The sequence below is a fragment of the Dama dama genome, chromosome 30 (assembly GCF_033118175.1).
Source record: "Dama dama isolate Ldn47 chromosome 30, ASM3311817v1, whole genome shotgun sequence".
Classification (NCBI taxonomy): domain Eukaryota; kingdom Metazoa; phylum Chordata; class Mammalia; order Artiodactyla; family Cervidae; genus Dama; species Dama dama.
In genome coordinates, this window is record NC_083710.1 from 46,342,731 (window position 1) to 47,496,163 (window position 1,153,433).

The following is a 1,153,433-nucleotide window of genomic DNA, read 5'->3' on the forward strand; positions in this document are numbered from 1 at the left end:
TTAATTCTATAAGAATTTTTGGAAATAGTCTATTATGAAGCAATAAGGAAAGTAAGTATTAATATATGTAATATCAGAAAATGAACACATATAAAGAGAATTCTGTGATAAAGCAAAACATATTGAGTTCCCTCCCCCCATTTTCACAAGTAGTTGTATTCACAAGTTACTTAGTCATTATTAATATTATGTTATGTACTGTGAGGATCAAGTAGCTTTTCAGAGATTTTGTACTTACTTGAATGTAATAGTTAATTGATTTTTAAGCAGTTTTAATAAGACCATTCTCACCACAAGAATGGAAAATTTACTTGAGGCAGAAGGTATTTAAACTGTCTTGTAAACCATAAGCTGCAATTATACATGACTGTTAAGAACAAGCTGATTGATGCATTTGAAGGAGGAAAGAGTCCAACATCCTGATTGACTCTACCTGTGGTTATCCCACAGAAAAATACTTAAAAAATAAGTAAACATAGAAAATATTTTTAAAATATCATATAATTCCTTGTTAGGGAAAAGGGTTGCATGGAATAAGTATCATTTTCCCCATCTGTAGAACACAAGTCAAAATGTAAATTGAAAGTTATTAAAAATGTTTTAAATTAATGTGTTCACCTTCACAAATAACTTTATGAGAAACCTGTAATCAATAAACTTTTCCTTTTTGTCATATATATTCTTATAATATTGGGGAAAAAGTATCATTTAAAACTTAAGTATAAGCAAACCAACTCTCAGTGTTCTGAGATGTTCTCCATAATATATTTCTCAAATATTGAAGAGCAACCTTTTTTTTTTTTTTTATTAAGTAGACTTTATCTTTAGAATATTTTAGGTTCTCAGCAAAGTTGAGTGAATGGCATATTGATTCCACATAAGACCTTGCCCCCACAAACAGGTGTCTCTGTTATCAACATACCCTTCCAGAGTGATACATTTGTTTTGATTAATTAACTTAACTTGACACATCATTATCACTATCACTAAAGGTTTTCAGTGTACATTAGGTTTTACTCTTAGTGTTGTGCACTCTATTAGCTTTGACAGATATATAATGACATATATCTACCATTATAGTATCAAACAATATTTTCACTGCTCTAAATATTCTCTGCACTTCTTATATTCATTCCTTTCTCCTCCCTAAACCATGGCAACAACTGATCTTTTAATAGTCTCCATAGTTTTGCCTTTTCCAGAAGGTCATATAGGTGGAATGAACCATCGTGTAGCTTATCTATTGTCTTCTTTTGCCTATGAATACCCTTTTAAGTTTCCTCCATGCCTTTTCCATAGTTAATAGTTCACTTCTTTATACTATTGAATAATATTTCATCATTTAGCTATACCACAATTTATTTATTCATCTACTGAAAGACAACTTGTTTGCTTCCAAGTTTTAGAGATGATGAACACAGTTGTTATAAGCACCCATATGCAAGTTTTTGTGAATACATGAGTTTTTGACTTCTTTTAATAAATAACAAGGAGGACAACTGCTGGGTTGGGTAAAAATATTTGTAAGAAATTTTCAGATTTTCTTCCAATGTGTTCATGCCATTTTGCATTCCTATCAGCAATGAATGAGCCTTCCAGTTGCTTCATATCCTCAACAGTATGTGATATTGTCAAATATTCCCAATTTTGGCCATTTTAAAAAGTGTATAGTGGTATCACATTGTTTAATTTTCATTTTCATGCTGACATATGACATTGAAAATTTTTATTTATGTACTTATTTGCCATCTCTATAGCCTCTTTGGTGAGGTGACTGCTAAAGTCATTGGTCTCTTTTTTAATCATGCTTTTTGTTTGCTTCTCTAATGCTGAATTTTAGAGTTAGAAACTTTTTGAAAGCTATTTTTTTTTTCCTTTTTAGGGGCTTCCTCTGTGTACTCTCTTGACTTTTACTTTGCTCTGTTGCCTATTATCAGTATTTAATATTTGACACAAAAAAATAGACATTGAAACAAAATAAGGATAAAGAGAAATTTTTTAAAATCATTAATTCTTAAGGATTTTGGGAAAGGATTTCTACAAAGAACAAGTTTAACTATTTACTTTACAGAAAAGAATATTTAACAATCTTACAAAAGGGCTCCAGCTACCAAAATTTTTTCAATACATGTGACATTTAATTCAATATTTATTTATATTCAACTTAAAAGTAAATTCAGCAGTATATAAATTTTCCCCGTTACAGATAAATAGTAATATTTGGATTGATGAGACATGTAAAGTAATACATGCAAATTCAATTGCATATACTTAGATGTTGAACATTCTTGCTAGTTGAAAGAAAACATACTGATACTTCGGGACAATTATGAGTGAATAAGAAGCTTGGAAGGAAAGTTATGGCCAACCTACACAGCATATTAAAAAGCAGAGACATTACTTAGTCAACAAAGGTCCATCTAGTCAAGGCTATGGTTTTTCCAGTGGTCATGTATCGATGTGAGAGTTGGACTATAAAGAAAACTGAGCACCGAAGAATTGATGCTTTTGAACTGTGGTGTTGGAGAAGACTCTCAAGAGTCCCTTGGACTGCAAAGAGATTCAACCAGTCCCTCCTAAAGGAGATCTGTCCTGGGTGTTCATTGGAAGGACTGATGCTGAAGCTGAAACTCCAATACTTTGGCCACCTGATGCAAAGAGCTGACTCATTTGAAAAGACCTTGATGCTGGGAAAGATTGAGGGCAGGAGGAGAATGGGATGACAGAGGATGAGATGGTTGGATAGCATCACCAACTCAATGGACATGAGTTTGGGTAAACTCCTGGAGTTGGTGATGGACAGGGAGGCCTGGCATGCTGGGTTCATGGGGTCACAGAGAGTTGGACACGACTGAGCAACTGAACTGAACTGAAGAAGCTGAATACATACCCATAACCAAGCAGTTTCTCCTGCGGTGAGTACATTTCACCAATCAATAGAGTTATGCTATTTGGGCATAATTCATCATGGTCTTTGACCCTACCAAGATATATCCATTTTGAGGAGTTCTTTGGCATGAGACAGTAACCAATAGTTTGCTAGACTTAATATTGAAAAAAGTAGAAAATGATATGTTTTAGCATTAATGTAAATAACTTTAATAACTTTAATTGTTTTTTGGGAGGAAGCGTTGCTGGTGCTTTTCCTGTTCACTTAATCTTCCTCAAAGACTAATCAGTCATGTCTGATGCCACACATAATTTCCCAATTCTTTCCCCAAAGCAGCATTTATGCTGTAGTGAAATATTTCAGTCTTAACAGCCATCATTTTCTCATAATTATTTCCTATTCCAGAGAATGTTTCAGGGACTGAGGTGGGTTCTTAATGCGTGATATCTCATAGTATTTTATATGAATAATAGATATTGTATCTTTGTCTCTAGAAAATAAATCTGAACTTCAAAAACTAGTTGGGTTGCTTGTTCAAAGTTATATCACTGGTAGATTTCACCTCAGGTTTGTTCTTAAAAAAATTGTTCATTGGTTTTTTATTGTTGATTTTGTATCACTGTGTATTCTAAGTCCATATTGTTGATCTTGGAATACATTTCCCCTCACTCTCTCTCTAATACACACAAACACACTCCTCACCCCTCATTCTTCTCCCTCCTCCTCTCTCTCCATTTCTTCTCTCTTTCCACATCCCACCTATCTTTAACAATTTTATTTCCACAAACTCTCTTTTAGTTCTCCCCTAGGAATAAACTTTCAATGCCTTCACTAGTAAATCTCCATTTACTACAATGGCACTAACATCTATGATCTTGGTTTTATTATTATCTCCTAATATAGCTGAAAGCTCACTTGAAACTCAACATAAAAAAAAAAAAAAAAAAAAGCTGAGATCTTGGCATCCAGCCCCATCACTTCGTGGTAAATAGATGGGGAAAAAGTGGAAATAGTAACAGATTATATTTTCTTGGGGTCCAAAATCACTGTGGATGGTGACTGCAGCTGTGAAATTAAAAGATACTTGCCCCTTGGAAGGAAATCTATGACAAACCTAGACAATATATTAAAAAGCAGAGACATCACTTTGCTGACAAAGATCCATATAGTCAAAGCTATGGTTTTCCCAGTAGCCATGTACAGATGTGAGAGTTGGACCATAAAGAAGGCTGAGCACCAAAGAGTTGATGCTTTCTAATTGTGGTGCGGAAAAAAATTCTTGAGAGTCCCTTGGACTGCAAGGAGATCAAACCAGTCAATCTTAAAGGAAATCAACCCTGAATCTCCATTGGAAGGACTGATATTGAAGATTAAGCTCCAGTATTTTGGCTACCTGATGCAAAGAGTCAACTCATTGGAAAATACCCTGATTCTGGGAAAGATAGAAGGCAAAAGAATAAGGAGGCATAGAGGATGAGATGGTTAGATAGCAACACCAACTCAAAAGACATAAATTTGAGCAAACTCTAGGATATAGTGAAGCAAAGAGGAGCCTGCATACTGCAGTCCATGTTGTCACAGAGTCAGACATGACTTAGTGAATGAACAGCAAAAATATACTAATGAAATATTAACCTGAATTGCTCGTATAAGCTGTCTCAGGCATGAAAGCATGTGTGTGTGTGTTTGTGCATGCACTTAATAAACTCTATTGAGTTATATTTTACATTAAAAAATGAACATATTACATGTTTAATTCAGTGAGTTTTGACAAATGTATGCATCTATATAATAAACACTTGAATTAAAATATAAAAATACCAACTGAACAAAAATATTCCTTCATATTTTTAAATAGTCAAACCTTCTTCACTTCCATCCCCAGTCTACAATGATCTGATTTCTATCATGTAACAGTGTTTCCCTGTTCAAAAGTTTCTTATAAATAAAATAATAAAAAGTGTAAATGTTGTTTCTGATTTTATTCATATAGTATCATATTTTTGAGATTCATCATTTTGTTGTGTCAATATCATTAGTTTGTTCCTGTTTTATTGCTGGTTGAGATGCACTGTATACATATGCCAGGATTTGTTTATACAAAATCTGTTGATGGGCATTTGGCTTACTTCCAATGTTTTTATGGACATATGTTTTCATTTCTCTTGGGTAAATACCTAAGAGTGTAATTTTGTTGGATCAAAATGGCTTCTGTTGGATTAATTATTTTTGCATCTATCAGCTTATTGGATACACCTCATTATCTTTGTTTTCTAGCAGTTGTTCTAGGATTACTTATAGAAAGAGTTTTTGTGTTAATTTTTATCTGTATAGCCCACATATTTAATGCAGTGCTACAGAGTCTTTTGTTTGTTTCTTTTAAACCAATTTCAATAATATAAAAAGGAGAAGAGAGACAAGAAAAATAGTTAATGCAAATAAACCTTGGTATTTGCTAGGTACATAAGTAAGTGCTTTTCATATACTAAAACATTTAATCTTAACAATATATGATAGATTTGAGACAGGCTGGGACTTAGGACACTTTGCTGCAGTGATACAATGTTTATACCTGGACAAACCTCTCTTCTAAGCAATAAAGTACAAAAAAAAAGGTATGGGACTAAAAATAATTGTGTGCATGTGCAGTTGGGGCAAATTATGAACAAAAGATACAAAAAAAAAAAAAAAAAAAAACACCCCAAACCAACTGCCACTTCAGAAGTACCTGGAGAAAAACAGGGTTGTGGGAACAAAATCAGGGTATTGAGCAAGTTCCCTGCACTCAACACCACCAGAGGGGTAAACAAAAAACCTAAGCCAGTCCTCTGAGCCAACCCCTGGACACATACCCTGTACCCATATAAGGAAAAAGCTTCCCCTAACCCTGCCTCGGGGAGTGAGTGAGCAAGGGGAAACTGTTACTTGTTCCCCTTCTGCTCTGCTGCAGTAGGGGCCCTAACAAAGCCTTTCCTGAACTTCTTGTTCTGTCTCTAGTCAATTTCTATTGATTGGAGAAGGCCAAGAATCCTGGTTGGTATCAGATTCTACTACTATCACTGCCATTTACAGAGAACTTGAGAGACTTAAGTTCTTAAGGTCTTACACTTGCACAAGTTCTTCCACTCTTATAATTCAGAGTGGAAATAGGATTTAAATGAGGCAGCCTTAATCTAAAGCCGTATGCTTTACCAGTCTGTATATGGCCTCCATGACATTCCACTATAACATGTATCACAATTTATTGAAAAGTAAAAGTATATGAAAGAAAAGACAATTGTTATAGAAGAACAAAGGAATGATTTTGGGGGATTTTTAAAACAAATGTTTTCTCCCCTGGACTTTCAAATGTTTTGAAATATAATAAAATATATTATTCTTTAAAATATGTTTTAAAAACCACTATTAGTGGGGTATAATTTTTATTAAAAATTAGTGTAGTTTATCTATAGTTTTATATTTTAAATTTGCATATATGCTATATATACACATATATTTATGTTTGTATATAATATCCATCACTCTTGTCCTTTTCATCACCCCTGAAGTTTCTCTTGTATTTTAGCATTTCATTTTCCTAACTCTCCCCCAGACAGCCACCTATCTACAATCACTATCACTATAGATTAGATTTGCTTTTTCTAGAAACTCACATAAGTGGAATAATACAGTATGCATAACTTTTTCTTATTTTCATTTTCCAGTGTAATTTTTGAGATTAATTCATGTCATTGCATCCTATAGTTCCTCTTTATTGCTGAGTAGTAGTAGTCACTTACATGAATATACTACAATTTGTATACATTCATATGTTGGCTGTTGAAATGAAGCATTAATGAATACTCCATACAACTATTTTTGTAGAAATGTAGTTTAAGTGCTTTTTGTTAATATCTAGGAGTAATTTGTATTGTGTGTGTTTGTATGTGTGCACGTGCGCATGCGTGCGCTTCATTGCCTAGTCTTGTAGGACTCTTTGCGACCACAGGGACTGTGGCCCACTGGGTTCCTCTGTCCTTGGCATTTTTCAGGCAGGAATACTGGAGTGGGTTGCCATTTCCCCTCCAGGGGATCCTCCCAACCCAGGGACTGAACCTATGTCCCTTGAGTCTCCTGCACTTGCAGGCAGATTCTTTACAATTTAGCCATCTGCAAAGCCCTTAATTTGTGTCATACAGCCAGTATAATCTTAACTATGTAAGAATGTGTCAAACTGTTATCCATTCTGGTGATAATGTTGAACACTGACTAAGATCTGTTCTCTCAGGAAAAAAAAAAAAAAAAGATAGATTAAGAAGTCATCCTACACTTTTGTTTTCCAAATTCTCTCCCCTGGCCATCTTTTTGTGTTTTAGAAAAATTGTTCCTTGATCTTGTAAAATGTGAGGAACTGTAAATAATACTTTTATGTGATATGTTGCTACTGTTCAGTTATATTTGAAGTGTTCTCAAACAGGAAGATATTCACAGTCTTTCCCACATTTAGTTTGTATGGTAAATTGTTGCTAATGTAAATATTGAAGAAATTGTGTATGGTAAATATCTAGCAAATTGTCAGTGCTTCATAGTTTATGGTATGGTTCCATTTATAAGAGCTCTAAAGCTGCTTTGACTGAAATCAGCAACAGCATAGTGATAATTTTCATAATTTGAATTTAACTCCTTTTCAGTAAGTAGTTTTCCTCTGGGGCACTCTCATCACTTATTTATAGAGCTTTATTAATTTACAGATATTAAGCACTTGATTTCAGTGCAATATATTTAGTTGATATTCTTGAAAAATGTTGCTGTTTTTCTAAATATGTGCTTATTATGGTTAATTAGGTCTTCCCTTGTGGTTTAGTCAATAAAGAATCCACCTGCAATGCAGGGAACCAGGGTTCTATCCCTTCATTGGGAAGATCCCCTAGAGAAGGGAATGGCAACCCACTCCAATATTCTTGCCTGGAGAATTTCATGGACAGAAGATCGCGGTGGGCTATAGTCCATGGGGTCGCAAGTGTCAAACAACACCTAGTGACTAAGCTACCAACACCATGGTTAATTAGGTCTCAGGAATATATTTTATCTGAAGATTTTTTTTTCTCTGTAAAGATTGTAATTAAGTATTTTTATAAAATAGATGGAATAGACCCTTTTCTTTGAAAATGTGTTAATCATTACATTCAGAGATAATATTGGGGGGGGGGGACTGACTTTTGTCTTGTATGTCATCATCATCATCACACAAGCTCAGTCATGTCTGACTCTTTGTGACTCCATAGACTGTAGCCTGCCAGGCTCCTCTGTCCATGGAATTTTCCCAGCGAGAATACTGGAGTAGATTGCCTTTTCTTTTTCCAGGGCATCTTCCCAGCCAAGGGATTGAACCCACTTATCTTACATCTCCTGCATTAGCAAAGAGATTCTTTACCTCTGAGCCACCTGAGAAGTGTGTCATGGACAGTACAGAATTTCCTTGTCAGTTATACTAGTCTTATTATGAAAACTCATCAATCTTTCACTTCTGAAAATGATAAATTACAAATTAGTCACAGTCATTTTATGTTTTTGTCATGTAGTGACAGTTTATGTTTTACTCGATGCATTCCTGAAAATTCTTGCAGTCAACTGTAGGCCAAACTGCTTCTTTTTCAACAAAGAGTAATTTTAATTTTCCATGGAAAAAACTATACCAGATAACTATGGGGACACACATTAGAGGAAATAATTGTAAACAACTTAAAAACCATACATGTGGACTGAGTCAGAATTTCTAAACATTACTGAAGAAAAAACTGGATTCATGAGACCACTAACCCAACATGGAGCAGAACAAAGATAATTACACAGGAATGAGTAAACTAATGAGACACTGTTGTGGTTTATATTTGGCATATTGTTGATGATTTAGTGTTTTATTTTCTTTTCCCTGATGCATTGCACAGCATGCAGGATCTTGGTTCCCTGACCAGGGATCAAATCTGTGCCCTTTGCAGCGGAACCAGGAAGTCTTAACCACTGGACTGCCAAAGAAGTCTATTGTTTTATTTTCTGTATATGAGAAAACTTCCTCTTAAACTATTAAAACTCATAGCAATCTAATAAACTAAGCCTTTGAAAATAGAAGCATTTGTAAGTGATGTATTTTACTTCCAACCTGACAGCTCAATATGGCACTGAGTGAAGAGGAACTAAGGAGCCTCTTGATGAAGGTGAATGAGGAGAGAGAAAAAGCTGGCTTAGAATTCAACATTAAAAAAACCGAGGATCATGGCATCCAGTCCTATCACTTCATGGTAAATAAGTGGGTAAGCAATGGAAGCAGTGACAGACTTTATTTACTTGAGCTCCAAAATCACTGCAGATGGTGACTGCATCCATGAAATTAAGACGCTTGCTTCTTGGAAGAAAAGTTATTCCAAACCTAGGCACCATATTAAAAAGCAAAGACATTACTTTGCCAACAAAAGTTCATCTAGTCATAACTATGGTTTTTCCAGTAATCATATTTGGGTGTGAGAGTTGGACCATAAAGAAGACTGAGTGCTGACAAGCTGATGCTTTAGAACTGTGGTGTTGGAGAAGACTTTCAAGAGTCCCTTGAACTGCAAGGAGATCAGCCAGTCAATCCTAAAGGAAATCAGTCCTGAATATTCAGTTTCACCTGATGTGAAGATTCAACTCAATAGAAAATACCCTGATGCACGGAAAGATAGAAGGCAGTGGGAGAAGGGGACAACAGAGGACAAGATGGTTGGATGGCATCACTGACTCAATGAACATGGGTTTGAGCAAGCTCCAGGAGATTGTGACGGACAGGACAGCCTGGCGTACTGCAGTCTATGGAGTCACAAAGAGTTAGACATGATTGAGTGACTGAACCACAACAATCCTACAGCTCCAGAATTTAGAAACTCTCATTGAATATTTTTAACTCCATGACCACTATCATTTCTTGCACAGAAAGAATCTGCATTTCTTTGTTAATAGGACATGATTGGAACATTATTTTTGAAACCAAGAACTTGTCTGGAATGTTATATTTGAGAATGATGCTTATTTAGTGAGCTATAATCAGATAACTTAAAGGAACTAAGGTTGAATTTAGGGAGCCAATGCTTACAAAACCTTCTTGGGAAATCAGTCTAGGTGCCTAGTTTATAGGGTTCCTAGTCTTAAAGATGAGTACAAAAAGTCACTTCCTGGAAGGCATAAATTGCTTAGCATATTTTAAAGACCTGGAGAAGAATTGAATTTGCAGGGGAAATCCAGTGGTGAGTTCTTGCCTTGGCTTTCGTGCCTCAAGAGGCTTTTAAATGTCTAATCTGAAATTCTTATGAAAATATTCCTCAAACTTAAAAAGGCCTATATGTTAAAGTTCTAGTCAGGCTTGGAAAATGTCCCAGCAAAAATCTGATGAGATCAAACCTATTTTGTGGTCATACATAGTCTTTCCTTGAGATTATCTTTATCAATTGAGCATGGAGGGAAATGACTATAGAGAGAAATTTTAAATTTTCAAAGGAAAACTATAATACACCCTCTGGATTCAGAGTCTATGTTGTCTTTTGAGTTGTTTGGCAGGTCTTCATAAAATGTAGGTAACCTATGAATATACAAACAGTATCTTGGCTGGTACAAACTTAATTGGTTTCCTCTTTCACTGTGGGGAAAAATAAAAAACAAAAAATAAAACACCTCTGGCATTTGGACTTTGTCATCTTGCATAAATTGCCAATTCTTTACAAATTTTCAGTTTTCCCAGTTTCTTCCAAAATCTGTAAACAATGGTCCAAACTAATGTTTCCAGTCACCACCCCCCCCCCCGCCCCGCCCTGTTGTTTTTTTTTTTTATCTGATTCATCCTCAAAGAGATGTAAATCCTGACTTCCCAGATTTTATTAGTACTTTAGATAGCCTTGTACTGGACCATTTCACTCAGTTTTGGAGGAAGCCCGGTAAACTAAAGCCTGACTACTTCATGTAAACTTCAAAGGAATCAGCACCACCACAGACCATGCATGGACTGACTGATTTCTCCCAAGATAAATCACTATTTTCTCTCAGGGAAAATGTTCAGACTATATGATTTTACACCAATGCTGTGTTCAGTATCAGCAAAAGCATCCATGCTGTGGCTTTAATAAACTCAGGGTGCAGTGCTGTATAACTTAAAAGATTTCCTCCATTGACCTCTTGAAATTCACTGGATTGGTTGTCCTACATGTTCTACCTCTGATTAACACAACCTTTTGTATTAATATTTTTCTTTTTCATTTTATCATTCTAATGACAAAGTTGCCATTTATCTGAGCTTTGTGATTCTGAAAAACAATGGTTAAGATATCCCCCCACCCTTTTGTAGTTAAAGCAGTGACTACCTATGTATGTAGTAGGTAGGATGAAGGACTATCTTATGTTCACATATACATTAATAATATGCATTTGCATCCTTCCATCCGTATAGAGTCCAAAACTCAGTGAGATTCAAGGATGATTCCTTTATTTATTTGTGCCTCTAAAACTTCAGGCTTCCATCTTTTGTTTGGGATGTTGCTGTGCAGTTATGTCTGACTCTTTGCGACCCCATGGACTGCAGCATGCCAGGCTATCCCATCCTTCACCATCTCACGGGAGTTTGCTCAAACTCATGTCCATCGAATAGGTGATGCCATCCAACTATCTCACCCTCTGTCGTCCCCTTCTCCCCCTGCCTTCAATCTGTCCCAGCATCAGGGCCTTTTCCAACGAGCCAGCTCTTCACAGCAGGTGGATCAAGTATTGGAGCTTCAGGTTTAGTATCAGTTCTTCCAATGACTATTCAGAGGTGATTTCCTTTAGGATTGACTGGCTGATCTCCTTGCAGTTCAAGGAACTCTTTAAGAGTATTCTCCAGTACCACAGTTCAAAAGCACCAGTTCTTCAGCTCTCACATCCATACATGGCTACTGGAAAAACCATAGCTTTGACTATATGGACCTTTGTTGGCAAAGTAATGTCTCTGCTTTTTTATATGCTGCCTAGGTTTGTCATAGTTTTTCTTCTAAGGAGCAAGTGTCTTTTAATTTCATGGCTGCAATCACCAACCACAGAGAGTCCCAGAAAATGTCTGTCACTGTTTCCATTATTTCCCCATCTATTTGCCATGAAGTGATGAGAATTGATGCCATGATCTTAGTTTTTTGAATGTTGAGTACACTACATAAAAATAATATGTTTGTAATGAAGTAGATAGGCTATGCTTTGTCACTTAAAAATGATAAAATATTATCAGATATAAGTAAATGATATTTATAAAGTAAATCTTGGAAATGTAACTCCATTTATTTTTATTTTACTCTTTAGCTGAAAGTGATACACAATTATAAATGAAATATTTACATTTTCTAATAATAGTTTTATAAGTAACTTGTTTTCCTTTCACTATTAAAACCATTTGATCTAACCCATTACTTTTAATATTATCTTTTAATTTAACTTACAGCATTTATATTGTGCTAGAGAAGAAAATAGCAACCCACTCCACTATTCTTGCCTAGAGAATCCCATGGACTGATGAGCCTGGTGGGTTGCAAAAAGTTAGACATGACTGAGAGACTAAAACACACACACACACACACACACACACACACATTTATATTGTACATTTTTTCAGTAATTAAAATGATGTTTAATTAACCACATTAAAAGAAAATCATCACATTTGCACTTAGCTTTGAAAAACGAAGTCTTAGTCCCCCATCTCTCTTTTTCTTTTTAACATTATGATGTTAAAAATGGAACACTTTTGTAAGCAAGCTCTGCTTACTAGCCCATTTTGCAGTTTTATTAAAACATATAAACCGAATAACCAAAAGTTTTCTTCTGTTGATTGCCTGCCTGCCCATGAAATATGGATATGTATTATCCTGGATATTCATAAGCACTCCATTTTTCTACTAAGTATTTATTTGTACATTGACTTTTCATATATTTTATTTTTCCCTGTGTGAGTAGAAAATTGAAACTAAGCTCTTCAATTCTGGAGGAAAAAATAGTAGGTCCTATGCTTGAGTGATTAACAATAACATTCTTCCTTGAACCCTGGATATGGGTCAAAAGTGTACACAAGAAAACGAATTATTCAAGTATTTCAAAGGAGAAATGAGAGATGAAACCTAAGAATTATTTTATTTATTAAAGTGAGATGCCTCAAAACCATGATTATGTAAATATGAAACTAAAGTCTGAGGACCATCCTCTGATAAAGATTTGGTGAATATGGCAACTCAGCACAGACAAATGTGGGAAACTTGAGGATGATGAAGGATGACAGTGCAGGAGAAAATTCTATATCCCTGCTATTTCTTTGTCTCTCTCAGGTTGTAACTCAGTTTTAGTTAGGCACTAATATTTTATTATGATTACTAAAATAAATCCCAACCTATTGCCCAATACTTCTTAAATTATTTAAACTCTTGTATGAAATAACAATTCTAGTTTGCTTAATTTTGAAACCTCATTAATACTGTATTAACCATAGCAAAGACATTTTAATACTACTACAAATGACAACAAATTTGCAGATATGCAAATTTTTTATATACTGCAATTAAAAGAGTTCGCTATCTCCATCATTAGTTTGATTATTTCTTGTGAAAACTGAAATTAAAGTAATCTACTGCATGAGTTTCTTATGATTACTTCTTTGTATTTTGACACCCATTGTACATTGATTATAATATTCTCATTAAGTAGAGTTACTGAAACTATTTAAAAACTATCAATGATCTGTCAGGCCATTGGAGTCAGAGATTATGTAGTTAAAATAAATATTGGTATGTCTCATTTGAAATAAAGGCAAATATATCTATAAACAATGCTTGACTTGCAGTCTGTCAGATAAACATGTTTCTTCACTATTCTTCTCTATCATCATTCAATCACAATTTGTTTTGATTATTTACTCATTGATTTTATAACAAGCATTTTTAAAATGCTTACAAGGAGAGATTTCTAACAAATTCTGACCCTCACCTAATAGGGTTATTAATTCAAAGAAACCCAGGCATTGGACTGGATAACACTGTAAACAGAGAATGCTGCATACCATTTCAGTTCTAATAATATAAGAATCAATTTATCAATCACCACAGCCACCTACTGATAGTATACTTTGAAGAGAATTCAGGATGGAGAAAAACAGGAAGCATTCTGTACTTTGGATACAGACCTTAAATAGTTAAGAGGCATATCTAAGAAATAATCTCAATGAATCTAGATTCTTGCATCTTCCTATACAGAGACACATACTAAAATCATTAACTTGATATGTGTATTCGTTGTGATTAGTAAAAAATTTTGGAAGTTTGGCGTTTTTTTTTTGCCCCAGCAAGTGTTCACATATATCCTGTCTCCTTCCTTATCTTTTCATAGAAATTCTTCAGAGCTACCTAAGAAGCTATCTCCTGGGCTATAATCCTCAGTAAGATTCTCCAAAAAGCTCAACTCTTAACTTTTACATTGTGCAATTTTCATTCAGTTGACAGCACTAAAACACAGAATGCCTCAGAATCAGAACAGAAAGAACTTGAAAGAGTGCTCAGCAAGCAGAAACTCCAAAGTGAAAGTGCTAGTCACTCAGCGGTGTCCAACTCTCTACAATCCCATGGACTGTAGCCCACCAGGCTCCTCTGTCCATGACATTTTCCTGGAAAGATTACTGGAGTGGGTTGCCATTCCCTTCTTCAGGAGATCTTCCCAACCCAGGGATTAAACCCTGGTCTCTTGCATTGCAGGTGGATTCTTGCAGGTAGACTCACCAGGGAATCCAGAGACAAAGGTCCAGTAGGCAAGGAGAAGGTCTACTGTCTAAATCACCATGTTTGACTTTCAAATTATCTGGGTTAGAATTACCCTAAAGTTAGTAAAGCTTAAGATTCAGGCCTGCTCACTTGTAAAGGTGATTCTTAAACCTCTTGAAAGAGGCTAGAAATCTCTTCACAAAATCATTTGTGTTTGTGATATTTAAAGTTCTAAATTAGTTTTGCATTCTCAAACACACAGGAAGCTAAGCCACATTACAAGGCAGATTTACCCATAAGTTGGATATTCCTTTTGTGGTTTAATTTTTATAAACAGCATTATATTATTACAGTTTTAGTATATTTGCTGATGAAAGAGCACAATGAGATTGTATCAGAAAAACAGAAAGTGATTGTCCACAGGTCACTAGGAAATTCACAGAATTATGCATAAATATTAAGATTGGGACATAAGCAGAAACAAGAGCTTAGAGTAGGCTAAAGCAGCTGGAATAACCAAAATTAGGGCATTTCTTCTGAGAACTGCTGCCATCATTGCTGACAAGGGAGTGTACAGATTTTGCCTCTAGCAGCTGCTATCTCCTGCATGGATGCTGCTACCGCTGTTATTCTGGCCTACCACTAGAAATCTCTTCCTTGCTAGTTCCTCAATCAACGTCAGGGATGAGTTAATCAAATTGTAAGACTGCAGACAATGAATGAAGACTGTTCAGGAATAAAAAAGTAAAAATTGACACAGAAGGAAACAAAAATAAAAGCAACCCTGCCATTAATCAGAATAAGAGGGACAAATGTCAAAACAGTTGCAAAATGAACAAAAAAACATCTTTTCCCCCTAAGGTCATACAGGAGCTGTGAATTGCTCTAATGACCTCTGTTTGATTGACTACCTCTTTTGTACCAGTAATGCTCCAGTTCTATTCCTACCCCTTACTGGGGACACTTAATTGCTTAAAAAAAAAAAAAAAAAGCCTCCTAAATCCCTAGCCAATGCCTATCTTTCTGAGAAAAGCAACCAACCCAGATGATCCCTGCATCTCTGACATCCTCTGCAGAATCCTTTAACAAGCACCCAAAACTTATAAGAAGTTGCCTTCTTCTCATTATTAGACTGCAATTCTCAGTCTTCTGGATCATTTTCCCTTGTTATGGGTCAGTAAATCTGACTTTGTGGGACTACAGTTTGGTTTTGGTGGTCTTTGACTGCTTAGTCATTAATACCAAACCAGCCGATGTTTTAGCAAAAAGGGTTCAGATAAGTGATTTTCTGGTGTCACCGTTTCAATTTGGGATATGAGTTCTCCACGTAAGTATCTATAACCAAAAGAAAGGACTTCTTGAGTGTTGAAATTTTGAAAATTAAATAGTAATTGTCCACTACCATTCATCCCTTTAATTTTTCCAACATCATTAGCATACTTTCTGCTTACATTCTACCAAAAAAAAAAGGAATAAATACAATCCGTAAATCTAACCATTTCCAATTTTGAAATTAATCTGTGTAGTTTTTTATTAATATATGCTGCATCTCCCTCAGTTTATACTAGTTTACATAGTGGACCTTCAAAGAGCACTTTAGAAAGGAATGAATGGACTACCGGTTTAATCTGCCCTTCATCACAGAGTTTCATAACTGAATTTTCTTTTTCTTTCCTTGGACTTTTCCAAGGAACCCCGTATACTTAAAAAAGTTAATTTTTATAAATGCAAACTAAATAATATTACTTACATGCTTAAACTATTTAAGCATAAAGTCCAAAATAAATTGTTAAAAGTCCCAAATAGTCACTGTCCTTTGGTTTTCTCACGTTATCTCCTGTGGCTATAACTCCTGCTAGTTTCACTTGCCTTTGAACTTCACATATTAACTCTATGCTATCATTCCCATAAGTAAGCCTGATAATGTAGCATTCTGTCTTCACATGATAAGATTCAGGACAGTATATTGTAATTGCTTACATACTTGTTTGCAACCTTCAGTATGGTGAACTCTGTGGGGCAGAAACTCTGCCATCATTGTTTCAATGAATCTTACTATTTTGATATTATTCTCAATATAAATTAGGAGCAGTTTTCCTGTGGCTTTTGTTTTTGACACATACCTTTGTTTCATACTGCTGAATAAAAGCATCTTTATTTTTCAGTTCAGTTCAGTTCAGTCACTCAGTCATGTCTTTGCGACCGCATGGACTGCAGCACGCCAGGCTCCCCTGTTCATCACTAACTCCCAGAGCTTACTCAAACTCATGTTCATCCAATTGGTGATGCCATTCAACCATCTCATCCTCTGTCATCCCCTTCTCCTGCCTTCAGTCTTTATATTTAACCACCATTTATATTCTCTGGAACAAAGAGCAACATCTGCTTTTTCCAAATCCTAAGCCTGTAATGGCATAATTTGAAATTATACCATGATCTTCCAATCATGGTATAGAGTTCCAATGCTATGTTCTCTGCACTCTATTATTTTACTCAGAGGTAAATAATTAAGTGCTTGATGTCACAACATGCATCTATTTTCAAAAATATAACTATATTGATAAAACAGGTACTAAAAATTATCAGAGAAATGTCCTTAAAATGACAGAGTAATTAATCTGAAGCATCCCCTGTAATATATTGATAATCTATTAAGTAAATAGATCAAATTATCTACATAATTAAATAAGTAATTTAGAGTTCATTTTAACCTGGGTTAGTAGTCCAGCTCTACAGGTTAGTTTATCCTTTCTTCAACTTTAAATTGAACAGCTGAAAATATATCAAATAATTATCTTTGTTTTATATGTCACAACAGACAAAACTTTATGTTTTATTAATTAGTTTACTAACTAATGATATATTTATTACACTTAATTATATTTTCATATCATACCATTTTTCCACTTAATGAATGCTTACCAGTAAAGTAAGTATATAAGTGTTAGTCACTCAATGGCATCTGAATTTTTGTGACCCCATGGACTGTAGCCTGCCAGGCTCCTCTGTCCAAGGAATTCTCCAGGCAAGACTACTGGAATGGGTTGCCATTCCCCTCTCCAGGAGATCCTCCTGACTCAGGGATTGAACCCAGGTCTTCTGCATTGCAAGCAGATTCTTTACCATCTTAGCCACTAGGGAAGCTCACCATTAAATTAAGTCAACAATATTAATATTTTTAATTCTTAAAATATTTCCAAATACCTGGTAAACTGAATCATACTGTACTGATCTGAACTTAAATATATGTCTTTAAAAGTTATATATTTAGATTCTGTATTTTTATTTCATAGAATGCTTTCTAATGAGTGAGAAAAATATGAATCTATTTTTTAAAAATAGTACAAGATTCAGGTAGATTGACATGGAAGGTGGGATAGGAGAAGTTTGGGCTGGTAGGTGAGAATGAAAATAATACTTTGGTTTGTTTTATTTTGTGTCAAGAGCTGCTCTGACTAGAAAAGTCTTAAGAGGTCAGTATAGCATGAGGACAATTATAAGGCATGCTAGCCTATGGCTCTGACAAGAAAACTAGGACCAAATTGTTCTAATTGAGAGAAAAGCTAAAGAGAGAAAAGGTCCTTAGTAGATTTGGACTTCACAGGATAGGTATTAAATGTATGATAGCATGAACATGACTAAAATAGCAGCCTTAATGTTTCCCGCAGCTTGACAACTTTTGACTGACTTCTTGCTCACTCTATGCTCCCAATCTTCCTTTTCTTAAGGAATATAATATTTTAAAAAATCATGTAATTATAAATTCACTCCTTTGATATATGTATAAATCATTTTAAAATCCTCTTGCCAGTCTGAAAATCCACTAATGTCTTTCTCAAGGATGTGGGAGTCATCTCTTTGAAATGTCACACGTCAATAGAGATTACATCCCCATCTCTCAGTCTTTGTGTGAAGGTAGGAGCCTAATATTGATGAGTGCCAATTAACAAGCACAGGTGATCTAATCACAGAGAAAAAACATTTGTTTTGAAATTCAAGAATAACTCAAGGCATCCAGCACATCTCACTGAGCATCCTCCCAACATTCTTCAGTCATTTTCGCTAGCTCACTCCACTACTTAAAGACTCTGTCACCTTTTGTTTCACCCCTGTTGAGTTCAGGCTGAGTTCTAGTCTCTCTCTCTTATTGCAGTAGCTTAAGTCTTCCTTTCCTGTGTAAAATGGTCCTGTGCAACTTTTGCTTTAATGAAACAAAGTTGGAAAAGATTACTATGCTTTGAGAAAAATGGTCATGATGTCTGTTGGAGGGAAATTTTCCACTTTTACAGGCTAAATATCGATGCTCAATATGAAGGATTTTACTGGTGCTTGAGGTCACTAAAGATGATCTCAGGGACCAAGTTTGCATGTAGACACAGGGAGCTCTACAGAGTAGAATTCTCAGTTACGCGGAACAGAGGGAAATGGCAGTTCTTTAAACACTAAGGGTAAGGAGTTTGAAAAATAATATATAGGCATGTATGACTGAATCACTTCGCTGGACACCTGAAACTAGCACAGTATTGTAAATCAACTATACCCTAATAATATTTTTAAATAATTAAAGAAAAATTGTTTAAAAAGAGATGATTTAAATCAAAATTACATTTTGAGCAAAATGGTCCCTGGAGCTGAGTTATAAAGAAGTAGACATATAATTATCTTGTGCCCTGACTTTCCCTCTAGGCTGATGTGACTAATTATCTTTAACCTAACACTAATGGCAAACTAACTGGTGCCTATAAATAGTGCAGATATTAATAGTCATTTATAGTTTTAATTTATTTCCAAAACAAATCTCTGTCCTGTCTGCAGGTTTAAAAAAACAAAACAAACACATGGCTTTGAAGTAACTATTTGAGTTTCAAACATGTGATGTGGAATTCAATGGCTTAATTTTAAAATTGAGATAAATTCATATGGATTTTAAGAAATAAATTACAACAATGTTTTCTATTTGATAATTTTCAAAATTTTAATATTATTCACTTAGAGAAAAGTGCCCACTTACCCAAAATTTACAATATTAATTTTTACAGTTGAGCTATTCCATGAAGCTATTGATGTTTTTCTTAATATTCAAAATGGCATTTCTTGGTCAATTCTTAAAGTTTCAATCAAATCTTTCCATTTCCAAAAACAAAAGACTCTTTAAGTACACACATGCACGTTCATGCATGCACACACACACACAAACACACACACACACACACCTACCTTACAAGAAATACTCAGGTTATTGTATTGAAGAATATCTAAAGGACTACTCTCCACTCATAAAACCTGAGAAGTTTGTTGCATAATTAAAATGGTTAGATCTCCTTGTTTTCTCAGTCTAGTTTACACTAGTTGCCCTAACATATGTGCATGCATGCTTAGTCGCTTCAATTGTCTCCAACTCTTTGTGATCCTTTGAACTGTAGATTGCCAGGATCCTCTTTCCATGAAAATTCTCCAGGCAAGAATACTGGAGTGGTTTGCCATGGCCTCATCCAGGGGAATCTTCCCAGTTCAGGGGCTGATCCCATGTCTCTTATGTCTCCTGCATTGGCAGGTAGATTATTTACCATTGAGACACATGGGAAGCCCTGCCCTAACACATTTAGTGGCAAAGCCCAATTTTGTTTTCCAAAGTATCACAATTTTAACAACAAATTACATTGCCATCCCTAACATATTTAGCTGTTTGTTTTCCAGATTTGTATGCACTCTCAATAAGAAAGTATAAGAAAAGGTTTAATTAACAGAACTGATAATAGCAAACATTAATTGTTTCATGTGAAACCAATCTTTCATAAAACCGTATTATATTTAATCATTTAATTTGTCATTGAGGGCACAGAGAAATTCCTCCCATTGTCATTTTATCCTAAGTTTCTGATACAAGCCTGTTTCTTAAGCAGTTGAACCAATTCTACCAACACTCTTTCTGTGGCTAGACTTCTTTTGAAGGGTTTTCATCCTTTCTAGATTCATGTTGATCTTTTCAACATCCACATGCCCTTCACTCATCTCTGGGTCAGCCTCCAAAATAGGAGACACTTTGAAAAGAGTTCCCTCCAAATTATTATAGTTACCCCTCCTTCCCCTGGTGTAGTTTAATCCTGAAAACTTTCAATCAATGCCTCTCTAGAGTCCTCAGTTACAAAACTTGGCTCATGTTCCCACTGAAAATATGTTGAGTGATTCATCCAAAATTACAGTGAACCATCAACAGTAAAGAATCCATCTTGCCAGTGCAGGAGATGTGGGTTTGATCCCCAGGTGGGGAAGATCCCCTGCAGAAAAAAATGACAATTCACTCCAATATTCTTGCCTAGGAAATCCCATGACAGAGGAGCCTGGTGGGAAACAGTCCATGGGATCCCAAAGAGTTGGACACCATTTAGCAACTAAACAATAAGAAATACAGATATCCAGGGTGTGCCTGTGTTAATACTATCAATATCCTTATAAATATTAGCACTCAACTCTTCCTGCATTAAATATCAGACAGAATAGAGATACCAATATTCCAGGTTTTAAAAACATTTAAAGTGTTTTCAAATAATTTTAAAGCAAACAGAGTCCATTATTTTTATAGAAACTTTATCACAATAACAAAAGAGTAAAATAATATATGGAATTTTTTTAAAAAGTTATAATTTATGCAATTTTACCAAGGGATCCCAAAGAGTTAGACACAATTGAGTGGCTAAACACTTTCACTAGTGTTTGTCTGGTGACTCAGACGGTAAAAAAATCTGCATGGTATATGGGTTTGCTCCCTGGGTCAGGAAGGTCCCCTGGAAAAGTGAATGCCTACCTACTCTAGTATTCTTGTCTTGGAAATTCCATGGACACAGGAGCCTGGCCGGCTATAGTCCATGGGGTCCCAAAGAGCTGGACATGACTGAGTGACTAGCACTTTCATTTCCATCCTTTTTAGAAAGACATAAACCTTGATACAGGAGAAATCATTTAAGAGTGGGGATATTTGAACATATTGGCAATTAAAAAATGTGTTGATTCAAAAAGTATGTATTTATATCTTCTTTATTCAAGTCTTGAGATCTATACTCAGCATTAAAGAAATGGTTAAAATACATGAGTCATAAATATGCACTGTATTCAGGCAAAATGAGAATAGCTTTAATAATAACTCATTTCTGAGAAACACTTTAAATATACCAAAATATGAGTAAGGGAAATATGAAATAAATCAAATAAAATCACAGAAGTGAGTTGAACTTGTCAGTAATTATATATGAATTTTCTAAGCTTCTCTATACAAAGTTAATTCAAATATTTAAAAAAAAATAAATTTAAAGTATATACTTTTATTATTATTATTATTATTATTGACTGCATCACCTAGCATCCCAAACACACACCCCCTGCCGTAGAAGCACAGAATCTTAACCTTTGGACCAGGAGGAAAACCCCTAAAGTATATATTTAAGTAAACTATAGCTTATTGTACAGTTTTCTTTCCTTTGCATCTTTTCTTTCTAACATCATAATTAGGAGGTTATTTTTTCCCCCAGCAATGTTGCCTAGATATCATCCTCCTCTAAATGTTGAATTGCCTCCTGTTATCATAACTTGGCTCATTTTTATTCTCAACACTTTCCCTAGGTAGGCTCTCAATTTTGCTTTTTGAATACTCTATTTATGCTGTAATTTACAAATTTGTATTTTCAGATCACACCTCTCCTCTGACACATATCCACCTTACCATGTAAAACTTGCACTTATATATTTCAAATATGTTTCAAACAATATAATTAAATTAAAACTTTTTTTTTTTTATTTCTTACAATATTTTCCCATCTCCAAGCCAGTTTTTCACATATCTCTAAATAAGACTACCATCCTTCCCCTTTCTCAAACAATAAGTTTAGGAAAGCCATGACCACCCCCTCCTCTTATTTACTAATCAGCTTCCAATCCATTAGCACACCCTACCAATCCTTTCTTCTAAGTAGGTAAGATGCATTTCTGCTGTAGTCCTACCCATAGTCAATCTGAACCTAACTTTATGAGCCATTAACAAATGTTCTTTGGTTTTCTGTTTTACCCAAAATAAAATCCTACCTTTATACCACATCCTAGAATCCATGACATTACCTCTTTTGCCTGCCTTTCTGACCTTATTTCTACTTGCTATTTGACACATATTCTTTTTCAAATCTCTCAGGATCTTTAACATAGCAGGAACATTTGCATTTGCAACTTGAAATACTCTAACTCTCTTCCTTCTATTTGTTTGGCTATTTTTGCTTCACTGTGTTTATGAGCTTGAACATCATCTTTTAGAAAAGTCTCTCCTGAAACTTCTATTTAAATGAAAACTCCACTCTCCACTCTAATTAAGCACTGGATTTTTTGCATGTATTTTGTTAAAAAATCACAATTGTTATGTCTCTTTTCTAATCTACTTCTCCGCTATCTTGTAAAAACTATATGAAGTTAATGTGTATATATGAATTACTATAAAAACAATATTTTGGCCACCTAATGTGAAGAGCTGACTCATTTGAAAAGACCCTGATGTTGGGAACGATTGAATGCAGGAGGAGAAGGGGACGACAGAGGATGAGATGGTTAGATGACATCACCGACTCAGAGGACATGAGTTTGGGTAAACTCCAGGAGTTGGTGATGGACAGGGAGGCCTGGCACGCTATGGTTCATGGGATCACAAAGAGTCAGACATGTCTGAGTGACTGAACTGAACTGAACTGAACACGAAAGTATCATCTCTATGGAAAGATGATAAATAATGCAATTTTTGTTTGGCAATATTTCAAGTTGTTTACATGAATAGCTGTTTCTGATCACCATATATTTTCTAGCTATCTTTAAAATATTAGCATTATGTTGTTGCTTCCCTTGTGGCTCAGCTGATAAAGAATCCACCCGCAATGCAGGAGACCTGGGTTTGATCCCTGGATTGGGAAGATCCCCTGGGGAAGGGAAAGGCTATCCACTACAGTATTCTAGCTTAGAGAATTACATGGACTACAGTCCATGAGTTGCAGAGAGTCAACACAACTGAGCGACTTTCAATTTCTCTTTCACATTCACATATAATGAGTTAGTAATGTACTAACCATAGGAGCTTCAATAGGTATATTAAAATTATATAGCTTTAATAGTTTATAGTTCAGAGTCCTTTGGAGCATTTTCTTTCCTAACCATTAAATTATTATTATTATTTTTTTTTTTTTTACTAAAACAAGCAAACAAAAACATAGGGCTGAAAACAAATAGATGCTTTGACTGAACTAGGCACATATATGGCTAATATGTGATGTTATAGTTTACTCAAAATTAAAACCATGCAACTTTTTCATTTATCATGATCATTAGACTTCAATTCACAATCATAAATATAGCTAGAAACCAATTTGAGTTTTTAACATTAATCTTTAACTTTAAATTTCGTACTGCAGAGACATTTTCTTTGCACAAAATCTATAAATGATCATAATTGGTATTTTTACTCCTAATCACAGGTGCCATCTATTCTAAGTGCACTGACATGCAGCCGTACAATCAAATGCACACCTTAGTTTGAAACAGGATATACCACTTTCATCATCTGACTATATCCACTGAAAAGAACTTAAAATTCAATAGGATAAATGAAACAAGAAGAAAAAAAAAAAAAAACATGTCTATGAAGTAACGTTTGAGTGTCATTTTGGGGAAAAACATAAAAGAGAACACTCTTACTATATCAAGCCATTGTTACCAAATTTATCTGCAAGTCACACTTGAAAATGTTACATATGTTCTGCTATTATATTGCACAATACATGTAGATTGGATATTCATTATCAAGATTTACTGTGTCTTTCCTGAATTTACTGAAAAGAGTAATTAAACCAAAAGTGTCCATATCCTTTTTTTCAGAATATGAATTGGCAATAGCAGCAGCAGCAAATATATAATATTAATATATGGATAAAACAAAGTAATGATTTTCTAATATATTTCAACTATGGTCTTATAATAATATTTAATGTCATTATTCTATCCTTTGTTTCATGTGCCATAAATTGCACAATAAAACTACTGAAATATTAAAATAATTGTAAATGTTTTTCTAACAATGCCTTCTGAAGCTGTTAGGTTTTCCTGACTTTTGTTGCTTTAAATACCAGAGAGTTATGTGTTATTCTGTCCCAGATTCTCCATTTGAAATTTGTACTGGCAAGTTCATTCAGCCAGAATGTCAAGCAATGGGTAGTGGTTAAGATGTGCTTGTATAATGTTTGGGGAAGGAGCGGATACTAAGAAAGTACATTATAGTCATATTGTGAAAGATGAATATGACAAGACACATGACATATAAGAAGTCATCTGAACACTATTTATGAGCCTTTTTAAAATCTACATCATAATAGCAAATTAAATTTTGTATTCACCATCATTTTTTCACTATCTTTCCAGACATCTGGATTTTTAGTTTTGGCTGTGACTATTGAAGCCAAAAAAGCTTTTCAAAATGCATAATTCATTAAATATTTATTCAAATGGCCACTAATTACAATATACTCTGTGGAATTGCTGAAATAAAAATGCCTGTGACATGGTCACTCTCATCAAGGAGCACACAAATGAGTTTGGAACTCTAATAATCTCTGATTAACTATCAGATCCTCACAAATAAAAATATCCAACCAGATGGATTGACCTCTTCAAACATCATCCATCACTTTGGCCTCATGTCCTGCAGAAACAGATGAATTTTATAATTTATAACAGAATTTAGAGAACCAAAAGGCAATTTTTCTGCCAGATATGTAGTCATCAACAGTATTCATATTTAAGTCAATACTCTTAAAACAGGTACTATACTCACATGTATATCCAAAGGAAGGGCTGAATGACTTTGGTGTAGAGTGAGAAAAATGAGCTACTCGAATCTGGGTATTGGATTTTACAGTGTTCTTCCATTTGTTTAAATGAATTGATTTTCAGAAATGCCATGTCGTGTGTATTTTTTTTTTTTTCCTTTGAAGGAGTTCATAAGAAGAAGTAATTAAGAACATGTATTTAGTAGAGAATCTTAACTTTGAAATGTGTATGTACTTCTATCCTAAATTAGTGTTTAGTCCTCTGAAGTTTCTTTTTATTTCTTTTAAATTTCAAGTCAATTTCTTTATGTCACATTTGCTTAGGCATTTGAATCATCTCTTAATTTTATTTTGTTCCTATTCAAACAATTTTTCTTTATTTGTATTTCACTCTTTAAATTTCAACTTTAAACATTTTAGCATTTTAGTTAAGTTGCTTCAAAAGTGAAAGTGAAAGTCGCTCAGTTGTATCCTACTCTCTGTGACCCCCATGGACTATGTAGTTGATGGAATTCTCCAGGCCAGAATACTGGAGTGGGTAGCCTGTCCCTTCTCCAGATGATCCTTCCAACCCAGGGACTGAAGCCAGGTCTGCCACATTACAGGTGGATTCTCTACCAGCTAAGGCACAAGGGAAATCCAAGAATACTAGAGTGGGTAGTCTATCCTTTCTCCAGCAGATCTTCCTGACCCAAGAATTGAACCAGGGTCTCCTGCATTGCAGGTGGATTCTTTACCAACTGAGCTATCAGTTATTTCTTTACACAGTCTTTTCTTTTTACCTCTCTAGTGAAGCATGCCCCAAATGCTTAAGTTTTTTAGAGAAACTTAATTCAAACTATGTGTTTGAGGAAAGGGTGTTTCAGTGATCAAACTGTTTCTTTGTTGTAGGAATTCTTAGAGCCTTGCATAAATAGTGTGACTCTCAAAGAGATAAATGCAGTATATAGTACTGCTGATACTTATTTGATCATCAGAATTACTGTATTCACTAGAATGGTGATACACTCTATGAAATGCACATGATATCATATGAAATGTCATGCTGAAGATAATTTGGCTATAATGTGAAAATTTATTTATAGGATTCTTTATTCTCTTCCATTTGTCTATGTCAGTCAATGCCAATACCACATTGTTTTATTGCTTCAGATTTGTTCAAATATTTGGAAATAAGGAAGTATGAAGACTCCAGCTACATTTTTCTTTTGCAAGATGGTTTTGGATATTGCAATTTCATATGAATTATAGGATGATTTTTTTTCCTATTTTTGTTAAAAAATGCCTTTGAAAATTTGATATACATTGTATTGATCACTTTGTGGGGTATAGACATCTTAACCATATTAAGTCATTCAATCCCTGAAAACAAAATGCCTTTCAATTTATTTGTGTTTTTATTAATTTCTTTCAGAAAAGTTTTGTGTTTTTTACTGCATATGTCTTTTACCTCTTTGGTTAATTTCTAAATATATTTTTAAATGCTATTTAAAATTTTCTGAATTTCCCTCTTGGAAATTGTTTGAAAATATAGATCATTGCTAATATAAAGAAAAACAACTGATTTTTGTGTGTTGATTTTATTTCCTATAACTTTATTGAATTTCTTTATTTGTTCTAATACTTTTTTGTTGAATTGCTATGGAATTATACATACAAGATCATATCATCTATGAAGAGAGATAATTTTTCTACTTCCTTTCGTATTTGAATGCATTTAGTTCTCTTTCATGTCTAATTGTTCTAGCTAAAATTTCCATTACTATGTTGAACAAAAGTTGTGAGATATGGCATTCTTGCTTCATTCCTAATCTGAGAAGGAAAGTTTTCAGGTATTCACTACTGAGTATGATTTTAACTATGAGTCTGCCACATATGACTTCTGTCATATTGAGGCAATTTTCTTCTATTCCTAGTTTTTTTAGCACTTTTATCATGGAAAAGTGTTGAATTTTCTTAAATTATTTTCCAAATCAAATGAATTGAGCATATGGTTTCTGTTCTTCCTTGTGTTAATGTGGTCTAATATAGTTAATGTGACATTTACCAATTTTGTTAATCTTTTCAAAGAACCAAATATTGGCTCTCTTGATTTTTTTCCCCTGTTATTTCTCAATTTAATTAATTTCTTCTCTAATCTTAAATATTTTCTTTCCTCTGTGAAATTTAACTTTATTTTTTTTTTTCTGGTTCCTTGAGGTATAATGTTAGGTTCTTAATTTAACATTTTTCTTCTTTTTCAATGTAGAAAGTTTCACTATAATTATTAGTACTACTTTGGTTGTATCTCATAAGTTTTGATATATGGTGATTCCATTTTGATCTGTCTCAGTGGGGAGACAAAGTGTTAGTGACAGTGAGATGCCCACCATGAGTATCCTTCAATTATTTTAATAGTTATTGATCAATAAAAGTTTATCATGTCTTGCCTTCCAAAATTGCATATTATTTTCCTATAAATTAAGCTAATTCATTCAGATTTTCAAATGCATTAACAGAGTCACAATTCTCATCTATTATTTTAGTCATTTTTAATGTTATGGTTTCAACATGACTGAAGATTCTTTGGCCCCCACTCCTTCAACACTGGCTAGATTTAGTAACTCCAAAGAAAATTATAGTGCAACTAAGAATGTGCTCTTAGTGATTGATCCCTTTGATGGATCACTGCCTTGTCATGGCAAAGGGGTTTGTGTAACTCAATGAAGCTATGAGCCATGTTAAGTAGGGCCACCCAAGATAGACAGGTCATAGTGGAGAGTTCTACAAAACGTGAGCTACTGCAGGAATGAATGACAAACCACCCCAGTGTAGGTGTCGTGAGAACCTCATGAACTGTATAAAAGTACAAAAAGATATGACACCAAAAGATTAGTCCCTCAGGTCTGAAGGTGCCCAATATGCTACTGAGGAAGAGTAGAGAACAACTAACAGCCCCAGAAAGTATGAAGCAGCTGGATTAAAGTGGAAATGAACTCAGTTGTGAATGTGTCTGGAGGTGAAAGTAAAATCCAATGCTGCAAAGAACAGTATTGCATAGGAATCTGGAATGCTAAGTCCATGAATCAAAGTAAACTGAACATGGTCAAGCAGGAAATGGCAAGAATAAGCATCAACATTTTAGGAATGAGTTGTATCTACTACTGTGGGCAAGAATCCCGTAGAACAAGTGGAGTAGCCCATATAATCAACAAGAGTCTGAAATGAAGTACTTGGCTGCAGCCTCAAAAATGACAGAATGATCTCAGTTCATTTACAAAGGCAAGCCATTCAACATCACAGTAATCCAAATATATGCCCCTATCACCAATGCTAAAGAAGCTAAAGTTGGTTAGTTTTATGAAGACCTAGAGGACTTCCTGGAACTAGCACAAAAAAAAAAAAAAAAAAGATGTTTTATTCATTATTGGGGATTGGAATTCAAAAGTAGGAAGTCAAGAGATACCTAGAGTAATGGGCAAGTTTGGCTTCGGAGAACAAAATGAAGCAGGGCAAAGGCTAACAATTCTGCCAAGAGAATGCATTAATCATAATAAATACACTTTTTCAACAATGCTTTTTCAAGAGATGATTTTACACATGGACATCATCAAATGGCCAATACCAAAATAAATTGACTGCATTCTTTGTAGCTGAAGATAGAGAAGCTGTATACAGTCAGCAAAAACAAGATTAGGAGCTGACTGTGACTCAGATCATCAGCTTCTTAGAGCAAAATTCAGGCTTAAACTAAAGAAAGTGGGGAAAACCATTAGGCCAGCCAGGAACAACTTAAATCAAATCCATTATTAATGTGCAGTGAAAGCAATGAATATTTTCAAGAGATTAGAACTTGTAAACAGTGTGCCTAAAGAACCATGGAGGGAGGTCCATAATATTGTACAGGAGACAGTGAACAAAATAATCCCAAAGAAAAAGAAAAGCAAAGGCAACATGGCTATCTGAGGAGGTCTTATAAATAGCTAAAGAAAGACAAGAAGCCAAAAGCAAGGGAGAAAGGGAAAGGTATATCCAACTAAATGCATAATTCCAAAGAACTGCAAGGAGAGACAAGAAAGTCTTCTTCAATGAATGATGTATAAAAATAAATGAGACAGATCCATGAGACAGGGTGCTCAGGGCTAGTGCACTGGGATGACCCTGAGGGATGGGATGGGATGGGGAGGGAGGTGGGAGCAGGGTTCAGGATGGGGAATACATGTACACCCATGGCTGATTCATGTCAATGTAAGGCAAAAGCCACTACAACAATGTAAAGTAATTAGCCTCCAATTTAAATACATTAATTAATTTAAAAAAATGAAAATAAAAGAAGGGAAAAGACTAGAGGCCAGTTTGGGAAAATTGGAGGTATCAAGGGAACATTTGCTCAAAGATAGGCACAATAAAGAACAAACAGCAGCGACCTAATAGACACTGAAGAGATCAAGAAGAGATGGAAAGAATACATACAAGAACAGTATAAAAAAGATCGAGATGAACTGGGTGACTACAATGGTGTGGTCAGCCTCCCAGAGCCAGACATTCTAGAGAGAAAAGTCAAGTGAGTCTTAGGAAGCACTGCTCTTAATAAAGCTAGTGGATGTGATGGAATTCCAGTAGAACTATTCAAAACCCTAAAGGATGATGCCTTCAAGGTGTTGCATTCTATATGTCAGCAAATCTGGAAGACCAAACAGTGGCCACAGGACTGGGAAAGATCAATCTTCATCCCAATTCCCAAGAAGGGTAGTACTAAAGAATGTGCTAACCATTGGACAATTGCATTCATCTCCCATGCTAATAAGGTCATGCTTAAAATCTTGCACGCTAAGCCTTCAGCATTATGTGAACCAAAAACTTCGAGATGTCCAATTTGGGTTTAGAAAGGGAAAAGGAACAAGAGATCAAATTGTCAATATTTTCTGGATCATAGAGAAAGCTAGGGAGTTAAGAACAAAAAAATCTACCTCTGTTTCATTGACTGTGCTGAAGCCTTTGACTGTGTGGATCATAATAAACTGTGGAAAGCCCTTAAAGAGACAGGAATACCAGACCATCTTATCTGTCTCCTGAGAAGTCTGTATGGAGGTCAAGAAGCAAGAGTTTGAACTCTAATCGAAGAAAGCAAAGTGCTGCCTTATTTTATCTATTTGGGAATATATGCATATGTGACTCAAAATCTCCACTATTATGCACATGCTTATGTCAGTGAATGACCATGAAAGTACCACATATGTTGACTTTGGAGTTACAAAAAAATTTTACCAAGTAGGTGAACTGGCAAGTTTGGAATCCATGAATAGAGAGGATTGATTACATATCCCAGTGTAATAATAGATTCAGCATTATCTAATTCATTGATATATTCATACATTAGGTACTTTTTTTAAAGATTATTTGTATATTTTCATGGTTACTAGTCTATTGTCAAAATTGCTAATATTACCTTCTAATTCCTTAGATGTATCAGGCTTAATTAACTTAAAAAAAGTTAGTGACATTGATATCACCTGACTTTTCTCCGTTATCTTTCCTAACTATCTCTTATTTCTCTTGCTTTTATCACAAAATACTATCCCAAGATACATTTGATAAGTTTTTATAGCTACACTAGATATTGTGAAAATACTAGGGATAATTTGAGACTCTATGTGATATTACCTTTCTCCAAAAGGTATTTCACTGAATTCTGGGAGATTACTAGGCAATGGGCACTAGCAATACCAGGTCAATTTAATCCACTGAGAGGTTAGGATGAGTTACAATTAGTCTTTATTCCTTGTGAATGTTGATTTATTTAAATTTGCCATATCCCATTGTTCCTAAGTACATAAATAAACATATGTTCCAATATATCTAGTTGCATTCAGTCTTTCATTTTTCAGCTATGTTTTCATGAATAGACATATCTCAAATACTTCACCTATGTATTATCCCTCCTCTTCTCACAAATTTCCATTTGTAATTTCTTCATAAATCCTATCTCCTTGATTTCTTCAAACATACTTCAATATATTTTGTGTAGCTTTCATAGTTGTTTCCAGTAGGCATTTGTAGCAAAACATATTAACTAGGTGCTTGACTATTTTCCTCCTTTTTGGGTAACAGTTAGTTTGTGAAGTCAAATTTCTGTTTTCCTATTTTCATTCCTGACAAGTACCAAGCAACATTACTAAGAGAATATTTCTATTTCTATTATTTTAGAGAGAGGCTAGCAGGTATACCCAGCTCATAAATAAGGAACACATTATTCTTCAGAATAAAAAGATTTCACTTTAGTGGGAATTGTAATCTGATCTTTCAATATAGAAGTTCTAATATTTTTGCTATTAATATTAAAATATACATTCACTATGAATGTGCATAACTTAAAACATTAGTATTTAAGCATACTGCTACCCCATAGTCAATTCCCAAACAAGAGATTTTGGGTAAATAAATGTTAATTAGAAATTGGAACATCTCAACAAAATTATCTTCAAAAATATTATTCTCAGTACAATTATGTTTCTTTTCTTTCAGAATATATAGATTTTACATGTTTCAAGTAGACAACTTTTTAAACTTTTGAGCTTTTACAGGATGATTTTATAAATGAAAATCTTGTTAATTAAACAACTCGGTGTCTGTGGTTATTCTAATTCAACTGCTTAAAATTATAAACTGGTCATGCTCAGTCATGTCTGATTCTTTGTGACCCTATATGGACTGTAGCTGCCAGGTCTTTCTGTCCATGGGATTTTCCAGGCAAGATTACTGGAGTGGGATGCCATTTCCTCCTCCAGGGGATCTTCCTGACTCAGGGACTGAGCCAGAGTCTCTTGTGTCCCCTGCATTGGCAGCTGGATTCTTTACCACTGAGCCACCTGAGAAGCCCTTAAAATTATAATACACTTCATTAGAATATGCACCATTTCCTTATAATGATGAAGAGCATCTGTTTAGATTTTGAGTATTGTGTGACAACAAATGTGATAATTTAATCTCAGTAAGAGAGTAAAGAAAGATCTAGACCTTACTGTCTTTAAAATGTATCCTTCTTTAAAGAAAAAAAAATCAAAGGGTAAAAGGAAAAAAAAAATTATTGTCAATTGGTAATTTTGACTTGAAATAAAAGTTGTAGAATGAACTGTACGTATTATATCCAACCTAAGTCTGCAAGGAGAGACAGCCAGTATGATCATTTTGGTAGCAAAATTCCTTAAAGCTTAGGCATAAGCAGGAAAACAAAAATAATACTTCCTGTTGGTTGCAGTATTGAGAATTACTCAATTTTTAACAAATAGACTTGTGGTTATAATAACTCATGGTTGTTTTCAGAAAATAACTTTTCCTCTTGCAGACAAATTGCATAAAATATTAATTCCAAGAGAAGTTAATAATATATGATATAAAATTTGAGAACAAGGAGCAAAACTTTGATGTATCATATAAACATCTTTTGTAAATTTTTTAAAGTATCTGGATGGTTCATTAGAGTTAATTCTTATTGCTAAGGATTATGCATATGACAAAAGTATAATTTAAATATGGCAGTGAGAGGAAAAAGGGAGAACATGAAAGCTATATATCATTAAGATTCACTTGAAACATATAATATAATATCATACTTATTTTGCTGTATGCTTGAAATGAAAACAATAAAGAGCTGAGCTAAGCTGAGGTAATATTTTGCATTTCCTAGAATCCTAAACAAAATCAGAACAATGAAGTTGATTGAAGACTACAGTTTGAATATACAAACTGCTGAATTTACAGCCATCAAATATTTCATATTTTTTCTTATGATTTACAGCTGTGTTTAAATAAATCTATCTAATTATACTGAAGCCAGGCATGTAATCATGGACTAATCCCATTTGCATGCTTAGAAAATGATAACAATGAGCTCCAGTGGGCAATAAAGATTTAGATAAACAAATTGAGAAGTTTCTACAGTAATCCCAGATATTTTTTTTACGATTTTTATTTGGCTCCCTGCTTCCAGCAGATCATATTTTTGACCTTAAACCAAAAGTAAGAGAGACAGATAAGTCAATGCTTGACACTTCCTCACAAAGACTGGACCATCTGGACATTTTATATTTGTAACAGGTGCTTCTGGGATTTAGAGCCTAATTCTGGCCCAGATTCTGTTCTGTATGGGTGACTCTGTTGCTATGTGCAATTGTGCATTGCATTAATTGAAGAGAATAGAAAAGGCCAAGTACAGCAATTAGTCAGTTGGTCATGCAGAAAAGAGTCTGGTGGCTTTGAGCCATGAAATGTTCAATGCACAGATGCACTGTACCATCAGTTTTGCTCTCTCTGGTATGCTTCTAGTCTGTGACAGGTAAAATGCCTTTGTGATTTGATCCCCGTTGTCTGTCCCCTGTAAAAACAAACTACATTTTGTAGCCACTGGAGAGAGAAAATGCTATTTTGACACAATGTATCTTGAGTATATAATAAAATAATACACAGTAGGCAGAAAACTAAAGATTTTTAAAATAAATTTAACATGTACTTTAGTCATAAAATACTTAGATGCATTGTTTATTAGGTGAAGGTACTACTTTAATAGTACTTTTTAATATTGAAGATTTTAGACTCATGAGTGCAAACTTAATTTTGGTTAAATCTTTTAAAGCACACATAATGATTTTGTTACTCAAAGCTCCAGTTTCCTCATTTATAAATTAGGAGTATTGTCATAAAGCAAATCATGTAACGCATGACAAGAATGATGCTCATTTAATTATTGTATTTGGGACCAACAAATAAAGAACCAGACAGACAACTCAAAACATTAAAGCAACTGAGACAATTTTAACATTTATGGTTTCTCTACTTCTATTTTAGAAGTTGAATTATGATGTTTTAACACTAGATAATATCACCTTTGTGATGGTGAATTTTATGTGCTGGTTTGACTGAGTTCAGGGATTGTCAAATAGCCAATAAAACATTATTTCTGGGTGTGTCTGTGAGGATATTTCCAGGAGAGATTAGTATTTGGATCAGTTGAGTGAGTAAAGAAAACCCACCTCAGGAATGCAGTTGGGCATCATCCAGTCCATTCAGTGAAGGCCTGAGTAAACAAAAAGGCAGAGGAAGGGATAATTTGATCTTTCTGTTTGACCTGGGATATGCATCTTCTGCAACCTTCAGACATTGGCTGCCCTGGTTCTCAGGACTTTGGACTCAGAGTGAATTATAAAATTCTGAGTGAACAAATCTATTTAAGCCATACAAACAAAACTAAATCTAACTTATTTCATGGTCATAAGTGAAACAAATTATTTCCTATAAATGACTCTAATAATTATAAAAGAAACTTAAGTCATATTCCTAAAAATGATATAAGATAATCACCTTTAGCCAATCCCTTGTTATCTGGGCCAATCACTTTAAACAATTTCCTCATTTTCACTACATAAGCTATCCTGTTATGTCATACCCTGCAGCTTCATACTGGCTTTTAATTTGAAAGCTCTCAGTTCATGATTTACTCTTATATGCAAAATAAACTCTTACTAAATATCATTTTACTGATATAGTGGTTTTAATTTTACCATTTCTAGATGTTTGATATTATGTACTATTATTTTAGTAACATAAACAAATATTGTACATATGTTCTCTAAATCAGGAATAGGAACACTTCTAGGTACGGAAATATCTATAATTTATAGAGCTTACAGTGTGTAGTAAGACACATCATATATTTAACAATTACTTTTATGGGTTCATACAATAATAATAAATTAAATAATGGCCGGTATAATGCAAGCAAAGAAGTAAGAGGGTAGAAATAATAAAGATGCCATTTTAGTTTGTGAGATCAGGAAAGAACTCTGAAGAGGTGATATTATTACCAAGTTCAAGCCTTCATTCTCTTGGCCACGTGACAAGACAATAAATCAGGAGATGAAATGTCCAAACAAGGAATAGTGAGTTTATTCTGAAGCCAAGTAAAACAAGAAAATGGTGGGCTACTGTCACAAAGAACCTCTTACTAAAGTTAAAATGCAGGCTTTATTAATGCTAAAAAGGGAGAGCTGTTTGAAATTTTTCAGTGCCAGCCAGACCCCAGCAGAGGTGTGATAATCTTTTGTCTTGCAGCTGTCCACCTAGGTCTGGTCACATTATTCCTCTAAACCTCCAATGCCGCTGCTGCTGCTAAGCCGCTTCAGTCGTGTCCGACTCTGTGCGACCCCATAGACGGCAGCCCACCAGGCTCCGCCGTCCCTGGGATTCTCCAGGCGAGAACACTGGAGTGAATTGCCATTTCCTTCCCCAACGCGTGAAAGTGAAAAGTGAAAGTGAAGTCGCTCAGTCGTGTCCGACTCTTAGCGACCCCATGGACTGCAGCCCACCAGGCTCCTCCGTCCATGGGATTTTCCAGGCAAGAGAACTGGAGTGGCTTGCCATTGTCTTCTCCGAACCTCTAATGAGACAGGTGTTATTATATGTTCTAAAACATTTTCTCTCTACATGAATGGACTCTTGAAGGTCAGAGCCCTGAGAATAGGGTATCATGTATATTTCAGGCAATAGGCAACATTCTTTCACAAAGATGAAGAGACAGCATTACTAAAACAGTCAACAGAACACAGATATTAGAGCTAACGAATGGAATAGTTCAATAAGGGAGTCCGGTTTCTGTTATTAACATAGAAACTTAAATGAAATGAGGAAACAAATCTTGAAAACCAATGTGTAAAGAGCATTACAGACCAAGGCATAAGCAGAAAGAACAGCAAGAACAAGGGACACTATATGGAACGGGCTTTTTTGTGATCCAGACCCTTCACTGGCTGCTTGACCTATTTTATTTCTGATATGTAGATTGGCTCCATAGCAGACCAATTAAATACTAAATACCTGGAGCCAGAGGAAGTTATATTCAAATCTAGCTTGTAGCATTTATTAGATGTTTTCCCATTTGTGACATAGAGATAATATAAGTAGAATAACACAACACTATTGAACAAAAGCAAGCAAATACTTTCCTTGCAATACTTAGCATATAGTATCCATTGTATAAATATCAGCAATCATCTCCATCATTATCATCATCCTCTATAAAATATAAACCATTATACCTTAGTTCCATTATATAAATGGGAAAATTAAAACCCAGATTTCTTCAGTCTTGGCTGTTTTATTTGTTCTATGATAACTTCAAACAATGTTTGCATTTTAATTAATTTTATCTAAACATTCCAGTAGCCAGTAGCTCTTAGATTAGTCTGCTACAAGCCATTCCTTTATAACTAGAAGTCTCTCAGAAAATACTTTAATGCTTAAAAAGAGCACATTTTCCGTAAGTTTTAAAAGACATTTGAACTAAAATCATCTCTGATATTTTTACTTTCACTACATGTAACACATGGAAACAAATAAACAAACAACAACAACAAAAAAACACGTTTTTAAATCAATTTTTCAAAGTTTAAAAAACCTTGTTTCCTTGGACAATGTGGTTCATCAAGATCTCAACCTTCAAGTTTTCTGGCTCACTTTTTTAAGCATCAAGTATCCTGAGAAAAGGAGCTTTCATTTTTCACAGAATAGTTTTTATTATGTGTGATAGAATAAAACTAAATAATAATAACAACAAATTAAAAATAATAATGAAGAACTTGAGTGCTATAGAATTAAAACAAAACCATGTGGGCCATCTCTTTTAGGAGTTATTCTTTCCTTATTGCCTGAGGTGTAAAGCTTTGTGAGTGATAAAATCGTATTCAAATTGTGCTATTTCTGATCCTAGGGGAACACTTATCAGCAGCAGTTTCCCCCACTGTGGCTCTTAATAATGACTCTTGATGGTGTCTGCATGCAGAATCACTAAACTTTTATTCTCTATGTGATAACTCCTGGTACTCAGCTAATAGCAGCTGCTCCTTGTAGCCCTCAGACTTTCTTGGTGGAAGCAAATTCTGAAAGCTAGTCTTATTTGCTGGATCAGTTTCAAACGATAATGGCTTTTGGTGGCCGTATTTTAGGGTCGTGGTCTCTATTAAGCCTTCTGTTTGCAGCTATTGTGTCCTAAGAAATGTATGAAGTTTTACATGAAAGACTTCTGGGGATTCTCTGAGAAATAAAACATATTGTTTTACATTCCTATGCAATCCCTTAAATTTTATTTTGTGCTTAAATGTGTAAGGACACAGATAATTTAATTCATTTGGATCACTACAGGTCACTTATTCTTACCCACTTTCCCTCACTGACATTGCAGCTTACCTTGTTCCAGGTTGCACTGTCCAAATTCAAAACTGAATGAAACACTAAATCTCAAATACATTTAAACAGTCAATTAGTAGGATTGAAAGGCACTTAGAAAAATCAGATTACAGACAAATAAGACATCTTATAATTGTTCAAGCAAAATATTCAAGTAATAAAACTGTTACATATTTTAAATTATACATACACACATGTTCATATACTAAGGACTCTTCCTCACCACAATTTGGGTACTTTATGTACATGCTCAAGAATTTTTAACTTAAAACAAAAATTCCTTCACTCAATATTATCCTCCAGTAACATTTTTCCTTCTATGTTAATCTCACCAAAATAATCCTGTAGAACTCTTGCTTCAACTTCCTTATATATAAGCTTTTATTCCCTTTACAATCAAATATAATTATTATTTTCAATACCATTTCATTAAGATTATGTTAACAAAATCACCAAAAAAATCACAATTTCTGAATTCTCATTTTACTTGACCATAATCTTTCCTGATCCTCTCATTCTTTCTTCTGCAGCCTCCCTCCTACTTTTCCAAATTTGCTTGTGAATCCTGCTTTGGGGAAAGACCTTTCTGTATTTACCCTTGATATGGTGATTTGCACCAAATTGATCTCCAGGGCCCTGGTTTGACATCATTCTGGATTTTTATTTACTCCAGTTTATCCTTTCAACATTTTAATAGATACATATTTTTCTCCAGAGCCTACTTTCTTCTCAGTGTCAACCCCATAGAGCCAAATTACTATAAAAACATTTGTTTCTGTATATCCCATAAGTTCATTAAACTTTAGGACTGAATTCATGACCTTGACTATTCATTGAAATCTGTAACTTCAGGAATTTCCAATAATTCCTCTGATCAAGATTTATTTTAATTGGTAATTCAATATCTGTATTCTCCATTAGGTTTTAAGTGTCATAAGTGCAAATGCTCTATTGGATTTATTTTTCAATATATGCCCAAATGCCAGAATACAGTATGCTCTCAAAAATATTAGCTGCTAAAATATTGTCTAAATTAAAAAGCTGATTTTGTATTGCTCTAGGTAAAACAAGAATGATTTGCCATTTAAAAAAATGTGTCCACGTACTTCAATAAGGCATGGTTATATCGCTTCTCCCTGTGCAGTTTCATTTTCCCCATATTTCAAACCAGTCCTTTATACTCAGGTCAAACACTCCAATTCTTCAAAAATAGGAGAATACATTCATGATGACTCTCAAAGTAAATTTTCTCATGGCTCCTTTAAACTTTAAACTTCTCTAGACTCACTTAAAATATGGACTTTTTTTGTAACAAATTAATCAACAGAAACCTCAGTTCATAAGAGTTAGGGGCCAGAAGGGAGAGCTTTCATACACTATGATGACAGAATAGCCCAAAAGGAAGAAAAAAAATCTCCTTCTTCTCGCTGGCAAGAACTCAGTCAACTAGAGATGGTCACAATTCAACCAATGAAAAGCCACAGACTCTTTGTTTATTTTAGCCCTCCCAACTTTCTTTTGCACTTAATAAAGCAGTTCTCTTCTCCATTTTTACTGGGCTTGCCTGTGGCTCACTGTTGTTTCAGACCCTGTCTTACAGTTTTCTGCTGATCCAGAATAAATGCTTTTTTCTTTTTTTGCTGGAGAAATAGTGGTATTCTATTTGTTTTAGGTCAGTGCTTTGGTGGTCCACACTAGGATGCAAAGAAGACCCCTTATGATTCTGAGACTTTTGATCAAAGAGATGTGTTACCTGCAATAAATCTGATAAATTTGCCTGCAATGAGGGAGACTCAAGTTCAATCCCTGGGTGGGGAAGATCCCCTGGAGAAGGAAATGGCAACACACTCCAGTGCTCTTGCCTGGGAAATCCCATGGTCAGAGGAGTCTGGTGGGCTACAACCCATGGGGTCACAAAGAGTTGGACATTACTGAGAGATTAACAATTTCTCTGCTTTGAAATTCCCTGAACTGAATGATTGGTATTATGAGGCTTCCAAATATTATCAGGAGCATAAAATAGCTTATCTGCAGAATTAAAATTTTAAAATATTTTTAAATTATCTTCGGCAAACAATCAAAGAAAGATACAATGACTCCTGAAGGCTCAAACTTTCCTTCCCTTCTTTCCTTGTCTCAGCTGCTACCTCTGGTGCCATCTTATACCCAGCATCTTGTGCCCTGGCCCTGCCTCTAGAACCCTCTTCCTTCTTTCCTCTTATGCCACCTATACCTTCTCTATGCCCTCAGGTTCCCGATAATAAATCTCTTGACAAACTACTGAAACTCCCTACAATCCCTTTTCTTTTGAACTTGTTAAAACTCGTCACTTTAAAATTAAGCCTTCTGAGCATCTAGAGGCTAAAATCTTTTTTTTTTTTCTTCCCTGGGCTAAGGCTGAACTGAAAGCCATGGTCGAAATTTTTCCAAAAGTAACCAAAGATACCCCAGATTTGCAAAGTAATATAGTCTTCAGACTTCTCAACTTTGTTTTCCTGACTTACATCACCTTCTTCATATGCTTATTGGTGAAGGCAAGGTCCAGCATTGGATAAAAACCAGTCAATTTGGAAAATCCAGAAAGGTCTCTAGAATTACAATTGGGAGATCAGCCTACTAAATTTACTATATTATTACTCAGGCAATCACTATGCAATTTCACTGAGCAATTCCTAGAACTTTGCCAAAGCAAGTTTGTTGGATCGAAATTCAGTGTAGTACACAAAAATATGATGAATCTATTCATGAATACTACAGTTGTCTTCAGATTTTTTAATTATGCTCTTCTTTCAGATGTTTATTCCACCAGGGTATCTTTGAAATCCATGTTTATCGGTGGGCTGAATAGAGAACTGTTCCTTCTAGTAAAAAAGATCAGGATGGAATGGGAAACTGCCCACTTCAGATTTAGTTATTCTGGTACACTAGCTCTTTCTCACTCTAGATGAGTCTCCTAAAAGGAAGACAAAATTCTTAATCTTCACTCCAGCAAGTGAAGACTCCTAAACCAAAGGTAAACCCTGTAAATTTCTGTAGCTACTGCAAAAAGTCAGGACATTAGGAAAGAGGTTCTTATACATGTAAGCACTTCAGATGCCTTCAGCCTTTTAACGAACTTTTCCAACATTTTCCCAATTCTTAATGGTGGGGCTCTGAGGAAGTACAAGTCTCTTCCCAATCCTCCCTCTTAATCAGCTCAGAGAAACATTTCTCCAGATTGGGGATGAGTCTCTATTAGTCCTAACTGAAACCAGAGCCACAGTCTGAGTGTCCCTGTCTCAGAGTACTAAAACAGTTCCAACAGTGAAAATCACTAATTAAATCTCAAAAGGTTTCTGCCTTTAAATCCATTCATTTTTGTTCAGAGCCTTTGATGTATACAGACTCTTGTGCCTAGTTTTTCCACCCCTGTTCATTTAATTGGCTGAGACTTCCTAGAGAAGTATCATGTCAGAATTTCTTTCTTCCAAAAGGGAGAAATAAATCTAGAAATTGACAGCAGTCATCAAATTAACCAACAAGGTGAATTAAATATTCCTTTGTCATCTTTTATCTGTTCCATGTCTGACATTATAAGAGCTAATTCTGGAAACACCAATAATTTGCCTCCATTGAGTCAGCTACAAACTTCCTCATGGACAAAATCTTCAACTGGTATAGGCAAAACTCACAGCAGCCCTCCCATGGGGGGCTCACAGAATCTCCCATGAAAATTTGCATAAGCCCAATCAGAGCCTCTGCAGGCCACTGCAGGCATCAAAGTCCCCTCGGTTCATCAAACCATGGTTTTCTCGTGAGGATGTCAAGTGGAGTAGAAGGATGTGAGCTCATCTTCTCCTGAGAGAACACCAAAATGACAACTCACTGCTAAACAACCGTTGAAAGAAGACAGTTGGATCCCATATAGAAGTACCCCATGTTCAAGGGCAAAGGAGAAGCCCCAGCAAGATGGTAGGAAGGGCAAAATCATGTTTAAAATCAAATTCTATACCTGCCAGAGATACTCAGAGGGCTCAAACAAAACGTGTGTGCACCAGGAACCAGACCCCACAAAGACTGAGCCAGAACTATGTTTGAGTGTCTCTTGCAGAGGTATGGGTCAGCAGAGGGCTGCTGCAGGGGCAGGGACAGGGGCTCTGGGAGCAGTAGACCTGGGCATGGCATAAGTCCTCTTGGAGGAGGTCACCATTAACCCCCCATAGAGCTGCCAGAACTTACATAGGACTAGGAAAACAGACTTTTGGAGGGCACAGACAAAACCTTGTGTGCTCCAGGGCCCAGGAGAAAGGAGCAGTGACCCCACAAGAGACTGACCCAGACATGCGCGTGAGTGTCCAGGAGTCTCCAGTGGAGGCGTGGGTCAGGAGTGGCCTGCTGCAGGGTTGGGGGTGCTGAGTGTAGCAGTGAGTGCATGGGATCATTTGAAGGAGGTTGCCATTATCTTAGTTACCTCCACCATAGTTTGATCTCAGGTCAAACAACAGGGAGGGAACACAGCCCCACCCACCAACAGAAAATTGGATGAAATATTTACTGAGCATGGTCCTGCCCATCAGAACAAGACCCAGCTTCCCCTTCAGTCAGTATCTCCCATCAGGAAGCTTCCATAACCCTGTTATCCTTCTCCATCAAAGGGCAGACAGAATGAAAACCACAATCACAGAAAACTAAATATGATCACATGCACCACAGCTTTGTCTAACTCAATGAAACATTGAGCCATGCCATGTAGGGCCCCCCAAGATGAGTGGGTCATGGTGGTGAGTTCCGACCAAGCATGGTCCATTGGAGAAGGGAATGGGAAACCACTTCAGTATTCTTGCCTTGCAAACCCCGTGAACAGTATGAAAAGGCAAAAAGATAGGACACTGAAAGATGAACTCCCCAGGTCGGTAGATGCCCAATATGCTACGGAGATCAGTGGAGAAATAACTCCAAAAAGAATGAAGAGACAGAGCCAAAGCAAAAACAACACCCAGCTGTGGATGTGACTGGTGATGGAAGTAAAGCCTGTTGGGGTAAAGAGCAATATTGCAAAGGAACCTGGAATGTTAGGTCCATGAATCAAGGCAAATTGGAAGTGGTCAAACAGGAGATGGCAAGAGTGAACATCAAAATTTCTTCCCTTCAAAAAACCCTTCAAAAGCATAAAGCCCATCATAGAAGATTATAAAGGTCAAGGACTCATTAGCCCCTGTACTAGGCCCTTTAATACTCCCATTTTAATAGTGAGAAAATCTACGGGCTGAGGGTACAGGTTTGTCAGGACCTCAAAGAAATAGACACCATTGTTATCTCTTAATAACATGTTGTTCCTAACCCTTAAAAATTACCAACATCCATTCCTGCCTAAAATAAATTATTTTCTGCAATTTATGCTGCACAGTCCTTTGTATTTCAATTGATAAAGCTATCCAATATCTTTTTGTCTTCATGTGTGGAAAAAAAAAAAAAAAAAATCAGTTCACCTGAATAGTAATGTCTCAGGATTTTACTGAGTGTCCTTGCTTCTCACAAATTCTGGAATCTGAATTGGATGGAATAATGCTTCCTTGAGGTTCTGTTTCATTGCAACATGTGGATGATTTGCTTCCTTGATCTTTTTCTCAAACCTCCTTACAGGAACACAGCATTTACTTGCTGCTGAGGTTTTTAGCTTAAAAAGACATTAAGTCATTTTAAAATTGCAATTTTCCTAAACCTAGTTTGAGTATTTATGGCATCTGATATAGAACAAGGGCTTCATCTTGGGCTAGAAAGGATTCATAGTGACTTAAATTTCCTAAAACCCCAAATAAAGCACAAACTGTGAGATATTCTAGGGATAGTTGGTTATTGCAGAAATCAGATCCCAAATTTCCCCCTATGGTCAAAGCTCTGTATTTTTTACTCACCACCACCACCAACAACAAAATACACCAACACAATTTAATGGGAAGAACTAGACAGCATAGCCTTTAAGTCTGTAAAAGCAAGTTTGAAGAACCCATGTGCCCTTGAGAATCCCAACAAGCAGATTACATTTTTCCTTTTCATACAGTTTCCCTTTTCTTTTCATCCTTATATGAAGAAAGAGAATACCCTTGGGGTACTCACCCAAAACACAAGGACCACCATTGACCAATAAGGTATTATAACCAGCAACTGTACCATATGGCTTGGGGATACCCCCCTACTTCACAGCCATTACTGCCGCTGTCCTTTAGGTTAGAACCACTGAGAAAGAAAGTCATTTTGGGACCATCTTTAACCATTTTTATATCTCATGAACTAGAAACCCTCCCAAATTTTCATTGGACTCAACATTTCTTAGCTACCTCACTTCCTATGAAGTTTTTTTTTTTTTTTTTTTTGTTAACTGCCCCTTCCAAAGCTTTTTTTGTGTGCTGTTGTTACCTTAACTCTGATGCCCTTCTCCCCTTTGTCACTGATGAAGTCCCTCACTAGTGCTTACCGCTGATGGATCCCTTGTGACTCCTTGAAATGATCCAGAGGAAATTTCTTAAGGTAACACTGACTTTTCATGGTTCACTAATGGTTCTTATTTAAAAGATAAAAATAGCAAATATAGAGCTGGGTGTCACAACTCCTTTGATATTGTTGAGGCAGCAGCTTAACCTATTGCTATTTTGGTCCAACATGCTGAATTATGTGCTCTTACTCAGGTTTCACTTTAGCAAAGCGGAAAACTTCCAGTATTTATACTGATAATAGTTATCTTTTCAGAGTAGGTCATGATTTTGAAATGTTGTGGAAGCAACATGGCTTCCTTACCTGTAGTTGAAATAAAATTTTAAATGAACCCTATGTTCAAGAATTATTGGATGCAATACTTATACCTGCCACTTTAGCTATTATTAAGATTTCAGGACATTCTAAACTTGGCTCTCTGGAAGCTAAAGGAAATCACCTTACTGACATTTCTGTAAGAAATATTGTCCTTAAAGGTACCAACAGCAGCCAAACCTCTGTCATAGTCCAAAGGGATATTTCCCAAATGATAAGTGAGAAAAACTTGCTAGCAGAGCACAATACCTGGCCTCAAAAAAAGAGAGAAAACTGAACAATTATTGATTTAATAAAAAGAGAAAGCTCTAGTTTGGATCAAATAACAACTCAGTTGTACAGCAAACTTTAAAATCTCCACTTTTTGGTGCTGGGAAAACTAGTCAACCACTTGTCAAAGAATGAAACTAAAACACTTTCTAACACCATACACAAAAATAAACTCAAAATGGATTAAAGATCTAAATATAAGACCAGAAACTATAAAACTCCTAGAGGAAAACATAGGCAAAACACTCTCCAACATAAACCACAGCAGGATCCTCTATGACCCAGCTCCCAGAATATTGGAAATAAAAGCAAAAATAAACAAATGGGACCTAAATAAAATTAAAAGCTTCTGCACAACAAAGAAAACTATAAACAAAGTGAAAAGACAACCTTCAGAATGGGAGAAAATGATAGCAAATGAAGCAACAGACAAAGAATTAATCTCAAAAATATACAAGCAACTCCTGCAGCTCAATTCCAGAAAAATAAAAGACCCAATCAAAAAGTGAGCCAAAGAACTAAACAGACGTTTCTCCAAAGAAGACATACAGATGGCCAACAAACATATGAACTCATTATCAGAGAAATGCAAATCAAAACCACAGTGAGGTACCATTACATGCCAGTCAGAATGGCTGCTATCCAAAAGTCTACAAGCAATAAATGCTGGGGAGGGTGTGGAGAAAAGGGAACCCTCTTACACTGTTGGTGGGAATGCAAACGAGTACAGCCATCATGGAGAACAGTGTGGAGATTCCTTAAAAAACTGGAAATAGAAATGACATATGACCCAGCAATCCCACTGCTGGGCATACACACTGAAGAAACCAGAATTGAAAGAGACACATGTACCCCAATGTTCATCCCAGCACTGTTTATAATAGCCAGGACATGGAAGCAACCTAGATGCCCATCAGCAGATGAATGGATAAAAAAGCTGTGGTACATATATACAATGGAATACCACTCAGCCATTAAAAAGAATGAATTTGAATCTCTACTAATGAGGTGGATGAAACTGGAACGTATTATACAGAGTGAAGTAAGCCAGAAAGAAAAACACCAATACAGTATATACTAACGCATATATACAGAATTTAGAAAGACGGTAATGATAACCCTATATGCGAGACAGCAAGAAAGACACCAATGTATTGAACAGTCTTTTGTACGCTGTGGGAGAGGGCGAGGGCAGGATGATATGGGAGAATGGCACTGAAACATGTAAATTATCATATGTGAAACGAATCGCCAGTCCAGGTTCGATGCATGATACAGGATGCTCGGGGCTGGTGCACTGGGATGACCCAGAGGGATGGGATGGGGAGGGAGTTGGGAGGGGGGTTCAGGATGGGGAACACATGTACACCCATAGCAGATTCAAGTCAATGTATGGCAAAACCAATACAATGTTGTAAAGTAAAATAAATAAATAATTGAAATTTAAAAATAAAATAAAATCTCCACTTTTAATCACTCTAAATTCATTAAATTAAACCATTGCTCTATTGGTAAAATGATAACCTTCATGAATCAAGGCTTCTGAGGAAACCTTAACAAGGCTGCAAAAAAAAAAAAAAAAAAAAAAAAACCTACATAAACTCGTTTGTCCCATTTGTTCAAAATACAATACAGAGAAACATGCTGGTAAAGCTCCCATATATTTTAAACTGCTTAATGGACCATTCAAGCTCTAGCAAATGAATTTCATATAACTTCCTCTGTCTAAAGAATCTAAACATGTTTTAGTCATGGTCTCTGCGTTTTTACACAAACTAGACAATAACCTTGTCTTTTAATCAGGTTACTGCCTGTTTCATGGCTAATAGCCTTTGGAAAAAAATTATCCATAGCTGAGGATCTCCTTTTTAACTTCATAGTGATCAAGGAGACCATTTTATTGGTTAGATACTTTGACAAATCTGTGCTGTTTGGACAGTTTTTCAACACTTTCACTATGCTAACCACTCCTAATTATTTGGTTTAGTCTAATGCCCTAATTATTAAGACTCAGAGGCAAAATCTGTAGAGGCCATCCAAATATCTTGTCCCAAAATAATGCCTTTGGTCCTTCTGAATCTCAAATCCACTCCTTTGGAAATCCTAAACCTTCATCCTTTGAGATAGTCATAGGACACCTAATGTACTTGGCTTCTGCCTCTTTTGACTAACAATGGACTAAAGGAGAGATGTTCCGAGAAAAGACCTAATTGTTTCTACTAAAAGCAACCATATTTTGGTAGTGCAGTCTTTCCACAGTGCGATGAGATGAGTACCTTAAGCATCATATCTTGCAATCTAAAGATCTCATCTACTATAAAAAAAATGCCTTCTGAAAGCTTCTGATGATGGCATAATATTTCAGACAGTGTTCAATGCTTATGTTCAATGATCTTGGTAACATAGTCACTTTAGAAGTGTCTGAGAGTTCTCCCTCCTCCTTTCCTTTTTATGCAGAGATGACCTCAATGGCTTCCCACTTGTGCAAATTCCTTCTGATGTTGAGGCACTCCACCCAGAAAGTTTCTCCCAGGCATCCAGTGACAAAAAGCCACTGAAACCAGAAAACCTGACTTTAAATAGCAACATTTTGTGGGAAAGATCTTAATTAAAAAGAGGGAATGTAAAAAAAAATTAATAAGAAGAAACTTCAATTAAAAGAGAGTTGAGAGGCCAGAGAAGGTGCTCCTATGCCTTATGATAATAGCAGAGCATAACAGGAAGGAGAAAGACTCCCTCTACTTGCCTGGCAAGAGCTCAGTCAATGAGAGGCTGTCAGGACTCAGCCAATGAAAAGCATGCTCTCTTTCTTTACTCTAGTCCTCCCAGTTTCCTTCGTCCCTGTATAAAAGAGCTTTCTTCTTTTTTGTGTGGGACTTGCACATGGCACACCATAGCTGCAGGCTTCAAATTGCAACCTTTTCGCTCATCTGAAGTAACCGGTCTTTGCTGAAGCTGGCAGTCTGTTTTAGGTCAACACTATGAAGTTTAACTGACCCATACTGAGTTGGATCTCCTGACTCTTGCCAAGTGGTCCCATTGCATTTTCAACATCACTTACATCATAGCAGTGACCTTCCTCAGTATCTCAGTATATACCTGCATATATACCTGTGTGTATGTACATATATGCATGTGTATATATATTTACACATATAAATAAATGTATGCATAAATATGTTTCCCCATATATTCATATATAGTCAATTTATATCAATCTATAACTTCACTTTGCCTACATCTATATCTATGCAGAATATCAATGACCTCAGATATACAGATGATACCACTCTAGTGGCAGAAAGTGAAGAGGAACAAAAGAGCATCTTGATGATGGGGAAAGAGGAGAGTGAAAAAGCTGGCTTAAAACTCAACATTCAAAAAACAAAGATCATGGCATCTGGTCCCATCACTTCATGACAAATAGAGGGGAACAAGTGGAAGCAGTGACGGATTTTATTTTCTTGGCCTCCAAAAACACCACTGACGGTGACTGCAGACAGGAAATTAAACTATACTTGCTCCTTGGAAGAAACGTTGTGACAAACCTAGAAAGCATATTTAAAAGCAGAGACACAAGTTTGCTGACAAAGGTCCATATAGTCAAAGCTATGATTTTTCCAGTAGCCATGTACAAATAGGAGAACTGCACTATGAAGAAGGCTACTTGCTGAAGAACTGATACTTTTGAATTGTGGGGCTGGAGAAGACTCTTGAAAGGCCCTTGGGCTGCTAACATATCAAACCAGTCAACAGTAAAGGAAACCAACCCTGAATATTTCACTGGAAGGACTTATACTGAAGCTCCAATAATTTGGCCACTCTATGTGAAAAGCCAACTCATTGGAAAAGACCCTGATGCTGGAAAAGATTGAAGGCAAAAGAGAAGGGCGTGGCAAGGATGAGGTGGCTAGATAGTATCACCAACTCAATAGACAAGAATTTGAGTAAACTCCTGGAAACAGCAAATGGCAGGGAAGTCTGATGTGCTGCAAACCATGGAGTTGCAAAGAATCAGGTATGACTTAGCAACTGAGCAACAACAACATCCAGAATGGGTAATCTGTACCAGTTATAAGGGACAGAAATAATTAAGTAGTGCCTGTGAAGACTTTTTTTTTTTTTTTCAACTGTGAAAAGTCCACAGCAACGTCAAAAAACTCTCTTGTGTCTGCTCAAGAAAAACAATCACTACAACATATTGCCATCACTTTAACTAAAAAATTTTAAAATATCCCTGTCAACAATTTTAGAGTCAAATAATAAGATCACATATAACTTTTGAACTCAAGATATTGCTGAAACTTGTTAATGATTTAGATCAGTTTCAAAGAATGTAAATTGCACTGAGAGAGAGTATTAATATAAATTTTGGGGACGGGAGGCTCAAGAGGGAGGGGGTATATGTATATTTATAACTGATGTGCATTGTTGTATGGCAGAAACTAACACAAAATTGTAAAGCAAATTACTCCAATTAAAAAATAAAGTAAGAAATCTCCACACTGTTTTCCATAGCGGCTGTACTACTTTGCATTCCCACCAACAGTGTAAGAGGGTTCCCTTTTCTCCACACCCTCTCCAGCATTTATTGCTTGTAGACTTTTGGATAGCAGCCATCCTGACTGGCGTGTAATGGTACCTCATTGTGGTTTTGATTTGCATTTCTCTAATAATGAGTGATGTTGAGCATCTTTTCATGTGTTTGTTAGCCATCTGTATGTCTTCTTTGGAGAAATGTCTGTTTAGTTCTTTGGCCCATTTTTTGATTGGGTCATTTATTTTTCTGGAATTGAGCTGCAGGAGTTGCTTGTATATTTTTGAGATTAATCCTCTGTCTGTTGCTTCATTTGCTATTATTTTCTCCCAATCTGAGGGCTGTCTTTTCACCTTACTTATAGTTTCCTTTGTAGTGCAAAAGCTTTTAAGTTTCATTAGGTCCCATTTGTTTAGTTTTGCTTTTATTTCCAATATTCTGGGAGGTGGGTCATAGAGGATCTTGCTTTGATTTATGTCGGAGAGTGTTTTGCCTATGTTCTCCTCTAGGAGTTTTATAGTTTCTGGTCTTACATTTAGATCTTTAATCCATTTTGAGTTTATTTTGGTGTATGGTGTTAGAAAGTGTTCTAGTTTCATTCTTTTACAAGTGGTTGACCAGTTTTCCCAGCACCACTTGTTAAAGAGGTTGTCTTTTTTCCATTGTATATCCTTGCCTCCTTTGTCAAAGATAAGGTGTCCATAGGTTCGTGGATTTAGCTCTGGGCTTTCTATTCTGTTCCATTGATCTATATTTCTGTCTTTGTGCCAGTACCATACTGTCTTGATGACTGTGGCTTTGTAGTAGAGTCTGAAGTCAGGCAGGTTGATTCCTCCAGTTCCATTCTTCTTTCTCAAGATTACTTTGGCTATTCGAGGTTTTTTGTATTTCCATACAAATTGTGAAATTCTTTGGTCTAGTTCTGTGAAAAATACCGTTGGTAGCTTGATAGGGATTGATTGAATCTATAGACTGCTTTGGGTAGAATAGCCATTTTGACAATATTAATTCTTCCAATCCATGAACACGGTATGTTTCTCCATCTGTTTGTGTCCTCTTTGATTTCTTTCATCAGTGTTTTATAGTTTTCTATGTATAGGTCCTTTGTTTCTTTAGGTAGATATACTCCTGCCATATGACCCAGCAATCCCACTTCTGGGCATACACACTGAGGAAACCAGATCTGAAAGAGACACGTGCACCCCAATGTTCATCGTGGCACTGTTTATAATAGCCAGGACATGGAAGCAACCTAGATGCCCATCAGCAGATGAATGGATAAGGAAGCTGTGGTACATATACACCATGGAATATTACTCAGCCATTAAAAAGAATTCATTTGAATCAGTCCTAATGAGATGGATGAAGCTGGAGCCCATTATACAGAGTGAAGTAAGCCAGAAAGATAAAGAACATTACAGCATACTGACACATGTATATGGAATTTAGAAAGGTGATAACGATAACCCTATATGCAGAACAGAAAAAGAGACACAGAAATACAGAACAGACTTTTGAACTCTGTGGGAGAATGTGAGGGTGGGATATTTCAAAAGAACAGCATGTATACTATCTATGGTGAAACAGATCACCAGCCCAGGTGGGATGCACGAGACAAGTGCTCCGGCCTGGTGCACTGGGAAGACCCAGAGGAATCGGGTGGAGAGGGAGGTGGGAGGGGGGATCGGGATTGGGAATACATGTAAATCCATGGCTGATTCATATCAATGTATGACAAAACCCACTGGGAAAAAAAAAAATAAATAAACATTATCCTCATCCCCCCCCCAAAAAAAAAATAAAAAAATAAAGTAAAAAAATACATAAACTTTGAAAATATAATTATGTTCTGTTGATTACACTTTTTCAAAAATGAGGCTTAGAGACAGAGCAATGTTTGGCAGAAACAATAATATCTGTTATTAGATTGGGACATTTACATTTTTTTTTTCAATTTTTCATAACTGTTCTTCTACTTAAGGCAATCTGCCTTTTGGTTTGAAAATAAGTGTTGATTTCTTTGCTTAATAATAAGTCTACTATAATTCAGCAGGCTGTCACAAAATAAACATGGAAATTCACAGGTCAAGCTTAGTCTCTAAATTTTAAATAGTGCAAGCATTGGTGACATACATATGATAAGAATAGAAAACAAAAAAGAAAAGCAAGAACCATGTACAAAGAAAAGAACTTTATTATGTAGTTAGGTCTACATTATCAAAGAAGTACAGTTTTGAAAAGAAGGCAATTTACCGAGGAAATCAAAACAAACAGATTGAAGAATCAGGGCCTATTTATTGTTCATTTCAGGTAGGGGATGATATACCTGTAAGGTATAGTTTGGGCCGAGGCAGAAAAGGAAAGACTACCTCAACAGAAGTAGATTACCTTTATTCAGGCAAGGAGGGGCCACAGTAGGCCTAACCACCAGTATGAGCAGCAAGAGAGATCAGGGAGGCTCAATGTTTATAGGGAGGCTTGTGGAAGCGATAAAGGAAAATTTAATCAGGCGGGATGTTTTGGGTATTTTTTAGTTGAGATGGCATTTGTAGTTGGGCAGTGGGTGATAAGTCTTCTGGGCAGGTGTCGGGGGTGGAAGGTTTCTGGACAGGAGGTGATAAGTCCCAGATAGATGCAACTGGCCTGGAGCATCAGGGCAGGACCTAAAGTTCAGTTTTGTTTTCTCCAAAGTTAGAGGATTCAGCAAGGGCCTTTGAGTTTGTTGTTTTCTTTTCTAGGCCCAAAAGGCTCCTTCATTCCAGACCCTGAAATCATAAAAAAAAAAAAAAAAAAAAGGAAAAAGGGCACTCTATATCTCTGGCTACTTCCTGCTGGATAGGGGCGACGGTTTCGGGTCTGGAATGCAGGATCTTCCTAGGGCCCAGGGTCTCCTTTTTCTGAGCTTGGCGTGAGGCTCTCAAGAAGAAGAGTGTTCTTGACCTGATCTCGAGAGATGGCCCGATTCCATTCTTGGAGAAACCTTTGAAAGAGATTGAAGAGACAGGGTCCAAATAAGAAGAATAGAGTGATAAATACCAGTGGTCCCAGGAAAGGGAGCAACCAAGGGAGGATCTGTTGGAACAGGTTTTGGAGACTGTAAAGGTTTTGCAACTCTTTTCTGCGGTGTTCAATTCTGTCTCTAAGTTCTTTGACTCTGCCCTGGACTATACCCATTTCATTAACAAAATAGCAGCAGTCCTCTCCTAGGAAAAGGCAGGTCCCTCCCTTTTCTGAGGTGAGAAAGTCCAGGGCTCACCTATTTTGTAGGGCCACAGAAGCTAATGAGTTAATTTGTCTTTGGATTGAAATGAAGGATTGCACTACCTGCTCCATGTCTTCATTAAGTTCTTGGGACAGCTTGTAGCAGAAATGGGCAGAGGTCAAGATGCCTCCAATCTCGGTGTCTAGGGCTGCTGTTATGCCAGTCCCAATCGGGAGGGGGGCTATGACAGCTCGTCTTTTCCTGTGGAAAAGTTCCCCTTGGGGGTAGACTCTTTGTTCTACCTCTTCTTCTTTGAGGAATGTTAGGCCCAGGGTTGGAGAAAGCAATGGCAGCCCACTCCAGTACTCTTGCCTCGAAAATCCCATGGGCAGAGGAGCCTGGTGGGCTTCAGTCCATGGGGTCGCGAAGAGTCGAACACGACTGAGGGACTTCACTTTCATGCATTGGAGAAGGAAATGGCAGCCCACTCCAGTGTTCTTGCCTGGAGAACCCCAGGGATGGCAGAGCCTGGTGGGCTGCCGTCTATGGGGTCGCACAGAGTCGTACATGACTGAAACTAATTAGCAGCAGCAGCAGCAGCAGACCCGGGGTCAGGAAGGCCAAGATGTAGGGCCCAGGGGGGTCCAAGAGGAGACATGAATATGCATAGGTCCTGCCGAGAATGAAGATTCCCGGATTGGTGCAGTTATTTGTGCTGTTCCAGAGAACACAAGTGGAACAGAAAGAGGGAGCGGAGTTTGTAAGACCAGTGCAGTTGGGACTAGAGTAGTTAATACAGGTTAGGTTTGAAGAAGCTGAGAGTAGGGCGTTGTCAGAGACTGGCCCAATGAGTTGTGTAGATTTTTGTTGGGAAGGGGAGGTATAGTTGCCCTGTAAGAGCCAGGTTGCAAGTAAAGGAATTGCTACGTGCGGTGAGGGAGACAGTGAGATGCATATCCAACACTGGGATGTCTGTTGTGTGTACTGGAAAAATTGAAAGGAAGAGTTGAGAAGGCAGGTAAGGTGTTGGTTACTAGGGGGAGGTTTTAGGAGAGGCCATAACTGGGAAAGGAGGTCTAGGCGTTCATAAGGCTCAGGGTTCGCCTGTAACTGGGAATTTATGTTCTTTATGACTTGTTCTTGGTTCTTTTCCCGATTTTGATCTAGTACCCTGCCCCTGTCTGACTACCCGCAATGGGTAATGGGATAGAAACCTATGTTTTCTTCCATTTGGTTTATGGTAAGTACTAACAAAACTCCCTCTCTTTTGTACTTTGACAGTGAGTAGGGATTTGGACTTCCCGCCCCCGAGGTTCATGGTGCATGGTTTTGGAGCTGTATTATAACATGAAGAATGTACATAGGAATAAATGTCTGAGCAGGGGCAGGGAGTGGCCAGGAGGCTGGGGAGCGCAGCAAGGATAAGGAACAGAGGAGTCACAGGGCTGTGATTTAGGCAGTGCGGAGGAAATAGCGCCCTAGGAGCAGAGCACAGCCAGCAACGTAGGCGATGCCCACGGAAAGACGAAGGATAGGCGGCCAGTCCTGAGGGGAGACGGTTACTAGTCCTATAGAAAGGATTAAGATTAGGAGTGCAGTTATGGTTAGAGAGACAGGGAGAGGCCAGTCAGGGTGAGGGGCAAAAGGCCCCAAGTTGGTGGTTGTTTGAATCTGAGGAGGAACAGTGTTCATTAGGATGTAGAATGATGTAGAGAATGAGAGTAAATAAATCAATTTCGTCTGGAGTCAGGTTATAGAAGGTTCCCTGGAGCCACAGTTGAGACACAAGTGTAGTCAAGTCTTTGAAGGAGGTTCTTGTCAGGGCGCTGGTCCAGAGGTCTTGTAGTAGTTGGGTCAGGAACAGTTGTAGCTTGAAGAGAGTTCAGGTCATTCAGTGTCTTCTTGGATGGTTGACAGAAGTTGTCGCCGGGTGAATTTTAAGGAGGTGGGTCCTGTGAGGGAGACCTGGTAGGTGTCATTTAAGGAGGGCAGCGCAGTATCTGAGGTAACCTGTTTTAGGCGAGAGAGGTGTACGCAGGAGGTGACCTTCTCAAGTTTAGCTGCAGCTGGCGTAAGGAGGATGATTTTGAATGGTCCCTGCCACTTTGGGGTTAGGTCACCCTGGGGACTATCAGACAGATAGACCATGTCCCCAGTTTGTAAAGGGGGCAGGGAGGCTTGGGGGTCAGGGGCAGGCAAGTTGTAGTTGATGTATTTCCAGAGGGCACTGTGGAGTTCTGCCAGCAGAGGGGAGTGTAAGAAGCTTGGTATGGGAGGAAGTTCAGGGGGAAGTCCAGGAGGGAGCATGGGCCTTCCATACATCATCCCAAAGGGGCTCAGCCTCAGGGGCTTTCTGAGGAGAAAGCCCGTATTCTGAGTAGAACAATTGGCAAAAGTTTAGTCCAATCCAGATGTACCTCGAGGGTTAGTTTGGTAAGGGTTTCTTTGGTTATTCTATTCATCCTTTCTACCTTTCCTGAGGACTGGGGACGGTGTGGAAGGTGAAATTTTCAGGGTATCTGTAAGAATTGGACAAGTTGTTGGGTGACTTTGGACATAAATTCCAGGCCATTATCAGACTGTAGGGATGAAGGTAGGCCAGACCTGGGGATAATTTCTGTGAGGAGGATTTGGGTCCTGGTGAGGGCTCTTTTGTTTGTAGTGGGAAATGCTTCTCAGTTCAGTTCAGTTCATTCACTCAGTCGTGTCCGATTCTTTGCGACCCCATGAATCGCAGCACGCCAGGCCTCCCTGTCCATCACCAACTCCCGGGGTTTAACTCAAACTCATGCCCATCGAGTCAGTGATGCCATCCAGCCATCTCATCCTCTGTCGTCCCCTTTTCCTCCTGCCCCCAATCCCTCCCAGCATCAGGGTCATTTCCAGTAAGTCAACTCTTCGCATGAGGTGGCCAAAGTACTGGAGTTTCAGCTTCAGAGTCAGTCCTTCCAATGAACACCCAGGACTTATCTCCTTCAGGATGGACTGGTTGGATATCCTTGAAGTCTGAGGGACTCTCAAGTCTTCTCCAACACCACGGTTCAAAAGCATCAATTCTTCAGTGCTCAGTTTTCATCACAGTCCAGCTCTCACATCCATACATGACCACTGGAAAAACCATAGTCTTGACCAGACAGAACATTGCTGGCAAAGTAATGTCTCTGCTTTTTAATATGCTATCTAGGTTGGTCATAAATTTCCTTCCAAGGAGTAAGTGTCTTTTCATTTCATGGCTACAGTCACCATCTGCAGTGATTTTGGAGCCCAAAAACATAAAGTCTGACACTGTTTCCACTGTCTCCCCATCTATTTCCCATGAGGTGATGGGACGAGATGCCATGATATTAGTTTTCTGAATGTTGAGTTTTAAGTCAACATTTTCACTCTCCTCTTTCACTTTCATCAAGAGGCTTTTTAGTTTCTCTTCACTTTCTGCCATAAGGGTGGTGTCATCTGCATATCTGAGGTGATTGATATTTCTCCTGGCAATCTGGATTCCAGCTTGTGCTTCTTCCAGTCCAGCATTTCTCATGATGTACTCTGCATATAAGTTAAATAAGCAGGGTGACAATATACAGCCTTGATGTACTCCTTTTCCTATTTGGAACCAGTCTGTTGTTCCATGTCCAGCTCAAACTGTTGCTTCCTGACCTGCATTCAGGTTTCACAAGAGGCAGGTCAGGTGGTCTAGTATTCCCACCTCTTTCAGAATTCTCCACAGTTTATTGTGATCCACACAGTTGAAGGCTTTGGTATAGTCAATAAAGCAGAAATAGATGTTTTCCTGGAACCCTCTTGCTTTTTTGATGATCCAGCGAATGTTGGCAATTTGATCTCTGGTTCCTCTGCCTTTTCTAAAACCAGCTTGAACATCTGGAAGTTCTCAGTTCACGTATTGCTGAAGCCTGGCTCGGAGAATTTTGAACATTACTTTACTAGAGTGTGAGATAAGTGCAATTGTGTGGTAGTTTGAGCATCCTTTGGGATTGTCTTTCTTAGGGATTGGAATGAAAACTGACCTTTTCCAGTCCTGTGGCCACTGCTGAGTTTTCAAATTTGCTGGCATATTGAGTGGAGCACTTTAACAGCATCATCTTTCAAGATTTGAAATAGCTCAACTGGAATCCCATCACCTCCACTAACTTTGTTTGTACTGATGCTTTCTAAGGCCCACTTGACTTCACATTCCAGGATGTCCGGCTCTAGGTGAGTGATCACACCATTGTGATTATCTGGGTTGTGAAGATCTTTTTTGTACAGTTCTTCTGTATATTCTTGCCACCTCTTCTTAATATCTTCTGTTTCTGTTAGGTCCATACCATTTCTGTCTTTTATTGAACCCATCTTTGCCTGAAATGTTCCCTTGATATCTCTAATTTTCTTGAAGAGATCTCTAGTCTTTCCCATTCTGTTGCTTTCCTCTATTTCTTTGCATTGATCACTGAGGAAGGCTTTCTTATCTCTCCTGGCTATTTTTTGGAACTCTGCATTCAAATGGGAATATTTTTCCTTTTTTCCTTTGCTTTTTGCTTCTCTTCATTACACAGCTATTTGTAAGGCCTCCTCAGGCAACCATTTTGCTTTTTTGCATTTCTTTTCCATGGGGATGCTCTTGATCCCTATCTCCTGTACAATGTCACGAACTTCCATCCATAGTTCATCAGGCTCTCTGTCTATCAGATCTAGTCCCTTAAATCTATTTCTCACTTCCACTGTATAGTCATAGGGATTTGATTTAGGTCATACCTGAATGGTCTAGTGGTTATCCTTACTTTCTTCAGTTTAGGTCTGAATTTGGCAATAAGGAGTTGCCAAGATCTGAGCCACAGTCAGCTCCTGGTCTTGTTTTTGCTGACTGTATAGAGCTTCTCCATCTTTGGCTGCAAAGAATATAATCAATCTGATTTCAGTGGTGACCATCTGTTGATGTCCAAGTGTAGAATCTTCTCTTTTGTTGTTTGAAGAGGGTCTTTGCTATGACCAGTCTGCTCTCCTGGCAAAACTCTATTAGTCTTTGCCCTGCTTCATTCCGTACTCCAAGGCCAAATTTGCCTGTTATTCCAGGTGTTTCTTGTCTTCCTACTTTTGCATTCCAGCCCTCTATAATGAAAAGGACATCTTTTTTGGGTATTAGTTCTAAAAGATCTTTTAGGTCTTCATAGAATCGTTCGGCTTGAGCTTCTTCAACATTACTGGTTGGGGCATAGGCTTGGATTACCGTGATATTGAATGGTTTGCCTTGGAAACGAACAGAGATCATTCTGTAGTTTTTGAGGTTGCATCCAAGTACTGCATTTCAGACTCTGTTGTTGACAATGATGGCTCCTCCATTTCTTCTAAGGGATTCCTGCCCTTCTATTCATCCTGAAATGGTGTCCACAAGGACCAGGAGGTATCTGACACTCCAGACCGGGGGCATGTGAGTAAAGTCTATCTGCCAATCCTGGGCTGGGAGGCTGCCTCACATTTGATGGGTTGGAAAGGATGACAGTTTAAGGTTGGAATTGGGGTTAGTACTTTGACATGTTTGACAGAGAGGGTAAAGTTATTTAAATATTGTTGGTCAGCATTGGATATAGGGAAGTGGTTATGGAGGAACTGTTGGAGTGTCTTGGACAAGAGATGAAAAAAGTGAGTGTAGATAAGAGACGATTTCTCTGGTGGTGGGAGGGTCAGGTGGAGTCAGAGCTAAGATGACAGAGGACTGGAGGGAAGGATGGGACAGTGCTGTTTCCTTTGCCTTCTGGTCTGTAGCATTGTTGTAGGCTGATATGAGATTTCCCTTTTGATGTCCTCTACAGTTGAGGATGGTGGCTTTGTTTAGTAAGAGTGCTGCCTCTAGAAGTTTGTGGGTCAGGTCTGAATTAATAATGGCGGATCCCTTTTGGGTTAGGAAACCTCTTTCTCTCCATATTAGGATGTTTGACTGAAGTATGTTATAGGCATATTTGGAGTCTGTGTGGATGTTAACCCTTAAATTTTTAGCCAGAGTTAAAGCTCTGGTGAGAGCTATCAGTTCTGCCTGTTGGGAGGTGGTGTGAGGTGGCAGAGGTGAAGCTTCATTTGTCTGGGTTCCAAGATTTGATGAAGGTCCCCCTGGATGATAGCATGTCCTGTTGCAAAGGGTGCGGATTTTTGAGAGCTGCCATCAACGAATCAGTGTGGGGTGTCTGGGTCTAGGATGGGCTGATCTGTTAAATGTTGGAAGGGGTTTGGGGTTAGATCTACTGTTAGGCTGCAGCTATGTAGGAGGGAGTCTGTTGTAGAGGACATGGGTAATATGCTGGTGGGGTTAAGGGGAGAGCAGGGGGAGAATGAGAGCTGAAGGTCGAGGAGAAAGGCATGTAGGAATGTAGGACCTTTACCCTGGAAGGGGGGAGGGAGAGGAAAGCCCAATATGATAGTAAGTCTCAGAAGGTGTGTGGAGAACAGACTGTTAAAGGGGAATGTCTAGAGAGTTTATTTGCTTTGGGTGACAGCAGCCATGGCCTGTATGCAGGGAGGCACCCCTTGGTCACCATGTCAATCTGTTTTGATAGTTAGGCTATGGGAGTCCAGGTGTCTCCAGCCCGCTGACATAGAAGCCCCAGGGCCTGTCCTTGGTTGGAATGTGCAAAGAGAAAGAATGATCTGGTGTGATCTGGCAGGTGAAGAGTTGGCACTCGGAGGAGGCTCTGGGTGAGCTGGCGAAGAGGATTGGCCAGCAAGGAGGGATTCCTTTAGTTGCCTCATAGAGCACCTTTGCAATGAGAGAGAAGTTAGGGATCCAGATATGGAAAAAATTTAGGAGGCCGAGGATAGACAGGAGTTCCCTTTTCGTTTTTGGAAGTGGACAGTTAATTAAGGTCTGGATTCTATCTGGGAGAATAATTCTTTGTTGATGGGATATGGAGAGCCCCAGGTAGGTGATGTTTGTCTGGCCTATTTGGGCCTTAGATTGGGATAACCGATAACCCCAGGATCCCAGGGCTCCACGGAGTTTGGCAGTATGTTGGAGGCAGAGTTTTCAGGTTGGGCTACAAAGGAGGAGGTCATCTACATATTGGAGGAGAGGACTTGGGGCTACTTCGAGTGTCTGTAGGTTGTTTTTGTAAAGCCTGTCCAAAAAAGTGGGGACTGTCTCTGAACCCCTGGAGTGGGGGGGGGGGGGGACTGTCTGTGTTAGTTGTTGGGAAACGTGAGCCTCGGGGTCTTGCCAGGTGAAGGCAAAAAGGGGTTGGGAGAGGGGGTGGAGGGTGGTGGTGAAAAAGGCGTCTTTGAGATCTAATACCGTGAAGTGGGTTGCAGTCAGGGGTATGGTAGACAGAAGGGTGTAAGGTTTAGGGACTACTGGGAATGTTGACGTGATGGCCTCATTGACTTTTTGCAGATCCTGGACCAGTCTCCAAGAGGTTGGTCCCTTACTTACTGCCAAAATAGGGATGTTGTGTGGTGAATGGGTAGGAATTAGGATAGAGGATTGAAGAAGAGGTCTATGATAGGCTTAAGTCCCTTGTGGGCCTCCGGGGTGTGGGAGTAATGTTGTTGGGTGATTATAGTCGAGGGGTCTTTTAGGGTAATGTGGACTGGGGTATGATGTTTGGCTATGGATGGGTGATCAGTGTCCCAGACTTGGGGGTCTAAGGCAAGTAGATGCAAGGAAAGGTCAGGGGTGAGGGATAGGGACCATCCAGGCGCCATCTGTATGCAGAATATAGAGACTGTATCAAGGTGAGGTATGGTAATAAAGACCCTCAATTTGGATAATAAATCTCTCCCTAGGAGTGCCATCGGGCACTGAGGCATTATGAGGAATGAGTGTATAAGGGTCAATTTTCCAAATTGACAGAGTAAATAATGGAGGGCTGATTTCTGGCCTTAGGGGAACTCCAGAGACCCCCTTGATTGTGAGTTCTGAGTCTTGAGTTGGGCCAGAGTAGGAAGTTAAGAGAGAGAAAGTGGCTCCAGTGTCCACTGTAAAAGAGGGCTTTTGCTGGCACTACCCCGTCTACCCTAAGTTCGGAGCTTGTGTTTGTGACACGGGCTGGGAGGCTGGAACCCCGGCCCCATCATTGGAACAACTCTCATAGAGTTGGGATGGGGTTCTGGGGAGAAGTGAGGATCTCCCTAGAGGTGCCAGGGCATCCCTGTGGACGTTCCACTCTCCAGGTCTGGGAGGTGGGGACCTTCCCAGAGGTGCCAGGGCGTCCCTGGGGACAGTCCATCTTCCAGCATCCTCACTGGCCACGGGTTGGACATACTTTTGTGGGGGGCTGCGGGCTTAGGCGCGCCTTTGCCAAGTGTCCTGACTGGTTGTATTGGAAACAGTGTCCAGTGAGGGGGTGGGGGTGGGGGGCGGTGTCTTAAGCCCCGTTCTGGGATGACTTGGGCCAGGCTGATCTCTTCTCTTAATTGCTGCTGGCAAAAAGGCATATTTAGCTTTTCTCTCACGTTCTTTTTCTCTGTTAGCCTCTTCCTCTCTGTTATTGAACACCTTGAAGGCTACTTCTAGAAGGTCTCTTTGTCGGGGGCCTCAGGGCTCTTTTCTAGTTGTCGAAGCTTGCATCTGATGTCAGGGGCAGACTGGCTGATGAAATGAATTTGAAGGTAGAGTAACCCAGCAGGGGTAGTGAAATCTAGGTTGGTATACTTCTGGACTGCCTCTGTGAAGTGTGCCAAGAATAAGGCTGGATTTTCATCTGCTTCTTGGGTGGGTTCTCTGAATTTATCATAATTTACATGGATATGAGTATTTTTCTGCATTCCTTCTAAAATGCAGGTAATCATATGATTGAGTCTCCTGATACCTGGGTCACCGAGCTGGTAACTCCAGTGGGGATCTAACTGAGGCACCACCTCATCAGCAACTGGGCTATCCCAGTCTTGGTTATGTAAATCATAGCATGGGTTAGGGCTAGGGTTAGGGTTTTGGTTGGTTATGTAAATCACAGCATGGGCTTTTGCCACCAGATACAGTCTTTTTCATCTGGGGTGAGAGTGGCATTTAGGATATAATATATGTCACTCCATGTGAGGTTATAGGCCTGGGAAAAACTCAGGAATTCTTTTCCGTACCTGGCAGGATTTTCAGAAAATGATCCTAACTTTCCTTCTATCTGGCTCATATCTGACAATGAAAATGGCAATGGACTCAGGTGGGGCCCTCTGGCCCTGCCACCTCTCTCAGGGGAAACGTGTTGGGTATGTGACCGTGTGGCAGGGGTGGGGGGGGGGGAAAGGGGGGAAGGGGAGTCAGGGAGATGGGGTAGCGGGGTCAAGGGGGAGTCAGGAGAGGTTTGGGGGCCAGTAGGTGAGTTGGATGAAGGGGAAGGAGAGGGTTGGTGGGGTGGCGGGTAGGGAGGGGGCTCATCCACGGGGTCGAACTCCGGGGGTGCGAAAGGTCATGGTCTGCGGTTAGTTGAGGAAGAAGAGCCCTTTTCCTTGGGAGGCAAGGTGCATAGAAGGACCTCATGGGTGGAGCAGGCCTGGCATAGGGAGGGCCTGCTCCGAAGGGCTCAAAAGGCTTGGACATATGGGATCTCTGACCACTTCCGTTTAAGGAAGTCGGTGAGATTTTGAAGAATGTTGAAGTCAAATGTGCTGACTTCAGACCAGTGGTCCTGATGACCTAATTGGTATTGAGGCCAAATCTGTGTACAGAGTTGTTTTAAGTGGTTAACTTTGAGTTCAGTGAGTGAGAGTGGTTTGAGATTTTTGAGAACACAGATTAGAGGGGAATCTTTTGGGACAGATTGGTCAGACCCCATAATTGAAAGGCAAGCAGAGGCTCCTATTGGGAGCTCGAGTCGTCACCTGTAGTCGCAATAGGAGTTATGAGAAGAGAGCTCCGTGTCGAGCTGAAGCATCCCCCACCATTGCCTACAGAGTGGCCCTGGGCCAGGGGTCCCCAGGACCCAGAGAGGACTGAGTTCTAGGGCACCTCTAGAACACCGTCCAGATCTTACCTTAATCTAGGGGCCGGCTTGAGTGGAGTGTTGCATGTAGAGCAGTTGAATGGCAAGAGTTCCCTATTCCGGAGGTCATCAGAGAGAGAGGGGGGAAGGGGGTGGAGCCGAGACCTGGGGGTACCACCAATAAAGCCTTAGCACAAGGCTTGCACCACTCACGAAGGCACTAGGCGTCCCCGAGGGGAACTTATGAGCCTTGGCAGAAAAGTGAGCTCGGGGGATGTTCCTGCTCCCAGACTCTGGGAAAAGGGAAAACAATGAGAGGGAGGGAGAGTGAGAGAGTGAGAGAGTGAGACGAGTGCCTCGCCCCCTCCCGGGTTTCGGCACCAAGAATGTAAGGTATAGTTCGGGCCGAGGCAGAAAAGGAAAGACGACCTCAACAGAAGTAGGTTATCTTTATTCAGGCAAAGAGGGGCAACAGTCAGCCTAACGACCAGGCTGAGCACCGAGAGGGATCAGGGAGGCTCCATATTTATAGGGAGATTTGAGGAAGCGATAAAGGAAAAGTTAATCAGGCAGGATGTTTTGGGTATTCTTTAGTTGAGATGGCATTTGTAGCTGGGCAGGGGGTGATGAGTCTTCTGGGCAGGTGTAGGGGGTGGAAGGTTTCTGGGCAGGTGTAGGGGGTGGAAGGTTTCCAGGCAGGGGGTGATAAGTCCCAGATAGATGCAACCGGCCTGGAGCATCAGAGCAGGACCTAAAGTTCAGTTTTGTTTTCTCCAAAGTTAGATAATTCAGCAAGGGCCTTTGAGACTGTTGTTTTCTTTTCCAGGCCCAAAAGACTCCTTCATTACCTACATTCTTTACATGACTCCTTATGACTAATGCAAAAGAACAGATCATTTCAGAATTATATTTATATTGCTTATTAAAAGAGCCTACTGCTTTTTTTCCCCTGCCTTCTTAATTTTCCTAACACTGCTTCTTTCATTCTGTTGTTATTCATTCTGTCAAGTTAGATTAGTTAAAACCCTACCTATTTTTTCAAACCTTACCAAGTGTGCCTCTTTTCTTTGTGTTAGCCTACAAGCATTATTACAGTGTTTATCACATTCTAATTTTGTGTCTGTGAATGTCTATTCAGCACTGCTAATTATGTGTCATGTACTCTTTAAGTGCCTTTTCAGCATGCTCTCAGTTAAATATTTACTTCATGTTTTCCCTGATATTCTCAATTAATTTGTTCATAACTTAAAGGCAAAGATGATCACATCTGATTCACTTAGGAATAGTCTATGTTTTCTTGATCTAAGTTTGATATATATATACTTGCTAAATAAATCCAAATTCCTGAAAGAAATGTTTCTTATACCATGAAGGAAAAATAAACTCTCAATTCTCTTATTCCCTCATCTAATGTCACTGTCCTTCTCAAGTATAGGTCTGCTTGAAATTGCTACCTCTGCTTCTTCTCCACTTCCATCATAGAAATGAGAATGTGTAAGTAATAGCAAAGAGTTTTTATAGGAGTCTTATATAAAAAAGCAAGTACTTGTGACCCAAGGGCCACTACATCACTAGTGAAATGAATTCACAGATTGCCTAGGTAAATGATGGAAGAATTTTCTTTCTCAGGTTCATGTTAAACTACAATCAGAAAATATTTCCTTAAATCAATCAATAAAAGCTCTTGAAGTCAAATCTGGTCTCTGGACCCTGACACTGAATTAAACACTAGAGACAGAGCTTTGGGTGAAGTGGAAAATAATAGCTTTATTTTTCTTTGCCATGGAAAAGGAGGCCACAGCAGGCCAATTCTCTCAAAACTGTGTGTCCTACCCCAGAGGGCCTGGTGAGGAGTTTATAGTCCAGGCATAGGATTGCTGATAAGGATCAAGGTGTGTGTAGGGCCTGCAATCCTTCAACCCAGAGATCATCTGGAGTCAGGTGATGATGGGCAAACTGTGACCCCTAGAATGCAGAGTACTTCACCAAGTCTCCCATTTGGTGGGGATTTGATTCTGCAGAAGAGCTCAGAGATAATGTTATGTATATCACTTGACAAGGAGCCAAAATATCCTGCCCCCAAAGCTATACTATTGTTCCTTGGTGGCTCCTCCCTTGTCTCAGCATCCTCTCCCTTCTTTGATTAGCAATTATTTGAACCTGGCCTTTGGAACTCAGAAAAGGAAACACAAAAAGGCTTTTGTGCCCAGGAGCCACATAGGGTCCTGCTTGGTTTCCATCTTTGCATTTTCAATATATAAGGTGAGATAAAACAATTTTATCACTCAGCAGAAAGTCAGCTATGACATTGTGAAAAGTGATCTGGTCTCTGTGTCAAATACCTTGGCTCTGGTGAAGGTTCTGTTGCTAACCAGTTATATGGCCTTAGGCATGAAACTTAGCCTTTGCTCCATATCAGCATCTCCATCTAAAGTGAAGATGTTAGATTCAATCATCTCTAAATTCCTTCCAGCTATGGTAGATGCTATAAAAAGGAACTTTCTTATTACTGAGTTGTAAACTGTCCTTCTGTTGCTGAAATTATATCTCCATTTCTTCAACCCTAAATATCTATGCTGTTTTTATAAATATGTTAAACTTATATACTCCTTTCTATACAATATATGTTCCAGCATATTTATTTTCAGAAATGTGTCAGTTTCTTTGAGCGGTTTAAGCTGAATAAGTAGTATTCTCATAAGGTAGTGAAGGAAAAAAGAAAAGATGGCCAACTTTTCTTGTTCTCTGCTGAAACTCATCAAGGCTGAATGGTCAGAATAGCAGGACGTTTACATAATTAATTTCCTTTATTATTTAAATCACCCTAACAACTGCTTTAGAATAACAGTCATTTGGCACATCTCACTTTTAGGCTACAGTTTCATTGAGATGTAAATATGGAAACTCCATTCATTAAAAGCACAGTGCAGAACCAATTGGTGCAGAAGCCCATTATGAAACAAGAATGGAGACAGGGGACCTGGACAAGGCAGCACAATGAACCTGTCTTTCTGTCTTTTTCATCATATGAATTTGAAGGATGGAAATTATTTAGAAAAAAACATGGAGAAGTGTTTGAAATATTTTACCTCAAAATTCCTTGTATCTTTTCTCTTTGATTAAGACTTTGGGATACCCCTTCTATAGTTTCAGATATTTAATTATGTGGGCCATAAAATCTGTGATCTGTGGCTAATAAAATGATGTAGTTAATTAAATGTTACATTGACAATTTGATTTGCTAGAAATAACTTAAGATCTGTTCTTTATTACATATATTTAGAGAAAACTGAATAAATAGTAAAGGTTTCCCATAGAGATACTACCTCTGAATATTCAGAAAAATTCTTTTAAAAAGTAAATGAGCCATGAATACTTTACTCATCAGTATATGTAAAGAAAAATGGCAACCTGCTCCAGGATTCTTGCCTGGGAAGTGCCATGGACAGAGGAGCCTGGTGGGTTACAGTCTATGGGACTGCAGAAGAGTCAGACACAACTCAGCAAATAAACATCTGAAAAGAAGCAGAATATGCCCCCCTAAAATATATCATTTTGGTGTATTGATTAGTTTGAATTAAATTTATTTATAAAACAACCAGTACTTGCAGGACACTCTGACTCTCCTTTGTCCCTTTGAAAGCTGGGGATTAATCTCCCAAAAGACAGATACCTTACAAATATACCAGAATGCATTCCCTGTTCCAGGATGGTAGTCAGAATCAGTATCACTGGAAATAAGGAAGTAGAGCCAGAAAGTCATAAACAAGCCATCTTACTGTCAGGCAAGTGTAATTTCCTCAGTTCTGTCTCGTCTCAACAAAAATTTGAAGCGACAGACATTAAAGCCCTTGGCGCATCATAACTCTTGGACAGACCGTGTTATAGCTCTCGATTCTCAAACAGACTGTGTTATAGTTCTTAGACAGATCAATGTTACAGCTCCATGTTACAGCTCAGTTTTATTTAGAAAATGGCAGGGAAATATATCCTCGAAGTGTGAGGGCATGCCAACCCAAAGACACGAAAAGGAGAGAGAGAGAGAGAACGTGTGCACATACGTGGGAGAGAGAGAGCCCCAGCCCTTTGGCTCCTCTTTTTATATGTTTTTTCCTCCCCCTGGGCCTGCTCTGTGTAAATTGGGCTAGCCAGGAGTGCTGTTTGTTCTACCTGAGGTCCTCACTCCATTCCTCGGACCATCCTTTGACCTTCCTTTGTTCTATTTTCATGGGTTTTTCTCTTCCTTGTCTTTTAGCCACCACCATTTTGGACTCCTGTTTCCTATTCTAACTGCCTAACATTCCCCCTTCAAGAGATGGGAGGCCCAATTCTTTGGAAATAGGGGCGTCGAGGTCTTTCTGGCTACTTCTTCCGAAACTGGGATGGCGAGGAGTATTAGGCCTCCCCCTCTTGCTAGTCTCAGGCCTGAGAATCCTTATAGTGGTGTCCATCTAAGGTGGGTGATATTTTCCGTGGTTGGCTGCAGTTTTATATATCCTTGCTGAACTGGCTCTGCATGTTGTAGCTTGTTGACCTGGTGGCAGAGGCTTAGCTTCTATGCTCTCAAAATTGGAGGCAACTGCTTATACGGCTCTTATTTTTCCATTGAAGACAAAGCTGCTTCCATCAGTGTACCAGATTTCCTCAGGATTGGTCAGAGGATCTTCCAACAGTCCCTCTCCGGGTTTTAGCCAGTGGTCCAAGGTCTCTAGGCAAGTGTGAAAGGCAAGAGAGCCCTCAGGGCTAGCCAGGAGCGTGGCTGAGTTAAGAACCTCACAAGGGGATATAGTGAGGCCTGGATTTTCCATCAACACTACTTGATATCTGAGGATTCTTTGATCAGACATCCATAAATGGCCTCTCCCATTTAGGAGTTGTTTCACTTGGTGGCTGGTAAAAATGGTTAGTTTGCCCCCAAAAGAGAATTTTAAAGCATCATCCATCAAGATTGCAATAGCTGCAAGATTTAAAAGGCAGGGAGGCCAGCCTTGGTCAGTGGGTCAAGCCTCTTAGATAAGTAAGCTACAGGCTGGGACTCAGATGCCAACCTTTGAGTTAACACTCCCAAGGCTATCCCCTCTTTCATGGACATAAAGTTGGAATGCTTTTTCTGGGTCTGGCAACCTCAAGGCAGGTGCCTGAGTTAAGGCTTGTTTTAGTATAGCCTCTACCTTCTTTTGAAGAGTTCCCCACATCAGTGGGATTGAATCATCCTGTCCCTTTAAGCTTTTATATAAGGGCTGGGCAATTAGACCATAGTTGGGTATCCAGATTCTATATATCCAGTTAGTCCAGGAAAGCTCGCAATTGTTTTCGAGTTGTGGGGGAGGGCAACTGGAGGATTCCTTGTACCCAATCAAAAGTACAGACTCCTGGACCCATGTGTAATCTGAACTCCCAGGTAAGTGACATTTGTCTCGACCATCTGTGCCTTAGCATGGGAGACTTTATATCCTTTCTTTGCCAAAAAGTTTAGAACCTGAATTGCATGTTGTTGGACATTTTTCTCATCTGGAGAGCAGATTAATAAGTCGTCTATGTATTGTAATATTTACCCATTAAGTCCTAGGTTCAGATCTGGGAGATCCCGTCTAAAAGCCTGCCCAAACAGATGGAGGCTGTCTCTCAACCCCTGAGGTAATACTGTCTAAGTCATCTGTTGTTGTTTTTCTTCTGGGACCTCCCACTCGAAGGCAAAAATATATTGGGATTCTTTAGCCAGTGGTATGCAAAAATAAAAATAAATAAAAAATGCATCTTTGAGATCCAAGACTGTAAACCACTTGGAACTGGGTGGGATTTCTCCCAGGATTACATAGAGATTGGGTACTGTGGGTTGGAGGGGGACTACAGCTTCATTTATGATCCGAGATCTTGAAACATTCACCAGATTCTGTCCTTTTTCTTTACTGAAAGGATTGGGGTGTTACATGGTGAATTGGTGGGAACCAATAGCCCACAAGCAAGGAATGTATTTATTAAAGGCTGTAGTCCCTCCCAAGCCTCTCTTTTGAGGTGATATTGTTTCCAGTTAGGAAACCGAGTGGAATCTTGGAGGACAGTAATGACTGGTTCAGTTTGGTGCGCTTGTCCAGGAGTCCCCTGGTCCCACAACTGCGGGTTAATTTTGTCCTCCCATGGTTTTTTATCCCTCTCTATTGGAGAGGGTGCAATGGGATTTTCAGTAGTAACCAGAAGCTGTATGGCTCTAAGGGTTGAAAAGCTTTCCATCACAAGGGTGGTCCCCAGTTTAGTGAGTATATCTCTTCCAAATAATGGAGTAGGACACTCAGGGACCACCAGAAACTGGTGGGAAAGTATTTGTCCATCTCAGCAACAAAGAAATGCTTGGATGAATTTTTAGTAGTTGTTTTTCCTGTAGCACCCAAAATGGTACAGGTTTGGGAGGAGAAGGCTCCAGAGTAGGAGATCAGGACAGAGTAGGTAGCTCCTGTGTCAACCAAGAAATTCTCGGACCTACCTGCCATGTCCAGTTGCACCCTTGGCTCCAGCCCTGTGATGATTATCTGTGACAGGTGGGCTGGTTGGAGCAGGCAGCTTCAGTCCTGTTGAACCATCGTGAAGGAAGGCTTGGCGCTTGACCTCAGGGCTCTTGGGTCCCGAGAGCAGAGTGCCATCCAAAGTCCCAGTTGATGGCATTTGTAGCAAGCTGTTTTAGGAGACTTGTTACGGTTTGGGCACTCTGTGGCCCAATGTCCCACCTGTCTACACATTAGGCATTTGACTCATGCCTTGTCCTTTAAGGACTCAGGGTTTGTCATAGGGCTTCCCTGGAGGGCGGCCAGCATCTGGGCATGCCTTGTCTCTCTCCTTCTCTCCCTCTCCTGGGCCTTGGTTTCCTTCTCCTGTTCTCTGTTATAAAAGGTATTGGTGGCTGTCTGGACCATCTCATCTAAAGAGGCAGCAGGGTCCTACTGCTGTAGCTGTTGTAACTTTATTCTGATATCTGATGCACATTGGGGCAGGAATTTGTCCTTTAAAATCACTTGTCCCTCGTAAGAGTCTAAGTCCAGATTGGTGAACTTTTGGAGGGTCTCTTTTAGTCTTTCCCAAAAGGCAATGGGGTTCTCATTGGGCTCCTGTGTTATTGCTGAGACTGGGCACAGTCCCACATGTAATAGGCTTCCTTTTATTTCCATGGGTGGACTTCCTTAGGGGTGAGTCTTTCTGAAGCTTATCTTACCCAGTTCTGTTGCAGCCTGAGAGCCAGGCATCCCCGGGTCAGGGTGCAGATCCCCAGGCAGGCTGAGGCATGACAGCCTCCTGGAGATCAAATCCCCAGGCAGATTGAAGCAGGTTGGCCTCCCAAGAATTGAGTCCCTGGGCAGGTCAACGTGTAACAGTCTCCTGGGACTCCTGGACTGGCAGATCCCCAAACAGGTTGAGGCATTACAACCTTTCAAGGACAAGATCCCTAGGCAGATCACGGTCCCCGGACTGAAGTTGGGCGTCCCCAAGGTCCCCAGTGTGACCAGGGCTGGGTAGGATTAAGGGTTTGCAATTTTAACTCATTGCCAGTTTGTTCACCGCAGATGGGAATAGATACCATGATGTAAAGCAATCCAAGCCTGTGCCCTGAGACTGTGAAACAGTCATAAGTCTTATCCTCTTACTGCTCTAAGGGATTATAAGTCACTGATTTCCTCCCCTAGTCCTCCATAAGAGCAGATTAGAGTGTCTCCAATGGTAAATATGTCGTTGTCATAGACCCACTTTAGGTAATAACATAAGTAATGATAAAGGAGTGGGTTATCTGGTCTTGTTAGGGGTATTAAGGTATTTTAATAATAGACTGGGTGGAGCAACGTTGCCTACAAGGGGGCAGGGTCCTGATAGTAGGAGCTAGTAATTGGCTTAAGAACAAATTTGTCAAGAGGCAACAGACCAGATGTTCCATAAAAGTGGAGTGGAGATTTGATCCAGAGGTATGTTTGTAACTTTAGGAGAAGTGTGGCAAGGGTTTGGGCCCAACTGGCCTGCAGGGCTAACTTCCAAAGTAGCAAACGTTATCCCTGGAAGTCCAATTGCCTTTGAAGGGATGCCAACAGGTGGACTTCTAGCAGGCATTGTGTGACTGTTGCCTGCCCTAGTGGGTTAATTCAGAGATGCTCATGTTGCATATGTTATAGAAAACATGGAAGATGAAGGTCTGAATATCTAGAGGGATTGGATATTATTCAGTATTTCCCTCCCAAGGGTCAGCTATTTTCTGGTTTTCCCTCCAAAAAATTGTAGAGGCAACGTTGTGGGCCTGGACGGGGCTCAGGAAAGGAGCATGAGACAGGAGGGAAGGTGGCAGGGCACAACCTTTGAAAAAATGACATAGTGCAAAGGCATAACATAAACTGATTAAAATCAATTGGGTCCAAGATGACAAGTCAAATTCAAGTAAGCCTTAATCCCCAATCTGTAAGCTAAATGACATACCAAGAGGTGGCAGGACAGCTCCAAGGGACTGTAAGAAGATGGAGGAGTAGGTGGTTCCCCAATGGTTGGGATGATTCTCCCACTCTTTAGAATATGAATTCAGCCTACTCGCAAAACCTAGCCAGACTACATTCCATGGCCAGAACCCTCTGCAGTGGCCCACACCCTGCAGAGTGTGTTTCTCTCTAAATCCTAACAAATTGATCTCTTACCTATCTTTTTGTCTCTGAATTTTTGCAGTGAGACCTCAGAGCCTGAACTTCATGGGTTTTGGCCAGGCGTGAGTCCCAGGAGAGAGAGCTGAAGGCCAGGAGGAAAAAGCAGGTGAAAAAACGTGCCAAGAAATCCCCTTCATAGTCTGCTGGAAAATGAGCTAAATACCTGACCTATGCTCACAGTTTTCATTGGCCTGATCCTCAGCACAAAGGAGATTAAGGAGAGAAGAACCCTCACCAGCTTGGGCAACAGCTACTAGGGCTTAGCAGATAGTGCCTTTGGGACATACCGAGGAGTCACCTCTCCAGAGTTCCTCAATTGTGTCCACTGCCACCCGCCTGTTTGCGGGGGGTTCAAGAAAACAAGAAAAGAGAGATTACAAAGGAATTAATATTTTGTTAGGCATATGTACCTCCAGCCACAGGAGCGAGGACCTCCTACCTTAACCAGAGGTCTTCTGTAATCTGAGACTGAGCCACATGAGCTTTCTGTTGAGTTCGTTTTTCACTGTCCTGGTTTCCAGCACAATGGGCCTCTTGTCACTTCCTTGTGCTGGATATTCTTCATATTCTGCTTCTATCGTGGGAGCATTCACCGAGTTGGCTTCCTGCTTTGCTTGGCCTTCTCCTTGCCAGTACCACGCCGAGGTTGTTTCAGACAGGTTAATTCTGAGTCACGGCACCATAGATGTCAGGTGAGTGTAATCTCTTCAGTCCTGTCTCATCTCAACAAAAATTTGAAGTGACGGACATTAAAGCCCTCGGCATGTCACAGCTGTTGGACAGACCATGTTATACCTCTTGGTTCTCGAACAGACCATGGTATAGCTGTTAGACAGATCAGTGTTACAGCCCCGTGTTACAACTCAGTTTTATTTAGAAAATAGCAGGAAAATACATCGTCGAGGTGTGAGGGCATGCTGACCCAAATATGCGAAGATAAGAGAGAGAAAGAAAGAGCATGTGCATGCAGGAGAGAGAGCCCCAGCGATTTGGCTCCTCTTTTTGTACATTTTTGCCTCCCACTGTAAATTGGGCTAGCGAGGAGTGCTGTTTGTTCTACCTGAGGTCCTCCTCCATTCCTCAGAACTTCCTTTGTTCTATTTTCATGGGTTTTCCCTTCCTTGTCTTTTAGCCTCCGCCATTTTGGACTCCTGTTTCCTATTCTAATTACCTAATATTACTTTCTCACTTACTTACTATTCCAAGTCCAAATTTCTTTGTCTTGTCAATTCTTCACAAATTTATTGTTCCTTTGTCTGAAAAATATGAAAGCTGCCTGCTTTGGTTACTTTCTTGAGTTGCACATATGAGTATGGGGTTCCTACATGAATGAAATCAAGTTGCTTTTTTTTTTCCTACTGTTAATCTGTTTTTGCACACAGCACAATCTGTTTTATATCAATTTAGTTGATAGAACATCCAAAGAGCCCAGAGAGGAAGAAAGGAAATATTTTCTGCCCCTACTTGACTTAGAATAAGTTATAAAAGCATTGGATTCTTAAATTTTATAAATAAATAGATATTTGCACTTAATTTTATAATTTTTATATTATTATTGTTTGTGAAGTGGCTATAAGAGTCAATAAATTGACATATGTGAAAACAGGTTTTTAAAAAATTGTTAACACTGTAACCATTTCTTTTTTTTTTTTTTTTAGGTTTTTTTTTTTTTTTTTTTATTAGTTGGAGGCTAATCACTTCACATCATTTCAGTGGGTTTTGTCATACATTGACATGAATCAGCCATGGATCTACAGGTATTCCCCATCCCGATCCCCCCTCCCACCTCCATCTCCACCCGATTCCTCTGGGCCTTCCCAGTGAACCAGGCCGAAGCACTTGTCTCATGCATCCCACCTGGGCTGGTGATCTGTTTCACCATAGATAATATACATGCTGTTCTTTTGAAATATCCCACCCTCACATTCTCCCACAGAGTTCAAAAGTCTGTTCTGTATTTCTGTGTCTCTTTTTCTGTTTTGCATATAGGGTTATCGTTACCATCTTTCTAAATTCCATATATATGTGTTAGTATGCTGTGATGTTCTTTATCTTTCTGGCTTACTTCACTCTGTATAAGGGGCTCCAGCTTCATCCATCTCATTAGGACTGGTTCAAATAAATTCTTTTTAATGGCAGAGTAATAGTCCATGGTGTATATGTACCACAGCTTCCTTATCCATTCATCTGCTGATGGGCATCTAGGTTGCTTCCATGTCCTGGCTATTATAAACAGTGCTGCGATGAACATTGGGGTGCACATGTCTATTTCAGATCTGGTTTCCTCAGTGTGTATGCCCAGAAGTGGGATTGCTGGGTCATATGGCAGTTCTATTTCCAGTTTTTTAAGAAATCTCCACACTGTTTTCCATAGCGGCTGTACTAGTTTGCATTCCCAACAGTGTAAGAGGGTTCCCTTTTCTCCACACCCTCTCCAGCATTTATTGCTTGTAGACTTTTGGATAGCAGCCATCCTGACTGGCGTGTAATGGTACCTCATTGTGGTTTTGATTTGCATTTCTCTAATAATGAGTGATGTTGAGCATCTTTTCATGTGTTTGTTAGCCATCTGTATGTCTTCTTTGGAGAAATGTCTGTTTAGTTCTTTGGCCCATTTTTTGATTGGGTCATTTATTTTTCTGGAATTGAGCTTCAGGAGTTGCTTGTATATTTTTGAGATTAATCCTTTGTCTGTTTCTTCATTTGCTATTATTTTCTCCCAATCTGAGGGCTGTCTTTTCACCTTACTTATAGTTTCCTTTGTAGTGCAAAAGCTTTTAAGTTTCATTAGGTCCCATTTGTTTAGTTTTGCTTTTATTTCCAATATTCTGGGAGGTGGGTCATAGAGGATCTTGCTGTGATTTATGTCGGAGAGTGTTTTGCCTATGTTCTCCTCTAGGAGTTTTATAGTTTCTGGTCTTACATTTGGATCTTTAATCCATTTTGAGTTTATTTTTGTGTATGGTGTTAGAAAGTGTTCTAGTTTCATTCTTTTACAAGTGGTTGACCAGTTTTCCCAGCACCACTTGTTAAAGAGGTTGTCTTTTTTCCATTGTATATCCTTGCCTCCTTTGTCAAAGATAAGGTGTCCATAGGTTCGTGGATTTATCTCTGGGCTTTCTATTCTGTTCCACTGATCTATATTTCTGTCTTTGTGCCAGTACCATACTGTCTTGATGACTGTGGCTTTGTAGTAGAGTCTGAAGTCAGGCAGGTTGATTCCTCCAGTTCCATTCTTCTTTCTCAAGATTACTTTGGCTATTTGAGGTTTTTTGTATTTCCATACAAATTGTGAAATTCTTTGGTCTAGTTCTGTGAAAAATACCGTTGGTAGCTTGATAGGGATTGCATTGAATCTATAGATTGCTTTGGGTAGAATAGCCATTTTGACAATATTGATTCTTCCAATCCATGAACACGGTATGTTTCTCCATCTGTTTGTGTCCTATTTGATTTCTTTCATCAGTGTTTTATAGTTTTCTATGTATAGGTCTTTTGTTTCCTTAGGTAGATATACTCCTAAGTATTTTATTCTTTTTGTTGCAATGGTGAATGGTATTGTTTCCTTAATTTCTCTGTCTGTTTTTTCATTGTTAGTATATAGGAATGCAAGGGATTTCTGTGTGTTAATTTTATACCCTGCAACTTTACTATATTCATTGATTAGCTCTAGTAATTTTCTGGTAGAGTCTTTAGGGTTTTCTATGTAGAGGATCATGTCATCTGCAAACAGTGAGAGTTTCACTTCTTCTTTTCCTATCTGGATTCCTTTTACTTCTTTTTCTGCTCTGATTGCTGTGTCCAAAACTTCCAACACTATGTTGAATAGTAGTGGTGAGAGTGGGCACCCTTGTCTTGTTCCTGATTTCAGGGGAAATGCTTTCAATTTTTCACCATTGAGGGTGATGCTTGCTGTGGGTTTGTCATATATAGCTTTTATTATGTTGAGGTATGTTCCTTCTATTCCTGCTTTCTGGAGAGTTTTAATCATAAATGAGTGTTGAATTTTGTCAAGGGCTTTCTCTGCATCTATTGAGATAATCATATGGTTTTTATCTTTCAATTTGTTAATGTGGTGTATTACATTGATTGATTTGTAGATATTAAAGAATCCTTGCATTCCTGGGATAAAGCCCACTTGGTCATGGTGTATGATTTTTTTAATATGTTGTTGGATTCTGTTTGCTAGAATTTTGTTAAGGACTTTTGCATCTATGTTCATCAGTGATATTGGCCTGTAGTTTTCTTTTTTTGTCGCATCTTTGTCTGGTTTTGGAATTAGGGTGATGGTGGCCTCATAGAATGAGTTTGGAAGCTTACCTTCATCTGCAATTTTCTGGAAGAGTTTGAGTAAGATAGGTGTTAGCTCTTCTCTAAATTTTTGGTAGAATTCAGCTGTGAAGCCATCTGGTCCTGGGCTTTTGTTTGCTGGAAGATTTTTGATGACAGTTTCGATTTCCTTGCTTGTGATGGGTCTGTTAAGATCTTCTATTTCTTCCTGGTTCAGTTTTGGAAAGTTATACTTTTCTAAGAATTTGTCCATTTCATCCAAGTTGTCCATTTTATTGGCATAGAGCTGCTGGTAGTAGTCTCTTATGATCCTTTGCATTTCAGTGTTGTCTGTTGTGATCTCTCCATTTTCATTTCTAATTTTGTTAATTTGGTTTTTCTCTCTTTGTTTCTTAATGAGTCTTGCTAATGGTTTGTCAGTTTTGTTTATTTTTTAAAAAAACCAGCTTTTAGCTTTGTTGATTTTTGCTATGGTCTCTTTAGTTTCTTTTGCATTTATTTCTGCCCTAATTTTTAAGATTTCTTTCCTTCTGCTAACCCTGGGGTTCTTCATTTCTTCCTTCTCTAATTGCTTTAGGTGTAGAGTTAGGTTATTTATTTGGTTTTTTTCTTGTTTCTTGATGTAAGCCTGTAATGCTATGAACCTTCCCCTTAGCACTGCTTTTACAGTGTCCCATAGGTTTTGGGTTGTTGTGTTTTCATTTTCATTCATTTCTATATATATTTTGATTTCTTTTTTGATTTCTTCTATGATTTGTTGGTTATTCAGAAGCGTGTTATTTAGCCTCCATATGTTTGAAGTTTTAACAATTTTTTTCCTGTAATTGAGATCTAATCTTACTGCACTGTGGTCAGAAAAGATGACTGGAATGATTTCAATTTTTTTGAATTTTCCAAGACCAGATTTATGGCCCAGGATGTGATCTATTCTGGAGAATGTTCCGTGTGCACTTGAGAAAAAGGTGAAGTTGATTGTTTTGGGGTGAAATGTCCTATAGATATCAATTAGGTCTAGCTGGTCCATTGTGTCATTTAAGGTTTGTGTTTCCTTGTTAATTTTCTGTTTAGTTGATCTATCCATAGTTGTGAGTGGGGTATTAAAGTCTCCCACTATTATTGTGTTACTATTAATTTCCTCTTTCATACTTGTTAGTGTTTGCCGTACATATTGCGGTGCTCCTATGTTGGGTGCATATATATTTATAATTGTTATATCTTCTTCCTCGATTGATCCTTTGATCATTATGTAGTGTCCTGCTTTGTCTCTTTTCACATCCTTTATTTGAAAGTCTATTTTATCTGATATGAGTATTGTGACTCCTGTTTTCTTTTGGTAACCATTTAAAATATTTTTGCTATTGCTATTAACACTACCTCCTTTTTATTTGAAATTCAAAATATGCATTAATATAATAATTGCAGCTATTTCTTTAATCACTAACCATATATTCTTTAAATTTTACATATATCAACTTGTTTAAACTTGAAAGTAAACCAATGAGGATATATTATTATTATTGTTGCTACCATTTATTGATGAAAAATTATTAATCAAATTTCTCATTCAATTATTGGCACTTGAGATTTCTTATAATCTCAAATATAATATTTCTTTATCATCAATACATTAAAAAGCATTTATTAGAGAGACAATAATAAGAGTGAAACACATGAATATCCAGAGTTTTTCCACCAGTAAATGAATTATTAAAGATAGACATATCTAAAGGACACATGTACACCAATGTTCATAGTAGCACTATTTATAATAGTCAGAACATGGAAGCCACCTAGTTGCCCACTGACAGATTGTTGGATAAAGATATTGTGGTATATATATATGTGTATATATATAGTGGAATATAACTCAGCCATACAAATGAATTAATTCAAGTCAATTTTAGTGAGGTGACTGAATCTGGAGCTTATACAGAGTGAAGAAAGAAAGAAAAAAACAAATATCATCTATTAACACATATATATGAAATCTAGAATGTTACTGATGAAGCTATCTGTATGGTAATAATAGAGATGAAGACATAGAGAACAGACATGGACAGTGTAGGGGAAGAAGAGGGTGGGATGAATTGAGAGAGTTGCACTGAAGCATATGCATTACCATATACAAAGCAGCCAGTGGGAATTTGTTGTATGATACAGGGCACTTAACCCAGTGCTCTGTGACAATCTAGGGGAGTAGGATGGGGTGGGAGGTGGGAAGGAGGTTCAAGGAGGAGACATATGGTTGATTCATGTTGATGTATGGTAGAAACCAACACAACATTGTGAAACAATTTTCCTCCAATTAAAAATAAATAATTTTTGAAAAAAAATGAAGCTTTCTGATAAGAAGAATTTTGGTTTTATAATTAAACATCTCTGAAGAAGCTGAAGCTGAACAGTTCTATCAACACCTACAAGACGTTTTAGAACTAATAACCAAAAAAGATGTCCTTTTCATTATAGGGAACTGGAATGCAAAAGTAGGAAGTCAAGAAATACCTGGAGTAACAGGCAAATTTGGCCTTGGAGTATGGAATGAATCAGGGCAAAGGCTAATAGAGTTTTGCCAAGAGAACGCACTGGTCATAGCAAACACCCTCTTTCAACAACACAAGAGAAGACTCTACACATGGACATCACCAGAAGGTCAACACCGAAATCAGATTGATTATATTCTTTGCAGCCAAAGATGGAGAAGCTCTATACAGTCAGCAAAAACAAGACCGGGAGCTGACTGTGGCTCAGATCTTGGCAACTCCTTATTGCCAAATTCAGACTTAAACTGAAGAAAGTAGGGAAAACCACTAGACCATTCAGGTATGACCTAAATCAAATCCCTTATGACTATACAGTGGAAGTGAGAAATAGATTTAAGGGACTAGATCTGAGACAGAGAACCTCATGAACTATGGACGGAAGTTTGTGACATTGTATAGGAGATAGGGATCAAGAGCATCCCCATGGAAAAGAAATGCAAAAAGGCAAAATGGTTGTCTGAGGAGGCCTTACAAATAGCTGTGAAAAGAAGACAAGTGAAAAGCAAAGGAGAAAAGGAAAGATATTCCCATTTGAATGCAGAGTTCCAAAGAATAGCCAGGAGAGATAAGAAAGCCTTCCTCAGTGATCAATGCAAAGAAATAGAGGAAAGCAACAGAATGGGAAAGACCAGAGATCTATTCAAGAAAATTAGAGATACCAAGGGAACATTTCATGCAATGATGGGTTCAATAAAGGACAGAAATGGTATGGACCTAACAGAAGCAGAAGATATTAAGAAGAGGTGGCAAGAATACACAGAAGAACTGTACAAAAAAGATCTTCACCATCCAGATAATCACGATGGTGTGATCACTCACCTAGAGCCGGACATCCTGGAATGTGAAGTCAAGTGGGCCTTAGAAAGCATCAGTACAAACAAAGCTAGTGGAGGTGATGGAATTCCAGTTGAGCTATTTCAAATCCTAAAGGATGATCCTGTGAAAGTGCTGCATGCAATATGCCAGCAAATTTGTAAAACTCAGCAGTGGCCACAGGACTGGAAAAGGTCAGTTTTCATTCCAATCCCTAAGAAAGACAATCCCAAAGACTGCTCACACTACTGCACAATTGTACTCATCTCACCCGCTAGTAAAGTAATACTCAAAATTCTCCAAGCCAGGCTTTAGCAATATGCGAACTGAGAACTTCCAGATGTTCAAGTTGGTTTTAGAAAAGGCAGAGGAACCAGAGATCAAATTGCCAACATTCGCTGGATTATCAAAAAAGTAAGAGAGTTCCAGAAAAACGTATACTTCTGCTTTATTGACTATGCCAAAGCCTTTGACTGTGAGGATCACAATAAACTGTGGACAATTCTGAAAGAGATGGGCATACCAGACCATCTGACCTGCCTCTTGAGAAGCCTGTATGCAGGTCAGGAAGCAACAGTTAGAACTGAACATGGAACAACAGACTGGTTCCAAATAGGAAAAGGAGTACATCAAGGCTGTATATTGTCACCCTGCTTATTTAACTTATATGCAGAGTACCTCATGAGAAAGGCTGGGCTGGAGGAAGCAAAAGCTGGAATCAAGATTGCCTGGAGAAATATCAATAATCTCAGATATGCAGATGACACCACCCTTATGGCAGCAAGTGAAGAGGAACTAAAGAACCTCTTGATGAAAGTGAAAGAGGAAAGTGAAAAAGTTGGCTTAAAGCTCAACATTCAGAAAACTAAGATCATGACATCTGGTCCCGTCATTTCATGGGAAATAGATGGGGAGACAGTGGAAACAGTGTCAGACTTTATTTTTTTGGGCTCCAAAATCACTGCAGATGGTGATTGCAGCCATGAAATTAAAAGGCACTTACTCCTTGGAAGGAAAGTTATGACCAACCTAGATAGCATATTAAAAAGCAGAAACATTACTTTGCCAACAAAAGTGCCATATAGTCCAAGGCTATGGTTTTTTCCAGTGGTCTTGCATGGATGTGAGCCTTGGACTGTGAAGAAAGCTGAGCACCAAAGATTTAATCCCTTTGAACTGTGGTGTTGGAGAAGACTCTTGAGAGTCCCTTGGACTGCAAGGAGATCCAACCAGTCCATCCTGAAGGAGATCAGTCCTGGGTGCTTATTGGAAGGACTGATGCTGACCCTGAAACTCCAATATTTTGGCCACCTCATGTGAAGAGTTGACTCATTGGAAATCACCCTGATGCTGGGAGGGGTTGGGGGCAGGAGGAGAAGGAGACGACAGAGGATGAGATGGCTGGATCGCATCACCGACTTGATGGACATGTGTTTGAGCAAACTCCAGGAGTTTGTGACGGCATGGAGGCCTGGCGTGCTGCGATTCATGGGGCCGCAAAGAGTCAGACACGACTGAGCGACTGAACTGAGCTGAACTGAACTGATGCTCCCAAATGTTTCACTAAAGTCCCCCTTGTTAATTAAAACTAAATGTGTACCCAAGAAGTAGGTAAAGGGCAGCTCTCAATATGCATCTGAAAAGGTGGGAGCCCTAGTGCTCTTTCAAGTGCTGATTCATGTCACCCCAGGATTCTCCTACTCCCAGCTTACCTTTACACAGGTTTTTTTTGTTTTTTTTTTTTTTTTAATGTGATATCTTCATTCCTCATAATATGATCAGCAATAAGCCTCAAAGATCCATTTATATATTTGTTTGGAAAGTTTTAACAGAAGACTTACTTATGTCTTACATACTTTAGATGCTACAGATACTTCAGTGAACCTACAAAGCAGATCCCAGGTCCTGGAGAGCTTATACTGTGGTGTGATTCTGAACGTGCCAAATGGACAAGAAGGCACACCATTCTAAGGTTGGTTGCTCACCTTCAAACTCTCCTGGGTTTATCTGGATTGCATGGTACTTGGGGACCACCTGGTTCAGATTTATCTCTGTAACATGATGTACAAATGTCACTTATCATTGTTGTATTTTTATCTTCAGACATAATGCATTCACAATTAGGCAGAGTAGGCAGCAGAGCATCTGCCCATGCTGTGCTTAAAGTCCTCTGTCAAGAACCTGGTGTTATTCTGATACTCATTTCTTTGTTTTCAATGTTTCTTTCTCTATATGCCATGACACACTTGGCATTCTGAAATTTTGTAATGATGCTCCTGAGTATGAATCTTTTATCACTCAGTGGGCCTTTCTAATAAGGAGATGTGCCTGAAGTCACAGAAGTACTCTGATATATTTAGTTAATAAATACTTCTTTTGTGTGTAAATATATATGTGTTATATGTGTGTATGTTGACTTATATTATTCCTAATAATCTAATGTTAGATTTTTTGTTTTTCTGGTTTGAGTCTCTAAATTTAAATTATTTTCTCTCATATTTTTGTCAATGGTTTTGAATTTATCTTCTAGAAGATTATCCATACTTTATATTTCAAGTCTTTCACTAAATTTTAATTCAATGTAATTAAAATATATAAAGATGGGCATAGAACCATGAAACCTTTTTAAAAGGTAATATTTGAAATTATTCACATTCTACTCTCCATGTTGTACTGTGACAAATGTAGAAAAACAGTTTTAAAAAATCACTAACATGATAACCAGACACAGTAAGAATAACAGCTGAAAAGGTCAGGTCACCGTAAAATGTTCAAATCATATCATAACCTCACATTTTCACTTTCAAATTATTTTTACCCAGCAGGGTGGAAATAGAGATTCAGGCTGCATAACCTTTTATACAATATCATTGATGTGCTAGAGAGAAAGCTTGAGTAACTTAATTTTTCTCACAAAACCTGATGTTGATATTTGGCAGCTTCTAATATGGCTGGATGCCCTGATGTGAATTGCAGATTTTCTAACTCCTTTTGAGAGGAGTTTGACGAGGATGAAAGCAGATGCAGACAAGTGCAGATGGAGCCCAGAAGCCAAATAGCATGAGGCTCCTCGCTACAACAGGAGTAAATTTGGCAGCCTCATGCTGCTTTAAGGAAGAAAGGTAATTTTCTGTAAAGTAATTAGATAGTCACTTAATTCAAACAAACCATTGCAGTGATTGTATTTTGTTTTTATATTTTGGAACAGTCCTTTGAATGTAAGCTAAAATTAAGTGGTTGGTTTTTGTTGTTATTGCTTTGATTGTCATTTTTGTTTTGTTTTTTAAGACAATACTGGAAATTTACAGTTGAAAGCAATACTTAAATTAGAACATATATCTTAACTGATCTGCACAGTTGAGGTCAACATTGACCTTTCCAAACAGATATAACAAAACTAAAGACTGTTGTTACCTGGTTAAATCTTATTTCCAAGTTCCCTGATTTTCTGGTTATTGCTCTAAGTTTCTTAGGTTTGCATTAATTATGCTTAATCCCCAGCTAGTACAGAACTGGAAACTCTTAGTCATCTTCTCACACCATATTCTTCCATCAACAATTTTCCCCAGTGGCAGGTTTCTATTCACTTGTTACTTCTTGGGCATGGAGAGGGACATTTCCTTTCCACATCAATTGGAAGTTTCTCAATTCACATACTGTATGACTTCTTTACACCGTTTTACTCATTCCTCTTGGGCAGATGAGGTGATCTATCTTAATCTGTGAACATAATCACCATCCTATTACTTGCAGAATATACCTATTATTTGGCTTCCTGGGTGGCACTAGTGGTTAAAAACAAAAAACAAAAAAAACACCTGCCAATCCAGGAGACACAAGAGATGTGGGTTCAATCCCTGGGTCAGGAAGATCCTCTGGAGAAAGAAATGGCAACCCACTCCAGTACTCTTACCTGGGAAATCCCATGGACAGAGGAGCCTGGTAGGCTACAGTCTATGGGGGTGCAGTGTTGGACGTGACTGAAGTGACTCTGCACACAGACACCTATTATTACTTGATTTTCTGAAAAGTTCATATTTTCCAAGAACCTGTCTCTTCCTGGGAAATTTGAAGCTTTGAGGCATTACATTTCAGAGACCTTAAAATTTGATATAGTGGTTATATATTCTAAACCATAAAACAGGGTATTCCCTGGCAATCCAGTGGTTAAGACTTCACCTTCAAACACAGGGGGCTCAGGTCCGATCCATGGTCAAGAACTAAGATCCCACATGACTCACAGCCAAAAAACCAAAATCCTAAAACAGAAGCAATATTGTAATAAATTCAAAGAAGACTTTAAAAATGGTCCACATCCAAAAAAAAAAAAAAACAACTTTAAAAAATTAAAAAATAAAACCAAAAAAAAGTCATTTAAGGAAGTGACTAAGACTATCCATATGTATAAGATGTATGGCACTTTGCTTGGATTTCAGTTTATGAACAAAGTATTTTAAACCTAAGAGATGTTTATGTCTATCCAGGTGATATTTTCACAGTGGATCATTTGGTTTTTTATTCATAAGGTCTGCACAAGATGTTCAAGTCAGTTCTGTGGTGACTTCAGGGACTTGAGTAACAGCACCACATTAAAGAAAAATGTCTAGGCTTCAGAAGAAGTGCTGGACTCCCTAGGCTTGGCAAAGTCACTTACATCTCAGAAAAAAAAGCTCAAAAATGACCTCTTGTGATGGCTGCAGTACTCTGCAAGAGAGAACTCTTGGGGTTTAATAGTAGAACCCCATGACTGAGGTCTGATAAGCAGTGTGGCTACTGAGAAGTTAGCAAGCAAAAGGCATGGAGACCTCAAGGCTACCCTCTGTAAAGGCTTGACTACTTGTGATCCTTTTAAGCTAACAACTGTACTTTTAGCTGATGCAGGTGGCTTCATCACGCATGCTTTCAATGCTTATGTCACAAGTTCAGCATTTTCTAAGTAGGCATAAATGAAGCAAAAGTTCAGTTTTAGGCAAACATCACTTTATATCTTTAAAATTCTTTTTAGAAATTGACTTATAGAATATTTACTGTTTTCATATGATTTGTCATCTGAATTTTGTGTATACTTCACCACCCTAGAGAAGTTCTAGCTTTGGATTGTTAATATGAAGCTTGTATGAGTAAGAATAGATTAGTAGTCACCAATATTTTTTACATTCTTGGTCAAGAAGAAAACAACAAGCAGGGTACCCTGAGTATTCAAGGTAGTGCAAAAACCATATAGAGCCATGCTGGATCTGAACTGGTTAATTTCATATAAGATAGAAACTGAGACAGCAGAGGAGATTACACAGAAGGAAGTTCCTGAGCTCATGTATTCCCACAGATGTACCCAAACTACAACTATGTATAAACAGCTCTTTCTGAGAACAACCTGAAGACCAACAGAATAGGTTTTCTACAATTAAGGATATAAACACAAACTACATTAAGATGGGTAAGTGGGGTGGAGAGGCAATTTTGTTAGACTCCACAACTGTAACGTGGTGATCTAAAAATGGGAAGGCATATCATAAACTAAGAAGGGAGAGGTTCAAGCCTTACACTGGGCACTTCAGCCATGGGATCCAGCACCAGAAGATGAGAATCCATAATTTGCTTTGGAAACCAATGGGGGTTATGTCCAGGAGAGTCTGAAGATTGTTGGAAACCAAGGCTCTGCTCATAAAAGATTCACACACAAACTCACTCACTCAAATTCTCAGCACAGAGGGAGTACAGTGAAAAGGACCTGGTATTCTAGCTGAACTCCCAAGACTGCCTCAGTAGCCTTCTGGCCCAGGCCTGGATACAGCCCCAGCTCTTGCAACAAAGTCACCACCAAAGCCACTGGGTGCAGACAGTCTTCATAGGGATACTTCAACACAAGCCAAGACTTCAAGACCAGAAGAGCTAACTGTTTTGTCTTATTCAAATACAGCAAATACAGAAGGTCAAACAAAATAAGAAGACAAAGGAAATTGCTTCAAATAAAAGAAAAAGAAAATCTCAACCTCCACCCAAATCCCCAATGAAATGTTTATAAGCAATTTAACTGATAAAGACTTCAAAGAAAAAATTATGAAGAAGCTCACAGAATTTGGTAGAATATGATGGAACATAGTGAGACCTTTGGCAACGAGTTAGAATATATATATATATATATAAAAGTGAGAGGCAAAAAATATAATAAATAAAATTTGAAAAATCCACTATTGAGAGTCAAAAGTAGATTAGATGATACAGAATAATGTATACAAAATCTGGGAGATAGAATAGTATAAATCACACAATTAGAACAGCAAAAAAAAAAAAAAAAAAAAACTTTTAAAAAGTGAGGATCATTTAAAGGATATCTGGAGCAACATCTGGCATATTAACATTTACACTATATGTGATCCCATAAGGAGAAAAGAGAAAGCAAGGGTCAGAAAATATATTTCAATAAATAATGGCTGAATACTTTCCTAACTTGGGGAAGGAAACGAACATTCAGGTTCAGGGGTTCAGGAAGCACAGAAAGTTCCAAACAAAGTTTATTCAAAGATATCCACTTCAATATATAGTATAAGTAAAATGGAAAAATTAAAGATAAAGAGAGAATTTTAAAGGCAACAAGAAAGAAAATCACATCCAAGGGAATCCTCATAAGGTCATCAGATTATTTTTCAGCAGAAACTTTGCAGGCCAGAAGGAAGTGGCATGATACTTCAAGTGCCAAAAGAAAACAAATAAATTAACACAACCAACAAAAACCCCCTACAACTAAGTATATTCTACCAGCAAAGTAATTATTCAGGATTGAAGAAAAGGAAAAGATTTCCCAGGCAAGAGAAATCTCAGAGCTCATTATGACTTTAACCAGGTTAGCATTACAAGAAATGTTAAATAATAATACAAGAAATGTTAAATTGTCTGCTCTAAGTGAAGAAGAAAATGCCAAAACTCACAATAAAAAAAATATGAAAGAAAACATTTCACTGGTAAAAGCCATATATAGTAAAGACAGTGGACAAACCATTTAAAAAGCTGGGATGAGGCTAAAAGACAAAACACATAAAATCAACCAAAGTGACAATAATTAGTTATGAACTACAAAAAAATATGTGAAATATGACAACAAAAACCTAAAACATAGGAGAGAGAGAAAGATACAAAGTCCAAACACATAACACTAAAGAAAGCCAGCAAACCACAAGGGGATAGACTAAGTGAAGAAGAAAGGAATAGTGAAGAATTACAAAAACAACTAGAAAACAATTAACAAAATGACAATAAATGCATACTTCTTAATAATTACTTTAAATGTTAATGGGTTGAACTTTCCAATCTAAAGACATACAGTGGCCAAATGTGCAAAAAAAAAAAAAAAAAATCTACAAGCCACCTACAAGGCATTCACTTCAGAGCTAAAGACACACAAAGACAGAAAGTGAAATGAAATAAAAAAGAAGTCTGGGGTAGGCATACTCATATCAGACAAAATAGATATTAAAGACAACAACAAAAGATAAAGGTATTACATAATGATAAAGAGGTCAATTGAAGAAAATGATGTAACTTTTAAAAATAATAATGCACCTAACAAATGAACACTTAAACATATATGGTGATTTAGTCACTAAGTTGTGTCCGACTCTTGCCATGGACTGTAGCCTGTCAGGCTCTGCTGTCCATGGGATTTTCCAGGCAAGAATACTGGAGTGGATTGCCATTTCCTTATAGAAAACATTAAAAGATACAATGTTTGGGCTTCCCAGATGGTACTAGTTGTAAAGACTCCGCCTGCCACTGCAGGAGACATAAGAGACACAGGTTCAATCTCTGGGTTGGGAAGATCTCCTGGAGAAGGGCATGACAACCCACTCTACTATTCTTGCCTGGAGAATCCCTATGGACAGAAGAGCCTGGTGGGCTACGGTCCACAGGGTAGCAAAGAGTCGGACACGACTGAAGCGACTTAGCACAAACAGATATACAGGAAGAATTAGACATTAATGCAATAGCATTTGTTGTTGCTTAACTCAGCAGCAGTAGCAGCAGCAGCTGCTAAATTGTGTCCAACTCTCTTTGCAGCCCCAAAGGACTAGAGCCAGCCAGGTTCCTCTGTCCATGAGATTTCCCAGGCAAGAATATTGGAGTGGGTTGCTATTTCCTTCTCCAGGGGATCTTCTCGATCCAGGGACTGAACGCATATCTCCTGCATTGACAGGTGAATTCTTTACCACTGAGCCACCATAACAGCAGAGGACATTAAAAATCCACTTATAGAAAGAAAATCAATAAGGAAATTTTGGTCTTTAATGTTACATTAGAGCAGATATATGTAATAGATATCTTCAGAAAGTTTCATTGAAAAATAGCAGAATACACATTTTCTTTACGTGTACTTATTATATTCTGTAGAATTGGTCACATGCTAGACCACAAAAGAAATTTCAAGAAATTTAAGAAAAAGGAAATAACAAACATCTTTTATGACCACAATGACATGAAACTAGAAAACAATTCCAGAAAGAACACTGAAAGAAACACAAAGACCTGGAAACTAAACAATACGCTACTAAATAACCAATGAGTCAGTGAAGAAATCAAAGTGAAATTAAAAAAAAAAAAAAATTAAAAAAATACCGAGACAAGCAAAAATTAAAACACAGTGTTCCAAAACCAATGGGATGTTGGAAAAACATTTCTAGGATGTAAGTTTGCAGTGATAAAGCCTTACTTCAAGAAACAAGAAAAATCTCAAATAAACAACCTAATTTTACATGTAAGAAATTAGAAATGGAAGAACAGTCAAAGTCCAAATTTAACAAATGGAAATAATTAGTATGAGAGAAAAAACAAGTAAATTACAAACTGAAAATATGACAGAAAAGATCAATGAAACTAAGAGCTCATTCTTTGAAAAGATTAAAAAATAATCAACTTTTATCTCTATTTATTAAAAAAAGAAAGAGAGGGACTAAATAAAGTTAGAATGAAAGAAGAGATATTACAATCAATAGCAAGCAAACATAAGAGACTGATATGACTAGCTATACACCAAAAAATTCTACAATTTAGAAAATATGAGTAATGTCCTAGAAATATACAAGCTTCCAAGACTGAATTAGGAAAAAATAGAAAATTTGAACAGACAAGTTACTAGTAATGAAATTTAATCAGTAATCAAAAAAAAAAAGAAAAAAGAAAAAAAAAAAAAACCTACAAAGCCCAGGTCCAAACGACTTTAAAGGGAATTCTATCAGACATTAAAAAAAAAAAAAAAAGAGTTCATACATATCATTCTTGAGATATGAAACAAACAAACAAACAAAAACACTGAAAACATTTCATTCTAGGAGACAAACATTATACTGATACCAAAACCAGATAAAAACACTACAAAAAAGGAAAAATATTGTCCAATAATTCTGAAGAGTATAGAAGCAAACATCCTTAATGAGAATATTAGCAAACCAAGTAAAAAAAAACTAAGTGGAACTACCATATGACCTAGAAATTCCACTCTCGGGTTATCCAAAGAAAATAAGACAATACATCAGAAACAAATATACACCCTAATGTTCATAGCATCATTACCTACAATAGCCAAGGAAGCAACCTAAGTGCCCATAAATAAATGAATGGATTAATAAAATGTGGTATAAATATACAACAAGATACTGCTCAGTCATAATAGGAAGAATAAAATCTTGTCATTTCAATAATGTGGATGGACCTAGAGAGTATTCTGCTAAACTTTATATGTCAGACCAAGAAAGACAAATACTAATTGTCTGCACATACACGTGGAAACTGAATGCAAAGCAAACAAATATAACAAAGCAGAAACTGATTCCTTAACCCAGAAAACAAATCAGTAGTTGTCAAAGTAGAGGGGAGTAGGGGGATTGGAAAAATATGTGAATGGGTTTTAGAAGTACAGTTACCAGTTATGAAATAAATGAGCCACTGGGACATAATGTACCTCACAGGGAAAAATAGGCATAATATTGTGATAATTTTGTATGGTGTCTAATATATAAAAATATGGTATTAATATTTGTACACCTAAAATGAATATAGTCCTGTAAGTCAGCTGTACTTCAATCAAAAGAAAGAAACCTCCTTAAGAGGTAAATTTTTTAAACAGTTTAATTAAAAGGAAGAGAAGAAACAACCACTGTTGTGCATGACTGAAAATACCCACTCACGTGGGAATGTAGGTTTTGGGTTCCTAGCTAAATCCTAAAGTGAATCTAGAACTGGTTGTTAGAAACCATGGAATCAAAAGAGAAATAAAAATAAGGTTATGCAAAATGGTAATGTAGGAGGGTCAAAACCAATCTATTGATAGTCAATTTCTTCCTATGAATTAAACTTCACAAGTCAATTTTTTTTTTTTAGAAATTAAGCAGGGAGGAATGATTCCTTCATTAGTTTGCTGGACCTGCCATAATAAATTACCATTAAGTGACTTAAACAAAAATATATTTTCTCACTGTTCTGGAGACTAGAAGTTTGAGATTAAGATGTCAGCAGGACTAATTCCTTCTCGGACTTGGAGACTGTAGTCTTTTCCTTTTTTGTTGTCATCAGACAATCTTCCTCTGTGACTACTTGTGACAAAATTTCCTCTTCTTACAGGGACACCAGTCATAGGATATTTAGACCACCATAATGACCTCATTTTACCTAATTTACTGATGTATAGAATTTATCTGCAAATACATTGACATTCTGAATTACTAGGGTTAGGACAGCAACATGAGTTTGGGAAGCTACAACTCAGAGCATAATGATGCTATTGGGAATGTTACCTCAAAAATCTCAGTAATACCACATTGATGTGTGCGTGTTAGTTGCACTGTCATGTCTGACTCTCTGTGACCCCATGAACTATGGCCCACCAGGCTCTTCTGTCCATGGGATTCTCTAGGCAAGAATACTGGAGTGTGTAGTCATTAGGTCCTCCAGGCATCACACCCAGGTCTTCTGCGTTGCTGGTAGATTCTTTATCATCTGAGCCACCAGGGAAGCCCAATATTACATTAGTCATGTTTGATTCCTGCTTGTCTTTTGTTTTCCATGTGCTATTTTATGCTATGATATTTAAATTTAAGAACAATTTAAGATTTTAAATTGCCCTCCATCCCCAAGTGTCTCCGGAGAAGGCAATGGTAACCCACTTCAGTACTCTTGCCTGGAAAATCCCATGGATGGAGGAGCCTGGTAGGCTGCAGTCCATGGGGTCGCTAAGAGTCTGGACATGACTGAACGACTTCACTTTCACTTTTCACTTTCATGCATTCGAGAAGGAAATGACAACCCACTCCAGTGTTCTTGCCTTGAGAATCCCAGGGATGGGGGAGCCTGGTGGGCTGCCATCTATGGGGTCGCGCAGAGTCGGACACAGCTGAAGTGACTTAGCAGCACCAGCAGCCCAGGTGTCTCTGGACTTGTGGTCCTGATATTCCTGTGGCTGTTCATCTTCAAAAGTCTTTATTTTACTTTAAATAAAAGTCATTTAGGCTGAGTTAGAGCAGACAGCTCACTCTCTAAAAGGATTATTAAGGTTATAGAACTGGAAAGTGACAAAAGCCAGGGCCAAACAACACTGGCTTAAATGTTAAGACATTTAATTCTTGAATACTAATTTTGTTAACACTACAATTTTTCATGTGGGGTTTTATTTTTTATAAAATGTTTTGTGCAGTCAATATGTGCCAAGCCTTCAACAGAAAAGGGCACAGAAAATAAAGTATGTTAACTATAAAATGGTGTTAGATGATTCCTGACCTGCTGCAAGAAGTTTCCTGAGAACATGATTTTGAATCTTTACTATATTTGCTCTACCCAATAATCTACAATTGTATGGGCACTATTCTTACATTACTATAGAGAATATGGCACTAGCCAATAAGTTAATTAAAAAGAACCCAGGAAAAAAGGAAAGAAAGAAAGAAAGAAACCAGAAAATTCATCTACAAATCAATTAACAGATATTTAGAAAAAGCTTAGAAAGCTTGAAAACTTTTCTTTCTAAAATGATGTTATTAAACGAGATGTCTGTTTTCTTTTAAAGAAGTCTACATGTTCTAATATTAATGAAAATAGTCAAGGAGTCATTTCCCTTGTTTTCTTTTCTTCAACTTAATATTTCAATGATATTAAATTCAAGACCACCTTGAAATTTATGATTTATCTGAAGATATCAGGGATAATATATTTGCCAATAATGGAAACACTAATCTGACCTTGAATTTTTGAAGCAAATTACTGGAGCAAAGGACTGGAAAAGGTCAGTTTTCATTCCAGTCCCTAAGAAAGGCAATCCCAAAGAATGCTCAAACTACCGCACAACTGCACTCATCTCACATGTCACTAAAGTAATGCTCAAAATTCTTCAAGCCAGGCTTCAGCAATACGTGAACCGAGAACTTCCAGATGTTCAAGCTGGTTTTACAAAAGGCAGAGGAACCAGAGATCAAATTGCCAATATCTGCTGGATCATCAAAAAAGCAAGAGAGTTCCAGAAAAACATCTATTTCTACTTTATCGACTACACCAAAGCCTTTGACTGTGTGGATCACAATAAACTGTGGAAAATTCTGAAAGAGATGGGAATACCAGACCACCTGACCTGCTTCTTGAGAAACCTGTATACAGGTCAGGAAGCAACAGTTAGAACTGAACAGGAACAACAGACTGGTTCCAAATAGGAAAAGGAGTACATCAAGGCTGTATATCGTCACCCTGCTTATTTAACTTATATGCAGAGTACATCATGAGAAAGGCTGGGCTGGAGGAAGCACAAGCTGGAATCAAGATTTCTGGGAGAAATATCAATCACCTCAGATATGCAGATGACACCACCCTTATGGCAGAAAGTGAAGAGGAACTAAAAAGCCTCTTGATGAAAGTGAAAGAGGAGAGTCAAAAAGTTGGCTTAAAGCTTAACATTCAGAAAACTAAGATCATGGCCTCTGGCCCCATCACGTCATGATAAATAGATGGGGAGACAGTGGAAACAGTGTCAGACTTTATTTTTGAGGGGTCCAAAATCACTGCAGATGGTGACTGCAGCCATGAAATTAAAAGACACTTACTCCTTTGAAGGAAAGTTTTGACCAACCTAGACAGCATATTAAAAAGCAGAGACCTTACTTTGCCAACGAAGGTCTGTCTGGTCAAGACTATGGTTTTTCCAGTGGTCATGTATGGATGTGAGAGTTGGACTGTGAAGAAAGCTGAGCGCTGAAGAATTGATTCTTTTGAACTGTGGTGTTGGAGAAGACTCTTGAGAGTCCCTTGGATTGCAAGGATATCCAACCAGTCCATCCTGAAGCAGATATGTCCTGGGTGTTCATTGGAAGGACTGATGCTGAAGCTGAAACTCCAATATTTTGGCCACCTCATGGGAAGAGTTGTCTCATTGGAAAAGACCCTGATGCTGGGAGGGATTGGGGGCAGGAGGAGAAGGGGCTGACAGAGGATGAGATGGCTGGATGGCATCACCGACTCGATGGACATGAGTTTGAGTAAACTCCGGGAGTTGGTGATGGACAGGGAGCCCTGGCGTGCTGCGATTCATGGGGTCTCAAAGAGTCGGACATGACCGAGCAACTGAACTGAACTGAACTTAACTGGAGCAACAATGCCAGTGAGTTTTGATACAGATGTAAAGATATGCTAGAAGGTGCTTTCAATATAAGTAAAATTTAAATATAATTACAATAATGGGAATGATAATGGTGGTAGTGGTGACTCACACTTATCATAGTCCAGACAATCTTCAAGTTCCTTATGTGTATGTCTATTCATTGTATGCACATATGAAAATGATCCAGTATTCTTTGTTATATAGTTGAGGAAAAGGAGAATGAAACATTTAACTTGCCCAAGATAACACTGCTGTTAAATGGTAAACTTCTATAAAAATAACCAAACACAAAGATATATCAATTTTTGTGTGAATATTTTCTCCTATTGCCTTTTTTACATTAATATTTTGAGTAAATCATACATGCTATCTTGAGTACATCCTTAACTCTAAGAAACTTTCTTTACTTTGACTTGTAATATTATACATTATCACATTATTTTGCTCTTTATGTAAATATAAGCATGTGAGATATATTGTTTGTTTCACTTGCTTTTGTTGTTGGAGAGATTTCTCAGTTTTGTTCTAAGTAACAAGTGTCCTTGAATATGTACATGTGCTCTGTTGTAGGTATCTATCCATCTTATCTACCCTTGAATTAACACAACACTGTTTAATTTACTATAGCCTTCATATCAATGTATGACAAAACCCACTGGAAAAAAAAATAATAATAATAATAAAAATTAAAAAAAAAAAATAAATAAATAAAATGGGAAAAAAAAAAAAAAAAACTGATTTTTTAAGATTGTCATATCTTTTCTTGGCATTTCAATAGAAATATGAGAATAAACTTTTCAGTATACACATGCATACCTATACAAACTGCTGTGATTATTTTTCCAGAGAATTCATTGAATACCTAAATCAATTTGATGAAATTTAATATCTTTCCAATATTGTACCTTCCAATCATAAACATGGTCTACTCTTCCTGCTATTTATAGCTCACTAATTTCTCTCCTGGCAACCCACTCCACTATTCTTGCCTGGGAAATCCCATGCGCAGAAGAACCTGGCAGACTATGGGCCATGGGGTTGTTGTAGGAAGGAGGGAGGAGGCCCAAGGCAGGGGGGGCAAAGAGCGAGCTCTTGTCCTACATTCAGAAAAGAATTATCCAAGGAGACATGTGCTGACAAAGCAAGAGACTTTATTGGAAGAAGGCACCAGGGTGGAGAGCAGCAGGGTAAGAGAACCCAGGAGAACTACTCTGCCATGTGGCTCGCAGTTTTGGGTTTTATGGTGATGGAATTAGTTTCCGGGTTGTCTTTGGCCAATCATTCTGACTCAGAGTCCTTCCTGGTGGCACATGCATCACTCAGCCAAGATGAATGCTAGCGAGAGGGATTCTGGGAAGTGGATGGCCACGCAGTGTCTCCTTTTGACCTTTCCCGAACTCTTCCAGTTGGTGGTGGCTTATTAGTTCTGTATTCCTTACCAGGACCTCCGTTTGTGAAACAACTCATGCAGATGGTTACTAGAGAGCCTGGCCAGGTTGGGTGGTGTCAGTCAGTGTGCTTCCCCTAACAGGGTCACAACTTAGCAAACTGAAAATAAAACAGTTTCTCTCAGTAATGTTTATACTTTTCCATATAACAGTCTGGCAAAAGTTCATTTCTATGCGGTTTTACTGCCAATGTAAATAATGTATTAATATAATCATAAAATTCATTTTCCAGTCATTAGCTAAATATATGTAAATAAAGCTAATTTTAGATTGACTTTATATCAATAATCTTACTAAACTATATTCAATTTTAATAAGTTAGTTGTAGATTAACTATTTTATTATAATAATGTAGCATTTTCTTATAAATGTTTGAAATATTACTTACAAATCCTAAGAGCCTAATGTTCTTCTAATTCTTACACATTATCTTTCTTGCAATAATAAAAACTTCCAGGACAAGGAAGAATCAAAGTGATGATGGTGGGAATCCTTGAATATTTGTGATCTATTTATATGTCATCATCTGCTATGTTTCTCTAGGTGTTTTTATCATTCATAATTGAATTAAAGAAGTTCTTTTGTGCTCTTAGCATGTTAAAACATTGTCAGTGAAGGTTTCTTTAGTTTGGTTTTTGTTTTAATAATAAAATTGTGTTGATTTTTGTTTTATAAAATGCTTTTTTCTGAATATACTGAAACTATTTTTCTCATTTTGGCAGGAAATAAACATTTTCTCCTTTGTTCTTAACAGAACAAATTAATGTAGTGAATACATTAATTGATTTCCCAATGTTAACTCAATCTTGCATTCATGAATTGAACCCAGTTTGGCAGTGGTGAGTTTTATGAATTGTTATGTATTGTTGGACTTGGTTTGCTTATCTTTTGTCCAGGTTTTTGCATCTATGTTTATGAGACACTTCAGACTATAGTTTTTCTTTCTTGTAATAGCCTCACCAGGGCTTTACATAAAGTAATGTGGTCTCAGAACAACAAATTGTTCTCTTTTTCTCTCATCTGAAAGAGTTCCAAGAAATAATATCTTTTCTTTCTTAAATATTTAAAATAATCTTTTGGTGAAACTATTTGGGTATGTAGTTTATTTGAGGAAAAATTTTAAATTATAAATTCAATTTATTCAATAGACAACAGAGATTTTCTTCTTAATTCCTAGTTTTCACTTAAATTTCAAGAATACAACATCCCAGTGCAGAATGCCCAGGGTTCTTTGTCTTTGAAACTCTTTTTGAATCATCAGCTACAATGGTGGCAGAAGTAAAACAGCTAGACTAAAAACACTGGCATAAAGAGAAGCCAGTACACAGTTACACAAAATAGTTTCTCAGTCAATTACAAATGAAATGACCAAAAGGATATTTCACTCTCATAAAGTTAAAAGCAAAGGAGTTGAAAATTTTCACATAGATCTTAATTTTACATTAACTCTCATTTCATGCCATTAGATTTTTTACTATATTAAGTTAGAGAGTTATGTATGTGTGAAAAAAATACTTTTTCAATTATGTTAGACAGACATAATGTGAATAGCTGGTAAGAAATCTCACATGATGAATAAATTAGCAAATCTTTGAAGGTGAGAGGTTTGGGTTTGCACATGCTATTATGTATCCTATTTTCAAGTTTATACCTTAAACAAATTTAAATTTATAAGTATAGATAACTGAAACATTGTGATATCTATGCAATATACAAAGATTTCACTATTTAAATGTTTCATCAAAGATTTACATTTTAAAAATTATAAAAATGCTCTTATTTTATGTTGCAACAGTGGACATATATTTTATAAAATTAAAAATTACCTTAGATAACATTATTGGAATTAAAATGTTGCTCGTTAGTACTAGTTTCTTGGTATAATTTACAAAGTTATTTAATACTGATTATCCAATGTATTATTGTTTCACTGATATTAAAATCATTTAAAGTATATTCATCTTTAATTGTACAGCATTTACCAGTATTTGTTAATTCCTAGGTTATGAAGTTATTAGAAGTTGTTTCACCTACAACAAAAGTCAATCTTATAAATTCATTTTAATAAATTAGATGAAAGATATTAGTGGTGAAAGATTATATGAAATTAGATGAAAGATAAATTAGTATGAAAGATATCAAATAAAGCATTACTTTTAAATTGCATTTTTTTCTTAAAAAATATATTAAAACTCAGCAAAACACTATATATAGCACCTGGTATATCATATATGACATCTCTATAGATGACATAAAACCTTGCCTAGACGTTTTCTGGTACTAAGAGGAATCAGACTTGCAGGGAATCCAGAGACAACAGAAATGTAAGTCTGTGAATATTTGTTAAAATATGTAATACTATGGGCTTCCCGGGAGGCTCAGAGGTTAAAGCGTCTGCCTGCAATATGGGAGACCCGGTTTCAATCCCTGGGTCGGGAAGATCCCCTGGAGAAGGAAATGGCACCCCACTCCAGTACTCTTGCCTGGAAAATCCCATGGACGGAGGAGCCTGGTAGGCTGCAGTTCATGGGGTCACGAAGAGTCAGACACGACTTGAGTGACTTCACTTTACTACTAAATACATACGTAAACATGGTAAAAATTATAGTGAATAACTTCTTTAAAAATACTTTCTAGTTCTTACAATGAAATAATTTTTTTAAAGTATATGGTAGTTTTCACATTAATAGCTGGCGATTTAATTACAAATATTGAATATATTGGGCTTCCCAGGAGGCTCAGCACAACATCCCAGTGCAGAATGCCCAGGGTTCTTTGTCTTTGAAACAGCAAAAATCAGGTGCTGTGTAAGTTTAACAGCGTTATTTCAGAAAGCCAGAAATCACCTGGAGAAGGAATGAATACCTTGAACACAGAAAAATAGTCTTATTGGCAACAGAATCGAGCTCTGGAGGCTCAGGTCAAGGTTCTCTGGGAAAAGGAGAAAGCTTTCCAGAACGATGAAAGCCCATCAAGAAGAAATAAGTTCTCTCCACGAGATTAAGGCTGTTACAGCATCAGGAGCACGTGATCAAGATGGAGGAAGTTCAGTTCAGTCGCTCAGTCATTTCCGACTTTTTGCGACCCCATGAACCACAGCACGCCAAGCCTCACTGTCCATCAAAAACTCCCAGAGTCCACCCAAACCCACATCTATCGAGTTGGTGATGTCATTCGACCATCTCATCCTCTGTCGTCCCCTTTTCCTCTTGCCCTCAATCTTTCCCAGCATCAGGGTCTTTTCAAATGAGTCAGCTCTTCCCATCAGGTGGCCAAAGTATTGGGGTTTCTTTCAGCTTCAGCGTCAGTCCTTCCAATGAACAACCAGGACTGATTTCCTTTAGGATGGATTGGTTGGATCACCTTGCAGTCCAAGGGACTCTCAAGGGTCTTCTCCAACATCACATTTCAAAAGCATCAATTCTTCCGTGCTCAGCTATCTTTATAGTCCAACTCTCACATCCATACATGACCACTGGAAAAACCATAGCCTTGACTAGACGGACCTTTGTTGGCAAAGTAATGTCTCTGCTTTTTAATATGCTGTCTAGGTTGGTCATAACTTTCCTTCCAAGGAGTAAGCGCCTTTTAATTTCATGGCTGCAATCGCCATCTGCAGTGATTTTGGAGCACAAATAAAAATAAAGTCAGCCACCATTTCCATCATTTCCCCATCTATTTCCCATAAGGTGATGGGACCGGATGCCATGATCTTAGTTTTTTGAATGTTGAGCTTTAAGCCAGCATTTTCACTCTCCTCTTTAGCTTTCATCAGGAGGCTCTTTGGTTCATCTGCATATCTGAGGTTATTGATATTTCTCCCTGCAATCCTGATTCCAGCTTGTGCTTCTTCCAGCCCAGCCTTTCTCATGATGTACTCTGCATATAAGTTAATAAGCAGGGTGATGATATACAGCCTTGACGTACTCCTTTTCCTATTTGGAACCAGTCTGTTGTTCCATGTCCAGTTCTAACTGTTGCTTCCTGACTTGCATACAGATTTTTCAAGAGGCAGGTCAGGTGGTCTGGTATTCCCATCTATTTCAGAATTTTCCACAGTTTATTGTGATCCACACAGTCAAAAGCTTTGGCATAGTCAATAAAGTAGAAATAGATGTTTTCTTCTGGAACTCTCTTGCTTTTTCAATGATCCAGCGGATGTTGGCAATTTGATCTCTGGTTCCTCTGCCTTTTGTAAAACCAGCTTGAACATCTGGAAGTTTCGGTTCATGTATTGCTGAAGCCTGGCTTGGAGAATTTTAAGCATTACTTTAGTGATGTGTGAGATGAGTGCAATTGTGCGGTAGTTTGAGCATTCTTTGGGATTGCCTTTCTTAGGGATTGGAATGAAAACTGACCTTTTCCAGTCCTGTGGCCACAGCTGAATTTTCTAAATTTGCTGGCAGATGGAAGAAGAGACCCTGATGAAAGAAGGTCTGGTGCTGAAGCTGGAAGAACTGGCTCTGTGGAAGGAGGAACAGGCCTTTTGTGAGGGGAACAAGGCTCTGAGAGAGGAGAACAGTGCTCTTCAAGAGGAGGAAAAGGCTCTTCTGGAAGAGGCAAAGGTCCGGGAGGAGTGGACTCAGATTCTTCAGGGGAAAGACAGCAAAGATGCTAGCTGGAAAAATGCATAATAATAATAAATAATACAGAAATGTGACTTGAAGTTGTAACCAGCAAATCATGAATATCATTGACATTCCAGAAAGAAAATTCAAGTAAGGTGAAATACTATTGGGGGTTTCGAGTCAAAAGCCTAGAAATGAGCAGTGCTCAGTATCTGGTCCTAGAAACCAAATTAAACCCTGAAAATTGAAAAAAAAAAAAAAAAAGGCAGATTCTTTACCATGTGAGGCACCACAGTGGTTCTTTAGGTTTACTTACATTGTACAGAACTATTGGTGGTAAATATTTTAGAATGGAAAAAAAAATGTATTGCTTAAAACATGTGACACTGAATGGATTAAATGTTTGCTTCTTACTTTCAGAGTTATTTGGTGAACAGTGCAAGGAATCAATGTCACAGAGGAAAATTTGTCTTAAAACTTGTTCTTAGAATTATGAAAAATATAGAAAAATATAAAGCTTTGTATCTATAAACATTATGAAAATATATGTCTTGTGAAAGAATATTCAGCTTTATGCTTATTCCTATAATCTAGCCGAGGCCAATAAAATAATAATAATAATTTTTAAAATATGTGATAATATAAAAATTCATGAATGTTCACTGACTTCCCACTGTCATTTTTTTTTTTTTTTTTTTCCTCTCAATTATTGGCTTCTTCCTTTTGCTTTGCTGGGAGCATACCATGCCCTCTAATAAATGTATTAATGGGAGAAAAGGGAGTGAGAAAATAAAAGTCTTTAAACTCATAATAGAGCTTGTGGAGTTCGGAATGTGAATCTGTGGAACAGTCCCTGTTCAATGGAAATTGGGGAAGAAATGGCATTTTCAGGTGGTGTCTTAATGTTGACAAGTGATCTAATTGAATCCTCTTTTAAAAAATCAGTTCTGCAGAAACAAAGTCACTTGGGTTTATGGATTTATTAGAGCTACATAGATACTTGCAGAACACTAGGTTACAAACTGCTAGAGGGCTGTTGCTATTCCTTAATTTTAATCATTATAGATTTTGAGCACTTAATGCAAGGTAAACATTTAATAGATTTTTTTTTTGAAGTCATATTTCATTCTGATTCTTGTCCAATGTTGGGTAATAGGAATATAAGAAAAAAGTGCAGGAGGAAAAGACTTTCCTTTCCCTAGATGCTGCCACATCTGCAAAAGAGTCAAGATACATTTGTCAGTTCAGTTCAGTTCAGTCTCTCAGTGCTATCCAACTCTTTGCGACCCCATGGACTGCAGCATGCCACTTGTTAAACACCTCTGGTTAGCATTCTGCTAAGTAAAACAGATACGTTTAAGTGTGAAAAGAGACATGTTCCCTGATTTTAAGATTCCACACCCCGTAAGGTAAGATAAATACTATTACTTTACTCCTTAAGAGAGTGTATCTCCCTGATAAACGATTTGGCACTGTTCGTTGGAACTTACACAACCCCTGTTTAAACAAAATAATTCAACCTAGGAGAACATTAAGAAGTGACTTTTGTAGATAGTGTTCAAATGACTTATAGTCAATTGGGACAGGGAAGAAATGTAAAGCCTTTATTATTGTTTTTACCTTAAAATATGTGGAAGATGCCTGCAAGCAGGAGAATGTCCAAAGTAGTGTTCTAGGGATTATGGTTATGTGACTTTACTGTCTGTACATGAATTCCAATATGTAATTGTTCACAGAAAACAGTCTTTATTCCCAAAATTCTCTGCTCTAGTGTTTAGGAAGAATAAACTACTCTTTCGTGGTGAGGTCAAGAAGGGCAGTGCCCATGGAGGGGACACAGTTATCAGTGATCCTTCTCAGTGAGGGAGCTGTCCTTATTGCCTCATAGTAAAATCAGCAGCCATTCAGCTTAAACTGAAGACACAGGACACACTGCTAAAAATTTCAGTCTCTCCTCTTTGAATTCATATGCTAAGCTGAAGATTGGCACTGCTACAAAGATGTTTTGGTTAATATTTATAGCACACTCTGCAAATAAGAAACTATATAAGAAATGAGTTAAAACAACTTATGTCAATATCCCTCTTCATAACATCTATGATCTTTCATCTTCACAGACTAATAAAAAAATTAGATATAAATAAGTGTCCTTTTTAAAGTTTTCATCTTATTGGTAAATATCAATTGAAATTGTATGTTAAACAGAGGAAATGAAAAAAAAAAAAAAAAAGGGTGCATTTTGACGCTCAAACTTTAGTGTATATGAACTTTGTTTCTTTGTTATTCACTTCTAGGTCTTTCCTTATAGTTTCCAGAAAGGGTGGCCACTTAAAGGTCATCTGAAAGCCTAATGCTCCAACCATGCTTGCCCTTAATCCAGGCCAGCAGATAGTCATCAGCTACAGGACAGATAGTGGCATGGATGTTTCAAATATCTTCTTAGAGATGAGAACTTGTTTATCTTGAAGAGACTATCAGGCCTCAAACTATATGCAAGACTATATCTAAGGCCACAAATCTCAGGCTCACAGGTCCATCCTTCCTCACTTTAATTTACATTGTTATGCTCTATAGATCCTCTAATATATCCCGACTCTACATCATTCTCTTCTATCCTGAACATTTTAGCAAACTTTCTGTATCTTTAACCTCTTTTCTGAACATTCCTTTTGTCTTAGATAGACCCCAGTGATACTGCCCTCTGATACTGATCCTATACCTCAGGATTTTAGGCACCAGCCAAGATGAAGATAGGGCAGGTTTCCTCAGTCTCACTGCCCTTCCAAAACTTTTATCTTGTTTCCTCGTGTAAAAGGTTTAGTTTCAGTGAAGCGTATGATATGAAATACCACTTTCTATCCTATGTGGTATTTCATATTCAGACTTCTTATTTGCCCTGGTTCAGATTTTAAGCCTTTTGGAATTCAGATCATAGTTTTCTGCCTCCTTTTACTCTTCTGTATAATCTCAAACTGCACATAAAGATTAGTCTAAAAATGGACCACACAGTCCCTTGGATCTTTTTATTCCCCAAAACCATTTCCCCAAATCACATCAGTCTCCATCCCCATTATCATATCTTAAAATATTTATGATTTGAAAATATATTGATTCAGAAATCTGAACTATCCATGTTAATACACTCTGTCCACCTGCTACCTTATTTCCCTGTTTACCCACTCATATAGAAATCTAACTTAGAACTCAGTCAGCATTATTTCACTACTGTTACCCCTCACATTTTCACTTCTCTTGTTATTCAGCATAGATTCTGGGTCTTTACTCTTTACTCATAGATAATGCTCTTTACTCTTTTAACTCACACTGCAGTTCACTGACCTGAAAATTTCCAATTCTGATTAAATGTAAATATGTGTCATTTCTTCATCTATATCTTGTCTGTTTCCTTGTTTATTTCCTTGTGTTCCTGACCAGTTGAACAAAGAGGTGTTGCTATTATTAACATGACAGTAATACTGTATACTTAGAGTATTAAATATTTACATATATTAACTCACTTCATCTTTGCAAACAACTTACTTTCAGTATCCTAATTTTACAAATGAGGAAAGAGAAGCACAAGTAAATATTCCTGTTTCCAAGATCACATGTATGATTTTTCCAATATAGGATTTAACTGTGATCTGACTCCAGACTCTGTCCTCTCTGCCTCTACTGGTTATTACAATATGAAATCATCCAAATGCAGATGAAGAAAACACTGTCCAGCAATTCCACATTATTCCTGCTTTCTAATGTAAACAAATTTTAAAGTCTCCTTTCTCTACTATCTTTGATAAGTCTCACTACCAAATGAAAAGCCTGTTTCTTAGATCCTTGAGAAAATACACACCAAAAACTCTAGCATTATTATTCTACCTCATGTAGAACTGTACCTATTCTTTACTAGTAAAAGGGAAATAGATTTACTACAGATTAATCCTTCTATATCTGCTCAGGATTTCATTTTATGTTTTCCTCTCAAGGAATTTATTCTAATCTGTGTTCTCTAACATTTAACATTCTTGAAAATGAAAGCCAGGCTTTTGTCTCTTAGTCATTCTAGTAGATATGAGGCTGTATATCACTGTGGCTTAATATAATACAGGTTAGTATCTCCTTTATGATTAATGATGTTGAGCATATTTTCTTGTGCATACGGGTTATTAACATATTTTTGCATGTGAAGTGATTTTTTTTAATTACATTTATTTTCTCTTGGTTAGTCTTCTTATTGAATTTTAAAAGTTATTTATTTATTTAAGACATAGGTTCTTTCACAGTCATGATTATTGCAAATATTTTGTTCAATTTATGGCTTGCTTTCTGATTTTTCAACCATGAGACATCATGAGCAGAAAAGTTTAATATAAAGTCCAATTTACCTAATTTTCATTTAGTGGTGCATTATATTTACATCTGTTGTCTCATTAGCATTTTGTGTTCTCATTTTGAATCATATATTTTTGCCTAGGAATATGGGCTAATGGTGGAGAAGGCAATGGCAACCCACTGCAGTACTCTTGCCTGGAAAATCCCACGGACAGAGGCGCCTGGTAGGCTGCAGTCCATGGGGTCGCTACTGGTCGGACATGACTGAGCGACTTCACTTTCACTTTTCACTCATGCATTGGAGAAGGAAATGGCAACCCACTCCAGTGGTTTTGCCTGGAGAATCCCAGGGACAGGGGAGCCTGGTGGGCTGCCGTCTCTAGGGTCGCACAGAGTCGGAAACGACTGAAGCGACTTAGCAGCAGCAGCATGGGTTAATGATAAAAAAATTCACCCAGACTCTAATGCAAAGTGTTTGCATGTGTATATATAAATTGTGGCACTATTAATCTCTGGCTCGTGTAGAGTAGAGTACTAGGGAATACTAAAGTCTGTACATGTATTATCTCATATAGGAGCCAGAGCACAAACAACACAGTGCTATTGAAGTGTCTGGTGGTGAAAGTAAAGCCTGATGCTGTAAAGAACAAAACTGTATTGGAAGCTGGAATGTTAGGTCCATGAATCAAGGTAAATAGGAAGTGGTCACACAGCAGATGACAAGAGTGAAATGACATTTTAGGAATCAATAAACCAAAAAGGATGGGAATGGGTGAATTTAATTAAGTGACCGAATTAAATTTATATGGCAAATTTAATTCAGACCTTATACTATGGGCAAGAATCCATAGAAGAAATGGAGTAGCCCTCGTAGTCAACAAGAGTCCAAAGTGCAGTACTTGGGGGCAATCTCAAAAATGACGGAATAATCTCGGTTCATTTCCAAGGCAAATCATCCAATATCATGGTAATCAAAGTCTATCACAACCACTAATGACAAAGAAGATGAAGTTGGATGGGTCTATGAAGACCTAGAAGAACTTCTAGAACTAAAAAAAAAAAAAAAGACGCCCTTTTCATCATAGGAGACTGGAATGCAAAACTAGGAAGTCAAGAGATGCATGGAGTAACAAAGTTTGACCTTGGAGTAGAAAATGAAGCAGGGCAAAGGCTAATAGAGTTTTGCCAAGAGAACCCACTGGTCATAGCAAACCCCCTCTTTTAACATCACAAGAGATGACTCTACACATGGACATCACCAAATGGAAAAATGGAAATCAAATTGATTATATTCTTTGCAGCTGAAGATGAAGACACGCTATACAGTCAACAAAGACAAGACCAGGAGCCAACTGTAGCTCAGATCATGAACCCCTTATTGCAAAATTCGGACTTAAATTGAAGAAAGTAGGGAAAACCACTAAGCAATTCAAGTATGAACTAAATCAAATCCCTTATGGTTATATGGTGGAGGTGACAAATAGATTTGAGGGATTAAACCTGACAGAATGCCTGGAGAACTATGGACAGAGGTTCATAATATTGTACAGGAGGGGGTGACCAAAATCATTCCTAAGAAAAAGAAATGCCCAAAAGGCAAAATTATTGTCTGAGAAGGTCTTAAAGCAGCTGAGAAAAGAAGAAAAGAGAAAGGCAAAGGAGAAATTGAAAGACATATCCATCTGAATACAGAGTTCCAGAGAATAACAAGGAGAGATGAGGAAGCTTTCTTAAGTGAACACTGCAAAATGATACAGGAAAACAATAAAATGGGAAAGACTAGATATCTCTTCAAGAAAATTAGAGATACCTAGGGAAGATTTCATGCAAAGATGGGCACAATAAAGGACAGAAACTGTGTGGACCTAACAGAAACAGAAAATATTAAGAGGAGATAGCAAGAATACACAGAAGAACTGTGCAAAAAAGATCTTAATGGCTGGGATAATTACCACAATTTCATGATCAGTCACCTAGAACCAGACATTCTGGCATGCGAAGTCAAGTGGGCCTTAGGAAGCATTGCTACAAATAAAGCTAGTGGATGTGACAGAATTCCAGCTGAGCTATTTCAAATCCTGAAAGATGATGCTGTCAATATGCCAGCAAGTTTGGAGAGCTTAGCAATGCCCAAAGGACAGGAAAAGGTCAGTTTTCATTCCAATCCTAAGGAAGAGTAATGTCAAAGAATTCTCTAACTACCACACAGTTGTGCTTATTTTACATGCTGACAAGGTAATGCTCAAAATTCTTCAAACTAGGCTTCAACAATACATGAACTGAGAACTTCAAGATATACAAGTTAGAATTAGAAAAGGCAGAGATCAAATTGCCAGCATCCGTTGGATCATAGAAAAAGCAGGGTTATTCTCAAAATACATCTATTTCTGCTTCTTTGACTACACCAAAGCCTTCGACTATGTGGATCACAACAAACTGTGGAAATTCTTAAAGAGATGGGAACACCCTACCACCCTACCTGTCCGCTGAGAGATCTGTATGCAGGTCAAGAAGTAACAGATAGAACTGGACATGAAACAATGGGCTGGTTCAAAATTGGGAAAGGAGCACCTCAAGTCTACATACTGTCATCCTGCTTATTTGATTTATATGCAGAGTATGTCATATGAAATGCCAGGCTGGATGAAGTTCAAGCTACAATCAAGATTGCAGGGAGAAATATCAATAACCTCAGATATGCAGAAGATGCCAACCTAATGGCAGAAAGTGAAGAGGAAGTAAGAGGCTCTTGATAAAGGTGAAAGAAGAGACTGAAAAAGCTGGCTTAAAACTCAGTATTCAAAAAATTAAAATCATGGCATCTCATCCCATCACTTCATGGCAAGTAGATGGGGAAAACAATGGAAACAATGACGTACTTTATTTTCACAAAAAAATCTCAGGATACGATGATTGCAGCCATGAAATTAAAAGACACTTGCTCCTTAGAAGAAAAGCTATGACAAACCTAGACAGTATATTAAGAAGCAGAGACACCTCTTTGCTGACAAGGTTTATATAGTCAAAGCTATGATTTTTCCTGCAGTCATGTATGGATGTGAGGGGTGGGCCATAAAGAGTGCTGAATAATTGATGCTTATGAACTGTAGTGTTGGAGAAGACTCTTGAGAGTCTCTTGGACTGCAAGGCAACCAAAGTCAATCCTAAAGGAAGTCAGTCCTGAATATTCATTAGAAGGACTGATGCTGAAGCTTAAGCTCCAATACTTTAATCATCTGATGTGAAGAGCTAACTCATTGGAAAAGACCCTGATGCTTGGAAAGATTGAGGGCAGGAGGACAAAAGGGCAACAGAGGATGAAGTGGTTAGATGTCATCATCAACTCAATGGACATGAGTCTGAGCATGCTCCAGGAGATGGTGAAGAACAGGGAAGCTTTGTGCACTGTAGTTCATGGGATTGCAAAGAGTAGAACACTACTGAGTGACTGAACAACAATGAAAACATACCTTTTTAATGAGATTGTCAATAAAAATTATTTCACAGAAAGAGAATCTGGAAATATTTCAGAGATATTCCTCTAGAACCAGGTAATTGCTATATCATTTAATGAGATGATGCACCCTTCAGTTCACTGAAGTCCCTGTAATATACCTAACTTAGTTCTGGCCCATGTCTACATAAATAATCTTTATTATTAATTTCTGTAGGTCTTTTGATTGCCAGAAGAACTAATATGATATCTATATATTTATTGCTATTATCATTTAAAGAATATTTAAGGACTCAGGGGGTGCTGGAGACCACTCAGAGGATGCTCACAATTGGCTCAAAGAATACTTAGTTGGATAATATTTTCTAATTTATTTAAAACAGATATATGATTGTAAAAGATCTAGATTGACTGTTTTAACTTTCAGGTACCTTGCCTGTGGTGGCTAAGTAAGTGTTTAACAACCAGTGCAACCAAAAGAAAGGTGGGAAAAAAAGCCTTAATTTGGATTATACAAAGTTCAAGATGTCAGTGTGATGCTATGAATGCAGAGTTGGGAAGAGATGTATGCAATCATGGCGGGGGGGGGGGGGGTTCCCTGGTGGCCCACGTAGTAAAAAGTCTGCCTGAAGTATGGGACACATTTCAGGGTTCGATCCCTGGGTTGGGAGGATCCCCTGAAGAAGGAAATAGCTACCCATTCCAGTATTCTTGCCTGAAGAATTCCCAGTGAGTCTAGATGCTTTATAATAATTTGTATGAGTGCTTTAAATAAGTTAAAAAAAGATTAACTAAGTTCAGATGTTGATAGCATTAGTTATAAATCTTTAAAGAAATTTCATAAGATATTAATCTACAATTTGTTGGCTATGATTCACATTTTAAACAGAAAGATGGTATAATTGAAACAATAAAGTAAGACATTTTCCCTCTAAAACAATCTCATTATTATTTTATTTTATTAATACATATTTAAAATACATAATTACTTAAAATTATTATAGAATGTATTAATGTTCTTTTTCTTAAAAGTGGAATTAACACATAATTTTGAAAAACATGAAAGTAACAGAAAAATTACAAATTCAGGAACAAATTTAGAGTACATAAGCAGTTATTTTATGCTCAGGATACTGTAACTTATACTCAGGAACTGTAATAGACCAGACAGTAATCCCAAGAAAATGGCTCATTAAGGGTCTCCAAAGGGAAATAACAGCAGAGTTAGGGATTCTATGAAGATATTAGAGCTGTCTGAAATTATAGATTTTGTACTGAAGAAGTTGTAATAAGCTAAATTACATTCAGAGTGAAGTCAGAAACACATAAAATTGCATCAGCAAAGGGGAAAGTATTTTACGGTTGTTTACTAAATAAAAACAACACAAAGCAATCATGACATATCATTTTGATCTTTACTTTTTTTTTAAATTAGCTAAAGGGATAATAGGTTTGCTCAACAATATTAAAATAGAATATCTGGTGTTATTCTTGATTCTGCTCCAACCTTTAATTTTTAAACTCTACAATCCCCACACATATCTCTGAAGCAGTAGCATTACGTCAGTACTTATGTATTTCTCACTTCCCCAGAATATCTAGAACCATTCAGTTTATAAAAAGTGCCAATGTTATTATTGCATAGTGAATGATGTAATCTATCTGATAAATTTATTAAAATATTTCTGATTTAGGCTGATTAGAATACTAAGCTAGTGATAAAATTTACATCTGCAACATATGATGCCTGAACAGTTATAAAGTGAGTGAGTGCAAGTCTCTCAGTCGTGTCCGACTCCTTGCGACCCCATAGACTATATAGTCCATGGAATTCTCCAGGCCAGAATACTGGAGTGGGTAGCTTTTCCCTTCTCCAAGGGATCTTCCAGACCAGGAATCGAACCGGGGTCTCCTGCATTGCAGGCAGATTCTTTACCAACTGAGCTATCAGCGAAGCCCATAACAAATGACTCACAAAAAGACAAACTGCTTCTATAAGCACTAGGAATTAAATTTCCCAAGTGTGGTAGTTTTCAAAAAGATTTATTTTGCCCCTGTTCCTGATGTTACATCAATTGTCCTTCTAGACTGAATCTGGGCTAAACCACGTGACTGACATTTTCCAAAGAGAGTTGATCAGCTGACTCAAGCCTAACCTCAGAAAACACTTGCCTATTCCAACTTGTGTCCTACTATTTCTAATATTGCCCACAAAGCAGTTCTGGGCTGGTTCACTTTAAGGTAAACAACATGTTGACCAATCATCTATGAAAGGCCAACAGTCATCTGATCATAGGCAGTTGTATGAGCCCATCCTAGATGAAAAGAACAATCCAGAACAGCCAAGTCTAATTATGAACCCACACTCTTACCAGCCAAATAAGTACTTATTAATTTAATCACTGACATTGGGCTTGTTACATAATATGATTGAGGTAATGAAGAGAATAAGCACTGTTGTTGTTCAGTTGCTAAGTTGTGTCTTACTCTAGGTGGCCCCATGGGCTGCAGCTCGCCAGGCTTCCCTGTCCTCCACTATCTCCTGGAGTTTGCTCAAGTTCATGTCTATTGAATCGGTGATGCTATCCAACCATATCTTCCTTTGCTTCTTGACCCACATTAAGGTTTCTCAGGAGACACATAAGGTGGTCTGAGATTCCCATCACTTTAAGAACTTTCTAGAGTTTGTTGTGATCCACACAGACAAAGGCTTTCTTATAGTCAATCAGCAGAAATAGATGTTTTTCTGGAATTACCTTGCTTTCTCTATGACCCAACAAACACTGCACACTTAATCTCTGGTTCCTCTGCCTTTCTGAAACCCAACTTGTACATCTGGAAGTTCTCAGTTCATATAGTGCTGAAGCTTAGCTTGAAGGATTTTGAGCATAACCTTATTGACATGGGAAATGAGTGCAATTTGCTGAACATTCTTTGGCACTGCCCTTCTTTGGGACTAGAATTAAATTTGACCTTTTCCAATCCTGTGGCCACTGCTGAGATTTCCAGATTTGCTGACATACTGAGTGCAGCACTTTAAGAGCATCATCTTTTAGGATTTGAAATAGCTCAAATGGAATTCCATCATCTCCACAAGCTTTTTCATACTAATACTTCCTAAGACCCACTTGACTTCACACTTCAGGCTGTCTGGCTCTAGGTAAGTGACCACACTATCGTGCTTATCCCAATCATTAAGATTTTTTTTTTTTTCCCATAGTTCTTCTGTGTATTCTTGCCACCTCTTCTTAAACCCTTCTGCTTCTGTTAGGTTCTTACCATTTTTGTCCTTTATTGTGCCCATCCTTGCATGAAACACTCCCTTAGTATCTCTAATTTTCTTGAAGAGATCTCTAGTCTTACCCATTTTATAATTTTTTTCTATTTCTTTGTATTGTTCATTGAAGTAGGCTTTCTTATTTCTCCTTGCTATTCTCTAGAGCTATGCATTCAGTCGGATATATTTATCCTTTTCTCCCTTACTTTTCATTTCTCTTCTTTCCCCAGTTATTTGTAAAGCCACCTCAGACAACCACTTTGCCTTCTTAAATTTCTTTTCCTTTGGAATGGTTTTGGTCACTGCCTCCAATACAATGCTACAAACCTCTTCCCATAGTATTTAAAGTGAAAGTGAAGTTGCTCAGTCATGTTTGACTCTTTGCGACCCCAAGGACTGTAGCCTACCAGGATCCTCAGTCCATGGGATTTTCCAGGCAAGAATACTGGAGTGGGTTGCCATTTCCTTCTCCAGGGGATCTTCCCAACCCAGGGATCAAACTCGGGTCTCCCGCATTGTAGGCAGAAGCTTTACCTTCTGAGCTACCAGGGAAGCCCATAGCATTTAGGCACTGTCTAAATCTGATCCCTTGAATCTATTCATGACCTGTATAATCATGAGGGATTTGATTTAGGTCATGCCTGAATGGTCTAGTGGTTCTCCCTACATTTTTTAGTTTAAACCTGAATTTTGCAGTAAGGAACTGATGATCTGAGTCACTGTCAGCTCCTGGTCTTATTTGTGCTGACCAAATAGAGGTTCTCTGTCTTCAACTGCTTATAATATAATCAATTTGATCTTGATTTTGTCCATTTGGTGATATCCATGTGTAGAGTCATCTCTTGTGTTGTTGGAAAGGGTGTTTGCTATGACCAGTGTGTTCTCTTGGGAAAATTCTGTTAGCATTTGCCCTATTTTAATTTGTACTCCGAGGCCAAACTTATTTGTTTCTCCAGGTATCTCTTGACTTATTACTTTTGCATCCCAGTCACCTATGATGAAAAGGACATCTTTTTTTGGTGTTAGTTTTAGAAGGTCTCATTGGTCTTCATAGAACTTCATAGAACATAGTCAATTTCTACTTCTTTAGCATCAGTGTTTTGAGCATAGACTTGGATTACTCTAATGTTGAATGGTTTGCCTTGGAAATGAACTGAGATCATTCTGTTGTATTTGAGATTTCACATCAATAATGCATTTTGGATTCATTTGTTATCTATGAAGCTTACTTCATTTCTTCTAAGGGATTCTTGCCCACAACTGCAGATTTATCTAAATTAAATTCCCCCATTCCTGTCCATTTTAATTCAGTGATTTCTAAGATGTTGAGGAAAAGGAGGAGAGGGGATAGAAGATAACATGGTTGGATGGCATCACTGACTTGATGGGAATGAGTCTGAGCAAGTTCTGGGAGTTGGTAATGGACAGGGAAACCTGGTGTGCTGCAGTCCATGGGATGGCAAAGAGTCAGACACCTGAGCAACTGAGCTGAACTGAAGATATATATGCTCACGCTTGCTCTCTCCATTCCCAATTGTTCACTCTTGCTTGACCATGCCCAGTTGTCCTTGATTTGTAGACCTAACATTCCAGGTTCATATGCAATATTGTTCTTTAGCATCAAACATTATTTTTACCACCAGACACATCCACAACTGAGCATGATTTCCACTTTGGTTCAGCAGCTTTATTACCCACTGCTCTTCTCCAGTAGTCTTCCAACCTGGGGGACTCATTTTTCAGTGTCATATCTTTTTGCCCTTTTGAATGGTTCATGTGGTTCTCAGCAGGAACACTGGAGTGCTTCATCATTCCCTCCTCCAATGGACCACATTTTGTTAGGACTTTCCATTATGACACATCCATCTTGGGTGGCCCTGCATGGCATGGCTCACAGCTTCATTGAATTATACTAGCCTCTTTGCCACAACAAGGCTGTGATCCATGAAGGGGAAGAATCAGCATATGATAAACCAAAGTTTTCTTTTTCTTCTCTGCTATTTTATTATTTTGCTTGAAAATGTAGCATTTTTAAAAAAGTATTTTCAATTAAAAAATGACAATTTATTTTCTGTTATGTACATTTGGACTAGTAATAAAATAAATTTACTTATAAACAGGAATTACTTTAAATAAATATAACTTATTAAATCATTAGCAAAATATTGAGTTGAGCTGATAACTGCAGTGGTAACTGTGTGAGCATGTTGTCCAACTCTTTGCGATCCCATGGACTGTAGCCTGCCAGGTTCCTTTACCCACGGAATTTTCCAGGGAAGAACACTGGAGTGGATTGCCATTTCATACTCCAAAGGATCTTTCTGACACAGGTATAGAAATTACATCTCTTGCATCTCCTCCTGCATTGGGAAGTGGAGTCTTTACCACTGCTGTTTAAAGCATCATTGATGTTTTGCTAAATTTATATGAATAAAGAATCAGGCTATTAGCAAATAATTGAACTTTTAAAATGTAAATTAATTACTATAAACAGAAGACAAGGTGATATATATAAGAATTACTTACATGCAAAAAGAAAAAAAAAACAACAAATATTTCAATGATAGCAAAAGTAAAGAAAAATACATATAAATTATTCTGCTCATCTCTATTCAACCTAAGAAAATTTCTGACAAAGGTATTCTGAAAAATTATTTTCATGTTCATTTAAAAGAAATCATTAAAAGAAATGTGATAAAAAGTATAATTTAAGAAAAGTGGATTATTCTAAACTAGCTTTATTTTATTTTATTTTATTTCTATTAGAAGTAGTCAGTTATTAGCAGATTGATCTATCTTCCTTAAGGTGGCTTCATGCTCTGGCACTTTCTCCAAAAATATGACAGCATCAGGTCGCTGTTCCACAGTGACCAATCTTGATCTTGTAGGCAGTACACCACTGATGAGATTTTGGAACTAAGTTAAAAGCCACAGATGTCAGACAGTAGAGCCAATTACATTCACCTTTTCTGAATTCCCTTCACTGATAATGCTACCAGATAGGGAGAACCAAAGAAGACCCTTCCTCATGGGCCTAGGTTCTTTGTAAGGACACAAAGAACAATCTGAGGTCTTACCCGTGGCAAAAACAAGTACTGAAGAAAGAACAGAAAGAACACCTCAAGGGAGAGGTGGGCCAAACCAAGAAGGCACTGGAACCAGAATGATGAGGTCTGGAGAAAAAAAATTTTTTTTTTTTTTGGTTCTTTTGTTTTTATTTTTATTTTTTTTAATTAATTTATTTATTATTTTACTTTACAATATTATATTGGCTTTGCCATACATTGACTTAAATCCTCCATGGGTGTACATGTGTTCCCCCCCCTGAGCCCCCCTCCCATCTCCCTCCCCATCCCATCCCTCTGGGTCATCCCAGTGCACCAGCCCTGAGCACCCTGTCTCATGCATTGAACCTGGACTGGTGATTCGTTTCACATATGATAATTTACATGTTTCAATGCCATTCTCCCATCTCATCCCTCCCTCACCCTCTCCCACAGAGTCCAAAAGACTGATCAATACATCTGTGTTTCTCTTGCTGTCTCGCATACAGGGTTATCATTACCATCTTTCTAAATTCCGTATATATGCGTTAGTATAGTGTATTGGTGTTTTTCTTTCTGGCTTACTTCACTCTCAGGCTTTTACATAGTCACCTAGGTGGGCATGGACTGACAGTTTTGATTGACAGTTGCAAGTTGCATAACAGCAAGCTTATATGTCTTTCCCATAATTCAGCCTGTTATAATAAGATGTATATATGTACAGAATATTTATGAACCCTTAATATGGGTGTTCATTGGAAGGAATGATGCTGAAGCTGAAACTCCAGTACTTTGGCCACCTCATGTGAAGAGTTGACTCTTTGGAAAAGACCCTGATGCTGGGCGGGGTTGGGGGCGGGAGGAGAAGGGGACGACAGAGGATGAGATGATCGGATGGTATCACCAACTCGATGGACATGGGTTTGAGTAAACTCCGGGAGTTAGTGATGGACAGGGAGGCCTGGCGTGCTGCGATTCATGGGGTCGCAAAGAGTCGGACACGACTGAGCGACTGAACTGAACTGAACTGAACCAAATATGCTCCTGGCTGCCTAAGGTTACTTGAGGATAGAGTTGTGCGTGAAAAGCGCATGTGCTGGAGTTGGAGAAGGCCCTGTCGTTAATTTATACCCATTATGTGGTTAGTGCACATTTCCCAGAGTTGGAAAAGTCTCTGCGGTTATTTTGTAACGTATCTGTGAACTCTTCTGGGAGGCATTGGTGCTTCTCTTGGATGGAATTTAGAGATCAGCTTGAATCTTTTCAGCTAGGTCAACCCTTGTTGCTAATGCCTAAACTCTACCTAACAGTAACATGTCCAAATATTTGGTTTTCCAAGAACAAACTTCCTACATAGTGTAGAACATGAGTCTCAGATCTAACTCTGGTGCAATAGGGATTTAATAAGTGGTAAATGTCATTTAGTATATTGGCTAAAAGATGAATTAATCACTTGATAATCTTTACAAAAAGCTATCTGAGATAAAGTTAGATAATATCCTCTACTTCTTACCGCCACTATCACCAAAACACAATATGTTTTTGTATGTCTCTGTTTAATATCAATTTATCTATATCTATACCCATAGATGTTGGTTTTCTAGGGCTATCATAATGAAGTATCACTGTTTGCTTGATTTAAATAACTAAAATGTATTTTTTTCACAGTTCTGGAGGCTAGAAGTCTAGCATCAAGGCGTTGGCAGAATTGGTTTCTTTTGTGGCCTCTCTCCTCGGCTTTTGGATAAACACATTCTGTGTGTTTAATGGTCTTCCTCCTGTGTGTGTCTGTATTCTAATATTCCCTTCCTATACGGAGACTTGGCGTATTGCGCTATGACTTTGGTTTACCTCAGTTACCTCATTCAAGACCCTCCTTCCAAATACCTCTACCCATGAATTTTGGAGGATACACTTCAGCCCATAATATTATACACAAGATGTAGGTTTACTTCAAAATATTACATCACAAAATAACAAAACTTACATCATCATAAAAAAGTAAAAAGATATAGAATCTATGTAGAAAAAAGGATTATATATTAGAATTTTTAAAAAGTACCAAAGAAAAAGAATAACACTCTATGGCAGTTTTTAGTATTAGCAAAACTTATAAACATACTAAGATTCAGATAAACAGTTATGATACATTTACAGTATAATGGTTTATTAGTTATTCCCACAAAAACTCCAAATATTGGTGCAAAGATAATGATCCTTGTAGAAGGGATAAAATGAGGATGAAATAGAGGAAGAAAACAAAAGGTAAATAAAGGTATCTAAATATTTCCTGACAAGCTCTGTCTTACTGAGCTTGGTGTATTCCTGAATATTTGTATAATACCATCAAAAGTCTCTAAATCAAGAGCAACTTCTGACCAATCTCTGGTCAGATTTTTCTCAACCACCACATTCCATTCTGTAGAGAGAACTAGGATACTGGCTTCTTCCCTTTTCTATCTGATCATGAGGATTTATTTTTAGCCTCTCTCTTGACATCCTCAAGATGAGAGCCCCATCAGAGGAGGACAGCCCCAGTTGACAGGGAATGGGTTACTAAGGCTCACTGGGAAATGGGAAACTTGCTACTTGCGACCATTATTCCCTGCTATCTCAGATGGTATCATAGGAGTATCAGTCAGTGTTCTGTAAGAATATATGAAGGGGGCAGTGAAAAAGGGTTTCAAGCTCCCAACTTACTCTAGGATACTTGCCCACATTCTATGAGAGATCAGCAATACTGTGAAGAGTTTTTCTGTACCAGCTGTGAGAATTGCAACTTTGTTGAGGCATACTTTTAAATATATACTGCAACCACATGGCTGAATTATGGAAGTGAGTTACTCTTCTGCTGAGTGAGTCCTTGTATCCTTTACATTAATATCTCTCCATCACTTTTCCCTTCCCAGTGAATGTAAGTTCTGTTTAATTCTCACAAAGCCCCATGAGCTGGGATAATATTATATTCCAGTTTTGACATATGTAAAATCTCAGGTCCTACTACTTGACATTAGTAAGAACTGAGTTTCTATTCTGCAGTATAGAAGTATTCTCCTGTACAGAAGTTTCCCAAATAGTTCCTTGCCTTACCTGTGCTAATAATAGATTGTGTTATCCAGGGAGGATTGATAAGCCTTTAGGATTTGAATTTAGAGAATTTTCACCCTATCCAGAGTGAGTGAATTTACATATTAATACCCAAAATCATCCCTAATGCTTTGTGGTTTCTTTTATTTTCAAATTTTATAATAGTTGGGGAATATTTTTTATAGTTCACCATGAATTGTAGACAGTTTTCTTCATCAAAACTGTTATATTTAATCTTTTCATAATATTACTAGTGTGATTCTTCTGTATATAGTTACAAATGCAACATTAACAAAGGTAAAACTTTGAAAAAATGGCATACATTGTATTTCATTTTCTATTATGAATGACATTTACTTTCCAGTAAGAGAAACAGAATAAATTATGAAATAATTAAATGAATTTTGTGTAAAAAGCATTTTCTACCTCATTTCTACATGAGGTAGAAAATACATTTTTTGAATGTCATTTCAGGGTTACAAGAAAAAAGCTGAAAGTTGAAGTCTATTGATAGAATTCCAGTAAGCATGGTTTAATTCCAAATCAGTCACAGTTCTGACTCAGAGAAAGCTTTTTTTATTTCTTTTTTTTTTTCAATCCACTTTGTGCAAGTTGTTAGTGAACATATTAGTTAATGACCTGAAGGCAAATCCCTGACAATGTGATTTTGTGCTAATTGTATGGAAAAATTTTTCTAGCTTTTAAAAATGTTACATTCTGAGATGCTATAGGGAATTCATCTTCCCTATTTGAGCTATTCTATTCAACCTTCCTCAAGGGCACTGAATCATATTGAATGAGTCATCCAGCATTCACATCATATCTAAAATCAAGGAAAACTCCCAAGAGGCAAAGTTGGGGATTAAACACTCTCATTTCGTTTACATTCAGTTGGCATTAAAATGAAAAATATGTTAAAATTGACTATATTAAGACTATAGATATTTTAATAGCTCATTTTCATAGTATATTACAATAAAATGCCAAACCTTTAGATACATTATAATAAAAATATTTTTAAACTTTACTTTTGGAAAAGCTTCTTACCTTAAATTTCCCCTCTTTAAAACACTTTTTCTTTATTATTATTCAAATAACTTACACTAGACACATATTAAAATAAATATATGCTTCATGAATGTGTTTATTAAAGGAAGACCAGTGCTTTAGCAGCCTCAGGTTGAAAAATATTAAGGCATGTTAAGAAGTGAATGTGAAAAATATATGTGTATATATATATATGTATATATATATATAAATTTTGAGCTTGCTCAAAGGTAAAGAATCCACCTGCCATGCAAGAGATGCAGGAGATGCAGGTTCAGTCCCTGAGTTGTGAAGATTGCCAGGAGGAGGGCATCCTTGCTGGGAAAACCCCATGAACAGAGCAATCTGGCAGAGTAAGGTCCATTGGGGTTGCAAAGAGTTGGATATGACTGAAGCAATTGAGCATATATATAAATTTTAAATTATTGCAAGAACATCTGCAATATGATTGTAAAGGTTTAATTAAAAATATTGAATCTTTCAATTCACAATAGAAAGCAGACTTGAACATATTTAGATATTAAAGAAACACATGACTTAATTTTATTTATATTAACCAAATAAAAATATGAATGCTTTAACCAAGAAGTTCATCCCTTAAGATTTCTTGCATTTTTAACTGCTCTCTTATTTTAACTATATTTTTCACATAAGACTAATTCACATACTCTATCTATGCCACACACACACAAACTGCCCTGGCACCTTCCTAGTGTATGTCATGTATACGCTTTCAGTCCATCTAAATTATGTTGAATTGTGTATAAATGTGTCTTCAAGCTGTATAGGTTTGTTCGAAATGAGAGTTTTCATTTTCTTTACACTACTGTCCTATAAACTGTATTGTGTTCTTATGTTTTCCTCTCAACATTAGGTTTTTGAGATATACTGATGTTTTGATAATAAGTGTAGCCTATTATATTTCTTTTATTTATATCTCACAGATAAAAATGCAACCCACCAGTAATGGAGGGTCTTCCCATTTGGCGCTAGTGGTAAAGAACTGGCTTGCCAATCCAGGAGACCTAAGAGTTGTGGCTTCCATCCCTGGATCAGGAACACCTCTTGGAGGAAGGCATGGCAACCCAATCCAGTATTGCCTAGAGAATCCCATGGACAGAGAAGCCTGGGTCGCAAGGAGTCAGACAAAACTGAAGCAAATTAGCATTGGCACATCTGTAATGGACTTGTCATCTGCCTATAGATCTGTTACCAAAATCTACAACACAGTGATGAATGTCTTAATGTCTCTTTACAGTCTTATGGAAAGATTTTTGAAGTGTATGTACTCTGCTATGAGACTAACTAATGGATGTACTGTATTTGCATATAAGATTTTACCTCTGTCCATGGAATTCTCCAGGCAAGAATATTGGAGTAAGTTGCCATTTCCTTCTCCAGGGGATCTTCCCAACCTGGGGATCGAACCAGCATCTCCTGAATTGCAGGCAGATTCTTTACCAACTGAGCCACTTGGGAATCCCAAGATTTTACCAGATATTACTAAATATCTCCAGAATGCATATGTAAGTTTCCAAACATGGAGCATCAGCAATGCTTAAAAGTTTCCAATTTTCCCATATTCTTATATTTATTTGTTTTTATTTTTATTTTTTTACTTTGCAATATTGTATTGGTTTTGCCATACATTACATGAATCTGCCACAGGTATACATGTGTTCCCCATCCTGAACCCCCCTCCCACCTCCCTCTCCATCCCATCCCTCTGGGTCATCCCAGTGCACCAGCCCCAAGCACCCTGTATCATGCATTGAACCTGAATTGGCGATTCATTTCACATACGATAATATACATGTTTCAATGCCATTCTCCCAAATCATCCCACCCTCGCCCTCTCCCACAGAGTCCAAAAGCCTATTCTATACATCTGTGTCTCTTTTGCTGTCTCTCATACAGGGTTATCTTATATTCATAGTGTAATGTTGTTACAATTTTGCCACTCTGTTACCTGCAAGAAGGTATACAACTAAGCCCATGTGCTGTAACTACTGAGCCTGTGTGCCTTAAGTAGAGAGGCTGTGTGCTGCAACAGAGATCTTGCGTGAAGCAAAAAAGATCCTGGGTTTTGCAATTAAGATCCCTCACAGTCAAATAAATAAATAAATATTAACAAAAAACCCACATTGCACCATTTAAGAGACTCCTGAGATGACATCAAGCACTCTAACATTTACATTATAGAGATCCAAGAAGGAGAATACAGAGAAAAAACGGTAAAGATGTAATACATGAAAAATTCCCTTATCTGAGAAGGGAAGCAGATCCAGGAAGCACAGAACATCTCAAATGAGATCGATTCAAAGAGGACCACATCAAGACCCTTTGTAATTAATATGGCAAAGATTTAACATGGGGAGAAAATACTAAATGCAGAAAGAGAAAATCAATTAGTTGTCTGAAAGGGAACTCCCATAGGACTATCAGCTGAATTTTCAGCAGACACTCTGCAGGCCAGAAGAGAGTGACATGACATATTTAAAGTGAGAAAAGGAAAAGGCTACAATCAAAAACACTTTACCTGCAAGTCTATCATTCAGATTTAAAGGAAAGATGAAATTTATAGATAAGCAGAGCTAAAAGATGTCAGCACCTCTAAACTAGCTTCACAAGAAATGTTAAAGGGACTCCCCGAGTAGACAACAGACAATAACTCAAAACATTAAAATTTAAAAAGGAAAAATTCATTGGTAAAGGCAAATATTGTAATAAAGGCAGTAGATCAACCACATACAAAGCTAGTAGGAAAGTTATAAGACAAAGTAGTAAAACCACTTATATTCACAATGAGTTAAGAGATACACACACATAAAAAGAAACACATAAAATATGATGTTAAAAACATCAAGCTTGGGAGGGAGATAAAAATGCAGCATTGTTAGAGTGTGTTTTAACTAGAGATTATCCAATTAAATATAATGCTTAGCATCATATTTAAGATGTAAGAATATATTGTTACATATTATTATATAAAAACTTCATCATAACCACAAATCAAAAGTATAAAATAGATACACAGACAACAAAAAAAGAGAAAGAAATCCAAACATAATGCTAAAATTTGTAATCAAATTATTAGGGAAGATACTAAAGAAAAGAACAGAAAAGAAGTAAAAAAAAAAAAAAAAAAGACAAAGAGATAATAAATACATACAAATTAACATTTACTTTAAATATCAATGGATTAAATATGCCAATGAAAAGACTTAATGGGATAAAAAAACAACTGACACCACAGAAATATAAAAGATCGTAATTAGCATAGACGTGTATCCCAATGTTCCTAGCAGCACTATTCACAATAGCCAAGACCCGGAAGCGATCTAAAAGTCTATAGATAGATGAATGGCTAAAGAAGCCATTAGATTTAAAAATTAGATTTAAAAATTAATGAAATAAAAATATAGTGAAATCTTTCCATTTGTGACAACACAAATGGAAACTGTATATATCATGCTAATGAAATGACAGACAGAAAAAAACAAATATATGATTTCACTCCTGTGTGGAATCTAAAAGTCAATACAAATGAACAAACATAAAACAGAAAGAGAATCATATATACACAGAACAAACAGGTTGTTGCCAGAGGGAAGGAATTTGAAGGAGGGAAGAAATAGTTTTGTGAAATTAAAAGCTAAAAATTTACAAGATAAGTGCATCAGGGTACAAACTATGCAGGGTAATGGACATAGGGAATAATTGTGCAATGCCTTTGCATTGTTACAGTGGTAACTGTACTTTTTGTGGTGATCAGTTTGTAACGTATGGAGATATTGCATCACTATGTCATGCACTACGAACTAACATAGCGTTGTAGGTCAGTTACACTACAAATACAAACACACAAATAAACTCATAGAAAGAGCAATCAGGCTTGTGGTTACCAGAGGCAAGGTGTTGAGGGGGTGAGAAGAGGTAGTTAAAATGGGCAAACTTTCATTTATAAGATACATAAGTAACATGAATATAACATACACTATGACATATTCAACTTACTGTTGTATGCTATATATAAGTTGCTAGGAGAGCAAATCTAAGCGTTCTCATCACAAAGAAAAATATATTTTTATTTTTTGTTTTATATCTATATGAGATGATGCATGTTCATTGAACTTACTGTGGTAATAATTTCATGGCAAATGTATGTCAATTATTATGCTATATACTTTAAGCTTACACAACATTATATGTTAGATATATCTTGATGAAACTAAAAAATAATGGAAAAAAAAGAATAAAAAAATAAAATATCAGATGAATGGATAAGGAAGCTGTGGTACATATACACCATGGAATATTACTCAGCCATTAAAAAGAATTCATTTGAACCAGTCCTAATGAGATGGATGAAGCTGGAGCCCCTTATACAGAGTGAAGTAAGCCAGAAAAATAAAGAACATTACAGCCTACTAACACATATATATGGGATTTAGAAAGATGGTAACGATAACCCTATATGCAAAACAGAAAAAGAGACACAGAAATACAGAACAGACTTTTGAACTCTGTGGGAGAATGTGAGGGTGGGACATTTCAAAAGAACAGCATGTATACTATCTATGGTGAAACAGATCACCAGCCCAGGTGGGATGCATGAGACAAGTGCTCCGGCCTGGTGCACTGGGAAGACCCAGAGGAATCGGGTGGAGAGGGAGGTGGGAGCGGGGATCGGGATGGGGAATACATGTAAATCCATGGCTGATTCATATCAATGTATGACAAAACCCACTGAAATGTTGTGAAGTAATTAGCCTCCAACTAATTTAAAAAAAAAAATAAATAATAAAAAAATAAATAAATAAATAAAATAAAATACAAAAAAAAAAAAAAAGCTTATATGGAGTGGGAAAAAACCCCAGAATAACCAACCCAACATTGCAGGAAAAGAACAATTTTAGAGAAGTAACACTATATAATGTGAAGACTTACTATAAAACTACAGTAGTCAAGAAAGGGTAACACTGACAAAATGACTTGTAAAAAAGATCAATAGGACAAAGCAGAGAGCTCAAAAATACATGATCCAAAATGCAATCAAAAGAGGAGCAAAGATAATACAACAGAACAAAAATATTCCTTACAACAAAAGGTATGGGGACAACTCAATATCCAAAAAGGAGGGGAAAAAGAATCCAGATGCATATCCTATATGGACTTCTCTGGAGGCTCAGATGGTAAAGAATCTCTCTGTAACATGGGAGACCAGGGTTCAATTCCTGGGTTGGGAATATCCCCTGGAGGAGGGTATGGCAACCCTCTCCAGTATTCTTGCCTGGAGAATCCCATGGACAGAAGAGCACAGCAGGCTACAGTCCATAGGGACACAAAAAGACAGACACAACTAAGTGACTAAGCACACACACATAATTCAAAATGGATCACAAACTTAAATGTAAAACAAAAATATAAAACAACAAAGAAGTAATATGGCCAAACACCTAAATGACCCTGGGTTTGGCAATGACTTTTACATATAATACAAAAAAACATAATCCAGAATACAATAATGATAAACTGGATTTCAATAAAATTAAACAAACAAAAAAAAATTCTTCTCTTAAGTCACTGTCAAGAGAATGAAAAGACAAGCCATAGACCAGGATAAAATATTTGTACACACAAAAAATATATCTGCCACAGGACTCTTATCCAAAATAGTCAAAGAACTCTTAAAATTCAACAGTAAGAAAACAGTCAATTAAAAAGTCCTAAAAAAAATTAAATAAATAAAAAGACCTGTAGGCCTCTAAGGTCTGTACCTAGGTTCTTTTTTTTCTCTTTCTGCATAACAACTTACCAAATGTTGGCAAGAACTTGGAGGCACGGAACATATTCACTGCTGGTGGGAATGCAAAATGGTATAATCACTTTGAAAGACAGTTTATCAATAAAGGAAATCAACCCTGAATATTCATTGGAATGACTGATGCTGAAGCTGAAACTCCAATACTTTGGTCATCTGATGCAAAGAGCTGATTCATTGCAAAAGACCCTTATGCTGGGAGAGACTGAAGGCAGGAGGAGAAGGGGATGACAAAGGTTGAGATGGTTGGATGGCATCACTGACTCGATGAACATGAGTTTCAGCAAGCTTCGGAAGCTGGTGATGGGCAGGGAAGCCTGGTGTGCTGCAGTCCATGGCGTCTCAAAGAGTTGGACACAACTGAGTGACAGAGCTGAACTTAAATGATCTGAACAAAGTTGAATATATCCTTTCCATATAATCTAGCAAGCATGCTCCTTAGAATTTATCCAAAGGAATTAGAAATTTACATTCACACAAAATTCTTCACAAAGATGTTTATAGTAGCTATTTCTTCATTACCAAAAACATGGAAGGAATCGAGATGTCCTTTGTCAGTTAAAAGGAAAAAAAACCATGGGATATACAGACAATGGAATATTATTTATTGCAAAAAGAAATGAGTCATCAAATTGTGGAAAGAAATGGAAAAACCTGAAGAATATTCCTAAGTGAAAGAAGCCAATATGAAAAAGATGCATACTATATTATTCCAACTATATAACATCTTATAAAAGACCAAATTAAAGAGACAGTGAAAAAGATCAATACTTGTCAGTATTTAGGAAAGGGGAGGATGGATATGTAAGTAGGGCACAGAGGATTTTTAAGGAAAATAATAACAGTCCAAAGCTTGAAACAATAAATTTTGGTTAATCCCAAGGTTTTGACTCTTCTTTCTCAGTTGTGCATCTTGAAAACCTTATAACCCCAGAATTAAGCCTTTTATCCTTGAATGGGCTATCCAGCCCAATTAGAAATTCTGTGTTTAACTCTAGAATATGGTAGAAAAGAGTGAACATGCAACTGCTCCTATCCTATTTTAACAAGCTTCCAATAGCTTATTAAATAAAACATAAAGCAGTAAAATTACTAAATGATGTTTAACATGTCCAGGTTCTGTACTATTTGGCTATTTACATTTATTTGCATAATATTGATTTGTATGACATAGTCCAATTTTTGTTGAAATATCTTGATAATAATTTTGCATTCCAAGGATAAATTTCACTTGATCAAAACTAAATAGTCTTCATTTTCCATAATATCAAAGGATGTGTTGCATATAGATATTTTTTTATCTGGGTTAACACATAAAATTAGTCTATAATTTTCTTTACTTGGTTTGCATTTATCTTGTGTTAGTAAAATTTAGTGCACAGTTTTCTACTCTTTTTTACTTTGGGCTGGATGAAGTGCAAGCTGGAATCAAAATTTGCTGGGAGAAATGTCAATAAACTCAGATACGCAGATGACAGTACCCTTATGGCAGAAAGCAAAGAAGAACTAAAGAGCCTCTTGATGAAAGTGAAAGAGGAGAGTCAAAAAGTTGGCTTAAAACTCAACATTCAGAAAACTAAGATCATGGCATCCTGTCCCATCACTTCAAGGCAAATAGATGGGGAAATAATGGAAACAATAGCAGACTTTATTTTGGGGGGCTCCAAAATCACTTCAAATGGTGACTGCAGCCATGAAATTAAAAGATGCTTACTCCTTGGAAGGAAAGTTATGACCAACCTAGACAGCATATTAAAAAGCAGAGACATTACTTTGCCAACAAAGGTCTGTCTAGTCAAGGCTATGGTTTTTCCAGTGGTCATTTATGGATGTGAGAGTTGGACTATAAAGAAAACTGAGCACCGAAGAATTGATGCTTTTGAACTGTGGTGTTGGAGAAGACCCTTGAGAGTCCCTTGGACTGCAAGGAGATCCAAGCAGTCCATCCTGAAGGAGATCAGTCCTGGGTGTTCATTGGAAGGACTGATGCTGAAGCTGAAACTCCAATACTTTGGCCACCTCATACGAAGAGTTGACTCGTTGGAAAAGACCCTGATGCTGGGAAAGATTGAGGGCAGGAGGAGAAGGGGGCAACAGAGGATGAGATGGCTGGATGACATCACCGAATCGATGGACATGAGTTTGAGTAAACGCCGGGAGTTGGTGATGGACAGGGAGGCCTGGCGTGCTGCGATTCATGGGGTCACAAAGAGTCAGACACGACCGAGTGACTGAACTGAACTGAACTGAATCTTTCTTAGAAAGAAAACTTTCTGACAGAAAAGTTTTTATGAAAACTTTTTCCCCCCAGAAAACTATCATATGGCTGAAAATAGAGATGAAATTCACTTAATTTCCAAGAATTATAAAAGTAAAGCAAGATTAATTTTGCAATTTAAGCAATATATTATAATATGTGTTTTGAGCATTGGGATGACTTTAGATATAAACCGAAAGAGACTATAACATGTCAAAACAATATTTTTTTTGTAGTGGCATCACAGCTGGTGTTGAATTGCATCGACTGTTGAATTTAAAAGCATATTAACATCTGATACATTTATAAAATTCATTAAAATAATAGCAACTATAGTATAAAGATAAACAAAGGATGTAATTTTGAAACTTAGACAAATGTAACAGTCTTATATTTTCACATTTGGTAGAAATTAATAGCAAAATAATTCATCATAAAATTCTGCAGCTGTTTTAGTCCAGGGGATTTTGGAGAGTCAGAATTAGAGGGGGGGGACTCATTGATTGAAACGTTTTGGCCCATGAGCCATTATTTGGGGGCCTTAACATAAAGATTTTTTTTTGCATAAGGTAAGTAATACTCTACATAAGTTACAGAGCTACTAGTTTTCATATATGATATATATTACTAGGATGTATATTCACTGGAAGGACTGATGCTGAAGCTGAAGCTCTACTACTTCGGCCATCTGATGCCAAGAACTGACTCATTGGAAAAGACCCTCCTGCTGGGAAAGATTGAGGGTGGGAGGAGAAGGGATCGACAGAGGATGAGATGGTTGAATGGCATCATTGACTTGATGGACATGAGTTTGAGCAAGCTCCGGGAGTTGGTGATGGACAGGGAAGCCTGGCATGGTGCAGTCCATGGGGTCTCAAAAGAGTTGGACATGTTGAGCAACTGAACTGACTGACTAGGCTCTTTGAGATGATGGGAAAGTATTTATTTGTAATCTCTGGAAATATATCATATGGATGCATTTCATGTATAATAAGTAGAAAATTAGAGTACACACTTTAATAAAAATATCTGGCTTGTTACATGGAAAGAAGTCTATAGTTCCAGCATATGTAAAGATACAGAGTATAAATTGGGTATGTGTTATAACTAAAAGAATTAATGTAAAGAAAACAGCTGATGGCCAATAAAGATGATAGAAGTGAAATCTTGTCATAGATAATGAAAAGAACTGTAGAAAATTGCAACAAATTAAAGAAGGTAGAACAATGGAATTGTAGAAATAAAAGTTATTTTGTGCATCAAATATAACAACTCTTTCATTAAAAAAAAAAAATGATGTCCAGTGTCTTTCCCTGGAAAATGATAGACCTGGGACTGAAATCTATACTCTTGATTCCTATCTTACACTGCTGCAATTCTAGGCCTCTGTTACAAGAGATTTTTTGTGTGTCTACTTCATAGATTAGTTGTGTTATTGATGTTGTATGTTCCATTAACTCTCTTGGATAGAAAAAGTAGAGAAAAAGAAAGCAGATCTCTGGGGAGGAATAGCAGACAGTGGGATAGATAAAAATAAGCTACCATAAGTTCAGCTGTAGTCTTTCATCTGGAATCATTGCCAAACCCACTAATCTTCTGTTTCCTTGAGTTATAGCTGCCTGAGGCTTGAAAGTCACTTATCTGATGCACCATAGCCCACAATCTAGTAGGAAAAAATAACTGGAATCTTACTCTCCCTGGAAGCTGTGTGGCCTCAAAGTGTCATATGCTAAGTCACTTGTCACTGCTGTGAAATCATTCCTTTGTTGCTCAATGCTACAACTCAACAAAAGTAAGTGTTCATTTCTGCACTTTGACATGTTTTTGGAATTTGTACTCACCTTACTAATTTAAAGTTTTTGAATCACCTGAAAATCCTTGAAGTTGACACATATATTGTAAAAATAGAAACTACATAATATAACAAGGAGATTGTTAAGTAATACTTTAGGTATTTGGCTTTCTCTTGAGGATACGTTTCAATGACAAGGTTAGCCCATAGAATACAGGGGGACAAACTGAAGACCTCCAACAAATTAGCCTGGGTCCCTACTACAAATTAATATACTCCTTCATATAAAATAATATTCTTTAGAGTATAATAGTACTTTACTGATTTTTGAGTTGCTTGTGTTGAATTTTTCCCACTTTATGTCTAGTTTTTATATCATATTTCCCCCATGTAGTATTATCAGTTTAAACTTTCTCATATTTGAGTATTAGCAATTTATTCATTAAGTATCTTAAAATTTAAGATGTAATGATAAATTTTCTATCTTGTTCTTTTTACTCAAAAATCAAGGAATTCATATGATGGTTATATAGCTACGGAGAGGTTTTTTTTTTTTTTTTTTTTTTTCTTTTAACTCTCAGTCTCCTGATGATTATGAGGTTTCTTTACAGAGAAGAATATAGTTTTAACTTATATCAAGATGTAGTAGATCGTGTATGTCTATCAAGAAAATTATTCAGTTCTAATTCTTGTATATTAAACTGGTGATTATTTAAACACTCATAATTTTGTATTTGGTCACGAACAATGATTGAAGAAAGTGAAAGTGAAAGTCGCTCAGTCGTGTCCGACCCTTTGCGACCCCATAGACTTTACAGTCCATGAAATCCTCCAGGCCAGAATACTGGAGTGGGTAACCTTTCCCGTCTCCAGGGATTTTCACAACCCAGGGATCGAATCCAGGTCTCCCCCATTGCAGGCGGATTCTTCACCAGCTGAGCCACAAGGGAAGCCGAATAATGATTAGTAATTGAAAATTAACTATGAAATTCCCAATATACTTCAAATTGACTTATAACATAATGGTGAACCTTTCAATTCACTTATAAAATGAAACACTTCTAATGAAAATAAAACATTTTAAATAAAAGAGTGCATTAATAAAAAATTGAAATATATTCTGGATAATCAGTGTAAATAACATTAGGGCATTCTTTTAAACTTCTCACTTTAGGATATTTGAAATTAGAAAGATCATGTTAACACAGTTTATTTGCCATTGTTTTATATGAATCAGTACTTTATCACTGAATGTATTTTCACTCTAAAGAAAGGAGGTAGAAAATGAATATAATGATCTCCCTTAAAATAGAAGAGCAGTATCATTTATAATATATATAGTTTAGGTGATCATGTTCTTATGCTTTTGTATAATGTGATTAATACAATTATCTTTCTCCCACATGTGGGCTTCATGTTGCTGGAGGCAGAGAGGCATCACTTGGGGAGGAAGGAGGATATTCTGTATAAGATGAAATGATCATAACATCCCTTTTCTTTATTTATGTACCTACTTTCAGCACTGGAGAGAGGGCGTGCTAGAAGACAAGGAGGTATAGGTGGCATACACAGGATTAATATGCACACATATCCTGATCATTCTCTCAAAGGTACAACTGAGGACTAAACCGGAAATATTTACATAACTTAGTCTTCTTATTCCATGTCACAGTATAAGGTTCTCTTCCCAAGAGAAATTAAGGAAAACAACAGAACAAAACTTTGAATAGTATTTCGGACTAAGTTGTAGAAATTAAGACACGCAAACATATTGATTTTTGCTTCCTCCACTGTCCTATTTGTTTTCCTCCTGTTGGTTTATTCTCCATCATCCTTTTCATCTTTCCTTTCTTCCTTTCTCTAACTGTAACTCCTTGTTATAGTTTCCTACTTTCTACCTGTCCCTTCATTATATTTTCAGCTTTGTTTAGAACAATGTGTTCTATAGATATTGAATAAGGAGGTTCTAGAGACTCTGTTTTTAATCCTCTGCTCACCTAATACAGAGACACTTTTTCTCTTCCACCTATGCATAACATTTTTATGCTATCCATCATAGTAGGGCCATAACTTTTATAATGATGTATAACACTATCTATCTATCTATCATCTATCTATCTATCTATCTATCAATCTATATCTCCCAAGGTTTTGGTTAACTCTATCTAAAGTAATATAGAATTAAATATCTAAATGTTTTGAAATGGGGTAATTATTTGGAGTAGGAAATGGCAACACACGCCAGTATTCTTGCCTGGAGAATTCCATGGGCAGAAGAGCCTGGCGGGCTTTAGTCCATGGGGCTGCAAAGAGTTGAACACAACTGAGCAACTAACACATACAGCGTAATTATTTGCTCTACTTCTCTCTCAGAGTGGTAGAATCACCTTTAATATATTTGTTATTAAGAAGGAAAATTGCTTTTATTCCTACTTCCCTGTCTACCTGAAACAATGCACAAACCATCACACTTTCTTTTGCTTGTTCCTAAAATACTACATAAATATACATCCATACGCACTCCTAACAAAGCAGCCAAATGAACTAGGCAACAGATGGGAAACTGAGAGTCCATGTGTTCACATTCCTACTATGCCAATAACTTGCTGGGTGATCTTAGGCAAGCCACATATCTTCAGATAATTGCCTTCCCTGTAAAAGAACAGAGCCATAGGGCCTGAATATTAGCTCTCAGAAGCCAATAATGAATTTGTCCTATCATCCTTCTAAATATGGAAAACATATTTAAATAATAAAGAGCTAGAATTGATCTTATTATTATTGCTTAATCTCACTAAGTCTTCCCTGCTGTTCTGAAGGCTGTAACCAAATGCTTTGCAAAATCCAATTTAAGAAAAAGAGCTTTCTCCATTATAACTACACTAAGAATTATGAAAAAAAAAAAAATGATACATTCTCTTATACTCACACAAGCAACAAAAGAAAAAGAATGCATTTATTTGGCCAGAGAATTTATACAAATGGGCAATGCATCCATGAAATAATACTCAAAATTCCAGGTGGTGCTAGTGATAAAATCTCTTAAAGGAGATTAAGAGATGAGAGTTTTATCCCTGAGTTGGGAAGATACCCTGGAGGAGAGCATGGTGACCCATTCAGGTGTCCTTGTCAGGAGAATCTGATGGACAAAGGAGCCTGGCTGGCTACAGTTCATAGGGTTGCAAAGAGTCGGACATGACTGATGTGACAGTACAGCACATTAGTCATTAGAGAAATGGAAATCAAAACCTCACTAATATTGCATTCAAACCCACTTGGATAGGTAAAATTTTTAAATGCCAGAAAATGAGAATTGCAAGCATGCAGAAAAACTGGAACCTTCATACATTGATGATAAGATTGTAAAATTATTCAGCCACTGTGAAAAACAATTTCAGAGTTCTTCAAAATATAGAACATTGAGTTATCAAATATTTCACTACTAATTATTTGTCAAAGAGCATTGACAATATATGTCCACATAAAAATATCTTCACAAATGTTCACAGAAGCATTATTTATAATGACCACAAAGTGAACAGTCCAATGTCTATTACTGTCAAGCAGGTAAGCAAAATGTGTTATATTCATTGTTGTTATTGTTGTTCAGTCACTCAGTTGTGTCTGACTCTTCGTGACCCCATGGACTGCACCACACCAGGCTTCCCTGTCCATCACTATCTCCCAGATCTTGCTCAAACTCATGTGCATTGAGTTGGTGAGGCCATCCAACTATCTCATCCTCTGTCATTCCCTTCTCCTCCTGCCTTCAATCTTTCCCAGCATCAGGGTCTTTTCTAATGAGTCAGTCTTCCCATCAGGTGGCCAAAGTATTGGAGCTGGAGTTTCAGACTCAGCATCAGTCCTTCCAAAGGATATTCAGGTGTATTCATAAAATGAAATATCATTCAGCCATAAAAAGGGATGAAGTAGTGAAACAGACCACAACATAAATAATCCTTGCAAACATCATGCTAAGTGAAAGCAGCAATATCATTTTTTATGCCACACACTACATTATAGTATTTATATGAAACATTCATAATAGCCAAATCCAGAGAGATGGAAAGTAGATTACAAGTTGCCAGGGACTGGCTCCATGATGGTCAATGTTAACTTCAGTTGACCCACGTGGGTCTTAATAACTAAATTTCAAAAAAATACTGGAGCATATATATATATATACACACATATACACCACAATTTATTCATCCATTCCCCTGTCAATGAACATTTGTGTTGCTTCCATGTTTTGGCTATTATAAATAGTGATGCAATGAACATTGGGGTGCATGTATCTTTTCAAATTATTATTTTTTCTGGATATATGCCTAGAGTGGAATTGTTGGATCATATGGATGTTTCATATGTAGTTTTTTAAGGAACCCCCATGCTGTTCTCCATAATGGTTGTACCAATTTACCTTCTCAATAACATAACAGTACAGCAAGGTTCTCTTTCCTTCACATCTTCTCCAGTATTTTATTGTTTGTGTATTTTTGACGATGATCATCCTGATAGGTGTCATAAAGACAACAACATAACGCCATTACAGCAAAATGAATGGAACTAGATATTATCATACTAAGTGAAATAAATCAGGCAGAGAAAAACATATCTCACATGATATCATTTACATGTGGAATCTAATTTTAAAAATGATACAAATGAACTTATTTACAACACAGAAACAGACCCACCAGTTTTGAAATCAAATTTATGGTTACAAAAGATGAAACATGGGAAAAACTGACAAATTAGGAGATTGGGATTAACATATTCACACTATTATATATAAAATAGATAACTAATAAGGACCTACTGTACAGTATGGGTTGTGAGAGGGTGTGGGGGGGTTCAGTCACTCAGTAATGTCCTATTCTTTGTGAACCTATTGATTGTAGTCTACCAAACTCCTCTGTCCATGGGATTCTCCAGGCAAGAACGCTGGAGAAGGTTGCCATTTCCCCCTCCTGGGGATAGATATCATGTCTCCTGAATCTCCTTGCATTGGCAGGCAGATTCTTTACCACTGAGCCACTCAGGAAGCCACAGCACAGAGAAATCTACTCAGTACTCTGTAACAATCTATATGGAAAAATAATCTGAAAGTGAATACATTCAGTTCAATTCTGCTCAGTCGCTCAGCCATGTCCAACTCTTTGTGACCCCATGGACTGCAGCATGACAGGCATCCCTGTCCATCACCAACTCCCAGAGTTTACCCAAACTCATGTCCATTGAGCCGGTGATGCCATCCAACCATCTCATCCTCTGCCATCTCCTCCTCCTCCTGCCCTCAATCTTTCCCAGCATCAGGGTCTTTTCAAATAAGTCAGCTCTTCACATCAGGTGGCCAAAGTATTGGAGTTTCAGCTTCAGCATCAGTCCTTCCAGTCAACACCCAGGACTAATCTCCTTTAGGACGAACTGGTTGGATCTCCCTGAAGTCCAAAGGGACTCTCAAGAGTCTTTTCCAACACCAAGTTCAAAAGCATCAATTCTTTGGAGCTCAGCTTTCTTTATAGTCCAACTCTCACATCCATACATGACTACTGGAAAAACCATAGCCTTGACAAGGTGGACCTTTGTTGGCAAAGTAATGTCTCTGCTTGTTAATATGCTGTCTAGGTTGGTCATAACTTTCCTTCAAAGGAGCAAGAGTCTTTTAATTTCATGGCTGCAATCACCATTTGAAGTGATTTGGAGCCCCCAAAAATAAAGTCAGCCACTGTTTCCACTGTTTCCCCATCTATTTGTCATGAGACCAGATGCCATGATCTTAGTTTTCTGAATGTTGAGCTTTAAGCCAATTTTTTTCACTCTTCTCTTTCACTTTCATCAAGAGGCTCTTTAGTTCTTATTCAATTTCTGCCATAAGGGTGGTGTCATCTGCATATCTGAGGTTATTGACATTTCTCCAAGCAATCTTGATTCCAGCTTTGTGCTTCATCCAGCCCAGCATTTCACATGATGTACTCAATATAAGTTAAATAAGCAGGATGACAATAGACAGCCTTGAAGAACTTCTTTTCCTATTTGAAACCAGTCTGTTTTTCCATGTCCAGTTCTAACTGTTGTTTCCTGACCTGCATAGAGATTCCTCAAGAGGCAGGTCAGGTGGTCTGGTATTCCCATCTCTTTCAGAACTTCCCACAGTTTATTGTGAACAACACAGTCAAAGGTTATGGCATAATCAATAAAGCAGAAATAGATGTTTTATCTGATACTCTTGTGTTTTCAATGATCCAGAGGATGTTTTCAGTTTGATCTCTGGCTCGTCTCCCTTTTCTAAAACCAGCTTGAACATCTGAAATTTTATGGATCACGTACTGTTGAAGCCTAGCTTGGAGAATTGTGAGCATTACTTTGCTAGCATGTGAGATAACTGCAATTTTATGATAGTCTGGGCATTCTTTGGCATTGCCTTTCTTTGGAATTGGTATGAAAACTGAACTTTTCGAGCCCTGTGGCTACTGCTGAGTTTTCCAAATTTGCTGTTATACTGAGTGCAGCACTTTCACAGCATCATCTTTTAGGATTTGAAATAGCTCAACTGGAATTCCATCACCTCCACTAGCTTTGTTCGTAGTGATGCTTCCTAAGGCCCCCTTAACTTCACATTCCAGGATGTCTGGCTCTAGGTGAATGATCACACCATCGTGATTATCTGGGTCATGAAGATCTTTTCTGTACAGTTTTTCTGTGTTACTGCCACCTCTTCTTAATATCTTCTGCTTCCGTTAAGTCCATACCATTTCTGTCCTTTATTGAGCCCATCTTTGCATGAAATGTACCTTTGGTATCTCAAATTTTCTTGAAGGGATCTCTAGCCTTTCCCATTCTATTATTTTCCTCTATTTCTTTGCACTGATCACTGAGGAAGGCTTTCTTACCTCTCCTTGCTATTCTTTGGAACTTTGCATTCAAATGGGTATATAGTTCCTTTTCTCCTTTGCTTTTCACTTCTCTTCTTTTTAAGCTATTTTAAAGGCCTCCTCAGACAACTATTTTGCCTTTTAGTGTTTCTTATTCTTGGGGATGATCTTTATCACTGCCTTCTGTACAGTGTCACAAACCTCCATCCATTGTTCATCAGGCACTCTATCAGATCTAGTCCCTTAAATCTATTTCTCACTTCCACTGTATAATCATAAGGGACTTGACTTAGATCATACCCGAATGGTCTAGTGATTTTCCCTACTTTCTTCCATTTAAGTCTGAATTTGGCAATAGGAAGTTCATGATCTGAGCCACAGCCAGCTCCCGGTCTCTTTTTTACTGACTGTATAGAGCTTCTCCATCTTTGACTGCAAAGAATATAAGCAATCTGATTTCGTTGTTGACCATCTGGTGATGTCCATGTGTAGATTCTTCTCTTGTGTTGTTGGAAGAGGGTGTTTGCTATGACCAGTGTGTTCTCTTGGCAAAACTCTATTAGCTTTTGCCCTGCTTCATTCCATACTCCAAGGCCAAATTTGCCTGTTACTGAAGGTGTTTCTTGACTTCCTACTTTTGCATTCCAGTCCCCTATAATGAAAAGGACATCTTTTGGGGGGCATTAATTCTAAAAGGTCTTGTAGGTCTTCATAGAACCATTCAACTTCAGCTTCTTCAGCATTACTGGTCAGGGCATAGGCTTGGATTACCGTGATATTGAATGGTTTGCCTTGGAAACTAACAGAGATCATTCTGTTGTTTTTGAGATTGCACCCAAATGCTGCATTTCGGACTCTTTTGTTGACTCTGATGGCTACTCCATTTCTTCTAAGGGATTCCTGCCCACAGTAGTAGATATAATGGTCATCTGAGTTAAATTCACCCATTCCAGTCCATTGTAATTCACTGATTCCTAAAATGTTGAGGTTCACTCTTGTCGTCTCCTGTTTGACCACTTCCAGTTTGCCTTGATTCATGGACCTAATATTCCAGGTTCCTATGCAATATTTCTCTTTACAGCATCGGACCTTGCTTCTGTCATCAGTCACATCCACAACTGGATGTTATTTTTCTTTGGCTCCATCCCTTCATTCTTTCTAGAGTTATTTCTCCACCGATCTCCAGTAGCATATTGGGCACCTCGTGATCTGGGGAGTTCATCTTTCACTTTCCCATGTTTTTGCCTTTTCATACTGTTCATGGGGTCCTCAAAGCAAAAATACTGAAGTGGTTTGCCATTCCCTTCTCCAGTAGACCACATTTTGTCAGAACTCTCCACAATGACCCGTCTGTCTTAGGTGACCCCACACAGCATGGCTTAATTTCATTGAGTTAGACAAGGCTGTGGTCCATGTGATCAGACTGGCTAGTTTTCAGTGATTGTGGTTTCAGTTTGTCTGCCCTCTGATACCCTCTCTCAGTGCCCACTGTCTTATTGGGTTTCTCTTACCTTGGACGTGGGGTATCTCTTCACAGCTGCTCCAGCAAAGCGCAGCCACTGGTCCTTATCTTGGACGTGGGTTATCTTCTCTCGGCCGTTCACCGCTCCAGCACTGTGCAGCCACTATATATAAACATATATATGTATGTGTGTAAGTACAAAACTAAGTCACTTTGCTATCCTGAAACTAACACAAAATTGTAAATTAAATTTATTCCAATAAAATATTTTAAGAATCAAAGTAAAGTACACATAGTATATAATTTACTATCCGAGCCATCAAAAAATAAAACAGAAAAATAGTGGGGTGCCTTAAACTGTTTTCTTCAGAAAGCAGAGCTCGAGAAACTGTTCTAGTTCAGGTTGTTAATTTAATAAGACTGAACCAGGGATGTAATTACAACTGAGATCGCATTATGGTGCAGGTAAACTCTGTCAAGAACTATCACTCAGTCCTTCCTAGTAGGACACATGTGTGCTACCCGCATACACATAATGATACATGTAAAATATAATTTGAAATTATTTATTTGGGAGGAAAGAGGGTCATTTGCCTCTTAATATCTTGCCCATTTGTCACAATTCACCCAGTGTATGCTACCACCTTCACAGTTCAGTTCTTGAATACACAAAAATCTAGCAGTTTCCACAGGTTGAGACCTCAGAGAAGCTCCTGTCCAGAAAGCCAGTCAAAGCCAGCTACTGGCTGCAACTGAGATCTGGTGCTATCAAGTTGCATTTGGTAGAAATATTGTGGAGCAATGGTTCAAAGAAGATATATCACAACTGTCATGCTGAGAAGTAGCGTTTGCATGCATGTCTCCTATCCATCATTTTTCCTAGTTTTGCTAACTAGACACTATCCTAGGGAAATCATATACTTACTGATGCCTAGAAATAAACTACCTCTGACTCCCTTCTTTGGTCTTTTTGAAACAAAAGGTCAAGGAATATGCATGAAGGAAGACAATAGAAGTATATATTAATAGCAGTGAAGAACATGACACATCTAGAGTGTGCTTTTATACATTATGGTTACATTTTCCAACATTGCTATCATGAATTTAAGACACACTGCATTATCTAAATGGCAGAAAGTGGGGAGGAAAAAAAGAGCCTTTTGATAATAGTGAAAGAAGAGAGTGAAAAAACTGGCTTATAGCTCAACATTCTGAAACTAAGATCATGTCATCCTGTCCCATCACTTCATGGCAAATAAAACAGGGAAAAAGTGAAAGCAGTGAGAGACTTTATTTTTGGGGGCTCCCACTGTGGATGATGACTGCAACCTTGAAGTTAAAAGATGCATGCTCCTTGGAAGAAAAGCTATGACAAATTGCCAGCATGTTAAAAGCAGAGACATCACTTTGCCTAAAAAAGGTCCATATAGTCAAAGCTATGTTTTTTCTAATAGTCATGTATGGATGCAAGAATTGGACCAAAACAAAGGCTGAGTGCTGAAGACTTGCTGCTTTTGAACTGTGGTGCTGGAGAAGTCTCTTGAAAGTTCCTAGGAGAACAAGGAAATCAAACCAATCAATTCTAAAGGAAATCAACCCTGAGTATTCACTGGAAAGACTGATGCTGAAGCTGAAACTCCAATGATTTAGTTACCTAACATGAAGAGCCGAACATTGGAAAAGCCCCTGATGATGAGAAAGATTGAAGGCAAAAGGAGAAGGTGGGGCAAAAGGTGAGATGATTAGATAGCATCATCAACTCAATGGACATGATTTTGAGCAAACTCCAGGAGTTAGTGAAGGACAGGGAAGCTTGGGTACTGCAGTCCCTGGGGTCACAAAGAGTCAGACACGACTTAGGGACTGAAGATCAACAAACATTATTTAAAAGGTAATACTGTCCATAGAACACCAAAATATGCAAAGCACTGTGATTGCTTTTTTTACACAAGTGATTTTCATGCTCTCCTCATGATGATCCTATGAGATAGGTAGTATTATTATTCTTCTTTTGTCAAGAAACTACCAAGATTCAGAAAGATTCAGAGATTTTTTTCAAGGTAACAGAGTTGGATGCTTTTTAACTTGAATTTAACTTCAGTTATCTTAGATTGTGAATGTCAGTGATTTTTCTGCTATACTTCAGAAATCACCTTTATAACATTGTTATCAAGAATAAAGATAGAATTCTATTAAATGAATTGGTTTTGTGTCTTTTGATAATGATTACATTGGTATTTGCCTCCTTTTTCTTGATTCCTGATGAATTCAATTGAACAGCTCAGTATTTGCTAATATGTATGAAATAATTTTTGTGTGCAAGAATAAATTTTTTAGGAGAGTAACATGGTCACTTTTGGTCCCCGATTCACATAAGGAAGAATAGACATCACTATCCATACTTCTTGCTCTTCTTATTGCCTCCTCACCCAGAAGAATCTATCTACATTGAGAAGCTAAGACAGCAGACAGGATTATGGTGTCTTGCAGTCATTAAAACATTCTTCCCTGTTCTTTAACTTCCTTATTTCTGAATTTGCTGATCCAAATAATTGACCTTATATTTTCATTTTTTTTCCTGCTATGTCCTAATCATTCCTCGCTGTTATAATTTCCTCACATTAACCCTAAGTTTAGCTAGTCTCAAGTTCTGAACTAAGGACACTGGACTCAAGGGTTCAGGAGCTAGGCTACTTAAACTGATGCAACTTCCGAAGTAAGGGAAGTGTCTTACTGTGTACTTTTTTCCTGGGGATGCATATAAGATTGGCCTTTTCTTTCACTGCAGTGGTATAAATGTAACTTTAGTTTGGGAAGTTACAAATGCAGGGGTTCCATGTGAAAATAAAACTCATCCTATTAGTCAATAGACAACTGAACCCAGAAAAATGATTAAGGTAGTCACATGTAGTGGTAAAATATACCAAAGGCTTGAAAAGTCCTTGAAAAACTATTCTTTGTTTTCTTCTTGACGTTACAGAAAAAAATCACAAAGATCAGATTATCATATTCTATCTGAACTATTTATATGTAGGAGGTTGATGTGGGATTATCTGAATATATTTTAAAAGAAATTTATTTTGGAGAAAAGTTTTGTGAGAAAAGCCTGAAGATTCTGATGTAGCAAAAGTGATATTATAATAATTTATTGCTGCATTATTAACAAAGCATTTTTATTCTTATTTCAGAAGAGTCAAATATAGGCAGATTCTGTGATAGAGGTTGAATAGTTTTTTGATAACTCTATTTTTATTTTTCTTACCTGGGTATGCAAAACAAGACTTTAAAATGAAAGCAAGGAATAAAAGCTAGAAAAGCAGTGTATAAATACGTGAATTTGACAATATATAAAATTTAATAAATTGATCAGCAGCAGCATGGGGGCCTGGCTTGCTCAACTTTGTTTTCCTCGGTATCTATGAATAACGTTCAAGTCCAAGGAAGACAATGTCATAACAGTAAACTTTGACTCCCTGTGACATCCCCTGAAGCTTCTATAGTCATTTACACACCATGTTTTCAGATGGGCTCTGACATTCTCTGAGATTTCAATTGAGGATTTCAGGAACCCACAGTTTGTGGATAAATCAACATCACAGTGGGATGAGTATGTTCAGTGAACAGATAATGTGGAACAGAAATTTGAAACCATGAGAAATCATACCACTAAGGTAAGATAGGAAAAAAAAAAAAAAATCAGTGTAACTGTTATGAACCCAAGGGCTAAGTGTTAATTTAGAAATACTGTTCTCTTAATACATTGTCAGTTGGTCTTAAGATTGCACAGAGAATACATAGTGGAGAATAATATGAGTTTAAAAAGCAGTTTATTTTTTTAGTCAGAATTGAAACTGTATTGAAAATGAAAGAAAAGCAATGGAAGGCATTTGATTCAGCAAAAGAAGAAAAGAGATTTGCTTAGAAAAAATGTGAGGGTCTCAAAAAGAAATTTATTACAAAACAGAGAAGAAAGATTAATCTCTCCATACTCGGCTGCTTTTGAAACTGAAACTAGCAAAAGTTGAAGCTACTTTCTTTCTGGATCAGAACTCAATAAGATTTCATGTAAGAAGAAAAAGTCAAGATGTTGGCAACATTAAGAAAGTGGAAATCTTCCATAAGAAGAGTGGGAGGCAGAGAAGTACAGAATTATATCCTCTAACAGTGTTCTTTGTTTATTGGAACAATTGCACTAGTTTATCAGGTAAGAATTGGACAGATTTCAGAAAGAAAGTTTGAGAATACCAGTATGAAATTCAAACATTTGTTGAGTTTCTTGATTAAAAAAATAGAATCCTAAATAAAGTAAAATAAAAATAGAATTCTCAGTTGCAAAGCAGGTTTTTCTTATGCCATAAGGGAACACTAGGCTACAGGGGACTTTTTGGATTATGAGATACTAAAGTTAAGCAAAACATGAAATTATAAATTAAATCTAGCTTTTTGGAATTCTGGACAAGTAGTTGATGACTTTCCCAGTGGAATTTGCCTATTTGGGGAAGTGAGGATTTTTTAAAGAAAGAAGTTTTTTTTGTTTTTTCCCCACACTCAGAATTCAAAAATTGTGTCTTTCACTCCAAGAGACTTATGAAATAAAATTAGGAGGACCACTTTAGTAAAATAAACATCTGGACCCAAGTAAATAGAAAGCAAAGGAAACAAAGATCCGTCAATTGAAAATAGCATTTTTCCTACATCAGGAAAAGTACCGGAACTAAAGTTAAAAGTAGATTAACTTAAAAAAAAATTACCAGTTCCTGCTTGAAAAGTATAGGAGACTAACAAAAGTAAATGAGACATATAAGACAGTTATTCAGAGGTGTATTAGTTTCCTGTGGCTGCTGAAACAAAAATACCACAAATTCAGTGACTCAAACAATACACATTTATTGTTTTGAGGTTCTGATAGCCACTAAAATTCCGAAATAAAAATGTCAGAAGAGTTAGGTTCTTTAGAGAGCTATAGGGCAGAGTCTGCTCCAGGCCTCTCTCTTGACTCCTGGTATACTAACACACTCCTTGATGTGTGGATGGCATAATCCTTGTATCTGCATATTGTCTTCTTCTATACATGTCCATCACCAACTCCCGGTGTGTGATCTTCTTCTAATTGGTGGTGTGATGACTGAGTTGCATTTAGGAGTCAGCATCATCCACCTTCAGAGAAGGCAATGGCACCCCACTCCAGTACTCTTGCCTGGAAAATCCCATGAATGGAGGAGCCTGGTAGGCTGCAGTCCATGGGGTCGCTAAGAGTCGGGCACGACTGAGCAACTTCACTTTCACTTTTCACTTTCACACATTGGAGAAGGAAACGGCAACCCACTCCAGTGTTCTTGCCTGGAGAATCCCAGGGACAGGGAGCCTGGTGGGCTGCCATCTATGGGATCACACAGAGTCGGACACGACTGAAGTGACTTAGCAGCAGTAGCAGCAGCATCATCCACCTTGTTCCAAGTGATCTGGGGCATACATGTCTTAACTTTGTTTGATGCCTGGACTATTATGTTTGTGTCTTGCTTGAATGCTTTCCTTTATTTTCACTCAAAAAAGGCCCAGAAAGCTAAAGTTTTTCTAGAAACAAAAGTCAGGCAGAAGATACATCAGGGGATGGACGGGAAGATCTGTCCCAGGCAGGTCCCATAGTTCAGTTCTGTTCAGTCGCTCAGTCGTGTTCGACTCTTTGCGACCCCATGAATCTCAGCATGTCAGGCCTCCCTGTCCATCACAAACTCCTGGAATCTACCCAAACCCATGTCCATCGATCCGGTGATGCCATCCAACCATCTCATCCTCTGTCCTCCCCTCCTCCTCCTGCCCCCGATCGTTCCCAGCATTAGGGTCTTCTCCAATGAGTCAACTCTTTGAATGAAGTGGCCAAAGTATTGGAGTTTCAGCTTCAACATCAGTCCTTCTAATGAACACAGAGGGCTTATCTCCTTTAGGATGGACTGGCTGAATCTCCTTGCATTCCAAGGGACTAAGAGCCTTCTCCAACACCACAGTTCAAAAGCATCAATTCTTTGGTACTCAGCTTTCTTTATAGTCCAACTCTCACATCCATACGTAACTACTGGAAAAACCTTGACTAGATGGACGTTTGTTGGCAAAGTAATGTCTGCTTTTTAATATGCTGTCTAGGTTGGTCATAACTTTCCTTCCAAGGAGTAAGCGTCTTTTAATTTCATGGCTGAAGTCACCATCTGCAGTGATTTTGAAGCCCAAAAAAATACAGTCAGCCACTGTTTCCACGGTTTCCCCATCTATTTGCCATGAAGTGATGGGACCAGATGCCATGATCTTAGTTTTCTGAATGTTGGGCTTTAAGCCAACTTTTTCACTCTCCTGCTTCACTTTCATCAAGAGGTTCTTTAGTTCTTCTTCACTTTCTGCCATGAGGGTGGTGTCATCTGCATGTCTGAGGTTATTGATATTTCTCCTGGCAATCTGGATTCCAGTTTGTGCTTCTTCCAGCCCAGTGTTTCTCATGATGTACTCTGAATATAAGTTAAATAAGCAGGGTGACAATATACATTCTTGACGTACTCCTTTTCCTATTTGGAACCAGTCTGTTGTTCCATGTCCAATTCTAACTGTTGCTTCCTGACTTGTATACAGGTTTCTCAAGAGGCAGGTCAGATGGTCTGGTATTCCCATCTCTTTCACAATGTTCCACAGTTTATTGTGATCCACACAGTCAAAGGCTTTGGCATAGTCAATAAGGGATTTGCTCTATTCCAATATGTGGTCTTTCTAGAGAAGGGAATACAGAAAAATCTCAACATAAGAGGCCACTGGAACTTTGAGGAATGTTAGAGTTTCATGTTTCATAGTAGGGCATCTTGGTAGTAGAATTAAGTATATTCTGTTTCCATACAGAATTATTATATTGATTTAGACTGTACAGTGCCTTAAATTCAAGCTAAAAAGGACTATGTAGGAACAGCATTTTGTAAATATACGAGGGGAAATCAAGGGAATGCAGAAACTTCAGGGAAGCACAGGAGGAAGAATAGTCACCTAGAAAAATAGTCATCTACATGTGGGCAAATCAGAACTGTTTCAAATGCTGAGAGAGAAAGTGAATATGGATGCATACTCCATCTTTTTAAAGCAAGATGCCAGACTAACATTTTGCTGGGTGATTTTTTTCCCAGATGTCATAAATGTAATAATTACATTTATTACATTCAAATGCAAATTCTGAACAGTTGGTACTAACTGGCATTTTGTGAAAGGTAATGCCTAAATTTTTATTGTCTTTTTTTCTCATGTCTTTCCTCTATAACCACTTCGGAGTAACACTGAAACATCACTTTTTTTTTTTTTTTAAGTGAATTACAGAGATTGCATTAAGGTTAATTTTAGAGAAATGGTGTACTTTTAGAGTTTTTGGAGTGTGAGAGACATGAGGAAATTGAAGCTGGTTTAATTCAAATTCTGAGATGTTATTCTTAGATAGTGTATTGCTGATCCTCTTCACACTGTTTACATTATTCACTGAACCCAGGGTAGGCAAGGCTCCAGGTAAGAGGCTGGGAGAAGACTCGAGGAGCCATAGGAAGTGCAGACAAGTTTATTCTCTTCTGGTTGGCATGGCAGCCATAACACAGTCTCTCCTCCAGCTGACACAGGGGCCATAGTAGCAGCCATAACATAACCCTAAAGGAACCATAATATAGGCACAACATAACCTCATATAACACAACCATTATGCTGCTTTAATGTAGCCCTAATGCAAGAGCAGCCAAGGCTTTCATGGTGAAGCTCATACAGGCGTACTGCACAAAATAGCCCATGAACAAGCAAGTACCTCGTGATGCACATGAGACATGCTATAAGTGATGTCAGCTGTTACACAACCATGCAAAGTCATTGTTTGTAGAACATGGGTGAAGAAGGCATGAGAACATGGGGTGAGAGAACCTGACTGGGGCCGTCTTGTTCATTTTCCCACAGATAGCCAAAGAAAAAAGTATCCAGAAATCTCACAAGCACCCATATAAGACTTTTGTGCCCATGAAGCAAAAAGCAAAACAAAACAAACAAAACCAGAAAGATTTTAGATTTTGAATTGAACTAAATTGAAATATTGTACTGAATTTGAAAACTAAATTTCAATGGAAATTAACTAGGTATTTAATTTTCTGGTAACATAGAAAAACACAATTTATATACATTATTAATATTTGAGTCATTTTAATTGTTCTATTGTATTCACTGGATAATTTCAAATGAGCTCTATTGAGAAAACTGTCTAGACATGGGAAATGAAATTGGCTCACCCATGGCAAAAAATTAGCTTAGTGTCCATTATGGAACTATTTCAAAATTTCTTATGAAAAAATAGATGAAATACTTGCTACCGTGGCTTCCCAGGTGGCTAATTGGTAAAGAATCTGCCTGCCAATGCAGGAGATGGAGATTCCATCTCTGGGCTGGAAATATCCCCTGGAGAAGAAAATGGCAACCCAGTCCAGTATTCTTGCCTGGGAAATGCCATGAACAGAGGAACCTGGCAGGATACAGTTCATGGGGTTGAAAAGAGTAGGGCGAGACTGAGCACTCATGCTCCCTCCCTACTTGCTAGATGGAAGATAGAGTTAAAGTGCTGAGGAGAAAAAAATAGTTGAGCATTATTAAAAAGGGGCATTGTTTTATTATACAAACATTGTCTTTTCAATGCATTCACAAATATATTACAGTCTACAATCCTGTTCTAATGATATTTTGATATTTTTCTTTATTTTGTAGCTGTCTGATTTTGTGTCTATTAATAAATTACAAATGATAGACTATTATGATAATTTACTAGAGAAATGCATAGAATTCTGGGGAAATCCCTACTGTCTTTGTTCTAAATTAAAGAAAGTTAGAGTTTGCACACTAAACTTTAATTAAGCTATTCATCTTGATGGTTTAAGCCACAAGATCATAGTATATTAAATGTATTAGTAGACTAGTACTACAACAATGCTTCATGGAAAATCAACTCAGAAATCAGTGGCCTATAATTCACATTTATTTTTCTTGCTCAAAGGTATGCAAGTCAGTTCTGTTTTTTTACTATATATCAGGTGTCCTTGGCTTCAATATTTGAGTTAGTTCATGTCTGCTCCATATGTCTCCACTTTCTTCTTGGTCCAGTCATTATTCAGTATTTTCCCTATGGCAAACCTCATGAGTACTAGAGAAAAATATAAACTGAATAAGCTTGCTTTAGCCTCAGCTCTTAACATAGATGCCTACAACCACCAGCTGGAACAATTTACATGATCAAACCTAAAGTCAGCAAGGCAGAGAATGATTTAGATTATTTTTTTCAATGTCACCAATTGTACATATTTGTCCATTGTTCAGTCACCCAGTCATGTTCTCCTCTTTATGACCCCATGGACAGCAACACTCCAGGATGTCCTGTCTCTCATCATCTCCCAGAGTTTGCCCAATTTCATATCCGTTGCACCAGTGATGCTGTTCAGCCATCTAATCATCTGCCGCCCTCTTCTCCTCCTGCCTTTAATCTTTCCCAGCATCATGGACTTTTCCAATGAGCTAGCTATTTGCATCATGTGACCAAAATATTGGAACTTGAGTTTCAGCATCAGTCCTTCCAATGAGTATTCAAGGTTGATTTCCTTTAAGATTTACTGGTTTGATCTCCTTGCTGTCTAAGGAATTTTCAGCAGTCTTCTCCAGCACCACAGTTCAAAGGCATCGATTCTTTGGCGCTCTGCCTTCTTTGTTTTTTTGTTTTTTTATTATTTTTATTTTTATTTTCCAGTGGGTTTTGTCATACATTGATATGAATCAGCCATGGATTTACATGTATTCCCAATCCCGATCCCCCCTCCCACCTCCCTCTCCACCCGATTCCTCTGGGTCTTCCCAGTGCACCAGGCCGGAGCACTTGTCTCGTGCATCCCACCTGGGCTGGTGATCTGTTTCACCATAGATAGTATACATGCTGTTCTTTTGAAATATCCCACCCTCACATTCGCCCACAAAGTTCAAAAGTCTGTTCTGTATTTCTGTGTCTCTTTTTCTGTTCTGCATATAGGGTTATCGTTATCACCTTTCTAAATTCCATATACATGTGTCAGTATGCTATAATGTTCTTTATCTTTCTGGCTTACTTCACTCTGTATAATGGGCTCCAGCTTCATCCATCTCATTAGGACTGGTTCAAATGAATTCTTTTTAATGGCTGAGTAATATTCCATGGTGTATATGTACCACAGCTTCCTTATCCATTCATCTGCTGATGGGCATCTAGGTTGCTTCCATGTCCTGGCTATTATAAACAGTGCTGCGATGAACATTGGGTAAAACTCTCACTGTTTGCAGATGACATGATCCTCTACATAGAAAACCCTAAAGACTCTACCAGAAAATTACTAGAGCTAATCAATGAATATAGTAAAGTTGCAGGATATAAAATTAACACACAGAAATCCCTTGCATTCCTATATACTAACAATGAAAAAACAGACAGAGAAATTAAGGAAACAATACCATTCACCATTGCAACAAAAAGAATAAAATACTTAGGAGTATATCTACCTAAAGAAACAAAGGACCTATACATAGAAAACTATAAAACACTGATGAAAGAAATCAAAGAGGACACAAACAGATGGAGAAACATACCGTGTTCGTGGATTGGAAGAATTAATATTGTCAAAATGGTTATTCTACCCAAAGCAGTCTATAGATTCAATGCAATCCCTATCAAGCTACCAATGGTATTTTTCACAGAACTAGACCAAAGAATTTCACAATTTGTATGGAAATACAAAAAACCTCGAATAGCCAAAGTAATCTTTAGAAAGAAGAATGGAGCTGGAGGAATCAACCTGCCTGACTTCAGACTCTACTACAAAGCCACAGTCATCAAGACAGTATGGTACTGGCACAAAGACAGAAATATAGATCAATGGAACAGAATAGAAAGCTCAGAGATAAATCCACGAACCTATGGACGCCTTATCTCTGACAAAGGAGGCAAGGATATACAATGGAAAAAAGACAACCTCTTTAACAAGTGGTGCTGGGAAAACTGATCAACCACTTGTAAAAGAATGAAACTAGAACACTTTCTAACACCATACACAAAAATAAACTCAAAATGGATTAAAGATCTAAATGTAAGACCAGAAACTATAAAACTCCTAGAGGAGAACATAGGCAAAACACTCTCCGACATAAATCAAAGCAAGATCCTCTATGACCCACCTCCCAGAATATTGGAAATAAAAGCAAAACTAAACAAATGGGACCTAATGAAACTTAAAGGCGCTCTGCCTTCTTAATGGTGCAGCACTCACAACCATAAGTGACTACTGGAAAGACCATAGCACTGACTGCATGGACCTTTGTCGGCAAAGTGATGACTTTACTTTTCAACACACTGTCTAGGTTTGTCATAGCTTTTCTGCCAAGAAGCAACCGTTTCCAATTTCATAGCTGCAGTCACAAATCACAGTGACTTTAAAGCCCACGAAAAGGAAATCTGTCACTATTTCCACCTTTTCCCTTTCTAGTTGTCATGAAGAAATGGGCTGGATGCTATGATCCTAGTTTTTGGGTTTGTTTGTTTTTTTTTTTTTTAATATTTAGATTTAAGCTGACTTTTACACTCTTCCTTCACCCTCATTAAGAGATTCTTTAGTTCTTCTTTGCTTTCTGCCATTACAGTGGTATCATCCACATATCTGAGGTTGTTGATGTTTCTCCTGCTGCTCTTAATTCCAGCTTGTAAGTCACCCAGCCTGGCATCTCTCAAGATGTGCTCAGCGTATAAGTTAAATAAACAGGATGACAACAAACAGCTTTGTTGTACTCCATTCCCAATCCCGAACCAGTCAGTTGTCTCATACGGAGGTCTAACTGTAGCTTCTTGACCTGCATACAAGTTTTTCAGGAGACAGACAAGATTGTCTGCTATCCTCATCTCTTCAAGAGTTTTACACGGTTTGTTATGATCCACACAAAGACTTTAGCATAGTTAGTGAAACTGAGGCAGATGATTTTCTGGAATCCCCTTGCTTTCTCTATGATCTAGTGAATTCTGGCAATTTGGTCTCTGGTTCCTCTGCCTTTTCTAAATCCAGCTTGAACATCTGGAAGTTCTTGGTTCATGTAATGCTGAAGCCTAGCATGAAAGATTTTTAGCATGAAAATATTGCACATTATGAAGCTACAAAATAGTTTTATTTGTGATCAATATAATCTTGTTGATGATTCCCAAAGCTATAATCTCAAGTCTATTGTCTCACCTTAATTCCAGGTCTATATCTGCAGGTTGTTATTTTCAACCTATATATATATATATGTGTGTGTGTGTGTGTGTGTGTGTGTATAATTTTATAATTAAAACTTTATTATCCTAGAATTGTTTGTCACTAACTTGATTATGGACTTTTTTAGATACTGCCATTTAATGGTTCATGTGGGCCTACATTTCATATCTCTGGTTTTCTACATTTTGTAATCAAAATGTTCTGATTGCAGTTCATTCCAAAAGTTCTCACATGGTCTTTTTTGCTCATCCAACTCTTCTCATTTCAATATCCTTCCCATCATCCCAGAATCTTTGCTTTTCATAATCCTATTCACCTATCAAAATCTGCCAGATCAAATTTCCTATTAAAAAATGGTGTATACCTTTTTAAAATTTCCACTTTATGTGTTTTTCTCTCTTTCTTTTTTTACTTATGGATCAAATTTTTCCCTGAAGTATAATACAGGAAGCCTAATTGGGTTTGAGTGCCATTCCTTTAAAAATAAAAATAGCAATGAATAAGAATTATATATACAAAACACAAAACTTACCAATTAAAATATTGCTCACCAAATTCTTATTATAAGATGTACAATATTGAATCAATATATGCACACTAAATCAACCATGATATAGTCTAGAGATAAAAATTTTCATTCTTTAATTTAACAGAGAACAATTACTATAAAGCATTCTAGATATTGAAGAACTGAAAAGCCAAAAAGAGACCAATGAAATATAACAAATTACTGACTGCAAGAAGCAGCTACCACCTCTGGGGACAGTGAACAGAGGGAAGTTAACATTTAGAGGCCTGGGAGGAGGGATCTGTAGAGGGAAAATTCATACATTTGAGAAAGTGAGGTTGCTTGACAGCGCTCATCATTCTGAATGAGAAGAAGGCCCGAGGAATTGGCTCAAACCTCAGAGAAAGGGACACAAATCATCTGGTACTTATGTCTCTGAAGCGACACTATGAGACTAATTCTGAGAGGTGGGAAAATTGTCATGTGTAACAAAATACTGATTTGGGGGTGAAAAAGCAAGACTTATGACATTGACAGGACTAGGAAGCACAAACAGGAAGACAATCCCAACAGAAAGGACTCTCTCCCTCTCTCCTCCAACCTTGCAGTCTTCTTCCCAGAACACCACGTTGGAAAAGTCTACTTGGAAGCAAAGAGACAAAAGAGAAATATAGTTCCCCAAGTTATAACCTTTGCACCACAAAATCACGAGAAAAGTGCTTGAAATTTATATTGTCTGATTATAGAAACATTTTTCCCAAAGCATATAATCTTCATCCCTGCAGATCTTTGAACAAAATTATCAACACATTAATAGTAGCATTATTGACAATAATTAATTGTTAATATTGTTATTAAATGATATAATATTTTACTTAAATTCAATGCATAAAGAAGCTGTTGAATCTGTTGAGATGAGTTATTCTTAGTGTGGGCTTCTCTGGTGGCTCAGCTGGTAAAGAATCCTGCCTGCAATGAGGGAGACCTGGGTTCAATCCCTGGGTTGGGAAGATACCCTGGAGAAGGGAACAGCTACTCACTTAAGTATTCTGGCCTAGAGAATTCCATGGACTACAGTCCATGGTGTTGCAAAGAGTCGGACACAACTGAGCAACTCTCACTTTCACTTTTATTCTTAGTTTTCTAAGAATATATAAAAATAAACATAACATACATAATTAAGACAATTAAAACCATATGGAGTATTTTATGTAACCATGATAAAAAGGAACTTAGTAAGAAAAGCAAGAAACATCAAAAGAATGTTATATGTGATCTATTTTATTTGGTCTTGAAATTGAACAATCAAAGTTTTAGTCGTTCAGTTGGTCCAACTCTTTGTGACCCCATGGGCTGGGGCCCACCAGGTTCCTCTGTCAATGTAATTCTCCAGGCAAGAATACTGGAGTGGGTTGCCATTCCCTTCTCCCGAGGATCTTCCTGACCCAGGGATCAAACCCGGGGTCTCCCACATTGTGGGAAGATTCCTTACCATTTGAGCCACCAGTGGTTCTGCATTCGATCTCAGACACCAGTAAATGAGAAATTCTATCAACATGCCTTGAACACAACAATAAGTTTAAACTCACTTTGGAATAAAGAAAACTCAGTGAAATAAATAAAACAAAATTTTGGCCTTATTGAAAATATATCTGAAGTGGGGAATCTTATAAGTTAAATAAATATAAAGTTTTCATAGATGAAGTTTCATTGAAAAGGATTACAAAGTAAATGATTTAAAAACTCTGGGAAAGAATCCACTATGAATGAAAGTCACATGACAAAATCAGAAGTAGCACTAGGCCATCCAAGACATCATCTCATCTGATTACTGTATAGAAGTTCTAAAAATAATATGTGTAAAATTAGGGATATAACAGAAGAACAAGAAAAAATTCATTATAAACAATAAAAGGAAAATTTGAAAAATAAAACAATTGGAATTGTGATGTTGAAAAATATGCTCATGAATTTAGAAACTAATGAAGAGATTAGAAATGTAAGAAAAAAGCAGATATAAGCAGTACTTTGTATTGTTTAGGTTTTCTTTTGTTTTATAGGGTGGCAAAATTCATTAAAAATTACTTTTATTTACCATCTTTTATAAGAAGCCTTCTTTTTGATAGTAGTCATCCTGACAGGTGTGACATGATACTTACTGCAGTTTGATTTTCATTTCTAGGATAATTAGTGATGTTAAACATCTTTTCATGTGTCTTTTGATTGTCAGTGTATCTTCTTTGGAAGAAATTGTCTATTCAAGAATTCTACCTATCTTCAATTTGGCTATTTGTTGTTTTTGATGTTGAGTTGTAGGAGTTCATTATTTATTTTGGATATCAATCCTTTATAAAGTATGAAAAGTGCTAATCGCTCAGTTATGTTTGACTCTTTGCAATCCCACGGACTGTAGCCCACCAGGCAAATTTGTCCTTGAGATTCTCCAGGCAAGGATACTGGAGTGGGTTGCCATTTCCTTCTCCAGGGGGTCATCCCAACCCAGGGACTGAAACTTCATCTCTCATGTCTCCTGCATCGCAGGAGGATTCTTTACCACTGAGGCACCAGGGAAGCCCTGGTACACTATTATAAAGCATGCTGTTTGCAAATATCTTCTCCTACTCATTAGGTGGTCTTTTCATTCCATTGATAGTTTCATTCACTGTACAAAATTTCTTAGTTTGATGTAATCCCTTTTGCTATTTTTAACATTTTTTTTCTCTTGTCTAGCAAGACAAATCTAAGAGCATACTGCCTGTTTTCTTCTAGGAGTTTAATGGTTTCAGGCCTGACATTTAAGCTTTTGATTCATTTTGAGTTTATTTTTGTATATATTGTAAGAAAATGACCAGGGTTTATACTTTTACATATAGTTGTCCAGTTTTACCAACATCATTGGGAAAAAGAACTGTATATTCCTTTCCCATTATTCTGGCCTTCTTTGCTGTACATTATTTGTACATATAAGCATGGGTTTATTTTTCAGACTCTCTATTCTGCTCATTGATCTGTTTGTGTGCAAGTATCATACTCTGTTGATTTACTCAAGTTATGTGAAAAATGACATTTGTATTTTTATTGTAATTGCATTGAATATATAGTTTTGGATAATATAGACATTTTAATAATGTTGATCCTTTCAATACATGAGCACAGTGTATCTTTCCTTTAATTTGCATTGTTTTCAATTTCCTTCTTTAATGTCTTGCAGTTTTCAGAGTAACATGTATTTCAGTTCCTTGGTTAAATTTATTCCTAGGTATTTTATCCTTTTGAGGAATATATAAAAAGCATTATCCTAATTTCTCTTTCTGACTGCTCTCAGTGCATAGAAATGCAACAAAATTTTGTATAGTAATTTTGTATCTTGAAAATTTTCTGAATTTAAATTTTAGTTATAATAGTCTATTGAAAGAGTCTTTGGAGTTCTACCAAACCATAGTGAAGGATAGGGAAGTCTGATGTGCTGCAATCCACAGGGTCCCAAAGAGTCAGACAGAACTGAGCGACTGAACAAAACAACATCTACAAAAAGTGACTTGTTTTCCAACTTGAATGCCTTTCATTTCTTTGCCTTGCTTACTTAATGTGACTTGATGAGAAAGAAAAGTGCTGGTGAGGATATGAAGAAAATGGAAGGGCCATACATTGTTGGCGGGATTACAAACTGGTGCAGCTGCTATGGAAAAGAGTATGGAGATTCCTCAAAAAACTAAAAGTAGAATTGCCATATGATTCAGAAATTCTACTTTTGAACATTTATCTGAAGAAAACAAAACCAATAATTCAAAAAAATATGTTGCCTTTATGTTTATGGCAGCACTGTTTATAATAGCCAAGATATGGAAGCAACCTAAACGTGCATCAGTCATCAATGGATAAACAAGATGTGGTATATATGCTGCATTTTGTGGCAACATGGATAAACCTAGAGGATATTATGCTACATTAAATGAGTCAGATAAAGACAAATACTATGATTTCATTTGTATGTGAAAGTCTAAAACAAAACAAAACAAATGAAATAGAAGCAGACTCATAGATTCAAAGAAAAAACTGGGTGGTTGCCATAAGAAAGGGGTTTGGGAGATGAGCAAAACATGTGAAGGTGATTAAGAGGTACAATTTTTCAGCTATAAAATAAATAAGCCATAGGGATGTAATTACAGCACAGCAAATATAGTCTGTAATAACTCTGCATGGTGATAGATGGTAACCAGACTTATTGTGGTGATCATTTCATAGTTTATGAAAAACTCAATCACTATACTATACAACTGAAACTAGTATAATACTTTATTACAATTATAATTTATCTAATAAACTTCTATTTTAGATACATATGTAGTGTCACATTCATCCATACAACATTTTTGCCAAGATTCTTTAAGCTTGTGTAAATAAACCTTAGATTTCAAAGAAAAATTCATTCAATTGCATATTGTTAGGTATGATTTACTAATTAGGGAAAATTAAAGAAAATTTAGATTATTTTTAATAACAAAAAATAGAGTTTCTTGGGTTTATTATTCTTTTTTTTCACAATGAGATTACTTTAAGCTTCAAAGGACAATTAAGAATACATTCACAGATTGTTTTTGAGCTCATAATTACTAAATCAACTATAGTCATGTTTATCAGTGTTGAGTTATATGGACAATATGCAGCTACATATAACTGTGAAACATTTGATGCTATGGAAACCACCATAGTATATTAAATTTTAAGTATTTAGCTAAAAACTATAACTTTTTTAAATTTGATGTCTAAATACAAAGTATATGAAGGCTAATAAATGACATAATTTTGGAAAACTTCAAGAAATGCAAAGATTATAAAACATATTAACTACTAATATTGTTAAGAAAAGTTAGACAATGAGCTGGTTGGCATTGTTAAGACACTCAGAGATAAAAGAACAAATGTAATACTATTGCAAGCTGTATACTAAATATTAAACTCTATTCTAATGCAAGTATCAATAATGGTTCAAATTACTGAATAAGTTCCCATACTTTTCTCATTACTTCAGGGCTCAGAATTAACATCAGTTTTAAAATGAGAATTTACAAATCTAAAATAGTCCTGAATCCACTAAAACCCTCATAAATGCATTCAAACTCTAAGCCATAAAAAATTCATAAGAACATGTACATTGCAACAAGAAGAAAATTGACTTCACATTCAACTGTAGTTCTCTATTACGGATTAAGTCACAATGCTAATTTTGGTCCCATGAAATCATTCTTTCACACTAGTAAACTACTGCAATGTTTTTGGACAACTATTTCAACTTTATTCCACTTACCAAAATTATTTCTGAATAGTTCAAATAATAATGTGAAATTTTGTTTCCGTTTTAACTCCTCAATTGTGAAAAATTCAACCAAAACATAAATAATTTAAAAATCAACATATAAAATGATAGACTTTCTAAGTAATTTTGAAAGTTCTTAGTTTTCTCCCCCCCTTCCTTTTTTTGGGATGGGGTGAATATTGCCAGGACTTAAGGAGAGTATGCAAAATTAGTAAGAGAAGGAGGTATTTGCAAACTTAGAAAAATTTGGAATGGAACAAAAAAACTGACAGAGCCAGGAAACGGAGTTATTTTCTTATCAAAAATTGGAATATGCAGTTAGGCATTTGGAATTTTCCTTTCAATATCCATTTTCCCACATTAAACTTGGCACACAGTTGAGTTCAGCTCAATTCAGTCACTCAGTCATGTCTGACTCTTTGCAACCCCATGGAATGCACCACACCAGGCTTCCCTGCCCATCACCAACTCCTGGGGCTTGCTCAAACTCATGTCTGTCGAGTCAGTGATGCCATGCAACCCTCTCATTCTGTTGTCCTCTTTTCCTCCTGCCTGTCTTCAATGTTTCCCAGCATCAGGGTCTTTTTCTTTTAAATTAATTAATTAGGGTCTTTTTAAATGAGTCAGTTCTTCGTATCAAGTGGTCAAAGTATTGGCGTTTCAGCTTCAACATCAATTCTTCCAATGAATATTCAGGACTGATCTCCTTTAGGATGGACTGGTTGGATCTCCTTGAAGTCCAAGGGACTCTCAAGAGTCTTCTCCAACACCACAGTTCAAAAGCATCAATTCTTCAGGGCTCAGCTTTCTTTATAGTCTAACTCTCATATCCATACATGACTATGCGAAAAAACAAAGTTTTGACTAGATGGGCCTTTGTTTGCAAAGTAATGTCTCTGCTTTTTAACATGTTTTGTCATAGCTTCTCTTCTAAGGAGCAAGTGTCTTTTCATTTCATGGCTGCAGTCACCATCTGCAGTGATTTTGGAGCCCCAGAAAATAAAGTATCTCACTGTTGCCATTATTTCCCCATGCATTTGCCATGAAGTGATGGGACCAGATGCCATTAGTTTTCAGAATGTTGAGTTTTAAGCCAACTTTTTCACTCTTCTCTTTTACTTTCATAAAGAGGCTCTTTAATTCTTCTTCACTTTCTGCCATAAGGGTGTGTCATCTGCGTATCTGAGGTTATTGATATTCCTCCAGGTAATCTTGATTCCAGCTTGTGCTTCATCCAGCCCAGCATTTCACATGATGTACTCTGAATATAAGTTAAATTAGCAGGGTGACAATATACAGCCTTGACGTACTCCTTTTCCAATTTGGAACCAATCTGTTATTCCATGTCCAATTCTAACTGTTGTTTCTTGATCTGCATACAGATTTCTCAGGAGGCAGGTCAGATGGTCTGGTATTCCCATCTCTTTCAGAATTTTCCACGGTTTGTTGTGATCTATACAGTCAAAGGCTTTGGCGTAGTCAAAAAAGTAGAAGTAAATATTTTTCTGGAACTCTCTTGCTTTTTTGATGATACAACAGATGTTGGCAATTTGATCTCTGGCTCCACTGCCTTTTCTGAATCCAACTTGAACATCTGGAAATTCACGGTTCATGTACTGTTGAAGCCTGGCTTGGAGAAATTTGAGCATTACTTTGCTAGCATGTGAGATGAGTGCAATTGTGAAATAGTTTGAACATTCTTTGTTATTGTCTTTCTTTGGGGTTGGAATGAAATCCGACATTTTCCGGTCCTATGGCCACTGCTGAGTTTCCAAATTTGCTGGCATATGAGTGCAGCACTTTCACAGCATCATCTTCCAGGATTTGAAATAACTCAACTGGAATTCCATCACCTCCACTAGCTTTATTCATAGTGATGCTTCCTAAGGCTCACTTGACATCACATTTCAGGATGTCTGGGTCTAGGTGAGTGATCACACCACATTATGGTTACGGGTCATTAAGATCTTTTTTGCACAGTTTCTCTGTGTATTCTTGACACCTCTTCTTAACATCTGCTTCTATTAGATCCATACCACTTTTGGCCTTTATTGAGCTCTTCTTTGCATGAAGTGTTCCCTTGGTATCTCTTATTTTCTTGAAAAGATCTCTAGTCTTTCCCATTCTATTGTTTTCCTCTATTTCTTTGCATTGATTACAGAGGAAGGCTTTCTTATCTCTCTTTGTTATTCTTTGGAACTCTGCATTCAGATGGTTATATCTTTCCTTTTCTCTTTTGCCTTTTGCTTCTCTTCTTTTTTCAGCTATTTGTAAGGCCTCCTCAGACAACCATTTTGCATTTTTGCATTGCTTTTTCTTGGGGAGGTCTTGATCACTGCCTCCTGTACAATGTCATGAACCTCTGCCCATATTTCTTCAGGCACTCTGTCTATCAGATCTAATCCCTTGAATCTGTTTGTCACTTCCACTGTATAATTGTGAGGGATTTGATTTAGGTCATGGCACTCTGAAACCTGGCTAAATCCTGGCATCACACAACTCCTTCCAGCTAGGTATGGCCATGTACTCCAGTGATCAGCATGAGCCACTTGTTTAATGGACCAGGATTCTGTGGGGATTTCCTAGGACAGACCACTTCCCATCCCATATTTTCCACTTGCCTCTTGTCTTTAAAAAAAAAAAAAAAAAAAAAAAAAAACTTTAATCAAAAAATATAGTCAGAGAGACAAAATTGCAAAAGCAAATAAAAGCTGCTAAATAGGACAAAATAATAAAAGATTATTCAGTTAACAATGTCAAGGACCTTAGCTTTTCCTCAATGGCTGTAGATAATATTCTAACCATATATTTTGAGCTGTTTTGTAGCTATTAAAACCCCTGCCAGTTAGAAGAAGTTAACTGCATAATGATCAGACTGCAGTCATGACATAGGCAGCTCCATCTTACACAATTCTGAGAACTGCCCTCAAGGAAATAGGAACAAACTGACCCTGAAAGTGAAGATGAAAATAAAATATTCAAGGTGACACTGATCAGACCACCACATGATTAGTTTCAAAATGACTGTCAGAGTTGATTGTGCTGCTCTCATGTAACCTACTCTTCCCACCTATAGGCCTCTGCAACTCATCTTTAAAAGCACTTGCCCCATGGTTGGCAGTGGGGACTTTTGAACACAAGTCCAACTTCTTCCTGGGTTGTGGCCTCTTGAAAAGTAACCTTTCCTCTTCTACTGACTCTTCTGAGTGATGAGCAGCCAAAGTCAAATTTAGTAACATCATTGACATTTGTACCTTTGGAATATCTAACCAAAAAAAGAAAAAGAAAAATGAGAGTGACTTCTCCTCTCTCACTCTTTTTTCTTTTCATCCACACTGCCTAGAATATGGATGCGATATCTCAAACATGAGGACCTTCTCTGAACATCGGACTTCCCAAGTGGCTCGGTTGTAGAGAATCTGCTTGTCAATGCAGGAGATGCAGCTTCAATCCCTGGTTGGGAAGATCCCTTGGAGTAGGAAATAACAATCCACTCCAGTATTCTTGCCTGGAAAATTCCATGAGCAGGGGAGTCTGGTGGCTGTCATCCAAGGGGTCTCAAAGAGTTGGACACAACTGAGCACGCATTTTCAACATATGTGATCTTGGGGAAAGGAGTTATGCATGTCAGATGAAGAAGAAAGAAGGATCGTGAGTCCCAGATATATTGGAGCAGCTTTAACAACCACAATTGCCTAACTACAAATTTCTCTTAGCATTTTTAGTTCATTTATGCCTCTATTTTGAGATCTGTGTTATTTTCAGTAATTCTAATCCTAAAAGTTACTGTGTATTTTTGGATCAAACTAAATCAAGAGAGAGAGGGGAAAGAGAATTAGAAATGCAAACAATATATTCAAAACTAGGGTAGTAAAAAAAAGAAATAGCATCAAGAAGACAGATGGAGGGGGAAAAGCTAGTTTTTCAAAGAAACATTTTTAAATGAAACAAGAAGAAACAGAAATAAAGGCCATTGGTTTAGAATCATCACTACATTGAAAGCTTATTTGGGAAATTAACTGAAAGACTGGGAATCACTGGAATAGTTAATGAAGGGGAAGCAATACAGAGAATTTACAGAGGATGCATACATAGACAGTGATGAAATTATGTGGTCTAAATTATTCCTCTTTTGACTCTGTTAACTTTGTGGCACTTAAACCACCTTATTTTGTTTTTTGAAAGTGCTTAAATACTATTCCTATTTAAAATGTTTCTGTGTAAAACAAAAGACGCAGAGCATATCTATCTCCAATAACCAGTTGTCCATTACTTTATCTATTACATGTTATTATACCAGACTGCCTTTGAAATTTCAAATCTATCAACTGATTTTTCTTTTTTTTATGTCAATGCTGTGCTGTGCCCACTCAATTGTGTCTGACTCTTTGTGACCCTATGGATTGTAGCCCACCAGATTCTTCTGTCCATGGGGTTTTTCCAGGCAAGAACACTGGAGTAGGCTGCCACTGCCTCCTCCAAGGAATCTTCCTGACCCAGGGATTGAACCTGCATCTCCTGACTTGGCAAGCAGATTCTTTACCACTGAGCCACCTGGGAAGCTGTTTATGCAATAGAATGTTTCATTTGTCTCATACAGGGGGGAAAAAAAAAAAAAAATATATATATATATATATATATATATATATATACACACACACACACACACATTGTATCATCTTAAAACTATCTAATTCGAAGTCAAATTGAATTTATTTAGAGTCATGGATCAGTCATTTCCAGGTCTGTGACTGCAGGTAATTTCTTTAAATAACTGATCCTCAACTTGCTTATCTGTCAAAAGTAGTATACTAATAATCAAATTGAAGTGCATTGTTATGACCACTAAATGAGTCAATTTATGTGAGCTACACAGTCTGCATGCAACATAATAGCTCGCTGTTATAAAAGTCTGGTGTCTGCAAAACACCTGCATAAGAACGATCTGTAACACTCATTAAAAATGAAAGATCCATTATATCCTGGTTGAGTGCAGGTAATCTGGATTTGCAACAGGAACTGCTGTCAAATTTTCACTGAGTGCATGGCACTGAACATAACAGATCCTCAGTAAATTGTTATCATTATTTTTAACTTAAAAACTGATGTACCATGACACCTACTATGTATTTTTAAAAAGTATTTAGATTCATATAAATATACATAGATAACTGTAGCTATAGATTTCAATATAGATATATCAATACTTAGTCTATCAACAGTAAGCAAAATTAGCATAGCAGGTTATTTTAAACTATCACCTTGACTATATATTCTTTAATGCTGATTTAAAATCTATTCTTCTACAGTATGTAGCAATTAAATGACATTAATCATGCACAGTGCTGTAATTAAATAACCCTGGTTACATAGCATTATCCAAAGCTAGAAATTTGTCTATGGAGAAGAAAAATAGAAAGATAAATCCTATTACAATTCTGTTATATATTGCTTCTCTTTTAAATGCTTTCCATGGTATATCAGATTTAAAAGAATAGATAGATAATTTTTACAGATAAATAAATAACTTCTGTTAATTTAATACACATATCAAAAATAATGAAAATAGAAAATTAAACTGTTTCACTAGCAATCGACTTTTATAAACACACACAAAAAGGCAGATGGTCGAATTTAAGTAATATTAGGCCAAATGGTTGGCTGCTTTGCAGTTATCACTGTTTTTTGTTAATCTAAAATAAATTATAATGCCAAATATAAAAAAAAAAGATTTGAAATCATAACTGAGCAAGCTTTAAAAATGAACAAGTTTCTGCACTGAGGAAAAGGGTATAATTGAAGCAGTTCTGACAAAAATTAAGCTTAAGAAAATAAATCACTCAAATAACAACGTACAATATATGAGAAAACAGAAGGCAAGAAGTGTAGAAAGTAGTAATGAGAATGAACAAATGTTACAAATACCATTCTGAGTCAAACGCACTGTGCCAGTTTCTTTAACTTCACAAAGACGAAGAATTTTCTTCAGTTAATTAAGGATTTAATTGACTTTAATTTGTCCTTTCACTCTCTCTTTTCTTCTTAGTTCTATAAGTGGTGATCGATGTACATATCCCTATCTATTCAGTTAGAATCTCTCACATTACAACTCTAAATGTCATTTATAAAAAAATCATATATTGTTTTGTATTATCCAGTGCCTATTTATAATTTTTTTGTTTTAATGTACTTGACTACATACTTCAATGTTTACTATATCAAAAAGAAAAAAAAATGGTCAAATTAGTTCTAATGATGGACCAGAAGTACAGATATAAATGGACTCCTTGAAAGTCTAAACTTTCATAGGTAGTAAATCAAGGAATACTAAAGCATGTCTTTTCACTCAGGCAATTTTTCCCCACTGAAAATTGACAGGTTTTTTTTTTTTTTTTTTCTTTTTAGTGGCAAACCTACAGCTGGTGAGGCCACAAAGTCTTGAGAGAAAAGAAAATTCAAATTGCTAGTAGTACTGTTTCAAAAAAGAATGGTTTTTGGAAATAAAATCATTTATAAAGATGAGTTTAAATTGCTTTCTGAATCAATGTGCTATAAACAAAGAGTGAGCAACTATTAGGACATCCCTGGTTCTAAAATTACTGAAGAGAATTTATAAGCAAAATATACTTCTCTGTCACTTGATACACATTTGCTCTCTTGACATATCATCTTTGAAAGCTACCCAATTATTATAGATCAATACCAGGGCTAACACACACACACACACACACACACACACACACACACACACAGAGTCTGCCAATGAAGTTTACTCTGAGGAAAAATTCCTAACTTTCTGTTTAGGAAGTATGTCCTATGCTACTCTGAATCTAGCTTAAATTCAAAACTAACCATGAGGGAAGAAGTAAGGGCCATGTGGAAAGCATAATTTATTTCAACATATTATAAAACTAAGTTACACACACACACACTCAAGCACACACAGAATGTTGCACTCACCAGACTCTGGAACTGACATGTCAGAAGAAACTGTGTTGGCCTTTGGAATCATACTTGATATGACTAGGAGACATAGAATCTAAAGAATATTTCCTAAGTAGAAAGAAAAAAAAATGTTATCAGGGTTTCCAATAAATCCTGTGAAATTTCCACAATAATATATTTTTAAAACAATGGGATGACAACTAATTATGTTTTTAAGGACAACGAGGTGATCCATTTTATTCTAGTGATGCTATTAATAAACAGAAGCATTGATATAGATTGCTCTGTAAGAATGAGTAGTTTTTTAATAAACATCTTTAAAGTGCCTACAAAAAGTTTATTTTTAAAAAATAATTTTGCAACCTTTCTTCCTACATGATATGATAAAGATTTCACTGCTCTTTCATTGCTTTCTTATTTTCCAAAACAACCTGGACCAGGAGATGTAATTCCCAATACTAAGAAAGGTGTGCATTACTTTCTACTACTACCTGTTTAAATGAATCTTCAAAATGTAAAAGGAAATTTTGTATGCATATGTAGAACATCTACAAGAAATAGACAATGCTTCAAAATTATAGATAAAAATCCTAATTACAGTTATTATGTAACATTTAAGACAAACTAGTTATAAAAAACTGAAGACATCTATATCCGCCTCTTAGCTCAAATGCTACAAGTAGAGGTGAAATTCTCTACTTATGACTTCATGAGGTGACTTCCATGCTGACTGTATGGTTCATCAATCTCATTTATGTCTCTGTATTTTATATTACATATATATCTATACTTAGTGTATAGTGTTATTTGCATATGCAACATTGCATTAGTGGCATCCTATTGTATGCTGTTGCAACTTCCTCTCCTCCCACCAGAGAGAGGAGTGGATTTTGGTAGGTCACCCACTTTTGATAATAGAAGTATTCACTCATACTTTACATTTCCATCTGTGTTCTGGAGAAGTTTTTCTATGGAAATAAATACGTATTGCTTTACCTTGAAAGCTAAACATATGACATTGAAAATAAGGAGAGGCCTTCACATTCAAAGATATAGAATGATAGAAAATATATGTCATTTTTAGAGGAAGTCTGCAAAATGTTTTTTGATGTACAGATGTGTATTTTAGAATTGTTCAATGAAGACTAAATTGAACTTCATGAAAGAAAGTCTATTGTACCATAGTAGGAGGCCTATGGGGCAGAATTCAATACATTGCTCTCTGTAGAGAAGGCTGAGATCTGGTAGGTAGGGAGCAAGGCCACAGAGATTCCAAAACTACAAAGACTCTAATCAGTATTTAATTTATAGATTTGAAAATGGGTTTCTACAATAGGAACTCAGAGAAATCCAGTATCTCAAGGAACCAAGTGTAGGCGGCATTGTCTAATATAAAGCAGTGTAAAAAGTATAAATGTTTGGTCGTGGGCAAAAGTATTGCTAATCTTAATCTGGAGTCTGGGTACTAATTTGAGGTTAAAAAGGATGCAGCATGCTGGTTCTGAAATAAAAAGCCAGTAAGAGCTAATCTCATAATCCAAGTAAAGAAATGTATCATTCAGCTTTGTTAAATTTCTTCATAATCATAGGGCAAACACTGAACATATATTTGTTGATGATATCAATATTGTTTTTCATCGGCACCTACAAAAAACAAACACGCATTTTAGTAGCAGTTATGGAAATTTAAAAGTGTTACCAGTGGTACTTGAAACAAAAGAAATGCCAGTTCCTAAGTTTTATCAATTAATTTTGGGAAAAGATTAATAATGATTAGTGACAAACTTCTTCTCCTATCATGTTACAGATTTATCAAGTGCAGCCTCCAGGTGGTACAATCAGTGGCCCATCTGTGATTGTTTTCATATATTCTAAAACCATCAGCTGGGGCAAAGATAAATGGTTCAACATTGTAATACAAATATATATGTATATATTTATACATACACATATGTATGTGTGTATGTGCACATGTGTGTGATAGAGAGAGAGACCAAGACAGAAGTAGTACGTGTATAATAGCCCAAACAGATGCCCAAGTAAGTGTATATATTTGGGTTATCTATCATGTAGCGGGTTCTCAGTGATTAATAATCAACATTACAATTGCTTTTTTTTAAAAGCAATTGTGTCAGTTTCAGATATGTTCTTTATGGAGAATTGATGATACAAAGGACTTAAATTCAAATAAACTGCACGTCAAAAAATTGAAAAAAGCAAATTGCTTCAAATAAGACTAGGTATTTATTAATAATACTCAATGTCATGTTGGATATTTCAAATTTCTGTTATTAACAAAATCTACTAATATAAATAATACTTTATATATGAAAGTTAGGATAAGTAGAGTAGGAAAAATGTACATTCCTAATTTTTCCAAGATACATTTTGCAAAAGGAAATATCTAAATATAGGAAGCATTAACTTTCTGAAAGTTAAATACCTAGAAGCTTAATTTTTTTTTTTAACAGACAAGTACAAATCTCAAAAATTTTTAAAACTTTTCCTATGAATATTTTTACAAGATCTCCCTCTTCTGGCCAAACTAGTTATTTCATTTATTTTTATCCAACAGTGGTCAAAATCTGCCGATAAATTTGGGCAAAGCTAATTTATACTAATCTGGCATCAAGGAGATAAATGGACAGACACTTCAAAAAAATGAAAAACAGGAAGCTCTTTTCAGTATCTCTAATACACATACTGTTCTATTAATGTCTGCTTATCTAATTTCATTTAAGTTTTCTGCCTGACTGATAGTCTGAGGATTCATATGCCAAGCCTGGTAATAAGTTAATAAATGAACTGAATGCTTGAGGTGTTCCAGATGGACTTAAATTACAAATGCTGTCATTCACAAGAGAGACTGAGCTTAGACAGCAGGACTGCAAGTTTCCAAATGCAGACTTACCTTTGTCCCCTAAAATAGAGGTGAGATGTGAGCTCCGTTAAAGGCCCTTTCAGAACTTCCTTTTCCTCTCAAGTTTACAAACTGGATTGAAAATAATGGGGAAAAAAAAATCTCAGGAATAGAGGTAAACAAAAGGCAATAAATGCTTAATATAAAATTTATATAATAATAATGTATAAAAATATTCTTAAGGTATGTGCTTGTTTCACTGTCACATATTTATTCATCTACTTTAATCAATTCATTTAATTTTATAAAATTTCAGAAAAAAAAAATGCACTGAAGCTTTGGTAGGAGCTATTGTTCTTAAAAGCAAATCGAATTAGGGTACTAAAAGTCTTAAAAGCCATTACTTAATCATTTCTTCAAAATATATTTGCTATGGAATGGCAATTCCAAACAAATAGAATGCACCCAGTGCTTTCAAGAACACTTGGAGTAGTGCTAACCTTGGGGTATATTAGCAAGTTTTGATAAATTTGAAATCCCTTGAAATTATTCTCCACTTGATTTTGTACACATTTCAATTTTCAGGAGAAAAGTTTGACAGTTTTCATTAAATGTTCAAGGATAGAAATGACCTCTAAATGTTAAGAATAATCAAGTGATATAAGCAAATAATGACAAATTACATAATATTTAGTATTTTAAAATTCTATTGTAAACACAGCTATCTATAAATAGAAAAATCAAAAAAGGTTCTTAAAAAATAATAACATATGCTCTGAAACTTGAGGCTCAAGGAGAAGTGTGTCAGGAAGGGAAGAAAGAGTGTTACCTTCTGAACACTCTAAATATAAAAGCAATGCTTATTGCTAAAATTTTTATTTGAGAGAACTCTCTGGTGGGACTGATGAAATAATACCTAGGGTGAGATTTTATTTATCGCATTCATTGCTGCATTTCTCACATTTAATAAAGTACTTGGTAGATAGTACAGAGATCTACAGATGTTTCCTAAAAGAAAAATGACAATAATTTTAAATAATTAGATAGAAATATACAATGAAAATTCTTGAGAGCCTCACTTAGGATTTTGGCCTCTATCTTTTTCCATTATATAATTTGTAAAGGACCATTTGAGGTTAGTTGGTTTTTTTGTTTGTTTCATTTTGTTTTGTTATTGTTGCACTTTTAGTGAAAAACAATCATCAGATCTGAGTATAATGTCAATTTTGTACAAGAGAGAGAAGATATTGGATCCTACGGAAATGATCACAGAACATCAACTAAAATATCAACAGGGATGGGAGTGCAGTTAAAAGAAAATTAATTTTTCAAGTATCTGGAAAAATAATTAGCAATTTAGATAAGAGAGTGAAAGAATGGAAAAAGGAGAGATTGAGAAAAATAGTTCTTCAGCTTAGATGACTGTAGATGGTAGCTACTATTACTGAAGATTTGCTTAAATAGAAGCAAATTTTAACAATTAAAGAATGTTTGGGGTATTAATAAGGAAAATATAATCAATTTTGTGATAGCATTGTTACATAGGGTAATAAAGGGAAATAAACTGCAAAAATTCACAAACTCACAAAAAATTCTTAGTAAATAGTTTAAGTGGGAAGAATATTTGGAAAACTCAGCAATGACCACACGACTGAAAAGGACAGTTTTCATTCCAATCCCAAAGAAAGGCAATGTCAAAGAATGCTCAAAATACCACATAATTGCACTCATCTCACATGCTAGTAAATTAATGCTCAAATTCTTCAAGCCAGGCTTCAACAGTACATGAACCATAAACTTCCAGATGTTCAAGCTGGAACCAGAGATCGAATTGCCAACATCCGTTGGCTCATCAAAAAAGCAAGAGCGTTCCAGAAAAACATCTACTTCTGCTTTATTGACTATACCAAAGCCTTTGACTATTAGGGTCACAACAAACTGTGGAAAATTCTAAAGAGATGGGAATACCAGACCACCTGACCTGCCTCTTGAGAAATCTCTATGCAGGTCAGGTAGAACAGTTAGAACTGGACATGGAACAACAGACTGGTTCCAAATAGGAAAAGGAGTATGTCAAGGCTGTATATTGTCACCCTGCTTATTTAACTTATATACAGAGTACACCATGAGAATGGTTAGGCTGGAAGAAGCACAAGCTGGAATAAAGATTGCCGGGAGAAATACGAATACAGATTTGCAGATGACACCACCCTTATGGCAGAAATTGAAGAAGAACTAAAGAGCCTCCTGATGAAAGTGAAAGAGGAGAGTGAAAAAGTTAGCTTAAAATTCAACATTCAGAAAACTAAGATCATGGCATCTGGTCCCATCACTTCATGGCAAACAGATGGGGAAGCAATGGAAACAGTAACAGACTTCTTTTTTTGGAGGAGGGGGCGGGCTCCAAAATCACTGCAGATGGTGACCACAGCCACAAAATTAAAAGACTCTTGCTCCTTGGGAGAAAAGTTATGACCAACCTAGACAGCATACTAAAAAGCAGAAACATTACTTTGCCAACAAAGGTCCATCTAGTCCAAGCTATGGTTTTTCCAGTGGTCATGTATGGTTGTGAGCGTTGGACTACAAAAAAAGCTGAATGCTGAAGAATTGATGCTTTTGAACTGTGGCATTGGAGAATACTCTTGAGAGTCCCTTGGGCTGCAAGGAAATCCAACCAGTCTATTCTAAAGGAGATCAGTTGTGGGTGTTCATTGGAAGGACTGATGCTGAAGCTGAAGCTCTAATACTTTGACCATTTGATGTGAAGAACTGACTCATTTGACAAAACCTGAACCTGGGAAAGATTGAAGTTGGAAGGAGAAAGGGACGACAGAGGATGAGATGGTTGGATGGTATCACTGACTCAATGGGCATGAGTTTGAGTAACCTCCAGGAGTTGGTGATGGACATCAAGGCCTGGCGTGCTGCAGTCCATGGGGTCGCAAGGAGTTGGACACGACTGAGTGACTGAACTGACTGAACAATCCTAAAAGGCCTGATTATTAACATGCCGCCACAATGACGTTATATGTTGGTTGGTGAATATCACCAAGATTTTCTAGTATTAGACACCATTAAAGAAGTTGAATCGAGAGAGTTTTAACCTCATATTATGTACACGAGAAAAATGACAGGGGAGATAACACAGAGTTGATTCTATTTTCTGTTTTCTGATGTTTTATGAAGTTTTTTTTTTTTTTTTCTTAAAATATCTTGAGCCAGTTATGAGATATCAGAAATGTCAGCATTAAAGAAATGCTACTTTCTTCAAATCCTTTGTAAATATGAAGATTATACTGAGTCATTTCTAATTGGGAAGAATGACATTATTTTAGATGATTTTTCTCATGGGAAGAATGAAATCACATTGGTAGTTCTAAGCCACAGATTCCTCATCTATATCTTTGCCTCCTAATAGTGTTAATGAGAAGATTTAAAGAGATAAAAGAGAATTGCACCTTATCTTCTGGCATCTAATTTTACGTATCATCTCCTGATATCTTTAATTATATGTTAAAGATAGCTCCCTGTAGCTTTAATTATATATTAACATTCATAATTCAATTTCATATATATAGGTACATTTATTTAGTGAGTTATAAAATAGTTTTCTGTCTTTACAAAAAAGCACTTTCAAATGCTTTTTTTCCCTTGAACCATCTGAATAATTAGTTTACTGAAAATCATTTTAAAGCTTATGTTACACTATCCTCCGCTGAAAAATAATATAAATATTAGATAATAATTGAGTCTATTGTTATTTCATTGCAAATACAATTTTAAAATGTTCATTTTGCTTCCTGTACAGAAACTAATATTTATACATCATGCTAACATAGTCAAATCAGCAACAACTTGGATTATTGGAATTTGGAGTCAATGTTAACAACTTATTTTTTGGCAATTGATCAAATTACACTACATTTCAAAGAGCCAAAAATAATTGAAATTTGGTTCTGTTGATTATGTAGTTTCAACACAAAATAGATCATTCTGCTGAAGCAGCTGGACATGGGAAGGATGACTGAACAGAGCAGAAATGCATTAATCCCAGTAACAACTATTTAGACTTCTTGAGCAAGGATTAATTAGGGGATTAGACAAAGAAAAATAATGTTTCTGAAAGATATAAAGTTTTAATCTATAAAAAAATGCAGACACATGCAGAGTATGACATATTAAAACATGCTGAATTGCTGTTCCTTGGTGATTCACTAAACCAGTGGGTCACTGACATCAAGCATGATATATTCTCTACCTCATTTTTTAAGTATAAGAATCCTATTCACCTTGCCACATTCCCTGAATTTATATCCCTAAAATTAGAAATATCAAGTGAACATTTCATGCAAGTATGGGCACACTAAAGGACAGAAACAGTAACAATCTAACAGAAGCAGAAGAGTAAGAAGATGTGTCCAGAATATGCAGAACTATACAATAAAGATCTTAATAACCCAGATAACCACCATGGTTTAGTCACGCACCTAGAGCTGGACATCCTAGAGTGCGAAGCCAAGTGGGCCTAAGGAAGCATTATTATAAACAAAGTTAGTGGAGGTGATAGAATTTTAGCTGAGCTATTTCAAATCCTGGAAGATGATGCTGTGAAAGTGCTGGACTCAATATGCCTGCAAATTTAGAAAACTCAGCAGTGGTCACAGGACTGGAAGAGGCCAGCTTTCATTCCAATCACAAAGAAGGACAATCCCAAAAGATGTTCCAACTACTGTACAGTTGTGCTCAACTCACATGCCAGCAAGTTTATGCTCAAAAACCTTCAAGCTTGGATTCAGTGTATGTGAAATGAGAACTTTCAGATGTACAAGCTGGATTTAGAAAAGGCAGGGGAGACAGAGATCAAATTGCCAAATCCAGTGGATCACAGAGAAAACAAGGGAATTATAGTAAAACACCTACTTCTGCTTCATTGATTACGCAAAACCCTTTGACTGTGTGGATCACAACAAACTGTGGAAAATTCCTAAAGAAATGCAAATGCCAGACCACATTACCTGTCTTCTGAATAACCTATACGTGGGTCAAGAAGCAGCAGCTAGAACCTTAAACAGAACAACAGACTGGTTCAAAATTGGGAAAGAAGTACAACAAGGCTATATAATGTCACTCAGTTTATTTAACTTATATGCAGAGCACATCATGTGAAATGCCAGGCTGGATGAATCACAAGCTGAAATTAAGACTGCTTGGAGAAATATCAACAACCTCAGATATGCAGATTATACTGCTGTAATGGCAGAAAGTGAAGAGGAACTAAAGAGCTTCTTGATAAGTGTGAAAGAGGAGAGTGAAAAAGCTGGCTTAAAACTCAGCTTTCAAAAAACTAAGATCTAGGCATATAGTTCCATCAAGTCATGGCAAATAGAAGGGGAAAAATTGGAAGCAGTGACAGATTTTACTTTTCTTGATCTCCAAAATCACTGCAGATGGTGACTGAAGCCATGAAATTAAAAGATTCTTGCTACTTGAAGGGAAAGCTATGACAAATCTAGACAGTGTATTAAAAAACAGAGACATCACTTTACTGACAAACGTCCTTATAGTTAAACCTATGGTTTGTTCAGTAGTCATGTAGGGATGTGAGAGGTGGACCATAAAGAAGGCTAAGCACTCAGGAATTGATATGCTTGAACTGTGGTGTTGGAGAAGACTCTCGAGAGTTCCTTGCACAAGGAGATCAAAACTGTCAATCCTAAAGGAAATTGATCCTTAATATTCATTGGAAGGACTGATGATGAAGCTGAGTCTCTGATATTTTGGCAATCTGATGCAGAGAATCAGCTTATTAGAAAATACTCTGATGTTGGGAAAGATTGAAGGCAAAAGGATGAGATGGTGAGATATCATCACTGACTCAATGGACATGAATTTGAGCAAACTCTGGGAAATAGTGGAGTATAGGAGAGCCTGGTATGCTGTAGTCCATGGGGTGCAACAAGTTGGACATGACTTAGCAACTGAACAACAACTATTCCAACTTGTTCACAAAACCCTCCTTCTTCTGCATAGCAATAGATGTTTTAGCCATTCATTTGACATCTCTATTGCATTCATTCACTATGACTATTTTTTGTATTTCATCTAATGTCTCTATTTACAACCTTATGCCATAATAAGTACAGTGTGACTTTTATCTAGCATTAAGGGAGAACTCAGATAATCCCATGGCAATGAGGCATTATCAATATTGAAGCAGTCCTCTCCTGTTGTTAATAACAAGACAGCAGGCCAGAAATAGAGTCACTTATGCTAAGTCTCACATTATAAAAATAAGACTTATTTTAAATACAGCTTCAGTTCTCCCAGAAAAGGAATACTAAACCTATCAATCAATAATTCCTAATAAATACTAGTTAGATAATTTTTCAAAGTATCTGTGAATCTTGTTTGATACTTAAAGTTAGATGAGTATAATATCACCTACATAGTAAGTATTATTTAAATAATAATACTTTATTTAAAGCAATAATAATTATATAAGCCTCAATTATGTACCAAATATTTAATAAATATTAAATCTCTTCTACTGTTTACTTGTAGACACACTCTGCATCTCTAGTCACCTTATAAATTTAACAACAGCATGAATTAGTTCCTACTGCAAGCACAAAACATTCAATAGCTCCTGATTTTATTAACAGCCTCAGTCTTAAAGTTCTACATAAAATTGCTATTCTGTAAGTAGAATAAAATCCTATCTACAAGTTTAGGATATCCTTAAGGTGCTTAGTCAATCAATCATATCCAACTCATTGTGATCCCATGGACTATAACCTGCCAGGCTCCTTCATTTATAGAATTTCCCAGACAAGGATACTGGAGTGGGTAGCCATTTCCTTCTCCAGGGGATCTTCCTGAATCAAGATTAAATCTGTGTCTCCTGCATTGTAGCCAGATTCTTTACCGGCTGAGTCACCAGGGAATGCCCATAGACAACTTAATAGGAATATTTTCCAGACTACCGTATCAGACCATATGTTTCAAACAACTCTTTCCTCAATGTATATACCAAACTTTTAAATCCTAACGTAAAGATCAATTCATTGGGTTCAGATAGTTTCTATAAAAAGTTTTTAAGAAATCATTTTTTTTTTAATCTGGCAGAGAAACTAAACAAAGAAGAATATATTCTTTTATATATTTACCATAATAAATCCTAAGTACTCTGGTTTTTGTGAATATAAGAGTAGACAAAATACTAAGCTATTTAACATGTATCAGGTATCAATAAAAGAAAGAAGGTGGAAAGAAGTAGAATGTGACTAAGATTGGTAAAGACATTTTTGATAAGGCAAAATTTGAACAAAGCTTAGAAGGAAGTAAAGGAACAAGTCATGCAAATCTAGGAGAATATTCTATGAATAGAAATAGTAAGTCTCTTAAGAATTGGAGCAAGGAGATTTGTAAGGCACACAAATAAAGTATAGTTAGGAGCTGGTGGAGAATTTTAAGCAGATAAGTGATATCATCAAACTGACATTTTAAATATATACATAGTTATAATTACCACTTGAAATGCAACATTGTTATTTCAAATTTATACTCATGGAATAGCTAATAATTTGTCTTACATAGAGCACTATGCGAGTGCACTGCACATTCCCTCCTCACAGATTTTTCAGTCTATTAGCAATGGATATGGGGGAAGAAGGGCAAGACAATATAGATAAAGCTGATCATAGTGCATGATGGAAAGTCAAAGACAGCAATAAAACACACTACAGGGAGACTGCAGAAAAGTAACCACAGCCAAATATGGAATATTAATTTAATCTTACTGGCGGATGTCTTAACTTATGAGCAGGATTGAGGCAAGTGGTTTGAAGACACTTGATGATTTTTAAATATGGACATGTGGTGCAGACCATATGTATACCATCTAAGAGCAATTTAACATTATTGGAGTGTAAAGTATAATGCATCAGTTTATAAAGTACTTTATATTCCATATATATGATTAAGGAGATTGAGATTTATCCCATACAAAAGCAGGAGTCATTAGAGTATTTAGGTAATTACTTAAAATTGCATTTGCTGTCACTGATGTGTAAGAAGGGTAAATGTGAGGAGAACAAAGCAAGGGGCAACAGCTATTGGGGTTTTATAATCATGAGAGAATTGGGATCTGAAGAAAGACTTAGGTAATAAGGAAAGAGGAGATGCATTGGTTGAAAAAATACATGGAGAGTAAAATCAGCAAAATTGATGGTTAGTCACAGGAGATAAAGGGAAAAAAAGTCAAAAATAACTTCTAGGTCATTGGGTTGTGTTAACAGATCAAACACAGTGCTGCCAGCAGAAAGAGAAAATATAGAAGAAATAGGCCCTAGGAGGAAGAATATTTGTTCAGTTTTGACATTTTGAAGTTCCTCTGCGTTGCCTGTGTTTGTACAGCAAGCAAACAGTTTGATTAATTAATCTTAGATTACAAAGGAAGGTCTAGGAAGACAAATACATTTGGGGAAAAGAGGCATATAATGAGTAGTTGAAACACTGAGGGTCAAAGAAATTACCCAAAGGTAGTTTACATAGAAAAAGAAAACCAATGTGTGCCAGAAACCAAATTTTAAGATGAATAGATCCTTGAGAGAGTTAAACAAGGATAGAAAAAGAAAGAGAGACATTCAGTTCAGTTCAGTTCAGTTGCTCAGTCATGTCTAATTCTTTGCGACCCTGAGAACCACAGCAGGCCAGGCCTCCCTGTCCATCACCAACTCCTGGAGTCTACCCAAATCCACGTCCATTGAGTCAGTGATGCCATCCAGCCATATCATCCTCTGTTGTCCCCTTCTCCTCCTGCCCTCAATCTTTCCCAGCATCAGGGTCTTTTCAAATGAGTCAGCTCTTCGCATCAGGTGGCCAAAGTATTGGAGTTTCAGCTTCAGCATCAGCCCTTCCAATGAACACCCAGAACTGATCTCCTCTAGGATGGACAGGTTGGATCTCCTTGCAGTCCAAGGGACTCTCAAGAGCCTTCTCCAACACCACAGTTCAAAAGCATCAGTTCTTTGGCACTCAGCTTTCTTGATAGTCGAACTCTCACATCCATGCATGACTATTGGAAAAACCATAGCCTTGACTAGACGGACCTTTGTTGGCAAAGTAATGTCTCTGCTTTTTAATATGCTGTCTAGGTTGATCATAACTTTCCTTCCAAGGAGTAAGTGACTTTTAATTTCATGGCTGCAATCACCATCTGCAGTGATTTTGGAGCCCAGAAAAATAGCCACCGTTTCCACTGTTTCTGCATCTGTTTCCCATGAAATGATGGGACTGGATGCCATGATCTTAGTTTTCTGAATGTTGAGCTTTAAGCCAACTTTTTCACTCTCTTCTTTCACTTTCATCAAGAGGTTCTTTAGTTCTTCTTCACTATCTGCCATAAGGGTGGTGTCATCTGCATATCTGAGGTTATTGATATTTCTCCAAGATATTAATCCAAGGTTATTGATATTTCTCCAATCTTGATTCCAGCTTGTGCTTCCTCCAGCCCAGCATTTCTCATGATGTACTCTGCATATAAGTTAAATAAGCAGGGTGATGATATACAGCCTTGATGTACTCCTTTTCCAATTTGGAACCAGTCTGTTTTTCCATGTCCAGTTTGAACTGTTGCTTCCTGACCTGCATACAGATTTCTCAAGAGGCAGGTCAGGTGGTCTGGTATTCGCATCTTTTTCAGAATGTTCCACAGTTTATTGTGATTCACAAGTCAAAGGCTTTGGCATAGTCAATAAAGCAGCGAGACATTAGGAACTTAAAAAAAAAAAAAAAAGGAAATAATGAAGAGTTTTCTCCATCAGGAAAACTGAGGGATTAGAAAATTTCTAGGGAGAGAGAACTTCCAAATTTGAACGTGAGGTTTTTAAGTTCAAGTGTTGTTGGCTTTAACCTCTCTTCTGCCAGGTCCTAGAATATAATCTGGCAAATAGAGAACTCTGGTACAAAGCTGGTATTGATAGAATGAATGAAAAAGAAAAAAGAAACCCCTGGATTCAATGATGAAACAAGATCTCCTAGGATTGCCTCCTAACACGGAAGCTTAGAAAATTATGAGTTTATCCATGTAATCTTGACTCTATATACTTTATGTCTTCCCTAACACTATAAATCTATTTTCAGATTTGGAAACCAGAAAAAGGAAATATATTGGGGATAATATGCAAAAAGAAAAAGTTCAAAAAGATGAGATCTCACTCATGTACTTAGTCATTCTCACAGTTATAAATACATTGATTCAGAGAGTGAAATTTAAAATCAAAGAAACTAAAAAGAGGAGTTCAAATTCATCATCCTTAAAATAGAAATCCATCACAAGCCTGACTTTAAATTGTGAATGATGAAAATAATTTTCTGAGAGGCATAAAAAATATTACTTTACTAGGTTGAACTACCTAGGAAGTTAAGATGGAAAAGGGACATGCTACTGGACAAATAGGTAATAAATCTAGTTCTATGCACAAATTTCCAAAAGACCTTGCCATAATTACTTGAACATTTTCATATAATTCTTCATAAATGTGTAAAATAGTAGAATTATATAAACTTTATGGTGATTTTCAGTGCTAAAGAAAAGTGATTTTTAAAACTGCAACTATGGCCAATATGTCAGATATCATCTTCCTTAATCTCACTCCATGCCATGTACAGCAATACTAGAAAATGGCAGAAGAAGAAAGAATGTAAAATCTGAGATGGATAGAGATAGGTATGAAAAGAAGAGACAAAGTAAAGAAATAAAACAAACAACAACAGCAAAAATGATTGAAAAAAAGGATAAGAAAAATCCTTTTAAAAAATCCTTTAAAAATGTTTTTAAAAATAAGGGATTGATTTGAACTGACAGTTGGAAAATAGATAATAAGAATATACAAACTGCAATATTGGCGCTACACCTCTTCCAACATAGGACGAAATTGAAGCATAATGTGCAGTTAGGTCTACATAAATTTTTCTTGAATTCACCTATATTCTCCAGACTAGTAAATCTGGACCTAGTCAATTTAATAAATTTAATACTCAGAATCAGATGTGACAGGCCAGGACTTACAGTGTTGCAAACATACAAGATCAAGAAATAAGATAATGTGGATAAATTGGAAAGTATATGGTCTCAGTATTCCCTGAGAATGGGAAATCTTTAAAGTTGCAGAATCTAAAACTCGGGATTATTCCTGTGCAATATTGAAGGGGCCATGCACCATTTAAGAGTGTGGGTTATTATCATTAAAAGATACAATTAAATCCTGAGCTTAGGATATCAGTCTTGAGCCTAATTAACTCTTGGTATGCCAAAGGGCCGGGACTGAGTTGCACAACAGTTTTAAGCACATTAGTTTCAGCAGCTACTCTGGCTTTTTACCCTACCTGAGGTCTTCATGCAGCAGGACTAGCCATCCACAAATGGAGTGCTTTGATTTATATGGTCTACTTCTTCAACACTAAAAAAAAAAAAAAAAAATGCTCTTGCTTCTGGGATGTTGACTTGAATAACACTGCATTGTCCATTTTCTCCCCACCTCCCAAGCTTTTCCTAATTTAACAAAGCACCACTTTGTAGCAGGCTTCCCTGGTGGCTCAGCTGGTAAAGAATCCAACTGCAATACAGGAGGTCCCTGTTCAATTGCTGGGTCAGGAAGATCTCCTTCAAAAGAGATAGACTACCACTCCAGTATTCTTGGGTTTCTCTGATGTCTCAGATAGTAAAGAATTAGCCTGCAATGCAGGAGACCTGGGTTGGGAAGATCCCCTGGAGGAAGGCAAGGCAACCCGCTCCAGTATTCTTGCCTGGAGAATCCCCATGGACAGAGGAGCCTGACAGGCTATATAGTTCACAGGGTTGCAAAGGGTTGGACACTGCTGAGTGACTACATGTACTGAGTGCACAAACATGTAGCATCTTCATTTCTTCAGTAATTCTCCTACCTGAAGATGTTTTATCCCAGCAACGATTTTAGCAGTCCTGAGGTATAGAGTACCAAGTATGTAAGTAGCATGAATGCAAAACAATAACAACAGGCAAAACAAGATATTTGACAAGAGGATATGACAGGTTATAGTGTCCTACCCATTGAAAAAATCAGAATGAATTTACTATAGTAAGAGTCTAACAAAAGTGCTTACATTTTTCTTATATTATTTTCTCAAGAATATAAAAACAAAATAAATTTTTACTCATTTTATAAATTTAGCTAGAACTTTTTTCTTATGGTATGTTTTATTCATTTTTCATCATGCTGCATTAAAAGTATTAATACGACACTGATTAGCCACCAGATGTCAGTATATGCACACAAATATTTTTCTTTGAACCAAGTGCTAGCAAAAAAAATGTTGAGAAATCTTTTATAAAAGGCACTCATAAGACCCAGAAGGATATGGTGGAGAAGGAGGTGGGTGGGTGGTTCAGAATGGGGGTGGGGGACACATGTATACTTGTGGCTGATTCATGTAGATATATGGCAAAATCATCACAATATTGCAAAGTAATTATTCTCCAATTCAAATAATTAATTAATTTTAAAAAGGTACTCATAAGAAATAAAAAATGGATGTTTTTTTAAAAACAATTAAAATCATTTAAGCATCTACACTTTATTTATTCATAGAAGGTTGAAAACCATATTTAAAGTTTCATTCTAGCCAAATATCATCTTTTATTTTCTCAATTTGAAATATATTTCTGATACTATGTGAAAGTATTTACTTATGAACATATTATTATTTAGTTGAAATTATTATCCAGTTAAAATTCCTTTTCAGTTATTCAGCTGAAATTATATAAGTGAATCTAAAATTTTTAGCTAATACAATTATACACCTGGAAAACTACAGAGGGTAATTTGAAAATCTGGCCAAACAGTAAGATTATCTCTAAGATGACCAACTACAAAATTATGAGATAATAATGTATTAGTTTTCCAATATGCTGGGGGGAAAAAGAAAATGCAAGGAAGACAATATTGCATTACACATTGAAAAAAAAAGTTCCGCAAGAGAAAAGGGATTGTATATACCTATCTCATGAATTGGAGAAGGAAATGGCAACCCACTCCAGTATTCTTGCCTGGAGAATCCCATGGACAGAGGAGCCTGGTGGGCTACTGTCCGTGGGGTCGCAAAAGTCAGACACGACTTAACGACTAAACCACCACCACCACTATCTCATGAATAACTGAACGGTTTACTAGAAAATATTAAATGGCACTAAAAAATAATTCTAAGAATAAAAGTGTCAGAGGGAAAAAATATAATTAATCTATGTCTTTATCAGCATATTAATTAAGATACCAATCAGATATTAGATATGAGGCTTGTTCACAGTTTCACTAAAGTTATGTAAAATTCTAACTTAAGAGAGGTTTAATCTTAATCTTTAAGCTTTCATTTAAATCTTAAACTTTAATCTTTAAGCTTTCCTGGTGGCTTAGATGGTAAAGAATCTGCCTGCAATGCAGGAAGCCCGGGTTGGATCCCTGGGTCAGGAATATCCCCTGGAGAAGGGAATGGTTACCCCCTCCAATATTCTTGCCCGGAGAATCCCATGGACAGAAGAACCTTGTAGATTACAGTAGATGGGGTTGCAAAGAGTCAGACATGACTGAGTGACTAACACTTAATCTCACGGTTATGTCTTATAAGGCTACAATTATTTTAAGCTAAGTACTGAGAAAATTTTTAGGAAAGGCAAAAACCCCTAAATAGAAATAAGTAGAATCCATGAATTCACCCAAAATGAAAAGTCTAATTTAGTATATGATAAAAAGTGGTGTATCAAATGAGTGAAGGAAATATTTATTATTTGATAAATATTTTAAGACAGTTGGTCAGATATAAACATAAGTAAAAATGTTTTTATATTTTATAGGAGTAAATATTTTATAGGAGCAAATATATATATATATATGTATATATGAAGTTATGTTCTGAAAGTATTTTCAGGATAATTACTGGAATATTGATTTTCTAGAGCACACTGCTTTTGTCATTTTCCATTTTTGTGCATATTGCTGTTTTATAAGCTTAGAATTGAAATAATATATGCATGTAGTTCTGTCTATTAAAAATGGGATTTATCAAAACATGAAGAAGGGATAAATGCAATTTTAAAATAATAAAATATATAAAAAACAATTATATATTAATAATAGATTATATTATTATATAATATATTATTAGTATCAATAATATATAACAGTATATAATATTGTGAATAAAGACATTAACAAGAGAAATAATGTGGAGGGATCAAGGAAATATCCATAATCATGGTGAAATGAGAATATATAATTAAATGAAGTGATAGCTTGTCATCATTAGAGGGAAGAAAAATCAAATGATCATTTCTGGATTTGAGTAGTCATCTTGTGGCTTCAGATGCCATTTCAAAAACAGGAAGATTTTAGGATACTTTCTAACCAGCTCAACCTGCAGTAACAGCTTTAATTCACCTTTTGTGATTCAGTCAGTTTTTCATGTAAATTGAGTTCCCACTTTTTGTCAAGAACTGCCAGAAACTCAGCAAATTCGTGTGCACAAACTAAGCATTTTTACCTTGGGATTGATGATATTTATAGAAGATGTATTCAGATTGAGGGAATGGAACAGAAACTCAGAATCTAATGCTTTCCCATCAGAAATTCAAGTTTTTCTAATCTAAATATTTACCATATTTAATGAAATATTTTATTAATTTTTTTCTGTAGTTTTCAATCTCTTGACTACTGCAATGTGATGTGTAATGCACATATGACATAACTGAGATATTTCCTTTGTGTTTTTTTTACTACCACTTCCTTTCCACCCACACTCTATCTTTATCTATTAATCTCTTCTTTATCCTACATGTCAGGAAGAATATGCTTTATTTTTGCTAAAGCAGATATTTTTTACATGCATTACAGATTCTAAATTCTCTCAACACTTCTGGAAAACAGTGAAGTCTATTCATTCTCAGTCTTTTCATCTTCTGTATCTCTTGTCATAAGATACATCTTCTCAGGGGAGAATAATAAACTAGATTTTCTAACCTAAACACCCACAAACACACACACATACACATATGTGACAACACAAGATACATTTTGAAATTATTACTTTCCTTTTTAGTTTTACAATAACCCCATAATTGTTATTTTGTCACTCACTATTAATTTCTTAGTTTCTTTATTCCAATGTTTATGTGATACACATTTTACATAAACATGAGTCTGTTGTATATCATGATTTTATATGTGTGCATATATTCTACTTTTGCTGATTCACAGATGTCTGTATAGTCATGCAGAAAATTTGTTACCTAAAAAATTGAAGATAAAAATGTCACTCAGATGTTAATTAAGCATAGAAAATTGGTTTTAAGAGATAACAAAAATTGAATTCTTATTAATGTTCAATTATTATATAACCATCATTATATTTACCATAGGTTTTTGCAGTAAATTTTCTCCACTATAAAATTACTGTTTATTCATTTATAATTAATAAAGATTTGTTTGGGGCAGGCATTTTGAGACTGGAAATATCCTGTTGCTCCTTATATTTGCCCATCCATTTTAACATCCATTAAGGAACCTCTCATGTGCTCATGGTGACTTTTTATTTATATATTATTTTCATATTTACTGGACTTCCCTTGTGACTCAGCTGGTAAAGAATCTGCCTGCAATGCAGGAGATCTGGGTTCGATCCCTCAGTTGGGAAGATCCCCTGGAGAAGGGAAAGGCTACCCACTCTAGTTTTCTGACCTGGAGAATTCCATGGAGTCACAACAAGTCAGACACAACTGAACGACTTTCACTTTCACTTTCCATATTTATTAATCAGAATTATTTTGCATGAGGCTTCATATCTCCCTCATTTACTATTGTAATGAGTTATTTATTGATATTGGTATGAAGTCTCATACCAATTAGATATTTATTAGTTGATTATAATTGAATACTATTATTATTCACCGTGTTGCTCAAATTGTTCCTGTTTTGGCCTTCGGGGATCCTTTTAATTTATCTTCTGAGTCCTTTCAATATGAACCAAATTTTAAAATTTTTCTTGGCACTACTTTCTATCATCACAAGATGTTCTAGACTCACCTTGCATATTCTACACCTCTTCCAGGCATCATCTACGTCTCAAGCAGCTCTGGTTCACTTTTTTGGGAGAATGGTATTAGAAGTCAATATCCAGACGCTACATGTACTCATTGCTACTGAGGTGACACTGCATTTAGGCTCTTTCAGTAGTAATTCTGAGAAACATTTATATGCATCTATACTAATCTCATGTATTCACATCTATATTTCAGCTTATATTTATACATCTAATATTTTTTATTAAAACTGCAACAATATAGTTAAGCATGAGTTCATAATGACACCTGTTGACTCCAATCTAGCACCACAGGACTCCAGTTCTCTGCCCACTCACCCACACGAGTCCCCTCATTCCTTGTTTGTAGCTTGTTTCTCCAACAATGCAAAACTTAAATCCCATTTCCTAAATATATTTACTGGTTTGTTTAGCCTTCTATATTTCCTGATTTTATAGAAGTAATCAGACAACAAAAAAAGGACCTTTCATGGAGATTTCCACTGACTGTGTATGTCATTCTTTCCAGTGAGGGGGATGCAGAATTTAAGCTATTCAATATTATTTAGAAAATCTTCCAGGTGAGACAAATATTAATGGTACAGCTTTAAGTGAATCTACTTTTGGAGAGAACAATTTAGGTGCTTTCTTAGAAATTATTTTGGTAGTGTTTCAATGTCATCAATGGTTTAGTTTTTTTATTAGAAAGAGACAGAAATAAAGAGCCTTACATGACTAAGGTTCAAGAGGGATTATTTGTTTTCTCATTACGTTAGTTGGTTAGATGTTTATAATGCTATAAGAAAAAAAGGAGTCCATATATATTGTAGAGAGATTAAAAACAAATTTTCTGATACAGTTTAGGAAAAACGGACAATCTACAAACAGAGGGTGATTACACTTTGCCTCTGGGCTGTAGATTCTGCCAATCAAATATAACCTAATTAGGTCCAAATGAAGCAAACTCTTTAGTCTCTCTTGCGTCTTCTCAGTTTTTCCTACAGCATTTTTTTTTAGTCTCTCAATAAAATTAAACTTGATAGGCAGTTTTGTAGATAGCCTACACTTTCTGTTAGGTTACCTTAGTGATGGACTGTCTCACCTGAAGAGTAAGGATTGATTGGAGCATAGATTTAATTTCATTCTATGTTTAGATTTTCAGTTTTCTTATCTTAAAAATATAATTATATTTATAAAAATATATAAATATATTTTATATTTATATATCAGGAGCTATATAAATATATTATAAATATATTTCTATTTATAATTATATAATTTTACATAATTATAAATAATTATATTTATAATTATATAATATAATATAAATGTATTTATAAAAATATACAATATATTTATAAAATTTTATATATAATATATATGAAATGTATAATTTATACATATTTATATTTATATATCAGGAGCTACCCCATGCCCAAGGGCAGGGGCAGTGGCCGAGAAGACCTACCCCTCATCAGAGGTACGGAGCAGTGGCTGAACTTTCCTGGAGCAGCCCTGAAGAGAGACCTCACATCCAAGGTAGACAAACCCATGTAAGATGGTAGGCACTGAGAGAGGGGATCAGAGGGCAGACAGACTGAAAGTACAATCACAGACAACTAGCCAATCTGATCACACAGACCACAGCCTTCTCTAACTCACTGAAACTAAGCCATGCCGTGTTGGGCCTCCCAAGACGGCCAGGTCATGGTGGAGAGGTCTGACAGAATGTGGTCCACTGGAGAAAGGAATGGCAAACCACTTTAGAATTCTTGCTTTGAGAAATCCACGAATAGTGTGAAAAGGCAAAAAGATAGGAGATTGAAAGATGAACTCCCCAGATCGGTAGGTGCCCAATATGCTACTGGAGATCAGTAGAGAAATAACTCCAGAAAGAATGAAGGAATGGAGCCAAATCAAAAACAACACCCAGTTGTGAATGGGACTGGTGATAGAAGCAAGGTCCGATGCTGTAAAGAGCAATATTGCATAGGAACCTGGAATGTTAGGTCCATGAATCAAGGCAAATTGGAAGTGCTCAAACAGGAGATGGTAAGAGTGAACATCGACATTCTAGGAATCAGTGAACTAAGATGGACTGGAATGGGTGAATTTAACTCAGATGACCATTATATCTACTACTGTGGGCAGGCATCTCTTAAAAGAAATGAGGTAGCAATCATAGTCAACAAAAGAATCTGAAATGCAGTACTTGGAAGCAATCTCAAAATGACAGAAAGATCTCTGTTCGTTTCCAAGGCAAACCGTTCAATATCACGGTAATCCAAACCTATGCCCCAACCAGTAATGTTGAAGAAGCTGAAGTTGACTGGTTCTATGAAGACCTACAAGACCTTTAAAACTAACACCCAAAAAAGATGTCCTTTTCATTATAGAGGACTGGAATGCAAAAGTAAGAAGTCAAGAAACACCTGGAGTAACAGGCAAATTTGGCCTTGGAATACAGAATGAAGCAAGGTAAGGCTAATAGAGTTTTGCCAAGAGAACACACTGGTCATAGCAAACACCCTCCTCCAACAACACAAGAGAAGACTCTACACATGGACATCAACAGATGGTCTATACCGAAATCAGATTGATTATATTCTTTGAAGCCAAAGATGGAGAAGCTCTATACAGTCAGCAAAACAAGACCAGGAGCTGAGTGTGGCTCAGATCATGAACTCCTTATTGCCAAATTCAGACTGAAATTGAAAAAGGTGGAGAAAACCACTAGACCCTTCAGGTATGACCTACATCAAATCCTTTATGACTATACAGTGGAAGTAAGAAATAGATTTAAGGGACTAGATCTGATATAAAGAGTGCCTGCTGAACTATGGATGGAGGTTCGTGACATTGTACAGGAGACAGGGATCAAGACCATCTCCTAGAAAAATAGATGCAAAAAAGAAAAATGGCTGCTGAGGAGGCCTTGTAAACAGCTGTGAAAAAAAGAGAAGCAAAAACAAAGGAGAAAAGGAAAGATATAGTCATTTGAATGCAGACTTCCAAAGAATAGCAAGGAGAGATAAGAAAGCCTTCCTTAGTGATCAGTGCAAAGAAATAGAGGAAAACAACAGAATGGGAAAGACTAGAGCTCTCTTCAAGAAAATTAGAGATATCAAGGGAACATTTCAAGCAAAGATGGGTTTAATAAAGGACAGAAATGGTATGGACCTAACAGAAGCAGAAGACATTAAGAAGAGGTGGCCAGAATACACAGAAGAATTGTAAAGAAAATATCTTCATGACCCAGATAATCACGATGGTGTGATCACTCATCTAGAGCCAGATATCCTGGAATGTGAAGTCAAGTGGGCCTTAGGAAGCATCACTATGAACAAAGATAGTGGAGGTGATGGAATTCCAGTTGAGCTACTTCAAATCTTAAAAGATGATGTTGTGAAAGTGCTGCACTCAATATGCCAGCAAATTTGGAAAACTGAGCAGTGGCCACAGGACGGGAAAAGGTCAGTTTTCATTCCAATCCCAAAGAAAGGCAATGCCAAAGAATGCTCAAAACCGCACAATTGCACTCATCTCACACACTAGTAAAGTAATGTTCAAAATTCTCCAAGCCAGGCCTAAACAATACATAAATCGTGAACTTCCAGATGTTCAAGCTGGTTTTAGAAAAGGCAGAGAAACCGGAGATCAATTTGCCAACATCTGCTGGATCATCGAAAAAGCAAGAGAGTTCCAGAAAAATATCTATTTCTGCTTTATTGACTATGCCAAAGCCTTTGACTGTGTGGATCACAATAAACTGTGGAACATTCTGAAAGAGATGGGAATACCAGACTACCTGACCTGTCTCTTGAGAAACCTGTATGCAGGTCAGGAAGCAACAGTTAGAACTGGAACAACAGCCTGGTTCCAAATAGGAAAAGGAGTATGTCAAGACTATATATTGTCACCCTGCTTATTTAACTTATATGCAGAGTACATCATGAGAAACACTGGGCTGGAGGAAGCACAAGCTGGAATCAAGATTGCCCAGAGAAATATCGATAACCTCAGATATGCAGATGACACCACCCTTATGGCAGGAAGTGAAGAGGAACTAAAAAGCCTCTTGATGAAAGTGAAAGAAGAGAGTGAAAAAATTGGCTTAAAGCTCAACATTCAGAAAACTAAGATCATGGCATCTGGTCCCATCACCTCATGGGATATAGATGGGGAGACAGTGGAAACAGTGTCAGACTTTATTTTTTGGGCTCCAAAATCACTGCAGATGGTGGTTGCAGTCATGAAATTAAAAGACGCTTATTCCTTGAAAGGAAAGTTATGACCAACCTATATAGCGTATTAAAAAGCAGAGATATTAATTTGCCAACAAATGTCCACCTAGTCAAGGCTATAGTTTTTCCAATGGTCATGTATAGATGTGAGAGTAGGACTGTGAAGAAAGCTGAGAGCCGAAGAATTGATGCTTTTGAACTGTGGTATTGGAGAAGACTCTTGAGAGTCCCTTGGACTGCAAGGAGATCCAACCAGTCCATCCTAAAGGAAATCAGTCCTGGGTGTTCTTTGGAAGGACTGATGTTGAAGCTGAAACTCCAATACTTTGCCCAGGTCATGTGAAGACCTGACTTATTTGAAAAGACCCTAATGCTGGGAAATATTGAGGGCAGGAGGAGAAGGGGATGATAGAGGATGAGATGGTTGGATGGCATCACCGACTCGATGGACAAGTGTTTTTGTGAATTCCGAGAGTTGTTGATGGACAGGGAAGGCTGGTGTGCTGCGCTTCCTGGGGTCGCAAAGAGTCGGACACAACTGAGCGACTGAACTGAACTGAATGATATTCATATCACTATCATAGTAAAAAATAGAATGATCAACATAGAGCACATAGCACAAATGTACCACAGAGTAACTAATCAATAATTTTAAAAATGTTATAATGGTATTTTATAATAGAGTAATATAAATTTATTTATACATTAAGCAGTTTGTAAAACAATTGTTTAGTTTTTTTTAAAGTGCTTATTTATGAGAACATATTCACATATTTTGCATCAAGTAAGTTCTCTATTTAGATTTTTAGATACTTCTTTCTATCAATTTTTTAGTGTGTGTTCTCTCACCTGCATTACCCACTCAAATATCTATACAAACATATATGATCTGGTATAAAAATTATTCATTAGTTTCAACTATATCTTCTTTTCTCTAGGTTTATCAATTTTTTCATTTTAATTTTAATCTTTTTGACGTGTTTTCCTGAAACTGTAGAAGGATATTTTCAGTGTTCTTAATCTCTCTGCTACAACATTCCACATTGTTGAATTTGTTCTTTACAATTCAAATGAGAATGATCCCTCTTTTTCTGCATTTTCATTCCTTTTATTCCATTGTTTGACTACTTTAACAGTTATTCTTTTCCATACTCAATTTTTCTTATAATTTACTGTTCATTTCAATTTTGCATGGAAATTTTTACCTTATTTTACCCTAGTTTGAGTTCACAGAAATCTTTTCCATATATAAGTACATATATATATATATATGACTATGTGCCAATACTTGCATATTTGTATATATAGATACTCATACACATATATGCTTATATATATAGTGCTAAGAGAAAGCCTTACAAGTATTAAGGAATAATATTATGGCCTTGGTATTAATAAGTGCAGCTCTGCTAATCTGAAATGTGACACCTGTAATTACAATTGTGCTCTAATATTCTGAAATAATGTAGTATCTAAGTGACTACAATTCCCAGTATACAGCCATGTCCTATCTTCAGTCTTGCCTACACTACTTTGATTAAAATCTGTGTTTACAAGGATGCAGAATGCCTTGTGTAGTTTCTTATTTCCCACACAATTGCTTTCTGAGAGCAATATTTGCCATTTCAGCATAACAGGTATTTTCAAATAAAGGCACTCAACTCAAACTCCCCTTTCGTTACAAGGAGGGGAGATAAAACTCCATGAGAAAGATGCCCTCTTTATTTTAGAAAGAAAGTAACCATTTTATCAAAGATAAGTTGAGAATAGAAAATTCTGCACAAACATGACTTGTTAAAATAGTACTCACATTCCTTTATTCTTCCCATTTTATAGCTACTCTAGGTGTTGCCAATTCTTTGGGTCTTTGTTTCCTTATGAGGGCTTCTAGGTCATTTAAAATTTCAATTTGTATTCTTTTCCTCATGTTAAGTGTCTTTTGTTGTGGAGACCTAGAAGAAGTAGAGGGAGAAATTTTCCTCTTCTACATTATTCTTCATATAGATGGAGAAAGATGCTTATTGTTTGAGAGACACACTATTCCAGTGTTGCAGTGGGCTAAACTATGACTCAGAAGTATTCATGTTTCAAGCCACAGAACCTTTTTTTTCATGTTAAGGAAATATGTTGCTTTAACATGGAAAAGTGGAGAAGGCAATGACCCCCCACACCAGTACTCTTGCCTGAAAAATTCCATGGATGGAAGGGCCTGGTGGGCTGCAGTCCATGGGGTCTGGAAGAGTCGGACACGACTGAGTGGCTTCACTTTCACTTCTCATTTTCATGCATTGGAGAAGGAAATGGCAACCCACTTCAGTGTTCTTGCCTGGAGAATCCCAGGGACTGGGGAGCCTGGTAGGCTGCCGTCTATGGGGTCGCACAGAGTCGGACACGACTGAAGCGACTTAGCAGCAGCAGCAACATGGAAAAGAGGATTTTGCTGATGTGATTATATTAAAGGACTTAAAATGAGATGATTATTCTGGATTATGTAAGTGGACCCAGGGTAATCACAGGTCCTTATAAAGAAAAGAGAGAGGCAAGAGAGTGAGTCACAGACGGAAATGTTACCATGAAAGCAGAGTTCTGTCATGTGTGAACACAGGCCAAGGAATGCTGGCAGTGTTTATAAACTGGGGAAAGCAAAGAAATGGACCCTTCCAATGAACTTCTAGAAGGAACACAGCTCTGCCTACCCACTTTTGACTTCTGAGGTCCAGAAATATAAGATAATATTTTTATGCTACTTTAAGCCACTAAGTTGGTTTCAAAAATGTTCCAGTAATAATAGGAAATGTAATATAGATGTTTTGAAACACAACCTTCATAAAGAAGCGAAGACTTCTTTCCTGTATAGCTTAGTCTTACACTTCTAAAATATTACACTTTCCAAAACAATGGGAAAAGTATGCGATATCTGTGAGTAAATTTTTAGGTGTGGAAGATCACCATACTGTTTCTGAACATGATTAATGTACTTATTATGTTTTAAAAAGAACTCTATTAGCCTAATAGTTAATGAAAACTGTTCTGAATGTTTAGTAATAATTTAACTGTCAATACTCCAGAGTAGTTTTATTTAGTTTTATTTGTTTTCTTTAGCACAAGTTTCATCTTGGTCTTTATAGTACTCATTTACTATTCTTTGTGTGTTACTAAAGACATGTCAAGATTTTCTAGTTTGAAAATATTTTAAATAGTAAATATAGAAATTATTTACTGATTACTTATGTACCAATTCATCCATTAAATAGCAATTCAGTTAAAGCAATCATTGTATCTGACCTCAGGAAGGTAAGTCTTAATAAGAGACTCATTAAACAAGTATCTGTAATTGATGAGTTTTTCAAAAGCAGAAAATACCTAGTTTAGAAGTATTCAGAGGAGATACTCTTGAAGAAGTGATTGCTATGATTTCCTACATGTAATTAGCAGCAAAATGTTTCAGCAATAAAAAGAAAAGTAGCTGAAAGTGAGAGATTAACTCCTAAGAGCAATGGGGAGTTACAGAAAATTTTGAACCAGTTAAGTAGCATGATCAGTCTTCATCTTTAAAAGATAATTGTGGTTGCAATTTCAAAAACTGACGAATCAGAGTACTCTCAATGCATTGCTTAATCAACAGAAATCAATAGGGAGTTACTCTAAGGCTGGGCAGGAGCGGCCCGCGGCCGAGGTCAGGGGCGGAGCCCAGGAAGAGCTACCCACATCCGAGGTCAGGGGCCTAGAGGAGCAGACCCACGTCTGAGGAACGGCGGCTGCGCATGCGCAGGAAGGCCGAGAGGAGCTACTCCACGTTCCAGGTCAGGAGGGGCGGCCGTGAAGAGATACCCCAAGTCCAAGGTAAGAGAAAACCCAGTAAGATAGTAAGTATTGCGAGAGGGCATCAGAGGGCAGACACACTGAAGCCATAATCAGAGAAAACTACGCAATCTAATAACACAGACCACAGCCTTGTCTAACTCAATGAAACTAAGCCATGCCCTGTGGGGACAACTAAGACAGACGGGTCATGGTGGAAAGGTCTGACAGAATGTGGTCCACTAGAGAAGAGAATGGCAAACCACTTCAGTATTCCTGCCTTGAGAACCCCATGAACAGTACGAAAAGGCAAAATGATAGGATACTGAAAGAGGAACTCCCCAGGTCAGTAGGTGCCTGATATGCTACTGGAGATCAGTAGAGAAATAACTCCAGAAAGAATGGAGGGATGGAGCCAAAGCAAAAAAATGCCCAGTTGTGGATGGGACTGGTGATAGAAGCAAGGTCCGATGCTGTAAAGAGCAATATTGCATAAGAACCTGGAATGTTAGGTCCATGAATCAAGGCAAATTGGAAGTGGTCAAACAGGAGATGGCAGGAGTGAACATCGACATTCTAGGAATCAGTGAACTAAGATGGGACTGGAATGGGTGAATTTAACTCAGATGACCATTATATCTACTACTGTGGGCAGGCATCTCTTAAAAGAAATGAGGTAGCCATCATGGTCAACAAAAGATTCCAAAATGCAGTACTTGGATGCAGCCTCAAAACGACAGAATGATCTCTGTTCGTTTCCAAGGCAAACCATTCAATATCATGGTAATCCAAACCTATGCCCCAACAAGTAATGCTGAAGAAGCTGAAGTTGAATGATTCTATGAAGACCTACAAGACCTTTAAAACTAACACCCAAAAAAGATGTCCTTTTCATTATAGAGGGCTGGAATGCAAAAGTAGGAAGACAAGAAACACCTGGATTAACAGGCAAATTTGGCCTTGGAGTACGGAATGAAGCAGGGCAAAGGCTAATAGAGTTTTGCCAGGAGAGCAGACTGGTCATAGCAAACACCCTCTTCAAACAACAAAAGAGAAGACTCTACACTTGGACATCAACAGATGGTCACCACTGAAATCAGATTGATTATATTCTTTGCAGCCAAAGATGGAGAAGCTCTATACAGTTAGCAAAAAAAAGATTGGGAGCTGACTGTGGCTCAGATCATGAACTCCTTATTGCAAAGTTAAGACTGAAATTGAAAACAGTAGGGAAAACCACTAGACCCTTCAGGTATGACCTAAATCAAATCCCTTATGCTAATACATTGGAAGTGAGAAATAGATTTAAGGGACTAGATCTGACAGACAGCATGCCTGATGAACTACGGACGGAGGTTCGAGACATTGTACAGGAAACAGGGATCAAGAACATCCCAGTGGAAAAGAAATGAAAAAAGCAAAATGGCTGTCTGAGGAGGCCTGACAAACAGCTGTGAAAAGAAGAGATGTGAAAAGCAAAGGAGAAAAGGAAAGATATACCCATTTAAATGCAGAGTTCCAAAGAAGAGCAAGGAGAGATAAAAAATCCTTCCTCAGTGATCAATGCAAAGAAATAGAGGAAAATAACAGAATGGGAAAGACTAGAGATCTCTTCAAGAAAATTAGTGATACCAAGGGAACATTTCATGCAAAGATGGGCTCAATAAAGGACAGAAATGGTAGGGACTTAACAGAAGCAGAAGATATTCAGAAGAGGTGGCAAGAATACACAGAAAAACTGTACAAAAAAGATCTTCACGACCCAGATAATCACGAAAGTGTGATCATTCTCACTCACCTAGAGCCAGATACCCTGGAATGTGAAGTCAAGTGGGCCTTAGGAAGCATCACTATGAACAAAGATAGTGGAGGTGATGGAATTCCTGTTGAGCTATTTCAAATCCTGGAAGATGATGCTGTAAAAGTGTTGCACTCAATATGCCAGCAAATTTGGAAAACTCAGCAGTGACCATAGGACTGGAAAAGGTCAGTTTTCATTCCAATCCCAAAGAAAGGCAATGCCAAAGAATGCTCAAGCTACCGCACAATTTCACTCATCTCAAATACTAGTAAAGTAAAGCTCAAAATTCTCCAAGCAGGCTTCAGCAATTTGTGAACTGTGAACTTCCAGATGTTCAAGCTGGTTTTAGAGAAGGCAGAGGAACCAGAGATCAAATTGTCAACATCCGCTGGGTCATCGAGAAAGCAAGAGTTCCAGAAAAACATCTATTTCTGCTTTATTGACTATGCCAAAGCTTTTGACTATGTGGATCCCAATAAACTGTGGAACATTCTGAAAGAGATGGGAATACCAGACCACCTGACCTGCCTCTTGAGAAACCTGTATGCAGGTCAGGAAGCAACAGTTAGAACTGGACATGGAACAACAGACTGGTTCCAAATAGGAAAGGAGTATGTCAAGACTATATATTGTCACCCTGCTTATTTAACTTTATGCAGAGTACATCATGAGAAACACTGGGCTGGAGGAAGCACAAGCTGGAATCAAAATTGCCTGGAGAAATATCGATAACCTCAGATATGCAGATGACACCACCTTTATGGCAGAAAGTGAAGAGGAACTGAAGAGCCTCTTGATGAAAGTGAAGGAAGAGAGTGAAAAAGTTGGCTTAAAGCTTAACATTCAGAAAACTAAGATCATGGCATCTGGTTCCATTACTTCATGGCCAATAGATTGGGAAACAGTGGAAACAGTGTCAGACTTTATTTTTTCGGCTCCAAAATCACTGCAGATGGTGGTTGCAGCCCTGAAATTAAAAGACGCTTACTTCTTGGAAGGAAAGTTATGACCAACCTAAATAACATATTAAAAAGCAGAGACATTACTTTGTCACCAAATGTCCGTCTAGTCAAGGCTATGGTTTTTCCAGTGGCCATGTATGGATGGGAGAGTTGGACTATAAAGAAAACTGAGTGCTGAAGAATTGATGCTTTTGAACTGTGGTGTTGGAGAAGAATCTTGAGAGTCCCTTGGACTACAAGGAGATCCAACCAGTTCCATCCTAAAGGAGATCAATCCTGGATGTTCATTGGAAGGACTAATGTTGAAGCTGAAACTCCAATGGCCACCTAATGTGAAGAGGTTACTCATTGGAAAAGACCCTGATGCTGGGAAGGATTGAGGGCAGGAGGAGAAAGAGACAACAGAGGATGGCATTACCGACTCAATGGACATGGGTTTCTGCAGACTCCGGGATTTGGTGATGGACAGGGAGGCCTGGCATTCTGTGATTCATGGGGTTGCAATGAATTGGACATGACTGAGCAACTGAACTAAATTGATGCACTTCAATCTTCATAGCAACAATATTTGAAATTACCAAGGTATGGAAGTAACCTAACTGTCCATCAACAGATGAATAAAGAATATGTGGTATATTCTTATAATGGAATACTATTCAACCATGAAAAAAAGAAATGCTGCCACTTGCTGCAGCATGGAGGGACATGGAGAGAATTATGCTGACTGACATACATCAGACGCAGAAAGACAAATACTGTATGATACCACTTTTGTTTGGAATCTAAATTAAAACAAAATAAAACAAACAAACAAAAAAAAAAACTAATGAATATAACACAAATGAAGCAGACCTGCAGATATAGAGAACAAACTAGTGGTTACTGTCAGAGAATGGGACTTACATAATATTGAATTTAAGATAAGCTATGATGATGTATTGTATAACACAGTGAATATAGCCAATAGTTTTTAATACTCCTAAATAGTATGTAACCTTTAAAAATTGTATAATTTTTTTAAAAAAGTTGTTATTTTGGCACAACTTATTGAAGAGACTGTCTTTTCTCCATTTCACATTCTTATCTTCTCTGTCTTAGATTAATTAATCATAGTTGTGTTAGTGTATTTCTGGGCTCTTTGTTCTGTTCCATTGACCCATATGTCTGTTTTTGTCTCATTACCATGCAGTTTGATGACTAACTTTCTTGGATAAGCCTGAAGTTAGAAAGCATGATACCTCCAGCTTTGTTGTTGGTTTTTTTGTTTTTTTTTTTGTTTTTTTCCTTCTCAAAATTGCTTTGGTTATTCAGGATAGTTTGTGCTTCCACATAAATTTTAGGGTAATTTATTCCAGTTTTGAGGAAAAATACCCCTGATATTTTGATAAGGATTGTATTCAATTTGTAGATTGCTTTAGGTAGTATGGACATTTTAACATTAATTCTAATACATAAGCATGGGTTATCTTCCCATTTCTTTGTATCATCTTCAATTTCCTTCATCACTGTTTTATAGTTTTCAGAGTATAGGTCATATAATTTTTACTTCCTTGGTTAAGTTTATTCTTAGGCATTTTATATAGGATTTTTTTTTTTTTTCTTATTTTGTCTTTCTGATAGATCATTATTACCAAATAGAAAAAATAGATTTCTGTATATTAGTTCTGTATCCTGCAATTTTACTAAATTCATTTTTTTCTGTTTATTTTAATAGAGTTTTGGTGGGGACTTTGGAGTTTTCTATATATATTATCATATATATATATAGAAATGCAATTAGTGTCTTTTTTTTTTAATCTTCCCTTTCAATGTGATGCTTTTTATTTCTTTTTCTTGTTTGATTTCTGTGCTTAGGACTTTCAATACTATGTTAAAAAGAAGTGGTCAAAAAAAAAAAAGAATAAGTGGTCAGCTTGAACATCCTCATCTTCTTGATTTGATAATATTGAGTATAATGTTATCTGGGTTAACAGATTTGTCATAAATGGCACACTATTATGTTCAGATATGTTCCCATGATACCCACATTAATGAATTTTGTCATAAATAGATGTTGAATTTTGTCAAATGCTTTTTATGCATCTATTGATAGGATCAAATTATTTGTATCCTTCTTTTTGTTAATGTGGTATAATGCATTGATTGGTTTGAAAATATAGAATCATCCTTGCAATAAATTCCCTTTTTTCATGGTATATGATCATTTTTATATATTGTTGGGTTTTTTGCTAATATTTTATTGAGGACTTTTGCATCTTTATTAGAATAAATATCTGCAATATTTTTTGTAATGTCTATGACTGAGAAGTTTTTTATATCTCCTTCAATTCTAAATGATAATCTTGTTGAATAGAGAATCCTAAGTTGCAGATTTTTCCATTCACCTTTTTAGTTATATCATGACACTCCTTTCTGGCCAGCAAGATTCCTCCAGAAAAAATTAGCTGATAACATTTTGGGAATTCCTTTTTAAACAACTCTGCTTTCTCTTGCTGCTTTTAGAATTCTCTCTTTATCTTTAGCATTTGCCACTTCAACTATATTTCTTGGTTTGAACTTGCTTAGTTTCATCTTTTTGGGGACCCTCTGTACTTTCTCTACCTGGATATCTGTTGCCTTTGGCGTCTTTGGGAAGTTTTCAGTCATAATTTCATCAAATGCACTTTCAACTCCTTTCTCTCTTCTCCTTCTTGGACCTCAATAATGGAAATATTGCTTGATGTTATCATAGAGGTCCCTTAGAATGTTTTAATTTTATTTGTTTTTTTCTTTTTACTCTTCTGTGGATGATTCCTATTATTCTGTCTTCCAGATCACTTATGTATTCTTCTGCATCACCTAGTCTGTTGTTAATGCCTCCTAAGTTTATTTTAACTTCAGATATCATATTCTTAAGCTTTCTTTTTCTTTTTAAAAATGTTTTCTAGTTCCTTGTTAAAAGGTGCTACTTCCTTGTGTTCATCTATTCTTTTCTCTAATTCAATTGACATGTTTATTACTCATGCTTGGAACTTTTTATCTGATAAATTATTTCTGTTTTATTAGTTGTTTTTTCAGGGGTTTTCTGTTCTTTGAATTGAAAAAAGTTCCTTTGTATTCTCTCTTTGCTTAATTTTCTCCATCTCTATGAAATCAGGAAAAACAGTTACCTAGTCTTGCCTTGAAAGAGTATCATCATATCAGAGTGTATCCAACATTCTACAAAACCAGTGGTTTTGGTGGAAGAACTGGGTCTGATCTGATCATGAGTTACATCTTCCCACATGGTATGCTGGCAGCTATCACCTTGGTAGGACATGGCCTGAAGATCGAGGGACTAGATCCAGAGCCAGGGTTTCTCCTCTGCTCAGTGGCCAACACCACCCAGCTGGGGGCAAAGGCAGGTCCCAAGTTGCTGAAACAGAAGTCGTTAAGGTTGGGCTGAGTTGGCTTTGTTCCAGAATATATGCCGTTTCCCTCTCTCAGCATGGGCCCCTTCCCCCCAGAAGTAAGTGATGCTGGAACAAGAGGGGCTAGAGCAGGTGTTCAGTGTGGGTCAGGGCAGGAGCTGCGGTGGTCCTGGCCCCAGTCCCAGTTCTAAACTGTTCTGAATAGACTGCCTCCATAAATGTCAGTAATGTCTCCCCCCTCACTGTTCAGATGCCATTCCAGGTATGGTCTGAGCTGCTCTATTCCTCACAACTGAGTTCCCCTCACCCTGATCCCACTCTAGTGTGGAGTCACACAGCAGAGCAAGCAGGGCTGGAGTGGGCGCCCGGCTCAGGCTGAGGTCTACACTTGGGCAACTGCAGAGAAACCAGCCTGAGTCTCCTGCTGTTTCAGTCTGCTTCCCCCCAACTTTGTGTAGAGAGTAAGCAAATGCATTCACACTCCTCACAAGTGAAGTTTAGATATCTTAGAGTTGTCCTGTTAGTCCACTGGTTTTCAAACCAGCGAAGAGTGCTCCTCTTCCCAGTGTCCAACCCCAGGGCTAGGGTGCCCAGTATGTGACTCAAGCCACGCATTCCCCCACGAAGGATCTCTATCCATATAATGCTCTTTTTCTTCTCTGCCTCCTTCTAGGGGCACAGGTCCATACCTGGTCACTTCTCTTCCTATCAGGTTCCCTATAGATCTTTCTTACCACTTTGGTTGTATAAGATTTTTGCAAATCTCTAGTTAGTTTTCAGTTAGAATTTCCCCACATATAAAGCTATTTTTGATGTACTCATGGGGAGAAGTGAGCTCCACATCCTTTTACTCAACAATTTTGATCTTCTTCTCTATAGCTGAATTTTTCATCTAATATGAAAAATATTTATTTTTATTGATGAGTTTAATCTAATCATATTTGTTTTTTTTTCTGAGGCTTAATTTTTATAAACTAAATTTATATTTTCTATTTATCTCAGATATTATGCTTCCTTTCACCATTTTCCCTTTATTGATGAACTCTGTATTTTCTCTCCTTTTCTCATAATGCTCAAATTTTCTGTTTTCTTCTTATAGGTTTTTTCCTTTCAATAATTACCCTTGAAATTTTACTATTTTGACTCAAGAGTCTAATATTTATTAAATTTACTCCTTTCCTTACAAATGTAAATACCTTAGAGAACTTTAATATCAATCAACTACAAGCTGATTTATATGCTAATATATCCAGTATTTTCTATTCCTTCTAATTGAACATTATTATTAATTATACATTATTATTATATACTCTTCATTGTGGTGTGCAAGTTTCTCATTGCAGTGGCTTCTTTTGTTGCAGAGCATAGGCCCTAGGTGCACAGGTTTTGGTGATTGTGGCACACAGGCTCAGTAGTTGTGGTATGAGGACTCAGTAGTTGTGACTCATGGACTCAGGAGTGTCGGCTCAGTAGTTGTTCACGGGCTTTGTTACTATGCGCCGTATGTAATTTTCCTGGACCAGGGGTTGAACCAGTGTCCCCTGCACTGGCAGGTGGACTGTGCCACCTGTGCCACTGTGCCACCAGGAAATTACAGAATAATTTTTATATCACTTGTTTAGTAATGTTAATGCCTACCATCCCTTCTTGTATTTCAGATTTTTCTACTGTGATATTTCCTTTCTTCTTGTGAAAGTAAAAATCTGCTGCTGATATTCATTTACCTTTGTTTTTATGAAAATGTACTCATATTTCCAATGTTCTGAAAAGAGTCATATACAGTAGAAAAGTAAAAACTAAAAGGTTAAAATATTCAGCTAAACCAATCTGAAAGAAGAAGAAGGACTCAATTAAGTCTATGAAAGTAAAGAACCTTATCTGTTTTCATCACTGATGAATCCTAATTTTAACCCCAATCACATGAAGGATACTTGAATATACCATATGCTCAATAGTTTTTCAGTGATGTAATGCATGATCTTGTCAAATTAGAAACTTTAAATCACAATCTTTTACAGCAGGAAAATTATGATTAGAAGAGAATACATGTGCTACTAATGAAACAGTCAAGTTATTCAGTGACAAAAGAATTCCAAAGCTGGGGAAAGGAATATTTGAAAGAAAACTAAACAAAGTTGTTGTTGCTACCTAGGACTTGTGAGCCACATCTCTGTAATTATAAATAATTGCTTCAGTGTAGAAATCAATAGAAAGTGATTCTCTAATTGGAACAAATGTGGGGATATGAAAAAATGTCTTATTTAAGCACATGTAATAAGTTGAAGCAGGGCTTCCCTGATAGCTTAAACAGTAAAGAATCTGCCTGCAATGCAGGAGAACTGGGTTCAATCCCTGTGTTGGGAAGATCCCCTGGAGAAGAAAATGATGACCCACTCCAGTATTCTTGCCTGGAGAATTCCATGGACAGACGGGCCTGCCAGGTTACAGTCCACTGGATCACAAAGAGTCAGACACGACTAAGTGATGAACACTTTCACCCTTTCAATAAGTTGAAGCAATTTCATAGCAATAAGCTCTAACAGCAGCCAATGCCACAAGGAACTAAAATGCCTCAGGGACATGTTGAGTATGAGATTAACACTGTGAAGAATGAATGTTTTGTTGGAGGATAGCTTGTTGCAGATGTGTGGTGCTCTGTAAAAGACAGGAAGCTTTCACCAGATAGAATTCATAATCAGTTCAAAACTTGATGTCAAGGTAGACTGAGGGATAGTGGTAATTATATGATTTTAAATATGCTGGATGAGGAAGAAAATAGCTTCAAGACCTGATGATTTGGGCCTATCAGAATATATTTCTAAATAAAGTAAGTAGGACATTCAGTACATGATATGCATAGCACCCTCCTCTTCACAACACAGTCCCTTAACTGATTGATAGAAGATAACTTTTAATCAATTTAAGGTCTGAAAGAATTATATCCATTATGATGGTTGATTTTATGTGCCAACATGACTGGATCAGAGAGTACCAATAACATAGTCATATATTATTCTGTATGTTTCTGTGAGGATGTTTTTTGATGAGATTAATATTGAATCTGTGGTATGGGTGTTTTAAGACTCAGTTATAGTGTCAGTTAGGTGTCAATATCTTGCAGAACTGGGGTTGGCTTCTCAAAGAGGTTCTACGTGCTCTGAGTCAGTGTCCAATATATGGTGCTGTTTATCAGGCAGCCAACATTCACAGATACAGAAGTGAAAGGGGAGAATGGGAGTTGCACTCCTTACTATAAACTCCAGCCACCCACTAGCAAAATATTTGCTTCCTATCCCTGTGATCTTATTCTCCACTAGTCTAGAGGTCATGTTTCCAGTGGAAAAAGTGCTTCCACTAGCAAGCACAAAAATAATTCTACTGAATTAGAGGTGAAGACTACCATCCAACCATTCTTTACATCTCTGAATCAAAAGGTAACATGAGAGTTATGGTGTTGATTGGGGTAAATCATCCTGAGTAGCAATGAAAACTGGATTACTACTCCCAACAGAAATAGGAAGATTATGCCTGGAATATAGATTTCTTGGTGGGTCTTTCAGTATTTTACCATGTCCTGTGATTAAAGTCATTGTAAAACTGTAGTACTCCTGTCCAGACAGGTCTACTACTGTTAAGGAATGAAGGTTTGGGTGGTTACACCAGGTGAAAGACCATAACCAGCTTAGGCACTTGCTGAAAGCAACAGGAACACAGGAAGGGTATTGAAAGAAGATAGCTATAAACACCAGCTATGATCATGGCACCAGTTACAGAAATAAGGACTGTAATCATTATGAATATTCCTTGTTTGTTTCATTATGAATGTGTGATGTATATATGCATATATATATGTTTATATACATATTTATTTGTGTGATATGCATGTGAAATGTATTATATATGTATATATATTTATACATAGAACTATTAATAGATGTAACTATTTTTGTTTTCTCCCTTTTTTAATCCCCTATCATGTAACATTAGATGTATTGATTTTATATCATAGTATTTAAGCACTGGGTTTCCCAGGTGGCTCTAGTGGTAAAGAACCTGCCTACCAATGCAGGAGACATAGGAGATGCAGATTCAATCCCTGGGTCAGGAAGATTCCTTGGAGGAGGGCATGGCAACCTATTCCAGTATTCTTGCCTGGAAAATCCCAAGGACAGAGGAGCCTGGTGAGCTATGGTCCATAGGGTTGCAAAGATTCCAACACATCTGAAGTGACTTACTATACACACATGCAATTTTACATTATGGCATATCAAGAATAATATGGAATATCAAGAATAATAAACATCATTCAAGGAGTTTTCATCTTCTGGGCAAAGAGTATGGTTTCTGTTGTATGCAGAATAGATGTATCATATTAGCTGCAGGTATGACTTTGTTATTTTCTTCATTTGGACATTAAATACAGTTTAAGGAGAAGCATTTGGGTGCCATGTTGACAGGGGATGCTGGGCCATGGTTTTCAAACAAGTTGTCAAACATTATTCTGGATGTTTCTGTGAAGATTTTATTTTTATTTTTTTAATGTGAATACATTTTTTTAAATGTGAATGCTTTTAAATTGGTGGCCTTGAGTGAAGCAGATTGTTCTCTATAATGTGAGTAAGCCTCATGAAATCAATTTGAAGGTCTCAGTAGAACAAAAGACTGACCTCTCTCAAGCAAGACAAAATTAGGCCAACAGACGGACTTTGGACTTGAACTGTAACATTGGTTGTTACCTATGTCTTTGGCTTGACTGACTGGATTTTAACTACAATTGCCCCGCTGTCAAGCCTGCTAGTCTACCCTGCAAATTTTGGACTTGACAGCCTTCACAGTAGCATCATCCAATTTCTTAAAATAACACTTCTCTCTTTCTACATATATATGTGTATATGTATGTATGCTAATATAGCCATTGTGGCAGAACCACAGCCTAGCTTGCTTATACTGAATGAAAAACACACAATTTTATAACTGTCAGCTTTTTTCTCACAAGTAAATCTTATTATTAATGATTTGAGGAATATTTACAAGCAAGCAACTCTTATGGATGAATGAAGAGGCTGAGTTTAAGGAGGCAAAGGGACAGAGAGAAAAAGAAACAGAGGTAGAGAGATTAAGAAAAGTACAAACATATGAGAATGTGATACTAATAGCTCAGCAACGAGATCAAAGGACAATTCAATAAAAGGAACCTCTATTATCATAGCCATTATCGACTGCAATTGTTGTTGAATACAGAAAAGAAGCATACCAAAGGAGAAAATTAGACACCCTGTGGCTATGTTGATTAAGAAGTTCTCAACCGTGAGAGAGCTGAATTTGAGTTGCATCTTTCTTTTTTACTGTATAATTCGTCATAAGAATGTGAAAAAAAAAAATAAACCAAAAAAAAACAACAACTTGTTCTTTTAAAGACCAATTTGTTTATATTTCTACTGATTATTATCTCATATATAGAAATAAATCAACTCTGAAAATTCTTTCTACTTTGCAAAACAAACAACTCTATAAATATGCAGCTCAATTTGCAATCAGAACCTTAATGTACTTAAATTTCATTTTATTTCATGTGAGTTTAATCTTTAGTGACGCTGAGTCTATTCATCAATGTCTCTAATCTTCAGTGACTCTAAAAGATAACTTCAGTCATCTTCAGTAACTCTAAAAAATAACTGAGGACCTCTTATAACATATTGCTTTTTCTTATAATTCTTATAATTGTTTTATCTATATTGTCTTGGTTGAAATTAAAGTATGTAAGCAACAATAGCTCCAATAGTACGTCGGTTACTATGTAGAACTCAAAGCCAAGGAATCCTAGATAATGACTAATCCTAGATAAAGACAGAAGCTGCATTTAGAAGGAGTCAATATTTTAGAGAAATAGTAATTAATAAAGTATTCTTTACATCTTCTTAACAGTCATTAATGCTGCTTTTTTCCCTTGCATGGCAGAGAATGCATAGACTGTAAATGAGTTTATCAGCCATCACAAAACCTGCTGTTGGTAACTGTTTTCTTAATACATTCCATACTATCTTATTATTTATCCTAATGCTCATTAAAAGAAAAAAAAAAAAAAAACTTTTGTTAAACTCAGTGAATATTTAATTTGGAATTGTGATGATACACATTACTCTGGCAACTCTAAAGAGGTAGCACTTAAATGTATTTTAGTTCAGAGAAACCAATAAATATATAATAAGGAAACTCAGCCCTAGGCTTGGAATGAAAGCAGTATAATGGCATTTCAGATGAAAATATGACAGATATGGTAGATTGGTTCACTCAACAGCAACAGGCATTTTACCTTGCTCTAAAATGGACAGATTTTTTTAAAATCCCCTACATTTGTAAGGACTTCCCTGGAGGTTCAGTGGTAAAGAATCTGCCTTCCAGTGCAGGAGATGTGGGTTCAGTGAAGAAAATGGCAACCCACTCCAGTATTCTTGCCTAGGAAAGCCCATGGACAGAGGAGCCTTGAGGACTACCGTCCATGTGGTCATAAAACAGTTGGACACAACTGAGCGACTAAACATTTTTTTTTTCTTTTTCTTCTTCCAGCTTCATGAGATAATAGTTCACATGAAGCAATGTATAAGTTTAAGGTGTACATTATAAGAAGTGACTTACATACATCCTGAAATGATTCCCACAATAAAGTTTGGTAAACATCAATTGTCTCATTTAGATAAAACACTTAAGAAATAGAAAAAAAAATTTTTTTTCCTTGTAATTCGAACTCTTAAAATGTACTCTTTCAAGAATTTTTGTATATAGCTATTGCAGTGTTATATTTATCATGTTTTATATCACATCCCTGAGTGAAAGTGAAAGTGAAGTCGCTCAGTCGTGTCCGACTCTGCGTCCCCATGGACCGTAGCCTAACAGGTTCCTCCTTCCATGGGATTTTCCAGGCAAGAATACTGGAATGGGTTGCCATTTCCTTCCCCAGGAGATCTTCCCGACCCAGGGATTGAACCCGGGTCTCCCACATTGTAGGCCATCTCTAGTAGTTATTTATCCTATAAACTGGAATTGTACAGTTTTAGGACAGTTTTAAACCCCTTTCACCCTAGGAGCATTCACACAACTCATTTCTGGCCACTGAAACAAGAGAGACATAAAATGGTGCTACCTTGCTGATTTTTTCTTCTTCTTTTCTAGAACATTGGTTGTAGCTGGGTGTTAGGGAACTTTAATAAATAGTCTTGTTTAGGTTTCAGAGACAAAGCAGAGATGGCCTCTGACCTTGCTTCTAACCTGCCCTGACTAAGAGCGACAGTGAATGACTGCCTGCTCTGAGTCTAAGACTTGCAACACCTTATATAAGATGGGGGAGGAATCTTGAGATTGTTGAGCCCCTGAAGGGAACCTAACCAACCAAGCCCTAGGCTTAGCAACATTCCAAGTTTTACAAGACAAAACAAACAGCGTTGACATGGAAACAGACTTGCAATTTGGTCACAGATTGATGATGATATCAGTTGTCCTGGGATTTTAAGTGGAAATCCCAAACTGCAATCTTTGAAATCTCACCCACTGAGCAGACACACTGCCTGGGACCTTTTCCCAAATGGAACTCCAGATGTGCTGTGACAAAGGACTTCCTAGCACTGTTTAGTCTGGATATTGGTCAAAACTGAATTTGGTGATGTACTCTCTGCTCTTCTATTTCTCTTTTCTTTTAATGTTGGTATGTTGAAAGTAAGCTAGAAAATCCCCTAATAAGTATTTGTATTATTTATTTGTGTAAGGTAGCTAGACTAGGAAAAGGGAGTCCAAAATGGGAGTGGCTAAAAGACAAAGAAGGGAAAAGTCCTTGAAAATAGAACAAAGGAAGGTCCGAGGACCAGAGTGAGGACCTCAGGTAAAACAAGCATCCCTCCTGGCTAGCCCAATTTATATAGGGTAGGCTCAGGGGGAGGAGAAAAAAACATAAAAAGAGGAGCCAAAAATTGAGCCTGGGGCTTCTCTTCTCTTTGAGTCTTTTGGATCGACCCACCCTCACACCTTGAGGATGTATTTTCTTTTGCTTCCTAAATAAAACAACTGTAACACTGTCTGTCCATCACTTCAAGTTCTTGCTGCAGCAAGACAGAACTGAGGAAATTACACACTCCCCCAACATTTGTATATAAAGAGTGGCTTATTTTGTTAACAAAATAAGGCTTTGAACCTGAGATGAAAGTGAAAACTTTTGACAATGCACTGGGAGTGCAATAGCCATTGCTAACAAAAATGTAATGAAAGATAGAAGACCATTCCCTGTCACTATTGAGGCAGAGTTTCAGTCTTAGAGTAGCACCTGTACATTTATTTTTACATGAGACAAATAAATCCTTACTACCTTGAGCTACTATATTTGTCTCTGTAGACTAAAAAGATGCACAACTTGAGAGTTGTGAGTTGAGTTCTATTTGGGGCAAAATGAGGAATATAGCTTGGGGGGCAGCACCTCAGATAGCTCTGAGAAACTGCTCCGAAGAGGTAGAAGGGGAAAGTCAGTATATAAGATTTTGGTGAAGGGGGAGTTCAATACCATTAAGCATTCATTTACAAAACGTTTTCTGCTGGTCAGGAGGATCTGATGTCACCATGAAGGGATTTATTGCTTTTCTAGATATGAGGAGATGCAAAGGTTGAGATTATAAAATCTGTTCCTAAAACATCAGTCTAAAGACCTGTCCCACCAGATTGCCTGGAGTACAGAGCCCTTTACTACACCCTGAACTCCCTTAGGGCGTGCTGAAGGGCAACAGCTGCAACAGTGCAGGGTTCAGTCTCATCTGCAAAGGCAGTTGGCAAAAGTCCTTGTTGTTCAGTCATTGGCAACAATCTTGGCAAGTGCCAATTTGTAGTTAAAATTTCCCTGTGTTTAACAAGCTCTAATTAATATATAGTAAACAAGAGAGATTTAAGTACACTCTAGGCATGAATACCAAGGAAACAGGGTTTATTTTCTCTATTAAGTTCTAACCCATGTTGACATTATTAGAAAAATAAATTCATCCAGTAGTTTATCAGGAAATACAGTTGGCAAAATAGGGAAACTGTTATAATATTTATTTTTAATTTTTACACTTTTAGTATTTTGTGATATATCCTATGAAAAATGTCAAATTTTTGAAAATGTCAGCTAGAACTACTTGCATCATTTAAAAATTCCCAGATTATTCTAAATACTCTTTTAGTAGTTATTTCCTATCATCGTGAGTTCTATTTACCCAAGTTGTTGGTTAATAATCATTCAGGATAATAAACAAATGTGTCAGTTCTGACTCTCAGTGGACTCATTAATGTACATACAATTCTTGGAGAGAATAGAGAAATAGTCTGCTCTGACAATTTTTCATACAGCACTGAAACTCATCACCTAGTACACGTCTGCATATTGTAAGAACGTAAAAGGTCTGAGTATGGCTGTGATTGTAAACTAAGAATTAAAGAGATTTCACTTCTGTGTATTGAGAATATATCAGAACCTCCATACTCATCCTGAAAGATGAATCCCCTAATAGAAAAAGGCATTTGGTATCCCTTGACCAACAATTGGTGAATCTCACTAAAGACCTCTTATTCTGTGATAATACTCTTCTAGCTGCAGTACACAGAGAAACAAACATGGACAAAACTTTTCACTTTTTTCCTCCTGAAAGATCTGAAAGGAGTAATTTTTAGAAAAGTTTACTAACGAATAATAAAAATACCCATTACCAAGTGAGTGATGTAAAACATTTTAAAAGTTTGTTTTTAAAGTGCAGCTTGTGCATGACAGCTAAGATACGTTAATCTTACTTAAAAAAAAAGTCTTAGCCTGGGTTTATCACTTCTTACCTCTCATTCTATTTCTGATATCCATCACTCATTGAGAGCTTAAACCTTTAAAGTCTACCAAAACAAGCAGCTTTTATTGTTATCTATGTAGGATGCCTTTATTTTACTATAGTTCCTGGTAATAACACACATTGTTTTCAATAGAAGGATTATATAATTTCAGCATTCTGGCAACCGGTTTTAAACAATACAAAATTAAAGAAATATATATAAAAATATGTTTTCCACTATAGAATGAAATTATTATATCTTAGATTAATGAAACAACTATATTTCCATGCAACAAATTGAACATATCCAGTAAAAAAAGTCTCATATTACTCATGCATACAAAGATTAGAAGTTAGAAAATATTTGCACTTCCAACATTTTGTATGACAGTCACTCATTCATTAAATTTTAATAAAATGATATATTACTATGTGAATCAAACTGTGTCCAACATGCCTCACATTTCAAAGAAATATAGGCAAATATCAAATTTTCCATTTAATGAGTTCCCAACCCATCAAAGGGGGGTAACAATATAAATAGATGGATAGATAGATACAGAAAGAAACAATAAATGCAATATAATATGTTAAATAGATTTTTAAGGTGATATGATAAAGTCATAGATTACTAGAGAAAAAAGAAAAATGGAAAAATCATTAACAAATTGCATTTTAGGAACTTCCAACTTATGAAAAGGGATAAAATGTAAATAAATAAACAAAATAATAAAATATAATATTAGATAGATTTTAAAATTTAAGTTGTTATTGCTGTTTTTCAGTCACTAAGTCCTTTCTGACTTTTTGTGATCCCATTGAAGAAGCATCCCAGGCTGCCCTGTCCTTCACTATTTCCTGGAGTTTGCTCAAACTCATGTTTGTTGAGTTGATGATGCTATTTAAGCATTTTATCCTTTGCTGCTCCCTTCTTCTCCTGTCCTTAATCTTTCCCAGTATCAGAGTTCTTTCCAGTGAGTCAGCTCTTTGTATCAAGTGGCCAACATATTGGAGCTTCAGCTTCAGCATCAGTCCTTACAAAGAATATTCAGAACTGATTTCCTTTAGAACTGACTAGTTTGATGCCCTTGCTGTCTGAGAGATTCTCAAGAGTCTTCTCTAGCACCACAATTCAAAAGCATCAATTCTTTGGTGATCAGCCTTCTTTATGCCAACTCTCACATTGTACATGATTACTGGAAAAACCACAGTTTTGACTATATGGATCTTTGTCAGCAAAGTGATATCTGTTTTTTAATATGCTATCTAGGTTTGGCATAATTTTTCTCCCAAGGAGGAAATGTCATCTAATTTCATGGTGGCAGTCACCATCCACAGTGATTTTGGAACCCAAGAAAGAGAAACTGGTCACTACTTCCACTTTTTTTCACTTTTATTTTCAGTGTAGTGATGGTACCAGATGTCATGATCTTAGTTTTTTGAATGTTGAGTTTTAAGCCAGTTTTTTCACTCCGCTCTTTCATACCCATTGAGACACTCTTTCATTCCTCTTTGCTTTCTGCCATTTTGGTGGTGTCCCCTGCATATCTGAGGTTATTGATATTTCCCCTGGCAATTTTGACTCCAGCTTGTGATTCATCCAGTCTGTAATTTTGAATTATGTACTCTGCAGATAAATTAAATAAATAGGATGACTGTATACAGCCTTGCTATATTCCTTTCCTAATTTTGGACCAGTCAGTTGTCCCATGTCCAGTTCTAGCACTGTGATTTGACCTATGTACAGGTTTCTCAGGAGACAGGTAAAGTGGTCTGGTATTCTCATCTCTTTAAGAATTTGTGAATTTGTTAATCACCACCAATCCAGTTTGTTGTGACCATACAGTCAAAGGCTTCAGCATAGTCAATGAAGCAGAGGTAGATATTTTTCCTGGAATTCTCTTGTCTTCTCCATGATCCTATGAATGTTGGCAATTTGATCTCTAGTTCTTCTGCATCTTTGAAATCCAGTTTGTACATCAAAAAGTTCTTGGTTCACATATGCCGAAGCCTAGTTTGAAGGATTTTGAGCATAATCTTACTAGCGTGTGAAATCAGAGTAATTGTATGGTAGTTTGAACATTCTTTGCCATTGCCCTTCTTTGGGATTGGAATGGAAATTGGCCTTTTCCAGCCTTGTAGACACTGCTGAGCTTTTCAATTTGCTGACATATTGAGTGCGGCACTTTAACAGCATTATCTTTTAGAATTTTAAATATTTCATATGGACTTCCATCACCTTCAATAGGTTTTTTCATAGTAATGCTTCCTGCAGCCCACTTGACTTCACACTCCACTGGGTCAGGCTCTAGGTGATACAGTTAATTTAAAATATTATATTATTTTCAGGTGTACAGCATAATCATTGAATACTTTTATAGATTATTCTCCATTTAAAATTATAAGATAATGGCTTTATATCCCTGTGCTTCACAATATATCCTTATAGCTTATTTATTTTATATTTAGTAGTTTGTATATTTTAATCCTCCATTCCTATTCTGTTCCTCCTTTCCTTTTGTTTCACTGCTGGTTAACCATTAGTTTGTTATCTATTCCTCTGAATTTGTTGGATGAATTTTAAAGGTGATTGAATGGTTATTTCCCTCAGGATGGTGGGGAGATAAAAAGGATGAATATAAAATTTAGTATTGGATTTCTTTCTTAAAAGTTGAATAAGAATGCATTGTGTTATAAAGATGAGGAAGAGTATTCCAAAAAGAAAAGCAACAATGCGCTGCCCTCCTTTCCTGAGGTAAACAGATCATCCATCAAAACTAGTTGAAATAGTAGTTGTACCACTTTAAATTAATGTTTTGGCATGAAGCAAAATATAATTTTTGGTCAAGAATTAATTTCCATGGGAATGATTTTAAAAGTGCATTGTTAGAACTGGACAAGGAACAACAGACTGGTTCCAAATAGGAAAAGGAGTATGTCAAGGTTATATATTGTCACCCTGCTTATAAACACTGGGCTGGAGGAAGCACAAGCTGGAATCAAGATTGCCGGGAGAAATAGCAATAACCTCAAATATGCAGATGACACCACCCTTATGGCAGAAAGTGAAAGGAACTAAAAAGCCTCTTGATGAAAGTGAAAGAGGAGAGTGAAAAAGTTGGCTTAAAGCTCAACATTCAGAAAACTAAGATCATGGCATCTTGTCCCATCACCTCATGGGAAATAGATGGGGAGACAGTGGAAACAGTGTCAGACTTTATTTTTTGAGGCTCCAAAATCACTGCAGATGGTGATTGCAGCCATAAAATTAAAAGACGCTTACTCCTTGGAAGGAAAATTATGACCAACCTAGACAGCATATTAAAGCAGAGACATTACTTTGCCAACAAAGGTCCATCTGGTCAAGGCTATGGTTTTTCCAGTGGTCATGTATGGATGTGAGAGTTGGACTGTGAAGAAAGCTGAGTGCTGAAAAATTGATGCTTTTGAACTGTGGTGTTGGAGAAGGCTCTTGAGAGTCCCTTGGACTGCAAGGAGATCCAACCAGTCCATCCTGGAGGAGATCAGTCCTGGGTGTTCATTGGAAGGACTGATGCTGAAGCTGAAACTCCAGTACTTTGGCCACCTCATGTGAAGAGTTGACTCATTGGAAAAGACCCTGATGCTGGGAGGGATTGGGGGCAGGAGGAGAAGGGGAGGACAGAGGATGAGATGGCTGGATGTCATCACCAACTCGATGGACATGAGCTTGAGGAAACTCTGGGAGTTTGTGATGGACAGGGAGTCCTGGCGTGCTGCGATTCATGGGGTTGCAAAGAGTCGGACACAACTGAGTGACTGAACTGAACTGAACTGAACTGATCCATTTTTCAAAACAGATCAGTTTGGGGCATTGTAGTGGATAAAGCGGGCCAAAGGAAGACAAAACTCCATAAATTCACATAAAGGTGATCATTTCTTTTTGAACAGAAATATTGCACTAGTGTTATATGACAATTTTCTCCAAGCATTTCAATCCAAAATATATTACAGTCTTTATGAGAACATCTCTATTTTTATTTCTATATGCTTGCTGTTTAGGACAGCACACTGGTCACATAGTAGTTGCCCAATGAATGCATTGAATGAAAAAATGAGCAACATGATAAGTAAATTTCAGTTTTCATCCTAGCAATTCACCTGGTGCTGTTACATCTTACTTATAATTGCATCTTAAATATATTTTTTGAAAAATATTTTCTGACAGCTATGGAATTGAAAAGTTATTATATTTTATTAAGTTTCCAATTAATAGAAAATTATAAATCAGAGTAAACAAGGAGCCAGTTAATAAGGAGAAATCAACACAAATGCTTTTAGAAGAACTCGGGTTACAACTGAGGACTGGAGCATACGCAAAACACAGATTAATAACTTTTAGTGAAAATTCAGTATGTTTCAAATTAATATGGTTAAGCAAGCTATGGAAATGTGAATGGTATGGCATATGAAATATTAATATTATATTAGGGTAAAGCTTACAATTTTCCCAAAAATAGTATTATCTCCACTGAAAATTCAATGAAATCTAATCTAAAGGAGAATTTGTGACTCTGTGTTGGTGTAGAAAAGACATTTCACCTCTTTGAAATATTCTTCTTTTCCCTTAAACTAGAATGATTTATAATCAAAGTATAAAATTGTGAAGAGTACATATCATATTTCAATTGTTTTTTTTTATTATCTTAATTCTTTCACTCCTGAGACTACCATCTTTTCATTATAGTTCTTTAACAAGTGAATATAAATCACAGATAGATAGAAAATAGATGAAGATTTTATTATTAAGTTGTTTGCACTGAATATACTCTGTAAGCAAATTTATGTACACTCACCTCTTTAATACCAGTCTGAGAAAAATGGAGTTACACAGTTATCACAAATAATTGTTTAATTTAAAATAGGAGCCCTTCACATAAAGAAATATATAAAGATCAAGATGGAGAACTAAGAAAAAACTAAAAAAAAAATACTTCCTCTAAAAACACTTATAAATGCTCAAGCAATATTTTGGTTATTTTTAAACAATAAATTGCCCAAGTGAGAGAATTAAACAAGCAAGTGAAAAACTGAGCCAAAAGGTGGTGTGAGAGGTGATCAACATGGCAGATTTGGCTTAGTTCTTACATGTCTCTACAGTCACTTGGAACCAAGACTGACCAAGTCCTGGAAACATTACCTTGAGAATATTCTTATGTTACCAATTGGTGGTAGTTTTTTGTACACCCAGAGCAGTGGGACTTGGTGTACTGGGTTTTCAGGACTAATGAGGATGAATTTTGTGGAATCTTCAATGTTAATGATGCACGTGTTTTCACTGTTGGGACCCCAAGCTGCTATTGTCATAGTAGAATGTTTTTGTGTGATTAATCATCCAATAAAGACTTGCACCCTGAGGTTCTAATGAGTTTCCTTGATCCAAGGCATTTTCCATGTAGCCTTATAGTTGGTACAAGAGAAGATGTATCCTGTGAGACTTAGTAAGGGAGTGACATGAACACTTGTACCTGATCCCTCTGCATTCCACTGATGCATTTCAAAAAAATATTGATATCGGTCTATATCTTTTGATGTAATAAATCTTAGCTATACTGTCACATGCTACTGAGTCTTATGAGTCATTTTAGCTAATCAATTAACTTGAGAGTGGTTTTGAGACACTGGATACAAGTGATGCTGTGGTAGCTAAGTAACGAATATGGTGTGGCTGCTATGGGAGACGTATTTGGTACATAAAAATAGGACTTGAATTGGAATGCCTGTACAGGAATAAAAGATGGGTCCACATAAGTATTTCAGAAAAAGATTTCCTCAAATCAGGTAACAAAATCACACAGACCTTCTAAAACACTGGGAAATCAAAATTACAAAATATGTAAGCAATCAACCATAATTTAGAATAAATAGATAAAGCAAAAATAATAAAAACTCTTGAGTTTTGCAATCTGAAAAAATATTTTAAAAATAGATTTACTTAAAACTATTAAGAGTTTATAAGTTTATAGATATGAAAGAATCAGATAATATGAGAAAGTACAAGCAGATGTGAAAAAGAACCAAAATTTTCTTCCTATTAAAGAAAAATATTGACTCTGAACTATGGTACATATATATATATGTAGAGAGAGAGGGAATTGATAAGGTGGGAGACAAAACTAAGGGTATTACAGAATGCAAAATAAGAAATTGAAAAAAATGGATGATAATTAAGAGAATTCAAGAGACCTTGAAGATAAGATAAATCTATCAGTACATATAAAAAAGGTATTCCAAAAATAATAATACAGAAGATGGAGTAAATATAATATTGAAATTAATATTTTGATAATATATTTCTAGAATGGATTAAAAATATTAAATCAGAATGAAAATAAGGGAATATTATATATTTTAAAAATATATGCATGCGTGCTAAGTTGCTTCAGTTGTGTCTGACTCTTTGCTACCCTGTCGACTGCAGCTTGCCAGGCTCTTCTGTCCATGAAATTCTCCAGGCAAGAATACTGGAGTGGCTTGCCATGTCCTCCTCCAGGGCATCTTCCTGATCCAGGGATGAAACTTTGCCTCATCATGTTTCTTGCATTGACAGGTGTGTTCTTTACCACTGGGGCCATCTGGGAACAAGACTACTGTCCCTGAGATCAATACTGGCCATTTTGGGATTAAGGTATATCCTTGTGCAAAGATAGATGAAAAGTCTGAGATTTTACTGTATTTGCAAGTTAACAAGTTAGCCTTCCAATTTCTTGAGTAGGAGCAAAAGATACAAGAATTCTGGGTCAGCAACAAAGGACAATATTACAATAATAGCAGCAGCAGCAGAGTATCAGTGTTTATGGAAGTCCCCCAAGCCTCCATTCCTGTAGGGTGACAAGAAGACCCCTGGAGTAGGAAATGGCAACCCACTCCAGTATTCTTGCCTGGGGAATCCCATGGACAGAGGAACCGTGTGCTGCAGTCCGTGGGATCGCAAAGTTGGACAAGACTGAGATAAATAGAAAAGCAGTTTCTAGACATACAGTAGTGGAACTGCACAATAGCAAGATGAAGAGAAAATCTTAGAACCCACTAAAAAGAAAGATCTATTTCACAAAATGGATCAATAGATTAGCTCAAAGTAGACATTTTAGTAGAAACAGAGAAAAGATAAAAATGGACTTGTATTTTCAATGTGATGATATCAAATAAAGTGTTCTAATACATGTTAAATGTTTTTAAGATTAATAACTAAATATTGATAACTCAATTAAAATATTAAATCTTCTTTGGAAGAATTATTTTAAAATAGGCTTCCAAAATAAATTAAATCCAAAAGGAAAGATGAGGCTGCAAGGAAAAATGGTCACATTATTTTTCTTTTAAAGTATTTTTGCTAGTTTGAAAAATTTTATAATTAAAACTTTATCTAGACATCATAGATTGGCCCAATATTAAAAGTAGTATATCTCTAATCCAGGTCAGTTAGTAATAGAGAAATGCAAAGTAGTTACAATTATACAAGGAAGTAAAATTTAATATTATTTTATTATTTTTATTTAATTTTAATTAATTAATCAACTATCTATTAATTAATTTATTATTTAATATTATTTTATTTATACCATGTATCTCTCTCATTTCAGTTCAGTCACTCAGTCATATCTGACACTTTGCGATCCCATGGACTGCAGCAGACAAGTCTTCCTGTCCATTGCCAACACCCGAAGCTTACTCAAACTCATGTCCATTGAATCAGTGATGCCACCCTACCATCTTATCCTCTGTCTTCCCCTTCTCCTCCCACCTTCAATCTTTCCCAGCATCAGGGTCTTTTCAAATGAGTCAGTTCTTTGAATCAGGTGGCCAAAGTATTGGAGTTTCAGATTCAAAATTGTCCTTCCAATGAATGTTCAGGACTAACTTACTTTAGGATGGACTGGTTGGATCTCCTTGCAGTCCAAGGGACTCTCAAGAGTCTTCTCCAATACCACAGTTCAAAAGCATCAATTTGTTGGAGCTCAGCTTTCTTATGGCCCAACTCTCACATCCATACATGGTTACTGGGAAAACCATAGGTTTACTAGACAGACCTTATTCAGCAAAGAAATGTCTCTCCTTTTTAATATGCTGTCTAGGATTATCATAGCTTTTCTTCCAAGGAGAAAGCATCTTGGCTGTAGTCATCATCTGCAGTGATTTGGAACCCCAAAAATAAAGTCTGACACTGTTTCCACAGTTTCCCCATCTATTTGCCATGAAGTAATGGGACCAGATACCATGATCTTAGTTTTCTGAATGTTGAGTTTTAAGCCAGCTTTTTCACTCCCCTCTTTCACTTTCATCAAGAGGCTCTTTAGTTCCTCACTTTCTGCCTAATGGTGGTGTCATCTGCATATCTGAGGTTATTGACATTTCTCCCAGCAATCTTGATACCAGCTTGTGCTTTATCCAGCCCAGCATTTCACATGATGTGCTCTGCATATAAATTAAATATGCAGGGTGACAATATACAGCCTTGACATGCACCTTTCCTATTTTGGAACCAGTCTATTTTCACTTGCTCAGTTCTAACTTATATGCTTCTTGACCTGCATACAGATTTCTCAGGGGCAGAGAAGGTGGTCTGGTTTTCCCATCTGTTGAAGAATTTTCCACAGTTTGTTGTGATTCACACAGTCAAAGGCTTTGGCATAGTCAATGAAGCAGAAGTAAATATTTTTTCTGGAACTCTCTTGCATTTTCTATGATCCAACAGATGTTGACATTTTGATTTCTGGTTCCTTGCCTATACTAAATCCATTTTGAACATCTGGAAGTTCTCAGTTCACATATTGTTGAAGCCTTGCTTGGAGAATTTTGAGCATTACTTTACTACTGTGTTATATGAGTGCAATGGTGTGGGAATGTGAACATTCTTTGGCATTGCCTTTCTTTAGAATTGGAATGAAAACTGATCTTTTCCAGGCCTGTGGCCACTGCTGATTTTCCAAATTTGCTGGCATACTGAGTGCAGCACTTTCACAGCATCATCTTTCAGGATTTGAAATAGCTCAACTGGAATTCCATCACCTCCACTAACTTTGTTCATAGTGATGCTTCCAAAGGCCCACTTGACTTCATATTCCAGGATGTCTGGCTTTAGGTGAGTGATGACAACATCATGGCTATCTGGGTCATGAAGATCTTTTTTGTACTGTTCTTCTGTGTATTCTGGCCACCTCTTCTTAATACCTTCTGCTTCTGTTAGGTCCATTCCATTTCTGGCCTTTATTGTGCCCATATTTGCATGAAATGTTCCCCTGGTATCTCGAATTTTGTTGAAGAGATCTCTAGTCTTTCTATTCTTTTGTTTTCCTCTATTTCTTCTCACTGATTGCTGAGGAGGACTCTCTTGTTTCTCCTTGCTTTTCTTTGGAACTCTGCATTCAAATGAGTGTATCTTTCCTTTTCTCTTTTGCCTTTCACATCTCTTCTTTTCTCAGCTATTTCTAAGGCCTCCTCAGACAACCAATTTGCCTCTTCCATTTCTTTTTCTTGTGGATGATCTTCATTCCTGCCTCCTGTACAATGTTAAGAATTTCCATCCATAATTCTTCAGGTACCCTGTCTGTCATATCTAATCCCTTGAATCAGTTTGTCATTTCCACTGTATAATCATATGGGATTTGATTTAGATCATACCTGAAAGGGCTAGTGGTTTTCCCTTCTCTATTCAATTTAAGTGTAAATTTTGCAATAAGAAGTTCATGATCTGAGCCACAGTCAGCTCCCAGTCTAGATTTTGCTGACCGTATAGAGTTTCTCCATCTTTGGCTCCAAAGAATATAATCAATCTGATTCGGTGTTGACCATCTGGTGATGTCCATATGTAGAGTCTTCTCTTGTGGTGTTGGAAGAGAGTGTTTGCTATGATCAGTGTGTTCTCTTGGCAAAACTCTATTAGCCTTTGCCCTGCTTCACTTTGCATTCCAAGGCAATTTTTGCCTGTTATTCCAGGTATCTCTTGACTTCTTACTTTCGAATTCCAGTCCCCTATAATGAAAAAGACTTCTTTTTGGGGTGTTAGTTCTAGAAGTTCTTGTAGGTCTTCATTGAACCGTTCAATGTCATCTTTTTCAGCATTACTGGTTGGGGTGTAGACTGGGATTACTGTGATATTGAATGGGTTGCCTTGGAAATGAACAGAGATCATTTTGTTGTTTTTGAGAAAGCATCCAAGTACTGCATCATGGACTCTTTTGTTGACTATGATGGCTACTCCATTTCTTCCAAGGGATTCTTGCCCACAGTAGTAGATATAATGGTCATCTGAGTTAAATTCACCCATTCCAGTCCATTTTAGTTTGCTGATTCCTAAAATGTTGATGTTCACTGTTGTCATCTCCTGTTTGACCACTTTCATTTTGCTTTGATTCATGGACCTAACATTCCAGGTTCCTATGCAATACTGTTCTTTACATCATTGGACTTTACTTCCATCACCAGTAACATCCACAAGTGGGTGATGCTTTTGCTTTGACTCCATCTCTTTTATTCTTTCTGAAGTTATTTCTCCAGTGTTCTCCAGTAGCATATTGGGAACCTACTGACCTGGGAAGTTCATCTTTCACTTTCCTATGTTTTTGCCTTTTCATACTGTTCATGGATTCTCAAGGCAAGGATACTGAAGTGGTTTGCTATTCCCTTCTCAAGTGGACCACATTTTGTCAGAACTCTCCCCCATGACCACTCCCTCTTGGGTGGCCCTACATAGCATGACTCACAGTTTCTTTGAGTTAGACAAGACTGTGGTCCATGTGATCAGTTTGATTAATTTTCTGTGATCATGGTTTTCATTCTGCCTGACCTCTGATGGATAAGATAATAGGCTTATCTTCCTCCTGGGAGAGACTGATTGAGGGGGAAACTGGGTCTCCTTTTGATGGGTGGGGCCATGCTCAGTTCAGTTCAGTTCAGTTCAGTCACTCAGTTGTGTCCGACCCTTTGCAACCCCATGAATCGCAGCACACCAGGCCTCCCTGTCCATCACCAACTCCCGGAGTTTACACAAGCTAATGTCCATTGAGTTGGTGATGCCATTCAGCCATCTCATCCTCTGTCGTCTACTTCTCCTCCCACCTTTAATCTTTCCCAGCATGAGGGTCTTTTCTAAGGAGTCAGTTCTTCAAATCAGGTGGCCAAAGTATTGGAGTTCTAGCTTCAGCATCATGAATATTCAGAATGAATGAATGAATGGATGAACTAATGAATATTCAGAACTGATTTCCTTTAGGATGAACTGGTTGAATCTTCTAGCTGTCCAAGGGACTTTCAGAAGTCTTCTCCAACACCACAGGTCAAAGACATCGATTCTTCTGCACTCGGCTTTCTTTTTTGTCCATGACTATACATGCCTACTGGAGTAACCATATCTTTGACTAGATGGACCTTTGTTGGCAAAGTAATGTCTCTGCTTTTTAATATGCTGTCTAGGTTTGGAATCTTTACTTCCAAAGAGCAAGCGTCTTTTAATTTCATGGTTGCAGTCACCATCTGTAGTGACTTTGGAGCGCCCCCCTCACCCCCCCAAATAAAGTCTCTCATTCTATGGTGGGGTTATTGGTAATCTCCTCCAAGAGGGCTTATTCCATACCCAGGTCTGCTGAACCCAAGGCCCCAGCCCCTGCAGCAGGCCATTGCTGACTCTTACCTCCATAGGAATTACTCAAACACTCAAGGGCAGATCTGGCTGAGTCTTTGTGGGCTCTCCTGGTGCACACAACATTTTCTTTGAGCCCTCTGAGCATCTCTGGCAGGTATGAGGTTTGATTCTAAATGCAGTTTCACCTCTCCTACTATCTTGTTTGGGATTCTCCTTTGCCCTTGGAAGTGGGGTATCTTTTTTTGGTGGGATCCAACTTTCTCCTGTTGATGGTTGTTCAGCAGCAAGTTGCAATTTTGGAGTTCTCACAGGAGAAGATGAGTGCATGTTCTTCTACTTTGCCATCTTGTTTTGCTTTTTTTTTTTTTTTTTAATCTCTCTACTTACAAAGAAAAATCTTAAGACAAAAAGAGAATTATTGATTTATATCAACTCTAATGTCAATCACATAACAATTTTTGCATTTCAATCTTCACTTTTAGGAGAAATATTATTTTTTCTTTATGAAATGGATTACAAAAATTGTTACATTTAAATATTTTTAAAAATTCTGTTTGACAGAATGTTAGAACAAAATAATAAAACACGTACTTTTTTTTTTTCATTGTATGTGAATATAATTTCATGAATGTAATGTTAAAGAATCAGAACAGCATTTGTACCTAAATAATTAAAGGAATAAAAACTTTGAAGAAAAACTTCAAGGGGGAAATCTTGAGAATAATAAATTGAATCTGTATACTTGCTATTCTTTTTAAAGTTTTTAAAGTTATTATTTTTAAAGTTTTACTTGTTATTCTTTTTTATTATTAAGGTACTGCATTTTACACTATTTTGTTCTTGATATTACATAGAAACATTCAACTTAGCTAAAATAATATAGGACTACATCATTATTTTTTAAAGCTTATGAAATTTAGTGACAAATCTACATTCTGCAGATGTGGCCTCATGGTTTTTGGTAAAGGATACTAGCAATGCTCTGTGGCAACTGGGCTGCATGTGAAATGAGTTCACACTAGATGGCATCATTTCCTTGTCAGGAGCCTTATTCCATGCTTATGTACAATAGTGCTGTTTATACTATCAGTTAAATGCTTCTCCTTTCTTCTCCTCTTATCTTATCTCTCCCAATGCCCATTTTTACTGTTTGCTGAAATCCTATTGTTCAGTTATTTGGTGACCAGGCTCTAAATCCATGAATTCCTGCTGCATGCTTTGTTCCTTCATGCTGAGACTTTTTTGTCCTCATCAGGATAAATTGTTAATCTATGGAAGGAGATAAGTCAGGGTATTAGAAAATCAGCTAGTGTGATGAGGATAAAGATGGGTCATGATAGAAATGAGATATGTGTTGGGACATTGATTCAGATATCAAGGAGTCAGTAGGCCAATGTACAAGGTAAACTGAAATTTGATTTCTTTGCCTATTGAAGCATAAGTGAGCTCTCTACTTTAAAAAGTCATAGTAGCAGGAAAACACGCAAAGAGATGTAGATAGAGAATGTTGCTGTGGTAGATGGTAGCCCATGTGCTAAAAATAGGAATACGCTGAGGATCTAGAGCATAAATATACTTTATTTTTCAATAACTGTCATTAACTGATTGCTTACTGTTGATCAGACACTAATAGTAAATCAGTGTAGTTCAGTTCAGTTCATTCGCAGTCATGTCTGACCCTTTATAACCCCATGGACTTCACCATGCCAGGCTTCCCTGTCCATCACCAACTCCAGAAGCTTGCTAAAATTCATGTCTGTGATGCCATCCAAAAATTTCATCCTCTGTTGTCCCCTTCTCCTCCTGCCCTCAATCTTTCCCAGCATAAGGGTCTTTTCTAAGGAGTTAGTTCTTTGCATCAGGTGATCAAAGTTTTGGAGCTTCAGCTTTGGCATCAATCTTTCCAATGAATATTCAGAACTGATTTCCTTTAGGATTGACTGGTTTGATCTCCTTGCAGTCCAGGTGACTCTCAAGAGTCTTCTCCAACACCACAGTTCAAAAGCATCACTTCTTCAGCATTCAGCTTTCTTTATAGTCCGACTCTCACACCCATACATGACTACTGGAAAAACCATAGCTTTGTTTAGATGGACCTTTATTGGCAGAGTAATGTCTCTGCTTTTTAATATGCTGTCTAGGTTTGTCACAGCTTTTCTTTCAAAGAGCAAGCATCTTTTAATTTCATGGCTGCAATTACCATCTGCAGTAATTTTGGAGCTCAAGAAAAGAAAGTCTCTCACTGTTTCCATTGTTTCCCATATATTTATCATGAAGGGATGGGACTGAATGCCATGATTCTAGTTTTTGAATGTTGAGTTTTAAGCCAGGTTTTTCACTCTCCTCTTTCACTCTCATCAAGAGGCTCTTTAGTTCTTCACTTTCTACCATAAGAGTAGTATCATCTGTATATATGAAATGTCAGTAACATTTCTCCTGCAATCTTGATTCCAGTTTGTATTTCATCCAGCCTCACTCTCTTCAACCCCATGGACTATACAGTCCATGAAATTTTGCAGGCCAGAATACTGGAGTGGGTAGCCGTTCCCTTCTCTAGGGAATCTTCCCAATCCAGGGATTGAACCCAGGTCTCCTGCATTGCAGGAATTCTCCTGCAGGAATCCCAGGTGGATTCTTCTCCAGCTGAGCCACCAGGGAAGCTCCTGATAATAAATGCTATACATGTAATCCTCATAACAATCCTGCCACATATCCATGGAAAAGCTGGTTAGTGTTAAAAAGGCCTCAGCCAACTTGCCCAAAATTTAAAATAGATTTCTTGTTCAGTTGACTAACTATGAAGATACAAAAAGAAGCTAAGGCATCTCTTCAGTGCATAAATTTATCAAACTCATTAAAACTATTGTAATATGAAGGAACACTTTTTTTTTTTTTTTTACAGAAAGGGAAGGAAATGGTTATATATACAAGTGGTAGGCTATTCCCCAAAATAAGTACATTTTTAAAATGCTCATTTGGTATAATTTATTTGATTAGCCAACTATCATGCCTCAGCTCTTTCAGGGGAACCTGCCTGGTCCATTCTCTTGCATGACAGTGAAGAAGAAAATTCAAAAGATGTCTTGCTTTGGGCACTGTACTGATTAGGCAACCTTCTTTTTATTAATGCAAATGTGAGGTCTCAGACATTGGCTAAGTAGTTGAACAATTACAGCTGTTTGTCTATTGTTTTGAGATTTCTCTGAAAGCAAAGTTACATTTGATCTATTTCATAAACTAACTGAATCCAGAGAATTTGATGCAAAGTGGTCCTTGGCCAGAACAAATACTGATTGTCATGGACTGAATTAAACATATTTCCCATCCTTCTCTGCACTTTATTTCCTTTTGATCACAATGGCATTCTTTTTTATGGGAAGGGATAAACAGTGCTTTCTGGAGTGTGATCTAACTGCTCAGACAAGTTACTTTTACCTTTAGTGCTTATTCCTGCCTTTTCTCCAAAGTCACTCTTCTGATCTGCAGTGATATGCTTCTCACAATAATGCTCAGAAAATTATGTAATCCCAGGTAAGTTTTGCTAATCAATTAATGTCCCTTTGCTTTTGGTCTATGATTTTAAGAATGTGGCTTGTTGAACTTTCCTTAAAAGAGTTCACTTTGCCATAGGTATTTCCAACATCTCTCAAGAGATTGTTTGCTTTGTATTTGGGGCCAGGTGTAGCTTGTTTTCTTGTCCTTGGAAATACTCAAGGTGGATAGACTTTTGGGTCACTGGGTAAACAAACAAGAGAGGCATACTTAAATTATACTCAATGTTAATTGATCAGTTGTGTCCAATTCTTGGTGACCCCCTGGACAGTAGCTCTCCAGGCTCTTCTGTCCATGGGATTCTCCAGGCAAGAACACTGGAGTGGGTAGCCATTCCTTTCTCCAGGGGATCTACCCAACCCGGAACCTGAACCCAGGTTTCCCACATTACAGGCAGAGTCTTTAGCCTCTGAGCAAACAGGGAAGTTACCCCTCCCAAATCCAAAAAGACCACAGATAAAGAGGAGGAGTTCCCTAAATTCAAACGTTTTCTACATTCTATTTCTTAGATCTCCTTTCTTTTTTTACTGATCAATGAATTTCACATAACAAGAACTGGCAAATTTAAGAAGCATTGTAAATTATCATATGGGTTATGTGTGTCTTCTCAACTGTAGGCTCAGTTTCACATTCACCTCCTCTGTTCTATTTTCTGGTACTGGAAACTCAAAAGTGGTTTTTGTTTTTTTTTTGTTTTTTGCCAACAGAATCCATGGTAGATTTCACCAACAGTGGGCACTAGTGAGAGAGTAGAAAAGCAAAGGCAATAGTTGAAGAGATTTTTCTTTCCCATCAGCCTCTTCCTCATGGTTTTACACCCTACCAGCTGCATTTTATTCTAGTTGCTAATTGGTTTCTACTACCCCAGAATTAGCTTCATTTTGTACCCTCAAAGTCAAGAGTCTGAGCTTTTCAAATGTCTGAGTTTCAGCTTTCAGAGGCCTTCCTTTTGGCTTCCTGAGGCCACAGCACTAACAAAGCCCCAACTCCTATTCAGGGGTTAGAATTTTCCACTTTGTCAGGCTCCTCCTGCAAAATTCTAGATTTTAATAACCCTAGTATGTTACCTTTGTTCTTCCAGCTCTCGTGAGGATGGCTCCTTCACGTGCTTATGAGTTTTATGTCTATTCATGATTTCCTTTTTACTTTGTAATACTTTTCTTTAATTGATTCCTTACAGTAAGTGTTCTCTAGGAAAACAGCCTAATTATCTTATTTTATTTTTTTTCCCGACTGAACCAGGGGTATAGCAAACCCTAGAATCACAATTTGAGAGTCTGTTTACACTGTTGTAGTTTTAACCCCATTTATCTCTGACAAATAGTTGCCAGAAGCTCCTAATTATTTTAGCACAATTATAAAATCCTGACAGTTCATGCTCTGAGTTGTGTAGTTAAGAATGTGAATGTATATTATTTCTTTAATTTATAAGGCATCATTAGAAATAGTTACTTTTCTGTACATCATTCAGATTTTAAATGCCAGAAACAACTTGATTCTCCAGAAGTTTAATTTTATGCCTAGTCACAAGGTTTATTTTAATTACATACTTTGCCGTGGGCTACCATGCGTGAGTGGTAGCTAAATCGCTTCAGTCATGCCTGACTATTTAAGACCTCATGGACTGCAGCCCATCAGGTTCCTCTGTCCATGGGATTCTCCAGGTAAGAATACTAGAATAAGCTGCCATGCCTTCCGCCCTCCTACAGGGAATCTTCTTGACCCAAGAATTGAACCCTAAGTTTCTTATGTCTCCTGCATTGACAGGTGGGTTCTTTACCACTAGCGCCACCTGGGAACCCCCTGGGCTACTGTAGCCCCAGCCTATAATATTGGCTGAAATTCTTTTTACTCTATTTATTCTTATGCAAACTAGAAAATAAGTCTTTGTTTCCTCAACTTTCTAAAGAATCTGTTAGTTTCAGGTTCCGTGTCCGTCAAGGTTCTTCACTAGTGGTAATAAGTTAAGACCAATTCTTGAAGAAAATGGAATATTAAAATAATGTCAGCACACAAAATATCAAAGTAGAGTAGAAAACATATTCAGATTATGGGCATGAAAAGGAGATTTTGAAAGCAAGATCATAAATCCATTCACACAGTAGAATCAACAAATGAGTTACTATTACTGTGTTCTGTCACTTCTACAAAAAAAAGTCCACAGCTAGTATCATATCTATTACTTCCTCTAAATATAAGGGTTCTATTATTAGAAGAAAAACAAAAAATTCCGAATTCCCCTTGATTCTTTTGGCACTATCACCAAATTGGAACATTTAACTTATTTAGCTGTCTGTACTGAATTACTGAAGCCTATACTATGAACTCATATCTTAGCTTCCAGGACAGGACACATTTTTAGCCTTAAAAGTAAGGGCTTTTCTAAAAAAAAAAAAAAAAAAGTGAGGGCCTTTGTAACCAGCCAAGATATAGAATCAACCAAGATGTAGAAAATTTGTAACCAGCCAAGATGTGTGGATCGCAACAAACTATGGAAAATTCTTAAAGAGGTATGAATACCAGACCACCTTACTTGCCTCCTAAGAAACCTGTAGACAGGTCAAGAAGCAACAGTTAGAACTGGACATGGAAAAATAGACTGGTCCCAAATTGGGAAAGGAGTATATCAAGGCTGTATATCATCACCTTGCTTATTTAACTTAGATGCAGAGTACATCATATGAAATGCTGGGCTGGATGAAGCACAAGCTGAAATCAAAATTGGGAGAAATATCAATAACCTCAGATATACAAATGACACCACCCTTATGGCAGAAAACAAAGAAGAACTAAAGAGCCTCTTGATTAAAGTGAAAGAGGAGAGTGAAAAATTTGGCTTAAAACTCAACATTCAGAAAACTAAGATCATGGCATCTAGTCCTGTTACTTCATGGCAAATAGATGGGGAAGCAATGGAAACAGTGAAAGACTATTTTTGGGTGCTCCAAAATCACTGCAGATGGTGGTTGCAGCCATGAAATTAAAAGACACCTGCTTCTTGGAAGAAAAACTATGGCCAACATAGACAGCATATTAAAAACAGAGACATTACTTTGCCAGAAAAAGTCCGTCTAGTCAAAGCTATGGTTTTTTCCAGTAGTTATATATGGATGTGAGAGTTGGAGTATAAAGAAATCTGAACACCAAAGAATTGATGCTTTTGAACTGTGATGTTGGAGAAGACTCTTGAGAGTCCCTTGGACTGCAAGGATTTCCAACCAGTCCATCCTAAAGGAAAGCAGTCCTGAATATTCATTGGAAAGGCTGATGCTAAGCTGAAACTCCAATACTTTGGCCACCTGATGCAAAGACCTGACTCATTGGAAAAGACCCTGATGCTGGGAAAGATTGAAGGCAGGAGGAGAAGGGGATGACAGAGGATGAAATGGTCAGATGTCATCACTGACTCAATGGACAGGAGTTTGAGCAAACTCTGGGAGTTGGTAATGGACAGGGAGGCCTGGTGTGTTGCAGTCCATGGGGTCTAAAGAGTCAGACATGACTGAACTGAAGATATACTGAACTGAACTGAACTGAAGATGTAGACTTGGAAATAGATTGATTATTAAGAATGTTCAGTTGCTATGCAACCAAATAATAAGTAAGACTCACACTCTCTTCTAATATTCTTACTTCACACTGACTTCCAAAACAAAGCCCATTTTCCACCAAGGTCTCCATTAGACTATGAAAACCTCTTCTTTTGGTTACATTATTATAACAATTCATTCTATACTCTACAAAAGCAGACAGTTCTCAATTATAATAATTTTTGGAATGTAGAATTGAGAACTGCTGGAACTGTTCATTTCAGTTTTTCTCTGATCACTGGGAGAGCACTGTTCTTATCTGACTTCTTCAAGTCATTGTCATCATGCTATGAATCTCTCTTAAATTTAAACTAGAATGCTAAACTCTGTAAACTCCAACACTGAAGCTCTATGATTATGTTCAGTGTGTGGGATCAGACTACAGCACTTTGATTTTTGTTGTCATCATTTATTACAGTTTCATTGTGCACTGATTTTCTTAACATTTCTGTTTTTCTACTTCCTCCCTTGGTAATGGGATACTCATTGTGGCATGGCTATTATAAGCAGTTAATTATTCAATATGTTACAAGCTTAGCCTGGAACGACTGTTTTAAAAAAGTTATCACCAGCAGTGTTGTCGCTTTGAATGTGAAAATTTGCTCAAAAAATTTTAAACTAAGACCCCCCTTCCAGTAAGACCCCTCCAACATCTGATTAAAATATAAATTAACTATATTCATGCTAAATATAATCCCCTAGACAGAGCCAGTCTTCTTTTCTGTGATTCAGTTTTTATGAGAGAATTTAGTTCAATGTATTTTTTAAATTTATTCCATTGATTATATGACAAGCATGGTGAAATAGTAACGCTGAAAGGAAAAAAAATAAAGGTGCACTCCTCAAGTAGTTTACATCCTGATGGGGGAGAGAGAAAAAAAATATCATTTATTTTTGTGTAATATTTGTATACATAAGATGACAAATATTCGGAGTGCTATGGAGCCTAGAAGAGAAACATTTAAACTACCCCACTATTCTTAGGGAGGTATCAAGAGCAGAAATGAACCAAGACCTGAAGAAACAGAACTATAAATGTTAAAGAAAAATTTGGAGCCAGCATTTCTGTCAAAAGAACCTGGATGAATAAAATAATAGAACTGCAAAATGATATATTGTGTGAAGCACTTTATAAGAAGTTTGTGGTGTAAAATAGCAAGAAATGAAGCAGGATCTATGAAAAGAGACCAATTCATAGAAGGGCTTATGTATCATGCTGAAGAATTTAGACTTAAGCTTCAGGTGATAAAGAGCAATTGAAGAATTTAAGCAGGGAAGTTAGTGACAAAGACAAATTTTGATTTTAAAATAGATTTCCAATCTAAAGATACTTGCATTGGTGAGCTAGCTCAATCACTTATTAACTGAGGGATTTAGAGAAGTTTGATTAAATTTCAGGTTGAGAGGCTTGAATAAGATATGCAACATATCAAAAGGTATATGGAATCAATAAATGCACATGATAGTTGCAAGATGCAGTCAGAACTCAGAAATATGAATGGCAGGTGCACATCCTATAAATGAAGAAGTGTGCTACTCTTAGTTTCATAACAAATGATCAAAAGTTTGTTCTCAGAATGAAATCTGACTGTATGATGATAGAGCTACTTTAAGAATGCTCCATGAAGAATTTCTTGAAGCAGGTATGGAAAGATGGAGTCAGACATAACACATTCAAAAGAAAGGGAGAGAAAATACAAATGCTAACAAGGATGATACTATGATACCAATTTAGGATACAAAGAAATCCAGATAATTTTATTGTACTAGCTACTAAGCAAAGACCTGAGTATTAAAAAAACAAACATTCTATTAATGGTTATTATAGGATTGGGATCTTAAGAAATCAATCACTACCATCCCTAAGAGATCCCTAAGGCATACTTATTTTAAGAAAAAGAGGAAGAACTGTAGAAAAGGCTGTAATTAGAAAAAAAATAAAAAGGAATATTCTTCCCCATTCATAAACTCATTAACTCCACACATATTTATAATAGTCCACACTGGTATCACTGTGGTCCGTTATCAAGTTATTTTTCTTCTAAAGCACAAAATTAATTAAAGAAAGTTAATTAAATAATGATATTAACATATTTATAAAGAGTTGTATATGCAATGAAAATAAACTAACAGATTTAGTGACATCCGAAACATCTTCAGAATTAAAGAATTTCTTGAGGATGTGACATGGTACTTGAAATATGATGGATAAGTAAGAACTAATTATGTAAAAACAGGTGGAAGAGCCCTTTATACAGAGGTTGTTACACAGCCTAAATCTTGTACTGGGAAAGACAAAGTGAGAGTGGTCCAGCAAGGGGCATATGACTGGGGAAAAAAATGTAGTTTAAGGAAACACGGAAATATTTAATCACCATGCTAAAATGGAACGAAGAAGTTGATAGAGTGATTTCAACTGTGAATTTAGACAAATTTCCCAGAATATATTGCATGATCAAAAAAGAGAAAAGGCAAGAGAAAGTCAAACCAACATTAAACCAGCATTAAAATATATGACTTGAAACTGAGACCAAAACTAGAAAAACAATATTTTTTCATCAAGAATTTCTCCAAACTGAAGGAAAACAGGAGTTTTAAATTCAAGTGGCATACAGAAAGCCAAGCAAGATGAATGCAAACAACTCGGTAATGAGAAATTTACGTCAGAATTTATGAGAGAAAAATAGATGGAAATTAAATGGTATCTAGATTTTTAAAAGCAAGTCCTCTACACTGAAGTAACAATTAAATTTGAATCATATATCTCCCCAGATTTTCAAACCAAATCCAAATGTCTTTGAAATCTAGAAAGAACAATTTTGATCAAAACATGCTCTAAATTCTCAATTAAGTCAAGATAAAATTAAGATATTCTCTGAAACACAAAATCAGAAAGTATGATTTACATGTATTCATTCTAAGTAAGTTTTCAAAACTATTTAAAAGAAAAGTCAGTCTACTTTGAATGAAAACTAAGGATATTTTGACTTCATGTAACTGCAAAGTCAAGATACTTCTGAATTCAGGTGTGATCTCCCACGAGATTCCAATAATATCACCACAAGTTTTAGTCTAACAATCCTCAAATCTACTTCCTTGAGTTAACTCTGTTATTAGATTGGCTCATCAGTCTTAATAGCAATATGGTTGCAAAAATTCTCAAACTCAAAATTACAGGAGTAACTAATAACATCATTGATAGCTATACCTCTTGTGGATGGGCAATTGAATCCAGCTCTTTCCACACCCCTGAAGGAAAGTGAAGCTGTTTTCTCTCAGTTTTATGTCTACACTGGTCCTGGTGTTTGATTCAGTCCCTGTAGCCACATGGATAAAAATTCGATAAAGGTGGATTCCCATTGCTGCTGCTGCTGCTAAGTCACTTCAGTCTTGTCCGACTCTGTGCGACCCCACGGACAACAGCCCGTCAAGCTCCGCTATCCACGGGATTCTCCAGGCAAGAACACCGGAGTGGGTTGTGGGCTGCCATTTCCTTCTCCAGGATTCCCATTAGGAAAATGAAATAATATTTTTCAGACAAAGACAAAATAGTGTTATTTAGTTAAAATCATCTTGTCAAAATCCTTGATCTACCTAATGATTTAAAAATTACCTCAAATCTGGAAATAAAGACGAAAAAATGAGTCTGTTTTTTCAGCATCATACAGGTATCCTAATCTAAGTTTTAGGAGAATATATATTTTTGCTTTTCTCCTTACCTTTATTCTCTAACTTTATTGAGAGTTGAATGACAAATAAAACTGTGCAGTGTTAAAATATGGAAATTCACTGTTTACTGTTGATCTCAGGTCCCAGATTTAGTAACAGAGCATTCTAACTTATAGATTTTGTTCAATAGAGATGCACATAAGTCTTGCCTGATGGCAAAAGCAAAGATTATGATTCATGACTCTGTAGAACATTGAATAGTTTTATATTAAACTCAGTAATTTTGTACTAATACTCCTTTATTTAATTGCCTATAAATATCTGAAATGTTCTTTGAACCTATATTAATGACTTAGTGCTCCCCTAATTAATTGATGTGTGGAATAAAAAATTGTAAATATTTGATTGTATTTGTAAGAAGTTGTGATTTAATATTTCTGAAAATTATAATTTAGAACTGACATCCATATATATCATCCTTCCCATGTGTATGTTTCCAAAAATATTCCTGACAATGTAAAAATCATTAATCCCCTCCTCAAAATTTCCCCTTGTCATGGGATTCATCTCCCTCTTCAAGTAAGGTGTGATCACCATTAGTTTAGGCTGTGTCTCCTTGTAACCTGGAGACCTTTGGATAAATGTTTATTACCTTTAATTAATACAACATAAAAAGGAAGGTGAAATAATACAAGAGTTAAAAAAAATGACAAAGGAATTAACTGGAAACAAAATAATGTGGTCATATCTTATTTCAAAGAATAATGTGGACTTTCCACCCTGATAGTGGGATGATCCCTAGTTGTTCTTGCTTGTTGTTTTTCTGGAAGAAGCTCCTTAGTTCATTACTTCTACCTCACTCCCTATACCTCTTGGTTCCACTTCTGGGGAAGTGAAAGCAAAAGTCACTCAATCATGTCCAGCTCTTTGCAACCCCATGGACTATACCATCTATGGAATTCTCTAGGCCTGAATACTGGAGTGGGTAGCCTTTCCCTTCACCAGGGTAGCTTCCCAACCAGGGATTGTACCCAGGTCTCCTGCATTGCAGGTGGATTCTTTACCAGCGGAGCCACCAGGTAAGCCCAAGAATACTGGAGTGGATAGCTGATGCCTTCTCAAGCAGATTTTCCCAGCCCAGAAACTGAACCAGGATCTCCTGCATTGCAGATGGGTTCTTCACCAACAGAGCTGTCAGGGAAACTCCTTCCTCTTCTGGGAGGAGTCCCTTATTCAGTGTTATCCATGCTCATATCTGAAATGTGAATTGGAAATTATGTATATTCTGAATGCTAACTCTCTTTATCATTTACATCTTGCATGTTTGTAAGCATGTGTCTTCATTTTGTGAGAAGACAGTGAATGTGAAAGTGGTTTGGAGTTGCTAAGTGGGAGACCAATCATAATTTCTTAATCCCAGACACTAGGAAGATAACTCCCTGGAAGCCAGATAACATGTTGAACCGTGTTCCCAATTCTAAAGCTGGAACTTGGAGTATCCATTTCATAGCGACAATACTTAGTTATATGCTCACTTGTCTAATGCTCCATTTAATGGCCTCCACTGAGTCATCTACTTTGGACATATTGAGACAATGAATGGGAAGACGAAGTTAATCTTCCCTGATCCATGTTATCTGCACTTAAACCATAAAAATAGTTGTCTCCTGTGTCTGCCTGATCGTTTGTAATAGGAGATTCATGGAAAGGGACCGTGGGAATCAGAGTTCTTCCATATCTCAATCTCATTGTCAATTCTGGCTCTGGATTCCTTAACTCTGCTTAACAAGCTTTTTTTTTTAGTATTTTTTTTCCATTTATTTTTATTACTTGGAAGCTAATTACTTTACAATATTGTAGTGGTTTTTGCCATACATTGACATGAATCAGCCATGGATTTACATGTGTTTCCCATCCTGAACCCCCTTCCCACCTCCCTCCCCATCCCATTCCTCTGGGTCATCCCAGTGCACCAGCCCGGAGCACTTGCCTAAGTAATGTAGCCTTTTCACCCCCAAACGCCTCCAGGTTATTACACTTTCAGTCATCCTTGGAGGTTGGCCAGAGGTAAAAAGTATGTCTTTTTCTTTCTGATGAGTCATTTCAAGCCCAGTCTTTATCATTATTACAGGATATTATTGAATCAAAGAGAAGGGGGAAAGATAACAACCGTCTCTAACAATCTGAATTTTCCCTCTCAGATCTCAAAATGTACAATCTTGTTAAGTTTATATTGTGAAGTATAAAAAATAATGTTTTGGTCATCTGTTTAGTAACAGATAACAAGAATTGAACTTCCATACTTGGGACTATTGCGATCTCCATTGTCTCCCAAACTACTTCTACCTGGGCAATTTCACTTTTAGAACCTGCCTCTTGTGTGTTTACATCATAATACCAAATTTCAGCATCAGTTAGGATAGGTTTTGATGTCTAATAATTAGCCTAAAATGGAATGGGAATAACATATTTTAACCCAAGATACTACCTGTTTCTTAGACATACTTCTTTTACTTATTTATTTATTTTTTTCAATTGCTTTTGTGTGTAACTATCATTTATTTTAGGGTAGTTTCACTTTTAATCACAAGCTTAGCTCAGTCCTCAATTATACTTTTAGTAAATGCTGTTTTAATTTCTATTTTAAGTATGGCACTAATATACAACAATGAAGGCTTCAGCTTTTCACTTCCACATAGAATAAAACTGTTTTGTGCATAAAAAGTTGGAAGGGCAATTTCAGAAGAGAGAAAGAGGGACACACACATGTTTTGTTCTAAGCATTTTTGTACCAGGACAGACAAAAATAAGTCCATTGATCAAAACACAGAAAATAACTCTGTACTCTCTATATTAAACTTAGTTGAAGTATAAAAGATTCAAATGATGTGTGCCACTCTGTATTGTTCCCCGCTGAAATTCAGTTCTGTCTCCAAATTTTATGTCCAAATATTGCAGGTACTCCCTTCTCAGCACCTGTCAGTCCTGGCTAAACTGAAGAGGGCAGGGACACCTCTCTGAAGCCCTACAAGCTAAAACAGAAGAGGCCGATTTACTGAGAATATTATCAACAGCTTTACCTTTCATAAATCAAGAGAGTGAGCCTACAAGTATTATCACCATCATTCCATCATTAAGACAGAATGCATTTCCAAAAAAATAAAAGGGGACTTCTGATGTTCAAGACTATTCAATCCTATGCTAAAATCACCAGATACTGAAGGATGCTTTTTTTGTAATGAGTTCTATAATAATTCCTGTAAACAATGGTTTCAAATGCCAGAGCTGACACTGAGGTTCTTTTAAATAAGTTCTTTCAAAGATTCAAAATCCCCATTCCCTTTACCTCTACTTTCCAATTTTTATCACAGTTTAATATGACTGGTGTATTATGAGTCAGGAGTATACTTCTGTATATTTCTGTATACAATAAATATTGCTTAATCTCTCATGTGTCTGCACAAGGGTAATTTTTACTTTAAAAGTTTTGGAAAGTTTATATGGAAACAATTGCAAAATATTTAGAAATAAATAAAATTGAATAACTAAATATTAAGCATATGACAATGAAATGATTACAGTTCAAACAAACACAAAACACCAAATGAAATGTAATATATTATCAATCTTATGTTTAATATTTAATATAGTGAGTTATTTAAACTTTGCTTAAAATAGTATTAATTATGAATGACAGGAAATTCCCTAATATCTCTTCAGTTCTAAACTGACCACAAAGGGTGCAGACCCATCATTGGGTAATTGTTTATTGAACTGATTTGACCCAGGATAACCCTTCATCTGGAGAAGGCAATGGCAACCCACTCCAGTACTCTTGCCTGGAAAATACCTTGGACGGAAAAGCCTGGTAGGCTGCAGTCGTTGGGGTCGCGAAGAGTCGGACACGACTGAGCGACTTCCCTTTCACTTTTCACTTTCATGCATTGGAGAAGGAAATGGCAACCCACTCCAGTGTTCTTGCCTGGAGAATCCCAGGGATGGGGGAGCCTGGTGGGCTGACATCTATGGGGTCCCACAGAGTCGGACAGGACTGAAGTGACTTAGCAGCAGCAGCAACACTTCATCTAACATTCTTTCTTTACTTCTTGGGTATAAGATATGGACTACATTTCTTTGAAGTCCATACTGGATCCCTAGTTGTAACAATGCAATCTGAGATTTAGCTATAGGATCTAGATACTAGAGTGTATATCACTTTCAGATCTGACTTGCTAAAAACATACCAAACTATCATTCTTTCTCCTTCCATGGTGATTGTGAAGTGATGTGTTGATGTTAGAGCAAAACAAAAGAAGGGCCCTGGGTTTCTTAACCTACTTTTGGTGGAGAATTGGCTTCCAACTGGCACCACCTGCTTTGGATAGTGACATGAGTAAGAATTATTTCATAATTTTAAGTAGTTTATATATATTTTAAATATGATACAACTATTGTTATCTTATCTAAATGATTTTATTTAAAGCACAAGAAATTCTATTACCCTTTTTCATTTTTATTTTTTTCATTTTATTGCTGTTGTTGTTCAGTCACTCAATCGTGTCTGACTCTTTGCGACCCCATGAACTGAAGCCTGCTGGGCTTCCCTGTCCTTCACCATCTCTTGGAGTTTGGTCAAACTCATATTCACTGATTGAGTGATGCATCCAACCATCTCATCCTCTGTCGTTTCCTTCTCCTTCTACTTCAATCTTTCCCAGCATCAAGGTCTTTTCTAATGAATCTGCTTTACAGGTGGCCAAAATATTGGAGTCTCAGCTTCAGCATCAGTCCTTTCAATGAATACTCAGGACTGATTTCCTTTAGGACTGACAGATTTGATTTCCTTGCAGTCCAAGGGGCTCTCAAAATTATTCTCCAACACCACAGTTCAAAAGCATCAATTCTTCATTGTTAAGCTTTCTTTATGTTCCAACTCTCACATCCATACATGACTACTTACTGGAAAATCCATAGCTTTGACTATACACACTTTGTCAGCAAAGTAATGTTTCTTCTTTTTAATACACTGTCTAGGTTTGTCATAGCTTTTCTTCCAAGGAGCAAGTGTCTTTTAATTTCACGGCTGCAGTCACCATCCCCAGTGATTTTGGAGCCCAAGAAAATAAAGTATGTCCCTGTTTCTGTTGTTTCCCCACCTATTTGCTATGAAGTGATGGGACCAGATGCCATGACCTGAGCTTTCTGAATATTGAGTTTTAAGCCAGTTTTTTCACTCTCCTCTTTCATCTTCATCAAGAGGCTCTTTTAGCTCCTTTTTCACTTTCTGCCATAAGGGTGGTGTCATCTGCATAACTGAGGTTATCGATATGTCTCGTGCAATCTTGCTTCCAGCTTGTGCTTCATCTAGCCCAGCATTTTGCATGATGTACATTGCCTACAAATTAAGTAAGCAATGTGACAGTATACAGCCTTGATGTACTCCTTTCCCAATTTTGAGCCAATTTTCATTTTATACAACTATACAATTTTGTAAGATTCAGTTCAGTTCAGTTCAATTCAGTCACTCAGTCATGTCCAACTCTTTGCGACCCCATGAATCGCAACACGCCAGGCCTCCCTGTCCATCACCAACTCCCGGAGTTTACTCAAACTCATGCCCATGGAGTTGGTGATGCCATCCAGCCATCTCATCCTCTGTTGTCCCCTTCTCCTCCTGCCCCCAATTCCTCCCAGCATCACGGTCTTTTCCAATGAGTCAACTCTTCGCATGAGGTGGCCAAAGTATTGGAGATACTTTCCATTTACTGTTTGACAAAGCATTGACTACATATATACATCCTTGAGCATATGTTACACCCAACAGTTTGTACTGCTCACTCCACCTACTCCTATATTGCCCTTCCTATACAGGTAATCATTACTTTGTTTTCTATATCTATGAGTCTGCTTCTTTTATGCTATATTTGTTAGTCTATTGATTTCTTTTAGATTCCACATATAATCAATATCATGCTTATTTCTCTTTATGGTTGAGTACATCTTCTTTATCCACTCAACTATTTATGGAACTTAGGTTGTTTCCATATCTTGTTTATTGTAAATAATGCAGCTATGAACATTAGAGTGTATGTATCTTTTCAAATAACTGTTTCTGTTTTTTTCAGGTATATACTCGGGAGTGAAATTTCTGTATCATATGGTAGTTCTTTTCCCTTTTATTTTTTATTTTTAGCAGTATATCTTTATTGAAATATAGCTATTTACAATATTGTGTTAATTTCTGCTGTACAACAAAGTATATACATATATATGTGATTCTTTTTTTTTTTTTTTTCCAGTGGGTTTTGTCATACATTGATATGAATCAGCCATGGATTTACATGTATTCCCCGTCCCGATCCTCGCTCCCACCTCCCTCTCCACCCGATTCCCCCGAGTCCTCCCAGTGCACCAGGCTGGAGCACTTGTCTCATGCATCCCACCTGGGCTGGTGATCTGTTTCACCATAGATAGTATACATGCTGTTCTTTTGAAACATCCCACCCTCACATTCTCCCACAGAGTTCAAAAGTCTGTTCTGTATTTCTGTGTCTCTTTTTCTGTTTTGCATATAGGGTTATCGTTACCATCTTTCTAAATTCCATATATATGTGATAGTATGCTGTAATGTTCTTTATCTTTCTGGCTTATTTCACTCTGTATAAGGGGCTCCAGCTTCATCCATCTCATTAGGACTGGTTCAAATGAATTCTTTTTAACGGCTGAGTAATATTCCATGGTGTATATGTACCACAGCTTCCTTATCCATTCATCTGCTGATGGGCATCTAGGTTGCTTCCATGTCCTGGCTATTATAAACAGTGCTGCGATGAACATTGGGGTGCCCGTGTCTCTTTCAGATCTGGTTTCCTCAGTGTGTATGCCCAGAAGTGGGATTTCTGGGTCATATGGCAGTTCTATTTCCAGTTTTTAGAGTAAAAAAACACTCAATGTTAGTCCTTAGAAGCGTACGATATTCTGTGAATGATAAGAGTTCCCAGCGTTCTCTCCTTTTACTCACCTTCATAAAATCACTTTCAGAAACATTCTAGATACAGGCTATTTCTGTATAGAGTATGCTTGATTCCAGTGCCCATTCAGGTATGACTTAAATCAAATCCCTTATGATTATACAGTGGAAAGGAAAATTGATTCAAGGAATTATATTTGCTAGACAGAATGCCTGAAGAACTATGGATGGAGGTTCATGATATTGTACAGGAGGTGGTGATAAAGACCATAACCAAGACAAAGGAATGCAAAAAGAAAATGGCTGTCTGAGGAGCCCTTATAAAGAGCTGAGAAGAGAAGAGAAGTTAAAAGCAAATGAGAAAAGAAAACATAAACCCATCTGGATGCAGAGTTCCAAAGAATAACAAGGAGAGACAAGAAAGACTTTCTCAGTGATCAATGCGAAGAAATAGAGGAAAACAACAGAATGGGAAAGACTAGAGATCTTTTTAAGAAAATTAGAGATACCAAGGAAGTATTTCATGCAACGATGGGCACAATAAAGGACAGACACGCTATGGACCTAACAGAAACAGGAGGTATACGAGGTGGTGGCAAGAATACACAGAAAACTATGCCAAAATGATCTTAATGACCCAGATAACCATCCAGGTAACCAGCCAGACATCCAGGAATGCCAGGTCAAGCAGGCCTGAGAGGGTAACAGGCAGGAAGGCTGCTGCTGCTACTTCTGCTGCTAAGTCACTTCAGCCGTGTCCGACTCTGTGCGACCCCATAGACCGCAGCCCACTAGGCTCCTCTGTCCCTGGGATTCTCCAGGCAAGAACACTGGAGTGGGTTGCCATTTCCTTCTCCAATGCATGAAAGTGAAAAGTGAAAGTGAAGGTGCTCAGTCGTGCCCCACCCTTAGTGACCCCATGAACTGCAGCCTACCAGGCTCTTCTGTCCATGGGATTTTCCAGGCAGGAGTACTGGAGTGGGGTGCCATTGCCTTCTCTGACAGGAAGGCTAAGGGTCTCCAAATGGAGGAAATAGGCTGCAAGTGCCAGGAGCTTTTTATCTCTGTTAAGCAGCGGTAGGAAACAAACAAGTGTCCTTTTTCTTTTTTTTTCCTTCTCTATACAAATTTAAAGGAGATTTCTTTTAAAATTCTCTGTTGCCATGACTACACCTGGTTCCACCCACACTTAACTTTTCTCAAACCTTGAGCTGACCAATGCATTTTTCCAATGGAAATGTTTTTCTTAAGCTATGTTAATGAAATATGTGTTTACCCTAGACTCTGTTCTTCAAGTCCGCTCCTCTTAAGAGACTCAGAACCAATAATGGCTCAGCAAACCAATATGTTTTACCCATACAATTGTTCTCCTAATCTATGTTAATGAAACTATGTATTTGCTTGGAAACCTGCCTTTCTTCAAGATTCATGTCAATTCTTTTATGGCCCAGGACAACTCACCTTGTGCCAATGTTATCTCAAAATGCATGTTGTAGGTGAGGGGCCTAGAGCCAGTCTATCAGTTTTGAGAAATTTCCTTTCTCCAATCAGCAGCCTGCTAGTAAAAGATGCTTGCTCTTGGAAGAAAAGTTTTCACCAACCTAGACAGCATATTAAAAAGTGGACACATTACTGTTGCCAACCTTTGCTAACAAAGGTCCATCTAGTCAAAGCTTTGGTTTTTCCAGTACTCATGTATGGAAGTGAGAGTTGGACTATAAAGAAAGCTGAGCGCTGAAGAATTGATGTTTTTGAACTGTGCTGTTGGAGAAGATTCTTCAGAGTCCCTTGGACTGCAAGGAGATCCAACCAGTCCATCCTGAAGATGATCAGTCCTGGGTGTTCATTGGAAGGACTGATGTTGAAGCTGAAACTCCAATACTTTGGCCACCTAATGCAAAGAACTGACTCATTTGAAAAGACCCTGATTCTGGGAAAGATTGAAAGCTGGAGGAGAAGGGGACGACAGAGGATGAGATGGTTGGATGGCATCACCGACTCAATGGACATGAGTTTGAGTAAGTGCCAGGAGCTAGTGATAGACAAGGAAGCCTGGTGTACTGCAGTCCATGAGGCCAAAAACAGTCAGACACAACTGAGCAACTGAACTGAACTGGGTAGCTATATAACATCCAGCTAAAGACTAGCTGGGGGGCACTCTTTCTGCTCCTTTCTGAGGACAATGAACAATGAATTGGTTCCAAATTGGGAAAGGGGTACATTAAAGTTGTATATTGTCATCCTGCTTATTCAACTTATATGCAGAGTACATCATGTAAAATGTCATGCTGGATGACACAAGCTGGAATCAAGATTGCCACAAGAAATGTTAATAACCTCTGATAGGCAGATGACACCATCCTTATGGCAGAAAGTGAAGAACTAAAGAGATTTTTGATGAAAGTGAAAGAGGAGAGTGTAAAAGCTGGCTTAAAACTCAAAATTCAAAATAAGATGATCATGGCATGGGCAAATAGATGGGGAAACAATGGAAACACTGATAGACTCTATTTTCTTGGGCTCCAAAATCAATGTACATGGTGACTGCAGCCATGAACTTAAAAGATATTTGCTCCTTGGAAGAAAAGCTATCACCAACCTAGATATCATATTAAAAAGCAGAGATATTACTTTGCTGACAAAAGTCCATCTAGTCTGGCTTTTCCAGTAGTCATGTATGAATATGAGAGTGCCAAAGAATTGTTTTTGAACTGTGATGTTGGAGAACAATCTTGAGAATCCGTTGGACTGCAAGGAGATCAAACCAGTCAATCTGTAGGAAATCATTCCTGAATATTCATTGGAAAAACTGATGCTGACGCTGAAGGTCCTGATGTGAAGAACTGACTCATTAGAAAAGACGCCAATGCTGGGAAAGATTGAAGACTGGAAGAGAAGTCTAAATAGCAGTCACAATGAATGTAGGTCTCACTCTAATTCAGTATGATCTCATCGAACTTGATTACATCCGCAAAGACTCTATTTCCAAAAATTCTAATGTTTCCATGGGAATGAATATTGAGGCAACTCTACCAATCCAGTACAGTGCAGGAGGGAATAAGAAGAGAGAAGTCTTTCATTGAATAGATATATGCATACCCTTAGAATAAGTTTCCATAAATAAGTATTATATGTTGCCTAGTTTTTAATATTTAGAAATGTCAATGAAGGGTACTTATTGAGATGGGGAGGACTACAATGGTCAGTGCTATAACTGACAGTAATCTTATCATAGTACATTTTGAGGAATTTTTTTTTTTTTTTTTAATGTCAAGATTGTATTTCTCAGCAAATTGATTTTGACTCAATTTTGAAATTGTTACTCATGTTGGATTTGGTTTTTGGAATGTAAACTGTATTTACTAACCTGAAAAACTATTGTAACATCAGCTTACTTATTCTTTAAATTATAAAATAACTTCAGTTTATAAATTTAACATAAAAATATAAATGACCAGAAAAATGTATAATATCAAATAAAACTTCATCTCAAGATGACCAAACACAAAACTTACAAGTTGCTTATTAAACTTGAAAATGAGTGATATAGACATTTCTGAAACTTTTTCATTTTCCAACACTTGTTTTCCTCTCCACAATAATAAATATGCACATTATCCTTTTTGTCAATCTTTTCTTAAGAACTGACATACCTTAGAACCAACATCATGGTTTTTGAATGAAGTAAAATGATAAATGAAATCTGTTTATGTCATAGAGATATTACAAATTCAATCTATAAATATTCAATCAGTATAAATTATGTGCCATGCCTAGGACTAGATACTTGGGACATAATAAATAAATTACATAATATAATAAATAACATAATAAAGTCATCAAGCATCCTTGATTACTTCCTGTCTTCTTCCCTGACTTGCCACACCCTATGTATAGATGGACTGCTGATTATAGTTAAAATATTCCTCTCAAAATCAGGTTACCCTTTTTTTGCGCAAAAAATGTTCATAAGTAAAACCAAAATAGAGTTTTTTTTTTTTTAATGGAAAAAAAAGTAGGTTACTTTTCCAAGGTTGCACATTTAAACCAGAAATCTACCCTAACATGCAAAGTGAAAGTGTAGAGCTTGCTTCCTTTTCTAATTCAAGTTTATGATACTTGATCACTTCATATACCTTATAATAGTATATTGGATTTAATTGAGTATTTTGAATCCTAAGTCAACATTAAAATGAAAATTACAACTACTCTGATTCTCTTTCTCCCTAAAAATATGTAATTTAACTCTCAAAATTTAAGAGTGGTTCTATTTCTAGTTTATACAGATGAGTTCTCATGGATTACTGTCTGTAACTTTAACTCAAAACCTGATCACAATTAAGGAGTTTATCCAATGAAAACCAAATTCAGACTTAGATAAGGGAAGAAAATAAAAAAAAAAGCTAAAAAAAAAAGCTAGTCCCCAGCTAAAAGGAGAAAGGGACTATTAGCAATAAGAATACTCTAAAATTTTGAGATCATTAAGCCTCTCAAATATCAGACCAAAATGAATTTTACTTATAAGAATGAGTAAGCAAGGCTAGAAAGAATCCATTGTGGAGAATGAGTTAAGTTGGTAGTGTGATCAGACAATAGATCAGGAATGTGTTTCTTTGAGGTTATTCTCAGGAAGATCCCCTGGAGGAGGGTATTGTAACACACCCCAGTATTCTTGCCTGGAGAATCCCATGGACAGAGGAGCCTGGTGGACTACAGTTCACAGGGTTGCGAAGAGTCAGACACGACTGAAGTGACATAACACATTCTCAGGAAGAGCTTACAGAAGAGGGATCCAAGTTCATAGACTTGGAGAAAACTGACAAAATTTGGGTGAAGTCAGGGTACTGAAGGTGGCACTAGTGGTAAAGAACTCATCTGCTGATGCTGGAGACATAGTGAGACATGGGTTCAATCCCTAGATCAGGAAGATCCCCTGGAGTAGGGAATGGCAACCCACTCCTATGTTCTTGCCTGGAAAACCCCATGGACAGAGGTGCTTGGTGAGCTACAATCCAGCGGTTGCAAAGAGTTTGACAACTGGAGCAACTTAGCATGCACACAGGGTCCCGAAGATTTGGATATGACTAAGCATACAGGCGTACACAGGTTACTGAACGTTCTGACCATGTAGGTCAGTGGGAGAGTCTAGATACTCATTTATGAACCAAAGAGTGAGAATTTGAAAAGTATTTGTCTAGTCTTGCCAAATGTATGTGAGAGAGTCATCCATGAACCTTATAAGTTATATTGGGATAGTTCTTTGCAGTAGGCCATTTTCTGGAACACAAAATGGGTAGTGGCTGTGGAAGAGTGTTTAATCGCTGTTATTTCCCAGGAATGTTTGGCTCAGATAAAATTCAACATCATCAGGGGAAAGCTAAACCAACAGAAATTTGGGGAGTCAACTAATACATGAAAAATAATCTGTCTTTGTTTTTGCTGTTCAGTCACTAAGTCATGTCTGACTCATGTCCAGTCCCATGGACTGTGGTATGTCAAACTCCACTATCTCCTGGAGTTTGTTCAAATTCATCTCCATTGGGTCAGAGATACTATCTAACAATCTCATCCTCTGGTGCCCCTTCTCCTTTTGTTTTCAATCTTTTGCAGCATCAGATTCTTGCCTAGAGAACCCCATGGACAGTATGAAAAGTTAAACTCTAAACTAAACCCTTGGTCTTCAGATGATCAAACCCAGTCATCTATTTCAGAAGGTCAACTGCATTCTGTGCAATTAACAAGCAAGCAATTATTATATTAAATTTTATAATCCATAAGATCAAAAAAGATATTTTTCAGTTTAATTTTTTTTCTGTTTTTGTTCTACAAACAATTTGCAAAAACATACATCTTGTTAAAAAATTAGCATATAAATCAGATGATTAAATATAATGCCTTCCTTAGGAAGAACCAGGGCTTCCCTGGTAGTTCAGCTGGTGAAGAATTCGCCTGCAATGCAAGAGACCCTGGTTCAATTCCTGGGTAGGGTATATCCTCCAGAGAAGGGATAGGCTACCCCTCCAGTATCCTTAGGCTTCCCCGGTATCTCAACTGGTAAAAAAATCTGCCTGTAATGTGGGAGACCTGGGTATTCCCCAGTATTTTGGCCTGGAGAATTCCATGACTGTATAGTCCCCAGGGTCACAGAGTCGGACATAACTGAGCGACTTTCACTTCACTCACTAGGGAGCACACCAATCTTAATAGCAAATTCATTAAATAAAAATTCTTTTCTCTGTCTTGAATTCTAGATTCTTTGTCTGTTAATATAATTTTTTATTCTCTGTGGTTCAACCTGCTTACAGAAAAGCACATAAAAGATAACATATAAATTACTGCAATTCAATAGTCTAATTTCATCTTTTAAATGTCATATTGCTTTTCCCATGACTATTATTTGCTGAAATTATGTCTTACGAAAAAGTTATATTTAAATACATTAAAACAAACATTTAATGTCAATTTCCATATTAGATTTAGGAAAAGTTATTTTTTTCTAGTCTTTTTGTGAGACACATAACAGTTTCTTTCTGTGCAGTTCATTAGAATTTCATAAATCTTAATGCATTACTTAACCATGAAAAAAGAGATGGCAATTAAGGCTGAGAAAGAATGAAATCAGATTACACTAAAAGCTATGTGCACAGAAATAAGTGTGAAGGTCATGATACTTACTACTATGCCTTAGGAAAATCCCTGAAGTTGATATTTCCAGAAACTTTTTTCTATATGCTTAAAGCTGCAGAAAGAATGTAAGAAGCTATTTTTTAAACATAAGATTAATTAGAATAAACATGCAGGTGATTGTTGCATTAAAACCTTGTGTGTATAAAAAATGCTCACTGGAGATTTAACAACTATGAGAGAAAGAGGTATTTTGACATATGTGATTTGAGACAGTTTATAGAAATAAATTCCCTCTGTCATGGAATAAAAACCTCTTCACCCTTACACCCTTTGGGCATCTGCAATAACCAGTGTAGAACAGTTGCAGTCATAATTTTCCCAAATGCACTCTATAAAGGGGGAAAAAGATATTACAAGTATAAGAATCAACAATTCAACAAAACTCACAAACAAAACATCTGGATGGGAGAGTATAAAACATAATTAAAACTGCATTGTCCATCTGGAAAAAGACTTCACGGCTCTCAGAAGTCTTCCTTAATGTCTCTAGGTACTCTTTGTCTCTTCCTTGCTTGTGTGTTTAATTTATAGAGTGTCTGTTATTTCTGTTGTATGCTCTGAGAGATGAAAAAGAATGAGATGTGATACAAAAAATAGTAACTAAAATCAAGATATATAGAATATATTTTTTGAACCTGGGAAATAAAACTAAATCTTGCCATATTGTCTTCATTCTTATATTATTTGATAACATAAAGTTAATAATCTAACTACATTTTTGATATAAATTCTTATTTCTAGTTTAATGTAATTCTTATGTCTAGTGTAACCATGACAACGTTCTAACTAAATAGTTTACACACTAGCCTTCATGATATACACTCCTGGAAATCAAGGTGGTTGCTGACATTCTTTCTTGTTTTGTGGTGTAAAAAACTGGTTAAATATTGTGATTCTGAAAATGTATTAAAAAATTGAGCATTTTATGCTCAAAGGGTAAAAAAAATATGGAAACATATATCCAGAGCTAAGAGTAAATCATGCAAAGTTTTGCCATATCTCTGGGCCATATCTTAGTATGTGACCATTCTGACTACAATTATAAGAGAAGAAAACTTGATTTCAACTAGCTCACAAACAAAAAAGTCAGTTCATCAACCGCCTTTACTTTCTGTATTCTTATTCGATATCACATAGAAGTCCTTGATCAAGTACTACCTATATCAATAATTCAAGCTTTGGGAAAATCTGAAATGGTTTCAGTTCAGTTCAGTCACTCAGTTGTGTCTGACTCTTTGCGACCCCATGGACTGCAGCACGCCAGGATTCCCTGTCCATCAGCAACTCCTGGAGCTTACTCAAACTCATGTCCGTTGAGCTGGTGGTGCCATCCAACCATCTCATCTTCATTGACTACAAATAAAATCTTTAATCTGTTTAGATTTCTAAATACCCAAGCTTAGGAATTTTCATTAAATAACTGGAAAAGCAAATATTATAAGTAATGTGAAAAGGAAAGCAACTAAGATTCTAAATTTTAGGATCAAATTAAAAAGAAACCAAGAACTACACATTTCACTTGGGAGCCCTGTGAGCTAACTTCAGGCATATCAGTCTTTACAGATTCAGTTCATTTTGGGGAAAAAAAAAAATTAGCAATTCTGATCTTGAAGTGACACATCACTTGGTTGTTTTCAGAAATCAGGGGGAGAACAATAAAGCATGATTACCCATCAGTGTTCTAGTTATTCAAATATACTTCAAAATATAGTTAAACAATGCACAGTAGTTGAGTTTATAAAAATACATGATAAAGAAGTAAAATAAAATTTTACTTTCTTAGTTTTTTGTTATAGGAAAGATATGTATTTGAACAAAGCTTAAGTTTGAGTGCACAGATGACCCTTTCAAAATGTGTGCTTTTTAAAAAAAATTTTGCATCCTCTGGCCAGCAGATGAAAGTATAAACATGTGGTAAAGAGTAATGCCACTTCCAATTAAGAATTCAAATGTTTTACTTGTGATACAAAATTAAACATCACCTGGAAATTTATGAAATGTTTCTGTGTTTAAAAGCTTTTGTCCATACAAACACAAATCTTTTTGGTTGTTATGGGTAAAAAACCAGCATTGTCAAGAAGATTTGTCCTTTCATATTTTAGTATGAGTTTAAATACATCTGTAGCTACTCTATATATTCTGCAAAATATACATGAGTTTGCATTTGTAAAATCATAAACTTTTAAAACACTTTATAGATTTAAATTTCTGTAACTTTTAGCTACATCATTAGCCTGTGAAGTTGAAAGAGTTTTCCACTCGACCAGATGTGTATTTGAAGTTTTATTCATTGCAAAGTTCAGACTTAAATTGAAGAAAGGAGGAAAAACCACTAAACCATTCATGTATGACCTAAATCCAACCTTTATGATTATACAGTGAAAGGGGCAAGTAGATTCAAGGGATTAGATGTGATAGATTGGCTTAAGAACTATGGATGAAGCTTCATGACACTGTACAGGAGGCAGAGATCAAGACCATCCCCAAGAAAAAGAAACGCAAAAAGACAAAATGGTTGTCCAAGGAGCCCTAACAAATAGTTAAGAAAAGAAGAGAACTGAAAGGCAAAGAAGAAAAGGAAAGATATACCCATCTGAATGCACAGTTCTGAAGAAGAGCAAGGAGAGATAAGAAAGCATCCCTCAGTGATTAATGCAAAGAAATAGAGAAAAACAATAGAATAGGAAAGGCTAGAGGTCTCTTCAAGAATATTCGAGATACCAAGGGAACATATCATGCAAAAATGGGCACAATAAAGGTCAGAAATGGTATGGACCTAAGAGAGGCAGACGATATTAAGAAGAGGTGGCAAGAATACACAGAACAATATGAAAAAATATCTTCATGACCCAGATAACCATGATGGTGTGATCACTCACCTAGAGCCAGACATCCTGGAATGTGGGCCTTAAGAAGTATCACCACAAACAAAGCTAGTGGAGGTGATGGAATTCCAGTTGAGCTATTTCAAATCCTGAAAGATGCTGCTGTGAAAGTGTTGCACACAATTTGCCAGCAAATTTAGAAAACTCAGCAGTGGCCACAGGACTGGAAAATGTCAGTTTTCATTCCATTCCAAGAACTTCCATGTGCTCAAGTTGGAATTAGAAAAGGCAGAAGCACAAGAGATCAAATCACCAACATCTGTTGGATCATCAATAAAGCAAGAGAGTTCCAGAAAAACATCTTCTTCTACTCCATTGACTATGCCAAAGCCTTTGACTATGTGGATCACAACAAACTGTGGAAAATTCTTCAAGAGATTGGAATACCAGACCACCTTACCTACCTCCTGAGATATCTGTATGCCAGTCAAGAAGCAACAGTTGGGAGTGGACATGGAATAATGAACTGGCTCCAAAGTGGTAAAGGAGTACATCAAGACTGCGTATTGTCACCCTGTATATTTAATTTCTATGTAGAGTACATCATGCAAAATATTGGACTGGATGAAGCACAAGCTGGAACCAAGTTTGCCAGGAGAAATATCAATAACCTCAGATGTGCAGATGACACCACTCTTATGGCAGAAAACAATGAGGAACTAAAGACCTCTTGAAAGTGAAAGAGGAGGGAGTGAAAAAGCTGGCTTAAAACTCAAAATTCAGAATAAGAATATCATGGCATCCGGTCCCATAACTTCACAGCAAATAGATGGGTAAACAATGGAAATAGTGACAGACTTTATTTTCTTGGGTTTCAAAATCACTGGGGATGGTTACTGCAGCCATGAAATCAAAAGACACTTGCTCCCTGGAAGAAAAGCAATGACCAACCTAGACATCATGTTAAAAAGCAGAGATATTACTTTGCTGACAAAGGTCTGTCTATTCAAAGCTATGGTTTTGTCAGTAATCATGTATGAATATAAGAGTTAGGCCATTAAGAAAGCTGAATGCCAAACAATTGATGTTTTTGAACTGTGGTGCTGGTGAAGATTGCTGAGAGTCCATTGGACTGCGAGGGGATGAACCAGTCAATCCTAAAGTAGATCAGTCCTGAATATTCAATGGAAGGTTTGATATTGAAGCTGAAACTCCAATACTTTGGCCACCTGATGGGAAGAACTGACTCATTGAAAAAGACCCTGATGCTGGCAAAGATTGAAGGCAGGAGAAGGGGATGACAGAGGAGGAGATGGTTGGATGACATCACTGATTTGATGAACATGTGTTTGAGCAAGCTCCAGGAGTTGGTGATGGATAGTGAAGCGTGGTTTGTTATAGTCTCTGGATTGCAAAGAGTCAGATACTACTGAATTACTGAACTTAACTGATTTATATAAAATGATTTGTATAAAATTTACTTAAAATATGGTATTTTTTCTCTCCTTTTCTAAGGAAATAGTTCAAATATAAATTCCTCCACAAAAATGTAACCTATTACAACACCGTGAAGATGTGTTGTAATTTTAGAAGAAACCACACTTACTTAACGACTTCTAGTAGAAAGTTGTTTTCATTCATTTTTTCAATTTATTTCATTATTTTCATGAGAAGGTAAAATGTACAAAAAATAATTAGGATGGTTAAATATTTTCACCTCAATCCCAGAGGTTTAGGAAAAACATATTATTGCTGAGTAGTTTATTGAGGTCACAAAAGGGACTGATCTAGGAAAAAAAAATTAAAAACTGAACTTCTCTAAAATTAAGTTTCAGTTGATGAAAAATTCCCATTGAGAAAAGGAGGATACAAGCCTCAAAAAGGAACTAAAAACCTTTTGCCTTATTTTGTTTGATAAAATACCCATGTTTTGAATATACATCCACAATATAAAAGACTCTTACTAATAAAAAATTTAAAAAAATACAACAAATATGAGCATAAACTTGAACTGAAATACCACAAAATGAGACATAAAAATTACTGATAAAACACGTACAGTGCTCAACATCTTTGGTCATCAGGATAATGCTAATTGAAGTCACAAATAGTTACCATTTTTCACTCTCTAGAATGCATAGATTTAAAAAGTCTAAAAGTGCTGTTGAAGTTATGAAGCAACTGGAACTACATACTTCTGGTGAGAGTGGTAAGTGGTACAAACATTTTGGAGAATTGCTTGGCACTTATAATGGTATAACAAAATAGCACATTATTATTACATAAAAATATAATTTATGTCTGTACATGGCTCATAAAATACATATATACATATTCATATGTATATAAACATGTATCTTATGAGCCAGAGGTGTATATACATCTTTTAAGCCTGAAATTCCACTTTTACACATTTACCCAAAAAGCAGTGAAAATATATGTTTTTATAAACACTGATAAAAGGATTTTTCAGTCTAATTCAGTCGCTCAGTCGTTTCTGACTCTTTGCGGCCCCATGGATAGCAGCACGCTAGGCTTCCTTGTCCATCACCAACTCCCGAGCTTGCTCAAACTCATGTTAATAGAGTCAGTGATGCCATCCAACCATCTCATCCTAGTAGTCCCCTCCTCCTCCTGCTTTCAGTCTTCCCCAGCATCAGGGTCTTTTACAATGAATCAGCTCTCTCCATCAGGTGGACAAAGTATTGGAGTTGCAGCTTCAGTATCAGTCCTTCCAATGAATATTCAGGACTGATTTCCTTTAGGATTGACAGATTTGGTCTTCTTGGGGTCCAAGGGACTCTCAAGAGTCTTCTCTAGCACCACAGTTCAAAAGCATCAATTCTTCAGTGCTCAGCTTTCTTTATGGTCCAACTCTCACATCCATACTAATATTAAAAGGAGTTTTAGACCATGGAGAGCGCCAGGCTGCGACGGCGCAGGAGCGGCCGAGAGGAGCTACCCCACTCCCGAGGTCAGGGGCTGCGGCGGAGAGGAGCAACCCCACGTCCAAGGAGCGGCGGCTGCGTGGGTGCAGGAGGACCAAGAGGAGCTACTCCACGTTCAAGGTCAGGAAGGGCGGCCATGAGGAGATACCCCTCGTCCAAGGTAAGGAGCAGCAGCTGCACTTTGCTGGAGCAGCCGTGAAGAGATACCCCTGGTCCAAGGTAAGAGAAACCCAAGTAAGACGGTAGGTGTTGAGAGAGGACATCAGAGGGCAGACACACTGCAACCACAATCACAGAAAACTAGCCGATCTGATCACACAGACCACAGTCTTGTCTAACTCAATGAAACTAAGCCATGCCGTGTGGGGCTACCCAAGACTGACGGGTCATGGTGGAGAGGTCTAGCAGAATGTGGTCCACTGGAGAAGGGAATGGCAAACCGCTTCAGTTTTCTTGCCTTGAGAACCCCATGAACAGTATGAAAAGGCAAAATCATGGGAAACTGAAAGATGAACTCCCCAGATCAGTAGGTGTCCAATATGCTACTGGAGATCAGTGGAGAAATAACTCCAGCAAGAATGAAGGGATGGAGCCAAAGCAAAAACACCACCCAGGTGTGGGTGTGACTGATGACAGAAGCAAGGTCCGATGCTGTAAAGAGCTATATTGCATAGGAACCTGGAATGTTAGGTCCATGAATCAAGGTAAACTGGAAGTGGTCAAACAGGAAATGGCAAGAGTGAACATCAACATTCTAGGAATCAGCTAGCTAAAATGGACAGGAATGGGTGAGTTTAACTCAGATGACCCTTATATCTACTACTGTGGACAGGAATCCCTCAGAAGAAATGGAGTAGCTATCATGGTCAACAAAAGAGTTTGAAATGCAGTACTGGAATGCAATCTCAAAAACGACAGAATGATCTCTGTTAGTTTCCAAGGCAAAGCATTCAATATCACCATAACCCAAGCCTATGCCCCAACCAGTAACACTGAAGAAGCTGAAGTCGAACGGTTCTATGAAGGCCTACAAGACCTTTTAGAACTAATACCCAAAAAAGATATCCTTTTCATTATAGGGGACTGGAATGCAAAAGTAGGAAGTCAAGAAACACCTGGAGTAATAGGAAAACCTGGCCTTGGAGTACAGAATGAAGCAGGGTGAAGGCTAATAGAGTTTTGCCAAGAGAACACACTAGTCATAGCAAACACATTCTTCCAACAACACAAGAGAAGACTCTACACATGGACATCAACAGATGGTCAACACCGAAATCAGATTGATTATATTCTTTGCAGCCAAAGATGGAGAAGCTCTATACAGTAAGCAAAAAGAAGACTGGGAGCTGACTGTGGCTCAGATCATGAACTCCTTATTGCCGAATTAAGACTGAAATTGAAGAAAGTAGGGAAAACCATTAGACCATTCAGGTATGACCTAAATCAAATCCCTTATGACTATACAGTGGAAGTGAGAAATAGATTTAAGGGACTATATCTGATAGACAGAGTGCCTGATGAACTATGGATGGAGGTTCTTGATATTGTACAGGGATCAAGACCATCCTGATGGAAAAGAAATGCAAAAAGGCAAAATGGTTGTCTGAGGAGGCCTTACAAATAGCTGTGAAAAGAAGAAAAGCAAAAAGCAAGGGAGAAAAGGAAAGATATTCCCATTTGAATGCAGAGTTCCAAAGAAGAGCAAGGAGAGATAAGAAGGCCTTCCTCAGGGATCAATGTGAAGGAATAGAGGAAAACAACAGAATGGGAAAGACTAGAGATCTCTTCAAGAAAATTAGAGATACCAGGGGAACATTTCATGCAAAGATGGGTTTGATAAAGGACAGAAATGGTATGGACCTAACAGAAGCAGAAGATAATAGGAAGAGGTGGCAAGAATACACAGAAAAACTGTACAAAATAAACGTTCACAACCCAGATAATCACGATGGTGTGATCACTCACCTAAAGCCAGACATCCTGGAATGTGAAGTCAAGTGGGCCTTAGGAAACATCACTATGAACAAAGCTAGTAGAGGTGATGGAATTCCTGTTGAGCTATTTCAAATCCTGGAAGATGATGCTGTAAAAGTGCTGCACTCAATATGCCAGCAAATTTGGAAATCTCAGCAGTGGCCACAGGACTGAAAAAGGTCAGTTTTCATTCCAATCCCAAAGAAAGGCAATGCCAAAGAATGCTCAAACTCCCGCACAATTGCGTTCATCTCAAAGAAAGGCAATGCCAAAGAATGCTCAATCTCCCGCACAATTGCGTTCATCTCACATGCTAGTAAAGTAATGCTCAAAATTCTCCAAGCCAGGCTTCAGCAATATGTGAACTGTGAACTTCCAGATGTTCAAGCTGGTTTTAGAGAAGGCAGAGGAACCAGAGATCAAATTGCCAACATTTGCTGGATTATCAAAAAAGCAAGCGAGTTCCAGGAAAACATATATTTCTTCTTTATTGATTATGCCAAAGCCTTTGACTGTGTGGATCACAATAAACTGTGGAAAATTCTGGAGGACATGGGTATACCGGACCACCTGAGCTGCCTCTTGAGAAACCTATGTGCAGGTCAGGGAGCAACAGTTAGAACTGGACATGGAACAACACACTGGTTCCAAATAGGAAAAGGAGTATGTCAAGGCTGTATATTGTCACCCTGCTTATTTAACTTATATACAGAGTACATCATGAGAAACGCTGGGCTGGAAGAAACACATGCTGGAATCTACATTTCCGGGAGAAATATCAATAACCTCAGATATGCAGATGACACCACTCTTATGGCAGAAAATGAAGAGGAACTAAAGAGCCTCTTGATGAAAGTGAAAGAGGAGAGTGAAAAAGTTGGCTCAAAGCTCAACATTCAGAAAACTAAGATCATGGCATCTGGTCCCATCATTTCATGGGAAATAGATGGAGAAACAGTGGAAACAGTGTCACACTTTATTTTTTTGGGCTCCAAAGTCACTGCAGATGGTGATCACAGACATGAAATTAAAAGATGCTTACTCCTTGGAAGGAAAGTTATGACTAACCTAGGTAGCATATTAAAAAGCTGAGACATTACTTTGCCAACAAAGGTCCATCTAGTCAAGGCTATGGTTTTTCCAGTGGCCGTGTATGGATGTGAGAGTTGGACTGTGAAGAAAGCTGAGCACCGAAAAATTGATGCTTTTGATGTTGGAGAAGACTCTTGAGAGTCCCTTGAACTGCAAGGAGATCCAATCAGTCCATCCTGGAGGAGATCAGTCCTGGGTGTTCATTGGAAGGACTGATGATGAAGCTGAAACTCCAGTACTTTGGCCACCTCATGGGAAAACTTGACTCATTGGAAAAGACCCTGATGCTTGGAGAGATTGGGGGCAGGAGGAGAAGGGGACGACAGAGGATGAGACAGCTGGATGGCATCACTGATTCGATGGACATGATTTTGAGTAAACTCCAGGAGCTGGTGATGGACAGGGAGGCCTGGCGTGCTGTGGGGTCACAAAGACTTGGACATGACTGAGCAACTGAACTGAACTGAACTGAGCTATTCATAATAGTCAAATACATGAAACAACACTAATGCTCATTACCAGAGAAATCGACAAATTGAATAATGACTTGTGATATTCTCAAAGAATGATTTACTTTCTGGCCATTAAAAAAGAAAACACTACTGGTACTCAAAATAACATGGACAGTTTTTTTTTCTTTTTTTTTAATAAAAAAACAGTCTAAGAAGTCAGACACAAAATAATAAATATTATTTACAGTAGACCTTTGAACACCATGGGTTTAAACTGCATAGGTCTACTTGTACATAGATTTTTGTTCCCAACCAATATGCACTCCTGAACTACAGTATCCACAGCTGGTTGAACTCACAGAAGCAGAAGAGGGGATGGTGGATATGCAGGGCTGATTCTAAAGTTATATGCAGATTTTCCACCTCCTGGGATTTTGCCACCCCTTCCTCCCCCAGTATGTTCAAGGGTCAAATGTGTGAGCTTTATGGAACTCAAGTAATAGACAGACTTTGGTGATAGAAATAAGATGAGTAGCTGCAAGGAATAAAGTGTGAATGGGTAGGATAGAGGAGACAAAAAGTAATTTTGGAGCATGATAAAAATTTTCTATATCTTGCTGAATATGATAGCTACAAGGTTGTATAAAATGCTCAATACATGTAAAACTGACTAAGTACAATGCAATTTATTAATATGTTAATTTTACTTCTATAGAAATATGAATCTAAAATACAGTGGCAGCAGTAATAATGATTCATATTTCTCACGGCACAAGGAATAATAATATTACATACTTTATTTGGGAAATCAGATGAAAAGAGAGGATATTTAATAACATATGATGTTTCATTGAATCTTTTAAAATATCTATTTGAAATTAAAAGTAATATATAATCATAGTAAAAAAGTTGTTTTAGAAGTATAGAGAAAAAAAGAAAAGGAGTATAGAGAAGTAAACAGCGAAATAAATTAACACCCCTCCTTCAACTTCATTGTTTACTACTAATGCTAAATATATAATGGTAAAGCTTTTTTTTTTTTTTTTTCCAGAAAAGGAAAGTATGTCAAAATTAGTTTCTGAGTACTTGTATGTCTGCAAATTTTTATTCTATTGCCATATTGAAGTCTAAATTTGAAACTATTTTCCATGTGCATAAGAAGACACTAATTCATTGTTTTCTAGAATATACATTATTGCTGGTTAGAAGGAAGATGACAGTCTGTCTCCCATCCATTTCAAAGCCACCAAACTAGTCTTCTCTCTCCCATTTTTTTGGATAATACTTGCTCCTTTCAATGAAAAATTAAAGTGCCGCAAGATTGATTAGGTTTGTTTTCTCTTTTTCATTTGTCATCTCCTGAATTGTTTCAAAGAATATTCCAAGTGTTCAGGTCAGGGGAAATATACTTAGTTCTTCATTTTACCTGATCCATTCTGTCTGTCATTTTTATGAGATGCAGTTAGCAATTAATGAGTTTTTGCTCTTTCCGTTTTATGTGTATTTCTTAATAATAAAAATAGCTGTAAAATAACTTATTATGCATTTACCAAAAATGAGGCATCTTAAATTCTTTGGATGGATTATTTCATTTAAACCAACCAGCTATCTTATGAGGTTAATATTTTATTTAAACCAATTTTAGAATATTAGAAAGCAGAGTATTTATAAACATATACAATATTGTAAAGCAATTATCCTCCAATAAAAATAAATTTTAGAAAAAAAATTATCCAAGATTACACACTCAAAAAATTATAGCACCTTGAAAAGATTAGGTGAACTGTACACTCATTACTCTTTTCCTTTTTTATATATGTAAATTCCCCTAAAATTTATTTTTTAATTATCTAATTTGATCTTCACTAATTTCTATATTAATCAGCATTTCCACTGAAATATTTTGCTTTATTTTTCTTTTTTGAGATATAATTTATACAGATTAAGATGCACAAATGTCAAGTGTACATTTGGTAGCATATGATGAGTGTGCATATCCATGAAGCCAACACCCATTTTAAGATACAGACTATTTCTATCACTGCAAACATTTCTATCACCCTCCTTCCCGTTAGTCACTACCACCACCACTACAACCCACCAAAGGCAGCGACAGTTCTAATTTCTCTCATTATAGATCACTCTTTCCAAGTCTTATTTTTTTTTCCAGTTTTAATCTTTATATAAATAAGGTCATATGCTACGTACCTTTCTTTATCTAGTTTCTTTCAATTAGCTTCATTCTGTGAGATTTTTTCTCCATGTTTTATTCATCAGTGATTCATTTCTTTTTATTATTGTATAGTATTTGTTGGTATGAGTATAAAACCATTTTTAATATATTCACCTGCTGAGAGAACTCTTTTTATGGCCATAATGAATAATATTGCTAGGGCACTCTTGAACAATTCTTTCTGTGCACAGCTGCCTTCATTTCTCTTTATCTCTCTAAACTTGAAGCAAAATTTCTGGGTCGTGTTAAACAAACATTCAATAGTATATAAAATTGTTCCTATAAACTGCAGGAAACTGCCAAATTTTCAAATTCTTCCTTTTTAAATGAGTGGATCCTTTATGTTTGTCCAGCAGATCAGTGCAAGAGACATCAATTGACTTGGTTAACAAACTTAACCCCAGAATCATCCTAGCAAATGTTTAGCGATTGCCTTTTGGGACTGATTCATTAATTACTTCCATTGTAGCCAGTCTTAAGCTATCAACATAATATCAACAAACTCTCAAAATTCCTGGAAATTTCACTATCAGTTCTCCCAGTAGAAGTCACCTTCAGTACCTCATTGGTACTATAACATTATTTTTGACAACAGGAAAAAAAAAAAGCAAATCAATTCATGAACTATCTGGCCTAACCCCTCCCCAAATCTCTCTGTGGGAAAGGAATAGATAAATAATAATGCTTGTTGAATGCAAACTATGTGTCAAATAACGTTTACTACTTTAGTGTAATATCTCTTTAAATTATTTAATACCTACAACAAGATAATGATGAAAGTACATTTTTGTGGATGAAGAAACTGAAGTACAAAGAAATGAAATGCTTTCCCAAAGTTCCACATGAGGTAAGTCATGGGGAAAGTATTTCAACCCAAACAATCTAGAGCCAAATGTCATATGATAAACTTTACATTTTTACATAGCTTCCACTCTTCTAACAATAACATAAGACTTTGTTTTACCATTGAAATGTTAGTTTTTTACAATTTAAAACCTTGATTAACTGCAAGAATAAATACTTGACAGCATAAATTGTTCAATTACGTATTATAAAGACTTTATAGAATCCACCTGCTATAATTATATACAAAGATAACTTTAAAACATAGAATCAAACAGTCATTAGCAAAGAATGACTTTGTATTGGTTTCAAAAGCAATTTAAATTAAATTACCATTATTTCTCAGTTTAAAAAAAATTAAATTACCATTATTTTAAGTCAGTTCTAAAAATGTTTTGGAAAACTGGTTAAAAGATATATTTGCTAATTCATAATATGTCCACGTATATCACTGAGGCTACTTTGAATTTTCCCTATATATACTTTATATATAACAATTTTGTATAACAAAAATTATGTTCCAAATTCTCCAAAGTCCAGCTCATGGACAAAACAGAAATGTCAACTTTGCAGTAACTGCTGATTACTAAATAGGAAAGCCCCAAGTAATTTTTGTGGGTTCCTGATAAAGGCAGCAGGGGAGCAGATAGACTTGTCAAAAGACTGTTGGACCCTAAGGTGCTCATAATGAGATACCCTTATGACCTTTCACGATTTTGAGTCTCAAGTTTCCAGGGCAGGCTGGGCTTCAGTGACAGGGAGAAATGAAGATAAGTAAAGGTTAATAAAGGAGGTGGAGATGGCACATGTGGTCCAAAGAGGGATACACAGAGCTAGAAGCTGTGAAACGATGTGATTTAGGTTGATGTTCTGGCTTCCCAGTGGCATTAGTGGTAAAGAACTTGACTGCCAATGAAGGAGACTTAAGAGATGTGGATTAAATCCCTGGGTCAGGAAGATCCTCTTGAAGTGGGCATGGCAAGCCACTCCAGTATTCTTGCCTGGAGAATCTTATGGACAGGCTGAGGATAATGTGGCAATAAAAAATGGTATCTGGCCACATCAGTCAAGCAGCAAAAGAAGATGGTTCAGGAGCTTACGCAGGTCATTCTGGCTTGCAAGATTAGAATTTACAGCTTTCAGAAGTGGAGAAACCTTAAGGTCATCTACAAGAAACACTCCAGTCCCTATTTCTTCTGTGTCAGTGAGGGTCCAGACAATGAACTCATCATGTGTTGCTGAAACTTGGCTTCAATACACTGACACCAAATTGAACCTAAGACACAGAGGTTTGGTTAAGCAGGAAAGAATAGTTCAACCGCTTGCCAGGAAAAGGGGGCCACTGTGGGCTAATGCTCTCAAGGCTGTGTGTCCCATCCTGAACAATATAGTGAAAACTCATAAAATGGTTCAAGTAGCAGGGCACAACTAGCTCATGAACATTCTTCTAATTAGCTGAAGTGATGCAGAGTCAGTTGGAACCTACTAGTTCCAACCAGTAGGGTCTATGTTCTTGAGGTTAGCAGTTTTCATCTGTTGGGAGTCTGCTTCCTGTAAAAACAACTTAGGAATGTGTGTCAGGCTTTTATCTATATCTCTCAGGGAACTGCTATGTGACAGATTTATAGTCTAAGCTGATACTAGTTCCCCAGCCCAAAATAAAGAGCCTCTTAATGAAGGTGAAAGAGGAGAATTAAAAAGCTGGCTTAAAATTCAGCATTCAAAAAACTAAAATCATGGCAACTTGTCCCATCACTTCATGGCAAATAGATGGTGAAACAATGGAAACAGTGACAGACTTTATTTTTGTGGGCTCCAGAATTACTGCAGATTGTGACTGCAGCCACAAAATTAAAAGACTCTTCCTCCTTGGAAGAAAAGCTATGACAACCTAGACAACATATTAAAAAGCAGAGATATCACTTTCCCAACATGTCCGTCTAGTCAAAGCTAAGGTTTTTCCAGTAGTCACGTATGGATGTGAGAGTTGGACCATAAAGAAGGCTGAACACTGAAGAATTGATGCTTTCAAACTGTGGTGTTGAAGAAGACTCTTGAGAGTCCACTGGACAGAAAGGAGATAAAGCCAGTCAATCCTAGAGGAAATCAACCTAGAATATTCATTGGAAAACTGATGCTGAAGCTGCAATATTTTGGCTACCTGATGCAAAGAGCCAAATCACTGGAAAAAACTCTGATGCTGGGAAATATTGAGGACAGGAGGAGAAGGGGGCAACAGAGGATGACATGGTTGGATGGCATCATTGACTCAATGGACATGAGTTTCAGCAAACTCCAGGAGAAGTTTGTGCAAACTTCAGAAGGTGGTGAAGGATAGGGAAGCCTGGTGTGCTGTAGTTCACGAGACCACAAATAGTTGGACATGACTGAACAACAGCCCCAGTCCAACAGGTATTCTTTGTTTCTACATCTTCACATATAACCTTTCTTAACTCTGAAGTCAGCCTTTTACTTCAAAAGACAAGGACAACGGAGCTTGTACATGTCTTCAACTCTGGAACTGATTGACCAGTAAGTAGAGCTCTTGGACAAATACTTGAAGTTGGAAATTATCCTCAGTTTTGAGAAGGCCTACTTCATCATGGATGGATTTTGTTTAATTTATTTATTTTTGATTGTGCTAGTTCTTTCTTGCTGCATGGGCTTTTCTCTAGTTGTTGTGAGTAGAGGCTACTCTCTGGCTGTCGTATACAGTCTTCTCATTGCAGTGGCTTCTCTTATTGTGGAACAAAGGCTCTAGGGCTCTCAGGCTTCAGTAGTTGTGGCGCATGTGCTCAATGGTTGTGGCTTCCAGGCTCTAGAGCACAGGCTCAATGGTTTTGGTGCACAGGCTTAGTTGCTCCCACCACATGTGGGATCTACTCAGATCATGGATCAAATCCATATCTCCTACATTGGCAGGAAGACTCTTCTTAAGTGAGCCACCAGGGAAGCCTTTGTATGCAGTTTCACTGAGAAGTGATGTCCAGCACAGCTCCAAGCTGGAGACTATGGGGGAGGCTGACCAGCTGGCAGGAGGAGGATGAGTGGCCCAAAGCACATTGGAGGAAATGGGTTTGAAAGAACCCATGCCTAGCTAGGTGAAAATGTGGGGAGTGATGGAGAGGCAGAGTATGAGTGACTGCTTCTCATAAGTCTTTTTCAAGGCCCTTTTCATGGTGGTACCCATCCACATCCTCTCTGCTGCTTCATCCTCTTTTGGAGTGAGCTGTGGGTTTTGGATCTTCAAACAATGCCTTCATCCCTTCACCACCCACTTCCTTTTTACCATTTTCTTGTCTTAAGTTTTTAGGAGCTAGGAGTTAGAAAAATGTGACCACGATAGAAGTGCTATTTGACTTCTATATCCCGCCTTTGAAGGACTAATATTACCTCAAACTTTCTCTCTTTCCTTATAACTGTAAATGCATATCAGGTTTAGGAAAAGATTTCAGGGTTCTTCTCCAATCACTGCAACATAACCTATCTCCACCTCTCCCAACAGACTCTCAGGGCAGCTTCTCTCCCTGAGAGGAGGGCTTCTGTGCCTAAGAAGTCCTTCTTCCTCATCTGCCCCTCCCCTTCCTTCTTGTCTTCAAAGGGGCCTTGGTCTTGTGCCTTGAGAAAAACAATGTAATTTTTCTTCTAAACTTGCCACTTTGAAAGCAAGAAGGTGTGGGGGAATGGTGAATCTTATGGGGTGCTGGGCCCAGTCTCTCCTTCATTCCATGTTTAAGAGGTGGCGTGGGGAAATGTCTGACTTTATTTCCTTTTCTATGATGCAAAGGGAAAAGAATAAAGAAGTTTTCAAGTAATGGATTCAAGTGGCAAAGTCATTAAGATCTTTTTGATTTCCCTGTAATACTCTAAATCTCAAAATATCATCTGCTATAGTTCTGTGAAAAAAACCGTTATTGTTATTGTTTACTCTAAAGATTATTTAGGTTAATGCAGTCATTTTAACAATATTCATTCTTCCAATCCATGAATAGGGTATGTATTTCCATTTGTTTTTGTTGCCTTCAATTACTTTTATCAATTTCTTATAATTTTCTGAGTACAGGTACTTTATGTCCTTAGGTTTATTGCTGAGTATTTTATTGTTTTGAAGCAATTGCAAATGGGATTTGTTTTTATTTACTCTTTATCATTGTTTGTTGTTAGTATGTAGAAATGCAATAGATTTCTCTTTGCTAATTTTATATCCAGGAACTTTACTGAATTTATTTCTTAGCTTTTATGGTATTTTTGGTGACATCTTTAGATTTTCTCTGTAATTAGTTTATCTGTAAATTTCTCTGTAAATTAGTTTCATTTAATCTGAAACAGTGACAGTTTTACTTCTTTTACAATTTGGATTATTTTTACTCCTGTTTCTTGACTGATTGTCTTGGTGAGGGTTTCCGGTACTGTGTTAAATAAAAGTAGTGTAGGTGGCATCCTTGTCTTGTTCCTAATCTCAGAGGAAATGCTTTCAGCTTTTCATCACTGAGTGTAGTGTTGACTATATATGTTCTTTATTATGCTGAGGTATATTCTCTCTAAATCCACTTTGTTGAGATATTTTACCATAAATGAATGTTGAATTTTGCTAAAGCCATTTTTCTACATCTTTTGAGTTGATCATATGTTTTTTATCCTAAATTTATTATGTAGTATATTACATTGACTGACTTTTGGATACTGAAATATCTTTGCATCCCTGAAATAATCCCACTTGATCATGCTGTATAAACTTTTTAATGTATTGTTGAATATAGTTTATTAATATTTTTTTTAATTGTGTCATCTATATTCATTAGTGATATTGGTCTGCAGTTTGTTTTTTTGTGATATGATTGTCTGATTTGATATCAGGGTTATGCTGACCTTATAGGATGATTTTGGAGTCATAATACATTCTGCAATTTTTTGAAGCAGTTTGAGAAAGATAGGTGTTAATTTTTCAAATGTTTGGTAGAATTCACCTGTGAAGCTGTCTGATTCTGAGCCTTTGTTTGTTGGGAGTTCTTTTATTACCAGTTGAATTTCACTTTCAGTAATTGGCCTACACAATTTTACATTTCTTCCTGATTCATTTTTGGGAGAATGTACACATCAGTGAATTTCTTAAGTGGTCTATTTTACTGGCATATAATTGCTTGTAATAATTTTTTATGATGTTTTGTGGTCCTGTGGTATGTGTTGTAACTTGTCCTCTTTCATTTCTGGTATTATTTGGGCCCTCTCTTTTTTTTTTTTTCCTCCTTGATGAGGATTGCTAAAGGCTTATCAGTTTTATTTGCTCTTTTAAAGGTGCAGCTCTTATTGTATTGATATTTTCTATTGACTTTAAGTCTCTTTTTTTCATTATTTTTGCTAATACTTATGGTTACTTTTCTTCTAATAGCTTTGGATTGTGTTTATTTTTCCTTCTCTAGTTAATTGAGGGATAAATTTTGATTGTTTTAAACTTTTCTCATGTTTTAAAGAAGGCTTGTGTTGCTATTAACCCTCCTTGTTTTTTTTGTTGTTGTTGTTTTTTTGTTTTTTTTTGTTTTTTTTTTGCTGTGCCTCAGTTTTGATCATTTCATTTTCATTTTTACTTGTCCACAAGGTGTCTTTTTTATTTCACCTTTGATTTATTCAGTGATCTATTGGTTGTTTAGTAGCATATAATTTAACCTCCAAGTGTTTATTTTTTGCAGTTTCTTTTTTTGTTATCATTGGTTTGTAGTCTCATAGCATTATGATTAGAAATGATGCTTGGTATGATTTCAATTTTAAATTTCTCATACTATTTTATTTTATTTTTGCTAGCTTTTAGTAGAATTCTATAACTCATGCCCGATGGCTCATCTTCTCCAGTGCTTCTCTCATAACGTTCTCAGTCTCCTAGTACCTTCTTCTGCATGCACATACATGCCAAGTCACTTTAGTTGTGTTTGACTCTTTGCGAGCCTATGGTCTATAGCCTGGTAGGCTCTTCTGTCTATGGGATTCTTCAGGCAAGAATACTGAAGTGGGTTGCCATGCCATCCTCCAGGGGATCTTTCTGACCCAGGGATTGAACCCACATCTCCTGCAGCTCCTGCATTGCAGGTAGACTTTTTTTTTTATCACTGAGCCACCATGGAAATTGTGGCACGAAGCTCATTGGTGTGCATCTGCTTGTGCTTTTGTCTCATCTTATCCAGTATATACTGTGACCAACACTGATCCCTTATCTTCTCTTCTTACCATTATAATTACAAGTAATAGTATAAATAGGCAAAATATGCTAAGACATTACCAAATGTCAGAAATCATTCTAACCTTTTTATATATATTTATACCTCATTACAACTCTATGTCAGGTACTATAAATGTGGCAATTTAACAGCTCAGGAAATGAAAACACAAAATGTTGAAATTATTTTCTCATGGTCACAAAAACCAAGATAAGAACACCTGCTTCAGAGCCTGGCCTCTTAATCACTATAAAGCCTGGCTGCTCATAACTGCTCCAAGTAAATGGTCTTCCAACATTGCAAATATAATTGAGAGGATAATCTATATCTTTGAAATCACACTTTAGTTGCAAAACATTATTTTGTTTCAAGTTAAATTAGTTTCATAATAAATTGTACATAAAAGAAACATCAAATAGGAATTTGAAGAATCATATAATCAATGTAGTTAATGAAGACAACTAAATTGTATGGTTTTTATCTCCAAATACTTCAGAATACTGAATAGTGATAGGAAAATGAGAGAGTTAAATCAGGCAGGTTGACAGGCAGCCCAAGGCCCCTTGTGAAGGTAAACATTCCTTTATACATTTTTGTTTCCCCTTAGTCAGGGTAAGACATGTTTCTTTTACACCCTGTACTGATATTGCAACAATGTATCTCACTTGAAACCTGGCCTTTCATTAAGTCAGGAGCTGATGATTACACACATCTTACTTATGAATATGCTTTTTTAGGCTCTATGTTAATGATTATAATTATAACAAATCTTGCCTGGGAACCTGTTTCTCAACAACAGAATATCTCGCCCAGGGACTTGCTGCCTAGAACACTTTCCTTCTGGTTAATCTTGTACCATAGTTATCTCAGCATGTATGCCTTGGGAAAGGGTTTGGTGGATCATTTAAAACATGAGGTATTATTTTCATCTTTTCTAGCAGCCAGTTGAAAATTATATAATGCCCTATTTAAACTAGTGAGGTGGGTACTCTTTCTACCTCCTTCTGATGTCTATGTCAGAAGCTTTCTCTATCCTTTAATAAAATATCTGTTGCACAAAGCTCTAAGTGACTGAGACTGTGTCTTTGTTACTGGAGTGGAGTGAAATCTTCTCCTTCAGAGGCCACAAACCTGACACTGACCACCATGAGCTGTCAAAAATGTACTAGACTATAACAATAAAGTAGGAAATTAATAGCATTTATTCAAGACGGGTTGAATGGGAAAACATCACAAATTTCATATTTAGCCTTCATTCCACACACTAGAAAGGTAATGCTCAAAATCCTTCAAGTTAGATTTAAGCAGTACATGAACAAAGAGCTTCCAGATGAACAAGCTTGATTTAGAAAAGGCAGAAGAAGCAAAGAACAAATTGCTAGCCTCCACTGGATCATAGAAAATGCAAGAGGATTCCAGAAAAACCCTCTATTTCTGCTTCATTGACTACACTACAGCCTTTGACTATGTGGATCACAACAAATTGTGGAAAATTCTTGGAGATAGGAATACCTGACCACCATACCTGCTTCCTGAGAAACCTGTATGCAGGTCAAAAACCAACAGTTAGAACCAGGCATGGAACAACAGACTGGTTCCAAATTGGGAAAGTGGTATGTCAAGTCTGTATATTATCACCCTGCTTGTATACATCATGCAAAATCGAGTTTGGATGAACCACAAGCTAGAATCAAGATTTCCAGGAGAAATATCAACAACCTCAGATACACAAATGATTCCACCCTAATAGCAGAAAGCAAAGAGGAACTAAAAATCCTCTTGATGAAGGTGAAAGAGGAGAGTGAAAAAGCTGGCTTAAAACTAAACATTCAAAAGACTAAGATCATGGCAACTGGTCTCATCATTTCATGGCAAATAGATGGGGGAAAATGGGAACAGTGATAGATTTTATTTTCTCGGGCCCCAAAATCACTGCAGATGATGACTGCAACCATGAAATTAAAAAACGCTTGCTCCTTGCAAAATAAGGTATGACAAATCTAAACAGCATATAAAAAATAGAGAGCATTTTGCTAACAGAGGTCCATATATTCAAAGGTATGGTTTTCCAGTAGTCATGTACAGATATGAGAGTTGGACCATAAAAATGTCTGAGTGTTGAATAATTGATCCTTTCAATTTGTGTTGCTGGAGAAGTCTCTGGAGAGTCTGCTAGTCAGCAAGGATATCAAAGCAGTCAATCCTAAAGAAAATCAACCCTGGGTATTCATTGAAAGGACTGATGCTGAAGCTCCAATACTTTGGCTACCTGATGCAAAGAGTCAACTCATTGGAAAAGATTCTGATGCTGGAAAAGATTGAGAGCAGAATGAGAAGAGGGTGGCAGATGTTGAGACGGCTGGATGGCATCATCAGCTCAATGGACAGGAGTCTGAGCAAACTCTGAGAGATAGTGAAGATAGGGGAGTCTGACATGCTTTAGCCCGTGGTTTCACAAAGAGTCAGACACGAGTTAGTGACTGAACAACAGTATATAGTGAACATACAAGAAAAGCAAAGGAAACAAAGCAATTTAAGTTGACTAAAACACGTGAATGGAGAAAAGGAAACTATGGAAACAAACTTCATACATAAGGAAAAGAATCTTAGCAAGTTGGAAACACTAAGGGTGTCAAGAGGAGTGATGGATATAGTTCTAGGAAAGTAGGGGATGTCAGGTTTGGAGATAAGTTTTGAAAAGTATTTTAATGACTCTTCTAAGGAGTGAGTCCAGTATTTTTCAGAAAGAAAAACCGAAGAGTTTTCAAGAAATCTTTACCCACTTAGTTTCAATGGCTAGTTCCCTGTAAAAGCTATCTATACTTTAAAACAAAAGGCATGTAAATCTGTATTCTTGGGGGCTGCAAATGGGTCTTTTCTCCTTTTAAAAGTTGAAGTATAGTAGATATATTATGTTGTGTTAATTTTAGATGTACAGCAAAGTGATTCAGTTATGCACATACACACAGACACACATATATTATTTATCAGATTACTTGCCCTTATAGGTTATTACAAGATATTCAATACATTTCCCTCTGCTATACAGTAGAACCTTGATGATTATTTATTTTATATATAGTAGTGTATATCTGTTAATCCTGAGCTTTTAATTTATTTTTTCTCCTTTGATAACCATAAATGTGTTTTCCATGTCCATGAATCTAATTATGTTTTGTAAATAAGTTCATCATTGGATCTTGACAAAGATAGATGTTGACTCTGGACAAATGCTTACAGCATGATAGAAGAACTAGAAGAGAAGATATTATACCAATTTGAATGACTAACTTATTTCTTCAAATCAAGGAACATATTTTACAGCCCCTAATTTCCAACAATGGAGAGAGTAACAACCTCCTTGCAATAATAGTTTTAATAGAAAATTAGAATGAACAATTAAAAAATTGTTGCCTAAAGTGGATAGATAAGACCATGAAGGGCTGGTTATGTGCCTTCATGAATGTTCTCACATTCACCATGAACATGGGTAGGATTAAGGGATGCCCACACTGGATAGATTTCTCTGTTTTCCTGGAAGATGTGAGGACGAGGGAGAGGAGAGGATGGCAGTGCCCTTTCTTCCACACATCACCTTCCCCACCCCCACTCCATACAGTGGTCATATGATCAGGGCTGCAATGGCCAAGGCTGGAAGCAGGGATTGCACTTAATCAAGAAACTGTTTTGAACTTTTATGTCACAATATCAAATGTCCTGATAGAGCAGGATATGCCTTCATTCCATCTGCAAAATTGGGGCTGATAGTGAAGAATGACTGCTAGTGAAACTGAGTACCCATAAAACTGAATTTCTCTGCTAAGTTTATGATCAACACTATTCAAAGCTTTTCCATTTCTTGTCCCCTGTACTAACTGAACACACTAATGCACCAGAGTCAGATGACTAAAATTGCTGTAGTCTGTAACATCATTAATGTACTAAAATTGCTGGTGTTGATGATATCATTAATGCACAGACTCAGGTTGTTTCTCCAGAGAAAGATAAGCTAACAGACCCCAAGGTCATAGGGCACCAGACAAGAGACTTTTAAAGTTTACACATCCTGGCTTCAAAAGCTATGATTAAGAAATACCATAAGCAGCTATGTTCTGAGATGGACTGCATTTGGCCCATGAAATGTGTGTCTCTCTAAATAATCCACTTCAACCTAAATTCACCTAAGAAAAAAATCACATCACAGTGATTAATTTATCTTCTTTGTTCTTCGCCTTTAAAAATATCCCCAACTCAAAGACCAAGTTGGAGGAGATCTCAAGTTGTCTTTCCTCCACTACTTTGCTTAGTGCCCTGAAACAAATCCTTACTTTACTTTGAATGCTCACTGTCAGAATTTGGCTTTTTGTGCCATAAGACTACAAGCCCATTTCTCTTCCAATAATTTAATCAATTGCTGTTGTGTAATGAAGCCTCCATAAAATCCCCAAAACAAAGGGATTAAGGGCTTCTATGTTGGTGCGTAAGTAGAGATTTGGGAGAGTGGCATTCTCAAGGAGCATGAAAGTTTCCCATGAATGATATTTTATACATAATTGCCTTATTCATCTCTTCCATCTGGCTGTTGCTGAATTATCTCCCCTTACAATGGGCACATTTGATGCACAGCCATCCATCCATAGTGCAGGTAATGACTTGGACTAGTGATTGGCATCCTGAGTTGGAGGGGGTCTTTGGGACCTCCAATCTATAGCTAGTAGGTTAGATGTGCAGACAACCTGGACTTGTGATTGACATCTGAAGTGGAGGGCGGTCTTTGGGATTGAGCCCTCTACCGATGGAATCTGATGCTATCTCCAGGTAGGTGTGAGGGACATGTCCCACGTCCTCAAATAGGAATTAGAGACAGAACAAATTAACTGCATAGTATATCCCAATTTCCCAGTTTTCAGTAGTTCACAATGTATATTATCATATTCAGAGATCTAAGAAATTCTGAATTAGGTCAACCTATTTATTTCTGTTTACCTCACAGTTTCCTAATGTTATTTGTTCCTGAAATATACCCCCCCCCCTTCATATCACCAGTAACATCTCACAGAACTCTTTAACTATGGACTATACTTTAGAATATTGTAATCTTTCCTCCATATGATAGACATTCTTTATGGATTGCAAGCCTCTCAAAGTTAATTACATCTTTCAAATGTTTGACTTCACAATCCAGAATCTGGATTTGGAGAAGAGCTGGATGGCTCCAAGTATCACTCTTCATTGCAGTGTTTGTAAGCAGCCTCTGACAGGAAATGTTCTTTACAGGAAAGAACTCTCTGAAGAGGCACTCTTATGTCTTGTCACTAACCTTCAACCAGGCATCCATGTTCTACTCCTCTCTATCATTGAAAGTTGTGCACCTTTCAAAACTTTTGATCATACAACACTTTGCATGGCATTTTTTTTTTCTCATAGATTGAAGATGTAGAAAGGAAGAATAAGTAATTAACTGATGACCAGATCACTTTCCTAGCTTCCCCTTCAGTAATCTCACAAACAAACTATATGAACAAGCTAGCATCTAAAGACAAAGGTCCGTATAGTCAAAGCTATGTTTTTTCTACAATCATATACAATGTGGGAGTTGGACAATGAAGACTGAGCACCAAAGAATTGATGCTTTTGAATTGCAGTGCTGGAGAAGACTCTTGAGAGTCCCTTGAACAGCAAGGAGACCAAACTTGTCAATCTTAAAGGAAATCAAACCTCAATATTCATTGGAAGGACTGATGTGGAAACTAAAGCTCCAGTACTTTGATCACCTGATGTGAAGAGTCAGTTCACTAGAAAAGACACTGATGCTGGGGAAGAATGAGGGCAGGAGAAGGGGAGAACAGATTTTGAGATGACTGAATGGCTTCACTGACTCAATGGACATGAGTTTGGGTAAACTGCAGGATATAGTGAAGGATAGAGAAGCCTGATGTACTGCAGTCCATGGTGCTACAATGAGTTGGACATGATTTAATCACTTTGTTTGAACAACAGCAAATAAATATTACAAAGAGTTGACAAGTCTGCACACAAGCCTACAGACAAAGGGCAATGGTGATGACTCTGATACCCTATCTCAATGATTAATTGAATTACTTCCCTGATTCCCTTAAAAAAATGTCCATGGCCAGGCAGAGTCTTTGGGGGTAGTTTTGCGAGAACTCTGAATATGCAATGTCTCCGCAGATTGCCAACAATCTGATAAAAGTACATTTCTTTTCTACCAACAGTTTTGAGTATTCATTTTATAAGGGGGAAGCAGCAGGACCTGATTTAATATGTTCACGATGAGTGTCCCATGACTGCTTTCACATGGTTGTGCTCACTAGTTTATTGGGCACTAAGTCTATTCAATAATGTCAAATATGCAGGTGACACCACACTTATGGCAGAAAGTGAAGAAGAACTAAAGAACCTCTTGGTGAAAGTGAAAGAGGAGAGTGAAAATGTTGGCTTAACATTCAGAAAACTAAGATCATAGCATCTGGCCTCATCACTTCATGGCAAATAGATGGTGATACAATGGAAACAGAGACAGACTTTATTTTTTTGGGCTCCAAAAACACTGCAGGTGGTGACTGTAGCCATGAAATTGAGAGATGCTAACTTCTTGGAAGAAAAGTTATGACCAACCTAGACAGCATATTAAAAAAACAGAGACATTACTTTGCCAACAAAAGTCTGTCTAGTCAAAGTTATGGATTTTCAAGTAGTCATATATGGATGTGAGAGTTGGACTATAAAGAAACCTGAGCTCTTAAGAATTGATGCTTTTTTTCTCCAACTGTGGTGCTGGAGAAGATTCTTGAGAGTCCCTTGGACTGCAAGGAGATCCAACCAGTCCATCCTAAAGGAAATCAGTCCTGAATATTCATTGGAAGGACTGATGCTGAAGCTGAACCTCCAATACTTTGGCCACCTGATACGAAGAACTGACTCATTGGAAAAGACCCTGATGCTGGGAGGGATTGGGGGCAGGGGGAGAAGGGAACAACAGAGGATGAGACAGTTGGATGGCATCACCAACTCAATGGACATGAGTTTGAGTAAGCTCCGGGAGTTGGTGTTGGACAGGGAAGCTTGGCATGCTGCAGTCCATTGGGTTGCAAAGAGTGGGGCATGACTGAGGGACTGAACTGAACTAAACTTAAGTCTATTCAGGAGATTAGAGAAAGATATGGGTCATGGAGGTAATATTATATTCTTCAAATTTAGTAAAACATTTAGGTAACTACCTTCTCAACAAGAGGGAGAATAAGAATTCATAACTATTGTCTACTTTCATTCTTGTTTTGTAATGTCTGTCACATCAAAGGCAGAGCAAGCACATTTAAATAAGAGAAACAAGTACCATGGGTACTTTATACTGCTCTAGTTTCTAAATGAAAAACAAGTAACACATTTTTAGGACATATGAAAATTAAGGGATTAAGAAAATATTGTTACAGAAAAAAAGTTATTTATGTAAAAATAAAATAACTGTCAGTTTTCAAAACTGCTTTTAAGTTCTGTAAGCCAACATATATCAGATCCATGGAAAATGAACAAAGAATATGCAAAGAAAAATGTATATATAAAACAGAAAGACTTGAATTGTAAACAGTTTAACCAAATATTTATTCCAAATGGACTGCTGATTTGTGCATATTAGGCAAAGGATCCTTTTAAAATATGAGGGAGGTGTTGCACCTTTAAAAAATTAAATTACTGTGATTTAATTTTAATCTAGATTTCTAGATGAATAGTTTCTTAACTCCCTATGCCAAAAACCTGTAAAATAAAGATCTTTAGTGTTCTGCAGCACTAAGACAGCAGACTGGTTCAAAATTGGAAAGGAGTCCTTTAAGGCTGCATATTGTCACCCTGCTTATTTAACTTATATACAGAGTACATTATGCGAAATGTTGGGCTAGATGAAGCACAAGCTAGAATCAAGGTTTCAGGAGAAATATCAATAACCTCAGATATGCATATGACACCACTCTTATGACAGAAGTGAAGAGAAGTTAAAGATCTTCTTGATGAAAGTGAAAGAGGACACTGAAAAAGCTGGCTTAAAACTCAACATTCAAAAAAAGAAGACCATGGCATCTGGCCCCATCACTTCATGGCAAATAGATGGGGAAACAACAGAAACAGTGACAGACTTTATTTTCTTGGACTCTAGAAGCCTCTAGAAAAGAATCCTTCTTTGCTCCTTCCTTCTGATAATTGCCAGAAATCCCTGGTATCCTTTGTCTTTTAGTTCCATCACTTGAATCTCTGTCTGTATCATCCATGGCCTTTTCCCCTGTGTTCTCTTTGTATCTCTATATCCAAATCTCCCTTTCCTTTCTCTATGAAGATAAGAGTTAATGAATCAAGGGTTCACCTTAAACCAGTAGGACCTCATCTTGATTAAATATGGAAAGGCCCAATTTCCAAAGATGGAAATTTCTGGTGGACATGAATTTTGGGGTGGCATAATGGTGACAATGATTGAAAGGTTGATGTGACACTGTTGACTTTCAGGGATACCTGGATGGCCAACTATGATTTTCTTAAGGACAAGGTAGTTGAGCAGCCGTTGAGTGTATTTCTTGACTCCTATAATAAAGAAATTTAAAGAATGGGGAAACAAAAGACTGATGACAATTCAGTTCAATTCAGTCGCTCAGTCGTGTCCGACTCTTTGTGACCCCATGAATCACAGCACACCAGGCCTCCCTGTCCATCACCAGTTCCTGGAGTTGACTCAAACTCATGTTCATTGAGTCAGTGATGCCATCCAACCATCTTATCCTCTGTCGTCCCCTTCTCCTCTTGCCCCAATCCCTCCCAGCATCAAGGTCTTTTCCAATGAGTCAACTCTTCGCATGAGGTGGCCAAAGTACTGGAGTTTCAGCTTCATCATCAGTCCTCCCCATGAACACCCAGGACTGATCTCCTGATGACAATTATCACAGTGCAAATAGCAATTCTTAATCCAATTTCCAGATCTGAGCCATTCCTCATACCTAAGTATTTTTTATTGAAGGAGAGACAAGGGCTTTTTGAGAAATAGGAATTTAACGCTATAATATGTATGTCCTAAGTCTCTTCAGTCATGTCTGACTATTTGTGGCTATATGGACTGTAGCCTGCCAGGCTTCTCTGTTCATAGGATTTTCCAGGCAATACTGAAGTGGGTAGCCATTTCCTATTCCAGGGGATCTTCCTGATCCAGGGATCAAACCCACATGTCTTACTTCTCCTGCATTGGCAGGAGGATTCTTTACCACTAGCACCACCATAGTAGTAATTATTCAAGTATATCTCAAAGATATATGTCAGTTCAGTTCAGTTCAGTTCAGTTGTTCAGTCGTGTCCAACTCTTTGCAACCCCATGGACTGCAGCAAACCAGGCCTCCCTGCCCATCACCAACTCCCAGAGTTTTCTCAAACTCATATCCATTGAGTTGATGATGACATCCAACCATCTCATCCTCTGTCATCTACTTCTCCTCCCACCTTCAATCTTTCCCAGCATCAGGGTCTTTTCAAATGAGTCAGCTCTTCGCATCAAGTTGCCAAAGTATTGGAGTTTCAGCTTCATCATAAGTTCTTCCAATGGATATTCAGGACTGATTTCCTTTAGAATGGACTGGTTGGATCTCCTTCAAGTTCAAAAGACTCTCAAGAGTCTTCTCCAACACCACAGTTCAAAAGCATCAATTCTTTGGTGCTCAGCTTTCTTTAGAGTCCAATTCTCACATTCAGACATGACTGCTGGAAACTCCATAGCCTTGACTAGATGGACTGTATCAAAGTTATTCATTGGAAGGACTGATGCTGAAACTGAAGCTCCAATGCCTTGGCCACCTGATGCAACGAGCAGACTCATTAGAAAGATCCTGATGCTGGGAAAGATTGAGGGCAGGAGGAGTAGGATACAACAGAGGGTGAGATGGTTGGATGGCATCACTGACTCAATAAACATGAGTGAGCAAATTCTGGGGATAGTGAAGGGCAGGGAACACTGGTAGTCTGCAGTCCATGTGTTCACAAATAGTTGAACACAACTTAGTGACTGAATAACAGTCTCAAGGAAATTTATGGCCTTTCATCAGAGCAATTGTATACTGGAGAAAGAGAAATACATAAATTGTTCAAGGTTTGCTCAGTATACTGTGGGCTGTCATTGACTAAGGACCATTTTTTAGAGTGAAAGTTTTAAATTCTATATAATAAGTGAAGTATTACTCCAAGTCCATCTCACAGTGTGTAAAATGGGCCTTGATACTGTAGTCTACATAACTAGCAGGACAGCTAAACTTATGGAAATTTGACTTAAAGCCATATTTAAAGACTCATATGGTGTCTTTGTCATTTGGGAAATGTTCTTTGAGATGAAAAGTGTGCTAGGGCTCAACAACCAGTACAGGCTGATTCATTTCATTCCACAGAATAGATAGATTTGAGAATTCAAGGGGAAGTAGAAGGAACATTTTACAATCATTATCAGAGAATCATATATGGAACATTTCTATGTTCCATATCTGGAAAGAAAAGACTTTCAGTAAATGTATGCTTTGCTTGCTTACATGTCCTGATCCCTGAAAGTCACTTTTCTTCAAGGGAAAAACAGTAGGCTGAAGCTATATCTACTGCCTGGTCCATTTGAGATTCTTCTTTTTTTTTTTTTTTTTTTTTTTTTTTACTTTTTTTTTAAATTTTTTTTTATTAGTTGTAGGCTAATTACTTCACAACATTTCAGTGGGTTTTGTCATACATTGATGTGAATCAGCCATAGATTTACACGTATTCCCCATCCCGATCCCCCCTCCCACCTCCCTCTCCACCCGATTCCTCTGGGTCTTCCCAGTGCACCAGGCCCGAGCACTTGTCTCATGCATCCCACCTGGGCTGGTGATCTGTTTCACCATAGATAGTATAGATGCTGTTCTTTTGAAACATCCCACCCTCACCTTCTCCCACAGAGTTCAAAAGTCTGTTCTGTATTTCTGTGTCTCTTTTTCTGTTTTGCATATAGGGTTATCGTTACCATCTTTCTAAATTCCATATATATGTGTTAGTATGCTGTAATGTTCTTTATCTTTCTGGCTTACTTCACTCTGTATAATGGGCTCCAGTTTCATCCATCTCATTAGGACTGATTCAAATGAATTCTTTTTAACAGCTGAGTAATATTCCATGGTGTATATGTACCACAGCTTCCTTATCCATTCATCTGCTGATGGGCATCTAGGTTGCTTCCATGTCCTGGCTATTATAAACAGTGCTGCAATGAACATTGGGGTGCATGTCACTGATGAAAGAAATCAAAGAAGACACAAACAGATGGAGAAACATACCGTGTTCATGGATTGGAAGAATCAATATTGTCAAAATGGCCATTCTACCCAAAGCAATCTATAGATTCAATGCAATCCCGATCAAGCTACCAACGGTATTTTTCACAGAACTAGAACAAATAATTTCACAATTTGTATGGAAATACAAAAAACCTCGAATAGCCAAAGTAATCTTGAGAAAGAAGAATGGAACTGGAGGAATCAACCTGCCTGACTTCAGACTCTACTACAAAGCCACAGTCATCAAGACAGTATGGTACTGGCACAAAGACAGAAATATAGATCAATGGAACAGAATAGAAAGCCCAGAGATAAATCCACGAACCTATGGACACCTTATCTTTGACAAAGGAGGCAAGGATATACAATGGAAAAAAGACAACCTCTTTAATAAGTGGTGCTGGGAAAACTGGTCAACCACTTGTAAAAGAATGAAACTAGAACACTTTCTAACACCATACACAAAAATAAACTCAAAATGGATTAAAGATCTAAATGTAAGACCAGAAACTATAAAACTCCTAGAGGAGAACATAGGCAAAACACTCTCCGACATAAATCACAGCAAGATCCTCTATGACCCACCTCCCAGAATATTGGAAATAAAAGCAAAACTAAACAAATGGGACCTAATGAAACTTAAAAGCTTTTGCACTACAAAGGAAACTATAAGTAAGGTGAAAAGACAGCCCTCAGATTGGGAGAAAATTATAGCAAATGAAGAAACAGACAAAGGATTAATCTCAAAAATATACAAGCAACTCCTGCAGCTCAATTCCAGAAAAATAAATGACCCAATCAAAAAATGGGCCAAAGAACTAAACAGACATTTCTCCAAAGAAGACATGCAGATGGCTAACAAACACATGAAAACGTGCTCAACATGACTCATTATTAGAGAAATGCAAATCAAAACCACAATGAGGTACCATTACACGCCAGTCAGGATGGCTGCTCTCCAAAAGTCTACAAGCAATAAATGCTGGAGAGGGTGTGGAGAAAAGGGAACCCTCTTACACTGTTGGTGGGAATGCAAACTAGTACAGCCTCTATGGAAAACAGTGTGGAGATTTCTTAAAAAACTGGAAATAGAACTGCCATATGACCCAACAATCCCACTTCTGGGCATACACACTGAGGAAACCAGATCTGAAAGAGACACATGCACCCTTTGAGATTCTTATGCTAGGAAACCAAAGAGCTAGTATCCTATCAGAAGGAATCAATTGTTCTACTATATAAAGCATAGAGAAAAACAATGTCTAGAACTCATGAGATTGGTGTCCCCAGGCCTCATGATAACTGTAAATGAGCGATTTTATCAGTTTTGGCCTGACATGGGCAGAAGCTTTAGTCCTACGATGGTAGTAACTAAAACCAGCAAAACTACTGGGTGTGGATTAGTGGAGTCTAGGAAAGTTGCGGTGGGTGTTTCTGCATTTGAAACAAATTAAGCAGTGAATATTTTGGACATCCTAGTGACCCTCTTATAAATGTTCTGCTTTGTTTTGTTTTAAGAAAATTGACAAGTCAAAAATTTGAATAATTGTAGGAGAGAGTGGTCCTGCCCCAATGATTTGGATGTAAAGAATCCATCTGCATTACAGGAGACAGAGGAGATATGGGTTTGATCCCAGGGTTGGGAAGATCCCCTGGGGGAGGAAATGGAAACCCACACCATGCCTGAAAAATCCCATGGACATAGGAACCTTGTGGGCTATAGTCCAGAGTGTTGCAAAGAGCTGAACACAGCTGAGCATCCAAGCACACACACACAGAAGCAGAGAGTAAAGTTAACTTGCTCTTCAAGTAGATATGTGTGATGCAGCTTGTGCATTTCATAAGGTAGGAAAATGTTGTCTTGTCATGTTACTGCTAAAGTGATATAAAGAGGAAAAACTCACTGTAATGTTGCCATTATCTAACTAGCATTTTGCAACATATGGAGATAAAGAAATTTATCTCAAATCTTTGAATATTTCTGAAAGTAGAAGTCATGCTAGAAAAGCTCTCAAACACACAATGAATAGAGGCTGCAGAATGGCATATTCTAGGAAAAGAAGGAACAGAATAATACCCTCCCCAGTTCTCATAACTCTCAGAGTCTTCAGAAAAAAATGAAATTCTCTAAGAATAACTGCAGCAATGGACCATTTATGAAGTTAGCATTGACTTCCATCTCTTCAGAATACCATTTCAGGGGTAGTGATGAGTAACAAAGACAGCCAGACTAAATCAAACCTATACCCAGACCATTCCATCTTGATATGTGCCTAGTTTTAAAAATCTTTACCAGGCCCTTTTTTTTTTTTTTTTTTTTTCTTCCCTGCCCACATCAGAGGAGGTGAACCCAGAAGCAGAAGAGAGTAGGCCAGAAATACCCACAAAACACATAGCTCCAATGCACTCATCTCCACTGTAAAGGATGAAAGATTGAAAGAACTGATCCTGCCTCTTGTTTACTCCACATTCCTGGGTCTGAAACAACCAATCAGTTGTTTGTTGCAAAAACCTGATATATGACTTAGATTGAATTTTAACTGGAGTTTTTAACTACAGGGCTATTCCAGAGATGAATAACAGAAAGTGTGTAGTAGGTGTCATGTAATCTTATAATTAAGGAATTTACTAGTCATTATAAAAGAGAGATTATGTATTATCCACTTGGAGTTAAGTGGAAAAAAATGAAGAAACAAAAATTAAAATATGTTTAAATTTACTCATATTTATAAGGGCAATGCCAAAGAATTTCCATACTACCACACAATTTCACCCATTTCACATGCTAGCAAGGCAATGCTCAAAATCCTTCAAGTTAGGCTCCAATAGTACATGAACTAAGAACTTCCAGATGTACAAGTTGGATTTAGAAAACACAGAAGTACCAAAGATCAAAATGCCAATATCCATTGGATCATAGAAAAAGCAAGGGAATGCCAGAAAAACATCTACTTCTGTTTCATTGATGACACTAAAGCCTTTGACTGTGTGAATTACAACAAAACTATGGCAAATGCTTAAAGAGTTGGGAATACCAGACTATCTTACCTGCCCCTGAGAAACCTGTATGGAGATCAAGAAGCAACCATTAGAACCAGACATGGAAAAATGGACTGGTTCAAAACTGGGAAACAAGTACATCAAGATATGTATATTGTCACCCTGCTTATTTAACTTATAAGCAGAGCACATTATGTAAAATGCTTAGCTGGATGAAGCTCAAGCTGGAATCAAGATTTCCAGGAGAAACAGCAATAACCTCATTTATGCATATGGCATCACCCTAATGACAGAAAGTGAAAAGGAATTAAAAAAGCAAAGAACACTTGATGACAGTGAAAGGGGAGAGTGAAAACGTTGGCTTAAAACTCAGCATTCAAAAAACTAAGGTCATGGCATTCAGTCCCATCATTTCATGACAAACAGATGGGGGAAAATTGGAAACAGTGACAGACTTTATTTTCTTGAGCTCCAAAATCACTGCAGATGGTGACTGCAGCTATGAAATTAAAAGATGCTTGCTCCTTGGAAGGAAAGCTATGACAAACCAAGACAGCATATTAAAAAGCAGAGACATCATGTTGCTGACAAAGATCAGTTATAGTCAAAGCTAAGTTTTTTTCAGTATTCATTTATAGATGTGAGAGTTGGACCATAAAGAAAGCTGAGCACTGAAGAATTGATACTTTCAAACTGTAGTGATGGAGAAGACTCTTGAGAGTCCCATGGATAGCAAGGAGATCAAACCAGTCAATCCCGTAAGAAATCAATCCTGAATATTCATTGGAACGACTGATGCTGAAGCTGAAGCTCCAATACTTTGGCCAACTGATGTGAAGAGTCCACTCATTTGAAAAGATCCTGATGCTAGTTAAATTGAGGACAGGAAGAGATGGGGGTAACAGAGGATGAGATGGTTGGATGGCATCATTGACTCAGTAGACATGAGTTTGAGCAAACTGTGGGAGATAATGGAGGACAAGGAAGCCTGTCATGCTACAGTTCATGGGGTCGCAACGAATTGGAGACTACTGAGTGACTGAACAACAACAACAGAAACACACAATCTGCATTGTTCAATCAGCCAGTCATATACCTCAAAACCAAAAGGCCTTAAAACAGATATCAGAAGACTCTACATCTGTTATTTTTATGAGTAAAAATAGTGGTAAGTAAGGCATATTTACTCGACTAGTACAAACTGCATCACTTGTTAAAGGTTGTCATTGTTAGGATTCTCTCAAGACACTACACTTGGCCCTTCCCTACCCCAGATTACACATTTGCAGATTCAGGCAAGCACTGATGACAAATATTTTAAAAAGAAAAATCTCCAGAAAGTTTCAAAAAGCAAAATTTGCTATAGTTTACATAGCATTTGAATTATATTTACAACTATTTAGTTAGTATTGTATTAGGTATTACAAGTGACCTTGTAGATGGTTTGAAACATATGAGAGAAAGTCCATAGGTTATATGCAAATACAACACCTTTTTATTTAAAAACTTGAGCCTTTTCAGATTTTGGTGTTCCTTTAAATCCTGGAAACTATCCCCTGCAGATACTGAGACAACTGTAGTTTAAATGCAAGTGACTTATTGAGAGTTAATCCTGTGTTACAGGATGTGAGCAGTGAGACTTAAAAGAGAAAGAAACCTATTCTCCCACCTTATCCTCTACCCTTTACCTGACACCCAGAGAATTATGGTCAGCTATTTACAACTCTGAGAACTCACTCTGTTCTACATTTTCCCTAGTCCTCAGAAAAAAAAACAAAAAACAAAAACAAACAAAAAAAAAATAGAAAAAAAAACAAAGAGGGGTGCTAGATATATGGTAAGGGTAGCAGAGTCAGGCTCCCTCCTAACAAGTTGTTCTAGTTTTCTACTACTGGTATCAATACATCCCCCAAATTACTGGTTTATCACAAGAAGAGTCATTTCTTTTGCTTAAATATCTGCAATTTGATCAGGGCTTTGTGGGAATTCTATCTCTGTTCTATGTGTTCTAGAGTGCCTGGGCTGGGGTTGGAAGATGCATTTCAAAGAGGCCAATCAACATGACTAGAAAGTTGGTGCTGGTTACTAGCTGGGTGCTCAGCTGAAGGACTGGCATGAGTTCCCTGGCACTGGAGGGTTTCCATGGAGCTGCCTGGGTTCCACACAGCATGTTAGCTTAGGTAGGCACGACATGACTTCCCTCATATTCCACTGGTCAAAACATTAACACAGTTCTGGGACATTCAGAACTGTGTAAGAAGGAACATTGAACTTCCTGTTTCTGTGGCAGGAGAGAGAGATGATTTTGATACTGCAATAAGCCCAGAGATAGATGCCCAGCTTTTTGTGCTCTCTTTAAAATGAAGGATGAGACCTTAATCTGCCTTAGTCCTCAGAGAAGTAACATGTCAGAAGCCCTAAGCAACATTTATTCAGAAGCCCTAAGCAACATTTATTTTTCAACCGTTTAAATGTATTTGCCCTAGTTTAAAGGGGAAAGTGTCATTTCATGAGCTGTGTTAAGAATAATTTCAACTTTATTTGTATGTTTTATCACTTACAAATCCTTTTGGTCCACATTAGATTCATTGTTCTAAGAAATTGATAATCTTCAAAATTCAATTATCTATAGGACAAAATAAAAGAAGTATAAAAGGAAATATTTTCAAGCTCTCAAATACTGCTTCAGCAAATAAAAATTTTGTTTCATGATGCAGCTATCAGCTAAATCAGACCTATCAGTCTGAATTTCTTTATGCCCTATTCTTTTCACTTGCTTGCCCTGTCTTATTGTGTTTTCAAATCATGACTGATCTGACATGACTGATTTGACAGCTTCCTTTGTCACTAGTAAGGTTCGAATCTGACATTGAACATAGATATGACCAAGGGGACACTCATTTGTCAAGAAAATACCCTAAGTTGGAATTTTCTTGTCTGTGTGCTTAAATATGTTTTATCAGATGTTTTTCCCTGTCTTCTTCCTAGGGAGAGAAATAGCCTTGTGGAGACAAGTCTCTGTCTGAATAAAAACAGGATTAGCTATAGGGGAAATCATTTGTGTGCTGAATGAATTCCTCTCTGTAACTTTATTTTGAACTCTATTACCAATATTCCTCACAAATACAAAGTTGGACAGCTGAATTTCATATCATTTTGATAAAATGAATAAAGTCAGTGGGGACTACCACTGGTGCTGAGCATCTCCAAGATGGGAAAGCTTGTGCGTATTTTGAAGACTTATCAGATAAGAACAAAAGACAATATAAACTCCAAAAGGCAAGCTGATTTCACGTTGGCCTCAGGCAAACCAAATGTTCACTGTTGATTTACTGTTGAACTGTGAAAGCAAAAGCTATAAAAAACAAAGAAAGAAAGAAAGAAAAAAACAATCTTTGTTCTTTCCGTGCCCCCCCACCCCAACCATTGTGGTTCCTTGATATCCTACAGTAAATACTATTTGCTATGGATGATGTGAAGAAGAGCTGGTTAGACTCGCAGTTCTGGAAAATTTCATCCATTTTATTGTTGTGGACATGAGTGTTAAAAAAAAAAATCAAACTATCTCTGTGACAAAAGTTGGAAATATTTTTATAAAGACCGGAATTGAGTTTCAGTAATCTCTTTCCACTTTAGCGTCATTGTAAAAGCTGTGAAGTTAAGGTAAAACAATAACACCACAAAATGTTAGTGCTGCTATTCTGGTATTTCCTTAGAAGGGTATAGCTTTATGAAACAATAGTTACAATGATCAAAGAGGTAAGTAATATTTACATGCTATTTCCTATCTTTCTTAGAATGAAGCATTGTTTTTTTCTCTTTTGAGTGAAATATCTCAACAATTAACATAAATTATGAGAAGTCAAAATTTTAAAGCAGTGTTTCTCTCTCCACATTGAGTAAAAATTATAATTGTCCTTTCTTTACTGAAAAAAATGAGAAAAGTCATAGTATTTTATACTTTATAAGAATTTTACTAAGCTGATATTGCAATTTGCTGTTGTTCAATCATGTCCAACTCTTTGCAGCTCCATGGACTGTAGAACACCAGGCTTCCCTGTCCTTCAGTATCTCCCAGTTTGCTCAAATTTATGTCCACCGAGTCAATGATGTCATCCAACCATCTCATCCTCTGTAACTCCCTTCTCCTTCTGCCCTCAATCTTTCCCTGCATCAGGGTCTTATGCAGTTGTCTCTTTGCATCAGGTGGCCAAAGTATTGGGGCTTCAACTTCAGCAGCCATCTTTCTAATGAATATTCAGGGTTGGTTTCCTTTAGGATTGAGTGGTTTGGTCTCCTCACTGTCCAAGGGAATCTCAAGAATCTTCTCCAGTGCCATGGTGTGAAAGCATCAGTTCTTTTGTGCTTAGCCTTCTTTAAGGTCTAATTCTCATATCTGTACATGAATACTGGTAAAACAAAGCTTTGACCAAATAGACACTTGTCAGCAAAGTGAAGTCTCTGCTTTTTAAATACATTGTCTATGTTTGTTATAGCTTTTCTTCCAAGGAGCAAGCATATTTTAATTTCAAGGCTGCAGTCACCATCCACAGTGATTTTGGAGCCCAAGAAAATAAAGCCTGTCACTGTTTACATTTTTGCCTATCTATTTACCATGAGGACCAGATGTCATGATCTTAGTTTTTCGAATGTTGAGTTTTAAGCCAGCTTTTTCACTCGTCTATTTCACCTTCATCAAGAAGCTCTTTAGTTACTCTTTGCTTTTTGATATTAGGGTGGTATCATCTGCATATCTGAGGTTATTGATATTTATCTTGGAAATCTTGATTCCAGCTTGAGCTTCATCCAGTCCAGAATTTTGCATGATATACTCTTCATATAAGTTAAATAAGCAGGGTGACAATATACCACCTTGATGTACTCCTTTCCCAATTTGGAAACAGTCCATTGTTCCATGTTTGGTTCTAACTGTTGCTTCTTGACCTGCATACAGGTTTCTCAGAAGGCACGTAGGCTGGTCTGCTTTCTCCATCTCTTTAAAAATTTTCCAGTTTGTCATGATCCACACAATCAAAGTCTTTAGCATAGTCTATGAATCAGAAATAGATGTTTTTCTGAAATTCCCTTGCTTTTTCTATGAAGAACAAATTTAACCCTGTATTATATTTATGTCCTCTACCTCAACCTTTGTATTCTATTGCTTTGAGTTTGAGTTAATAATGTTGCCTATAGCCTTAAATATACAGGGTAACTTTTCTCAAGGTTCTGATCACTAAGGGTATTATAACACTTTCCTATTCATATATAGATAAAAAGTTGCAGAACCGAGAATAACATTTGTCTTGTTGGAGATTTATAGGAATATAGTGACTTGACCTATGTGGACAGATACAAGAACAAAGGATTTGACACCAAAAAGTTTACAACCCACCTGTACCTCCTCTTTCAATATAAAAGAAGCCTGAATTCTGACATCAGTCATTATTCTGACATAGACTCTCAGCTTTCCCAATAAAGTTGTTCTTGGTAATGAACAGTGTCCTGTGGTTCTCCTGGGCACAAAGTCTTTCTGTGTCCATTTCTTTGATTATAGAAAAGAGCCTTCATTCAGCTTCCATGACCTTCCCTGAGTTCTAAGGGGCAGATTCAAGCAGTTGTTAATTAGGGAAGTGGGGGGATAGGAAAGAAGGGAGAAAGAAACAGTTAAGAGAAACAATAATGCAGTGTTGGGGCAAGGCCCAGATTCCCCATCAATACATACGGCAGAATCATTGAGCTGTTTTTCAGATACTAAAACTTCCTCCAGGTGGGAAAGATTCACGATTAATGGTGGTATGCTACCCACAAGCACATAGATCCCAGACCTGTTGGAACCTGAAGGGTAATGATGCTGAGGCCTACTTACCTCAACACCAACCAATTAGAAGAATATCCATGAGCTGATCACACTCTCTTTGACTTTTTACTATAAAACTTCTTATTAACCTCTCCAAGTTGGGAACACACAGTTTTGAAGGCATTAGCCTGCCATGGCCCCCTTTGCCTGGCAAAATAATAAAGCCATCCTTTTTAATGTCACCCAAAACTCTGTGTCTGAGACTTAATTCAGTGTCGGGGTACAGAATTACCAGAATTTCAGAATTTAGAAATTGCAGATTTTAGACTTCAGAAATTAATATTTAGAAATTTAGAAATTAGAATTTAGGAAGTTAGAAATTACAGAAATTAGAACTTCAGAAATTACATAATTTCAAAAAACTAAGATCATAGCATCCAATTCCATCAATTTATGGCAAATAGATAGGGAAACAATGGAAACAGTGACAGATTTTATTTTGGGGGGCTCAAAAATCATTGCAGATGGTGACTGCAGCCATGGAATTAAAAGACACTCCTTGGAAGAAAAGCTGTGACCAACCTAGACATCATATTAAAAAGCATAGACATTACTTTGCTGACAAAGGTCCATCTAGTCAAAGCTATGATTTTTCCAGTAGTCATGTATGGATGTGAGAGTTGGACTATTAAGAAAGTTGAGCACCGAAGAATTGGTGCTTTTGAATCATGGTATTGGAGAAGATTCTTGAGAGTCCCTTGGACTGCAAGGAGATCAAACCAGACCATCCTAAAGGAAATCATTCCTGAATATTCATTGGAAGGACTGATGCTGAAGCTGAAACTGCAATACTTTGACCACTTGATGCGAACTGACTCATTGGAAAAGACCCTGATGGGAAAGATTGAAGGCAGGAGGATAAGGGGATGACAGAGGGTGAGATGATAGGATGGCATCACCGACTCAATGGACATGAGTTTGAGCAAGCTCCAGGAGTTGGAGATGGACAGGGAAGCCTGAAGCACTGCATTCCATGGGGTCATAAAGAGTTGGACACAAGTAAGCGACTGAACTGACTGAGTGTTCTATAAAGCTGCTTTCAGACTTATATTGTAAATTCAATACTCCACATTAGCTAAACCTTTATAGTTATGGAGATATAATTTTAGCTATTGGGGAAATATTGATGAAAAAAGATCTGACTATCAGAAAATTAAAATGTAAGGCCAAGAGTGTAATGACTATTCATGATAAAAATTCTTCAAGAAAGCAAGGCTAAATTCCAACTTTTATGAAGATGGATAATACATTTACAAGTCCCCAAACATTTTTTTAATTAAAAGCTAGGAGCATTTTGAGCATTCTTGGTGAGCAAAATTTACATGTCCCAAAGGGAAGGTCTTGGTAGTCTTCTTGAAGATAAATCTCCAATTAAGAAATCTATGTTGGTTAATTATTTGTAGACAGAGAATTAGGAAGGAAATGAATACAAGATCATTGAATCAGTCTGTTCAAATCCCTATCTTTCTACAGCTTTATACTTGTTGAGGAGGAAGAAATTTTGCTTTACCCTTCTAGGATCTTCTGAATGGTCTGAGATTAAATTGACATGAGGCAGATTAACAGATGGAAAACAAATACATGTTTTATAATATGTATACCTCAGAGAGACCCAGGTCATTTGAGTAACTTACAATAAATAACATTTTCAGTTAGGGACAAAATATGAAATTAGAATCAGATATGGACATTACCAGGAAAAGCACAATAAACCAGGGTAAAGTTGTTAAACAGGTTTACATCATTGCCTTCTCCGTTAATAAGATCTTCTAGAGATTTGATCATTTTCTTCTTCCGAGTACATCTAGAGAGACACTCTTACAATGGGGATTTCCCTTATAAATGCGAATGTTTCTTGTGCCCGTGCTACATGTGTGCTAAGTTGCTTCAGTCATGTCTGACTCTTTGCGACCCAATGGACTATAACCCACCAAGCTCCTCTGTCCATGGGATTCTCCAGGCAAGAATACTGGAGTGGGTTATCATGCCCTCCTCCAGGGGATCTTCCCAACCCAGGGATTGAAACTGCATCTCTTACATCTCCTATATTGGCAGGCACCTTAACATGTCAAGGAAAGTAGCAAATTCTGCTCCTCTATAGTGTTTGCATGTATGCATGCTGAGTCACTTCAGTCATGTCTGACCCTTTGTGACCCAATGAACTGTAGGCTGTCAAGCTCCTCAGTTCATGGGTTCTCCAGGCAAGAATACTGGAGTGGGTTGCTAGGCCCTCCTCCGGGGATCTTCCTGACCCAGGGATCAAAACCACGTCTTCTCTGTCTCCAGCATAGGCAGTCAGATTCTTTACCACTAGCACCAAAAAGAACCAAGGTCATCCTACAGTAGCTGCAGGGGATGGTTCCAAGATCCCCTCTGATATCAAAATCTGAGGATGTTCCTCTGTTACATAAAACAGTATAGTATTTTTATGAAACCCATGCATGTCCTTCTGTATTTTAAAATCTCGACCTTTATAATCTAAATGCTATAGAAATTGCTATAAGTTCAATGTAAACATTTGCCAACCTGTGGCAAATTCGTTTTGCTTTTTAGAACTTTCTGGAATTTTTTAAAAGTATTTTCAATTTGCAATTATTTAAAACTGTGGATTGAGAATCCTCAGTTATGGAGGCCGACTGTAGCTTAAAAGCAGTGCATGAATTGTGACACAATATGTAAATTTGAAACCATGATCATAAAAAAAAAAAACACAAATATACATACTCACATAGACACCAATATTCCAAAAGTACCCAGATATTGCAGCCTATAGAGTTTTTCACTTCATTGTTTTTAGTTGATCTCTGCTGCATGATTTCTATATTCTATAGGTTGAACTGTGTCTGCTCAAAAGATATGTGGAAATCTTAATGCCTGATACTTCTGCATGTAACTTGATTTGGAGATCGGATCTCTGCAGACATAATTAAGATGAGGTTATACTGAGATTGAGTGAGCCTTTAATTTAATACAAACAATATCCTCATAAGTATGGAGATGAGACACATAAGGAAAATCCATGTGAATACTGAGCCAGGTTTTGGAGTGATGCATCTGTAAGCAAAAGAATGGCAAGAATTCTCCTCTGTCACCAGATGCTAGAAAGAAGTCAGTGGACAGATTTTCCATCAGAGCTCTTAGAGAGAAGCAACACTGCCAATCTCTTGATTTCAGATGTCTATCCTCTAGAATAATATATTTCTGTTGCTTTTAGCCACTAAATTTTTGGTAGCTCTTATAGCAGCCCTGAAAACTTAACAATATGTGACCCTGGACATATGAAAATTGCAGAGAACTCCATGGTTATAGCTATTTAATCTAATAAAGGATCTGTTTTATTATATTATTTAATTCAAGATGTAGCTATTATATGCTTAAGATAATATTAAAACTATTTAGGAATTCTTCTCTTTACCTTCTGGGGGAAATATATTTCAAAACTTTTTTCTTATGATGAGAACATCAAGTAAATGACTCTGATAATTTTAGAAACAGTAGGAGCTACAATGTATAAAAGAATCATCAGATTTTGCGGTCAGTAAAATATGGATCTTAAACTATCATTGGCCTTTTCCCTTCTCTTCTGCTAATTTAGGTAAATCTTTCTGGGTCTCCAGTTCCTCAGCTGACTCATGATATTGTTGATAAGATAAATCATTGTTACTGAGTCCAAGTCCTTTCTGCTTGCTGCATGACAGACCAATAAATTGGGGGTTGAGCAGTTGGGGCAAAGAATAATGAAGCTGAATCTGGCTTCTGTACCCCAGTTCAGTTCAGTCACTCAGTCATGTCTGACTCTTTGTACCTTTAGGATATGTTTTTGCATCATCACTACGTAAGTGTGAAAGTCACTCAGTTGTGTCCAACTCTTTGCAACTCCATGAACTGCAGCCTGCCAGGATCCCCGTTCATGGAATTCTCCAGGCAAGGATATTGGAGTGGGTTGCTATTTGCGTCTCCACGATGACTTAATATTTATCTTCTTCCAATCGCTGACTCTGCTATAACCACACATATTTCTCCTTCCCTTTCGATGTTTTACAAACATTCTTTCTCCCAGTTTACAGTTTTGGCACTAGCTATTTGTATCGTTAAGAATGTTCTTCACCTATAAAAATGAAAAAAAAAATTGCTTTTCATATTTTAACCTCCTGATGATGTCCAACTTAACCTCATATCTTAAATTACAGTCTACCACATTCTCTCAAAATTTTTGTTTCTCTCAATCTTGTTTAATTTCTCTTTTATTTCATATTATTTATGATGTAAGCTATAATTTAGTTGCTTATTATAAGACAATGATATATTATTTATTATCATTTACTAAAATGTAAGCCTCACTTATACAAGAAACTTTCCTCTCTTGTTCACTGAATGTATCCTAATGAAGAGAACAATGTTTGGTATATGATTAGTTGTCAATAAATATTAATTGAAGTAAATTATGGCTAAATAAATGAATCCCCCTATTAAAATTTTCATACATACTTCAAAATTAAAGATTTTTCTCCTTTTGTCTTTATAATGCAAACCTCATGGATCTAACACAGTCTTTTAAAATGAGTTTCAGTGAAAAACACAAGCACCCATATTAGCTTTATTAGCAGTAGAATTAATTTTTCCTCAATTTAATATACTCAGAATAGCTTGCATTTCCATGTTGTTTTGTTAACAGTTTATATAAATGACATATATTTTAATGACCAGGATATTCTAAAAAAGCCTTTATGATGCATATTCTATTTTGTGAAAGATGGCAATTTTGTTTTAAATTTTCTATAGCTGTGAAAACAAAATCAATTTTAATCAATAACTATCTAAGTAGTAATCCAGTTCACTTTGTTAATTTTTATCATAACATTCTTCTGGGAGAACTTAAATTATCCCCAAACACTAAGTATCCTAACCTAAATAGAAATATCTTTAACGATATTAACAAAGCATTTCATTCACTCATTCAACAAATCTTCAACAAACATTTATTGAGCTATTGAAATAGTATACTACTTACTAGTCTAACTCGTGAAGACATATCATTTAAAAAATATGAGTCAACAGCAAATGTTGGCAAACATGCAGAAAATCAATGTATAAAGCATATATTGCTAGTGGGAATATAAAATGATACAGCTGGTGGATTCTCATAACTAAATATGCAGCTATCATGTGACCTAGAAATTTCATTCTGGGATGATTATCCCATAGAAATGAAAAATGTAAGCTCACACAAAAACCTGTACATGAAGCCTTACAGCAGCTTAATTTGCAATAGCCAAAAACTGAAAATAGATTCCCTTCAAAGAAAAAATGGTTCTACCAACTGTGGTACACCAGGACAAGAAATACTAATCAGTAATGAGAAACAATGAACATCTATCTACCTAACAACTTGATGAGTCTCTGGAGAGTTATGCTGATTGAAAAAAAAAAAAAAAAAAAAAAAGCCAATTCCAAAGATCTCACACTGTATATCATTTATATTATGTTTGTGAAATGACAAAATTGTAGAAGTGGATAACAGACCAGTTGTTGTCAGGAATGGGGGTGTGGAAACTAGCTGTGGCTTTTCAGTGGCAACATAAGGGACCCTTCTTCTGATGGAACTGTAAAGTATTTTTCCTATGTCAAAATCCTGGTTCTAATAGTACACTGTTGTTTTGCAAGATGTCTCCATTGGGGAACTCAGTAAAAAGTACATAGGATATTTCTGCTGTCTTAATTACAATTGCATGCGAATATACAATTTTTTCAAAGAAAAAGTTGGCTTAATTTTTTTTTTTTTTAAATGGGTCCTTTTGGGCAAAGGATTGGATAATGGTGTTAAAGAAGAATTGAATTCTACAGAAGTTCAAAATGATTGGATAGAATGTTGCAGAAGGATGTGGTCCCTCTCTGCTGCTGTAAAAATGTGGAGCTATTCACCAAACAAAGATATGTCAAGGAAGGAAAGTGATTTCTGAGAAATGATAAACTTTTTGATTTTGGAGTGCTAAGCTTGTGTCTCCTGGGATACATTTAAGTAGCTGATTTGGAATGGAGATGTAGGTTCAGAGCTCAGGCAAGAGGTCTGAGATAGAAACATAATGTTAAAGTTGTTATTATCATATCAGAAGAATTTTCAATGAACTTGGGAAAGATTATCTAGCAGATGTGGCCTGAAATCTGGACCCAGGCAGTTGGAGGCTCCCCATCTCCTCACCTATCTTTGGAATGTGCATTCCACACTTGGTTTCCCTATTGTTAGAAGCTTCCCCAAGGATACAGTCTTGAGATAGAAACCTGACATTGAGACTATCTGGATGTAATGAGTGAGTGATTCCAGTTAAAGCCTTTAGATAACTTTTAAGATTTGGGTGGTCAGTGTGGAAAACTACTCATTTTGTGGCCACCCAAAACAAGCTTGTACGTTTCCCTGCTTTTATGAAACCTGCCGGCTACCAGTCTATAGTGGTCTGCCTCTTTCTTCTGTCTCTTCCTGCCCTCGGCACAAGGGGGATGATTTCAGATCACACATGGGAAGCTTCTGAGGAGGTTTCCACTCAGCAAAGTATGTATGCTAGAAAGATTCTATATAAAGAGAATATCAACTGAGCTTTAAGGAGCACTGAATTATAGGCAGAAAAAAAATAGTAAAGGAGAAAAATATGTCACTCTCAGAAAGTAGGAGTAAATGAGGAGATTCACACACACCCTTCAGTTCATTATGTTGTGTTTGTCCATCTTTGCAATATGGAGCTTGGAAGAAAAATGGATGCAATAAATACTTATTGAATTTAAATATCCCTACTTTATCTGGCATTGTGTTAAATATCTTTAATAATAATGAACATATTTTTCTGAACTTTATCAAAATGAATAAATATTTCTCTGGTTTTCAGATTGTCCTTATGATATACTCTAATGAATAAAATGCCATAGTCAAAATATAAACACTTTCAAGATTGATATATATTTCCAAAAAGATTCCCCCAAATATTTTATGAATTTATATCTCCACTATATTTTAATACACAAGAGCACTACAAATTTCATTATTTTGTTTTGTTTTTAATTAAGCTAATTTGAGGGGCATATCAATTCTTACGGCCTCTCTAGTTATAATTTAAATTATTGGATTTCTAAAGGTGGTGAAACTGTTTTTTTTTTTTTTTTCATCTGTTACTATCTAAGCATTTTAATTTTTAAAGGATTGTCTGTTCATGTCCTTTGATTCAGGTTATACTTCTACTGTGAAGAAGATTAAGGATTGCAATACGACTTTCAAATTAAGAAAAAGTTCAGTTACCTATTTAGTTGAATAAATAATTATAGTTGTCTACAGTAAGCACTGATGTGGAAAATCACAGAATGTCCTGTGTGAATATGATGAAATTTTAAGAGTAAATTAATAATTTATAACATAGGTGGTGAGAATATATATATGCATATGTTTAGAGTTATTCAATATATTTTTAGTGTGGTATAGTAATGCTATCTACTTGTTTATCATCCTTTCCAAATGCTAATTACTAATGTATACAGTAAAATTTAAAATGCAAGCATAAATTGAGTTGAAACTAAATCTACTTAATTCTGCCTGAAAAATGAAATAATGTGTAATGGCTTTCCATTTTGCCTTAGACTCCTGTCACACTGTATCACAGTCATGTTTTCTGAAGATATTATATGTCATGATTCTCTGTGCCACTAGCAATTTCACCATAGAATACTGAACCTAATTCACTCACAATTTGTATTCCATTCCATTAACTATGGTGTTTTCATGAGGACTTATTCCCATGTCAGTATTATTTATGCAGCTTTCCTTCTTTGATGTGGAATATTCAACAAAGGATTGTCACACTACTTTTACTTCTCATATTTTATGATATATCGTATAGGTACATCCATAAAATGAACCAAAAGTAAATCACATTTTATTGGTGTTACCAATTCTCTTCTTAATACAAATATTTTTTTCCCCTCTTTTTCGTTTTTCTGATTTCTTGTCTTGCCAACTCAAATTGCTCTCTAGAAGGGGTTTATTCAATGAATCTAAATTCAAGTAATAGGAAATGCACTATCCAGTCACTTCTGTTTATTTGTTCTGCATTCTCATACTTGATTACCCAGAAAAACTGAATTTCAACAAAGAAAATTCTTTGCATAACTTGATAAAAATTTGAGGAATCAGGTTGAAAGTTTCAGTAGTACAATATGTATGTATTAATGCAGGTATATATATACACACACACATATATGGTGTGAGTGTGTGTGTGTGTGTTTATGGGTAGGTCAATCAAGTTAGAGTTTCCTTTTTACTGGAAATGTACTCTTTGCAGTTCCACAACTCTCTTGATTCATGTTTAGACTTTGACCATTTTCTCTGTTATGTTTTACACAACTATAGCCAAAATAGTCAAACAAAAATTATGATCTAATTTTCAAGTCTGTAATTACTAAGAACAACATCTCTGACAATTTACTAATATTTGTCTTTAGTCATTCAATGGATGGGAAAGTATAGAAAATAGTAGCGTATATAACTCATGAGTGATGAGCAATATCAGTTTATATTTTCTTCATCATTATAATTTTAGTGTCCATTGCAGTATTAAACACAGTAAATATTTATAAGCAAAATGAATGATTATTCTTTGAATTCATAAAATTTAGAATCAAGAAACACTCAAAGACAAGTCTGGCTCAGTCTCTATGGGGTCTCCTGGTGCGCACAAGGTTTTGTCTGAGCCCTCCGAGCATCTCTGGCAGGTGTAGGGTTTGATTCTAAATGCGATTTTTCCCCCTCTTACTGTCTTGCTGTGGCTTCTTCTTTGCCCTTGGAGGCGGGGTGTCTTTTTTTGGTGGGATCCAACATTCTCTTGTTGATGGTTGTTCAGCAGCGAGTTGTAATTTTGGAGTTCTCACATGAGAAGATGAGCACCCATCCTTCTATTCTGCCATCTTGCAGTATATCAGCCCATCAATGGGCCTGCTACAGTGCAGGGGCTCTGGGTGCAGCAGACCTGGGTATGGCATAAGCCCTCTTTGAGGAGGTCACCATTAACCCCAGCATAGATCCACCAGAACTTACACAGGACTGGAGAAACAGACATTTGGAGGGGACAAATAAAACCTTGTGTGCACCAGGACACAGGAGAAGGGAGCAGTGATTCAACAAGAGATTGATCCAGACTTTCCCATGAGTGTCCAGGAGTTTCCAGCAGAGGTGTGGGTCAGCGGTGGCCTGCCTGCTGCAGGGTTGGGGGCACTGAGTGTGGCACTGTGTGCATGGGACTTTTTGAAGGAGAGCACCATTATCTTCATTACCTCCACCATAGTTTGGCCTCAGTTCAAACAACAGAAAGGGAACACAGCCCCACCCATCAACAGAAAATTGGATTAAACTTTACTGAACATGGCCTCACCCATCTGAACAAGACTCAAATTCCCCCACAGTGAGTCCCATCAGGAAGCTTCCATAAGCCTCTTATCCTTATCCATCAGAGGGCAGACAGACTGAAAACCACAATCACAGAAAACTAATCAAACTGATCACATGGACCACAGCCTTGTCTAACCCAAAGAAACTATGAATCATGCCTTGTAGGGTGACCCAAGACTGACGGGTCACATTGAAGAGTTCTGACAAACACAGTCCACTGGAGAATGGAATGGCAGACCACTTCAGTATTCTTGCCTTGAGAACCCATGAACAGTATGAAAGGGCAAAAAGATAGGACACTGAAAGATCAACTCCCCAGGTCAGTAGGTGCCCAATACTACTGGAGAACAGTGGAGAAATGACTCCAGAAAGAATGACAAGAAGGAGCCAAAGTAAACACAACACCCAGTTGTGGATGTGACTGGCAATGGCAGTAAATTCCGATGATGTAAAGACCAATATTGCATAGGAACCTGGAATGTCAGGTCCATGAATCAAGGCAAATTGGAAGTGGTCAAACAGGAGATAGCAAGAATGAATATCAACATTTTAGGAATCAGTGAACTAAGATGGACTGGAATGGGTGAATTTAACTCAGATGGCCATTATATCTACTACTGTGGTCAAGAATCCCTTAAAAGGAATGGAGTAGCCATCATAGTCAATAAAAGAGTCTGAAATGCAGTGCTTGGATGCAGTCCCAAAAAGGACAAAATGATCTGTTTGTTTGCAAGGAAAACCATTCCATATCACAATAATTCAAGTCTATGCCCCAGCCAGTAATACTGAAAAAGCTGAAGTTGAATGGTTCTATGAAGACCTATAAGAGTTTCTAGAGCTAACACCCAAAACAGATGTCCTTTTCATTATGGGGGACTGGGATGCAAAAGTAAGAAGTTAAGAAACACCTGGAGTAACAGGCAAATTTTTCCTTAGATTACAAGATGAAGCAGGGCAAAGGCTAATAGAGTTTTGCCAAGAAAATGAACTGGCCATAGCAAACACCCTCTTCCAGCAACCTAAGAGAAGACTCTGCAGGTGGACATCACCAGATGGTCAACAAAAAATCAGATTGATTACATTCTTTTCAGTCAAAGATGGACAAGCTCTATACAGTCAGAAAAACAAGACTGGGAGCTGACTATGGACAAGACCATGAACTCCTTATTGTGAAATTCAGACATAAACTGAAGAAAGTAAGGAAAACAACTAGATCATTCAGGTATGACCTAAATCAAGTCCCTTATGATTATACAGTGAAGGTGATGGAGATGACAAACAGATTCAAGGAATTCGATGTGATAGAGTGCCTGAGGAAGTATGGACAGAGGTTCGTGACTCTGTATAGGAGGCAATGATCAAGACCATTCCCAAGAAAAAGAAATGCAAAAAGGCAAAATGATTGTCTGAGGAGGCCTTATAAATAGCTGAGAAAAAAAAAAAAAAGAAGCTAAGGCAAAGGAGAAAAGCAAAGATATATCCATTTAAATGCAGAGTTCCAAAGAATAGCAAGGAGAGACTAGAAAGCCTTCCTTAGTGATTAATGCAAAGAAATAGAGGAAAATAATAGAATGGGGAAGGTTAAATATCTCTTCAAGAAAACTGGAGATACCAAGGGAAAATTTCAAGCAAAGATGGGCACAATAAAGGAAAGGAATGGTATGGACCTAACAGAAGCAGACAACATTAAGAAGAGGTGGCAAGAACACACAGAAGAACTATACAATAAAGATCTTCATGACCCAGATAATCACGATGGTGTGATCACTCACCTAGAGCCAGGCATCCTGGAATGCAGTCAAGTGGACCTTAGAACATCACTACAAACAAAACTAGTAGAGATGATGGAATTCCAGTTGAGATGTTTCAAACCCTAAAAGATAATGCTGTTATAGTGCTGCACTCAAAATGCCAGCAAATTTGGAAAACTCAGCAGTGGCCACAGGATTGGAAAAGGGCAGTTTTCATTCCAATTCTAAAGAAAGGCAATGCCAAAAAATGTTCAAATAACCGCATAATTGCACTCATCTCACACGCTGGCAAAGCAATGCTCAAAATTTTCTAAGCCAGGCTTCAGCAGTACATGAACTGTGAACTTCCAGATGTTCAAGCTGGATTTAGAAAAGGCAGAGGAACCAGAGATCAAATTGCCAACATTTGTAGGCTCACCAAAAAAGCAATGTAGTTCTAGAAAAATGTGTATTTCTGCTTTATTGGCTATGCCAAAGCCTGTGACTGTGTGAATCACAACAAACTGTGGAAAAAAGCTCAAGAGATGGGAATACCAGACCACCAACCCTGCCTCCTGAAAAATCCATATGCAGGTCAAGAACTAACAGTTAGAAATGGACATGGAACAACAGACTGGTTCCAAATCAGGAAGAGAGTACATCAAGGGGGTATATTGTCACCCTGCTTGTTTAACTTATATGCAGAGTACATAATGGGAAATGCCAGGCTGGATGAAGCATAAGCTGGAATCAAGATTGCCGGGGGAAATATCTGTAACCTCAGAGATGCAGATGACACCACCCTTATAGCAGAAAGTGAAGAACTAAAAGGCCTCTTAATGAAAGTGAAAGAGAGAGTGAAAAAGTTGGCTTAAAGCTCAGCATTCAGAAAACTAAGATCATGGCATCCAATCTTCACTTCATGGCAAATAGATGGGGATACAATGGAAACAGTGAGAAACTCTATATTCTTGGACTCCAAAATCACTGCTGTTGGTGACCACAGCCATGGAATTAAAAGATGCTTGCTTCTTGGAAGAAAAGCTATGACCAACCTAGACAGCATATTACAAAGCAAGACATTATTTTGCCAACAAAGCTCTGTCTAGCTAATGCTATGGTTTTTCCAGTAATCATGTATAGATGTGAGAGTTGGACTATAAAGAAAGCTGAGCGCTAAAGAATTGATGCTTTTGAATTCTGGTGTTGGAGAAGACTCTTAAGAGTCCCTTGGACTGCAAGAATATACAACCTGTCAACTCTAAAGGAAATCAGTCCTGAATATTCATTGGAAGGACTGATGCTGAAGCTGAAGCTGAAACTCCAATATTTTGGCCACCTGATGTGAAGAACTGACTCACTTGAAAAGACCCTGATGCTGGGAAAGATTGAAGGCAGGAAGAGAAGGGGACAACAGAAGATGAGATGATTGGATGGCATCACCGACTCAATGTACATGAGTTTGTGTAAGCTCCAGGAATTGGTGATGGACTGTGAGGTCTGGCATGGTGCAGTCCAGGAGGTCGCAAAACTTTGGACATGACTGAGTGACTGAACTGACTGAACTGAGCATCCAGAAAAAGAGAGCAGCTAAAAAAAGTGTCTAGTTCTCTAAGGCATCACTTATCCCTATGTCCCTCTATTCTTTCCTCTTTATCCTTCTAGCCTCATCTCTGACCGTTGGCAGATTTTCAAAATGAGAGTAGAAGTGTTATAAGCATTCTGTTCCACAGCCTTAAATTTATTTTGATAGAAGGAAATCACTGCTCATAACATTTAATCTCTTCGTTTGCAAGATGATCTTCTTGAAAACCTCATGTTAATGCATGTGCATATTACTCTTATTGTAGATCTCTTTTATAACCCCTCAAGACTGGTTTCTGCTACCATAGACATACATTTTTTTTTCTGCAAGTTTCTGGTCTATTCCACAATTAATTCACAAATCTCATAGGGAAAAATGTCTGACTCAAGCAGAGGTAATTCAGCTGCCAAAAAAAAAAAAAAGTTAGATTTCTTTTCTCCAGCATATTTTTCTTCAAGCAGCAAAACTACTGGTGGATATTTACTTATTTATGTCATTCTCATTGTTGTTTTAGAGCACTTATAAAAGCAGAGCAGCCGTGGGATCTATATTACATCAATAATTGATAGTGCCATATGGACACTATGAAAGATTTTTGTCTGCAAATGGATGCGGTTGGGGAAAAAAAAAAGATCCAGATCAAAGTAGTCTTGTTCAGATCTCTAACCATGTTAACAAAGGAAAGGGAGATAAGAGACTGGAGGAAAGCTGATTTCAACAAAGCAATGTTTGAAAAACAAGAGAAGGTCCAATCAAAGATTGTAAATTCCTAAATGATAACTTCAGAATTCCCTAAATACAGAATTACCTGAATATCTGATATATACAGATAGAAAACTTTTTTAGATAAAAATATATTTTTGAATGTGAAAATGAAAGTCCCTCTTTGCAACCTCATGGACTATACAGTTCATGGACTTCTCCAGGCCAGAATACTGGAGTGGGTAGCCTTACCCTTCTCCAGGACATCTTCCTAAACCAGGGACTGAACCCAGATCTCCCACATTACAGGCAGATTCTTTACCAGCTGAGCCACAAGGGAAGCCCTAGAAAATATTTTTAGAACTAATTATTTCTGTGTTTCAAAAATAAAGTACTACTGCACCATTTAGGTCTGAGTACAGCACAGTTTATTTACCTAAATAGAATTTTTCTCAATTTTATAGGCATTTGTTTTTACTGATTTGTCCAATGTTGCAATAAACAATTGAATGTCTACTCATGACTTATAGGTCTACTAGTGAAAATTAGCAAGTGCCCCCAACACACCCCCTGCCCATGGCATATATCTAGGAGTAAAATTACTGATCAATCCTAAACGGAATCAACTCTGCTGCTGCTGCTAAGTCGCTTCAGTCGTGTCCAACTCTAAATATTCATTAGAAGGACTGATGCTGAAGCGCCAACATTTTGGCCACTTGATATGACGAGTTGACTCATTGGAAAGGACCTTGGTGCTGAGAAACATTGAAAGCAAGAGCAGAAGAGGGTGGTAGAGGATGAGATGTTTAGATAACATCACCAATTCAATGGACATGAATTTGAGCAAATTCTGGAAGACAAGAACAAGGAAGCCTGCTGTACTGAAGTCCATGGGGTCACAAAGAGTGGGACATGACTTAGCAACTGAACACACACACACAACATTACTGGGACACAGATTTTATATATATAGATACATATATATGCATATACATATAAGTTCACTTCAGTTTAGTCACTCAGTCGTGTCCGACACTTTGCGACCCCATGAATCGCAGCATGCCAGGCCTTCCTGTCCATCAACAACTCCCAGAGTTTACTCAAACTCATGTTCATCGAGTCGGTGATGCCATCCAGCCATCTCATCCTCTGTCATCCCCTTCTCCTCCTGCCCCCAATCCCTCCCAGCATCAGGGTCTTTTCCAATGAGTCAGCTCTTTGCATGAGGTGGCCAAAGCACTGGAGTTTCAGCTTCAGCATCAGTCCTTCCAATGAACACCCAGGACTGATCTCCTTCAGGATGGACTGGTTGGATCTCCTTGCAGTCCAAGGCAATCTCAAGAGTCTTCTCCAACACCACAGTTCGAAAGCATCAATTCTTTGGCACTCAGCTTTCTTCACAGTCCAACTCTCACATCCATACATGACCACTGGAAAATCCATAGCCTTGACCAGATGGACCTTTGCTAGCAAAATAATGTCTCTGCTTTTTAACATGCTATCTAGGTTGGTTATAACACTCCTGTATATACATATATATATATATACATATATATTCAATTTCACAAAATATGTATGAGACCTCTAGGGAACAGCATGGATTACTGGCAGAAATATAATATTTTGTGAAGAAAGCTTATTGTGGTATAATACACACAAACCTTTAATACAATGCTTTACAAAAGTACAATAGTGCTAAAACTTTCAATAGTACTGACCTTTGGGGAGAAGAAAGAAGAAATGGGGAAGTTTGCACAGCAAAGTTATTGGCAAGGTTCTAGTTGTTAGATTAGGTGGATTGATTAGGAGTATTATTTTATTATGTTTTATAGCAAGTGGATTATATGTAGTATATTTACTTCTTAAAATTAAATTAATTATTATGGTTTATGAATGATTCTTCTAAAATAACATACAAAGAATTTAATACAAAGATTCCTACAAATAGTCAATCAGAGCAGTTGTATGAATGACTGTCTAAAATAATATTAATTTAGTAATGTATTAGGGATGGCAAATTAATAAAATCTGAAAAGTGATAAGGACCACAGGAGTATTTGATAATGATAGAAAGTATCTTGTCATCCATATTTTTTAAGCAATGGATGCTCAGTTGAAAAGAAGCAAAGCATAAAGCCCAGTTACAACTGATTTTCTGTGAATCCATAGAAAGTAGACGAGAGTGCTCAAAAAGGAAAGATCTATAAAGTTCATTTTCCCTTGAGGATCCACTGCTCCAAACACAGGGCCACCAACAATACCATATGACATATTCTATGACCAGCTAGACATCAGTTTACTAGATGAAAGTGGCCAAAAGCTAGAAATAGCCAAGCTGAAGAGGGAGTAAAAAGAAAATCTTTGAAATAGGGTTCCAGCATGTTTCCCTTTTGCAATGGTGATTTTTAAGTACTAAAATATTTTATCTGATGTAATCCTTGAATAATATTTTTTATTGAATTTAGATTTCACTTTATAAACCTGAGGCTTTGTCATCTCCATAAGTTTTGACTACTTCATGTACCAAATAAATCTAAGAGAGTAGTTTCTTCTACTCTTGAGCTATAAATACAACAATTAACTACATACTAATTCTGATACCATAGTCTCTTTTTTATACATTCAGTAACTTAATCAAGTGATCATTTTGTAGTTCTTTTATATAATAATTTTTTAATAAAAGAAAGCCAAGACTTTACTGAAAATCTTTGAGGTTTAAGAATCTCTTTTACTTTTACACACACACACACAATTTTACCACTCAGAAGAACATGGTAATTGCAGATTCAGCTTATAGAAAAGATAAAAACTCTGTCTTCAAGGCTAGACATTGCCATATAGCCTATTAAGATATTTCCTTGTGTTTTTATTGCTATTCTCTGATGGGAAAAAAAAAGAGAGAGAGAGAGAGAGAGAATTACTTTCAAAAAGCCAAACTTGCCAAGTTTTTATGGTCCTCACTGTGTTTCAATATCCATAATATCCTGTTGTTTCAATACCCATAAAATTTTGGAATCCATCCACAAAATGCATAAGTAGGAAAAAATAAAGCTGAGAACTTCTAAGATTGGTGTTGGAGAATTGTTCAGTTTTAAATAAACACTATATTAAGAGCTCTATTAAAGTGTATAAATGGAAGAGAAAAGCAATTGCTTATAGATTTAGATATTTGACAAAAACTATTGAGTGATCATTTTGTTTCCTATGACTTGGGACTTAAATAATAATTATGGCAATACAGGTAATATCTTTTCTCTTTATGACATTTTAAAATATACTCAAGTTAAAGAATGATTGTATCCTACTTTTTAGCATTTGAATTTTTTTCTTTTGCCAGTGATTTGGACAACAATTCCAAGAATTAACTTCACAAAACATATCTTAGTATACAATTGAGTTTAACATAGTTGCTTCATTATCAAGGTATGTAAGACACCTACATGCCTCAGGAGAAAGAAGGGGGATGGGAAACAATCCTTTCCTATATATATATATATATATATACACACACACACACACATATATATATATTTGTTTAATTTGCTGTACAAGCATTCTTCTAAATTATGTTTTCCAGGTTTATTGAGATATAATTGACACACAGTATTGTATGAGTTGATTCTTTCTCAATTTTTTTACTTTATTTTTTGGCATAATTGAGCTTCCCTTGTGACTCAGACAATAAAGAGTCTGCCTGCAATACAGGAGACTGGGTTCAATCCCTGGGTTGGGAAGATGCCCTGGAGAAGGGAATGACTACCTACCTCAGTATTCTTGCCCGGAGAATTCCATGGAGAGAGGAGCCTGTTGGGCTATAGTCCATAGTGTTGCAAAGAGTTAAACACGAGTGATCGACTAACACTTTCACTTTCTTTTCACTTTTCCTCACATAATTACAGACTGAAAAGTATATTAGTACGATGCTTGTCTTCTTTTAGCTTCTCAAAGATGAGACTAGCAAACATTTAAAATTTAGACAAACTGTTCACATTGAAGAATGAAGAGAAGAACTGATTTTGTGGGGTTGCTCAAGTTAAAACCATAAGACACTAACAGTATCTGTTATTTCAAAACAGTGGAATATGATAATTTTTTATGTTACCATCACTTTTCTTTTTAGCACAGAACACAGATTTCATAGAAATTATGGGAAAAATTTCCAACATCTACCCAATTTTCTCCCAGAGCATACCCTAGGGTACATCAAAGCAACTGTTATGTGTACTCCTAGTTAAAGCCAGCTGAGCCTTGACAGGAATAATCTACTTGAAGTGATTTTCTCTTCTAACACTTTATATTTATCACTGTCAAGTAGGTATTATAATTGACATCTGGCAAGATGTCAGAATGTCTCATGTTGTTTAACACCTGCCATGGTTTAGGCATAAGACTCAGAAGTTTATTTAGGAATTGCTCAAATTAACTACTGTTTCATTAATGATTTTATAGTAGTCTTAAGAGCACATACTTTATTTTAAGAGCCACATATCTCCACAATTAAAATATTTTTCCATGAAATAATAATAATCTATACAATATTCACCATGGTCAAATACTAATATGCCTACTTTACTTATTTCTGTGTAACTAGTTCAGATTTGTGGTCTTCTTACATTTATTTAATCTCTACTACCAAAAGAAGTAGAGGCACAGTCATTGGGAAAATTCCTCAGACAGAACAAAATTAATGTACGCTGCTATCTAGATTTTTTCATTTATTACTCCAGACCACCTGACCTGCCTCTTGAGAAACCTGTATGCAGGTCAGGAAGCAACAGTTAGAATTGGACATGGAACAACAGACTGGTTCCAAATAGGAAAAGGAGTACGTCAAGAATGTATATTGTCACCCTGCTTATTTAACTTATATGCAGAGTACATCATGAGGAACACTGGGCTGAAAGAAGCACAAGCTGGAATCAAGATTGCTGGGAGGAATATCAATAACCTCAGATATGCAGATGACACCACCCTTATGGCAGAAAGTGAAGAGGAACTAAACAGTCTCTTGATGAAAGTAAAAGAGGAGCGTGAAAAAGTTGGCTTAAAGCTCAACATTCAGAAAACTAAGATCATGGCATCTGGTCCCATCACTTCATGGCAAATAGATGGGGAAACAGTGGAAACAGTGTCAGACTTTATTTTTTTGGGCTCCAAAATCACTGCAGATGGTGATGGCAGCCATGAAATTAAAAGACGCTTACTCCTTTGAAGGAAAGTTATGACCAACCTAGATAGCATGTTAAAAAGCAGACCACTACAATACTGCAAAGTAATTAGCCTCCGACTAATAAAAATAAATGAAAAAAAAAAAAAAAAAGCAGAGACATTACTTTGCCAGCAAGGTTCATCTAGTCAAGGCTATGATTTTTCCAGTGGTCATGTAGGGATGTGAGAGTTGGACTGTGAAGAAAGCTGAGCGCCGAAGAATTGATGCTTTTGAACTGTGGTGTTGGAGAAGACTCTTGAGATTGCCTTGGACTGCAAGGAGACCCAACCAGTCCATCCTGAAGGAGATCAATCTTGAGTGTTCATTGGAAGGACTGATGCTGAGGCTGAAACTCCAGTGCTTTGGCCACGTCATGTGAAGAGCTGACTCATTGGAAAAGACCCTGATGCTGGGAGGGATTGGGGGAAGGAGGAGAAGGGGACGACAGAGGATGAGATGGCTGGATGGCATCACCGACTCAATGGGCATGAGTTTGAGTAAACTCTGGGAGTTTGTGATGGATAGGGAGGCCTGGCGTGCTGCGATTCATGGGGTCACAAAGAGTCGGACACAACTGAGCTACTGAACTGAACTGATGGTATAAAATATGTTAGTTGAATGAAGAGTGTGACTAAAATAATACAGTTTGCAATACGTATCAAATTTTCTTAAAATTTTATCTACATTATAGCCATTAGTTTTCTGTTTGCAATTTTTTATTCTTCACTAAAACTGAGGATTCACAAGCTATTCCATCTTCTCCAAATGAAAATTCAACACATATGGAGTAGATATATGAGGATTACTGAAAATATACATCCTCCTTAACTTCAGCAATACCCGGGATTTTTACACGATTTTGGCAATCTTGACTTTTCTTATATTGAAAATCAAAGTATGCCTGTAGGATCCTGTTATCTATAGTGATTATTCTATCTCTAGCAATCAGAATGGTTTTACTTTATTTACTTTTAATTTCATGATTTAATAATTATCCCCTAATGTTTAACTTCATTTGTTAAAATTTTAAAAGATTAGGATAATGTTGCTTATTTGGAGTCTTTTGTAATTGTATAAAAAATTTAGGATATTTATTTTCTGTGAAAATATGCTGCTGGAGGGACTTCCCTGGTGGTCCAGTGATTAAGAATCCACTTTGCAATGTAGGGGGTGGGGGGCTCAATTCCTGTTTGGGGAACTAAGGTCCTACATGCTATAGGGCAACTAAGCCCCTGTACCACAATTAAAGAAGCCCTTCTGGGCTTCAATGAAGAACTCTTATGTTGCAAATAAGTCCTGACATAATCAAATAAATAAATAAATAAATAAATTTTTTTTTAATGTCGTTGGAACTTTTCAAGAATGTTACTGGAATTCTCAAAAGGACTGCATTGAATCTATAGATATTTTATATAATATGGACATTTTAACAACATTAATTCTTCCAATCCATGAACATGGATGTTTTCCCATTTGTTTGTCTTCTGTGATTAAATTTAAGACTAATATAATAAATTTATATTATCCTCAGTGGGATTTAATGGGATTGTTTTATTTTTTTCAGATATTTTGTTGTTAACATTTAGAAATGAAATTGATTCTATATGTTTATGTTATATCCTGAATCTTTACTAAAATCTTTGATTAAATGCAACAGTTGGATGATTGATTTTTTAAGGTTTTTTGTGTATAAGATAATATCCATTGTAAATAGTGACAATTCTACTCCTTCCTTTCCAATTCAGATACCTTTTATTTCTTGGTCTTATCTAATTCTTCTAAATATATTTCTAGGTTTGTGTTGAATAAGAACAGTGAGAGTGGACACCCTTTTCTTTGTTTTGTTCCTGATGTTAGAAGAAAAGCTTTCAATATTTTACTATGGAGTATGATATTCGCTGTTGGTTTGTTGTATTGAACCCTGAATAGCAAAGCAATACTGAGAAAGAAGGACCAGTCAGAGGCATTACACTTCCTGATTTCAAACTACGCTTCACAGCTATAGTAATTAAGAATATGGTACTGGCATAAAAACACACATAGACCAATGGAACAGAATAGAGAGTCCTAAAATAAACCATGTGTATATGGTCAACTAATATTTAACAAGGGAGTAAAGGGTACATATGGGGAAAGGATACTTCCTTCAGTAAATGGTGTTGGAAAGCTGGATAACCACATGGAGAAAAATGAAATCAAACCACCTTACATCCCACTCACAGAAGTTAACTTGAAATAAAGACTTAAACATTAAACATGGTACCCTAAATTCCTGGAGGAAAGCATAGGAGAGGAACACTTTGACACTAGTCTTGGTAAAGCTTTTTTGGATATGACCCCAAAAGGTCAAGGAACAAAAGCAAAAGTCAACAAGTCGAAATACATCAAACTAAAAAGCTTCTGCACAATGAAAGAAACAATCAACCAAATGGAACCTATAGAATGGGAGAAAATATTTATAACCATATGTCAGATAAAGGGTTAATATCCAAAATATGTAAAGGATTCAAACAACTCAGTATCAGAAAAATAATCCAATTAAAACATGAGCAAAGAGACTGAATAGACATTTTTTTCCAAAGAAGCTATCCAATGGTCAATAGGATCCTGAAAATAGGTTCAATATCAGGAATCATCAGGGGAATGCAAGTTAAAATCATGAGATGGTATCATCTCACAGCTGTTAGAATGGCTGTCGTGAAAAAGATAAAAGAGATAGCAAATGCTGGTGAGGATGCAGAGAAAAGGGAACACTTGTGTACTGTTGGGGGGAGACATCTATTGGTTTAGGCACTATGGGAATTAAGATGGAGGTTCCTCAGAAAGCTAAAAATGAAACTACCATATGACCTAGCAATTCCATTTCTTTGTATATATCCAAAGGAAGCAAAAACAGGATATCAAAAGATATTTGTACTTCCATGTTCACTACAGTGTTATTCACAATACCCAAAATGCAATCTAAGGGTCTGTCAACAAAGAACACTTAAAGATGACCATTATTCACCTATGAGAAGGAAATCCTGCCATTTGCAACCCCATGGATGGATCTTAAGGGCATAATGCTAGGTGAAGTAAGTCAGAAAGAAAGCTACAAATATTGCATGATAACGGTTATATGCAGAATCTAAAAAAGCCACATTTATAGCAACAGAAAGTAGAATGGTGGTTAGTAGGGCCTGCAGAACAGGGATATTACAGAGATATTTAAGAGTAAAAACTTGTAACTAGAAAATGAAAATAATTCTGGCAATCTAATGAACAGTCAAGTGATTATAATCAAATTCTATAATATACACACCAAAATTACTGGGAGTAGATCTTAATTATTATAACCATATAAAAGAAATTAAAATTATGTGAGGTGATAAAGATGTCAGCTAAGGTTATTGTGATAATCATATTGCAAAATGTAAATGTATCAAATCAACTTATTTTATACCTTAAACTTACATAATATTATGCCAATTATATCCTTAAAAATTGGGGAAAGCCAAGGCAACTTCAAATGAACTTTCTTTGAACTCAGAAAACTGGTTGGATTCAGGTAATGGACTGTAATGAGTGAAAGAATCATAACAAGCAGAGAAACAAGGGTCACTGATTATGGCACATTCTTTATAAACTCTCTTTGAGGTAACCTTTTGTAAAGTTTTTCTTTCACCCAATCCATGTACAATTTGGCCTGATTGATGAAAATTTCATAGATCTGTAACTTAAGCAACCACAGTTAACAACAGAAAAAGCTTTTGACAGTCGGTGCAAATATTTTAAAGCTTTCACATAGTACTACAGTATTATTTTGATATCCCTTGGTATATTTAATTCTGTATATATTAAATTTAAATATCTTTGGTAAAATAAAAAAACAAAAAAGAAATATAAACACAACATTACTTTTCACAGCTTTCTGAGTTTTTTAAATGAGTTTCTTAATGGATCCCCAAAACAATCTATGTAAACAATATATTTGAATAATAGAGAATGCTTAATCTGAACTCAGCTATATGACATAAATAAAACACCAAGAGAAAACCAATAGAATAATATTATTTTGCATTACAAGAAAAGGAAAATTCTCAAAGTTGTGCTTTTGAAGATAAAGATTCACATTAGCTTTACTTTAGCACACATGTATCTCTGTGTAAGGTCAAAACAAATATGTGATGTTTTGCAAGCTTTTCTTTTAGATTTCCAGCACTTTTATCATATGTCCACTTTAAACCTGATTCTTTCTCCCTTTCTCTTTCCATTTCTTTCATAATTTAATGGTCTATCGATTTTTCTATTCACACAAATAAGTAACCATTATATTTCTATATAGATACATATGCATAACATAATATTTTTCATACATAGCACTATATATTACACATGTATATGAGATATTTATTGGCTACTTCAGTTAAAGTACTGAAAACCTGAAAGAAAAATTAGAGAGAATTAAACACTTCTACTAAATCCAATCTATCTATCACAACTAGGTAGCTTATTCTTTTAGAAAAGACCAATTTTGAATAGAAACATTTTTAAAAGAAAATTCTGTCTATTGTATATAAAAATACTGAAAGAATACACGGTGTTATGAAAGTGAAAAATTCAGAACATTAAAGTAATAAAAGAATACTAATATACTTTAATTTGTGTTTGAAATACTATAGTATTTTAAGTAAGAATAAGATTTCCTTGATTCATGCTTAAAATACTGTGTGGAAAAGAGTATCACCTTTAGAAAAATACAAAATTCTATTTTACACGCTCTTTATTAACTCATGAAAATGCTGCTGTACCTGATAGAATGAAGAGATAATTTATTCATATACTCAATTCAAAAAGTGATTATTAGGCATCTGAAATTAAGGTCAAAAGTATAAGCAGTCTCATATTACTTTATTTTCAAATAATTCAAAGAGCACAGTAGGCTTTTGAACAAATAGAATATAATTACTAGAAAATAAAGACATATACTCATAGCAATGTGGCAGAATCAAAAGCCACATAAAAGTAATAATGAAAAAGGTTAGAACGAATAAGTAGGCTCTAGATTGTATTCTGTCACAGCTTATGTATACTACCTGTGAAACAACAAAGCTGATTTAACTTTCCTAGAGTTCTTCTCCAACATTAAAGTATTATGGTGTTAAAAATTATTTTTGTGCATTAATTTTTATTCAACCATATAGCAATCGCCTTAGAAGAATCAATAATTATGCTTTGTAATAATAATACAAGAATCATAAAAATAGTAATAGTTCATTCTCAATGTTTATAAACAATATAAATATACACACATACATGCAAATCGTATTTAGAGTGGTGACAGAACTAGGCATTTTCCTTGATCTCATGGAGTTTAGAATACTAAAAGAAAATTAATAATAAATATATAATTAAAACTTAATTAAATAGAAATGAATGTCTATAATAGAATTCTGAGTTTCTAACTTTAGTTTGCAAATGGTGCTATCATTTATTAAATTCATATACACCATGGAATATTACTCAGCCATTAAAAAGAATTCATTTGAATGAGTTCTAATGAGATGGATGAAACTGGAGCCCATTATACAGAGTGAAGTAAGCCAGAAAGATAAAGACCAATACAGTATACTAATGCATATATATGGAATTTAGAAAGATGGTAACGATAACCCTATATGCAAAACAGAAAAAGAAACACAGATCTACAGAACAGAATTTTGGACTCTGGGAGAAGGAGAGGGTGGGATGTTTCGAGAGAACAGCATCAAAACATGTATATTATCTATGGTGAAACAGATCACCAGCCCAGGCTGAATGCATGAGACAAGTGCTCGGGCCTGGTGCACTGGGAAGACCCAGAGGAATCGGGAGGAGAGGGAGGTGGGAGGGAGGATCGGGATGGGGAACACATGTGAATCCATGGCTGATTCATGTCAATGTATGACAAAAACTACTACAATATTGTAAAGTAATTAGCCTCCAACTAATAAAAATAAATGAAAAAAAAATAAAATCAATAAAATAGATTTTTAGGAGGAAATCAGTGATTACCACATTCTGTTCATTTAGAAATAATGATGAATTAACCAAATCATCAAGTAGAAAGTTGGATACATGTGTCTGGTACAAAAAATTTAGGTTTTTGATGGAGAAACCTGCATAAATTTGTCACCATACATTTGACATTGAAACCCATGTAATTGATGTTATTAACAAAAGTAGTGCAAATATGGACAATGAAAAAAGATTAGGTGTGAATGTCAAGATGGGAATAGGAGATGTAGTCAGAAAAGTGATAGAGAGGCAGCATATGAACCCAAATTTTCCATGTATTAGAAGCTAGAGAGGAAAGTTCCATAAGAAAGGTGTAGTTAATCCTGTCATGCACAACTGAGACACTGAGTAGAAATTATTCATTTGGCCAGTATCGATTGTGTCCCTTTGCATGCCAGACACAATCCTAGCCTCTTAGGACACACCAGTGAAGAAATTAGTCCAGATTCCTCCCTTGTGGAGTCCTCTTTCCCCTCTCTAGTTGGGGAAGAGGGGGTCATATAAATAATAAACATATTAATTATATAAAATCATCAAGTATTTTGGAATGTAATAAATGCTATAAAAATAAAGTAGACTAGATAAGGTTTTTTGTGAGTATAGCAACCCAGCAAAATATAGTGAAAGATGAAGTTGGAAAAATAATAAATAGCATTTACTATGAGTTTGAGCAGAGGAGTGACATGTTATGAGTTGTATTTTAAGAGAATTATTCCTGTAACTCTGCTGAAAACAAGCTGAAAAGGGACAGTGAGGAAGCTACACTTCTAGTTTAGAGATTGAATTACCACAAGAGAACTTTTGGTGACGGTTTTACCAGAGTGCATAAGGATGATGAAAGGTGCTTGGCTTTAGCAAATATTTTAAGAGAAGTACCAATAATCTTTTCTCCCCTCCCCACTCGGCTTTCATTCAGCAATGAGAATTCAAGGATAGCACTAAGATTTTTGGCCTGAGCAATTAGAAGCATAAGCTGCCATCAACTGAGGTATGACAATCTGAGGCTACACAAGATTTTGAGCAGTTTCAAAAGTTCAATTGTAGACTTTTCAAGTTTAAGATGTTGATTAGTCATCTAACTAGAGGCATTGCTGGAGAAAGTTGGCAATGTGAGCTGGAGATATAATAAATGTGGACATTTTAAATACTTTGATTGCATTTAAAGACATAAGACTGAATGTAATTATCTAGGGAATGAGTATAGATAGAAAAACTATCCTGGGACAATGCAAAATTGTGAGGGAGAAGCAAAGGAGCTGCCAAAAGATGATGCTTGATTTGGCTAAATGTGAAGGGATGATGATTTGTATGTCAGAGACATGTCCTCAGTCACAAAGTAAAAAGCAGGCTATTAAGAATCATAAAGTGAAAATTCAATATATATCACCTCATTAAATTATCTCAGCATTCCTATTAATGAACTGTATAATTATTTATACTCAATGATTAAGTAACTGTCAAATGTTATGGAATTTCTAACTGCTTTTGCTGTTTTCTTGCTAAGTTGTGTCCAATTCTTTTGCAACCCCATAGACTGTAGTTCGCCAAGCTCCTCTGGCCATGGGATTTCCCAGGCAAGAATACTGGAATGGGTTGCCATTTCCTTTTCCAGGGGATCTTTCTAACCTCAAATCAAACCTGAGCCTCCTGTATTGGCAAGTGGGTTCTTTATTACTGAGCCACCGGGGAAGCTCTTTTAACTGCTAGGCTATTGCTCTTGGATTGATCTCTTCTTTAAAAAGAAAAGGAGGGAAAAGAAAAAGAGAAAAAATCTTTCTACTAAATTATACATTGATTGTGCATTTGCAAGTTATTTTTTGATGAGTAAGTATATTATTTGTTGACTGAATAAGCCATGTAATACATTATGGTTGGGAATTTAAAAGGATGGCCTATAACTCTTTGAATCAAATATTGAAACTTCTAATCAGCTTTTAGATCCTATTACTGTAGTTCCTTTCACTCATCTTGCATTACTCTTCATTATGTTTTCATTTGGTTATTCTTTACTAAATAGTACTTCTGATTTCCACCTTAGTTTTCTATAGATATTCTTCTCTAGATGTTCTCAGATGCTAAGTTGTCTGACTCTTTTGGGACCACGTGGACTGTAGCCCACCAGGCTCCTCAAGTCCATGGAACTTTCCAGGCAAAGATACTGGTGTGGGTTGCCATTTTCTTCTCCAGGAGATTTTCCATACCTAGGGATCGAACCCAAGTCTCTTGCATTGGCAGTCAGGTTCTTTACCACTGGTGCGACGTGGGGGCTTCTCCTCTAGAGAAGCCTTTTCTTGATTTGAAGCAATTTCCAATATTCCTTTTGAAGTCTCAACTATATTGTTTATTTATATTCTTTCAGCTGCTTTACTACTTTTTAAATACATTTTATAGAGTAACAAAATAGATTCTAGGACAGACTGCTGCTGCTGCTGCTAAGCCACGTCAGTCGTGTCTGACGCTGTGCGACCCCATAGACGGCAGCCCAATAGGCTCCTCTGTCCCTGGGATTCTCCAGGCAAGAACACTGGAGTGGGTTGCCATTTCCTTCTCCAATGCATGAAAATGAAAAGTGAAAGTGAAGTCGCTCAGTCTTGTCCGACTCATAGCGACCCCATGGACTGCAGCCTACCAGGCTCCTCCATCCATGGGATTTTCCAGGCAAGAGTACTGGAGTGGGGTGCCATTGCCTTCTCCACTGGGACAGACTAGAGACAAACAAATAAACAAGAAAAACTAGGAAAGTAGCAGTATATGAGTGAGACCAACAGGAAAAGGTAATATAATGTGCATTTAATCCTAAATCCTAAATATGATAAATACCTAAATTAATTAGATAAAAAGGAAATATTCAAAAATTCTGCTAGAAAATGAATAAACAGATAGCCATAGAATGCAATGCCTGAGAAAACCTCTCCTGAATAAATGACAACTCAGGGTGTTTTTGATCATGTGTATCTGTAAGTTTAATTCTTAAGAATTTTAATTTGGTGGAAGTCATGCAAGTAATACATTATATATTTAATGCTTAATTTTAGTTTTAATGATTTTGTTCATGATTGAACATAGCAGTGTTTTGAATGTCATTTGTTTGTTATTCAAAATGAATAGGAGACCCTTTTTCCACCAAAATTTACAATCCAATTAATTGAGATAACATTTCTAAGTACTTTTTACACTGCAGGAATATAGTAGATGGAAAAATACGAATGTCTTTCCTCCTCACTCTATTCACATCTAATATGTTATATGGTTTTAAGCAATATGAGAGGGACACAGTGGTATTTTTCACTCTCACTAACTCAATGAAAAGAGTAAAGTTTAAATATCAACTTATTCTCTATTAGCTATGTGTTTAAAAGACTTACTGGAAGGAGACACTGAATAACTCCTTACAGTAACTGAATAACTTCACCTGCTTATGAAGGTTCTTAGTTCAAAATATGATGTATCAGATCTCAAAATGGATCAGACCACTTTTTGCTTTTATCAGAAAACAGTGGAATCAGAGAATTCTTTCTTGCTACTGTCTAGTCAGGGGAGGTAAGTTCTTTTACATGCCTCTGGAGAGCAACATTTTCATCACCTACCTTTCAAGATCCTGAGCATGACCCAACAGCATTATTTTTAGAATGCTAAACAAGACTGTAGCCTGCTGACAAGAAAAAACTGGCAAGCTGCAAAAATTACAACCTTTTAAAGGCTTCATCTTCCAAAATTTCCATCTATATATCCTTGAATCTTATACCAGATAATCACTACTTGTCTTTATTTAAACTAACTTTAGTTTAACAACAAAACAAAAAATTGTGTTTCCTCTCGTCTCATGTGTACTATCTAAACTGGACTTAGAATTATTTTTCAAATTTAAGCTCTATTATTGTACATTAATGACTTAACAACCTTACAAATGACCATGTCACAGCCAGTCTCTGAGATTTTGTTCTTGACAACTAGACACTCTTTATTTACATTTATATTTGGCTAACCATTGCGAGTACACCCAAGACCTTGATAAAGTGAAAGTCTCAGTGTTAGTCTTTCAGTCATGTCCCTCTCTTTGCAACACCATGGACTATAGCCCACCAGACTCTTGTGTTCATGGAATTATCCAGGAAAGAATACTGGAGTAGATAGCCATTCCTTTCTCCAGGGTATCTTCCCAACCCTAGGATTGAACCCAGGCCTCCTGAATTGCTGGAGAAGTCAATGGCGCCCCACTCCAGTACTCTTGCCTGGAAAATCCCATGGCTGGAGGAGGCTGGTAGGCTGCAGTCCATGGGGTCGCTAAGAGTCAGGCACGACTGAGCGACTTTACTTTCACTTTTCACTTTCATGCATTGGAGAAGGAAATGGCAACCCACTCCAGTGTTCTTGCCTGGAGAATCCCAGGGACAGAGGATCCTATTGGGCTGCCGTCTATGGGGTCGCACAGAGTCAGACATGACTGAAGAGACTTAGCAGCAGCAGCAGCAGCTCCTGAATTGCAGGCAGATTCTTCACCACCTGATTCACCAGGGAAACCCCAGTGCCTTCCCAGAAATGCATTGCTAAAATCTAAAATTAAAACTCTGAGCTTTGCTTGTAGTTTCTCAACGTTTATCTCTCTCATCTTCTTAATACAAATGAGCCGGCTTCTTGACAATATTGAAATTTATTTTACATCTGGCAAATTTCTTATCTTCTTTCTATTCAGTTCAGTTCAGTCGCTCAGTTGTGTCCAGCTCTTTGCGACCACATGGACTGCAGCACACCAGGCCTCCCTGTCCATCACCAACTCCCAGAGTTTACTCAAACTCATGCCCATTGAGTCGATGCTGCCATCCAACCATCTCATCCTCTGCCATCCCTTTCTCCTCCAGTCTTCAATCATTCCCAGCATCAGGATCTTTTCAAATGAGTCAGTTCTTCAGATCATGTGGCTGAAGTATTGGAGTTTCAGACTCAGCTTCAGTCCTTACAATGAATACTCATGAATGATTTCCTTTAGGATGGACTGGTTGGATCTCCTTGCAGTCCAAGGGACTCTCAAGCGTCTTCTCCAACACCACAGTTCAAAAGCATCAATTCTTCAGCACTCAGCTTTCTTTATAGTCCAAGTCCTGCATCCATACATGACTACTGAAAAAAAAAAAAACATAGTTTTGACTAGATGGACCTTTGTTGGCAAAGTAATGTTTCTGCTTTTTAATAAGCTGTCTAGGTTGGTCATAACTTTTCTTCCAAGGAGCAAGTGTCTTTTAATTTCATGGCTGCAGTCAACATCTGCAGTGATTTTGAAGCACAGAAAATAAAATCTGTTACTGTTTCTAGTTTCCCCACCTATTTGCCATGAAGTAATGGGACCAGATACTATGATCTTAGTTTTCTGAATGTTGAGTTTTAAGCCAACTTTTTCACTCTCCTCTTTCACTTTTATCAAGAGATTCTTTAGTTCTTCACTTTCTGTCTTTACTTTTTGAAGCCCCCTTGTGGCTCAGATGGTAAAGAGTCTGCCTGCAATGTGGAACACCCAGGTTCTATCCCTGGTTTGGGAAGATGCCCTGGAGAAAGAAATGCCAACCTACTCCAGTAATCTTGCCTGGAAAATCCCATGGATGGAGGAGCCTGGTAGGTACAGTCCTTGGGGTCGCAAAGAGTCGGACATGACTAGCAACTTCACTTTTCTGTCGAGGTTATTGATATTTCTCCCAGCAATCTTGATTCCAGCTTGTGCTTCATCCAGTCCAGCATTTCTCATGATGTACTCTGCATATAACTTAAATAAGCAGGGAGACAATATACAGCCTTGACATACTCCTTTCCCAATTTGGAACCAGTCTGTTGTTCCGTGTCCAGTTCTAAATACGCCAGTAAATTTGGAAAACTCAGCAGTGGCCACAGGACTGGAAAAAGTCAGTTTTCATTCCAATCCCAAAGAAAGGCAATGCCAAAGAATGCTCAAACTACCACACAATTGCACTCATCTCACCTGCTAGTGAGCTAGTTCTCAAAATTCTCCACGCCAGGCTTCAACAGGACGTGAACTGTGACTTCCAGATGTTCAAGCTGGATTTAGAAAAGCCAGAGGAACCAGAGATCAAATTGCCACATCCATTGGATCATCGAAAAACCAAGAGAGTTCCAGAAAAACATCTACTTCACTTTATTGACTATGCCAAAGCCTTTGACTGTGTGAATCACAACAAACTGTGGAAAATTCTTCTATTAGATCCTTTCTTTCCAATTTGGCTTATAATAAATAATTTTGAAAGGAAAAATTGTTGCCCCATAAATACAATTAATTTAATGATATCCTTTTCTTTGTAAGTATATTTTAAGCATAAAATAAATGATAGAATTTAAATGAAGAAATAAAATGATATTTAAGGGTTGAGTGAGTTGAGAGAGACACAGTTGGTGATTAGAAATGGGTATGATAAGTAATGAGACGTTTTTAAAGTTACCAAAAAATGTAATACCAAGACAAATGTGCTCTGTTTAGACTGTAATTTGTTTAGACATATGTAAGTCAGCATTGCAGGACAAGAAGTATGTTGTGGGATAAAAATTAAATTGTAAATCTCCATGGACATGTTAGGTAGAAGGAATCTCCACGTGGAAATTCAGAGAGGCTGACACACTTTAACTTTGCAAGTTCTTTTAGGCCTTGACTAATTAGCTTAATTTTTTTTTTACTGTGATTATCTCCTTAAAGAGCACTCATGGCATTCACAGTAGTTTGACAAGTTCATGTTTACTGAGTACCATAATATTTAGTAAAGTATATTCTGGCCTGGAGTCATTGCCAACCAAACATAGTGTGATATTTTCCCATTAAAAAAAAAAAAAAGTTTATCATGTTGAAAGGTGATTTTATTGGAGTTTGTCTTAAGAAAGCTAATTTTTTCATTGCTCTTATTGATTATTTCTTCCATTTGAACCTGGTCCTTAATGTTTAGTATTATTTATTATTCTTTAATGTTTAGTAATCTTTATTTTGTTCCTTTGACATCTCTCTAGTTATTTACAACTGAACTGTACTGCTATAATATTAATGTCTCAATAAACTGCTTATTCCCAATCCTAAAAGGAATCAGCCCTGAATATTCATTGGAAGGACTGATGCTGAAGCTGAAACTCTAGTACTTTGGCCACCTGATGTGAAAAACTGACTCACTGGAAAAGACCCTGATGCTGGGAAAAATTGAACGCAGGAGGAAAAAGGGATGACAGAGGATGAGATGGTTGGATGGCATCACTGACTTGATGGACATGAGTTTGAGCAGACTCTGAGAGTTGGTGATGGACAGTGAAGCCTGGTGTGCTTCAGTCCATGGGTTTGCAAAGAGTTGGACATAACTGGGCGACAGAACTGAACAGAGTGTGTGATAAAGGCAGTTTCTGTGTTACCTCTTCATTTCAAATACAAGAATACTTATAAACCATTTTTAAGATTACTTTGAATGTTTTCCAAATATATGCAACTAAATTGTGATCCTTTTGAGAGAAGAAACAATGTAGTTTTTTAATCAATATATGCCTAACCCTGAATATAATGTTAGTTTTATGTTACCATACTTTTGGCAAGTCTTTCCAAAAGTATCTTATTTTCAGAAAGTTTTGCATTTTGTGTTTTCCTGTTTCTCTGGTTCATTTAATCTGATAGTCCTGGAGGGTTGATTGTAGTCTTTTTCCCCCTTTTTTTAACAGTATGCTTGTTTTCCATTCTCTGTTTTACAAGGGTTGCCATTTGAAGACTCATTCTTATAGCCCTTACCAATGCTCTTCTAATTCCCTGGTTTGTCCATCTTCATCTTCAATAATTCATTCAGTTATTCACTCAGTGAGAAAAACTTTCACAAGACCTTAATTTTAATTCCTGTGTATATTTAATTACATTATCATTTGCATCTTCTTTTTCCCCATATGTACTTTGATCTGAAATTGTTTATTTTGCATCTTTGCAAGCCTTGCATTTTTTGATTGCTGCTGAGGTTCTGTTATTCATAATTTCAGACTATGCATAATTTCAGTGCACCAAGACAGTGACTGCCACATAATATCTGCATCACAAAGCTTTATTATAAAATGATTAAGTTATTAATTGACATGACAAAATTCTCACTGAATGGAGACAACCGTTAGTCACAGTACTTGAACACATTTATTTTTTACCACATTTGAAGAATGAGTAAATAGACAAGAGAAGAAGGAAGACAAAAAATACAAGGCAGTCCGAAAATAGCACTGTATATTCAAGGACTTGCCAAATGGCAAAATTCTAGTGTCTTTATTTTGGTACATGAAAGTTAGTAAGCAAATTGTTGCATAGAGTTACCTCTAAATGTTGATTATCTTTTTCTTTTATAAAAGCAGAACTTTTTACTCAACGTATAACTGCTCATTAAAAAGACTACATTCCCAAGTGGCCTTGGAACAAAGGTCTGGTCAATCAGGTGCAAATTTCATGTGGCAGCTTCTGGTAAACTTCTTGTCCAAAACAAATTGTATCAAACAAAGTTCAATGAGCAAGATAGACTTTATTTAAGGTTATTGCAATTGTGGAGAGAGCTTGGCCTCAATTGTGTTGAAGACAAGGCAGGGGGATGTTTAATCTCCGTGGTGGGCAGTCTTCGCGGAGAGTCGCCGCGGTCTCCTGCTTCAACAGTGCTTGAACGGAACCCGGCTGCTCGTCCCCCCCGAGCCCCGGCAGGCTGCTCAGAGCCAGCCCTCGTCACCAACTGACAGCACCCTCCGACCGGCCCAAGGTCCCCGCCGCCGCTCCAGCGCAGCGCAGCCGTCGCCGCCGCCGCCACCGCCCCTTCCCATCCGCCCGCCACGGCGAGCGCATCCCCCTCGCAGGAGCGCCAGAACCACCACCAGGACTCGGAGGCCGCCCTCAACCGCCAGATCAGCCTGGAGCTCTACGCCTCCTATGGGTACCTGTCCATGTCGTACTATTTGGACCGCGATGATGTGGCTTTGAAGAACTTTGCCAAGTACTTTCTTCACCAATCTCATGAGGAGAGGGAACATGCCGAGAGACTAATGAAGCTGCAGAACCAGCGAGGCGGCCGAATCTTCCTTCAGGATATCAAGAAACCAGACCGTGATGACTGGGAGAATGGGCTGAATGCAATGGAACGTGCGCTGTGCTTGGAAAGAAGTGTGAATCAATCACTACTGGAACTGCACAAACTGGCCGCTGAAAAAAATGATCCCCATCTGTGTGATTTCATTGAGCTTCATTACCTGAATGAGCAGGTGGAAGCCATCAAAGAATTGGGTGACCACATAACCAACCTGCGCAAGATGGGGGCCCCTGGGTCTGGCATGGCAGAGTACCTCTTTGACAAGCACACCCTGGGACACATTGAGCGCTAAGCCTCAGGCTGGCTTCCCACAGCCACAGGGGTGACTCCTCTGGTCCCCAAGGCAATGCATGCATATTTGGGTCACCTTCACCTTTTCTATAAGTTGTAACAAAACATCTACTTAAGTTCTTTCTTTAGTACCATTCCTTCAAATAAAGTAATTTGGTACCCAATAAATAAATAAATAAAATAAAAAAATAAACTCTGTGGTGTGTAGTGGAAAATTAGTGGAAGGCAGGACAACAGTGGGGGCAAGTTGATAGTTGGGATTTACTGAGCACAGTGAATTATCCCTGAGTTTTCAAATGCTTTTTCTCTGTAATTAGGGTCTGTGTTTCTTAATTGGCATAAATCAAAGTCAGGCTTCTACATTCCCGCAGAAACTGAGAAATAGAACTACCTTTCTCGATGTTTTCATTTGAAAGTGAGGGCTCAAGGTGCTTCAGAAAGACATTCTTGGGTTGTGAAACTGACTAGAGACTGGCAGAAAATTTGTAAATATTTCAGAGTGGTTAGGGTATGGAGAAAAGGAAACCATTGTGCATTGCCGGTGGGAATGTAAATTGGTGCAGTTATCATGTAAAACAAGATGTAGTTTTCTCAAAGAAAGAAAAATAGAGCTAACATAATGCAGTGATTTCCCTTCTGAGTTTTTGTCTGAAGAAAATAAAAACACTAGCTTAAAAAGATATGTGCCTGCTCTCCATGTTCATTATGGCATTATTCATCATAATGTATTAAAACAATATAATTTCTAATAAATAATAGAATATTTTTCAGCCATGAAAAGGAATACATCATTACCATTTTCAATAATATGGACTTCAGTGACTTAAGTGAAATAAGTCAGACAAAGACGAATATTGAATGTGGAATCTAAACAAAACAAAAATAGTGAAACACAAGATACAGAGAATGGATTTATGATTGTCAAAGTGGGATGGGGAATTGAAAGAAATGGGTGAACGGGGGTGAAAGGTGGAAAAACATCACATTATTGGAGTCAGCAAATAATAATAATCATTTGTGTGCCTGGATCACACTGACACCATTTTGAGCCTGAGTCCTAACTCTTCCCTTTTCTGCATGACTGAACTCTAACCTAATCACAAGAAACGCATGCAAGTCAAATAAGTTTCCTATAGTCTTTAACCCTTGACTTTATCTGATATTTAAACTGAAAGAATTCCTTTGCTGATGCATATTGTTAATAGCCCACTAAGAATAATAGTCATGAGATTCCCAGGGAAGGAAAAACTCCTGGCTCCCATTGATGTGGATTTGCTTTTTCCTTTTTGGTCAGATTCTACATTTATCCTTGATTCCTTTGAATTCCCCTATGTCCCTTTCAGGGACAGAGTGTAGCTACAAATGTCTCTGAATCACCATCTAACTGTATATAAGTTATTATAATAAACTTCACAATTATACTTTATGGTGTTGTTTTCTAGTCTCAAAACTCTTTCTCAGTTGGAGAGATATTATTCAATATCCCTGCCTTTTAAATAAAATTAGCTACCCCCTCCAGTATCCTTGCCTGAAGAATCCCCATGGACACAGGAACCTGGCGGGCTACAGTCCATGGGGTCACAAAGAATCAGACTGAGAGACTAAACAACAACTACTTTTGGAATTTAACTTTTGTATTTGTTAGTGTAACAGCTGCTGCAACAATCAAGCCACAAAATTCCAGTTGTGGAACGCAGTAGGTTTTCCTGGTGGCTGGGCAGATGATCTTCTTCTGTGTGGTAATCTGGGGACCCAGACTCCTCCAAACTTTTGACTCAATCATCTTTTACATTCTTAATGCCCTTTGCAGGAAGCCAGTGGAAGAAGAGAGACTATAAAGAGAAAGGACACTCACTTTTCATTTAAATCATCATAGATAATGTTATTTGATCTGTTACCTATTAAACACACACAATCACACACACATGCACACATCCACACAATAAGGAACATGGATGTCCATATAAGAATTTAAAAGAGGCAAAAACAAAAAGAACCGACAGCCAACATCATACCTCATGATGAAAGTCTAAATATTGTTCCCCTCATGAATGGGCACATGGTGAAGCTATCTGTTCCTTCTATTTCTTTTCTACAAGTTGCTGGAGATCCTAAGCTGTGCAATCAGGCAAGTAAAAGAAATTAAGGGTGTAAAAATTGGAAAGCAAGAAGTCAAAGTGCTTTTATTCATTGTTGACATGATTGTATATTTATAGAGAATCCTAAGGAATCTACAGAAGTATTGACAAAAACTAATAAGTGAATTTGACAAGGTTAAAAACAACAACTACCTCACAGTAAAAAAGAAGGTCAGAGGGAAAATTTTAAATCACAAGTTAAATATTCTAACAAAAGAGAGATCAGGGACATACAGGTAAGAAGAAATCTCTAGAAATTTTGGTCAAGAAGAACATCAAGGCAGTCTTGGTTATTCTTTAACAACAAAAATGATAAGTGACCTTCTCCCCTTATTCATTTCTTTCTCCATGCTGCTATCTGAAGTTGCTTTTTTGTTTTTTGTTTGTTTTGGACTCTGTGAATACGGGTTATACTCTAGGGATAGCTAACTGAAGAGATTCGGAATCTGTGATGACTTTGTAGAGCAGAGATGCTATATCAGCACACTTCCAGATATTTTGACTGTTGAAATCGTTGGGGAAATTGGATCTCTTTTACTTTCAGTTGCACATAATCCTAATTTTTACTACTTGGTTGTTGAATTTCAGTAAGTCCAAATGGGTTCCCAAATAGCTTCTCTGAACTCTACCAACACATATGAGTTATTTTAGCCTTAAAATCCCTACATTTGTTTACTTTCTGTTTTAATTTATTGTATTTTACATACAAATATTTTACTTCCCCGACTTAATTCAAAGCTATGTCTCATTTTGCACACCCCTTTAGGATAACATGGTAACTACGATAGAATTTTCTCTCAAGTAGGTCCGTCTGGCCAAAGCTATGGTTTTTCCAGTGGTCATGCATGGGTGTGAGAGTTGGACTGTGAAGAAAGCTGAGTGCCGAAAAATTGATGCTTTTGAACTATGGTGTTGGAGAAGACTCTTGAGAGTCCCTTGGACTGCAAGGAGATCCAACCAGTACATCCTAAAGGAGATCACTCCTGGGTGTTCACTGGAAGGACTAATGATAAAGCTGAAACTCCAATACTTTGGCCACCTCATGCGAAGAGTTGACTCGTTGGAAAAGACACTGATGCTGGGAGGGATTAGGGGAAGGAGGAGTAGGGGATGACAGAGGATGAGATGGCTGGATGGCATCACCGACTCGCTGGGCGTGAGTTTGAGTAAACTCCAGCAGTTGGTGATAGACAGGGAGGCCTGGCGTGCTGCCATTCATGGGGTCGTAAAGAGTTGGACACAACTGAGCCACTGAACTGAACTGAACTGAACTGAATATTTGCTGGAATGATTATTTCTCTCTTTTTTTTTTAATTTATTTATTTTTAATTGGAGGATATTGCTTTATAATGTTGTGTTGGCTTCTGCCATACATGAACATGAATCAGCCATAGGCTTACATGTGTCCCCTCCCTTTTAAACCTCCCTCCCACTTCCCACCTCATCCCACCCTTCTAGGTTGTCAGAGAGCACTGAGTTGACCTCCCTGTGTTATATAGCAACTTCCTATTAGCTATTTTACATATGGTAATGCATATATTTCAATGCTACTCTCTCATCACCCTCTCCTACCTCTGCTGTATCCATGAGTCTGTTATCTATGTCTGAGTCTCTATTCCTGCCCTGCAAATAGAGTCATCAATACCTTTTTTCTAGATTCCATATGTATATGTTAATGTATGATATTTGTTTTTTCTCTTGTATAATAGGCTCTAGGTTCATCCACCTCACTAGAACTGACTCAAAATCATTCCTTTTCATGGCTGAGTAATATCACATAGTACATATATATCACAACTTATTTCTCCATTCATTTGTGGGTGGGCATCTAGGTTTCCTCTATGTCCTGGTTATTGTGCTGCAATGAATAGTGGGGTACATGTGTTTTTTTCAATTATGGTTTTCTCAGGGTATACACCCAGTATGGGATTTCTAGGTCATGTGATAGTTTTGTTCCTAATATTTTAAAGAAATCTCCGTACTGTTCTCCACAGTGGCTGTACCAATTTACGTTCTGACCAACAGTGCAAGAGTTCCCTTTCCTCCACATCCTCTTTAGCATTTATTGTTTTCTTTGACAAAGGGAGCAAGAATATACAATAAAGAAAAGACGGGCTCTTCAATAAGTGGTGCTGGGAAACTGGACAGCTACATGTTAATAAAATGAAATTAGAACACATCCTAAACCATACACAAAGATGAACTCAAAATGGATTAAAGACAAATATAAAACCAGAAACTATAAAACTCTTAGAGAAAAATATAGGCAGAACACTCTTGGTGTGAATCACAGAAAGATCCTCTATGACCCACCTCCTAGAGCAATAGAAATTGAAACAAAATAAAATGAGAGCTAATTAAACTTAAAAGCTTTTTTCATAGAAAAGGAAACTATAAACAATATGAAAAGACAACCCTCAGAATGGGAAAAAAAGAATTGCATATGAAACAATTGACAGAGGATTTATCTCCAAAATATGCAAGCAACTCATACAGCTCAATACAAGAAAAACAACAACTCAATCAAACAATAGGCAGAAGACCTAAATAGACATTTCTCCAAAGAAGATGTTATTATTGTTCAGTCACTAAGTCATGCTCATGCTTCCCTGTCCCTTACTATCTCCCAGAGTTTGCTCAGTTTCATGTCCATTGACTCAGTAATGCTATCTAATCATCTCATCTTCTGCCACCCTCTTCCTGTTTAGCCTTCAGTCTTTCCTAGCATCAGGATATTTTAGAAAGTCAGTTCTTCACATCAAGTAGCCAAGTATAGGAGCTTCAGCTTCAACATCAGTTCTTCCAGTGATACTCAGGGTTGATTTCCTTTAGGATTTACTGATTTCATCCCCTTCTTGTCCAAGAGACTCTCAAGAGTCTTCTCCAGGACCATAGCTCAAAAGCATCAATTCTTCAGTGATCAGTCTTCTTTATGGTCCAATTCTCACATCCACACATGTGATGTGATATTTATGTGACATGTGACAGCAAGATTTGACTACAGAACTCCGACAGATCTGGGGGAAATAGAGGCTCCTGGAGGGCACAAACAAAATCTTGTGTGTTCCAGGACCCAGGGGAATGGAGCAATGGCCCCATAAGAGACTAAGCCAGACTGAGTGTTTGAGGGTCTCCTGCAGAGGTGTGGCTCAGAAGTGGCATGCCACAGGGGACAGGGACACTTGCAGCAGCAGTCCTGGGAGGTGAATGCTGGCATAAGTAGCTTTTGGAGGTCACCAGTAGCCTTACCATAGAACCTGTAGACTTTAGGACTGGGTGGCCTCAGGCCAAGCAACTAACAGGGAGAGAGCATAGTCTCACTCATGAACAGGCAATTGGATTAAAGATTTACAGAGCATGGTCTTGCCCACTAGAGTAAGACTCAGTTTTCCCCACAGCTAGCGCCTACCATCAGGAAGCTTGCACAAACCTCTTATCCTCATGCATCAGAGGGCAGACAGAAGAAGTAAGATCTATAATCTCAGCCTCCAGAATGAAAACCACAATCACAGAAAGCTAATGAAAATGATCATGTGGACCATAGTCTTGTGTAACTCAGTGAAGCTATGAGCCAGGCTGTGCAGGCCACCTAAGATGGACAGGTCATGGTGGAGAGTTCTGATAAAACGCGTTCCACTGAAGAAGGGAATGGTAAAACACTTCAGTATTTTTGTCTTGATAACCCTATGAACAGTGTGAAAATGCAAAAAAAAAAAAAAAGAAGAAGAGATACAAATGGGTGATAAATACATGAAAAAGTATTCAACATCACTTATTCAGGTCAGTTCAGTCGCTCAGTTGTTTCCAACTCTTTGCGACCCCATGAATCACAACATGTTAGGCCTCCCTGTCCATCACAAACTCCTGGAATTTACTCAAACTCATGCCCATCGAGGCGGTGATGCCATCCAGCCATCTCATCCTCTATCGTCCCCTTCTCCTTCTGTCTTCAATCCCTCCCAGCATCAGGGTCTTTTCCAATGAGTCAAATCTTCGCATGAGGCGGCCAAAGTACTGGAGTTTCAGCTTCAGCATCAGTCCTTCCAATGAACACCCAGGACTGATCTCCTCCAGGATGGACTGGTTGGATCTCCTTGCAGCCCAAGGGACTCTCAAGAGTCTTCTCCAACACCACAATTCAAAAGCATCAATTTTTCGGCACTCAGCTTTCTTCACAGTCCAACTCTCACATCCATACATGACCACTGGTAAAACCATAGCATTGACTAGACGGACCTTTTTTGGCAAAGTAATGTCTCTGCTTTTAATATGCCATCTAGGTTGGTCATAAATTTCCTTCCAAGGAGTAAGCGTCTTTTAATTTCATGGCTGCAATCACCATCTGCAGTGATTTTGGAGCCCCAAAAAATAAAGTCTGACACTGTTTCCACATCTATTTCCCATGAGGTGATCGGAGAAGATGCCATGATCTTAGTTTTCTGAATGTTAAGCTTTAACCCAACTTTTTCACTCTCCTCTTTCACTTTCATCAAGAGGCTTTTTAGTTCCTCTTCACTCTCTGCCATAAGGGTGGTGTCATCTGCATATCTGAGGTTATTGATATTTCTCCCAGCAATCTTGAGTCCAGCTTGTGCTTCTTCTAGCCCAGTGTTTCTCATGATGTACCCTGCATAAAAGTTAAATAAGCAGGGTGACAATATACAGCCTTGATGTGCTCCTTTTCCTATTTGGAACCAGTCTGTTGTTCCATGTCCAGTTCTAACTGTTGCTTCCTGACCTGCATATAGGTTTCTCAAGAGGCAGGTCAGGTGGTCTGGTATTCCCATCTCTTTCAGAATTTTCCACAGTTCATTGTGATCCACACAGTCGAAGGCTTTGGCATAGTCAATAAAACAGAAATAGATGTTTTTCTGGAACTCTCTTGGTTTTTTGATGATCCAGCAGATATTGGCAATTTGGTGTCTGGTTCTTCTACCTTTTCTAAAGCCATCTTGAACATCTGGAAGTTCGTGGTTCACGTATTGCTGAAGCCTGGCTTGGAGAATTTTGAGCATTACTTTACTAGTGTGTGAGATGAGTGCAATTGTGTGGTAGTTTGAGCATTCTTTGGGATTGTCTTTCTTTGGGATTGGAATGAAAACGGACCTTTTCCAGTCCTGTGGCCACTGCTGAGTTTTCCAAATTTGCTGGCATATTGAGTGCAGCACTTTCACAGTATCATCTTTCAGGATTTGAAATAGCTCAACTGGAATTCCATCACATCCACTAGCTTTGTTCATAGTGATGCTTTCTAAGGCCCACTTGACTTCACACTCCAGGATGTCTGGCTCTAGGTGAGTGATCACACCATTGTGATTATTTGGGTCATGAAGATCTTTTTTGTACAGTTCTGTGCAGTCTCGTTACCTCTTCTTAATATCTTCTGCTTCTGTCAGGTCCATACCATTTCTGTATGAGATAAATGCAAATCAAAACTATAATGAGGTATCACCTAACACCAGTCAGAATGGTCATTCATCAAAAAATCTACAAACAATAAACACTGGACAGGATATGGAGAAAAGGAAACCCTGTTGCACTGTTGGTGAGAATGTAAACTGATTATTTCCTTTAATAGTATCTATATTTCAAAATTGAATGGAATTTCTAATATTTATTTATTTTTTTTAATGCAAGGGAGAATGTGGATGTGTTTGAATATGTAATTGTCTTTTCTTTGCAACATATTATCCTGAAAAATGAAACCAAAATATGGAACTTTGCATGGGAAAATGGAAGACAGTATCTATTGTTAATTGCTTCAATTATTCAGTGATTTGGAATAATATCTATGCAAAATGTAAAAAGGATATAAAAGGATTTTTCATGCTTTATAAATCTTTGAAGTTATTTGGCTCAAGTTTTCTTATCTCCTTTCTTCAAATAAAATTTTAGTTAACGCAATATACAGAGAACCTCAACTTTAAAAATAATAGCCTTTCAAATTTAGTAAATATAATTTTTCTCATGTTTTATAAGTAATTTAGTGAGACTGTTAAAACTAATATAAATGATGTCTAAGCTCAATGAAGAAATGTGGTCTACAATAAATACTAAATAACAAGATAATAATGATAATGATTTTTTCATTGAGGACAGCTTTTGAATTGTTGATTCACATAAACTGTTAGCTTGAAACTCTAATAGACTATTGATTGTATACAAGTGCTCTAAATAACAATAAAGAGATTATCACAAATGAAAAACAGCACACAAGACTTTCTAATTAAAGTTATAATTTATTATTATAAAAATAAATGTTATTGTTATAATTTATGATCACTATACCTGAATAACTCTGATTGTGATCAATACATATTGACTAATCGAACTGAGTTTGGTTTCAGTATTTCCAAGCATGCAGATCCAGACACATTTGTAAACACCAAAAATGTCTTTTCTTAAGCAATACACTTTGTTAGCAAAAAAAAGTAAATATATAATAAAAAGAAACCAATTTGACTACCAGCCTGATTATATATGAAACTTAATTCAGATTGTGATGTATATTTGCATACCCAGAAGTCAATTTATATATTACAATAAGCTTAATGGAGTAGAGTGGGAAAATAGCCTTGTAAAGTGGTATCTCAAAATAGATGCAACATTTTAAACTTATTTTTGGTTGGTAATGAGAAAAATACAGAAAAACCAGTCACTTCCTATTGCTAGATAATGATCAACTTTATTTTCAAACCTTAGTATGGAATCAATTCATTTGTAAATCAGAATAAAGACTTCTAATTATGTTCATATTGCTAATATATATTTATCACTCTGTGCTGAGCACTATTCTAACATTGGGAGGACACTATGTTTATCATTATCTCAAAATATAACTCAAGACTGTGTGGAAAGTACAGAAGAATAGAATCAGTGCTGTCTTTCAGTTTGCATAGATGAGATGTCATATATCAGGGCCACTGTATAAACTTTGTTATTTAACCTTGGCATGTATCTTCTTCTTTTTTCTGCAACATTAAAATATTTACAAGAGTTTGCTGGGGTGCAATGGCTAAGTGAGGTGATATGAAAAGTATACTATAGAACCCAACAGACAGCAACTTAATATAACTAAATAATAATTAAGCAAAAATTGTAAACCTTTATGAGCACTAACAAAACTTTTTTGGTGATCAAAATATGTGAAGATCAATCTTCAGTGTTTCTCATTTCATTTCAATACAGAACCTGCACCACATACCACATTCCAAAGCATGTGTATGTTGTAACTCATGTGTTCATGAGATTCCCTGTGATAGCATCTAGCCACAACCATTGATATGCCAACACGGACAACTTTATATGCAGGCAACTATCACTTCCTGTGATAAGTTTAAAGGAGAAGAGATCTCTTTGTTGATACAGTGAGTATCACTGCCTTAGGTTGATCCAATCACTATTCTCGATGATGCCACAGAGCAATCACTTCACTTTTGATAATTTTTTTTTTTTTTTAGCTAATAATGCCAACTTCAGTAAAACTTAGGCTGTCAAAAGCTGTGTGGTGGTCTTTGGTGAAACTGAAAGTATCAATGACATGTAGACTGCATTCTATCAGAGAATAGTAAAAGTCCTGCCACTTGCCTCTTAAATTTGAGAATGTTCAATGAATCAGTTCTTTTAATTTGCAACACTTACTATGAAATTGTCACATGGGCTTTGTATGTTTGCTAAGTGGCTCCAGTCATGTCTGACTCTTTGCGACCCCTTAGACTGTAGCCCACTGGGCTCCTCTGTCCATGGGATTCTCCTGGCAAGAATACTGGAGTGGGTTGCCATTTCCTCCCTCAGGGGTCTTTCCAACCCAGGGGTCAAACCCAGGTCTCTTACATCTCTTGCATTGGTAGGCGGGTTCCTTACCACTAGTGCCACCTGGGAAGCCCAGTAAAGCTAGTGGAGATGATGAGCAGCTGAGCTATTTAAAATACTGAAAGATGATGGTGTTAAAGAGCTGCACTCAATATGTCAGCAAACTTGGAAACCCCAGCAGTGGCCACAGGAATGGAAAAGGTCAGTTTTCATTCCAATTCCAAAGAAGGGCAAGCTAAATAATGTTCAAACTACTGGAAAATTGAGCTCACTTCCCATACTAGTAAGGTTATGCTCAAAATCCTTTCAGTTGGGCTTCAGCAGTTCTTGAATCGAGAACTTCCCAATGCACAAATTGGGTTTGGAAATGGCAGAGGCATCAAAGATCAGATTGCTAACACTCATTGGATCATAGAAAAATCAAGGGAATTCCAGAAAAACATCTACTTCTGTTTCATTGACTACTCAAAAACCTTTCACTGTGTGGATCACACAAACTGCAAAAAATTCTTAAAGAGATAGGAATACCAGAACTTCTTACCTGTCTCCTGATAAATCTGTATGTGGGTCAGGAAGCAACACTTAGAACCTTACATGGAACAACTGACTGGTTCAAAATTGGGAAAGGAGTAAGTCAAGGCTGTATATTGTCACCCTGCTTATTTAACTTGTATGCAGAATACATCATGCAAAATGCTGGGCTGGATGAATTACAAGCTGGAATCAAGATTGCTGGGAGAAATAACAACTTCAGACATGCAGACGATACCACTCTAATGGCAAGGAATGAAGAGGAACTAAAGAAACTCTTGATGAGGATGAAGGAGGAGAGTGAAAAGCTGGCTTAAAACTCAACATTAAAAAAACTGAGATCATGGCATCTGGTGTCATCACTTTATGGCAAAAAAGGGGGGAAAAAGTAGAACCATTGATAGTTTTTCTCTTCTTGGGCTCCAAAATCACTGTGGATGATGACTGTAGCCCTGAAATTAGAAGATACTTGCTTCTTGGAAGGAAGGCAATAACAAACCTAGATGGTATATTAAAAAGCAAAGACATCACTTTGCAGAAAAAGGTCCATATTGTCAAAGCTATGGTCTTTCCAGTAATCATGTACAGATGTGAGATTTGGACCATAAAAAAGACTCAACACCAAAGAATTGATACTTTTGAATTGTTGTGCTGGAGAAGACTCTTAAGATTCCCTTGGACTGCAAGGAGATCTTAAGGGAAATCTTAAGAGAAATCAATCCTGAATAATCGTTGGAAGGACTGATACTGCAGCTGAAGCTCCAATACTTTGGCCCACCTGATGTGAAGAGCTGACTCACAGAAAAAGATCTTGTTGCTGGGAAAGACTGAAGCAAAAGGAGAAGAGGGTGGCAGAAGATGAAATAGTTGAATACTATCACAAATTCAGTGGACATGAACTTGGGCAAACTCTGGTGACGATGAGGGACAGGGGAGCCTGGCATGCTGCATTCCATGGGTTACAGAGTCAAACAAAATTTAGTGATTGAAAAACACAACTATGAAATTGTAAGATTTTCTAATCTACTGCTTAATTTATGTGTCTGACTTCTTAAATTATATTTATGATTATTGTTTTTTTATCTTCTAATTTTATCAGTTGTGTATGTTGAATGGCATTATTCATGGAATATATATGGCATTATTACTGAAATATATATTTTTGAAGTGTTGTCAAATAAATAGTCTCAAGATCTCTGCTAACAAAACATCCAAGACCACAGTATTTTCCACTTCAGCTAAATGTTAGCTATTACCCTATTTAAATTTTGAAGCAATCTGTGTATATTTTGTCAGTGTTTCTCAAAGACTGATACAGAAAACATTAGACCCACAAGATTTTCAGTTAGAATGCAAAGTCTTGAAGATAGGCAGTTTTGTCTCTTTTGTTCATTGCTATATTCCTAGTGCCTAATAAAGTGTCTTGTATTTGGAGATACTGAAAAAAAAAATTGACTGAGTAAATGAATGAGTAAATGGATGAAAAAATAGAAATTTCTGAGAAAGTACCAAAAACTCTACCCTAACCTTAGATATTCATAGTATATATTCATGTATCAAAGACTGTGAGCGATCATTCATCATATAAAACTATTTATCTAAAATTTATATTCAATTTCCAACAGCAACTTTTCAACACATGTAAATATCAATTGGAATATATGTTCCAATGAGTATATTTTTTGAAAACTAAATTGTTTACACAATTTCAACTTACATAAGGTCTTCAAATTGAATAAAACTGATTTTAAAAAATACTATTAATATTGTGATTTTTGTCATTTAGATTGCCAAATTTCACTCTTAATTTAGGTAAATTCATAATTTTATCATTATGAGAAAATATCACTATTTTAAATGGATAAAATTATTTGCTTCTCCCTGACTGCTTTCCTGTCATCTTTACTTTAAACTGACAAGCTAGACTGAATTTCTTCCTTTCTGACCCTAAGTTACTTATCTAGAATTAATTTCCTGATTATATCCTTTTAAGAAATATTATTTCCATTTTCACAAAATTCCTTAATGTTCTTTTAATATTCATTTGCTAAGGGTTTCTTGCTCAGTATCTTCAGAAGAGCTAGGAACAGGTACCTGACTCTTTTCTTGTGAAACATCACTTAAAGAGCAGGACCTGGCTCCTACTTTCTGTTCTTTTTTCTGATTCCTAGGAACCTAACTGGAAATGTTGCACACAAACTGACAATGACCAGCTACTCTGTTAGGCTTTATAATGAACTGCAAAAGGGAGGCACAATGTCCAATTCAACAGTTTTCATCTAGAAAAAAGGAAATCCATTGATCCTACAGGGACAAACCATCAGGCACTCAGAAAATCCAATTCACTTAAAAAATTAAGTGTGCATTGTTTGTCAGTCAAATTTTCACTTTGTTCCTAAAGATGACTTAATATTGGACAACTACTCAATACTTTGCAAGCACTTTACTGTAGTAAAAGGTTTGTACATTGACAAATTATGTAATGCTTCCTTTTTTTATTCTATACCTTTGTCTCCCTTTCACTTCTTCTCTTATAATGAAAAGAATAAGCACAGTTAGAGGTAAATATTTTACTTCAACAATTAATTTAAAGATTTCAAAGACAATCAAAAACTATTTTTAAATAGAAAAATTTCTCAATACATTCTTATATGTAAAAAAGTTCAAGTGCATTGATTATGTGAGCTACAATATAAGTAGGATGGTTATCAGAGTTAGGTCTTGAATATGAGCATATTTAACTGCTTACAGGTTGTATAATCTTTCTCAAAATATCTACTCTTCATCTACATGTCTAGTTTTGTACACTGAAATGGGAACATTAACATTTTTACTGGCTTAATAGATAATGCTAATTTAGCTCATGTGTGTGTGTATGTTTAAAACAGGATCTTGTAACAAAATTTTTATAGTTCATGTTCTATATAACTGCAATAAAATGAGATTTTAAATTATAACAATTGCACAATTAGTTAAAATAATTGGAATATTATAATAAAATACTAACCAATTTATTTGTCTATCATGAAAATATATCTATCTATGATTCTCTTAAACTTTATATTTACAATATGTAATGTGTGGGATAGTAGAAGGAAGTTGCACAACATTTTCTATCATACAATATATAATTTACAATCTAATCAATTATTGTACATCAATTTTTTTGCATTTTACTAAAGGAAATTTATAGTCATGCCATTAAGATGATGGCATTCACTGAAAAATAGTTTTAGTTTTAACTCCCTTAGTTCAGTTTAGTTCAGTTCAGTCACTCAGTCGTGTCCAACTCTTTGTGACCCCATGAATTGCAGCACGCCAGGCCTCCCTGTCCATCACCAACTCCCGGAGTTTACCCAAACTCATGTCCATCGAGTTGGTGATGCCATTCAACCATCTCATCCTCTGTCATCCCCTTCTCCTCTCGCCTTCAATCTTTCCCAGCATCAGGGTCTTTTCTAATGAGTCAGTTCTTCACATCAGGTGGCCAAAGAATTGGAGTTTCAGACTCAGCATCAGTCCTTCCAATGAATATTCAGGACTGATCTCCTTTAGGATGGACTGGTTGGATCTCCTAGCAGCCCGAGGGACTCTCAAGCGTCTTCTCCAACACCACAATTCAAAAGCATAAATTCTTCAGTGCTCAGCTTTCTTTATAGTTGAACTCTCACATCCATGCATGACAACTGGAAAAAAAAAAAAAAAAAAAAACAACCAAAAACTTTGACTAGATGGAACTTTGTTGGCAAAGTAATGTCTCTGCTTTTTAATGAGCTGTCTATGTTGGTCATAAGTTTTCTTCCAAGGAGCGAGCATCTTTTATTTCTTGGCTGCAGTCACTATCCCCAGAAATCATCTGGGGGTGATTTCATAGCCCCTAGAAATAAAGTCTGTCACTGTTTCCACTGTTTCCCCATCTATTTGCTATGAAGTGATGGGACCAGATGTCATTATCTTAGTTTTCTGAATGTTGAATTTTAAGCCAACTTTTTCACTCTCCTCTTTCACTTTCATCAAGAGGCTCTTCAGTTCTTCACTTTCTGCCTTAAGTGTGGTGGCATCTGCATATCTGAGGTTATTGATATTTCTCCCCACAATCTTGATTCCAGCTTTAACTCCCTTAGTTCTAATATTATTCCCATTAGACACTTGAGGTAACTAAACTATTTTTTGAGCAGTCTGTCAGAGCTATCTGAGATGCTGCCTCCTAGGCTGCAGTCCTCATTTAGCCCCAAATAAAACTTAACTCACAACTCTCAAGTTGTACATCTTTTTTTTTTTTTTTTCTTTTCTTTTAGTCGACAACTATGGCGGCTGATGAAGCGTCCCAGAGTGGACTTCCTTCCTTTGACTGGACTCCATGAGGAACTGGAGCTTTGGTACCATCAATGGCCTCTTGTGCTCATTGGCCTCCTCAGGGAGTACAGATGAATTTCAGGATATTGTTAAGGATGACACACTCTTGGCAGTGACTTCTCCACTTCTTTGTCCTTCGTGAGAGAGATTGGACAAGAATTATTATTTCCATGTTATGGACTTGCAATCAAAGGCACAGGAATCAGAAACAGAGATGAGACCATCACACTGGGTTGTTCCCCAGTCCAAGACTCTGTCCATCTAACACTTCATGCTCACACTGACCACTTCAGGAGGCAGTTATAATAAACTCTGAAAGTTTATTAGATGCACTCACCCATCAACAGAAAATTGGATTAAAGATTGACTGAGCATGGCCTCACCAATCAGAACAAGACCCAGTTTCCCCCTCAGTCTCTCCCAACAAGAAGCTTCCATAAGCCTCTTATCTTTCTCCATCAGAGGACAGACAGAATGAAAACCACAATCACAGGAAACGAACCAATCTGATCGCATGGACCACAGCCTTGTCTAACTCAATGAAACTATGAGCCGTGCCATGTAGGGCCACCCAAAATGGAAGGGTTATGGTGGAGAATTCTGACAAAATGTGGTCCACTGGAGAAGGGAATGACAAACTACTTCAATATTCTTGCCTTGATAACCCCATGAACAGCATGAAAAGGCAAAAAGATAGGGCACTGAAAGATGAACTCCCCAGGTCTGTAGGTCACCAGTATGCTACTGGAAATCAGCAGAGAAATAACTTCAGAAAGAATGAAGAGATGGAGCCAAAGTAAACAAAACACACACTTGTGGATGTGACTGGTGATAGAAGCAAAGTTCAACGCTATAAAGAGCAATATTGCATAGGAATATGGAATGGTAGATCCTTGAATCAAGGCAAATTGGAAGTGGTCAAACAGGAGATGGCAAGAGTGAACATCAACATTTTAGGAATCAATGAAATAAAATGGACTGGAATGGGTAAATTTAACTCAGATGACCCTTATATCTACTAGTATGGGCAGGAATCCCTTAGAAGAAATAGAATAGCCCTCATTGTCAACAAAAGAGTCTGAAATGCAGTAATGAATGCAATCTCAAAAAAGACAGAATGATCTCTGTTCATTTCCAAGACAAACCATTCAATATCACTGTAATCCAAGTCTATGTCCCAAATAGTAATGTTGAAAAAGCTGAAGTTGAATAGCTCTATGAAAACCTATAAGACCTTCTAGAACTGACACCCCAAAAAGATGTCCTTTTCATTATAGGGAAATGGAATGCAAAAGAAGGAAGTCAAGAAACACTTGGAGTAACAGGCAAATTTGGCCTTGGAATACAGAATAAAGCAGGACAAAGGCTAGTAGAGTTTTTCCAAGCCAATTCACTGGTCATAGAAAACACCCTCTTCCAACAACACAAGAGAAGACTCTTCACATTGACATCACCAGATGGTCAACACCGAAATCAGATTAATTACATGCTTTGCAGCCAAAGATGAAGAAGCTCTATACAGTCAGCCAAAACAAGACCAGGAGCTGACTGTGGCTCAGACCATGAACTCCTTGTTGCCAAATTCAGACTTAAAGAAAGTAGGGAAAACCACTAGACCATTAAGGTATGACCTAAATCAAATCCCTTATGATTATACAGTGGAAGTGAGAAATAGATTCAAGGGATTAGATCTGATAGACAGAGTGCCTGATGATCTATGGACAGAAGTTCATGACATTGTACAGGAGACAAGGATCAAGATAATCCTTAATAAAAAGAAATGTGATAAAGCAAAATGGCTGTCTGAGCAGGCCTCATAAGTAGCTTAGAAAAGAAGAAAAGTGAAAAGCAAAGGAGAAAAGGAAAGATACACCCATTTGAATGCAGAGTTCCAAAGAATAGCAAAGAGAGATAAACAAGTCTTCTTCAGTGATCTGAAGCAAAGAAATAGAGAAAAACAATAGAATGGGAAAGACTAGAGTTCTCTTCAAGAAAATCAGAGATGTAAAGGGAACATTTCATGCAAAGATGGGCTCAATAAAAGACAGAAATTGCATGGACCTAACAGAAGCAGAAGATATTAAGAAGAGGTGGCAAGAATACACAGAAGAAGTATACAAAAAAAGAATCTTCATGACCCAAATAATTATGATGGTATGTTCACTCACCTAGAGCCAGACATCCTAGAATGAGAAGTAAAGTGGGCCTTAGGAAGCATCACTATGAACAAAGCTAGTGGAGGTAATGGAATTCCAGTTGAGCTATTTCAAATCCTGAAAGATGATGCTGTGAAAGTGCTGCACTCAATATGCCAGCAAATTTGGAAAACTCAGCAGTGGCCACAGGACTGGAAAAGGTCCGTTTTCATTCCAATCCCAAAGAAAGGCAATGCCAAAGAATGTTCAAGCTACTGCACAAAGTAACTCAGCTCCCAGGTAACACTCTCGGGTCCTCGATATGTGTCCTCTCCAATGCTTTCTCACATTCAAACCTTCCTGAATTCAGGAGGACACAGAACCTTTGAATGACATATTTTAGATGCCCACCTCAAACTCCTTTTAAATCAACAGATTATAATTAATAGGGGACTCATATCACATCATATTCACAAATTATTCCTTACAACAAGAGAAAAGCACAGTGATCCGTGAGCATCATATTCACAAAGTATTCCTTAGCACTACAGAGGCCATCACAGAATTCTGTCTACCATAATATGCATGTGATGTTTTAAGTCATGAATTACTAGTTATACATGAAGTTTGCAATCTGGTTTTTACTTTACTGTGGACTATACTTTGCTTGAATTTATACTGGGAGACATATTATTATTGGCAATCAGGTCTTCATTTTTTTTGATTAACAGCAGGCATAGTATTATTTTGAAAATGTACATTAAATCACCATCCATTTTCTCCCACTAAAAATACCTCCATGGTACTTTATTTATGAAAATAAGTAATGCCCATTGACCCTAAGATTTAGAAATCCCTATCACAGCAGGACCTCAGCACCTCAAGTCCCACTTGCTCTTACACTTTGATTTGCTCTAAGCTAGGAACAGGCTACATGTGCTTCCACCACAGAGCATGGTGCATGCAAGTCTCTCTCCTTAGAGAGTTCTCCTAAGTAAATTACATCCATTCTTCATTTAACAGCGTTAGTGTCTCAGACAATCTTTCTCAGATCTCTGTAACTGTCAGATTCTATTAGTAGACCTTTACAAATTGCAATATTCTTTCCATTTGTGCTAGTAAAGTAATGCTCAAAATTCTCCAAGCCAGGCTTCAGCAATATGTGAACTGTGAACTCCCAGATGTTCAAGCTGGTTTTAGAAAAGGCAGAGGAACCAGATATCAAATTGCCAACATCCGCTGGATCATTGACAAAGCAAGAGAGTTCCAACAAAACATCTATTTCTGCCTTATTGACTATGCCAAAGCCTTTGACCGTGTGGATCACAATGAGCTGTGGAAAATTCTGAAAAGAGATGGGAATACCAGACTGCCTGGCCTGCCTCTTAAGAAATCTGTATGCAGGTTAGGAAGCAACAGTTAGAACTGGACATGGAACAACAGACTGGTTCCGAATCAGAAAAGGAGTACATCAAGGCTGTATATTGTCACCCTGCTTATTTAATTTATATGCAGAGTACATAATGAGAAACGCTGGGCTGGAGGAAGCACAAGATGGAATCAAGATTGCTGGGAGAAATAAAAATAACCTCAGATATGCAGATGACACCACCCTTATGGCAAAAAGTGCAGAACTAAAGAGCCTCTTGATGAAAGTGAAAGAGGAGAGTGAAAAAGCTGGCTTCAAGCTCAACCTTCAGAAAACTAAGATCATGGCATCCGGTCCCATCGCTTCATGGCAAATAGATGGGGAAACAGTGGAAACAGTGTCAGACTTTATTTTTGGGAGCTCCAAAATCACTGCAGATGGTGATGGCAGCCATGAAATTAAAAGACGCTTACTCCTGGAAGGAAAGTTATGACCAACCTAGACAGCATATTAAAAAGCAGGGACATTACTTTGCCAACAAAGATCCGTCTAGTCAAAGCTTTGGTTTGTCCAGTAGTCATGTACGGATGTGAGAGTTGGACTGTAAAGAAAGCTGAGTGCAGAAGAATTGATGCTTTTGAACTGTCGTGTTGGAGAAGACTCTTGAGAGTCCCTTGGACTGCAAGGAGTCAAACCAGTCCTGGGTGTTCATTGGAAGAGCTGATGTTGAAGCTGAAACTCTAATGCTTTGTCCACCTGATGTGAAGAGATGACTCATTTGAAAAGTCCCTGATGCCGGGAAAGATTGAGGGCAGGAGAAGAAGGGGACGACAGAGGATGAGATGGTTGGATGGCATCACCAACTCAATGGACATGAGTTTGGGTGAGCTCAGGTTTGGTGATGGACAGCGAGGCCTGGCGTGCGTGATTCATGGGGTCGCAAAGAGTCAGAGATGACTGAGCGACTGAACTGAACTGAACTGTATGTTTACAGTATATACATTGTTTTCAGCACTAGACTGTGTGTTCCATGAGGGAAGTAGCCTTTATGACTATGTTGTTTTATTATATTATTAGGGTGTAATAATAATTTATGTAAATAAATATTAAAGAAAGTTAAGAAATCAGACTCTCAAAGATGAAAAATCATCCCTGGAAAACTTTGCATCTATATCTTAAAATATTTCTTAATCAATTACAGTTTAAAGATAATACAGGAGATAATTCTCCCTGGATTTCTGTTTTTCTGCACATTTCAGGCCTTCTCTAGGACAAGAAATATAAACTATAGTAAATGTAGAGAACATATCTTTCCCTAGACACATTTCAGGATAGTAAAAACTCCCCTCTTCTTCCTGAAGTAGATTTGCTTGTGTTCTACAGTAATAATAAACTTAAGACACTCCATCTTCTGAGAGACATAACAGTTACATTTCTGGGTAATAAGCATGAAGCCCTTCTAATCCTCATATGAGGAGATTCATTGATCTTTCTGATTAAGAATGAAGTCCGTTTCCTTTTCTGGCAGTGAAAATGGGTAGGGGCACCAGCTACTCTATGTAAGTACTGCTGCTGCTGCTAAGTCGCTTCAGTCATGTCCCACTCTCTGTGACCCTATGGACAGCAGCCCTCCAGGCTCCTCTGTCCACAGGATTCTCCAAGCAAGAATACTGGAGTAGGCTGTCATTTCCTTCTCCCAAGTAAGCACTAAGTATTTCAATTTTGGGGTACAACTGCTGTGATGTAAACTCACTGCATGCCAAATTAATACCAAATACTGTGTGCAATAAGCAAAATGTTTGTATTTCTCTTCAAATTCTTGTTAAAATATTAACCACAATGTGAGTATTAAGAGGTGGAACCTTTGCGAGGTGATTAAATCATAAGGGTGGACCCCTTGATTAGTGTTCTTATAAAAGAAGCATTGTAGATCTTTCTCTCTGCTTCCACTGTGTGAAGACATAGTGAGGAGACAGCTGTCTATGAACCAGGAAGTGGGCTCTTACGAGACACCTAATCTGCTAGTAGCACTTTGATCTTGGACTTCTTGGCTTCCACAAGTGTGAGAAACAAATTTTTATTGTTTATAGACCACCCAGTCTATGATATTCTGTTATAGGAGCCTGAACAGACTAAGCCATTGCATAATCCAATGAGGATTGGGAGTCAAGGAACGGGGATTAGGATGTTTCTCCAGTGTGTTTGGTCCAATACACGGTTTGTTTCTCAGATCCAGCAATCTAATATTTCTGTCAGACTATACATAAAATTGTATAGACTAACCTAACTTACAAGTAAGTCCAAGTATTAGACTTTTTATGACAACATATACTGCATAAAATATTTTCTTCCACGTTTTCTGATTTAACCTGCAATGTGGCAGATCTGTCTCGATCCCTGGTTGGAAAGATCCCCTGGAGAAGGGAATGATTACCCATTCCAGTATTATGGCTTGGAGAATTCCATGGACAGAGTAACCTGGTGGGGCTATAGTCCATGGGGTCACAAAGAGTCAGACACTACTGATTGACTTTCACTTTCACTTTTCTGATTAAACATATATTATATAAAACATTCTGCAAAAGAACAAAGGCATTTGTACTAAAACAGCATTTAAAGCATTTGCAAGCTTCAGTGTCCAGAGATTTTACTGGGATTTCATTAAGTGGGAATAATTAATTGAATCATTGACCAAGAGATTAAACTCAATCTCCAGCCATCTCCCCTCCAAAAAGATCAAACAAAGCCTCTAATTACCTGACTGGTCCTTTGGAAATGGCTTGTATCCTGAGTCATCTCAGGTTATCATTATCTGTGTAAGGGCTACCATTAGTCACACATCATTAGTAGAATTGTCTGAAAGGTGCACAATGAACAGAGATAGGCATATCATGTGGAAATGTCAAGAATTTAGAGGTAAGGTCCCAGGAACTGAGGGAAAAGGCCAGTTTACTCTATATAAAATAAAATTTTACTTTATATAAAGTCCAAGCCTTTGTGACTCCATGGACTATACAATCATGGAATTCTCCAGGCCAGAATACTGGAATGGATAGCCTTTCCCTTTTCCAGGGGATCTTCCCAACCCAGGGATCGAATCCAGGTCTCCTGTATTGCAAGCGATTCTTTACCAGCTGAGCCACCAGGGAAGGCCATACTTTATGTACTATGTATGTTATTAATAAAATAAACATGGAAATAAATATATTTGATAGTTTATATTTAATATGTATTTCATTAAGTAATGTTAAGATCTTCTTGAAAAGATGCAGCATGTCCTATAGGAATGTACTTCCTTCCAAAGCTATTATTATCTTCTATAAAGAGTCAGGTGTCATCCTATCATACCAAAATAATAATGCCTATTTTAAAAGTATTATTCCGTGTCTATTAATCCAAGAAAATATTAACACTTAAAACATTCAAACAGAAATAGTTTAGATATTATCAGTTAGGATGGTGGGTTAGATAACTTCTAAAATATTTTTCCTTTACCCTTGAGAACATATTATTTTGTAATTTAGGAGCATAGTAATCCTGTGTATTGCATTCACTCCAAAAATGTGTACAATACTGATTTCAAAATATGACCCTCTTTCAGTGCTTTCTACCTTAATTGCTTGACAACAATATGTAGTCAGTTTCACCAGTTTATATACCCAAAGAGAAACGTGAAAGTTAGTACCTCAGTCACTCTTTGAGATCCCATGGACTATAGCACACCAGGCTCCTCTGTCCATTGAATTCTCCAGGCAAGAATACTGGAGTGGGTTGCCATTTCCTTCTCCAGGTGATCTTCCCAATCCAGGGATTGAATCCCAATCTTCTTCATTGCAGGCAGATTCTTTACTGTTTGAGCCGTCAGGAAAGCACAAGCATCACTCTTTTTGTCTCTCCCCCATGGACAGTGCATCACTGAACCCTTTTAACATATGATCAAAAAATAAAACCAAGTAATTCATGTATGTCCAAATTAACCTTATGCAAGATACAACCTTATCTAGACAACAGAATTACTTCTATCTGAACTCCAAATGTGACTTAGACAGTAAGGTTACAATATGAGAAAATACATATTTTGAGCATTAATGCCAAGAGTAGAAAAATAATCAGTGGGTATATACCACTATGGGTTTTATACCCCACTGGGGTATAAAACCCACTCTTTTAGTATAGGAATTTTATAGCTCCAATGTCTAATCCTCAAAACTGTAATCTAAATCATGCCACCTAATATATCCTAAGCCAAGTTGTGATTCTTTTTTTCTTTTTTTGTCCTTGATCTGGTTACTGGGGAAGAAAGAGCAGTTTTAGGAGAAAAGCAGAAATTGCTGTGTGACTTCTTAGCAAAAGTCCTTAAAAGGTTAAATCTCTCTTTTTTCAATACTTTTAATTTTCACATATTTTCAAATTAATTATTTTCTTCCTCACAGTGACCCATTTGGATTAATGAATTCTATTGATAATGATTTTAGGCAACTGTGACCTCATAAATTATATTAGGAAAAAATATCCTCCAGGTGTGTTTAAGCAATATCCTTTTAATATTAGTTTTTTGAAGGGCATATATTATCAAAGTCCATCCTGAAATATAAAAAATGACCATGAAAATTGTCATGGAAGTATTTAATCCATCCCAGAAATCATATGCATTGTCACGTTAAAATGATAAGAGTGCATCCTCCTTCAGTCTCTTCAGTAAATGGTACTATTGAGGAAAAAATTGTCCAGTTATGTCATAGTTACTGAGGCAGTGAAATGAGCTTTACCATTCATATCTAATTGAAAGAGTCAGTGAACTGTATTAAAATTAAATCTACATTTCTTTTCTTGAATAGACAAAGTAAAAGCAGAAAATCACCTCAGTTAATTCCAATTTGGGGAAAAAAATTCGTTACTTCTTTACTGTTTCAAAATTTTTGAAGGTCAAATAAAATTTAGATAAAATTTTTAAAGTGATAAATCAAGTGCATAATTTCTGGAAACTCTTTTAAACACCAAATGGAATCTATACAATAATGTAACAGATATGGTTTACAATTTTCTTTTTCCTTTTTTTGAATTAATCAAACTCCGCAAGATAAAGATTTCATTTCAAAACCTCTCATGATGTTAAGTGTGGTCATGTATCTAAATTTGGATAATAGGATAAAAACAGAAGTGCCATATTTCAGCTGCTTGGAATTTCTTCAATAGATAACATGAGTGCTTTCCTACTTTAATTTGTTCTTTCCTCATTTTTTCTTTTTTCTATTCTTTCTTCTATTTGTTTTTTCTTCTGCTTCCTTTATATAAATGTGATGACAAGTGCTGAATTCTTTATATATCCCATATGGAAAACTAGTAGAGTCTAAAAACATCAACAAGGAAGATGAAAAAGCCTAGGTATCTGGGGACTCCAAAAATGAAAATTGCCCCACCAGTCCTGACATGCATACCTTCAGACTTTACATGAAACAGAAAAATTACTTGTAAGAGCTCTTATTTATGACACTTTGATCTTGGTGCTCCCACTAAATCTAATCCCAACAGATACAGTGGCATATCAGTTCAGTTCAGTTCAGTCACTCAATCATGTCTGACTTCTTGTGATCCCATGGGCTACAGCATTCAAAGCTTCCCCATCCTTCACCAACTCCCAAAGCTTGTTCACACTCATGTCCATTGAGTTGGTGATGCCATCCAACCATCTCATCCTATGTTGTTCCTTTCTCCTCCAGCCTTCAATCTTATCCCAGCATCAGAATTTTTTCTAATGAGTCAATTCTTCGCATCAAGTGGTTAAAGTGTTAGAGCTTCAGCTTCAGCATCAGTCCTTGCAATTAATATTCAGGACTGATTTCCTTTAGGATCAGCTGGTTTATTTATGAGTGAATGTCTGATAAAGTACAGGCTTTATTTTGAGAAAGCTAATAGTGACATATCCATGGTAATAAATGTATTCAGTTCAATGTAATATGCTATACATTACTGGTCACAGTTCTTTAACAAAATAAGTGCAGAAATGGGAAAAAATATTTAGAAACTTTAAAAGCAATTAACATTGACATAAAGTCTTTATGTATTCATCTGCAATAGATTGAAAAAAATGTAAAAAGGATCCTTATTACAGATAATTTGAGACTGCTTAGGCAAAATGTATTATGTATGGATGAGTGATCATTATTTCCATTTATGAGTGAATACCTGATAAAGTAAATGTTTCATTTGGAGAGAGAATTAGAATTGTTACACAGATATGAAATCATTCTGTGTCAGTTCTCAGTATCTAATGGCTTTGAAAGATAATCAGGAACTCACTTTATTTATATATATTTATATATGTATACTTATTGCTTCAAATATGTTCCAAAACACAGACATGGAAGACTGCTAAGCTTCAGTGTGAGTCTTGAGACTCTAAAAGAGATGGTAAGAATATCTTTAAGTGGAAAGCATGGTCCTAGGATCACAAAGTTCAGGATATGAGCATATAATGAGAGACCCAACTACGGAGAAAAATCTACAGCTGAATGAATTGAATTGGCCAAGAAAAAGATGATGCAAATGATGGTTCTGGAAGAACCCAAATGTTTGGAGTTAAAGGTAAAACATTTTCCTAAAATGAGTTGAATGTCGTTGCTGAAGAATAGAGAGGAAGATGCGGGAAGAGAAGAATGGGAAGTGGGAGGGAGAAAAAGAAGAGTTCAGTTCAGTTCAGTTGTTCAATCGTGTCCGACTCTTTGTCACCCCATGAACGGTAGCACGCCAGGCCTCCCTGTCAATCACCAACTCCTGAGTTCACCCAAACTCATGTCCATTGGATTGGTGATGCCATCCAACCATCTCATCTTCTGTCATCCCCTTTTCCTCCAGCCTTCAATCTTTCCCAGCATCAGGGTCTTTTCTAACGACTCAGTTCTTCGCATCAGGTGGCTAAAATCTTGGGAGTTTCAGTTTCAGCATCAGTCCATCCAATGAATATTCAGGACTGATTTCCTTTAGGATTGACTGGTTGGATCTCCTTGAAGTCCAAGAGACTCTCAAGACTCTTCTCCAACACCACAGTTCAAAAGCATCAATTGTTCAACTCTCACATCCACACATGACTACTGGAAAAACCAAAGCTTGACTAGACGGACCTTTGTTGGCAAAGTAATGTCTCTACTTCTTAATATGCTGTTTAGGTTTGTCATAGCTTTTCTTCCAAGTAGTAAGTATTTTTTTAATTTCATGGCTGCAGTCATCATCTGCAGTGATTTTGGAGCCCCCCCCCAAAAAAAAAAAAAATAAAGTCTGTCACTGTTTCCATTGTTGCCCCATCTATTTGCCATGAAGTGATGGGACCAGATGCCCTGATCTTGGTTTGCTGAATGTTGAGTTTTAAGCCAACTACTTCAATCTCCCCTTTCAATTTGATCAAGAGGCTCTTTAGTTCTTCTTCGCTTTCTGCCATAAGGGTGGTGTCATCTGCATATCTGAGGTTATTGTTATTTCTCCTGGCAAACTTGATTCCAGCTTGTGCTTCATCCAGCTGAGCGTTTCTCATGATGTAGTCCGCACATAAGTTAAATAAGTAGGGTGACAATATACAGCCTTGATGTAGATCTTTCCTATTTGGAGCCAGTTTGTTGTTCCATGTCCAGTTCTAAGTGTTGCTTCCTGACCTGCATACAAATTTCTCAGGAGGCAGGTCAGCTGGTCTGGTATTCCCATCTCTTTCAGAATTTTCCAGTTTGTTGTGATCCACACATTCAAAGGCTTTGACATAGTCAATAAACCAGAAATAGATGTTTTCTGAAACTCTCTTGCTTTTCCAATAATCCAATAAATGTTGGGAATTTGATTTCTAGTTCCTCTGTCTTTTCAAAATCCAGTTTGAGCATCTGGAAGTTCACAGTTCATTTACTGTTGCAGCCTGGCTTGGAGAATTTTGAGCTTTACTTTGCTAGCATGTGAGCTGAGTGCAATTGTGAGGTAGATTGAGCATTCTTTGGCATTGCCTTAAAGAGAGAAGGAAATTTGCTGTTTCCAAACTTCACTGTCCCTGGGATGTAACATAGGAAGAAGTTTCAGTGGGGATATAGTAAATTTATTAATTTTTGGTGTGACACTTTAGCAAAAAGGTGAATAAAACTTGATGATGATTACTGTTTTTCTACAAAAATATTTTCCCCCAATAACCTTTACAATGGAAAAAAGAAAAGCAAATGTTGCATGCTCCACAAGAAACAAAATTTTCTTCTTCCTTGTCTTCCTGATTTTTCAAGAAATGTGCAATTCATTTCAATTTTGTTGCTTTATTTATTGCTCATTTTTTCTTCTTTCTTATTTGCTATTGAGGGTTGCTTTATAAAATTTATCAAGTGTACAACCTAATGAGTCCTGCAGCCTCTCTTTTTACTGCTGATCATGAACAATGCAGGAAAAATAGAGAGAGAAAGAAACAGGTTTATTATTACCTGCTGCCACTTGAAGATAAACCATGGCTCTGCTATTAGAGGGAACTAGATGTCTTTTCCAATAATATATGGAAAGAATGTAATTCTTGAGGGTAAATAATATTTAACTTAGAAAAAGGTATAAACATAATTAAATTTGAATTCTTAAACAGAACAGTGATGCTCTTCTATAAACAAAATAGACATTAACACAGCAGTGATGTGTAGCTGAGATATTTTTAGGATTAAAATGGAATAAAATTTAATTAAAAATTAAACAATATATTTATTGTGCTGACTGGATTAATCTAATACAGTTAAATACTATTCTTTATTATGTTCTCTGTTCCAGGTACTATATTAAATTATATGAATGGAGAAACAATATATTAATGAGGTAAATACCCCATTTCACAGATAGGAGTGCTTGAATCTATTTTACATCGCTTTCAAACAAAGAAGCATATGCTAGAATAGAAAAAAAAAAAAAAAGGAATAGAACAAATTGTTTTTTAAAGCAACAATAACAAGAAAGACATTTGAAGAATCCGGAAATGAAAATGCAGGGGAGTGAGATATCTTTCAGCTCTTAGGGTCCCTGGCTAGATCTGAAACTTAAACTGACAAAGACATTAACAGGGGAAAAACATGCAAATTGATTTAAGTTTTATGTGACACAGGAGGTCTTAAAAAGAAATGAAGACCCAAAGAAACGTGCATACATACTTTTAGGCTAGGTTTGATGATGAGTAGACAGTTGTGGAAGAATAAGAAGGTAAGGAGTGTAAGGTAATTGTAATAAACTGGGGGAAACTTATCAAGGCCTGTGTGTTAAGACTGTTCTGGGCCTTCATTTGTTCAGAGATAAGGATGCTCCTTTCTTCTGGGTATGGGAAAAGCACCCCTCACTTGAAGATTTCCTAACCTGTTTCAGGAAAGATGGGTGAGGGGCTAGAAGAGAGCAACTTTCCTCTTTCAGCTCTTTCTCAAACTTCTTCAGCTTAAAATATTCAATATGCCAAGGTGCCATCTCTTAGGAAAATGTGCCTTGAACACCTTCAAAAACTAATTTTTTTCCCCTTAGTTTTGGGTAAATATTGAACACTGGGAGATATAACGGGGAGGGTTTTTCTTTAAACTGAAATGCAGCTATAATGTTGGCAGGCAATGAAGCTTCAATTTTCTCCCAGGCTATTACTATACTTAAAAAAAAAAAAAAATTAGGGATCTGAAAGGATTACCAGAGTTCCATGTAAACATTTCACCACTGACTGGCTTCCCTGGTGGCTTAAGCTGAATCTGCCTGCAATGCAGGATACCCAGGTTCGACCCTTGGGTCAGGAAGATCTCCTGGAGAAGGATATGTCAATCCACTCTAGTAGTCTTGCCTGGAGAAGTCTATGTACAGAGCAGCCTGGCGGGCTACAGCCCATAACATCGAAAAGAGTCAAACATGACTGAGCGATTAACACACACATTTTAACAAACTGAAAACGTTAAAGTACCTTCTTAAATGCCAGTATCTCAATTGTAACAGGAATATCAAGCTTGTTACTCCTTTTAAAGATGATCTTTAAGAAACAACAAGATGACAAAATTGGCAATAAGAAAAGAACTTGAAAAATCTACAGTATTTAAAAAAAAAAAAAGAGAGAGAGAGAGAGAGACTTTGGAAAATACTGCTATATTCAGCCAGTAAATATAGTTATTTCCATAAGAATGCTATTTGAGTTTAAAATATAAGATTATGTTTAATGCCTTAATAATTTTGAACAATCAACTTGACTTTTTCTTCTGTTTTATCTCTATTGTATTAAAAAAAGAGATTTTAATAGAAGAAATCTTATTGAGGATTAATACTTGAAGGAAGACTGCAAAGGAATGAGATAATTTGCTTGTTAATTAGAAGCAATTAATAAATGAATGTTGAAAATGGTCTTTTACTAGTCAAATTCAAGGTTTTTAAATTTTGTGGATGTTGAAGGAGGCCAGGACATGACCTCCCATTGTCCTTTGAGCTGGACTTTGGCATCCAGAGTTTCCTCCTCTTTCCCTCGTTTTCTGGGGTGTATACTTTGCCTACCTTTCCCACAGTGGGAGGTGTTCCAAGGACGTAGTCTTAAGAGAGTAAGATGTTGAGACCAGCTGGACTAAATACTTGACCAAATCCTGTTAAGGTCTCTATATAAACTTTTAAAATTTGGTGGGTGGGTATAGAGATCTACCAGGCTTCCCCAGTGACAGTGGTACAGAGTCCGCCTGCAGTGAAGGAGTCGCAGGAGATGAGGATTCAGTCCCTTGGTCAGGAAGATCTCCTTGAGGAGGGCATGGCACCCCACTCCAGTGTTCTTGCCTGGAGAATCCCATGGACAGAGTAGCTTGGTGGGGTACAGTCCATAGGGTTGCAAAGAATCAGACATGACTGAAGCAACTTAGTAAGTACACATATTGTATTTACCCAAGATAAGCCTCATAAGTAAATTCTCTTGCTTATTAAAATTGAAATTTACCAATCTGGAGCACTCTGTCTCTGTCTTTGGTATCCTTCCCCTATGCGTAATTTGCAAAACCACAGTAGATTAGCTAAAATATTTTAGAAACAATGTGTACACTTGCAAAAAAAACAGTGAAGCATCTATTAAGACCTGCAGACTATACCTGCTGCTGCTGCTGCTGCTGCTAAGTCACTTCAGTCGTGTCTGACTCTGTGCGACCCCATAGACGGCAGCCCACCAGGCTCCCCCGTCCCTGGGATTCCCCAGGCAGGAACACTGCAGTTGGTTACCATTTCCTTCTCCAATGCACGAAAGTGAAAGGTGAAAGTGAAGTTGCTCAGTCTTGTCCGACTCTTAGGGACCCCGTGGACTGCAGCCCACCAGGCTCCTCCATCCATGGGATTTTCCAGGCAAGAGGACTGGAGTGGGGTGCCATTGCCTTCTCTGCAGACTATACCTAAAAGGTAGTAAATGAGGTTTTTACAATCCTGTGTTCATTCATTGTTACAGAAATAGTTCTGGTTTTCTAATACTAACTATAAGTGTACTGCATTTCTTCCTCCAGAAGCTTGTCTTTTATCTGTTTTAGTTTTCACTCAAGGAATTGGTCACACCTACTAAAGACAGGTCAGATCACTGGACTTCGTTGCCTCTACTGTTAAAAAACATGACAACAGGCCCAAAATGGAGTTGGTTATGCTAATCCCCACATCCTCAAACCAAGGCTTAATTACAAATGAATTTAATTACAATACATTCCTGACTCTCCTAGGAATGGACTCTTAAACCAGTCAATCAGGAATCACTTGATCAGCGCTAGTTAGGTAATCTGTCTGACAGACCCATACTATCCCCTAAAGGAAAGTTGCACTGCAATAAACAACCCACTTTCTTGCCTAGTATAACTTCCCTGTTTCCACTCCCTTCTGCCTATAAAAGTCTTTCATCTTGAAGAGCTCCTGGGAGCTCCTTTATATTTGCTAAATTGGAAACTTCTCAATTCAATTGATTTTTGCTCAAATAAATCCTTAAAACTTTTAATACACTTCAGTATATATTTTAACACTGTGTAAAATGTTGGGTGAACTTTGTGTCTGTGTAGATGTTGATAGTTCCTTAAGAAGTGCGTGGTGTATGGAAAAAGTCACTTTGAAACTTAATTTAAAAAAAAGCAATTGTACAAAATTATGACTATTAATACTTACCTAACTCAAATTTTTATTTGGCTATCATTATATAACCCTTTCCCCCACAAGAAAAACCTCTAAGCATTATTCATCATCAAATTAGTAAAGGATAGTTCCCAGGATTCCAATTTAAATAATTTACTTGCTTTTTGATTTTCATAATTTTAATTATAAATTAATTATAACTATTAAGTATGAGAATTATAAATATATAAATAATTACATAATTCTATAAATCATATATATTTATTTATATATTTATAATATATTATATAATATATATTTATTTATATATTTATATATAATATATATTATATGTTTATATATTATTTATATATATATTTATTTATATATTATATATTTTATGCATTTATATATTTATATATATTTGTATATATAAATATATATTATATATATTTATATATAAATAAATATATCATATATTTATATATAAATAAATATATCTTATATATTTATATATAAATAAATATATCTTATATATACTTATATATAATATATATTTATATTTTATATAAATATATTTTATATATTTATTATATATAATGTATCTATTTTAATAAAATAATATTTATATATAATATAATATATGATATGATATATATTATATATAATTATATAAATAATTATAAATATTAGTTATTAGAACCTAGCTAAGTATATAAGCAGTGCTGATATATATAAGGGAACTGGCCTTGTCTTATGTTACCACTTTTACTCCTACCCCTTACAGCTCAAGTAAAATTAAAGAAAGCAAAATATGCTCCCCAAACGTGAGATGCTTCTTTTCTAGTTAGCCTGCTTTCAGCTTTCCCTATTCCTACAAATCCCAATCAAAGGATGCCTCAACCCTTTTTTAACTATAAAGATTTCCCACTTCCTTGCTTATATGTGAGTTCTTCAAAACTCAATGATGAAGCACCATTGTTTCAGCATTTTCTCACTCTTGTGTGGATAATCTTCATTTATGACAGGTACAATAAGAAATCTGTTCTCTGTTTTATCAGGATATGATAAGAAAGATTGATATGCAACCAAGGATTTGCCTGAAAGGTCATCATAGTTGAGACCCCCTAAAACTGAGTATCCCCCTTCCAAGTTTATAATTAAGCTCTGTATTCAGAGCTTCATTCTCTTTTGTGTTCCCTCTGATCACAATCCTGTGCCAACTGAACATTAATTAATCAGTCAGGTAATTAAGATTGCTATTATCTATAATATCATTATATTATCTATAATATCATGGACTTCCCTGGTGGTTCAGACAGTGAAGCATCTGCCTACAAAGCGGGAGACCCGGATTCAATCCCTGGATTGGGAAGATCTCCTGGAGAAGGAAATGGCAACCCACTGCAGTATTCTTGCCTGGAAAATCCCATGGACAGAGAAGCCTGGTAGGCTACAGTCCATAGGGTCACAAAGAGTTGCACACGACTGAGCGACTTCACTTTCACTTTCATAATATCATTGGGCTTCCCCATTGGCTCAGTGGTAAAGAAACTGCCTGCAATGCGGGACTCACAGGAAATGCAGCTTCGATCTCTGGGTTGGGAAGATCCCCTTCAGGAGAGCATGGCAACCCACTTCAGTATTCTTGCCTGGAGAATCCCAAGGACAGAGGATACTGTCAGGTTACTGTCCATAGGGTGTCAAAGAGTCTTGCACCACTGAAGAGACTTAGCATACATGCAGACACGAATAGCATCATTATTGTATTAAAATTTCTGTTGTTGACAGCGCCATTAATACACAAGCTCAGTTTTTTTCTCTAGAATAAGATGAGCTATCTGATCCCTGGGTCATTGACCACATGACCACAAGACTTATAAAATGTAGGCATCTTGACTTTCAAAACTATGGTTAAAAAATGTCACAAGACAGTGTTTAAGTGATTAATCCTAGCTTCTTTATTCTTTCTCTTTAAAAAATCAGTAATTCCAAGGACCACGTTGGAGTGGACCTGAGACTTGTCCCCCTACTCCTTTTCTAGGTGCCCAGCAATAAACCCTTACTTCACTGCTAACACCTGAACTCAGAGTTTTGGCTTTCTGCACCTCAGGCACACAAGCCCATTGTTTGATTTCGTCATATTTGAACAAAATGCTGAATTACTCAGATATGATCAGATGTCTTTAAGAAACTAAGACTGAATTTACGGAGCCAATGCTTACAAAGTTATCTTGGAAAACCTGGTTTGGTACCTGTGTTATAGGATTGCCACTCTTACATGTGATTAAAGAAGTAAATCCAGGAACATGATATTTTGGCAGTCTTGAAAAGAGAGAATTCAACCAAATTTATAGGTACTTAAGTTCTTGGTTTGACTTTAACCTTCTAGACTCACAAGAATTTTAAAAATCCTGTCTGAGAATCTCCAACGTGAGATTCTAGCAAAGCAAATTTTAAAAGACCATGGTAAATTATCATATTTACTATACTTATGAAAGTAATCAGGACATACCTAAGGATATCAGCCTTATTTTATAATCAATAATAATGTTCCTTTAAAATTACTTTTTTTCAAAAGGAAGATGGTAGAGAGTAGAGAAAACTTTAATGTTTCCAAGGAAAACAGTCCTTCCAAGTTGTCAGACTCTTTCAGTTCACTGTCTTAAGTTATTTTGCACCACTATATAAATTTCAGAAAACTAATGGGTTTGCAAAGGTTTAATTTCACCCTATGAATTCAATTTCACCTATTTGAAAACTTGAGTGGATCTTTTTAGCTTGCTCAAATGTTTAGATCTTCTATGTTTTCTTCAATATGTGGCTAAAACTATCCACATTATTTTTTGCAGTTTTCTTCTTCCCACTTGACTCACTGTCACTAAAAATAAAACTTGTTTTTATATCCCTATCAGAATATATGACATCCTGTGAGCTAAACCCTGACAACCTGATAAAACTCTTTTAAGATTTACCATTTACAGCAGATCATGCCTCGGCCAGATTTACCCCTGGATAAATCTCTGTGGGGTTACTAAGGAAGACTAGCAAAAGATTTGGGTCCTTTACATGTGACTTTGTTCAAGAGATAGCAAAGACTGTGCAACCTAACCAAGAGCATTGACATTCTAGCTTTTAAGAGCCTCAGGAAACTCTGAACAACTGTGTTCAGAGGGCAGCTGATTCTGGCCTCCAGAGAAGGTCAGAAACAACTAATGTAGATTTGTTTCTTGAAACCTATCCGTCATCTCCGTTGTCAGCAATCGCATTTGAAATGCGAATGAAAAAATATTCACAGAATGTTTACAGTTGTTCTGACTCTTCTAGTTGAAGACTTTCCTACAACAACCTCTTAGAAGCCACTGGTTTGGTGATGCGTAGAGTTCAGTTGCTGAATGTTTAATACAAATTTAACTACACACAGAAATGCACACATTCTTTTTAAGCATTCCTCTTTTAAGATTCCTGATATACAGGACTTTAAAACAATTGACCTATGATGTTATCTCTGAACAGAGAAGACTGGTGAGGTAGCAAAGAGTTGGGCACAACTGAGTGACTGAGCATACAATACACAGAGTGAGGAAACTCAGAAATAAAGAAGTTAAGCAATTTGCCCTGGAAAAATGTAGAGCCCAGATACAAGACTGTGTGATCTAAATTCAAATTCAAATCTGAACACCTAAGAATGCTTTCTGAATGTATAAGAACCTGATTTCCTTTGATTGGCATTCATGACTGGTCAAAGGACCAATTGAGGAGTGATCAATCCATTGGGAATCAGATATATATATATTTTCAAACTTGCTACTACTTCATAATAGCAGGATTGAGGAGCTGAGTCCTGCCCAAATGAAAGATAGACACCACATATTTCTCATTCTCCAGGTTAAGGAAAGCTTCCCGACTACACTTGCACAGACTACACTTGACCTGACTACACACTTGGGTGATGTCAAGCAACCCTTAGGCTGTTTTGCTAGAATTCGTCTTGGCTAAAACAAACCAATTACAGACTCAGAGACAGGCAAAGCAAGATGATTGGCCAGAGGAAACCCAGAAGAAATGCCTTTTATAGGTGAATCAAACTACCATGAGGACTGACTCTCTTGGAGCCCACCCCCATGTCTATCCACACATACTCTTTTCCCTCCAAATAATTACTTTACCTGTTTCATTACTTCCTGTCTCTTTGTGGAACATCATTTCTACAAAGCTGATGATCCAGCACCTTGTCACTAGCCCCTGGTACAGTGACTAGGATTCAGCACTCTCATTTCCATGACTTGACTTCAATCCCTGGCCAGGGAACTGAAACTCTGCTTCAAGCCAATGCAGGCCAAGGCCCCCTGAGATCAAGACCTCTGTTGTATTTGGCTTCAATTTGATGCTACCTCAACCAACTCCAGTGTTCTTGTCTGGAGAGTCCCAGGGACGGGGGAGCCTGGTGGGCTGCCGTCTATGGGATCGCAGTGTCAGACATGACTGAAGCGACTTAGCAGCAGCAGCAGCATCAACTTCTTTTATATCTGGCACTTAAATCTACCCCAACATTTATTCAGGGTATAGGGATTATTTACTCTTAAGTGTGTTCTTTTCACTGTAATGAAAATGAAGAACCAATTTGTTGTTTAAAATTATGCCCCCAACATCAACTTAGATTCCTAGAATTATAAAATGGTATCAGTGAATATTGGACAAATGAATATGTTGCATTATGAATATATTGCATTTATCTTTATGCTATAAATTATAGATAAGAATTATTTTATTGTGGATCTGTAATTTGTATATTCTTACATACTATGAAGCCAATTGAAGAACTGAGATTTTTCTGCAAGTTCCTGAATTGTAATGATAGGTGTTCAGTTCAAAATAATAGCATAGTATATGAATAATAGAATTAATATAAAAATAATGTTACTAAAATAATCTTTTATGACCATAGATGTGATTTATTCTAGTTGAAATATATATCTAAGAATGTAATGTTTTTATTAAAGAAATATTTGTATATATGTGATAAATCACTTTATAAGCAACACATACATAGAAAATTGGAGAGTAACCATTGAAACATAAACATTTTGTTTATTGGTTAATCTATTTTCCTATATCTACTCTTTCTGATAGTAAGTAGATGTTGATTTCCTAGGACTTAGAAAACTCAGTGTAACATATTTAAATGTAAAAATAAGACACCTCTTTGACTTTGAAATCACCTTAGCTTTCCTTTTACTATATTCATTGATATTACTTTGCTAGTTCAGTTCCCATAGTCAAGCTTTTAGTTTCCATGGTTACTTTTGCAAACATAATTTGGTGAGAGGATCAGAGTAAAAATCAATCAAGGCAGTGCTTGGGCATGCAATTTAGCTATCCTCCCTAATGTGTACACTTCATGGTCTGTTTCCTAGAGATTTTAGGAATTCTCTTAATTCTTTAACTGATATCAAATTAGCTTCAATCTAATCTCTCTTTCCAATGATTTAAATTAAAAAGAAATTCTCTGTAAGTAGCTTCAGTACTAGTTAATACCTAAATACTATTTGTGTTAGTTAATTATTGCAGAACATTTATTTCTGGTAAGAGAAGTGATGGAAAAGGAGATTTTGGACATTTAGAAGAACATAAGCATTCAAATATCTATTATTTTTTAAAGAATATCAACAGATTTGTGCATGAGGTATAATTCTGAATTTAAATATCCACATTTCATTTTTCTGAATTATTACTAAGCAAATAGAAGTATTTGAATTTAGCTTCAATTATCTAACAGCAGTGGCTTGTCCAAAGGTGAGGAAAAAAATGAAATAGAATACAAATGCATTTATATTAGGTAATGATATCAAGATATAATAACTAAATCATAATCTAAATGCAATAAAAAACACCTCAAAATTTTTACTGAAAGTAATCTAATACCCATAAGTTAGTTTAATTTTTGAGTTAATATGAAGCATTTTCTCAAATATTTATATTTAACCTAGCATATTTATTTATTTATTTATTTATTTTCTTTCTTTTTTTTTTTTTTTTTTATTAGTTGGAGGCTAATTACTTCACAACATTTCAGTGGGTTTTGTCATACATTGATATGAATCAGCCATGGATTTACACGTATTCCCCATCCCGATTCCCGCTCCCACCTCCCTCTCCACCCTATTCCTCTGGGTCTTCCCAGTGCACCAGGCCGGAGCACTTGTCTCATGCATCCCACCTGGGCTGGTGATCTGTTTCACCATAGATAGTATACATGCTGTTCTTTTGAAATATCCCACCCTCACATTCTCCCACAGAGTTCAAAAGTCTGTTCTGTATTTCTGTGTCTCTTTTTCTGTTTCGCATATAGGGTTATCGTTACCATGTTTCTAAATTCCATATATATGTGTTAGTATGCTGTAATGTTCTTTATCCTTCTGGCTTACTTCACTCTGTATAAGGGGCTCCAGCTTCATCCATCTCATTAGAACTGGTTCAAATGAATTCTTTTTAATGGCTGAATAATATTCCATGGTGTATATGTACCACAGCTTCCTTATCCATTTATCTGCTGATGGGCATCTAGGTTGCTTCCATGTCCTGGCTATTATAAACAGTGCTGCGATGAACATTGGGGTGCACGTGTCTCTTTCAGATCTGGTTTCCTCAGTGTGTATGCCCAGAAGTGGGATTGCTGGGTCATATGGCAGTTCTATTTCCAGTTTTTTAAGAAATCTCCACACTGTTTTCCATAGCGGCTGTACTAGTTTGCATTCCCACCAACAGTGTAAGAGGGTTCCCTTTTCTCCACATCCTCTCCAGCATTTATTGCTTGTAGTCTTTTGGATAGCAGCCATCCTGACTGGCGTGTAATAGTACCTCATTGTGGTTTTGATTTGCATTTCTCTAATAATGAGTCATGTTGAGCACCTCTTCATGTGTTTGTTAGCCATCTGTATGTCTTCTTTGGAGAAATGTCTGTTTAGTTCTTTGACCCATTTTTTTGATTGGGTCATTTATTTTTCTGGACTTGAGCTGCAGGAGTTGCTTGTATATTTTTGAGATTAATCCTTTGTCTGTTTCTTCATTTGCTATAATTTTCTCCCAATCTGAGGGCTGTCTTTTCACCTTATTTATAGTTTCCTTTGTAGTGCAAAAGCTTTTAAGTTTCATTAGGTCCCATTTGTTTAGTTTTGCTTTTATTTCCAATATTCTGGGAGGTGGGTCATAGAGGATCTTGCTTTGATTTATGTCGGAGAGTGTTTTGCCTATGTTCTCCTCTAGGAGTTTTATAGTTTCTGGTCTTACATTTAGATCTTTAATCCATTTTGAGTTTATTTTTGTGTATGGTGTTAGAAAGTGTTCTAGTTTCATTCTTTTACAAGTGGTTGACCAGTTTTCCCAGCACCACTTGTTAAAGAGGTTGTCTTTTTTCCATTGTATATCCTTGCCTCCTTTGTCAGAGATAAGGAGTCCATAGGTTCGTGGATTTATCTCTGAGCTTTCTATTCTGTTCCATTGATCTATATTTCTGTCTTTGTGCCAGTACCATACTGTCTTGATGACTGTGGCTTTGTAGTAGAGTCTGAAATCAGGCAGGTTGATTCCTCCAGTTCCATTCTTCTTTCTCAAGATTACTTTGGCTATTCGAGGTTTTTTGTATTTCCATACAAATTGTGAAATTATTTGGTCTAGTTCTGTGAAAAATACCGCTGGTAGCTTGATAGGGATTGCATTGAATCTATAGACTGCTTTGGGTAGAATAGCCATTTTGACAATACTGATTCTTCCAATCCATGAACATGATATATTTCTCCTTCTGTTTGTGTCCTCTTTGATTTCTTTCACCAGTGTTTTATAGTTTTCTATTTATAGGTCTTTTGTTTCTTTAGGTAGATATACTCCTAAGTATTTTATTCTTTATGTTGCAATGGTGAATGTTATTGTTTCCTTAATTTCTCTTTCTGTTTTTTCATTGTTAGTATATAGGAATGCAAGGGGTTTCTGTGTGTTAATTTTATATCCTGCAACTTTACTATATTCATTGATTAGCTCTAGTAATTTTCTGGTAGAGTCTTTAGGGTTTTCTATGTAGAGGATCATGTCATCTGCAAATAGCGAGAGTTTCACTTGTTCTTTTCCTATCTGAATTCCTTTTACTTCTTCTTCTGCTCTGATTGCTGTGGCCAAAACTTCCAACACTATGTTGAATAGTAGTGGTGAGAGTGGGCACCCTTGTCTTGTTCCTGATTTCAGGGGAAATGCTTTCAATTTTTCACCATTGAGGGTGATGCTTGCTGTGGGTTTGTCATATATAGCTTTTATTATGTTGAGGTATGTTCCTTCTATTCCTGCTTTTTGGAGAGTTTTAATCATAAATGAGTGTTGAATTTTGTCAAAGGCTTTCTCTGCATCTATTGAGATAATCATATGGTTTTTATCTTTCAATTTGTTAATGTGGTGTATTACATTGATTGATTTGCAGATATTAAAGAATCCTTGCATTCCTGGGATAAAGCCCACTTGGTCATGGTGTATGATTTTTTTAATATGTTGTTGGATTCTGTTTGCTAGAATTTTGTTAAGGATTTTTGCATCTATGTTCATCAGTGATATTGGCCTGTAGTTTTCTTTTTTTGTGGCATCTTTGTCTGGTTTTGGAATTAGGGTGATGGTGGCCTCATAGAATGAGTTTGGAAGCTTACCTTCATCTGCAATTTTCTGGAAGAGTTTGAGTAAGATAGGTGTTAGCTCTTCTCTAAATTTTTGGTAGAATTCAGCTGTGAAGCCATCTGGTCCTGGGCTTTTGTTTGCTGGAAGATTTTTGGTTACAGTTTCGATTTCCTTGTTTGTGATGGGTCTGTTAAGATCTTCTATTTCTTCCTGGTTCAGTTTTGGAAAGTTATACTTTTCTAAGAATTTGTCCATTTCATCCAAGTTGTCCATTTTATTGGCATAGAGCTGCTGGTAGTAGTCTCTTATGATCCTTTGTATATCAGTGTTGTCTGTGGTGATCTCTCCATTTTCATTTCTAATTTTGTTAATTTGGTTCTTCTCTCTTTGTTTCTTAATGAGTCTTGCTAATGGTTTGTCAATTTTGTTTATTTTTTCAAAAAACCAGCTTTTAGCTTTGTTGATTTTTGCTATGGTCTCTTTAGTTTCTATTGCATTTATTTCTGCCCTGATTTTTAAGATTTCTTTCCTTCTGCTAACCCTGGGGTTCTTCATTTCTTCCTTCTCTAATTGCTTTAGGTGTAGAGTTAGGTTATTTATTTGGCTTTTTTCTTGTTTCTTGATGTAAGCCTGTAATGCTATGAACCTTCCCCTTAGCACTGCTTTTGCAGTGTCCCATAGGTTTTGGGTTGTTGTGTTTTCATTTTCATTCATTTCTATACATATTTTGATTTTTTTTTTTTATTTCTTCTATGATTTGTTGGTTATTCAGAAGCGTGTTATTTAGCCTCCATATGTTTGAAGTTTTAACAATTTTTTTTCCTGTAATTGAGATCTAATCTTACTGCACTGTGGTCAGAAAAGATGACTGGAATGATTTCAGTTTTTTTGAATTTTCCCAGACCAGATTTATGGCCCAGGATGTGATCTATTCTGGAGAAGGTTCCGTGTGCACTTGAGAAAAAGGTGAAGTTGATTGTTTTAGGGTGAAATGTCCTATAGATATCAATTAGGTCTAGCTGGTCCATTGTGTCATTTAAGGTTTGTGTTTCCTTGTTAATTTTCTGTTTAGTTGATCTATCCATAGTTGTGAGTGGGGTATTAAAGTCTCCCACTATTATTGTGTTACTATTAATTTCCTCTTTCATACTCGTTAGTGTTTGCCGCACATATTGCGGTGCTCCTATGTTGGGTGCATATATATTTATAATTGTTATATCTTCTTCCTCGATTGATCCTTTGATCATTATGTAGTGTCCTTCTTTGTCTCTTTTCACATCCTTTATTTGAAAGTTTATTTTATCTGATATGAGTATTGCGACTCCTGCTTTCTTTTGGTCTCCGTTTGCATGAAATATTTTTTTCCAGCCCTTCACTTTTAGTCTGTATGTGTCCCTTGTTTTGAGGTGGGTCTCTTGTAGACAGCATATATAGGGGTCTTGTTTTTGTATCCATTCAGCCAATTTTTGTCTTTTGGTTGGGGCATTCAACCCATTTCCATTTAGGGTAATTATTGATAGGTGTGGTCCCGTTGCCATTTACTTTGTTGTTTTGGGTTCACGTTTATACAACCTTTCTGCATTTACTGTCTAGAGAAGATCCTTTAGCATTTGTTGAAGAGCTGGTTTGGCGGTGCTGAATTCTCTCAGCTTTTGCTTATCTGTAAAGCTTTTGAATTCTCCTTCATATCTGAATGAGATCCTTGCTGGATACAGTAATCTAGGTTGTAGGTTATTCTCTTTCATTACTTTCAGTACGTCCTGCCATTCCCTTCTGGCCTGGAGGGTTTCTATTGATAGATCAGCTGTTATCAATAGCTTGTGTTTTAAGTCTGTGAAGAATTTATCCTGACAGGAAACTTTTCAAAACATTAGACAACACTAACAAATATAGCATTAAAATTATAAATTCAATTGTTTTAATATTCAAATAGTGTTTATAAATTTTCTTTCACATATTTTTTTTAAAATCTAAAATCAATGTTGTTTACTACATTAGAATGTCAACTAAAATTGAGCTTCTGACACATCAAAATTGATTAATATTGATAATTATGCAAAGAGGCCATTAGACTGAGGGGACACTAGTGCAAGGGTAGTCTATGAAAGCAAACAGAAATCTAAGCCTGTGAATGCCTCAAAGTTACAAAATTAAATGGCTAAAAACAACCAATCACAACCAAATAAGCTTTAAGCTATATCTAGTCAAATACTCTTTTTGTTTCTGCACCTCCTCCATTTACGTCTCTCTTCTAGCTCATATAGACTGAGCACCCCTAACCACTTCCAGTTTGGGGCTGTTTGATTGGAATTAATTTGTTCTTAAATAATCACTTAAAATTTTTAATATGTTTTTGTTTATCTTTTAACTACATAAACTTTTTCTTTTTAATTGGAACATAATCACTTTAAGATGCTGTGTTAGTGTCTGCTGAACAATGAAGCGAATCTGCCACATGTATAAATATGTCCCTTGCCTCTTGAGCCTCCCTCCTTCCCAAATCACCACCTCACCCCTCTAGGTCCATCACAGAGTACTGAGCTGATCTCCCTGTACTATACAACAACTTCTTGCTAGTTATCTATTTTACACATGGTATTGTATATATGTCAATAATACTCTTTCAATTTATCCCAGCCTCTCCTTCCTGTCCTGTGTCCAGAAGTTCATTCTCTATTTCTGTGTCTCTATTCCTGCCCTGCAAATAGGTTCATTAATACCATTTTTCTAGGTTCCACATGTATGTGTTAATATAAAATATTTGTTTTTCTCATTCTGATTTACTTTACTCTGTATAACAGACTCTAGGTTTATTTACATCACTACAATGGACTCAATTTCATTCCTTTTCATGACTGAATAATATTCCATGGATATATGTACCACATCTTCTTTATCCATTCATCTGTTGATTAACAGCTAGATTTTTCCATGCCCTGGCTATTATAAATGTTCTACAATGAACATTGGAGCACATGTGTCTTTTTAAGTTATGGTTTTCTCTGGGTATATGACAAGTAGTGGGATTGCTGGGTCGTATTGTAATTCTATGTTTAGGTTTTTAAGGAACTTCCATACTGCTTTTCACAATGGCTATATCAATTTACATTCCCAGAAACATTGTAAGAGGGTTCCCCTTTCTCAATACCTTCTCCATCATTTATCATTTGTAGGTTTTTTGATGATGGTCATTCTGACTGGTATGAGGTGATACCTCATTATAGTTTTGATTGATATTTCTATAATAATAAGTGATGTTGAGCATCTTTTCATGAGCATCTTGGCCATCTTTAGATCTTCTTCAGACAAATCTCTATTTAGATCTTCTGTCCAGTTTTTGTTTGGGTTGTTGTTTCTTTAAATATATTGAGCTACATGAACTGTTTGTATACTTTGAAAATTAATCCTTTGTTCGTTGTTTCATTTGTAAATATTTTATCCCATTCTGAGGGTTGTCCTTTTGTTTTATTTATGGTTCCCTTTGCTGTACAAAAGCTATTAAGTTTAATTAAGTTTCATTTCTTTATTCTTGTTTTTAATTTCATTGCCTGAGGAAGCGGGTTAAAAAAATATTGCTGTGATTTTTGACACAGTGTTTTTCCTGTTCTGTCTAAGAGTTTTTGTAGTGTCTTACATTTAAGTCTTTAATCCATTTTGAGTTTATTTTTGTGTATGGTGTTAGGCAGTATGCTAATCTCATTCTTTAACATGTAGCTGTCCAGATTTCTTAGGTCTACTTATTAAAGAAGACATATTTTTTCCATTGTATATTCTTGTCTCTTTTCTCATAGATTAGGTGAACATAGGTATGTGGATTTGTCTCTGGGATTTCTATAGAAATAGACCATAGACTATAGAAATAGGGACCATCAGTCCCTATTTCTGCTTTTTAGCTAAGACTATCTGTTTTATCTCACGTCATGGTGTAGTATAGTTTGAGTTCAGGAGCCTGAGTCCTCCAGTTCCATTCTTCTTTCTCAAGAATATTTTGGCTCCTCAGGGTCTTTTGTATTTCCAAATTGCAAACTTGTAAACTGTTTGCCCTAATTTTGTAAAGAATACTATTGGTAATTTGATAGGATTTGCATTGAATCTGAGATTGATTAGTTGCTACTAACTTTAGGTAGTATATTTGTTTCATTATATCAATTTTTTCCCATCCAAGAATATGGTGTATTTCTCCATCTATTTGTTTCATCTTTGATGTCTTTCATCAGTGTCATAGTTTTCGGCATATAGGTCTTTTGTCTCCTTAGATAAGTTTATTCCTAGATATTTTATTATTTTTGTTGCAATAGTAAATCAGATTGTTTCCTTAATTTCTCTTTCTGATATAGTATATAGAGCAAGAGATTTCTTTCTGTATATTGAATTTGTGTCCTGCAACTTTACCAAATTCATTGATTAAGTTCAATCACTTTCTGGTGATATCTTTAGGATTTTCTATGTATAATAACACGTCATATGCAAAGACTGAGTGTTTTACTTCTTATTTTCCAATTTATATTCCTTTATTTCTTTTTCTTATCTAATTGCCATCATAAGGAATTCCAAAACTATGTTGAATAAGAGTAGTGAGAGTGGGCAACCTTGTCTTGTTCCTGGTATTAAGGGACAAACTTTCAGTTTTTTTATCATTAAGAATCATATTTTTCATGGGTCTGTCACACATGGCCTTTATTATGTTGAGATAGGTTACCTCTATGCCCAGTTTCTGAAGAGTTTTCATCATAAATTAATGTTCAATTTTGTCAAAAGCTGCTTTTTCTGCATCTACTGAGATGATCATATGGTTTTTATTCTTTAATTTGTTAACAAAGTGTATCACATCAATTGATTTGTAGGTATTGAAGAATCCTTGCATTCCTGGGATAAAGTCCACTTGATCATGGTGTATGATCCTTTTAATATGTTGCTTTATTATGTTTTCTAGCATTTTGCTGAGGATTTTTGCATCTATATACTGGTCTATAATTTTCTTTCTTCGTTATATTTTTGTTTCATTTTGGTATCAGGGTGATGGTGGCCTTGAGAATGAATTTGCCTCTGCAAACTGCCTCTGCAATTTTTTGGAAGCGTTTGATGAAGATAGATGTTAGCTCTTCTCTAAATTTTTGATAGAACTTGTATGTGAGGCCATCTGGTCCTGGACTTTTCTCTGTTAGAAGGTTTTAAATTGCAGCTTCAATTCCATTACTTGTGATTGCTCTGTTTAGATTTTCTAATTATTTCTGGTTCACTCTTGGGAGGCTGTGCCTTTCTAAGAATTCATTCATTTCTTCCAGGTTGCCCAATTTGTTTACATATAGTTGCTTGTAGTAGTCTCTATAATCCTTTATATTTTTGCATTATTGGTTGTTGCTTTTCCTTTTTCATTTATGATTTTATTAATTTGAGCCTTCTCTCTTTTTCCTAGAGGAGTCTGGCTAAAGGTTTATCACTTTTGCTTAATTTCTCATAGAACAAAGTTTTCATTTTATTCATCTTTGCTATTATTTTCTTGGTTTTTATTTCATTTATTTCTGTTCTGTTCTTTATGATTTTTTTTTCCTTCCACTGACTGGGTTTTCCTTGTTCTTCTTTCTCTAGTTGCTTTAAGTGTAACATTATATGTTTATTTGACATTATTCTAATTTCCTGAGGTGAGATTGAATTGCTATAAACTTTCCTCTTAGAACTACTTTTGCTGCATCCCGTAAGTTTTGGATCATCTATTTTCGTTGACATTTTTCCTATGTATTTTTAAATTTTCTCTTCATTTTTTTTCTGTGATCTACTGGTTATTTAGCAGGTAACTGTTTAACCTCCATATATTTAGACTTCTTTTTTAAAAAATTTTTTATTTTTGAATTGAAGGATATTTGCATTACAGAATTTTGTTGTTTTCTGTCATATATCAACAAGAATCTGCCATAAATACACCCATGTCCCCTCCCTCTTGAATCTCCCTCCTATCTTCCTCCCAATCCCACCTTTCCATATTGTTACAGAGCCCTGTTTGAATTCTCTGAGTCATATGGCAAATTTTCATTGGTTATCTATTTTACATATGTTATTATAAGTTTCCATGTTAGTCTGTCCATACATCTCACCCTCACTCTCCTCCCCTCCTCCTGTGTCCATCTGTTCTCTAAGTCTATTTCTCCATTGCTACTATGCAAACAAATTCATCAATACCATCTTTCTAGATTCCACATATATACATTAGTATATGATATTTACATTTCTCTTTCTGACTTACTTCACTCTGTATAGTAGACTCTAGGCTAGTGCACCTCATTAGAACTGACTCAATGTGTTCCTTTTCATGCCTGAGTAGTATTCCATTGTATACATGTGCCACAGCTTCTTTATCCATACATCAGTCAGTGGACATCTAGGTTGCTTTCAAGTTCTAGCTATTGTAAATAGTGCTGCAATGAATGTTGGGGTACTTGTGTCTTTTTCAGTTTTGGTTTCCTCAGGGCATATGCCTAGGAGTGTGATTGTTGGGTCATATAGTGGTTTTATTCCTAGTTTTAAAGGAATCTCCATACCAACTTCCATAGTGGCTGTATCAAGTTACATTCCCACCAGCAGTGCAAGAGAGTTCCCTTCTATCCACACCCCCTCCAGCATTTATTGCTTTGGACTTTTTGATGAGGGCCATTCTGACCGGCATGAGGTGGTTTCTAACTGTAGTTTTGATTGATTTTGCGTTTTTCTAATAATGATCAACGTTGAGCATCTTTTCATGTGTTCTTTTAGAAGTATGTCTTTGGAGAAATATGTGCTTAGGTCTTTTCCCCACCTTTTGATTGGGTTGTGGGTTGTTTGTTTTTACTTATTGACTTTTCTGTATATATTTTGGAAATTAACTCTTTGTCAACTGTTTCCTTTACTATTATTTTGTCTGATTCTGAGGGTTGTCTTTTCACCTTGTTTGTAATTTTCTTTGCCGTGCAAAAACTTTTATGTTTAATTAGATTCCACTTGTTTATTTATTTATTTATTTTTAAATTTTCATTACTGTAAGAGGTGGATCATAGAGGATCTTGCTTTGACTTATGTCATTGAGTGTTATTCCTGAGTTTTCCTCTAAAAGTTTTATAGTTTCTGGTCTTGCATTTAGTCTTTAATCTGTTTTGAGTTAATCTTTGTGTATGGTGTTAGGAAGCATTCTAATTTCATTGTTTTACATGTAGCTGTCCAGTTTTCCCAGAACCACTTATTGAAGAGGCTGTCTTTGCCCCATTGTATATTTTTGCCTCCTTTATAAAAAATAAGGAACCCATGTCTGTGTGGGTTTATCTTTGAGATCTCTATCCTGTTCCATTGGTCTATATTTCTGTTTTTGTGCCAGTACCATACTGTCTTGATGACTGTATCTTTGTAGTAGAGTTTGAAGTCAGGAAAGTTGATTCCTTCATCTTCATTCTTCTTTCTTTAGACTGGTTTGACTATTTGGGGTCTTTTGTGTTTCCATATAAATTGTGAATTTTTTGTTCTAGGTCTATGAAAAATGGCATTGGTAATTTGATAGGGATCACATTGAATTTGTAAGATTGCATTTGGTAGTATAGTCATTTTCACAATATTGATTCTGCCTACCCAAGAACAAGGAATATCTCTCCATCTATTTATGCTGTCTTTGATTTCTTTCATCTGTGTCCTATAATTTTCTGTATATAGTTATCTTGTCTCCTTAGGTAGATTTATTCCTATATATTTTATTCTTTTTGTTGCAATGGTGGTGAGATTGATTCCTTAATTTCTCTTTCTAATTTTTTCATTGTTATTACATAGGAGTGCAAGTGATTTATGTGTATTGACCTTGTATCCAACAACTTTTCTAAATTCACTGAGAAGTTCTTGTAATTTCTGATAGTTTCTTTTTGGTTTACTATGTATAGTATCATATCATCTGCAAATAGTGAGAGTTTTACTTCTTTTCTGATCTGTATTACTTTTATTTTTTTTCTTCTCTAATTGCTGTAGTTAGGACTTCCAGAACTATGTTGAATAAAGTGATGAGAGTGGACGCCCTTGTCTTGTTCCTTATCTTAGGGGAACGCTTTCAGTTTTTCACCATTGAGAATAAAGTTTGCTGTGGACTTATCAAATATTACCTTTATTATGTTGAGTGGGTTCCTTCTATAACCATTTTTGAAGCTTTTTTTTTTTCGTAAATGGGTGCTAAAATTTGTCAAAGGCGTTTTCTACATCTATTGTGATGATCATACCATTTCTATATTTCAATTTGTTAATATAATGTGCCACTTTAATTGATTTGCATATATTGAAGAATTCTTGCGTCCCTAGAATAAACCAGACTTGATCATGGTGCATGAGTTTTCTACTGTGTGGTTGAATCCTGTTTGCTAGAATTTTTTTTTTTTTTTTGAGAATTGTGCCTCTCTGTTCATCAGTGATATTGGCCAGCAATTTTTTTGTGTGTATGTGTGTTGTCTTTGCATGGCTTTGGTATCAGGGTGATTCTGGCCTCATAGGATGACTTTGGAAGTGTTCCTTCCTCTGCAATTTATTTGGAAGAGTTCTAGGAAAATAAGCATTCTACTCTTCTCTAAATGTTTGATAGAATTCCCCTGTGAAGACATCTGGCCCTGGGCTTTTGTTTTTGAGGAGATTTTTGATCCTGGTTTTGATTTCAGTGTTTGCAATTGACTTGTTCATAATTTCTATTTCTTCCTGGTTCAGTCATAAGAGGTTGAACTTTTCTAAGAATCTGTCTATTTCCTCTAGGTTGTCCATTTTATTAGCATATAGTTGCTCATAATATTCTCTTAGGACCCTCTGTATTTCTGTGCTGTGTGTTGTATGTAACCTCTCTTTTTTCATTTCTAATTTTGCTGATTTGATTTTTCTCCCTTTTTTTCTTGATGAATCTGGCTAGTGGTCAATTTTGTTTATCTTCTCAAAGAGCCAGTTTTTAGTTTTATTAATCTTGCTATTGCTTCCTTCATTTCTTTTTCAATTATTTCTGCTCTGATCTTTACAATGTCTTTCCTTCTGCTGACTTTGGGGTATTTTGTTCTTCTTTTTCCAGCTGCTTTAGATGTAGAGCTAAGTTGTCTATTTGATGCTTTACTTATTTCTTGAAGTAGGGTTGTATTGCTATAAACTTCCCTCTTAGAATTGCTTTTGCTGAATTCCATAGGTTTTGGGTCATCATGTTTTCATTGCCATTTGTTTTTAGGAATTTTTTTTTCTCATTTCCCTTCTTATTTATTCAGCAACCTCTTCATTATTTAGTAATGTGTTGTTTAATCTTCATGAGTTTGTGTTTTTTTTGCAGTTTTTTTTTTTCCCTGTAGTTGATATCTATTCTCATAGTATTGTGATCAGAGAAGATACTTGATATGATTTAAATTTTCTTAAATTTACTGAGGCTTGTTTTGTGGCCCATGATGTAGTCTATCCTGGAGAATGCCTCATGTGCACTTGAGAAGAACTTTTATTCTTCTGTGTTTGGATGGAAAGTCCTGACGTATCAATTAAGTCCATTTGGTCTAATGTTTCATTTAATGTTTGTGTTTCCTTATTGATTCTCTGTTTTGATGATCTACCCATTAGTTAAGTGGGGTGTTAAAGTCCCTTACTATTATTGCATTACTGTCCATTTCCCCTCTTATCTTGTTAATGTTTGCCTTATGTATTGAGGTGCTCCTATGTTGGGTGCATAAATATTTACAACTGGTATGTCTTCTTGCATTTATCCCTTGATTTTTATGTAGTGTCCCTCTTTGTCTGTTATAGTATTCTTTATTTTAAAGTCTACTTTGTCTGAAATAAGGATTGCCACTCCAGCTTTTTTTGGTTTTTATTTGTATGGAATATCTTTTCCTTTCCTTTTACTTTCAGTCTGTATGTTTCTCTAGGTCTGCAGTGCATCTCTTGTAGGCAACATATATATCGGTCTTGTTTTTGTATCCATTCACTAAGTCTATCTTTCCACTGGGGCATTTAATTCTTTTACATTTAAAATTTTATATATGTTTGTGTGTGTGTGTGTGAGTGTGTGTTCCTCTTGGCATTTCTAAATGGTTTTGGGTTTCTTTTCATAGGTCTTTCCTTTCTTTTGTGTTTACTGACTATGTAGTCCCTTTAGTATTTGTTGTAAGGCTGGTTTGGTGTAGATAAATTCTGTTAACTTTTCTTATCTGTGAAGATTTTGATTTCTCCATCAATTTTGAATGAGATCTTTACTGTGCAGAGTAATCATGGATGTAGATTATTTTTTTTTTTTTCCAGTACTCTAAATATTTTGTGCCATTCCCTTCTGACTTGCAGATTCACTGTTAACTGTATGTTACTTGTAGCTTTTCCCTTGCTGCTTTTAATATTCTTTCTTTGTGTTTAATCTTTACTGTTGACTTTATTAATATGTGTCTCAACGTGTTTCTCTTTGGGTTTATCCTGTAAGGCACTCTCTGTTCTTCTTGGAATTGATTGACTATTTCCTTTTCCATGCTGTGTAAGTTTTCAACTATAATTTCATCAAACATTTTCTCAGTGCTGTTCTTCTTTTCTTCTTCCTGTGGGATCTCTGTAACTCAAATGTTTGTGTGTTTAATATTGTCCCAAAAGTCTCTGAGGCTATCCTCAATTCTTTTCATTGTTTTCATTTATTCTGCTCTTCACTAGTTACTTCCACCGTTTTATCTTCCAGCTCACTTATCCATTATTCTGCCTCAGCTATTCTGCTCTTGATTGCTTCTAGAGTATTAATTTCAGTAATTGTGTTATGCATCTCTGTTTGCTTCTTCTTTATGTCTTCTATGTCCTTGGTGATTGTATTAACTGTGTTAACTGTTCTTTCATCTTCTCCATTCTATTTTCAAGTCTTTGGAGCATATTTACTAGCATTATTCTGAATTCTTTTTTTAGGTAGTTGGCTTATTTCCTCTTAATTTATTTGGTCTTGTAAGTGTCTGTCTTTTTCTTTCTTTTGTGCTGTATTTGTCTGTCTTTTCATTTTTTGTTTTTTTCCTAACTTGCTCCTCTTGAGGTCTCCTTTCCCCAGGCTCTATGGTTGTATTCTTTTTTCCTTTTGGTTTTTGTCCTTGGAGGGAAATGTTCATTGAGTGGTTTGTGTTGACTTCTTGTTAGAGGTGACTTGTGCCTGTGTTCTAGTGGGAGGAGATCAAGTAGGTAATTACAGAAATAATGGGACATGTACACACACTTCAACACAGAGTTATAACCAAAGTCTTAAAAAGAAAAGAATACAGGAGATTGACTTGGTGAACAAGGGGAACCAAAAGTGATGTCAACCAAATAAAGCAGAGCTAATTAACACTCAGTCTGGAAAACTGAGCCTGAGAAGATTGCCAACTGAGGAATACAGCAAAGAGAGCACAGCGATTCAACTTACATGGTGAAAAAAGAGAAAGTGAAGGGGAAAAAGAGAAGAAAAAGAGAAAGAAAAAAAAAAAAGAGAAGAGAGAGAAAAGAGAAAAGGAGGGGAGAAAGAGAGGTAAAGAAAGGAGAGAAAAGAAAAAATAGAAAAGCAAAGATAAATAGATGTATGTGAAAGAGATTTATATATATTCAAGAATAGCTACAGGCAGTAAATAGCTAGAAGAAAGGCAATGAAATATATAAAAAACAAAATCAGAAAAATCACCAAAAAAAAAAAAGGTGGAAAAAAGTCTTATTATTATTTTTTAACATGAAAATCAAAGAGTAAAACACCACAGCGAAAGACTAATGTGAAGGTAGAAATATGTAGGAGAAATAAACTGTGTGACTTATAAGAAAAAATAAAATGAGAAAAAGTTCTCAAAGTCATAATTCTTCTTTGTTGTGGAATCTGCCCCTGTGGATGGGTTTGGATTAGTGTCCTGTGGTGTTTTCCTGGTTGGGAGAGCTAGTGCCTGTGTTCTGTTTGATGGAGCTGGCTCTCTTCTGTCTGAAGGGCAGTGTGGTGTCCAGGAGTAGGTTTTGGGGGTGTCTATGGATTTTATATGTCTTTGAGCAGTCTTTTTAGCCTTGTCAGTGTTAGGCATGTCCATTTCTGCAACCACATGGAAGTGTACCTCTCAGCATCTCCTTACTGCCTCCAGCCCCCTACTTGTCCCTGTAATCTTTGCTGGTGCTTCTATTCCCTGATCCTGCCCTGCACTGCAGGCTGAAGTTTGCTAAGTAAAGACTTATGTGGATCTTTTCTCAGCTCCCAGCCTTGCCTTCAGCATCGTAGAGACTTCTGTGGGTTCCCTCAGCTCCCTGAGCTTGCCATCTATGTTACAGGGTTTGTATGCATTTGTTTTGGCTCACTGGGCCCTCCTATGTTCTGGAGCTTGTGAGCATTTGATTTGGCTCACTGGGCTCACCCTCTATGTTGCAAAGTTTGTGTGTTCTTCTTTCATCTCCCTGGACCTGCTCTCTGACCACAAGGGTTATGTGTGCTGCAGAGATTTTTATGCCATACTCCACTCGACATCCTGGCCCACCCTCTGCACCACGGGACTTCTCTGGGCTTCCGTTGATTCCCTGAGCCTGCTATTTGGTTGGGGCCATAGCCTGTGAGCTGTTTATGGTCCGAGGAGTACAGCTTTCTCTGTTTTGTGCCCTCTAAGTCCCATCTTTGCCTGCCTTTCCCAGATTCTTCAGCTCCTCTTTGGGGCCCCCTGTGAGGGAGTTGCTTAGTGCACAGAAACTCTTCCTGTTTCACAACTCCCTCCCTCCCTTGGGGCACAACTCCCATCATCTTCTCCCTTTTAATGTCTCCATCCTCTCTCTCTTATATTATTCCAGGGAGCTTAGCCTAACCCCCCTGGAGGCCTGCAGTCTTCTGCTATCACCTAGAGGTTGATTTGTAGGAGTTGTACTGAATATTGATGAGTTTTTGGAGGTGGATTTTGGAGGCCGCTGGCCATCTCCCCATCTTATTTCTCTACCATCTTCTTCTGTGCTCTATTTAGGTAATGTGTTTGTTTGTTTGCTTGTTTGTTTTCTGTACCTGACTTGTAATCTCATAGCACTGTGTTTTTAAAAGATACTTTATCAGATTTCAATTTACTTACCTTTTTTGTGGCTTGATTTGTGACCCAAGATGTGGTCTCTACTGGAAAGGATTCCATGTGCACTTTAGAAGAAAATTTATTTGGATACCTAAGATTGGCTTGTCCTATAAATATTTGTTAAATCTATCTGACCTATTGTGTTATTTAAAACTTGTTTTTCATTATTTATTTTTTTGTTTGGATGATCTGTCTATTGGCATAACTAGAGTGTTAAAGTCCCACACTATCATTGTCTTACTGCCAATTTCTCCTTTTATTGTTGTTAGTGTTTGTCTTATGTATTGAGATGTTCCTATACTGAGTGCATAAATATATATAGTCACTATATTGGCTTCTTGAACTGATCCTTTGATCAATGTCTTGTCTTTATCTCTTGTAATAGTTTTTAGTTTAATGTCTATTTTATGAATATTGCTATTTTAGCTTTCTTTTGATTTCATTTTGCATGGAATATTTTTTTCCATGCCCTCACTTTCAGTTTGTATGTGTCCCAAATCTGAAATTGGTTTCCTGTAGGCAGTGTATACACAGGTCTTGTTTTTGTATCCATTAAGTCAGCCTGTGTCTTTTGGTTTGGGTATTTAATCTACTTATATTGCTTTAAACTTTTTATTTTACATCAGAGTATAGCCAACTAACAATGTTGGAATAGTTTCAGGTGGACAGCAAAGGGATTCAGTCATACATATACATGTATCCATTCTTCTCTAGACTCTCTTCCCATCCAAGCTGCCATGTAATTTTGAGCAGAGTTCCCTGTGCTATACAATAAAAGCCTTTTGGCTATACATTTTAACATAGCAGTGTGTACATGTCAGTCCGAGACTTCCTAACTATCCCTTTCCCACATCCTTCCCACCTGACAACCACAAGTTTGTTCTCTAAGTCTGTGAGTCACTTATGTTTTGTAAGTAAATTCATCTGTATCTTTTTTTAAATTTTGATTTTGCATACAAGGGATGTCATATGGCAATTCTCCTTCTTTGAGTTACAGTAAAACAATCTACAGGTCTACTCGTTTTTCTTCAAATGGCGTTATTTCATTTTTATTGATGGTTATTATTCCATTGTATATTTGTACCATATATTCTTTATCCATTCCTCTGTCAATGAACATTAAGGTTACTTCCGTGTCTTGACCAATTTCAGTGTCGCATTGAACACTGGGGTGTTTGTATCTTTTTCAATCATGTTTCTCTCCAAGTATATGCCCAAGAGTGGGATTGCAGGGTAATAAGGTAGCACTATTTTCAGTTCTTCTAAGGAACCTCCATACTGTTCTCCATAGTGGCTGTACCAATTTACTTTCATACCAATGGTGTAAAAGGGTAATCCATTTACATTTAAGGTAATTATTGATATGTATATTCCTGTTACCATTTTCTTAATTATTTTAGGTTTGTTTTTGTGTCTTTTTCTTCTCTTGTATTTCTTGCTTAGAGAAGTTCCTTTAGCATTTGTTGTAAGTCTGGTTTATTGGTGCTGAATTTCCTTAGTGTTTGCTTGCCTGTAAAGCTTCTGATTTCTTCATTAAATCTGAATGAGATCCTTCTTAGACAGTGTAATCTTGGTTGTAGGCTTTTGCTTTGTGTGTTTTTTTGTTGTTGTTTTTGTTTATTTACTTTTCATCAGTTTAAATATATCCTGACTCTTCCTTCTGGCCTGAATGGTTTCCTCTGAAAAATCAGCTGATAGTTTTGTGGGGATTCCCTTGCATGTTAGGGCTTTCCAAGTAGCACTAGTGGTAAAGAACCCACCTGCCAATGCAGGAGACATGAGATAACATGGGTTAAGTCCCTGGGTCGAGAAGATTCACTGGAGGAGGGCATGGTAACCCACTCCAGTATATTGCATAGAGAACCCTATGGACCAAGGAGTCTGGTGGGCTACAGTCCATGGGTTGGCAAAGAGTCAGACAGAACTGAAGCAACTTAGTGAACATGTGCACACACACACACACCACACACACACCTTTTATGTTACTTTTTGCTTTTCCTTTGTTGCTTTTAATATTTTTTTCTTTGTGTTTAATTTTTGATTCTATGATTAATATGAGTTTTGGTGTGGCTCTTCTAGGGCTTATTCTGTATGGGACTCTGCTTTCTGATTTGGTTAGTTATTTTATTTCCTCTCCCTATGTTAAGGATGTTTTTGACTATGATCTTTGCAAATTTTCTTAGACCCTTGCTATTTCTCTTACTCTTCTGGGACCAGTATAATTTAAATATTGATGCATTTAATATTGTACCAGAAGTCTTTGAGACTGCCTTCTATTCTTTACATTCTTTCTTCTTTATTCTGCTCTTCAGCAGTTATTTCCAACTTCCTATCTCCCAGTTCACTTATCTGTTCATCTGCCTCAGTTATTCTGCAATTGATTTCTTCTAGAGTATTTTAATTTCAGTTATTGTGCTGTTCATCACTGTTTGTTTATTCTTTAGTTCTTTTAGTGTGTGATAGTCGTGGTAGTCACTCAGTCATGTTCAACTCTTTGGTACCCCATGGACTGTAGCCCAGGTTTTCTCTGTCCATGGGATTCTCCAGGAGAGAATACTGGAGTGGGTTGCCATTTCCTTCTCCAAAGGATCTAACCAACCCAGGGATCGAACCTATGTTTCTTGTGTCTCCTGCAGTGCAGGAAGATTGCTTACCCACTGAGCCATGAGGGAAGCCATGTGGCACCAGTGGTAAAGAACCTGCCTGCCAATGCACAGGCATAATAAGATGCAGGTTCAATCCCTGGACCTGGAAGATCCCCTGGAGGAGGGCATAGTAATCCTCTCTGGTATTCTTGCCTGGAGAATCCTATGGACAGAGGCGCCTCGCGTGCTCTAGCCCATGGGGTCACAAAGAGGCAGACATGACTGGAGCAACTTAATTCTTCCAGGTGTTCATTAAATGTTTCTTGCATTTTTTTCCCATTTTATCTCTGATATTCAGGATCATCTTTGCTATCTTTAATTATTTTCCAGATAGGATACCTATTTCTTATTCATTGTTTTGGTTTTGCAGGTTTTTACCTTGCTTCTCTATCTGTTACATATTTTTTTTCTCATCTCATTTCTTCTTCTTCTTTTTTTTTTTTTTTTTTTGATGGGTGGGATGGTGTTCCTCTATTACAGGTTTTTTGACCTGAGGTTTCCAGCACTTGTGTTTGAACATAGTTAGTTAGAGCTGTCTCAGTGTTGAGATGTGGATCTCTGGGAGACCTCACTGCAATTAATATTCCCTGGGATCTGAGGTTAGTCCAGTGTTTCAAACTAAGTGCCCCCACCACAGGAGCTCAGCCCCAGTCCCTGGTCCTTAAACTGAGATCCATATGCCACATGGCATGGAACAAAGAAAAATAGAGAACGAGAGAAAAGGAGAACAATAACAAAGAATAAAAAATAAAATAAATCTGGAAACTAACAGGTGTACTAGAAAACTACACTTGATCTTAGCCAAAAGGCCGAGAAGCGATTGTACTAGAAAACTAAGAAGATACATGAAAAAACCTTCAGAAGTAAAACAGAACCCCAATAGCAAAGAACAAAAGTAAAGCAAAAACAAACAAACAAAAACCCCAAAAAACAAACCCCCTCCAAAACAATAAACCAGGAAGAGTGTTGGCTGTGAGTGGCAGGGCTTAGGTGGGGGCGGGGTCTAGGTTCAGGATCCATGATGCCAGAAAAGTGTCTGGGCCGGGGTGGTTCTGATTGTGCGGGGGCAAATCCGAGCCTCAGTCTGACTCAGAGGGACCCTGGAGTACCTCTGGCTTTGGATGGTGAGAAATCTTGCCCAGGCTTCAGCAGAGGAAAGTCAGGCGGCTAACCCAACACATCAAAGCTTAAGGGTCTCTCCCAGTCCTTCAGATTCCTCCTTTTCCTTGCCCCAATGGCACCAGGCTCCACACAGGCAATGGGAGATCAGAGGGCATAGGTCCAGGCCTGGGACCCCAGCAGGCTCCCCTAGCCAAGTGAGTGGAGGAAACATCAGGAATGTTATCCCCAATCCTCCAAGCCCCTCCAAGCCCCCAAGGGTCCCTCCTTCCCCACTGAGTCACCCTGGGGTAAGTCTGCCACTTCAGTCATGTGAACATCTCCCCTTCCCCAGCTGCCAGTCAGATGTGCCAGCCCAAACCCACCTCCATTTCTCCCGCTACTCTCTCCCCTGAAATCCTACTGGTTTCTCGGGGATTCCTCCCATCAGCCTGGCTGGTGTGGTCCCTTCACCAGCATCTGGCAATTGGCCTAATTCTGGGGAGATGTGAACTCTGCCTCTTCTCCTCTGCTATCTTGACTCCCAACACAAACTTTTTAATAGCTTCCCTCAGTTTAATACAAAAGATGTTGATGCTGTGGGTTTTATTTTCTCCATTAGTGAAAATGAAAGTTGCTCAGTCATGTCCAACTCTGCAACCCCTTGGACTATACAGTCCATGAAATTCTCCAGGCCAGAATACTGGAGTGGATAGCCATTCCCTTCTCCAGTGGATCTTCCCAACCCAGGGATTGAACTCAGGTCTTCCACACTGCAGACAGATTTTTTACTAACTGAGACACCAGGAAAGCCCAAGAATACTGGAGTGGGTAGCCTTTCGCTTCTTCATTGTATCTTCCAGACCCAGGAATCAAACCAGAGTCTCTTGCACTGCAGGCGGATTCTTTACCAACTGAGCTAATATATCAATTCTAAATATAATTCATTTTGAAAATACCAAGTTTCTCAGTAAGCAAGGGAAGTGGTTTTCCCTTCTAAGTGTTAAAATGAAGACTGTAGACCTAAAACGGTATTGCTTGTGCTAAAGTCCATGATACCAAACATAGATTTAATACCTAACCTAATTGCCATTTTGACTTTCATAAATGTAATTTTAATCACACAGTTCAGAATTTTCTGATCATCACCAATGAAGTAATCTCTCAGGTAAGACTTTCATCATTCCCAAGGGAAAGAAGAGGCAATCTGCCTAATAAAACCTATGATATTTCCTCCCCCCACCAAAGAAGACATCTTGGCCTAAACATAATTATTTCTTTTGACAATAGCTCCTTTGCCTTATGTCCTTCCTATAAAGTTCTTCCATTTTGTATAACCCTCTCTGAGCTCTCTTCTAGTTCCTATATGGGGTGCCACCCAGTTCATGAATCATTGAATAAAGTCAATTACATCTTCAAATTTACTTGGCTGACTTGTTTCTTAACCCAGGCAAGCTGATCATTAGTTCCCAAGCAAACTTGAACTTATCATCTTAGGAGAATGAAGGTGAATAAGAATCGTAAGCCAAAGTTGGCTCCTTGAGACCAGGGATTACTTCTCTCCTATCCTGTCTCAGTAAGACTAAAACAGATTGCAAAATAATGGACATAGAATGAACATACAATTTCTCTTGCATATATCTTCCTTTGTAAAAATTGTAAAGTTTTGTAATTGGAATTATCTACTTATCATATCCACATTTCACCTAGCTTGGACTGCAAGGAGATCCAACCAGTCCATCCTAAAGGAGATCAGTCCTGGGTGTTCATTGGAAGGACTGATGCTGAAGCTGAAACTCCAATACTTTGGCCATCTGATGTGAAGAGCTGACTCATTTGAAAAGACCCTGATGCTGGGAAAGATTGAAGGCAGGAGGAGAAGGTATGACAGAGGATGAGGTGGTCGGATGGCATCATCCACTCTATGGACATGGGTTTGGGTGGATTCCGGGAGTTGGTGATAGACAGGGAGGTCTGGCAGCTGCGGTTCATGGCATCTCAAAGAGTCGGACACGACTGAACAACTGAACTGAACTGAACCTTTGCTGCTTGGGCTTGGAGGGAATCCAGTGTATAGTATACTCCTCCTCACTTAGTTTTTGAACCCAATGAACAATTAGACAAAATAAAAGTAGATGAAAAAAAATTACTTTTATTCCTAACAAAGTTTATCCTGGAGTACAGGATTACTGACTCCTTAGTTGGTACCTTCATTGATAAAACTGAAATGTAAATAGTTTACAGAGAAATAATGGCTGAAATTGGTGTTCAAGTTTAACAAGTCACATTAGTAGATTTTTGTTTTTTGATTTTTTTTTTAAAGCAACTCCTGGGTAAAGTTAGGATGAACTATATGACAAATGTTCAGCTCCTCTTACTTAAGAGGAATTTTCTTATTTTGAAAAAATTTTCTTATTTCTTATTTTGAAAAAAAAGATATGTCTAATGAGTTGTGTCTGCTTGGCTACAGAAAAGGATGAGATTTTTATCTTTGCCACCTCATAGAGTGTTATGTGTGATGTGTATTACATTCTGGTTTTATGCTTATTACATAATAAATTTTTTTTTCTAGTACTCTTGTGGCAAGGTTTTCTGGATTGGAGAAGTTTTTTTGTTTACTTAATTTATTTTCCCACCACTATCACCAATCTATTGCAATACTACTGGTTCACTATCATTTAGAGGAATAATGAACAGTGAAAAAGACCAAGAGTGTTAGGAAAAAAAAAAAAATCATATAGCAGTGAAATAGGAAACAAGTATTCTTTTACCATCAAAGTCTTAAGGATTTAAAGATATCACAATCATAAAATAAAGTGAGATGATCATCACCTGTGTGAATGAAAAATTGTCACTCACCATTTTCTTTAATAAGGATGAAGTCCCTAGCCACTGCAGTCAATGAACTTAAAAATCATCCTGAAATATATTTAGGGCAGATATCAGGAATGAGGCACTCTGTGCTTTGGGAAAAACTGACAAAACAGGTCTTTACATAGTTAGATATTTTCAGAAAAGTTTCTGAGCCTTTTTTTTTTTTTTTTGCATCTTCTCATATCTAGAAAAGCATTAAAATCGTTTAGCAAAGCTTATTATTTTAAGCTAAAGACAAAAGAAGATACTGGAGTGTGAAGGAGCCACTAATGGGAGCAGTAAAATCCCAGTAAATAGGGTAAGGTGGTTAATCAGATTTGCTTTTTCCATTGTTAGAGTCTCTAGATATGTAGTCATCCTCTTCTTGTACAGAGAGGGAGATGCCCTTACAAATGGAATTTCTCATATAAATACAAATGTCTCTAACAGAATGTCTACCTAGTTTTCAGAGATTATCCTGTGTCTGCTGTTTCTTAAAAAAATAGCCAGTTCAGGATAATCCTTATGTCCAAATACCCCAAAAAAGGTATTTTGGGGATAGCAAATTGTTTCCCTTCTTGCCAAAAAGATTAACTTTGATTCTTATTTCTCTTATTACTTTTACTGCTACTTTCACATCTTTTAAAATACTAAAGTCACTATGCATAGTTTTAAAGAGTGACATGGATATGTTTAAAAGAGCTCCCCAAAGCCTCAAAATCTTTAACATTTTAAGTGTAAGTTGTCCACTCCAGTTAGCTGATATTATCCACATGCTCTATGTATTGAAGAGAACACATAGGCAAAAAAAAATTCTAAACTTCACAATTTGAAATGGCTAAAATATGCATTTCATGCTATACATCTTTTAACTACAATTAAAAATCACTGATACTTTTTTAACATCTTGTATTTATAATTATGTTATTTTCTGAAATAAAATGTGACTGATAACATTTGATCACATATACACATTGGAAAATATTGGATTTCCTAATATTTCCTTTACATAAACTATCAATACTTTCTCTGGTTTCTAGGTGTCTGGTATTTTTCCACTATCCAACAATAACACTCAATTACATGTTTTACACTGACTCAAAATGAGGGAATTTCTTTCTGTTGATAGTTCCCGCATGATTATCAAGACTTTCATTATGGGATATGAATTTTTTAAGCATTATTGCTAACTGTCTCAAGTGAGTAATCACACACACACAAAAAAAATCAATAGAGATTGCACTTTGTGTCAGCATAGTATTTAGGAGGAAATAAGCTTATTTTGATGAAAATATATACTCCTTGATTTATGAGAGGTCAAGCAACAAAATTTGCCTATTTTTACAAAATAACTTGTCAAGTTTTTTATTCTGTTCTGAATTAAAATTTATTGAAAAAAGATACACTGATAAAAGCAAATTTTTTATTATTTATTAATCATATTTAACATTTACCTGGAGCTATTGAAGACATTGTATAACATTTCCACTATATGCTTTAAACAATTACAAACATTTGGCATAAAATAATGTGCTTATTACTGTACCAAGTTTGAAAAGTAGGGAGTGAGGGTCTGAAGTCTGCCCTCCTTCTGACAATGGCCATTAACACTGCAAATGAATGTATCATAGATTTCTCCCTCAAAATTCTAAGATATTTTATGAACAAAATTCTAAAGGACTTCAACATGCAATGGATATATATATATATATATATATATATATATATATATATATATATAAAACATTCAGAATAACTGGTTTCCATGCTTACACTGAACTCATCATAAGGCAAAAGCCTTTAATAGTATTGATTCTCAGTGTGATCAAAAAAGTAAAGCATTATGGTAAGCTTAATGAAAACAATCCTTTGTGTCTGCCAACTTCAAATTGCTAATACAGTTGCAATAAAATTCAACCATCCTCCTGGATGATATATGCAGCTTTGATTTGTTTTCTGAGTGCAAGAGGCAAGCATGAATCTGTTTCTCTAATTGTCCTCAAAGTTTAGGAAAATTAGGAAAAAACATGTTTGTTTAATAAAGCATCATTCCACGTCCTGATATGACCACATCTGATTAGGAAATTAGGGCAGAATCAATCAGATTCTGTCAGATGAAATATCATGTCTTCTACTCTTGAAAACCTCTGGAATATCATCACAGATTATAGAACACTGAACGAGCTTTAGTCATGAAATTATCCATGTCACAAATCTTTATCTCTCCTTTTAATTGCCCAAGAAAAACGAGCCTTTGGTAACTCTAGTTATTGTATGCTACAATACAAAACAAATTACCAATAACCATTCCTGAACTAACATACGACCAGATAGTGTTCCCACAGCAGTTTGATGTTCTCTTGTTTCCCGTAATTCTGTTTCATCTTCTACCTCTTTTGATCTCAGTAGATAAATCTACCAAAATCTTTTTTCTTGAAGAATTTTCATCTCCAGTTCTCATTCTTGCCCTCTGATATAAAAATAACCACTCCAGCAAATAAAATCTCTCCAAAAATATAAGTCAAGTTTGCTTGATGACTACTACACAGGCACCGGCTCTCCCAATATTCAAGGAAGCCATCTGTTGAAAAAGATGAAATATGATTTAAGACACATTTTATTGTCATGGAAAAATATACATATTATAATGTACTTAAATAATTCATTCATATCCATGAAAATCATTAATAAATATAATTCTCGTTTCCCAGTGTATCCACAAGTAATACAATAAACATGGAAACAATGAAACTGGCATTTATATAAAATAATATGAATATTGAAGTCTTTAAAGCCTACAATTATTTGTGGAATTTTTGATAAAAGTAATAAATTCTTTAATGATATTTAGTGAAGTGAAGCTTCTATAGGAAAATTTTCAGCAAAGATTTTTTCTGCAGCTTGCCTGGACACACTTTTGATGAAATTTCAAATTGATAGCTTGGAGTATATTTTAGGTGAAATAGTTGCTTCACTATTGAAGTCACTGGGAAGTCATTTCCAAAGATATTATACTGAATAAAATGTGCTATGAATTCATTCTAAACAGAGACATTTAATGATGTGATTTCAATATGCTGTCATCAATAGAACATAATTACAGTTGCTACAGGGCCTATTTTAAAATCCATATTATGAGTATTATTGTTATTGATTAGAACTGAGGTTTTTTTTTTTTTAAGAACTGAGATTTTTAAAAAATAATCCTGAATATGAAATTGGCTAGAAATATATTGAAAACAATAATTTTAAAAAATTTGTAATGAAAATTTATTCCATGGAGGTAAGCTAAGAATTTAATAATTTGAACTTTTTCAGGTCAAAGATTTTTTGATACAGTTTCCCAAGAATAATTCATTCACATAAAAATATCAGGTATACTAGAAATTACAGGATATTATTTCAAACTGAAGATAAAATGAATCAAGTGTAGCAAATGAAGTAGCAGAGAGCAAAATAACTTCAGATCACACACACTATCTTATTGATTGAGAAAGGACACTATCTCACCCTCTACATATGAAAATTACCACCATTATCTAGTTATACATTAGTTCTTTTAATTGTGCTTATTGTCACCTGCTATCTTTCTATAGGTTAAAACAGAAATAGAAAATCTTCTCATATCATTTTTTTGTACCTTTCATTTAATACAATATCTTTTTTAAAAAGGTTAACGTTATGTCTCTTTCTTTTTCTTTTCACAGATATTTGCTCAAAGTGAAAGGCAAAAAGGAGCATGTGATATATTGATAGCATATTGTGTATTAAGAATAATTTTTGTTGATCACCACAGTCACTTTTATAATCCCATCATATGTTGTCATCTCTATATTACAGTGAATGGAGTATGAAGAGATATAAATCTGGTAACATTTAGGCCTACCATTTGCAATATTTCTGACTCAAATTGCACAGTTTCCATTGTCTCTCTTTTAGTTTCCAATTATTTTCAAGTGTTGTTTCATGTCAGAGCCATCTAAGGAGCTTTTACAAAATATAAGCACTCAAGGCCCACCATTCAATAGGAATGACCTGAGTTCTGAGTAGGATTTTTGAAGCGTTCCCCAGATGCTCTCTGATGTTCATTCAGCACTGAAAAGTACTATGCATAGTTCCAAATGAAGTATACCTCTATCTACATTTGCATCTATGTCTCTATACATGCTTATATTGCATGTAAAAACGAATCTCTGCCCCCCCCCCCCCCGCCACTGCCCCAAGTTTACTCTTCTTTCTAATATTTCTTTTATCCTTCTACTCAGTTGCTCAAGACGGGAACCTAAAGCATATCTACAGCCCTTAGTTTCATTTCCCTCAACCTTACAGCTGAATAACATCAAGTCTTATAATTATCTCTCCTACCAACTGAATTACACCATTCCTACTATCTTCAACTAGTTCAGGTTACAATTTCACCTTGAGTGTGAAAGAGGAGTAAAATAACCCACTCCAGGATATGCCATTTTGGCACGTTGATTATTTCGAATTAAAGATACTTGAGTGATACTTCATGCAGAAGGGGCACTGTGACCCCCCTTTGACCCCTTAAAGCAGGAGATAAATGTTTCATGTGAAATGGTACCCTCTCTCTACTAGGAGCGTAAAAGGCATCCTTATCACCAGACATAAGGAATTTAGGGCCAAGAAGGCTGTGTCAGAAAACCTTGTAACTTCTTCACTAATTTACTACCTAATCCCAAACCACTTTGTCTTCTAAATTCTTTATGTATTTATTGTTTCTTTGTCTAAAACAAAATAAGAGCTTCCTGCTCTTGGTCAATTCTTTGAGTCCATATGGGATTTCCATATGTATAAAATTAAGTTTGTTTTTTTTCCTATGAATTTGTCTTATGTCAATTTAATTTTTAGATTAGCAAAAAAAAAAAAAAAATGAAGGAAAGAAGGAAAAAATTCCCACCAATCCTTCACAGTGAATTAGTGAAGTATATCCTAATAAATTTATGATTTTTCTTTCCCCTAATCAATTTTCCCATCCTATCAAGTGCACTTATTTTAAAATAAAATTCTGATTATTTGCTTTCCCTGCCTAAAGTCCTTCATTAACTATCCTTTTGGCTAATGGTAAAGTCAAGATTCTATAACATGGTTTCTCATCTTATATCATAAAGACCCATTTTATCTCTCCAAACTTATTCCTCATCATTTTATTTGTTGCTCAGTAAAGCATGCCATGTGTTCTCTTTCCCATGACTCTTTAAAAATTGTTTCTTAAACCAAACGACTCCCCATATTTTTATCTGTTTAACTATTATTTATTTGCCATGCCACATCCTATCTATATAATTTCCCAAAAGAAGATTTCTCTACTCAACACACTTAAGTTCTAGCATAGTGTTAAGTATTTCCCTTACTCCAGCATTTATCATTCTATTTTAAGCATTTGATATAGTTTACATAAGCACATTTTAAATATTTGAGAGTTTTCCCTCTCTTCCCCTTGGTTCAGTTTTATCTTATTTAATACATAGTTTGACAATCTGCCCTTTTCCCTCTCCAGCATTATACCTTTCACTAAACTATGATAATCTAAAAAGGTTGGCATGATACCAGTTATTAAATAGCAATCCAAAATGTAAATATCTTACCAGGCTTCCCTGAAACTCATTCTAAATATCTTACAGATTGATTGTATGCAAATGAACTAAACCCATGTACAACAGAGTAAAATGAGTTGCAAAAATAATTCACAATTTATTCACTTAAGAAAGTTTCACACATCTTTTACCCATGCTAGCAACTATGCCAGTCTTTGGATATATGACAACAAATGACATATTGTATTTGTTTTTTTTATAGCTGCAGGTAGATGCAGCATGACAGCACTATGACCATGTACCAAAGAAACACTTGAAAGGATGATTTTACTCAGGCTAGAGGAAACAAAATTAAAATTTTCTTTCTATGTTTTAAAGCACACATATTTTGTTTCAAGTCAAATGCAAAAAAAAATTTAAGTGGCAAAATCAAGTTTATTTAAAACACAAATACACACACTCATGCAAGCATGTACCTGTGTGTTCTGTATGTAACCATGTAAGACATGTATCTGGCAAATATTCCCTCATCTATTTTCATTATTTCCAATTCTAGCTAGCTTGGGAAGTTTTTCAAATATACATCATTACATATTTCAATATAATTTGCTTATTTATTCTAATGTTTGCCCATTTGATGGTGTCAAAAACAAGTGAAATAACCAATTGAGTTTGTCCATCTGTGGAGTAAGTGAAGGGAAAATGACAGGCAATATACAGCAAATATGAGAATTTTCTCTAGTAGTGTGGAACCCTGAAAATTTTCCAAAGTGATTTTGTGTGGGTTTCCTGATGGCTTCTTGAAAGTCTTAAAAATATAAAGAATGAAAAGATAGGGATGTAAGATCTTAATTTAGGAATTTTAAAGTTAATGTCTATTATACTAAAATAAATTTGTTCTAAAACATTTTAAATACTACTTTGTTATTTGTAAGATACTATATGATCCAAAAGAGTATAATAAAACATAGATGAGGGAAAATGGCTGTTGGAAGTTTCTACCCATTAATAGTACATGCATTATTCTGACTTCAATTTTAGAGAAATGATAAGCATAATGGCTCGTTACTATAATATGTAATGAAAATATTATATTATATCATTTATATGCCCATAAGCCTCCTTTATTTAATATTCATTTGTAAAAGTAGTTCATTTAAGATATGTAACATTGAATTTGTACTTCCTTAGCAAATCAAAAATAATCCATGCATTGCTCCCTTTGTAAAACTAGGAACTTGGGAATGTAAGGAGTTAAAATATATCTTCTAAACTCTCAGTGCAATTATTATAGCTTATTATATGTTTTCTTCTCCCTAGATAAGGAACACTATTTTTTCACAATTAAAGTTAAACACAGAAAATCACAGAACCTAGTTCTCCAAATTTACACTGGTCTTTCCTCCATTCTACCTGTTTTCTTCCTCCTTTGTCAAATACATCTGTCTTCATTGAAATCAAAGAATTTCCCCTTAGGGAAGAGTAAGAGTCATAAGGCAGATACTTTAGCCTGACCATGATGAGTTTGATTTTGTACTTCCAACTCAGTCTATTTAATACTGAAGTTGAACACATATCATCAAAGGAAGTCATGTATCTTTAAAAGTAAGAATTTTTCTTAGAAATTTACTTGAATCAATGTTCAAGTTCTTCATATAAATTTTAGTCAATTTCTATGACCAAAAATAAAGCCTTCTATACATTAAGGAATATGAGGAGACAATGTTACTATTCTGCTTCAACTAAGTAAGACTCTAGAATTTAAATGTACCAATTGGTGGGAAAAAGGTTTTTTATTTTTTTATTTTTGTACTGTTTCTTGATTTTTAGTTTCTGATAAAGCAGAGAAATAAGAAATATTGAGAGATTTGGGGGAAAAAAAAGAAAGTTAAGACAAATTGAATATTAAAACAAAAGTCTGAAAACATACCCGTTCCCTTCATTACAAGCAAGTCTATAGTAACTGTAAGCTTAAGGTATTTTCCACCATAATTAAGGTGTCCTACCCTTATGTTTCCCCAGTGATCACACACACCCCAACACATATTCTCCAGATATTTGACTGGATTGGAAGCTTCTCTGAACATGATCCTGAATCTCTAATTGCTGTGTATAGTTGAAGGTTAACCTAAGATCAGCCAATTATTTTTCTCCATCTTCTTGACCAAAGTGTTCAGCCAGGAATGAATGCATTATGCAACAGACCGTTCAGGCCTCTTTGCTATTTGTTCTGGGGAGCTTTTTGAACAAAGTTCTTTCGTTTTATGACTATGGCTGTGAAGAGCTCCATTTGCAGTTTCCAGCAGCACCATCCCATGGAATATTCTTTCTGCCATAGGTAGCAAGGAACCTAGCAAACATAGTCAAGCAAAAAAAGGGAAGCAGAAAGCTAATTTCTACAAGCTTCTATTCATTTGATTTTGTTATCTATATAACCAAGCAAAGTTAAATGTTTGTGAACAAATATGTTCCACTTTTATTTTTTGTTTCAGTTGATTAAAATTCAGTCCCTGTCCCTTGGCATGACATAATAAAATGGAAATCCCACTGAAGCATAAATTCCACTTTCTAACATAAATTTTATTGAAGTATAGAATACACAATAGAAAAGTACACAAAAGTATATGATTTAATAAACTTTTTATAAAATGAACATGAAAATGAACAAATATCAGTCACTTTGAATTCAGAGTAATTCAACTAAATACATGGTTGTAGGTACACATCTCCTCCACAGGAAGTAAATGAAAAAAAAAATTCTTATATGTGAAGTGACTTATGCTTGCAACAGTCTTACCTGGGTCCATTCATTAGTTTGTGGATCGTAGGATTCCATAGTGTTGAGGTATGTCTGGCCATCATAGCCACCAACAGCATATAATCTGTCACCAAGAAGACAGACTCCAACAGCATCTCTGGGCATACTCAAAGGAGCCACCATAGTCCATGTGTCTGTTTTGGGATCATACCTAAAATAAAAGGATGATAGGATATAACATATTCTAATCACATTCAACTTTACTATTAGGTATTAATGATGCTCTTTCAAAACAAGCCATGGAAAAGAAAACTTAGCTTTTTTCCTAAAAACTCAATTATTTAAACAGATGTTCCAGAGCCAATATTCACAAGTCAGGCTTTCTATTGTTTAAAATATTTTAAAAATATAGCTAGACTGTTAACTAGATGGATGCAGAGTCATTTCACAAAAGTGAATATCATTATTTTTCCCAAGAAAGACAGATATGAAAATAAATATTTTTTTACAATGGAATGAGGTTCTTTCAAGAAAGTACAAACAAAGTGCTATGGTCATGAAACAGAAGTAATGGCTAAAACTCTGGGAGAATTAAAAAATAATTCACTTTTGAAATCTTCTTTAAACAAGGTCTGAAAGTCTATCCTAAATTTGCTAGAAAAAAAGAAGATATTTGCACAAAAGAACACAAGTGCTAAAAAAAAAAGTGCATGGACCTAGTTTTTGAGAAAACTAGATGTGCAGTGTGTTTAGGATCAAAGGTATAAGAAGAAGCATTGTTTAAAAGGTGATATTTGATCAGCTAATAGATGACTCAATTCTCAGAGTAGGAAAGTATTTCATGTTTCTTCAATAGGAAAATAAGAAAACTTGAAACTTGAGGAAACAATTACAACATGAACAAAACTATGTTTCTGTGACAGTCACTTGGAATTCACTTGAAGGGAGAAATTGGTAAATCAAGAGATTGAAGCAGAGGGTCCAAGTTATTACTTTTTAATTTTAACCAAATATTAAATTTTCAGATAGTCTGATTACCATACATTAAATACAAATATTGTATAGGTTGGGTGGTAAAACCACAAAGAATTCCTTGGTTAGGGTGCTTTGCTTCAGTTTAGAAGGAATGGTTAAACCACTTCTTTGCTTTTAACCTACAGTTATAGGTTCAGATACAAAAACATCTAGTAAGAACCCAGTAGAGTAAGTAAATGTAAAAGAAGAATGGATGGAAGTTTTTTTTTTTATTTTTTATAATATTTTTACAAACATATATATGCAAATATATTCTTAGTTTGTTTTTCTACTCCAATCTTGCTTTGAAATTTTCCACCTACAGATCCCCAAAACAAACAAAAGAAACAAACACAAACAGGCAAAAAAAAAAAAAAAACACACACACACACACACACAAAAAACCAAAAACCTATAATTTATTGAAAATAAAGAAAGTTGTTACAAGAGAAATGACTGGGAAGACCCCAGGGATCTGGACTTTATATTTCACAGAGAATATTTCACCCAGGACATTACAAGCATTTACACACCATGATTGGAGAAATTATGACAGCCAAGGTAATATACGTGAAAAGAGAGATTGGTTGAATGCCTGCAAAACCAGAACCATGTTAAAGCATAGGCTATCAGGCAAATAACAAAAGTAATTTTGAATGTTATAGTTAATAAATGTAAAATGTCACAAATAGACACAAGCACACATAGACACAAATGCAAATATGCAATCTATGCCAGCAAAATCTTTTGAGATATTTACATTTCTACTATGAACGTTTTCAAATATATAAACATTAAAAAAAAGAGGAAACAAAGAAAAATACCAAGAAGAATCAAATTGTACAATCCACAAAGTAAAACATTTTATAGGTAACTTGACAATTTTTCAAGGAAAAAAAAGTGATAAAATGAATAACTAGAAAGAAGTAGCTGTTATAAACTAAATGTGGCTTTAAAATGTAACAAAATAAACTGAGTGAAACTTACTCAGATTCCAACTTACAGAACAACTATTAAAAGATGCTTAAGACATTTTGAAAATTTTAATTCTGGGTATCAGATTTTAATAAGAGATTATTTAAATTTGCATTAATTATAATAATGACATTGCAATTAAGCTGCAAAAGTAAAGTTGTGATCATATTTCATTGTTTCTGGGATGAATTCAGAAATGCTTTGAGCTAAAATGACATGTTTAAGAAGTACTTTAAAATACTTCAGGAAAAAAGTACTGTAAAGGTGAAAGGATGAAGCAAAAATGGCAAATCGGTGATGATGGTTGAAGTTGGATAATGAATACAAGTAAGTTTTATCTTGTTTACTTTTCTCCAGGAAGTTTTTTTTTTTAGTTAAGATAACCTTAAAAGGAAGAATGTGTAATACACCTTAATTTTAGTGAAATGTGAACATCTTTTATATTTTATTTTTTCTCCAATAGAAGCAGGTCTGCCTTTTGTCACAATCACTTCACTTAAATAGCTTTCTCTGAAGTCCTATTTCAGTCCCCATATGATTGTTATTCAGCTCTATAGGATTTTTTTTTTTTAACTATTATCTACACAACAGACTTTACTGATCACTTTTCAGAAAGGGAGAAAAACTGAGACAAAATATAACACTAATTGCACTAAAGAATAATAAATGTATTTCTGAAGGCTTCTGAAATTTTAAGTAAAGCTCAAATAATGAAGACATTCTCATACACCAATACCACAGGAAAATTAAGAAAACACAAGTACATCTTACAGGGCTTCCCTTGTGGCTCAGCTGGTAAAGAATTCACCTGCAATGCAGGAGACCTGAATTCAATCCCTGTGTTGGGAAGATTCAGGGATCTGGAGTAGAAGGGAAAGGCTACCGACTCCAGTGTTCTGGCCTAGAGAATTCCATGGACTATACAGAGGGCTCAGACAAACCTTGTGTGCACCAGGACCCAGAGACCCCACAGAGACTGAGACAGAACTGTGTCTGAGTGTCTCCTGCGGAGGTAAAGGTCAGCAGCGGACTGCTGCAGGGGTAGGGGCTCTGGGTGCAGTAGACCTGGATATGGCACAAGCCCTCATGGAAGAGGTCGCCATTAACCCCACCATGGAGCCATCAGAACTTACACAGGACTGGGGAAACAGACTCATGGAGGGCACACACAAAACCTTGAGTGCACCAGGACCCAGGAGAAGGGAGCAGTGACCCCACAAGAGACTGACCCAGACATGCCTGTGAGTGTCCAGGAGTCTGTGGTGGATGTGTGGGTCGGTGGTGTCCTGCTGCAAGGTTGGGGACACTGAGTGCAACAGTGCATGCATGGGACCTTTTGAAGGAGGCCGCCGTTATCTTCATCACCTCCATCATAGTTTGGGAGGGAACACAGCACAGCTCGTCAACAGAAAATTGGATTAAAGACTTACTGAACAGGGCCCTGCCCAGCAGAACAAGACCCAGTTTCCCCCTCAGTCAGTCTCTTCCTTCAGGAAGCTTCCATTGCCTCTGATCCTTCTCTATCAGAGGGCAGACAGAATGAAAACCACAATCACAGGAAACTAACTAGTCTGATCACATGGGCCATGGCCTTGTCTAGCTCATTGGGGCTGTGAGCCAAGCCATGTAGGGTCACCCAGGGCGGACGGGTCATGGTGGAGAGTTCTAACAGGACTTAGTCGACTGGAGACGGGAATGGCAAACCACTTCAGTATTCTTGCCTTGAGAACCCCATGAACGGTATGGAGAGGCAAAAAGATAGGGCACTGAAAGATGAACTCCCCAGGTCAGTAGGTGCTCACTATGCTCCTGGAGATCAGTAGAGAAATGACCCCAGAAAGAATGGAGAGACAGAGCCAAGGCAGAGACAACACCCATTTGTGGATGTGCCTGGTGATGGAAGTAAAATCCAATGCTGTAAAGAGAAATATTGCATAGGAACCTCAAATGTTAGGTCCATGAGTCAAGGCAAATTGGAAGTGGTCAAACAGGACACAGGAAGAGTGAACATTGATGTTTTAGGAATCAGTGAACTGAAATGGAGGAGAATGGATGAATTTAACTCAGATGACCATTAAATCTACCACTCTGGACAAGAATCCCTTAGATGAAATAAGAGTAGCCCTCATAGTCAACAGAAGAGCCTGAAATGCAATACTTGGATGCAATCTCAAAAAAAAAAAAAAAAAACAGATTGATCTTGGTTTGTTTCCAAGGCAACTATTCAATATCACAGTAGTCCCAAGTCTGTGCCTGAACAGTAATGCTGAAGAAGCTGAAGTTGAACGGTTCTATGAAGACCTACAAGACCTTCTAGAATTAACACACAAAAAAGATGTCTTTTTCATTATAGGGGGCTGGAATGCAAAAGTGGGAAGTCAAGAAATACCTGGAGTAACAGGCAAGTTTGTCCTTGGAGTACAGAGTGAAGCAGGGCAAAGGCTAATAGAGTTTTTTCAAGAAAACATACTAGTCATTGCAAACACCCTTTTCCATCAACACGAGAAGACTCTACACATGGACAATCTGGTCAATACTGAAATCAGATTGATTATAGTCTTTGCAGCCAAAGGTGGAGAAGCTCTATAGAGCCAGCAAAAGCAAGACTGGGAGCTGATTGTAGCTCAGACCATGAACTCCTTATTGCCAAATTCAGACTTAAATTGAAGAGAGTAGGGAAAACCACTAGACTATTCAGGTATGACCTAAATCAAAAACCTTATGATTATAGAGTGGAATGACAATTAGGTTCAAGGGATTAGATGTGATAGACAGAGTGCCTGAAGAACTATGACGGAGGTTCGTGACATTGTATAGGAGGCAGTGATCAAGACCATCTACAAGAAAAAGTGCAAACGGCAAAATGGTTGTCTGAGGAGGCCTTACAAATAGCTGTGAAAAAAAAAAAGAGAGAAGTCAAAAACAAAGGAGAAAAAGAAAGATATACCCATTTGAACCCAGAGTTCTAAAAATACCGAGGAGAGATAAGAAAACCTTCCTCAGTGATCAATGCAGAGAAAGGAAAACAACAGAATGGGAAAGGCTAATAGAGATCTCTTCAAGAAAATTAGAAATTCCAAGGGAATATTTCATGCCATAATGGGCACAACAAAGAACAGAAATGATATGGACCTAACAGAAGCAGAAGATACTAAGAAGAGGTGGCAAGAATACATAGAAGAACTATATAAAAAAGATCTTCATAACCTAGATAATCACGATGGTGTGATCACTCACCTAGAGCCAGAAATCCTGGAATATGAAGTGAAACGGGCCTTAGGAAGAGTCACTACAAACAAAGCTAGTGGAGGTGATGGAATTCCAGGTGAGCTATTTCAAATCCTAAAAGGTGATGCTGTGAAAGTGTTGCACTCAAAATGCCAGCAAATTTGGAAAACTCAGCATGGCCACAGGAATGGAAAAGATCAGTTTTTATTCCAATCCCAAAGAAAGGCAATGCCAAAGAATGCTCAACCTACCACACAATTGCACTCATCTCACCTGCTAGCAAAATAATGCTTAAAATTCTCCAAGCCAGGCTTCAACAGTACCTAAACTGTGAATTTCTGGATGTTCAAGTTGGCTTTATAAAAGGCAGAGGAATGAGAGATCAAATTGCCAACATCCATTGGATCATCGAAAAAGTGACAGAAGTCCAGAGAAACATCTACTTCTGTTTTATTGACTATGCAAAAGCCTTTGGCTGGGTGGATCGCCACAAACTAGAAAATTCTTCAAGAGATGGGCATACCAAACCACGTGACCTGCCTCTTGAGAAATCTGAATGCAGATCAAGAAGCAACAATTAGAACTGGACATGGAACAGCAGACTTGTTCCAAATCGGGAAAGAAATATATCAGGATTGTATATTGTCACCATGTTTAGTTAACTTACATGCAGAGTACATCATGAGAAATTCTGGGCTACATGAAGCACAAGGTGGAATCAAGATTACCAGGAGAAATATCAATAACCTCAGATATGCAGATGACACCACACTTATGGCAGAAAACAAAGAAGAACTAATGAGCCTTTTGAGGAAAGTTAAAGAGGAGAGTGGAAAATTTGGCTTAAAACTCAACTTTCAGAAAACCAAGATTATGGCATCTGGTCCCGTCACTTCATGGCAAATATATGGGGAAACAATGGAAACAGTGACAGACTTTATTTTCTGGAGCTCCAAAATCACCGCAGATAATGACTGCAGCCATGAAATTAAAGGACACTTGCTCCTGGGAAGAAAAGTTATGACCAACCTAGATAGCATATTAAAAAACAGAGACATTACTTTGCCAACAAAGGTCTATCTAGTCAAATATATGATTTTTCCAGTAGTCATGTATGGCTGTGAGAGTTGGACTATAAAGAAAGCTGAGCACTGAAGAATTGATGGTTTTGAACTGTGGGGTTGGAGAAGACTCTTGAGAGTCCCTTGGACTGCAAGGGGATCCAAACAGTCCATTCTAAAGAAATCAGTCCTTAATATTCATTGGAAAGCCTGATGTTGAAACTGAAACTTCAATACTTTGGCCACCTGATGTAAAGAACTGACTCATTTTAAAAGATCCTGATGCTGGGAAATATTGATGGCGGAAGGAGAAGGGGATGACAGAGGATGAGGTGGTTGGATGGCATCACTGACTCCATGGACATGAGTTCGAATAAGCTCCAGAAGTTGGTGATGGACAGGGAGGCTTGGTGTGCTGCAGTCCATGGGGTTGCAAAGAGTTGGACACGACTGAGTGACTGAACTGAACTCAAGTGAATGGAAATGAGTACATCTTATATTTAGGTAAAATTTAGAAATAATGTCCTATGCTTAAAAATAGACATCATTCTTTTCTTATTTTACAAAATTTCTGAGGAAAATTTAAAATATGTAGTGCATTCTCCTGGAAGATCCAGATCTTTGAATTATCTGTTTTCAGGGATTGGAAGTGTTCAATAGCAATCTTTTCATTTGCATCAGGCAATTGTGATGGTATTTAAACATATAGAGCTGGAAAATCAAACCAAGTCAAGACAAAAGCTGAGTCCTAACCCTACTGCCTCTGATACACTTTTTCTTTCCACTAGATATTTATGAAGTATCACACAAATTTAAAATTAGCCAATAATGTTTATCATTGTTTTCACATTAATTAATCAAAATTGATTTTTCCGTTTATAGAAGTCCATGGATCCACCTCTCAGCCTGGTGATACACATACTTGTTGCCCTTCAGAAGGAAAAAAAAAAAAAAAGAAACAAAACAAAACAGCCTTCGTTAGCATAGGAGAAGACCCACAGATGTATAAGCAATTTCTGACTATAATGAACAGTGAATTCTATCTTTATCAGTTCATATTTTTGACAAGATTTTCTTCTAAGCATTTTTTTTTTTTTTTGCCTCAGGTTGCCTGTTTATAGAAAAGAAAAGAAAAAGCAAGCAGGGGAACTGTCTTTATGTGTTTAGCTGTCTGCCTTTCCTACATCTCACCTTGGCCTTCATGGTCAGAATGTGAGTTTTGTATCAGGGACTCTATTAAAGTTTATAGCCCAAAGGCAAGAGATGCATCAGTATATAGTGGCTAAAACTGGCTGTAAAATGAAAACTTGCTAAAGGCATATGATAGCCACAGAACAAAAGTTAGTTTCTCATTGAAAAGCCTTATTGAAAAATTTGAGATATCATTACTTTTTGAAGCATTGTCACTACATAACTTGAAGATAAAAATATATCATATGCTTAATGGGCAATGCAATTAAATGTCTGCTCCCTATTTCAACATTTTTTGCTTATTTTTATACAAAAATATTTTTTTAAAGTTAAATTGATTTCAACTTTTCAATGAAGGTATAAGAAAAAATCTGTTTTGATTTAGGGCATATTCTCAAATAGAAAAGAATCTGCCTGCAGTGCAGGAGAGGTAGGTTTGATCTGTGGGTAGGGAAGATCCCCTGTAAAAGGGACTGGTTACCCATTCCAGTATTCTTGCTTGGAGATTTCCATGGTGAGCTATAGTCTACAGGGTTGCAAAGAGTCAGACACGACCACGTGACTAGCATTTTAACTTTCATCTTCATATTCCACTACATCTACTCTTCAAGGTTGTTGTGATTCAGTCACTCAGTCCTGTCTGACTCTTTGCCACCCAGGGGCGGTGGCATGCCAGGCTTCCTTGTCCTTTACTATCTCCTGGAATTTGCTCAAACTCATGTCTAATGAGTTGATGATGCCATCCAAACATCTTTTCTGCTGCCCAGTTCACCTTCTCCTCAATATTATCCAGCATCAGGGTCTTTTCCAGTGAGTCAGCTCTTCCTATCAGGTAGCCAAAGCGTTGGAGCTTCAGCTTCAGCATCAGTCCATGCAATGAGTATTCATGATCGATTCCCTTAAGACTGACTGATTTGATCTCCTTGCTGTCCAAGAGGTTCTCAAGAAAGCACCACAGTTTGAAAGCATCAATTCTCCTGTGCTCAGCCTCCCTTTTTTTTTTCTTTTTAATTAACTTATTTATTTTAATTGGAGGCTAATTACTTTAAAATATTGTAGTGGTTTTGCCATACATTGACATGAATCAGCCATGGGTGTACATGTGTCCCCATCCTGAACCCCCCTCCCACCTCCCTCCCCATCCCATCCCTCAGGGTCATCTCAGTGCACCAGCCCTGAGCACCCTGTCTCGTGCATCAAACCTGGATTAGTGATCTATTTCACATAAGATAAGATACATGTTTCAATGCTATTCTCTCAAATCATCCCACCCTTGCGTTCTCCCACAGAGTTCAAAAGTCTTTTCTTTATATCTGTGTCTCCTTTGCTGTCTCACTTATAGGGCTATCATTACCATCTTTCTAAATTCCATATATATGCATTAATAAACTGTATTGGTGATTTTCTTTCTGACTTCACTCTGTATAATAGGCTCCAGTTTCATCCACCTCATTAGAAATGATTCAAATGCATTCTTTTTAATAGCTGAGTAATATCCCATTGTGTATATGTACCACAGCTTTCTTATACATCTTTCTGCCGATGGACATCTAGGTTGCTTCCATGTCCTGGCTATTGTAAACAGTGCTGTGATGAGCATTGGGGTACACGTGTCTCTTTCAATTCTGGTTTCCTCGGTGTGTATGCCCAGCAGTGGGATTTCTGGGTCATATGGAAGTTCTATTTCCAGTTTTCTAAGGAATCTCCACACTGTTCTCCATAGTGGCTGTACTAGTTTGCATTCCCACGAACAGTGTAAAAGGGTTCCCTTGTGCTCAGCCTTCTTTATGGCCAGCTGATGCAAAGAACTGACTCATTTGTAAAGATCCTGATGCTGGAAAAGATTGAAGGTGGGAGGAGAAGGGGATGACAGAGGATGAGGTGGTTGGATGGCACCACCAACTCAATGGACATGAGTTTGAATAAGCTCCAGGAGTTGGTGATGGACAGGGAGGCCTGGCATGCTGCAGTCCATGGGGTCGCAAAGAGTTGGACATGACTGAGTGACTGAACTGAACTGAACTGACACGTCTGTAAGTTCTCGATTCCCATACTGTTGAAATTTTGCTTGAAGGATTTTGAGCATTACCTTGAAAGCATGTGAAATCAGTGGAATTGTGCAGTAGTTTCAGCGTTGTTTGACATTGCCCTTCTTTGCGATTGGAATGAAAACTGACCTTTTCCAATCCTGTGGCCCCTGCTGAGTTTTCCAAATTTGTTGGCATAGTGAGTGAAGCACTTTCACAGCATTCTTTTAGGATTTGAAATTGCTCAACTGGAATTCTATCACCTCCATGAGTTTTGTTTGTAGTAATGCTTCCTAAGGCCCACTTGACTTCATGCTCCAAGATGTATGGCTCTAGGTGAGTGACCACACCATTGTGGTTGTTCATAAGACCTTTCCTTCTATAGTTCTTCTGTGTATTCTTGCCACCTCTTTTTAATATCTTCTGCTTCTGTTATCTCCATACATTTTCTGCCCTTTATTTTGCTCATCTTTGCATGAAATTTTCCCATGATATCTCTAATTTTCTTAATAGGGAAATAAAGAATCTCTTATTTCTTAAAGAGATCTCTAGTTTTCCCCATTCTATTCCTTTCCTCCTTTTCTTAGTATTGTTTACTTAAGAAAACTTTCTCAAAAAAAGAGAAAAAGAAAAAGAAAGCTTTCTTATCTCTCCTTGCTGTTCTTTGGAACTCTGCATTCAGATGGGTATATCTTCTTTTCTCCTTGTCTTTTGTTTATTTTCATCTCTCAGCTTTTTGTAAAGGCCTCCTCAGACAACTATTTTGCCTTTTTGCATTTCTTTTTCTTGAGGATTGTTGATCACTGCCTCCTGTACAATGTTATTAACCTCTGTCCATAGTTCTTCATGCACTCTGTCTATCAAATCGAAGCCCTTGAATCTATTTGTCACTTTCACTGCATAATCATCAGGGATTTGATTGAATGATCTATGGAAGACCTACAAGATCTTCTAGAATTAACACACACACACACACACACACACACACACACACACAAAAGATGTCTTTTTCATCATAGGGGACTGGAATGCAAAAGTAGGAAATCAAGAGCTACCTGGAGTAACAGGCACATTTGACCTAGAAGTACAAAATGAAGCAGATCAAAGGCTAACAGAGTATTGCCAAGAGAATGCACTGGTTATAGCCAACATCCTCTTTCAACAACACAAAAGATGACTCTGTGCATTGACATCACCAGGTGGTCAGTACAGAAGTCAGATTGTTTTTATTCTTTGCAGTTGAAGAAGGAGAAGCTGTATACAGTCAGTAAAAAATAAGACCAGGAGCTAACTGTGGCTCAAATCATGAACTTCTTATTGCATAATTCATACTTAAATTTAAGAAAGTAGTGAAAACCACTAGGCCATTCAGGTATGAACCAGAGAAAGTAAGGATCTGATAAGTAACTCTTTGACTCCTCTCTGGTGCAGTTTTATCATTACAGCTTTAAAGTTATTTAAGCCATTGTCAATAAACAGAACATATAGTATTCCTAGGCAATCTGAATGCTAGTAAAATATAACTTTTAAAACAAATACCTTTAACATTTCAAAACTAAAGAGAAATAGATTCTTTTATATATTAATAATTATTTTCTCTGCTCATATAACAGAAAATTATTACTAGTGTTGTGATCACAAATTATGTATTTTTAAATAGTTGTCTCAACATGAAAATAAATTTTACAGTTTGATACCAGGGTTGATAGCCTTCCATCTGTATAAGACATCACATTTCATATTTTCATGTATGTATAACTTCAAAGCTACCATTCCAGGCATAATATCCCAAGACAGCAGATTAATCTGTCACTCCCTGTATCCATCTTTTCATTCCAAAGATAACACTGGTCTCACAAACCATTGAGGCAAATACCTAATCACAAACATAAATTAGTATAGCTATGGCCTAGGTTAATAATTATTTCATCTACATATAAAGTAGGACCCCTGTTTTTATGTAGGAAGATGTCCATCTATTGTATATATTTCTATTTGAACATAATTAGCTATCAAAGAAATAGCAAAATTATACATGCACAATAATAGAAAAGTGATGGCAAAACAGCCAGTTAGTCTTTTCATGCTGTACTCATTTGACTGGCTCCAACAATAATATCTTAAGGAGAATAAAGATTAATACTTATTAAAAAGTGCAAAAGTGTCTACCTAACATTTTAAACTTAAACAATTCAAGTAATTACATTTTTGTAAAAAAAATTAGGATGTCATATATATATATATAAATATGAATTAATATATGAATATACCATATAAGCCTTAGTATAATTAAGCATCCATAATTAAATATAAAATAAGTCTCTCCTTTATCATCAATGCTCAGAAATTCTTTTTTTTTTTTTTTTTTTTTACAAATTCTTGGATTATATCAAAACCAAAAGGTTGCAATGAGAAATTAGGAGAAATGAAAGAATTCATAACTCTATTCTTGCTTTATATGTTAATGTTTATGGTACTTTTAAAAGAATTATTTAATTAAGTGAATAACGCATTTAGACTACATGTAAAGATAGCAAATCTTGTTATTTTATTTTTTAACCAAGATCTAAAGATGATAAAAAATTGAGTCATAAGATGGCAGTTCCCAGCTCACCTGGGAAGATGAGCTTCCCAGGTGATGCAAGTGGTAAAGAACCCACCTGTCAGTGCAGGTTAGATATAAGAGACGCAGGCTTGATCCCTGGGTCAGGAGGACACCCTGGAAGAGGGCGTGGCAACCCACTGCACTATTCTTGCCTGGAGAATCCCATGGACAGAAGAACTGGGTGGGCTACAGTCCATGTGGTCGCACAGAGTTGGACACAACTGAAGTGACTTAGCATGCACACATGCATGATGACAGTAATGAATTCCCATGGACAGAAGAACCAGGCGGGCTACAGTCCATGGGGTCACAAAGAGTCGGGCATGGCTAAGCACATAGCACACTGTTATTTTACACGACTTTTTCTGTTATGACTATAGTAGAGTTTGGGAGACTTTGAACAAAAGTTGTATATTTATTATAAGCAATATATCAAAAATCGTGAGCACTGCTAATAGTGTTTGATAAAGTATGATATAATTTTCAACTAATACATGAATAATGCTTACTTAATATTTTTATCCCATCAAAAATTTTCTATTAAAAGTATGCCTAAAATATATGTAAATCAAGAATCCTCAGTTTATGATGATGGAAATGGCTATTCATATGCAAATAGAGAAACAAAAAGTCAAAATTTATCTACATATCTTTCCATCAGTCCATCCAAACAGCCATCCATCCATTTCTTTTAAAATCTGTCTATCTTTCTGACTACCTATTTACAGTAGATCTCATGAGGTTTTTGCTTGGAGAAATTTGAGTTTTTTGTTTTTGTTTTTTTTTTAACTTATTGTCTAATGACTCAATAAATGTTTGTTGAGTGCTTAATCAGTGCCAGGAATTGAGCCAAGTGGAAGAATATAGGCATAGACAAGATAATCTTGACCAGCACATAGAATCTATTTTAGTGGGAAAATTGTTGTAAAACAATTTTTTATTATGTTGATACAATTGAAACAAAGGAAAACTCCATTGCACTTCCAGGCCAAGTCTGCATCTTGAAAATATTCCTCTGGCTACTCTAAGGGGAAAAGATTGGAGGAAACAAAGTGGATACTACAAAGGCAAGTTTAGGAAGTTGCTTTGATCTTGGCACCCCTTTCCTATTAAGCCTCATTACTGATATGCAGGTTTAAAGACAAAGATGGTCCTGATCTCTTATTAGCCAGCAACAGTACTGATGTCTTTGAGCATATTTTCTGATCCTTTGCCTGATTTCCAGATTTGTTTGTGATCTTAATGTTCTGATTATTCATTTCCTTATCTCTTTATTCTAAAACATTTTAAGATCTACCTAGTACAGTGAAAAGTACACACAAAGCAATATTTATTGAATAATAGATGGATGAATGTGCTCTTTCTAATGAATTGTGCTTTCTGAGTCTAAATTCTGCTAGAACTTAGTGCATTTTTGGACACTGATTTTGCTCATTAAGACATTCTCACTAGAGTGAGGCTTGTCTGCAACATTAGATTTTACCCTTCCATTAACTTTTCTAGATTTCCTGTTCTTACTCAGTCCTTGCTGTCTTTTCTGTTCTGCTTTGAGATACCAAGGTCCCTTGCATTTAAGAAAGCCCAATTCTACAATTTTTGATAGACGTTATATAACTGTACTTTACTAGTTTATAACGTATTTACATTTTTATAAGCAGAGAAGGAAATGACAACCCACTCCAGTACTTTTGCCTGGAAAATCCCATGGACAGAAAAGCCTGGTGGGCTACATTCCATGGGGTCACAAAGAGTTGGATACAAGTGAGCATGCACACATACACACTTCTATAAGAAATCATTGTAAAGCAATTTTGATCTGTGTACCTATTTATTTATCTATAAAACAGTATTTACACTACCTGCTATTCCTAATGATGTGTTTGTCTATGGTTATACACTAAGAAACATTCCTTACATTATATGTGCAAAGTAATTCTACCAGGCCAGCATTATGTATCCTGATTTATTGATGATTTACATGTGAAATCATCAATATAGAATATATGTCATAAAAAGTGCAAAAATGTTATCAACCTGTCACATGGTATGAGCTTGGATAAGAATAATGATGGTGCTGTGTGCTTCTGCATTACCTAAGCTACTCATCCTTATTGTACTCCTATAACTTAAAACAACTATGCTTATTTAAATATAATTTTACATTATAAATCTATTTCTAGATTGTGTTATTTATGCCTCTGTTCACAAACATCATTTTAATACATTACAGAGTAAACTTAGGAAAGAATATGTGTATGAAATATCATTTAATTAGTGGCATTTATATATAAGATATTTGCTGTGAAATTCAAAGGCTTGTCATATTCCTCTTCTTTGTCATTTTTTCTCAAGAATTTAGCAGAGGAAAATGTGAATAACCTGCCATTCTGTTAGCAGTATTTTTAAATAAATGATTATATGTTTGTGTGTATAAAAGTATACATCTATTAATTTGTATTTGGGCCACCATCCTCACTGTAGTACCTATAGTTCCTAATTTCATTGGATAAGATAATGGAATGAAACTATGATGAGCTTAATGCCACTCTTTATATATATATATATATACACATATATATATATACATATATATATCTGTAAATTTACTGTCCATTTCATAGAATAACAATATTGTTAGACATGTTTCTGTATTTTATCCAAGAAGTACCTCAAGTTTGAACAGAGCCAGTTCATTAGAAACTCTTTCCAATGACTTTATTCTCAGTAAAAATGCTCACTAATTTTTAGAAAAAAAATCATAAATGAGAAACAGCCCCTTTCTCCCACTGTCTATTCTACTAACAAACACAAATATAAAGGATTTGGTCTCCTAATATTAAGAGGAAAATTGCTATGATCATCAGTATGATATGCCAGACATCTCTTATTCTTCTCCCAGGTACAAAATCAGATAATGTCTTCCCACACTCTGAAAACTTCAGTGGTCATGAGATTGAATTGTCAACAAAGTATGAATGAAGGAGAATTATATTTTTAATACTTGAAGATTGAGTCTTTATGAATGGGTGAACAATGTAGTACTACTCTCTGGTTTTCGCCTTCTGACACTGAAAACAACAGGTGCTCATATTTTATCTTATATCTCATTCTGAGTACCAGAGAAATAAAATCATGGCTCTCATGGATATGCAGCATGAACAAGAAAAAGAGTTTACAGTGTGAAGTTACTGAGAATTTTGAAGTTATTCATTACGGTAGAATTACTTATCCTACTCCAGATGAAAAAAAATTCAATATTCTCTAATCTCACTTCTTCATATATCAACATGTTTCCTTATGTAATCAGTTCAGTCACTCAGTCATGTCTGACTCTTTGAGACCCCATGGACTGCATGCCAGGGTTCCCTTTCCGTCATCAACTCCTGGAGTTTACTCAAACTCATGTCCATTGAGTCGCTGATGCCATCCAACCTTCTCATTCTCTGTCGTCCCCTTTTCCTCCAGCCTTCAATCTTTCCCAGCATCAGGACATTTTCAAATGAGTCAGTTCTTCTCATCAGGTGGACAAAGTATTGGAGCTTCAGCTTCAGCATCATTTCTTCCAATAAATATTCAGGACTGATTTCCTTTAGGATGGACTGGTTAGATCTCTTTGCAGTCCAAGGGAGTCTCAAGTCTTCTCCAACACCACAGTTCAAAACCATCAATTCTTCGGTGCTCAGTTTTCTTTATAGTCCAACTTTCACATCCATATATGACTACTGGAGAAAACCAAAGCTTTGACTAGTTGGACTTTTGTTGGCAAAAGTCTGCTTTTTAATAAGCTGTCTAGGTTGGTCATAACTTTTCTTCCAAAGAAAAAGCATCTTTTAATTTCATGGCTGTAGTCACCGTCTACAGTGATTCTGGAGCCCAAGAAGATAAAGTCTGTAACTGTTTCCATTGTTTCCCCATCTATTTGCCATGAAGTGATGGGATCAGATGCCATGATCTTAGTTTTCTGAATGTTGAACTTGAAGCCAACTTTTTCACTCTACCCTTTCACTATCATCAAGAGGCTCTTTAGCTCTTCTTCACTTTCTGCCATAAGGGAGCTGTCATCTGAATATCTGAGGTTATTGATATTTCTCCCGGTAATCTTGATTCCAACTTGTGTTTCATCCAGCCCAGCATTTCTCATGATGTACTCTGCATATAAGTTAAATAAGCAGGTTGACAATATATAGCCTTGATGTACTCCTTTCCCAATTTAGAACCAGACTGTTGTTCCATGTCCAGTTGAAAATATAAATATCACTATAAATCTCTGTAATTCTTACTGTGCATGACATAATATTGCTAAGTGATGTGCAGCTATGAAAGAGAACTTTGTTATAACCATGCCAGAAGTGTGTCCATTGTTGGACAAAGACTGCAGCCAAGGTGACTTTTCACTCCATCCTCTGTGCACCTGCCATTTTTAGGAAGAGTTAAAAGAGGGTCTATATTTCTGTTATACTTCAAGTTCTAATAAATCTGTCTTACATTGCAAAAGTTATGGCATTAAACAAAGCTCATAATTCATCTTTGCAAATTTGAAGTGAGTAGCAGAACGAATAAGACAGGATGAATAAAACAAATAAATGAAATATTCAATTTTTAAAAGAAAATTAACAAGCATTCATACATTTAAAAAATACAGCTTCATTTTAAATGAAATGTTCAAAAATTATACTCTAGTGATGGTTATACAACTCTGTATATACTAAAAACCAATGAATTGCAAAAAATAATAATAATAAAAAAATAAAAATACAGTCTTGTACTAAGTACTAAATGTAGTTGGATAAAAATTTATTATTAAAATGTGTCTATTCGTGCACCCCAATGTTCATCACAGCACTGTTTATAATAGCCAGGACATGGAAGCAACCTAGATGCCCATCAGCAGATGAATGGATAAGGAAGCTGTGGTACATATACACCATGGAATATTATTCAGCCATTAAAAAGAATTCATTTGAACCAGTCCTAATGAGATGGATGAAGCTGGAGCCCCTTATACAGAGTGAAGTAAGCCAGAAAGATAAAGAACATTACAGCACACTAACACATATATATGGAATTTAGAAACATGGTAACGATAACCCAATATGCAAAACAGAAAAAGAGACACAGAAATACAGAACAGACTTTTGAACTCTGTGGGAGAATGTGAGGGTGGGATATTTCAAAAGAACAGCATGTATACTGTCTATGGTGAAACAGATCACCAGCCCAGGTGGGATGCATGAGACAAGTGCTCCGGCCTGGTGCACTGGGAAGACCCAGAGGAATCGGGTGGAGAGGGAGGTGGGAGGGGGGATCGGGATGGGGAATACATGTAAATCCATGGCTGATTCATATCAATGTATGACAAAACCCACTGAAATGTTGTGAAGTGATTGGCCTCCAACTAATAAAAAAAAATAAAAAATAAAAATAAAAAGAAAAGAAAAGAAACAAACAAAAAAACCACTTCTCTGTTAAAGAGGACTAGTACCTGGAAAAATATAGCAATTTCAGAGCATACTATGGCTTTTTTTTTTTTTTAAGCACCATAACCTCCAAAGAGTGCAATCTGTTATAGGTTGTGGATGAAAAATTGATGGAAAAACTCAAATATTTTTGATCTCTAAAATTGTACCAATAAAAACTGGGTTCAGTAGAAATAATGGAGAAGATTCCCAGTAGAATGTATGGTTGGTAAAAATTTTGATATGGGTAGAAAAAAAACTAAACTTAGTTGATGAACTGAGTTTCTATTTTAAAATTTATACAGAAAGCAATGTCTCTTGGAAAATATCAATAAAATAAAAAGGATAAGTTAGAAAATAAATAAATAAATAAAATGTGTCTATTATTTCAAAAAAATAGATGAACTTTTTTTTTTTTAAGTATATTCTTGAGAAGTTTAAATAAAGATTACTTTAGGATTATGTGAAGAAAATTGTAAGGTTTCAAAAATATTAGTTGAAAAGGAAGGAAAGAAAGAAGGAGGGAAGGAGCAAGGATGAGGAAAGAAAAAATAAGACATGGTATAGTGTGTGTGTGTGTGTGTGTGTGTGTGTGTGTGTGTGTGTGATACACAGCAAGAGCAAGAGAGAGAAGGGGAAAGAAACAGACTAATGAAACAGCTCTAGGAGTTGAATTAACTTTCTTAGCTTAGGCAGATTGGGCATATTTTGTTGATATGGTCACTTGCATTAGGTATCAATGTAATTCACATCCTGTCTTTCATTTTAACCATGTATTGGGTTCTCACCTTTCTACATAGTCTAGTAGCCGAGAACAGTGGTTTGAAGCAGGAGCATCATGACCTCCTACTGCATAAAGGAAACCATCGCATGTGGCCACTCCAACACCCCCTCTCCGCTTACACATTGGAGCACACATATTCCACTTATTTGTGTGAGGATCATAATATTCCATTGAACTCAAACAGGAGCTTCCATCACGACCACCAACTGAATACAACCTAAAAACACAATTGAGAAAATATGATTTACTATTTCAGTCTATACAACAAATGGAGGAAAGGAAAATTCCTTGAAAAATAAATTTTCAATCACAACCTGAGCCTCCAGTGTGTTAAAAAATGTTACTTCGCATGGAAATTTTTGTTAAAGGTACTCTATAACTAATTTCCTACACCTGGAGTTCCTGTGATTCTAATATACTATATACTAGATGAAATTAAAATTACTATAGTTTTCTAACCTCTACTATTTTTAGAATATTAGATTAAAACTCTTTTTACATATATAATTAAATAATCTTAATGTATTATTTTAATAAATATCAAGGAATGTCTATTTTAAAAATAATAAGATATATTTATCTTTAATTTTTCTTGAAAATGAGGATAATCAGAAAAAAATCAATTATTTTTCTTGTTGTTCAGCAATTGATTTTTCCAGTATGTATATCATACTTACTTCTTGTGCTCTGTATTCATAGTTTAGAACACTAAATAAATGAAATAATCTATACACATTGTCATACTATCTTAATCAGTGTTTATACTATAGCTAATGCATTATCTGGATAGACAAAATGTTATAGGAAAAAAGAGTACAACAATATTAGCCTGAGTAAATATTGCTGAAATTTACTTGATGCACTTATTTTGCTATTTCATTACTGAGAGTTATGATCAGAACCCAGGAAAACAAATATTACAGCATAAGTTTTACTTAAAATACATTCATAAATACAGAAGTAGAAATACATCATCTATTCCTAATAAAAATAATTTTTGCTTATTTGATCCTAGTCATGAAGATTGTATCACATTAAGATACAGAGTTGTACTTATTTATTTACCCATTTATTCAGCACATAATTTTGAAGGCCTAGTATATGTCACATACCATCCAAATTTTGTGAATGTATCCATGAAGAAAACTAGAAGAAAATTCCCTGCACTCAATTCTACTAGAGGGCGTACAGCCAGAATACACACTGTTGACATAGAGCCGGAAGTGGGATCAGGAGTGAAGTTGGTGGGAATGGAGTTAGAACTGTAAATAGCAATTACAGTTGAAATGTGGTCCCAATTTTAAACACCAGAAAAGGTCTCACTGGGAAGATGAAGTTTGTCCAAGAATTTCATGAGAATGGTAGTGGTTGGAGGTGAGTGCAGGAACTTCTAGGAGGAGAAAATTTGAAGCCAGCTAAACAGAGGAGGCTGGCAGCCCATGTTGTCATAAAGAGTAGAACGTGACTGAATGACTAACACTTTCACGTTCAAACAGATGAGTACAAAGTTTCAAGGGCAGCAGAGGCCAGAGAAGCAGGAGCAGAGATTATGGGCAGGGTGGCAGATGAGCTGATGCGTTCAGGTACAGGGACATCGCACAGATGTTTAGATTTTGTCTATTCTGTAAAACAAATGTAGTCATTGACCCTAAGTGAAAGAGGAAGCCATCAGAAGATTTTGAGTAGAAAAGTGTTGTGGCTTGATTATGTTTAAATAAGATTAGATGTCATGAAATATTTGCTTTACTAGTTAACATTATGAATAATATTGGTAAATAGACTCAATTCTGTACTTTGCAGTTTCTAATAAAGCAAATGCATAAAAAGACATTACTTAGTCTATAAAATAGTTTTAGGTCATAGATTTAAAAATTCATCCTCTAGCATCCTTTCTGAGTCTAAAATGTGATGTTTAGACTGATTTTAAATCCTGGAGAATTTTTAAAATATCTTTATGCTTCTCTTAATACCGGCCATGATGAAATGTTTTTGATTGTCCAAGTGTTCTCTTTATGGATGTAATGTCTTTTTGCTTGATTACTCAAAAGTTTTCTGGCAGCTCTCAGTCTTGCAATATGTTGAAATTAATCAATAGGGGTAATTTATTTTATTTTTTTTCCACTGGTGAATTCTATCAAGTATTTATTTAAGAAAGAAAAAAAAATAACAATCCTACACAAATTCTTTCAAAATACAGAGGAAGGAACACTTTCCAACTTATTTTATGAGGCCAGGATAACCTTGATATGAAAAGTTGACAAAGATATTACAAGAAAAGAAAAACATAAATTCTTATCCCTAATGAACTTAGATGTAAAAATCTGATTAGTCTTTGACAGAGCATTTTCATTTCTAGGAATTTATACCCAAAAGCCCTCAGAGTTGTACAAAGATTAACTACAGAATATCCACTATAGCAATATTTTTGTTGCTGTTCAGTCACCAAGTCATGTCTCACTCTTTTTCACCCCATGGACTGCAGCATGCCAGGCTTCCCTGTCCTTTACCATCTTCCAGAGTTTGCTCAAACTCATGTCCATTGATTCCGTGATGCCATCGCACATCTCATCCTCTGTCATCCCCTTCTCCTCTTGCCTTCAATCTTTCCAAGCATCAGACTCAGTTCTTTGGTGCTCTGCCTTCTTCCTGGTTCAACTGTGACATTCATACATGACTACTGGAAAAACCATAGCTTACTAAACAGACCTTTGCCACCAAAGTGGTCTCTGCTTTTTTAAAAAATATATTTTTATATTTCAGTTCAGTCACTCAGTTGTGTCCGACTCTTTGCGACCCCATGGACTGCAGGATGCCAGGCCTCCCTATCCATTACCAACTCCTAGAGTTTACTCAAACTCCTGTTCATTGAGTCAGTGATACCGTCCAACATCTCATCCTCTGTCTTCCCCTTCTCCTCCTGCCTTCAATCTTTCCCAGCATCAGGGTCTTTTCTAATGAGTCAGTTCTTTGCATCAGGTGGCCAAAGTATTGGAGTTTCAGCTTCAGCATCAGTCCTTCCAATGAATATTCGGGACTCATTTCCTTTAGAATGGACTGGTTGGATCACCTTGCAGTCCAAGGGACTCTCAAGAGTCTTCTCCAACACCACAGTTCAAAGGCATCAATTCTTCAGTGCTCAGCTTTCTTTATGGTCCAACTTTCACATCCATACATGACTACGGAAAAAACCATAGCCTTGACTAGATGGAACTTGATGAGGCTGTGAAAGTGCTGCAGTCCATATGCCCCCAAAATAAAAGCCCCCCAAAATAAAAGTTCAGTGTTTCCACTGTTTCCCCATCTACTTGTCATGAAGTGATGGGACCAGGTGCCATGATCTTAAGTTTTCTGCAAGGCTGATTCATGTCAATGTGTGGCAAAAATCACTACAATATTGTAAAGTCATTAGCCTCCAACAAATAAAAATAAATGGGAAGAAAAAAATAAATAAATAAAATAAATGAGCACAGCCCTGCTAGATAGGCCTTAAAACACCAAAACAAACAAACAAACAAACAAACAAAAAATAGGGGCAATTTAAAGGACAAATATTGGACAATTTAGCTAGCAAAAGCACCCAGAAGTGAAATAAGTGTTCACTCGGAAGTTTTCATCATATCAAATGCTTTACTGAACTGTATCAGTAAAACTTTACTGAACAAAATCTGAACTATATTTCTGTTTTATTTAAATTGAAGATCTAACTCAATATAAGTATGCTATAATATTGAGGTATTATTATTAAAACTTGATTAAATATTGCTTTTGCAGAGATTTTATTTATTGGTAAGTGTCTTCACGAAGGGCACCTAGTATAGTCCTTGGTACATAGTTTATACATAAGAAAAGTTTCCCACTTTTTTCTTTTCTATTGTTTTAGTGTAATAATTGACTTCAAGCTACTCTATTTATTTATTTATACACATTATAGTAACAAATTATAATATTGATTTATCTGAATCCAGTATTGCTCATATGATTAATAAAATCATTCTATGCAATAATTTGTCATAATTTTGACATTATCAAAGAATGTGAACATATACAAATATATAGCTAAATGTGTATGAAAATGTTGCTGCTTAGTTATTATTTTGTGTCCAACTCTTGTGACCCCATGGTTTCTTGCCTGCTAGGCTCCTCTGACCTTGGGATTTCCCAGGCAAAAATACTGGAGTGGGTTGCCATTTCCTTCTCCAGGGGATCTTCCTGAGCAAGGGATCAAGCCTGCCTCTCCTGCATTGGAAGACAGGTTCTTTACCACTAAGCCACCAGGGAAGCTCATATGAAAATAATGATAATTAAGCATATTGATCACATTATAGAAATCAAATATAGAGCCTATTAGCATAACCGTGTATTTGGAAATAAAATGTAACTTAAAGTTCACAAGTTATAGCATCATTGACTTTTTAGCATAATCATGTATGCTGTAAGCCACTATTCATTCAATCTCTCTGTCTTTTGTATGAACCCTCTCCTAATAAAACTCAGTAACACAGGGTCTGTACAGAATACATTTATGTAACACTTCAATAAAAATGACATAATATTTGACAACTTCTGTGAAATAAATATTTGATACATAGTAGCTGTTATTTCGGAGAAGGCAATGACACGCCACTCCAGTACTCTTGACTGGAAAATTCCATGGAAGGAGGAGCCTGGTAGGCTGCAGCCCATGAGGTCGCTAAGAATTGGACACGACTGAGCGACTTCACTTTCACTTTTCACTTTCATGCATTGGAGAAGGAAATGGCAATCCACTCCGGTGTTCTTGCCTGGAGAATCCCAGGGACGGGGGAGCCTGGTGGGCTGCCGTCTACGGGGTCGCACAGAGTCAGACACGACTGAAGTGACAGCAGCAGCAGCAGCAGCAGCAGTTGTTATTTTGGGCTTCCCTGGTGGCTCAGAGGTTAAAGCGTCTGCCTGCAATGCGGGAGACCTTGGTTTGATTCCTGGGTCAGGAAGATCCCCTGGAGAAGGAAATGGCAACCCACTGCAGTATTATTGCCTGGAGAATCCCATGGACGGTGGAGCCTGGTGGGCTACAGTCCACGGTGTCGCAAAGAGCCGGACACGACCTAGCGACTTCACTTTCACTTTCTTTCAGCTGTTATTTTATTATTTACTAAAGTCTAACCTAAGTCATCAGTATTTTACTTCACTTGGTAAATATCCATTTTAATGTTCTTTATGGTATTATGTAGTCCACAGATTAACAATAAAATTAGCTTTGATAATGCAATATAAATTATTAATACTAGGGCAAAACTGCTGGAAAAGAATAAATATACTACATTTTTTCCTTAAAAAATATTTGAAAAATAAATAAGAAAATTGTATAGAAAAGATAATAGTGTCATTTTGGGCTGCTTTATTGGAATCTTTATTAAAACCAACAGATGTATTTCAATACTTGAAAAGATTTTGCAGTTAGAAAAAAAAGTGTAATGCACACATAAAGATTCATGAGCAATTATCCAAGGTTATCTTCTCGGATCTCCTCTGACAATCTATTTAATCATAGTTTAGAATGGTTCCCTATTTTGTTTCACTACAATGACAACTTAGATGTTGAGGATATGAAGAGCAGAGAAGAATCTGATACTAGAAGTAAAGGCACTGACAACATACGAAGTGACAGCTGACAGTTTCATGGCAAGAAAGGAAACATGACATTTTTAACTTAGAGTTGAACAGTGAGTAGAAATTTGTAAGATAAGAAATAGGGAAAAGTGTTACATACAGGGAAAGCATTATGTGTAAAGACAAGGGACATGAAAGGTCATAGCACATGATAAATAAAGAGTGGCAAGTATGTCATATCGATGGAATGGATGCTAGTAAACAAGGGGAAAGGAGAGATGGCTGGTAGGATGAAAAGGACTGACTGAAAATGAAAAGCCTTGTATACTGTGCAATGGAGTTGGAATTTCATTCAGAGACAATAAGGACAAAAAATTAGCATTCTCAGGAGACATTAGTGTCATAGATCAGTTTGCTGTGAATATTGATCAGTATGTCCCTCCTTGCATGCAAAAATTGGCAGGAGGTCAAAAATAGCCTTAAGTAAACTCTTCTAGAATTTTGCTGAGAATGAATGAATCTTTCATACCATTTTCCCTAAATTAGGTGTTTATTCAGTTTACAGAAAACTTTTACATAAAGTTTAATAAACAGGTCTTCCTATTTTGAGATCTAGTTGCCAGGTACCCATCTCAGTGCCATATATTTTAAATTCTAGTACAGACATATGTTATTTTATGTATGATTTATGCGTTTATTGCTTTTGATTGTGCTCCACCTTATCACATTTTGCAGATATTGCATTTTTTTATAAAACAAAGTTATATGTCAATTCTGCATTGTCAAATAATAAAGTATTTTTTTAAATTAAGGTGTGTAGATTGTTTGTAAAGACATAATGCCATTTCAAACTTAATAAACTATGGTTTAGTGTAAATTTGCTGACAAAGGCCTATGTAGTCAAAGTTATGGTTTTTCCAGTGGTGAGGTTCTGATGTGAGAGTTGTACCATAAAGAAGGCTGACCGCTGAAGAATTGATGCTTTTGAACTGTAGTTCTGGAGAAGATTCGAGAGTCCTTTGGACAGCAAGGAGCTCCAACCAGTCAATCATAAGGGAAATGAACCCTGAATACTCATTGGAAGGACTGATGCTGAAGCTGAAGCTCCAATACTTTGGCTACCTGATGCAAAGAACCGACTCACTGGAAAAGACCCTAATGATAGGAAAGATTGAAGGCAAAAAGAGAAGAAGGCGGCAAAGGATGAGATGGTTGGATAGCATCACTGACTCAATGGTCATGAACTTGGGTGAACTCTGGGAGATGGTGTGGGATAGGGAGACCTGGTGTGCTACAGTTCATGGAATTGCAAAGAGTCAGACACGACTTAGCGACTGAACAACAATAGCATAAATATAACTCTCATATGCACTGGGAAACAGCAACAACAAAAAATGTGTGGCTCCATTTATAGCAATATACACTTTATTGCAGTGGTCTGGAATCAAATCTGCAATGCCTTTGGGGTATGCTAGTCCATACAGTATGGCAGTTGGAGGAAATAAATTCTGCATTATTTAAAGATATGGGCTCAAATGTAAAGAGAGTTTGCAGGTATGTTGAGGTCCAGGCTGCTTCCAACTTTCAATCTATCATCTGTAAGATGACTTATGTGCTAAGTTGTGTGTGACTCTTGTCACCCCAAGGACTGTAGCCCACCAGGCTCCTCTGTCCATGGAATTCTCCAAGCAAGAATACTAGAGTGGGTTGCCAGCCCCTTCTCTAGGGGATCTTCCTGACCCAGGGATCGAAACAGGGTCACCTGCATTGCAGGCAGTTTCTTTATTGACTGAACCACTGGGGAAGCTAGGATAGACCCTTTATCAAGAATTGTGAAAAGTCTGAAATTTTACCCTACCTGAAAGTTAACAGATTAGCCTACTTCGGTATCATAAATGTTGGTAAAAGGCACAAGATTATGGGACCAGTGAGAAATGACATAATTTCTCACGCACAACAGGCAGGATGAGCTCCCTGTTAATATGAATTCTGCCAGTGCCCCCTTGTCCCACCAGGGTGGTGCAGAGAGATTCAGGTGAATGCTGTTTACTTGGAGGGCTTTTTTTCACATCTGGAGTTTTTAATTATCATCTTTAAAGGGACTGTCGGCAAACTGGTTGCTCTGAAGGGCAATATTGCATTTATTATTTCAGTCAAGGAACAAATCTGCTCTCTGTCCCTCAAAAAGACATTGTTATCTTCCAAAGCTATTCCATTTAAAAATAACCTTGAAAAGATGTTGAAAAAAAAGTTGTCAATATATATATTTTTTTGCCTTGAAAATGTGTAACAATATTAAAGCTTCGTGGAGAATTTTCTACAATTCCTCTGGTCCTGATGGTGGAGTTCTAACTATCACAACAATAGTTCAAACAGAAAGATAGAGGAGAAGTGGAAGAAGGAACATAATCCTTTCCCTTTTCATCTTTTAAGTTGCACAACTCACTTTTTATCTCCTGTTGGCCAGAAATTAGCTACATGGCAATATCTGATTGATCAGGTGCTGGGAAAATTTGTCTTTATTTTAGGTGGTCTCCTGCCTAGCCAGCAGTGCTGTGCATACTATCATATAAAAAGGAGTGAATGAGTATTAAGAGGCAATGAGAAGCTTCTATCATAGCACTAGATCCATTCCAGCCCTCTGTGCCATTGTGGATTCTGTCCTAGGTACCTTGTTATTATATAAGGTGGGTTACTATTCATTTTTCTCTCATTAATCAGCTCAGATACATCTCCACCAGCAAGTCTTTTTTGATCCCATTATGTCTTTTCCCCAGAAATCTGTTATTTATAATCTATATCCTAGGGAGAGTTATTTAATATGTGGCATATTTTATCACTGACTTCCCTGGTGGCTCAGATGATAAACAATCTGCCTGCATTATGACAGACCCAGGTTCAATCCCTGGGTTGGGAAGGTACCCTGGAGAAGGGAATGGCAACCCAGTCCAGTATTCTTATATGGAGAATCTCATGGACAGTGGAGCCTGGCAAGCTACAGTTCATGAGGTGGCAAAGTCAGACATGACTGAGAGACTAATGCACACACACATACTTTATCATAACTCAATGATACATACATAACTTGAGGGATGGTTATAGAAATTGTGGTATATATAACACCTTAGAAATAACTCTAGATCCAGAACTTTGTTTGGTCTTTTGTTTTTCAGTTGATGGAGAACTCTTTCATCTGACCCCAGGCTTGTCATACCTGCTACCAGAATACTCTTGCATGTGCCTTTCAGTGAGTAATTTCCATGAGAGGTTCTTGAGGAGTGTCTGACAAAACAGTGAGAGGGATTTCAGTAAGCTTACACAATAGGCTGCATGACTGCTTTTATTCCCACTTGAGACAGGCCTAGAATCTGGGACGCTTTGCTGCAATGTGGCAGCGCCTGCACCTGGATATAGCTTGAGTAACAAAATGCAGAGACACTCTGTGGGACTAAAAATAACTGCACCCATGCACAGTTAGGACAAATTCTGGACAGAAGATACAAAACAACCCAACTGCCACTTTTGAAGAGCCTGGAGAAAAGCAGGGTACTGTGCATGCCCCCTGCCCAAAACTTTGCCTCAGGGGTGGACAAAACACCTAAGTTGCCCCTCTGGCCCATCCCCTGGACTTAGCCCTACCGTCACTCTGTATAAGGAGAGAGCTTGCCCCCCACTGGGACCAAGCCAGCAAGGGAATTTATTGTTTATTCTTGTTCCCCACTGCTGCAGCAGGAGCCTCAATAAAGCCTTGACTGAATTTTTTGTCTGGCTGCTAATCAATTTCTATTAATTGTGGAAGGTCAAGAACCCTGGTTGGTAATGTTGCCAAATGTTGGTATGTGTGGCAAACTCAGTCTCAGACTTTGTTGTGATTTGGTTTGCTATAATTTCAAATCCATTTGTTCATCACCAAAAAGCAAAGTTGTTTTTAGAGGAAAAGTTATTTTGATATATGGATGAAGTAAGTTGTGTCTGGATGTCAATCTCATCTGCTCTGATTGTAAACAGTAGCTCAGCTGCTGAGGAGCCCTAGCTGGGGATTTTTTCAATAAAAACTGGTGGACAAGCAACTACAACAGAGGGAACATTTAGACTATAAATACAGAGTCTGTGAGAGTTACCCCAGAGTTTCCTCCTGAACCAAGCCAATCTAGCTCTCCAAAGACCTTGAGCATTAATTTCTGTCACAATAAAGGTGACTATTTTATCAGCAGCAGTGAAAAGTCAGGCAAGAACCCCAGGAATATCAGCCCGCCCTTCAGTACAAACACCATCAGGGTTCCCTGCAACGTGCTCTAGCGACTGAGGAACTTTCAGTTTTTCACTGGCCACTGGGCATTAGCTCTTGGTTGGCAAAACTGCCCCACTGGGCATTAGTTGTTGGTTAGCAAAACTACCTCTTCCAGAAACAAAAACTCAGAAAGAATATATTTCAACTAAATTTGAATTATATTTTTATCTTCTCCCCTTGCCTGGAACAATGGTATATTTAATCTAACATGGGTTTGTTATTTATTTATTAGCTTATTAAGAGATATCACCATGTATGCTATCCATTTGTGAATTTCCTACAGGGATCTTGTGTTTAAAATATTGGCAAAGACAATCTCAGTTCCTGAGCATAATTCATTTCCCCAAACATAACAGACTTATTGTTATTATAGCAGATGACTAAGGTAAGGCAGAACACTTACTTTATTTTATTAGAAAGTGCCTATACTTTCTTTAAAAAAAAATCTCTGAAGATTATAAACACAGACATTAATTTAGGTTTATGAGCTACATCCCACAGCCTGATAGAGTTTACTAACCCAAAAGCTGGTACAAACAGTCACTTCAATTTTAATCCCTTAACGTTTTCTTGCCAAATCTCACTCTATGCCTATCACAATTCTAAATTTCTTTCTACTTCTATTTCTTATTCCCCGTATTAATAAATGTAAGTTCTCTGAGGGTGGGTTCGATTTATTTTCTTTGATATGCCATCATAGCAAGTATGTATTTGTAATTTTTAATGAATAAAGCAAAACACTCATTTTTAATTCTTGAGAAAGAAAGATTTACAAATGGAGCTTGTCAAAGAAAAGGCACCTGTTTAAGTTCCACTGAAATAAGATATTGACAAATTGCAGAGAAAAGTATCAATCGTGTCTTAGGAACACAAAAGATGGAAAGGTTAATTTTAAATGAGTGGATTTTAAAAGGGTTCATGGAAAATGTGTAGATTAAATTTGGTTTTGGATGACGGAGCTATTATAAATGATCTCATTTAGGTTTTATTTAGGTAAGGGTACATTTTAACATATTTTTAATGATTTCTTACACTATTGTTTTCAAGTACAATAAACTGAATCCTGTTAGTACCAGTCTAGGCACATGGAACTTAATGCATAGAGAGATCTAAAAGTTGTGACAGGCTATCAATCTAGAGAATTTCCAAATGTATCCAATGACCAGATGAAACTCTGAGGAAAGAAACTAAGTGGACAGTAGACAGTCACAAATTATTAAGGAAAATATGGAAGGGAAGTTGAGGCAGAGAAATGAGTATTTGAAAGGCAAAAGAGTGTGAACAATCAAGCAGCTCATTATGCCTGTGATATAGGGTGTTTCTAAGGCAGATGTTTAAGCGTGAAGACTGAAGAAGGAAGGAGAGGTCTATTTCATGAAACCACTGTATTCCAGATTGAGGAGTTTGGCAGTGGCTATGGACATAAGTCTGAGTAAACTCTGGGAGTTGGTGATGCACAGGGAGGCCTGGCGTGCTGCGGTTCACAGGGTCGCAAAGAGTCGGACACGACCGAGCGACTGAACTGAACTGAAATGATGCTCAAATAGGGAACCAAGATGAATTGTCTTGAGACAGGCTGGGACTTGAGACCCTTGCTACAGTGCTTGAAAAACAGGCTGGGACCTGGGATCCTTTCTTTACTGCAGTGCTTGCACCTGGATGAACATCTCCTCCAGCAACAAAACACAAAGAAACTCTAAGGGACTAAAAATAGCATGCCCATTTGGGGCAAACTATTAAGAAGAAGATACAAAAAGACCAAAACCTAAAAAAAAACAAGATGTTGGGAGCAAAAGCGAGGTACTGCACATGCGCTCTGCTACAGCACCACCAAGAGTGGGCAGACCACCTATCTCTCCAACCCAATCCCTGGACCCACCTCTACCCCATAGTAGGAAGCATCTTGCCCCAACTCAGGGAGCAAGCAAGGGAATATCTAGTTTTTGATCCCTATTTCTGCAGCAGGAGCCTCAGTAAAGCCTTGCCTGAATTTCTTGCCTGGCCTCTTATCAATTTCTATTGATTATGAGGCCAAGCACCATGATTGGTAACATTCTATTGCTATACATCTTAATTCTGAAGCATGGTTTATCAAGTAATCACTTTGAGCCACTGGAATACATCTTAGTCAGTCTACTTCTGTTATGAGATTCTAATAATTTTATAAATGATACTTCAGCCAGAGTGATTTTTATAAAATATAAATACAATCACATTACTGCCCTTTTTAAACATTTTATAATATTTTTACCATGGCCAAGTGGCTACATGACATGGAGGCTGACATCTTCTCCAGTTTTGCGGGACCTCTCTTTCTCATTATATTCCAGTTAAACCTAAATTTTCCTCCTTTTGTCTGCATTTCACACTCAGGAACTGGACACAGCTTGTTCCTTCACATTGCAATACTTCCTCACTTTCTGCCAATCTGATAAGTCAATCACATGCCAGCTTAGAAATTATGTCTTCCAGAGGCAATTCACAAACCTCCTAAACCTATTAACAGCCCTCAGTAAGACCTAGAAAGCAAGCTATTTTTGTTTTAATGTGTGAATCTAAGATAATATAATTTTAATACAAACTGCGTCTAATAGGAAAAAATGAATCTGACTCCATATTAAATGTTTATTTTACTTTAACCTTTGCATGCTATGACTTTTGCTTTGAGTTCAAAGTGTTACCCAGAGCCTGAAATATACAGGATAACCCACTCTCAAGGCTCTGACCTTTAAAGGTATAACACTTTCCTGTTAGGTGGGAAGTTAAGCATGAGCAAAGGGGGGTGGCCTCTCTGAAAACGATGCAAGCTGATATCGAAATCCCATCCCAGACATGTCCAGGAGAGCTCACAGATATGCTACAAAAATAACAGACTTTTCTAGCTACTGCACATGTGCCTTAGGCACACAGTGGATACAAACTAATCACAGGGGCTTCCTCAAGTAACCATAGGCAACTGGGATTCGGTTAAGGATTCATAAATATTCTATACATACAGACATCTCTACAAATGGACATCATCAGATGGCCAACACCAAAATCAGATGGACTATATTCTTTGCAGCCAAAGATGGAGAAGTTCTATACAGTCAGCAAAAATAAGACCGGGAGCTGACTGGGGCTCACATCGTGAACTCTTATTGCCAAATTCATCTAATATTGAAGAAAGTAGGGAAAACCATTAGACCATTCAGGTATGACCTAAAGCAAATCCCCTATGATTATACAGTGGAAATGAGAAATTGATTTAAGGGACTAGATCTGATAAACAAAGTGCCTGATGAACTATGGACGGAGGTTCAAGACATTGTACAGGAGACAGGGATCAAGACCATCCCCAAGAAAAAGAAATGAAAAAAACAAAATGGTTGTCTGAGGAGGTCTTACAAATAGCTGTGAAAGAAGAGAAGTGAAAGGCAAGGAGAAAAGAAAAGATATACCCATTTGAATGCAGAGTTCCAAAGAATAGAAAGGAGAGATAAGAAAGCCTTCCTCTGTGATCAGTGCAAAGAAATAAAGGAAACCAAAAGAATGAGAAAGACTAGAGATCTCTTCAAGAACATTAGGGATATCAACGGAACATTTCATGCAAAGATGGGCTTAATATAGTACAGAAATGGTATGGATCTAACAGAATCAGAAGATACTAAGAAGAGGTGGCAAGAATACAGAAGAACTGTAGAAAAAAGATCTTAATGACCCAGATAATCATGATGCTGTGATCACTTACCTAGAGCCAGACCTCTTGGAGTGTGAAGTCAAGTGGGCCTTAGGAAGCATCACTATGAATAAAGCTAGTGGAGGTGATGGAATTCCAGTTGAGCTATTTCAAATCCTAAAAGATGATGCTATGAAAGTGTTGCACTCAATATGCCAGCAAACATGGAAAACTCAGCAGTGGCCACAGGACTGAAAAAGGTCAGTTTTCATTCCATTCCCAAAGAAAGGCAATGCCAAAGAATGCTCAAACTACCGCACAATTGCATGCATCTCACACACTAGCCAAGTAATGTTCAAAATTCTTCAAGCCAGGCCTCAACAGCACATGAACCGTGAACTTCCAGATGTTCAAGCTGGCTTTAGAAAAGGCAGAAGAACCAGAGATCAAATTGCCAACACCCACTGGAACATTGAAAAAGCAAGACAATTTAGGAAAAACATCTATTTCTGCTTTATTGACTATGCCAAAGCCTTTGACTATGTGAATCACAATAAACTGTGGAAAATTCTGAAAGAGATGGGAATACCAGACCACCTGACCTGCCTCTTGAGAAATCTGTATGCAGGTCAGAAGCATCAGTTAGAACTGGACATGGAACAACAGACTGTTTCCAAATAGGAAAAGGAGTACATCAAGGCTATATATTGTCACTCTGTTTATTTAACTTATATGCAGAGTAAATCATGAGAAACACTGGGTTGGAGGAAGCACAAGCTGGAATCAAGATTGCCAGGAGAAATATCAATAACCTCAGATATGAAGATGACACCACCGTTATGGCAGAAAGTGAAGAAAAACTAAAGAGCCTCTTGATGAAAGTGAAAGAAGAGAGTGAAAAAGGTGGCTTAAAGCTCAACATTCAGAAAACTAAGATCATGGCATCTGGTCCCATCACTTCATGGCAAATAGATGGGGAAACCATGGAAACCGTGGCTGACTTTATTTTTTGGGGCTCCAAAATCATTGCAGTTGGTGACTACAGCCATGAAATTAAAAGACGCTTACTCCTTGGAAGGAAAGTTATGACCAACCTAGACAGCATATTAAAAAACAGAGACATTACTTGGCCAACAAACATCCGTCTCGTCAAGGCCATTGTTTTTCCAGTGGTCATGTATGGATTTGAGAGTTGGACTATAAAGAAAGCTGAGCACTGAAGAACTGTTGGTTTTGAACTGTGGTGTTGGAGAAGACACTTGAGAGTCCCTTGGACTGCAAGGAGATCTAACCAGTCCATCCTAAAAGAGATCCATCCTCAGTGTTCATTGGAAGGACTGATGCTGACATTGAAACTCCAATACTTTGGCCACCCCATGCGAAAAACTGACTCATTTGAAAAGACTCTGATGCTGGTAATGATTGAAGGCAGTAGGAGAAGGGGACAATAGAGGATAAGATTGTTGGAGGGCATCACCGACTCAATGGAGGTGAGTTTGAGTAAACTCCAGGAGTTGGTGATAGACAGGAAGGCCTGGTGAGCTGTGGTCCATTGGGTCAAGAAGAGTGAGACACAACTGGGTGACTGAACTGAACATACATCTGATTATAACAGACTAAATTATGGAAGATATGTGCGACAGAGCGTACTGTTATGTAACTTGCAACTGTCAATCAGCCTTAAGTATATGCCAATTTTCATTTCCTTTCCTGATTGGTAGTGAGTAGAAGCCCTATTTTGAATAGAGCACAACCAAGAGGAGGAGAAAGGAAGTATAAAAAGGAAAGCCAAGCGGTTATCAGGACTCATTCAGGGTTGCCCCACTCCCATGTCTTGGAAGATCTGTCTATCTGAGCTGTAACTGAGCTATAACTTGTCTCTTGCTTTAAACTTTAGTCCTTTGTTCCAAATCTTTGTTGTGATGAGGCAAGAATAGAGGAAGATAAATAAACTGACTTGACATTTCCATTCATGTAGAGATAAAAAGTTGCAGAACAGATAACAACATTTGACTTGTTGGAAGTTTATAGGAACATCATAGTTTGATGTCCATGGACAGCTGCAGGAAAAAAGCATGTCAACACTAAGAATTTTGAAACAACCAACCATACCCCTCCTTAACTTTGCCTTTAAAAATATCTTGCTGAAATCCATCAGGGAATTCAAGGTTTTGGGCTAGGAATGAGTCACCCATCTCCTTGCACAGCCCTGCATTAAACCTTTCTCTGCTCCAAACTCCAACATTTTGATTTGGCTTCTTTGTGCCTTGAGCACATGAACTTGTGCTTTGTAACATGTATATAATACAAAATCATTTACAATTTGTGGTTTAATTTTTAAGAAAAAGAATATCAAATTTTGGATACAAAAACAAAAATTGTCTTAGCACCAGGTAAGTGACAAGTGTAAGATAAGGTGATGGATATTGGACTGTACTGGAAAAAACAACAGACATGATTCCTGTTTTCATGCTATTTCAAGGTCCAAAAACTTAAGATTGCACAGAAACAGTAGCTTTTTCCTTATTAACATGAGGTTTTTGAATGACTGAGTGAATCAGCTTTGCTGTAGTTAATCATGAAAAGAAAGACAAAAAAACAAAAACGGGTGTTTTTGTCTGTGTTGCAAATTCTTTAGGGGCTGTAGCATACATTCATTAAAATTTAAGCCTATTTATGGATGCAATTAGGCAATATGAGTATCTGTTTTATGAGCTAACTCAAGAAGTAAAGAGAAAAAACCAGAAAGTCCTTTCATTTACAAAACTTGAAAGAACAAAATTAAGGCAAAGAGTAAATGAGAAACAAAAAGAATTAGTAGTGTAGATATTTGGAGAGTTTGAGGTTTAATGTGGTCAGCCCCCACACCAGAGTGTCTATTCACTGTTTTGTTGTATTTTCCTTATACATCAACTAAGTCTGGGATGGTCCTGGTCTGAGATATATATCTATCATTTAGCTCAATCTGTCTCATTGGAAGACTGACCAAAATGTTTTATAAAATTGATGTAATTTTGCTGTTGAGTTCATCAGAATATACTAATTAATTTTAAGTGGTGAACCAATGTCATGTTTTTCCACAACAAAGGGTATTATGAAGAATCTAAACTCAAGAGGGCTACTCACTGGCTTTTATTATCTTTATTTGGAAAAATTATTCAAAATAATGTTCAAAGAAGCAGCAGTCAGGTTAGAATGGCACATTAGTGAGATGTGAGACTAAAACAAGAGGGGAAAAAAAGCTATGTCATTAGGAGTGAGAGAAAAATAGACTACAGTCAGAGGGTGATACTGAAACAATTTTCTGATATGGGTCTGAAGTAAAGGTCACTTTGTAGTGATCAATTTTTTCTCTGAGTAAAACAGGAAAAACAACCAGACATTAAGAGATAGTCATTAAACAACAGAATTTTGAGACAATTAAATCATATTCAGGAGAGTTAAACAAAATAACCCAAATGAGATATATATTATTCTGAGTTAAAGGAGAAAGATTATTTGAAGTAAATCAAAATCATTTCAAATATTTTCTTAAAATGGGGTTAAAATTTGGGAAAATAAACTCAATTAAAACATAAACAATTCTGAGAATAGAAACTTACTCTCACACTCTGATATTTAATATAAAAAATATTACTAGAGTAAAATAGGAACTTTTGGATATTATACATCATAGCTGATAAAAAAGAAAACAAACAAACAAGTGAGATGGGGGATAGATGGGCTCCTGGGCTGGACATCTGGTGTTTTTCAAGTGGAATAAAATTCAAGCTTTGTTCTCACCCAGACACTCCAAGGAGAAAGCTAGTGGCAAAAGCTGAGCTCTGCTAAAGTAGAGATAAGATGTCCACTCCTGAGGTCAAGGAAGAATTCCCTGTCTGCATATGGCACAGGAAGTCTTCTTTGGGCTCAAAAAAGAAGTGGGGCCCCACCCAATAATAAATGTGGACATGCACCCATGGGTCTCTGTGGTGGAATCCATCTTAGAAAAAAGTTACACATGCATCTTGAGGAAGATCCACAAACCGGTCAGATGTGAAGAGAGAAACAAAATAATCGACCAAAGATAAATAAAGACCCAGAAGGACTGTCCTATATAAGTGATAACCTTGAAAGGTTCATCACCTCTTTGCTGCACTCCTCCTCGCTCAGGATGCCAGCACTCCTCTCCAGGTGTGTGTCTCTGCCTAGTTCCTGACCCACTGTGCTCCTCTTCATTAGAGAGGAAGTTCATACCCTTTCTCTCTGATTGTGTATTTCTGCCTAGCTTCTGACTTAAACAAATTGCTCTGCTGTACGCCCTCCCATACACTGTGCTGTGTCTCTAATAATAAACTTTGCACCTTTTTTTTTTTTTTTTTTACTGTTTTTGCCTCTTTGAAACATTCTTACTTTCAAACCAGGGAAAGATCCAGGGACACTTTGTTTCTACCCTCTAGCCCCTGCTGGTCTAGTGGTTAGTGTTCCCAGTTTTCACCCAGGCTACCCAGGTCCAATCTCTGGGCAGGGAAATAAAATCTCTCTTCAAGAGCATTCACTGTTCTCCTTCCAAGATCTCAAGGCCACACAAAAACACGAATAATGAATTCCCGTGTAGTCTATTTAAAAGGGAAGAAATTGGATAAACAATTATTAAAATGTAAAAATTTATGAAAAGATTATTTGTTAAGTATTTTATTTATTTATTAAAATTTGTATCCCATTTATTCCTCATTAAGTTTGGAGATATAATAAAACACACACACACAGATAGGTAGAGATAGATAGATGATAGATAGATGAGAAGACATACATACACACATACAGCACACAGATGTAATTTTAAAGTCTAAAGCCCACTTCAATTTTCTTGCTTGGAGAATCCCATGGACAGAGGTGCCTCGTGGGCTACAGTCGTTGGGGTTGCAGTGTCAGACACACTGAGTGACTAACACTGGATCCTGATCATTAGAACAAGATAAATAATATATTAAACTTTAAAATGACATCTGTGTGTTTTGTGTGTGCACATGTGTGTCTTCTGCTCAAAGAAAAAAGTAACAAATGAATAATATAGTGAAGTGCAGATATTTCTCATCTCAAGCAAAGTTGCTGTGAGATACCTATTTTCTGAAGGATACAAGAAATGAATCTATTATCATCAATGTAAGTGGTAAGAAAGTCACTAAATGCGCTCTCAAAAACAGTTTATAATATATAGATTTGGAAATACAAGATATTTTTAAGAAAAACAATAAGAAAGCATTCCCAATTGAAGTAAGACAAATATGAGTCCAGAAAGAGAGGTATCAAAAGGTATCACATAAGGAAAATTAAAATTAAAAAAAAAATGTGTCTGCATTGAAAACAGTAAAATTCACAAACAAAATGGCAAAAATTAAGTATGAAATATAGAATCAATTTCCCAAGTTAAGTGAAAAAGAAATAAAATCACTGGGGAGGAAAGGTCCTTATGGAAAAGAAATCAGTGCTCAAAACTACACATAACCATTAGCATAAGTACATATTGAAATATATATCCCAAAACCAAAGAACTAGAATAATAGAAAAAGAATCAAACAAACAAAAAATAATCCTCAATAGATAAAACCTTCCTCAGTCAAATAAAGACATGACTGAGATTGTTCAAATGAATTTCCAAATACTAAGCTAAACGAATGAAAAGCAGCTATCAGGTTATACCCTTGTAAACATTTTAAAATTAGAGTAGAATATGACAGTAGGTAAGCTACTATCTCTCAGCCCCACACTCTCTATTCTGTACTCTGCTTTTTCATGTGGGGGCTGAAACTCACTGAACCACTCTTCTGTCTTGCCACCTGGTTCCTTCCCTCTTTTAGATGTGATAATGAAGCGGTGTTAGAGGGAGATTGAAAGGTGCTAGAAGAGGAAGGGTCTTGCTCCTTTTTGCTGGTTTCCTGTTCCTTTAAGTGTCGCCCCATCTTTTCTTTTTGCATCCAGTTGCATTCAGTTGCCATTTTTAAAAACTTAATATCAGCCTTATTGAGACTCAGAACTATCAGCAGCAGCAGACTGGCACCACCAACTCCTCAGAGCTCCAGATCACAGGCCAAGGAACCCCTCTTTCACATCAGAGATGCCAGCTCTAGCTGAGCAGGGCTCTAATCACAAATGTCTGGGTTTCAGCTGCACAAGGCCTCTCCTCTGATTTTCTAAATCTTAATAACTAAAATCCCCTCTCAATTTTCCAACACTGGGGACAATAGCTGTTTCCTTTAGTTGATACACTTCCTGTATAGTGTTCTTTGAAAGAAAGTGAAGTCTCTCAGTCGTGTTCGACTCTGTGACCCCATGGACTGTAGCCTACCAGGCTTCTCCATCTGTGGGATTTTCCAGGCAAGAGTACCAGAGTGGGTTGCCATTTCCTTCTCCAGGATATCTTCCTGCGGCAGGGATCAAACCCGGGTCTCCCGCATTACAGGCAGACGCTTTACCCTCTGAGCCACCAAGGAAGCCCATAGTGTTCTTTAGTTAATTTTTATATCTACTTAACAAATATTTATATTAGATTATCTTTATGTAGAATAACTGATAAATGACTGCTGTGGTTTCTGTCGCTTGACTGTACCTTAACTGATAGAAAAAATAGCTATAAGAATGCAAGTCTGAAATTTAAAAACACATTAAAGGTGAAAAACTTCTGGACTTATCACACATGTAGCTAATAAAAAAAAAAGCAGATTAGTAATCACTGTTTAACTTTAATGATACATGGCTTTGACATTAAACTAGTCAAACCAATTTACAATAAATGAGTGAAGACAGGAAAGTTTCATTTACATATAAGGTCTAATAAATTATATAATCAACATATCCCTCCTGGAAAACAGTAGCAGCAGTAGTAGTATACTACTAGTAATAAAGTAAGATGCATTTACCTAGAAATAATTTCTAGAACATATGAAGAACTCTACAAAGCAAAATGAAAGAAAAAGTAAACTCCTCCCATGGAAACAGGAAGAATACTTAAGCATAAAATTTAGTCAGAAAAAATAAACAGATAAGTATATAAAAAAGTGTCCAATCTTAGTAATTGAATATTATCCAGTAGGCTAGACTAAACCATAAAAGATAAAAACTAGCATTACCAAATCATTAGGATATGGGGTATCTAGAATACTTACACACTGTTAATACATACATAAATTAGGAAAGGCACTTTCAAAATTTATTAAGGTTAAACACAAGTGTACTGGTTAACCTAGCAATTGCTGTTCCATGTCCAAACCCAGCTTAATTGTGTATGCATGCTCACAAAGGACATATATATTTGAAGATGCTCACAGCTGCACTATTCTTAATAAGCAAGAAGTGGACACTATTAAAATGACAATTTTGTTATGTTAAGGCAAAACAAACTACAAGACAATTATTAATACTACTTTGTGAAATTCTGAATTTCAAGACAAAATAAATAAAACTAAGCACATGCTAGCAAGTTCATGCTCAAAATCCTGTAAGCTAGGCTTCAGCAGTACGTGAACCTAGAGCTGCCAGATTTACAAGGTGGATTTCAAAAAAGGCAGAAGAACCAGAAATCAAATTGCCAACATCAATTGGATCATAGAAAAAGCAAGGAAATTACAGAAAAAAAAATCTATTTCTGCTTCATTGACTACACTAAATTCTTTGTGTGGATCAGAACAAACTGGAAAATTATTAAAGAGATGGGAATACCAGGACAACTTACCTGCTTCCTGAGAAACTTGTATGCAGGACAAGAAGTAACAGTTGGAACTGGACATGGAACAACAGATTGGTTCGAAATTGAGAAAGGAGTGCATAAAAGCTGTATATTGTCACCCTGCTTATTTACCTTCTATGCAGAGTACATCCTGTGAAATGCTGGGCTGGATGAATCACAACCAGGAATCCAGATTGCTGGGATAAATGTCAATAGCCTCAGTTATGCAGATGATACCATTCTAATGGCAGAAAGCAAAAAGGAACTAAAGAGCTTCTTGAAGATGGTGTTAGAGGAGAGTTTAAGAGCTGGATTAAAATCAATATTCAAAAAACTAAGATCATGGCATCTAGTCCCTGTACTTCATGACAAATAGTTGGGGAAAAAGTGGAAATAGTGACAGATTTTATTTTCTTGGGCTCTAAGAAAATCACTGTGGATAGTGGCCACAGCCATGAAATTAAAAGATGCTTGCTTCTTGGAAGAAAAGATGACAAACATAGCTTATCAAAGCAGAGACATTACTTTGCTGACAGAGGTCTGTAGAGTCAAAGTTATGGTTTTCCCAGCAGTCATGTACAGATGTGAAAGTTGGACCATAAAGAAAGCTGAGACCATAGAGAACAATCGTGGTGCTCGAGAAGACTCTTGAGAGTCCCTTGGACAGCAAAGAGATCAGACCAGTCAATCTAAAAGGAAATCAATCCTGAATATTCATTGGCAGGACTAATGCTGAAGCTGAAACTCCAATACTTTGGCCACCTGATGCAAAGAGCTGACTCATTAGAAAAGACTGTTTCTAGGAAAGACTGAGGGCAGTAGGAGAAGGGGATGACTGAAGATGAGATGTTTGGATGGTATCATTGACTCAATGGACATGAATTTGAGCAAACTCCAGGAGCCAATAAAGGACAGAGAAGCCTGGTGTGTGAGTCCATGGGGTCTCAATGAGTGAGACAGGAACTGAACAAACAAGAAGACAAGTTCAAATTAATGAATAAGAAAACAAGAGGAAAAACAATTAGAGCTTCATCCCATGCACATATTTGATTAAAAAGAGAAACAAAAACAGAAGAATGACACTGAGAAAACCTAAGACAAAATGAATAGTAATATCAACACCTAAATATAAGAAATTAGGAGGATAATAACAGTACAAAAGTAGATATAACAACACAAAATCAATTATTTTGTTAGTCATAGGCTTGGAAGTAATGTAAAACTACTTTCTTTTAAATATTAGAATCTCAGGAAAATATAACTTTTAAATGGAATATATGTGATTATATATATACATATATATATATATATATATATATAATTTTTCTATCATTTCTCATGCTCAAATATTTATACTTCTCATGTTTGTAGAAACATAACAATTTATAAGAAAAGCTTCATATCATCACGGAAAATGTTAGGAAATTGATTTTCAAAACCATTAGTCCATGTAAAAAAAAAAAAGGAAAACAACAAAAAAACAAAACCATTTGTCCATGTAGACCAAACAGATAAAAAATAGACTATAGAATGCAACAAAATATTAAATGAATAATTAAAAAAGAATGAGTTGGTTTTATTCTGCACATATAATAATGATTACAGTCATGATATTTATTTAAAGTACCATATAATAGAAAAAATAAGAAAACACAATTTTATACATTTTAAGAAAATTTAATATAAGGTTATACCAAATATGATATTTTAAAATAAAATTTTCATTAATGAAATTATAGACAATAATAAGATCTGGCCCTTGGTATAAGTATCCCAAATAACAATTAATGTCACATAGACACCAAAGTATTAAAGCTTTTCCAATTAAAAGACAGGTGAGGTCACTTGATATTAATATTTATGTTGTTGTTCTAAAAATAAAAGGAATTCATTAAAAAGAAGACAAGCATAAATATTAAGAAATAAGAAAAACATTTCATTTGCATTTAGTTTACCATGTTTATCTTCCTAGAAGATCTATCATTATAAATTGAAATATATATATATTTTGAAAATATATATAAATTGAAAAATAATATAACTGACATGTGCATTTTAATAAGATGGTTACTATAAACATAAACACTTAAACTTTCTTCTCTATTGCACTACTAAATGCATGATTAATATATGAACATATGTAAACCAAAATATAATATCTGCAATGTTCAAAAATACAAACAAATGTGAATAAAGCTCAGAAAGAATAATAGTAAACCTATACTCAAATTAAAACCTCTAAACTACATTGGTGGCTTCCTAGGAGGAACACTGGTAAAGAATCCACCTGTCACTGCAGGAGATGCAAGAGAGGTGGATTCAATCCCTGGGTTGGGAAGATCCCCTGAAGTAGAAAATGGCAACCCACTCCAGTATTCTTGTCTGGAAAATTCCATGGACAGAAGAGTCTGGCAGGCTACAGTCCATGAGGTCACAAAGAGTAGGACAAAGCTGAGTGACAGAGCACAAACACAGGCACAAAATAAAGAGAGACTAATTTTAAGAGATAAAAGTAAGGTTGCATTATCAGATGAAAAGATATCAAATGTATAGATCTAACATTTTCTCTAGGTCAGGAAGCAACAGTTAGAACTGGACATGGAAAAGACTGGTTCCAAAGGAAAAGGAGTATGTCAAGGCTGTATATTGTCACACTGCTTATTTAACTTATATGCAGAGTGCATCATGAGAAACGCTGGGCTGGAAGAAGCACAAGCTGGAATCAAGATTGCCAGGAGAAATATCAATAACCTCAGATATGCAGGTGACACCACCCTTATGGCAGAAAGTGAAGAGGAACTAAAAAGCCTCTTGATGAAAGTGAAAGAGGAGAGTGAAAAAGTTGGTTTAAAGCTCGACATTCAGAAAACTAAGATCATGGCATCTGGCCCCATCACTTCATGGGAAATAGTTGGGGAAACTGTGGAAATAGTGTCAGACTTTATTTTTGGGGGCTCCAAAATCACTGCAGATGGTGATTGCAGCCATGAAATTAAAAGACACTTACTCCTTGGAAGGAAAGTTATGACCAACCTAGATAGCATGTTAAAAAGCAGAGACATTACTTTGCCAACAAAGGTCCATCTAGTCAAGGCTATGGTTTTTCCAGTGGTCATATATGAATGTGAGCTGGACTGTGGAGAAAGCTGAGCACTGAAAAATTGATGTTTTTGAACTGTGGTGTTGGAGAAGATTCTTGAGAGTCCCTTGGACTGCAAGGAGATCCAACCTGTCCATCCTAAAGGAGATCAGTCCTGGGTGTTCATTGGAAGGACTGGTGCTGAAGCTGAAACTCCAATACTTTGGCCACCTCACGTGGAGTTGACTCATTGGAAAAGACCCTGATGCTGGGATGGATTGGGGGCAGGAGGAGAAGGGCACGACAGAGGATGAGATGGCTGGATGGCATCACCGACTTGATGGATGTGAGTCTGAGTAAACTCCGGGAGTTGGTGATGGACAGGGAGGCCTGGTGTGCTGTGATTCATGGGGTGGCAAAGAGTCAGACACGACTGAGCAACTGAACTGAACTGAATTGAACATTTTCTCTAATTAACCTGGAAATATTTATTTCTAAGCAAATTCCTAAATGAATTCGCAGGGAGTATATATGACAGTAAGAATATAATTTTAAGACGTTAGTTGATCAGTCATGTCCAGCTCTGTGACCTCATGGACTCTAGCCCATCAGGCTCCTCTCTCCATGGAATTCTCCAGGCAAGAATATTGGAGTGGGCAGCCATTCCCTTCTCGAGGGAATCTTCCCACTCCAGGGATCAAATATGAGTCTCCTGCATTGCAGGCATGTTCTTTACCATTTTTATCAATGGATCTTTACCATTGCAAGCAGATTCTTTACCAGGAAGTCCTATTTTTAAGTGTACAATAAACCTAAATGAAAACTGAATCCTAAGCCTGGGGAAATCACAGATTGATAAATACATAAAATATGAAATTTGAGAGTCCAAAATATATGCAATTAAAATCATAAATGGACATAATAATATTGATAAAAGTAGAAATATTGCTATATATTCTGTGAATATATATCTGATGAAATAGAATGAGCAATTTACTGAAACTTAGCCTCACACTAATAAAAACATTTTGCATTTAAAACAATTATTTTTCAAAGCAAATCATGATAATTTGTTATTGGTCAGGATGCAAAACATTTTTTTGCATGATACTATTGAAAAAGCACTTTGGCAAATCCTATGAAAGACAGGGCTCCCGAGGTGGTGCTAGTGCTAAAGACTTGGCCTGCCAATGCAAGAGATATAAGAGATATCAGTTCGATCCCTGGGTAGGGAAGATAGCCTGGAGAAGGGAATGGTAGCCCACTCCAGTATTTTTGCCTGGAGAATCACATGGATAGAGGAGCCTGGTGGGCTACAGTCCTTGGGGTCACAAAGATTTGGACATGACTGAAGTGACAGCATGCACACATGCACCAAAGACAAAGTTTAAATTAAAATAGTCCTTTGAAGCTAGAAAATATTTCAGTTCCAATTGTCTTGCAACTCACTTTATAGAGATTCTTCCTAAAGGTATAGTTATGAAGGTGCCCAAAAGTTTATATCTAATAGTATTCAATGTATCTTTTCATGTATAATATCTAAATTTGAGGATTATTTTAGACACATTACTGTAGATATGTGTTTTAGATATATTTAGATATTTTGGATATTAAAAGTCAGAGACCAGTGTAAATAATTTATAAACAGAAAACTCAATTAAAGACAACTGAGAGATGGAAATAGGGAGCTCTTACGCCCTACGATAATAGCAGAGCCCAACAGGAAGACAGGCTTCCCAGGTGGTGCAGTGGTAAAGAATCCACCTGCCAATGCAGGAGATGCAAGAGATATGGGTTCCATCCCTGGGTTAGGAAGATGCCCTGAAGTAGGAAATTGGCAGCCAGATCCATTATTCTTGCCTGGAGAATCCCATGAACAGAGGAGCCTGGCAAGCTACAGTCCATGGGGTCACAAAGAGTTAGAAATGACTCAATATACACACACACACATATACACAACAGAAAGACTCTTCTTTTTCATGAAAATGACTAAGCCAGGGAAAAAAAACTCTTTGTTTAACCTTCTCAACTTCCTTTTTCTCTATAAAAGCTTTCTCTTCCTCTTACCCTTTGGGATATGCATATGCTCACCATTATTGTAGGTCCAAAATTGCAATTCTGTGCTAATTCTGAATAAACTTGCCTTTGCTGGAGTCATATTTGGCAGTCTGCTTATTTCAGGCCAGCACTAGTTACTTAAATTTATAGTGTTTGCTTACATTTATAATGTTTTGTGTGTTTTTGTGGGAATTTTTTGGCACAAAAGAAATTACTGTATAGCCATTAAAATGTGAATTTCCTAGAGTTTTTAAAGCCAAAGAATGCATGTATATAGAGTTTAGCTGAGGGAAGCAGTTTATTTATATTTTAACAGTGGGATATAATAATAACTTTATAGATACTCACATATATTTAGGAAAAAATTGTCAAAGGTAATTAAATTATCAAAAGTTATCACTTAATTGGATGTGCAATTCTTTCAACACTTATTCAGTAAATAGATTGAATGTGCAATATGTCCAAGGATAAAATAATAAATGTTACAGACAGATACCAACATTTATTGACCATGTATATTTAGTAAAAAATAGAAAACAATAGCATAAGTAATTTTATCAACTGTAAACAATTTGGGATAGTGTGCAGGGTGGTCTATTTAAATAAGAGGAAGAATAAATAACTGTCTATGTGGACAGATTTTGAGATGAAATTTGAGCAATGATAAAAGCTCAAGCATGTGAAGATTGTAAGGAATAGCATTTAGGCAAAAAAAAAAAAAAAAGTACACTCAAAGGGGATTGACTGGAGTTAGAGTTGCTGCATTTGAAGCAAAGCTGAAAGGGCAATTTGGCTGATGTATTGAGAAAAAAATGTAGAGTAGGCAGAAACAAGATCCAGTGGATGACTTTAGAGGTAGGCATTGTATTCTAATTTTAAGACGTTCTTGAAGAGAACTGATTCTTGAAGGGAACTGATATGTTTCCTGTATTTGTAAAGCAGCTCTGGCTGTATCAGCAAGTGGACTTTAGGGGGAAGAGAAGGAAGGAGACTGGAGACTTCTGCAGTAGTCCATGCCAGAGGTGTTATTATCTTTGTTTAGGGCAGAGTTTCTCATGGGAGTGAGAGGAAGTGTATTTGCCACCCCAGAGGATATATTAGACAGTATTTGGGGACTTCTTTTGGTTATCACATTGGGCAGGTGGGTACAGCTAGTATCTAGTGGACAGAAGCCAGTCTGCTACTAAACATTGTACATGCACAGGACAGAACCTCACAGCCAACAAAGAATTATCTGACTCAAAATATCATCAGTGTTGAGTTTGAAAATCCCTGACTTAGTGTGATAGGAATGGAAAAGGAGAAAAGTAGAGAGATTGACACAATCAGGCAAAAACCATTAAGTACCAAATTTTGGTAGTATTTCAAAAGGCTCCTCAGACTATTTCACCAGAAATGTTAAAATATGCAGCTCACATAATTCTCATGAAATATATTTGATACTTTTAAATAAGTAATTAAGATTAAGAAAGTTGAGAATTTTTGTTGTTTTTTGTTTCATTTTGTTTTCCATTTTTTTGGCTATTTTTCTTAATTTTTATTTTATGTTGGAGTTCAATCCCTGGTTCTCGAAGATCCCACAGAGAAGGAAATGGCAATCCACTCCATTATTCTTGCCTAGGAGATCCCATCGACACAGGAGCTTGGTGGGCTACAGTCCATGGGTTCTCAAAAGAGTCAGACACAACTTAGCGACTACATAACAATAATAGTTAGCAATATTAGTTTCAAGTATGCAAGAAAGTGCTTCAGTTATGCACATACATGTATCTTCTTTTTCAAATTATTTTGCCATTTAGATTATTGCAGAGTATTGAGTAGAATTCCCTATTCTGTATATTTTGGGGGTTTGGGGTGGTGTTTGGTCATTCTTGTTATTTTGGTTTGGTTTTTATTTTATAAGTGATAATCGGAAAAATACACAGTCTTGAACTGTCAATAATCCATGAAGACTAAACTTAAAAAAAAAAAAATCGAAACCAAAATTTTTAAAAAAGAATTTTTTCAAAGCAGTTTGCTAAATGTTATTTTAAAAGAACATTCACTCAAAATCTTATTTCAGATAAAAAAAAAAAAAAAAAAGAATGTCTACTCACTTGCCATTCAATGCTGCCACACCAACTGTGCTTCGGGCAATTGACATGCTAGCTACAAATGTCCACTGCTGACTCTGAGGATCCCACCTCTCCACTGTGTTCAAATAACTCCAGCCATCATGTCCTCCCACAGCATAGATAGGGCCTTCCAGTACCGTCACACCTGCAGTAAAGGAGAAAGAAAAAGTGAATGAATCACGGCACAGTGAGGTTCTCAAATCAAATTAACAGTAAAAGCTGTTATTCAGCTGTTATGCCATTCAGAATAGGCTCTATCTGTTAACAAATGATTTCACTAAGGTCGAAACTAGTCACTATTAATTGAACCATCTCATTCACAAGAAAACATAAAGGAATCCATATAAATATTATGACCTAGATGCTTTATGAAGGAAAATATATTTTCTTATTTATGATCATATGAAGATTCAAAATCTAAAAGCCAGAGATGATGCATCTTATGCCTCTACTTTTGAAGACTGTTTCTACACTGCCACTTAAAGTATTTCTTTTTTCACATTCAGAAAAACTGCATTAAGCAGTGTAATATAATTAATTTGAATTTCAGGTTAGGGTCCTCTAAGTTTTGGTTCTCCTGTCAAGACATAATAAATGTATCTAAAGCTTAGAGAATACAATACCTCTTTTCTTATAAGCTGAAATTATTAAACACAAGCAATTAAATTATTTATGAGTCAGCAATAGAAGACATATACAAATTTTACACACTGTTCTTTTTTTCCTGTCAATTCACTTCTATATTAGATGAATTTTCTTAAATGTTAAACAATCATTAAGTATTTAAATATTATGTTTATATTTACTGAAGTGGTCTCATTAGGGGAATTCTGGTGAATTTTCCACAAGGTTCAAAGCACAATGTCTGATTGTTAAGAACTCTGAAGTATCTGTGATTCTTACCCTATTTGCTAGCTGACAAGTTAGACTGCCACAAAAGTATGTATATTGAGAGAAGACACAAGGCTCCTGGGTCATAGAAGGAAAGATAGTTATTACCATAACAATGGCAATAGTCAAGAGTATCAACATTTTTTTTTTAATCAGTTCTCCAAACCCTAATTTCCTAGTCTTGGTTATGCCAAGAGGACTTTAACATCTCCTTCATGTTGACCAGACTTGAGACAGGATTCTCCTGCCTCTAGAATCCTGACCTCACATTCCTTAAAGCACTTACTTTAAACAACTTATAATTGCAAATTCCAAGTTTTCTGTCCCTTTGAGAAGTTAGTCTTTTAAAAAATCTATTGCTAGTGTTACAGCCCCGTCCTTTCTTTCTCAAGAACCTAGGAATATAATCAGCAGGAAAGTTAGTGTTTTTATCTCCCAGTTTCTGTGCATCAGTAAGAGCTTAATTTCATCTGACACCTTGCTTCAAGTTGTAAGTCTACCTCTTGTTTGGAAGATAGGAAATTCAATTTACCTTTATTTAAATAAGTCTAATTTGTTAACATAGACTACCTATAATCCACCCATGCATTCCAGCTCTCAAAAACTTCCCCCTCCCCTTTGTTTTAGTGGAGGTGCATTCAGCCTCAATTCTGACCTCTTTTCCTTATTGCAATAGCACTGAATAAAGTCTTCCTTGTCTGTTTATCTATTACACCTTTTTTTTTTTTTTTTTGCTTTGACAATAGTTAGATGAAATCTGTACATTTAATAAGTTGTAAGTTCATTTGAAGTTGGAAGCAAATTAATATATAATGGCCAATAAACTTATATACCCATTGTTCCAGAAGGAGACATTCTCTTCATGCTTTTAAGTATGACTGCCATTTACTATGGAGAAAGGAACTATCTTTATCTTACTAGTCTTTCTGTTATAAAAATTTGGGGGAGGGGAATTCACTGTCTTATTTAAAAGTTGTGCAAAAATGTGAAATACTCATGGGGAATTGTGTCTGAACACAGATGTGAAAGTAAAATGACAAACTTTTAATCTACTCATGGATTCATTAACTTATTCAATTACTGTTTGTTGAATGTCTACTATGTCTTAGGAATTTTTCTTATCACCAAAGTGCCAAGAACATATAGGTGAATAAACAAAAGTCCCTGACTTCATTGAACTTAGTCAATAAATGCTTAATTAAAATGGAATAAGTGTTACAGAACCCAGGGGTCTGTTTGCTTGCTCCTCAAAAGACATCAAAGGGGCCAGGTTGGTGGAAAGTTTGGTTTATTTGAATGTCAGCAACCAAAGTACAGGGTGAGAAGGGCAGGTGCCTGTCCAAGTAGCCTACTACCCCCCACCCCCACAAGAGATTTTATAGTGGAAAGAGGGAGTTACTTGATGAAATACCACAGTTAATTTTTACAGTCATCTTGAAGTTGGTCACCAATAGTCTGACCAGCACCATCTTGATTGTTTTAAATATAGTTAATCTTCAGTTCCAGGAGTTTTTCCATTGCATTTCTTGAGGCCAGTTCTCAGAATTGTGGCAGCTTATGTCATGACTACAGTCTGGTCATCATGTAGTTAAACTCTCCACCTGGTGGAGGTTTCAGTATCTCTAAGATAGCTCACAAGATATGGTTCAGAATATTACTTATAGCCCTTCAGAAGGAGCTGAATGTCTTTGGTTATGTTTAATGACTACAATACTTCTATTGGTCTCCTTTGATTGTTTTCCTTTGTTTTGCATGTTATCTGCAGTGATTTTGGAGCCCAGAAAAACATTCTGCATATAAGTTAAATAAGCCTTGACATACTCCTTTTCCTACTTGGAACCAGTCTATTGTTCCATGTCTAGTTCTAACTGTTTCTTCCTGACCTGCATACAGGTTTCTCAAGAGGCAGTCAGGTGGCCTGGTACTCCCACCTCTTTCAGAATTTTCCACAGTTTATTGTGATTCACACAGTCAAAGGCTTTTGCATAGTCAATAAAGCAGAAATATATGTTTTTCTGGAACTCTCTTGCTTTTTCGATGATACAGCGGATGTTGGCAACTTGATCTCTGGTTCCTCTGCCTTTTCTAAAATCAGTTTGAACATCTGGAAGTTCACGGTTCACGTATCGCTGAAGCCTGGCTTGGAGAATTTTGAGTATTACTTTACTAGCATGTGAGATGAGTGCAATTGTGTGGTAGTTTGAGCATTCTTTGGCATTGCCTTTCTTTGGGATTGGAATGAAAACTGACCTTTTCCAGTCCTGTGGCCACTGCTGAGTTTTCCAAATTTGCTGGCATACTGAGTGCAGCACTTTCACAGCATCATCTTTCAGGATTTGAAATAGCTCAACTGGAATTCCATCACCTTCACTAGCTTTATTCGTAGTGATGCTTCCTAAGGCCCACCTGACTTCACACTCCAAGAGGTCTGGCTCTAGGTGAGTGACCACACCATCGTGATTATCCGGGTCATGAAGATCTTTTTTGTATAGTTCTTCTGTATTCTTGCCACCTCTTCTTAATATCTTCTGCTTCTGTTATGTCCCTGCCATTTCTGTCCTTTATTGTGTCCATCTTTGCATGAAAATTTCCCTGGGTATCTCTAATTTCCTTGAAGAGGTCTCTAGTCTTTCCCATTCTATTGTTTTCCTCTATTTCTTTGCATTGATCGCTGAGGAATGCTTTCTTATCTCTCCTTGCTATTCTTTGGAACTCTGCATTCAAATGGGCATGTCTTTCCTTTTCTCCTTTGCTTTTCACTTCCCTTATTTTCACAGCTATTTGTAAGGCTTCCTCAGGCAGTCATTTTGCTTTTTTGCATTTTACTATATAAGTTTTAATTTGCTGGTGACTATTTATTCAGTTAGACACTCTATAAAAATACTTGATCTATGATATTTTTAATTTTGAGGTTACAGTAAGTCCCCTACATATGAACCTTCAAGTTCATATGTATATACTTGCCTGGGAAGTATTCTTGCCTGGGAAATCCCTGTAGCCTGCCAGGAATTTTGTACTTTATATTGCTGTTTAGTTGCTCAGTCACGTTCAACTCTTTCGCAACCCCATGGACAGAGGAGGAACTTTATAGAAGAGGATATGTGAAGGTCTTATAAGCATATAAAATGTTTGATATAGCTGATAATCAGAATAATCAAGATATAAATAAAACATCTTTGAGAGAAGGTTTTTGACAATCATATTTTATATTTTAAAAATTTTAAAAGTGTTTCAATATCAAAAACTGTTAAAAACATTGGAACAGCTATTTTTATTATGAAATTGTTATTTGAGTGTAGCACTTTAGAAAAAAATTAACAATATTTAGTGAAAGTATTATGATCTAGCTTTTATAAAATTTTTAATACTTTATAATATTTTAATGGGGAATATGCACAATAAACATACAAATATATTTGAAAGATTTTATATATTAAAGTTCTTTAATTAATCAAGGTATTTTGAGTGAGAATATCAGGGCTAGATGTAGGAAAAAAATATTGTGTCTTCTCGATTTCAAGTTATGTTTTTAACATTCATTCAGGTTGTTAGGTGAGGCATTCATTTATTATTTTCCATTGAATATGCTATTACATTGTATGAATAAGCAACTTTTATAGGTCCATTTCATTGGTATCATAAATGTTGATAGAAACAGCAGAATATTTTTGTTGGCAACATTGACAATAGAGGGTAATTGCCTGAGCTCAAATTTCAGTTTGTTTCTACCAGCTGTGTGACACTGAAAAAAAAAAAAATCCCTTATTTCCTGCATCTCGGTATACCTATCCTTTAAGAGTGCCTCAGTTCAGTTCAGTCATTCAGTCGTTCAGTCGTGTCTCTGACTCTTTGCAACCTCATGGACTGCAGCACACCTGGCTTCCCTGTCCATCACCACCTCTTGGAGCTTGCTCAGACTTACGTCCATTGAGTCAGTGATGCCATCCAACCATCTCATCTTCTGTCGTCCCCTTCTCCTCCTGCCTACAATCTTTCCCAGCGTCAGGGTCTTTTCCAAAGAGTCAGTTCTTCACATCAGATGGCCAAAGTATTGGAGTTTCAGTTTCAGCATCAGTCCTTCAAGTGTATATTGAGGATTGATCTCCTTTAGGATTGATTGGTTTGATCTCCTTGCAGTCCAAAGGACTCTCAAGAGTCTTCTCCAACACCACGTTTTAGAACCATCCATTCTTCGGTGCTCAGCTTTCTTTATAGTCCAGCTCTCACATCCATACATGACTACTGGAAAAACCATAGCTTTGACTAGATGGACATTTGTCGGTGAAGTGATATCTCTGCTTTTTAATGTGCTGTCTAGGTTGGTAATAGCTTTTCTTCCAACGAGAAAGCGTCTTTTAATTTCATGATTGCAGTCACCATCTACAGTGATTTTGGAGCCCAAGAAAATAAAGTCTGTCACTGTTTCCATTATTTCCCCATCTATTTGCCATGAAGTGATGAGACCAGATGCCATGATTTTCATTTTCTGAATGCTGAGTATTAAGCCAACTTTTTCATTCTCCTCTTTCACTTTCATCAAGACACTCTTTAGTTTTTCCTCACTTTCTGCCATAAGGGTGGTGTCATCTGTGTATTGTTGATATTTCTCCCAGCAATTTTGGCAAGGTCAGCATTTCACATGATGTACTTTGTATATAAGTTAAATAAGCAGGGTGACAATATACAGCTTTGACATAGTATTATTACCTCTGAAAATTCTGCAGTATAATATTAGAAAATTTCTTATAAATTTTCTTCAAGATAGTTCAATGAAGACATCAATCCATTACTAATTGTCAGATAAAATACCACAAGTTAAAGCTAAACACTTTCCATACGGGCTTTAGAGCACAGACAAATACAATGGATATTAAGGTCTTTAAATATAAAGAGCGATCTTGGAGGCAGTGATTTTGACAGATAACTTCTGCAAAAAGTTTAGCTTAAAAGTAAAATTTAACGCTTACATAATTTACCTCAAAATATTCATTTTACTATTTTTATATTAATGCAACCGGTATATTAATTTGTTTTCCTGAGAAAGAAATCATCTGTCCATGTTGCTATTATCCATTCAAAATACTGCTAACTTTATTCTAAACTCTCAGTCCTTCCAGTTTAAAGAGAATATATATTCTAATTATGATAAATAATGAAAACCTTTAAGTATTTTTAGTATTGTTTAATTTTTATATATTTACCATTATTTACATAATTTAAAAATCATGAAACTGTGAAATATGAGATTTCCTTTTGCCTAGGTAGACAAATTTATTTTTAAATGAATAATAGTGCATTTAAATTTCTTTTAACTTAACCATTGAGTTGAATAAATATTCCTTTATGGAAGTCACAGAATACATCTAACTCATCAGTGGCTTCATAATATGCATATGACTTTCTGAGCTCAATTTATTTTTTATTTTATTTTCTAAATTATTTTTTATAATCATCATGGAAGTTATAGTAGCATCTAGTAAATATTTATAACTAATCATTAGGGAGACTTAATTCCACTATAATTATATACTTTTACTTCAAGAGCAATGAATTACTAAGCAATAGCTTATAAGAATGAACATTTTACAGTTGCTCTGTGCAAAGAATTAAACAAACAAAAAAGCCTTGTGTAATGAGGAATAGGGAAATAGATAAGTAAGCATATATTTTACTCACATTACTCTGTAATAATCTCTTAAAATATTAAATACCTCTATTTATATATTTATAGAAAGGGAGGAAAAGAGAGGAGAGAAAAAAAATGTGAAATTTTTCCCAATGTTATAATTGTATATAATTATACAATTTTTACTGTTGTTCAGTCAATAAGTTGTGTCTGACTCTCTTGTGACCCCATGGACTGAAAAACCATGCCAGGCTCCTCTGCCCTTAGAACTTTCGAGGAAGGAATACTGGGGCAGGTTTCCATTTCCTTCTTCAAATATATACAATACCCTCTCTATAAATATCTTCCTCTATATAATTATGATGTAAAATAATCATTGGTTAATGAAAATATATTTTTAAAATGTTGACCACAGGTAGAACAAGTTGGACTAAGTTACTAGGGATATTTTACATGCACTGTTACAAAATCACTTAGGGTTAAAATATTATTTTTCTTGATCCACAAGCAAAGAGAAAAAGCACAGTTTGGACTGATGTATTTCACTCTTTCCTTCATTGAGATAGTGATTGTCAGTCTTGGCTGCCCACTGAAATTATTTAGAAACTTTCAAAAAAAAAAAAAAATAGTGTCTGAGTTAGAGAGATTCTGATTTCACTGTACTGGGCTTAGGTCTTAAAGCAGGTATGTTTAAAAAGTTTTTTAAACATATGCGTGATTCTTATGTGCAGTCAGGATTGAGAGTGACTGCCACATTAGAAAATGACTACGGTGCTAGCACTATGGCAGAATGTCTCTCACCAATAATGTGCCAAACTTGCAAGTTTCTTAAGTTCTTTCATTCATGTCTTGTGTGTGTGTGTACATGTGCATTTTATGTAGATATATGAAACTGGGGTTGTCATAGAAGTTTAGCAGTCAGCTAACCACAATTTCATTATTATACAAGTCCATTCTCTGGATTTATTCACCACCCAAACAGTAACCATGACAGTGACAGTGAAAGTCACTCAGTTGTGTCTGACTGTTTGCAAATCCATGGACTTGGAATTCTCCAGGCCAAAACACTGGAGTGGGTAGCCTTTCCCTTCTCCAGTGGATCTTCCCAACCCAGGGATCGAATCCAGGTCTCCCACAATGCAGGTGGATTCTTTACCAGCTGAGCCACAAAGGAAACCCAAGAATACTGGACTGGGTAGTCTTTCCCTTCTCCAGGGGACCTTCCCAACTCAGGAATTGAACTGGGGTCTCCTGCATTGCAGGCAGATTGCTTACCAACTGAGCTATCAGGGAAGCCCACCACCCAAACAGCTTTCCAATAATTATGGTATAGCTTCTGTAAGACATAGCCGCAGACTGTACAGTGGGCGGGGAAAGGGGAGGTGTATGCCAAATGGGCACTAACTTAGTACCAGTCTACATGATGAAAGGAATGACTCTTGCCCAAAGTGAACAAGTCATGACTAGGGGAAGATTAGGATTCATCAGAGGTGAGAAATTCTTGGAAGAAGGAACTTTGGTGTAAAGGCTTTACAGCAGGAAGAAGCAGTGTGTCTGAGGAGCTGCAAGGAGTGTATGACAAGAAAACTGTGGAATTAAGAAACAGGCAGTGTGGTATACATTAAAGTTGAAGAATAAAAGTACTACACATCATGGGGCTCTGTGTACAAATAAGTATTTTTTAATCCTAAGAAAAATGTGAAGCTACCAAAATGTTTAATGCAGAGATGTGATAAAACTGTACCTTTGTTATTGTACATCATACTAGATGTGGTATGGAGAAATTAGAAAGTGTGAGTTCATGCCAGTGGTATATAAGAGAGATTACAGAGTCTTGTAGTAATGTGGTGGAAATCAATATGAGAAAAAAAGAAAGACTCAGGAAATACTTTCAAATACTGAGGATGTATTTATAAATCTCCTTTCTCATACCCCTCCAATTATTTCATCAACACATTCTTTTAAGTATATATTCCAGTTATATGAAATATTTCTCTTTTGTGCTTCAGTTAACTGATCTGTATACTTGAGCTAGTTATAGTACCTAACACATAGGGCTGTTTCAAGCTCATTATTTAATGAACTAATACATGCAAAGCACTTAAAAAAAAATCTGAAACATTTTTAACATTACATAGGTATTCAATCTGATGAAGATTATGACAGCAATGCAATCAGACCTTTGATTTTCTAATCAAACTTCAACCTGTATTGTTATTTTAGGGAAAATGGAAGAAGTCTCGTGAAGGAGCAAGTTAAAAATTTAAGTATACTCCAGTGTGATACATTGCCTCTACTTCTGAGGGCTCCATCTATGTTTGATTCATTGAGGCAATTTAAAGTTCTGGTACAAAATCTTCCACAAAAAAATGTCCTAAGTATTTTGATAAATGAATATGTTTTTTATATGAAAAGCCAAAGAATGATTTCTTGTAATCCTTAGTTATTTTAAATAATGTTGTTTAAAAATTGTTGCATTTTCCATTTTAGTTACCTGTTGTCAATCATGATATAAAAATATTAAATAGAAAATTCTAAAATTAAACCATTCCTTAGTTGCAAATTGTGTAACATTTTGAAGAACATGATAAAATCTCAAGCCATTCCACCCTGACCTTCCCGAGATCCCTAAAGATAACACAGCCTTCTTCTGACATCCAACCACCAACATCCTTGTGACTCAGTGGGCTACTTTTACGTGTAAAAAATGCAATTGTAATAGATTTTGAAGTGCTACTTTTCTAAATTCCAGCTTTCCTGTAGCTATGCATTACTGACTTTTAAAGCAAAAATTGCTATTAAGATAAAATAGAGAAGTAATGCAGAGACCATGGATTGCAATTGCATGATCAGAGAAGATCTCACAAGAGATAAGGTAAGTGAATTAGGATGTAAAGGTTGACTAGAATATTGGCAAACACAGACACAATACAATGTGTGTGTGTGCTCACTTGCTTCAGTCACGTCCGACTCTTTGCAACCCTATGGACTACAGCCTGCCAGGCTTCTCTATCTGTTGGATTCTCCTGGCAAGAATACTGGAGTGGGTTGCCATACCCTCCTCCAGGGTATATTCCTGACCCAGGGATCAAACAGCATCTCCTGCATCATCTGCATTTTGGAGAAATTCTTTACTGCTGAGCCCCCAGGGAAACCCGCAAGACAATCTAAGTGAAGGGAGTTATTTGAGCTAAACAGAAACAAAAAACAGGTTAAGTATGACAAAGAGTGAATACTTTTTTAATTTATTTTTTAGTTGTTGTATCAACTATAAAAATATTCTGCTCACAATTGACTACTTCTTGTCCGTATACACCATGGAACTTGCACCAAGACCATATTTCTTACTAACCACTCTCTGATAGTGATTGCACATGAAAGTATTAGTTGCCCAGTTGTGTCCAACTCTCTGCAGCCCAGTGGAATGCAGCCTGGCAGACTCCATTGTCCATGGAATTTTTCAGGCAAGAATACTGCAGTGAGTTGCCATTTCCTCCTCTGGGGGTTCTTCCTGACCCAAGGTTCAAACTTGAGTCTCCTGCATTTAGGCAGATTCTTTACCATCTGAGCCACCAGGGAAGCCCTGATTGCACATGGGGCTCCTGGAATTGCAGATTTATCTTTAGGATTTCCTATGGGCCCAGACAAAATTTAAAAACTAAATCTACTGATAATATAGTCATAAATTATTCAAATCAGAATTTGTTTCTTTGTTAATGAAGTTTTAAAGACTATACGAATCCTCTGATATGAAATAGGGAAAAGGATGAAAAGCAACAGAAAAGAAACATCCAGTGAAAACAAAAGAAGCATATTAAAGCTTCCACTAGAATATTTTCTTAGTATCAGAAAGAGAAGCTTATCAGTATTTTCTCATGCTGGCCTATACCAAGGTATGCCAATGATGTTAGGTGGCATATTCTTCATTTTGGTTTTATTTTTTTAAATTTCTTTAAAAAAAGTATTTCATTTCTATAATTATAATATTGAATAAAGTAATTATTTTAAAGTAATCATTTCCAAAAAATGTCAGATGGCATTTCTGACCTTCAGAAATTAATGTAAAGTCAAGAAGAAAAATCCCATAAGTGAAGAACTCTGGATAGCTGATCAGCTTTACCTATGGTGCTTTGCTTTTAAACAGAGTGGATGGTAGTACATCATTTCAGATATGTACACAAGACTGTTTGTAGTCTTTAATAAGATGTATGAAATGAGCAGAAATAATTTTTCTAATAATAATATCACTGTAATTATTGGTAATAGTGTTTAATCTATGTGACACTGACACATATGTGACAAATATGTGACGCTGTATTTTATCTTTCATGACTCTCACGTTTTATACTGTAAAAGGCCTTCCTCTATGGTAGCATATCAAAATTTTACCCATCATTTAAATCTCCACACAATTATCTAGAGAAAATTCTTCCTCTTACTTATCAAATTTCTGGCTTAAAACTCAACATTCAAAAAATGAAGATCATGGAATCCAGTCCCATCACTTCAGGGCAAATAGATGGGAATGGGAACAGTGACAGACTATTTTTGGGGGCTTTAAAATCATTGTAGATGGTGACTGCAGCCATGAAATTAAAAGATGCTTTCTCCTTGGAAGAAAAGCTATCTCAAACCTAGACAGTGTGTTAAAAAACAGAGACATTACTTTGCTGACAAAGGTCTGTATGGTTTTTCCAACAGTCATGTATGGATGTGAGAGTTGGACAAAAAAAAAAAAAAATGGTTGAGTGCTAAAGAACTCATGCCTTCAATCTGTGGTGCTGGAGAAGACTCCTGAGCATCTCATGGACTACAAGGAGATCAAACCAGTCCATTCTAAAAGGAAATCAGTCCTGAATACTCATTGGAAGGACTGATGCTGAAGCTGAAGCTCCAATGCATTGGGCATCTGATGAAAAAAACTGACTCATTGGAAAAGACCCTGATGCTGGGAAAAATAGAAGGCAAAAGGAGAAGGGAACTACAGAAGATGAGATGACTGGATGGCATCACTGACTCAGCGGATGTGAGTTTGAGCAACCTCCAGGAGATGGTGATGGACAGGGAAGCCTGGTGTCCTGTAGTCTATGCAATCACAAAGAGTCAGATATGACTGAGTGATTGAACAACAAACCAAGTTGCAAAGAATGCAACCATGATTTACCAACTTTTAAAAATGTTTGTATTTATTTCCAGATAGTATTAAAGTAATTTAGAATTTGTATCTGAGAATATACAATCTTTGTGAAAGTAGGATTTGTTTTTTCTGATCAATTATTGAATCTCACAGAGCATTTACAACTGTAATATGGATGTAATGAACACTCAATAAATGGGTGTTTGCTAGGAGTATGAGTGCATAAACTATGGAAGAATAAAGAAAGAAGGAAAGACCTGATTAACTGGGCAAACTAAAGACTAGACTAACAAATTAATTTTCTTCAATGGTTTGAAATGCAGTATGAATCTATGGATAACTAATGGCATAGTAAGTATTGTGTAGTAGTCTGAAAGAAAGCTAAGATATAAAACTTTAGGAAAATACCTTCTCTGAGAAACTTATACTGATTCTTGATCACTTTTAATTTTAAGGTACAAATACTAAAACTTTCAGTTCAGTTAAGTTCAGTCCCTCAGTTCTGTCCGACTCTTTGCCACCCCATGAATCGCAGCACGCCAGGCCTCCCTGTTCATCACCAACTCCTGGAGTCTACCCAAGCTCATGTCCGTTGAGTCGGTGATGCCATCCAACCATCTCATCCTCTGTCGTCCCCTTCTCCTCCTGACCCCAATCCCTCCCATCATCAGGGTCTTTTCAAAAAAGTCCACTCTTCACATCAGGTGAAGTATTAGAGTTTCAGCTTCAACATCAGTCCTTCCAATGAACACCCAGGACTGATCTCCTTTAGGATGGACTGGTTGGATCTCCTTTCAGCCCAAGGGGCCCTCAAGAGTCTTCTCCAACACCATAGTTCAAGATCATCAATTCTTTGGTGTTCAGCTTTCTTCACAGTCCAACTCTCATATCCATACATGATCACTGGAAAAACCATAGCATTGACTAGGCAGACCTTTGTTGGCAAAGTAATGTCTCTGCTTTTTAATATGCTGTCTAGGTTGGTCATAACTATCCTTGCAAGGAGTAAGTGTCTTTAAATTTCAAGGCTGCAGTTATCATCTGCAGTTATTTTGGAGCCCAAAAATATAAAAGTCAGCAACTGTTTCCACTGTTTCCCCATCTATTTGCCATGAAATGATGAGACTGGATGCCATGATCTTAGTTTTCTGAACGTTGAGCTTTGAGCCAACTTTTTCACTCTACTCTTTCACTTTCATCAAGAGGCTCTTTAATTCTTAGATTTCTGCCATAAGGGTGGTGTCATCTGCACATGCGAGGTTATTGATATTTCTCCTGGCAATCTTAATTCCAGCTTGTGCTTCCTCCAGCCAAGCGTTTCTCATGATGTACTCTGCAAATAAGTTAAATAAGCAGGGTAACAATATACAGCTTTGACGTACTCCTTTTCCTATTTGGAACAAGACTCTTCCATGTCCAGTTCTAACTGTTGCTTCCTGTCTTACATACGATTTCTCAAGAGGCAGGTCAGGTGGTCTGGTATTCCCATCTCTTTCAGAATTTTCCACAGTTTGTTGTGAAACACACAGTTAAAGGCTTTGGCATAGTCAATAAAGTAGAAATAGATGGTTTTCTGGAACGCGCTTGCTTTTTCAATGATCCAGCGGATGTTGGCAATTTGATCTCTGGTTCCTCTGCCTTTCCTTAAACCAGTTTGGACATCTGGAAGTTCACAGTTCATGTATTGCTGAAGCCTGGCTTGTATAACTTTGAGCATTACTTTACAAGTGTGTTAGACGAGTGCAATTGTGCAGTAGTTTGAACATTCTTTGGCATTGCCTTTCTTTGGGATTGGAATGAAAACTGACCTTTCCTAGTCCTGTGGCCACTGCTGAGTTTTCCAAATTTGCTGGCATATTTAGTGCAGGACTTTCACAGCACATCTTTTAGGATTTGAAATAGCTCAGCTGGAATTCCATCACCTCTATTAGCTTTGTTTGTAGTGATGCTCCCTAAGGCCCACTTGACTTCACAATCCAGGATGTCTGGCTCTAGGTGAGTGATCACACCATCGTGATTATCTGGGTCATGAAGATCGTTTTTGTACAGTTCTTCTATATTCTTGCAACCTCTTCTTCATATCTTCTGCTTCTTTTAAGTCCATAGCATTTCTGTCCTTTATTGAGCCCATCTTTGCATGAAATGTTCCCTTGGTATCTCTAATTTTCTTGAAGAGATCTCTAGTCTTTCCCATTCTATTGTTTTCCTCTATTTCTTTGCATTGGTCACTGAGGAAGGCTTTCTTATCTTTCCTTGCTATTCTTTGGAATTCTGCATTTAAATAGGTATATCTTTTCTTTTCTCCTTTGCTTTTCACTTCCTTTCTTTTCTCAGCTATCTGTAAGGCCTCCTCAGACAGCCATTATGCCTTTTTGCATTTCTTTTTGTTAGGGATGGTCTTGATTCCTGTCTGCTGTACAATATCATGAACCTCCGTCCATAGTTCATCAGGCTCTCTGTCTATCAGATCTAGTCCCTTCAATATATTTCTCACTTCCACTGTAAAATCATAAGGGATTTGATTTAGGTCATACCTGAATGGTCTAGTGGTTTTCCCCACTTTCTTCAATTTAAGTCTGAATTTGGCAATAAGGAGTTCATGGTCTGAGACATAGTCAGCTCCCAGTCTTATTTTTGATGACTGTATAGAATGTCTCCATATTTGGCTGCAAAGAATATAGTCAATCTGATTTCAGTGTCGACCATCTGGTGATGTCCATGTGTAGAGTCTTCTCTTGTGTTCTTGGAAGAGGGTATTTGCTATGACCAGTGCGTTCTCTTGGCATAACTCTATTAGCCTTTGCCCTGCTTCATTATGTACTCCAAGGCCAAATTTGCATGTCACTCCAGGTGTTTCTTGACTTCCTTCTTTAGCATTCCAGTCCCCTATAATGAAAAGGACATCTTCTTTTGTGTTAGTTTTAAAAGGTCTTGTAGGTCTTCATAGAACCGTTCAATTTCAGCTTCTTCAGCTTTACTGGTTGAGGCATAGACTTAGGATACCATGATATTGAATGGTTTGCCTTGGAAACGAACGGAGATCATTCTGTTGTTTTTGAGATTGCATTCACGTACTGCATTTTGGACCCCTTGTTGACTATGATGGCTATTCCATTTCTTCTAAGGGATTCCTGCCCACAGTAGTAGATATAATGGTCATCTGAGTTAAATTCACCCATTCCAGTCCATTTTAGTTCGCTGATTCCTAGAATGTCGACATTCACTCTTGCCATCTCCTGTTTGAGCACTTCCAATTTGCCTTGATTCATGGACCTAACATTCCAGGTTCCTATGCAATATTGTTCTTTCAGCATCAGACCTTGTTTCTATCACCAGTCACATCCACAACTGGGTGTTGTTTTTGCTTTGACTATCCCTTCATTCTTTCTGGAGTTATTTCTCCACTGATCTCCAGTAGCATATTGGGCAGCTAACAACCTGGAGAGTTCATCTTTCAGTGTTCTACCTTTTTGCCTTTTCATATTTTTCATGGGGTTCTCAAGGCAAGAATACTGAAATGGTTTGCCATTCCCTTCTCCAGTGGACCACATTCTGTCAGACCTCTCCACCATGACCTGTCTTCTTGGGTGGCCCCACACGGCATGACTTAGTTTCATTGAGTTAGACAAGCTGTGGTCATTGAGTTAGACAAGGCCAGAGGTGGCAGCCAAGAGGAGCTACCCCGCTTCCAAGGTAAGGAGCAGCAGCTGCGCTTTGCTGAAACAGTTGTGAAGAGATACCCCACATCCAAGATAAGAGAAACCCAAGTAAGAGGGTAGGCTCTGAGAGAGGGCATCAGAGGGCAGACAGACTGAAACAACAATCACAGACAACTAGCCAATCTGATCATATGGACCACAGCTTGTTAATTATTTAATAAATGCTTACAGAATAAAGTTCCAAATTATTGAGTAAAATCACTGAAACTTAAAACTTAAATATGTAATTTGACATTATTTTGATTATGTATAGTAAAAGAAAAGTTTTCTATTTTTAAAACTGATAAATGTTTATTTTTCCCATATCCCAGATACAGCAATCTGACTTATTATCAGAGAAAAGGAAAAAGAAAGAGTAATTTCCACACTTTAAAACAAAAAAGTAGCTGGAAAATAAATATTTCAAGTCAATATATTTTGAATTGCATGTGAATCATAGAATCTTTCACTGGTCATTTTAGGCAATGACAAAGAATACTCAAACTCTCACACAAATGCACTCATTTCACATGCTAGTAAAGTAATGCTCAAAATTCTCTAAGCCAGGCTTCAACAGTACATGAACTGTGAACTTCCAGATGTTCAAGTTGGATTTGGAAAAGGCAGAAGAACCAGGGATCAAATTGCCAACATCCATTGGATCATTGAAAAAGAAAGAGGGTTCCAGAAAAACATCTAATTCTGCTTTATTGACTATGTCAAAGCCTTTAACTGTGTGGGTCACAATAAACTGTGGAAATTTTTTAAAGAGATGGGAATAACAGACCACCTGACCTGTCTTTTGAGAAATCTGTTTGTAGGTAAGAAGCAACAGTTAGAACTGGACATGGAACAACAGACTGGTTCCAAATCAGAAAAGGAGTACATCAAGGCTATATATTGTCACCCTGCTTTTTTAACTTATATGCAGAGTACATCATGAGAAACACAGGGCTTGATGAAGCACATGCTGGAATCAAGATTGCCGGGAGAAATATCAATAACCTCAGATATGCAGATGACACCACCCTTATGGCAGAAAGTGAGGAAGAACTAAAGAGCCTCTTGATGAAAGTGAAAGAGGAGAGTGAAAAAGTTGGCTTAAAGCTCAACATTCAGTAAACTAAGATCATGGCATCTGGTCCCATCAACTTCATGGCAAATAGATGGGGAAACTGTAGAAACCGTGGCTGACTTTATTTACTTGGGCTCCAATATCACTACAGATGGTGACTGCAACCATGAAATTAAAAGACGCTTGTTTTTGGAAGAAAAGTTATGACCAGCCTAGACAGCATATTAAAAAGCAGAGACATTACTTTGTCAACAAAGGTCTATCTAGTCAAAGCTTTGGTTTCTTCCACTAGTCATGTATGGATGTGAGAGATGGACTATAGAGAAAACTGAGTGCCGAAGAATTGATGCTTTTGAACTGTGGTGTTGGAGAAGACTCTTGAGAGTCCCTTGGACTGCCAGGAGATCTAATCAGTCCATCCTAAAGGAAATCAGCCCTGAGTATTCATTGGATGGACTGATGCTGAATCTGAAACTCCAATACTTTTGGCCACCTGATGCGAAAAACCGACTCATTAGGGAAGACCCTGATGCTGGGAAAGATTGAAGGCGAGGGGAGAAGGGGACGACAGAGGATAAGATGGTTGGATGGCATCAGTGACTCAATGGACATGAGTTTGAGTAAAACCAGGGAGTTGGTGATGGACAGGGAGGCCTGGCATGCTGCAGTCCTTGGGGTTGCAAAGAGTTGGACACAACCAAGCAACTGAACTGAAATGAAAAGTAAATAATTAATTTTCATTTTCTAAGAAAATTGTCTACCAGAAGATGAAAATAAAATTGTGCTACCTTGAATAAAAGAAGTGTCTAAAGATTTAAAGGAGGTATTTTACCAAGTATAAGATCAAGACTAACATACCAAGATATTTACAGACATGAAACACATGTCAGTGCTATTTTTGTTTTCTATTTGCTCTCTCTTAAAGATTAATTTTCAACACATTTGAACACACTTTATGATTTTGTTACACATTGACCTTGAAGTGACATGATTAAGAACCCACTTAGTAATTTTAATAACTTCATTCATTAAGACCCTATTTATATGTTTATATTTGTTAATTTTTAATTATTTCTTGCTTGAACTGCAATTTCCTGAATTTTTCTAGGTTCCATTGACTATATACATACATATATATATATATACATATATATATATATATGTGCACTTGAGCTTCAGGTATATTGATATTTGGCAGTTAAGCCAGTGTGAGTTTTATCTTAAAAGGAAACTATTTTTTTTTAAATAGGTCTATTAATGATTTTCTTCAATCCATGACAGTATCTTCTACACATTTAACCAAGTTCTAATAAGATCTGGCAATATTTTAGGAACTTGTAGGCAGTTAAATAAAAATGAATATGATATTGTTGCATTCTAGAAGCTAATCAGCTATTTATGATAATTAAATAAGTATGATCCATAGTTATTGGTGATATAATAATACCACTATGTACCAGGAATGCAGAAAAGAGAACAACAAGCATTGTGAAGGGTGGAAAAGGAGGATTTTATGTAGAAAATGACATTAAACCCAAATATTATGAGATGAATAAGAATTTGCTAGTCAGGAAATAGAGGAGGGGACTCAGATGGTAAAGAGTCTGCCTGAGATGTAGGAGACTTGGCTTCAATTCCTAGGTCTGGAAGATTCCCTGGAGAAGGAAATGGCAGGCCACTCCAGTTTTCTTGCCTGGAGAATTTCATGACCAGAGAAACCTGGTGAGCATGGGGTCACAGAGAGTTGGACATGACTGAGCAACTAATACTTTCACACTTTCAGTCTGGGTGGAGGCAACACCTTGTTCACAGTAAGCTGTAAAAAAGCTCTGTGTGTTTCCAGCTTGTTAAAATATTTAGTGTTATAAATCTCAGAGTGTAATAGTAGAGGGAAGTAGCAGAGTTTATGATAACATTAGGTAAATATTGATGAGTTATAAATGTTATATCAAAGAGTTTGTTCTTTCTAGTCAGATAAATAGATGATCAGATTTGTGTTTCAGAAGGTTAACTTTGGTAATAAGGGATATTAATTGAAGGGTAGAGACTAAGGTAATTAATGTCTCCTGTACAAAAGAACTACATGAGACCTAATTATTTTATTTCTTTCTGGTGGATGCTAGCATAAGTTTGTTGTTTATGTTTTACAAGCATGCAGGACATAAGCAAATAGAAAACATATAATCTTTCAGAATAACTTTTGGGAAGCTGTGATTGGCTTATCTTACTGCTGTAAGATCTGGCACTCAAAACAATGTTGATCAGCTGCCACACATGCCTTCTGGATTTGACAATCTGTTCCTCTCACCCCATAGGTCTCCACATCAAGATTCTTCCCCTTATCCACACTGTCTGCACATTCATCTCCTCTGAGTCCTCTTCTGTGTTTTGCAGACTCTTGTTCTGTGTTACATGTTTTGTCATTCCAGCCTGTTCTCTCTAAGCTGTCATCTAATTTTGTATGCTGTTAGCAATTTTCAAAGATAAGAAAACAAACAAACAAAAAAAAGTCAGGGTCCTTACATTTCAGAATCTTATAAAACTGGTAACATTTTATTTTTAATCCATTGTCTTCAAAATTGTTTTAAGCAATGGAAATCAGCTGCCTCAGTTTATCTTTAATGACCCACTTGTCTTTACTTTTCCATCTTAAATCTTTTAAAAGGAGGCACACAGGTTAATGGACTTCCCAGGTGGCTCAGTAGCAAGGAAAATGCCAGCCAATGCATGGAAACATAAGAGGTGTAGGTTTGATCCCTGGATTGGGAAGATCCCCTGGAGGAGGGCATGACAACTGACGCCAGGATTGTTGCCTGGAGAATCCCACAGAACAGAACTCTGGTGGGATACAGACCATGGGGTCAAAAAGAGTTGGACATGACTGAAGCAACTTAGCACACATGTAGACAGGTTAATATATCTGCATGAATTTCTACATGTAACGGCCAAGGTTAGAGATCCACTATAGACATTTCCTCTAAAAACCCTTTTCTGATATTTCACGCTAACACACACTAGAGTCGGACGTGACTAAGCGAGTAACACTTTCATTTGACTTTTATACACTGGCAGCAATTGACCTTTGTTAGTTCAAATTCATGCTAACTTCTTGTAGTGAAAAACATACAAAAGTCGAAAAGGAAAACAGGATACACTTCTTTGCCAAAGACTACCTGTAAAAGGATTTGGATACATAGCTTTAGATCTTTAATTCAGTTCAGTCGCTCAGACGTGTCCTGATTTGCAGCCTACCAGGCCTCCCTGTCCATCACCGACTCCCGGAGTTTACTCAAACTCATGTCCATTGAGTCGGTGATGCCATCCAGCCATCTCATCCTCTGTTGTCCCCTGCTCCTCCTGCTCCTCCTAGCATCAGGGTCTTTTCCAATGAATCAACTCTACACATGAGCTGACCAAAGTATTGGAGTTTCAGCTTCAGCATCAGTCATTCCAATGAACACCCAGGACTGATCTCCTTTAGGATGGACTGGTTGGATCCCCTTGCAGTCCAAGGGACTCTCGAGAGTCTTCTACAAAACCACAGTTCAAAAGCATCTATTTTTCAGCACTCAACTTTCTTTACAGTCCAACTTTCACATCCATATATGACCACTGGAAAACTATAGCCTTGATTAGACGGACCTTTGTTGGCAAAATAATGTCTCTGCTTTTTAATATGCTATCTAGGTTGGTCATAACTTTCCTTCCAAGGAGTCTTTTAATTTCATGGCTGTAATCACCACCTGACCTGCCTCTTGAGAAACCTGTATGCAGCGTCAGGAAGCAACAGGTAGAACTGGACATGAAACAACAGACTGGTTCCAAATAGGAAAAGGAGTAGGTCAAGGCTGTATATTGTCACCTTGGTTTTTTAACTTATATGCAGAATACATCATGAGAAACGCTGGGCTGGAAGAAGCACAAGTTGGAATCAAGATTGCCAGGAGAAATATCAATAACATCAGATATGCAAATGACACCACCCTTATGGCAGAAAGTGAAGAGGAACTAAAAAGCCTCTTGATGAAAGTGAAAGAGGAAAGTGAAAAAGTTGACTTAAAGCTCAACATTCAGTAAACTAAGATCATGGCATCTGGTCCCATCCCTCCATGGCAAATAGATGGGGAGACAGTGGAAACAGTGTCAGAATTTATTTTTTTGAGCTGCAAAATCACTGTAGATGGTGATTGCAGCCATAAAATTAAAAGACCTAGATCTTCAGTACAGTTCAATTCAGTCACGCAGTCGTGTCTGACTCCTTGCGAACCCATGAATCGTAGCACGCCAGGCCTCCCTGTCCATCACCAACTCCCGTAGGTTACTCAGATTCACGTCCATCAAGGCGGTGATGCCATCCAGCCATCTCATCTTCTGTCGTCCCCTGCTCCTCCTGCCCCCAATCCCTCCCAGCATCAGGGTCTTTTCCAATGAGTCAACTCTTCACATGAGGTAGCCAAAGTACTGGAGTTTCAACTTCAGCATCAGTCCTTCCAATGAACACCCAGGACTGATCTCCTTTAGGATGGACGGGTTGGATCTCCTTGCAGTCCAAGGGACTCTCAAGAGTCTTCTACAACACCACAGTTCAAAAGCATCTATCTTTTGATGCTCAGCTTTCTTCACAGTCCAACTCTTACATCCATACATGACCACTGGTAAAACCATAGCATTGACTAGATGGATTTTGTTGGCAAAGTAATGTCTCTGCTTTTTAATATGCTGTCTAGGTTGGTCATAACTTCCCTTCCAAGGAGTAAATGTCTTTTAATTTCATGGCTGCAATTACCATCTGCAGTGATTTTGGAGCCCTAAAAAATGAAGTTTGACACTGTTTCCCCATCTATTTGCCATGAAGGGATGGGACCAGATGCCATGATCTTAGTTTACTGAATGTTGAGCTTTAAGCCAACTTTTTCACTCTCCTCTTTCACTTTCATCAAGAGGCTTTTTAGTTCCTCTTCACTTTCTGCCATAAGGGTGGTGTCATCTGCATATTTGATGTTATTGATATTTCTCCTGGCAATCTTGATTCCAGCTTGTGCTTCCTCCAGCCCAGCGTTTCTCATGATGTACTCTGCATATAAGTTAAATAAGCAGGGTAACAATATATAGCCTTGACCTACTCCTTTTCCTATTTGGAACCAGTCTGTTGTTCCATGTCCAGTTCTAACTGTTGCTTCCTGACCTACATACAGATTTCTCAAGAGTCAGGTATTCACATCTCATTCAGGATTTTCCACAGTTTATTGTGATCCACACAGTCAAAGGCTTTGGCATAATCAATATAGCAGAAATGGATGATTTTCTGGAACTCTCTTGCTTTTTCGATGATCCAGCAGATGTTGGCAATTTGATCTCTGATTCCTCTGCCTTTTCTAAAACCAGCTTGAACATCTGGAAATTCACTGTTCACGTATTGCTGAAGCCTGGCTTAGAGAATTTTGAGCATTACTTAACAAGCGTGTGAGATGAATGCAATCGTGTGGTAGTTTGAGCATTCTTTGGGATTGACTTTCTTTGGGATTGGAATGAAAACTGACCTTTTCCAGTCCTATGGCCATTGCTGAGTTTTCCAAATTTGTTGGCATATTGAGTGCAGCAGTTTCACAGCATCATCTTTCAGGATTTGAAATAGCTCAGCTGGAATTCCATCACATCCACTAGCTTTGTTCGTAGTGATGCTTTCTAAGGCCCACTTGACTTCACATTCCAGGATGTCTGGCTCTAGGTGAGTGATCACACCATCGTGATTATCTGGGTCATGAAGATCTTTTTTGTACAGTTCTTCTATATTCTTGCAACCTCTTCTGAATATCTTCTGCTGCTGATAGGTCCATACCATTTCTGTCCTTTATTGTGCCCATCTTTGCATGAAATATTCCCTTGGTATCTCTGATTTTCTTGAAGAGATCTCTAGTCTTTCCCATTGTGTTGTTTTCCTTGATTTCTTTGCATTGACTGGGGAAAGTTTTCTTGTCTCTCTTTGCTGTTTTTTGGAACTCTGCATTCAAGTGGGTATTTCTTTCCTTTTCTCCTTTGTTTTTCATCAGGAGGTGTGGCCCGGAGGAGACACCCCACGTGCAATGTAAGGAGCAGTGGCTGTGCTTTGCTGGAACAGCTGTAGAGATACCCCACGTCCAAGGTAAGAGAAACCTAAGTGAGATGGTAGGTGTTGTGAGCAGGCATCAGAGGGCAGACAATCTGAAACCATAATCCCAGAAAACTATCCAATCTGAAAACACGGACCACAGCCTTGTCTAACTCAATGAAACTAAGCCATGCCATGTGGGACCACCCAAGATGAACGCGTCATGGTGGAGAGATCTGACAGAATGTGGTCCACTGGAGAAGGGAATGGCAAACCACTTCAGTATTCTTGCTTTGAGAACCCCATGAACAGTATGAAAAGGCAAAAAGATAGGACACTGAAAGAGGAACTCCCCAGGTCAATAGGTGCCCAATATGCTACTGGAGATCAGTAGAGAAATAACTCCAGAAAGAATGAAGGGATGGAGCCAAAGCAAAAACTATACCCAGTTGTGGATGTGACTGGTGATAGAAGCAAGTTCCGGTGCTGTAAAGAGCAATATTGCATAGGAACCTGGAATGTTAGGTCCATGAATCAAGGCAAATTGGAAGTGGTCAAACAGGAGATGGCAAGAGTGAATGTCGACATTCTAGGAATCAGCGAACTAAAATGGACTGGAATGGGTGAATTTAACTCAAATGACCAATATATCTACTACTGTGGGCAGAAATACCTTAGAAGAAATGAAGTAACCATCATGGTCAACAAAAGAGTCCCAAATGCAGTACTTGGATGCAATCTCAAAAACGACAGAATGATCTCTGATCATTTCCAAGGCAAACCATTCAATATCACTGTAATCTGAGCCTATACCCAAACCAATAATGCTGAAGAAGCTGAAATTGAATGGTTCTATGAAGACCTACAAGACAATTTAGAACTAACATCCAAAAAAGATGTGAATACTTGATACAATGCAAATGCTATGCAAATATTTGACTGCTCATGCGAGTTCAAGTTTTGGTTTTTGGAACTTTCTGGAAGTTTTTGTTAAACATTTTCTGTCCATGGTTGCCTGAATCTGCTGATACAGATCCTGTATTTATGGAAAGCATACTCCAGGTGATTGACATGAAGGTGTTTTCCAACCTATAACCTGAGCAGACAGTTAGTAAAAAGATCACTATTAGAGCATGGAAATGGATGCAAAAAGTTTTGAGTATCTTTACAACAGTAACTCAGTTGTTTTATTTGTGCTTCAGTTTTCTAATCTTTAAAGATAATGTTAATAATGCTACTTACCTCAAGCCGTTGTTGCTTCTGCTGCTGCTGCTGCTGCTAAGTCGCTTCAGTCGTGTCCGACTCTGTGCGACCCCAAAGACGGCAGCCCACCAGGCTCCGCCATCCCTGGGATTCTCCAGGCAAGAACGTTGGAGTGGGTTGCCATTTCCTTCTCCAGTGCATGAGAGTGAAAAGTGAAAGTGATTTTCCAGGCCAGAGTACTGGAGTGGGTTGCCATTGCCTTCTCCCAAGCAGTTGTTGTGACAGTTAAATAAGAGAATGTACTTAAATTTCTTTGGCCCATTTTCAGCACTTTTAAAAAATAAATGTAACTTTTAGTTTAGTGATTTCATATACTGAGGGTCAAAAAACAGGGTCAAGGTTAAAAATTTGTCTCAGAAGAAAGAAAGAAATGATCTGGATTCACATTTCACAATTCAAAATTCAATTACTTTTTCACCATTTTTCTTTTGCTTCTCTCTACATCTTAGTTATAAATTCTACCTGTAGTATTGATATTTTATACTTGTTTCTAATGTTTAGCAGTTATTGAGATTCAGCATAAAGTTAGTGCTTGAAGATGTTGAGTAGTCAATATGTTTTTATTCATACTGACTTATGGAATATGCAACTTTTTGTCATCAAAGTAGGAAAAATCAATCTCAATATTTATTTTGATTGCATTGTATATAATTAACATGATCTTAATGAAATATAAGTATTTTATGATATAGATAAAAATGATAGGCTGCATTTTAGGAAAAAAATAATGGCCATTATTGTTTAAATGATGACAAAAGCTCTAAAGAAAAAAAAATGTATATGTCAAAGCATTTATTTTTTTGCTAAAAGTATGAGGATCTATACATTTAACATAGATAATATGTTAGCAAAAAAGTTGTTTTATTCATAAAAGTCTAGAAGTTCTAGTTATATTGTCCCTACTATAGATGTTGACATACTGAATACAGTGTATTTTTCATCCTTCAGTTTTTATAGAGAGACTCATTAATTAATAGTAGGATTATTTTTGTCTAAAGTAAATATTGGAGAGTAGGCATCAAAGAAGAGTGGTTACTTCATTTAAACAACTCTAAATCAGGAGTTCAGTTTCAGGTGTAGACTATTACAAGCATATAATTGATAATAGAAATTTTCTGCCACTTAGTAAAATGGATGGTCTTTAACATGTGTGGAATAAGAAGAAATATTTTGTTTGCAAGTACCTCTGTCCTTATGTCAACATTATCTGATTAAAGAAGAAGGTTATAAATTAGAGTCATAAAACATTGTTCAGTAACCTGTTCAAAATCAAAGGTTTTTTTTCAAGAATACGGGTTTTCAGGTATGCCCCAAAACAGGGATTCAATAGCTTGGTTTAGACCACAGTTTTAGCTGTATTCCATAACAAGGAGCTGTGCTTTGTTTAGCTTATAAATCAAGTGATATGTCTAGCTTTGTTTCTGCCTAATTTGCAGAAAAACTCCTTGTGTGTGCATCAGAATTTGATCCAACACCTTTTACCCCAATCACATAGACAATAAGGCTGTGGTGACAAAAATTATATTCCACAGCTACTGTAGCCTACAGGTAGATATTAAAGAAACTCTAATATTTATATTCTAAAGTTAGGATACTTACAGAAACCATATATATATATATATATACACACACACACACACACACATATATATATACTATATATATATACACATACACATATACATACATATATACATACACGCATACATATATGTATACATATATATATACTATATACATATATATATATATATACATAAATATATATACACACATACATATATAGATGTATACATACAGATAGGTACTAAAGAAACTTTAATGTTTATATTCTAAAGTTAGGATACTTACAGAAACCATATATATATATATATATATATATATATATATATATATATATATATATATATATATATATATATATATATTCTCCCAGGGACATTCATCATTTTGAGTTATTGGCAAGCACACATATTATGTAACACAGTTTTTATAGTAAATTTGTTACTTCTTTTTTAATTTGACAGCAGAAAAACCAGTTTCTTATAGAAAAGTTTTGAAAATCTCAACACTGTGGTGTATCTAATATAGTAATGAACACATTTTATTTTCAGGTATAGTATTTCCTTTATTTAGGTAAAGCCAAAGATAAGTTTTCCTAGAATTAAAGGTCAACAGCTACTGGATAGTTTTCTGTTACCTTGCTAAACCCAAAGCAATATAAGAACAGTATTATGTTTGTTCCCAGTTCTATCTCTGGCACCCAGGAAAGTCCTTGGCAATATATTATTGTGAATAAAATCTTGTCTGAAAATTTCAATCTAATATAATAAAGCAGCACCAAGTTGAACTTAATTTTCTGTAAATAATGTAACAGACTCAATAGCTCATTATTTTCCAAAAATAGTGAGGTGATAGTTTATTACAAAAGTAACAAAAACATTATACTTTCAAATATAACTTTTTCATAAAACTTTTATTTTACTTCACTATAATATAAAGAAAAAACTAATTAAGCACTGAAAAGAATACCAATAATGCAGCATTACTCCTTTTAACATAGATGGAGTCCTAATAATTAGACCATTCAGATTAAAAATAAGAATTAATCATAATGTACTGTTCTTTGTAAAAATATACAAATTTATAGATATATATGGTTGCAAGATGCATCAAAATGTCTAGTTAAAATTTTATCCAATTTTGACATGAGAGTACAAGTACAGAGTTGCACATATATAGTGATTCATTTTCTTAAAATGTAATATATTGTGCTTTTTTGTACAGTACCTTAAACTGCTAATTATTCTGCATTTTTGTCATTATTTAAGAATGTTAAACAGTTCAGTCTGGCAAAATAATGGAAATATTTTTTCCTTATTTTCACCCTTTAACCAAGCATAAAATGTTGTATGAGTTAATTTTTGCATTACTTTCTTTTATCCTAAAGTTTAAAGTACAATGTGAATCTAACTGATTAAAAATATATATACATAGCCTATCTCATTCCATTCAATTGGAACATTAATGCTATAATATTTTCTCACATATTAACTTTTCAGAAACTGCTAGCTTTGAAGAATCACATAACTGAGTACTGATGACTTGTGTTTCATTTTAAAAGTCACCATTAAAGCCACTTCCAAATTCTATTTGAATTTCCACATTTAAAACTACTTTTTAACTGAAACAGCCAGAGAAGAAAACTTGCTAGGGTGGCATTTTTCATCTTTATTGTTTCTTGAACAGAGTTTCATGTCTTGTGAAAAGGTAAGATGCTTTTGGAATGAACTTTTGTCTGTATTTATTCTAGCAATCTAATCTCTAAAGGAAAAAAAAAGAATACAGTGCATTTTTGTTTAATATTTTCCTGGTAGTGCTGAATGATGAGTTCATCTTATGGAGCTAATAAGTCACTACTAATGGCACAACTAGCTCCTTGAACTTAGCATTGCTAATGCACTCAAGCCTCAGTATTTGGTGTCTTAAAACGTTTGAGGTGTTACAGAAACAACACTGAAAGAGGCAGAGTGAGTCCACACTGCTGGTCAATTGCCATAACAAAAGGTACTAGTAAATAAACATCTATCATGATAATAATAGTCACATAAATAATTAGTATCAATGCCAATACCTTCAATTTTATATGGTATAATCTTTGAATTAAAAATAATAATTTATTAAAAAATATTTGGTTTTCTATATGTGTTGAGTGCTTAAGACATCAAACAACAGAAACAAGGATTATGTCCTCTGGGGGTTTACATTCTAGCAATGGTAATTAGAATAAAGACACAAAGAAGATTGATTTGATCTCATCTAAAAATTAAAAAAAAATCATTTCGTTTTCATTAGAGATTTATTTGGAGTAATTTAAATGAAATATATTTTCTGAATGCCTAATTGATTACAGTAAAATATCCCTTTAATAAAATAGGAGATAAGGGCATTTTCTTAGTGTCAGAGCATTAGCTATGATAGTGTTTTTTTAAATAAATATTTGGTCTCACATTAGCTGTTAGTATTTCACAAATCTCTAGACTTGCACAAACAATGGTTTGACTGATTTAAAAAGTTTAGCAATTTAGTCACTTTAACAAGGATCATAAATATGCAAACATGCATAAGTCTTAGTATTTTATTAATGAAGTGTATAGGCTACTATGTTTATACTTGTATATTACATGAAAAAAGAAAACAGTTTTTATAGAATTATAAACTAATATATTCTTGAATGGGCTTCCCTGAATGGCTCAGCAGTAAAGAATTTGTGTCCCAAAGTAGGAGACACAGGTTTGATCCCTGGGTTGGAAAGATCCCTTGCAGATGGAAATGGCAACCCACTCCAGTATCCTTGTCTGGGAAAACTCATGGACAGAGGAGCCTGGCGGGTTACAGTCCATGGGGTCACAAGAGTCACAAACGACTTAGTGACTAAACAACAATAACAATACTCTTGAATATGATATGAATTCATATGTAAAATAACCCTATTAAAGATTTCCATAAAAAGAGAAACACACTAAATTACATATTCACTAAAGCAAAATATGATCTTTGAGTAAACGTTGGCAATACTGCTCATTGAGAAAAGAATTCCAGTGAGGCTGATGAAGCTTAAAGCTTAGCAGTCCTCTCTCACCAGGCTCCTTCTGAGGCCCATGAAATGACTCTAACAATGTGTTCAGGCGACTATTACATTTTTCTTTCTTAAGAAAAGCCTCATTTTTAAGACTCACAAAACCTTGCTCACCCCTGGACTCATCATACTGTGAAAAATAAACTTGATTTACTCTAGAAATAGTAATTTGCAAATAATCAGAATGAAGTAGAAAATCAATGCAAGTAGCAAAGCAGAAAAAAACAAATCCCAAATTCGTGGAGAATTCCAAACTAAACTATTAATAAACTGAATAAACTTTAGCAAGCTACTTAATCTTTCTGGACTTGTTTTCTCAAGTGTCAAACTAGCATTCTGGAGTGTCTTAGCCACTCTGTACATTTAGATATCTATTAATCTACACATTTTTTTTCGTTTTTTTTTTTTGGTTTTGCTTGCTCTAGTGTCCAATTACCACTAGCATATTGAGATGGAAATTATTAAAAGTGAAGAAATTTTCTATTAAATGTGATTTTAGTATGCATTTTAAATTGGAACATGGAAGATTAATGTGATCATTCAGATTGAAGATATCTATGAAAAAAGATAAAATCTATGAAAAAGATAAAATATAAAATAAAATAATCTCCCCAGATAAAGCAAAAGTAATCAATAAATTAGCTATTATAATGAAAATAACAGAAACAAGTGGTAAAGTTTCTGTAGTTGATTTAATACTTTTCCTTTTCTTAATAGCTATATCTGTGTGATTCACCTGAGTGACCAAATTGCACTCATGTTTTCTAAAAATCCCATTTATTTCCTATTCAACCTGAGAAAAAGGTATCAGGTGAATTTATGCCTTTTGTTTTTTTGATATCTGAGCTAAATTCAAATGTACCAAGCCAATGATGCATAAAAAATTACCTCAAAATAAATATTTTGCTATTAAATTTTAAATTCCAATTAAATATTTTTATAAGTGGGATTATGGTGGTCATATTATGTATGCTCCTACATCTCTTATACTGCAGATTAAACATGAAGAAATTTATATTTGCTATATTTTAAAATATATCTTTGAGGCAATCCAACACCAGAAAATTTGTGTTCAAATAAACTTGTGGTTTGCTACTCAAATATTCTATGCTTATTTTTCACATTGGTATTTTTACATATTTTGTTTTGTTGACTGAAATGTATTTTTCTTCTTCAATTTGCCTGATTATTAATATTCTATAGTTAGTTTCAGCATCACTTCTCTTTAGAATCCTTTCTAACCCATCCATTTTGACTTAAAAGAATATGATCATAATACTCTTATTGTATTAATACTTACAACAGTTCATTTAAATTGTCTTTTAACTTTTTTGGTCTCCTTACTCAGATATAAGATCCTTAAGTATAGTATTTCATTCATCTTTTTATTCTAACATGAGCATGTAGTAGTTCAATTTTAATGCTACTTGAATGATGGAATAACTTAACAAATGAACATTCTTACAAACAACTTCTTGGATTTAACTAGACCAGTTCTTCTAGCCTTATCTTTAACTTAATACCCCATCTTATTACTGAAAAATTAAGGTGATTCCAAAGACATGTAAAACAGGGATGGGTATATTTTAGTAAAATTAGATGATAGCAAAACAATCAATGAAAGATAAAATAGAGCTCAATATGAGATGGCTACCAAAAAATGCATGCATGTTTGTTACTTTTAGACTGCAAATTTAATTCTAGACTTTATAACACTTAATTCATAGAGGGAAACATAATTAGCCACATTATCCACAATGTTCTTGGGACAGAAAACTCACCAATTGCTCAAAGAGAGAAACTTAAAACTGTGACTCTTAGATCAAACAAGGACATTTATCAAAGTTTCTCATAATGAATAAGCTTGGTGTTTAGATCCTAGTTTCAAGGGTCAGTGTTCTCACAGCAGTCCCCGATCTTAATGCCACCAGGGACCAGTTTCATGAAAGATAATTTTTCTATGGACTGGTGAGGGGGATCATTTTGGGATGATTCAAGCAGGTTACTTTTACTGTGCAATTTATTTCTAGTATTATTACATAAAAGCTCTACTTTAGATTATCAGGTGTTAGATTTGGAGGTTGGGGATACCTATTCTAGAAAATCTATTAGTCTTTAGCATTTTATCAGAGTATAGTATAGTAAAAGGAATTCTTCATACTCAGTCCACAAAGTTTTTACACCATTGAAAGTTGCTCAATTGTGTCCAACTCTTTGTGACTATACAGTCCATGGAACTCTCCAGTCCAGAATATTGAAGTGGGTAGCCTTACCCTTCTCGAGGGGATCTTTCTAAGCCAGGGATGGAACCCGGGTCTCCCACATTGCAGACGGATTCTTTACCAGCTAGCCACCAGGGAAGCCCAAGAATACTGGAGTGGGTAGCCTATCCCTTCTCCAGTGGCTCTTCCTGACCCAGGAATTGAACCGGAGTCTCCTGCATTGCAAGCAGATTTAAGAGACAGGATATCCACAATTGGCAGGGGAATCATGTTGAGGACCAGTCAATTTGGAATATAAAATTTTACTTCAGAAATGAGTAATAGAATAGGTAAGATACTACATAACAAACCAAACACAGAATCTCTGTGCCTGGATTAATGATTTTTATTTGTAAGAGAGCATTCACAACTAGTATTTATAACTAGTGTGTATAATATCAAAGGTCATTCTTCTCTCTTACTTATCTCTTTATCCTCAGCACTAATTGAATTCTTCGTACTAAAACATCTTCAGTAAAAGTTTATTTGAAAGAAAAGCATAATTCAGTGGAAAGACACAAGAGAATATCTAAGCTTAGAATTCAACAGCTGATAGGACCACAGAAGACTGCATATATAATGAGGATTTCACTAATATTTAGAGTTTATAACACAGTTTATAAGTGCACATTCTGTTGAAAAGGTGTTTGTTGTTATTTCTTATCTCTTCTTTATCTTTCCCTTCCTTCTTTTCCTTCTGTTTTGCTGGCATTACTAATGTTCTACGCATGATATTTCCAAGAGGAACTGCTAAAATAAAAGTGAAAAAAAAAGTCTCAAGTATTATTTAAAGCTGTATACAGATGTCTGTGTCTATATTACATCTGTTGAAGTAATAAGAAAACTGTTCTTATAAATTTCTGTTTACTCAAACATTAAAGTTTCAAATGAAAATGGTAGCTATTTGCTCTAAAAATTTCTTGTTATATCCCATATTGTGCTTAGAAATTTCCCTGTTTTATCAATCAGACATGCATATGTATTTAAAATTGTGGATCTGTGTATATATTTGTGTACATGTATTTGGGTATATAGTATCAAAAGAGTAATATTTTTTTTTTTACATTGTCAACTTACTCCATTATATGTTTATGTATTTTTTTCTTTTCACAATGTCTTTTTAAAAATCTGATATATAAAACTGAGCAGGCAGTTTTGAATTGTATTTACTTGTGAAAATTGCCAAGCTTTTAAAGAAATGCAGACCCCTTAGTTTTGTGACAAATGCTATTTTTTAAGTAAAAGAGACATGAAGAGGACAGATACATACTGATATAATTAAAGTAGCAGAGGCTAAACTGAAGCAAGTGTTCCTTCTAAGACAATGAAAACTGACAGCTTAAAATGAAATTTTCTAGACTAATGGGTCATATCACAAACAAATGCAAGGTTTTATTAGGCTGCTATTTTCTTCAGTCCATTCATTACTTGTTATAAGTATAGCTTCTAAAAGTCAGGGAAAACATTGATAATAGATGTCACTTTGGGTTCTCTTTCTTCATACTTATATTCAAGAATTTTATTAAGTTACATTCATGACATTGTTTTGAAAATTGTTTCTTGATATTTTAATTTTAACTTTACATTTCCCCTGGCTAGTTTATGAAACCTCATTTGTTTTATTCTTCTGGCAGGTGAGCTTTTCTGGATGCATATACACAGATTCCCCATGCTTTCACCCCAGTTCGCCCTCAGTTGTAAATGAAGCATCCTCAGATGGCTTTAGCAATTTTCCTTTGGCCAAGTATAACAGGCCGGAAGTGGAACCAGGCTTCTTAGCAACAGGGAGGAAAATCCAGTGCCATATTAGGACTCACCAAGTGTCTGCAGGTGGAAAAACCCTGTGTTTGTTCTTGGCAAAGAGATCATCTAATGACATGTTTCTCCCATTAGATCAAGAACTCTGAAAGTACTACTGTTTATCCTCTATCTTCCCTGATATTGATAGGAGATGTTTGAATCCTAACATTAGAAGATTGTTTTTTCTTAAGATGTTTCTTTCTTTATTCAATCTTAAGTTTGTGAGAGATTTTGAGATTCATATCCTTGCTGAAATCAGCAGAAACAAAATGTCTGAAGATGTCTTTTTTTTTCCTCCTTTCATAGTATGAGGAGTAGTTTGGTGTGACATAAATTAGTTGAAAACCTTTATGCATCAGAAGTTTGAAGAATGTTTTCATTATCTGTGGACAATAGCATTGCTATTAAAAAGCCTGACAACAATCTGGTCATCCTTTTTCTGTGGATTTTGGTATTGTATTGCAGTTATTTCGTTGTTATTCATACATGGCTATTGTTCTCATTTGCTTAAGTGTGTTTTTCCCTCTTCAGGAGATATGTAATTATTTCTTTATCTTTGATATTCTGCAATTTGATACAGATAAAGTGAATTTGCTCTTTTTTCACTCATTTTTCTGATTTTCCTCTGGACTACTCATTTTAGAGGTATGAAAAAATAAGTAAATGAAAACTTCAATAAAATAGAATTGAGAGAACAGCAGGGGGCGCTCTCACACTTGGTAACAACAGAGGAACCCAACAGGAAGACAGTCTCTCTCCTGGCAAGGATTCAGCCAATGAAAATTCAATTATTGGTTTGATAAAAGAGAAAGCTCTGGTATGGACCAAGTATCAGCTCAGGCCTACTAGAAACTCTAAAATTTACAATCTTAATAGCAGTACATGCATTAAACAACATGTTTAATGTTGTTTAATGTTGACAAAATAAGTGTTCGTGAATCAATATTGGTGGGAAAAATTTTAAAAGGTTACAAAATGTGCCTACCTTACTTGCTTCATCTGTGTAACATACAATCTGGGGAAGCCTGTATGTACTGCTCCCAAACTTTTAACTTTCCAATGGACCATTTGAGTTCTGGCAAATGAATTTCATACAACTTCCTTGGTCTTATGGATATAAATATATTTTAGTTGTAGTTTGCATGTGTTCACACTAGACTGAAACCTTCCCTTGCTTACAGACTATTTCCTTCTTCTACTGCTTAAATCTTTTTTGAAAATATTATCCCTACCTGGGGGAATGCCTCTAAAACTTCGTAAAGAGAGAGGAAACCATTTTCCTGGCTAAGTACTTCTATAATTCTGCCCTTTTTGGCTTCTTTTGCAACAATTTCACTGTGCTTACCACCCTCAATCCTCTGATTAAGTCCAAAGCATTAACAACATTATGAAGATTCAACTGGCAAGATTTGTAGAGACCCTCCAAACACCTTGACCAAGAGCATTGCTGTTGGTCCTTCTAAACTTCAGATTCACCCCTTTGGGAATTTATAAACTCTCACCCTGTGAGATAACCACAGGAAGTTTAATATACATGCCTTCTTTTCTTTTGACCCACAACTGAAAAAAGATACTCACTTATTGCAAAAGCATAAATGCTTCTGTGAAAAATAATCATGTTCTGGTAAAGAAATCTTTTCACAGTGTGCTCAAGATGAAGACATTAAGCATTATATCTTGCAACGTGGAGATTTTGTCAGTTGGAAAATACCAAACTTTCTTCATACTCTCTGGGTACTGCTAACTAACCCTTGTGCCAGCAAACTTCAAGAAAAAGGTTCTTTGATTCATGTGATACACCTAAAGAAAGCACTGAATCCTGACTGGAACTGCACATTATCTGGTACCCTGAAAGTAAACATTTTCTACAATTGAAGCAGAGGACATCTGAGGAGACAATTTCCTCAAGCTATCAAGGCAAGGCCTATCATAAATGTGTCTCCCAAACTTATGATGATGATGGGTAATGCTTCAGATGAACTCCAATCATGATGATCTTGTTAATATATGGACTTTAGACAGAAAGTGACTCCAACCCTTCTTTGTTACTCGAATGTGATCATAATAGGTTTCCAATCTGTGCACTTTCCTTCTGATATAAGACAGTACACCTTGGAAAGTTCCTTTCTGATATTAGGGACAAAAAGTCTCTGAAACTAGATGTGACTCTTGATCAACACTGAGTTTTTTTTTTTTTTTTAAAGTTTTTGATTAAAAGGGAAAATGTAAAAAAAAAAAAATGATAAACAGGAATTTCAGTTAACTAGAATTGGGACACCAGAAAGGGGAGTTCTCAGATTCTGAGACAGTAGCAGAAGGACTCCTCTTCTTTCCTGGCAAAGATCCAGAAAACAAAATGTCACAGACTCTTTACTATAATCCTCCCAACTTCCTTTTCCCCTCCATAAAAGTGTTCTTCTTCATTTGTTGTGTGGGAACTTGCACATAGCTCACCATAGCAATTCTTTTTTGGCCCCAGTAAACCCATCTCTGTTAGAGAAATATATGGCTATTTACTTCAGGTCAGCAGAGGCCATATGTTATACTTCAGAGAAATTCTTTCAGATTTTTTTTTTTTCTCTCACTTTCTCAATACTCTTTTTCTAAAATTACCATGGATAACAATATCATGCTTTCTGATTATTTGTCTCATATGTTTTGCCATAATTTTAATTTATTGCCTCTGATTTTTAGAGATGACAGTGATACTGATTTTATTTTTTTTCAAAATTCTATTTAATATTTCATTTCAACAAACATCTTAAACTTGAAATTTTTTTTATACTTTTCCCTCTTTTTATATAACTGATTATTTCAAGACTGAATATCTTTGGTGACTAGCAAAGAATACCAAATACATTTGTGTTCTTTTTACTTTTGGTATTTTAATTTTTTTTTAATTAAAACTGAACCATGTCTGTGTTTGCAGAGAAGTTGCATTATGTATAGTTTTTCTTTCTCTTTTAAACCTTGAAATATTTCAGGAATTCTTGATAGTTTATGAATCTATAATATTAGGTAATAAGTTCCTAGAGTCTATATACATAGAAGGTTTTCCTGCTAGGAAGGCTAAATGGGAGACCAGCCTATAAAACAGGTAATCCTTAAATGGCAGAATATAGAGACCTTTTTTTTGTCCTGATTTATTAGTTCAAATTGTATCATTTTAGTATATCTAAATCATTGATACGAAAATAACAAACATACCACTATCAGCATTTTCCCCTTTTTCACTCAGTGAAATTGAGAAATGTATATAAATTAACACAGAACTTTATCTATCTATCTAGTCAATTTCTTTACCTACTCATATACTTATTCATTTGTCTATATCTAAATCTGAAATACTTGGTTGAATCATTCCTCAAACTCATTCTATAGAAATTTTCACAATCAAACATGCTAACAGTTTCAGACACTCAGATATTAAACTGATATTTTTGTGTGCATGTCTTTTAATTTGTGTACATAAAATGAGAGAATGAGCCTTAATTAAAAAGTAAAAATTTAAAAAATATATAAACATAGCATGAGCATAGTATTAGGTGTTAATTCTAGAAGGTATCATAGGTATTCACAGAACTCTTCAACTTCATCTTCTTCAGCATTAGTGGTTGGGGCATAGACTTAGATTACTGTGATGCTGAATGGTTTGCCTTGGAAATGAAACAAGATCATTCTGTCATTTCTGAGTTTGTGCCCAAATACTGCATCTTGGACTCTTCTGATTATGAGAGCTACTCCATTTCTTCTAAGGAATTCTTGCCCACCATAGTAGACATAATGGTCATCTGAATTAAAAACGCCCATTCCAGGCTATTTTAGGTCACTGATTCCTAAAACGTCGATGTTCACTCTTGCCATCTCCTGCTTGACCGTGCCCAATTTACCTTGATTCATGGACCTAACATTCCAGGTTCCTACGCAATATTGTTCTTTGCAGCACTGGACTACTTGCACCACCAGACACATCCACAACTGAACATGTTTCCACTTTAGCCCGGCCACTTCATTCTTTCCGGAGCTGTTTCTGTGCCCTTCCTTAGTAGCATTCTGGACAGCTACTGACCTAAGGGATTCACCTTCCAGTGTCATATCTTTTTTCCTCGTCTTTATGTTCATGGGGTTCTTGAGTCAAGCATACTGAGGTGGCTTGCCACTCTCTTCTCCAGTGGGCCATGTTTTGTCATGCCCTGACTACCAGGGACATGTCCTTCAGTCACTGTTTGTAACTGGACAGACATGCCCTGAGCCCTGGTTGTCCAAACGCTGGTCCTTCTTTAGCCTTTGGGCATGTAAACCTTCACTTACCACTGGGTGTCAGTCAATGTGCCACGTGGGGGCTGGCCAAAGGACCTGTTGGATTTTCTGGGAAGGGGGTATGGGGAAGGCTGCAGCTGAGGTTGGAGGATGATCATGAGCTGAGGGCTCCTTGGCCTCACTGTTGCTGCTGGCTACCCTGGGAACTTTCTGCCACCCACATGGCTCACCACTGGCCAATAACTGGCCACCATCTTTCCTCTCCTCTGGTTGCTCAGAGTTATTGTCCAGGTCTGGCAAGCCCACCTGCCGCAAGGTGGTGAGAAGTGCTTCATAGCCTCCTGCCCCACCATATTAGGAACTCAGGGCTCTGGTCACTACCCTGCTCACACCATGAACTCCACCAAACACCAAAAAAGATGTCTTTTTTTTTCCAGAGGAGACTGGAATGCAGAAGTAAGAAGTCAAGAGATACCTAGTGTATTTGGCCTTGGAGTACAAAATGAAACAGGGCAAAGGCTAACATAGTTTTGCCAAGGGAACATACTGGCCATAGCAAATACCCTCTTCTTCAATGCAAAAAATGACTGTGACTCAGATCATGAACCCCTTATTGCAAAATTCAGACTTAAATTGAAGAAAGTAGGGAAAACCACTAGGACATTGAGGTATGACCTAAATCACATCCCCATGATTATACAGTGGAGGTGATGAACAGATTCAAGAGAGTATATTGGAGTGACTGAGTGACTGAAGAACTATGGATGGAGGTTCATAATATTGCATGGTGAACAGAACCATATCCCAAGAAAAAGAAATGCAAAAAGGCAAAATGGTTGTCTAAGGAGCCCTTACAAATAGCTGAGAAAAGAAGAGATGTGAAAGGCAAAAGAGAAAGGGAAAGATATTCCCATCTGAATGCAGAGTTCTAGAGAATAGGAGGCAAGATAAGAATGCCTTCCTAAGTTAACAATGCAAAGAAATAGAAGAAAGCAATAAAATGACTACACATCACTTCAAGAAAAGTGGCGTTACCAAGGGAATATTTCATGCAAAGATGGGACAATAAAGGACAGAAATGATATGGACCTAACAGAAGCAAAAGATATTAAGAAGAGGAAGCAAGAATGCATGGAAGAACTGTACATAAAAAGATCTTAGTGATCCAGATAACCAGGATAGTGTGGTCACTCATCTAGAGCTAGACCCCTGAGTGTGAAGTCAAGTGGGCCCTAGGAAGCATTACTATGAACAAAGATAGTAAATGTAATGGAATTCCAGGTGAGCTATTTCAAATCCTGAAGGATGATGCTGTTAAAGTGCTGCACTCAATATGCCAACAAATTTGGAAAACCCAGCAGTGGGCACAGGAATGGGAAAGGTCAGTTTTCATTCCAATCCCAAAGAAAAGCGAGGCCAAAGAATGTTCAAACTGCCTTACAATTGCACTCATTTCACATGCTAGCAATATTATGCTCAAAATCCTTCAAGTGAGGGATCAGTAGCACATGAGCCAAGGATTTCCAGATGTACAAGCTGGATTTTAAAAAAGGTAGAGAAATGAGATCAAATTGCCAACATCCTCTGCATGATAGAAAATAAGATAATTAAAAAGAAAAATAAATCTACTTCTCCTTCATTGACTACGCTAAAGCCTTTACTGTGTGGATCACAACAAACAGTGGAAAATTCTTCAAGAGACGGGAATACCAGACCGCCTGACCTGCCTCCTGAGAAACCTGTATGCGGGTCAAGAAGCAATAGTTAGAACCAGACATGAAATAATGGACTGGTTCAAAATTGGGAACGGAGTAGGTCAAGGCTGCTTATTTAACTTATATGCATCATGCAATATGTTGGTCTGGATGACTCACAAGCTGGAATCAAGATTATCAGGAGAAATATTAACAATCTCAGATTATGTAGATGATGTCACTTTAATGGCAGAAAATGAAGAGGAACTAAAGAGCCTCCTGATGAAGGTGAAAGAGGAGGCTAAAAAATCTGGCTTAAAACTCAACATTCAAAAAACAAAGATCATGGCATCCAGTCTCATCACTTCAAGGCAAATAGATGGGAAAAAAGTGGAAATAGTGGCAGATTTTATTTTCTTGGGTACCAAAATCACTGTGGGTGGTGACTGTAGTCATGAAATTAAAAGACATTTGCCCCTTGAAAGAAAAGCTATGACAAACCTAGACAGCATATTAAAAAAGCAAAGACATCACTTTGCCTACAAAAGTGATACTTGTAGTTAAAGCTATGGTTTTCCCAGTACAAATGTATAGATGTGAGAGTTGGACCATAAAGAAAGTTGAGTACTGAAATTGATACTTTGAAACTGGTGTGGCAAAGACTCTTCAGAGTCCCTTGGACAGAAAGAAAATAAAACCAGTCAATCTAAAAGGAAATCAACCCTGAATATTCATTGGAAGGACTGACATTGAGGTTGAAACTCAAATAATTTGGCCACCTGATGTGAAGAACTGATTCATTGGAAAGGACCCTGATGCTGGGGAAGATTGAAGGCAGGAGGAGAAGGGGGTAACAGAATATGACATGATTGGATGTCATCACTTACTCAATGAACATGAGTTGAGCAAGCTTTGGGAGATATTTGAAAGGCAGGGAAGCTTGGCATGCTGCAATTCATAGGATTGTTCAGAGTCAGACACAACTTAGCAATTGAAAAACAAAAATATTTATTATTATTATTAACTTATTGGCAACAGCATGTTATATTAGAAAAAAAAATATGACTTTGGAGCTAAAAAGATAACAAGTACAAATCTTCCTTACAAAATGGCTGACATAGGGAAAGCTAGTTGACCACTTTGTCCATGATTTTTTAAACAATAAAACTGCAAAAATGTTTAAATTATAAGGTGGTTGTGGTTTGCAAGGAGACCCAGCCAGTCCATCCTAAAGGAAATCAGTCCTGAAGAGTCATTGGAAGGACTGATGCTGAAGCTGAAACTCCAATAAGTTGGCCACCTGATGAGAAGAACTTACTCATTTGAAAAGACGCTGACGCTGGAAAAGATTGAAGGCAGGAGGACAAGGGGACAACAGAGGATGAGAAGGTTGGATGGCATCAGCGACTCAATCGACATGAGTGAGTAAACTCCGGGAGTTGGTGATGGACAGGGAGGCCTGGCCTGCTGTAGTCCACGGGGTCGCAAAGAGTTGGACATGATTGAGCGACTGAACTGAACTGAACTGTGAGTATTTAATCAGTTAGTAAATGTCGAGTACAGATTGAACATTTTTTTCACATTACCTCTGAATGGGAATATCCTTCTTATTTTAAGAATGTTCACACATATGATCGGCCATTTGAAGCAGCGTTGTCTACTATGATAGATGACGACAGCTTGAGTTATTTCTTATTCCTGACTAAAAAGCTAAGGTCAGTGACTCAGAGCTATCTCACAGATCTCTAGAGTAGAAGCAATGATGTCAGTTGGGGCACCCAGTACCTTTCCTGGAAGCATTTTTGCCCTTACCAGACTTTCCAGGGCACGCCTTTTTCACTTGAATTAACAAGCCTGTCTTAATTTCAGCCATGTTTCAGGATGTCTAATCAATTTTACAAGCTAAACATTATGTTTATTTGTTCTTCAGTTGTTGTTTTGTTTGTTTGTTTGTGTACAGCCTGAAGTTTCATACGTTGTTTGTCTGTTATGCACGTGTCCTTTTAGCTCAAGGGAGGCTAACTTCACCATCTATGGGGAAGAGTCATTGTTCACCAACATAGTTGACAAAAGGCCAACATCAGTGTTTTTCTCTTTGCTTTTAAAATGTTTTCCTGTGCTGATGGCTAGACCATATAAGTCATTTGTAAAGTTTTAGTAGCCATCATGTTTTCAAAAGACTCCTTTTCTTATGGATGAGCCAGTTTTTGTTTATTGTACCCATATAAAAACCATCTCTATTGTTGACATCTGCAGCAATGACAAAATAAAAGATAATGGCAATACTGACAAAATGTTTCAAAATCAGAACTCTGAAAGAGAAATAAAAATATTAAATATTTGAAGAGATTTATTCAAGAAAAAATAAAAACAGCTTAATCTACATAAGATCAATGAGCTCTATGGTTTTATCCCAAGAACTTTCTCCCTAACTGTGCAGTAATCTTGAAAACCAACAACCTCACGATCAAGGTAGTGATGAAATCTAACAGCATATTAGCCAATGCAGGGCTCTGGACAGATTTTGGAGACTCCTCAGAAGCTCCTTCTTAGGAAATTGCTATTATTCTGATGAGTCTGGTAGATTTCTGAAAACCCACACTTGCAAGGGTTTCTTCTTTCACCTGATTAAGGCTTCTTCTTACTGAGAATGCTCCAGGATGTGTGTCAAGAAGAAAAAAAAGAAAAAATCAGTGGCAATTACTTAATGTCAATGCAGCCTGAGGTGGTGAAAACAGTTAAAGCAAACAAGAAGCTGAAAAACAAAACAAAACAAAACAAAAAACTTAACAGAAGAACTGCGGAAAGGATGTCTATGGAGAAATTTGAAAAGACTGACATAGTCCTGGTACTCTTAAAGGTCATGTGCACATGCACAGGTAAAATGTGAAGGTAATAAGTTTTCATCTCTATCTGCCCTTGAGGATTTGTATAAGCAGGGATGATAGATAAGTCATGAAGAGTCTAGCTCCTGCTAAAAATCTACTTATGATGTTTTAAACCTGATCATAAGCTATTACAAAGGCTTTACTTGGCAGGTCTCGTAGGGGAAAGCTATTATCCCTAAACCAATCTTGGTGCAAAACCAAAGTACTGCAAACTTTCAAGAAAGTTGCAGTGAAGGACTCAGACTATCTAGCTGATCATGCTATTTACATATTTGCATTTCTCTCCCAGGCACCTTTCTTTCTAAGATATCCATGTCTAAGTCTTGGCAAGAGGTCTTCTTCAGGCACTGCCAAGACCTTTATGAGGAAAGGAGAAAGAAAACTTGACTTTGCTTAGGGGCTCAGTGTGCATGTTGGGGCAATCCTTCAACACTTCAGTGGTCAGTTTACAACTCTGCCTTACCAGGAGCTCAGCTGAGCTTGGAGATAGCTGGGTTCAAGAACCTACAAGTAGGATGAACTCAAAACTAGGCGCACATAGGCATATCACAAACTGATAAAAGTCAAAGTGAGAATCTTACAAGTAGCAAAAGAGTAGCAACTTATCAGGCACAAGGGATTCTCAAAAAGATTAACATCTCATTTCTCATCAAGAAGACCAGAAGGCATGGTATGGCATATTCAAAGTCTAACATAAAAAGACTGTTAAGAATGTTATGTCCTTTAAAAATAAAGGAGAAATGATCATATATCAAGATTTTAAAAAATAAATAAATAAAACATAAAGGGAATTTGTTGCTAGTAGATCTTTCCTGAAAGGGGTCCTTTGGGTCAGGCTGTAGACATTTCTAGATAGGAACATAAATTCACAAGAAGAGTAAAGAGCTCTATGAAGGTAATAGCTGTATTTTTAATAATTTATAACACTTTATTTTCTCCTGTCATTATAAAGACATCTGCATAAAGTAATAATTTAAAAACTGTATTGAGATGGATGTATAAATATGCAATTTGTATGACAACAACAAATATGTGGCTATTGAACATAGTCCTGCAAAAGTCAGGGGGCTGACATTATCCAATTTCAAATCTTATTACAAAGCTACAGTAATCAAGGCAGTGTGGTATTGGTGTAAGTATGGGCAAGGATATTAATAAAGTAGAACTGAGTGTCTATAAATAAATCTTCATATTTATGGCCAATACATTTTTGATGATGCACCAAGATAACTCAATGGAAAAGAAAGTTGTTTTTTTTTTTAACAAAGAACAGTGAAACAACATGCAAAATGATGTTGAACTATCAGTTCACATCATATTAATAAATAGATTATGTTTTTAAATTTAAGACCTAAAAGTATAAAATTTCTAAAGCATTAGCATAAATTTTATGACCATTGATTAGACAATATTTTTCTCTTATACTCCAACAAAAGTAGAAGCAACAAAAGAAAAGAAAATAAACTTAACTTTAGTAAGTCAATAGTCTTTGTGCTTCAAAGGATCCTATCAAAAAGTTAAATTAGAACCCACAGAATGAGATGAAATATTTGCAATGTTATATCTGATAGAACACTCATATATAGAATATAAAGTGAATAATAAAAGAAAAAATAGCCTGAACAAAAGTTATATACATTTATCCAGAGAAGGTACAAATGGTCAATAAGCACATGAAATATTTCTCAAAATTATTCATTAGAGAAATTTCTATAAAATCATGAGATACATTGTGATCATTATAATAGGAAAAGAATAAACAGTACCAAGTGTTGTCAAGGATGTGGAAAAATTGGCACCCTTATATTTTGCTGAGGAGATGGAAAATGGAACAGCCATTCTCGAAAATAGCTTGGCAGTTCTTCCAAAATTTAGTGGAGCTATGATGTAATTCAACAACTTTTCTAATATGTACATATCCAACAGAATTTAACATATATATTCATACAAAAATACATACATGGATGTTCATTGTAGTTTTATTCATAATAATCAAAAAGTGGAAACAACTCAGAAAACCACAAACTATGTGATTCTATTTAAATGAATTATCTTGAGGTGGCAATTTCATTGGGACAGAGAATAGTTTAATTTTTTCTAAGGGGGCCAGGCAGATGGGACAATGGTGAGTGACTGCTATTGATTACAGGGTTTCTTTTTAGAATGATAAAAATATTTTGAAGTTTGATAGTGGTGATGACTACATAACTCTGTGAATAGACTCAAAAGTACTCAATTCTACACTTTAACACTTAATTTTATCTCAGTTGAAAACTAAACAAAAACAAACCCTATCATTATTTAACATACAACACAAAGCATGGCATATAGGAAATCCATAATCAACAATAGCTATTTAACTATTTTATCAATTTTTCCTAAAACTACTTACTTGCAAACAGTGTATTGTAAGAATAACTTATTCAATTTTATATAAAATAAATGTTGTGGGAAAGAAGACATGATTTATAGAACTATGTGTTTCACAGACATAATGCTAAAATAAAAACTCAGCCTGTTGAGGCAATTGTGGTCTTAAATAGTTTCATTCCCTAGAGAGATGCATTACTCCCTGATATCACAGACTTAACATGAATACAGTTTTGCTATTTTATCCAGCAGAAGAATCAATCTTCATTTACTGATAGCTATGAAATATTTTTGACCACACCTTCAACTTAACAACCAAAGAACTCATGTGGCTTTCTAATATAATCATGTAAGGATTTTTTTCAAACAAATTTAAGTGGGAGAAAGCTATATAGGTCAACTATTTTGAGTTTTTATTTTATATTAAAATTTTACTTTAGCTTCTTGCCACTTGGAGTATAATATGGGATACATGGGCAATATTGTAATCACACTGAATATCACAAAGCAAGACATTTACTAACTATGGCAAATAAAATAAAAATCAGAAAACTGATAAAATTGGAGGTAAATCAGAAGAACAAAAAGGTAAGTGGTTTTAGTTCAGAGCTATTTTTATAGTTTGTCTTAGATGATGGCAGATATGAATTAGAATGTAGAGCTGAAGACCTTAAACTACCATTAATTTTTGTTTTTTAAATTCTCTATGATTTTGCTTTCCTAGGAAAGTCTGGATCAGTAAATTTGCAATTAGACCTCAATATCTTTCTAATGTATATTAGATGTACTAATACACTAAATGTATTTAGTCAACTATCTGATATATTTCAGGTCTTCAAAAAACTAACTAGGACTTCTTACAATCCACAGGATGAGAAACACAAATTCAGGATCTATATTATATTACTCTTTTTTCAAATATTTGTTGAGGACTTTATAATTTATAAGTGATTTCACATTCATTATCATCATCCAATTTCAATCTCATTCATAACCTTGAATTGGTGGCAAATGAAGAAATGAAGGCTCATAGTTTAACTGCTGGCCCCAAATCAAGCCAATATCCAATGACAGACTGAAAACTCACACCCAGAACTTCTGAATCCAAATACAGTTCACCCCATCTCCAGGTTACTCCCTAGTGGAGATCAGTTGAATCCTACTATATTGACTTCTGGTGCCTATTGATGAGTCACTCTTTTCCTAAATCTGTTCTGCCCTCTCCCCATGAACTTTTCAAGATGGAATCAATTAAATACAAAGATATAACTAGATTTGACTATCTACTAATGCTACAGAAAACCACCTTAGCTGCTTTCTGAATTCACATTAACTGTTTCTTCTTCCACACTGTATTACTCTGGTCTTTCCATGATAGTTCTGCATTTTCTCTTCATAGTAGATGAATATTACATGCTGTATGAGTATCATACTTTGAAAACTGGAATAATTGAGGTCTACTCATCTAGATACATCTTTTTACAAGTCCTTGCTTTTATTTATTTAAGAAAAAGAGGTACAATTGATACAGCACATTAGTTTCCTGTACAAATAATGATTCAATATTTGTATATTTTGCAGAATGATCACCACAGTAGTTCAGTTAACATCCATCTTGACATATGGTTGCAATTTTTTCCCATGTGATGAGAACTTTCAAGATCCATTCTCCTACTACTTTTAAATATGCAATATAGTATTATTAATTATAGTCACCATGCTGTACATTATATCCCCATGACTTACTCACTTTACAACTGGAAACTTCTAGTGTTGAGTTCCTTCACCCATTTCACCCACTCTCAAAACCCTGCTTCAGGCAACAACCAATCTTTTCTCTATATCCAGGATTTATTTTTTTTTTCAGATTCCACAGGTAAGTGAGGTCATATGGTTATCTTTCTCTGTCTGACTTATTTCACTAGGCATAATTCCCTCAAAGCCCATCCATGTTGTTGCAAATGGCAAGATTTCTTTATTCTTAATGGCTGAACAATATTTCATCATGTATATATATCACATTTTCTTTTTCCATTCATCCATTGATGGAAACCAAGGAAATTTCATCTCGGCATATTTAACATCACTCTTTTAACAGTTTAATGTACATTGGTCACCACAGGAAAATGTCAAGAATCTATCTATATGTTCGTATATATATTCATATATATATATACCAACACATATATACATCAACATATATATATATGTATAGATATATGTTCCAAATTAGTTCACAGCTTACCTTGTTAATGATAATTGATCTAAGTAATACTATATTTGAGCACACATTCTAACTTTCAATAAAATACTTTCCAAAAATGATATCAATAAAGAAGAATCTTACCTAGACCATGTCTATGTGTTGACATTGGTGGTAAAACAGTCCAAGTCTTGGTTTTGGGGTTGTAACATTCAACAGTGTTCAATGTCTTCAAGCCATCTCGACCTCCAATTACAAAGAGTTTGTCATCAATAACAGCCACACCAAACTGCAATCTCCTGCCATTCATCATCCCTGCCTGGATCCACAAATTTGTTCTGAGGTCATATTTCTCTATGGTTGTAGCTCCTGAGAAAACATAAATCAAAGAGTCACTGTTTACTATGAATCCAAAAAAGAATCTTCCCAAGACACTGCACAAATTAGGATATGAAAACATTCTTGTCACATTCACTTTTCTTGAAGAAAAAGATGGCAAGAAAACAAAGGGAGTGGTAATTTAAGTACCTTATTTTCTCTTCTTGGCAGAGAAGATGTTAATGATTAAAGTAGACACAAATGTTCAGCTTATTTGAATTACATAATGATCTCATGCTAAACTATTGACTCAATGGAATCATTATTTAGCATGACAGTTCTGTGAATTTTATAGCTTCCCTTTATCATTGTTTGCTATAAAAATGTAACATAAGCCTAGCATAAAAAGAAATATATTAAAGTCCTTTTAAATAACTAAGTTACACATGCTATCTGTATAATTTCTGAGAGTGAAGAGAAGTTAATTTAACAAATTCTTTACCAAATTGCTTTAAAATTTATCTTATGTCTTAAATAACAAAGGTTTTAAAAGTCAACTTTAAGATATGCAAACAAATGTTAGCTGTGTGTTTTTTTTTTAAACCTTATTTAAAAAAAAAAAAAAATGCATCCAGGGAATAACAATAGAATTTAGAGACATAAAGTGATCTCCTATCCTTATCAACTATTTATAATCTAAACAAAATAGCTTATATTTCCTAAAAGCTTTTTATGTATAAGTTTGAGAAATGCAGTGAATCTGATTAGTAAAATTGAAATTGAAAGAAGAAGCTAATCACTGATGACATATGTTTTAAGGGATCCAGTTAAACATTTCACATTAAAAATATCTACCTTGAACTAATTCACAAATGTTTATATGATAAATTATAAGCCAGTAAACACTGATCTTGCTTCAGTGTTTCACCATAATGTTTAGACTCACATTCATCAATGTTGCATCTTTAATGATTAAATATCCCTACATTTACAAGTCAACATTTTGTGTACTTTTATTTATGCACTAAAAATTGTTTCGCTTGTAATTTATTACAAGTTTGCAAACTAGGGAAGACATTCTTCAGAGGTCTCATAGAACCTAACAAGCAATGAACTAAACAAACATAAACAATTTGGCAGGAAAAGTTCTGCTAATTGAAGTAAAAATGGTGTAATTTATGCTCAATTTTTATTCAAAAGTGATAGAGCAGTAATAATATAAACACTGAGTTAGATTGAATTAAATCTGGCTTTCTGATGTTATTAAATACATGAGCTAATTTTCATACAGCTAAATATGAAGTATTATAGTACTATTAACATTGTTAGAGTAAAAATGAACTTTAATATTCATAAAAGTCATTTGATACAGTTTGTTAACATAAAATATTATTTAAATAAATCTGCTTATTTTATGCTTAAATGTATTTATTATGAAAGTGAAAGTCTCTCAGTTGTGTCCAACTCTTTGTGACCCCATGGACTATACAGTCCATGGAATTCTCCAGGCCAGAATACTGGAGTGGGTAGCCTTTCCCTCCTCCAGGAGATCTTCCCAACCCAGGGATTGAGCCCAGATCTCCTGCATCATAGGTGGATTTTTTTTATGTTTTATATTAAAAGTTTTATTCAAATACATAAAAATTGAAATTCCAAGGTGAACTAAAGTTTTAAACAATTTCAAGGTCATCTGAATTCTCAAAGCTTAATAGCATTGGAATGCCATGAATGTCTCAAAACTGTGTTGTATGTTATATGCAAATGCCTCTCTCTTATGACTAACTCTTGACAAATCATGACAGAAGAAACAGTGTAACCTAATCATAATTAATCCATTGCCAAGAAACCCTTATTTTGCAGATCTGGGTATACAAGGAAATAAATGTCTGAACAATTATTTTCTTAATCTCCAAAACCTTGATCAAATTTTCTGCAGGCAATCTAAAGTATAGTCATCTTTCTCAGAAAAAATCATTGAAAATATGTGAAGTGAATAGCCTCTGAACAACCAAAGATGATGCTATTCAAAGGGGAAATTGAGAACTTGATTTGAGATTCAAAGTCTCATTCAAGCAAGCTAGGTATGTCTTAAACCTCAACACATGGCAGGATTTTTTATTTTTACAGTGTTTTTCCTCTAACTGCAGTTTTCAAATGTAACCTATATATTTTTATCCTAAAGTAACTACATTAGAAATAGGAATGCATTCCTATATTCATTATGTGAAATTTAGAAGTTGTTTAAATTTAATATGGCATTGTAAAAAAAAAATCTCAAATTAGCAGCCTAACAAACACACATTATCTCTTAGCTCTGAAGGTCAAGCATTCAAATTAGATCTTGTGTTAAAATCAAGGTGTTGACAGCTCTTTCTTTCAGGAGGCTCTAGAGAAGTGGTGCTTAGGCCTCACATGTTCTTTGTGACTTCTCCTTCCATCTTCAGGGCCCGCAACATAGTTTCTCTGACTAATTCTTGTGATTATAATAGGCTCACCCCGATTTAATTTGAGTTAATGTAGAACAATCTATTTAAGGTCAGCTAATTAGCAACCTTAATTCCCTTCACAGTCAGCCCCTTTCCTGCACTTGCTATGTAAACTAACATACTCATATATCCTGGGGATTAGGTTGTAGACATCTTTACATACATACATACATACATACATACATGTTAGTTGCTCAGTTGTGTCTGACTCTTTGCAATTTCATGGACTGTAACCTGCCGGGCTCCTCTGTCCATGGGACTCTCTAGGGAAGAATGCTGGAGTGGATTGTTATTCCCTTCTCCAGAGGATCTTCCTGACCCAAGGATCAAATCCAGGTCTCCTGAATTGCAGGCAGAGTTTTTACCGTCTGAGCTATAAGGAAGTTCCATAGATATCTTTGGGAGGAATTATTTTCCTACCCCAGAAACCAAAGTCTATGTTCACTCTACTCTTTAGTTTTGATTAGTGAAAAAAAAAAGAAAGAAAGAAATTTTTAGTAATATAAAACAAGTATTTCTTGATTTGTAGAGTTTACTATAGTAGGCAATAAATTATTTCCTCATTTGGTCAGCATGTAATATAAATATTTTATCTAGTTTGTAATGATCATGAAGTTAAAAAATATGCCTGCTTTTTTTCTAATGAAAGTTATTAATAATAATATTCTGTAAGGAATTTTCTCACCAGCATACTTCATTAGTTGTCTGTATAAACTTTCTGTCTTATACTTGTAAAAATTTATCAACCTTTTTTTTTTTTTGAACCTGTTATTTCCTTTTACATTTCCCCTTAGTGTTTTCCTGAGTCATAGGAAGGATGAGGTCATTCTGTCTAAGCAATGTTACCCTGTGTTGTTCCTTAAAGCGAAGACAGTATTTGTCATTGTGTAAATTAAAAGCAGGATGTGAATAAGAGTGAACTGCTGAGTTCGATCCCTGGATTGTGAAGACCCTTTGAAAGAGGGCAGGGCATGGCAACCCACACCACTATTCTTGCCTGGAGAATCCCCATGGACAGAGGAGCCTGGTGGGCTACAGTCCATGGGGTTGCAAAGAGGCAGACACGACTGAGCAGCTAAGCTCAAGAAGTGTTGGTTAGTAATGCATTTGGAAGAGATTAAAAAGGAAATTTTATTTTAAGACATAGTTACTCTGGGATTCCTCTGTTTATGAAACTATCACTGGTTATTTTAAATGCCTGCAAAGTGGAGGTACAACTCTAAAATGTGTGACTGCAGGCCAAATAGCAGCCTATTTCCATAAACTCCCACTCAGTAAACTGTATGACATTGAAAGATGGCTTCCAGCTTCAGATGAGAACACAGCCTTGCCAGCACCTTGCTTTCAAGCCTTTTGAGATCCCGAGCAGAGAAACCAGACATGCCTTCCTGGACCTGTGACTCACTGTGAGCTAAAAGTTGGTACTTATTTTAAAAAGTGTTTATGGCAATGTGTTACTGCAGTAATATAGTTTATTTTAATTTGCATTTTTAAATGTATATTTTTTCCAATTTCAATAACATAACTAGAAGGTATTAGATACAATACAAACACAAAAGTGTTTGTCTCATGACAAAACAAACAGCAAACTCCTTTCTTAAAATATAAAACTGAGAAAAAGTGCTCAATATGTTATTAAAGTGAAGGAATATAAAGGAAAAAAAGTGCATTGTTTTAACTCATAAAAAACATTTATGGCCATTACAACAAAACACATTATATAATGACCAAAGAACATCATGGCCCAATAATAAATAATGTACCCTGATGCCATCAAACTTTTGGAAAGGTTAAATTAGTCAGATATGTATACTTTTTTATAGAAAACAATAAATATTGAGAAGCATTCTGGAAAAATTTTAAAGCATTGGATATTTTTTAAGATACTTAAGACCTCAAACTTTAAAGAAAATACCATTATTAAAAATGATACATTTTGAATTTTTCATATAATAAAAATTTCATGTATCTACATACTTATGAAAAATATAACTTCAAGATAACATTCTTATACTTACAAAAAAAAAGTATTATTGCAGAGAAAATATCTTTCAAGCACAAATAAGTCTTTACTTTTTAGGTAATTCCTTATAAATTTTTAGGATGGCATTGCTAGTATTTCATAATCGCCATAACACTTTCATACGTACCAAGCAAACAACCAAGGAAATTCTAGACCCTTCAATATAAATATTTGTAAAATGATAATAAACTAATATATAGCTAAATAGAGACAGTTCCCAACTGTGTTTCAGCAGTTTGACTTAATGATTTTTCAGCTTACAATGGTGGGAAAGTGGTATGTATTCAATAGAAATCTTAAGTTGAATTTTAATCTTTTGCTGAGCCAGCAATATGAAGCACAATATTCTCTTGTGAAGCTGGGCAGGGCAGGAAGAAGCAGTTCATATCTGGCCACATGATCACGAAGTTAAGCAACTAGTACTCTTACAATCATTCTGCTTTTCACTTTTAGACAGTATTCAATAAATTACAAATGATTTTAAGCACTGCTCTGAAATAGGCTTTGCATTAGATGGTTTTACCCAATTGTAGGTAGTCTGAGCACACTTAAGGTGGGCTAGGCTAAGTTCTGATCTTCTGTAGGTTAGTGTATTAAATATAGTTTCAACTTACTATACTTTGGACTTTCAATGGATTCAAGACATAAATTATAAATTGAGGAAGATTTGTATAGAGATATAAACATATAGGGGCTTCTCTGGTAGGTCAGATGGTAAAGAATCAGCCTGCAATGTGGAAGACTAGTTTTGATCCCTGGGTTGGAAACATGCACTGGAGAAGGGAATGCAGTTCCTTTTATAAAAATCACATAGATTGTATGAAGGACAGAACTTATTTAATTAGCACCACTAAAAGTAAATTATCTAAAAATGAAGTCAGCAAGATAGGTTCCAACTAAAGATGAAAAAAAATGGAAAACTCTATTGAATAATGTTAATTTAAATCAATGGTAAGAATCATATGACTTTTGATTGAGATAGTTTGCTATTATGGAAATCATAATTATCTTAAAATCAGAATTTAAATAATAATGATATTTGTACAAGGTATTTATAAAATTATGTTTGTGTTTCTCTGAACATTCAAATGTCAAATATTAGGAAATATATTTTTAAAGCCAAGACAATCTCCAATACAAAGGAATCCTGAGGAAAAATTGGCTTATGAAATATTAAAAAGTATTGTATAACCTTAGATATTTTAAAAATGTGGCTTTATGATGAAAGAAAATGGCTATATTAATGAACATGAAAAGAAAGTCAGAAACAATTCTGAAATATGTGAGTATAATATGATAAAACTGGCTATTCACATCATTAAAAAGCATTTTACTATTCAGATGAATAGTGTTGGGATAATCAATTGTCATTCTGAGAAAAAGTCACTGAGATTTTGGTCTTACTCTTTTTACAAAAATGAGGTTTAGCTGTGACATGAGTTAAAGCACAGCACAGAGGGATATAGAACTAGCATGTTTATGGTGTGTTTCTCAGGGACAGGGTAATTTTTGGTAACCTGCCTTTGGTCACTATTCTATTAAAACCTTAAACATCCTAGAAAATGAAAATGTAGTTGATAAATGTTCAGTTCTAGGTGGGCCTAAGAGCAATAATTCATGAGGGAAAACCTCAAGACTTAGAAAATTTTTAAGTCTATATAATCCCTAACCACTCAAATAATATAGTTACATCAAAAATAAACAAACATGTCTCTTTCAGATCTGGTTTCCTCAGTGTGTATGCCCAGAAGTGGGATTGCTGGGTCATATGGCAGTTCTATTTCATTTTTTAAGGAATCTCCACACTGTTTTCCATAGTGGCTGTACTAGTTTGCATTCCCACCAACAATGTAAGAGGGTTCCCTTTTCTCCACACCCTCTCCAGCATTTATTGCTTGTAGACTTTTGGATAGCAGCCATCCTGACTGGCGTGCAATGGTACCTCATTATGGTTTTGATTTGCATTTCTCTGATAATGAGTGACATTGAGCATCTTTTCATGTGCTTGTTAGCCATCTGTATGTCTTCTTTGGAGAAATGTTTGTTCAGTTCTTTGGCCCATTTTTTGATTGGGTCATTTATTTTTTCTGGAATTGAGCTTCAGGAGTTGCTCGTATATTTTTGAGATTAATCCTTTGTCTGTTGCTTCATTTGCTATAATTTTCTCCCATTCTGAAGGCTGTCTTTTCACCTTGCTTATAGTTTCCTTTGTTGTGCAAAAGCTTTTCAGTTTCATTATGTCCCGTTTGTTTATTTTTGCTTTTATTTCCAATATTCTGGGAGGTGGGTCATAGAGGATCCTGCTGTGATTCATATCAGAGAGTGTTTTGCCTATGTTCTCCTCTAGGAGTTTTATAGTTTCTGGTCTTACATTTAGATCTTTAATCCATTTTGAGTTTATCTTTGTGTATGGTGTTAGAAAGTGTTCTAGTTTCATTCTTTTACAAGTGGTTGACCAGTTTTCCCAGCATCACTTGTTAAAGAGGTTGTCTTTTTTCCACTGTATATCCTTGTCTCCTTTGTTGAAGATAAGGTGTCCATAGGTATGTGGATTTATCTCTGGGCTTTCTATTTTGTTTCATTGATCTATATTTCTGTCTTTGTGCCAGTACCATACTGTCTTGATGATTGTGGCTTTGTAGTAGAGTCTGAAGTCAGGCAGGTTGATTCCTCCAGTTCCATTCTTCTTTCTCAAGATTGCTTTGGCTATTTGAGGTTTTTTTGTACTTCCATACACATTGTGAAATTATTTGTTCTAGTTCTGTGAAGAATACCATTGGTAGCTTGATAGGGATTGCATTGAATCTATAGATTGCTTTGGGTAGTATAGTCATTTTGATAATATTTATTCATCCAATCCATGAACATGATATATTTCTCCTTCTGTTTGTGTCCTCTTTGTACCCCAATGTTCATTGCAGCGCTGTTTATAATAGCCAGGACATGGAAGCAACCTAGATGCCCATCAGCAGGCGAATGGATAAGGAAGCTGTGGTACATATACACCATGAAATATTACTCAGCCATTAAAAATAATTCATTTGAATCAGTTCTAATGAGATGGATGAAACTGGAGCCCATTATCCAGAGTGAAGTAAGCCAGAAAGATAAAGACCAATACAGTGTATTAACACATATGTATGGAATTTAGAAAGATGGTAATGATAACTCTATATGCAAAGCAGAAAAAGAGACACAGATGTACAGAACAGACTTTTGGACTCTGTGGGAGAAGGCGAGGGTGGGGTGTTCTGAGAAAACAGCATTGAAACATGTATATTATCAATAGTGACACAGATCACCAGCCCAGGTTGGATGCATGAGACAAGTTCTCAGGGCTGGTGCACTGGGAAGGCCCAGAGGGATGGGGTGGGGAGGGAGGTGGGAGGGGGGATAGGGATGGGGAATACATGTAAATCCATGGCTGATTCATGTCAATGTATGGCAAGAACCACTACAATATTGTGAAGTAATTAGCCTCCAACTAGTAAAAATAAATGGAAAAAAAAGAAAAAAAACTAAATAAAACTCAACATTCAGAAAATTAAAAAAAAAAAAAAAGAAAGAAAAAAAGAAAAAGAAAAAAATCACCAGGAATAGACATTTAAAATTGCAAACAAAAGAAAATGATGAGATAAAAAGAAATTTAATTAAAAACTTCATACACAAGGAACTCAAAAGGGAAAGAGGAGGAAATTACAGAAGTGGCTAATACTAGATATTTCCAATTTAGGAAATTTAGAAAAGGTATGGAGTGCAAACTAAAGCATTGAGGAGAAAATGGAATGAAATACAAAAAAAGATTAGGAAGAAATATCTAGAACAAAAAAAGTTTTAATGCTTAATGAAATTAGAGGTAAATACCTATAGAAGACTTTTTAAACTGGCATACAATAAAAAATGAAATGTTGAAATAAGAAAAATAAAGAAACAAATTAAAAAAAAACATAGACTGACAGCAAGACTTAAACAATGAAACAAAATTAACAAAACATTAGCAAAAACTTTTTACATCAATAGCAAAGAATGAATGCCCTTGATATAGCAAAGCTTTTATAAACTAAGATGTTAATTACAAATATTAAAAATCTTTAAATATGTAAATTATGTTTAATATGTTAATAGAAATATGCAAATGTCATTAGCAGACAATAGAAAAGCAATAAGAATACCACCTGCATATTGAAAGATTTACTTAAGCATTTCTAAAATTAAATTATTTTAGTAAATTTCCAAAAGATTTAGAAAATGTTTAATTTTGATAATTCACATCAAAACATACTGCCTGATAGTAAGTCAATGCAAATATGTTCTAACAGAACATTATTAAACTTTATTTCTTTATTTTTTCATTTTCTTAATAAATTTTCACTGAGCATAAACATTGTACAGGAGGCAGTGATCAAAACCGTCGGTTGTCTAAGGAGGCCTTACAAATAGCTGAGAAAAGAAAAGACGTGAAAGGCAGGGAGAAAAGGAAAGATACACCCATCTGAATGCAGAGTTCTAAAGGAAAGGAAAGGACAGATAAGAAAGCCTTCCTCAGTGATCAATGCAAAGAAATAGAGGAAATAATAGAATGGAAAAGACTAGAGATCTCTTCAAGAAAATCAGAGATACCAAGAGAACTTTTCATGCAAAGATGGGCACAATAAAAGACAGAAATGGTATGTCCCTAAAAAAGGCAGAAGATATTAAGAAGAGGTGGCAAGAATACACAGAAGAACTGTGCAAAAAAGATCATGACCCAGATAACCATGATGGTGTGATCACCCACCAAGAGCCAGACATCTTGGAATGCAAAGTCAAGCGGGTCTTTAGGAATTATGACTATGCACAAAGCTAGTGGAGGTGATGGAATTCCAGTTGAGCTATTTCCAATCCTAGAAGATGATGCTGTGAAAGCGCTGCACTCAATATGCCAGCAAATTTGGAAAACTCAGCAGAAGCCACAGGACTGGAAAGGGTCAGTTTTCATTCCATTCCCAAAGAAAGGCAATGCCAAAGAATGCTCAAACTATCACACTATTACACTCATCTCACACGCTAACAAAGTAATCCTCAAAATTCTCTAAGCCAGACTTTAACAGTACAATGAACCATGAACTTCCAGAAGTTCAAATTGGATTTAGAAAATGCAGAGGAACCAGAGATCATCTTGCCCACATCTTTTGGATCATCGAAAAAGCAAGAGAATTCCAGAAAAATATCTCCTTCTGCTTTATTGACTATGCCAAAGCCTTTGACTGTGTGGATCACAACAAACTGTGGAAAATTCTTAGAGATGGGAATACCAGACCATCTGACCTGCCTTCTGTAAAATCTGTATGCAGGTCAAGAAACAACAGTTAGAACCAGACATGGAATGACAGAATGGTTCCAGATAAGGAAAGGAATACGTCAAGGCTATACATTATCACCCTGCTTATTTAACTTATATGCAGAGTACATCATGAGAAATGCTGGGCTTGAGGAAGCACAAGCTGGAATTAAGATTGCCAGGAGAAATATCAATAACTGCAGCTATGCAGATGACACCACCATTAAGGCAGAAAGCAAAGAAAAGTTCAAGAGCCTCTTGATGAAAGTGAAAGAGGAGAGTAGAAAAGTTGGCTTAAAACTCAGCATTCAGAAAATGAAGATTATGGCATCTGGTTCCATCAGTTTATGGCAAAAAATGGGGAAAAATTGGAAACAGTGACAGAATTTATATATATATATATATATATATATATATATATATATATATATTGCTCCAAAATCACTGCAGATGGTGACTGCAGCCATGAAATTAAAAGACACTTGCTCCTTGAAGAAAAGCTATGACAAACATAGACAGCATATTAAAAAGCAGAGAGATTACTTTGCCAACAAAGATCCATCTAGCCAAAGCTATGATTTTTCCAGCAGTCATGTATGGATGTGAGAGTTGGAGTATAAAGAAAGCTGAGTGCTAAAGAATTGATGGTTTTGAACTGTGGTTTTTGAGAAGACTCTTGAGAGTCCCTTGAACTGCAAGGTGACCCAACCAGTCCATCCTAAAGAAGATCAGTCCTGAATATTCATTGGAAGGACTGATTGTGAAGCTGAAACTCCAATATTTTGGCCACCTGATATGAAGAACTGACTCATTTGAAAAGACCCTGATGCTGGAAAATATTGAAGGTGGGAGGAGAAGAGGACAAAAATGTATGAGATGGTTGGATGGCATCACCGACTCAAAGGACATGAATTTGACTAATTTCTGGGAGGTGATGATGAACAGGGAAGCCTGGAGTGCTGCAGTCTTTGGGGTCACAAAGAGTCAGACACAACTGAGCCACTGAATTGAACTGAGCATAAACTCATACTACTTGAAATTTTTCAGTTAACTATTTATTTTTATAGCTAGCATTTGTCTAATTTTAGCCAAGTTTTTATAATTTATATTATTATTAAAATGCCCTCTTAGGTAACTTTTTAAAAGTTTTAAAGCTTTTTTTTTTGAAATGCTTTCCTTACAATATTTATTAGAAATTTTCTAATCTTTGTTGAAAATGTCAGCACTGATGAATGAAAGGAAACATGGCTATTCGGACAATTGGGTTCTAGTTGTAGTATTACTGGCTGTGTGACACAAATAAAAGTCACTGAAATACCTTTACATAAGTGTAATTTAAAAAAAAAAAAAGCATGAGATTCCATTGATCTCCACCTAAATTATTAACTCTTGGAAAGTACATTTTTGCCTTTTTCATTAAGGAGCATCCTCCCTTATAAAGATATCTTAATTGAAAGCTCTTTGTGATCTACCGATGTTTACTCCTTTCACACTGAGGGTTTACATTAGTACCACATTTACATGAAAGTACAATGGCTTCTACATATCTCTCAGTCTTTTACTTCTCAATCTCCATGAGTCTTTATCATGGAATTAAATTGAGTTAGCCCTGCAAAGTCTGTTTCCCCTTGTCAGTGAAGAACCACACATTGGAGGATTAAGATCTGGTACATATGAAATGTACCCAAACACACACTGGCTTATTCCCACGTGGGTGTGTAAATCAACAGACTTGATTTAGAAAAAGGATGCACTTATGTATGGTACATTCACTGGGAAATTGACCAAGAAAATGTACTCAGTACTCAAGAATTTATAATTATGATGGCATTTTTTAATCACAAAATACTAATTTATTATTCAATCCATATTCTTTGAAAGACCTGCACAATGTACAGATAAGTGACCCAAATTCTCTGACTACTAAAAGATAAAAAGTTTTCACTAGACTAAATTTTGAAGAATTTAGCTTATAATTTTAACCCTGATCCATCCTCAGAAGAGACTTTAGAAATGACTATAGCCAAGTAGCAGCAGCAACATAGCCAAGTTAGTCACTAAGCTTTGTCTCCTTCTACTGAAGGTGAGGCTATGAAAGAAAACTTCCCCAACAGGTGATTCACTTTTGACCTGAGAGAACCTTCCTTCACTCTTCATTATGCAACATAGCTTCTGTGCTCTGTGTGTTCAGTTGTGTCCAACCCTTTGCAACCCCATGGACTGTAGACTGCCAGGCTCCTCTGTCCATGGGATTTTCCAGGCAAGAGTACTAGAGTGGATAACCATTCCCTTCTCCAGGGCATCTTCCTAACACAGGGATTGAACCCACATCTGTTGAATCTCCTGCACTGACAGGCAGGTACTTTACCACCAGAACCATCTGGGAAGCCCCAACATTGCTTCTAGGAGCTGAAATCTTTGTAAACTCATTGGCAATAATATAAACAACCAGAATTTAATTTAACACATGAACATCTTTCCTGTTTCTAAAGATTGTTAAGAAAGCAAATACCTTGACTTTACCTAGTTCTTCCCCTGAGAGTCTTGGAGAAGTATGATTCTCCCCTTAAAATATTTCTCGTGAAAGTGAAAGTCATGTTCAACTCTTTGCAACCCCATGGACTATACATTCCATGGAATTCTCTAGGCCAGAGTACTGGAGTGGGTAGCCTTACCCTTCTCCAGGGGATCTTCCCAACCTGGGAAACGAACTGGGGTCTCCTGCATTGCAGGCGGATTCTTTACTAACTGAGCCTTATATATGAGGGAAGCCTGGTAATTCAACATCTATCCCCAAAGACAATTCTTTGTGTATGGAAAACAAAAATAAAACCGGGTTTAGGCTGACACGATGTTATTAGTGATTTTGAGTTGTTTCTACACCTTGATAAAAACTGATGACAGTGAATTGGTAATCTCCAAAGATATACCTCAAGCTCAAAAAAGGTACTGAAGTGGAACCAAAGTGACCGAATGGAGTTATAGAGGCAGATACCAAGTAGAGCAGTCCTCAAAAGGGCAAAGATGAAAGAATAAGCTTTCTTCTATTATACTGATTTTCTTCAGAAAAAGTCTACAGCATTTTAAAGTTATTTCCCCTACCTAACTGCAACTGCTCAGGTTTCTCTGACACAGAATTGCAAGTGAATCATTTTCTTAAAGCTGTGTGATGATCACTATTGTGTTAAATGCTTTAGAAATTATCCAGCTTCAGAATTTCAGTATGAAAAGCTATTCTTTAAAAGTTCATAATTGTGCAGTCTGTCCAGTTCAAGCCAAGGAAGTAAAAATCAGGTCCAGATGGTTAATTCCACCTATCCAGTTTCCATTTTTTTCTTTCAACAATACTGACGATGATGAAAAGTATGATGAGACAAATCCAGGATAAAATGATCTAGCTATGTATTTTGAATATATAGAGGAAAATATCAGTTTATCCTTGCTGCTGCTGCTAAGTCTCTTCAGTCGTGCTTCAGTCCAACTCTGTGTGACCCCATAGATGGCAGCCCACCAGGCTCCTCTGTCCCTGGGATCCTCCAGGCAAGAGTGGGTTGCCATTTCCTTCTCCAAGTTCATCCCTACAGTTAGATAATTTAAAAATTTTACATATATGAAAATCTAAAGCACCATTAAATATTCAAATATCATAAAACATGCTCAATAATAAGATGATTCAATAAGGAAACTCAAGGAAATTAAGTTTATATTTCATAGTTAATAATTAATGTTTCTCTCCATTTATGATATTATTATTAGTTATATTAAGAAATTTGCTTTGCCTTCACATGAAAGATGTTGATCTATCTGATCATGCTCCTGGCTGTTAGTGAAAATCAATAACTGACCTGTGGCTGCAAGGAGGTTGTCAACAAGGAGGCAATGCAAACATTTAGAATAAAGGATGGTTTTAATTCTTTCCCCTTGTTCACTCAGTCAGTCACAATCTAGGGGAAGAGTCACTGCTACTGTGATTTAGACATGTTATCAGCATGCTTGATATATCTTTAATTAGGCATCCGTTGATATTCACAGCTACCATGTATAAGATAAGCAAAACAATGTAATAATGTGATTTTCTTACTGCTTTCTTCTATTTTACCTCCAAAATATATCAATTTGAAAGACTATCACCTTTTAACTCTTTGTTGATTCTTTCTTTAGAACTAGTCTCTCTTTTTAAAAATTTTATCTAAGTTTAATTGGAGGATAATTACTTTACAATATTATGATGGTTTCTGCCATATATCAACATGAGTCAGCCATAGGTGTGTGTGTATATATATATATGTATATATATATCCCCTCCTTCTTTAAATCTCCCTCCTATCTCCCTCCCCACCCCACCTCTCTTTGGGTTCCCTGTGTCATATAGCAAATTTCCACTGGCTAGCTATTTTACACAAGGTAACATAAATGTTTCAGTGCTATTCTCTCAAATCATGCCACCTTCTCCTTCCTCACTGTATCCAAAAGTCTGTTCTCTATGTCTGCATCTCCATTGCTCCCCTGTAGATCAGTTCATCAGTACTTTGTTTCTAGATTCCATATATATGTGTTGATATACAATATTTGTCTTTGTCATTCTGACTTCATTTTATATAAAAAGTTCTAGATTTGTGCACCTCATTAGGAACTGACTCAAATGCATTGTTTTTTTATAGCTGAGTAATATTCCATTGTGTATATGTACTACAACTTCTTTATCCATTCACCTGTCGATGACGTCTAGGTTGCTTCCATGTTCTAGCTATTGTAAATAGTGCTCCAATGAACACTGAGGTATGTATGTTGTTTTCAGTTAAGATTTCCTCAGGGTATATGCCCAGTAGTAGGATTTCTGGGTCTTACGGTAGTTTTATTTCTGTTTTTAAGGAATCTTCATACTGTTCTCCATGGTGACTGTATCAATTTACATTCCTACCAACAGTACGGGAGGATTCCCTTTTCTCCACATCCTCTCCAGCATTTATTGTTTGTAGACATTTTGATGATGGCCATTCTGACTGGTGTGAAGTGATATCTCATTGTGATTTTCACCTGCATTTCTTTAATAATAAGAGAGGTTGAGCATCTTTTCATGTGTTTATTAGCCATCTGTATGTCTTCTTTGGAGAAACATCTGTTTAAGTTTTCTGCTCACTTTTTGATTAGGTTGTTTGTTTTTCCAGTATTAAATTTCATGAGTTACTTGTATATTTTGGAGGTTAATTCTTTGCTAGTTGTTTCATTTTCTATAATTTTATCCCAGGCAGAGGGGCTGTCTTTTTACCTTGCTTATAGGTTTCTATGTTGTGCAAAAGCTTTTAAGTCTCTTAAAATGCCTTAGTCTAAGCCAGAGCGCCCTCTGCTGGCCTACTGCCAAAGTTGTACAATGGAACTGCTTTGTGTCAAAAAGACAAGAGTGCCTCTAAGACTTTAACCAAAGGGTTAAAGCCCTCTTTAACTAAACAGGGCTTCTTACTTATAAGTTTTGCCTGTCAGTCTCCTACCCTAACATTCTAGTCCCCTTTCTCTGTAGTATATTTCTACAATATCTCCTCAAATACAGATATCCTAGGTTTGCGTAGTTCTAGTGTGAATAAATTTCAGTTACCATGGTTTAGTTAAATAAAACACTTGGACCCCATATTTTAGTTACCATAACAAATTATGAATAACTGCATAAAGTACAAACTTTGCTACTAGCTCTTCAGTTCCCAAATCACTACTTAAATAACAGATATTCTTTGTGATCAGTAACAAATCACCTCACCTCTTTCAAAGTCTGCAGGTGATTGGTCACTGAATTTTTGTTGCTGAATTCATGCACAGGCCCTTGGATGCTTTTATGTCTCCTATGATAAAGCCCTGATGGTTCAGATGATAGAAAATCTGCTTGCAATGCAAGAGATGTGGGTTCAATCCTTGGGTCAAGAAGATCCCTTGGAGAGAGGAATGGCAATCCATTACAGTGTTCTTGCCTGGAGAATTCCATGGACAGAGGAGGCTGACAGGCTACAGTCCATGAGGTCGCAGAGTCAGATACAACTGAGCGACTTACACTATTACTACTATGATAAAGCCACTGCCAATAAAAAAAAAAAAAAGATAATTGAAGAGAGAATTTACCAACAAAGATGTCAGTAGAGCATATAAAGAAAAAAAACGAGATAATTGGAATTGATATTACAGTAAAATCACATACTTCCATACCCAGTTAGTTGTGGATGGCTCCTGCATCTTTGCTTATGGAGCTGGGCTTCCTATGAAAAGAGCAGTCAGTCTGACCTTGCTCTCAGTACGTCAAAGAATGTTTCTAGGCAGATAAGCAGGTTGACCAGGAAGCTGCTTATGGTGGGACATTGTAAACATAGTATAAAAATTGCCCACTCCAGCTGCCAGTAAATTAGAGTTGGGTCAAGTGAATAATACAGTTGGCCCCACAAGTATTCTAGAAATATGATATAGAGCTTTACTTTCTTCTATAACAGAATTTGGAAACCTTTCTTCCATGAAAGGCCAGATAGTGAAAAACAGATCTTTGTGGGTTTTCCTATGGGTCTATTTGTTGCAACCGTATGGGCATTATAGAGTGAAAGCAGCTGTAAACCATAGATAAACAAATGAATGAGTCTCAGTTAAACTTTATGGACATTGAAATTTGAATTTCACAAAATGAAAATGTTCACTAAATGAATCATAATATATTATTCATTCTTTGATTACTTTAAACTATAATAATGTAAAAATCAAAACCATGTAAACAAATTGGTCAGTTAGTTTTGGCTTGTAGGCCATACTTTGCTAGCCCTTACTCTTAAAATACCAATAAAATATAAATATTTGGAGAAAAAGAAACATAAAATGTTCATTAATCATAATAAAACAAATCTTTTTAGGAAACAAGTGACTGAATTTCCAGATATCAGTTTGTATGTCAAATTTAACTTATGAGTGTGGCCTTCCTCAGCCAACATTAACAAAATAGCAGCCCTACTCCCTCATCCTGTTCCTCTGATGTTCTTCTTTTGTTTTTACTTGATATTTCTTGATAACTAATCATCACATATGCTAAACTAACTTGTATATATATTTTTTAGTCTGTTGAATATAATTTAAATTACAACAGACCAGGGACTTTTGCTGTTTGGTTTACCAGCACCAAGAACAGTGACTAGAGATTAATAAGTACTCAATGAATATTTGCAGCAAATTAGATAATCCCAAAAGGATGAAGTTATGATCTGGGAACCCAAGAAATATTGAGGAAATGGCAGTAGAATGGATACAATTGCAACCCAATTTCTTAATTAATACTTTCCAATTTGGGAGGCAGAGATTAAAAACATTTTTTTTTTCCTAATTTGGGGAAGAAAACAATATTAACAGAACTATCAAACAGAAAGTCATACTTTTCTATTCAATTCGTGAGCATTTAATAGAATTGCAATTAGACTGTTAACCTTATGAAACCCTTGTTATTGTTTCCCATGCTTCAAAGGTAGACCTTGGAAATGGACACTTTTACAGATTCCTGTAAAGAAGCCACTTGGAGGAAACTGTAATTATGTACAAAAATAATGCCTCTAACTAGAATGTTATTCCAATAGACTAAGATTAAGAATAGTTTAATATGTGAACATAATTTATTTGTATAACTGGTATAAAATATAACTATTTGATTAATGAATAGCAACTGTTTTAAAATTCTTCTGTGATAAAGATTAAATTCTACTGACATTGAAATTTTGATAAATAAAAAAATGCAAAAAACAATGACTTATATACAAGATTAAAATATATACATTCAAATCAGATGTGCAAAAGCATGACAATGTATTTTTACATATGTACTCATTTTGTTCATAAACTTCCTTTCCAAAGAAACTGTCTAAATCAAAAGCTTTCTAATGACGACACTCTTGGAAGGATTTGTTCTGAGAAACATACATGCCTCAATACCAAAGATTAGAGGTTTAAGTGTAAATAAAAATTGCCAGCAATAAATAGTATATAACATTTCAAAAGATTGTATTGCTATCATTTATTGATTCAGGATGCAGTTAAGTTTTAGATACATCCTTCTCTTGATAGTTCTGAGTATCTCAAAGAAGTATGTGCTATTATTTCCATAATATGTGTCAGGAACACCAACATTTGGAATATTTAATTATCTTGCTAAATATTACAAGACACACAATTCTAATTATTTTAATTTTACTAAAATAAGCAAATTTATTAAAATAAGAGGTATCTGGGGTTGCCAGTGAGGAATTAAGCCTTAAAATCTGTATATCAGCCCAAAAAAATCTTAAAATAATTAAAATTGTTTTCTTAAAAATTCCTTATATTTCTATTAAATACACACTAATATGGACTTAAATTTGCACAAGATATATGTCTATATTTTTAAAAATTTAGGGAAACATCTTTTTTGGGTGTTTCATTGTTATTGATACAAAATAAGGTACTAAGTTCTCTTTTTTTATAGTTTGCTGTTATATAAAATAAAAAGTAAATGATAAAATGCATTACTCTACTCCCTGTACAACACAGACACTGGAACTTTCTGAGGCATCATCATTTTCATTTCTCCCATTTCTTGCTTATGCCATGGAAATTGAGGTTGGCATCACCCTCATCATTAAAGTCATTAGCCCATCTCTCTCAGAATGTATGGTTGGATTCCTTGGGTAATATGCATAGTTAATATGACTCAAGTGTGATAGAGTAAATTAAATGTGCTTATTCCCTATAGTATTTATTCATGAATTTTGCTCTTAGTATTAAATCATCTCTTGACAGGTATATCATTATGTGTGTAGATCATTATCTTCAAGTCTGCATTAGTATTTCTGAAACATGTTAATGCTGCATGATCTTAAAAGGATTTTTTAAAAGTCAAGCTATCAAAACTACCTGAGTGTGAAACAGAACTAACATAAAATTCTTCAAAGTTTTGGCATTAAATACAAATACTTCCAATAATTTCAGTATATCAAAGAACATTTCACATGCAAAAAAAAAAAAAATTTCCAAAAGTCCAGGTTGCTACCCAACACGTGACATGTTATTATTAGTAGAATAAACATCACAAACAAGTAAATAAGTTTAGTAGTGATTGGCCATAGTGAAAACAGCACATTTTTGTGATATATTTGCTCATATATTCGTATTGTCTTCAAGAAGCAAAGGTATATTTTTGTGATGCTTTCCACTCACAGTTTTGGAAAATCATATGCCTTATAACATTGGATTATGTGTCTCTTATACATGAAAGTGCAGTGATCACAAAAAATACTTGTGCATGACTGCTCACAGAAGTTTTATTTATAATATCTAAAACTGGACATATCCCAGATGTTCATCAACAGGAAACTGGATAAACAGATTGCTATTAAGGAATTAAAAAAAAAAAAAAGAATGAACTATTGATATCTACAATGCCATGGATGTATCACTAAAATATGCTAATTGATAGAAAGTTTAGATAAAGAAATATAAAATGTGTGATTGCATTCATATGAAGTTAAAGAATAGGCCAAACTAGTTCAAGAAATTCAGAGAAATATTTGCCTTAGAGATGTTGAAGCTGGTGACTGACTAGGAAAGGATATGAGGGAACTTTCCGAGGTAATGACAATGTTCTCAATCTTTGATCTTCAAAGTTAAGACTTTGAATTACCTAGGTAATATATTTGTCAAACTTCATTTAAAAGTACACTTAAGATTTCTGCATTTCACTGTATGTTAATATTGCCCAAAAGCTCTAAAAATGTTGAAACTTTTTAAATAATATCCTTAAATGTGTCCAGAATTGAGCATATTTATGTCTACAAGTTAGAAATGCATTAAAAATATGAGCCATGAGTAGAAGAATAATAGCTGAATAAATATGTGACAAAGCAAATGCAGCATAATTTTAACTGTATAATCTAGGTGAGCATGTGGAAGTTAACTGTATGATTCTTTTAACTTTTTTCTGTGTTAAAAAATTTGTATTATTTTCTGCAAATGAAAATGATTGAAAAAAAGATGTATTCAGTGTAATGACTGGTGTAATAAAAATGGCAAGCACACAATGCTAAGATATTGTAGAACAGGGATCAAATAAAGTTAACTGGGAAACCATGGGTGGGAGAATATTGCAGTAGGTTTAGACAAGCAAAGAGAAGTGAAAAATGGGAAAAGATACTAAAGCATTAGACAATGTATGTGTGTGGGTGGCAATGCAACCAATAGAGTATATCAAATCTGAGGGAGTGTATGATCAAATTTGATAACAATTAAAAATATCATTCGAGATACTTTTGAATCATTCAAGACATTTGTGATGGATAGAAAACAAGAAAAATTTTCTGGTTAAATTTGCAATGACAGATAATAAAGATATTGCACTTGTGAAGAATATTAAGCTCTACCTGGAAGATGGGGACCTAATGAAGGTTTTTATTTTATCATTTTATTTATATCTTTGTATTTTAAAGATCATGCTAAAAAGCTATGATAAATTAATTTGTAAATAATGAGCTGAATGAGTAGGATTGGAGAGAAACTGGAGGTAAGATCTTTATCTGGTTTATTAATGTTTTGTCAGAAAAAAGTGATCCATTTGACAAACACATGCATTTACATGTGTTATATAAACAGAGGCATAAGATAATAAAGCTTCAACCAAAGTACTAGAAATGCTGATGTAAATCAGACAATCCCTGGTAGCTGATTAACTATAGAGGGTAGAGTGATTCTAATGACTAAAGTCTGAAGCCAAATTAGAATGAAATATCGCTAATAAGATATATTTGAGATATTAGTAGTATTTTTAGAGTAGGAAATATAATGACCTTGTGTTGAGCTATAGAGCTTTTATTTAATAATTATACTATGTATTTCAGCTTAGAAATAATCTCATAAAAATAGGGTTTATACATTTTATGCCTAAAAGTTGCTTTTTTCATATGGCTAATTTGTTCTTTGAGGAAATAATATACACATAAAAACTGAACTAAAAAAAGACTATTTTAGAACATGTAATAAGAATTATATTTTATTTTTTTAAATGTCCTGATGTGAGTTTAATAATATGCATTCAAATATGTATGTTTTCTGGATATTTAAGTATATACATTTTACGAGCACTTAAAAGTACTAATTTAATAGTTTTTCATGACTATCCTAAAAATAAAATTTGAAAATATATTCTGAATTTTAATACAATACCTGTTATATTTCAGAGATATGCTATAAAGAGGTAAAGCATATGAGAAATTGATCAAGTAGAGAATTTAAATTGGGGAAATTTCAAAAATATCTATAATTGTGCATGCATAAAAGTAATTTGCAAAACATGAAAGAGAAATATAATAGAGCATTTTCTAATTTTTTCAATTATTGATCCTTTCGTTTATGTTTCTTTTTCTTTTTTTTTTTTATTAGTTGCTAATTAGAGGCTAATTACTTCACAACATTGCAGTGGGTTTTGTCATACATTGACATGAATCAGCCATGGAGTTACATGTATTCCCCATCCCGATCCCCCCTCCCACCTCCCTCTCCACCCAATTCCTCTGGGTCTTCCCAGTGCACCAGGCCCGAGCACTTGTCTCATGCATCCCACCTGGGCTGGTGATCTGTTTCACTATAGAAAATATACGTGCTGTTCTCTCGAAACATCCCACCCTCACCTTCTCCCACAGAGTCCAAAAGTCTGTTCTGTACATCTGTGTCTCTTTTTCTGTTTTGCATATAGGGTTATCATTACCATCTTTCTAAATTCCATATATATGTGTTAGTATGCTGTAATGTTCTTTATCTTTCTGGCTTACTTCACTCTGTATAATGGGCTCCAGTTTCATCCATCTCATTAGAACTGATTCAAATGAATTCTTTTTAATGGCTGAGTAATATTCCATGGTGTATATGTACCACAGCTTCCTTATCCATTCGTCTGCTCATGGGCATCTAGGCACAAGACAAGGGTGTCCACTCTCACCACTACTATTCAACATAGTTTTGGAAGTTTTGGCCACAGCAATCAGAGCAGAAAAAGAAGTAAAAGGAATCCAGATAGGAAAAGAAGAAGTGAAACTCTCGCTGTTTGCAGATGACATGATCCTCTACATAGAAAACCCTAAAGACTCTACCAGAAAATTACTAGAGCTAATCAATGAATATAGTAAAGTTGCAGGATATAAAATTAACACACAGAAATCCCTTGCATTCCTATACACTAACAATGATAAAATAGAAGGAGAAATTAAGGAAACAATATCATTCACCATTGCAACAAAAAGAATAAAATACTTAGAAGTATATCTATCTAAAGAAACAAAAGACCTATACATAGAAAACTATAAAACACTGATGAAAGAAATCAAAGAAGACACAAACAGATGGAGAAACATACTGTGTTCTTTTATGTTTCTTAAAATCAAAACTTAATTTACCTGTCCTGGGATTATTTGTTCATCCTGTACACTAGAGAACTAGTTCCAAACTTCTATAAAATTATAACTAAAAATCACATATTAAGAATTAAATATATGTCAGAATTTTATGCTGATATTTTAAAAAGTCACTATGTGTACATCTCATCATGAATAGGCTTTAGATCAAGAAAAAGTACAGGAATGTTGTTATTCTCTGTCAAAACAAAAATGTTCTCAAATAAAATTTGCTATACAATGTAAATTAAATTTTTTATATACTGGAGCTTGGAAGCTGGTATTTAAAGTAATGTTGTTGGAGGGGGAAAGATGGCAGAATGAAAAGATCCTAGGTTCCCCTCCTTCCAGAAAAACACTAAAATTACAACTATATATACAGCAACTAACTCAGAATGACAGGAAAACTAGCAGAAACTTTTTGTTGTTGTTCTCACAGCTAAGGATAAAAAGAAGCCATGTTGAGATGGGCGGAGGGGTACACACACAGTCTGGCGGGGACTCCAGACACTGGAAACCAGGGGTGGAAGGGGCATCACAGCTTTGGTAGTCATCCCTGGAGAGCAAAGGTGTTAAACCTTACATGGATCTTCTGAGGCCTGGGAACCTGCACTGGGAAGACAAGCTGCCACAATGTCTGACTTTGAAAATAACCAAGCTTATGTCCAGGAGAGGCAGAGGGCTACAGGAAACCAAGAATTTGCTCTTAAAGGAACATGAAAAACTCATTTGCTCTGAAGCCCAATGCAGAAAAAAAGTACCTGCTTCATAATGAAGAAATCCATTGATTAATTTTAAGGTGATTTAAAGGTGTGTATCTGAGAGACTGGGATTTGTTGGAACTTTCCCTGGGTATGGAGGAGTGGCAAGTGCTAGTATGTTTTTTTTTTTTTTTTTTCTATCCTCCTCTATTTAATTGCTCAGTGTCATTTATGACTCTTGCCATGGAACTTACTAGCACAACAACTCACTGAGGTAAGTTCACCTGTGGACATGATGAAGCCTGTGCCCCTCCAAAGTAGCTCCCTACCTATTAACATCCACCTTCAATTGGCAGTAGACACCATCCAAAGTAGCCCCTTGGACCACCAGTCCAGGCAGATACACTTGACTGGCAGTAGAGCCAGACCTGGCAGATGCCCTTGACCAGCACTGGTGTCTCCTTGAAGGCGTGCTCACATCAGGAGTCAGTCACGTACAAAAGAGTGCATGCAACACTTGTGGCCAGGCCTTTCAGCTACATGCATGGGGGCCAGTCCTACACACTAGCTGTACCCAAAGAAATCACAGCCCAGCCACAATAGGAGGGCACATGCACCCCACATAGGGGAAAACCCTGTAGCACCTGGCTCTGGCACTGAGGCAGGACGGTGCTTCTGGGTGCAGTAGGACATCTTTTACTCAAAGCCACTATTTTAAGACCAGAAGATATAGCTGATCCACCTAATACATAGAAAGGAATGCCAAGGGTTAGACAGAATGAGACAAAGGAATATGTTGCAAATGAAAAACAAACAGGCAAACAAACAAACAAACAAAATCAGAAAACCTCAGGGGGGGAGCTAAATAAAATGGAGATAAGCAATATTCTAGAAAAAATGTTATTGTTTAAAGTAATGGTCATAAAAATGCTCACAGAGCTTAGGAGAAGATGAATGAACACAGTGAAAACTTCACCAAATTGATAAAAACATAAAAAAGAACCAATTAGAACTGAAGAATATATTAACTGAAATGAAAATCCACAGAGAAAATCAACAGCAGATTAAATGATACAGAAGAATGGATCAATAATCTGGAAGATAGGCTAGCGGGAAAGAAAAAAGAAACCGAAAGATGAGGCTAGCTTAAGGGACTTCTGAGACAACACCAGGCATACTAACATTAGCATTGTAGGCTTCTTAGGAGGAGACAAAAAAAGGGACAAAAAAATACTATCAGATTGAATAATGATGAAAGCAACCCTGAACTGGTGAAGGAAACAGATATCCACATCCAGGAAGCACAGAGTCCCAGAGATGAACCTATACCAAAACAAAATTATATAGTCATCTCAATAGATGCAGAAAAAGCTTTTGACCAAGTCAACATTCATCTAAAATATAAAAACTCTCAACAAAATGAGTGTGGAGGGAATTTAACCGAACATGATAAAAGTTATATATGACAATATCATAGAAATACCATACTAAATGATGAAAAACTGAAAGTATTTCCTCTAATAACAAGAAAAAGGTAAGGATGACTACTCTAGACACTTCTATTAAACATATTATTGAAAGTCCTAGCCATGCCAGTCACACAAGAAAAAAGAAATAAAAGATATTAAAATTGAAAGGAAGCAAAACTGTCACTGTTTACAGATGACATGATATTGTAATTAGAAAGCCCTAAAGACTCCCCTGAAAATATTAGAACTTATGAATTCATTAAAGTAGCAAGATATAAAATTAATGTACAGAAATATGTAGTGTTTCTATGCACTAATAATTTTGTAGCAGAAAGATAAATAAAGAAAACAACTCTATTTACAACTGAATTTAAAAGAGTAAAATACCTAGAAAAAAGTGTAACCAAAAAAGTAAAAGATCTGTACTCTGGAAACTGTAAGACACTTATGAAATTGAAAACAATACAAAAAATGTAAAGATATACTGTTCTCATGAACTAGAATAATTAATATTGTTAAAATGTCCTTACTACCCAAAGCAATATATGGACTCAATGATATCTCCACCAAAATACCAACAGTATTTTTCACAGATCTAGAATAAGTAAACCTAAAATTTCAAATAACCAAAATAATCCTGAAAAAGAAGAACAAGACTGGAGTATTTTGGGCCCTGATTTCAAATTATACTACAAAGTTATAGCCTTGAAAGCGGTATGGAACTAGCATAAAAACAGAAACATAGATCAATGGAACAGAGTAGAAAGTCCAGAAATAAGCTTACACATATATGCTCAGTTAATCTATCGCAAAGTAAGCAAGAATATAACATGTGGAAAAGACAACCTCTTCAATAAATGTTTGGGGAAACTGGACAGCTATATGCAAAAGAATCAAACTGGATCACTTTTTTACACCATATACAAAAATAAACTCAAAATGGGTTACAGACTTAACCTATATGTGAAACCTGAAACTATAAAATCCTAGAAGAAAACATGGGCAGTATTCTTTCAGACATCAGTGTTGCAAGATTCTATCTATCTATCTATCTATACACATATATATATATATATGTGTGAAAGTCACTCAGTCATATCCAACTCTTTGTGCTCCCATGGACTATAGAGTCCATGGGATTCTCCAGGTCAGAATACTGAATGGGGTAGCCTTTTCCTTCTCCAGGGGATCTTCCCAACCCAGGGATCGAATGCAGGTCTCCTGCATTGCAGGCAGATTCTTTACCAGCTGAGCCACAAGGGAAGCCCATATATATATGGGAGATATATATATATATATATCTCCTTAGGTAAAGGAAACTGAAATGACAATAAACAAAAGGGATTACATCAAAGTGAAAACATTTTGCAAGCTTTTGCACAGGGAAGAAAACTATCAAGAAAGTAAAAAAGTAACCTTTTGAATGAGAGGTGATATTTGTAAATGATATATTCAATAAAAGGGACCCACCCAGTAACTCAGTGGTAAAGAATCTGCCTGCAATTCAACAGATGTAGGTTTGATCCCTGGATTGGCAAGATCCCCTGGAGAAGGTAATGGCAACCCACTCCAGTATTCTTGCCTGGGAAATCCCATGGACAGAAGAGCCTAGCAAGTTACAATACATGGAGACACAGAGTCAGACACAACTTAGAGACTAAACAACAATATATTGAACAAGGAGTTAAAATCCAAACCAGCAAACAAAAGCCCAGGACCAGATGGCTTCACAGCTGAATTCTACCAAAAATTTAGAGAAGAGCTAACACCTATCTTACTCAAACTCTTCCAGAAAATTGCAGAAGAAGGTAAGCTTCCAAACTCATTCTATGAGGCCACCATCACCCTAATTCCAAAACCAGACAAAGATGCCACAAAAAAAGAAAACTACAGGCCAATATCACTGATGAACATAGATGCAAAAATCCTTAACAAAATTCTAGCAAACAGAATCCAACAACATATTAAAAAAATCATACACCATGACCAAGTGGGCTTTATCCCAGGAATGCAAGGATTCTTTAATATCCACAAATCAATCAATGTAATACACCACATTAACAAATTGAAAGATAAAAACCATATGATTATCTCAATAGATGCAGAGAAAGCCTTTGACAAAATTCAACACTCATTTATGATTAAAACTCTCCAAAAAGCAGGAATAGAAGGAACATACCTCAACATAATAAAAGCTATATATGACAAACCCACAGCAAGCATCACCCTCAATGGTGAAAAATTGAAAGCATTTCCCCTGAAATCAGGAACAAGACAAGGGTGCCCACTCTCACCACTACAATTCAACATAGTGTTGGAAGTTCTGGCCACAGCAATCAGAGCAGAAAAAGAAGTAAAAGGAATCCAGATAGGAAAAGAAGAAGTAAAACTCTCACTGTTTGCAGATGACATGATCCTCTACATAGAAAACCCTAAAGACTCTACCAGAAAATTACTAGAGCTAATCAATGAATATAGTAAAGTTGCAGGATATAAAATTAACACACAGAAATCCCTTGCATTCCTATATACTGACAATGAAAAAACAGACAGAGAAATTAAGGAAACAATATCATTCACCATTGCAACAAAAAGAATAAAATACTTAGGAGTATATCTACCTAAAGAAACAAAGGACCTATACATAGAGAACTATAAAACACTGATGAAAGAAATCAAAGAGGACAAAAACAGATGGAGAAACATACCGTGTTCATGGATAGGAAGAATTAATATTGTCAAAATGGCTATTCTACCCAAAGCCGTCTATAGATTCAATGCAATCCCTATCAAGCTACCAACGGTATTTTTCACAGAACTAGACCAAAGAATTTCACAATTTGTATGGAAATACAAAAAACCTCGAATAGCCAAAGTAATCTTGAGAAAGAAGAATGGAGCTGGAGGAATCAACCTGCCTGACTTCAGACTCTACTACAAAGCCACAGTCATCAAGACAGTATGGTACTGGCACAAAGACAGAAATATAGATCAATGGAACAGAATAGAAAGCCCAGAGTTAAATCCACGAACTTATGGACACCTTATCTTTGACAAAGGAGGCAAGGATATACAATGGAAAAAAGACAACCTCTTTAACAAGTGGTGCTGGGAAAACTGGTCAACCACTTGTAAAAGAATGAAACTAGAACACTTTCTAACACCATACACAAAAATAAACTCAAAATGGATTAAAGATCTAAATGTAAGACCAGAAACTATAAAACTCCTAGAGGAGAACATAGGCAAAACACTCTCCGACATAAATCAAAGCAAGATCCTCTATGACCCACCTCCCAGAATATTGGAAATAAAAGCAAAACTAAACAAATGGGACCTAATGAAACTTAAAAGCTTTTGCACTACAAAGGAAACTATAAGTAAGGTGAAAAGACAGCCCTCAGATTGGGAGAAAATTATAGCAAATGAAGCAACAGACAAAGGATTAATCTCAAAAGTATACAAGCAACTCCTGCAGCTCAATTCCAGAAAAATAAATGACCCAATCAAAAAATGGGCCAAAGAACTAAACAGACATTTCTCCAAAGAAGACATACAGATGGCTAACAAACACATGAAAGGATGCTCAACATCACTCATTATTAGAGAAATGCAAATCAAAACCACAATGAGGTACCATTACACACCAGTCAGGATGGCTGCTATCCAAAAGTCTATAAGCAATAAATGCTGGAGAGGGTGTGGAGAAAAGGGAACCCTCTTACACTGTTGGTGGGAATGCAAACTAGTACAGCCACTATGGAAAACAGTGTGGAGATTTCTTAAAAAACTGGAAATAGAACTGCCATATGACCCAGCAATCCCACTTCTGGGCATACACACTGAGGAAACCAGATCTGAAAGAGACACGTGCACCCCAATGTTCATCACAGCACTGTTTATAATAGCCAGGACATGGAAGCAACCTAGATGCCCATCAGCAGATGAATGGATAAGGAAGCTGTGGTACATATACACCATGGAATATTACTCAGCCATTAAAAAGAATTCATTTGAACCAGTCCTAATGAGATGGATGAAGCTGGAGCCCCTTATACAGAGTGAAGTAAGCCAGAAAGATAAAGAACATTACAGCATACTGACACATGTATATGGAATTTAGAAAGATGATAACGATAACCCTATATGCAGAACAGAAAAAGAGACACAGAAATACAGAACAGACTTTTGAACTTTGTGGGAGAATGTGAGGGTGGGATATTTCAAAAGAACAGCATGTATACTATCTATGGTGAAACAGATCACCAGCCCAGGTGGGATGCACGAGACAAGTGCTCCGGCCTGGTGTACTGGGAAGACCCAGAGTAATCGGGTGGAGAGGGAGGTGGGAGGGGGGATCGGGATTGGGAATACATGTAAATCCATGGCTGATTCATATCAATGTATGACAAAACCCACTGGAAAAAAAAAATAATAATAATAAAAAAATAAAAAATTAAAAAAAAAAAGAAAAAAAAAATCCAAACTATAGGAACAAAACATAAAGCTCAATATCAAAAATATATATCTCATTAAATAATATGCAGAGGACCTAAATAAATATGTTTCCAAGTAAAATATATTAATGGACGTGAGACACATGAGACAATGTTCAACATCATCAGGGAAACGCAAATAGAAATCAATGTGCTATCATCTTACACCTGTCAGAATGGCTGTCATTTAAAAGACAACAAATGACACATATTGGTGAAGGTATAGAGGAAAAATAATCTTTGTGCACTGTTCTGGGGAATGTAAATTGGTGCAGTTACAGTGAAAAACACTATGAGGTTTCCTTCAAAAATTAAAAATAGAACTTCCTTATTATCTGACAGTTTCACTTCTTGGTATTTACCTGAAGAAAACAAAAACACTAAATCAAAAAGATATATGGATTCCTCTGTTCATTGTAAGATTATTTACAATAGCCAAAATATGGAAACAACTGAAGTGTCCATAGATAGATGAATGAATACAAAAAATGTGGTATACATATACAATGAAATAATACTTAGTCATGATAAATGAAATCATGCCATTTCAAAAACATTGATGGATCTAGAGGACAATGTGCTAAGTGAAATAAATCAGACAGAGAAAGACATATATGGTATGATTTCACTTAAATGCTTAATCCAAAGGAAAATCAAATGAACAAGTAAAAGAGAAAGACTCATACAGATAGCAAACAGCTGGTTGCCAGAAGGGAAGGCAGTGGAGGGTTGGGCAAAATATGTGAGGAGGCTTAAAAGGAGTAAATTCCCTGTGATAAATGTTACAGGGATATACTATACTACATAAGGAACTTAATAATACCATAATATTATTGGATGTTATAAATGGTTACTAGAGTTACTGTTGTCCTCATTTCACAATGTGTTTAATGTATTACAAAATCACTATACTGTAACCTGAACCTAACATAATGTGCTATTTTAGCATAATATCAAAACTGCACTTAAATCAAAATCTATCCATCTATCTATATATATGTCATTGATGAAATAATTTTATCATTCCCAAACAATCAGTTACAGAGGATAAATAACATAGATTCATGATAATTGTTGAATCTTTATCACAATAATTGAAGGATCTTTTGGGGAAAATTATTCAGGTAACGGCAAGTTTTATTTATAGTTTGCCTTTAAAAATCTCCCAAAGATTATAAATAAAGGAGAATTTCATAGTTATAAAAAGTTTACACTGACAAATAGTATATATATGCATATACTTTTGAGTTTTCATTTTGGATATTTACTAATATTAGTTAAATAGGTTGTAATTTAAGTATGGCGGACATTTACTGAAAGTCTACTCTAAGTAATGATTCTTTCTGTTAGAAATGTAAGGTTTCTGTCTCTAAGTTGCTTAAAATTTTGAAAAGGAAATTAATCTATTATATTAGAATGCATATACTCTTGAATTTATACTAACAGTTCTGGATTTTTGCAAATAATGCTTCAGATCAAAGATATGTATCAATTTCTATTTAAGCTCAGACATGAATTTGAATTGCATTTGCTATAGGAAGAATAAGTAAGGATTCAAATGGTTGAGTCATCATCTACATTGTAATGAGAACTGTTTTATTTTATTACCTGACATAATTTAATACTTTGAGGTAGACTTATTATCTTCCCTTTAGAGATGTGGAAGTTACATGTGAATATATATTATCAAATTTCTGAATACTCAGAAGCTATCTAACTTTGTTATCTAACAATGTTAACTTTGTAAACATGTAACAAGTGGGAAAATGTCAGGTCTGCTAATAGCTTAATTCTAAACAAAATCCTTATTCTCCAAAAAGTACAGGGCATAAAACAAGTAAAACAATCTATGGAGAAAAAAATCAAGGTACAAAAGAACATAGAACATGAAACTCTGCTCAATGTTATGTGCCAGCCTAGATGGGAGGGCAGTTTGGGGGAGAAAGGATACACGTATCCTTTGCTGTTCACCTGAAACTACCACAACATTGTTAATTGGCTATGCCCCAATACAAAATTAAATTTGTTTTTAATTTATTTAAATTTAAAAATTTAAATATATATATATATTTTTTTTTTTTTTGCAAAAAAAAAAAAAAAAAAAGATGCAAAAGGAAAAGAAAGACTCTGATTATTAGAGAATAGAAGAGGTGACAGAGTGCCCTCTAATTAAAATACCAGTAAAACTGGTCAAATTGCAATGCAGTTTTTGCTTTACTGGACTTAAATGCAAGGGAAAAAACTCCAAGAAAGTCTGGAGTTGAATAATTGAAGAACAGTGAGGTGAAACCTGGCATAGACATTGCTGAGTACAAAAGCCTGCATTTCCTTGGAGCAGTTGTCTTCACCTATGATAGAATCTAAAACATTTGCTTTGGGCCTAAAATGAGGAGGGGGGATGAATGATCCAGAGATTTCGCATCAAGCCCAGGTCCATCTAGTCAAAGGTATGATTTTTCCAGTAGCCATGTATGGATGTGAGAGTGGGATAAAGAAAGCTGGATAGTTGGATAGAGTATGGATACAGAAAGCTGAGCACTGAAGAACTGGTGCTTTTGAACTGTGGTGTTGAAGACTCTTGAGAGTTCCTTGGACTGCAAGGATATCAAACCAGTCCATCCTAAAGGAAGTCAGTCCTGAATATTCACTGGAAGGACTGAAGCTGAAGCTGAAGCTCCAATACTGTGGCCACCTGATGTAAAGAAATGACTTATTGGAAAAGACTCTGATGCTGGGAAAGCTTGAAGGCAGGAGGAGAAGGGGATGACAGAGAATGAGATGGTTGGATGGCATCACCAACTCAGTGGACATGAGTTTGAGCAAGCTCTGGGAATTGGTGACGGACAGGGAAGCCTGGTGTGCAGCAGCCCATGGGGTCGCAAAGAGTCGGACATGACTGAGCGACTGAACTGAACTGATGAGACTCAAGAACTGAGTCAGAGTTCTTGGTTGGAGCTGACCCATGCACGCTGGAGGAAAGTGTGAAAGGATTTTAATCTAAAATGGAACCAGAAAATATGAAATGGAGAATCTCAATGCATGCACCCTTAGGAAGATGACAGAAGAACTCAGAGACTCATTTCTCACAAATGCCTAATTTAAAACCCAAAGTTTACCAGTGACCATCTTCCAAGAATCTCTTACTATCCTTAAGATAATAAACGAGCTTCTTGGACTCTGCCCTCTTTGCACTGCTTGCCCATAAATACAGCCCACTCCAAATCCTCAATGGGCTAGCTTGTAGTTTCCTAGAGATTGCATTTCCCAAATTGCAATAACTGTACTATTCCAGTGTAAGCTCAATTTCTGATATTTCTCAGTTTACGTCTGTGTTTAGGTTGATACATCTCCAATTACGACCCTGAATACTCCAGAGAGTAATGAAATTAACTGTAAATTCAAAATAATCTTACCCAACAATCAAGGTATAACACTGATATAAATGTCAGAAATAACAATCAACAGACTTAGACTTTCAAGCTTTTAGAAGTTAGTTACTAGCTACAGGATAAAAAATAAAACTATGAACTATTTAAAGTAACAATAGATGAAATTAAAAAAAAAAAAAAAAGTAAAATGGGAACATCATCATATATATCTCAAAAAAAAAAATTCAAAGAGAAGTTCCAGAAATGCACCATGTTGAAATCATCAAGCCAAATTCACAAGGGCCTCTGCTGCTAACTATGATGCTTTAGTTTGTATCAAATGAACTATCTCCACAAAAGTAACTATAAGGCAACAGTCTTCAAACAAAAATTTTAGCTGTTTAAAGACATTAGAGACTAAAAAAGATTGTTAACACTTAGGAGGACAAATCCAAAATAGAAGCAATGTGCACTGAATTGAATCTAACATTCTTTGCCATTTCCCCCCCTCTGCTGCTGCTGCTTCTTTGCTTCAGGAATGTCTGACTCTGTGCAACCCCATGGATTGCAGCGTGCCAGGCTCCTCTGTCCATGGGATTCTCTAGGTAAGGATACTAGAGTGAGTTTCCATGCCCTCCTCCAGGGCATAAAACCATGGTCTCCTTCATTACAGACAGATTATTTACCATTGAGCCCCATCAGAAGTGACTGATTCACAGGCAGTGCTATTTAATCGAGAGCCCTTGAAGTACTTGCTGGTCCTGGGTTCTTGGCAACCTTGGGGGGCTGTTGTTCTAGCTGTTTAGCTGTTAAGTTGTGTCTGACTTTTTGTGACTGCATGGACTATAGCCTAGTAGGCTCCTCTGTCCATGGGATTTCCCAGGCAAGAATACTGGAGCGGGTTGCCATTTCCTTCTCTAGAGGATCTTCCCTTCTCAGGGATTGAACCCCCATCTCCTGAATTGACAGTTGAATTCTTTACCACTGAGCCACCAGCGGAGCTCTCATGGGGCTGGGGAGACGCTAATTGTAGCCCAGGGCAATCAAAGTAGTCAGGATTTTAGACTCAGAGAAAACCATGAAAAGCCATCATTGCTTGTCTTCTGGGCATTTGCTGACTTATAAGATACACAAGGAAAGACAGAAATTCGTGCAGAAAGTGGAAGCTAAGATGCTAAAAATTAGATAGAACTGGTTCTTCTGAGGTGAAAATAAAATGGCACACAGGACCGGCCAAAGACTAATGACCTTTCTATAAATAATGAAGGCAAACCAGGAGTAGGGCAGCCCTCACAGATACTACATCTTAATCTCAAATCACTCAATGCTTGTTTGGAAGACAGTATTTTGATATTACCTAAGTGTCTTCCAAAAAGGAAATAAATTATCTTTGAAAGGACATAAGGTTTTCCATAGCCTGCTTTTGTTCTCATATATGATATTCATCATTTGCTCAGAAATTGTTAGGTATGGTATGCTACCTACTAGATGTTTACAGTAAACTTGTAAGATATTTAAAGTATTCCTTATAAAATGCACAAAATGAGTAAAGCACCTCATAAGTTATTTCTATTGAATTTTATACCATGTACTATAGGCAGATAGTTCAAGAAATTAAATTAAAATATGTAATAATTGAAAAAATAGAAACTAATGTCAGTCTTCATTATTACATTTAATGAATAAATACATGAAGAATTAAAAATACAAAAAGAAAAATTCAGTCCCATTATTATTATTGGATGGCATCACTGACTCAGTGGATTTGAGTTTAAGCAAGCTCAGGAAGTTGGTAATGGACAGGGAAGCCTGGCATGCTGCAGTCCATGGAGTCTCAAAGAGTCGAACATGGCTGAATGACTGAACTGAAATATGCCCTAAATTAGGCTTCCCTGGTGTCTCAGACGGTAAAGAATCTGACTACAATGCTCGATTGATCCCTGGGTCAAGAAGATCCCCTGGAGAATCGAATGGCTACCCGCTCCAGTATTCTTGCCTAGAGAATTCCATGGACAGAGGAGCCTGGGAGGCTACAGTCCATGGGGTCGCAAAGAGTGGAAAACGAATGAGTGACTAACATTTTCACTTTATTATATTTTTAAAGATATATTCTTCAGTATATTACAGTTATGGCAGCGAATCAATCATACTTTCTAAGACATATTGCTAACTTCATTTATGTCTTGATTCTTTTCTCTCAAATGAATTATATGATTCCCAATTCTTGAACGTTGTTTGTATTGGTGCAAAAGGCATTTGAAAGTGAAAGTGAAAGTTTCTCAGTCCTGTCCAACTCTTTGTGACCCCATGGACTGAGACCCTATGTCCATCACCAACTTCTGGAGCTTGCTCTGGAGCTTGCTTCTAGAGTTCTCCAGGCCAGAATACTGGAGTGGGTAGCTTTTCCCTTCTCCAAGGGGATCGTCCCAACCCAGGGGTCGAACCCAGGTCTCCTGCACTGCAGATGTATTCTTTATCAGCTGAGCCCCAAGAAGCCCAATACATAATGCTATTCATATAAATGCCATTATATGAATATCTTGTTGTCCTAGCTTCACTTGTGTGTCACATCACTATTAAGTCATAGAATCCCTATAGTCTATGACCCCAAAGTTTCTAGATGGCTTGACCTTAGTCTATAATGTGATGAGGAAAGTCAGCGCAGTGTGCTACAGAGTTTTCTGATGTCCTCTTTGGCACTAATCAAACATGTTGGAATTCCTTGTATTTAGCCTCTTTACATTTAATCACTGTAGTTGCTACAGAAACACACTATAGTATTGAGAAAGGGTAAATTAGATTGAGATTTTAAGTGATATTCCTAATCATCTGATTAAATAGTCATCTGATTGCAAAGGCTACTTTCTACACTTGGAACATCGCTTTCGATGATGTCTAGATTTCAAATCAGAATCTATCTTGCTAAGCCTTTCCCTGAAGTGCACTGTGTCTTTCCTCCACTACCATGCTGATTTTACTTCTCCACTGGCTATATTTCAGCCAGAAAGGATTTCTCCTTGGTTTTGAAGATGTCACGCTTCTCTAGCTGTAAATCTTCACATCTGATGTAGCTCTAGTCTAGAATTTGCCACCACGCCTATTCTACCGTTCTAATGATGTTCTAAGCTAATGTCTCACTATCCTTTAGACTTCAGCTAAGAACAGCAACAATGAACACTTTCTCTGTACTTCTCTACTTTCCTAGACTAGACTAGGTTAGCACCCAGACATTATAGATATTGTACTCACAAATTCATTCTTCTCAAGCTCATTTTATTCACAAATATTTTGTTTACTGTTCACTTTCCCAGATTAACTTGGCAGCTCTGTGAGGTAGGGGTGCCTGTGTGCGTGCTCAGTCACTTCAGTTGTGTCTGACTCTGTGAGACCCCATGGACCATAAACCCAGCAGGCTCCTCTGTCCATGGGGTTCTCCAGGCAAGAATACTGGACTGGGTTGCCATTTCCTCCTCCAAGGGACCTTCCCAACCGAAGGATGGAACCTGCCTCTCTTGTGTCTCCCTGCATTGGCAGGTGGGATTTTTACCAGTAACGCCACATAAGAAGCCCGTGAGGTAGGGGTAGTAATTCATAATGTTCAACATGGTACACAACTTCTTAACACAGAGCCTGGAACAAAATGGATGTGCAGGAAAATGCATCAGTGTAGGGTGCATGTACTTCCATGTGAATATAAGAAGAAAAAGGAGAGAAAAATGCTCTGAAGTTTTGCAATGTCTACAGAAAATCTACAGGGGTTGTACTCATAGCTTATCCATGCTATAGAATATCACCTGAATCCCAGTAATTATAGAACTGAAGAGGAACTCAGTAAAATGTTTATATAGCCTTATAAGGCACAATATAAATATGTAAAAAATTCCAAAAAAACACACTAAGTATTCTAGATCATTGTATTCTAAGATATGGTGTCATTATCATTATATTGCTTTATTTTTCAAATCAGTCATGCAAAATAAAGTATAATTTTTGCTACATTTTTTCTTTTGATTTCTCTGCCTCTTTTTACAATTTCCTTTTCCTCATTATCTTTCAAGAAATCACAATTTTAAGATAAAATCGTAATGCTCATTTAGAGATAACACAAGTTAATAAGGTTTAGAAAACATTTTTTAAGCAGTAAAAGCATGATGCAAATACAATGATTACCTTGAAAATGTCCTAGTTGTTTAAATCTCCTGAAACATTGGCTTCTCTAAATTTCTGCTATGGCAGGAAAGCTAGGTTCTCTGAGGTTTGGTATTAAGTGTCAGATTTTTATCTAAGTTATGGGATATATTTAACATCCAATTCCTAGAGGGTTGTGGATATGGTAAGAATTCCTAAAGGTTCCGTCAATTTTTTTTTTCCTGTTTTATCTCTGACTTAATCAGATTAATCTCTGACTTAATCTGACTAATTTTTTATAAGCACTTTGTTTTATCACACTCTTTTAATCCTTTGGACCAGTGATCCCCAACCTTTTTGTCACCAGGGACTGATTTTGTGAACCAGGATTGGGGGAATGGTTTGGGAATGATGGCAAACAGCTTAACTCAGTGTAACCCCTGTACTCATATTTCTTTATGCTATGGCAATTGTATTTAAAGCCACTAAATTTTAAAATTTAAATTAGCCATGTCTTTTGGCTAATTAATAGGATAATGACTTTTATATTGATGTTAATTTTTATATTGATGTTAATCGTTTACTGTTTAATCCTAGCCACAGGCTTGCCTGATTCAATCACTGTTCTTTTTTTCTTTATTTTTAAATGAAATGTGCAGATGTACAAATGGAATTAATCTTATATGGGCATTCTTTCTGTAGAATGCAGTGCTCTTTAAAAGCAAATATCATAAATTTGAACTTAAATTGTTATATACATGTATAAAATCACTGCCCATTTATCAAATCTGAGACTTACTATAAAGTGTACCTGCTTCTGTTTTAAGAAATGAAAAAAATATTTCATGTGGAAAAAAGAAAATTAAACTTGAAAATGACACCTGCCAAGTCAGTACCCTCAGTGATAATTGTCTATTTTTCCAGCTTCTGTGCATGTGTCCATGCTGTCACTTCAGTCATGTCTGACTTTTTGTACCCCTGTGAATGGTAGCCCACCGAGCTCCCTGGCCCGGGATTCTGCAGGCAGAATATTGGAGTGGGTTGCCATGCCCTCCTTCAGGGGATCTTCCTAACCCAGGAATGGAACCCACTTCTCTTATGTCTCCTGCATTGGCAGTCAGGTTCTTTACCACCGTGCTTCCTGGGAAGCCCTCTGGCTTCTGTAAGACATTCTAAATTCTTCAAAAGCAGAGACTCTCTTTTTCATAAATGTTACTCTCAGCAAGCATAGGGCTGACACATTGCATTTAGAAATAGAAACACATTTTACTTTAGTTAGACTAGAAGAGAATATAAATATACTTACTTAGAATAGAAATACATTTTTCAAGATATCCAACAAATCATTTGGTCTGTGTTTTGTAAGTAAGTGCTTTCAATCTTTTTATTTTATTCCATATGAAATCTTGTACATAATGCAAAGAGATTAAAGATTTAAAGATGATAAACAGAAGCAGCAACTACAGATTGAAAAAAGGAAAAATGAGGCATCATAATTTTTTCCTAAACCTAAAATTTTAATGAATAAAGGTAAGTTTCTGTGAAGTTTGTTGGTATTATGCAGATTACAATAGTAAATTCATGTTATGGCATGATGCCAGGTGTATATTATTAAAGATCTGGAACTAAATACCTTTGTTGTTATCCATGCCTCCCACAGCATACAGAGTTCCAACTGTAGATTTTCTAGGTTTCGTTCTTGGACTTTGCATTAAAGTTCTTCTTTCTGGCAACAGATGGTACTTCATTGCTTCTAGAATCAGCTTTTGACATTCCAGATCATTCTTAAATAGTGCATGGTTTTCTAGGTCTGCCAATATCTGTGAATAATACACATTCATGTTAATAATGCTTTTTATAGTATGAGCATAAGATATCTAATTAGAAAATTAGAGGCTTAGTACCTTTGATATTGCCCTTATACTGACAGGGATGCAAAATATAATAAGGATTGATTACACTGAGAAATAAATATGAGTAAAATGCATGGCTAAGGAAAACAGAAAAGATATTATTTTTGATTCCATATTATTTATTATTATTTGGCCATTCAGAGTACAAAGAAACTTCTAAATATCACTTTTCAGTTTAATTTCCTTTTTATAAAATCTGTTCATAAATCAAATATAGTTGCCTTTTTGGCCATAAACATTTCTGGTAAAGTAGATTAAAAAAAAATTATTCAACAAATTAGCCCCTAACAAACCTATCATGAGTATTCACATACTTTAATGTATTCCAAGCATACTTTAAAGCTTTTAAAGTTTTAAAAGATATAATACTTTAAGATGTTCAAGCATAGTTTAAATCCCTTTCAAATTAAAATGATTCAATAAGACCCAGAGGAATCGGGTGGAGAGGGAGGTGGGAGGGGGGATCGGGATTGGGAATACATGTAAATCCATGGCTGATTCATATCAATGTATGACAAAACCCACTGGGAAAAAAAAATAATAAAAAAAAAAATAATAAAATAAAATGATTCAATAAAAATAGAAAATTATACTCATAACATCTTTTTAATTATGCAAATCTTTGAAAAACTATACTTCAGGCAAAGTTATAGTTTCCAATAATGAAACTAAAATAAATAAATAAAAATTACCAAAAATCCAACACCTAAGGGAGACCAGAACTTTATGCTATAGTATTCCTCTTTTCTATAAAAAGTTATCATCTCCACAAATTCTTTTTCTGTACATTTCTTTGAATATATCCAAAGTGTCTTTTACTTTCCTCTTTCTCTGTCCTTCTTTGCATTTTCTTTTTCCTTGACTCTTTTAGTATCATATTCTCTTTTTTTGTTCATGAAACTTACTTTATTTCAAGAGAGTTAAATATGTCGCACGGATTTAGAAAACATGTAAGTAGAAACTTTGACAATGACTCACTGATCTTTTCTTCTGATTGGTAAGACACTGTACCACATTGGTACATAAATGTTTACTGAGTGAATAAGTTAATAAATGATGACAACATATAATTTAGGAATTGATTTGAACCATAATCAAATAAATTTATTTAACTATTATATAAATTACTGTTGGAAGTATAAGAGAGAACACAAAAACATATCAGGTGCTTGATTATTCTCCAATTTAAAAATGGTGCTACTAAGTAGAAAAAACAAAAAAGAAGAAGAAGAATTATTAGAGTTACTAGGTGCTTTGGAATATACAAAAGAAGATGTTTAATTAGAGTCTTGCTTGTACTTTTTTTCTCATATACTAAAATTTTGTTGCCTTTCTACCCGTTTCTTAAGGGACTACTATTTTGCTTGTAAAATATTAATAAATAGAAACATTAATGAAATAGATTTGAGGAAATAGAGGGGGGATCGTTTCTCTGGGACAATAGCAGAGCCCAACAGGAAGAAAAAAGATTCTTGTTTCCTGGCAAGGAGTCAACCCATGAAAAGCCAGGAATAAACTCATTTGTTTGCTTAAGGGAATCGTTATAGTTTTTAAAATTCAATAAAATGATATATACATTAGTGATAAAGTTGAAGGTAAAAGCACTGACCTTATCATCTATTTGAATAACTAAATGCGCATCTATTTCTAAATACACATGCAAAGTATATAAGATTTATTTCAACATTTTTATAAATTTAAAATTATAAAAGAAAATGGAAGGAATTCTGTAAAAATGGAGTATCAGAGGACAGTCAACTCTGAGTGCCTAGGTTTAAAATACGTTTGAGTAATAATTTCAAATGGGAAATGAATTTCTTAATGTTGATAGATATATCCATAAAAACATTGTATATACTATTTATTTCAAAGTATGTCTTAGAACTTGAAAAAGAATACCTATATATTTATAACTGAATTGTTTTGCTGTGCACCTGAAACAAACACAACATTGTTAGTTGATTATACTCCAATTAAAAAAAAAAAACAAAAACCTAAATGTCAATTAAAAAAAAAAAAAGAAGAACTCCTTATAGCCAGAACTTAGACCTCAGACTCCCTAGAACTCACTTCATGTGTGGTTGCCCACTTGGTTTTGAGTAAGGCGTGTAGTAAGTTTCAAATCTCCATTTATGGACTGACTTCTCCAGATCTCTTCAATGCCCAAAGGCCTCACCTATCTGCACATATCACAAATGATTCAGAAATAGAGACGAGGCCAACAGATTAAAAACTTTACACAGAGGGCTTGGCAAGAAGATCAGCTGTTAGAGAGTAAAGTTGGTTTTGGTTTAATTTACCTCTGCTTCATTCTCTCTCCAACTATCCAGGCCACACGTCCTAGGGCTTCTGAGTAACAGGGCCGATGCTTCCCTGGATACCCTTCAGCCCATCATGAGGCTGACACCAATCATACCCGCCAACATCTCCCCGTTTTGATTCTCGGTTCCACCTCCAAATGTAAACTGTCTAATCTGATGAATTAAAATTATCTAAATTATCTAAAAGTGAGAAAGCCTTGCTCAGGAAACACATGGCTTATTTAACTCTGGCCTTTTCAAGAAAATACACCTGTTTTTCTTGTTTCTTTAAATAAATATCAGCTCATAGCAAGTCCAAAGGGGAAAGGAAAAAAAAAAGACCTGAAACATATGCAAAATAAACTTAAAATTTGTACTTTATTTCTAAAAAAATGACCAAGATATTCTGTACTTAAGTGATACTTTCCATTTTATTAACAAATCATTCTGTAAAATTTCTTAACTTTGGTTTACTCAACCAGTTGACAATATTCTTTATTTTGAAAGAAGTTAAATTCTTCTTAATCACTGTACTGTTTTCAAATTGTTTCAAACTGTAACTTGTAAATATTTCTTGCTTATGGGTACTATATCACTTGGGTCTGTATTTCATATTCCATGACAGCTGTTTTTAGGATTATTCCATTCCAAACTCAGGTCCAAATTGAGAGTAATAGGTAGCTAAGTTGTTTCCTAAACTTGAGCTATCTTTAGATTTTCTGAAATGATTCAAGATTAACACAAATTTTGCTCCTTGCTATGCAATAAAAGTTACTTTTTTGCATTTTTAAATGTTTGAGAAACTTAAACTACTCTGACATTTCCTTTACTCTGTCCCACTGAGAAAAATATACCAATATGTTGCAATAATTGTCTACTACTTTGAAACACACTCATGTTTATATACCAGAATTTTTACAGTAGTTATCTATAAATCAGAGTTTATTCTTAGGATATTATATACAAATATTATTTCCAGTCAAAGATAATCATAATATAATTTAGTTTACAAAAAAGTGTCCTTGGAATTTTCTCAATATCTTTACTGTTAGTATGTTTTTACACTTAAGATAACCAATAACTATGTCCTTATAAATTAATTGTGTATAAATCTCAAGAAAAAAACAAAAATCCCATCATGTACAAAATAAAGTTTTAGAATATTTTATTATGTAGCAGATATGCCAGAAATAAAGCATCCTGACTTAATATGAAGGATACAATAGGGTATATTAATAATTAACATTGTGTGAAATACTAAGAGGTTGATCCATCCAAGGATCCACATCAGCTAGGCAGCTACTTTGCAAATATGATCTACCTCCCTATAATCTTGGTCATTTTCCTTTGTGAGTAAATAATAACCAGCAAGTTGTAATGTAACCCTATAGCTGCCAAAGATAACTGGATTAATAAACATCCAGGCAAATTTCATGCATGATACTCAGAATTGATTAATATTAAAAACTAGAATAATGCATTCATTAATAACTAGAGTACTCAATAGTAGCTCAGTTAGAAAGTTCCAGTTGCCAGATATGCTATAAACTTTTTTTTTTTTTTTATTATTATTTTTTTTTTTCCCAGTGGGTTTTGTCATACATTGATATGAATCAGCCATGGATTTACATGTATTCCCAATCCCGATCCCCCCTCCCACCTCCCTCTCCACCCGATTCCTCTGGGTCTTCCCAGTGCACCAGGCCGGAGCACTTGTCTCGTGCATCCCACCTGGGCTGGTGATCTGTTTCACCATAGATAGTGTACTCTGGGCATACACACTGAGGAAACCAGATCTGAAAGAGACACGTGCACCCCAATGTTCATCGCAGCACTGTTTATAATAGCCAGGACATGGAAGCAACCTAGATGCCCATCAGCAGATGAATGGATAAGGAAGCTGTGGTACATATACACCATGCTATAAACTTTTAATTAGAATAAAGATGCTCTCTGCAAGTGTTATATTAAAACATTATTGCTTTATTTTTCTTGGCTCAAAGTTTCACTGACTTTATCACTGAAAAAAGAAATAGTTATTAAAACATTATTTCTTTCAAATGACCATTACATTTGTTATTAAAATACAAATAATTTGATTGTTAAAGTTTGAGAAATTGAACCTCATATTTAGCAACATAAAAATATTTAATATGTTTTAATCTGCATTCTTATACATAAATACTAACTCAAGCTGCATTTTCCAAAATTATTTATATGAATTTATTTCAAATGCTTGCCATAAATTAGGAATTATGATTCTGAAAATATTATTCCATTAAAATGAAATGTATTATTCAATCATCTAGATTTGCACTTTTTTTCCAACCTCTAAATAAGAAAATATTCAAAAAATTGTCTCATTTCTGTATAACTTATAACTTAATGTTTCAAAGAAAATACCCTCTTGGCTAGAATCTTTGTCATGATTCTCTGCACTAACTTGCAAGTATGAGTGCTACCTAAATTATAACATTTTATCATGATGGTAGTTTAGTCACTAAGTCCTGGCTGACTCTTGAGACCCCATGGACTGTAGCCTGCTGGGCTTCTCTGTCCATGGGATTGTCCAGGCAAGAATACTGGAGTGGCTTGCCAATGCCTTCTCCAGGGGATCTTCCCAACCAAGAAATCAAACCTGGGTCTCCTGCATTGCAGGCAGGTTCTTAACTGACTGAGCTATGAGGGAAGACCCAACATTTCATCATAAGCAAACAAAGTCAAATGCACAAATTATTTGTGCTGTACAACCTACTTTTACTACACAGAGAGCATACAACTCTAATTTTTCAGTAAATCAGAAAATATCTACATTACAGAAGTATGCATTATATCTAGACTTAAAATATAAAATAAAGATATTAGAGAAATATAAATTATAGCAACACTTTTCTATAATGTTAGTGGCTGGAAGTAAAAACAACTATATTAAAAGGTATTCTTTAAGTAAGAGTAACATGGTATTGAAAAACACAGTAACCAACAGAATCTGTAGAAAGCATTGCAAATACATCTTTCCGTACCTTCTATTTGACTAAAGATCCATTGGAAAATGGAATGCAATATTGAATAAACAAAGAAAGATAAATTTGCACTTATTGTGGACCAGAGAATGTATTAACTCTTCTAACACTATATCCTTGGGCTATCAAGTTATGACCTTTCTCACATTCATAAGAAAGTGACAAAATTTCATATATCTCATATTATTTCACTGTACTTGAAACTCACTTTATTAGGTGTTGTGCTAAAATAATCAACTCACAGAATTTGAAACTATGAAACAAAGTTGATTTCTATTAGAAGTGACAGTCCCTACAGAACAAATGACAGCTTCATATATGGTCTTTCAAGTTTTCTGCTTGACAAAATAAATAAGAAAAGTCATAAAATATTACCATATTCCATAAACTACAGGAAAAAATAATTTTTACTTCAATGTCTTATAAATAGAGAATGCAAATAAAATACTTTTTAAAAAAATTTTTATGTGGTTTATTTATCTAGGATATTCTACAAGGAAACAATGATTTGGCAGTCACACTGAGAGTGACCTTGAACCTTGAGCCTCTTTAAGAGTGAGTGGAAAGTGCTGGTCAAAGGAGAGACTTTATTTATCACAGAACTTTGTGACATCACAATAAATAAACAGGGTTCATAGGTGAGCTCATAGATAGGGCTGTCCCACCTCTCAAGGGAAACCATAAGTTGGTTCATGCCTAGAGTTTTCTATATATTTCCAACCTATTTGATAGATTTTCAAAAACAGAGAGAGAGGAAAATGGACAAACAGGCTCAAACATTGCTTCACTGATTTTCGTAGTCCTTCATCAATTACTTCAGTATCTGCTTGTGACTGAAACAGCCTAAGCTTGTGCAAGAAAACTAGATCAACCGTGGCCAGAACATCTGCCTGCAGACTAAAAGGAACTCATCTATGTAAGCAGCTAGACCTGCGTGTTTCACCTAAAATCCCATTAACATTAGATGAAAAGATTTTAACAAAGAATAGAATCATGAAATTTTAAGAAAATGAAATATCTTCTAGTTCTTTCCACTGACATACCAATGATTCTGAATAAAATATGAGGCTATTATTTTTATTTTTAATAAAGTGAGGAAAGTAGACATAACAGAACTTTTTATGTTCTCTTTCAGTGCTATCATGTCAAAATGCAAACACAAATTACCAACATGCTAAAACTTACATCTGATATATCCAAATGATACATTTGAATGACTCCTGCTCAAGTATTTGGAAGAAACCATTTACAAAATAAGAAACAGTTGCATTAATTTTATTCTGAACACAGAAATACTTGATTGCCTTCAGATGAAAAGTAATTGGCTAAGCTGACAGTACAAATAGACAAGAATAATGACATAATCAAAAGAAGCAGAGCTCATAAAAATTAACTCAAATGATAGTTCCTGTTAGTGATAAGTGAAAATAGGTTTCATGCATTCATAATTTAGTATTAACATGCATTTATTTAACATGGGTTTGCATTTCAAAGGTGGTTTGAAAGGTCAGCATTTCTAAGGCTAAAAGAAGCAATCCTGGGTCCTGTGTGCATTCCACTTTCATCCTGAAAATTTTTATTGCATCCTATGTAGGCTCCAGACATTGCATTCATTCATACATTCATTTAGTCAATAGTTCACACCTATTTATTTAGTGCATGTTATGTGCCGGGTGCTATAATTCAGCTCCTGGATATCTGCAGCTTCTCTTATTACCAATCTATTCTACTCAAGCCCACCCTTCTCCCCACTCCTTAGAACACTTTCATTAATTTACTCATATCTAGGTTATATTCAAAACCTCCTTTAATTTCTTATTGTTTGCAAGACATTATTCAATAGCCTCAGACTAGCAAGCCATAAATTTTATAACATAACTCCATTTTAGCTATTCAGCCACTTTCTCTAATACCTTAGGGTGCATTATTCTGTATTTCATAATTTGGTTCTTCTGATCTCTTCCTGTCATCTGAATATATTATGGCTTTAGAAAGCAGTGATATAATGCCTTTACCTCTGATGCTTTCATTAAAATATTACTCAATCTTCAGAATCTAGTTTAAGTCCTATTACTTCCATGAGGATTTACCTAATTACTCAGGCCACAGTTGACACAATTTGTTTTTAATTGGTCATATTAGGCTTTAATCAATTGCCATCTGTGTAGTTGCTGAAAGGCTTCATAGTCATACTGACTCATAAACTTATAGAAAATCAAGAAAAATCTGTGGCATCTCTTCTCAGGTATGATTAACAGGGTTACAAGCTCCTACTAACTGTTCAATAACTATTTAAGTGATTGATAATTTACTGTAATTATCTATTAATTTATTTTAAATAATATCTTCAGTACTGAAATTTGAAAATATACAGCACACAGGCCAAAATATATTCAATATCACATCTCAAATTACTTGCATGTTAATCCTCTTCACAAATACTTATGGTCTTTCAGAAATATCTTTGCTTATCAACCAACCAAACATATACTTCTAAATGATTTATCCCAGATCCATGCTTATTTCCAGTCATAAAAATGAAAGTTGCTCAGTCGTGTCTGACTCTTTGCAACCCCACGGATTATACAGTCCATGGAATTCTCCAGGCCAGAATACTGGAGTAGGTAGCTGTTCCCTTCGCCAGGGAATCTTCCCAACCCAGGTCTCCCTCATTGCAGGTGGACCCTTTACCAGCTGAACCACGAGGGAAGCCCAAGAATGCTAGAGTGGGTAGCCTATCCCTTCTCAAGCAGATCTTCCCGACCCAGGAATTGAACCCGGGGTCTCCTGCATTGCAGGCAGATTCTTTTCCAATTTAGCTGTCAGGGAAGCCCTCTTTCCAATCATGGTTAATAGTAGAATTCTATTACACAAATACTTTTGGATCTTGGACATTATGGTAAGGTCATTTTAACTCAATTAAGAAGCATAACTTGAATGTTCCACTGATAATTCAAATTATGCATTTATATCTGAACTTGCTCTTTCTTATTATCATTTTCCCTCCTATGGCTTATGTCTTCTACTTTTCATTGGTGGTATAGGGTATGTATTTTTGTATCTGTACTTATGTTTTAAGCCACTTCCATTTAATCTGATTCCCACTAATTTGGAAAATATGGTATCAATTAATAAATACTCCCTACATTTTTCTTCCTGTCTGTGATAGTAGATCCACTGGCAATTCTATTTAGCAAGGTTTCTTATTTTCTCAGTCAACTCCACATCCACAGCATCATCAAATAATGTACATTACTGCAATATTGCCTAAAACCCTTCCATTTAACTATTCTCTTTCCTTTCCAAAAGTCATGTTACTGGTTGACATTCTTATTCTTTTCTGAATTTCTGAGAATGATTCATAATTTGAATTTTTGTATATGGTACAAACAATCATATACAGAATTCATGGTACTCCTACATACTGTCCTAAAATATATATATATATATATATATATATTCAAAATGTATTGTCTTGCTGTCTTGTTTTAATTTCTTACAACTGAAGGTATTTCCTAATGTAATCTAAGTACCTAGTTCAAGCTCATTATACCTTGACCAACCTTCTACCTTGACAAGGTACTAAAATCATAATCTGATTTCAAACAATTCTGTGTTAAGTAGAATGCTCCTGAAATAATAAAATTATTTGTGATCTTCAGTGTTATCCTGGAATTCTGTAAACTTTCTAATAAGAAATTTCTCTGACTGAAGAGGTAACACAGACTAACCATAGCTAGCAAGTGCAGTCCATTAAGGGTTATTCTCAAATAGCCTTCCTTGGCAGGGCTATTACAGCAGGTTGGCCTACACCCTATATTCAGAAGCAACAACTACCATAAGCAACTGAAGAGACTGCATTCATTTATTGTCTGGAAAACTGGATTCCCCAATTTCAATAATAACAGGAACCTAGTATTAAATTTTTGTTATGAGCTAGCCCTAACTCAGTTTTCTTTAAACAAGAGCCTTTTTTACTTTCTCTCACACTAATTATAAGGTAGCAGTCAGTATTTTACTTTCCTCATTTCACTAAGAGAAGATGGAGAAAGAATTTTAATCACAGCATATTTGCAGACTCCCAGCTTTCTTTAGATTTGCTCTGATCAAAGCCCAACATACCTCTTTTGATCATCATCAGTGAAATAGTCCCTGTGAAAACATCAAGGTGGATGCATCTTGCAAGTCAATAAGGGATTTAAATAATTCTCCCAAGTAAAGCTAATTCCACTGGGAATACACTCTGTCTGTAGAGTTTCTAAAGTTTGGGTATGAAATGAGTGGTTCAAACATCCTGATTGAACAAACTTCAGGGATAGGGAAGATAGATGCTTATTAATCTTACTACTAAAGGCATTAAAATAATTGAAATGTGTCAAATCCCATGCCAGACATTTGGTGTATAATGCCTAACTTAGTTTATAATAGAATTTGTATTATAATGGAATAACCTATACTATAATTTATAATATACAATATAATGTAGCATATGGCCATTATTTTCCAGTGCTTACAGTTAAGCAAGTGTATTAAGTTGACAAATTTTTATCCAACAGTCCAGTTTTCAGTCAGTTGACTTTTTCAAAACAGTAATCATTAGACTATTTACTCTTCTGTTTTTTACAGATAACCCTCTGGGACTTGCATGACAGTGGCATGTCATTGCAAAAATTAATCATTTTAATGTGCAGATACATGCTGGAAGAGAATTGTTTAAAGCAATATTCACCAGATTCAGCAATTCCACTTCTAGGAATTTTCCAAATGAAGTGAAAACACTAACTTGAAAAGATATCTGCACCCACATTTTCATTGCAGCATTATCTACAATAGCCAAGAAATGGGAGAAACGTAAGCATTCATTGGTAGATGAATGGATGAGGAAAAGGTGAGACATATATATATATATATATATATATACATATATTCTCTCTCTCTCACATATATGTATATATATTTGCTGTTGTCCTTTAGTCACTAAATCATATCTGACTCTTGCAATTCCAAGGACTGTAGCCTGCCTCCTCTGTCTATAGGATTTCCCAAGCAAGAATACTGGAGTGGGTAGCCATTTCCTCCTCCAGGGGATCTTTCTGACCCAGGGATCGAATCTGTGTCTGTGTCTCTTGCATTGGTAGGCAGATTCTTTACCCTTGAGCCACCTAGGAAATCCCGTATATATATATCACCTTTTGCTCATCCTCTGAATTCTGCCAAGAGATGGCACCGGTCATAGCAAACACCCTTTTCAACAACACAAGAGACAATATTACACATGGACATCACTAAATGGTCAATACAGAAATCAAATTGATTACAGTATTTGAAGCCAAAGATGGAGAAGCTGTATACAGTTAACAAAAACAAGACCTGGTGCTGACTGTGGCTTAGATCATCAGCTTTTCATAGCAAAATAATACAGGTCCAAATTAAAGAAAGTGGGAAAAACCATTAGGCCAGCCAGTTATTACTTAAATCCCCTATGAATATGCAGTAGACATGAGGAATAGATTCAAGGAATTAGATCTAGTAAACAATGGACCTGCAGAACTATGGATAGAAGTCCATAATGTTGTACAGGAGGCAGCGAACAAGTCCATCTCAAAGGAAAAGAAAAGGAGGAAGGCAAAGTGGTTATCTGAAGAGGCTTTACAAGTAGATGAAGAAAGAAGAGAAGCAAAAAGCAAGGGAGAAAGGGAAAGATTCAGGTCAGTTCAGTACAGTCACTCAGTTGTGTCCGGCTCTTTGTGACTCCCTGGACTGCAGTATGACAGGCTTCCCTGTCCATCATGAGCTCCCGGAGTTTACTCAAACTCAACTAAATGCAGAGTTCCAGAGAATAGTGATATCATTCCTTAGGCAGGTTGATAGGGAGTTTCCATGGGCCCAGTCACATAGTCACTCATGTTTTGGAATTTATGGCCAGTTACCCACAACAGAAGCAAGACTGGGAAACTGGTTAATCACTAATAAAGGAGCCATAGAAACAGGCTCCTTGATATTGTCAGGAAGACCAAACTTCCTCACAAGATCTAAGGGAAACAAACTGACCTAATCTTAACTGTCCAATCCTATACAATAGTTATTTTTAGTAACAGGTCAAAAAGTATATAATAAGATGTCTTAAAGGCTGAAGACAGGACTCTCCCTACCCTCTTCTGGTGTCTATACCAGAGAGGTCTCTGTTACTTCTTAACTCTAAATAAAGCTGTTACTCTGCTGCAAAGACATGAGCAACTGCATTCCTCTGGTCCTGGAGTGAAGTCTTTGCTTCACAGTCTAAACCCATAGCCACATCAAACATTGTCGAACAATAGCAAGAAGAGACAAGAAGGCCTTCTTCAATGAATAGTGCAAAGAAATAGAGGAAAATAACAGAAAGGGAAAGACTAGAGATCTCTTCAGGAAAATTGAAAATATCAAGGGAACATTTCACTCAAAGATGGGCACAATAAAGGACAGAAATGGTAGACCTAGTAGAAACAGAAGAGATCAAGAAGAGACAGAAAGAATACATAGAAGAACTATACAAAAAGGATCCAAATGAGCCTGATAACCACAATGATGTGGTCAGCCATCCAGAGCCAGACATTCTGGAGTATTGTCAAGTGGGACAGTAGGAAGAACTGCCATCAATAGAAATAGTGGATGTGATAGAATTCCAGTAGAGCTATTTAAAATCCTAAGAGATGCCACTACCAAAGTGCTGCACTCAATATGTCAGCAAATCTGGAAAACCCAGCAGTGGACACAGGACTGAAAAAGTCAATCCTAATCCCAGTTCCCAAGAAGGGGAGTACTAAAGAATGCTCAAACCAGTGGACAATTGCACTCATCTCCCATGCTAGTAAGCTCATGCTCAAAATCTTGCATGCTAGGCTGCAACATGAAATGAACCAAGAAATCCCAGATGCCCAAGCTGGGTTTAGAAAAGGCAGAGGAACCAGAGATCAAATTGCCAACATTCACTGGATCATGGAGAAAGCAAGGGAATTCTGTAAAAGCATCTACTACTGTTTCATTGATACACTAAAGCCTTTGAATGTGTGGATCATAACAAACTGTGGAAAACTCTTAAAGAGATGGGAATACCTGACCACCTAACCTGTCTCCTGAGAAACTTGCATCTGGGTCAAGAAGCAACAGTTACAACTCTGTATGGGAGAACTGATTGGTGCATGATTGAGAAAGGAGTACAAGGCTATTTGTTGTCACCCTGTTTATTTAACTTATACACTGTGCACATAATGAGAAATACCAGGGGGGGTGAGTTAAAATCTGAAATCAAAATTGGTGGGAGAAATATCGACAACCTCAGATACGTGGATGATACCACTCTTATGGAAGAGAGTGAAGAGGAACTAAAGAATCTCTTGATGAAGGTGAAGGAAGAGAGTGAAAAGGCTGGTTTAAAACTAATATTAAAAACAAAAAAACAAAACAAAACTTAAATCATGACATCTGGCTCCATCATTTCATGTCAAATAGAAGGGAAAAAATTGGAAGTAGTGACAGATTTACTCTTATTGGGCTCTAAAATCACTGCAGATGGTAACTGCAACCTTGAAATCAGAAGATGGTTGCTTCTGGCAGGAATCCTAGACAGTGTGTTGAAAAGCAAATATATCACTTTGCTGACTAAAGGTCCATATAGTCAAGGCTATGGTCTTTCCAGTGGTCACATATGGATGTGAGAGTTGGACCATAAAGCAGGCTGAACAGCAAAGAATGGATACCTTTGAATTGTGGTACCAGGGAAGACCCTTGAGAGTCCCTTGGACTGCAAAGAGATCAAACTAGTCAATCTCAAAGGAAATCAACCCTGAATACTCATTGGAAGGACTGATGCTGAATCTGAAACTTCAATATTTTGGTCACCTGATGGGAATAGTTGACTCACTGGAAAAGACCCTGATGTTGGGAAGGATTGAAGGCAGAAGGTGAAGAGGGCATCAGAGGATGAGATGGCTGGATGGCATCACCAATGCAATAGACATGAACTTGGACACACTCCAGGAGATGGTGAGGGACAGGGAGGCCTTGTGTGCTGCAGTCCATGGGGCTGTGAAGAATCAGATACGACTGGGTGACTGAACAACAACAAGTGTATATGTATACACACATAGCCTTTAAAAAGAAGAAAACTCTGCTATTTATGACAAATGGATGGACCTTGAGAGCATTAGGTTAAGAGAAATAAGTCAGATGGAGAATAAAGAGATATACTATATGATCCCAATTATATGTGAGTCTAAATAACACACAAACAAACAAAAAATGAACGCATAGGTCCAAATTACTTATGGTGGTTTCCAAGGCACAGGGGAAGGTGGAGACATGGAGGAAGGTGAACAAAAGGTACAAGCTTCCAGTTATGAAATAATTAATTCCTTGTAACAGTAAGGCTATAACTAAAACACCTTTACTCTTAGTAAAAGGATGTAATGTAAAGCATGATGACTATAGTTAATAACACTCTATCATATATTTGAAAGTTTACAATCCATCAGGACCCAGACCACAGTGGGTGGAAAGAAGCATCTCTATCATTGTAAAGAAATATAGTCATCCTCCTTCAACAGGCACCATCAATGGAAGAAAGAAGATTGGTGTGAGACCTCGTGAGAGGGAAGAGACTGCCCCCAACAAGAACTTCAAACTTCCAATTTACTGAATAGTCACCTAGAAGTTGTAGTTAATGAACCATATAATTTTTTTTAACTTTTCTAAATACTAAATATAAATTATTCTGCCATCAGGAGGAATAGAAGCTTAAAAACAAGATGACATCAGTTATAAAAATTAAATGACTTCTCTCTTTGTAGAAATGTGAGTTAAAATGATTGCTTCTGACATCCAGGAGAGGCCATTTAATTAACTGATGCAATAAGCACTCATCATGTTCATACTGTTTTAGAGACTCTTAGGAACATAATCATAAATAGAATTATTTTCTGAACTGCAAGGTATCATAATTAACAAAGAAAAAGAAATGCAGCAGTAAGAATATAACTAAACCCTTTTAAACTCTTTAGGAAAAGGTTACTAACAGATATAGAAACAAAGTACTCTAGGAAACAGGAAGATGCAAGGAGTCAGTAGCTATGTGGTAAAGAAATATTTGCAACCATAGGTCTTCCTTAAACTGAATCAATAAGGATAGATACCTCTTTGCCAGGCATGAAAAGGAGTGAAAGATGTTTCACTAAGAAAACCCATAGACCAGAGGAATGAAAGGAAATCATATATAATATCTTATTTACTGAGATGTTATGCTTTATAAAACACACCTCCTCTACCTCTCCCCCATCTCTTTTCTCTCATCTTTTTCTCTATTTCTATTTCACTCATCTACCCATTTATCCATCCACTCACTTTAATCCTTATATCTGAAGTTATATAAACATATAACCCAAACATAGTATTGCATTCTCTCATTCTACCTTTCAGATCCAAAAGACAATACTTTTAATTTGAGCTTAAAAATAGATCCTGAATATATTCACTACTACCATCCTGGGACAGTCTCTCACCATCATCACCTGGAGTATTTTAATACCTCCTAACTACTAAATCTGCTTCCAGATTTCCGTGTTAGTGTTGATTATTTGTCATTTGCTTTCCCATTATTCATTTTGCATTATTATGCCCTTTTCAGTTCCTTACAATACTGAACCTTCTGAAAATATATTGCCTTGCTCCTTTCAGACTTGCTCTTGTTTGGGTCCAACCAATGGGATTTAGAAGCAGAAAGGTGTAAATAAAGATGAGAACATGTCTTCTCTACTTCCTGTGTGATGTGGCTATCTCTTTATGAGGAAAGTTAAAGTAGGGGAGCCTCTCTGCCATAGCCCCAGTCTCTCTGGACTTTGTAATAAGTTTTCCTCCATCATCCCCATAAATCAAGGCCACTGAGTCCTCAATATCCTTTGGTCATTTCTTCAAAACTGGCCACATCTTTGTAAGTAGTGACTTTGTTAGTATCTTTTCATAAGAATCATCATATTGACTATTTCTCTACTATATATTTATTTTTCAGACATTAACTAGAACAATTCTTTAAAAATCTAATTACTCTCTACTTTTGAATCCATTGAAACTTTTCCATAATAAAAATTAAGAAAAAAAAATAATGCATGTGTGTTCTTCACTTAAAATCCTACAGTATTTTTCTTATTAATTGAATTAAAAGTTAAAATATGTATGACTCACTATAAGCCCTATATTATCACTTTCTGGTCACTGCTGACTTCATCTTCTGTGGCCCTGGTACCTTGTCCAAAGAACGCTAGTTATCTTGCCTCTTTGTTGCTGTTGTTCGGTCTCTGACTTTCTGGGACCTCATGTAGCACACCAAACTCCTCTATTCTATGCTATCTCATGGAGTGTGCTCAAATTCATGTCCATTGAGTCTGTGATGTCATCCAACCATCTCATCCTCTGTCATCCCCTTCTCCTCCCACCTTCAATCTTTCCCAGCATCAGGGTCTTTTCAGATGTCAGTTCTTTGCATCAGGAGGCCAAAGTATTGGAGTTTCAGCTTCAGCATCAGTCCTTCCAATGAATATTCAGGACTGATTTCCTTTGGGATGAACTGATTGGATCTCCTTGCAGTACAAGGGACTCTCAGCACCACAATTTGGAAGTATCAATTCGTCAGTGTTCAGCCGTCTTTATGGTCCAACTCTCACATTCAGACATAAATATTGCAAAAGTTAGGAGAAATATCAACATCTTCAGATATGCAGATGATACCACTCTAATTGCAAAAAGCAAAAAGGTACTAAAATGCCTCTTGGTTAAGGTGATATAGAAGAGCGAAAAAGCTGCTTAAAGATCAACATTAAAAAATTAAAGATCATGGCATCTGGTCCCATCACTTCATAAAATTAAATGGGGAAAAAAGTAGAAACAGTAACAGATTTTCTTTTCTTGAGTGCCAAAATCACTGCAGACAATGACTGCAGCAATGAAATTAAAAGATTCTTGCTTCTTAGAAGAAAAGCTATGACAAGTCTAGACAGTGTATTATAAAGCAGAGACATCACTTTACTGGCAAAGGTCCGTATAGTCAAAGCTATTGTTTTTCCAGTAGTCATATACAGGTGTGAGAGTTGGACATAAAAAAGGCTGAGTACTAAAAATTAGATGCTTTTGAATTGTGGTGCTGGAGAAGACTCCTTGAGAGTCCTCTGAACAGCAAGGAGATCCAACCAGTAATCCTAAAGGAAATCAACCCTGAATATTCATTGGTAGTACTGATGCCAAAGTTGAAGCTCCAATACTTTGGCCACCTGATGCAAAGGGCTGGATCATTGGAAAAGACCTCAATGCTGGGAAAGACTGAGGTCAGGAGGAGACAGGGAAAGCAGGGGATGAGATAGTTGGATGGCATCACTGACTCAATAGACATGAGTTTGAGCAAACTCTAGAAGAGAGTGAAGGACAGGGAAGCCTGGAGTGCTGCAGTTCATGGGATCACAAAGAATCCAACTTGCAAATGAAAAACAAAAGCAACTGGAACAACTATAGCTTTGACCATAAGGACATTTGTCAGCAAACTGATGTCTCTGCTTTTCAATGTACTGTCTAGGTTTGTCAAATTTCTTTCCAAGAAGCATGAGTCTTTTAATTTCATGGCTACAGTCCATGTCTGCAGTGATTTTGAAGACCAGGAAAATGAAATCTGTCACTGCTTCCACTTTTTGTCCATCTATTTGAAATAAAGTAATGGGACAGGATGCCATGATCTTTATTTTTTGAATGTTGAGTTTTAAGCCAGCTTTTTCACTCTCCTCTTTCACCTTGATCAAAGGGCTGTTTAGGTCCTCTTCACTTTCACTTTCTATAATTGATTGGTATCATCTACTTATCTGCAGGTGTTGATATTTCTCCTGGCAATCTTGATTCCAGCTTGAGATGCATTCAGACTGGCATTTCACATGATATACTCTGCATTTAAGTTAAATAAGCCAAATGACAATATACAGCCTTGATTCACTCCTTTCTCAATTTTGAACTAGTCAGCTGTTCCATGTCCAGTTCTAACTGTTGCTTCTTATCCTGCATACAGGTTTCTCAGGAGACAGGTGCTTTCCTCTGTAATAATTTTCCATAGATTGTTAGATGCACAGTCAAAGGCTTCAGAATAGTCAGTGAAGCAGAAGTAGTTGTTTTCCTGAAATTCTCTTGCTTTCTCCATGATCCAATGAATCTTGGCAATTTTATCTCTGGTTCCGCTGCCTTTTCTAAACCCAGCCTGCACTTTTGGAATTTCTCAGTTTATGTACTACTGAAGACAAGCCTGAAGGATTTTGAGCAAAAGCTTACTAGCATGTAAAATGAGCATAATTGTATCATAGTTTGGATACATTGCCCTTGTTTGGAACTGGAATGAAAGCTGATCTTTTCCAGTACTGTGGCGTTTTCCACTGCTGAGTTTTCCAAACTTGCTAACATGTTGAGTGTAGTACTTTAGCAGCAACTGTAAATTGCTGTAAATAACAGAAACTTTAAGGACTGTAAATATCTCAGCCGGAATTCTCTTACCTCCACTAGCTTTCTATGTAGTAATGCTTCCTAAGGCCCATTTGACTTCACACTGCAGGGTGTCTGCCTCTAGGCAAGTGACCACACCATCATGATTATCCCAGTCATTAAGACCTTTTTTTTTTTAAAGATTTTTTTTGTTTTCTTGCCACTTCTTCTTAATCTCTTCTGCTTCTGTTAGGTCCTTATAGTTTCTGTCCTTTCCATGACAATTTTTGCATGAAATATTTCCAGTTTCCCTAATAAAAATCTGTTTTTCCCATTCTACTGTTTTGCTCTGTTTCTTTGCATTGATCTCTGAGGAAGGCTTTCTTAGCTCTCCATGCTAGTCTCTGGAACTCAGCATTTGGTTAGGTGTGTCTTTCCCTTTCCCTTTTGTCTTTCGCTTCTCTTCTTACCTCAGCTATTTGCAAAGCCCTCTCAGACAACACTGTGCTCTCTTGCATTTCTTTTTCTTTAGGATGATTTTGGTGACAGCCCCCTGAACAACATAACAAACCTCCATCCATAGTTCTTCAAGCTCTCTGTTTACCAGATCTAATCCTTTGACTATATTCATCACCTCTACTGTATAAACTGAACTGCCTAGTGTTTTTCCCTATTTTCTTCTATTTAAGCCTGATTTTGCAATAATGAGCTAATGATCTGAGTCACAGTCAGTTCCAGTTCTTGTTTTTGCTGACTGTATAAAGTTTCTCCATCTTTGGTTGCAAAGAGTATGGTCAATCTGATTTCTCCACTGACATTCTGGTGATATCCATGTGCAGTCATCTCTTGAGTTGTTGGGACAGGAAGTTTGTTATGATCAGTGTGTTCTCTTGATAAAACTCTGTTAGCTTTTGCCCTACTTCGTTTTGTACTGCAAGGCCAAACTACTGTTATTCTGGCTATCTCTTGACTTCCTACTTTTGCATTCAACTCCTCTATCAGGAAAATGACTTTTTTTTTTTTTTAATGTTAGTTTTAGAAGATATTGTAGGTCTTCATAGACCAGTCAATTTCAGCTTCTTTGGCATCATTTGTTGGGGGCACAGATTTGGATTGCTGTGATGTTGAATGATTTGCCTTGGAAATGAATTAAGATCATTCTTTGATTTTTGCAATTGCACCCAAGTACTCTTAGTTTTTATTCCAATCCCAAAGAAAGGCAATGAGAAAGAATGCTCAAACTGCTGCACAATTGCACTCATCTCACACGCTAGTAAAGTAATGCTCAAAATTCTCCAAGCCAGGCTTCAGCAATATGTGAACCATGACCTTGCAGATGTTTAAACTGGTTTTAGAAAAGGCAGAGGAACCAGAGATCAAATTGCCAACATCCACTGGATCATCAAAAAAAGCAAGAAAATTCCAGAAAAACATCTATTTCTGCTTTACTGACTATGCCAAAGGCTTTGACTGTGTGGACCACATTAAACTGTGGAAAATTCTTTAAGAGATGGGAATACCAGACCACCTGACCTGCCTCTTGAGAGACCTGTATGCAGGTAAGGAAGCAACAGTTAGAACTGGACAAGGAACAACAGACTGGTTCCAAATAAGAAAAGAACTGAGTCAAGGGTGTATATTGCCACCCTGCTTATTTAACTTATATGCAGAGTACATCAGGGGGAAATGCTGGATTGGAGGAACCACAAACTGGAATCAAGATTGCCAAGAGAACTAACAATAACCTCATATAGGCAGATGACACCACCCTTATGGCAGAAAGTGAAGAGGAACTAAAAAGCCTCTTGATGAAAGTGAAAGAGGAGAGTGAAAAAGTTGGCTTAAAGCTCAACACTCAGAAAACTAAGATCATGGCATCTGGTCCCATCACTTCATGGCAAATAGATGGGGAAACAGTGGAAACAGTGGCTGACTTTATTTTGGGGGGCACTAAAATCACTACAGATGGTGATTGAAGCCATGAAATTAAAAGACGCTTACTCCTTGGAAGGAAAGTTATGACCAACCTAGATAGCATATTAAAAAGCAGAGACATTACTTTGTCAACAAAGGTCCATCTAGTCAAGGCTATGGTTTTTCCATTGGTCATGTATGGCTGTGAGAGTTGGACTCTAAAGAAAGCTGAGCGCCAAAGAATTGATGCTTTTTAACTGTGGTGTTGGAGAAGACTCTTGAGAGTCTCTTGGACTGCAAGGAGATCCAACCAGTTCATCCTAAAGGAGATCAGTCATAGGTGTTCATTTGTAGGACTGATGTTGAGCCTGAAACTCAACACTTTGGCCACCTGATGCAAAGAGCTGACTCATTTGAAAGATTTGATGCTGGGAAAGATTTAGGGCAGGTGGAGAAGGGGACACACAGGATGAGATGGTTGGATGACATCACTGACTCAATGGACACGGACTTGGGTGGACTCCGGGAGCTGGTGATGGACAGGGAGGCCTGGCGTGCTGCGGTTCATGGGGTCGCAAAGAGTCGGACATGACTGAGCGGTTGAACTGAACTGAGGATATATATAAAAAAAATGCTTCAAGACGCTTTTATTCAAAAGTATATTTTCACAAACAAAGCATTTTTTAACAGTGACATTTTCATGTGTCAAAGTTAATTTTATTGTCATTAAGTATTCCTTATGACCATCAGATTATCACAACTCACTGAGGTAAGTATAAACATAAACTCAATACAAAGTGAATTTTTATACTCGGTGTTCTGGAATAAATTGTGCCCTCCCCATATTTATATATTGAAGTTCTAAACATAAAAATGACTACAGTTGAAGACAGGACATTTACGAAGATAATTAAGGTTAAGTGAGACTTTCCTTGTGACTCGCCTGGTAAAGAATCTGCCTGGGTTCGATGACATCATAAAGATGTCATAAATGTTAAATGCCATCATAAAGGTTTAATGCCAACATAAAGATTAAAAGACATCATAAAAATGGAGCCCTAACCAGAGAGATCTGGTGTCCTTATATCTGTAAAAGAAGAGGAAGATACATCAGAGCATATGCAACCTCCTCCCACTCTCCTCCCTCTCAGAGAAAAGGCCGTGGGGGATCAGTCACAACAGGAAAATGATTGACTGTCTGGCAACCAGGAAGAGATCTCACCAGAATTTCATTTTCTGGTACCTTGATCTTGGACTTATAGCCTCTGGAATTCTGAGAAAATAAATTTCTGCTATTTAAGTCACATAGTCTATAGGATTTTGTTATGGCTGCCTGCCAAGTCACTTCAGTCGTGTCCAACTCTGTGTGACCCCATAGACGTCAGCCCACCAGGCTCCCCCATCCCTGGGATTCTCCAGGCAAGAACACTGGAGTGGGTTGCCATTTCCTTCTCCAATGCATGAAAGGGGAAGTGAAAGTGAAGTCGCTCAGTCATGTCCGACTCTTAGCGACCCCATGGACTGCAGCCTACCAGGCTCCTCCGTCCACAGGATTTTCCAGGCGAGAGTACTGGAGTGGGTTGCCAGACCAAGCCAAATGATAAATTTGGATAACAAAAATCAAAGTGAACAAGTGCTGCATTTCACTCACTTCATGTGTATTGTCAGCTACCTCTAAAGATTATTCCCAGTTTTGCAATTTAATTGATAAATGTTTTATTCTATTATCATGAAATTTCTTAAGGACTTGCTATCAGGTATATGAAAGTTCTTACTAATTGGTCTCATGAAATCATGTTGCAATTATTCTTTTTCTTTGTGTTTTATTTTTCTCTGGTGTCTTCAAATTGATACTCAGAAAAATGGAAAGAATGGGATACTGCATGATTGCATTTGAAAAATAAAACTTTTGGAAATATCCTATACCAAGTTTCAGGCCTAGGAAACAAAGAGAAGGGTAGAAAATTACAAATATGAAGGAAGCTGGGTGCTGGGGAATAAAGCAAGAAGAGTACTAAAAGATAAAATTATGAACTGCTTATTGCCAAGTTCAGAGTTAAATTGAAAAAAAGTAGGGAAAATCACTAGACCATTCAGGTATGACCTAAATGAAATCCCTTACAATTCTACAGTGGAAGTGACAAATAGATTCAAGGAATTAGACATGATAGACAGAGTGGCCTGAAGAACTATGGATGGAGGTTTTGTGACACTTTACAGGAGACAGTGATCAAGACCATCCCCAAGAAAAAGAAATGCAAAAAGGCAAAATGGTTGCCTGAGGAGGCCTTACAAAATAGCTATGAAAAGCAGAGAAAAGGCAAAGGAGAAAAGGAAATATATATCCATTTGAATGCTGAGTTCCAAAGAATAACAGAGATAAGAAAGCCTTCCTCAGTGATCAGTGCAAAGAAATAGAGGAGAATGGGAAAGACTAGAGATCTCTTCAAGAAAATTACAGATAACAAGGGAATTTTTCATGCAAAGATGGGCACAATAAAAGACAGAAATGGTATGGACCTAACAGAGGCAGATGATATTAAGAAGAGGTGACAAGAATACATAGAAGAACTATATGAAAAAGATCTTCACGAGCCAGATGGTCATAATGGTGTGATCACTCACCTAGAGCCAGAGAGCCTGGAATGTGAAGTCAAGTGGGCCTTAGGAAGCATCACTAAGGACAAAGCTAGTGGAGGTGATGGAATTCCAGTTGAGCTATTTCAAATCCTAAAAGATGATGCTATGAAAGTGCTGCACTCAAAATGCCAGCAAATTTGGAAAACTCAGCAGTGGCCACAGAACTGGAAAACGTCAGTTTTCATTCCAATCCCAGAGAAAGGCAATGAGAAACAATGCTCAAACTACCACACAATTGCACTCATCTCACACGCTAGCAAAGTAATGCTCAGAATTCTCCAAGCCAGGCTTCAACAGTACATGAGCTGTGAACTTTCAGATGTTCAAGCTGGATTTATAAAAGGCAGAGGAGCCAGAGATCAAATTGACAACATATGCTAAATCATGAAAAAAATGAGAGTTCCAGAAAAACATCTATTTCTGTTTTATTGACTATGCCAAAAGCCTTTGACTATGTGGAACACCACAAACTGTGGAAAATTCTGAAAGAGATGGCAATATCAGACCACCTGACCTGCCTCCTGAGAAATCTGTTTACAGGTCAGGAAGCAACAGTTAGAACTGGACATGTAAAAACAGACTGGTTCCAAATCAGGAAAGGATTGCATCAAGGCTGCATATTGTCACCCTGCTTATTTAACTTATATGCAGAGTACATCACAAGAAATGCTGCACTGGATGAAGCACAAGCTGGAATCAAGATTGCCAGGAGAAATATCAATAACCACAGATATACAGATGACACCACCCTTATGGCAGAAAGCCAAGAAGAACTAAACAGCCTCTTGACCAAATTGAAAGAGGAGAGTGAAAAAGTTGACTTAAAACTCAACATTCAGTAAAGCAAGATCATGACATCTGGTTCCATAACTTCATGGCAAATAGATGGAGAAACACTGGAAACAGTGAGAAACTTTATTTTTTTGGGATCCAATGTCACTGCACATTGTGATTGCAGCCATGAAATTAAAAGATGCTTAATCCTCAGAAGGAAAGTTATGACCAACCTAGACAGCATATTAAAAAGCAGAGACATTACTTTACCAACAAAGGTCCATCTAGTCAAGACTATGGTTTTTCCAGTATTCGTGTATGGATGTTAGAGTTGGACTATAAAGAAAGTTGAGTGCCAAAGAATTGATGCCTTTGAAATGTGGTGTTGGAAAAGACTCTTGAGTTTCCCTTGGACAGAAAGGAGATCCAACCACTCCATCCTAAAGGTAATCAGCCCTGAATATTCATTGGAAAGACTGATGTTGAAGCTGAAACTCCAATACTTTGGGCACTTGATGTGAAGAACTAACTCGTTTGAAAACACTCTGATGCTGGGAAGATTGAAGGCAGGGGGAGAAGGGGCCAACAGAGTATGAGATGATTGGTTGGCATCATTGACTCGGTGGACATGAGTTTGAGCAAGTTCTGGGAGTTGGTGATTGACAGGGAGGCCTGGGGTGCTGCAGTTCATGGGGTCGCAAAGAGTTGGACACCACTGAGCAACTGAACTGAACTGAATATTAAAAGAAAGATAGACAGATGTAAGCAAAATGCAAAGTACTGATATTTCATTTACCTCTCATTATTCTCTACTGGGAGAATTTGAAGTTGAATGAATTCTGTAAAAAAATTTCATGGAAAGCTTAAGAGTTGACCAAGAAAAAAAAAGGACTTGGCGAAGGAAACAAACAAACAAACAAAAAAGGACTTCAATTTGCAAGACTGCTTTATATTTGAAGTTACAATGTTTATCACATTTTATGATCCCTAAGTAAGATAATCTTTATTATCACAGAAGTACTAAGTGAATGAATTATCTGATTTTGTTTCAACTGTCATTTTGACATTGCAATAAATACTCACATTCCATTTCTATTGAATGATGCAAACACCCACATTCATTTGTTTTTGCAACACTGGAATTGCCTTTCCCTTTTGATTCCTCTCAGGACATCCATATTTGGATATTATGCATTCACCTCATCTTAATAGTCAAAACAGCTTAATGAACAATACAGTTATGTGTATTAATATTTATTTCAGTCAAAGGACAGAGTCATGAAACAGTCAAGCATCATCTTGAGTCAATGTCATTTTTTTTAATAAGCATTCTTTTTCTCAAAAATTATTATAATTTTTCTGACATTTTCCTCTTAGTCTGTGAACTTTACATATGCAAAGAACATGGCCTTGAGTTTATTAAAAACTGTGAAGGTCATAGGAGAAAATGGATTCCCTTCTATTCTTCAAAGAAGAATCATAGAGCTTGATATTCTGTGTTATTAATCATCTGACAGAATACTCTAAATGAAAATGCTAGATTAATAAGAAAAACATTAATTATATATATTCTTTTCATATATAAACATGGATCCTGCACCCAGGGATCAAACCTGCATCTCCTGCAACGCAGCAGACTCCTTACTGCTGAGTCACCGGGAAACCCATAAATACGCAAGAAAAAAGTGAAAATGAAAGTGCTAGTTACTCAGTTGTGTCTGATTCTTTGCAACCCTATGAACTGCAGCCCACCAAGCATATCTGTTCATGGAATTCTCCAAGGAAGATATTGGAATGGGTAGCCATTCCCTTCTCCAGGGATTCTTCCTAACCCAGGAATTGAATCCAATTCTCCAGTATTTCAAATAAATTCTTTACCATTTGAGCCACCAGGGTAGCCTATGTATCTATTTTTCCATCAACATATGGGATTGCTATGTAGTGCTAGTGGTAAAAAACCCACCTGTGAATGCAGAAGACATAAGAGGCCCAGGTTTGATCCCTGGGTCAGGAAGATCCTCTAGAGGAGGGCAAGGCAATCTACTTCATTATTCTCTCTTGGACAATCCCCATGGACAGAGAAGCCTGGTGAGATATAGTCCATATGGCCTCAAAGAGATGGACATGACTGAAGTGACTTAGCACACAAGCACGTCAGTACATACATATGTGTATATACACACAAAGGCTCTCCTTGTTGCTCAGAGGTAAAGAATTTACCTGCAATGCAGGAGACACAGGTTTGATTCCTAGGTTGGCATGATTCCCAGGAGAAGGAAGTGGCAATTCTCTTCATTATTCTTGCCTAGTGAATTCCATAGAGAGGAACCTGACAGGTCACAGTTCATGGGGACACAATAGTCAGACACGACTTAGCAACTAAATCACCATCACTATATACACATTAAACAAACAAACAAACAAAAAACAGAAATTCCTGCAAAGTATGCTAAAATAAAGTAATTTCAAACTGACCAAGTTTTAATTGGCTAGCCTTCATCATGGTGAGTTGATAAATTCTTCACTTGTGTTTTGTATGCTTTTGAATATTTAATTCTAGTTTTTTATAAAAATTTGATTTTCATTTTTCAGATACATTTACTGGTTCAAGAAAAAAGTCACACCCAGAAGATAAAGACTAGTTAGTAAAGTTCAGAGTAATCTGTTCAAAGTTTGGTTATAAAAGACATTAATAAGCAACTATTTTAAAAAATCCTTTGCATTGCAAGAGACAGTGTTTAGGTATCCATTATGTATCAGATACTGAAGATAAAATCTTAAGGAACTTACATGGATTAGGCCACATAAACACATACCTCTAAGTAACCTAAATAAAATGTTACCAGTGCTAGGAATGGAGTTAAAAATGGGTGCTATAAGAGCATCTTAAGGAGCACCCATTTCTGAAAATGAGTAGAAGTCATTAGGGAAGTGCCTCATAGGATAGTCAACCCCAAATTGAGTTTTTAATGGTGAAGTAGGTAAGCTAGCCAAGCACATGTATGTCTGAGTATGAGGTTCAGGTTATGGACGTAGATGTAAGAAAGCTTGTCATGTGTTAAACCAGAAAATTTTTTTTTAAATATTCTACTTCTCTGAATGAGTAGACTAATAACTATAGGAAAGAAGATTGTAGCAAAGAATGTAATACTATGGATAATATATGTTATATATGTATCTGATGTGTGTGTTCCAAAGCCAATGAACATTGTCATTAAATTGTGTTTTAAAACTTTCACTTTGAAAGCATTGTGAAGAATAGATATAAGGCAGGAGGGGCCATCAGGCCCATATAGGAGGGGTAAAATGTTAAGAGATTCATTTCCTGTGAGACAAAACTCCAAGATGAGAATAGCAGGACAATTAAGAGAGGCGGCTGGGTCATGCTCAGACCACATATTTCTCGTTCTCAAAGTCAGGAGACCTCAGTGACCACACATGTGCAAAAAGACTCCTTAGAGGCCAAAGGGGAATGATGCTTACTAATGTCAGGCTACCCATAGGCCTTTGCCATTGGATCCATTTTAGCTAAGAGATGCATGCTGAGGATCCTGAGATATACCAAACTCGGACTGTGAATTAGGCAAATTAAGATGATTGGCCAAAGGAAAGCTGGAATAAATGAAGCATACCAGTAATTCAAACTTTCATGAGGGCTCAAATCAGTGACTTTCTGAATCCGCCAATGTGTCTATCCACATGTACTGTGCTCTTTTTCTTCCTAATAAGTATTTTGCTTGTTTCACTAGTTTCCCTCTTCATGGGAAGTCTTCTCTGCAAAGCCATAGAGCTAAGACCCTTATTGCTGACCACTGGTCTAGTGTCTAGGATCTGCTGCTCTCACTGCTGTGATCCAGCTTCAATCTGTGGCTGGGAACCCAAGCTCCACTTCAAGCCTGTGCAGGCTGAGCCCTCCTGAGATCAGGTACACGTGGAGAAGGATACCATGGAGTTAAGCAATTAAGATGGAAGCCTTTGCAAAAAAAAAAACGATAAAGCATAATCTAAAGATAGTGATAGTAAACAGGGAAAGGAGACTGAGGGTTTTTTAAAGAAAATGTATGGACTTCCCTGGCGGCTCAGATGTTAAAGAATTCACCTGCAATACGGGAGACCTGTGTTTGATCCCTAGGTTGGGAAGATACCCTGGGGAAGGGAATGGCTACCCACTCCAGTATTCTGGCCTGGAGAATTCCATGGACAGAGGAGCCTGGTGGGCTATAATCCATGGGGTCACAAAGAGTTGTACACGACTGAGCAAAGTATCTATTAAAAAAAAAAAAAATCCATTCTCCTAAAAAATTTACCAATCAGTGGAAATGGACATGAATCTTTTAAATAGATCTTATTTATTAGAATGAGGTGAAAACTAATGGTCAGAATCAAGTTCATCTTTTCCTATTGTAACACATGAATATTATGAGTGACTACTCCCTCAGACCAGATTTCAGGTGTTCATTGTGATTAAATATTCATCACTCCCTAAAACCTTACCATATATTTGCCATCTCTTGTTCTTAGCCTCCTGTTGAAAAGAGTACAGCACTCATGCTGAATTTGTAGCAAATTGGGAAGTTGTTTAATGGTTTGGAAAACTCCCACAGCTGACTGAATCGAGAATAACACACTTATTATTATTTATGACTCTATTTCCAGGGTCTTTATAGGTCAGCTTATTGAATTCACTGAATATGCTGCTTTTACAGTTCAACAAAGCCAATTTAGCAGACTACTTTGTGGTAGACAGACTCATAGAAGTGAAAGAAAGCCAATTTCTTTAAATATAAACACAGCTTAGAACACCCTTAATTTAGGATAATTTACTGTAGATGAAATTCCAGTGTTTATTGACCTTTGCCATTAAGAATTCTAAAACTTTCACAAATAAAACCACTCAGAACAGTGCTTCCCTACATGTTCAGTAGATCATTCTTTTCATGAATTCAATAGCATTTACTTTAAACAAGTATTGCTCAGAAAAGTCAGTGATTCCATGACTTAGAATTATGTGACTTTCTTTACTAATATACTATTGTGATAATGTGCATAGTGAAATTTTAAAATAGGGATATAGAAAGTTTTTTTTTTGTTGTTGTTGTTTTTTTTTACATTGAAACATTTTTTGTGATATATACATTTACATATTATTAGTCCAGGAACAAACACTAGGAAATGCTAGTCTAGAGCAATTCATTGAAAATATTTCAGAGACCAAATGCAGAGGTAATAAGAGGGTTTAATCATAGAAAACACATCATGTTTTTGTTGCTGTTTTAGTCATTTTGTAATTTCATCCTCAACATTAGTAATTTTTTCCTGTGGGAAATATGGAATATTTTAGCTTTAAAGATCACAGATTTCATTCTTATAGTTATTTAATATGTATCTAATCTGGCCAAGTATTCAATGAGGCTACCCTGGAGGCTCAGACAGTAAAGAATCTGACTGCAATGATGGAGACCTGGGTTCAGTCTCCTGGGTCGGGAAGATGGCAGCTCACTCCAGTATTCTTGCATGGATAATTCCATGGACAGTAGATCTAGGTGGGCTACAGTCCATTGGGTCACAAAGAATTGAACATAACTGAGAGATTAATAACACAGACAAGTATTGAATAATATGTAACTCTAAGCTGTCTGAGGTACTAGAAGGAAAATAAAAGTGTTAACCATGGAATTGTGAAGAATTTGAATTTTGCAGAAATACCACATTTGGAATGTATAATCTCAGGTACTGCTGCTGCTGCTGCTAAGTCACTTCAGTCGTGTCCAACTCTGTTTGACCCCATAGATCGCAGCCCACCAGGCTCCCCCGTCCCTGGGATTCTCCAGGCAAGAACATTAGAGTGGGTTGCCATTTCTTTCTCCAATACATGAAAGTGAAAGTGAAGTCACTCAGTCGTGTCTGACTCTTAGTCACCCCATGGACTACAGCCTACCAGGCTCCTCCATCCATGGGATTTTCCAGGCAAGAGTACTGGAGTGGGGTGTCACTGCCTTCTCTGAAAAGCAGTGCTAAGAGGGAGGTTCATAGCAGTACAAGCCTACCTCAAGAACAAAAAAAAAGCATCAAATAAACAACCTAACTTTACACCTAAAGCAACTAGAAAAAAGAAGAAAAGCTAGTAGAAGAAAAGAAATCATAAAAATCAGAGCAGAAATAGATGAAATATAAAACACAGAGACTATACCAAAAATTAGCAAAATTAAAGCTGGTTCTTTGAGAAGATAAATAAAAGAGAAAAACCATTAGCCAGACTCATCAAGAAAAAGATGGAGAAGAACAGAATCAGTAAAATCAGAAATGAAAATGGGGAAATCACAACAGACAACATAGTAATGCAAAGGATCACAAGAGACTACTATCAGCAACTATATGCCAGTAAAATAGACAGCTTGGAATAAATGGACAAATTCTTAAAAATGTATAACCTTCCAAAACTGAACCAGGAAGAAACAGAGAATCTTAACAGACCCATCACAAACACAGAAATGGAAGCTTCAATAAAAAAATATTCCAACAAACAAAAGCCCAGAACCAGATGGCTTCACAGTGAATTCTACCAAAACTTTAGAGAAGAGTCAGCATCTATCCTACTCAAACTCTTCCAGAAAATTTCAGAGGAAGGTAAACCCCCAAACTCATTCTATGAGGCCACCATCAACCTTAATATCAAAACCAGACAAAGATGTCAAAAACAAAGAAAACTATAGGCCAATAACACTGGTGAATATAGATGCAAAAATCCTCAACAAAATTCTAGTAAACAGAATCCAACAGCATATTAAAAAGATCATACATCATGACCAAGTGGGCTTTGTCCCAAGGATGCAAGTACACTTCAATATTCACAAATCAATCAATGTGATACACCACACTAACAAATTGAAAGATAAAAACCATATGATTATCTCAATAGATGCAGAGGAAGTCTTTGACAAAATTCACACCCATTTATGGTACAAACTGTCCAGAAAGCAGGCATAGAAGGAGCATACCTCAACATAATAAAAGCCATATATGACAAACCCACAGCAAACATTATCCTCACTGGTGAAAAATCAAAACCATTTCCTCTAAAATCAGGAAGAAGACAAGTGTGCCCACAGTTACCACTACTATTCAACATAGTTTTGGAAGTCTAAGCCACAGCAATCAGAGAAGAAAAATAAAAGGCATTGAAAAGAAGAAATAAAACTCTTGCTATTTGCAGATGACATGATCCTCTACATAGAAAACCCTATAGAAACCACCAGAAAATGACTGGAGCTAATCAATGAATATAGTAATGTTTCAAGATATAAAATTAATACACAGAAATCCCTTGCATTCCTATACACTAGGAATGAGAAAACAGAAAGAGAAATTAAGGAAATAATCCTATTCACCATTGCAACAAAAAGAATAAAATACTTAGGAATAAATTTACCTAAAGAAATAAAAGACCTATATATAGAAAACTATAAAACACTGATGAAAGAAATCAAATATGACACAAATAGAGGGAGAAATATACCATGTTCGTGTAGTTGAAGAATCAATACAGTGAAAATGAGTATACTACTAAAAGCAATCTAATACTACAAAGCAATCTATAGATTAAAGGCAATCCGTATCAAGGTATCAATGGTATTTTTCACAGAACCAAACAAATAATTTCACAATTTTTATAGAAATACAAAAAACCTCCAATAACCAAAGCAATCTTGAGAAAGAAGAATGGAACTGGAGGAATCAACCTGCTTGACTTAAGACTACAGTACAAAGCTACAGTCAAGATAGTATGGTACTGGCACAAAGACAGAAGTACAGATCAATGGAACAAAATAGAAAGCCCAGAGATAAATCCAAGCACCTATGGACATCATATCTTTGGCAAAGGAGGAAAATATATACAATGGAGAAAAGACAATCTCTTTAACAAGTGGTGTTGGGAAAGCTGGTCAACCACCTGTGAAAGACTGAAACTACAGCACTTTCTAACACCATACACAATAAATAAACTCAAAATGGATTAAAGACCTAAGTGTAAGACCAGAAACTGTGAAACTCTTAGAGGAAAACATAGGCAGAACACTCTCTGATGTAAATCACAGCAAGACCCTATATGACCCACCTCCCAGATTAATGGAAATAAAAACAAAAATAAACAAATGGGACCTAATTAAACTTAAAAACTTTTGTGCAACAAAAGAAACTATAAGTAAGGTGAAAAAGGCAGTCTTTAGAATGGGACAAAGTAATAGCAAACAAAACAACTGACAGAGACTTAATCTTCAAAATATGCAAGCAGCTCATGCAACTCAATACCAGAAAAATAAATGACCCAATCAAAAATGGGCAAAATAACTAAACAGACATTTCTATAAAGAAGACACATAAATGACTAGCAAACACATGAAAAGATGGTCAACATCACTCATTATCTGAGAAATGCAAACCAAAATCACAAGGAGGTACCATCTCATGCCAGTCAGAATGGCTGCCACTGCAAAGTCTATAAACAATCGATGCTGGAGAGGATGTGGAGAAAAGGGAACCCTCTTAGACTGTTGGTGGGAATGGAAAATAGTACAACCACTATGGAGAACAGTGTGTAAATTCCTTAAAAAACTGGAAATAGAAATGCCATATGATCCAGCAACCCCACTGCTGGGCATACATACTGAGGAAACCAGAATGGAGATACATATACACCAGTTTGCACTGCAGCACTGTTTACAATATCTAGGACCTGGAAGTTACCTAGATTTCTATTGACAGATGAATGGATAAGGAAGTGATGGTAAATATACACAATGGAATACTACTCAGCTATAAAAAAAAGAACACATTTAAGTCAGTTCTAATGAGATGGATGAAACTTGAGCCTATTATACAGAGTGAAGTAAGTCAGAAAAAGAAACACCAATACAGTATATTAGCACATATATATGGAATTTAGAAAGACAGTAAAGATGACCCTATATGCAAGACAGCAAAAAGACACGGATATAAAGAACAGACTTTCAGACTATGTGGACAAGGCGATTGTGGGACAATTTGAGAGAATAACATTGAAAATATATATTACCATATGTAAAATAGATAATGAGTGCAAGTTTGATGCATGAAGCAGGGCACTCAAAGCTGGTCCTTTGGGACAGCCCAGAGGGATGAGGTGTGGAGGGAGATAGGAGGAGGTCAGGATGGAGAGACATGTGTACACACCATGGTTGGTTCATGTCAATGTATGGTAGAAACCACCACAATACTGTAAAGTAATTAGCCTCCAATTAAAATATATTTTTCTTAAAGAAAATATTCAGACAATCCTTCCTTCTCTCATACATCATCACATTTCCCTCTCTTCTGGATCATACCTGTTAGTATATGAACATGCTTGACTCCACCCCCCTAGTTTTACAATTAATGTTAATTTATTAACTCTTAGTTCCAAAATCATTCTTTTAGGTTCTTTTTAAAAAAAAATTATCTAGGTCCTTTAAGTAATTTTTCTTTGCCAACCAGCATGAAGTAAGGGTTGTAACCATTGACGTAGTAACCATTGACGTAAAGGGCTCTAAAGAGACACTGCAGATTTTGTTTCCTGGTATCAGCCCACTTAGCCATTAAATAACAATAATATGATGATTTGCCTACAAGTTCTCCAGTAACTGCCTCTTGTAATGCATGCTTGCCAGAAGAACTTAAAAACTGTCTCCAAAAGACTCCGCAGGTGATTTTTGCAGTAGGGTGTCTCTTTGGGGGACACGCCGGGAAGATTTCTAATAAGTTATAGAGAACAGGTTTCTCTCTAGTTCTGCCATTATTTTACTAATGTAGTGACTTCTCTATCATCTAGAAAGCCATGGTTGTTTCCTCTTCAAGGAGATCCAGATCTCAGTTTTGGGGGTTGGTGTTAGCCTTAAAGGTAGTAGTTACTCCTTATATCTGCTATTTCTGTATTAAGTTCAGTTCAGTTCAGTCACTCAGTCATGTCCGACGCTTTGTGACCCCATGAATTGCAGGACGCCAGGCCTCCCTGTCCGTCACCAACTCCCGGAGTTTACCCAAACTCATGTCCATAGAGTCAGTGATGCCATCCAGCCATCTCATCCTCTGTCGTCCCTTCTTCTCCTGCCCTCAATCCTTCCCAGCATAAGGGTCTTTTCCAATGAGTCAACTCTTCGCATGAGGTGGCCAAAGGATTGGAATTTCAGCTTCAGCATCAGTCCTTCCAATGAACACCCAGGACTGACCACCTTTAGCATGGACTGTTTGGATCTCCTTGCAGTCCAAGGGACTCTCAAGAATCTTCTCCAACACCACAGTTGAAAAGCATCAATTCTTATGTGCTCGGCTTTCTTAATAGTCCAACTCTCACATCCACACATGACCGCTAGAAAAACCCATAGCCTTGAATAGACTGACCTTTGTTGGCAAAGTAATGTCTCTGCTTTTTAATATGCTATCTAGGTTGGTCATAACTTTCCTTCCAAGCAGTAAGTGTCTTTTAATTTCATGACTACAATCACCATTTGCAGTGATTTTGGAGCCCCCAAAAATAAATTATGTCACTCTTTCCACTATTTCTCCATCTATTTGCCATGAAGTTGATGTGACCAGATGCCATGATCTTAGTTTTCTGAATGTTGTGCTTTAACCCAACATTTTCATTCTCCTCTTTCACTTTCATCAAGAGGCTTTTTAGTTCCTCTTCACTTTCTGCCATAAGGGTGGTGTCATCTACATATCTGAGGTTATTGATATTTCTCCCAGCAATCTTGATTCCAGCTTGTGCTTCTTCCAGCTCAGCGTTTCTCATGATGTACTCTGCATATAAGTTATTCTTACTTTCCTTATCTCAATATTTCTTATAATTAATGATTATTTATTTAAATTTTTATGTTGAAGTTTCAATGTTTGTTTCTCATCAGGTGGCCCATACTGACAATTCCAGCCACTTTTAGGTTATTTTTTCAGTTCAGTTTTGCAGTTTTAAAGATTCTATGCATTTACACCTTTAAACTCCAGAGTTTTGATGTTTTCTTAGCTCTATTCCACAGAAAATAATCTTGTCAAAGTCATCAAGGGCCTTCATATTGTTAAGTTCAAAAATCAATTATTGGGTATCAGTCTATCTGACCTCTGAGCAGCATCCATACTCCTTTCTGATGGTGTATTCCCTCAAACTCCAGGACATTAAGCTCCTTTGATTTTTATTCTATATGATTAGTTTCTTCATTTAAGTCACTAGGCTCTTTCTTCTTTTTGTCTCTACCTTTGTAACACTTGAGTGTCCTAGAACATCAGTCTTCTTTGCTTTTATTGGTACAGACTTCTTTTGTGATACCACCTCACACCATGTTTTTAAGTTATAATTGTTCCAGCAGTTTCTTGGTTTTTAGCTTCCCTGGTAGCTCAGACAGTAAAGAATCTGCATGCAATTCAGAAAACCCTGGCTTGACCGCTGGGGTGGGAAGATCCCCTGGAGAAAGGGATGGCAACACACTGCACTTTTTTTTTTTTTTTTTTTTGGTAGAGATTTCCATGAACAGAAGAGCCTGTTGGGTTGCAGTCCATGGGGTCACAAAGAGTCAGACGCAACTGAGCAACTAACACTTCCTAGTTTTTATCTCCTGGCCATTTCCTCACAACTCCTAAATGATGTATTCAATGCCTACTCAACATCTCCACTTATAGGCCCCATAGAAATCTTAATAGTACATCCTTCCTCATTGGAGCTTAAGCCAACAACAACAAAAAATGGTAATCTCTCTGATTCCTCTCTTTTCTCATTCTCCCAACTGACCAACTCTATTTTAAAATATATGCAGAATGAAAATGCTTCTCACTATTTTCATTGCTACTAACTCATTACCCTCATCTGACTTCTTCAAAAAGTTCTCACTTCTAAACTTCTATCACCTACTAACTGATTTCCATTTTCTTCTCTTGTTTTCCACCAGTGTGCTCTTAACACAGTAACAAGAGAGAGTTCATTGAACTATGTACATTAGATCAGCCTCTCCTCTACTCTGAACTCTGCAACATTTTCCATTATGCCCCAAGGAAATTCCCAAGTTTTTAGAACAGGTTTCTAGACATTTAATGATTTGCTTTTTCACCTTCTTTGAATTCTGGCAACTCATCAGTTGCATCACCCCAAAGGCTGCCTTATTTTTCCTCAAAGAGTAACAAGCAAAGGGACATTTTATAAAAATTGCCATGTGTTCTAGTTTCATTCTTTTACAAGTGGTTGACCAGTTTTCCCAGCACCACTTGTTAAAGAGGTTCTTTTTTCCATTGTATATCCTTGCCTCCTTTGTCAAGGATAAGGTGTCCATAGGTTCATGGATTTATCTCTGGGCTTTCTATTCTGTTCCATTGATCTATATTTCTCTCTTTGTGCCAGTACCATACTGTCCTGATGACTGTGGCTTTGTAGTAGAGTCTGAAGTCAGGCAGGTTGATTCCTCCAGTTCCATTCTTCTTTCTCAAGATTACTTTGGCTATTCGAGGTTTTTTGTATTTCCATACAAATTGTGAAATTCTTTGGTCTAGTTCTGTGAAAAATACCGTTGGTAGCTTGATAGGGATTGCATTGAATCTATAGGTTGCTTTGGGTAGAATAGCCATTTTGACAATATTGATTCTTCCAATCCATGAACATGGTATGTTTCTCCATCTGTTTGTGTCCTCTTTGATTTCTTTCATCAGTGTTTTATAGTTTTCTATGTATAGGTCTTTTGTTTCTTTAGGTAGATATACTCCTAAGTATTTTATTCTTTTTGTTGCAATGGTGAATGATATTGTTTCATTAATTTCTCTTTCTGTTTTTTCATTGTTAGTATATAGGAATGCAAGGGATTTCTGTGTGTTAACTTTATATCCTGCAACTTTACTATATTCATTGATTAGCTCTAGTAATTTTCTGGTAGAGTCTTTAGGATTTTCTATGTAGAGGTTCATGTCATCTGCAAATACCGAGAGTTTCACTTCTTCTTTTCCTATCTGGATTCCTTTTACTTCTTTTTCTGCTCTGATTGCTGTGGCCAAAACTTCCAACACTATGTTGAATAGTAGTGGTGAGAGTGGGCACCCTTGTCTTGTTCCTGATTTCAGGGGAAATGCTTTCAATTTTTCACCATTGAGGGTGATGCTTGCTGTGGGTTTGTCATATATAGCTTTTATTATGTTGAGGTATGTTCCTTCTATTCCTGCTTTCTGGAGAGTTTTAATCATAAATGAGTGTTGAATTTTGTCAAAGGCTTTCTCTGCATCTATTGAGATAATCATATGGTTTTTATCTTTCAATTTGTTAATGTGGTGTATTACATTGATTGATTTGCGGATATTAAAGAATCCTTGCATTCCTGGGATAAAGCCCACTTGGTCATGGTGTATGATTTTTTTAATATGTTGTTGGATTCTGTTTGCTGAAATTTTGTTAAGGATTTTTGCATCTATGTTCATCAGTGATATTGGCCTGTAGTTTTCTTTTTTTGTGGCATCTTTGTCTGGTTTTGGAATTAGGGTGATGGTGGTCTCATAGAATGAGTTTGGAAGCTTACCTTCATCTGCAATTTTCTGGAAGAGTTTGAGTAAGATAGGTGTTAGCTCTTCTCTAAATTTTTGGTAGAATTCAGCTGTGAAGCCATCTGGTCCTGGGCTTTTGTTTGCTGGAAGATTTTTGATTACAGTTTTGATTTCCTTGCTTGTGATGGGTCTGTTAAGATCTTCTATTTCTTCCTGGTTCAGTTTTGGAAAGTTATACTTTTCTCAGAATTTGTCCGTTTCATCCAAGTTGTCCATTTTATTGGCATAGAGCTGCTGGTAGTAGTCTCTTATGATCCTTTGTATTTCAGTGTTGTCTGTTGTGATCTCTCCATTTTCATTTCTAATTTTGTTAATTTGGTTCTTCTCTCTTTGTTTCTTAATGAGTCTTGCTAATGGTTTGTCAATTTTGTTTGTTTTTTCAAAAAACCAGCTTTTAGCCTTGTTGATTTTTGCTATGGTCTCTTTAGTTTCTTTTGCATTTATTTCTGCCCTGATTTTTAAGATTTCTTTCCTTCTGCTAACCCACACTTTCTAACACCATACACAAAAATAAACTTAAAATGGATTAAAGATCTAAATGTAAGACCAGAAACTATAAAACTCCTAGAGGAGAACATAGGCAAAACACTCTCTGACATAAATCACAGCAAGATCCTCTATGACCCACCTCCCAGAATATTGGAAATAAAAGCAAAACTAAACAAATGGGACCCAATGAAACTTAAAAGCTTTTGCACTACAAAGGAAACTATAAGTAAGGTGAAAAGACAGCCCTCAGATTGGGAGAAAATTATAGCAAATGAAGCAACAGACAAAGGATTAATCTCAAAAGTATACAAGCAACTCCTGCAGCTCAATTCCAGAAAAATAAATGACCCAATCAAAAAATGGGCCAAAGAACTACACAGACATTTCTCCAAAGAACACATACAGATGGCTAACAAACACATGAAAAGATGCTCAACATCACTCATTATTAGAGAAATGCAAATCAAAACCACAATGAGGTACCATTACACACCAGTCAGGATGGCTGCTATCCAAAAGTCTACAAGCAATAAATGCTGGAGAAGGTATGGAGAAAAGGGAACCCTCTTACACTGTTGGTGGGAATGCAAACTAGTAAAGCCACTATGGAAAACAGTGTGGAGATTTCTTAAAAAACTGGAAATAGAACTGCCATATGACTCAGCAATCCCACTTCTGGGCATACACACTGAGGAAACTAGATCTGAAAGAGACAGGTGCACCCCAATGTTCATCACAACACTGTTTATAATAGCCAGGATATGGAAGCAACCTAGATGCCCATCAGCAGATGAATGGATAAGGAAGCTGTGGTACATATACACCATGGAATATTACTCAGCCATTAAAAAGAATTCATTTGAATCAGTTCTAATGAGATGGATGAAACTGGAGCCCATTATACAGAGTGAAGTAAGCCAGAAAGATAAAGAACATTACAGCATACTAACACATATATATGGAATTTAGAAAGATGGTAACGATAACCCTATATGCAAAACAGAAAAAGAGACACAGAAGTACAGAACAGACTTTTAACTCTGTGGGAGAAGGTGAGGGTGGGATGTTTCGAAAGAACAGCATGTATATTATCTATGGTGAAACAGATCACCAGCCCAGGTGGGATGCATGAGACAAGTGCTCGGGCCTGGTGCACTGGGAAGACCCAGAGGGATGGGGTGGGGAGGGAGGTGGGAGGGGGGATCGGGATGGGGAATACGTGTAAATCTATTGCTGATTCATATCAATGTATGACAAAACCCACTGAAATGTTGTGAAGTAATTAGCCTCCAACTAATTAAAAAAAAAAAAAATAGCCATGTGGAAAAGAGGAGACAAGAATATATTTATTTTATAGTTGTTGCTGTTGTTCAGTTGTTGTTGTTGTTCAGTTGTTTAGTCATGTCCAACTTTTTGTGACCCCATGGACTGTAACATGTCAGGCTTTCCTGTCCATCACCATTTCCTAGAGCTTACTCAAACTCATGACCACCGAGTTGGTAATGCCGTCCAACCATCCCATCCTCGGTCATCCCCTTGTCTTCCTGCCTTCAGTCTTTCCCAGCATTAGGATCTTTTCCAAAGAATTGGCTCTTTGTATCAAGTGGCAAAAATATTGGAGCTTCAGCGTCAGTCCTTACATTGAATAATCAGGATTGATTTCCCCCAGGATTGACTGATTTGATCTTGCAGTCCAAGGGACTCTTAAGTCTTCTCCAACACCACAGTTCAAAGGCATCAGTTCTTCAGCACTTATCCTTCTTTATGGTCAAACACTCACATCCACACATGACTACTGGAAAAATCATAGCTTTGACTAGACATACATTTGTTAGCAAAGTAATATCTCTGTTTTTCAAATATGCTGTCTAGTTTTGTCTTAACTTTTCTTCCAAGGAGCAAGCATCTTTTAATTTTAATTTTAATTTCATGGCTGCAGTCACCATCTGCAGTGATTTTGGAGTCCAAGAAAATAAAATCTATCATTATTTCCATTGTTTCCCCATCTATTCGCCAAGAAGTGATGGGGCCAGATGCCATAATCTTTGTTTTTTGAATGTTGAGCTTTATGTATATCTCAAACAAATTACTTATCAAAATTAAAGAATAATTCTATAATTGGGCCAGTGTAAATTTTCTCTTCATAGGCTATAGCCTTGAAATTTGCTGAAAGATTGAGTGTTCTTAAAGCTAAGGATCCTGTTTTAATCTCCAGATTTCATCTCTATAAACTGTATGTGCTGAAATATTAAGATAGCTTTAATAGTTCATTTAAATTCCTCCAAATCATAAATCAAAATCATTTGAAAGGTTTGAATGATTTAAATGGCTTATGTTTTATTAAAAATGTTGCACAATTTTTCTTAGTCCTCTTACAAATTACCCTATTCAATTTTAATTTTATCATCCTTATATAATAGGCATGAACAGAAAGAGAAATTCTTTTCTTTTTAATGTTTAACTGAGAAAAAATAATTTTTCTTACACTGTGTGGCCTCTTGATAAATTCTATGTATATTATTTAATATGTAGAAAAATGCTTGTGAGCTAGTTTTATATTTGAGTTTTCTTTTCTTTGTGGAATGAACTTTTGCTCTCAGGTTTATTCTGCTATCCATGAAGATGAAACCTTTCTTAAGGCATTTTACTTTTAAATACACAACTAACTTATATATTATTCATTTTGATAAATTTATTTTATTAATTTATCTAACAGAATAAAGAGAGAGGTCATATCCTATTTAAGACTGGCCTCCCGTTGTCCATTCAGTAACAGGTTTTTTTAGCAAAATCTGAATCAGTATGCTATGATTCCCCTTGATGACAGTGTTCCTAGTATCCACTGTTAGCTTGATAGTAAAAAACCAACATATGGGCTTCCCTGGTGGCTCAGATGGTAAAGAATATGCCTGCAAAGCAGGAGATTTGGGTCTGGAATACTCCCTGGAGAAAGGAATGGTACCCCACTCCAGTATTCTTGCTTGGATAATTCCATGGACAGAGGAACCTGGAAGACTACAGTCCATGGGATTTCAGATTTGGACTTGCCTGGGCAACTAGTACACAGCACACAACAAACGAGCACAGTGCTTTCTCTCACATTCCAAACAGATCATATAGCAACAGCCAGCCAGAATTCAGTTCAGCTCAGTCACTCAGTTGTGTCCGACTCTTTGTGACCCCATGGATTGCAGCACGCCAGGCCTCCCTGTCTATCACCAACTCCCGGAGTTTACTCAAACTCACATCCATTGTATCAGTTATGCCATCCAATCATCTCATTCTCTGTTGTCCCCTTCTCCTCCCACCTTCAATCTTTCCCAGCATCAGGGTCTCTTCAAATGAGTCAGTTCTTCACATCAAGTGGCCAAAGTATTGGAGTTTCAGATTCAGCATCAGTCCTTCCATGAATATTCTAGAATAAATGAAGCCAAGATTCCAAGGACCTAACATAAACTTTCCATTTGTTGATTCAGCAAATACTTACTGAGTGTCAACTATGACAGGTACTTTGTGAACAAGAACCTCAAGTCTGATTTTCTGAAGAGTTATAAGGAAAGAGGTAAAAACAAATAAACTACTACTAAGCAAGAAAGCAATATATGAAAGTGGTAAGGAGAAGACACTTTGAAGGCAGGATGTATTTAGTTAAAAAAAAAAAAATGAGTTAGTGATGCCATGCTAGTATGAACATCTTCTAGGCAAAGAAGGACCAGAAAAGGGGTGTGATGGGCAGTTACACCCAGGAGGTAGGAAGTTATTTCTAGCTTTGCTTAGAATTGTCAAGGTATCACAATGATAAAAGTAGACCAATGTTAAATCAATTTTATTGTCATCTTTAATTATCTATAGACTATGCTTCTTTCATTGCTTACCCCTGAGAAAACTGTATCACCACTCTCTTCTCTTAGTTTCTAATCCCCAGTATCAGCTGGTACAAATGTACTAGAGAAGAAATAAGCCTGACATGCTTAAGAAACAGAAGACATGTCAGTGTGTCTGTAGTGTCCTGAGAGCTGATAGGATATCAGTAAAGAAGAGTGACCATGGGACAGTTGTAGGGTCTTGTAGGGCCGGAATACTAAAATTGTATTCTATCTAAATCTGTTTTTAAAGTAATTAATTAATTAATTTTTGGCTCTACTGGGTTTTGTTGCTATGTGTGGGTTTTCTCTACTTGCAGCAACTGTGGGCCACTCTTCATTGTGATGCACTGGCTTCTCATTGCAGTGACTTCTCTTTGCGGAGCACAGACTCTAGGTGCATAGGCTTCAGTAGTTGCAGTGTGCAGGCTCTAGAGTGTGGGATCAGCAGCTGTGGTACATGGGCTTAGTTGCTCCTCAGCATGTGGAATCTTCCAGGATCAGGGATTGAATCCATGTCCCCTGCATTGGCAGGTGGACTCTTATCCTCTGCACCACCAGGGAAATCCTGTGTCTAAACCTTAAGTTTGACATTAAGTGATTCATACTGTAAAATTCTGTTTCCTGAATGGAAGTTATGGCAGCAGTTAAACATAAAAGTTAATATAAACAGCAGGCTATTTCAAATATAGGAGAAAGTCACTGATGATGGATTTTAGGGTTTTATTATAGAGATGTGTTAAAACACACACACACACACACAGATTCAGGATATGGTTTGCAATGAGTGAAAAGGATATCCTAAGGAAATGAATGTTAAATGCAATGCAAAACAGAGAATTAAAAATGATTCTAGGAGTTAGGTCTGAACAACTAAGAGGTTAGTAGTGATATTTACTGAAAATTGGAAGTAGGGGGTAGGGGAGACTTGGGACTTTGAAATCTTTCATTGTGGAAATGTGAAGTTTTGAATAACTATTGGATATCTAACTAGAAATGTCAAGTACTTAGTAGGGTATTTGAATCTATCTTTCAGGAAAACTTTAGAGCTAGACATACATAGTCAGAATTCATAATTGACTCCCAGATAGTATTTAAAAGTATAGAAGTAAATGCTATTCTCATGTGATGCCCCAGGTCATTGCAACATCAGAAAGTAGAAAGAATGAGCAATTATTGAGTAAGAGTGGGCAGGTTGTGTCAAAGACTGCTGAGAAGCCAAGTGATATGAAAACACAAATGACAGCACTCTTTGGAGTGATCATGGTTATTTCAAAGAACTTTTATGCAGATTGAAGAAAGGAAGATGATTCTAAATAGATTTAGTAACTAAAATGGTGACTACATATTTTTGCTGGGATAAAAGAACAGGGAACTGGAGTAGTTGGTCAAAGGAGCATGAGATATTTTGTTTTGCTGTAGTATGTCTGAAGCAATGAAAATTTGCAGGTTACTTGGAATTATCCAATACAGAGTAAAATTCATAGTAGAAAATATAGATGGCATAATTGCAGTAGAGAAGGTTCAGTATAAGGAAAGATGGAATAAAAACCAGAAGCAATGTGATCAACCCTTTGTTAAGGCAGAGACACTTGATATACCATAGCAAAAATAAAGGTTTTCAGAATAGGTTACAACATCTTGTCCATGTGTTTTAGTTGACCAAAAGTAGTAACATGAATGTATGAGTTTGTGGATGTGCAAATATTTTTTTAATTAACAACATTTTGACTTAAAAGTTGCTGAAATAAAAAGGTTTTGTATTTCTTAATGCTGTAACTTAAACTGTGAATGCCATAGTGGATCAAATGACCATGAAACTAAATAATATTTAAGATACATCTATTAGATTTCATATGTATATATTGTTTGTGCATTTCTGCTTTAAAGACACTGTTTGAAAACAGATGTCTTTTGAAGAAGAATAACTTTAATACACATTTTTTAAAAAATCTTATACTCTAGTATTATGAAAAAGACTATTTCTTTGATAATGGCCTTGTATGATCATTAATTAATCACATGCCAAGCAAATCAGAGAGGAAAAAAATAGGAAAAAGAAAATGAAGATGTAACAAACACTGGTAATCAATCAGCTCAGTGAGCACAATTCAGTTGCTCAATAATATCTGACTTTTTGCAACCCAGTGGAGTGCAGAATGCCAGGCTTCCCTGTCCATCACCAACTCCCAGAACTTGCTTACTCATGTCTATCAAGTCGGTGATGCTATCCAATCATCTATTCCTCTGTGGTCCCCTTTTCCTCCTGCCTTCAGTCTTGCCTAGCATCAGAGTCTTTTCCAATGAGTCAGTTTTTCATATCAGGTGGCCAAAATATTGGAGCTTCAGCCTCAGTTCTTCCAATGAATACTCAGGACTGATTTCCTTTAGGATTGACTGCTTTGATCTCCTTGCTGTCCAAGGGACTCTCAAGAGTCTTCTCCAACACCACAGTTCAATAGCATCAATTCTTTGGTGTTCAGCTTTCTTTACGGTTCAACTCTCACATCCATACATGACTACTGGAAAAGCCATAGCTTTTTTATTTATTTATGACTGCTCTTTTTTCACTGATTCATTCTTTGTCATTTTCCTTGCTTTTAATTAGTGTTTTTTTTTTTTTTTTTTAGTTGTGGCTATAATTTTTATAGAAAAACAGTTTTTGCATTTCTCATATCTGATCAGTTGTCACACATTCAGTGAGACAATGGTTGAGGACCTCTCCCCTCTTGCATTGCTGTAACTAACATTAACAAAATCTTTGGAATAAATTTCTTATAGCTTTTCATAGAGAGAATCAATTCTTATAGGACAGAGGTAATATCTGTTTCCTTAAGTTAAACTCCTGTGTCTCCTTGTTATTTTTAAATTTTTATTTTCTGATTATAAATAACACTCTTCTAAACCTAGGTCATATTTTGTTATTCATTGCAACCTTTTTTTTTTTTTCACATTTTGCTACAGAAAATAAATGTTTATACACATAGACATTACTATTTATTTATGTTAAGAGTCAGTAGGTATGCTTGTCAGAAAGTTGTGAGAAATGGTTCTCCTTGTTGCCTCAAAAGAGATAAACAATACCAGTTCTAAGACATGAAACAAAGTCTATCTGTGTATCTCCAAACTTTTAAATAATTTCTGACTGTGGTAAAAGTGAATCTACCTGAGGACTTTTGGTGTGATCATACATAACAACTGTATTTTTTGAGAGTACCATGCTTCTACTTTCTAAAATAACTCATTAGAAAAGAACATACCAAAATGGATACTTATATATACTTTTAAATTGCATCTATAACAAATAAATATATATGTACCTATTACAAAAATCCATTTTACTAAATTAGTTAAAACCAGTGGAAGCAATAGTTATAAAATGTTAAAATCTTTTATTTTTTTGCATATCAGCATGTTCTTATATTGTGTCTTTAAAAAAGGAAATACAGAAAAATAAGTGAATCAAACTGAGTAGACTCTTTGTGATATGCATGTTGTACACATAATCACCCATTCTTTAAAATGAAATTTCCATATTTGCCCAATTCCTTTGAAATTATAACTCCCCTGGATATCTAAGAAAACATGAAAACTATTATGCAAAATTTTGTTCCTTACTTATTTAAAAAGATAATAGAAGCCATTCACCATTTCTTAGAGTACATATCAATTATGTATTTCTTTGATTTTGCCTTTTCCTCCGGTTCTTTCTATAGCTAAGTCAATTGAATTTATTTCGGTATTAGCAATTCTACTTCAATAGAGAGTAAAATAGGCGTTATTGCTTCTGAATTTTTTTAATGTCTTTTCTTCCATTCTTTTCTGAAGCTCATTTTGTCTGCCACTGTTCTCAACTAAGATCCACAGCCTCTACCAAAATTTGCTTCTTCTTTTTGTTTTTCTAAACCAAATTAATATAATTTATACTTCATAATAGCATGTTAATTTTGAATAATAAAGAATATCAGAACATAAGAAATAACTTCTATAACATTATAGGCTTAGTAACAAACAAACATAAAAATGCAGATTGTGAAACATGAGGAACTGAAATATGCTTAAGTGAAGTTGGTTAGTTGCCTCATGATTATATTAATGAAAGAAAACTCTTACTGTAGTCTACATTTATGCTTTGGCTCTAATCAATCCTTTAACATGTTTTCTGCTAAAACTTCCATCATTGTGTTTACTTTTCTTTTTACTTTAGAATTTTTTTGTGTGTGTGCACTCACTAAATAGAAACAGAAACTGCTAACTATATAAAAATTTATAGGTTATTTAGTTTAACTTTACCCTAGAAGCACATATCCCCTCCCTTTTTTAAAATTTTAAACATTACTAAATCTCCTTTGCCTTTGCAGTCTTGCCTTGGTCAGTAGTTTATTATGTTTTGCTTAAAAATACTATAAGCAGCTCATATCTGACCTTCCGAATATTGGTCTGTCACTAACCTGAAATGTATCATTTAAATCTATAGGAATTATTATTATTTTTTCCATTTATTTTTATTAGCTAGAGGCTAATTACTTTACAATATTGTAGTGGGTTTTGTCATACATTGACATGAATCAGCCATGGATTTACATGTATTCCCCATCCCGATCCCCCCTCCCACCTCCCTCTCTACCCAATCCCTCTGAGTCTTCCCAGTGTACCAGGCCCGAGCACTTGTCTCATGAATCCAACCTGGGCTGGTGATCTGTTTCACTATAGATAATATACATGTTTCGATGCTGTTAAAAAAAAAAAAGTCTATAGGAATTATAAAAAGATAAATCAAATCCTTCTCTCAAATCTCCCCGAAGAATCAGTCCAAGGACTATTTCTTTTTGAAAATAAACCCCTACCACACTAGGAAAATGTAGCTTCTTCCTTTAAACATTTCTAGTATTTTAAAATATTACATATTATGTAATTTTATGTAAATATATATGAGTCTGGTAAAGAATCTGCCTGCAATGCAGGAGACCCTAGTTTAATTCCTGGTCAGGAAGATCCCCTGCAGAAGGGAATGGTACCCAGTCTATCTAGTGTTCTTGCTGGAAAATTCCATGGACAGAGGAGGCTACAGTCCATGGGGTCGCAAAGAGTTGGACATGACTAATTGACTGACACTTTCAAATGTGTGTATAATATATAATTATATATATATAATTATAAAAATAATGTGTATAATATATATTATATATAATATAAAATGCAATATAATCACATATGTAATGTAATAAGATACAGAGTATATACACATAGGTCAACTGAAGGTTAAAAAAAAAACTCCATACATTGATCACTGTCAGAATTAAGAACAAAATCTGTATTTACTGGCTCTAAAACCCATCAAGAAAAAAGTGTTTTCTGATCAACATATGGCTTTTCTGAAGAAACTTAAGATGTTTAGCAGCTTTGAAAATTCATGTAAAGGCTGGGAAATTCTAGATTTAATTCAACTTTTTAAAACTCTGGTTGGATATTGAGGTAAATGGGAAACTAACAGCAGAAATAAACATTGCACTTATTTCCCACCAGAGAAAAAATAAACAGTATCAAATGCAGTAGTCTGAGCTATACAACTTACTACAAAGATGATTATCATGTTGATTCTCAATTTACTCATTTGTTAAAAGATAATAATAATGTTTATTACATAGGGATATTATAGACATTAAATGAGATAAGTTTGGTGACTAAAGAAAGAAAGAAATGTATGCTAGTTCCAATTCCCTCACTCTTTTTCCTTTCCCAGCCTTTTTTTATAAGAATCTTCAGTCAGTTAGTCAGTCAGTTCAGTTGCTCAGTCGTGTCCGACTCTTTGCAACCCCATGAATCGAAGCACGCCAGGCCTCCCTGTCCATCACCAACTCCCAGAGTTTAATCAAACTCCTGTCCATCGAGTCGGTGATGCCATCCAGCCATCTCATCCTCTGTCGTCCCCTTCTCCTCCTGCCCTCAATCCCTCCCAGCATCAGGGTATTTTCCAATGAGTCAACATCAGGGTATTTTCCAATGAGTCAACTCTTTGCATCAGGTGGCCAAAGTATTGGAGTTTCAGCTTCAGCATCAGTCCTTCCAATGAACACCCAGGACTGATCTCCTTTAGGATGGACTGGTTGGATCTCCTTGAAGTCCAAGGGACTCTCAAGAGTCTTCTCCAACACCACAGTTCAAAAGCATCAATTCTTTGGCACTCAGCTTTCTTCACAGTCCAAATCTCACGTCCATACATGACTACTGGAAAAACCATAGCCTTGACTAGATAGACCTTTGTTGGCAAAGGACTGTCTCTGCTTTTTAATATGCTATCTAGGTTGGTCATAACTTTCCTTCTGAGGAGTAAGTGTCTTTTAATTTCATGGCTGCAATCACCATCTGCAGTGATTTTGGAGCCCCCCAAAATAAATTCTCTCACTGTGTCCACTGTTTCCCCATCTATTTGCCTTGAAGTGATGGGACCGGATGCCATGATCTTTGATTTCTGAATGTTGAGCTTTAAGACAACTCCTTCACTCTCCTCTTTCACTTCATCAAGTGGCTCTTTAATTCCTCTTCACTTTCTTCCATAATGGTGGTGTCATTTGCATATCTGAGGTTATTGATATGTCTCCTGGCAATCTTGATTCCAGCTTGTGCTTCATCCAGCCCAGCGTTTCTGATGATGTACTCTGCATATAAGTTAAATAAGCTGGGTGACAATATACAGCCTTGGCTTACTCCTTTTCCTATTTGGAACCAGTTTGTTGTTCCATGGCCAGTTGTAACTGTTGCTTCCTGACCTCCATACAGATTTTTCAAGGGGCCGGCAGGTCAGGTGGTCTGGTATTCCCATCTCTTTCAGAATTTTTCACAGTTTATTGTGATCCACACAGTCAAAGGCTTTGGCATAGTCAAAAAAGCAGACCTGGTGTTAGGATAAATTTGCATAGTTCATTTAGGTGGGATTTTCATAAATTTTCTCTTTATTTTTTACTTTGAGTAGCCAAGTGAAATACAATTATTACTTTATTCATAAATGTCCATTTATTTCCCAGTTTTGGCACAATGTTTTCTTTTTCTTAACTTTCCATTCTTAATCTGTGGCCCTACTTCCCTCTCTCTTCACTTTTTACTAACAGGTTATGCTTGTCTGATTTTCTAACTTGTTTCTAACTTGTTTCTAAACTTGTTTCCTGATTTTCTAATTCCCTATCTTATTATGTTTTTAGTAATATGTGAATTGTTGAAAACTTCGATGGTGATTTGAACTCAAATGGACAGGCTCCTAATATACCTTATACAAAATGTACACCCCCCCACACACAACTTTATCTATCATTTCAGAGGTCAGAGCCACCTTCAAGCTTACGTTTGGATGCCCTGAGATGCCAGACACCCTGAGTTAACAATGCTATTCATGGATGATTTTTCAACATTAGAAGTTATTTTACAGACATAAGACTCTGAATCAGGGGAAATTAATTATGCTTTTTCTTTTAAGTTGAATGAACCTGGTGTTTTATCATATCACCTGTGTGCTACATATCTCATCGATAAAATGAGATGGATTGTACATTTGGTGTGTGCATTTTTTTAGCTCCAATTGTAAAAGATTTCATAGTTCCAATTGCCAAATGCGGTTACTTCATAATTCTCTGCCATTCAGTAATATATCTTATCCTTCTATAAAGGTTTGAAATCCCATGCTTTGAGCTTTTAAGAATATTCTAGGGAGATATATTATTCAGAAAATGATCATGCTATTGTATCTTACGTTAGCAAGCTAGATACTAGACAGACAGGTAGTTAGATCAATCATCAAAACAGGGAAGCAGATAATTAATAATTGCAATGTTCTAAAAATCCTTAAAATATTCTATTGAGATTAAGTACTTTACATATATTATCTAATTTGAGCCTCATAAAATTTTTGTGTGGTAGTATAATTTGATTTGATAAAGAAATTAAACTTCAGAGAAATTGACAGTCATATAGGCATTATTCAGTACGTGGCAGATTTGGGAATCAGAACTATCACCCATCAAGTAATAGTAAAATATTGGCTGTAATATTTAATTTTAACACAGAATTTTTCAGTAAGTCTTAGCTACAAAAACTGCATCTAATTACCTGAGGTGGAAGTAGCGGCAGTCTTATGAAGGCCAGAAGCATACTCAAGTCATTGCATCTCCTCTGCATGTCATATTTGACCCACATCATTAATGCATGGAAGATGGTTTCTTCATCGGGAACATTGACATCATCACTGGCCAGGAGTTTATGGAGCTCCTCAGCTGGAAGCAGTAGAAACTCTTGATTTCTTATAACTTCCATTATGTTTTCCTAGAGGGAGAGAAACAGTTTGGCATAAATTTGGCCTCAGTTTTATTTAGCTAGCAAAGCCTCCCAGAAAGAAATGAGAAAAGTAGTCAATAATCTTTGTTTTCATTATAACATAATCCTTGAGATGTAATCCTTCAGAAGCTAGAAGCTGTTAAGATGAAAGCATTGTAATTGTAATTGACATATAAATGTATCCAAGAGAGCACAGATCTTGTAATAACTGGAGGATTATAACGTTGAGCTTTGTTATGCAGGCAGAATGTACTAAGTGATTAAATGTTCAAGTTTCAAGTGGACTGCTATGTAAGATTTGATGAATATGAAAAAAATAGCATCTCAACTTATTAAAAGCTTGACTATGTATACATCAATCAGAAAGTGGGAATAAAATTACACAGATCTAACACTATAAGATGCATCACTGTTTATTCAAAAGGGAAAAAAGAGAACAGAGCATAGAAAGTCACAAAATCCCATATATTTCACCTTCTTAATAGCTCTCAAACCTCTCTCCTGACAGTTTCTCTGACTTAATTTAGATTCCCATTTATTTTCTTGCAGATTGCTGCCATACCCCCTAATGACTCTGCCTGACTCTATCCTTAGCTTCTCTAGTGGTCCCACTGTACTGTTGTGAGAAGGATATCTCTAAAACATAAATGTGCTCTTGACACTGTTCTAAACAGTGAACAGTACAGATTTATTGAATAGATATATTTGTGATCTTAGAGAAAATAAATTTTGAGATAGTGAACTTCAGTGCAGTGCTTTTTAAACACTTTTTAAAAACTACTTGTTGAAAATCTTACATTTAATCACAGTGTCTTATGTGTCTAATAAATGGTAAGAGAAGACAGAGATTTGTTGGCCTTTACTTTTGTTCCACATTCCTCCATGTCTCCTGAGACAACCCCAAGGAAGATAACTACGACTTCTCAGATGATAGTTTTAAAGCCGCAAAAGTGGCAGAAACCTCGATAGGATTATTGTTTTAATGTAACACCTGAAGTAGTGGCACTTCTCTTCCCCCAAAACCTTGATGACTTGGTGTCCTGCTAAAACATAGCAGAAGAGGTACCAAGTACTGATTCATCTGTATGTCAGAGCAGATTCAAACCTGTTTGCTGAAGACCTGACCCATGTTGTGAATGTATTTTAGAATCAAATCCAAGGCTTGAAGGGCCTTCAGCTTTCACAAAAGCAACTCACTTTTTACTTTCAGGTCTTTAGCTGTTTTTTCTTATGTTTGACCTCACAGAATAGACGATTTCATGAAGTAATTTTGCTCCCTGTGTTTCCTATGTGCCTAATACAATACTGTGAAAATTCAAAAATCTTTATAGTCAAAGCTATGTTTTTTTCCAGTACTAGTAGTAATGTTAGTGGCTTGATTGTGGCTGACTCTTTGCAATCCTGTGGACTGTAGCCCACCAGGCTCCTCAATCTGTGGGATTCTCCAGGCAAGAATACAGGAGTGGGTTGCATTCAGATGTGAGAACTGGACCATAAAGAAGGCTGAGAGCTGAAGACCTGATGTTTCTGAAATGTGGTGCTGAAGAAGACTCTTGATATTCCCTTGGACAGCAAGGGGATCAAACCAGTCAATCCTAAAGGAAATCAACTCTGAATATTCATTGGAAGAAATGATGCTGAAGCATAAGCATACTTTGGCCATCTGATGTGAAGAGTTGACTTATTGGAAAAGACTCTGAAGCTGGGAAAGATTGAGGGTAGAAAGAAAAGGGGATGACAGAGGATGAGATAATCCAATGGCATCATTGACTTGACGGACATGAGTTTGAGCAAACTGGCAAATAGTGAAGGATAGGTAAGTCTGGCATACTGCAGTCTGTGGGGTTGCAAAGAGTCAGACACAACTGAGCAAGTGAACAACAGCAACAAAATAGAACTCACCTGCCAATGCAGGAGACATAAGAGATAAGGGGTTGATTCTCGGGTCAAGAAGATCCCTGGAGGAGGGCAAAGGACCCACTCCAGTATTGTCACTTGGAGAATCCCATGGGCAGAAGAGTCTGGCAGGCTATAGTTGCAAAGAGTCAAAAATGACTGAAGCAACTTAGCACACACGTATGCACGATACCTATTTACTAAATGAGCCAACTATGTGCTCTGAAATTAGTGTCACCAAATTTCTCTAAAGAACTGTAATAAGATAAAGAAATTTCTGAAGAACCTTTGAAAGACTTTTGTTCATCTATTATTCTAGTTACTCAAAAATCTATGCCTCTTTTAAACTACACGCGGAATTGTATAGCTAGACCATCAGTATATAGTGAGGGGTACTATAAAATCAGCTCTGCGAAACTTTTAGCAGTGCCTATCATAAAGATATTGTTCAAGGATTTCATTTTATTTTATGGTGTACTCTTATGATGACCCTTGGGAGAAATTTCTTTCAGAATATAGTAGCAGGGATAATTGCACTTCTCCTGTGTAAATTGGTTTGCTTTTATCATGGATGTTGTAAATTATGAAATTGATCAGATTCATCTTTTTATTTGGCTTCTAGAAAACTTTGAACCAAATTGAAACCTAGCAGAGAGCAAGGCTATAGCCTTTTATGGTTTGATTTCTTTTTCAGACAGCTCTGGTAATAGCATTATTTAATATTACTACAGCAGATTTTTTTCTTCTTTTTTTCATACATCTAATCTAGAGTGCATTCTAAATTTTTTATCTGTATAAATTATACTATATCTTTAGGAAATAAGAAATATTGTTTTTAAATATAGCTATAAATAAACTATACATTGGAAGATAATATTGGATATTACTGAATCCATCACACTGACACATAGATTATATTGTTTTTTATATTGTTTTTTATTTTTCATTATATATATTGGCATTCTGAAGTTCTCTTAGATCTTTTTTTCTTTTTTTTTTATCCATCAGGTCTCCTTCCAATGATATCTTGCCTAATATTTCCTGTGTTATTTGCAATCTAGCTTCTAGAATCTAATAATTTAAGTGTTATTATTTTTTATTCACTAAAGAAGAAAAATATCTTTTCACACTAGTTTCCTTACATCTTAGCTAACTCTGTGTTACCTGAGAAGATCAAGTAATGAGAGACATTAGTACATTTTGAGCTGTTTATTTTTTTGTGCATTACTTTTATTATAAGTTCATTCAATCATTCATTCTACACAGATTTATTGAATACCTAACATTTATTCCCAGATAATTGTAGTGAGGAGAATGAAATGAATTTTCATCAAATGTTTACCACACATGGGACAGCTAGACAATGTGCAAAGCATGGGAAATGACTGTCCTCAAGTCTGTAAAAGCTTGTTTTTCAAAAAGACCTGGAATATTAGGTAGGAGCATAAATTAGAAAATGAGAAACAGAAAGAAATGTATTCTGACCAGGGAAGACCATATAAACACAGGCATACTAACACATGGATAAAGGGGCAGAGGTAAAAGTCAAGCTGCCAAAAGATAAGGATTGCCAGCACCACCAGGAGTTGGAAAAGGCAAGGAAATATTTTTCCTAAACTTCAGAGAGAGTCTGGCCTTGCCAGCATCTGGATTCCAGACTTTTAGTCTCTAGAATTGCAAGAGAATACATTTTCATTATTTGAAACTACCCAGTTTTTGGTATTTTGTTATGGAAGCCCAGAAAATAACATATAAGAGAAATTCTAAAAATAGTTATGTTAAAAGCTCTCACATAAACCTAAGAAAACATGGCAATTATTACCAATCTTTTGAATGATCAATTATAAACTCTTTATTTTATGGAATAATATCTTTAAGAAATATCAGTTTTCTAGGGGGAAGATCTAACCAGACATTTCTCCAAAGAAGACTATATGAAGAGCCAAAAAAACACACAAAAAGATGCTCAATATCACTCATTATTAGATAGATGCAAATTAAAACTATAATGAGTTGTCACTTCACACTGGTCAGAATGGCCATCCTAAAAACAAAACAAAACAAAACAACAACAACAACAAAAACTACACACAATGAATGCTGGAGAGGATGTGGAGAAAAGGGAATCCTCCTAAACTGTAGGCAGGAATGTAGACTGGTACATCCACTATGAAGAACAGTATGGAGTTTCCTTTAAAAACCTAAAAATACAACTACCATGTGATCCAGCAATCCCACTCCTAGGCATTTACCCAGAGAAAACCAGAAGTCAAGAGTGCACCACACTCTACATTGCAGCATTATTGACAATAGCCATGACATGGAAGCAATCTAAATACCCATCAACAGAGAAATGGACAAAAAGACATGGTACATATATGCAATATTAATATTAATTTGGCACATAAAAAGGACCAGCATAGTGACATTTGGAGAGATGTGGATGGCCCTAGAGATTCTCATACAGAGTGAAGTTAAGTTAGAGAAAAACATCATGAAATATCACTTACATGTGGAATCTAGAAAAATGGTACAGATTAACTCATCTGCAAAACAGAAATAGAGAAATAGAGCCACAGATATAGAGAACTAATTTATGGTTACCAAGAGGGGTGGAATGAATTGGGAGACTGGGATTCACATATATACACTACTATGTATAAAATAGATAAATAATGAGAACCTACTGTTTATAACAGGGAACCCTACTCAATGATCTGTGGTGACCTAAATGGTAGGGAAATTTAAAAAAAATAAAAAGGATATATGTATGTGTGTAACTGATTCACTTTGCTATATAGCAGAAACTATCACTACATTATAAAGCAACTGTATTCCAATAAAATTAATTTCAAATAAAAATGAATAAAACCAGTTTAAAAAAAAAAAAAGAAATAACTAGCTTTCCCAGGACCCAAACGAGTGTCAGGGATAGGAAAAAATGATCTGATCTCTGGATCAACTTCTCTTTACTTACATTTTCCCCAATCCCTCTAAAATTTAAACTTTCTAAAAATGCAGAGCGGAGAGAGACACTTCTCTCCCAAGTTATCAAGGGCTAAGAAGTAACACCTTAAAGTTGCTACACTGGTTTTACTGTTAAGACTCTAACCTTTCAGGTAAAACCAATTTTCCTGGGCTTTTTGATTATTTGGCTCCTGTGAATTTTTAATGCTTGTGTCAAAGTTGCTGCCTAAACTCTTGAGCACTACCTCAGAGTTCAAAGAGAAGGGCTTCATTAGGAGACAGTCACACCTTGTTACTTTACAGATAAGAATCCTGGGGCTCAGAGGCACTCATACATAGTCATACCATTAGTCAAGATAGGGATGAGATTAGGAATTCAGTCTTTCATCTTGTTATATTACCTGGGCTATCCATCCTTCTGTAATTTTTCCCTTCTTGTTCTTTCTGCCCATCTAGTTTAGACTTGCTTATTTACTTTGATCTATACAACGTTATGCACCCTGATTCCTGAGTGCTTACTTGAATCATGTCTCCAGCTAGTTCTTGGTATAACTGGACCCCATAATGTGGCCTGGTAATTAGGGAGAGTCAATAGATTAGCATTGATTTAGTAAGTTGGGCAGAATTCAGATCCTGACCTAACTGCTGGCTGCACATTAGGAATTTAGGTTTCTTAACTGTTGTTGTTTAGTTGCTAAGTCGTGTCCGATGTTTTTGCAACCCCATGGACTGCAACCTGCCAGGTTCCTCTGTCCGTGGGATTTCCCAAGCAAGTTTGGGATTTCCCTCTCCAGGGGATTTTCCAGGGACTGGACCCATGTCTCCTGCGTGGCAGTAGATTCTTTACCACTGAGCCACATGGGAAGTCCCTTATCTATAAATGAGGATAAAATTAGTAGCACTACTGTGAGGATTAAGTGTGCTAAGTCGCTTCAGTCCTGTCAGTCTCTTGTCGACCCCATGGACTGTAGCCCACCAGATTCCTCTGTCCCTGGGATTCTCCAGGCAAGAATACTGGAGTGGGTTGCCATTTCCTTCTCCAGGGTATCTTCCCCAACCACGGATCAAACCAATGTCTCTTGCATCTCCTGCATTGGCTGGTGGGTTCTTTACCACTAGCACCACCTTGGAAGTCTTGTGAGGATTAAGCTTAGAGATTAATACTTTTCTTAGAAAAATACCTGACACATAGCAAGTATTATATAAACATTAGCCAGTAGCTATTCTGCATCAGAGCTTACCCTTCCTTTTAGGCTTTTACTCGTAGCTGCATTCTTCTGTCCATGGGATTTTCCAGGCAAGAATACTGGAGTGAGTTGCCATCTCCTTGTCCAGGGAATCTTTCCTACCCAGGGATCAAACCCATATCACCTACATTGCAGGCAGATTCTTTGCCACTACACCACCAGGAAAGACAACTAAAATGAAAATTTGCCAGTTTTCTTAGTTAATTCTTTACCACCCACTAAGTATGTCTACTTTGTTGACAGATTTTTACCCCAAAATACTTGAGTAACAAATTTCAAAAGAAGCATTTTATAATAACCCCCAAACTTTATCCAGTGTCAAAAATGGTTTCTGATGGTCATCTTTCAAGATTATATGTGGGAAAAGATAATTTTGTTATAAGTCCCTTAAGAAATACTTGTCTATGACTGGAAGTATTTTCTGAAAAAAATGTTGCTAGAGAGATAAGATGCATTAGAAATTGTGGTGGAAAGATAAACTATTTTTTTAGTAAAAAGAATTGGATAAACCCTCAATTCTAATACTTCCTAGTCATGATTTCCTAGGCAAAGACATTTAATTACTCTGATATATCATCTCTTCACCTTTAAAATAGGTTCTATAACAAACACCTATCTTAGGAAACTTTTGTAACTTGCTATCAAGCAAATTAGGGGGAAAAATTAGGAGGAAAAAAAAAATCCTAAGTCCTGCAATGCAATGCTATGTAAGGTATGTGCAAAATTATTTTGGGGTGATTCTTGAAATTCTTGTAATGATTTGGTCTGCTTCTGCTTCTGAAGACATACTATTCAAGAATTGTAATATGTGATACATATTATCTACTAATATAAGTTAAGGGAGTGTGTAGAAATCATTGGTAAACTTTACCACCAAGAAGGAGCTTCCCAAGTGGAGATAGTGGTAAAGAATCTGCCTGCCAATGTGAGAGATGTAAGAGACATGGATCTGATCCCTGGGTCAGGAAGATCCCCTGGAGGAGGAAATGGTAACCCACTCCAGTATTCTTTCTGGGAGGACCCCATGGACTGAGGAGCCTGATGGGCTACAGTCCATATTGTCACAAAGAGTTGGACACAACTGAGCATTTGAGCACACTATTAAGAAAAACAAACCCAGTTAGCTAAACAGGTATACATCCATTTTGTTGGAGAGGGGGAGGTTTAATATTATTACTGTCAAACATGTAATTGCTTTGTAAACTGTGTAACACTGTTTGCATAAATTATTAGAGTAATATTATTGCTTTTTATAATTATTAACATTAGACACATTTACTCCTTAGTAGAGGCCAAGCCTGTCTTTTTCCCTCTTCCTTCATAAACTGCCCTGCATCAGTATTTGCCAGGTTTCTTTTAGGTGTCTTATAGAAATCACTGAGAATGGCAGCAACAGGAAAAGTTAGGAGGAAAGTAAAAAATCTCTGGACAATCTTAATGAAAGCCACTTGTTTGTGTCAGTTCATGGGAGAAACAGTGTTATTGACAAATTAATCATGACAATTTATCCTACGTATGTATTCAAACTGAAGAAGGAACTGATGAACCACTCCAGTATTCTTGCCTGGAGATTCCTATGGACTGAGGAACCTGGCAGGGTGAAGTCCATGCGGTCACAAAAAATAGGATGTGATTGAGCAACTAACACACACACACACACAAAGGCACACACACAAAGGTATTCAAAGGCATTTCTTTCATTGCAGCAAAGCATCCAGGCCATCTGATCACATAAATGTTTTCTGAAAGAAGTTACATTGCTTAATGAAAGTATAAAAATAATAATAATAATAATCCTCTACAACTTTGAAAGAAAAAGAAAATTTTATTTCTAGATATTTCTGTCTTCCCTCAACTTGCAGCAAGTTGACTTTTAGAATCTACTTTGATATGTAAGAATGTATATTTTTATCAGGTAGTACATAGTCTGCACTTAGAAAAAACTGAAAGAAAGTTTATCCTTTTCAACAGAAAATAGGCTTTTTTTGTTTGTTTTTTGTTTCCTTTTAGGACTTTTGGATTGTTTTGTCAACCTAGATTTATATAGTCTTTTGTTGTTAAGCCTGTAAGAATAAATGACTTGTCAGAAAAGTCTATTATATGCATAATCTAAAATACTCAGACAACTGGGGTAAAAATCATGTGTAGGAAAGAAAGCAATCAGTATGGATTTTGCTTACATAATCACGTTATTTAGCAGTGAAGATCAGCATTAGCTTTCTCCATCAGAGTACATTTTTGCAGTCTTAAGGTCTAACTGGTCTCTACAGAGGCATGTGAAATTTTAATTGCAATTCTGCATTCATTTATGGCTTAATAAAAGGATTTAGACTATTTCCATTCTGGGGTGTACTAATTCATAATCAATGTTAAAAAAATCACAGCAGAGCAACTTCTCTTGTATTAATCCATTTTTAAAAATTTTAAACAGCAGACATAATCATTGTTAAAAAATCAAGTAAAGTTCAAAGCTATAAAAATTCCTCCAAAAAACAATGAAATGGAAATTAATGAAAGAGAATACATTACTTTATGCAAAATAATTGAAATAATGAAAGATAATCCTCTTAATAGTTATTCATATATGTAATATGTATCCTTTGATTTGCCAAATAATAACTTGGCACATGTCATTGATTTATGTCTCAGCAAATAAAATAACCATTAGCTGCACTATGACATATATTGTTACATGCAATCATTAAATATACAAGTTGGAGCCAAGCATAATTCCATAGAATATTACTGTATTTTATAAATGAGATGCAGCAAAGTGAGACAAGAACTATTGTGAAAAAACAGAAGTTCACACCTCACACAGGCTATGTGCATTGCCATTCCAGAGTTTCAATATGGAAATGGTTATTCTTTATTTCTAAAAATAAAGAAATATTTATTCTTTAGAGTATTAGAGTATATTTACTCTAAATATACATTTTTACATTTAATAAACCTATTAAATAACTATTTTCTGATTATTTAACATAAAAATATTTTTTGTATATTTATTTCCTATCACTGCTGTGACAAATTGCCAGAAATTTTTTGGCTTCGCAAAAACATCCATTTATTATCTCACAAGGGCTTCCCAGGTGGCTCAGTAGTAAAGAATCCTCCTGCCAATTCAGGAGATGTGGGTTTGATCCCTGAGTTGGGAATATTCCCCTGGAGAAGAAAATGGCTACCCACTCCAGTACTTTTGCCTGGAAAATCCCATGGACAGTGGAGCCTGGTGGGATCGCAAAAGAGTCAGACATGACTCAGCGACTAAAGAACAGTACCTGACAGTTCTGGAAGTCAGACGTCCAGGAAAAGTGCATTTGAGCTGGTTCTCTGCTCCAGGTTTCACAAGAGCAAAATTAAAATGTAGACAAGGCTCTATATTTTTGGAGTATTTGAGAGTGAATCTATTTAGAAGTTCATTCAGGTTGTGGGAGAATTCAGTTCTATGCGGTTGTGGGATCAAGCTTCCCGGTTTCCTAGCTGCCTCTCTGCTGGTCATTCTCAGCTTCCTGCTTTGTTTATCTCATACTCCTTCCTCCATCTTTAAATACAGCAAAGGCAGGTTGAGTCTTCAAACTTCCAGTCTCTACTACCTGCCCTCAGGCTCGACTTCATTACTCTGCCACTTCTGTCTGACTCTTCTGGCTTTGTTTTTGTGTTTAGGCACTCAAGTCAGGACACAATGATCCCAGATAACCACTCTATCTTAAAGTTCATTGATTAGTCAACTCAGTTCCACCTGCTAAGTGCCTTCAGAGCAATATCTAGATTAGTGTTTGATTGAATAACCAGGGGATTTTGGCAGAGAAAGGCATTTTTAGAATTCTTCCTACCAGTTTCCCTCACTGTCAGGTTTATCAGTTTTTCATGCTTGCTATTTATTTAAGCACTTAGTGGTTAAAGCTGGTGGATAAATCATGACCCTCACCAAATCTGTCATTCAGCTAAATTTACTGCATATCTAAATATATTAAATGCTGTATTAGGAAATTAAATATAAAGGTGAAAAGATGTGGCCACACTCCCATTGAATTCAAAATATTGTTGAGGCTTTTTATGATTGAAGAAATGAGAAGGAAAATTTGGTTTTATGTTCAACAGAAAACTAACATTGTCTAGTCGAGTTTAAAGTTCTCAAAGGTGATCATCTAGTCATAATTAATTTAATTAGAATCAAATGATAAGACATTATTTAACAAATTGTTTACAGAAAACTTTCAGTTCTTAAGGGGACCACTGGTCCCTCTCTATAGTTAGCCCCCAACTCCCTGGTCAGGGCTTCCCTGGTGGCTCAGATGGTAAAGAATCTAACTGTAATGTGGAAGCCCCATGTTCAATCCTGGGTCGGGAAGATCCTTTGGAGAAAGGAATGACAACCCACTACAGTATTCTTTCCTGGAGAATCACGTGGACAGAGAAGGCTGGAGGGCTATAGTCCACGGTGTTGCAAAATGTTGGACACAACTAGGTGACTAACACACACACATACACACAAGTCCCTAGTCATGCTTACCTGTGAGTCAAATTAGAAACCCAGAAAGAGGGTATTAGAAAGCTAGGAAAATAGCCCCTGACTATTCCTCATGGTCCTACGGTAATAAGGCCCCAAACCATTGGATCCTTACACTGGGTTGCATCAAGTTATGCTCTAAGTTAGCTCTAAGCTGGCCCCTGACAAAGACAGACATCCTGTAATGCAGTGAGTAATTAAGGCTTATGACTTTAGTGAAAATGTGTGTGGGCTGTTCTTGTTCAGTTGCTTAGTTATGCTCAGCTCTTTGTGACTCCATGGACTACAGCACGGCACACTTTCATGTCCTTCACTATCTCCCAGAATTTGCTCAAACTTATGTGCATTGAGTCAATGATGTCATTGGACCATCTCATACTCTGTTGCCCTTTTTCTTCTTGCCCTCAATCTTTCCAGCATCAGAATCTTTTCCAATGAATTGGCTCTTCCCATCAGGTGGCCAAAGTATTGGAGCTTCACCTGCAGCATCAGGGTTGTTTGCTTTAGGACTGAATGGTTTGATCTTGCTGTCCAAGGCACTCGCAGTGTCTTCTCCCACACCACAGTTCAAAAGGATCAATTCTTCAGCTCTCAGCCTTCATTATTGTCCAACTCTCACATCTGTACATGATTGCTGGAAAAACCAGTAGCTTGAATATATGGACCAGCTTTGACTATATGGACCAGCTTTGACTATACAGACCTTTGTCAGCAAAGTGATGTCTCTGCTTTTTAATACACTGTCAAGGTTTGTCATAGCTTTTCTTCCAGACAGCAAGCATCCTTTAATATAATGGTTGCAGTAGCTATCCTCAGTGATTCTAGAGCCCAGGAAAATGAAGTCTGTCACTGTTTCCATTTTTTCCAGATCTATTTGTCATGAAGTTATGGGACCAGATGCCATGATCTTAGTATTTTGAATGTTGAGTTCAAGTCCTCTTTTTCACTCTCTTCTTTCATCTTCATCAAGAGGCTCTTTACTTCCTCTTAAATTTCTTCCATTAGGGTGATGTCATCTGCATATCTGAGGATATTGATATTTCTCCCAGAAATCTTGATTCCAGCTTGTGAGTCATCCAGTTGGGCATTATGCATGTTGTACTCTGATAAAGTTAAATAAACAATGTGACAATATACAGTCTTGATGTCCTCCTTTCCCAATTTTGACCAATCCACTGTTTTATTTCCAGTTCTATTACTTCTTGACCTGCTTACAGATTTCACAGAAGGCAGGTAAGGTGGTCTGGTATTCCCATCTCTTTAAGAATTTTCCACAGTTTGTTGTGATCCACACAAAGCCTTCAGCATAGGCAATGAAGCAGAAGTAGATTTTTTTTTTTCCTGGAATTCTCCTGCTTTTCCTATGATCCAAAAATGTTGGCAGTTTGACCTCTGATTCCAGCCTGTACATCTGGAAGATCTCAGTTCATGTACAGTTGAAGCCTAGTTTGATGGATTTTGAGCATTACCATGCAAGCGTGTGAAATGAGCACAATTGTGCAGTAGTTTGAATATTATTTGGCATTGCCTTTCTTTGAGATTGGAATGAAAACTGACCTTTTCCAGTCCTGTGGCCTCTGCTGAGTTTTTCACATTTGCTGGAATATTAAGTGCAGCAGTTTAACAGCATCATCTTTTAGGATTTGAAATAGCTCAACTGGAATTCCATCACTTCCACTTGCTATGTTCATAGTAATGATTCCTAAGGTCCACTTAACTTCACACTCCAGAATGTCTAGTTCTAGGGTGAGTGACCACACCATCATTGTTATCCAGGTCATTAAGACATATTTTATACAGTTCTTCTGTGTGTTCTTGCCACCTCTTCTCAATCTCTTCTGCTTCTGCTATATCCTTGCCATTTGTGTCCTTTATTATGTCCATCTTTGCATGAAATATTCCCTTGGTATCTCTCATTTTCTTGAAGCAATCTCTAGAATTAAATATCTACTGAGCAAGCCTCTGGCACAAGAGCAGGACCCCGTTTTCTCAATAGCCTGGACTCACATCAGGAAGCTTGCAGACAACTCTTATCCTCATCCATCAGAGGGTAGACAGAATGAAAGCACAGTCACCAAAATCTAATCAAAATCATCACATGGATCATAGCCTTGTGTAACTCAATGAAACAATGAGCTACGTCATGCAGGGCCACCCAAGATGGATGGATCATGGTAGAGTTCTTACAAAATGTGATCCACTGGAGAAGGGAGTGGTGAACCACTTCAACATTCTTGCCTTTAGAAACCCATGAACAGTATGAAAAGGCAAAAAGAAGTGACACTGAAAGATGAGCTCCCCAGGTTAGTAGGTGTCCAATATGCTACTGGGGAAAAAGGGAAGAGTGGAGAAATAGCTCTAGAAAGAATGAAGAAGCTGAGTCAAAGTGGAAACTTATTCTCGCCTAGAGAATCTCATGGGCGGAGATGCCTGGTGAGCTACAGTCCATAGTGTCACAAAGAGTCAGACATGACAAGCAAATTACCATGCATACATGGCCAAGAATCCCTTAGAAGAGATGGAGTAGCCTTCATAGTTAACAAGAGTCTGAAATACCATACTTGGGTGCAATCTCAAAAGTGATAGAATGATCTTGGTTCATTTCCAAGGCAAGCCATTTAATATCACAGTAATCCAAGTCTATCCCCCAGCCACTAATGCCAAATAAACTGAAGTTGAACAGTTCCATGAAGACCTACAAAACCTTCTAGAACTAACAACAACAACAAAAAGATGTCCTTTTCATCATAGGGGACTGGAATGCAAAAGTAGGAATTTAAGAGATATCTGGAGTAACAGGCAAGTCTGGCCTTGGAGTACAAAATGAAGCAGGGCAAAGGCTACAAGAGTTTTGCAAAGAGAATGCACTGGTCATAGAAAACACTGTCTTCCAACAACACAAAAGATGACTCTACTCACGGACTTCACCAGATGGTCAATACTGAAATCAAATTAATTATATTCTTTGCAACTGAAGATGGAGAAGCTGTATACAGTTAGCACAAACAAGACCTGGAACTGACTGTGACTCAGATCATGAGCTCCTTACTGTAAAATTCAGACTTAAATTGAAGTAGGGAAAATCACTAGACCATTCAGGTATGAAAGTGAAAGTGAAGCCGCTCAGTCGTGTCCGACTCTTTGCGACCCCATGGACTGTAGCCCACTAGGCTCCTCTGTCCATGGGATTTTCCAGGTAAGAATACTGAAGTGGGTTGTCATTTCCTTCTCCAGAAGATCTTCCTGACCCAGGGATTGAACCCAGGTCTCCCTCATTGTAGGCAGACGCTTTACCATCTGAGCCACCAGGACCTAAATCAAATCCCTTATGTTTATACAGCAGAAGTAACAAATAGATTCAAGGGATTATATCTGATAGACAGAGTGCCTGAAGAACTATGGATGGAGGTTCATAACATTATACAAGAGGCAGTGACCAAAACCATTCCCAAGGAAAAGAAATGCAAAAAAGGCAAAGTGGTTGTCTGAGGAGATCTTACAAATAGCTGAGAAAAGAGAAGTGAAGGGCAAAGGAGAAAGGGAAAAATATACCAATCTGAATAAGAGTTCCAAAAAATAGAAAGGAAAGATAGAATGCCTTCCTAAGTGGACATTGTAAAGAAATAGATGACAATAGTAGAATGAGAAGAGACCTTTGAAACTTGGTTAATTTGCTGTCAAAACCACTAAATTTAATTAAGGGCAGGGGTGCCTTGTGGGATTGTCACTGCAGACCCCTTCCTCCAGAATGCTCTGACTTTTTCTACAGAGGAGGGGAAGGCAGATAATGAGAGGACAACACACTTGAGACCCACTTCTTCCTTGACTGATGGTTACTTGGGCTTTGACAGATTAGACCCACTCTGGGGAGGATGCTGCCCTGGAAACCATGTCTGGACCATGCTGGCAGAGACAATTGCAGCCCTGAAAGCCACCCTGGTTGTTGTTTGTGCTTATAGAGATGGTGTCTGAACAGTAGGCAATGAGACTACTAACAAGACTTGGTTTATAGTATTGTCTGTAGCAGTCCCACTGGTTATCAGGTCCAGTTAACCTCCCTTATGAGGTTGTCACCTCCTCTCTTCCCACTGAGTCTGGAGATGAATTAGAGAGCCTTGCCAGCTTTTACAAAGACCTTCAGGCCGGCTTTTAAAAATAAACAAATCTGGGAGTTAGGCCAAGGTCTCCCTGTCCCCAGAGATGAGCCACATGTTAGGGTCAGGGTTTAATGGGGGTGATTGGAGGATAATGTACTTTTTTGGCCTTTTGTATAGGACAGCACAGGTGACTTTGATGCCTGAGTCCCCTGGCACCCGATGGGGGAACAGATAATGCTCTCTGGGTTTCGTTCTAAAGCCACAACCACTGGGAGGACTCTTGTTCAGTCCTGGCTAAGAGTGGATCCTTTTGGAACTCTCTATCTTCTATTATTATGGATCCCATTAAGGTATGCACTATTGGTATGAATGTGTTTTCTATGTGCACTCCTGCTCACCTTTGTTCTCAAGCCTTACTGGGAATTGCTCCAGTTAAGACTGTCTTAGTGAGACATAGGGATGACTATGAACCAATCCAGCTATCAATGTCTAATGCCACTGTCTCCCTAAAGCAATAGCAGATGAGGAGGGTAGGAAAGAAATACCTAGTTATTTCTAAGCTTAAGGAAACCAAATTCCTCTGTGAGACTATTTCTCCATTCAATAGTCCTATCTGGCCTGCATGAAAGCCTTTAAGATTCACCACTTGTTGAAGGCAATCCAATACTGTAATCAAGACAATAACTGGCATGGTGAGTGTCATAGAAGCTATTGTTTGAGCTAAAATAATGCAGCAGTTGATGTAAGTGCCTTCATCAGCATCATTCTGCACCAAGATGATCAGGTTCAGTTTTCTTTTATGCGAAATGGGATTCACGACAACTTTACCTCTACAAGGCTACTGAAATCCCCTGGCTACTGCCTGCCATCTATTGATATGTCATGATCTAGAAAAACTATCTGCTCCAAGAGGGAGGATTAGCCTTTCTCTTTATCGGTGATATCTTCCTGGTGAGTTGAGAACAAGGGTCATGCCCAACAGGGGCTGGAAAACCTACTGCCCATATATGGCAAAACAGATGACATGCACAAGTTTTAAGAACTTGCAACTTAAGTAAAATTCCTGGGTAAAATTTGGGAAGAAGCATGATATCTCATTTAGAGGAGAGGACTGCCAAGAATTTGACCCTTTGTCCTGACAGATGGGAGGGGAATTTGGGGAGAATGGATACATGTATATGTATGGCTAAGTCCCTTTGTTGTTCACCTGAAACTATCGCAACATTGTTAACTGACTATATCCCAATACAAAATAAAACATTTTAAGAAAAGGAGACCCAGTAATTGGTAGATCTATTTGGTTACTGAGGCTCTTACATTCCCCATGAAGAAGATCTGATGCTACTTATCTCCTGGATTACTAAAAAGGCCACTGGCTCTGAGTGGGGCCCTGAACAATAGGATAGGTGCTCCATCAAGCTACTTAGCTTGCTCTTTCCTGGGACCCTCCCCCCGCCAACTCACATTTGCCTTTAGAGTTAAAAATCACACCAACCTCTCAGTTTATCAGTTAGAACCTACCCTTTAGTCTTGTGGACCCATAGGCTCCTAGAGGTGGCTAAAAGGTAAACATCTTTTGAGAGGCAATTATTGACCTGTTATTGGGCCTGGGAGGCTAGTGGCCACAAGATTCATAGTTCTAAAGTAGTATTACATTTGGAAATTCCAATCATGCCATGGGTCTGAAAAGAGACTTCAATTTGCCTGATAGAGGAGGTTCAAGTTTTCTCTGGTGAAGCACAAATGGTAATTTCTGGCCCAGCTGCTGTCCCATAACTCCAATAGTAGGTCCCAGGAGTGCTCCCCTGCCTCTGAAGAGAAAATACTCTCCACTAGTCCAATGGGGATTCAGACACAGTGACTTCCTGAAACCTTGCATGGGACTGATTTACTGATGTCTCTTTCCAGTTAAGTTCTACTAGGATGGAAGAAAGTGTGGCTGCAATCCAATTGTAGAGAGCTCTGTCAGTTACTGAATGAAGTGAAGGAGATGTGGAACAATGGGCAGAGCTTCATGGTTTTCCAGGCCACCACAAAATGTGCCATGTTACAATTTCAAAGAGTGTGGCTAATGGTCTGCTTGTTTAGTTGAGACTGGCAAGCATCAGACTGGTGTATAAATAAGCCTTGTGACCCTTTCCTTGAGGAAAAGAGATTTAGGTAAATCTAGATATTACTAATAAGCTTTTTTACTAAATCTATAGATGCTCACCTCTACACTAAAACAGGGAGAAGAACCAATGAGCAGAGCAGGACTGTCAGCTAAACACGGAGAATGAGTTAGTTGTTCTCTTTCCCAGAGCAAATAGATTAATTGGGATCTATGGAGGACAGCCATGGAAATTCAGATTGCATCCAAACTGGGCCTGTAGACTGTCACTGCTGTCAGAAGGTGCCACAACAGCATGGAAAAGCTATCCTACCTAACAGATAAATCATATGGGCCTTCTTATCCTATCTGGAGAGGTCTCGCTCAACTTTGAGTGTAGTTGATACTTTCTCCCAGTTTGACTTAACCATTCCTGCTTGCACATTCCCCTGACTTAGGCCAAACCATCCAAAACCTACTTGTTGCTGTTTAGTCACTAAGTCATGTCTGACTCTTTTATAGCTGTCAGGGTCCTCTGTCCATGGGATTTCCCAGGCAAGAATACTGGAGTGGGTTACCCTTTCCTTCTCCAGGTGGTCCTCCCAACCCAGGGATCGAACACCCATCTTCAGCATTGGCAAGTGGATTCTTTACCACTGAGCCTCCTGGGAAGACCCAAGCCCTGATAGCCAAAGTTTATATCCTGTTCAGTTTCCATTGTTGTTGTTCAGTCGCTCAGTCATGTCTGGCTCTTTGAAACCCCATGGACTGCAATACACCAGGCTCCCCTGTCCTTCACCATCTCCTGGAGTTTTCTCAAGCTGATGTCCAATGAGTCAGTGATGCCATCCAACCGTCTTGTCCTCTGTCATTCCCTTCTCCTCCTGCCTTCAATTGTTCTCAGCATCAGGATCTTTTCCAATGAGTTGATTCTTCCCATCAGATGGCCAAAGTATTGGAGCTTCAACTTCAGCATCAGTCCTTCCAATGAATATTCAGGGTTGATTTCCTTTAGGATTGACTGGCTTGATCTCCTTGCAGTCCAAGGGACTCTCAAGAGTCTTTTCCAACACCACAGTTCAAAAGCATCTGTTCTTGGGTGCTCAACTTTCCTTATGAAACTCTCAAATCCATACATGACTACTGGAAAAAGCATAGCTTTGACTAGATGGACTTTTGCGGCAAAGTAATATCTCTGCTTTTTAATACTGTCTAGTTTTGTCATAGCTTTTCTTCCAAGGAGCAAATGTCTTTTAATTTCATGGCTGCAATCACTACCTGCAGTGATTTTGGAGCCAAAGAAAATAAATTCTGTCATTGTTTCCCTATCTATTTACCATGAAGTGATGGGACCAGATGAAATGATTTTTGTCTTTCGAATATTGAGTTTTAAGCCAGCTTTTTCACTCAGCTTTTTTACCTTTATCAAGAGGCTATTTAATTCCACTTCACTTCTGCCATTAGGGTGGTATCAACTGCATATCTGAGGTTATTGATATTTCTCCTGGCAATCTTGATTCCTGCTTATGCTTCATCCAGACTGACATTTTACATGATGTACTCTACATATAAGTTAAAATAAGCAGGGTGACAATAACTGCCCTGACTTACTCCTTACCCAATTTTGAGCCAGCCCATTGTTCCATGTCTGGTTCTAAATGTTGCTTCTTGACCTGCATACAGAAGGCAGGTAAGGTGGCTGGTATTCCCATTGCTTTAAGAATTTTCCACTGTTTGTTGTGATCCACAAAGTCAAAGGTTTTTGTGTAGTCAATAAAGCAAAAACACAAGTTTTTCTTAAATTCTCTTATTTTTTCTATGAGCCAATGGATGTTGGCAATTTGATCTCTGGTTCCTCTGCCTTTTATTAATCCAGTTTGTACATCTTTAAGTTCTAGGTTCATGTACTGTTGAAACCTAACTTGATGAATTTTGAGCATTACTTTGCTAGCATATGAAATGAGTGCAATAGTGCAGTAGTTTCAGTTCTTTCTCTTTGCCCTTTTTTTGGGATTTAAATGAAAACTGTCCTTTTCCAGTCTTGTGACCACTGTTAAGTTTTCCAAATTTGCTGGCATATTGAGTGCAGCACTTTCACAGCATCATCTTTTAGGATTTGAAACAGCTCAGTTGGAATTCCATCACCTCTACTAGCTTTTCTTGTAGCAATGCTTCCTAAGGCCCCCTTGAGTTTGCAATCCAGGATGTCTGGCTCTAGGGAGTGACCATACCTTCATGGTTATCTGGGTCATTAAAATCTTTTTATATAGTTCTTCTATGTATCCTTACCACCTCTTCTTAATATCTTCCAGTGGCTATTACATCTGATAAAAACCCTGGATCTGTAGCCCACATCAATGGGTCTAATTGGAGTACATGATATACTCAACATGTTGCCTGTCATTTCCCAAGCCATGGGGTGAGGGTGGGGGGTTCATTGTTTTAATGGAAAATAAAAGGATGGGTTCAAGTGGTTTATGGGAAAGGACAAGATAATGCCAGTCACTTTATTTCAAATAAATGCACTCCTTTTACAATTGCAGACACTTCAGTCTTTATGGAGTTTTCCTGTAAGAGTTTCCCATCCACTTCATCCCTGTTCCAAAGATTCAATAGATTGTCAGCGAGGATTGCTATTAAACTACACGACTTTAAAGAAAGTGAAAGTGAAGTCATTCAGTTGTGTCTGACTTTGCGACCCCATGGACTGTAACCTACAAGGTTCCTCTGTCCATGGGATTTTCCAGGCAAGAGTACTGGAGTGGGTTGCCATTTCCTGCTCCAGGAGATCTTCCCAACCCAGGGATTGAACCCAGGTCTCCCTCATTGCAGGCAGACTCTTTACGTCTGAGCCATGAGGGAAGGCACAAGACTTGAGAGACAAAAATCCCTTCCTCCTGAGTTGACCACGCAGATGCAGAAGATGAGTTTTTGCCTATGGTTACCTCCATTTTGACTCACTACCTTTCCACTCTTAGCCCTTCCTATTCTCCTACTCTTTGACCCACTACTCAATAAAATACAGGAGTCTTCTGCTGCAGGTTCCTTGGTAATGAGTGAGAGAAACTCCCCCATCTGTGCTGATCCACAGCTGGATCAGTACCTCACCTGGTGCCATTCTGTGGCGGATAGTTGAGAGGAAGCACCACTTTTGGTCTCTTTCTTGCACTGTCAGAGTAAATGAATAAAGACTTTTAAAAATTACTATTGGATAATTGTTTTACAATGTTGTGTTAATTTCTGCTGTACAGTGAAGTGAATCAGCTATATGTACAGATAGATCAGTGGAAACAGTGGCTGACTTTATTTTTGGGGTCTCTAAAATCACTTCAAATGGTGATTGCAGCCATGAAATTAAAAGACACTTACTCCTTGGAAGGAAAGTTATGACCAACCTAGATAGCATATTAAAAAGCAGGGACATTATTTTTCCAACAAAGGTCCATCTAGTCAAGGCTATGATTTTTCCAGTGGTCATATATGAATGTGAGAGTTGGACCATAAAGAAAGCCGAGTACAGGAGAATTGATGCTTTTGAACTATGGTGTTGGAGAAGACTCTTGACCATCTCTTGGGCTGCAAGACGATCCAACCAGTCCATCCTAAAGGAAATCAGTCCTGAATATTCATTGGAAGGACTGATGTTGAAGCTGAAACTCCGATATTTTGGCCACCTGATGTGAAAAACTGACTTATTAAAAAGACCCTGATGCTGGGAAAGATTGAAGGCAGGAGGAGAAGGGGACAACAGAGGATGAGATGGTTAGATGGCATCACCAACTCAATGGACGGGAGTTTGAGTAAACTCCGGGAGTTGGTGATGGACGGGGAGGCCTGGCGTGCTGGGGTTCATGGGGTCGCAAAGAGTCGGACACGATTGAGCTACTGAACTGAACTGAACTGAACACATAGGTCCCTCCTTCTTGGACTTCCCTCCCACCACTCCCCAAAGCCTGTCACCCAGAGCATCAGACTGAGCTTCCTGCGCATTGTAGCAGGTTTCCCCTAATTATGTATTTGACACGTGGTAGTGTATATATTTTGATCCTAGTCTCCCATTTTGTCCCATTCTCCCTTTCCCTCACTGTGTCCACATGTCTGTTCTCTACTTCTGCATCTTTATTCCTGCCTTGAAAATATTTTGTTATTTTCAGTTTCTCTCTTTGTCTTAATTTATTGATCATCTTGACATCTGGTTGGCCTTGAATATATTGAACTCCCACAAATTCTTTTTTTTTTTTTTTCCTCACTTATTATTTAGTTCATTTTATTTTAATTCCTTCTAACTACTGCATGGACTTCCCTGGTAGTTCAGTGGTAAAGAATCTGCCTCCCAGTGTAGGAGGTGTGGGTTAAATCCCTGGCTAGGGAAGATCCCCTAGAGAAGGAAATGGTTACCCACTCCAGTATTCATGCCTGGGAAAACCCATGGACAGAGGAGCCTGGCAGGCTAAAGTCCATGAGGTTCCATAGAGTTGGACACAACTTAGCTACTAATCAGCAAACAAGATACAGTTCTTAATCTTGTGAGTACTCTTATAATAGATTTGGATTATGCAACATGCAAAAAAAGTTTTATATTTTTTATGAAGCATTTTTATATAAAGTACTGAAACCAAGCAGTGTCTTGTGGGTATCCCAGACATGAAAGCCTTTCTGTTCTCCATTTCTTATAGGCAAGACTCCAGCCACTATAATCTTCCATGAGTAATAAAAAGTGGATTTGACTAACAGTTGGGCATTCCCAAGTAGTGCAGTGGTAAAGAATCTGCCTGTCAATGTGGGGGACATGAGTTTGATACCTGAGTCAGAAAAAAAAACCCTGGAGTAGAAAATGGCAACCCCCTCCAGTATTCTTGACTGGAAAATCCCATGCACAGAGGAGTTTAGTGGGCTACAATCCTTGGGATTTCAAAGAGTTGGACATGGTTGAGAACATACAGTCTTCTCTTCTCTGCTAATCATGGAAGGAGCAGCCAAGAAATCACCCAAGAAAACACTAAAGAGACAAAGAAGCTCATCAAGGTTAGGAGAACATCAAGTTCTCTAGGGTTGACAGTGTTTTGAGGCAGAAGTCCAGTGTCTATCCCCTTGCTGGCAAAGCACTGAAGCTTTTCTTTTCTATTTCACCCAAGTGTACAGCACAGGGGTGCAGAGAGGCCAAGCTTTTGGGCATAAGATCACATTTTGAATACTTGACATGTCCTAATGCTCTTAATTCACAGTGGCTATTTTTGATGTTTACTCAGTAACCACCTGTGCTTCTCTGTTACTGCAAATTAAAAATAATTGCAAGATGATTGACCATATTATGAATTTGCAGCAATATGAAATGCTTTTGGTTGAATTACTACATCTACACATATTACCATTGGCCTTCTAGTAATTTTTACTGGATTCCACTAAAATTCAGAGTAACATCTGAATTGGCTGTAAGATAAAGCACAAAGGGTTATATTTAGAGAAATAACTGAAAAAAAAAAGAAGTTTCTAACACTAGATAATGAGAGAGGGAGAAATTGTAACATCATAGGCCAGTAAACAAAGGATCAAATTATATAGATTATGATATCTAATCTTTATGTATGAAGAAATGAAACTAATGAGAGTTAAAACGAAGTGTCAAAGCTCCCACAATTACAAGTGGTAGCTAAATGACTAAAATTTTTTTATCCTGTTTCAATGGAAAAGAAATGCACACATAACTGATGAGGAGAGTGGAATCCTGTCAATTGGAAAAGGTATTAGAGGAGAAAGCCTGAACTTCTTATGAACCCCAGCTTCTTATAAACCCTTCTCTTCAACATTGCACAGGAGTCTGTTCTCCCTTGTTTTGAAAACAAAATAATAAAAGAACCACACCAAACATAAGCAAAGAAAGCAACAGAGCTGTTTTGTTCACTTTAATTCCTTCCCTCACAAATAATCATTGGCTCTAGGTTAAATACCACAGTCAAATCTCAGTACCATTTGGGTAGAGAAGTAAAAATTCTGATGCAGCAAGAAACAGCATTCACATCAAAGTCATTTTAAGATCTGGTAAGGATATGAATGAAACCAAGAAGACATAGGTGGAAAGATTGATCTTGAGGGTTTTAGGCAAGGATGGAGGAATATAAAAATGAAGATAAAAAGAAATTTATATATGAAGTCTACTCACTCATACTTAGGATTCAGTATAATCCTCAAATCATACTGACTAGGAACTGGTTTTTATAGTGGACATGCGGCTTCTTGGGGAGAACAGTGGTAAAGAAACAGCCTGCCAATGCAGGAGGCACAAAAGACATGAGTTCGATCACTGGTTTGGAAAACCCCTTGGAGTAGGAAATGGTAACCCACTCCAGTGTTCTTTCTTGTGAAATGAAAATATCTCTTGCCATATCAATAAATAAGAAATGTCATAGCCATCAGTGATTCCTGGCCACCAAATGTGAATGAAAGTGAAAGTCGCTCAGCTGTGTCCGACTCTTTGCAACCCCATGGACTATACAGTCCATGGGATTCTCCAGGCCAGAATACTGGAGTGGGTATTTTCCCTTCTCCGGGGGAAATGCGAATGAGGGCTCCTCAAACAGAGATCCAGCAGGTGCCCACAGTGATTGCTGAGAAGCTGGGGAACTGTAAGAAGCAGCCACCTGCCACTACTTAAGGTGAACAAATACACAGGATTTGGTCCCAAATAGCTGAGGTACATATAAAAGAAATCAATTCAGTGAGCCCAGAGGCTTGCATCTTCCCATACAATTATAAATTCCTTAATTGGATAGCTTATCTTTGGTGTTTAGACTGCCTGCCCACTTTGCTGCAAAACTGTGTATACCCTGATGCCTCATCCAGCTTCCTTGGAACAGTTTTCTTATAGCTACTGAGATGCTGTCTCCAGGCTTGGAGTCCTAAACATTCCCACCAAATAAAATAGCACTCTATTTTTAGGTTGTAGCTATATATCTTAGTTGACACCTGGAAACTCCCATGGACAAAGGAGCCTGGTGGGCTGCAGTTCATGGAATTAAAAAAGAGTCAGACAAGACTGAGCATGCATGCATGACGATAACGGTAGATGTTAAACTGAAGCCTGTAGATATTATGTGCAAGTGTAAATGAGCTCAATGTACTAGACTTTCATTAGCATAATATTGAGGAATAGAACAGAAGTTCAGAGTGAAGTGAAGATATTAGAATGGATTATCTGGAAACAACTGGAAATACCTTCATTGCATGCTCCTTGGGAAAGCTCAATGAATGATGCTGAAAGGGTACCATAATGTTAAGAAGGTCAGGTTTAGGACTGGGAAATGTTGTTACCTCCCTGGAGTCTAATATTCCAGAATGGAAGAATCTAGATGGCAGCAGTTAATCATCAGTGGCAAGCGGGTTGGTTAGTCGCTAAGTTGTGTTCGGCTCTTTTGCAACACTGTGGACTATAGACTGCCAGGCTTCTCTGTCCATGGGATTTCCCAGGCAAGAATACTTGAGTGGGTTATCATTCCCTTCTCCAGGGGATCTTCTCGATCCAAGGATCGAACCCATGTCTCCTGCATTGCAGGCGGATTTTTTACCACTGAGTCACCAGGGAAGCACTGCCCAGAGGCAAGATGGATATAACAAAAATAAAAGCAGGGGGGCCTGAGTGGCATTTAGATCACCTAGATCCATAGGTATCTATGGAATTCATCTTAAAGTCCTAGAGTGAGTGAGATTTCTTCATTTGAATAAATGAAAGCTAATATTAGTCACTGCAATAGAAAATTCTATTAACAGCTCTACTTACAATTTGTAGATCAGTGTACATTCACAGACTCTGAATATGTTAATTTAATGGGGATAATAAGATTCTTTGAGAAGTATATACAATGAATATAGACACAAGTGTATGTAACAAACTTCCCTCTGATTATACCCCAAAGGGATCTTCAGATTTTGCTAAGAGTACATGTGCACTGAGAAGAGGTAACCTAACATCTTTAAAGACTGTTTGATTTGGGATGACACTGAAACGCTATGGTGGTTCTCTTGTTATAGTGGGACCCATAGAGACTGCACAATAAATTGAGTTTCATAGTGAAGTTTTGTCTCAGTGCAGGTATAATGGTTCCATAAACCATCTCTGTGATTACCTCCAGAGAAATTAAAAAAATAATAATAATAACTGAGATATACTAACAGCTGGAAGAGCTCTCTCTTTGATTTCCTGAAGTGTTAGAACAAGTGATTCTCAAATTGTTGCATATCTCAGAATCTCCTGATTCTGGCAAGGCTGGCTACACTTTGTGAGGCACAAGGCAAAGTGAAGATATACAAACTCTTGTTCAAAGAGCAGGAGAAAAGGCTCTATAAGGTACATACTAAGCTTTTTCTTTTCTTCCAGAACATTTCTTTTGATTTTTCATGGTGCTTTTTACTTGCTATTTAATGTCATTCTGTGGGCTTCCCTCATAGCTCAGTTGGTAAAGTGCCTGCAATGCAGAAGACCTGGGTTCGATTCCTGGGTTGGGAAGATCCCCTGGAGAAGGAAATGGCAATCCACTCCAGTATTCTTGCCTGGAAAATCCCATGGGCAGAGGAGCCTTGCAGGCTACAATCCACGGTGTTGCAAGAGTCAGACATGGCTTAGCAACTAAACCACCACCACCAATGTCATTCTAAATAAAGAAACCTTTAAACTACTGGGCTTCCCTTGTGGCTCAGCTGGTAAACAATGCCTGCAATGCAGGAGACCTGGGTTCAATCCCTGGGTTGGGAAGATCCCCTGGAGAAGGGAAAGGTTACGCACTCCAGTATTCTGGTCTGGAGAATTCCAGACGAGGTGGCCGAGTGGTTAAGGCGATGGACTGCCAATCCATTGTGCTCTGCACGTGTGGGTTTGAATCCCATCCTCATCAAATGTAGGTTTTTCTTAGGTGACTTCTCTGGTGGCTTAGATGGTAAAGCATCTGCCTACAATATGGAAGATCTGGATTCGATCCCTGGGTCAGGAAGATCCTCTGGAGAGGGAAATGGAAACCCACTCCATTAATCTTGCCTGGCAAATCCCATGGATGGAGGAGTCTGGTAGGCTACAGTCCATGGGGTTGCAAAGAGTTGGACACGACTGAGTGACTTCACTTTCTTTCTTTCTTTCTTTAAACTACTAGCATGAATTTTACTCTTCATCTTTATTTTTCATAATGCTAGTTTTAAATGTCTATAACAGATAATTTAAAGCACATGAAGAAGCACCAAAAGCACCAATCTGTATTCTGTGGTTGCTCTCTGAAGAGTGCCCAGAGCTGGCCAGAAGAAACAGGGGCTTGAAGCTTGGAAGGAGAAAGACTGTATCCCCTCAGGCATGGAGCCACCGTAAGGTGGTGCTTCCAGGTATGGGAAGACTCTCACAGTGGCCTGAGGCATTAGTATCTAGCCATGGACTTGACAAATGTTTTTCTCTGAATTCTCATTATCAAGAAAGAACATAGAGTTTGTCTTTATATAATAAAAGTGGCAGTATGTTTTAATAATCTTGTAGCTCTTGTTGCAATGTGATTATATTCTTTGCCCTGAAATAGTCTACAAAAACTGGCTTAAAACTCAACTTTCAAAAAACAAAGATCATGGCATCTGGTCCTATCACTTCATGACAAATAGATGGGGAAACAGTGGAAACAGTGACAGACTTTATTTTCTTGGGCTCCAAAATCACTGCAGATGGTGACTGCAGCCATGAAATTAAAAGACATTCGTTCCTTGGAAGAAAAGCTATGAAAGCTATGAAAGCTCCTTGGAAGAAAACGTACACAGCGTGTCAAAAACAGAGACATTACCAACAAAGGTCTGTCCAGTCAAAGCTATGGTTTTTCTATAGCTTTGGAAAAGTATTGAAAGTATCCATACAGTCATGTATGGATGTGAGAGTTGGACCATAAAGAAAGCTGAGCACCAAAGAACTGATGCTTTTGAACTGTGGTGTTGGAAAAGACACCTGAGGGTCCCTTGGATAGAGAAAGAGATCAAACCCATCAATCCTAAAGGAAATGAGTCCTGAATATTCATTGGAAGGACTGATGCTGAAGCTGAATCTCCAATACTTTGGCCACCTGATAAGAACTGACTCATTGAAAAAGACCCTGATGCTGGGAAAGATTGAAGGCAGGAGGAGAAGGGGATAACACAGGATGAGATGGTTGGATGGCATCACCAACTCAATGGATACAAGTTAAAGCAAGATCCAGGAGTTGGTGATGGACAGGGAAGCCTGGTGTGCTGTGGTCCTTGGTGTCACAAAGAGTTGGACATGACTGATTGACTTAAATGAACTGAACCGAGTCTACAAAAACTTTGCTTTCCTGACATTCCATGAGACATCAAAGAAATCCACTCTATTGATATTGTATATTATCATGATAATTAACTTCAGTGAACAGGAAGTGGTGAGTATTCTACATAACTTAGCAAAACACATGTATGCCAGAAGTTGAGACATGAAACCCTATGAGGTTTTGAGGATTTGCTGCATCTGTAGACTTTTCAATAACCTCATGATCTAGATAGTAATGGGAGAACCAACCAGCCAGTGAAAATGAGGCACAGAATTTATTAGGTTCCTTTGGATTTTTAAGGCATATAAGAATATGATTCAAATATATTTGTTGTTCAAATCTATTCAGGCTATTGATTTCTAATGGGGCTAGTATATGCAAGTCTGAGTTGTTGGGTAAGTTTCCATGCCATTTGTGATATAGGATTGAAAATTAGTCCTGGGAGTGGATAAGAATTGGGGGAAGAGAACTAATGGATAAGAATGTGGGGAAGAGAACTAGCACGTGTCAGTGGTTAAAACCATGGCTCAAACTTCTTAAAGTTTTATAGCAAGGCTACACTCTGTAAGGGGGCTTCCTAGGTTGAGCTAGTGGTAAAGAACACGTCTACCAAGGAAAGGTATGTAGGCAACACAGGTTCAATCCCTGGGTCAGAAAGATCCCCTGGAGAAAGGCATGGCAACCCACTCCAGTATTCTTGCCTGTAGAATCCTATGGACAGAGAAGCCTGGTGGGCTACAGTCCATAGGGTCGCAAAGGATCGGACATGACTGAGGCAACTTATCATGCGTGCATGCGTGCGCACACACACAAGCAAACACACACACACACACACTGTCTCTGTAAATAAGACTTGCTTTAGGTTTGAAAAAGAAAACAGCTATTGGAGCACTTTTGGGCTCACGTGGTAACCGAAGTTCTTATCATGGAACATCCAGTGACTGAAAATTCTTTGATGTTAATAAATCCATTGGATAATGATGTGAAGTAGGCATCGAACCCAGCCATTGCAATTATTAAATGGAAGCATTGTCTTCCAACCAGGCTCAAATAGGTCTATATGTCACTGGTAACTACTTTCCTCTGCTCAAATGGGGTTCCTTACAATAAATTATGGGGAAAAAAAAAGAAAGATTCAGTTCTAGTTTAGAAAAGGATTGGCATGCTATGCTGGTGCTAACCAAGAACATGATGAAAGAAAATCCTTGTCATAGTCAAAGCTATGAATAGTACACTTGGATGTATTCAGTTCAGTTCAGTCATTCAATCGTGTCCGACTCTTAGAAAACTGATAAACCACAGCACGCCAGGCCTCCCTGTCCATCACCAACTCCCAGAGTTCACACAAACCCTTGTCCATCAAGTCGGTGATGCCATTCAACCATCTCATCCTCAGTCATCCCCTTCTCCTCCTCCCCTCAATCTTTCACAACACCAGGGCCTTTTCAAATGAGTCAGCTTTTCTCATCAGGTGGCCAAAGTATTGGAGTTGCAGCTTCAACATTAGTCCTTCCAGTGAACGCTTAAGATTGATCTCCTTTAGGATGGCCTGGTTGGATCTCCTTGCAGTCCAAGGGATGCTCAAGAGTCTTCTCCAACACCACAGTTCAAAAGTATCAATTCTTCGGTGCTCAGCTTTCTTTATAGTCCAACTCTCACATCCATACAAGACCACTGGAAAAAAGATAGCTTTGACTAGAGGAACTTTGTTGGCAAACAAAGTCTCTGCTTTTTAATATGCTGTCTAGGTTGGTCATAACTTCCCTTCCAAGGAATATGTGTGTTTTAATTTCATGGCTGCAATCACCATCTGGAGTGATCTTGAACCCAGAAAAATAAAGTCAGCCACTGTTTCCATTGTTTCCCCATCTATTTGCCATGAAGTGATGGGACTGGATGCCATGATCTTAGTTTTCTGAATGTTGAGCTTTAAGCCAAAGTTTTTACTTTCCTCTTTCATTTTCATCAAGAGGCTTTTTAGTTCATCTTCACTTTCTGCCATAAGGGTGGTGTCATCTGCATATCTGAGGTTATTGATATTTCTCCTGGCAATCTTGATTCCAACTTGTGCTTCCTACAGCCCAGCGTTTTGTATGATGTACTCTGCATATAAGTTAAATCAGCAGTGTGACAATATACAGCCTTGACGTACTCTTTTTCCAATTTGAAACCAGTCTGTTGTTGCATGTCCAGTTCTAACTGTTGCTTCTTAATCTGCATACAGATTACTCAAGAGGCAGGTCAGGTGGTCTGGTATTCCCATCTCTTTCAGAATTTTCCACAGTTTATTGTGATCCACACAGTCAAAGGCTTTGGCAGTCAATAAAGCAGAAATAGGTGTTTTTCTGGACCTCTCTTTCTTTTTTGATAATCCAGCAGATGTTGGCAATTTGATCTCTGGTTCTTCTGCCTTTTCTAAAACCAGCTTCAACATCTGGAAGTTCACAGTTCACGTATTGCTGAAGCCTGGCTTGGAGAATTTTGAGCATTACTTTATTAACGTGTGAGATGAGTACAATTGTGTGGTAGTTTGAACATTCTTTGGGATTGCCTTTCTTTGAGATTGGAATGAAAACTGACCTTTTCCAGTCTTTGTGGCCACTGCTGAGTTTTCCAAGTTGCTGGCCTATTGAGTGCAGCACTTTCACAGCATCATCTTTCAGGATTTGAAATAGCTCAAATGGTATTCCATCACCTCCACTAGCTTTGTTCGTAGTGATGCTTCCTAAGGCCCACTTGACTTCACATTCCAGGATGTCTGGCTCTAGGTGAGTGATCACACCACTGTGATTATCTGGGTCATGAAGATATTTTTTGTACAGTTTTGTGTATTCTTGCCACCTCTTCTGAATATCTTCTGCTTCTGTTAGGTCCATAACATTTCTGTTCTTTATTGTGCCCATCTTTGCATGAAGTGTTCCCTTGGTATCTCTAATTTTCTTGAACAGATCTCTAGTCTTTCCCATTCTGTTGTTTTCCTCTATTTCTTTGCACTGATTGTTAAGGAAGGTTTTCTTATCTCCCCTTGCTATTCTTTGGAATGCTCCATTCAAATGGGTATATCTTTCTCTTTCTCCTCTGCTTTTCACTTCCCTTCTTTTCACAGCTATTTGTAAGGCCTACTTAGACAACCATTTTGCTTTTTTGCATTTCTTTTTCTTGGGGATGGTCTTGATTCCTGTCTCCTGTACAATGTCACAAACCTCCATCCATAGTTCATCAGGCACTCTGTCTGTCAGATCTAGTCCCTTAAATCTATTTCTCACTTCCGCTGTATAGTCATAAGGGATTTGATTTAGGTCATACTTGAATGGTCTAGTGGTTTTCCATACTTTCATCAATTTCAGTCTGAATCTGGCAATAAGGAGTTCATGATCCGAGCCACAGTCAGCTCCTGGTCTTGTTTTTGCTGACTGTATAGAGCTTCTCCATCTTTGGCTGCAAAGAATATAATCAATCTGATTTCGGTGTTGACCATCTGGTGATGTCCATGTGTAAGGTCTTCTCTTGTGTTGTTGGAAGAGGGTGTTTGCTACGACCAGTGCATTCTCTTGGCATAACTCTATTAGCCTTTGCCCTGCTTCATTCCGTACTCCAAGGCCAAATTTGCCTGTTACTCCAGGTGTTTCTTGACTTCCTACTTTTGCATTTGAGTCCCCTATACATGGACCACAGCCTTGTCTAACTCAATGAAACTAAGCCATGCCATGTGGGTCCACCCAAGATGGCTGGGTCATGATGGAGAGGTCTGACAGAATATGGTCCACTGGAGAAGGGAATGGAAAACCACTTCAGTATTCTTGCCTTGAGAACCCTATGAACAGTATGAAAAGGCAAAAAGATAGGACACTGAAAGATGAACTCCCAAGGTCTGTAGGTGTGCAATATGCTACTGAAGATTGGTGGAGAAATAATCCAGAAAGAATGAAGGGATGGAGCTAAAGCAAAAACAACACCTGGTTCTGAATGGGACTGGTGATGGAAGCAGGGTTCAATGCTGTAAAAAGCAATATTGCATAGGAACCTGGAATGTTAGGTCCATGAATCAAGGCAAATTGGAAGTGATCAAACAGGAGATGACAAGAGTGAACTTCGACATTCTAGGCATTATGTCTACTACTGTGGGCAGGAATCCCTTAGAAGAATGGAGTAGCCACCATAGTCAACAAGAGTCCAAAATGCAGTACTTGGATGCAATCTCAAAAACGACAGAAAGATCTGTTTGTTTCCAAGGCAAACCATTCAATATCATGATAATCCAAGCCTATGCCCCGACCAATAACACTGAAGAAGCTGACGTTGATCGGTTCTATGAAGACCTACAAGACCTTCTAGAACTAACTTGGATGTATACTTTGTATGAAAAGAGAGAAGTCTAGATTGTACATGGCCTTCTGAGCACAGGAAAACAGCTTAGCTGGCTGATAAGAGGTCTGAAAGGAACAAAAGGGAAAGATCAGTGGCAAAGAAATCTGGGGTAATCTTATGTTAATAGAGCTGTTGGAGTGATCATAAAATAAGGATCTTTCTTTAATGCTCAACATAAAACATACATTACAGAGGAGTCTCTCAATAACCAGGTAGACAGTTACTTGTGTCATGTACACCAGCTATCATCTTTCCTTAGCCATTGTGTTCCTACAATGGGCCCATAAAGAGATCACCAATATAGCAAGGATGGAAGTTATGCCCAGGCCTGAAACTATGAACTGTCTCTCAACAACTTTGATCTAGCTCTGACTTCCTAATACAGTACAATTCTTTGGGGAAGACCAGCTAACCAGCAGATGAATGTGAATTACATAGGTCCCATTCTATGTTGCAGGTGACAGAATTTAATCTTTCCTGAAACAGCAACATGTTCTATACTTAGATTTACCTTCTTTGCCCATCAATATCACTTAATGGTGTAGGGAATTCCTAATTCATTGATATAGTATGATTGACAACATTATGCATAGGCTTTTGAACACAAGATTCATTGGTCTTATTATATCACTGTTTTGTTTACATATTTAAATGCCTAACTGTGAAAACAGAAAAACAAATGAAAGCATGCATCATTAGAAAATTGTCTACAGCAATAAAGATAAGTGCTATTAGTATTTTTCTCACCATGTCAAGCACTTTACTCATATTTTCTTATTTGATCTTATTTATGCACAGAAGTAATGAGACTCACAGAGAATAGGAAATGTATTCAAAGACATGCATATAGATGCTAATTTAAATCTAGAATTATATATCTTTTTATGGCATGAAACTCCTTTATTTTCTATTGGCGTATAGTTGATTAAAAATCTTGTGATTGCTTCAGGTGGACAACAAAGAACTCAACCACACATACAGAATGGCGTATATTTAACCCATTCCTCTTTGCATGTAACTTTGTTTCTTGTTATGATATTAAGTTATCAAGGACTAAAGTAGGCAGGGATTTCCCTGCTGGCTCAGATGGTAAACGCGTCTGCCTACAATTCGAGAGATCCAGGTTCAATCCCTGGGTTGGGAAGATCCCCTAGAGAAGGAAATGGCAACCCACTCCAGTACTCTTACCTGGAAAATCCCATGGATAGAGGAGCCTGGTAGGTTACAGTCCATGGGGTCGCAAAGAGTTGGTCACAACTGAGCTACTTCACTTTTACTTTCAAAATAGGCAGACAAATTTCCATGAAAGAGTTAGCCAATGAATTAAACATAGTAAAAGAAGAACTGCAACAAATTAGAAAGATAGAATTGTGTATAGAATGCTTGGGATACAATAATAATTCTGATCAAGGGTAAACAGACGACAGATTTTGGAAGACCAAAAGAAAACAAAGTAGACTAAACAGAGTGAGATCAGGTACAAGTGACTTAATGACAACTTAAATTTTGACACCAATTTACAGTTTGATAGTCAAATAAATTGAAAATACCTTTGGCAGAAATGGAGAACATTCAGAAAAACTTAACATCTGACAAAGTACAAGTTTTTACATGACTCACTATTGAAGAGATAAAGCACACTATATGGGAAATATTAATACGTGGCAGGAAGCTAGAAATGTAAGTGCATGAAAAGGTAAATCTTGGATAGACAAGATCCGAAGTCATTTTAATTGGAGAATTGAATTTCTTTTGTGGTTTGGCCAATATGGTTGATCTAAGGAAAAGGAAGAAAAGATATATCTATGAGACAGCATATTAAAAAGCAGAAACATTACTTTGCTGACAAAGGTCCGTCTAGTCAAAGCTATGGTTTTTCCAGTAGTCATGTATGGATGTGAGAGTTGGAGTAAAAAGAAAGTTGAACAATGAAGAATTGGTGCTTTTGAACTGTGATGTTGGAGAAGACTCTTAAGAGTCCCTTGGACTGCAAGGATATCAAACTGGTCAATCCTAGAAGAAATCAATCTTGAATAGTCATTGGAAGGACTGATGCTGAAGCTGAAATTCCAATACTTTGGCTAACTGTTGTGAAGAGCTGACTCAGGAAGGACCCTGATGCTGGGAAAGATTGAAGGTAGAAGGAGAAGGGGAGGACAGAGGATGAGATGATTCCATGGATATGAGTCTGAGCAAGCTCCAGGAGTTGGTGATGGACAGGAAAGCATGGCTTGCTAAAGTCCATGGGGTCGCAAAGAGTAGGACATGACTAAGCGACTGAACTGAACTGATGAGACAGAGAAGGCAAGTGAAAGAAAATGTTAAGGAGAGTTTAATTAGGAAAACTAAAATTTGCAGTAAGTTCAAAGGGAAAGAAAACAGAAAAACCCATAGATTTGCCATTAGTTTCCTTAAAGAGCATTTCCAGTCAATCGGTAGGTAAAAAACCTGACTGTAGAAATTGAAAGCCTGAATGAATGTAATGCTAGCAGAAACAAAATATGTTTTGGAGAACTACAACACTGAAAAGACAGAATTCAATACCATAATTTTATAATATTTATTGTTTGCAAAGTTAAGACTCATCCTTGACTAAATCCTTGATAATTATTTCAAAGTCTGGAACAACCTAGGTACTCAAAATATCTCTTAGAATAAATGCATATAATGACCCTCTTCCAAAGCAGATGGAAGAGTCTTTGAGAAGAAACTGAATGCAATCATGAAAAGAAAACTCAGATGGGCATAATGAAAATGCAAAAGCAAATGAAAGACTGTAAAATAAAATGCTTCTTACACAAGAAAGATTAATAGTGATAACTGTAAGCAAAAATTCAAAAAAACTAGTCAATATGTTAATACAGTTCCCTGGACTTTAGTTTTGAGAATTCATTATTAGACATATATAGAATTTTAAAGGATGGGGGGTGAAAAAATATGAAAGTACACAGACCAACACAGAAATAAAATTGAGAGAAGAGGTATGATACTGATAACACAGTATAAAGAGGATATAGATCATATCTGAAAATGTACAGCTGAAACATAATGTTTTGTATCAATGATCATGATATTATGTTTTTAATTTTTCATATTCATTTAAAGGAATGCTTACCACATGTTCCATGTGTTTGAAGAAAAATACTCAAAATTATCAGCAAATGCCATATTTAGTTTAGATTTAATAAAATAAATGCAACTTCTACATAGTCTTAGATTTTGATATAAAGAACAGGGATTTTTCATTTTTTAAACTGAACACTAAAAAAGGTCCTAGAAGAAATTTATGAAAAAATTAAGAAAATTTATGAAATTTATAAAAAATAAATTTTATTATTATTTCATGAGAAAGGTGCATTAGGATTAGAGTTTTGAACTTTGCTGAAATCAAGAAATATGAAATTCAAGCAACTCTTGACAAAGTTACCTTGCTTAAATTTTATGAGTCTTAACTAGGGTATTTTTAGGTATAGCTGAAATTATTGTGAAGATTCTCACCTTGAGAATAATAGGATATGAATGTTAGAAGAAATGTATATACAAAAATACAATGTATATTTCAGCTGTATTTCTATTGTATATATTTTCTTTTCAGCATCCTTACAAATCTTCAACACAGTCATTTTTCCCATCAGTGGGAAATTTCTACCAATTGAAGAAGGTGATACTATTAAAAAAAAAAAAATTCTTTGTACTCAATTCAAAGCATTCTTCTTGCATCTTATTCCCAATGGTCCTGGTACCATATGAGGACAGAACTCCATATAATAATTAAAGAACCCATAAACTATGGGTTACACATGTTAGTCTCATAATAGAAAAAAATAGTAGAAAATAAGAAAAGCCAGAAACCTGTTTGAACATCTATATTTGCCATTTGAGGAAACTCAAGCATAGAGAGTTTAAGTAAATAGTACACACTCATGCAACTAATATGTGATTGAGAAGAGCAACCAAGGATTTTAAGTCTGGCTCCAGCATTCACTATATCTGGCTACAGGCTGAACTATATTGGGTTTGATATGATCATGATCAATTATCATGTTATGATTTTTACACTTTTTGGAAGATTTACAACCTATGGTTTTTAGTTAATCTGTTCTCTATGATAGCTTGCATAACTATACTTCCTACAGTAATGGAATGCCTTACTAAAATAACTACAGTAAATAAAACTGACTATATCATGGTTATCCTGATAAAAATAAATTCACAAGGCAATTAACATTGCTATCCTTACCTTTCTTCCATTTTGAGTAAATTCACTTTGTTTCCTACCTCTAAATTGCATACAGCACACACAAGCATTTGTCTGGATTGGTTTAATTCCAACTTTGTACAGATTACTCTCATCATAAGTCTCCAAGCAATGAGGCTGACTAACTCAACAAAATATAAACATGATCAAAAGTTGGTTTTTCAAATGTGATGTGAAAATAATGTGCTTACATGAGATAACAATGTTGATAATATGGCAATGCTATTTGACTTTGATGAATTTCAATCACTTCTTTTTAATTCTGAACTCAGTTCTTAAAATTACATGAGAAGGAAGGCAGCATACACTGTAGCTTGGGACCTTTCTTCTTTATGCTCTAAATTAACCAAATTCTTGGACTGGTATCATTTATAGCTATTGATATTGAAAAGTAGATGATGATTTCTCCTTTTGGCCAATATTAAAACATTCATTTATTATTCACTCTATGACAAGCCTTTATGTCAAATTCTGGGCATTAGAGAGGAGGTAAATGTTTTGACTTCAATTGGCCTAGCCTATACAAAATCTTGGGCTCCCCTGGTGGCTTAGATAGTAAAGAATCTGCCTGCAACATAGGAGGCCTGGGTTCGAACCCTGGGTTGGGAAGATTCCCTGGAGAAGGGCATGGCAACCCACTCCAGTGTTCTTGTAAGAATCCCCATGGACAGTGGAGCCTGGTGGACTGCAGTCCATGTGGTCACAAAGAGTCAGACACAACTGAATGACTAAGCACAGTACAGCACATACAAAATCTTAAATTCCAGCCAATTCCATATCATTTGAAATAGTTGTAACTATGTAAGTATTACAGTTGTGACTTCATCCTTTAAATTTATAAGATATTAAATATGCTATTTAATATTCACAACTCAATGAGGTAGAGAGTATAATCACAGCCCTTTTAAAGGTAAGTAAAGTGAGTCACAATGAAGTTTCTTGGCTTGAATGGCTTTCCAAAGTGGTCATATTAAAAATCCAAGCAGTTGGGTTGTCCCGAGTGGCTCAGTGGTAAAAAATTGACCTGCCAATGTGGGAGACATGGCTTGGATTCCTGGTCTTGGGAGATTCCCACATGCAGCAGAGTAACTAAGCCTGTGATGCAACTACTGAAGCCTATGTACCCTAGAGCCTGTGCTCTGCAAAAGAAGTTACAGCAATGAGAAGCCCGTGAGCCACAACTAGACAGTAGCCCTGCTCTCCACACTAGAGAAAGCCCCTGCAGCAAGAAAGACTTGGCACAGCCATTAATTAAATATATATTTAATGTCAAGCAGTCTGCTTCCAAAATCCTGTTATTAATTCCATGCCGCACTATCTCCTTGCCAAAATAATCCCTGATAAGTGGCTGGGGGCAAAACACTGGAATAAGTAAGTCAAAGTTTTACAAATTTATACTGTCACAGCACCCCAGGAAATTATTTAACAAGATTGCCACACTAATCAATTAATGCCCCCAGATTAACCCAGTGTATCAAAATCTCCCAGGAAACTAAAGTAACTGGCATAAGAATCTTGATTAGCAAAGTGGCTTCACATAGTGAATTTTTAGTAGGTAAATAAAGTATGTGTTTTCTTTCCTTGTTAACATCCCAAGAGAGTTACCACTTATTAAACAGTAACTGGGGTTACACAGGATTCACTGAATAAGTACTTGACAGGACTGGACGTTTTAATTACAGAAATGAGGCTAAATCTATGACTCAAGATTCCTTGGAGAACTTTCATTAACTACAAACCATCAGAACAATTATGGAGCCCGGTCTTTGATTTCATTCAGCAAGGCAATGAAAAGGTGATTCACAAAGTAGGTTTACAGGGGCACTTGTGAGACAATGGTGTTTTTATTGTCACTTCAAGGCCCACTTGATCAACATACGGGCTGTATTTTAATATCAACATTTAATATCAATATATATTTTAATATCAATACAAAATATGTATTTTAATATCAATATCAATTTTAATATTAAAATTGTCTTATACTGGTGATATTTTTAGTGTTTTTCTTTGTTTTTTTTCTTAGTTTGCGGTTTTCCAAATTTCCTGGAATTTGTATTTTTTATTAAAAAAACTTAAAATCTCAAAATTATGTTTTTTATCATCTTTATTTTATCTTGAATACAAAGCCTTTATGAATATGGTTTAGTTCTCATTCAATCATTCTCTTTGGTACTAGAAAATAATTTTTCTAAGGAAAGCAGCAATTTCTATCTTGATTTTCATACACGATAGTTCATTTGTAATGAAAATTTATTTGACTGTAATTATTACATACACTACTACCATTCTGTTCCATCTTATCAAGACTACTTAAATAGTCTAACTTTCAAGGGATTAGAAAAAATACATTCATTTGGATTTCAGCTTATACGAGCAAACTTTCTCAATTGTTAAGAATACTACTGTATTACCATATTTTGATAACATCTTGTTATTCTGCAAGAAATTAGTTTTTATTGTTCTGATTTAAATATTTATTTTCACATTCAAAATACTATCTGATTTTCAAACTTTCCTTTAAATCTCAAAAGGATAAAACATTTTTGCAATCTTTATCATCTATTTCTTCAGAGTTCTGCCATAATCTTTACCTCATTGAAAACCAACCAACCAACCAACAAACAAACCAACAAAAAAACCAAGAAAAGAACGATTGATAGATTTTCAGTGTTGGTCACTGGGGACCAAAATTTTTGGGCAAAGTTCTAAAACACAATTTTGAATATTTACCTAATAATATTTCAATTAAAAAAATGACCAGTTGAACATGTGAATAAGTATACTTTACACATAGATTCATCATGGCTACTAAAGCTATCTTGTGCTATGCCTGCGTGCCTGCTAAGTTGCTTCAGCTATGTCCAGTTCTTTGTGAGGGACTGTAGCCCCTCAGGTTCCTCTGCTCATGGGATTCTCTAGGCAAGAATATTGGAGTGAGTTGCCATTTCCTCCTCCAGGGACTCTTCCCAACCCAGGGATAAATCCTGCATTGCAGGTGGATTCTTTACCACTGAGCCACCAGGGAAGCCCAAATTGTGCTATATTGATGATTGAAATGTAATACTATGAGCAACATTGACATAGACACTGCCAGTTTCTGATATGGCAAATATCCATGGTCATGTTCTATGCAGCAGGTATTTACAGTCTTCCTTCTATTTATATGGTAGTTTTCTTTGAAAAATTCCTAGAAACATTTAATTTATATAAAATATTAAAAAATATGTTGTGTTTATATGTAAATTTTGCTTTTAGTTTCAGATAATTCTGAATATCTGTTTACTTACTTGAATGCCTGGCTAGATATTTGAAATTCATAGGTAGAAATGGGCAATTCTTTATTGTGCAGGACTAGCAATGTAGCAAGAAAGTTAATTGCAATTTAGGTAGCATATTCTGTGGGAAAAATTGGAGAGGATAGAGGACATAGATATAACCAGAAATATTAATTAAACAAAATAGAGCATTGCTAAAGAGTGCTTTGGGGGATATGTAGGGAGTTGGGGCTTTATATTGTAAAGAAATTAAATCAATTTGAGGTTTCTACATAAAAGAAGATTCTATTAGTAGGATGCAGGATAGATTAGAATGAAGCAAAATGGAGACAGAGAAATTTTTAAGGCATTTGAAAATAAGAATTTTCACACATGGAAGTTAAACAGTAGGAATGAAGAAGGAGGAATCTGTTTCTACCATGAGTTTACTAACCTATGTTACCTTGTAGATGGTGAAACTGTTATGCTCAAACTGCTGCACAACTGCACTCATCTCACACGTTAGTAAAGTAATGCTTAAAATTCTCCAAGTCAGGCTTCAGCAGCACATGAACTGTGAACTTCCAGATGTTCAAGCTGGTTTTAGAAAAGGCAGAGGAACAAGAGATCAAATTGCCAACATCTGCTGCATCATAGAAAAAGCAAGAAAGTTTCAGAAAAACATCTATATCTGCTTTACTGACTATGCCAAAGCCTTTGACTGTGTGGATCACAATAAACTGTGGAAAATTCTTTAAGAGATGGGAATACCAGACCACCTGACCTGCCTCTTGAGAAACCTGTATGCAGGTCAGGAAGCAACAGTTAGAACTGGACATGGAACAATAGATTGGTTCCAAATAGGAAAAGGAGTATATTGTCACCCTGCTTATTTAACTTATATGCAGAGTACATCATGAGAAACGCTGGTCTGGAAGAAGCACAAGCTGGAATCAAGATTGCTAGGAGAAATATCAATATTCTCAGATATGCAGATGACACCACCCATATGGCAGAAATAAAGAGCCTCTTGATGCAAGTGAAAGAGGAGAGTGAAAAAGTTGGCCTAAAGCTCAACATTCAGAAAACTAAGATCATGGCATCCGGTCCCATCACTTCATAGTAAATAGATGGGGAAACAGTGGAAACAGTGGCTGACTTTATTTTTGGGGGCTCCAAAATCACTGCAGATGGTGATTGCAACCATGAAATTAAAAGACACATACTCCTTGGAAGGAAAGTTATGACCAACCTAGACAGCATATTAAAAAGCAGAGACATTACTTTGTCAACAAAGGTCCATCTAGTCAAGGCTATGGTTTTTCCAGTAGTCATGTGTGGATGTAAGTTTGACTATAAAGAAAGCTGAGTGCAGAAGAACTGATGGTTTTGAACTGTGGTGTTGGAGAAGACTCTTAGAGTCCCTTGGACTGCAAGGAGATCCAACCAGTTCATCCTGAAGGAGATCAGTCCTGGGTGTTCATTGGAAGGACTGATTTTGAACCTGAAACTCCAATACTTTGGCCACCTGATGCAAAGAGCTGACTCATTTGAAAAGACCCTGATGCTGGGAAAGATCGGGGGCACGAGGAGAAGGGGATTACAGAGGACGAGATGGCTGGATGGCATCACCGACTCAATGGACAGGGGTTTGGGTAGACTCCAAGAGTTGGTGATGGACAGAGAGGCCTGGTGTGCTGTGGTTCATGGGGTCGCAAAGAGTCAGACGCGACTAAGTGACTGAACTGAACTGAAAAATTGGAGAGTATATGTTAGAAAATATAATTAGTTCAACTAGAACACAGCAGCTGTCAGTGGGCTTCCATAGTGTCTCAGAGAGTAAAGAATCTGCTGCACTGCAGGAGACCAGGTTGATCCCTGGGTCAGAAAGATCCCCTGGAGAATGGAATGGCTATCTATTCCAGTATTTTTTTTTTTTTTTTTTTACTCCAGTATTCTTGACTGCAGAATTCCATGGACAGAGGAGCCTGGTGGGCTAAAGGTCGATAGGGTCACAAAAAGTTGGAGACCACTGAGCAACTAAGAGAAACAACTATCAATAGTTATACACAGAGATTGAGAACTGAGCTCTGGAACTCAGAAGTGAGGTCTCAGTTTAAGAATAATTATTGAAGCCATAAGTCATGGGTGTATTGGGAGACAGTATAGATAAGTAAGAGAACAGGGCAAAGACAAGAACCCTGCAGTGTGGGAAGGAAGATAGAGTAATCAAGCAAGTATATAGACAAAGATTTTCAGGGAGCCTGGAGAATTAGAAGCTGCAGGTAAAATTATAAGGAGCAGTTGTTAGCGTTATAATTTAAGTCTGAATATAGTAAGGAACGGAGAAGGAAATGGAAACCTGCTCCAATATTCTTGTCTGGAAAATCCCATTGACAGTGGAGCCTGGCAGGCTACAGTACATGGGATTGCACGAGTTGGACACGACTTAGCGACTAAAAGAGAGATGGTAAGGAAATGGTGTAAGAGAAGGGTTGACAGAAGAATTTGTTCCTTGGGTAGCTATTCTTTTTTCCTATGATCTGATTCAGCATTTCAGTTGGTATATAAACTGGGAAGTTACACAGTTTCACAGTTCTTTTCTTCCTTAAACTTACAGTGTAAGAATTTGAGGAGGAAATTGTGAAAAAATACTTTCATTAAATAGAAATTCTTTTGTTGATAAAATGAAATATGTCTCACATGTAATTTATGAATTGCTCACTTTCAAGTTGTATAACTTGTACAATTATACATGAATCAAAAATAATAGCTATACATTATACTAACTGATTTAGACACTCATTTATAAAGACATAGATGGTGTTAGTTTATATTATTTATGTTTGTTTCTTTTAGCATATTTAAACTTTTCAGTCACTATTATTATTTTTCTGATGGTGAGAATTAGAAAGAAAATCTTAATGTACAGATGCTTCCTCATTACTGCCAAAATACTTTCCCAATAGTTTATCAAATAAAAATGACACATATTGATAAAATTATATTAGTCATTGAATGAATGACTTTTGGGGTCTTGAAAATAATTTTTAGGTTTTTTTTTCAATGAAAGATAAATCTTCTTAGTTTAGGACATAGCTATGTGATGAGGAAGACTCACAAAATTGTATTTTTGTTTCACTTTGAGCAGTATAAAAAAAGTTCTGTTTATCAATATTTTTTCTGAATTCATCAGCTAATATAAAGTTGACCACAGAATTTTGCCTATCATTTTACAGTGTTAAAATAGTGTGTTATTTTTTACACTGTGATATTATAAACTAAATATTAATATTTAAAATAAACATTAAACTATTTTGAAAAATAATATTCAATATTAATGTATTAATGTACTATTCATGATGTTTTTGTCTAGTCACCAAAGTTATGTCTGACTCTGTGACCCCATGGGGTATAGCTTGCCAGGCTCCTCTGTACATGGGATTTCCCAAGCAAAAATACTGAAGTATGTTGCCATATCCTTCTCCAACTGTACATGATACATATTGCTAATTTAAAATTTCTTATTCTATTTAAATATTCATTCTAAATTAAGTTCTTAAATATAACTTCATATAAATTATGATGATTTATAATTACTTATATTAAATAATAAAATTATATGTATATGATACACAAGCATACATACACATACTATATATATATGTGTGTGTGTCAATGAAATAGGGGAATAATTTACTGGATGTTCAAGATAGAAAGAAAAAGAAAAGGGAATAAAATTGCAAGTTAGATGCTTACTTGACATATTTTAGCCCAGAGGAAATCTTAACTGTCTCTGCTTTATGATGAAACTTGTGCAGAATAAGCATACTTTTACATGCATAGAGAATTTATCCCAAATGTATCTACATCTACATAAATAATTTTTCTAGAGTGAAAATATCACCCTGTTGTAAAATAGTTCACATAATATTATTCTAAGGAAGTTTCTTCAAAAATTACAGTATGAGGGAGGCTAAAACAGCAAATATCTAAGGTAAAGGAAATAAAGTACATAAAATATCAATAAACTACATCATTATTGAGCAATTCAGAGCAAAATATATTCAGACTTGGCAGTCATTATTGTTTTTCTGGTGGAGAGAATTAAAAAGAAAATCTTATCTTAATCTCCAGATGTTTTCTCATTATCACCAAACTACTTTCCCTATAGTTTACCAAATAGCAATTTATCAGATATTTATCAAATATCAATAAAATTATATTGGTCACTGCATGAATAACTTTTTGGGTTTTGGAAGTAATTTTTAGGTTTTTTTTTTTTAAATTGAAGATAAATCTTAATAGTTTAGGATATAGCTAAGTAATGAGCATAACTCACAAACTGTATTTTTAAACACTGAGTTAATAAATAACATTATGAAGCTAGTTAAAGTCATGTATTAACCTAGATATTATCAGTAATTAATATCTTACTATATTCTTCATTTGTTGCTATTTTTCTTCTTCTCTTTCCTTCCCTTCTGTTCTCTTTTCCTAGTCTCAGATCAGGCATCAAGTCATCTGTGGTCTTCCTTAAGTTCCTCAGAGTCAAGGGTCCTTTATTTGTGAGTCCCAAATAGTCTGTCAAATTTCACAGCACTGAAAACTTTATGCAGTAAATATTAATAAATATCATCACATTCACTGTTGTATCATCAGCTATAACAAGGTGCCTGGATTAGCAAGGTCTTAAAGTATGTTTATCTCACTACCCTGGCCTCCAGAATTTAAGATATTTTCAGATATATTTCATGCTTTTGTAAAACATGTGATGTATGGTCAATAAACCACAGATAAATAATTTTCTGCAAAGTTAAATACAATATATTAAAAGATTCATGGAATACTTTAAATAAAAATGAAATATAACATTTAAAGGAATAGGTGAACAATAATAATTTGATATCAGTGAGGAACAGCAACATGAATCATGCAGCATTTGGGATCGAAGTCAACCTAAAGGACCCAATTATTTCATGCAAATCTGAAGTAATTTAATTTCATTTACATACAACATTTGGCCAAGCCTAAAGCTTACCCCACCCTTAGTCTTTTCAGTTATATGAACCAAATTTCAAATGGGTGTTTCTCTCCTTTCACCAAAATATGACCTGCTTCTTTTGGAACAGAAATGTTGCTAATATCTCACTCCAATTTTTCCTTGAGATGTTGTTTTACTCTCTCTCAATAAGTTTGAGATTGCATGTATAAATTCCTTGGCAAATAGTATCACTGGCATCTACTTTTCTATGAGTGAAGAATGCAGCATTGAAAATTTAATTTTAACTTAAGATTTTTTTTTTTTTTTTTTTTAATTTAAAAGGTTCCTAGGGCTTCCCTGGTAGTCTAGTGGTTGAGAATCTGCCTGTCAATGTGGAGTTCAAGAGTTTGATCCCTGGTCTGGGAAGTTCACACATACCATGGAGGATTTAAGTCCCATGTGCCACAACTACTGAGCCAGTGCTCTGGAGACCATAAGCCACAACCACTGAGCCCCTGAGCTGCAACTGCTGAAGCCCATGCACCTGGAGCCTGGCTAGCAGAAAACATGGGCTTGATTTTTGGGTTGGGAAGATCCCGTGGAGAAGGGCATGACAACCACCTCCAACATTCTTGCCTGGAGAATTTCATGGGCAGAGGAGCTTGGCAGGCTACAATCCATGGGATCACACAACAGTTGGACATGACTTAGGGATTTAGTGTTAGTTATGTCCAACTCTTTGTGACCCCACGGACTATAGCCCACCAGGCTCCTCTGTCCATGGAGTTCTCCAGGTAAGAATACTGGAGTGGGTTGCCATTTCCTTCTCCAATTAAGGGATCAGGAAAGAAACAAAAATGCTTTTCTTATGGAAGACATTTTATTATTAATGTAGCAATAATGTGTTAGTAAGAGGAGAAAGAGTATATTCAAAAGACTTAGGGACTAAACACCAACAAAAATCATATCTCCCTGATCCACAGCATCCAGTCTCTGATTCTGATAGGATTCCCTGCCTTCTTGCTTTCCTTTCCTTCAGCTACTATTTACTGTGGCAGCCACTTGGCTTATTCCTTGAGAAACTTCAAGCTTCTTTAGGACCTCTGTGAGGTTACCCACTTGCTGTGAAATCCCCCTCCAAAGGAGTAGCCTTCTCCAACAGAACCATGTGTTGACTGGTCTTGATCAATTTATTATTTAAATTAATTAAGACTGACAATGGCTGATTGGGAAATCTGACTGTTTCTGTAGGTAAACAAGATGTGCTACAAGCTCAGGATCTTTTCTTGGCCTCAATGTTCTTGTCATCAGTGAGCAGGTCCTCTAAGATCAGCAGTTAGTCCCTAGTGAGGATAATGCATTTAACAGACTGGGCCCTGGTGTTTCTCCACCCCATCGCACTTTTGGACCTCACAGTGACCATATGCCGTTAGAGGTCTGATGCAGATGAAGACCTTGTCAAACTTCATGTTTGTCCTTTATCTCCCTCACGGCTCCAAGTCCCTGCCCCCACCCTGTCCTGTCCGCAACCTGAGATGGCATCCAAATCTAGGAAAAAGCTTGATGTTTCATACATAGCCAGCCACTTTTTCAGCCAGCTTCCCTGTCAGGCCTCAGTAGTGCTCAAGGTCAAGGATGCCAATGTGCTTTTCCAGACACAAATGTGACTTTGGGTGGAGGCTAATCTCCAAGCCAACCAGTGTTGTCCAGGTCCATCAAAAACAGCATGCAGGGCAACTCGCTAACTCAGGGGTTAGGGGGAGGTCCATGTCTGGATAGTTCTGGGGACATGGGAGCCCTATGAGCCAGATGGGAAGGGAGGGGGCCACTTAGGAAGAGAAGGTGAGCCAAAAATGCACTCTAGGTCTGTCGTTTTATTCAGTTTTGTTTTTCAATATGGTTTTGCCATGTTTTGTTTAATTTGAGGACTTATCTATAAAAATACTTTGTAGATATGGCTTACATTATTAAAAGTAATCTTTTTGTTAAAACTTTTAAATATTTTCTCCCTAAATGTTGCTTTTATTTTATCTCATATAGCATGAACTTTTAGATATGAACTGTTCATTTTTATGTGATCATGAAACTGAATGTTGTATGAGGAAGAAAACAGTGGATAATTTCCCCCTTCTTGTTTATCTGTCTTTCTTTGCTGTGTGCTACATTTAGTTGCTGAGTCATGTCCGACTCTTTGTGACCCCATGGACTGCAACCCACCAGGCTCCTCTGTCCTAGAACTTCATGAAAGTCTATCTCACTCTGTTGCTGCTGCTAAGTCACTTCAGTCGTGTCCGACTCTGTGTGACCCCATAGACGGCAGCCCACCAGGCTCCCCCGTCCCTGGGATGCTCCAGGCAAGAATACTGGAGTGGGTTGCCATTTCCTTCTCTAATGCAGGAAAGTGAAAAGTGAAAGTGAAGTCACTCAGTTGTGTCCAACTCCTAGTGACCGCATGGACTGCAGCCTACCAGGCTCCTCCGTCCATGGGATTTTCCAGGCAAGAGTACTGGAGGGGGTTGCCATTGCCTTCTCCATTATAATAGCCAGTTACTTTTTTTTTTTTTTATAATTGGACATGTATCATCAAAGCACAAACCTGATATAGCTTAGAGTCAACAGCACAACTCTAAGGTCAGGCTCAGTGGGGTTTAGTTTCCTATTTTCATCAATTGCTTTTTGCCTCTGCAACATTTGTTGCAGACTCAGCCTATCTGTTCGAGTCTAGATGCAGCTGTTTGATAAAGAACAGTATTGCAACGGCCTCCAGCAGTTCTCCTGGTTTCTAGTATGTGTCCTTCCTTTAATCAATTAACTATATCCTCCTCTCCATCATCTTTGTAAAGCACAGTTGTGTCATTCTCCCACATAAAAGCTTTTCAATATTCCCATTTAATTATGGGAAAATATGCAAAATATTTATTATGATGTTAGGGTCCCTTCACATTGATCATATCCTAATTTTCCAGCTATTTATTCAGACACTGCTTCTCATATGCCTTGTGATCAAACATATAAGCTATTCACAATTTTCAACAATATTTTGTGCCTCTAGGAATTTCTGAAATATAGTTTAAAAATCTTGGTAACACATGCCTGAAATATGAAATCCGAAGATATGAATAAGTGTGTCTTTCACCATCATGAACTAATCTGGCATTAGCAACCATTTGAGAGCTGGTTACTTTACCTTTTGGAGAAGGAAATGGCAACCCACTCCAGTATTCTTGCCTGTAGAATTCCATGAACAGAGGAGCCTGGCAGGCTACAAAGAGTTGGACTTGACTGATCGACTTCACTTTCACTTTCTTTATTTTACCTTTAATTGTTTTACTCAATGAAAAGAGCTCTAGAAATTATATTCTCTTTCTTATACTAAATAGGATATTCTTTTAAAGAATCTACATATTTTACACACAGTATGTGTTTCCTCAATTTGTCTGTAGAATATATGCTTGTTGTTAAAGATAATGATGATGATGTTGATGAGTTTGATGGTTATTATTAAATGTAAACATTTGTATCTAGGCCTCCTAGATACCCAGGATAGATACTGCAGATATTCCTAAACTGGATCCTCTTTTTCACCTGCCATAGCTTGAATATTATCCAGAGTTTAAACTGGGTATTTAGATGTTAATTTGTGCTGTTTTTTTTTTTTTTTTTTCAGGTGTGAAGTTTCTTGAGTGGGGAAAAAAATAACCTAAAATAAAGCAAGTTTTAGAAAAAGGCATACTGAGTATGTTATTGCCACAGATTTTCTTTACAAAGAGATGGAGTCCCCTATCACAAAGGCAGGGTCAGCCCTGAAGGGAAGTCTAATAATACAATAAGGAGAGAATCCTAAGATTTCAACCTTGGGCATTGTCTGAGGAAGAAGTCAGAGCAGCGTGAGGCAACCATCACAGGGCTGCACCCAAGACAATCTACTCATTTTTTTGACTTTCTGTTCTCTATTTGGACTTTCCTGGTGGCTCAGACAGTAGAGCCTCTGCCTACAAAGCGGGAGACCCGGCTTCAATCCCTGGGTGGGGAAGATCTCCTGGAGAAGGAAATGGCAGCCCACTCCAGTATTCTTGCCTAGAAAATTTCATGTCGGAGAACCTGGTAGGCTACAGTTCATGGGGTCGCAAAGAGTTGGACACGACTGAGTGACTTCACTTTCTTTATTTGGCCTTGCCTCATTCACATGTTAAGGTTATAATTGGCCAAAAAAAAAGAAAGAAATTTGAGAATGTTTCTGTCAGCTCTGCTTCTTCCGTTATTCTAATTTTGTTGATAAAGCATAAATGGAGTACCCTCATTTCTCTTATGATTCAGCCTTGTCCTTTCATGTCTTCCAAGTATAACCCATCTTCTGAGATAACTCCCCTGCTTATATCATGATACAAATGGAAAAGATATATATGTCAAATTGGTGCTTCCCTTTCACTTTTTGCCTAAATTTACTTATTTGGCAACTTTTGTCCTTCACGATTTACATTATTGACTTAACAATTATCTAATTCAAATGTGGTTACATTTGCTCCTTAATTTCTATTTCCATCCATTCATTTCAAATAGTTTTATAAAAGGAGCTGTGAAAAGAGTGCTTACCATCTTTATCAGAATTCCCGTTTATTTAAAACCTATGTGAGATTGTCAACAGCCCAACATGTGACTCCTAGGTTAACATCATTTTAAAAGAAAATTAGGGTAGTTAAATATATGTTAAAAGGTATAAAGCATTAGTCCATTTGTAGTTGACAATGTTATTTTAACAGATAATCAGGCAGTACTCATGAAGTGGTTATAATAAAAGTGACGTTTCTAAATCAAGGTCACCGTGTAGACTCCTATATTCAAAGTTACTTCACACATATCAGAAAGAAAAAGAGGACAAAAATTAAAGTAATGTTATTGAATTAATAACAAATAAGATGGCTAAATTCATGAGTAATAAGTAAGACATAAGTGGGTTTTCTTGAGTATTTGTGTTTGACGTGTCCTTAAGAATATTAGATTTTACATAAATTTATGAAAGCCTTGAGCTCTTTATCTTATGGAAACATGTCTTTTCATACCAAAAATAGTCACAGAACAAAGTCTAATGATGAATGTAAAAGATTCTTATTCATTAGACTTTTTCATTCTCACATGTTCTTAAGAGAAAAAGAGTCAGCGAACACTTGTTTGTTCATATATTATCTCTGATACAAAAACCTCACAAACATTAATTCACCTGTGTATGAAGTCATAAAGATTGCACAGGAAATGAACAGAAAAATTAAAAATACAAATACATAAACAGTCATAAATGTTAACCCCTCTGTCATGTTAGCATATTCATAAAGTCTATTTCTGCATAACAATTAACGACTCATGCTGTTTCAGCACCAACTTGGCAGATAACCAGGGGGCTTTTGTATTTTAAAATGTAAATGATCTTACTGATCAAATAACTGGGGGCATATATTTTTCTGCCATAAGAAAATCTAGTCAATAAAGAACTAAAACAGAGCTGCAGTTACAATAACATTTCCTTTGGAAAAAACTGAAGACATCTTCCTTCAGTGAAAAGAAACTTTATCAAATACCTTACTAGTAATCTGATAATGTCACGTACAGAGCAAAATAAATCACTTCCATTGTCTGCAAGTTTAGAGGCAAACCTAGGTGTGGTGATAAAAATATTATAATGTTGTCCATTAGCCTTGCACTTTATACTTCTGATGCACTTTACATATTTGGTTCATGTTTGATATTTATCTGGCTTCCCTGGTGGCTCAGGTAAAGAATCCACCTGGCAATGCAAGAAATGCAAGAGACTTGGATTCGATCCCTGAGCCGGGGCGATCCCCTGGAGTAGATCACAAAAGAGTTCAACAAGACCTAGTGACTAAATAACAATGACAACAACGATTGATATTTATGGCTTCTCTGATGGTTCAGATGGTAAAGAATCTGCTCTGCAATGCAGGATAGCCAGATTCAATCTCTGGGTTGGGAAGATCCCTTGGAGAAAGGAATCACAACCCGTTCCGGGATTCTTGTCTGGGAAATCCCATGGACAGAGGAGACTGGCAGACTACAGTCCATGGAGTTGCAAAAAGTCAGACATGACTGAGCAACTAACACTTTCACTTTTCTTTTCCACACTATTTAACCTTACATTAAGGCCCATATATCTGTTTTCATTGTTGCTTTCTCAAGAAGATCATGTTTGAAAAAATTACCTTAAATTTTGGATGATATATTTTTCCAGTAAAGTGATATTTATCAGTTTAATCTAAGGCAGTGGGACAAAGTGGTCCATACTTGTGTTTGAAAATTCAGAATTCAAGATCTACAATTCATTAGCTGGGTGATTTTGTGCAAGACATTTAATCTTGTTGTGTTTTCGATTTCTCATCTGTAAAATAAGAACAATATTTTACCTATTTCATAGGGATGCTGTACTAATGTATGTAAAAACACCTAAGTCAAACCAAGGGAAAGGCCTCAGATATGTTAACAAGAAATGTTATTCTCTGTTAGGTCCTTGGCATTTCAGAAATTGTGCAAATACTTCCTTTATCTGTGATAGATGATAGCTGAAGATATTGAATACAATAAACATAAATTAAGCATATAATTAAAGAAAATGTCTAGTTTTATTAAATGAATCATGTCAAAAATCTTGTATACATATGTGTGTATCAAAATAATATATATTTGACACATACTGCCATCAAGAGAAAAATTATTATGCTGTATTTGGCTAAAAATGATGATAAAAGACTTGTTTTTCTGCCCAACATCTTTATTTTGGTATTTTTCCTATAGGAAACAATTCCTTCTTTTTCTTTCTTATCTTTTTCTTAATGTTTTAATATTAAACAGTGGCTTCTAAATACAATTTGTGTTACTTTTACAATGAAATGCTTGAGTGCTCTAGTCTTTCTAAAGATTTACATTGAAAGAAAGAAGCAAAGATATAAAACATTGGTTCCTTCTTTATGGTCCAACCCTCACATCCATACATAACTACTAGAAAACCATAGCTTTGACTCTTTGGACCTTTATTGGCAAAGTGATGTCTCTGCTTTTTAATACACTGTCTATGTTTGTCATAGCTTTTCTTCCATAGGACAAGTTTATTCTCCTTTAAAACTATATAATATTTCATATATTATCAAAATATAGATAAAATATTTCATGTAGTATATAGATTTAAGGAGAACAATCTTTTTCTATAGATACCAACTTGAAAACATGCTCACCATTTTTTTAGAGAATGAATACATGTATTATTTGACTATCTTGTCACACCAATTAATGTTTTTTTGATTAGTTCTTATCCATCAACTCCAGTGTGTTTTATACGTTTGCTTCTTTCTTTCAAATCAAGAACTAATCAAAATCTATATATATCTATATAATATATGGACTATTATATTCATACTTGTCCTATGGAAGAAAAGCTATGACAAACCTGGATGGTATATTAAAAAGCAGAGACATCACTTTGCCAGCCAAATTCCATATAGTCAAAGCTATGGTTTGTTCAGTAGTCATGTATGGATGTGAGAGTTGGACCATAACGAAGGCTGAGTGCTGAAGAAGTGATATTTTCAAACTGTGGTGCTGGAAAAGACTCTTGAGAATCCCTTGAACAACAAGGCGATCAATTCAAAGGAAGTCAACTCTGAATATTCATCGGAAGGACTGATGCTGAAGCTGAATCTCCAGCACTTTGGCCAACTGATGTGAAGAGATAACTCATTGTAAAAGACTCTGTTGCAGGGAAACATTGAGTGCAAGATGAGAAGGAGGTGACAGAGGATGAGACAGTTGGATGGCATCACTGACTCAATGGGCGTGAGTGTGAGCAAACTCAGGGAGATAGTAAAGGAAAGAGAAGCCTGGCATGCTGAAATTCATGGGGTCACAAAGAATTGGACATGACTTAGTGACCAAATAACAATAATATTCCATAAGTTGTAAATAAAAAATAAATACACATTTTAATTTAATTTAATTTTTTAGCAATTAAAGCAACCATTAAATTAATAATGGTAGATATTTAGTTTGATTTTGGAACATGCTTTTCACCATCTTGGGCACATATTTCCCATGGTGTGATTGAACTCTAAATTCTAGGGGTGGCATATTTCTCACACCTAACCGATGATAGTTTTGAGTTAAAACAGCTAAAAACTAATATTTGTAGGGAATAATGTATGTTTAAAATCTAATTCTAGTATACATTATATTGGCTTTTTTAAGTAACCAAAGGATACTCTAGATTACTATATCAGTTTTTGGTTTTGTAATCAGTAAGATACATTTATTTTCTACTAATATTTGATATTGAGGAATATCACTGAATGAAGAGCTGATGGTTATACTCTATTATGCTGTTCACCCAAACTGAATCTTGATCAGTAAGTTTTTCAACTGTTGATCTATTAGAATTTATTTATTTATTTTTTTAAATTTTTGGCATGGAAACTGAAGATTCATCAATTTCCAGCTCCAAGGCCTCAGCTATCAAAAGATTAATTTACTATTAGTAGCTTATAAATTTTAGTCTTGTTTAGCTTAAGTTATGGTTATTACCAAGTTTTATTTGTACTAAGCTGGGATAGATCACTCATATTTCTGCCTTCTTGAAAAAAATAAGGCAATAATTCTCAGAGCATTTTATGATTTTAAAAGTAGAAAAAGAGAGTGTCAATTTACAGTGATAGATTTCAAGTGAGTTCATCAGACTGTCCATTTTTTATTCTAAATGCTCTGGTAAAATAATATTCTTTCCTATGCCAAGTGATGCTTAAATCTACTGACAACCAAACTATCACAAATCACTAGAGGCTTTTTACCTACTGAAGCAGTCTGTTAAATGTATACCAAGTGGTTGGGCACCTACAAACCAAGCTTTAGAGTCTTTGACCATATTTGAGACTTTCAAAGTTTTAATATTTAATGACAACTTTTCCTATAATCTTTCTGAAAAATTAAGAAAATATAATTTGCTACATTATTATTTCAAAGAAAAATAAGTTCATTACTACATCCTCAAATGATATCTGTTAGTACATATGACAAGGCAAACCTAACTAATGAAGATGATATCCTAATTATTTTTTATATTTTTCTGCTTCTTTTAGTTCTCTGTCAAATTTGTAAACTTTTTATATATAAAAAATAATATGATAATGGTGATCATGATATGTGTTATATATGTGGTAAATGTCAATATTTGAAGCCATATAAACTAGAGTTATTACAGAGTTTACTACTTAAAATACAGACTTTCTTCTGATTAATATTTGCAATGCTATTAAAGATTTTTTTTGTATATATGAACGTATTCATATATGTCTTAGTCACTAACTACATATAGTAAATCTAATTTTAGCTTCATCAATTTCCTTCTAGTTCAACTACAATACATTTCTTTTGAAAAGTATGTACTTTTTCTAAATTTCCTTTAATCCTGCGTTTTCATCTCTTAGTTATCTTCATTTATTCTTTTCCATATGCCAGAAGTAAAAAGAGAAACAATGCTTCATACATTAATAATCAGGTCATTTTCCTTTCAAATAGAATGGGAGAAGAAATGAATTCCATCTATATCCATATATTTGCAATCTCTTCTTGTTCCTCTAACTGTAGAACCAATTAAAATGCAAATTATATTTAACAAATGCTTAGAGTAGTATATCTGGCTTTAGTAATCTGAGTCTTTAAATAAATCTACTTAGATTTAGTATTGAAGAAATAGTCCATTTTGTTTGAAAATGTTTAAACTTCATAACTTTCCAGAAAACTTTTTACTAATTATAAATTATATAACTCTAACAAAACTAAAATAGACTTTTTTTGTTGTACAAGTAAAGATTGTCTTATATAAAAAAATACAATAGGACACTTACTGGAATAAAACCCATCATCTAAAGTAAATTATTTCTTTAATTTACTTAGGTCAGGATTTGAATCTCCTTTATTAAACCTTTGTTAATTTCAGCTTTCTGTCATCTAGAAACTTTTAATGTATTATTTTATATAATACATTTTATATATATATTATATATAAAATTATATATTTTATATAATTAGCTATCATATGTGAGAATTGGATACATTTGGCCTACTACTAATTCTTTGTAGTACATATTCTTTCTATTAAATCACAAGGATTTACATATATTTATGGATATCAAGAAGATTGTCGATAAAAATCAAATTTAAATGAACAGTTTTTATTATAAATAATAAAATCTATTGAATATAGACCTTAAATATGAAATAGGTCCACTGAAAACTCAATTTAAAAATATACATACACGGGCTGATTCATATCAATGTATGACAAAACCCACTGAAAAAATAAATAAATAAAGGAAAAAAAACAAACAAAAAAAATAAATAAAAATATACATACATGGAGGTGGAACAAAAAATATTACTTATTAAAAAGTTTAGAAATTGCTGATTAAAAAAATAGCTAATAAACTTTGAGATCATCATACATTCTATAAGCATTTACTATTTATTTTTTGGGACTTCCCTGGTGGCTCAGACGGTAAAGAATTCGCCTGCAGCACAGGAGACCTGGGTTTGATCCCTGGGTCGGGAAGATCCCCTGGAGAAGGGCATGGAAACCCACTCCAATATCCTTGCCTAGAGAATTCCCATGGACAAAGGAGCCTGGAGGACTACAGTCTATGGGGTCGCAAAGTTTTTAATAAAGAGATATGAAAAGTAAACATAGGTACCACATAAATATTTTTAATTATTGTAGAGTAGAGTGCTGTTGTTTAGTCACTGAGTCATGTCTTGGCAGCCTTCATGGACCAGTCTCCTCTGTCCACAGGATTTCCCAGGCAAGCAATACTGGAGTGGGTAGCCATTTTCTTCTCCAGGGGATCTTTTCCACAAGGGGATTGAACCCACATCTCCTGCTTGGCAGGTGGTTTCTTTACCACTGAGTCACTTGGAAAGCTCAGAGATAATACGCATCACTTTAAAATTATTAATATTCATATCTAAGTTGGTAAATTTTAATAGCATTTCAAATTATTAATATGTGAAATAACTCATTTATTATTTCTTGCAAATATCATTTATTGTGTTTCTACAATGAGTAAGATGTTATCCTAAGAATTAAGAATATAGCAGTGAGCAAGTCAGATGTAGTTTTTGCCTCAAGGAATATTAAGTCCACCTCTTTGCAGAAAATTTAACATATTTAGAGTAACTTGGGGTCTGTGAGGAGCATCCAATATTCTATTAGAAGTTATTTTTTGTGAATTGTGTCTAGTTGTACATTTCTGAAAGTATTATTTTGAGATAATGATCAGCCCCAGCTCTATGCTGCCTTGTGTACAAAGGGCAGACTGGGCTTCCCCTCAGGCAAGGATTGATTTAGCATGTTTCCTGTGAACTATAATCGATCCTTCTTCCTTTTATTCCTCTTTTAAAAAGTACTATTAAAGATCTTTAAGCACAAGTGTAGTCCTTAACAGAAGTGACAATGAAAGAAAAACATAAATGGAAGCATTAAAAAAATTAGTTCCCTGATGAGTAATTCATTACCTCATCAGAAAATATAAATATTTTATAACATTAGTTCATAAGGTGCAAATTTGTGTAATAAAGTGAAACTTTCATATGCATAGAAAATCAGAGTTTTTCATAAGCATTTAAAAATTCAGAACAAAAGCAAGTTATTGATTTCATTGTTGAAGAACTGATTTGAAAAATGAAAGGCACTATAGCCAAAAGGTTTCTGGCTTTTCCTTCTGTCATCACCTGCTGCTGCTGCTAAGTCATTTCAATCGTGTCCGACTCTGTGCGACCCCATAGACGGCAGCCCACCAGGCTCCCCCGTCCCTGGGATTCTCCAGGCAAGAACACTGGAGTGGGTTGCCATTTCCTTCTCCAATGTGTGAAAGTGAAAAGTGAAAGTGAAGTTGCTCAGTTGTGTCCGACTCTTAGTGACCCCATGGACTGCAGCCTACCAGGCTTCTCCATCCTGGGATTTTCCAGGAAAGAGTACTGGAGTGGGGTGCCATTGCCTTCTCTGTCATCACCTAGGAAGCCCTTTTAGAACTATTCTAACAAAGGAGAAATATTATTTATCATAGAATGAAATTCTATAGATTAAATAATTTAAATAATTAAATACTACTTACAAGTGACTCTGAAAATCCATTAGATTTGGACTTATAGGGTATTTTTTGACATTAGTGTTCCGTCTTGGAATTTCATTCATTGTATTATTGTTCCACAAAATCAACTCATGATATAACAACTCAACAAAGATTTAAATCTGGTAGATAACCCTGTGGACCATAGGCCACCAAGCGTCTCTGTCCATAGGATTCTCTAGGCAAGAATACTGGAGTGGCATCTCCCGTGTCTCCTTCTTCACAGGAGGATTCTTTTACCTGGGAAGCCCCAAATAACCTAATTCATTTTAATAATTTTAATAGGAGATTTTGCTTGTGTGTGTGTGTGTGTGTGTGTGTGTGCATGTGGTGTGACTTTATACACCTGTGTGCTGAATCACTGTGTTTTAGAAATAGCCCAGTAGAAGAAATGAAAATAAAATCAGAGTATGTAAATGAAAAAATTCCTACAATGAATGGAGTGTTTTTCAAGTAGAGGAATATTCTCATCTACACCATTATCAACAACAATGCAGAAAGACTCATTTCTTAAAATAGAATATTTTCAGTTTGAATATGAAAACCTAAAATAGAAACATACTCAAAGAGCATCTGAATAGAAGAAATGGACTTTGTCTAAAATGAATCCTTAAAAAGCTTACAATTTTCCTTGGATCCTCTGTGAGTATGCTTAATTAGTCTTTGAAACTGTCATAATTGCACATTTTATTATGGTTATTTTCTAGAATCCTAACAATTAAAAAGTTTTATATAGTCAAACTGCAATTGCATAAGTGAATAATTATTTATTCTAATATTACTATTTATTATACATTTCTGTCAGTTTATCTGGGGTAATCTGAATATCCTGTTTGTGCACAACACTAAGCAATTTAAAGACAATTTTTTTTTAAAGACAATTTTTTAAAACACTTCCACTCAAATCAACTTCCAGTTGTAGGAAATAGACTAGAATTTTACCAAAGACTGTGAGTAATAACACAAATTAAAACTGCCTGTGAAGAGCTGTCTAATTTAGAGACAAAGCAAGTAAAGGAAAACATAATCAAAAACAAGATGAGAGGAGGTTCCTTTCTGTAGAGGCCTCTGCATGCTTCTCACTGGTTGTGAGGATTAAGCATAGGTAGTTGTCCTTCAAGGAACTTACTCTACTCACTCAACACCTTCACTTCTTACCAATTTACAAAGAAATTCTGAAAATCAAATTTGGCAAAGTTTCAAGTTGACATTCACATACTGATTTAAACTCATTATTCACACCATGTTTGCAAATGAGATACCCAAAGGGACTAACACAAAGCAATGAATGAAAAACAAACCAAAAAAAAAAAGAAAATGTTCACAGCAAATTTTAGTACTAATACATCACATAGGAGTCCTGAGGAGAATATGGATGAAGTGAACTTTATTTTGGCAATGTAGGAAAACAAAGACATTTAAATTCCATTTGTTCTCTCAAAGCAAATTCTAGTTTATGGTTTATTTGTAGGACTTTTGGTAAAGATTAAAAAAAAAAAAAAAAAAAAAACAATGCTGCTGACTAGGAATCATGAGCAACGTCAGATATTTCAAAACCATAAACAGAAACCACATCAATAAAGCTCATTTTCTCTGGCATTACTTTTACATCTCTGAAGGACAAGTGAACTATGTACAGGAGCTTTTGGATTCTGGCATTTGAAAGGGCTGCTGCTCTTATACTGAGTTTGGAAGGCTTTATGCTCCATCTGTGAAACACCTGCTTTTCAAAGCTACTGACTGATCATAGCAGCCTCCCATTAGTCTTACTGGAACTGCTTCTGCTTCTAGAGTAAACATTGTGGAATCTTTCAAGGCATGCTGGTAGCACTGGGTAGAAAGGACGCGTGAAATGAACAGGGAAATGATAAAACTGAGGAGCAAAATCTTCACAGAATTCTTTGATCTCATCCATGTTACAGGTTTATAGTGTCCATTTGTCTCAAGTAATCCATGCCTTGAAATATTCTGGATATCAGGAATCTAACTTGATCTTCTGGGTGATATGTAAATATATTAGCACATTAAACAGAGTTTTAAGTTTGTAGTAAGACACTGTCAGATTTAAATCTCCATTCTAGCATGTTCTACTATTCTTGAGTAGGTTATTTAGCCTCCCTAAACCTTCGGTTCAGTTCAGTCGCTCAGTCATGTCCGACTCTTTGTGATCCCATAAACCATAGCACACCAGACCTTCCTGTCCATCACCAATTCCTGGAGTCCACCCAAACCCATGTCCATTGAGTCGGTGATACCATCCAACCATCTTATACTCTGTCATCCCCTTCTCCTGCCCTCAATCTTTCCCAGCATCAGGGTCTTTTGAAATGAGTCAGCTCTTCGCATCAGGTGGCCAAAGTATTGGAGTTTCAGCTTCAACATCAGTCCTTCCAATGAACACCTAGGACTGATCTCCTTTAGGATGAACTGGTTGAATCTCCTTGCAGTCCAAGGAACTCTCAACACCACAGTTCAAAAGCATCAGTTCTTTGGCGCTCAGCTTTCTTTGTAGTCCAACTCTCACATCCATACATGACCACTGGCAAAACCATAGCCTTGACTAGACGGGCCTTTGTTGACAAATTAATGCCTCTGCTTTTTAACATGCTGTCTAGGTTGGTCATAACTTTCCTTCCAAGGAGTAAGCATCTTTTAATTTCATTTTAGAAAGGATATAACACATACTTTGCAGGAGTTGTGAAAAGATTAAATTTTATTTTATTTTATTTTTTTTTAAAAGATTAAATTTTAAAAGTTCATTTAACTTGTAGAGCAATGCTTGATATACTGTTGTTCAATTTCTCAGTCATGTCCAACTCTTTGTGATACCATGGACTGCAGTGCACCAGGCTTCCCCCTGGCCTTTACCATCTCCTGAGCTTGCTGAAACTCATGTCCGTTGAGGTGGTGATGCCATCCAACCAATTCATCCTCTATCATCCCATTCTCTTCCTGACTTCAATCTTTCCCAGCATCAGGGTCTTTTCTGAGTCAGCTCTTCATATCAGGTGGCCAAAATATTGGAGCTTCAGCTTAATCACCAGTCCTTCCACTGAATATTCAGAATTGATTTCCTTTAGGATTGACTCGATCTCCTTGCAGTCCAAGGGACTCTTAAGAGTCTTCTCCAGCACCATAGTTCAAAAGCATCAGTTCTTCAAGAGCACTCAGCCTTCTTTACGGTCCAATGCTCACATCCACACATGACTACTGGAAAAATCATAACTCTATGGACCTTTTTGGCAAAGTAATGTGTCTGCTTTTTAATATGCGACCAAGCAAGTAAAGGGAAACATAGAAAAAAACAAAAAGTCTGATATATACTATGTATTTAACTTGTGCACCACCAGCACCAGTAGAGATAAGCATTGCCATCAAGCAAAATGTCAGGAGTTACCTCAGTTTCTCTTTTTCTTTCTCACTCACCCAGTATGTGTAAATATACATATATGCCTCTTATGAAGAACTAATCTTATTCTTGGTCTTTCTTCTTGCCTTCTCCTCAGGCCAATCTGAAGATCAGTCCTAAAATTAAATTTTGGCTCTTGCTTGCTCAGAAATGTTCAATGTTATATCCTTATTTTAATATAACCACACAAATCTTTAACAAAGTCTCCTTAACCCTGCAAAATTTTGCACTGCCAAAGCTTTTCCTGTTTTGATCTCCTATATCATCCTACAATTTCATTGGAAAAGACCCTGATGTTGGGAAATATTGAAGGCAAAAGGAGAAGGGGACAGCAGAGGATGAGATAGTTAGCATCACTGACTCAATTGATATGGATTTGAGCAAACCCCAGAAGATAGTGAAGGACAGGGGAGCCTGGAGCACTACTGTCCATGGGGTTGCAAAGAGTTGGATACAAACTAGTGACTGAATAACAAGGGCAACATATGCCTATTTTGGTCACCATTGTATCTTTCTACAGCTTCTGGTACATAGTAGTCAACAGTAACTTCCCCTTTCAATGATGAATGCTATGAAGAGACATCTATCTAGGTCTCCAAGCTGTAGAAAATTAAATAGATGTTATCAAGGAGATACCACATTATGGCAGAAGTGAACAACAACAACCATTAACAAAAAATTAATAATATGAAACTAGAATAAAAGTCCTTTAAAGGATAGAAAACTCTTTAAGGAAAAAGAGAGTTTTGAAAGTAATATCACTTTTAATAGAATATTCAGAGAAGAGATTTCTAAGTGACATTTGAGCAGAAAGCTGAATAAGGTAGAGAAAGAATATAAATATTTGGTAGAAGAGCATTTCCAGCAGAAGTAAGAAAGAACACAAAGGTCATCTGGTGATAGTATGCTTGCTGTAGTCAAAAAATAGCAAGAGGAACAGTGTGGTTGGAATTGTGTGAACAAGAAAATAACAATAGGATACGTCATTAGAAGTTAGAGGAAAAACATGGATAGTCTTGCTGAATAACTGAATTCGGGAGTTCTGAGAATAGTGATTCTAAATATCCATGGGAACTATAGGAATTAGTTAATATATTACACATGCAGGTACATAAAATCTCAATGGAGATTTGTTGGGAAAAACAAATCTCAGTGGAAAGACCTGTTCTCAGTCACAAAGAATTTGCAATGTAGTTGTGAAGATCAGTCGTAAAGACATAAGGGATAATTAATTGCATAGGAAAATGTATGGTGACACCATATAGTGCTAACAAAAGGAATACTAAGAATTTAAATAAGACAAAGAATGCTATGAAAAAGTTTAAAATATTTCTCAGGCATGGATGAACTTAAACTGGGAAGTGAGGGTGGTTATTTAGAATTAGAAACCAGGGATTCTAGATAAAAGAACTATCATGAGTAAAGAACAAATGAAAGGAATTCATGGCCATATTGAGAAGTGGTGCAATTAATTCATTTTTTAGGAAAAATTCCCAGGCAGTTGTTCAGAAGTTAGGTGGGGAGAATCACTTCTATCAAAATGTGAAGTTTAAATCTACTATTTGGGGGTATGTGTTTAAGACATTGTTGAATTAGAAAAACAAACCATGTGTTCTATGTAGAATAGATTTTGGATAGGGAATTGGAGACCTAGATAGCTGTCGAAAGAGCTGTGGAAGTGAAGGTCAGAGAACTTTCTGCTAATGATTTCTACTTCTGCTCAATATGAACTGTCCTAACAAGTACTCTACAAAGGCACCGAACTCCTCAAGAACCTCCAGAAATCTCCAATCAACTGTCTCAGTCTACAGCACTGAAGCCAATTACTTTCAAGTGCTCACTTAGAAGTTACTTCAAGTTTCCATTTGTCCACGTATCTGCCTGCATCTACCTGTGCAGAAATAATGGATTTTCCTTCATTTCCATTTTCTATACCTTGCATGAATGCTTTTAATTGTCAAAGTCTAACCCAGAACCATATGGAGAGAGGATTTCTTAAAAATGAAGATCTGGGAGTCTCCTCTAAAGGCAGAGCTGACCTTAGTAGGAAGTGATATTGGTGATTAGTAGAAATACACAAGCGAGCAGAGAAAGAAAAATCAGAAGACGGAAGGAGACTCCAGACCCTTCATCTATCATCACACAAAGCACTTCAACTCCAAAATTATTCTTTCCTATGATATTTAAATTGAAAAGAAGTTTATACTACTAAAATTAAAAACAGGATGAGAAAACACAAATGGTGTTTTTTCAAACAAAAATGCATTCTATCAAATACACAAAGATATATATTTCCATGTTCTGATATTATTCAGTCATAGAGATCAAATCTTTTCAACTTTTCTTCATATTTCAGGGCTATTAAATATTTGCTATTCTTATAATTCTTATCGACTTCTGTTTGTTGCTCTCTAATATTTTTAAAATGAGATGTCCAGAATTAAAAACAGATTTCATAATGAACTCTAATAGAGTAAGAGAAACTATTTCCTTCAATTTTCTTGTTGGTATCTGTATATTCATGCACCCAAAATGTAAATTAATATTTCAGAATTTATTTCACACTTCTAATATTGAGCTCGCAATCAAAATTTTCCATTATTTCACACATGAACCACTGCCAAGCAGGGTGAGTTTTCCCTGAAAGATTTTGGAATCACACAAAATCAGTAGCTGAATTTAAATAAGTGAAATTTCCAAAGAAAACAGCAAAACATATAAAAAGCAAAGGCATACAGACAGCAAGTTAAGATCTGAATGTTGTAAAATCAAGTTCATAGCTAAAATATCTTGGCAAGGAACTTGAAAATTCAAGAATACCATGTGTAAACTAAGCAACGAAGGCATATTTAGAGCCAATAAATATATTAATTCAGTAACAGAGTTTACTCAGTAGAAACCCTGAGATGTTTTGCTACTGAAGGAGTTAAAAAGAAGAAAAAAAAAAGCTTAATAAATTTGTTCTTGAAGCACAGATTAAATAGATTAAATGAGGAGATATGCAAAATTAAACATGGATCAGAGGCTAATATATGGTAAAAATTATAATATCAGATGCACTCATTTTAAAGCATTAGAACTAAGAGAAAATTATACTCTAGGAAGACAACTGGTCAGAAAATGTTTTCCAGTAAAAGAGTAAACCATGAGCATCTGGAGAGCACTGGAGTTTCATGTTTCCAACAGAATTTGAAATCATTTTAATTTTTACATGCATAACACAACACATGATCAATCCATAGTCTCAAAAATAAGTTAAGATAGAGTTGTTTAGAATGTTGAGTGTCTTAGCCAGGACGTCCCTATATTTCTGTTTTACATGTATAGTTTACTATAGAGAATATTTTTTAATGTGTTTAAAAACTATATTGATACTATTGTGTGATAAATCCCAGATCAGTTCAAGCAGCTGCAAGGAAAACATTTTTATTATTAAATTAATAATTTCAAACCAGACCAGAAGGGACCATTATCCCAATGGATATGGAGGCATATTGTTCTTTGGCTTAGCTAAGCCAGGAACTCCGAAGTGTAATGAGATGTGCATAATTAAATGACAGCAGTTGGGTTTTGATATTTTGGTTGATGAAGTATTTGTTTACATTAATTTTATATGGTTCATATAATTTGAATAGTAGCACTGTGCCCTGTCATGGAATATTTCAAAAAAAGAATTTGACAATAGACGTACAAAGCATGCATCTCCTTCCCTTATTTCTACATTTTATTTAATTTGCTAATCTGCTTAAAGGATTAAAGAAGAAAATTAAAATAATATTGAGAGTCTGTCTAAGAATAACAATGAGGAGACTCAAATGTCTGTCATTAGTAATTGAAAAGGTGCTAAATCTCAAAATAAAAGTTTCTAAATAAATAGCAACTATAAGGCTTAATGAGATTTATTTCATATAAATTATTCCCTTGAGTTGCAAAGAGAAAGGTCTATGCTTTAGAGTTGGTTGTTCCAATAATAAAAATAAAATCATTAATAATATTAATAGTAACAACAGCAAAAATCGTTAGCATTTTATACAGTGCTTGCTATATTCTAGGTACTGTATTAAGCACTTTTAGAATGATTGCTTCTAGGATATAAAATGATCAGTATGAAAATTTTCTAACTGATTATTCAATTCTAGAATGAAAATAACATTTAAAGAACATACTACAAAGTCCACCCATTTAAAGTATATACTTTAAATGACTTTTAATCCTTCTGTTAAAACATCTACATATATAATATGTCTACACATACAGCAAGAAATCAAAGAGAAAAATATGAAATAGGCTTATAGTATTACAAGACTATTTACTGACTGATAATCAATTTAAACCTTTTATGAAAAATGGTACAGAAAGACAAATTTACCAAAAAAAAAAAAAAAAGCAACATTTGATTTACGTACCTAAATATTTTCCCTTTTAGTATAAAAGTTCCCAGGAATTCTGAAATCCAATATTCACTATCCCAATAAATACTTTAAAATATACTATCACGATCCTTTTTTTTTCCCCATAAATCATACAGACAAATGCATACCTAACGTATCATGCTATGATAAAAAGTGTACTAGATAGCTCAGGCTGCCATAACAAAATACCACAGACTAGGTGGCTTAGACAACAGGAATTTACTTCTTATTGTTTTGAAGGCTGAAAAGTCCAATATTTAAAATATAGTCTTACTGGGTTCCCTAAAGACTCTCTTCTGAGCTGTCAGATGGCTATCTTCTCACTGTGTCCTCACATGAAAGAGAGAGAGGGGAAGCAAATTCTCCTGTGTCTCTTCTCATAAGGGCATCCTGAGGGACCTGCTATGATGACCTCACCTCCAAAGCCTCCATCTCCAAACACCATCACATTTGGGGTAGGATTTCAGCACTGAATGTTGGTTAATACACCTCAGTCCATGGGCTTTCCAGGTGGTGCTTGTGGTAAAGAACATGCCTGGCAGTGCAGGAGACTTAAGAGATGCAGCTTCAGTCCCTAGGTCGGGAAGATCTCCTGGGGGAGGGCATGGCAACCCACTCCAGTATTCTTGCCTGGAGAAACCCCATGGACAGAGAAGCCTGACGGGCTACAGTCCATAGAGTCACAAAGAGTCAGATATGACTGAAGCAACTTAGCATGCACAAACCCGAGTCCATGGTAGGGAGGTTGTTTGAAAAATGCAAAAGAAAAATTTTTGTGGCATAAGCTGCTAGCTCTTAACTAGAAAGAAAAGAGGGGAAAAGGCAGTTGTGGAAGGAGATGTAAAAGATAGATGTCCCAAGGAGAAATTAAGGAAAAAATTATTTTAAGAATCATTTGAAATCAAAAATAGTCAATATCTATATCTATATCATCTATAAAGTGTAAATGGAGTCATAATAAAGACCATTATATGATGTCTTTTCTACTTTGAGGTTCTTAAATACTATACAGTACATTGTGTCTCATGATAAAAATGTGCCAAATGACTGTAATTATTTTAACCTCTGACAATACAGCTATGTTGCTATTATTAAAAAATTACATTTCCTTACCATTGTGTAGCTGTGGGCCACCTTCATTAATTCAATGCATCCTTGAGCATCTGCAAATGCTCGGATTCCTAAACAGTTTGATGGATGCAAGAGCTTCATGAGGAAATGGCAACACACTTCCACTACTTGAGGAAGCTGAAGAAGGCAAGCTGCTGCAAGAAGGTTTTCAATGGTTTCTTCCTTTAATTCCAAGCAACCTAAACATTAAAAGAATTATGAAACATGTTTAAAGCATGAAATAATATGTACCAGTCTATTATTCCAAACATTAGGCAAACCTTCTAGAAATGATTGAACCTAAATTGATAATCCAAATAAAATATAATTCATAAAAGGCCAGTAATTGTTTTTGGCATCTTGCATTTCTTAGTTGTATGATATTCAAAATCATACAAACACAACACAGCTCCCTCTGAGATACCTGTATCCTATTGAACAGGAATTATGGTTGTTCTTTCTGTTGTGAATTAAGTAATCAAAAAAAAAGAGAGAGAAATATTTTACAACACACGTCTTTCTAGGTGGTTCTAGCGGTAAAGAACTGCCCTGCCAATGCAGGAGACACAAAGAGGAGGGTTCAATCCCTGGGTCAGGAAGATACCCTGGAGGAGGAAATGGCAATCCACTCTAGTAATCTTGCCTGGAGAATCCCATGGAGAGAGGCCTGATGGGCTATGGTCCATGGTGTGGCAAAGTGTTGGACACAACTGAGGCAACTTAGCATGCATGCACTCACACACATCTATAAGCTTAGGAGAGCAAAGATGCACTAAGTTTCTGACAATATATACACTGTTTATATGAATATGGAATATTTATGTGTATTTAATTAGCATCTGTATATATATTTATAACCATACATGTTGTACATTGCTAATATTATATTTAGCTCGCTGTGTCTATGATTATAATTTCTTATAATATTTCTTTTCATATGGTCAGTGTTGTGTGTTAATCACTCGGTCATGTTTGACTCTTTGCGACCCCATAAACTATAGCTCTTCAGGCTCCTCTGTCCATGGGATTCTCCAGGCAAGAATACTGGAGTGGATAGCCATTCCCTTCTCCAGAGGATCTTCCCAACCCAGGGAAGAAACCTGGGTCTCCTGCAGAGGTTCTTTGCAGGCAGATTCTTTGCCATCTGAGCCACCAGGGGAGGAATTTTCCTTTCTTTCTGGTCAGTTAACCTTAAAATTGAGCTCTTCAGTGTTTCTTTTCTTTTCCTTCTTTTCTAACTACTGGTATAACTTGTTAAATAATGGAGCTATTTCTGGAATGTTTAGAAATCTCATCTGTGTAAACATCTAGGCTCAATTATTTAGGTTTTCTTTCATGTAACAATTCAGCACATTTTTAGTAGTTTCATTCCATTCAAATTTTCTATTCCTATTGGGTGAGGTTTTCCAAGTCATGCAATCTCAGAAATGATTTATTTCTTCTTAGCTTCTGTGACACACGTGACGACCCTTCACTAGAAATATCTCCACTCAGTTTTCCTGAACACGGGGTCAAGTCACATGCTAACATCATGACCCACGTCAGTGGATGTGTGTTGCTACCACACCAACGTTTATGATGTGACTGTGCCGCACCCCTACTCTTTCTTTTCTACCTGCTAACTGTGCTTCATGCTCAGTCACTCAGTTGTATCCAACTCTTTGTGACCCCACGAACCGAAGGCAGCCAGGCTCCTCTTCCCATGGAATTTTCCAGGCTAGAATGTTGGAGTGGGGTGCCATTTCTTTCTTCAAGAGATCTTTTCAACCTAGGAATCCAACCCACATTTCTTGTATCTCCGGCCTTGACAAGTAGATTCTTTACCTCTGTGCCACCTGAGAAGCCCACCGCTAACTAAGGCCTACATGAAAAGCCCAGTGGATGGATGCTACATGGGAAGCAAGAAGCCTGAGCTCCGAATCCACACCCAGAATTATTAGCTTCAAACAACAATATGCAATATATAAACTAATAATACTCCAAAAATAAATTAAAGCTTATACTTGAGTTGAAAGCTATCTCAAGTGTCTAAATTGAACCTCAAGTGTAAAACCATTGGGAAAATAATTGATTAATCTTTATTATTACTATGCCGTTATCTAATTAAAATTTAGAAGGATAATCTTGCCAGCTGGAATATACTTTTTAACTTTGTGATGATACTGTCACTTTTCTTTCCTTAGATGTATCTTTATTTCATCATTAATATTCATTTTTATTACATTCTAAGAGAAGTTGTCTACTTTCAAAAATTCAGCTTTTAAGGACAGAATATTTATTAAGAAAACTCTTCATAAACAGAGTGCCTTTACTTTTTTCCCACATCAAAAAATTTATTCTGAATTTTTAAAAATTTCAATACTTTACAAGGATAGTACAATAAGCACTTAAATACCTTTTCCTTAACTTCACTAAGGAAAACACAATCACAAAGTGTTAACATTTTGCTATATTTATGTATACGTTTGTGTGTTTATGCTATAGTTAATGAATTATTTTATAGTACTTCTAATCAACATGTATTTCGTTCTGAATACTTCAGTGTGTCTCTTTTTAAAAACAACAGCATTCTCCAAGATAGCCACTCATGAATTTGATTTTTTACACTCAAGAATTAATATAATAGTATTTGCCCTAATGCAAATTTCCCCATATGTTCAAATAAGATGCTTTACTGATTTTATTTTTAAATTCAGCATCTAATCAAGGGCTTCCCAGTTGGTGCAGTGATAAAGAATCATCCTGCCAATGCAGGTTCAATTCCTGGGTTGGGAAGACCACCTGGAGTAGAAAATGTCAACCAGCTCCAGTATTCTTGCCTGGAAAATCCCATGGACAGAGGAACCTATGGGCTACAGTCTGGGGGTTTGCAAAGAGTCAGATATGACTAAGTACGCGCGCACGCGCGCACACACACACACACACACACACACACACACACATACACACACATACAATGAAGTCTCATACATTATTTACTTGCTACATCTCTTTAGTCTTCTTTAATCTGGAACAGTTTGCCAGCCATTTTGTCATTCATGACTTTTATATTAGGGGAGTTCAGACCAGATATTTTATAGAATTTCTTCGTGTGAATTAGTCATATTTTTTCCCATGATTAGATTTAGCCAATACCTTTTGGTAGGGAGACAATAAATACAAGTGATGTTTTTCACTCCATGCATACAGAGTGAGTGATAATGGCAGTATATCCCACTCTTGCTGGTGTTAAATTTGGTATCTTGTTTAAAACAGTGTCTGCCAGATACCTTTATTTTAAAGAAACTTAAATTTCTACAGAAATATTTCCCTTTATAATTAACAAGTCATATGTTGGTGAGGGACAATTTCAGTTTAAAACATGACATTTCACCCATAACTTAACATGTTTAATAGATGAAGAGCATTATGTTTTATTTATGAGTCTGAATGAGAGCAAAGAAATCTAAAGCCTGCTTCCAAGTATAGCAAGGGATTTGATGAAGAAAAGAGAGAGGTAAATTCTGTTTACCTTTGGATATAAATTCAAAGGAAATTAAAATCATTTTATTGCATATTAATTTCTAATTAAATTAGCTACCAAATTTTAGCTTGATATAAATGAGGGACACTATCAATAATAAAAGTTATAAACAGTCAAATTTCCAATATTTTAATAAATGCACAAGGACCCTCTTCAGATATAATCAACTAGTAGAACATTTAATATCATGATCAATTTGACAGAGGAGATATTTGTCAATAGCAATAAAATTATTTGAGGTCTTTATATTTCACATTATCACTAACATTGTCATTCAATAATAATGTCAAACAACCAGTCTAAATGATTTTAAGACTAACTATATTAGTGCAATTATACACATATATGTTAAAGCTTACGGAATATTAGTAAACATCAAAATAAAAGGTTTTAAAAATTATAGAAACCTATATTTTATGCTGCTTTTAGATGCTTTATGAAATATGTACCTATACACTTATATCAGTAAAAATATAAAATATAGGGGAGATAAAATGTGTATAATAAGATTTGTTATTATTTGCAATTGATTATAAGCACAATTATATATACATATGTATATATGTGTGTAAAATTTTGTCATGATTTAATGTCTTTGGAGGAACTGTATCTAAATTTTTTCAATAAGATTATCAAGAAGATGCTTGTATTTTTTTTTTTAACATTGATCATGTGAAGATCAATTTAAAAAGATCAGATGGTATGATCTTTATAGATTCTATTTTTACTGTGACTTCAGAACATTAGGAGAGTGACTTTAATTTTAATTGATTATTGTTCTCAGTAGCATATGTGCAGAAAGAATTAACAAACTAACAGCAGGCCTAAACTGCTCTCCTTGAAAAGGCATGCTTGCAAGATTTGACCTTGATTGGTATCTGAAAACATAGATTTCAAGAGGATTCCCACTATTCAGTAATATATATGGCTCACTGTGCCTAAACTGTTCGTGTAAACATTATGGCTTATGCTTAACAACTGCTTTCCTTCTGGGAGTCTTGAATTTTGGCATATACTAAGCAAAGGCTGCCTCAATAAAAACTCTCCCTTGTTGACAACAATTCACAGACTCTGTCACAACTCATTGCAGAGGAAATTAAGTGTACCCTGTGCTATTCCATTTGAAATGCCAACCTTGGAAGTTTGCTTCTTATTTCCCCAAGACTATGCCCTGTACACTGTTTCGCTCTCCTCATTATGCTCGGAATCTTTTTGATAGAACAGATCAGAGCCATCAGTTTGTATGCTGAGTCCTGTTAGCCTCCTCTCATGAATCATCAAACCTGGAGTGTTAGTCTTGAAAGATATCCCAATACAGCTTTCTAATGAGAATAGTTGAGGTGGTGGGTAAAGTTTGAGATATACTGTGTCCACAGGCTGGAAGATACAATATTATCAGGATTGCAACTGACTCCAAATTAATCTATGGATTTATTATGACTATATTCAAAACCCTAGCAGACATTTTGTAGAAATTGCAAAACTGATTCTAAAGTTCATACATAAATGCAACAACCAAGAATGATCTTTGAAAAAGAACAAAGTAGGAATAATGACACTACAGATCTTAAGACATTTTACATAACTATAGTAATTAAAATTGATGGTTATTGGTCTAAATATAGACAACTAGATCAATAGAGAGGAATGGATTTTAAAAATACAACCAACCATATATAAAGTTTTGCAAAGGCACAAAAACAGTTCAATTGAAAAATCAGTGCAAGCAGATATCCATGTACTAAAACTTGTATTTTAATCTACACAATAAATAAAATTTACTCAAAATGAACCATAGTCCTAAATTTAAAACTTAAAATTGCAAATCTTCTCTATGAAAACATAGGAGAAATCTCTATGACTTTAAGTTAATTGATTATTTCTTAGATAAAATGTCAAAAGGCATAATCTACAGGAAAAAATGTTAAAAATCACTACAGTGACATTAATAATGGAACAAAAGATGAACCATGAACTAGGAAAAAATGTTTGCAAAATCATATATCTGATAAAGTACTTGTGTCTAGAATACATAAAGAACTCTCAAGCTCAATAATAATAAAAAATCTTATTATATAAAGCTTATATAAAAAAGTTTATTATATAAAGCTTATATAAAAAAGCTTATAAAAATGGGTAAGTGATCTAAGTAGACATTCCACAAAAGAAGATACATGACTCTAAAATGCTCAACATAATTAGTATTTAAGAGAATGCAAGATGAAAAGCACAATGAAATACCACTACTCATGCATTACAACTGCTGATGGGAATGCGAAATGGTATAACCATTTTGGAAAATAGTTTTATACAATTTTTCTTTTTAAATGACTTAGCCATCCCACTCTTAACTATTTACCCTGGAGAAATAAAAGAATATGTTTATATAAATCCTTTTGCAGGAATGCTTATAGTAGATTTATCTTGTAACGTCCAAACCCTGAAAACAACCTAGATGTTCAACAACAAGTGAATAGATGAACAAATTGCAATCTATTCATTTACTGGACTACTGTTCAGTAATAAATTAGAACTATTGATATGTGCAACATCTTGGTTAATTATACTTAGTGCAAAATTATGCTGAATGTATAAAATCAGACAAAGAAAACTTTATGATCCAGTTTAATTAAAATTCTTAAACATCTAAACTTATCAGTTACGAGTGACACAAATAAGATCATTAGTACCAGAGCATGGGTGAGGGATGAGGAGATGAAACAAAATGGACCATAAAAAGAGGTGACAGATATACTCATTATCCTGATTGTGGTAATGATTTTACATGTTTGAGTGTTACCCACTCAGTCGTGTCTGACTCTTGGTGATCCCATGGACTGTATAGCCCACCAGGCTGCTCTATACATGAAATTTTCCAAGCAAGAATACTGGAATGGGTTGCTATTTCCTTGTCCAGGGGATCTTCCTGACCCAGGGATCGAAACTGTGTCTCCTGCATTGCAGGCAGATACTTTACCATCTGAGCTACTAGGGAAGCCCTTCTATATGTATGCATATGTTAAAGTATCACATTATACACCTTATGTATGTGTTACATACATTGAATGTTAATTATTCATTAATAAAACTAAAAAAGAATGCTGAAATGTTAACCAAGACAATTTGAGTTGACTAGTAACTGTAAATACTTTCTGATGGTTTTAAAACTTTACTAACAAAATCACAAAGATAGGATATTATAATTTAGAGAAATTATGGTTATATGTTATTTTTTTCTTTTTTTTCTTAAGCTTTCAATATATGGATCATATTATGATCATGGAAACTTCATGTACACTATACACTTTAAATACACATATATATTTACATATACACTTCATATACTATATTATACACACATATAAAATACTTGACCAAAGTACTGTATCAAAAATCTTATAAGTGTAAGCCTAACATATAAAATGGTGTATGTGTGTGTGTGTTCATGTTAGTATATTTACCTTTCCAAATCAAAGTGTTTCATAGATACTGTACAGTGAAATAAGTTATAGGGTAAACAAGAAAAAATAATTGTTCAATCCAAATTCAAATACTGGCTCTAACATTGTACTTTATAATAATTTAGGTAAAATATTAGCAGGGCATCTCACCATTCTTTCTTGTTAAAAAAGAGAGAGAGAGAAACTAAATTTTCACACGTTATCTATAGACTAATTTTTAAAAGTTACTTAGTGATAACTTTGGATGTAAATTTGGAGGATGTAAGCATTTGTTTCAAAGAGTCAAAAAATATTGTTTTTTTTCAACTTGGAATATATCCAATGAAAGGATCCATTTGTAAAAGCCAGAAGGCATAAATAGAATATAGTGTTGAGCTTGAATGCACACAAATTGAGTTATCTCATGCATGATCTACTTTGTATCTATAACCTGGCTTTTTCTTTGGCAGATTGGTGGTAGAAAGGCAAAAGTCTGCTAAGCATTTGACTTAAAAGTGAACCTAAAAAAATACAACTAGCATTAATGGGGGGAAAAAAAGCAATTTTTTACATCCACTAAGTCAACTTTCAAGGCATTAATGTTCACAAAGGGTTTTAACACTTACTGATAGGTAAAGCCTGTATGATCTTACTTTAGGTGCCACTGAAGATCAGCTTAAAATATCTGTCAGGCAGTTGAAATTTTAAATAATTAAGAAACCAATAACTATAGTAATAGAAAACCATGAGAATTTTTTTCTTAAATAATAAGGAAACATTTATCATCCTTCTTGACAAGTCCAAAGTATGAGAGGTGATTAATTGATAGGCTCAACACGTCATCAGGAAACTGCCATCCTCTCAAGAGCCTTGCTGTTTCTCTCATGGTTGCCATAGTTTCAAGCTTCCAATTCAGACAAGAAAACACCCATCAGAAGAGAAAGTATCCCTTCATGTATAGTTATTTGTGTCAGTGAAGATATCTTTACAAAAAGTTCCCCAAAGCCCTTCTTTATATTGCCTTGGAAAAAATTTTATGACATGACCATAAAATGATCAGCAATATTTAGCCAGCAATTACCAATGAGGTAAAACCCCAGTCATTGACTTTGACCCTACACAAATTGTGTCAATAGAATCCCTCTCAGTTGAGTTGAGTGGTGGAGTAAGAAGGTACTGAGTTTTGAATAGGGTACCTCCAGTGTGTGCTACCTTTACCTCACATTAAACAAATGCTAAAGTTACTGACTAATCCAAACACATACAAGTAGACTTAAACTCTGATTTCCTAAAAGGGAATGTAGTTAAATTTACACTATATTGGAGTGAAGATATGTAAAATATAATGGGAAGAAAATTGTGACTGTTATAGAAGAATACGAATCTATGTTGTTTATATTTTTAATAGACAAACTGTATTCTAACAACTGTGCTGGACAACCATATTTCATCTATTAAATCAGTTACTTTGAAAAAAAATAATACATTTTACCTTGTAAGTGCAAGAACTGCCTATAAAATACATAAAGTAAATTAAAATAGCCTGTCTTCTATCTCCACCTTTCTTCAATGAAAAGAAAGAAAAGTAATATCATTGCTACATTAGAATAAAACAAAGTAAAAAATTGATAGTTTAGAAATTTACAGAGGATTAAAAAATAACTTTTTCCTAAAATACTTTAGAATTACATAAAATTTGCAAAGGTAGAACAGACATTTTTCATATAACACAGCAGCAGAAGCTTTGTCTAGTTAACATTATATGATCCATATATTTATTAATGAAACAGCATTGTTATATTGTTATTAAATAAAGTTCATTCTTTACTCACATATGCTTAGCATTTTTTTTTTTTACCTATTGTCCTTTTTCCTGTTCCAGGATCCCATGTAGAATACCGTATTTCATTTAGTCACTATATTTCCTTAGGAAACCCTTGGCTCTGACAATTTCTTTTTTTTTTAGTGTCTCAAGTTGTGTCTGACTTTCTCAACTCTGTAGATTACAGCCTGCTAGGCTTCTCTGTCCATGGGATTTTCCAGGCAAGAACATTGGAGGTGATATTTTCTTAGACTTTCCTTATTTTTAATGACTTTGACAGTTTTGAAGTACTATTTAAGTATTTTGTAGACAGTCCCTCAATTGGGATTTGTTTAATTATGATTACACTGAAATAATGGACTTTGGGGCTCATCACAACATATCAAGGCTGCAAATTATCAACATGACATCACTGTTGATGTCAATTTTGATTACTTGGGAGAAGTAGTGTTTGTCAGGTTTCTGAAGGTTAAAGAACTCTTCCTCTCTCTGGAAGAAAGACCTAATGCACAGCCACACGTAAGGAACAAGTAGTTATGCTCTATCTCCTTGAGAACAGATTAATTATGCAAATGATTTAGAATTTATTGCTTATACCAATAAATTCTTAGAGTTGTTTCTTTTTTTTTTTTTTTTTTTTAAGGCAAGAGAGCTAAGGTAATTTTGGTTTACACCATTTTATTAAATTCAGTAGGTTTACATATCTTTTAAACAATTACCAAAATAAATTGATTTTTACTGCAGTTTAGACTTTTGCTGCCATCAGTTACTCCTTAATCTAACATGCACACATTACTGGCACTCTGATCTCCTCTCTCTCTCTGTCACTTTCTTTCCTCTCTCTCTCTCTTTTTCTCTCCCTCTCATCTGGAGGAAAATCTTGATTGTCACCTGAAAATTGCAGCAAACACATTTTATAAAACAAGGATAATGCATACTTCAGAAATTTTATGACTTTAGAGTTTACTAATTAATAAACAATGTCGTGCATGCATTCTAGCCACAAGAAAAGCACTGATTATGCTTTTGAGTACTAAATATACTTCAGAGTTCAAGGACTCACTGTTAGAAAAGTTAGGGAAATATCTGCTCAAGGATCAGTAAGAAAGTTATGACAACAAAAAACATCATTTTTCCATTTTTTCTCTAGGAACGTCCAGTGGGATTGAGGACAGAACCAAAAATGTCAATATTCTAATTTACCTGATGCTGTTACTGCTTTCACTTCAGTCATGTCTGACTATGTGTGACCCTATGGACTGTAGCCTGCCAGGCTCCTCTGTCCATGGGATATTCTATGCAAGAGTACTAGAGAGCATCGCTATGTCCTTCTGCAGTGGATTTTCCAGACCCAAGGATCGAACCCGGGTCTCCTGCCTGGCAGGCAGATTCTTTACCACTGAACCACCAGGGAAGCCCCTCATTTACTTAAATTGCATTAAATCTACTATTCTTATATATCCATCATTTGGACGAACAAGAATTTGTTTGCTGAGTAAAAATCGTGACTTTGGATATTTCTGCATCCACGTACAGGTGTTTAAACTCCTTGAATTGAAGGATAAAGTTCCATCACTTATTTTCAATATGGTTGTTGTTCAGCCTCTCAGTCCTGTCTGACTCTTTGTGATCCCACGACCTGCAGCACGCCAGGCTTCCCTGTCATTCACCATCTCCCGGAGCTTGTTCAAACTCTTGTCCATGGAGTTTGTGATGTCATCCAAGCATCTTGTACTCTATCATCCCCTTCCTTCCTACTTTCAATCTTTCCCTGCATCAGTCTTTCCCAATAAGTTGGCTTGCATTGAGTGACCAAAGTATTGAAGCTCAGCTTCAGCATCAGTCTTTACAATGAATATTCCATGTTGATTTCCTTTAGGATTGATTTATCTCCACGCAGATCAAGACTTTCAAGAGTCTTCTTCAACACCACCGTTCAAAAATATCAATTCTTTGGTGCTCAGCCTTCTTTATGGTTCAACTCTCACATCCATGCATGACTCCTGGAAAAACCATAGCTTTGACTATATGAGCCTCAGTTGGCAAAGTAATGTCTCTGCTTTTTAATATGCTGTCTAGTTTGGTCATAGCTTTTCTTAAAGGGAGCAAGTGTTTTTAATTACATTGCTGCAGCCACCATCCACAGTGATTTTGGAGCCCAAGAAAATAAAGTCTGTTACTGTTTCCATTGTTTCTCCATCTGTTTGCCAAGAAGTGATGGGGTCAGATGCCAGCATCTTAGTATTTTTTTTTCTAATTTATTTTTTTTTTAAATGAAGTATAATTGCTTTACAGAGTTTTGTTGGTTTCTGCCAAATATCAACATGAATCAGCCATAGGTATATATGTTTTTGAATGCTGAGTCTTAAGCTGGCTTTCTCATTCTCCTCTTTCACCCTCAAAAGAGGCTCTTTAATTTCTCTTCACTTTCTTCCATAAGGGTGGTATCATCTGCATATCAGAGGTTATTGATATTTCTCCTGGCAATCTTGATTCCAGCTTGTGATTCATCCTGCCAGCATTTCACATGATGTGCTCTGCATAGAAGCTATTTAAGCAAGATGACAATATACAGCCTTGACATATTCCTTTCCCAATTTTGAACCAGTCCATTGTTCAATGTCCAGTTCTAACTGATGCTTCTTGACCTGCATGCAGGTTTCTCAAGAGACAAGTAAGTTCAGTTCATTTGCTCAGTTGTGTCAGACTTTTTGTGACCCCAGGGACTGCAGCACACTAGGCTTCCCTGTCCGTCCATCACCAAATCCTAGAGCTTACTCAAACTCATGTCCATCGAGTCAGTGATGCCATCCAAACATCTCGTCCTCTGTTGTCCGCTTCTCCTCCCACCTTCAATATTTCCCAGCATCAGGGTCTTTTCCAAAGAGTCAGCTCTTCATATCATGTGCCAAAGTATTGGAGTTTCAGCTTCAGCATCAGTCCTTCCAATGAATATTCAGGACAGATTTCCTTTAGGATTGACTGGTTTGATCTCTATGCAGTTCAAGGGACTCTCAGGAGTCTTCTCTGACACCACAGGTCAAAAGCATCATTTCTTCAGCACTCAGGTTTCTTTATAGTCCAACTCTCATATCCATACATGACTACTGGAAAAACCATAGCTTTCACTAGACAGACCTTTGTTGGTAAAGTGATGTCTCCATTTTTTAATATGCTGTCTAGTTTGGTCATTACTTTTCTTCCAAGGAGCAAGTGTCTTTTAATTTCATGGCTGAACTCACCATCTGCAGTGATTTTGGAGCCCAAAGAAATAAAGTCTGTCATGGTTTCCACTGTTTCCCCATCTATTTGGGATGAAGTGATGGGACAGGTTGCCATGATCTTAGTTTTCTGAATGCTGAGTTTTAAGCCAATTTTTTCACTGTCCTCTTTCAATTTCATCAAAAGGCTCTTTAGTTCTTCTTCACTTTCTGCCATAAGGGTGATGTCTTCTGAATATCTGAGGTGATTGATATTACTCCTGGCAATCTTGATTCCAGCTTGTGCTTCACCCAGCACAGTGTTTCTCATGATGTACTCTGCATATAAGTTAAATAAGCAGGGTGACAATATACAGCCTTGATGTACTTCTTTCCAGATTTGGAACCAGTTTTTTGTTCTGGTTCTAATAGTTCTAACTGTTACTTCTTGACCTGCATACAGATTTCTCTACAGGGATGTCAGGTGGCCTGGTATTCCCACCTCTTTAAGAATTTTCCACAGTTTGTTTTGATCCACACAATCAAAGGCTTTGGCGTAGTCAAAAAAGTAGAAGTAGATATTTTTCCAGAACATCTTGCTTTTTCAATGATCCAACAGATATTGACATTTGATTCCTGGTTCTGCTGCCTTTTCTAAATCCAGCTTGTACATCCAGAAATTCTCAGTTCATATACTGTTGTAACATAGTTTGTAGGATTTTGAGCATTACCTTGCTAGCATCTGAAATGAATGCAATTGTGTGGTAGTTTGAACATTCTTTGGCATTGCCTTTCTTTGGGATTGGAATGAAAGCTTACCTTTTCCAGTCCTGTGTCAACTGCTGAGTTGTCCAAAGTTGCAGGCATACTAAGTGCAGCATTTTAATAGCATCAGTTTTTAGGATTTGAAATAACTCAACTGGAATTCTATCACCTCCACTAGCTCAGTCCGTAGTGATGTTTTCCAAGGCCCACTGACTTAACACTCCAGAATGTCTGGCTCTAGGTAAGTGATCACACCATCTTGGTTGTTTGAGTCATTAAGATCTTTTTTGTGTAGTTCTTCTGTGTATTTTTGCCTCCTCTTCTGCCCCTAATAAACTACATAGAATTATTTCCCACTGCAAGGAATTGCTATAGAGCTTAAATTAAAGCCATCTGCCACTCAATACTCAAGCAAATTTTGGCTATGAGCAAGATAAAAATATATATTTAAAAAAATGACCAGCTGATAGTTATGCAAGTTATCCAATCATCTACTTTAGGCAACATAATTTGGCAACTTATATGTCAATCTATCACATATATGTTCATTTGGCCATTGCAAAGTTTATTACTTTAGGACATCTTTACATGGAATGTGTACACTTAATTTCAGCATAGGTAACAATAATCTCTTCAAATTAAATGTTCTTTCAACCCAAGAGACTTTGATCCAAGGATTTTGATATCCTATTGTATTATACTTGAAATAATAATCTGTGCTTCTGGACATTATCTTTTGAGCTCAAATCAAACAATAGAAAAAGCAGTTCTGTAATGCATTATAATCGGAGAAGGCGATGGCACCCCACTCCAGTGCTCTTGCCTGGAAAATCCCATGGACAGAGGAGCCTGGTGGGCTGCAGTCCATGGGGTCGCTAGGAATTGAACACGACTGAGCGACTTCACTTCACTTTTCACTTCCATGCATTGGAGAAGGAAATGGCAACCCACTCCAGTGTTCTTGCCTGGAGAATCCCAGGGATGGGGGAGCCTGGTGGGCTGCGGTCTATGGGGTCGCACAGAGTCGGACACGACTGAAGCGACTTAGCAGCAGCAGCAGCAATACATTATAATATCTACTTTTGGCATGTAGTGAGGATGTCTGAAGTACACCATCATGGTTTTCAAGTATTCAAAGACACAAAAATATTTCTCTCAGATATTAATATCAGTAAGCTGTGTTTATGTTGAGTAAATATTAGTTTTGATTTTAATGGCATAACTGTTAGGCATTTTTCTTTGTCTAAGTGAGTGATAAGTTAAAACAAAACATTGATATGTAATTTCTATGAATGCAAACTGAATTTTAAGACACTTAGGATGCAAATCATTCCATGGGTATTGCAGATTTGAGTTTGAATGTCTTCTATTAGGCCTTTTTTATTTGAGTTTCAAAGTCTTATAAGCCATGGATACTTAACAACAAAACTACAAACAACCCTATAATCCTATGGCTTCTGTAAATGACTTATTAGGGTTTTTTTCTTCATTTGTTGTTCTATTCAGTCTAGAAAATATAAGATAGGTTGCAAGGGATAAGAATAAGAGAATACAACTTCTCATTAGACAGATATATAGCAACAGTACCTATATGCTGCTACCTACCACACGTTCTCAAAGAAGCAGATTGAATTGAAGTTAATCTCAAAGTTGCTCCATCCTGGGTGAGTATATATTTTAGGTACTAACTTGGATGTTTGTGTAGTGGGATTGAAAAAATCTGCAGTTTTGACATTTTATTTTCTGACCATCTGCCTATATTGGGAATTCTACTATCCTATCTGTGCAAGAGGCTATCCTATGCACTCTGTACGCTGGGGCTTCTGAATTGTCAGGTTGTTTTTGTTTGTTTATGTAACAGATGATTTTCTCTGGAGTGCTATAGTGGCTCTCAAAAAAGTGCTTAATATGTTATTATCTAATTTCCTTTTTGTCTTCAGTATAGATCAGTTTCAGAGATCACTACCTTCATTTTCTGACTATTTGCATTCATGTTTTTATTGAGATCATCACAGATAAGAATCTATATTTATAGTCAGTATTTTTTATCCCAATGAATGAGAAGTCTAATAGCTATCAAGTATTACTCAGCGAATACACAACTGTTTCTCAAATAAGCATGAAATCCTTTCCCAAAACGCTACCCAGAACATCCACGTATATATTATTATTAATGTCAATTTCTTCACCTACATATATTTAAAAAAAAGAAAAAAACATTGGAGTAGAGTTTATTTAAAATAGTCTGTTAATTTCAGGTCTAGAGCAAAGTGAATGTTATACATGTACATATATCCACTTTTTTTTTTAAAGATCCTCTTCCTATGTAGGCCATTTACAGACTATTGAGTAGAGTTCCTTGTGCTACATAGTATATCCTTATTAATTATTTATTTTATGTATAGTAGTGAGTATATGTCCATCCCAATCTTTCAATATATTTCTCTCCCATCCCTTATTCCATGTAATCATAGATTTTTCTGCATCTATGAATCTACTTCTGTTTTGTATTATAAATAAGTTCACTTGTACCATTTTTAAAATCCCATATATGTGATATATGATATCTGTCTTTCTCTTCTGACTTATTATACTTGGTATGACAGTCTCTAGATCCCTCCATGTTGGGGCAAACAGAATTATTCCATGTTTTTTCATGCCTGAGTAATATTATATTGAATATACATCTCATGTCTTCTTTATCCATTCTTCTGTTGATGGGCATTTAGATTGCTTCCATGTCCTGGCCATTGTAAATAGTGCTGCAATGAACACTAGGTTGCATGTATTTTTTTCAAATTATGGTTTTCTCCAGGTACATGCTTGGGAGTGGGATTCTATGTGATATGATTGTTCCACTTTTATTTTTTTAAAGAATCCCCATCCTGTTCTCCATAGTGACTGTATCGATTTTCATTCCCACCAACAGTGTAATAGGTTTCCCTTTTCTCCACACCTTCTCTAGCATTTATTGTTTGTAAATTTTTTTGATGATGATCATTCTGAGCAGTGTTAAGTGATATTTCAATATTGTTTGATTTGCATTTCTCTAATAATTACTGATGTTTAACATCTTTTCATGTGCTTTTTTGACATCAGTATGTCTTCTTAACCTCAGAAATGCAGATGATACCACCTTTATGGTAGAAAGTGAACTCAAGAGCCTTTTGATGAATGTGAAAGAGGAGGGTGAAAAAGCTGGCTTAAAACTCAACATTCAAAAAACTAAGATCATAGCATCTGGTCCCATTACTTCATGGCAAATAGATGGGGAAACAATGGAAACAGTGACTGAATTTTATTTTCCTGAACTCCAAAATCACTGTGGATAGTGACTGCAGCCATGAAATTAAAAGATGCTCACTCCCTTGAAGTAAAGCTATGGCAAACCTAGACAGAATATTAAAAAACAGAGACACTGCTTTGCAGATAAAGGTCTGTACAGTCAAAGCTATGGCTTTTCCAGTAGTCATGTACAGATGTGAAAGGTGGACCATAAAGAAAGCTGAGCACCAAAAGTTAATACTTTTGAACTGTGGTGTTGGAGAAGACTCTTGAGAGTCCCTTGGACAGCAAGGGGATCAAACCAGTAAATCCTAAAAGAAATCAACATGGAATATTCATTGTAACCACTGATGCTGAAGCTGAAGCTCCAATACTTTGGTCACTTGATGCAAACTCATTGGAAAAGACCATGATGCTGGGAAAGACTGAATGTAGCAGGGGAAGAGGGCAATAGAGGTTGGCATAGTTGGATGACATCACTGATGCAATGGACATGAATTTTAGCAAACTCCAGGAGACAGTGGGATGACAGAGAACCCAACATGATGCAGTCCATGGGGCCACAAAGAGTCAGACACAGCTTAGCGACTGAACAACAAATGTCTTTTTTTGAAAGTGACTATACTACCCAAGGCAATCTAAAGACTCAGTACAATCTCTATCATATCACCAACAGCATTTTTCACAGAATTAGGGCAAAAAGTTGTGCAATTTGTATGAAAACACAGAAGAGTCTGATTAGACAAGGCAATCCTGAGAAAGAAAAATGGAGCTAGAGGAATCAGGCTCCCTGACTTCAGACTACACTACAATGCTACAGTAATCAAGGCAGCATGGTACTGGAACAAAAACAGAGCTATTGACCAATGGAACAGGATAGAAAGTCCTAAGATTATCCCACACATCTGTGGTCACCTAATCTATAACAAAGGACACAAAAACATACAATGGAGATAGGACAAAGCTCTTTAATAAGTGGAGCTGGGAAATTTGGCACTGACATGCTTACAAGTGAAATGAGAACACTCCCTAGCACCATACACAAAAATAAACTCAAAATGAATTAAAAACATAAATATAAGGCCGACCACTATAAAATTCTTAGAGGAAAACAGGCAGAACATTCTTCGACATAAATCACAGAAATAATATATAAATAAAAATAAACATATATATATAAACAAAAATAAACATATATATAAACAAAGTATATAGATATACATATAAACAAAAATAAACAAATGGGATCTAATGAAATGTAAAAGTTTTCCCACAGCAAAGAAAATTATAAACAAAACAGAACAACCCTCAATGGGGGAAAACAAACAAACAAACAAACAAAAATTGCAAACGAAGCAATGAGCAAGGGGTTAATCTGTAAAATATTCATACAGCTCATGCAGCTAATCAACCTAATCAAAAAATGTACATACAGCTCATGCAACTAATACAACCTAATCAAAAAATGTACAGAAGATTTAAGTAAACATTTCTCCAAAGAAGACATACAGATGGTCTCATTTAACTATTTTAGTTTGAAGTCATTTTGTGAAATAGAAAATGTAAATTAAATAAGTATAAGAAGCAATGTTTGTACTTCAGGTTTAAATATGTTTAATTTAATATGGTAAATAAAATAATCTGCCCCAAAATTCAAAAAATCATATTGTATAAAAAATGTCCACTTATCATAGACTACATTGCCCAGAAAAACTTATAATAATTAATGACATATATTTCAAAGTATTGCTATACTTCATGGACATGAATGCATAAAGAATAAAAATGTTACATATTAAGTAAATGTAAAGTGATCTTTTGGAGTATCCCATGGACAGATGAGCCTGGTGGGCTACAGTCCATCAGGTTGCAAAGCGTCGGATACAGCTGAAGTAACTTAACATACATGCACAAAGTCTACATTTTTTTTTTAGTATTTTTTTTTTTTCCTACTCTGCATTAACATTTCTCCAAAGAAGAAAAGATGGAGTTGGGACATGCATCAGACATCAGATTCACATGAACACCATCTGGATAGTGTTTTCTCTGGTTGAGGAATGCAAAGGGAGCTCAGAGGTACAACAAAGTGCCTGAGAAGAGAGTTTAAGCACACAGTCTACAGGGTCAGAGATAAGATGCTCCTTGGGGATATCTTGAGCAGGCGATCTACTTTACGGCTGAAACTTGTTTTTCTTATGGGAAGCAGTTACCATCTTTTATCTGAACAATACAAAGCATTTAAAATTAACGTGCTTAAGGGTTCTCATTATAAATTTCTTTTTTCAAGCAGAAAAGGAAGTAACTCATCATAAAGATGGTGAACCATACGCAATTGTAATTTATGAAAATTTGAAGAAGAGTGCAGTGGTTGGAGTTGTTCTGTTTCCTTGTTTTTGTTCATTTTTTGTTTTTAATTGTGTTTGGTTGTTTTTAGATGCAGTCTACAAAGAGTACCAGTGTTTCAAATTTGAAATGCAAGGTATTGAGCCATAGTCAAAATTCAACTAAAGGGATATTTTAAAAGATACGTATTATTTAGAAACATATGAAGTTGGTGTTACAGTTTTCCCAATTGCAAAATAAACCTGAATATCATGAGACATGATATTCATGAAACTAACATGAATATCATGAGACTAAGATGTATATGAAACATCCTAAAATAGTAAATATTAAACAGGCAGTATTTTAAAAATAATTCTTCTTATTTAGATAAAATAATAAAACAAAGTTATACCTAAAATTACAAAATTCTGAAAGTTAAGTCTTAGCCTATCCCGTCCAAGCCTTAGGATATTTTAAATAGTGCTAAATAAACAATCACTGTTTCTCATTGGAGTGGCATCTACATGCTTTCTCAAATATGTAATCTACATGCTTATAAAGCATATACATATTTATTAAACCATGTATTAGTTTCAGGTATACAGCTAAGTGATTCAGTTATGCCTGTATATGTATCTATTCTTTTTCAAATTATTTTCCTATTTCGGTTGTTCTATAATATTGAGTTCCCTGTGCTATAAAGTAAGTCTTTCTTGGCTATCCATTTTAAATATGGCAGTGTGTACATGTCAATAACCCTTCTCAAAAAAAAAAATTTGTGTATTATGCCAGTTGATGCTAGGTCACTGGAAGTTCGCATTTTTCACACTACGTGGAAATTACATAAGTACATATAAACAACATCCCCTCTCATATTAATCAGACATAGTGTTCAGTTACTTTAGATCTGGTAAAAAAAAAAAAGTGTGAAATGTCATTGGGAAAACTAGATTGTGGTTTTGCATCTGTGCTGTTTTGTTGACCTCTTGATTATGGTGTTTATATTTCTGAATCTGACAGTAAAATCTGATTAATTATCCATCTCAGAATGTTGCTGTGTGGATCAGATAAGATAATGAATGTAATATATGATGAAAATACACCTCAAATATATAAGGTAGCAAAATTGCAAGTCAGTGGGTTAAATAAAACATGTAGCACTAAAAATGTACACAAAATCATATATATTAAATATAAATCATATTGTATACTGAAGCATATAATAAATTGGATTCAAAAGTTATAAATGTTTGATGATAAAGTGATTATTCCCTCCCCAGTTCTCAGCCTTTGTATTCTTTTTTAATGACAGATTATGCAAAACATTTGAAAAAACTTATCATGAACATTCCTCATAATTGAGTGCTTGCAATATGCTAAGTGTTATGATAAACCTATTTAATTTTATTAGTTCATTTGTTTCTTAAAAAAATCCTCTCAGACATCATCATTTTCCCCTTCTTATAGTTGAGTTATTTTAAGACTCTATGAAGTTAAGTAATTTGACTAATATCCTTAACTGTACAATGGGGGAGACCAAAGGCTATAATCTAAATTTTTAAGGGGAAGTAAGCAATGGGTAGTGCTAATTAGAATAAATGCCCAACAATCTGAATGAACATTGGATTGCCCACATCATGATGAATCCTGGTTGAAATGGTCCTAGGTAAAGACAAGCTCAGTTATTTCTGATATTAAATTCAACATATTACACTGTATGGAGTCACTGCCCTTCAAATACAACAGAATCAAGTATACAAATATTTGGGGATTAGAGTGAAGGTAAAAGAATTCTGAGAAAATTTAACCAAATACAATGTTAATGGTATAAGAAACAGAGCATGGACATTATCCAGTTGGTACAGTGGCTTATGATTCAGTTCATACCTTCCCAGTATCCAAAGAAGAGGAAAATGTAGAGAATTATAAGATTGAGAACAACAGTAAAAATCAAAACAGGTATTTTTAAAGAAACACAAAGCTGATTACAAGATGAGACCTGAGAGATTTCCCCTATTTGGAAACTCAGAAATTAAATGTGAGTTACCATGCAGAAGAGACAAAACCTTTCCTGTCTAGCTGGTAAATAAATTTCATATTCCCTTTTCATTTTTAGTCTGTTTATGGAATCCCATGGCATAAAGTAAAAGTGCATTTCAATAATAATAACCAAAATTACAGGATATTTATAAACTATACATCATTTAAAATTATCTATTTGATACAATAATGTTCCCCCAATTAATTTTGTATTATTTAGTGTTGCATGAATGCACAGGTGTGCACACATACACACACACACATACAAAATTTCCTGACAAAATAGTGAAAAGGTAGGAGTATGAGGGCAATACACAACTGATTTATTTTGCTATTTTTACTTTTTTTTCTTACTGATTTGTATAGGCTATTTCAACATCCTATGATAATTATTCTCAATATTTTTAATTAATTGGTAATAGTAATATATAAAACCAGTCTTTTAAGGCTCAATTTCTTAAATTGAGAAGATAATTTTCTCATCAAGCAAAAGCCATAAGTTTAAAATTAATATTGTGTTTGCATATTCATACCACTTGAATTAAACCAGTAATAAAAATAAGACAACAATTTACTTTTAATTACCATAAAAATTCTGAAGTGAGTTTAGAATATTCTGCCCAGGCTGTGTATATTGATGTATATCTTTTAATATTAAGGCAGAACATTAAACTTGTTAGCTCCTGTGTTTGTGTATTTCCATACTGTTCATGGTATTTTATTCAAATGTTTGGCACTATGCAGAAACTATCTTACCATTCCTTAGCTTGTACTAAGACTTTAATTAACTTCAATGGCACACAAATCTTTTTGTGTTGTTGTCTTTTAAGGAAGTTAACTCTTCAGTATGATTAAAATTTTGCCATTTGGCAGTTTAATTTTCTACCTCTCTTTTTAATACCACTGCTAGACGGACAGTTTCCTTTATTGAAACCTTGTCTTTATCAGTTCTCTACAGGACCTGACGCTTTGTTAGTAACCCTGCAATCCCATCACCTATATTTGTTCAAACTTTATTTTCTTATGCATCAATGAACACAGGATATTTTCAAGTATGTCAGGATAATAAGGACTTTGTAAGAGATGAACTGGAAGGATATTTCTATCAGTCTGATGGCAACTTTAAACTACAGTGAATCCCAAAGCATCCTTTTCAAATATATTAAATTTCCTCTTTCATTTTCACAATGTGATCATCTATTTTTGGCTAAAATTGATATTCACACAATCAGTATAGTAGCCTTCAAAATTTGCTTTACACCATTCTCTAATGAGGAAACACTAGGCTGTGTATATCAAAAAGTATGTTTATAGCAAAAATTAGCTATTTGAAACTCAAAATTGGAAAGACCCTTAAAAGGTAGAGAATGTGTTTAATTCAGCATATTGTCTTCCAGAGCCCATCATAGGGCACGGCACATAGTGGGCTTTATAGCAAAACTTCAGCGGCATTCAGTTATTCCCAAGGCAAGAACTGTCAGGCATTCATGCGCTGAAGCGGTCAGGTATCAGGGGTTCCTGCAGGAAACCACCCCTAGGCTGGGAGGGAGCAGGACTCGATCCTGCAGTGAGCCTTTGTCTAGTAACATGGGAGTGGATTTAAGCTACCTAAACTATTGTGAGGGCAAGAGAGTCACTAACTAACTACAAAGGGATATTGGTTCAGTACAGATAATACCATTCAATTTGTGCTCTGACATTTTACTCTAGCAGTATATTCAACAGCTGACTATGGATTTTGTCAAGTTACTTTAGCTCACTAACTGGGTTGCAGTAATAAATTCAGAGTCTATAAATGGAAAAAAATAAAAAAGCTGTCCCTTAATATTGAGCTTCCCAGGTGATGCTAGTGGTGAAGAAGTCTTCTGCTAATGCAAGAGACATAAGAGACTTGGGTTCTGATCCCTGTATCGGGAAGATCCCCTGGAGGAGGGCATGGCAATCCACTCCAGTATTTTTTGCATGGAAAATTCCTTGGACAGAGGAGCCTAGCAGGCTACAGTCCATGGGTTGGCAGAGTTGGACACAACTGAAGTGACTTATCATGCATGCATGAATCCCTTAATATTAATTCAAAAGAGACCAACAAATTTCTGATCTATGTTATGATGATTTTGTCAATGCTTAAGATAGCAAACATGTAATCCTCAAAAAAATTGTTTTCATGCCCCTGCTTTGTATCACATTCTTAGCTATAGAAAAATATTAATTAGTGAAATTCATAACACTCAAGAAAGAATTTCTGAAGTTCTATAGATCTCTATGTTTCTAAATAATTTGAAAGTAGGATTATGAGAAAATGTAAACATATGTTTTCTTCTCTGATCCCATCCTTTGGAAGACACTCTATACAATAGTTTCAGAACAGCCCTGACTTCATTATCCCAAATCATAGGCTTTACTGTAGATTAAACAAATAATACCCCAGATCTCCTTTCTAGATGAGTACAATTATAGAATAAAAGCTCTATTACATGAGAGAACATGTTTAAAAATTTTTTTCTTAAGTTCATTTGATGCTATACAACTGAAAATGCCAGTAAGTGTATGCTGATACATAGATCTTACCAGTTTCAAGAACAAAAGTAAAGAGCTGCTTCACTCCAATAAATCTATAAATTACCAAACTTGTTTAAAGGTTTATGTCATTTTAGTGTTTCAAATCATGTTTCATTTTGTAGTCCCTAGTGTGACCATCTTCAGACAACAAGTGCTCAAATATTCTTAACCAAGTTATTGTTTGATTTTGAAAAACTTATATATTGCAGAATTACATACTCTCTGCATTTAATATTCAAACTTTAAACTTAAGACACTGCTTTAAGGGCATTTATAATATACACAATTACTAAATAGTCTTTTGTTCTGTATAAATGACTAAGATCATACTCATATTTCCTAATTTAAAAAAAAAATGAATAAAATTCAATAGAAAGTTTTAAAAAGAAGAAATCAAATTTAATCATAAATTTAGAAAGGCAATAGGAACTCTCTTGTTAGATATACAATTATTTCTAACACCGGATTAAATTTCATTTCCTTTTTATTCCTGAACTATTATAGGTGTAAATAAAAAAAAAGCACCTTATAGTGACTTGTATTTTAAGTAGCTAGTTTTGACACTGCAATAATTAGTTGTTATTTTTATATCTTTACCCTTCATATTTTCAAGAGCATTTTCTTTAATGTTGTCAACACAAAGACCTTATTGGCTTCTTTAGTCTATCTTACGTATTGCTAGTATTAACCTTTACATTATTATATGTTTTTCCTTTAGAATAAATTTTAATTTCATTTGAGCTATTATCCAGCAGTCATTTATTTATCCAGGTCACTCTTTCCAATCACTAGGGGAAAAAAAATCTCTAAATATTTGTTTTGGTTCTTAATGAAACACTACCACACTCCTGATCCCATTCCTTCTCATTATAATTTGATGGAGTAGGAAAAAAGAAAGGGAAATAGAGAGCATGTCTCCTACTTCTTACAAATTTTACCACACGAATTATTTAAAGAATGCTTCCTCTTTGTTCAAGTCAAAAATTATTGAACTCTATAATCATTGAATCTTATCTCAGTTAACTCTTTCAAGGAAGTTTACCTATTCACTCTTAAATTTTTAATGAGATTATAAAAATAGCTATACATGGTTCTTTCAAACCTAAAAGACTCTCCAGACCTCAAGGAAATTTTATCTGTTTAAATCATTTTAAAGTACTCTTACCCATCTCTACTGTATGCAGAACTAAACAGCTAATAGTTAACTGTCAATTCTTGTGACAGTTGAACCTCCTTAGTTTCTCTGAGGCTACCCAAACTTCAGAATTCAAGAAAATATTACCAATCAGATGACCCTTTAAGGATCTCACTGCTTATTCATTCTTTCTCCTTTTCTGAGATGTGTTTATTTTTAGCCTTCTACAAAGGAAAGCCTTAGAGATCAGCTAGTTGGCCAGCTAAATAGACACATACAGAAATACCTTTCTTTTCTGTATCATTTTCTGTATCTTTTCTGTATCATTGCTTACTTGTATCTTTTCTGTATCATTGCTTACTTGATCTCTACTGTTGTTATAATTTCTTACATAGTATATATATTTAAAAAAAGGTACATACTTTCTATTATGGCTAACCCCCAATATTGTGCAATATTATGATGCAAATCATTTACTCATCTAGCACATTTCTATAACAACTGGAAATTTATCAACCATGAGGTAGGTATGGATATATTAATATGAGCAAAGGCCAGAGTGGCAGAGGTAACCAAAAGGCAGCTTTGTATCTGGTCTGCCCTCCGCAAAGCAGAGTCAAATCTGGGTCATAGCATTCAGCAGGAAGCTTTGAAACACCTTCCAACTTTCTGTTGCACAATGATAAGTGTCTTTTGACCTAGTTTTTTGCTCGAGGAATGCAAGGTTGCCAAGAAGCCACAGAGCCTGCAAGTGTTGGATCTATGTCTTTATGTTCCTAGAAGGATTCCTAAAATGCTAGCTTCATGGTTCTTCTCTTTCTAGGAAACAGTAGTGTCATTATGTTATTTATCTCTTGTTTGGAAAGTCAGCAATCTTTCATATCATTATATCAAGCTGCTTGCAATTTGAAATCAAACAAGATGGTCTTAAAGTCCCCTCAACTTCACTAAAATTTAGCAGGCTACTTCTTGACTCGAGGCCTTTGATCTCCCTTTTCTTGGAGCATTTGCTTTAGAAAACTTGTAATTATAAATCTTCCTCTACCTCTTTGAGATGCAAATTATTAAAAAGAAAAAAACTGGCTTCTTGCCAGTTATACAACAGGAAGACTTTTCTCAAGGACCTGAAAGCCATCTCTTTGAAAAGCCAACATCAAGGGAAATAGCACTTGTATATCTCTATTTCTGTGGAATGGAAAGAGTAGAATTTGAGTGTGCACCTTGCTTCAAGTTGTGAAACTACCTTCTGTCACAAAGAGGAGAAAGTTTATTTTTCCTCTAGGTAAAGCCAATAAGCAATGGCCTATGTTCTCTTTTACTCCAGCACTTAAAAATACTCCCCTAACCCTTTGTTTCAGCAAAATTAAGACTGAATTCTGATCTCACTCCCCTGTTGCAACAGCCTTGAAAACAGACGTACTTACCTGATTAACTTTGTCCACTGCAATATTTGCTTTGACAAAATGTAATTTAAAAGTTACTCAGGCTGGAAAATGTTTAAGTCTTTCCATCACATTTCTGGCTTGAGATTCAAGTACCCAGAACATGTATATTTTTCTTTCCAAAGAAGTTTCTTTTACTGAGTAAGTATAACATTAATGTAGTAAACTTCTCTCTGTGAGAAGCTAAATTCTCCAAGAGAACAGATTCCTACTAGTTCCATAGCGTCTGGTTCTAGCGGCTAATCTTCACAATGTAGTGGTTTATTCACTAAATCGTGTGTGACTCTTTCGCAGCACCATGGATTGTAGCCTGCCAGGCTCTTCTGTCCATGGGATTTCCCAGGTAATACTGGAGTGGGTTGCCATTTCCTTCTCTGTGGGGATTTTCCTGACCCAGAGATCAAATTAATATTGCTGGTGAATTTTTGCCACTGAGCCACCAGGAAACTCTGATCTTCACAATGCCATCTCTCATTTCCCTGTAACCAGAAATACTGCAAAAAACATAGCTCCTTAAATTAGGATCTTGCTGCTTTAGTAATCAGGCTCTAACTTCTCTTTCTTTCTTCACTTCATACTATGATCAAGAGTTAGGGCAAAATGAACTACTTGTCACCTCTAAAATATTACACCAATCCATACTATTTGCCTTTGCTTCTATCACAAGATTTTAGTATAATGTGTCCCCTTCTCTTACTGACCTTGAAAGTTATTAGAATGTTTTAAACAAATGTGAGTCATAATAATGCTCTGAATAGCAGGTTTTATGCCCTCTAATTTCCTCTTAACATCCGGAATTCTATCATATTTATCCCTTGTCTAACTTTTTATCTACACTTGGACTGTGAGCTTCTGGAGGGCAAAGACATGGTTTATTCATTAGCTTATTCTCCAGAGACACAGCCAATACTTGTACATTGAGTAGCATTCAACATTTATTTGCTAAATTGGCAAAATTATTTGTGCTAAATATAATATGGTGCAAAGGCCAACAAAAGAACATAATAGATCAAAAAAAAGAAAAAAATGCTTAAAAAATTAGGCATTTTAACAACTTTAACTGTCTTAGTTTTCCTTTTTAAGCTGTTTGTCAAGTCCACATTAAATTGTCTATGAAGGTTTTAATATTGAAATAAACATGTTACAATGATAAAATAATTATTTGAACCCATCATTTCCTAAAAGAAAGAAAATTATAATTTTTCTTCCTAATGCTCTGTTTGAGCATAAACAAACTCATATTTAATAATTAATAATCTCTTTCTTGTCTTCCAAACTCATCCCATTGACTATTATTATAAGCCAGTTTAAATTATTTTTAGAAGAGAGTAGAGTATTTATATATAATTTACATTGGTGATTTCATTGACAAAGGAAAATGTGGTCTGATTTTTCTCTGTTAGTGTCTCAACTGAAAAAAAAAAAAAGACTGACACAAGCTAAGCAGTTTTCTTTTTTAGCTTTAAAAAATATATATTAAAATTCTAAAATTCACAAGATATTAACATAAAATTATAATCCTTTTACCTTACCTGTATATGCAAACTGGACAAGGTCCCAGAGGGCATTGGGGTCTATGCCTTCCATCTTGATCTCCTCTTGCTTGGCTTCACAAACATCACTTGTAAACATGGCAGCAAAATAGTCAGAGACTGAGCTCAGAACAAGCCTGAAAGAGTCACAGGATCTTATTTAGGCCATGAATGTATCAACAAGAATGCAATGAAGGACACTATCTGTCTATCCATCCATCCATCCACCTATCATCCATCCATTATGTATATATACATATGTATGCATCTATCTATCTATCTAGTTATTGCCTTATGAAGTATACTTTAAAAAAATGATTCAGAACATTCTGCTCCAACCTTTGATCACAGAGTATTGTCTTACATTTTCATCTATATTTTTAAATATATTTTTTTCTTTCAAATTTAAGTCATTCATCCTTTTGGATAGGATTCCAATTTTATTTTTCTCTACATCCTCATCCATGTTCCATGAAACTGCTAAAGAAGTTTATTTGTCCCAGTGAATTAATGGTGCCAACTGTATTTCAAATTCGAGTCCTGAATGTACTGTGATCTGTCACTGACTATTTTTTTTTCTTATTTTCCTGTCCTTGTGCTAATACAATACATTTTAGAAAAAAAAAAGTTATGATTCTAAATAATCTTTATAAGCAGTGAAACAAATCCTCCCTTTTTATTTTTACTTTCATTTAACTCAGTGGAGTTTTATTCTTCATATGAAATTTAATGCAAGCTCTTCAAATAACTTAAATGGAATTTTAATTAAAATTCATTGAATTTCTGATTTAATGGGGGATAGTTCATATATTTGTTACTAAAGCAATCCAATACAAAAGTATAAAATATCTCTCTATGTATTCAGAATATCTTGTCTGCTTTTAATTCAAATTTATTTTTTTTCTAAAATTATCTTGTGTATTCTTTTTTGATTCTTACATAATTTAGAGTTTTGTTAATATTATGAATAATAACTTTAAAGTTACCTTTTTGGTGATTTTTGTTGATGTTGCATTCATTAGTTGAAACTTTCATGGATCTATCTCTTATCTGGCATATTTGCTGAATTAGCTTAATAGTCTTTCTGATTTAACTGCTTTGTCTCCTAGACAGATGATTAAATCATCTGCTAAGAATCTTGTTTTGACCACCTTCTGTCCATCCTCCATAACTCCTTTCACTATGCCTTTCTTTCAGGTTCATATAAGACCTCAATGCTGTGTTAAACAATAGCCATGTTGGTAGAGAAAATTTGGGTTACTTTCTATCTTAAACAAGTCATATCTAGACTCTTTCTGTAGGATGCTTGCTAAGTTTTTATTGTATGAGCTTTACCAAGTAAGGAAAACCCCTTTAATTTTTAGCTCAGCCAAACAGATTTATAATATGTAGATGTTAAAATTCAAAAAATGTTTTTTTTTCTGAATCAAAATTATCATTAGGATTTTTCTATTTAAAGTCATGAGAAAAAGAATCTGCTATTTTCTTTTCTTGTTTTTCCCTATTTGACTCTTGAATAAAGGTAATACTAGACTTGTAAAATGAATTGGCAACTTAAAATCTTCTAAATTATGTATAGCAACTTATGGAAGAAAGTAAATAATTTTTCTTTTAAAATGTTACAGAGCTTACTTGAATAAAATCTTTTTGGGAAAAGGTGATATATTAGTCCAATTTCAATGATTAAATTAGCTACAAGCCTTTTTTATATACTCTTTTTTTCTTCATTAAGGTTTACATTTCTCAAGAATTAGCCCATTTTATCCCCAGCTCCTTGGGGCTTTCCTGGTAGCTCAACTGATAAAGAATCTGTCTGTAATGCAGGAAACCATGATTCAATCCCTGGGTCGAGAAGATGCCCTGGAGAAGAGATAGGATTCCCACTGCAGTATTCTTGAGCTTCCCTGATAGCTTAAATGGTAAAAAATCGGCTTGCAATGCGGAAGACCTGAGTTTGATCCATGGGTTGTGATGATCTCCTGGACAAGGAAATGGCAACCAACGGTAGCATTCTTGCCTGGAGAATCCCATGGACAGAGGAGGCTGGCAGGCTACAGTCCGTGGGGTCGCAGAGTCGGACACGACTGAGAGACCAAGCACACATCCAGTTTCTAAAATTTACTAATGTTTATTGTTAAAAAATGATATTCAGGTTTAATTCTACCTTTCTACTCAACTATATTTGCTTTCAATTTGCTCCATTTAGTCTTTTTGGTTTATATACTCATTTATTAGTGTCTTTTATTTCATCTCATTCTTTTATATTTTAACTGCCTCTTTTTTCTTGCATGCATATGTTTTTTTTTTTTTTTTTTAAGTAGTTGTTTTTAAATAGGGGTCAGAACTTTCTCTACAAAGAGTCAGTTATAAAATAGTTTAGGTATTAAGAATCTTGCATACATTCTCTAGGGCTTCCCCGGTAACTCAGTGGTAAGAATCCACCTGCCAATGCAGGAGACACAGATTCAGTCCTAGAGTTGGGAAGATATGCTGGAGAAGGAAATGGCAACCTACTTGAGGTTTTTGCCTGGAAAATTCCATGAACAGAGGAGCCCAGTGGGCTACAAGTTCTTGGAATCACACAAGAGTCAAACAGAATTTAGCATCTCAGTTGCCCACAAGAAAATTCAATCAGTGGAAAATGTGAAAATGAATTTTAGCTCATGGTCCATACAAAACCTACCTACATGTCAGATGTGGCCTCTGCACTTAGGTTTGCTGACTCTGTTTAGAGATTACACACTAATTTTTAACTAGTAATAGTCTACTGTCAAGTAAAATTGCCCTGTTAGGTTGGTGCAAAAGTAATTATGGTTTTGCATTGTTGAACTTTGCTGTTTGACACTGAAATACATGCTTAAATAAATGTGGTTATGTTATACATCATTTTAATGTGTATCTCTCACCTTATTATTATTATTATTTTTGCTAATGACTTATTACTTATTTTTTTATTTTATATTTATGAATATGGAAAAGATGTCAGACAAAAAGCAAATTCCAGACTTTTTTTTTAATTTAAGTTAAATATGGCTCATAAAGCAGTAGAGACAACTTGCAACATCAATAATGCATTTGGCCCAGGAACTACTATTGAATATAAAGTGCAGTGGTGGTTCAAGAAGTTTTGCAAAGGAGTTGAGAGCCTTGACAATGAGAAGTGTAGTGGTTAGTCACTGGAAGTTGACAGTGATCAGTTGGGAGCCATCATCAAGGCTGATCCTCTTACAACTACATGAGAAGTTGCCAAAGAACTCAACATCGATCATTCTATGGTTATTTGACATTTGAAGCAAATTGGGAAGGTGAAAAAGCTTGATTAGAGGGTGCCTTATGAGTTGATCCAAAGGCGGAGGGGGGGGGGGATCTTTGCTTCGAAGTGCTGTTTTCTCTTATTCTGTGCAATAACAATGAATCATTTCTTGATTGGATTGTGACGTGAGTTGAAAATTATATTATGACAACCAGCTCAGCGATTGGACTGAGTGAAAGTGTTAGCTGTTCACTTGAGTCCTACTCTTTGCAGTCCCATAGACTATAATCTGCCAGGCTCCTCTGTCCATAGAATTCTCCAGGCAAGGACACTGCAGTGGGGAGTCATTCCCTTCTCAGGGAATCTTCCCTACCCAAGGATTGAACCCAGTTCTCCTGCACTACAGGCAGATTCTTTACCATTTGAGCCACTTGGGATTCCCTGGTTAGACTAAGAAGAAGCTCCAAAGCACTTCCCAAAGTCAAACTTGCACCAAAAAAAAAAAAAAAAAGTCATGGTCACTGCTGCTGGTCTGATCCACTACAGCTTTCTGAATCCTAGTGAAACTATTACATCTGAGAAGTATGCTTAGCGAATTGATGAGATGCACTGAAAACTGCAATGCCTAGAGCCAGCATTGGTTAACAGAGAGGGCCCAATTCTTCTTCATAACAATGCCTGACCACATGTCACATAACCAAGCATTAAAGTTGAAGAAATTGAGCTACGAAGTTTTGCCCCTCATCAGCCATATTCATCTGACCTCTCTCACCAATCAACTACCATTTCTGCAAGCATCTGGACAACTTTTTGCACGAAAAATGCTTCCACAACCAGCAGGAGGCAGAAAATACTTTCCAAGAGTCTGTGGAATCCTGAGGCATGGATTTTTACCCTACAGGATTAAACAAACATTTCTAATTGGCAAAAATGTATTGATTGTAATGGTTCCTATTTTGATCAATAAAGATGCGTTTAAGCCTAGTTATATTGATTTAGCATTCCTTGCATTTCCTTTTGTACCAACCTAATACTTCATGAACATTGCAAGAACCTTCTTGTAACAGCATAATTTTTCTTACTCCTATTTCTTACTTTCTGCTTGCTCAGTCAAGAATCATTTTAAAGAATATATGAAAGTGAAAGTGAAAGTCACTCAGTTGCGTCTGACTCTTTGTGACCCCATGGACTGTACAATTCACGGAACTCACCAGGCCAGAATACTGGGGTGGGTAGCCTTTCCCTTCTCCAGGGGATCTCCCCAACCCAGGGATCGAACCCAGGTCTCCCACACTGCAGGTAGATTCTTTATCAGCTGAGCTACAGGGAAGGCCAAGAATACTGGAGTGGGTAGCCTGTCCCTTCTCCAGTTGATCTTCCCAACCCAAGAATCGAACTGGGGTCTCCTGCACTGTAGGTGGATTCTTTACTAACTGACCTATCAGGGAAGCCCAAAGAATGTATGTGTGAAAGTAAAAATGACTCAATTTTGTTCTAAAGAAGGATAAAGATACTGAAGGGCACCAATACCCTTCAAGTGAAAGAAACTTCTTTGGTATTTCTTGTAAAGCATGTCTGATGATAATAAATTCTGTCAGTTTTCATTTATATAAAAATATCTTAATATAGCTGCATTGAGAATATAAAATTATTTCACTTAATATAGAATTCTAGATTGAGAGAAATTTTTTTGTTGAACTAGAAAACAGTCTCTTATTATCAAGACTCCATTGTTTCTAATAGAAATGATTTTTCATTCTTATAATTGTTTCCCTGTTTTACTATGCCCTTTATATCTAATTGTTTTAGTTTTTCTCAGTTTATTTTAAGATTTAGAGTTGGCCTATTATGGCTTAAGTTACATAGATGTGGTTACTTTCTTATTCTTCTTACCATTTTCTGAGCTTCCTGGAGAGGTTGATGAGCCTTTTTCATCAAATTTAGAAAATTATCTGCTAATTATATCTCATTTTTTCACCTAATTCTTTTTCTAACTCTTTTTTGGACTTTAATTCTATGTATGTTCCAATCATTGAGAGTACCTTACAGTTGTTAAGTGAGCTCAGTTTACACTCAATTTTTCTTTTGCTTTGTGTTTTATTGCAGAAGACTTCTAGTGTGTCAACATTTTTTCCAAATCTCTGTTAATATCAACTTACATTATTTATCATATTCATCTTTTTCTATAGATATTTTAAATTATCTTTCATAGTTGCTTTAATAGCCTTGTTTCCAGGTTGAATTGACTGATTTTGCTCTTGACCATAGATTTACATTCCCCAGGCTTTCTCCCATGTAGTGTAAGTCTCAGTTGTAAAATGGACATTGTGATCAGCTCACACCATTAAAATAAAAGTAGAAGCTAAGAAGAGAATATTACTTTAGTTTTTAGTTATTTTTAATTTTTATTGTTTTGTCACAACTTTTTGATACCTTTAAAAACATGCAGCTATTTCAATTTTCTGATGATTTATTTTTGTTTTAATGATTGTTAAGATTTTTGTATATTTTAAAATCCTAAGTAGGAATATATTTTAAGATGAATGAGTAGAATATTTGACAATATGTTCTGATTCTAAATGAATAGAGAATTATAAAAAAAAAATTGAAAACTGAATTGTAGTTAAGATGTGTGTTTTAAACAGCTGTCTGAATTATTCCTGAAGCTCTTTTCTGTTTAAAGTGGATTGAAGTTAGTGGTATCAATATAACTTTATGATTTATAGTGTTTATGATTCATAAGTTTATGACTTTTTTCAGCTGAAAAAAACCCTCAGTATATACTTCATGAATTAGGGATGTGATTCATGATTTTAACTATCAATATTAATAGCCTAATTGGTAACATGTTAGAAATATTTAAAGCTACCAGTTTGCTACATATTTAAATGGACAGTTAGTACCTAAACATGTCAACTCTTTATATTCCCATAGGTGAGAAGATAATTAAGATACAGATAGCTTTAAATATTTGTTATACACTGATTAGATAAATCAGTGTTAATCAGTTTTATCAAAAGAAATATAACTGAATACTAAAGTAAATTATCATAAACCACAGATATATATGTACATATATATATATGTATATATGTATATATTTCCTGGAGCATAAGAAATATACTGACATAAAGTTAGCCAGTTAACCAGTTTAACTTTAAGTATATAAGGGCTTTATTTGCAACCAGGCAACATCCATGTAGAGGAAAATATTACAAAACCTACAGAATTCTATCGTAAATAATGATATGAAATCTTCTCCATCAGCTATAAAATACAAAATATTGCTAACTCAGTAAGAGAAGTACAGAAAAGTTTATACTGCATTTAGATTTAGTGACACATAAAATTTGAATTAGATGTTAAAAGAGGAATGCAATGCATAAAAGAAAGTAATATCTTCATAGGTGAGTATATAGCTTCTATTAATGCAAGAGAAGCAGGAGCAAAAACTGCATAAATAAGTGAATGCCTGCAGTCACTCTGGAAAAATCTCTTATTGAGGTCACTACAAATTTATTTCCTTACAAAGCTATTAAACCTGTCCAAGTCCTACTCCAGGTTATTTGGAGTTTGACACTGTGGACTTCCCACGCCTTCTCTAAATCCCATTTTAGCTAAGGCAGTGCAGACTTCCTTAGCTCGGTTTTCCTCAAATTCTTTGACTTCTCTTACTCTTACTTCTTGACCCTTTCACTGCCTCTGAGTTTTTTTCTCGGGTCTCTAAATTTTGGCCTTACGCTCACTGTTTCAGAACGATGTGTGAGCATGGCCTTAATTATAACATTTATTGCGGTTTTAATCTAGCATCTTATCTAGAATGCCTATACAAAATGCTCACTAGATATCCCAGTAGCATTCTGGTATGCCCTCAACTAAACTCAGAGTATTCACTAGGAGGGCTCTTTTGTTTTCACTTCCCTGATTCTACTTGGTGCATCACCAATATGTTGAATTTTCACAGTATTACAAAGTCATCACTTATGTCCTCTGGCTTTGTTGCCTATATAAATATGACACAAAATCCATCTTTCCTCTTGAATGGGACTGTATGGTTCCTGTGCCCATAACACTTGCATGAGGTACACCTGTGTCTCCAGCACCAGTGATATTGACACCTAACCTTTCCCAGTTGCCTGTCCTATGTAGACCAGTTGCACTTGGTCTAACAGAAGCTGCCTCACTCCACGTGCTCCAGCTAGTCTTACCTCATCTCCCAAATTCTACAACCTTCCCAACTCTCAGTGAGTGGGTCCAACAATGATGACTAATGGAGCCAAGACGTGAAGTCTGTCCCTTTTCCTCAGGGTATGACTAGCAGTTAAAGATGAAACGACAGACCTGCTGAGACCACATCCTGGATTTGCTCCTTCTTCTGCCCTATCCTGCTCTTCTTCTGAAAATCCTCTATAAATAAACCGTGCACACCTGAATTCCAGTCTCCACTCTGCATATAAAGATCCTGACTAAGGACACTGTTCAAAGTATTTCTCAATTCATTTATTTTTCAATGTTTACATAGTCCTCATTTCATGCCTGGATTAAGTATAGCAGCTTCTTGGGACAGTAGCTAGTTTTTGCTCTGCGGATCTTTTGTACATTTTCTAAACCTGTACCATTTTTCAGAGCGGCTTTGTAAATTATGCTAAGCAGACATTTGTAGTCATTAAAGCATTACTTCTAAAGCCAGACAGCCTGGGTTTGAATTTATTTCCACCACCTATGAAATGCATAATTTGGGTGAATTCTTAATTTCTCCATTTTCTATTCTATGAGAGAAAAAGTGGAAAAATAATTTTCTTCCTTTTCAGGACAAAAGTGGGTTAGTATATGAGATGTACTTCAAATACGGCTTGGCAGATTAGCAATAGAGTGAGTGTTAACTAGTATTATTGGAAATGAAAGTGTTAGTCTCTCAGTAGTGTCTGACTCTTTGTGACTCTATGTAGCCCACCAGGCTCCTCCGTCCAAGGGATTTGCCAGGCAAAAATACTGGAGTGTGTTGCCATTTCCTTTGCCAGGGTATCTTCCCTACCCAGGGATCGAAACTGGGTCTCCCACATTGCAGGCAGGTTTTAACCATCAGAGCCTCCAGGGAAGCTTTAACATATTATTATTACTATTGATTTGATTAGCTCAGCTGGTAAACAATCCACCTGCAATGCAGGGGACCCCAGTTCGATTCCTGGGTGGGGAAGATCCTCTGGTGAAGAGATAGGCTACTCATAACAGTATTCTTGGGCTTCCCTGGTGGTTCAGTTGGTAAAGAATCCACCTACAATGTGGGAGTCCTGGGTTCGATCCCTTTACTTTGAGACTATGTGTGTTCTTAAAGCTGAGTCTCTTTAGACAGAATATAATTGGGTCTTAGATTTTAAGTCATTCAGCCACTCTATGCCTTTGTATTAAAGAATTTAATCCAAATATATTTAGAATAGTTACTGATAGGTAAGGATTTATAATGGCATTGTATTGTTTTCTGACTGTTTTGCTGAGTCCTTGTTTCTTCCTTCCATTTTTGCTATCTTTTCTTGGGGATTGATGATTTTCGAGTATTATGCTTTGATTCCTTTCTTTTTTACTTTTTTGTATCTGTTGTAAGTTTGCTTTATGATTACCGTGAAATTTACATAAAATATTCTATAAAAATAAATCTATTTTATGCTGATAACTTAATTTCAATCTCATACAAATACTCTGACCTTTTACTCCCACTTTCCCATCCCCCATATTTTGTTTTGATGTCACAATTCACCTGTTGTTACACTGTGTATTCATTAGCTAATTATTGTAGCTATAGTTATTTTGAACACTTTTGTCCTCTAACATATGTATTACAGTGATTGCTACACCAGCAATATTGCAGTATTGGATTATTCTTGTGGCTGGCATAGCAGTAGCATAAGCTTGGAACTTGGAACCACCAGAGTCTGCTAGTAAGGTGAAAACTTCCGGGCCAGTATGAGGGTTTGTTCTGCCAGAGCAAGTTTCTGTTGCAGAGACAGCAGACAGCCTGGATCCAAGGGAAAGTGAAAGTGAAAGTCGCTCAGTTCAGTTCAGTTCAGTCACTCAGTCCTGTCCGCCTCTTTGCGACCCCATGAACTGAAGGCTTTGGTGTAGTCAGTAAAGCAGAAATAGATGTTTTTCTGGAACTCTCTTGCTTTTTCGATGATCCAGCGGATATTGGCAATTTGATCTCTGGTTCCTCTGCCTTTCCTAAAGCCAGCTCGAACAGCTGGAAGTTCTCGGTTCATGTATTGCTGAAGCCTGGCTTGGAGAATTTTGAGCATTACTTTACTAGCGTGTGAGATGAGTGCAATTGTGCGGTAGTTTGAGCATTCTTTGGGATTGCCTTTCTTAGGGATTGGAATGAAAACAGACCTTTTCCAGTCCTGTGGCCACTGTTGAGTTTTCCAAATTTGCTGGCATATTGAGTGCAGCACCTTCACAGCATCATCTTTCAGGATTTGAAATAGCTCAACTGGAATTCCATCACCTTCACTAGCTTTGTTCGTAGTGATGCTTTCTAAGACCCACTTGACTTCACATTCCAGGATGTCTGGCTCTAGGTGAGTGATCACACCGTTGTGATTATCTGGGTCATGAAGATCTTTTTTGTACAGTTCTTCTGTATATTCTTGCCACCTCTTCTTAATATCTTCTGCTTCTGTTAGGTCCAATACTATTTCTGTCCTTTATTGAGCCCATTTTTGCATGAAATGTTTCCTTGGTATCTCTAATTTTCTTGAAGAGATCTCTAATCTCTCCCATTCTGTTGTTTTCCTCTATTTCTTCGCATTGATCACTGAGGAAGGCTTTCTTATCTCTCCTGGCTATTCTTTGGAACTCTGCAATCAAATGGGAATATCTTTCCTTTTCTCCTTGGCTTTTTGTTTCTCTTCTTTTCACAGCTATTTGCAAGGCCTCCTGAGACAACATTTTGCCTTTTTGCATTTCTTTTCCATGGGGATGGTCTTGATCGCTGTCTCCTGTACAATGTCACGAACATCCATCCATAGTTCATCAGGCTCTCTGAAAGTCGCTCAGTGGTATCCAACTCTTCACATCCCCATGGACTATACAGTCCATGGAATTCTCCAGGCCAGAATACTGGAATGCGTGGCCTTTCCCTTTTCCAGGGGAGCTTCCCAACACGTGGAGAAGGAAATGTCAACCCACTCCAGTGTTCTTTCCTGGAGAATCCCACAGATGGAGGAGCCTGGTAGGCTACAGTCCATGGGGTAGCAAACAGTTGGACACGATTGAGCGACTTCACTTTCACTTTTCCCAACACAGGTATCAAACTCATGTGTCCCGCATTGCAGGAGAATTCTTTACCAGTTGAGCCACAAAAGAAGCCCAGATCCATGGGAACCAACTTAAATTTTGGATCCGCAGAAGCAAGCCTGGCACTAGACCTGGCGGCACAAGGGGGTGGCCCGACACTGGGAAGGATAAAAGCCTGGATCTCTGGTAGTTGGCCTGCCCGGGCCAACCAGAAGCCTGGGCTCAAGGAACCCAGTCTGGGTTGAGGGGACCTCATAGGCATCCTGTATCCACAGGAGCACTTCCGGAGCCTAGTGCAACGGGAGTTGCCTAGAGTTACTGAAGCCAGCAGGCATTGGGATTTTTTTTGTTTTTCTTCTGAAGTTTTTAAAGAACTCTTGTAATTTATTCTGCTCCCATCAAAAAATATCTGTAAACTAACTTTCCATCAGTGGAGATAAACATTACTGTTTGCCTACTCTTGAGTATTAATATCTAAGTTACTTATGAAAGTATGTTTCTAAATATAGCAATTCCTACTTTTAGCCTCAACTATTTCCATAATACTAGTGCTCAGAAAAGAACATTAGAGTAATAAATATATAGTTTTTTTTTTCATTTATTTTTATTAGTTGGAGGGATTCTTGAAATAAATAAATACACTGTCAAAGTGCTAGTCACTCAGTTGGGTCCTACTGTTTGCAACCCTTGGACTGTAACTGCCAGGCTCCTCTGTCCATGGAATTCTCCAGGCAAGAATACTGGAGTGGGTTGCCATTCCCTTCTCCACGGTATCTTCCCAACCCAGGGATCAAACCTGGGTCTCCCACATTTTGGTAGATTCTTTACCGTCTAAGCCACCAGGGAAGCCCCTGCAGGAAAATGAAAATAGAATAGGTTGCTTCCTGAGATACCCAATGATTTGGTCTATAGAGCAAGATCCTTTCTTCTCTATCATATATCATTTTAGTTTTCACTTAAGAATTTATTTGATCTTGAAATATTCATACTAAAAGTTCAAAGCATATGTATGTTTATACATTAAAAATAATTCCAGTGCCTCCTTTATTGTGCCTAGGAGCCTTACTTCCCAAGAACAAAGATTGTTGACTGTATGTTTTAGATTCTTTCACACTTTTTCTATGCACATAAAATTAAAAGTACCATTATTTCCAACTCACAAGAAGTTAACTGTTTAAGATTTTCTCATTTATTTATATACAAGGCACTTATTCTTAATAATGCTAAGGGGAGGAAAAAACTTTCAAAAGCTTAACCATATTTCATTATGTACTTGTATGTCATGAGAGAATAAGCCATGAAAACTCCTTAATTCTTTTAGTATTGAAAATTTGACTGTCTAAATTATTAATATTGATCTTGCTAGTCTAATTTTCAGGATTCTGACATACCTAATTATAGACAGCCTACCTAAGAAAAATTCCTATATTTAGAATTTGGAGTTTTACCTTCAAATGTTTTGTTTTGGTAGTTGCTAACCAATTAATATGGACTATTTATAAGAAGTCTGTATTTCAGAATTTCTTTGAGAAATTAAAGCACAGATAAAATCAATATTTTTATTATTTTTAATTCTGAAAATATATTAATGATTATCTTAAATACTGTTAGCCTTTCAGAATTAATCTACTTAAAAATATGCCTAACAATAATCTAAATATACCTATAAAGACATGACATTTCATTAATAAATAGTTGTGACTTACATCAGGTTAAATATATATATGCCATCACATAAGCTAAAGATTTTATGGGAAGTCAGTAATGGTCATAATCTGTTAACTTAAGTGGGAATTGATTTGAAAGTTTCAAATGACAAGATAATTAATATGAAAGAAAACACACATGATCTTTGTAAATGACTATGACATTTAACTTGCAATGCCTTTTCAGGCAGAATAGGAGATCGTAATGCAAATTGTTTCTGTTTCCATTATTTGAACTTACCTTATTAGTCCCATATTATTCACTGCTAATGACTAAGACATCATATGCATTTTGTCCAAAGACAATATTCAACTGTGCTAATCAAAATATAACAGTATAAATTAAAAATCCATCCAGTTGTTACTACTACTAAGATTATTACTTTTTAAAGCAGAGATCTAATTTTGCATTAATTATAGTCATTTTGTTTTGCAAAAGTATAAACAAGGAGGTGCAATATACTTGCAATGATTAAAAAGAGTGCTTGCCTTTTTCAGGCTTCCCATAAATATTTTCTCACATATTTGTTAATGTATGTTTAACTTAGGTATCTACTTGCTGAAAGGATAGTACTAAAGTTTTAAACCACAGAGTGAGAAAATATAAATCCTAATTTAAATAATTTTAGTGAACAGGGTAAAATTTTCTTATATTAAGAAAAATGTAGATAACTGACAATAATATATCTAATTTCATATCTGCTAAACACATTACATATTTAAATGTTAATATTATTTATAGAAATAATATATTGCTAAAATATGTTATCCAGTAATCTAAACCAATAAACAAACTATGTTTTAGTCATATTTGTTGTAAAATAAATGCATAATTTACCAAATTATTTAGAAAATAATATTAACAATCTAGATAAGAAGAGTAATACAGAAAACAATAGAATATAGTTAATATGGGGGAATTCCTCAATATACTGGTTAAAATTGCTTCAAATGAGAAATACTAAATTAGTACCAATAAAAGTCTATAAAATAAGATTATTAAAATTATATAAAGCTCTGCTTTAAAAAATTAATGAGAATTTAATCTGTTAACATACTTTTGAGGTGACTCCCTCTGTCTTCTTGAACAAATATATATATTCTCGGCCTTTTGGCTAAGATCAAGTGTAGTATATATATATATATATATATATATACATATTAAACTAGTGGGTAATTTAAATAAAATAAATTTAGCTACATTATGAAATTAAAATCACTTGTTAACAGAATTTTTATCTAGATGTTATTTAGATGATAGGTTAGAATAATCTACATATTTGTCACATATATTGCAACACTGTCTCAATAATAATGATAATACAACTGTTCTATTGGTAATGATAATGCAATTTCGTAGAAGTGCTTGCAAAATAAGTGTGAATATTGTATTTTTGGAGAAGGAAATGGCAACTCACTCCCGTATTCTTGCCTGGAGAAGTCCATGGACAGAGGAGCCTGACAAGCTTCAGTCCTTGGGGTTATAAAGAATTGGACATGATTTACTGACTATCACTATTGTATTATTAGAGTTGCTGTTATAGTTAGTTAATGAAATGAACCCCACAAGATCTAGATGAATTATTCAATGTCAAATGTTCTTTCCGGTGCATTTTTAGTGTATTTGTTTAAATGCAATGTCCACGATTTAACATTTTTATCATGTTGGAAATACACTTATATTTTGGAATTCTTTTAATAGTTTGCACTTAGGTGCATATATATTATCTAGATAATGCAATATAAGTTAAAAAATATGGGAAAGAGAGGTACATTGAAAATATTTATTTTATGCAATTTATTGTTTTCTATTATTCATCAGTATTAATGGTATCAAATGGCATACATCAAGGTAGCCTAAGGCAATTTGTCCATATATTCAACTATTTAAAATAATTAGTATCAAAAATTAAATTAAAATTCTTTTTTCATTAAAATCTCAAAAAAATAAATAGAAAAATTGAGGAAAAAAATTCAACATCAAATTTAATGAATTTTCAGAAATAAACTAATAGCATATCAATAGGACACAAATAATCAGATATCTAATTCATGTAACTTAGAATTATTATTTATAAGTAAATAATCAGGAATATTTAAAAATGCATTAATCTTTGAATATATTGGGCCTTAGAAATAATCAGTATGCCATAAATTAAAGAACTTTTAATAAATTTAAAATAAAGATATCACTATGAATTTCCTAGTTGAAAAAGACAGTGTACACCAAAAATAACCTGACTTTCTTTCAATTTTGACAGAGAAGCATATCTCATTTCAGAGCTTAGGTACATACCCCTAAGTCAAAATTGATTCCCAATTAGTATGACTCAGTAGTGAGTCAATAAAATGGGGTATTTTTCAACCTTATTAGAAGCTTCATTTTGAACTATTTACATTTTACTTTACTTTGATTCTTAAAAAGTTTACTTCTTAAAAAAATGAGTTAACGTAGCACTATAACTCTCACCAAGAAAATTACCCAAACTTCCTTAAAAATGTGGATTCTTACTTCTCTAGTTGTAGAGTATTTTAAAATCTATATACCAGACCATCATTCTAAATATATGCATTCAAATTTCTGATAAAGACAGATTACTATACCTATGTGCAGGTATTTTTCGGTTCCCAACAATCAGGATAACATCACAGAGTTGTTGTTGCTTCAGATAACTTTCCATTTTTCTGAATGTTTGCTCAGCATGGTGCACAGCCTGATAGAATTCTTCAGAGCTACCAGAATCCATATCACTTTGAGGTGTCAGCAAATGGTTAGTTTCTGACAGTCTGCAAACCACACACAAAAAGCACAAAAAGATGGGGTTTATAAAGTGCCACGAATTGTTCAGAACTACATAAAAGTTTTAGTTTTAAATTTAAGCTTCTCTTCTTATGTCCATTATTATTAATATGTCAGAAAAATCCATTTGGGGTTAAACAATTTGTTTTAGGAAGCAATAAATGAATTGTAAATTTTTCTCATCTTAAAGAAATTTAAAAGATAGGTTATCTGTATTTATTAGGAGATAATAAACCTGACAACAGTGAGAAATGGTAAATTACAAACATAACCTCCCTAAAATGAATTACTAGTTAAATGTTACTTTAATCAATTTGACATTGAGTTTGACCATTTAATTATATGTTTCTAAATTACTATTCTTGTGAGGTTTAAGTAAATGTTTTATATAACTAGGTGATTTTTACTGTGAGAAATTATAAAATGCCATTTGGAAAAAACTGACAAAAATTTGAAAGTACATTGTTGATTCATATTCTGTACCCAACTGATTAAACAAAATCATACATATATAATTATGTAAAAAACTCAGTTCAGTTGCTCAGTCATGTCCCACTCTTTGGGATCCCGTGGACCACAGCAAGCCAGGCCTCCCTGTCGATCATCAACTCCCAGAGTTTACCCAAACTCATGTCCATTGAGTCTGTGATGCCATCCAACATCTCATCCTCTGTCATCCCCTTCTCCTCCTGCCTTCAATCTTTCCCAGCATCAGAGTCCTTTCAAATAAGTCAGCTTTTCCCATCAAAATATTGGAGTTTCAGCTTCAACATCAGTCCTTCCAATGAACACCCAGGACTTATCTCCTTTAGGATAGGTTTGTTGGATCTTCTTGCAGTCCATGGGACTCTCAAGAGTCTTCTCCAACACCACAGTTCAAAAGCATCAATTCTTCATTGTTCAGCTTTCTTTATAGTCCAACTCTCACATCCATATATGACTACTGGAAAAACCATAGCCTTGACTAGACAGACCTATGTTGGCAAAGTAATGTTTCTGCTTTTTAATATGCTGTGTAGGTTGGTCATAACTTTCCTTCCAAGTTGTAAACATCTTTTAATTTCACGGCTGCAATCACAATCTGCAGTGATTTTGGAGCCCCAAAAAGATAAAGTCAGCCACTGTTTCCGCTGTTTCCCCATCTATTTCCCATGAAGTTGTGGGACCAGATACCTTGATCTTAGTTTTCTGAATGTTGAGCTTTAAGCCAACTTTTTTACTCTCCTCTTTCACTTTCTTCAAGAGGCTCTTTAGTTCTTCTTCACTTTCTGCCATAAGGGTTGTGTCATCTTCATATCTGAGGTTATTGATATTTATCCTAGCAATCTTGATTCCAGCTTGTACTTCACTGAGCTTTAGGATTTCATAAAATCCATGATACTTGACTTTGGCTCTTATATCTAATAATATTATAGTCTGTTTCACAGGAAAGACATTAAGATACCATATTTTATATATAGAACACTGTCAATATACATGCATGGTAGGACCAGCAGATTCAATTATATTCTCTGAAAATAAATCCTTAAAACAATTTAAAAATGAAACTGTATTAGATGCATGACATTAATAAGGGAATAAATAATGTATTTCAAGATAGAAAGTGACATGGAGTATTTTGCTTCCAGTTACAATGCAATAAAGTGTCGCTAACTAAACCCTTCACCAGAAACACCAGAAAAAAGTTACATGAAATATCAAAATAACTACTGGAGTATACTTATAGCTTCTAAGGCAGCTAGGATCTGAAAGAATAAGAACCTAGAATAAAGGTAAACTCATGAAAGTCAGCTCAAAATTACACACAACATTTTCTTTCCTCCTCAATGTTTCTACCAACTATAAGCAGCATCAATTAGGAGTCTGAGAACCTAAAAAGCTAATAATATGACAGCAAAGCAGAACTTCAATTTAAGTCTGAATTTGGCAATAAGGAGTTCATGATCTGAGCCACAGTCAGCTCCTGGTCTTGTTTTTGCTGACTGTATAGAGCTTCTTCATATTTGGCTGCAAAGGATATAATCAATCTGATTTCAATGTCGACCATCTGGTGATGTCCATGTGTAGAGTCTTCTCTTGTGTTCTTGGAAGGGGGTATTTGCTATGACCAGTGTGTTCTCTTGGCAGAACTCTATTAGCCTTTGCCCTGCTTTATTCTGTACTGCAAGGCCAAATTGGCCTGCTTCTCCAGGTGTTTCTTGACTTCTTACTTTTGCATTCCAGCTTTCTATAATGAAAAGAACATCTTTTTGGGGTGTTAATTCTAAAATATCTTGTAGGTCTTCATAGAACCATTCACTTCTTCAGCCTTAATGGTTGGGGCATAGGCTTGGATCACTGTGATGTTGAATGGTTTGCCTTGGAAACAAACAGAGGTCATTCTGTCATTTTTGAGATTGCATCCAAGTACTGCATTTCTGAGTCTTCGGTTAACCATGATGGCTACTCCATTCCTTCTAAGGGTTTCCTGCCCACAGTAGTAGATATAATGGTCATTTGAGTTCAATTCACCCATTCCAGTCCATTTTAGTTCGCTGATTCCTAGAATGTCGTCATTCACTCTTGCCATCTCCTGTTTGACCACTTGCAATTTGCCTTGATTCATGGACCTAATATTCCAGTTTCCTGTGCAATATTGCTCTTTCCAGCATCAGTCCTTACTTCTGTCACCAGTCCCATCCACAACTGGGTACTGTTTTTGCTTTGGCTCCATCCCTTCATTCTTTCTGGAGTTATTTCTCCACTGATCTCCATTAGCATATTGGGCAACTACCGACCTGGAGAGTTCCTCTTTCAGTATCCTATCATTTTGCCTTTTCATACTGTTCACGGGGTTCTCAAGGCAAGAATACTGAAGTGGTTTGCCATTCCCTTCTCCAGTGGACCACATTCTGTCCTTATTGCCAAATTCAGACTTAAATTGAAGAAAGTAGGGAAAACCACTAGACCATTCAGGTATGACCTAAATCAAATCCCTTATGACTATACAGTGGAAGTGAGAAATAGATTTAAGGGACTACATCTGATAGACAGAGTGCTTGATGAATTATGGATGGAAGTTCGTGACATTGTACGGGAGACAAGGATCAAGACCATCCCTATGGGAAAAAAAATGCAAAAAGGCAAAATGTTGTCTCAGGAGGCCTTACAAATAGCTGTGAAAAGAAGAGAAACAAAAAGCCAAGGAGAAAACGAAAGATATTCCCATTTGAATGCAGAGTTCCAAAGAATAGCCAGGAGAGATAAGAAAGCCTTCCTCAGTGATCAATGTGAAGAAATAGAGGAAAACAACAGAATGGGAGAGATTAGAGATCTCTTCAAGAAAATTAGAGATACCAAGGAAAAATTTCATGCAAAAATGGGCTCAATAAAGGACAGAAATAGTATGGACCTAACAGAAGCAGAAGATATTAAGAAGAGGTGGCAAGAATATACAGAAGAACTGTACAAAAAAGATCTTTATGACCCAGATAATCACAACGGTGTGATCACTTACCTAGAGCCAGACATCCCGGAATGTGAAGTCAAGTGGGCCTTAGAAAGCATCACTACGAACAAAGCTAGTGAAGGTGATGGAATTCCAGTTGAGCTATTTCAAATCCTGAAAGATGATGCTGTGAAGGTGCTGCACTCAATATGCCAGCAAATTTGGAAAACTCAACAGTGGCCACAGGACTGGAAAAGGTCTGTTTTCATTCCAATCCCTAAGAAAGGCAATCCCAAAGAATGCTCAAACTACCGCACAATTGCACTCATCTCACACGCTGGTAAAGTAATGCTCAAAATTCTCCAAGCCAGGCTTCAGCAATACATGAACCGTGAACTTCCAGATGTTCAAGCTGGTTTTAGGAAAGGCAGAGGAACCAGAGATCAAATTGCCAACGTCTCTTGGATCATCCAAAAAGCAAGAGAGTTCCAGAAAAACACCTATTTCTGCTTTATTGACTATGCCAAAGCCTTTGTCTGTGTGAATCAGAATAAACTGTGGAAAATTCTGAAAGAGATGGGAATACCAGACCACCTGACCTGCCTCTTGAGAAACCTGTATGCAGGTCAGGAAGCAACAGTTAGAACTGGATATGGAACAACAGACTGGTTCCAAATAACAAAAGTGGTACGTCAAGGCTGTATATTGTCACCCTGCTTATTGAACTTATATGCAGAGTATATCATGAGAAACACTGGTCTGGAAGAAGCACAAGCTGGAATCAAGATTTCCGGGAGAACTATCAATAACCTCAGACATGCAGATGACACCACCCTTATGGCAAAAAGTGAAGAGGAACTAAAAAGCCTCTTGAAAGTGAAAGCGGAGAGTGAAAACACTGGCTTACAGCTCAACATTCAGAAAACTAAGATCATGGCATCTGGTCCCATCACTTCAGGGCAAATAGATGGGGAAACAGTGGAGTGAGTGGCTGACTTTATTTTTCTGGGCTCCAAAATCACTGCAGATGGTGATTGCAGTCATGAAATGAAAAGATGCTTACTCCTTGGAAGGAAAGTTATGACCAACCGAGATAGCATATTAAAAAGCAGAGGCATTACTTTGCCAACAAAGTCCGTCTGGTCAAGGCTATGGTTTTTCCAGTGGTCATATATGGATGTGAGAGTTGGACTGTGAAGAAAGCTGAGCGCCAAAAAATTAGTGCTTTTGAACTTTGGTGTTGTGGACAACTCTTGAGAGTCCCTTGGACTGCTAGGATATCCAACCGGTCCATCCTAGAGGAGATCAGTCCTGGGTGTTCATTGGAAGGACTGATGCTGAAGCGGAAATTCCAATACTTTGGCCACCTCATGCGAAGAGTTGACTTATTGGAAAAGACCCTGATACTGGGGGGGGGGGGGGGGGGGGGGAGGGGGTTGGGGGCAGGAGGGGAAGGGGACGACAGAGGATGAGATGGCTGGATGGCATCACCGACTTGATGGACAGGAGTTTGAGTAAACTCCGGGAGTTGGTGATGGACAGGGAGGCCTGGCATGCTGCGGTTCATGGGGTCACAAAGAGTCGGACATGACTGAGCGACTGAGCTGAACTGAAGCAGAACTTCTGCTGGTACCGTGTGTCTTGGTGGAAGAATGGATATTGGCCTCAAAGGCAGTCAGAACTTGAGGGCAAGTGTGGGACCATAGGCAGGAAAGTTCAGGTATGGCCACTATTGTGTGCCACTTTTCCCTTAGTGGTTATTTGCCGATTCCTAAAAGTGCTAGGTGAGTAAAAAATAGTTAAGTACATTTAGAAGTTAACAGAGCTTGAAAGATAACAATTTGAATTTAAGGGCAAACAAAAACAGGAAACTCTGGCAAATACATGACTTTCAATTGAACTTCTGAAGAATTATATCCTAGAAGTCATAGAAACTGGAAATAGGCAAGATAATACAAAGGCTGAAACCTAGATTTGAATCAATGAAATATCCAGTTGAATTAAGGTGATATTCTAATGTAACAAACAGTCAAAATAAATTCTCATTAGAAAGAGATAACCTTATTTAGATTCTTTTATTTCTTGTGTATGTGCATACAACACTTGACATTAAATAAAAATAGTAAGCTTATAAAGAAGTTACTAGGAGAAAAACAAACATTAGAAACAGGCCACCAGGTACTACAGATATCTTTAGATGGGTGGGTTACAGCTAGGTATTTAGTAGATGTGAAAATAATTATCATTAATATTAATATTCTTTAATATAGCAGTGATTTGAAAACATAAGTAGAAAATATTTAAACTAAAATAAAAAGACTGTCTTCAGAGAGTGGAAAAAGAGATCATGTTCTCTAGGTGTTTTAATGAGGCAAATATGACATTGATACAAAACCTGGAAAGGATGACACAGGGAAGGAAAATTAATGGTCATTGTCTCTCTTAAAGATATTTGTATAAATTATAAGAAAATATTAGCAACCAAATACAGAAAAGTATGTGAAAAGAGAAATGAATACAAATAATAAAAGTATCAAATATATGGTTGGTAATGCATCAAAACTAAGTTGGACTTAAAGGAAAATTTTTAATTATATAAACCACTTCATTCATTCATACAGCAAATATCAGATTTTGTTAAATCTTTTTCACCTTGAGATTAACAACAAAATCTACTAGTGTTACCCCTTCTATAATTAGCCTCCAACTAATAAAAATAAATGAAAAAACAAACAAACAAACATTTTTCTGTAGGGCCTTGCCAGTGTAATGTAAGCAAAAACAAACAAACAGATAAACAAAACAACATTAGAGTTAGATAAGAAAAAACATATTTGGTATTATTTCCAGAAGATGTTTTTGTATTCATCAAACACCCAAACGAATATACAGACAAGTTTATGAATATAAATCCATTAAAATTATGTGTATTCTCTGTTATCTGTAATATTTTCCTTTGTAACATGGTTATTTTCATCAGAATTTGCATGTTTTCCTTAAAATATTTAATAGCAATAATAAATGTTTTAAATAGTTAACAGAAAAATTGTTATAGTATTTGTCTTCCTTTCATAAGTTTGCAAATTACAACCCCAGAATATGGTATTTTCCAGCATATATTTTAGAAATTCAGGCTTAGGTATATGTGACAAGAATAACAGAATTATTTCAGACATTAACACACTGAACAGAAATGTCACAAAAGTCCCTGAAGGATACATCTTTAAATCTAAAATGAGCATAATATTATTGACTCTCATTTAACTAAGGAGAATAGAGTCAGAACTGTAAGTTGCCAATTAGATCAAGAATGCCCCTTTAAGACCCTGATATTTCTGGTCTGGTATCAGACTGCATGACTATATAATGTCTAAAAGTCAAGATATTAGAGATAGCCCTGCAAAATGGCTCCAGATAGGTTTCTAGGAGTTTTGGGATAAATTCAGATCCTTATGTTAACTTTCTACAAGTTAAATAATGTACTTAGGGCAGAAAGTTTTACACCTCATTAAGAATTTCATAGCTTGGGAAATGTTATTGGGAAAATGATCTAGTATATTTTATTTTCAAGTCACTCAAATTGTGATTGATGCAATATTAGAGGAGATAAGGAAAAATATAATTTATTTTACTTTCAGTTTTAGAGCTTGGTGAGACCACAGACATAAAATGAAACAGGGCATACATAGAATTTGACAAGATCCAGGCAAAGTCAAAAAGCTAATTACTGTCAAGGTAGTCTTTTTTTTTTTTTTTTTTAACATAACCTAGGTACATTAGCAAATGATTATAACAGGGACTTGAGCCTTTTCTGAAGAATTCGAAACTACTTTGAGAATAAGTCTTAAAAGAACAGAGTTAGAAACTAGCCTCAAAAATTATTTTTTCAGAGTTCATATTCATTCCTAGATTTCTTTCCTAAAATTTCTAATGCCTTGTTTTTTCATGTTATATATTAAAACAAGTCACTTTTCTTGAAGAGTAGTTGAATTGTGAGAAAAGCAGTTATGTTGATTTGATGCTATTTTCTCCTTATAAAGTCACTGTCACAGTGCTTACACATTTCCTCTTAAATCTTTTCCTGGTCTCAGACTTGAGTAAGGCTTGTTGTTCTTAAATTTTGGCTCAAGATATAAAAAGCAGTTTCAGGATGCTTATGAATTTTAAGCTAAAGTTCACTGTATAATGAAGACTTATTATATACCTAGGCTTATTGTTTTAATAAATACAATCTTAAAATTTTAAGATATAGATGTCATATCTTTATAAAGTTTTCTGTATCTAAAATGCCAGAAAAATCTGACATTGAATTATTGAATTTTATGTCTTCAAACTAAATAAACTTTATAGCCTCTTTCTAATCTGAGAGTCTAACTGCTGTTGTGATATGACATAGTAATTTTTATTCTTATTGTGACTCAATAATATAAAGCCTCTAGCATATGGGATCTAGTTCCCTGACCAGGGATCAAATATGGGCCCCCTGCATTGGGAGAGCAGAGTCTTAGCCTCAGAACCACCAGGGAAATCCCTAAAGCCTCTAGTTTTAAGAAACACAATTTTAAAAGTCTAATATGACTTCTTCCCATTCAAATTTAAACATATTTAAGATTTCCTGAACCAAAGTATTTAAACAATAAAAATAAGAAAAACTATTTTTGACCTTTTGAAAAGAACTATGTCACTCAACAGTGGTGGCTACAGGACTGGAAAAGGTGTTTTCATTCCAATCCCAAAGAAGGGCAATGCCAAAGAATATTCAAACTACCACACAATTGCACTCATTTCACATGCTAAGAAAGTAATATTCAAAATTCTCCAAGATAGGCTTTAACAGTACCTGAACTGAAAATTTCCAGATGCACAAGCTGGATTTAGAAAAGGCAGAGAAACTGGAGATAAAATTGCCAATGTCTGTTGGATCATAGAAAAAGCAAGGGAATTCCAGAAAGAAAAAAAGAAAAAGAAAGAAAAAACCACCTCTGTTTCATAGACTACACTAAAGCCTTTGACTGTGTGTGTGTGTGTGTGTGTGTGTTAGTTGCTCAGTCGTGTCCAAATCTTTGAGATCCCATGGACTGTAGCCCACCAGGTTCCTCTGTCCATGGGATTCTCCAGGCAAGGATACTAAAATGGGTTGCCATTTCCTCCTCCAGTTTGACTCTGTGGACCACAAAAAATTGGAAAATTCTTAAAGAGATGGGAATATCAGACCACCTTACTACCTGCCTCCTGAGAAACCTGTGTGTAGGGCAAGAAGCAAGAGTTAGAACCAGACATAGAAAAATAAACTGGCTCAAAATGCACAAAGGAGTACATCAAGACTGTATATTGTCACCATGCTTATTTAACTTATAAGCAGAGTCCATCAGGCAAAATGCTGGGCTGGATGAAGCACAAGATGGAATTAAGATTGCCACGAGACATATCAATAATCTCAGATATGTAGATGACACCACCCTTATGGCAGAAAGTGAAGAGGAACTAAAGAGCCTCTTGATGAAAGTGAAAGAGGAGAGTGTAAAAGCTGGCTTAAAACTCAACATGCAAAAGACTAAGATCATGGCATCTGGTCCCATCACTTCATGGCATAAAATTGATCTAGCCACAACAGGGAGTTTTTGAAATTCCAAAACTTGTCTTTTGTGTGTATAATTAGAAGCTAAAAGGTCTGAAACTAAGCAAATAGAGAGGGAAGTCTTTTTCCATTGATATATAAAGTCTCCCAATGAACTCATGAAACCCAAAAGATCTGTGAATCAAAAATTATTTCACTTTCAAATACTGTTTCTAAGTTCCTTCCTACAAATAAAAATCTGTGCCTTATTCCCTGCATTTGATCCCTGGAATGGGAAGATCACCTGGTGAAGGAAATGGCAACTCACTCCAGTATTCTTGCCTGGGAAATCCCATGGACAGAGGATGCTGACAGGCTATAGTCCATGGGGTTGTAAAAGAGTCAAATATGACTTAGTGATTAAACAACAACAAATACTCTAAACATGGGTCAAGAGCCTTCTTCCACCTTTCCTTCTCCTTCAGCAATTTACTCAGAACTTGCTCAGCTGCCATTTTGTCTTTCCCTTTTTTTTTTTTTTTTTTTTTTTGCCTCTGCCACGTAACATGTGAGCTCTTAGTTCCCCAATCAGGGATAAAACCTGTTCAACCTGTAGTAGAAGCATGGAGCTCTAACTATTGGACTACCAGGGAATTCCCAATGCCATTGTATCTTTCTGACTCTCCTGTTCCATTCCCAAAATCTTCCTACCCAGTAGTCTTCCCATAAATGCTTTTCCCTTTGTCACTACTTCCAGCCATGCTGATATCCACTATCTGGTAGAATGCAGGTCTTTGTCCCCAGCAGAATTATGTGCCAAACTTAAGGAATTTCCCAATGCTGTGCTTTTGAGACTGTAACTTTGTGATATACACCTATGATCCAGAATTCTCTGACTTGTATCAACTAATGAAAATCTTAGATAAAACCAAGTCAGACAATGGAAAACTACTGCTGTCTGGCTTCACCCTTTAGATGATATCCATAGAAAGGACATCAGTGTTGTGGGACCAACCTTAGTGAGGAAATTCCTTGTGTTTTTCTCACTCCATTGACTGAAGGAAAATTCAGTCTCTACACAAAGACCTGATGAAATTGTTCATAGTTATTACTCATGCCCTCAGAAAATATTCTGGGAAAACTCTGCCATCTCCTGTGGCAAAATCCTCTTTAACTCAATGAAATAATCTTTAGTTCAATCTTTATTGGGAAATTAATGAGAAAATCTATTGCTGATGAAATGGGAACAATTAAATTGGAAAACAATGGACACTCATGATCTGGTCAACTTGACTAATCAGCTATCTATAACAACCACTGCACAGAAAAGCTTAAGACCACGAATACGATGGATTTGCAGCTGCAGCAAATGGAAAGACAAATTCTCAAGGGCCCTTCTAGAGTACAGGTCCCTACCACTATCAGCTGCCTGGCCGTTTGAAGAATTACCCAAAGTTAAAAAGAAGGCCCTATCAGTGCCCAAATCTCCTGTCCTGATTGGTTTAAAGAACTTTCTGAGAAATTTGACAGATATCCCCCTTTCCTAGATACTCACAAATAAGCATGATCTGAGGAGAGTGTTGGGGTCATCTCAATATTTCATTAACACTATGGGGAGAATTGGACTTTTTATAGAATCCAAGACTATTACTGCTCTTGTAGACATAAGAACAAATGTCTGTCTTGAACCCCGCCAGCCTCAGGATCACCCTTTCTCAGAGCACAGGAAAGGCACAAATGGTGGGAGTTTCCAACACAGATACCAAGCTAAATATATTGGGTCCCTTGTTTTTTAGATAGGGTCTTTTCTAGGAACTTACCAGTTTCTTCTTTTTCCTTCTCTACTTTTTGGGCTGAAACCTCCAGCAATTATTACAAGCAATTTTTTTCCTTTTCCCCACAAAGGGGAAATACATCTATAAATTCTTGACCCCTCCAGATCTGATCCTAACTCCAGTCCTAATGTTAAGAGTCCCCTTCCTTGCTGCTGTTTTGTCAATTCCCAGTCACAAAGATTTGCTAGATTCTGTTCCTCCTAACTTATGGACTACTTCTTTAAATGGCATCGGACACATTCATTCAGCCTCATCAATTAAGATTCAGGTAGACTCTAATTCTGGGAAAGACTGAGGGCAGAAGGAGAAAGGGGTGACAGAGGATGAGATGGTTGGATAGCACGGACTCAATGGACCTGAGTTTAAGCAAACTCCAGCAGACAGTGAAGGACACAGAAGCCTGGTGTGCTGTAGTCCATGGGGTTGCAAAAAGTCAGACACGTCTTAGTGACTGAAGAACAGCAGACCCTAGTAAACCTTTGCCTCCCTTGAGGCAAAACCTTCTCAGACCTGAAGCCCTAGGAAAAAATGTGTCCCATTGCCAAGGGATACCCCTAAAGGGGCCTCATAATCCCATGAACAAGTCCCTGTAACACAATAGTCCTTCCCATACACAAATTTCATAATGCAGGCAGCCATTTCATTCAAGATCTTTGAGCCATAAACAATACAGTAATACCACATCTCCCTGTGGTCCCCATCCCTCACACTATTCTCAAAATCCTTACAAACACGTAGATTTTGTATGTGTTTTTGCTCAATCATGTCTGACTCTTCACGACCCCATAGACTGTAGCTCTCCAGGCTCCTTAGTCCATGGAATTCTCCAAGAATACTGGAGTGGGTTGCCATGCCCTCCTCCAGGGGATCTTCCCAACCCAGGGATCAAACCCCGGTTTCCCACATTGCAGGCAGATTCTTTACCGTTTGAGCCACTGGGGAAGCCCACAGCTTTTTACAGTTAGAGATTTATGTAGTACTTTCTTCAGCATTTCTATACATCCAGATAGGTGTCAGTACCTGCTTATCTTTATGTGGGTAAGATGTCAATTTACTTTGTGTCTTAGAGCTTCGTGGAAAGCCCCATTTATTTTTCACAGATATTGAACTAAGATTTGGCCAATGTATATTTTGCCTATGACCACTTCATGCCAATATGTTGACAAATGTTTGCTATGTTCTCCCATTGAGGAAGCAAGCCTCGGGGACAACCTACACCTCCTCACTCACTAGCACACTAAGGGCATAAGGCCTTAAGGCAAAAGCTCCAATTTTCCCAAACTCAAGTAAGATACTGGGCTTTGTTAGGGGCCAAACAGCTGCCCTGTAGTCACTCAAGAAACCATACTGGGGATACTGATAAAAAATAGTTGGGGAAAACAATACTTTTGGAAACCTCTCTCATAGGCAGCCAAAACGTCAGAGGTGTCAGATATGACCTAGGTATAACTTAGGAAAGCTTATTCATACTCCTCAAGACCACTTTCCTTTGCTTCCAGGTCCCTTTGCTATCTGGTAACGGTATTTTATCCAGCTGTCTTCCTCTCAAGGATACAAATATATTCTGGGGACGATTTGCATGAATTCCCAATGCATGGAAGCCTTTTCTTGCAGATGAGTCACTGCCTTGGCAGTGACCAAAATATAGTTGGAAAGGATTATTCTTATTTAGGAAATTCCCTAGGAATTACATAGTGTCAAAGGTAGCCTTTTCACTGCACAAATTTCAAATGTTGTTTGTGAAATCTGGCATTTCCATTGTGCCTATTAGCCTCAATTTTCTGGTCTAGTAGAAAAACCAATGTCATTATCAAAACTCAATTGGTAAAACTCTCTGAGGCTTTCAATTTTTTTTTTTTTTTTTGCCTTAATTTCTACCAATTGCTCTATTAAATGTAAGATTTACACACTTTGGAAAACAAATATTCACCCTTAGAAATAAATACTAGAAATTCATGATTTTTGGCGCAGGGTTAGATGAGCTCCTTCTAGTCAAGGGAGATCTTTTATATTATTGTTAAAGTGTCATTAAGCCTGTAAAGAAAAATGAGTACCTGACTGAAAAATCTTTACACAGTGAGCTCCCAGGAGACCATATAAAATAACACAATTAACAGCCAGGGGACTATGTTTATTGAAAAAGATAGCTTGCAAAGGATTCCTTACAGCCCAGATGAAAGAGGTCCCATCAGGTACTTTCAAACAAACTTTGTGCTGCTAAACATAAAAGTATTACCTCTTAGAATCCCATTTCCCCTTTAAAAAAAAAAAAAAGGCTTCCCTACCTGAGTGGGCCTCTGAAATACCTGGAGACCTAGAACTTAAACTGACTCTGATGTGAAGTTGATGGTATGTGATGCAGACAACTCTTCCAAGACTCTGGACCAGGCCAGTAGTCAGCATGGTCCCTGATTAAATCTGTTTAAATCTCTGTCATTACCTTTGTTCTAATTGCTGTCATCAGGGAATTGCTATATCTTCTTCATTATGTAATAACTGATGCATCAGCTTGCCACTCTTCCTTCTTACCTTCTCACATTTCTTCTTATACACAAAATTTTCAGTGAGTGAAAACATTTGCAATGAATTTATGCCTGGAATGAAAGTTTAGAGGACAAGACTCTGGTCTTTTGGTCCTTTGATTTTGACTATGAAAGACCAGATATTTATTTTGGGACTCCTCCATGTAGCTATGGATTTATTAATGTTCTTTGCCTTGCTATTTCCTTCTCCAGTATTATCATTATCTCTCTCAAAATCCATCCAGACCCTATATGCCTGGGAAATCTGCATTTCCCAAAGTCTAGCCACTGGAGGAAATCTAACAGACAGTTGGATCACCATCAACACTCCAGACTGATTGAATACTGGGATCCTCTTGCCTTGGCTATCTTCGATCTTTCTATCATCCCACTACTATGTCTTATTCAGAATTCATCTATTGTCCCAGAATATCCTATTAATTAACTGTGCCACAGCTACTTTTTCTTCTTTGTCAGAAGAACCAGATAACACCTAGCAGCCCCCAACAGTTTTCTAAAAATGTTTCTTTCAACAGGAACTGGCAATTACCTGGAAGCACTGGATTCAACTTCCAAACACCTACCTTTACCTCACTGTGTAACAATAAAACATATTGCTATAATAAACCTTTCGTATCCCAACAAAGAAGGCTTCTAGGCAACTCAAGTGTTAACAGACCATGATTTAATTTCACCTTTAACACTTCTTTTCCTTGCACTCCAGGGCTTCCCTGGTGGCTCAGAGGTTAAAGGGTCTGCCTGCAATGCAGGAGACCTGGGTTCGATCCCTGGGTTGGGAAGATCCCCTGGAGAAGGAAATGACACCCCACTCCAGTATTCTTGTCTAGAGAATCCCATGGATGGAGCAGACTGGTGGGCTACATTAGTCCATGGGCTCGCAAAGAGTCGGACATGACTGAGCGACTTCACTTTCTTTCTTTTTCTTTTCCCTGTGCTCCACCTAGCTGTGTCTTTATTTGTAATTGGAAGATTGCCCCCAGGGGATGTCTTCCAGTGGTATATTATTCTGGTTCCCTCCAGAATTTCTGATCTCACTTTGAAATTCTAAGACCCCAAGTAAGCTGTCTTTTCGCCTCTTCATGATTTGTGATCCTATCAGTTAACAACTTCTTGAATTACTCCAGCCATAGCTGTTCCTTTCTACTACCTTTCCCAACCATGTCTTGAAGGTATTGTCTGTACCCTTTATCTTAATCCCTGACTCCCTGAATGCTCCTCAATCCACTGCAATCCTACTTCCCCAACCACCCATTTAATGAAACTGCTTTTGTCAAGGATATTACTGTCTTTTCTTCCCACATTATTATTATTCATTTCTTAATGGTGGAGAGCTGGCCAACATGCAATTCTGTCCCTGTGCTAAACAATTCAGACCTAAACATCATTTACTTTGCCTCTTCCAAACAAACCTGTTATAAAGCATCTATTTTTCCAAACAATATATGAATTAGGCAGAAATAACAGCTCATGGAAAAGGACACAGTTACATCTGAAAGATTAAACTGCGGAAAAGAGTTTGCCTGCAATGAAGGAGATCTTGGTTCAGTCCCTGAGCTGATAAGATGTCCTGGAGAGGGGAATGGCAATCCACTCCAGTATTCTGACCTGGAGAATTCCATGGACAGAAAATCATGGCAGGCTACAATCCATGAGGTCACAAAGAGTCAGACAACACTGCTGAGTAACTAACACAACACTAACTTTAAAAAAGTTAACCCCTCCAAATTACCAATCTCTTTTCCCTTTAAGATGCCCACCTATGTGCCAATCCAAAACTATTACATCATAAATTCTGCACACTGCCAAGCAGCTCCCAGTGTTTATTGCCTCCTTGGTTCAAATAACAAATCATGTTATAAGTTCCAATCTGATCTGATACTTCAACTTTAAATACTCTTCAGCTCAATCTTTAATTCTAGGAATACTAACTAATTCTACTTCCTGCTGTGTATTAAATTTCTTTCTTCTAAAGTTTTCACACGCATATTTTTTCTTTACCTGAAACTTGCATAACACATTGAGATTCTCATGAATAACTTTACTCCTTCAGAGATCAGTTTAAATATTAATTCTTTCAGAAAGATATATTTTAATCTTCATAGCTTGTGAGGTTGCAGTTTACCCAGATATGCTAACTACCTAGTATGATTTAAATACATCTCTGGCATATAAATATTTTAGGAGTTCATTAACTATTTGTGGAATAAATCAGCTACTTTATATTTGTTTGTTTCATAGAATGCAAGAATATATTTTTGGTAAAGGCGTTTATATCTCAAAATCCAACAGAAGTGCCTGGCACACATAAATAGTCGTTAAATGTTTGAGTGAATTGCTATTGCTAAATTTTCAATAGCTCCGAGTTCAGTACAAAAAAAAAAAAAAAAAAAAACAGAAAACTAAAAACAAAACATTTGCAATTAGTATAAACAGAATATACTTCCATGTATTCTCTCATAGTGCATTTATGTATGCTGTGAAAATACTAAAGAGTAAACTAAATATAATGTAGTACTTTAAAAAATGATCTAAACAGGTATCTTGATACATTAATTTCAAACAAGAAACCCTAACAAAGACTAGATCTCAGTATTATTGGACTTCCCAGTTGGCACTAGTGGTAAAGAACATGCCTGCCAATGGAGGAGACATGAGGCACAGGTTTGATCCCTGAGTCGGGAAGATCCTTTGGAAGAGGGCATAGCAATTCACCCCAGTATTCTTGCCTGGAGAATGCCCATAGACAGGGGGTCTGGTGGGCTACAGTCCACAGGGTTGCACAGACTTGGACATGGCTGAACCAACTGAGAATGCAAGCACAATATTTTAATATCAATGATTAAGAGTAGAACTAAAATGGCAAGATAAATTTGTAAGAAATGTTTTGTTTATCTTGATAAGTTAGTTAGCTGTGATCTTGTGAGAATAATTTCAAAAACATTTCTAAAACAATAAAAAAAAAATTACTCATGCAGAGTTCTTGGGGAAGGCCTGTAATTAGTGAAAGATTATTTTATTTAAATGAAAAAAATAGCCATTCCAGATCTGCAAATTTAGTATACATTGAAGAAAATGTACATTTCTTTATATTATGTTTTCATTACGATAATTATTTTACCTTAAAAAATATTTTTTCATGAAAATTTAAAAGTTTGTTATATTCTTTCTTTGTTGCATTTTTAAAAATATTTTATATGAAGCACATTTATTTCAATTTTAAAACTATAAATATATTATTACAAGTAATTTCAAAGTTCAAAAAATGACAAAATATTCTCAGACTGTAAAATGAAATATTGCATATATATTTAACCCCAGAAGTCCTCCACTTAGAGTTAATGTTTTGTTATTTTGAGAAAGAAAAGGGAAAATGTTTAAAGAAATTCATCTTTAAAAATCAACTTTGTATTATAATACTAGAATATGAAACATCATCTTCATATATTGGTATAGAAGAGTAAATTAATGATAAAAATAAATGTCTGGTTATTTTAAACACACTATTTTTAAAATCTTTCAATTATCCCCGGAAGAGAGGCTCAGATGCAGGAAATGTAATGGATAAAGTTCAAGCACCAGCTGCTACTATTTAGAAATAAGAAAAAAATGAATATAATCATTAATGTGTCTTCTGGATAAACTGTCTCTTATAAGATAATTATAATAGAATTTTAAGTAAGGATTTTTATCAGAAGTGTTGAAACACACACACACACAAACACACCACACACATTGGTAAGATGGAACAATAAAAAGCAATAACATAGGAGTCAGGGAAAAGTGAATATATATATATGTGTGTGTGTGTGTGTGTGTGTGCATGCATTCTGAATCTCTCTTTGTCTGTAAAATAGAATTACCATTAATAAATTTTCTCATAGATGTTTGTGTAAATAAATGTGCATACTTAAATTTGCTTTGTCACTTAAGCTCTTATGCATATTTCCAAAAAAATTCCAAATGTGGAAATGTGACCAAGAGTATTTGTGAAATTGAAAGAGTACTTTTGTGAATTAGAGACATATCAGTACAGTGCAATATGTTGCTTGAAAAATCATACCTACTTTAAACAATAAATAGATATATAAAACAAAAACAAAACAAATAATAAATTTGTGGTTTCCTTGTTTAAAATTTTTAAATGCTTAGCTGATATATATAATTATATATATAATATATTATATATATAATAATATATATATCTAAAATATAATGTATTTTAGATATGTGAAATCAGAAGTGAAATGATATATTTTAAAGAACATTAAATTCAGTATAAGGAAAACTGTGCTTCAGGCCATGATCTAATGGTTGATGAGTAAATCACATTTAGATTCTGAAAATTCTCAGCACTCAAAGAAGGAAAAATCCAAGACGACAGTTTAGAGAGAAAGATTCATGCAATATGAAATGGTGTAAAATTCTGAAAGTGCTCTTAATATGAAACACAGTTGGAAATTGACATGAATGATAAAATAGTGCAAAGTCTGCCTTGAGAAGATACATCACACACTAAAATTATTACATTAAGATGCTAATTTGTATAGACAGGGACCTGAGAAACACCAAGAGTAAAAGATTCAGAAGGTATCAGATTAAGGTTGACCTGTGTGAAATGAATTTATGTGGTTTCAGAAGATTCAGAAGAGTGGCTGTAACATCAATCATAGGCTAAAGGAAATCTGAGGTAACATAAATCCTAGAATCTGTAATGTCAACATTTCTCACTCATACTATAGAAGAAAGAAAAATACTTATGAACATATAATTCTGTACTATTTCATCTTATTTATATCATTCCATTGTGCTTATGTGGGCATGTGTGCCACTTTACCTCAGCTGTGTCTGACTCTTTGCGACCCTGTGGAGCCCACCAGGCTCCTCTGTCCATGGGATTCTCCAGGCAAGAATACTGGAGTGGGTTGCCATGCTCTCTTCTAGGATATCTTCCTGACCCAGGGATTGAATCTGCATCTCTTATGCCTCCTACATTGGGAGTCAGGTTCTTTACCACTAGCACCACCTGGGAAGCCCAGGAAGCATACTTTGTATGGAATCATATATGGAATGATACAAGAGATCTTTATGGCCAACTTATTTAACCACAACTATTGGATGTCCTAGTGAATATTCTTTCACCATCAAGAAATTTACTGGCACAGAGATGAATAGCATACTTTTAAAGCTCTCTGGAATGGAAACTATAGATCCTGATGATACAAACTGTAGTCAATGACAGTACCTATGAATACAAGACTGAGATGATAACACAGCTAAAGGAAGGTGGAATCAGAGCCACTTTGCAGGATGCATTCTTCAAAGACTCAAACGAGCACATGCTAAGATTTTAAGCTATGCTAAGTTGACTGACAGAACAGGAAGAGAAGGAAACCCCTGGTAAATTCTGCAAGTTTAGTGACATTGATCCCCAAAATATGGAGAGAAATGTTCTTAAAAGATAGATTTCTCACTCAGTCACCTCCAGATATCTGTCTTAAGTTACAAAAACAAGCATTTGGACCAAATCAGTCTTTAAAAAATTGTTACAGCTGACTCAGATTGTATATTATGATAGAGAATATGAGGAGGAAAATAGGAGGAAAAAAGAACCAGGCAACCAATAATGGTTGTTAGATCTGCTCTGAAACAGCCTGAGGAAAAATGCCCAGAGGAACCGAGGTGAAAAGGGATGGACTTCTTATTACTGTGGAAGACAGGGCATCTCAAGCGCAATTGCCCTCAAGTATCTAAGTCAACCCCAGCTCAATATCCAGTCTGCAAAGGACCATACTAGAGAAGAGACTGCCCTCCAAGATGTTGGCCCCAGGGGTCGGACTCTCAAGACAATCCAGATGGAAGGTGCCCGGGGGTCCCTACACAAGCTCACATCCTAATTACACCTGAGGAATCCTGGGTATTAATAACTGTGGCCCGGGGGCAGGGGGTAGGCGGGTGGGGGGGTGGAGAGTGGGCAATCAGTTGATTTTCTTTTGGATGGGCCCTGGGGCAACTTTCTCTGTGCTCACTGACGCTCCTGGCCCACTTCCTCCCAATCCACTACTGTAATGGGGCTGTCTGGATGAGTCAAATGCTATTATGTCAGCCATCTTTTAAGTGGCAACTGGGACTCTGTGCTATTTTCTCATGAGTTTCTAATCATGCTGGAGACTCCCTCACCCCTTCTGGGGAGGGATATACTGAACAAGATCCAGGCCTCTGATTTCACGAATATGGAACCCACTATTTTTAATTTCACAAAATGTAAATCCTACACTGTTGGCTGATAAAAACTGGGTTGAACACAAAGTGCTGTTTCTTATCAAGCTCAAAGACCCTCACCTATTTCCACATCAAAGCAGTATCCATTAAAGCCCGAGGTTAAGGAACGGTTAAAACCCATCATTGAACATTTAAAGGAACAAGGACTATTAATTCCCTGTAACCGTCCATACAACACTCCTATATTGGGTGTAAAAAAAGTCAAATAATAAAGGGAGACTAATTCAAGATATATGAATAATAAGTGTGTAATCTTTATAATTTATTGCCTGAAATTCCTGAATGAGACATATATTTTTCATTCATTGACATGAAGGATACTTTCTAGAGTTAAACCTGTACTAAATCATCCTCTGCCTATGACATGAAGACAGCTGAGAGGATTCTTGGACATTACAGGCTATTGCCCCTTTGGGTTCTGGGTTATGGGGAATTGCATGGCTTTTTATATAAACTTACAACTGAGACTTAGCAAACTGGCTGGGTTCCCAGAGACTCAAAAGGCTTTTAGGGCTCTTCAAACTGCTACCCTTCAGGCTCCAACTTTGATCTTGCCTACAGGATCAGAGTTTAGCTACTTACTTAAAAAAGGCTATGGCCACATTAAGTTCAGTCGCTCAGTCATGTCCGACTCTTTGTGACCCCATGAACTGCAGCATGCCAGGCCTCCCTGTCCACCACCAACACCTGGAGTCTACCCAAACTCATGTCCATTGAGTCAGCGATGCCATCCAACCATCTCGTCCTCTGTCATCCCCTTCTCCTCCTGCCCTCAATTTTTCCCAGCATCAGGGTCTTTTCAAATGAGTCAACTCTTCGCATCAGGTGGCCAAAGTATTGGAGTTTCAGCTTCAACATCAGTCCTTTCAATGAACATCCAGGATGGATCTCCTTTGGGATGGACTCGTTGGATCTCCTTGTAGTCCAAGGGACTCTCAAGAGTCTTCTCCAACACCACAGTTCAAAAGCATTAATTCTGTGCTCAATTTTCTTTATAATCCAACTCTCACATCCATACATGACCACTGGAAAGACCATAGTCTTGGTCAGACAAACCTTTGTTGACAAAGGAATGCCTCTGCTTTTTAATATGCTGTCTAGGTTGGTCATAACTTTCCTTCCAAGGAGTAGGCGTCTTTTAATTTCAAGGCTGCAATCACCATCTGCAGTGATTTTGGAGCCCAGAAAAGTAAAATCAGCCACTATTTCCACTGATTCCCCATCAATTTGACATGAAGTGATGGGACCGGATGCCATGATCTTAGTTTTCTGAATGTTGAGCTGTAAGCCAGTGTTTTCACTCTGCTCTTTCACCTTCATCATTTAGTTCTTCTTCACTTTCTGCCATAAGAGTGGTGTCATCTGCATATCTGAGGTTATTGATATTTCTCCTGGCAATCTTGATTCCAGCTTACGCTTCCTCCAGCCCAGCGTTTCTCATGATGTACTCTGTATATAAGTTAAATCAGCAGGGTGACAATATACAGCCTTGACGTACTCCTTTTCCTATTTGCAACCAGTCTGTTGTTCCATGTCCAGTTCTAACTGTTGCTTCCTGACCTGCATGCAGGTTTTTTAAGAGGCAGGTCAGGTGGCCTGGTATTCCCATCTCTTTCAGAATTTTCCACAGTTTATTGTGATCCACACAGTCAAAGGCTTTGGCATAGTCAATAAAGCAGAAATAGATGTTTTTCTGAAACTCTCTTGTTTTTCCCATGATCCAGTGGATGTTGGCAATTTAATCTCTGGTTCCTCTGTTTTTTCTAAAACCATCTTGAACATCTGAAAGTTCACGGTTCACATATTGCTGAAGCCTGGCTTGGAGAATTTTAAGCATTACTTTATGAGCGTGTGAAATGAGTGTAATTGTGCAGTAGTTCGAGCATTCTTTGGCATTGCCTTTCTTTGGGATTGTAGTGAAAACTGACATTTTCGAGTCCTGTGGCCACTGCTGAGTTTTTCAAATTTGCTGGCATATTGAGTGCAGCACTTTCACAGCATCATCTTTCAGGATTCGAAATTGCCCAACTGGAATTCCATCTCCACTAGCTTTGTCCATAGTGATGCTTCCTAAGGCCCACTTGACTTCACATTCCAGGATGCCTGGCTCTAGGTGAGTGATCACACCATCATGATTATCTGGGTCATGAAGATCTTTTTGTATAGTTCTTCTGTGCATTCTTGCCACGTCTTCTGACTGTGGCTCAGATCATGAACTCTTTATTGCCAAACTCAGACTTAAATTGAAGAAAGTGGGGAAAATCAATAGACCATTTAGGTATGACCTAAATAAAATCCCTTATGACTATACAGTGGAAGTGAGAAATAGGTTTAAGGGACTAGATCTGATAGACAGAGTGCCTGATGAACTATGGATGAAGGTTTGTGACATTGTAGAAGAGACAGGGATTAAGACCATCCCCAAGAAAAAGAAGTGCAAAAAAGCAAAGTGGTTGTCTGAGGAGGCCTTACAAATAGCTGTGAAAAGAAGAGAAGAGAAAAGCAAAGGAGAAAAGGAAAGATATACCCATTTGATGTACTCTGCATATAAGTTAAATAAGCAGGGTGACAATATACGGCCTTGTCATTGAATGACATATTAAAGGGATTATAAACTATCATTTTTTGAGGCATTATTTAGTGTTTTGATAAGTTAATGTGTGAAACATGTGGCAAATTCAAGACAAACCAACTTTTTTCTTTTTTCTTAATGGGACATAGACTCATAAACTTATCAAAATTGTCAAAAGTCAATGTAAGCTGAAGAAAAGTTCTAATTACATTGAAAATCTGTTTAATCTTAATGGCAACCTCTTTACCTGCATCTTTTGTAGTGTCAAACTAGAACTAGAATAGCATTAGCATTTTCATGTTTACTTAACACGAGAGCATTTGAGGGGAGAAATGTTTGTTAGGAATATTTGTAGTAGAGTTGGAATAAGCCAAGTTGAGTATTCACAGCCAAACATTAAAATTCTGTTGAATATGATCATATACTTCTCTAAAGTTCAGGTATAATTAAAATTTGGAATAATTTTATTCTTTTGTGAAGGGATTTATTAGGATTGAATGTATAAACACTAAATTTCCAAAAAAAAAATTTAAAAATGAAACATGCTTGTGGGAATAGACTCCTTAACTGCATTAAATTCTGTGAGCATATAGGGCTCTATAACTATAATGCAGAAAATATTTTTTCCCTTTTTGATCAAGCCCTTTTGGTCCAAAATGTTTAGTCTTACAGTAAAGGTGAGAAAATTAATAGATGACATTTACAGTATTTTCCTAAACATTTTGACGTTGAGAACAAATATCACCAGTCTATCACAATGCTCTTCCCTAAAGGCACGGATTTCTTCTAGATCAGTGCTGCTAAAACAAGACTGATTATTAGAATCGCTGGGAAGCTTTTAAGGTTCCCAGGACTCAGGCTGCACTTTACATGTGTGCTCAACCGCTAAGTCTTTGTGATCCCATGAACTGTAGCCTCCCTGCACCATGCCCGGGGCTCCTCTGTCCATATGATTCTCCAGGCAAGAGTACTGGAATGGGCTGCCATTTCTTCCTCCAGTATAAATGATCTTTTAAGCTGCATCTACATTTTTTGAAATACTTTTAGCATGAGATCAAAATAAAGATGATCAATTTGAAGAAAATGCCCCATTTACTTCCTCCCTTTAGAGATTCTTGTTACACTTAAAACCAACTAGTGATGTGAAAATAAATAAAATAACCTTAATTTGTTTAGCTCTGTTCACCCAAATACATTTATATTTGAAACAATTTAATTTTTGTTATATGTGTTTATTTTTTTAAGGAGAATGACACAAACGATAACCTCTATTAATATTTTATGGAGCTTGAGCAACACTTTGGAAAGAGTGGTTTTAAGTAATCAGCCATTTAAAAGCCAGAGAGTGAGAAAATTGGATATATGGATCAGAAAGAGGAGAGATTGCAGACAGGGAGACTATTGTATTAATAATAATCAAGGGAGAAAGCTATACAGATCTGGACCAGATAAGATTTAATACAGGGAGTTTTAAGAGAATAAATATAGACTGAGGAGACATAATGAAAATAAAACCTACCAAACCACCTGAAGGTCAAGACCTGTATTTGGGTAAACCCATTTCTAGATATTAAAGCATATCCAAAAGCTTTTATGCCCTGGTACTAGTTTACACATACTTATTATAACTTTAACCTGGGATCTACTTTTAATGCCACTTAATGGCCCATATGTGGTGTATGTGAGAAGTTTTAAACCATTATTCTAAACAGGAATTTATTACCCAGTGATTGATTAATGGAAATGGAATTCCATAAGTGAGAGGCTGGGAATAGAAAAAGCTTAGAAATGGTGAAACTATTACTTGTATAGGTCTGACAGACAGGAAAACGTCAGATCAGAAAATAAATAAAGACTCCCATGACAAATGACAATATAAAAACTTTTGACTAATCAATGAAATAACCTCTGATTCCCTGGTGGCTCAGATGATGAAGAATCTTCCTGCAATGAAGGAGACCCAGGTTTGATCCTCAGGCCAGGAAGATTCCCTGGAGAAGGAAATGGCCACCCACTCCAGTGTTCTTGCCTGGAGAATTCCACAGACAGAGGAGCATGGGAATGAAATGCTAAACATCCAAAATTATGTTGCTTTAACTTTTGTCCTGGCCCTTTTTGGATCACAGAAAAGCACTTAGAAGGTTACATTTTGGCTGTATAGTAATTATGTTTTCATTGAGGATATTAAAATTGATAGCTTTTTATCTTGTCAAGTTCATGTTTTCCTTGTTTTATTATTATCTTGTTGATGATGTAATGCAACTAATAACATTAATATTATCTATTTCAGCACCACATCATTATGTGTACCAAGACCTTACAAGACGTATTCAAAATTACCCAATTGCTCTTAAGGAAAAAATATCTCAGTGATAATAGCTCTGTTAAAATATTATAATTGTTTTCCACTTTTCATTTCTCAGATAATTTTATTGTATGAAATAAAATAAAGTGCTGAGATAAGCAAAATAAAAGTTACTGTACTAGCTAAAACACTGTTAATTAAAAACATTAAATTTGATAATCTTGATAATTACATTTATAATTAAAATTACTGCAAATATCTTTTACTTTATTACTTTTGCATAGACATATATTCCAAATATATTCAAGTAAGAAAGAAAATATAGTGAATGCAATGTCTTAGAAAATAATTTCTTGCTGTGCAGGTTTTTAAAGAGTAATAATGTGATTGCAAAATTCTTTGAAGGTAAGGGGCTTATCTATGCTTTTAGAGAAGGAAATGGCAACCCATTCCAGTACTCTTGCCTAGAGAATTCCATGGACAGAGGAGGCTGGTGGGCTGCTGTCCATGGGGTTGCACAGAGTCTGACAGACTGGAGCGACTTAGCACGCATGCATGCATGCATCTATATTTTAATGTATCTGCAGTGTATCTTTCTAAAGAAGTTACAAAATTCATTACTAAATCTATATATCATATAATGTCTTATGCATATTTTCAATATTTTTGAGAAAATCAATCCAGAGAAATATCCTACATACAGATATAGCAAATAACTGAAGCTAGAAATTCAGTTGAGCTCATTTTTTTCAAACATGGGAAATAAAAGTGTTGATGTCTATGCTATGGAAAAAAATGTGTCTATCCATAAGAATAATGCAGAATGCTAACACACGCACTAACACAACTGTACAAAAGTGACTTTAGGAATACATATAAATTAAATTAGATCCTTACTAAACAGACTTAGGACGATATAAATATTTATTTCCAAAATAAATAGCCAAAATGATTTCATTAATTTAGAATACAAATTCTAAAGAGAATTAGAGACTTTGCCTGAGCAACAGTAAAAAATACAGAATTGTTTACTGAAGCTAAATTTATTGAAATAAATATCTGTTTGAAATATTCTAAAAAGCAATTCATTTTAGATAAAAGCTGATTAATCTACTATTAGTCATATGCAACATTTAAACAAGTTATGTTTTAGTGATTAAAAACAAATGTTTTGATTATTATAATTTGACTAAAGAATTTTACATTTTATATGAAAAAATATCTGAAAATAGCAACGAAATTTATAGAAAAGAATAATAATTAATAGAGCATTGCTTTATTGGCATCAAAATAATCTCCAAAGGTATTCCAGTAAAATCAACATAGTATTGACATTTATTAGTAAGAAACAGTAGAAATCCATAAATAGATGCCAATATTTACTGAAAGTGAAAGTGTTAGTCCCTCAGTCGTGTCTGACTCTTTGTGACCCCATGGGCCGTAGCCCACCAGGCTCCTCTGCCCATGGAATTCTCCAGGTAAAAATACAGGAGTGGGTTGCCATTTCCTTCTCCAGGGGAATCTTCACAACCCAGGGATCAAATCTGGGTCTTCTGCATTGCAGGCAGATTCTTTACTATCTGAGCCACTTGGGAAAGTCATTTTTATGATTGAATTCCCTTATATACATGATTTCATCATTTTCTCTCTATTCTAGCTTCTCATCTGACTATGCCTCAGACTATTTTAATTGCTATAAAAACATTTTATACAATGTGCATATCACCCTATTCTTTTTCAAAACTTTCTTGGCTAACTATAGATGAACTGGAAAATTAGCTTATTCTATAATAAATTATGGCGGAATGTTAGACTTGCCATCAGTACACTATTAAACTTTCTAAAACACTCAAAGATATGCATAAGTAAGGGTATATACAGAATAGAGCAGAAATAATAACAGTAGGTTGCAGTTTCTCTTTTATACATCTATGGCTCAAAAGCTATATGCAATGTAGAATGGTCAACAGATCCATTCATTATCAACAGAGTTTTCAGGTATTTATGATGGCTTTAAAATGAGAGTTGAAAAATTATTAAATTCTGGAATGGCTAAGGTTCATTCACAAAATAAATACAGAAGTAAACTAAAATTTTTCATAATTTGAACCCTGATTGTCACTCAGAGTTTACCACATGCTGGTGTTTCCGACATCAATAATTACAATTTCTCTTGTAGAATTTCATGGTATTAATACTTCCCGGTTCCTATTTATGGGTATTCCTATCTGTGATATAACTCATATTTCCATCTCTCTACCTTATATATTTGCACATCTTTTGAGTCTTAGTTCAAAGCTCATCATTTTCTTAAAGACTCTCCTGAATCTCCAAAAACACTGTGGACCACACCTTAGGCATTTCTACTTGATTACATACAAATACCTAGTATTGAACTTCAGTTATTTTGTGCACACATTTAAAAAAAATACAAGTTTTTCAAACATTACTATTTACCTAATTCTGGTTTAAATTATGCAACATTAAAGCTGACTCTCAAATTTTGTTATTATATCAAAATGTCATTCTTTTTTTTTCTTTTTAACTTTTAATGTAAGCAATATGCTTTTCATAATATCTAGCAGTGGGTAGTTTTAGAGATATGTGATTTTGCACAATTAGAATTACTTTTGAGATCAGAAATTATCCACATTCATCTTTACTTTGCCACAGAATTTTAATATGAAAAATTCAGTGGATACCAATAAATCTTGATAATTCACAAGAGTGAGTGAAGGGAGCCATTAAAAAAGTCATTACATGTGGATATAATTGATTTAATTTGATTTAATGTTTAACCTTGGAGAATACTAATGCATAAATAAATCTTTATTTATCCAGGTTAATACTGCATTTAAAGTATTATGAAAAAATGGACATCTTGAAGATATATAAAGTTTGAAGGGATACTGATGCTTGTTAAGTAACTTAAAATAAAATTTATTATAGCCATAAAATAAAATATCCTTTGGAAATAGCTGATGCAAATAGTTTTTTCTAATGTACTTAAATTTAATTCATATCTATACCAACAGTTTTCCATTTTGGTCTTCATAAGTTGTCCACAAATAAGACAAATGCCCACAAAATATTACAAAAAATGCTTATGTTACTGCATGTTAACTGATGCAATGAATTCAATAGACTTAAAATATTTATTTTATAGCTAGTACTCATAGAAAATGTTTTATTAAGAAGTTAAAAATTGAGGAATTTTTCTGTGCTATGATTAAAAATGAATTTATTTTTACCCAAGGAAATTGTATTTAATCATTTAGGGAATATTTATCAATAAAATATCTGTTACTGAAATTGTGCCATTCTTTTTGTCAGATGTTTCATATATCCCTTCTCCTCTATTTTAATTTTTGGTCCATATCCACCCCACCAATTCTATGATTTTTTTTTTTAAGTGTCTTTTTGTCTTTACCAAGAACAATGGAAATTCTGTTATGACAATAGAAAATTTTAATGCAATTTGAATAAAATTTGATTAAATGAATTTAATTAATTCATTTTAATGTACAATAAAAAGTTTTTTAATGTACAAAAGTAATTTCACACTCTTGTTGTGTCTTAAATGAGGTGGTAAGAGGTGGAAAACATCTGTTTTGATTGGTATACCAGGTATTTAGCCCAGTGTCATGAAATCTGTAAGAACTCTATTCCACAAATGTTGAATTAATCTAACATGAAGAATGTTACATGTTTTTTCTGCTTAATCAGGGAACCCTGAGCCTAACCACATTCAGTAGTTTGAACGAACCCTCTTATTGCATATGAAAAGACTCTTTTATTTTACCATTTGTATGTTTGTAACTCTCCCCTGGAGACAATGATTTTATCCTAAACTCTATTTGCATTAGTTTCTTGAGATAGATGCTTTCTTACCCCTTGCATCAGTGCATGCTAAGTCATTTCAGTCAGGTCTGACTCTCTGCAACCTTATGTACCATAATCTGCCAGGCTTCTCTGTCCACAAGATTCTGTAGGCAAGAATACTGGAGTGGGTTGTCAAGCCCTTCCCCAGGAGATCTTCCTGACCTAGGGATCAAATCTGCATCTATTACTTCTCCTGCATTGGCAGGCAGGTTCTTTACCACCAGCAGCCACCTGGGAAGCCCCCCGTGTCTGTCATTGATGGGAGAAAGACTCTCCCTCCCTAGGTCAATTATTTTTCCAGCAGCTGAACTGAATGTGTGTGTGTGTGTGTGTGTGTGTGTGTGTGTGTGTGTGATTTTGAAGAAAGATTAATTGCATTCAAGGTCTGTAGTAGTGAATCTAAACCTTATATATTGAATGAGTAGGTATACTAATCCTTAGACCTTAAGTTCTTTTTTTAAACTTATACTTTATGCCAAAGAATCAGATTTTCAATTCATGCAAGTTTGAGAGACTGGATAACAGTGCCTCAAGTGAGTGCCTTCTCCATTTTTTCCCTTTTCTCACAACAATCCCACAAGGACACTCTGTCTTGTTAGATACTTTTTTTTTTTTTCCTTCTGAAGTCTCAATCTGTCTTGCCCAATTATCCTTCTTTCAAAATTTAGCAAGTGCAAGTTTCTTCTTGTATCTTATCATTATTGATGCCTTTATTGTCATGTATAAGTGAAGATATTCCCTCTCCTCATTTCTTTGCTTCTGGGGAGAGAAGAAAAGATCTGTTTCTTTGACCGAATTATAGAGGGAATTGGGATCACACTTTTTTTTTGATGGGGTAGGTTTATTGCCATTGTTTTTTGGCTTCCTTCTTCTGTCCCTAAGTCTTTTATTTATTTATCTAACTGGAGACAAAAAAGAAAAAAAAAGAAAAGAGAGAGAGAGAGAATAGCTATATTCTGAAGTTGACAGTCACCCTAATTTCTATGCTTCACTTCCAGTTTTGAGCAAATGTGTTCTGCTAGCTTTAACCAGCACAGATGCATTATTTATAATGGGAAAATTAATGCTCTATTGTTTTAAAAAGGAGCAAAGATTCTAGAAAAATTACTGGAGTTAGATCTTGGTGACTGGAAGTAAAATAGTTAAGACAGTATATGTTGGAAGCAGTGAGGAGGCATAGTGTAATAAATATTTTAAAAAATTCAAATGAGATACATTTTCAGATATCAAAGAATATTTATAAGCTAATGGATTAAAGCTTGTCTTAAAGGTTAGATTGTGAAGTTCTACCTTTTATGTATTTACTTTTTAATACAAGGCAACTTCTTAGCTTGCTAAAAGTCCAACTATAGTAAAGTATTTACAACTTCTCCCCTTTGTAAAATAAAATTTGCATCTATTAAACTAATTCTTTGGAGAAGAGATTGGAGCCAACATAAGATTGGCTGTGGATTTGCATATGAGTGTTTTGTTTGGGCTGCTCAAAGTAGTAGTGAGCATATGCATAGGCTACTGCTCTGCTGCTGCTAAGTCACTTCAGTCATGTTCGACTCTGTGTGACCCCATAGACAGCAGCCCACCAGGCTCCTCCATCCCTGGGATTCTCCAGGCAAGAACACTGGAGTGGGTTAATAGTGCCTTATTCACCAATGACAGATAATATTGTCCATTCATATAAGAATTACTTGAATGCTAACCAACAATGAAAAGATCCACCTGTAGATGACAACTGAGCTAAAGGAACAAGGATGTTGATAGGCTTCCCATGCTTTCCCTTGTCCAACAAGAGGAGAAACACATTCTGTGTATTTTAATGGTAGTTAGATTTGGTATCTTCTTGGATTTGTGGAAAGCATGATAGCTACAAATCAAAATTAAAATTAAGTCATTAGGGAGGAAGAAAACATAACTTTAAAATAATGAAACACTTCCTCAGCCAGTTGGTCTTGGTTAATATCAAGATTAGTGTCACATTTATGGAATGTAACTTTGATATTGTGTGACATTACCTCTTAGATCTTTCTCTCCGAAACTGATAATCCAAGTTTAGCCCTGAGAAAAGATTCAGTCAAATTCCAATATCAGTTCAGTTCAGTCACTGAGTTATGTCCGACTTTGTGACCCCATGGACTGCAGCAGACCAGGCTTCCTTGTCCTCCACTATCTCCTGGAGTTGGCTCAAATTCATGTCCGTGATGCCATCCAACCGTCTCATACTCTGCTGTCCCCTCTCCTCCTAACTTCAATCTTTCCCATCACCAGGGCCTTTTCCAATGAGTCAACTCTTTGAATCAGGTGGGCAAAGTATTGGAGCTTCATCTTCAGCATCTTCATCTTCCAATGAGTATTCAGGGTTGATTTCCTTTAGGATTGACTGGTTTTATTTCCTTGCTGTTTTATTTCCTTGAGTTCCAAGGAACTCTCAAGAGTCTTCTCTACTACCACAGTTAGAAATCATCAATTCTCTGATGCTCAGCCTTCTGTATGGTTCAAATCTCACATCCATATATGACTATTGGAAGAAACATAAATTTAACAATATGGACATTTGACAGCAAGGTAATGTCTCTGCTTTTTAATATGCTGTCTAGTTTGGTCATAGCTTTTCTTCTAAGGAGCATCTTTTAATTTCATGGCTGCAGTCATCATCTGCAGTGATTTTGGAGCCCAAGAAAATAAAGTTTATCACTTTTCCATTGTTTCCTAATCTATTTGACTTGAAGTGATGGGACCAAGAGCCATGATCTTCATTTCTTGAATGTTGAGCTTTAAGCCAGCTTTAACACTTTCCTCTTTGACCTTCAGGAGGCTCTTTAGTTCCTCTGCACTTCCTGCCATTAGGGTGGTGTCATATGTATATCTGAGGTTGCTGATATTTCTCCTTGCAGTCTGGATTCCAGTCTGTGATTCATCTAGCCTGGTATTTCACATGATGTACTCTACATTTAAATTAAATAAGCAGGGTGACAATATGGAGCCATGACATCTTCCTTTCCCAATTTTGAACCAGTCAGTTGTTCCATCTCCGGGTCTAACTGCTGCTTCTTGAACTGCATACAGGTGTCACAGGAGGTGTGTAAAGTGGAATGGTATTCACCTCTTCAAGAATTTTCCACAGTTTGTTGTAAACCACACAGTCAAAGGCTTAAGTGTAGTCAATGAAGTAGAAGTAGATGTTTTACTGGAATTCTCTTGCTTTTTCTATGATCCAATGGATGTTGGCAATTTGACCTCTGCTTCCTCTGCCTTTTCTAAATCCAGCTTGTACATCTGGAAAATTATCTGTTCCCATATTCTTAAGGCATAACTTGAAGGATTTTGAGTATGACCTTACTAGCATGTGAAATAGTGCAATTGTGCAGTAGTTTGAACATTCTTTGGCATTTCCCTTGTTTGGATAAGGGTGAAAATTGGCGTTTTCCAGTCCCATGGCCAATGCTGTGTTTTCCAAATTTGCTGGCATATTTAGTGCAGTACTTTAACAGGGTCATCTTTTGGGATTTGAAATATCTCAGCAGGAATTTCATCACTTCCACTAGTTTTGTTCATAGTGATGTTTCCTAAAGCCCACTTGACTTCACACTCCAGGATGTCTGGCTCAAGGTGTGTGACCACACCATCCTGGTTTTACAGGTCACCAAGATCATTTTTGTATAGTTCTTCTGCAAATTCTTGCCACCTCTTCTAATTTCTTCTGCTTCTATTAAGTCCATACCATTTCTGTCCTTTATTGCATGCATCTTTTCATGAATTATAAAACTATATATAAATATAGAACAATGCATAGCTACTGATTTATATTTTGAATAAATGAATATTTTTAAGAAACATTTGTATTACATAATATTAGAGAAAGAAAAAACAATACCCAACTGAATTCAAAATCTCAGAGAAAATCAGGAAAATATTAGAAGGACTTTTTGAATAAACAATGAAAAGAAATAGAAGAAAACAATAGAATGGGAATGACTAGAGATGTCTTCCAGAAAATTTAAGATATCAAGGGAATATTTCATGCAAAGATAGGCTCTATAAAGGACAGAAATCATAAGGATCTAAAAGAAGCAGAAGAGATTAAGAAGAGGTGGAAAGAATACACAGAAAAACTATACCAAAAAGGACCCAGATAACCATGATGGTATGGTCACTTGCCTAGCACCAGATATTGTGGAGTGTGAAGTCAAGTGAGCCTTAAGAAGCATTACTCGAACAAAGCTAGTGGAGGTCATGGAAATCTAGGTGAGTTACTTAAATACTAAAATGTGATGATGTTAAAGAGCTGCACTCAAAATGCCAGGGTATTTGGACAACTCAACAGTGGCCACATGACTGTAAAATGTCAGTTTTCATTCCAATCCCAAAGAAGGGCAATGCTAAACAATGTTCAAACTATTGTACAATTGCACTCATTTCACATGCTAGCAAGGTTATGCTCAAAATCCTTCAAGCTTAGCTTCAACAGTACATGAACCGAGAACTTCCAGATGCACAAGCTGAATTTAGAAAAGGCAGATCTCTGATTCCAGAGATCAAATTGCCCACATCCACTGGATCATAGAAAAAGCAAAAGAGTTTCACAAAAATATCTGCTTAATTGACTACTATAAAAACTTTGAGTATGTGGATCACAACAAACTGTGGAAAATTCTTTAAAAAGTGCGAATACCAGATCACTTTATCTGTCTTCTGAGAAAACTGTATGCAAGTCAAGAAACAACAGTTAGAACTGGAGATGGAACAACAGATTGGTAGAAAATTGGGAAAGGAGTGTGTCAAAGCTGTATATTGTCACCCTGTTTTTTTTAACTTATATGCAGAGTACATCATGCAAAATGCTGAACTGGATGAATCACAAGCTAGAATTAAGATTGCTGGGAGACATATCAAAAACTTCAAATATGCAGATGACCCAGGAGGAGAAGGGGATGACAGAAGATGAGATGGTTGGACGGCATCACAGACTCAATGGACATGGTTTTGGGTGAACTCTGGGAGTTGGTGATGGACAGGGAGGTCTGGCGTGCTGTGGTTCAAGGGGTTGCAAAGAGTCAGACATGATTGAGTGACTGAACTGAACTGAACTGAACCACCCTTATACAGAAAGTGAGAAGCAATTAAAGAGCCTTTTGATGAAAGTGAAAGAAGAGAGTGAAAAATCTGGCTTAAACTCAGCAGTCAAAACTAAGATCATGGCATCACTAAGATCAGTCCCATCACTTTATAGCATATAGATGGGGAACAATGGAAACAGTGAAAGACTTTATTCTTGTTGAGCTCCAAAATCACTGTGGATCGTGACTGCAGCCATGAAATTAAAAGACACTTGCTTCGTGCAAGTAAAGTTATGACCAATCTAGACAGCTTATTAAAAAGCAGAGACATTACTTCGTTGACAAAGTCCACATAATCAAAGCTATGTTTTGTTCCAGTAGTCATTATAGATGTGAGAGTTGGACCATAAAGAAGTTTGAGTACTAAAGAATTGATGCTTTTGAACTGCGATGGTTGAGGAGATTCAAAAGAGACCCTTAGACTGCAAGGAGATCAAACCAGTGAATCCTAAAGGAAAGCTCCAGTACTTTGGCCACCTGATGCAAAGAGCTGACTCACAAGAAAAGATCCTGGTGCTGAAAAGATTGAAGGCAAATGTAGAAGGGGGAGGCAGAGGATGAGATGGTTAGATCACATCACTGACTCCACAAACATGAATTTAAGCAAACTCTGGGAGATAGTGAATGACAGAGAAGCCTGGCATGCTGTGGTTCTTGAGGTTGCAAACAGTTGGACCAAACATAGCAAATGAGCAACACCAATTGTACACATAGGAACTTCTGATTCAATGAAGAGCATTGATTTATTTCATTCCACTCAATAATTATTTCATTATATTGAATTTTAAGTTTATAGTATTAGTTTTTATCAATAGATACTCTAAATGGCAATATTTTAGAAACTGTGCTGTTTCTACAGCAATACTGTTGAGGATATTGATCATTTTTTCAATGTTTCTTACACAAAACCTTCTTACTCTCATAGTAAGTACCAGAATAAACTTTGCTTCCTTTAGGTTTGTTAGAGTTGGGAGACTGACAAGCTCATATGCAGAACGTAATTAGAGCAAAAAATTATTTACAAATAATTTTTTAAATAAATAAATTATATAAAATAATCTGGGTTGCCTGTCTAGGAAATTTTTCCCATTGAATATATTTCCTTAAGAATTTATATTATTAATTGGGCTAATAAACAGTAATAAACTATGTGCTCAGTCACTCAGTCATGTCTGCTCTTTGTTACTCCATGAACTGTTGCCTGCCCAGCTTCATTGTCCATAGGATTTTCAAGGCAAGAATATTGGAGTGGGTTGCCATATCCTTCTTCAGGGGATCATCCTGACCTAGGGATTGAATGTATGTCTCCTTCATCTCCTGCACTGGCAGACAGATTATCTTTGAGACATCTGGATAGCCCCAATAAACTTTAACTACTGTTTACTTATTTAACACTCTTACAGCCTAATAGTGTGAACTAAAAATGTATAAATATCTAGTTTCAAACAGTATATCACCTGTGCTTTAGAAGATCCTGTCTGTTCAGGTCTAGCAACTGGATAACTAAAATTTAGTTTTTTTTTTTTTTTTTTATCAAATTATACATTTATTTTAAAGAAAACAGCTGTTGCATGAAAATGTTAATATGTTTAAATATTTTAAAATATAATTTGCACTCTGCTTTTATTTTGATATGCATTTATATTTATAGCAAATGAACAGCAATTATTAATATGGTGGCTTAAGTTACAATTTTTTTTCTACAAATATAATAAAGTTGACATGTAGTCAAATGGAAATATTTATAATGTATTAGCAAATTTTAGATAGTTTATTGCAGAAAAGACTCATAAGATTCTGCAATAATCTGAATCATCACGTTCATTAGAATGATCTGAGCAATCAGTAGTTATTTCCAAGTTAATCTTACATAGGGCTTCCTTGGTAGCTCAGCTGAGAAAGAATCTGCCTGCAATGCAGAAGACCCCGGTTCAATTCCTGGATTGGGAAGATCCCCTGGAGAAGGGATAGGTTACCCACTCTAGTATTCATGGGCTTTCCTGGTGGCTCAGATGTTAACGAATTTGCCTGTAATATGGAAGACATGGGTTCAATCCCTGGGTTGGGAATATAGCCTGGAGGAGGACATGGCAACCCACTCCAATCTTCTGGACTCCCCTTGGACAAAGAAGCCTGGCAGGTTACAATCCGTGGGGTATCAACGAGTCAGACAAGACTGAGCAACTAAGAACAAGCACAATCTTACTTATCTTTTAGCTTTTTAAATCAAAATACATTACCATATTTTATTTAGTTAATAAAAATTGTTAGCATTATGAATGATAACCATAAGAGTTATGGCTCTATTGTTAAAATGTGGTTTTAGGGAAGTTATCTGATTTCAATTATGAGTCTAGTGTTTTCTCAGATATCATAGATATTAAAGTAAAAAATGGTAATTATAACCCTATATACAAAACAGAAAAAGAGACACAGATGTACAGAACAGACTTTTGGATTCTATGAGAGAAGGCGAGGGTGGGATGATGTGAGAGAACAGCATTGAAACATATATACTATCAAGGGTGAAACAGATCACCAGCCCAGGTTGGATGCATGAGACAAGTGCTCAGGGCTGGTGCACTGGGAAGACCCAGAGGGATCAGATGGGGAGGGAGGCGGGAGGGGGAATTGGGAAGGGGAACACATGTAAATCCATGGCTGATTCATGTCTATGTATGGCAAAAACCACTACAATATTGTAAAGTAATTAGCTTCCAACTAATAAAAATAAATGATAAAAAAATAATGGAAATACTGCTAATAATTTAATGTATAAATAATATGTCAATCTATCTACAAGCCCTATGATACTAATTAGATTGGGAAAATATATTTGAAACATCATAATGGAGTGAATCAAATATGCACATTTGATTCTGAAAAATATCTACTTCTAAGATTCATAATAAAATTATAGAAGTTAGATTTCATTATCTTTTTTCTGATATAATTCTGCTCAAAAATTAACTTTTCCCAGAAATCACTCATACACAAAGGCACACATACATAAATCTGTGTAAGGACATATTGATGTACTCATTACTTAAGTGAATCTAACATTCCAAGTTTCTGATATATACATGGGAAACATCTACTTTAAAAACAGTATAGCTTAGAATAAATGATAATCAGACTAAGGTTGACATATTTTTTAATAATACAAAGGGAAACACCAAATATAGGCACTTGCATCTTTTTTAATTCATCTGGGAGTGTGGAAATGGAGTTGATTTTCTTATTTAAACTTTGTTGAGATTCTTTGCTATGAAATATTTCACCTATAGTTTATTTAAGCTTTGATGGTGAACCATTAAATAGCAAAGAATCTCAACCTGTCTAGTACTTCCTAACTTTACACATTAATTTAAAAAATAATGTATATAGGTCATAATCATTTGTTAGAACACAGAATAAAACAAGCACAGATATAGATGTATCCACTCACTGTGAGGATTCAAAGACTGTGAAGAGACCTGTAATTCCCTTAAAAATTTTGTTTCTATTACTGTAGACAATGAAATATGTTATTTGTTTCTTCAGCTGCTTATAAACTATAAGAATGTATTTCTAGCTATGAAAAAGAAAGTCTATACTCTGGGCATGTGACAATTCAAGTAATGAACAGAGTAAGAGAAAAGGCAGTATGAAAGATGAAAAATAATAATAATAATAAAATGTGACTTTTGTTTATTTGAATAAATTTGAATAAAACAAGCAGGTTTGACTTCCCACTCAGAGAATGCATGCTCAAACACAAGAGTTGGCCAGAATAAGCTCCCTGGTTCCTCTGATAGTCTCTGTTCCTCAAGTTTCTCTCTGGGAGAGAATATTTTACATAAACTGTGAAACATACTTCTTGTGCCGCTTGACTCCTTACTATGGATTAGCTGAGAAGTCTGATGTTGAAAAGGCAGACACAAAAGCTAAGCTTTCTGTTTTGAAGAAAAATCAGATAGTTTCAGATCCACTGAGAAAAGGCAAGCTAATCTCCAGTGTAATGCCTTCTTAGGAGAGGTTGATACATATTTCTAATGGTACAGCTTTTTGACACTTGCATTACTAGTTAAGATTAAAACCTACCCTTATACAACTATTCTTTACTTACTACAATCCTGGTAATAAATATGATATAATAAAACAACTGGTATGTTTATAGGTGGGAAAAACTATCTGAAATTCAATAAGTGATTTTTTTCAACAACATGCCAGGTGATATATAAAATGTGCAATGTTTAGGGTTCCATGTTTAAAATTAACATGTGTGGCATTAATATGTATGGGCTTATTCTGACTTGGGGTCCCTTGCTATCCTGTTTCCCTGAGTATCATGCCATACTTCTCCTGTAAGAGTTCTAGCTTTAAATTTTCCAACTTCATAATCTCCAGAAATATTTTTTTAGGGTATCATTTTCTGAAGGGTTCAATCATATTTGCAATTTATTGCACTGAAAATTAGGTTGTCATGATTGTTTTATAGGCTTCATTTTGAATATTTATTCAAAAATAAATATTCAAAGGCTTCTTTGATTCATAGAGGGAATCCATCATCTCAGGAAAAAGTGTTATGATAAATGTGAAGTTGTTTAATTCATTTGAGAACATGCACTTGTGTCTCATAGCTAGCTTTCACATCTAGGGTCTTATCTTTTCAAAGTTGTAAAGATTTTTGTCATTTTTGTGTACATAGAAGAATGTGTATATCTCCTGTGTCTGGAGATATGGTCCCCCTATTTGGATACACTCATGTGCATGGCTGGCTATGCACTCAAATAAGCATGTATATAACTATATGCATTAAAAATCTATTGGGAACTGCAAAATTGGTCATTTATTTTAATATGTCCCCAATATTTTCTGTAATTCTCTCACCAATAATTATATGGTTCTCATTTATATTAACAATTATTCTCTTTACACTACTTTCCTCTTTTTTCTTACACAAATGCTGATGATAACAATTGATCATCTTTTTTATTTGTTTGTTTGTTTAGTGACTTGAAGACAAAATTCTATCGAGTATTTGAACTGCACCAAATATATGTGCCAAAAGGTTTCTCTGGTTGTGCAGCTGGTAAAGAGCGTGCCTGTCAATGCAGGCAAGAGACATGGGTTCAATCCCTGGGTCAGGAAGATTCCCTAGAGAAGGAAATGGCAGCTCACTACAGTATTCTTCCCTGAAGAATCCCGTGGACAGAGGAGCCTGGTGGGCTATAGTCCATGGAGTTGCAGAGTTGGACACGACTGACCAAGCAAGCACATTTATGCATTGAAGCTTTTGAACTGTGGTGTTCAAGAAGACTCTTGAGAGAATCCCTTGGACTGAGAGGAGATCAAACCAGTCAATCCTAAAGGAAATCAGTCCTGAGTATTCATTGGAAGGACTGATGTTGAAACTGAAACTCCAATACTTTGGCCACCTGATACGAAGAGCTGACTCACTGGTAAAGACCCTGATGCTGGGAAAGATTGAAGGCATGAGGAGAAGGGGGCAACAGAAGATGAGGTGGTGGGATGGCATCACAGACCCGAGACAAGAGAACACATTTAAATGGTAGATGAAATACTGGAGGAAGCTATTTCCCTTTGACTCAAGAAAATGAATTTTGAGATAGAAAATCAGGAGGTAAAGGAATCACAATGCTGAAATAAAGACCTAATTTCTACTACCTTCCAACAACTAGACTACACTACTGAATAGTGAGTCAGCATTAGAGAAGAGTAACGGAAACAGAGACTCTGCAGCTTACTGACTGTGTAATTGTCATCAGTTAAACTTCACTGCAGATGGTGACTGCAGCCATGAAATTAAAAGATGCTTACTCCTTGGAAGGAAAGTTATGACCAATCTAAATAGCATATTAAAAAGCAGAGACATTACTTTACCAACAAAGGGTTTTCTGGTCAAGGCTATGGTTTTTCCAGTGGTCATGTATGGATGTGAGAGTTAGGCTGTGAAGAAAGCTGAGGGCCAAAAAATTGATGCTTTTGAACTGTGGTGCTGGAGAAGACTCTTGAGAGTCCCTTGGACTGCAAGGAGATCCAACCAGTCCATCCTAAAGGAGATCAGTCCTGGGTGTTCATTGGAAGGACTGATACTGAAGCTGAAACTCCAGTACTTTGGCCACCTCATGCGAAGAGCTGACTTATTGGAAAAGACCCTGATGCTGGGAGGGATTGAGGGCAGGAGGAGAAGGGGACGACAGAGGATGAGATGGCTGGATGGCATCACCGACTCGATGGGCATGAGTTTCAGTAAACTCCGGGAGCTGGTGTTGGGCAGGGAGGCCTGGCGTGCTGTGGTTCATGGGGTCGCAAAGAGTTGGACACGACTGAGCAACTGAACTGAACTGAACTGAACTGAAACTTCTCTTCATCTGAGTTACAATTTTCTCATCTGTAGTGTGAAATTAATATGTATATTTTGTTGCTATTCATTCTTTTAGATGTTCATTTATTCAACAAATGAATGTTATATGAATTCACATTATACAGTAGTAAACAAAAGAAGCAAAATTCCTGTCTGCTTTGTAGTTTATCTTTGAGCTTAAAGGGAAATAAGCCAAATTGGGGAAAATATCAAGTAGAAGAATAAAGTTGGAAAATAGGAAGAAAGTTACTATTTCCTGATAAACTGATGGTTTAAGAGTTACCTAAGAAGGTAAGTAAATAAGATATGTGTATATATATGGGGAGAGTGTTTCCCGAGAGGAGAAATTCTGGGAATTTCTGATGCTCTAAAAATAACAAAGAAACTTTTACAGCTTAAGTAGAAGAAAAGGGAGATTGCTGTAGGAAATAAAATCAGAATAATAGCAAGAATTTTTATGTGTAAGTCCTGTAGGCCTAGTATGATCTTTAGTAAGAAAGCTATTACCATATCATGCTTTAGAAAGATCACTAAACTACTATGAGTAGAAGATGGAATTGAGGTGACCAGTTAGAAGCTTGTTGCAAGAGACAACTAACAAAGAAGGATATTGGTTTGACTTTGGGTTGTACCAAAGAAGATAAGCATTTGCAATATTATTCAAAGGTACTGCTGATAGATTATATAGTTAGATTGGATGTCAAGTATGAAGGTAAAAAAGGTAAAAAAAAAGGAATACAGGATTATGTACAGGATTTTGACCTTAACAAGTCAGGGTTGTTATGATTTTGATATATGATTTTGATGTTATGATATATGATTTTGAACCATAGATAATTGAAAAAAAAAAAAAAAAAACAGCCAGGAGAAATGAATATAAACAAGAAATCAGTGCCAGAGTAAATCCAAGTGACAATGTCAGATAGGCTAGTGGATATAAATTCTTGAGTGCTAGGAAAGTTAGGAGTTTGAATGATATATTTGGCTACCATATTTTTTATTGACAATATTTAAAACCATGCCTCTGAGACAGATCACATACACAATGACCACATGTAGTAAAGGTAGAAAGTTTAAGAATGAAGTCCTCAGAAGAACCAGCAAATGAAGCTGAGAAGAACTTGCAAAGAAAAGTTAAAGATGAAAAAACAAAGACAAACAACTGAAAGATATTGGTATCTCAAAGGAGCAAGTAAAGAAAGTATGATAAGATGAAGCTTATCAGGGGACTTCCCTGGTGGTCCAGTGGTTAAAAATCTACCTTGCAGTTCAGGGGGTGTGGGCTTGATCCCTGGTCAGGGAACTAAAATCCCACATGTAACAGAGCAGCTAAGTCAATGGACCACAACTATTGAATCCTGCACACTCTATAGCCAGTGCGCCTCAATTAGAGAATCCATGCATTGCAATGAAAGATCCCACATGATGTAATGAAGATCCTGCATGCTGCTGCAGAGATCCAATGCAACCAAATAAATAATAAACAAATATTTTTTTAAAAAATGAAGTTCATTAAATACTTTTGATAGAACCATGAAGACAATAATGGGACATCACCATGGAATTTGCCAATATTTTTTATTTCATTCATTAAATAAACAAATAAATAAAATTGTATCCTTCTGGTAAATTCTTCCTTTTACTCTCTTCAATATGTACTTCACTGAATTCCCAGAGACATTTCATTGACAAAAAAAATAGGTAACTTACAATGTTAAAAGCTAGCTTCTCTAGTATTTCTAAAGTATTCTTTTTATGCTGCCCTTTTAAATGTTTCTCATAATCAAAATATATCATATTATTTATAGTATTTTCAGCAAAATGTCTAAAAATTAAGCAGTGTGTCTTAAATATTAATTAAATTGTAATATTTTCAGCAATATGTCTACTAGTGTGTGTCAAAAGATATTGTCATAATCCCTTCACTGGCTAATATGGATTCCATAATGTGAAAACACAAATAGATTAAGGGATTAGATCTGATAGAGTGCCTGTAGAACTATGGACAGAGGTTTGTGTCATTGTAGAGTTGGCGGTGATCAAAACCATCCCCAAGAAAAAGAAATGCAAAAAGGCAAAATGATTGTCTGAGGAGGCCTTGCAAATTGTTGGATAAAGAAGAAAAGTGAAAGGCAAAGGAGAGAAGCAAAGATACACCAATTTGAATACAGAGTTCCAAAGAATAGTAAAGAGAGATAAGAAAGTATTTTAAGTGAATAATGCAAAGAACAGAGGAAAACAATAAAATTAGGTCTCTTCAAGAAAATCAGAGATAGCAAGGAGACATTTCATTCAAAGATAGCTACAATAAAGGACAGACATGATATGGATCTAATGGAGCAATATGAGATTAAGAAGAGGTGGCAAGAATACAAAGAAGAGCTATACAAAGAAGAAATTAATGACCCAGATAACCACAATGGTGTGATCACACCTAGAGTCAGACATCTTGGAGTGTGAAATCAAGTGGGCCTTAAGAAGGATCACTACAAACAAAGCTAGTGGAGGTGATGGAATTCCACCTGAGCTATTTCAAATCGTAAAAGACAATGCTGTTAAAGTGCTGCACTCAATAGGTCAGAAAATTTGGAAAACTCAGCAGTGGCCAGAGGACAGGAAAATATCAGTTTTCACACCTATCCCAAAGAAGGGCAATGCCAAAGAATGTTCAAACTACTACACAGTTGCATTCGTTTTACACGCTAGCAAAGAAATCTCAAAATCCTTCAAGCAAGGCTTCAGCAGCATGTGTCCAAGAACTTCCAGATGTAACAACTGTATTTAGGAAAGGTAGAGGAACCAGAGATCAAGTTGCCAACATTTTTTTGATCTAGATGAGAATTCCAGAAAAACATCTACTGCTTCATTGACTATGTGAAATTCATTGACTGTGGGTATCACAATGAAGTGTGAAAAATTATTAAAGAGATGAGAATATCAGACTACCTTGCCTGTTTTCTGAGAAACCTGTTTGCAGGTCAGTAAGTAACAGTTAGAACCAGACATGCAATAATGGACTGGTTCAAAATTGGGGAAGGAGTAGGGCAAGACTTCATATTGTCACCCTGCTTGTTTAACTTATACGCAGAGTACATCATGCAAAATGCTGGGCTGGATGAAGCACAAGCTGGAATCAAGATTGCCAGGAGAAATATCAATAACCTTAGACATGCTGATGACACCACCATTATGGCAGAAAGTGAAGAAGAACTCAAGAGTCTCTTGAAGAAGGTAAAAAAGGAGAGTGAAAAAGTTGGCTTAAAACTGAACATTGAAATAACAAAGATCATGGCAACTGGTCCTACCACTTCATGACAAATAGATGGTGAAACAAATGAAAAAGTGACAGACTTTATTTGCTTGGACTCCAAAATCACTGTGGATGGTGACTGCAGCCTTGAAATTAAAAGATACTTGCTCCTTGGTTGAAAAAATATGACAAACCTAGTCAGTGTATTAAAAAGTAGAGACATTACTTTGCCTAACAAAGGTCCATATAGTCAAAGTTATGATTTTTCCAGTAGTCATGTATGGATGTGAGAGCAGGAAAATAAAAAAGAATGAACACTGAAGAACTGGTGCTTTTGAACTGTGGTGCTGGAGAAGACTCTTGAGAAACCCTTGAACAGCAAGATCAAACCAGTCAATCCTAAAGAAAATCAACCATGAATATTCATTGGCAGGACTGATGTTCCAATACTTTGGGCACCTGATCGAAGACCCAAGTCACTGGAAAAGATCCTGATGCTAGCAAAGACTGATGGCAGGAAGAGAAGGGTATGGCAGAGGATGAGTTGGTTGGATGGCAACACTGACTCAGTGAACGTGTATTTGAGCAAACTCTGAGCAATGGTGAAGGACATGGAAGCCTGGGCTGCTGCAGTTCATGGGGTTGCAAAGAGTCAGACAAGAATGAGTGACTGATCAACAAAATATGAAAATGAAAAATATAAATGAAACCCCCGTAATGGAACTGTAGTTACAGAGTTTCAAGGTAGTCCTTATAAAAGAAAATGAAGGCTTGAAGATTATTTATGATTAGCTTAAAAAAATTCATGATTAGCAGAAAAATTAAAAATTTAACACAGAAATAAATCAAATTATAGACCTTGTAATACCAGAAATTTCTAGTCTCTTAAAATACTCTATAAACCAAAATATTTGATACTTAATTCAGAAATTAATAAACTAAAAATATGTCATTTTTTGCTGATGTTCCATGTTTATTTGCTTCCTTTCCAGAAATTAAGACTATCTTAGTTTCCTGTGGGGTCCAGCTGAAATACATAGCCTATAAATGTAAAACCAGCAGATTTTCCAATGTTATATTTCTTTCTTTCTTTCTTTTTTCTTTTTTTTTTCCAAATTTGATGTCTTCATTGAAGAAAATGAGAAAGAGGAACTGGAAAATAAAAAGTTCCTTTTTTGTTTCTATCACTCTATACTGATGATTTAATTAAACGTTAATGTATAAGCAAACCAGCACATTTAAGAATACATTTTCATTTTTTAAAATTTTATTTATTCTTTAACACCAAAAAGATTTGTATTGGGGTATAGCTGATTAACAATGTTGTGATAATTTCAAGTGTACAGCAAAGGGACTTAGCCATACGTATATATGCACCCATCCTCCCCCAAACCCCCTCCCATCCTGGCTGGCACATAACTTTGAACAGAATTCCATGTGCTATACAATAGATTTTTTCTGGGTATTCATTTTAAGCATAGCAGTGTGTACATGACCTTCCCAAATTCCTTAATGATCCCTTTGCCCTGGCAACAGTGAGTTCATTTTCTGAATCTGTGAGTCTCTTTCTGTGGAAGTAAGTCCATTTGCATCATGTCTTTTTAGATTCCAGATGTAAAGTATGTCATATGATATTTCACTCAGTATGACACTCTCTAGGCCCATCTATGTTACAGCAAATGACCTTATTTGATTATTTTAAATGTCTGAGTAATATCCCATTGTACCTATGTACCACAACCTCTTTATCCATTTCTCTGTCAGTGGACATTTAGGTTGTTTCCATGCCTTGGCTGTTGTAAACATTGCTGAAATGAACACTGGAGTGCATTTACTTTTCAGGCCATGTTCCCCAGCCCCACCCCCACCCCCGGATATCTTGAAAAAGAGATACAGAGCTGGAGGAATTAAGCTCCTTGGCTTCAGACTATACTTTACAAAGCTACAGTCAATAAAACAGTGTGGTACTGGCACAGAAATAGAAATATAGATCAATGGAACAGGATAGAGAACCCAGAGATAAGCCCATACACCTGTAGTCAACTAATCTATGACAAAGGAGGCAAGACTACACAATGTTGGAAAGACAGTCTCTTCCACAAATGGTGCTGGTAAAACTGGGCAGCCGCATGTAAATAAATGAAATTAAACCATTCCTTGACTCCATACAGAAAAATAAGCTCAAAATGGATTAAAGACCTAAATGGTAGATCAGACACTATAAGACTCTTGGAGGAAAACATAGGCAGAGCACTCTCTGACATAAATCACAGCAACATCTTTTTCAATCCAACTTCCAGATTAATGGAAATAAAAGAAAAATAAGCAAATGGGACCTACTTAAACTGAAAAGTTTTGCACAGCAAAGGAATCAACAAACAAATTGAAAAGATAACCCACAGATTGAGGGAAAACCTTTGCAAATGATGTGACTAATAAGGGATTAGTCTCCAAAATTTAGAAACAGTTTATGACACTTAATAGCATCAAAACAAAAAACAAAAAAACTCACTCAAAAAATGGGCAGAAGACCTGAATAGACATTTCTCTGAAGAGGACGTATAGATGGTCAATAAGCACATAAGATGTTTGACATCACTAGTTATTATAGAAATGCAAATCAAAAGTGCTATGATATATCACCTCACACTGGTCAGAATGGCTATCAACAAAAAATCCACAAATAACAAAAGCTGGAGAGAGTGTGGAGAGAAGGGACACTTTCTGCACTGTTGGTGGGAATGTAAATTGGTATACCCACTATGGAGAACAGTATGCAGGTTCTAAACTAAACTAAAAATAGAGCTCCCAAATGATCCTGTAAATTATCATTTTCTATATGCATAGAAAGTGCATATAAATCAAATGTAATCTAGAATATAACTTAGTGTAGAATTTATTTTTACATAAATCTCATGAGCCAAATGGCAACCCACTCCAGTATTCTTGCCTGTAAAATCCCATTGATGGAGGAGCCTGGTAGGCTACAGTTCATGGGGTTGCAAAGAGTCAGACACGACTGAGCAACTAAACTAAACTTATGAGTCAAAATGTTATTGGATTGCCAAATAATTTATCTTTTTTAAATTTGAATTGCTAGAAAATGGTATCTTGGATGCAACTTACAGGCTGTGAAAATATAGATGATTTGTGAATATTTTTGTCTTTCAAAAATCCTTTTTTCTTCTCTTGGCACATATCTCAATAATATTATCACTTAACTAGACAATATACTTTGCCTAGTTCATGCTTTCTTTGTTTTTCCATTAATATATAAGTACTAATTGACATTGCTATATTGGCTATACCATCTTAAATATAGCCCTCAGAGAATGAATTAACATTTTTCTGTTTTTCATCCTAAAGTAGTAGGCCCACAACTAAACCTAGATAATGACAATAATAAAAAAAAAAAGTCATACAAACTGCTGGGCCAACCACACCCACCAGGGACAGAGACCAAAAGCAAGAAGAACTATGACACTATAGTCTAGGAAAGGAGATCTCAAACACAGTAGGTTAGACAAAATTGGAAGAAAGAAAACTATTGTGCAGATGAAGAAACAAGATAAAAAGCCACAAGGCCAAATAAATGAAGAGGAAATAGGCACACCACCTGAAAAATAATTCAGAATAATGATAGTAAAGATAATATAAAATCTCAAAAATAGGAAAAAAAATGCAAGAACCCTCAACACATTTAATAAAGATCTAGAAGAAATAAAGAATAAATAAATCGTGGCAAACAACACAGTTACTGAAATTTAAAATACTCTAAAATTAATCAATAGCAGAGTAACTGAGGCGGACAAACAGATAAGTAAGCTGGAAGATAGAATGGTGGAAATAATAGCTGAAGAGAAGAATAAAAGATAAAAAATGAAAAGAATTGAGAATAGTCTCAGAGACCCCTGCAACAATGTTAAAATTGTGAACATTTGAAATATAGGGTTCTCAGAAGAGGAAGAAAAAGAGAAGGGCCTTGAGAAAATTTTTGAAGAGATTGGAGTTGAAAACTTCCCTAACATGGGAAAGGAGATAGTCAGTTGAATTCAAGAAGCACATAGTCCCATACAGGATAAACCCAAGGAGAAACATTAGCACATACATATCAGTGAAACTAACAAAGGTTAGTGGTAATAGTAGTTTAGTCACTAAGTCATGTCTGACTCTTGACACCCTATGGACAGTAGCGTGCTAGGCTCCTCTGTACGTGGGATTCTCCAGGCAAGAATACTGAAGTGGGTTGCCATTTCCTTTTCCAACAAAGGTTAAACACACAAAAAAATTAAAGCAACAAAGAAAAAGTAACAAGTAACATACAACAAAAATCCCATAAAATCAACAGCTAACATTTCATCAGAAACTCTGCAAGATGGAAGGAAGTGACAGGATGTATTTAAAATAATGATAGGGGATAAAACCTACAACCAAGATTATTTCACCCAGGAAGTATCTCATTCAAAATCAATGGAGAAATCAAAAGCTTTACAGACAAGCAGAAGTTAAGAGAATTCAGCACCACCAAACCAGTTTAACAACAAACTCTAAAGAGATTTCTCTAAGGAAGAAACACAAGAGAAGGAAAACAACTACAAAAACAAACACAAAACAATTAAGAAAATGCAAATGGTAACATATATATAAATAATCTCTTTAAATGTAAATAGACTAAATGCTCCAACCAAAAGACACAGATGGGCTAAATGGATACAGAAACAAGAACCAGCATATATATATATATATATATATATATATATGCTGTTTACAAGAGACCCACTTCAGACCTAGAAACACATACAGCCTGAAACTAAGAGTATGAAAAAGATAGTCCATACAAATGGAAATCAAAAGAAAGTAAGAATGATAAAACCCATGTCAGACAAAATAGACTTTAAAATAAAAAAATATATATATTACAATAGACAAGGAGGGAGACTACATAATGATCAAGAGATCTATCAAAGAAGACATATCACTTGTAAATATTTATGCAGTCAACATAGGAGTACTTCAATACATAAGATAAACACTAACAGACATAACAGGGGAGCTCAACAATAACACAGTAATAGTCGGGAATTTTAACACCACACCTGCACTTAATAGACCTGCATCCAGAGAGAAAATTAATAAGGAAACGTAAGTTTTATATGTCACATTAAACCTGGTGGAACTAATTGGTATCTAATGTCATTCCATCCAAAAAAACAGGATACATGTTTTTCTCAAGTGCACACAGAACATTCACCAGGATAGATCATATCTTGGGTCACACATCAAGCCTCAGTAACTTTACCAAAATTGAAATCATATCAAACATCTTTTATGACCTCAATGCTATAAGATTACATACCAACTATAGGGAAAAAGATATAAAACCCATGAATGCATGGAGGTTAAGTATTATGTTTCTGAATGACCAAGAGGTCAATGAAGAAATCAAACAGGAAATAAAAATTAGACGACATAAAGAAAACCTAGAAACAAATGACAATGAAAATATGACAACTCAAAACCTATGGGATGCAGCAAAAGTAGTTCTCAAAGAGGGAATTTTATACAAGTAGCAATACAATCCTACTTCAAGAAACAAGGAAAACATCAAATAGACAACCTAAATTTACACTAAAACAATTATGAAAAGAAGAACACAAACCCCAGAAGTTAGTAGAAAGAAATAAACTGTGGAGATCAGAGCAGAAATAAATGAAAAAAAAAAAAAAAAGAAAGAAATGAAGGAAACAATAGCAAAGATCAATAAAACTAAAAGTTTGTTTCTTGAGAACATAAACAAAATTGACAAACCATTAGCCAGACTCATTAAGAAAAAAGGGAGAAAATCTCAAATCAACAAAATTAGAAATGAAAAAGGAGAGGTTACAGCAGACAATGTAGAAATACAAAAGATCGTAAAAGACTATTTTATTCCAATAAAATGGACAACCTGGAAGAAATGGACAAATTCTTAGAAAAGTATAACCTTTTATAGTATGTGTGTTTGTGTTAAGTCACTTGAGTCGTGTCTGACTCTGCAGCTGTATGGATGGTAGGCCACAAGTCTCCTCTCTCCATGGGATTCTCCAGGCAAGAATACTGGAGTGGATTGCCATGCCCTCCTCCAGGGCATCTTCCAGACCTAGAGATTGAACCTGCAAATTTTATGTCTCCTGCATTGGCGGGCAGGTTCTTTACCACTAGTGCCACTTGGGAAGCCCCTTTTAGACTATACATTAATACAAAGTAAAATCTATAATAACTGAATCCGGAAAGAATAAAAATTATGAACAGAAATAGAAATTGTGATCAAAAGTCTTCCAGGAAGCAAAAATCCAGGCCCAGATGTATTTACAGGTGAATTCTATCAAACGTTTAAAGATGAGCTAATGCCTATCCTTCTCAAATTATTTCAAAACATTTCAGAGGGAAGAACACTTTCAAACTTATTCTATAAAGTCACCATTTCCTGATGCCAAAACCAGGCAACAAAAATACTGGAGTAGGATGCAGTTCCCTCCTCCAGGGGATCTTCCTGACCCAGGGATCAAACTCATGTCTCTTGTGGTTCCTGCATTGCAGGCAGATTCTTTACCAATGAGTTACCATGAAAGCCCCAAAATTAGACAAAGATAACACAAAAAAAGAAACTTATCAATATCACTGATGAGCATAGATGCAAAACCCCTAAACAAAATTCTGGCAAACAGAATCTAACAACACATTAAAAGGATCATACACCATGATCAACTGGGGTTTATCCCAGGGACACAAAGATTCTTCAATATGTGCAAATCAGTCAATGTGATACACCACATTAACAAACTGAAAGATAAAAAACATATGATCATCTCAGTAGATGCAAAAATATCTTGCAACACAATTCAACATTTATTTATTATAAAAACTTTTTTAGAAAATAAGCATAAAAAGAACCTACTTCAACATAATAAAGGCCATATGCGACAAATCCATTTGTACAGTTCATGAAGTTCTCACGGCAAGTACACTAAGGTGGTTTGCCATTCTTTCCTCCCTTGGAATATCCTCCAGTGACTGTGCAGATCATAATAAACTGTGGAAAGCACTTAAAGAGATGGGAAACCCAGACTGTCTTACCTGTCCCCTGAAATACCTATATGTGGGTCAAGTAGCAACAGTTAGAACCCTGTATGGAATAACTGATTGGTTCAAGATTGAGAAAGGAGTATGACAGGACTGTCTGCCAGATGCCTACTCTCACCACAATTATTTAACACAGTTAAATTTGCTGTGTGTCCAGAAAGCAGGCACAGAAGGAACATACCTCAACATAATAAAAACCATATATGACAAACCCACAGCAAACATTACCCTCAATGGCAAAAAATGGAAAGTATTTCCCCTAAAGTCAGGAACAAGACAAGGGTGCCCACTCTCACCACTACTATTCAACATAGTTTTGGAAATTTTAGCCACATCGATCAGAGAAGAAAAAGAAATGAAAGGAAATCAGGTTGGAAAAGAAGAAGTAAAACCCTCACAGTTTGCAAATGACATGATGGATACAGAGAAAATCCTAAAGATACCACCAGAATATTATAAGAACTAATCAATGAGTTTATTAAAATCACAGGATACAAAATCAATTCACAGAAATCTCTTACATTCCTATATACTAACAATGAAAAATCAGAAAGAGAAATTAAGGAGGCAATTTCATTCACCATTGCAATGAAAAGAATAAAATACCTAGGAATAAATCTACCTGGTGGTTCAGATAGTACAGAATCTGCCTGCAATGTAGTAGACAAACTTACCTAAGGAGACAAAGCATCTGTATGCAGAAAACTAGAAGACATTTATGAAAGTAATCAAAAATGACACAAAGAGATATATCATGTTCTGGGACTAGAAGAATCAATATTGTGAAAATGACTGTACTATACAAAGCAGTATACAGATTCAAAGCAACCCCTAAAAAATTGGCATTTTTCACAGAACTAGAACAACAACAACAACAAAAATCACAACTTGTTTGGGAAAGCAAAAGACCCTGAGGAACAAAAGCAGTCTTGTGAAAGAAAGATGGAGCTGGAGGAATCAACCTTCCTGACTTCAGACCATATGTGCTACAAAGCTAGAGTAATCAGGAAAGTATGGTACACATATAAAATCAGAAATATAGATCAATGAAAGAGAGTAGAAAGCCCGTAGATAAACCCAGTCACCCATGGGCCCCTTATCTCTAATAAAGGAACAAGAACATACAATGAAGAGTCTCTTTAATAAATTGTGCTGTGAAAACTGAACAGCTATATGTAGAAGAATGAAATTAAAATATTTCCTAACATCATAGACAAAAATAAATTCAAAATGGATTAATGATTTAAATGTAAGACCAGAAACTATAAAACTCAAAGGAAAACACAGGGAGAACACTCTTTGATATAAGTAACAGCAAGATCCTCTTTGACCCACCTTCTTACTTAATGGAAATGAAAACAAATATAAACAAATTGAATCTAATTAAACTTAAAAGCTTTTGCACAGTAAAGGAAATTAAGAAAGAAGATTAAAAAAGACAATCTTCAAAATGGAAGAAACTAATTGCAAATGAAGCAACTAACAAAGGATAAATCTCCAAAATATACAAGTAGTTCCTGCAACCCAGTGTCAGAAAAATAAATAACTGAATCAAAAAATGGGGAAAAGATCTAAACAGACATTTCTCCAAAGAAGATATACACATGGCTAATAAATACATGAAAAAATATCCAACAAATCAAAGCTACAATAATGTATCATCTGACATCAATCAGAATGGCTGTCATCAAAAAGTCTAAGAACAATAAATGCTATAGAGGATGCAGAGAAAAAGGAATCCTGTTGCACTGTTGGTGGGAATACAAGTGATGTATCCACTATGGAGAACAGTATGGAGAGTCCTTTGAAAAAATAGGAATAAAACTACCATGTGTGTGTGTTAAGTCACTTCAATCATGTTTGACTCGTTGCGAGTCCATGGACTGTAGCCTGCCAGCCTCCTCTGTCCTTGGGATTTCCCAGGCAAGAATATTGGTGTAAATTGCCTTTTCCTCCTCCGGGGTTTCTTCCTGACCCAGGGACCAAACCGCATCTCCTGCGTCTCCTGCATTGCAGGCATATTCTTTACCATCGAGCCAGCAGGGAAGCTACCATATAATCCAGCTACCCCATTACTGGGCACATACCCTGAGAAAATAATGATTTAAAAAGACACATGTACCCCGGTATTCATTGCTGCACTATTTTCAATAGCCAGGACATGTAATCAACCTAGGTGTTCACTGATAGATGAATGGATAACGAAGACGTGGCACAAATATGCAATAGAATATCACTCAGCCATAAATAGGAACAAATTTGGGTCAGTTGTAGTGAGGTGGATGAACCTAGAGCCTGTTATACAGAGTAAAGTAAATCTGAAAAAGAAAAGCATATACCATATATTAGCATGAATGTATGGAATCTAGAATAATAGTACTGATAAACATGTTTGCAGGGCAGGAAGATACACAAATACAGAAAACAGACTTATGGACATAGCAGAGGAAGGAAAGGATGAGATGAATTGAGAGAGTAGTGTGGAAATATATACACTACCATATGTAAAATAGAGGAGTAGGAAATGGCAACCCACTCCAGGTATTTTTGATGGAAAATTACATAGGCAGAGGAGCCTGGTGGCTACAGTCCATGGTACTGCAGAGTCGGACAGACTGAGTGACTTAGCAGCAGCTGCATGTGAAATACACAGCTAGTCTGATGCTGCTGCTGCTGCTAAGTCGCTTCAGTCATGTTCGACTCTGTGCGACCCATAGACGGCAGCCCACCAGGCTCCCCCGTCCCTGGGATTCTCCAGGCAAGAACACTGGAGCGGGTTGCCATTTCCTTCTCCAATGCATGAAAGTGAAAAGTGAAAGTGAAGTCGTGTCCGACTCTTAGCGACCCCATGGACTGCAGCCCACCAGGCTCCTCCGTCCATGGGATTTTCCAGGCAAGAGTACTGGAGTGGGGTGACATTGCCTTCTCCGACACAGCTAGTCTGAAGTTGCTGTATAAAATAGGGAGCTCAACCTGGTGCTCTGTGACAACCTAGAGTGGTGGGATGAGTGGGGGATTGGAGGGGGGTTCAACAGGATGGGGATATATGTATACTTATGGCCAATTCACATTGTTATATTGCAGAAATCAACCCAATACTGTTAAGAAATTATCCTCCTATTAAAAACAATAATAATAAAAAGGAGATCAGGACTGCAACTACTAACTAAAACTCTGTATTTATGCTCGACATACAGCTTTACTAAGGCAACACTTGTATATCCTATTCATATCCTTTATTTCTGGAGCCAAGGCAGAACTTTGTTGCTGTTCTTCAGTCACTAAGTTGTGTCAGACTCTTTTGTGACCCCATGGACTGTAGCTCAGTAGGCTCCTCTGTCTGTGGGATTTTCCACCTAAGAATACTGGAGTGGATTGCCATTTCCTTCTCCAGGGATCTTCCCAATCCAGGGATCAAATTTGCATCTCATGCATTGGGAGGCAGAGCCTTTAAGAGCTACCAGGGGTGCACAGTGCAGAGCTCACATATTTCCTAAATATCCCTAGATCAAAATAAGCTGCAACATTCTTTTAAACTATGAGACATAAAATGTTGCAATATTTTACATTGCAGCCACACCAATTTGATATGTATGATTGCTAACTTTTGGCAGACTAACAGATAAAACTATTGAATAATCATCTCAAGGAAAGAACAGTTTAAAACCTCTAGTCATTCCATTCTTCAAGTTTTGTTTTGTTTTTTAATAAAATTGTTCAACTGATAGCGTTTCCTTCAAATGCACTTATTGTGTTAAATTGTGTGGAAAATAAAATATATTTATGAAATAAAGATGTCCGTCCTACCACATTTATTTAACTGCCCAAATGAATCCAGCAAATTGTGAATAATGATCACTGATTTCTGGATTTTACAAATTCTTAAAATTATTTGATCCATTTTTTCCATCACTAATAACAAACATTGCAATATAAGCTGAAATCTTTTTCCCCCTTTGAAAAGCAACATATTTGCTTTTCTCTATCCTTATGGGTTCTTTTCTGATTCTTAATATGTTTCAAAAAGAATGGAGGGGGGGGGTGGTCACAAGATGCAGAGAGATAGGATGGGGCCACTACTTTCTCCCCAACAGATTCATCAAAACATCATTTGAATGCTGAGCAAGTTCCACAAAACAACTTTTGAACACTGGCAGAGGACATTAGGCACCCAGAAAGGCAGCCCATTCTCTTCAAAAGGAGGTAGGACAAAATACAGAAGACAAAAAGAGAGACAAAAGAGGTAGGGATGGAGACCCATCCTGCAGAGAGAGTTGTGAAGGAGAAGTTTCCAAATAACAGGATACCCTCTCACTAGCAGGTCTGTGGGCAGTTTTGGAATCTCACAGGGCAACATAACTGGGAAGAAAAAAAAAAAAAAAAAAGAAGGAAAAAAAAAACTAACCACAGAATATGTTCCTAACCACAACTCCCAGGGGAGAAGTAGCCCAGACAATCAAGTCCGCCACTGGAGGGGCTGGACAGGGAGGCATGGGTTGCATGCTTAGGATAAGGACTGGGCCTGAATGCCCTGAGGACATTTGAGGAAGCTAATGTGGGATAGCAACCCAAACTGTGGGATAGCCAGAGAGGGGGAAAAAAGAGAGAGAGAGAAATATCCCACAAAAAGCTCTAATGCGCAGCCTGGCCTGCTCACAGAACAGAGTTGAGCAAATACCAAAGGAGAGCTAGCTGGATGTGGACAAGACCCTCCCCACCACAGGAGGCAGAGAGGCAGGCATGTGACAGCCAACCAGAAGGCAAGGGGCAATCTCGGCCCCAGAGACTGGTATCCTCCACCAAACTGTGAGCAGGCTCCCAGTTGCTAACCACATCTTCCTGGGATCCTGGACGGTTGACATCTGCCAGGAGGGTTGAAGCCTGAGATCAGCTCCTCAGAGGAGACACGTGGCACACCTGAGATGGTACTCTCACAGCGCACCCAGGAAACCGAGTGGCCAGGACCAGGGAGGTGATTAAGACACCCAGTCCACCTAGGGCAGTGCGCTTACCAAGCATCTGGTCACCTAAGCTGCTCAGACCAGGGAAGGGCACAAAATGCACACCCAGCCGAGTCTGTGCCCTTGCCAAGTACTTGAGAAACTGAACCTGAGCAGCAGACCTGGGAAGTGCACAAAATGCAGGGCCTACTTTGGACAGTAACTCTGCAGAGCAACCTGGAACCTGAGCAGTGTAGACCCAGAAAGCACACAGTGCTGTCAGCTGGGGCAAACCCAGTGTGGTCCACACACTGTGAGCACTCCCCACACATGCCAGCAATATTTGTTTACAGTGTTCCTCCCTCCCCACAACACAACTGAACAAGTGAGCCTGAATAAGTGGCCATCTTCGCCCCCTTGTGTCAGGGCAGAAATTAGACACTGAAGAGACTTGCAAACAAGGAAGCCAAAATAAGCAAAGAGGGAACTGCTCTGGAAGTGACAGGTGCAACAAATCAAACCCCTGTAGTTAACATAACCTAAGTACTGGAAGGGGCCTATAGACCTTGAGAACTACAAGCTGGAACAAGGAGCTATCTGAAACTGAACTGACCCCACACTGCCCACAACAGCTCCAGAGAAATTCCTAGATATATTTTTACTATTATCATTTTTAATTTTTTTATTTAAGTTCTTTATTACTCCATTAATTTTCATGTTTATAGCCTACCATTGCCTTGCAAGAAAAGACATTTGGTTTTGTATTTTTAATATTGTATTTTTGAGAGTCTAACCTCTATCCTAGATTTTTAATCTTTGCTTTTTGGTATTTGTTATCAATTTTGTACCTTTAAGAATCTAATCTTCAGTATTCATTTTCACTTAGGGGTGTGATTACTGGCTTAATTGATCTCTCCCCTTTTGACTCTCCCTTTTCTCCCCCCAGGTAACCTCTATCTCCTCCCTCCACCTTCTCTTCTCTACTTAATTCTGTGAATCTCTCCAGGTGTTGCAGAATGTGGAGAACTGTTAGGGAACCGATTACTGTCTAGATTGGTCTCGCCCCTTTTGACTCTTCTCTTCCTGGTCACCTGTATCTCCCTCCCCCCCCCATTCTCTTCTCCATGTAACTCTGTGAACCTCTCTGGGTTTCGTTTACTGTGGAGAATTGTTTCACCATTAACCTAGATGTTTTATCATGTGTGCTGTATGGATGGAGAAGTCTTGAGGCTACTGTAAGAATAAGACTGAGAGCCAGATGCAGGAGGCTTAAATCCTAAACTTGAGAACACCAGAGAACTGATTCCAGAGAACATTAATAGATAAGAGCTCATCCAAAAACCTCCATACCCACACTGAAACCAAACTCCACCCAAGAGCTGACAAGTTTGAGTCAAGACATACCATGCTAATTTTCCAGCAAAGAAGGAACACAGTTGTGAGCATTAAAATACAGGCTGGCCAAAGCCATGCCAAACCCATAGACACCCCAAAACTCACTACTGTGCACACCATTGTACTCCAGAGAGAAGAGATCCATCTCTACCCAACAGAACACAGATGCAAGCTCCCCTAACCAGGAAACCTTGATAAGCCACTCTTCCAACCCCACCTACAGGGAGCAACCTCCACAAAAAAGAGGAACAACAAACTTCCAGCCTACAGAAAGGCCACCCAAAACACAGCAATCTAAACAAAAGGAAAAGGTAGAGAAATAGTCAGCAGGTAAAGGAACATGATAAATGCCCAGAAAACCAAACAAGGAGGAGGAAACAGGGAGTCTGCCTGAAAAAGAATTCAGAATAATGATAGTAAAGATGATCCAAAATGAAAGCAAAATGGAGTTACAGATAAATAGACTGGAGACAAGGTTTGAGAAGATGCAAGAAATGCTTAAAAGGGACCTAGAATAAATAAAGAAGAATCAATCAATGATGAATAATGCAATAACTGAGCTCAAAAGCACTCTGGAGGGAACCAACAGTAGAATAACTGAGGCAGAAGATAGAATAAGTGAAGTGGAAGATTGAATGGTGGAAATGAATGAAGTAAGAAGGAAAGAAGAAAAAAAAGAATTAAAAGAAATTAGGACAACCTCATAAGCCTGTGGGACAATGTTAGATGGCCTAACATTTGAATCATAGGAGTCCCAGAAGAAGACAAAAAGAAAGGACATGAGAAAATACTTGAAGAGATAGTATTTGAAAACTTTCCTAAAATGGGGAAGGAAATAGCCACCCCTACCCAAGAAACCCACAGATTTCCAAAAAGGATAAACCCAAGGTGAAACACCCCAAGACACATATTAATCAAATTAATGAAGATAAAACACAAAAAGCAAACATTACAAGTAGCAAGGGAAAGGCAACAAATAACACACAAGGGATCCCCATAAGGATAACAGCTGATCTTTCAATAAAAACTCTTCAGGCCAGAAGAGAATGGCAGGATATCCTAAAAGTGATGAAAGAGAAAACCCTACAACCCAAATAACTATATCCAGCAAGGATCTCATTCATATATGAAGGAGACATCAAAAGATTTACTGATAAGCAAAAACTGAGTGAATTCAGCACCAGCAAAGCAGCTCTTCAACAAATGCTAAAGGAACTTCTCTAGGCAGGAAACACAGGAAAGGTTTATAAATTCAAACTCAAAACAACAAAATAAATGGAAATGGGATCCTACTTATCAATAATTACCTTAGATGTAAATGGGTTTAATGACTCAACCAAAAGACAAAGAGTGGCTGAATGGATACAAAAAGAAGACCCCCAATATCATTGGAAGGACTGATGTTGAAGCTGAAACTCCAATACTTTGGGCACCTGATGTGAAGAGCTAATTCATTTGAAAATAAACTGATGCTGGGAAAGACTGAGGGCAGGAGGAGAAGGGAACAACTGAGGATGAGATGGTTGGATGGCATCACTGACTTAATGGACATGGGTTTGGGTAGACTCTGGCAGTTGGTGTTGGACAGGGAGGCCTGGTGTGCTGCAGTTCATATGGTCGCAGAGTCAGACATGACCGAGCAACTGAACTGAACTGACAAGAGACCCACCTCAAACCAAGGGACACATACAGTAGAAAGTGAAAGGCTGGAAAAAGATAGTTCATGAACATGGAGACCAAAAGAAAGCAAGAGTAGCAATACTCATATCAGATAAAATAGACTTTGAAATAAAGACCATGAAAAGAGACAAAGAAGGACACTATATAATGATCAAAGGATCAATCCAAGAAGATATAATAATTATAAGTATATATGTACCCAACATAGGAGAACCACAATATGTAAGGCAAATGCTAACAAGTATGAAAGGGGAAATTAATAGTAACATAGTAGTAGTGGGAGACTTTAATATCCTACTCACATATGGATAGATCAAAAAAACAGAAAATTAGCAAGGAAACACAATCTTTAAATGATACAATGAAATAAATAAATAAATAAATGATACAATGGACCAGTTAGTCCTAATTGATAACTATAGGACATTTCACTCCAAAACAATGAATTTCACCTTTTCCTTAAGTGCACATGGACCATTCTCCAGGATAGATCACATCCAGGGCCATAAATCTAGCCTTAGAAATTAAAAAAAAAAAATTGCAGTCATTTCAAGCATTTTTTTCTGATCACAATGTGGTAAGATTAGATGTCAGCTACAGAAAGAAAAAAAAATTAAAAACACAAACATATGGAAGCTAAACAACAAACTTCTGAGTAAACAACAAATCACAGAAGAAATTAAAAAAAAAAGAAATCAAAATATGTATAGAAACAAATGGAAATGAAAATATGACAACCCAACAACCCAAAACCTATGGGATTCAGTAAAATCAGTGCTAATCAACATTTTGTTGTTGTTGCTTATAGCAATACAAGCTTACCTCAAGAAACAAGAGAAAAATCAAATAAATGATTTAACTTTACACCTAACTTTAAAACTAGAAAAAGAAGAAATGAAGAATCCCAGGGTTAGTAGAAGGAAAGAAATCATAAAAATTAGAGTAGAAATAAATGAAAAAGAAACAAAGGAGACTATAGCAAAAATCAACAAAATTAAAAGCTGGTTCTTTGAAAAGATAAATAAAATAGACAAACCATTAGCCATACTCTTCAAGGAAAAAAAAAGGAGAAGAATCCAATCAATTAAATTAGAAATGAAAATGGAGAAATCACAACAGATGATACAGAAATACAAAGGTTCATAAGAGACTACTATCAGCAACTATATGACAATAAAATGGACAACTTAGAAGAAATGGATGAATTCTTAGAAAAGTATAACCTTGCAAAACTGAACCAGAAAGAAATAGAAGATCTTAACAGACCCATCACAAGCATGGGAATGAAAACTGTAATCAAAATCTTCCAAAAAACAAAAGCCCAGGACCAGATGGCTTCACAGGTAAATTCTACCCAAAAATTTAGAGAAGAGCTAACACCTATCCTACTCAAACTCTTCCAGAAAATTGCAAAGGAAGTTAAACTGCCAAACTCATTCTATGAGGCCACCATCACCTTAATACCAAAACTAGCCAAAGATGCCATACAAAAAGAAAACTGCAGAGCAGTATCACTGATGAACATAGATGCAAAATTCTCAACAAAATTCTAGCAAACAGAATCCAACAACATATTAAAAAGAGCATACATCATGACCAAGTGGGCTTTATCCCAGGGATGCAAGGATTCTTCAATATTTGCAAATCAATCAATGTGATACACCACATTAACAAGCGGAGAGTTAAAACCCATTTGATTATCTCAATGGATGCAGAGACAGTCTTTGACAAAACTCAACAACCATTTATGATTAAAAGCCCTCAAGAAAGTAGGCATAGAAGGAACCTACCTCAACATAATAAAAGCCACATATGATAAACCCATAGCAAACACTATCCTTAATGGTGAAAAATTGAAAACATTTCCCCTAAGGTCAGGAAGAAGACCAGGGTGCCCACTCTGACCACTACTATTCAACATAGTTTTGGAAGTTTTAGCCACACAAACCAGAGAAGAAAAAGAAACAAAAAAGGAAGCCAGAATGGAAAAGAAGAATTAAATTCATTATTTGCAGGTGACGTGATCCTCTACATAGAAAACCCTAAAGACGCCACCAAAAAATTACTGGAGCTAATTAATGAGTACAATAAAGTTGCAGGATATAAAATTAATACACAGAAATCTCTTGCATTCCTATACACTAACAATGAGAAAACAGAAAGAGAAATTAAGGAAACAATTCCAATCACCATTGAGATGAAAAGAATAAAATACTTAGGAATAAACTTATCTAAAAAAACAAAAGACCTGTTTATATAAAACTATAAAATACTGATGAAAGAAATCAAAGATGACACAAATAGATGGATAAATATGCCATGTTTAGTCATTGGAAGAATCAATATAGTGAAAATGAGTATACTACCCAAGGCAATCCCTAGATTCAATGCACAATATAGATTCATGAAATAAAAATTCAATGAAATAATTCAATAATTCAATGCAATAAAATAGAGTCAATGCAATCCCTATCAAGCTACCATGGGTATTTTTCATGTAACTAGAACAAATAATTTCACAATTTGTATGGAAATACAAAAAGCTTTGAATAGCCAAAGCAATCTTGAGAAAAAAGAATGGAACTGGAGGAATCAACCTACCTGACTTCAGGCTATACTACAAAGCTACAGTTATCAAGACAGGATGGTACTGACACAAAGAAAGAATTATAGATCAATGGAACAAAATAGTAAGCCCAGAGATAAATCCATGTACCTATGGACACTTTATCTTTGACAAAGGAGGCAAGAATATACAATGGAGAAAAGACAATCTCTTTAACAAGTGGTGCTGGCAAAACTGGTCAACCACCTGTAAAAGAATGAAACTAGAACATTTTCTAACACCATACAGAAAAATAAACTCAAAATGGATTAAAGATCTAAATGTAAGACCAGAAACTATAAAACTGCTAGAGGAAAACATAGGCAAAACACTTTCTGATGTAAATTACAGCAAGATCCTCTATGATCCACCTCCCAGAGTAATGGAAATGAAAGCAAACTTAAGGAAACGGGACTTAATGAAACTTAACAGCTTTTGCACAATGAAGGAAACTATAAGTAAGGTGAAAAGACAGCATTCAAATAGGAGAAAATAATAGCAAACAAAGAAACTGACAAAGAATTAATATAAAAAATATACAAGCATCTCATGCAGCTCAGGAAAATAAATGACACAATAAAAATATGGGCCAAAGAACTAAACAGACATTTCTCCAAAGAAGACATACAGATGGCTAATAAATAAATGAAAAGTTGCTTAATATCATTCATTATAAGAGAAATACAAATCAAAATAACTATGAGGTACTATCTCATGCTGGTCAGAATGGCTGCTATGAAAAAGTCTACAAGTAATAAATGCTGGAGAGGGTGAGGTGAAAAGGGAACTCTCTTACACTGCTGGAAATGCAAACTATGGAGAACAATGTGGAAATTCCTTAAAAAACTGAAATAGAACTGCCATATGACCCAGCAATCCCACTACTGGGCATACACACCAAGGAAACCAGAATTGAAAGAGACACGTGTACCCCAATGTTCATCACAACACTGTCTACAATAGCTAGGACGAGGAAGCAACCTGGAAGTCCATTGGCAGACGAATGTATAAGAAAGCTGTGGTACATATGCACGATGGAATATTACTCAGCTATTAAAAAGAACACATTTGAATCAGTTGTAATGCGGTGGGTGAAACTCGAGCATATTATACAGAGTGAATAAGTCAGAAAGAAAAACACCAATACTGTATATTAACACATATATATGGAATTTAGAAAGATGGTAATGATGACGCTTTATGTGAGACAACAAAAGAGACAGAAATATAGAAACAAACTTTTGGACTCTGTGGGAGAAGGCAAGGGTGGGATGATTTGAGAGAACAGCATCAAAACATGTATATTACTATATGTGAAATAGACGACCAGTACAAGTTCAATGCATGGAACAGGGCACTCAAAGCCAATGCACTGGGACCACCCTGAGGGATGGAATGGGGAGAGAGATAGGAGGGGCGTTCAAGATGGGGACACATGTATACCCATGGCTGATTCATGTCAATGTATGGCAAAAACCACCACAGTATTGTAAAGTAATTAGCCTATAATTAATATAAATATATTAATTTTTAAAACTATGCAGAGAACCTCATTTGAATGCTTAGAATTTTAGTATAAAATATCTAGACCAGATATTAAACATAATTTGAATGTTTATTTATACACTTTCTTTGCTGTTACTTTATTTCCCTTAGCCAATGGCTTTTCTGCCCTCTCCATTTTGGAGAACATCTCTTTTGACAGAGAAAAAAGGAAAAAAAAAAAAACAAAGAAGAATCAAGGAATTAGATTTTCCTCTAAATCATTAACATTGCCTACTGCTTTCAAGTGATGGGTCAAGCCCTGCCTTGAGAGTTTTGCTGTAAATATCACACCATTCTGATTATTATTTTTATAGGTAGCGACCCCACTTGAGAAAGAGGGCCAAATACATAATGCTGCATGAATATCTTAGGTAAGAAAATCTAGCTCTTGGAAATGTTCACTTTCCCCTTAAAAAATGTGTTACTATTTTCTGGCAGAATTTATCTGCATTTTGGCACTTCTTACTATTCAAATTGTTTACAGCACTTTTGAAGGCTGCTTATAATTTTCTAAATGTAAAGAGCAAACTTTGCCCTTGAAAATAGTATAATATGTGAATTACTGGTAGAGTCTTTATGAATTTTGTCATAATGGTGCAGAATTACATTTTTAAAGTTCTATTAAATTCTATTCATAAATTTCCACTGTTTTCCAAGAAAATTGAATGGTTGTGAGACTTTCCACATTTTTTTAAAATTATGCTTAATTGTCCTATTTTGTATAATTACCCACATCTTCCTTTGTCATTTAGGGGTAAAAGATTTGACTTTGTTTAGCATTTGTCTTCTTTCCCATCAGTTTATACTTTTACTGTTTTCCATTTTATTTCTTTAAGTTCATATTCTCTTAAATAACTCATCCTTTGTTTTCTACACATAAAGTGTAAAGATGCCAGAGAAGTATAAAGAACGGAAAATAGAATCCTAGATATAATTTTTTGTCTTACTTGTTCCCCAGGAAGAAGGGGTATCACATATGTGAAATATTGCTGAGAGATCAAGGATCATAGCATAAACTACAGACTTTTTGCTTGTAAACAGATAGATTAGATAGATAGATAGATATAGATGTAGATAGCATGGTTACAATGCACAAGTGTGTTTAGTTGGAAGGTTGGGGATTTAAATAACATTACTATGGATGCTATCAACAGCATGCAAAACAAAATGGCATTCGAAGGCAGGTGTATTAGGAGTAAAAGTCGAGGATCCTAACCATGAGACAAACATTTTTCTATACTGCCAGATTCTGTCCCATTATGTATACAATTAATTTAGACTGTCAGTTTTTATCTCTGTCTAAATAACTTTGAGAATTTGCACACGCTGCTCTTTTAATGGATGCTTTTTCCCTTCTCTTCCTTGACTATTATTGCAAGCATGCATGCTGAGTCACATCAGTCATGTCTGACTGTGAGACCCTATAGACTGTAGCCTGCCAGTTTCCTCTGTCCATGGGATTCTCCAGGCAAGAATACTTGAGTGGTTTGCCATGCCCTCCTCCAGGGGATCTTCCCGACCCAGGGATGGAACCCACATCTTCTGTCTAATGCATTGGCAGGTGGGTTCTTTACTACTAGTGACACATGACTATTACTGAAAAGTCAACTAAAGCACCACCTCTCTTGAGTCTCTTGTACTATTAATTTTGTCCTCAAGTATTCTTTTTCTATGGCCTTCCCAGGTGGCACTTTCCAGGGTTCATCTTTCAGTGTCATATCTTTTTGCCTTTTCATACTATTTATGGGATTCTCAAGGAAAGAATACTGAAGTGGTGTGCCATTTCCTTCTCTAGTAGACCACGTCTTGTCGGAACTCATCACCATGACCCGTCCATCTTGGATGGCCCCACACAGCATGGCTCATAGTTTCACTGAGTTAGGCAAAGTTGTAGTCCATGTAATCTGTTTGTTTAGTTTATTGTGAATGTGCAGTGTAACAAGAGTGCAGTATTCTTATATTATCAGACTGGAAGCTACCTCATGGATTTGAAGTATTGCTCTCTGTATTGCATAGTTACAACTTTTTTTTTCTGATCTTTAATAATTTGGCTTTTCTTTCAAATTGGTGAACAAAATGAATAATGTTACATAGTTTTATATAGGAATTCAGTATCATATTTGTATTGTAACTATTATAAAATATTTGAAATTTGTTAGAATTTTGAAAGCTGTTAAAAAGTTGAACTTCTAGAATGATTTTGCATTGGTAGAGTAGAAAATTGTTTATCAGATGCCTATAATGCAGCTTGAACTATAATAAAAAAATAGATTCCATATCCATAAAATATAAGCTTCTGCATATCCAAACAATATAAGAAAATTGTTTATCAGATGCCTATAATGCAGCTTGAACTATAATAAAAAAATAGATTCCATATCCATAAATATAAGATTTAATACAACAAGCCATTTTATTGCTACTTATTATAGACATCAAAAGCAGTGATTTGAAATGAGTTTATGGTATATAACCTAAAGTTTATAATTGCAACAAAATGTATACACATTTATTTGATGGCTAATATATGGAGAGATGGAAAATAAATTTGAGGAGAGAAAATATATTCACTACTATGTTGGCTCTAGGGACATATATATTGGTCCACATATATATATGTATATATACATATATATATATATGTGTGTGTGTGTATAATGGTAATAAAATACATTGATAAGCAATATCCAATAATAAAATATGCCTTCATTTTTTAGATGCTTATGTGAATCCATATATTTGAATAAGAAAGATAAATGATTTTATCCTGTCAAACTGAGAGAAAAATTAGCTGAAAAAGATTTTTATTTCTAATGTTAATATTAATTTTCTGTTTAATAATAGGATATAATCCAGTCTTACAATAATCAAAGTTAACAACAAATTCTATTAGGAAAAAGGAGAGTGGATACTGAAATTAAAATGAGTTCACAACTTTATAATAAAGCAATAATTTTATGTGGCTATAATATTCATTGTTTTTTTGTTTGAAGAATATCAGAATACTCTGGTGCAGTTCTAATCAGAATTTTAATAGCATTTATTAAATGACAGTTAAGAGGAAAAATATAGGAATGTTATATTTTGAGCATGACAGCGAAGAAAATCATCACTGAATCTGTCAAATTGAAAGCTAGTGAAAGAGATAAGGAAATGCAAAATAAAGTCTGGGAGTTTTTCATGCTTTTTATAGCATCATTCATGCATTTATAATGAGAATCTCTAAGATTCAAAATGTTACTCCAATTGCTACAGAACTTTTATAAATATCAATGTGCTTAAAGTATTGTGAAGTTGAACAAAAATGTAGTATGCATAATGATAATGTTAGTCATTTATGAATTTTCAGTTAGCTTGCAGAGCTAAATATATAGGAGAGCTAAAAAAATAAACAGATAGTCAAAACACATTTGCTTTCATGGCAAAAAGATTTGCTGGTAAACATGGTATGTTACTTTATTTCCTTCTTTATTTGGAATAGGTCTCTAGAAGTATGTATTCTTTCACAATATCTTAAACAGTTTTAAAGCAATACACATTGTATTACAATGAGTACTGAATTACTTCTGAAAAAGGCAAGCTAAAGCTTTAGTTTAAAGTAATATATACTAATAAGGGATTCACAAACATGATCAGAATTTATCATGGAACTGGAAGTAGTAGGGCACACACACACACACACAAATACACACACACACACACGTACATATTATAGAATTGAAATACAGTATTATTATAACATTCTTGAACGTGTATGCATTCCTTCAAGAAGCACTTTCTTATATACATGGCACTTTTGTGTCATCCATGTTCAATATATCCTTAAATATTAAATACTTTAATTTTAGAGATGAATAAAAATAAGCTACAGAAATGTTAAATGAATATTTACATGTTTTGATGAAGATATTAGCTTTAGAACTCAAAAATTTTCTAAGGAAGTGCATTGACCTTTATATAAAAAAGAACATCCTCAAAAATTCAGGTCGGTATTGATTCTACTCTGACTTCTAAAAGTGAAACACCACTTCACCCCAGAAAACTTTTTTACAGTATTCTGAAATTAACCTTGCTATCTATGACTGCACACACACACACACACACACACACAACTATGACTACTAAATCCTAAGGCTGAAAAAAAATCAACATAAACAAGGTTGAAAGTATGGAAATAAAAAATATTATGGAAGGCTCAAGTATAATGTTGTGGCTGAATCTCAGAGTGTTTTCTGGGGAGGGGCAAGAGATAACAGAAATAAAGGTAGGGTAAATCATAAAATGATTTATGTGCAAATTTTTTTTAAAGTTTAATATCTGTCTTGAAAGCTATGAGTGAAAAATTTCATTGATAGCTAAGATAGCAACTAACCCTGACACAGCATTTACTTTATGTCAGACAGGAGTTTCACATGTTAACACAGTTATTACAATAACCCCTGGATATAGATGTTATGACTATCCTCACTTTATAAATTCAGAGGTTGAGGAATGGTTATAAATGTCACACAGCTGTAAAGTGGAAGCAGCAAGAATTGAATTCAGACAGTGGGGAATGTAGAGACTGCTCCTTTATCCATCATCCTGTCCTATTTCTCAAGGCTAATTAATTAGTCAATTCAACAGTACAAGCCAAAAATAATGAAGACTTCATCTACGAGGATGAAGTGGTGAATACTGTGGGGATTAGTGTAATATTTTAGAGAGTGACAGGGAACTTTCAAGTGATTCTGAAGTTTGAGTTTAGGTAATTTGTGGGACGTGGAGAAGGGAATGGCAACCCACTGCAGTATTCTTGCCTGTGGAATCCTGTGGACAGAGGAGCCTGGTGGGCTGCTGTCCATGGGGTCGCACAGAGTCGGACACGACTGAAGCGACTTAGCATGCATGCATGCATTAGAGAAGGAAATGACAACCCACTCCAGTATTCTTGCCTGGAGAATCCCAGGGACAGAGGAGCCTGGTGGGCCACCATCTATGGGGTCGCACAGAGTTGGACACGACTGAAGCGACTTAGCAGCAGCAGCAATTTGTGGGATGACTGTACCATTTCATGAGATTGGAAGCAAGGAAAAGCAGCAGATTAGAAAAACACACTTAGTTCACTTGTTGAATTGTGGAGCTGAAGGTACATATAGGTAATCCAAACAGAATGTAGGTTTTGATAATTTAAAGGGAGGTTTGAAAAGAAAAATAGATACTTAAGACTTGGTAGTACATAGGAGTTGAAATGAATGCTTAGAATGTGGTCGCTTTCTAACAGGATATACGGTAAAGTGAAAAAATGGAAGGGCTTTGTGGTCACCAATAATAAAACAGATCAGAAAGCATTGAAGTCAGAGAGATAGGAGAGAAACGGAAGAGACTGGTACCACTAAAGCAAGCAAATGGGTGAGAGAATTAAAAAAAAAAAAAAAACAGATAAAAGATAACTTCCAGTTAAATGCTGCAATAGTTGATGAAATACTTGAATATGTACTATTCATTAGAATATTTTATGTCATTAATAATTTAAAGATGACTTTTCAATGGAACATGATGACTCAAACTTTGATTCCAAGAAATGATACTTGAGAATGGGCCGCTCCTGCTTAACTTAAGTTGTGAAGAAATTCTCTGAGGGTTATACAGAAAGAAACATCAAATCTAGGAAGGTTATTTGTTTTAGTGTTTTGAGACAGAAGAAACATGAGGTGTTTAAAAGTCCATAGAAGAGAACCAGTAGGAAAGGAACGTGTTGAAAAACCAAAAGGAAACAATGGAATAAGGTTGGAGAAAGGAATGAAAGGAAGATATAGTACCCAGAACATTGGAGAAAGAGTTTTGAAGAATTGAGGAAGCCACTGAGATTTAAGGAAGGTCCAAACTCAGGCATTTAGTATACAGGACCTGAAAAGAGAGTTTCTTTACCAGCTGACTTCACTTTGCTCAGTGAGGTATGAGGTACCATTATTTTCAAGGAACAGGGACTAGTGGAGATAGTGAAAGAATAATAATGAATAGATACACTGAAAACTTAGTTCATGTAACATAGCATGCTAAATATTTTACAAATATTATGTTTTAAATTCACAACTATTTATAGAAATAGGTGCTTTATTTTACAAATGATGGAATAGAGCTATAGAGAGATAAATAACTCACCCAAATAGTTTGTAAATGATGCTGGTATGAATTTGAGCAATTTGATTTCCTGTCTTCAACTACTGTAATATACTCTCTACTGAGAAGAACTAAAGAGCCTCTTGATGAAAGTGAAAGAGGAGAGTGAAAAAGTTGGCTTAAAGCTCAACATTTGGAAAACTAAGATCATGGCATCCAGTCCTATCACTTCATGGGAAATAGGGAAACAGTGGAAACGGTGGCTGACTTTATTTTTCTGGGCTCCAAAATCACTGCAGATGGTGATTGCAGCCATGGAATTAAAAGATGCTTACTCCTTAGAAGGAAAGTTATGACCAACCTAGATAGCATATTAAAAAGCAGTGACATTACTTTGTCAACAAAGGTCCATCTAGTCAAGGCTATGGTTTTGCCAGTGGTCATGTATGGATGTGAGAGTTGGACTGTGAAGAAAGCTGAGCACTGAAGAGTTGATGCTTTTGAACTGTGGTGTTGGAGAAGGTTCTTGAGAGTCCTTTGGACAGCAAGGAGATCCAACCAGTCCATCCTAAAGGAGATCAGTCCTGGGTGTTCATTGGAAGGACTGATGTTGAAGCTGAAACTCCAATACTTTGTCCACCAGATGCGAAGAGTTGACTCATTTGAAAAGACCCTGATGCTGGGAAAGATTGAGGGCAGGAGGAGAAGCGGACGACAGAGGATGAGATGGTTAGATGGCATCACTGACTAAATGGACATGGGTTTGGGTGAACTCTGGGAGTTGGTGATGGACAGGGAGGCCTGGCGTGCTGCGGTTCATGGGGTCACAAAGAGTTGGACACGACTGAGTGACTGAAGTGAACTGAACTGGATATTAAAATTCTGTGAAGTTTAAATAGAGAAAAAATATCTCTTTGAAGAAAGCTTAAATTATTTTTCAGCAACATCAGTAGTTAAACTGAGGTTTAAGACAAATAACTGTCTTGGCACTGTGAGGCGAGCAAAAGTAACGCAACTTAGATTAGGAGTAGGCCTTCCTACTATCAGGTAGCTTTCACTTAACAATGACCACTGTTTGCCAATTAGGACCAATTAGCTTTCACCGATGTTTGCCAATTAGGAAATTAGGGATGGGGCGGAAACCCCCAGGAAAGTCCCGCGCGCGCACGCGCGCGAAAGGATTGACCAATGAAATTGCTTTGCAAACGTGTAACCAATCCGCTTCTCACCCTATAAATTTGTGTAACAGCTTGGGCTCGGGGCTCTCTGACCCGCACCACTGCGTTGGTTGTGGACGGAGAGTCCTGGCTTGAGTCAGTAATAAACTTCCCTTCCTGCGAGTTGCATTGTCTTGGAGGCCTTCTTTCTTCCTGCTCGGGGATTCAGACATCGGGCATAACAGGCACCAGTATGCAAAATGTTATGATTTCTCCAGAGTGATTCACTTGGTGAGGTAGCTTAAAGAAATATCACATTTGTTTTTAATCTTCTTCCTCTGCGTTAATATTTTTCAATTAGTCCTTCAAGACTGACAGAATCAAACTCCCTTTTTTGTGATCCTCCTAGTCTGTTTGTACTTAAACTAGAGTTTGAGCATTTTTCTGTGTGTAGAACCATGGATGAGATTTATCACACTTACCTGTGTTCTCATTTTTGGCTAACTTGATTGTTTCACTCTATCCTGAGGCTACCTGGGAGAAGCAGGAGCTGTACCTTTAATCTCTGCGCTTTTGTTGTTCAGTAGCTCAGTCATGTCCAACTCTTTGTGACCCCATGGACTGAAGCACACCAGGTTTCCATGTCCTTCACCATCTCAAAGAGCTTGCTCAAACTCATGTTCATTGAGTCAGTGATGCCATCCAACCATTTCATCCTCTGTCATCCCATTCACCTTGTGCCTTCAATCTTTCCCAGCATTAGGAGTCATTTCTAATGAGTCACCTCTTTGCATCAGGTGGCCAAAGTATTGGAGCTTCATTCAGCTTCAGTATCCGTCCTTCTAATAAATATTCAGAATTGATTTCCAATAGGATTGACTGGTTTGATTTCCTTACAGTCCAAGGACTCTCAAGAGTCTTCTCCAGCACCACAGTTCAAAAGCATCAATTCTTCAGTACTCAGCCTTCTTCATGGTCCAACTCTCACATCTATTCGTGAGTACTGGAAAAGCAATAGCTTTGACTATATGGAACTTTGTTGGCAAAGTAATGTCTCTGATTCTAATAAGCTCTCTAGGTTTGTCATAGCTTTTCTTCCAAGGAGCAAGTGTCTTTTAATTTTGTGGCTGTAGTCACCATATGCAATGATTTTTAAGCCCAAGAAAATGAAGTTTGTAGTTGTTTCCTCAGGTATTTGCCATGAAGTGATGAGACGGGATGCCATCATCTTAGTTTTTTTAATGTTGAGTTTTAAACCGACTTTTTCACTCTCCTCTTTCAACTTCATCAAGAGGTTCTTTTTTGTTCCTCTTCCCTTTCTGCCATAAGACTGGTGTCATCTGCATATCTGAAGCTATTGATATTTCTCTCAGCAATCTTGATTCCAGCTTGGGCTTCATCCAGCCCAGTATTTTACATGAAGTGCTCTACATATAATTTAAGTAAGCAGTGTGACAATATACAGCCTTGATGTATTCCTTTCCCAATTTTGAACAAGTCTGTTGTTCTATGTCTAAATTCCAACTATTGCTTCTTGACCTGCATACAAATTTTGCAGGAGGCAAGTAAAGTGGTCAGGTATTCCCATCTGTTTAAGAATTTTCCACAGTTAGTTATGATCCACACAGTCAAAGGCTTTAGTGTAGTCAATGAAGCAGAAGTAGATGTTTTTCTGGAATTCTCTTGCTTTTTCTATTACCCAACGAATGTTGGCAATTTGATCTCTGATTCCTCTGTCTTTTTTTTAAAACCAGCTTGAACATCAGGAAGTTCTCTGTTCATGTACTGCTGAAGTCCAGTTTGGAGAATTTTGACCATTACTTTGCTGGCATGTGAAATGGATAAAATTGTGCAGTAGTTTGAGCTTTCTTTTGGCATTGCCTTTCTTTGGTATTGGAATGAAAACTGACCTTTTCCAATCCTGTAGCCACTGCTGAATTTTCCAAATTTGTTGACAGATCGAGTGTAGCACTTTAACAGCATCATCTTTTATGATTTGCAATAACTCAGCTGGAATCTTGTCACTTCCACTAGTTTTGTTTGTAGTCATACTTCTTAAGGCCCACATGACTTTGCACTCTAAGATGTCCGGCTCTAGATGGGTGATCACACCACCATGGTTATCTGATATCCACCATTATAGTAACATGCAGATTAGTTTCACTGAGCTAAAAAACCTCTGTGGCCTTCCTGTCCATCTCCTTCTCCTCATATCCTGGTAAGTACTGATCTTTTTGGATACATGTATAAGAGCGATCATATTGTGTTTGTCTTCCTCTGACTTCTTTTAATTTGTGTGATGCTCTCAAGAACCATACATGTTGCTGCAAATGGCACAATTTCGTTCTTTTTGTGGGTATGTGCATGTGTGTGTGTTTGTGTGTGTGTGTTAGTTGCTCAGTCGTGTTCAAGTCTTTGTGACACTATGGACTGTGGCCCACCAGTCTCCTCTGTCCATGGAATTCTCCAAGCAAGAATACTGGAGTGGGGTGCCATTCTTCTCCATCTCCATCTCACTTCTTTATTCATTCATCCGTCCATGGACATTTACATTGTTTCCGTATATTGGCTACTGTAAATAAAGCAGCAACAAACATAAGGGTACATACATCTTTGCAAGTTAGTGTTTTTATTTTCTTTAGCTGAATATCAAAAGTATAATTGATGGGTTGTGTGGTAGTTCTATTTGTAATCCTATAAGGACCTCCATACTGTTTTTCCACAGAGGTTGCAGCCAATTTATATTTCCATTGTTAACTAGACATTCCCTTTCTCTACATCTTCACCAACACTTATTATTTCTTGGTGTTTTTTGTTTTTTGTTTTTGATACTAGCTATTCTAAAAGGTGTGAGGTGATACCTCACTGTAATTTTGAATTGTATTTTCCTTCTAATTAATGATGTTAAGAATGTTTTCGTGTATCTATTGGACATGTCCTCCTTGGGAAAATGTCTATTCATATTCCTGCCCACTTTTTAATAACTATTTTTTTGCTATTGAGTTGTATAAGATCTTTATATATTTTTAATATTAATTCCATATCAGTAAATGATACGCAAATGGTTTCTTCCATTCAGTAGGTAGTCTTTTATTTCATTCATAATTTTCTTTGTTGTGTAGATTCTTTCTAGTATAATGTAGCTACACGTATCTATTTTTGCTTTCATTACTTATGCTTTGGTATCATAGTAAAAAAAAAAAAAAAAAATCATTCCCAAGACAAATGTCAAGGATCTTCTTTCCTATATTTTCTTCCAGAAGTTTTATGTTTTCAGATTGTATGATGAAGTTTTTAGTCCATTTCAAGTTAAATTTTGTCTATGATAAAAAAAATAGTGGTCCAGTTTCATTCTTTGGCAAGTGGTTGCCTAGTTTTACCAATGTAGTTAATGAAGACACTATATTTTATCTATTGCACATTCTTGGTTTCTCTGCTATAAGTTAATTGACCATAAATGTATTTTTTGGGAGAAGTGCTCTCTATTCTGTTCTGCTGATCAATGGATTTGCTTTTATACCAATACCACACTATTTTTATAAGTTTGAAATATAGTTTAAAACCAACAAATATGATGCTTCCAGCTTTGTTCTTCTTTTTCAAAATTATTTTGGCTATTTTGTGATTCCAAGCAATTTTTAAGGTTATTTACTCTGTTTCTTTGAGAAGGAAATGACAACCCACTCCAGTGTTCTTGCCTGAGGAATCCCAGGGACCAGGGAGCCTGGTGGGCTGCCGTCTATGGGGTCGCACAGAGTCGGACACGACTGAAGTGACTTAGCAGCAGCAGCAACTCTGTTTCTTTGAAAAAAAAAAAAAAAAGAACTTTTATCAAAATTGTATTGAATCTGTCGATTGAGTAGTATGAACATTTTAGACACATTCATTCTTCCAATCCATGAGCACAGAATATCTTTCCATATATTTTGTCTTCTTCAATTTCTTTTATTAATGTTTTATAAGTTTTGATACACAAATCTTTCACTTCTTTGGTTAAATTTATTCCTAGATATTTTATTATTTTTGAGGCAATTTTAAATATTTTTTTATTAATTTCTCTTTAACCTGTCATTGCAACATATTTATGCCGATTGATTTTGTATTATGCAACTTCACTGAGTTATTAGGTGTAACAGTTCTTGTTGAAATATTAAGGGTTTTCTATATATAATATTATCTTATCTACAAATGGTGACAGTTTTTTCCCCCCTTTTCAATTTATGTTCCTTTTGTTTCTATTTATTGCCTAATTACTCTGACTAGAAATTCTAACATACTATGTTGAACAGAAGTGGCAAGACTGACCATTCTTTTCTTGCTATCAATCTTAGAGCAAAGGTTTCCAGCTTTTCATATTGAGCATAATGTTAGCAGTGGGTTTGTCAGACATTGTTTAATTTGAGGAAAATTTTCTCTCTGCCAACTTTGTTGAAAGCTTTTATCCCAAATGGATTTTAAATTATATCAAACACTTTATACCTATTAAGATGATCACATGATTTTTATTTTTCAATTTGTTAAGATGGTGTATCACATTGACAAATTTGTAGATGTTGAACCAACCTGATATCCCTGCAATAAATCCCACTTGATCATGATCTATTATTCTTTTGATGTATTTTTGCATTTTTTGGTAATATTTTATTGCACACATATTCATCAGATATACTGGCCTGTAATTTTCTTTTCCTTTGGCATTTTTGTCTGATTTTCATATCAAGATAATTCTGGCAGCATAAAATGAATTGTGAATATTTCCTTCTCCTCTTTTTTTTTTTTTTTTTTTTTTTTTTTGTAGAGCTTGAAAAGGATTGGTATTAATCCTTCCTTGAATGTTTGGTAGAATTTACCAGTAAATCTGTCTGGTCCTGACCTTTGGTTTGGAAGACTATCAATTATTGATTCAATATCCTTGCTAATATTCCTGCTGTTTATATTTTATATTTCATCATGATTCAGTCTTGGTAGGTTGTATGTTTTTAAGATTTATCCATTTCTAGGTTTTCCAATTTGTTAGTGTGTAATCATTCAGAGTAACCTTTCAGGATCTATTGTATCTCTGGGATAAAGCTTTAGTATCTCTGTTTTTATTTCTAACTATTTATTTGAATCCTCCTTCTCTTTTTTCTTGGTGAGTATAACTAAATTCCTGTTAACTTTGTTTCTCTTTTCAAAAATCAGCACTTAGTTTCATTTAGATCTCATCTATTGTCTTTTTAATAATTATTTCATCTCTAATCTTTATTTCCTTCCATCTATAATACTACCATTGAGTCTTGTACATTGTTCTCTTTCAGTTCCTTGAGGTGTAAATTTAGGTTATTTATTTGAGAATTTTCTTGTTTGCTGAGGTAAATATTTTGCTGTGAACTTTCCTTTTATAACAGACTTTGTAGCATCTCTCATATTATGATATGTTACATTTCTATTTTCATTTTTCTTTAATGTAAATTTTACTTTCTCTTTTGATTTCTTCTTTAACCCATTGGTTGTTGATAGCATGCTGTTTAATCTCCTTCTGTCGGGAAGATCACATAGAGGAGGGAATGGCTACTCACTCCAGCATTCTTGCCTGGACAATTCCATGGACAGAAGAGCCTCACCTGCTACATGGGGTCACAAAGAGTTGGACATGCCTAAATGACCAGCACTTTAGCTTTCACTTGTTTTCTGGCCTAACATGGTCTAGACTTGAAAATGTTCCATGTGCATTTGAGAAGAAAAATGCACATTCTTTTGATTTTGGGTGAATTATTTATATGTCTATTATGTTTATCTGATATAACTAACATTTAAAGCCAGTGTGTTCTTTTTTATTTTCTGTCTAGTTGCTCTATACATTGATGTGTTTGAGAGTATTAAAATCCTCTACTAGTACTGTAGTGCTGTCTATTCCTCCCTTTACATCTGTTAATGTTTACTTTATATATTTAAGTGTATGAATATTTGCAATGCTCTATCCTCTCCTTGGATTGGTCTATTAATATTTATGTAACATCCATCTTTACCTTCTATTAAAGTCTTACATAAAATCTATTTTGTCAGATGTAGGTGTAGCTGCTCTAGGTTTCTTATGTTTTCATTTGCATGAAATATCTTTTTTTTCCATTTTCCCCTTCTAGTCTATCTTTACATCTAAAATAAAGCTCTTGTATGCCACAGATAGATGTTTTTTTTTTTTTTTTAATCTATTCAGCTACTCTATGTTTTTGATTGAAGATTTAGTTCATTTACATTTAAATTATTAGTAGATATGTACTTTTTGCAATTTTGTTAATTGTTTACTGGCTGTTTTTATAATATTTTCTTTTTCTTTTTGTCTTTCGTGTATTTGCTATAGAGTTTTGCTTTGTGATTTTTATGAGGGTTTTATATAACAAATTATGTCTCTTTGTTTTTGTTCAGTTGCTCATTTGTGTCTGATTCTTTGCAACCCCATGGGCTGCAGTATGCCAGGCATCCCTGTCCTTTACTATCCCCTGGAGTTTGCTGAAGCTCATGTCCACTGAGTCCATAATACTATCCAACCATCTCATAAGAGTGTATTTTAAGTTGATAACAACTTAAATGATCCCTTCTAAAGCTTAACATTTTTACTCTTCCCTCTTCATATTTTGTTTCTGATGTCATATTTCACTTGAATATCCCTTAACTAAATATTATAATCATAGTTATTTTTACTATTTTTTTTTAAACCTTCATACTCACTTTGTTAGTGATTAATTCAATGCTTATACTATATGTACTCATTTCCAATGAGATTTCTTCTTTCATATTGTCTTGTTACTAATTAGTACCCTTCCTATTCAGCTTAAATAAGTCCCTGTAACACTTCTTATAAGACTAGTTTAGTAGTAATGAGCACTTTTGGCTTTTCCATGTCTGGAAACTTCTTTAAACTCTTTCAATTCTGGAAGATAACTTTGCCAGGTATAATATTCTTGGTTTGATTCTTTTTTTTTTTTTTTTTCTTTCTTTCAGCACTTTGAATATATTACACCACTATTTTCAGGCCTACACATTTTCTGTTAAAAAATCTGCTAAGAATCATATGCTGACAGCTCCCTTGTATATAACAAGTTGTTTTTTTCTTTCTGCTTTTAGCATTCTCTCCTTGGATTTGACTTTTGATATTTTAGTTATGATATATATTACTGTGATTCTCTTTGGTTTCATCTTATTTGGCAGTTGCTGGGCTTTCTGTATCTGTACGTCTGTTTCTTCCCCCAGATTGAAGACATTTTCAGCCATGCTTCAAACAGCATTTCTACCCCTTTCTTACTTTCTCTCCTTCTGAGGCCCCTGTAAGTTCTTGTTACTTCATTTATTTTCTCTTACAAGCCTATTAAACTTTTTTCTCCCACTTTTTTCATTTATGCTTCTTTTTGCTTCTCTGATTGCATTAGTTCAGCAGGCTTGTCTTGGATTTGATGGATTCTTTATTTTTTATTTTTTTTTATAAATTTATTTTTTATTTTTTAAATTTTTATTAGTTGGAGATAATTACTTTACAATATTGTAGTGGTTTTTGCCATACATTGACATGAATCAGCCATGGATTTACATGTGTTCCCCATCCTGATCCCCCCTCCCGCCTCCCTCCCCATCCGATCCCTCTGGGTCTTCCCAGTGCACCAGCCCTGAGCACTTGTCTCATTCATCCAACCTGAGCTGGAGACCTGTTTCACCCTTGATAGTATACTTGTTTCAATGTTATTCTCTCTGAACATCCCACCATCGCCTTCTCCCACAGAGTCCCAAAGTCTGTTCTGTACATCTGTGCCTCTTTTTCTGTTTTGCATATAGGGTTATCATTACCATCTTTTTAAATTCCATATATATGCATTAGTATACTGTATTGGTCTTTATCTTTCTGGCTTACTTCACTCTGTATAATGGGCTCCAGTTTCATCCATCTCATTAGAACTGATTCAAATGAATTCTTTTTAATGACCGAGTAATATTCCATTGTGTATATGTACCATGGCTTCCTTATCCATTCGTCTGCTGATGGACATCTAGGTTGCTTCCATGTCCTGGCTATTAGAAACAGTGCTGCGATGAACATTGGGGTGCACGTGTCTCTTTCAGATCTGGTTTCCTCAGTGTGTATGCCCAGGAGTGGGATTGATGGGTCATATAGTTCTATTTCCAGTTTTTTAAGGAAGCTCCACACTGTTCTCCATAGTGGCTGTACTAGTTTGCATTCCCACCAACAGTGTAAGAGGGTTCCCTTTATCCAAACCCTCTCCAGCATTTATTGCTTGTAGACTTTTGGATAGCAGCCATCCTGACTGGCGTGTAATGGTACCTCGTTGTGGTTTTGATTTGCATTTCTCTGATAATGAGTGATGTTGAGCATCTTTTCATGTGTTTGTTAGCCATCTGTATGTCTTCTCTGGAGAAATGTCTGTTTAGTTCTTTGGCCCATTTTTTGATTGGGCCATTTATTTTTCTGGAATTGAGCTTCAGGAGTTGCTTGTATATTTTTTGAGATTAATCCTTTGTCTGTTGCTTCATTTGCTATTATTTTCTCCCATTCTGAGGGCTGTCTTTTCACCTTGCTTATAGTTTCCTTTGTAGTGCAAAAGCTTTTAAGTTTAATTAGTTCCCATTTGTGTGTTTTTGCTTTTATTTCCAATATTCTTGGAGGTGGGTCATAGAGGATCCTGCTGTGATTTATGTTGGAGAGTGTTTTGCCTATGTTTTCCTCTAGGAGTTTTATAGTTTCTGGTCTTACATTTAGATCTTAAATCCATTTTGAGTTTATTTTTGTGTATAATGTTAGAAGGTGTTCTAGTTTCATTCTTTTACAAGTGGTTGACCAGTTTTCCCAGCACCACTTGTTAAAGAGGTTGTCTTTTTTCCATTGTATATCCTTGTCTCCTTTGTCGAAGATAAGGTGTCCATAGGTTTGTGGATTTATCTCTGGGCTTTCTATTCTGTTCCATTGACCTATATTTCTGTCTTTGTGCCAATACCATACTGTCTTGATGACTGTGGCTTTGTAGTAGAGCCTGAAGTCAGGCAGGTTGATTCCTCCAATTCCATTCTTCTTTCTCAAGACTGCTTTGGCTATTCGAGGTTTTTTGTATTTCCATACAAATTGTGAAATTATTTGTTCTAGTTCTGTGAAGAATACCGTTGGTAGCTTGATAGGGATTGCATTTAATCTATAGATTGCTTTGGGTAGTATAGCCATTTTCACAATATTGATTCTTCCAATCCATGTACACAGTATATTTCTCCATCTATTTGTGTCCTCTTTGATTTCTTTCATCAGATATATATATATATATATATATATATATATATATATATATATATATATATATATATATAATATAGGTCTTTCATTTCTTTAGGTAGATATACTCCTAAGTATTTTATTTTATTATTTTTGTTGTTGTTGTTGCAATGGTGAATGGTATTATTTCCTTAATTTCTCTTTCTCTTTTCTCATTGTTAGCTATAAGAGTGCAAGGGATTTCTGTGTGTTAATTTTATATCCTGCAACTTTACTATATTTGTTGATTAGCTCTAGTAATTTTCTGGTAGAGTCTTTAGGGTTTTCTATGTAGAGGATCATGTCATCTGCAGACAGTGAGAGTTTTACTTCTTCTTTTCCTATCTGGAATTCCTTTTATTTCTTTTTCTGCTCTGATTGTTGTGGCTAACACTTCCAAAACTGTGTTGAATAGTAGTGGTGAGAGTGGACACCCTTGTCTTGTTCCTGACTTTAAGGGAAATGCTTTCAATTTTTCACCATTGAGGAAAATGTTTGCTGTGGGTTTGTCATATATAGCTTTTATTATGTTGAGGTATGTTCCTTCTATGCCTGCTTTCTGGAGAGTTTTTATCATAAATGGATGTTGAATTTTGTCAAAGGCTTTTTCTGCATCTATTGAGATAATCATATGGATTTTATCTTTCAATTTGTTAATGTGGTGAATTACGTTGATTGATTTGCAGATAGTAAAGAATCCTTGCATTCCTTGGATAAAGCCCACTTGGTCATGATGTATGATCATTTTAGTATGTTGTTGGATTCTGTTTGCTAGAATTTTGTTACGGATTTTTGCATCTATGTTCATCAGTGATATTGGCCTGTAGTTTTCTTTCTTTGTGGCATCCTTATCTGGTTTTGGAATTAGGGTGATGGTGGCCTCATAGAATGAGTTTGGAAGTTTATCTTCATCTGCAATTTTCTGGAAGAGTTTGAGTAAGATAGGTGTTAGCTCTTCTCTAAATTTTTGATAGAATTCAGCTGTGAAGCCATCTGGTCCTGGGCTTTTGTTTGCTGGAAGAGTTCTTATTACAGTTTCGATTTCCATGCTTGTGATGGGTCTGTTAAGATCTTCTATTTCTTCCTGGTTCAGTTTTGGAAAATTATACTTTTCTAAGATTTTGTCCATTTCTTCCAAGTTGTCCATTTTATTGGCATAGAGCTGCTGGTAGTAGTCTCTTATGATCCTTTGTATTTCAGAGTCATCTGATGTGATCTCTTTATTTTCATTTCTAATTTTGTTGATTTGGTTCTTCTCCCTTTGTTTCTTGAGGAGTCTAGCTAATGGTTTGTCAGTTTTATTTACCTTTTCAAAAAACCAACTTTTAGCTTTGTTGATTTTTGCTCTGGTCTCTTTTGTTTCTTTTGCATTTATTTCTGCCCTAATTTTTAAGATTTCTTTCCTTCTACTAACCCTGGGGTTCTTCATTTCTTCATTCTCTAGTTGCTTTAGGTGTAGATTTAAGGTTATTTATTTGACTTTTTTTCTTGTTTCTTGAGGAAAGCCTGTATTGCTATGAACCTTCCCCTTAGCATTGCTTTTACAGTGTCCCATAGGTTTTGGGTTGTTGTGTTTTCATTTTCATTAGTTTCTATGCACATTTTGATTTCCTTTTTGATTTCTTCTATGATTTGTTGGTTATTCAGAAGCGAGTTAGTTAGCCTCATTTGTTGGAATTTTTAATAGTTTTTTTCGTCTGTAATTGAGATCTAATCTTACTGCATTGTGGTCAGAAAAGATGACTGGAATGATTTCATTTTTTTTGAATTTGCTAAGGCTAGAAGTATGGCCTAGGATGTGATCTAATTGACTCACCTAATACAATGTCAAACCCCTCTTATGTACTTTTACAGTTCAGTTATTACGTTCTTCAGCTATGTGACGTCTATTTGGTACTTTCTTATATTTTCTATCTTTTTGCATTCATCTCATTTTGGTGAATATCATTATGACCATTACTTTGAAATCAGGTAAATTACTTATTACCATGTCACTGAGTTCTTTTTTTTTTTTTCCCCTCTAAATTTTACCTCGTTATTTTATCTAGAACATATTTCACTGTTTTGTTTTGTTTTGTTATTTTCATTTGCCTTGACTCTCTGTGTTGATTTTTATAATGTAGACAAAACAACCACCTCTCACAGACTTGAAGGAGTTGCCTCATGTAAGAGAGACACTTAGTAGTTCAACCTTGCTCCAACTCTTTGTCATTTTCAAATATTTTTGCTTTCTAAGCAGTTTATTATACATTTACTAGTTAGTTCCCAACACTGGGGATGTGCCAAGACCTGTCAATGTCCCTAAAAGGAGTATCTCATCACCTAGATTCAGGCTATTTGGCAGCCAGATCCCAGGGCAGCATCTTCTAAAAGTATACAAATATATATTAATCTGTGGGATTTCAAGCACAACCCATCCACAACCTTACCCAGGTAATCTGGCAGTGTCTCCTGTGTGACAGTCATAAAAACCAAATGTTCAAAAAAGTATATACATTCTTTTATAGGAGGTACTGGCAAGCTGGATCAAGACAGATGGACAGCACCAAAATGGTGTCTATAGCCTTTCTTCTTGAAAGCAGCTTTATAGTCCTCTAAATGTAAACCTAACCTGAACCCTACATTTAAGACTGAAGCTCCATAATAAGACAAGAGGAAGACGAATGGATAAGGAAGCCATGGTACATATACACAATGGAATATTACTCAGCCATTAAAAAGAACTCATTTGAATCAGTTCTAATGAGATGGATGAAACTCGAGCCCATTATGCAGAGTGAAGTAAGCCAGAAAGATAAAGACCAATACAGTATACTATCGCATATATATGGAATTTTAAAAAGATGGTAACGATAACCCTATATGCAAAACAGAAAAAGAGGCACAGATGTACAGAACAGATTTTGGGACCCTGTGGGAGAAGGTAAGGGTGGGATGTTCTGAGAGAATAGCATTCAAACAAGTATACTATCAAGGGTGAAACAGATCACCAGCCCAGGTTGGATGCATGAGACAAGTGCTCAGGGTTGGTGCACTGGGAAGACCCAGAGGGATGGGATGGGGAAGGAGGTGAGAGGGGGGATCGGGATGGGGAACACATGTAAATCCATGGCTGATTCATGTCAATGTATGGCAAAAACCACTAAAATATTGTAAAGTAATTAGTCTACAACTAATAAAAATAAATGAAAAAAAAAAAAAAAAGACAAGAGGACTTCTTCACAGGAATATGGGAAATATACCATATTTTTCCACAGTGCCCTGTTGGTGGAAGACTCCCTGATGGCTACTGTCCTATGTGATCCAGAAATGTGAGTCTGCCAGACCACAAGAGTCAGGTAATTAAGGGCAGCATTTGGGTGGCATCTTCAAAAACTGGGGCACCAGATATAAAAACCAGGGTACCAACCACCTGCAATGCTCCCTCCAGAAGGTACTTGTGCTCTGAAGCACCACAGAAGAGTGCCCCAAATGTCTCTGGAAAGAATTAATCAGCCTTCTTTAGATGCATGCCTAATTAGAAGCCTGCCTCTCAGGTTGCAGGCATGATGATTAGCTAATAGGTCTCCTTCACAGAAAGTCCTGTCTCCAGAGTCTGATGCATCTTGCTGTTCCCTGGGGAAATTTGCATTTCTCTGATGACATATGATGTAAAGCATCTTTCCACAGGCTATTTGCCACTGAGGCATCAGTTAAGGGTTTGGCTTATTTCTTTAACTTGGGTTGTTTGTTTCATTTATTGTTGAGTTTTAAAAGTTCTTTATATATTTTAGATAATAGCCCTTTACTGGATATGTCATTTTCAAGTATATACTCCATTGTGTGACTTGTCTTTTCATTCTCTTGCCAGTGTAATTGACAGAACAGTAATGTTTAATTTTAATGAACTCCAACTTAACAATTATTTCCTTTACAAGTTGTGCCTATAGTGCTGTATCTAAAAAGTTATCTAAATACCAAAAATCACCTAGATTTTCTCCTACGTTTTCCTCTAGGAGTTTTATAATTTTGCATTTTACATTTAGATTTGTGATCCAATCTGAGTTAATATTCATGAAGGGTGAGTTTGTGTTGATTGATTTTTTTTTGCATGTGGCTGTCTAGTTGTTTCAACATCATTTGTTAAAAAGCTTATCTTCTCCCCATTGGATTGTCTTTGTTGCTGTCTCAAATATATATATATATATATATATATATATATATATATATATATATATATATATATATATATATATTTCTGTCACCACTATAATGACATTTGCTTGCTTATTGGGAGCAGCTCAAATGGAGTTATAGATACAGAATACATCAAAATATTCTGTGTCAATGTGGGTTTACAGGCATATTATGAAAAATTAATATAAAGCACTGACAAAGTATCAGTTATTATTAATATTTATCCTAAAATTAGTATGCAGATGATTTTAAGGTATATTATAGATAATGAATATAAGCAAAAATCCTTGATTTTTATGTGTGCAAATTAGTAGACTAGACAATGACGTTGGATGAATTTAGCAAAACACAGAACTACTTCTTTTATATGATAACATCTGAAATGGACAGATATGAAGTTATTCTCTGAGCATCTGTTGAAGCTTAAGACTTTTTATGCCTTAATTTCATGCTTTCCTTGATGCATAATTTATAAAGCAAGCAATCTGGCAAACTGTAACTATATTAACAGTTTTCCAGTAAGATAAAATCTATACTGAATAAAAGTACATCACAAAGCCCAGAACTACATAATGGTTTATTTATGTTGAACTTTGGATTATGTTTTCCATATGGATAATACATCTATGCCATCTTAACAGTCCCTTTGTTTAAAGAGTGCTCTTGAATGTTTTTGTTCACATATCTTTGTTCACTCTACCTTTTGAATGTTAGAGTGGTTACATATATCATTTCCACCAGCTTTTAATTTAGAAAATGTCAAACCTATCAGATCCATCAAATTTATAAAAAAGTTGAAAAACTATTATATTCATATATCCTTCACTAGATTTATTGTTAAAATTCTTTCATGTATGCTATCATTCTACAGTTCTCCTACATTCATGGGCTGTGTGTCCTATCCTCTGTGCAGATGCATGCACACACACACACACACACACACTTGCAATTCCTTGAAATACTTGAAAGTACATTGAGAACATCAAAACACTTCACATCAAAATACCTAAGTATGGATTTCATAAGAATAAACACATTGTATAACAAATTTAATATCATTTCATGACCTAGAAATTAAAAATAACAACATAACATCAGTTCACTTCAGTTCAGTCACTCCGTCGTGTCCGCCTTTTTGGGACCACATGAACTGTAGCATGCCAGGTTTCCCTGTGCATCACCAACACCCGGGGCTTACTCAAACACATGTCCATAGGATCAGTGATGCCATTCAACCATCTCATCCTCTGTTGTCCCCTTCTCCTCTTGTCTTCAATCTTTCCCAGCATCAGAGTCTTTTCAAATGAGTTAGTTCTTCACATCAGGTGGCCAAAGTATTGGAGTTTCGGCTTCAGTATTGGCCCTTCCAATGAATATTCGGTACTGATTTCCTTTAGGATGGACTGGTTGGATCTCCTTGCGTTCCAAGGGACTCTCAAGAGTCTTCTCCAACACCACATCTCAAAAGCATCCATTCTTTGGCACTCAGCTTTCTTTATATTCCAACTGTCACATCCATACATGACCACTGGAAAAATCATAGCTTTGACTAGATGAACTTTTGTTGTCAAAGTAATGTCTATGCTTTTTATTATGCTGTCTAGATAAGTCATAGCTTTTCTTCCAAGGAGAAAGCATCTTTTAATTTCATGACTATAGTCACCATCTGCAGTGATTTTGGAGACCAAAAAACGAAAGCCTCTCACTGTTTCCATTGTTTCCCCATCTTTTTGCCAAGAAGTGATGGGACCGGATGCCATGATCTTAGTTTTCTGAATGTTGAGCTTTAAACCAACTTTTTCACTCTCCTCTTTCACTTTCCTCAAGAGATGTTTTTGTTCTTCTTCACTTTCTTCCATAAGTGTGGTGTCATCTGCATATCTGAGGTTAATGATATTTCTCCCAGCAATCTTGATTCCAGCCCGGGCTTCATCCAGCCCAGCATTTCTCCTGATGTTCTCTGCATATAAATTATGTAACAATATACAGCCTTGACATACTCCTTTTCCAATTTGGAACCAATCTGTGGTTCCATGTCCAGTTCTAACTGTTGCTTCTTGACCCACATGCAAATTTCGCAGGAGGCAGGTCAGGTGATCTGGTGTTCGCATCTCTTTAAGAATTTTCCACAATTCGTTGTGATCCACACGGTCAAAGGTTTTGGTATAGTCAATAAAGCAGAAGTAGATGTTTTTCTGGAACTCTCTTGCTTTTCCAATGATGCAAAAAATGTTGGCAACTTGATCTCTGGTTCCTCTGTCTTTTCTAAATCCACCTTGAACATCTGGAAGTTCACAGTTCATGTACTGTTGAAGCCTGACTTGGAGAATTTTGAGCATTACTTTGTTAGCATGTGAGATGATTGCAATTGTATGGAAGTTTGATCAATCTTTGGCACTGCCTTTCTTTGAGATTGGAATGAAAATTTTCCAGTCCTGTGACCTCTACTGAGTTTTCCAAATTTCCTATCATATTGAGTGCAGCACTTTAATATCATCGTCTTTAGGATTTGAAATAGCTCAACTGGAATTCCTTCACATCCACTAGCTTTGTTCATAGTGATGCTTCTTAAGGCCTACTTGGCTTCACATTTTAGGATGTCTGGGTCTAGGTGAATGATCACACCATTGTGGTTATCTGGGTCATGAAGATACTTTCTGTATAGTTCTTCTGTGTATTCTTGCCACCTCTTCTTAATATCTTCTGCTTCTGTTACATCCATACCATTTCTGTCCTTTATTATTCCGATCTTTGCATGAAAAGTTCCCTTGATATCTCTAATTTTCTTGAAGAGATCTCTAGTCTTTCGCATTCTATTGTTTTCCTCTATTTCTTTGCACTAGTCACTGAGTAAGGCTTTCTTGTTTCTCCTTGCTATCCTTTGGAACTCTGCATACAAATGGGTATATCCTTCCTTTTCTCCTTTGCCTTTAACATCTTTCCTTTTCTCAGGTATTTGTAAGGCCTCCTTAGACAACCATTTTGCTTTTTTGCATTTCTTTTTCATGGGGGTGGTCTCGATCACAGCCTCCTGTACAATATCCTGAACCTCCGTCCATAGTTCTTCAGGCACTCTATTAGATCTAATCCCTTGAATCTATTTGTTACTTTCAATGTATAATCATATGGGATTTGATTTTAAGTCATACCTGAATGGTCTAGTGATTTTCCCTACTTTTTTCAATTTAAGTTTTAATTTGTCAATAAGGAGTTCATGATGGAAGCCACAGTCAGCTCCCAGTCTTGTTTTTTTTCCTGATTGTATAGAGCTTCTCCATCTTTGGCTGCAAAGAATATAATTAATCTAATTTCAGAGTTGGCCATCTGCTGATGTCCATGTATAGTCTTCTCTTGTGTTGTTTGAAGAGGATGTTTTCTATGACCAGTGCATTCTCTTGGCAAAACTGTTTGCCTTTGACCTGCTTCGTTTTGTATTCCAGGGTCAAATTTGCCTATTACTCCAGGTATCTCTTGATTTCCTACTTTTGCATTCCAGTCCCCTATAATGAAAAGGACATCTTTTTTAGGTTTTAGTTCTAGAAAGTCTTATTGGTCTTCATAAAACTATTCAACTTCAGCATCTTCAGCATGTTGTTTTTGCTGGGTGTTGTTTTTCTTCATCTCTGTCTTTTCATTCTTTCTGGAGTTATTTCTCCATTGATCTCCAGTAGAATATTGGGCACCTACTGACCTGGGGAGTTCATCTTTCAGTGTCCTATCCTTTTGCCTTTTCACACTGTTCATGGAGTTCTCAAGGCAAGAATACTGAAGTGATTTGCCATTCCCTTCTCCAGTGGACCACGTTTAGTCAGAACTCTCCACCATGACCCGTCCATCTTGGGTGGACCTACATGGCATGGCTCATAGTTTCATCGAGTTAGACAAGGATGTGGCCCATGTGATCTGATTGGTTAGTTTTCTGTGATTATGGTTTTCAATCTGTCTGCCCTCTGATGGAGAAGGATAAGAGGCTCATGGAAGTTACCTGATGGGAGAGACTGACAGAGGGCAAAACAGGGTATTGTTCTGATGGGCAGGGCCATGCTCAGTAAATCTTTAATCCAACTTTCTGTTGATGGGTAGGACTGCATTCCTTCCCTATTTTTTGACCTGAGGCCAAACTATGGTAGAGGTAATGAAAATAATAGTGACCTCCTTCAAAATGTCCCATGCAAGTAATGCAGCAATCAGTGTCTCCGACCCTGCAGCAGGCCACCGCTGACCCACACCTTTGCTGACCCTCATGGGCAAGTCTGGGTCAGTCTCTTGTGGAGCCACTGCTCCTTTCTCCTGGGTCCTGATGTGCCCAAGGTTTTATTTGTGACCTCTAAAATTCTGTTTCCCCAGTCCTGTATAAGTTCTGGTGGCTCTGTGGTGGGGTTAATGGTGACCTCCTCCAAGAAGACTTATACCACTCCCAGGTCTACTGCTCCCAGAGCCCCTGCCCTTCCAGCAGTCCATTGCTGACCCACAGATGACACTCAAACACAGACCCCATGGCAGGCCACTGTCAACCCATGCATCTATAGGAGACTCCTGGACACTCACAGACTTTCCTGAGGAATGAGGTGAGTGTGGTGCCAGCCACACATTGAAACAAAGAACTTGGACATGTCTCAGAGAATTTCTGACCTTTGAAGAATATTTTGGATTATAGGTGTGAAATATGATAAACAACATAATGAACACTCATTCTCTTGCTCTAGGAGTGTGATTTATATTTGACTCCAAGATGGCGGAGTATAAGGACGTGTGCTCCTCTTCTAGTGAGAGAACTCCAAAATTACAACTCACTGCTGAACAACCGTTGGCAGGAGAATGTGGGATCCCACTAACAAAAGATACCCTATGTACAAGGCCAAAAAAGAAGCCCCAGCAAGATGATAGGAGGTGCAAAATTGTGTTTAGAAGTAAACTCCATATTCATAACATCACTTCAGTTTATATTCATATTTCCCTAATTGTATTAAATATATTTTACTCTGTTATTATCATTTTAATCTAGGATCCAGTCAAGTTCACCATTGCATCTGTTTTATCTGTTTGGAAACTTTTAACCTAGAACCACTTTTGTTGTTGTTGTTTTGTTGCTGTTTAATTACTAGGTTGTGTCTGACTCTTTTGTGACCCCATGAACTGTGGCCCACCAGGTTCCTCTCTCCATGGGATTTCTCAGGCAAGAATACTGGATTGGGTTGCCATTTCCTTCTTAAGAGGCTCTTCTCGACCAAGGTTCCAACCACGTCTCCTGAATTGGCAAGTGGATTCTTTACCACTGAGCCACCAGGTAAGTCCAGAGCCACTTTCTTCCAAAATTTCTTTCTTGTTTTGTTTTTCTTCTTTGTGACATTAACTTTGTTGAAGCAGTCAAGACAATTCACCATAGAAAAACTCACAATACGACTTCGTTTAATTGCTTCCTCATGGTGTTGTGTAGCAAAGCTATGTTCCCTTTATATTGCCAGTAAATGGAAATCTAGGTCTAAAAATTAAATATTTGTTGAATGTATATGTGGTACCTTGTCTCAATCAGATTCCACAACATATTTTCTCTTTTTGCCATAATGAGTTTGATAAACTGTTTGGAAGTTGATTAGCAGATGCCACCACTGTAAAAATACATATTTTCCCTTTGGAATTCGCCTGACACATTATTTTCATTTTGATAGTCAACAATGTTTCTCATAAGTTTAACAAGCTTCAAAAGATATGTGACCTAATATTTTAGACATTGTTGAAATGTTTCAAAATATTTAATTACTTGCTTGAATTTTTCAATAGGGTGCTAAGTTTAGACACTACAGGTCTTGTGAGGGTTTTTCTGGATGGGGTCAGCATTTGAATTGGTGGGCTAAGAAAATAAATTTATCTCACCATTGTGGGTAAGCACCATCCAGTAAGAAGAGGGTTGAATAGAACAAACAGCTAAATTTGCCTTCTTTTTCTGCTTTAATGCTGAGCTGGGACATAACATCTCAGACAGGAATTTACACCATTGGTTTTCCAGTTCTCAGGTCTTTGGACATGTTTTCTGGGTCTCCAGCTTACAAAGAGCAGATCATGGGACTTCTCAGTTTCCCTAATCACATGAACCAATTCTTTATAATAAATGTGTGTGTGTGTATGTGTGTGTGTGTGTCTGTGTGTAATTGGTTCTGTTTCTCTAGGGAACACTGAAAAATAGAGGCTTTAAACACTTTTTTTTTTTTTTTAAACTTTGTACTAGCAACTTTAGGGCATTTAATGTTTGTCATGAATTTTTCACTAAAATGAAATAAATGGTAATTTTGTCATTTTTTTTCTTTTAGGGGTTCTTCCTCGATTTAAATATGTACTTTACTTAATGTCTATAAGTTTTTAATACCCAATGGTCCACTACAAGATTCAGTTTGGGAAAAAGAATTTCTTTTCTTTCTTTTGTTCCTTCTTTCTTTCATTGCTCCCTATTCCCATCCTTTCTTTCTTTCTCTCTCTTCCTTTTTACCTGCTTTCTTATTTTCCTTTCATTCTTTCTCTAAACTTATGAGAACAGTACTTGAGAAAAGAAGTCAAAAAGGAGAATTTGCACAGCACAGATGCATCCTTATAATAATAGAGTTTAGGAAGAGTTGTTTATAAAAAATTGAGGATATACAAATTGATTTCCTTAAATATAGTTTAAAATTTGGTTTAAAAGGAGTCTTCATGTGACCTTTAATATATGTATACTTCAGTGTGAGAAACTCTAGTTAAAGGACAATCACAGAGATAATAGGTAATAGTTTATAAATTCCTCATATCATCCAAATCTTTACAATATTTTATTTACAAACCTCACAACAGCCCCATGAAGAAAGCTACATATTCTAATATAGTACCGGATGTTTGCATATACATGAATTTTATGTGTCCCCACAGGAAATTAACCAGGTCAAGTGGCACCAGAGTCTCCGTATTTCCAGTATTTGAAGATGCCATTCACATAAATCATAGTCAATATTTTTTGACTGATTTTCCTAAACAATGCTCAGAATTTTATACAGTTGTGAAAAAGGACATTATCATGGATAGTTTATATATATAATCTATGAGTATGATGTTTTAATGAGGATCTAGGACCCTATTTGCTTATTTAGAGCATATATCATGACTCAAGTGGTTAACTTCTTTAGTTGATTGTGAGATGAAATTATCTTATGCATCAATATAGGTACTCATTTATTTCTCATCTTTAAGAATTCTAGTACATGCCCTTTAAAGAAGTTTAGCCTTATTTTATTGATTTTTAAATATTCCTACTACTGAACAGATCATCTGGAAAATAATTTGCATATTTAAGTAATAGCTCGTGGGGTAAATAATTATGTATCTTGAGAAAGTTACCCATGGTACATCTGCACAGTTAATTCCTGTATGTGTATAAGTTAAGAAAGGTAAACTGGAAAGTTGCCATTTGAATTCAGATCAAAAACCCCATTATAAATATATGAACTTCACAAACTAATCTTGAGATTTCTTTTGACATTTTTTTTAAGCATGCCTAAATGCTCATATGCAAACTTTCTCTGATTGTCTTCATCCTAACCATAGACTGTCTAGTATGTTAAAATAGCAGAGACAGAGCATTCTCAGTAGAAGCTCCAAAGCTAATAAAGCATCAGTCCCAAAAGCACTAAATCAGGTAAAATGTTTTGGAAGTTCAGAAAAAGCAGAGAAATTCAGCCAAGTCTCATCACGTTGACCTTCCTCTTGAAATCATCCAAAAAGGACCTGCTCACTGCAGAAACATCCTGAAGTTAGAGGCAAAAAGGATATCCTTTTGGGTGCTATTTTCATGTTAAAAGAGCTCAGTTGTTAAAAAACAACAGGATCAGCAATAAATAAACAATCTAATGAATGAATATGTGACAGAACCAAAGAAAGTTACACATAGAAATTTAAGATAGTAACAAGTCATTATTGTTTCAACATGTTATAAGAGACACATTTATAACTAAAATATAAACAGAAAAAGCAAAAATACCTCCCTGCCGATATAAAGTTGAGTAAGTCATATAGATTGTTTCTAGACAGGACTATTTGAGCAATAAAGTAGTACTACATATAGTTAAGTTCAAAGTGATAAGGCATTTCTTTTTTTTTTTTTTACAGAAATTCAGTTTTAGGGATTCAAAAATATGTTGCAATATTCTTATTTGTATGATATGTATTATAGTTATTCATGTATGTTACATATAAAGGGACACTAAGTTGAGAACTAGTATATTTGGATTCTTACCCAATTGAATATGTCACTTAGCCAATTTGAGCGCCCATTCCTTCATGGATAAAAATAACAACCCAAATTTATAAGACACCTAATACAGTCTAAGAATTGTGCAGTTGCTAGAAATTTAATGATGACTTTAAAAAGGGTATTAACTTTTAAAAACTCAGAGGGATTTATGTATGTATGTGTGTGTATGTGTTGTGAATGTGTGCAGTGTGTGTATGAGAGAGAGGGCACAACTCATGGCAATAAAACACCATGTGAGCTGTGCATTGAAGAGTTAGTTACTCAAAAGAAGAAAGTAAGCTACAATTTAAAAAATGAGATATGGTAGAATTAGAATGTAGAGTTGTTGGGAAATCATGTACTTGGACTAAATTTCTATGATTCATCATTTTTACAAAATGTGTGATTCCCTTCAATTTCATGGTTAAAAGAGTTCTAAATAACAATAGTTATTGAGTTCATGCTGTTGGTTGTGTATGTATCAAGTACCTCATAATGTGAATAAAATTTGTACCTTAAAGTGATTGTAATGAAAGAATATTCTCAAATACAATAGTGAAATGAAAGATTAAGTGATGAAAAAGAAACACATGGTGTGGGATGTTTGTTTTCATTTAAAAAGACTAACATAGTGTTTTGACTGTTTTATAAAAATATATACTTTTAAAATGTAAAAAATAAAATTTCTTCTCATTTACAAACTTTTTATTCCTGACTGCTGATCTAGAAAAACAAAGATAAAGTAAAAAGACACAGATACAGTGACTGCTTTGGTGTCAAAAAAAAATGCTTAAAGAGAACGATGGAGCATAAATCACTTCTAGAATTAGTTCAAAGTAAATGTTGCTCTTTTCTTTTCCTCCACGGCTCCCAACAAAGCCCACATTTCTTGAGGATAGAACTTTACAGTTACAAAACCAGACAAGATATAAATGTAAATATTAGTTTTCTACTGTAGCTATCTGAAGTGACTGCATTTCCCAGAACAGGAAGAGGGAAACTATACCAAAAAGCAATATTGCAATCCTACAATGACAGTTACTACCCTCTGAAAGACCTATTAATGTCACCTAAGAGGGAATATTTTTCAAAGTGCACAATATAAAAATTTTTTACATAGTTAAAAAGCTTTATCACTGCAACAGATGACTAAAGATAGCAAAGTATTTGGGATTCATTTGTGATTGATTTGGCAGACAGTGAGGAATCCATTTATACAGATTAGAATAGTACCATGTTATATAATGATGAAACATTTGGTAAACCTACTGACCAAGAATATTTGAGAGGCAGAAAGTATACTTAATGAATGTATGGATCTCACCAAAGAAATCTCTAGAAGAAAGTTACTGAAAGGACTTGTGTTTTGTTAACTGCATTCATGAAGGCAGGGGTCTCCAATCCCCACACCAGCCTATGACCTGTTAAGAATCAGGCCATACAACAGGAGGTGAGTGGGGGATACAATTGATGTAGTGTGTTTGAATTATCCCAATAAAACCAACCCTCTCCCCAGTCCACGGAAACCAGTCCCTTAGTGCCAAAATGTTTGGGGACCGCTGGGATAAGATACTACAAGGAGTAGGTGAGGTCAGAAAAACAAATTATCCCAGTTAAATTTGTGAAGAAAGAAGGAAAGAATACAGAAATGTCCGGATTTGCACTGATAGGAAAGGAAACAATTGCCTCTCTTTTACCAGTTAAATATAAAATTCAGATATACTTTGAGTCTTCAGACATCATAAGACATTTGTTAAGAATCCTGATTAGACAAATGGCCCCAGCAAATCCTTTTAGTTGGGCAAAGTTAGTCCATGAAAAGGGACAAGGTTCAAGTTCATGGATGACTAATAATCTCAAAGTACTTGTCACTGAATTAATAAATAGCGATATAGTTGTTGAATAAAGTTGGTATGATTATATGGAACTGATTGGATTAGATTATTTACTTCTTCCCCACTTTGGGGTGGGAATCTGAATTAAAGGAGACCATGATAATTCAACACATTAAATGTTTTTGTTTTTTGTTTTTTTTTTACACTTTTTGTGGGCAGGAAGCAGTCTAGGCACTCTGGTGAAAAGAAATGCATAACTTCCAGTTCTATCATAAAAAATGGTCAAGGTTGATAAAGGGATAGGAAGGTTGTTCCAAAGGAGGATCCTTTAATGATGCTTAAAACTCAGTCTCTGTGAAATGGTGCTGAATCAAACCACAGAAACAGAATTTTGGGTGAAGTAGAAAGAATAGCTTTATTACGTTGCCAGGCAAAGGGGGCTGCAGTGGGCTCATGCCTCAAAAACTGTGTCTCAACCTAAGGGGATTAGGTGAGGTGTTTTTTGTTTTGTTTTATTAGTTGGAGGCTAATTACTTTACAATATTTTAGTGGTTTTTGTCATACATTGACATGAATCAGCCATGGATTTACATGTATTCCCCATCCCGATCCCCCCTCCCACCTCCCTCTCCACCCGATTCCTCTGGGTCTTCCCAGTGCACCAGGCCCGAGCACTTGTCTCATGCATCCAGCCTGGGCTAGTGATATGTTTCACCCTAGATAATATACATGTTGATGCTGTTCTCTCTAAACATCCCACTCTTGCCTTCTCCCACAGACTCCAAAATTCTGTTCTGTACATCTGTGTCTCTTTTTCTGTTTTGCATATAGGGTTATTGTTACCATCTTTCTAAATTCCATATATATGCATTAGTATACTGTATTGGTCTTTATCTTTCTGGCTTACTTCACTCTGTATAATGGGCTCCAGTTTCATCCATCTCATTAGAACTGATTCAAATGAATTCTTTTTAACGGCTGAGTAATATTCCATGGTGTATACATACCATAGCTTTTCCCCTGAAATCAGGAACAAAACAAGGGTGCCCACTCTCACCACTACTATTCAACATAGTGTTGGAAGTTTTGGCCACAGCAATCAGAGCAGAAAAAGAAGTAAAAGGAATCTAGATAGGAAAAGAAGAAGTGAAACTCTCGCTGTTCACAGATGACATGATCCTCTACATAGAAAACCCTAAAGACTCTACCAGAAAATTACTAGAGCTAATCAACAAATATAGTAAAGTTGCAGGATATAAAATTAACACACAGAAATCCCTTGCATTCCTATACACTAACAATGAGAAAACAGAAAGAGAAACTAAGGAAACAATACCACTCACCATTGCAACAAAAAGAATAAAATACTTAGGAATATATCTACCTAAAGAAACAAAAGACCTATACATAGAAAACTGTAAAACACTGATGAAAGAAATCAAAGAGGTGAGGTGTTTTACAGTAATAGTTCCAAGTCTGAGCTGCTGATAAGAATCTGGGTGTGTGCAGGGCCTGAACTTTTTTTTTTTTTTTTTTTTTTTAATGTGACCAAGGTGGTCTCCTCCCTTGTCTCTGCATCTTCTCCCTTTCCTGAATTGTAACTGTTTGAATCTGCCTTTTGCAACTCAGAGAAGGTCATGGAAGTAGGTGTCTATTTGTTATAAACAAGAAACAGAGTACATAGAAAGGATTCTGTGCCCAAGAACACTACAGAGTCCGATTGAGTTTCAAAAGTCATAGCTAAGACAGCAACTTCCTGGGAGCAATAGTGGAGCCTAATCAAAGAACACTGCCATCTTGGTTGGGAAGATCTTGCAATATTAGCCTAACAGTATTTTAGGATTGTCATAATAAGCATTGCTATTAGTTACCCATTCCCTCTCTGTTTGAATGTGAGTGTCTAGTGCAGTTATTTTGTCTCTCTGTCACTCATATGTGTGCATGTGTGTAAGGAGGGCGCTGCTAATAACTCACATCTGGACCGATCTATATGTTATGAGGAAATACTGTGTTTTGAGCCCAATACTCTGTTGGGATGAGAATTTCAGTGTGTCTTCCTTGGGGAGGAATGAATATGTGTTGTATGGGCGGGGGGGGGGGGGGGAGAAAAAAAAAAGATAGGAATAGTGACTTTCTGCGACCAAAAAAGCAGACCATAGTGGAAACTACTATTAATCAGCAAATACTGACTTTCCATTTTACATCCCAACCTGATGGAGTAAAGTACAGTGCTTGAAATTTTAGGTGTTGAGTTTTATCCAGTAGATTTCTTCTGCCAATACAGTGAAAGCAGAAGTGTTGCAGTTCAATGCAAAGGGCTTTAAGATGCATTACAAATATGACCCAGCTCTCCTGAGCTCTTGTCCTGCAACAGGAGTGCAGCACATTTCAGGTAGAATGTACTATTTAAGCTTGGAATCCAGGACCTGAAGCTGACCTGACTATAACCCACATCCTGGCACAGAAGCACTTTTAACAGGCACCTGTGTCACTGGATGAGAAAAAAAAAAAAAAAAATGAAAGTAATTGATATTTGTAAACTGTTTGTTACTCTAAATTAGTGACAAAAGTTAATTCATATATAACCAAACTGTCTGAATTTTTTTTTTTCTCATTCCTTTAGGCAGGATCTAAGACTCTGTTTTAAAAGCAGAAACATCACTTGGGCAACAAAGGTCCATATTGTTAAAACCACAGTTTTTCCAGTAGTCATGTACAGATGTGAGAGCTGGACCATAAAGAAAACTGAGCTACCAAAGAATTGAAGCTTTCAAATTGTAGGGCTGGAGAAGACTGTTGAGAGTTCCTTGGACTGCAATGATAGCAAATGAATCAATCCTATAGGAAATCAATCCTGAATATTCATTGAAAATACTGATACTGAAGATGAAGCTCCAATGCTTTGGCCACCTGATGCAATGAGCCAGCTCATTGGAAAAGATTGTGATTCTGGAAAAGTTGAAAGTGAAAGGATAAGGGGGCCACTGAGAATGAGATGAAAGATACAATTGCCAACTCAATGCACACGAATCTGAACAAACTCTGAGAGATTGTGGAGGACAGAAGAGCCTGGCATATTTCAGTCCATGGGGTTCCAAAGAGTCAGATATGACTAGCAACTGAACAACACAACAACAAGACACTGTTAAGGAATAAATGCCATCAAATATACTGTTCCAGAATATCAGCTATGGACAGATTGCAATCCGTTGCACTCTTTGCAAATTGACGATGAATGATCAGTGAGGACCTTGAGCTAGATAGGAACCGGCTGCTCTCAGCAGTCAATTCCTAAGAGATGAAGGCATACATTCCTTAGAGAGAGGAAGGCCATTTGATTAGAAGCTATATGTTCTTCAGTTGTTCTAGACAGTTGTATAGTATTTCATATAAAAAGTATGACCCTAATCAATGAAAAAAAATAGAAATATGAATTAAAAATATTTTCCTGAACCATCTAGAATGTGTTGTGTGCATGCTCAGTCCTTTCAGTTGTGTCCAACTCTTTGAGACTCCATGGACTGTAGACCTCCAGGCTTCTCAGTCCATGGGATTTCCTGGGCAAGAATAATGGAGTGGGTTTCCAGGCCCTCCTCCAGGAGATCTTCCTGACCCAAGGATTAAATCCAAGTCTCCTGCATGTCTTGCATTGCAGGTGGATTCTTTACTGCTGAACCACCAGGGAAGCCCTAGAATGTGTTACTGAAAACATAAATATGACAGATAATGAGAAGGGAAAAGTTAAGTGAAAATAGAAGAGCCAAAAATATCATGAAATTTCAAAGAACAGCAAGATATTTTATAGAAAGAGAAAGAGGATAAGAATATGAACGACCAGGGACTGATCCTGATTATACCACTAACATATAACACAGACTTGGGCAAATTAATTTAACTCATGTGAACTTCAATATCACAGTCTAGAAAGTATAGTTATGTTTGTTTATCTAAAGCTTTATTGTAAACATCTGTAAATATATCTCAAGTCTCATGCTAAGCGTAGGATGGAGCACAGTAATAGATGCTATGATGATCAAGTGGTGGAATGGGGTAAGAAGGTGAAGAAGGAATGGATGGAAAAAGTAGTAATTGCTATAATGACTTGCAAAATATACAAGATTTCCAAAGTCTGAAAGCATGAGTGGGATAAGTGATTCTTTCACTACCAAAGGAAAAAAGATTTGAAACCAATGTGCTTAAATATTAACTAGTAGAATCTGATAACATTTTATTATACCTTAATTCAGGAAAAAACAAACAGTAGAAAATACAACTACAGGGGAATTTGAAGAAATGAATATAGTGGACTCTAGTTTCATAGAAAGGAAACATGGAAAATACCATGCAAAATTGTATGGTACTCTGGCAATAAGCTTAATAAAATTTCCCAGTGAGATTTCAGTACTTTGTTCTTAGGTGCTGTCTTGTGCTCAGTCACTCAGTCGTGTCTGACTCTTTTCAACCCCATTGACTGTAGCCCACCAGGCTCCTCCGACCATGGGGACTTTCCAGTCAAGAAGACTGGAATGGGTTGCCATGCCTTCCTCCACGGGATCTTCCCAACACAGCGATCAAACCCAGGTCTCCCACATTGGAGGCAGATTCTTCACTGTCTGAGCCACCAGGGAAGCCCGTGGATACTCGAGTGGGTAGCCTATCCCTTCTCCATGGAATCTTCCTGACCCAGGAATCGAACCAGAATCTCCAGCATTGCAGACAGATTCTTTATCAGCTGAGCTACCAGGGAAGCCCAATCTTGTTCTTATACATAGATTCAATTAAAAAACCAAAAATCTTAAATCTTTATGACCATTAAATAGCTGTGTTTTTCATTTTTAAAATAGTTTTCAAAAATTACTCAAAATAGTGAAACTGAAAGACTTTCTGCCATGTCCAACTCTTTGTGACCCCATGGACTATACAGTCCATGGAATTCTCCAGGCCAAAATACTGGAGTGGTTAGCCTTGCCTTTCTCCAAGGGATCTTCCCAAACCAGAGATCGAACCCAGGTAAAATTCTTAGATATTGTTTATATACGTGTGGAATGCATCACATATGTGTATGAAAAAATTATGTTGATTTGAATTCCACTCAAAACACTGACTAAAATACATCTTTTCAAATATATCATCTAAACTTTAGATTTTTTTCAGTTAGTATTCTCTTTAAGATCATAAAATGCCATGAACATATTTAATTTCCTTAATTATCATTTGCAGGTTTTTGTTTTTAAGCATAGATACTACTTCTGGAATTCATGAAACTGCTTGCTACTGGTACTTCTCAATCTGAATCTACAAATGTAATTTTGTAAGCTGATATGTATTAAAATGCACACCATTATATTTTAATTATTTTGTTTTATCCTCAAATATTCTCCTTCTGAGCTGACCTGTGCTGGAAGAAAAAGTTTTACTATCTTTATCTAAGTAAGTAATGAGGGGAAAATCTTGTTTGCAGCTTTCTCTCAACTACTCTTAAACTTCAGATTGAGGCTGTTCCCAAACTACTAGTGAATGCTGCTTGAGTAAAACTCAGCCATTAAACCCTAATACTGACTTAATATCAAACCTTCAGGTACATATATATATATATATATTTTTTTTTTTTTTCCCCAAAACTTATTTATTCTCAATTGAAAGAAAATCACTTCACAATTTTGTGTTGGCCTCTGCCATACATCAACGTGGGCCAGCCATAGGTATACATGTGTTCCTTCCCTCTTTAACCTTCCTCCCACTTTCCACCCCCTCTAGGTTGTCAGAGCCCTGGTTTGAGTTCCCTGAGTCATACTGCAAAATCTCATTGGTTATCTGTTTTACACATAGTAGTGTATATGTTTCCATGTTACTCTCTCCATTCATCCCACCTTCTCATTCCTCCCCTCAACTCATGCCCATAGTCTGTTCTCTATGTCTGTATCTCCACTGTTGCCCTATAAATAGGTTCATCAGTACCATCATTCTAGAGTCCATGTATATGTGTTAATACACAATATTTGTTTTTTTGTTTCTGACTTACTTCACTCTGTATAATAGTCTCTGGGTTCATCCACCTAGGTAGAACTGACTCAAATGCATTCCTTTTTATGGTTGAATAATATTCCATTGTATATATGTATCACAGCTGATGATGGACATCTAAGTTGCTTCTATGTCCTAGCTATTGTAAACAGTGCTGCAATTAACATTGGGTACTTGTGTCTTTTTTGGTTTTAGTTTTTCAGGTATACTGTTATAGGGGAGGAATAATAAAAATTTTCTCTACATTCTAAGCTTTTGGCTGAAACCCCCTAAAATAACACACTGATTAAGGGGAGAAAAATAGAAGTTTAATATCATATATCTCCCGTACACATGGCAGAGACCCAGAAAAGCTGAGTAACTCCCTAAAATGGCCCAATCCTTCACCTTAAATACCATTTCCAGCTAAAGATAGAAGATGATGTGGGAGAGGAAGGGAGGTTATCAAGCAAACCACATCAAGTTTATGGTTTCTGTGTAGATTTAAGTCTGTGGACTTCTTTGATAAGAGTTTCTAGACATTTAATCATCCTCATCTTCCTGGACTGCAAGGGAATCAAACAAGCCAATCCTAAGTTAAATCAAACCTAAATATTCACTGGAAGGGCTGATGTTGAAGGTCCAATACTTTGGCCACATAATATGAAGAGCCAACTCATTGGGAAAGGCCCTGATGCTGGGAAAGATTGACAGTAAAAGAAGAGGGCAGCAGAGGGTGAGATGGCTAGATGACATCACCAACTCAATGGACGTGAATTTGAGTAAACTCCAGGAGATAGTGGAGAACAGAGGAGCCTGGTGTGTTGCAATCCATGGGGTCTCAAGGAGTTGGACATGACTTAGCGACTGAACAACAGCAACGACAATGACATCTTCCTCAGACAGCAAGTGAGACATCCTTACAAATAAATATTTTCTTTAAAAATATAATTTTCTCTTACAAAAGAGTAACTTCTACTTGATTTTCATAGCTTTTCTTTTGTTTGCTTTTAAAAATTAGCTTAAAATAATATTCATGCCACAGAGACATTTTGGAAACCCATTCACTTTTGCCCTCATTCACTTTCTCTTTATTCAGATACATGATAAGATATTTTTGAGAACCATAACACTTCCCTAAAATACAGGCACAAAATAATAGTATTTTGGTTTTTAAATATTAAGAATCACCTCAAGTACTCCAATAATATTTGCAGCTTCTTTTAGAAAACTTTCTAGAACTTCACATCATTAATTTTTAAATCATGCATAATTTTACTATCTTGTCCCACTCTAAGAATACACATGGATCCTAAATGAGTTGTCACTGCTATCTTATAGAACATTTGAATAATGCTTTACTACAAAAGCTTTCACACATAAGAGGCTAAAGAATGTTGCATGTAGAAAGCAACCTACTCTTAGCTTTGATTACAACAAATCTGTTTTCTGTGGTAAAACGTGTTCTTCAGATCAGAAGAGTCTGAAAAAAAAAAAAAAATGGATATGAACCTGGGCTCTCCATATGCCTGCTGAACAGGGATTCAGCAGATACTATGATATGGGGTTGCTTTAAGTTTGTGGAGGAGTTGTCATGGCAACTGTATTTCTATGTAGTGCTGATTCTATGGGATCAGGAGCAGGACTGTGAAGAAAGTTCCTTTGTCAGAAACAGGATCACAGGAGAGTAAAATTTTACAGTTGTCTTTACTGAAAAAATAATGTATAGGTATATTTCCTTAAATTAGCCTAGTACCTTAGTAAAATAATATTTGCTGGTGATATTAATTTGAGTTAAAATTATACACCAGATAAACAAAAAATCACTTTTACCATAAGTCTTTAAAGAGAATGTCTTGGTAAATACTAAGTGAAGTGTCTTTTGTTTATAAGAAAACCTGTTCATGAAGGTTTGGAGACTAAGACCTAGAAACTGTTTCACTCTAAATCAAGTGAGAGATTTAGAAAATTAGGGATAGGAGGCTGGTACATTTTTGAAAACCGAGCAAAGAGCAGCTCTTGAGAACTTGAGTTCAGTGAAGGAAGGGGAAAAACTTTGATGTTAAACCATCATTTTAGGGAAATCAAGTGAGGTGATAACTTTATCAAGTCTGATATGGAATTAAATGGTGGATAATGGTAAAGGAATAAATGTGTCTAATACTTTAGTTAAGACCATATCTAGTTTGTAGGTTAGAGTACACAGGAAAAAAATAATCAGAAAGATTTAGAAATTATTTAATTGCTATAGCAATTATGCAATAAAATTTCATTTAATCATGATCATGCTTCAAAGCATCAGTGCTTCAATGATAAATATCAATGTATTAATAAAGGCAGAGATTAAAAATTTATTCTTTTAGAAATACAATTCATGTTTCTAAATTCACTTCAGTTCTGTTCAGTTCAGTCGCTCAGTCGTGTCTGACTCTTTGTGACCCCATGAATCGCAGCATGCCAGGCCTCCCTGTCCGTCACCAACTCCCGGGGTTTATTCAAACTCATGCCCATCCAGTCGGTGATGCCATCCAGCCATCTCATCCTCTGTCGTCCCCTTCTCCTCCTGCCCCCAATCCCTCCCAGCATCAGGGTCTTTTCCAATGAGTCAACTCTTTGCATGAGGTCACCAAAGTACTGGAGTTTCAGCTTCAGCATCAGTCCTTCCAATGAACACCCAGGACTGATCTCCTTTAGGATGGACTGGTTGGATCTCCTTGCAGTCCCAAGGACTCTCGAGTCTACTCCAACACCACAGTTCAAAAGCATCAATTTTTCAGCGCTCAGCTTTCTTCACATTCCAACTCTCACATCCATACATGACCACTGGAAAAACCATAGCCTTGACCAGACGGACCTTTGTTGACAAAGTAACGTCTCTGCTTTTTAATATGCTGTCTAGGTTGGTCATAACTTTCCTTCCAAGGAGTAACTATCTTAATTTCATGGCTGCAATCACCATCTGCAGTGATTTTGGAGCTCAGAAAAATAAAGTCAGCCACTCTTTCCACTGTTTCCCCATCTATTTGCCATGAAGTGATGGGACCGAATCCCATGATCTCAGTTTTCTGAATGTTGAGCTTTAAGCCAACTTTTTCACTCTCCTCTTTTACTTTCATCAAGAGGCTCCTTAGTTCTTCTTCACTTTCTGCCATAAGGGTGGTGTCATCTGCGTATCTGAGGTTACTGATATTTCTCCCGGCAATCTTGATTCCAGCTTGTGCTTCCTCCAGCCCAGCATTTCTCATGATATACTCTGCATATAAGTTAAATAAGCAGAATGACAATATACAGCCTTGACGTACTCCTTTTCCTATTTGGAACCAGTCTGTTGTTCCATGTCCAGTTCTAATGGTTGCTTCCTGACCTGCATACATGTTTCTAAATTAGGGATTTTAAAACATGAAAGTAAAAAAGAAAGACTTCAGTCACATCTGACTCTTTGTGACCCCATGTACTGTAGCCCACCAGGCTTCTCTGTCCACAGAATTCTCCAGGCAAGAATACTGGAGTGGATATTCCCTTCTCCAGGGGATCTTGCCAACTCAGGGATCAAATCTGGGTCTCTTGCATTGCAGACAAACTTTTTACCATCTGAACCAGTTACTATGTCCATTCATTTTGTTTTATAATTTTACTTTATCTGGGTATAATGTACTGAACTGACTGCCAATACTGATACATGCCAGTTGTATGTAGATAGGCTATTTGTAAAATGAACTTTATTTATCACCTTTCTTGAGTGATAGTATCACTGAATATACCCCTAGATGTACCTATTTTTTAATTCAATAACTGCTTTGAAGATATAATTCCCAAGTGGTTTGAATTTTACTGTTCCTTTTGAGAATTTAGTATCACTGTTGCAGTTCTGTTGTGTGAATTTAGGTGAGCTTTTGATTTTCTTTCTGTCTTTGATGTTCTGTCATATAATTATGCTTTGTTTCAACATGGGCTTCTTTTTATTTATATTACTTATAACTTAGTGGCTAAAAGCTAGGAATATGTGTGTTTTATTTCCAACTCTTTACATGTAAATCTGTGTATTATCCTCTTATTCTGTATTTACTTTCTGATCTTTCAATCTGGTTTAAAGTTAGAACTTCTCATATACTCATTATCTTTTCTTTAGTGTTTCTTTTAAATCATCTGTCTTCCCCTGCTATGTAAATAGATTTATAACTGTCTCCAGTTCACAAATATTCTTTTCTTTTTTTTTCTTTTTAAATTAATTAATTAATTGGAGGATACTTTACAATAGTGTGGTGGTTTTTGCCATACATTGACATAAATCAGCCACAGGTATGCATTTATCTCTGCATCCCAAACTGCCTTCTAACCTCCCTCCCCATCCCTGCCTCTGGGTTGTCCCAGTGTACCGGCTTTGAGTGCCCTGTTTCATTCATTGAACTTGGACTGGTCATCTATTTCACATAAGGTAATAAACATGTTTCAACGCCATTCTCTCAAATCATCCCACCTTTGCCCTCCCCCCCCCCCCCCAGAGTCCAAACGTCTGTTCTTTATATCTGTGTCTCTTTTGCTGTCTACATATAGGGTCATTGTTACCATCTTTCTAAATTCCATGTATATGCATTAAGATACTGTATTGGTGTTTTTCTTTCTGACTTACTTCACTCTGTCTAATAGGCTCCAGTTTCATCCACTTCATTAGAACTGATTCAAATGTGTTCTTTTTAATAGCTGAGTAATATTCCATTGTGTATATGTACCACAGCTTTCTTATCCATTTGTCTAATGATGGGTATCTAGGTTGCTTTCATGTCCTAGCTAATGTAAACAGTGTTGTGATGAATATTGGGGTACCCGTGTCTCTTTCAGTTCTGCTTTCCTTGGTGAATGCCCAGCAGTGGGATTGCTGGGTCATATGGCAGTTTTACTTCCAGTTTTTTAAGGAATCTCCAAACTGTTTTCCATATTGGCTATACTAGTTTGCATTTCCACCAGCAGTGTAAGAGAGTTCCCTTTATCCACACGCTCTCCTACATTTATTCTTTGTAGACTTTTTGATAGCAGTCATTCTCACCAGCATGAGACGGTACCTCAAAGTGGTTTTGATTTGCATTTCTCTGACAATGAGTGATATTGAGCAACTTTTCATTTATTTGTTAGCCATCTGTATGTCTTCTTTGGACAAATGTCTATTTAATTATTTGGCCCATTTTTTGATTGGGTCATTTATTTTTCTGGTGTTAAGCTGTGTGTGTTGCTTGTATATTTTTTAGATTAATTCTTCATCAACTGCTTCACTTGATATTATTTTCTCCCATTCTGAAGGCTATCTCTTCACCTTGCTTACAGTTTCCTTCATTGTGCAAAAGCTTTTAAATTTCATTGGGTCCCATTTATTTATTTTTTGGTTTTATTTCCATTACTCTGGGAGGTGGGTCATAGAGGATCTTGCTGTGATTTATGTCAGAGAGTGTTTTGCTTATGGTTTCCTCTAAGATTTTATAGTTTCTGGTCTTAAATTTAGATATTTAATTCATTTTGAGTTTATTTTTATGTATGGTGTTAGAAAGTGTTATAGTTTCACTCTTTTACAGGTAGTTGACCAGTTTTCCCAGCACCACTTGTTAAAGAGATTGCCTTTTACCCATTGTATATTTTTGCCTCCTTTGTCAAAGATAAGGTGTCCATAGGTGCATGGATTTATCTCTGGACTTTCTATTTTATTCCACTGACCTGTATTTTTGCCTTTGTGCCAGTACCATAGTGTCTAGGTGACTGTAGTTTTGTAGTATAGTCTGAAGTCAGGTAGGTTGATTCCTCCAGTTCCATTCTTCTTTCTCAAGATTGCTTTGGCTATTCAAGGTTTTCTTGTATTTCGATACATATTGTGAATTTATACGTCATAGTTCTGTGAAAAATACCTTTGGTAACTTGATAGGGACTGACTTGAGTCTGTAGATTGCATTGGGTAGTATACTCATTTTCACTATATTGATCCTTCTGATCCAGTAACCTGATATAATTCGCCATCTATTTGTGTCATCTTTGATTTCTTTCATCAGTGTTTTACAGTTTTGTATAAACAGACCTTTTGTTTCTTTAGGTAGATTTATCCCTAAGTATGTTATTCTTTTCATTACAATGGTGATTGGAATTGTTACCTTAATTTCTCTGTTTTCTCTGGCTAGTGTATAGGAATGCAAGGGATTTCTGTGTATTAATTTTATATCTTGCAACTTTACTATATTCATTAATTAGCTTCAGTAATTTTCTTTTGGTGTTTTTAGAGTTTTCTATTTAGAGAATCACATCATCTGTAAACAGTGCAAGTTTTATTTCATCATTTCCAGTCTAGATTCCTTTTATTTATTTTTCATCTCTAATTGCTGTGGCTAGAACTTCCAAAACAATGTTGAATTATAGTGCTGAGAGTGGGCACCCATGTCTTGTTCCTGACTTTAGGGGAAATGCTTTCAATTTTTTGCCATTCAGGATAATGTTTGCTGTGAGTTTATCATATATGGCTTTTATTATGTTATTATGTTGAGGTATGTTCCTTCTGTGCCTATTTTCTTGAGGGTTTTTAATCATAAATGGATGCTGAATTTTGCCAAAGGCTTTCTCTGTGTCTGTTGAGATAATCATATGGTTTTTATCTTGCAATTTGTTAATGTAGTGTATCACATGGATCAATTTGCAAATATTGAAGAATCCTTGCATCCCCGGGGTAAAGCCCACTTGATCATGATGTATGATCTTTTAAATATGCTGTTGGATTCTGTTTGCAAGAATTTTATTGAGAATTTTTGCATCTATATTCATCAGTGATATTGGCCTGTAGTTTTATTTTTTGTGTGACATCTTTGCCTGGTTTTGGTATTAGGGTGATGGTGGCCTCATAGAATGAGTTTGAGTGTTTACCTTCCTTTGCAATTTTCTGGAAGAGTTTGAGTAGGATAGATGTTGGCTCTTCTCTAAATTTTTGTTGGAATTCACCTGTGAAGATATCTGATCCTGGGCTTTTGTTGAAAGATTTTTGATTACAGTTTCAATTTCCATGCTTGTGATAGGTCTGCTAAGATTTTGCACGTCTCCTGGTTCAGTTTTGGAAGGTTATACTTTTTTAAGAATTCATCTATTTCTTCTAAGTTGTCCATTTTATTGACATATAGTTGCTGATAGTAGTCTCTTATGATCCTTTGTATTTCTGTGTTGTCTGTTGTGATTTCTCTGTTTTCATTTATATTTTTGTTGATCTGATCCTTCTTTTTTTTTTATTTTTTTGATGAGTGTGGCTAATGGTTTTACTATTTTATTTATCTTCTCAAAGAATCAGCTTTTAGGTTTTGTTTTGTTTTGTTTTGTTTTTGTTTTTGTTTTGCTCTAGTCTCCTTTCTTTTTCAATTATTTCTGCTCTAATTTTTTAAGATTTTTTTTTTTCCTTCTACTAACCCTGGGATTTTTCATTTCTTCTTTTTCTATTTGCTTTAGGTGTAAAGTTATATTATTTATTTGAGTTTTCTCTTGTTTATTGAGGTAAGCCTGTATTGCTATGAACCTTACCGTTAGCACTGCTTTTACTTAATCCCATAGGATTTGGACTATCATATTTCCATTTTCATTTGTTTCTATGCATATTATGATTTTTGTTTTGATTTCTTCCATGATTTGTTAGTTATTCAGAAGCATGTTGCTTAGCCTCCATATGTTTTTGTTTTTAATATTTTTTCCCCCTGTAGTTGACATCTAATCTTACCATATTGTGATCAGAAAAGATCTTTGAAATGATTTCAATTTCTTTGAATTTACCAAGGCTACATTTATGGCCCAGGGTGTGTTCTTTCCTGGGGAATGTTCCCTGTGCACTTGAGAAAAAAATGTGAAATTCATTGTTTTGGAGGGAAATATCCTGTAGATATCAATTAGGTCTGATTGGTCCATTGTATCATTTAAAGTTTGTGTTTCCTTGCTCATTTTCTGTTTGGTTGATCTATCCAGAGGTGTGAGTCAGGTATTAATGTCTCCCACTATTATTGTATTACTATTAATTTCCCCTTTCATACTTGTTAACATGTGCTTTATGTATTGAGGTGTTCCTATCTTGGGTTCATATATATTTATAATTATATCTTCTTCTTGGATTGATCCTTTGATCATTATAGAGTGTCCTTCTTTGTCTCTTTTCATGACATTTATTTCAAGTTCTATATTTCCTGATATGAGTATTGCTACTCTTGCTTTCTCTTGGTCTTTATTTGTATGAAATATCTTTTTCCAGCCTTTCACTTTCAGTTTGTATGTGTCCCTTGGTTTGAGGTGGGTGTCTTGTAGACAGCACATATAGGGGTCTTGTTTTTTTATCCATTCAGCCACTCTTAGTCTTTTGGTTGGGGCATTCAACCCATTTACATTTAAGGTAATTATTGAAAAGTATTATCCCATTACCATTTACTTTGTTCTTTGGCTTGAGTTTATAAACCTTTCCTGTGTTTCCTGCCTAGAGAAGATCCTTTTTTGTTGTTGTTGTTGAAGAGCTGCTTTCCTGGTGCTGAATTAACTCAGTTTTTGCTTGTCAGTAAAGCTTTTGATGTATCTTTCATATTTGAATGAGATCTTTGCTGTGTATTGTAATCTGGGTTGTAGGTTTTCCTCTTTCATCACTTTTAGGATGTCCTGCCATTCCCTTCTGGCCTGAAGAGTTTCTATTGAAAGATCAACTGTTATCCTTATGGGGAACGCCTTTGTGTGTTATTTTTTGCTTTCCCTTGCTGCTTTTAATATTTGCTTTTTGATCTTTGTTAATTTGATTAATATGTGTCTTGGGGTGTTTCACCTTGAGTTTATCCTGTTTGGGACTCTATGGGTTTCTTGGACTTGGGTGGCTATTTTCCTCCCCATTTTAGGGAAGTTTTCAACCATTATCTTTTAAAGTATTTTCTCATGCCCTTTCTTGTTTTCTTCTTTTTCTCGGACACCTATGATTCAAATGTTGGGATATTTAACATTGTCCCAGAGGTCTCTGAGGTTGTCCTAATTTCTTTTATTTCTTTTTTTTTTCTTTTTTTCTCTCTGTTTCATTTATTTCCATCATTCTATCTTCCATCTCACTTATCCTATTATCTGTGTCATTTATTCTATCTGTTGGTTCCCACCAGAGGGCTTTTGATCTCAGTTATTACATTATTCATTATTGACTGACTCTTCTCTATTTCTCCTAGATCCTTGTTAAACATTTCTTGCATCTTCTCAATCCTTGTCTCTAGTCTATTTATCTGTAACTCCATTTTGCTTTCATTTTGGATCATCTTTACTATCATTATTCTAAATTCTTTTTCAGGCAGACTCCCTATCTCCTCCTCTTTTGTTTGATTTTGTGGACATTTAGCATGTTCCTTTATCTGCTGTATATTTCTCTACCTTTTCCTTTTGTTTAGCTTGCTGTGATTGGGGTGGCCTTTCTCTAGGCTGGAAGTTCGTGGTTCCTCTTTGTGGTGTTGGGCTAGTGGTTTTTCAAGGTTTCCTAGTTAGGGATGCTTGCATCTGTGTTCTGATGGGTGGAGATGGATCTCTACTCTCTAAAGTTCAGTGAAATGTTCAGTAGCGAGTTTTGGGGGTGTTTATGGGTTTGATATGGTCTTGGCAGCCTGTATTTTAATGCTCAGGGCTGTGTTCCTGCTTTGCTGGAGAATTATCATGGGATGTTTTGCTCTGGAACTTTCTGGCTCTTGGATGGAGCTTGGTTTTTGTGTAGGAATAAAGTTTTGGGTGAGCTCTTGTCTATTAATGTTCCCTGGAATCACAAGTTCTCTGATGTTCTTAAGTTTTGGGGTTAAGAGTCCTGCCTCTGACTTTCAATCTTATTCTTACTGTAGCCTCAAGACTTCCCCATCCATACAGCACACATGATAAAACATCTAGGTTAATGGTGAAACAGTTCTCCAAAGTGAGGGACATCCAGAGATTTTCACAGAGTTACATGGAGAAGAGAAGAGGGAGGAGGGAGAGAGAGGTGACCACAAGGAGAAGAGGGGGAGTCAGAAGGGGAGAGACCAATCTAGCCAGTAATCAGTTCCCTAAGTGTTCTCTGCACCCTGGAATAACCAGAGAGATTCACAGAGTTAAGTAGAGAAGAGAAGCAGAAGGAGGAGATAGAGGTGCCCTCAGGGAAAAAAAGAAGAGTCAAAGGGTGAGAGAGAAATCATGGCAGTATTCACACCCCTAAGTGAAAATGGGTACTGAAGATTATATTCTTAAAGGTACAAAACTGATAACAAATACCAAAAAGCAAAGATTAAAAATCTAGAGTAGAGGCTAGACTCTCAAAACTGTAATATTAAAAATACAAAACAAAATCAATCACAAAATTCATATATATATGAATATGCTCTAAAAATAGGGTAATTTTTGGCAAGGTAGTTTATAAAAATGAAAATTAAAGGAGTAATACAGGAATTAAATTTTTTTAAAAAAATTAAAAAGTGATAATAGTAAAAATACATCTAGGAATTTCTCTGGAGCTGGTGTGGGCAGTGCGGGGTCAGTTCAGTTTCAGAGAGTTCCTTGTTCCAGATTGTACTTGTTCTCAAGGTCTATAGGCCCCTCCAATGTTTAATCAACATTAACTACAGGGTTTTAATCTATTTCACCTGTCAATTCCGGAGCAATTCCCACTTCTTTGTTTATTTTGACTTCCTCTGTTTGCAACTCTCTTCAGTGTCTAATTTTTGCTCTGACACAAGGGGGCAAAGGTAGTCACTTATTTAGGCTCATTTGTTCAGTTGTGTTGTGGGGAGGGAGGGACACTGCAAACAAATATTGCTGGCTTGTATGGGGAGTGCTCACAGTGTATGGACCACACTGGGTTTGCCCCAGCTCAAGGCAGTGTGTGCCTTCTGAGTCTACACTGCTCAGGCTCCAGGTTGCTCTGCAGGGCCACTATCCAAAAGGCCCTGTGTTTCATGAACTTCCCAGGTCTAAGCCATTCAGTTTCTTGGGCACTCCTCAAGGGCACATACTCAGTTGCTTGTGCATTTTGTTCCCTGCCCAGGTCCCAGCAGCTCAGGGGACCAGGTGCTTGGTGAGCACACTGTCCCAGGTGTGTCATGCATCTTAATCACCTCCCCGTCCGGGCCTCTCAGTTTCCCAGGTGTGCTGTGAGAGCACCGTCTCAGGTTGGCCATGTGTCTGCTCTGGGGAGCTGATGTCAGGCTGTGACCCTCCTGGCCTATATCAACCATCCAGGATCCCAGGAAGCTGTGGTTAGCAACTGGTAACCTGCTCACAGTTTGGTGGAGGATGCTGGTCTCTGGGGCCAAGATTGTAGCAGCCCATTGCCTTCTGGCTCTGGCTGTTACACGTGTGACTCTCTGCCTCTGGTGTAGGCGAGGGGCCTGGACATAGCCAGCTAGCTCTCCTTTGGTATTGGCTTAATCCTTTGTTCTGTGAATGGACCAGGCTGCTCCTTAGAGACTTTCAAGGGAAAGTTCTCTCGCTCTCTCCCCGCCCCCCCCCCCCCCCCCTTTCTGGGGATCCCAAATTTGGGTTGCTATCTCACATTAACTCCCTCAGATTGTCCTCAGGGCACTCAGGCCCTGTCCTTAACGTAAGCACTGACTATGCAGCCCACAACTCCTGTTCAGCCCCCGCTTGCTGGTGGCGGATGAGAGCGTCTGGAGAACTTCTCCCCTGAGTTGCAGTTAGGCATCTATTCTGCATTTCCTTTTTTTTTTTTAATTTTCCCCTCCTGGTTATGTTGCTGTCTGAGATCCCAAAATTCCCCACAGACCCACCTGTGAGAGGGTTTCCTGCTGTGTGGAAACTTCTCCTCCTTCACGACTCCCTCCTCAGGCTGGGTCTCCATCCCTAACTCTTGTCCTTCTTTTTGTCTTTTACACTTTGTCCTACCTCCTTTCAAAGTGAATGGACTGCCTTTCTGGGTGCCTGGTGTCCTCCACCAGTTTTCAGAAGTTGTTTTGTGTAAGTTGTTCAGCATTCAAATGATCCATTGATGAATTTGTGGGGGGTAAAGTGGTCTCCCTCTCCTATTTCTCTGCCGTCTTGGGAAATCTTCTGAATTTTCTTTTCAATACTAAATGTTATTTAATACAATAATTGGGCTTTCTAAATGTGCTTATTATTTTATTCAGTTCTTAAAGTTTGTGTACCATTATGCATTTTGAACTGTAGTATAGGATAGATTTAATATCTCTTCTTCTTTGCTAGTATTTAATAATATATTTTATATTAATATGGATTGCTTATTGATTTATAACATAATTCCACAGTGATAAGAAAACAGACTCCATGATTTCAATACATTTAGACAATGAAATTTTTTATGTCCCTGGATATGCTCCAGCGTCTCCTGGTTTATAGTCTATGGGAAATTGACTAGATTTTGCATCCCGCTATTGTGTGAAAACTGAATACATCTTAATTATGTTGAATTGGTTCATAGCGCTTTTCAGATCTACTATATTCTACTTTTCTATTCATTCTATTGATTTTTTTAGAATGTAATATTGAAACTTCAACTAAAAATCTTGTTATCTACTTAAAAAGTAATTGTAATACACAGTAGAACTATAAGTTACTTTGGTCTGCATTTTTCAAATCTCCAGCAAATGTGTTAACATGTTTTCATAAATTAAAAATTAAAAAAGAGAAATATTAATTAAAAATATCATGTAGCAATATTTCATTATGGTCTTAATTTCTATTTCTTTAATGGAGAGGAAGGAAGACTATGACCAACCTAGATGGCATGTTAAAAAGCAGAGACATTACTTTGCCAACAAAGGTCCGTCTGGTCAAGGCTATGGTTTTTCCAGTGGCCATGTATGGATGTGAGAGTTGGACTGAGAAGAAAGCTGAGTGCTGAAAAATTGATACTTTTGAACTGTGGTGATGGAGAAGATTCTTGAGAGTCCCTGGGACTGCAAGGAGTTCCAACCCGTCCATCCTAAAGGAGATCAGTCCTGGGTGTTCATTGGAAGAACTGATGCTGAAGCTGAAACTCCAGTACTTTGGCCATCTCATGCGAAGAGTTAACTCATTGGAAAAGACCCTGATGCTGGGAGGGATTAGGGGCAGGAGGAGAATGGGACGACAGAGGATGAGATGGCTGGATGGCATCACCGACTCGATGGACATGAGTTTGAGTAAACTCCAGGAGTTGGTGATGGACAGGGAGGCCTGGTGTGCTGTGATTCATGGGATTGTATAGAGTTGGACACGACTGAGTGACTGACTGAACTGAACTGAACTGAAGGTTGAAATATTTTCATGTAATTGACATTTGTATATTCTCTTTGCTAAATATTGCTTCATTTCTTTGTACGGTTTTTAAATGGATCATTTGAGTATTTTCATGATTGAGTTTTGAAGTTATTTAAATATTCTAGATATTGAAGCTTTTGGCATATATAACCTTAATAAAGATTTTATCCCACATTTAGATTTTTTTTCCATCTTTTTAATAGTACCTGTCAGAAATCAATATAGAATTCTTGTTTGACAGTTTTTTTCTTTCAGTACTTGAAAAGTATTTCACTACTTCCTTCTGATTTCCATGATTTTTGATGAGCAATTCACTGTCATTCAAATTGAATTGTTTTTGTCTTATAAGCAACACTTTGTTTTCTCTCTTTCCAAAATTTAGTTTTCAAAATTTCATTATGATGCAATATGTATTTTGGGGTTTATTCTGTTTTGGGTTCATTCTTATTCAATCTGTGAGTCTATATTTGGTATTGTCTTTTTCTGTTGTGTTTTATCTGTCAAATTTAGGGAGTTTTTAGCCATTATTATGTGAATGCATTTAAGTCTCACCCTCTTTTCTTCTTGTCAACTCTAATTACACAAGAGATTGATATTTTGTTACAGTCCACATGGCACTGAGGATTTTTTTTTTTTCTTTTTCTTTTTCCAGTCTTCTTTTTCCTCATTGTTCAGTTTGAAGAACTTCTATAAATCTATCAAGCTAAAAAGTTGCTACCTCTGATCTCCTCTTCATTCTGTTATATTCTGAAATCATTATTTGAGTTTTATTTTAATTTTGTATTGTTTTAGTTCTTTAATTTCCATCTGATTCTTCATTATATTTTCTATGCATTTGTTGACGCTTTCTATTTTTTTAAATTTCTATACTGCTTGTGTGCTCAGTTGCTCAGTAATGTCCAACTATTTGCAATACCAGGGACTGTAGTAGCCCACCAGGCTCCTCTGTTCATGGGATTTTACAGGTAAGAATACTGGAGTGAGTTGCTATTTCCTCCTTCAGGTCATCTTCCTGACACAGGGATTAAACTAGGGTCTCCTGCATTGCAGGTGGATTCTTTACCACTGAGCCACCTGCATGTTTATAATGCTCCTTAAATATATATATGTGTGTGTGTGTGTGTGTGTGTGTGTGTGTGTGTGTGTGTGTGTGTGTGTGTGTTGACTGCTTTAAAATCTTTGGGAAATAATTTAACACTTGAGTCATTTCAGTGTTGTCTTTTGTTGGCTTTTTTCATCATACTTGGATCCTCCTAATGTGTGTGTAATGAGTGTAGCTAGGCATTTTGTATTTTCTGTTATAATATTATGTCTTATTTAAATCTTGTGCTTTAGTGTCTTCTGACAGTGCTCTTATCGTGAGGAAGGGCACAGCCTCATTATTTTTCAAGTTGATATATAAGTCTAGGTTCTCTACTCAGCTTTAGTGGGTTGGGGCTGAAAGGTTCTCTCTGCTACTACTGGGTATTGGAGAAATGAGAGATCAGGATCCCCATTAAGTCCCTACTGATATCACTCTGACTGGGAGGGATAGAAACATATTGCTGCTTCCTACTTGGACTCCACTGACCCTGTGGAGAAGTGGCCTTAGTGATAATAAGTGATGGTGAAATCCCTGGATGCACTAGTATTTCTCTCCTCCTCTAACACTAGCCTAGTGAGGAAAGGTGTTTTGTTATCCTTTGGTGGTTTAATCACTAAGTCGTGTCTGACTCTTGCGATCCCATAGACTGTATCCTTCCAGGCTCCTCTGTCCATGGGATTTCCCAGGCAAGAATACTGGAGTGGGTGGCCATTTCCTTATCCAGGGGATCTCCCCTGAGCTAGGAATTGAACTTGGATATCCTGAATTGCAGGCAGATTCTTTATTGACTGAGCTATGAGGGAAAACCATTTAGTATGCCTAGAAATTGAGACTCCCAACATGGTTTCCACTGATGCAGTTGGAGACAGGGTTTTAGGAGAGGGCCTTGTTGTTGCCATGTGAGGATGAAACACCAATCTCTAGATGTTATTTAAATCGTATGCCTCAGCACATCCTCTATGACATTGCTCTGATGAGTGCAGGGAGCACTGCCTCATTATTGCCCTGCTGAACTTCTCTGAGGCCACCAGAGTAGAAAGAAAGAAAGTGAAGTCACTCAGTGGTGTCTGACTCTTTGAGACCCCGTGGACTGTAGCCTACCAGGCTCCTCTGTCCATGGGACTCTACAGGCAAGAATACTGGAGTGGGTTGATATTTCCTTCTCCAGGGGATCTTCCTGACCCAGGGATCCAACTCGGGTCTCCTGCATGGTGGGCAGACACTTTACCCTCTGAGCTACCAGGGAACCACAAGGAAGTCTCCACAGTGGACCCTCTTTATATATCACCAGGGTGGATGTCTATGCTTCCTAGTCAGGATTTGCTGGTAGAAGTGAGGATGAAGTTGTATTTTTTGTTTGTTTCCTCCTGTATCTGACTGAAGTATTCATAGGTGGTATATATCTAAAAGATTTCTGTCTAAACCTTTCTGTTGTTTTATACCACCCCTTTGTAGTATTTGGCTAAAAAGCAGATTTCCAGTGGGCTGCAGTCCATGATGTCACAAAGAGTTGGGCATGGCTGAGCAACAAACACTTTTTCTCTTCAATTGGTATTTCCAGGTTGCTGATTTCATAAATCAAACTTGGCTATATAAGGTGAAAATGAAACCTGGAGAAATCACCACTGTGCTATTCCCAGTGGGTCCCAAAGTACCTAAACAGTATGACTTCATCTCTATACATTTTATCTTATTGTTAGATTATATATATAAAATCTAACATTATATATATATATATATATATATATATATATACATACATATATGTATATATATAATCTACACTATTTCTCTAAGTAAATGAAAAACCCAAGATATCTATACTGTATCTATATATCTTTTACTTATATCTATTATAAGTATATATTCCCAGGTGGCACTAATGGTAAAGAACCTTCCTGCCAATGCAGGAGAGCTAACAGACACGGGTTCAGTCCCTGGGTGGGGAAGATATGCTGGAGGAGGGCATGACAACCCATTCCAGTATTCTTCCATGGAGAATCCCATGGACAGAGGAGCTTGGCAAGCTAAGTCCATAGGGTTTCACAGAGTCAGCCATGATTGAAGCCACACACACACACACACACACACACACATGTATGTATACACACACACACACACACACACACACACACACACACACACAGAGTTATTTATTTAGCCAGAGGAATTGGGAAGAGTCCATCTACCCCATCTTCCTAAAAGCAAATGTCTTAAAATACAATCAGTCTCTCAGTGCTTCTACCAATTCCAGCCTGATACATCATCTCTCACCAGCACTTCTGCAATTTCTTCCTAATTGGTATCTTTCTGCAATTCTTACTCACCTTTTCATACACTCACTTGGCTTATGGCAGCATCAATCTTTAAAAAGTTCCTGACATCATCTATACAACATTCTTCAGCAACTTTTCATTGTACTCAGAATTAAATTCTAATTCCTCACGCTGACCCATAAGGCTCTATGTAGCCTACTCTCTGCTTCCCCACTTATTTTTTCTCTTCAAACTTTTCCCTGGAGCTCAATCCTGATTGATATTCTGAAGTCTGTTTATATTCCTAGAACATTCCACATTTGCTCCCTCCCAGAGGCATTTAACTTTCTCCATCTTAAACACAACCACCTCAGTTTTTGATATGGCTCACTCCTTCATTGTATTTAGATGATCTCTGCTCAAATGAAATCTTCTGGGGAGATTTCTTATCAATTTTTCTAGAATAGTACCATCATGTTTGTAACTTACTGCCCCCCATCCTGTTTTATTTATTAAAACAAAAACAGTGTAATATTAGGACCAAATACATATTAGTTGAACTAAATTATTTATATTGAAAAGACAAATTCACAATAAAATATAAATCAAGATCATTATATATTATATATATTGTGAATTTGTCTATTTATTTAATATAAATGATTATATATACATGTATATATACCTTTCCTTATTAGTTTTATAAAAATTTATTTTCAAGTACCTGGTTTTGAGAACCATCCCTAGGTGTAAGCTACATTATTTTTTTTAAACAAATAACACTTAAATTTCTAAATGTATAAATACATGGTCTTTGGATTGGTTTGAATTAAAAAATGGAATCCCTTTCTATACACTAACTTAATGAGATTTGTCTTTGTTCTTTGTTTTTCAGTGACTCAGTCATGTCCAACTCTTTGCAACCCCATGAACAACAGTACTCCAGACTTCCCTGTTCTTCACCATCTCCCAGATCTTGCTCAAACTCATCTCTATTGAGTTGGTGATGCCATCCAACCATTTCATCCTCTGTCGTCCCCTTCTCCTCTTGTCTTCTCTCTTTCCCAGTATCAGTCTTTTCTAATGAGTCGGCTCTTTGCATCAGATGGCCAAATTACAGGGAGCTTCAGCTTCAGCATCAGTCCTTCGAATGAATATTCAGGTTGATTTTCTTTAGAATTGAATGGTTTGATCTCCTTGAAGTCCAAGGGACTCTCAAGAGTCTTCTCCAACACTACAGTTCAAAAGCATCAATTCTTCAACACTCACCCTTCTTTATCGTCCATCTCTCACATCCATACATGACTACTGGTAAAACCATAGCTTTGACTAGACAGACCACTGTCAGAAAAGTAATGTCTCTGCTTTTTTTATATGCTGTCTAGGTTTAACATTGCTTTTCTTTCAAGGAGCAAGCATCTTTTAATTTCATGCTGGAGTCGCCATCCACAGTGATTTTGGAGCCCAAGAAAATAAAGTCTTTCATTGTTTCCTCATGTATATGATATGAAGTGACGGGACTAGATGTCATTATCTTATTTTTTGAATGTTGAATTTTAAGCCAGCTTTTTCACTCTCTTCTTTGACTTTTATCAAGAGGCACTTTAATTCCTCTTCACTTTCTACCATAAAGGTGGTCTTCTGCATATTTGAGGTTATTGACATTTCTCCTGGATATCTTGATCCCACCTTGTGCTTCATCCAGCCTGGCATTTTGCATGATGTACTCTGGGAATGAAAACTGGTTTTTCCCAGTCCTGTGGCCACTGCTGGGAGGTCCAAATTTGCTGGCATATTGAGTGTAGCACTTCAACAGTTTAATCTTTTAGGATTTGAAATAGCTCAGATGGACATGTTTCTAATCACCTCCACTAGTTTTGTTTTTAATGATGCTTCCTAAGGCCCACTTGACTTCACACTCCAAGAGGTCTGGCTCTAGGTGAATGATCACACCATCATGGTTATATGGGTCATTAAGATTTTTTCTTTTTTTTCTTTTTTTTTCTATTCTTTTTTTCTTTTTTTTCTTTTGGTGCACCGTTCCTGGAAGTACTGCAATACCAGGTCGATGCGTGGAGTGGATGGAGCAAGCTCCTATTCCAACTCCCAACTCCAAAAATCCATTTAATATATTGTCCTCGGATAGAGGACGTATCAGATATTAAACTGATAAGAACAGATACTACACTTGATCTTAGCCAAAAGGCCGAGAAGCGATAAGATTTTTTCTTTTTATTTGTATAGTTCTTCTGAGTATTCTTGTCACCTATTTTTAATATCTTCAGCTTCTGTCAGGTCCATACCATTAGTGAAATTATTGGTAATATTTTGAAAATTAATAAAACTTCACTTAATTCTCAATTTATAATTGTATTTGAGGATTAAAAAAAATATTAGATATTTTACTACAATTGTTAAAAAGAAATGTTACTACATCTCTGCACCTGTAGACAACATAGTGAATCTGTTCATTTTTAAATATTCAGCATACAAGAGTAACTGTACTGAACAGGCCTCCAAGGCCTATTTCCAATCTTGATTATAACTCATGGGGAAACCTTCGGAAAGTCACATGACCTTCTGGGACCAAGTTTTGTTGGTATAAAAAGAAACCAGTGATTCTTATTTGAAATCATTTTGTCAACATTTGAATTGCAATCCCAAATTCAATACATAGCTGAAAGAATGAAGCCTTGATTCTACTAACCATCATTCAAAATTCTGAGAGTTATTTCTCTAAGGTGATCTTTCCAAAAGAAAACTTGAATTAGTCTAAAATCATTAAACAAATATTGCAATCAGGACCAAAATAATATATGATTAAATCTACTAAAACAAACAAACAAAAGACCTTTTATGCTTGATTTTAATTTTTAAACCCTTATTTTGTTAGGTGCCAATCTTAATTACAAGTAATTATCTTTATCATTAGCAGATATTCTATAAAGACAGTGTTTTTTTCTTACTGTATTCTCAAAATAAAACCATACTATTCTGATGACATATTTATGAAATATTCACCATTTATTAGGTAAACCACAAGTAGGGAGTGGTACATATATATTTGGCAAGCAGCAAAAAAGAGTTTAAAAAAAGCAGTTTAAAAAGAGTTAATAAAGAAATATAAGAATTTGAACTTCATTGAAAAGTTAAAACTCAAAAAACAGAACACAAGAAATCCCCTTCAGATTTCTAAAAGTTACCAGGTACAAGATGTTTAAATGTTTGAAACATTGTTGGATTACTCTTAAAAGTCAATATCTAGTTTAAATAAAATATTTTCTCCAAATGACAATTGGACATCCCTGTGAAACATCTCTTAATTTGGCAAAATAAAATATTTCATGATAGTTCTTTCAAGTCAGGTATGCTACTTTCCTCTCAAACATAAGGACACGAGATGATGTTTAGTTTTCAAATGAGCAGAGAGACTTTCTTGTACCAGTTTAGTCATTTTTTTAAATCAAACTTTTTGCCTGAAAACTGTCTCATCCCAGTAAATCTCTCTTTCATTCAATCCAACCTTCAACTGACCTCTTTAAGGGAATATTTTCTAGTTAAGTTGTTCTTTTGGTACTTTCTCTGCTCTCTTTTGTCAAATAAAGAGGTGACTTATGTTGAATCTCCTCTTGGTAGCAGGGTAAGCTTAATTTAAAAAAAAAGATTTGATTTGTCTATCAAGCCAGCAAATTGGAAGATTATAAACAGAGAATACAACCAATGAAAAAGACATACAAAGTACTGAAAATACTTGTTTTTGACACTAGGGACTTGACTGTGAGAGAAGGGGTCACATAGAATAATGTGGGAAACAATGTCAAGAAGACCACCATGGCAGAATTTGAGAGATGTTTTACCTTCATTATTACATTTAATCCTCACACAATCTATGGAAAGTAAAGATGATTGTCCCCATTTTACAAATGAAGAACATGCCTCTCAGAGAAAATAAATCACATACTAAGATCCCTGAGGTACAGAGTAACAGATTCTAGACTTGGACCCAGGTTTATCTGCCTTCCTAGCCCATATTTTTCTATCCTGCCATACTAAGCACTAAAGCTACAACTGTTGATTATCTTTGTCTTGTAATAAGGCATTTGTTTTTCTAGAGATTATTGACTTTAGTTTTTTCCCTTTATAGTTACAAGTTTAGGTTGCATTGACTGTCCTATTTTTTTCTATCTCTAAATAGACATTTCTCCAAGGAAGACATACAGATGGCCAAGAAACACATGAAAAGTGCTCAACATCACTCATTATTAGAGAAATGCACATCAAACTAAAATGAGGTATCACCTCACATTGGTCAGAATAGCCATCATTAAAATATTTGCAAACAATGAATGCTGGAGAGGATATGGAGAAAAGGGAACCCTATTGCTTTGTTGGTGAGAATGAAAAATGATAAAGCTACTATGGAAAACTGTACGAAGATTCCTTAAAAAACTGGAACTAAAACTATCATATGACACTGACTGTTTTTTAATAAATTCATTCAATGAAAATGTATCCTGTGTTAGGGATTATGAATAGTGTAGTCATTAAATGCCTATCTTCTATGGAGCTTGCAACCAAACCATTTAAATATGTACACAAGAGTATCTATATTGACTGACCAGTGGATAAAAACAAGAATAGATAAAAATCTGAGATGTTCGTGCAATAGTAAATCATTTCAAAAAAATACATTTATCATAGATATAAGACATAAGAAAAAATAAGAAATTTAACTTGAACAGTTTAATTTTAGAAGAAAAATCACAAGTTTTTTTATTAAATTTAGAAAGTGAATATTATACTCCAATCTAGAAATTAGTTCACTGTGCACAAATATCCACATTACACAAATTAGCTTAATAAGGAATATAAATATATATAAGTATATTTTATATATTTATATATAGTATATATTTACATATGTATTTTTATATATTTATATATATGTATATGAATAATAATATATATTAGCTTAATATGTATATATGTATAATGTATACATATATATATATATATGCATACAGTGGGTGGATAGGTTGTGGTGCTCAGTTGTGTTCAATTCTTTGCAACCCCATGGACTATAGTCTGCCAACCTCCTCTGCCCATGGAATTTTCCAGGCAAGAATACTTAAGTGGGTTGCCACATCCTGTTTCAGGGGGTCATCATAACATGGGAATCAAACCTGAGTCTCACACATCTCCTGCATTGCCAGGCAGATTCTTTCCTACTGTGCCACTTGGGAAGCCCATACATGCCAACTTTAAAGAATGTACAATGTGAATGTTATGAGTTAAGCTTTACTGGGGGGAAAATTAGGACTATAGTCTGGGAGACAGCATTTCAGATAGTTCTGAGAAACTGCTCCAAAGAATTTAGGGGAAAAGTCAGTATATAATTGATATCGTTGAAGCAGATTTATACGCAATCATGCACATCTTTTTTTGCAGAAGGTTTCTGTTAGTCTTCAGGAGCAGTCTCTTGTCACCATGAAGGATTTTATTGCTTTTCTATATATGAAGTAATACAAAAATTGAGTTCTTAAAATTGGCTCCTGAAAATATCTAACTATCTGAAAACCTGTTCTGCCAGTTTATTTTGTAGGGGATAGAATGCCTCATTTCTGCTTTCTACTTTGGATTATTTTCAAGGAATGTTGAATATGAGCAACTGTGGCAGTATATAGTTTAATCCTTGTAGAAGTAGATGGCCAGTGCCAGTGGCAAGTGTCAATTTGTAGTTGACACATATATAGTATCTATGCACACGTATAGTATATGGCTTCCCAGGTGGTGCGAGTAGTAAAGAACCCACCTGCCAATGCAGGAGACATCAAGGACGTGGGTTTGATCCCTGGGTCAGGAAGATCCCGTGGAGAAGGGCATGGCAACCCATTCCAATATTCTTGCCTGGAGAATCCCATGGACAGAGGAGCCTTATAGGCTACAGTCCATAGTGTCACACAGAGTTGGACACTAATGAAGTGACTTAGCACACACATAGTATATATATATATATATATATATATATGTATGTATATGTATAAGAATATAATCATATAGGAATGAATTTGGCACCATGTAGTACAGTTTATAAAGGCTGTGTTCTTTAGAGACACATTATTTCACACATTCATTGCTTCTGAATAATAATATAGGGAATTCATTCATTAAATACAAAAATATGACCTATTAAAAGGGAAATTCTTCTAATCTCTAGGCAACAGTCTGCATCTCATGTTTTAGTGATTTCAATTTAGCAAAACAAATTCCTGAAAAACTGCTTTAAAAACAGAGCTAAATATATGAATTGAAATACATTAGAAACTAAATTCTTAACTTCAAACTGTAAATTTTAATCTGCTGTGGATTTTTTAACTATATCCTACTTCTTCTATGGCTGCTTTCAGATTTCCAGGCATAAACAGAACAATTTTTAAAAGTAGAATGGAAAAGGTACCTCCTGTGAAGCTGGGGGCCAGTCTTGATATTTTCAGTGATCAGTTTTAAAACCCTAGGCTCCATCTCTTGACTTGAGTACTTCCTCACATCTTAATGGATGTCCTCAAGTAAGTTATTGATGAGATCTCTTCAGAGTCTGAGACAAGTTTTCATTCTTTTTAAGGGAGAGACTTCAGTTCTTTTATTACTAGCATATATCACTCCACAGTTTGGCACACTGTCTCTAGGAAAATCTTAGAAAAGAAACATGGGACTATTGCACAATTACATTATCCAGGAATTTAATAAAGTATGTACTCTCTGGAGTTTCAATAAAGCTGATTGGTCTGACAAGACATAGGCACTTGGGAAACTCAGAACCTGATGATATGTGATTATCCTTCTACCACAAATGTTAGTGAATTATTACCTAAATTCGGTATACATTTCAGAAAACAATTAAGGTTCAGCTTTAATTTTGTGATTATCTCTAGATTTATCTTTAAGCATTTTGAATAACAAAGACAGTTCAGTTCATTCAGTCACTCAGTCATGTCTGACTCTTTGCCATCCTATGGACTGCAGCAGTCCAGGCCTCCGTGTCCATCATCAACTCCAGGAGCTTGCTCAAACTCATGTCCATCAAGTCAGTGATGCCATCCAACCATCTCATTATCTGTCGTCCCCTTTTCCTCCTGCCTTCAATCTTTCCCAGCCTCAGGGTCTTTTTCAGTGAGTCAGTTCTTCACATCAGGTGGTCAAAGTATTGGAGTTTCAGCATCAGTGCTTCCAATGAATATTCAGGACTGATTTCCTTTAGGATTGACTGGTTGGATCTCCTTGCTGTTCAACGGACTTGCAAGAGTCTTCTCCAACACTACAGTTCAAAAGCATCCATTCTTCAGCATTCAACTTTCTTCATGATCCAACTCTCACATCCATGCATGACTACTGGAAAAGCCATAGCTTTTACTAGATGGACCTCTGTTGGCAAAGTAATGCCCCTGCTTTTTAATATGCTGTCTAGGTTGGTCATAGATATTCTTCCAAGGAGTAAGTGTCTTTTAATTTCAAGGCTGTAGGCACCTTCTACAGCAATTTTGGGCCCCAAGAAAATAAAATCTGTCACTGTTTCCATTGTTTCCCCATCTATTTACCATGAAGTGATGGGACTGGATGCCATGATCTTCGTTTTTTGAATGATGAGCTTTAAGCCAGCTTTTTCACTCTCCATTTTCACTTCCATCAGGAGACTCTTTGGTTTAATTCATATTCTTTGATCAACAAGGAAGTTACTAAAAAATAGGTAAATAGTGTTGCACCAACTTTATCTGATAAGGCAGTGAGCTAAAAGTATTTTGAAACCTAAGAATGGTATCTAAAAAGGAGAAAAATAAATTCAGTTACAAAATCATTTTATTTACTCTTGTTTTGAAATTAGCCTATGTTATTGGGGTAATTGGCTTCCCAGTTGGCTCAGACGGTAAAGAATCTGCCTACAATGCAGGAAACCCAGATTCAACCCCAGTGTCGGGAAGATACACTGGAGGAAAAATGGCCACCCACTCCAATATTCTTGCCTAGACAATTTCGTGGACAGAGGAGACTGGTGGACTACAGTTCATGGGTTTTCAAAGAGTTGGACATGACTAAGTGACTAACAGTGTACTTCTTCACTTTCATTTCATTGTGATAAACCCATCTTCTCTTAAAGAGTAATTCATTTGTTACCACTTGAACCTGTCTTATTGAATGTGATATCTTTGGTACTAATAATAAAGGTTTGATTAGCAGTATACTTTAGGAAGTATTTTCTTACTCATTTTTTAATTTTATATTTTCTTTAATATTTTCTTCCAGCAGGAGAATACTAAAACCCAGTTTATATAAAGGCTATGGAAAATCAAGGCCAAAATATTTCAGATTAGGATTGAATGTAGAGATAAATGACAAAATCAATTGTCCTATAAGTAACTGAACTCCATTCATTTATTTCTTTGTGTCACTAAGCTGAAGAAATATTATTAGTTCTTGATAAAGTTACATTTTTCCTTTTTAAAGTGCCTCTACCTATATTTTGAAATACATAGGCCACAGTTAATCATATTTCAGAGTTATTTTAGCAATCACTACTTGACCTTGGTCTGAATTACTAGTGGGAAAAAAAAAAAAAAAAAAAAGAGCCCCTAAATCATCACACAAATGAACTACACTTCTCTGCTGGTTTTCTCACCATCTGCTGGAGTGTAATAATCATTGCCATCAACATAAGCATTTGTAATTTATTACATGCTAATGACACTATTTTAAGGTCTGTAAACTTTTAGTAGTTTATTTACATGTGATTTTATGATTTTCAGTATATTTTTATATACAGTATCTTACCCCATGTTAACTTCATAACAAACTTCAAAGTGAGAAAGAAAGGTATTTTTGCCCCCCAGTATGTCTCAGAACAAACAATAATTATCCTATCTATTGTCTCCTGATACAACATTTATACTGACCACAAATCAAAGAATCTAAAACTGCAAAATAATAAAATGGGAGAGAAAGCAAAGAATAAAGCAGACTAATAGATCATTTATTTGAGAGTGACACTTTAAAGCATATCTTTTCAGAATATTAAATAAAAAATTAATACTGTAAGTGATCAATTTACTGCCTTAAGTTTTTACTGCAAATATACTGCTACTTTTAATTGGCCTTTTAAATGGATGAGGTGAAAATATTAAAAATTCTTCTAATTTAATCACTTTAATATTAGTAATAAAATCCATTTAAAGTTTGAAAGTCATTTTTTTTGATGTTCTATCTGTCATCAAAAGGAGGCCTTTTGATGAAAACTGACTTGTGTTACATGAAATATTCACACATAATTCCAAAGCCTTCTTCCTTCTTAAGGAACCTTTCCATAGCATCTTCTTCAGAAGCCAGCCTCTACCTCTGTATTTAACTTTGATCTAGAAAGTTAAAGTTTTATAAGGTTTAAGACTATAAAATATTAAAATGAAGTTTGAGGTTCTGATATGTTCAGTTAAAGGAAGTGAGCTGAGGTTTTCCTTTTCCTTTTTTTTTTTTTTTTTTAACCTTACTCTTTAGCTTATAAAGAGCATAGAAACTGAACTACAGTGTATTTCAGAAATTCCCTAATGGATAATAGTGATTGATTAATTCCTCTTTTATGTGTTATAACTGATATTCTAAGGCTCAATTGAAATAAATATTAATCTCCCTGGTTGCTACACTGATTTGAATTTCTTATTTTTTCTTAGTTTTATTATGGTGATACAAACTTCTACTTCTCTAGACTGTGGCATACTATAAAAATAATTTTAACCATGATAGAAGAAAAACATTAACCTGGTAGTTGATAACCATCCAGCTCTAAATATTTTTTATGAGAACAATTTGATAATAAAGCATATTAGTATCATTACCTTTGTGACATTTTTCCATTTTGAAAGTGTTTTTACATGCATTAACTAGTTTTGTGGTAATAATTATTATCCCTAGGAAAATGAATACTATATTTTCCATAACTGACTAGAGCAGATAAATAAATGTTTCTCTAACATCATCCTTAGAATAGAATTGTAAATGGAAATCAATACTGATTAGTATAAGGAGGTTAGTCATAATCTCAAATTAAGTTTAGTTGGAATATAACATATGGCAGTAGGAAAGATATTAGACATGTCTAGGTCACAAATTTCTATAAAAACAGACGTGCAGAGTGGGGTGTTAGGGTGTTCTACAACATGCTCATTAAGATATTTTCTCATGTAAAAATATAGGGCTTCATACATTTTCTTTAATGTTGCATAAATAAGCCATGTAGAAATTTTGTAGCATGTATTTAATCAGTAATACCATGCTCCTGAAATCAAACTATCATACAGCAAATACTTGATATTCACTGGGGAGAACACAGACATTTCCTTCTAAAAGGCAAATAATTTATGCAGACACTCCTTGAATCAAAGTTAACTCAATAAGAGGAAGACTATTCAACACGGACAGCATTTAAATGTTCAGCAATGGGGCATCTGATAAAGGTATTGTTAAAGTTTCTTGAACTAGATGAGTGGAGATTTCCCTGATATTAGGGGTACATCTCACATGTGAGTTATGATTCTCTCTGCCTTTGCTGACATTATTAACTATCTGCCAGTTTGTTCTACTAACATTACAGACATGCAGATAAATTGCTAAGAAAATCTATGTCTGTTTTTCTTTTGTGTGTTTGTGTTTGGGGGTTGGGGGTGCCAGAATAAAAATCCTAACTTAAAAAAATAGAAATAAAGATTAATTTTTCTTTCTTTTAGTTTTGTAGAGAGGTTATTTTTGTTTTGATTTGTCAATTTCTAGTAAGCTATTTTTTAACAGACTAATTTTTTTTCTTGTATATAACAAATATTTCCAATATTTTAAACAGACTTTACATTATCATTGATCTCTACTTTCTTAAAGCTGCATAGTACCCTGAATTTCAATTCAGTTGATATTTCAATCCAAATTTCCAGTAAGTAGCAAAAATTCCAGTGCACAGAAAATGTGTATGCTCAATCAGCAGTGGAATTCAAGGTTAATGAAACCATAATGAAATATGAGTTTCTTTTTAATGCAGTATATTTAGCATCACTCTTTTAAGGCTACATATTACCCCTTAACCATGAAACACAAAAACAAAATCAGCACACTTGTCCTATGGGAGCTGGTTAGAAAGATAAGGTATAGTACTGAAGAATGTTTACATCATTTCTCACATTTCTCTGGTAATGTGAGAAATATTTTGGCATTATTCTTATTAATATTTAGTTGCTAAGTCATGTATGACTTTTACGACCACATGGACTGTAACTCACCAGGCTCCTCCATCCATATTCTATATTCTAAAGAAAGAGACCTTTGTGATGGTAGCTAAACTGCAATAAAACAAAAGAAACAAACAAACAAAAAAAACTTAATATCTTTCAAAGGCATTCTCTAATTGAGGGATTTCCCTGGCGGCTCAGTAGTAAGGCACCTGCTCACCATTGCAGGAGATGCAGATTCGATCCCTAGGTCAGAAAGATACCCTGGAGAAGGAAATGGCAACCCACTTCAGTATTCTTGCTGGAAAATCCCATGGAGAGAGGAGCCTGACAGGCTACTGTTTAAGAGTCCATGGGGTCACATAGAGTTGGACATGACTTAGTGACTAAATAGCAACAAAAATCTAACAGAGGCTTTACCATATTTGAAGTCATTACTTAAAATTTGAATTTAATAAAGTTGACTTAAAACTCAACATTCAGAAAACTAAGATCACGACATCTGGTCTCATCATGTCATGGCAAATAAATGGGGAAACAATGGAAACAGTGAGAGGCTTTATTGTTTTGAACTCACAAATCACTGCAGATGGTGACTGCAACTTGCTCTGCAGAGGAAAAGCTATGACCAACCTAGATAGTATATTAAAAAGCAGAGACATTACTTTGCCAAAAAAAGCTCATATAGTCAGAACTATGGTTTTTCCAGTAGTCGTGTATAGCTGTGAGAGTTGGATTATAAAGAAAGCTGAGTGCTGAAGAAAAGATGCTTTTGAACTGTGGTGTTGGAGAAGACTCTTGAGAGTCCCTTGGACTACAAAGAGATCCAACCATTCCATCCTAAAGGAAATCAGTCCTGAATATTCATTGCAAGGACTGATGCTGAAGCTGAAACTCCAATACTTTGGCTGCCAGAGGCAAAGAACTGACTCACAGGAAAAGACCCTGATGCTGGGAAAGATTGAAGGTGGGAGGAGAAGGGGACAACAGAGGGTGAAATGATTGGACGGCATCACTGACTCAATGGACATGAGTTTGAGTAAACTCTGGGAGTTGGTGATGGACAGGGAAGCCTGATGTGCTGCAGTCCATGTGGTTGCAAAGACTTGGACACCACTGAGCAACTGAACTGAACTGAATTGAGCAACATTTTTGCTAAAATAAGTGTATAGACACACCATAACAAATTTTAATATGTTATTCTTCAATATATTTTAATATCAAACTGTTTTAGTAACAAATTATTAAAAGTTATTAAAAGCAAGTTATTTCATATTTCCTTTTAAAAAAGAAAAAAATCTAAGTTGGATTTTTTTATTTGTTTGTTTACTAACACTGAAACAGGCTCCCCTCCTCTCTCTCCCATGCACATGCATTAAATTCAGTTCGATCACCCAGGGTAGGGAAGGAACTGGTTGGCTGCTAGGTCCTACTATTGAATATGGAAAAACAAAATGATGAATTATACATGCTGCTTGATCCACACAAGCATATGCTTGAATGAGAAAAACAAAAGTACACAGTTTACAGAAACAAATACAAGGTAGAAAGGGATTATTGAAATAAATATACCAAGCTAACTGCTATGAGTACATGAAAAAACAGTTACTTATATTGAGAAGACAGAGAAGCTACATGTAAATGGTAAAATTAGACTGTAGTCTTGAAGAAAAATACAGAATTTCTAAAAGTACAACATAGAAGGATAAAAAGTATTGCGCGTTTTATGATTTATTTAAATGCAGAAAGATAATTAACTACAAGACTTTTCCAGGAGGTATCACATTTAGGATAGTGGCTGCTTTAATATCTAATGTTGCTAGAAAATGTAAATAGTAGCTGAGGGCTAGATTTTGGACAGCATTGTACTTAGCACTAAATTTATTCTTTATGGTTAAGTAGCAGCAGGCACAAAGCTCTATGAAAAAGTGAAAATAATATACATTTTTGTAAGAAGTTTAATTCATAGAACTTTGTGAAGGGTGTACATTAGCAGAGAAAGAGGTTAAAGACAGAAAAATTATGATACCATTGTGAAAATGTACTTAAGATAGAAGCAAAAGAAGAAAAAAATGGAGACATATTTGAACAAAAAGGGATTAGTGACTTTTGTATGTCTGTTAGTATCAAAGACAGAAAAGGGGAACTAAATAAAGATGTCTCCAAGGTTTCCATTGTAAAATACAAGACACCTGGTAAGTGGACTGGCTCTTAACAGGTCCTAAGTGAAAGAGCTGGGAAAGAGCTTTCATTGACATTTATTTACTATATACCACAAACTGGGCTAGGTACTTTACACACATCATCTCATTTACTTACTGAAAAGGTAATGAAACAGACATTTATTATCTCTCCATTCTTTGTAGAAGAGGAATCATGCCAGGGAAAGGAATTTACCTATCATAACACAACTTTAACTGACAAAGCTAGAATTTTTGCAAATTAAATGAGCTTATGCTTGCTTTGGATTTTAATAATGTAGTCGTAAAACACATGCTATTTTGTGTCTGGAATTTTCTCAAAGTTATGTCTGTGATATTCACACTGGTGTGTTGCAGTAGGTCAATTTTTATCATTTTAAAATAGTCCAATGTAAAATTTAATGAACATCTATTAAAATAAGTAGTATTCACTACAAAACAAAAATAAAATTGTCCAACATATGATTTGGTCACATTTTATCCATTCTTTTTTTTTTTTTTTTTAATTTTATCCATTTTTTGTTGATGGATATTTGGTTATTTCTAGTTTGATTCATTACAAATAGTGATGTAATGAACTTCTTTTACATATATGTTTGGCTCCATATATGTGACTACTTGGAAGATGTACACATTTTGCAATGGAATTAATTATTCATAAAGTATGTTCATATTTGGCATTACAGTGCCATACACTTTGCAATTCTAGTCAATAAATTTATACTTAAATTTATACTGAGTTGTACAAATACACCAGTATTTGTACTGAGTCTTGGAAACAGCAGATATTGAATATTCTTTTCTTTTCAAAAGCTTAGACCTTCTGATTGATACTTAGTGATATTTTGCTGTGTTTGCATTGTAATGGGATCAGTTTGGGTGACTGCTTTGCAAAGTGACCATTTCAAGTTTGCTTTTCTCAAAAAAAAAAAAAATTATTTTTTTTTAATTAAAAAAAAAAGCTTAGTCATTTTCGGAAATATATATTGCATGGCTTTTTGCATGGCATCCGTATCTTGCCCTTTGAATTGGCAAAAGGACTTGAAGGTAAAAGTAGCTTCAGACACAGGGTTTATTCCAGTTCCCTTCTCTGTATGTCAGGATTTTGCATCCCCAAAACCTTGCTGCCTGCTGTTCTTGTTTGTGTGTTTATTTATTTTCAAACCACTTCTTTTTTTCTTTCTCAACAGGAGGATTGCTTAATTCTTGCTTCTGTGACACAGCCAGAAGCATAAATCTTGTGTTCTTCTCAGTTCAGCTCAGTTCAGTTGCTCAGTTGTGTCCGACTCTTTGCGACCCCATGAACTGCAGCATGCCAGGCCTCCCTGTCCATCACCAACTCCTGGAGTACACCCAAACACATGTCCATTGAGTCGGTGATGCCATCTAACCATCTCATCCTCTGTTGTCCCCTTCTCCACCTGCCCCTAATCCCTCTCAGAATCAGGGTCTTTTCCAATGAGTCAGCTCTTTGCATCAGGTGGCCAAAGTATTGGAGTTTCAGCTTTAACATCAGTCCTTCCAATGAACACCCAGGACTGATCTCCTTTAGGATGGACGGGTTGGATCTCCTTGCAGTCCAAGGGACTCCCAAGAGTCTTCTCCAACACCACAGTTCAAAAGCATCAATTCTTCGGTGCTCAGCTTTCTTTATAGTCCAACTCTCACATCCATACATGACCACTGGAAAAGCCATAGCCTTGACTAGATGGACCTTTTTTGGCAAAGTAATGTCTCTGCTTTTTAATATGCTGTCTAGTTTGGTCATAACTTTCCTTCCAAGGAATAAGTGTCTTTTAATTTCATGGATCACTGCAATCACCATCTGCAGTGATTTTGGAGCCCAGGGAAATAAAGTCAGGCATTGTTTCCACTGTTTCCCCATCTATTTGCCATGAAGTGATGGGACCAGATGCCATGATCTTCGTTTTCTGAATGTTGAGCTTTAAGCCAATTTTTTCACTCTCCTCTTTCACTTTCATCAAGAGGGTCTTTAATTCCCCTTCACTTTCTGCCATAAGGGTGGTCTCATCTGCATATCTGAGGTTATTGCTATTTCTCCCAGCAATCTTGATTCCAGCTTGTGCTTCCTCAAGCCCAGCATTTCTCATGATATAAATATATTAAATTTGAGAAGAAGCAGAAAATCCATGTATATATGGAACTATCTATCTTAAACTGATGAGAAATTTTGGAGAAATTTTGAGGTGCACATGAACATTTATAATGTGAGGTATATTCATCAAAATTTGTCAGCATAAACCATTTGAATCATTTAGATGTGAAAGTAAACTTTGTGATATCTAAACATAATTGTATTACATGAATTGCTTAGGTTGTAGAAAAATATTGAAGCAGAAATTTAGATCAAAACTCCTTAATGCAAGAGAACTTTTTTCCTATTCTATTTGAACTGAATACATTCACCTTTAATCACTGTAAGATAAAAACACTCATTGTGTATAAACAAATTAATTGATGAGTAAGTAAATATAGCACTCATTCATGCCTGTCTTATAGTAACTTTTGCTTTAGTTTTGTTTTTTTTTTTTTAATTTATTTGTTTTAGTTGAAGGCTAATTACTTTACAATATTGTAGTGGTTTTTACCATACATTGACATGAATCAGCCATGGGTTTACATGTGTCCCCATCCTGAACCCCCCTCCCACCTCCCTCCCCATCCCATCCCTCTGGGTTATCCCAGTGCACCAGCCCTGAGCACCCTGCCTCATGCATTGGACCTGGACTGGTTTTATTATTTTTTAATGTTTTGAACTTGCATTTATTTTAGTAATTTCATCCCAATTCACATTTATGTAACAGAATTATAATCAATTATACAAACACAAAGTTTGTTGAAAAACATAACAAAATTAATGAATTTGAAAAATATTAAATGCATTTGCCTTTACAGTTATCAATTTTTTCCTTCTGTCCAAAGGTGTTTGATATTGTCCTTGATCTTCTTTTTACCTTAAATTAATAAAGATCTTTATTTTCTCCTTTAAAGGTCCTTTTTCATTTTAGCTTTCCCAGTCACATCATGGTTGCTTCCTGGAGATACTTAGTACTGTTAAATTTGATACTTAGTACTGTTAAATTTGGCCACAGATTCTTTCTTAATGGCAATGCAGCTAAGTTGCATTAAATTAGCTAAGTTCTAAAACAATTTAGTTTTAATTCATCAGTCATCCCAAGCCTTCATATAAAATTCAGGTTCATCTCTCATTGCTTTTCTTTCTGGAGGCTCCTGTCAGTGGGATACATAAGGCCCTTGAGAGGTAGGCCCAAGTGTCTTCTTTATACCAATACTACATTTTTCTAAGAAGTATGGTTTTATTTTTTGCATCAGCCACTCCAAGACAGCATTAATAATAACTGCACAATTTTTAACTCTAAGAAGGATATATTCTTTTTAAAAACTGCAGTCATAGCTTTTATGGATTTGAACATGTAATGCATTTAGTGACATTTCTCTGGCCTCATTAAGTGATCTGATTTGACCATTATAACTAATGAACTGTTATGTACAATAATGTTTACATTGTCACTTTCACTCATACTCTCATATCCCCTTGCCACTTTGTCATTAAAAATTTATCCATTGATAAAATTTAAATGAAAAAAGAACATGTAAAGGAAAAGAAAATTCAAATTCATAACCTAACAAGCATAGTGATATTCATCCACTTAATAGAATACTTAATCAGAAATGTCAATGTAAATAAAATAGAAATCTGGCTTTGCAAAATTCCTTATTTTACAAAATGTAACCTCATCTTTCCACTCAAAAATACCAAAGAAGAGGACAACTACTGAGATAATTTTGAATACATTTGAATTTGGAAAAGAAAGAATATGAAAATATTCAGCTTTTTGTTGCCAGTAGAACAGCCTGGCAAATAACCCCACAATTCAGTATTTTGCATGAATACTTGCTTTGCTGTATGTGAGACATGTTTCCTTGGAGAATAAATTCTGAAAAATATTGAGTTTCAACTTAAATTTTATTTATAGATGGGCTTATGCAACTGGATGGTTTCCTTTTCTACCTAGGGTCTGAATCATTTTTAAAATCAGCAGGTTTAACTCAAAACAGCCAGAACATCAATATTATGAAAAGTTTTCTTTAAGAAAATATCCATCAAAATATTAAATGAATGATCATAGGTTATAAAAATACCTATCCTGATAATTGATTATGAAGCTCTAGGTAGAAGACTAATTAAAGGACATGGGTGCATTCTGAACAAAGCAGGAGGTATCTATGAGGATTAGTCAATCAGCATGCAAAGAGAATGAACAAAGCAGCGAAATCTACTTTGGTCAGCTGGCACCCAAAATGTGTTAGATGAACGTTAAATAGTATAGAAATGCTGTAGTGTGTTTCATGTTAATACCTACAAGGGTGTTAAAACTTGACATTTAGAAGCTGGCGCTCATCATTTGTCCACACAACTGTTATGAGAGTCCTCTCTATGGTTGTCTTGTTCCATATTTTCAATTATTTGGTTAATATTCAATTAACTACAAGCTTACAAGGTTAGAGACAATTGCCCACCATTGTATATGTAGTGCCTCTTATATCTAAAGAGTAAATATATCTAGAATAAAAGGAGAAATATAATAAATAACCTGGCCACCTGCCAATGCTAGTGTACAGACTTGTGCTACCATCCTCGTGCTTACCTATATCAAACAGTGTAAGAGAAACTGACTCCAATGTATCGTCCCCTTCACATTGTTACCTGGAGCTTTCAGTTCTTCAAGTCTGATTATCTACTTTATTTTAATTCATTTTGTGATGTATTTTCAGTATTACAAAATACACACAGAGAAAACATAGTTTGCCCAATTTTGACCAATGTGTACATGTGTGAAAACATGATCTCATCTTAATTACATTCTGTTTCCCTCACCCAAGAAAGTTTCATTATAACTCTTTGCAGTCAAATTCCCATCAAACCTTTTGATCAGGTCACTGTGGATAACTTTGGCCTGTCATGGGACATCACAAGAATAGGATTATAAAGCACATATTATTTGTAACTAGCTACTTGTGCTTAGCAATTTTTTTGAGATTCATCTTTCTTAAATAACTCATTAGTATTCTATTGCATAAATATAATGTAATTTTTTTAAATGCTTATTCCCTTATTGGAGTATTTCCAAATTTGAACCTTAAATAAATCTGCTGGTTTCCTGACTTTGGTTTATATCCCTTTGAAATTTAACCACCAAATAATCCAATCTATGATGTCACTAATATCTGAATCTCTGAAAAAGTTTTTGTATGTGCCTATGGCTACCCACTCCAGTATTCTTGCCTGGGAAATTCCATGGACAGAGGAGCTTGGTGGGCTACAGTCCATGGGGTAGCAAAAAATCAGACATGACTAGCAACTAACACACATACAGGGAAAAATAGTTCATACTTTTCATTCTCAAAGTCAATTGGCTCCAAATAAATAAAAATTGTTAACCCTGTTTGCTTCTTTTGTCCTATTAGTAAAACACATCACAAATTGTCTTGGGACCCTGACTGCTCACATGTGCAATGGTCAATTCCTGACACAAAGTCAATTCTTTCCACATCAATTCTTCATTCTGAACCAGAGACATTCTCTTAACACCAACATGTTATGCTGAGGAATGAGGCATCAAATTAGGGGAAATAAGGAGAAAATAAACATTAATTGCTATCTTTATTGTTACATTATTTCTGATATTACTTTAAAATTCCCATTAGCTTAATATTACTCAAAGTACCCCAAATCTGAGACACACTTTGTTATGACCACAAGTTTCTTGCCTTGAGAGACTTGTATTCTTCCATAGATATATTATTAGTTAAAGCACAACTGTCATTTGATTAAAGTTAGGAAAAGTACATTTATAAAAATGAATCAGGGTTTAAATGGATGGAGAGAATGATTTTGTCAAGCACATATGCTAATCAATCCTCCCTACACCTTGAACCATATTAAGAAGATAATAGATTGGGAAGAGGTGGGAAGTTATCTAATAAGAATGAAAGGTTGAATATTGAGGTGTTTTCCTATTCCTACTACAATCAGTAACAAGAAAGCATTCATCTTTTAATTCATTGTTCATTAACACTGAAAAAGAACTGCACCTTGCAGCAATAAATACTGTGTAAATAAAATTCTAAGAGTGGAAGCTTTTAGAGACCATAATATTTTCCCTTAGATTTTATTCTTTAAATCTTTGTGTTTAGAGGGAAATAAACTTGGCAAAGGCAAGTTATTTAAACCTATTGTAATTTGCTTTTATGTTAGAAGCAATGCCTTTGTTCAATGGCACCTAATGATCAGTTGAAGTAAGGCCTTAGCAGGTGGATCAGACAGATGGTAATCAGAATTCCCAGGTTTAAACTAACATTCATTGTTTCATCAAAACCGAGATAAGGCAAAAAAAAAAAAAAAATCTTAAAAGGGAAGGCTAAGCATATATCAACTCCTATTCTGGAGACCAGTGTTCTAAATTTCGCATTCCACAGTGATTATCCACGGGAAATTAAAGCATTAGCTAAAGACATTGATAAATATTTCTATCAATTTGTTCAGACAAAAATGTTTTTTAAACTACAGACTATAGCATAATTATTCAAAATAAACAGTAATTAACGGAACTAAATCAAACAACACAAGGGTTTGCAAATTTGCCCTGTGGTTTACCAGCTGTGCTTTTTACTGTCTGCACTGTGAATTTACACTCAAGCTTTGCATTCTCAAGAGGTGGTAGAAAATTGAAGCACATTTTAGAAGCTTGTTAAGAACGGTAAAATTACCAATTTAGTCAGTCTAAATCGTATGACAATGAGAGATTTATTTTTTGTAAAGATCTTTATGAAGCAAAATTAACAAGCCTTTATTGGACACCTACTCTATAACAGTTGTGTGAAGCATAAGGATACAGACTTAAATAAGCCATTTAGGGTGTAAATAGTATAAAATAGTATATAGACATGATCAGAAACATTTTAATGAACAGTTTAACTCCAGGTTAATGACTTAGTCAATCAGGGAAATGAGCAAAATTCCTCTTTAAAGCTACATTAAAACTAGGTTTGGGAATCAGAAACAATGTACTACCTTGATTTTGGCCTCGGATCCATAATCCTTCCTGGGTAGTGAGGAAAGTTTATTCCAGAAACTGACAATGCTGGGGAAATTTTATTTGCTTCTCTTTGTCAATAGAAATAGGTCTCATAAAACAGCTTCAAAAAAGTTCTTGTCCCTGTTAGGGTTGGAATTATAATGGATAATTTGTATGGCACATGATGTCTTAGATTAAGTTCTTAGATTTCTATTTGTAACCACAGTATATGTACTTCTGCTGAAAGCGGAAAGGTTACATTATAACAAATGAAAAATAATTATTTTATGCAGCTACTCTTAGATACTAACCAAGCTATCCACCAATCTAAGCACATTTTCACTTATTCAGATTCATGTTTCTGTATGAATCTAAAGCACTGTTGTCCTTGTTGTTTTATTTGTTGTGTTGTATCTGACCCAGTTGTCATATGAAAATCAAAGAATTTTAGATCAATTTTAATCTTTTTTGTGTAGGTTCAACTTTATTTTACTCTACATAACTTTTGCATGCTATTTCTTTATTAATATTTTTTCAGCTTTATTCAGATATAATTAACAGATAAAATTGTAACATGCATTGTAGTGATTTATGTATACACTGTGAAAGGAGTCCCCAAAACTAGTTAATAAAAATTTCACTTTTTTTTCTTTTTTGGCTGAGAACATTCAAGTTCCACTTTATGACTTTATTAGCAAATTTCAGTTATGTAATGCAGTGTTATCAACTATAGTCACCATATTTAAATGAGATCCTCAGACCTTATTCATGTTATAGCTTGAAAGTTTGTATCTTTCCCTATTTTCCCCACCCTCCATCTCTGGCAACTAATTTTTCAGTCTTTGTTTTGTGGTTTTTGTTTTTGTTTTTTTTTTTTTAGATTCTACATTTAAGTGATACATGTAGTATTTGTCTTTCTCTGTCTGGCTTGTTTTATTGAATGCTTATTTTAAATATCATCATTGATGTTTTGTTGGTTATTGTTTATGAGAATAATATATGTTTCTAAATATTTAGTTAACATTTCGATTAATATTAAAATTTGTTTTTAAAGTAACAGAAATATGTATCAATTTTTCCAAACTTAATACAAGACATAAAGTATAAATAACTTTTATATATGTTTTGTATTTACAGTCTCTCTGTCACAGAGTTATACTTTCAGCAGAATTGCTGTTCATTTTTAAAGTTTTCTTTGATCATGATAAACCATTTGTTCTTAATTAAAGTTTTGATCATTAGACCTAACAAAGTTGTAAGTGAAAATGCTATTTTTCATTTTATTTACAGTGACATAAATCAACAAATTATTATTTTAAGATATTTAAATTCTTCTAGAACAAGATATATTGTACTAGATGTTGCTAATTTTTAAAAAATTTCTTTGTCTTTTATACAGTGACATATATCTGAGTTTTTGAGCCCAGATTAAATATCACAAATGTAACCTTACATGCAAACAACTTCCAGTATTGTATTTAAAGTTATTCTGTACAGTTGGTATGAATATCCTAAGAATATAGAAATGTGCCTATTTTGTGAATAGAAATAAATAACATGAATATGAAATAACTCATCACATATGAAATAACTAAATAGTTATGGCTTCATGTAAATTCTGATATAAAAGTTTGCTGATAAATTTACGTAAATAGTTGAAAAACTTAATTTTAGTACTATAAGTTTTCCTGCCTCCCATTAAGCTAACCAAAATTTAGTAAAAGCTTTGAGGAAATTAATTTGAGAGTTAAATGTTCTAGAGGCCCAGTTTTAGGAGAGAAAGGTTCATGTTTTGTGAGTATTAATTCCAGAGGTCTCTACTGGAGTCTTAATGTGAAAGTCTGAGAAAATTCCTCCCATATTTCTAGTAGGGAAAGGGAAAAAGAAGAAACTCTTTTGAAATAACATCAGAGCTCTCTGTTCTCTTTAATAAGACCTAACCTCAAATCTATTATGTTATCACACCAGAATGTAACCTATTGGGATTTTATCAAAACTTAACCCATCTGGGAGAAAGGAAATAGCCAACTAAACAGCTCTCTGAAAGACTGTGACTTAATCATAGGACATTATATATTGCCTGTACAATCTCTCTACCACCACATCAATAACTCTCTTGAACCATAAATGGGGATTACCACTGAACAACAACAACAACAACAAAACCCTGCAAGACTTAAATGGTTTTAAAAAGAGCATCTGTGGATAACCAGATAAAACAGGGGTGACATGAATGAGAGCACCACAGCCTCAACAATCAGTAACGGTCTAACTTCTAGCCAGACAATCATAAAACCTCATGTTCTTTTGGCCTGATATATCATGTACGGTTTTCAACAAAAATTAGCAAGGTTTGCCAGAAGGGCAAAAAATAAAGTCTGAAGAAGCAGAGCAAGCATTAGATATGGCATAGATTTTGAAAACTTCAAATTGGGAATTTGAAATATCTTCATTAAGGACTCTAATGGAAAAGTAATATATTAAATATAACACGTTAAAGGCTCTAATGGGAAATATAAACAGCATGCAAAAACAGACAAGTAATGTAAGGAGAGGTGTGTAAATTCTGAGAAGGAAACAGAAAGAAATGCTAGAATTCAAAAACATTGTAACATAAACGAATGTCGTTGATGAGGTCATCAATAGACCATACACATTTATATGGAAATAATGAGTTTGAAGATATGTCAATAAAAACTTCCAAAACTAAAATGAAAAGAGAAAAACTATGAACAGAATATCCAAGAACTGTGGGCCAGTTGTGAAAACTGTAGCCTTATGTGTAATGGACATAACAAAGGGAGAAGAATGGGAAAAAGAAACAGAAAAAAGATAGATGTGGTAATAATAATGGCTGAGAATTTTCCAAAACTAGTGACAGATACCAAACCACAGATCCAGAATCTCAGATAACACTAAGTAGAATAAATGCAAAAAAAATCTTTATCTAGGCATATCATATTATACTTCAGAAATTCAAAAATGAAGAGAAAATCTTGAAAGAATCCAGAGGGAAGAGGGAAGCAACATGCCTATAGAGGAATAAGGTAAGAATTACATCAAATTTTTCTGAAACATCTCTTCTGTGCAAGCAAAATGAGTGGAGTAATTACTTAAAGTATTTAAAGAAAAAAAAAGCAAGAAAGCACCAAGCTAAAATTCTATTTAGTGAAATCATTCCTCAAACATGAGGAGAAATAAAGACTTTCTCAGACAAAGAAAAGTAGAGAGACTTTGTCATAAATAGGCTTTACCTTGTAATAAATGTTAAAAGAAGTTATTCAAAGAGAAGGAAAATGATATAGGTGAGAAACTTGTGTCATAAAGAAAGGAAGCATACCATGGAAGGGATAAGTAAAGGTAAAACATACATGTTTATTTTACTTTCTTAATTATTTAACCTGGTCAAGAAGCTGGCTAAGTGTGATGCCTCTTTGTCTACAGAGTCTCTGACCTGGTGGATCCCATGGATCCTGGGCCCAGGCCTGTGTAAGAATGGTAAGTCCCATTCCTTTCTGAGTCACAGTGAGAACATGGTGTCCAAAGTTGATGAAGTGAAGTCCATGAGCAAGTTCATGGGGCAGGCCACTGCTGACCCATACCTCTGCAGGAGACACTCAAACACAGTTCTGGCTCAGTTTCTGTGGGGTCTCTGGGTCCTGGTGCACACAAGGCTTATTTAAGCCCTCTGAGTGTCTCTGGCGTATAAGGGGTTTGAGTCTAAACGCGATTTTGCTCCTCCTCCCATCTTGCTGGGGCTTCTCCTTTGCCCTTGGATGTGGGGTATCTTTTTTGGGGGGATCCAATACTCTTCTGTCGATGTTTGTTCAGCAGCAAGTTGTAGTTTTGGAGTCCTCACAGGAAAATATGAGCTCACATCCTTCTACTCAGCCATCTTGAAAAGCCAAAACCTCTGACTGTGTGGATCACAACAATCTGTGGAAAATTCTTAAAGAGTTGGGAATACCAGACCACCTTATATGCCTCCTGAGAAATCGGTATGCAGGTCAAGAATCAAAAGTTAGAACTGGACATGGAACAACAGACTGGTTCCAAATCAGGAAAGGACTATGTTATGGCTGTATATTGTCACCCTGCTTATTTAACTTATAAGCAGAATACATCATGCAAAATGCCAGGCAGGATGAAGTGCAAGCTGGTATCAAGATTGCCGGGAAACATATCAATAACCTCAGATATACAGATGACACCACCATTATAGAAGAAAGTGAAGAAGAAGTAAAGAGCCTCTCAATGAAATTGATAGAGGAGAGTGAAAATGATGGCTTAAAACTCAACATTCAGAAAACTAAGATCATAGCATCCGGTCTCATCACTTCATGGCAAAAAGATGGGAAACAATGGAAACAGTGAGAGACTTTATTTTGGGGGCCTCCAAAATCACTGCTGATGGTGACTGCAGCCGTGAAATTAAAACATGCTTGCTCCTTGGAAGAAAAGCTGTGACCAAACTAGACACCACATTGAAAAGCAGAGACATTACTTTACCAACATAGGTCTATCTAGTTCAAGCTATGGTTTTTCCAGTAGTCATGTTTGGATGTGAGAGTTGGACTATAAAGAAAGCTAAGCACTGAAGAACTGATGTTTTTGAACGGTGGTGTTGGAGAAGACTTTTGAGAGTCCCTTGGACAGCAAGGCGATTCAACCAGTCCACCCTAAAGGAGATCAGTCCTGAATATTCATTGGAAAGGCTGATGCTGAAGCTGAAACTCCAATACTTTGGCCACCTGATTCGAAAAACTGACTCAGTTGAAGAGACCCTGTTGCTGAGAAAGATTGGAGGCAGGAGGAGAAGGGGATGACTGAGGATGAGATGGTTGGATGGCATCATAGACTCAATGGACATGAGTTTGAGTAAGCTCCAGGAGTTGGTGATGGACAGGGAAGCCTGGCATGCTTCAGTACTTGGGATCACAGAGTCAGAAAAGACTGAGCAACTGAACTAAACTGAACTGAACTGATAGCTTGCAGATAAGTGAAATAAATGGCTGTCATATAAACAAATGGAGAGAAGAACTGGAAATATTCTGTCATAATGTACCTTTATAAGGTATTCTCATAAGGTAACTATAAAGCTGTAGGAGATTTCTATTACACATATTTAAAACTCAAAGACAGTCACTAAGAATTTTTAAAAGAAGTATGACATATGCTGAGAGGAGAGAATATTGAATAATACAATGTTTTCAAAACAAAAGAAGGTAGAAAACGTGAAAGTAAAAAGAAACAAAAAGCAAAGGCAACATATAGAAAACAGTTAAAATAGATACAATTGCAATAGTAGATATAATTGCAACTATTAACAATCACTTTAAATGTGAATGGTCTAAATAAAACAAGTAAAAGACAGAGAATCTCAGAGAACAAAAAAAGAAAAAAAGACCCACCTATTTGTCTAAGAGAAATTCACTTTAAATATAAAGACAGGTAATTTGGAAGTAAAGGGATGGAGAAAACTATGACAGATTAAGACTATTCAAAGGAAAGCAGGAAAAGCTATATTATTTTTAGGAAAAACTATATTACATTCAGGCTGAGCCAACTTCAGGGCAATAAGAATTATAAAACGGAGCATGATATAATGATAAGAAGATCAATATTCAAGAAAACATAATAAACTTTAATATCTATGTGCTAATAACAGTATCAAAACACATGAGGCAAAACTGATAGAACTGCAAGGAGCATTGAATGAATTTGCTATTATATTTGAAGAGTTCAACACTCTTCTATCAGTAGAAGACAGATACAGCAGGGAAAAATCAGTAAGAATGTAGCTGAACTAAATAGGACCATCAATCAACTGGATCTAATTGACATTTATAGAATACTTCATCAAGCACCAGCAGAATACACATTATTCTCAAGATCACATGGAACATTCACCAAGATAGATGATATTCTGGGCCATAAAATTCACCTTAATAAATTTAAAAGAGCAAACATCATATAAAGTATGCTAGTAGATCACAATGAAATTAAACTAGAAATCAATAACAGAAGGATACCTGGAAAATTAAAAAATATCTGTAGATTTTGAGACTTCTCAATAATATGTAGATCAATATGAAGTTTCAAGGGAAATTTTAAGATAGTTTGAATTAAAGAAAATGAAACCACAACCTCTCAATGTACGTGATATGCATCAAAAGCAGTAGAGTGAAATTAATAGCATTGAAACCATAAATTTGAAGTGATCTAAAATTAATAATCTATACTTCTACCCTCAGAAACTAGGAAACAAGAGCAAATTCATTCTAAAGTAAAAAAAAAAAAGGAAGAAAAAGAAAAAAAGAAAAATCAGAGCAGGAATCAATATAATTGAAACTTAGAAAAAAAAATAGAGAAAAGCAAAGCTGGGAGGGATTGGGGGAAGGAGGGGATGGGGATGACAGAGGACGAGATGGCTGGATGACATCACCGACTTGATGGACATGAGTTTGAGTAAACTGCGGGAGTTGGTGATGGACAGGGAGGGCTGGTGTGCTTTGATTCATGGGGTCGCAAAGAGTCAGACACGACTGAGTGACTGAACTGAACTGACATATATATATAGATAGATGCCCAACAAAGATAGAAAAATGTTCAATATCACTAAGAAACTTCATATTAAAATAGTAACGATGTACCACCCTATACCTATTAGAAATGTCAAAATCCAAAATACAGAATGCTGATGGAAATATAGAGAAACAGGTATCATCATTCACTGTTGGTCGAAGTACAGAATGGTGCTGCCGCTTTGGAAGACAGTTCAGCAGTTTCTTAAACATCTAACCATATTTTTCTGGTATAATACAGCAATTGTGCTCCTAAGTCTTTATCAAATGTAGTGGAGGCTTATATGCACACAAAATTCTCCAAGTAAATATTTATAGAGGTTTTATTTGTAATTTCCAAAAAATGGAAGCAACCAAAATATCATTTAATAGTTGAATTGGATAAACAATGGTATGTATGGCCACAGAATGAAATATTATTCAATAATTAAAAAAAAATCAAGCCACTAGAAGTCACCAAAGAACTTTAAACGTGTTTCACTAGGTGAATGAAACCAATCTGAAAAGGCTATACATAGTATGACCTTGTGTATATGTCATGTCAGCTACATGACATTCTAAACAATGCAAGACTACACAGATGAAAAAAATAATTTCTGAAGGTTTGGTGGTAGAAATAAATGTGTCTAAGACAGGGAATTTTCAAGGTAGTGATAATATTTTGGGCTTCCCAGGTGGCACAGTGGTAAAGAATCCACTTGCAACGTAAGAGGTGCAAGAGATGTGGATTCGATCCCTGGGTTGGGGAGATCCCTGGAGTAGGAAATGGCAAAAGCTCAAGTATTCCTGCCTGGAAATTTCCAGGTAAAGAGGAGCCTGGCAGGCTACAGTCCACGGGGCCACAAAGAACGGGACACAACTGAGTGCAATAATACTTTGTATGATATTTGTATGGTAGGTGTATAACTTTATATAAAATTTGGCAAATTCCATAGAAACCAACAACAAAAAGAACTCCTCTTAATGTATTCAATGGACTTTTGTTAAAAATAATATATCAACATTGGTTCATCAATTGTACTAAATGTTCCACACTGATGCAAGCTGTTAATAGGAAAATTGGGGGCTCAGGTAGGCAGTGGGAAGTTTATGGGAACTATCTGTATTCCTTCACAATTTTCCTTTAACTTAAACTGCTCTAAAATAAAATTTATTAATTAAAAATGATTTTAAGCTAAAAATATTAGGAATTACATCATAAGCACTAAATGTTAAGAAAAAAAGCAATATTGTATCCAATGAAATAGAAGCCATGCAAGCTCTGCACATGTTCTGTGCCCTTTCTGTAATATTTATCTTCTTAGGTTTCATGTTTTGTTTTTTTTTTTGTCAAAGACTTTCCTCTTATTAAATAAAAGGTCAAGTAGAATTCAGTCCATATTTATTATTCTTTTAAAAATCTTGCTCTGGAAAAGTTTCTATTAACCTGTTCTTTACAGGTGCCCTTCTAGATGGCCATTTCTTATCTAGCAGAGGCTGCATCTGTTCGGCTTGGTCTAAACTGAGATGGGGATGATTTAGACAGCAGGCACAGTTCAGCTCTGTATGGCTTCCTAACATGCTCTATGAATGGAATTAAGTCAATCTGGGTAAAGGAGGAAAAAAAAATATCAGAGAAGATTCTTAGATCACTTAAGCAACAGCCAACAGTCTTCTTGCTACAACATTTACAGTGAGGAAAGTAGATTGAATTTCATCTGCTTATATTCAAAAGGTCATATTAAATAGGCTCCTCATTCACAGACAAAAAAGTATTTGGGATTAGCAAATTGATGATGTTCAAAGAGTTATTTAAATTCTTCCATTAAGTTTTCAATATCACGTTTAATCATAAAAATTTTTATTTGTATAACTTCTAAATTATCTCCCCAAATATTAATAAAAATGCAACAACAACAGCAAAAATGCAAATTCAGTATTACATGAAGGGCAAAGAGCTTAGTGAAATATATTGGCTTTGCAGTCAGACAAATAGTGTTCTAGCACTTGGAAAGCCACTAACGAGATCTGGGACCTTGTAAAGGTCAATTAACATTTGAGAGCCTTAGCCTCCTCGCCTTCTCATCTATGAAGCGAGAATTAGTCCAGCTAATCAAGATCACTGCCAACTTTACTGTTCCTTTAATGTCGCTACTCTGTTCAATGTACTGGCACAAACATACTTTTTGAAATTATAAGGGCTTTTCAACTGGAATTATTTCACCAAAAACATAAACACATACATATAGAAAATAAGAACCATTATATATTTATAAAAATCATGAAATATTTTATGTTAAAATTAATTGATTTAAACAATCAATTCTATAAAAGGACTTATCTCAAAATATGCTCATTTGGTTTTGTCATTGTCATCTAGTTGTCAGGTCTTCCACTTGACAAGCTGCACAGTTTGATGGCCAGAAGAGGAATTAAACAATTTTATAACATTTAATACAAATAAAGACAGAATGCTCTTAAGCATATGATAGAAATACAGACTTGGCATTTATCAACCATGTCACACATGTTGCAATTTTTATAGGCTCTCCAAGCCTTCTTAGAACGTAGACCAGGGACAAGGCAGGGTCAATCACTTAACTAAATCTCTTCTGTATCAGTGATATCCACACCAGGTTGATCCTAAGAACTACTTAAAAGCTTCTTAACTATCCCTTTTCCCTGAACCCATACCACATTCAGTTCAGTCAGTTCAGTTCAGTCGTCAGTCATGACCAACTCTTGCAACCCTAGGGACTGCAGCAGGCCAGGCTCCCTCTCCATCACCAACTCCCAGAGTTTGCTCAAATTCATGTACATCGAGTCAGTGATGCCATCCAACCATCTCATCCTCTGTCGTCCCCTTCTCCACCTGCAACAATCTTGCCCAGAATCAGAGTCTTTTCAAATAAGTCGGTTCTTTGCATCAGGTGGCCAAAGTATTGGAGTTTCAGCTTCAGTATCAATCCTTCCAATAAATATTCAGGGCTGATTTCCTTTAGAATTGACTCATTTGATCTCTCACAATCCAAGGGACCCTCAAGAGTCTCCAACACCACAGTTCAAAAGCATCAATTCTTCGGTTCTCAGTTTTCTTTATAGTCCTACTCTCACATCCATACATGACTACTGGAAAAACAATAGCCTTGACTAGATGGACATTTGTTGGTAAAGTAATGTCTCTGCTTTTTAATATGCTTTCTAGATAGGTTAGAGCTTTTCTTCCAAGTAACAAGCATCTTTCATGACTGCAGTCACCATCTGCAGTGATTTTTGAGTCCAAGAAAATAAAGTCTGTCACTGTTTCCATCTATTTGCCATGAAGTGATGGGACCAGATGCTATGATCTTCATTTTTTGAATGCTGAGTTTTAAGTCAGCTGTTTTACTCTCCTCTTTCACTTTCATCAAGAGGCCCTTGGATTCTTCTTTGCTTTCTGCCATTAGGGTGGTGTCATCTGCATATCTAAGGTCACTGATATTTCTCCTGGAAATCTCAATTTCAGCTTGTGCTTCATCTGGCCCGGCATCTCACATGAAGTATTCTGTATGTAAGTTAAATAAGCAGTGTGACAATACACAGACTTGACATACTCCTTTCCAAATTTGAAACAAATTCACTTTTCCATGTACAATTCTAACTGTTGTTTCTAAACCTACATACAGATTCCTCAGAAAGCAGGTAAGGTAGTCTGGTATTCCCATCTCTTAAAGACTTTTCCACAGCTTATTGTGATTCACATAGCCAAAGGCTTTGGCATAGTCAAGAAAGCAGAAGAAGATATTCTGGAACTCTCTTTCTTTTTTGATGATCCAAAGAATGTTGGCAATTTGATCTCTGGTTCCTCTGCCTTTTCTAAATCCAGCTTGAACATCTGGAATTTTGTGGTTCATGTACTGTTGAAGCCTGGCTTGGAGAATTTTGAGCACTGCTTTTTTGATAGCTTGTGAAATGAGTACACTTGTGCGGTACTTTGAGCATTATTTGACATTGCCTTTCTTTGGGATTGGAATGAAAACTGTCCTTTTCCAGTCCTGTGGACACTGCTGAGTTTTCCAAATTTGCTGGCATATCGAATGTGGCACTTTAACAGCTTCACTTTTAGGATTTAAAATAGTTTAACTGGAATTCCATCACCTCCACTAACTTTGTTCATCATGAGGCTTCCTAAGGCCCACTTGACTTTACATTTCAGGATGTCTGGCTCTATGTGAGTGATCACACCATCTTGGTTTTCTGGGTCATTGAGATCTTCTTTGTATAGTTTTTCTGTGTATTCTTGCCACCTCTTCTTGATATCTTATGCTTCCATAAAGTCCCTACCATTTCTGTCCTTTATTGTGCCCTTATTTGGATGAAATGTTCCCTTCGTATCTCTAATTTTCCTGAAGAGATCTCTAGTCTTTACCATTCTATTGTTTTCCTCTGTTTTTCTGCACTGATTGCAGAGGAAGGCTTTCTTACCTCTCCTTGCTATTCTTTGGGACTCTGCATTCAAATGGGTATATCTTTTCTTTTCTCCTTTGCCTTTAGCTTCTCTCCCCTCCCCGCCCTCAGGTATTTGTAAGCCCTCCACAGACAACCATTTTGCCTTTTTGCATTTCTTTTTCATGGAGATGGTTTTGATCACTGCCTCCTGTACAATGTCATGAACCTCGTCCATAGTTCTTAGGCACTCTGTCTAGCAGATTTAATCCCTTGAGTCTATTTGTTACTTCTATTGTATATCTTATTCACTGAATCACAATCTCCCAGGTTGAGCAGACTTAATGTCTGTTGTTCAAAGACTCCTATGTATACTGACATTTATGGTCTATTTCATATAGTCTATGATAGAAGCTCAGTAAAGTAACAGGACACATAGCTTTTTTAACTCTCTTCATGATGTCTGTGTAATCTATACTATTTTACTTTTACTTCCTCGTATCTAAAAAATCATTTCATTTTGTTAATGTCCCACTTAATCAAGGATCCACACATCTTTTAGCTTCATCAGCACAAAAGAATAATAAAAGTAATATGTTTTATGACAACTTACATTCCTATAGTCTCAATATTTTCAGTAGCAGAATAATAGTGTTAGTAATAGCAAACATTTATATAATGATTATATAAGTGCTGGTCTAAGTGGTTTAAGAATATTAACTCTTTGTAACAAAACAACCAAGTAGGTAATATGATATATCACTTTGCAAATTGCTTAGAGAAGAAAAGGCTTTGAGACACTAAGTAATTTGTCCATGTTCACACCTCTAGGCAAGTGTTAGAGCTGCGATTTGAACTCAGGATATTGAGGTCTTAATTCATATTCTATGTGGTTAGTTTATTTCACTCTTTTAGAATGTTTTTTAAAATGGGTCCATAGCAGGTCTCCAGGGCACATGGACACCAGGACATGACAGTGTATTCCATAATTCTTGATAGTTCATTCCACCTCTGGCTCACTAGGTGAAAAAAGGGATTTGTGGACAGGTACCAAGATACTGCCACTAATGTGGCAGGCTGTTCATCACTCAACATATAGTCTGGGCAAAAGCTGGCAGAACCTGAAAGAATACATGTTGGCATTGGCCTCAGACTGCCTTTATGTGTCTGCTAGTCTGAGTGCTGTCTGACTGAACCAGGGAATGAATTTGAAGAGAGTGCCAGCACAGCTTGGCTCTTATTTCAAACACCCTTCAACACTTGGCAAGGGCCTCGACTGTATAACTGTTAAGTGACCACATAATCATTTTGCCTCCCAAAAGGAAATCATAAATGCAGAAAGAAGTATGATAATTAGAGGAAAGAGTTTTAAAATTAAATCACTTCTAATATATTGTTAAAACAAAGTCATTCTGTATCTTTCAGATACACCTAGAAATTAATATTGTTTCTTTACCTTGTTGTGTCACCTCATTAGAACATCTGCTGATCTTGGTTTTATAAATAGGCTGACAGACTGAGAGATTGACCAGTCACAACCATGCCGGATTTGTTTTTTTCTACCTTAATTTTATTTATTTATGTGCAGATTGATACAAGTTTAATTCAAATGCAGGAATAGAATCCTTTGAAAATCATAAGTACAAGGAGTATTTTAGGACAATCTTTTTTTCTAGGCTGTTTCCCTCTTTTCTTCCTATTCAGTAGTACCTTATGGAAGTTCCTCTAATCAAGCAGGATAATGCTGAATCATTATCTTGGTGGCCTCCTAAGATTCCATAGTGTCACTACACTATTGCACTATTGATGCTTTGGTTGCCTTTTTAAAATTTTTTTTTATTATTTTAGCAAATCTGCTACTATAATAATGCAACAAAAACTTTTGAGAGGTTAACTTAAAACTGTAGTTCTAACCATGGGCAATTTCGTCCTCCACAGAATATTGAATAATGTTGAGAGACAATTTAAGCTTACATACTTGGGAGTGTGGGTGCAAGCCAGAGATGCTCTAAATATCCCACAGCACAGATTCCACCACAAACAAAGATCTAGCCAGAATATCAACTGTGCCAAAATTAGAATCTCTCATTTAAAAAATATCTATATTTGTAATATTTATAGCTGCCTAGAGAATATTCCTCCACTGATACAACACTTCACAATTCTGCCAAAAATATTGAAAAGGAATGCATTTGTTATTTTTTTTCAAAGCTCCAACCCTAATATGTGTAACAGGTCCTTAAGTTTTTTTTGTTTTTTTGCTAAACTGATGAGTGTGAATGAGATTTCTTTTTGTTTCCATAAACTGTTACTAAGTTTGAGGAAATTTCTTTCATTTGAACATCATTTTAATTTGTCTATTATTGTTATATGACCATATACTTTATGCCAATTTTCTACAATTATCATCATCTCAAATGATTTTTACAGATCATTGTCTTCACTTGCCTTTGGATGGGATATTTTTGGCTATTAAAATGTAAATTTCATTTCATTAAATATGTCTATCTTCTTACTTCTGAGTATCATGTCTTAATTAATACTATATTTCCAACTGATATATTTTTTCTTTTGACAATCATATATAGCATAACTCAACCCAATGTAAATAGAGAACATTTCTATTAACCAGAAGTGTCCTTAAAGAAATAGTTCTTTCCCATTCTGTAGCTTACACATTCACTTCTTAATAATGTCTTTTGATTAGTAGATATTTTAACTTTTGGGTAACTACAGTTTATCACTTTTATTCTTTCAAATTCACTGCTTTTTACTTCTTGTCTGAAAATATATTTGCCTGCATTAATGTTATCAGGGCTTTCCTGGTGGTTCAGTGATAGAGAACCTGTCTGCCAATGCATGAGACACAGATTGGATCCCTGGGTCAGGAAGATCACCTGGAGAAAAAATGGCAACTCACTCCAATCACTCCAAGATTCTTGCCTGGGAAATTCTTTGGACAGAGGAGCCTGGTGGGCTATATATAGTCCATGGGGTTGCAAAAGAGTCAGACATGACTTAGCAACTAAACAACAACAAAAAATGTAATCAAATATTTTACTATATTTTCTTCTAAAAGGTTTGTGATTCTAGCTTTTAAGTCTGTGATTTCTGTGAAATTAGCTTCTGTGCACAGAGTATGGTAGAATTTGAGGTTTGATTTGCCCTGTACAAAGTTTTGGTAGCTCTAAGCACAATTTGTTAGAAATAACTTTTCTTTCCTCATTGACTTGGAATCTTGATTGACTATTAGTTGATCATAAATGTGTCATAGTTTATTTCAGAATTTTCTATTCTCTTGGTTTATTTGCTATATTTTGTATACTGACACCATAATTTTATTCTGATTACTACAGTTTTATGACAATCCCTGAACTCAGAAAAGTGTAGGTCCTAAAATATTCATCTTTTTCAAAAATTTTATGGTTGTTTTATATCTTTTGCATTTCCACACAGATTTTAAAATCAACTTGTCAGTTTTGTCAACAAAACTATCTGGGGTTTGGGTTCCAAAGTCATTAAATTTATAGATAAGTTTTAATAGAATGGGCAAGTGAATGACAGCAAGTCTTCTAATTTATGCACTCATTTTTTTAGATCTTACTGATCTTTATTCAACAACTTTTTGTATGTTTCATTGTGGAAAACTTGCACATTTCTCATTAGATTTATTCTTAAGTATATGATGATTTTTTATTCTGTTGTAAATCATATTGTTTTAAAACTTCACTTTCAGATTACTGCTACTAGTATGCAGAAATGCACTTGCTTTTTAAATTGATTTTGTTCAGCCACTGACTTTGTTAAATGTTTAAATGTTTGACTATTCTAAAAGATTACTGACTGGTTTTAACATTGTTTTTAGGAATATAGCACACTTATTTTAATTCAACCACTATATTCAGGGACTTTCTTTTTCCAAAAATACTACAAAGCACGTCCTGAAAAATTTGTTATTTATATAGAAATTTTGCAAAAATTATACCAAGTATAGTTTAATATGCACACTAGACCCAACCAAAAATAAAGGCATTTTAGGAAAACCAGTGTGTCCCAGCTTGCTCAAGGATGTCTCAGATTTAAAATGGGATGTATGGGAAGTATCTTGGGAAGTATGTCAGTTCTGGGTAACTGCCACAGTGGTATATTAATTTTCTATTGATGTATAATATTTCTTCACAATTTTCACAGCTTAAAACTATACATATATTCACTATCTCTCAATTTTCTTAGGTCTATATGAAAAACTCACAAGCCTGCCATCAAAGTGTTGTCTGAGCTACTTTTACATCTGGAAGAGAAAATTGGAGAAGAATGTGCTTCCAAACTTATTCTGGTGGTTGACCAAACTCATCTCCGTACTCTCAAAGTCTTTCAGCAGATATAGGCCATTTGGATTTCTCTATAGGTCCTTTCACAACATGATGTCTCACTTCCTCTAAGCCAACAAGGAAAGAATCTTGAGAGTTTTGTATATACTGCAGGTGGAGTCATATATAAATTTAGATTTACAGCTATCATCTTATTTCCTTTGCAGTATAATCTAACTTAATCATAGGAGTTAAATACCATCATCTTTGACATTTTATTACAAGGAAGTCACATGCCCCATTCATACTTGAGCAAATAATATTATATAAGGTGTGAACATCAAGACCACATTCTAAAGTCTATCTGTGACAGGCCAGCTTTTAAACCCCTTGACTCATGTCCCTCCCAAATGCAAAATACATTTACTCTTCTCCCAAAATTTCCAAGAGATTCATCCTGTTACACTGTCACTTGAAAATCCCAAGATACCATCATTTAAATTAGGTTAATGTGTACATGAGACTACTGCATGTAGTTTATTTATTTATTTATTTATTTTTATTTTATTTATTTTTTAGTTATTATTTATTTAGTTTATTATTTATTTAGTTATTTAATACAGACTACTGCAGTATTCCTTTTCATCTACAGATCTGTAAAAGTAGAGACAAAATATCTACCATAAATGCTTCTTACATATCATGGTTTGACAAGCATAGGAGAGCAATAATATACATTGCTGGTTCAAAAAGGGAGGAAATGGAAAGTACAAAAGAATCAGTGGTCCATGGCAGTACTGTAAACCATCTCCTGAATCCAGCCTGCCTGTAGCTATTCACATCTTGGCTTGTCCTGAATTTTTTCTTGAATTTTAGCTATGCTCATATTGTTATACTAGTTCTATATGCTCTGCTTAAGCATTAGGTGACACTGGTTTTGCTATTGCTGTCAGGAGATTTATTTTTGTTATTACCTTGCTGTTTTTAATGGATTACTAGAAGTACTCCACAGAATATATAGCATATTAAGATAAGAAAATATATCTGATGAAAGGTTAATAAGAGAAATATAAACTTAAATATTGTGGGCTAACTGTTTGACCAACCTACCCAATTTGACTTTGATCTTATTGGCAAAGATAAAATGCACACCTCTGGGTCATTAAAATAGCTTGACCTCCTGGAAAACACTTTCAAGTTAAACAGGAATTTTATTGATTTTTCATAAAATGTAGTGAATACATATATAAAATAATGATTAATGTACTTTACTAAATAGTAAAACATAATATATAACATATACATAACTTATATGTCATACTATAGAAAATATAAAAAAAACTAGTGATATAGGTCTATCAATTATCCTAATGTATTCACATGAATATAACTTTTATGGATTTAATGCATGATTTACCAAAACAAAAGCTTTTGCTTTTATTTTTTTAACTGTTGACTTTGTTATATGAATTTTAAGTATACACCATAGTGATTGATATTTTTATAGATTATGCACCATATAAGTTATTATAATACTATTGACAATATTTTATGTGCTTTACTTATTTTATAATTGATAATTTGTACCTTTAATTCCCTTCAACTATTTCATTTCTCATTTCACTGCTTCTCTTCTGGCAAACACTAGTTCTCTGTATCTGTGAGTCTATTTTTGTTTTGTTTTATTTGTTTACCTAGTTTATTTTTTAGACATACATATGTGTGAAAATATACAGTTTTTGTTTTACTCTGTCTTATTTGACTTAGCATAATCCTCTCTAGGTCCACACGTTTTCATAAATGACAATGTATTTTGGCTATTGCTCATAATTCTGCAATGAATATTGAGGTTCATATATCTTTTCAAATCTATGTTTTCATTTTCTTCAGATTAATATTCAGGAGTGGAATTGCTGGATCATCAGAAACTTTTTAATGTTTTGAACATCTATACTGTTTTCAATGCTGACTATATCAATCTATATTCTATGAAAGTTTACAAGAGTTCCCTTTTCTTCACATTTTTGCCAATATTCATTTTTCCTTGTCTTTTTGATGATAGTCGTTCTGACAGATATGAGGTGATAGCTCATTGTTTTGATTTGCATTTCTCTATTAGTAATGTTGGACTGTGTTTCATGTGCCTGTTGGCCATCTATTTGTCTTCTCTGGAAAAATTTATTTTCATCTTTTCCTGACCATTAAAAAAATGGTTTTGTATTGGGATATAGTTGATTAACAATGTTGTGATAATCTCAGATGAAAAGCAAAGGGACTCAACCATACATATACATGTATCCATTGTCCCCCAAATTCCAGCAATCCTCCTGGCCATCTTAATGGAATTATTTGTTTGTTTATTTACTTATTTGGTATTCATATTGAGTTGTATGGATTCTTTCTATATTTTCCATTAAAGATATAATGGAGATATAGTTTGAAAATATCTTCTTAATGGAGATATAATTTAAAAAATCTTCTGAATGCAGAATAGTTTGAAAATATCTTCTTATATTCATCAGTCTGCCTTTTTTGCTTTATTGATAGTCTCCTTGACTGTGAAAAAGGTTTTTAGCTTGACTTGGTTGCATTTGCTTGTTTTGCTTTTTTTGCCACTGCCTGAAGAAACATTCAAAACGACATTGCTAATCCCAAAGAGTGTACTGTCTATATTATTTTTATTTTAAAACATTCATTACTTCCGGTCTTACATTTAACTCCTTAAACCATTTTGAGTTTACTTTTGTATCTGGTATGAGAAAATATATAATTTTATTTTTTACATGCAGCTGTGGAAAGTTCTGACAAAATGTGGTCCAGTGGAGATGGTAATGGGAAACCACATTAGTATTCTTGCTACAAGAACTCCATGAACAGTTATCAGTGGCATATATAATATTAGCACATTTTCTGAAATATGGTAGTCACAGTCAGTCCTGCATTAACTTTTAATTACAAAGAACTGCTTGATACTTTTTTCTATTTTATTATAGCTTTCTTTCATTTCATTTGAATGTCACTATTTTGTGCCACATTCAATATTATTCTAAAAATATTCTCACAATAGTCCTCTGTTTGGTCTGAGGTCCTACCACATTAGTTTTCATTGAATTGAGTGTCATCTTCAGATTTAATGTCTTCACTGATCCCACTGGCCTCATTCTGAGTGTTGCTTTCTTTCAACTCATTGAATCCTAACTTCACATTATTTATCTATTTTTCTTCTTATCTTTTAATCACTAGATTTCTTCTTGTCTTTATCCTTGGATATTATTTTTCTCTATTCCAACCTTTGTTTCTGTGCTTGCATGGCTTTCCATGTTAACTTGTTGATCTTCTTATCTATACTAATATTTTTCTCCTCTATTCTGGCATCTGCTTCTTCCTCTATTTGTTTCACCTTCATGCTCCACTTCATGATCTTTTTTGTGATTCTGAGATCTGCTGCCTCTTCATTCAGAAGTTCAGCTTGTGTATATAGTTCATGAGCAACTTTCTTATTTCTCCATACAAACCCTTTCTTTTTCTCTTTCTGCCTCTCATCTTCTTTTCCATGTATGTGTGCATGCTTAGTCACTTCAGTTGTGTCTGATTCTTTGCAACCCTATAGACTGTATCCTACCAGTCTCCTCTGTCCATGGGATTCTCTGGACAAGATATACTGGAGTGGGTTGCTATTCCCTTCTCTAGGGAATCTTCCCAATCCAAGAGTCAAACCCACATTTGTGTCTCCTGTATTGCAAGCAGATTCTTTAACACTGAACCACCGTGTAAGTCCATCTTCTTTTCCACAGTCTTTGTTTATATTTCTCACCAAATCATTTTCTCTTTCTCCTTGTTCTTGCTCCTTATTTTTAATCACTCTTTATGACTGGAATTTTACATTTCTTTTCTTTCATTCATTAAAAAAAAAAAATCCACAAGAGTTCTAGTTTTTTTTAAAGTCCAAATATTATTTTTGCAAAAATGGTTTTCTGTCCAGATTGAGAATATCCTACTATCAAAAGAGTTCCACTTACTTCCCACTTCATAAACTTCTATTTGTTTAAACAGGGCAGCGATGCTACTAATCATCAAGGGTGTGGATCTAAGAAATATCTGTATTTTTAAAACTATTTAACTAATTTCATCATTTCCTTAGGACTCCTTTACCTTCTTTTCAGATCCTAATTATTTGATTTGCTTATTATCTTAATTATTCAATCAACTATTCAATCTGCTTCAGTAGCACATTTATTTGTTAGAATCTGAATTTTTAATTATTATTATTATTTGCCTCTAAGACAAACTGTTCCAGAAGATTGTTTAAATTTGGTCTTAATTCTTTGTGACACTTCTACAAGTAAACTCTGGAAAAGTGTTGCAAAAAAATCTCTTACAGTCAACTTCCATAAAATCAGGATTCATACTCTTTCTTTCTCATTTCATCATAATTTTTTTTTCACATGTACCTATAGGTATTTCTCCGGAAATGTGTGTTTTCTCTAGAGAACAATCTTCTGTCTGGTAGGAAAAAAAATCTATCTGTATACTTCTTGTGCTTCCACATCCTGAGCCTGTACCTAATTTTGCTGATCAAGCACTCAATTCTATTTAATATTCCATTCTGCAGGCCTGGTTCGCTTATTTGTTGAGTTTACTGCTACTCCTCCATTTGATTAATATCTTTCAAAAATATTTTGACATCTGAAATTGTATCTCCTTTTCCATTTACATCAAGGTCAGAATAAGTATTTGTGCATAATTCCACAGATCACACACTACTGAGACAGTGTTTTCAAATGCTCTTGTTGTCTCACTGCACATAATTGTGTTTTTTTCATGGGGTAGGGTTTCGGTTCCAGCCTATTTACTCAAAAAAAACAATTGTATGGATGAAATCATGATGCTTTGTTTGGATGGTTGCTACCACCTGTCCTGATATATGCCAAAGAAAATGCTGGCAACACAGCTGTCAACGCCCCCAGCCAGTTCTCAGGTGGAAAAGTCTTCTCGATAGAGGAGTCCATATGGCAAAATGGCTGCCACGGGAGCACCTTCCCAGTATGCTGTGAATGTAGGATACACCCAGGCCTGGCCTACAGTTCTTTTTATTGTTCATTTTAATGTGGTTTTTCAACTTTTCCTTGGCTTTGTCCTGTGTAGTTTTGAACAAATGTTCTTATAAATTGTTGTATATGATTCATACAATTTTATCTCATTCCATCTACTGCTATGACTTTTACATTTTATATATGTATGTGTGTGTATATATATATACATATACATATTTATTCTAGGCATCCACACATTCTTTCATCATGTCCAAAGATCCTTATACCTCAAACTTCAGGAATATGAAAAATATCTATATATGAGAAGATTTTATAAATACCAATTTTCTTTCAGTAAGATTTTTTTATATATAATGGTTTAAGATATAAATCACACACCATATAATTTACCTATTTAGTGTATAAATCAATGCTTTTCCTATATTCACAGTTGTTCAAGTATCATGCCATTTAGGTTTTGAGAATTTTATTATCTTTCCCAAAGACACCTGGACCCATTAGCAAATCCTTCCCCAATTTTCTAAATCTAGGCAACCACTAACCTGTTTCTTACATTTAAGCACTTGGGACTATTGATAAAATACTTAAAAAAAAAAATGTTTTAATCTTGAAAGAAATTGCACCATAGATATTTTAACATTTTACTTTAGGGAATATATGTTGTTTATTTTGTTTGTCATTCCTGTTTTCTTTGTTAACCTGTTTTCCTCTCTCCAGTTACAGATGGATGGTTGACACGCCTGACACCTGTACTGCTGCTCATACTTCTAAGAAAAAGAGAATCATTCTGGCTTACTTCACTCTGTATAATGGGCTCCAGCTTCATCCATCTCATTAGGACTGGTTCAAATGAATTCTTTTTAATGGCTGAGTAATATTCCATGGTGTATATCTACCACAGCTTCCTTATCCATTCATCTGCTGATGGGCATCTAGGTTGCTTCCATGTCCTGGCTATTATAAACAGTGCTGCGATGAACATTGGGGTGCACGTGTCTCTTTCAGATCTGGTTTCCTCAGTGTGTTTGCCCAGAAGTGGGATTGCTGGGTCATATGGCAGTTCTATTTCCAGTTTTTTAAGAAATCTCCACACTGTTCTCCATAGCGGCTGTACTAGTTTGCATTCCCACCAACAGTGTAAGAGGGTTCCCTTTTCTCCACACCCTCTCCAGCATTTATTGCTTGTAGACTTTTGGATAGCAGCCATCCTGACTGGCGTGTAATGGTACCTCATTGTGGTTTTGATTTGCATTTCTCTGATAATGAGTGATGTTGAGCATCTTTTCATGTGTTTGTTAGCCATTACAGCATACTAACACATATATATGGACTTTAGAAAGGTGATAACGATAACCCTATATGCAGAACAGAAAAAGAGACACAGAAATACAGAACAGACCTTTGAACTCTGTGGGAGAATGTGAGGGTGGGATATTTCAAAAGAACAGCATGTATACTATCTATGGTGAAACAGATCACCAGCCCAGGTGGGATGCACGAGACAAGTGCTCCGGCCTGGTGCACTGGGAAGACCCAGAGGAATCGGGTGGAGAGGGAGGTGGGAGGGGGGATCGGGATTGGGAATACATGTAAATCCATGGCTGATTCATATCAATGTATGACAAAACCCACTGGGAAAAAAAAATAATAATAATAAAAAAAAAAAAAAGAGAGAATCAGTGTCCTCATTCCCTTTAGCTTCCTTAGTTAATGCACTGGCTTTCTCAAACTACAGAATTTGGCACTCAAATATACGGCTTCATTACCTGATACCTGTCTGTAGTAAGGCAAGGTGTTTTTAAATAATTGATCCATTGGATTTAGTTCTATCAAAACAAAGTAAACAAACAACAACAACAACAAAAAACCCTATGATTTTATTCCCTCAATTTAGTGAAAACATGAGTCTCTCCATTGCATACCATAACTTCTGTCTGCAAAGCACGTCTTTTTAACTCAAAATATATGGTGTTCAACTCAAAAATACTTGATGTCCAATTAAGTCTAATACACACCATACCTAAATCCTGATTAGATTTTTGTGCTTGACACAACCTCAGGTGATCCCTAATAAGTTTTACTGTAATATAACCCCCTTTCCTTGAGTGCAGGTAGAATCCCTGACTTTCTTTTAACCAAAAGAATGTGACATAGGAGATAGGATGCAGATATCTTAAGTTACATTATATCAAACTCCATTGCAGGTGATAGTAGAGGTAAGTTTTGCCCTTGGCTTTGACTAAGCTAATAGACAATGTGAATTGTCTATGGAGAAGGTAATGTTGTAGGGAACAGAGGGCGTCCTCCAGAACCTCAGAGTGGCTTCCAACTGACAGTGAGTAGGAAGCTGGAGTCTTCAGTCAGATACCACAACAAAAAGAATTGTGACAAAGACCTGAATGAGCCTGGGAACAATCTTCCCCAGTCAAACCTATGGATAGAATGAAATTCAACTTTTACTTTGATTTCAGGCTTATGAGGCTCAACAGAGAACACAACTAAGCTATGTACCTACTCCTAACTCATGGAAATAGCAAGAATAATTGTTTGTTGTTTCAAGCTACTAATTTTGTGGTAACTGGTACAAAGTATTAAAAAAGTAACACATCTTTCTAATCTTTTCTTCAGTCCAAATCTATTATTGTTATGTTCAGCTACCACTTATTATTTCTGTATTTAATTTTACATATATATATATATATATTTACCCAGTTAGTGTATAAATCAATGTTTTTCCTATATTCACATTTGTTCTATATATGACTTTGTCCAGATTGTTTCCTCTATTTAGAATCTTTGCTTACCTAGTATATCCTTGCCTACAATCTCACTTCCTCTTTAAAATGAAATAATAATTCTTATCTTCACTTATGTGTAATAGTCAAAATTATAAACATATATATCATATAATACTGAGTGATTTTGCCTATTTTTGTGAGCATAGGGTTTGCATAATTTTAATTTTGATTAATGAAAAATTGTACTGGTGGTTAAAGTAATGACTTGTGGAACGTAAAGCATTCAGTAGATTATAAGTATAAAATTTTGCAATCATAAAGCTTTAACTTTATGAACTGAATTATCCTTTTCTTAGTTCCACCATGGGTTTATAGTACCCTGAAAATATAGAAAAGTTGCTCATGTTTTTCATGATAAGACTGTGCTATTCCAATATGGTAGCAACTAGCTACATGCTATTGTTTACATGTATATTTAGAATAATTAAAATTAAACAAATTTTAAGATTCAATTTTCCATTTAGACTAGCCACATTTCAAGTGCTCAGTTGTCATGTGTAGATAATATCTGTAATATTAGACTGTTCTTCTTTGATAGCTCAGTTGATAAAGAATCTCCCTGCAATGCAGGAGATTCTGATTTGATTCCTGGGTTGAGAAGATCCCCTGGAGAAGGGAAAAGCTACCCACTCCAATATTCTGGCCTGGAGATTGTCATGGACTGTATAGTCCATGGGGCCACAAAGAGTTGGACATGACTGAGTGACAATCACTTTCACTTTCATCGGACTCTGCATACATAGAATAATAGAATGGTTTCTGCATCACATTTAAACTGTAGAATAAAATTTATGAGACTTTATAACCAAAATATGTTAATACATTTTAAATATAATCTTGAAATCTATTTTTCCAGTGTCAGTGGATAAAAATAGGAAAAATCCCTTTTTTTGGTCAGCACTATGAATGTTTCTCCTTCTATAAACTTCTTAGAAAGTTATATCAAGTTACTTGTGTCTCTTTTCCACAAGAAAGCTGCATGGTACAATAAAATAAAAATAAATTATATGATATGTCTTTTGAAGAACTCTATCATTATCTATAATTGAATACCTTAGATGCATTGAAAATAAGATTGGGGAAAGAGAAAGAAATACTGAGAGAGATGAGAAAGAGAAAGCAGGCAGAGATGGAGAGATGAAGGAAGGGAGTAACAGAGGACACTTCTGATCCCACAATTATGTTAGAGAAAATAAATTCTGTCTGTCAGGCTTAGAGAGGCTCATCCACAAGAGTGTGTGTATCCTCTACCATTGTATGACCAAAGACCACATGAAATAACTGGATCTAAAGCTCTAAGTCAATTTGATAACCAAAAGCTTTTACCTTTCAGAAAGATAATGAAATGGGGAAGGAGTGTAAAATCTAGGTATCCCTATAAGCACTGCAATTATATGCCCCTGCCCCCAAAATGGAGCAGCAACGTCCTATTCTTCTGATTTTTTTCCCTCCTGAAATATCTGCCTCATTGTAAGAAAAATGTTTTGACACAGAAATTATATGTGGGAAGGCATTACTTAATTTGGTAGATTTTTAAATATTTTTTAAAATTTCCAAATTGAAGTTTGTACTTAATATTAGTCTGATTTTAACAAAGTATTTGTTTTCTCATGGGATTTTGAACCAATTATATCATACACAAAGTACTTTGCTGCCAATAGATTGATCATTCTTGAGGGATCAATGAGTGGTATATGAAGGATAAGTTATAAAAGCTATTATATAGCTTATATAACTTTATATAGCTTTATATAACTGATTATTATAATTGCAGTTTATATTGTAAACTGGTATATATACTTTATCAAGATTATATATATGCATACATATATATATGAAGTTATTCAATATGCTTGAATAATTAATAGAGTTTCTCTTGTGACATTATTTGAGAATAACACTCATATCTGATTTTGGAGTTACATATTTTACTAAAACATGGGAAAAGGCTATGTTTAATTTTACCAATCATGAAAACTAATTTTATTTTTAAATTATCAGTGGTTCTTTTTAATATGAGAAAATTGGATTCTTTAAGCAAGATATTGAAGGCAGGAACAGAAGGGGACAACAGAAGAGGATCAGATAGTTGGATGGCATCACAGACTCGATGGACATGAGTTTGAGCAAGCTCTGGGAGTTGGTGATGGACAAGGAAGCCTGGCATGCTGCAGTTCATTGGGCTGCAAAGAGTCAGACACCACTGAGTGAATGTGCTGACCTGACTGATAGACTAAAATAGAAAATTCTCATTCATTCATATCAGAAAGTTTTTGAATAGATTGTGCTTCAGTTCAGTTCAGTTAACTTCTTCTCCTGCTATCAATCTTTCCCAGCATCAGGGTCTTTTCCAAGGAGTCTGTTCTTCACATCCGGTGGCCGAAGTATTGGAGTTTCAGCTTCAACATCAGTCCTTCAGGACTGATTCCCTTTAGGATTGACTGATTTGATCTTCTTGCAGTCCAAGGGACTCTCAAGCTCAAAAGCACCAATTCTTTGGCTCTCAGCTTTCTTCACAGTCCAACTCACACATCCATACATGGCTACTGGAAAAGCCATAGTTTTGACTAGATGGAGCTTTGTTGGCAAAGTAATGTCTGCTTTTCGATATTCTGTCTAGATTTGCCATAACTTTTTTTCCAAGGATAAAGTATGTTTTATTTTCATAGATGTAATCACCATCTGCAGTGACTTTGGAGCCCAAGAAAATAAAGTCTGTCACTGTTTCCATTGTTTCCCCATCTATATGCCGTGAAGTGATGGGACCAGATGCCATGATCTTTGTTTTCTGAATGCTGAGGTTTAAGCCAGCTTTTTGACTCTCCTCTTTTACTTTCAACAAGAGGCTCTTTAGTTCTTCTTCCCTTTCTGCCATAAGGGTGGTGTCATCTGCATATCTGAGGTTATTGATATTTCTCCAATCTTGATTTCAGCTTGTGCTTCATCCAGCCTGGCATTTTTCATGATGCACTTTGCATATAAGTTAAATAAGCAGGGTGACAATATACAGCCTTGACATACTCCTTTCCTAGTTTGGAACCAGTCTGTTGTTCCATGTCCAGTTCTAACTGTTGCTTCTTCACCTGCATACAGATTTCTCAGGAGGCAGGTAAGGTGGTCTGGTATTCCCATCTCTTTAAGAATTTTCCACAGATTGTTGTCCCCCACACAAAAGCTTTGGTAGTCAACAAAGCAGAAATAGTTGTTTTTCTGGAACTCTCTTGTTTTTTTGATGATCCAATGGATGTTGGCAATTTGATCTCTGTTTCCTCTAGATTGTGTTTAGAAAGGTTTAAATTAAGTTGTGAGATGCTACACTGCAGTTCTCTATCTAAAGCAGAAGGAACCATTTTACTCTGAATGCACTTTGACTTATCTGGGAAAACACTAGAGAATTGCCATATTTATGTGACAACTTGAGTGGCTTCTTTAGCTGACCAGGTGAGTTAAGGTCACCCTTTTGATCCCTATCATTACCCTCCACTGCCTTTTTCATTGCAAACCCGTAACTGCAGACCTCTTTTTTTTTTTTTTCTACCATCCAATCTGGTTTGCCTTTCATACTGTTCCAAATGAACAAAGTTAGAAGTTATATGTCTTTATCTCCATTTAATGCAGTTATCCAAGAGAATTAATCAGAAGAGATGTGGGAATGGAGTTAATTGAATACATCTCAATGACCATGCCTTCTACCAAATCCCCATTTCTACTAAAAATAGTCTCTTCCTTTTGTCTAGACCTAGATATGTTGCTTTTCAAGCTTCTGTTACACTGACTCTGATATAACACTGATACAGGCAGATTGATACATACAGGGTGATTGTGTGCTAACTCACTTCAGTCATGTCTGACTCTTTGCAATCCTATGGACTATAGCCTGCCAGGCTCTTCTGTCCATGGGATTCTTCAGGCAAGAATACTGGAGTGGGGTTTCCATGCCCTTCTTCAGGGGATCTTCCCAAACCAGGGACTGAATCCACATTTCTTCTGTCTCTGGCATTGGCAGAGTTCTTTACTACTATGCCAAAAATTAACTACCCTTCCAAATAATAAGTATTGTTTCAGTCATTAATCTACTCAACATAGCCAATGGAATCAGTTATAGTAGTTAAGTGGAATTTGGGAAGGTCCTGGGATTTGGGGACTCTTTTTGAGAAAGGTTATTGCAATAATTTTTAAATAAAATCTTTTACAGTGGTTGTCAGATTTGTCAAGAGGAAAGTTAAAGATACAGAAGACCCAAGAAAGAGAAGCACTTGTTCTAGTTGCATTCTCAGGACTATCACAAATGAATGACATAATTGTGAGACTCAATGGAAAATCAAAGTGCAAGGTTCCTCATTCAATATCATTAGGAGTTTTAAGAGGGAGATAATTTTTCTGGCGGCTCAGCAATAAAGAATCTGCCTGCAATGCAGAAGACGCAGGACACACAGGTTTGATCCTTGGGTTGGGAAGATCCCCTGGATGAGGAAGTGGCAACCCATTCCAGTATTCTTGCAGGGAAAATCCAATGAACAGAGGAGAGGGGCAGGCTATAGTCTACAGGGTCACACACACACACACACAAAATATGACATGACTAAACACACACACACAAGAGGGAAATAATAGAGCATTAAACCAAATGTGGGATCCTTCTAAGCACAGATTTGTGAGACTAGGCAGATTGCATGCCATGAAGTTGACTCTATGGGAATATTTTAAATGATTTATTTTCCTAATGCTGTATACAAAGATTTACAGATTCCAATGCCATTAATGTTACTGAGGAGAGGGGGAATGATACTCTTCTATAATTTCAAGCTGGAAACTTTAAAGACATTCCCAATGAGGTGATTCAGTTCTAGTGTAATTAACAAACATTATGGGAATTTTGACAACTTCCTACTGGTGTCCTTAGGAGAAAATTCTAAACAACCTCTCAAACAACTCCACTTTGGGAATTGGTAAGGGTTTCTACTTAACAAGTAGATACATGATTTCTACTTCCTAATATGAGTCCTGAAAATCATTTGCTGTGAGAATAGACTTAAAAAAAGAAGTAAAACTTCAAATCAGAGGAAAAGTTCCTTGCTTTGTGTACTATAACTTGACTTCACTTTCCAAGTAAAACAGAAGCATGATTAGAAGAGTAGATTTACCACGGAAGAGTGTCTTTTCAAGGAAATGGAATAAAAAGGAGAACCAGTTGCCACATTATCTCATCTGAAGACAACACTTGATTCAAATTATTAAAGTAATGATTAGCTAAATGAGAATACTCTAGGTGTAATTATTAGCTTCATGGCAAGCTGATATTTTGAAAGACAGAGCCAGAGTTAGACTTGCAAGCATATTGCTTCTCTGAAAGAGAAAGACTGAAAATACTGATATGGTACTTCAAAAACTTGGAGAGACATTCAGAGAATCATTTAAAAGAACAACTGTTTATTTGAGTTGTTTTTGTTTTCCTTTCCTTTCTCCCTTCCTTCTTTCTTAAAAACAAAAGCCAATGAATCATTGTGGAGAACACTGTCAGGTTATTATGTAATAGTGATTTCAAGGTTAGATGCTTTACTAATGAAGTTCTATACAAAAATTCTCTAGCAAATTACACAGGGTAATATTAAAGCCTAGATAAAGCTTTACCCAAAGGGAAAAAGTGACACATTGCAAGTGTTTTCAATCTAGTTTCATTAAGTCTAATGTTATGGAGCCAACTACTGATATTGCTGGCTTGACTGTTATCATGTAATGTGTTAAGGTCTCCAAGTGCTTTCAGATGCTCAGTCATGATTTCCTCAATAAATATGCATGTGAGATGAGTAAGGCAGACATGGAAGCCTCATGCAACTCAGGAAGGCACTGACTTAGGAGTAGCCAGCTATTTTTTTTTTTCTTCTAATAATCTAGACTCCATAAATTTGGCTTGTATAATTTGAAAGTGTGATCATTTAAAATAGACAGTTTCATTTGAAATATAGATCATACTCTTTTAACATTATACTTGTATTTAATATTATTGTCATTATTGTTTAGTCACTAAGTCATTTCTGACTCTTGTGACCCCATCAACTGTAGCCACCAGGCTTCTCTGTCCATAGGATTTTCCAGGCAAGAATACTGGAGTGGGTTGTCATTTTTTTTCCATGTATAATATTAAATAGTGGAAATTATTATACTTTATAAGGTGTGTGCATGCACCATCGCTCAGTTGCTCCAACTCTTTGCGACCCTAAGAACTGTAGCCTGCCAGGCTCCTCTGTTTGGGACTCTCCAGGCAAGAATACTGGAAATGGGTTGTCATTTCCTCCTCCAGGGGAACTACCCAACCCAGGGGTTGATTTGAATCTCCTGTGTCTCCTGCATTGGCAGGAAGTTTCTTTACCACTGTACCACCTAGGAAGCCATACTTTATGAGGTAGACACTCTGAATTCTCTTTCTATTATTTTGGAAAAACATCTAAGTAAATTTTTATATTTGAAAGAGCAAAGTCATCAAGATGGTGACATATGTTGTTCCCAACTTCAGTCCCTACCACAAGAAGACCAACTGTCAACTATCCATAGGTAAGTCACAATTGTGGAAATCTCAGAAACTTTGGATAAAGTTTAGGCCCCTTCCTGGATCATGAGGACTGAGAAGGACCTCATTAGAAGGATGAGAAGAGCAGTTTCACTTTGATAACATCACCTATCTCCCAAGCTGTCATAATAAGCGCTCCAGGAGGGCCCACCTTGGGTCTATGGTTTCTCGGTGGGAAAAGAAAGCCAAGGGGTATACCCACACCTCATTTCCAAATGGTTACAAGGGGAAATCTGCAGGTTTAACCACTGCAAATCCAAAGAGACAGAGAAGGGGCAGGGCTTCCAGCAACTAGTGCTCAGATCTTGGCCAGCTGGGTTCCGGCTTACAGGAGTTGTCAAGCAAGGATCCAGCCAGTAGCTCTCCTCATCTTCAGAGCTGAGCTGATGGCCCCATCTGGTCAGGAAGGTCATTTAGTAGTTCTGCTTGACTGCAGTTCTCAGCCAATAGGCTATACTGTCCTTGAAGCCATTCTGGACAGGTCAGCAAGTTCAAAGTTCTACTTAACTGCTAAACTGCTAAAACATTCTGTATCTCATCAGAATTCGCAGACCCACTAATTGCTGATCACAGGCTCCAGTCTCACACACCAGGAAGCCTGGCTAGAGAATCCTGGCAGACCTGGAGACCACACTACAGACCTGCTCTGGTGGGAACCAAGCCAGAAGCCCTGCTTAACCGTTGAATATAACAAGTGATCCTGGGCAGCCTGGCTAACTGCACCACCTAGCCTACAACTCCACCAAGCAGCACAGCCCAGCCTATGGCCCCCTCAACTGCTGGACATAGACTAGCAGAGAACCCAGCTAGTGGTCCCATGAGAATACAGACTGCAGTTCCATACAACCATGAGCCCACAACATAGACAGTGACCTGCCACACAATAGAACACAGTTTGCAGCCCCACCTAACTATACTCAGTACAGTATAGTTGGAGGCCCTGCCCAACCAGAGAGTGCAGATAGTGACCTCACACATGGAGAAGCATAACCAATGGCCTATCCAATCATCAAGCCCACTCTATGGACCTGATTAATTAACTGTTGCATACCTAACAGTGGATGTGATGAAATTCCAGCCAAAATATTCAAATCCCTAAAGGATGATGCCATCAAGGTTTTGCATTCATTATGTCAGCAAATCTGGAAGACCCAGCAGTGGCCACAAGACTGGAAAAGGTCAATCCTCATTCCAATTCCCAAGAAGGGTAATATCAAAGAATGTGCTAACCATCAGACAATTGCACTCATCTCTCATGCTAGTAAAGTCATGCTTAAAATCTTGTATGCTAGGCTTTAGCATTATGTGAACCAAGAACTTCCAGATGTCCAAGCTGGCTTTAGAAAAGGAAGAAGAACTAGAGATCAAATTGCCAAGATTCATTGAATTATAGAGAAAGCAAGGGAATTTCAGAAGAAAACATCTATCTGTTTCATTGACTATGCTAAAGTCTTTGACTGTGTGGATCATGACAAACTGTGGAAAGCTCTTAGAGAGATCGGGATACCAGACCATCTCACCTGTCTTCTGAGGAACCTGTATGCACGTCAAGAAGCAACAGATGGAACCCTGGATAGAACAACTGATTGGTTCAAGATTGAGAAAGGAGTATGACAGTGCTTTCTGCTGTCACCTGTTTGTTTAATCTGTATGCTGAGCACATCATGAGAAATGCCAGGCTGAATGAATTACAAGCTGGAATCAAGACAGGCGGGAGAAACAACAACAACCTAGGATATGTGGATGATACCACTCTAGTGGCAGAAAGCAAAGAGGAACTAAAGAGCCTCTTGATGAGGGTGACGGAGGAGAGTGAAAGATCTGGCTTAAAACTAAATATTAAAAAAAAAAATAAACTATGATCATGGCATCTGGCTCCATTACAGCATGCCAAATAGAAGGGAAAAATGTGAAAATAGTGACAGACTTCCTCTTCTTGGGCTCAAAAATCACTGTGGACAGTGACTGCAGCCATGAAATCAGAAGACGATTGATTTTGGCAGGAAGCAGATGACAATCCTAGACAGTGTGTTGAAAAGCAGAGACATTACTCTCTGAAAAAGGTCCATATAGTCAAGGCTATGGTCTTAACAGTGGTCATGTACGGTTGTGAGAGCTGGACTGGAAAGAATGCAGAATGTCAAAGAATTGATGCCTTCAAACTGTCATGCTGGAGAAGACTCCTGAATGTCCCTTGGACAGCAAGATCAAACCAGTCAATCTTAAGGGAATCATTCCTGAATATTCACTGAAAATACTGATGCTAAAGCTGAAGTTCCAGTATTTTGGTCATCTGATGCAAACAGAGGACTCATTGGGAAGGTCCCTGATGCTGGGAAAGATTGACAGCAGAAGGAGAAGAGGGCATCAGAACATGAGATGGCTGGATGGCATTACCAATGCAATAAACATGAACTTGGGCAAACTCTGGGAGATGGTGAGGGACAGGGAGGCCTGACGTGCTGCCGTCCATGGGATCACAAAGAGTTGGACATGACTGGGCAACTGAACAACAAGTGGTACCTCACTTGACCAGAAGCAATTGCAGAGCTCAGCCTGCAGACTTGTACAATTACAGAGTCTAATTAGTAGCCTCACTCTGCCAGGGAACATAACCTGAGACCTCATTCACCCAGAAGTGACCACAGAGCCCAGCTATTGACCCCTTGCCCACAGAATGCATTCAACCAACCAGGAGGCCCATCCAGCAGCTCCACTTGAATGTAGAACCCAACCAGAAGGCCAACCCAATTGTGGAACTCAGCTGATGACCCCTCACTCCCAATCTCAGAGCACTGTCATGGCCTTGCCCAACCAAGATCCTTGATAGTAAGCCCTGCTTGTCTATCAGTACCAGTTGATTGGTCCAGTGCCCAAGCTGACTGGACTAGTGGAGGCCTTTCCCTGTCAAAGGGAATGTGTAAAGTCTGGAAGAGTGATCACTTACTCGCCAACACAAAGAAACAAGAGTAACAAAGAATCGGATAAATATGACACCACCAACAGAAACCAATGAAGTTTCAATAACTGATCTTAAAGAAATAGAGATTTTTTAACTGTCTGACAAAGAAATCAGAATGATTATTTTAAAATTAGTTCAGTGAAATACAACAGCAAATAGACAACTAAACTAAATTAGTAAAGCAGTGCATGAAGAAAATGATAAATTTAATAAAGATAAAGAAACCATTAGAAAACATCAAAGAGAACACTTTCAAATTCATTTTATGAGGCCAGCATCACCCTGGTAATGTGGTATACACTGAATACAATGAATAGAAAAAAAAAAATCATTCCATGGTGAATGTTGATACCTTAGAATATTTTAATGTCCTTATTTGTTCATTGTATTATATAGTTTTGGACTTCCCAGGTGGCACTAGTGGTAAAAAAAAAAAAAAACAAGTTGCCAGTGTAGGAGACATAGGAGATGTGGGTTCAACCACTGGGTTGGAAAGATCCCCTGGAGAAGGAAACGACAACACACTGGAGTGTGTTGAATTTGGAGAATCTCATGGATTCTTGCCTGGAGAAATTCGTGGACAGCGGAGCCTGGCAGGCTATAGTCCATAGGGTCACAAAGAATCAGACACAACTGAAGCAACAGCAAGCAGGCATGCACATATGTCACTTTAATTTGAATAAATGACCAGTGGAAGGCAATATTGCTTTTTAACACCTCCTAGGAATTTACCAAATTTTGACCACAATTATATTCATTATTTCTAAAGTAAATATTTGCTAAATTAAAAATTTTATGAGCTTTTCTTAATCTTTTTAAAAAATATAATTGTAATAAAGTTCAATGTATCACATCAAGAACATAGAAAATAATCATAATTTTCTGGACACAAAGCTAAAAATGTGGTATTTGACTTACCATGTTATTTTCTCTGATCTTACAAAGGCATTTAAACATATATACATGAATATGGAGATGTTTTATTCTTAGTTTTAATATATAATGTGATCATATACACTATTTTATACATCTCATACAAATGTTTACAAATTACTTTATGCACTGAATCCAAGTGCATATCTAACACATTCTACATTTATTCATTCTTTTTCAGCCTCTGTATATTTTGTTGTTGTTGTTCAGTAGCCAAATCATGTCTGACTCTTTGCGACTCCATGGACTTCAACGTGCCAGGCTTCCCTGTCCCTCACCATCTCCCTAAGTTTGCCCAAGTTCATGTTTATTGTATCCGTGATGCCATACAACCATCTCATCCTGTTACCCTCTTCCAACTCACTGGAAGAGACCCTGATGCTGGGAAAGATTGAAGGCAGAAGGAGAAGAAGGAGACAGAGGACATATTTTGCATGATACATTTTATAATGTATATTTTACATGAAGGACATAAAATGATTTTTTGTCATACTTCTATCAATGAGGAAGTGTGGAATATGGGTATTCCTTAACTTATAGTGCTTTTATTCTTGAAGGATATAGTCTCAAAATTTGTATTACTGATTAAAAGACTTTTACATTTTTTCACCAATAAATATTGTCCCATTGCCCTTCCCCTCAAATACAGCAAATTGCATTCCCATCAACAATAAAATATTTCTGATTATTTCTTACCTGAATATCATAAACATACAAATTTAAGACGTTTACCTGATTAAGAGTGATTTGAGAATTATGATGCAATTTCTGCTTCCAATATATTTGCTAGTTGAGAGAGGTTAACCTTTTCATCATAAAGTTTTTATAATTTCAGGGAATTGGAAGTGTACATTTGTAGTTTGAAGTGTTGCATCCTTTCTTCCTTCTGAATTTTGACTGCCCAGAGTTCTTCTGTTTAAAGACATCAAAGCCCCAAATAACTGTCAATTTGCTTTAATGTACCAAATGAAATGCATCTATACTTTTAAATAAAATATAATACTAAAAAGAGGTGTTATATTTAACATCATACTATAAGACAATGATATTCAATAAGGACTAATAAGAAGGCTAACTTCCTGAGATTGTGGCAATCACTGATTTTCCAGAAGCAATTATACTACTTTGACATTCTTATGTTTATAGGTTTGTGATATTACATCAGCTCACTCTGGTACACTTCTCTTTGTGCTAGTTCCTGGGCCAATGCAATTCTCCAGGTCAGTGGAACATTGGATAAAGCTGTGTGAAATATAAAATTACTCATAATTTCTTTTTTTCCCTAAAGAATATAAGAATAATTTTATTTGCCTAAACTCAACTCAGAAATAGAAATTTTATTCATTGAATTCAACATAAAAAATTATAGGCATGTGTGTGAGTACTGAAAATCTATTTTGAAGTAGTTTTAAATTCCCAGAGGCCCAAGAATTTGATATTATCTCTTTGGTTCCAATAGCTTTTCTTTCCATTGAAATAATGTGATGGCTATTTCAGAAGCACTTTACTATCTGTGGAAGTTGCTTGTTCCCTCAAGTTAATAAATTAAAAAGAAACATATTTTAGTATTTGTCCATTTATAAATTTTATTTTATATTATATGTCATATACATTTATATATAACTAATTTATATGTAAATTAAACTTCTTTGCATATAAATTTGTATGCAATATATATACATTTGTGTGTACATGTGAGAGTGTGTGTGTGTGTGTGTGTGTGTGTGTGTGTGTGTGCGCGCTCCGTCATATCCAACACTTTGCGGCCTCATGGACTATAGCCAGCCAGGTTCCTCTGCCCACAGAATTTTCCAGGCAAGAATACTGAATTGAGTTGTCATTTCCTACTCCAGGGGACTTTCCTGACCCAGGGAGCAAATCCAAGTCTCTTCTGTCTCCTGCAATGGCAGGCAGATTCTTTACCACTAGCCCAGGAAGCCCATTGTATACATTCACAAATAAATAACTACATCTACGATGAGTTTCACCAAATAAAATTTATATATGGACTCAACTGAGTTGCTTCCATTGATATACCTCATATTGATTTTTTATGCCTCTCTTCATCGAAGACATTGAGATCCCTCAAATCCAACTATATTTCTGGACATATTTAATCTTCTTTAGATGATTCATCAAGCAATATAGCTCCTGCTTCCAGTGCCTTGAATTCCACATCTTTATCCCAACTTATTCTCATAACCACATATTTCATCTTGTCATTATTCAGGTCTATTTTTCATGTGAAATCTGAAGTCCCAGCATATTCTAAAATTTAATTCTTATAATCCCTTTACCCCATTAGCCCACTACAGTTCTTCCAAATGGACTAAAAAAATTACAGTAGTCATGTCAGCTGCTTATTTGACTCAGATTGTTCAAACAAAAAATATTTTCTTCCTTCCAGCCTCCTGCACTGTCCACTTTGTAGAACAAGAACAAATCCATTCATTTCCCCACCCAGAAATGTAGGAATCTTCTTACCCCTCTCTCTCTTTTACAATTAAAACTTAAATTAATGGACATTTGAGGCATTTTTTCCCATGTGTTTTCTTTCTTCTGTCCCTTTTTATTAGTAATAGTTTCTCAGTTGATTGTTGTTTTAGAACTTTTAAATGTTCCTGCATTTTTAGTTTCATCCATTTTTCTCTAGTCCATATCACATATTGCAACAGAAAAAATTTTCTAAAGTTTGATTCTCATCAACTAAATTGATTGCTTCACAGTCACCATAAGTTAAATACAAAGTTTTTAATCTAATCCAGAAGATCTCAATAGGCATTTCTCAAAAAAAAAAATAAAAATAAATACAACGGCTTAAAGGCACATGAAAAACTACTCAAGATTGCTAATTTTTAGAGTAATGCAAATAAAATCTGCAATAATCTACCACCTTATGGCCATTAAAACATCTCCAAATAACAAATGCTGGAGAGGGTGTCTCTAGGTCTAGACTTGGGTCTAGGGCTTTCTAGGTGGCACTAGAACAATCTAGTGTGGTAAAGAACAATCCTGCCAATGCAAGAGACATAAGAGATGCAAGTTCTATCCCTGGGTCAAGTAGATCCCTTGGAGAAGGAAATGGCAACCTATTCCAGTATTTTTGCCTGAAGAATCCCATGGAGAGAGGGCCTTGATGGGCTACAGTCCATAGGGTCACAAAGAGACACAACTGAAGTGACTAATCCTGGAGAAGGTATGGAGAAAAGGGAACCCTTGTATACTGTTGGTGGGAATGTAAGCTGGTGCAGCCACTATGGAAAACAGCATGGAAAATAAAATTAAAAATAAAATTACCATATCATCCAGCAATCCTACTCCTGGGCATATATCCAGTCAAAATTATAATTTAAAAAGATACATAAAGCCCTGTGTTCATTGCAGCACTGTTCACAATAGCCTAGACATGGTAACAACATAAATGTCTCAGATGTGGCACCCGTATAGAATATTACTCAGCTTAAAAAATATAAATAAGATAATGCCATTTGCAGTGATATGTATGTAGCTAGAGATTATCATACTGTGAGGTCAGAAGAGAAAGATAAATATGATATATCAATTATATGCAAAATCTAAAATATAACACAAATGGAACTACTATGAAACAGAAACAGATTCAAACACAAAGAACAGCCTTGGAGTTGCCAAGAGGGAGGAGTAGGACTGAGTGGGAGTTTGGAGTTAGCAGATGCAAATTATTTTATATAGACTAGATAAACAATAAGGTCATACTGTACGACACAGTGGACTATATTCAACATCCTTATTCATTATGATAAATGATAATGCAAAAGAATATAAAAAAAGAATGTATATATACATATTTATAACTGGATTACTTTGCTGCAGAATAGAAATTAACACATTGTAAATCAACTACACCTCAATTTTTTAAAAGAAATAATTTTGTATTCTTTGATAAACTCTTTAACAATACAAATTTAGTTTTACAATTGAAAACATTTTCTTCTAATAAGAAATCTATTTAAAAGTCACAGGCCATTATTAAGGAGAATGCTGCTGCTAAGTCACTTCAGTCGTGTCCAACTCTCTGAGACCCTATAGATGGCAGCCCACCAGGCTCCCCCATCCCTGGGATTGAATAATTGCAGGTAAATATTTTATATCTGTTAGGACAAGAGATAGAGAGAGAATCAACTTTTTTTTTCCTCTGTGGGAAAATATGTTTAGTGATCCTTCCGAACCATCTGGTAAAATACAAGAAGAATCAGAGATGAGGACAGCACAGCATTTCCTTTCTGTGTCCTTAAGGGAAAGCTCAGAAATGTACTGTTGCTCCTTAGTATTAGAAAGGGAGATGGTTCCCGTGTCTCAAGATAAAAGTCCTTGTGGGCACACAGCAAGAATTTCTGAGCTTTCTTTGCAGAAATGTCTGCTATAAAACTATTCAGCCTTCTCTTCTTTCTCATCTACTGCCAAGAAGAAGGAAGCAAAAACTTAATGTGAATAATTTCATTATGAAGTTCTGCAAGGCAAATATAAATAAATGATTCCTGGAACCATGTATTCAAATTCAGTCAGTCTTTGACTCCAATATATGATTCAAGGCAAATTAGGATCAAATTATTACTCAAAATATGAATAATCAGTGTATATATGACTACAGTACATAAATATTCAAAGAAATATACCATACAGTTGAGTTTCTTTGGCTCATCATAACATTTTTTTCATTCAATTATAAGTGTTTAATGATCAGTTGCTTATTCTTTTTTATGGTGTGACGTATTACTCTATATGGCTGTGTGTGTTAGTCACTCAGCTGTGTCTGACTCTGTGACCCCATGGACTGTGGCCAGGCTCTTCTGTCCATGGTATTCTCCAGGCAAGAATGTTGGAGTGGGTTACCATCCCCTTCTCCAGGGGATCTTCACAACCCAGGGATCAAACCCGGATCTCCTGCATTTCAGGCAGATTTTTTACTATCTGAGCCACCAGGGAAGCCATGCTCAATATGGTTGTTATAAAAATATTTTAATTATTCCCCACTAATCTATATATTCTGACCTTGATACTATACTATTCAAAGTACATTCATTACAAGTTTTGTCTTTCTGTAGCTTCTTTGAATATTTCAATGGGTTTTAGAATAAACCTGTCAATTTGTTCAAAAAAATCAAGCAGAGATTTTCTTGGAGGATGTATATTATCTATAAATCAACTGGAGAAGAATCAACATCTCAGTAATAGTAAGTTTTCTGAACCATGATTTTTAGGTCTTTAATTTCTCTCCACCTAGTTTTATTGTTTTGAGCTTATGTCTCTCTCATCTTTTGTTGTATGCACTTATAAGTATTCAAAATTTACTGATGTTACTATTTTTGTAATTTCAGCTTCTAGATATTCCTTGATGGTATATAAAAATGCAATTGGATTTTATATACTGATTCTGTATCCCAAACCATGAAAACTCTACCTTTTTGTAGGTTCCATAATTTTTTTTCTAATAAACAAACATATCTGCAAACAAAACCATAGTGTTTATGTATTACTCTACGATGATCTATTTTGTACAAATGAAAACATTTATTTTTCCTTTCCAATATAGGTGCTTTTTATTTCTTTTTGTTTCCTTATGGAATTGATTATCATCTCCAATACAATGTTGAGCAAAAGTTGTGAGAGAAGACATTCTCATTCTTTTCCAGACCTTAGAGGAAACACATTTAATCCTTCAACATTTTGATGTGGCCTCTAGGGTATTTTTAATAGATTCTCTTTATCAGATTAATATTCTTTCTTCTGAGATATACTTTGTCTAATATTTTTATATATTCATTCAGCTTTCTTTTGATTAGTCTTAGCATGCTATGTATTGTTTCTATCGTTTCTTTTTTATCCAATGTTTGGGTTTATATTTAAACTGTATTTCTTCTAGGGCTTTTTATAGAATGATAATTTCTGTCTTTATATTATGGATGTATATAGCTATTAGTATGATGTAATTCTTGATATAGTAAGATTTCAGATTATAATTGTGCTGAGCATTTACTATTTGTCCTATCTTTACTCTCATTTTTTTCGATTAATCGAATAATTCTTAAAAGAGCATTTTATCTTTGCTGGATGACTAGCTATTTTGTTTTGTTACTTTAGCGGTTGTTTTAGGATTTACAATATACTTCTGAGGTTGCTTTCAAATGATATACCTCTTCACATTTAGTATAAAGAACCTTGCAATATTATACTTTTACTTCTTCCCTTAATGCTATACTAGTTATAAGTATAGGTTATACATGTGGTAAAAGCCTCACATTTTCGTGGTTTTTGTTCGTTTAACCACTATTTATGTTCCAGATTTATATAATCAAGAATAATCTTTATCTTTTCACCTATGCAGTTAACATTTCTGATGGTTTTTCATTCCTTTGTGCCAACTGGTTTCATTTTCCTTGTCTTTAGTGAATTTTAATATTTGTAGAGCATGTCTCCTTCTGATGAATCTTTGCAACTATTATATGTCTGAAAAAATACCATATCACTCTCATTTTGAAAAATATTTTGGGTATATATAGAATTTCAGATGGGTAGTTTTTTTCTTTTCTTATACTCTCAAAAGATGATGTTCCACTTTCACTTGCATCATTTTCAATGGAAAAAAAAAATGATCCATCATTCTTTATTTTATATCTTCATTTTTCTCTTTCCTTTGGGAATTATAAGTATATATTTATTTAGCTTTTAAAAATTATCAAATCTTTCTTTCCTTGTTTCATTTTGGATAGTTTCATTGCTATGTTTTCAAATTCATTATGTTTTTCTGCTTTCTGCTCTGTCACTAATTTCATTTAATATATTTTTTTCATCTCAGGCATTGTGTTGTCTTTTGGTCTATAGGTTTGATATGGATTTTTTCATATCTACCATGGCTGAGTTAACTATTTGAACATATGGAATATTGTTTTAACTGCTTCAAAGACTTTTCTAGAGTTTGGGGTCAGTTTTGGTTGATTGATATGTCTCCTCATTATAGTTCATATGTTTCCACTTCTTTGTTGCCTAGTTATCTTCAATTCAATGTCAGATATTGCAATATTTGCCTTCTTTGGTACTAAACATTTCTGATTATGTGAATTATTCTTCAACTCTGTTCTGGAGCACAGTTATATCACTTGGAAGCACTTTGATGCTTTGGGGGTTTCCTGTTAAGATTTGTTAAATGGAACCATGGAAGTATTTAATCCAGGGCTAGTTACTTCCTATTACTAAGTGGTTAATACCTTTCCACATGCTTTATCTAGTACCAGGAATCATTAGGTTTTCCATTCTAATTATTAAGAACAGGTACCAACCCTGTGAAGAAAAATATCAAAAACCTCAGATATGCAGATGACACTAATGCCAGAAAGCAAAGAGGAACAAAGAGCCTCAATGAGGGTGAAAGAGGAGAGTGAAAAAGCTGGCTTAAAATTCAATATTAAAAACAACTAAGATCATGGCATATGGTCTCATCAGTTCAGTTCAGTCGCTCATATGTGTCCGACTCTTTGTGACCCCATGGACTACATATAGCACACCAGGCCTCCCTGTCTTTCACCAACACCCAGAGTTTACTCAGACTCATTTCCATTGAGTTGGTGATGCCACCCAACTATCTCATCCTCTGTCGTCCCCTTCTCCTTCAACCTTCAATCTTTCCCAGCATCAGGGTCTTTTCAAATGAGTAAGTTCTTAGCATCAGGTGGCCAAAGTATTTGAATTTCAGCTTCAGTATCAGGCCTTCCAATGAATATTCAGGACTGATTTCCTTTAGGTTGCACTGGTTGGATCTCCTTGTTGTCTAAGGGAATCTCAAGAGTCTTCTCTAACACCACAGTCCAAAAGCATCAGTTCTTTGGCACTCAGCTTTCTTCATAGTCCAACTCTCACATCCATACATGACTACTGGAAAAACCATAGCTTTGACTAGACAGACCTTTGTTGGCAAAGCAATGTCTTTGTTTTTAATATGCTGTCTAGGTCGGTCATAACTTTTCTTCCAAGGAACAAGTGTCTTTTAATTTTACGGCTACAGTCACCACCTATGGTGATTTTGGAGCCCGAGAAAATAAAGTCATCCACTGTTTCCACTGTTTACCCATCTATTTGCCATGAAGTGATGGGACCAGATGCCATGATCCTCGTTTTCTGAATGTTAAGCTTTAAGCTGACTTTTTCACTTTCCTCTTTCATTTTCATCAAGAGGCTCCTTAGTTCTTCACTTTCTGCCATAAGTATGGTGTTATCTGCATATCTGAGGTTATTGATATTTCTCCTGGCAATCTTGATTCCAGCTTGTGCTTCTTCCAGCCCAGCATTTCTGATGACATACTCTGCATAAGTTAAGTAAGCATAGTGACAATATATAGCCTTGATGTACTCCTTTCCTGATTTGGAGCCAGTCTGTTGTTCCATGTCCAGTTCTAACTGTTGCATCTTCACCTGCATAAAGATTTCTCAGGAGGCAGGTGAAGTGATCTGGTATTCCTATCTCTTTAAGAATTTTCCACAGGTTGTTGTGATCCGCACAGTCAAAGCCTTTGGTCCCATCACTTCATTTCAAATAGAAGAGGAAAAGGCGGAAGCAGTGGCAGATATCCTTTGCTGGGCTCTAAAATCACTGCAGATGGTGACTGCAGCCATGTAATTAAAAGATAATTGCTTCTTGGCAGGAAAGCTATGACAAACATAGACAGTGCATTAAAAGGCAGAGATATCACTTTGCAAACAAAGGTACATATAGTCAAGGCTATGGTCTTTTTGGGCTTCCTTGGTAGCTCAGCCAGTAAAGAATCAGCCTGCAATGCAGGAGACCTTAATTCAATCCCTGGGCCAGGAAGATCTGCTGGAGAAGGGATAGGCTGCCCACTCCAGTATTCTTGGGGTCCCATGATGACTTAGCTGGTAAAGAATCCCCCTGTAATGTGGGAGACCTGGGTTCAATCTCGGTGTTGGGAAGATCCCCTGGAGAAAGGAACAGCTACCCACTCCAGTGTTCTGGCCTGGAGAATTCCATAGAGTATATAGTCCATGGGGTCGCAAAGAGTCAGACAGGACTGAGAGACTTTCACTTCACTTCATTTGATGGTTCTTCTAGTAGCAATGTACAGACGTGAGAACTGGGCCATAAAGAAGGCAGAGCACCGAAGAATTGATGTTTTTAAACTGTAGGGCCGTAGAAGACTCTTAAGAGTCCCCAAAACTGCAAGGAGAGCGAGCCAGTCAACCTTAAAGGCAATCAATCCTGCATACTCATTGGGAGGACTGATGCTGAAGCTGAAGCTTCAATACTTGGCCAACTGATGCGAAGCACCAACTCATTGGAAAAGACCCTGATGCTGGGATAGATTGAAGGCAGAAGGAGAAGGGGACAACAGAGGGTCAGATGATTAGATGGTATCACTGATTCAATGGACATAAATTTGGGCAAACTCCGGGAGATGGTGAGGAACAGGGAAGCCTGTCGTTGCAGTCCATGGGGTTGCAAGGAGTCAGACACGATTTGGCAACTGAACAACAACAACCATCCCTGTAATTCTGACATGGCTCTTTCCCAGAACTTGGGTGGTTTCCTTAAACACGTGTAACTATCATTAGTCTACAGATTACTGACCTACTGAATACTTAAGTGGCACCTCCACAGACTTCTGGAGCTTTCTACCTATTGCAGCTTTCTTTTATGACACTGTCATTTGAGGTCTCACTACTTTGGTCTTCCTGACCACTTAGCTCCATCTCTTCAATCAGGGTGGTTTGCACACTCTTCTTACTTTGTCCTTCCCTGTAATCAGCGCCTGGAATCTCTGAAGGCAGTATGCTTGGACAATTAGTGTTCATTCCATTTGTTTTTCATATCTCAGGAATTACTCTCCTTCAGTATCTAATGTCCAGCAACTTGAAAATATTGTTTCATATATTGTCTTCTTTCTTATTTTTTTATTTTTTCTTTTTCTTTATTTTCTTTCCTACTTTCTTCTTTCCTTTCTTCCTTTTGTTCTTTTTTTTTCTATATTATTTTCTTCTTTCCTTCTTTGTTGTTATTTTAGGTGCACGCATAAGCCTAGTGCCTTTTATTCTAACTCAGCCAGAAGCAGAAATCTCAGTTCTTCTTTTATCCTGACTTAAAGAAAATGATTTGATTATTTGATCTAGGATTATTTTAACATTGACTGCTTTTCAAAATTTTCTTATTCTTAGGCAGATTAATACAGGCATATTCCTATGGCTAATAAGAATTCACTAACCAAAACCACTATAACTAACCACTAACCAAGCTAACCACTAACCAAAACTGCTATAAACCACAGACATAAAGAAATTAAAATGCAAAATGCCACAACTTTTGAGAAAAAAATTGCACAATTAAATGTTTAAATATCATCAGTAGATCACCAAAGGCCAAATATCTAGGTAATAATGTGTGTAAACCTCTCTTCTGAAATTACATATTATTACATCAAAGGTAAGGTAACTGAAAAAGTAGAAATTATATTCAAATTTTACTATGAATGATAAACTACTCCAACTTATTTTCAACATTGTAGAGTTCAAAGTTGAATCTTAGGATTAGAAAGTCAGGATATTTTTATATCCATAAATTCGAAGATATAAATTCAAGACAGTTTTTCTTTCCAAGAGTATTTTTCTGTCTATCTGAAGCTCTGGTACTTGTGACTATTAGCCTTAAGAGACATCTCAAACATTTTAATGTAATTAGAATCTATTAAAGAAGTAAATCAAACCAAACCATATGCATTATTGTAGATATAAAAAGATTTTTGTATTCACCTCTTTAAAACTATAAAATAGTTGGATTATTCCTAGTTTTGTAGTATAAAACCCCCCAATTTTATGTTTTAATTTTTAAAGCTAGCCCATCACATTTCAGCCAAGATGAAAACGCTTTTTTACATGACTAAGTACCTATCAACATAGTTAAGAATAAAGGAGTCCAAATGATCTACTGGGACAGTGTTACAAACAAGTATGAGATGAAATTAAACTGAAAGATTTCCTATGAGAAATTATAAAAGTTGGATTAAGGCTGCCTAAGGGATGGGGAAATCTGAATTTAGAGTTAAATCAACTGATTCCACTCTTTACCTTTATCAAAAACTGTCAGATCATTTTCAAGTACTATTTCTGTGACATGATCTTCAGTCAAAATGACCTGCCTTGGCTTACCATTCAAAACAGATTTTTTGCAGGATTTTAAAATCATACCACACATTCTATCAGTCAAGCTAAAATAAACTGTGTAATGCTTTCATAAGTTCTTATACCAATCTGTTTCCAAATCTTGGCCAGAAAGTGAGCAAAGGTAGTAGCACCAAACCTATTTATGTATTGTGGACAGAATTTTTACCTATATTTGATTTACAATACTTTCAAATATTTGATTCTGCTCAGATTATGTTTCTATATCATGCTTTCCTCAAAGTTTTGAATAATCTTATCTTAAATACAGAACAATAAATTAAGTTTATCTGGTCTAAACTAATATGTACTTTCCAGAGAATTTGTTTTTATAGCTACAAAAATACCTACAGTTATTTTGGATGTTAAAATAAAATCAATAGTCTCATTACTGTGAGACTCCGTTTAACATGTAGTACATTTTCATGTTCTTAAACTTTATATAACTCTAAAATATCCTGCAGACCTAAAGTTTCTGTAAATTCTGTAAGAGCTCTTAGTCAAAAGCAATGAAATTTGTTTTAACATGTACATGTTAGAAGTATATCATCTATCAGATATACAAATTATCTTTTGATACTTACAAAAGAAATCAACAAATTAAAATAACTAATCAATATTATATTCTATATTAACCAAGTGTTGAATAGGGAGATTATCCTTATTTTTTAAACATTTAAACTGATGCCTTGAAGTGGTTAATGATACAGTTTACAAAGTATTCATTAGAAATTTCAAAGAAAGCCAGAATATGATTCTTCAACTAGTGTAGAGGTTTTATGGTTTGTTACAATTAAGAGTCCTATTTATTTCATCTTGCATTTGTATTCACATCTTTCTCTTAGATAGCTCTGGAGTTTTGAGCTTGCAAACCAACCTAGTGATCGTACTACTTTTTCCTTTATGATCTTCTTAGTTTGCCTGAAGCAAACGTACTCAGAGGAGATGGCATCTGGAAACTGTAGACTTCTTTGCAAACAATACAATATATTGAGAAATGCATCCCAAAATAAGTAAAGAAAAAAAAACTTCCCCCCAGAAAAACTATTGTTTTTTGCTATTTCTGACTTAAATTCTAATAGGCTGTATAACATCCAAGCCTCAAATAAATTAACAAGGAAGATATAAAATTGAATAAGATCACTCCATACACCTTTTAACTACAAAATTGAGGTCATGGAGAAAATATGGATGTTATTTATTTTAGTGTTCATTTAAGAATGGTTTGAGAGCTACATTCCTGAAGAAATAGCACTTTGTGTCATTTTTCTTTCCTTTTGACTGAAACAAGGCTGATTTCTTTCCATTCTAAATAAATTCCACAAACTTCTATGAGATTCTAATGGCATATGTGACACATCTCTGTATCAGTTGTTCTGTATTTCAGAAGGAGATTTTCTATCATAATGCTCTCTTTTGGATTCCAAAATTAAATGATTTTTTAATGTCTAAGTTATTTCTTTATACTTTGATTTAACTAAAAAGTAAAATGCACTGAATGAACAATACTTTAGAAAATAATTTGATGTTTTTTGAACTTGGGCTCATCCTCTCTGATGGGACCTTATCGGGAGTTGTCCATCACTATCATTTTAAAGAGTTTATTTAAACATTGAGACACAAGCATAATTTCCACCAGAAAAATAAGAGAATTCTTTCAGCATAATCTTGGCTGGAGCCTCTTCTCTTCTGTTCTGTTTGTTTAAGCAGACTGAGAGAAGAGTTGGCAAAGTGGCATAGAATATGGTGTCAGGGGTCAGAGAACCAGGATTAAAAATCCAGTTGTACTCCTTACAGTCCTGTGATTTGGGGGAAATTAATCACCCGTCTATATCTCAGACTTCTCATAATCATAAAATGATTATGTAATCATTTAACAAAAGGATCCATAATTATATCAGAATCAAATAGCTGTTCTGAATATTAAATTCCACAATATAAATATTCAGCATGCTACCTGGCAAATAGCAAGTTCCTAATCAATGTCACTCATTATGATTATGACAAATATGCATTCATTCAACAGTATTTATTGAGTAACTATATGCTCTATGATAGGTATAAGACAATGAGCAAACAGAAACATGCTGTCCATGAGGCAGAGTTAGATAAATTTTAAAAAGTAGCACATATATTAATATATAGTTGTAATAAGAAACTCAAGACTGAGATCAGTTACTCTAAAAACATAAAATAAGGGGATAAAATAAATTAAATTATTTAAAATGACTTTTGCTGGAAGATCAACGAATGCTTCTTCAAGAAAGCTACAAGGATTTTATTTAAGACATCTCAATAATGAATAGGAATGAATTCAGAAAAGGGTGAATTGAGGGAAGGAGAATCACTATGTAATCAGGAAAGGAATTAAGTTTGTAAGGCCCAGAGGCAGAGAAAAGCAATACAGAAGAACATTGCCCCTAGAAGACAGGGGAAGAGCATGGGGATCTGGTGAGGGAAAGGCCTGGATGGCAGACAAGGTTCAGCTCTTTCAGGGCCTCGCTGTCCACAGAATGGATCATGGTAAGACTGGTGGAAATGCTCTGAAAAATAAAAGGAGAATCAGGATCTGGCAAAATAGGGTAAATTTTTATTTTATAAATTTTCATTGACTCTAGTATGGAGAAAGATTACAGGTGGCAAGGTTAATGAAGGAAGAGAATTCAGGTAGGAGTTACACAAGTTGACATAAAAGACGACAGTATTTTCAAATGAAGTGCAGTTGACGGAGATGGAGAGATGTGGGACAGATACAAGGGAAAGGACAGTTTTGAAGGAAAAGTGACAGGGCTTGGTGGAATATTGAAAATCAAGAGAAAGAGGATTTTGACAAATATGATCCTGGATTTCTGGCTTGCACAACCTGATGTATGGAATGCTTTTCTCTGAGATAGAGAAGGAAATTGAGCAAGAGAGAAGGTAGATTATGAGCTCAGTTTGGTATGAGTTGTATTCATATTGTATCTGCGATATCCACCGGAGAGGTCAAATGGATGTGTGAGACCAGAGGTCAGGGTGGGGGTAAAGAAGAGGGTTGATTGTGGGGAGGCAGAGTCTGAGTTTTGAAATGCAACTAAAACGCAGTCTGGTGGCTCAGTGGTAAAGAATCCTCCTGCCAATGCAGGAGAGGCAAGAGATGCAGGTTCATTTCCTGAGTTGAGAATATCTCCTGGAGAAGGGATGGCAACCCACTCCAGTATTCTTGCCTAGAAAATCCCATGGGCAAAGGAGCCTGGCGGGCTACAGCCCATGGGGTCACAGAGTTCAACTAAACTCAGTACATATGCAACTGAAGCCATGAAAATAGACGCCTCCACTTTGTGAGACCTGAAAAAACTAAAAAAGCAAGCAGTTAAACACAACATATTTTCTCCTATTTACATTACTATGAACTGCAAGAATAAGTCATTGCTTTTTTAGTTTACTACATATAGAATCTTGTACAAAAAAAAATTGGGCATACCAAAAATATGTAATGATCTGACGGCTAGGATATGATACTCTCACCAACAACTAAGTTCAGACAGCAAAAAAGAGAAAATAAGTGAATAATAGCACAGGGCAAGAGCCTATTAATGGAAGAGTTAGGATTCTTAGTGGTGTCACGGGTGAGGTAGAATACTGAGATTTGTTCATGTATGTCTGATAAAGTGGGATAAGATAAAGACTGGGTTTCAGCAGTAAATCAATTTACTATGTCTTTCTGCTATCTTTATGCTTCAACTCCATGATGACTGAGCTTTCCAGAATTCTGAGATTATGAGCTGCTTTCTGCTGAGCAACTTCCAGCTGCTGTTTGAACAACAAATAAAACTGAGCCACTTACATAAAGCAATGTGCTTAACTAGTATAAGACTAAGTAAATAAAGAGAAATGAAGAAAGAGAAAAAGGGCCAACTCTTTTTTTACACATGTAGATTGGCTTAGTATAGTGCTCAGAATTAATGAAGCAAAATGCTAAATATCAAATGTGACAGCATAGAATAGTAATAATGACTCAAGTAATCAAAATGATCATGCAGGTTTATATGGTTTATGTGTCCATTGGTCATTATGAACCCCATGTAGATTTCCTGAATGGGTTATGATAGAAACCAAAGCAAATCCATATTACAGAATGATCTTACATACTGTTTTCCATTTTGTATTTAATATATTGGAAATGCTATCCTTCCTGGGAAATGGACATTATTCTTACCACATATTATAATAATATATATTGATAACGACTAATTGCTAAGTTTAGTAGCTTGCTGTCAATCAACCATGAACACAGAACCAGTAGTCTATGAATGTTTAGGAACATATAAAATCCACAAGAATACTATCAGAGCTGACTAATTTGTCCAACAAGAAATTAAAATTTAACTAAAGGATTTAAGCATAAGAATTTTAAAATAAAATGAGACCTTAATTTCAATAGTTTACACATGCAAACTCTCATAAGAAGCCTTCATGTCAAAAGTAAAGATGATTTGGGGTGGCACTTGACTTGTTTTCAGAATTGTTTTCATATACAACTCTTAATGAGTAAAAACACTGATGTATATTCAAAAGTGAAGGATTGGAAGTAAATCTGATGGGTGTTTTATCTTTAACCTAGACTATTAGTTATTGGTTTTATTTCTTTAATTTATTATAATTTCTTAAGCCAATATTCCATAAGTATTTCCAAATTCCCCAACTTACATAAAAATCTTCTGAAATTACTTATGCCAAACATGACTTATATACTTAAGATGTATTTTTAAAAAGCAAATTGGTTTTTAAAACTATCAAACATAAATATTTCCAGAAGGTCAGGTGTTGAGTTGATGAGAAGACTTTACAAAACTGGAAAAAAAATTTATTTTTTTTCCTGAACTGTCTGAGACACATAAGTACCAGTTTCAATGTAACAGTAATTGGTATATATTTAACCTAATTGGTTTCTTTTAAACATATAAGGTGAAATACTAGATCTTTATAAATGATTACCCAAAAATAAAAACAAAGAAAAAATTAAAATTGCTCAATTAAAGGGGCTAAAGCCCAACATATTTTATTTTTTCAAAAAATCTATAACTGTAGGTCACCAGTGAATACATAAATCAAATAACATCACAGTAGTAGTGATACCCAAAGTTATGACTATTTTTGTAAAGTATCTTAATTAAACTGAGTAATACATAAATTTATATTTTAGGTCTCCTATAGATAGAAAAAAAACTTTCTCATAGTTGAAAATAGTAAATTAAACCTCTTTTTGTAAAATAATAAACTTCCATTATATTATCTTTGCATATAAGATTAGGTTCAACATTCTTAAAATTCAAATTCAAATCCACATAATCCATATAATTGAAAATTTTTAAGGATTATTTTTGTATCTTTAACTTCACATTTGTGAGCATGAAGAATATCTATAGTATTTTGTTTTATGTGTTCTTTCATGACAGCTTTATGAAATGTTGATTCAATGAAGCAGAAGTTTAAAACATTGCTTCTGTTTCTAATTTATTTACTGAAAGGTAAATTTTATTAACTGTTTCATCATAATTTTCCTATGGCTGCCCTGTACTTCTTCTTCATAATATATTCTCATATATGAATTAAAATGCAAACCTTTTCACATCCCTTCACTATGTGCCTAAAGTAGTAATGATCTAGTGTAGAATGAGTCAATTCTCTGAAAATATCAAACTTAGAATGAGGTCATGTATAAGAGTTTTTCTATGTCTTGACAGTAGAAAAACTGTACTCAAAGATGTAATATTAGAAATAAACAAGAAATAGACATTGACCTGCTTACTAAGAATACACAGTCCATACTGAGCCAATGAATCAGGGCAGACTAATGCAAAGGGCATTAGTAAGAGTTTAATTCTAAGACGTTGAACAAAGCAAAGGTGATCAAGAAGCAGGATAAAAAGGCAAGTTGGGATAGAATATAGTAACACTGTCTTTCATGGAGGAAAAAGAGAGAAGATAATGTTGTTGTCCAGAGCCTCCTTCTGTCCACCTCATCACTTCTGGAATATAGATTCAAACCACAAGGATCCTAGATAATCTGCCAAGCCAGTTACTAGGCCAGTACATGAGATGCATTTGAATAGTGAAGTTTCTCCTCACATTAGATAACTGGGAGATTCACATATATCATTTAATGACAGAAGACGACAGAAAAATACTATAACCTCAGAAATATGAGACTCACTCTACCTGGAGAGTTAGCAAAATGCATATATATTCAATTTGTGATTGCAACTCCAAAAGAAAAGCAATATGTAGGAGCCAATAGAAATTAACGAGGGAACTTTTAACGAGATTACAACTTGAGTAATAAAAACCAGGCTTTCATCTCTTAATCAAAATTTTCAACCTGAAGCATTTTAGACTTAGTAACTACCAGAGCACACCGGTGGGACGGGAACGAGTGGAAATTGAGGGCTGCTTGGCTGTCCCATGGGGTCTTACTGTACCTGAGTCCACACCCTTCACCTGTTGCTTGGCTCGAGTTGGCTGGCTCCGCTTTGAACTCCTGCGGGACAAGACCTTTGTCGTGTGGTCCAGGAAAGTCCATTCCGGGCACCTCCTCCTCCTCCAGGGACTCCACGTAGAAGAGAGTCCTGGCGGGCTGGTGGATGCCCTGCCCGGGCGCCCCTGGCTGCAGCCTCGTAGCCACTGGCAGGAGCGTGCCATTCAGAGGGCTGAAGGAAGAGGCAGAAGAGGACGGGGAGGCAGACGAAGAGGAGGCAGAAGAGGAAGGCTTCTTCCAGAAAGTGCTCACTCCGCCCTTCTCTTGGCTTTTGAGCAGGCGGCTCTGGCTGGGTCCCCAGTGCTCGAAGCTGCCGCTGCCGTCCTGCTGCAGGCAGCTGCCCGCGGCCGGGCCGCCGGCCGACGGCGACGGGTGGCTGAAGAGTTTCCAGCGGAGTCGCAGGATGTGCTTCACATCGAAGTCTTTTCGCCCAGAGCCTGACATGCTTGACGCAAGGAAGGCGAAGGGACCTCAGCTGACGCAGGAGTAGACGGGTTGGGGAGGCAGGCCAGCGGAGCCCCGGGTTGGAGTAGGGGGCGGGAGGTGCCCTCTGCACCCCGGGAACAGACGGGACCCGGCGGCTGCGCGCCCTGCCAGGCGACGACCGGAGCGCGGACAGCAGAGCAGTGCGGCTCAGCTGCTGTCAGGACCTCAGGACCCGCGCGTGGGGAACTCAACGGCCGGGTGCACAGGCAGGAACAGGACGCAGAGGGCTGAGAATCCCCGATCTCCTTGCGGGGTCCCGGCGGTGACCGCGGTGAGGGACGGCCCTGGTGCCGGAGACGCGCGAGGGAGGGAGGTCTGCGCGCTCGGAGCTCTGGAGGCGAAGGCAGCTGGATACACCCCCCTAGCATGCACGGGTGGCAGAGCCTCAGTCGAGAAGCTGTCGGCTCCCCTATCCTTGCAGCTTAGAGTTCAGTGCCTGGAGATTGCAGAGAGAAAGATCCCCAAGTCGCGGAAGAAGCACACTACCCCCCAGCCTTCTCGATGCACCTGCGCCCCTGTCCCTGCTCTCTCGGAAGATGCTCTGAGAGCTGCGGGTGTCTCTGAGAAAGTCAAATGCCTTCTGCAAGGCGAGAAGGGGTGGCTTTATCTAGTCAGTTTGTAAAAGAGAGAGAGAGAAAAAAAAATCCAGCAAATACAGGAGGGCAAAAGGAAAAGCCCGCGCCGTGAAGCTGTCAAGGTCCTCACAGTACAATTTTCTCTTTGCCTCGGCGCCTCCTCCTCCCTTGTAAGTGACGCAGATGTGCACTGGGGCCTATACCGAGAGATGGAGGGAGGGAGGGAAGGCTTCAATCTTCTTTATGCAAGTGAGTCTGCTGCTCTTATTGTCCCCTTGTGTGGGTCCTGTCACCTTTTTTATTCTCCTTCCTCACTACATTACTATGTAGCAATAAAAGTAAAGCCAACAGGCAATATGCTTTAGCATTAGTAAACACCAAACGTGAATCATGGCAGCGTAAACTTAATAGGCTGCCATCGCTTTGCAGGTTGCAGGTTAATGGCTTGAATTATTTAATAAACCGCATCCTTTAACCTTTAGCCTTAGTTTCTCTGTAGTGAGAAGAAAGAAACAGGATGCTGGCGTCAAAGTGTGACGATGCCACCATTCTGACAATTACATTGTGATTCTGCCATTAACACACTCAGGCAGTGCTTCACCCTGGGGGCCGGAGGCACACGGTAGAAATTTGAAGATGGGCATCTGAGCGCAGGGGACGAGTTTTGCAAAATCAGTGCATTTAATGAGTTGCCAGAGAATGAAAGCTGTTCTCAGTGTAAACCAAGAAGTGGAATAAAATGATAAAACATAATTTCAAGGCATAACCGCCTAATACAAAAATCATGATATAAAATGTATGGAAGAGGTTAGGGGGAAAAAACGAGTATACCCAAAGGCTATTATTCTGCAGAAATCTCTTGCTTGAAGAAGAAAAGATGTGTTTTTCCTTATATTTAGAATGAGGAGATTTATGATCCCTTGATAGCTATGACCACTTAGAAATTTTTCAGCTTTTCCTTTAATGAGCCTTTAAAACAGAACCGAAATCATTTTTGCCAACATCAAACAGATCAGAGAAGTTGCAGTTTCCCTAACTCAACAAGGAATATGGTTGTTTAATTAAATGAAATTCATAGAGATTTATGAAAGTCATAGCTTCATCAACCCCCAACAGAATACAGGAATCAAAGATTAAAGCACAGTTATATTACTATTCTGTTACCCCATTGTTGAGCAGTAAAGTTAAATAGAAACTGAAGCTAAATTTGAAGTCTTTCCTAGACAAAGTTGGATGTATTAATAAAACAAGAAATTAAGCACACAAAGTCCCTACTTTCCGAAGAAGAAAAATCACTATTGCACATTTAAATATTGATTTATTCCATAACAGCTGGACTACAATCCCCTGTGCCTTGGTTTTTTTTTTTTTTTCCTTTCAGTATTCAGAGTTAAAAAAAAGAAAAGAAAAGAAAAAAGCCCTTTAAAGCAAACAATGGTGACAGATCATTTTTATCCAAGAACCGAATCAAGTATTTCCCTTTGGGAAGAAAGCAGTGTATGAAATCACACATCACAAGCAAGACAGAAAACTTTCCATCAGAGGTAAAACAGAAATATGAAGTGCATATAACTAACTGACTTTTTAAGAAATTGATTGCATCATGGATTTTCTAACTTGATTTAATTTAAACTTAAATAATATAAAATAATATAAATAAGGTTTGCTATAGTTTCCTTCTTCATATCTGAAACATTCAAAACTGTAATTCAGTACTCACTTACATTGCTATTTTGAAATTCCATTTTGTATTCCATTTTTACTTTGCAATACCAATATGATGATTATGCAGCTTAAAAGTTATCTGTTCAAATTTATATGACCCAAATTAATGTAATTTGAGTTTTATTATAAAGAAATGTTAATTAAATTCTTAAGTAGATATTGATTATATTTATTTAGCTTTAGTGTTATGTTTTATTATTGAAGTAGAAGAAGGAATGAGGGAAAATATGAAGCAATAAGAGAAGGAAGGAGGAGAGAAAGGAAAATGAGTGAGAAAGAAAGTCAGAAAGAAAGAGAAAAAGAAGGAAAGAAAAGGAGGGAGGAAATGAAAAAATAAATTTACTAAGATATCATGACTTACATTTGTATATTAGAAAACTCTTTGAAAAAGATATGCCTTGTGAAATATCCAGTATTCAAACTAAAAAATCAAAAATTAATTTCGCACTTACAACACATTAGGTTCAATGCCAGGAAGTAGCAAATATGAAAGAATTAAGTTCCTAGAAACTGGCTATAAGTGCTAACAAAGAATGATTACTTAACCAGTTATAAATTATAACTATCTTTACTTTATAATTATCAATTGCAATCTACTTTTGAGTCCACTAAATTAAGGTTAAAGATAACCAAGTTTATAAGGAAGAGGACATAGACATAATAGACGCTTTTGAAGAATTCCAAAAATCACATTACACTTTCCTTTAAACAAGAATAGCAAGTCAATTTTTCTAATCCTATTGTTTAATTAAATTGAACTGTCATTTTAACCAGGGTCTTTCAAATGAACGTTCATAGTATTGAAATAGTTTCCTGACAAAACTTTAGCAAAAAATCCAGAGGATGCTCAAACATTTACTTCTATACACATGTATAAAACTTTTCACATAATAATTAAATTCAATATGAATATTAAATACACCTAACTGAAAGTTCCTACAACTCAAACATTTAACCAAAAAACAAAACTGAATGTGAATCCAAGCATTTTCTTGGTGGAAAATTTTTTCTTTTAGCAATCATTTTCTAAACACATTCAAGTAAATGTATATTTGCTCCAAGTGAATTTGGATCCTCCTGAATCTTTTAGACAGTACTTCTACAATGTCTAGTAATTTGCATCTACATAATAATACTCAACAAAAGCATTTGAACAGCTAATTATTATCCAATTTGAAAGTTCAGACCTTAAAGATTCCTGTATTTTAGTTTGTTTTTTATTCATATTTGTTTTATTTTAATGAAATATATCTATGGACATCACTAGAAAATATTTAAAATGAGTGGAAGTGGAAATTAAAATAGTTCTGTAATGATAATTCTCTTCCTGAAAATGAATGAAACAATGCCATATAGCACTAATATTAAGTGAGTTCATATATAGTATCAAGGGCTTATACTTCTTAAAGCAAACAAACATAACCTGTTCAAAGTCTATTAATCTTCATTACAGTGCACGTATAGTTTAGTTAAGTAGCAATTAAATGACTGCTTACTAAACATTTGTAGGTGTTAATTGATCCTTAGAGGCCATTTTAATCCACTCTACCTCTTTGGTTTATTTGACATTTTTGATTTGAATCAGGCAATAAATGTATATGCTTGAGAAGTTCTTATACATATATTTCTGAGTTAACTGCATGAGTGTAGGAATTCAAAATGACACTAAAAGAGTGCATTCATATTAATGATGGCCTAGGTTTCATTTAATTATCTTTTTATTCTCAAAAATGTGTGCAGAATGTCCAAGGTGAAAATTCACTATTTTGACATTTGAAGTAGGTGCTCTAGTTATAATCACACTACTCAGAACAATATGATATGATTAAAGAAACCCTTACTTATTTTATGGAAATATTTCTAAAAATATATAAATATATAGATAGGTATATTAACATAGATAAAGAGAAAACTGCTTCACTAATACTTTATATTTCCAAAAGTGTTAAAATTTACATGGAATAAAGTAATTTCATTATTTTGCATGTCATATTTAAATTTCTCATTATCACTGTGAGGTAACCTGTGCGTCCTCTGAAATTTTTACCATTAAGGACAAAATAAAATAATAGGATTATAGTATATACAATACAGACTTAGAACTTATAGAGTTTATGATGTCAATATAAATAAGAAAATAATAACACAAAATTTAAATATTAGCTTCAACATGGTTGCAATCTTTTCCTGCTTAGGAGATCTGAAAGTTGAAGCCAACCCAGAATGAACTTTGTGGATGATATTTTATTGCCTCGTGTCTCATATGGACATGGGCTCTTGATGACCCAGAAGGATGGGATGGGGAGGGAGTTGGGAGGGGGGTTCAGGATGGGGAAAACATGCACACCCATGGTGGATTCAAGTCAATGTATGACAAAAGCAATACAATGTTGTAAAGTAAAATAAATAAATAATCTAAATAATAAAAAAAAAAGAAAATTTTTATAAGATTTTCTCATGTCAGATTTCTGTACCTCCATCTTTCTACCTGGAGGAACATCTGCCAAGTTTTTATATTTGCTTTCATCTGCATTGTTACCAGATCTGTTAAAAATCTAGAATCAAAAGGCCTGTTTTAAGAAGCTAAGATTCCATTTGTCTTATCACAATTTTGACTAGGTATATAACATAAATTACAGATGGTTTACAAATATTCCTTTTCGCAGAAGTCCATGTGTTAAGTAACTTGTGAACATATAAGAATTGAGAGCAACATTTCATGCATAATCTGTTTTAGAAATAATACTATAACATTATTTCAAGTAAATTGTATATTCAAAGAGCTTCAAGAAGTTTATTCTGAGAAATCAAATTCCTTTGAGCATTGTTAATACAAGTCAATAGGTTTCTAATTTTTAATTTGAATAAGTTTGAGGTATTTAGTATATTTTCATGACTTTTACTACCAATCAAGATGTCTTTTGGTCCCCCGTCCGAAAGAAGATTACTTGTCAGCCTTGTAGGAGGCTAACTAATGAATTTCTAATCTGAATATTTGTCTCCTGTAGCTACAGGGACCTTTCTCTTCCTATGCTACACTAATTATTAGCCAAAATGAAAGATGGGAAGGTTCTATAGGGAAGGCTCTCCTCTATAGAACAGAGGACATATGACATGTGTTGAACACCAGCATACTATGAAGGATGAAAAATAGAGTGATAAATCTGAAAATCATAACACCACATAAATTTTATGAGATTTTAGCCTACTTAAGTTTTGTGTAGAGTTTGGGCTTCATTGGTGGCTCAGTAGTAAAGAGTCTGAATCCAATGCAGGAGACATGAGAGACTCAGGTTCAATTCCTGGGTTGGAAAAATCCCCTAGAGAAGGAAATGGCAACCCACTCCAGTATGCTTGCTTGGAGACCTTCATGGACAGAGGAGCCTGGTGGGTTACCGTCCATGGGATCGCAAAAAGTTGGACACAACTGAGAGATTAACACTTTCACTTTTCTAAAACAACATTATAAATAAAGATGACAGTGGGAAACAGATACAATTGTAGATTATACTACATTCTTTAAATCTATTCATACTAGATAGACTCTCAGATTAAATATGGAACCTTTTCTCCAAGGTTAAAGTTATAAAAATTTATAATGATATTATACTTATTCTTATATAGTGATCTGGACAACTAAAATGGGAAGTATAATTTTATAACACCTTTCTAAATGCCGGACAACTATTTCATTTAATCTTTATAAAAAAATCTTACTAACTAGACTTTATAAAAGACTTAGTATAAGAAAAATAAATTTTAAACTCCACTTGCCACATCACAGGTATTTTCTTTTATTATCTATGTCAGACAGTTTTCCACAGGTATATTTTCCCTCCTTTTAAATACAAGAGTGCATTTTTTAAAAAAAGACACACTTCTTATGACACTTCAATATCCTTTCATAAATTGTCTGATTCAGAGTTTGGAGGTTCATAATTATCTATACATTTGCTCTGCTCTAATAAAAGAGATATTTTTAGCATTTTCAAAAGTGAGCTTTTCAATATTAGTGTGTATTTGCTTGTGTGTGTTTGTGTGCACGCACATGTGTGTGTTTAGACAAGAGCAAAAATAGTATCTCCTTTGAGACAATAATTTCTGGAAAAAAGAGAGATTATTCTACTATGCTAGAACGGTTCTAGAGGGCAGAGAACATACCTTTTTAAATATTGAATTCACAGTGCCTAGCACAGCTTTCCTGGTGGATCAGAGGTAAAGAAGCTGCCTGCGAATGCAGGAGACTCAGGTTTGATCCCTGGGTTGGGAAGATCCCCTGCAGAAGGAAATGGCAACCCACTGCTGTAGTCTCCCCTGGGAAATCCTGTGGACAGAGGAGGTTGGCGGGCTATAGTTCATGGAGTCACAAAAGAGCCTGGCATGACTAAGCAACCATACAACAACAGCAATACAGTGCCTATCATGGCATGATAAATTAATATGTAATTTTTGACTTAATAATAGTGACCAGTTTGGGGGATGGGGTAGAATGGACTCCTGTAGGAGAGAGCAGGGGGATAAAAAAAGTAAACAGAAGTACCATAAAACATTGCGTCTGGAGTTATTTTGTGTAAGATCAAATATAATTATAAAAGAGTGGTTTCTGGAATACTTCAGTCATAGTACTAAATGATTTTAAAACATTTAAAAAAATCAGCTTATATTCTTTGTTTCTTTCTAGAAAGAGGCAATGCAATGTGTAATGTATAAAGACAATTTCTTTCATTGTTAATATTAAAATTTTTAAAGTCTTTACATTTAAATTTATAAACTTTAGTTACATTAGAAACACATATTTAATTCACTCATGCATTACTGCATGTATTTAAACACATTTCTTTTTTATTGAGTATCTACTATGTGCCAGGCCCTATTTAAAGTGATAGGAATGAAGCAATTAAGAAAAAAGGTAAACTAAAATACATGCCCTCATAGAACTTACATCTTTGAAGTGAGTTATATAAATTAAAGGTCAACAAATAAATAAATACCATATTATGAAGATGTCTATGGAGATAGTATCAAAGAAAGAAGGTAGAAAGTTTTGAAGGGAAATAGTTCAAGTTTAAGTAGTCTGAAAGACCAAATCCCACTGGGAGATGGACACTTCAGCTGTGTCCAGAAGGAAGTGAAAGCAGATTTTGTTCATGTAAATGGGATAGTACCCCAAACAGATCGACTAGACAAGCAAGGACCCTGAGAAATGATACATTTTGGAAAATTTAAGGAGTCATATCAACTAGAGCTGAGTCAGCAAAGGGAAACCTAGCTGCAGATGAACTCGTTGGGGGAAGGGGGGCGGTTCAGTCGCTAAGTCGTGTCTGACTCTTGCAACCCCATGGACTGTATCCTGCCAGGCTCCTCTGTCCATTGGATCCTCCAGGCAAGAATACTGGAATGGGTTGCCATTCTCTTCTCCAGGAGATCTTCCCAGCCCAGGGATTGAACCTGGGTTGCCTGCATTGCAGACAGATTCTTTACCAACTGAGCTACGAGGTAACTCAGGGTGGGGCGAGGGTCAGTAAGTACCAGGTGGCTTAAAGGATCTTCAGGTGAGTGGATAGAAAGGTTTGCTTTCATTCTGAATCAGATGAGAAGCCATTGGAGTGTGTCGATCATTGGTGTGATGGCATCTGACTTTAATTTTCTAAGAACATCTTGGCTGCCAGGTTAAAAATAAACAGAAGAAAGCAAGGTAGGGACAAGAAAACATTAGAATGCTATAGTAATAAAAGAGATAAAAGATGATAGACGTATGTGCCAAAAGATTTGGAAGGTGTAGCATTTCTAGGGAATAGATTTTTCAAGCTCACGGCTTTTTTCTTTCCCCTCTATACCATCAGTGTTCAATAAAGTCTAATCCTGTTTTTGTTTCCCAAAGGTAATCTCTTTCTCCATTTTTTTTTTTTTTTGTTTTTGGTCCTGTTCACTGATGTCAGATACTCACATAACTTAAGTTATGCTCAGGTATTAATTTGTATTTTCAGCCAACAAAATCATTTATATTTCACCAAGATTTAGTAAATGACATTTTAAACCAAGAGATATTCAAAGTTCTTTATCATTCCTTAGGGATTGCCCAAAATGTTAAGGGCAGCACCTGCAATCACAGCCTAGGGTGGGCTGCCCAGCTTGGATAAAGATAATCTTTTTTGTATCTGTTTTATAAACTGGGCTTCTGCATGAATCTAGGTAATAAATAGCTTCTACTATTCAAAATTATTTTGTAAAACAACTATCATAATCTGAATTTGAATGTTTAATTTAGGAAATTCCAGGCCTGTTAGCAGAACAAAATATGAGTTATTTCTGAGTTGAATGGATCCTTTTATTGTTTTAATCTCTTTCACCATGTTACCTGATGTTACTGAAAGTCAAAGTTGCTCGGTTGTGTCTACCACTTTGCAACCTCATGAACTGTAGCTTGATAGGCTCTTCTGTCCATGCAATTTTCCAGGCAAGAATACTGGAGTGGGTAGCCATTCCCTTCTCCAAAAGATCTCCCTGACCCAGATATCAAACCCAGGTCTCCTGCATTACAGGCAGATTTTTTACTGTCTATGCCACCAGGGAAACCCATTTGTAGTAGGAATTTAGCTAACTGTAGACAGTTGTTTGCTAGTCAACATTCTGGCTTTGCATAGAAATATTAGCTCAGTTCAGTTCAGTTCAGTTGCTCAGTCATGTCCAACTCTTTGTTACCCCATGGACTGCAGCATGCCAGGCCTCCCTGTCCATCACCAACTCCCAGAGTTTACTCAAATTCATGTCCATGGAGTCAGTGATGCCATCCAACCACCTCAGCCTCTGTCATCCCCTTCTCCTCCTGCCTTCAATCTTTCCCAGCATCAACGTCTCTTCAAATGGGTCAGTTCTTCACATCAGGTGGCCAAAGTATCAGAGTTTCAGCTTCAGCATCAGTACTTTCAATAAATATTCACGACTGATTTCCTTTACGATGGACTGCTTGGATCTCCTTGCAGTCCAAGGAACTCTCAAGAGTCTTCTCCAACACCACAGTTCAAAAGCATCAATTCTTCAGTGCCTGGCTTTCTTTATGGTCCAAATCTCACATCCATACATGGCTACGGGAAAAACCATAGCTTTGACTGGACGGACCTTTGTTGGTAAAGTAATGTCTCTGCTTTTTAATATGTTGTCTAGGTTGGTCACAACTTTTCTTCCAAGGAGCAAGCGTCTTTTAATTTCAAGGCTGCAGTCACCATCTGCAGTGATTTTGGAGCCCCCAAAAATAAAGTCTGTCACTGTTTACTCACCTATTTGCTGTGAAGTGATGGGACCAGATGCCATGATCTTAGTTTTCTCAATGTTGAGTTTTTTTTATTAGCTATATTTTGTCAAAAATTTTAAAATTGTAATTTGCATTGTAAAAACAAATTATCAGTAATTGAATATGTCTCCATTTACTAATGCTGATTTTTTTGAATATAATAGACTACTAGAACAAGTTATAATACAGGATAGACTTTAAATTTTCTCCTTCCAGATTCCTGACTAGAGAATCTAAGATTGACACTTCCATCCAATAGAATGAGCTTTCTAGAAGGTTCATTCATTATTTCTGATCTCTTGCCACAAATCTATACTTCTGTGTAAGCATTGAAAACCCACACTATGGATTTCTGACTCACAAAAATGTCAAGCCATGCAGAGCTAATTGAAACCACAACAGATTTCAATCAGTCAATTTAGTATTGAGAATTATCTGTGTCCTCAGTCTTGTGCTGTTAGGAAAATAGGGACCTATTCTGGTACATAGCATATACAAACAAAAAGATTTTAAATTATGACTAACCCACACCATACAATGTTTTGAATACTTTTCTAATTCTTATTAGAAAATCATTTTCTAATAATTCTAATTCTTATTAGATTGAGAATTTTTCTAATTCTTACATACAGCTTTTGCAGGTGATTTTTCATAACTATTTCTCATGTCTGTTTCCCAAAGATGCAAAGCATGGAGAAGCCAAAGTACCAATCACAGAGCACTACAGACCTAATCAACCACTCCTGAGTCTATTTCTTTGGTTAACAAGAGAACTTTGAAATGCAAAGTTTTAATTTTCATATGGAACATAACTCCTAACATCATATAATTCTTTACAAAAGATTGTGCTTCACTAACCTTTTGAAAATCTCTTTTCCTTTCCTGTGGGTATCATTCCCCAGTTAAGACCATAGAATAAAACAGTGCAGTATGAATGTATTGTTTTCTATTCTGATACATTTTATGCATATACATTTGTGGGTATATGTAAATTTATATGCACATGCACATACATAAAGTTTGAAAGGAAATCGAATCATAGGGAACAATACAGTCAACAACAGTAAAGGGGAAACAAATAATTTGACATTTGTTTCTCCTTGAAAGAGATTAATTCAGTTTATGTGGTAGATATCATTTCCTGGATATTAAAAAACATTTTCAAAACTTTAAATGCAGACAGTTCACAGAAGATATTGAATTCCACACAGCTGCAATATTTTAATTGCCTTTTTATTATTGCTACCTAGAGTCTGTCATTCTGGGCATGTCATTGAACATAAAACCTCTACTATGTCTCCTTTCAGTAATGTATTCCAAGAGAAGACAGTGGAGAAGGGAATTTTACAATGACACTGGTAATTGTTTTCAAAAATCAGAAAGATCTAGGAGAATTGCAGAATTAAAAAATGAATTTATCAATAAAGAAAGACTTATTTATGATCTTCAATAAAATAAGCATTTTTAACTAATCTGCTATTTAGTTAGAAAAAGCCAGTCCAATATTGAAATATCTGATTTCCTAATAATGATTTAGATGGTTAGGTAGAAATGATTAACTGTTGGACTTGGTGTCATAAAATTGTTGAAATCTGTTCAATCATAGAACAAATATCTATTTCTGAGTGACTGGATCCTTGTTATGTACTAATAACATGAAAAGTAAAGGGGGGGGGGGCCTTCTCATTATCCACAGAGAACTGACATTTTCTATGGGGAGAAAAGCTAGAAAACATCTAAACAAACCAAAAATAAACCCAAACATTTTGGTGTTACGAAGTGCTAAGAGATGAGATAGTAGAAGGCACTTCACAGTTTTCCATTTTATGTAGAATCCTTAGAAAAGTGTACTCTATAAAATTGATCTTAGAACCCATCTGAAAGATAGCAATGTGTGTGTGTGTAGAAAACAGATGGATAAAGAGATGAGAAGAAGGAGATAAAATACAAAAATAAAATAAAACAATCAGCACAAGAGCAGGAGAAAGAACAAAAAATGGCCACTGGAAGCCATTTAGCAAAGAGCATGGTATATTGGAAGAATACAAAGGCCACTCTTAGGCATTACGTAAGGAGAAGGCTGAGATGACATCATTCCGTAATTTGCAGGATAGAGTTCTTTTTAAAAATTCTATCTACGATGGAAAATTAAGCAGTTAATTTAAAGGGTTTTAAGCAGTGAAATAAAGGTCCATCTAGTCAAAGGTATGGTTTTTCCAGTGGTTATGTATGGATGTGAGAGTTGGACTATAAAGAAAGCTGAGCTCCAAAGAATTGATGCTTTTAAACTGTGGTGTTGGAGAAGACTCTTGAGAGTCCCTTAGACTGCAAAGAGATCAAACCAGTCAATCCTAAAGGAAATCAGTCCTGAATATTCATTGGAAGAACTGATGCTGAAGCTGAAACTCCAATACTTTGGCCACCTGATACAAAGAAATGACTCATTGGAAAAGACCCTGATGCTGGGTAAGATTGAAGGTGGGAAGAGAAGGGGACGACAGAAGATGGGATGGTTGGATGGCATCACCGATGAGATGGACATGAGTTTGAGTAGACTCTGGGAGTTGGTGATATACAGAGAAGTCTGGTGTGCTGTAGTCCATGGGGTCGCACAGAGTCAGACATGACCGAGCAACTGAAGTGAAGTGAACTGAACTGAATATATCACTTAAGACTTTTTTTTTAAGTTAGCTCAATTAGATTGCAAAAGTGCAAGTATCCAAAAAAAAGAAATACATCATCAGGAATATTTTCTCCTCCATCAGGAAGTTCAATAGTTTAGCCTAGGATCATTCCATAATAAGTTTCAAAAATAAACTGGGTAGTATTAATGCTTGCTCTCATATAGAGGTGCTATCTTAATTTAATTTAGGGATTTAGTATCAGGATTGATATTTAATAAATGGATATAAATTACAATGCTGGGTTTTATTTTTAAAAGCACTTTGCCATATGTTATCTCACTTTATAAATTGTATTGGTTCTCAACGGGAAATCAGGACTCTGGAGATGGATTACAAAACAGAGACTTGATGGGTAAGGAGAACACAGAAAAAGCAAGAAGAAAAATAAATGTTATATACAAAGATCCTGGGTCAGGAAAGAGCTTAGTGTAGTGAATATTGTGGGAAATCCTTTTGAAAACAGGAGAGGTAATATTTGTTTTTCTAGATTATTAACCTAAAGATCAAAACAATGATGTAACCTGTACAAATTTCTTATTACTCACCAGCATTTTCAGTTGTGTCTGACTCTTTGCAGCCCCATGAACTGTAGTCCACCAGGCTCCACTGTCCATGAAATTCTCTCGCCAAGAATACTGGAGTGGGTTGCCATTTCTTCCTCAAGGGGATCCTCCCTCAAGGGGATCAACCCAGTGTTTCTTATGTCCCCTACATTGGCATGGACTTTTTACCACTAGCATTACCTGGGAAGTGGAAGTGATAGTCACCTACTATCAATGTAGGTGGTCAGTTGACATACAGGCCAGGAATTTCATCTTGATAATCTTTAAATGTTAATCTTCCTCCAGTCTATCTCCAGTTATTCTAAAGATAAACTCAATTTTCTTGTTTCCTGCTCATTTAGTATTCTGCATTTAACCTGCAGTTTGAACTTCCTGAATCAAAGTTTCAATTTTTCTAACACTGAAATATTAGTAGTCTATTTTATCCTATGATTTAACTTCAGAGTTGCACAGTTGTGAATAAAACATGTTGTAAATACCCATGGATTCTTTAAAATTAAGTGAATAAAACATTTACTATCATCTACTCTATTTCTGAAAAAGAAATACAAAATTTCTTTTATATTAACTAAAAGAAAAAATCATGAAGAAATAGAAACTCTCCATAAGTCAAAAATGACATCTTAATGTGCTAATGAAAAACAAGGTATTTGCACAGTTTTATAAAACTGTGATATCTATGCTTTCTGCTTCCCAGATGACACAGTGGTAAATAATCCATCTACCAAAGCAGGAGACTTAGGAGATGTGGGTTTGATCCCTGGGTCAGGAAGATCTCTTGAAGTAGGAAATGGCAGCCCACTCCAGTATTCTTTCCTGAAAAATTCCACAGACAGAGGAGCCTGGTGGGCTCTAGTCCATGAAGTTGCAAAGATTCAGATGTGGCTGAGCACATACAAAACAAATCTGTCTTAGAAATAGTATACAGAAATAAATAATAGAATTGGAAGAAAGGATTGAGTAAAAAAAGTCCAGAAAGAAGAAACTGAAACAATAAGAAAGCAATGAGAGACATCAAGAAGAGAATTATATTGCTGAGTCTTCAATCTCAAAATTTTAAAATGATATAGATAGGGCTTACTCTGAGTACAAAGACTTGGATTTGAATTCCAGTTCTGGTACTAATTAACAGTTTTACCTTGAAATATTTTCCAGACTCCTCAGAGACTTTGTTTCCTAACCTGTAAAACAGAGGCTATGTTTCAAAAAGTTTTGAAGAAAAAAACAAACAAACAACTAAATTACATCTTTCAACATAGGGGCCAGCATATAGAAGTTACTCAACAAATATCAATCTCTGTCTTTCTATATCCTGTCTCTAAACTGAAATGGTTAACAATAAATACATAGCTAGTATGCAAATTATGGAACTCAGTTAATAGGTTATGAAATTTAGATAGAAAGTGTTACTGCTGTTTGAATGTTAACATAATGCTTTAATGCCCATAAATTATAAAGAAGAAATAGAACTTTTTGACATTTACTTTAAAAATTAGTCATGTACTTCAGTAATAAGGTCTTTGATAGCAATTTCAGGTTATTACATGGATTAATGGTGACAAAGTGTGATGAGATTTACATTATCAAAATTTTCATTCATTGATCACAGCTATCAGAGAGTGATTGTTAGGAATATTCAAAGTTCCATTTACTGTTAAAAATATTACCATTTTTTTAATGAAGCAGCCCTCTATTCACTTTATATGACCACACTATAAGGAATCACCCTGGGAAGGCAGTGGCCTGAGGGTGTGGCCACCTACAAATGTCACTCTTCCATACTACGGGAGGTTTAAAGAATGTCACTGATTGGTACCATTCCCAAGGTCTGTCATCTGGAAGCAAATAGCAACCACTGGGTAATGGAAACAATTTAAATTATATTATGTCAAACCAGTAAGAATTTATTATTAAGTAATGAGGGATATATATCAAGAAAAGAAGCCTACAGTGAAAAAAGTTATTTGTACTTAGAAAATCCTTCTAACAATACTTTACTCAGTGCCTCAGGCTGTCACCAAAGACCTCACTTTATTGAATTCTTGTATTTATTTAAGATCATAATATATAAAAGATATATAACTCAGGTTATTCATAATTTGCAAATTGCTGAAATATCATCTGAGTATGTTAAAGACAATATGTAAGCTTTTGAAAATGAGATTTTCTTTGATAAAATACAAACAGAATTGAATTTATTTTGTTAATTTTGTTTCTAAGAATTATATTCAGAGACAATGTTAAATCTAGTGGAAAGCATTTGCTATTGAATTTCATATGTCATTTTTGTTCATATTCTTCCCTTAGCATTTAGAGAAGAGATAAATAACATATTTCTCCTCTATGACTTTCTGCTTTTGCACATTAGCAAGTAACCATCATTTTCCAAAGAAACATTGGTGGGGTGTCTTAGCTCTTTCTTTTCCAAGGCATTCAATAATTAATAATGTTTCTTGTTTCATACTAGTGTCAAACCCTGTTCTGGATATTTTAGTGGAGCTTGCATCCTAGTGGGAAAAGACAAACAAGCAAATAAATAAGTAAATAACACCATGGGGATTTAATTATTATGTAGAAAAATGAAGAAAGGGGAAAACTAGAGAATTCTGAGGGAGCTGCAGCAATTATTTTAGATAATATGGTTAGAGAAATTCTCTCTGATAAAATGACATTTGAGAAGAGATCTGAATAAAGCAGTGGGAGGGTAAAAAGGAGTCTTGCAATTCCCAGGGAAATAGTCATTGGGGCAGGAAAAAAAAAAAAAAAAGTGAAAAGGCTCAGAGGCATATGTTTGGCATGTTAGAGCAACAATAAATGGGGTAGAAAAATAATTAAATTGATGACTCAATTAACTGTTACCCCAAGTGATAGAAAATTCCAGCAATACTCAGTCTCCTTGGTTTTTGGCTTGATTTTGTTGGTGGGGATGTTTCCCCCCTACCGTTTGCCTCTCCTCAAGCCTCACTATCTCATTCAGGACTTATTACCATTGTTGGGTTGAAACTATACGGTTGCCAAATACCATCTGATGCTAATAATGGTCTAACTTTAAAACAATGTTCACTTGAGTTATTGTTACTATGCTTTTAACATGCAGTGTGGTTGATGATAAAACAAGTTCATATATATATATATAGATAGATAGATATGAAACAAGTTCATATATATATACGTATATACACATGTTTTTTTACTTGTATAGCTGATAATTTATTTCATTTCCTTTAAGGCATTTTTGAATGTCTTATTTACTCTCTGTGATGAAATATTCTTCCACAATAGAATAATTGGACTTTTCCAGATTTTTTCTTTCATTCATTCTACATATGCATTCAGTATTCTGAAATATTGAGTTTTTCTTCAGCTCTATGTTGTATTTGTTTCTACATATATTTTCTTCTCCTCTCTTAGAACATCAATTAGAGAAAGTTGTAAATTATGCTTCATTCACAGCTAAGCTATCAGGGTACAGTCTGCCAAATTACCCTAATTTTCTCAAGCTGTCTTTCTAACTCATTAAATTGTTTGTTACCTTATTATCCTCTGCTTTTCTGCTGATGTAAGGAATATACAAAAATAGAGAGAAGAGCAAGGTTTCATGTACTACCCATAATCAAATTTCATGGCCAATTCATATATCTTTTTTCATCTGCATGTCTATCCACATCAATTATCTACTCTCCTGTGGATTATTTTGAAGCAAATCCTAGATATTTTATCATTTCATGTACTAATATATTAACATAAACTCAAAAAATAGGACATTTTGTTTAAAAAGTGAGCACAATACCATTAACAAGCAAAATCTCCCAATATTCCATAACACCACCAAGTTTTCAATGAGTATTTTAATTTCCCTAATGAACTCATGTGTCCCCAGATTTTTTTTTTTAATTTGAATTGACACTCAAGGAAGATTTGTAACATATTGAATATTAAGCATTGATGCTTTTATTTTAAATTTCTAGGGTCCTTATTTTACAAGAGTTGGACATTACTTCCACTTACTAATCCAATTATTCTCATCTTGTTTCCTTAAAAATTTGTTTTACAGTTGAATTTTTTCTTTTAGATGCTGTTCATTTTCCTAAAATGTTTGTTTATACCTGGTTCTCTGCTTATTTTGGTGTGAGAATCTCTGTTTGTCTCCCTGTTAATCACTTGCAGGTATTGAATCCAGAAATATCTCCACTAATGTGGTGTCAGATGAGTGTGCTGCTTTTAGGCATGTTCAGGGGACCTGTCTTGTGAGTTTCAGGTCTCCACATTCCTCTTAGACATTACTAATTACTGAGATTCTTTCCCTGCATCTCCTACTCCCAAATTCCACTTTTGGGAAAGAATATGGGTATGGAGGGAAAGTAGGTGCAGATATGGCTGCTTTTTTCAAAGAAAATGAAGACATAATTATAGAGACACATTTCAGAGATATATTCAGAGATACATAATAATTTTCTATCACTTTCTTATGACAGGAGAGAAATCTACTTATCATCTATTGATGGTGGTGCTAGTCACTCACTAGTGTCTCATTCTTTGTGACCCCATGGACTCTAGCCTGCCAGGCTCCTCTGTCCATGGAATTCTCCAGGCAAGAACACTGAAGTGGGTTGTCATTCCCTTCTCCAGGGTATTTTCCTGATCCAGGGATTGAACCTGGGATTCCTGCATTGCAGTCAGAATCTTTTCTGTCTGAGCCACCAGGAAGCCCCATTGTTGAGAACCACTAATTATCTTATTTTTATCCTCTCCAGTGAGGGTTTGGTTTAGTACCAACATAACATCTCCCCAGGCTAGGTCAAAGAATTTTCTAAGACCCTGGAAAACTTCCACATGTTTATCCAGATTATTGGCAAAAATTCCCAGGTCTATTTTAATTTGCCATACATCCTGGAGAGGGAAAGGAACGTGGACCCATACTGGTCTCCATTCCCCAAATTTGCTAGTTCTTGTAACGGAAGAAGAGACGGGTATAGCTTTGGAGTAGGAACCACAGGTGGAGTTGATAGGGACCAGTGACGTTCCCAGGATTTGATTTAGTCAGTCCCAGATAAGGGGAACAGTTTGGACTTAAAGATTCAGAAGAAACTACAAGCAGTACAGATTGAGAGAACCCATAATTCATATGTAATGTGGGGTCTTCTCTTAAATCAAAGAAAGCCTCTACATAAGGGAGTTCTGACCATTTTCCCTTCCTGTTTACAAAAAAGAGCTACCTGTAAGATGGTGTTTTAATTAAGCATGCCCTCAAAGGGTCATCTTTCACCATCAGATAGATTATATTGAGGCCATACCTTGGTGCAGAAAAAGACCACATGTTTCTTCTGTAGGGTTTGAGGGTCAAATTTTTCCCAATTATTTAGGATACATGCTAGAAGTGTCTGCTTTGAGCTGGTTTATGGGATGAAGAGGTTGCTCCCATCTGAATAAGAGATAAGACCAGTGTCTAGTGCTTTTTTGTCTTTTTTTCTAGTTTCTCCTGTCAAGAGGGCATTGATACATATATGATTTTGTATTGCTCTCTTATGGCACAGTAGAAGGCTTACACACATACATTCCTTCTGATTCATGGTAGGACCAATGGTAGACAGAGTGCTCAATCTGATATGTTAATTCAATACATTGTTCAATTATTTCTAGCCTTAAACTGCATTGTTACACTAAATTATATAAATATATACTCTATAAATTATACAGATGTACATTTATACAATTGGAAGAGGGCGTGACAACACACTCCAGTATTCTTGCCTGGAGAATCCTATGGACAGAGGAGCCTGGTGAGCTATGGAGTCACAAAGAGTCAGACATGACTGAAGCGACTTCACACAGGCATGCACATTTATATAATTACTGAACAAATAATCTATATACTCTATCTATAGAGAAAGCAAGTTTAAGATCCAACACTGAAAAAAAAAAAAAAAAAAAAAAAAAAGATCCAACACTGAAATTAGAAAGAAAAAGTAATCACAATTATATAATAATTTAATAATTTATTTTTTACTTAATTCTATCAATTATATATGTATTGACCCTTAACATAGTGATGATCTGATGAGACAAAAATTGTTAAAAGTAGGAAATATAGATTATATTAACTTTGTCATTTAAGTGAGATATTTGCCAGCTGCTCTTTAATAAGTGAAGTATAAACTCTTAGTGTGAAGGTTTCAAGTCACAGTAAAAAAATTGATATATTTTAATCCAGTCTTAATTATTAAATTATCGTGGACAAAGGCACATATTACACTGTAAATGTAAATAGTTATAATAAATTAGCTTTATATTCTAGAAATAAACATGCACAGAAGTATATGGCTATTAAGAGTTATGAGCATGATTTCTACGATCATTCATTTCATAAAAGGAATGCTTTGAATCATTATAAATATTTACATTAGAAAACTGATGAAAAGGAGAAAGCTCTGACATCATCTCTCCCAAACACATTCTTGCACTAAATATCTAGACCCTGTCATATAAAATATCAATATGACAGTTGCCTTGTTTCAAAGAGTAAGTTGAATTTTTTGTGAAAGTGTGTAAAGAGTGCACACTTTAAGTAATTAATAACAGGAACTCATTATTAATATCAAGAACTCATTAAAAGCAAGACTGTCTAATAAGGAAATCTTTTTTATTAAGTGTGAATTTTGGTTTTCAGAATCATCTAAGCAGAGGCTAAACAGTCACCAGTTTGCATAACTGTACATAGAAATCTTACTTAGGGAGGTATTTAGTAATTGTCACTAATAACTCTACCTGTTTTGAGACACTTTGATTTTTATAAGGCAATGGCAACCCACTCCAGTATTCTTGCCTGGCAAATCCCACGGATGGGCAACCCTGGTGGGCTGCAGTCCATGGGGTCGTTAAGAGTCGGACACGACTGAGCGACTTCACTTTCACTTTTCACTTTCATGCATTGGAGAAGGAAATGGCAACCCACTCCAGTGTTCTTGCCTGGAGAATCCCAGGGACGGGGAAGCCTGGTGGGCTATCATCTATGGGGTCGCACAGAGTTGGACACGACTGAAGCGACTTGGCAGGAGCAGCATAGTTTACTAATTACATATAAATTACCCTCTGGGCAAGATCATATTAAAATGTTTACATGAGGTTTATATTGAGAAATTGCAGTTTATCCTATTTTTATTTAGAAGTTATCTGACAGTTTTTTTTTTTTTTTAAACAGATAGACTATTAATTGCTTTGTTTGCCTGTTCTAATGGTCATTAAGAGAAAGCAGGCATCTGGAGTAACACAGCTGGGGTTCACTTTATCAAGATCCTTTTTAGTAGTTGGAAAGCTACATGATACTCACACCCACTGTTCTCTCTGAACCTTAGGGATCCATAACTGTCTTTTACAATGTAATTCATTTACTTCCTTCACTCAACTATTGAAGGAACTGTATGACTTAAGCTTTATGCTAAGTCTTTATACTGTGGGGAGAGGGTAGCTGGTGATGGTAGGGAGGAGAAACAACTCACTTTAGAAGTAACAATACGATTTATGGGCCCATTGAATCTGTACTGACACAAAAAAGCAAGAATCTTAGTAATAAATTTCAAAGGTTCAGAACTATTGACTCAATAGTAATTCATAACTCAAATGGCTAACATTTATACAATACAATGTGTTAACCATCGGCATGTCTTTGTCCATGATGTAAAAGTTCACTGTTGTGAGTATTGTTTCTTCACTGTACTATAAAGATTTTCTATCCCAATGTCCGCATATACATACGGGCACACACATATATATACAGACATACATATATATATATATTCTTTTTCCATGTATATAGGACATTTCCAAGAGCTCCCCAGGTGCCTCACTGGTAAAGAATCTGCCTGCCTATGCAGGAGACATGATTTGATCCCTGGGTCTTGAAGACACCCTGGAGAAGGAAATGGCAACACACTCCTGTATTCTTACTTGGGAAATTGCATGGTCAGAGATGCCTAGCAGGCTACAGTCCATGGGGTTGCAAAAGAGTTGAACATTGTTTAAATACTGAACAACAACAAAGGGCATTTATGCTTGAAATATTGCTCTAAATGGCAGATTTGCCTCCCCCAATTCCTTAGACATATTTAGATTATTCTTTTCCCTGAATCAGGACGTTATGTTTTAGAAAGCCAAATGCATTGGATATGTCAACATAATTGCCATGTATTATTTATTTAAAATGTATTAGAGCTTTCCAAAATAAAGGTTTGCTTGAGGGATAAGTATATTGTTAGTACATTAAAATATTTATCACACTTGGATTATGAATTGTTATATTAAAAAAATAAAATTAATATTTGTGACTTACTTTGGGTGTATGAATGTGTATACACTTGTGTGCATGTGTGTGTGTGTGTGTGTGTGTGTGTGTAATGCACTTTTACTAAACTGGGAAACTTGCCAGTGTTTCTTTCTTAGGTACAATTGGATGTTTCTTTCTGACACTATTTCCTATATGCAAGATGATTTTTTCCTTTACTAAATGTGTCTAATATAAATTAATGGAATATAATTTTAATTGATAGGATTTAGCTTTTCAAAATTCGTTTATCTGAGAAAACCTATAATCATATTCAGTTCAGTTCAGTTCAGTCACTCAGTCATGTCCGATTCTTTCCGACCCCATGAATCACAGCATGCCAGGCCTCCCTGTCCACCCCCAATTCTTGGAGTTTACTCAAACTCAAGTCCATCGAGTCGGTGTTGCCATCCATCCATCTCATCCTCTGTTGTCCCCTTCTCCTCCTGCCCCCAATCCCTCCCAGCCTCAGGGTCTTTTCCAGTGAGTCAACTCTTCACATCAGGTGGCCAAAGTATTGGAATTTCTGCTTCAGCATCAGTCCTTCCAATGAACACCCAGGACTGATTCTCCTTTAGGATGGACTGGTTGGATCTCCTTGCAGTCCAAGGGACTCTCAAGAGCCTTCTCCAACACCACAGTTCAAAAGCATCAATTCTTCGGTGCTGAGCTTTCTTCACAGTCCAACTCTCACATCCATACATGACCACTGGAAAAACAATAGCCTTGACTAGATGGACCTTTGTTGGCAAAGTAATGTCTCTGCTTTTTAATGTGCTGTCTAGGTTGATCATAACTTTCCTTCCAAAGAGTAAGCATCTTTTAATTTCATGGCTGCAATCACCATCTGCAGTGATTTTCAAGCCCAGAAAAATAAAGTCTGACACTGTTTCCCCATCTATTGCCCATGAAGTGATAGGACTACTATTTCACAAGTTAACAGCACACACAGGCATTTTATTTTTAAAGTACACTTAGAGTGTTATTATTATTAGAATCATCTTTAGCCATATAGTGAGACTGGCAAAATATTTTCTATGTGTCTCTTTATGTCTTCGCAGAACTTTCTCTCCACTTTAATCATGGCAGCTTTGCAATCACCCAATCAATGCCGAAAGTCCTAGAGAGATGTGTGTATAAATGGTTGAAGTGCTGAGAGTAGAGTAAATAAGAATCAAGCTGGGAACAAAGTAAGGACATTAAGATATTGAGCTCAGATGTAATGGCAAGGTACAATTTCATTAATACATGCTTGAAGAAGAATAAAAAGAAAGATACAGTGGATTAATCACATATCTTTGATTCATGAGCAGTGATCAAATCTAGAATGTGCAGGAAAAGTACATTTATAACTTAGCACTTAAGTTCTGTGTATGGACCACAGATTTCTTCTCAATTTGCTTAAAGATATCCAAACTTCACTTAGTACCCAGATATCATTTTGTGAAGAAAAAAGGCATTCTTAAAGGGAAAAAGTTATAAACAGCTGTGAATGTCCACTAAACATGTTTTTCTTTTTTTTTATTACATGTAATTCTAAATATGGTTTAGACTCTCACTTTTCCCAGCTTTGAATCATTACTATGGTTTGGGGAGAACAGTCAAGAACAAACAGGTCTTTGCTCAACTTTGACTTTCAAGTTAGAATTTAATTTGTGTGTATGTGGAAATATTAATGTTGAAATTAAGGTTTTATAGAAATAAGCAAAAACCTTCAAATGCCGAAAGTTTTTGTTGTTGTTGTTGTTGTTTGTTTGTTTTGTTTGCATACCAAGAACAAGGCTTTGGGAGAATAAAGTACTTTTGGAGGAACAAAATATAAAGTTTATTCTGACAGAGTCTTTTGCAGGATTGATATATATTAATATATATATATTAATATATATATATATATAAAATAGAGAAATACATGGTATGGTACAAGGGAAGTCCCTCCTTACAAAAAAGAGGAAGCAGTATTGAGATACTGAGGATGGTATGAGTTGGGGGAGAGATGGATAAAAGATGTGGAGAAGCAAATTTTGGGACTTCCTATTTGCTATTCAAAGCATATCATTAAAATATGTATCATTACCATGTGTAAAATAGATAGTGGGACACTGTTACATAATACAGGGAGTTCAGCCTGATTCTCTGTGACAAACTCAAGGGGTGGGATGCGGGTGGGAGGGAGGCTCAAAAGGGAGGTGACATATGTATGTGAGTGTTAGTAACTCAGTCAAGTTCAACTCTTTGTGACCCCATGAACTGTAGCCCACCAGGCTCCTATATCTATGGAATTCTCCAGGCCAGAATACTGGAGTGGATTGCTATTCCCTTCTCCAGGGGAATCTTCCCAACCCAGGGATTGAACTTAAGTCTCCTATACTGCAGGCAGATTCTTTACAGCCTGAGATACCAGGGAATATGTATCCTTACGGCTGATTCATGTGACTGTACAACAGAAACCAGCAAATATTGTAAAACAAGTACCCTCCAATTAAAAAAAAAATGGTTAGATAGACTTGGGGGTAACCAAGACTATTGACATCAAGTGTTCTATTTCCACAATACTAAAACAGGCTTCACCTCAGAGTACACTCTTGGTATTTCAGAGACCAGGCAGAGTGAAGGACAACTTGTTGAAAACATAGGAAAACGGCAAAGCACACAAATGGTTCTTCCCTCACCAGAGAGAGTGGATCTAGCCTTCACATTTCAACAATGGAGAGGAGAAGGGAAGAGAATACATACTGACAGAGGGGAAGTAACAGAGTTGAATGTGAATTGATTGAATTTCCCTCCAAATAATTAGGAGGTGAAACTAAGTTGTAATGGATATTCATTGATAAGTTTTCTCTTATCCCTAATCCATATCATCTCTTACTTTCCCCAGAAAGGCACAGGCACAGATATGCCATAAGCAGGAATGGTGTTTTAAAGAAAGGAAATATATAGTAGAGGAAATAGTAAAATGCTTTTGCATGCCTATATTCTATGGTTTGTATGCAGCACATCCTAAATATTTCTCAAATTATTGACTTCTCTCATTTTCCAAAACCGCTAGTCTAAGATTGAAAACTGAAATACTATAGCTGTCTCCGAAATTATTTTCCCCCGATCAATTTTTCTCTCTACAAATTGCAGGCAGAATTATATTTTCATTCTGCAAATATGACCATAATTTTTTTCTTTAGTATGGAAAACAAAATCCTTAACATAGCCTGCAGCTTCCTGCCACTTCTGTCCCTTACTTTTCTTCTCATTTCACACATTTTTCACAAGCTCTCTACACTCCTAGAATTAATCTTTTTTTTCCCCAGGACCTTTGGACCTCTTGTTGCCTCTGCATAAACCACTTTCCACCAGTCACTTTTTATTTCAGTTAATTCTTACTGAACATTAGACACTCAGTGAAAGATGTCACTTTCTTATTGGAACATTCTCAGCTCAATACAGGCTAGATCACATTTCTTATTCTGTGTTTTTTATATCTGCCTCTGTATTTCATTCATAACACTCTGGCAGTATGTAATTATACACCTGTATCATCATTTATTATTTCCTCCCATGTTCTGTAAACTCAGTGCAAGCTGACACCTGCCTATTTGCTTCGCTATGCTATACCTAAATCCAAGCAGAGAGTATTAAACATAGGCACCAAAGCATTGTGTGAATGCATAATTGAATGAACACATTAAAATAAATTTGCTGGTCTAAACATATTTCTACAACACATACATTTGTAGGATTTCCCATCAAATAACCTGTAGAATGATAATTAACCTTTGCCAGACAATGTCTTGCAATTATTTTGCTTTTAAGATATTCGACTATCAGTCATCTTAAGAAATCTGTAAACTTGGTTATTTTTATTGTCGTTGTTGTTCAGTCACTCAGTATTGTCCAACTCTTTGTGACCCCATGGACTGCAGAATACCAGACTTCCCTGTTCCTCATTATATCCCTGAGTTTGCTCAAACTCATGTCCATTGACTCAGAGATGCCATAAAAATGATGTCATTTTTTTTGTGTGCATTGAAAACATTTGGGACTTAATCATTAATTGTGAGTTTTTTCACCTTAAAAATATTGTCTAATGAAACTGATAGTATATACTAAGTTTTGAGAGAAAATGAGCTACATGAAGATAACAACAACACTGCATTGTGGATTAAAAGGTTTTTATACATATTATTAAGGTTTTTCCAGTGGTCATGTATGGATGTGAGAGTTGGACTATAAAGAAAGCTGAGCGCCGAAAAATTGATGCTTTTGAACTGTGGTGTTGGAGAAGACTCTTGAGAGTCCCTTGGACTGTAAGGAGATCCAACCAGTCTATCCTAAAGGAGATCAGTCCTGGGTGTTCATTGGAAGGACTGATGCTGAAGCTGAAACTCTGATACTTTGCTCACCTGATGCGAAGAGTTAACTCATTGGAAAAAACCCTGATGCTGGGAGGGATTGGGGGCAGGAGGAGAAGGGGACAACAGAGGATGAGATGGCTGGATGGCATCACCGACTTGATGGACATGAGTTTGAGTAAACTCCGGGAGTTGGGGATGGACATGGAGGCCTGGCGTGCTGCAATTCATGGGGTCGCAAAGAGTCGGACATGACTGAGCGGCTGAACTGAACTGACCTGAACTGATACATATTATATATTTTTGTCCTTTTTTGTTAGACATAATATTAGATGATCCAGTAATAACATTGACAGTAGAACCTTTTCTTAATGTACATATATCTGTTAAGGTAGTCTCTCTACAACTCATTGACTTAACAATAAAAAATTATTTTTCATGTGTGCAAATTCCTGTGTTGAGATTTGTGGAAGCTCTCCTCTGAATGTGACTCAGTGACCCAAGTGAATTCCCTTGTGTAGAAACCACATATTCAAATGTTGCCTCTAAAATCTCCACAGACAGGGATGGGATTTGTATGTAGCTCTTTGTCTGTCAGTCCACTGACCTAGCTGAGTTTCACTCAATCCCCTAGCTGAGGCTCATGAAAAAAAAGCTGGGATATGTAGTTTCCAGATGTTTTAGAAATGGAAAGGAGGAATATAAGTTGCAAAATAGTAAGTCTTGGCTTTTTAATTGCAGTTATTATAGTATAAATTGTGTCTCACCAAAGAAACTTGAAGTCCTAACCCCCAGTACCTGGGAATGTGATAAAACTTTGAAATAGGGTCTTTGCAGATAATGAAGTTAATATGCTGTCTTAATGAATTAGGGTAGGTCCTAGTCTGATGCAACTGGCGGCCTAAAAGAAGAGAAAGCAGATGGGAGCTCCAAGATGGCGGAGGAGTAGGACGGGGAGACCACTTTCTCTCCTACAAATTCATCAAAAGAATAACTGAACGCAGAGCAAACTTCGCAAAACAACTTCTGATCGCTAGCTGAGGTCATCAGGTGCCCAGAAAAGCAGCCCATTGTCTTCGAAAGGAGGTAGGACAAAATATAAAAGATAAAAAGTGAGACAAAAGAGCTAAGGACGGAGATCCGTCCCGGGAAGTCTTAGGCGGCATTGCTTGGGGTAGGGTCCTGGCCTGAGTGCCCTGAGGACAATTGGAGGGAGCTTCTGTGAGTTGCCAACTTGAACTGTGGGAGACCAAAAGAAAGAGAGTAAATTAACCGGCCCGAACACACAGCCGGCCGTTTGCAGAACAAAAAGACCGAGAAAATCCAGAGAAGAGCTCACAGGCTGCGGACCAGCCCAGCCCCACTGGAGGCAGGAGGCAGGGGGAAGGGGAAGGTCGCGGCGAGACACAGGGCGCAGGCACCCGACCGGCGCGGGCGGGGACTGGGGCTGGGGACGTGGAGGGCAGAAGGCGCAGGCACCTGACTGGCGCCAGCGGAAACTGAGACTGGGTCCGTGGAAGGGAGTGGGCGCGCCACACCTGGGGAGAGTGCGCCCACCAAGCCCCTGGCTGCCTGGACCGCTCTGACGGGGAAGGCACTGAGAGCAGGCGCAGCTTTTCGTTCCGCGCTTTTGTGGAACACCCGAGGGCTGGAACCTCGTGCAGCGCGGGGCGCGCTCCATATAGAACAGCCGGGAGCCTGAGCAGTGCAGACGGAGAAAGCAGCGTCAGCCCCTCCCGGCAGCGCCAGCCCGTCCCCGCGGCGCAAGCCCGTCCCCACAGCGCCAGCCTCTCCCTGCAGCGCAAGCCCCTCCCCGCGGAGCGACGGAACTAGCTACCTGAATAAGAGTCCACCTCCGCCCGCCTGTGTCAGGTCGGAAATGAGGCTCTGAAGAGACCGGCAAACAGAAGCCAAATAAACAAAGGGAACCGCTTCAGAAGGGACTGGTGCAACAGATTAAAATCCCTCTAGAAAACACCGACTACACTGGAAGGGGCCTGTAGATATTGAGAAGCGTAAGCTGGAACGAGGAGCTATCTGAAACTGAGCCGAACCCACAGTGACTGCAACAGCTCCAGAGAAACTCCTAGATATAATTTTACTTTTTTCTCTTTTTTTCTTTTTCTTTTTTTCTTTTTTCTTTTTTCTCTTTTATTTTCCTTTAAAATCCCCTATTACTCCCCCATTACTCCTTCACTTTCATTTCCATAGATTTTCACAATATTTTTAATTAGGGAAAAAAATTTTTTTTTTTCTTTTTTCTTTTTTATTCTTTTTTTTCTTTCCTTTTTCTCTTCTATTTTCTATTTTTCTTTTTCTCTTATTTCTTTTAAAGTCCTCTAGTACTCCTCTACTACTCCTTAATTTTCATTTTCAATACACTATAACCTTACAAAAAAAAAAAAAAAAGAAGAAAGCCCTATTTTTAAACCAAAGATTATTCTCTCCAAATCTTGACTCTCTGTTTTCTACCTCAGAACACCTCTATTTCATACTTTCCCCTTCTCTTCCCAATCCAATTCTGTGAATCTTTGTAGGTGACTGGGCTACGGAGAACACTCTGGGAACAGACAGCTGCGTAGATCTGTCTCTCTCCTCTTGAGTCCCCCTTTTTCTACTACTGCTCATCTCTATCTCCCTCCTCCCTCTCCTCTTCTTCATGTAACTCTGTGAACCTCTCTGGATGTCCCTAATGGGGGAGAATCTTTTAGCCATTAACCTAGAAGTTTTCCTATCAGGGCTGTATAGTTGGAGAAGTCCTGAGACTACAGGAAGAATAAAACTGAAATCCAGAGGCAGGAGACTTAAGCCCCAAACCTGAGAACACCAGAAAACTCCTGACTACATGGAACTTTAAGTAATAAGTGACTGTCCAAAAGCCTTCATACCTACACTGAAACCAACCACCACCCAAGAGCCAATAAGTTTTAGAGCAAGACATACCACGCAAATTCTCCAGCAACGCAGGAACATAGCCCTGAACATCAACATACAGGCTGCCCAAGGTCACACCTAACACAAAGACCCATCTCAAAACTCATTACTGGGCACTCCATTGCTCTCCAAAGAGAAGAAATCAAGTTACACGCACCAGAACACTGACGCAACCTTCCCTAACCAGGAAACCTTGACAAGCCAATCGTCTAACCCCACCCACTGGGTTAATCCTCCACAATAAAAAGGAACCACAGACCTCCAGAATACAGAAAGCCCACTCCAGATACAGCAATCTAAACAAGATGAAAAGGCAAAGAAATACCCAACAGGTAAAGGAACATGAAAAATGCCCACCAAGTCAAACAAAAGAGGAGGAGATAGGGAATCTACCTGAAAAAGAATTTAGAATAATGATAATAAAAATGATCCAAAATCTTGAAAACAAAATGGAGTTACAGATAAATAGCCTGGAAACAAAGATTGAAAAGATACAAGAAATGTTTAATAAAGACCTAGAAGAAATAAAAAAGAGTCAATTAAAAATGAATAATGCAATGAATGAGATCAAAAACACTTTGGAGGGAACCAAGAGTAGAATAACAGAGGCAGAAGATAGGATAAGTGAGGTAGAAGATAAAATGGTGGAAATAAATGAAGCAGAGAGGAAAAAAGAAAAAAGGATCAAAAGAAATGAGGACAACCTCAGGGACCTCTGGGACACTGTGAAACGCCCCAACATTCGAATCATAGGAGTTCCAGAAGAAGAAGACAAAAAGAAAGGCCATGAGAAAATACTCGAGGAGATAATAGCTGAAAACTTCCCTAAAATGGAGAAGGAAATAGCCACCCAAGTCCAAGAAACCCAGAGAGTCCCAAACAGGATAAACCCAAGGCGAAACACCCCAAGACACATATTAATCAAATTAACAAAGATCAAACACAAAGAACAAATATTAAAAGCAGCAAGGGAAAAACAACAAATAACACACAAAGGGATTCCCATAAGGATAACAGCTGATCTATCAATAGAAACCCTCCAGACCAGAAGGGAATGACAGGATGTACTGAAAGTAATGAAAGAGAATAACCTACAACCTAGATTACTGTATCCATCAAGGATCTCATTCAGATATGAAGGAGAATTCAAAAGCTTTACAGATAAGCAAAAGCTGAGAGAATTCAGTACCACCAAACCAGCTCTTCAACAAATGCTAAAGTATCTTCTCTAGACAGCAAATGCAGAAAGGTTGTATAAACGTGAACCCAAAACAACAAAGTAAATGGCGACGGGACCACACCTATCAATAATTACCCTAAATGTAAATGGGTTGAATGCCCCAAACAAAAGACAAAGATTGGCTGAATGGATACAAAAACAAGACCCCTATATATGCTGTCTACAAGAGACCCACCTCAAAACAAGAGACACGTACAGACTAAAAGTGAAGGGCTGGAAAAAAGTATTTCATGCAAACAGAGACCAAAAGAAAGCAGGAGTCGCAATACTCATATCAGATAAAATAGACTTTCAAATAAAGGATGTGAAAAGAGACAAAGAAGGACACTACATAATGATCAAAGGATCAATCGAAGAAGAAGATATAACAATTATAAATATATATGCACCCAACATAGGAGCACTGCAATATGTACGGCAAACACTAACGAGTATGAAAGAGGAAATTAACAGTAACACAATAATAGTGGGAGACTTTAATACCCCACTCACAACTATGGATAGATCAAATAAAGAGAAAATTAAAAAGGAAACACAATCCTTAAATGACACAATGGACCAGCTAGACCTAATTGATATCTATAGGACATTTCACCCCAAAACAATCGACTTCACCTTTTTCTCAAGTGCACATGGAACCTTCTCCAGAATAGATCACATCCTGGGCCATAAATCTGGTCTTGGAAAATTCAAAAAAATTGAAATCATTCCAGTCATCTTTTCTGACCACATGCAGTAAGATTAGATCTCAATTACAGGAAAAAAATTGTTAAAACTTCAAACATATGGAGGCTAAATAACACGCTTCTGAATAACCAACAAATCATAGAAGAAATCAAAAAAGAAATCAAAATATTTATAGAAATGAATGAAAATGAAAACACAACAACCCAAAACCTATGGGACACTGTAAAAGCAGTGCTAAGGGGAAGGTTCATAGCATTACAGGCTTACATCAAGAGACAAGAAAAAAAACCAAATAAATAACCTAACTCTACACCTAAAGCAATTAGAGAAGGAAGAAATGAAGAACCCCAGGGTTAGCAGAAGGAAAGAAATCTTAAAAATCAGGGCAGAAATAAATGCAAAAGAAACTAAAGAGACCATAGCAAAAATCAACAAAGCTAAAAGCTGGTCTTTTGAAAAAATAAACAAAATTGACAAATCATTAGCAAGACTCATTAAGAACCAAAGAGAGAAGAACCAAATTAACAAAATTAGAAATGAAAATCGAGAGATCACAACAGACAACACTGAAATACAAAGGATCATAAGAGACTACTACCAGCAGCTCTATGCCAATAAAATGGACAACTTGGATGAAATGGACAAATTCTTAGAAAAGTATAACTTTCCAAAACTGAACCAGGAAGAAATAGAAGATCTTAACAGACCCATCACAAGCAAGGAAATCGAAACTGTAATCAAAAATCTTCCAGCAAACAAAAGCCCAGGACCAGATGGCTTCACAGCTGAATTCTACCAAAAATTTAGAGAAGAGCTAATACCTATCTTACTCAAACTCTTCCAGAAAATTGCAGATGAAGGTAAGCTTCCAAACTCATTCTATGAGGCCACCATCACCCTAATTCCAAAACCAGACAAAGATGCCACAAAAAAAGAAAACTACAGGCCAATATCACTGATGAACATAGATGCAAAAATCCTTAACAAAATACTAGCAAACAGAATCCAACAACATATTAAAAAAATCATACACCATGACCAAGTGGGCTTTATCCCAGGAATGCAAGGATTCTTTAATATCCACAAATCAATCAATGTGATACACCACATTAACAAATTGAAAGATAAAATCCATATGATTATCTCAATAGATGCAGAAAAAGCCTTTGACAAAATTCAACACTCATTTATGATTAAAACTCTCCAAAAAGCAAGAATAGAAGGAACATACCTCAACATAATAAAAGCTATATATGACAAACCCACAGCAAGCATCACCCTCAATGGTGAAAAATTGAAAGCATTTCCCCTGAAATCAGGAACAAGACAAGGGTGCCCACTCTCACCACTACTATTCAACATAGTGTTGGAAGTTTTGGCCACAGCAATCAGAGCAGAAAAAGAAGTAAAAGGAATCCAGATAGGAAAAGAAGTAAAACTCTCACTGTTTGCAGATGACATGATCCTCTACATAGAAAACCCTAAAGACTCTACCAGAAAATTACTAGAGCTAATCAATGAATATAGTAAAGTTGCAGGATATAAAATTAACACACAGAAATCCCCTGCATTCCTATATACTAACAATGAAAAAACAGAAAGAGAAATTAAGGAAACAATACCATTCACCATTGCAACAAAAAGAATAAAATACTTAGGAGTATATCTACCTAAAGAAACAAAAGACCTATACATAGAAAACTATAAAACACTGATGAAAGAAATCAAAGAGGACAAAAACAGATGGAGAAACATACCGTGTTCATGGCTTGGAAGAATCAATATTGTCAAAATGGCTATTCTACCCAAAGCAATCTATAGATTCAAATCAATCCCTATCAAGCTACCAACGGTATTTTTCACAGAACTAGACCAAATAATTTCACAATTTGTATGGAAATACAAAAAACCTCGAATAGCCAAAGTAATCTTGAGAAAGAAGAATGGAACTGGAGGAATCAACCTGCCTGACTTCAGACTCTACTACAAAGCCACAGTCATCAAGACAGTATGGTACTGGCACAAAGACAGAAATATAGATCAATGGAACAGAATAGAAAGCCCAGAGATAAATCCACGAACCTATGGACACCTTATCTTTGACAAAGGAGGCAAGGATATACAATGGAAAAAAGACAACCTTTTTAACAAGTGGTGCTGGGAAAACTTGTCAACCACTTGTAAAAGAATGAAACTAGAACACTTTCTAACACCATACACAAAAATAAACTCAAAATGGATTAAAGATCTAAATGTAAGACCAGAAACTATAAAACTCCTAGTGGAGAACATAGGCAAAACACTCTCCGACATAAATCACAGCAAGATCCTCTATGACCCACCTCCCAGAATATTGGAAATAAAAGCAAAAATAAACAAATGGGACCTAATGAAACTTAAAGCTTTTGCACTACAAAGGAAACTATAAGTAAGGTGAAAAGACAGCCCTCAGATTGGGAGAAAATAATAGCAAATGAAGAAACAGACAAAGGATTAATCTCAAAAATATACAAGCAACTCCTGCAGCTCAATTCCAGAAAAATAAATGACCCAATCAAAAAATGGGCCAAAGAACTAAACAGACATTTCTCCAAAGAAGACATACAGATGGCTAACAAACACATGAAAAGATGCTCAACATCACTCATTATCAGAGAAATGCAAATCAAAACCACAATGAGGTACCATTACACGCCAGTCAGGATGGCTGCTATCCAAAAGTCTACAAGCAATAAATGCTGGAGAGGGTGTGGAGAAAAGGGAACCCTCTTACACTGTTGGTGGGAATGCAAACTAGTACAGCCGCTATGGAAAACAGTGTGGAGATTTCTTAAAAAACTGGGAATAGAACTGCCATATGACCCAGCAATCCCACTTCTGCGCATACACACTGAGGAAACCAGATCTGAAAGAGACACGTGCACCCCAATGTTCATCGCAGCACTGTTTATAATAGCCAGGACATGGAAGCAACCTAGATGCCCATCAGCAGATGAATGGATAAGGAAGCTGTGGTAGATATACACCATGGAATATTACTCAGCCATTAAAAAGAATTCATTTGAACCAGTCCTAATGAGATGGATGAAGCTGGAGCCCCTTATACAGAGTGAAGTAAGCCAGAAAGATAAAGAACATTACAGCATACTAACACATATATATGGAATTTAGAAAGATGGTAATGATAACCCTATATGCAAAACAGAAAAAGAGACACAGAAATACAGAACAGACTTTTGAACTCTGTGGGAGAATGTGAGGGTGGGATATTTCAAAATAACAGCATGTATACTATCTATGGTGAAACAGATCACCAGCCCAGGTGGGATGCATGAGACAAGTGCTTGGGCCTGGTGCACTGGGAAGACCCAGAGGAATCGGGTGGAGATGGAGGTGGGAGCGTGGATCGGGATGGGGAATACGTGTATAACTATGGCTGATTCATATCAATGTATGACAAAACCCACTGAAATGTTGTGAAGTAATTAGCCTCCAACTAATAAAAAAAAGAAAAAAAAAGAAAAGAAAAAAAAAGGAAAAGAAGAGAAAGCAGAGACACAAGAAGAAGACCATGGAAAGTTAGACAAACATCAGGGAGCAAAGACAGCCCTATGAAGATGAGGCAGAGATTGAAGTGATGCTGTCATAAACCAGGGGATACCTGAGCTATCAGAAGTTGGAAAAGACAAGGAAGTTTCCTCATCTAGAGTTTTAGAAAGAAGCATTGTCATGCTAACACTTTGATTTGGGCAACTAACTTCTACAACTTAAAGACTGTACATTTACCTTGTTTTAAGTCACCCAGTTTATGGTTCTTTGTTACTTCAGGACTAAGAGATTTTTTTTAAAGAGAAATGGAAGAATAAAGTTGAAAGCTAATCATATTAAAAAAAAATAAAACAAATTAGCATATGAGGTGAGATCACATTTTACTTATTGGGCTCAAGATAAATCTGGCTGATTTCTTTGCTGTTCTAGATATTTGCAGAACAATAACAGCAACATTTTTCTTTTGTCTGACATTTAAAAAGAATGAACTAAACATCAGAATTGTGGCCATTTAGGGTATGAGTAAACTAACAAAAGCTTATATATTGGAGTGGAGCAACAAATGAATAACTTTAGGCTGTCAGCTATCTATTTTACCTAACTATGTGAGTTCTGCAAAATGTAGGTGATAGAGCTAGGGGTCAAATGAGACATTAAAGATTCAAAGGGATCTTCTTGGTAAGTATTGGTTTCCATCTTTATAGTCACATACTTTGTCTTCCTTACTATATTAAGCAACTCCACATTTTACTTCACAGATAGTGTGGATTTGCCTCTGGTAATGTCCCTTCTCTTGTTGCAGTCTCTCCCACTCCAGCCTTTTCTTTCCCTCTTAATGCATTATCCTCAATAATAAATAATATTCCTCAGTTTACTCATTGCCTATGTGAATACACTAGTTTCTCCTTCTCTTGGTACTTAACGTCTCCCAAATTCCTCATGCTTTGGGTAACTTCAGAAACAAAATTTTATTCCTGAAAGCACTGAAATATAGTTTCTTTCCAAACAATGTCCTAAAATTTAGGAAACTTACCTCTAACCCCTTTAGTATTTTCCATTTTTTTTTTTTTTTTACTTGAAATTATTGGACAAACTCTAGTTAAGAAAATGTTATTTGTTCTCATCTTGCATACAAGAAGAGCAATCCTAGTTTTTTTCCTATGTAGAAGAAAACTGGGCAACACATAAAAAAAAATTGTGTTCAGGGGTGATAGATGGCTGGTCAAAGAATGGAACACTGATGTCTCAGTCCCTTGGAGAAGGTGATCTTTGTAGGCCTGGGTACTCACAGACAGGTACAGAATTGAGCACATGTATTTTGGTCTTCATAGAAAGGAATATAGACCAGGGAACCAAGCAGAGGCTACAGATTCACACAATCCACTCATTCTCATTTTCCTTTCCTTTGTCAGATCTCTCCTTTATTCTAGTTCAAGTACTCTGGAAATTCACCGTAAATCAGTGCTTCTGTGCAAGTTGCAAAAGTCCAGAGGGAAGAAGTTGGCCCCTCCTTTTCCATAATCCTATGTATCACATCAAGTCTTTGGTTCAGATTTGTCAACACTATTTCCAAAATTCTTTTATAAATGTCCATTTTGGTTTCTATGACACCAGATTTTTCTCCCTATCTGACTGACAACATGGTTAATGTTCTTCTTATTGGTTATTTTGCCTTTTACTTAAATGGCCCTCTCCTTGTGATTTTAGTTTCTTACTCTACATCCCCCTTTTTCATGAAGCTATCTATTTTATAGCTTAATCTGCCAAATGAACTGATTGCAACTACAGTTCCATTCCTATTATCATCTTCTTCCCTGTGGACTAATGCTTCTTTTTTTTTACTGAGAAGTTCTGTGGACACCTCTAATTTACCAATATTTTAATTGCAATGTTGCTTATGTCTCCCCTTATATATCCTAGTCTTCATAGCATGATTTTGATATACACTATACAAAAATTAAATGATAAGTTATTCAGGACAAAATCATCTTTGTTACTCTCATGGGTGTCCTACTGTTAGGATTTTTCTGCTACTTATTTTTTATGATAAATTTATACTTACTCAGTAGATACTATATATAATGCAAGACAAATTGAATTAATCTTCTCAATAGCAAAACATAGAAAACAAAACTACAAAGGGTAAATAGATGACTCACAAATACTACATTACATTTAAAAACTGTCTTCCAAACTCTAGATACAAATTTTAAATTTTACATCCATAGCTTTACCATATTATATCCAGATTGCAACCCATTATTTCTTTACTGTTTCACTTAAAAGAGTTCATACAAGTCATCTGCCTAGGTTAAACCTTATCATTCTAGTTCTTTCTTTTCCCTGTGTGTGTGCGTGTGTGCTTGTGTCTGTGTGTTTATTCAGTTGTATCTCACTCTTTACAACCCCCTGGACTGCAGCCTGCCATGCTCCTCTGTCCATAGAATTTTCCAGGCAGGAATACTGAATTGAGTTGTCATTTCCTACTCTAGGGGATCTTCTCAATGCAGGTGTCAAACCTGTGTCTCTTGTGTTTCCTGCATTAGCAGGCAGATTCTTTACCACTGTGCTGCCTGGGAAGCTCCTTTTCCCTAATCACTTCATATTAAGAAAATCAATAAGACCTCAGCAAGAGAACTACCTTACAACCCCAGACCTTCTATCTGTAGACTCCTATTGTCAGGAACAAAGAAAGTTTTATTTTTTTCAAACTAAAGTTATCTTGGCTGTTTCTTTTGCTTGTAGTCTTAATTCTAGTCAGTGATTAAACCATACTTACTGACAACAAATCATATTATTCAACTAAAGTTAACAAGATAGAATCATTTATGTTACAACAATGTACAAAGATAAGTTTATACAGTTCAGTTCAGTTCAGTCACTCCGTCGTGTCCGACACTTTGCGACCCCATGGACCACAGCATGCCAGGCCTCCCTGTCCATTACCAACTCCCAGAGTCTACCCAAACCCAGGTCCATTGAGTCAGTGATGCCATGGGACCATCTCATCCTCTGTCATCCCCTTCTCCTCCTGCCCTCAATCTTTCCCAGCATCAGGGTCTTTTCAAATGAGTCAGCTCTTTGCGTCAGGTGACCAAAGTATCGGAGTTTCAGCTTCAACATCAGCCCTTCTAATGAAAACCCAGGACTGATCTCCTTTAGGATGGACTGGTTGGATCTCCTTGCAGCCCAAGGGACTCTCAAGAGTCTTCTCCAACACCACAGTTAAAAAGCATCAATTCTTTGGCACTCAGCTTTCTTTATAGTCCAACTCTCACATCCATACATGTCTACTGGAAAAACCGTAGCCTTGACTAGCCGAACCTTTGTTTTCAAAGTAATGTCTCTGCTTTTTAATATGCTGTCTAAGTTGGTCATGACCTTCCTTCCAAGGAATAGGCATCTTTCAATTTCATGGCTGCAATCACCATTTGCAGTGATTTTGGAGTAGAACTATTTAAAAAGTCAGAACCACAAGCTACTTGACTATTTTTGTTCTGATTAAGACAAACAAGGATGTTCTAGTAGTGACATCAGCTAGAAGCAGGAACCCATTCGAGATGTGATCACTGACAAACTTATACAGAGCATTAAAAATCAGAGACATTACTTTGCTGACGAAAGTTCGTATAGTCAGAGCTATGGCTTTTCCAGTAGTCCTGTATGGATGTGAGAGTTGGGCCATAAAGAAGGCTTTCGAACTGAAGAATTGAGGCTTTCGAACTGTGGTGTCAGAGAAGACTCTTGAGGGTCTCTTGGACTGCAAGGAAATCAAAGTAGTCAATCCTAAGGAAATCAGCCCTGAATATTTATTGGAAGGACTGATGCTGAAGCTGAAGCTCTAATACGTCGGTCAACTTGTGAAGAGCCGACTCATTGGAAAAGTCCGGATGTTGGGAAAAAACTGAAGGCAGGAGGAGAAGGGGATTACAGAGGAGGAGACAGTGAGATGGCATCACCAATGCAATGGACACAGGTTTGAGAGAACTCCGGGAGATGGTGAAGGAAAGGGAAGCCTGACATGCGGCAGTCGGTGGGGTTGCAGAGAGTTCTATACGACTGAACAACAATCCATAAATCCACTGTCAATCAGGTATTGTAGCTTGAAGAATTCATCAAGCTAAACTCGAAGCTCTTGTAATTTAGAATACCCAGAACATTTTCCACATGATAACTAGCAAATGCCAGTCAGTACAAAACAGTAATATTTAGTATTCACTGGCAGATTTTTTTTAAAATCTGATTTAAAAAAATGGAATTCAGTGGATCTCTGCTAGTGCAATGAAAACATTGAGCAGATTCATTTGTAGTATCTGTCTTAACACTTATGCATTTCCAGGATCAAGTGCCACAATCATGACTATATTTTGCATAAAATGCCACAGTGTGTCTTTATGAAATATTGCATATTGGTTCAATTTATTCTAATAAACTAGTTATATTTGATGTTATTATTTGTTATCAAGGCATGGGTACATTTTTAAAGCTTTTTTTTTTTTTTTTTTTCATTCATACAGGTTCTTCTAGTTTGGCAAAGTTAAATGAACTTTTTCATTTATCTTGTATTTGATAAATGACAAAATCAGGTGAACAGACATAATTAAAAGTTGCCTATTTGTAGAAGATTTTTTTTGAATTTGTGCTACTCTGTGTGATTTACATCTTCTGAATATACTGTTAATTCTAAAATGAAGAAGTGTGTCATCAGTGACACTGCTTATTCAGTTCCAGGATTGGAGTATTCATTTTTTGTTTTTAAGCAGATTTAATGAGGGCCGTGAGAATTAGTTCAATAGTTGTGGTGTTTACAATTAAATATTATAAAATATCTACCTTAAATTTTGCAAAGTCTTCCTATTATACTACATGGTCTTTAGGACTACTGAAATTTTCCAATTTTCTCTACCAGTCAAGTTGTTTGTTGTGCTTTAAACTGGTATTTCAGATTGGATAGCTCTGATTCAGAATATATGATCAGATTCAAGTTTGTTTTCATCATCAAGCCATTAAATCTAAATTTAATATTTTAAATTGTTCTCGTGTTTGTGTGATGATTTTCCATTTGAAGCTGGAAATTTTGCAACTCTAAAATACATTTTCTGCTTTTTGTTTCTTTTAATATGGATTCTATAAACTTACAGGATGACATTATTCATTCAGAAAACATTTACTGAGTGTCCAGGCATAGCTCTAGGTTTTATCAATTCATCAAAAAACACAACAGACACAAATATTTGACAGATTTTTCCAGTAAACAATAATACACACTATTTAAATATTTAAAAATTGATTGTTAATATATTATGAATTCAAGAGTTAGAGGAAAGAGTGGAAAGTAAATAGGTATAGCTCAGAATTTATTTCAACACCAGTTCACACTTTGCATACTTATATACATTTTGCACAACTGTTACTTATAGAAATAATATTTTGAATTTTATTGAAAATAACCTAATTTGAATTTTTATTAGTAATTTATATTACTAATGCATGTGTGCTCAGTTGGCAAGTCGAGCTTGATTCTTTGCAACCCCATGGACTGTAACCCTCAGGGTCCTCTGTTCATGGAATTTCCCAGGCAAGAATACTGGCATGGTTGCCATTTTCTTCTCTAGGGTATCTTCCCCATGCAGGGACTGAACCCACATCTCCTCCATTGCCAGGTGGATTCTTTCCCACTGAATCACCTGGGAAGACTGTATATAATTTCTACCTAGCCATTATAGTGGAAGAGTCACTTATTGAAGTTTTGAAAGATTTATGGGGATCCATAACTGTAATTTAGTGGCTCTGCCACAATTACATACCTTACTGTCTTCCAAAGTAATGATATTCATGAAATCCATGTTGATTTTGCTAGTTACATGTTCAAAATGTGAGCTACATACCCAGCAGTCTTTTTCATACATAGTATTTTTAATGCCTATATTAAATTATAGCATCTAACTATTACTTTGAACTGAAAGTAGTAGAAATTGACAGATTAGTATATTGTGGTTGCTTGGTCACTCAGTCATGTCCAACTCTTTGGGACCTCATGGAGTGCAGCACACCAGGCTTCCCTGTCCTTCATCATTTCCCAGAACTTGCTCAAACTCATGTCCATTGAGTCAGTGATGCCATCCAACCATCTTATACTCTGTCATGCCCTTCTCCTCCTGCCTTCAATCATTCCAGCTACGGTCTTTTCTAATGAGTCAACTGTTTGCAACAGGTGGCCAAAGTATTGGAGCTTCAGCTTCAGCATCAGTCCTTCCAATAAATATTCAGGGTTGATTTCCTTTAAGATTTACTGGTTTGATCTCCTTGCAGTCCAAGGGACTCTCAGTTTTTGAACTGTGAACATCACAGTTCAAAAGCATCAGTTGTTTTGTGCTCAGCCTTCTTTATGGTCCAACTCTCATATCCATACCTGGCTACTGGAAAAGCCATAGCTTTGACTATATGGAGTTTTGTCAGCAAAGTTATGCCTCTGCTTTTTAAATATGCTGTCCAGGTTTGTCTTAACTTTTCTTCCAAGGAGCAAGCATCTTTCAATTTCATGGTTGCAGTCACCATCTGCAGTGATTTTGGAGCACAAGAGAATAAAGTCTGTTAGTTTCCATTGTTTCCCATCTATTTTCTGTGAAGTGATGGGACCACATGCCATGATCTCAGTTTTTTTGAATGTTGAGTTTTAAGACAGTTTTTTAACTCTTCTCTTTTACATTCATCACCAGGCTCTTTAGTTCCTCTTCACTTTCTGCCATAATGGTGGAGTTGTACTTCATCCAGCCCAGCATTTTGCATGACATACTCTTGCATATCACTTAACCAGATTGACAATATACAACATCGACATATCCCTTTCCCTATCTTCACAGTTTATTGTTCCATGTCCGGTTCTAACTGTTGCTTCTTGACCTGCATACATGTTTTTCAGGAGGTAGGTAAGATGGTCTGGTATTCCCATCACTTTAAAAAATTTCCACAGCATGTTGTGAACCACACAGTAAAATAATTTAGCATAGTCAATGAAGCAGAAGTAGATGTTTTCCTGAAATTCCCTTGCCTTTTCTATGATCCAACAGATGTTGGAAATTTGTCTTTGTTTCTTCTGCCTTTTAAAATCCAGCTTGTACACCTGGGATTTATTGGTTCATATACTGTTGAAGCATGGCCTGGAGGGTTTTGAGTATTACATTGCTAGCATGTGAAGTGAGTGCACTTTTGTGGTAGTTTGAACATTGGCCACATGACATGAAGAACTGACTCATTGGAAAAGATCCTGATGCTGAGAAATATTGAAAGCAGGAGGAGAAGGGGACAACAGAGGATGAGATGGTTGGAAGGCATCACCAACTCAATGAATATGAGTTTGAGTAAACTCCAGGAGTTGGTTATGGGCAGGGAAGTCTGGCGCGCTGCAGTCCATGGGGGCGCAAACAGTTGGACACGACTGAGTGACTGAACTGAACACTCTTTGACATTTCCCTTCTTTGGGATTGGAGTGAAAACTGACCTTTTTCAGTCCTGTGGCCATTGCTTAATTTTCCAAATTTGCTGTCGTATTGAGTGCAGCACTTTAACAGTATCATCTTTTATGATTTGAAATAGCTCAACTGGAATTCAATCATCTCCACTAGCTTTGTTTATGGTGATGCTTCCTGAGGCCCACTTGACTTGGCATGCTAGGATGTCTGGCTCTAGGTGAGTGATCACACCATCGTGGTTATCTGGGTCATTAAGATATTTTTTCTTTAGTTCTGAGTATTCTTGCTACCTTTTAATATCTTCTGCTTCTATTAGGTCCATACTGTTTCAGTCCTTTACTGTGCTTTCTTTGCACAAAATGTTGACTTCAGTTCAGTTCAGTCACTCAGTTGTGTCGAACTCTTTGCAAACCCATGGACTATAGCACTCCAGGATTTCATGTCCACAACCAACTCTCGGAATTTGCTCAAACTCTTTGTCCATCAAGTTGGTGATGCCATTCAGCCATCTCATCCTCTGTTGTCCCCTTCTCCTCATGCCTTCAATCTTTCCCAGCATCAGGGTCTTTTCCAATGAGTCAGGTCTTCGCATCGTGTGGCTAAATTATTGAGGTTTCAGCCTCAGCATTAGTCCTTCCAATGAACATTCAAGACTGACTTCCTTTAAGATTGATACGTCTGATCTCCTTATAGTCCAAGGGACTCTTGAGAGTCTTCTCCAATACCACAGTTCAAAAGTATAAGTTCTTTGGTGCTCAGCTTTCTTTATGGTCCAGCACTCTTATCCATACATGACTACTGGAAAACCCACAGCATTTACTAGACAAACCTTTTATGGTAAAGTAATATCTTTGCTTTTTAATATATTGTGTAATTTTGTCATAGCTTTTATTCCAAGGAGCAAGCATCTTTCAATTTCATGGCTGCAATGACCAGGTGTAATGGTTTTGAAGCCCAAGAAAATAAAGTCTGACACTGTTTCTATTGTTTCCTCATTTATTTTCCATGAAGTGATGGGATCACATGCCAAGATCTTAATTTTTTGAATGTTGAGTTTTAAACCAGGTTTTTCACTCCACTCTTTCATTTTCATCAAGAGGCTCTTTTGTTCTTCTTTGCTTTCTGCCATAAGCATGGCTTCATCCACATATCTGAGGTTATTGATATTTTTTCCCAGGAATCTTTATTCCATTTTCTGCTTCATCCAGGCCAGCATTTTGCTTGATATAACTACATATAAGTTAAATAAGCAAGATGACAATACTAAGCCTTGATATACTCCTTTCCCAATTTGGAACCAGTCCATTGTGCCATGTCTGCTTCTAACTGATGCTTCTTGACCTGCCTACAGGTTTCATAGGAGGCAGGTAAGGCGGTCTAGTAGTCTAATCCCTTTAAGAATTTTTCACAGTTTGTTGTGATCCATACAGAGGATTTAGCAAGGGCAATGAAGGAGAAGTGGGTGTTTTTCTGTAATTCTCTTGCTTTTTCTATGATCCAAGGATATTCATAGTTTGATTTCTGGTTCCTTTGCCCTTTCTAAATCAAGTTTGAGTATCTTTAAGTTATTGGTTCATATACTGTTGAAACCTCACTTGGAGAATTTTGAGCATTACTTTGGTAGCATGTGAGATGAGTGCAACTGTGCCGTAGTGTAAACATTCTTTGGCATTGCCTTTCTTTGGGACTGGAATGAATGCTGACCCTCTCCAGTATGGTGGGCACTGCTGAGTTTTCCAAATTTGCTAGCAAAGTGAGTGCGGCACTTTAACAGCATCATCTTTCAAAATTTGAAATAGCTCAGATGGAATTCCATCATCTCCACTAGCTTTGTTCATGGTAATGCTTCCTAAGGCCCACTTGACTTCGCATTCCAGGATGTTTGGCTCTAGGTAAGTGATCACACCATCATGATTATCTGTGTCATTAAGATTTTTTCTGTATAGTTCTTCTGGGTATGCGTGCCACAACTTCTTAACATCTTCTGTTTCTATTAGGTCCTTGCTGTTCCTGTTCTTAATTGTGCCCATCTTTGCATGAAATATTCCTTTGGTGTCTCTAATTTTCTTGAAGAAACCTCTGTATTCCCCATTCTATTGTTTTCCTCCATTTATTTGCATTGATCGCTTAGAAAGGCTTTCCTATCTCTCCTTGCCATTCTTTGGAACTCTGCATTTAGGTGGATATATCTTTCCTTTTCTCTATTTTTCACTTGTCTTCTTTTCTCAGCTATTTGTAAGGCTTCCTCAGACAATCTTTTTTTTTTTTTTTTTTTTGCATTTCTTTTTCTTGGGGGTGGTTTTGATCACTCCCTCCTTTATAATGTTATGAACCTCTATCCATAGTTTATCAAGCACTCTATCAAATCTAATCCCTTGAATTTATTTGTCACATCCACTGTCATGGATTTAATTTAAGTCATACCTGAATGGTCTACTGGCTTTTCCTACATTCATCAATTTAAATCTGAATTTTGCAATAAAGAGCTCATGATCTGAGCCACAGTCAGCTCCTGGTCTTGTTTTTCCCAACTGTATAGAGTTTCTCCATATTTGGCTGCAAAGAATATAATCAGTCTAACTTTGGTATTGACAATCTGGTGATGTCCATGTATAGAGTTGTCTCGTGTTCTTGGAAGAGGGTAGCCACTATGATCAGTGCATTCTTTTGGCACAACGCTATTAGCTCCTACCCTGCTTCATTTTGCACTCCAAGGCCAAACCTCCCTGTTACTCGAGATATCTCTTTACTTCCTACTTTCATTCCATTCACCTATGATGAAAAGGAGATCCTTTTTTTGGTGTTAGCTCTAGAAGTTCTTGTACGTCATCATAGAACCATTCAACTTCAGCTTCTTCTGCATTAGTGTTCGAGGCATAGACTTGTATTATTGTGATATTGAACTGTTTGCCTTGGAAACATACAAGGATCATTCTACTGTTTTTGAGATTGCATCCAAATTCTGCATTTTTGACTCTCTTCTTGACTATGAGAAAAACTTCATTTCTTCTAAAAGATTCTTGCCCACAGAGTGGATACAATGATTGCCTGAATTTAATTTCCCCATTCAGGTCCATCAGGTTCACTGATTCCTAAAATGTCGATATTCACTCTTGCCATCTCCTGTTTGGTCACTTTCAATTTGCTTTGGTTCATGGACCTAACATACAGCTTCCTATGCAGTATCGTCTTTTACAGTATTGGACTTTACATTCTTAGCTGGGTGTCATTTTCACTTTGGCTCAGCCTTTTCATTTTCTCTGGAGCTATTTGTCTACTTTTCTCCAGTAGCATATTGGGTACCAACTGACCTGGGGAGTTCATCTTTCAGTGTCATATCTTTTTGTCTTTTTATGCTGTTCATTGGGTTCTCAAGGCTAGAATACAAAGTGGTTTTTCCATTCCCTTCTCCAGTGGACCATATTTTGTCAGAACTCTCCACCATGACCTGTTCTTCTTGGTTGGCTCTACAAGGTGGCTCATAGTTTCATGGAGTTTGTCAAGACCTCAGTTCAAGTGATCAGTTTGGTTATTTTTCTGTAATTGTGGTTTCTATTCTCTCTGCCCTCTAATGGATAAGGATAAGAGGTTTGTGGAAGCTTCCTGATGGGAGGATCTGGCTGTTGGGGAATCTGGGTCTTGGTTTAATGCCCAGAGCCATATTCAGTAAATCTTTAATCCAATTTTTTGTTGATGAGTGGGGTTGTGTTTCCTCCCTGTAGTTTGGTCTGAGACCAAACTATAGTAGGTGTAATGGCTGTTATGTGTGACTTCCTTCAAAAAGACATGTCAGGAATGTTGTATTCAGTGTCCCTGACCTCACAGTAGGCCACTGTTGACCCATGCCTCTGCCGGAGACTTCAGGACACTCACAGGCAAGTCTGGCTCAATCTCTTGTTGGGGTCACTGCTTCTTTCTCCTGGGTCCTGGTGCACACAGTTTTGTTTGCCCTCCAAGAGTCTCCAATGTTCTCTTGGTTCCCAAAATTCTCTAATTTTCATGACAAGATCTCTAGGCTTTACTATTCTATTGTTTTCCTCTATTAAGTGCATATTGAATCTATATTACATACTACACACAAACATCCATTGTGTTGACATAACAAACTGTATATTAGTTGTTTTGAAATTGTCATTTCCATTTTAAAGTTATATTTTTCACCAAGTTACAAGACTAAAATGCCCCTCTTTATTTTTGCATTAAGTATCATCTTACCTGGTTCCTAGAATAATTGGTGTGAATGACACCTTTTTACATATTGTGTAAATTGCAACTTCCTCAACTATATTTGGCAGCTATAAAGATTTTTACCATATGTTTTTTACTTATATGATATTTGGTATTATAAAAATGTTTATAACTGAAAAATATTTTACTCCCTCAAATTTGTTCTTGAAGCTGTATTATTTTTAACTATATGGAACTAATTTTTAGCAGAATACAAGAGAATGCAATGTTTCTTAAACAAAGAAAATTATAATGTCTTAACCCATTCTGGAAAAAAAAATACACATATTACATGCCTTTGTATATACTTTAAACATCATTATATATATTATATATATGTATATGTATATCTGTATATATAATATATATATACCACTCTTAACATTATAATATTTTATTCTACCCCAAACAGAAAATTGGCTATGATATTTTCATTCATTCACCAAAATAGCTTGCATTATGTTCCAAGGATTGCTGTAGATGTTGGAAATACAGTGGTAAAAATATTAGGCACACTCTCTTCTCTCACGAAGGTTATTATCTTATGGAAGAAAATAAAAACAAATAAATTTGAAAATTTCTAAATAATTCCATTGTGTAGTAACTGTAAAAACAACTATAGAAAGTATTATCATATGTAGTACCAAAATTTTGGATTGGTCAGTTCAAGGAGTTAGATGTCAGGAAATGTTCTGTAAGCTGAGCCTAGAGGCCTTGGAGTTGAGAAGTCTTATGAAAAGTTTATTTATTTATTTATTTATTTATTTATTAACAATTCACTCATTACTTTTATTTCAGCAAGAGACTACTTTTTTTTTTTTTTCCACTTTTTTTTTTTTTTTTATTAGTTGGGGGCTAATTACTTCACATTTCAGTGGGTTTTGTCATACATTGATATGAATCAGCCATAGATTTACACGTATTCCCCATCCCGATCCCCCCTCCCACCTCCCTCTCCACCCGATTCCTCTGGGTCTTCCCAGTGCACCAGGCCCGAGCACTTGTCTATTCTTTTTATGGGAAGTATTGGTTTTTAACTATATACAAATGGGATATTTCAGAGGATCAGTGTATCTAAATCCTTAGCAGTGCTGAGGGTCTTTTATTTTTAATTATTTAAAATTTAATTTAGCATCTGCAGAATACAGATGTTTGCATAGGAATAGTATGTATGTATGTGTACAGAAGAAATCTGAAGAAAATCTTATGGTTAAGTTAATTTGTTTATAACTTAGGGTTATGTGTTCACTGGGCTTGAGGCTAAAATCTTCCCTTCCACAGTTCTTATTTAATTTCCATTTAATGATTTTGATTTTTTATCTTTAAAGAGAAGTTCATGTCATACTCTTCTTATACTATTGAATTTAGTCAATTCAAAATCTGTTCTTCAGGGAGAAGGATCTGGAAGATTTTCTTTGTGGCATCCTCATTAGAGTCAAGCTTTAGTCATTGCATACAAAGGTGTTTTATTATTTTATATGAGCTTCAAATCTTGTTTGTACCTTCATGACTTTATCTCTGCATTCGGGGGTAACCACCACTAGACAGTGAGTGCTGTTGACTAGTTAGATAGCATAGCCCTCAAGGGAAAAGGAGGTCTGTTAGCAATCTGGACCAGTCTTCCCAATTTATGCCTTTTAAATGATCATGATATCATGCTTTCATTTTTAAAGGGCATAAATATGAAGTGATACTATACTGCAATATAAATGAACACATTTATATGGTAACTTCCAATATGTAGAGTGTTTTTCATGTTACTCTATCTAATTCAATCTCAAAAGATAATTTGCCAATTTGAGAAGAAGTGATTAAAGTCATTAACATTTGAATGATTAAACCCAGGCTTTCTATTTACATGCTTCTCTTTAATGCTACTTGATAAGTTTCAAAGGTGATCCCTGTGCCTCACTCTTTCTTTCTCCCTCTGTCCCTCCTTCTTCCTCTCTCTGGAGTATTTGCAGCTCTCAAGTATAACCCAGAGGGCTTTGCCTATTGCCCTTGAGATTCTTTTTAAATTCAAAGCATCAACAATAAATGTGAAACAGCAAAGGCAGTGTATTTGTTTCAATTAACTAATAATTATAAGCTTATTTTTCTTATCTCTGCTTTGTGTCCTGTGTTTAAGCCAAATGAAAAAAAATTTTTTTTTTTTTTCAATGTCCATGCCTTATGCTTCCTGAAAACTTAAAATTAGTTTGTGGATAAGTGTGGTGAATTTCTTCCTCTTGAGTCCAATGTATGCATAGCCTAGACATAGAGAATTCAGGATAAGCTTTGCAGTACCTCATACCTGCATTTTTTCTTCTAGGGACACGTTTTGGGCTTCATATTGCAGAAAAATATGCCAAACAGACATGCTTGGGAATCTATAAAGATTTTTTCACAACAGAAATTAATTTTAGGTGTTGTGTGAGCATGCATGTTAAGTCGCTTCATTCTTGTCCGACTCTGTGATCCCACAGACTGTCACCTGCCCGGCTCCTCTGTCCATGGATTCTACTGGTAAGAATACTGGAGTGGGTTGTCGTGCCCTCCTCCAGGGGATTTTGCCAACCAGGGATGGAACCTGCGTCTCCTGCATTGGCAGGCAGGTTCTTTATCACTAGAGCCACCTGGGAAGCCCTTTTAAGTGCAGTTGTTATTCGGTCACCCAGTCGTGTTCAACTCTGCACCCCAAGGACTGCAGCATGCCTGGCCTCCCTGTCCCTCATCATCTCCTAAAGTTTGTCCAAGGTTCTGTCCATTGCATTGGTGGTGCTATCCAGCCATTTCATCCTCTGATGCACTCTTTTCCTTCCGCCTTCAATCTTTTCCAGCATCAGTGACTTTTCCAATGAGTCAACTGTTCATATCAGATGACCAAAATACTGGAGTTTCAGCTTCAGCATCAGTTCTTCCAATGAGTATTCAGGGTTGATTTCCCTTTGGGTTGACTGGTTTGACCTTCTTGCTGTCCAAGGGAATTTCAGGAGTTTTCTCCAGCACCACAGTTCAAAGGTGTCAATTCTTCAGTGGTCCACCTTCTTTACTGTCCAGGTCTCACAATTGTATGTGACCAGTGGGAAGACCATAGCCTTGACAATATGAACATTTGTCAGCAGAGTAATGTCTCTGCTTCACAACACACTGTCTAGGTTTGTCATAACTTTCCTGCCAAGAAGAAAATGTATTCAGATTTCAAGGCTATAGTCACCATATGCAGTGATTTCAGAGCCCAAGAAGAAGAAATCTGTCACTATTTTCACCTTTTCCCCCTCTATTTGCAATGAAGTAATGGGTCCAGATGCCATGATCTTAGATTTTTTTTAATATTTAGTTTTAAACAAGTCCTTTCGTTCTCCTCCTTCACTCCCATCAAGAGGCTCTTTAGTTCCTCCTTTGCTTTCTGCCATTAGAGTGGTATCATCTACATATCTGAGGTTTTAAGTGTGAGATATCTCTAAAAGTAAGTTTATGTATATGAAGTTTTCTAATTAAATTTGATAGTACTTGAAATTAGTTACTTTACATAGTATGGTGACACAAATCTTTAATAGCTGTCTTTGAAATTTAATGATATATTGAAAGATTAAAATAATTCTTGCTCCTCAATCCTGCCTTTATGTGCAGCAAATTGGGATGTAAAATAAAAGTTTAGGTCACTTGATTCTGTCTCCACTGGTTCCTGTAAGGAAATAAAATAGGCCCAGAATGGTATTATGGACATAAATTGGGGCCTAGCAAAAAATAAAAACTTGATCAGTGTTCATGTTTATTATTCATATTTTTATAACCCAGAAATATTTGTTTGGTTTCTTTTGGAGAAAGAAATGGCATCCCACTTCAGTATACTTGCCTGGAGAATTTCATGGACAGGGGAGCCTGGCCAAGTACAGTCATGGGGTTGCAGAGTCAGACATGACTGAGTGATTAACACACAAACACACACACACATACACAAGTGAGAGCAGTTTATTTTTATTTTCACTTTTTCCCCTTTCCATTGTCAAAGTGGCTTATATTTGTACTACCCTTTAGAAAGTATGATTTTCTCCACATGGTTACATTTCCAGTGAGTGAAAGTCACCCAGTAGTGTCCAACTCTTTGCAACCCATGGACTACACAGTCCATGGAATTCTCCAGGCCAGAATACTGGAGTGGGTAGCCTATCCTTTTTCCAGTGGATCTTCCCGACCCAGCAATCCAACTGGGGTCTCCTGCACTGCAGGTGGATTCTTTCCCAACTGAACTATCAGTGGCTACCTTCTATTTTATGTCTGTTGGTCACCTAGGAATCTAGTTTCTTTGTGTGGTTCTTAACATCCCATCATTCTTTTTGTGAACTTCTATAGCATTGTATATAAGGCTATTTTGTGTCATAAAAACTTAATTAATTAATTACTTTTCTAATTTTTCCTCCTAATAGAGGATTCAATATATCTATTTATTTTCATAGCCAAAAACATGATGTAGGATTTGATATGCAATGTTCTCATAATGAGCAATTATTGAATGCAACCAATTATTGAATAAACCAGTGTACAATTAAAATCTTTCCACATATTAAAGTCAAAGTAAGTGGTGATATAGTGCATGATCAGTTGCCCAGTTGTGTCAGACTCTTTGCAGCCCTTTGGACTGTAGCCTGTCAGACTGCTCTGTCCGTGGGATTTTTCAGCCAAAACTAGTGGGGTGGTTTACCATTTCCTCCTCCAGGGAATCTTCCCAACACAGAGACTGAAACTACATCTCCTGCATTGCAGGTGGATTAAAGGATAATTAAAATGGGAAAGCGACTGGAGTTCTACATTCTTTTTACCTTGCTTCTACTTTCTAGGTTTATCAAATAAAAAGGATAATCAACTATCTCGGTTTGTCTGAATGGGAAGATCCTGGGTCATGGGACTTTCAGTGCTAAAGCCAGGAGTGTCCAGGGTTGTTTGGGAGACTGTAGTTTACAGTTAGATATTCTAAGTAAATGCATAGATGTCTAATGCCACATTTACAGAAGAGGAAGGTATAATTTATTTGACCTCAACATCTTTAAAAAAGATTAGACAGATATAATTTGGTATGCTTCAAGATGGCCAAATTTTGGAAATATATTATGGAAATATCCAAATATATGTTCATACTTCATATAAGTTTTTTTTTTCTTAGCTCCTTGTTTACAATCACATTCTTGTTTCTGGATATTTTACCTAAGATATGATATAAATAACACATGAAGCATTTTATATAGATTTTAAAATAAAGATTTCCAAGTTAAAGAAATTGACAAGAAGCTGTCCTCAGAAATGATGAATGATCTTAAAATAATTTTGGGTCTGCCTATGACATTTGATTTAAAACATATTCAAATATTAAATGTCAGTCTTATTTTCAGTATTTGATTAGAATGGATTATTTCCTTTACAAATATTTCAATTAAAACTTGATTATTTGTCAGATTGCTCAATCTTTTTCAGTGAAGCTTCACAGGCAATGTAACATAATGATCAAGGCCATAGACAATAGAATCATATAGTCTGGATTCATATATCAGTCCTGGGATGTACTGAGTGACCTTCAAAAAATTACCCAGCAAACTGTCCATCTGTTTTCTCATTCATAAAGTACCAGATGATGATGATGATAACTAATAATGCTTTCATGTAAAAGGTTGATTTGAAAATGAAAAGGTTAAAAAAAAAAAGAAAATGAAAGTGTTTGTTGCCTGGCTGAGAGAAAGCACTCTTTGTTTAGTATTTTATAGTTATATGCATATAGATGAATCTTCTTGCCCCATCCATTCTACTTTCAATTATGTAATAAAGAAGTTCTTCTTTTTCATGTCATGTTTTCAAATATAAATACTGAATTAAAAAATGTACACTGATGCTGAAGAATGTCTGGCCTTAAGAAATAACAGCCAAGTATAAGTTTTCTGAATTATATAGTCTCTGAAACTTTTTATTACTGTGTCTTTGGAACCAAATCTTCAGTAAAAAAGACTTTTGGACATTTGACATTATTATATTTTTAGGTTTGCTTTCAAAAGGTTCCAATATAACTATGAGGTTTTTATTTATTTATTTATTTTTGCTCCCTTATTATTTATTTTTTTCATTTATTTTTATTAGTTGGAGGCTAATTACTTTACAATATTATAGTGGGTTTTGCCATACATTGACACGAATCAGCCATGGATTTACATGTGTTCCCCATCCTGATCCCCCCTCCCGCCTCCCTCCCCATCCCATCCCTCTGGGTCTTCCCCGTGCACCAGCCCTGAGCACCCGTCTCATGCATTCAACCTGGGCTGGTGATCTGTTTCACTGTTGATAGTATACTTGTTTCAATGCTCTTCTCTCAGAACATCCCACCCTTGCCTTCTCCTACAGAGTCCCAAAGTCTGTTCTGTACATCTGTGTCTCTTTTTCTGTTTTGCATATAGGATTATCATTACCATCTTTTTAAATTCCATATATATGCGTTAGTATACTGTATTGATCTTTATCTTTCTGGCTTACTTCACTCTGTATAATGGGCTCCAGTTTCATCTATCTCATTAGAACTGATTCAAATGAATTCTTTTTAATGGCTGAGTAATATTCCATTGTGTATATGTATCATAGCTTCCTTATCCATTCGTCTGCTGATGGGCATCTAGGTTGCTTCCATGTCCTGGCAATTATAAACAGTGCTGCGATGAACATTGGGGTGCACGTGTCTCTTTCAGATCTAGTTTCCTCAGTGTGTATGCCCAGGAGTGGTATTGCTAGGTCATATGGCAGTTCTATTTCCAGTTTTTTAAGGAATCTCCACACTGTTCTCCATAGTGGCTGTACTAGTTTGCATTAACTATGAGTTTTAAAAATATAAATGTTATATATAGATAAACAGATAGATATAGATATACAAATATAGATATATGCAAATAATTATATCCTTAATATTCAGTGAAATTCCTTTAGTAGACACAAAAAAAATTTTTGGAGGAAATATGTCTATTAGTTGGAAACTATTAGTATTCTCTCTGGTCTACAAAGAAAACAGTGTATTATAAGTAACCCAAGAACAACATAATTATCTGAAGGTGGTAGTTGGTCTTTGTAAAGTATACCTTAAACATATTTCCATGTCTGCTGAATTAAAATTAGTGCTATTTTCTTGAAGTAAATATACTTAGTTTTTAATTGTGTAGTCTAGGATAACCATTTTATCATGTAGTTTAGAGTAACTGTATTTAAAATGGATTGCCTTGTATATTTAGGATAAACTACAAATTTCCTTTTATTTTTCTGAAAATCGATGGAGACTTAAACCCCACAAAATCAATGTGCAAGTCTACTGTAGACTATATAATATTGTGTTTGTCTTCCTTATGTAGTTTTGTAAAACAAAAGAAAGCAAAACTAAACAATAAGCAAACCTTATTTTTTGTCTGATCTAATCTTTTCCATGTCAAATTGCCACACCTTGTTTAAAAAAAGTGATAGACATGATTTATCCTTACATTAGTATTATTATGTCTGAAACATGTCTTTCCAATGATTTACCAAATAGAATTGAATTGCTATCTACCTTCGAAGGGGGTCCAAAAGAATAAAAATGAACAGATGAAAATAATGTGGAGGCTATACTGACACCTGATTTCCAAAAAATATTTTAGGTCTAGAAAAAAATATTATTCAGTGTTTTAAAACTAATATTAGTTTACTAATTAAACTCCAAGTGACAAGAAATTAAGAAGAAATGTCAGAATCTTAGAAAAAAGAAGCATAATTTGAAATGACGGACTAATTGGATTTTTTAAGTTCTTTTCCACACCACCACCACCGCCCACCCCCCTCCCCCCGCCCAGTTCTAAATCTGGATAAAGTGTGACGAATTTTGAGTCGGTTGGAAAATACAATTTGACCCAATTATATTGGCTTAACGATGTTCATGATATAGACAGAACATATGACACTTCCCCCAATGTTGTCTTCTTGCCATTCCTGCTTTACATCTCATGAGTGACAAAAATTGGGCTGAATGCATTTCCAGTTAGGAGAAAAGAAGTTGTTGTGTAGACAGTGTCCATACATTTGAATAAAACAGAATCTCTTATTTATTCTTCCTTATGTTTCAAACACAGAGATATCACTGATCTTGATTTTAAATATAGCAATATATTAAATTTCAGTGAAATTAATTACTAATTACTTCCCCTTTTAAAATTATTTTCTTTTTGTTTTATAATTTGAAATTTTATAGTCAAGATTTTGAAACTTAAATTGACGTTTTAGGAGAATTTTATAGATAAGTAGCTTCAATCTCCATTAAGAATCTGTACATAATTTTATTATTAAAAATGTGAAATAAAATATGTGATTTTCTAAATTGCCTATGTGGGCTTCCCAGGTGGCACAGTGGTAAAAGAAATCTGCCTGCCAATGCAGGAGAAGTAGGTTCCATCTCTGGGTCAGGAAGATTCCCTGAAGTAGGAAATGGTAACCTACTCCAGCATTCTTGCCTGGAAAATTCCACGGATAGAGGAAGCTGGTGGGCTATAGTCCATAGGGTCACAAAGTGTCAGATACAACTGAGCACACACACACACACACACAGAGTGCCTGTGTAACATTTAATTCTATGAATAGAGAAAATAGTTTAAAAAAATCCTATAAAATATGTATAGCAAAAATGTATATTTAATGCTAATATAGAAATATCTTTAAGTGAATTGTATCAGATACATATGTATTATCTATATGTGATTGTACATATGTAGAAAATTTATAAAAAGATAAAACTAAAGTGATTAATTTTTGTTACACCAAGTTCGATTGTTTGTGAGACTTTAGAAATATTTATCATACTTGGTGCATAGTTTGAATTTTTAAGATGTTTTAGGCATTTATTTTTAAAATTTAACTTAAAAGTGACTTTAAGAACTGATTTTGTTGAAGACATTATAGGGTACAGTTCTAGAATTTCTGTCTCAGAATTACACAGATTGGAATCTTGTTTTTGATAGAAACAATGTAAGCTGTAAAATGTTCATCTCAACTAATAAACACATTTTCATCAGATACGTTCCTTCAAAAATATAAAAAATCCTCACGCTATTTATATGTCTGAAGAAGAGACATTTCACTTAATCTCTATGTCACTGAATGAATAATTCAGTGGAATTTAATATCAATGGTTTGTAATAATTTAAAAAATTTAAAAATCATTACATTTCATCTAAAAATATATTGGGACAGGCTTCCCAGTGGCTCAGTGGTAAAGAATCTGCCTGCTAAGCAAAGATGTAGATTCAATCCCTGGGTCAGAAAGATTCCCAGGAGAATGAAATGGCAAACCACTCCAGTGGCTTGCCTGAAATCCCATGGACAGAGAAGTCCATGAAGTCTGCAAAGAGTCAAACAAGACTTAGCGACCAAACAGCAGCAGTATAGGTATTGTGATAACATTAAATTATATTCTTATTTTGAATCTTTGCATTAAATACAACTTTGGTGAAATTGCTTATCATTAAATTATGCTTAGTTAGACATTGGTACTAATGAACAATAAAACAGGATTAAAGAAGAAATTTTTTCCTAGCATCTTTTGTTTATACATAATAAAACAATATCTATAGAAATATTGATTTCACCAACTTGTCATAATTACAGCCTAACAGCCAGGAGACATTCTCTTGAAATAGATATTTACTATGCCACTATCATCATAACCCATAATAGATTATCCATAGGCATTCTAGGATCATATACATGCCATCTGGGAAAAGACTGGAACTTTCTTTTAAAACTGGGAGATATTATCTCACTAAATTGGCACACAGGAAACATTTATTTCAATGAAAACAATCATTGTGGGTATTTGTGAAGGTCTAGGGCACATTAAGGAGAAGGCAATGTCACCCCACTCCAGTACTCTTGGCTGGAAAATCCCGTGGATGGAGGAGCCTGGTGGGCTGCAGTCCACGGGGTCTCTAAGAGTCGGACACCACTAAGAGACTTCACTTTCACTTTTCACTTTCACTCATTGGAGAAGGAAATGGCAACCCACTCCTATGTTCTTGTCTGGAGAATCCTAGAGACGGGGGAGCCTGGTTGGCTGACGTCTATGGGGTCTCACAGAGTCGGACATGACTGAAATGACTTAGCAGCAGCAGCAGCAGGGCACATTAAAAATAAGACATTTGAGGAGGGGGAGCTTTGGGAGAATTTTATGTGAGTGATAAAAACAGAAAGGCAGAAAGGAAAGGGAAGAAGCATGGAGGGATGGAAGGAAAGAAGAAAACGAGAAAGAAAGAAACAGACTTACTAATTTAGAGTTCCTGAATTAAATCACCTTTTTCACCCACTCATAGGCAGCTTTCTGGGGCTCCCTTGTCTTCCCTTGATGTAAAGGAACAGACAGGAATGAATTTTAGCATGCTTAGATAAGTTCCGAAGAAAAAGAAGAGTTGAAAGGGCAGAGTCATACTGCCTGGCTTCTTTTCCCAGACTCAACTATAGTAAATTCACTCCTGCTATGCCATGAGGGTTATATGAAAGGAGAGAAGGTTAGCACTCCCCTTGACAAGGATGGATGAGGCTCTCAGGCCTGACAACATGCATACAGTTAAGACATCGCCAACTACTTTGTGGCATCTAACCACTGTTTGAGCTTCCCTCATGGCTCAGATGGTTAAGAAGCTGCCTACTATGCAGGAGACCCAGGTTTGATCCTTGGGTCAGGAAGAAGGAAATGGCTACCCCCTCTAGTATTTTTGGGAAGAGAATTCCATGATAGAGGAGCCTGGAATGCTACACTTCATGGGGCCACAAAGAGTCAGACATGACAGAGTGACTAACACTTTCACATGCAGTGAGTAAAAGAGCTGACAGACAAGGGTCAGACTACAATGTTAAAGTGTGACTCTGCACAAGGAGGAAAATATCAGGGGTGGAGGAAGTGTTTCCCTCAATATCCTCTCTGTTTTGGGAAAAGTGTGTGCTGAGGGTTTTATGAGGACAATGATGAACCTTGTTTGGAACCATGATGGCGACAGTTACCTAAGGATATATGATAGGTCATGTCAGGGAAGGCTCTGTGAGCTGCCCAGTTTTCACTGTCTGTAGTTGAAGGGGTTGGACAGGAAAGAAGTTCTTGCTTATTCTGTGTAGGATAGGAAACTTGGAAACTGAACATGTAAAGAGGTAGACCCAGCTTCCACTATCAGGAATATGTATCCCACAGGTGCTAAGGCAAAAACAGACATTCTTTCTGTCTGAAATGCCTTTGACCCCATTTAGTCTAAGAACTCTTATCTTCATCAAATCTTAGGCATACTTCCTTCGTAAAGCCATCTCTGATCCCTCTAGGACATACTTACAATTTGCCTTGTGAGGTCACACAGACTGTATAAAATTCTGCAGTAGGGATTCTCAAGTTACACCATTGCATGATACATCATTCATTTGGATAAAGCATTATGTTTTTTCAGTGCCACATGTTCCAAAACTTGTCTAGTGTATCCTACTTTTAAAAATGAGAGAAAGAGAGAGATGCCTAGCAGAAGGCATTCTATTTGACAACTCTGTATACATGTTTGCCTGATTCACTGATTAAATTATAACACAAGGAGGGGAAAGGACACGGAATCTGGCTTGAGTTGGTCAAAGAAGATTTTGTGGACACTAGAAGGGGTATTAGGATTACATTTTTGTGCATAGAGAGAATTTGACCCCACAGAGAGGAAGAATAGTGTATGAGCACAGGGAACTGCTTGAAGAAAATGATGGGAAGGAATAATTGCAAGAATATAGTAAATGTGGAAGAGTTCAAGTTGGTAGCTAAGTTGTGATGTAAAACAAGACAGGAACCCAAAATAGAGAGCTTTGAATGTCAAGTCAAAGAATAGGGTAACACATCCTTTAGCTAATGAAGAGTTACTAGGAAATAGAGATGATCAAAGTTGTACTTTAACAAGAATATAAATTTGAGAGGTCTTTTAAAATGTGAGTGATAAAAACAGAAAGGCGAGTTCAGGTGAGAAGTAATAGGTTCTGGGATTAAGTGAATTTATTAGAACTGTGGGAGTAGAGGCCCCAGGAAGAGAGAATATAGAACCACTCTGAGAGATATTACTGAATTCAAATCAGTAAATGTGACATTGATTGATCATTTCACTCAGCAGTTTAAAACTCTCCAATGGTTGTCATCTTTTGCACTTAGCATAAATTTCAGAATCTTTATCTTGACCTACAAATCTTTAATGGTTTGACTCTTTCTTACATTTTAATTCTCCATCATCTTGTGTCACTTTTTTTCACCTTTCTGCACTTGCTTCATCCATAATAATTTTCCTGAAGCTTCTGGTTCTTTTCTCTAAGTGATTTCACACAGACAATAAGTTCTCTTAAAATGTTCCTACTTGTCTTTACCTAACTCTTACATGTACATATATTTATGTACATTTAAGTCTATGTTCTAGACTCTCCCCCCCCCCCCACTTTGGGGTCTTTCAATGAAATCTTGATCAGGTCTCATTGTTTTTCTAGTCCATGTCAATCACAAGCAGAATTTTACTTTGGTAATTAAATAATCCATTTTTAGTGTTAAAACTTTATTTTAAAATTCAATTTAAAGTTTCTTCCGAATTCCAGTTCAGTTCTGCTTCTGGTCATAAAGCTTACATTTGGGAAAGGTTGTCTCTTTTCCCTTCTCATCTTCTCCTAGCCAAATCTTTATCTGTTATTTTGGACCCCTCTGGATTGAAAACAGATGGAATTTAGGAGAGCAACGAACAATATATGCTGGACAGTTATTATCTGAATGATGGATATGTCTTTTGGTGCTGGTACCCTCTTCATGGCAAATATATTAGTTGTGCTTTTCAATTTTGAGTGAATGGTAAATTCCTTGATATTATAGCACAATGCTTCCTGTGGCTGACAACTTTCTGCTAACCCTTTATCCCTCAGACCTCTAGAAATCTGTCCCTCTTTAAAACTGAGAAGTCCTTTAGATCTCCTTTAGGCTGATCCTAGAAAGATACACTTGTTCAATTTTGTGTAGTCCACAAGAAATATACTTGTTATAGAATACAGACTTAGCATCCTTAGGGTCTTCTCTCCATTGCCAGAAAAAGGCAGCCCCATCTACAGCTTTTATAGTAAGACTTCTCTTCACAGGAGTCAAATAGTATCATAGTTTCCTTTGAACTTCAGGAAACACATAGCAAACTATGTGGATATCTTAAAACTTTAACTTCCCTATTTTTTTTTTTTAAGATTGTTTTTGCTTAGTCACAAATTCGTGTCTGACTCTTTTGTGACACCAGGTTCCTCTTCCATGGGGTTTCCCAGGCAAGAATCCTGGAGTTGGTGTCATTTCTTTCTCCAGGGAATCTTCCCAACCCAAGGATCGAACCCACACAGGCGGATTCCTTACCTATGAGCCACCTGGGAAAGAAGAAGCACCTTTCTCCATTCCAAGAAGCGTACAGAAGCCTGAAGTACAGAATCTGAAATCCTTTCTCCCAAATGGATTTTTCAACTTCCAATTCTTATGCAGACCAGAAGTCACAGAACCCACTTCACAACTAAATATGCCTTTAGTACACAGAAATTTCTTTAGTTTAGGGTCTGAGGGTACTTTGCATTTGTTAAATTTTCCTTGACTTTTGAGGCATTGACCAAATCTGAGATTAAAAAAAAAAATCTGATTTTAACTTTCTGTCTTATATCGTGCTGCCAGGAAAGAAAAAAATCAAGTGTCTTGTCAATTCTTGCAGTCCCTATTTTCCTGTCTCTCTCCCTTACATAAATACTGTCCTATGCTATTTCAAATTCTGTTTAAGTCTTGCTCTATATTTACTTGTCTTAGGATTTTGATTATCCCTGTCAATGCAATATATAGGTTGCACATTTTCAAATATTGTCATATTTTAACTAACAATATTGAATTGATTTCACTAACTATATACATAGAAAGTAGATCATTAATTTTTTCTATTTCCTCATATATTGCCTGGTTCATGTAATATAAAAGAATTATTTCTTACAACCTATAACTAAATTGAACTCTTCACTCACTCTTTTAGTTCTCTTTCAAAAGCAAAGTGTGTGAAGACATATGTCTGCACGTTTGATGAAATTGCTTTCTTTGTTGTTGCTCACTCAGATGTGTCTGACTCTCTGTGACCCCATGAACTGCAGCACACCAGGCTTCCATGTCCTTCATTATCTTCCAGAATTTGCCCATACTCAGGTCCATTGAGTCAATGATGTCATCCAGCCATCTCATTGTCAGTCACCCACTTCTCCTAACTTAGATAATTTTTTCCCTGTAAGTACTCCCCTGGACCAGAAATACAGTCTATCCAGTCTGCCAATCCCCAAATGTGGAATCAGATATGTCTAAATATTTTTCTTGTTCCTTTTTTTCCCCTAAAAAAGATCGACTTTGTGGCCTCAGCCAGTCAGATATTCTCTACTTTTATCTTTTTTTTTTTCCTCGTTACTCTGTACAAGCATCTCTCTTTCTGCTACATTTTCAGTTCTCTAGTTCCTTGATAACAGAAACTGTCTTCTTCATGAGGTGCTAAATAAGTTTGTTGACACCACCTAAATTGTCTTCTTTACTCATTTTTGACAGTTACTGCGGTGAGGAATGAGATGAGATAGAAAGCTGATCATTGTGGCCTGGGGAACAAAAAGAAGCACAGACAATGTACCTGGTACTTCTCTGAGTTCACTCTTTGTTTTTTCATATTGACAGTGACTATAGACATTCTCATAACTGAGCTTCACTTCCCTTGCATCCACACTTTTATTTCAAGCAAAATTTATTTTAAAATGTTGTATAGTACATATGTAGTGCCATATAATATATAAATAATGATAATATGCTATATAACTTTATAAATAACATATTATATAATGTTTCAAAATAATGTGACATATTAGACTAAACTCAAAGTCTCCAAGGCCATAATAAGTTGCTCATAGAATGAGTTAAATTAAAACTAGGTCACTTGACAATCTCAAGAAAGTTTTCATGTAATGAGATACACTCTAAAATACCACAAATCTGCAACAAAGTCAACTAAATGGCAGATCCTCTTAGGTATTAGTTTGGTCCTGAGAAACACAAAGCTTAAAAAAAAAAAAGGAAGCCTGAAGCTTTAAAGAATTAAGTCCATCATCTTTTAACACATGCTATTTATTGTATGTCTAAAAACTGTGGTCCTTAAAGCTATAAGTATCTATAAAAGTAGCAAAATCTTAGGTTCTAATTAGATAAGATTATCCATTAAATTGCAATTAAAAGCAAGGATTCCCAGGCCAAATAAGCAGAATAGGATACTTATTTTAATTGTTATGCTGAACATTCCAAAAGGCTTCAAGTTTCCAATATAGCTTTATTGAAAGATGCATTGAAAAATGCTAATGAAAAATTAAAGACATAGTTCAGTTCAGTTGCTCAGTCATGTCTGACTCTTTGCAACCCCATGGAATGCAGCATGCTAGGCTTTCCTGTCCACCATCAACACCCAGAAACAGCTCAAACTCATGTCCACTGAGTCAGTGATGCCATCCAACTATTTAATCCTCTGTTGTCCCCTTCTCCTCCTGCCTTTAAACTTTCCCAGCATCAGGGTATTTTCCAATGAGTCACTTCTTCCCATAAGGTGGTCGAAGTATTGGAGTTTCACTTTCACCATCATCCTTCCAAAGAATATTCAAGACTGAATTCCTTTAGGATGGACTAGTTGGCTCTTCTTGCAGTCCAAGGGACTCTCAAGAGTCTTCACCAACACCACAGTTCAAAAGCAGGGATTCCACAAAATATGTATTCTAATTAAGGATTATATGTCTAATTATATGACAAATATATTGAAATTTAGACAGAATAAAAAATTTAAATCATAAAAAAAAAAAAAAAAAAGCAGCGATTCTTCGCTGTTCGGCTTTCTTTATGGTCCAAATCTCACATCCATGCAGGACTACTGGAAAAATCATAGCTTTGACTAGACGGACATTTGTTGGCAAAGTAATGACTCTGCTTATTAATATGCTGTCTGGGATGGTCATAGCTTTTCTTCCAAGGAGCAATCAATTTTTGATTACATGGCTGAAGTCACCATTTGCTGTGATGTTGGAGCCCAAAATAAATAAATCTGTCCTTGTTTCCATTATTTTCAAATCTGTTAGCCATGAAGTGGTGGGTTTTCATTTAATGATCTTTGTTTTTTTTTTAATGCTGAGTTTTAAGTCAACTTTTTCACTCTCCTCTTTCACTTTATCAAGAGGCTCCTTAGTTCTTCTTCACTCTCTGCCATAACAGTGGTGTCATCTGCACTTCTGAGGTTATTGATATTTCTCCTGGCAATCATGATTCCAGCTTGTGATTCATTCAGCCCTGCATTTTGCATGGTGTACTCTGCATATAAATTAAATAAGCAGGGTGACAAAATACAACCTTGACATACTCCTTTCCTGATTTGGAACCAGCCTGTAGTTCCATGTCTAGTTCTAACTGTTGCTTCTTGATCTGCATAAAGAGTGCTCAGGGGGAAGGTAAGGTGGTCTGATTTTCCCATCTTTTGAAGAATCTTCCAGTTTGTTGTGATCCACATAGTCAAAGGTTTTGAAGAAGAAGTAAATATTTTTCTGGAACTCTCTTGCTTTTCTGATGATCCAACAGATGTTGGCAATTCGATCTCTGGTTCCTCTGCCTTTTCTAAATCCACCTTAATTATATGGAAGTTCATAGTTCACATATTGTTGAACATGAAATTTCTGGCTTGGAGAATTTTGAGCATTACTTTGCTACCGTGTGAGATGGGTGCAATTGTGGGGTAGTTTGAGCATTCTTTGGCATTGCCTTTCTTTGGGATTAGATTGAAAACTGACATTTTCCAGTCCTGTGACCACTGCTGTGTTTTCCAAATGTGCTGGAATATTGAGTGCAGCACTTTAATGGCATCATCTTTTAGGATTTAAAATAGCTCAACTGGAATTCCAGAGAAGGAAATAGCAACCCACTCCGGTACTCTTGCCTGGAAAATCCCATGGATGGAGGAGCCTGGTAGGCTACAGTCCATGGGGTCGTGAAGAGTCGGACACGACTGAGTGACTTCACTTTCACTTTTCACTTTCATGCATTGGATAAGGAAATGGCAACCCACTGCAGTGTTCTTTCCTGGAGAATCCCAGGGACAAGGGAGCCTGGTGGGCTGCCATCTATGGGGTCGCACAGAGTTGGACATGACTGAAGTGACTTAGCAGCAGCAGCAACTGGAATTCCATCACCTCCCTTAGATTTATTTGTAGTGATGCTTCCTGAGATCCACTTGACTTTGCATTCCAGGATGTTTGGCTCTAGGTGTGTGATCACACCATCTTGCCTATTTGTGTCATTAAGATCTTTTTTGTATAGTTCTGTGTATTCTTGCCACCTCTTCTTAATATCTTCTGCTTCTGTTAGGTCCATGCCATTTCTACTTTATTGTGCCTATTGCATGAAATGTTCCCTTGGTATCTCTAATTTTCTTGAATCTGCTTTGCTTTTTGCTTCTCTTCTTTTCAGCTATTTATGAGGCCTCCTCAGACAGCCATTTTACCTTTTTGCATTTCTTTTTCTTGGAGATGATCTTGATCACTGCCTCCTGTGTAATGTCACAAACCTCCATCCATAATTCTTCAGGCACTCTATCAGATCTAATCCCTTGAATCTATTTGTCACTTCTACTGTATAATCATAAAGGATTTTATTTAGGTCATACCTGAATGGTCTAGTGGTTTTTTGTATTTTCTTTAATTTAAGTCTGAATTTTGCAATATGGAATTCATGAACTGACACAAGAGGTATCTAAAATAGACACAAGAGGTACCTAAAATAAAAGACTCTAAGACAGATTCTCAGTACTCTCAGTCTAATTATCCTGTATCTGAATTGCTTTTCCACTCTGAAGAAACCATAGACCATTAAAAATCCACCAAGCTATTGGATAGCAACTGCAATACCTCCGAAGTTAGAGCCCTAAGAAAACACTCAGGCCTCCTCAGGTCCATCCTTCTCAAAGCTCCAACATCAGAACAGTGGTCAAGTAATCAGTGACTCGTTTGCAATCAACCAGGACACTGGAAAAAAATATATATTCTCAAGGAATTTGTCAAATCCTATCACAAAAACTGAAATGCCTCCATAATCATCCTCAAAGAAAGACCCTTACAAAGGTTGATGGGACCTAAGGATTCTCTGGTAAATTGCTATGTGCCTTGCTCATACAACTGTAGGAAGAATAAGGAGATGGAGCCAAAGAGAAAACAGTGCCCAGTTGTGGATGTGACTGGTGATTGAAGTAAAGTCAGATGCTGGAAAGAATATTGCATAGGAAACTGGAATGAATCAAGTTCATGAACCATATGAAACTTGATTCACGTCCACGAATCAAAGTGAATTGGTAGTGGTCAAACAGGAGATGGCAAGAGTGAGCATCAACATTTTAGGAATCAGTGAACTAAAATTGACTGGAATGGGCACATTAAATTCAGACTACCTTTATATCTACTACTGAGGGCAAGAATCCCTTAGAAGAAATGGAGTAGCCATCATAGTCAAGAAAAGAATCCAAAGTGCAGTACTTGTGTGTAATGACAGAATGATCTCTGCTTATTTCCAAGGCAAACCATTCAATATCACAGTAATCCAAGTCTATGCCCTGACCAGTAATGCTGAAGAAGCTGAAGTTGAATGGTTCTATGAAAACCTACAAGTTCTAGAACTAATACCCCCAAAAGAAGGCCATTTCATTATGGGGCACTGGAAAGTCAAAAGTAGGAAGTTAAGAAATACCTGGATAACAGGCAAATTTGGCCTTGACATACAGAATGAAACAGGGTAAAGGTTAACAGAGTTTTTCCAAGATAACACACTGGTCATAGCAAACACCCTCTTCCAACAACACAAGAGGAGACTCTACACATGGACATCACCAGATGGTCAATATCAAAATCAGATCACTGTATTCTTTACAGCCAAAGATTGAGAAGCTCTATACAGTCAGTAAAAAAAGGACTGGGAGCTGACTGTGGCTCAGATCATGAACTCTATTGCAAAATTCATACTTAAATTGAAGAAAGTAGGAAAAACCACTAGGCCATTCAGGGAAGACCTAAGTCAAATCTCTTATGATTATACAGTGGACCTGACAAATAGATTCAAGGGTTTAGATCTGATAGACAGAGTGCCTGAAGAACTATGGACAGAGGTTCTAACATTGTACAGGAGGTGGTGATCAAAACCATTCCCAAGAAAAATAAATGCCAAAAGGCAAAATTGTCTGAAGAGGACTTACAAATAGCTGAGCAGAGAAGAGAAATGAAAGACAAAGAAGAAAAGGGAAGATATATCCATCTGAATGCAGAGTTGCAAAGAATATCAAGAAGAGATGAGAAAGCCTTCCTCTCAATGCAAAGAAATAGAGGAAAACAATAGAATGGGAAAGACAGAGATCTCTTCAAGAAATTAGAGATATCAAGGAAACATTTCATTCAAAGATGGGCACAATTATGGACAAAAATGGTATGGACCTAACAGAAGCAGAATATATTAAGAAGAGGTGCCAAGAATACACAGAACTATACCAAAAAAGATCTTAATGACCCAGATAAGCATAATGGTGTGTTCATTCACATAGTTTCAGACATCTTAGAGTGCAAAGTCAAATAGTCCTTAGGAAGCATCACTATGAACAGAGCTAGTGAAGGTGATGGAATTCCAGCTAAGCTGTTTCAAATTCTAAAAGATTTGCTGTTAAAGTGTTGCACTCAATATGACACCAAATATGGAAAACTCAGCAATAGCCACAGGACTGACAAAGGTCAGTTTTCCTTCCGATCCCAAAGAAAGTCAATGCCAAAGAATGTTCAAACTGCCACACAATTGCACTCATCTTACATGCTGGCAAAGTAATCCTTAAAAGTCTCCAAGCTAGGCTTCAACAGTACGTGAACTTAGAAATTCCAGATGTACAAGCTGGATTTAGAAAAGGCAGAGAAACCAGAGATCAAATTGCCAACCTCCGTTGGATCATAGAAAAAGCAAGAGAATTCCAGAAAAAACTGTTTCTGCTTCATTGACTATGCTAAAGCCTTTGACTGTGTGGATCACAACAAACTGTGGAAAATTCTTAAAGAGATGGGAATACCGGACCACCTTACCTGTCTTCTGAGAAATCTGTATGCAGATCAAGAAGCAACAGTTAGAACTGAACATGGAACAATGGACTGGTTCATAATTCGGAAAGGAGTGCTTCAAGGCTGAGTATTGTTCTCCTGCTTATTTAACTTATGTGTAGACTACATCATGTGAAATGCCAGGCTGGATGAAGCACAAGCTGGAATCAAGATGGCTGGGAGAAATATAGATAACTTTGGATATGCAGATGGCACCCCTCTTTCAGCAGAAAATGAAGAGAAACTAAAGAGCCTCTTGATGATAGTGACAAATTAGAGTGAAAAAGTTGGCTTAAAACTGAACATTTGAAAAACGAAGATCATGGCTTCCAGTTCCATCACTTCATGGCAAATAGATGGGGAAAAAATGGAAACAGGGACAGACTTTATTTTCTTGGACTCCAAAATCACTGCAAATAGTGACAGCAACCTTGAAATTTTATCCCTTGGAAGAAAAGCTATGACCAACATAGAGAGCATGTTAAAAAGCAGAGACATTACTTTACCAACAAAGGTCCATCTAGTCAAAACTGTGGCTTTTCCAGTAGTAATGTATGGATGTGAGAGTTGGACTATAAAGAAAGCTGAGTGCCAAAGAATTGATGCTTTTGAGCTGTGGTGTTGGACAAGACTCTTGAGAGTCCCTTGGACTGCAAGGAGATCCAACAAGTCAATCCTAAAGGAAATCAGTCCTGAATATTAATTGGAAGGACTGATGCTGAAGCCGAAGTTCCAATACTTTGGCTACCTGATGTGAAGAAATGAATCATTGGAAAAGACCCTCCCTGATGCTGGGAAAGATTGAAGGCAGAAGGACATGGGGATGACAGAGAATCATATGGTTCGATTGCATCACTGACTTGATGGACGTGAGTTTGAGAAAATTCCAGTAGTTGGTGATGATCATGGTAGCCTGGTGTGTTGCAGTTCATGTGGTCACAAAGAGTTGGACACTGCTGAGCAACTGAACTGAATTAAACTGTACTTAGCTACTCAGCTGTATCTAACTCTTTGTGGCCCATTAGACTCTAACCTGGCATGTGCCTCTGTACATAGAATTTTCCAGGCAAGAATACTGCTGCAGATTGCCAATTCCCTTTTCAGGTGATCTTCCTTAACCAAAGTCTCCTGAATTGCATATGGATTTCTTACTGATTGAGCCACCAGGGGAAATCTTTTGACTAGATAAGGCCAGACAAAAATATAGATTGCACTCCATTTGTAGATAAGGTCCTATGAATGATTGCAGCTCTCAGAAAAAGTCCATAATTCTTTTGACTCTCTTTGGGAGAAGTGCTGAAATTTGGGAGGGGAGTATCCTTTGCACCCTGTATGGGGTTGCCTTTTGTGCCTGTGGGGTTTCTGCCAGTAATATTTATTTATCCTGGCTAAAACGTGACAATATATTTTTAAGGATTTTTTTTTAAAGTAATTATATGGACAAAGGAATCAGATATTTAAAGCCAGTAGAAACTGTTTGTCTCTGTTTGATTGATTGATTGTCTTTTTAAAGATTTCTCCCATTGGCTTAATAAAACTGTGTATCCAGAGGAATATTCTAAGAAAAAGGACTCTAAATTCAGAATATAGAAATCTTATGATATCTATTTTAAATGAAGTTCTCCCTGATCTAAAGAAGTAAACTAAAGATAATGAGGTTAGATGGGTGAGTCCTTCCCTTCACTTCATTTAGATTGCAACCCAACTTTTGGGAATTAACAATAATTGTCCTATGAATGAGGATAACATGGACAAATTATCTTATAATTTGAGTATACACAAGAATAGAGAAAGCCTACTCATCGATTTTGACAATCCACAAACTTCTCTATTGTCTCAAAAGGCTCATAGTTGCTGTAAAAATTCTGGACTTAGTACACAAAGCTATTTCTTGGGGGAACTTGTCTTCTTTACCTGTGTCAACAGGATACAAGTGTTCCTCCAAGTCTTTTCCAAGAACTAGAGGTCATCTGCTTGAAATACAAACTTCAGAGAGGCAATTTTATCAAAAGAAAGAAAACAAACAAACAAACAAGGTGGAGGGGTAGATTATAGAGGTTGTAGCCTTAGTTTATTCCATCTGCCACAGCACAATTTGGATCCACCTATTCTTTTGTAAGATAATGACTTTAGTATCACTCCAATCTCATAGCTAAAATTTTAAAAGGTAAGCTAAGATCTCTGCATCTGTCTGTATATTTATGCATATATGTGCACTTATGCACATATGTATGATTAATAATGTGTGTTTTTTTCTACCTTTGTATTATATAAAGCATTTATAGGGAGCTTCCTGGTGGCCCAGTGGTTAGGACCTCTGTGCTTTCACTGCCCAGAGCCTGGGTTCAGTCTCTAAGGAAGTATGGTTTCCACGAGCCAGAAAAAAAAAGAAGAAGAAGAAGAAGAAAATTAAGTGTTCATATAAATCACATATTTTCCCAAAAATATAGAAAATAACCCAAGCATTTTTCAAGTTCATATAATCTATGGTAATTAGGTGGAGAAAAAATTAGTTTCAGTTTGTGTCCTTAATTAAAGCAGGCATGATTTTAGCATTATCAATATTAAATATAATGCAGATCTATAGCAGTTATTCTACCAAAGTTTACTGAGTCAAATAAACTCATATGTTATCTCTGTTAAAGAATTTGTCAACAAGAAAGGTAGGTTAAGATGATGGTTAGCCATTTATTGACTCACAAAACTTTTGTGTATAATCTAAGCATAATTTCTGAAACAAATAAGTTAAAGTGATATAAGTAACACAAGAGTCTATACATTTTCAACAGTAATTATGTTTTATGATATGCCTACTTACAAGTAGTACTGTTAAATTATTTAGGATTATCTGATAGTTTAAATTACAAAGGAAGCCTTTTCCAACAAGAATATGCATTTGGCCTTCTTAAGTTTTATTTGTATGGTATATTTTATTAATGTAAGTATTCTAGAAATTGTATAAAATTCCTACAAATCTGATATGTCCTGGGATAAGCCTATGAGTCATAATTTCAGCTATCATCTTAAAATGTTGTATGTCATAGAAATAACCAAATATCTTTGTCAATTCCATTGCAATAAACTCTCATCAGATTTTTACCAATGGGCATTTTAAAATCTTTTACTGTTACACATTTGCAGAATTGAGATACTTAGAAAAGACCATACCAAACTCTCTTGACCATTAATATCAATGCCAAATTACAAGATATCAAATACTGGGTACACACTTCACCATTGAAGATAATTCTACATGACATCTGGTCCTATATAAGGTCAGTAACCTCAAAATCAAATTGACTTGGAAGAGAAGTAGCTGATGTTGAAGTGGCTGCTTCTTCTCATCATGTCTGATCTAGAACATTTGTTTCCATTCTTTCTTCCCTTTCTGACCATCTTATATCTAAATCTAAAACTGTGAAGGTCTTTATGATTTTTTAAAAATAATTTTGTATATTTTGGCTGTACTGAGTCTTCATTGCTTTGCACGGACTTTTTCTAGTTGTGGCAAATGAGGGCTACACTTTATTGTGGTGTGTGGGCTTCTCACTGCAGTGGCTCTCTTGTTGTGAAGCTCAGGTTCTAGGTCTGTGGGCTTTGGTAGCCGTAGCACACAGTCTCAGTAACCATGGCCCGTGGGCTTAGTTTCTCTGAGACATGTAGAATCTTCCCAAAGGAGGGCTCAAATCTGTTCCCCTTCATTGCAAGTAAATTCTTAGCTTCTTGGCCATGGCACCACCAGAGAAGTCCTCTTTATGATTATTTTTTCCCATATTTTCCATCCCTTGGCTTGAAAAAAATAATACCAAGGTTCACATAGCTAAAGCCATTGCAAAGGAATCCAACTTGATTGATTGTTAATGTTTGCTATGGTGCTGGTGGTCCTTTAGTTTTTTCTGCTCATCACTCACTACTCCCTGAATTCCAGTGCCTCAAAATGGTTGCATAAACACTTCTGGGAAGTAGAAATATAGTCATAGGAAATCTTAGCTGATTTAAGTCATGAGGACTTTGGCTCAGGACTTTGGCTCTCCAAAGCATGGGCTTTGTTATGTTGCTAATAATTATTATTATCTCCCTAATCCCATCAAGGTGTTTCATTCAATATGTCAGCAAATCTGGAAGACCCAGAAGTGGCCACAGAGCTGGAAATGGTCAATCCTCATCCCAATTCCCAAAAAGGGTAGTACTAAAGAATTTGCTAACCATCAGGCAGTTGCACTCATCTTCCATGATAGTAAGTTCATGCTTAAAATCTTGAATGCTAGGCTTCACCATTATGTGAACCAAGAACTTCCAGAAGTCCAATCTGGATTTATACAAGGAAGAGGAACCAGAAAGCAAGTTGCCAACACTCACTGGATCATAGAGAAAACACAGGAATTCCAGAAAAAGCATCTACCTCTCTTTCATTGACTACATTAAGGCCTTACACTCTGTGGATAATAACAAGCTGTGACAAGCTCTTAATCTTTAATATAAGGATGCCAGACCATCTTATCTGTCTCCTGAGAAACCTGTACGTGGGTCAAGAAGCAATAGTTAGAAACCTGTATGTGGGTCAAGAAGCAATAGTTAGAACCCTGTATGGAAAAACTGATCAGTTCAAGATTGAGAAAAGAGTATGACAGGGCTGTCTACTGTCACCCTGTTTATTTAACCTATACACTGAGCACATCATGAGAAATGCCAGTCTGGATGAGTTACAAGCTGGAATCAAGATAGGCGGGAGAAATACCAAAAACTTCAGATACACAAATGATACCGTTCTGATGGCAGAAAGAAGAGGAACTAAAGAGCCTTTTGAAGAAGGTGAAGGAGGAGAGTGAAAGAGCCATCTTAAAACTAAATATTAAGGAAAAAAAAAAAAGACTAAGCTCATGAGAACTGGCTCCACTGCTTCATGGCAAATAAAAGGGGAAAAGGTGGAAATAGTGACAGATTTCCTCTTCTTGGCCTCCAAAATCACTGCGAATGGTAAGTGCAGTCATGAAATCAGAAGACGACTGCTTCTTGGAAAGAAAACTATGACAAACCTAGACAGTGTGTTGAAAAGCAGAGACATTACTCTGCCTACAAAGTCCATATAATCAAGACTATTGTCTTCCCAGTGTTCACAAATGGTTGTGAGAGCTGGACCGTAAAGAAGGCAGAATGCCAAAGAACTGATGCCTTTGAACTGTGGTGCTGGAGAAGACTCCTGAAAGTCCCTTGGACAGCAAGGAGATCAAACCAGTCAAACTTAAGGGAAATCAACTCTGAATACTCATTGGGAGAACTGATGAGGAAGCTGAAACTCCAGTTTTCTGGTCACCTGATATGAACAGCTGACTCACTGGAAAAGTGCATCCCTGATGCTGGCAAAGATTGAGAGCATAAGAAAAAGAGTGCATCAGAGGATGAGATGGCTGGATGGCATCACTGATGCAATGGACATGAACTTGGGCAAACTCCGGGGATGGCAAGGGACAGGGAGGCCTGGCGTGCTACAGTCCATGGGGTTGCAAAGAGTCAGACATGACTGGGTGACTGAACAACAACAACAAAAACAACAAGAGTACACTTTTTTTCTGAAAAGTTTTAAATGTACGTGGTAGCCATTGACCAACTAACCAACAAATGGTTTATCTCTGACTGGAACAACAAAAGAGTACAGAAGAACCTAACCTATTCTCAATAATGTGAGACTGATAACCTCTATTGTGAACATACACTGAGACTGAAAAGGCAATGATAACTGAGAATCACTCCAGATCTTACTTTTTATCAAGCCTCTTAAATGGTCAAGAGGATGACCCAAAGTGAAGACTTTTGAAACAATTTCCATGCACAAGATGGTGCTGCTCCTGTCCAAGGTAGCACACTGGCAAACCAAAGCTTAGAAAACTTTCTTGTTTAGTCGCTAAGCCATGTCTGATGCTTTGCGACCCCATGGACTGTAGCCCACCAGGTGCCTCTGTCCATGGAATTTCCCAAGCAAGGATAATGGAGTAGGTTGACATTGCTACTTTCTGTACCTGTAATTACTTTGCCTGACCAGAGATATCATTTATCCAAGTAAAACAACCTCCTCCTTACCGAGTCACTTCTGGGCTCTATATTTTTTCCCTTGTTTTTTTCTCACTCCAAACAGGATGACTATGTGGTCACAGCTAGTCAGATATTTTGTATTATTTTCTTCCTTATTCTTATTTTTCAATACTGTGAAAGCCTTCTGCCTTCCGCCCTATTTTGCAGTTCTCTAGATTCTTGAGAACATATTCTTGCTTTATGAAGTGTTAACGTTTGTTTGTATCACCTAGTTTGTCATCTTTTAATCGTTTTTGTGTGTGCATGTGCATGTATTTAGTTAAATAAACTTTCCAAGTAATTTATTCTATTTTATGTTTCATATTCCAGTTGGTCTGAGAAGTAATTTGAAAATCGATCACACAATTTTATGGGGATTTAGTCACTAAACTACTTCATATATTCAAATTATTTTACTTTTATTCCATATAGTATAAAATTAAATATTTCTGAATATGTAAACTGTAAGAAATGTGTTTTTCCATTTTATGAAATTTATACATGTTAAGTAACTTTGTTTATTTATCTTCCTAGGAGACAAATTCTCAACTATATGTAATAAATTGATCTTGATTAATCATTTGTGCTAAGTCGCTTCCAGTTCCAGTTCCAGTTCAGTCACTCAGTCCTGTCTGACTCTTTGCAACCCCATGAACCACAGCACGCCAGGCCTCCCCATTCATCACCAACTCCCGGAGTCTACCCAAACCCATGTCCATTGAGTCGGTGATGCCATCCAACCATCTCATCCTCTGTTGTCACCATCTCCTCCTGCCCTCAATCTTTCCCAGAATCAGGGTCTTTTCATATGAGTCAGCTCTTCACATCAGGTGGCCAAAGTATTGGAGTTTCAGCTTCAGCATCAGTTCTTCCAATAAACACCCAGGACTGATCTCCTTTAGGATGGACTGGTTGGATCTCCTTGCAGTCCAAGGGACTCTCAAGAGTCTTCTCCAACACCACAGTTAAAAAGCATCAATTCTTTGGCACTCAGCTTTCTTTATAGTCCAACTCTCATATCCATACATTACTACTGGAAAAACCATAGCCTCGCCTAGGCGAAACTTTGTTGGCAAAGTAATGTCTCTGCTTTTTAATATGCTGTCTAGTTTGGCCATAACTTTCCTTCCAAGGAGTAAGTGGCTTTTAATTTCATGGCTACAGTCACCATCTGCAGTGATTTTGGAGCCCCCAAAAATAAAGTCAGCCACTTTTTCCACTGTTTTCCCATCTATGTGCCACAAAGTGATGGGACCGGATGCCATGATCTTAGTTTTCTGAATGGTGAGCTTTAAGCCAACTTTTTCGCTCTCCTCTTTCACTTTCCTCAAGAGGTTCTTTAGTTCTTCTTCACTTTCTGCCATAAAGGTGGTGTCATCTGCATATCTGAGGTTATTGATATTTCTCCCAGCAATCTTGATTTCAGCTTGTGCTTCCTCCAGCCCGGCGTTTCTCATGATATACTCTGCATATAAGTTAAATAAGCAGGGTGACAATATACAGCCTTGACTAATTATTTGTGACCCTGTGGACCATAGACTGCCATGGGCTCTTCTGTCCATGGGGTTTTCCAGGCAAGAATAACTAAAGTAGGTTGCCATGCCCTCCTCCCATGGATCTCCCTGACCCAAGGATTGAAATCGCATCTCTCTCTTATGTCTCTTTTATCTCCTGGATCGGCAGGTGGGTTCTTTACCACTAATGCCACCTGGGAAGCCCAATTATTCATAGCATTGGCTATTTCTTGTTTAAAATACAATAGTCAGTGAAATAAATGTCATTACTATACTAAAAATGTGACAAATTCTAGTCTCCTTATTATTCTTTGTATAAGAAACATGAGTTCTTATATACTATCTTAATAAGTAGATCATTACTGAAAAAGGATATACCACACTGTCATATTAGCTCCAAGTTTTTATTTTCATGGTCTTCAACATTCTTAATTTGGTTCACTAATAAGCTATCTCTTTTTACTTTCCAAAGTCCAAATAAATTTCCATCACAAGTCATAGAGATTTTAAAACTAGGTTGTTGACAATGCATTATGATGCCCTTTAAGTGCCACATCTTTTCTAATGATTAATCAATGTAGCATGGTTTTTAAACACTGCTTCAAATTAGAAAACAATACACAATAGAAATAAATAGCAAAGTAGGAGCAAAATAATTGACCCTTCTATGAATCAATCAACTCTTTTGATTGGTTGATTTTTCTAAATGTTTTCACATTGATTTTTGATTAGAGCCTCACTAAAACATTAAAAAAAATTGAAACTAGTTGAAATATATTTTTGCTATATTGTAAATAGAGATGACAGAAATAAAGGAAACGTGTTAATTATATCCTTTATTAAAATTGATTTTGAATCTAAGGAAACAGATTTTTTTTTTTTCTGTTCTATTTACAGTCACAATTTCTTACATGAAAATACATACTAAAATCAACTAGAAGTAGAAGCACACAGAGAAGATATCAGGAAAAGGATCACATGCAGAGCTTCTGTCTTCTTCTCCCTATAGAATGAAGACAGGATTACTTTTGTAGAATTCATGTTGACAATACACATGGAGTACATACTGCCGACCAAGAAAGCATCTTAATATTTGGTTTTCAGAGATTTGGGGAAACTCAATCACATCCTGCCTGACTAACTGATCTTTTATCTTCAGCCCTTCCCTGAGGTTGGGAATGATACCTTTCGTTTCCATTCCCTACTGGAGGTAAAGCTGGTAGTGCATGGCCCAAATGGATTACATCCATCATGAATTAAAGTGTTAGTCTAGTGGCCAAAGAATCCAGACAAAGATATCTGGAATGATAGCCTAAGAGCCTAGAGATCACCTCCTGGTAGTTTCAGCAAAGATCAGTCCTCTCTTTGGTTAAGGTTATTTCTTTACTATACAAGCCACTTCCTGGTGTTTAGCCAAAGTTCTCTGACAGCAAAGTGACCATACTTATTTGAGCATCTACATTTAGCGTAGCAGCTATATGATAGGCACAGCAATAGTATTAGTGTGAATATGTCTGTCATTTCAAGGAAACAAGTGTGAGTTAGGGACATATTTAAAAAAAACCACAAATTAATCTTGTAAGTTCATTACATACACTTTGATATCTTTCTATTAATTTAATCATGCTTTCCCATTTTGATGTACTGCTATTAGTGCCATGTGATAAACCTGTACAGAATTGTTTAGCATAGAAACTAGCTGATGGCTAACTAAATCCAGTTTTTCTTCTAGTTGATCATTTTATTAGAGCCTGAGGAGTCTTTAAACATATTTTAAGTAACCATTTTTGAGAAACAGATAGGTGTATATTTTAAAGAGTATATATTTTTTAAACTCCAGGAAATAGCAAAAGGGGAAAATCCTAAAGAGGTAAATTCAAATTTAGACTAATTTTTAGGAAGAGAATATCATATATAAAAATTAAAAAAAAATCTAAATTGCAACTAGATTAATAAAAATAAAATAATTGGGTTCACACCACTTAAATGTCCAGATGTTTTCCTATTCCAAGCACATCTCATACCAGGCATTTAAGCAACTCTATTCATTACCCCCTTTTATTTTCCTACTCTAAGCACTTCTCTCTGAGTGTCAGAATCATTCTCTCTTTCTGATATAACTGAGCATATACATGGGGAATAATGCACATGGACCATTTTTTACTGGTCTCAGAACCCAACGTCTTTGGGGGGAAAAAAAAATCTGGTGTATGTTTCCAACACACTGGTTCCATTTGGCCTAACAATCAATGATTAACTGCATAGAATAAGGGAATCATGGATACTTAAACAAAAGCTACTGGGAAGACAAGAGAAATGTTTGCATAAAATAAAATTTGTTGTGGCTGCAAAGTATGATTTAAATTTTTCAATTAAAATGGCCCTGAAATGAGCTTGTAAAAACTATTACAGCCATGAGATTCCATTCAGTATGCAAAATGTGCATTCAACCTAACTGCATTTAAAATGCTGTAAAATTACTTTGGCTATTCGAGGTTTTTTGTATTTCCATACAAATTGTGAAATTATTTGGTCTAGTTCTGTGAAAAATACCGTTGGTAGCTTGATAGGGATTGCATTGAATCTATAGACTGCTTTGGGTAGAATAGCCATTTTGACAATATTGATTCTTCCAATCCATGAACACGGTATGTTTCTCCATCTGTTTGTGTCCTCTTTGATTTCTTTCATCAGTGTTTTATAGTTTTCTATGTATAGGTCTTTTGTTTCTTTAGGTAGATACACTCCTAAGTATTTTATTCTTTTTGTTGCAATGGTGAATGGTATTGTTTCCTTAATTTCTCTTTCTGTTTTCTCATTGTTAGTATATAGGAATGCAAGGGATTTCTGTGTGTTAATTTTATATCCTGCAACTTTACTATATTCATTGATTAGCTCTAGTAATTTTCTGGTAGAGTCTTTAGGGTTTTCTATGTAGAGGATCATGTCATCTGCAAACAGTGAGAGTTTCACTTCTTCTTTTCCTATCTGGATTCCTTTTACTTCTTTTTCTGCTCTGATTGCTGTGGCCAGAACTTCCAACACTATGTTGAATAGTAGTGGTGAGAGTGGGCACCCTTGTCTTGTTCCTGATTTCAGGGGAAATGCTTTCAATTTTTCACCATTGAGGGTGATGCTTGCTGTGGGTTTGTCATATATAGCTTTTATTATGTTGAGGTATGTTCCTTCTATTCCTGCTTTTTGGAGAGTTTTAATCATAAATGAGTGTTGAATTTTGTCAAAGGCTTTCTCTGCATCTATTGAGATAATCATATGGTTTTTATCTTTCAATTTGTTAATGTGGTGTATTACATTGATTGATTTGCAGATATTAAAGAATCCTTGCATTCCTGGGATAAAGCCCACTTGGTCATGGTGTATGATTTTTTTAATATGTTGTTGGATTCTGTTTGCTAGAATTTTGTTAAGGATTTTTGCATCTATGTTCATCAGTGATATTGGCCTGTAGTTTTCTTTTTTTGTGGCATCTTTGTCTGGTTTTGGAATTAGGATGATGGTGGCCTCATAGAATGAGTTTGGAAGCTTACCTTCATCTGCAATTTTCTGGAAGAGTTTGAAAGGGTTATATTGTCTGATATTTCCAGTTTTTCTAAATAAAGGACTATTTAAAACCACTAGCAGTAACCTCATAAAGGCTTCAATCTATTCAGTCAGTCGTGTCTGACTCTTTGCAACCCCATGGACTGCAGCACACCAGGCTTCCCTGTCCATCACCAACTCCCGGAGCTTACTCAAACTCATGTCCATCCAGTCGGTGATGCCATCCAACCATCTCATCTTCTGTCATCTCCTTCTGTCATTTACTGTACTTTTACTTAAGGTAGAAGAGCAGAAAACATGTAACACACACTGTCATTTCAGTTGTGTCCAACTCTTTGTGACTCTATGGACTGTAAACCACCAGGCTTCTCTGTCTATGGGATCCTTCCAGGGAAGAATACTGGAGTGGGTTGCCATGCCCTTCTCCAGGAGATCTTTCCAACCCAGAGATCACACCCTGTTTTCTTTTTTCTCCTGACTTAGCAGGCAGTTGCTTTACCACTGGCGCCACCTGGGACACTCAAATATCAGTCCTTGTCAGAAGAATATGCTCAGACAAGCAATGAAACCTCCTTTGCCATGTACTGTTCTAAAAGCTAGGTCAGGGAATCTTTTTTTTCTGTAAAGGGCCAGAGAGTGAATACTTTCAGAACTGTAGGCCAAATAGTCTCTCTTAACTATTCCATTCTGCTGAACAGAATGGAAGAAGCCATAGGCAACACAGAAGCACATGAGCATTGTTTTGTTTTAATAAAGCATTTTTTGTGGCCATTGGAATTTGAATTTTATACATTTTTCACACTTGGAAAATATTCATCCTTTGATTTTTTCCCCAATTATTTAAAAATGTTTTTAAAAAATTAAACTTAGCTTGTGGGCTCTGCAGTCAGTAGGGGGACAAATTTGGACCAAGGGCAGTAGTTTGAGGCCCCCTGTGTTAGTATATGTGCTCTGGAAGCAAGCAGTGTTGAGTATTAAACGACTCAAGATCTCAAGTCTTTGATTAATACATGAAAGAAATGGGTTACAGTGTAATTTAGAATATTTTACTTTGACTATATGTATTAATAAATGTATTTATCTAAATAAAAGTTTATTTTAAAATATTGTATGTTTGTACGTTTCCTCGTGTTGATCCATTAAATGATTCTTATACTATCCAACATTGTCAGGCTCATATTAAATGGTCAAAAACCATTGTGAATAAAAGTTAAGATTTTTTTTTCAATAATAACATTGAGAATAAGTTGATATTCTTTCAGATCACCATGCCATCTTTCAGAAAACATGATTTAGCTGCAAAAATGTAAAGCAAAGCTAAATTTGAAGAATTAAAAAATCATAAATATACTTTACTAGGCTCTGGCACATAATCATAGCTAAACTATTCACACTATTCTTTCCTTACCTTAAAGTATTTTGTTTTATTTCTTATACTCTCTCTTTTAAGCTCTGAATTTTAGAGAGAAGTCTTTATAAGGGCAGTCTCTGACTTGAACAGTCTTTCAGTTCTGTCCAGTATCAACAAGAATTTTCTCAGTTCTTATTGTCACATGGTAGCCTAATATTTCTAGAGATAATTGTTAAGGGAGAAATTTTTCTCTAGGCCACTTCAAAGCTTTGTTCATTTCACACAAGATTTTAGTTTTAATAAGTAGATTTGGAAATAAACTGTAAGTGTGATGAACTAAAATACAATCCTTCATTATTGCATTTTCCCTCAAGGAGAAAATTCCTATTTCTTCTAGCTTCGTGTTTATCCTGTGTGGATATCCAATAATTTCATTTACTCAAGTTTGAAATCTACTTGTTAGATGCTATTATTTTAGCCTATTTCAGATTTCTCTGCAAGTTATTGCTTTGTTTCTTTTAACTCTCTCCATCTCTTTCTTTCAACTTTTTATTAAACATACAAAATAAACTCATTTAAGAGGTAGGACTTTCTCAGTATCTCCTTTGAATTTTCTATATATACAGTCATGTCATCTGCAAAAATAAAACTTTTATTTTATTTCCAATATTTATACTTGCTAGGACAATATTTTGCAGAAGTACTACAAGCAGATCTTCTTGTCTCATTGGCAGGATGGATTTTCATGAATTCTCCAATTAATATCATGTTTGTTTTACCTTTTTCTCCTCTATCAGATTAAAGAAGATTCCTTTTATATGCAGTCATTATTTATGAATGGTATTAGTTGTTTTTTTTTTATACATACCATACACTTTGTCTATTTTTGTGTATGGTTCTGTGGATTTTAGGTATTCTATACATTTATGTAACTACTACCATAATCAGGATACAGAAGAGTCATATAACACCAGAAATCTTCGTTATTTTTTCTTGTTTGCAGTCAACAACTTCCTCCCACCTCAAACCTTGGCAACAACTAATCTGTTCTTGGTTCCTATAATTTTGCTTTTCTAAAATGCCATGTAAATGAAATCATACAGCATATAACTTTTTGAGAGTGGCTTCTTGCTTTCATTAAAATACATGTGAAATACACATATATTATGGGTACCAGTAGTTTGTTCTTTATTCTTACATAGAAACATTAAATCGTATGACTATGCTTAGCTTGTTTATTCATGGACAACGGGTTGTTTCCAATTTTGCTCAATTATGAATAGAGTATATTCATATAAATTATTCGAGTACTGCTATAAATATTCAAGTACTGCTTTTTATGTGAATAAAAATATCATTTCTTCAGGTCAAAAACCTAGCAGTGATTTTTGGGTTGTATGGTAAGTGTATATTTAATTTAATATGAAAGTGACAAACAGAGTGACTGTACCATTTGGTATTCCTGCCAACAATGAACGAAAGTTACAATCATCTTGCCTCCTTGCTAGCACTTGGTATTAATGATGCATTGTATTTTTAATGTCATATATACACATATATATACACATATTTATATATTATTGTTACGTGTTTTTATAGCAAGTCATTATTTTGTAATTTTATGCATTTGATTTATAGTTTTTATTCTAATAGATGCATAGTGTTATCTCATTGTGCTTCGAATTTGTCATATTCAAGTGTTTTATAAATTGAGCATCAAAAAGAGTTTTATGATTTTGGTTTTATAATTTTTTAATACAATCAAATTGTTATTTTGTATTTATGAATAAAATATCATTTTTCCACTTCTTTCACTTAATATCATTAATTGCATTGCAATTTTTAAATGCAAAAATAATCTTGTAGCTCTGCTTACTTGATTGCCTTTTTAACATTTGTTGCTATTTGTTTTAGAGTTTTGCATCTATGATTATATGAGAGATCAATCCATAACTTTCCCTTTTTGTAATATCCCTGTCAAGTTTGAATATCAAAGTTATGCTGATCTTAGAAAATTGATTTGAGAGTAGGTACACTTTTTTATTCTCTGGAAGAAATTGTATAAGATTGGAATTATTTTTTTTCTTAAACGTTTAGGGAAAAGCTCCAATCTAAACTAGTGCTTTCTTTAAGGAAAAGAAGGGTAAAATATATCAGATTCAAAGTCTTTACTATGTATAGAAAGCTTTCCTATTTTCCATTATCTTTTGAATCAGAAATGTTCCTACGTAAACTAAATTGATAAACCTATTGCTGTTAAATTGATCATGATGACTTTTAAAAATGTTTTGCCCATATATATACAGTGTTGTATGTACCATTTCATACCTTCTTGCTCTTTATGGTGGTGGAGGTGGTGGTGGTGTTTAGTCACTAGGTCCTGATAGACTGTTTTGGGAACTCTTGAACTGTAGCCTGTCAGGATCATCTGCCCATAAGATTCCCCAGACAAGAACACTGCAGTGGGTAGCCATTTGCTTCTCCAGGGGATCTTTCCAGCCCAGGGCTCAAACCTGCATCTACTGAATTGGCCCATTTTATTTACTAAAATTGTTAGCTGGAAGATTTTTGGTTCCAAATCTGGGAGAAGGGCAATATATATATATATATATATATATATATATATATATATATAATGACTAAAATACTGTTCCCTTATTTAGTCCTCAATTTCTATTATAATTTTGCCCCTTCTAACTCTAGGTGAATTTTTATTCTTCTCAACATTAATATCTTCTCTAAAAGATATTAATTCTTACATTGATGTTCTATCTACAAATTTCAAATAAGACTCTCTTTTCCTATTTTTCTCATTCATTAATCAGATGGGAATCCATGGAAGGAAAAATGAATAATGCTATGTTTGAAACAATCAAATTGATACGGGTGGTCTGGATATAAATTAAGTCTACCTCCTGGTCTTAGTTTGATATCCCAGAGCAGAAGGAATGAAGTAATTAAGAAATTGATGCTTTTGAACTGTGGTGTTGGAGAAGACTCTTGAGAGTCCCTTGGACTGCAAGGAGATCCAACCAGACCATCCTAAAGGAGATCAGTCCTGGGTGTTCATTGGAAGGACTGATGCTGAAGCTGATGCTTCAATACTTTGGCCACCTGATGGGAAGAACTGACTCACTGGAAAAGATCCTGATTCTGGGAAGATTGAAGGCGGGAGGAGAAGGGGATGACAGAGGATGAGATGCTTGGATAACATCACCAACTCAATGGATATGAGTTTGAATAAACTCCAGGAGTTGGTGATGGACAGGGAGGCCCAGCCGTGCTGCAGTCCACAGGGTCGCAATAAGTAGGGCAAGACTGAATGACTGAACTGACTGACTGACTGATATATATATATATATATACATATATATATATATATATATATATATGACAACAATGATCAGATACTCCATCTTAGCACAAAGCAGTATACTGACAGAGAAAACATTAGTAAGAAGACATCTGTAGGTACCTTTCTCTGTCATTGAAGGAAAATGAAAGATAGTAATGCTACAGATACTCAGATTTTCCCATAAATGAGCTGTGGAATGCTTCTAGGATTTATACTTGTTATCTTGCACAAAGTAATACCTAAAAACAAGACTGTCACAAGAAATGAATAATAGACAGTAGAATGGAACATCAATCTTCTCTACTCTAAGTGCCAGGAACACTTTCCCTATCTTCTGACTCCATCACTGTTTTTCTTGGGAAATTATTGGTCCAAAATGAGCTCTTTCCATTCAATTATGTTTAATGATAATAATTATTATTATGAAATAATTACTATCACATTATTTATGAATAATATTTATGAAATTATTATGAAAATTACATAAAAGTGCCATACATCTAATGGGGAAAAGGAAACATGATGATGATTTTTAATAGGAGAAAAATCTAATAAGATGACACTGAAAAAGAGGAAAACTTTGATGAAAAACCATTGCCCACAAAAATCTAAGAACATAATTGCATTGAAATATTTCAAGACCTCACAGCAGATCTTCAATGGCTCAAGGAAGAAATGCTACAAAACCAGTAAGAGATCAACCTTGAGCTTTCAGAGCTTAATAAATCAATGCAAAAAAGGAAAGAAAAGAAACATATGGATCATATGGTTAATTTAAATAAATAAATAAAAGAAGAAAAGAACTCCACTGATAATCCAGTCAGGAATATGATGCAGTGACAGAAAAAGACTGGAAATAAAAAAATGAGGTAAAAAATAAAGAGAAGTGAAAATTAGAACAAAGACAATAAATATGAGTTGATATACTTGGTATTTTGAAAAAGATACAAGAAGAAATAAAGCTAAAAATCTACAGAAGAAGGAAAAACTATCATTGAAGAAAACAATTTGAATGAAAGAAAATTTGAAAAAAGGCAAATTGACTCCTGGGAAATATCATTCAAATAGACTCATATAAACATAGACTTTTTAAAAACTTTACTATAAATCTTTAGTTAAAAAAAAAAATTCTCAGCATCCAGAAAAGAAAATATGCACACACAAGGAAAAAAGACTTAACAGTTAAAGATTAGGGTAAACTTAAATTTCTCCAGAGATATTCAAATATAAAAACCTGAATAAATTATACCCATGAGAAAAATTACCAGAAAAAACAATCAGACTATAAAAATAAATGATACAATAATGATAACTGTAACAACTAGCAAAGAAAGAAATAAATTCTAAACACATCAATTAGTTTGGAACATAATGAAAAACTAGATATTCCCTTAAAGTAATTTATCTATAACTGTACACACATACATATATGCAATTATATATTTCATTTTTACATTTGTATGTAAATAAACAATAAAGTGAGAGAAAAATTATGTCATTATAATTAATGGTGAAACACATGAACCTCTCATTAACATAAAGAACAAGACAAGATAATAACTATTATAGTATTTAACCTTTTTTAAAATGTCAATCAGTTCTTTAAATGTTTAGTTTTATAAAAATTGAGAAGAATGAAAATATTATGGCAATAGTTAAAACCTAAAAGATGTCCATTTGACTTAAAAGACATTGACATTTTAAGGAGTTACTTTCCATATCTTTTAACCTGCTGGGAGTCTTTTTTGGTCTGATTGAGCTAATTTGTATTCCCCATGACTTGAGAACAACGGAACACAGAAGGGAGAGCAGCCAGGCAGTTATCTTTTTTAAGTGAGTAGAGGCACCATTGAAGAGGAACTAAAAAGCCTCTTGATGAAAGTGAAAGAGGAGAGTGGAAAAATTGGCTTAAAGCTCAACATTCAGAAAATTAAGATAATGGCATCTGGTGCCATCACTTCATGGGAAATAGATGGGAAAACAGTGGAAGCAGTGTCAGACTTTATTTTTTTGGGCTCCAAAATCACTGCAGATGGTGATTGCAGCCATGAAATTAGAAGACGCTTACTCCTTGGAAGGAAAGTTATGACCAACCTAGATATCATATTAGAAAGCAGAGACACAACTTTGCCAACAAAGGTCCATCTAGTCAAGGCTATGGTTTTTCCAGTGGTCATATATGGATGTGAGAGTTGAACTGTGAAGAAAGCTGAGTGCCAAAGAATTAATTCTTTTGAACTGTGGTGTTGGAGAAGGCTCTTGAGAGTCCCTTGGACTGCAAGGAGTTCCAACCAGTCCATCCTAAAGGAGATCAGTCCTAGGTTTTCATTGGAAGAACTGATGCTGAAGCAGAAACTCCAATACTTTGGCCACGTCATGCGAAGAGTTGACTCATTGGAAAAGACCCTGATGCTGGGAGGGATTGGGGGAAGGAGGAGGAGGGGACGACAGAGGGTGAGATGGCTGGATGGCATCACTGACTCGATGGACATGAGTTTGAGTAAACTCCGGGAGTTGGTGATGGACAGGGAGGCCTGGCGTGCTGCGGTCATGGGGTCGGAAAGAGTCGGACACGACTGAGCGACTGAACTGAACTGAGAGGCACCATAGTGTTAAGGTTTTCTTTCAGCCCTCTTTAGCTTTGTCAGTGTAGAGCAGTTGAAATTTCATTCATCGTTTGCTTTGTTAATACTGATATCTTTGTCTGTACTGTTCTTTTGTATTTTTTTTTTCATGAAAGTTTCAATTACATTGACTGTCATCACATGGTTGCTTTTTTTGTTGACTATGAAAAAATAGTTCACTGTAATGTCATTTATACTTAATGTTCTAATGATAATAATTGATCTAATTTCGTTTTTCCAAGAACAAATTGCTATTTTAAGTCAGAGTAGACTAGATATGCATGTGGGTATAATCATATATCTGTGGAAGCTAAGATAATAAAATCAGAATTAATTCAGTAAAATGGTTAGTTATGTAATTATTAGAGAAAAATTAACAGTTCTCCTTCACTGAAAAATCTTGTAGGAAATATGATAGAAGAAATATTTGCTTTAGTAGTAGTGACAAAGCTATAGCATACATGTAAATAATTTTACTATTAATGGGAAACATTTAATCTTTTTATTTTATTTTTTTCATGGAAAGGCATTTTTAAAAATACAGCAGGTTGTACATATTAATCTCAAACTCCCAATCTATCCTCCCTTGGAAACTTCATCCCTGGTAACTATAAATTCATTTTCTAAGTCTGTGAGTCTGTTTCTGTTTTGTAAATAAGTTCATTTGTATTTTTTTTTTTTTTTTTTTTTAGATTCTGCCTGTAAGCAAGATTATATTATGTTTGTCTTTTCTTTCTGATTTACTCCACATAACATGGTAATCTCCAGGTCCATTCATGTTGCAGCAAATAGCATTGTTTCATTCTTTTAAATGGCTGACTAATATTCCATTGTATATATGTACCTCATCTTCTTTACTCATTCACCTGTCTATGGACATTAAGCCTGCTTCCATGTCTTGGTTATTGTAAACAGTGCTGCAGTGAACATTGAGGTGCATGTATCCTTTCAAACCATGTTTGTTTCTGAATTATATGCCCAAGAGTGGGATTGCTAGATTTTATGGTAGCTCAATTTTTTTTTTTTAATTTTCAAGAAACCTCCACACTCTTCCCTGGTACTTCCCAAGTTTCTCAGTGATTAAAAAAACAAATATCTGCCTCCTAATGCAAGGAGATGCAGGAGACACAAGTTTGATCCCTGAGCTGGTAAGATTCCTTGGAGAAGAAAATAATAATCCACTTCAGTATTCTTGCCTGGAGAATCCCATGGACAGAGGAGCTTGGCAGGCTACCATCCATGGAGTCTCACACTGTCAGATACAACTGAGCACACACACCCTATACTGTTCTCCATGAGGCTGTACCAATTTACATTCCCACCACCAGCACAGTAGAGTTTCCTTTTCTTCACACCCTCTCCAGCATTTATTGTTTGACTTTTTGATGATGGTTGTTCTGTTTGGTGTGAGGTGATATCTCATTGTAGTTTTGATTTGCATTTCTCTCAACAGTTAGCAATGCTGAGCATCTGTTCATGTGTCTCTAAAGAGACATTTCTCCAAATAAGACATATAGATGGGAATCATTCACTCTTCAAGAGATTACTGTTATGAATAGCACGGCTATCTGCCTGGATGCCCCCTTCAGAACAAACATATCAATTTCACTTGTTGTTAAAAAAATATCAGCAGCTGAATGTTTACAGGTATCCCTCACTGAGACTTGACCCAGACCACAGGGAAATGTCTCCCCAGCTGTGGAAGAGAGAAAAAAAAGTTTTCCTTGACTCTCTTTAGGCCCTGGCTAGTTTTAAAATTAGTTACAATGACAGATTAATAGAACAAAAGCATACATATTATACTGAATTTTTACATGTACATGGGAACTTTCCCAAGAGAATGAAAACCTGAAGTGAACAGAGCAGGAAGTTGAGGCAGGTCAGAGTGAACTTCCTGCTTCTGCCTTTGCTCAAACTCCTTCAGCGTGATATTTTCAACAAGGCAGAGTTTAGGATAGCGTGTCCTGAACCACATCAACTGGCTGATATAAGGATGTGCAAGCCTTGTCCTCATGCCACAATTTGGGACAATAATGATTAATAATTTGGGACAATAATGATTAATAATTTGGGACATCCCAGTGTCATAATACCTTGTAGGATTATCTGTGCCCTTACTTGCAAACTCATTTTGACTAGTTTTCCATGCCTTTCTTCCAAGCCTTTCACTGCTCTTTTGGGTGTACTTGAGATTGACATTCCTTACACTCATGCTGAAGCTGTGGAAACAGGGGCTTTACTTATAGATGTTCCTGCCTTAACATCATCCACGGATACCAGAAGTTTCCTACATTCAGAGATTGTGACACACTTGTCTGGTTCAATAATTATTTGTTTTTCCTCTTTTAACACTGGGGAGACCCACATCAGAGGACCCAAAATCCCAAATGCCATCCAGAATTTTGAATATATACAAGTGAGTTTGCCTAGAAAAGTGTAACTGAGATGTCTTCAGGCTCTTAAACATTTCAGAATCTCTATTCCTCTCAGGTCCAAATAAAATGACTTATGTCTGAGAATATCTGGAAAGTGTTTATGTAGTACACATTTTCTGAGGTAGAATTAAGAATTATGCTGTTGGAGCATATACAAGAAAGTAATACTTTCTGCTTTGGGAATAGTGTATCACAAAAGAAAACACATAAATTAGATCCTGAAGGAATGCAGAAGAATAAACAATGTTTCACACTGGTGCTTATGCTTAGAAACTTCAGCCAGTTTAGTATCTCATGGGCAAATAGCAAACCATATTTTTATTTCAAACTTTAGAAATATTTTTTAAGGGAAAATCATATAATTTAATTGTGTAAGAAAATCTTTAAACTTAATATTCAAATTTAACTGAACATAATTTAAATATACAAAGAATATTATTTATGAAATACCATTGATTTAATTTTTGTTATATATAAAAATACACAAATTTTCTACATTTTAGCATTAATTCATACATCAAAATAAGAAATCAGAAAGTGTATCCAGAATCATTTTGAGAAATATATAGCCTTAATGAAAATTGAAAGTATTATTATTGTTATTTCTTAAATATTTGTTATTATTGTTCACACCATCAGTATTCCAGCATACTTATGACCTACGGATAAGTTTGAGAAGTCAATTACTTAAAAAGAAATTAAAAGTTTGAAACTTCCTTGAGGATAAAGGTGGTCCTATTTCTCTTTAAGTTTTCTATGAATTATGCCATGACTGGAATATATTAGTTCTTGACTGGTTGTTGTTGTTCTGTTAGGCTTCTCCAGAGAAACAAAATCAGTAATCTGTGGTATGGAAACTGGAGACACAGGAAAGTCAGTGGTGTCATTCAGTCTGAGTCAAGAGACCTGAGAATCAGGGGAACTGTTGGAGAGCAAAAGAGAATATGAGATGTTTCATTTCCATTAATGAGGCAGGAAAACAGGGATCAATTCCTCTTTCCTCTGCATTTTGTTCTATTCAGGCTTTCAATGGATTGAGGATGCAGATGTGCAGCTACAACAGGGAGGGCAATTTATGGGATCTACCTGTATGCGTGCATATAGTATCTTCAGTCATGTCTGACTCTGTGACTTTATGGACTGTAGCTTGCCAGGCCCCTCCGCCCATGGGGTTCTCCAGGCAAGAATACTGGAATGGATTGCCGTTCACATCTCCAGTGGATCTTCCTGACCCAGGGACTGAACCCACGTCTCTTGAGTCTCCTGCATTGGCAGAGGGGTTCTTTACCATTAGGGTCACCTGGGAAGACCATGGAGTCTGCCTACTCAAACATTAATCTCATCAAGAAACACTTTCACAGACATTTACAGAAACAATGTTTAATCAGACATCTGTGGCTCTATCAATTGACATATAAAATTAACTATCACAGCTACACTAACAAATTGGATAGATAGAGATATATAATATTATATATTTGATATAAAATAAAAAACATAAATATACAAATATACACTGATATTTATGAAACATTAAAGCCTTTATATAGGTATATAATATAGTAATATATCTAGTGAAAATATGAAAAAAATATTTAATTTTGAAGATTTTACAAATACAAACAATTATGAAATTATTTATTTTACTATATTTTTCTTAAAGCTAATTTTAATATATATTGTTGTTGTTTAGAAGCTAAGTCATGTCCGACTCTTTTGTGTTCCCATGGACTGTAGCCTACCACGCTCCTCTGTCCCTGGGATTTCCTAGGCAAGAATACTGGAATGAGTTGCCATTTCCTTCTCCAGGGGATCTTCCTGACCCAGGGATCAAATCTGCATCTCCTGCATTGCAGGTGGATTCTTCACGGCTGAGTCACTAGGGAAGTCTTGGCAAGTTAATAAAGGCATGGTACTCATGAGAAGCTAATTTAATTTAAAAGGGGGCACTGAATGGCATACAGTGTCCATACACCTCTGTCAATATTCCCTAGTATCAAGCTTTGTCTTTGCTAATCAGCACTAGCTTATTCCAAAAGAGTTCATGAAATGAAAAATGCCAATCTCCCTTGACCTTAAAATAAAATTAAGGCCAGGGTCCATCGACCTTAGTACCCCACCGGGGTATAAGATTAGTATAAAACCCACAGTATAACAGTGTATTGCTTTATTGAGGGGGTATGGTTGTGAGGGGAGATGCCATGGTGATGAAGGAATCAAATAAAATAGCACGAGTATAGGAAACAGTGTTAAAATATAAACACGTGTGCTAAGATGCTTCGGTCATGTCTGACACCTTGCGACCCCATGGACTGTCATACTCCAAGCTCCTCTGTTCTTGGGATTCTCCGTGTAAGAATACTGGAGTGGGTTGGCATACCCTTTTCCATAAAATATAAATACACAAATTGATAACTTAAAACATTTTCTTAGAGGATATATGCATGTGTCCTCAGTTGCTTCGCTTCAGTTGTGTCCAACTCTTAGCGACCCTATGGATTGTAGATCACCAGTGTCTCCTGTATCTCTCGTACTGGAGGTGGAGTCTTTACTGTTGAACCACTGGGGAAGCTCTGTATGTATCTATGTATCTATGCATATATATATATATATATATACACATAGGTATATGTGTGTGTGTGTGTGTGTGTGTGTATGTTTCTGTTTGCATTGATATATTTAACATAATGCTTTTAAGAGCATTTTGGACCTTTAATGCATTGTGTTCCATTTGACGATAGTGACCATTGTGATTTATAACACATTTTTAAGTGTATTTTAATTAAAGAAAGAGCCAAAGCAGCCAACATCATATTCTTTCATTTCTCTTAATGAAAATACAGGAAACTAAAAATACTAAGGCTTTATAATCAACATGAAATCATACATATTGAATATACATTGTATAATTAGGCATTAAATAAAAGTTGCCTTTAGTTTGGAAAGGCAGATTCTCACAATGAATACTTCTTTGCATGAGAGATAGAAACTTTGGAAATCATTGTAATACTAATACTTACAAGTCACTGAATTTTGTATATTACCCTGGTATGTTGGTGAAAATCTAAAATATCTCAAGGTATGATTTAAAGGAATAAGTGAATTTTGTTTTTTTTGTCAATCATATACAGAGAAACCACTTCATGTATCATATCTTGCTGCATATTGGGGACATATTAATTGCAAAAAAATGCAGTTGTAGTGTTTTACTCAAGACACTTCATGCTAGTTCAAAGATGTAATCTCAAGACACTTCAGGCTAGTGCAATGATGTAATCATCTGAGTAACAAAATTCAAACTGATTCTACATTGGTCTACGTATAGAGGAATATGTTGATGAATATTAGTGTTGGGGGAATGTGCAATTTCCACTACAGCACAGACTTGAAGTGGTGGACCAGTGTTACAGCTTGGTTACAGCTCAGTTTAATTTGGCAAGCAAAGGAAAATACATCCTAGAGGCATGAGGTGGCCGACCCAAAAGAAGAGAGGGGTGCAATTTTGTCTCCTCATTTTATATGCTTTTTCTCCTCCTCCTGAACCTGCCCAATGTGAATTGGGCTAGCCACAAGGGTTGTTTGTTTCACCTGAGGGTCTCACTCTGGTCCTCGGATTTTCTTTTGTTCCATTTTCGCGAGATTTTCCTTTCTTTGTCTTTTAGCCACCACCATTTTGGACTCCTTTTCCCTATTCTAACTACTTAGCATTAGCATAAGAATAATTTAATTCATAATTGATTCAGTGTATTAAAGCATTCTGTGAAATTTAGGTTGTGTTTATCTCTTTGGCCACATGAAAAAAAAAACTGGGATATTATTGATTGCTTACTAATGAAAATATTGCAAAGAACTTGGCTTTCCATTTGCAAATAGTCAATAATTAACCAGAAACATGACTTAGTCTTGCTCATTATCTTTAGGTTGATAGCAGTCAAGATGTTGCTCATAACACAGCATGAAGCCTCTGTTCCTGGGACCCAACTCATGGATTCCTTTATTCTGTGACATGATGTGTACATCAGACCTTCAAAGTAATGCAGTAGTTGCTGTACGGATTGTGTGTTGATTTTTCAGCTGTTGTTGCTCCCCTAATCATACACGTCCATCTTCTGTTCGAAATTGGAAGGCAGATTTTACAAACTGCAATTCTCCTTTGGCAAATCACTAGAGGGAGATGGAAAAGTAAGAAGAGACAGAAAGAACCTACTCCTTCTGTTCAGTTGTTCCTGTGTCAGCGTCATCTTAACAGTGATTCGTCATCTATGGTATAGCTTTCAGAGACAAGCTGAGCAGCATTTTTACTCACATGTCTGAGTCTCAGATTGGAAGAGACCCTGCACTGAGTTCCTGAGAGGCCAACTCTAGATGAGTTATGTCTCATTTTCTGAGGCTGAAGTTCCTTTGGGAAGTTCTCCTCCAACGTTCTAGGCTCCAGTAAACTCCAACCTCTGCCCTTCTCAAAACAGTAGAGACAGTGGCTGCGTTTGTTAAATAATTCTTTTTTTCCCATCTGCCTTTCTGTCCTCTAATTACTCTTTAACTTTTTATATTAATTTTTCCAGTTAAAACAATGGTTTCTTTTTGCCTGTCTGGATCCCAACAAATATGGTTACCTACATATTATTTAGGGGAGCTAGCTGGCATTAGGAAAAAAAAAAAATGGAGATTTGGATATAGTGCGTGCATGCCAAGTCACCTTAGTCGTGTCTGACTCTTTGTGACCATATAGACGCCAGCCCACCAGCTCCTCTCTCCATGGCATTCCCCAGGCAAGAATACTGGAGTGGGTTGTTGTGCTCTTCCAGGGGAACTTACTGACCTATTGACTGAACCTGAGTCTTTATGTCTCCTCCATTGGCAGGTGGATTCTTTACCACTCGCGCCACCTTGGGGCCCAGGAAATAGTAAGGCAATTAATTATGCAATCAAAAAAATGGCTGAGAATTTATTTACTTTTTGTACTAAAAAAATATTTTACAGGTCTTTTCTGCCTAGAAAGCAGTCTTCTCAGTTTACTTTAGCAGGGAAAGACATTGCACAGGTGATTTTCTAAGGCACACATATTTATATAAGAACCATATATGAATTATTAAATTTATATTATATATGAGCAGTAGTGAATTAGAAAAAGTAAAAGCCAAAACTAGAGAAATGTGGTTACTGACATTTCTGCAATTTAATATTTGAGCCTTGAGCAATTGCAGATACTGAGGAGTCTCGGGGCCTGCACAAGGAGGTTATTCATCAAAATACATGAGAAAAAAATCTGGCCTGAGGTTTTGAAGACAATTTTTGACACAAAACCAAATGGCTAAAGCATATGTTCTAGACCAAGATCAAACAAGAGTTAGTATAAGGGATTTATTGACTACTTTAAGGACATATCATTATTCAGTTCAGTTCAGTTCAGTTCAGTCGCTCAGTCATGTCCGACTCTTGGCATGTCCAACCCCATGAACCACAGCACGCCAGGCCTCCCCGTCCATCACCACTCCCCAAGTTTAGCCAAACTCATCTCCATTGAGTCGGTGATGCCTGCCAGCCATCTCATCCTCTGTCGTCCCCTTCTCCTCCTGCCCTCAATCCCTCCCAGCATCAGGGTCTTTTCCAGTGAGTCAACTCTTCACATCAGGGGGCCAAAGTATTGGAGTTTCAGCTTCAGCATCAGTCCTTCCAATGAACACCCAGGACTGATCTCCTTTAGGATGGACTGACTGGATCTCCTTGCAGTCCAAGGGACTCTCAAGAGTCTTCTCCAACACCACAGTTCAAAAGCATCAATTCTTTGGCGCTCAGCTTTCTTCACATTCCAACTTTCACATCCATACACGACCACTGGAAAAACCATAGCCTTAACTAGATGGACCTTTGCTGGCAAAGTAATGTCTCTGCTTTCTAATATGCTATCTAGGTTGATTAAAACTTTCCTTCCAAGGAGTAAGCGTCATTTAATTTCATGGTTGCAATCACCATCTGCAGTGATTTTGGAGCCCAAAAAATAAAATCTGACAGTGCTTCCACTGATTCCCTATCTATTTCCCATGAAGTGATGGGGCCAGATGCCATGATATTAGTTTTCTGAATGTTGAGCTTTAAGTCAACTTTTTCACTCTCCTCTTTCACTTTCATCAAGAGGCTTTTTAGTTCCTCTTCACTTTCTGCCATAAGGGTGGTGTTATCTGCATATCTGAGGTTATTGATATTTCTCCTGGCAATCTTGATTCCAGCTTGTGCTTCTTCCAGCCCAGAGTTTCTCATGATATATTATATAATATAATAATAATGATATGATATATCATTATTAGTTCTTTATTAATATATTATTTAGTAGTTATTCCTCTATTGTAGTAACTGATTTAAAAAGAATATTGAAATATATTTGAATATATGCAAGGCACCACATTTTCAGAAGCAAACAATTTATCATTCTTTACCTCAGAAAGCTTCTAAAAAGAGATATGATCACTTTTGAGGAGTATGTACACATTTACACATGGAAATAGTACTTTAAAAATGTAATGTTCATAAACAGTATAGAGAAGTTGGTGACCAATTTTGTCTGGCTGGATAAAGGGGTTTTTCATATAAGAGGTGAAGTCCCAAATAGAATAAATGGATTTAGTTAAATTCAGTCTCTTTATTATGATCCATGAGCTTCTGTGGCTGGAAAAGGAAGTTTGTCAAGTAGATGAAGAGAAAAGAGCATATTGGGAAGAGAAAATTTTAAACAATGTGTCACGTATGCAAACCACAAAGCTGTCTGGTATTAGTTTATGATGTAATACCTCAGAAAGGGATGAGTTGGATGTATATAATCTGAAAAGTTTGAAAGTACTTTAAAGATGAATAGAAATCACCTAAGGATAAAAGTATAGGAGTAAAACAATCAAGCTGGTTTTAGAAAAGGCAGAGGAACCAGAGAACCAAGTGCCAACATTCGCTGGATCATCGAAAAAGCAAGAGAGTTCCAGCAAAACATCTATTTCTGCTTTATTGACTATGCCAAAGCCTTTGACTGTGTGGATCACAATAAGCTGTGGAAAATTCTGAAGGAGATTGAAATACCAGACCACCTGACCTATAAACCTTTATGCAGGTCAGGAAGCAACAGTTAGAACTGGACATGGAACAACAGACTGGTTCCAAATAGGAAAAGGAGTATGTCAAGGCTGTATATTGTCACCCTGCTTATTTAACTTATATGCAGAGTACATCATGAGAAACGCTGGGCTGGAGGAAGCACAAGCTGGAATCAAGATTGCCAGGAGAAATATCAATAACCACAAATACGCAGATGACACCACCCTTATGGCAGAAAGTGAAGAAAAACTAAAGAGTCTCTTGATGAAAGTGGAAGAGGAGAGTGAAAAAGTTGACTTAAAGTTCAACATTCAGAAAATTAAGATCATGGCATCTGGTCCCATCACTTCATGGGAAATAGATGGGGAAACAGTGGAAACAGTGGCTGACTTTATTTTTCTGGTCTCCAAAATCACTGCAGATGTTGATTGCAGCCATGAAATTAAAAGATGCTTACTCCTTGGAAGGAATGTTATGACCAAACTAGATAGCATATTAAAAAGCAGAGACATTACTTTGCCAACAAAGGTCCATCTAGTCAAGGCTATGGTTTTTCCAGTGGTCGTGTATGGATGTGAAAGTTGGACTATAAAGAAAGCTGAGTGCCAAAGAATTGATGCTTTTGAACTGTGGTTTTGGAGGGGACTCTTGAGAGTCCCTTGGACTGCAAGGAGATCCAACCATTCCATCCTGAAGGAGATCAGTCCTGGGTGTTCATTGGAAGGACTGATGCTGAAGCTGAAACTCCAATACTTTGGCCCCCTGATGCGAAGAGCTGACTCACTGGAAAAGACCCTGATGCTGGGAGGGATTGAGGGCAGGAGGAGAAGGGGATGACAGAGGATGAGATGGCTGGACAGCATCACAGACTCAGTGGAGATGAGTTTGGCTAAACTCGGAGAGTTGGTGATGGACAGGGAGACCTGCAGTGCTGCAGTTCATGGGGTCGCAAAGAGTCGGACACGACTGGGTGACTGAACTGAAAACAATCACAATAACGTCTTCATGAAAAAAGTAAAGATGAGGGCAGAAAATTTTGCAATTAGATCAAGAGTTCAGATGAGAGATGAAGCTAAGGTTAAGGAAGAATCATAGAGGTGAAGTGAGGATATTTTTCAGAGGTATTTACCAGTCACCAAAGGTAATGACTGTTAAAATGTAGTGAAAGAGAAATGTCTGGAAGACACTGCAGTTCTCTGGTTTGGATAAATGGGTGTTATCAGTCAAAGTAGGAAAATCAGTAGAAGATTCTGTATTGGAGAAATGACAGGAGGCAGATAGTCTTGGTGTTCAATGTATTTTCTTTGTAGCTCCTATATCTCAAATGCAGAAACACTCCATGAAATCTTATGAGTTATTCATGTCTACAGAGAGCAGATGATGTAATAAAGCATTTCTTCTAAAAATACATGTGCAATTTTCACCACCCCCACTTCTCTTTGCCCAGTCTAAACCACCAACATATCTGGCTGGTTGCTTGCCATTATTGCCAAACTAGTTTGCCTCACCCCATGACTGTTCATATTGAGAATTTATTCTGCATACAGAAGTCAAGGTGCTATTTTAAAATTATGATCCAGACTATGTTACTTCTTAAAACAAAATCTAAAAGCTTATCTCACATTATTATTCCTTTCATAATTTGGCCTTTGACCCCACATTTGAATTTGACCCATTCTACCCTCCCCTTTGTTGAGTCTGTACCAGAGGTATCTATCACTTTGCTGATCTCTCAGTATTCCAAGCTTACTGCTATGCAAGTCTTTTGCTGTTGAGTTTTTTTCTTCTTGAAATATTCTTCTTTATATCTTCTAGGAATTGCTCTCTTGATTTCCAGAATAGTATTACTTATTCAGAGATTACCTACCTAATAACCTGATATTGTCTTAACTTCTTCTACTCTGTGTCATTTGCCTGTATAGACTTTAGCAACTGAGATATTATAATGAGTAAATGTATGTGTATTTGCATTTGTTGTTTTACACCTTATGATACCTTATTATATTGGAAGTTTTACGAGAGTGGGGACCTTGTCTGGCTTTATCCCTGTAAATTTTGACCCATCAAATCTGAGTTGGGTAGGTGTTGCTCCACCTCTGGCACCAAATGGCTTGTGGGAATTTTCCAGACCAGGGATTGAATTTGTACTCTCAGCAGTGAAAGCATGGAATCCTAACTACTGGACCACCAGGGAATTCCCTGGGTAGATGTTTTCCAAGTATTTTCAATTTTTTCAAAGTTTCACAGGTGGGGTGGTAGTTCTCCTCAGAAAATCTTTATCAGTTAATATTTTTGATATAAAAGAACACATACTCAGGTTTTTTACTTAGCAATTAAGTTTAGCATTTTGGTCATGTTGAAATTTTGCCTGTCTTCATCAGTACCAAATAGAAACACAGAGACAGAGTTTTGGGCGAAGTAGGAAATAGTAGCTCTTATTGCTTTGATAGGCAAGATGGGTTACAGTGGACTAATGCTCTCAAGACTACATGACCCATTCTGGAGAGGATGGTGGGAAGTTTTACAGTGTTTGAGGATCAGGGCATGATCAGCTGATGGATAATACTCAGATTGCTTGGTATCAAGATGAAGTTTCAGCAAACTTCTGGTTTCAACCAGTCTAGGGTCTATGTTTCAGTTCTCACTGGAGGGTTCTGCTTCCTATAAAAAAAAAACACTTAGAAATGTGTGTCAGGCATTTATCTCTATCTTTCACGGAATGGGAGCTTGATAATTGTGCTATGCGGCAGAATTATAGTCAAAATAGTTACCAATCCCTCAACTCAACAGCTATTCTTTGTTCCTACATCATCACACTTCCCAATCACTAACTCTTGAGTCAACATTTTACTTCAAAAGACAAGGACAAAAGGACTTGTATATGGCTTCAGTCAGACAATTATTGTGCAAAGATATGCAATTAATTTTGAATTAAAACTACCAGTAAAATATGAAGCTTATAAAGTATTTATAATTATGAACTCTAGTATCATATTGGAGAAACATTTCTGCAGATTTAACATCATGTATTTTGATTTTCATTTTATATTCATGGAAACTCATGTTATAGCATATTCATAGCATCTAACAATGAATTTTAATGAATAATTAGAAATACAATTCACAAATAGTCATTAAAAATGCATGACTATGTTGGAGTGTTACAAAAAGCAGCAAATGTTCAGGCTTAGCTTCTCTTTTTAATTTTTTTTTTTTTTTTTAATTCAGATTTTAAGTCTGAACTCTTCTAGAAGTATCTCATCAGTATAACAGAACAAAAAAAAAAATAAGGTTATGGTCAAGTTGCTTACAAATAAATTTAAGCATTACTGTATTAAACCTAAAATCTCTTTTATGTGACAAAATAATAACAGACATAAAACCTACTTCATAAGTAAACATTTTGAATAAGCCAGGAAACTATAAATACTAACTTTCTTAATCATTTCATGTAATGGAATGATCTATAACATTCAACAGAAACATGCAGAGAGCTGCTTCAGATATGGTACAACACAAAATAGCCCCTGAAATTGTCTGTCTTACTTTTCCTCATTCTATGAATGAATAGTGACACCAAGAACTCTTAATGAAGGGAAGCCTCCACTTTCTTAGCGATGAGGTAATACAGGTAAATCTTCATGAAGATTCAAACAAGGTAGAATTTTATAACACTGAAGAGTTAAACTGAAAGACAATTAATGACAAAATTTAATTGGTTTATAATTAGAAAGCAGATGGAACTGAATTGGAGGTTCAGTGATGCCTACATAGCCTTTACCCCATGACAGTCTGAGAAGACAGACAAATCTGTGAATCTCCATTCCTTACTATTGCATTTTCCACAACCAGGGAGAAATTGAAAATTCTAGAGAAAAATATGTGGGTAAAACAATTATAAAACAGGTGAAAGCATATTTGTAGCCTCCAAATATCTAATCGAGCCAAGAAAAAAAGGCTGTTTGGTAGGAATTTAGTCTGTGTGATTACTGTTTCTTTCTTTTTTTTTTTTAAAGAAAAGTAAACAAAGAGGCTAAGGGTGGACTAAATGCCTTTGCTATATCATTGTTTAACAGGACTACTATTTACCATCTTCAAGAGCCTAGACTCTGAGTTATTATCTGTTTACTTGTATATTTTTACCAATAAAGATGAAAAGTATTCTGTTTGGTAGAGAAGATAACTTCAAAGATGTCTGCTTTGCACATAATAGGGTAGTAAAACAATGTCATTCCTATCTTAGTGAGCTTCTGTAGCATGCAACCCTTAATTGATTATGTAAATCTCCCTTCTTCAAATCCTCTATCAGGCTTACTATTTTGCTGATTTCCTCATTACTATTAGCACATTCTATATTTGCAACTGTACCATGGTGGAGAAAGTAGGATACTATCTCAGTGGACTATGGGCTTTCTAAGTTTCTGCTATAAATGAGGGTGTAGATAGAGAGCAGCATGCTTATATTTATTTAATGGGAATTTAACTCTCATTTAGATTTCCCTGCCTGCCTATATAATTTGGTTTGCAAGGCTCAAAAGTTATTTTACAAATAAATCCCTTAAAATCTCATTCTTTTATTATCCACTCCAGCAAAACTGGAGTCCCAGATGAACCCAGTCAACTGCCCTTTTCATATCTGCTACAGAAATAGCCCCATGCCACTGTGTATCTTGAGAAGAGTGAGTAGACAGCCACCAATATACATTTATGGTTACCTCGACAAGTGGAGTAGAAATCTTACTATACTTCTACAATCAGTCGTTTTCCATATCCTAATAATTCTCAGTAGGTGACCTTGACTCCTACTGAAGGAAAGAAACAATGGGATAGAAATTTTCTCTATTTCTTTATGTAAAAATATAAAAACATACAAATATATAAATTTGCCTGCCTTTCCTGAAACTTCATCCATCCTTTGACATTCAGCAATAGGTAAATGATTAATAAAATTTCCTTTCCATTTAGCATACAGATTTAGGAATATATATTGAGAAATAGGTATATTTGATAATAAAATCAGGATACAAAATTATATGGTAGGAGTCAACTTTTTTTAAAGTTGTATATAGAAGTATTGGGCTTCCCTGGTGGCTCAGCTGGTAAAGAATCTGCCCACAATACAGGAGATCCTGGTCCAATTCCTGGGTCGAGATGATTCCCTGGAGGAGGGCATGGCAAGCCACTCCAGTATTCTTGCCTGGAGAACCCCCATGGTCAGAGGAGCCTGGTGGGCTACTGTTCATGTGACCCAAAGAGTTGGACACGACTGAGTGGCTAAGCACACCACACAGCACAGCTTAGAAATACTACATAGGAAGTAAGAGTTAAAAGTAAATGAACAAAAAAATATTAAAAATTATTTTCTGTCTGTTGTGAGGTTTTTTTATTGTTTCAGTTTTCTTGGTTATATTTATGTGCCTCAAGTTCTAGCTTTCTAGATCCTTCCAAGAGTATATTGGATCTACCTAGTCAGTGACTAGATTTAGTAGAAAGATATTATCATGTTTCCTTAGTCTCTATGTGGAATATTTCCTCATTAACTAAGTTCAAGGTGATTTTTTTTGTTTGTTTGTTTATTTGTTGTTGTTTTTCTCTTTGGTGTTTTGTTTTGTTGAATAATGAAAATCTTTCCACATAGCTGTCTCAAATTTAACAAAAAAATTGATCACTGATAAAAGACAAATTTCTTTTCTAGGAATATTAAGCTCACTACATGTAAAATTTTTACCTTTTTTCAAGTATCTTAACTCAATGATCTATGACATACAGATTCTATACAATGTCACATGACAGATATGTGAAATGATCAACTAAGAGTTGTTTACTTTTATAACCAAGCTAACACTTCCCAAAGAGTTATACTTAGGCAGTGACTTCTTAATTTTACATGCAATGTGATACTGGGGACAAATGATATACAAATGTCCTTATTTGTGAATCCTATGCATTCTGTGCAAGGCAATCAGAAAAAAGAATTATAAGTAAATAGGGCTTTAAATTATCTACATTCATGAGTTAATAGATTTTCATAGTAACTAATCTTTCCAATGTATCTATTCTAACATTAGTTAAACAAAGAACACTTGGCAGGATTTTTTATTTTAGGGTGTGATGTCTGAATGCTAGCAATAAATATTTTAGTAGTTAATGAATGCTTCAAGAATTAAAATATATATTTCAGCTTGAAATATAACTACTCTTTCTAACTTCTTCATATAAATAATTTTATGTATAAAGAAATGAGACTAAACAGGTTAACAATATTTTAAATTCATCAGAATTAATGAAGCAGAAAAAAATAAATAAATAAAAGAAGAAGAAAAAATTCAGAGAGTCAGCAAAAGAAAAAAAAATCCCAGGCTTATGGAGATTAAAGTAAATTGGGAAGCTATGGTGTTATCTTTGCTTCATTGAGTTCAAACGATATATTTCTTTACATGTATTGAATTTAAAGATGTTACAAAATGGAATTTTAAAGTAATAAGTTTATGAAATGAGATTTAAGATATTCTAAAATGCTTGACTTCTATGTGGTAATTTCATGTACTGTGTAATTCTTTACTTCTAGTGGTTAGAGTAAATAAAAAGAAACAAAGATTGAATTTCTTTTAATTGTTGATTCAGCAGCATTCATTAAGCACATATTATGTCTAAGGTGTTATATGTTCCAAAGGCTAGTGGTATATGAAATATATAATAATATATTGAAACTGGAAAAGGTACTTTTAAACAAAAATGAAAAACAATTTGATAAATAAAAATGAGGACTTTACTAGGACATTTTAAAAATTATGCAATTAGTAAAAGCATTTTTTCCTGATAGGTAAAATTGTGAGGTATTAATTTAGTAATTCATAAACTCATAGTTTGCCACTTTTGTTGTTCAGTCAATCAGTCTTACCAACTCTTTGCAACCCCAGGGACTGCAGCATGCCAGGCTTCCCTGTCCATAGTTAGCCATATGTGGATTAAAATGTTATAGTACAAACATAGTCTTGGCTGTGTGTGTGTGTGTGTGTGTGTGTGTGTGTGTGTGTGTGTGTGTGCATGCACTCAGCAGCCTCCGACTCTCTGAGACCCCAAGGACTGTAGCCTAACAGCTTCCTCTATTTATGGAATCTTGCAGGCAAGACTACTTGAGTGTGTTGCTATTTCCTGCTTCAGTAGATCTTCCTGAACCAGGGACCTAACCCATATCTCTTGCATCTCCTGCAGTGCATGCATGCTAGGTCGCTTCAGTTGTGTCCGACTCTTTGCATGAGAGTCATGTCTCTTGTGTCTCCTTCATTGGCACTGTCCTGCAACAAGTGTTCAGTTCAGTTCAGTTCAGTTCAGCTGCTCAGTCGTGTCCGACTCTTTGCCACCGTTTGGACTGGAGCACGCCAGGTCTCCCTGTCCATCACCAATTCCCAGAGTTAACCCTTCACTCATTTCCACTGAGTCAGTGATGCCATCCAACCATCTCATCCTCTGTCCTTTCCTTCTCCTCCCGCCTTCAGTCTTTCCCAGCATCAGGGTCTTTTCCAGTGAGTCAGTTCTTCACATCTGGTGGCCAAAGTATTGGAGCTCTAGCTTCAGCATCAGTCCTTCCAATGAGTATTCAGGACTGATTTCCTTTAGGATGGACTGGTTGGATCTCCTTGCAGTCCAAGTTACTCTCAAGAGTCTTCTCCAACACAACTGTTTAAAATCATCAATTCTCATCAATTCTTCAGCACTCAGCTTTCTTTATAGTCCAACTCTCACATCCATACATGACTAATGGAAAAATCATAGCTGTGACTAGATGGACCTTTGTTGACAAAGTAATGTTTCTGCTTTTTAATATGCTGTCTAGGTTGGACATAACTTTCCTTCCAAGGAATAAGTGTCTTTTAATTTCATACAAGTAAGTGTATCATATGGATTTTCAGTACCTATTGTGCAAACATTATTCAATCTATCTTTAATATATCCAAAAACTTATTATATTATTTCTACTATAACTTTTTTCATAGGCATCTTTTAAAGCTTGGATTAAAGTTAGCTTTATAGAAAATTTGCAAAGATAACAGGAAAAATTTCCATATGGACTTCTCTAGTAATGTTACCATTGCTATGATACATTTGTGAAATCAAGAAATTTTCACTGACACATTACTAATAAGTAAACTCCAGACTGTGCTTAAATTTCATTTGTTTTTCTATCAGTCTGTTTTGTGTTTGCAGGTTCTATTCAGGATACTATTTTTTGTCTTGATTATATTGATTTTCTTATTTTCTTCTTATATGAATTTCTTAATATTTGATCTCCATGACTTTGAAAGTTTTGAAGAATGCTCTTATAGTATTTTATAGCTTATGGTGAATGGTTCTGGATTCATGATCTTGAAAATCTAACTTTGGGACCAGGGACCAGGCTTGATCACTCAAGGGCTTTTGTATAGCAGAGTTTTATTAAAGTAAAAAGGACCAGAGAAAGCTTCTGACATAGACATCAGAAGGGGGCGGACAGTGCCTCACTCACTAGTCTTTACCAAGGGAATTATATACCTTTTTAATTAGTTATTGCAATAAATCAAAAGAATCTCATGGTTGTAAGTGAAGTGAAGTGAAATGAAGTCGCTCAGTTGTGTCCGACTCTTTGTGACCCTGTGCACTGTAGCCCACCAGGCTCCTCCGTCCATGGGATTCTCCAGGCAAAGAATACTGGAGTGGGTTGTCAATTCCTTCTCTAGGGGATCTTCCCAACCCAGGGATTGAACCCAGATTTCCCACATTGCAGGCAGACTCTTTAACCTCTGAGCCACCAGGGAAGCCTAGGTTGTAAAAATTTTTACAAAACCCACTCCCATAATTTACATTTTATGATAACAGGATTAGAATTTAACAATAGAAAGATCCTTCCAGACCCACTCCCATAATTTACATTCTAAGATATTAAGATTAGTCAGAAGGTTTTCAGGAAGGGTAAACTGTACTCAAGCAGGATACACTGTTGCTATATAATCCCTAGTACAGAGTTTAAATGGGCTTCCTGGTGGCTCAGATGGTAAAGTGTCTCTGCAATGCTGGAGACCTGGGTTCGATCTCTGGGTTGGGAAGATCCCCTGGAGAAGGAAATGGCAATCCACTCCAGTACTCTTGACTGGAAAATCCCATGGACAGAGGGATAATAATTTGTAATTATTATTATATATTTGTTTGTTATTATTTATTATTATATATTTGTTTATATATAGTTTATTATTGTTATAATAAGTTATAATAAGTTAGAGCATAAGAGTCAGGGATGTATGAAGCAAACCACCCATTAAATTAATAAATAATGGAGTTGAGACTTAACTTTAACTAGATTAGACAGGTAACTGTAGATCTTCATATAAATAAAACTGCATTATCTTATCAGCTTAACTTAAAGACTATCTTAGAAATATCATATACATACTATCTCTGCAAACTATTAATGAAATCTGGAGCCCAAAGAATTTAGAACAATAATTGAAGAGAGTAGTGAAAGTGTCTGCAGAAGAATCTTTCCACTGGACTTAGAATTTCACAATCATGAATATGTCGTAGGATCTCTCTCTACCTCCCTTTCAGCACTGGAAAACAGCACTGATAACATTTATGTTGTAAGGTCTATAGAACTATGCCTCAAATTTGGTAGCATATAATAAATTTCACCTCTTAACATTAGTATTTGCTAGAAATTATACTTCAGAAAAGGGCTTACCAGGTGGTATGGTGGTAATGAATCCTCTGCCAATATAGGAGATGCAAGAGATCGGGGTTTGATCTCTGGGTCAGGATGATCTCCTGGGATAGGAAATGTCAATCCACACCAGTAATCTAGCCTGGAAAAATCCATGGACAGAGGAGTTTGGTAGACTAAGGTCCATGGTGTTGCAAAAAGTTGGACACTACTGAGCACGCGCGTGCACACACACACACACACACACACACACACACACACACACACACACACTTACACATACTTCATTTTACAGAGGAAAGTGTGTTGTTGATCAGTCATTGTCTCCGACCCTTTGTGACCCTAGGACTGCAGCACACAAGGCTCCTCTGTCTTACACCATCTCCTAGAGTTTGCTCAAATTCATGTCCATTGAGTCAGTGATGCTATCTAATCAATTCATCTTCTGCCTTCATCTTCTCCTTTTGTCTTCAATCTTTCCCAGCATCTGAGTCTTTTTCAATGAGTTAGCTCTTTGCACCAGGTGGCCAAATTATTGGAGTTTCAGCTTCAACATCAGTCCTTCCAATGAATACTCAGGACTGATTTCCTTTATGATTGACTGATTTGATCTCCTTGTAATCCAAGGGACTCTCAAGAGTCTTCTCCAGCACCACAGTTCGAAAGTGTCAGTTCTTTGGCACTCAGTCTTCTTTATGATCCAACTCTCACATCCATACATGACTACTGGAAAAGCCATAGTTTTGACTATATGGACCTTTGTTGGCAAAATGATGTCTCTACTTTTTCAATACACTGTTTAGATTTGTCATAGCTTTCCTTCCAAAGAACGGTGTCTTTTAATTTCATGGCTGCAGTCACCATCTGCAGTGATTTTGGAGCCCAAGAAAATAAATAAATTCTGTCACTCCTTCCACTTTTTTCCCTTCTATTTGTCATGAAGTGATGAGACTGGATGCCATGATCGTAGTTTTTTTCTTATTGAGTTTTGAGCCAGATTTTTTCATTCTCCTTTTCCACCCTCATCAAGAGGCTCTTTAGGTCCTCTTCACTTTCTGCTATTAGACTGGTACCTAAGGTTGCTGACATTTCTCCCAGTAATCTTGATTCCAGCTTGTGAGTCACCCAACCCACCTTCTCACATGATGCAATTTGTATATAAGTTGAGTAATCAAGATAACAACATATAGAGTTGTCATGCTCCTTTTCTAATTTTGAACCAGTTCGTTGTTCCATGTCCAGTTCTAACTGTCACTTTTTGACCTGTATATAGATTTCTTAGGAGGCATGTAAGGTGTCTAGTATTCCCATCTCTTTAAGAATTTCCCAGTTTGTTGTGATCCATACAAGCGAAGGATTTATAGTAGTCAATAAGCAGAAGTAGATATTTTCCTGGAATTCCCTTGCTTTTTCTATGATCCAAGAAATGTTGGCAGTTTGATCTCTGGTTCCTTTACCTTTTCTAAATCCAGCTTGTAAATCTGGAAGTTTTCAGTTAATATACTGCTGAGGCCTGGCTTGAAGGATTTGGGGTGTAACCTTAGTATTAATAGCATATGAGATGAGTGCAAAGGTACAGTAATTTGAACATTACTTGGCATTGTTCTTTTTAGGGATTGTAATAAAAACTGACCTTTTCCAATCCTGTGGTCACTGTTGAGTTTTCCAGATTTGCTGACATATTGAATGAAACATAGTCTTTAAAGATTTGAAATAGTTCAGAGGGAATTCCATCATTTCCACTAGCTTTGATTGCAGTAATATTTCCTATGGTCCACTTGACTTCACACTCCAGGATGTCTGGGTGTAGGTGAGTGACCAGACCATCATGGCTATCTGGATCATTAAGACCCTTTCTGCATGATACTTCTGTGTATTCTTGCCACCTCTTCTTAATCTCTTCTGCTTCTGCTAGGTCCCCATTGTTTCTGTTCTTTATCATGCCCATCCTTAAGTGAAGTGTTTCCTTCATTTCTCCAGTTTTCTTAAAGAGATCTCTAGTCTTTCATATTCTATTTTTTCCTCTATTTCTTTACATTGTCCCCTCTATTTCCTCCATTCTTATTTAAGATATTCTTGTCTGTCTTTGTTATTCTGTGTAACTCTACATTCAGTGGTGTATATCTTTCCCTTTCTCCCTTGCTTTTTGTTTCTCTTCTTTCCTCAACTATTTTTAGAGCCTTTTCAGACAGCCACTTGGCCTTCTTTCATTTCTTTTTCTTTGGGATGGTTTTTGTTAGTGCCTCTCATACCATGTTATGAACCACTATCTATATTTCTTCAGGAACTCTATCTACCATATCTAATCCCTTGAATCTATTCATCTCCTCCACTGGTATAATCATAAGGGATGTGATTTAGGTCCTTTTCCTTTTCCAGGGGATCTCCCCAACCCAGGGATCAAGCACAGGTCTCCCACATTGCAGGCAGATTCTTTACCAGCTGAGCCACAACGGAAGCCCAAGAATACTGGAGTGGATAGCCTATCCCTTCTCCAGGGGATCTTCCCAACCCAGGAGTCAAACCAAGGTCTCCTGCATTGCAGGTTGATTCTTTACCAACTGAGCTATCAGCGAAGCCCACAGTGTAATCATAAATGATGTGATTTAGGTCATACCTGGATGGCCTGGTGATTTTTCCAAATTTCTTCAATTTAAGCCTGAATTTTGCAAAAAGGAGCTCATAATCTGAGCCACAGTTAGTTCCAGGTTTTGTTTTTGCTGACTGTACTCCATCTTCAGCTGCAAAGATCATAATCAATCTGATTTGGATACTGACCATACCTACCTTGAAGTAATGAAAAGTAGAAAATACACATAACATAAATTTTGATATGACTGTTGCTGCAATTTATTAATACATTTCAGTTATAAAGCCTGTAGAGAGAGTACTGTTTTTGCATTATGGGATTGCTTTGTTCAATCTTCTTTTTGAGATTAACGTCACATCTGTTTTTTTTTTTTTTTTTTGGACATGTAGAATCCAAATTAAACTCATAAAGAGCTGTAAATTCAGGTTATTGACATTTACTGAAAGTAAAAAATATACTAGATTCAAGAGTTTATGACATGAAGGCAGGTGATGCTTCAGTTAACATAGTTCAAATTCCCCTAAATCTAGAAATCATACCTTAGAATAATATGGATGTCATATTATCTGATTTTATATTAAACATTTTAGTAATCATCACATAGTCAGCAGAATATTTATAATAAAAATAAATTTTCAAGTGATAGTACTGTTAAATAATCCACCTGCCAATGCAGGAAATGTGGGCTTGATCCCTGGGTCAAGAGAATTCCCTGGAGTAGGAAATGGCAACCCACTCCAGTATTCTTGCCTGGAAAATTCTATGGACAGAGGAGCCTGGCAAGCTACAGTCCAGGGGATTTCAAAGATCTGGACATGACTGAGCACAATAGCAATAATTCTGAAATCTATACTATGCCCTGGAAAATATGATATTCTAAATAGTAGAAAATTATAAGTATGTTTTAAAATATTGTATCTGAAAAAATTATCCTAAAGATGAACCTAAAATAAAAACTAGTGTCATACTTGAGCTACCTTGATTTTCAGATCCTTGGACATTTAGAAATTTGAAAGTGTGATGATTTTTCAGAATCCATAATATATTCATCCCTAGGCACACTGGAGCATCTGCTCTTTATTTGGGATTTGATTTTTCCACTTTAAGTTAATTAAGCTGCTGAACATGCATTTCTTTGGTACCTTATTAATTTTAGCTATATTTTGTTGAGTTGCAGAAGACTGTCATAGTTCAGAAGTTCCAAATAACACCAGTGATCAGGTTATACTGCAGACATTCCACCTCCTTTACCTAGAGTTTTGCCAGTTATTTTCTCTGCCAGTTGAAGTCAATTACCTGTCAGTATAAAAAGCTATTTGGAAAGACTTCTGGGTTCCTCTTGAATAAATATCCTTATGATAAATGTCACAAAACAACAAAAAATAATAATTCAAACATTTATTTCTCACAGCTCTCTACTATTTTCCCTTGTGAGGCCCTTTCCTAGAACACACTGGAATTAACTGAAAAAAGTTATGCTAAGATACATGATATTGTGTAAGCCTAGCTTTACCTCTAATTTATTCATTTATTTTAAAAATTATAATTCTGGAGTGAAATGAGTTAGGAGTTGACCTAGTCATAAGTCCGTTGTGCACTTCTTAGCCTATGCTATCTACCAGAAAGAGTCAATAGGCAATTTTATTCTGGTTTATTTCTCTGCCTCCAGTGGTACCCTGATATATTTTCCAATATTTCACATTAATTCAAATGTGTTTTTTCCAAGACAATAAATTTAAAAAAACAAAACAAAACAAAAAAAACTTGGTAGTACTATGTCATGTCACAATTAAAATAATTTCCAGTCAACCATGAATAAGCTTACAATGAAGTCACTATAGAACTTCTGACAGTGTCCATTATTAATTCTGTGGGTATACATAAATCTTTTGCTTGTATATCTTGTAATTTTAAGAAGCTGGTTTTAAAATGAAAGACCTTCTAAAATTTCTAATTCTGAACATTTCTCTGTCAATACTACAGACTCATAGCAAAAACCTTAGGTTCTCTAAATTACAATATAGGGTTTAATTATATTTTCTATAAATGTTTCCATGTTGGTTTTTGTTTTTGTTTGTGCTAACAGCAATGCAATGAACATAGAGCATGTTGTTTATTTAATAAAATTTGATAGAGTGGACAGAATCAAGAATAAATGTGAGTAAATTATGCAACTTTAGTTCCAAATGCATAAAAAATTAAGTAAAATATGCACAATTCTCAATTTGAGGTAAATGAATGTAGATTATCCTTACACAAATCTAAAATTATTCACAAATCCCCAGTTGACAAACAGACTGGATTCTTAAAGTTTTCTTATAAAGTTGATTTCTGGGGAGAGAAAATTAATGTTTCCATAGAAATGCATTAATAATTATACTGGTTGGCTTCCCAGGCTACAGTTTAAACTGTATCACATAAGTTAATAGGTTTTGTGGCCAGGGATAACACTCTATTATTTAATTATCACAGTTCTATTTGGGCATTGAGATTTTGAAAATATCCAACTCCCTGTATTTTCCTTTCTCCTCTGCCTAGTGTTTTGATCACCATTGTTCAAACCCCTATCCATCCATCTGAAATCACAAATACACACATTCAGAAAGATAGACAAGAAGTGAAGAAAATATATTTACTTTGGGTAATTATTTCACACATATGCAGAAATTTTTCAAGTCCAAATCAGCCAATCAGTCAGGTAGACCAGAAGTCTGGACGCTTAGGGACGTGTTGTAGTGCCAAGTCCAAAGTCACTCTGGTAGTAAGAATTCTTTCCTGTTTGGAGGGGGTCAGTGATTTTTCTATTAAGGCTTTCAGCTGATTGGGCGAATCCACCCACATTACCCTAAAGTATAATTTATGCCTTCCAAAAATCATCTTCACAGAAATATCCATATAAATTTTGACCATGGCCCATACGAGTTGATTCATGAAATTAAACACCAGTACTGACCACTATTTAAAACTGGAATTTGGTAATTCTTATGATATGGAAGTACACATAGACACTAACCAAAGAATCTACTTCTTTTTTTTTTTTTTTTTTTAAGTAAAGGTGATTTGCAATGTGTTAATTTCTTATGTATAGCAAAGTGATGTGCACACGTTATTTTTATAATCTTTTTCATTATAATTTTTCACAAGGTATTGAATACAGTTCCCTGTGCTATAAAGTAGGACCTTGTTTTTTACCCATTCTATATAAATTAGTTGCATCTGATTATCTAAAATTCCTGATCCATTCATCCTTGACCCCTCTTCTCTGTGAGTCTTTCTGTTTGCTGATAAGTTCATTTGTGTCTTATTTTAGATTCCATATATAAATGACATCATATAATATTTGTCTTTGACATCACTTTACTACTTGAACTTGGTTTGTCATTGTGGATCTCAGAATTGAATGCATTTAAACCTTCTTTTAATGCTCACATTGGGATAATGTTAATTTTTCCTGATCAAAAAATTTACCCTTATGGTTAATGATAGCCTGCGTAATGAAATAAGGATTGAAAATTCATTCAAAGGAAAGGCAATAGTTATGTGTGAAATACTGCTCTGAAAATTTTAACAATATCTACCCCAAAAGATATTATTTGCATGAATAAATAGATATATAGTTATTGGTATAAGCATGTATACTAATTCATAGTGATAACATATTATAAAGACCATTTCTATATTAGGGTATTTTCAACTAGCTGGAGAGAGTTAATACTAACAAATCCTAGGAAGTTCATCAAATGTTAAATTTTACTGATAGTGTCATTATTTTAAAGAACAAAATAATGGTGTTAATAGAAGATAAAGAGCACTAAATACAAAGTGTTGGCACAGATGCTAAAATTCTGTGCTCTTTTGGAGCTCATCTTCATTATAGTTTTGATTTGATTTTTAATGTGATAATTAGACTATATAGACAGATATACAATTTCCTCTGTGACAGTCACGTTTTCAGGACATTATTAATTACTTTAAAAATGAGTTTCTTCTGTAATTTGATCTCAAGAAATGAGATCTGAACATTAGCATCTATATATAATAGCAGAGAACACACTTAAATGATGTGGTTAAATATGAATTAAATATACAATGCCAAAAATATAGATCAGTCTAGGCAAAATTATGAACAAAATATTTTAATAATTATGTCAAATCTCTCTTTTCTCTTCCTTTTTCTTTCTCATAACTAGTTTAGGTCACTCATCAATGTGTTCACAGCCTTTCCCTTCTACTGAAAATTATTTTCTGAAAGCTTCTTGGGTGTAGACTGCCTAAGCAAACTCCTGAACTGTGACTTGGAAGTTAGCCAAGTGCAGATGGTGAGCAGGCATTAACACCCAGGGAGCAGCATGTGCAAAGGCACAACAGTGTATGAAGGCATGACCTCATCAGGGAAACTCCATTAGTCAGCCATCACAGCCTAAAATTTAAAACAAAGAAATAGGCTGTATTTTCATGACAGAATTAATGACTGCATAACTTACAGCAAAAAAGACAACAGTAGTAAAATACACTGCGAGTTGAAATTATACTAATATCAGTGCTACCACCGTTATTGTTGCTGTGTTTGGGGAAATATAATTTAAAATCAGGGAGGATTTTCATATGAGCATCATTTTGTAGTTATTATTCTGGGGAAGTGAGCACACACACACACGCATCTCTGGTGGATAGATTTCTAAACTTGATTCCAAGACAGCCATGAAACAATGAATTTCTGGGTGAGGTGTGTGTTTTATTGAACCATATTCCTAATAGGATAGGCATCCTGCCTGTCAACAAGTGTTCTCCCCTAATTCCAGTCAATCTGTACAAAAGTTCTGGAGATCTAATCAATCATTCATTAACTTATTGACTAAAATATTTGTTAGAAGTAGTGCTGGGGACTGTTTTCCTTTTGAACATATAATCCTCACTTAACAAGAAAGTGAAGGGCCTACCCTCATGGGGCTTCTGTTTTAATGGTTTATATTCTAGGGTTTATGACTGAGATGCCCTTTGTCCCAGTTGTTTTAGGTCTAAAATTTCTACTTCTTTGGTGTTATGTGTGGTTTCAGTCTTTGTTATAGATGGTACATACCACCTCCTTGGGACACTCTCCTAGAATACTCTTGTGTTCCCATTGCTCAGAGAATCAACACATATTCTTCAGTCTCTCATTTCATGACACCATTCCTACACATAATGAACTTCATCAGTGGTTCTCTTCCACAACATCAGCATGCGCATAATCAAATCAGTTGGTTTATGCTTTAAGCAAAGTGAGGAAGAGTTTTGACCAAATGTTGCAGCTGCTTCTCACCTTACTAATGCCACCAAAATAGGAAATTGCCAAGTTGCTCTTCCTAAAAAGGAAAACTGAGGGAAAAAATACATAAGCTGTTGCAAAATGAAAATCTTCAAAATTATCCTGCCATAAATGTAAGACAAATATTGCTTCTTACTTTTAGAGCAGTCCTAAACTGCTGTAACACCATAATGTAAAATTTTTATATAATGTATTAACATTCTAATCAGGAAAAGGTTAGTCATTAGAGAGGAAAGATGGGACCCAAATGTGATTGGTGGGAGTTTATGGTACATGCCCTCAGTCGCAGATACCTGTAAGCAATTTTGGGCCAAGGCAGTGACCACTGTTAAGGAGATGGTGAAGTTCAAGGAAGTGGTGAATCTGAGATGAAAGTCACCTGAAGGGGCCAGAACACAGGTGTTTCTAGAGCATTACTTGAGAGCTTAAACATATCTAAAATTGGGTGCAAAAAGAGGTTATAAATAGTGATAATGCAAAAGATTTAATCATGATATAAACATTTTTGGGGGGAGTTCTAGTACTTATCTATGGAAAGGAAAGCTGATGAAATAATACTAGCTAACATTTCTACAACACTACTATGTGATAAGCAGTGTTCTCACTATTTTACATCATTAACCAATTCAACCCTCAAAACACCATGAGGCAGAGACTGCCATGTCCATTTTTCAGTGGCAGTAGATAAAGTACAGTTACATAAAGTAGGTATTCTGTAATATAGTTCAGTTCTGTTCAGTCACTCAGTCGTGTCCGACTCTTTGCAACCCCATGAATCGCAGCACGCCAGGCCTCCCTGTACATCACAAACTCCCGGAGTTTACTCAGACTCATGCCCATCGAGTCGGTGATGCCAACGACAAATGCAGTAGTCAATCAAACCCAGCAGTGTGGTTCAAGAGTACATGCTTTTAACCACTAGACTGGGGGAAGGGACTGCTTGAGACACATAGCTTGGTAAAGATAAAGTAAGAAACACCCCTTGAAAGCTGGGGTGGACTATGGTGTTATTCAGTCAAAAATAAGCAAATTCACAGAATATTAGCTTCGGATAGTGTTAATCAGTGACCATGAGAGAGTCAAAGAAAATAAGACCACTCTGTAATCCTGATCAAATAGAATAATGTCTATAAATATGAATACATGACTAATGTCTAATCCACAAAAAGACAAGACATACTCCTATCCTGGCTAAGAGAAGTGGCAGATGCTTCTATACTAATTGCCAGTTTGCTCCCGTCCAGTCTTGCTTCCTTTTGGTAAGCCTAAGTAGGAACCAATTGCCCCTGCTTCCTGAAAACACCCAAACTGATTGGTTTTTGCTTGATTTCCTGCTTCCTTGAACTCACCTTAAATATACCCAATATAAGCCTAAAACGTTATGATGGATTTTTTCTAGCACCCTCATGCTGTGACACCTCGTGGTATGTGTGCTTCCTTTTGTAATGATTATCAAACCCAACATGTGCAACTACAAGTGTATGCCTACTTATCTTTGTCTGGGGGAATTATAGTAATTTTAAATTGCTACTTGGGCATTCAAAGTGATGGCATTTGATACTAACTAGTGAAGTGGAATAGAGTGGTTACACAGAAGCATAAAAAAATAGAAAGAAAGAAAGAAAAAGAAGAGAAGGACCTACAGAAGAGGGAGTAGAGATAAAGACAGGTAGAGGTGAAAGGGAGTGAAAGAGAAACAACATAAGACTACTGATTATAGACTTTAAAAAGCAAATCATTGCTTCCTCAGTTTTAATATGGATAAATGTGTATTAGAAAACTTGACTTTTAGGCAGGGTGCCATCTCTTCCAGTAACATACTTTAACATTTCTCCCTAATGGTAGCTGTGCTTAGTTGATCAGTCATGTCCAACTCTTTGTGACCCCATGGACTGTAGCCCACCAGGCTCCTCTGTCCATGGGATTCTCCAGGCAAGAATACTGGAGTGGGTTGCCATGCCCTCCTCCAGGGGATCTTCCCAATCCATGTATGAAACAAAGGTTTCCTTCATTGCAGGCAGATTCTTTACCATCCAAGCTACCAGGGAAGCCATCCTAATAGTAGAGTGAAACATAGATAATGGTAGAGTGAAAGATATTCAGCGAGCAGATAAAAGGGGCATATTTGGGTACAGGAGATTTATGCCTGATCCACACAAATGCCACACAAACACAGTCAATTCTGACAATGTATGACACAAGCCTTAAGCAACAAAAAAAAAATTGAATACTAAATAAACATAAATTTAAAAATATATTTTTATCTGTGTTATAATTAGGTAAGAAAACACTATTTCAGAGGTAGCTTAAATGATGCCAGAGGTTAAAACCTCACTTTAAAATGGTAATATATATGTCTATTTCCCAGCAAAATTATGCTTGAAGTATCTTAGTTATAGCTCAAGGTTAAAGAATAAAAAATGCTGATCATGATTAACACATGCATAAATTATATCTATATGACTTCTTTCACATTATGTATCTTACTGTGGTACAAGGAAACATATGCCCAAAAAGTTCACAGTTGCTCATTCTTCTTCATCAGGAAACAGTGTTAGCCCATAGATCTTACTTGAAAGTGATGGCCTTGAGGTTGTCTCTTAGCCTAGCTCCTCAGCTATGAGTTCATAAGGTCAGCTCATTGTCACCTTAGATAAAAGTCAAACTAAAACTCTAATGGAATTTGATCCACTGCATTTTTCATTACAAATAGTCTTTTGACATTCTTGTGCATTTTTAAAGAGGTGAAAGGTGTACTGTATCGCCCTTTGTTTTTCCAGTTCAATACATCAGAGGAAGTAAACTAAACTTTTCTAAAAATGCATTAAGCGCTGATAGTATCTTTCTTAATACAAAACACTGCAATTATGTCTAACTTTTGAATTTGAAGTCTGATAAAAATAATCCACATAAACTGGGAAACTAAACTAAACCAAATAAACATTAGAAACCAACTCCTCTATCCTCTGTAACAACTGAGAGAAACAAATTCCAGGGAAAGCAAATCATATGGTTCTCTATCTACTATGGCATGCGGAGATGTAGTGGTACAAAAAAACAGAACTTTGTTCTTCTGACTTTTAAGTCAGTGCTGCTTCTGCGGCTTTTGTGTGTCTGTGTGTTGGTGCATGTATACACCCAGGCAAGTGTTTTGCTTGGATTTTTAAACAAAAGAATTTAGTATGACTGAATCACATATGGTTTCTCTGGCATATGATACACACTAAAAATACAAATTTCCCAATGACAATTATAAACTATATTCACTTACAAGATAGGAAAACTCATATAGACCTAGAAACAGGTATTCAGTTATAAAGCTCTAATATCAGTGAGGATAGAAAACTTGGAGTATTGTCCAGAAGAATTTATTTAGAACTAAAACAAGTCCTTAAGACTATACAGTGGAAGTGAGAAATAGATTTAAGGGACTAGATATGATAGACAGAGTGTCTGATAAACTATGGATGGAGGTTCGTGACATTGTACAGGAGAGAGGAATCAAGGCCATCCCCAAGGAAAAGAAATGCAAACAAGCAACATGGCTGTCTGAGGAGGCCTTACAAATAGTTGTGAAAAGAAGAGAAGTGAAAAGCAAAGGAGAAAAGGAAAGATATACCCATTTGAATGCAGAGTTCCAAAGAATAGCAAGGAGAGATAAGAAAGCCTTCCTCAGAGATCAAGGCAAAGAAATAGAGGAAAATAATAGAATGGGAAAGACTAGAGATCTCTTCAAGAAAATTAGAGATACCAAGGGAACACTGCATGCAAAGATAGGCTCAATAAAGGACAGATATGATATGGATGTAACAGAAGCAGAAGATATTAAGAAGAGGTGGCAAGAATACACAGAAAAACTGTACAAAAAATATCTTCACGACCCAGATAATCATGATGGTGTGATTACTCACACTCACGTAGAGCCAGACATCCTAGAATGCGAAGTCAAATGAGCCTTAGGAAGCATCACTATAAACAAAACTAGTGGGGGTGATGGAATTCCAGTTGAGCAATTTCAAATCATGAAAGATGATGCTGTGAAAGTGCTGCACTCAATATACCAACAAATTTGGAAAGCTCAGCAGTGGCCACAGGACTGGAAAAGGTCAGTTTTCACTCCAATCCCTAAGAAAGGCAATCCCAAAGAATGCTCAAACTACTGCACAATTGCACTGACCTCATACACTAGTAAAGAAATGCTTAAAATTCTCCAAGTGAGGCTTCAGCAGTACGTGAACCATGAACTTCCAGATGTTCAATCTGGCTTTAGAAAAGGCATAGGAACCAGAGATCAAATTGCCAACATCCACTGGATCATCCAAAAAAGCAAGAGAGTTCCAGAAAAACATCTATTTCTGCTTTATTGACTATGCCAAATCCTGTGACTGGATCACAATAAGCTGTGGAAAATTCTGCAGGAGATGGGAATACCAGACCACCTGACCTGCCTCTTGAGAAACCTGTATGCAGGTCAGGAAGCAACAGTTAGAAGTGAACATGGAACGACAGACTGGTTGTTGTTTGGTTATTTGGAACAGACTGGTTCTAAATAGGAAAAGGAGTACACCAAGGCTGTATATTGTCACCCTGCTTATTTAACTTATATGCAGAGTGTATCATGAGAAACACTGGGCTGGAGGAAGCACAAGCTGGAATCAAGATTGCTGGGAGAAATATCAATAACCTCAGATATGCAGATGACACCACCCTTATGGCAGAAAGTGAAGAGGAACTAAAAAGCCTCTTGATGAAAGTGAAAGTGGAGAGTGAAAAGTTGGCTTAAAGCTCAACATTCAGAAAACAAAGATCATGGCATCCAGTCCCATCACTTCATGGAAAATAGATGAGAAGCAGTGGAAACAGTGGCTGAGTTTATTTTTCTGGTCTCCAAAATCACTGCAGATGGTGATTGCAGCCATGAAATTAAAAGACGCTTATTCCTTGGAAGGAAAGTTATGACCAACCTAGACAGCATATTAAAAAGTAGAGACATTACTTTGTCAACAAAGGTCCATCTAGTCAAGGCTATGGTTTTCCCAGTGGTTATGAATGGATGAGAGAGTTGGACTGTGAAGAAAGCTGAGCATCAAAGAATTGATGTTCTCAAACTGTGGTGTTGGAGAAGACTCTTGAGAGTCCCTTGGACTTCAAGGAGGCCCAACCAATCCATCCTAAAGGTAATCAGTCCTGGGTGTTCATTGGAAGGACTGATGCTGAAGCTGAAACTCCAATACTTTGGCCACCTGATGCGAATAACTGACTCATTTGAAAAGACCTTGATGCTGGGAAAGTTTGAGGGCAGGAGGAGAAGGGGATGACAGAGGATGAGATGGTTGGATGTCATCACCAATGCAATGGAAATGGGTTTGCGTGGACTCCGGGAGTTGTGATGGACAGGAAGGCCTGGTGTGCTGCGGTTCATGGGATTGCAAAGAGTCGGACATGGCTGAGTGACTGAACTGAACTGATTCTGGAAAAGACCCTGATGCTGGGAAAGAGTGAGGGTAGGGGAAGAAAGGGACGACAGAGGATGAGCTGGTTGGATATCATCACTAATGCAATGGACACAAACTTGGGCAAATTCTGGGAGATGGTGACGGACAGGAAAGTCTGGCATGCTGCAGTCCATGGGGTCGCAAACAGTCAGAAATGACTGAGCGACTGAACTGAGGAGGTTAATCAGGGGAAATAAACAGCAAAGATTTATGATACATTTTTATTTAACCTAAACTTAATCTTCCCTTGTTTTGTAATCAGTTTAACACCAAGAAACTACACTGTCATCAATATTCACATGCTTTTTGCATTTCAATATAGCTGGTACAAGATTCAAATATAATTCAAAAGATATATTTTACAGGAAAATATGGAAAAGTGTGCTAGCAATCTTTATTGTAGCTCTTTTAAAGTAATAGCTTACTTTTGTTTGACTGCTCTAACAGAGTTTCCAATTATCTCTGATTTTAGGAGGCTCTTGATATTATTATCTTTCTCCAGTTAGGATCCAACTATGCCTCTGCAAATCAGAGATCATAGTGCCTACTCATCTTAATAAAACAGGAATTGACCTTGACTCAAGGGTGGGCAAGATTCAGTTTAAATCTAATAGTTGTGTAATCCTCTATGATTTTCAAATGAAAACTATGTTTTAGTGGAAGTAAAAGTATAGGTTTGGGTTTATATGTACATATGTGTTGCAAATAGTAGTGAGGATTAGAATATGAAAGTAAGAAAACAAAAGAGTGGAATTATAAGGACTATATATAAGAAAATAATATTTTAAAATTATAGTTTATTTTACAAGAAGGCGATATTCTTTTTAGTCTTGCCTGCTAGATGTTTCTTGGTCTTACACTAGGCCCAATAGACATGCAGTCAAACTCTGTTCTGGATAAAATCTGATTAAGCTCAATTTGTAAAAGTATAAGAAAGAATGATATTAAGAATTTTATATGAATGATTGGTATTTTTTCCCCAAACTTTTAAGTTAATGTTGTTAATTTGTTTTTTAAGAATGTTGGCTACACTTAGATTTGCATGTGTGCAAGCTCAGTCTTGTCGACTGTTTGCAACCCCATGGACTGTAGCCCACCAGGCTCCTCTGTCCATGGGATTTTCCAGGCAAGAACACTGGAGTGGGTTGCCATTTCCTCTTCCAGGGGCTCTTTCTGACCCGGAGATCAAACCTGTGTTTCTTGCAACTTCTGCATTGGCAGGTGGATTCTTTACCACTGAGCCTTCTGAGAAGCCCAATCAATGAAAAAACTTTTATGGGAAGCACACTGACTGAAACCACTCATCCTGGCCAGGCACTCTAGTAACCATCTGCCTGAATTATTTTTACAACAGGAGGTCCTGGCTAGAAACACAGAACAAATAAGACACCACTAACAGGAAGAGTTTGGGAAAGGTGAAAGGGATACCTTTTGTCCTACCACCTCCAAGAATACTTTTCGCTGGCATCCATCTTGACTGAGCAATGCATGCACCACTAGGAAGGACTGAGTCAGAATGATTGGTGAAAGACAACCAGGAAACTAATCCTCCTGTTTGCTTCTTTTCTTTTTTTTATTTTTTTTTCTCATTCTGTAGTTTCCTGGGTCTTTTTAAAATGTCTGTGTGTTCTAAAAAGTTCAAATTCTTTTTTAAATTAAAAGATTTCATGAAGCTTCTATACTTCAAAAAAAGAAAGTGAGAGAGATTCTCAGGTACTACCTTAAGATATAATTGGTTTAGTTTAATATTTTGACGTCCAATGCCATTTTTACAATATACATTTTATTCTTTTCAGCTAAAAATATGTATCAGTGTTACTCTTTAATCTTTTCTACTTGTATTCTTATTTAATTGCCAATCAACATTCATTTGTAAAGCCAGCAATAAATATATGTTAAATATTTATGACTTTGATGAAGAGAAGTTAGTCCTTATTTATGCTTCTAAAGTTTATGGTTCAATTTATAGTTCTATTACAAAGTGAATCATCAACTAGGAGAGCCTATTTGCCAAAATTTGTGCTTACTATTTAAGAAAATACACATTAACAAAAGAGTGCATTATTCAGGCTTGTTACTTATTTTAGTTTACATGTTTAAATTTTTTTTTAAGTACTTGTAACTTTTCTCTATGTGACATCCTGAATATCTTCCATATCCCCACCACGGTTAGCATGAAATATGATAAAAATAGAGGATAGGTTTTGCATTAGAGGACTCTTATTCAAGTGAGAATCAGAGCATTTTCAATATCTATAAAATATATTCAATGTTGATTTCAAAAACTTAAATAAATGAAAACTTGATTTATACAGATGACTCAATAGTCATATTTTGAGTATGGATAGCTATTTGCCAAAATATTAGTTAAAATGAGTTGTTGATACTAGAATGATAACCATTTTTAATGGAAAGTTTAAGATTTACCTCAAGTAAGAAAAGGTGAAGAAGAGTAGATTCTTACATTTGGAGGTTAAAGTCAGTGCTCCTTTTTCTAAGCACAGTTTAGTGTATACAGTTTTTACTTTTTTATTACAGGTTGCATTCTCTAGATACATTTTCAAAAGTTCATATTATTTCCCATTAAAACTCAGGCAAAAATGTTTTAATTTTCTGAAGCCTGGGTGGTTTGATAAACTCTGTAAATTATTAAGTTCTATTCAGGAGTGTATCATAATGCATAAAATAAACTTAATAAGGTGGATAATATAGGAAAAATTGGTTTTTCAATAGTTTTTATGAACACACAAAATAAAAGTTTTATATTAATGTAACAGGAAAAGTTCTATATTTCTGTAAGACAGACATAAAAACTAATTAGTGCATGCAGTAAATGGAGTTGAAACCAATATTTGTAAGCATTTTGTATTAAGTATACATAGTAAACAGTTTTGTCTTATTTTTCTTTTACTACAGAAAGGACTTCCCTAGGATCTTTCTTTTTCATGTACAATATACTGAGGATAATATGAAATAGAAGTACTATTTGATTATTTTAACAGTTAGACCCTCTAAAATATATTCATTTATGATAATCTGCCAACATTTGTTAGTAACAGTTACAACTGTTTATCATCATTTGCTCACATATCTGTTATGTTTTAATATTGTGAGAATAATTGTATGCATGGGCATCTTCATTATACTGTTTACATTTTACTCCCTTAGACTTGTTGTTGTTCAGTCACTCCGTCGTGTTCAACTTCCTACGACCCCATGGACTACAGCACGCAAGGATTCCTTGTCTGTCACATTCTCCCAGAGCTTGCTCAAATTTATGTCCATTGAGTCAACGATGCCATCCAACCACCTCAACCTCCATCTTCTCCTCCTCACGGTCTCAGTCTTTCTCAGCATCACTGTCTTTTTCAAAGAGTCAGCTATGCACATCAGGTGATCAAAGTATTGGAGTTTCAGCTTCAGCATCAGTCATTCCAACCAACATGCAGGACTGATTTCCTTTAGGATTGACAGTACCAGAAATGAGAGGAAGAATAAAATATATTTATTTTAAGGTGATAAAAATGTATTGCATTAAATCACAGTTTTATATTTTTTCAGATCAGTTCATTTCAGTTCAGTCTCTCAGTCACATCTGACTCTTTGCGACCCCGTGGACTGCAGCACCCCAGGCCTCAATGTCCATCAGCAACTCGTGGAGTTTACTCAAACTTATGTCTTTGAGTCAGTGCTGCCATCCAACCACCTCATCCTCTGTCATCCCCCTCTCCTCCTGCCTCCGATCTTTCCCAGCATCGGGGTCTTTTTCAATGAGTCAGCTCTTCTCATCAGGTGGCCAAAGTATTGGAGTTTCAGCATCAGTCCTTCCAAAGAATAATCAGGATTGATTTCCTTTAGGATGGACTGGTTGAATCTCCTTGCGGTCCAAGGGACTCTCAAGAGTCTTCTCCAACACCACAGTTCAAATGCATCAATTCTTTGGCACTCAGCTTTCTTTATAGTCCAACTTTCACATCCATACATGACTAATGTGATAACAAGAGCTTTGATTAGATGGACCTTTGTTGGCAAAGTAATGTCTCTGCTTTTTAATATGCTGTCTAGGTTGGTCATATTTTTTTTTTTTTTTCTTCTAAGGAGTAAGTGTATTTTAATTTCATGGCTGCAATCACAATCTGCAGTAATTTTGGAGCCTCTCCCAAAATAAAATCTGCTACTGTTTCACTGTTTCCCTGTCTATTTGCCTTGAAGTGATAAGACCAGATGTCATGATCTTAGTTTTCTGAATGTTGAGCTTTAAGCCAACTTTTTCACTCTCCTCTTGCACTTTCATCAAGAGGATCTTTAGTTCTTCTTCACTTTCTGCCATAAGGGTGGTGTCATCTACATATCTGAGGTTATTGATATTTCTCCCAGCAATCTTGATTCCAGCTTGTGCTTCAGCCAGCCCAGCGTTTCTCATGATGTACTCTGCATATAAGTTAAATAAGCAGGGTGACAATATACAGCCTTTGCATACTCCTTTTCCTATTTGGAACCAGTCTGTTTTTCCATGTCCAGTTCTACCTGTTGCTTCCTGACCTGCATACAGATTTCTCAAGAGTCAGGTCAGGTGATCTGGTATTTCCACCTCTTTAACAATTTTCCACAATTTGTGGTTATCCAAGGTTCCCTGGTAGCTCAGATGGTAAAGCATCTGCCTACAATGCGGGAGACCTGGGTTCAATCCCTGGTTTGGGAAGATCCCCTGGAGAAGGGAATGGCAACCCACTCCAGTATTCATGCCTGGAAAATCCCATGGACCGAGGAGCATGGTGGGCTACAGCCCATGGGGTCGAAAAGAGTCGGACATGACTGAGCGACTTCACTTCACTTCACTTCAAATCACATTTGGCCTTGGAATATGGAATAAAGCAGAGAAAAGGCTAATAGAGTTTTGCCAAGAGAATGCACTGGTTGTAGCAAACGCCCTCTTCCAACAACACAAGAAAAGACTCTACACATGGAAATCACCAGATGGTCAATACTGAAATCAGATTGCTTGTGTTCTTTGCAGGCAAAGATGGAGAAGCACTATAGAGTCAACAAAAACAAGACCAGGAGCTGACTGTGCCTCAGATCATGAACTCCTTATTGCCAAATTCATACTTCAGTTGAAGAAAGTAAGGAAAACCACTAGACCTTTCAGATATGACCTAAATCAAATCCCTTAAGATTATACAGTGGAAGTGAGAAATAGATACAAGGGACTAGATCTGATAGAATGCTTGAAGAACTATGGACAGAGGTTCGTGACATTGTATAGAAGGCAGTGATCAACACCATAGCCTTTTCTTGGTGAAATTTAAAAAGAGGCAAAATGGTTGTCTGATGAGGCCTACAAACAGCTATGAAAAGAAGAGAGGTGAAAGGCAAAGGAGAAAAGGAAGGATATACCCATTTGAATGCAGAGTTCCAAAGAATAGCAAGGAGAGATAAGAAAGCCTTCCTTAGTGATCAAGGCAAAGAAGTAGATGAAAACAATAGAATGGGAAAGACCAGAGATCTCTTCAAGAAAATTAGAGATACCAAGGGAAAGTTTCATGCAAAGATGGGCTCAATAAAAGACAGAAATGGTATGGACCTAACAAAAGCAGAAAATATAAGAAGAGGTGGCAAGAATACACAGAAGAACTATACAGAAAAGATCTTCACGACCCAGATAATCACGATGGTATGATCATTCACCTAGAGCCAGACATCCTGGAATGTGAAGTCAAGTGGGCCTTAGGAAGTATTGCTATGAACAAAGCTAGTAGAGGTGATGGAATTCCAGTTGAGCTATATCAAATCCTAAAAGATGATGCTGTGAAAGTGCTATACTCAAAATGCCAGCAAATTTTCAAAACTCAGCAGTAGCCACAGGACTGGAAAAGATCAGTTTTCATTCCAATCCTTAAGAAAGGCAATGCCAAAGAATGCTCAAACTACCACACAATTGCACTCATCTCCAATGCTAGTAAAATAATGGTCAAAATTCTCCAAGCCAGGCTTCAACAGTACATGAACCATGAACTTCCAGATGTTCAAGCTGTTTTTTTTTTTTTTTTTGCTTTTTCAGATAGAAGTATATAAAATAATTTTACCTTTAAAAGATAATTTGCACACTTGAATATTTATTGATGATTCAGGGCTAAATTTGCTGTCAGTTATTGAGTTCTTAGCAGATGCCAGAAACTATGCTTTAAGTAGTTCAGTTCAGTCGCTATATTGTGTCGGACTCTTTGCGACCCCATGAATCGCAGCACGCCAGGCCTCCCTGTCTATCACCAACTCCTGGAGTTTACTCAAACTCATTCCCATTGAGTCAGTGATGCCATCCAGCAATCTCATCCTCTGTCGTCCCTTTCTCTTCCTGCCCCCTATCCCTCCCAGCATCATGGTCTTTTCCAATGAGTCAAATCTTTGCATGAGGTGGCCAAAGTATTGGAGTTTCAACTTCAGCATCAGTCCTTCCAGTGAACACCCAGGACTGATCTTCTTCAGGATGGAATGGTTGGATCTCTTTGCAGTCCAAGGGACTCTCAAGAGTCTTCTCCAACACCACAGTTCAAAAGCAGCAATTTTTTGGTGCTCAGCTTTCTTCACAGTCCAAATCTCTCATCCATTCATGACCACTGGAAAAACCATAGCCTTGACCAAACGGACCTTTGTTGGCAAAGTAATGTCTTTGTTTTTAATACGCTATCTAGGTTGGTCATAACTTTCCTTCCAAGGAGTAAGTGTCTTTTAATTTCATGGCCGCAATCACCATCTGCAGTGACTTTGGAGCCCCAGAATTAAAGTCTAACACTGTTTCCACTGCTTCCCATCTATTTTCCACGAAGTGATGGAACTGGATGCCATGATCTTAGTTTTCTGAATGTTGAGCTTTAAGCCAACTTTTTCACTCTCCTCTTTCACTGTCACCAAGAGGCTTTTTAGTTCCTCTTCACTTTCTGCCATAAGGGTGGTGTCATCTGCATATCTGAGGTTATTGATATTTTTCCCGGCAATCTTGATTCCAGCTTGTGCTTCTTCCAGCCCAGTGATTCTTATGATGTACTCTGAATATAAGTTAAATAAGCAGGGTGACAATATACAGCCTTGGCATACTCCTTTTCCTATTTGGAACCAGTCTGTTGTTACATGTCCAGTTCTAACTGTTGCTTCCTGACCTGCATACAGGTTTCTCAAGAGGCAGGTCAGGTGGTCTGGTATTTCTATCTCCTTCAGAATTTTCCACTGTTTATTGTGATCCACACAGTTGAAGGCTTTGGCGTAGTTAATAAGGCAGAAATAGATGTTTTGCTGGAACTCTCTTGCTTTTTTGATGATACAGCGGATATTGGCAATTTGATCTCTAGTTCGTCTGCCTTTTCTAAAACCAGCTTGAACACCTGGAAGTTCTCGGTTCATGTATTGCTGAAGCCTGGCTTGGAGAATTTTGAGCATTACTTTACTAGCATGTGAGATGAGTGCAATTGTGTGGTAGTTTAGCATTCTTTGGGATTGCCTTTCTTAGGGATTGGAATGAAAACTGACATTTTCTAGTGCTGTGGCCACTGCTGAGTTTTCCAAATTTGCTGACACATTGAGTATAGCACTTTCACAGCATCATCTTTGAGGAGTAGTATTATATAGTATAAATAGTGTGTAGATTCTTTTATGTCTGAGCCACAAGTGAAGCATCAGCACACTAGGACTGAGAATGTTATTTTCTTGGGTTATCAATATTACAGAGCCAATGATTTAAACTCAGGGGCTTCAAAATTCATGCTGCTTTGTAGCCTGTGCTTTTTCAAACTTGGGTTAAGCTGAATTTTCCAAGCTATGTTTTACATTACTCGAACTGAACTATGTAGTTTGTTTGTTTATTTGTTTGTTTGTTTTCTTTTAAATCAAATTTCAATTCTTACATTTTAGTCATTTGTTTGAGTCCTTATAACTTAATTCTCACTCACATCAAACTATTAAGAATTATTTTTACCATGTTATTGTATTCTAAACAGTTACTTTGGGAATTAGACGTTTCAATTGTCATGTATATCATAGTAACTTTTCTATGTGTTTTATAATAGTTGAGAAAGCAAAAAGTCAAATAATGACTTGTGTCACAATTTGTATCATTTAGAAAGCAATTCTCACATGTCTACAATATCACATTAAAATGAAATCTTACTAAGATTCTATGATAGTGGCAGCTTAATCCATTCAGTACCAGCAAGTTAAGTAGTCATGATTTCCAGGGAAGATTAAGGCATGGGGAGAGATAATTAAAATGATGTTATCTCACTTTCTTTAACATAGAATGAGAATCTGGTATCCTGCATGGCCCATTCCTGGGGGAAGTACCATAACAGTATGACTGAGAAAGAGTCTGGCTTATACGGACCCCTGATCCAAGAAAGATACATAGAAACATATATGCATGGACCAAGTCCTCTCAAATCTCAAAGATCAAAACAAATACCCAAAACTGAGATGAGAAGAAATTTAAGATTTGTGAGTAAATATACTTTTTCCTGTTACCTTCATAAAGGATTGAAAACTTTCCTTCTACTATATATGATCAGCTGGGCTTAGACCATGTCTGAAGTGCTTTCTAGGTCACCTAGAGGTTATCTTGAACTCCTGTGAATTCACATCAACAAGCAATATACTCCTGATCCTGGTAATATAGAGAATTATTTTAAAAATGAAAAGAAATCTCCACTGAAATGTGTACAATTGATAATAAAATATCATAAACATCATTTTTAATAAGTAAGTGAAGTTTAAAAGTAAAGTAAGTTTCGTGCTGGTGGTAAACCTGGAAATTAAAAGGCAAATTATCTGAAACAGGACTGGTCTTAACAATATTTAGAAGACTTGAAGCTGTAAGTATGAATAACTAAGAATTACTATAAAATTACTCACGAGTAGCATGTTAAAATATTGATGAACACAACATAGAATTATAAAATTACTCACAAGTAACATGATAAAATACTGGTTGTGATATTGAATAAACAATTGTTATAAAGTACACATCTAAAGTATAACAGAAAATATTGTAAATTGAATTGCATAAGGGATTCACAAAGGATACAACTACCCAAGTAGTCATTAAGTCACAGGAAGAAATACTCAAGCTCACTGATAATGAGAAAAATCCCAATTGAAATTCATATGAAATATTTTACAAATATAAAACTTGCAAAAGTTAGAGTGGAAACAAGAATTGCTCGAAGTGTGTTGGAACAATAGGCAGTCTCATATGCTCCCGGTCAGAGTGTATTTGGTATAAGCACTTTATAGTGCAATTTGGCCAGCAATATCTAGTAAAGTTGAAATTGCCCATATTCTGTAACCAAGCAATTGCCCTTTAAGGTATAATCTCCCAGTGAATCTCTCATAGATGTACCTAAGGAAACATTTAGAAAATATTCATTGAAAATATATTTATACTAGCAGAACACTGGAAGCAATCTAAATTTGTATATTTTTCTTGTATGGAGACATTACTTGGCCAACAAAGTTCTGTCTAGTTAAAGCTATGGTTTTTCCAGTAGTCATGTATGGACGTGGGAGCTGGATTATAAAGAAAGCTGAGCGCCAAATAATTTATGCTTTTTTTTTTTTTTTTTCATTTATTTTTATTAGTTGGAGGCTAATTACTTCTCAACATTGCAGTGGGTTTTGTCATACATTAACATGAATCAGCCATGGGTTTACACGTATTCCCCATTCTGATCCTCCCTCCCACTTCCCTCTCCACCCGATTCCTCTGGGTCTTCCCAGTGCACCAGGCCCGAGCACTTGTCTCATGCATCCCACCTGGGCTGGTGATCTGTTTCACTTTAGATAATATACATGCTGTTCTCTCAAAACATCCCACCCTCGCCTTCTCCCACAGACTCCAAAAGTCTGTTCTGTACATGTGTATCTCTTTTTCTGTTTTGCATATAGGGTTATCATTACCATCTTTCTAAATTCCATATATATGCGTTAGTATGCTGTAATGTTCTTTATCTTTCTGGCTTACTTCACTCTGTATAATGGGCTCCAGTTTAATCCATCTCATTAGAATTGATTCAAATGAATTCTTTTTAATGGCTGAGTAATATTCCATGTGTATATGTACCACAGCTTCCTTATCCATTTGTCTACTGATGGGCATCTAGGTTGCTTCCATGTCCTGGCTATTATAAACAGTGCTGCGATGAACATTGGGGTGCACGTGTCTCTTTCAGATCTGGTTTCCTCAGTGTGTTTGCCCAGAAGTGGGATTGCTGGGTCATATGGCAGTTCTATTTCCAGTTTTTTTTTTAAGAAATCTCCACACTGTTCTCCATAGTGGCTGTACTAGTTTGCATTCCCACCAACAGTGTAAGAGGGTTCCCTTTTCTCCACACCCTCTCCAGCATTTATTGCTTGTAGACTTTTGGATAGCAGCCATCCTGACTGGCGTGTAATGGTACCTCATTGTGGTTTTGATTTGCATTTCTCTGATAATGAATGATGTTGAGCATCTTTTCATGTGTTTGTTAGCCATCTGTATGTCTTCTTTGGAGAAATGTCTGTTTAGTTCTTTGGCCCATTTTTTGATTGGGTCATTTATTTTTCTGGAATTGAGCTGCAGGAGTTGCTTGTATATTTTTGAGATTAATCCTTAGTCTGTTTCTTCATTTGCTATTATTTTCTCCCTATCTGAGGGCTATCTTTTCACCTTACTTATAGTTTCCTTTGTAGTGCAAAAGCTTTTAAGTTTCATTAGGTCCCATTTGTTTAGTTTTGCTTTTATTTCCAATATTCTGGGAGGTGGGTCATAGAGGATCCTGCTGTGATTTATGTTTGAGAGTGTTTTGCCTATGTTCTCCTCTAGGAGTTTTATAGTTTCTGGTCTTACATTTAGATCTTTAATCCATTTTGAGTTTATTTTTGTGTATGGTGTTAGAAAGTGTTCTAGTTTCATTCTTTTACAAGTGGTTGACCAGTTTTCCCAGCACCACTTGTTAAAGAGGTTGTCTTTTTTCCATTGTATATCCTTGCCTCCTTTGTCAAAGATAAGGTGTCCATGGGTTCATGGATTTATCTCTGGGCTTTCTATTCTGTTCCATTGATCTATATTTCTGTCTTTGTGCCAGTACCATACTATCTTGATGACTGTGGCTTTATAGTAGAGTCTGAAGTCAGGCAGGTTGATTCCTCCAGTTCCATTCTTCTTTCTCAAGATTACTTTGAAATCATTCCAGTCATCTTTTCTGACCACAGTGCAGTAAGATTAGATCTCAATTACAGGAAAAAAGTTGTTAAAAATTCAAACATATGGAGGCTAAATAACACGCTTCTGTATAAGCAACAAATCATAGAAGAAATAAAAAAAAGAAATCAAAATATGCATAGAAATGAATGAAAGTGAAAACACAACAACCCAAAACCTATGGGACACTGTAAAAGCAGTGCTAAGGGGAAGGTTCAAAGCATTACAGGCTTACCTCAAGAAACAAGAAAAAATTCAAATAAATAACCTAACTCTACACCTAAAGCAACTAGAGAAGGAAGAAATGAAGAACCCCAGGGTTAGTAGAAGGAAAGAAATCTAAAAAATTAGGGTAGAAATAAATGCAAAAGAAACTAAAGAGATCATAGCAAAAATCAACAAAGCTAAAAGCTGGTCTTTTGAAAAAATAAACAAAATTGACAAACCGTTAGCAAGACTCATTAAGAATCAAAGAGAGAAGAACCAAATTAACAAAATTAGTAATGAAAATGGAGAGATCACCACAGACAACACTGAAATACAAAGGATCATAAGAGACTACTACCAGCAGCTCTATGCCAATAAAATGGACAACTTGGAAGAAACGGACAAATTCTTAGAAAAGTATAACTTTCCAAAACTGAACCAGGAAGAAATAGAAGATCTTAACAGACCCATCACAAGCAAGGAAATCAAAACTGTAATCAAAAATCTTCCAGCAAACAAAAGCCCAGGACCTAATGGCTTCACAGCTGAATTCTATCAAAAATTTAGAGAAGAGCTAACACCTATCTTACTCAAACTCTTCCAGAAAATTGCAGAAGAAGGTAAACTTCCAAACTCATTCTATGAGGCCACCATCACCCTAATTCCAAAACCAGACAAAGATGCCACAAAAAAAGAAAACTACAGGCCAATATCACTGATGAACATAGATGCAAAAATCCTTAACAAAATTCTAGCAAACAGAATCCAACAACATATTAAAAAAATCATACACCATGACCAAGTGGGCTTTATCTCAGGAATGCAAGGATTCTTTAATATCTGCAAATCAATCAATGTAATACACCACATTAACAAATTGAAAGATAAAAGCCATATGATTATCTCAATAGATGCAGAAAATGCCTTTGACAAAATTCAACATCCATTTGTGATTAAAACTCTCCAGAAAGCAGGAATAGAAGGAACATACCTCAACATAATAAAAGCTATATATGACAAACCCACAGCAAGCATTACCTTCAATGGTGAAAAATTGAAAGCATTTCCCCTGAAATCAGGAACAAGACAAGGGTGCCCACTCTCACCACTACTATGCAACATAGTGTTGGAAGTTTTGGCCACAGCAATCAGAGCAGAAAAAGAAGTAAAAGGAATCTAGATAGGAAAAGAAGAAGTGAAACTCTTGCTGTTTGCAGATGACATGACCCTCTACATAGAAAACCCTAAAGACTCTACCAGAAAATTACTAGAGCTAATCAACGAATATAGTAAAGTTGCAGGATATAAAATTAACACACAAAAATCCCTTGCATTCCTGTACACTAACAATGAGAAAACAGAAAGAGAAATTAAGGAAACAATACCATTCACCACTGCAACAAAAAGAAGAAAATACTTAGGAGTATATCTACCTAAAGAAACAAAAGATCTATACATAGAAAACTATAAAACACTGATGAAAGAAATCAAAGAGGACACAAACAGATGGAGAAACATACCGTGTTCATGGCTTGGAAGAATCAATATTGTCAAAATGGCTGTACTACCCAAAGCAATCTATAGATTCAATGCAATCCCTATCAAGCTACCAACGGTATTTTTCACAGAACTAGAATAAATAATTTCACAATTTGTGTGGAAATAGTTTATGCTTTTGAACTGTGGTGTTGGAGAAAGACTCTTAAGAGTCCTTTGGACTGCAAGGAGATCCAACCAGTCAATCCTAAAGGAAATCAGTCCTAAATATTCATTGGAAAGACTGATGCTGAAGCTGAAACTCCAATACTTTGGCCACCTGATGGAAGAGCTGACTTATCTGAAAAGACCCTGATGCTGGGCAAGATTAAAGGCGGGAGGAGAAGGGGACGACAGAGGATGAGATGGTTGGATGGCAATACTGCCAATGGACATGAGTTTGAGTAAACTCCAGGAGTTGATGATGGATAGGGAGGCCTGGTATGCTGCAGTCCACGGGGTTGCAAAGAGTCAGACACGACTGAACTGAACTGAAACTCAAATGGTGAAAAGATTGAAATAACTGAAAGTGGAATGATATGCATTGACATACATAAACCTCAGGTTTCAAAAAAATTTGGCAATGATGTTTAGAATGTGGTAATACATTCACATTTGTAAATACACATACATATGATGAAAAAATAAACCAAAGAAGAAAATATACTGTTTGGGATCATTAGTTATTTAATAAAATTATTCCACAACATACATAAATGATAAACGTCAAATTTAGAAATGTTTTTTTCCTGTACTTTTGGACAAAAGGCTCACAAAAGTGAGCCTTAAGACAAATATGAAAGTAGAATATTTATGTCTATTCTTAAAAAGAAAATCAAGATCTGAAATACACATGACAAACACTTGAAAATGTGTAATGCTGATGCAGTTAGTCATTGTATTAGACTTTATAAAATCTGATGCTTTTTTAACATTTTCATAAAGTAAATCATACCAACACAGTATAATCCTGTAGCTAGAAAGCTCAAGAAGAATAACAATTAGAAGATATCTTTATAAAAGATGGAGTCTTTTGTGTCTTTTCCAGGGGAGAACTTCAATAATGAAGGAAAAAGCACTCAATATTTAAGTCTAATGCACTAAGAAGGTTCTCTGGACCTCAAAAAAAAAAAAAAAATAATAATAATCCATCTTTCACAGAGAAGATAGTCACTAGGAATACTTAAATTAGATGGCTGAAGGAAAAAAGTAGTAAAAATAAAGTCAGAAAAAAAAGAAAAAAAAAATGAAAACTGACATTTGAAAAGGTAAGTAATAAACCCAAATGCTTAGCGTTGTATGTAATAGCAATTCCATCAGGAGACAAGGAAATGGATGACAGAGAAACAAATACTCTGCAAATAGTAGAAGATACCCTGGAGCTAAAGAAAGACTTGAGTCTGAAGGTTGAAAGGACTCATCTCATGCTAGAAGGAATTGATGAGTAAAAGACACAAATCTTGGAAGATCTTAGAAAAATTCCTGACCTGGAAAAATTTTAAAGAGTAACATGTTCTGTTGGAGAATCAGGATGAAGTGCTTTACACATTGTTGATTGATAGATAAAATTGTTGTAGCATCTGTAAAGCAATCTGTCAAGGTCATTTAGAAATAAGAGGCACATACTTATTCTTTCTAGCATCTTGCACCTGGGAATCTATCAGGAAGAATTAAAAAAAAAAATAGCTAAGGATATAAATAAAATGTATTTATTGCAATACTCTTTCTCATTTGTTGTTTAGTTACTAAGCCATGTCCCACTCTTTGTGACCTCATGAACTGTAACACACCAGGCTTTCTTGTCTCTCACTGTCTCCTGGAGTTTGCTCAAACTCGCATTGATTCAATCAGTGGTGCCATCCAACCATCTCATCCTCTGTTGCTCCCATCTCCTCTTGACCTCAATCTTTCCCAGCATCAGGGTTTTTTTCCAATGAGTTGGCTCTTCACATCAGGCAGCCAAAGTGTCTTTCCAATGAATATTCAGGGTTGATTTCCTTTAGGATTCACTGGCTTGATCTCCTTTCTGCCCAAGAGACTCTCAAGAGTCTTCTCCAGAACCACAGTTCTAAAACATTAGTTCTTTGGTGCTCAACCTTCTCTCATATTCATACATGGCTACTGGAAAAGCCGTATCTATGACTATACAGACCTTTATCAGGAAAGTGGTGTCTCTGCTTTTTAATATACTGTCTATGTTTGTCATGTTTTTCTTCCAAAGAGCAAGTGTCTTTTAATTTCATGGCTGCAGACCCTGTCCACAGTCATTTTGGAACCCAAGATAATAAAATCCACCACTGTTTCCATATTTTCCCATCTGTTTGCCATGAAGTGATGGGACTGGATGTGATGATCTGTTTTTTTTAATGCTGTGTGTTAAGCCAGGTTTTTCACTCTCTTTCACCCTCATCAAGATACTATTTAGTTCCTCCTCATTTTCTGTCATTAAAGTGGTATTATCTGCATATCTGAGATTGTTGATATCTCTCCCAGCATTCTTAATTCCTGCCAGGCTTTTTGCATGACATACTCTGCATATAAGTTAAATAAGCTGTGTGATAATATACAGCTTTGACATACTTCTTTCTAAATTTTGAAACGGTCTGTTGTTTCATGTCCCATTAAATCCATCTACAGAGGAAAGACTGAAAATATATGGTACATCAACTCAATGGGATATTATGCAACCGTTAAAAATAATTAGTAAAAAAAATTAGTCAAAATATACAAGCTAAGTGCAAAAAATTGTCCACAATATATTATTAAGCTGGAAAAAGTAAGATGATAATTTTGTGTCATGTATATTTCATTTCTAGAAGGCAATTAATGACCAATAACCTTCCATATTAATATATATGTGCTTATGTTATGTCAATATATGTTTAAAATGTATACATATTACTCATATAGGAAAATGATGGAATAGTGGAAGGAGGTACACTTAACATTAATCTGAATTGTGAGTTACAATGGATTTAGAGAACTAAAATGATTGAATGAATGGTAGTTACAGAGGGGGAAAATGTCTTTGGAAAGAAAATATGCATGATATACTTTCAATGTATAATTGTATGTATCAAGAAATAGAAAATAATATAAATAATATTTAGCATTTATATGACTATGTGTCTAAGTGAAGGAATCTGAGGGAAAAAAAATTGGATCTAAATCTATTGCCACTTAAGGGTATTGATATTCTGTAAACAAAAAGATTGCATAAAATAATGGTTTTATTTCAATAAAGTGAGAAACAAATGAAAACAACCAATTGATGAACATCATGATCATATATATTTGCATTAGCAAGGATAAACTCAAGACAAAAACATGAGTTGCCACCAGGTAAGATAAGGCGGGGACTCCTCCAGTGGCTCAGCGATAAAGATCTGCCTGCACTGCAGGAGCCGCAGGAGATGTGGGTTCGATTGCTAGGTTGGGAAGATCTCCTGGAGGAGGGAATGGCAACCCACTGCTGTATTCTTGCCTGGAGAATCCCATGGAAGAGGGATCCTCGCTGACTATAGTGCACAGAGTCGCAAAGAGTGGGATGTGACTGAAGTAATGTCGCACACATGCAGACAAGATAAGGTAGACCAGTAATGACTGGTTAGTTTTGTCATTATTCATCTTGCTATTAGATTCTCAAGCAGTGAAACATGGTTCATCCCTTTTATAATTTGAAAAGCCTTCTATAAGCTAATTAAAATTACTCAACAAATCATTTGAAGAGCTTTAACCCAAATGTTGTCAAATTCCATTGTAAAAATTTAATTCATTTAAAATATGAGTATTGCAAGTGCAGAATCCTGGGAGGTCTTATGGCACAATGATTCTGTATTCAAGTTTTAAGGTCAAAGATGCTGGGGCCAGACATGCTTCCTGTCTAATCTAGGAAAATTACCTAAAGTCTTCATGTACCAGTTCTCCTGTCTATAAAGTACAAATAGCAGTAGGAAAAATGAAAATAATACAAGATAAATATTAGTATTTCTGAAAATAACACACATAAGGCTCTCAAACAGCCTGACACATATTAAACACCAAATATAGGTTAATTATTCTAATTACGGAGGAAAAGAATCTGCAGTGGGAATAAAAAAGATGGATAAGTAACACAAGCTCTGTGATTAGTACTTGTGTGCTACAAAGAAGATTTATATATATCTTCCCTAGGATTTTCACAATTGGTTTGCCATCTCAAATATATGCTATATTAATATCATTTCATAAGAAAAAATACAGAAAGGCTGAGTGATTTAGCAAATTATTTAGTATATTATCTATCTCAAAATTCAGTTCTTTCAATTATTGGTCCAATGACCATGTGCCTGTGTGATCAGTTGCTCAGTCATGTCTGATTCTTTGCGACTCTATGGACTGTAGCACTCCAGGTTCCTCTGTCCATGGGATTCCCCAGGTCAGAATACTGGAGTGGGTTGCTTTTTCCTCCTCCAGGGGATTTCTCCCCAGTGACCTCACCTAGAATGTTTTGAATACCTTTTTTTTTTTTTTTTTCTTTTTTTTTTATTATTATTATTATTTTTTTTTTTTTCCAGTGGGTTTTGTCATACATTGATATGAATCAGCCATGGATTTACATGTATTCCCAATCCCGATCCCCCCTCCCACCTCCCTCTCCACCCAATTCCTCTGGGTCTTCCCAGTGCACCAGGCCGGAGCACTTGTCTCGTGCATCCGACCTGGGCTGGTGATCTGTTTCACCATAGATAGTATACATGCTGTTCTTTTGAAATATCCCACCCTCACATTCTCCCACAAAGTTCAAAAGTCTGTTCTGTATTTCTGTGTCTCTTTTTCTGTTCTGCATATAGGGTTATCGTTATCACCTTTCTAAATTCCATATACATGTGTCAGTATGCTGTAATGTTCTTTATCTTTCTGGCTTACTTCACTCTGTATAAGGGGCTCCAGCTTCATCCATCTCATTAGGACTGGTTCAAATGAACTCTTTTTAATGGCTGAGTAATATTCCATGGTGTATATGTACCACAGCTTCCTTATCCATTCATCTGCTGATGGGCATCTAGGTTGCTTCCATGTCCTGGCCACTTCTGGGCATACACACTGAGGAAACCAGATTTGAATACCTTTAAAAAGTTAATTACTGATATATTTCTGAATGTGTATTATAAAATGTCTTCAACCTATTTTTAATTGGAAGATAATTGCCTTACAGTATTGTATTGGTTTTTGAACTACATCAACACAAATCAGTCATCTCTCTCTGTCTGTTTATATATATCCTCTCCCTCTTGAGTCTGCATCCCATTACCCCCCAACCAGCCCTTTGAGGTTGTCACAGAACACTAGGCTGGGCTTCCTGTGTTATATTAGCAGTTTCCTACTAGCTATCTATTTTACACATGGTAGTACATATATGTCAATGCTACTTTCTCTCTTCTGTACATTTAAATAAGGCAGTTTAAGAAATAAATTTGGGCTTAATTTCAAAAATTCTTTGTATGACTAGCTAAAAAAATAATTTTAAATAACTGTTAAATAATAATTCTATAGTTTATCATTTGCTTATGGTAGCTGTCTGTTTTATAACATAATTTTTATTGAATGATTTTGTTGATTTTATACAGTATTATCTTCATAAATATAGATTATTTTCAAATATTGGCTGTAATAATAACTTGTCAAGGCAGTTTGATAACAATTGGGAAAATAAATATATATTTGGCTTTGCTCATGTTTTCATCTTATCTAGATAAGGCAAATACAATCTGATTTAATGCTTAATCTTGTACAAATCTACTCTGGTCACACAGAAGAGGGTAGGGTCCTTTTTTCATGCCCTCAGCTGGCATTTCTGTGGTTGCACTGGTTCTCTTGTGTCTTAATCCCTGTAGCACTTAAACCTCTGATACAAATTCTACCTATGTTAGAATCTGATTATAAACTGACCCATGAGTTTTTATAATTATATGTAAAGTATTTAATCTTAATCAAGTAGTAAAATAATTAAAATCAGGAATTATTTCTTTTATTTCTTGCAGATCTCTCCAGTTTAGAATACAATACATGATAAAATAGTTTTTATATTGTAACTTAAAGAGGAAAAAATTGTTCTTTAGATGCATACATTCTAGTTAAATACAAAACTGATACTGGTATTATAACTATGTCTAGAAAATGCGCTTTTATCTTTCTTTGCATTTAGGTAAAAACAAACAAACAAGCTACTAAATAATTAGGAAATTGTTTTAAGAGTCTTAATCAAGTGTAGTTAATATAAAGATACAGGAAAAGCAAGAGGTTCACAGCATGTAAAATGTCCCAGTTTCAAAATACTAGAGGGAAAAAAAAAGACATTCTTAGACTTGCAATTAAATTGTAAGTCTTTGGGGATGTATTACAATTTCCTATTTGGCTCACAATGACTAGAAATTAAGATTTTTTCTATATCTAAGGAAAAATGCTACACTTCAACCTTTCTCCACTCTTTTCTTAAAGCCAGCAAGCCTGGCATAATTATAGGAGAAAATTCAGCATGAACAACTAAGCCATTTGAAACTGTGTTTATCATGAAGTGCTTTTGGTGACATCACAATAAAATAATTTACCAATCGCTTGAGAGCAACAGCTCAGAGATTACTTATAAATAGTTATAGATAGATTTTTTTCTTTTTTTCAGAAAACCCCTGTCATATATGCATGTGGACATACACAGGGGTCAGGGGACTGAAGCATAGAGTTCTATTGACATTGGTTACCCCTGTGTGGTCTTCCTTTTTCTTTCTCTCTGTCTTTCTCAAAATAGGGAGCTTTGCACCATCCAATCTTACTCATGAAAATAAATATAATATAGGAATAGTAGCTGATATATTTTTAGTATTTGCCATTTTAAAAATTCCTTGCATGTGTTAAGCTATCCAGGTCTCTATCTTTCAACTTGTATACTAGATCATTTAGAATATCTCTGAATTAACATTCTGTTCTATTTCTACATCAGTCCTTCTCTCTCTAATATAACATCACATAAGAACATGTTGCTTCTCTCTTCAAAAGTATTGTTTTCTTGAGGCCTTTAAACTCTATATCTATGGGCACATTTCTCTGCTACTCTTGACAACAAAATGCCTTAACAAGATAGATAGACAGACAGACAGATAGATAGATAGATAGATAGATGGATAACCACACGTCTCCCTTTTTAGCTCTTTGCTCAAATGATCTTCATTGTATATTTAAAAATAATGAACATTTTGCTTGTTTTTAACTAGACTTTCATCATCATTTATCCTTGATGCACGTTTTTCATTTGGCTGCTAGGACACAACACTCTACTGGTTTGCCTCTGGCCCATCTGTTTGCTTCTTCTCAGTGTCTTTTGCCCGTTCTTCCTCCTCATCTTCCAGAACAATAAATATTACCAAACCTTCTTCTCTTTTTACACTCATTCATTCATTTTATTGTGATCTCTTTTAGCCTCATGGCTTTAATAACATATATAAGCTCTCAATATTATTCCCAGATAAGGTTTTTCTTAAAATCTGGACTGATTCTATATGGATTTGATGATTATGAACAAACATGGAAAGGAAGATGTGATAAGTGAAAGAGTGAACTGCATTTGCAGCATCATGCTTCTGTTTATCTCTCCCAATCCTGACTCATCAGTCTCATCTATCTCTCCAACCCTGTCTTGTCACTCTCACCTTTGTTCACCACATTCTGGTTGTCTCTAAGAATACAATTCAGAACCTTTGCAAAGACTATGCCTTCCAGAGCAGGTTCTCTGTCCTCTACCACCACTAATGCTTACCTGGATCTTTCAGGTCACTTTCACTAGACCCTCTTTAAAAATTCTGTTTCTGATTACCCTAAGTATGTTCTATGCTGTCCTGTCATTACAGCAGTATCATTTTATCATTGTATCACAATATATTTCACATATCTATTTACTTATTTGATTTTATATTTCTACCTCAGTAGGGTAAAAATTCAGTGAGGACAGAAAACATGACTGTTTTATTCACAAAGTACACCCAGTTCTTGGAATACAGTAATGGTCAAAAAATATATTTTTACTGTGTGAATGAACATGGGACATGGAAAAAAATGTTTATTTAGGTTTAAAAAAAGAAGAAGAAGAAGAAAATCTAAATGAGGTAATAGAAAAACCAAGAGATGTGGTATTGTATTATGAAAAATAAAAGTTTTAAGAGAGACAAAGTTGTTAAAAATAGCATATGCTGCAAAAATTGATGTGTCCCACGGCTATGGTGACAAAGAGTTCAAAGTGCCACCTTCAAGGCAATATTTTAACTTTTCATATTCCAGGGTCTTTGGAAGTTAATGAAAGAAAATGAAGTGCAGTAAGAAATTGAGTATAGAAAATTTTTGAGTTTTTTTTTTTTTTTTTTCCTGCTTGTTTGCACATGAAGTTGAGGAGCAAATTAGAGCAGAGAGAGTAGTAACTGAAAAGGGATGTGGTTATCACAACAGGTGTTGTTCTATTTAATGATTTTAAGGTAATATGTACTTAGACCACTATTATTCTGAGCTTATTTATTTTCATTTGGGTAGAATTGTAACAGTCAGATGGAAGAAGAAAGCAAGTCCATAACAAGTGTTATTTAATTTTATGACAGAGGAATATTTCTATTTTTTGTTATATAATAACTTAATTTTTTTTTTTTTACTTTATATTGGTGTACAATTGATTAACAGTGCTGCATTAGTTTCAAGTGTAAGGCAAAGCAATTCACATATATATAAAACTTCTTTTTCAAGTTCTTTTCCCATTGATGTTGTTACATAATATTGAACACAGCTTTCTGTGCTATATAGTAGGTCTTTGTTGGTTATCCATTTTAAATATCACAGGCATATTTCAAATAATGTCATGATTATAAATATTTTAGGTAGAATATTATATTTCAAATACATAAATTTTGCCAGAACTTTGTAAATAGAAATTTTATGTAAGCCTCTAGCTTATAACAGGGTTTTAGAAAAGATTTTTCAGTTACATAAGTTAGTAGTAATGCTTGGTTTTAATACTAAATTGAAAAATTTAAGGAATCATCTTTTTCTTTCTTTGAATTTGACTCTTCATTGTGATAAATTGAGATGTATACATAGATTATTGCCTTTTCAACCTTTCTTTTCTGATGTTTTCTATGTGGGTTAGTCATTCAGTTGTGTCCAACTCTTTGAGACTCCATGAACTCTAGGAGACTCCTGCCAGGCTTCTCTGTCCATGGAATTCTGCAGGCAAGAATACTGGAATAGGTAGCCATTCCCTTTTCCAGGGGATTTTCCTGACTGAGAGATTGAACTCAAATCTCCAGCATCGCAGGCAGATTCTTTACCATCTGAGCCACCAAGGGAGCCCAGAAAATAAATAAATAACAAGTATGGAGGATACTGTGCTATAGGGAAGAGATGATAAAAGTTCTGTTTATTTAAAAGTTCATGCAAAAGTTTTTAAATAGAGAGTAAAACTATGCTGAGTCAAAATAGTGGTAGAAGGAGTATTAATTTAAAATCCCCAGACAAATTAAATCTTGCTAGAAGAAAAAAATGTATATGTGCTTTGAAATACAATTTCACTAAGACTTTCATTTGAAGTCATACAGGCACAGTTTTATTAAAGTAAAATTTCCTTATTTTAAAACTTAGAGATTATTTTCATATGTTTCAAAAATTAGATTTAATTAACTATTTCTAAAATAAGCTATATTGATCCCCAGAATCAACTTTTAGAATAAAGTGTATTAATTGAAAAGTCTTAAAAATTAGAAATAAATTATATACCCAAATCTAATAAAGTTGAGTATACTTACTTATTTTAAGCAATAAGTAAGGAAACAAATATATACATATATATATATATATATATATATATATATATATATATATAATGTGTATTTATCACTTGGTATATGGTAGGCAATGTTCTAAGCACTTTTAATTTTACTAGCACTTAATTTATGGCTTGCCTTGACTTTATTCTCTTATACCTCAGAATAGTTATTGCATAAACTGAATATTTCCTGGGCACACCAAGTATAATTCCTGCTTTATTCTTGTAAAGAAAAGTATTAACAATAAAAAGGAGATACATGGTATCAGTTCATTATCTATTCCTCTTGTGTTTATTGCACCTCTTTCCTTATATCTATGAAAAATTATTTCAAACCAGCTAATAGCAAGGAAAAAAGTTAATAATATTCTGGGAACTATCTGTAAATTCAAACATGCACAGTGCCTACTGTGTGAAAATGAGTGCAGACACTGCATACTGCAAAGACAGCAAAATTATCTGTACTCATCAGGAAAAATTATGATTTGCCATGTAAGATAGAATTTGAATAATTATATCCACTGATAGCATCACAGTAGCATAAAACTAGAAATTAATTGCAAAAGAAAGTGAAAAATTCACAAATATATTGAGATTAAACAACATGCTACTGAATAATCAATAGGTCAAAAAAGAAATCAAGAAAGAATGCCTTGGAAAAAATGAAAATGCAACATACTAAAGTTTATGGAATACAGCAAAGGAAGTTATAAGAGGGAAGTTCATACTGATAAATGCCAACCTTACGAAACAAGAACAGTCTTGAATAAACAACCTAATTTCACACCTCAAGGAACTAGAAAATGTAGAACAAATGAAGTCCAAATTTAGTGGAAGAAAAGAAATAACAGAGATTAGAGCAGAAGTAAATATAACAGAGACTAAAAAGACAATAGAAAAGATCAACAAGTCTGTAATCACTGAGCCATCGGGGATGCCTCTCAGTTCCCTACGCTTGTGTGTGTGTGTTTGTGTGCATGTGAGTGTGTGTGTGTTAGTCACCCAGTCATGTCTGACTCTTTGCAGCCCCATAGACTGTAGCCCGCCAGGCTCCTCTGTCCATGGAATTCACCAGGCAAGAATACTGGAGTGGGTTGCCATTGCCTTCTCCAGGGGATCTTCCCAACCCAGGGATGGAACCCTGGTCTCCTGCATTGCAGGTAGATTCTTTACCATCTGAGTTCCCAGGAAAGGCCCTCAGTTCCCTGATCAGGGATTAAACTATGGCCATGGTGGTCAAAGTGCCAAATCTTAACCATTAGAACACCAGGGGCTGTGGCTGGTAGCAGAGCCTTGGCTCTTGTTGGCTTTGAAGAAAGAATTTAGCAGAGATGGAAAGTAGTGAGGTAAGGAAAATATTTGTCAGGAGAGGAGATATGTGTGGAGAAAGCACAAGTGTCCTTGGAGAGACAGTCACACACTTTTGGAGTGGCTTACATCACTCATATAAGGGCAGTTCTTCCAGTTCCCTCTGGCCAATCACTTTGCTTTTGCTGGTCTTTGAGTCCATATTTTATCTGGCTCAGGGCAACCACTGTGTGTGCACATGCCCCTTTGAGCCAAGACAGATTCCCCCCCGCCATCCCCTGAGGATCCTTTCTGCACATGTGTAGCTTGGAGGGATGGAGGGGTCTCCTTTACTTCAAGAAGAGAAATATGTGGTCACTTATCTTTTACCTAAGCAGGGCTTAGTCCCTCCATATTCCTGCTGTTCCCATTATCTTGAGGTGCACAGGAGACAGAGTCCAGCTATTTATTCTGTTCCTTGTATTATTTTTATTTTTGAAGCATAAGTAAGGGGCTAGCTGTAAATGTCTAACCTGGGGCCCATCTATTGCCTGCCTCAGGTTTTGTTGATACTTCAGTACCAGAGACTTAGAAATCTAAATTTCACTTCTGCTCATATGTCTCAGTGTTGACTGAAATCAATTTCCAAAAAATACCCTTTTAATTCCCTCGCAACTTTTCTTATCAAAGTGAATAGCACCAACATGTATACAATCATCGAGTCAAAAATAAAAGGTTCCTAAGCTCTAAAAAGCATTCTAATTACTAATTGTGTCTTCATTATATGTTGTATACATCATACCCTGTATACATCATTATACTATTAATATTAATAATTATAGAAAGTATGAATCACAGACTTCACAAAGAGGTATCAAAGTCCAATGTTTGACTATAAAATGTTATACAGTTTGATTTAATTTATAATCAGTTCCCTCCAGACAGGATGATGGATAATATTCTTGTGTTTATGTCCCTGCTTCTGATAAAGTTAAGATGATTTTGTGGGGAAAAGCAGACTTCTCTACTTATCCTGTATTTTACAGGTTACATCAGTACCTCCCAGAAATAACCAAGTTGTCCAACACCACACTGGTCACAGCTCCCGTTAAATCTTTGCTTCTTCTATGCTTCACTTGAGAGCAGAGACTCTCTGTAGGAACTGTCCGTGGATCTATCTGCCCAGTTACATTTATACACTCATTTTCTCTCCAGGTGCCTGACATTTCTCAGATGGTACTGGCAGTATTGTCTTAAGAAGCCTCATTTCCTTCACTTTTCTCTTCCGCCATCCTACTCAGGAGAGTTACTTTCTGGTAATGAAGTGAGTGGTGTCACATCCACACACTGATTCTGCCAGAGACTTTTGTCATATACCTTGAGTCGTTTTTCTTTAACCTATTCCGTAAGAACATTAAACTTCTCTAAAGGGTTTAGATGTTTAAAGTGAAAAGCCAGAAAGATACTATGGCTATTTCAGCTTTATGTCTTTTCACTGTTTCTTTTTAAAGGGAAAGAGAGCTGCTGCTGATTAAATAGGAAAAATTGAAAAATTAAGTAATAAGAAAAAAACCTCAACAAGTATGTCAAATATTATCTCACCATGCCATATTTTTTTTAATTGCCTGCATATTGTCTGCATTTCTTACTAATTCAAAACTCAGTGAAAGCAAGAACCACATATTACTCTTTGCCTATATACCCCTATTGATGCCAGTGTCAAAGATATTAAGAATAAAAATATATTTTTATGAACAATATTAATGAATACTGACTATAGGAGATACTTACCTGTCTTCTTCTTCATATGCAGACACAATTCCCATGAGTGGCTGTTGCAAAATTGCTTATCCCTATGGGCAAATAAAGAACAGAATTCAGATCAAAGATAAAGAGGGCATTGATCTGATTCAAAACTCTTCATAAAGATTATCAAACTCCTTGGAGTTACATTTAAAAAAAAAGAAACATTATTCAGAGTTCAGATTTAGATTCAAATGAGAAGTTTTAGGAAACTAACAATCAAAAGCAGAGTAGGCAGCTATCTTAATATCCTCCGGAGGCCTTTGGCTTGTTTTATTACAGATTTAATCTTTTGGATGTGTTATTGGGCAGGGACCAAAGCCAAACGTGTTTAACTAGCACAGCTTTGCAGTTATTCCAGAATTGCTCAATTGAATGTGTTATTACAGTTACAAAATGATGTTTTAACTCTGCTAAAGTGAATGCATTTTTTTTTCTTAGAAACCATATATGTGTTTAGAATTATAAAGCACAATATTTATATTTGAATAAGAAAATTAGTTGCTAGATCTAGCTATTCAGAACATTAGTTCACAATTTTTATATTTTAATGTTTCATGGATCACTTCATGGTTATAACACCCTTGAAAGCTAAACTCTTTTATTTTTATTTTTTGGGTAGATAATATTCTTGATTACTTACATTAAAGCTTTACAGATTCATTTTCAACTTTAAATACTAAATATATATTCCAAAGACTGCTATAATGTCTTCAGTGGTGTGTGACAGGCTGTTGCTTCATTTATTTAATAAATAGCTATTATATGCCTAGTGTATGGAACTCAGACTAAAAATAATTACTGTACCTCCTTGAAACATCCATATAGTTATTATCCAGCCATCTCTCATTTGTTTTCCTAAGTATTAAATGCTAAGCTAATTAAGTGATACTGAGTGAATTTTTTTTTTCTTGGTTTGTTACCTCTTTGCAGTAAATTGCATAGGAATAGTATAGGGGTAGACATAGTATAGCCTATAGGTCAAGTATAGTTGGCACTTGCTTTTTTTACATAAATTTTGTTTTTTATCATTTAAAAATTGAGATATAATTAACATATACCATTGTGTAATTTGAGATGCAGTGTTTTGGTTTGATACATTTATATATTGCAATACAATTATTCCAGTAGTGTTAGCTAACCCCTTCATCATGTCACATAATTACTATTTATTTCTTTGTTGTTGAGAACAGTTGAGATCTAGTCTGTTAGAAACTTTGAAACATATAATAGGTTATTCTGCTGACTATAATTACTATGTTCCTGCCTTTATCTCCAGAAGTTATATATCAGTTGCAGATTTGTGCTCTTATACAGTATCTCCCCAGTTCCTCTATCCCCAGCTGCTGGTAACCACCATTCTACTGTCTTTTTTTTAATAACAATTTCAATCTTTTTTTTTTTTTTTTGATTCTAAATATTAGTGATATCATCCAATATTTGTCTTTTTCTTTTTTTATCTCACTTAGCATAGTGGCCTCAAGTTTCATCCTTGTCATTGAAAATGACACATGTCCTTTCTCACTGCTGAATAATATTAATATTCCATTGTTTGTGTGTATTGTCTATCTACCTATCTACTATCTGTAAGTCACAAGTCACAACTTCTCAATTCATTCACCCTTTGATAAACACTTCTATTGTACATAATGCTGCAATGAACATGGGAATGCAGATTCTCTTGGAGATACTGATTTCAAATCCTTCAGATATATACCCAAGAGTGAGATTGCTAGATCATATGATAGTTCTATTTTAAATGTATCTTGGAATTAAGCCATAAAAGCCTTCTTTATGTGTTGTTTATGGCTGCTTTTGTGTTACAGTTATAGACTTGAATAGATGCAACAAGAACAATCTGGCCCATGAGCCTAAAATATTCACTAATTGGTTCTTTAAAAATTTTTCGAACCACTGCTCTAACAGCATAATCAATTTAAAAATACAAATTTGCATGTTCCAGTGTAATGTTCTCCTTGCTGTAAGTAGAACAATCAGTGTATAATGTCACATGTTTTCTGAAACAGGGCATGGAAAGACCACAGGTATTAAAGGAAAATGGAGAGGGAGAGGAGTCACTGGCAAGAGGAGGAATCTTGAAGAGAAATGAACACTATGTGTAAATATATGTAAAGATTACAGAGGAAGAAAGCAGGAGAACTATTCTATTTGTAGAGATTCAGAAGGAAGATTTCTACAAAAGTAAATTGAAATTTAGGTCCATGTGTATTTTGTGGCCATATTGCAAAAGTGAGATATGCCCCTCTCACATGACCAAAGTGCGGTCAAACATAAAGACTGATGATGCCCAAGAAGATAGGAACAGTTGTACTACTGACATGATGAGGTTCATGGGAGAAAGCAAACACTCTCTAAAGCTGATCCATGGGACCTCCCTGGTAGCTCAGCTGGCAAAGCTGATCCACGTGGCTTGAGTAGTGAAGGTTAGGAGAATCGCTTGGGTTTTATTGTGATAAGGGGGTGGAGCTTGGAGAATCCGTGACCCTCACCACACTAAAGGAAAGAGCGCCAGGAATTGCCTTATACTTTGTCCATATGTGGGACAGATGGGGAGGGAGTGGGCCATTTGAAAGCCAACCTCTGGCAAATAACACAAATGGAATTGTTCTCAGTGTTTTTTCAGGCAATCATACTAGAGTGTAAATTGGGAGGTTTGATTCTCAGTTTTGTTTAAATAACTGGTATTTGTTCAAGTCGTTTAAACTGAGAAAAATGGAAATAATAAAACAAGGTCTCCTCACCTTGTAAAACTATTGTGATATTCTGATAAAATATTTGTAGAAGAAAACTGACCACTTAAAAGTACAGGGAAAGAAAAGTGTGCTATTATACATTAGAATTTTCTACAGTGTGTCTGGCGTTGCTTGTTTAAATATGCTATCTAATGCAAAAATTGGGCTATGATTCTTTAGTGAAACTTTGTAAATGGCTCTATGCATTTTTGAAAGCAATTGCAACCTTGCTTTTGTTTCATTTTAGCAGCAATTTTTCTGTAAGGAAAAAAAATACTATTTGGAAATTACCTAGACCGTCACCTCAGCAGGGAGAAAGAAAGGATGGCGTCAAACCTTCTGGTTTTATTTTGACAGTTATACCGTAAAATTCTTCAGTTCAGTTCAGTTCAGTCACTCAGTCGTGTCTGCATCTTTGCGACCCCATGAATCGCAGCATGCCAGGCCTCCCTGTCCATCACCAACTCCTGGATTTACTCAAACTCATGTCCATCGAGTCGGTGATGCCATCCAGCTGTCTCATCCTCTGTTGTCCCCTTCTCCTCCTGCCCCCAATCCCTCCCAGCATCAGGGTCTTTTCCAATAAGTCAAGTCTTTGCATGAGGTGGCCAAAGTATTGGAGTTTCAGCTTCAGCACCAGTCCCTCCAATGAACACCCAGGACTGATCTCCTTCAGGATGGAATGGTTGGATCTCCTTGCATTCCAAGGGACTCTCAAGAGTCTTCTCCAACACCACAGTTCAAAAGCAGCAATTCTTCACTGTTCGGCTTTCTTCACAGTCCAACTCTCACATCCATACATGACTACTGGAAAAACCATAGCCTTGACTAGACAGACCTTTGTTGGCAAAGTAATGTCTCTGCTTTTTAATATGCTATTTAGGTTGGTCATAACTTTCCCTCCAAGGAGTAAGCGTCTTTTAATTTCATGGCTGCAGTCACTATTTGTAGTGATTTTGGAGCCCCCCAAAATAAAGTCTGACCCTGTTTCCACTGTTTCCCCATCTATTTCCCATGAAGTGATGGGACCAGATGCCATGATCTGTTTTCTGAATGTTAAGCTTTAAGCCAACTTTTTCACTCTCCTCTTTCACTTTCGCCAAGAGTCTTTTTAGTTCCTCTTCACTTTCTGCCATAAGGGTGGTGTCATCTGCATATCTGAGGTTACTGATATTTCTCCCAGCAATCTTGATTCCAGCTTGCGCTTCTTCCAGCCCAGTATTTCTCATGATGTACTCTGCATATAAGTTAAATAAGCCGGGTGACAATATACAGCCTTGAGGTACTCCTTTTTCTATTTGGAACCAGTCTGTTGTTCCATGTCCAGTTCTAACTGTTGCTTCCTGACCTGCATATAGGGTTCTCAAGAGGTGGGTCAGGTGGTCTGGTATTCCCATCTCTTTCAGAATTTTCCACAGTTTATTGTGATCCACACAGTCGAAGGCTTTGGCATAGTCAATAAAACAGAAATAGATTTTTTTCTGGAACTCTCTTGCTTTTTTGATGATCCAGCGGATGTTGGCAATTTGATCTCTGGTTCCTCTGCTTTTTCTAAAACCAGCTTGAACATCTGGAAGTTCACGGTTCACACGCTGCTGAAGCCTGGCTTAGAGAATTTTGAGCATTACTTTGCTAGCATGAGATGAGTGCAATTGTGCATTAGTTTGAGCATTCTTTGGCATTGCCAACAATAAATTATTAAGACTGCATCTATTGCCCATCTATAACGGTGTCTGCCCAAGTCAAGCAGACACTGTTAAAAAAAAAAAAAAAAAATCTTAACAGGAATGCCCTGCTGTTTTTAGGTGGAAATACAATAAATATCTTCTAATTGAAACACTTTGCAGATATTCTTATACTTTAATTTATGACAAAAAATATGCATTTCAACAGCAGCCCACTTGACATTTTCAAGTTGAGAAAGGATCTACCTTTCTAGCTTCTTCTGGTTATAAAAATGACAATAATAAGGGTGACTAAGAATTCTCTGCAACCAAATGTTGACCTCCAGGCTTACAAAATGAAGTCAAAGAGATTCTCAGTAGTAAATCACCACAATGGATTTTTGCATATATTAAAAAGAAAAAAACAAAAGGAAACCCTGCTTACCTGATTTTAAGAGCAGGATACATTAAAATCTTAAGCATTTTAAAAATTCTACATAATTATTTTTAAATTACCTATTTCATATATCCTTTATAACTCATCTTCTTAAGTTCTGATATAATTGAATAATAACAATGCCATTTCAGGGAACACATTTTATGCATAATATCTCTTTTTAATGGCTACCATAGAGCAAGGAATGAACAAATGAAGTATGAATTTTTAATTCCCAATGAAATCTATACTACTAGATAATCTCATCCCAATAAGAAAAATAAATTTGAATTATTTTTGTCCCTAAAATTTTCTGATTGAAATCACATCTTGATTTTTTCTTTTTTTTTTATTTGACTGTTAGAAATTATGTTTGTCTTAATATTCTTGATAAATGTACTTCTTTACAGATATCTACCTCTCTGGGCATTGAATTAATGCACTATCATAAAAATTGTAAAATGCAAGGAAATCTTAAAATTTTTTTAAAAAGAAAAATACTTTAAGATATATTGTATTTTTCTAAACTGTTTTTAGCTTATCCATAATTCCCATCACTGTGTATGTCTTAATATATTCTAAAAACAAATTTCTTTTTTTCATTAAACAACAATGGTGTATAATTTTGCCCTTTAGCATTTTATCATAGAAATTAAACATATTCATGACACTTTCTCTTGGTCATATTGCAGACAGAACAGAAAGCATTATGTTATCTCAGGTTTCTGGTTATAGAAATAAATTAATCCATTCAAATCTTAATGCTTTTGGTTAACATACAGAAATAATGAAAATGTCACTGGCTGTTGTTTTCTATGTAGATTTAATGACAGAAGTGCACTCTATTTTCTCTGCCACTTTTTACTCTCTATAATAGATGGCTACTTTTGAGTGTGATAGAAGTTGTTTCTGTTATCTCTCCTAAAAAAGATTCATACTTTTAAAAACAAAGTAAGATTTCACAGTAGATATGAAAGATTCTGTTCTAATACTTCATAACTCTATTTCATATATATTAAGGTTATAGTATTCATCCCGATGCTTTGGTGCATTTAAGAATAAACTAAAATAAAGGTGAAATACTTACTCCATAGAGAGATCAGTACATGATCAGAATGTATTAGAAATAAGGTGGAGTTCTAGAAGCATTCCCATTAATATCTGCACAACATTAATATTCATTACATCATATACTTTACAAGCCATTGACTTTACAACCATTGCAACAATAATGAGGTTATGTAGGACTATTGCTACAGCTGATGTTAAAAAATTTGATACTGAAAATTTTCATCTGTCATTTTGCATCTCAATATAAATAACTGTTAGGATGGTAGCAATTCCCAGATGACCTTTGAGAACATTTTATTATTAGTTCTGTTATTTAAACTTGTCTGTAACATATTATTCACCTACTACAGTTCTGTTTGTTCACACAAGGTTTCAAAATGAGACATGCATTTAACCTTTGTTTTCACAATTTATAATTCATATATGTACTATGTACTATACCAAACACTCCAGATACAAAAATGAATAAGATGGATATAAATACCTTTTCATAATATTTACAATTTTGTTGAAAACATAGGTGAGTTTAAAAAGTTAGTTGAGTGCACTAAATTCTATGTTGTAGGGAAAAAGATGATTAATTGAAAGCAGGGAATACTGAAAATAGGCTGTTATAATAGAGTTACTAAATATAGCATACTGCCACCTGCCCCTCAGGTATTCTTGGCAGGCATTGTTAATTGATCATAGCATTCTGCTAAAATCTCAATCATAACCTTGCAACTTTCAGCACAGTAATTCATACAGTGTTTGTAAATCAAAAAGAGCTTAACAGCAAGTCATGCTTTTCACACTCTGGTAAAATATTTTCACCCAAAGTCTAGGAATAATATTACATTTTTCTGAAAGAAAGAAAGGAAACAAGAAAGGAAGGAAGGAAGAAAAGGAACTAGGTTTTCCCCTTTCAGGCAATTATTTTTCCTCTCTGCAATTTGTCTTCAACATGTAGGATTTTTACATTTAACCAGCCAAGTTACACTATTGCATTAGTGTAACAATCTTTTTAACCTTAGTTTTATGTATAAGATGAGGATATGAATAACAGCCATCTGATTGGGTTGTTCTAAGGCATAAATTTAAAAAAAAAAAAAGTATTTAAAAGCCCAACTTCTGGCTCATAGTAAGTATATTCTATCAGATGCACTTTTAAAAAATATAAAATAATTTGAGTTTATATTGATTTACATACAGTTCTACAAGCACAGAAATAATTATAACTACTTTTATATAAATATAAATGTTTTTATATTGATATATGTGCACAGTATTACCTAGCTCTGTCCTCTGGGAGGTCAAGAAACAGGGACACCCCAAGAGCACTGAGCACACTCAGTGGCTATACTTGGTTTCTAAATGTAATTTTTAAACAAAAGGAACAAAGGCTATTAGTGACATGGCTGATTGTGAGCCATGAACAAGAAAAAATGACAAGAAAAGCCTGGGACACATTTTATTGTCAAAAAGTAAGTTCCAAGCATTCACAGAAGAGATCACTTTGATCTCTTTGGGCATTTTAAAGTGAGAGGAATAGAGATGGGCCACTCCATGCAGGAGAAGTGTGAAAATATTTGAGTGGGAAGGAGAGTTTGTGAAAAGTAACAGAATGTAGAAAAGGACTAAATACAACAAATATATGTCTCTTGTAACATCATTTATATAAGTTAAAAGTGGAAAATGATGCTAGAAAAAGCTGTTTCTCCTTCTCTTCTATTACAACTATTATTTTTAATTAGATTTGCCTATTAATGTTTTGGAATGTACAAGATTTTGTGAGTCTAACTGCAAAACTTGCAAGACTTGCAAAACTATATGAGAAAATGACTTTAAATATTTAGGAAAGAATATTTTGGAAATATTCCTAAAATATTTAGGAAAGATAAATTTTGAATAAATTTAGGCAAATATACACAATTTACAAAAATTTTAGGTGAGATTCAGGTTCACGTCCTAAGTCCAGTGATTTCTGTTGATTGTCAATGATAAACTTCAGGTTAGAAAAAGATTTGAACACCAGATTTTTGAATTTTTTTCTGTGGGAAGTTAGAATCCATTGTTTTAGAGCTATTAGTCTGGATTGCATGCACTTATTTGGAGAGAAATCTGGAATATGGACTGTAAAAGTCACTCAATAGGCAATTCAAACCCTTCTTTGTCCATTGTAGAGAATTTCAGAAGCCACGTTTAGGTAGGAACAGCTGAGAAGAAGAAATAAAAAAAAGGAAGTTGTTAGAATATTGGGCATAAGGATGTCATGGAGAACTATGACATTAACAGAAATATACCTATCAAGAAGAAGAAATGTATCAAAGCAAGTTTTTCTATGACCCACCTCCTAGAATAATGGAAATAAAAACAAAAATAAACAAGTGGGACCTAACTGAACTTAAAAGATTTTGCACAGCAAAGGAAACTTCAAACAAGGTGAAAAGACAACTCTCAGAATCAGATAAAGTAACAGCAGTAATCAGCAAAGGTAACAACTGGCAAAGAATTAATTTCCAAAATATATAAGCAGGTAATACAACTCAATACCAGAACAAGAAACAATGCAATCAAAAAGTGGGGAAAAGACTTAAACAGGCATTTCTCCAAAGAAGACATACAGATGGCTAGCAAACACATGAAAAGATGCTCAACATTGCTCATTATTAGAGAAATTCAAATCAAAACTACAATGAGATACCACCTCACACCAGTCAGAATGGCCATCATCAAAAACTCTATAAACAATAAATGCTGGAGAGGCTGTGGAGAAAAGGGATCCCTCTTGCCTTTCTGGTGGGAATGTAAATTGAAACAGCCATAAGGAAGACTGATACAGCCATATGAAGATAGTGTGGAGAGTCCTTAAAAAACTAGAATTAAAATCACCATACGACCCAGCAATCCCACTACTAGGCATATACCCTGAGGAAACAAAAATTGAAAAACACACATGTACCCCAATGTTCATTGCAGCACCATTTACAATAGCTAGAACATGGAAGCAACCTAGATGTCCATCAACAGATGGATGGATAAAGAAGCTGTGGTACATACTATTCAGCCATGAAAAGGAGTGCATTTGACTCAGTTCTAACGAGGTAGATGAACCTAGAGCCTATTATACAGAGTGAAGTAAGTCAGAAAGAGAAATATAATAGCAAATACTGATGCATATATATGGAATCTATAAAGATGGTAGTGATGAGTTTATTTTAAGGGCAGCAATGGAGAAACAGACATAGAGAACAGACCTTTGGACATGGGGGAGTAGAGGAGGGAGAGGGTGAGATGTATGGAGAGAGTAACTGGAAACTTACATTACCATATGTAAAATAGAAAGCCAATGAGAATTTGCTGAATGACTCAGGGAACTCAAGCAGGGGCTCTGTAACAACCTAGAAGCATGAGATGGGGAAGAAGATGGGAGGGAGGTTCAGAAGGGAAGGAACATTGATGTACCTATGGTTGATTTTTGTTGATGGTTGGTAGAAAAACAAAATCCTGTAAAGCAATTATCATTCAATTAAAATAAATAAAATGACAAAAAAAAAAAAGAAGAAATGTCTTACAGATTCATACTTTTGGAGGCGTGCATGAGAGCAGCAGATGGTTCTTGGTGACCAGAGATATTTTTTATGGGGCATATTAGCACACATTTGGGATGACTTCAGACATGAAACGCCACTTTTTAAAATATTCTAACAAATCATAAAGAATATAATTTTGGAAAGTTAAATATTCTTGGCAAAGCAGCAGCTGCATGAAGAAGTTGTTGTTCAGTTGTTTAGATCTGTCCTACCCTTTGCAACACCATGAACGGCAGCACCCCGGGCTTCCTGCCCTTCACTATCTCCCAGAATTTGCTCAAACTCATGTCCATTGAGTCAATGATGCCATCCAACCATCTCATCCTCTTTTTTCCCCCCTTCTCCATTTGCCCTCATTCTCTTCTATTATCAGAGTCTTTTCCATTGAGTCCACGCTTCGCATCAGGTGGCCAAAGTATTGAAGCTTCAGCTTCAGTCCTTCCAATGAATATTCATGGCTGATTTCCTTTAAGATTGATTGGTTTCATATCCTTGCTATCCAAGGGATGCTCAAGAGTCTTTTCCAGTGCCACTGGTTGAAAACATCAATTCTTCAGCACTCAGCCTTCTTTATGGTCCAAATCTCACAATCATACGTGATAAATGGAAAAACCATAGATTTGACTAGATGAACCTTTGTCAGTAAAGTGATGGCTGTGCTTTTTAATATGCTGTCTAGGTTTGTCTTTTATAGCTTTTCTTCCAAGGAGCAATGTCTTTTAATTACGTGGAACCAAAGAAAATAAAATCTGTCATTCTTTCCACTTTTTCTCCAGTTATTTGCCATGAAATGATGACTCTGTGTGCCATGATCTTCGTTTTTTGAATGTTGAGATACTGTGTGAAAAAGGGAAAGGAGGCAGAATAGACAGAATAAAGCTCACTGAAGACACGTCAAGGCAAATTTTCTGACATATGGTGTCTTTGAGGAGACCTAGGCACTTGGTCTTCAAGAGATGATCCACCTTCTATAGCAAAAAGGACGATGCCATTACCAGAGTCTTCACTCATCCTTAAATTGTAATTTCATCCATCTCTGTAGTTTAGTTTTCACAAAATAAGACTGAAGCCTCAGAACCAGAGAGTTTATCTAGACACATCTGCATTACTTTTAGTATCTTATGATTAGCTATTATATATGAGTCAAGAATACTGAGATGTGAGTAAATACATATGGATGGGCTATTCAAATATTAATATTTTAAATTATCTGAAAGTATTTTTAATTAAAAAAAAATGAAACCTACTTAAGATAAAATGATTCCCACAGCACATAATGGGTTTTTCTGCTATTTTTATGTAGAAAATAGTGACATTTTTATTGGTGACTCAATGTAATCAACATATTACTGTCCTAATAAATACAGAAAAATGTAGAAATGTAAATTTTACTTCCTTTATCTATGTCACTCTGTCAACTAGAAACCCTTACTTCCCCTGATGTCAGTATTTATGGGTTCTGAAATTTCCACCACACTGTAACTTATTATTCATTTATTCAATAGCAATATAAGCAGACAATAGTGACAAAAACATATATTAAATTATTTTTAATATTTAGCAGCATGAGTGAATTAGGAGTAAGTTGTAAGAGTGTATTCTAGTGTGTATTTTACTTTCCTTTTAAGTTCGAAGGAGTAAAACCCTATACATGTAATGAAAATGTTTCTGCTACGAGAGATTCAGTTTGAAATTGATATATTTTCAGCACTATAGCCAAAAAAGCTTAGATTAAGCAGTAATAAATATTAAACAGGAAGTAAAGAAATCTGTTATCTGTTTGGATGCTCTTGCATTTAGTGTTCATTACATATTTGTAGATATAGAGATAGATATAGAAAAAGGAACCTACTTGGAATTACACTTACAAGCTGAGAATTAATCTTTAACCTAATATACATCTTAGCTGTTTTATTAATAAAAAGGAGTGTGCTTGTTGTATATAATTATTAATCAAGTCATAAGGCATACTCATCTTTGTTTTAATCAGCTACGCTATAACAAAGTGAGACATTTTTAATATCAAAGTACAACACCGCTATCCATTTGGTGGCTATTTATTAAAGACAGAAACATGAGAGAACATCAAACAGCCTCTAGAACCCTGGTGTTGCAAGCTTACAACTACTAATACATAACTTAATTGCAACAATAATAAATTGTTTCATTATTATTAATGAATCTTAATTTATCTTTAAACATAGTGAATGGGCATTGGAATTTAACTATATATAAGAAACAGTACAACTATAATGTCAAAAATATTGTTTATACAACATTGTGTAATGAATATACATTAAGTGCTGGTCCTCACACAAAATAGGAAAGTCTACTAAATGCTCAGCTAACTGAAATATACTGTAAATGTGATATATGCCAAGACAGAAGCAAAAATAAAGTACCATAGGAATGTAAAGACTGAGAAATATACTCCTTTTTCAGGGCAATGGTTCTCACCTAGGGGCAATTTTGCACACCAATATTCCCTTATATAATAAGTATTTGGCAATTTCTGGATATATTTTTATGTTTCAAAAGTTTAGAAGGGGTTATTCCATATAGAGAGTAGAAGATAAGGATGTTGCAAGAATTCTACAATGCACAAGACAGTCCTTACAACAAATAATTACCTGCTTCAAAAAATATATATTTCCAAGCTTAAGAAACGCTGTTGCAATGTGAAAAGCTTCCTCAAAGTGACCTCATATGAGTTTACCTTTAAAAAAAATTAATAGGATTTCAAAAGACAGAATTGGGTTAAAAATATGAATAGTCAGTGTGACAAAAGCCACTATTTGTAAATTAAAGGTCATATTCAAGGAATAAACGATGAATACTTAGTCAACAACTGGAATGTAATGGTCATACAGGTATAGGAGAGGGAAGGTTGGAAAACTGAGTTGGGGGACTTTGAATGACAGGCCAAGACTGTGTATACATGTGCAACCTATGTGTATGTGTGTATAACAGAAACAGCATGTTTATTTTGTAGCGAAATGAGATGATTATAATTCTATTTTGCAAGAGCTCTGGCTATAGGGTTGCAAAGAGTGGGACAGGACTGAAGCAACTGAACAAACATGCACCTGTGATTGTTATTTTGCTTTGCCTTGTTTTAGTTGGCTGTTATTTATGTCAGCCTTCCAGCTTGTCTCCTAAAGAATGAATGTATTTCACTTTATACATCTATAAGAATGTACACAACCGCTCAGCCACCACCAGTGGGAACTTAGACTGTTTTATAATATTTATATTGCAAATAATGCCACAATTAACATGTCTGTACATGTTTCAAATGCTTTTTTGGTAATATTTTCTCAAAAGTGTTTTAGTAACAATGGTGCCTTGTATGAAGAAATCCTTTACACAGTTTTTCAAACCTTGAAGCAAATAATTATAGGTTCTACATATATTGAAGAAATAGTGGAGCAAAAATTAGACCTATTTACAAACTGCTGTAGAAGTAGATTTGATACATTGAATGCTTATTAGAGAGTGTGTGAAATTTTAAAGAGAACCCAAATTTTATAGGATGCATGCTTGAAGGTAATGTAGCAGTGTGATGGTTAACTTTATATATGTGTTTGTCTGAGCCATGGGGTATCCAGATTTTTGGTCAAACATTACTTCTGGGAAGGTGGTTTTAAATGAGACTAACATTTGAAATCAGTAATTCAAGAAAAGCAAACTGCCCTCCTTAATGTAGGTGAACCCAATCCAATGAGTTGAATACCTGAATAAGACAAAAAGGCTGATCTACCTGTGAAAAGAGGGGAATTCCTCCTATCTCCTTCCAACCAAGGCCTTGGCTTCCTACTGCTTTTGAACTTGAACTGAAACATCAGCTTTTCCTATATTTCCAGCCTATTGGACTTTGGACTAGAACTACATCATCAGCTTTCCTGTATCTTCAGCTTAACAGAGATTTTGGAACCATAATCATGTGAGATAATTTCTTATAATAAATGTTTAATGCATTCATAGAAACTTGTATATACTATTTTAATAGCTAACACTTAATATCATAGTAACACAATAATGCATGTATTTGTGCATATATATGTTTGTATGTATATATATGAGTGTATGTATATGTGTGTGTGTGTGTGTGTGTGTGTGTATGTGTGTATGAGTGCATATTGAGTCTGTTTCTATTGAAACAGACTATTGAGTCTGTTTCTCTAGAAAACCCTGACTAATGCAGGAGTAATTGCAATAAGGCCCGCTTAAGATATTTCATTTCCCTTGCTTTGTTTTGGTATTTCTGCATGGAAAACAAGTTTGGGGGCCAACTCAAGCCTAACTGCTTAAAACCTAGCTCATCTTTTATTATTACATAGCATACCTAGGTAACAATGAACTTATTCATGACTTTGAATCACATGTTGACACAATGTTAGTTTCCATCTTTTTGTGCTACTGAAATTTCTTGACAATTAATGTGTCTCTATTTTCTGATCAATTCTCAACTCTTGCTCTCACTAGAGCTACTCTTTGGTTCTTGTATTGAATATACCATCATGCTAGTTATGAATAACTTGAACTTTTCTCAGAGATAGCAGTTATTTTTTATTTAATTTGAGGTTCATTGTTTTGGTTTATGACTAGAAAAATCTATATTCTCATAAGATAAAATATTTGTCTAAAAGACAAATTTCAATAAGAATTTCATCACTGATTTTTGTTGTTAATATCACAATATAAATATCAACATCACAAAAATTTTAAGGAAAAGTAATAGGCTTCTAATTTTATCTCATAAATATGATACTACCTGGTAAATTTATCCACATAGCTTGTGAATTTAAGATGAAGTTTCTGAAACCCCAAAATGTAGGAATGTCTTGAGAAAAGAGGAGTATTTGTATTTAATGTAAACATTATTGCTGTATGCCTAGTTTTCTAGCCACTGTAAATATAGTCATTAGAAAAACTGAGCTCTAGCTGCCCTTGACCCAGATATACAAAACACTAAAAAGAAGTTCCTCCTGTTCTCTTAAGAATGGTTTGGTACTGACTTCTTTGTATGATTCATCCTCACCTCTACATTCACCCCAATGATCAAAGAATATCTTTGATAAAATGAAAATCTTAGTCTATACTGTGTCCATAACTTTCTACCTCTTTTCTTGGAGTGGCACTTATGCTCTATACAACTTAGTTTCCTCATTTAAAATGTAATTAAACATTTTCAGTATTTTGTCAAACACTTCCAAGATGATATAGCTAAAACACTTGGAAAATGCTAAAAGTTAGCTACAATTATTATTGGTACAGGATCTGTAAATTTTAAACAAATATAAATGCTGCAGCCTTGATATTAGAAGATGATTACTTCTTGGCAGGAAAGCTATGACAAATCTAGACAGTGTGTTAAAAAGCAAAGACACCATTTTGCAAACAAAGGTCTGTATTGTCAGGGCTATGTATGGCCTTTCTATACGGTTGTGAGAGCTGGGCCATAAAGAAGGCAGAGCACTGAAGAATTGATGCTTTCCAACTGTGGTGCTGGAGAAGACTTTTAAGAGTTCCTTGGACAACAAGGATGTCAAATCAGTCAAACTTAAAGGAAATCAACCTGCATATTCATTGGAAGGACTGTGCCTGAAGCTGAAGCTCCAATACTTTGCCCATCTGATGTGAATAGCCAACACAATGGAAAAGACTCTGATGCTGGGAAAGCTTGAAGGCAGGAAAAGAGGGCAACAGAAGATGAGATGGTTGGGTGGCATCACTGATGCAATAGACATGAACTTGGGCAAACTCCAGGAGATGGAGAGGGACAGGGAAGCCTGGCATGTTGCAGCCCATGGGATCACGAAGAGTCGGACAAGACTTGGCAACTGAACAACAATAACAACAACATAAATGCTTCAAACACTTTTCATGAGTAGGCTGGGATCTAGTCTTTGTTATCCTTTTGGTAATAAAATATATTTCATTCTTATTTCTCTCTTTAGAAATGTATATGTAGCCTACAACTTTTTCATACATTGGAAATCTCAAATTTATGAGAGTTCTTTTCTGAATTTTACAAAGCATTTGACAACTATGCTCTTCTTCCTTTTAGCACTTATTCAATAGGCAGTGATAAATTCATTTTGAAGTAGACATATCTTGTTATTCCCTCCCTGTGATAAGAGGAATATACCTTTTAACTTAATAGCTAGTGTTATAAATATGTTCTAAGAAGAAAGAAGATGTCCTCAATATATACCTGAATCTCTAACAGGCATAGACAAGTCATGATCAGAAAACTTGACATAAGAATTTAAGTATTAAATATAAATAATGAATTAAAACTGTAAATACTGTGTAATAAAAAATAAAAAAATCAAATCTTTTTTATTAAGGTATATAATTATCTACATTGATATTTTTAAATGTATTTTTTGCTTTACCCAATAAATATCAAATTCATGCATCTTTGAAACTGGTGTTTTCCAATTTCTTACCTTCAAAACAACTAGGAAGTTAATTGAAGGATAATTGTCACTAAAAGGTTGATATCAAAGTAATATTTAAAATGTAAACATAAATTTATGAACATTCAGAGTTCCTTTGGCATGTTAATATCAACAAATTGATCCTAAATCATATGTAATATAAACTATTAGGCTTAGAAGAAAAAACGGGAGTACTCTCATTCATAAACAACACAAGCACTGTACTTACCATTCAAAAGTGAAATGAAATTTTATATATTATATTTATACATATAAATTATATATATGAAATTTTACTATGCAATTTATAATTACAGTCTAATATATAATGTATATAGAATTTATTTTTTAAATTTAAAATACTCATAATTTTTATATATATGTGTGTATATATATATATATGTATATATATATATATGTAAAACATCTATCAATACTTTGGAGTTAGAGTGTAATATAAATAGATACTTGTAGCAGGGACAATAGAAATCCAGAAGATAGGTCTTTCAGTTAGCTCACACATTTTAACATAGGCTCATCTGTAAGACAAAATTTGTGAGGGTTGCTTGTTTTTCTTTACCTGTCTCAGTACCTGCTCTGTCTTAGATTTAGATAGAAAAGTATAACTATCCATCCAAATTATTTTCTTATGATTTCTTGGTTTTCTCAATCAGGGAGAAGAAAAAATGGATCTACGGGTGTTTTCTTTGAAGCCCTTTTGTGTTTATTGCTTCTTTCAATTACATCTCTTCTGAGTCACAGATATTCATAAATGACTCATTTAGCAGATAACTGCATGCTTTTTAATAACAAATTGAGTTTCTAGAGAACTTTCATAGTTTCACTAACAAGCTCTGAGAACAATTTTTCAGATCTATTTCTATTAAAGTCACTTAATATAATGACATATTTATTAAAAAGGAAAACAATCTAGTTTTCTTCAAATATATAAAGTAAGCTATGTATAATTTCATTTTAAGACTCACTCCCATCATTAATCTCATTTACATATGCTTGGGGTTGTTGAGAAATTCTCTCTATACCACATCACTTCTCTTTGCCAAGCGAACAGCAAGAACTGTTTCATTAGCTATGACCAACTTAGATAGCATATTAAAAAGCAGAAACACTATTTTGCCAACAAAGGTCCATCTAGTCAAGGCTATGGTTTGTCCACTGGTCATGTATGGATGTGAGAGTTGGACTGTGAAGAAAGCTGAGCACCAAAAAATTGATGTTTTTGAACTGTGGTGTTGGAAAACTCTTGAGAGTCCCTTGGACTGCAAGGAGATCCAACCAGTCCATCCTGAAGGAGATCAGTCCTGGGTGTTCATTGGAAGGACTGAGGTTGAAGCTGAAACTCCAATACTTTGGCCAACTGATGCGAAGAGCTGACTCATTGGAAAAGACCCTGATGCTGGGAGGGATTGGGGGCAGGAGGAGAAGGGGATGACAGAGGATGAGATGGCTGGATGGCATCACAGACTCCATGGACATGAGTTTGGATAAACTCCGGGAATTGGTGATGGACAGGGAAGCTTGGCGTGCTGCGATTCATGGGGTCGCAGAGAGTCAGACACGACTGAGCGACTGAATTGAATTGAACTGAACTGATGCATGTACCACCTGACATTTACACTACACAACACATAGTCACATATAGAGATGCATCTTCCTTGCACTGACAGTCTTCCCCAAATAACGCTACATATCATCTTTAAATGTACTTATAGTTTAGACATATACACCCTCTAGAATTGACTTCTCATCATTCCTGTATATTCTGCATTTCTTTACCTGCAACCAAAAGATTGAAAAAAGGTTAATATGATAAAATTTAGAACATTAATTACTAGTCATCTTACTCCCCTAAAGAGCACAGAGTATTAAGGTTATAGTAATATAGTATAATTCTCAATGTATAAACTGATGTTAATTTCAATGATCAATACTTATTAGGAATTTATCTTCTTTTTAGGTTAGTTTGTTACTACGATGAATTCATAATAATCCCCTTACATGTCATTTTACTGAATAGACTAAAAGAAGAATGTTTTAGAAAAGTAGTATTAAACCCTGTTGTACATTTAGAAAGCTCTGTTGCACATTTAGAAATAATTCAAGGCTTTCCTTCTTAGAGCTCCACAGCCATCTTCATTGGATGTTTCATAAAGAATGGTGGATCATAATCTTAAGATTTTTGTTTTGTGTTGTTTTGATATTTTTCTTTTTAGAATTTTCTCAACAGGGGAACATTTGATATAAAGCAGAGTTAACAGTGGTGGGCAGTAAGAAAAAAGCCTTTGACTCAATGAGTTACTGTGGTTCAGAAGCTCTTTCCTTCCTCAAGACTTATAATGTATTCTATTCAAAGGAGTAGCTGGAGGTTCATGCAGTGAAATAAAAATTTCAAAAACCTCTATCCTGGTATGCCAAGTGTGAGCCTTGAGATTGCTTAAAATAGTAACTTGTTAAAAAAAATAGACAACTATAATAACAAAAATATTTACTTGACTTACTAAATTTTACAGATTGAGAATGAATAATGGAGTTTTAACTCCTGTTCTACATACAGACAGACGCAAATATGTAACATTTCAGTTTTATTTTCCCAATATGTTACATTGGAAAAATGTTCTTCCTTATACTCAGTGATATAATAAAGTCTCTGCAAGCATGGGAAAAAAAAATGAGAGAAAAGTGCTTTGCCTCAACTACCATGTTGAAAGTAGAAGTGTTAACAGTTCAGTCTTGTCCAACTCTTTGTTACCCTATGGAGTGTAACTCACCAGAATCCTCTGTCCATGGAATTTTCCAGGCAAGAATTCTGGAATGAGTTGCCAAGCCTTTCTCCAGGGGATAGTCCCAACCCAGGGATTGAACCTTAGTCCCCTGCATTGCAGGCAGATTCTTTACTGTCTGAACCACTAGGTGATTAACTCTTTGTGACCCCATGGACTTGGAATACAGCCCATGGAATTCTCTAGGCCAGAATACTGGAGTGAGTAGACTTTCCCTTCTCCAGGTGACTTTCCCAACACAGGGATCAAACCCAGCTCTCCCGCATTGCTGGCAGATGCCTTACCACCTGAGCCACAGGGAAGCCCACGAGTACTGGAGTGGGTAGCCTATCCCTTCTCCAGTGAATCTTCCCAATCCAGGAATCAACCTGGGGTTTCCTGCACTGCAGGCAGATTCTTTACCAACTGACCTATCAGTGAAGCCCAAGCTGGAGAATGCGGGCATCCATCCTGCTACCTCTTGCATGCTAAGGGAACACTCAACCATTTAAGCTAATTCTCCACCCCCTTTGTAGGGCAAGAGCTATTTATGAAGGAGGGAAGTGATGAAATATTCAAATTCAGACCTAGAAAAAGGTAGAAATTAATGGACAGAAAGAAAAAAATTCCCCCAAGAAGTTCCATATATTTATTTCTAAAAATAGAATTGTCTATTGAGGAAAGGTAGTTGCTGCAAAGTGACCTGTTTTCCATTCCCATTTCTTTTGGGTAACTCAAATATTGGGGGAGCACTGTGGAATGGCCCTAAAATGTCACAAGCATTGATACAAACAACATTTTCTGAAGCTTTTGTCCTGAACACACACAACCTTTTGTTATTGTCTTCATCCTCTGTTGAATAGATGCTTACCATGTATTACCAAAATGAATAGCCAACAGTCCCATTCAAACCATTAAGGTAGAATTTTGATGACAAATCTCTATTTGTCTAATGAAAGTAACTTTCTGTCTTTTAAAACTGAGAGAGAGAAAAAAAAAAAAAAAAACTGAGAGAGGACAGCTAGAAATTAGCAGCTAGTGATAATAAATATACAGTTCATACAGTTCATGAGGTTCTCACGGCAAGTGTTTTGGGGTGGTTTGCTATTCCCTCCTCCAGTGGTTCACATTTTGTCAGAACTCTCAGCTATGACCCGTCCATCTTGATGACCCTGCATGGCATGGCTCATAGCTTCTTGTAACTCAATTTGAGTTACTCAAGCCCCTTCACCATGACAAAGCAATGATCCTTGAACTGTATATTTATTATCACTCCTCTCCCATGCTAACAAGGTCAGGCTTATAATCTTGCATACTAAGTTTTAGCATTATGCTAACCAAGAACTTCCAGATGTCCAAGCTGGGTTTAGAAAAGGGAAAGGAACTAGAGATCAAATTGTCAACATTTAAGAAAGCAAAGGAATTTCAGGGGAAAAAAAAAAAAATCTATCTCTGTTTCATGAACTGAGCTAAAGCCTTTGACTTTAGCCAAAGTCCTGACAAACTGTGGAAAGTTTTTAGAGAGATAGGAACACCAGACCATCTTACATGTCTCCTGTATGCAGATCAAGAATCCTGTATGGAACAACTGATTGGTTGAAGATTGAGAACGGAGTATGACAGGGCTGTCTGCTGTCACCCTCTTTGTTTAACCTATATGCTGAGCACATCACGAGAAATGTCGGGCTGGATGAGTTACAGGCTGGAATCAAGATAAGCGAGAGAAACAGCAACAACCTCAGATATGTGAATGGTACCACTCTAATGGCAGAAAGCAAAGAGGAAATAAAGAGCCTCTTGATGAGGTTGAAGAAGGAGAATGAAAGAATTTGCTTAAGATTAACTATTAAAAAAATAAACAACAACAAAAACAACTAAGATTCTGGCATCTGCCCCCATTACTGCATGGCAACTAAAGGGAAAAATGTGGAAGTAGTGACAGATATCCTCTTCTTGGGCTCCTAAGTCACTGTGGATGGTGACTGCAGCCATGAAATGAGAAGACAATCGCTTCTTGGTGGGAAAGAGATAACAAACCTAGACAGTGTGTTGAAAAGCAGAGACCTTACTCTATTGACAAAGGTCTTTACAGTGAAGGCTATTGTCTTCTCAGTGGCCATGTACAGTTGTGAGATCTGGACCGTAAAGAAGTCAGAATGCCAAATAATTGATGCCTTCAAACTGTGCTGCTGGAGACTGCTGAAAGTCCCTTGGACAGAAAAGGAGATCAAATCAGTCAATCTTAAGGAAGATAAACCCTGAATATTCACTGGAAGGACTGATGCTGAAACTGAAACGCAAACTGAACCTGAAACTGATGCGAACAGATGACTCACTGGAAAAGTCCCTGATCCTGGGAAAGACTGAAGGCAGAAGGAGAAGCGGGCATTAGAGGATGAGGTGGCTGGACTGCATCAACAATGCAATGAATATGAACTTGGACAAATTCTGTAGTGGTGAGGGACAGGGAGGCCTGGAGTGCTGCAGTCCATGGGCTCACAGAGTTGGACACCACTTGGCAACTGAACAACAACGACAATAATAAATAATCTCTCTAGTTATAAGCAATCATTAAGATGCATAAGGAGCTAAACAATGCCCAAGATAAAGCATATAAGCTTTTCATATTAAATTCAATATTTTAAAGTTTACTTCTGATTTAAAAAAAAAAAGTGTGTAGTATTTCCAAGATACCCGAATTAACCCTTTGTAGTATGCTAATACATGTGTGTATATATATATATATATATACACATACTCACTCACACATACATGAAAGAGGACATTCTTCTTTTTTTTAAATTTTATTTTAATTGGAGGCTAATTACAATATTACAGTGGTTTTTGACATACATTGACTTGAATCAGCCATGGGTGTACATGTGTCCCCCATCCTGAACCCCTCTCCCACCTCCCTCCCCATCCCACCTCTCAGGGTTGTCCCAGTGCACTGGCTTTGAGTGCCCTGTTTCATGCTTCAAATTTGGATTGGTGATCTATTTCACATATGGTAATATACATGTTTCAATGCTATTCTCTCAAATCAGCCCACCCTCACCTTCTCCCAGAGTCCAAAAGTCTGTTCTTTATATCTGTGTCTCTTTTGCTGTCTTGCATATAGGGTCATCATTGCCATCTTTCTAAACTCCATATATATATATATATATATATATATATATATATATATATATGCATTCATATACTATATTGTTTTTCTTTCTGACTTACTTCACTCTGCATAATAGGCTCCAGTTTCATCCACCTCATTAAAACTGATTCAAATGTCTTCCTTTTAATAGCTGAGTGATATTCCATTGTGTATATGTACCACAGCTTTCTTATCCATTTGTCTGCCGATAGACATCTAGGCTGCTTCCACATCCTAGTTATTATAAACAGTGCTGTGATGAGCATTGGGGTACACCTGTCTGTTTCAGTTCTGGTTTCCTCAGTGTATATGCCCAGCAGTGAAATTGCTGGGTTGTATGGCAGTTCTATTTCCTTTTTTTTAAGGAACTTCTTCACTGTTCTCCATATTCTGAATTATTTTTCCTTTCCTAACTTATCTACCTAGTACATGTTAACTTGTTGTAGATGGCAGAGTAGAGGACATGCATTTATCTTCTCCTGTGAGAACTCCAAAATTACAACTCTCTGCTGAACAACCATCAACAGAAAAATGTTGGATCCCACCCAGAAAAGATACCCCAAGTTCAAGGGCAAAGGAGAGGTCTCAGCAAGATGGTAGGAGGGGCAAAATTGCTTTTAGAATCAAACCTCATACCTGCCAAAGATGCTCAGAGGGCTCAAACAAAACCTTGTGCACACCATAACCCAGAGATTCCCCAGAGACTGAGCCAGACCTGCCTTTGATTGTCTGAGTGTCTCCCGCGGAGGTATGGGTGAGCAGTGTCCTGCCATAGGGGCAGGGGCTCTGGATGCAGCAAACCTGGGTCACACAGGGTGTGGCATAAACCCTCTTACAAGGGGTCACCATTAACCCCACCATAGAGCCGCCAATTAAATGACCCACAAACTGCAGAACAATAATACCAAATAAATTCTCACAGTGTTAAGAAAGTTCTAGGACCCACAATAGATTTCCCAATCTGGGGATCTAGCAAGGGACAGAGAACACCCAGGGAATTTGACTTTGGATGCCAGTGGGATTTGATTACAGAACTTACACAGGATTAGAGAAACAGATTCTTGGAGGACACAAAGAAAACCTTGTGTGCACCAGGACCCAGGAGAAAGGAGTAGAGACCCTACAGGAGATTGAGGCAGACTTGCCTCGGAGTGTCCAGAAGTCTCCAGCGGAGGTATGGTTTGGCTGTGGCCCGCTACAGGATCGGGGGCACTGAGTGAGGCAATGCAAGCATGGGGCATTTTGAAGGAGGTTACCATCCATTTTTTACCCCCATCATACCTTTATTACCTCCATCATAGTTTGGTCTCAGGTCAAAGAGCAGTGAGAGACCACAGCCTCATCCATCAACAGAAAACTGGATTAAAGATTTACTGAACATGGCCCCACCCATTAGAAAAGACCCAGTTTCCCGAGTCAGCCTCTTATATCTGGAAGCTTCCATAAGCCTCTTACGCTTATCTGTCAGAGGGCAGAAGGATGAAAACCACAATCACAGAAAAATAAACTGATCACATGGACCACAGTCTTGTCTAACTCAAAGAAACTATGAGCCATGTCATGTAGGGTGACCCAAGATGGATGGGACATGGTGAAAAGTTCTGACAAAATGTGGTCCACTGGAGAAGGGAATGGTAAACCACTTCAGGATTCTTGCCTTGAGAACCCCATGAACAGTATGAAAAGGCAAAAAGAAATAACACTGTGATGAACTCCCCCAAGTTGGTAGGTGCCCAATGCACTACTGGAGAAGAGTGGAGAAATAACTCCAGAAAGAATGTAGAGACAGAGCCAAAAGTGAAAACACTACCCAGTTATAGATGTGACCGATGGTGGGAGTAAATTCTAATGCTGTAAAGAACAATACTGCATAGGAACCTGGAATGTGAGGTCCATGAATCAAGATAAATTAGAAATGGTCAAACAAGAGAGGGCAAAAGTGAGCATCAACATTTTAGAAATCACTGAACTAAAATGGACTTGAATGGGCAAATTTAATTCAGATGTCAATTATATATACTACTATGGACAAGAATCCCTTAGAAGAAATGGAGTAGCCATCACAGTCAACAAAAGAGTCCGAAATGCAATACTCGAGTTGGTGCAATCTCAAAAATGACAGAATGATCTCTGTTTGTTTCCAAGGCAAACCATTCAATATCCCAGTAATCCAAGTTTATGTCCTGACCATTAATGCTGAAGAAACTGAAGCTGAATAGTTCTATGAAGACCTACAGGACATTCCAGAATTAACACCCCAAAAAGATGCTGTTTTCATCATAGAGGACTGGAATGTAAAAGTAGGAAGTCAAGAGATACCTGGAGTAACAAGCAAATTTTGCCTTGGAGTACAAAATGAAGCAGGGCCAAGGCTAACAGAGTTTTGCCAAGAGAACAAACTGGTGGTCATAGCAAACACCCTCTTCCAACAACACAAGAGAACACTCTACACATGTATATCACCAGATGGTCAATACTGATATCAGATTGTTCATTTTCTTTTGCAGTCGAAGATGGAGTAGCTCTATACAGTCAGCAAAAACAAGACTGGGAGCTGACTGTGGCTCAAATCATGAACACCTTATTGCAAAATTCAGACTTCAGTTTAAGAAAGCAGGGAAAACCATTAGACCATTCAGGTATGACCTAAATCAAATCCCTTATGATTATAGAGTGGAAGTGAGAAATGTTTCAAAGTATTAAATCTGATAGACAGAGTGCCTGAAGAACTATGGATGGAGGTTCAGACATTGTACAGGAGGCAGTATTCAAGACCATCCCTAAGAAAAAGGAATGCAAAAAGGCAAAATATTTGTCTGAGGAGGCCTTACAAATACCTGATAAAAGAAAAGAAGTTAAAAGCAAAGGAGAAAAGCAAAGATATTCCCATTTGAATGCAGAGCTCCAAGGAATAGCAAGGAGAAATAAGAAAGCCTTCCTCAGTGATCAATGCAAAGAAACAGAGGAAAACAATAGAACAGGAAAGACTAAAGATCTCTTCAAGAAAATTAGAGATACCAAGGGAACATTTCATGCAAAGATGGACACAATAAAGGACAGAAACAGTATGGACCTAACAGAAGCAGAAGGTATTAAGTAAATGTGACAAGAATATGCAGATTAACTACATAAAAAAGCTCTTAATTACCCAGATAACCACGATGGTGTGATCACTCACCTAGAGCCAAACATCCTGGAATGTGAAGTCAAGTGTGCCTTAGGAAGCATCACTATGAATAAAGATGGGGGGAGAGGTCCTAAGATGGCAGAGGAATAGGACGGGGAGACCACTTTCTCCCCCACAAATTCATCGAAAGAACATTTGAACACTGAGCAAATTCCACAAAACAACTTCTGAATGATGGCAGAGGACATCAGGTTCCCAGAAAAGCAGCCCATTGTCTTCGAAAGGAGGTAGGACAAAATATAAAAGATAAAAAGAGAGACAAAAGAGGTAGGGATGGAGATCCGTCCCAGGAAGGGAGTCTTAAGAGAAGTTTCCAAACACCAGGAAACACTCGCACCGGCAGGCCTGTGGGGAGTTTTGGAATCTCAGATGGCAACATAACCGGGAGGAAAAATAAATAAATCAAATCCACAAATTACATGCCTAACAGCAACTCCCAGCACTCACAGCAACCGCCAGCAGGGTGGGGGGTGGGGGTGGGGGTGGGGGGGGCTGAACAGGGAGGCTTGGGCTGCATTGCTTAGGGTAAGGACCAGGCCCAAATGCCCTGAGGACAATCTGAGGGAATTAACGTGAGATAGCAACCCAAACTGTGGGATAGCCAGAGAGAGAGAGGAAAAAGAAAAAAAGAGAGAGAACTATCCCGCAAAAAGCCCTAACCTAAGGCACTGCCAGGCCCGCTCACAGAACAAAGGACTGAGCGAACACCCGAGGGGAGCTAGCAGGCTGCGGACCGGCGCATCCACCACCAGAGACAGGCAGGCAGGCGCACCCAGAGCTAGAAAGGGGCAACCTCGGCCCCAGAGAGGCATCCTCTACTGAACTGCAAACAGGCTCCGCTGCTAACCAAGACTTCTTGGGATTCTGGATGGTTGACATCCGCCCAGAGAATCGCAACCAGAGATCCACTTCCCGGAAGAGGTGCAGGGCACATCTGAGAGGGGCGGCCCGCAGCCACCAAGAAGCCTGAGCGGCTGGGACTGGGGAGGCGATAAGAGCACCGCCCACCAGGGGGTACTGTGTTCGCCAAGCACCTGGTCTCCTGAGCTGCTCGGACCTGGGAAAGGCTCAAAATGCAGGCCCAACCGAGTCTGTGCCTTCGTGGAGTACCCGAGAACCTGAACCTGGGTGGCTTAGACCTGGGAAGTGCACGCAACCCAGGGCCCGCCTCAGACAGTTCCCAGCAGAGCAACCTAGAGCCTGAGAAGTGCAGACCATGAAAGCACACACATCGTGAGCGGGGGGGCAAACCCAGTGTGGCCGAAACACTGCGAGCGCTCCCCACACTCGCCAGTGATATTAGCAGTGTTCCTTGCTCCCCTCATTCAGCAGGACTGAACAAGTGAGCCTAAATAAGTGACCACCTTTGCCCTCTTGAGTCAGGGCAGAACTTAGACACTGAAGAGACCAGCAAACGGAAGAAGCTAAAATAAACAGAGGGAACTGCTTTGGAAGTGACAGGTGAACCAGATTAAAATCCTGTAGTTAGCACTGACTACATAGGAAGGGGCCTATAGATCTTGAGAAGTATAAGCCAGATCAAGTAACTATCTGAAAATGAACTGACCCCACGCTGTTCACAACAGTTCCAGAGAAATTCCTAGATATACTTTTACTATTACCATTTTTTAATTTTTGTTTTTACTTTTTATTTTTAAGTCCTCTATTACTCCTTCAATTTTCATTTTTATAACCTACTATTACCTTGCAAAAAAAGGCACCTATTTTTAAAGCAAATATTATAATTTTTGTGACTTTTTTTTTTTAATATTGTATTTTTGAGAGTCTAATCTCTACTCTAGATTTTTAATCTTTCTTTTTTGGTATTTGTTATCAAATTTTGTACCTTTAAGAAGCCAATATTCAGTACCCATTTTTACTTGGGAGTGTGATTGTGGCTTAATTGCTCTCTACCCCTTCAGACTCTCCTTTTTCTCCACCAGGTCATCTTTATCTCCTCCCTCCCCCTTCTCTTCTCTACCCCATTCTGTGAATCTCTTTGTGTGTTCTGGGCTGTGGAGAACACTAGGGAACTGATTACTGGCTGGATCTGTCTCTCTCCTTTTGATTCCCCCTTTTCTCCTCCTGGTCACCTCTGTCTCCTTCCTCCCTCTTCTCTTCTCTGTGTAACTCCGTGAACATCTTTGAGGGGTCCAGACTGTGGAGAGCACATAGGGAAGTGATTATTGGCTAGCTTGCTCTCTCCCCTTTTGATTCCCCCTCTTCTCCTCCTAGTCACCTCTATCTCCCTCCTCCCTCTTCTCTTCTCCATGTAACTCTGTGGGCCTCTCCAGGTGTCCCTCATTGTGGAGAAACTTTTCATCATTAACCTAGAGTTTTATCATTGGTGCTGTATAGATGGAGAAGTCTTGAGGCTACTGTAAAAATAAGATGGAAAACCAGAGGTAAGAGGCTTAAGTCCAAAACCTGAGAACACCAGAGAAATCCTGACACCAGGGAACATTAATTGATAAGAACTCATCCAAAAACCTCCATACCTACACTGAAACCAAGCAACACACAAGAGCCAGCAAGTTCCAGAGCAAGACATACCAAGCAAATTCTCCAGCAACACAGGAACACAGTCCTGAGCTTCAGTATACAGGCTGCCCAAAGTCACACCAAATCCATAGACATCTCAAAACTCACTACTGGACACTTAGAGGGAGAGTTGAGGAGTCTACCTGAAAAGGAATTCAGAATAATGATAGTAAAAATGATTCAAAATCTTGAAAACAAAATGGAGTTACAGATAAATAGCCTGGAGACAAGGATTGAGAAGATGCAAAGAATGTTTAACAACGACCTAGAAGAAATTAAAAAAAAGAGTTAATATGTAATGAATAATGCAATAAATGAGATCAAAAACACTCTGGAGGGAAAAGGAGAATAAAGGAAGCAGAAGATATGATAAATGACATAGAAGATAGAATGGTAGAAATAAATGAAACAGGAAAAAAAAAAAAGTTAAAAGAAATGAGGACAAACTCAGAGACCTCTGGAACGATGTTAAATGCCCCAACATTCAAATCATAGGAGTCCCAGAAGAAGACAAAAAGAAAGACCATGAGAAAATACTTGAGGAGATAATAGTTGAAAACTTCCCTAAAATGGGGGAGGAAATAGTCACCCAAGTCCAAGAAATCCAGAGAGTTCCAAACAGGATAAACCCAAGGTGAAACACCCCGAGATACATATTAATCAAATAAACAAAGACCAAATACAAAGAGCAAATATTAAAAGCCACAGGGGCAAAACAACAAATAACACACAAGGGGATTCCCATAAGGATAACAGCTGATCTTTCAATAGAAACCCTTCAGGTCAGAAGAGAATGGCATGACATACTTAAAGTGATGAAAGAGAAAAACCTATAACCCAGTTTACTGTATCCAGCAAGGACCTCATTCAAATATGAAGGAGAAATCAAAAGCTTTACAGACAAGCAAAAGCTGAGAGAATTCAGCACCACCAAACCAGCTCTACAACAAATGCTAAAGGATCTTCTCTAGACAGGAAACACGGAAAGGGTGTATAAACTTGAACCCAAAACAACAAAGTAAATGGCAAAGGGATCATACTTATCATAATTACCTTACATGTAAATGGGTTGAATGTCCCAACCAAAAAAACAAAGACTGGCTGAATGCATACAGAAATGAGACCCTTATATATGCTGTCTACAAGAGACTCACCTCAAAACAAGGGACACATACAGACTGAAAGTGAAGGGCTGAAAAAAGATATTTCATGCAAGTAGAGACCAAAATAAAGCAGGAGTAGCAATAGTCATAACATATGAAATAAACTTTAAAATAAAGGTTGTGAAAAGAGACAAAGAAGGACACTATATAATGATCAAAGAATCAATCCAAGAAGAAGATAAAACAACTATAAATATATATGCACCCAACATAGGAGCACAACAATATGTAAGGCAAATGCTAACAAGTATGAGAGGGGAAATTAACAATAACACAATAATAGTGGGAGACTTTAATACCCCACTCACACCTATGGATAGAAGAGTTAAACAGAAAATTAACAAGGAAACACAAACTCTACATGATACAATGGACCAATTAGACCTAATTGATATCTATAGGACATTTCACCTCAAAACAGTGAATTTCACCTTTTTCTCAAGTGCACATGGAACTTTCTCTGGGATAGATCACATCCTGGGCCATAAATCTAGCCTTGGTAAATTAAAAAAAAAAAATTTAAACCATTCCAAGCATCTTTTCTGATCACAATGCAGTAAGATTAGACATCAATTACAGGAGAAAACCTATTAAAAATTCCAACATATGGAGGCTGAATAACCCTCTGCTGAATAACCAACAAATCACAGAAGAAATAAAAAAAGAAATCAAAATATGCATAGAAATAAACGAAAGTGAAAACACAACAACCCAAAACCTATGGGACACTGTAAAAGCAGTGCTAAGGGGAAGGTTCATAGCAATAGAGGCTTACCTCAAGAAACAAGAAAATGTCAAATAAATAACCTAACTCAACATCTAAAGCAACTAGAAAAGGAAGAAATGAAGAACCCCAGGGTTAGTAGAAGGAAATAAATCTTAAAAATTAGGGCAGAAATAAATGCAAAATAAACAAAAGAGACCATAGCAAAAATCAACAAAGCTAAAAGCTGGTTCTTTGAAAAGATAAATAAAATTGACAAGCCATTAGCCAGATTCATCAAGGAAAAAAGGAAGAATCAAATCAACAAAATTAGAAATGAAAATGGAGAAATCACAACAGACAACACAGAAATACAAGGAATCATAAGAGACTACTATATCAGCAACTATATGCCAATAAAATGGACAACTTGGAAGAAATGGAAAAATTCTTAGAAAAGTACAACTTTCCAAACTGAACCAGAAAGAAGTAGAAAATCTTAACAGATCCCTCACAAGCACAGAAATTGAAACTGTAATCAGAAATCTTCCAGCAAACAAAAGCCCAGGACCAGACAGCTTCACAGCTGAATTCTACCAAAAATTTAGAGAAAAACTAGCACTTATCTTATTCAAACTCTTCCAGAAAATTGCAGAGGAAGGTAAACTTCCAAACTCATTCTATGGGGCCATCATCACCCAATACCAAAACCAGACAAAGATGCCACAAAAAAAGAAAACTACAGGCCAATATCACTGATGAACATAGATGCAAAAATCCTTAACAAAATTCTAGCAAACAGAATCCAACAACATATTAAAAAGATCATACATCATCACCAAGAGGGCTTTATCCCAGGGATGCAAGGATTCTTCAATATCCACAAATCAATCAATGAGATACACTACATTAACAAATTGAAAGATAAAAACCATATGATTATCTCAATAGATGCAGAGAAAGCCTTTGACAAAATTCAACATCAACTTATCATTAAAACCCTCCAGAAAGCAGGCACAGAAGGGACCTATACCTCAACATAAAGAAGCTATATATGACAAACCCACAGCAAACATTATCCTCAATGGTGAAAAATTGAAAGCATTTCCACTAAAGTCAGGAACAGGACAAGGGTGCCCACTCACACCACTACTATTCAACCTAGTTTTGGAAGTTTTGGCCACAGCAATCAGAGCAGAAAAAGAAATAAAAGGAATCCAGATCTGAAAAGAAGAAGTAAAATGCTCACTGCTTGCAGATGACATGATCCTTTACATAGAAATCCCTAAAGACTCCACCAGAAAATTACTAGAGCTAATCAATGAATACAGTAAAGTTGCAGGATATAAAATTAACACACAGAAATCCCTTGCATTCCTATACACTAACAATGAGAAAACAGAAAGAGAAATAAAGGAAACAATTTCATTCACCATTGCAATGAAAATACTTAGGAATATATCTACCTAAAGAAATGAAAGACCTATGTATAGAAAATCATAAGACACTGATGAAGGAAATCAAAGAGGACACAAATACATGGAGAAATATACCATGTTCCTCATGAAAAATGCTGGGTTGGAGGAAGCACAAGCTGGAATCAAGATTGCCGGGAGAAATATCAATAACCTCAGATATTCAGATGACATCACCCTTATGGCAGAAAGCAAAGAAGAATGAAAGAGCTTCTTGATGAAAGTGAAAGAGTAGATTAAAATCTTGGCTTAAAACATAACTTTCAAAAAACTAATATCATGGCATCTGACCCCATCACTTCATGGCAAATAGGTGGGGAAACAATGGAAACAGTGAGAGATTTTATTTGGGTTGGGGGTGGGGGGGTCCAAAATCGCTGCAGATGGTGACTGCAGCCATGAAAGTAAAAGAGGTTTGCTCCTTGGAAGAAAAGCTATGACCAACCTAGGCAGCATATTAAAAAGCAGAGACATTACTTTGCCAACAAAGTTCTGTCTCATCAAAAGCATGGGTTTTCCAGTAGTCATGTATGGATGAGAGTTAGAGTGTAAAGAATGCTGAGCACTGAAGAATCGATGCTTTTGAACTGTGGCTTTGGAAAAGACACCTGAAAGTCCCTTGGCCTACAAGGAGATCAAACCAGTCAATCCTAAAGGAAATCAGTCCTGAATATTCATTGGAAGGACTGATGTTGAAACTGAAACCTCAATACTTCGGCCACCTGATGCAAATAACTGACTCATTGTAAAAGACACTGATTCTGGGAAACATTGAAGGCAGGAAGAGAAGGGCATGACAGCAGATAAGATGGTTGGACGGCATCACCATCTCAGACTTAAGTTTGATCAAGCTCTCTAAGCTGGTGATGGACAGGGAAGCCTGGCATACTGCTGTCGATGGGGTTGCAAAGAGTCGGACACGACTGAACAACTGTACTGAACATGTTTACTTTGCTTATATTTTTATTTGAAGCACTGAGTCTGTTTACTCATCTATGTAAAATATTTTCTAAGCTTGATGTCACCATTCTTGTTTATAGAAAATTCTGTTATTAAACACAGAAATTTTATTAAAATATTTTGATTACAATATTTTATTATAAGGTTTCCTTCAACATAATAAGCAGCTACATCTTATTTACCTCCATGGCTTTAATTCAATCATAATATATATTGTGATTTTTATCAATGACAATAGTTGCATGTGTATTCTTTATATTGCAATGAATGTCAAGGCCTGCAGCATGTATTTGTGTATATTTTTTAATAATTATTTATACATTACTAAAATATCATATTTCAATGTCATAGTACTAAATAAAAGCATGTGCATATATTCATTTTTGAGGTGCTATGTATTTTAGAAATATATATTATTATACTACTGACTGTCTCTGTATATTTAAAGCTCAGTATATTTTAAGCTAAGAAACCATCAGTTAAGAGAACAATAGGAACAGTAAATGGACACATTCTCCAAGGACATAGAATTGATAAAAGACTAAATTTATTAATCTGGAAGATCATAAACTGATAAAATCTTTGCTTGAAGAATAATCTGTTGTACATAGTAATGAAACTGATAAATGTCTTATGAGTCAGCATTCAGCTAAAAAATTACAGCCTGATTCCTTACCAGCTGAGTCACAAAGGAAGACCTCAGCTAAAATAATTTGTGTCAAAATGACTGTTCAGACAGTCATTGGCTTATAACAGTTCAACTTAAATTTTTTGACATTATAATGATGCAAAATTAATACACATTCAGTATAAACCATACTTTGAATTTTGAATTTTATCAATGATCTTTTCCTGGGCTAGTGATATGCAGCTACAAGTTGTAGTAGTACTAACAAAGTTAATTACTATTAAATTTATTGTATTGCTAGACAAGAAGTGCAAATTAAATACCAAGATAATATAAGCAGCCATGACAATCAGTTCAGTTCAGTCACTCAGTCATGCCTGACACTGCGACCCCATGGACTAGAGCATGCCAGATCTCCCTATCCATCACCAACTCCCAGAGCTTGCTCAAACTCATGTCCATCAAGTCAGTGATGCCATCCAATCATCTCATTCTCTGTCATCCCTTTCTCCTGCCTTCAATCTTTCCCAGCATCAGAGTCTTTTCCAATGAGTCAGTTCTTCATATCAGGTGGCCAAAGTATGAGACAGCCCAATTCTCTGATTTTGAATGGGCTATTTTTTGAAAATTCTTACTTGTAGGTTACAAAGTCTCCCCTTAAGATCCCTAAATGTGTGTTTTTACATTCAGATAAGATATTGCATTCTTCTTTGTTTTCCATTGCCTTGCACAGGGATTAGGATACAGTAGTATCTCATAAGAATGGTGATTTAAATCAATTAATTGATTTCTCAAATTAGAAGTGACCATCAATTTGTAGGAATTAAGGATTCTACAGCAAGAAAAAAATGTGCAAATAATCTCTCATTCTATCTTACATATTTCTGTGTGACATTAATTTGAGCAACAACAAAAACTTGGTGACTGAAAATCTAAAATATAATCTCAGGAGAGGTATTGAATGTCATTATCCAAAAGATACATGTGAGGTTATCCACAAGGTACATGTGAGCTTTTCACAGTAGATAAGAAAATTAGAGGATGGAGAGAAATAAAGGGTGTACCAGTGTACCAGCATGCAGCAAACAATAAATCACCATATATTCTCAATACTACAAGCATTCTATCAAGGGGATATGTCTTAGAAAGATAATCAAGTACCCTTGAAAGATAACAGGAAAGCAGTGTATCAAACTCTAGGAAAAGCTTTCTGGCATGCTAATAATATTTAATGAGAGTGCATAATAGAATGGCTATATGCCTATAAGCTTCTCATCAGTGACAAAGTGTAATTTTTTTTTTTCATGAGTTGGCTGTAATCCTTTAATTTGCAGTCAGTTTATCTGAACATCTTTCAGCTAAAACTAGATTAGAAAATCCCCATAAACTAAGAGTTAGCACTTTGCTACATGCTAAGGCTATGATGCTTAAATTTTGATATTTAGAAAGCTTATATGTTTAACAAGCTCCCAATTCACCTTAAAGTATACAAATAATTGCACTTGGAGAAACTCTGCTTAACTATTTACTGACTATAAACATTAATTCTACAGGAGGCAAATATGGACTACCTGTTAAGTATAAAACAGACAGTAAATTTTGTATAAAAATATTGTGAATACCATATTTAGTAGTAGACTTTTTCTCAAAGGTTTTCATAAGTGCTTTATTTTCTTTATCTCAGTGAAGAGTCATCACTCTTTCCCAAGTTAATGCTGCTATTTGGATGTAGGCTAATATTACCTTTTACTTTCATGAGAATCTTGGATTCATCTTTTATTTCCTAAATATATTTTTTTAAATAAAACCTTAGCTTTTTTTTTCTTAATGTATAAAATTCCTTTAAAATCAGTCTGACCCTATGTCTTATTACACTTTTCCTTCATCATTCAAGACTTTAAAATATATTATTCTCCATTTATCCACTAATTAACATATAGTTAGTTTCAAAAATATTGGATTGTTTCCTAACACTGCTCGGAAAAAACTCATCGTCATCAAGCTCATCTTAGTTGTGAAACCCAAAGGATCCCTTCCAGATGTAATGAAGCTGCATTATTTACTCAAAATCTCTATACTTTTCCTCACTGTCAAGACTTGGGCTATTTATTCCTTGTATTAGAAACATACACTAAATTTTACCACTGCTTTCTCTTCTTAAAATTCCCTTCCCTTTCCTGCCTCTTAAGTAAAAAGTATTCAATTTTTAGTGATCTTTTAAATATCAACTTTTCTAAAAAAGTCTTTCTTGCTCCTACAGATTTGGTTAATTGCTCCTGTAGCATCATGTAATTATCTTTGCAAATTATATATACCTAATTAGAAATTGTTTGGTTAGTTTGTATCTTTACAATTAGATTGCCAGCTCCTATGGAATAGGATCCAGGCTTAATTGTTTGTTTGCTTGCTAGGAAACATTCAATAAATATTATCTGAATGATTGAATTGCTACCCCTAGTATTTTCGTCTGATGGCAAGCTTATTTTTTTTATAATGCTCAACGTTTTTCTTTCCACTATCTTTATTCTTTCTTTTAGAGTTTTCTAAACAGTATTTGAATGCCCATCTGGCAATTTCCCACCTTATAATGTCTACCATTCCTGTGTAGAAGTTAAGATCTTATATTACTTTCTCTCTTGTACATAGATTCAGGCTTGTGACCCAGGCTTCAGCGATTTGAGAAAGACATATTCAGCAACAAGCAGTTTGAAGAAATGGACACAAGGAGTCCTTTTTTCATGTAAGACTTTGTATAGCAACAATGCAGAGCTCCTGGTGTCCAATGTCCAATGAAGGCAGTGTCTAGTGGAATGTTTTTGCCCAATTGTTACAGGGGAATTTGCAGTGGAGAATCATTACAGTGTGTTGTATCATTCGTGACCTGACTTCAAGCCAAACTCTCCTGCTTTCCCAGAGATCCAATGAGCTATCAGATTTTATAAATACCTTTCCTGCTTAAACTAGTTTAAGTGGATGTTTGATTCAACTATGAGCTCTGATAGGTATATATCCTGTTTTGTTATTTTTTTTGAGTCATATTTCCCCATGAATTCACCTAGTGGTGAATAAACTGAGAGAGCATGGGTCATAGTGGAAATAAGTTCAGTTGCTCAGTCGTGTCCAATTCTTTGAGACTCCGTGGACCGCAGCATGTCGGGCCTCCCTGTCCATCACCAACTCCCGGAGTTTACCCAAACTCATGTTCGTTGAGTCGGTGATGCCATCCAACCATCTCATCCTCTGTCATCCCCTCCTCCTCCTGTCTTCAATCTTTCCCAGCATCAGGGTCTTTTCAAAATAGATAGATACAATAGTTTTATGAGAAATAGTATCAGAGAACCAAGATTGGGCTTTTCAGTCACAAAAGGAAGAGGGAGATCTAGTGAAATAGACTAGATATATGAGAGAAGGAAAAAAAGAACGTGTCACAGAAAACACTGAAGGCAGAATTTCAAGGAAAGGGATGTTAACTATGACAACTGATGTATTAATGAAAAGAGAACAGAGTTGGAAAATGGAGGTTATGAATAGTATGAACTTAGAATCCTTCATTTTATTTATACCATCCCATTATTATCTACTACTTGATGACATCACATGACTTGTCCTTTTTCTAGTACCTATATTTGCTTCTCTTGTAAAGTATCAGCCTGCATTGCAGGAGACCCAGATTTGATCTCTGGGTTGGGAAGATCGCCTGGAGAAAGAAATGGCAACCCACTCCAGTATCCTTGCCTGGAAAATCTCATGGACAGAGGAGCCTGGTGGGCTGCAGTCCATGGGGGCGCAAAGAGTCGAGCACTACTGAGCGACTAACACTTACTTAACACCTACTATATTTGACAACTAGAAGCTTCAAACCCAGATTGCTTTAATTGAATTCAGACCAATTTTCCAAATTCTGTTGAATATTTCCACTGAAACATGACCTATTCCACAAAAACAAACCATTTCCTTTACTCCCACCTAGATTATTACTCTTTAAGTCTCCTTTTCAGTTTGGCAGAAAATTTAGATTCAATGAAATTTCCATGATTCATAAATCATATTAATTTCATCTCTTAAATATCTGTCAAAAATTATCTCCCTATCCATCTTACTACTGCTTAGTATTTTACACCCGTAGCATCTCTTGTTTGGGTTATTGCTATATCCTCCTCATCAGTATTTCAGTCTTTAGTCTTATTTCTCTTTGATATTCTCAAATTTCCTGTCACAGTAATTATTCTAAAGGGCAAGCTTGATAGTGTGCTATTCCTGCTCACAATCATTTTGTGGCCTCCCATTACTTTAGAATGAAAATCTGCATCTTAGGACATGATATTCCTGATACACCCTTACACAGTAGTTTCATTGATTCTCCTGCTTGTATCCCTGGAGCTATGCTCCAGAAACTCTCAACTATATTTATTTATCTGAAATTGGCATGTTTTCTCTCATCTTCATTTTTTTTTTTTTAATTCAGATTTCTCTGCCTGAGCTACTCTATACATTTATCCAAATAGCACTGAGGGGCTGTGAAAGTGAAGTCACTCAGTAATGTCCAACTCTTTGTGACCTCATGGACTGTAGCCTACCAGGCTCCTCAGTCCATGAGATTTTCCAGGCAAGAGTACTGGAGTGAGATGCCATTTTCTTCACCACTGAGGGGCTGTACTGGCTGTCTAAGTAAGCTTGAAAGCGTAATAGAGACAAAAATTTAACTCACTTGTAAAACTTTATACTGAATTTGGGGAACTTCTGGAATCTAACAGTGTTTCTAATATACAGGCCCTTGAGTATGTCTTCTTCCTACATAAACAAATGCCAGGTAAAAGTTGTTTATGTAATCTTTATGAAATTTCTAGAAAGGATTTAATTGATTTTAGGGTATAGTAGGAAACATAGTTTAACTTACTCAACTTTTAATTCTGAAACAGCAAAAAGATTGTGAAATAGCTCAATATAGGTAGAACCCAAATTTTAGTCTTTCAAGTATATTGCAGTAAATAAAAGTTGTTCAGTCACCATGTGGTATCTGACTGTTCATGGCCTCAAGTACTGCAGCACTCCAGACATCTCTATCCTTCCCCATCTCTGGTAGTTTACTCAAATTCATGTCCGTGGCATCAGTGATACCATCCAACCATCTCATTCTCTGTCACTCCCTTCTCCTTTTGTCTTCAATCATTCCAAGCATCAGGGTTATTTCCAGTGAGTCAACACTTCACATCAGGTGGCCAAAGGTTTGGAGCTTCAGCTTCAGCATCATTCCTTCCAATGAATAGCCAGTGTTGATTTATTTTAGGATTGACTGATTTGAACTCCTTGCAGTCCAAGTGACTCTCAAGAGTCTTCTCCAGCACTACAATTCAAAAGCATTAATTCTTTGGCACTTGGATGGTCCAGCTCTCTTATCCATACATGAATACTGGAAAAACCATATCTTTGACTATACAGACCTTTGTCATCAAAGTGACACCTTTGCTTTTAAGTATACTGTTTAGGTTTGTTATAGCATTCTTTCCAAGGAGCAATCATCTTCATTTCATGGCTGCAGTCACTGTCTGCAGTGATTTTGAAGCCTAAGAAAACTAAATCTGTCATCACCCTATTTATTTAACCTCTATGATGAGTACATCATATGGAATGCCGGGCTGGATGAATTACAGCTAGAATCAAGATTGCTGGGAAAAATATCAACAACCTCCTCAGGTATTCAGATGATACGACTCTAAAGACAGAGGGTGAAGAGGAACTGAAGAGATTTGTGATTAGAGTGAAAGATGAGAGTGAAAAAACCTGGCTTTAAACTCAACATTAAAAAAAACTAAGATCATGGCATCCAGTCCTATCACTTCATGGTAAATAGAAGTAGAAAAAGTGCAAACAGTGATGGATTTTATTTTCTTGGTCTTCTGTGAGGTTATCTTGTTGCTGTTGTTCAGTTGTAAGTCACATCTGACTTTGCAACCCCATGGACTGCAGCACGCCAGGCTTTCCTGTCCTTCACTCATCTTCTGAGCATGCTCAAACTCATGTCCATTGAGTCGATGATGCCATCCAACCATCTCATCCTCTGTCATCCACTTCTCCTTCTGCCTTCAATCTTTCCCAGCATCAGGGTCTTTTCTAATGGGCTCTTTGCATCAGGTAGACGAAGTATTAGAAATTCAGCTTCATCATCAGTCTTTCCAATGAATATTCAGGTTTGATTTCCTTTAAGATTGACTAGTTTTATCTCCCTGCAGTCCAAGGGACTCTCAAGAGTCTTCTCCAACACCACAGTTCAAAAGCATCAATTCTTCAGCACTCAGCCTTCTTTATGGTTCAATTCTCACATCCATATATGATCACTGAAAAAAGTATAGCTTTGACTATATGGACCTTTTTTGGCAAAGTAATGTCTCTGCTTTTTAATATGCTCTCTAATTTGGTCACAGTTTTTCTTCCAAGATTATATCTTTAAAAAAATTCTGTCATCAAAACTATGCCACAGAAAGTGGTCTAAAAGAAAAGAGTAATCCTCAAGAAGCACTAAGTCTTCATTAATTACTCCCTGAAGGCAATGGAGAAAACAAGGCTAGTAAATGTGGTTGGCCATAGTTCCCTAGAGCTGACTTTATTCTCATTCGTATAGTTTCCTAGGAGCAGGGTTATAGACATTTACTCCATCTGTTATTTCCAGATCTATGCATATTGAAATATATGTGTATACCTGCAAAGAACGGTCAGTCTCTAATTTCAAAGATAACTTCCATTGATATAGTACTCCAGGAAAGCAATAACATTCTAAACAAGACAAAGAGCAGTGTTCTACATAGCTGATGATACACTTTGGTAGGTTTCTCATATTGGATTAGATAAGGAAGATATTCAATACTAAATAAGTGCCCTTATAAACATGAAACAATAATTATCTTGCAAAATATCTAGTAATCACAAGCAAGGTTATTTTCTATGTCAATAATGTCATTGGTATATATATTTTCTCAGTAAATATATGCATGAAATAACTGATTTACCAAAATTGCTCTTAAACACCAAGCTTACTATTTCACATGCTAATAACCATGTTCTTGGAGTTTTATATATATACCCAAGGAATTATGGTAATTTTAAAATTTAATGATATACTCCAACTCTGTGTTAGAAGTTTTGGGTCTAAAATACTACATGGACAAAATGGTAGATGGGTCTTTCCAAGCCTAATTGCAAGATGTTCTGATTTCATGAAACAGTTAGTGCCTTTCTTGAAAGAAAAATTACCTGACTGCTTATTTGATCCATCATTGTTAAATGTTTTGTTTTTATTTTATTTCATAATAATTATAAGCATGGATAGTATTCTAAATCCATTTATTTCTTAAAAGGTTTTTTTTTTTAATTACAATATATGAAGAATGCACGCAAAATTAGATACAGTGGCGTCTTGACTTTCACTGTAACAACCAAGAATGAAATAGGCATTCATCACAGATCTTTACTAAAGAAGTCAGGAGTGCAGGATGCAGAATAAACATATTAATATGTAACAAGATCTACACTGGGAAAAATAAGGAATTTATCGATCAAATAGATTATGAAAATACATTTTTAAAGATTCAAGGTGGTCTAACACCACTCCAGACTGGCCCCATTGAGGCCCAGGAGAACTCACAGCTATGCTAAAAAATAACCAGAGAGTTTTCCACTCCAGAGCATGTGTCCTAGGCACACAGTGGATGCAAACTAATCACAAGGACTTCTCCAAATCCCATGTGCTCCTGATACACAGACATGTCTACAAGTGACCTTAGGCAGCCAGGAGCCCACTAATGGTTCATAAACATTTTAAACTTACACACATCTGATTATAACAGACTGAGTTATGGGAAAGATACAGTTTATAAAGCCTGTTATTCAACCTTGCAACTGTCAACCAAAATTTTCAGTCCACACCCACCTAGATGAATATATAAAAACCCTATCTTGAAAACCCCTGTACTTCATCATTCCTGGCTCAGTTCCTCTCTTGACTTGACTTACTTCTCCCTCGAGGAGTTCCTTCTGTTCTTTCTTCAGCAAACTTATTTTTGACATGAGTAAGACCTCAGATTCTTCTTTGTGTCCTTACCAAGAACTGAGGAAGAGTCCTTTTCAATTCTCCCTATCTGCTATCAATTCTCCCTATCTCTCTATCATTGGGCAAAATGATTGGTTATAATTAGAATATAGAACCTTTTCTCATTTTGTTCAATTTTATTGAAGGAAATTTATAATGATCATTATAATAATATGTATAATGGATATTTTTGTAATCATAAAATTGGAAATCTACAGAAGGCTTTAAGGGAAAAGAATATTATCTGAGGTAAAGATCAAAGTATATTTACATGTTCATTTAAAAATGAGCCTACTTTAAATGCACCAAGTTCATTCATCTGGAAGTTACTTCAAATTGTAAAAGAAATTGCTGAGTGACATTATTTAATCAATTTCCTCACTATTTATATTCCAAAATTATTTCAAGTGACACAATATAAATGAGATCTGCTTTTTCTTTAATAATAGTTCACATCTTCCTGTTTTCTTTGTTTCAAGATATTGAAATAGGCAAAAGAAAATGAAATACTGAGTGTGGCAAAGAATCTAAAATATAGTACTTGACTTTGAATAATAACAAGAGATACTGACAATATAGAAAACATACACTCGTGGCATTTATTTTATATTTCTTTCTTTCTTTCTTTTTTTTTTTTTTTTTTTTGTTAGTTGGAAACAAAAAGAAAGCGGATGAATTTGCTTTCTCTTTAGTGAAATTGATAGACATAATTCTAGATTGTATTTTTGGTTTCTAAGTAAAATCTATAAATGCAAATTTGGTAATGCCAATCCTAAAAGAAATCAACCCTAAATATTCATTGGAAGGGCTGAAACTGAAGCTGAAGCTCCAATACTTTGGCCACCTGATGGGAAGAGCTGACTCTTTGGAAAAGACACTGATGTTAGGAAAGATTGAATTTAACAGGAGAAGGGGCAGCAAATGAGATGGTTATATAGCATCACCAACTCAATGGACAAGAATTTGAGCAAACTCCAAAAGATAGTGAAGGACAGGGAAGCCTGGCATGTTGTAAGTCCATGGTGTTACAAAAAGTTGGACACAGTGACTGAACAATAACAACAATGTCACTCCACCATAGCAAGATATGGAGCATCAATATGAGACCTACAGTGTTTAAGTTCATAAGCTATAATCAGATACTTTTGCTTTGTTTAGTCTCTAGCGTTTCATTAATTGTATGATTTCATGGTTAGTGATCATAAGATATAATCTTTTTGTACATCAAATTTGTTTATAGTGTAATTTTAAATAAAATTTAAATTAAGTATTTAATCAGTACTAAATTGATATTTATTCAATATTATTTAATCAATAAAATCACAAAATAAATCAATAAAATATCACAAACACTTTTTTGAAAATAATTGGCATTTTAAAATATTTCAGTAGATAGTCATGATTCTATAGCAACTTAAAATAATTTGTTATTAAACCATACACTTTACTAAATAATATTTCTAAAGTTCTCTGCTTCCCCAATGAAAAATTGTCCAAGTTAAAAAGTTTATCTGTGGGAACTTTTGAATATATTTAACTCATTCAAGTGTGAAAACTCATTTGGTACAAGCACATGAATAACAGTATTTGAGAAATAGATGTAGTGGCAAAGCTACTATGTCTATAAATATATATGTATATATAAAAATTATATAACAGTGTCACATAAATATAAAGAAAAAATAATCAGTATATTTCAGAAAATCAATCAAGTATTTAAAATTTTGCTTTTATGGTTCTGAAGAGTAAAGAAATAAAATCAATTGGTTTCTAAACTGATTAAGTGAAGTTAATTTAGTTTTGCTCTGCTGAGAACTGTAGTTGAGAATGATATTGAACCATCTTAAATAGCTTTTAAAAATATAAAATATATGTTAACATATGTCTGTTTATATATAATAAATATGATATGGACACATGTAATTGCACAGAAATATTATGAAAAATGATTTCTACATAGGCATAATGCTGATTCATTGTGTTCCTTTTAAAATTGAGATACTCACTTTGCTTCTTTCTTCTTTTGTGATATTTCAGGTTATATTTTACACAAGCATCATATCTACTTTTTATGAGTTACAGGCATAATGAACTCCTATGGATCCATTATCCAGCTTAAGTACTAGAACATCAAGAATACTTTGCACCTACTCACAGGCTCTCTTTTTCATGCCATTCCTCTGTCACCTCTACCCCAAGAAGCAAGCATTATTATAAAATCCCATAGCACCCATCACTTTTTCTTTAATAAGAAATCACAAAATTTGAATTTCTTGCTCTTAATTCTGTGATGAAAATGGAGCAGCTTTGTTTTGAGCTAAGTTTCACTCAGGTTCTTTCCACACTAGTGGTTTCCAGGGCTCATGGAGAAGTCAGAAGCAAAAATGTGATGGCATCCTGCCATTTCCACTCACAGTCCCACTGCCAACAAGTCACATGGCCACATCCAACATCACAGGCATGTCGTTGGATACAGTATGTGTATGTGTGTGGGGGGGATGGAAGGTTTTGCATAGTTGGTGAACAATCATTTAATCTATTATACCTGTATTGATCATTTATTTGATTCTTCCCTCAAATTATGAGCACTATCTTATGGTATTAAGCTCCAAATGGAGGGAAGAAAGACCCTCACAGATTACTGGTATTGTAAGACAGCAGGGTCAATAGAACCCTTCTCTTCATGTATTCTATGCTGATTTAGGAAGTATGTAGTAGGACTTCCATGGTGGCTCAAATAGTAAAGAATCTGCCTGCAGCCCAGGAGACCAACGTTTGATTCCTGGGTTGGGAAGATTCCCTGGAAAAGGAAATGGCAACCCACTCCAGTATCTTTTTCTGGAGAATTTCATGGACAGAGGAGCCTGGTAGACTAGAGTTTATGGGATCTATCACTCAGTTTATGACTGAATACCTAACACTACTACACTAATGCTATCATTTAAGTGTATGTTATCATTAAATATTTCATTTTGTTGCATTCAAAATAAATATAAAATATTTGAAAAGAATAACTGTTATATAGCATAACTAGTTGATGTTATCATATTTATTTGATAATAACAGATAACACCAAGTCAAAATATACAGTAATAATATATGATGTCTAATGAATTTTTGTACTGTTAAATTATTTTAATGGAGATAAGGTTATAAAAATTAAATTAAGCTTTCAATTTCAGTTCAGTCACTCAGTCCTGTCTGACTATTTGTGACACCGTGAACTACAGCACACCAGGCCTCCCTATCCATCACCAACTCGTGGAGTCCATCCAAACCCATGTCCATCGAGTCAGTGATGCCATCCAACCATCTCATCCTTTGTCGCCCCCTTCTCCTCCTGCCCTCAATCTTTTCTACATCAGGGTCTTTTCCAATGAGTCAGCTCTTTGCATCAGGTGGCCAAAGTATTGGAGTTTCAGCTTCAACCTCAGTCCTTCCAATGAACACCCAGGACTGATCTCCTTTAGGATGGACTGGTTGGATCTTCTTGCAGTCCAAGGGACTCTCAAGAGTCCCCTCCAAAACCACAGTTCAAAAACATAAATTCTTCTGCCCTCAGCTTTCTTTATAGTCCAACTCTCACATCCATGCATGACCACTGGAAAAACCATAGCCTTGACTAGATGGACCTTTGTTGGCAAAGTAATGTCTCTGCTTTTTAATATGCTGTCTAGGTTGGTCATAACTTTTCTTCCAAGGAGTAAGCATCTTTTAATTTCATGGCTGCAGTCACCATCTGCAGTAATTTTGGAGACCAGAAAAATAAAGTCAGCCACTGTTTCCACTGTTTCCCCATCTATTTCCCATGAAGTGATGGGACCAGATGCCATGATCTCAGTTTTCTGAATGTTGGGCTTTAAGCCAACTTTTTCACTCTCCTCTTTCACTTTCATCAAGAGGCTCCTTAGTTCTTCTTCACTTTCTGCCATAAGGGTGGTGTCATCTGCATATCTGAGGTTATTGATATTTCTCCCGGCAATCTTGATTACAGCTTGTGCTTCCTCCAGCTCAGCGTTTCTCATGATATACTCTGCATATAAGTTCAATAAGCAGGGTGACAATATACAGCCTTGATGTACTACTTTTGCTGTTTGGAACCAGTCTGTTGTTCCATGTTCAGTTCTAACTGTTGCTTCCTGATCTGCATACAGATTTCTCAAGAGGCAGGTCAGGTGATTTGGTATGCCCATCTCTTTCAGACTTTTCCACAGTTTATTGTGATCCACACAGTCGAAGGCTTTGGCATAGTCAATAGAGCAGAAATAGATGTTTTCCTGGAACTCTCTTGCTTTTTTGATGATCCAGTGGATGTTGGCAATTTGACCTCTGGTTCTTCTGCCTTTTCTAAAGCCAGCTTGAACATCTGGAAGTTCATGGTTCATGTATTTCTGAAGTCTGACTTGGAGATATTTAAGCATTACTTTGCTAGTGTGTGAGATGAATGCAATTGTGTGGTAGTTTGAGCATTTTTTGGCATTGCCTATCTTTGGGATTGGGATGAAAACTGATCTTTTCCAGTCCTGTGGCCACTGCTTAGTTTTCCAAATTTGCTGGCATATTGTGTGTAGCACTTTCACAGCATCATCTTTCAGGATATGAAATAGCTCAACTGGAATTCCATTGCCTTCACTTGCTTTGTTTGTGGTGATGCCCACTTGACTTCATATTCTAGGATGTCTGGGTTTAGGTGAGTGATCACACCATCATGATTATCTGGGTCGTGAAGATCTTTTTTGTGCAGTTCTTCTGTGTATTCTTGCCACATCTTCTAAATATCTTCTGCTTCTGTTAGGTCCACACCTTTTCTGTCCTTTATTGAGCCCATCTTTTCATGAAATGTTCCATTGATATCTCTAATTTTCTTGAAGAGATCTCTGGTCTTTCCCATTCTATTGTTTTCCTCTATTTCTTTGCACTGATCATTGAGGAAGACTTTCTTATCTCTCCTTAGTATTCTTTGGAACTTCACATTTGAATGGGTATATCTTTCCTTTCCTCCTTTGCTTTTCACTTCCCTTCTTTTCACAGCTATTTGTAAGACCTCCTCAGACAGCCATTTTGCTTTTTTGAATTTCTTTTTCTTGGGGATGGTCTTGATTCCTGTCTCCTGTACAATGTCACAAACCTCCATCCATAGTTCATCAGGCACTCTGTCTATCAGATCTACTCCCTTACATCTATTTCTCACTTCCACTGTATATTCATAAGGGATTTGATTTAGATCATACCTGAATGGTCTGGTGGTTTTCTCCACTTTCTTCAATTTCAGTCTGAATTTGGCAATAAGGATTTCATGATCCAAGCCACAGTCAGCTCCCAGTCTTGTTTTTGCTGACTGTATAGAGCTTCTCCATCTTTGGCTGCAAAGAATATAATCAATCTGATTTTGGTGTTGACCATCTGGTGATGTCCATGTGTAGAGTCTTCTCTTGTGTTTTTGCAAGAGGGTGTTTGCTATGAGCAGTGCATTCTCTTGGCAGAACTCTGTTAGCCTTTGCCCTGCTTCATTCTGTACTCCAAGGCCAACTTTCCCTGTTACTTCAGTTGTTTCTTTACTTCCTACTTTTGCATTCCAGTTCCCTATAATGAAAAGGACATATTTTTTGGGTGTTAGTTCTAAAAGGTCTTGTAGGTCTTCATAGACTGTTTAACTTCAGCTTCTTCATCATTACAGATTGGGGCATAGACTTGGGTTACTGTGATATTGAGGGGTTTGCCTTGGAAAAAAACAGAGATCATTCTATCTTTTTTGAGATAGCATCTAAGTACTGCATTTCAGACTCTTTTGTTGACTATGATGGCTACTCCATTTCTTCTAAGGGATTCCTGCTCACAGATGTAGATATAATGGTCATCTGAATTAAATTCACCCATTCCAGTCCATCTTAGTTCACTGATTCCTAGAATATCAATGTTCACTCTTGCCATCTCCTGTTTGACCACTTCCAATTTGCCTTGATTCATGGACCTAACATTCCAGGTTCCTATGCAATATTGCTCTTTACAGCCTCAGACCTTGCTTCTATCACCAGTCCCATTCACAACTGGGTGTTGTTTTTGCTTTGGCTCCATCCCTTCATTCTTTCTGGAGTGATTTCTCCAATGATCTCCAGTAGCATATCGGGCACCTACCAACCTGGGGAGTTCACAGTATGAAAAAATTAAGCTTGCCACTTAAACAAATAAACCAAACAATTAATTTTGTCTATTAGGCTGTGATCCTTTATGGATAATGCTATGAAAAAAGGTCCCTTAATAAAATGACTGAATTAATTTAGCAATAGAAATTTTGTTTATCCAAGAGGCTAGAGATTAAACTGCTGATTAAACACATCAGCAGTTTCATTTTTGTTACCAAATTATTTAGTAAGTTGAAATTTTAAGTTCATTGCTTCTTACTTTATTCTGATCCAGGTGGAATAAGTTTCCTTTGTTAATGAGAGTAAGTAGTTTGGGCTCTTTTTGCACAAAAGTTTTAACTTTTCAGAAAATGTTTACAGAGGTAGATTTATCATGGTATTATAAGACACCTTAAGAATAAATATTCAAATTTAGGCATTTTCACTAATTATATAATGAGAGCTAATGAGAGCTGATTAATTTTAATTGCACATTGTCTCAGTCAAATCTATGTCACACAAATAAAGCACATTCAATAAGATTTATAAGAATCATCCATATATATTATATTAATCATTCCATTTTTACTATTATAGGATTCTTATACTCTACACTGAAATGCTGTCACAGAATGTTCACATTCGTTCTTTACCTCACAATCATCTAAGTAAATCATGCACAAAATATATCCATTAGTTTCTTTTGACACTATCATAAAACATTCAAACTAAAAATGGAAGTAGAAGAATTAAGTTTTTACAAAGCAATAAAGGAACTGACCTTAGACCCATTTATTTATCACAGTTTGAAAAAAGGAAAATAAAGGGCCAGGAAACATAATGCAATTTTCAAAGCCTGTTTTGGGAACAAGTGCCTTGTTACTTAATGTCTGAAAAATATTTGATTTAAAAACAGGCATAAGAAAATTGCTTCAAGAATCTTCATAATGTATAAGCCATATCACTAATTCTATTTTGCAATAGATGCTTATATTGGCCAGTATTTGAAAATTGAGGTTTTAGATATTTAGGAGTCTTTTAGATATTTTCTATTCCTACCTGACCATTTGACCAGGAGAAGAAAACAACAGCATACTAAATCAGTTATGGAAGGTCAAATGTGGCATGACTCCACTTACATGAGGTATCTAAAGTTGTCAGAATTATAGAAACAAAAAATAGAATTGTGGTAGCTGGAACTGAGGAGGGGGGAAAAAGTGGTGGCTGATCAATAGCTAAAGTTTCATTCATGAAAAATTAAAAAGTTCTAGAGATCTGCTCTACATTATTGGGCTTATAGTTGTTAGCAATATTTTACTGAACACTTAAATATCTGTTAAGAGGTTAGTTATAGTGTTATTTTTTTTTCTTTTTTATCAGACCAAGAAAGAAGGAAAGAAAGTAAGTTTTTCCCAAAACATATCCAACAAAACTGTATTAAAGAAATCATATCATTATTAATGAAATAGATTTCTTAATTTAACAAATGTGAGAAAATAAAGTTTTTAAGAACTTGGGGTCATCATCTTTATGATTCTCATACATTGCAAGCCATTGCATTGCTTGCTAGCTGTTGCCACTGGCAGGTTCTACTTCCTTAGATATTAAAATGAAAACTTCCAATTACGAAAGAACCTTCTGAACTCTACATAAGGACTTTAGGGCTAGACACAGTAAGAATAGGTTGAGAAGAGAACATGCAGGTTTTAAGACAGAATTACTTACTTCCAAAATAATGTGGGATGTGAGGATGTGAAGGACATGTAGGTGCAAAAAAGGACATGTTTTCCTGTTTTGAATCACTGCTTTTCTTAAAATGATATCTTTAGACATCAGATTAATTTTTGTGGAATTGTGAACCACCTATCAATATAAGTCATCTGAACTATTTGCACATTAGACTGTTACACTTACTTATTGAGAGTAAACAATAACTTGTCATGGTATCAATTATATCATGTAAATTTGAAAACGTGCATGTGGGCTGTATCCAAAATGACTTATTATCAAAAGATTTTGCAAAACCAATATACTGTTGCTCAGTCACATGCAAATTTCATAGCCTAAATCTAGTTATGCTCAATTATTTAGTCATTCACCAATCAAATAAGTCACATAACTATATATTCCATAATTTATATTTGATAATATATGACTCAAATCAAATAACAAATGAGAAGGCAACTAAAACTGTGAAATGAATACAAGAAGACTGTAAATAAGAAAATATTGGAGATACAGTCAATATTAGAATGCATTGTATGTCTGAATCATGGAAGGCTTTAAAAAGATACAGGTATTCAGACAGGTTATTTGTTACCCATAATAAACTACTACCAAGAACCTTCTCTTAGAGGTCTGGGTTTCTTGCTATACTCTATATTTATAACTTTGGAGGAAACAAAATGATTTCCCCTGTTTTAGGGCTGCTTCCGTTGCTATTACTGTCTTCTCAGAACTCTGCTTCTTTTAGCTATGGAAGAAAAGATCAGAGAGGAATTCCCCAGTAGCCCACCTCCTTCTCAAGCAACAACAATACAATATAGATAGCAGGCAGAAGGAATTAAACATGATGAGGGGCAAACATTTAATGAGTAAATTTTACTGAGAACAAAATGAAAGTGAACGTCGCTCAGTCGTGGCGGACTCTTTGCAATCCCCACGAACTGTACCGTCCATGGAATTCTCCAGGATAAAATACTAGAGTGGGTTGCGTTTCCCTTCTCTAGGGGATCTTTCCAACCCAGGGAGCGAACCCCGGTCTCCTGCATTGCAGGCAAATTCTTTAACAGCTGAGCCACAAGGGAAGCCCAAGAATGCTAGATTGGGTAGCCTGTGCCTTCTCCAGCGGATTTTCCAACCCTGGAATCCAAAAGGGATCTCCTGCATTGCAGGCATACTCACGACCGCATAGCTAGGACATGGTATATATTGAGTTATAAGTTTCAGTATTTGGGATGGGAGGAGTTAGAGGTAACTCACTGAAGAATTTTAATACTGAGTAGTTGCCAGAGGCTTGCAGAACATTGCAGATGATCCAACTATGAATGATTTTAATAAATATTGTGAAGTGCAAAATGCCAGTAAGTTCCCAGAACTCTGAACTGAAAAATAGGGGATATAAAGGAACATTTGATTGTTAAGTCCCCGGTAGCAAAAAAAAAAAAAAAAGAATGCTTTTGAAAGAATTAGATATTTGAAAAGACTACAGATGATGCATCTATCACATAAAAGTCAAAGACTCTAAAAGAACTTGTTTAGGAAGTAATGAATGTTCTAGTCCCATTGTGGTTATAACTTTTAATTTTTTTTTTTAATATTTAAAAGTAGACATTCTGGAACAATGACCAGAATGAAAACATAAGATAAAAGATTACTTCTTAAAGATGGGGAACAGGAGAGCGCTCCCTAAAGAGAAGTGGGATATATTTTTTTCAGTTTGAATAAACAAAATATAAGAATAAATGCAAGTAATTTAAAAACTGCCTATGTCTTAAAGATAAGATTATATTTTAAGGATAAGAAAATATTAAGATGCTATTTATTTTTTGAAATATTGATGATCAACAATCATATTGATAATTGTAAAATTTTTAAACTTCAATTACAAGTGATTATTCATTTGAACTCTAGAAAATATCATTCCTTCTAAGCACAAATAGGAACACAATAAATGATGCTTTATTTTAAAAACATTTTTATCATATTTGGAAAAAATATTACAGTCAGGTGATGTGACTGATTTGAAATGGGATTAACCATTCTAAAACCCAGATTAGTCACATTGTATAAATGAATGATATTTACTTGTTTTCTTACCTTTCATGAAAATCAAACTATTTTCCCAAATATTTTCCTTGTACTTTTCATTAATCTGAATTTTTAAATGTTTATGGATGATTTCCATGGAGTTTCTCCTGGAAAAATTGATGGTTTCTCTTTATAAAAGAAAAACGTCTATTCTTTAAATCAAACCCTAAGTTAAAATTAAGTACTAATATATATTTCTCAAAAAGAACTTTCTTATTGAAGCATTGATTTGAGAAATTAACTGTTTGGTTAAAATAATAATAGAATGGATTTTTTTTTTTTTTTGGTACCAAAGCATTGTTCTTTATGCACACTCTAAATACAAAACCAGCACCAGTAATAACTACGAAGAAAGAATTAAATTGGAGGGTGCCATATGTAGTGAGTGTTATAGTTGCATTTGTATTGATTATGTGTAATTTCTAGCATGCATCTTAACTTTATAAAAGAATATGACACCTAGATGCTTTTACTTTTCTACATGATATATCATCTACTAGAAGTGCTATGGCAAAGTTATTAAAATTTAAATGTGTACTTTCACTACATTAAAAAATAGCCTGCTTGGTATTTTAAGAATTAATCAACAGATAGTCCAGCACTGCAATTAGATTTTATGATCATCCCTTATTCTGTGAAAGCAAATCAACACAATTGAATTGTAAAATTCAAGGTATGTTTCTTGAAGATCTACTGACACTATGATTACTAACTTTTAAGCTTTTAAAAAATCTGTATTAATGAAGGTTATCATTATCAGATTTTTAATAAAATGTGATTTTCGAGTCTCTATAAATTATACCTATATCTTTCTCTTTAATATTTATTCTCTTCTTGTTTTTTAATTTGAAGTTTATGAGTATTACATAATCTCTCAACTGAAAGATATTCCATTTTTAATCCAAAATTTATCTGTATAGGATCCTCACACTACCATGATAATATCCATGTACTTACTAGTTTGGTACTAATAAATTTGTTGGAATTTCATGAAAAAAACAAATACACAAGGTTTTTAAAAAAACTATTTGAAGATTTCTAAGATATCTATAATTTCTTCAGAATGTGGATTCCCACTATGAGGAAACTGATAGTCATTCATTCCCATATAACATTTTAAAAAGAGTATTTTTAATATCCATTTCATTTTCCCCAATGTTTTTTTCTCTTAAATAACAAATTTATAGTTTTAGTTCTTTCTGTGAAGTTTTCAGGCTCATTTATATATAAAATCTGATTATATATAGATTGTGATTTCTTTTATTCTACATAAAAGCAAAACACATTGCCCTTTATGAATAACATTTTTATTAAAAATATTCTCATTTGAAAAATGTACATTTTATTGTCTCTATTCATGATGCTTTGACCAGTACAAATTCCAGAAATATGATGGCACCAAATCAAAAGATGAGAGAACCTCTCAAATCTACATATCTAACTTCACATATTATAATGGTTCAACATTCAAAATATTTTAATTCTCTTTCAGTTACTGCATGATAACATTTCCATGTATTCCTTTAAAATACAAGCAATTAATGCTAAATACAATGTGCTTCTGAAACAAAAGCTTACTATAAAAGAGATCTTTTTTAAAATGTCTGTATAAAGATATCAACCTGAAAAGAAATAAATCAACTACACTACCAGCAGTTGAAGAGCAATATGCAGTTAATTGGGTCACATGAGGATCAAGCTTCTGATATTGGCCACAGTAGCACATAGACAAACAACAAAGATTGTCTCAGATGCTTGAACTCAGGGCATGCCATTGTAAGCTGTACTTGCTGCCTTCCTCCAGAAAGACAGTGAAAGTCTGTTATCTCACAGATGCAATAGAAAATGCTGTCATGTGATAGATTTGGATTATTTATTCTTAACAAACTAAAAATAGGAAATGTCATTACACTGCTGCCACAGATGAACATAGAAATTTGCAACATATGACATGTTAGACAAGATTGTGATTGTGAAATACTGGAAAGAAAATTGTTGAGCTGTGTCTTATTCCCAATTCTGCTACAATCTGGCTATACAATTGGTGGACCTTGATTGTTTCCTAAAATAGCAGTGTTGAACTACAAAATCATTAATATTCCTCTAAAATTTCTAGTATTTTTATCCTCTTCCAAATTATGTATTAATTTCTTATCAACTTCCCCTATAGAAATGTAATGCCTATATGCCAGCAATCATCAAATACAAATATATTGTGGATAATTATTAAAAATATATGATATTTATATGGAAAACAATAAATAGGAAACAATACATCATAGGTTTTTGGCAATTATAACTAAATATTCAGAGACCTGAATACTGCTTATTTAATCAAGGGGGTAATAATATCTATATAAGAAGACTGACATTGAATAAATTATTACAAAATGAAGGTCAGGCTTTTACTGATAGCTAATTTTAGAAATTTAGGACAGGAAACTGGTTCCATATTTTTAAAAAAGTAATATAAATATATTTTAAGGTTGACAGTAATCATAGCAGCAACATAAGATGATGTATATTAGTTGACTGCAGTGGGGAGTTATGTGGTTAGATATGTTAGTTGTCCCCTTCAGGAATCACAACCTTGTCATGGCAAAGGGGCTTGCAAAACTCACTGAAGCTATGAGTCATGACATACAGAGCCATCTAAAATAAGCAGGTCATAGTGAAGAGGTCTGGCAAAACATAGTCCACTGGAGGAGGAAAGGGTAATATACTTCAGTCTTCTTGCCTCAAGAATCACATGAAGAGTATGAAAAGGCAAAAAAGTTATGACACTGGAAGATTCCACACCGCCCCCCTCCACCCAAACACAGGTCAGAAGGTGTGCAATATGCTACTGCGGAAGAGACGAGGGTAATTACTAATAACTTCAGAAAGAATGAAGTGTCAGGGCCAAAGTGGAAATGATGCTCAGTTGTGGATGTGTCTGGTGGAGAAAGTAAAGTCTGATGCTGTAAGGAACAATATTGCATAAGGAAGGAGAATGTTAGATCTATGAATCAAGGTCAATTGGACTTGGTCAAGCAGAAGATGGCAGTACTAAACACCAACATCTTAGGAATCAGTGAACTAAAATGGATGGGAATGGCAAACAATTCATGACAATTATATCTACTACCATGGGCAAGAATATCTTAGAAGAAATGGAGCAGCCCTCAGAGTCAGCAAAAGAGTTAAAAATGTCATACTAGGATGTAATCTCAATAATGACATAATGATCTCAGTTTGTTTCCAAGGCAAGCCATTCAACATCACAGTTATTTAAGTCTATGCTCCAAACACTGATGCTGAAAAAGCTAAAGTTGACAAATTCTATGAAGATCTACAACACCTTCTAGAATGAACACCAATCATAAGGGATTGGAATGCAAAAGTAGGAAGTCAAGAGATACTCAGAACAACAATCAAGTTTGGCCTTGGAGGACAAAATGAAGCAAGGCAAAAACTAATAAAGTTTTGTCAAAAGAACATGCTGGTCATAGCAAACATACATTTCCTGCAACCCCAGAGAAAACTCTACATATGACTATCACCAGATGATCAATACTGAAATCATATTGATTATGTTTTTTTTTTTTTTTTTCTTCAGCCAGAGATAGAGAAGTTCTATACAGTCAGCAAAAACAAGACCTGGAGCTGACTGTGACTCAGATCATGAGCTCCTTATTGCAAAATTCAGGTTTAAATTGAAGGAAGTAGGGGAAACCACTAGTCCATTCAGGTATGACCTAAATCAAATTCCTTATATGGAAATGATACAGTGGAAATGGTAAACACAGTGGAAATGATGAATAGATTAAAGGGATTCAATTTGGTAGGCAGAGTCCCTAAACAAGTATGGGTGGAGGTTTGTAACATTAGACAGGAGGTGTTGACTGAAATCATCCCAAAGTAAAAGAAATGCAAGAAAGCAAAGTGGTTCTCTGAGGAGGCTTCATAAATAGCTGAGGAAAGAAAAGAAGTGAAAAACAAGGGAAAAAGATACAAATATACCCAACTGAATGCAGAGTCCCAGAGAATAGGTAGGAAAGATAATAAAACCTTTTTAAGTGAATAAAGCAAAGAAATAGAGTAAAATAGTAGAATGGTAAAGATTAGAGATCTCTTCACGATAACTTGAGATAGAAGCAGAAAAGATTAAGAAGAGGTGGCAAGAAAACACAGAAGAATTATACAAGAAAGGTTTTAATGGCCTGGAGATCCATGATGGTGCAGTCATTCACCTAGGGCCAGACATCCTGGAGTGTGAAGACAAGTGGGCCTTAAGCAGCATTACTATGGGCAAAGTTATGGAGGTGATGGAATTCCAGCTAAAATATTTTAAAACATGAAAGATGATGATGTTATAGTGCTGCGCTCGATATGCTACCAAATTTAGAAAACTCAGCAGTGGTTACAGTGCTGGGAAAAGGTCAGGTTTCATTCCAATCCCAAAGAAGAGCAATGCCAAAGGATGTTCAAACTACCATACAATTGCACTCATTTTACAGGCTAGCAAGGTAATTCTCTAAATCCTTCAAGCTAGGCTTCAACAGTTCATGAATGGCAAACTTTCAGATATACAAGCTGCGTTTGTAAATGGCAGAGGAACCAGAAATAATACTGCCAACATTTGTTGAATAACAGAGGAAGCAAAGGAATTCCAGAAAAAAAATCTACTTCTGTTTAATAGACTACACTAAAGTTTTTGACTGTGTGGATCACAATAAACTGTCAACAATTCTTAAAGAGATGAGATATCAGGCAACCTTACCTATCTCTCAAGAAACATGTATGCAGGTCAAGAAGCAGCAGTTGGAATTGGACATGGAACAACAAACTGGTTCAAAAATGGGAAAGGATTATGACAAGGCTCTATATTGTTACTCTGATTATTTAACTCAATGCAGAGTACATCATACAAAATGCTGGGTTGGATAAATAACAAGCTGGAATTGCTAGGAGAAATACCAAAAGCCTCAGATATACAGATGATATGACTCTAATGGCAGAAAGCGAAGAGGAAGGAAAGAGCCTCCTGATGAAAGTGAAAGAAGAAAGTGAAAAAAAAAAAAAAAACTGGCTTAAAACTCAACATTCAAAAAGCTAAGATTGTGGCATCCCATGAAGTAATGGGTTCCATTACTTTATGGCAAATAGATGGATAAAAAGTGGAAACAATGACAGATTTGATATTCTTGGGCTCCAAAATCACTGTGGACAGTGACTGCAGCCATGAAATTAAAAGATGCTGCTCTTTGGAAGGAAAGCCAGAAAAAAATTAAACAGCATATTAAAAAGCAAAGACAACACTTTGCCAATAAATGTCCATATAGTCAAAGATATGGTTTATCCAGTAATCATATATAGAAGGTTGAGTGCTGAAGAATCGATGCTTTGGAGTTGTGCTGGAGAAGACTCTTGAGAGTACCTTGAATGGCAAGGAGACCAAACCAGTCAACGATAAAGGAATTCAACGTGAATATTCATTGAAAGGACTGATGCTGAAGCTCCAATACTTTGGCCACCTGATGTGAAGAGACAGATGACTCATTGGAAAAGACCCTGATGTTGGAAAATATTCAAGGTAAAAGGAAAAAGAGGTGCAGAGGATGAGATGGTGAGATATCATCACGGACTCAATGGACATGCATCTGAGGAAACTCCAGGTGATAGGGGAGGACAGAAGAGCCTGGTGGGCTGCAGTCCGTGGAATCACAAAGAGCTGGACTCAATTTAGTGATTGAACAACAACAAATATTAGTTGTATTAGTTGTGAATCTGTGTGGAAACTCACAGATCAGTAGAGGTGACTGTTTCCATGGGTGATAAAATTTAGAATGACTAAATGAGTAATTGCAGGACAAATCCATGGGGGATTATTCCACACATCCAAGGAAGTTTCAAAACAGAATTGTTTTGGAAGAAACCCAGAAGATCAATTGATTTAAAATATCATAGGCATATCTGTCTAATAACATTTGAAGATGTTAAATAGTACAATATATGCATTGCTTAGGAATCATGAGATCATTATGATGACTAGTCAAGTAGCTGAGAAATTTCAATCATGTGGAAAGATCATACCTGGGTCTTGACTTGGAGTGCCATTGGTGATTTCTCTAACCTAAAAAAAAAAAAAAAGTTTGCCAGGTAGATGAAAGGTGAAATTAGCCTCTTTATTGCCTAACTACCTTTATGTAATGCAAATGTATTTTAGGTCAAGATAGAGAATTGAATTGTTATTGAAGTAATGTTATATTTAAACCATAACTCTAAAGAGGTTGTTAAGCATTTGACATGCACCCATGATTTAGAATTAAAAAGAACAGAAGTTTGGATATATCATGATATATTCCCTTATATAACAAGTGTCAATAATTAGAAAAATACCAATTAAATGATTTTTGTCCAAGGTCACACAGCAACCTCATTGGTCAAGGACAAACATTTGAAGTCAATTCAGGGATATTATTTCATGATACTAAATCTTATTAATAGCTTTCCTAGACCTACTTGTGAGGATTAATTTTAGAAAATTCATTTATTAAGCACTTGTGGAAAATTTTTTCAAACAAGGAAAATTAGGAAAAAATATGAAATCATTAAGATATTTTCATTTGTCTAAGGATGTAAATTTTAAACAAGAGGAAATTTCTTATGACTCTAAATTTAATAAGAAATGACATTTAAAACTTAAAAAATTGGAACTAGAACTGCCATATGACCCAGCAATCCCACTCCTGGGCATACACACTGAGGAAACCAGATCTGAAAGAGACACGTGCACCCCAATGTTCATCGCAGCACTGTTTGTAATAGCCAGGACATGGAAGCAACCTAGATGTCCATCTTCAGACGAATGGATAAGAAAGCTGTGGTACATATACACCATGGAATATTACTCAGCCATGAAAAAGAATTCATTTGAATCAGTTCTAATGAGATGGATGAAACTGGAGCCCATTTATACAGAGTGAAGTAAGCCAGAAAGATAAAGACCAGTACAGTATACTAACACATATATATGGAATTTAGAAAGATGGTAACAATAACCCTATATGCAAGACAGAAAAAGAGACACAGATGTACAGAACAGACTTTTGAATTCTGTGGGAGAAGGTGAGGGTGGGATGTTTCAAGAGAACAGCATCGAAACATATATATTATCAAGTGTGAAACAGATCGCCAGTCCAGGTTGGATGTATGAGACAAGTGCTCGGGGCTGGCGCACTGGGATGACCCAGAGGGATGGGATGGGGAGGGAGGTGTGAGGGGGGTTCAGGATGGGGAATACATGTAAATCCATGGCTGATTCATATCAATGTATGGCAAAAACCACTACAATATTGTAAAGTAATTAGCCTCCAACTAATAAAAATAAATGGAAAAAAAAAAAAAAAAGCGGTGGTGTCTTAACATAGTTTTATCCGGTAAAATACCTACAATCAAACATCTAAGGATACATTTCTGATGATAAAGATATGCATATATGTATATCTATAGAATAGAAAAACATTTTTCTCCACTATAAAACCTGTTTCACAATGTAAAAGACACATTATTCATGTAAAAATATTCAAAGTATTTTTTGCACTTTTATACACATATTTCCTGAATCTTTTTGGTGGTTCTCTGAATTTACTAGCAGTCCATGTACAAGAGCTATTCATAAGAGCCTGATAGGTAGTTTGCATATTTACATATGACTTGCTATTTAATGACTGCCAGAGCCAGAGTAGCAGAAACTAACTTATATTATTATTATCTTTTATTCTAGGTCTGATTATAAATATCTGAATACTTTATTGATTTTTCATGTGATCCCAATATTTTTATTGTGCTGTTTATTGAAATGCATTTTTTCAAAACAAGTGGCAATAAAATATGTTCACATACTACCACATTCATTATTATTTTAATACAAATTTGCAAAAGATTTAAGACTTTCTAAAGATCTATGGCTCTTTCCCATCTCTGCACATTGTAAATTCTTTTCATGCCCATTTGCCTAAATTGAAAATACAATTTTACTTTTGAGTATTTTATTCCACCTAATGACTCTTTCTTATGCAACTATTACAGCTATATGAAAGCTTTGATTAGAATGCATCCAATATTTTGCTGTAAGTTCAAACATATACACACACTATTCTCAATGAGGCAGCCCTTTGCAAGTAAGAAAGAATCTAAGATAAAGTAAAATCAATCTAAAAAGGAGTCATGCTCTGGGTCATATTAGATCATTAGTAAGAATTAAAATATCACCCAAAGGGTTATTTCCCTGTATCATCAAGCTCCTAAATTTCAGTGCCATCAAGTACATCATACTAATGACATTTTGCCATGAATATTTCTGGGATGCTTAAAATAGTTTCCATCAGATTGATTTTTAAGTTTCATCAGTGAAGCAAATCATCACTCCAAATTACCAGATGATTGTGTCTACATAAATGAGTATTTTCTGGCTATCTTGAATACATATGAGCTAATACTCACCAGGACAGCTGGTTTGTTTTTCATAGCTGGTATCAATTGTGAATGATCACTGTATCCCTTTTATTGGTCTCTCTGCTTTGCAGTACTGGTTGTGAAATATATTTAATATAACCCAAAATATATGATATTAAATGGCTAAATGTAAAGATTTAAATATTTGCCTTCTTGACTAATAGAATATTGTAAAGCCAATAAAGTTTTGAATATTTATTTGAATCTTACTTGTAACCAAGTGAAAGCGAAAGTCACTCAGTCATGTCCAACTCCTTACTACCCATGGACAGTCACCCTCCAGACTGCTCTGTCCATGGGATTCTCCAGGCAAGAACACTGGAGTGGTTTGCCATGCCTTTCTCCAAGTAATCTTCCCCAACCCAGGATCGAAGTCACATCTCCTGCGTTGTAGGCAGGTAACCAAGTATCTTTTATATGATCAGTCACACTGCTTCAAAGGAAATATTTTGATCAATTATTTCTCTTCTGCATAAAGAATTTAAATGCACATATCTATCTCAGCTGTCAACACATATTTTTTCTTTTCAGTTTTACCATTGGAATATATGTGTGTGTGTATATATATACATGTATATAGTTAGTTCAGTCGCTCAGTCGTGTCCGACTCTTTGCGACCCCATGAATTGCAGCACGCCAGGCCCCCCTGTCCATCACCAACTGCTGGAGTTTACTCAGACTCATGCCCATCAAGACAGTAATGCCATCCAGCCATCTCATCCTCTGTCTCCCCCTTCTCCTCCTGCCCTCAATCCCTCCCAGCATCAGGGTCTTTTCAAATGAATCAACTCTTCGCATGAGGTGGCCAAAGTACTGGAGTTTCAGCTTCAGCATCAGTCCTTCCAATGAACACCTAGGACTGATCTCCTTTAGGATGGACTGGTTGGATCTCCTTGCAGTCCAAGGGACTCTGAAGAGTCTTCTCCAACACCACAGTTCAAAAGCATCAATTTTTTGGTGCTCAGCTTTCTTCACAGTCCAACTCTCACACCCATACATGACCACTGGAAAAACCATAGCCTTGAGTAGATGGACCTTTGTTGGCAAAATAATTTCTCTGCTTTTTAATATGCTATCTAGATTGGTCATAACTTTCCTATATGTAAATGGAGACAGATGAAAAAAGAACATTAAGATAAAAGATTAATTTAAATGTAGTTCATCTCATAAAGTAGTATTGTGTTTTATTACTCATAGATTGAGAATACTTTCATTCTACTCAGCTGACTCTTGCCACATCATTTTAACTCTATATACTAATATGCAAAATATTTTCAGCTTTCCTAATCATTTTCATGTAATAGAGTGCCTTTTATCATAAAACATTAAACAACATGATGATAATCAAGATATCTGACTTTTCTCATTCCCTAGACACATTCCAATAGACTGGTTCCAAATAGGAAAAGGAGTATGTCAAGGCTGTATATGGTCACCCTGCTTATTTAACTTATATGCAGAGTATATCATGAGAAAAGCTGGGCTGGAGGAAGCACAAACTGGAATCAAGAATGCCCGGAGAAATATCAATAACCTCAGATAAGCAGATGACACCACCTCTATGGCAGAAAGTGAAGAACTAAAGAGCCTCTTGATGAAAGTGAAAGAGGAGAGTGAAAAAGTTGGCTTAAAGCTCAACATTCAGAAAACTAAGATCATGGCATCCAGTCCCATCACTTCATGGCAAATAGATGGGGAAACAGTGGCTGACTTTATTTTTCTGGGCTCCAAAATCACTGCAGATGGTGATTACAGCCATGAAATTAAAAGACACTTACTCCTTGGAAGGAAAGTTATGACCAACCTAGACAGCATATTAAAAAGCAGAGACATTATTTTGCCAACAAAGGTCCATCTACTCAAGGCTATGGTTTTTCCAGTGGTCATGTATGGATGTGAGAGTTGGACTATAAAGAAAGCTGAGCACAGAAGAATTGGTGCTTTTGAACTGTGGTGTTGGAGGGGACTCTTGAGAGTCCCTTGGACTACAAGACATCCAACCAGTCCATGTTAAAGGAGGTCAGTCCTGAGTGTTCATTGAAAGGATTCATGTTGAAGCTGAAACTCTAATACTTTGGCCACCTGATGTGAAGAGCTGACTCATTGGAAAAGACCCTCATGCGGGAAAGATTGAGGGCAGGGGAAGAAGGGGATGACAGAAGATGAGATGGTTGGGTGGCATTGCCGACTCGATGGACATGGGTTTGGGTGGACTCCGCGGGTTGGTGATGGACAGGGAGGCCTGGCGTGCTGCAGTTCATGGGGTCACAAAGAATCAGACACCACTGAGCAACTGAACTGAACTGAACTGAAGACACATTCCATGGGCACCTCATCATTTTGAAAGGCCTCCTAAAAATGGACTGAAAAGCATTTCTGATTCTCTTTCCCTTTACATCACCTCCTCTTGGCACATGCACTTTAGAGAGTCAGGTTGGTAATTATATGTGACTGTCCCAAGAAAGAGATCTCCTTTTCGCCAGTATGTGGTTAGCAATGAGGACAAAATAGATAGAGGCTATAGAGAGTTTTAGAGAATGTAGAATTCTGCCCTGAGCATTTCTGAATCACACTTCTTTCTTTAAGACCAACCCCAGTCCCGCCTGATTGCTACAATCTCCAGGTGTCACCAAGGTAAAATGTGAGCCTAGAGGATTCAACTTAATTCTGAATCAGCTGTCTAGTGTACCTTCTTGAATTGACAGGACCCCAGTCATAAGGATACTGACCACTGAATTGGCTACATAGTCAACAAGGCCTGTTCCAGTATCCAATGTACGTAAACTTGTGGGCCATAAAGGCTTTCTGTATGTATAACACACACTTTCATCCCTCTTGTGTCTGACCATTCCAAATTAAAGATGTGGGTCTGAGGTGAATTTTTTAAGATAATGTTGGTTTTCCTGTAATGAGAAAATTTTTGTGGTATTAATAGTATAGGACAATAAAAACTTTGGCACCTGAAAAAGTGATATCACAAAAATTTAAAGAAATGGGAGGATTGGATCTCAGTAATAATCTAACTTTTCATAACAGCCCCTGAAACCTTCTTAATGAACAAAAATGCCGTGTCGATTCCACCATCTAACCCAGCGATGTGCGTGGTCAGGGGCCCATCTAGATTCTAACTCCAGTCCCTGGAGGGGAGCAGTGGGAACCAAAGTGTGGGCTGATGGTATGGAGACGGAAACACAACAATCACCGGGAAATAGCTGCCCTGTCTTCGTCCTCTTTCTCCATAACCCTCAGCGTGATAGAGCCTTATCCTGCCCTCCCCGACTCCCAATTTCACTGTTGTAGCTAAAATTCTGGGCTTCCCCAGGTGGCTCAGATGGTAAAAAAAAAAAAAAAAAAAAAATCTGCCTTCAATATGGGACATCTGGGTTTGAAAGATCCCCTGCGGGAGGACATGGCAATCCACTCCGGTATTCTTGCCTGGAGAGTCCCCATGGACAGAGGAGCCTGACAGTCTACAGATCATGGGGTCGCAAAGAGTCAGACACAACTGAGCAACTAAGAACAGCACACAGCACATAATACAAATGAACTTTTTTTACAAAACAGAAGTAAAGTCACAGATGTAGAAAGCAAACTTATGGTTACTAGAGTATAAGGAGAAGAGGAGCAACTTGGAGACTGGGATTGCCATATGTATACTTCTCTCTATAAAAGGCTGTCACTGCTAAGTCATTTCAGTCAGGTCTGACTGTTTGCAACCCCGTGGACTGTAGCCCACCAGACTCCTCTGTCCACGGAATTCTCCAGGCAAAAGAACACTGGAGTGTTTCCATTTCCTCTCAGGGTATCTTCCCACCCCAGGGACTGAACCCAGGTCTCCTTCAGCTCCTGCATTGCAGGTGGCTTCTTTACTGCTCAGTGACCAGGGAAGGTGGTTCAGGATGGAACAGATGTAAATCCATGGCTGATTCATGTCAATGTATGGCAAAAACCACTACAATACTGTAAAGTAATTAGCCTCCAACTAATAAAAATAAATGGAAAAAAATAGGTAAATGATAAGAACCTACTGCATAGCACCGAGAACTCTACTCAACACTCTGTAATGGTCTGTAAGGGAAAATAAGTTTAGTTATATATATATATAACTGAGTAATTTTGCTGTACACATGTAATTTATACCTTGTAAATCAACTACACTCCAATAATATTTTTTAATACTCTATTGCAGGTTTCCTAAAATATTATAGGAACCTTGAGTTCAGTGGACTGCTGTATTGGCCATCACTGACCAGATAGTTCTCACCATGATTTGATTGCCATTCTCCTCATCCTTAAGTAGAAATCTACTACTGAAGAGCCCAGACACTGCACTTCCAACACAAAACACATGTAAGTACCTTTCCATATTCCTACGTCCCCATTTCTGAAAGTATTAGTCAGACTTTCTTCAAGGCAGAATTCCTCCCAGTTGGTATTATACACTAACAGTACAGATTATGCTGTCTCCCTTAACTAAGTCTCCTCAAAAACAAAGACCAGAGTCAATTATTCAAGATGAATATGAAACCCTAAAGTTTATGTCAAGGTCAACATATCCACCTTGATTAATATGAGTCACATTTGGAAATACCCAACAACTTTAACAGCACTTCCCTACCCCCCCATAACTGACAGGTGTACCATTGGAAGTTATACTTACTGTATAGAAGCCAGATATTAATCTAGTCTTGAAAACACAATAACTTATACATTAGAGTTTATAAGTGATCTTCAAGTATCTAAGTAAACACCACCAGTAATTCGTGTAAACCTCAGATGACTACAGATATTACTTTACAATGAAACTACACTTTGTTACTCAGAGGAACTTTTGGAGGTAAACCTGACTCATTATTTCTGTGCACATTTTAGGCAGATATTCCAAGAATGGAAGCTATGCAAAAAGAACGGCTATCACAAAATTTGTCCAGACCCAATCTGAAAAAAGGCACTGCTGCTATCTCAGATCATTCATACCAGCTTTAACTCACTGACCAGGCCTGTTATAGAGGATGAAATTGTTCTAGTCTTTTTCTTTGTGGGTCAAGATGTAGTAGGTAAAATTGTTAATAATTCCCACTATAAATGGGCTAATTCCTGGTAACAATTACAATACAGAACAACTACAACTACAGTACAAGGACAATACAGAAACTTAAGGGGAAAGTCACCTAAACCTTGACAGTCTATTGGATTTAAACAGGAGGCTAATTCCAAGAGCATGGTTGATATCAATACTTGAATCTGCCTAATCACACTGTTTGGTGTCCTGTTGTTAGTAGTTTTAATTAGCACTGTATGAGAGAAATTTAATGGTTTTGTACATTGTTTTCAGTCAGTTAACCAGAGTTATCAAGATAAGAAAGCCTTCCTCAGAGATCAATGCAAAGAAATAGAGGAAAACAATAGAATGGGAAAGACTAGAGATCTCTTCAGGAAAATTAGAGATACAAAGGGAACATTTCATGCAAAGATGAACACAATAAAGGACAGAAATGGTACGGGCCTAACAGAAGCAGAAAATATTAAGAACAGGTGGCAAGAAAACACAAAGAACTATTCAAATAAAATCTTCATGACCTAGATAACAGCAATGTTGTGATCACTCACCTAGAGCCAGACATCCTGAAATGTGAAGAAAAGTGGGCCTTAGGAAGCATCACTATGAAAAAAGCTAGTGCAGATGATGGAATTCCAGTTGAGATATTTCAAATCCTAAAGGATGATGCTGTGAAAGTGCTGTACTCCATATGCCATCAAATTTGGAAAACTCAGCAGTGGCCACAGGACAGGAAAATGTCAGTTTTCATTCCAATCCCAAAGAAAGGCAATGTCAAAGAATGTTCAAACTATTGCACAATTGCACTCATCTCACACTCCAGCAAATGCTACTATAATTGTTCAAAATTCTTCAAGTCAGGTTTCAATAGTATGTCAACTGGGAACTTCCAGATGTTCAAGCTGGTTTTAGAAAAGGCAGAGGAACCAAAGATCAAATTGCCAACATCTGCTGGATCATCAAAAAAGCAAGAGAGTTCCAGAAAAACATCTACTTTTCTTTCATTGACTACACCAAAGCCTTTGACTGTGTGGATCACAACAAACAGTGGAAAATTTTTGAAGAGATGGGAATACCAGACCACCTTACCTGCCTCCTGAGAAATCTGGATGCAGATCAAGAAGCAACAGTTAGAACTGGACATGGAACAATAGAATGGTTACAAATCAGGAAAGGAGTACATCAAAGCTGTATATTGTCACCCTGCTTATTTAACTTACATGCAGAGTACATGATGGGAAATGCCAGGATGGATGAAGCATAAGCTGAAATCAAGATTGCTGGGAGAAATATCAATAATCTCAGATACACAGATGACACCACCCTTATGGCAGAAAGTGAAGAAGAACTAAAGAGCCTCTAGATGAAAGTGAAAGAGGTGAGTGAAAATGTTGGGTTAAAACCCAATATTCAGAAAACCAAGATTATGGTATCTGGTCCCATCATTTCATGGCAAATAGATGGGGAAACAATGGAAACAGTGAGTGACATTATTTTGAGGGACTCCCAAATCACTGCGAATGATGACTGCAGCCTTGGTATTAAAAGATGCTTGCAGCTTGGAAGGAAAGGTATGACAAACCTCAACAGTGTATTAAAAAGAAGAGACATTACATTCCTTGCCAAAAAAAAGGTCCACCTAGTCAAAGCTATAGTTTTTCCAGTAGTCATGTATGTATGTGAGAGTTGGATCATATAGAAGGCTGAGTGCCAAATAACTGATGCTTTCGAATTCTGTTGCTGGAGAAGGCTCTTGAGAGTCCTTGGACAACAAGGAGATCAAACCAATCAATCCCAAAGGAAATCAGCCCTGAATATTCATTGGAAGGACTTATGCTGAAGCTGAAGCTCCAATGCTTTGGCTACCTAATGTCAAGTGCTCACTCATTGGAAAAGACCCTGCTGCTAGGAAAAATTGAAGGCAAGACAAGTAGAGGGCAACAGAGGATGAGATGGTTGGATGGCATCACTGGACAAGAGTTCAAGCAAACTCTGGGATATAGCAAAGGACAGGGAAGCCTGGAGTGCTGCAACTAATGGGGTCACAAAGAGTCGGACATGACTTAGTGACTGAACAACAACAACAACAACTTAAGAAAAATCTCTTATTTTTCCCTCTAAATGAGTATTTCATAAATTAAGATAAACAGTTGATTGTATTCATGTATAATTCTATATCTTCAATGGAATTTGTATAGGTATGTACCAAAACATGATTATATGTGTGCATATATTGACTTCATACATTAATTTTTATAGTAAAACAAATATAGCTAAATATCAATGTGCAAGCTGTTTTTAATGTTACATTCTAACCTATTGCCACATATTTTATGGTATTTTTTAAAAACCCAAAACTTAGAAACTTAAATCAGCAATTGAATAAATGTCTCACAGTTATCACATTTTTAATAATATACACATTTTCTTGCCTCAACTAGATGCTGGGAGTTGGGTCTCTCACATGAGAACAATCAGATATTGAGTGGGAAGTAAACCTTCAGAAAATATTCTTAGATAAGAAAGTCACTCAGTTTCTAGGCAAGAAAACTGGGGAAGAAAATCAAAGTAGGGAGGAGAAGAAGCCATCTGTGGTTTATCTTTTCATTTCCTGAACAGTGTTTTTTGAAGTAAAAACTAATATGATGAGGCATTGTTTGTCAAATTTTCTCCTATAGATCATGATTTTGGTGTCTCATCAAAACCTTTTTGCACAATCTAAGGTCACAAAGATTTTCTGCTATCATTTATTCTAAAATATTGCAATGTTTAAAAATCATGGTGATATATTTGTTGCTGTTTTTGTTTTTCAGTCCTTAAGTCTTGTCTATCTTTGCAACCCAATGGACTGCAGCATGCCAGGCTCCTCTGTCCTCCACTATCTCCTGGAGTTTGTTCAAATGCATGTCTATTGAGTCAATGATGTTTTCTAATCATCCCAAACTCTATCTCTCCTTCTCCTTTTGCCTTCAATCTTTCCCAGCATCAGGGTTTTTTCCAACAAGTTGGTTCTTGAGAAGGAAATGACAACTGACTTCAGTATTCTTCCCCAGAGAACACCATGGACAGTATGAAAAAGTAGTAATACATAGATGAATACAAATAAGATAGAGGCAACATTCATTCATCAGTTCAGCCGCTCAATCATTTCTGACTGTTTGTGACCTCATGGACTGCACACCAGGCTTCCCTGTCCCTCACCAACACCCAGAGCTTGATCAAACTCATGCCCATCAAGCGGGTGATGCCATCCAATCATTTCATCCTCTGTTGTCCCCATCTCCTCCTACCTTCAGTCTTTTCCAGTGAGTCAGTTCTTCACATCAGGTGGCCAAAATATGGAGCTTCAGCTTCAGCATCAGTCAGTCCTTCCAATGAATATTCAGGACTGATTTCCTTAAGGATTAACTGGTTTGATCTTCTTGCACTCTAAGGAACTTTCAAGAGTCTTCTCCAACATCACAGTTCAAAAGCACCAACTTTTCAGTGTTCAGCTTTCTTTATGGTCCAACTCACATCCATACATGACTACTGGAAAAATCATAGCTTTGACTAAATGGACATTTGTCAGCAAATTAATGTCTCTGCTTTTTAATATGCTGTCTAGGTTGGTCATAGCTTTTCTGCCAAGAAGCAAGATTCTTTTGATGTCAAGACTGCAGTCACCATCTGCAGTGATTTTGGAGCCCAAGAAAATGAAGTCTCCCACTGTTTCCATTGTTTCCCAACTTGTCATGAAGTAATGGGACAAGGTACCATTATCTTTAGTTTTTTTAATGTTGAGATTTAAACCAGCATTTACACTCTCCTCTTTCACTTTCATCAAGAGGATCTTTACTTCCTCTTCGATTTCTGCCATAAAGATGTTGTCATCTGTATATATAAGGCTATTGATATTTCTTCCGGCAAACTTGATTCCAGCTTGTGCTTCATCCAGCCCGGCATTCCTCATGATGCACACTACATATAAGTTAAATAAGCAGGGTGACAATATACAATCTTGCTGTACTCCTTTCCCAATTTGGAATCAGTCTGTTGTTCCATGTCCAGTTCTAACTGTTGCTTCTTGACCTGCATACAGATTTCTCAAGAAGCAGGTAAGGTGGTCTGGTATTACCATCTCTTGAAGAATTTTCCAGAGTTTTTTGTGATCCACACAGTCAAAAGCTTCGGCATACTCAATAAAGTAGAAAGTGTAAATGAAAGTCGTTCAGTCAGGTCTAATACTTGTGACCCCATGGACTATACAGTTCATGGAATTCTCCAGGCCAGAATACTGGAGTGGGTATTCCTTTCCCTTCTCCAAGGATCTTCCCAGCCCAGGGATTGAACTCAGGTCTCTCTCATTGCAGGCAGATTCTTTACCAGCTGAGCCACAAGAAAAGTCCAAGATACTGAAGTGGGTAGCCTATGCCTTCTCCAGTGGATCTTCCTGACCCAATAGTCGACCCGGGGTCTCCTGCATTGTGGATTCTTTATCAACTGAGCAATCAGGGAAGCAGAAGTAGATGCTTTTGTGGAACTCTCTTCTGTTTCTGATGATCCAACGGATGGGGGTAATTTGATCTCTGGTTCTTCTGCCTTTTCAAAATCCAGCTTGAACATTTAGAATTTCTCAGTTCACATGCTTTTGAAGCCTCGTTTGGAGAATTTTGAGCATTGCTTTGCTAGAGTGTAAGATGAGAGCAATTGTGCGGTAGCTTGAACATTCTTTGGCATTGCCTTTCTTTGAGATTGGCATGAAAACTGACCTTTTCCAGTCCTGTGGCCACTACTGAGTTTTCCAGATTTGCTGGCATATTGAGTTCGGTACTTTCACAGCATCATCTTTTAGAATTTGAAATAGCTCAACTGGAATTCCCTCATCTCCACTAGCTTTGGTTGTAGTGTTGCTTCCTAAGGCCCACTTTTCTTCACATTCCAGGATGTCTGGCTCTAGGTGAGTGATCACACCATCATAGTTATCTGGATCATGAAGATCTTTTTTGGATAGTTCTTCTGTGTATTCTTGCCACCTCTTCTTAATATCTTCTGCTTCTGTTAGGTCCATACAATTTCTGTCCTTTATTGAGCCCATGATGGCATGAAATATTCCCTTGATATCTCTAATTTTCTTGAAGAGATCTCTAGTCTTTCCCCTTCTATTGTTTTCCTCTCGTTGCACTGATCACTGAGGAAGGCTTTCTTATCTTGCCTTATTATTGTTTGGAACTTTGCTTTCAAATGGGTATATCTTTTCTTTACTCCTTTGCCTTTTACTTCTTTTCTTTCATCAGATATTTTTAAGGCCTCCTCGGGTAACCATTTTGCCTTTTTGCATTCCTTTTTCTTGGGAATGGACTTGATCACTGCCTCCTGTAAAGTGTCACGAACTTCCATCCAAAGTTCTTCCAGCATTCTGTCTATCAAATTGAATCCCTTGAATCTTTTTGTCGTTTCCACTGTATAATCATAAGAGATTTGATTTAGGTCGTATTTGAATGGCCTAGTGGTTTTCCTTACATTCTTCAATTTAAGTCTGAATTTGGCAATAAAGAGTTCATGATCTGAGCCACAGTCAGCTCCCAGTCTTGTTTTTGCTGACTGTATAGAGTATCTCATCTTCAGCTGCAAAGAATATAATCAATCATATTTTGGTATTGACCGTCTGGTGATATCCATGTGTAGAGTTGTCTTATGTTGTTGGAAGAGGGTGTTTGCTATGACAGGTGTGTTATCTTGGCAAAACCTTGTTAGCGTTTGTTTTGCTTCATTTTGTATTCAAAGTTCAAGCTTGCTTGTTATTCCAAGTATCTCTTGACTTCCTACTTTCATTCCTGTCCCCTATGATGAAACAACCATCTTTTTTTGGTGTTAGTTCCAGAAGTTCTTGTAGGTCATCACAGAACCATTCAGCATCAGCTTCTTTGGCATTATTGTTTGGAGCATAGACTTGGATTACTGTGATATTGAATGGTTTTCCTTGGAAACAAAGAGATCAGTCTGTCATTTTTGAGAATGCACTGAGTACTGCAATTTGGACTATTTTATTGACTATGAGGCCTACTCCATTTCTTCTATGGGATTCTTGCCCACAGTAGTAGACATAATGATCAACTGAATTAAATTCACCCATTCTGGTCTATTTTATTTGACTGATTCTTAAAATATTGATATTCACTCTTGCCATCTCCTGTTCGACCACTTCCAATTTACCTTAATTGATGGGCCTAACATTCCAGGTTCCTATGCAATATTGTTCTTTACAACATCAGACTTTACTTCCATCACCAGTCACATCCACTACCACACATTGTTTTAGCTTTGACTCCATCTCTCCTTTTTTTCTGGAGTTATTTCTCTACTCTTCTCCAGTAACATTTTGGTCACCTACCGACCTGGGGAGTTCATATTTCAGTGTCATATTTCTTTGCCTTTTCAGGCTGTTCATGGTGGGGGGTAGGAGCTGGATTCTCAAGGCAAGAACACTGAATTGGTTTGCCATTCCCTTCAATGGACCACGTTTTGTCAGAACTCTCCACCAATACCCACCCATCTCCGGTGGCCCTACATGGCATGGCTCATAGTTTCATTGAGTTAGAGAAGGCTGTGATCCATGTGATCATTTTGGTTAGTTTACTGGATTGTTGTTTTCATTCTGTCTGCCCTCTGATGGACAAGAATAAGAGGCTTGTGGAAGCTTCCTGATGGAGAGACAACATTCAGAGTTGGTTAAACATCAAGTAATGAGTTAGAAAAAACCCAAATGTCTGAAATAAAGAATAAAAAGTTATACTAGCCCCATTTCAAAAGTCATAAGAAAAAGAAAAAAAAATAATAATAGTAGATTAAGTGAGGCCATATTTTTAAAATCTTTTACCATAAATGTTCAACAAAACAATATTTAGTAGATCTCACCTGATCCAATTCCTCATCAATATTCTACTTTGTATGAAGAACAATTAAAGGCCTGGGATTTTACCCTATTGCTAAGCTAACAAGTTAGTCAGTATCCACCATGGATACTGCAGATAACAAAACAACCTTTGGTCACAGCACTGTAGACGACATGAACTTCATCTTGTCACTAGCTTTCTTTTACCTCAAGTCAAACATTGACAATGCATAGAAATCCGGATATGGACTGTGCACAGAGTAGAGCTGCATAAAACTAAACAATCATAAATTTAGGAAACCCCATGATTTTATGATGGGATGCAAATTAAGCCTGCCCAAACTTTGTCCAAGAGAAAGAGTTTATTTATTTATTTTTAATCTGAACAGCAAATCAAGTCTGCCACCTATGGGACAGCAAAACAATTCTAAAAGGGAAGTTTATAACAATACAGTCTTACCTCAAGAAACAAGAAAAACCTCAAATCAACAACCTATCCTTATAACTAAAGAAACTAGAGAAAAACAAGCAAAACCCAAAGTTAGAAGAAAATAAATCATAAAGGTCAGAAATACATAAAATAGACAAAAGAAAACAAAAGCAAAGATTAATGAAGCTAAAAGCTGGTTCTAGGAGATAAATACAATTGATGATTCTTTAACCAGGCCCATCCAGAAAAAACGTGAGAGGACTCAATAAAATTAGAAATGAAAAAAGAAAAGCTACAATGGATTCCATGAAAGATCATAAAAGACTACTGTAAACAACTGTATGCCAATAAAATGGGCAACCTAGAAGAAAAGGACAGCTTCTTAGAAAGTTACAACCTTTCAAGATTGAACCAGGAAGAAATAGAAAATATGAACAGACCAATCATGAGCACTAAAACTGAAACTGTGATTAAAAATCTTCCAACAAACAAAAGTCCAGGACCAGATGGTTTCACAGGTGAATCTATTGAACATTTAGAAAAGAGTTAATATCAACCCTTCTGATAATCTAACCAAAATTTGTAGAGGAAGAAATATTCCCAAGCTCATCCTATGAAGCCTTCCTCACTGTGAATATAAACACAAAAATCCTCAACACATTAAATCCAATGACACCTTAAAAGGATCATACACCATAATCAAGTTGGATTTATCCCAGGAATGCAGGGATTTTCAATATTTGAAATTAGTCAGTGTGATATGTTATACACTACTTGAAAAAAATATAGAATAAAAACCACACGATCATCTCAGTAGATACAGAAAGAGCTTTCAACAAAATTCAACACTGATTTAAGATAAGATTAAAAGAAAAAAGAAAACTGCTGAAGACACAGAGAATAGACTTGTGGAAACAACAGGGGAAGGAGAGTGTGAGAATAATTGAGAGAGTAGAATTGACATATATACATTAGCATGTGTAAAATAGCTAATGGAAAGTTGCTATATAACATAACACAGTGAACCAGCCTGGTGCTCTGTAGTGACCTAGAGGGGTGAAATAGAGGATGGGAGGGAGGCTCAAAAAAGAGCTGATATATGTATACTTATGTTTGATCCATGTTGTCTTATGGCAGAAGCCAACATATTATAGTAAAGCAATTATCCTACAATTAAAAAAAAAAAAAAAACCTGCAGAAAGTGTGCATAACAGGAGACAATCTCAACATATAAAGGGACTATATGACAAAACCACAGCAAACATCATTATCAGTGGTGAAAAGCTGAAAGTATTTCCTCCAAGATCAGGAATAAAATAAGGACATCCACTCTTACCACTCTTATTCAACATAGTTTTGAAAGTCCAAGCCACAGGGATCAGAGAAAAAAACACAGTGAAAGAAGTCCAAGTTGTAGATGAAGAAATTAAACGGTCACTGTTTGCAGATAACATGATATTATACACAGACAACCCTAAAGTCATTACGAGAAAGCTATTGGAGCTCATCAATGAATTTGGTAAAGTTGCAGGATTAAAAATTAATACATAGAAATCTCTTGAATTGCTATAAAATGACAACAAAAATCAGAAAGAGAAATTAAGGAAACAATCCCATTTATTGTCACATCAAAAAGAATAAAACACTTAGGAATAAACCTACTTAAGGAGGCAAAAGATCTGTACTCAGAAAGTTATAAGATACTGAAGAAAGAAATCAAACATGACCCAAATGGACGGAAAAATACACTGTGTTCTTGGATTGGAAGAATCAGTATTGTGAAAATGGTTGTACTATCCAAAGTAATCTACAGATTCAGTGGAGTTCCTATTAAGTTACCAAGAGCATTTTTCACAGAATTAAAGCAAGAACAACAACAAATCCTAGAATTTTTATGGAAACCCAAAAGATCCTGAATAGCCCAAGCAATCTTGGAAAAGAGAAATGGAGCTGGAGACATTGGGCTCCCTGGCTTCAGACACTACTACACAGGTGCAGTAATCAAAGTAGCATGGTCCTCGCACAAAAACAGAAATATAGATCAACAGAACAGGATAGAAAATCTGGAGATAAACCCATGCACCTATGGTGACCTAATCTATGACAAGGAGGCAAAAATATACAGTGGAGAAAAGGCAGTCTTTTTAATAAGTGATGCTGGAAAAACTGGACACCTACATGTAAAAAATGAAATTAGAACATTCCCCAACATTGTATACAAAAATAAACTCCAAATGAATTAAAGATCTAAACGTAAGGCTGGATAAAATAAACAGTTAAAGCAAAACACTCTTTGACATAAATTTTGAAATACCCACCTCCTAGAGCAATAAAAATAAAAATAAACAAATAAGACCTAATTAAACTTAAAAACTTTTGCACACCAATATATAAATAAATAAGATGAAAATACAATTATCAGAATGAGATAAAATATTTGCAATTGAAGCACCCGACAAGGGATTAATCTCCAAAATATATAAACAGTGCATGTAGCTCAGGATTTTTTTTAAAAATCCAATAAAAAAATGGGTGGATGGGAGATCTAAATAGACATTTCATTAGAGAAGACATATATGTGTCAAAGAAGCACATGAAAAAATGCTCAGCAGCACTAATGGCTGGAGAAATGCAAATCAAAACTGTAATTAGGTTTTGACCTACAGATTCTGACCTCACACCAGTCAGAATAAGCACTCTCAAAAATCTACAAAAAATAAATGTGGAGAGGGCATGGAGAAAATGGAGCCCTCTTGTACTGTTGGTGGGAATGTAAATTAGTACAGCCTCTAGGTAAAACAGTATGGAGGTTCCTTAAAAATGCTAAAAATAGAGATACTATATGATCCAGCAACCCCAGGACATATTTCCAAAGAGAACCATAATTTGAAAGGATACAAGCACCCCAGTGTTGATTGCAGCACTATTTGCAATGGCTAGGACATGGAAGCAACTTAAATTTCCATCAACAGAGAAGTGAATAAAGAAAATGTGGTTCATATACAATGGAACACTACTCAGCCATATAAATGAAAAACAAAATAATGCCATTTGTAGCAACCTAGGGACTGTAATATTGAGTTAAGTAAGTCATATAGAGAAAGACAAACATCATATGATATCATTTATATGTGAAATCTAAATATAGGTACAAATGAACTTATCTACAAGACAGAAATAAAGTTAGGGATGTAGAAAATAAAACTTATGGTTACCAACACATAAGATGGGGGGATAAACTGGAAAATAAACTGACATATACACACTACTATAAAATAGGTAACTGATAAAGACCCACTCAGTAGCACAGGGAAACTCTGTCTAATACTATGTAATGGCTTATCTGAGAAAATAATCTATGAAAGAGAAAAATAACCAAAAAAGTTACTCTTTGAAACAATGAATATCTTCTTAAACTAAAGAGTCATAAAGTTAAGATAAACATTTACCAGAAGTAAATATAAAGAAACTGGAAAGTCAAAATAATAATTAGTAAACAAATAAGTATTGAGTTCATAAGAAAATGGATGATCAGATCAGTATAATTATTATTTTTAATGAAGAAGAAGTATATATAATCAAATGTATGCTTTTATACATATTTATCATAATAAATGACATAAATTTATATATATATATTTGAAATAATAATCAAGATATTCTAATTTTGGTGTTTTATTGCCCTAAAAATGCTCTATCATTTATCCATTCAAAATGATTCACTAAAGACTAATTGAAATTGTAAATCCCAAAGTAATAAATGAAAATGCACTTATATGAAAAAGGAAAGGAAACAGGTTTAAACTAACAAAAGTAATTCGATTGACTTCAGTTCTCAGGAAGTCTCATGGCACCTTGTTTTACACAAACTTACTGCTACCTTCAATCTCCAACCACATGACTAACAATACAGATTTCCTAGAGATTTCTATGTTTATTCCAAGTGTTCACTGGAGTAATATAACTCTAAGAAGAATATACCTAGCACCATGGTGCAGTTTCTTTTGAATAGTAACCAAACTGGTTTTAGTGTGTTTTTCCCTCTTAAAAATTTGTAGACACAAAGAAAAGTAATCATATGCTTGTCATTCAGCTGGTTCAGTGAAAAGAAAAATGCTCTCCATGAAACATTTATTTTCAATTGGAAGCCATAAAGTATCCATTCATTTTATTGTGCTATAGAACTAACACAACATGAAGTTTCATAGCAGATAAAGATAGATGAGTGAAGTTGCAAGCCCACTAAGAAAGCTATGGTGACAGACTGATACAAAAGAATCATATATTGTGGTTGACAAATGGGTCATATAACAGTATTTTTTATAGAGTAGGCTTGATTTCTCATCTACCCATTTTCCAAATGTGATTTACTCAATCTTCATGGGTAAATGATATGTATGATAAAGTGCACTAGAATTGCAATCAGATGAGAAGTGCTATGTTTATTCTACACAGTGTTTCATGTGAATGACATTGATTGTTAGTTAAATTCAAGCTACTTTACAATTTCCCCTTCCATCTGTTCCCTTAAAGGGAATTAGGACATATGCAAATGTATTTATATCTCCTTCAACAGTGAGAATTTTAATTTCAATAAATATGAACTGTCAGTCAACTTTTGGAGTAGGAACCGGGTTATGAATAGAAATAGAATGAAGGCATAAGACTAAGAAAGAGAAGACAATTTTTTCTGCTTAAGTGCAGGTAAACAATGGACGGATTAAAAATTAAGGCCTATATAGAAAATAATATTAATATTCAGAATACCAATGCAAAAATATATACAATGTAGGAACAATTTATTGAAAGTGAGAGAGTCATCAGATTTTAAAAGTAAGATATAATAAATGGGAGGGTTAGTTAGAAAATAAATAATTTACAAGATAGGATAATAAGAACAACAATAGAGAATACTAGGGGAATTGAGGCAACATGGAATATAATAGTTGGAGCTACATCAATTATTTTGAATGTTGTTTTAGCAAATATATTGCAAATGCAGATTGTATTTCAGCAAAACAACAGTATCCACTCTATTTAATTAACAATGTAAATACACATGTTACGAAGTCAAAGTTATGCTTCTAGTTAAGATATACATTTCTGTGTAATTTTAAGTAACACTGTAATAAAAATATTAGTGATCATTGGATAACCATCAATTGGCTTTTTTAAAGAAATATTGATTGGAATGTATATCTTAACTAGAAGCATAACTTTGACTTCGTAGCATGTGTATTTACATTGTTAATTAAATAGAGTGGATACTGTTCCCCTGATTGTTACAAACACAGTCATGATGCTCCCACTCAAGCTACATCAGAAAAGAATTTCTCTCCAAAGAAATAACTTGAACTACAGGTTAAGAATACCTAGAATTGTACACATTAATTTTTTCTATGGGGAAATGTAGCTGGAGGTATATAAAATTCTGAGACAGAGACATTAAATTCTTGGCAAGAGTTACATGCTAATAAGTGAGATTCTTGTCTTCTTGTAGGTTGTCTCTATAGTTTAACCCAGAAAACATTCCTAGTGATTTCATTTACTATCAAACATTAACAGTGTTGCAATAGTATTGGCACTTAAAATTTAAGAAACCATTAACTCTATAGCTCATCCAAATTAATATTTTTTAAAGTCTTGATTAAGTCATGTCATTGTTTGCCATGAATTCTTCATAGCTTTTCTAACATTTTTTCCCACTCTGTCCTTTATACACATTATTTGCCTGTCCTTTATAAGTTTTATCTGGTGGCTCAGATGGTAAAGAATCTTCCTACAATTCAGGAGACCGGGGTTTGATTCCTGAGTCGGGAAGATTCCCTGAAGAAGGAAATAGCAACCCACTCCAGTATTCTTGCCGAGAGAACTCTATGGGCAGAGGAGTGTGGCAAGCCACAGCCCATGAGGTCACAAATTGTCTGACATGAGCAACTAACACAACACTGTAAGATTTATCATTGTTTCATTATTTTAAATTCCAATTTTTCATGTGTGTATGTGTGCTTAGTCACTCAGTCATGTCCAACTCATTGTGACCCCAGGGACTGCAGCCCTCCAGGCTCCTCTGTCCGTGGGGATTCTCCTGGTAATCATACTGGAGTGCATTGTCAGGCCCTCCTCCAGGAGTTCTTCCCAACCCAGGGATCAAACTCAGGTCTCCCACACTGCAGGCAGATTCTGTACCATTTCAGCCACCAGGGAAGCCCCCAAAAAGTCATTTTTGCACTTTTCTTTTTTAATTAATATTTGTTATGGCTATCTTATATTTTATTTCACTTGGAAAATCATCTCTAATAATATTTTCCTTTTAATTCCTTAGTGTTTAATTCCATTAACTTGAAATACTTTATAAAGCAACCTAAATATCCAATAATGTGAGAAGTAGAAAATATATACATTAAGTCTCAGGTTAATAGAATAACTCATCCATGAAAAATGATCTAAGATTTAAGATTTATAAAAGATTTGAATCTTAAGATTTAAGATTGATAAAATGTCAATGTAGTAAAGTATGGTTAATAAAGATTTGCGTTTGAACTATGATAGGTAAACTCACATAGCAGATTGATTACTATCAGGGCAGCATTGTCTCCATTCATGTTCTTCCCTGGAGGGAAACCTAAAACTTTTTTCCCAGAAAAGAATAGGAGAAGCTATTATTCTCTCTTGTCAGCTGTGGGCAGTCAGCCGAGATCATTGGAGATGACTTCCTCCAGTTCCCAGATGTGCTTCAGTGGATTACACTCTGAATAACTGTAGGCTTCAAGGAACACCATGGTAGTTTCCAGCTGGAATTGCAAGATTTAGCAAATTAAAATACAGTGCAATCAGTTGAATCTGAATAGCAGAAAAACAACGAATGCTTTCTAATGTAGATGTGTCCTATGCAATGTTTGGGACATAGTTAGTCAAAGAAAAATGTTGTAAATCTGAAATTCAATTTTAACTAGGCATACTGTGTTTTCTCTGGCAACAGAACCTCCAGGACCTCTGGGTATGCTCTTGAAAATGATTTGTTTTGGTTCCCAGAGGCAGCTGGGATCACTGGTGGCTGCTTCACTCAATCCCTGGGGTACTGCACTTTCATATTTCCTGAAAACATTTTTCCTGAATTTCTTTCTTTCAGCCTATATATTTTTTTAAAATCTGTAACTATCTGTGATAAATCAGCAAACTTTTTTCTTTTAAAACAGTTTATACATTCTGCTCCTTAACTGAATGCAGACAGATACAACTCAACAGATAGATAATATATAGATAGATAGATAATGGGGAGGTATCTTCTAAATCTATAACTATTTCATGTCTTATATTCAAGAAAAAAGACATGAATTTAGATATTGTTTATGGGTCATTTACTTTTCAAAATTGTCCTCATTTTTATATTTTTGATATGTTACTATAGTACACCAAAATGTCCTTAAATATGTGGCTTAAGGGTACATAAACTGTTATGTTCTTTATCAATTCTCCTATTTGTACAAAAATTTTAGTTATTTGAGTCAAGTAGTCCACAAGTACTCAGCTTTCTCTATTTCCGTTTAAGCTCTGATTCATTGTAAGTATTAAATCTAAAAAGATTCTATAGAAGCAAATAGTTATAGGACAAAAGATCTTCATAGCACATTGCATTATGCTTTTATAGATCCCCTACTGACAGTTAAATTGCATCTTAAGGAAATTCCCAATAAAAGTATAAACCTATTAGGTTGATTAAAATAAATGGATCACAATATGAAATGTAATTATTGTTAGACCTATAAAAAAGAAAATTATCTCTAAAAAGGCAATGCTCAATGGAATTAATTTATCTCTCCAAATGTGATAAGACTTTTTTTATCAAATATTATAAATAAAATATATGGTGTGTGCATTGTTCATATAACTAAACTGGACCAATAATCCATATAATTCAGTACATCAATATTTTTCAAGGAGTTGACAGCTCTGTATACAACCTTTTAAAATAGTTTGAGAGAAATGCAGATAGCCAACATGCATATGAAAAGATGCTCAACATTGCTAATCATCAGGGACATGCAAATCAAAGCCAGAATGAGATATCACCTCACTTCATATATGTATGCGTGTGTGTGTGGTGTGTGTGTATTTATGACTTCCCAGGTGGCATAGTAGTAAAGAATCTACCTGCCAATGCAGGAGACACAGGAGATGTGGGTTTCATCACTGGGTCACAAAGGTCCCATGGAGGAGGAAGTGCAATCCACCCCAGCACTCTTGATTGGAAAAAAATTCATGTATAGAGAGGCCTGGTAGGCTACAGTCTATGGGATTGCAAGGGAGTCAGACACAACTTAGCAACTTAGTGAACACACATACACACATATGTATACACACACACATATATACCCTACTCAGGGCTTCCCAGGAGGAGCTAATGGTAAGGAATATGCCTGCCAATGCAGATGCAGGTTCAATCTCTGGACCTAGCAGATTGCTTAGAATTTTTTTTAATAAATTTATAACTAAAGATGATAATTCCAAATGATGGCCAAGATCATGAAAAAAACACATGGTCACAGATATTATGTGAATCCTCCTGAAAACAAATAATGTAGCATCATTTATGAATTACTATTGAAAAATGAACATGAAATTTCCTAGAGAAGGAACCATTAATTTCTGTGAGAACAAAAAATAAATTACATGGTACCACAGGGAAGCAATCACCAGAATTCACTACAGTACTAATAATTAAACTTTTAATAAACATGATAAGGCAGAAACAAAGAAAAAAATAAAAAGAGTATATGTTTTCTAGGACTTCCCTAACAAAGTACCACATTCCTGTGGCTTAAAAAAGAGAAATTTATTTCATTAGAGTTCTAGAGATAGCCATACTGAATTAGTGTCCAGGCCAATGACTTCATTTTATGTTAAAAGTGTGTGCTCAGTCATGTCTCACTGTTTGCTGCACCATGCACTGTAACCTGTTGGGCTCCTTTATCCTGGAGTTTTCCAGGCAAGAGGAGTGGAGTTGGTTGCCAATCCTACTCCAGAGGATCATCCCAACCCAATGCTCAAGCCTGCATCTCTTGTGTCTCCTGTATTGGCAGGTGGATTATTTACCACAGCACCACCCGGGAAGCCTGGGTAACTACTTCTTTAAAGCCCCATCTCCATCTACAGTGGACATTCACAGTTATTGTGAGTTAGGATTCCAACATACAAGAAAGTGTAGGCTTCCCAAGTGGCTCAGTGGTAAAGAATCTGCCTATAATGCAGGAGTCACGGGTTCGATCCCTGGGTTGGAAAGATCCCCTGGAAGAGGACATGGCAATTTGCTCCAGTATTCTTGCTGGCATAATCCTAAAAACAAATATTAAACTGCATATAAGTCAAATATTTAAAAAAAATAAAACCAATTTCACATAAACGGTGAAAAAGAAAGATGGCTGCCAGGGCTTAGAGGGAAGGGAAAATGGGGAGATGTAGGCCAAAGGGTACAAAATTTTAGTTGTAAGAAGAATGTTCTGAGGATCTAATGTATAACACAGTGGCAATGGTTAACAATGTATATTGTGTGCTTGAAAATGCTGAGAATGGATCTTTTAATCATTCCTTAATGTGCATATATGTATATAATCAAATCACAACATTATACATTTTTCATATACGTATATACAAATCACCACACATTATACTATTTTTCAATTATTTCTCAATAAAGTTGGGGGGAAAATTCCACTTGTCTCGTTTTGGTATAATGCTGAAGGTGACTATACAAGATTATTTAAGAATGCTGTTTCATTTCTTTCTATTCCATAAACTACATTTATGTGTGTGTGTGAGTGGGGGTATATTTATTCACATATTTTCATTAAAACAACAGATATCAACATTTTGAATGCAATGCAAGATGTTAAGAAACAGCAGTCTTTTATCACACAAAATATTAAAGAGATATGCAAAAATGTAAAGGAATACTATACTTTTCTCACTTTTAAGGGAGAAATACAGTTCTTTTTTTCATTAAAAATGTGGAATTTGTGTTAAAATGAACTTTTTACTATTGTTTTTAAATGAATGAAAGCCTAGTAAAACTAATTTCTTAGTTTTAATTTATGATAAAATAAATATCAATAGATATCATAATAAGGCAAGAGATTCTTGCAAATGTCAATATTTTTAAGAGTATACAGATTCTCTGAGACCAAATAATTTGAGAGCCACCATAGGAGACAATCAGACACATGTACAATTTAACTAAGTATTTAAATACTATTGAGAAGTTATTGTAAAATATCTTAAGCAAAATCATGTTATTGAGAAAAACACTGTTGAGATTTGAATCAGATCATTTAAAAATAGATATTAAAGTATTCATATGAAATAATTCGATATTTGGGATTTTACTAAAAATGACCGAGAATAGTGTTGTGTTGTGCAGTGTAGAGAACTGACATGAAATAAGATCGTAGGTAATTTTCCAAGTACTGAAGCAAGGCGATGTATACTTGGCATTTTAACACAGTACTATCTTTACTTTTGCATAATGTCAAATATTTTAATTTCTAAGCATACTGTAATTATTACATTCTGATTATTTCAGCTTTTTATTGCTTCATGGCTTCACTTATCATTTGTGTTGATTGACTTTAATTTTCATTATCTACTTTCTAGTACTGTTATCTATGTATTCTCAGGAAGTGCCTGTTGAATGTGAAACCAACTAATGTCTCTTCCAAACTACTCTGCATATATGTCACTCTCTACCTCATTGTCTGCCCATCTACCTGTCACACATATCTTTTATACAAAGTCTCCGAGTGAGAAAAGTTCTGGTTTTGCCAACTTTAACCCAGTTAACTGTTTACCTATCAGAAAATATTGACATCTCAAGAGTAAACTGTTATATGTCTGAAATACTGAGTCAGTTTGAAAGATACACTGTGTAACCTGGCCGGACCTTTGCTTACTGATGGAGACAATTGTTTTTAAGTCTGCATATAGAGTGTCAAAGGTGGACTTATATGTCTTCAGGATACCCAAGAAAGAATTCCCAGCTCCAAAACATGATGTGTCAGTTCATTTTAACAAGATTTTTCAATTCTATAACTAAAAATATGGCCTAATGTATAAACCTCCCCAGGAGTAGTTAAATAATAATTCATATTAAAAATAAGCATGTGATATTTGATTATATCCTGAAGGCATATTTAACCAAGGAAAAGTAAAAGAGCACCAGTTAATTGTAAATATAAGGAAATGCAGTCTTGAAAGACAAGAACTATAAGAGTACAGTCACACCTTCAGCACAAACTTTTATCCTAAAAACAAAGATGATAGAAATCTATATATATTGCATTTAGTAAAATATCTTTGAGAAAAGTATTTATAGATCTTTGACATTCTGTTCACTTAGCTAGACATTGTTTCCCTTGAAAACAGTTAAATTTATTTCTATGAAATTCCTCTAGAAAATGAAAAGAAAAATCTGATATTACTGACTGCAGGCACCATCATTCAAAAATCTTATGGACAAAACAGTATCATCATTCATCAAGTGTTGTGTTATCTCATAGACTTCATCGTAGCATTGTCAGCGCCACAGAGTACATCATTAATCTTCTCACCTTCTCTCTCTGTCTCTCTATTTTTTTTTTTTTTTTTTGGTAAGCTACTTCTGTAACATTTTTGAATGAAAAGAATTAGTTTTTTATTCAGCTGGGATGAAGAATAAAATAACATTTCTTGGTAGCTAAGACATGAGCACTGTGGAATGGAATGGATGCTATGCTATTGGATTCTATTTCATTTTCATTAGCTCATCTATTAAACATATTCTGAGAATTAATTATGCTACATCATAGTGCTTTATTACTTTACTAGGGCTGTCACAACAAATCAATACAGACTGGGTGTCTTCAACAACATAAATTTACTTTCTCACAGTTCTGGAGGTTAGATGTTTGAGGTCAAGTTGTCAGTGGGGTTGGTTTCTCCTAAGAGATGCAATGCAGATGGTTCCTTTCTTGCTGTGTCCTCACATGTCTTTTTCTCTGTGCATGTGTTTCTCTGGTATCTCTGCATTCAAATTCCCTCAGTCATATGCAATTATGGTCCACTCTAATGGCTCCTTTTTATTTATTTATTTTTAATTGAAATATAGTTGATTTACAATATTGTATTAGTCTCAGATGTACAGCAAAGTGATTCAGTTATGTGTGTGTGTGTGTGTGTGTGTATTAGATTATGTGTCTGTATCTGACTTACTTGACTTAGTATGACAATCTTTAGGCCTATCTGCAGTACTGCAAATGGCATTATTTAATTGTTTTATGGCTATGTAATAGTCCATTGTATACATATACCACATCTTCTTTATCCATTCATCTGTCAGTGAACATTTAGGCTGCTTTCATGACTTGGTTATTGTAAATAGTGCTGCTATGAATATCAGGGTGTATGTATCTTTTTGAATTAGGGTTTTTGTATTTCTCCAGATATATGCCCCAGAGTGGGGCCACTGAATCATATGGAAGCTCTATTCTTAGTTTTAAAGGAAACTCCATACTGTTTTCTGTAGCGGCTGCACCAATTTATACTTCCACCAATGGCATAGGAGAGTTCCATTTTCTCCTCACTTTTCCAGCATTTATTATTTTTAGACTTTTTGATGATGACCATTGTGATCTCATTGTGCTTTTGGTGTGCATTTCTCTAATAATTAGTGATGTTGAATATCTTTTCATGTGTCTTTGGCCATCTGCATATCTCCTTTAGAAAATTTCTATTTAGATCTTCTGTTCATTTTTTGATTGGGTTGTTTTGTTTTGTTTTTCTTTATGTTAAATTGTATGAACTGTTTATATATTTTGAATATTGACACATCGTTAGTAAGTATTTTCTCCCATTATGTAGGCCATTCAGCCATTTTGTTGACAGTTTCCTTTGCTATGCAAAATCTTTTAAGTTTGCATAATTCTCATTTGTTTACTTCTGCATTTATTCTTTTGCCTTGGGAGATTGATCTAAGAAAAGATAGCTATTATCGATGTCCAAGAATGTTGCCTATGTTATCTTCTAAGACTTGTGGTGTCATATTTTATCTGTGGTCTTTAAACCATTTTGCGCATATTTTTGTATATGGTGTGAAAGAGAGTTCTGATTTCATTGCCTTGCAGTATAGCTGTGCAGCTTTCCCACTTGCTTAAGATACTGTCTTTTTGCCATTGTATATTCTTGCAATGACTTCTTTTAAAGGTAATCATTTATTCAAATTAGTGACATTCTGAGGTACTGGGTCTAGTGACCCCCTCTAATCTGTAAGTCACCATATTTCAGGAAAGAGGCAAGTTAATGCCTGAATTTCCATTCAAAGAATGTAATCAAGGGAGTACATATGGTAGGCCTCTACCATGCTTAAAATCAAGACTGTCAGCATCTCTGATATAGCCACCTCTAATATGGACATATGGCAGATATGTCCAAGAATTCCAAATTTATTTAAAATAAATAAAGTTGAGCCTAATCTTTGTTCTTAGAGACACCATTGAGAAAAAACCAAGTCAAAATTGTCCTCTTGTCCATTCTATCCTGCGCACGAAATGACTGAATGATAAGTAGGAGTGGGTAAATCAAGATGTGGCAGCAAGTGTTTCTTGAGAAGTGTATTAGAGCTGGGGGCAAGCCCTGGTATTTCTTATAAAATTCTCAGTAAAGTTAAGGAAAATGACAATGACATCATGGTGAGAACTTTCTGAGAGGTAACGGGCAACGAAAATCTTCTTTAACTTAAAATAATCATGACTGGATCAGATAAAAATGACAGAGAAGGAAGATCCTGAGATCAATTACTCCTATGAGCACAACAAAATTGCAAGTATTTACTGCAGAACTCTCTCTGAAAATAACCTGAAAATGAGAAGAAAAGAGTTTTTCATAATTAATGATATAAAGAAAGAGACACATGCAACATCTAGAGGAGTGAAGAAACCAAGGCCACGTTGATCTTCCCAGATTCGGGGTCCTTCCTTGGGAAGACAAGCACCCAAAACTGTCTACATGAATCAGAGGGTTGAGGACCACCAAGCCTCAGATCTTAAAAGGCATACACAAATTTCACATGTTCTGAGTCCCACAGAGAGGCAGTAATTTGAAAGGTTCCTAGATCAAACTCATTTGTTGACCTTGGAGAGCCTTCCAAAGAAGCAGAGGCAGCTGGTATTCTCACTGGGGACTGAGATGCTGGCAGTTACCATCTTCGTGATCTCATTCTATTGTGCTGACACCAGCACTGGCAGGTACCATGTTGGAATCCCGCTTCTAATCAATTAGTGCTGGGGACCATCGGCACATACACAGTAGTCACACACTGCCCGATCTTGTATCCAGGGACCTACTTCACCCATGAAAGCACCGTTAGGAGTCACTTACAGACAGGGCTCACAGCCAGAGGCTTATCCTGCCCACCACTGCACTGGCTGCACTGTGCAAAGTAGGACCTCACAGGCTATTGCGCCGAGGACCTGCATCAGCTACTAGTGCACCAGCAGTAATTCACCATGATACAACAGAAGAGTGTACACAACCCACATAGAAAACACCAATGGAGCATATAGCTCTGGTGACCAGTGGGCAGCATTTGGCTGGGCCACACAATACATCTGCATTAGGACACTTTTCCAAGATTGAGAGACATATGGACTTATCTAACACAAAGAAATAAAGACAAAAAAAATAGTCATACTGAGGAAACAGAGAAATATATTCCAAATGAAGGAATAAGACAAAATGTCGGAAAAGTCACAAAACAAAATGGAGATAGGCAATTTACTTAATAAAAAGTTCAAGGTAATAAGCATAAAGGTGTTCACCAAACTTGGGAGAATAATAGATGAAGACAGAGAGAACTTCAACAGAGAGTTCAGTTCAGTTCAGTTCAGTCGCTCAGTCTTGTACGACTCTTTGCGACCCCATGAATCGCAGCATGCCAGCCCTCCCTGTCCATCACCAACTCCTGGAGTTCACTCAGACTCCTGGCCATCGAGTCGGTGATGCCATCCAGCCATCTCATCTTCTGTCGTCCCCTTCTCCTCCTGTCCCCAATCCCTCCGAGCATCAAGGTCTTTTCCAATGAGTCAACTCTTCGCATGAGGTGGCCAAAGTATTGGAGTTTCAGCTTCAGCATCAGTCCTTCCAATGAACACCCAGGACTTATCTCCTTTAGGAAGGACTGGTTGGATCTCCTAGGAGTCCAAGGGACTCTCAAGAGTCTTCTCCAATGCCATAGTTCAAAAGCATCAATTTTTTGGCACTCAGCTTTCTTCACAGTCCAACTCTCACATCCATATATAACCACCGGAAAAAACCATAGCCTTGACCAGACACCTTTGTTGGCAAAGTAATGTCTCTGCTTTTTAATATGCTATTTAGGTTGGTCATAACTTTCCTTCCTAAGAGTAAATGTCTTTTAATATCATGGCTGCAATAACCATCTGCAGTGATTTTCTAGCCCCAAAAAATAAAGTCTGACACTGTTTCCACTGTCTCCCCATCTATTTGCCATGAAGTGATGGGACCAGATGCCGTGATCTTAGTTTTCTGAATGTTGAGCTTAAAGCCAACTTTTTCACTCTCCTCTTTCATTTTCATCAAGAGGCTCTTTAGCTCCTTTTCACTTTCTGCCATAAGGGTGGTGTCATCTGCATATCTGAGGTTATCGATATTTCTCCTGGCCATCTTGATTCCAGCTTGTGCTTCTTCCAGCACAGCGTTTCTCATGATGTACTCTGCATATAAGTTAAATAAGCAGGGAGACAATATACAGCCTTGACATACTCCTTTTCCTATTGGGAACCAGTCTTTTGGTCCATGTCCAGTTCTAACTGTTATTTCCTGACCTGCATACAGGTTTCTCAAGAGGCAGGTCAGGTGGTCTGGTATTCCCATCTCTTTCAGAATTTTCCACAGTTTATTGTGATCCACACAGTCAAAGGATTTGGCATAGTCAATAAAGCAGAAATAGATGTTTTGCTGGAACTCTCTTGCTTTTTCAGTGATCCAGCGGATGTTGGCAATTTGATCTCTGGTTCCTCTGCTTTTTCTAAAACCAGCTTGAACATCTGGAAGTTCACAGTTCACATATTGCTGAAGCCTAGCTTGGAGAATTTTAAGCATTGCTTTACTAGCGTGTTAGATGAGTGCAATTGTGCAGTAGTTTGAGCTTTCTTTTGGATTGCCTTTCTTAGGTACTGAAATGAAAACTGACCTTTTTCAGTCCTGTGGCCACTGCTGAGTTTTCCAAATTTGCTGGCATATTGAGTGCAGCTCTTTCACAGAATCATCTTTCAGGATTTGAAATAGCTGAACTGTAATTCCATCACATCCACTAGCTTTGTTTGTAGTGATGCTTTCTAAGGCCCACCTGATTTCATATTCCAGGATGTCTGGCTCTAGGTGAGTGATCACACCATTGTGATTATCTGGGTCATGAAGATCTTTTTTGTACAGTTTTTCTGTGTATTCTTGCCACCTCTTCTTAATATCTGCTGCTTCTGTTAGGTCCATACCATTTCTGTCTTTTATCGAACCCATCTTTGTGTGAAATGTTCCCTTGGTATCTCTAATTTTCTTGAAGAGATCTCTAGTCTTTCCCAGTCTGTTGTTTTCCTCTATTTCTTTACACTGATTGCTGAGGAAGGCTTTCTTATCTCTCCTTGCTATTCTTTGGAACTCTGCATCCAAATGGGAATATCTTTCCTTTTCTCCTTTGCTTTTCACTTCTCCTGTTTTCACAGCTATTTGTAAGGCCTCCTCAGACAACCATTTTGCCTTTTTGCATTTCTTTTCCATGGGGATGGTTTTGATCCCTGTCTCCTGTACAATGTCTTGAACCTCCGTCCATAGTTCATCAGGCTCTCTGTCTATCAGATCTAGTCCCTTCAATCTATTTCTCACTTCCACTGTATAGTCATAAGGGATTTGATTTAGGTCATACCTGAATAGTCTAGTGGTTTTCCCTACTTTCTTCAGTTTAAGTCTGAATTTGGCAATAAGCAGTTCATGATCTGAGCCACAGTCAGATCCTGGTCTTGTTTTTCTTGACTGTATAAAACGTCTCCATCTTTGGCTGCAAAGAATATAATCAATCTGATTTCAGTGTTGACCATCTGGTGATGTCCATGTGTAGAGTCTTCTCTTGTGTTGTTGGGAGAGGGTGTTTGCTATGACCAATGCGTTCTCTTGGCAAAACTCTGTTAGCCTTTGCCCTGATTCATTCCGTACTCCAAGGCCAAATTTGTCTGTTACTCCAGGTGTTTCTTGACTTCCTACTTTTGCATTCCAATCCCCTATAATGAGAAGGACAACTTTTTTGGATGTTAGTTCTAAAAAAGGTCTTGTAGGTCTTCATAGAACCGTTCAACTTCAGCTTCTTCTGCATTACTGGTTGGGGCATAGGCTTGGATTACCGTGATATTGAATAGCTTGTCTTGGAAACTTAACTGAAAAAAAAAAAAAAAAAAAAGAAGAAGATAGTTTAACGGCTATCTGGGAAAACAACATATGTGCTAACATTGACACTATAGGGATCACAAAAGGAGTAGACAGATGAAAGAGGCAAAGAATTTATTTAAGAAATAATTTATTTGAAAACTTCTTTAACCTGAGAAAGAAAACAGATATCCAGGCCTAGGAGGCACAGATAGTTCCAAATAAGATGAACTCAAAGAAGACCACACCAAGACACATTGCAACTAACTTCCAAAAATTAAACATAAACAGAGAATCCTAAAAGCAGCAAGAAATCTAACTAGTATTGTATAGTGGAACCCCTAAAAGATTATCAGCTGACTTTTCTGCAGAAACTCTGCAAGGAGTGACAAGACATATTCAAAGAGCTTAAATGGGAAATGCCTACCATCAAGAATAACCTAGATACCAAGGTTACTAATAAGAATTGAAAGAGAGATAAAAAGTTTCACAGTCAAGTAAAGCTAAAGGAGTGCATGACCACTAAACAAGCTTTAAAAAGAAATGTCAAAGAGGCTTCTCTAAGTAGAAACAAAAAGCCACAGAGAAATTAAAATTAGGAGAGAAAACAATCTCACTGGTAAAGGCAAGTATATACTAAAGGTAGTGGATTAGCTACTTACAAAGCTAATAAGAAGGTTAAAAGACAAAAGAAACAAAATTATTTATATCTACAACTAGTTAATAAATATGCAAAATAAAAAAAATGTATAACATAATATTAAAACATAAAAAGGTGAGTGTACATCAACTTAAATGCCTGAGCATATAAGTTGTTATATATAAACTTAATGATAAACACAAATAAAAAATTGAAATAAATACACACACACACACACACAAAGAGAAAGGAAGCCCAACGTAACATTAAGGATATCACCATATCACATGAAGTGATCAAGAGAAGAAAGTAATAGAAATTAACTGCAAATCTACCAGAACACCACAAAATAACAATAAAGACATATTCACCAATAATTACTCTAAATGTAAATTGATTAAATGTTATAAGCAAAAGACATTGAAAGATTGAATGGCTAAAAATAACAAGAGATTAACATGTATGCTGTCTACCAGGGATTCACTTCTAATATAAAGATATAGATAAATTAAGTGAAGAGATATAAAAAGATATTCCATGCCAACAAAAACAAAAAGAATCTGAGGTAGCATCACTTACATCAGACAAGCTCAGCAAGAACATATAACATTTGCAAATATATATGTACCCAACATAAGAGCACCTAAATACACACAGTGAATATTAACAGCCATTAAGAGAGAAATTGAGAATAGCACAATAATAGTAGACAACATGAATACTCCTACTTATATCAATGGATAGATCATCAAGACAGAAAGCAATAGGGAGACATTGGACTTAAATGGCATATTAGATCAGATAACTTGAAAAATATATGGAGAACACATCATCAAAAAACAGCAGAATACACATTAATTTCAAGTGCACATGGAACATTCTTCAGGATAAATCATGTTACGCCACAAATAAAATCTCAGCAAATTTAAAAGAATAAACTCAGATATTTTCTCACCACAAAATGTGAGACTAGAAATAAGCAAACTGAAAAAAAAAGAGCCCAAAAGCATATTCAATCTAAGCAAAATGCTCTTAGACAACCAATGGGTCTATGAAAAAAGTAAAAATAAAATTAAAAAATAATACATTGAAATAAATAAGAAACACAGTGACCCAAATTCTGTGGAATACAAGAACAATTCTAAGAAGAAAACATATTAATAGCAATTAAGGCCTACTTCAGACAACAAGAAGAGTATCAAATAAACAATCTAACCTTACACATGATGGAGGTAAATAACAAAATTAGTAGAAGGAAGCAAATAACGAAAATCAGAGAGAAAATAAATAGAAGCTAAGAAAAATGATACAAAGGATTGATGAAACTAAGAGACAGTGATTCAAAATGAAAAATAAAATTGATAGCCCTTTAATCAGACTCATGAAGAAAAAAGGGAGGATTCAAATAAGAAAAATTATACGAGAGAGAAGAGGTTACAATCAACATCACAGAAATACAAATGATCATAAGAAGTTACTAGAGGAAAATTACATACCAATTGACTTAAAAATCTAAAAGAAATGGATAAATTTCTATAAATGTATAATCTTCCAATGCTGAAACAAGAAGAATAGAAAATCTGAACAAACCAATTGTTAGCAATGACATTGAATTAGTAATTTAAAAACTCATAAAATACAGAAGTCTAGGATGAGACAGTTTCACAGGGAAATTACACAAAGATTTATAAAAGAGTTAATTCCTACACTATATTCCTTCTCAAACTCTTCCAAAATACTGAGGTGCAAAGAACATTTGTGAACTCATTCTAGTAGGCTAGAATCACCGTGACATCAAAATAAGAAAGAAAATTATAGATCAAGATACCTGATGATTACAGATGTAAAAATCATCAACAAAATATTAGATCAAACTGAACAATAAAATTAAAGGATTATAAATCATGATCAAGTAGGATTTAACCCAGCTATACAAGGATTGTTCAATATCTGCAAATCAATGCAATATATCACATTCACATTAACAAATTAGAAAAACAAAAAATATATGATCATTTCAATTGATGCAGATAAAGATTCTATCAAAATTCACCATTCATGTATGATAAAAAACAAAAATACACTGATCAAATAGGTTGAAAAGAAACATACTTTAACATAACAATGGCCATATATCACAAACTCACCATCAACATCTATTCAATAGTAAAAAAATTGAAAACATTTCCTGTAAGATATCTAAGACTAGGAACAAGAGAAGGAAGTCCATTCTTACCACTTTTATTCAAAATAATAGAATTTCTAGCTCTAGCAATTATTACTACAACAAAAATAATAAATAAAGAAATACAGATTGGAAAAGAAGTACAACTGTCACTGTTTGAGATGACATAATTTTATACATATTAAAAAAAAGCATAAAGTGTCCACCAAAAAAGCTATTACAACTAATAAATGAATACACTAAAGTTTTAGGATACAAAATTAATATACATAATCCTGCTGCATTTTTATCCACTGATAAAAATTTATCAGAAAGAGAAATTAAGAAAACAATCTCATTTACAATTGCATCAAAAGAATAAAATATCTAGAAGTAAATTCAACCATGGAATGGTGGTTGTGGTTTAGTTGATCACTCATGTCCAACTCTTTGCCATCCCATGGACTATAGCCCACCAGGATCCTCTGTCCATGGGATTTTCTGGGCAAGAATACTGGAGCGGGTTGCCATTTCCTTCTTCAAGGGAACTTCCTGAACCAGGATCAAACCCGGGTCTCCTGCATTGAAGCTGGATCCATTACCAACTGAGCCATCAGGGACTGGAAAGACCTATATTCTTTCTGACTTACTTCACTCTGGATAATAGGTCATCCACCTCATTAGAATTGACTCAACTGTGTTCCTTTTTATAGCTGAGTAATATTCCATTATCTATATGTACCACAACTGTCTTCTACATTCATCTGTTGATGGACATCTGGGTTATTTCCATGTCCCAGCTAGTGTAAATAGTGTGGCAATGAACACTGGGTTCCATGTATCTTTTTCAATTGTGGTTTCCTCAGGATATATGTCCAGTAGTGAGATTGCTGGGTCGCATGGTAGTTTTATTCCTGGTTTTTAAAAGAGGCTCCATACTGTTTTCCATAGTGGTTTTATCAATTTGCATTCCCACAAAGAGTACACTTCAATATTTTTTTTTAGTTGAAATTAAAAAAAAAAAAAAAAAGGTGATTGAAACCATCTCAGAGAACTATATAAAGATATTTTCTTCATAGATAGGGCTCCAGTGGTGATTTTCAAAGGGAAAGTATTAATTTCCTTCATTTCTTATACCTCCAAGAATCTAAGATATTTCTTAAATAATTGCTAGGATTTTTGCTCATACTCCATCAGCACAAAGTCAGTACACTCCATCCCAATAGCTGTGACTTCCCCTATATTTCAATCACATGTTACTCATACACAAACGTTTAGTCCGAAATGGATAGGTGCAAGAGGGACAAAGGTATTTTTTAATTTACATAAAATCTTATGTCCCTACTTTGGCCTTACTGTTGGCTAATATAGAGATACTGGGCAGGCAGTGACTCAATCAAGTGGTCATCTCATACTTATGATCTAGTAATACACCAATTCAATAAGAGAATTCATGTTGCTGAAATATATTTATATTTAAATCTCCTGGATCCCTTTTTGGAAGACTGCCATCTAGGTATGTACTAACTGACCTGGTATAGGGTTGTGGTTAGGAGAAAGAAAGAAGTATCATACCTAGTAATTATCAGGGTCAAATCCCAAGTTTTTAATATATAGATATATGTATCTTTCTATCGATTTCATACTGCTCGTGAACCAAGAAGTGGACATGAGTAAACGACCCCTTACTCAAAATAGCCACATTCAGTGTGTGTATGTGTCTGTGTGTGTGTGTTTTGTTGACAACTTCAACAGCAATGGCAGAAATAGCCTCAGTGGAGATTATTTTATAAAGGAGATATAAAGTTAATACAATGGTCATTTGTAAATCAGGGGCTGATTCCATTTGAAAATACTGCTCGTGTAAAGGTTCAGAGTGTCCCAGGGGAGAATGTTGGAAGATTTTATAATATTTCCAAATCTTCAGGAAATAGGTCATTGACAGAGAAGTTCACTGAGGAATAGGTCATGGATATAATTCATGCTAGCACTTAAAATATACACTTGCATGTAATAATACTTTCTTAGTAAATAATTTAAATGATCTATCTGGGTTGTGAATAAAAATAAGATGTGGTTGCCCTGCCTTTCAAGCCAGATATAACATATACTTTATGAAGAGTTAAAACAATAAATATTTATTAATTTTGAAGAAGATATTTAACATGTGTATGGAGATTCAAGGACAAATGCTGTAATATCTCTGATCATTTATGGATGAAACTGACTTTCAAGAAAGATAAATGAATACTGAATACTCTATGTAGTGTTAGATAAATTAAACTCCAATGCTAAGAAATACTGTCATGTTTAAGAGGAAAAAATAATTAATATTTGTTAATAGGTGTGTAGTATTATGTAATCAATTAACAAAAGTTTCCTGTGTTTGGTTTCATTTATCCACAAAAGTGAAACTATACAGTGGTGCAAAATATACCATGACCTCTATTTTGACAAGATTCTCTGAGAATTTGTCTGGTCACCTTTTGTGATTCAATCTCTGTTATGTTTTCACTGTGTTAATATTATTTGACACACAGTGTTCTGATACAGATGGAGAGATGAGTAGGACAAATGTGCTTCCATCTTTTTGGTTATACTAAATCAGGAATAAAAAGCTTATTTGAGAGTCAAGCCTTCAAATGAGGTATGATATTTCAGAAACATACCTACCTTGATGGTTTCCCAAAACTGGGAACAACTTAACTTCAACATAGTAATTTTACTGAATAAAAGATCTACATAAATTAATTTACAGGGGTGATTAATCAAGGAAAAGCAAAGCACATGAGGTCCAAAAGCTCTCAGACAAACAAAAGGAGGGAAAAGAAAGGGAAATGAGATGAGGTGTCAGATATTGAAACAGAAGAGAATCCATGTGGGTCTAGGGAAAGGAAAAGAAGGCTGTACAATTTACTAGACAGGGTGATCAAAGAAGAGAGAATTCACCTCTGTACTGCATAATTCTCTGAGGGATTAGTAGCATGAAATAAAGGTAATATAGAGATCTTCATGGAGATTGGATGAGTCAGTTAGTCATGGGTATAGTTAAATAAAAGGAAAAGGTAAATGTTAAAGAGATTGTTTTGCTAGGGAATTATTTTCCTATTAAACCAACTGATCATTTAGATTCCTTAATTGAAGCAACTATAGTACTAATAGCCACAATACTAAAATGTCCATTAATTCCTCATTGCAATTGTCCATATTCTCTCATCTATAGCACCAGAATTAAGTTACAATGTATTTTGAAGATACATTCTGTCTTGATCTGTTTTCTTATAAAGACCTTCTCCACTTAGAAAATTTCTACTCCAAGTAGAATTGGTTTCATGAAAAAGTTCTTGAACTCTCAAGGAAAGTTCATTTTTATTTATTTTTTTATTTATTTATTTAATATCCCTTTAGTAATGGTTTGAGTTGTTAGAGTGCTAGCCATATAGTATTCTAATTTACTTACATTTCTTTTCCTCCCCTCGCAGTATAAACACCACAAAAATGTTATCTTTCATCTTTCTGTGTATAGCCCAGTGCCTGGCATATGACACGTATTACTGAAATGAAAATTATCAAATGAAATTTTTCTTCCTGAATTATTGCATGTGGCAAAATAATTGGATATTTTACATGAGGCACAGCAAGAGGACTTTTGTGAGGAACAGCATTTGGCACAGTAGAATTATTGGATTCTCTGAGATTGTACTATGGCATATCTAGAGGAAGAAAAAAAATTCCCTCTCTTTGCCCAGTCTAGTTACTAGTTATGTTGTCACTGCAGTAAGATCTTGGTTCACATACAAGTATAATTGTTGATCAGAACCAGTGACTGAGTGTGGGGTTCCCCCTGCTGGACTTCTTATTCTCTTATTACTGCCTTCCTAGAAATCAAGAAACCCTGGCCACCTGTTGATTCGTTGAGATATTTAGGGCTATTCAATTTGTAATTGTAGAGCTAATCAATATTCCTAATTTGTTATCTCTAAGAATCATTCAATGTGTTACTACAGATTATGATACATACTTAAGAGTGTAGAAATTATACAGCTAAAGATCCACAGGGAATATAAAACATTTAATTATGCAACTGTAGTTGAAAATGACTTCAGTATTTTAAAATCAGCTTTTTTGTTTGTGAGCAAAAAAGTGCAGAATGCCCATGGACTCATTAGATCTGTGCACAGATACATTCCACTCTCATCTTTTCTGGCACATGAGTGTGGGTGGTAACTTTCTTGGTTCTATGAAGTTAAGCCTAGCCATTTGGTTGGCTTTTGTAAATGAAGTGCTAGTGTAAATGAAGGGCTAGTCACTTAGGGTGGAAGCCTTTAAGTTACAACCCGTGATTGGCAGACACTTCTCTCCCTTTGCATTCACAAGTGCCAAGAAATTTCTCCTTACAGAGAGGCTAGGTCATCTTGGCTCACAGAATAAGAATGATGTCAGTCACAGCCCCTATGTTCCCACTCCCTCTCCATGAACACCAACCTGAAATAGACACAAACTGTGAACAAAATATAAGCATGCATTGTATGAAGTCCCCGAGATTTTTGTCTCATTATCTCTGCAACTCAGCCTGGGTTATCTCAATTTACACAGTACCAGATGTTAAAATGAAAATAGCCACTTTATCTGTGCTATATTCCATTTCTTTATCACAATAACATAATACTGTGAGAAGGAAATTAGGTTACTAGTCCCCAGGAATATGAGTGACTATTAGTTTTCATTCATTCTGCTTTCCTCAAATCATGAGTAAACATTACTTCTACCAAGGGAAAAATAATTGGATCTGCACAGAATCAAGAATATTAGTTTATGACACCTTCAGGGGAGAAGTAAATACATTTAGAGGCATGTTTTCCTTCTATGCATTATTCAAATGACCCACTCAAGCATCCCGACGAATTGAAGTAGAAGCTGTGTCTGAGTAAAATGAAATGGTTTACACAGTCACTGTATCATTCATTGTCCCCAAAACCTGCTGCCAGGAATTTTTGTCTTGAATTTTCAAAATATTTTCTTTATTTGATTATGCTAGTGGGAGAATAAATAGTAAATATGCTAATAAAAATTTAAAAAATAATGAAAATCACTGAATGTGATACAGTTAGAGAAACTTGAATGTTATCTAGAAAAATTAAAAAAAAAAAAACTGTCAAAGTCGAATAGCTAGATGATTAGAGGACTGCTATGAGTGATAAAGATGAAGGCCCCATGGAAAATAGGAAATACACCACCACTGATGAAAAGATATAAAACAATGATATAGTGAGGATATGACACTGTAGGCTTTTATGACTGTGTAAAATTCACTTCAGTTTTTCCCAGCATGAGGGTCTTTTCAAATGAGTCAGTTCTTCGCATCAGGTGGCCAAAGTACTGGAGTGTCAGCTTCAGCATCAGTATCCCAATGAATATTCAGGACTGATTTCCTTTAGGACAGACTGGTTGGATCTCCTTGAAGTCCAAGGGACTCTCAAGTCCTCTCAAGTCCAAGGGACTCTCCAACACCACAGTTCAAAAATATCAATTCTTTGGTGCTCAGCTTTCTTTATAGTCCAACTCTCACATCCATACATGGTTATTGAAAAAAACCACAGCTTTGAGTAGACAGATCTATGTCAGCAAAGTAATGTCTTTGCTGTCAGGTTGGCAGTCAGGTTGATCATAACTTTTCTTCCAAGGAGCAAGTGTCTCTTAATTTCATGGCTGGAGTCACCATCTGCAGTGATTTTGGAGCCCAACAGACTAAAGTCTGTTACTGTTTTCACTGTTTCCCTATCTATTTCCTATGAAGTGATGGGATCAGATGCCATGATCTTAGTTTTCTAAAACTAAGGAGGGTTAGAGTATATGGTTGTATTCTACTTCCAAAAATCTTCATCACCATTTGGGATAAAATGTCAAATAGCACCCATTGATCCTTAGAGCTAAATATTTGAATGTAAAAGGCCTTGATTTGCCTCCATTTCCCGAGCAAAAAAATGGCATTCTCCAAGTTCATGCTCATTTCTGAAATAAACTCCCATTTCCCATATGGTTATTTCAAATTTCTCCACTTTCCAAAGCTCAATTTTAATTCAGTTCAGTTCAGTCGCCCAGTTATGTTCGACTCTTTGCAACGCTATTGACTGCAGCACAAGAGGCTTCCCTGTCCATCACCAACTCCCAGAGTTTACTCAAACTCATGTCCATTGAGTCAGTGATGGCATCCAGCCATCTCATCCTCTGTTGTCCCCTTTTCCTCCCACCTTCAATCTTTCCCAGAATCAAGGTCTTTTCCAATGAGTCAGGTCTTTGCATCTGTTGGCCAAAATACTGGAGTTCAGCTTCAGTATCAGTCCTTCCAATGAATATCACATCCTTTAGGATAGACTGGTTGGATCTCCTTGAAGTCCAAGGTACTCTCAAGAATCTTCTCCAACACCACAGTTCAAAAGTATCAATTCTTCGGTGCTCAGCTTTCTTTAAAGTCCAACTCTTACATCCATACATAACTACTGGAAAAACCATAGCTTTCATAAGATGGACCTTTGTTGGCAAAGTCACGTCTTTGCTTTTTAATATGCTGTCTATGTTGGTGATAGTTTTTCTCCCAAGAAGCAAGCATCTTTTAATTTCATGGCTGCAGTCACCATCTGCAGTTATTTTGGAGCCCAAAAAAATACAGTCTGTCATTGTTTCCATTGTTTCCCATCCATTTGCATGAAGTGGAGGGACCGGATCCATGATCTTAGTTTCCTGAATGCTGAGTTTTAAGCCATCTTTTTCACTCTCTGCTTTTACATTCAGCAAGAGGCTCTTTCATTCTTCTTCGCTTTCTGCCATAAGGGTGATATCATCTGCATATCTGAGGTTATTGATATTTCTCCCGGCAATCTTGATTCCAGCTTGTGCTTCATTCAGTCCGGCATTTCACATGATGTACTCTGCATAGAAGTTAAATAAACAGGGTGCCAATATGCAGCCTTGACTCATCCCTTTCCCAGTTTGGAAACAGCCTGTTGTTCCGTGTCTGGTTTTATATGCTGCTTCTTGACCTGCATAACCGAGATGGTCTGGTATTATCATCTCTTTCAGAATTTTCCATGGTTTGTTGTGATCCCCACAGTCAAAGGCTTTGGCATAGTCAAAAAAGCAGAAGTAGATTTTTTTTTTTTTTGGAACTCTCTTGGTTTTTTGATGATGCAGCAGATGTTGGCAACTTGATCTCTGGTTTCTCTGCCTTTTCTAAACCCAGCTTGAACATCTGGAAGGTCACGGTTCACATGCTGTTGAAGCCTGAATTGGAGAATTCTGAGCATTATTTGTTAGTTTGTGAGATGAGTGCAACTGTGTGATAGTTTGAAAATTCTTTCACATTGCCTTTCTTTGGGATTGGAATGAAAAGTTTCCAGTCCTGTGGCCACTGCTGTGGTTTCCAAATTTGCTGACATATCGAGTGTAGCAGTTTAACAGCATTGTTTTTTTAGAATGTGAAATAGCTCAACTGGAATTACATCACCTCCACTAGCTTTGTTCATAGGGATGCCTCCTAAGGCCCACTTGCCTTCACATTCCAGGATAAATGTCTCTAGGTGAATGATCACACCATTATGGTTATCTGGATTATGAAGATTTTCTCTTTTTTCTTGTCACATTTTCTTAATATCTTCTGCTTCTTCTAGGTCCATAGCATTTCTGTCCTTTACTGTGCCCGTCTTTGCATGAAATATTCCCTTGGTATCTCTTATTTTCTTGAAGAGATCGCTAGTCTTTCCCATTCTATTTTTTTTCTCTATTTCGTTGCATGGATCACCAAGGAAGGCTTTCTTATTTTTTCCTGCTATTCTTTGGAACTCTGCATTCAAATGGGTTTATCTTTCCTTTTCTCCGTTGCTTTTAACTTCTCTTCTTTTGTCAGCTACTTGTAAGGCCTCTTCAGACAACAATTTTGCCTTTTTGCATTTCATTTTATTGGAGATGGTCTTGATCACTGCCTCTGTACAATGTTAGGAACCTCTGTCCATAGTTCTTCAAGCACTCTGTCTATCAGATCTAATCCCTTGAGTCTATTTGTCACTTCCACTGTATAATTGTAAGGGATTTGATTTAGGTCATAGCTTAATGGTCTAGTGGTTTTCCCTACTTTCTTCAATTGAAGTCTGAATTTGGTAATAAGGAGTTCGTGATCTGAGCCACAGTCCACTTCCAGTCTTGCTTTTACTGACTGTATAGAGCTTCTTCATATTTGGCTGCAACAAATATAATCAATCTTATTTTGGTATTGACCATCTGGTGATGTTCATGGTAGAATCTTTTCTTGTGTGGTCGGAAGATGATGTTTTCCATGACCTGTGCATTCTCTTGGCAAAACTCTTTCAGCCTTTGCCCAGCTTCATTTTGTACTCCAAGGGAAAATTTGCCTGTTACTCCAGGTATCTCTTGACTTCCTACTTTTGCATTCCAGACCTCTATAATGAATAAGACAACTTTTTTGTTGTTAGTTCTAGGTGTTGTAGCTCTTCATAGAACCGTTCAACTTCAGCTTCTTCAGCATTACTGGTTGGGGCATAGACTTGGATTACTGTGATATTGAATAGTTTGCCTTGGAAATGAACAGAGATCATTCTGTTGTTTTTGAGATTGCACCTACTCGAGTATTGCATCTTGGACTCTTTGTTGACTATCAGGGCTACTTTGTTTCTTCTAAGGGATTCTTGCCCACAGTAGTTGATATAATTGTCATCTGAATTAAATTCACCCATTCCAGTCCATTTAGTTCACTGATTCCTAAAATGTCAATGTTCACTCTTGCCATCTCCTGTTTGACCAATTCCAATTTACCTTGATTCATGGACCTAACATTCCAGGTTCCTATGCAGTAATTTTCTTTATAGCATTGGACTTACTTCCGTCACCAGTCACATTCACAACTGGGTGTTGTTTTTGCTTTGGCTCCATCTCTTCATTCTTTCTGGAGTTATTTCTCCAGTCTTCCAATAGAGTATTTGGCACCTACTGACCAGGGAAGTTCATCTTTAAGTGGCCTATCTTTTTCCCTCTTCAAACTGTTCATGTGGTTCTCAAGGCAAGAATACTGAAGTGTTTTGCTATTTCCTTCTTCAATGGACCACGTTTTTCAGAACTCTCCACCACAGAATTTTAATAGCCTCACAGAAAACTGAGTACCACCTGAGGAGGTGGGGGGAGTATATTTTCCTTTTTGGCCTTTCTTTTGTTTGTTTTTCTATTTCCTAAATCATTATCCATAGTTTGATAATTAATGATCATTTCACCCAGTAAATATTTTATTACATTCAAGAAAAGAAGATGAATTATATAGTTCTCCCACACCTGCAAAACACACACATACAAACACACATATGAGTGAGAAGCTAGAGGTGATGCTTTCATTCATTTATATATTGTCACTCACACATTTATGCAGAAGCACAGAGGTCTTCAGGTCAATTGCGGAGTCAAGCCCCTTTCTTCATAGGATATCTGGTGAGCACAAGAGCTGCATTACTCTAAGTTTATGATATTTCAGTGCTGTAGAAAACATAATTTTGAAATGTTGACTCCATAAAAAGTCCAAGAAAATAATAAAATGATTTGGTCAAGCACAGCTAAGTTAATTAGCAAAATTTATCACTGTAAAGATGGACATCACTATGACAAAGGTTTGGTAGTTCTGAAGAAAGGGCTGGAGAGAAAAACATATGTATAAAGTTTTTATGTCTGTACTCAAATAGTTTAATGCAAGTCTTTAAATTGGCCAAAGAATATCTTAAAAATCAGATTTTAGTATGTTAGCCAGTTGTTGCTGGAAACACCACAATAAGAAAAGTAAACTTGCGATGTTACTGGGTTCAAGCTCATACTGCTTGCCACATGACAGGCCAATAAATGAAGCAGCAAGTTGTTAAAGAAAGTAGTAGTGACTTTATTTGGAAAGCCAACAGACCAAGAATGGTGGACTAGTGTCCCAAAGAATCATCTTTGGTTTGGATGGCTGGAAGCTAATTTCTTTTATGTAACAAAGATGGGGAGTTGAGAAGGTAAAGTAAAAACAAATAAACAAACAAAGCAGTGGTACATTGTTGCACGTATTTCCTGGTTCATGCCAGACTCTGAAAGAGTTGTGTTAATTTTGTCTTATCTGCCGTCATTTACAGGTGAGCCTGGTCAAGATATTTCCTGAGAGCTTAAACCAAGGCATTTTAGCTTAATGCTCAGACTTGGGAGGCAAGGTTCCAGGAGCTGGACCTTTATGTTCACTTTAAATTATAGGAAACTAGTGGTTAACTTGTAGCAAAAAAAATTAGAATATGAAGGTTAAAGTAAAAGAGATCCTATATGGAGTCAGATTTGTTCTTCCCTATTACACACAAAGAATGCATTGTGTTCACAGTACTAATTAATGTCTAAATATTTTAAAAATAATTTTAATACCACCAGATTTATAGAAAGATAACATTTAAGTCTAGTACATAATGTTTGATTTGATGTGAACATTCAGGTTGAGGGTTCTTGTTTCTGTTGATAAGAACCACCTGTGTTCCCACACACTTCCCCTGTAGTTTCTTGTTAAGGAGGTCTTGAGCCATATCCTGAAGTTTGACCTTAATAATTATACTGAGTGAATCATTTAGTTTGGTAAATTTAAGTAATTTTGACATAGATTTCAAGTATTTTTCTGATACTGCTGAATCTTTTAACAGAGTTTACTTACTAGTTTTATTTTTTTCCACTATCAGTCAGGATAATGGGAGAAAAGAGCAGACATAATTCCAAGTAATTTTTTAAGCAAAATGAAAAGAATTAGGAGTTCAAGGGAGACTAAGGAGATTCTACTGCTGGTCCTTCCCTAACTGAAAGCTCTAGCTCATTAGATTTTATTTAACCCTTTCTTGTACTCTCTCAGCTTACCTACAATGCAGGAGACCCAAGTTAGATCCCTGCGTTGGGAAGATCCCCTGGAGAAGGAAATGGCAACCCACTCCAGTACTCTTGCCTGGAAAATCCCATGGATGGAGGAGCCTGGTAGGCTACAGTCCATGGGGTCGCAAAGAGTTGGGCAGGACTTAACAACTTCACTTTGCTATACTCTTTGAGAATCTATGGGGGTCAGATGTTAGCAAAAATATGTTATTGTCTAATTATTGGAAAATATTGGGAAGATGAACAAATTCTAGACCTTAAAATATATTTGACCTAGAATCTAATATGTTCATAGTTTTAAAGGGCCAGCCTTTCTAAACCCTTGAAATGATGGACTGTTATTAGTAATGAGAACAACAACATAAACATCTGTTCTTTTTTAAATTCTGAAATGTACTTTTATCTTTGGGTTATTTATCAGTTATTAACTGTCCCTATATTAAAGGAAGCATATACTATCTCTGCTTCCCAATGAGTCTCTACATTTGTGATACGGATATATTTAAAAGTTAATCTATGAAGTTTTACAGTCAAATGATTAATTGTATATAAAATAATCCTATAATTATCCCAAAGTTGCTAACAATAAACAGTTCTTTTATTTAAAGGTAATGGTTGCAATAAAGTATGTCTATTAATGCAAAATTTTTCATGGGACTTGAATAACAGGAGGTTTATGCCATGTTGTGTTAAATTTTAGCATGAAATTTTGAATATTATATAAATACAAAAAAACCTGTTATTAATTCTTACAAGCTCCTTGTACCAAAAAAATAAGATAATGTTCAAATTTTCTTCTAAGTTATTGATGTGTTTTTCATGTGCTTGTCAGTCTCATAATATCTAATTGAATATATTTCTTATATACCTGATATGTAAAGTATGCTGTGCTTTGTGAAAACACAACATGAAAGAATATTTACTATCAAGTTAATAGAGATCATTTAGCTAGGCGTGATGCAGAGGTGTTTTCCATTTGTTATCACACACACTGAAACACATCAGGTGTGAAATCCATAATTTAAAGCTCAAGAGTAATTTCAGATTGGCATTCATCATACACATTTAATTGTCAGTTTAATATTATATTTCCATAAAGATGACTTATTAATATTAGGCAAAACACAAATTGAAGTCACCAGCATTATCTCATATTAGTCAAAAATATATTTATGTTGATGTCTCAGTATTTCCCTGAAGGTTAAATTCATTAAATAAACAATTAATAATAATAACAAGCATACTTTAGGTGGTTATTTGATTTTCTTAAGAAATGTTTTTTTAAGTTTTTGGTTTGTAGAAAAAAAAATATGAAAATAGGGAATTTCCATATACTACATATCAAACTTCCCTATTAACCTCATAGGAGTATGGTACATTTTGTTAATTTCTATTTTAATTTTGAGATTTAAAGGTTATTTTCATGTTCTGGTTATAATTCTTTATCAGATATGTATTTTGGAAATGATGTAACCCAGTCTGTTCATTGCATTTTATTATCTGTTCATTGTATTTTATTATCTGTTCATTGAATTTTATTATTGTAACAGTGTATTTGGCAAAGCAGAATCACTTCATTTTAATAAATTCCAAATTATCTGTTTTTGTTTCTTTTATGGATCACACTTTTGGTATTCTATCTCGTCAAATCAAAACTCATAAATTTTCTTCTATAAGTTTTATAGTCTTGCATTTTGCATTTAAATCTATGGTCCATTTTGAGTAAATTGTTGTGGCATGTGTAAGGACAGAGTCTGTGTCATTTATTTTGCAAATGGTCATCCAATTTTTCCAGGGCCATTTGTTGCAAAGACAATACTTTATCCATGAAATTGTCTTTGCTTTTTTGGCAAAGATCTGTTCACTGTTTTTAAACTTTCAGGTATGCTCCTAATGGATTCTGCCTTGTTAATCTACAGATATGTTCTTTCAACAACACCACACTGTGTTAATTATTGTCATCTTGAAATTAGAATGTATAAGTGCTCTACATTTACTTATCTTCTTTAATATTGAGTGGGCTATTCTGTATTTTGTCATTCCACATAAATTTAAGTCATGTTTCTGACTATAAAATAGCTTTCTGTGATTTTTTTTTTGCATTGTGTTGAATCCGCAGATAAAGTTGAGAATATTGGCATCTTAAAAATGTTTCTTAAAATTAATTGACATGAATATTTCTCTGTTTATAGAGGAGTTTGATTTAATTCATCAGCATTTAGTAGTCTTTCACATACAGATTTTATATGCATTCTACTAGCTTTGTAAGGAACTATTTTATTTTTAGTGCTACTGTATACGTAATTTCTTTTAATTCTCAAGTTCTAATTATTCACCACTTGTATATAGAAAAACAATTGACTTTAAAATAATTAATTTATTTTAATTGGAGGCTAATTACTTTACAGTATTGTAGTGGTTTTTGCCATACATTGACATGAATCAGCCATGGGTGTACATGTGTCCCCATCCTGAACCCCCTTCCCACCTTCCTCCCCATCCCATCCCTCAGGGTTGACCGAGTGCACTGGCTTTGAGTGATGTGTTTCATGCATAGATCTTGGGCTGGTGATCTGTTTCACGTATGGTAATATACATGTTTCAACACTATTCTCTCAAATCATCCCTCCCTCGCCTTCTCCCACAGAGTCCAAAAGTCTGTTCTTTACATCTGTGTCTCTTTTGCTCTCTAGCATAGTCATCTCACATATATTAACATCTTTCTAAATTCCACATGTATATGTTAATATATTCTGTTGGTGTCTTTCTTTCTGACTTACTTCAGTCTGTATAATAGGGTCCAGTTTCATCCACATCATTAGAACTGATTCAAATACATTCTTTTTAATAGCTGAGTAATATTCCATTGTGTATATGTACCCTGGTTTTCTTACCCTTTTGTCTGCCAATGGGCATCTTGGCTGCTTCCGTGTCCTAGCTATCGTAAACAGTGCTGTGATGAACATTGGGGTACACATGTCTCTTTCAATTCTGGTTTCCTCGGTGTATATGCCGAGCGGTGGGATTGCTGGATCATACGGTGGTTCTATTTGCAGAATTTTAAGGAATCTCCACACTGTTCCCCATGGTGGCTGTACTAGTTTGCATTCCCACCAACAGTGTAAGAGGGCTCCCTTTTCTCTGCACCCTCTCCAGCATTTATTGTTTGTAAACTTTTTAATAGCAGCCATTCTGACCGGCGTGAGATGGTACTTCATTGTGGTTTTGATTTGCATTTCTCTAATAATGAGTGATGTTGAGCATCTATCCATGTGTTTTTTAGCCACCTAAATGTCTTCTTTGGAGAAATGTCTATTTAGTTTTTTGGCCCATGTTTTGATTGGGTCATTTATTTTTCTGGTATTGAGCTGCATAAGCTGCTTGTATATTTTTTAGATTAATTCTTTGTCAGTTGCTTCATTTGCTTTATTTTCTCCCATTCTGAAGGTTGTGTTTTTACCTTGCTTAAAGTTTCCTTCATTGTGCAAAATCTTTTAAGTTTCATTAGATCCCATTTGTTTATTTTTGCTTTTATTTCCATTACTCTGGGAGGTGGGTCATAGAGGATCTTGCTGAGATTTATGTCAGAAAGTGTTTTGCCTATGTTTTCCTCTACGAGATTTATAGTTTCTGGTCTTACATTTAGATCTTTAATCCATTTTGAGTTATTTTTGTGTGTGGTGTTCGAACGTGTTGTAGTTTCATTCTTTTACAAGCGGTTGGCCAGTTTTACCAACACTACTTGTTAAAGAGATTGTCTTTTCTCCATTGTATATTCTTCCCTCCTTTGTCAAAGATAAGGTGTCCATAGGTGCATGGATTTATATCTGGGCTTTCTATTGTGTTCCATTGATCTACATTTCTGTCTTTGTGCCAGTACCATACTGTCTTGTCTTTTTATTTTAACCTTGTATCCTACCACTTTACTATATTGTTTCACCAGTACCTAAAGTTTTTTTTTTTTTAATTGATTCCTTGAAATTTTCTACATGAAAAATCATGTTATCTGTAAATAAAAAGTTTGATTTCTTTCTTTTCAATTTTTAAACATTTTTATTTCTGTTTATTATCTTATTCAACCAACCACAACTTCCTATACAATGTTAAATAGTAGTGATCAGAGATGAAATCCTTTTCTTTTACTTATCTTAACATGTATTGCTGAGCCTGCTCACAGTGCCAGTTACCTCACTGTTCACACTATGCGCACGGTCCCTTGAACCCATGATAGAGACTGGAGCCATAAGAACTGCAGACACATTTATTCTCTCCTGGCTGACGTAGCAGCCATTGCATAACCTAACACAACACAGCCTCTCTCCCGGCTGGTGCGGCAGCCATGGCAGTGTTCATTCCTGGCTGACATCGAGCCTGAGCAGTAGGCACAATATATTCTCTGCTCTCATGGCTGACAAAAATGGACACAGTCGTGACACAGCAGTAATGCCGCTGCTTTCTAAGTGGAGCTCATGAATCTGTACAGCACAAAGTAGCTTCTGACCAAGTGAGTACCTCCTGACACGCATGCGCAATGCTACAAGTGAGCTCAGCTGTTACATAAACCTCGTGATAGGCATGCATAGTGCTATAAATGATCTCAGCAGCTACATAGTCATTATTTACAAAATGTGGGATGAGCGAGCCTGAACACGCCATTTTGGCTAAATTGCTCACTCCCCACACTCCACCCCTTCAGGCTCTCTCACCTCACATTCTATGCACAGTCCATCTTCTGTGATATTCTCTTGTTAAGTAACACTGACCCTTGGATTTACATCTTGCAACAGCAGTGACTGTTATAACAACAGTTATATCCTCAAAACATAGCAAAACTCAACACCGGATATCACCTGAAACTCATGTTGCAGTCCTTGCCCTCAAGGGGATAGAAGAGTCAGCCACTGTATGTGGAGCATGTTTATCTTTCATGACCAAGTCCACTCCACAGTCTGTCCTTGCAAACTTGCAGGAAAGCCTCCACAGTCACAACTTTATCCCTGTGGGGTTTTTTATTAAGAATCTGACCCCCCCAAAAAGGTTCAAGGCCCGCCCCTTCAAGGAAATGATTTTTGTGGCATTCACAGCCCACCCACAAGATTCCAAATGCTTTCACACTGTTCTAAATCAGCAAGACAATCAGAGGTTAGTACAGCATCACAGGACACAGCCTTCATAGCATACTTCACACAGATCAGCCCACATTTGCATCCACATAACCTGGATGGGACCCCAGTCAACTTGGGTCCCCTTTGGGGTCTTCACACTTTTAAAAGGGCATCTTGCATGCTGAATCTCTACTTCTCTCACTGAGGACCCATAATGCTGCCACAGGCATCAAGCCCACCCCTGTGTCCCAGAGGGACAAAAGTCAAGCTGCCAAGGTTTCCTCTTGCTTCTGCCCAAACTACTTACCTGAGTTGACCAACTCCATCAGAGTGTATGGTCGATAAGTCGTGAACTCAGTCACATTGGCGATCTCTTGAAGATACCCTCCCTGGGCCATAAGCTGTTCATGCTTCACTTTCTGCTGAACAATAAGCCTCACTGCCAAGCGACGACCTGCAGTCTCATAATACTCATCATCACCATCTCACCGTCTCTCATTGCTTCACTGTCAGAGATGCTGGGTTCTTCAGGGCCCCAGGGTTCTTGCTCTAATGCAAGTATACGTTGCTCTAGTTCTTCCAAGTGTCTCTGCACATTGCACACCAGCATGGTATCACATAAGGCCTGATCCATATTCTCCTTCACCCTCCGATGATAGCGACAGTCCACGCCACCTTGTTCAGCAAATGGGAACTCACTGCCTGTAATGCTTTTTCAATGCTATACCATGAACCATCGGCCTCCTCCCAGTCTTCCACTGGAGCCCATGATGAAAAGATAGCAGCCACGTGGTACCACACGCTATATGGTGGCCATGGACTTCCTCCACCCAGTGGAGCCTCAGGCTCTTCAACCTGCTGGGTATCCTATGAACTATGCCAGTTGTTTCCCTGACTCTGCTCACAGTGCCAGTTGTCTTACACGTCACACTGCACACACTGTTCCTTGAACCCATGGTGGGTAAGGTGTGAGCTAAGAGGCTGGAAGAAGATGAGGAGCCATGGGAACTGCAGACACATTCAGTCTCTCCTGACTGATGCAATAGCTGTAACAATATTTTCTCCCGGCTGATGCTGAAGCCCTAGCAGTAGACAGGCCATATTCTCTTCTCTAATGGCTGTGTTGCTCCTCACAGACACAGACATGATGCAACTGTAATGCCACCACTTTCTAGGTGGAGTTCATATGTCTGTACAGCACAAAGCAGGCCGTGACCAAGCAAGTACCTCATTACACACATACACAGTGCTACACGTGATCTCAGGTGCTACATAAACCTCATGACATCGATGCACAGTGCTATAAATGATCTCAGCTGTTAATAGTCATTATTTACAAAACATGGAGCAAGAGAGCCTGAACATGCCATCTTGGCTAATTTGCTCTCTCCCGATATAAGGGTAACCCATCTACTTCCTCACCATTTCATATGATATCATCTGCAGGTAACTGTAGATGTTCTTCATCAAGTTTAAAGATGAATAAGTGTTTTCCACTCCTAGCTTGCTAATCATTGTTTTCACTCTTTTAACCATGAATATGAGTGTGAATGTGTTTGATTTTTTTTTCCTGTGATTGATCATTTGTCAATTTGATCACTAGTCAATTGATCATACAATTGTCTTCTTTAGCCTATTGATATTTTGAGTTACATTGATTGGTTTTTGAACATTAAATCAGTCTTTCACACCAAAAATAAATTCTACTGGGCATTGGGAATTACATTTTTTACACATGAATAGATTCAATTCACTAAAAATTTTGAGGTTTATGCACTGAGGTTCATGAGAAATATTTGCCTGTAGTATGCCTTGCTTGGAATATTTTTATATGGTTTTAGAATAAAGGTAGTGTTAACTTCGTAGAATGTGTTAAGAAGTTGTATTTTTGCTTCTATTTTCAGGACAAGACTTAGGAAAATTGGTAACATTTATTATATGTGTAATAAAATACATCAGTTAAATCATCTTAAATATGGAGCTTTCTTTATCAGTTTAGTCGAGCCGCTCAGTCGTCTGACTCTTTGCGACCTCATGGACTGCAGCACTCCACGCCTCCCTGTCTATCACCAACTCTTTACTCAAACTCATATCCATTGAGTCAGTGATGCCATCCAACCATCTCATCCTCTGTCATCCCCTTCTCCTCCCGCCTTCAATCTTTCCCAGTATCAGGGTCTTTTCAGATGAGTCAGTTCTTCACATCAGTTCAGTTCAGTTCATTTGCTCAGTCAGTTTAAAAATGTACATTATTCAAAGTTTGTGTGTGTGTGTGTGTGTGTGTGTGTGTTTATATATGTGCTCAATTTAGTTGCTCACTTGTGTCCAATTCTCTGTGACCCCATAGACTGAAACACTCCAGGTTTCCCTGTACATCACCAACTCTCAGAGCTTGCTCAAACTCATGTCCATCAGGACGGTGATGTCATCCAGCCATCACATTCTCTGTCATCCCCTTCACCTCCTGCCTTCAATATTTCTCACCATCAGGATCTTTTCAAATGAGTCAGTTCTTTGCAGCAGGTGGCCAAAGTATTGGAGTTTCAACTTTAGCTTCAGTCCTTCTGATGAATATTCAGGACTGATTTACTTTAGGATGGACTGGTTGGATCTCCTTCCAGTCCAAGTGACTCTCAAAAGTCCCCTCCAACACCACAGTTCTAAAGCATCAGTTCTTCGATGCTCAGCTTTCTTTATAGCCCAACTCTCCCATCCATACATGACTACTGGAAAAACCATAGCCTTGACTAGACAGACATTTGTTGGCAAAGTAATGTCTCTGCTTTTTAATATGCTGTCTAGATGGTCATAACTTTCCTTCCAAGGAGTAAGTGTCGTTTTATTTCATGGCTGCAGTCACCATCTGCAGTGATTTTGGAACCCAAAATAACAAAGTCTCTCACTGTTTCCCCATCTATTTGCCATGAAGTAATGAGACCTGCTGCCATAATCTTACTTTTCTGAATGTTGAGTTTTAACCCAACTTTTTCCACTCTCCTCTTTCACTTTCATCAGGAGACTCTTTAGTTCTTTTTCACTTTTGGCCATAAGGGTGGTGTCATCTGCATATCTGAGGTTATATATATTTCTCCTTGCAATCTTGATTTCAGCTTGCACTTCACCCAGCCCAGCGTTTCTCATGATGTACTCTGCATATAAGTTAAATAAGCAGGGTGACAATATACAGCCTTGACGTCCTCTTTTCCCTATTTGGGACCAGTCTGTTGTTCCATGTCCAGTTCTCACTGTTGCTTCCGGACCTGCATACAGATTACTCAAGAGGTCTGGTATTCCCATCTCTTTCAGAATTTTGCAGAGTTTGTTGTGATCCACAGGCTTTGGTGTAGTTAATAAAGCAGAAGTCATTTTTTTTCTGGAACTCCCTTGCTTTTTCGATGATCCAGTGGATGTTAGCAATTTGATCTGTGGTTCCTCAGCCTTTTCTAAATCCAACTTGAGCATCTGCAAGTTCACTGGTTCACTTACTGTCGAAGCCTGGCTTGGAGAATTTTGATCATTACTTTGTGAGTGTGTGAAATGAGTCCAATTGTGCGGTAGTTTGAGCATTCTTTGGCTTTCCCTTTCTTAGGGATTGGGATGAAAACTGACCTTTTTCAGTCCTGTGACCACTGCTGAGTTTTCCAAATTTGCTGGCATATTGAGTGCAGCACTTTCACAGCATCATCTTTTAAGATTTAAAATTGCTCAACTGGAATTCCATCACCCCCACTAGCATGTTCTGACAAAACATGGTTCACTGGAGAAGTGAGTGGCAAAACATTTCAGTATTCGTGTCTTGAGAACCCCATGAACTGTATGAAAAGGCAAAAATATAGGTCACTGAAAAATGAACTCCCCAGGTCGATAGGTGCCCAATATGCTACTGGAGATCAATGGAGAAATAACTCCAGAAGAATGAAGAGACAAAGCCAAAGCAAAAATAACACCCAGCTGTGGATATGACTAGTGATGAAAGTAAAGTCAGATGCTGTAAAGAACAATATTGCATAGGAAACTGGAATGTTAGATCCATGAATCCAGGCAAATTGAAAGTGGTCAAACAGCAGATGGCAAGAATGAATGTTGGCATTTTACGAATCAGTGAACTGAAACGGACTGGAATGGGTGAATTTAACTCAGATGACCATTATATCTACTACTGTGTGCAAGAATCCCCTAGAAGAAATGAAGTAGCCATCATAGTCAACAAAAGAGCCCAAAATGCAGTACTTGGGTGCAATCTCAAAAACAACAGAATGATCTCTGTTCATTTCCAAGATAGCCATTCAATATCACAGTAATCCAAGTCTATGCCCTGACCAGTAATCCTGAAGATGCTGAAGTTGAACGGTTCTATGTAGACCTACAAGATCTTCTAGAACTAACACCCAAAAAGATGTCCTTTTCATTATAGGGGACTGGAAAATCAAAAGTAGGAAGTCAAGAAATACCTGGAGTGACAGGCAAATTTGGCCTTTAAGAACAGAATGAAGCAGGGTAAAGGCTAACAGAGTTTTGCCAGAAAACACACTGGTCATAGCAAACACCCTCTTGCAACAATACAAGAGAAGACTCTACACATGGACATCACCAGATGGTCAACACCAAAGTCAGATTGATTATACTCTTTGCAGCAAAGATGGAGAAACTCTATATAGTCAGCAAAAACAAGACTGGGAGCTGACTGTTGCTCAGATTATGAATTCCTTATTAGCCAATGAGACTTCAATTGAAGAAAGTAGGGAAAACCATTAGACCATTCAGGTATGACCTAAATCAAATCCCTTATGTTTATACAGTGGAAGTGAGAAATGGATTTCAGGGATTAGATCCGATAGACAGACTGCCTGAAGGACTATGGTCAGAAGTTCATGGCATTGTACAGGAGGCAGTGATCAAGACCATCTTCAAGAAAATGAAATGCAAAAAAGGCAAAGTTGTTGTCTGAGGAGACCTTACAGATAGCTGTGAAAAGAAGAGAAGTAAAAAGCAAAGGAGTAAGTGAAAGATATAGCCATTAGAATGCAGAGTTCCAAAGAATAGCAAGGAGAGACAAGATAGCCTCCCTCAGTGATCAGTGCAAAGAAATAGAGGAAAAAGAATGGGAACGACTAGAGATCTCTTCAAGCATATTAGACATACCATGGGAAAATTTCATGCCAACATGGGCATAATAAAGAACAGAAATGTTATGGACCTATCAGAAACAGAAAATATTAAGAAGAGGTGACAAGAATACATACAAAAAAACTGTACAAAAAACATCTTCACAACCCAGATAATCACGATGATCATTGAGCCAGACATCCTGGAATGCGAAGTCAAGTGGGCCTTAGGAAACATCACTACATACTAAGCTAGTAGAAGTGATGGAATTCCAGTTGAGCTTTCTTTATAGAAGATTATTAATTATTGGACCAATTTCTATAATAGACAGAGACCTGTACAGATTATCTGTTTATTTCTCCTTATATGAGTTTTGGTTGTTTATGTTTAAAGAAATTGGTCCATTTTATACAAGGTATCAGTTTGCTGGCATAGAGCTGCTTGTGGTATTCTTTATGATTCTTTCAATGTTCATATGATAAACAGCAATGACTCTTTTATTTCTGAAGTTGATATTTTATGTCTCCTCTGTTGTATTGATTAACCTTCCTAGAGGTTTAATCATTTTTATTGATCTTATAAAATAACCAACTTTTGATTTTGTTAAATCTCTCCATTGTTTTACTGCTTATCATTTCATTGACTGCTCTATTTATTATTATTTTATGTTTATCTGTTTACTGCAGGCTTAACTTCTCTTTTTTATAGTTTCCAAAAGAATGTGACTTAATTTGTTGATTTTTGATATATATTTTTCCTCTTTTATGCATTTATTATGATAAATTTCTCCCTAAACACTGCTTTTGTTGTGTTCCAGAAGTGTTAAAAACATTTCTATGCTAAAGTGAGTCTTGATTAGCCAGAATTCAGAACTCAGTTACAAATACCAATGAATGAGTCTGGGATTACAGAATTGGATTGATAAACTATTTTGTAAACATTCATATAATAAATATTTCAATTTTGCAACCAAATTATCTTTGTTATAGCAACACTGATATTGTAGTACAAAAGCAATCACAATCAAAACCTAAATGGGTGAATGTTCTATGATCCAACAAAATTTTATTTGTAGACACTTGAATTTTATACCATTTTTATGTGTCATGAAATATTATTCTTTTTCTAACTTATGTTTAAGCATATAAAAAATGTGATAAACATTCTTACCTCCTAAGCCATACAAAATCAAGCAGTTGACCAGATTTGCCAGCATCTGTTAGAGAGGATGACAAGGATATAAGTAATCAGTAGTAATTTTTCATTTATTTTCTCCTTGCATTTTTACAGTGATATAGGTAAGGTTAGTAATAATAATTTCTCATTTAGTTTATCCTGATGTGTATGATATTAGTTCCAAATAATGGTTTAAACTCTCAAGTATGAATTTGCTCCTCTTACAATCTTTTAAAAGATAATTTATCTATATGTTCACTCTTTTCTTTTGAGATAATTTTTGTCAGTTTCTTTCTGGGATAGTTTTTCACTTAAAAGTTGTTAGTACTAAAAAGCTTGTTAGTTTTTGTCAAACTGAAAATCTCTTCCCTCTTTCTTAAGTGAAGATTTTTCTGGCAAAGAAAAGAATTGACAATTATTTTTCTTCAGGACTATGAAGAAGTTACTATGTTCTCTTCTGGTTAAAGTAAGTAAGTTTTGACCTTTGCAGAGGATGTAAAATAACCATAAAATAACCCTCTCACTGTGAAACCACATATTATGTTAATCCAAAAACTATGGTCACAAGAGCCTCTTCAGTAACCACAAGAGTAGAAGAGGTTTTTGTTGCTCTGGCAAGATGGTTTCCAGCATGAGTCTTAGAAAATAAATAATAAGTTATAAAAATCCTGAGATTAAGTGAGTTTGGTGCCAATTATTAACAAGGACAGGTATCTAAAGACCTTTCTACAGACTTCTTAAAGGTGCAAATTTAAACTAAATGTAAAAATATGAGGGTTTTCTCTTAGTAATATTGTGAGAAGAATTATATTTCATGTAACAGTAAGGAATGTTAGATTCTTGTAACCAGAAAGAAAACCTCTAGCCATCTATACTGGAACTGTAAGGAGCCTGACTGTCATTATTCCTTAATTCATTCTGCTGCACTAAAGAAAATGTTCTGAAATAAAGACAGGATATCTTGCTAAGGAGTAAAACTAGCTATAGTTCTTTCTGGTCTCATAAGCCCTTCTGCTTGCAGTAAGGATTTGCATGTGAGAAATTCAAGTATGAAAATATTACATAAATCTGAGGACAAAGATCATCAGAATACAGTCCCTGGGGAAAAGTATATATATATATATATATATATATATGTGTGTGTGTGTGTGTGTGTGTGTGTGTGTGTGTGTGTGTGTGTGTATGTTTGGTGGTTAGAAAGGCATATTTCTAAAGTACATGTCACGGATTCACATATATCCTAATGCCAGGTACTTTAACCCTTTTAGTTATAAAGGCATTATTTTACTTTCAATAACACTCACAGTATTCGAAGGAACAAATATGGCCAAAACTTGTCTGTTCCTATCTTCACTAGGCGTATATTAAAGGATCAAGTTTAGGAGCCATATTTCCCAGACACTTAAGATACCTTTCAAACAGGGTAGGCAGAGAAAACAATTGGTAGTGAAATCAAACACTGTTCCTACAATGCATGCACGGTAGCCTCATATATAATAGCTTCATCTAGTAAATGTCTTCCTTTTGAACAGATAAGAGTATGCAATGAATATAGCAGAGTGTTAGTTGTAGATTGTGACTGTATTTTGCCAATATCACAGTTATATTAAAATTTTTCAAGCAATAAAAGTGGGCACACTTAATTTTATGATTAGAGTTTAAATAATTTATAGAAGTTTCTTTATTCATCATACTTTGCTGTTAGAAATAGTGGTTTGATTCTTAAGGGCTTGTACTACCCAGTAGACTTACTTTTAATAGATATTGATTGTCTTATTGCTAAATAGTTACAAACTATTTTATAGATTTATTCCTTGATTTGTCTATTTTATACATTTATTGGTTCACTTTTAGTTTAGTTCATTTTCAAGAAAATTTCAATTCCACTAAAGAGAGAAGGCTGACACTCCAAGTAACTATAAAACTATAAAACTTTGCCTAAAAAACTAAAAAACTTTTTTTTTTCCCAACAGATACTTTCCAAACAAGATTATTTTCGACTATCATGGTTTCTGTGGCTGAACTAAGTTAGTTTTATAGCATGCTGCAACAACAAACATACTGAGAGAAAAATATTGGATGTCTCTGTAAGGAGGAATTTAAAAATATGTAATAATATTACAGGATTTGGGTATTTGTTAGGTGACTCAGAAAGGGTCCAAGTAAATGGAGTGTTTCCTTTGAGCTGATGCTGTCAAGAAGGGTAATTCTCTGACTGAGCATCTGCATTAATCTATCTACAAGGTTTGAAGAATAGATGCAGATTAAAGCTTTAGTTGGGCTTCCCTGGTGGCTCAGATGGTAAAGATTTTGCCTGCATTGAGAGAGACCTAGGTTCAATCCCTGGGTTGGGAAGATCCTCTGGATGAGGACATGGTAACACACTCCAGTATTCTTGCTTGGAGAATCCCCATAGACAGAGGATCCTGGTGGGCTACAGTTAGGGGGTCCCAAAGAGCTGGACATGACTGAGCAACTAAGAGCAAAGCTTTAATTAGGGTTTCCCAGGTAGGGTTAACAGTAAATAACCTGTTTGCAAATGCGGGAGACTTGAGATATGGGTTCGATCCCTGTGTTGGGAAAATCCCCTGGAGAAGAGCATGGCAACACACTTCTCTGGTATTCTTGCCTGGAGAATCCCTTGGACAGAGGAAACCGGCAGGCTATATAGTCCATGAGATCGCAAAGAGTCAGATAGGACTGAGTGACTTAGAACACACACAAAGCTTTAATTGATAAACATTTGCTCATATAAACTGAGATTTGGAGCTGTTAATATTTTTGTGATTGGTACAGTTTATTTATTTATTTATTTATTTTCCTCACTTTATCTTAGTCCTTTCGCTACTTCATCTGATCAACAGAAGTTGTCAGGCCAGATTCTAGACATCGTGGACTGTGTTTATCTTTCTTAGTCCCTGCCACTCTCTTTTTCCTACCTCCACCTCACTTTTAGGTCAAGGGCAGATGAAATTAAGCACACTAACATTAGTTCTCGACATCCTGATTTTCATCATTGTCAAAACTTGCTGATTAGTTTGTTCAGAGAAGGTTGTCTGGAGCTGGACCACGATCAACTTTTCCTTTTTCTTTTGTTCTGAGTTGTCAATTCTTCAAAGATGGCAAGGCTACACAGTAGCATTTAAGACTCTGAACATGATACATTGGCCACCTGGAACAGGCAGAGTTACCAGAAGAAAGAAAATACTTAACTAGTTTTTGTAATGAGCATTGAGAAAAGAAGAGGAAAAAAAGAAAAAGTAAAAGAGACAGGGAAAGATATAACTAACTGAATGCAGAGTTCCAAAGAATAACAAGGAGAGATAAATGTTCTTAAGAGAACAATGCAAATAAATAAAGGAAAACAATAGAATGGGAAAGACTAACCATCTCATCAAAAAAATTAGAGATACCATGGGAAGGAATATTTCATGCAAAGATGGGAACAATAAAGGACAGAAACTGAAGTGCCCAAGAGAAGCAGAAGAGATTAAAAAGAGATGGCAAGAACACACAGAAGAACTCTACAAAAAAGGTCTTTTTTTTTTTTTTTTATTTATTTATTTTTTCAGTGGGTTTTGTCATACATTGACATGAATCAGCAATAGATTTACACGTATTCCCCATCCCGATCCCCCCTCCCACCTCCCTCTCCACCCAATTCCTCTGGGTCTTCCCAGTGCACCAGGCTCGAGCACTTGTCTCATGCATCCCACCTGGGCTGGTGACCTGTTTCACCATAGATAATATACATGCTGTTCTTTCGAAACATCCCACCCTCACCTTCTCCCACAGAGTTCAAAAGTCTGTTCTGTATTTCTGTGTCTCTTTTTCTGTTTTGCATATAGGGTTGTCGTTACCATCTTTCTAAATTCCATATAAATGTGTTAGTATGCTGTAATGTTCTTTATCTTTCTGGCTTACTTCACTCTGTATAAGGGGCTCCAGCTTCATCCATCTCATTAGGACTGGTTCAAATGAATTCTTTTTAATGGCTGAGTAATATTCCATGGTGTATATGTACCACAGCTTCCTTATCCATTCATCTGCTGATGGGCATCTAGGTTGCTTCCATGTCCTGGCTATTATAAACAGTGCTGCGATGAACATTGGGGTGCACGTGTCTCTTTCAGATCTGGTTTCCTCAGTGTGTATGCCCAGAAGTGGGATTGCTGGGTCATATGGCAGTTCTATTTCCAGTTTTTTAAGAAATCTCCACACTGTTCTCCATAGCGGCTGTACTAGTTTGCATTCCCATCAACAGTGTAAGAGGGTTCCCTTTTCTCCACACCCTCTCCAGCATTTATTGCTTGTAGACTTTTGGATAGCAGCCATCCTGACTGGCGTGTAATGGTACCTCATTGTGGTTTTGATTTGCATTTCTCTGATAATGAGTGATGTTGAGCATCTTTTCATGTGTTTGTTAGCCATCTATATGTCTTCTTTGGAGAAATGTCTGTTTAGTTCTTTGGCCCATTTTTTGATTGGGTCATTTATTTTTCTGGAATTGAGCTTCAAGAGTTGCTTGTATATTTTTGAGATTAATCCTTTGTTTCTTCATTTGCTATTATTTTCTCCCAATCTGAGGGCTATCTTTTCACCTTACTTATAGTTTCCTTTGTAGTGCAAAAGCTTTTAAGTTTAAGTAGGTCCCATTTGTTTAGTTTTGCTTTTATTTCCAGTATTCTGGGAGGTGGGTCATAGAGGATCTTGCTGTGGTTTATGTCGGAGAGTGTTTTGCCTATGTTCTCCTCTAGGAGTTTTATAGTTTCTGGTCTTACATTTAGATCTTTAATCCATTTTGAGTTTATTTTTGTGTATGGTGTTAGAAAGTGTCCTAGTTTCATTCTTTTACAAGTGGTTGACCAGCTTTCCCAGCACCACTTGTTAAAGAGGTTGTCTTTTTTCCATTTTATATCCTTGCCTCCTTTGTCAAAGATAAGGTGTCCATAAGTTCGTGGATTTAACTCTGGGCTTTCTATTCTGTTCCATTGATCTATATTTCTGTCTTTGTGCCAGTACCATACTGTCTTGATGACTGTGGCTTTATAGTAGAGTCTGAAGTCAGGCAGGTTGATTCCTCCAGTTCCATTCTTCTTTCTCAAGATTACTTTGGCTATTTGAGGTTTTCTGTATTTCCATACAAATTGAGAAATTGTTTGTTCTAGTTCTATGAAAAATACCATTGGTAGCTTAATAGGGATTGCATTGAATCTATAGATTGCTTTGGGTAGAATAGCCATTTTGACAATATTGATTCTTCCAATCCATGAGCATGGTATGTTTCTCCATCTGTTTGTGTCCTCTTTGATTTCTTTCATCAGTGTTTTATAGTTTTCTATGTATAGGTCTTTTGTTTCTTTAGGTAGATACACTCCTAAGTATTTTATTCTTTTTGTTGCAATGGTGAATGGTATTGTTTCCTTAATTTCTCTTTCTGTTTTTTCATTGTTAGTATATAGGAATGCAAGGGATTTTTGTGTGTTAATTTTATATCCTGCAACTTTACTATATTAGCAAACAGAATCCAACAACATATTAAAAAAATCATACACCAAGACCAAGTGGGCTTTATCCCAGAAATGCAAGGACTCTTTAATATCTGCAAATCAATCAATATAATACACCAAATTGAAAGATAAAAAGCATATGATTATCTCAATAGATGCAGAGAAAGCCTTTGACAAAATTCAACACCCATTCATGATTAAAACTCTCCAGAAAGCAGGAATAGAAGGAACATACCTCAACATAATAAAAGCTATATATGACAAACCCACAGCAAGTATCACCCTCAATGGTGAAAAATTGAAAGCATTTCCCCTGAAATCAGGAACAAGACAAGGATGCCCACTCTCACCACTGCTATTCAACATAGTGTTGGAAGTTTTGGCCACAGCAATCAGAGCAGCAAAAGAAGTAAAAGGAATCCAGATAGGAAAAGAAGAAGTGAAACTCTCGCTGTTGCAGATGACATGATCCTCTACATAGAAAACCCTAAAGACTCTTCCAGAAAATTACTAGAGCTAATCAATGAATATAGTAAAGTTGCAGGATATAAAATTAACACACAAAAAAGGTCTTAATGACCCAGATAACCAACATCATGTGGTCATTTACCTAGAACCAGACATCCTGGAGTCTGAAGTCAAGTGGGCCTTAGGAAGCACTACTACAAACAAAGCTAGTGGAAGTGATGGAATTCCAGCTGAGCTATTTCAAATCCTGAAAGATGATGCTGTTAAAGGGCTTCACTCAATATGCCAGCAAATTTGGAAAACACAGCAGTGGCCACAGGGCTGGAAAATGTCAGTTTTCATTCCAATCTCAAAGAAGGGCAATGCCAAAGAATGTTCAAACTACCAGAAAATGGCACTCATTTCACATGCTAGCAGGGTAATACTCCAAATCCTACAAGCTAGTCTTCAGTAATACGTAAACTGAGAAATTTCAGGTGTAAAAGCTGGATTTAGAAAACACAGAGGAACAAAAAATCAAATTGCCAAATTCTGTTGGATCATAGAAAAAGCAAAAGAATTACAGAAGAACATCTACTTCTGCTTTATTGACTATGCTAAAACGTTTGACTGTGTGAATCATAACAAACAGTGAAAAATTCTTAAAGAGATGGGAATACCAGACCATCTCACCTGCCTCCTGAGAAACCTGTATGTGAGTCAAGAAGCAACAGTTAGAACCGGATATGGAACAATTTACTGGCTCAAAATTGTGAAAGGAGTAACATTAAGGCTGTATATTGTCACCCTGTGTATTTAACTTATATGTGGAATGCATCATGTCAGGCTGTATGATTCACAAGCTGGAATGAAGATTGTTAGGAGAACTATAAACAACTTCAGATATGCAGATAATACCATTGTAATGACAGAAAGCAAAGAGGAACTAAAGAGTTTCTTAATGAAGGTGAAAGAGGAGCGTGAAAAAGTTGGCTTAAAACTTAACACTCAAAAAATGAAGATCATGGCATCCAGTCCCATCACTTCATGGCAAATAGATGGGGACACAATGGAAACAATGACAGACTTTATTTTCTTTGACTCAAAACTCACTGTGAACAGTGACTGCAGCCTTGAAATTAAGATACTTGCTTCGTGGAAGGAAAGTTATGACAAAACTACACAGCATATTAAAAAGCAGATACATCACTTTGTGGACAAAGGTCTGTATAGTAAAAGCTCTGTTTTTTTTTTTTTCCAGTATATGTGTATGAATGTGAGAATTGGACTATAAAGAAGGTTGAGAGCCAAAGAATTGATGCTTTTGGACTATGGTGTTGGAGAAATCTCTTGAGATTCCCTTGGACAGCAAGGGGCTCAAACCAGTCAATCCTAAAGGAAATCAATCAGCCCTGAATATTCATTGAAAAGACTGATGTTGAAGCTGAAGCTTCAATACTTTATCCACCTCATTCAAAGAGCCAATTCATTGGAAAAGACCCAATTGCCAGGAAAGATTGAAGGCAGGAGGAGAAGGGGATGACAGAGGCTGAAATGGTTGGTTGGACCTGAGTTTGAGCAAGTTCCAGGAGATGGTGAAGGACAGGGTAGCCTGGCGTGCTGCTGTCCGTGGGGTCACAAGGAGTTGGACATGACTTAGTGAGTGAACAACAACAAATATGAATATTGAATCCAGGACCCTAGATAGTAAATCACAGACAATGAAAACATGACCTAGAATTCAGCAGTCTGTTTTAGAAAGTAGTTGGTTGGTTTGTCTGTTTGGCTTAACCTACTCATAAACTACTTTAATTGCTCTGTACTATGTAGGTATGGGCTTCTCTGATAGTTCATGGGGTCACAAAAGAGTCAGACACAACTCAGTGACTAAACAATAGCAACAACATAGGTATGCCAAGAGGAGTTCATTATAGTAGAAAACACTGCTTGTCTGGCTAAAATTGTTTATTTTTGAGCCCCAAATTTTAATAATGATATTAAATGAGTATCCATGTAGAATTAAATAGTTTTTCTAAATTTTCTGTCCTGTAGTCATCTCTTGTGTCTGGAGAAAAGAAACATTGATTACTTTGGTTAAATGCAATAATTAATATAAATTGCTAATTATACTAGGTACAAGCATTTCAGAAAAATATGAACTTAGAAGTAAAAAAAGTAATGTTCACTATCTTTTTATTAAAATTGTTCTTATGATTTATTCAGATGGAAATGTTAATTTGAAATATACTGATTTTATTTAATATATTAAGTATTATATTTTAAAGCTTTACATTATTACAATTGATATATTTATGTATTTGAGTCTGCCTAAACATACATTTAAAGTAATAATTATGAATCCTTTATAGAAAATTGTTATATGAGAAACATAAGATCAGAATCTGTGGTCATTTTTGCTGTAAAATTACTGAATTATTTTATGCTAAGATTACTAGAGCTTTATTTTGTCACCAAATTATTGTTAATTCTCTATGCTTTTTAATATACTTTCAAAATATTAAAAATTAACTTTTATTATATGGGTTAAATTCATAACAATTATTGTTTCTATATTTTTATCATTACTTGTAATTATTTATGATTTTATATACTTCTAAGTTATATGTCTTATACAATTTATAACTTCTAAGTTATATATATTTGGGCTTCCCTTGTAGCTCAGCTGGGAAAGAATCCACCTGCAATGTGGGAGACTTGGGTTTGATCCCTGGGTTCGGAAGATCCTCTGGAAAAGGGAAAAGTCACCCACTACAGTATTCTGGCCTGGAGAATTCCATGGACTATACAGTTGCAAAGAGTCGTACACAACTGAGCACTTTCACTTTCACTTTCAAGTTATATTTTATTTTCTCTAACACCTGTACTTGATTCTGTCTTTACCAAAATCTTAATAATAAAATTGTTAAGATCTTTTAGGCTGAATTTATCTTTTGGTTTCCTAAAAGGGTCATTAAGTAACACTGAGATTTGCTTCATCACTATATTAAAAAGGAAGACAATATGAGTAATTATATTTGTTAAAATTTATTCAGATTAAAAGTAAATGCAAAACTGTTATGAAAGCGTTTGCCTAACAAATTTGGAATAAATAACACCTGGAAAAACAAAAGAATTTATCTTTGTAGACAAATCATTAGTATAGTGTAATATGCTAATATAAATATCTCAACAATGTATATACTTTTCAGGTATACTCATGTGTAAATACAAAGGCTATTATAATATCTGTCTCCTAAATGTTTATGTCCCCAGAATTCTAAATTAGAACACAACAAGAACTAAGGCCAAATCAAGAACATGACTCATAGGTCTTTCTAAAAAGAGCTTTGACTTGAATAAAGTGACCTTAGTACATCTTTTCCATTAAATAAAAATGGATCAAGTAAAGGAATCATAAAGTGTCATCCCAGGAAAGCCTGATAAGTTAAAAGTATCAATAATTAAGCTGACATAATGAGAGAAAGGTGTGACTATGTACAGATGATGCTGAGTGAAATAAAACAAGTATCAGTGCATTTTCAAAGGCTCTATTATGAAAAATGCCTTCAGTTTGGGTTAAAAGAGACCTTGTTGCAAAGAGATGTAAAATGACTTAGAGAATGCAAATAACTTTGGCAGGAAGCAAGCAGGAAAAGCAGAATGGCTGCCAAGAAAGGTGTATTCCCAACTCTCTTTTCAAATCTGGTCAGAGAGGATAATGAAACAGGAGGACTTGGTGTGAGGAACCAAAACCAATGAAGAATAAAAGAGTATCTAATCCCAGAGGGTAGAGCCAAGGCCCAATCAAACACTGTGTCCTAACTGAAGAATAGGATGACCTTGCAACATCTGCCCTTCTGGCTGAATTTCAAAATTCTCAGGAACCAGAGATGGCCTGTGTGCTTTCCATTTATCACCTGTAATCTATTGTAGTCATTTTAGCCCTTTTTTCTACTGTGGGGTGTGTTGTGCATGTGTGTGAAGCAGATGACCTGTTTTTGTCTTCTTCGTTTTCTGAACCAAGGGACACCAGTTTCAGAAATGGATTAGATCCAGACTTGACTTTAACCTTGATTTTAAGCTTGAGACAATGATTGGATGAGAACTTAGATGTTTTGAAAAGGGATAAGTACACTTACTGTGCAAGAGGGATAGAAATATTTATGCCCAGTGGACTGTGGTGGGTTGTAATATTCACTCACAATTTTCATTTCCTTGCTATTTTTGCCATTCTTATCTTATCCCATGGACTCTGTGCTGGGTCATATGATCTGCTTAGACCAATAAAATGTAGGCATACATGAATGTGGGAGTTTTAAGTGGAAGCTGGAAACTTTATTTATATTTTTGACCACTCTCTATTCCTTCTCTTCACTGTAAGAGCAGCGACTATCAGTAAGTTCTTAATACCTCTATTTATATAAATATTATTATGAAATATCTATATAAATAATATTCAGAAACATAAAGTTTCAGGATCAAGGACAGATGATTTGTACTTACAGCAATAACTGCAATAATTCACCACTTCCCAGTTCCTCTTCTTTCTGGGGCAGTGTAATGAGTGCCAGATGGTTAGGCTAGCACATGCAGATGGGTTTCTTGCACCACAGGAATGGAACACTGAAATTATGAATCTGGTAGTTTACGTGGTAATGGGACAGCTGTTCTCTCTCCCTCTGACAAGGGAGAAAACCCCCAGATCTCCAGTCATTTATAATCCTTTGGAATATAAACCACTGGCCCCAGGTTTCTGAGATTTAATCCCCCTCTTCCTAGAAATATAAACTCACACTTGAAGGAAAAAACTTTCTCACTACTTATTCAGACATTATTTAAGACATTATCCATGACTTGTCTTTTACTAGAAGTCAATTGGTGGCTCAGAAGATAAACAATCTTCCTGCAATGCAGGAGACCTGGGTTCGATTCCTGGGTCAGGAAGATCCCCTGGAGTAGCAAATGGCAACCCATTCCAGTATTCTTGCCTGAAGAATTCCATGGACAGAGGAGTCTGGCAGGTTACAGTCCATGGGGTCACAAAGAATGGGGCATGATTGAGCAACTAATACATACATAATCATGAGTTCTATAAAGATTAACTAAGCAGAACCACAATTTATTTTATTTTCATTTCTACATTTATTCCTGCATCCTGGGCTTGGACATAGACATAGGGAGATGTCTGAGGCCAATTAAAGCCCAGTTGAGCCTAGCAGATCTACTGTTGTCCACAAATCTCACATTGCCTGCATAGGAAACAACTATTTGTTGTTTAAATGCCTTGAGATCTTGAGGTTGCTTTTATGCATGATAAAACTATCAAAGCTGAAAATTGGCCTTTTCAAAATCTTTCCTCACCCTTCAAAACTGATTGTGGTTGAACTCTGTTGAAGAAAACTAGAGCTAGACAATAGTTAAAGAGTTTAAACAGGACTCAATTTCAAATAAAAGGAAAGTGGGGATTTATGGTCAAAGAAAAATATTGTAGAGATTGATAAAAGGAAAATCACTTGCTAGTTTTGGTAAAGAATTGGTAGAATGACTCTTTGCTAAACTGACCTAAAAGGTTCTTGCTAATGATAGGCCAGGGTGGTCAGATATCTTCTATGGGAGTGATGGTGGTGAGGAATTTGACCATATGTTAAGGATGATGAGATACTGAAGGTGGGAAATTCTAAGCTAAACCAACTTACAGGAAGTTTTTCTAAAACCAGGCAAAGCCAAGACTTACACAGAAATTGAAAAACCTAGACCTGTTGGGAAGATGATTCAGAGGAGCTTTATTAAAGTTTAACCAAGGAGAGACTTTGTCATTTACTTAGATATTTCCATGATTATAAAGTCTCTTTCCTCTAGTATTGATCTAGAATAATATGTTTATTGTTTGAATCAGATTGCATCAAAAGTATAAAAAATATCTAACGGGAATCAGTAAATAAACAGTTGACTGTGCATCTAAATTTTGTTGTAACAAAGACTTAGATAAGTTGTACATGAAAGGTAGTTTTAATTTTTACTGTTAGCAAATAATTGTTTTTAAAATTTGTATTTAAATTTATTATATATTTTTAATATGCTTGCCTAAGATCTTAAAACAAAGCTTGCCATGTAGGAAGCAAAAAATAACTGATAGGGAACAGAGAGAAGGGATTTCTCTGCATCTGTTCTGCTTGACAGTCCACTGTCATATGACACATTCACTTCACTTTTCATACAAGAATGATCTGTTGTCTCTTGAGATACTATTTCCTGGGAAGGATCAGTCAAGAAGAGGACAGTTTGAAGTCTGCTAGTCTTTTAGTATGAGCGGGTGAATGATGGAAATTCTTACTTTAAGCTAACGAGAAATGAACACAATTTAGAAGATTGTTTTGAGAAAACAAGAATAAAAGGGAGAAGAAATTAGATAAACTCCTATCCGTCTATAATGAGAAACATTATTAAGCTCAAAAGAAGCAAAAAATTCAGTCAAAAATTATGAGTTTCAAATTCTCACTTATTGCCATTTAATAACAATTTATGTACCTGTTCTAAACATTGATTTTATATCTCTAGAAATGGAGGTGGTTATTTTTAAGGTTTTTCCTGAAATTACATGGGACTATACATCTTAGAATGTCTTGGGATAAGTGTCAAGTGATTATTAATCTACTTTCATATAGCTTTTTCCAATTATCACCTTCAACATTTTCTATTGTTACTTAAGCCAATATTAATTTGTTCTAAATTGTGCTATATTGCCTCAAAATATCTGCTTTCATGTCAACTAGAATAACAATATGCATTGGAGATGGTGTTGGACAGATTTCTACTCTTGATTTTAGAATTTTTCTTTCGTATCTCTGAGCAATTTACTCAAATTATCTAAACTTTAGTCTTTTAAACAGTACAGTGTTGAAGTACCATTAAATACTGACACAAAATAATCAGCTCTAATATGAGTATGGATAAAGTAAGAAATTTAAAACTAAAATAAAAACTAAACCTGGAGAAGAAAATTAGGTCCAACCTACAGAATTTAGTGAATGGGGTTGGGAGGAAGCAACGAAACACTGCTATTAAAAAATATAATATAACTTGCTTGACCAATTCTTAATAAAGCATGTTCAACACTCAAATTAAAAAAACAATAATTTTTTTTTTTAGGTTACAAGAAGCACTTCAAAAAAATGTCAAAGTATATGAAAAATATACTTGCGATAGTAATAAGTATAAATCTGAGCTAGCATTTGTAAGATCGGTCAAAATATAACTGGGAAAATTACCACAGGTAACAAAAGTGAATTATCTATACTAGTAAAAAAAAGATAGATTGTGTTTCTTTTAAGATATATTAATAACATATTTACACATAAATTTAATAGGTTTATACAAACAAATTCAAATACCATAAAATTCACCTATTTAAAGTGTATCAGTTCAGTTCAGTTCAGTTCGGTTCAGTCGCTCGGTTGTGTCCGACTTCTTGCGACCTCAGGGACTGCAGCACGCCAGGCTTCCCTGCCCGTCACTAACTCTCGGAGTTTACTCAAACTCATGTCCATTGAGTCGGTGATGCCATTCAACCATCTCATCCTCTGTCATCCCCTTCTCTTGCCTTCAATCTTCCCCACCATCAGCGTCTTTTCAAATGAGTCATCTCTTCGCATCAGGAGGCCAAAGTATTGGAGCTTCAGCTTCAACATCACTCTTTCCAATGAACACCCAGGACTGATTTCCCTTAGGATGGACTGGTTGGATCGCCTTGCAGCCCAAGGGACTCTCAAGAGTCTTCTCCAACACCACAGTTCAAGCGTCAATTCTTCAGTGCTCAGTTTTCTTTATAGTCCAACTCTCATATCCATACATGACCACTGGAAAAACCACAGCCTTGACTAGATGGACCTTTGTTGACAAAGAAATGTCTCTGTTTTGTAATATGCTGTCTAGATCGGTCATAACTTTTCTTCCAAGGAGAAAACATCTTTTTACTTCATGGCTGCAGTCACCATCTGCAGTGATTTTAGAGCCCCCAAAAATAAATTCTGCCACTGTTTCTCCATCTATTTGCCGTGAAGTGATGGGACTGAATGCCATGATCTTTGTTTCCTGAATGTTAAGCTTTAAGCCAACTTTTTCACTTTCCTTTTTCACTTTCAAGAGGCTCTTTAGTTCTTCTTCACTTTCTGCCATGAGGGTGGTGTCATCTGCATATCTGAGGTTATTGATATTTCTCCCAGAAATCGTGATTCCAACTTCTGCTTCCTCGAGCCCAGTGTTTCTCATGATGTACTCTGTGTATAAGTTAAATAAGCAGGGTGACAATATACAGCCTTGATGTACTCCTTTTCCTATTTGGAACCAGTCTGTTGTTCCATGTCCAGTTCTAACTGTTGCTTCCTGATCTGCATACAGGTTTCTCAAGAGGCAGGTCAGGTGGTCTGGTAGTCCCATCTCTTTAAGAATTTTCCATAGTTTCTGGTAATCCCCGCAGTCAAAGGCTTTGGCATAGTCAATAAAGCAAAAATAGATGTTTTTCTGGAACTCTCTTGCTTTTTCAGTGATCCAGCGGATATTGACAATATGATCTCTGCTTCCCCCCCCCCCCCCCCGGAAGTACAGAATCATGCATGTGTGCATGCAAAGTTCCCTCAGTCATGTTCAACTCTGTGTAACCCCATGGACTATAGCCTGCTAGGCTGCTCTATCCATGGTATTCTCCAGGTAAGAATACTTGGAGTGGGTTGCCATGCCTCCTCCAAGGGATTTTCCTGACCAGCCTTCCATAAATCTAACTTTAGAACATTTTCATCAACCTCCCAAAAATGACGGGCCTAATAAATACTATGTAAAGTTAAAATTTGACAGAACTAAAATTTCTTCATATGGTATTTCTCTCATTTAAACATTGAAGTATAGGACATTTAAAAGATTGATAAATAATATCAATGTAAAAAATTAAGAATCAAAAGGAATTCTTTTTAAAGAATCATCGAATCTATATTTAAAATCCTAAATGACCTCAAGCCACTGAAGTAGAACATTTTATAATAATCTCACTCTTCTTTTAAAATAAGTCAGCCCAATTTTCAGATTCCCCCAAATTAAACACAAAACAATAAAGATTCTAGATTACAACATATGCGTGTGCTTTCATGATTTCCTTAAGAGATTAGAAAAGCACTCATTGCAGAAGTGGTTGAGAAGCTAGACTACTAAAACTGAGAATTTATCAAAAGGCACTCTTAGAGTAAAAAAAAAAAAAAAAAAAAAAATTCAAAGAGTGGCAGAAGATATTTGTAGTATACTGGTGTTATGTTGTCAATGTGTTTGTAATATATTTGAATCCAGAGATAGGTAAAAGAAAAGACAGACAGCACTAGAAAAAAATAAGCAAATGACTTAATAAAGCACTTCACAAGAGAGGCTATGCACATAGTCAACAAATACATCAAAAATTTATTTATACTTGCTTCTCATCATAGAAATACAGATGAAGGCCTCAGTAAATTTACTCACTACACAGAAAAAAAATGACTACAGTTTTAAAACTATCAAATATTATCAAAGATTTTGAGGATCTAAATTTCTTGCACACTGCTTATGAGAGGGTAAATAAGAGAAAAAGAAAAAGAAAACCTACTATTAAAAATTGTTTGTCACCATTGATTAAACCTTAAGATATCCACAATCTGTGATCCTCCATCTTTACTCTAAGGAAAATCTGGTAAATCTTAGCACCAATACAAGATATTCATAACTATGCTATACTTAAAAATCACTACCTTGAAGTCCAACAAATATTCATCAACAGTAGAGTGAATAAATAATTTGAACACTGTTCATACAATATAAATCATTATGGCAATGAAACAAAGACTAACTTGACAAATACAGACATTGAAAGAGGACAGATATACATACCTTATGATTCCAATTAGATATAGTCTCTAAGTAAGTCAGGCTTCCCTGATAGCTCAGTTAGTAAAGAATCTGCCTGCAATGTGGAGAACCCTGGTTTGATTCCTGTCTTGGGAAGATCCGCTGCAGAAGAGATAGGCTACCCACTCCAGTATTCTTGGGCTTCTCTTGTGGCTCAGCTGTTAAATAATCTGCCTGCAGTGTGGAAGACCTGAGTTCCATCCCTGGGTTGGGAAGATCTCCTGGAGGAGAGTATGGCAACCCACTCTAGTATTCTGGCCTGGAGAATGTCATGGACTGTATAGCCCATGGAGTTGCAAAGAGTTGGACACAACTGAGAGACTTTCACTTTCTAAGTAAGTTTCCAAATGTCTCCAAATAAGAAAACCTAATCTACTGGAAATCAGGAAACAGGTCATAAGTGGGGAAGATTGTGGAATCATTTACTGAGTTTGTATGAGGAAGCTTCTGGAATGCCCATGCTACTTACCTGGATCATGGTGAACTTTCACATGTATGTTTGCTTTATATTTGTATATTTCTATTTTCATAATTTGTTCTTTCATTATGTACTTTTGACTTCAACAAAAACTTTATTTTTAAAATAAAACGAGAAAATTTCCAAGGGTTAGTTTACCCCTCTCAAAGCACTCAATTCACAGGAAATAGATTCTCATCAAGAGTTTCTGAAGTAATTTAATAGTTTAGCATCCAGTACATACCTACTATTGTATATGACTTTGGTATCAGTTCTGGCTGTGAAGAATTCCATTCAGAAATGCCAAATAAAGATCTGGATTGCAGTGTTACTTCAGGCAGGAATAATTAACAAAAGCAGTGAGAAACCTCTAGCTAGTTTAAGGGTTAAAGAGATGTGCATAAACTTCTAGGATCCTCTTCACATTAATCCATATTTCACTGTAAGACAGGTATGATTCATTATGTTTTCCCTGAATGATAAGAGAGTCCTTTTGTGGTGTTACTTCTTTAAGTAAATATCTGGAAATATTTGAGTACAAAAAGTGCTCTGTTAATACATCTTATTTTCCAATTTAGCTTGATAAAGAGAGACAGAATCCTTTGAGAACTAAATAAATAAAAATCTGTTTTATGACACTTTGGTTATTTTCTCCTTTTCAGAAAGAAAAAGTAATATTTACAATTTTGATGTTGAATAACCTCCAATTGCATTTTGTTTGAGTTAAGATACTATGTGGCAAACCATTTTGCCAAGAACTATAAACTATGAGCAAAAGTAAAAACTACTTGACATCACTAGGGAACAACTGAATGTAGACATAATCTAGAGATATTTACCATTTAATAAGGGAAAAGTACTGAGTGAATTTCCTATCTTTGTATCATCTAGACCAAACACTGGCCACAGTCTACAGTCTGTACCATAACACATGATTACATTTTTTTTTTTTTTTCCAGTGGGTTTTGTCATACATTGATATGAATCAGCCATGGATTTACACGTATTCCCCATCCCGATCCCCCCTCCCACCTCCCTCTCCACCCAATTCCTCTGGGTCTTCCCAGTGCACCAGGCCGGAGCACTTGTCTTGTGCATCCCACCTGGGCTGGTGATCTGTTTCACCATAGATAGCATACATGCTGTTCTTTTGAAATATCCCACCCTCACATTCTCCCACAGAGTTCAAAAGTCTGTTCTGTATTTCTGTGTCTTTTTTTCTGTTCTGCATATAGGGTTATCGTTATCACCTTTCTAAATTCCATATACATGTGTCAGTATGCTGTAATGTTCTTTATCTTTCTGGCTTACTTCACTCTGTATAATGGGCTCCAGCTTCATCCATCTCATTAGGACTGGTTCAAATGAATTCTTTTTAATGGCTGAGTAATATTCCATGGTGTATATGTACCACAGCTGCCTTATCCATTCATCTGCTGATGGGCATCTAGGTTGCTTCCATGTCCTGGCTATTATAAACAGTGCTGCGATGAACATTGGGGTGCACGTGTCTCTTTCAGATCTGGTTTCCTCAGTGTGTATGCCCAGAAGTGGGATTGCTGGGTCATATGGCAGTTCTATTTCCAGTTTTTTAAGAAATCTCCACACTGTTTTCCATAGCGGCTGTACTAGTTTGCATTCCCACCAACAGTGTAAGAGGGTTCCCTTTTCTCCACACCCTCTCCAGCATTTATTGCTTATAGACTTTTGGACAGCAGCCATCCTGACTGGCGTGTAATGGTACCTCATTGTGGTTTTGATTTGCATTTCTCTGATAATGAATGATGTTGAGCATCTTTTCATGTGTTTGTTAGCCATCTGTATGTCTTCTTTGGAGAAATGTCTGTTTAGTTCTTTGGCCCATTTTTTGATTGGGTCATTTATTTTTCTGGAATTGAGCTTCAGGAGTTGCTTGTAGATTTTTGAGATTAATCCTTTGTCTGTTTCTTCATTTGCTATTATTTTCTCCCAATCTGAGGGCTGTCTTTTCACCTGACTTATGGTTTCCTTTGTAGTGCAAAAGCTTTTAAGTTTCATTAGGTCCCGTTTGTTTAGTTTTGCTTTTATTTCCAATATTCTGGGAGGTGGGTCATATTAAAAAAAAAAAAAAATAGTAGTGTTTGTGTCTTGAAGAACAAGAGGGAAAAATTCAGATCAAACACAACCTCTGCAAATTGGATGAACAAGGAGTTCTGGAAAGGAAATAGCCATAGAAAATGGGTCTAAAAGTCTATGTATAAATTCTGTCCAAATCCAAAAAACCTGATTGGCCTCTGAAAAATGAATGCTTGGCTTCAAGCAACCCATCTATGAATCAAAGAACTGAACTGAGATTTGATCTACTACTCAACAGTCTGCTGGTAGTTTGAGTCCTACAAATCTGACCACCTTCTGAAACAAGAGAGAAGGAAGAGGAAAGGGGGAGAAAGATTGAGGAAGAGGGAGAGAGAAAGAGAAGGAAGAAAGGTAGGAAGGGGAAGGAGAAAGGGATGAAGGAAAGACTTTTTGAAGAAGTATCAGCAGAAACTAGGATTGCCAAATATACCCTCATAATATCCATGATATAATACAAAATTAATCAATCTCTAAAGAAAGGAAACAAGCAACACATTCTTAAGAAGAAGAGTGATTGATGGAGACTAAGCTTGTGATGAGTCAGATATTGGAATTAGTAGATCATTTACTATTATATACTCAAGGAAAAAATATAATATTACATAAATGAAAAAATAAAGAAATACAGAGAAATAGGAACTGAAAAAATGGAAATTCAGGAGGGTAAACTCCAATTTCTGTTATAAAGTCATTCACTGGATAGGCTAGACTGCAGAATGGAGATTATAGCAGAGGAAAGAATCAATAAAAATGTCGCCCTTATCTTTGACAAAGGAGGCAAGGATATACAATGGAAAAAAGACAACCTCTTTAACAAGTGGTGCTGGGAAAACTGGTCAACCACTTGTAAAAGAATGAAACTAGGACACTTTCTAACACCATACACAAAAATAAACTCAAAATGGATTAAAGATCTAAATGTAAGACCAGAAACTATAAAACTCCTAGAGGAGAACATAGGCAAAACTCTCTTTGACATAAACCACAGCAAGATCGTCTATGACCCACCTCCCAGAATACTGGAAATAAAAGCAAAACTAAACAAATGGGACCTACTTAAACTTAAAAGCTTTTGCACTAGAAAGGAAACTATAAGTAAGGTGAAAAGACAGCCCTCAGATTGGGAGAAAATAATAGCAAATGAAGAAACAGACAAAGGATTAATCTCAAAAATATACAAGCAACTCCTGAAGCTCAATTCCAGAAAAATAAATGGCCAAATTAAAAAATGGGCCAAAGAACTAAACAGACATTTCTCCAAAGAAGACATATAGATGGCTAACAAACACATGAAAAGATGCTCAACATCATTCATTATCAGAGAAATGCAAATCAAAACCACAATGAGGTACCATTACACGCCAGTCAGGATGGCTGCTGTCCAAAAGTCTATAAGCAATAAATGCTGGAGAGGGTGTGGAGAAAAGGGAACCCTCTTACACTGTTGATGGGAATGCAAACTAGTACAGCCACTATGGAAAACAGTGTAGAGATTTCTTAAAAAACTGGAAATAGAACTGCCATATGACCCAGCAATCCCACTTCTGGGCATACACACTGAGGAAACCAGATCTGAAAGAGACACGTGCACCCCAATGTTCATCGCAGCACTGTTTATAATAGCCAGGACATGGAAGCAACCTAGATGCCCATCAGCAGATGAATGGATAAGGCAGCTGTGGTACATATACACCATGGAATATTACTCAGCCATTAAAAAGAATTCATTTGAATCAGTTCTAATGAGATGGATGAAACTGGAGCCCATTATACAGAGTGAAGTAAGCCAGAAAGATAAAGAACATTACAGCATACTAACGCATATATATGGAATTTAGAAAGATGGTAATGATAACCCTATATGCAAAACAGAAAAAGAGACACAGAAGTACAGAACAGACTTTTGAACTCTGTGGGAGAAGGTGAGGGTGGGATGTTTCGAAAGAATAGCATGTATATTATCTATGGTGAAACAGATCACCAGCCCAGGTGGGATACATGAGACAAGTGCTCGGACCTGGTGCACTGGGAAGACCCAGAGGAATCGGGTGGAGAGGGAGGTGGGAGGGGGGATCAGGATGGGGAATACGTGTAAATCTATTGCTGATTCATATCAATGTATGACAAAACCCACTGAAATGTTGTGAAGTAATTAGCCTCCAACTAATAAAAAAAAAAAAATTAAACATACATTAAAGCAAATATATATATATATTTATATGGTAACTATAAAGAACCTCAGTAACTTATTCAAAGTGTTATAGATATATGTGCACATATCAGTTCAGTTCAGTCACTCAGCTATGTCATCTCTTTTTGACTCCATGTACTGCAGCACACCAGGCTTCCCTGTCCATCACAGAATCCTGGAGTTTGCTCATATATACTCATAGATGGATAGCTGATGGAGAGATACTGGCAAAAAATAACTTTTAAAATATAGAAGAAAATTTTGCAATATGTTGAAGACATAAATTTACAATTTATTGATGCTCAGTGAGTCCTAAGCAGGATAAAAACAAAGAAAACCACACTTATGCATGTCATGGTTAAACTACAGAAACTCAAAAATTAAGAAAAATTAACCAGAGTAAGATTCATTTCATGCAAGAAAATGATATTATAAATACTTAAATGCTGTTGACTTCTGCTCAGAAATGTGGAAGATACAAAACAGTGAAAGAACTTTAAGTGCTGAAAGGAATTTAAACTTGTTAATCCAGATTTTTTTTTTTTCCAGAAAAATAATCTTTAAAGAATGAATATGAAATAAAAACATTTCAGGTAAAAAGAAGATAATGAGAATTCGCTAGAGAAAATACTGCAAGTTCTTCAGGCTGACAGTAAAAAATAAGAGGAAATGACAAATATTGGGGGAAGATATAAAATTTTGATCCTCAACTATTTTGAAGTAAGGACTACACTTGTGTGTGTGTGTGATCAGTTGTGTCTGATTCTTTGTGACCTCATAGCCTGCCAGGTTTCTCTGCCCATGGAATTCTCCAGGCAAGACTACTGGAGTGAGTAGCCATTCCCTTCTGCAGGGGATCTTCCTGACCCAGGGATAGAACACGGGTCTCCCTCATTTCAGGCAGATTCTTAACCTTCTAAGCCACCAGGGAACCCTTTTGCAGTAATTTGCAAATACAATGGAGATTCAGTAGGTGATTAGTCATTAAACTGCTTGTTGTTTGGAATTTAACATAAATTAAAGATATAACTGCATGTCTCCAGCTGATAGGAAAGGTTACTTTAATGATACAAACTCTTGTAATTTAATGATATGTCTCTCAGTATGTTGCACAGTTTTTGGTACATACCTACATTGAATAAATGTTTGTTAAAATTTTGACAATTTTCAATCTCATAATATTTTAATACAAATTATCTTATTTTGTTATTACAATAATCAAGGCCAGTCATTAATTCTTTCCATGCTTCAGAGATGAATAATGGGAGACATACACAAAGTAACATGTCCAAGATCACTCTAGGTAAAGTACTTGTAATGTTTCTACCCTATCTATTATACACAGTTAAGAGATACATATTCTAGATGCTTTCAGATATAAAATCAGTGCACAACTCAATCAAAAGTCATGATTGCTTACACTGAGATGGTTTTTTTTTAAGTTTGAAAAAAACATTTATTCAATAGTTAAATGGCTTAACATAATATATGATTTTTTACCTGAAGTAACTGTCAATGTTGTTCCATATACAGTTCTAACTGTTGCTTCATGACCTGCATACAGGTTTCTCAGGAGGCAGGTCAAGTGGTCTGGTATTCCTATCTCTTTCAGAATTTTCCACAGTTTATTGTGACCCACACAGCCAAAGGCTTTGGCATAATCATTAAAGCAGAAATACATGTTTTTTTCTGGAACTCTCTTGCTTTTTCTATGATCCAGTAGATGTTGGCAATTTGATCTCTGGTTCCTCTGCCTTTTCTAAATCCAGCTTGATCATCTGGAAGTTCACGGTTCATGAATTGCTGAAGCCTGGCTGGGAGAATTTTAAGCATTACTTTACTAGCATGTGAGGAGTGCAACTGTGCAGTAGTTTGAGCATTCTTTGGCATTGCCTTTCTTTGGGATTGGAATGAAAACTGACCTTTTCCAGTCCTGTGGCTACTGCCAAGTTTTCCAATTTGCTGGCATATTGTGTGCAGCACTTTCACAGCATCATCTTTCAGGATTTAAAATAGCTCAACTGGAATTCCATCACCTCCACTAGCTTTGTTTATAGTAATGCTTCCCAAGGCCCACTTGACTTCACATTCCAGGATGTCTGGCTCTAGGTGAGTGATCACATCATCATGATTATCTGAGTTGTGAAGATCTTTTTTGTACAGTTCTTCTGTGTATTCTTGCTACCTCTTCTTAATATCTTCTGCTTTTGTTAGACTGGATCCAAATAGGAAAAGGAGTACACCAAGGCTGAACATTGTCACCCTACTTATTTAACTTATATGCAAAGTACATCATGAGAAATGCTGGGCTGGAGGAAGCACAGGCTGGAATCAAGATTGCCTGGAGAAATATTAATAATCTCAGATATGCAGATGACACCACCCTTATGGCAGAAAGTGAAGAAGAACTAGAGTCTCTTGATGAAAGTGAAAGAGGAGAGTGAAAAAGTTGGCTTAAAGCTCAACATTCAGAAAACTAAGATCATGGCATTCAGTCCCATCACTTCATAGCAAATAGAAGGGGAAACAGTGGCTGACTATTTTTCTGGGCTCCAAAATCACTGCAGATGGTGATTGCAGACATGAAATTAAAAGACACTTACTCCCTGGACGGAAAGTTATGACCAACCTAGACAGCATATTAAAAAGCAGAGACATTACTTTGCCAAAAATGGTCCATCTAGTCAAGGCTATGGTTTTTCCAGTGGTCATGTATGGATGTGAGAGTTGGACTATAAAGAAAGCTGAGTGCAGAAGAATTGATGCTTTAGAACTGTGGTGTTGGAGAAGACTCTTGAGAGTCCCTTGGACAGCACTGAGATCAAACCAGTCCATCTGAAGGAGATCAGTCCTGGGTTTTCATTGGAAGGACTGATGTTGAAGCTGAGACTCCAATATTTTGGCCACCTGATGCGAACAGTTGACTCATTTGAAAAGACCCTGATGCTGGGAAAGATTGAGGGTAGGAGCAGAAGGGGATGACAGAGGATGAGATGGTTGGATGGCATCATCGACTCGATGAACATGAATTTGGGTGGACTCCGGGAGTTGGTGATGGACAGGGAGGCCTGGCATGCTACAGTTCATGGGGTCGCAAAGAGTCAGACATGACTGAGTGACTGAACTGAACTGAACAATCAATGATTTCAAGGTAGTAACTATGTATCATAGTTAACAAATTTTGACCACTTTAGTTTGTTTTGCTTATCCCAAATATATGAAAATGACCCCTCTTCTTTTTACTCTCTTTCTTTTCTTTATGTTGTTCTCCTAAAATATTTAAATATGTCCTAAATTCAATTAAAGCACTTTTGATAATGCTTTTCTTGAAATATTAATATAGATACATTATTAATAGTGAAGGAAATATCTTCTTTTCATATTTGTAGTCTCACTTTAAAATTAAATCTCTTTAGAGATTCTTGGTAAGACTCACCGTTCTCTATATTGACTAGCACAGTGTCACTCTGCCTTTGGTCAGTTTTAGGTAGTTGTTGGTGGTAGTGGTTTAGTTGCTAAGTCACAGCCAATTGTTGCAACTAAAGACTATAGCCCACTAGGCACCTTGGTTAATGGGATTTCCTAGGCAAGAATACTTGAGAGGGTTGCCACTTCCTTCTCCAACAGACCTTCCCGACCCTGCATTGCAGGCAGTGAGTTATTGAAAGTTGCTCAGTTGTGTCCGATTCTTTGCGATCCCATGGACTGTATAGTCCATGGAATTCTCCATGCCAGAATACTGGAGTGGGTAGCCTTTCCCTTCTCCAGGGGATCTTCCCAACCCAGGTCTCACGCTTTGCAGGCAGATTCTTTACCAGCTGAGTCACAAGGGATTCTTTATCAACTGAGCCACCTTGGGGTTCTCTTTATCCTCTCACTATAAAATTTGGCTCAAGAACCTAGGAATGTAAAAGATACAGGAAAATTAAAAGAAAAGGTCATATTTCTTCTTGTAGCATATGGATTACTGACTTTTTATCGTCCATTAATATTCGAGATGGTTGGATGTCATCACCGACTCGATGGGCATGAGTTTGAGTAAACTCTGGGAGTTTGTGATGGACAGGGAAGCCTGCCGTGCTGCGATTCATGGGGTCGCAAAGAGTTAGACACTACTGAGCGACTGAACTGAACTGAACTGAATATTCCTAATACTCTATAGCACTAATTAAAAAGCAGTTGTTTTAACTGAGGTATAATTGCTATACAGTTTTCTGTTTGTTTCTGCTGTACAACAAAGTGAACCAGCTATATTCCAACTAAAATAAAATGCGGAAGCAAGAAAAAAGCAGTTACTAATAAGATAGGAATTCAAAATATTTTGTAATTGTTCACATGCTAATTGATACCTGAAAGTCACTTTTTTTACACCAACTGATATTCATCAGCATTCATTTGCATATTCCAGAAACTATCCCAATTCAAGGAGCTGATTACTATCAACTTGGATGTCAAATTTCATGATCATGAAACAATTCCAACTCTAGAAATTCCCATAGAAAAATGCAGAACAGTTTTATTTTCAATAATTTGTGATTGATAGTTTATAACTATTTTGTGTAATGCTATTTAATCTGATATAAATGTCAGTGTGTCTTTCTTTGCAGTGAATATGTTTGTTCATCAAGGAGGCAACAATGCAATGTTGTAAACTCAGGAGATAAATGACTTTGTTATCATCTGGGTTACCTTGCTTACCAAAATGAAAACCAGACAGATAATGTATAAAGATGAGTCCACAGGCATAGATTAGTCTGATTGTCCATTCTCTCAGATATCTTTTTAAAGCATTTGTAAAGATTTTTAAAGAGGAGGAGAAAACTGTAGCATCTTATGCACACCAAAAGTCAACTACACGAACTCAGTATATCAAATAATTTATTTATATAGCTACTTATGTTGACAACAGCAACTTTTTAAGAAATCGATGCAAAACTACTCTAATAATATATATTTATACTCCCAATAATATCCCATTTTAGATGTGAGAAAAAGTGCAAAAAATGTAAATTGATGTATCTTTCCCCTGAATCCCCAAAAGGCATGCTGTTTGTGTTCTTTTGCAGTGAGAAAAGAGCATTTTATATGTAGAATAATGTTTAAAAATAATAGCTAAATATCAGCTGTGCCATTCTACATTATCATTTTGGAAAAAAAAATAAAAGACTGACAGCATGCAGCCACCATAAATACATGCTTTAAAAATAAATTGTATGCAGATTGCCAGAAATAACCTTACCTATGAAGTTGTGGCATGCATGTCTTTGTGCTAATAAACAAATTTGCCTTTGACATATATGCAATCTGTATTTATTATTCATTTTATAGCTTTATGACAGAAAAAGTATGCATCTTTTTTATAACCAACAGAAAATATTTTGAGAGAGTTATAGGAGTGTATCTGGCAGTTAAAACTAAGAACTCTCTTTTTTTTTTTCATATTTCATATCAGTTTATTTTGACAGCTGTATAACAGAGTCAAAGGTTTGATCACAGCTGTGTGGGTTGCATCCACAGTTTCTGCATCCCAGTGGATTTAGTGTCATTTCAATCTGAAAAGTGCCCCCAGACAAACGCAGTAATAAACTGGTGATATAATTTTCAGCCTTTTCTTCTATCAAGATGAACCTGAAAAAGTTGAAAAGTGAGAAAATAGAAATCATAATAAAAGGAAAGCTTTAAATCGTCTACCTAATACATAGTTTTTAATCAGCAAATGTCAGGACTTTAATACTAGAAAGCCTTTCAAGGACTGGATGAGAAAAGGAATACATAACAGATCATTCTGCACTTTGGTCTATTTAATATGCTAAATCCAATATGCATATATTCCAAACATAGAATGTGTTCAATTATCTATGTATTAATAAAGCAAATAATAATAAATCATCCACTTCTATAAAGACTCGATTTTAAGCAATCATTACTTATTCTCTTGTATCCTGGGTCAGGAATATTCCCAGGAGTAGAAAATGGCTCTAATATTCTTGCCTGGAAAATTCCATGGATGGGAGAGCCTGGCAGCCTACAAACTCCATAGGGTCTACGGGGTCACAAAGGGTCGTACACGACTAAGCAACTGAGCACACACACATTCTCTTGTTAAAGGTAATGGGTTTGTTTCAGTAGCTTAAAAAGTTGCTTTTCTGAGAGCCTGTAAAAAGTAATCTTCATTAAGATACGTTTATGGTTTGGGGAAAATTTTATGTCATTTTCACACTGCAAGTGAAAGTGAAAGTTGCTCAGTCGTGTCCAACTCTTTGCAAACTCATGGACAATACAGTTCATGGAATTCTCCAGGGCAGCACACTGGAGTGGGTAGCTTATCCCTTCTCCAGCTGATCTTCCCAACCCAGGAATTGAACTGGGGTCTCCTGCATTGCAGCCAGATTCTTTACCGAATTATCAGGGATGTCCCATACTCACACCGAGTAGATGTTAATTATTTCTCATTAAATTTTTTTTCAGGCAAGAATAGTAAAAATCTTCTGGTGTGTTGAATACCAATGATGCAAAGGAATGTGAGGAGATCACCTCTGGTTTTATGACATGAATTGTAACATCACAGAAATGGTTATTGATTGCTGTGTACTGTGCAAGTTTTATAATATTCACATAAAAATCTCCCTCACACACACCCATACACACCACACCATACCAGTGTTTCTCAAACTCAGTGTTGGGGTTTTGCTCTGCATTGGAATATTCTTTGTTATAAATGGTTGCATATGTATTGTAGTTGTTTAAACAGAATCTAGTGGGAAACTATCTAACCTCTACCTGCTAGAAATCAGTAGCACATCTCCCCTACAGTTGTGACAACAAAACTAAATCTACATATTGCCAAACATTCCCCAGTGAATAAAATTGCCCTTGGTTGTGAATCACAGAGGCAAATATACTACTCCTATACATAACCACATATACAACGTGGGCCCACATAACATTCCCTCTTATTTCTATACGCCCCTAGACACCAACATACATACATATCAACACCTGCCATGTTTACATCCACAAAGTCATACACACAATGACACACGCCTACACTTACACATCCATGTATACACACCTCACTTCACAAGTATATGGCCCTATATATATAAGCACACATCCCTATGTAAATGATACACATTATAAATTTATATAGTAGTATATAATACAATTTTAAGACATTTATAAATACATATTTCTTACCTTGAAAAAACCATTTCTATAAACAAAGTCTTGAATTTTTTTTTTTTTTTTTTTTTCCTCTTATGGCCTGGGCATCCAGTCCTTTAAACAACAAAAGTAAATCTTAATATATATTCACAGAATAAATTAACCATTTGTTTGCCTGATGTTGTAAAAGAGAAATGTTGCATAGGAACCTGGAATGTTAGGTCTATGTATCAAGGCAAATTGGAAGTGGTCAAACAGGAGATGGCAAGAGTGATCATCGACATTTTAGGAATCAGCAAACTAAAATGGACTGGAATGGGTGAAGTTAACTCAGATGACCATTATATCTACCACTGTGGGCAAAGAATCCCTTAGAAGAAATGGCATTGCTATCATAGTCAACAAAAGAGTCTGAAATGCAGTACTTGGGTGCAATCTCAAAAACGATAGACTGATCTCTACTCATTTCCAAGGTAAACCATTTAATCGCATGTTAATCCAAGACTATACCCTGACCAGTAATGCTGAAGAAGTTGAAGTTGAATGGTTCTGTGAAGACCTACAAGACCTTTTAGAAGTAACAACCATAAAATATGTCCTTTTAATTATAAGGGATTGGAATGCAACAGTAGGAAGTCAAGAACACCTGGAGTAACAGGCAAATTTGGCTTTAAAGTACAGAAAGAAGCATGGCAAAGGCTGATAGAGTTTTGCCAAAAGAACACACTGGTTATAACAAACACCCTGTTCCAACAAAACAAGAGAAGACTGCACAAGGACATCACCAGATGGTCAACACTGAAATCAGATTGATTATATTCTTTGCAGCCAAAGATGGAGAAGCTTTATACAGTCAGGAAAACCAAGAACAGGAGCTGACTGTGGCTAAGATCATGAACTGTTTATTGCCTACTTCAGACTTAAAATGAAGAAAATAGGGAAAACTACTAGACCATTCAGGTATGAGCTAAATCAAACCCCTAACAATTATACAGTAGGAGTGAGAAATAGATGTAAGGGAACAGATCTGATAAACAGAGTGCCTGAGGAACTATGGATGGAAGTTAGTGACATTGTACAGGAGACAGGGATCAAGACCATCCCCAAGAAAAAGAAATGCAAAAAAAGCAAAATGGCTGCCTGAGGAGGCCTTACAAATAACTGTGAGAAGAAGAGAAGCAAAAAGCAAAGAGGAAAAGGGAAGATAAACCCATTTGAATGCAAAGTTCCAAAGAATAGCAAGGAGAGATAAGAAACCTTCCCTCAGGGATCAGTGCAAAAAAATAGAGGAAAACAATAGAATGGGAAAGATTAGAGATCTCTTCAAGAAAATCGAAGATACCAAGGGAATATCTCATGCAAAGATGGGCTCGGTAAAGGACAGAAACGGTATGACCTAACAGAAGCAGAAGATATTAAGAAGAGGTGGCAAGAACACACAGAAGGACTGTACAAAAAAGATCTTCATGACCCAGATAATCACAATGCTGTGCTCACTCACTTAGAGCCAGACATCCTGGAATGTGAAGTCAAGTGAGCCTTAGGAAGCATCACTACAAACAAAGCTAGTAGAAGTGATGGAATTACAGTTGAGCTATTTCAAATCTTAAAAGATGATGCAATGCAAGTGCTGCACTCAGTATGCCAGCAAATTTGTAAAACTCAGCAGTGGCCACAGGACTGGAAAAGGTCAGTTTTCAATCCAATTCCAAAGAAAGGCAATGCCAAAGAATGCTCAAACTACTGCACAATTGCACTCATCTCACACACTAGTAAAGTAATGCTCAAAATTCTCCACGTCAGGCTTCAGCAATATGTGAACTGTGAACTTCCAGATGATCAAGCTGGATTTAGAAAAGGCAGAGGAACCAGAGATCAAATTGCCAATATTTGCTGGATTATTGATAAAGCAGAAGAGTTCCAGAAAAACATGTATTTCTGCTTTATTGACTATGCCAAAGCCTTCAACTGTGTGGATCACAATAAACTGTAGAAAATTCTGAAAGAGATGGGAATACCAGACCACCTGACCTGCCTTCTGAGAAATCTGTATGCAGGTCAGGAAGCAACAGTTAGAACTGAACATGAAAGGACAGACTGGTTTCAGATAGGAAAAGGAGTACGTCAAGGCTGTATATTGTCACCCTGCTTATTTGACTTATATACAGAGTACATCATGAGAAATGCTGGCTTGGATGAAACACAAGGTGCAATCAAAATTGTCAGGAGAAATATCAATAACCTCAGATATGCAGTTGAACCCACCCTTATGACAGAAACCAAAGAAGAACTAAAAAGCCTGTTGATGAAAGTGAAAGAGGAGTTTGAAAAAGTTGGCATCTGGTCACATCTTTTCATGGCAAACAGATGGGAAAACTGTGGAAGTAGTGGCAAACTTTATTTTTTGGGAGGTTTCCAAAATCACTGCAGATGGTGACTGCAGTCATGAAATTAAAAGATGTTTACTCCTTGACAGGAAATTTATGACAAACATAGACAGCATATTTAATAGCAGAGACATTACTCAGCTAACAAAGGTAAGTCTAGTCATGTCTATGGTTTTTCCAATAGTCGTGTATAGATGTGAGAGTTGGACTAGAAAGAAAGCTGTGCACTGAAGAATTGATGCTTTTGAACTGTGGTGTTGGAGAAGACTCTTGAGAGTCCCTTGGACAGCAAGGAGATCCAACCTGTCCATCCTAAGGGAGATAGTCCTGAGTGTTCACTGGAAGGACTAATGTTGAAGTTGAAACTCCAATACTTTGGCCACCTGATGAGAAGAGCTAACTCATTAGAAAAGACCCTGATGGTGGGAATGATTGAAAGCGGGTGAAGAAGAGGATGGCAGAGGATGAGATGGTTGGATGGCATCACCAACTGAATGAACATGAGTTTGGGTAAGCTCCAGGAGTTGGTGATGGACAGGGAGGCCTGGCTTGCTGCAGTCCATTGGGTCACAAAGATTCAGATATGACTGATCGATTGAACTGAACTGAAGTTGCCTGATGTTGATAGAACCTAAAACATACTTTTATATTTCCTAATCTTTTATTACTAAAGACACACAGAGCCTTTTACAGTCTTAAACATGTCTTGTAAGATATTCTATTTTTCTTCAAATGAATACTGTACAAGGATGTTGACTGAATAAATAAGGGTGAAAATGATATATCAAAATACACTATTATCAGTTTAAATTTGAGTAGGCATAAATGATACAAGGCGTCCTTGTTGAAAGAAACTGCATAGTAGTTCAGTATTTATTTTATTATGAACAGAAAAAAAAATTACAAAAACGTGTGTTCTTAAAGAGATATTATTGAAGTTTGATTTGCTAGTATAATAGAATTCTAAAATAGAGTCCATTCACATGTTTTTCCTCAGGCTTAGGAATTACTGAACAACTTTTTAATCCATTGAAAACAGGCTCTCCACTTGTATTCTCCACTTTGTAAATTATAGGAACCAAAAACAAAATTAGATAGACAAGGAGCCCTGATTTTTTTTTTTTTTAAGAAAATTGATTTTTATGTTGAAATCCAAGTTAATTTGGTCATTTAAAATCATTTCTTCTATTCATTGAGCTCAGTGTTGCCTTGGTCAAAATGCAATGCAAGCTACAAGTTTATGTCCTCAGAGACCTCACAATTTACTGCTACCATGACAGAATATGTGACTCAGATATAAGGAATATGCTGAGTTGTTACAAACACAGTCACAAAATAACAATAAATAAGTCTGTATATTGTATAATTAGACTGAATATTTTGTCATACTGGTATATTTAAAAAAAAAAAGTATATTCTTGAAGGAAATAAAATGCTGTGGCTATGTACCAGATGTGATATATGATTAAAGATTATAAATTTAAATGTTCTTCTCTGTCTTGAATTAGAACTTGAGTATTACATATTCCAAATAAGATTGGTGTTTGTAATATCATTTGTTTATTACATTACTACACCAGCGATTTAAATTTCAGAATTCAGACTAATCAATGACCTGAATAAGACTCTTCTCTTTGACAAAGGAATCAAACATTGTTTATGTACAAACAAATACTCTCAATCTTTAAATTATTAGTTAACAATTTGCTTCTTCTTGGGAGAATATGTATTACATTATTTCTGAAGTTTATTGTTTTAATATCTTTAAAAGTTATATTTTGTTCACTCAAAAATACATACCATGTTGGCATACTATGAATAGGATTTCAATAAGTAATTGTTTTTCATTGTATAACTGTCTGATGATGACTGTTCTAACAGTATATTTAAAGATTTTACATTAAAATTTTGCTAACAGTATATTTAAAGATTTTCTAACAGTATGTTTAAAGATTTTATACTAAACTATTACTGACTGTTTTCAGGTGGTATTTTTGCTTATTATGCATAAAGACAAAGTATAAATGTGCATCACATACTTATGCTGTTCTATAAATTTTAAATATCATGTTAATTTTGTATTTATTGAGAAGCCTGTATGCATAAACTATTTTATATAAAATTTAGATAAGTGAAAGAAAAATCTACTTTAGAATGAAAAAAAAATAGACAATGCAAATTGATGGAGAGATATATCATGTTCTTGGATTGGAAGAATCAATATGGTAAAAATGACTATACTAACCAAAGCAATCTACAGATTCAATGGAATCCCTATCAAATTACCAAAGGCATTTTTCACAGAACTAGAACAAAAACCTTTGTAATTTGCATGGAAACACAAAATACCCCAAACAGTTAAAACAATCTTAAGAAAGAAAAAAGGGAAGCTGGAGAAATCAACCTTCCTGACTCCAGACTATACTACAAAGCCATAGACAACAAGAGAATATGGTACTGGCACACACACACACACACACACACACACACAGGAATATAGACAAATGGAACAAGATAAAAAGCCCAAAGATAAACCCATGCACCTATGGACACTTCACTTTGACAAAGGAGGCAAAAATATATAATGGAGAAGAGACAACCTCTTCCAGTAGTGGTGCCAGAAAAACTGGACAGCTACATGTGAAAGAATGAAACTAGAACACTTCCTAACAATAAACATAAAAATAAACTCAGATTGGATTAAAGACTTAAATGTAAGGCCAGAAATAATAAACTCTTACAGGAAAACATAAGCAGTACATTCCTTGACACAAATCACAATAAAATCCTCTATGATCCACCTCCTAGAATAATGGAAATAAAAACAAAAATAAGCAAGTAGGATCTAATTAAACTTAAAAGCTCTTGCACAGCAAAGGAAACTATAAGCAAGGGGAAAAGATAGCCCTCTAAATGGGAGAAAATAATGGAAAATGAAACTATTGACAAAGGATTAATCTCCAAAATATACAAGCTGCTGGTGAAGGTCAATACCAGAAAAACAAATAATCAAAAAAGGACAGAAGACCTCAACAGACATTTCTCCAAAGAAGACATACAGATGGTTAATAAACACATGAAAAAATGCTCAATATCACTCATTATTAGAGAAATGCAATCAAAACTACAATGAGGTATCACCTCATACAGATCAGAATGGCCATTATCAAAAAGTCAATAAAAAACAAATAATAAACGCTGAAGAGGGTGTGGAGAAAAGGGAAATCTCTTAGCTTGTTGGTGGGAATATAAATTGTTGCAGCCACTATGGAAAATAATATGATTTCTTAAAAAAGAAAGAAAGAAAAAAAAAAAAAAACTAGGTATAAAACTACCATATGACCCAGTGATCCTACCACCAGGCATATGCCCTGAGGAAACCATAATTGAAAAAGATACGTGTATCCCAGTGTTCATAGCATCAATATTTACAGCAGCTAGTACATGGAAGCAACCTAGATGTCCACTGACAGATGAATGCATAAACAAGTTGTTTTATATATATATATATGTGTGTGTGTGTGTGTGTGTGTGTGTGTGTGTGTGTGTGTGTGTGTACACAAAATAGAATACTGCTCAACCAACAAATGGAGCATATTTGAATCAGTTCTAATGAGGTGGATGAACCTAGAACCTATTAGACAGAGTGAAGTAAGTTAGAAAGAGAAAAACAAATATCATATATTAACACATATATATGGAATCTAGAAAGATGGCACTGATGAACCTATTTTCAGGTCAACAATGAAAACACAAACATAGAGAACACACTTGTAGACACAGTGGTGCAGGAGCAAGAGAGACGAATTGAGAGAGTAGCATTACACATATTTATTTCCATGTGTAAAATAGATAGCCAGTGGGAATTTGCTATATGACATAGGGAGCTCAAACTTAGGACCCTGTGACAATCTAGAGTGATGGGCTGGGATGGGAGGTGGGAGGAAGGTTCAAGAGGGAGGGGACATATGCATATCTATGGCTGATTTGTGTTGATGTATGGCAGAAACCAACACAACATAGTAAAGCAATTGTCCTCCAATTAAAAATAAATGCAGAAAATGAAATGAAAAGGAAAGCATAGGGTAAATACCAGTATTAATGTTCACTTTTAATATTTAAATAGCATTTTGTTTTTCTAATACTTTATTATGACCCTTAGAGATGTTTTTAAGGGATTCACTGATAGCCCAGTCGGTAAAGAATCTGCCTGCAGTACAGAAGACCCGGTTTCAATCCCTGGATCAGGAAGATTCCCTGGGAAAGGAAATGGCAACCCACTCCAGTATTCTTGCCTGGAAAATCCCATGGACAGAGGAACATGACAGGCTACAGTTCATGGGGTCGCAAGAGTCAGACACAACTTAGCGACTAAATGATCAAAAGAGATGTTTAAGTCTAATAAATCTAGATTGGTACAAAAGTAATTGTGGTTTCAGACCATGAAATTTAAATCATTATAACTACACTCAAGCACATCTTTAATAATCAAAATAGGAACCATTACAATTAATATTCATCTGAACGGGTATATATCCATCTGAAAGCAGAGTTCCATAGAAGAGCAAGGAGAGATAAGACAGCCTTCTTATGTGAACAATGCAAAGAAACAGAAAAAAAAAAAAAATAGAGTGGGAAAGAGTAGAGATCTCTTCAAGAAAACAGGAGATACCAAGGGAACATCTTATGTAAAGATGGACAGCATACAGGACAGAAACAGAAGGAACCTAACACAAGTAGAGGATATCAAGAAGAGGTGGCAAAAATATACAGAACTGTACAGAAAAGGCCTTATGACCCAAACAACCACTATGGTGTGATCACTAACTTAGAGACAAACATCCTTGACTCTATGTGAAATCAAGTAGGCCTTCCGAAGCATTACTACAAACAAAACAAGAGAAGATGAACAAGTTCCAGTTGAGATATTTTAAATCCTAAAGGATGATGTTTTTTAAGAGCTGCACTCAATAAGCCAGAAAATCTGTAAAACTCAGCTGTGGCCACAGGACTGGAAAATGTCAGTTTTCATTCCAATCTCAAAGAAGGGCAATGCCAAAGAATGTTCAAACTACTGCTCAATTGCACTCATTTCACAGGCTAGCAAGGTTGTGCTCAAAATCCTACAATGCAGGTTTCAACAGTAGGTGAATCTGAGAATTTCCAGAGGTAAAAGCTGGATTTAGGAAAGGCAGAGGAGCCAGACATCAAATTGCCAACATCCAATGGATCAAAGATCAAATTGCCAACATCCACTGGATCATAGAAAAAAGCGAGAGAGTTCCAGAAAAAAACATCTACTTCTGCTTTATTGACTACACTAGAGCTTTTGACTGTGTGGATCACAATAAACTGTGGAAAATCCTTAGCGATGAGAATGCCAAACAACCTTATCTGTCTCCTGAGAAACCTGTATGCTAGATAAGAAGCAACATTTAGTACCAGAAATAGAACAATGGTTAGGTTCAAAATTGGGAACGGGGTACAGTACATCAAGGCTGTATACTATCACTCTGCTTTTTAAAATTATATGCATAGTACATCAAAACAAAATGCCAGGCTGGATGAAGCACAAGCTGGAATCAATATTGCTAGAAGAATTATTAATAACCTTAGATATGCAGATGACAACTATCTAATAGCAGAAAGCAAAGAGGAACTAAAGAAATTCTTGATGAAGGTGAAAGAGGAGAGTGAAAAATTTGGCTTAAAACTCAGTATTCAAAAAACTAAGATCATGGCTTCCAATCACATCACTTCATGGAAAGGGATGGGGGGAAAATGGAAACAGTGAGAGACTTTATTTTCATTGGCTCCCAAATCACTGCAGATGGTGACTCCAGCCATGAAATTGAAAGATGCTTGCTCCTGGGAAGGAAAAATATGACAAATCTAGACAGCATATAAAAAATCAGAGGCACCACTTTGCAACAAAGGTCCACCTCAGTTCAGTCACTCTGTCATATCTGAATCTTTGTGACCCCATGGACTGAAGCACACCAGGCCTCCCTGTCCATCAGCAACTCCCAGAGTTTACTCAAACTCATATCCATTGAGTCGGTGATGCCATCCAACCATCTCATCCTCTGTTGTCCCCTTCTCCCCCCGCCTTCAATCTTTCCCAGCATCAGGGTCTTTTCAAATGGGTCAGTTGTTTGCATTAGCTGGCCAAAGTACTGGAGTTTCAGTTTCAGCATCAGTCTTTCCAATGAATATTCAAGACTGATTTCCTTTAGGATGGACTGGTTGGATCTCCTTGCTGTCCAAGGGACTCTTAAGAGTCTTCTCCAACACCACAGTTTAAAAGCATCAATTCTTCAGCACTCAGCTTTCTTTATAGTCCAACTCTCACATCCATACATAACTACTGGAAAAACGATATAGTCAAAGCTATGCTTCTTCCAAGTAGCCATGTATGGATGTGAGAGTTGGGCCATAAAGAAAACTGAACACCAAAGTATTGATACTTTTGAACTGTGCTGCTGGAGAAGACTCTCGAGAGTCTCTTGGACAACAAGGAAATCAAACCAATCCATCCTAAAGGAAATCAGTCCTGAATATTCATTGGAAGGAGTGATGCTGAAGCTGAAGCTCTAATACTTTGGCCACCTGATGTGAAGAACTGACTCATTTGAAAAGACCCTGATGCTGGGAAATATTAAGAACAAGAGAGAAGCGGATGGCAGAGGATGATGTGGCTGGATGGCATCACCAACTCAATGGATAAGTCTGCGTGTACACCAGGACATAGTGAAGGACAGGGGAAGCTGGAGTGCTGCACTTCATGGGGTTGCAAAGAGTTGGACACGACTAAGTGACTGAACAACAACAGCTATCAATACACTTTTGCCAATGAGAAGTATGTTTGCTTATTCCTGTAGTGTGAGTATTTGCTTCTGGATTCAACAAATTCTTGGAAAGCGTTTTCTGCCTTTTTTTTTTTTTTTTCTGTGTCCTTTATTTATTATTATTATTTGTAATTTACTTATTTCTTATTGAAGGATAATTGCTTTACAGAATTTTGTTGTTTTCTGTCAAACCTCAGCTTTTTGGTTGTGGAAGCATTTTCCCTGCAAAAAGTTGTGGAGATGCTTGAAGAAGTGGTAGTCAGTTGGCAAAGGTCAGGTGAATATGGTAGATGAGGCAAAATTAATAGCCCAGTTCATTCAATTTTTGAAGCATTGGTTGTGCGAGTTGTGGTTGGGCACTGTTGTAGAGAAGAATTTGGCCCAATCTGTTGAGCAATGCCAGCTGCAGGTGTTGCATTTTGGGTGCATCCCTTTAATATCCTCAGTATACTTCTCAGATGCAGTAGTTCACTGGGATTCAGAAAGCTATAATGGATCAGACCAGTGGTAGACCACCAAACAGTTACCATGACCCTTTTATTCGGTTCAAGTTTGTCTTTGGAAAGTGCTTTGGAGCTTCTTCTCTGTCTAACCCCTGAGTTTGTGGTCATGGTTATCATATAAAATCCACTTCTCATCACATAGCACAATCTGATCCAGAAACGGTTCATTGCTGTTGTGTAGAATAAAAGAAGATACTTCAAAATGATGATTTTGTTTGTTTTGCAGTCAGCTCATGAGGTACCCACTTATCAAGCTTTTTCACCTGTCCAATTAGATTCAAATGCCAAATGACCATAGAATAGTCGACACCAAGTTCTTCAGCAACTTCTCGTGTAGCTGGTAAGAGGATCAGCTTTGATGACGCTCTCAGTTGGTCGTTCTCAACTTCTGATGGCCAGCCACTAAACTCATTTCAAGGCTCTCATCTCCTTTGCACAACTTCTTGAACTACCTTTGCACTGTACACTTGTTAGCAATTCCTGGACCAAATGTGCTATTTTCGTTGTGAGTTGTTGCTGCTGCTTTATGACCCATTTTGTACTCAAAAAAAAAAAAAAAAAAAGTCACTCGAATTTGCTTCAGTCCAAAATAAATATAAAATAGACAGCAAATAATAATTCATTAGCAAAGCAACATAAAGTGAGAAATGCCTGTTAAAATGATGTATAACATAATCACATTTTACAATGTATTACAATATCAAATGGCGAAGTTCAATAATGCAAAACTGCATTTACTTTTGCACCAAGCTAAGAGTAGAGTTGGAAACATTTTTCTTATTATGCCTTACTCTGTATGGTAGAGTAAATAATGCCCCCCTCTATGTCAATGTACTAATACCTAGAAGCTATCATTATGTTACCTTAGATGACAAAGGGACTTTGAAAATGTGATTGAGTTGGAGATTTTGAAACACGTATTTATCCTGGATGATAATAGGTGGGCTAGATGTAGTCACAAGGATTATTGTAAGATAGAAAGCAATGTAAACACAGAATCAAACATATCTGAAGATCCTATGCAACTGGCTTGTAAGATGAAGAAATGTGGTGTGTGTGAGCCATGGAATAAAATGAATCAATTCAGTTCAATTCAGGTCCATAGCTCTCTTTGCCAGCCCATAGACTGCAGCACAACAGGCCTCCCTGTCCATCACCAACTCCCAGACCTTGCTCAAACTCATGTCCATAGAGTCGATGATGCCATCAAACAATCTCATCCTCTGTCATACCTTTCTCCTCCTGCATTCAATCTTTCACAGCATCAGGATCTTTTCAAGTGAGTCAGTTCTTTGCATCAGGTGGCCAAAGTACTGTAGTTTCAGCTTCAACAACAGCCCTTCTGATAAATATTCAGGACTGATTTACTTTAGGACTGATGGTTTGATCTCCTTGCAGTCCAAGGGACATTCAAGAGTCTTCTCCAACACCACAGTTCAAAAGCATTAATTTGTTGTCACACAGCTTTCTTTATAGTCCAACTCTCACATCCATACATGACTACTGCAAAAACCATAGCTTTGACTAGACAGACCTTTGCTGGCATAGCAATGTTTCTGCTTTTAAATATGCTGTTAGGTTAGTCATAATTTTTCTTCCAAGGAGCAAATGTATTTTAATTTCATGGCTGAAGTCAACATCTGAGTGATTTTGGAGCGCCTCCCAAATCAAGTCTTTCACTGTTTCCAATGTTTCCGCATCTATTTGCGATGAGGTGATGGAACCAGATGCCGTGATCTTATTTTTTTGAATGTTGAGATTTAAGCTAACTTTTTCACTCTCTTCTTTCACTTTCATCAAGAGGCTCTTTAGTTCTTCTTCGTTTTCTGCCATAGGGTCGTGTCATCTGCATATAAGAGGTTATTGATATTTTTCCCGTCAATCTTGATTCCAGCTTGTGCTTCATCCATCCTGGCATTTCTCATGATGTACACTGAATACACGTTAAATAAACAGGGTGAAAATATACAGTCTTGATGTACCCGTTTCCCGATTTGGAGCCAGTCTATTGTTCCATGCCCAGTTCTAACTGTAGCTTCTTGACCTGCATTCAGATTTCTCAAGAAGATAACATGGTCTGATATTCACATCTCTTTCAGAATTTTCCAGTTTGCTGTGATCTACACAATCAAAGGCTTTAGCATAATCAATAAAACAGAAATAGATGCTTTTCCAGAATTATTTTGCTTTTTCTATGGCCCAAAGAAAGATTTGGCAATTTGAACTTTGGTTCCTCTGCCTTTTCTAAAACCAGCTTGAACATCTGGAAGTTCATGGTTCACATATTGCTGAAGTCTGGCTTGGAGATTTTTTAGCATTACTTTGCTAGAGTGTTAGATGATTGCAAGGGTGCAAGAGTTTGAACATTCTTTGGCATTGCCTTTCTTTAGGATTGGAATAAAAAGTGACCTTTTCCAGTCCTGTGGCCACTGCTGAGTTTTCCAAATTTGATGGCATATTGACTGCATCTATTTAACAGCATTGTCTTTTAGGATTTGAAATGGCTCAACTGGAATTTCACCACCTCCACTAGCTTTGTTTATAGTGATGCTTCCTAAGGCCCACTTGACTTCATATTACAGGATGCATGGCTCTAGGTGAGTGATCACACCAACATGGTTATCTGGGTCATGAGATCTTCTGTGTATTCTTGCCACCTCTTCTTAACATCTTTTGCTTCTTTTAGTTCCATAACATTTCTGTCATTTATTGTGCCCATCTTTGCATGAAATGTTCCCTTGGTGTCTCTAATATTCTTGAAGAGATCTGTAGTCTTTCCCATTTTATTGTTTCCCTCTATTTCTTTGCATTGATCACAGAGGAAGGCTTTCTTATCTCTTCCTGCTATTCTTTTTAAATCTGCCTTCAAATATGTATATCTTTCCTTTTCTCCTTTCCTTTTACCTCTCTTCTCTTCTCAGCTATTTGCAAGGCCTCCTCAGACAACCATTTTACCTTTGTGCATTTCTTTTTCTTGGAGATGATATTGATCACTGCCTCCTGTACAATATCTGGAACCTTTGTCCAAACTTTTTTAGGCACTCTGTCTATCAGATCTAATCCCTTGAATCATTTCTCACTTCCACTGTATTATACTTCCTTTGTGTATTACTATATTTTTATATAATTTTTTATATTATTTTGTATATTATTATACTGTATATACACTTCCACTGTAAGGGATTTGATTTAGGTCATACCTAAATATTCTAGTGGTTTTCCCTACTTTCTTCAAGTTAAGTCTGAATTTTGCAATAAGGCATTCATAATCCAAGTAACAGTCAGCTCCCAGTCTTGTTTTTGCTGACTGTATAGAACTTCTTCATCTTTGGCTGCAAAGAATATAATCAATCTGATTTCAGTGTTGACCATCTGGTGATGTCCATTTGTAGAGTCTTCTCTTGTGTAGTTGGAAGAGGGTGTTTGCTATGACCAGTGCGTTCTCTCAGCAAAACTCTGTTAGCCTTTGCCCTGCTTCATTTTGTACCCCAAAGCAAAATTTGCCTGTTAGTCCAGGTACATCTTGACTTCCTACTTTTGCATTCCATTCCCTAATAATGAAAATGACAACTTTTTTGGTTAGTTCTAGAAGGTGTTGTAGTTCTTTATAGAATCATTCAACTTCAGCTTTTTCAGCATTACTTGTTGGGGCATAGACAAGGATTACCATGAGAGTGAACAGTTTACCCTGTAAATGAGCAGAGATCATCCTGTCATTTTTGAGACTGCACCCAAGTACTGCATTTCAGAAGAGTCCAAATGCAGTACTTGGATGCAATCTCAAAAATGACAAAATGATCTCTCTTTTGCCAAGAGAACACACTGGTCATAGCAAACATCCTCTTCCAACAACACAAGAGAAGACTCTACACATGGATATCATCAGATGGTCAACACCAAAATCAGACTGATTATATTCTTTGCAGCCAAAGATGGAGAAGCTCTATACAGTCAGCAAAAACAAGACTGGGAGCTGACTGTGGCTCAGATCATGAACTTCTTATTGCCAAATTCAGACTTAAATTGAAGAAAGTAGGGAAAACCAGTAGGTCATTCAGGTATAATCTAAATCAGATCCCATATAACTATACAGTGGAAGTGAGAAATAGATTTGAGGGACTAGATCTGATAGAGTGCCAGATGAACTATAGACATAGATTTGTGACATTGTACAGGAGACAGGG

At 36.3% G+C, this 1,153,433-nt stretch overlaps 2 protein-coding genes, 3 non-coding genes and 2 pseudogenes across 5 annotated transcripts; 4 read left to right on the forward strand and 3 right to left on the reverse strand.

Moving 5' to 3' along the window:
* Positions 1–305,887: 305,887 nt before the first annotated feature.
* Positions 305,888–311,790, forward strand: LOC133049343 (ferritin heavy chain-like). Its single transcript, XM_061133330.1, has 2 exons — positions 305,888–305,967; positions 311,175–311,790. The coding sequence occupies exons 1-2, from the start codon at positions 305,888–305,890 to the stop codon at positions 311,788–311,790; spliced, it is 696 nt and encodes a 231-aa protein (XP_060989313.1).
* A 55,463-nt stretch (positions 311,791–367,253) lies between these two features.
* LOC133049774 (U2 spliceosomal RNA) lies at positions 367,254–367,339 on the reverse strand (annotated as a pseudogene).
* Positions 367,340–372,990: 5,651 nt separating this feature from the next.
* KLHL1 (kelch like family member 1) lies at positions 372,991–854,903 on the reverse strand. Its single transcript, XM_061133331.1, has 11 exons — positions 854,404–854,903; positions 666,540–666,722; positions 651,690–651,826; positions 624,625–624,821; positions 559,319–559,531; positions 509,878–510,064; positions 471,658–471,882; positions 425,603–425,765; positions 397,131–397,343; positions 378,825–378,996; positions 372,991–373,050 (listed from the first exon to the last, which is right to left on the reverse strand). The coding sequence occupies exons 1-11, from the start codon at positions 854,901–854,903 to the stop codon at positions 372,991–372,993; spliced, it is 2,250 nt and encodes a 749-aa protein (XP_060989314.1).
* Positions 585,156–585,237, forward strand: TRNAG-GCC (transfer RNA glycine (anticodon GCC)). The gene has a single exon. It is a non-coding gene; the product is annotated as a tRNA-Gly (tRNA).
* LOC133049776 (U2 spliceosomal RNA) lies at positions 665,031–665,098 on the forward strand (annotated as a pseudogene).
* On the reverse strand, positions 784,581–784,771 carry LOC133049767 (U2 spliceosomal RNA). The gene has a single exon (XR_009691455.1). It is a non-coding gene; the product is annotated as a U2 spliceosomal RNA (small nuclear RNA).
* Positions 854,904–911,059: 56,156 nt separating the features above from the next.
* LOC133049764 (U6atac minor spliceosomal RNA) lies at positions 911,060–911,182 on the forward strand. The gene has a single exon (XR_009691453.1). It is a non-coding gene; the product is annotated as a U6atac minor spliceosomal RNA (small nuclear RNA).
* The last annotated feature ends 242,251 nt before the right edge of the window (positions 911,183–1,153,433 follow it).

What these genes read in the sequence shown, in the direction of transcription:
- LOC133049343 (XM_061133330.1), top strand. Translation starts at nt 305,888, where the DNA reads ATGGATCAGACCACTTTTTGCTTTTATCAGAAAACAGTGGAATCAGAG. An exon ending in CTACTGTCTAGTCAGGGGAG is followed by an intron (nt 305,968 to 311,174) that starts GTAAGTTCTTTT and finishes GACCGGCCCAAG; the next exon opens with GTCCCCGCCGCCGCTCCAGC.
- KLHL1 (XM_061133331.1), bottom strand. Translation starts at nt 854,903, where the DNA reads ATGTCAGGCTCTGGGCGAAAAGACTTCGATGTGAAGCACATCCTGCGA. An exon ending in GTGGCAGCATTGAATGGCAA is followed by an intron (nt 397,344 to 425,602) that starts GTGAGTAGACAT and finishes TTGTGTTTTTAG; the next exon opens with GTTGTATTCAGTTGGTGGTC. An exon ending in AAACTAATGAATGGACCCAG is followed by an intron (nt 373,051 to 378,824) that starts GTAAGACTGTTG and finishes CTTTTTCAACAG; the next exon opens with ATGGCTTCCTTGAATATTGG.